General features: G+C 38.7%; 4 protein-coding genes, 1 long non-coding RNA gene, 1 other non-coding gene and 3 pseudogenes across 21 annotated transcripts; 2 read left to right on the top strand and 7 right to left on the bottom strand.

Annotated features, from left to right (window-relative positions):
* Nucleotides 1-245,385: 245,385 nt before the first annotated feature.
* On the bottom strand, nucleotides 245,386-293,698 carry KCNK1 (potassium two pore domain channel subfamily K member 1). Its single transcript, XM_037821163.1, has 3 exons — nucleotides 292,933-293,698; nucleotides 253,362-253,757; nucleotides 245,386-250,470 (listed from the first exon to the last, which is right to left on the bottom strand). Exons 1-3 carry the CDS (start codon nucleotides 293,285-293,287, stop codon nucleotides 250,211-250,213), a joined length of 1,011 nt encoding a protein of 336 aa, XP_037677091.1. The 5' UTR covers nucleotides 293,288-293,698; the 3' UTR covers nucleotides 245,386-250,210.
* On the bottom strand, nucleotides 276,500-277,150 carry LOC119526824 (annotated as a pseudogene).
* A 217,909-nt stretch (nucleotides 293,699-511,607) lies between the features above and the next one.
* LOC119515223 lies at nucleotides 511,608-511,941 on the bottom strand (annotated as a pseudogene).
* A 1,731-nt stretch (nucleotides 511,942-513,672) lies between these two features.
* On the bottom strand, nucleotides 513,673-569,040 carry MAP3K21 (mitogen-activated protein kinase kinase kinase 21). Of its 2 annotated transcripts, none has more exons than XM_037821080.1 (10): nucleotides 567,803-569,040; nucleotides 552,148-552,328; nucleotides 546,841-546,989; nucleotides 545,762-545,937; nucleotides 537,341-537,581; nucleotides 529,176-529,298; nucleotides 522,711-522,861; nucleotides 522,234-522,331; nucleotides 518,487-519,260; nucleotides 513,673-516,387 (listed from the first exon to the last, which is right to left on the bottom strand). In XM_037821080.1, the coding sequence occupies exons 1-10, from the start codon at nucleotides 568,698-568,700 to the stop codon at nucleotides 515,969-515,971; spliced, it is 3,210 nt and encodes a 1,069-aa protein (XP_037677008.1). In that variant the 5' UTR covers nucleotides 568,701-569,040; the 3' UTR covers nucleotides 513,673-515,968. The 2 variants fall into 2 exon arrangements, 1 of the variants encoding a protein (XP_037677008.1); XR_005214484.1 differs by lacking the exon at nucleotides 513,673-516,387 and adding an exon at nucleotides 519,401-519,515 and having other exon boundaries at nucleotides 519,122-519,260; nucleotides 567,803-569,039.
* PCNX2 (pecanex 2) lies at nucleotides 567,718-948,513 on the top strand. 7 transcript variants are annotated; one of them, XM_037821056.1, is made up of 34 exons: nucleotides 567,718-567,857; nucleotides 645,605-645,810; nucleotides 646,408-646,528; nucleotides 647,296-647,332; nucleotides 661,112-662,410; nucleotides 673,678-673,825; nucleotides 676,884-677,029; nucleotides 678,636-678,729; nucleotides 691,725-691,860; nucleotides 702,333-702,478; nucleotides 709,255-709,408; nucleotides 709,508-709,540; nucleotides 717,234-717,405; nucleotides 725,667-725,777; nucleotides 726,870-726,961; nucleotides 764,792-764,901; nucleotides 766,374-766,470; nucleotides 781,531-781,623; nucleotides 782,458-782,608; nucleotides 799,713-799,854; nucleotides 805,485-805,662; nucleotides 838,598-838,706; nucleotides 843,811-843,940; nucleotides 884,078-884,136; nucleotides 888,027-888,242; nucleotides 912,409-912,662; nucleotides 919,978-920,211; nucleotides 922,322-922,434; nucleotides 935,936-936,080; nucleotides 936,557-936,787; nucleotides 937,389-937,663; nucleotides 938,334-938,503; nucleotides 945,382-945,836; nucleotides 947,476-948,513. In XM_037821056.1, the coding sequence occupies exons 2-34, from the start codon at nucleotides 645,701-645,703 to the stop codon at nucleotides 947,650-947,652; spliced, it is 6,138 nt and encodes a 2,045-aa protein (XP_037676984.1). In that variant the 5' UTR covers nucleotides 567,718-567,857; nucleotides 645,605-645,700; the 3' UTR covers nucleotides 947,653-948,513. The 7 variants fall into 7 exon arrangements, with proteins under 7 accessions (XP_037676984.1, XP_037676974.1, XP_037676947.1 ...); XM_037821046.1 differs by having other exon boundaries at nucleotides 567,803-568,766; nucleotides 661,112-662,095; XM_037821019.1 differs by having other exon boundaries at nucleotides 567,803-568,766.
* Nucleotides 719,652-719,758, bottom strand: LOC119528418. Its single transcript, XR_005215716.1, has one exon. It is a non-coding gene; the product is annotated as a U6 spliceosomal RNA (small nuclear RNA).
* On the top strand, nucleotides 786,370-799,389 carry LOC119526811 (annotated as a pseudogene).
* NTPCR (nucleoside-triphosphatase, cancer-related) lies at nucleotides 939,632-1,003,807 on the bottom strand. 9 transcript variants are annotated; one of them, XR_005214488.1, is made up of 8 exons: nucleotides 1,003,686-1,003,807; nucleotides 999,054-999,216; nucleotides 998,367-998,463; nucleotides 977,429-977,638; nucleotides 953,800-953,897; nucleotides 943,387-943,792; nucleotides 943,189-943,276; nucleotides 939,632-942,394 (listed from the first exon to the last, which is right to left on the bottom strand). XR_005214488.1 is itself a non-coding variant. In XM_037821120.1 (6 exons), exons 1-5 carry the CDS (start codon nucleotides 1,003,735-1,003,737, stop codon nucleotides 953,829-953,831), a joined length of 591 nt encoding a protein of 196 aa, XP_037677048.1. In that variant the 5' UTR covers nucleotides 1,003,738-1,003,807; the 3' UTR covers nucleotides 947,959-952,901; nucleotides 953,800-953,828. The 9 variants fall into 9 exon arrangements, 6 of the variants coding, with proteins under 6 accessions (XP_037677048.1, XP_037677064.1, XP_037677072.1 ...); XR_005214487.1 differs by lacking the exon at nucleotides 943,387-943,792 and having other exon boundaries at nucleotides 953,763-953,897; XR_005214489.1 differs by lacking the exon at nucleotides 943,387-943,792.
* A 47,384-nt stretch (nucleotides 1,003,808-1,051,191) lies between these two features.
* LOC119522586 lies at nucleotides 1,051,192-1,057,108 on the bottom strand. Its single transcript, XR_005214478.1, has 3 exons — nucleotides 1,057,079-1,057,108; nucleotides 1,052,465-1,052,647; nucleotides 1,051,192-1,051,212 (listed from the first exon to the last, which is right to left on the bottom strand). It is a non-coding gene; the product is annotated as an uncharacterized LOC119522586 (long non-coding RNA).
* Between the last annotated feature and the right edge of the window lie 51,877 nt (nucleotides 1,057,109-1,108,985).

Raw genomic sequence — 1,108,985 nt, 5'->3', positions numbered from 1 at the left:
AAGAGGACACCCATTATCCAGTTAAAAAACCACTTTGAATTTTACCTGTGTTCCCTTTCAGTCTTTTCAATGCAAAATGTATTTTTCACAAAATTGGGATTAAATTGTAAATACTACTTCAAGTATTGCTATCTTTGTTTCCAAGCCGCTAAATCAAATAACCATACAATGAGTTGGCCTAACAACAGGAATTTATTGGCAGGTTTCAGGAACTAGAAGGCTTGCTTCCCTCCTGGTGGGTAAGGGTCTGTTTAGCACACAACACTTGGGTTCTTTGGTTTTCTGACACTTGGCAATGTTCTCTCCTTTACCTTCCAGGTTCCAGAGGCTTCCACTTCTGATTTCTGACTCCTTCCCCAGGGCTCTCTCTTTAAAAGGCCTCGGGTTGTAATAGGATTAAGATCTATCCTGATTCAATTGGCTACACCTTAACTAAATGGTGCTATTACAATGAGTTCAGGCAACAGGAATGGGATTAAGATTAGAACATGTTTTTTCTGAGGTACAGCTCTCAACCTACCATAACTCCTTTTTTATATTAAAATTACATCGTGCAACTTTTCCATGCTACTGTATTCTTCTAAAATATTTTTTACTGGATAAATGTTTAACCCTATTGTTTAAGATCATAAAACTAACAAAACCATTGTAAAAAAATATCTAAGTGTAAAAATAAAAAATTAACATGCTCTATAACTACATAATTTTACACCTTTTTTTCTGAGAGCCTTAGGAATGTCATTGTTTTTCGGTTACTCACTTTTGTTACCCCCACCCTCACCTGTGTGTTTGTGTGTCTGCGTGAAAGTTTTCTCTTAATCCTTTCTTTTGAGAGAGACTTCAGGACAAGACTTCTCTTTCCTTGCACCTCATGTTTCTCATCTTCTAACTACCATGAAGAGCATTTCAACTGGTGTTTCTCAAAGCATCCTCAAACATCCACCTGATGGCACAATCAGTCAGGATGTTCCAGGTGTTTAAAATGCTGATTCTGAATCTTCATCTCTGAGTGTAGATATGGAAGCGCAAGCCACTGAATTCCCCAGGTGAGTTGTATTCACACTAATGTTTGGGAACCATTGATTTAGGTAAATAATGACTGAAGTTGGGAAGCCAGAATATTTCTCTTGCTTTTACAAACAGGTATGTTTCCTAACCCAAGGGAAGCCCTGGGCTTAGCTAGAAAAGGAGCAAAGTCCCCTCCTCATTCAACCACCAAATTCCATCTCCCAGACTTCTGTTACCCTGGGCAAGTTCTTCAACCTTTCTGAGTCTCAGCTCCCTTATCTGCATAAAGGAGATAACTTTGTACCTATTATTGTGAAGATGAAATGAATTAATATGTGTAAAGCACCTAATATTGGACCTAGCACATGGGCAGTACTCAAGAGATGTTAGCTATTATTATTAGCAATGCAGCTGAAGATTGAATTCATGTTTTTGACAGCTACAATAAATTGTCAAATCATACCCTGCTCAGCATTGAATAAAATCCCTACACATTTTTTCCATGTGCATTGCTAAGTCAAGACATTCTCTCCTTCTTCCCCCATTCTCCTCCTCCTCTTCTTCTTCTCCTTTTTCTCTTCTTTTTCTTCTTCTTCTCCTCACCCCCCCCCCAATTCCCCACCCAATGAATAACATGGTTTGGTTTCTCCACTCACCATGATAACCTTGAGAAAGTTATTTAACTCCTCCAAGCCTCATTTTACTTAATAAGTATCTCAAATGCTTACTATAAAGATTAAATGAGTTCAAGTACATTAGGATAGTCAGGACATGGTTTTCATGTTTAATAAAAATTACCAATGATAATTATTGTCATTTTTAGATGTTATTTAAAATGTGTCCACTTGTCATATGTAGCCATTGCCATAACATTGCAGGATGTTTTTGGATCATGACTTTCTTGGCCATTACAATCACTGCCCCCACCCCCACCAAGTGCTATGGGGGCACCTCTTTGACCTCCTTACCCCTCAGTACTGTCACCTCTATAGCCAGTCCTTTTTAAGTCTTATGAAGATGTCTGTCACTCACTTTAAACACTGTAGGTTGGGCACGTGAGTTTGTTAATGGATATTAGGGCCAGTGCACCATGCATCCCATCAGGAATCTATCCTCCACAGCTGCAAAGGTAGCTGTAAAGAGCTGAACTGAGCTGCGCTTAGGCGAAAGAGAGCCAAACTGAGCTGCCAGGTGTCGAAGGTAGCTGATTAAGACAACAATTAAAGCCAAAATGGCAGCAACAGTGAAGCCTTTAATCACTTACTGCAATGGTAGTAGAGGAAAGCAACTACTCCACCCTCTTCTGTTGCCCCACGGAATAGCACCACCAGGCGAGGGTCAGATGGATTAGCACAGACCTGGGGCTGTATCACTGCCGAGGGAGCCCCAACAAAAGACTCCTGCTGTTCCATGTACCTGAGGGCTCAGGGGGTGAGGAGGTGGCGGAGGAGCTAGGAGTGGAAAAGTACTGAATCAGAGTAGAGAGTGTCTTCAAGGGCTCCCCCTCCTCCTGATAAAGAGGTCTCAGCAGAGGCACCTGGGGAAGTCCTCAGCCTAGGAATACAGATACGGGCATGTATGAGCATGACTAGCCAGGGAGGCTTGAGTCCTTTATTGCAACTCCCTTCAGAGGCTGTAATATGCAATATGCTGGCTGTGCACCAAGTCTGGTGCCAGGAGGACAGCTTACCCCCATGAGGCCTGCCAGGCAAAGCCTTTGTAATTGCCTGGTGAAGCCTGAAAAATCCCAGGTAGGATTCTGGCCTGGAGACAGACTCCTCAGCAGCTTCTACAAGGTCATCTGTGACCCATATGTCAATCAATACCTGACACTGTGCTTTTTGACACAATGAATATCAGAAATGGGTTATTTTTGGTACAAATATTTGTTTGTTTAATGGCAGGATAAATGTTAGGAATGGGCTCTTATTGGGGAGTTACAGGTATTCAAGATATGCAGGTTGGATACACTATTTCAGAGACCTTCTCCACTTTTGCATTAACACTTTACAGGGTTTGTAACCTTTATCCATAGTATCCAAGGTTGGCCATCCTGTTTCCAGCCAGTGGGTATAAGGGTGATTGCCTGATGCTGACTGTAAGAAATCCTGCTCTGTTGTTGCTTCTGCCTGGGGTGAGACTTTGTTAGATGTGGTCATAGCACTTAAAAGAAAGAATGCTGAAAGTTCATTTAACATATAGAACAGGCCATATAAATATTTTTTTCTGCATGAGTGCTAATAAATGTTTTGTTTAGTAAATGTGTAGATATACAGCACAATCTGGTATAACTTGCTATTATTATAACATGGTAGCAAGGTTATGGGTTACTGCTATCCCATCTTAAGTAAAAATTTTCATTAGCTACTACTGTCCACCAAAAGAACCTAAGTGCTGTGTGTGAACAAATTGACTTAGGTCAGTTTGTAATACTTTGACTACCTCAAGCATGTCAGTGAGATCCTGGGTCAAGCTCTGACTAGGACATTTCAGAACACCCAGAGTCACAAAAATCAATAATAGAGATATTCCTAAAAGAACTTCCTCTGTGCTGGTAATTAAACTTCATAGTTCTTCTGAAATAACTCATATGCTAATTTAAAATGCAGTCTCTTATGCCCTATTCTGAGTGAGGGTCCCCACCACCATCACCATTAGGCCTGGAATCTGTATTTTAGCGAAAATCCTTGATGAAGTTGATGCAGATAATCAGTGAACTACACTCCTTAAAGACAAGAGTGCCTCAAAACCATCAGTAAGAAACGTTTGTGTTTGGACTGCATATAAACATTCTGAAGATGGTCCCCTGGTGGTTCTTTAACATATTGATCATAGTTATTTTTAAATCCTTGTCTGGTAGCTCCAATATTTAGACCATCTGTTGATATACTTCTATTGTTTGTTGTTTCTCTTGATTATCAGTCTCATTTTCTTGCTTATTTGCATGTCTAGTAATTTTTATTTTACGCCAAGTTGTGTGGTTTGGAACACGATTGAGTCTCCAGATGATGGTATCCCTCAGAGAAAGTTTTTCCTTTCTTCTGTTGGGACAGATAGAATGAGAAATTGATCATCACAATCTTGGATTAATACCTATATTAATTAGTTCAGTAACTGGCTTGGGACGAGTTTGCAGTTTTAGTAAGATTCTAATAAGATTCCACTTCTGTTCTGCCCTTTTCCCGTGGGCATAGTCCTCCTGGGCTTTTGATTAAGAGCTTGGCAGACATTCATCTCCTCAGTTCTAAAAGACTGCAGGAAATCCACCTCTGCCATTCAGTTTCCCGGGCAAGGTCTCCATCCTTTCACCCCACAGAGCTACAAATACTGCTGATTACCTTAAGAGAGAGACTGTTGCTGTTCTTGAGGCAGGCTTTCACTCCTGGAGTGTCTTTTTTGCTTAATCACCAAGAGACTGTGGGAGAGCTCCTCTGCCTTCTAGAAGCTGTTAACTGGATCCCTCCCCCACAACCCAAGAACTCAGCAGATGTTCCATGGGGAAAACTTAGGGTCCCTCAGGTTTGCAATTTGTCCTCTAGCTGTGCTCAATCACTAAAAGCTTTGCTGATTTCACTGTCTTTTCACAGAAGCCCTCTACCAGGACAATTTTTCAGTCTTCAGTCTGTACCTAGAATCAGCAAATGCCCTCAGGAGAAGAAAGAAAAAAAAAAAAAACCTGGCCATCATCAACTCATCTTAGAAAAGTTCTGCTTCTCTAGAATATAAATTCACCTAATCTTTGTTCCTTCCACAACTTTCTAATACCCTTAAAAGTATTATTTATCTGGATTTTCTAGTTATTTCAGGGAAAGTGTTGATCTGCCAAGATCTGCTGCATCCTATCTAGATGTAGATGTCTTCCTGACATATGTTTTTTATAGTTGTTTACTTATTTTTCTTTTTTAAAGCAGCTATGTGTCTATATCAAAGCTAACACATTTATCCAGGTAGCCTCAGAAATTTATTGTATCAAGATAGATTTTCAGCTGACTTCCTTTTGGTTCCTTGATTAATTTGAAGGAAAGGAGTTCAAGGATGGGAATGATTGTGGGCAGGCTTCATTTTGTTTAGTTGACATTTTATGATCTTTGAAAGATTTTAGTTCTGGAACTAGGATACCAAGAGCAGCCAGTGAGTATATCTGGATGCTGTATCAGAAGCAATTCTACTGCCTTAGTGAAGTTGTCTTCTTCATTTTTTACCCATAATAAAGCCTCAATGAGTGAATTCATCAAAAGGACCTCAACAACTGCTCTGTTTGTAATAAGGAATATATTCTGCATATATGTTTCTATAGCTTATTTTTAAAATCAGTAAATGAAAGTTTAACTCATTAACTTTTTTTTTTTTTTTTTTTTTGGATTTTATAAAGGGGGTTCATTCAGTTACAAAGTTACAGACTTAATGTCATAAAGTGTCCAAGGTAAGGCATCAACAGAGGGTACCTTCACTGGAGAAAGGCCATTGGCATCCGGAAAACCTCTGTTAGCTGGGAAGGCACGTGGCTGGCGTCCGCTCGCTCCTGGGTTGTGTTTCAAAATGGCATTCTCCAAAATGTCAGAGTCAGCTTTCAATGGCCATCTTCAAAATGTCTCTCTAAGCTGCAGCTCCAAGCATGTCTAATCATCAGTGTCAGCCAGCAAAACACCTGAGCCTGTATGGCTCTTTTTTTTTTTTTTTAATCATTTTTTTTAACTGTGATTGTTCACATACCATACAATTATCCAAAGATCCAAACTGTACAATCATTTGCCCCCAGTACCATAACACAGCTGCATATCCATCACCACAATTAATTTTTTTTTTTAGTTTCTAGAACATTTTCATTACTCCAGAAAAGAAATAAAAACAAAAAAAAGGAAACTCAAATCCTCCCATATACCTAACCACCTCCCCTCCATTGTTGACTCATAGTATTGGTATAGTACATTTGTTACTGTTGATGAAAGAATGTTAAAATACTACTAACTATACTATATGGTTTGCAATAGGTATATATATTTTTTCCTATATACCCCTCTATTATTAACTTCTAGTTGTAGTGTCATACATTTGTTCTGGTTCATGAAAGAGATTTCTAATACTTGTACAGTTAATCATGGACATTGTCCACCACAAGATTCACTGTTTTATACATTCCCAGCTTTTAACCTCCAGCTTTCCTTCTGGTGACATATGTGACTCTGAGCTTACCCTTTCCACCACATTTATGCACCATTCAGCACTGTTAGTTATTCTCACAACATGCTACCATCACCTCTGTTCATTTCCAAACATTTAAGTTCAACCTAATTGAACATTTTGCGCATAATAAGCAACCGCTCCCCATTCTTCAGCCTCGTTCTATATCCTAGTAACTTATATTTTATGTCTTTCATGTATATTATAATTAGTTCCTATCAGTGAGACCCTGCAATATTTGTCCTTATGTGTCTGACATTTCATTCAGTATATTGCCCTCAAATTTTCTTCATCAACCCATTTCTTTTAAGATGGTTTTGTTTACACACCATACATTCCATTCTAAGTAAACAGTCATTGGTTCCCTGTATAGTCATGTATTTATGTGTTCACCACCCTCACCACTATCTATATAAGGACATCTCCATTTCCTCCACAAAGAAGGAGGAAGAGTCTAAGAAGGTAGAGAGACAAAAGAAAAAGAAAAAAGAAAGAGAAAAAAAGCAAAACATGACAGTTAGGAAGCAGCAAAAGGAAAGACAACATTAAACTCAAGTAGAATAAAAAGTCAAACAATATCACCAATGCCAACAGTCCCATACCTCTCCCTTATGCACCCCCCTTATATGCATTTAGCTTTGGTATATTGCCTTTGTTACATTAAAGGAAGCATAATACAATGTTTCTGTTAATTATACTCTCGTTTACATTGATTGTATTTTTCCCTAATACCTCCCTATTTTTAACACCTTGCAAGTTTGACATTCATTTCTCCCTCATGAAAAAGCATATTTGTGCATTTTGTCACAATTGTTGAACACTCTAGGTTTCACTAAGTTATACAGTCCCAGTCTTTATCTTTCCTCTTTCCATCTGGTGTCCCACATGCTCCTAACCTTCCTCTCTCAACCATATTCATAGTTATCTTTGTTCAGTGTACTTACATTGCTGTGCTACCATCACCCAAAATTGTGTTCCAAACCTCTCACTCCAGTCTTTTCCTATCATCTGTAGTGCTCCCTTTAGTATTTCCTGTAGAGCAGGTATCTTGTTCACAAACTCTCTCATTGTCTGTTTGTCAGAGAATATTTTGAACTTTCCCTCGTATTTGAAGGACAGTTTTGCCAGATATGGGATTCTTGGTTGGCAGTTTTTCTCTTTCAGTATCTTAAATATACCACCCCACTTCCTTTTGCCTCCATGGTTTCCGCTGAGAAATCCCCACATAGTCTTATTAAGCTTCCTTTGTATGTGATGGATCGCTTTTCTCTTGCTGCTTTCAGGATTCTCTCTTTGTCTTTGACATTTGATAATCTGATTATTAAGTGTCTTGGAGTAGCCTATTCAGATCTATTCTGTTTGGGGTACGCTGTGCTTCTTGGATCTGAAATTTTATATCTTTCATAAGAGATGGGAAATTTTCATTGATTATTTCCTCTATTATTGCTTCTTCCCCTTTCCCTTCTTTTTTCCTTCTAGGATACTCATGACGCATACACTCCTGCATTTCATTTTGTCATTCAATTCCCAGAGACATTGCTAGTATTTTTCCATTCTTTTCTCTATCTGTTGTTTTGTTTGTAGGCTTTCAGGTACCTTTGTTCTCCAGTTCTTGAGTGTTTACTTTTGCCTCTTGAGATCTGCTGTTGTATGTTTCCATTGTATCTTTCTTCTCTTGTGTTGTGCCTTTTATTTCCATAGATTCTGCCAGTTGTTTTTCGAACTTTGGATTTCTGCCTTATGTACACCCAGTGTTTTCTTTATAGCCTTTATCTCTTTTGCCATATCTTCCCTAAACTTTTTGAATTGATTTAGCATTAGTTGTTTCAATTCCCTTATCTCAGTTAAAGTGTTAGTTTGTTCCTTTGACTGGGCCATAACTTCATTTTTCTTAGTGTAGGTTATAGTTTTCTGTTGTCTAGGCATCTGGTTTCCTTGGTTACCTCAATCAGGTTTTCCCAGACCAGAACAGGCTCAGGTCCCAGAAGGTAGAAATATTCAGTATCCGGTTTCCCTGATGGTGTGTCTTAGAGAATTGACACACCCTGTGCTTTTATGCCCAGCAGGTGGCACCTGTCAGCCTGTCACTCCTGACTGGTATAAGGAGGTGTGGCCCTTGGCTGTTTTCCCCCAGGCTCTGGGGTGTGGTTCTGAATGGAAGGTGGGTAGTACAGCTTGGCACCACCTTCTTCCTCTTAGGGAAGAAATGCCCCCTAGGGAGTTTTATTTGCATATAAATAGATTCTTTGTTTCTCTGACTCTGCTATCTCCACCATTGTCTGGGTCAGAGTGCTGCGAGTTTCAAATGGCTGAGGCTTTCTCTGCCGCAGAGCACTGGGAGCTGAGAATGGCTGAGGCTTTCTCCACTGAGCCGCCCAGGTTGAGGGAGAGAGAAAATGGGACAGAAAGCCCCCTTCCAGTGTCAGTCTACAGCCCCCAGATTCACCCATTGGCCAAGACAGCACCCAGTCCTCTGGGCTCCCCATCCCGAGACAGAGAACTCCCCTGGCTCTCCAAAGTCAGTCGTCACTAAAAGCCTCTGTCGGCTTATTGGGGATTTGTAGCTTGCATTGATCAGTCTACGTTTGCCAATTAAAACCCCAGTTGGAGCTGGGCTGAGGTATATTCGCTTGTTCAGAGAGTGCTGCTCTCTATCACAGCAAGGCTTTGCAGTTCAGGTTGCCATGAGGGAGGGGCTCTCGGCTCAGGTCCACAGTTTTTACTTAGAGATTCTATGCCATGATCTCAGGCATTTCTCCCAATCCAGATTGTTGCATGATGTGTGGACAGTCACGGTTGTCCCCCAGCAGTTATTCCAGATCTTTTACTAGTCATTCCTGGTTGTTTATTAGTTTCTCTGTGGGGACTAACTAACTTCCAATCCTCTCTATGCCACCATCTTCTCACCTCCCTCATTAACTTTTAAATATTACTTTACCTAAATCATATATTTGACATGAGAAGGATTTATTCTTCACAAAAGGTCCAAGTGCACCAAAATATTTAGGATATTTGGACATATATATCTATTTTTAAATTAATTAAATATTTATTGAGTGCATACCATGTGCTAGGTTCTGTTATGGAAGCTGGTAACATAAATAAGACAGTTAGGTATTTTCTGCCCTTAATGAACCCAGAATAGAAGAAAACAGTTGCAATATGGTATGATATGGAACATGATTGATGCATGCAAATAATTCTGTGGATGTATACAGAAGGGATTTCCAAGACACTACCAAGGGAAGAGTGGAAAAGGATAAAGAGCATCAGAAAGATACCAGATAAGACTTCTTCCATCAGGTGACACACAAACCAGTTCTGAAAAAATGAATGGAAATTAGCAGAAAACGAAGATGTTACTGGAGGAATAAGCAGTAGGAGGCCTTGAGTTGCGAGATGGGAATCTGTTTGGAGTGCACAATATAAATGGGAAGGGAGTAACAAGTGAGCGTAGGATAATAGGCTGGATCCGGTCACCAAGGGCTTTGTAATAAAGCCAGCACCATCACTTCCCTGAAATACTGAGGAAATATCCTAACTTGTCCCCCACATCCACTCTCTTCTCCCTCTTTGGGCAGAGTAACCCTTTCAAAGGCAGAATTGATTATGTCACTCTCCTACGTAAAGACTTTCAGTGGTATCCCATTTCCCTTAAGTTAGAGATCCAAATGCTTAACATTGCCCCTACTTCATACCTTGCTCTCTGTAGCTGTTTTCCATCCACACCAGCCTCTTGGAGCCCATGGAATGTGCTTTTCTCCTCCGTGTCCCCTCTCTCCATGGAAAGCCCTGTTCACCTCCATTACCTGGTCAGCTCCTCCAGTCACCTCTCACCTTCTGCTCAGTGTTTGCTTCCTCCAAGAAGCCTTTACTGACCCTCCCCAGACTTGATTAGGTGCCTTCCTATACAATCCCATAATTCTCAATAATTTGCCCCATAACCCTTGTCAGAACTTGTATATCTATTTATAAGGTTATTTGATTAATGCCTCTCTCCTTCACTATGCTCAAAGTTCTTTGAGGCAGATATTGCTTTGTTTTTATCGTGACCCTCATACCTAACATAATGCTTTGATAGGATCTGCTCAAAAACTTTTGGTAAATACATGAGCAAATGAAAAAAAGTGATTAAATGAGACTACAATCAGACCATAAGACATGTGAGGAATGTATGGCACACAATTTTGCAAAACGTATTTTGACTTCCTGTTCCTGTTAGTTATCATTCCTAGGTTAACATGAGATTCTCCATAAAAGGTTGGCAGAGGACTAATTTACAGGTCTAATTCCTTCCCAGTCTCTCTCTTCTGAGCCCAAACTTTCATCCTTTCTACTATTCTAATTTTTCAACCTAGACAGTATCAATAGCAATCAAACATTCTGGATTATCTGAGTCACTGCTGATTTCAAATAACCTGTTGCATGTTCTCAAAAAGTATGCTCTCTCAAACTGAATTTAAAGAAATAAAGTATGTTGTCATTATCAGACAATATGTCCCAATGTTTGGTTCAGAAAATATATTTACTGTAATATGTGTTTCTGATACGCTTATTGAAGATATGGGTCACTTTAGATGGATGGATAGATGACAGATAGATGATAGATAAATGATAAATAGATGGATAGATAGATAGACATAGAGTATAGAGGTATACATGCATACACATGGTATTTTGTTTATCTTATACCAATAAATGGTAGCTCCCTTTAATTTAAGAGACCATGTTTTCTATTTTATGTTGTAATTCCTTGATGCTCAGTGACTAAATGGATTATATCAGGAAGAGAAAGAATTGATTTCTAATGTTATGCAATACACAATAGGGAAGAAGGTCTTTCCCTTTACCAGCAAACATTTTACCACAATTCTGACACCATGACTATAGCAAACAAAATGCTATGTGTTTCAAAGTATTCCACTGGGTTGGCTATTATTGTCTGTGTTTGTCAAGGTATTACAAAAATGAGATGAGCTCAAGAGAAAACTGGCTAATTTTGTCAGAGGAAAAGAAAAGAAACAAAAAATCTAGAAATCCTTGAAGGATTGGAAAAGCCAATTGCTTCTAGAGACCAAAGAGTAAGAGACTGGATTGTAAAGGCTCTGAAAAATGAAGATCAGGTGAGTTTTCTAAGATTAGCGTGTATGGTCTTCCTAATCCTAACGCCTCAAGGTAGTTATAAAGTGAGAGAGAAGAATGCAGGTGAAGAAGCAAAGCAGTAAGTCAGATGTGAGACTATGTCTGGGAAAGAATTTTGGGTCTGAGCAGATAGGAACTGGAAATCCTCCAAACAGAAGCTTCAACATCACTGAAGAGAGTGAAATGGTTCAGAAGTGATCATGATGCAGTGGGCATAACTTTCCAGGACCTAGTGAATAACAAAATATACATAAATCACTAATGAGGCCAAGAGCAGGTTGTACCAGGGTGTGGCGCCTCCATCCTTGAGCTGAAGGGCCATGCACAAATTCTTGTTCCTTTTTTCCATATAGGAATTTGTTGTTTCTCCCCACTTCACATAACAACCCTTCCTCAATGAATCAGTGAATAATTGTTAGAAAAAAATAAATAAAAGAAGAATTGAATGGAGTTCAAAATGAAAATTACTTATCTGCTTAAATCGTTAAAAATGGATTTAAGATTTTGAATTATCTACCAACACAAAAGTCTTCCTTAGACAGCATGAGCTCTAACACACTGGGTTGTTTAAGCAGAGACTATTTCTCAAGGGGATTTCTCACTGAAAGGGCAGCAGGATTAGCTGACTACTTAAGTCTTTCTGGAACACTTAAATTTATTTGTCAGGAACCTTACATTGATTACCTGGACTCCTAGAGGGCAAAGTTACAAAATTGTCCACAAAACATATAATATTTAAAGAACTTACATTTGTTTGGAGACACTTTTTTTTTTTGGTGATAACATATATAATAATATACAACTTTCCATTTTAACCATTTTTAAGTGTACCATTCAGTGGCATTAATTACATTTACAGTGTTATGCTACCATTACCCCCAACCATTGCTAAAACCTTTTCACCTTGCCAAACAGAAACTCTGTCCCCATTAAGCGGTAACTCCCCATTCTCCTTCTCTCCAGCCCTCTGTAATGTCTGATCTACTTTCTGTTTCTGATTCAGAATCATACAATATTTGCCTTTATGTGGATGACTTATTTCACTCCACATAATGTTTTCAAGGTTCACCCATGTGATAGCATGTACAAGAACTCTTTGAGGAACTGTCACCCTGTTTTCCTCAGCCCTTGTACCATTTTACCTTCCCACCAACAGTGCATGAGGGTTCCAATTTCTCCACATTCTAACCTGTTATTTTCTGTTTTATTTTTTAAAATAATAACCCTCCTAGTGGATGTGATGTGGTATCTCATGGTTTTGATTTGTATTTCTCTAATGGCTAATGATGTTGGGCATCCTTTTCTGTTCTTATTGGCCATTTGTATATTTCTTTGGAGAAACACCTATTCAAGTCCTTTGGCTACTTTTTTAAAAATTGGGTTGTGTGTCTTTTGTTGCTGAGTTTATGAGTTCTTTAAATCTTCTGGATATTAAACTTTTCTCAGATATATGCTTTTCAAATATTTTCTCCCATTTTATAGGTTGTCTTCTCACTTTTTTGATAATGTCTTTTGGATGCACAAAAATCTATACATAGAACCAACTGGAAGCCAACAAATCCATTTATAAGAGAAATGTATAGCCAAAGAAACCCCAAGTGCTAACTAAAAATCCCTTTGACTATTAGACTTCATACAACCTTCGGGCAACAACTTGAGAACAGCAAGCTAGAAAAGCTTTCTACACCATACTCCTCAACACTGATTTCTTTTGTAGTCAGAGAGGATAATGGAAAAGGATGAATCTCCCAAGGGCCCCAGCCAGGTCCATGGAGAACAATGGACAAGGGATTCCCTCTTGAAGAACAGAATCAGGATGTAATCAAAGAGTTTCCCCTAACCCATCGCAACATGTTCTACAGGATTTCATCATTGCTTTGGACCAGTGACTTGGTGTGGTGTTCATCCTTTTCTCAAAGAAGCATTGATTTCTATCATCCTGTCACTATTCCACTCTAATATCTTGAGTGTGTGTAGGTCCATATAACTTGTCTTTTTAGTTAAAGATTGCTGGAGCACAAGAAGCCACATTTGAATGTGAAGAAGAGGAATATACATCATTGGAAGATCCTAGACTTTGAGTTGGATGCACTGACTCCATGGGATTTTGAGTTATTTACTTAAGGGAAGGGATGAGCATTCTATATGCTCTTATAGTGATGAAATGGATATTTGGTCACTGTGGCAGAGTCAATGCTTTGTGTCTGCCCTGCTCTGGTCATGTAGAATGACTACTTTGTCAGTCTTCCCTAAAAGTGAGGCCATATGATGCATTCTTGCCTATGGAATTTAGGTAAAAGTTATGTGTACTACTTCCATGCCTGACTTCTAAAACTTATTCAAAAACACTTTATGTGCTCTATCTTTGTTTGATGCTAGAGAATGACACAGCCACCAGGAAGAAGGAAATTGAATCACCAAGTCACCACTTGGAGGAGAGATGACTTGAAGAGCTACCCAACCTGGAATATCCCAAACTTCATGTTAAAAATTAAAAACAAAACAAACAAACAAAAAAAAAACATTAAGTGTATTAAGCAACTGAGATTTCAGAGTTTCTTTGTTACTGCAGCATATACAAGCATAATCTAGCTTATCTTGTCTAATACAATACGCAAACACAAATTTTTTTTTTTAGTTCTCCTCTCATCTTTTGCTTAACTCTTTATTTTCTCTTAGTTATATAGTTCTTGATTCTGGCATCCTTATTTAATCACAGAGAATTAAAAAGAAAAAAAGTTAGTTTGAGGAAAACCTTTTCAAGATTCTTCTCAAAATTATCAGGCAATCTGGATGAAATAAAGAAGAACTTTATCCCCTCAAGGGATTACAAAACAGTAGGAGATGAGACACAGATATAAATTACTAAAGTAAAAAATTAAAAATACAGGGTGAATAAGTTAGATACAAATAAAGTTCTGTAAAAACTCAGAGAAGGAAGTGACTACTCTCTAAATTGTAAAATAAATGCATGTACCTAATTTTAATTCCTGATTATACCCCTCCCTCCATTTCTAATAGACCATTTATCATCTAGATATGTACATTATCTGATTTGCAAAATATCCACCTCAGATTTTAAATTCCAAGCAGCTTCCTATCTGCCACCCAACATTTTTAAGTATTGTCAGCTCTTGTCAGTGTATGTGGGCTCTGAAAATTAAATCCATTACAGTTTTAACCCAAACAGATGTTAGTAGGTGCATAAAACTGATCTTAAAAACAAAGCCCTAAAGGCATCCAAACTGAAAAGGAGGAAGTAAAACTATCTCTATTCACAGATGACATGATACTATATAGAGAAAACCCCCAAAGAAGCCACAAGAAAGCTACTAGAGCCAATAAATGAATTCAGCAAAGTGGTGGGGTTCAAGATCAACACCAGAAATCATTTGCATTTCTGCACATCAGCAATAAGCAATTTAAAAAGGAAATAAAGAAAACAGCTCCATTTTCAATAGCATCTAAAAGAATAGAACATTTAGGAATACATTTAGCCAAGGATGTGAAAGACTTGTACACTGAAAACTATGAAACATTGCTGAAAGAAATTAAAGACCTAAATAAAAGGAAGACACCCCAAGTTCATGGATAGGAAGACTTAATATTGTTAAGTGTCAATACTACCCCAAACAATCTACAGATTCAATGTAATCCCAGTCAAAATTCCAGCAGCTTTTTCTGCAGAATTGGAAAAGCCAATCCTTGAACTCAAATGGAATTACAAGGGGACCCCAAATAGCCAAAACTATCTTGAAATAAGGAACAAAGTCAAGAGGACACACACTTCTCAATTGTTAACTTACTACAAAGCTACAGTAATCAAAACAATGTGGTACCTTCATGTAAAGATCAATGGGAAAGAATTGAGAGTCCAGAAATACACCCATTCATCCATGGACAATTGATTTGCAACAAGGGTGCCAAATGCACTTAATGGTGAAACAAATGGTGCTGAAAAAATGGATATCCACATACAAAAGAATGAAAGTGGACCCCTACCTCACACTGTGTACAAAAATTGACTCAAAAATATATTGGTGACCTAAATATAAGAACTAAAGCTGTAAAACTTTTTGAAGAAAACATAGGGGAAATCTTCAGGGCCTTGGATTTGGCAATGGTTTCATAAGTATGACACCAAAAGAAAAACAGAAACATTGGACTTCATCTAAATTAAAATTTTTTGTGCATGCAAAGGACATTATCAAAAAAGTGAGAAGACAACCTATAAAATGGGAGAAAATATTTGAAAAGCATATCTAATAAGAGTTTAATATCCAGAAGATTTGAAGAACTCATACAACTCAACAACAAAAAGACAAGCAATCCATTTTTTTTAAAAGTGGCCAAAGGTCTTGAATAGATATTTCTACTAATGGCCAATAAGCATATAAAGAGATGCTCCACATTTTTAGCCATTAGAGAAATGCAAATCAAAACCATGAGATACCACATCACATCCACTAGGAGGGTTATTATTTTAAAAAATAAAACAGAAAATAACAGGTTAGAATGTGGAGAAATTGGAACCCTCATGCACTGTTGGTGGGAAGGTAAAATGGTACAAGGGCTGAGGAAAACAGGGTGACAGTTCCTCAAAGAGTTCTTGTACATGCTATCACATGGGTGAACCTTGAAAACATTATGTGGAGTGAAATAAGTCATCCACATAAAGGCAAATATTGTATGATTCTGAATCAGAAACAGAAAGTAGATCAGACATTACAGAGGGCTGGAGAGAAGGAGAATGGGGAGTTACCGCTTAATGGGGACAGAGTTTCTGTTTGGCAAGGTGAAAAGGTTTTAGCAATGGTTGGGGGTAATGGTAGCATAACACTGTAAATGTAATTAATGCCACTGAATGGTACACCTAAAAATGGTTGAAATGGAAAGTTGTATATTATTATATATGTTATCACCAAAAAAAAAAGTGTCTCCAAACAAATGTAAGTTCTTTAAATATTATATGTTTTGTGGACAATTTTGTAACTTTGCCCTCTAGGAGTCCGGGTAATCAATGTAAGGTTCCTGACAAATAAATTTAAGTGTTCCAGAAAGACTTAAGTAGTCAGCTAATCCTGCTGCCCTTTCAGTGAGAAATCCCCTTGAGAAATAGTCTCTGCTTAAACAACCCAGTGTGTTAGAGCTCATGCTGTCTAAGGAAGACTTTTGTGTTGGTAGATAATTCAAAATCTTAAATCCATTTTTAACGATTTAAGCAGATAAGTAATTTTCATTTTGAACTTCCTTCAATTCTTCTTTTATTTATTTTTTTTCTAACAATTATTCACTGATTCATTGAGGAAGGGTTGTTATGTGAAGTGGGGAGAAACAACAAATTCCTATATGGAAAAAAGGAACAAGAATTTGTGCATGGCCCTTCAGCTCAAGGATGGAGGCGCCACACCCTGGTACAAACTGCTCTTGGCCTCGTTAGTGATTTATGTGTATTTTGTTATTCGCTAGGTCCTGGAAAGTTATGCCCACCGCATCATGATCACTTCTGAACCATTTCACTCTCTTCAGTGATGTTGAAGCTTCTGTTTGGAGGATTTCCAGTTCCTATCTGCTCAGCCCATGTGTCCCTCAGGACATGCAGGCAACAGTGGTTAGAAAAAGCCAGGGAAATTGTCATAAATTGCATCTACACTTCACAGCCATTTCTCCACTACATTGGTCCTTTAAGCCTTTTGAGAATCTGCTGCCAAAAACTTTGAAATCTCTCCCCAGAGGGGAAATATATGGGTGCACAAACCCCCATGCATACATTTTTTAGTATCATTGCAGGAAATTCAGTGAACTTCTGAAGGTCACTATCAACTTCAGGTTAAGAATCCATGCCTTATAGCAAAATTGAGAAACTGGCTCCTTTTGTTCAATGAAAGTCACCAAGCATTTATTGAGCTCTGACTCTGGTGAAATACAGTATTAATCGTTATTCAAACATGAATTGAAGTACAGCCTTCACCCCGAGGGACACACCATCTAGAGGGAAAGCAGACATACACTCATTTCTAATAGTGCAGTCTGTTACATATAATCAGAGGCAAAAAGTACTACTAGTGAGAAGAAATTGATTGCAGTTTAGAGGTTCCAGTTGTCACCATTGTGGCATATGTGATAACGTCTTGGAAAAGCAAGTCTAGTCTATTAAATCTTTCACTGTCACATCCTTGTCTCCTTCCATACGATGAAGATAATGAGATTTACATGTGGGAGACTTGGAAATGTTACTGAGAAATAGCTACATAATCTTGGGTGGTAATTCCATTAACTTTCAAGGACTTCAGTGTCCTCTTCATGAAATATTGCATTGTACTAGATGATGTCTAAGATCTATTCCAATTCTTTTTTTGATTCTATGCAAAATTGTTTGAATTTTACGTTTGTTTTCTACTTGCCTATTCCAAGTCTTTTGACAAGTAGAAGTCGTGCAAGAATTTTTGAAATTTTTTTTCATGGGAGACATTTGTCCCTGCAGAGGTTGATAGGCACTTAACTCTACACTTCTCCCCATTTTGTCAGTTGCAGGAAGACAAGGCAGGCTGGTCCAGCTGGAATAGATTTTGCAGGGATGGAGAAGAGACACTTACTGTTACACACAGATTTAGGTGAGTGAAGGCAAAGTCATGCCCAGAGACATACCTTCTGAAAATTCTGAAGGTAAGAGAGAAGAGGGTCAAAGTTGGGCTTCAGGTGAAGAGAATTGAAGGAGGTTTTAGAAGTCATAGTCCAGAAGCACAAGAACAGAGATTCAAGTGTCGGTGGGTTCCAACAGAAAAGCACAAGGGTGCATGAGCTCCCAGCACCATGTTTCCCCTTCATACCAAGCCCATTTAAAGGTCTGGGATTCGATCAGCATAAGCATATTTTGTGCTTGCTACAATTACTGATGAGTCATCTCCCATGTACCAGGCTCCCGATGATCTATTTTAATAATGATGTGTTAAAAATAGCAATAATCGGCAGGAGCTAAGATGGCAGCATAGAGAGGAGTGGAAGACTGTTAGTCTCCCCCTGGAACAATTCATAAATGACCAAAAAACTACAATAACTGCAGGGAAACAAATGTGACTGTCCACTCATCATCCACCAACCTGAATTGGGAGGAATGCCCGAGATCACAGCATAAAATCTGTAAGTAAAACTGCAGACCCGCGCTGAGAGCTGAGAGCCCCTCCCTTACGGAAGCCTCGTGGTGTTAGAAAGCAGCACCCTCTCAGCCCAGCTCCAACTGGGGTTTTAATGTTAACTGCTCAGTACAGACAGCGAATCCTCAACAAGCAGACAGAGGCTTTTGGTGACAACTGACCCTGGGAGAGTCGGGGGACATATCTGTCTCAGGACGGGGAGCCCAGAGGATTGGGTGCTATCTCTGGCTGACGGGTGAACTTGGGAGTTTTTCTGTCCCTTTCTCTCTCTGTGGAGAAAACCTCAGCCATTTTCAGCCCGCAGCACTTTGCAGTAAAGACACCCTCAGCCATTTTAAAATGAAAACACTTTGATCAGCAGAGTCAGGGAAACAAAGAACTTATTGATACGAAGTTGAACTCTCTGGAGGGGGCATAGCTTCCCAAGAGGAAAGGGAGGGGCCCAGCTCTACTGCCTGCCTTTCCAGAACCAGACCCCAAAGCCTGGGGGAGGAGAACCACAGGCCACACCCTCTTACACAGGCAGTGACAGGCTGACATGTGCACCTACCAGGCAGACAAGCACAGGGGTATCAATCCTCTAAGAAAAACCATCAGGGAAACCAGATACTGAATATTTCCTCCTTCTGTGACCTGAGCCTGTTCTCATCCGGGAAAACCTGAGTGGGTTGGCCTAGGAGGTCAGATGCCTAGACAACAGAAAACTACAACCTGCACTAAGAAAAACGAACCTATGGCCCAGTCAAAGGAACAAATGTACACTTCAACTGAGATACAGGAATTTAAACAACTAATGCTAAATCAATTCAAAAAGTTTAGAGATAGAGGCTGTAAAGAAAACACTGGGCATACATAAGGCAGAAGTTGAAAGTTCAAAAAAAGAACTAGTAGAATCTATGGAAATGAAAGGCACAACACAAGAGACAAAAGACACAATGGAAACATACAATAGCAGATCTCAAGAGGCAGAAGAAAACACTCAAGAACTGGAGAACAAAACACCTGAAAGCCTACACGCAAAGGAGCAGATGGAGAAAAGAATGAAAAAATATGAGCAAAGTCTCCGGGAACTTAAAGATGAAACAAAGTACAAGAATGTACATATCATTGGTGTCCCAGAAGGAGAAGAGAAGGGAAAGGGGGCAGAGGCAATAATAGAGGAAATAATCAATGAAAATTTCCCATCTCTTATGAAAGATATAACATTACAGATCCAAGAAGTGCAGCATACTCCAAACAGAATAGATCTTGCCTACGCCAAGACACTTAATAATCAGATTATCAAATGTCAAAGACAGAGAGAATCCTGAAAGCAGCAAGAGAAAAGCAATCCAACACATACAAAGGAAGCTTAATAAGATTATGTGCAGATCTCTCAGCAGAAACCATGGAGGCAAGAAGGAAGTGATGTGATGTATTTAAGACACTGAAAGTGAAAAACCACCAACTAAGAATCCCATATTCAGTAAAGCTGTCCTTCAAATATGAGGGAGAGCTCAAAATATTTTCTGACAAACAGACAATGAGAGATTTTGTGAACAAGACACCCGCCCTACAAGAAATACTAAAGGGAGCACTACAGAGTGATAGGAGAAGACAGGAGTGCATGGTTTGGAACACAATTTTGGGAGATGGTAGCACAGCAATGTAAGTACACTGAACAAAGATCACTATGAATATGGTTGAGAGAGGAAGGTGGGGAGCATGTGAGACACCAGAAGAAAGGAGGAAAGATAAAGACTAGGACTGTGTAACTTGGTGAAATCTGGAGTATTCAACAATTGTGATAAAATGTACAAATATGTTCTTTTACAAGGGAGAACAAGCAAATGTCAACCTTGTAAGGTGTTAAAAATGGGAGGCATTGGGGGAGGGATGCAATCAATGTAAACTAGAGACTGTAACTAACAGAATCATTGTATTATGCTTCCTTTAATGTAACAAAGGTGATATACCAAGGTAAATGCAGATAAGAGGGGGGGATAGGGGAGGTGTGTGAGACAATTGACATTGGTGGTGTTGTCTGACTCTTTACTGTGCTTTGATTTAAGATTATTTTTCCTTTTGCTGCTTCCTAGCTGTCATTTTTCTTCCTCTTTCTTTTGCCTCTCTACCTTCTTTGACTCTCCCTCCTGCCTTGTGGAAGAAATGTAGATGTAGAAATGTGAAGGTGTGAACACATAAATATGTGACCATACAGAGAACCATCGATTGTTTACTTAGGATGGAATGTATGGTGTGTGAAAAAAAAATCTTAAAAAAAAAAATGGGTTGATGACAAAACCTCAAGGTCAATATACTGAGTGAAATAAGCCAGACACATAAGGACAAATATTGCAGGGTCTCACTGATAAGAACTAATTATAATATGTAAACTCATAGACATGAAATATAAGGTATCAAGATATAGGACAAGGCTTAAGAATTGGGAGTGGTTGCTTAGTATGAGGAGAAGGTTCAACTAGGATGAACTTAAATGTTTGGAAATGAACAGAGGTGTTGGTAGCAAGATGTGAGAACAACTAACAGTGCCAAATGGCATGTGAATGAGGTGGAAAGGGGAAGCTCAGAGTCATATATGTCACCAGAAGGAAAGTTGGAGGTCAAAAGATGGGAATGTATAAAACTGAATCCTATGGTGGTCAATGTCCATGATTAACTGTACAAATATTAGAAAACTGTTCCATGAATCCAAACAAATGTATGACACTACAACTAGCAGTTAATAACAGAGGGGCATACAGGGAAGAAATATATACCTTTTGCAAACTATATACTACAGTTAGTAGTATTTCACCATTCTTTCATAAGCAGTAACAAATGTACTATACCAACACTACAAGTCAACAATTGAGGGGGGTTGGTTAGGGATATGGGAGGATTCGAGTTTCCTTTTCTTTCTTTCTTTTTCTTTTTCTTTTTACATCTTTCACTTTATTTCTTGTCTGAAGTAATGAAAAGTTTCTAAAAATTGAACAAAAATTAAGTGCGGTGATGGATGCACAGCTGTACAAGGGTACCAGGGGCAAGTGATTGCACACTTTGGATCTTTGGATAATTGTATGGTATCTGAACAATCCCAATAAAAATTTAAAAAAAAATAGCAGTAATCCTCAGTAATCCAGAGAATTAGGAAAGAGACTATGTATACATAATGGAATTCTCACACTATTTAAAACTTCAATTTAAATCAACAGTTTTAATTAATATCCCAACAAATTGTTCAACAGAACCATCAGTCAGTAACCAAATTCAACGGTGGATCTTATCTCTTGTCCTCTTCCCTTGTCCGTCTGATGGAAATTTGAGGTAGTAAGAATTATGCTTTTATAATTTTAAAACAATGTTTTTCTTTCCTCTATTCTGTATATTATGTTCTCTGGTTGTTGTTTTCCTGGAGCTTCAGGGAAGGGGTGGGAGCTGCCAGTGAAGTCCCATCCAAACAGAAGGAAGAAAGGAGAACCTTCCTTCTGTCACCTGGTGGATTCTGGGAGACAGGAGAGAGACAAAAGTAGAGCCAAGAAGTCAACGGTTTCCATTTCTCCCCCAGACCTGAAGATATACCTCCAGGAGTGGGTCAAGGTGGTATGGGGGACACCAAGAGCATCAGGGCTAGAGGTGTGCTTCCCTGGACATAACAGAAGTTTGTGGATTTCAAATACAGAAGACAGCCTGCCTGTGGCAACTTCTGGCAGCCAATGCTAAGGCCAGATAAATGAGCCTGAGAGAGAGAGAGCATAAGCCCCTTCCAGCCCAGCACTGGTTACACACCCCAGTGTTGAGAAGACCATAAGATGGGCAGAATCCTGCGGACCAGAAGAGAGGCCACTAAAGGTAGGACCCTTAGTGGTTAAAGCAATATCAAGGTCAATGGTCCGTGGCAATGGATACCCTCACACTCCAAGAGGCTAGATGAGGCCAGTTGCACCTCAGAGGATGATGGTCCCAAGATCAGCTCAACCCAGCCACTCTGCAACAGGGACTGGAAGGGACTAGAGGACCCCATATTGATCAGAGGATGCTGTCAACTCCCTCATATGCCCAGGTACTTCCACAGAGGAGAAGGGGAAGGTGCAGAACTCTGACAGCAATTGTTTGAACATGAAAGGGCAGTGTTTAAACTGGGAAAGGCATACATTACTAATGGGCAGGTTTAAGTTTCCCCAGTACACAGTGATTTGGAAAGAAGTGGAAATAACTACAAAAGCCATTTTCTTTGCATAGCTAGGGGCAGAGTGGAAAATTTGTGACCTACTCTAGTAATCGTCAGGGGAAGGGATCCACAGATAAGGAGCTAAGAGGAAGAATAACCAAGATAATGCAGAGGCAAAATAATTAACTTCTGAATACTGAAGATTTTTTAATAAAGAGAACAACCTACTAATCTTCCATCAACAGAAAGAAAGAACTCATTTCTTTAGGGTGACAAACTTGGCTGAGGTCACATCATATCTTAGAAGAAACAGAGATGGGATTTATAGACATTGAGTCTAATCTTTAAGCTCATTAAATATTTTCATAAACAGTTAATTTATATTATGTATTGTATTTATTTTCTACATATATATTATGTGTTATATAAATTGTATGTATTTATATATGCATTGTGTCATTATATCCATGGTATGGGTAGAAAGACTGAGGATCAAAAATCAATTGATAAGGCATGATGCAAATTGACACCAAGTGACGGTATAAGGGAGTTCAATGCTGGGTTTTTGTTTTACTCTGGATCACACAGCACCTTAGAGCTGCACTGCAGAACCAGTGCTAGTCTGTCTTTTTAAAAGTAGCTTTCCTCTAACAATGACATGGTGTTTGGGTGACTCCTTGGCCATAGAGCTAACAATGCAAGCAAATCATATTTTTAAAATTAATAAAAGGTCAGAGAACTTCTGTTACATTGCTTGGAGTTGCACAGAATTGGAAATGATAACTGCCAAGGGGCAGATACAGAGCAAGCTCCACTCTTAGAATGCAAGCAGAGAGAGGTGGAGGGAAGGATCAGGTTCTGGAAAGAAAGATAACCTTGAGAAGGATTTACAATTAGAACTGTCCCAAAGAATTTTCGTAAAGTTGCTTCGCAAGCAGAGATCCCATAATTCTTGCACTGACTTCTGAGAGTGCAACTTAAGTCTCATGTCTGGCTCTCTCAGGCTCTAGCAGCTTTATCACAAGTCATGAGGCCCAGCTGGGGTGAAACATGAGCCCTTACCAAAAGATCCTCTTTGGCACAAGAGGGCTGCTCATCGGCCAATTCCATCATCCCTGCCATTGCTAGTTGGACCCACCTGGGTCTGGAACATCTAATGATAGCAAGCCCTTTGTATTTTAGACTTTATGAAGGCAAAGAAAAGAGGATAACTTGAGAATGAACAATGTAAGAGTTAATTTAAGGATGTAAATACATAAGTATACACAATTATTACATATATTATATATGTACACCCCTATGCCATGTGTTCTCAGCAATCCCTCCACATTTAGTAACTGGTGAAACATCAGCCAAGTGGTCCGGGAGATGATTCTACCCAAGGCTTCCTACTCTTGTATTACCTGTTTCAAGAATCTTTTCCTGAACTCCACTCCAGTCCACATTTCCTACTAATCCCCACCAGTTCACCCTCATATATCACTGTCAATATACAAATTAATCTCAGAGATTCTGGAGGGGAAGTATGGGGTGGGGGGCAGGGAGCAGGGAGGTTGTTGCAATTTTTGGAAGTTTAGATTTTCAGGGAATGAGCCCATAACAGTTAATTGCATTTCTAGAGCCTCATCTATTTCTGTTCTTATGTCTGAGGTAGTCCTCTGCAAAAAAAACTTTCTTCCTCTCTCCATAGGAAACAGTATAGAAGCCCCATGCTGCTAGTGGAAAGAGTATACAACCTGGGTGGCACCTGAAATTTTTCTCCATTACTTAGAAGTCATTTATATTCTCATTGCATGATTAAATGTCTCAACCTGGGGGACTGGGATTGAGTTTCACATGCTGCCTCCCTGGGGTTTTACTGTTCTATGCCCACTAGTCTGAATGTTGTACAAAAATTCTACCTGCATTCTTTCTATCTGTTGCTCTATAGCCTCAGGTCTGATTTCACTATAAATGAGCTATGAAAATAAAAGCATGCATCAAATGGATGGATGGATGGATGGGTAGATGGATGGATAGATAGATAAAGTAGGTAGGTAGAAAGATAGATGTTAGATAGATGGATGATAGATAGATAGATAAAGTAGGTAGGTAGAAAGATAGATGTTAGATAGATAGATAGATAGATAGATAGACAGATGTTAGATAGATAGATAAATTCACATACATAATGGTTAGCAAGAAATGAAGAATTTTTCTTTTTAATAAACCTCCAGAATATACATATCCAAGTAAATGCTGTTGTTTCCTTAATTTAATCATATTGCTGTTGCCCAAAAGATTTTCAGAACTCTGCTTTTAAAATGGCTTTTGAATCACTTCTTGGCCTTTTGGCTAAGATCAAGTGTAAAATGGCTTTGAGTCTAGAGCACAACCTTTTTAATATCTTCTGTGGTGACAATCTTTATTCTTGGAGGGTGGCTCTGGGCTTGGAAAATAGCCAAAGGTCATTTGTAGCAAAATATGGCTAAAATGTAATTGATTGAGCGGAAGTAAAATTAATTTAGGGTGTGTGTGTGTGTGTGCGCGCGCGCGCACACACCAAATGTCCACTCTGAGCTGGAGCACTGTCAGGAGACAGAAGCAAATAAGTGGCCATCACACAGTCTTTGCACAGAATCTCTCAGACACTTCAACTTTTACATAATTGTGGTGGTGGAGGGTGAAATCTCCATGACCAATACCATTACGTCAAAGAAACAAATTAACATTTAATCATTTAACTAATGATTTTGCCATATACGCTTTCTGGGATCTCAAAGACATTGTCATTTCTCTATCATTAATTTAGTGTCCACTTTAAAGTCATTTTCAAAATAATGATAACCCAAAATCCTCATTTTCATCTCAGGGTATTTTCTAGAGTGTCTGTGAAACACACTGTATCTTCACATTTTCCCACCATCAACCAAAACAAGGGTGCAGTCTTGACAGATGTTATCTCTTGAGCATCATAGACTGTTCAAGACTTAAATTCTCACCTAATGCAACTCTTTATTTTACAGATTTTACAGGGACGATCAAGGCATTCAGCTGTTTGGGAAGAGAACCTAGTTTTAGAACCAAGTTTTTGGGCTCCTATGGCAGTATTCTTTTCACAACCCCATCCTGGTATAATTTCCACGCCATTTAAGTTTTCCTATTTATTGGGGTCCTCGCCTTTAATTGCTCTTATTGCCTCGGGCTTCCCTATTAAGGTTGTAGGGTATTTGAACCAATGTTTTGACATTTGTGACAGCTTTACAGTGATGACACATGGTCACTTCATGCACATCATGTCATCATGGCAATCTTTCAACGCCTTCAAACCTTTTTGTGCCAGTCAAAGATATTCATTTGACATTTTTACTCATAAACTTCTTTTAACATGCCAGCTGTCTACTTGGCAAATTGACTTTATTCAAAATTTGATGTGAAGTCCTCACTCTGACTAATAGTTAATCATTTGTACCCTGACTTGCAGCAACATATACATGTGTTTGCCTTAACTAAAAATACAAATACCTGGTGCACATGCTGAATGTCTCCATTTGAAGTAAAGAAGGAGCAGCCCACAAAGTCAGGAGCTGTCGTCTCTGTAATTTTACTGCACCAAGCTTTGAGACCTTGATCAAGTCATTTTGTTTCTTAGAATATGTGAAAGGAGTTGAATTTTAAAATCTCTCTTATCCTTCACATTTGCGCAATAGTTCATGTACACTGTCTCGCTCAACTCTCATAATTTCACCGTGAAGTGGATATTACTTCCTAAGCTCTAAAGTCAACATGTCCATCAGCAAAAGTGTACAATTAAATGTCGCCATATGTCTCTGCTATTATTCTTCCTTTTCTGCTTCTCAAATCCACAAATGAAAAATTGCCTGCTTTTATATTTACTGCTGATACAATAAAATTAGTTTCCCTGCTTTAACCCTGCCCCCTACCTCTTAGAGTCTATTCTCAACTCAGCATTCTGAGTAATCCAATTAAAATAAAAGTCCGTATATGTTACCTTCCTGTTCACAATTCTCCAATGGTTTCCCATCTCATTCAGAGTGAAAACCAAAGATCTTCCAGCAGCTAAAAAGCTTTCTGCTCTCCCTGACCTTTTTGCTTACTTTTCTTGCACTCAGTGCACTGATCAGCAGCCACACTGGCCTCCATGCTGCCCCTTGAAAACTCTAATATGTTCCCAACACAAAGCCTAAATATTTGTTCTTCCTCAAGTATCTAAATGGTATGCTCCTCCGCCTCCTCTAGGTCTTTGCTCAAATGCCCTCTTCTCAATGATGCCTTCTTTGCCCACCATATTTAAAATTGACCACTTGGTACTCCTTACCCCCTTCCCTGATTTTTTTTTTTCAAAGCACTTATCTCCATTTAATATACTGTGTATATTTTTCTTACTTATTTTGTTTAGTCACTGGAATGTATGCTCCATGAAGCAGGGATTTTGTTTGTTGTGTTCACTGATATATTCCAAATGTTTTACATCATGTCTAGTATACTTAATCAATATTTGCTGCATTAAATTTAATGGACAATCCAATTCTAGACCATACCTTATCTCTAGTAGGGACAAGAGCCCTCAATCCTTACATGAAAGATACATCACTGAATAGAATATTCCCAGTTCCCAAAGTTCTACACCCAGATATATGGCATGTTGTCTGCTTTAGCGTTAAGTCAAGTCTCAGCCTTGAATAAATGCTGCTTAGCATCCTATGCATTTAAATTAAAAAGCTATTTGACTAAAAATAACTTGACCTGGGCTTCAAGCTATCACAAAAATGTTTCCCTGCTATTTTCTATGGTTCCTCTTGTATCTGGCCCTTCCTGGCACAACTTTAAATAAACCAGTACCTCTTTTCCAAGACTGCATTCCAATGACAAGGGCACGTTATCTTTTCAACCCACTCCCCAACTCACCACCCTAGACAAATCTGTGATATTATGGAAGATCCCAAATCAAAAATTGCCAATATGCCTTGTCTACATTGACCAAATCTGGCCAGACAATCTATGGAGGAAAAAGGCATCATTGAATTGGTCTAGTACTTGCAATAAAAGCAGTTTACACAGGAAAACAAAAACATTGTTCACTTGAAGACCTCACTTAAATTTGGTGCATGGATTTGGACTTGGGTTTCTACAATTTTAGTAGATGCTGAAAAAGTATTTGAGGAAAACTCCTGCTGTGACCACAGGCACAGGATGAGCTGTGGGGGGCATTCTGGAGTCGGCAGCTCACACAGGTGCAGGAGTGCGGTGTCCTGGATACAGGGGCACAGGAGAGCACATCAAATACTGCAGCCCGGTCCTGCTTCACCAAGCCTTTCAGGTGTTACTTGAATGGTAAAATGAAGGCAGTGTCCTATTCAGCCAGCATTACCACAGGCATATGCAGCATCATACTCCCCACCATGTCTAAGTGCAGTCGTTTGACAAATTTATTGTTCCAATGATGTATCTGATGTAGTGCTAATGCTCATAATGTTAACTTAAAGGTGGCAATTAACCAACCATTCTTCTGCTGACTGCCTAAGGGAAGAAGATAATGAAATATTCCACCTTGACCCCCTTTCCTGGGTGAGGTTTAGGCTTCCTTCTTCTCTTTCTTACTGTTCCAGTTTACTAATGCTGCCTTTGCACAAAACACCAGAAATGGATTGGCTTTTATAAAGGGGGTTTATTTGGTTCTAAAGTTACAGTCTAAAGGCCATAAAGTGTCCAAGATAAGGTGTCAACAGTCAGGTACCTTCACTGGAGAATGGCCAATGGCATCTGGAAAACTCTGTTAGCCGGGAAGGCGCGTGGCTGGTGTCTGTTCCAGAGTTCTGGTTTCAAAATGGCTTTCTCCCAGAACGTTCCTCTCTAGGCTGCAGCTCCTCAAAAATGTCACTCTTAGTTGCTCTTGGGGCATTACTATTCTCTTAGCTTCTCAGGAGCAAAAGTCTGCTTTCAAAGGTTGTCTCCAAAATGTTGCTCTGTAAGCTGCAGCTTCTCTCTCAGCTCCTGTGTGTTCTTCAAAGTGTCCCTCTTGGCTGTAGCAAGCTTGCTCCTTCTATCTGAGCTTATGTAGTGCTCCAGTAAACTAATCAAGGCCCATACTGAATGGGTGAGGCCACAGCTCCATGGAAATTATCTAATCAGAGTTATCACCTACAGTTGGGTGGGGCGCATCTCCATGGAAACACTCAAAGAATTACAATCTAATCAACACTAATATGTCTGCCCACACAAGATTGCATCAAAGATAATGGTGTTTTGGGGGACATAATACATTCAAACTGGCACACTTCCCATGGAGATCTCCTCCATGAGTGGGAGCAGCTACACAGCTTAATACTCCTTGGTCTCCTCTGTTAGGAAAATGCTTCCATCACACTCTGCAGAATCCAAACTCTTGTACTGTCAAATGAAGGACACTTTTTGAAAGTCAGTTTCCAATAACCAACCAACATGTGTGGTATGTGTGTGTATTTTTTACTTCGTAAATCAGGGGTTGAGACACAACAGAGTTGAAAATGGTTCATGAAAATGAGGAAATTGAAGAAATTCAAAGACAATCAAATTGGAATGCAGAAAATGAACTTTTATTACAGAAGATTGATTTAACTTCCAATTAATATATATGTGGTATGAAATAGTTGATATTTTAATAACTTATGTTCTATATGCTCTGTTTGGGTAAAAGGTAAGTTTTTTAGAAAATAGATCCTAAAATTGGGTAAAAATGGCAGACAGACATGCATGTATCACCCCCACCATCTGAAATTCTGTAAAATGACAGAAGATATATATATATATATTTAAAACCCAAATACCATAACAGGAGCAGCAAAAAATAGAGTTTACCATTAGTAAATCAGAAATGCTGAGTAATGTTTTAAAAGATAGAAAGCAGATGGGATAAGATGGATGGAAAACTATATAAAGGAACTATGGCCAAAACATGCCCAAGAGAGAACTTCTACACAAGTATAAGTGGTTCCGGAAGTCCTCCCAAGTTCAGTGGTGATGGACTCAAGGAAAAGGAGGCCAATCACTGAGAGCACCATGACTGTCAGAGAAGTGCCTCTTCCTGAACAATGGCCTCAGCAGCATTTGCCTCAGACAAAACTATGAATGAGGGCCCTGGAGCTGGAGAGGCCAGGCTGCCTCGGGTGGTGATTCTGGAGAGGACTGAAGAACCACCATATAGTGAAGAGAAGCCATTGGCACACCCTGCTGACTGGCGGCTCCAGGCCCCAACACTCAGCTTGGCAATCATTGAATAGAGCAGGTACTCAAGAATCACCAAATATATGAGGAAAACAAAGCAAGAAAGAGAAGCACAAATAATCAAATGGAAAAAGAGCACCCCAAGAAACTGAGTTATTAAGACAAATTGAAAAAAATTTAACAGATATATTTAATACAAGAGAGACTCAAGAGGGTATTGCATCAGTAAACAGGAATAGACTGTTATTAAAAGGGACATCTTAGAAAGAAAAAATTGCAAGCATTGAATTTTTAAAAAAGAACCACAATAAATGGTGCAAAGTGTAAAAGGGACACCAATAAAGAGCAAATTAATGAAACGGAAAGTGGAGCTAAAAGCTACTCTTTGTATGTTGGGCAAAAATACAAAAAATATGGAAATTGCAATAGAAAAGTTTGGAGACCTCGTGGGTGGGTGTGGAATGTACGTCATGCATTCAGTAAGAGTTGAGAAAACAGAATTGTGGATAGAATATAATTTTATAAAAAAGGAAATTTCCCCTAAAAGACCTAAATCAGCAATCTATATTATCCTTCATTAAAAAAATTTGCCTTGAGCCTATATCTACCCCATTTCTCTGCTCCCTTTTATAGAAAGTTCCTTGAATGACTTGCCTGTGTTTACTGGCCCAGGATCAAGGCCTTCATTTAATACACTCCAATCTGTCTTTCATCCCAATGTCCATGGAAACTCACCTTCAACACCCCTCTTACCAAACCCAATGGTCAGTATTCCATCCTCACCTTACCAGAACCCCAGGAGCACCAGCAGAGTCGGCCACTCCCTCCTTCTGGAAGCCCCACACTCTCTTGGTTTCCCCCATCTCCCTTCTGCTGTCTCCTGTGTGTTTTGCTTGCTCCTTTTTGTGAGCTCTGGATGCAGAAATGCTCGAGGTCTTAGTCCTATGACTTCTCTTTCATATTCATCTAAATTATTAGTCAAGTATGAGGCTGATACAAAGATACTATCGTACATGGAAAGAATAAAGTTCACTAACCACAAATTCTGAAAAGTTACCAGAGAACATACTCCAACCAAATGAATGTTTTCAAGAAAGAGCAAGTTGTGGGATACAAGAAACAGTAATGAAGAGCCAAAGTTAAGTTATAATAAGTATTGATCACTAGGAAAAAAAATAATCACAACCTGATCTTATAATGCTAGATGAACTCATTGAAGCAATGCAGAAGAGAGGAAGAGGCAAATTAAGGCATGCTACAGTTCTTGTCTTATTAAAGAACAAGATACCAATAATGATTTATTCTAACTATTGGAAGAAAAATTATAGCTAAATATGTGTGATTGAAAGTTAAAATTAGAAATAGAAAGAATAACTTCTAAACCATTCGAGAGAAGAAATGGAACAATGAAGACTTGATTTAAAAGTTTTAAAAGGTAGGAAAGGAACAAAAGGAGAAGATAGCATGTTAAGTAGGATAAAAATGAGAGGAAAAAGTTAAACAATATTGGTAATGACAAAGAATATGAAGCAGCTATATTTGCAAATTAAAATTTTTGGTTAAAGAATCAAACAAAATCCAGCCATACCTTGTTTATAAGTGCTAATTCAAAACAAACATCAAAAAAACAAAAAAGACAGAATTGATGAAAACAGAGATGAGAAAAAACTATACCAGGTAAGTTGCAACCAAAAAAAGAAATATGTCTATAATAATAAACAGAAAAAATACAATTAAAAGAGAAATAATTTTATGTGAGAGAAATTTCAAACAAGAGGTTCATGATCCTTGATGAATTAATGCAGCTTAGAAATATATACAGCAAACTGGATAGTAATGCAAAGATATATTGACTAATCCATGATCATAAAGGTCTTTTAAAAAAATGCCTCTTTGAGGGGTAGGGCAAGATGGTGAGGTGTGGAGTTTAGTTACTCTTCTAGGGCAGTTGGAAAATAGCCAGGAACTGCCTGGAACAATGGTCTGGGGGTTCTGTGACCAGACAACATTGTACACCAGACTGGAATGGGTGGAACAGCTGTGATAGCAGTGAACAACTGTAAGTTTCCCCAGCCAGGGGGCTGGCACCCCTCTCACACAGGCATGGCAGACTGTCTAGGAGTTGGTTACGTGAGGGAAAAAGAAACAGTCCCTGCTGGGAGAAAGGAGGGGGGGCTCAACAAGGCTCCATTGCAAAATTAATTAACAAATTCAGACTGCTAAATAAAAGCTGTGAGCACAGATAATTCCAAAGCAAACACAAAAGGAACCAGGGGGTTCCAGCCTGGCAGAGAGGAGGCAGGGCTAACAACAACAAAACAGAGACTTTTGTAGTTGGAGGAGTTCAGAATACTGGAAAAAGTGGGCACACAGGAATGGGTACAAATGCCAACTCTTAATTGGAGAACCCAGGGAGCTGGGAGCTGGCTCTGAAAATGGCTTTCTTTCTTTCTTTCTTTCTTTTTTTCCTTCTGATTATTTACTTATTTAACTTTTCAATAGTCCATTAGAGCTGCTGGAACTCTCAGATTTCAGCATTGCCCATGGAAGGGCAGAATTAAAGTTGTCTGAGAGTAACTAATCAGGTGTAGATAATTCCCTATAGGGGCATATCATTAAATAGCCTGTACAGAAAGCAAGGAAAAGTAGCTAGGCGAAGCTAAAACTGTGGCTTTAATCTGGGCAGAGAGGAGGTGGGGCTGATGGAAAAAATAAAATGAAATAAAATAGAAAAGAAATAAAGACAGAGGCTTTTGGAGTCAGCCGAGCTCAGAGTGCTGGAAAGGGTCTGTGCCCCAAGAAGAGGGGTGCAAAGAGCCAGGTACCAGCTCCGGCTCTAGACAGGCAAAACTTGGGGGCTGGTGAAAGTCTCTGAAAAGGGATTTCTTTTTTCTTTTTCTTTTTTTTTTTTTTTTTTAACTATTCTAAGTAGCTCAGTAGAGAAAGCCTCAGATATTTTCAATTGGCAGCTGTGCCCAGGCAAGCATGGAGCTAAGATAGATCTGAGAGACAAAGCAATGAGTCTAGAGGGGAAGATAATCCCTAAAGGGCATAACTTCTCCAAGAAAAGGGTAGGCAGGGCCCAGCTCAATTGGTGGCCCTTCTTCAGAGAACTCAGACCCCAGAGACTGGAAAACAGAAACAGATTTAGTCAGCCACAGCCCTAGCAGGGACAGGGGCTGCTGAGAATTAGAGGTAGCATGCCTCTTTACACCAGTGGGGAGCTGCGGACTGAGAAGCACCACCTGCTGAGCAGGACAGAAAAGCACAGCATTTAAAGGGCTCATAGGGCAGTCTGACAGCCTATGGGGTCTCATTGTCAGGGAAACTTGATACTAATTATACCCTCTGCCTGAGATCTGGGCCTGTCTGGTCTGAGAAAATATGATTGGGGTCCATAATATCTGGGGAGACCCCCTCACAAAAAGTTTACCTAGAGGCAGGGCAAGAGCTAGGAAAAAAAGAGCTGAAAAATTCTCATCAACTAAACAGAAGCTATGTTAGAGGTCTAAAATAAGTTGAACTGAACACCAAAGAACAGATAGAGCACAAAGCCAGCCAACAAGAAAAACCCTAGGTAAAAGAGTGAAAATGAGCTCAAGAAGGAACTAATCAAGAAAATCAGATTCCCAGACAGATAAAAGTAACAAGCCATACAAGGAAACATGAAAATATAAACCAGCCAAAGGAATAAACTAACATTTCAACTGAGATAAAGGAATTGAAACAATTAATTAAAGGTATTCAAACAAATCTTCTAAATCAAATCAATGAGCTGAAGGAAAATGTGGCAAAAGAGATGAAGGATATAAAAAAGACATTGGGTGACCATAAAGAAGAATTCGTAAGCTTGAAAAAAACAAATGGCAGAAGTTACAGGAATGAAAGGCACAAAGGAGAAGATAAAACACAATGGAGACATACAACAGTAGATTTGAAGAGGCAGAAGAAAGGATCAGTGAACTGGAAGACAGGACATCTGAAATCATACATACAAAGAACAGATAGGGAAGAGAATGGAAAAATAACAGGAGGGTCTTAGGGAACTGAATGACAACATGAAGTGCTTGAATATATGTTTTATGGGGGTCCCAGAAGGAGAAGAGAAGGGAAAGGGGGCAGAAAGAATAATAGAAGAAATAATCACTGAAAATTTCACAACTCTAATGAAAGACAAAAAAATTAAAGATTCAAGAAGTGTAATATACTGCAAACAGAATAGATCCAAATACACATACTCCAAGACACTTACTGGATCACATTGTCTAGTATCAAAGACAGAGAGAATTCTGAAAGCAGCAAGAGAACAGCAATCTATCACATACAAAGGAAGCTTGATAAGACTACATACGTATTTCTCTACAGAAACCATGGAGGTGAGAATGCAGTGGTATGACATATTTAACATACTGAAAGAGAAAAACTGCCAAGAAAGAATTCTATATCCGGCAAAACTGTCCTTCAAAAATGAGGGAGAGATTAAAATATTTTCAGACAAACAGACACTGAAAGAGTTTGTGAATAAGAGACCTGCTCTACAGAAATGCTAAAGGGAGAGCTATAGGCTAATAGGAAAAAGATAGGAGAGAGAGGTTTGGAGAAAAGTGTAGAAATGAAAACTATCAGGAAGGGTAAAAAGAGAGAGAGAAAAAAGTAAAATATGACAAAATCCAAAAGACAAAATGGTAGAAGAAAGTAATGACCTTACAGTAATAACACTAAATGTTAATGGATTAAACTCCCCAATAAAAAGACATAGACTGGCAGAATGGATTAAAAAACAGGACCCATCTATATGCTGTCTACAAGAGACTCACTTTAGACACAAGGACAAAAATAGGTTGAAGGTGAAAGGTTGGAAAAAGATATTTCATGCAAACAACAACCAGAAAAAAGCAGGAGTAGCTATATTAATATCAGACAAATTAGACTTCAAATGTAAAACAATTAAAAGGAGACAAAAAGGACACTATATATTAATAAAAGAGACAATTCATCAAGAAGACATAACCAACATAAATATTTATGCACTGAGCAAGAGTGCCCCAAAATATATGAGTCAAACACTGACAATACTGAAGGGAGAAGTAGATAACGCTATAATAATAGTTGGAGACTTTAATACACTGCTCTCATCAATGGAGAGAACATCTAGACAGAGAATCAATAAGGAAACAGATGTTGAACTGTACGATAAATGAACTAGATTTGACAGATATTTATAGAACACTACACCCCATAACAGCAGGATACACATTTTTCTCAAGTGGGACACAAAACAATTCTCAACAAATTTAAAAATACTGGTATTATACAAACCATTTTATTGGATCATAATGGAATGATGTTGGAAATCAATAACAGGCAGAAGGTTGGAAAATTCACAAATATATGGAGGCTAAATAACACACTCTTAAACAACCAGTGGGTAGAGGAAGAAATTACAAGAGAAATAAGCAAATATCTTGAGGCAAATGAAAATAAAAACATAACATATCAACACTTATGGGATGCAGCAAAAGCTGAGAGGGGAATTTATTACCCTAAACACCTATATTAAAAGAAAAGAAAGAGCAAAAATCCAGGAATTAACTTCATACCTGGAGGAACTAGAAAAAGAACAGCAAACTAACAAAAAGCAAACAGAAGGAAAGAAATAACAAAGATTAGATCAGAAATAAATGAAATTGAGAACATGAAAACAATAAAGAGAATCCACAAAACTAGAAGTTGGTTCTTTGAGAAAATTAATAAAATCAATGGACCTTTAGCTAGGTAACAAGGGACAGAGACAGAGACATAGAGAGAGACAGGTGGGGGGAGAGCGAGAGCAAATAAATGAAATCAAAAATGGGAAAGGGAACATAACTACTGACCCTGCAGAAATAAAGGAGAAAATGAGAGAATACAAACAACTATATGCTAATAAACCAGACAACTTAGATGAAATAGACAACTTCCTAAGAAAGCGTAAACAACCCACATTGACTCGAGAAGAAATAGATGACCTCAACAAACCAATCACAAGTAAAGAGATTGAGTCAGTCATCAAAAAGCTCCCCAAAAAAGAAAAGCCCAGGACCAGATGGCTTCACGTGTGAATTCTACCAACGATTCAAGAAAGAATTAATACCAATACTGTTCAAACGCTTCAAAAAAATTGAAGAGGCAGAAAACTACCTAACTCAATCTATGAAGCCAACATCACCCTAATACCAAAGTAAGACAAAGACACTTTAAAAAAAAGAAAATTATAGACAAATTTCTTTAATGAACATAGATGCAAAAATCCTCAACAAAATAGTCACAAATTGAATCCAGCAGCATATTAAAAGAATTATACACCATAACCAAGTGGGATTTATTCCAGGTATGCAAGGCTGGTTCAACACAAGAAAATCAAGTAATGTAATACACCACAGCAATAAATCAAAATGGAAAAGTCATATGATCATCTCAATCAATGCAGAAAAGGCATTTGACAAAATTCAACCTTGTTTTTTGATGAAAACACTCAAAAGGATAGGAAAAGAAGGGACATTTCTCAATATGATAAAGACAATATATGAAAAACCCACAGCTAACATCATACTCAATGGGGAAAGACTGAAGGCTTTTCCTCTAAGATCAGGAACAAGACAAGGATGCCCACTGTCACCACTTGTTCCAGTCTGCTAATGCTTCCAGAATGCAAAACACCAGAAATAGATTGGCTGTTATAAAAGTGGGTTTATTTGGTTACACAGTTACAGTCTTAAGGCCATGAAGTGTCCAAGATAATGCATCAACAATCGGGTACCTTCACTGGAGGATGGCCAATGGTGTCCGGAAAACCTCTGTTAGCTGGGAAGGCACATGGCTGGCGTCTGCTCCAAAGTTCTGGTTTCAAAATGGCTTTCTACCAGGATGTTCCTCTCTAGGCTTCAACTCCTCAAAAATATCACTCTTAGTTGCTCTTAGGGTGTTTGTCCTCTCTTAGCTTCTCTGGAGCAAAAGTCTGCTTTCAAAGGCCATCTTCAAAATGTCTCTGCAAGCTGAAGCTCCTCTCTCAGTTCCAGTGCATTCTTCAAAGTGTCGCTCTTGGCTGTAGCTCCTCTTCAAAATGTCACTTGCAGCTGCACTGAGTTCCTTCTGTTTGTCAGCTCATTTATATGGCTCCAGTGATTTAATTTAGACCTACCCTGAATGGGTGGGGTAACACCTCCATGGAAATTATCCAGTCGAAGTCATCACCCCCAGTTGGGTGGGGCACATCTCCATGGAAACACTCAAAGAATTACAACCTAATCAACACTGATACATCTGCCCACACAAGATTACATAAAAGAAAATGGCATTTTGGGGGACATAATACATTCAGACCAGCATACCACTGTTATTCAACATTGTGCTGCAAGTTGTAGCTAGAGCATTTAGGCAAGAAAAAGAAATAAAAGCATCCATGTTGAAGAGGAAGAAGTAAAACTTTCACTGTTTGCAGACGACATGATCCTATACATAGAAAATCCAGAAAAATCTACAGCAAAGTTACTAGAGCTAATAAACGAATACAGCAAAGTGGCAGAGTACAAGATCAACATGCAAAAATCAGTATTGTTTATACACCAGTAATGAGCAAAATGAGGAGGAAATCAAGAAAAAAATTCCATTTACAATAGCCACCAATAGAATCAAGTATTTAGGAATAAATTTAACTAAGGCCACAAAAAAATTATACACAGAAAACTACAAAAATTTGCTAAAAGAAATAAAAAAGACCTAAATAAATGGAAGGACATACTGTGTTCTTGGATTGGAAGACTAAATATAGTTAAGTTGTCAATTCTATCCAAATTGATTTATAGATTCAATGCAATACCAATTAAAATCCCAAAAACTTACTTTGGAGAAATAGAAAAACCAATAACCAAATTTATTTTGAAGGGCAGTGTGCCCCAAATAGCCAAAAATATCTTGAGAAAAAGGAATGAAGTGGGAGGTCTCACACTACCTGACTTTAAAGCATATGAAAATGTTATAGTGGTCAAAACAGCACGGTACTAGAATAAGAGTAGATATACCAACCAATGGAATCAAATTGAGTGTTCAGAAATAGACCCTATCATCTATGGTCAATTATCTTTGATAAGGCAGTCAAGCCAACAGAGCAGCCTCTTCAATGATGTTTGGAGAACTGGATATCCATATCCAAAAGAATAAAAGAGGATTCCTATCTCACACCTTCAGTAAAAATTAACTTGGAATGGATCAAAGACCTAAACATTAATATTGAGACCATAAAACTTTTAGAAGAAAATGTAGGGCAATATTTTAAAGATCTTGTGATAGGAGGCAGTTTCTTAGACCTCACACCCAAGGCAGAGGAACCAAAGAACAAATAGACAAATGGGATCTCCTCAAAATTGAACACTTTTGAATATCAAAGGACTTTGTCAGAAAAGTGAAAAGGCAGACTATGCAATGGGAGACAATATTTGGAAACCACAAAACAGATAAGGGTTTAATATTCAGAATATATAAACAGACCCTACAACAAAAAGACAAACAACCCAATTTAAAAATGGGCAAAAGACATGGACAGACACTTTTCTGAAGAGGAAATACAAATGGCTCAAAAACATATGAAAAGATGCTCAACTTCACTCGCTATTAGGGAAATGCAAATCAAAACCACAATGAGATATCATCTCATACCTACTAGAATGACCATTATCTAAAAACAGAAAATTACAAGTGCTGGAGAGGATGTGGAGAAAGAGGCACACTTATTCACTGTTGGTGGGATTGTGGAATGGTGTAGCCACTCTGGAAGACAGTGTGGCAGTTCCTCAGGAAGCTAAGTATAGAACTGCCATATGATCTAGCAATTTCATTACCAGGTGTATACTCAGAAGAACAGAAAACTAAGACATGAACAGAATTTATAAACAATATTTAAAGGCATTATTCATGACTGCCAAGAGATGAAAACAACTTAAATGTCCATCACTGAATGAGTGGATAAACAAACTCTGGTATATACATATGATGGAATATTGAACAACTGTAAGACACAATAAGGTCATGGAGCATATAATAACATGGATGATTCTTGAGGACATTATGTTGAATGAAGTTAGCCAGAGATAAAAGGAAAAATACTGTATGGTTCACTAATATGAACTAACATTGATGAGCAAACTTTGAGAGTTAAAGTGGGAACACAGGTTAACAGGAGATAGAAATAAGGTAGAGATCAGGCATTTGATGTTGGAGGAGTGTAGAATGTTCAGCAGGATTGACTGTATAGATCCAGACATGGATAGCACAATACTGTGTGATGGAAGCACAATATTGTAAGTACACTGAACAGAGATGTCTGTGAGTAAAGTTGAAAGAGGAAGGCTGGGGACATGGATGACAGAAGGAAAGATGGAAAATGGAGACTGCAACTGCATAACTTAGTGAAACCTAGAGTAGTCAATGATGGTAATTTGTTGTACAAATATAAAAATGTTTGTACACATGGGAAAACAAATGAATATCAACTTTGCAAGGTGTTGAAAATGGGATAGTATTGGGGAAAAATATAATCAATGAAAACTAGAGTCTGTAGTTAATAGTAACATTGTAATATGCTTCCATTAAATGTAACAAAGGCAATATACCAAAGCTAAATGTCTATAAGAGGGGGATATAAGGGAGGGGTATGGGATTCTTGGTGGTGGTGGTGTTTTCTGACCTTTTTGTTGTATTTTATTTTACTTTATTTTTTATTTTATCCTTTTAAACATTCTTAATTCAATTTTTTGGAGTAATGAATGTGTTCAAGGGCTGATTGTAGTAGTGAATGCACAACTATGTGATGATACTATGAACAATTGATTGTATACTGTGGATGACTGTATGGTATGTGAATATATTTCTATAAAATTTCAGGGGAGAAAATAAACAGAGGGATACAAGTGCTGGAAAAAATGTGGAGAGAGGGATGTACCTATTCACTGTTGGTGGGGAAGTAGAATGGCAGAGGGCTGTGTGATGCTTCCACAAGAAGCTAAGTATGGGTTCATCATAAGATCCTGCAACCTCATTATTTGGTATATACTTGGAAGAACTGAGAGCAGGATATGAATGGACGTTTGCACACTGTTTATGGTGGCAGTATTCATAATTTGCAATGGATGGAGGTGGTCTAAGGGTATATTGACTGATAAACAGAATGGTGAACAGTGGTGTATGTATGCAATGGAATACCGAGTGGTTACAAGAAGGAATGAAGCTGTGAGACACGCAACTAGGTGCACGGATCTCGAGGACAGCATTTTGAGTGAAACAAACCAGAAACAAAAAGACAAACATTATAAAGCCTCACTAATATGGGCTAAATATAATATGCAAACTCTGAGAACTGGATCTTAGAGCACAGATTATCAGGGGAAGGCTTATTGTAAAGGTCCCTAGATTGTAAACTCTTACAGCAGTCACATCTATTCCTGGGTTGTTATGCTCATCTCTAAATTCTGAGATGCTGAGCTGTTTGTGTATAACTGGTCAGTTCCTGGAACTCTGAGATTCTGTGTGACACCTGAGACTCAGAGCTAGAGTTTGGCAGCTATGAATGTCAGTATTACCCCATACTGCAACTGGTAAAAAAGCTGAAAAGGAGTTCAGACTTCAATTAGAGATATGAATGAAGGGGATCTCGTTAGGACTAAGACAAATCAGACTAAAGGGTAAAGGATGAGATTTACTGTGTCTTAAAACTTCAACTTCTGTGTGAGACCAAAGGAAGAGATGTTTATTTGGTGCAAAATCTATATTTTCTGTAGCACACTAAATAATTTAACTTGTTATGGTCAGTTTATTCAAACACCAAAATTACATGGAACTTTGAATAGGGAGTGAGATCTTGTTGGTTTGTACAGGTTAGTGTGAAACCCCAACACATCCCAGAGTAATTTGGGCAGAGAATAAAAATGTATTTGGAAAGCCCCTCTGAGGAATTGGGGAAAAATGTGAAATATTAAACTTCCCCACCTGGGGAATTACTGATATTCTCACAAGCATTGGGAATTACCAATTTAGAAGACCGAGCCCTCGATCTTTGGGCTTGCCCTTATGAAGCTTGTTACTGCAAAGGAGAGGCTAAGCCTTCTTGTAATTGTGCCCAAGAGTCTCCCCCAGAGAACCTCTTTGTTGCTCAGATGTGGCCCTCTCTTTCTGTAAGCCCACTCCGCGGTAAACTCACTGCCCTCCCCACTACGTGGGTCATGACTCCCAGGGGTATAAATCTCCCTGGCAATGTGGGTCATGACTCCCAGGGATGAGCCTGAACCTGGCATCATGGGATTGAGAATATCTTGACCAAAAAGGGGATGCAAAATGAAATTAAATAAAGTTTCAATAGCTGAGAGATTCCAAATGGAGCTGAGAGGTCATTCTGATGGACATGCTTATGCACTATATAGACAACCCTTTTTAGGTTTTAATGCATTGGAATAGCTAGAAGTATACTTGAAACTATCAAACTCCAACCCAGTAGCCTTGACTCTTGAAGATGATTGCATAGCAATGTAGCTTACAAGGGATGACAATGTGATTGTGAAAACCCTGTGGCTCACATTCCCTTTATTCAGCATATGGACAGATGAGTAGAAAATGGGAACAAAAATTAAATGAATAATAGGGGATGAAGGGGGTAGGATGTTTTGGGTTTTTCTCTTTACTGGTATTTTCATTTTTTATTTTTTTGGAGCAATGAAAATGTCAAAAAATTGTTGTGATAAATGCACAACTATATGATGGTCTGGGAACAACTGAATGTACACTGTGGATGATTGTAGGGTATGTGAATATATCTCAATAAAACTGATTGAAAAAAAATGCCTTTTCTAGAACTAGATTAAAGGGTCTAAAAATAAGTAAGAGTATAATTCAAGTAACAAGTTTAATACATACCCACAACCATCAGCTGGCTGACCTTCACACAGACATATACCTGCTTATCCCCAAAATAAAAATCACACAATTTTCTAAATATTCATGGATCAATTACAAAAATCACCCATATATTAAGCCATAAAAATTATATATTTCAAAACTAAGAAATAATATAAGCCACATTCTCTGATCATAATATAATACAAATTTACAACAAAAGAATAACCAAAAATTCTCTCTTCCATGGAGAACTTTTTAATGTTCTTTCTAAATAGCTCTTGCTTTAAGATAAAAATCAAAATTGAAATTACAAACAAAAAATGAATAATAATAAGAGCAATATATGACAAAACTTGCATATATTCTGTGATGAATTCCCCCTTTCTATGATGAATTTCTTTATGTTCCTTGAAATAAAATTCCTAATTAGTAGAATGAGTACATGAATCTTGTCTCCCCAATGCTATTATAAGGCCTTGACAGCAGAAAACATGTAATTTTCATTCATTCATTCAAACAATTTTTACTAAGCACCTACTATATACTAAATCCTGTTCTGGGATTCCAGAATGCAACAGCTAACAAGATACTGAAAATGCTTATATTAGAGTATGCTACTTTAGATAGAGTGGTCAGGGAAAATCTCTCTGGGAAAGAGATATTTAAGCAGAAATATGAAGGACATGAACAAACCAACATTTATGTTCTAGGCAGAAGCAATAACAAATGCAAAGGCTCTGAGTTGGGAGTGTGTTTGGTGTTTGAGGATAGAAGCTGCAGTGGCTGGGGTGGAGTGAGCAAGGAAAAAGAAGTCAGAAGCGGGGTTGGAAAGGGAGATGGTTGGGTTGCAGGGTCCTGAATCTGGACTTAATCCATGTGACAGGAAGCCTCTGCAGGGCTTGGAGAAGGATAGGGCTGTGGTCTGATTGTTTTTAAAAATCTCCGGCTGGGAAGTAGAGAATTAACTGGATTGGGGGTGGGGAGGAGCAGAGGAAAGCAGGATGGAAGATTGGAGACCTGGTTGGTTGCTTTTGCAGGATCCAGGAAGTACATAGCGATGACTCTGGTTAAGATGATAGTGCTGAGAAAAGTGAGAAGTGGGAGAATTCAGGAAGAGTTTCAAACATAGAGCTCATAGGATTTGCCACGGGTTGGATGTGATATTTGAGAAAAAGAAGATTTGAGAATGACTCCAAGAATTTTGGCCCGTGTAACTGGCAGAATGCAATTGCTGTTTACTGAGATGGGAAAGACTTGTAGAGAAGCAGTTTGATAAGGAAAACTAGCAATTATATTTTTCATGTTCTCAATTTGATAGTTAATATTGACTATCCAAGTGGAGATGTCAAGGAGCCAACTGTTGCATCTGTTCTTTTATAAGTAAAAAATATATCATAATAGATATGAAAAAAGAGACTAGGAGTTAGAGAGGTGTAAACCTCAAGTGCAGAAAACTCTTGAAGAACTTTGCTTTAAGAGAGAGCAGAGAGATTAGGCAGCAGTTGAAGGTGGGTGTGGGATTGAGTGAGATTATTCTAAAGACAGGGGTTTTTAATCACCATGTTTGCATGTAGAAGGGAATGGGCTAGAGGGAAAATATGATATCAAAGGGAGTGTGGGAATAAGTTGGTATCAGCTTAGGGGAGGGAATGGAATCACTGTGCAATTGGCCAGTGAAATTGCAATTCCAATTGGCCTTAGAACCCAGCAGAGGAAATTTACCCGTGCCTTAGGAGGTAAGGGTGAATCTACTGTGCAGAGCAGGTTGATAGTTTCCCCACAGCAACGAGAATAGATCTGGACACATTCTAAGTCAGTGGTTCTCAGCTGTGGCTGCACACTTTTAGAATAAAATGGAAGCTTTGAAAAAATACCTACTGCCTGGGCCCTACCTCAGACCAATCAAACCATAATCACTCTGAATGAGGCTTTGGCCCTAATATTATTTAAAAGCCTCCCAGGAAATTGTAATGTGTATCAGGGGTTGAGAAGAGTTCTAGCTCCTTAAAATGAATGGAAGGAATAAAACAAGAAATAAAATTTAGATAGTGAATGACACTTTCATATTTTGGTGTAGCAAAGCATTCAGTAACCTGGCCACAGAAAATGCTCTTTAGAAAAACATCATCTCTAGTTAAGCTCCACCGTGGGATGCTTGTAAATTCTCTTCTCTCTGTACAACTTCTACTCTCAAATCTGCTAGCTATAAAACTTCATTAGCATTCCCAGAGCACTTTCTTTTGGCAGAATATTTCACTGTGAGGAAGGGAAACACATACTATTATGCCCACAAGAGGAATATAAAACCCATGGAAGAGAGAAGCAAATAGGGCTTCACTGCAGATTTGACTTGCAAAGTCAACAAGTGCTTATTTTTTGAGTTTCTCTCAGACTAGTCTCTCTCCTCTTTTTGCTCTGCAGTGTCCCTTAATGACCACTACAAAATTTAGAACACAGAGATCCTTGGAAACATCTACACTAATGGTTTGCTTTTTAACTTAAGCCCACATACACTGTATTCAAGCAATTTCTAATGCTGACACAGCACTCAATGTGTAGCTTCTCTGGCTGAAGAAGAGTAGGGGAGCCCAGAGCTGCCCCCCACCCACCCACCATGCACATCTTCCTCTCTCCAAGGATTCTAGAGATCATGGTATAAAATCATAGGGTACTAGAAAGCAGCTCCTGTATTGTAGATAAAGGAATTGGGGCTGAGAGAACTTAAATGTCTTGCCCAAGGACAAACACCCAGAAATGACCCAGTCAGCAGGGGCTCTCAGGCCACCAGCCCATGTACCTCACCAAACTGCATCTGTTCTTCATGGAAACACTCATATCCCACTGGATAGAAAAAAAAAAGATTTAAAATTATGGCGAAGATACGAATTTAGCTTACTATATATGGACTCGGAGCTATAGTTACCAGATATAGCAAGTAAAAATCCAGGACACCTAGTTAAAATTGAATTTTAAATAAACAACCACCTTAGTGTCCCTGAGCTCCTAAGACAAACACCACACAATGGGTTGGCTTAAACAACAGGAATTGATTGGCTCATGGTTTAGAGGCTGGAAGCTAGCTGGCAGTCCTGGGGTTCCTTGCTTTTCTGTCCCATGCCAATGTCCTCTCCTTTCTCCTTTGGGTTCCCTCTGACTTCTGGATTCTGGCTCCTCCCTGTAGCTGTCTATCACTCTACTTTCTGGTTTCTTTCACTTTGTAAGGGCTTCACTAATCCAGATTAAGACTGAACCTCATTCACTTGGGCCACACCTTAAGGTAAAATAACATCTTCAAGAGATCTTCTTCACAATGGGTTCACACCCCTAGGAATGTGAATTAAGATAAAGAACATCTCCAAATTGGGGTACACAATCCAATCTACTACAACAGCTAACAATTTTTTTTTTAACATATGTATGTCCTATATTATATTTGGGACATACTTATAGTAAAAAAAAAAATAAATCATTGTTTATCTGAAATTCAAAACGCTGTTAATTCTACTATATTCTGATTAACTGAGTGATGGTAAAAATAGCCTCAACATTCCTTTTGTTTTCTTAAGTGAAACAATTAATAAGAAAAGAATTAAATAAGCACTAGTAAAGAGAAACATACACTACCTACCAAACAATGGTCTTTGTACTTTCTCAAGGAAAACAAATAGATGAAACAAATTATAAAACTATCAATTTTTCCAAGAAATGATTTATTCTACTGTTCTTACCCCCAAACTAAATCTCAATTATGTCCTTATTGTTGATCTCAGATTAATTTACTGGCCATTGAAAAAAAATATTTTATCCTGCTAATACATCATCCTATGGCAATGACCAGACAAAGAAGGCAAAGAGGAATTTTAGGCCATAGTTGTTTTTTTTTTTTTTTTAAAAAAAAAAAAAGGTGAATCCCCTTTGTTTGGCATTTCTATAAATTCAAAAAGTCTTTAGAATCTTGATATTATTGCCAAGAATCAGATCCAGTTTGGCTTTGCCAAGTGCTTAAAAAAGAAAAAAAAAGGAAAATAAAAGGAAAGAAAGAAAAGAAAAAGAAAAGAAATCTGGCCCTGGCCAGATTTAGCCACCTGCATCATAACTTTCCCACCCACATGCATGCATCACTCTCAGCATCAGCTCCAGCGCTGAATCCCTGGGACAGTCTCTTAAAAAGCACCTAACAAGACATGTCTTTAAGAAGAAAAGAGAGGGTAAGAAATTAACCATTTTAAGTATAGGATAATGGGGGCCATGTGCATTTATAATCCATGGATAATCCTCAAACTTTGTTAGTAGCTTTTACTTCCTCTTTCCCCCATTTTTTAAAAACCAAAGACACAAAGAGGTAATGAATGAACCCATCTTTACTTTTTCCCTCTTTTGTTTGTCCTATAGTATTTATACTGAACAGGACACAGCCAACATTGGATGGGGTAGCCAGACAGAGGAAAGGGAGGAGTTGTACGATGCATGGATAATTAACATCCTTCATATTCATTTCTTTCAAACCTCTAGAATTGACTATATGCCTTTGGGGACAGAGAAGGAGAAGGAAGGTAGAAGACAGTGTAACAAAGTAGGTATAGAGAAGGAAGAGAGAATCTCTTTGAGTTGCTACTTTAATTTAAAATATTTAACAAAGTGATATGAAGATATGGGAATATTTAACAAAATGTATTTTACAAAGTATAATAAAGTGCAAAAAGGAATTAGCAAAATGTTATAGTACAAGCTACCAAGAATTTGCTCTAGTCCTTCATTCCAGCCCAGGTGCTCTAAATACACGCCAGGATGGATTGAGACAAGATACGCTTAGATCAAGGCTAAGGAAGAAACAATTGACATTCTTTGGCACCTGGATTCCCGCTGGGAGGATTCTGGAGATCAATCAGTAAACTCAGCTCACTTTATAGGGAATCACACTAGCTTCCATAAGAACTGCAAAGAACAAGCCAGAGCCACAGCAGACTGGTTTCCAGAAAAAGATGCCTCTTGTAAGATGATGGGCCTGAGTGTACAAGATATGGCCCTTGCCTGGAAGGTGATTTTTACCCTTCCATATGAAGACTTTGTAAGACCCGGCTCAATACAACACAACACCCAAGCTTCATTCTAGAGCAAAATTACATTGTACCCATTTAATCCCCACCACTGTAACAGCAGGCATTTATTAGAGAGATGGTATTGGGAAATTATGTGTTTGTTTCCAAGACCTACTGCGCCCATCACAGAGGAAAGTGTTTCATATAACCTATTACTTTGCACTGGTTATTTTTCTATATGTTTCATTGTCTGAAGAGTCTTTCTTCTTCTTTTTTTTTCTTTCATCTCTCCAGTTAGACTATCAGCGGATCTAAAGCAAGTACCTCAATGTCTAGTATATAATGAATGCTCATAAAAGGATATTCTCTGGATCTCATTTTTAAGGTGCCAACTTCTCTAGAGTGGTGGAGGTTTCAGATATCAATGTAGACCCTGAAACTGGACATATTTTTGCAAATCAGGACATAAAGTTTATCCTGCTTTGTAGAAATACTGAGACAGCAATATTAATAGATGAGAAAAGAATATTTCAGTCTCTAAAACCTTATAAGGGAGTCACATCTGGCACATTTAAGAAAATCAAGAAGATATATAGGAAAACCAGGAAATGCTATAGAAAATTGGCAAAGGATATGAATAAGCAATTCATAGAACTGAAAATAGCTACCAAGTATTTAAAGACATGTTCATATCACTAGAAATTAGAGATGCAAAAATTAAAATTAAAACAACAATGCAGTGCCATTCTCCTTAATATTTTAAGAGGTAGATAATATCAAGTTTTGGAAATGATATGAGGATACAGGAATACTCATGCACTGCTAGAGGGAGTAGAAACAGATGGAGCCTTTATAGAGAACAACTCATTTTGACATAATAAACTTAGACATGTATACTGTGATGGTTAAGTTTATGTGTCAAATTGACAAGGTTATAGTGTCCAGTTGTTTGGTCGAGCAAGTACTGGCCTGATTGTTACTGTGAGAGTATTTAATGGATTTAAATCATTACTGTGAGAGTATTTAATGGATTTAAATCATTAGTCAGCTGATTGCATCTATGGCTGATAATATCTACAATCAACAAAAGAGGTTTCCTTCAGCAGTGAGAGAAGTCTCATCCAGTTAGTTGAAGGCTTTAAAGGAAGAGCGGATGATTTCAGCAGTCAGTAAGAAAAAATTCGATTTCTACTTCAGCCAGCCAGCTTCTCCTGGGGAATTCACCAAAACCTAAATGGAGTTCTCAACTTTGTGCCCTGCTGCACAAAATTTGGACTTGCCAATCCCTACCATCTCATGAGTCAATTCCTATAATAAGTCTGTTAATATTTACATATATACACAATAGGATATGTTTGTATATATCTGTTCTGTTTCTCTGGAGAATCCTGACTAATACATATTTATTACTAATACATATTATTCTGTCTAGCAATTCCATCTGGGATATATACCTAAGAAAAATTATCTCACGGCTCCCTAAAGAAAGATATATTAGGATATTCCTAACTACGTTGGTATTATTGATGGCAGCAAAGAGCAGGTGTCTGTCACTGGAGGAATGGATAAGTAAAATGTTATGTGCATACAGTGGAACATTTTATAGCAGTCAGAAGAAATTAAGGACATTTATACATGGCAACGTGGATGGGTTGCAAAAACAAAGTAGAATGAAGAAAAATGAGAAACAAAGATACAAGCTATCCAATATTATTCATAGCAATTATAAACATGTAAAGGAGCATTATATATTTTTCAGAGCTCTATATAGGGATAATATTAAGAACAGGTGTGGCAAGCCCATCAGAATAGGCTCCACTTGGGATGCTGTGCTCCTGAATGCCCATCCAGAAACACAGACAAATAAACATCTAGAAAGTGTATGTCAGGACGTGCATGAATGGGATGATTCTATGCTACAGAGGGAGTGAAAGTGGTGCAGGTAATAAAGAAGGAAGTTAAAAAGAAATGAGGGTCTTTGCATGGACTAAGGGGTATGAGCAACCCAACTCTGTAATTTAAGGTTATGAAAAGGAGGCAGAAGAGGAGGAGGGACTTTAAGGAGGAGCCACAATGTAACATTGTTACAGAAAATGTGCACACACTATGTATCTTTACAACCCAATCAGCAAACCTGGAGGAGAGGTGCCACCAAAAGAAATTTTGCTGCTCTTCTGGTGTAGAAACTGTCTCTGTAGCTTCCCCTCTTTAATCTTCATTTGTTCCTCAACTCTGAAATCCATTCATTCATTCAACAAATATTTGTTGGGCAGCTTCCGTGTGTCAGGAACTGTTCTAGACACTAAAGATACAACAGTGCAAAAAAGACAAAGCTACTTGCATTGTCATGGAACCAGTGTTCTAATTGAATGTTTGGTAACAGGTTCAGAGTAAACACCAGTGGTGTCACCTGGTGCAGGCTTAGTAAGGGCATTTCATCTTGCAGTAGGATCTTGGGGAAGTCTTCCTTTCGCATGTATGGTGAGCTCTAATTCCCCAGCATCCAATTCAAGAATAGACTAAGTACATCTGCCCCTCCTAAAGGGTCAATCTTTTCATCATTACAGGTTTCCTCTCCCTGGAGAATCTGCTGCTCTGAGATTTCCAAGTGACACAACGTCTTTTGGGTCTTAATGGCCCATAAACCCTGTTGCCACTTCCTCTACTCTGTGGTTTTAGCGGCTCTTGACATAGGGACCTCTTCACTTTATGAGCAGCCCCTCTAAGACCAGGAGCCATAGGCTTCTGGTCATCAAGTGAGCTCTTCATTTGCAGACTCTAATGGCCTGTGGACACCATGTCACCCTGTTGAGTCAGGAGTGCCTGTGGACATGGGTAACGAGACCCCTGGTGACTGGCCCACCCAGTGGCATGCCCTTGATGCTAATGTGAGTCTTCCGTCTCCGAGGTGGTCCAAAGTTTTCTGCCAGGCGCTGGGTTAGCTGCCTCTGTCCTACTTGGGCAGCTACTCTCTCATAGAGTGACTTGGGCCACACCTGGTGCCCTCTGAGCTCATAGGCAGAAGCATCATAGGCACTCATCACTCACATATCCCTTATTCTTACAGCAACCCACAGAAAGGTACATTTGGGCCAGGTTGCAGCTGGATGTACAATGGGGCTGGGTTCCAAAAGAGACAACTGGGCCCTGTTGCTCTCCTTTTTATTAGGCAGAAATCAGGACAATCTTGCATGGGAGAATAAGCATTTGCAATTCAGCCACCAAGCAGTCTGAGCTTAATGCCAGCTATATATGCAAGGGCTACCAAACTCCAGCTGTTCTGCACCTCAGACCTTGGATCCCCTTGTTCCCTGGAAAGTTGAGCTCAGGTATAGGCCCTCTCACTGTAGGAAAAGTTCCCGGTTCCAGCTGGCTTGCTGCCTGGCAATGTAGATAGCTCACACTGCCATTCACTGGACAATTCTGCTTGTCTCCCTAAGGAGACATGCAATAAACAAAATAAATGGCATATTATATTGCGGTCGGGGTTACTGCTTCTGGGGGGAGGGGCGGCCGGTAGCTGAGCCCTCAGCTCTCGGGGCTGCTTAAAGGGTACCGGCGGCAGGGGCTCTTTCCCGGAGGCGAGGGGGAGGCGGAGGACTTGGCCGGGTCCTCGGCGGGAGGCGTGCAAGGTGTGGAGGGCGGCGATAAGGACAAGACACTCTTCATCCAGTAGGAGTATGCGCCAAAGAGGCTTTATTCAGGGGTGATCACAGGTTATATAGGCTGGTAAGAAGGGTAGGGCTGGAAAAGAGGTGAAGTAGCCTTAAATGGCAATACTGAAGGGAGAGGGGCTAGGATTGGTTCTGAGAGGACGCAGGAGCCGTTGCAGCGGGCGGGGGTTGTTCTGGCCACGGTGCATGCGCGCTGGCGGTGGCAGGAGTGGCCTTGGCACAAGCGAGTGTGTGGGCAAGATAAGGAAGTGAGGAAAGGGCGGTTGGGAGAAAGGCGGTTTCCTCCGGCAAGCCTCCCCTGCCCGTGACATTTTGGGTGAGGAAAAGGGAGCTGCCCTGACCTCGCTCCTCAGGCTCGGGGGGGCTGCAGAGGGCACTAACGCCCGTACCTACTACCCTCCCCAGGGGGTGATATCAGGTCCCCTGGCCCAGGCCTGGCAAGCCGAGGTACAAGCTCAGCTACCCGCATTATATAGTATATCAGAGATAATGAATGCAATGGAGAGAAGTAAAGTTTCGCAGGGGGTGCAGTGCTGAAATTGCTCTGGCCATGGAATCACCAATCTTCTAAACATCAACTATGACCTTGATTTTTCAGCCCTTTTGTATTTGTTCTCTCTGTAGCATGCCACACTAGGAGCACTCCTCTCCTTCTTTCAATTCTCCTCCCTTGACTTGCTCAGTATCACTTGCTTTTTGCTCCCCTTTACTTGTCTTATGATTCTTTATCCTTCACAGGGTGCTCTTCCTCTGTTGCCACCATCCCTCCCTAAATATTTACATTCTCCAAGGCTCTAGCTGTGTCTCTGTCTTTTCTCCTTCTTTTCCTGGGGGAGCTCATTCTCTCTCATGTCTTCATCTCCAACCTGAACCACTCACTGGAGCTCAAGTAATTCAACTTTCAGTCACATCCTGAACATCTACACCTGGGTGTCTCATTGTACCTCAAATCATTATCTTTCTTCTCACTCTTGCTGTTCCCACTCTACACTTTCTATTAGTTAATGTCATCACCATCCAATTAGGCTCCTGCACCAGAAACCTGACAGTCAGGCTGGTCTCTCGCCTTTTCATTTTCTACAAACATTTGCTGAGTGTCCACCATATACCAGACACAGGGTTAGACTCTTGGTGCTTATCAATAAAAGTTACCTGGTTCCTTGCATCATAGAGTTCACAAAGTGTTGAGTGCAGTGATGGAGACATCCATAGTGCGTTATGGGAATTCCTGGTAGGAGAACCTATAAAAAATGATTATTTTCATGAACATTGACATTATTTTCTGTTACTACATTATTATTCTGCAAGTTGGTTAATTATCATTTATTGAAGGACTTCAGGGCACATTCACTGATACTTAGTATTCAAGATATCTTCTCAGGATACAAATTTGAATTTTTCTTCTTTGGTTGTTGACGAAGAAGCTTGAGAATCAGAATTACAAGGGGAGCTTTTTCCAATACTACATACTTACACATGCATGTACACAGATACACATGTACAGACATACACATATATGTCCAAGCCATGTGGAGAACTAAAAATCTGGAAAGTGTTCTGAAGTATCCTAGAAGCCAATCACACACTTTGTTTCATTATTTACAATTGGTCACATTTCTGAACAAAAAGAAGTTTATGATCCAAAGCCTTATTAATCAGTCATGAAATGAAAAGCATTCTAACAGTAATGATGAAGGAAAGGATCTAGGGCTTCTCTCTGTATTTAATTTTCATTAAGTTAATGATATATTTGAATACATTCTCAATATGCCTTTTCTGTGTTGAGTTTCAGGCAGATTTTAGCCATCTATGAAAAGCTCATGACCCTAGGGGACAAACAGTCTTTTCTGCCAGTTATATGACTTATCAGTATTTCAATGTGTGTGTGTGTGTGTGTGTGTGTGTGTGTTTTAGTAACTGTCTGCAAAGTCACAAAGAAACATGAACCAGAAGTAATTCCTTCTTGAGTTTCACTAACATACCCAGATGCAATGGCATTTTTAATGAATACAAATGGGGCAGTAAAATAATGACATAGATTGCAGAAAACTGCCATTGTATTGAAGATTTGGGAGAACTGGGAAGGGCAATCTTTATTGGTCTGCAAGATCACATTTACCCAGATTTTGAATCTGAGATATTATTTCTCTGCCATTATGGGCCTATTTGGTATGAAAAATTTTAACAGGGCTTTGAACTAGAAGGAAAAGAAATGCACTAAATCATTTAATTTGAGTCAGTACAGGGTCAAGTATATGTATTAAAATGTTCAGTGAGCAAGATAAATAAGACCGTTGCCTTTGAAGGTCTTTATAAATGACTACAATATGATAGAAGGGTGAAAAATGAGAATTTAAATGCATATCCCAAAGAATTATTTAATAAAAAAGCTGGGCTTATTTTCATTTCCAGGGGACTAAAATCCAAAGAAGAAAAATATGTAGCATATTTAAATCTATTTATGTAAAATGCATAAATACTTTACACATCATTACAATTGCCAGATGACTTAAAACATGGGATGCAAGAAGTTGCTTAGGATATAAAGACAAGATTTCAAGGACATTTGCTAACATGGAATAGGGGGTGTCTGAATTCATACAGAACTTTTGATTTAAAAATCATTACTAAAAACTCTCTTTATCTCTCTCCTCCCACTATCATGCCTGTATTTCAGGTGCCTTTTCCCAGGGCCTGTAAATTTGAGGGTGGATCTTGCTGGACCAGATCATAAATTTTTAAGAAATAATGCAGACCCATGCACCACTTACCAAGATTTCCCCAATAGTAATGTCTTTCAGAACCATAATACACCATCACAACCAGAATATTAACATTGATACGGTCATGATACAGAGCACTTCCATCACCATAAGGATCCCTCAGGTTGCCCTTTTATAGCCACACCCTCTTCCTCCTGCCTCTATACCACTAATCTGTTCTCCATTTCAATAATTTTGTCATTTCCTAAGTGTTACATGAACAGAATTATACAGTACATGACCATTTGGGATCGGCTTTTATCACCCAGCATGATGCTCTGGAGATTAACCTAGGTTGTAGAGTATATCAATAACTCATTCTTTTTCATGCTGAGTAGTATTCCATGGAATGGATGTACCTTGACTTGTTTAACCATTCATCTACCTGTCAAAGGATATCTGTATTGTTTCCAGTTTGGGGCTATTACGAATAAAGCTGCTATAAACATTTGCATACATGTTTTTATGTGAACAAAAGTCTTCATTTCTCTGGGAAAGCAATTTCTGAGTTGTAAGTAATTGCATGCTTAGTTTTTTTTTTTTTTTTTTAAGAAATTGCCATATTGTTGCCCAGAATGGCTGTTCTATTGTAGATTCCCATCACCAATATACAAGTGATCTGGTTTCTTACATTCTTGCCAGCATTTAGTGCTACTACTTTTTTTTTTTATCTTTGCCATTCTGATAATCTGTAGTGACATTTCATTATGGCTTTAATTTGCATTTAATTTGCATTTTAATTTGCACCATTAATGGATAATAATGTTGAATATCTTTTCATATGCTTATTTACCATCTGTATATCCTCCTCAGAGAAAGGTCTCTGCATGATTTTTGCCCATTTTCAAATTGGATTGTTTGGCTTTTTACTGTTGATTTTTGAGAGTGCTACATAGATACTAGTCTGTTATCGGATATATGGTTTGCAAGTATTTTCTCTCAGTTGGTAGCCTGTCTTTTCATTCTCTTAATGGAGCCTTTTGCTGAGTAAAAATTTTTTATTTTGATGAAGTTAAATATATCAATTTTGCCTTTTATGGATTATGCTTTTGGTATCAGGTCTAAAAAAACCTCAGTTCTAAAGATTTTCTATGTTTATTTCTTTAAAGTTTAATAGTTTGATGTTTTGTACTTAAGTGTGTGACATTTTGAATTAATTTTTTAATATGTGTGACTTAGGTCAAGGTTTTTTTTGTTTTGTTTTGTTTTTGCTTATGCATGTCTAATGGCTCCAATGCCATCTCTTGAAAAGGATGTCCCTCCTCCATTGAATTGCTTTTGTACTTTTGTCAAAAATCAGTTGGGTGTGTTTATGTGGGCCTATTTTTGGATTCTCCTTTCTGTTCCATTGATTCATGGGTCTATCCCTCTGCCAATAAGACACTTTCTTGATTATCATAGCTATGTAACAAGTCTTGGATTCAGGTAGACTGATTCCTCTCACTTCATTCTTCTTTTCAAAGTTGCCTTTCCATACAGATTTTAGAATAGTTTTATCCATTGTGTTAGATATGAATATAAATTCAGGAAAAGTTGATATGTTTACTGTGTTAAGTCTCCCAATCCATGAACATGCATGTCTCTCCATTTATTTAGATTTTTTATTTCTTTCATCAGCATATTCTAGTTTTCAGCATATTAGTCCTGCATATGTTTTATTAGATTTATACCCAAGTATTTCATTTTATGAGCAATTGTAAATATAATGTATTTTACTTTTGTTGCCCATTTGTTCATTATTAGTATCTAGAAGTATAATTGATATTTGTGTGTTTATTTTGCATCCTGCAATCTTGCTGAATTCACTTATTAGTTCTAGGAGTACTTGTGTAGATGTTCTATATACACAGTCATGTCATCTGCCAATAAAGACAGTTTTATTTCTTCCTTTCCAATTTGTAAGCCTTTTATTTCTTTTTCTTATCTTATTGCAATGGCTGGAACTTCCATCACTATGTAGAAAAAGAGGGGTGAGACTGGACATCCTTGCCTTGTTCCCAAACCTGGGGGAAAGCATTCAATCTTTCACTATTAAGTATAATGTTAGCTGTAGATTTTTTTGTATATGCTCTTCATCAAGTTAAGGAAGTTCCTCTCTAGTCCTATTTTTCTGAAAGTTTTTATTGTGACTGACACTGAATTTTGTCAAATGCCTTTTCTGCATTGATTGATGTAATTAATCATGTGATTTTTCTTCTTTAGCCTGTTAATATGGTGGATTACCGTTTTTGAATATTGAACCAGACTTGCATCCCTGGAATAAACCCCAATTCTTTTTATAAATTGCTGAATTCTATTTGTTAATATTTTGTTAAAGATTTTTGTGTCTATATTCATGAGAGATATCGGTGTGTAGTTTCCTTTTTTTAGTACTGTCTTTTTCTGGGTTTGGTATCAGGGTAATTACTAGCTTCTTAAATGAATTGGGGAGAGGCCTCTCCTTGTGGTGGATTGAATTGTGTACCCCGGTTTTGACATGTCCCTGGTCCTGGTCCACATTCTGGTGAGTGTGGACCCATTGTAAATAAGATCTCTTCAAGCTGTTACTTCATTTAAAGTGTGGCCCAACTGAATCAGGTTGGGTTTTAATCAGGATTACTGGAGTCCTTTATGAGCAAAGTGGAAGTCAGATGGAGAGAGAAGCCATGGGGAACAGCAAGAAGTCAGAAGTCAATGGAATCTAGAGGAGAAAGGTGAGGACGTCATCATATGCATTGCCATGTGACAGAAAAGCCAAGAACCCCAAAGACTGTCTGCCAGCCAGAAGATGCCAACCCCAGGAGGAAGCAAGCCTTCTAGCATCTGAAACCATGAGCCAATAAACTTCTGTTGTTAAGCCAACCCATTGTATAGTATTTGTTTTAGCACTTAGGAAACTAAAACATTCTTCTGTTTTCTAGAAGAGATTGTGTAGAATTGGTGCGAATTCTTTTTTAAATGTTTGGTAGAATTACCTAGTAAACCCATCTGGGCTTGGAGATTTTATTTTTGGGAGTTTTTAAATTACAAATTCAGTTTTCTTTATGTTTATAAGGTTAGTCAAATGATATATTTCATTTCAGTGCATTTGGGTAGTTTTTCAAGGCATTGATCCATTCCATCTAAGTTGTCAAATCTGTATGTACAGAATTGTTTGTAGTATTCCCTTCTGAATTGTTTGTATGGAGAGACTTGCTTATAGTATTCCCTTGCTGTAGATTTGTTGATTCTATTAATTTTTTTCAAAGAACCAGCTTTTGTAGTATTGATTTTCTCTGTTTGTTTAATTTTCAATTTCACTGATTCATTGCTATTTTATTTTATTTCCTTCTTTCTGTTGCTGTGAGTTTAATTTTCTCCTTTTCTAAGTTCTTGAGATGGGAGCTTAGATTTTTGATTTGAATATCATTTCTAATTTATGAATTTTAATGCTATAAATTTCCTCACAGCTTTAGCTATGTCCCACAAATTTTGGTGCTACATTTCCATTCAGTTTAATGTATGTTTTTATTTCCCTGAAACTTCCTCCTTTTTTTTAATCTTAGTCAAGATTTATTTTAATGCCTGGAAACATTCAGACTAATCGAAATGGTACTACTGTAATTTCTTAAAATACGTAAATACTTCATATAAAACTTTTGACAATGTTGAAACTGTTAGCTTTGCAAAAGCAATGGGTATTTAAAAACACAAGGCAACAATAAAATATCAAATAATTTTCATATACTTACGAGGACATGATTAGCAGCAAACTAGTCAAAGAAAATAAATCTGTTTTTACACTTTGCATGTTTACTCTGCTTCCTAAAAGCACAGATAATTGAAGCACCTTTTGCTCAAGTATTTTATTTCTAACGTTAAATTACATTTTCTAAATATTTTTATAAAGAAATGAAAAATGCCACAAACTACTGTTTGCCACAAAGTTATACACCATAAGTAAAATACAACCAACTGAATTTATCCATGTATCCCCCTAATCAAATGTGACTTTTAGGTTTTTTTCTACATACTTTATTCTAACTCATTTATACAATACAGATTAGGGAAAACTGATTTATAATGAGTTTTCATCTTTAAAATTATGTCCTATATACTGCCCCTCCTTTCCAGCAAATCCAGTGCTAAAGTGAACAGCGATGCAATGTACTCTTTCAGGGGACCAAAGCAATATGTAACCTTAATTTCCAAAATTTCAATTTCAAATTTCTGCCTACATAAACAAGACTCAAATAGCCAAAAATCACATAGTTAGCAAGAAGGAAAATGCATGAGATAAAGGTTATTTAACTAGAACTTTATTTATCATTTTCCCCCAAGCTACAGGCACTCTTCAGACTGGCACTGAACATACACAACTACTAGATTTTTTTTCAGGCACATAACTACATGAAAAATAAATAACTTTCAAGCTCTTTCTTAGTTGAATTGGCTCTTAAATATTTTCAGGGAGGGAGAATCCCAAGGATTTCGTGTTCTTTGAAAATGGCATATGTAAATGAACTGCCTCATAACACCACCCACTTGCGGTGCAGGGTACAGCCCAGTGTGCACGTCCAGCCGGGTCGCCAGTTAGGGGGACGCCAGAGGGAGCTCAGCCGGTCTCCCAGGCGCACAACTGGCCACGTGGCTCTGACAATGTGCATGGGTGGGTCCCTCACACTGCTGACCTGGTAGATGCTACTGGGCGCCCTCCTGAGACTTCCTCTTAATTCACAAATTATTTAGAAGTTTGTTTTTTTTTTTGTTTTCAAGTGTTTGGAAATTTTGCTGTTTTCTTTCTATTATTGATTGCTAGTTTGTTTAATTATGATCAGAGAACACACTTTGTATGATTCTAACCCTTCCAATCTGTTGAAGTGTGCTTTATAGCCCAGTGTTTTAGTTTGCTAAAGATGACAAAATGCAATATACCAGAAATGAGTTGACTTTTACAATGGGGACTTAAGAACTTACAATTTACAGGACTTAGGCAATTGAAAATATGCAAATCAAGTCATCAACAGGACGATACCTGGACTCTGAAGACAGGCTGCCAGCATCTGGGGCTCCTCTGTCACATGGGAAGGCACATGGCAATGTCTGCTGGTCCTTCTCTCCCCGGTTTTGTTGCATTCAGCTTCTGGCTTCAGTTGCTCCCTCTCTCAGCTTCTCTGGGGCTCTCTGAATTTCATCTCTTTTAGCTTCTGTATGTGTTTTATCCTCTTAAAAGGACTCCAGGAACAGGATTAAGACCAACCTTGAATGGGCTGAGTCACATCTCAATTGAAATAACCTAATCAAAAGGTCCCACCTACAACAGGTTTGCACCCACAGGAATGGATTAAAAGAACACGATCTTTTCTGGGAACATAACAGCTTCAAACTACCACACACAGGCTATGATCTATTTTGGTATGTTTTGTGAGCACTTGAAAAGAATGTGTATTCTGCTGTTGTTGGCTGGATTTTCTATAAATGTCAATCAGATACTGTGTACTGAGAGTGGTGCTGTATTCTTATAACCTTGCTGATTTTCAGTCTAGTTTTTCCATCAACTGTTGAAAGAGGCATGTTGAAGTCTCCAACTATAATCATGGAGTTGTCTAGTTCTCCTTACAGTTCTATCAATTTTTGCTTCACATATTTTATAGCTCTACTTTGGTGCATGCACATTTAGGATAGCATTATGTCTTCTTGGTGGGTTGACCTTTTATCATTACATAATGTCTATCTCTGTCTCTAGTAATTTTCTCTGCTCTGAAATCTACTTTATATGGTAGTCATATAGCTCCTCCTTTCCTTTGATTAAGGTTTTCAAAATATATCTTTTTCCATTCTTTACTTTCAACCTGCCTGTATTTTTATATTTGAAGTGAGTTTCTTGTAGGCAGCATATAGTTGGGTCATGTTTTTCCGTCTACTTTGTTTATTCCTGTCTTTTAATTGGGGTATATGGACCATTTCCATTTAATACAATTATTGATATGTTAGGGCTTAAGGATGGAGTCTGATATACTATTTTTTGTTTCCTCTTAAAATTTCATTCCTTTGTTTTTTTCATGGCTTTCTTGTGGGTTACCTGAACATGTTTTAGATTCCCTTTTGATGTATTTATAGTAATTTTGGGTGTATCTCTTTTTACACCTTTTTTAGTGGTTTCTCTAGCTCTTATATTATATATAACGTATCACAGTCTATTTGTATCTCCATTTTACCAGTTCAAGAGAAGTATAGAAAACTTAACCTCCCTTTACACCCCTTTATCTTATTTATTAATATATTGTCTTAAGTATTTTTCACTGACATGAATTTGGAACCATATCAGACACTGTTAGAATTTTTTCAAATGCAATTTGTAAAAAGCAAGAATAGGAGGAAAGCCTATTGTACATACCCATATATTTTCTTACAATGTTCTTTCTTCTTTCCCGATATTCCAAGATTCCTTCTTTTATTGCTTCCTTTCTGTTTGGCATACATCATTTAGCCATTCTTTTATGGTAGTTCTGTTAGTGACAAATTCTTTTTACATTCTTTCATCTGAAAAAAATGTCTTGATTTCCCCTTCAATCTGGAAGGACATTTTTACTGGGTGTTAGTAGTTCTTTCCTTTCAGTACTTGAAAAAGATTGTGCCACTGCTTTCCGACATCCAGTATTTCAGACGAGAAATCTATTGTCATTTTAATTTTTTCCCTGTAACTAAGGTGTCATTTCTCTCTTGTTAATTCCAAGGTTTTTCTTTGTCTTTAGTTTTCATAAATTTAATTACAATATGTCTTGGCATGGATTTCTTTGAGTTTATCCCCTTTGGGGTCTGTTGTTCTTCTTGAATGTGTAGTTTTAAGTCTCCTAACTAATTTGGGAAATTTTCATCCATTATTTCTTTGAGTACTTTCATAGTCCCACAACTCTAATGACAAGAATATTAGGTCTTTTGTTATAATTCCACAGTTTCCTGAGGGTCTCATTTTTTTCTGTTTTCTCCCTGTTGTTCAGAATGTATAATTTCTAATGTTCTGCCTTGTGGTTCACTGATTCTTTCTTCTGTCCCTTTCATTCTGCTCCTGAGTCCATCCACCAAGCTCTTAATTTTGGTTATTATATTTTCCATTTCTAAAATTTCCATTTGATTCTTCATTATGTCTTCAGTGTCTTTGGTGAGGCTTTCTATTTTTTATTTGTTTCAAGCATGTTTGGAAGGAACTCATTTTGGAGCAGTGGGATGAACGTCCTCTCTCCCTACTTGGTCTTCTCTGATGCCACCCTGGCAGGGGTGTTGGGACAACTTGTTAAAGCCTTGTGAGACTAAAAGTCTATTCTGCTTACTGGGTCTTTGTTGGCATGGGTGGATGCGAGCCATAGATTTTTCTGTGGTGTTTGGTTGGAGAATTGCTGTTAAAGAAATATGCAGGTCATTCAAAAGGAATATTTATCAATGAAGATACATAAAACATATCTTAATTAACAGTTGTTTAGCTTTATTTGTGGAATTCTAAATACTTAAGAGGGGCCATATCTTGGGATGGCCTTATCTTTGAGTGGTGTATGAGCTCTCATTGTGGTTTAGTCCCAGCTTAAACATTTTAGAGGTAAGCTTCACCATTATCAGTCCTTGGCAAATCTAGTTCAAAAATGAAATGTAAAATAGAGGATTTGAAAAAAAAATGGTTAAATAGTTAATATTGCATACTTTCAAACCTTCAGGAATACAAACTTCTTTAAATAAATCTTTATCAAAATGTCTACTACATCCTCTCTTTTTAAAATAGACATTGGTTGACTTTCAATGTCTTAAAAATGAAGGCAATGGGAAGTTAGCTTGCAGCTTCTTTATAACATGAAAACACTCTCAAGCCTTCACCTTTCCAATTTCTCTTCCATCAGAGAGAGACTGGCTGCATTTCCTGTCCCATGGACACAAACCTTATCAAATAACACTGCGACGTGTGGGACAGGAGAAGTCTAAAATCAGCACTTGGGAAGGAAAGGTCAAACGCCAGTAAATCTGAGAAGCACGTTCAGAGACAGTATCCATCAAAGGCTTCATCAGGAGTTTGATGGCAAGGCCAGGCCTAGGATGATCAAGGAGGATATAGGAAAATTTCAGCAGACACAGAGCAGGGCTGTGAGAATGACTTTATGTAAGACATGAGAGGCTGTGGCCAAGGCTGGGATTTTGGGTCTTCTCCAAGATACGCTGTGTGCCTGATCTGCATCATTTTAAAGGGTCCAGGAAGGAGTGGGCAATATGTAGAATCTCATTTCTACAGTTTTGTGTCAATGCTGTGAAGTTAGTACAGTGTCTAATTCATCTTTTCTTCTCAATTCTGGAATATTTACAGTGATTTAGACACTGAATTAAAAAGCTAACATTTGTTGAGTTTTTACATGTGCCAGACATAGTTCTAAGCACTTAAAGGTTGCTCTAAAAAAAGGTATATACACTCTCTTTAAGCACTCATTCAATCTTCACAGCAGTTTGAGGCAGAAAGAAATTAAGTAACTTGTCCAAGGCCAACAATTATTAAATGGTGGATCTGAGATGCAAACCCAGGTAGGCTGACTCCAAAAACCTGATCCTCTTTATCACTACAGTGCATCTGTGTCACTACAGTGTCTCCTTAGTAGGTGCTTTATCTTATACACATGCCTGTATACTTAGCTACAGGTGAATAGACAGGTACGATAGGGCCTTGGGTCTGGGCTCATACCCCTCAAGGTGCTCCGAATCTTCTCTGGGAAAAGCTCTTCCCATGCTTTCGTAGCCCTTTATTCCATGGTTCCTCCTCCATCACCTCTGGCCGTGTTGCTGGGTAATGTGGGGACATGACAGTCACCATGTGAAACGATCACGTAGGTTGGAAGGGTCTGAGTCCTGGGCAGTGCAGGTCTTTGAATTTCAGTGTAGTCTTCAGGCTGTACGGCTCCCTTAATCACCCTCTCCTCACACCTATTTTCTCCCCAGCAGTCCAGGACACTAAGGCATGTTTACCCCCTTCTCTGGGCGTGTGAGGCTTCATGAGGAAGTGGTCCCAAACAGCGTTGCGGCTGCTAAGTGCCAGGCACCACCATGGTTTTCAACCATGGGTTCCCTGTTTATCTGTTGTACAAAACTGGGCCTTGCCAGTGAGATGTTGGTGCTTCCCACCCTCTCAAATAAATATGACAAATGCTCACTGCTGATTGCATTCAGTCTGTTGAATTGTGGCTCCATTACTGTCACTGGTTTGATGCCCTAATTAAGCTTTAATGCTCTTTAGGTGGTTTCAGGCATCAGTTAAGATTTACTTTGTAAGAGGTTTGGTCTGTATGAGAGAGTCTCCCCAATAAAATGATGCTGTGCCCTCCCCCATCAGAGACCTACACAGTCTTGGAGGGGCAGAATATGGCCAGGATTTTCTGGGCATGGCAGTTCCTCACCTCCCATGAGTTGGTTTCCCCTCACCTGTAACAGAGAGTGGCAAGACAACCAGCGTCTGTCCTTTGGGGAACAGGGAAGAGGAAGGAGAAGGAGAGGATGGAGCAGAGAAAGGAGCAGCCTCCCGGAGCACTAGACCATCTCCACCCCCTCCTGATGCACCTCTTTACCTCTGTTTGCTCTGAACCCCTGTGGCGATGGCTGGGGCAGCGTCAAGGGTCATAGATAACCTTTGCTCATCTTTCTGAAGTTTCATGAAATATCATAGGACAATGGAAGGAAACAGAAGTAATGTTGGGTTTCTAAAATTCACTTTGGGGAGGTCTTGATCTCATCACAAAAGAGTGCTTTTGTCAGCCGCACCCTGCTGACTATTTCTGACACCAAGGCTGTCACCGGCTCAGTTAGCCTTAGTAATAGTAATAAAATCCCAGGGTTATTCTAGACTCTCTCAACTTCCCTGTTTTTCCCCATCATCCATTACACCAACAATGTATACATGCACTTACCCACTGAACCTTGTTCTCTCTGCTATGCCTCTGGTCCATTTCCTTTCCCTGGGCCCAGCTCTACTCCAGCTCCTGGTATCAGGTGCTCAGACGGCAGCAATGGCCACCTGTCAGGTCTCCCTGCCTTCCACCTCTCCTCTCTGCAGTTCAATCCTACCCGTGCAGCTGAATTAATCTTCCCTGAATATAGTTTACACAATGCCATGTGTTTTTTTTCTTAATTTTTTTAAATTACAGATGCTGTAGGCTTACTCACTTTTAGGCAATATATTGAGATTATGGTGCGATTTTTTTGTTGGATCTAAGTGATGACTTAATAGATTTCTTAATATTACACTGTTCTTGAATTTCTAAAGTACCATTCAATTTACTTTTTAGCATTTTATTTGTGATCTTCCTATCTATATTTATAGTGAGATTTAGCTGTGGCAATAATTGCCAAAATGTTTCATGAACAAACTTTCACAGTGGGTTCCCAAAGTTAAATGAACTTGTGAATTCAGTATACTATATCATCATTCTGGAGATTCAAAAGTACATATAAGAGATTAACAGTATACTATATCATCATTCTGGAGATTCAAAAGTACATATAAGAGATTAAATATGGTAAAGTCCAATCGCAAAAAGACCAGCAAAGAAAAAATTTGCTGAGTTTTCCATAGATATTTCTTTGCTTAGATGTTCAACTTGTAGTCAAATTTATTAATTCTTATATCCAAGAATATACTAATTTCATTGAGTTTTTCACTTAAATAATATATTCATAAATGTTTTCAATGATCATACTCACATTTCTCAGTCTTAGTTCTGTTATCTTGGTATTTAAATAAAACTAAATTTTCCATTATTTTTCTGAAATATTGATTATCCCCCAAAGTATCAGCTCTTGAATTTAGTTTTCAACTATGCTGCTTTTTAACTTGAAAATTAATTGATTTCTTGTCTTATTTTTATTGATACATTTTTTCCCCTGACATCCTTTTATTTATTATCCTTTTCTAATGGTTTTGAGTAGAATGGGTAGCTCACTCATTCTTTCATTATCACTCTTCCTTTCTCTTTTATTTTTAATAATGAAAATATTTGAAGCTCTGAATTTGTCTTTGCATACAGGCTTTGGCCACATCAAATCCAATGGCAATAGCTTGATTATAAGTATTATATTTCAGGATTGATGAAAATGCTATCTCTTCATTTTTTTCAAGCATTTTAGAGTGTCTGTGAGAGAGACTGTAAGCTGAGCTAGGTGCCATTTTAAAGTAGAATTTCTTTGCATTCACAATTGATATTGTCTGTCTTTTAGCTGATTTTCAAAATAGTAAGGACAACGTTGTTATCGCCATTCAGCATTTTGTGTTCTTTTGTGTTCTATATGGTGGAAGAACTCAGTGAGAAAGGAACATATGGTCTTATTCCACCATGAAATTTAGTATCATTAAGGGTACTCACAGCCATATATTTCACTGATCTACAATATGAAATAGACATGAACAGTATGCTACCAAATCTCAAAATATATTTGTTTTCTTTTTTACATAAAGTGAAATCCATATGGTATTGTCATTCCTTGCACTTAGGTTGTGAACATGCCATTTCTTAGAGTTACAGAATTTCAGAGCTGGAAGGAATCTTACAGATCATCTAATTCCAAAAGTAATCATCAAAGAATACTAATAAAGCACACATCGGTGCTTGACAGTGTTGTATAAATCAAGTCACATTATCCAGCCCTTGCTGCTGAGTAATTTAAAATGAAATGGAGGCAACACTCAAGGACTTAAACACCAGCATAAGAAAATATAAAAGAACCACAACAATATTATCACAAGTGTAATTTTATCAATTCCTGCTTTAAAAAATTTGAACGGTACTCCTTTAATTCTCTGACATGAAATCCAAGGCCTAAAACATTTAGCCTCATGTATCTTTCCTGACTCAACCCCTCTGCCTTCACTCTCATTCACTGCTCTGTGCCCACTGCCCCGTGCCCTGCTTGTTTATGCCTCTGTGCCCTGAGAGTCCATGCTCTTCCCCTCTGTCCCAAACTCCTCTTAATTCTTCACGGTCAACCTCATCACCCCCACTCCACATTGAAATGCCATCCCCATCTCTTTGAAGCAAAAGGTAACTGTGCTACTGTGGCCTCACCAAATGGTGCAGACAGTGTCAAAATCGCATCTCCCCCTTTGCCTTGGGAGCAACTTGAGAGCCCAGACCACACCTCGTTCATCTTCCTACTCTTGCGACACAATGCCAAAGCAGAGCCCATATGTGTTTATTTAATGAATGAACAGAGGCCACACACGTAAACATATAAGCATATTATTCTTGGCGGCTGCTGGTTTTGAAGCGGTTGCTGTTGTTTCCTGTGTGCCCAATTTGTACAACATGCCTCAATCTCTCACTGGGGGAGGAGAAGCCCTCAATGAAGGGGGCATCCCTGGAAATCAACGGAGGCTGGAATAGACTGCTTCATGTAAGAATGCCCCTCTTTTTTCAAGCAGACCCAAAATGAAAACAGGGAGGCAAAATCTATAGGAAGTCAACATTTTCTGGTCAGTTTCTGGATAGGAAGAGTAGTATTGAAGAGAGCTGTGTTCTATCTCCAGGTACTAAGGTGACTTTCTCTGCTTTGGGTATAGTGGGTTTTAGTTAACAAGGTGAAAAAAAGGTAATGATTATTGATGTTCATCCAAGCAATAATACATGGGAAGTGAGCTCTACAGAGAGTCCTTACAATGAAAGGAGAAGTATAGCCTTGTGGACAAGACCTGATGTACTTGACTGATTCCTGGATCCCAATGGTTCAGGGAATGACAGATTAACTATATAATCCCAAACTGAAGCCAGCAAATCAGCCCATGAGGCCAAAAGATATTGGGCACTTCTGAGAATGGAACCAAGATGAAACAGTAGGGATTTGGGGGTAGCAAATGAGAGCTAAGAATGCAACTCCCCTGATAGGTTAACAGCTCATTTGGGGTACCATACTCAAGAAGAGGAACAGACCACATTCTACAGGGGAGGGAAATCATGACCATGGCAAGATTTTTAGCTCAGTGATAGCCCTCCAAAATGGAAAAGGTGTTTGGTATATCATTTGTGGGTTACAGGTTGTACACACATTCATTAGCATGCTGAGCTCTAGGGGTGCTTGCAAGGGGAGGGGCGCCAGGCTGTGCAGCAGGATGAATTGCCTACATTTTTGAGAAGGTGCTCAAAGCAAGAGAAGTATAAAAGACCCATGGAAAGAAAGTCGCAGGTCTTGGCTGAAGGGTTATTCTTAAATAAATCAAAACATATTTGAATATTGTTTGCAAGTAAGGGAGGTTAAATTCATACTTTTTGGAGGCAGATGGAAGGAATTAAAATAGCTGTGTTTAGAAAAGGAAATTCCAAGGCCAGTGTCACTCCAAATTAACTACCTGGAGTCAATTTTCACTTGAATTCTCCACCAAAGAGGGAGGACACAATTCAAAATTTTGCATTCTCTTTATACATTCATTTATCCCCACTCCTCATATGCTTACTCTCAGAAAATGACCTTATCTATTACTTCAGAGAAAATAGCAGCCATCAGAAAAGAAGTCCCTGAACTTCTTATTACCAAACTGAAAATCTTACTTGTACTTTCCTCCATTCTTTCCTTCTTGCCTCCTGCCACAGTAGAAGACTTGGTGCCTTCCCCAGCATTGTACACTACCAACTATCTCCTATCTCTCTGTGCTGGTTTTATTATGTCCCCCACAAGAACCATGTTCTTCAGTGCAGTCTTGTGGGGGCAGACTTAGTCTTTTGATTAGGGTAGAACATTTTGATTAGGTTGTTTCCATGGAGATGTGACCCACCCACCTGTGGGTGAGATCTTTTGATTAGATCATTTCCATGGAGGTGTGGACCCACCCATTCAGGGTGGGTCTTGATTAAATCACTGGTGTCCTTTAAGAGAGCTCATGGAGATGAGGAGCTCAGAGAAGCTGAGAGAGACAGTTTGGAGAGAAGCTAGGAGCTGACACAGGCCTAGACACTTGGAGACACTTGGAGATGCAGACAGAAGGAGGTTTGGAGATACTAAGCTAAGAGATGAAGCCCAGAGTCTGCCCTGGAGAAGCTAAGAGATGCCCCCAGATGCTTAGAGAGAAACACTCTGGGAGAACAAGCAAGGATGCACAGAGGCTGAGAAAGAGAAGCTAAGAGAGACAGAAGCCGAGAGACATTTTGGAGAAAGCCATTTTAAAACCAGAACTCAGGAACAAAGGACCAGCAGATGCCAGCCACATGCCTTCCCAGCTGACAGAGGTGTTTGGTATCCTCTTGTTGATGCCTTAGTTTGGACACTTTTATGGCCTTAGAACTGTAAATCTGTAACCTAATAAATCCCCTTTATAAAAGCCAATCCATTTCTGGTATTTTGCATAATGACAGCTTTAGCAAACCAAACACTCTCCATCTTGTCACAGGACTGGAAATATCCAAGCCATGGGTTTTTTGGGCTACAGTACTCTAGGAGAAAGCTTTTTTCCATGCAAATATGGCTCAGTTTCTGAACTGAAGAAACACATTTTTCTATAGGCATTGTGAGTTTCATTATGAACAACTGGCATCTTACAAAATGTCTGGACTGATCACATGTTTTATAGAATGATACAAGTTATTTTATAATATTGTTTCTGGCTTCCACAGAAATATAATCTTATCTCACTGACAGATTCTCTTGGAATAGTCTGTGGTTACTATGATATGATGATGATGAGGAGGAGGATAATGATGATGATACAAAAGAGAACTTGTATATACATATCTGTGTTTTTAAAACTATCTTCTATATTGTTTAGTCAGCTGGGTTTTTGGAACTGTCTTCTGGGTTAAAAATGAAGACATTAATTTCTCCCTCTTTCCTGCAGAATATAACTATCTATAATTGAGTCTTTTCATAAAAGTCAGGATTGATCTCCAACCTTTTTGACTGGGGACAATAGCAATTCTAGGTCTTTCTCTTCACAATCTCTAAACATTCTTTTTCTTGGTTTCGTACTTCTGGTTTCCTCCTATTTTTCTATATACTTCTTGGTCTCCTAGGCAGTTTCCTCTTCTTGTCTTTTGCATGTATTTTTTTTTCAGGCCACAGTCCTAGGTTTTCTGCTATTCTTTCTCTACTGCCATTCATTGCACCTGGACAAAAACATTCACTCCCAAAGTTTCAATGACCATTTCTGTACTACTTACTCCCAAATCTACAATTCCAGCCCAAATCTTCCTTTTGAGCCTACTTTGATGTCTCATAGGTACTTCAAATTCACCTTGTCCACAGTTGACCTTATCGCCAACACCCCCATCCCGTTTGCTCACTATTCCTTAAGAGGGCCCTGTGATTGTCCGGCTAGAAACCTTCCCTCTCATCGGCCCCAACCAAACACCTCACTACTTGACAACCACTTCTTCATGTGGGAACTTCATTTTACACTAATTCTGTTTTCCCAAATGTATCATCACAGCCTTTCTCCTCTGCTCAGATCCAATTACCTCACAGGGATGAGATAATATTGCATCATTTGATAACCTTTCATGAATGATTCATGCACTGTGGATAAAAACTTAGAAAGACACATCTGGCTAATCCTTAAAGAAAAAGGAGAAAAGAGTGATGAGAATAGAAAATCGTCTTCAACATTCCCAAATCGCCAGCCCTTTTTCTTGAAGCATATTCATATTCACTAATGTATTTCTTCAACAAATATTAAATCAATCCCTGCTGTCTGCAGGTTCCGTGATAAGAGCTGGGCACGCAAAGTAAATGAGGAGGGTGATGGGCACATGACAGCCATGAAGAGACAAGTCCTTTAACGGGGGATACAGGAGCTGGGGGTGGGGGTGGGGACCAAAAAGCACCACTCAGACCAGGGTGGTTTGGCACATTTCCTGGAGTCAGTGAAATCTAAGATGGGGTTTTAATTTGATCATTTATTCATTTCATTTTTGCATTTAGTCATTTATGAAATGAATCTTTAAATCAATCGCTTCACAATTGCTCTTTAATTAGCCATCTGATCAGATAGCAAATCTCCAAAAGAAGATTTGCTTTTATTATTCAAAAACTTGGTTTCCCAGAGTTTCATATGGAAGGAAGAAGATGCAGGCTAGATCAAATTAAGAAATTAAGAAGAAAAACACCTTCCCCAGCTTGCCATCTTCTTTCCAGGGAGTTGACTGTCAAGCCAACCTCATTCAAATGGACGAGAGATTGCGACTGGCATTCAACATGCTCGCAGTCTGCAGATACTTTTCAGAAGACGCTTCCTGCTAGTGTGAGTACACAGTGTCCTCTTTCTGAATAAATTACAGAGCAATTACAACCCAAGGGAGGGGAGTTTTCCCTCTCCCTTGCTGAGCACCACAATGGCTCAGAAGCTTTCCGTGGCCAGGGGTGAGAGCTGGGTCTCAGAGAGAACAGCAGCCCAGCCCATCACCACCAATTGCCTGGGGTGGGGGATCAGTGGAAGAGTTTGGCTCAATACTCAGGTCTTCAGAGCTGCTTTTGTTGCTGACACAAGAGGTGATGTAAAATGACGAATAAACCAGAGTCTGAACTTTAGTACCTTTATAAGTTTCAGTTCTCACTGCTGCTAGCTTTAGAACCCATCTCTACCTGCAGCTTTCTGCAACTCTGCCCTTCAAATCCTTCTGTCTTAACTGTTAACCACAGCCTTAAGCTTTAACCTACAGCCTCAAGCTCTTGCTCTAGATTTTGCCTCCTTATTTCTTTTTTGAGCCTGCTCTTGAGAATAAGCAGTAAATATCTAAATTTGTTTGGAAAGAATATGGTAAGAGAAGGTTATTGTTTGTGGATCATTTTCTAGAAATGTCTGACAGCAAAAGTAGCATTCACATCTTTGGAGGAAAAAAAGTTTTTCTTGTGAGGCATAGTAGCTAGGATAGTTACAGAACTATAGACAGAGCTATAGATTTAGATGATGATACAGATATAGAGATATAGATGATGACGGAGATAGAGGTAGAGATAGAGGTAGAGTTAGTGATAGGGAAATAAAGATATAGATATAGAAATGGATATCGATATAGGTATCAATATAGAAAATAGATATATATGGATAATACAGATATATTATTTTCCTCCACTTAGAAGGAAGGATGAAATGAGGGAGGGAAATATCATATTGAGGGGAAAGGGTTTTATCCCATTAGACAATAAGTGATTAAGAAAGTAAAAAGAAAAGGAAAATCAGTAACTTACAACTCTAACTAGAGCAACAAAATTTCTCCTTGAAAATTAGCCACACATTGGTTGACTTCTGTAAACATTTATGAACTACACCCACACACATACATACACAGAGATTCTCCTTTAACATCTAGCAATATGTCCTTTCCTTTTCTTTTTCATTCTCCATGGGCAATGCCATGATCATTTGTTACTGCATCTAAAATTATTAAATGCAATGAAATGTGAACATTATTGAACACATTGTTAACACTTAAAATATTCTAGACATAAGAATACAGTGGAAGAAGCAAAGACTGACAAAAATAACCTAAATCAAACCTCTATTCTTATTTTCTTTATGAAGGAATAGTTGTATTCAGACGGTACTAACAGTGAAGTCTAGAGGGATCCCAGAAACTTGTCACAGCTTGTTGTAGTATGGAATTTCTACGTGGGCTGTATAGTCTTCTCACTTAACTCCTACATGCTCTACTCTCCACCCTACCCACCCCACTACCCTCAGCAACCTTTCACTCACTCCCATCTCTGTTATTTACATCTTAAGCATAACTCATTTTAAAATTCTTATCTTGAAATTCAGAATATTAAGAATTCAGTTTTCATACAAGGGCAAGGAAGTGTCTGTATCCCTCTGGGGTTTAATTTAGAAGCTCCCTGGACAGTGGAGTGTTATCAAAAGTCCTTCCACAAATGTGTTTTGATTTGTCCCTTTATCTGGTTATTCTCCTTTCTCTTGCATGACTGTCTCAGCTCCAGGGGCAGGTCTGAACCCTCAGCAGGTGAGGCGGAATCTCAGCGACTGATGGCTGCACTTAAGGATCACGCCCCATGTACCTGCCATAAGTCAGTCATTCTGTGAGGTGTGGGGAGTTTACATAAAGTATTCCTTTGGGGCTGGGGGGTGGGGGAGCGTCTATCTCTGAGACCTGCTTTCTAACTTTCTTTAAAGATATAACCTTGCTTTCTCTGAAAAACTAATCAAAGTCACCTCCGTGAAGATCTCCCAAATGACACCCAATGGACCCTTATTAAGTGAGGGGGGGGTAGGGGGGTCCCTCTAGCATCCCAGCTGCACTCAAACTGGCTTATGGAACTTTCCACATTCTCACAACAGTGTTTTCAACTCCCTGTGACATTAGCAATTCCACTTCTCAAACAACACTGCTCCTGATGCCCCCAATCTGTTTACAGCCCTATGACAAGGAGAAAGGAAGGTGTTTGAGTGTCCTTCTCTCAACCAAAACACTTAGTTACAGGCTTCATCTGCAGGGAATGTGTGAGCGAGGAAGCAAGCTGAGAGGCGCTAAGTGTATCAGGGCCTTGGGCAGGTTTCTTTTGTCAGTGGGGAACAAAAAATAGTTGTTTCTCATCAGTTAAGTGGAGCAAGACAGATTGAGCAGGGTCTGGGAAAGAAAAGTTTGAGAGCATTTTTATAAACCTTCAACTGGGCCTTCGAAGTGCTGTTTAATTCCAGCATGACAGGAAGAGAAATATTCATGTATGATTATTTGCAGCCTTGTTTCCCCCTCTCCTACCCCCTTATACACCTTCCAGCCAGTCTTTAAAGGAAAACCCATTGTTTCAATGCTCAGCCACTAGGTCCTGTTTCCCTGAATAGGGTTGAAGGTGGTGATTCAGGCTTTGAGAAAATGAGAAAAGCTAAACTGATCTGCATAGGAAAGGTCATGGAGACAGATACCAGGACAAAAAAAAAAATTAATGATCCTGAAGGGAGTAGAAGGGTGTAGAGGAGCCTGGCTAAAATGAAGGGGTAATGAGAAAACAAAGTAACTAGAAATTCCAGTGGTTTCAAGTACGTCCCCAATACACACATGTTCTTAATCGTAATCTGTGTTCCTGTGGGTGTAGATCATTGTAAATAGAACCTCTTGAAGATGTTATTTCTGGTTAAGGTGTGGCCCAACTGAATGAGGGTGAGTTTTAAGATTACTGGAGGCCTCTTATAAAGAGGACCCGGAAGTCACAGAAATGAGAAAGGAGAAGACATCACCATGTGATGGGTGGCAGAAATGCAAGTCAAGGAACCCCCAGGGGCTGGCAGCCAGCACCAGAAGGCTACAGTCTTTGGAGAGAAAGAAAGCCCTGCCGATATCTTGATTTGGGACTTCTTCTGGCCTCAAAACCATGACCCAATAAGTGCTTGTGTTTTTAAGTCACCCCATTAGGTGGTATCTGTGACAGCAGCTCGGCAAAACTAAGACAGGAGTGTTTAGGGGGAAGGGGAGGGGTAGGAGTTGGGCACAGCCATTATGATAAGTGACACACAGGAGAAAGAGGTCTTCCCGGAAGTTTCTCCATGTGTGGTGCGTGATGTAAACTCCCACCTCACCCTCAAGCCCTCTACATTTCCCAAGAAAGTTTCAGAAAAGATCTACATTGTTTTTCAATGTCCTTGCTGGTGCTGGATATTTTGTGTCTTTGGGATGTTGTGCTATGCTGAGGCTACCTTCAAGGCAGAAGTAAAAAGGCCCAATATTGGTTTTTGTTTATTTGTTTGTTTTTAATTTTTCTTTTCTTTTTTTTTTTAGTGACATGCCCAGATAAAGGAATTAGGGGATAAGTATCCTACCCTATCTCAGTATAAATAATCAACCTAAAATGAGTCAAGAGAACCATTTTACAAAACTGCCAAGTTATTGAACTGTGGTGAGAGGACTCAAGGTCTAACAAATACAATCTATGATGGCCCTTGGGGCCCTCCTCAAGTAGAAGAGAAATAGAGGACAACTCTGAGTTTAGATTACAGCTTTTGGGAGAACGCACTGTTGGTGGTTGTACATATCATATGGGGAACCAATGACACGGATGTGTCACTCCCAGATTGAGAAAACTCTAAGAAAATTCCTCCCAAGTTTGCAGGTTGGAAATTAGTATTAGGCCCAAATTCTGGGGGGATATGGAAGGCACAATTTCTGTAGAAGCTGGATATTTCTTAGGAAGGGTGGAGGTGTTGGATGACCTTCAGGACCATTACCCAGTTTCCTGGCTGAGCCCACCCTGACCTGCTTTGGTGGGCCTGTGATCACATAAGCTTTAGAACCACTGTCCTGGAACACAGTTTGGAAGATTAGACAGAGCTGCATCAGGTTGGCGCAGGAACAATTTTAGCCGAGAGTTACTTGAAAAACTTATTCTTCTCCAAAAGCCGTATGAATTCTCGACACTGGCAAAGCTAATATGGATGGAGATGACAATGCCTGGGTTTAGAAAACAAGATCAAATAACAGCACTCAGACAAAAACTGGCAGTGTAGACCTCAGGGAAAATTGTCACATGTGTGACTCTGCCTGCTGAGGGCAAAATTCTGACAAATGAGGACCTAGTGGATGGTAATAAGCACCCCCCTGCCCCCAACCATCTGGTCTGGATTGAACACTGTGCCTCTGATTCACTTCCAGGTGATTCAGTTGATACTGAACATCTGGGTACAAAGCCTCCTGAACTTGGGAACGTATTCTGTAACAAACCCAGCACCGCCCAGGACCTGGGACAATAGATCCATCCTTGCATCAGGTATGATTGTGGTGACAAGAAATCTAGTGGCAGATTGTCCCCATGAGGGAGAGACTCTGCGAGGACCCCATCTTCCTCCTCTGGCAGACGTAGATGCTGGGGACCAGGGGAAGACACAGCAACCACACATGCCCTTTCCTCGGGACAGCTGTTGAGTGTTGGTATATAAACGTATATTCCATTGATGTTTTGTTTTTTGTATGTGAAAATTGCTTGGTTATCTTGGATTGGGATGGAACATTTAATATGTTCAGTGATTAAAAGTAAGGGAAAACAATATGAATGTTAGGGTGCTCATTGCCTAGACACCCCTGAAGATGGAGAAAGGGATTAAGTGAGAGGAAGGGGTAGCAACAGACAAGACAAGATTTAACAAAGGTCTATGAATAATGAAACCATAGCTAGACAGATAGATAGATAGATGGATGGATGCTGGGGTGTTGGAATAGCTGGAAGGAGGTAAATGACATGGTGGAATGTACCTACAACATCCTTTGAAATTTGCTCTATAGCTACTCATTGAATTGTCCTTTGAAAGTCTTCATCTTTCTGCATACACCCTATATTTCATGATAAGGAAAGAACTGAAACTGTGGAACTGTAACCATAACAATTTTTGAAATTAACTTCATAACTGCTTGTTGAGCTGTACATCGAAAGTTAACACCTTTCTGTATGTATGTTGTATTTTACAATACTGGAAATAGCTGAAGTTGTAGAACTGTGACCCATGACATTCTTTGAAATTTGTCTCTAACTACCTGTTAAATTGTAATTTGAAAGTTATCGCTGTTATGTATATGTGTTAAAAGTTCACAATAGGTAGAGCACTAACTTCCATCTTTCTCAGCCCACCACTGCCACGGAACAAATCATCTCTTAATCTTCAGATGCCAAGTGAGAATTAACATCTCAAGATGCTGCATATTCTTTAGAAGGTATTTTTAGTATGCCCCTGATGAACATTGGGAAATTGTCAGGTATGTTTTCAGACTCAGCGTTACTCACTAACGGCTCTCAGGATACTATGATATGAACCACTGTGATGATCAAAGCACCAGGGTTCTTGGACTTGACTGGGATCAGCTGGTAAATTTTCACTTGAGATAGACAGATGGCAGCTATGCCTGGAGTCATCTGAATGCTTCTTCACGCCTACATCTGACAACCAATCTGGGAAGGCTGGACTAACAGGGAGTTTTTCAGGCATCTTTGTCTATATAAGTCATCTCCTCATGGCTACTAGCTTAGCCTTCCTTACAACATGGTGGTCTCAGCATAGACGAACTTCTTACATGGAAGCTGAATTCTCCCAGAGTGCGTGCAATAGCCTTGAAGTAGAGGCTGCTTTTAAGCCCAGGGTCTGAACTCTGGCACAGAATCACTTCTTCCACATTCTATTGGCTAAAGCAGATACTAAAAATGTCCAGGAGTGAAAGGAGGGGACATCGACCCCAACTCTTAATGGGAAGCATGTCAAAGAATTTTTGTCACGTTTATTTCACCACATCCATTATTGGTACTAAGTTATTTGTTGGAAATTGACTGAAAAGGAGCAATAGGAGACTTGGGCCATTGTCAAGTTTCTGGTTATTGAAACTTTGCAGGTGAAAATGGTTTGGAAAAGAAACTGAATTCCATTTGGATAACGGTCAAACAATCAAGTAGAGATACACAATAGACAGATTTGTATCGAGAACCCAGAAATTGAGATCTGGTTTAGAGTTAAGATTCAGAGATATTTATCCACACATTATACAGATGGCAATAGAGGCTCTGGCAGTGAAGTTGAACATTCAGGGAAATTAGAGAGAGCAGATTAGGGGGTCCAGGAAGAAACTGAGGAGGAAATGTCAACTATCATATGGGCAAAGCAGAAGAGATAAACACTGAAAAAGGGTAGTCAGGTACATAGGGAGAAGCAGAAGCAAGCCTGTTATCATAAATTCAAAGAAGAAAGAGCATTTTGTTTAAGGAAGATAATGAACCAAAGCTGAGAGAGCAACTGAACAGTCCACATGTGCAGTTTCCATTTTATGTTGCTAATGCAAAATTATTAGTGAACTTAGCAAAAATATCACTAATAGTTTCCTACGGAGAGAAAATCAGATGATAATGGTTTTATCCAAAAATAAAAAGTGAGAGACATGTGGAGTTAGGAAAAATTCTCAAGAATGTCTGAGTACTGCTGTCAAAAATATAAAAGAATATATATATATATATGTATATAATTATCCATTTGTCACATACAAAGAGGACACAATTCAATATATTTTCACAAAGTGAACACCCATGCACTCATGTAACTTATACCCATATAAGAAACAAGTACCAGCAGAAGCTCAAAGCCCGTCACCTACTCTTGCCATACTCATTCATACCTTTTTGCCAAAGGTAAGCACAATCATGGCTTCTAATACCATGTATTCATTTGCCTATTATTGAATTTTATTTCAATGGACTCTTACAACATATATACTTTTCTGTATCTGGCTTATCTTACACAATATTTGTTGTAAAATTCATCCATTTTGTTGGATGTAGCTAATTGCACTTATTCTCATTGCTGTTTAGTATAACCGGGAGTATTTTGAGGAAAAAAAAATTAGAAGTTCCCTCATGCAGTGATATCACAATAAATAAATCAGTGCAACATTATGTAAGGAAAAATACATATCTGTGACAGAGAATAAAATGTCTAGAAATAGTTCCACTTGTGGATAAAGAGTTGATATGTTATAGAGGTGGCATTATAAACCAGTGGATAGAGGATGAAATGCTCAATAAACCATGTTGAGGCAATTGATATTCTATATGGAAACAAAATAAAACTAACTTTACACACATACACAAATGTACAGGTAAATAAAAAATCTATTATGAAGATATTTTAAAATTTTAGAAAAATACATGTGATAATATTTTATGGTAAGCAATGGTTTCTTGAAAAAGATAAGGTGACATAGACAATAATGGAAAATAATAAATCAAACTACAATAAAGAAGCAGACACCATAATCAAACTTAAACAGAAAAACACAGATTCAAATAATAAATTTGCAATGCATTTAACCAATAAAGGTTAGTGTAGTGGTTTGAAGCTGTATATACCCTAGGAAAACATGTTGTTAAATTTAATCCATTTCTGTGGATGTAAACCTATTGTAAACAGGACATTTCATAGGACATTTTGACCTTCAATTAAGATGTAACCCAACTCACTCAGGGTGGGTTTTAATCCTATTACTGGATCCTTTTAAATGGAATGACTACAGAGACAGTGAGAAAGCCATGCATACAAGAAGCTGAAATCAACAAAACACGGAAGAAAAGGAAGAGATCAGTAGACACCACCATGTGCCTTACCATATGGCAGAGGAGCCAAGGATCACTAGCAGCTGGTCTTCAGGAAGAAAGCATCACACTGATGATAACTTGATTTGGACATTTTTGCAGTCTCAAAACTGTAAACGAATTCTCATTGTTTAAGCCAACCCATTTCATCATATTTGCTTGGAGAAGCCTAGGAAACTGAATAATCAGTATCCAAAAATTACATATAATTCCTTAAAAGAAATAAAATGAGGGAATACAGCTCACAAGAAAAGTAAATAACATGCAAATAATGATTCACAAGATGTTAGTTGAGTGGCCAAGGAACATTTGAAAAGGCATCCGCCCTCCACCATCAATCTGAGAAATACAAATTGAAACACAATTGAGGCCTGTTTCATAAGCTTCAAAATGGGCAAATTAAAAAAAAAAAATGTCAATTCCAAGTTTTTTAAAGAGGTGGAGAAATGGGAACTATCATCTACTTCTGTGGGAGGGCAATTTTCACAGTTCTTTGGAAGCAATTTACCATTATTTAGAAAATTTGTCAGCCAGTAATTCCTCTCATTCTATTCCTAGCAGTACTCCCTTGAGAAACTCTGGAATGGCCATACAGACACATGTTTATGAATGTTTGTTACAGCATTTTTGAAAAAGCAAATAAAATAAAATAAACAAAACAAAATAGAATGAAATGTCTAATGAGAAGAGATTAGGTATATATATATATATATATATATATATATCTCATGATAAATGAAATGCTAAAATGTGGTTAAAATGAATGAACTAGAGATACTTATATCAAAATTGATAATTTAAAAAAATGATGTTGAGCATGAAGCTGCAGTATGCTACCAATTTAATATGAAGTTTGACAGCATGAAAAACAATGTTAAATACATGTTATAGAAACATAGGAAGTGTGTGACTGCTAAAACACTGAATTCTGATAGAGATTACCTCTAGTGGGGAAAGAATAGGAAAAGTATCAGGAAGCTTTACATGCTAGTGTTGAAAAAAAATAAACTATTTATTTAACTGTATCTATTGTGAGTATGGAAAATATTAACATTTGATCGAGCAGGATAGTGGGTACACTGTAGCATTTTTTCATTATGTGATTTTCTGTATATTTCTATGTAATTTAAAATTTTAAGAAATACAATTTACTTTAAAATTTAAAAAAAGTTCACAATAAAAAATGCATTAAAAAATAAGGGAAAAACTTTTAATGGGTTTCCACTTAGTGGCAGAGTTTCTTAGAGAGAATTAATGATTTTAAGAGAGAGAGTTTTAGTAAGTTTTTTTTTTTAAAACAGGAGTTTGACACCCCTGATCTGCTGATGCCCTCACTCATGCTTATTCAGCCCATTGAGAGATCCAACTCTTTGGTGGGTAGCACTCCATGGCAGCCCTAAGCCACAGGACTGATTAGAAACACTGGGGAAAGACAACTGCTTCTATAAGGTATAGCTCTTGGGGACAGAGAGAAGAATCCAGCCTTGTTGGGTGTTGTGTAACATAAACACTCTTCACTCCTCCCAATGGAATCTTAAGCACAGATTAGTTCTCAATTGAAGTCCGTTTTGTGTTCAATCTGGATGATATACCCTGGGGAGACCAGCCTCAGAGCTGGAGCAAGAAGGCCCAGTTTTATGCTGCTTACATGCAAGTTATGGTACCTTAGAATATCAAATTTACACATTCAAAAACAAAGTAAGATTTCCATTTGTCACAGATGTCTTCATGGAGACTACACTGGGATTCAGACATGACAATGTTCCAAAAATGTCTGATGTTTTCTGCTGTAGAAGTCTTGTCCAGATGAGACTGTGTGTGAGTTTCTGTTGGCAGAGGTGAGACAAGGAGGAGACTGTGAGGTCCCTCCCATGCTTTGCCTTTCCCCTTCCCATGGTCTACTTCATGAGCTCTGTGCAAAGATGGCAACAAGTAGACATCAAGTAGTCATTTCAAGGGGTGCTCAGTGGAACCAAGACAAAGCAGGGTGATTCATGGAGGGCTGGGGAAGATTCTCTCCACTTTGCTTCAGTTCCCTAAAAGGGGCAGTGAGCATGGCATTGCTTTGACACTGCAAGAGTTTGCTCTTGGGAACCTTAGAAGACCAACCCTTGTCTAGTGTGCAGCAGGAGAGATACCTTTAGAGATTCCAAGAAATGCCTGGTGGGATTTTGAGAAGAGATTGGATGTCTATGGTATGAGGGCAGGGGTAGGACTTAGGAACATTTTTTTTTTTAAGGGGTTTATTTGGTTACAAATTCACAGTCTGAAGATCATGAAAGCATCCAGATTAGGGCATCAGTACAAGTATACCTTCAGTGAAGGAAGGCCAATGGTGTCCAGAAAACCTCTGTTAGCTGGGAAGGTATGTGGCTGGCATCTGCTGGTCACGGGTTGTGTTCTAGCTCCTCTCTCAGCTCCTGTGTGTTCTTCAAAATGTTGCTCTTGGGGCGTTTTGTCCTCTCTTAGCTTCTCTGGAGCAAAGTGTCAGCAAAAGTCTGCTTTTCAATGGCTGTCTCCAAAATGTCTCTCTTGGCTACAGCTGAGGTTCTTATGTTTGTGAGCTCTTTTATAGGACTCTAGTGATTAAATCAAGACCCACCCTGAATGGGTGGGGTCCACATCTCCATGGAAAAAATAAAACGTTTCACCCACAGTTGATTGAGTCACGTCTCCAGGGAAACATTCAATCAAAGGATTCCAACCTAATCAACACTAATGCATCGGCCCCCACAAGATTGCATCAAAGAACATGGCATTTTGGGGGACATAATACATCCAAATCAGCACATTCCACCCCAACCCCTAAAGAACATGATCTTTCCATATACAAAATACATGCATCCCATCACAATATCACAAAAACTTAAATCATTTCAGTAACAATAGGTAAGTACAAGATCCTATAGAAATCAATTACAGGCATGGTCTGTCCTAAGGCAAAATTCCCCTCTAGCTGTGGACCTGTGAAACTTAGAACAAGTTATCTGCTGCCAATATACAAAGAAGGGACAGTCATAGGATTAACATTCCCCACTGCCATAAGGAGAAATTGAAAGGAAAACAGGGTTCACAGGACCAAAACAATTCCTAAAATCTGTAGGGCAAACTTTATTAGATTTCAAAGTCTGAGTGTCATTTATAGAATGACATTGTATACTTGGGGCTTGAGAGAACAGAAGTCCAACCCTTTCCAAAGGCTTTTGCCACAGCCCTTTTCTCTCCAAAGACTAGGGTGAGTGCTCCAACATATCCACACATTGGGGAGACCACCTTCTTCTTGACCCCACCCTCTCCAACATCAGGGTGCCACCTGGACTCTGCCTCTCCAGGGCAAATGTTCTCCCTCTCAGAACAGTGGGGTGGTGGCCAGGCTCTCCCCAATCCCTGGGGAATGTGCTCCACCCTCTCTGACACCTGGGATGGCAGCACTCTTCCTGAGCATCGAGGCGGAAGGCTGGCGCTCTGCCTCTGGGGCAAACTCACCCTTTCCATGTGCTTGGGCCATTACACTCTCCCTGCCAGAAACCTCTTGAGTTCAGACCTCAACCTCCATGGTTCTGTCTTTGAAGAAATTTTTCCTTCTCCATCCCCTCCAGTCCAGACCAGTAGTGGTTCGATTTATACAGATCTCACAAAAATTCTGTAGGCTTGGCATGCAGTTTACAGGGGTCAAAACCATCAGACAATAAGCCTTTCCACAAATCTGTTCTGGATAACCCCATCTCCAATGCTGGCTTGTACTGAAATGGCGGTCAGGTTTCATGTTTGGTTAAATCCTCACATGGGACTATGGCCTCTGGGGTCTCACTTTCTGGAAGCCCGGAAATTTCCAAACTATCAGTTTCTGGTTTCTTTGTACCCAAGAGTTCAATTCTCAGTTTATCTCTGTCCTCTTGCATTTTACTATAAGCTGCAAGGAGAAGCCAGGCTACATCCTTCATATGTAGTCTGGAGATCCCTTGAGCTAAGTATTCCAGGTTGTTGCTTTCAAATTCTGCCTCCCATCCAACACCAGGACTCAATTTTGCCAAATTCTCTGCCACTTTAAAACAAGGATCGCCTTTCTTCCAGTTTGCAACGACACATTTAACATTTGACATGTGATTGAGTCACATCTCTATGGAAGCAGTCAATCAGAGATACTCATCAGAAGTATCTTTAGCAACAATCTCTTCAAAGCAATCTAGGCCTCTTCTATCGAGCCACTCACAATTCTTCCAGAATCTTCCCATTACCCATTTAAAAATCCGTTCCAATGTGTCTGGTATTTGCAAACTCAGCAGCACCCCACTTCTCTGGTACCAAAATCTGTTCCGGTTTGCTAATGCTGCTGTTATGCAAAATACCAGAAATGGATTGGCTCTTATAGAGGGGTTTATTTGGTTACAAATTCACAGTCTGAAGGCCATAAAAATGTCCAAATTAAGGCATCAACATGAGTATACCTTCACTGAAGGAAGGCTAATGGTGTTCAGAAAACCTATGTTAGCTGGGAAGGCATGTGGCTGGTGTCTGCTGGTCCTGGGTTATGTTCCAGCTCCTCAGCTCTGGTTCATTCTTCAAAATGTTGCTCTTGGGGCGTTTTGTCCTCTCTTAGCTTCTCCAGAGCAAAGTGTCAGAAAAAGTCTGCTTTCAATGGCCGTCTCCAAAACATCTCTTTTGGCTGGAGCTGAGGTCCTTCTGTCTGTGAGCTCTTTTATAGGGCTCCAGTGATTAAATCAAGACCCACCCTGAATGAGCAGGGTCCATATCTCCATGGAAATAATAAAACATTTCACCAACAGTTGATTGAGTCACATCTCTATGGAAGCAGTCAATCAAAGGATTCCAACCCAATCAACACTAATGCGTCTGTCCCCACAGGATTACATTAAAGAAAGTGGCATTTTGGAGGACATAATACATCCAAACCAGCACACCATTTCACATCAACTAGATGTGAAAACTGTTCACAAAGTTTTTGCAACTATTCAAAAAAACAGAAAATTACAAGTGTTGGAGAAGATGTGGAGAAATAGGAACACTCATTCCTTGCTGGTGGGAATGTAAAATAGTACAGCTATTGTGGAAGACAGTTTGGTAGTTCCTCAGGAAGCTAAATATAGAATTACCATGTGACCCAGCAATCCTACTACTAGGTATATACCCCAAAGAATTGAAAGCAGGGACTCAAACAAATACTTGTACATACATTGTGATGGTTAGGTTCATGTGTCAACTTGACCAGGTGATAGTACCCAGCTGTCTGGTCAAGCAAGCACTGGCCTAACAGTTGCTGCCAGGATGTTTGAGGCTGGTTAATAAACCAACAGGCTGGTTTATTAAATCATCAGTCAATTGACTGCAGCTGTGACTGATGACTCACCAAAAGGCGTGTCTTCCACAATGAGAGAATGCAATTGGCTGGATTTAATCCAGTTAATCAGTTGAAGACTTATAAGTGAGACAGATAGAGGACCTTCACTTCTTTGACTGCCCAGCGAAGCATTTCCTGAGGAGTTCATCGAAGTTGCCAGTTCATTTCCTGAAGAGTTCATCGGACATCTTCCTTGGAGTTGACAGTTTGCTGACTGCCCTACAGAATTTGGACTCATGCATACCCACAGTTGTGTGAGTCACTTTTATAAATTTTATAGTCATAGATACTTCTCATTGATTCTGTTTCCCTAGAGAACCCTAACTAATACATACATGTTCACACCAGCATTATTCACAATTGCCAATAGATGGAAGTAACCCAAGTGTCCATCAACCGATGAATAAACAAAATATCATATATACATATAATGGAGTATTACTCAGCATTAAGAAGGAATGAAGTTCCTAAATCATGTGACAACATAGATGAACCTTGAAGACATCATATTGAGTGAAATAAGCCAGATACAAAAGGACAAATACTGTATGATCTCACTGATATGAATTAATTAGAATAAGCAAACTCATCGAGTCAGAATCTAGAATACATGGGCTACCAGGTCTGGGCTGGGTATAAGGGATGGGGAGTTAATGCTTAAATTGAAAAGAATTTCTATTTGAGTGGACTATACACCTTTGGAAATGGATGGTCATGACGGCAGTACAAAAGTGTGAATGTAATTAATAGCACTGAACTATATGGTGGTACCTTGGTAATCAACTGCTTTGAAATGCATTGAATTTGGTACTCGATGCATTTTGATTTAAAAAATTTTGTCCCGGTACTCATTGTCTGTTTGGTACTCGAGTGCAAATGTCGGTTGCCTCATGACTGTCAGGCCCCAGAAAAAGAGTCTAACATATAGAAGGAATGTCTGATCCACAGGCCCTGCTGCTTATCTAATAAATACCAGGTATGCCATAAACTAAGGGTTGAAGGCTGTTTTAGGAATCCCAGTCACAGTGGCACCTAGACTCCAGGGGGCAGACAAGGCAAGATCAGATATGCCCATAAAGATGAATGACCACAAACAAGCCAAAAGGCCTGCTTCCTCCACATAGATAATACAATGCACATCAAAGAAGAGTAGTGTGTTAAAACCCTAGTAACCAGTCAGCAGAAACGGATACGCACTCACCCAATCGAGGCCCAGAACACACTCAGCAGGACCTTCCCCCCCAACACCCAACGTGGGTTTCTCCTTTAAAAAATGCTGCTCTCAGAAAGAGGGCTGGAGCCATTTCTCCTTTCTTTCTTTTCTGATGGCTCCCACCTGCTTTCTTCTGCTTTCTTCCTCTAATAAACCTTAAACTCTCTACTTAAACCATGACTCGCTGCATTTGTGTGGATTCTTGAATGGCTCTGAACCTAACAATGATTTGCTACCCTTTCCAGCCGAAAGAAAGGGTCAAGTGTTAGTCACGCACTAGCGCTTACCCTTTGCACATTCCCTTGCGGTCTTATCTTAGCTTCTGTGGTCATTTTGAGCTTTTTTTTCCCTCACCATGGGTCCTACCAAGATGAAGCTCCCTACACAAGAGATGAAGCCCGAGAGGAAAGAGTTGAAGGGGAAGGTCCCCACAAGGAGACAATCACCGAACTGCAGCGCCCTGGTCAGCAGAATATATGGGAGGTACGCATCTAGCAACTTCAGACACTGTGGAGTGGAGCTCAAATACTCCTCTAGGAACCGCAAGATCACAGACACTCAGGAACATTTTAATCAATAATTTATACTCAGACTGGGGAGTCCTGAGGAGAAGACAATTAATTCAGATTTAAAGGATATTTTGTGCCTGATTAAATAAATAATAAAACGTGCTATTCTGCTTACATAAAGATGGCACTATTGATCTGTCATTAGGAGGGTATTCGCTTTGTGTTTTTGTTGTTGCTATTGTGTTGTTGTATCTGTTGGTTGTTGCTGTTTTTAGCCATGATGACAAATTTTCACGGAATTGCCCACCATCTCTTATGAATGCAGACTTGCATGGTACTTAACTAAGGTTAGAAATGTGACTAGGGTTAGAGGCAGAGTGTGTAACTGAAGATAGAGATAAGTGAATTCATTAGTATGAGGATATGATCTATTACCTCAGCCCTAATAATATGGATATTATTTTATTCATTAATTTAACCCACTTTTAGTGAGATTCTCCTTTGTGCCAAGTTGGTAGGGCTGTGAAAATGAACAATGCACAATCTGCCTTTGAAGGGGAGTGACATGAACACAATTTCAATACAATGCTCAAAGTGCTAGAGCAGAGTTGCATCTGAGAACAGAGGTGTGGAAACAATTCTTTGCCTGGGGATCTGGGAAGGTTTTACAGAGGTGGTGACATTTGAACTGTATTTTGAAGGATCAATAGGAGAATTCGTTAAGGAGATGACAATGGAAGAATGCATTGTATTATCTACCAACTGCTGTTAATGCTCCATCTTCATGATTGCACCCTACATTTTAAAGCAAATAATCAAGCCTAGGCTTTAAAACTGAATAAATAGTTGTAATCAATCAACGATTAGTTTACCCATCTTTTAAGTACTTCAGGGAATACAACAGAAGCATAGACAAGTTTCTCATTCAATAACTATACTGAAAAATCCTTTAGGATATAAACAGTTAAAGAATAAAACAGCATAAAGCCCCAAAATCGGATGGAAAAGAAATCAGTGCAGTAGAACTTTAGGGACAGATAGAGTAGAATGTGTCGCACTCTACAAGGAACACATTTTTATTTGTTCCTTTGTAAACATCTGCATCTTCCTCCCGTGTTCTCTCTCTGGTCTACCAGGATACTGTGGCAGAACATGAACTCCCATGGGATATGTGTGATCAAGGAAACAAGAACTCTGCTGGAAATAATTTAACAAAGTGCCAGCAGTTCCTGTGCCCTCAATAAATATTTGATGATGGTGATGCTGACTGGAGAAGTAAGTGCTACTCTATACGAACCATGAGATATTATGGAAAGAGTTGGCCCCTTCCTCGTTTTTTTTGGCAATGTCAGTGGATGTGAAACCAGGAAGACTGTGTGGGAAATCCATTCATTATGCAAACTGCAAGGTCAGGGTGGATCCAGGCACCAGTAATGGGGCATGAGAGGAACCCTGAAGACAGGCCAGCTATCAGGCCTGTCGGACTGTGATCCCTTTCATCTTTAATACTGAAAGGCCATTTTTCAAACCACTGCTTTGATTCCAAACTCGGGGGAAAGAAAATTACCATGGGATTCTTCAGTAAATAAATGTCCAACCCATCTGCCAGCAAACCCCTCCAGTGAAGATTCTGGTACTTTTAAGGCAGCAGAGCCTCAGTGCACAAAATAATAGTTACTATCCTAACTCATTTCAGTGGAAGATTCCCCAAAGACAGGAGCCATTTCAATTCATCTTAATTTTTTTTCCCCTTCAAAGAAAGAAAGTTCATGAATAAGGATTAAAATTCTCTTTTCTGTCAATTCTCTTAGGAGCTCACAAGAGCTCAAACCCCAGTCAGGTACATGATTGTTTATCATGAGATACCTTCTGGAATTCCTCTCGGGAGAGAGGGGCTTGTTTTCCCAACCATTATCTATAATTAATTAGTACTTTCATAGATTAAAATACTTTTCTGATATCAGAAATGTTGTATATAAGCTTTGAAATTTAAAATTGTTTTCTGCATGATGATAAATTATTTTTTCCTATTTTACATATGAAGAATTAAAGATACTTGGGAGAAAAGAAGGATCTCAGATCAAAGACTGAGAACAGGTTTAAAACGTGTTCATAATCAAAATAGGTAAAGCATTCAAATAAATATCCTTTGCTTGTGAGCTCTTGGTGGTGGGGGCCTTGTTTTATAATTTTTTTTCCTTTTGTGTCTATCTAATTATTAAATTGAATTGAATTGAATCTGAATAAGTTAGGAAAAGCCAGTTAGAAGTTGTTATAATTTGAACTGCAGACCGTTTTCAATTGAAGTTTTATTTCTTCCATATATCAATAAAATGAGGAGCTTTTGACTAATTTAGGCTGCTGGGCTTGTTTTAATGAATGTGTAGTTGGCATATTCGTGTTTTTTGGCAATGTGAATCACTGATATTCTTGAAAATATGTTCCTAAGTTCAACTTTCCCATGACAATCTCACTTCAGTAAAGTCACACAGTTCTTGCCGAATATCATACAATTCCAAATTAGTGGGTTCGGATTGATGAAGTTTTAGTATGATTTTCGAAAATCAATGGACTAAAATTTTGGACTGAGTGCTAGTCACAGGTAATCATTATATCATCACTTCCCCAACTCTTTCAAGCTGCTTCTGACACCACATCATAGCTCCAGAGAGAACACAAGATCTGCTTCCAGCAAATACATTTAGAGTCCTTTTCTGAGCATAAAAGGTAAAAGGAGACCAAAGGGAGACCTGAGCTCTTAAGCTTGTGTGGGCACCCTGCCTGATTTCCCAGAGGCTATGAATCCATGTATATTTCCATGATTTCCACTACGCATTTGAAATGAAGAGCCCAAGGGTGCCAACCTAACCTTCTGTTCCCCAGCACTTTATAAGCAAGGATTAACATTTCTCTTTTAGAGTTTTCAGGCCAGCATACTTCCAGGTAAATCATTTCCCAGTTCATTGGTTCACACCTTCAGACTTCTTGCGTTCTTGTTGCTTGTCATCAGCTCTGTAAAATTGATTTCCATTCAGCACTCAAACTCTAGATTTTTCTTTACAAAGCTAACTTGTAAATAGTCTCTGTATTCTTTCCTCATCTTTTTTCCTTTCCCCATTCTTTGGTTATTTCTATGGTAAAATGCAGAAAATGATATTTGCTCTGAACGTCAAAGTTGTTGCAAGGATTAAATGAGACAATGAAAGTATGAAGTGGGGCACATGTGTGAGGGATTCTCCTTTTTCATCATATATTTATCTCACTGTGATGCCTGTGAAGTCCCATTTCTGTCAACTATACTGGCCTTATAGATAGTAGTATACCGGGAAAAACTGTCTCCAGAAAAGAAAAAAGGTCTTGATTTGCAGCTTTGGCCAATTTCCTGGTATAAGTAAGTACTCCCAACACAGGAGATTTCAAGCTACCAACTGAAGTCCACACCTGGAAGATTCCTGAAATTTTTAACAATCAGCACGTAAGAGCCCGAATGAGTCAACTGCAGCACATCACAGACATAGGCCAGATTGCAGTGTCGTGAGCACCCCACAGCTTTATGCTAAAACCCTGAATTGCTCCAGCCTCCTCATTCTAGAGCTGCACGGCCACCTCCTCTGTCCACGACCTCATGAGGAGATCCTTCTCTGGACAAACACGTACTTACACCCCTGCCATCTCCACCTGGCCTGCATGGAGCAGTCGGGAGGAGGTGACCCTGCTCAGCTTGCACTGTCTCACAAGGACCCACTGTTCAGTAATCAAGAATCTTGAAGCCAGTTGATAAACCATTAGGAGCTTGAAACAGCCATGGTGGTGTATTTACACCACTGAAATTGGTAAATTCTACTAAGTGGGTCTTTTTTATTTTCTATTTTCAAGAGAGTCATTTTACCAGCTGTTCCGGTTTGCTAATGCTACCAGAATGCAAAACACTAGAAATGGATTGGCTTTTATAAAGGGGATTTATTTGGTTACACAGTTACAGTCTTAAGATCATAAAATGTCCAAGGTAAGGCATCAACAATCAGGTACCTTCACTGGAGGGTGGCCAATGGCATCCTGAAAACCTCTGTTAGCTGGGAAGGCTTGTGGCTGGTGTCTGCTCGAAGTACTGGTTTCAAAATGGCATTCTCCCAGGACCTTCCTCTCTAGGCCTCATCTCCTCTTTAAAATGTCACTCTCAGTAGCTCTTGGGGTATCTGTCCTCTCTTAGCTTCTCTGGAGCAAGACTCTGCTTTCAACAGCCGTCTTCAAAATGTGTCTCATCTGCAGCTCCTCTCTCAGCTTCTGTGTGTTCTTCAAAGTGCCCTTCTTGGCTGTAGCAAGCTAGCTCCTTCTGTCTGAGCTTTTCGTGGGCTCCAGTGAACTAAAAAAGGCCCAGGCTGAATGGGCGGGGCCACACCTCCATGGAAATTATCTAATCAGAGTTATCACCTACAGTTGGGTGGGTCACATCTCCATGGAAACACTCAATCAAAGAACTACAATCTAATCAACACTAACACGTCTGCCCACACAAGATTGCATCAAAAATAATGGCGTTTTGGGGAACACAATACATTCAAACTGGCACACCAGCATACCCCAAGACAAATGTCTTCTCACTCATTCACTGCTGCCCTCAGAGACTAAGTTTCAATCTTTACCAAGTATTGACTGTTGGGCAGCACAATTCAAAGATATGTCTACAATTACTGGAAAGGGCCAAATCTCAGGGTTCTTCCTGGACTAACTCTTTGTGGTATATTGACTCATGCCCCCCACAAAGGCCTGTTCTAGTCCTAACCCAGGGTCCCTGGGGTATGAACTCATTTGTAAACAGGATCTGTGAAGATGTTAAGGCCAAACTGAATGAGGGTGGACCTCAATTCAATATGATGGAAGTCCTATAAGCAGAGGAAATTTGGATGCAGTCAGTGAGTAATCTGTCCATGATTAACTGTACAAACACAAAAAAAGTTCCTTCATGAACTAGAACAAATGTATGACACTACTACAAGAAGCTAATTATAGAGGGGCATATGAGGGAAAATGTACCTATTGCAAACTATGGACTATAGTTAACAGTAATGTTTTAATATTCTTTCATCAACAGTAACAAATATACTGCACCAATACTATGGGTCAATAATAGGGGGGTATAAGAGGTACGGGAGGATTTGGGTTTTCTTTTTTCTTTTTCTCTCTTTTCTGGAGTAATGAAAAATGTTCTAAAATTGATCATGGGGTTGTATGCACAACTATGTGATGATGCTGTGAGCCAGTGATTGTATCCTTTGCATGGTTTATATGGTGTGTGAATATATCTCAATAAAACTGCATTTTAAAAATAAAACCACAATGAGATACTGCTTTACATCCACAAGAATGGCTATTACCATTAAAATGGAAAACAACAAGTGTTGGGTGAGATGGAGAAACTGGAACCCTTGTCCACTGCTGATGAGAAAATAAAATGTTGCAGCCAAACTTAGGAACACTTTGGTGGTTCCTCAAAATGTCAAACATAGAATTATGTGTGACCCAGCAATTCCACTCCTAAGTGTATACCTCAAAGAATTGAAGACACCAATGTTCACAGCAGTTTTATTCACAGTAGCCAAAAGGTCAAAACAACCTTTTGGATTCATCAACAAATGAATGGCTAAACAAAATGTGATATATACTTACAAAGGAATATTATTCAGTTGTAAAAAGAGATGAGGTTCTGATTCATGTGATAACATAGATGAACCCTGGAAACATTATGCTAAGTAAAATAAGCCAGACATAAAAGGACAGATATTGTATGATTCCACTTATATGAGCTATTTAGAGTAGGTAAATTCATGGAGACAGAAAGAATTCATAGAGACAGGTAGAAGAGAGTTACCAGGGGCAGGTGGTGGGAGAATGTGGGGGGGTTATTGCTTAATGAGTATGGAGTTTCTGTTTGGAATGAAACAAAACAAAACAAAACAAAAAAAACCAGCATGGAAAAGTTGTGGAAACAGTGGTGATGGTTACACACACTCTGAATGTATCTAATGCCACTGAATTGTAAACTTAAAAATAGTTAAAATCTAAATTTTATGTTACGTATATTTTATTACAGTAAAAAAAGGGGGGGAGGGAGTCTCAGTTTTATCTAGTGTCACCTGATTACATAGGACTATTCAATGATTTTTTTTGGCTCACTGCTGTTATGGTTTTATGTTATAGTCACAGCAGATAACAAGAAATATTATAAACCAGAAGCCTGGGGCTTGGTGTCAAACATTGCAAGATTCTGAGGAGTCCATCCACCACGGGGAAACAGGTGGCAAGAACCAATCTGGAGCTCTGAATCAGCTTTCACTATTTGTGGAGAGCAACCCAGCCTTAGCAGACACAGGAATTGCCCCTCTGATGGGCTTCTGCACAATCCCCCAAACCTTCTCCAAACAAATATAAAAAAAAGTTGTAGAAATATAAAAAAAGAAAAAAATAGTTCTTTTATGAGCTAGAACAAATGTATGACACTATTACATGAAGCACCAACCCCCACCAGACTTTTGATTTTTTTACCCTTCAACTAAATACTCATACTCTGGCAGAGCTATAACCTCTACACATCACCAGGCTTACCCTTTGGGGTGATTCAAGAACCTGAGAAAGAGGAAACGTGAAAAAGAGAATATATTAGGGAGAGAAACTGAGAAGGTGAGGGTAACTTTTCTTTAATGCTAGTTATGAAAAGAAGGCTTTAAAAGACTCCCTTGAAAGGAGAAAAGAAAAGGTCATGAACAGCTCAGGACTGTGTTGGAGTCAGGTGCAGGTGGTCTAAGATGCTGTGGCAGCCAGGAGCTCACCTCTGGGAGCAACAGCCACAAATCCCAAGGCATCTACTACCCTAAGCAGAGATATGTAGAAGAGATCCATGGCAGGAAGGGTCAATAGGACTCTAACCAGACCCAGTTAAGTGTTTTATTTTGGATTCTTATACTTATTATGATTTTTTTCTGAGCCTTCTAAAACTTCTTAGTGGCCCTCAGACTGCAGGTCAGTTTAAATTTTCCTGGCTAAAATAAATTTTCCAAAAACCTAAATGCTTTTGTTGAAAATGCCTCAGGGCACATTTCTCTAAAGTCACTCTAAGTACTTTGCAAGTGGTATCTCTCCAACATTCCTGAGCAAGAAGCAAAGAATGCTTAGAGAAGCAAGCAAGGCCAACTATTACGATGTTCCTTTTTTCACTGTGTGAGCTGTGCCTGGTGAGTGTGAAGTATTGGGGGAAGGAGTGGAGTTAAGAATCCTGATTTACAGATTATTCATTCTTCAACTCCCTCTGTAGCAACCATGCCTCACCATTCCATAGCCTCGCCATGCTCTATCTTGTTGCAATGAAGAGTCATCTTGGGAAGGAAGATAGAATGGACTCACACGTTTCAAAAGTCAACAGCAGCCCTTGAAGCCAGCTCATCAGAGCAGGCAGCAGTGGTGCCTTAACATGTTCATTCCTGGTGACAAAAGCTAGTGATGCCAGTGATAATGCTGTGCACAAAAGCTGCACGGCAGAGATCCCCACCCCACCCCTTTGCTGAGTAGAGTGCAAGCATAGGATCCTGAGCCATTTCCATTGCAGATAGAAAAAACAAACCTCTCAGTGTCCTAAGAGTTGGGAAAACTGCCTATCAGGGACTCAAGAAAAGTTTCCATCTCCTTGTCAACCAATCCTTGCCCAACCCAGGAGTCTCTGCAGCACAAAGAAACACACAAACTGGAGAATCTGCATTTGACCTTTCTATAAGTATTGTGGTTGCTCAGCTAGGAAAGTGAGCTCCTTTTGCATAGCAATGCACCAAGCTTCCAGCTGACCAAGATGGCAGCATAAGATGCCCCAGAGTGATGTTCCCCCCATGGACTCTGAACAGTTACAAAATCTGGTAGAGCCATCTTCCTCAAAACTCTGGAAAACTGTTAAATGGTTGCAGTAACTGGGAAAGGGTCAAATTTAAAAAAACTACACACTTTTAAAAACAACTGGAGAAGCTCATGGCACCCTGCTGGCCCCTCCCTAAAACTCTCCACTGTGCTGTGTGGAGCTGGCCTTCACTCCCACTATGTGTCCCTGACTCTGTTCCAGAGGGAGCAGAGTAGCCCTATGCACATAAGGTGGTGCCTGTAAATCAGCAGCAATCTAAATGGGTGGCAGACTGAAAGACTGAGACAGGAAACTTGCCTCTGGCTTGCTCTCCCAGAACTTTTCCCCTTCCCTTCAGGTAGAAGCAGCTTGGGGATAGCAAAAGCAGTCTAAGCAGCAATTAAGTCAAAGCAGGCTGGGACAGAGGATTACCTACTTTAAGATACACAAAAGAGCATCCTGGAGGGAGACAAAGTCTATGTCATAGGGAATAGCAGGGAGGGACATTCAAATTCCTGTAAACAGGGAATTCCTTAAGCCAGGAGCAAGCACAGCTCAGGATGAGGTGCAGGCCCAGAAAAGAGGGAGAGGACCCTACACTTTGCATTTGTGTTGGGCTGAGCTTGATAAGAGGGCAAACTCTGAAGGTGAGTATCAGCCAATGCAGAGCCAATTTGCAAAGACTGTGAAAGGTGCCTTTTGTGTTTGTTTGTTTGTTTGTTGTTAGCTCCTGACACTCAAGGAAATTTCCATCATATCATTAGTTGGTTACAAACTTAAGGAACAAACATCTCAGGGACTAACTCCCAGAGTTAGCACCTTAAAATATGAAAATAGTACAGAATGCAGCAAAAGATTACAAGATAAACAAAGAAATAGGAAATGATGGCCCATCCAAAGGAGCAAGATAAAAATTATGAAACCATTAAAAAAAAAAAAAGAGACCAGACTTTGGACATATCAGACAAAGATTTTAAGAAAAATGATCTTCAGTATGCTCAAGGATATAAAGGAAAACACAGAGAAAGAACTAAAAGATATCAAGAAAACAATGAATGAGTATGAGAATCTTAATAGAGAAATAGAAATTTTAAAAAGGACTCAAACAGAACTACCGGAGTTGAAGGCCACAGTAACTGAAGAGAAAAATTCCCTAGAGGGTTTCAACAGCAAATCGGAGATGACAGAAGAAAGAATCAGTGAACTTGAAGACAAGACAATTAAAATGGTTTGGGCTGAGGAACAAAGAGAAAAAAGAACTTTAAAAAAAGCAAATGGAAGTTTTAGATACCATCAAGCTTTCCAACATATGCATTACAGAAGTCCCAGAAGGAGAAGAAAGAGAGAAAGGGGGAAGGAACATTCAAAGAAATAATGCCAAAAACTTCCCATATTTAACAAAATGCATGAATATGCACATTCAAGAAGCCCAATGAACCCAAAACAGGATAAATTCAAAGAGAAACATATCTAAACACATAGTAACCAAACTATTGAACACTAAGGACAAGGAGAGACTTCTGAAAGTCGCAAAAGAAAAGCAACGTGTTATGTACAAGGGAGTCCCACTATGATTAAGTGCCAATTTCTCACCAGAAACTATGGGGCAAGAAGGCAGTGGGATGACATATTTAAAGTGCTGAAAGAAAACAATTGCTCACCACGAATTTTATATCTGGCATGACCATCTTTCAAAAATGAGGGAGAGACGAAGACATCCCCAGATAAACAAAAGCTGAAGGAGTTCATTATGCTAGACATGCCCTTCAAACAAGGCTAAAAGAGAGTTTTCAGCCTGAAAATTCTGAGTCATGGGACAACATGGATGACTTGAAGATAGCATGTTTAGTGGAAATAAGCCAGACACAAAAGGACAAATATTGTATGATTTCACTGACATGAAATAAGTAGAATAAGCAAATTCATAGAGTCAGAAACTACAATACAGTTTATCAGGGGCTAGGATGAGGCATTAAAGTTTAATTGGTACAGAATTTCTGTTGGGGCTGATGGAAAGATTTGGTAATGGATAGTGGTGATGGTAGCACAACATTGCAAATGTAATTAATACTGCTGAATTATATATTTGAATGTGATTAAAAGGGGAAATTTTACGATGTCTATATGTTAATAGAATAAAAATTTTAACCATAGGATTGTACAATGCAAACAATGAACCCTAATATAAACTGTGGACTATAGCTGTAGTACAATTATAATGATATTATTTCATCAGTTGTAAAAAAGACACCACACTAACACGAAGTGTTAACAGGGAAAACCGTGTGTGAGGGGAGTATATAGGAAGTCTGTATTTTCTGCATGGTTTTTGTGTAAAACTACAACTTCTGTAATATAAAAGATTATTTTTTTTTAAAATGTCACACCAGCAACACCATTCTTTCACAAAAGATTTAGCAAAATAACTAAAGTCATTGATTCTTTGTAAAGAAAAATATTTATCAAACTTTATAATATGATCATACCATAATACAGTCAACCCATATACTTAGGACCATAGACCATGATGGTCTCTGTCAGTCCCTAAAGTCCCCCTTATGGGTCCCACTAGGTCCACAGAAAATACAACCACCACTTTGCAGGTGAGTGTTGGAGGAGAAGAGAAGCTGGCTGAGAAACAGACGGCAATGATTACGGTAATTAATAATTAGCATAAACAACTCAATGACTACTGTTCCTACCTTGTTCCAGTTCCTGCTTCAGAGAGGGGCTGAGAGTCTGGGAGCAACTGGGTGAAGAAGGGGGCATGCGCTAAGCATTTCAGAACTTCTTGGGCCAGGGCCTCCTCCCCATGGCCAAGCCCTTTTAGCTGTTCTGAGCCATCCCTCTGTGACACCACTGATTTAGGTCCAATTATTCAAAACTCCTGCTTGTTGTTGTCCTTGGGTTTTGTTTTTGCTTGATTTTAATGGATGCTTTTAGGTAAATTAGGCCCATAGCCCAATGCCATGATTCAGTTTTTTTGGGAAGTACCCTAAGACATTTAAGGGTGGGCTAACGTAGGATATAAGGAAAATATGGTCATTGAGGGGGTAGTGAGCCCCACTCAAAGTCTACCACAGAACATCCTACTCTGTCAGGCATCTGTGAATGGCAAATGGTTTGGGGAAGAGTTTATTTATATACAAACCTCTGCTAAGTAATAAAAGGAGCAAGCCATGCACATTATATCGAATTGAAATAAATAACACTTCAGCAAACAAGGAAGAGCCATAAAGTGTGTCACCTTATGGTACAGGAGCCATTGCTGGCCTTGCTGCCTTATTACTGTCTGTGCAATCAGGCATCAAGGATGCATGGCCAGGCTGCTTTGGGGCAATTCAGTTTCCACAGCATGTGACATATGGAGAAACACAAAACACACTAATAACCAGATGCAAAGCTTTATCACCAGCTCTGACATAGCACAGATTTCAACTTCTCCATTCAGGCATGAGGTGCATTCATTCAGCTTGCAATGTTGAAAATCACAGCACAAAACAAGGTGCAAAATTACAGCTTCCTCCCACCTTGTTGCACTATATAAGCATGGCATATTCTACTGTATTCTGGATCAACTTAGCATGGAGAGAAAAGGATACACATTAGTATTATGTATCCCATTTTATTAAGTTTCAAAATATGACTTTTTTAAAAATGAATTTTTAAGAATATACAAGAAGGCTAAATTCCAAATTTGACTACTTCTAATGTTAAATTGCAGGCTGTCACTTTCCTACTTTTGTCCCTAAAATTTGAAAGAATTGACAATTTAAAACATGTTCACCCCTAATTCTTAAGGAAAACAAGACACAAAATAGTAACTCTTGTCATCTGTAGCTCTCTTATCTGAACATCTGTGTTGTGCTTTTGCAAAGCCACTAGAGGGAGCCCAAGTTAACTAACATGTCCCGTCCCCGGAGCCCTGGCACCTTTGAGGACGCTCATAATTAAATTTGGGAACACATAACATTCAACCGTCTTACCATCTGTTCTGCAAAAATACTGAGAGAACCAAAAAAGAACTAGGTCAAAAAGATTTAGAGAGCAGTGTTTCACTGTCAGAGTGTCCTTTGTGGAAACTCAAGACACACTGACCGCGTACAGCAAGATACAACACTTGACCCTATAAGGAGCTTTAGGGCAAGAACATCCAGAAATGCACAGGCCTCAAAAAGGGCAACCTGTTTCCCACTCTCCTTCCCTGGGGTGGGAGTGGATTCTCTGATGTGGAATCCAGGTAGGCATCATTGGAGAGAGGAGTAGTATAGAAAGGTAAGTTAGTGTGTATGTGTGTGTGTGTCTGTGTGTGTGTCCGTGTGTCAAAGGCAGGAGACAGACCGGACAAATTATTTCCCATGTCTCTTGCTGAATCAAAAGATGAGAAATTTCTCTTGAATCCTGATAACCAGAAAGGATTTTTCTAATGAGAAGAGCCTTTTTTTTTAAAAAAAGCCAGTTCCATAGCAAATACTGTCCCTATTCATTTGATGAATTTGGTAAGTAATTTATGTATCCCAGGAAGAAAGTAGAGTGTCCAAGTTACATTATCACCTTCTCATTTATTTCCTAGTAAGGAGGATCTTTCCTTCTTTATGCTCAAATTAGACTGCAGAGTACTCTGGAATTCCCCCAAAAGATTTTGCTGGTTTAAGAGCCACTAGTTAAGTTTTGTTAAGTGAATGAATGCATGCATGCATGAATGAAGAGACACAGCCTGCTGAGGAATCATAAAGTAGGGACACATAATCTGGACTAGGGGTGGACCTGGGGGTATTTGGGCAAAGTTTCTCAGAGTAGCTAAGTCCTGAAGGTTGACTGGAAGGCAGGGGAATCAGGCAGGATGATGGTGGCCTTGGGTGTGGGATAGGGGACTCTAGACAAAGGGAGGAGTGTATTCAAAAGTGCTGAGATGTGAGAGTATAATTATGTTTGAGAAACTGCAGATATCTTAGTATGATGGGAGGATAGAGTTGAGCAAGAGGTTGCAAACTTCCTAAGTATAAAAAATTAATTTACAGGTAATTTTGAAATTTGATAAGCACCAATAATAATAACCGCTAACAACCAGGCCCAGTACTAAATGCTTTAGGCAGATTAGCACATTTAATCCTCACAACGGCCATATAAGGTAGGTGTTCTTATAATCCCCCTTTTACAGGTGAAGAAACTAATCTCCAGAGAGTTTAAGAAACATGCATAAAGACAGATGGTTCTAATGTGTTATTAGCAGGTATTTGCAGATAGTTCAAGAAATTCAACAAGTTGGCAGGACTATACAGTAAAGAGAACCTCCCACAGTCTTTCATATGGTATCCCTTGGAGCTACTTTCAAAGACGGGAAGAATGGATCACTGGTTTGACCAAGTCTGGCATTATTGGTCTTTAGTTGGAGAAAATTTATATAGATCACTCCAAAGAAGACCTCATCTTATGTTTAACCTTTTTTTTTTTAGAACTTGAATCTTAAACAGGAGACTTAAACATATGAGTGTAATTGAGTATCAAGAACCAACTTAAAAATAATATAACTGAAATTCTTCAAAGTTTAAAGAGCACAGTTATTTGTAAAGAAAGAAAGGGGGTTAAATCTAATGAGATCTTAGAAGTGGTGAGGTACAGGTTGCCAATTCAGAATTATTTTTAAATTGTTTCCAAATAATTTCCTTTTTTTTCACAAACTCTTAGAGGCCATGTGCTCTTTTTATAATTTTCAAAGAAAACTGAAGATTAATTATAAAAAAAGAGAAGGAAAATAAATGAAGCCAAGTTCCTTGAGTCTTCAAAGAAGAAAAACTCCCTTAACCAAGAGTTTTCAATTGAAAGTCACCAAATTCTGGGCCCAGAAACCTCGAAACTAATATGTGTCTACATTTATTTTTGTATTTTGGAGTTAAGCAATTCTAACTCATATTTCATCCATTACAAGTGCCTTGGAATTTCTCATTAATAAATTATTTCTCAACTTATTCTTGTCTTTGGCTTTACCAAATCCCAGACCAATATCTTGAATCAGCAGCTCAGACTGCTATATCACTTATACCCGTCATACCGGGCTGCCATGTAAGATACCTTGGCATTTTAAAATTTTATTTTTGTGTTATACTCTTTGGAAAGTCCCAGTACATTTTGTATGATAGCAATTAAAAAATAAAGGCCCACACTCCACCTTGGATAATAAATCTTTCACAGACTAATCATTCCCTATTGTAAACGAACCTATTGGCTAAGATAAAATTCAGCCTCTGATTTACAGAAAGCTCACTCTGTCTATATCACAGATGGAGCTAATAACTTATACTTGTTATTTCTAGAAAGAAACAATTTAGGATGGCTTACAATAAAAATATATGTGTGTATTTATTTATACCCATATACACATGTATCCAACTGAACATACATTTGTACTGGGGGTGATATTTTCCTCAAGGGGATGAAAACTGGTTCTTTATGGGGGTAAAAATAATTTAGATATTATACTAGTTTATTGCTTTCCAAAGTGCAACCCTACCCAACAAGACCTTATTTCTTAGAATTTAATTTCTCAAACCAGAGGGAAATTAAATTTAAATTTAAATTATTGTAATTAATAAAATATTGATTTAAATTAAAGTTTAATTTGATTTTTCTCATCAGAGGGGTGATAATGAAAAAATTGCTGAGAAACACTGCAGTAGAACATTGAAATGAGAATAGAGAAATGGCTAGTTGACACAGGTAGCTATCAGGTGGTACGGTCATAACTTGCAGGCTAGGGAACATTAAACCAAGAGTAAAGAAATGAGGGTAGGTGGTGCAGGTGGGGTAGAGTACAGTTACAACTGCAGTTTTGCTTTGTTATTGGTCTACTAGTGAACATGGTCCTCCACAATTACCTGTCCGTGACATCGAAATACTGTTCTGCCTCTATGGTGTTTTACCCTCTGATTATATAGAAGGGTTCTGTTCACAGGTTAGTAATAGCCCTCACTCCTGTCCCTTCATAAGTCCATGCAAATGTTCTCACAACATTGCTCCTTATCAAAATTCCTTTCAGAACTTTTCTTTGGACCTGCTGGTTTATGATGTATGGATGTGCACGTATTTCAGTGACAGCCAGTGTCTGTCTAATCATGTTACTTCCATGTTTGCAAAACAGCCAAAGAACTGCCATGCTTTTCTGTCTCTAGGTGATCGTCTCTGAAATTTACCAGCCTTGTCTCTTACCAAACTCCATTCAACTTCTTTTCTGACCATAAGACAACATAGCATTCCCTAAACCAGCCTATACATAATTGCATGCACAGCTTTGCTCAGTCTTTTCCTTTTTTTTCTATCATATCCTCTCCCCTATCACTCCCTAATGAAATTCTACCCAATCTTTAAGAACCAACTCAAATGTAGAAATCCTTACTCAATTCCCCCTATCCTTCTCCAATTTGTAATTAATATCTCCACTTTCTGTGCCCTTTGTATATCTACTATAGTCCCTATCACATTCTGCTGATCTTAGGCTAACATCAGTGCACCTCTCTCCCATGTATTCACAGCTCCTGGGCAGTGAGAACTGGGCCCTGTTGGTGTTTCTGCTCTCCTGGGCTTCTAATACAGAGTCAAGGTCAGAATAAGCATGTATTAATTGATCAGCACCTTCTTTTCTTTAAAAGAATGCATAATGCTTTTAACATTTTAAAAGTACTTAAAGTTTGAAAGTATTTCAAAATAAAAAGTTAAAAAATAAAAACAAAATAAAAGGATGGTAGGTTTTATATTAAGATAGAAAAGCCCTAGTCAGCACCAGGATTAACATAGGATTCATCTCCAGGATCAACCTTGGCTGACTGATAGTGTCTTTCTGGTGTGAGGCTCTGAGAAGGATTGTAGAGGAGATGGATAATTATTTTTTTCTTTCAAACAACATGGCCATATTAGCATCTGTAGGTTTGCAAATACAGACTAAATGATGTCCCTTAAAATGCATGATTTGACAAAAACAAAAATAACCTTTTTAGGTAAGTACAATGTATTTATTTGTTTAGGATGTCATGAAGGTTGGTATTCAGATGGAGTATGAATTCTTGAAAAAACTTCCATCTACATGTTGGAAATCATTGAGAAATTTAGGACAAGATGTGTGTGTTTCTTGCAAATGGCACGCCCCTCTGAGAATGCTTGGGTAAGGAAAGCAAACAAACAAGGATGGACGCTCTTATGCTCTACTTTTTTTGTAGCATAAAACATCACAGTGAATCCACTATGGAGAGCCCTGGGCTGAGTCAGGAAAATTGAACACCAATTTCTCATTTTAACATGAATTTTGCTTTCTTGTTTGCCCAAACATCAATCCACCTACTATTTTTTGAAGTATTCTTTAAATACCAATGTGCTAAGCATTGTTGAGGCAAGAAAAGATGTATGAGACCTAAAGATTAATTTGAGAGGTAAGATAAACACTTGGAGCATTTAAATATTGCTATTGTAAAGCATGATTTTAAGAACCAAAAAGATACTTGGAGATGATAAAATGCCCTAAGAATTCAGAGGAAGAAGCAATGTGTTATCTTAGTTTATCTGGGTGATTTTCTGGAGGAAGTGCATCTGTAGGAGGGGGAGCATAAATTCTAGTGGAAGGAGAAAGTCTTACAAATAAGCGAATCGATTTCAGTTAGTGACGGTTCCCCTGAGGAAAATAAAACAGGGAGGGAAGATGGACAGACAAGGGTTGGGAAGAATGTGCGTGCGTGTGTGTGTGTGTGTGTGTGTGTGGTGGGGGTGGGGGTAGCTTCTTCAGCTGGAGGGGTTAGGGAAGACATCAATGATGAAAGGTAAAGTGTGCAAAGACCAGGGATCACAGATCCTGCTGCGGGAGGAGCTGTTAAGGGTATAGAGGTGATCAGGTGCTTAGTGGATCAGGATGGTGCTGGGAGTCTGAGGAGAAGAGAGGTCTCCATTTGATTGAAATCCTCGCTGCTCTACTAACTGGTTGGATGTCCTAGAGTAAGTTACTTCTCCTCTCCAAGCCTCTTTAGGAATTTATAAATGGAGAGGAGAGTGAGAGTGTCTGTGCTTTATAATTGTCATTAGTCCCAAATGAAACCACAGCTGTAAAGTAAATAAGCCCTGTGCAGGACACACTGTCAGCTCTTAATAAAAAAATGATAATAATAATTACTGGTATTTTAAATGAGCTTTGATTGCCAAGAATTGTTTTTCTCAGATGGAAAACATCTTTTGATGAGGCTTGATTTCTTGGAAAAGTAAGCACAGTGGCAAAACCTAGTACACCTGTTTGGGAGGCCAGGAAAGTCCACCGAGACCCTCAGATGACAAGCACTGGTGTTGACAACTGCTGTTCACTGGAGGATTCTGCATGGAAAAAAATATTGCCTGGCTTTGGAGCCATGAGCTTGAGTTCCAGCTGTGTGACTTAGGCAAGTCTCTCCACCTTTCTGGGCACGTGGTTTATCATCTTTAGAACAGAAGGATAAATTGGATCAGGGATTTTAGTAGCATAAGATTCAAAGGAGCTTGTTAAAAGTCAGATTCTGGGTCCCTGCCACTCAGGGATGCTCATTCAGTCGGTCTGAGGAGGAGACAAGGAAACTGCATTTTTACTAAGGCTCTCAGGTAATTCTAACACAGGAGGCCCTCTAACCCCACTTTGAGAGACACTGTGCTAGATGATGGTCTGTGTCTTGGGTAACACTTTTAAGGCAAATCTAACTGTTCTAGTTTGCTAATGCTGCCGGAATGCAAAACGCCAGAGATGGATTGGCTTTTATAAAAGGGGGTTTATTTAATTACACAGTTACAGTCTTAAAGCCATAAAGTGTCCAAGACAACAATCGGGTACCTTCACTGGAGGATGGCCAATGGTGTCCGGAAAACCTCTGTTAGCTGGAAAGGCACGTGGCTGGCATCTGCTCCAAAGTTCTGGTTTCAGAATGGCTTTCTCACCAGGATGTTCCTCTCTAGGCCACAGCATCTCTTCAAAATATCACTCTCAGTTGCTCTTGGGGCATCTTCTCTTAGCTTCTCCGGAGCAAGAGTCTGCTTTCAATAGCTGTCTTCAAACTGTCTCTCATCTGCAGCTCCTCTCAGCTTCCTGCGTTCTTCAAAGTGTCCCTCTTGGCTGTGGCTCTGTCTTTGAAGAAATTTTTCCTTCAATTTATTCCTTGTCTGTCTCCTCCAGTCCCGACTGGCAGCAGCTCTGTCTGTAAAGAGCTTGCAACAATTCTGTTGGCTTCACATGAAGCACACAGGGGTCAAAGCTGTCAGACAATAGAACTTGCCACAAATCCTTTCTGCTTAACCCCTTCTCCAATCTTGGTTTGTACTGAAATGGTGGCTGGGTTCCTTGTTTGGTTACATCCTCACGTTGGACTATAGCTTCTGGGGTTTCACCCACCGGAAGCCCAGAGTTTTTCAGGCCATCAATTTCTGATTTCTTCAAAACCAAGAGTTCATTTCTCAGCTTATCTCTGTCCTCTCACATTTTACTATAAGCTGAAAGTAAAAGCCAGGCTAGTTCTTGTATATTTTGCTTGGAGATCTCATCAGCTAAATATTCCAGGTCGTCGCTTTCCAATTCTGCCTTCCATCCAGCAACAGGACTTAATTTTGCCAAATTCTCTGCCACTTTAAAACAAGGATCACCTTCCTTCCAGTTTGCAACAACACATTCATCATTTCTGCTCAAGGCCTCATCAGAAGTATCTTTAGAGTCCATATTTCCACAAACAGTCTCTTCAAAGCAATTTAGGCCTTTTCTACCAAGCTCCTCACAATTCTTCCTGAGCCTTCCCCTTATTCATTTCAAAAGCTGTTTCAACATGTTTGGTATTTGCAAACTCAGCAGCACCAGCACCCCACTTCCAGTACCAAAATCTGTTCTAGTTTGCTAATGTTGCTGGAATGCAAAATACCAGAAACAGATTGGCTTTTATAAAGGGGGTTTATTTGGTTACAAAGTTACATTCTTAAGGCCATAAAGTGTCCAAGGTAATGCATCAACAATCGGGTACCTTCACTGGAGGATGGCCAATGGTGTCCCTCAAACCTCTGTTAGCTGGGAAGGCACATGGCTGGCATCTGCTCCAAAGTTCTGGTTTCAAAATGGCTTTCTCCCAGGACATTCCTTTTCTAGGCTGCAGTTCCTCAAAAATGTCACTTTCAGTTGCTCTTGGGGTATTTGTCCTCTCTTAGCTTCTCCGGAGCAAGAGTCTGCTTTCAACGGCTGTCTTCAAACTGTCTCTCATCTGCAGCTCCTCTCTCAGCTTCTGTGCATTCTTCAGAGTGTCCCTCTTGGCTGTAGCAAGCTTGCTCCTCTGTCTGAGCTTATATAGTGCTCCAGTAATCAAGGCCCACACTGAATGGGCAGGGCCATATCTCCATGGAAATTATCTCATCAGAGTTATCACCTACAACTGGGTGGGTCACGTCTCCATGGAAACACCCAAAGGATTCCAAAATCTAATCAACACTAATATGTCTGCCCGCACAAGATTACATCAAAGACAATGGCATTTTGGGGGACATAATACATTGAAACCAGCACACTAACCCACATTTGACTCAAGGGTTTTCTTATATTAAAGGATCAGATGACTCCTAAAATTGATCCTAAAATTGGGAATCCACTTTTCATTCAATTCTAACTCTAACTCCCACAAATATTATAATGATTTACAGGTGGGATTAATAAATGCAAACTGCTTTGGATGCCTCAAAAGAGGGGCATTGTCTCAACATGGAAACAGATAGCTGGATGTTTGTTTTAAGCTCTGAGGTCCCTAGAGGAGAAGAGAGCTGCGTAAATGCAAAATAGAGCTGTGCTGTGTATTAGAATTTTCAGCAGCTCTGTGGAAAACACACCTTAATGCTTCAGTCAAACTCCTGGGAATCTGATCTTCCCAGTCAGTGTAGGAACATACAATTTCTACCAAGTTCACTCTCTCACTCTCTCTGGTTCTGGGAACTGCAATTTTAGAGAACATTATGCTCTATCTGTAATTAAAATGGTTCATTTTTTTTTGTAAAAAATAAAGTATAAAATGAAACAAACAGCAGCAATAAACAGCAACAACAAGCAGCCATGATACCTGATTTTACTAGGTTCTGCTCTGCTGCTAAATGGTTATGAGACTTTGGGCAAGTTAGTTTCTTTGTTACACTAATCAGCCCTTTCCACTAATCTGCAGATCAAATGAGATGATGGCTAGGGAACCACTCTGGAAAAGGTAAAGCATTTTGCTTCCTTTTGATAAAAGAAAAACTTTCCATGCAATTTAGGCTCTCACAGCTTCATTAAGCAATTCAGGAATTGGGCAGCACTCCATTCAAAGGGCAGAAGGGAGCTGCATGTCCAGGTGGGAAGGGGAAGCTCATATCGCGCAAATTTGGAAGCAAGTGAGGAAATGTTCTGATTGGCTGTCACTGGGTTTCCATTTTACATAGGGGACTCTTGCAAAGTGGGGAGTAGATATACATTGATTAGTATGCTATGCTTGTCCATTCTGATACACTCTCTCTACTGGACTGAAACTAGTTTTATCATCAGGTGTATTCTATCAGCAATCCTGCAGGGTATTCCATTTTCTGGGAGAAATCCCTGCAGGTCAATTATTTTTGTCCCCTGCAAAAGCCTGAGAAAGGATGTCATCTCCCAGCAATATCCAATGCAGGCAGCCATTCTATTTTACTTAACATTTATGTTATCCTAAACAACAGCGTTTCTCACAATGGTGTCTGTGAAGTTTCTCCAGAATCTGTCAAGCCTAAATGTTAAAGGATGCTAGGAGAGTTTAGGGTGGCTGAAAGTGAGGGGTTGGGGGACAGTTATCAGGGAAGAAAGTGTGGCCAGAGGCAATTGTTTGAAGGAAGGAGAGCAGAGCTTGTGATTATTTTGCCTGCATTCAAGATATCGTCAAACCAGGGTTTCTGTATTCACTCAAACCCTGTGGCACAAAGGAGAAAGGAAACACTGGTGTAAAGCCGAACGTGAGATGTCCCCTGGGCAGGGGAAGGGAAAGAATAAACATGCCCAAATGGTGGAAGAAGGGTGGCAACTGCTACTGATGCTCAGGAAGCCATTTTCTCAGTCCAACTTAATTTCACTCCTCATTCTGTTTATCATTTTGCCTCTCATCCCCTTTGGTTTTCTCTTGGATTTATTTCTTGTTTACATTGCAGTAACTACAGTGGTTGTCCCAATGAGCCCCTTCAAGGTCCAGTATCCACCTCACCTCTGAGCTGATGATTTCTGCTTACAATATTAACTGGATAAGGTCACCTGGTGAGGGTTCCTTCTTTGTCTCCTTTCCACCAGCATCGCTCTGTGTAATAAACTCTCTGGCCTCTGTCGGAAGCTAGTCTTCTCATCTGTCCTCTCTATCTCATCCTCCTTTGCCTTTTCTCTCCATTATTGTGCTGTAAGTTATCCTTTCTTCCACTCCTGTCTTCATCCTCTTTTTTTTTTAAATTAAATTCAGTTTTACTGAAAAATATTCGCATACCATACAATCATCCATGGTGTACAATCAACTGTTCACAGTACCATCATATAGTTGTGCATTCATCACCCCAATCTATTTTTGAACATTTTCCTTACCTTAGAAAGAATCAGAATAAGAAATAAAAGTAAAAAGAACACCCAAATCATCTCCCCCATCCCACCCTATTTTTCATTCAGTTTTTGTCCCCATTTTTCTACTCATCCATCCATACACTAGATAAAGGGGGTGTGATCCACAAGGTTTTCACAATCACACTGTCATCCCTTGTGAGCTACATTGTTATACAGTTGTCTTCAGGAGTCCAGACTACTGGGTTGGAGTTTGATAGTTTCAGGTATTTACTTCTAGCTATTCCAATACATTAAAACCTAAGAGGTATTATCTATATAGTGCATAAGAATGTCCACCGAGTGACCTCTCAACTCCATTTGAAATCTCTCAGCCACTGAAACTTTGTTTTGTTTCATTTCACATCCCCCTTTTGGTCAAGAAAATGTTCTCAATCCCACGATGCCGGGTCCAGATTCATCCCTGGGAGTCATATCCTGCGTTGCCAGGGAGATTTACACCCCTGGGAGTCGGGTCCCATGTAGGGGGGAGGGCAGTGAGTTCACCTGTCGAGGTGGCTTAGTTAGAGAGAGAGAGGGCCACATCTGAGCAACAAAGAGGTACTCAGGGGGAGACTCTTAGGCACCATTATATGCAAGTTTAGCCTCTCCTTTGCAGTAACGAGCTTCGTAAGGGCAAGTCCCATGATAGAGGGCTTGGCACATCAAACCACCAGTCCTCAATGTCTGGGACAACATCAGCATCAATCCAGGTGAGGAAGTCCAATTCTTCTGCATTTTCATCCAGTTCCTCAGGGTGGGCCCTACAAATACATTTTTATTCTCTGCCCAAATTACTTTGGGATGTGTCACTGTTTCACTCTAACCTATATAAATCTACTGTATCTCACTTCCTATTCAAAGTCCTCATTCTCTTTTGCTCTGTAAAATGCTTGGCACTTTCTCCTCTGAGTTCCAAAATTGCATTGCCACCTGGAGATGACACATGATGGTACAACACTGCCTCAAACTTTATACCAGTTTATACGTTAACCACCACCCCATCACCACCCAAAAAAGACGTTGTCTTCTGGATGTCTTCATTTCTTTTATTATACCCCTATTCAGACTTCAGAGTCATCTTTTACAACTCTCTATCATCCCTCACATCTGAAAGACCAACTATTGGGATTTCTGTTTTAAGATCATGTCCAACCATGACTTTGGGAAGTAACTCCTCAGATAACAGACATACTCAAAAAAATGGAAATGTGGGTCTTACTATATGATTCACCTTCTCCCATGCTGGGCTGACTAGTCTACCTACACATTTTCTTTTCTGCCTGCCACAGAAAAATGCAGAGGCTGCTCCTGTGTTCCCTCACTGCCCAGCTGTTAGGCTGATGTGGCCACCTCACTTCAATAGCAACAAGGGAGGCAGTGCAGTTTCAGAGAGAAAAGGGTTTGTCTACAAAGCTCTCCCCAACCACCTTCTGTGCCCAGGTTTCTCCGTTTCTCAGGTTTGCATTAACCTCTCTGTTATTTTTGTGTCACCTTCAGGATTGAGAGGCAGGGAGAAAACAACAGTAGCTAGTTTCCCATTATGTCCAGAACAATAAAAAGACTTAGAAAATAGAATAATAAATAAAAGTTTTTCCACAAAAATAAAATAAACTTTAAAGTTGTTAAAATGAATAAAATTTAAAATAAATATATTTTAAATAAAGAAAGTTTTTAAATAAAGGAGAAAAAAGATATAACCACCTAAGCATAATAGAAAAAATGATTTAATGAAATAAAATATTAAAAAGAAAAACTTTTAAAATTTACAAATAACTAAAAATATGTAAAAGGACAAAAATAGAGAACGATAACAACAAAGGCAAAAATTAATTAAAATAACAGGAATCCTTAATTAGTGAAATAGATGGGTAAGAGAGGATGCAATAATTAAAATCAGAAATGAAGAGGGGAAGATACTACTGATCACACAGAAATAAAAAGTATTATAGGAGTTCACTATGAACAATTGTATGCCAACAAATCAGACAACCTAGAAACAAACAACCTATACTGACTCTAGAAGAAATAGAACATCCCCAACAGACCAATAACAAGTGAAGAGTTTCACTCAGTCATCATAAACCTCCCAACAAGAAAAGCCCAGGCCCAGATGGCTTCATAGGTGAATTCTACCAAACATTCCAAGAAGATTTAACACCAATCCTGCTCAAACTTGTCCAAAGAATTGAGAGGAGAGGACACTACCTAACTCATTCTATGAGGCCAATATCACTCTAATACCAAAGCCAGATAAAAATACCATGAGAAAAGAAAATTGAAAACCAATATTCCTTGTGAATATATATGCAAAAGTCCTCAAAAAAAAAAAATTCTAGCAAATGAGTCCAACATCACATTAAAAGAATTATACACCATGATCAAGTGGGATTTATCCCAGGAATGCAAAGTGATTCAACATAAGAAAATCAATTAATATAATACACCACGTTAACACCATGAAGGAAATAAAAACCTCATAACCATCTCAATTGTTGCCAAAAAGACATTTGACAAAATCCAGCATCCCTTCTTGATAAAAACACTTCAAAAGACAGGAATCTAAGGAAACTTCCTCAGCGTGATAAAGGGCATATTATGAAAAACCCGCCACTATCATTGTTCTCAATGGTGAAAGACTAAAAGCTTTCATTATAAAATCTGGAACAAGACAAGGATGCCCACTGTCACCACTTTTATTCAACTATATTCTGGAAGTTCTAACCAGAACAATTAGACAAGAAAAAGAAATAAAAGGCATCCAAATTGGAAAGGAAGAAACAAAACATTCAACTATTTACAGATAATATGATCCTCTAATATAGAAAGTCCAGAAAAAGCCACCACAAAGCTACTAGAGCTAATAAACAAATTCAGCAAAATGGCAGGGTACAAGATCTAGATGGAAAAATCAGTAGTGTTTCTATATGCTAGTAATTAACAATCTGAAGAGGAAATTTAGGGAAAAAATTTCATCTACAATAGCAACTAAAGAATCAAGTTTCTAGGAATAAATTTAACCAAGATTGTAAAGGACATATAAACAGAAAACTATAAAACATTGCTAAAAGAAATAAAAGAAGACCTAAATAAATGGAAGCACATTCTACCCTCATGGATGGGAAGACTAAATATTGTCAACATGTCAATTCTACCAAAAATGATCTACAGATTTAACACAATCCCAATCAAAATTCCAACAGCCTACTTCACAGAAATGGAAAAGCCAATTACCAAGTTTATATGGGAATGGGTAAGGGGCCCTGAATAGCCAAAACAATCTTAACAAAGAAAAATAAAGTCAGAAGACTTACATATCCTGATTTTAAAACTTATTACAAAGCTTCAGTGGTCAAAAGCACATGGCACTGGCACAAGGATAAATATATAGACCAATGGAATAAAATTGAGAGCTCAGAAATAGATCCCCTATATCTATGACCAATTGATTTTTGACAAGGGTGCCAAGTCCACTCAATTGGAAAAGAATAGTGTGCTGGTTTGAATCTGTTATGTACCCCATAAAATCCATGTTCTTTAATCCAAACTTGTGGAGGCAAACCTATTGTGGGTAGGACCTTCTGATTAGGTTGTTTCCATGGAGATGTGACCCACCCAATTGTGGGTGGGACATCTTGATTAGATTATTTCCATGAAGATGTGACACCATCCATTCAAGGTGGGTCTTAATTAGTTACTGGAGTCTTTAAGAGGCTCAGGGAAAGAGAGAGCAAGCTCAGAGCCAACACAGACACAGCAGCTTGGAAATGCAGACAGGGAGACATTTTGGAGACAGCAATTGAAACCAGAACCAGAAGAGAAGCTAAGAGATGAAATCCAGAGTTTGCCCTTGAGAAGCTAAGAGAGGACCCCCAGACACTTAGAGAGAAACACTCTGAGAGAAACAAGCAAGGATGCACAGGAGGTGAGAGAGAGAAGCTAAGACAGAAGCCCAGAGATATTTTGGAGAAAGCAGTGGAAACCAGAAGCTACCCCCAGGAGAGGCCCAGCAGACTCTGGCCATGTGCCTTCCCATGTGACAGAGGAACCCCAGATGCCATCGGCCTTTCTTCAGAGAAGGTATCGCCCTATTGATGCCTTAATTGGGACATTTTCATGGCCTTAGAACTGTAAATTTGTGAACTAATAAACCCTTATTTTAAAAGCCAGTCCATATCTGGTATATTGCATTTCCAGGAGCTTTAGCAAACTGAAACAAATGGTCTCTTCAGCAAATGGTACAGAGAAAACTGGAGATCCAGATCCATATGGAAAAAAAAAAAAAAAAAGAAGGGGAACCATATTTCACATCATATACCAAAATTAACTTAAAAATGGATCAAGACCTAAATATAAGAACCACAACTATAGAACTCTCAGTAGAAAACTTAGAGAAGCATCTTCAGGAAGTTTTATTAGACAATGGTTTCCTAGGCCTTATATCAAAAGCATGGGCAACAAATGAAAAACATAGATAAATTGAACCTCCTCAAAATAAAAACTTTTGTGCATAAAAGGACTTCATCATTAAAGTAAAAAGACAACCTAGAGAATGGGAGAAAATATTTGGAAACTAAGATATTCACCAAGAGTAAATATCCATAGTTTATAAAGAAAGCCTACAACTCAAGGACAAAAAGATATCCCAATTAAAAATGGGCAAAAGACTTCAATAGACATTTCTTCAAGAAGATATACAAATGGCCAATAAGCATATTAAAAGATGTTCAACATCAGTAGCCTGTAGGGAAATGCAAATCAAAACCACAATGAGATACCCACTAGAATGGGTACTATTAAAAATAAACAAAAAAATAAGTCTTGGAGAGGACGTGGAGAAAGAGGAACACTCATTCGTTGTTGGTGATGGTGTAAAATGGTGCAGCCACCATGCAAAACAGTTTGGCAGTTCCTCAGAGAGTTAACTATATAATTACCATATGACACAGCAATCCCACTTGTAGGTATATACCTAAAATAATTGAAGGCAGGACTGAACTGATTTTGCACACAGATGTTCACAGCAGCCTTATTCACAACTGCCAAAAGATAGAAGCAACCTATCAACAGATGAATGGATAAGCAAAATGTGGATATATAACATGGATGAACCTTGAAGACATCATGTTGAGTGAAATAGGCCAGACAAAAAAGGAGAAATATTATATGATCTCACTGATATGAAATAATTAGAATAAGCAAATTCATAGAGTCAGAAACTAGAGTACAGGTTGCCAGGGGCTGGGGAGGGAGTAGGAAATGGAGAGTTAAAGCTTAATTGGTACATAATTTCTGTTGGAGGTGTTGGAAAAGTTTTGGTAATGGATGATGGTGACAGTACTACAACATTGTGAATGTAATTAATACTGCTGAATTATGTTTAAATGTGGTTAAATGGAGAAATTTTAGGTTGCATTATGTTACTAAAATAAAAATTTAAAAACAAAACCATAAGATTGTACGACACAAACAGTGAACTCAAATGTAAACCATGGACTATAGCTAATAATTACGAAAAAATTCTTTCAATTGTAATAAAAGTACCATACTAATGCAAGGTGTTAATGAGGGGTAGTGTAGAAGTGAACTCTATTTTCTGATGATTTTTTCTCTAATGAAAAGAAGGAACTATTAATAAAAAATAAAAATAAAAACCTTAGTAAAATAAATAAGAAAAAAACCATAAAATACAAAACCCTTGGCAGTGAGCCATTCTAAATATTTTCTTAAACTGGAATTAGCTTACCAAATGAAGGATTCTAGAAGTGGAATAGCTCCAGAGTAGATGCATTTGGGGCTGGATTTGTATAGTACAACACCGACATCTTGGCCTTCTGCTTCTGTGTCATGGGACTGGGCCTTACAAGAGTCATGTTTCTTTACCAAGTGGCACCCTAGTGTAGTGGTTAAAGCACACAGACTCTGGAGCTAAGAGAATCCCTCCTCTTCCACTTAATAACTATGCTATCTGGGGCAAAATTTTTAACTTTCCTTGCCTCAGTTTCCCCAAATATAAAAGGGAATCATTAATAGTGTTTATCTCAGTGAGGCTCCTGGAAGAATTAAATGGGTTAATGTAGGTAAAGGGTTTAGGCTAATGCAAGACAGTCCATGAATGCTTTTTAAGTTGGTTGTTGGTTACGGGTCTCAAGGTAAATAGTTGCTCGGTATCAGGATGCTCAGTGCTTGCACCAAGTGCTTGTACAAAGACCAAGTCTTACTCTATTATTGCCCTTAAACCCCAACACAGAAAGCACATACTGAACAGTAGTCACTGAACTGAAACTATTTCAATTTTTTTATTCTTCTTGTCTAACAATTTTTTTGAGACTCATATTATGCAAGGAGAGGTAGTTCTGTTCCTTTGACAGAGAAAAAGAAGTGAAACATTTGTAAATGCATAATACATTCTGAGAGGTGTTCTTTAAGAGACCACTAACAACAATTATACTTCTCTTGATTCACTCTGGTCTAAGAATATTTCACTGATATCCCAATTGGATTTTTTTTTCAAATGAAAGATAAATTTCAGTTCTAGAAATGTTAACATTATCCATTCCACGTTGTTGAAAGCACGTTGTTACTATGACTCTTGATATTCTTATATTACCAAAGGGAAGGATGAATGGAAAATGGTGACATTTATATAGCATCGATCATGGTATTGCCTGCAAAATCTGGCCTTCTAAAAGACTTCAGTGGTATTTGGCCAAAATAGCTGATTGCAAATGATGGACATCTTATTACACACAACCAGTGGTCTTGTTGGACTAAAATGAAATGATTTGCGGTTCAACTCTATTGACATCTTACCTAGTAAGCACAGACACAAATGTGCCTCCACAGGCACCAATAGTTTATAAACCATTCCAACTTGAATTGCTGCAAACAGATAGCAATATATTCAAGCCCTTGAGTTTCTTTCTATGGCATAGTTACTCTATTTTGATCTCTTCTACAGCAGACCGCTGCTCCTGAGTTAAGGCTATTTAACCCCTCAATTCACAACAGAGATGAAGTGGAAGGGAGATGAGTGACCAGAGCAACAGGAAAAAGGAAGAGCAGAGTTTTACTTTGAGTGCTTAGAGAAGGATGCTTTGATAACTTGCTATTTAAAAACAAACAAACAAACAAACAAAAACCTCAGAGTAGTATTGGACAAAACATGCTTTTATGACTAATTAAACAATGAAGGTAGTTAAAACACAGGAACTAAAATTTTCTTTTGTAGGGAATGTATTATAATTGGGTGAACTTTTAGGACAGTTTTCAAAGGGAGAAATTTTATGTCATAAAATACTATTAAGACCAAATAATAACTGAACTTGGCCTCTTATTTTCCATCAACTTCCTTCTTTTTGATTCTTTACTTTCTTGGGTCAAAGATGTAAAAGATAGTAGCCCTCAGCCAGTTACAGCATAATTTGGAGAATTAATGCCTATAAAACTTTTTCTGTCTCAAATGACATGATGAGCAAAATAATCTTAGGCTTTTTTCCCCCTTTTCTTTTGATTATAAATTCACTTAACAGAAAACACACTGCAGCAAATTCAGAGAAATAAATGCAAAAATCATAAATAAAAACAGATTTTTCAGAATGTTCTCACTTCGATGCATACTAGACAATAAATCAGATTCTTGGTAGGCTTGTACAATTACAGATATAATGAGAACTGATATTGGTTTTGGTTTGGTTAGTAAAGAAATTAAACAGTCTGAGTTTTAGGAAAGTTCTTTAAGAGCACTTATGTATATATATATATTTTTAATCTTCATTTTATTGATATATTCACATACCACGCAGTCATACAAAACAAATCGTACTTTCGATTGTTTAGAGTACCATTACATAGTTGTACATTCATCACCTAAATCAATCCCTGACACCTTCATTAGCACACACACAAAAATAACAAGAATAATAATTAGAGTGAAAAAGAGCAATTGAAGTAAAAGAGAACACTGGGTACCTTTGTCTGTTTGTTTCCTTCCCCTATTTTTCTACTCATCCATCCATAAACTAGACAAAGTGGAGTGTGGTCCTTATGGCTTTCCCAATCCCATTGTCACCCCTCATAAGCTACATTTTTATACAATTGTCTTCGAGATTCATGGGTTACTTATGTATATTTGGAAAATTTATTTCCATCATTTATATCATGCAATGCTTTTGTCTTTCACTTTACAAACATCATAATCACCTTTTCATAGGCAACAGAATTCAATTGTATTTTAAAATTCTAAAAGATAAATTAGTTTTCAAGAAAGAGAAGTAAAGTTGAGCAAGACTAATAAATCACTGATGTAGAACTGATTAAAATTGTTAGAGCTTTGTAATATAGTCTTTTAAAAGCAATTGTTTTGTTTTTTTGTCTCACACAAAATAGTATATTGTGATGAAAATGTAGAATAATCAGAAAAACATAAAGCAAAAATAAATAAATAAATAAATGAAATGATCTATAATCCAACCATTCAGAAAAAAAGTAATATTAATATGTTGGTGCATTTCCTTGAAAAATAGAGATATATGTATAATAAAGCAAAATTGAGCTCACACTGTATTGTTGGTTTTGTATCTTATTTTTTTGCATTTAGAATTATATTATGAGCATTTTCTCATCACCTGATACATTATTTAGCAGCTTCATTTTTAATTGTTACACAACATACCACATAGAGATGTACTATAATTTATGTAAAACATCCCCTATTTTTTGAAAATTTAGGTTATTTCCATTTTTTTGCTTTTATAATTGTTGACAAAATTAATATCTGTACATTAATCAGACACCAAATCTTGTCAGTTATAGCTACTAATTACCTCTCAAATTCATCCATTTTTCTCCATTCCCATTGCTACTTCCATATTTCCCTCATTTATAGCAAAAGCTCCTTAAATATTTTCTTTGCCCTGAGACATTCTCCCCTTGAGTTCATTTCCTACAATTCAGCCAAAGTAATCTTTTACTTTAATTTTTCTTTTAATTTTAAAGTTTGATAAAACACTATGTTAGCAAGTTCATGGGGAAACTGACTCACTTATTGCTAATGACATTCTTAATTGGTACATTTTCTATGGAGGATAATTGGCATATTATAGGAATTATAAATTACAAATTATGCAGTCAAAATGAACATATTTCTTAAGTGGGGGAAATTTCACTGTTAGAAATGTATCCTACAAATATACTCACACACACATACACATGAGAAATTAATTTGTCTGAAGCTTTTCATTGTAGTATTTTTTTTATGATAGCAAAAGATTGGAATCAACCTAAATGTTCATTTATAGGTTAAACAAATCATTATGCACCCATTCAGTTGAATACTATGCAATCAATAAAAAAGGGAGAGGAAGTTCCTTATATACAAATACAGAATAATCTCCAAGACATATTTTTAAATGGAAAAAAAAGTAAGGTGCAAACTAGCTTGTATAATATATGTGGCTGTTTGGAGCTATGTACCCCAGAAAAACATGTTCTTAAACTTAATCCATTATCCATTCCTGTGGGTGTGAACCAGTTGTAAGTAGGACCTTTTGATGAGGTTACTTCAGTTAGCATGCTGTCCAATTCAATCAGGATGTGTCTTAATCCAATTAATAGAGTCCTTTATAAACTGAATGAAATTCATATAGAGCGAAAGCCACAGAAAGCAAGAAGCTAAAGGTCCATGGAATGCAGAAGAGAAGGGAGAGGGCAGGAGAGGCCGTCATGTGCATTGCCATGTGACAGAAGAGCTCAAGACCAAGGATCACCAGCAGCCAGGACCAGAACACCATTCTTTGGGAAGAAAGCATTGCCTTCTTGATACCTTCATTTGGATATTTCCTAGCCTCAAATTGTGAGCTAATAAATCCCCATTATTTAAGTTAACTCATTGCATGCTATTGCTTGAGCAGCCAAGTAAACTAAAATAATATACTACAAAATGTGTAAATAACACAATAAAAAAGAATACAGAACTTTCTTGAATATGCATAGAATAACTCTGGAATGATACATAAGAAATTGGTCAGATTTGTTGCCTTCAGTGAAGGAAATGGGTTGCCATGGGACAGAGGTGGAAGATAGAATTTTCATTGTATAACATTATGTCTTTTGAAATTTGATCCATGTGAATATAGAGTCAATTCTCATTATTCGTGGTAGTTATGTTCTATATGGTTTGCCCCAAACACTGAAATGGCTAATACTGAACCACTGACCATAGGGGAAATATAAGGTTAGTTTCCTGTACAACATTTCATCATTTCATCACTGATCGATAAATAACTTTGTTTTATGTGTTTTTTTTCCATCTTTAGATACTTGTAACTTTTCTTCCTCCTTAAATTTTCATACAATGATGCCCCATTGTTTTTTTTTTTTTTTTTATCTGTTTTTTCTTTCGTTGCTTGTGCTTGGGTGTAAGGTCTAAGAAGCAACCTCCTAATACTAGGTCTTGAAGATGTTTCCCTACATTATCTTCTTTATTTACTTATTTATTTATTTATTTTCAATTTATTTAAAAATTTTATATACAAGCTAGGATGATCTTGTTGTAATCAATGATTCGGCTATTTTTTTTTTTTTTACAAACAAATCGTACATTCGATTGTTCACAGTACCATTACATAGTTGTACATTCATCACCTAATCAATCCCTGACACCTTCATTAGCACACACACAAAAATAACAAGAATAATAATTAAAGTGAAAAAGAGCAATTGAAGCAAAAAAGAACACTGGGTACCTTTGTCTGTTTGTTTCCTTCTCCTATTTTTCTACTCATCCATCCATAAACTAGACACAGTGGAGTGTGGTCCTTATGGCTTTCCAATCCCATTGTCACCCCTCATAAGCTACATTTTTATACAATTGTCTTCGAGATTCATGGGTTCTGGGTTGTAGTTTGATAGTTTCAGGTATCCACCACCAGCTACCCCAATTCTTTAGTACCTTAAAAGGGTTGTCTAAAGTGTGCGTAAGAGTGCCCACCAGAGTGACCTCTCGGCTCCTTTTGGAATCTCTCTGCCACTGAAGCTTATTTCATTTCCTTTCACATCCCCCTTTTGGTCAAGAAGATGTTCTCCGTCCCACGATGCCACGTCTACATTCCTCTCCGGGAATCATATTCCACATTGCCAGGGAGATTCCCTCCCCTGTGTGTCTGATCCCAAGTAGGGGGGAGGGCAGTGATTTCACCTGCCAAGTTGGCTTAGCTAGAGAGAGAGGGCCACATCTGAGCAACAAAGAGACACTTGGGAGGAGGCTCTTAGGCACAATTATAGGGAGGCCAAGCCTCTCCTTTGCAGCAACTGTCTTCCCAAGGGTAAAACCTATGGTAGAGGGCTCAACCCATCAAACCACCAGTCCCCTATGTCTGTGGTCATGTTAGCAACCATCGAGGTAGGGTAGGCCAATACCCCTGTGTTCTCCACAGGCTCCTCAAGGGGGCACTACATATTTTTTTCCTTGTTTTTTTTTTTTTTTTTTAACTTTCCTTTCTTTTTTAAATCAACTGTATGAAAAAAAAAAATTAAAAAAAAAAAAACATACAATAAAAGAACATTTCAAAGAGACCATAACAAAGGAGTAAGAAAAAGACAACTAACCGAAGATAACTGCATAACTTTCAACCTCTTCCTACTTTACCCCAAGAAAGTTACCTAATATAGCAACATTTCTGTGAACTTCTTCCTACTATATCCATCAGAAATTAACAGACCATAGTCATTCCTGGGCATCCCCAGAATGTTAAATAGCTTATCTGTTCGTCTTGGATTATTGCTCCCCCTTCCTTAATTGCTCTCTATTGCTAGTTCCCCTATATTCTACATTATAAACCATTTGTTTTACATTTTTCAAAGTTCACATTAGTGGTAGCATATAATATTTCTCTTTTTGTGCCTGGCTTATTTCGCTCAGCATTATGTCTTCAAGGTTCATCCATGTTGTCATATGTTTCACGAGATCGTTCCTTCTTACTGCCGTGTAGTATTCCATGGTGTGTATATACCACATTTTATTTATCCACTCATCTGTTGAAGGACATTTGGGTTGTTTCCATCTCTTGGCAATTGTGAATAATGCTGCTGTGAACATTGGTGTGCAGATATCTGTTGGTGTCACTGCTTTCCGATCTTCCGGGTATATACCGAGAAGTGCAATCGCTGGATCGAATGGTAACTCTATATCTAGTTTTCTAAGGAACTGCCAGACTGACTTCCAGAGTGGCTGAACCATTATACAGTCCCACCAACAATGAATGAGAGTTCCAATTTCTCCACATCCCCTCCAGCATTTGTAGTTTCCTGTTTGTTTAATGGCAGCCATTCTAACCGGTGTTAGATGGTATCTCATTGTGGTTTTAATTTGCATCTCTCTAATAGCTAGTGAAGCTGAACATTTTTCATGTGTTTCTTGCCATTTGTATTTCCTCTTCAGAGAACTGTCTTTTCATATCTTTCGCCCATTTTATAATTGGGCTTGTCTGTACTATTGTCATTGAGTTGTAGGATTTCTTTATATATGCAAGATATCAGTCTTCTGTCAGATACATGGTTTCCAAAAAATTTTTTCCCATTGAGTTGGCTGCCTCTTTACCTTTTTGAGAATTCCTTTGAGGTGCAGAAACTTCTAAGCTTGAGGAGTTCCCATTTATCTGTTTTTTCTTTGTTGCTTGTGCTTTTGGTGTAAAGTCTAGGAAGTGGCCGCCTAATACAAGGTCTTGAAGATGTTTTCCTACATTATCTTCTAGGAGTTTTATGGTACTTTCTTTCATATTGAGATCTTTGGTCCATTTTGAGTTAATTTTGTGTAGGGGGTGAGGTAGGGGTCCTCTTTCATTCATTTTGGATATGGATATCCAACTCTCCCAGCCCCATTTGTTGAAAAGACCATTATGACTCAGTTCAGTGACTTTGGGGGCCTTATCAAAGATCAGTCGGCCATAGATCTGAGGGTCTATCTCCGAATTCTCAATTCGATTCCATTGATCTATATGTCTATCTTTGTGCCAGTAACCATGCTGTTTTGACAACTGTGGCTTTATAATAAGCTTCAAAAGTCAGGGAGTGTAAGTCCTCCCACTTCGTTTTTCTTTTTTAGAGTGTCTTTAGCATTCGAGGCATCTTCCCTTTCCAAAATAAATTTGGATAACTAGCTTTCCAAGTCTGCAAAGTAGGTTGTTGGAATTTGATTGGGATTGCATTGAATCTGTAGATGAGTTTGGGGATAGAATTGACATCTTAATGACATTTAGCCTTCCTATCCATGAACATGGAATATTTTTCCATCTTTTAAGGTCCCCTTCTATTTCTTTCAGTAGAGTTATGTAGTTTTCTTTGTATAGGTCTTTTACATCTTTGGTTAAGTTTATTCCTAGGTACTTGATTTTTTTAGTTGCTATTGAAAATGGTATCTTTTTCTTGAGTGTCTCTTCAGTTTGTTCATTTCTAGCATATAGAAACATTACTGACTTCTGTGCATTAATCTTGTATCCCGCTACTTTGCTAAATTTGTTTATTAGCTCTAGTAGCTGTATCGTCGATTTCTCAGGGTTTTCTAGATATAAGATCATATCCTCTGCAAACAATGACAGTTTTACTTCTTCTTTTCCAATTTGGATGCCTTTTATTTCTTTGTCTTGCTGGATTGCCCTGGCTAGCACTTCCAGCACAATGTTGAATAAGGTGACAGCGGGCATCCTTGTCTTGTTCCTGATCTTAGAGGGAAGGCTTTCAGTCTCTCACCATTGAGTACTATGGTGGCTGTGGGTTTTTCATATATGCTCTTTATCATATTGAGGAAGTTTCCTTCAATTCCTACCTTTTGAAGTGTTTTTATCAAAAACGGATGTTGGATTTTGTTGAATGCTTTTTCAGCATCTATTGAGATGATCATTTGATTTTTCCCTTTCAAATTGTTAATGTGTTGTAATACATTGATTGATTTTCTTATGTTGAACTATCCTTGCATGCCTGGAATGAACCCCACTTGGTCATGTTGTATGATTTTTTTAATGTGTCTTTGGATTCGATTTGCAAGTATTTTGTTGAGGATTTTTGCATCTATATTCATTAGGGAGATTGGCCGGTAGTTTTCCTTTTTTGTAGCATCTTTGCCTGGTGTTGGAATTAGATTGATGTTAGCTTCATAAAATGAGTTAGGTAGTGTTCCCTTTTCTTCAATGTTTTGAAAGAGTTTGAGTAAGATTGGTGTCAGTTCTTTCTGGAAAGTTTGGTAGAATTCCCGCGTGAAGCCATCTGGCCCTGGGCATTTATTTGTGGGAAGATTTTTGATGACTGATTGGATCTCTTTGCTTGTTATGGGTTTATTGAGGTCTTCTATTTCTTCTCTGGTCAGTCTAGGTTGTTCATATGTTTCCAGGAAATTGTGCATTTCCTCTACATTATCCAGTTTGTTGCCATACAGTTGTTCATAATATCCTCTTATAATTCTTTTAATTTCTTCAGGATCTGCAGTATGTCACCTTGTTCATTCATTATTTTGTTTATATGGGTCTTTCTCTCTTTTTGATTTTGTCAGTCTAGCTAGAGTCTTCTCAATCTTGTTGATCTTCTCAAGAACCAACTTTTGGTGATATTTATCCTCTCTATTGTTTTTTTGTTCTCTATGTCATTTATTTCTGCTTTAATCCTTGTTATTTCTTTTCTTGTACTTGGTTTAGGATTGGTTTGCTGTTCATTTTCTAGCTTTCTTCAATTGATCCATTAGTTCTTTGATTTTGGCTCTTTCTTTCCTTTTTAATATATGCATTTAGTGCTATAAATTTCCCCCTTAGCACTGCTTTTGCTGCATCCCATAGGTTTTTGGTATGTTGTGTTCTCATTTTCATTCGTCTCTATATATTTAGCAATTTCTCTTGCTATTTCTTCTTTAACCCACTGATTGTTTAGGAGTGTGTTGTTTAACCTCCAGGTATTTGTGAATTTTCTAAGTCTCTGATGGTTATTGACTTCTAATTGTATTCCATTGTGGTCAGAGAATGTGCTTTGAATAATTTCAATCTTTTTAAATTTATTGAGGCTTGTTTTATGTCCCAGCATATGATCTATTCTGGAGAAAGTTCCATGAGCACTAGAAAAGTATGTGTATCCTGGTGATTTGGGATGTAATGTCCTGTACATGTCTGTTAAATCTAATTCATTTATCACATTGTTTAGGTTTTCAATTTCCTTGTTGGTCTTCTGTCTGGTTGATCTACCTATAGGAGAGAGTGATGTGTTGAAGTCTCCCACAATTATTGTGGAAACATCAATTGCTTCCTTTAGTTTTGCCAGTGTTTCTCTCATGTATTTTGTGGCACCTTGATTGGGTGCATAGACATTTACGATTGTTATTTCTTCTTGTTGAATTGCCCCTTTTATTAGTATGTAGTGGCCTTCTTTGTCTCTCAAAACATACCTGCATTTAAAGTCTATTTTATCTGAGGTTAATATTGCTACACTTCCTTTCTTTTGGCTGTAGCTTGCATGAAATATTTTTTTCCATCCTTTCACTTTCAATTTCTTTGTGTCCCTGTGTCTAAGATGAGTCTCTTGTATGCAACATATTGATGGTTCATTTTTTTTGATCCATTCTGCGAATCTATATCTTTTAATTGGGGAGTTTAATCCATTTACATTCAACGTTATAACCATGAAGGCATTTCTTGAATCGGCCATCTTATCCTTTGGTTTATGTTTGTCATATTTTTCTCCTCTATTAATATCCTTTATTGTACCCATACCGAATCTCTTTAGTACTGAACCTTTCTCCAAGTCTCTCTGTCCTGTCTTTGTTTCTCTGTCTGTAGGGCTCCCTTTAGTATCTCCAGTAGGGCAGGTCTCTTGTTAGCAAATTCTCTGAGCATTTGTGTGTCTGTGAAAAATTTAAGCTCTCCCTCAATTTTGAAGGAGAGCTTTGCTGGATAAAGTATTCTTGGTTGGAAATTTTTCTCACTCAGAATTTTAAATATATCATGCCAGTGCCTTCTCGCCTCCATGGTGGCTGCTGAGTAGTCACTACTTAGTCTTATGCTGTTTCCTTTGTATGTGGTGAATTGCTTTTCTCCTGCTGCTTTCAGAACTTCCTCCATCTCTTCCGTGTTTGACAGTGTGATCAGAATATGTCTCGGAGTGGGTTTATTTGGATTTATTCTATTTGGAGTTCGCTGAGCATTTATGATTTGTGTATGTATGGTGTTTAGAAGATTTGGGAAGTTTTCCCCAACAATTTCTTTGAATACTCTTCCTAGACCTTTACCCTTTTCTTCCCCTTCTGGGACACCAATGAGTCTTATATTCGGACGTTTCATATAATCTATCATATCCCTGAGGTCCGTTTCGATTTTTTTCAATTTTTTTCCCCATTCTTTCTTTTATGCTTTCATTTTCCATTCTGTCGTCTTCCAGGTCACTGGTTCGTTGTTCAACTTCCTCTAGTCATGTACTATGAGTGTCCAGAATCTTTTTAATTTGGTCAACAGTTTCTTTAATTTCCATAAGATCATCTATTTTTTTATTTAGTCTTGCAATGTCTTCTTTATACTCTTCTAGGGTCTTCTTGATATCTTTTGTATCCCGTACTATGGTCTCATTGTTCATCTTTAGTTCTTTGAGTAGATGCTCTAGGTGCTGTGTCTCTTCTGATCTTTTGATTTGGGTGCTTGGGCTTGGGTTATCCATATCGTCTGGTTTTTTCATATGCTTTATAATTTTCTGTTGTTTTTGGCCTCTTGGCATTTGCTGAACTTGATAGGGTTCTTTTAGGATTTGTAGACCAATTGAAGTCCTTATCTGTAATTTATCAGATCTACAGCTTCGTGGCGTACACTTTCTCTAACTAACCAGCAGGTGGCGTCCACGAGCCACCTATTCTCCACAAGCCAGTTGTCCCCTGCTTAGCCTTTGTGGTGAGTGGGGGAGTGAGCCTTGTGGGGTCCAACTGGTGTACCAAGCTTGCGTGTGTAGTTGGTGTTGCCCGCCCTGTATTTGGGGCGTGTTTCTGGGCAGTCAGGGGGCGGGGTGGCTCTAAGAATCAAATCTCCCTGGTGATCCTAGAGTTTTAAAGCTGCTGCAATAGTCTAATCTTTCAGTTCAGTCCTGCCACAGTTTGTCTCTGCCACTGACCCACAAGTCCTTGGTATTGGCGTATGGCTCCTGAGACTTGCAAGTGGACCCCTCTTCCAGGCTGTGCACCCCCTGGTCCTCTGTTGAGGGATGACTGTGCTATGTCACAGGTGAGTGCTGTCCCCTCAGGGCGGTTCTGGGCTGCTGGGCTGTGTAGGGAGGCTCCCAGTCGGCTGAAATGATGGCTGAATGGGGCTTTGTTAATTCACACTGCTCCATCTTCTCAACTCTGGGACAATCAGCTGAGGTTGCAGGGAAGGCTAATGTCCACGCCCAGTTTAGTGGTGTGTGCCTGTTATTTGAAGCACTTCCGTCACACTGGGTTGTCTGGGGCAGCTCTGGGCTATGGGGCTGGCGATGGGCAGCAGTGTTTCCTGTCCACCAGGATGATGGCTGTGAGCGGACACCCCCCTTTTCTTGGGAAGTTGTGGTGTTTAGTGAATTTTCTCAGCCACTGGATTATTGCCTTTTGTCTCAGAGCTCTGTTAGTTCTGCTCTTGTCTTGACCTGCCCAAATTGCAAGTCTTTGAAGCTTTCTGTATTGGGCTTCTTAGAGTAATTATTTTAGAAAAAGAAAAAAGGATTAAAAAAAAAAAAAAGGGCCCTCCTCAGAGATCTAATGGGTTATTGAAATGCTAAGAGACAAAGCAATTAGGACCATTAAGGAAAGGTCCACAGGGCAGAGAGATCAGCTTTTCTTCGGGATTTGCATATGAGCCTCGGGGCCTGAGCTCTGCCCTTCCCCTTTCTATGTTCACCAGAAGTCCAAAAATCCTCTGCTTTTATTTTGGAGTTTTTCGTGTTGTTTTTTTCTATGCCTGTCTCCTCTCTGCTGGGCTGGCTGCTCTCAGCTTCTCTGGTGTCTGGTCTCAGTCTATCTATGGTTGGAGTTTGGATCAGTAGAATGAGTTTCCGATAAGGGCTGCCACTGCAGTTCTCCCTTCTCCTTCCCGGAGCTGACAGCCCCTCCTCCCACGGGACTGAGCCTGGCAGGGAGGGGCGTGGGTCCCCTGGCCACAAAAACTTACAGATTTCGCTGATCTCAGCAGTTCCACGTTTTCATGAGTGTTGTATGAAGTATGCCCAAAGTCAGATTGCTGTGTGGTGTCCAGTCCACGCAGTTCCTGGCTTTCTACCTACTTTCCTGGAGGAGTAACTAAAACATACAGCTCACCAGCCTGCCATCTTGTCCCCTGGGTTTTGTTTCATTAACCTTTTAGATACTGCCCCCATTTAACCCCATATAGAAACAGTATAATTTCCTCTAGAACATTTCAGAGCAACATTTAAACAAAACCTCTGAATTTGAATTTAAGCAAGTTTAATCACAAATCACAGTGAAGGGCTGTAAGTCACATCAAAGCCTTCTTGTGCTTAGGTGAACACTAGACAGCTCTTCAGCACTACACTAGGGACATTTTAAACAGTGAAATCACCAACAAAAAGCACACAAATGGGAAAACTGTGGCAGTAAGTGTATTGGGAAAAGGACACTTGTTTACAGTATGAGAGCTGAAACAAGAAGGCATAGCATCACCTTGTTTGACCTCAGCTGGGAACATGCACATTGGGGCAACTCAAATTTTTCACTTCTCTGTGCATGTCAATCAATTACCATGAAAGAGCAGTAACATTGATTTTGGGGTTACAGATAAATTTTAGCAATTAGGTGAATTTGGAAATATGGAATCCATGAATAATAAGGATTGACTGTATTATTAATCAATAAAATTTTTTAAATGTTGAAATCAAGAATATTTTAAACATGATGAAAGAGAATATTACAGTCAAACTCATGTTTTCAACAACTGTCTTTGTCAAACTGAACATTTGGCTTTGGAAACAGGTGAATTCCCTGTTTATACTTATTGATCTCACTCCCTCCCTAATTTGTCAGAGATAATTGTAGTCTTTAATTTGATACTTATCTTTTCTTGGGCATATTTTTATTTTATATATACCCATTTATAAATCATACATATACTAGTACTTTAAAATCTATACAGATGTTAATTTACTCTGCAACTTGTTTTCTCCCTAAATTTTAAATTTTTAAAATTTATTCTTGCTGAAACAACATAGCTCTAGTTTACTCATTTTAGTTGCTAAATATTATTCCATTGTATTATCAAACTACAACTTATATATTCATTCTTTTGTTACTTCCAAGGTTCTGTTATCAAGTAAAGGTGCAATGAGCATTCATTTACTCATTCATTCCATTCCATTATTGAGTGACTTTTACATACAGGGCACTCAGCAGGTGGGGATATGACCATGAAGGAAACAGATAAAGATCTCCGTCCAAGTGCAGCTTATGCTTGTGGAGAGACAATAAAATTAATAAAAGAATATATTATAGAGTATGTTAAAAGTTGTTAAAATTGTAGAAAAATAGAGTAAAGAAGGTTGCACTATTTTTGCAGAAATAGGAGAGCAGTTTTCAACAGACGGTCAGGAAGGGTCTAATAGTTATTTTTGTGATAACAATGGATAGAAAGACAAATATTAATTGTTTACAACAATAATCTAAGTCTATGGGGGCAACTAGGATGGCTCTGTTTCAGCATGTGGTCTGCTGGCCTTTGCCTAGGTTGTGGGTTCAGGTTTGCCTCATGTATCCTCTCATTCCTTTTGGATAAGGATGTGCTTTTCTCATGGTGAATGTCAGAAATGCAGGAGGCCAAGCCAAATCACAGAGCACATTCAAGTCCTCTGCTTGTGTCTTTTCTGCTAACATTCTAATCAAGCAGGTCACCTACTCTATTAGAAGATACTGAAAAATTTCAAGGCAATGATGTCAATGTCCAATATAGCAGAGAGGTAGTGAAAAACTGGAAACCATAATCCAATCTACCTCAAAGAGCCTCACTGTGAAGATGACAGTTAAGCGAGCACTTGCATAAGGTTATGAAGTCATCCACTGAGATGTCTGGGAGATGAAGATTTCAGACAGAATGAACAGTCAGTACAAAGTCCTCGAACCTGGAACACTGCTGCAATATTCAAGGAAAAATAAAAAGGCCCATGTGGATGAAGTGAAATGAATAAAGGAGAGAGTCATGAGAGAGAAAGACAGAGGGGTAATAAGGAAGCAGACCTTTTCCTTACGGACCCTGTAGGATGTAGAATTCTAGTTTTTACTCCAAGGGAAATGGGAAGCTTTACAGGATTTTAAACAGAGGAGTGACTTAATCTGGCTTGTGTTTCAAAAAGACTGAGGGGAATGGACTGTAGGGATAAGGGAAAGTGGAAGAAAATCCTATTCAGAGGCTGTCACAATATTGCAGAGGAGAAGTGGTGATTTGGTCCAGGGTGATAGCAGCAGAGGAGATGGGAAGTAGTTGAATTCTAGAGATATTTCGTGGAAATTTTAAATATATACAAAAGTGCATATAATAGTATAATGAGCATGTCATGTACCTTTCATCCATCTTCAACAATTCACCTGGTCACTCACTTTCCAAACTTGACCATATTTATAATTGCTATGTTAAAGTCCTGACTATAGAACCAACAAATGTGTTATCTCTGTCTGTTTCTGTTGTTTTCTTCTGGTTGTCACATCTTCTTGCTTTATTGCTAGTAATTTTTAATTGTATGCTAGACAATGTGATTGCTACATTGATGAGTGCCTGGATTTTGTTGTCTTCCTATAAAAAGTGTTGCATTTCTCTGACAGGCGGTTAATTTGGAGACCAGCTTGATCCTGTAGAAGCTTGTTTGTGAACTCTATTAGAATAGATCTTACTCTAGGGCTAGGCATAGCCTTTATTGGGTCTCAACTGAATATCCTGGGTAGGGTATTCAGTAAGTTCTCTCCAGTTTGGCTCTTTAGAACTCCAGTATCTCACAGAATTGTAGAACCTTAAGAATTTCTATTCAGCTCACAGCCCTACAGCTGTTCTCTCCCAAGTCTTGCCCTGTGCTTTTATGGCATAGTTTTTGGCCAAAAATTCAAAGGGAATTTTACAAGGATTTCTGATTTCTAGAGCTCATTCAGTATGTATCTCTTCTCTCTGGAACCCTGATGTACAAATTCCAGCTGCCTGAGCAGCACTGAATTTTGGTGTCTGTTTTCTCTACTAAACGAAACACTTGCTTTCTGTTTGGACTCTATTTCCCGGGGCCATCATCCAAACTCCAAGTGGGAAAGCAGGGCAGATGTGGAATTCACCTGTTTTCCTTGTCTCAAGGTTCATAGCCTTGTATTTATCTTGTTCAATGCCTAAGAACCTTGGCTTCCTTTGGTCCAGTTTTAAGTTGCTTAGTGGGAGTATAAGTTTAATACCCATTATTTTGTCATTAGCAGCATTAATGTCATAATTAGGATTGTTATAATTGCTAGTAAATTTGGACTCAATTTCCAAATGTTGATTAGCCATTCAGATATTCTCTTGTGAATTGCTTGATCTTAACCTTTTCCCCATAACTTCATTGAACTGTTTGCCCTTTTCTTATTGACTTATAAGAAGTCTTTATATATTTCAGAAAATAAGTTTTTGAATGAAGAAAAAATTTCTTATATTGAAACCATAACATATTCTTCTTTGATATTTTTTCTAAAATTTTAATATCATGCTGCTGATATTTAGAGCTTTATTCTTCATAGGATGGATTTTTTTGCATGATGTAAAGTCAAGAAAACTTCATTTTAAACATAAGAATAACGACTTTCATACGCTTGACACTGTTGTTTTCCTACTTTGTCCCATTATTTAATTTTTATCCTTATGCCACTGATGGATTGTCTTAATTAAATTAGCTTTAAATATATTGTGATATCTGATAGGGCAAGTCTTATAACCAGGTTACTTCTTCAAACTTGTCTTGAATACTCTTGGTCATTTGCTATTCCACATACGCTTTCAAATCACTTGCCACATTCAACACAAACACAGGGATACTCAACACACACACAACCTATTGGGAAATAGGGTTAGAATTGTATGGAATTTATAAATTAGTTTGGGAATAATTAACCTTTTTGATTTTGCTTCTCATTCTCAAACATAACATTTATTTATTTAGGTCTTCTTCATTAAATTTTAATAAAGTTTTATCATTTTCTCAATAATTTCTTGTACATTTTCTGTTAGATTTATTGCTCAATGCCATATAATATTTGTTTCTATTGTAGATTATAACTTCTGAAAAACTACTTTTTCTAATTGAGTGTCACTGATCAATATAAAGCAATTACTTTGTGTATTGATTTAGCATTAAACAATGTTGCTTACCTTTTATTTATTCTAATAATTTTTCTGTAGCTTCTTTGAGACTTTTATATGTAAAAATCATTTTATCTGTGAATGATAATGGGAATGGCCTCCTATTCCAATTATTTTACCGTTATAACTTTTTACTGTTTAACTGCACTGCCTAGCATCTCTAATTTAATATTGGATAAAAGTAGTGATAATTGACATTTTTCTCTCATTCATAATTTTAAAAGGGAATGCTTTCACAGTTATGCTTGGAGATGTCAACACTTCTCTTACAGTAACTTTTGAAAAAGTGGACAGAAAAATGGCAAGGATATAGAAGGCCTTGTACAACACTATTGTCCTTGATCTAACTCACATTTATATAACACTCAAACCAAGAACAGTAGAACACACATTCTTTTCAAATGTGCATAGAATTTCACAAAAATAGACCACATTCTGGGCCATAAAACAATTCTTAACAAATATTAAAAGATTTAAATAATACAAAGTATGTTTCCTGACCATGTGAAATTAGACTAGAAATTAGTAACAGAAAGTTTTCTGGAATATCTCAAAATATTTGAAAACTAAACAACAATCCCCTAAGTAACCCATGGGTCAATGAGGAATTGTCAAAGGAAATTAGAAAACATTTTGTTATGAATGAAAACAAAAAAGCATTACAGAAAATCAACAAACCCCAAAAGCTGGTTGTGTCGGTTTGAATGTGTTATGTCCCCCAAGACTCCATTATCTTTGATGTAATCTTGTGTGGGCAGACGTTGTCAGTGTTGATTAGATTGTAATTCTTTGAGTGTTTCCATGGAGATGCAACCCACCCAACTATGGGTGATGACTCTGGTTGTATAATTTCCATGGAGGTGTGGCCCTACCCATTCAGCACAGGCCTTGATTGGTTTACTAGAGCACTACATAAGCTCAGACAGAAGGAGTGAGCTTGCTACAGCCAAGAGGGACACCTTGAAGATGCACAGAAGTTGAGAAAGGAACTTCAGCTTTAGAGACATTTTGGACACAGACTTTGAAAGCAGACTCTTGCTCTGGAAAAGCTAAGACAGGACAAATGCTCCAAGAACAACTAAGAGTGACATTTTGAAGAGAAGCTGACGCCTAGAGAGGAACGTCCTGGGAAAAAGCTATTTTGAAACCAGAACTTGGAGCAGATGCCAGCCACATACCTTCCCAGCTAATACAGGTTTTCTGGACACCATTGGCTGTCGTCCAGCGAAGGTACCCAATTGTTGATGTGTTACCTTGGATACTTTATGGCCTTAAGACTGTAACTGTGTAACCAAATAAACCCCCTTTTATAAAAGCAATCCATCTCTGGTATTTTGCATTCTGGCAGCATTAGCAAACTAGAACACTGGTTCTTTGAAAAGATCAATAAAATTGATAAACCTCCAGCCAGACTGACTTACACAAACTAAGGAAGAAGACACAAATTAACGACTATGACAAAAGGGATATCAATAAAAACCCTATAGACATCAGAAGGCTAACAGGACAATGCAATGGGCAACCATGTGCTCATAAATTCATCAATTCAGATGAAATGGAAGTCAGTCAACTGCACTTGGTAAATTATGCTAATTATGTCAATAATCATGCATTAATTGTCAGAAGATGTAAATTCCATTCTATTTTATTATATCATTATATAAAGAAGTGGAAATGTAGGTCCTTCTATATAGTACTAGAAAAAGATACGGAGTTAAAACGAATATGAGTTATAGGAAAATCTCAGGATTTTGTATTATAAAAATAAGTATTCCAATAAGATGGATGCTTAGCGATTGGTTATATTTTCCCTGACCTCGCAGTCCTGGGGCGTGGGTGAGGGTGGGTGGATGAAGAGGGTAAATGTCTGACATAGGGTGATAGCAGCCAAGCCTTTACACCTGCCCACATCCCTCCCCAGGTTCATACCATCACCTCAGAAGGCTGGCCTAGTAGTGAAGTGGTTGTTCACCTTGTATTCCTAAAGCAGATTCAATGTTTAAATCTGAACAGCTTTGCCTCTCTCTTGCCTTACCTTTTTTCAGACAGAATTCATTTATGTCTGCCTTCTCTGCAATTCCCAATGTGCTCTATAGTGAAACAATCAAGAGGAAAGTTTTAGAGGTCTGTAATATGGAAAATGATTAAAGGTTTGATTATATAATAATTAGTTCTTTCCTCTAATAAGGCTTTCTTTGTTTTGACCACAAAGTGTATTTTGGAAATTAAACAGTGAGTTAATCATTTCTCCTGAGAATTAAGTCAGCTTTATTTTTCTTGAGTGACAAATGGAAAATTGAGGTACAGCCTGCATGCTAGGGGCATTCTGGCAAACTAGTAATTATTTATGCACTGAAACACTACTGTATTAATATACCCTTCCATTCTTAGGGGAGCATCATTTCATGTGACCTGGTTAATAACAGTGACACAAACATGAAGGAGAAACCCAATTCAATACAAAGACCACAAAATTAGAGCATAGATGTTTTAAAAACAGGTTGGTCCAAATGCACATTATAAAAATTTATAACAAGAGAACGCTAATTAAGTTCAGAGTCTTTGATTGCTGGGACTAAATGATTACCTCGCAATTCAATCCATCAGTCTTCCTAAGGACAAGATAACTCAGGATGGCTTGACAACTGGGATCAGGAAGGGGTTCATCTGGCCACTAGAGCAGCAGGCAGCCCTGCTGAAACAGAGGGTGGGTCTAGATCTGAGCTCTAACAGACTTCCCAGGGGTCCTCGGATGATCTTCCAGCAATTGTATTAAAATGTTGTATCTATGTGAGCGAGTTTAACTTTCTTCAAACTCTCAAATTCTCATTGCTGTTCTTGTCAGTTCAACAACAGTAGTGGTAGGAAGAGTCAAGTCTGGGGTGGAGGTGAGGGCCTGGGAGACTCTGGAACCGGGAATCCACTCAAGCCCTGGTCCAGAGAGAAGTGAGCACAGTGAAATGACGTTTCCTGCAACGACTGTCACTCATGGTGGCTCTGCCTAAGAAGACAGCCACCCAAGCAGACCTACACGTGCCCTGCCCTTTTTCCTCGGACTTAAGCCATTCCATGCAGTCCAGTCAGTGTACAACTGCCAGGATTTGCATTGCTTGGACTTTCACTCTGTCCTCCCTATATGGCAGGCCCAAAGTACTAGAGAATTAACCACCTCCCTCCTCCACACCACCCCTCACTCCCTGGGAGCGGCCCTTAACCAGTGACTCTCGGGACTGGTATATATAAATATCCACCTTCCTCACCCTTCAGGTGGGATAATTCTGAGATACACTTTTATATCACTTTCCAGGGCTCCCCCCACAGATTAAGCTCCAGAAGCCCACCGTGGTAACTGACAGTGTATTCTTTTGTCCGTTTTCCTGAACCTCTATCACTTCCCCACTCCCCAACCCGTATCACTTCCCCACTCCCCAACCAGTATTCCCTGCTCTTCCCAAGCAATCTACTTGCACTTGAACTTTTGTCTCAAGGGATCTGCTTGTGCGGGAAATGGAACCCAAACCAGCCAATCCCTGACCTCAGCCCCTTAGAACTAGTAATTCTTCAACAGCGATCATATTTTCTGACCCGTCATCTTGAGGGGTGAATTTACTACAGGAGTTTGGCACTAAAGCTATTAGAGGGAGCTACAGAGGCAGCTTGCTTTTCCTGAGAGCTCCCTCAATTATGACCTTCACTAGAGGGCAGCCCTCTCCCACACCCTAATGTCTGGGAAGTGCACAGCTCCTGTCAGTCTCCTTGGCCCCTCAGAGGTGGTCTTCTCTGGAAAAGCCCTGGTTCCCTAGGAAGCAGTCCTTGCTCTCCGGGTTCTGCCAGCTTTGCTTTCTGACTCATGTAAAATGAGTGCCATATCTAAATCCACCCGGGGCTATAAGGCGCAGAGATATGGTAGCTCCAGCTCTCAGAAGACAGTTTCCAGCAACTAATTTCTCTTTTTGTAGCCTTATCCTTCCACCTAGGCTCCTGGGCTTCTCTGCCAACAAGAATAAAAATTTCCTGCTCCCTCACTCATACCTACTTTCACCCATTGTAGGCAACTATATGGAATCCTGTGGGAAGAGAGTTAAGTTTGGGGGCAGAAAACCTGGATTTGTTTTCTATTCCTTAGCCACAAATCTCCTAACTTCTCTAACCTAGGTATTCTCACCAGTAAAATGGGCAAAATTAAACCTATCTAACAAAGAGACTTGAAATGTGGAAAAAGAGAGATGGACAGATACAAAAGTATTTTGAAAACGGAAACGAAATCTATAGGGATGGCATTTTCCCCCATCAGTTGGCAAAGATAAAAACATTTGATAATATACTCTGCTGGTAGGATGGTGCAGAACAGGAACTCTCCCACATTGCCAATGGGAATATAAATTGTTAAAATTTCCCCAGAAGAATATTTGTCAAAAACTGTTGAAATTACATCACATGCCCTTTAACCTAGCAATTTACTCAGCAGAATGTGTTTTTCAGAGATACACTACTGCAAAATTACTATTCACACATATATACACACATGCATACATATACACACATATATAGATGTGGATGTTAATTGCAGCATTGCTAATGATAGAAAAATACTCAAAACAACCTAAACAGCCATCAAAAGAGGACTGGTTAAATAAGTGTCAGTTCAGACAGAATGGAATTTCATGCAACTGTTAAAAAGAATACATACCATGATACAGAATCATCTTTGAAATATATTAAGTGGAAAAAGCAAGGTGACAGACAGTGTATATAGTTTGCTATAATCTGTGTAAAAACAATTACTCATATGTGCAAAGAACACTTCTGGAAGGATATACAAAACTCTGGAAACATGGTGGCCTCCAGGTAGAAGAATCAAATAGCTGGAGGACAAGAGTATGAGGGAGACTTATTTTTTTTCTATGTACCTTTTGTATCTTTCTAATCTCATACCATGTACAAGTATTACCTATCCAAAAATTAATAAAAAGCAAGAAAACACCATCTGTGTGAAATGCCATATCAGATCTAATAATTTACGTGAGTAAAAATTGATAATAGCATTTGAGAAACCAAACCCTACAGCACAACATCCTGGACAACTTGTGCAACTTGTCCCCTGGCACCGGGGACCCCTTGTCCTCCACTCCTGGGGTGGAGACTGGCACCCTTGGGCTCGTGAGCTTCTGCAATTAGCTTTAGCCCCATCCCACTGGATCACAGCTGTGGGGTAGGAATGACCTGGTTTCCATTTATAATGTGAAAGTTTGTAGATGGCCATCTGGTTGGCATAATACAATCAACCATTTTTGCTTCCCCTCAGCTCGTGCTCCCTCTCCTTGATCAGACAATGGCCTCCTGCTTGCGTGTATTTGCAGTGATGTGGTCACGTGTCCCATAACCACATGTTTATTTATATACTCCTGGTTTGCATTTGAATATGCTTGTTTTCTTCACAGTTGGTTTCATTAGACTGTATGGGAATCATGCACATGGGCAGCTGGGCATTCTTTTTGCCTTACTTTATGATGTATTGCCATCAATGGGCCATAGCTCGCTAACGGATACATAAAGGTGCTAAAATGCAATGGATTTGGCTTCTCTTTAGATGAACAGCACCTGCAGTGTCTGCCACAAAAAAAAACCCTGGATTTAAGTGCATCTACCAGTCCAGTAGTGGGCCAAAAGAATCCCCAGAGACAAGTTGGGGGGATGCAGGCATCACTTTGGGTGTGCAAGTGTATGAAGCAATGGACTTGGGGGTCAACAAGTAGCGTGCTGAGGAATTCCAAGGGCAACATGGGCCAGAGTTTCTCAGTCCTGTCAGACCAATGCCCTCTTCTTATAAGAAATAAATTGTAACAATCTCATTATTTTTCTGAAATTAAATTTATAAATAATGCTACTACCTACACATAGAATTTTAAGAAAATCAATACTAATATTCTAAGTGCAATATAAATTAAACTAAAAGGAAAGTAATTTGCAATAAAATAATACGTATTCCCATATGTACATGCTCTGGTCTGATGACACTGGAGGACATAAAGAAGTGGTTGTATGTTTTTTTCCTGTAGGTTGAGTCACAGAAAATGCAACAGCTACGAGCATAGATTGATGAGGATGCATATATTAATGACTCACATGCCAAGAGGGCAGTGACACAGGCAATGGAATTTTCTGAATAGATAAATTACTTCCAATAATGTTCAAAATAAAATGAGGTATAATCTTTGAAAATTGTAGCATTCTTTGAAAATTTAAACCATGCAAAAAATATTTTGGATTTCTATGCAAACAGGGTTTTACACACAAAATTGACTTAGATAAATGTAAATATTTTCACTGACATACAGGTGCAGTAGGATATTTGGAAATCATGGAGGATGTGTTGGACAATTCTTTATTGTGCATGATTGCCCCATGGTTTGAAGGACGTTTAGCATTCCTTGTCCATATTTAAATGCCAATATCCACTTCTACCCCCCAATAATTGTGACAACCAAGATATGCTCACAGAAATTTTAACAAGTAGAGGAAGTACCGTTTTATACTCCCCACAACAACGTTTGAGAGTTCTGTGTGATATTGTTAGGTGGTGGTTGTTTCGTCTTGATCATATTGGTGAGTACAATGGTATCTATCTTGTTGTTTTATTTTGCATTTCTCTGGTGACTAATAATGCTGGGCACACTCTGAATTACTGGAACTTTATAGTAAGACTTGAAATCGGGTAACAGAAGTCCTCCAACTTTGTTCTTTCTCAAATTCGTTTTGCTATTTTAGATCCTTTGCATTCCTATGTACATTTCAGAATTTAGCTTGTTGATTTTTATACAGAAAGTCTGCTGGACTTCTGATTGGGATTGCATTGAATCTACAGATAAATTGGGAAGAATCAACAATCATTTTGATATACCAATATTAAGTCTTCCAATTCATAAATGGGTATACTTCTCTATTAGCTTAGTTCTTTTATCATTTCTCTCAACATTGTTTTATAGTCATAGATGCAGGGGTTTTGCACATATTTATTAAGTTTTTTTCCTAAGTCATTTAATTTTAATGCTTGTTAAAATGGATTTTTAAAGTCAATTTTAGTTTCCAATTGTTTGCTCTCAGCATAGAAAAATACAAGTAGCCTTGCGTTCTGCAAACTTGTTAAGCCCATTTATTGGTTTTAGTAGTTGTTTTATAGATCCCTTAGTTTTTTTATGTAAACAATGATGCCATTTGCAAAGAGAGACAGTTTTACTTCTTTCTGACCTTCCTGCCATTTGTTTCTCTTACATTATTGCACTGGCTAGGACCTCCAATACAATGTTTAGCAGAACTGGTAAGAGTGGGCTTCCTTGCCCTAGCTCTTAGGGGAAAAGAATTCAATATTTCACTATTAAGTATGATATTAGCTATAGAATTTTCATAATTGACCTTTAATAAATTAAGGAGGTCCCCTTGCATTCCTGTTTGCTGATTAGGTGTTGAATTTTACATTGTTTTATTGTATGTATCGAAATGATTATATGCTTTTCTCTCCTTTATTCTGTAATAATGTGAATTATTATAGCTTTATAGAAAAATCATACAGAAAATACAGAGTTCTCCTATATCCCCTAATTTTTAATGTTAAACCAACCTTCTGCTCCTGAGATAAATCTTACATGGTCATGATGTATGATCCTTTTTTACATACTACTAGATTTGATTTGCTAATTTATTTCCTTGGAGAATTTTGCATCTCTGTTCAAAAGCCATATGGATCTGTAATTTTCTTTTTCATTTCTACTTTTTTTCTCTGTCAAGTTTTGGTGTGTGGGTTGGTTATGCTAGTCTCATAAAATGAGTTGGAAAATGATCCTTCCTCTACTTGTTAAAACTTTTTATAAGATTGATGGTTTTTCCTTCTTGAGCATTTGATAGAATTCACTAGTAAAAGCATCTTGGCCTGAAGTTTTCTTTGTAGGAAGTTTTGATAACAAATTCAATTTCTCTAGTAGAGATAGTGCTAGTCAGATTTTCTCTTTCATCTTGGTAAATTTTAGTTTCATGGAATTTGTTCATTTCATCTAATTTGTCAAATTGTTGACTTAAAATTGCTTATAATTTTCCTTTAACATCCTTTTTATGTTTATACAATTTGTATTGATAACTCCTCTTTCATTCCTGATATTGGTAATATTTGTTATCTCTTTTCTTTTTTTAAATCAGTGTTGCTTGGGGGTTTATCAATTTTACTGATCTTTGCTCAGAATCAACTTTGGCTTTGTTAATTTTTTATTGTTTATTTTCTATTATGTTATTTTCTGCTCTTTAGTATTGCCTTCTTAGCACATACTTTGGATTTACTTTGCTCTTCTTTTTTCTAGTTTCTTAAGGTGGAACTTTAGGTCATTGATTTGATGCCCACGTGCCTGACATAAAAAAAAATAATCCTTATATCTTGAGAACTCTTTGACATATAGAGTGCTTCCTTCTGTATTACCATCAATCAAAAGTTCTGTTTTTTTTTTTCCCCCAGCTGGAAGGTAGTCCCTCTTTAACAAATATTAGAACATGAAAGGGAGTTGGTTAATGAAACTATTCAATCTACACTATTCAATCTACACTAAAATGAGTGGACAGACTGGAATTTCTTTTCCTTTAATTAAAAAAATATATATATACACAAATACATATATAAGAAAAATAAAATGACAATGAGTGGGGAGATAAAAATATCTCTGCCATTTACTCATTTATTCTTTTACTTAACAGATACTCATTACACATACATTATGTGCCAGTTTGAATGTATTATGTCCCCCAAAATGCCATTATCTTTGATGTAATCTTGTGTGGGCAGACATATTAGTGTTGATTACATTGTAATTCTTTGATTGAGTATTTCCACGGAGATGCGACCCACCCAACTGGGGGTGAAGACTGATTGGATAATTTCCATGGAGGTGTGGCTCCGCCCATTCAGCATGGGCCTTGATTAGTTTACTGGGGCACTATATAAGCTCAGACAGAAGGAGTGAGCTTGCTACAGCCAAGAGGGACACTTTGAAGATGCAGAGAAGTTGAGAGAGGAGCTTCAGCCTTAGAGACATTTTGGACACGGACTTTGAAAGCAGACTTTCACTCCGGAGAAGCTAAGAGAGGACAAACGCTGCAAGAACAACTAAGAGTGACATTTTGAAGAGAAGCTGAAGCCTAGAGAGGAACATCCTGGGAAAAAGCTATTTTGAAACCAGAACTTGGAGCAGATGCCAGCCACGTGCCTTCCCAGCTAACAGAGGTTTTCCGGATGCCATGGGCCATCCTCCAGTGAAGGTACCCAATTGTTGATGTGTTACCTTGGACACTCTATGGCCTTAAGACTGTAACTGTGTAGCCAAATAAGCCCCCTTTTATAAAAGTCAATCCATTTCTGGTGTTTTGCATCCTGGCAGCATTAGCAAACTAGAACACATTATGTATGTATTCTGTTAGGTATTTCAGGATAGGGGCTATCTATTTCAGGTTCTTAATGTATGGTAGGAGAGATAGGCATGAATTTGGATAGTGAGGTTACTGCACCATGGTAGGGCTTTGGGGAAATGAGTAGAGAATCTCAGTTGGCTGGAGTATAGGAACATGAATGGATGGAATGGCAATTAAAGATTTATGAGGCACATCATAAAGGGGCTTAAAGGCTGGACTGAGGGAAAGGTTGGGCAAATTATGATTTGACAAACAAACAAAACAAAATTTACAGTAATCACAAATCACTACTATTTTCTTCTATCCCATTATAAAAATGCAAAATGCACAAAAATTATAAGTTGCCCTATAGATCACCATCAATTTTCTCAAGTGTCTTCTAGAGAGTTCACTTTTATGCTAAGAAAGGGTGACATTCAATCTGCCAGTTTTGGTACCTGAAATTAGGATACTTTTATAATTTAGTGGGTAAACTTTGCAACATGCTAGCTAAAATTAGTTTTGAACTATCTATAGATAATACTATACATTCTCTGTGGAGCTTATTAGCTCAGACAATTAAGCATTGACTAATTTTAAACAATAATATGCTCAAATTCCAGAAGCAGAGCCCATGTCTCCACTTAATCTTCCAGGCAATTGAGAACTTCTTCACTTTGAGCATCTTATTCTAATTTTAGGCATGGTGAATAAAATATCATAATTAGAGTCACCATTTAATGAGTGCCGTTATATGGATCATTACCAAACCTCGCAACAGGCTAATGAAGTAGGTGTTATTGTCCCTAATTTAAAACAAGGAAACTGAAGTCCAGAGAGAATGACTTTTGTGAGGCTCAAGAGCTGTGTCAGTACGAATGTGATTGGTTAAAAGTGACCCTACAGAGGGCTTAAGAAGATTTAAGTTTATTTTCTCTTATCACAGCAAGCTCAGAGACGGGCCATCCAAGGCTAGTGCACCATGCAAGATTCAGGCTCCATCTGTTTTAAGTGATAATTTTAAATTAGCATTTCACCTTTATGATTGTAGCTAAAATATAGCTGCTGCACCTACAGGCCTTGAATCTGAGTCACAGACAAAAAAAAAAAAAGAAAAGAAAAAAGAAAGGGAGAAGGGCAAAGAGTAAGGACATTTCTTCATGAATCTTTGCCTTTTTATTTGGGAACAGGTGCCATAACCCAGAGATTTACCTGCTTGGCCTGCCAGGATTTCAGAATCTAGTAATGAATTTCAAGCACTTACTACATTGCATTAAAATGATTTGTTAATGTAGCTGTCCTCTCTGTCTTTGGAGTGTGGGGCTAATACTTTAGGCATTTTGGCATCCAAGGGCCCAACATATTGCCTGTTATACGGTGATAATTCATAAATGTGTGTTGTTGCATTAAATCTGTTGTGAAGAAATGATATTATATTCCCATGAATTATTCTGGGAATCCCAAGAAGGAATGGCTCTGAAGAAAATGAAAGCTGCTTCTATTTATTGGTTCTGTAGCAATGAAAGGATTGTAAATCCTATAAATTGATGTGCTTTTCATACCTAAATTATAGAATGTTCCTAGCTCTACTCCAAGGCAGAGAGAGAAATGCATTTGTACTCTTGTTTGTGTACATCAAATGGCAATCCAGAGGTAAGGAAAAATATTTTATATATGTTACTTGGCTGTAGTTAAAATTAACATAGCCAAGAGAGAAATAGACAATTTAGCAATAAGAGTAAGAGACTTCAATAGCCCACTTTCAAAATTGGCCTCAACAACTAGGAATAAGATCAACAAGAATATAAAAGCTTTGACCAACACTATAATCAACAAGTCCTAACAGAAATCTATAGAATATGCTATGCCCAAACAGCAGAATATACATTCTTCTCAAGCGCACATGGAATATTCTCCAGGATAGAACATAGGCAAGGCCATAAAACAGCCCTCAATATATTTAAAAGGTTTTATATCATACATTCTCTGACCACAAAGGAATTAAATTAGAAATCAATAACAAAGGGAAGTTTTGGAATTTCACAAACTTGCGGAAATTAAACAACGAACTCCTAACTAACCGATAGGTCAAAAAATAAATTATGAGTGTCAGTTGAGAAATAACAAACTTCCCTGCAAGGCAACAAAGGTGTTTATTTTGGGTCTTAGAATTGCAGTTTGGGGAGCACAAATTCAGGTAGCAACCCAAATCGTGTCTTGTCTTGGCACTTCCAGGCAAGGGTTTCTAAAGAAAAAGAAGATTAGATAAGTTGGTTGTGGTTGGTGGGTACTTGGGGTATTCCAGATATCCTTCAAGTTAGATAGTTTACTGATTTCCTTATCTTGTGGTTTGTTCTGGTGTCCAGATATCCTTAGGATTTTGAGAAACATTGTTGCTTGAGGGTTTGCAGACTTTGGCAGTTTGTGGTATCTGGCAGAATTAAAACCTCCTGACTCCATTTAAAATCTCTTAGGCATAGTAACTCTATTTTTATTTATTTATTTACATTTCCTCCTTTCAATGAGAATCTTTCTCCAAAAACATCACTCATAAACATTTGGTATTAATTCCAAATGGGAGGTTCATGTCCCACATATGGGGAAGGTAGTGAGTTTATTTGCAGAGTTTGGCTTAGAGAGTGGCCACATTTCAGCAACAAGGAGGTTCTCAGGAGTTGACTCTTAGGCACTAATTATAATTAGGCTCAGTTTCATCATTACAGAAATAAGTTTCATAAGTGCAATCTTCAATATCAAGGGCTTGGCACATTAGCATGACTCAGGAGGTAGTTGTGGCTATTAATCTGGAGATGAAACAACGAATAAGATTATTGTAGTGACTATAATAAGAAAAAGGATGAGCAAGTTTTGAAATATGCTACAAATCCAGTCTCCCCAGAATCCAAGATTTAGCCAACTAAATAAATCCCAAGCTTCAGTGTACCTGAGTTCAAGTAATATTTGAATTTTCTCTTTCATGTCTTTAATGTTTTGCTGAACTTTACTAGACTGATTTACATAGAAGCAACATCATTCTTCTAAGACAGCACATGTCCTACCTTGTTGAGCTATGAGGATATTGAGTGCTCTGAAATTTTGTAGGACAAACTACGCCAGGCTACCTACCTTGGGCTGTAAGTTCTCTGTTGCCTTGATGGTAGCATTAAAAGTGCCCTGAAGAGTTTTAGATGTGTTTCAAATAGGTTTTTCTAGTTGGGGAATTCCATTAAACCAAAAAATCTTCTTTAAAAATTCCAGCCTGTTTCGGGTCTTTTGATACAAGGGTTGGATTCTGTGCTGCCACTTTTAGGTCTGAAGTGATTTATGAGCTGTTAAGCAAAAGATCCTAGGTTAGTTATACCCTTGGTTTCTAACTGGTCCCTATTCTCTAGATCAGGGAGTAAGGCTATTACTGTGCAGGGCTCACTCTGGGCTGGTGGTAAGGCTATATAGTCATTCTTTCCATGTAGGAAGTAATTGCCTGTGCCAACTGGAATGAAAGTTAAAGTATTACCGTTATTCCAGCACTTTGGTTCAGTCTTACTCGACCTCCAGATATGAAGGCATCTGCATTGTAACAGGTAAAGTCTAAAAATTTATGGGACCAAGTGGAGTTTGAACAATGGACATTTTGTTGAAGTTGATATAATAGGTTCTGGAAATGACTATAAATCGAGTGAGGGGCAGTTAGGAACTTGCCTAAGAATTGATCTAGATAGTATGATTTTCAGTGTTATAGAAAAGGATGATACTGGCATCACAAATGGCCTGAAAAACTCCAATTGTAGAAGAGGCTGTTTAACTTAAGTTGAAGTAATAAGTGTCAAATTCATCTTTATCAGACTTATCTTTGATTATTATGTCATTGTAGAAAGGGTACCATTTGCCTTCCTCCTAATCATATCAAAGGGTCTGATTGCAGAGGTTGGCTGGCATAGTGTCTAGTAAGTCCTGTGCCATTATCATAATTTACACACAGAGAGAAATTCATTGCAGTCTGAGTAATGTTATGGGGGTCCCTTTCTCTTCAAGAGTAAGATATGTACAATGGGGTGGCCATTTCTGATATTTATCTATTGAGTGTCCATCCGTTTTGTCCCATACATGGTCTATAACAAATATGCCTTCTATTTTATCCAGGTTTGACTGTCTATGGGTGTGGCCAATAACTGAGACCCTTCCATGGAGTCTAAATTAGCACAGAGCCAGCAATTTGATAGATTGCAAAGGTCAGCAGTCCTTTGTATCGCTGGGGAAAAAAGGATGGTGAATGATAAGGAACAAGTAAGAGAAGGTAAGGGTGAGAACAAGGAGCTTAAAAGGGATAGGATTCATTACTGGAGGGACAGAGATGGACTGGGGTACAAAGAAGGGGTGAGGGAGGAATAAAAATAAGAGGGATAATAGAATAATAATGAAGATTATAGCAGGTGTTATTGGGTTCATTTAATATGATGAAATTCATGTCCTGGTTCTTGGGTTAGCAAGGTGTCTATTTCTAGGTGACTTAAGCCTAAAATCATTGGTAAATGTTCTAGTTTGCTAATGCTACCAGGATGCAAAACACCAGAGATGGATTGGCCTTTATAAAAGGGGGTTTATTTGGTTACATGGTTACAGTCTTAAGGCCATAAAGTGTCCAAGGTAACACATCAGCAATCGGGTACCTTCACTGGAGAATGGCCAATGGTGTCTGGAAAACCTCTGTTAGCTGGGAAGGCACATGGCTGGCATCTGCTCCAAAGTTCCGGTTTCAAAATGGCTTTCTCCCAGGACGTTCCTCTCTAGGCTGCAGTTCCTCAAAAATGTCACCCTTAGTTGCACTTGGGATATTTGTCTTCTCTCAGCTTCTCCAGAGCAAGAGTGCTTTCAACGGCCATCTTCAAACTGTCTCTCATCTGCAGCTCCTGTGCTTTCTTCAAAGCGTCCCTCTTGGCTGTAGCTCCTCTTCAAAACATCACTCACAGCTGCACTGAGTTCCCTCTGCCTGTCAGCTCATTTATATGGCTCCACTGATCATGGTCCACCCTGAATGGGTGGGGCCATGCCTCCATGGAAATATCTCATCAGAGTTATCACCCATAGCTGGGTGGGACGCATTCCAAAGAAACACTCAAAGAAATCTAATCAAAACTGATAGCATCTGCCCACACAAGATTACATCAAAGATAATGGTGTTTGGGGGCCACAATATATATTCAAACTGGCACAGTAAGTATTAATTTATAGGCCTATTCCCAGGTCTTGGCTACATCGGATGCCACTACTTCTGGTCCTTACTAATTTTGAACTTACGGTGCCCAGTAGGAATGGGCTTCCAGGCAGGGCTGGGGGCTTTCTCTAAAGGAGAAACATGAATCCAAGAATTGATACCTTCTAATTTAGCTGCACATGGGATAGTTAAAAGTACCTGATAGGGGAGGCGGGGCAAGATGGCAGACTGGTGAGCTGTATGTTTTAGTTACTCCTCCAGGAAACTAGGTAGAAAGCCAGGAACTGCGTGGACTGGACACCACAGAGTGATCTGTCATTGGGCATACTTCATACAACACTCATGAAAATGTCAAACTGCTGAGATCAGCGAAATCTGTAAGTTTTTGCGGCCAGGGGACCCGCGCCCCTCCCTGCCAGGCTCAGTCCCGTGGGAGCAGGGGCTGTCAGCTCCGGGAAGGAGAAGGGAGAACTGCAGTGGCAGCCCGTATTGGAAACTCATTCTACTGATCCAAATTCCAACCATAGATAGACTGAGACCAGACACCAGAGAATCTGAGAGCAGCCAGCCCAGCAGAGAGGAGACAGGCATAGAAAAAAAAAAAACAACACGAAAAACTCCAAAATAAAAGCAGAGGATTATTGCAGTTCTGGTGAACACAGAAAGGGGAAGGGCGGAGCTCAGGCCTTCAGGCGCATATGCAAATCCCGAAGAAAAGCTGATCTCTCTGCCCTGTGGACCTTTCCTTAATGGCCCTGGTTGCTTTGTCTATTAGCATTTCAATAACCCATTAGATCTCTGAGGAGGGCCCTTTTTTTTTTTTTTTTTAATCCTTTTTTCTTTTTCTAAAACAATTACTCTAAGAAGCCCAATACAGAAAGCTTCAAAGACTTTCAATTTGGGCACGTCAAGTCAAGAGCAGAACTAAGAGAGCTCTGAGACAAAAGGCAATAATCCAGTGGCTGAGAAAATTCACTAAACACCACAACTTCCCAAGAAAAGGGGGGTGTCCGCTCACAGCCACCATCCTGGTGGACAGGAAACACTCCTGCCCATCACCAGCCCCATAGCCCAGAGCTGCCCCAGACAACCCAGTGTGACGGAAGTGCTTCAAATAACAGGCACACACCACAAAACTGGGCGTGGACATTAGCCTTCCCTGCAACCTCAGCTGATTGTCCCAGAGTTGGGAAGGTGGAGCAGTGTGAATTACCAAAGCCCCACTCAACCATCATTTGAGCAGACTGGGAGCCTCCCTACACAGCCCAGCAGCCCAGAACTGCCCTGGGGGGACGGCACTCACCTGTGACATAGCACAGTCATCCCTCAACAGAGGACCCGGGCTGCACAGCCTGGAAGAGGGGCCCACTTGCAAGTCTCAGGAGCCATACGCCAATACCAAGGACTTGTGGGTCAGTGGCAGAGACAAACTGTGGCAGGACTGAACTGAAGGATTAGACTATTGCAGCAGCTTTAAAACTCTAGGATCACCAGGGAGATTTGATTGTTAGGGCCACCCCCCCTCCCCGACTGCCCAGAAACACGCCCCAGATACAGGGCAGGCAACACCAACTACACACGCAAGCTTGGTACACCAATTGGGCCCCACAAGACAAACTCCCCCACTCACCAAAAAGGCTAAGCAGGGGAGAACTGGCTTGTGGAGAACAGGTGGCTCGTGGATGCCACCTGCTGGTTAGTTAGAGAAAGTGTACTCCACGAAGCTGTAGATCTGATAAATTAGAGATAAGGACTTCAATAGGTCTACAAACCCTAAAAGAACACTATCAAGTTCAGCAAATGCCACGAGGCCAAAAACAACAGAAAATTATAAAGCATATGAGAAAACCAGACGATATGGATAACCCAAGCCCAAGCACCCAAATCAAAAGAACAGAAGAGACACAGCACCTAGAGCAGCTACTCAAAGAACTAAAGATGAACAATGAGACCATAGTACGGGATACAAAAGATATCAAGAAGACTCTAGAAGAGCATAAAGAAGACATTGCAAGACTAAATAAAAAAATGGATGATCTTATGGAAATTAAAGAAACTGTTGACCAAATTAAAAAGACTCTGGACACTCATAGTACAAGACTAGAGGAAGTTGAACAACGAATCAGTGACCTGGAAGATGACAGAATGGAAAATGAAAGCATAAAAGAAAGAATGGGGAAAAAAATTGAAAAAATCAAAATGGACCTCAGGGATATGATAGATAATATGAAACGTCCAAATATAAGACTCATTGGTGTCCCAGAAGGGGAAGAAAAGGGTAAAGGTCTAGGAAGAGTATTCAAAGAAATTGTTGGGGAAAACTTCCCAAATCTTCTAAACAACATAAATACACAAATCATAAATGCTCAGCGAACTCCAAATAGAATAAATCCAAATAAACCCACTCCAAGACATATACTGATCACACTGTCAAACACAGAAGAGAAGGAGCAAGTTCTGAAAGCAGCAAGAGAAAAGCAATTCACCACATACAAAGGAAACAGCATAAGACTAAGTAGTGACTACTCAGCAGCCACCATGGAGGCGAGAAGGCAGTGGCACGATATATTTAAAATTCTGAGTGAGAAAAATTTCCAACCAAGAATACTTTATCCAGCAAAGCTCTCCTTCAAAATTGAGGGAGAGCTTAAATTTTTCACAGACACACAAATGCTGAGAGAATTTGCTAACAAGAGACCTGCCCTACTGGAGATACTAAAGGGAGCCCTACAGACAGAGAAACAAAGACAGGACAGAGAGACTTGGAGAAAGGTTCAGTACTAAAGAGATTCGGTATGGGTACAATAAAGGATATTAATAGAGAGAGGGAAAAACATGGCAAACATAAACCAAAGGATAAGATGGCCGATTCAAGAAATGCCTTCACGGTTATAACGTTGAATGTAAATGGATTAAACTCCCCAATTAAAAGATAAAGATTCACAGAATGGATCAAAAAAAATGAACCATCAATATGTTGCATACAAGAGACTCATCTTAGACACAGGGACATAAAGAAACTGAAAGTGAAAGGATGGAAAAAAATATTTCATGCAAGCTACAGCCAAAAGAAAGCAGGTGTAGCAATATTAATCTCAGATAAAATAGACTTCAAATGCAGGGATGTTTTGAGAGAGAAAGAAGGCCACTACATACTAATAAAAGGGGCAATTCAGCAAGAAGAAATAACAATCGTAAATGTCTATGCACCCAATCAAGGTGCCACAAAATACATGAGAGAAACACTGGCAAAACTAAAGGAAGCAATTGATGTTTCCACAATAATTGTGGGAGACTTCAACACATCACTCTCTCCTATAGATAGATCAACCAGACAGAAGACCAATAAGGAAATTGAAAACCTAAACAATCTGATAAATGAATTAGATTTAACAGACATATACAGGACATTACATCCCAAATCACCAGGATACACATACTTTTCTAGTCCTCATGGAACTTTCTCCAGAATAGATCATATGCTGGGACATAAAAAAAGCCTCAATAAATTTAAAAAGATTGAAATTATTCAAAGCACATTCTCTGACCACAATGGAATAAAATTAGAAGTCAATAACCATCAGAGACTTAGAAAATTCACAAATACCTGGAGGTTAAACAACACACTCCTAAACAATCAGTGGGTTAAAGAAGAAATAGCAAGAGAAATTGCTAAATATATAGAGACGAATGAAAATGAGAACACAACATACCAAAACCTATGGGATGCAGCAAAAGCAGTGCTAAGGGGGAAATTTATAGCACTAAACGCATATATTAAAAAGGAAGAAAGAGCCAAAATCAAAGAACTAATGGATCAACTGAAGAAGCTAGAAAATGAACAGCAAACCAATCCTAAACCAAGTAGAAGAAAAGAAATAACAAGGATTAAAGCAGAAATAAATGACATAGAGAACAAAAAAACAATAGAGAGGATAAATATCACCAAAAGTTGGTTCTTTGAGAAGATCAACAAGATTGACAAGCCCCTAGCTAGACTGACAAAATCAAAAAGAGAGAAGACCCATATAAACAAAATAATGAATGAAAAAGGTGACATAACTGCAGATCCTGAAGAAATTAAAAAAATTATAAGAGGATATTATGAACAACTGTATGGCAACAAACTGGACAATGTAGAAGAAATAGACAATTTCCTGGAAACATATGAACAACCTAGACTGACCAGAGAAGAAATAGAAGACCTCAACCAACCCATCACAAGCAAAGAGATCCAATCAGTCATCAAAAATCTTCCCACAAATAAATGCCCAGGGCCAGATGGCTTCACAGGGGAATTCTACCAAACTTTCCAGAAAGAACTGACACCAATCTTACTCAAACTCTTTCAAAACATTGAAGAAAAGGGAACACTACCTAACTCATTTTATGAAGCTAACATCAATCTAATACCAAAACCAGGCAAAGATGCTACAAAAAGGAAAACTACCGGCCAATCTCCCTAATGAATATAGATGCAAAAATCCTCAACAAAATACTTGCAAATCGAATCCAAAGACACATTAAAAAAATCATACACCATGACCAAGTGGGGTTCATTCCAGGCATGCAAGGATGGTTCAACATAAGAAAAACAATCAATGTATTACAACACATTAAAAATTCGAAAGGGAAAAATCAATTGATCATCTCAATAGATGCTGAAAAAGCATTTGACAAAATCCAACATCCCTTTTTGATAAAAACACTTCAAAAGGTAGGAATTGAAGGAAACTTCCTCAACATGATAAAGAGCATATATGAAAAACCCACAGCCACCATAGTACTCAATGGTGAGAGACTGAAAGCCTTCCCTCTAAGATCAGGAACAAGACAAGGATGCCTGCTGTCACCACTGTTATTCAACATTGTGCTGGAAGTGCTAGCCAGGGCAATCCGGCAAGACAAAGAAATAAAAGGCATCCAAATTGGAAAAGAAGAAGTAAAACTGTCATTGTTTGCAGATGATATGATCTTATATCTAGAAAACCCTGAGAAATCGACGATACAGCTACTAGAGCTAATAAACAAATTTAGCAAAGTAGCGGGATACAAGATTAATGCACATAAGTCAGTAATGTTTCTATATGCTAGAAATGAACAACCTGAAGAGACACTCAAGAAAAAGATACCATTTTCAATAGCAACTAAAAAAATCAAGTACCTAGGAATCAACTTAACCAAAGATGTAAAAGACCTATACAAAGAAAACTACATAACTCTACTAAAAGAAATAGAAGGGGACCTTAAAAGGTGGAAAAATATTCCATGTTCATGGATAGGAAGGCTAAATGTCATTAAGATGTCAATTCTACCCAAACTCATCTACAGATTCAATGCAATCCCAATCAAAATTCCAACAACCTACTTTGCAGACTTGGAAAAGCTAGTTATCAAATTTATTTGGAAAGGGAAGATGCCTCGAATTGCTAAAGACACTCTAAAAAAGAAAAACGAAGTGGGAGGACTTACACTCCCTGACTTTGAAGCTTATTATAAAGCCACAGTTGTCAAAACAGCATGGTACTGGCACAAAGATAGACATATAGATCAATGGAATCGAATTGAGAATTCAGAGATAGACCCTCAGATCTATGGCCGACTGATCTTTGATAAGGCCCCCAAAGTCACTGAACTGAGTCATAATGGTCTTTTCAACAAATGGGGCTGGCAGAGTTGGATATCCATATCCAAAAGAATGAAAGAGGACCCCTACCTCACCCCCTACACAAAAATTAACTCAAAATGGACCAAAGATCTCAATATAAAAGAAAGTACCATAAAACTCCTAGAAGATAATGTAGGAAAATATCTTCAAGACCTTGTATTAGGCGGCCACTTCCTAGACTTTACACCCAAAGCACAAGCAACAAAAGAGAAAATAGATAAATGGGAACTCCTCAAGCTTAGAAGTTTCTGCACCTCAAAGGAATTTCTCAAAAAGGTAAAGAGGCAGCCAACTCAATGGGAAAAAATTTTTGGAAACCATGTATCTGACAAAAGACTGATATCTTGCATATACAAAGAAATCCTACAACTCAATGACAATAGTACAGACAGCCCAATTATAAAATGGGCAAAAGATATGAAAAGACAGTTCTCTGAAGAGGAAATACAAATGGCCAAGAAACACATGAAAAAATATTCAGCTTCACTAGCTATTAGAGAGATGCAAATTAAAACCACAATGAGATACCATCTAACACCGGTTAGAATGGCTGCCATTAAACAAACAGGAAACTACAAATGCTGGAGGGGATGTGGAGAAATTGGAACTCTTATTCATTGTTGGTGGGACTGTATAATGGTTCAGCCACTCTGGAAGTCAGTCTGGCAGTTCCTTAGAAAACTAGATATAGAGCTACCATTAGATCCAGCGATTGCACTTCTCGGTATATACCCGGAAGGTCGGAAAGCAATGACACGAACAGATATCTGCACTCCAATGTTCATAGCAGCATTATTCACAATTGCCAAGAGATGGAAACAACCCAAATGTCCTTCAACAGATGAGTGGATAAATAAAATGTGGTATATACACACGATGGAATACTACGCGGCAGTAAGAAGGAACGATCTCGTGAAACATATGACAACATGGATGAACCTTGAAGACATAATGCTGAGCGAAATAAGCTAGGCACAAAAAGAGAAATATTATATGCTACCACTAATGTGAACTTTGAAAAATGTAAAACAAATGGTTTATAATGTAGAATGTAGGGGAACTAGCAGTAGAGAGCAATTAAGGAAGGGGGAACAATAATCCAAGAAGAACAGCTAAGCTATTTAACATTCTGGGGATGCCCAGAAATGACTATGGTCTGTTAAATTCTGATGGATATAGTAGGAACAAGTTCACAGATATGTTGCTATATTATGTAACTTTCTTGGGGTAAAGTAGGAACATGTTGGAAGTTAAGCAGTTATCTTAGGTTAGTTGTCTTTTTCTTACTCCCTTGTTATGGTCTCTTTGAAATGTTCTTTTATTGTATGTTTGTTTTGTCTTTAACTTTTTTTTTCATACAGTTGATTTAAAAAAGAAGGGAAAGTTAAAAAAAAAAAAAAGAAAGAAAGAAAAACAAGGAAAAAAAAAAAGATGTAGTGCCCCCTTGAGGAGCCTGTGGAGAGTGCAGGGGGTATTCGCCTAACCCACCTCCATGGTTGCTAACATGACCACAGACATAGGGGACTGGTGGTTTGATGGGTTGAGTCCTCTACCATAAGTTTTACCCTTGGGAAGATGGTTGCTGCAAAGGAGAGGCTAGGCCTCCCTATATTTGTGCCTAAGAGTCTCCTCCTGAATGCCTCTTTGTTGCTCAGATGTGGCCCTCTCTCTCTGGCTAAGCCAACTTGAAAGGTGAAATCACTGCCCTCCCCCCTACGTGGGATCAGACACCCAGGGGAGTGAATCTCCCTGGCAACGTAGAATATGACTCCCGGGGAGGAATGTAGACCCGGCATCGTGGGACGGAGAACATCTTCTTTACCAAAAGGGGGATGTGAAAGGAAATGAAATAAGCTTCAGTGGCAGAGAGATTCCAAAACGAGCCGAGAGGTCATTCTGGAGGGCACTCTTACGTACACTTTAGACAACCCTTTTTAGGTTCTAAAGAATTGGGGTAGCTGGTGGTGGATACCTGAAACTATCAAACTACAACCCAGAACCCATGAATCTCGAAGACAGTTGTATAAAAATGTAGCTTATGAGGGGTGACAATGGGATTGGGAAAGCCATAAGGACCACACTCCACTGTGTCTAGTTTATGGATGGATGAGTAGAAAAATAGGGGAAGGAAACAGACAGACAAAGGTGCCCAGTGTTCTTTTTTGATTCAATTGCTCTTTTTCACTCTAATTATTGTTCTTGTTATTTTTGTGTGTGTGCTAATGAAGGTGTCAGGGATTGATTTAGGTGATGAATGTACAACTATGTAATGGTACTGTAAACAATCGAAAGTACGATTTGTTTTGTATGACTGCGTGGTATGTGAATATATCTCAATAAAATGATGATTAAATGATTCTGCACACTAAAAAAAAAAAAAAAAAGTACCTGATAGGGTCCTTTCCAGCGAGGTTGGAGTGTATCTTTATAGAGGTATCTTTTCTAATATACAAATTTGCCAGGCCAAAGACTGTGGTTTTGAATATCTTTGTCTCCCAGGAGCACACTGTAAAAGGATTGTTCTACTGAATTTTTTTTTTAAGGTTTTGATTATTTCCTAACCATAAGTTAGCCTATTTCCTTTTACGAGGCCGGTCTTCTATATTCCAGAGTTTCCTTAGGTCTCCCTGTTATAATTTCAAATGGGTATAGCATGTTTTTCCAAAAAGGAGTGGATCTTAGATTTCAAAAGACTATAGGTAAGGCTTTTGGCCATGGTAGATCGAGGGATTCCATGAATTTAGCTAATTGAGTTTTAATTACACCATTTGTTATTTCTATTAAGCCTGAGGATTGGGGTGGTAGGCACAATGAAAATGTTGCAAAATAGGCCATATTTTGCATATTTTTTTAAAATTTGTCCTGGAAAGGGGGTTCCTTGGTCACTCTAAAGAACTGAGGGAACTCCCCAATTTGGAATTATTTTTTCTAATAATACGTTTGTGACAGTAGCAGCAGTAGTTTGTCTATAAGGAAAGAGAATTCAGCCAAATGGGAGCACCTACAAATCATTACTAAACGATATTTATAGCTTTGGGATTAGGATAATTGAATAAAATCCAATTGCCAAATTTCAAAAGGTCTGGTTGGTAAGGGACAATGTCCTTGAGAGCTATGGAAAGGTTTTCCTGGATTATGCTTGGGACAAATTAAAAAATTGTATTTTGGAGCTATTTTAGGGGATGGTTTCCAGAATTATTGCTTTCTTCAACTTACCATTTTATCAGTATTTCAATGAAAAATTTCCAAAACTGTTCCCTGGAGGCAAACAGGGAGGACTGATTTACTATTAAGGCTAAACCATGATTTAATTGCAGGCTTATAAAAACAGCTGGCATTCTTCCTTTTTTTTTTTTTGAGGCGCATTTTGCTGAACCTCAAGGATTAATATTTTTGTTTTTTAATAGAGTCGTTTGGTTCAAAAGTCATTATAGAAACAGGAATAGGATTAGAAATTGTCACTGCACATTTTGCAGCTGTATCTGCCATGTGGTTGCCACTGCTTTCCTCCATATTTGCCCAAAAATCACCAGGAATTTTAATTATAACCTAAGCCTTTGGTAAATGGTATAGCAGCTAGCAATCCATAACATAAGAGCTGGGTTTTTTCCCCCATTAGAGTTTACAAAACAAAACCTCTTTGCTTCCATAACATCCTCAAATCATGAACAACCACAGAGGCATACCAACTATGACTATATATTTGCTATTTTTCCATCTGAAAGTATACAGCTTCTTGTGAAGGCAAAAAGTACAGCTTGCTGGGATGACATGGCATTAGGTGAGGAATTCGTTACTATTATTTCATGGATAGAGGTATTAGCATTTCCAAAACGATAGATTCCTGAGTTATCCTTGAGGTAGAAACCATCTGTATACCAGATAACATCTGCATTATCAATTGTGATTTCTTGGAAATCTATTCAAGGTGTTAACAAATGATTAATTAAAGATATCATCATAAGTAAAGTAGAAGGAAGTGAAGTAGAAGGATTAAGGCGTGACAAGGAACAAAGGAGCCCTTGGGAAGAGAAATAAGAGAATTTCCCAAGAAGTTAATCTGTTGGCAGAAAGGACTTCAATAGAATGAAGGACATAATTAGTTAAGGGAGATCCCATAATTAATTCTTCAATAAATTCTACAAGTTTTGCCTTACAGCAATGGACCTCATGCAAGGGAGAAGTCCCTTGGCTATGGTAGCCAATTGCCGGGTATAATATCCTAGAGGTCTATACTGGTCTCCATGCTTTTGTATAAGGAATCCTAAGGCATTCCTTTGTCCATCATAACAAGGAGAAAAAAGGGTAATTTGTAATTAGTGTGTTCCAGAGTGCGAGTGCTGAGAACACGATGCTTTATTTCCTTAAAGGAATTTTGTCTAGTTTCATACAAAAGAAGGGGTTCAATTTGTTTAGCTTTAAACAAGGCATGCAAAGGTAGCCCATCAAAAAAATTAGGGATCCAATTTCTACAGTATCCTGCAAGGCCTAAAAATCCTCTTAATTGACATCTGGTCTTGGGAGGAGGAAAAGTTAGAATGCTTTGGATTCAGTCAAGGTCTAAGAAGAGGCCCTGGGGGTAGGGATAGTGGGACAGAAGGAATGTGGCTCATATCAGTATACCCTGTGGACCATAAAGGGGTTGGAACAGTATCTAAAAGAAGATGGTATTTTCATTTTATTTCTTTGATTGAAAGGTTGGGAATATGGATGGGGCTTAATTCCTTATCCTGGTTTACTGAATCTGGTTCTACGAGTTCCAAATTAATTTCCCTTTTTGGGAGAAAGATATGTATGCTTGGAATAATCCATGGGAATCTCTTTTGAGGAGGTAAATTGAGGCAAAGGGGACTAATTAACATGATGAGTGCCTTGCAAAGGTCCTTAACTGAAAGGGAATTGGGAGGGTAGACAGTTATATGTTTGTTGGAGACTCCCACTATTTGAATTGTTTCTGTACTCCAGGAAGGAGGGTAATGAAGGCATTGGGATTTAAGACAGAGAAGGTGGCCCTAGTATCTTTTAGAGCCCATATAACCTTGTTTCCAATTATCAGATCTATTTCACCTAAAGATGTAATGTGGACAATTGGAAAACACCTCTGCATATCCCAGGAGCAACCCTAGCATTTGCATTGAAAGTTATCTTGCTTTTTTTTAAAGAGTAAAGAAAGCATTGAGGGGTTGCTGCTGTTTTCAGGTTTTTTTAATTTTGATTTTTGAGTTTTGGACAGTCTCCTTCCCAATGTCCAGGTTGTTTACAATAATTACAAGTACCAGTGTCCTGAACACTCGTGCTAAAAGGGTTCATTAGGGGCTCAGTTGGCTGCTGTAATTGAAAACACTTGGTTTGAACTAATCGTATTTGTGCTGTATTTGCTTAGAAGGATGTCTCTCTTTTATTTATTTATTTATTTATTTTTATTTTTTTTTAGCTCTTTTAAAGGTTTAATCTAATTGAGCTGTAACATTTACTAAATCATTAGGTTCCATTGTGGCCCATTTTAGTTGTTTATGTTTTAGAGTGGTGCTTAGTTGTTCTGAAAGGCTGTTAACAAAAATAGAATTAAATAGGGTAGAGATTTCATAGTTAATGTGGTCAAGACTGGAGAACTGTTTAAAGGTTTTTTCAAGCCTGTTATAATATTCATATATGGGCTCATCAAGTTTCTGTGTACATTGTTGGATTTTTCTCCAATCAATAATTTGGGGGAAATCTTCAGGTATGATCTTAAGAATTTCCTTAGCTAGTTTAAAAGCTTCAGTTTTGTCAGTAGCTCTTTTAAAAGTCATTTAAAAGATCTTGCCAACTAGCTTTACCCATCCAGATTTTGGCATGACCTTTACAAGCAGTCATTTGAATTCATAAAGATCTGAGTATCCAGGATCATAAGACATGATAAGATCGAATTCTTTAGCAAAATCCAATAGCTCTTCAGTAGGATTTGGGAAATCTTATCACTATAGAAGGGGAGTTTGGCTAAGCTAGGATATTGAGGAGGAGGGCAAGAGGGTTTTGAAGGAGGGTTAGAACAGTCCAAGTCAGAAGTTCTGGATAATCTTTCAAGCTTGATAATGTGCTTAGATAAGTCTTTGTTAATTTAATAATTGTTTCTTGAGGGGAGGTAATTTTAGAATTAGATTATACATTTGGAAACTTCTAAGTACCAATTAAAATAAATATCCCATTTGGGTTGCTTAGTTTTAGAGTCCTATTTTCTAGTTAAGCACACAAATATACCAATTCAGGCATAGCAAAAGGTCCTCATTGTGACCATTATAATTCACGATTTTCTTTAGTTGCCAGGTCCAGTGGGATAAGATTCTTACATGAGGTAGGACCGTAATTTTTTTTTTAAATCAGTTGGTGTGCTACTTGGCAGTACACCATTAGAGTTCTTAGATGGATTGAAACTCATTCTTTTAGTTAGTTCTGATTGTGAGCAGTCCTACAGCCTAGGCCTGAGAGGAATTGTCTGGGTTTGGGGGAAGTGTGATGTTTTACAGTGTGCTTTTCATGGGATGCTAGTTTTACCTGGTGGACAGCCTGTGCTCTAGTTGTCTGAGCCATGACCAGGTGTTCCTTGCTGCATGGAAATTGTCGAGGGTGGTAGGCAACCTTGTGTCAATCTTGTCCCTCCCTGACCACCTTATCCGTTCACTGGAGTCTTGCTCTTCAGAAACTGCAGCTTCTCATCAAAAGGTGGCAAGTGCTTTAATAGCATTTAAGTGCCTGTCCTGGGCCCACCAAAATAATTACTTGACTGCTTACTGTCAGAACAGAAATTAAATGGATTGTTAGGAAGCGTCCCTCCACTGAAAAGAGCTCAATACCAAAGTGGGATTTTTTTTTTTTTAATTTAAAGGAATTTATTGGCTCATGGTTTTGAGGCTAGGAGAGGTCCAAAAGTGATGTGTTAGCAAGGCAGTGCTTTCTCCCCAAGACTGTGGCATTCTGGGGCTGGCTGATTCTTGGTCCTTCGTTTTTTTTTTTTTTTTTTAGTTCAGTTTTATTGAGATATGCTCACATACCATACAATCATCCACGGTATACAATGAATTGTTCACAGTACCATCATATAGTTGTGCATTCATCACCCCAATCTATTTTTGAACATCTTCCCTACACCAGAAAGAATCAGAATAAGAATAAAAAATAAAAATAAAAAAGAACATCCAAATCATCACCCGCATCCCACCCTATTTTTCATTTAGTTTTTGTCCCCATTTCTCTACTCATCCATCCATACACTGGATAAATGGAGTGCAATACACAAGGTTTTCACAATCACAGTGTCACCCCTTGTAAGCTACATTGTTATACAGCCGTCTTCAAGAGTCAAGTTCACTGGGTTGGAGTTTAGTAGTTTCAGGTATTTACTTCTCACTATTCCAATACATTAAAACCTAAAAAGTATTATCTATATAGTGTGTAAGAATGTCCACCAGAGTGACCTCTTGACTCCATTTGAAATCTCTCAGCCACTGAAGCTTTATTGCATTTCATTTTGCATCCCCCTGTTGGTCAAGAAGATGTTCTCAATCCCACGATGCTAGGTCCAGATTTCATCCCTGGAAGTTATCCTGTGTTGCCAGGGAGATAAAACCCCTGGGAGTCAGGTACTACGTGGTACCCTCCCCAGTGAGATCACCTGCCAAGGTGGCTTAGAGAGAGAGGGCCACATCTGAGCAATAAAGAGGTACTCAGGGGGAGACTCTTAGGCACAATTATAAGCGGGTTTAGCCTCTCCTTTGCAGCAGCAAGCTTCATAGGGGCAAGCCTCAAGACAGAGGGCTCAGCATGCCAAGCCATCAGTCATAAAGTGGGAATTTTTAAAGTCTCATTTGAGAACTCACCAGACAAGGAAAATTTTCCTTGTATACCAAAAAGGACAAACACAAAAGGGCTGCTGCCACCAGCCCAAACCAGAAGAACCAGAGTTTAAATCACCCTTTATCAGAAAACACCCAAAGGCCAGAACCTCAGTGAAAAAAAGGGAGGCTCAGAGCAGACAGCACTCACCAACAGGAACCCAGGGCCATTGGGGACATGACAGAGCACAAGGAATTCTAGCTGGTGCTATGCCCAATCCAACAACGGCTCTGGAGTCCAGTCGGTGGTCACTTCGGATCCCATTTCTGACACCAGGTAATGTCAACTGAGAAATAACATCTAAGCTGCAAGGCAACAAAGGTGTTTATTTGGGGTCTTAGAATTCCAATTTGGGGAGCACAGATTCAGGTAGCAACCCAAATTGTCTCATCTTGGCACTTCCAAGGAAGAGTTTTTAAAGAAAAAGAAGATTAGATATCCTTCAGGCTAGATAGTTTACTGAGTTTTTTATCTTGTGGTTTGTTTAAGGTGTCCAGATATCCTTAGGGTTTTGAGGAACATTGTTGCTTGAGGCTTTGCAGACTTTGGCGTTTTGTGATATCTGGCTGGGATTCGCCTAAGAGTAACCTCCAGAATTAAATCTCCTGACTCCATTTTAAGTCTCTTAGGCATAGTAACTCTACTTTTTTTTTTTAATGGGAAAAAAAAAAACTTTTTAAAAAGTATTTCCTTGTATTTCTTGGATTTACACAGTAACATTCCCTGAAAGATTTTCCCCTGAGGTAGGTAACTGTTGGTGTTTTGGATCTGGTCCCAGCAATTTTGTTATAGGAAAGACTTTTTTACAATGCCTTTTTTTTTTTTTTTCTTTAACATTCATGACATTAGTGACTGGACCAAAATCATACAATATTTCCACAATATTAGATGATTATATGTACCAGCTTTGACACAGCATGTCAGAAGAGACAGAGGCCAGAAATAAGTGTTAGGAACCTGGGATTTCATTCCTGAATCATCATTTCTGCATTTATACAACCAGGTACAGCCAGGATTTGAACCCAGTTTACATACTGGATAAATCCAAAGTTCAGGAATGAAAGTCTTCCCTCCAACATTTGCTCCCATGTGACCTTGGGCAAACCATTTAACCTCAAAAGACTCATCTGTTGAAGGGCAAAATAGTACTTAGCTCTAAGACTTGTGAGGATTAAGAAAGATAATTCTGGTAAGGGATTTGGATCAGTACTTACTTGCTGTAAATGCTCAATAAATCTCAGCTACTGCTGCTGTTTTTGTAATTTGCATCAACTATCTTCTACCTCTGCCCAGGAGGTGTGCCTCAGGGAATAGTGCTCTCTAGAATTGTGCAATGAGCCAGCTCTCTTTTTACTCTGTCCCTATAAAGTCAGGGGTGACCTCTCCATCCTATCATGGACATTATTGCTGAGCAGTCATAAAAAAAATGTTCCTGTTTGTGCCAGTTTGAATGTATTATGTCCCCCCAAACGCCATTATCTTTGATGTAATCTTGTGTGGGCAGACTATCAGTGTTGATTAGATTGTAATTCTTTGAGTGTTTCCATGGAGATGTGCCCCACCCAGCTGTGCGTGATGACTCTGACTGGATGATTTCCATGGAGGTGTTGGCCCGCCCATTCAGGGTGGGTCTGAATTAAATTACCGGAGCACTATATAAGATCAGACAGAAGGAGCGAGCTTGCTACAGCCAAGAGGGACACTTTGAAGAAAGCACAGGAGCTGCAGATGAGAGACAGTTTGAATACGGCCATTGAAAGCAGACTCTTGCTCCAGAGAAGCTAAGAGAGGACAAATACCCCAAGAGCAACTAAGAGTGACATTTTTGGGGAACTGCAGCCTAGAGAGGAACGCCCTGGGAGAAAGCCATTTCAAAACCAGAACTTTGGAGCAGACGCCAGCCACATGCCTTCCCAGCTAACAGAGGTTTCCTGGACACCACTGGCCATCCTCCAGTGAAGGTACCCGACTGCTGATGTGTTACCTTGGACACTTTATGGCCTTAAGACTGTAACTGTGTAATGAAATAAACCCCCTTTTATAAAAGCCAATCCATCTCTGGTGCTTTGCATTCCGGCAGCATTAGCAAACTAGAACACTGCTGATCAGCCCAAGGACTATGAAACTCGTCCTGCCAAGCATCAGCCCACAGTTAATTGCAGGCTTTACATTCCATAGCACCTTACACAAGCAGGGGCCAGAAATAAAACAGTTCTGAATCCAGAAAGTCTACTTGGTCTACAATTCACTCATCATGAACCTAGAGTTTAATTTTAGGACTCTCTGGATGGGCTTCTTGTTCTTGTTCACAGAATCAGAAGACTGGAACATGCCAAGGCTGGGTTTCAAAAGCTCTTGTCAGCTTAGCTCCTTGTTTTTCAGCTGAGGAGATTGAGCCATGAGAGTAAGTGACTTGCTCAAGCTCCCTTAAGTAAGACTGGGTCCGGGGGACCTGTGAATGAAAACTGAACCACTCAATGAAGACAGTCGCCTGCTTGCTCCTCTGGTCTTTCTGGCCCTTCAGTCCATCAGTTAGGGCTGGGGAGGGTCTTCCTGCCACATTGTTCCTATTTGTACTCAAAGCTGATGTGTTCTTGTGGGTTAAGCATCAACAATCTTTGCAATCCTCCTTTAAAATGCAAATATGCCTCTGAGGAGTAAGGCCTTCTCAGACATACCCTCCCATGTTAGCTAATCCAACTGATTCTTTCCCCAGCAAGAAGAATGCAAAGCAGCAGGTATCCTACTTCCTCAACACTGTGCCTCAATAATACTTGTTGAGTGCTAATTGAGGGCAACTGAATTTCAGAGTAAGAAGGCAACTGAATGGTACCAAAAAAAAAAAAAAAAAAAAAAAAAACACACACAAAAGTATAAAACAGAAAAAAAAAAAAAAAAGGAAAGTGAGGGTGTATTGAAGACAAACAAACTTCCATGGCTGAGCATGCGTTCCCAGCTCAGCCTCCCAAAATGCAAACTGGTGGAGGAATGATGACTAGAAAAGGGGGTAGAAACCCTTTTTGTGGGCCAGCATCTCTTAAACTTAATCTCCTCTTCCTTCTGTCACTGTCAGTACAACTCAATGAGCTGTTTCCTCATGCTTCAGTGACGTTTCTACAAACCCCCTTTTCTGATAAAAGTTTGAGATAATTAAATGTGGGAAGTTTGTTTTGTGTTACTGGGCATTCCATGATATAAAGTGTCTAAGATAAAGAAACCTTTGAAATCGTTAATCTGGAAAGTTTTTGTCCAGTCTGATTTTCCTGGGGTCGTTCTTACTTGAAAATCTTCTCAGAATTTCATTGTATTTGTAATTACTCCTTACACTTTACATAAACATCTTCATGTCAAATTGCACAGCCCTCCCAGTTTCTTTTTCCTGGTTTGACAGCCAAGTCTACAGAATGTTAATTTACTGATGTTTTCTAATTTTTAATCATTTTGAGGCATAATCAGAGACTCAAAAACATTTGTCAGTATGTTACCAATACCTTGCACTCCACTATTGAAATTGCCATCTCCAAGGTCATGTTTAACGACCTACTCTCCAAACCCAATGGTATCTCTTCAGTCCCTGTTAGTTGACTATTGAAAGTGACAGAAGATCCAAAGTAAACCAGAATAAGCAAAAAGTGAAAGGCATGGCTGGGTTCAGGAGCTCAGATAATGTTGTGAGAACCCAGTCTCTCTCATCTTTCCTTCCTGGTCTCCTCTGTGTTGGCTCTGCTCACAAAAAGGCTATTTCCTTGTGTTGTCTAGATGCTCCCACTACCCCTTGTTTCCCTCCCCTAGATTCAATTTTAGCAGGAAAGAACAAGCTTCTTGGCTTGTGAGCCTAACAAAAGCCTTGAGATCTGCTCTCACTGGACATGGGCACGTGCCCATCACTGAGCCTGCTGTGATTGGCAGGGTCTTGGTGAAAAGCTCTGTCCAGGAGCGACAGGTAGCATCAGTTTCACCAAGGCACGTGCACTGAGAAGGTGGGTAGGGAATTGTCCTCTAAAGAAATCCCAATTACTTACCAGAAGAAGGAATTGAATATATACTGGAACAACAAATACACTATACTTGCCAATTCTCCTGCTTGCCTTGCCTTCCTTGGAATTTGCATCCCTGTTGTTAGCATCATTCAGTGCTCTTGGATCTCCCTTTTCTCTGACTGCTCCTTCTGTGTTTCTTCTTCCTACCAAAGGCATCATCAAGGCGATGCTTTCTTCCCAAAGACAGGCTGCTAGCAGTCCTTGGCTCCTCTGTCACATGGCAAGGCACATAGTGGCATCTCCTGATCTCTCCCTTCTGTTCCAGGTTTCCTTGATTTTAGCTTCTGCCTTCCTATTTTATTTCTTTTTACAAGAAAATTAGAAAATAGTTTGAGATGAATGCAAATGAAGACAGCATGCCAAAATTGGGGAACGCAGCTAAAGCTGTGCTTACAGGGAAATTTATAGTTGTAAATGCCTATATTAAAAAAGAATGATCTCAAATCAATACTTAACATTCTAACTCAAGAAGTTGAAAAATAAGAGCAAACTAAATCCAAATTAAGCAGAAGGAAGGAAATAGTAAAGATTAGAGTGGAAATAAATGAAATAGGGAATAGAAAACAATAGAGAAAATCAACAAAACCAGAAGTTGCTTCTTTGAAAAGATTAACAAAATTGACAAACCTTCAAGTAGTCTGAACAACAAAAAAAAACAAAACCGAAAAACACCAAAACTGTTAAATCAGGAATGAAAGAGGAAACATCACTACCAACTTTACAGAAATAAATAAGATTATAAAGGAATGCTATGAACAACTATATGCCAATAAAATAGATAACTTGGATGAAATGGACAAATTCTTATAAAGACACAAACTACTGAAACTGATTCAAAGGGAAATAAAAAATCTAAATAAATCTATAACAAACAGATTAACTTAGTAATTCAATTTTAAAATGCCCACAAAGGAAAGCCCATGCTGGTAAATTATACCAAAAGTTTCAAGAAAAATTTATACCAATTCATTACAAACTTTTCCAAAACCTAGAAGAGAACACTTCTCAACTCATTCTATGCAATCAGTATTTACATTGATACTAAACACAAAGATATCACAAGAAAAGAAAATTATAGACCAATATGTCTTAAAATATAGATGCAAAAATCCTCAATAAAATACTAGCAAACTGAATCTAGCAATATACAAAAGATTATATACCACATATTGTATGATTCCATTTATAAGCAAATCTATAGAACTGTTGGGGAAATATAATGAAAAGCACAATTTTCTCCCAACCCAGGAAACCTCTCCATAAAGGTAGGAGTAAGAAAAATAATTGTATTATTGAATAAGCATTAAACCAGAATGTGATGCATCATAGGCAACCTGCAAAGACACTGCAAAGACAGAAAGACAGCACACCCTTTTTATGTGGTTGAGATTACAACCCATTACAGACATTCTCAAACTATTTCAGGGGTAGACTTATAGCTTGGTGCTAGGGGAGCCCTGGAAGTTATGCTACTCACTTCCTAGGAAACTGGAAGTTAGGGGCAACATCTTCCTGGTTACAAAGAAATGGAGACCTTACTGTGCAGTGAAATTTGCAAGAGGCTCATTCAAATGTTCACATACATTTTAAATGACAAAGAAAAAGAAAACTAACAATTATAGGTTTTTTTTTTTTAAGTAAAAACAAAGAGAGATGGGAGGGGGAGGAAATCTCTTCCCTTATGTTCTATTGGGAGAATTAAGCCCTGTATTGTTATTTTTAATTTGTATTTGCCCTCACAAAACAAAACAATTATTGCCTAGGGCTGTGGGTAGGAAGTTGGGGAGGGCTTGACTGCTAATGGGAATGACTGCTAATGGGTATGGGTTTCTTTTGGGGGTGACAAAAATGTTCTGAAGTTAGATTGTAGTAATGGTTGCACAACTCAGTGAATATATTAAAAATCATTGACTTGTACACATTGAAGGAGTAAATTGTACTGTATGTGAATTGTATTACAATAAAGTTGTTAAAAATTATGATCGTATTATCTGAGAACATGAACACAATCAATTTAACTTGTATTTCTCTCAAAAGGAGCAAATTATGAGGAGTAAATCTGTGTCTAACATTCCATGTGCAAAAACCTCAGAACACAGACACCTTTAGGATGAGAGAAGATGTGCAAACACAAAACTATTGTATAAATTTGGACTTTGGTTCATGGATTTGGCTGTGATGTATATAGGCTGTATTTTTAAAATAACACTGTGGTAAAAATTTTTCACATTGCTTTTTATGATTTTAAATCTGTTTAATGCTTTTACTTGACACATTCATCCTCTAGAAAGTACAAGCAGAGTTGAGCGTCTCTTGAGTTTTCCTCATGGCTGTTATCATTTATCATTTTACAGAGCCTAAGACACCACAATTGCATTGCTTCATGGAGGGTGCCCTTCCAACAAACCCGGAGCTATAATCAGATGCCTCCTGCTATTTCTTCTAATTCCTAAAACTATTATAGTGTGATTTACATTTTATTTTCATCTCCTCTCCACTTGGACTAGAGGCAAAATGGAAGCAATTTAAAATACAGTCAATGAAAAACAGACCAGTGGGATACCTGCTTTCTGCTGAGCATTGTCTGGGATGCAGATGAAGGTTCATTCTTAAAGCACTTTGTCCAGCTCGGGCCTAACTTCTCTTAGAACTAGCCAATTTCATTCAAGTAAGTAAATGATGAAGTAACGCCAGAATGAAGAGACTGCTGCAAAACGGTACCAGGAGGCCCAGAAAAACAAAGCATCTGAATAAAATTAGACTTTTTCCCTCCCTTAGCTGATACTGCTTTAGTGAAAGATTCTAATTCTTTTCTTACCAAAAAGAGCTTTGGTACACAGGGGTGTAATTACCAGCCATTCAGGACTCTCCTTTTATGACAGATTCCAGATATGTACAATCTGGGTCACGTTTTACGGAATTGTTGAGTCATATTTTTTCCTAGATTCCAAAGAGATGAGTCTCAAATTTTCTATGAAAACATCAGGAAAGAATCAATAAGTAGCTTAGAAAGTGATTCCCAGAATGCCATCTATAGAAGAGCTAGGCAATCCTTGCTATCAGAGAAGATGCACTTCTGGTGACCTTGTCTTAAAGTAAACCCCTATAAGCACAGGTTTTGCCCACCTAACGAGGTGCAGAGCAGCACAGAATTCCTCTGCATACAGGCTTGGATTGTCTCCCAGTCTTGCTTCTGGTTAAATAACACCACAAAGCCAGCTCATTTGTGGTGTTATTTAGCCAGTCCATTACTCCCCATATGTACACTTCACCATGCCAGACACAGTAAGCTAGGATAGGATGGAAAAGGAATCTGAACAATATCTGAACATGTGCCTTGTCCCTACTGGGATGTGAGCGTGTGCATGAATGTGTATACATGCACACATGCGCTCCATTTTGGATTTCCTCATTTCCTAGAGTCCTTAATATTCTCCTCCTTACGTCAAAGACAATACAGTACTATTGCCGTCTAACTGTTCAATCAATCCCCACCAGCTTTCACTCTAGCATTCTATCCAGGTTTGACAGCCACAGTGCATGCTTTAGGAAAACAATCTGATCAAACCACATTATTACCATATACTGAAAATGTACTTGTTTTTAACTTTGTAACACTAGAAGGTCTTTCTTTTCATACTCATCCTCTCACCTGCTAATTACTTTGTACTATGGGTCATCTGTCTATGCCAGATAAACTTGACTATGATTTCACTGTATTTAAACATTAAACCCTGTTCATGTATGCCAGTCTTGATAAATTTTTACTATCATAGCTCCATTGTCCTTTCCTAACTTGATAAACTGGAGTTAAATTCAGGCTGCCCATGTTCTGCATCCTGACTGTTCATGCCCTTTTACCTTCATCTGTTTAGGAACAGCAAAGCTTCTAAACTAGGATTGTCAGGTTTAGAAAATAAAAATACAAAACCAGAGTGTGTTGAGGAGAACCTAAGATGGTGGCTAGGTGAGACAGGGCAAAATAACACCTCCGTGAAAAATACTAGATGAAAACCAGAAGGTGACCCAGAATACCAGTTACAGTGATGTGACAGCTGGACGAGGTCTGCTAGAACCACAGGGGCCATAAACTTGGTGAAACCGGGAGTCCGCATTCTGAGACAAGTGAGCAAGCTGGCTGAAAGACCCATGGCTGTGCTGCGGTGTGGGGAAGCCGGGGGTTGGCATTTGGAGACGGACTGGTTCTTTTGAAAAAAAAAAAAAAAAGGGAAAAACCCAGGAGCAGCTGCATTTGCAATGGTGGGAACCATGCAGTGAAGCATGGCAGGAGCAGGCTGAGCCAGCCTCTCGGTGTCTGGCCTGGAGGATAGACCGCTGCTGATTCCCTCAGGGCTAGGGGAGCAGAGGAGAGAGCCAGAAGGAGAAAGAAACCCCGCTGCTTGCAGCTGGCTACCCAGCGGGCTGGAGACACTCCTGCCCGGGGCCGTGCCCACAGCCCAGAGCCGTGCCAGTTGTCCCGGAGCTGGGAAGGAGGAACTGTGCGAGGAGAGGGGAGGGTTGAGACGCCCTGTTCAGCTGTCTTTGCATCAGGCTGACAGCACCCCTGCACGGTCCAGCGGCCCGGGGCTTCCCTTGAGGGACGGTGCGCACTGGTGACGTAGCACGGCATTCCCTCGGCAGAGGTCCTGGAAGATCACAGCTGAGAAGGGGGGCCCACTCAGAAAACCCAGGGATGCTATGTTAATGCCAGTGGTTTGTGGGTTGGCAACAGAGAGGGTCTGGGGCAGAACTGAAATGAAGGCTTAGACTCTTGCGGTGGCCTTGAATCTCCAGGAGCACCTGGGGGGTTTGAATATTAAACCTGCTCTGCCTCCCTAGCCACCCGGAAACACGCCCCACATTCAGGGCAGACAGCTCCAACAACACACCCAAACTGAGTTCACCAATTGAACCCCACAAGAATCATTTCCCCACACACCACAAGGACAAAGTTGAGGAGAACTGACTTGAGGGGTATAGGTGACTCACAGGTGCCATCTGCTGGTTAGTTAGAGAAAGTGTACACCACCAACTTGTATTTCTGAAAAATTAGATTGGTATTTTTTTTTATAACTTGAAAGAACCCTATCAAGCAAAGCAAATGCCAAGAGGCCAAAAACAACAGAAAATCATAATGCATATGATAAAACCAGATGATATGGAGAACCCAATCCCAAACATCCAAATCAAAATATCAGAAGAGACACAGTACTTGGCACAATTAATCAAAGAACTACAATCGAGGAATGAAAACATGGCAAAGGATATAAAGGACATGAAGAAGACCATGGCACAGGATATAAGGGACATAAAGAAGACCCTAGAAGAGCATAAAGAAGACATTGCAAGAGTAAATAAAAAAATAGAAGATCTTGTGGAAATAAAAGAAATTGTTGGCCAAATTAAAAAGACTCTGGATACTCATAATACAAGATTAGAGGAAGTCGAACAACGACTAAGTGTCCTAGAAGTCCACAGAACAGAAAATGAAAGAACAAAAGAAAGAACGGAGAAAAAACTCGAAAAACTCGAAATGGATCTCAGGGATATGATAGATAAAATAAAACGTCCAAACTTAAGACTCATTGGTGTTCCAGAAGGGGAAGAGAAGGGTAAAGGTCTAGAAAGAGTATTCAAAGAAATTGTTGGGGAAAACTTCCCAAACCTTCTACACAATATAAATACACAAAGCATAAATGCCCAGCGAACTCCAAATAGAATAAATCCAAATAAACCCACTCCAAGACATATTCTGATCAGACTGTCAAATACTGAAGAGAAGGAGCAAGTTCTGAAAGCAGCAAGAGAAAAGCAATTCACCACATACAAAGGAAACAACATAAGACTAAGTAGTGACTACTCAGCGGCCACCATGGAGGTGAGAAGGCAGTGGCATGGCATATTTAAAATTCTGAGAGAGAAAATTTTCCAACCAAGAATACTTTATCCAGCAAAACTCTCCTTCAAATTTGAGGGAGAGCTTAAATTCTTCACAGACAAACAAATGCTGAGAGACTCTGCCAATAAAAGACCTGCCCTGCTTCAGATACTAAAGGGAGCCCTACCAACAGAGAAACAAAGAAGGGAGAAAGAGATATAGAGAATTTTAACAGACATATATAGAACCTTACATCCCAAATCAACAGGACACTCATTTTTCTCTAGTGATCATGGATCTTTCTCCAGAATGGACCATATGCTGAAACATAAAACAAGCCTCAATAAATTAAAAAAAAAAATTGAATATATTCAAAGCACATTCTCTGACCACAATGGTATACAAATAGAAGCCAATAATTTTTGAATTGTAACTCTACTATTTACTTCCTACAGGATATAAAATACACAAACTCCAATGACAAATCAGTGGTTTTGAACTCAATGTAAAATATGTAATTTTTGACAAGAACTATATAAAGGTGGGGGAATGGAGGAGTATAGGAACATAGTTTATGTGTCCTATTGAAGTTAAGTTGGTATCAAAGAAAAACAAGACTGTTATGGATTTAAGAGGTTAATTTTAAGCCCTGCAGTAAATACAAAGAAATTATCAGAGAATATGACCATAGGGATGAAAAGTAGAGTATGGGTTAAGAGAAATGGGGGAAGGGGCAATGGGGAATTAAGAAATGAGTGTAGGGTTGCTGTTTGAGGTGAAGCGAAATTTCTAGTAATGGATGGTGGGAAAGAGATAGCACCACAACTTTCTAAATGTGATTAATCCCACTAATGGAATGCTAGGGAATGGGAAGATTTAGGCTGTATATATGTTTCCACAATAAAGGGGGAAAAAAAAAAAGACAGTCTAAATAGATGACAATTGAATGCCAAGGATGAACCTGGATGGGATCTGAGGATAGAGGACAGGAGACTCAAAGGCACACAGTTGAGACATAAAGAAAAAAAAAAAAAAAAGGAAATATAGAATGTAAACTTTGTATCAATGTTGAATCTCTTGTACTTCTTAGCTACATTTAATGGGATTGCATAAAAGAATGTTCTTGTTCATGGGAATTGTATATGTGAATTACAGTGTTTGTTCAAGGATGTGTGCAGCTAGCTCTCATATGTTCAGAAGACAGAGCAATAGATGATGGATGATAGGGAGGGATGGAGGGAGGGAGGGAAAGAAATAGCGGTGTGACAGCATGTTAAAGTTGGTGGATTGGGGTATCAGGGGAGGGGGGTCAGGGTATGCTGGAGTTCTGTGTATGGGGTTTGTATTGTTTTTGCAACTGTTCTTATAACTTTGAATTTATTTCAAAATGAAATTTAAAAAATACAGAACCAAATATTGATGGGACATACTTATACTAAAAAATTGTTGTTTATCTAAAATTCAAATGTAATTGGATATCCTGTATTTTATCTAGCAACTCTATTCTAAATGAGTGGGGAAAGCCAGAGAGAAGTGAAGTACAGGCATTTGGAAAGTAGCATATAATGAAGACAGTGACAAAATTCAAAGTAGCAATAAGAGGGGACTTACCCGAATTTGTATTATAATAGCATAGAATATTTTGAATCAAAGTATTCAGTTTCATGGATTTATGCATTGACAAAGAGATCTGGGTGGTAGATTTGATTCTTTTATTACTTTTTTCATATGATTCAGGAAATTAACATTTTTCTGGAAATTAGGACATTGGTATACACCAGTTTACAATGGAAGACAGTGGCAAAATGTGAAAAGAGGCTGAATGCCTAAACTGAAAACTACTTTTTATACACACGAGTAACTACATTGTCTTATGTTTGCAGAAGTTATTTTGCATCCATTAATTTCTATTATCAGCACACCATTTATTTCTATTATCAACCCTGAAGTCAATATAGATCAGTTTGAATGTCCTAATTATAATATTGAAGGAGCTCCCTCCTAATGTCTAGTCTGGGGCTGTCTCAACTGACCATCCTGACACCTAGAGAGGTGAATTCCCAGTTTTGCAGGCAAAAACTAGTCAGAAACTAGAATATCGTTTACCAGGGACCGGAGTGGGGAAAGAGAAAGGGGAGTGTGCCAGTTTAAATGTATTATGTCCCCCAAAACAACATTATCTTTGATGCAATCTTATGTGGGCAGACATATTAGTGTTGATTAGATTGTAATTCTTTGTGTGGTTCCATGGAGATGTGACCCACCCAACTGTGGGTGATGACTCTGATTGGATAATTTCCATGGAGGTGTGGCCCCACCCATTCAGCATGGGCCTTGATTACTTTACTGGAGCACTATATAACCTCAGACAGAAGGAGCCAGCTTGCTACAGCCAAGAGGGACACTTTGAAGAACACACAGGAGCTGAGAGAAGAGCTGCAGCTTACAGAGACATTTTGGAGGTGGCCTTTGAAAGCAGACTTTTGCTCCGGAGAAGGTAAGAGAGGATAAATGCCCCCAAGATCAACTAAGAGTGATATTTTTGAGGAGCCGCAGCCTAGAGAGGAATGTCCTGGGAGAAAGCCATTTTGAAACCAGAACTCAGGAGCAGACACCAGCCATGTGCCTTCCCAGCTAGCCAAGGTTTTCCGGACGCCATTGGCCATCCTCCAGTGAAGGTATCCAGTTGTTGATGCCTTAGCTTGGACACTTTATGGCCTTAAGACTGTAAGTTTGTAACCAAATAAACCCCTTTATAAAAGCCAATCCATTTCTGGTGTTTTGCTTAATGGCAGCATTAGCAAACTAGAACAGGGAGTTAACGCTTAACCTTTACAGAGTTTCTATGTGGGGTGATGGAATAGTTTTGGTAATGGATGGTGGTGATGGTAGCACATTGTGAATGTAAACTAATAGCACTGAATTGTATATTTGAGTGTGATTAAAAATTTTAGGTTGTATATATATATTACCAGAATAAAAATTTTTTAAAAAACAAAATCATAGGTCTGTATAACACAAACAGTGAACCATAATGTAAACCATGGACTATAATAATAGTACAATAAAAACTATTCATTCACCAATTGTAACAAATGTACCACACTAATGCAATAGCTAATAATAGGGGAACATATGGGAATCTGTATTTCATGTATGATTTTTATGTAAACTTACAACCTGTTTTTAAAAATGTAATGGAGGCAGGAGATATATGATTCCTTTAACTCTGGTGTGGTCATTAGTAACTATTAGCTTTGAAGAATGTTTAATACACATTTTTGAAGAGAGAGGCACATTAAATATATCTTCAATTGAAAAGTAAATTTTAAGTTTTCAGTGGTGGGGGGTTGGTATCTAAACAGGGTCTACCTTCCTCATTAATAAGAGCCCCTTTGGCATGACAAGTATATGTACATTCTCATTTTTCTCAAGCACACTATTATGTAATAGGAACTACCAAAAGCTATATAATTCAATATGCCCCTAAATAATTGAAATCATGTTCTGGAACTCAGTTAAAGAGAAGAAGCTATAGACATAATGTTTTCTGTTTACTCTTTAAAAAAGAGGGGGCCTCCAAATAGATATTGGTTAATATTTATTAAACACCAGAGCCAAGTACTGTTCTGAAGAATTAACCTATTTTATCCTCACAGCCATCTTGTGACTTAGGAACTATCACTGCCTCCACTTTGAAAAAACTAGAGCAAGATTCCTTAACTAAATGTGACAGGGACAGGATACAAACACGGATGGTCTGGGACAAGATCCAAAATGTGTAACCTACACTCGATGAGCCTTTTAAATTAAATAACAGGTTCCAGCTTCCCATCATAGTAGTATAACTTGTATTTGATAAACAACAATTATAAACAGTGGAAAAATCTTGAAAACTGCTCAAAGAGGCAAAGAAAATCAAGGTGACAATGGAGGGGATGCAACTGAAGAAGAGAACCCATATGTGAGATGAACATTTATATAACTTCCCCCTGAGGCCACTCCCAGTTCTGCTACCTCCTACAGCAGGCAGTGCACAAGTAAAAAAATGCAGTCTAACTGACCTAAGGAGTCAGAAGTCAGAGTGCAGAGTGGACAGAAATTAAGGAGGAAAATCCTGGAATAGAAAAAAAACATAAAAAGGGGAGCCTCAAAATCTGTGGCTGGCACCTGAACTACTACACACCTGAACTACTTTTCTAAAAAGCCCGTAAGTCAAAGAAGAAATTGCAAGGAAAATTTAAAAATAAACCATACAAACACTATGTATGAGAAAGCTGTTGTAGCTATGTTACTATCAAACATTGTAGACTTCAATACAATGAAAGGTATTTAATAATGAAAGCCTGAATCCATGTAGAAGATGTAAAAATCCTAAATGAATATGAACCTAATAAGAAAGCTACAAAGTAGAAATTTGCAGAATTAAAGAAAGAAAGAGACAATTCCACAATCATGATTGATTATTTAAAAATCCCTCTCTAACTCAGTAATTGATAGAACACTTAGAAAAATCAGTAAGGATATAAAAGAGTTTAATAGCACTAAAAACCAACCTGATCTAATTGATATTTATAGAACCTTACACCCAATAACGGGTGAATACACATACTTTTCAAGTGTACTTGAAATATTTACCAAGATAGGCTGCATGATAGACAATAAAATAAGGGTCTATAAATTTCAAAGGATCAAAATAATACAGAGTGTGCTCTCCCACCACAGAAGTATGAATTAGAAACCAATAAGGTATCTAGAAAATCTCAGAATATTTAGAAAGTAAGCAACACATTTCTAAATAATCCACATGGATCAAAGAATAAATCACAGAGAAGTTAGAAAATGGTTTTAATGGAATGAAAGTGCAAGATTTCAAAGTTTTGTGGAATATAGCTAAAACAGTGCTTTAATTGAAAAATAATGCTTTAACTACCCGTAATAGAGAAAAGATGAAAAATTAATGATCTGAACTTCTACTTAAGAAGGTAGAAAAAGAAAAGAAGGTTAGGATCAACTTTAGTAAAAGAAAGTAAACAGGAGGGAATTTGGGATTTGGTGGGATTGTGGCAGTACACACTCCTCCTCCACAGAAGCTCGTGGTGTGCACAGCCTAGAGGCAGGGGTGCTGTATGGAAGTGCCAGGAGCTGCGCCCCCCATCCCAGGGACTCGTGGTCCCATGGCAGAGAGGGACTGTGGGGAACCTGAGCAGGAGGGTGAGATGCACGGGTCTGCAACCCCAGGGTACTCCACCCGCAGCCCCGAAATGGCCTCCTGGGAGCAGACTCCCTGCCAAACTGCACAGGGCACCCCCCCACACACACACACACAGGGCTGACAGTCCCCACAGCACACAGAAAATTGGTGTAATGATTGGACCTCCATATGGTTTGGGCCCCCACTCAGTCATAGACAAAGTTGGGGAGAACTGGCTTGAGGGTAAGAGGTGGCCCAGGAGCACCATCTGCTGGCAGGTCAGGGAAAGTGCACTCCACCAAGCTGTAGCTCTGCTAAATTATAGATAAATGTTCCAATAATCCTGCCTATCCTAAAAGAACTCTATCAAGATAAGCAAATGCCAAGAGGCCAAAAACTACAGAAAATTATACCGCATATGAAGAAACCAGAAGATATGGATAACCCAAATGCCCAAATTAAAAAACTAGAGGAGACACAGAACTTGCAGCAATTAATCAAAGAAGTAATCACAAACATCAATATCATCGCTCAGGATATAAAGGGTATGAAGAAGACTTTAGAAGAGCATAAAGAAGAATTTGCAAGAGTAAATTAAAAAAAAATAGTGGATCTTATGGAAATAAAAGATACTGTTGATTAAATTAAAAAGATTCTTGAGACACAAAACACCAGATTTGAAGAAGTAGAGGAACAAATTAGTGAACTCGAAGATAGTGTGATGGAAAGTGAAAGCACAAAAGAATGAATGGTGAAAAAAATTGAAAAATTTGAAACGGAGCTCAGGGAAATGATGGACAACATGAAGTGCACAAATATAAGAGTCACTGGTGCTCTGGAAGGGGAAGAGAAGGGTAAAGGTCTAGGAAGAGTATTCAAAGAAATTGTTGGGGAAAGCTTCCCAACCCTCCTAAATGATACAGATATGCAAATCAAAGATGCTTAATGAACTCCAAATAGAATAAATCCAAATAAATCCACTCTGAGACATATTCTGATCAGACTGTCAAATGCTGAAGAGGAGAAAGTTCTGAAAGCAGCAAGAGAAAAGCAATTCACCACATACAAGTGAAACAACATAAGACTAAGTAGTGACTACTCAGCGGCCACCTCAGTAAGACATCCCTTGACAGTGTGATGAATGCACAACTCTATGGTGATACTGTGAACAATTGATTGTACACTGTGGATGACTGTATGGTATGTGAATGTATCTCAATAAAACTGAATTGAAATAGAAAAAAAGATTTACTATCCAGAATAAATAAATAATTTATAACACAACAATAAAAAAAGCCAATTAAAAAATGGGCAAAAGTCTTGGATAGACATTTCTCCAAAGAGAACAGGCAAATGTCTCAAAATCACATGAAAAGATGCTCAGCATCACTAGCTATCAGGGAAATACAAATCAAAACCACAATGAGATACCATTTCACACCCATAGAATGGTTACTATTAAAAATACAGAAAATTACAAGTGTTGAAGAGGATGTAGAGAAATAGGAACATTCATTCATTTCTAGTGGAAATGTAAAATGGTGCAGCCAGTGTGGAATGCACTTTGACAGTTCCTTAGAAAGTTAAGTAGAGAATTACCATATGACCCTTCAATCCCTCTACTAGGTAGATACCCAAAAGTATTGAAAGCAGGGACTCAAACAGATATTTGCACACCAATCTTCACAGAAGCATTATTCACAATTGCCAAAAGATGGAAGCAACCCAAGTGTCCATCAACAGATGAATGGATAAATACAATGTGGCATATACATTCATTGGAATATTATGTAGCATTAAAAATGAATGAAGTTCTGGTTCATGCAAAAACATGCATGAATCTTGAAGACATTATGTTGAGTGACATAAGCCAGACACAAAAGGACTAATATTGTGTGATCTCACTGATATGAAATAATTAGAATGAACAAACTCATGGAATTAGAATCTAGAACATGGGTTACCAGAGGCTGGGTTGGGTGTAGGGATTGGGGATTTAATGCTTAATTTGTACAGAATTTCAGTTTGGGTTGTTTGTAATGTTTTGGAAATGGATGATGGTAATGGTAGCACAACATTGTGAGTGTAATTACGAGCAATGAATTATATCTGTGATTGTGGTTAAAAGGAGGAAATATTTTCCTCCTTTGTTGTACATATGTTTCTAGAATAAAAATTAAAAGATAAAATATAGGACTGTACAACCCAGAGAACCCTATTGTAAATGACGGACTATAATTTATAGTATAATTTTAAAAATCTTCTTTCATGAATTATAACAAATGTACCACACTAAAGCAAGGTGTTAAAAATATGGTGGTATTTTGGGGAAAAAAATACACCCTTACGTAAATGATATGACCATATGACCCCTCAATCCCTCTACTAGGTAGGATTATAGTTAATAGTACAATTATAATAGTCTTTCATAAACTGTAACAAAAGTACCACATGAACACATGTTAATAATGGGATGGGTGGTGGCATATGGGAATGCTTTATTTTTTTATTTGATTTTTCTGTAAACCCACAACTCTTCTAATTAAATTTTTTAAAAAAAACAATATATTTTATAAAAGACTGAAGAAAACAAATAAATTCAAGGATACATAAAAATAAGAGCAGAAATCAATGAAATAGAAAATGGATAACAAAAGGGAAAATCAGTTAAACTAAAATCTGGTCTTTGAAAAGCCCAATAAAATTGAAAATCTCTAGCTACACTGATCAAGAAAAGCAGAGCATAGACACAATTTACAGTATCAGGAATGAACGAAGGGTCATCACAGGTTCAACATCATCTCAAACTTATGCCCAGCAACTGTTTTGTAGATATTGACAGCTTATTATAAAATTTATAAAACATAAGAAGGATAAAAAGGGGTATAATAAAAGAGGTTTATGCCAATAAATTTGACAATTTAGATAAAATAGACGAATTCCTTGAAAAACACATCTTATGGAGACTGACTCAAAAAGAAGTAGAAAATGTGAATAGCCCAAAGAAATAGAATGTGTAATTAAAATCAAACAAACTAAAATTTTGATAATAAAAACTCCATTCCCATATGGCTTCATTGGTGAATCAATATCAATTTTATGCAAGGTCTTTCAGAAAATTAAAGAGGAAGGAACTGTTCCCAACTTGTTTTCTGAAGTCAACATAACACTGATTTAAAAAAAGAAAGAAAGAAAGAAACACCCAACAAAGAACACTACAAGAAAAGATGCAAGTCTCAAGAAAATATTAGCAAACTGAATCCAGAAATATATTAAAAAGATTATACCTCCCCACCATGTTAGATTTATCCCAGGAAGGCAAGATTTGTTCAACATTCAAAATTCAATTGATGTACTTTGGCATACTAATATTAATATACCAGATATGAGAATAAAGGAGAACAATAATATGATCTCAAGGGATACAGAAAAAGCATTTGAAACAATACTTTCTCATGGAGGATAATGAGCTCTCTCAGCAAATAAGAATAAATACGAACTTCCCCAGTCTTACAAAGAATGCCTATGAAAAATCTACAACATCATCCAGAATGATGAACTATTGAATGTTCTCCTCCAAAAGTCAGGAACAAGGCAAGTATATCCAATCCCACCAAATCTATCCAAGACTGTACTGGAGATCCTAGTCAGTGCAATAAGGCAAGGAAAATAAATGTAAGGCATTATGATTTACAAGTAGGAGTACAACTGTGATTATTTGCAGATTACATTGTTATGTTCACAGATAATCCTAAGGACTCTACAAAGCAACATCTAGAATTAATAAGTAAATTTAGCAAGGGTTGCGTTTTACAAGGTCAATGTATAGAAATTTATTGTGCTTCTACATAATAGCCAAGAAAAATTAGAAAACAAAATTTAAAAACAATGCCTTTCATAAGAATATAAAAAACAATAAATTTAACAAAAAATGTCTGAGACCATTGTGTTAAAAACCACAATAAATTTCAGAGACAACTTTTTAAATCCCTAAATATTCCTAAACCACATGTTCATGGACTGGAAGACAATATTTTTAAGATGTCAATTCTCCCCCAAAACACAGGTTCAACACCATCCCAAACTTATTTGCAGCTGCTGAATAAGCTTTTAACAGCTTATTATAAAATTTATATGGAATTTCGAAGGCCCTAGATTAGCCAAAAAAAATCTTGAAAAAGAACTAAGTAGGAGGAGTCATTGTAACTAATTTTTAAGACTCATTATAAATCCTGCCCACAGACACCACCCTGCTGGAGTGGGGAGGGAAGGAAGAAAGAGCAGAACTTAGAAAAAGTTTGAACTTATTTGATTGCATTTAAAATCCTGAATTGACTGCATAATTACCCAAATGAGGATGAACTTCTAAACCCAAAGAATCCAAATTTACTTGAACAGGAAAGATTAAGTGGGGACTTCAGAGGTAAGCAGAGTTCACTTTCAGAAAGGCAAGTTACATCTCTGCGTGTCTAATAATTTACATGGTAATTCACAGTAGAATCATATGATATTGGAGACCTCCATCCCTGTCATTCCTGCCAACATCACAGCTCATCTATGACGTGCACAGATACCCTATAACATCTTTAGATTTTCAAGGCAGCTTTTAACCCAGGGTGAACTCTCTTATTTAAAAGACTCCCTTTGGATAAACAAAGCCTATTTAGTACCAGACATCTCTACTCACCATTAAGCAGCTTATGTTTGATTCATGACTCCGAGGCACGCCATGCAGTCCCAGAGCCCTCGTTCCTTGGAAATGCAGATAATTAAAGTTTTAAAACGTTTGCCTGGTATAATAAAGCATGACTATTTTGCTTCTGTGGTTTTTTGAGTTCTAGACTTTCTCTTAATTTCTAAGAATTAAGTGCGTTCCTATAACCACAGGCCAGACAGAAGAGTGAAAGGGGAGTAACAAGAAAAGCAGGCACAGTAACTGAGTCAGGAGCTGGGTATAGGGCTCAGTGGGAGGAAGTGTCACTGACATAGCTCTCTTACTTACCATGCAAGCTAAAAAGAGGAGAAATAAGGGAAATGCTCTCCACTGCACCTGCAATTTAGACTGGGACAGTTTTATCTGGTGAGGGGTGGGGGTAAGGCAAGAATAGTAACTCACTGGGAGGCTTTCCCTGGTTCCTCTGGGGCCAGTTCAGTGCCTTCCTTCCTCCGTGTCATCCTATTTATGAAATAGGAACACCTGTTTGTTTGTTTCGCACTTTAAAAGAGGTACTCTCATCCTAAGGCTTTATTGCAGCCTGACACCTACTTGAAATTCTCTTCACAGGGTAGTCAGGACCTTCCGCACTAACCTTGCTCAAATTCCTTCCTGCTTCCACGCGTTGCCCAAGATGAGTTGAATAGCACACCATTCTTTTCATTTCTTCCCTTTTCTGCCGTTTTTCAGTAGTGAAGTTATTCTAGGTTCCACAGGCAGCAGAAATCAGTGCCTGCTCTATCTAGACGACCTTGCCTGTGAAGGTGAGCATTTGAAGGTGATGCAAACACAAAGGGGGCGTGAAACCATAGGCAATTTGGGCTGCTAAACATAGAGTGACACTTTGAAAAATGCAATCTTGACTGTCCTGGATGTTTGAAAAGACCCGTTGGTCACTGGCAAGGGCAAAAGATCAGCTTTTTTCTAAACTGTATGAGGATTCAATGATTTATATAAGATTAAAACATATCATTTATAACATATCCATACAAAATTACCAGTTAATTAGGTGCACGTTGTCTCCCTGCATGATTTCCCTGCAACAGCCATATAACCATTTCATCGCAGCCCTAAGAGCAGGCTGGAATGACTAACCTTATTATATAAACAAGGAAAGTAAAGACAGTGAACTAGTATCACTGACTTAGGCCTAACAGCATCTCAAGGAAGAGAGTGTCACTGTGAAAAGGGGTAACATGTAATAGGGACGCCATGGTAAAACGATAGGTTATAGCAAAGAAAGGGGTTTTAATGGCGGTAAATTACCTGGAAGCTGGTAAAGTGAATCCTCATGTGCTAAAGCTGCTCAAGACCATGAAATACTACTCAGCACAGCCCCTATAGGTAATAGCAGAAAACAGAAGTGGACAATGAGTTATTTCTCTACAATCTTCAGTTTTTGCCTCCTGGCCTCAAGTGTGTTTCTTAACCCCAAAGCCAAAGAAAACTGGTTTTGAGTCAAAAATCAAGGAGGTAAGATTCTTCAGGGGGTTCAACAAGCCAGTGAGACACATTTAGTAGTAAGACACCAATCTGCATTGGTGTGAGACAGTATTCAAGCTCTTTACCAAGATAAACAAAGCTTGTTTATCATAAAAGTACAGAGGTATTTGCCCTATACCTCTGTGCTTCTGGCACTGTATTCATTTATAGGCAAATAAATTTGCACAGACATATTCTTGCTTGCTAAGCTAATTGAGTCAGATAAGAACATGATTCAGAGAGGCAAGATTCTATCACGGTCTGCGGATGTGTGTCTGAATGCCTGGGTTCAAATCCCACCTCCACCACTCTTTATCTGGGTGACACTGGGCAAGTTACTTAACTTCTATGTCTCATCTGAGAAGGGAGGCAGTAATAACATCCATTCATAGGGTTGTTCTGAGAATTAAGGGAGGTAAGACCATGTAAAGGGCTTAGCAAGGGACTTCGCACGTAGTAAGCGGTCATTAAGCAGCTGTTGTTATGAATGCAGAGGGCATAGGGCAATTTAAAGATCATGCACAGTGTATGTTATACAGAGAGAGAGAGAGAGAGAGAGAGAGAGGGAGAGAAATAGTATTTCTTGCCATTCACCGACAACCAGAGGCCATGGCCAGCTGTCCAGGAGAGCCCTGGACTCCCTCAGGCAAGCACGATCAGATTCCAAGGAAGACAGCTGTACTAGTGTCCATGGCAAAATGTCCCTCTTCTTTGAATGAACAGAACCAGCCGCCTTGTGTACTGAACCCTAACCTGCTATCCTCCAGGTTCCTTTCTCCTACAGAACTACAAGGAGCTTGCTGTAGACAAGCTGGGTAGATGCCAAAGCTCAGGTGTTCAGGGGCCTAATGATTGCCCAGCAGGGACATGGGCAGGTGCCTGCCAAGTTTCTGACTATGTGTCAAAATTATTTAATGGTCACTGTAGACATTGCCAGGCAGATAGTGTTAAAGGGATCTGTTCCGCAGGCAAGAGGGAGCTGTGTGTCTCCAGTTGGGTTAAAGGGTTGGATATTTGTTTTTAGCTCTGTGCCTCCCAGAAAGAAGAGCAAATCAAATAAGGTGATTAATGATGCCTCTAGCAGGGAGGGTTTCTTCCTCGTTGAAACAGTGCCCGGAAAAGTAGGCTAAGGAGCCTAGCTACAGAATCCTGAATAGAATTACAAATTCATGAACCCAAAGAGCATCCATTCATTCACTCAACAAACATTTATTCAGTGCTGACTATTCAAAAAACTCTGGGATAGGACTCTGGTGGTTCAAAGTTTCTTTGGCAAGATATTGCACATCTAAAAACAGTCACCAATAAAGGTTCAGCCAGCAGCCAAGATGTCCCTGAAGCAACTCCTCTTCACTAGTGACAAAGTCCTGCCAAATTCTAGGGCTTCTGTAGAAAAAGGCTTCTTGGTAGTGGTTCTTTGGGCCACAGAATTTGCTTTTTATGGTCCTCTTTGCTTAGGTATAAATGTATATACTGAAGCGTAGCAGACATCCCAGCCAGTATCGAGTGACCCACAAATAGATCTCAAATTCTCAGCTAGTAATACTGTTGACAAGGCAATTCCTCCTGCTACACTGACATCTCTGAAGTTTGCAGAGATCCCCCGTAGAGAGTATCATAGAAAAGAGGGGCTGGGTGGTTGGCATCATTTAAGAACTATATTATCACCAACTTCCCTACTATGACACGGGAACTTGGGTCTCCAGAGAGCTCAAGGATTAATGGAAATTAAGACACTTTCTTCCATATCCCACTATGAGGTTGGAGGCTCTTCTTTTAACTGTTTTAACTTGTAAAAAAGTTTTATTTTCCTGTAACCCCTGAAAAGCTAGAACCACTACCTTAAAAACCCACCATTAAGAGGTGGCATGGTTTCAGTGAAGGGAACTAAAAACTATCTTCTACCTAAGAGTTATAAAGGACTTTTCTCAAATTCTCATGGATGTAAAGCCTTGAGTATTCCATAACTTATATAAAAAATACAGAGTTAGAAGTTTGTAAATTTGGTTCCTTGGAATTTGGAGTTTTCTCTGATACCAATAATCAAGTTCTTAGGCCTCAAAAGTCCAGTCAAACAAAAATAGAGATAAAGAATCATTCTGTATAAGCTTCAGCGGCAGAGAGATTCTAATAGGAGCCGAGAGGTCGCTGTGGTGGGCACTCTTATGCACAATATAGACAACCCTTTTTTAGGTTCTAATGAATTGGAATAGCTAGCAGTAAATACCTGAAACTATCAAAATACAACCCAGAACCCTTGAATCTTGAAAACGATTGTATAAAAATGTAGCTTATGAGGGGTGACAGTGTGATTGGGAAAGCCATATGGACCACACTCCCCTTTGTCCACTGTATGGATAGATGAGTAGAAAAATGGGGGCAAAAAAAGAAAAAAAAAAAGGCACCCAGTGTTCTTTTTTATTTTAATTCTTCCTTTTCACTTTAATTTTTATTCTTATTATTTTTGTATGTGTGGTAAAGAAAATGTTCAAAAATTAATTTTGGTTGCTCTTTTTCACTTTAATTATTATTCTTGTTATTTTTGTGTGTGTGGTAATGAAGGTGTCAGGGATTGATTTTGGTGATGAATGTACAACTATGTAACGGTACTGTGAACAATAGAATGTACAATTTGTTTTGTATGACTGTGTGGTATGTGACTATATCTCAATAAAATGAATAAAATAAAAAAAATTAATTTTGGTGATGAACGCACAACTATATAACAGTACCATGAACAACTGAATGTACACTTTGTATGACTGCATGGTATGTGAATATATCTCAATAAAATTGACTTTAAAAAAGAATCATTCTGTAGCATTGGATCTCTATTTACAAAACAATGGTAGGGGAAGCAGTCAACTACTACCTTGGTAAACAGCCTCTCAAATGGCCCCAATGATCCTGTGATCCCATCCCCTGCCATTTGCACCCTTGAGCAATCCTCTTTCCTTGAGTGTGGGTGGGGGCCTAGTGGCTTGCTGCTAATGCATAGAACAAAGCAAAAGTGATGATATCACTTCTCTTCCAAGATTAAGTGACAAAAAGACCAGGACTTCCATCTTGCTGCCCTCTCTCTCTCAGATTCTCACTGCCATGTTGTAAGTAGCCCTATTAGACCCACAGAGCAAGGAACTGGTATCTCCAGCTTTGCTGGTTTGAATGTATTATGTCCCCCAAACGCCATTATCTTTGATGTAATCTTGTGTGGGCAGACGTTATCAGTATTGATTAGATTGTAATTCTTTGAGTGTTTCTTTGGAATGCGCCTCACCCAGCTGTGGGTGATGAGTCTGATTGGATAATTTCCATGGAGGTGTTGCTCCGCCCATTCAGGGTGGGTCCAAGTTGATCAGTGGAGCCATATAAATGAGCTGACATAACAGAAGGAACTCAGTGCAGCTGGGAGTGACATTTTGAAGAGGAGCTACAGCCCAGAGGGACACTGTGAAGAATGCACAGAAGCTGAGAGAGTAGTTGCAGATGAGAGACAGTTTGAAGATGGCTGTTGAAAGCAGACTCTTGCTCCAGGGAAGCTAAGAGAGGACAAACACCCCAAGAGCAACTAAGAGTGACATTTTTGAGGAACTGCAGCCTAGAGAGGAATGTCCTGGGAGAAAGCCATTTTGAAACCAGAACTTTGGAGCAGACGCCAGCCACGTGCCTCCCCAGCTAACAGAGATTTTGTGGATACTATTGGCCATCCTCCAGTGAAGGTACCCTTTGTTGATGTACACTTTATAGCCTTAAGACTGTAACTTTGTAACCAAATAAACCCCCTAATCCATTTCTTGTGTTTGGCATTCTGGCAGCATTAGCAAACTAGAACACCAGCCAAGGGTCAGTAAGGAGCTGAGGCCCAACATCAGCCACGGGCGTGAGCTGGGACATAGACCCTTCCCCAGCTGAGCCTTCAGATGATACTGCAGCTCTAGCTGACCCCTGGATGGCAGCCTTGCAAGAGACCCTGAAGTGAAAAACCCAGATTTCTGACCCAGAGAAAATGTGAGATAATGTTTGACATTTTAAGCCATTACATTTTGGCATAATTTGTTACATATCAATAGATAACTAATACAATTACTGAGCACCTAAAAATGTGATGGGCACCACACTTGTGCTTTCTCAATATAGTATTTTGGTCAAGGTTGTAGCTACTGGAGCCAGTTAGCCTGTGCTTAAATTCCAGCTCTGGAACCTTTTGATTTTGTGACCCTTGCCAAGTTATTTAACCTCTCATTGCTACAACTGTCTTTTCTGTAAAGTGGCAATAATAATAATTCATAGGGTTGTTGGAAGAATTAAATAAGTCATTACATGTAAAACATATTGGCATACTGCAAGAACTCAATGACTTTATGCCCTTTCTCTAATATCTATTACTATTTAATCGTCACAATAATTCTGTAAGAATCATTGTCCTTCACTGTCAAGAAAATTGAGGCTTAATTGAACATCTGTCTGTAAAGAAAGGAACTTCATCATACACAGAAATCAATTTGAAATTATTTTTCAAATCAGTTGGATGATAGACTTAAATGTAAGCACTAAAATTATAAACCTTCTAGAAAAACATATGAGAAGAATCTTTGTGACTCTAGGCTGGGCAAAGATTTCTTAGAGAAGACACCAAACACACAATCCATAAAAGAAAAAAATTGATAAAATGGACTTATCAAAATTTAAGAACTTATGCTTCTGAAAAGAAACTGTTAAGGAAATGAAAAGACAAGCCACATAATAGAGGAAAATATTTATAAAATACATATTTGAAAAAGGACAGGTATCTGGAATATATGAAAAACTCTTTCAAGTCAATAAGAATTTAAAAATGGGGAAAAAAATTGGACGTCTTTACCAAAGAAGAGAAACAGATGGCAAATAAGTATATACTACCACATGATGAATTGCAAAAGGAGTACCCTAAGTGAAAAATGCCAGACAGACTTCATCCATATGACATTCTGGAAAAGACAAAAGTATAGGTGCAGGAAAACAGATCAGTCAGGGAACTGACTGGAAGGTATGAGGAATATACTCTGTATTTTAATTGAGGCAGTAGATACATGACGATACATATTTGTCAAAACACATCAAACTACATATATGGTGAATTTTATTGAGGTATTTTTACCTCAATACACTGATAAAAAATTTTTTTAAAAATAAAGAAAAATTCAAAGAAAAGCTCAAAGAGGTTAAATCAAATGAGCAAGATCATATCTGTTTGGCTCTGAAGCCCATGTTCTCATAACTGTGTCATTCTGCCTTTACCAGACATACATTCTTCTGTGACCATAGCTTCTCATGGGCAGCCCAGAGACCTAACTGGGTCTAGGATGGTGGGTATGATGATAGAAACTATTTAAACACATAACTCACCTGTAAGGTGCTTGCTATGAGTAACTACCTGTTTAAAGTTTACCTCCTTATTAAAGAGGTTGAATTTCAGTGTGTGTCAACCCTTAGTTTGGAAGGTGACATTGTAAAGCACCTACAGCGATAAATGGCAAAAGAAAAGTTTGGAATTTTTCTGTCTTGAGTCTTATATTTTCCTTAAGATCAACTCACTAAAAATCTTAGTTTATAAATGCAAGTATTTCTAACGATTTATTTATTTATTATTTTTTTTCTAACAATTTATTTTTGTCCTTTGGTTGGCTCAGGAACAATTGCCATAGGTTTTTCTCTGTCGGCCTTAGCTGTGGATGGTTTGCTTGCCCTATCTAGATGATTCTATTTATGCACAGAAAAAGTCTCACTTTATTGTTTCAACTTACCTTTACTTGGATCTCCAGTTTAGTGCAGGTTAAAAAGAAGTACAGTTTTTATCATATTATGAAAGATTATTAGAAACAATAAGACAATGCTGGTGCGGTATTAGGAGATGAGCACTCTCATTCTTGGTGAGGGTGTACAATTCTGCATTTTGGCTAGCAATTTAGAAATTCTATAAATAACCTTAAAATTCTTCATACCATCTGATTGAGTAGTTCTACTTCGTGGGTAATCAAGCATTAAAAATAATAAGTGATACAGAAAAAATTAACACAAAGCTATTCATCGGAACATAATATAAGCAACCAGGGTAGTCATAAAGGATGAATCAAAAAACATCACCATTCCCCACCCACTCCCCACTCTCATAGCTTTCCAGTGATTTCTCAACTCGATTCGACTAAAATCCAAACTCCTTACCACATTCAATGTTCCAGTCCTTGCTTTGTAACAAATTACCCCCAAACTTAGTGGCATAAAGCAACTATATTATTATGTTCGTGGATTTTTGGGTCAAGAACTCCAACAGGACACAATGGGGATGGCTTGTCCCTGCTCCAGATTGTCTGAAGCCTCAGCTTGGAAAGACTAAATGGACGGGAGCTACAATCATCTTGAGGCATCTTCTCCCTCATGTCTCTCTGTTGATTGGAGCCTAAGCTGGGCTGTCAGCCAAAACACATATATGTAGCCTACCCATGTGTCCTGGGCTTCCCAACAGTATAAGTCTCAGGATAGCTGGACGTTCCTCATGGAGGCTCAGGGTTCCAAACTTGAGCATCCCAACAGAACCAGGTGGAAGGTGCATGGCCTTTCCTGACCTAGCCTTAGGAGTCAGGCAGCATCTCTTCCATTGCATTCTACTGGTTTTAAGTGAGTTGCTGAGGTCATCCCAGATTCAAGAGGTGGGGGAAAGACCCCATGTCTCGATGGCAAGGGTGTCAAAGAATTTGCAGATATGTTTAATATCATCACAGCTGATAAAACTCAGTGATCTGGCCTCTCTAGCTCTCCAAACCCATGCCTTACTTCACCTCCACTATACATTGGCCGTACTGGCCTTGGTTCTGGCACTTCAATACACGAAGCGTGTCCCTGTTCCAGGCCCTTTGCACTTGCTTTTCCCTCTGCCTGGAATTGTAAATACTTGGGTATTTATTCATCTATTTCCCCCCACTAGAATGTAAATTCCATGAGGACAGGGTCTTGGTCTGTTGTGTTCACTGCTGTTCATTATGTACTGAAAAAGGTATCCAGTACATTATAAGGGTTCAGTAGATATTTGTTGAATAATTGATGAAAAATGGAAACCACCTAAGTGTGCAACAATAAAAGAATGGTTAAGGAATGTCTTAGGTTTCCCAGGAGAGAGACTCTCAGATGGAGATTTGCATGCAGGAAGTTTTGGGAGAGTGCTCTTAGGAATAAAATCTGTAAGAAAATCAGGATTGGGAAAAGTGAGAAGTTGAGCTGTGATACAGTTGCAACAGAGTTCTCAGCTAATCGGATAGGGAGCTCTGGAGCTGATATGATCCTTCAGTGTGGTTCCTTCTTGAGGCAATGGGGCCCAGCCTTTGCACCTCCCATTGACAAGTCATTGTGTACCAGCTGATCTAAAGGAGGGGGTGTAAATTTGGTTGAAGAGCTCGCTTCAGCTAAGAAACATTAGCAAAGTGGGACTTACCTGGGAACTGAAAGAAGCCAACATCACTAGCAGTGTCTCAGTCCACTTCAGTCAGCTAACATGAAACAGTCTCCACTACACTCCACATCCTTAGACTACTGGCTTTGCATAGTAAGTTTACCCCATCTCTTCCTAGATAGCTCTCCTCCACAACTTTAGTTGTATTTTTATTAGGGAGACATTATTCTCTCTCTGCTGAAGTTGGTGTCATGGCTATAACTGATACTCATCATCCTCTGTTCTGCTACCCATTCTAGATTCTCCGAATCCCCAGCTGTTGGTTTAGCTAGTTTATGGGGTGGGGTGACACAAACCCTCATTCATGAGGTTTCTGAGCACTGGGTCACCACCTCTTCTCAGGTCCTAGCTGCCGCACTTGTCCATTTATCATTAAAGCTTGGCAGGGGAATGCCAAGAGAAGCCCTGGTGGAGCAGCTGGGTTCTAAATGTATGTTCCCTGCTCCCATTGAGGAATAGTGGCCCTACTTCCTCCTGATGACCAGGGTCAATTACTCCTGCCAGAATAGTGCCTTTTTCCTTACCTGCTGATGTCTTGGCTTAAGAATGTAGAAGTGTCCAGACAGTAACTATAGCACAGTGAAGAGATCCCCCTCTGGACACACTGAGCCTAAAATTATGGAAATGGGAAGCACAAATTCCCCAAAAGGATTATTGGGAGTAACGGTGAGTTGTGTCACTTCAACTTCTACCCCTTGGTTCCTGGACTCATCTATTCTACCTATTGGAGACACTGTACAACATGATGGTTTTATTGGTTTAAGTTGTGTACTATGTCATAGAGGATGGTTCCCCATCCTTGAGGGTATCATCTCCAAGTTGATGCTTCAGTGTACCTTCAAAAGCCATTCCATCACTCTATCAAGTCATCGGCTTCTTGGTATGTGACATCACCAGTTGGTCCCATGGTCATATATCTCTATCATCCCCTGGGATGAGCAAACCTTCTGTAAGTGAGTAAGGGACACAGGTGTGAGCAGAGAGAATTTCAGCTGTGATATGGTTTCAACAGAGGCCTCAGCTCTGGAGTTTTTTGGCCCTTCAGAGTTGTCACCTTTGAGGAAAAGGGATCAGACCTTTGTATTCACACAATGACAAGTCATTGGATACAGGCTTCCTCTAGAGAGGAGGGTAATCTGAGGTGAGGCTGTCCCCTTTTGGCCAAGGGCAATTCCTGGAGTGGAACACAGCTTTGATCCATCAACAGCCAATACTCCTAGCAGCTCACAACATCCACTACAAGGGAATTACGTGCAAAAGCATATAATTTTAAGTAACATTTGCAAAGAGCTTTTTAGCCACAAAAGATGCACTGTTGGTATTGGTGCCCACTGAACTCACTGTGGCAAGATATCTTATTTTAAAAATTGCTTTGTGTTTGTCTTCCCTTAGCTGGCCTCTTCCTCCCCTTAGCAAATTAAGAAGCCAGGCTTTGTCATTTCTTACCTCAAGAGATTTGGGCATATTGCAAAGCAAGAGCAGCATGAAGTCCATGGCTCTTCCAGTTTTGCTGGGTTTCTCTGCAGGAGAGGAGAGAAAAAGAAGTCTTTGAGACTCAAAACAAGAAGAAATAGAAGGGGGCAAGAACTGAAGTTCCCTTGATCAGTGAGGACCTTTGCCGTGCTCCCTGGTGTGGCCTCCAGGGAGGACTGAATGGTGCCTGAAGGGAAATCTGATCCACAGCTCAGGGTCTCCACTTTTGCCAAAGACTTCTGCTTCCTTAAGTGTGACCCGGAAGCAGCAGAGCCTCTGGACAAGAAGGGAGCAAGTGGAGCAGGTCAAGGGTGGAGCAGGCCCTGCGTCTGCTTGGTGCAGCTCTACAAACGACCAGAGGCCCTCCTGAGGCTGAGCCAGACTCGAACAGGGATGGGGATGGGCACAGCACCAATAATTACTGAGATTGAATTTCCTTCCTTGGAGTGGGCTTGGGACAGCGATGTGGAAACTAGGGGGCCTGGAAGTCAAAATGTACTTGATTTTAAGAAAATAAAGAATTTCTTGCACACTTGATGTGTGTGCACAATTGCCACACCATCCAGGGCTCCGTTGGTGCCTTGCTGGTGTCTATTCCCCAGGTGGTGCATCCCACCACTGCAGTTGCCTCCGGCACTCCTGCTGTCACCATGGGTGTGCCGGTTTGGATGTATTATGGCCCCCAAAATGCCATTACCTTTTTATTTGTTTAACTCTTTAATTTGAAACATGTTCAAGTTTACAGGAAAGTTACAAAAATAATACAACCCCATGCAGAGAACTCCAACATAACCCTATGACCCCGGATACTCAGATTCGTCAGTATTGACATTTTGCCACATTGCTGTATCTTTCTATCTACCTATTTGTCTGACTGTCAATCTGTCTATATATCTACTAATTTTCTGAACACTTGAATATAAGTTGTATATATTGTGTTCCTTGAATGCTTAATATTGCCGTGTACATTTGCTAAGAACAAGGACATTCACTTATGTAACCACCTTACATGCAGTTATCAAGTTCATGAAATTTAACATTTATATAAAGCTTATAGTCCATATTCCAATGTTTTCATATATCTCAATAATATCCAGTAACTGGGCTTTATTTACCTGCGATTCAGAATGCCTGGTTCAGAGTAGAACCATAGATGCTTGTAGTGGGTTGAATGGTTGCCCCCAAAAGATATGTCTATGTCCTTAGACCCAGGCCCTGTGACTGTTGCCTTATTTAGAAAACGGGTCTTTGCAGATGCACTGATTAAAGATCTTGAGATGATGAGATCATCGTGAACTACCCAGGTAGACCCTTAAAAGGAGACAGAAGAGGAGAAAGCAATGTGCAGATGGAGACCAAGATTTCAGCTTTGCAGCCACAAGCCAAGAAATACCTGGAACCACCAGAAGCTGGAACAGATGAGGAAGTATTCCCCTTAGAGCCTTCGGAGGAAGCCCAGCATTGATTTTGGCCTTCTAACCTGCAGAACTGGAGGGAATGAGTCTGTTGTTTTAAGTCATCAAATTCATGGCAATTTATTATGCAGCCCTAGAATACTGTTTTGGTACTCCAAATTATTTGTCCTATACATGAATTCATGAAAGCAGCACTCACCTATTAGTATCCGTTATTATGTCAGCACATATTCAACACATTTACTAATAAGGAAGCTTCTGGTGAAAGAAGGGAGTATCTGGGGTTTGGGAGGTTGCCTATATGTCAGATCAGGATGTCCAGGGACTCACTGACACAGAGTCTAGTATTTGGTGCCACGTCCTTGCTCCAAGGAATGGTCCTTTGACTTGTAGTGGATGCAGTTATCACCTTGGGGGGCCTTCTCCCTGGCAATGCATTGGTGAAGCTGGTGTTCATTTTCAGTGTGGCCTTGTTGCTGCCCACGTCTGTTACAATGTATTAAAATAAATGGCTCTGGAACAAGTGGGGTAGTGGGATCAGGTTTCAGCTGTAAGCAGAGGCATGAAGCATGAGGAGAATCATTCCCTCTGACAGATACCCAAAATAATTACCAGTAGCAGTAGGTGGAAACATGTCAAGCAATCAAATGCCTGTGACAAGCATTGCTTTTTTTTAGGTGATTCAGATGAGTTTCTGCCCAAGTACAGGATATGAGGAATAAAGTGCATTTGTATTAAAAATAGATGTGGGACAGAGAGAAAGAAGATGGCAGCATAGAGAGGAATGGAAGGTAGTTATTCCCCCTGGAACACCTAATAAACAGCCAAGAACAAGTAGAAAATAATCTGGAATAACTGCAGGGAGATAAAAGTGATTGTCCACTCATCATACACCAACCTGAATGGGAAGGAATGCCCAAGATCACAGCATAAAATCTGTAAGTAAAAACTGTGGACCTGAGCCAGGAGCTCCCTCCCCCATGGCCCGAACTGCAAAGCCTCATGGTACTAGAGAGCAGCACTCTCAGAGCAAGCAAATAGAGCTCAGCTGAGCACCAACTGCAGTTTTAATTTGCACACTCTCAATACAAGCTACGAATCCCCAACAAGCAGACAGAGGCTTTTGACGACTGACCTTGGAGAGCTGGAGGATCTCTCTAAGAGGGAGGGGGAGCCAGAGGACCAGGTGCTGTCTCTGGCCAAAGGGTGGAACTGAGGGGGGCCGCAGACTGACCCTGAAGAGGGTCTTTCTGTCCCTTTTTCGGCTCAGTGGAGAAAGCCTCAGCCATTTTCAATTTCCAGTGCTCTGAGCCAAACAAGGGTGGGGATAGCAGGGTCACAGTCTATTCAAACTCTAATGACCTCTCCCCAGGGGGTATATCTTCCCTAAGAGGAAAGAAGCGGTGCCAAGTTCTACTACCTGCCTTCCATTCAGAACCAGACCCTAGAGCCTGGGGGAAAACAGACATGGGCCACACCTCCTTACACCAGTCTGGAGTTACAGGCTGACAGGTGCCACCTGCTGGGCAGAAAAGCACAGGCCTCACAGAGTGTACCAATTTTCTAAGACAGACCCTCAGAGAAACCAGATACTGAATAGTTCTTCCTTCTGGGACCGGAGCCTGTTTTGGTCTGGGAAAACCTGAGTGGGGTAACCAAGGAAACCAGGCCTAGACAACAGAAAACTACAATCCATACTAAGAAAAACGAAATTATGGCCCAGTCAAAGGAAAAAACTTACACTTCAACTGAGATACAGGAATTGAAACAACTAGTAATGGATCAATTCAGAAAGTTTAGGGAAGATATAGCAAAAGAGATGAAAAATATAATGAAAACACTGGGCATATATAAGGTAGAAATCAAAAGTTTGAAAAAACAGCTGACAGAATCTATGGAAATGACAGGCACAACACATGAGATGAAGGACACAATGGAGACATACAACCAGAGATGTCAAGAGGCAGAGGAAAACACTCAGGAACCAGAGAACAAGGCACCTGAAAGTCTACACACAAAAGAATAGATAGAGAAAAGAATGGAAAAATATGAGCAACGTCTCCAGGAACTTAAGGACAAAATGAAAATCAGGACTGTATGTGTCATTGGTGTCCCAGAAGGAGAAGAGAAAGGAAAAGGGGCAGAAATAATAATAGAGGAAATAATCAATGAAAATTTCCCATCTCTTATGAAAGACATAAAATTACAGATCCAAGAAGCACAGCATATTCCAAACAGAATAGATCCAAATAGGCCTATGCCAAGACACTTAATAATCAGATTATCAAATGTCAAAGATAAAAAGAGAATCCTGAAAGCAGCAAGAGCAAAGCGATCCATCACAAACAAAGGAAGCTTGACAAGACTATGTGCGGATTTCTCAGTAGAAACCATGGAGGCAAGAAGGAAGTGGGGTGATATATTTAAGATACTTAAAAAGTACAACCACCAACCAATCCTATATCCAGCAAAACTATCCTTCAAATATGAAGGAGAGCTTAAAATGTTTTTGACAAACAGACAATGACAGAGTTCGTGAACAAGTTACCTGCTCTACAGAAAACACTAAAGGAAGCATTACAGGCAGAAAGGAAAAGACAGGAGAAAGAGGTTTGGAACACAATTTTAGGAGATAGTAGCACAGCAATTTAAGTACACTGAACAAAGGTGACTGTGAGTATGGTTGAAAGAGGAAGGTTAGGAGCATGTGGGACACCAGAACGAAAGGTGAAAGATAAAGACTGGGACTGTATAACTCAGTGAAACCTAGGGTGCTCAACGATTGTGATAAAACATACAAATATGTTTTTACATGAGGTAGAACAAATGAATGTCAACACTGCAAGGTGTTAAAAATGGGGTGGGATTGGGGGAAAAATACAATCAATGCAAACTAGAGACTACAGTTAACAGAAACATTGTATTATGTTTCCTTTAATATAACATAGGTAATATACCAAAGCTAAATGCATATGGGGGGGGCACAGGGGAAGGGTATGAGACTCCTGGCATTGGTGATGATGTCTGACTCTTTATTCTACTTAATTCAATGCTATCTTTCCTTTTGTTGCTTCCTGTCATGTTTTTTTTTATTCTTTCCTCTCTTCTTCTTTTCTTTTTCTCCTGTCTCTCTACCTTCTTTGACTCTTCCTCCTCCTTTGTGGAAGAAATGGAGATGTCCTTATACAGATAGTGATGATGGTGGTGAATATATAAATACATGACTATACATGGAACCATCGATTGTTTACTTGGGATGGAATGTATGGTGTGTGAACAAAACCATCTTAAAAAAATGGGTTGGTGAAGAAAACTTAAGGGCACCATATTGAGCAAAATAAGACAGATACCTAAGGACAAATATTACACAGTCTCATTATAATATGTAAACTCATAGACATGAAATGTAAGTTATCAGAATATAGAATGAGGCTAAAGAATGGGGAGCAGTTGCTTATAATGAGCAGAATGTTCAACTAGGGTGAACTTAAATGTTTGGAAATGGACAGAGGTGATGGTAGCACATTGTGAGAATAATTAACAGTGCTGAATGGTGAGTGAATGGGGAGGAAAGGGGAAGCTCAGAGTCATGTATGTCACCAGAAGGAAAGTTGGAGGTTAAAAGATGGGAATGTGTAAAACAGTGAATCTTGTGGTGGACAATGTCTATGATTAACTGTACAAATATTAGAAATCTCTCATGAACTAGAACAAATGTATGACACTATAACTTGAAGTTAATAATAGAGGGGCATATAGGAAAAAAACATATACCTATTGCAAGCTATATACTACAGTTAGTAGTATGTTAATATTCTTTCATCAACAGTAACAAATGTACTATACCAATACCATGAAGCAGTAATGGAGGGGAGGTGGTTAGGGGTATGGGAGGATTTGAGTTTCCTTTTTTTGTGTGTGTCCTTATTTCTTTTCTGGACTAATGCAAATGTTCTAAATATGGAAAAAACTAACTGTGGTGATGGATGCTGTTCTAGTTTGCTAATGCTGCCGGAATGCAAAACACCAGAAATGGATTGGCTTTTATAAAGGGGGGGTTATTTGGCCACACAATCACAGTCCCAAGGCCATAAAGTGTCCAAGGTAATGCATCAACAATCGGGTACCTTCACCAGAGGATGGCCAATGGCATCTGGAAAAACTGTTAGCTGGGAAGGCACGTGGCCGGTGACTGCTCCAGAGTTCTGCTTTCAAAATGGCTTTCCCACAGAATATTCCTCTCTAGGCTTCAGCTTCTCAAAAATGTCACTCTTAGTTGCTCTTGGGGCTCTTGTCCTCTCTTAGCTTCTCCAGAGTCTGCTTTCAAAGGCTGTCTCCAAAATGTCTCTGTAAGCTGAAGTTCCTCTCTCTGCTCCTGTGCGTTCTTCAAAGTGTCCCTCTTGGCTGTAGCAAGCTCGCTCCTTCTGTCTGATCTTATATGGTGCGCCAGTGAATTAATTCAGGACCCATGCTGAATTGGCGTGGCTACACCTCCATGGAAATTATCTCATCAGAGTTATCACCTACAGTTGGGTGGGGCACATCTTCATGGAAACACTCAAAGGATTCCAAAATCTAATCAACACTAATATATCTGCCCACACAAAATTGCATCAAAGATAATGGCGTTTTGGAGGACATAATACATCAAACTAGCACAGATGCACAGCTGTATGTTGGTACCACAGGCAAGTGATTGTACGCTTTGGATCTTTAGATAATTGTATGGTATGTGAACAATCTCAATAAAAAATGGGAGGAAAAAAATAGATGTGGAATCAAACATTGAGCAATGACAATGGTAAAAGTAATAGTTATTAACCTTCTGCTGTATGCGACCACATGTTGATATGATGAGCTTAAATCTCAATCAGGGGATGGGAATTTGGGGGTAGAGGGCTCCATTCTCAGAGTTCCTGAAGGTTACCTGTACAGAATGTGTACTGTTATTCAATACAGTATTATAAAATAGTCTCTATATCTGAGTTGGTGAATGATACCAGATATCAAGTACATAAATAAAAATTTGAATACCTGTGCAAATTCAGGGAGTTTTTTCTCCTGCCTCCACTATCATTTCCCTAAGGTTAATCCCCAACATAATTATAAAGAAGGTAAATTTGGTCTTAATTGTCACTGACTCTAATTACATTACTCAGCCACCCCCATTCTGTTAACCCACCAAAGCCAAACAATGCTTCTATTATATTGTCAGTGTAGTTACTTACTTTAAAAATTCTTTAGAACAAACATGTGATGTGATGTGTGTGCAAATTAGCTTTAATCTAGATCTGAAGGGTGCTTGGTTAGCATACAAAGTGTCCGAATCATGAGCTGACATTCACTCATTCATTTATTCATTCAAACATCAAATATATACTATATGCATAAAATACTTTTGGTACTATTATAGAGCAGTGAATAAAACATAAAAATATTTGCCTTGCTAAAGCTCACATCTAATCACAACTGGTAATGACTCCAGGTGCATTAAATAAGTACCAATATTGCTATAGAAATCTTATTCAGGAGATTTGATAATTGTACGAAGGTATTTTGGAAATAACTTTTCTATGGGGAAATAGGTGGTATTGAAAATATTTGGTAGAATAAAAAGACTCCCCACCCCCACCCATCTATGGCCATTTGATTTTTGACATGGGTGGTAAGTCTGTTCAATGGGGAAAGAATATCCTCTTGAACAAATGGTGCTGGAAAAATGTTCAACAAATGGCACAAGAATAACTGGATATTTACATGCAAAAGAATGAAGTTGGACCCTTACATTATACCACATACAAAAATTAATTCAAAAATGGACCAATGACCTAAATATAAGGGCTAAAATCATAAACTCTTAGAAAAAAAGGGAAAATCTTTAGAAACTTAAATTTGGCAATGGTTTATCAGATATGACAGCAAAAGCAAGAGCAACAAAGAAAAGAAATAGATAAACTGGACTTCATAAAATTAAAAATGTATGTACATCAAAGGACAGTATTGAAAGTGAAATGATAACCTATAGAATAAGAGAAAATATTTGGAAATCATTTATCTTTAAGTGTTTAATATCCAGAATTATAAAGGACTGTGACAACTTATCAACAAAAAGCAAACAACCTAATTAAAAAATAGGCAAAGGGCTTGAATAGCCCTTTCTCCAAAGATGATTTATGAATGGTCAATAAGGACATACAAAGATGCTCAACATCATTAACCTTTAGGGAAATGCAAATCAAACCCACGAGATACAGTTTCACATCCCCTAGGATGACAATTATTAAAAAAAGAAAAATGAAAATAACAAGTATTGGTGAGGATGTGAAGAAACTAAAACCCTCATGCATTGCTGGTGGGAATGTAAGCTGGTTGCCACCACCATAGAAACTGTTTGGCAGTTCCTTGAAAAATTAAACAGAATTACCATTTGACCCAGCAGTTCTACCCCCAAGTATACACTGAAAAGAACTGAAACCATGGACTCAAATAGATACTTGTACACCAAAGTTCATAGCAGCATTATTCACAGCAGCCAAAATGTCAAAACAACCTATGTGTGCTGGTTTGGATGTATGATGTCCCCCAAAACACCATGCTCTTTGATGCAATCTTGTGTGGGCAGATGTATTAGTGTTGATTAGGTTGGAATCTTTGGATTCCAAATATTCCACGTGGAGATATGACCCACCTACTGTGGGTAATTCTTTTGTTTAGATATTTCCATGGAGGTACGGCCCCACCCATTCAGTGTGGGTCTTGATTTAATCACTGGAGTCATATAAAAGAGCTCAGTCAGAAGGAGCTCACTGCTGCAGCCAAGAGAGACATTTTGAAGATGGCCACTGAAAGCAGACTTTTGCTGACACTTTGGAAATGCTAGCCCAGAGTTTGCTTCGGAGAAACTAGGAGAATACCCCCAAATGCTTAGAGAGAAACATCCTGGGAGAAAACCATTTCGAAACACAACCTGGGAGTAAAGAAAGGAAGAAGATGCCAGCCACATGCCTTCCAAGACAACAGAGTTGTTCCAGACACTATTGGCCATTCTTCTGTGAAGGTACCCTGAGGTTGATGCCTTAGCTTGGACACTTTTATGGCCTTAAGACTGTAAATTTGTAATCAAATAAACCGCCTTTACAAAAGCCAATCTATTTCCTGTATTTTGCATAATGGCAGCATTAGCAAACCAGAATACTGTGATCCATTAACAAATGAATGAATAAACAAACAGTGGCATATGCATTTGATGGAATATTATTCAGTTGTAAAAAGGAATGAAGTTTTGATGCATGCTACAACTTGAAGACATTATGCTAAGCGGAATAAGCCTAACAAAAGGACAAATATTGTATAACTTCACTTATATGAAATAGCTAGAATGGACAGATTCTTAGGGACAGAAGGTGGATTAGAGATTACCAGGAGCTGGGGGCAGGGGATAGAATGGGGAGTTTATTGCTTAATAGGTAAAAAGTTTCTGCTTGGTAATGGGAAGGATTGGGCAATGGATAATGATGGTGGTAGCACAACATTGTAAAAGTATTTAATGTCACTGAATTGTACATAAAAATGATTAAAATGGTAAATTTTATGTTATGTATATGTTACTACAATAAAATTAAAAAAAAAAAAAAAAAAAAAAAGATTCTCTAGCCCCTGCCCATACATGAGAAACAGATCTGAGAGTCAGGCTAAGCAGAGGTTTAGGGTTCAGAGTAGTCACCTTGGTTGTCAGGTGTCCCCACTTACGGGAGGACTCTGTCACCTGACCTGAGAATATGGTTGGTTGCTCACATCCTCAGAATATTGTTGCCTTTGCCTGAGAGTGAATTATTTGTGCAAGATGCCTATTAGAGTAGCTGAAAACAGAGTGAGGCTTTGTGGACCTTAGGTTGGCTAATGTTTCTGTGAATGCCTGCTAAACAAATGTTTGCACAACTGGCAAAACTTGGCTATATATCTGCTTTCAGCATAACCTACTGCCTGAAAATTAGGTTATCAGGAAAGGGATGCTTAAACACCACCTTCCTCTAATCACCGGAGGATAGCCATCATCAGCAGCAAGGAACTGCCAACTCTTGATTGGCCAAAGTAACTGTATCAGTTCCTGACTGGGCCACATTTTTTTTTTTTTTCCTCTCCAGGCCTTTGGTCTTCGAAATGGCTCTCCTGTGACCTCACGCCCTTCAGTCACCTGGACAGCAAGGGGTTAATTAGATCAATGGATCCATTATGCAGTATGCATAACACTCACACTTGAACAGTTTGTCAGTTGGGGCTGAGCTCAGTGGAGTGGATTTCCAGATGCTTGATCAGAGCTTGAACTCATTGGGCAGCTGGGTCTTTTGATTTCTCTCAAAATACACAAATCTAGAAAGGTGTCCACTCTCCTGGGGACATCTAAAAAATTCGTCCAAACCCATGTACTTACTTCATGGAAAATGACTCTCTTCACCTAACTGTTTTCCTCAAAACTGCTTAATCTCCCAATAGTGGCATTTATAGAGTATTTTTTTGTATAGATTATAACTGTTGCAATAAATCTTCAGCAATGATGACAACTAATAATTATTGAATGTCACCTGTAGTCACTTGGGAGTGGGGGTAGGCAACAATGAGGTACCTAAAGCACTTAGAAATAAATCTACTGTTCCCAGCAGGGACACGCAAGTTTATGTTAGAAAGACATAGAGCTCCTAGATCTAAGGCTGATGGAATCTAATTGCAAGTACATGCACATTTTGGCAAAATCATTTAGTAGGGGGGATGTGGTCCTAGAAATGGGAAATTTAATGACCCAGTGCTAAGCAGGCTCATGATAGAATACAGGTTTATAGCATTTCATAACATGGTGTATATGATGTACATGCCATTATAGGTTCATTGGCTGATGTCTATATCTTCTCTGCATTCTCTAGAATTGTTTTAATGATGAATGTAGTTAGGTATAGAGCATGACTGATATTCATCTAGGCACTCAAAGTGAGCAGTGTGGTGGGGAGTCCTAATTAATGAGAAGGGGTTATCAGTGGAACTAGTACTTGTTCTACCATGATGCTGACGAACTCGATCCCAAATCATTGCTACATGTGGCCTACTAAACATGCAATGCTTATGTTAACAAGAAAGAATGGGTGAGTCAGAAGGAGTTGGTCAGCAATGGAAGCTCAGAGAAAAAGGAATCTCAGACTTGACAGGGTTTATCAAGCTACTGTCTATAAGGATAGTCATCTTAACTGCATATATCCCTACCATGGAGATGGACATACCAGGCTATCAGGACCTAATGCCATTGAATAGTTGTATCAAAAATAACACCCCTTGCTTTAATTCTCTCCTCTTCAGGCAAACTGCTGTTTATAATGTAGCTTCTATTGACATTGAAACAAAATTTAATATTCTTTAAAATACCATTGCATAAACAATGTAATATCATGTATGTGCTGTTTGAGTCGAGCTTTAACACTAGTGGCAATCAAGTGATTATCTTAATCAAGAATCTGCACTATAGAGATAGTCAGCTAACTTTATATCATAAAGGTCCATATCCCAGACACTTCTGTATCCATATGACTAATCAGCATGTGGATAATTGGCATGCTTTTTACTGGTGAAAAAGTGGCCTGTTACTTAGCACGATTAATGTTAGAAATAAGCTCTCATTGATTTAATTGCAGATATTCAAGTTATTTAGATTACCTCAAAGTAGTTTATACACACTCTCTACCTCACCTCAAACTTCATCAGTAACTACCCCCCCCAAAAAACCTGAGATGATTTGTGCCTGTCTTAATTGGTACAGGTCAGTTTGCAATCTCTTCCCATATAGATGACCTCTGGCAAGAGAGGGTATTGGTTAGGCCAATGAAAACATCTATCCACTTTCCCATTAACAAACTGGCATCCTGGTTTTATGCATCCGTCTTAAAAGCTTTCTTAATTTTTAATATCCTTATGCTTTTTCATACCAATCAAGATGACTCCTTGTGCCAGAAAGGTTGGATACCAAGTCCTTAATTAAGGTAAAGCCACAAGTAAGAGAAGTCATGGAAGATAGATTACTGGCCTTTTCCTGGCTCCATTCATCTTCACTGCTGCTAAATACTTATGAGTCAAGCAGTGTGTTAGAGACTGGGGATCCTAAATGAATGCAACCAAGTCACTTCCCTTAAGGAGCTAGCAGTCTAGTTGGGTTGATATGTCAAGATTACATGATTACATGATAACTAAACATAGGAAGTATTAAGTAGACTGGAAGAAGCAAACAAAAGTTAAAGAAGAAATTATTCTCAATCCAAGCAGAAAGGGGAAGCCTTTGGGAAGTAGGTCACATCTGAATTTAATCCCAGAAATTTGAAGACATGGATACAATATTCCACACTTGAACTTTAGAAGGAAGGAGAATGGGTGGGCAGATCTATGACAGTTTTAGTGAAGAAAAGGAACTGAGCCATGGTGGCTCATGCCCCATTTTCCTGAAATGTTTAGTTATATCACTGCCTCTGGAGATGTAGCATTCCTTCCTCTCCACTTTCATCTCCCTATATTCCCCTAGGGCCTCTTCCATTCCTGTCAGGTACAGGAGCAGAGACCACTGTGTTCAACAAAACTCATTCACTCAATTCCCTTTGTCCCACCTACCCTGCAGTGAAATGTGATCCTGTGACTGAGTTCTGGCCAGCAGAATGTGAGTATAAATGGTGTGCACCGCTTTCTGGCCTGGCCCATAAAACTCTCCCATAACCCCACACTCTCTGTCTCTGTTTACTGATTGAATGCTAATACCCAGAGAGACCTTGGAAGCTAGGTGTTGATGCCAGCGCCTTCATCAGCATGGGTCTCTCATGACTCCATGAGGCAGAACTCTCTCCTCTGCACTGTCCCACCCTCCAACTGAACTTTATATGAATGAGAAGTCAACTTCTATTGTGTTAAGCAACTGAAGTTTTAAGGTTCATCTCTTATAGATGCTAGAAAAGGCCTTAACTATATAGACGCTGGTACCAGAAGTGAGGTAATAGCAGAGCTCCCAGTGAGCAGAGTCAGGATTTAATCAAGGACCTGCCTCACTCCTACTGTCTTCTCAGCAGAATTTCATCATTGATCAGAACCAATGACTGCGACTGTTGCATGCCTTTCATTCTGCCCTTTTTTTTTTTGAATGAGAATGGTGATTTCATCTGACCTGTCCCTGCTCTGCCATTGGATATTGAATGTGGAGGGAAGTGGAATAGGTAACTTTGCTTTACAGTTCATGTATTTCAGGATCAAAAAAAGCCAAATTCAGGCTCTATGGAGAGAGCTGTGTATCAGTTAGAGATTCCTGGATTTAGGGCTGTGTGCAGTCCATGGATGGTTATCTCTCTTGGGGATGGAAGGAAGGAGAGAAGGAGGGAGGTCTAATTGTAGCAGATATGGACAGCTGTCCACCAAAGATCTGTACTGCCCTTCTATTGATATATATTTTTGTTGATATAACTGGCCAGCCAGAACTACATTTTACAGACCTCAACTTTTATTTAGCTGGAGTGGCCAGGTGACTAGTTCTCATCATGGGAATAGAAGAAGTGGTATGTATTGCTTCTCACTGAAGTAGTTATGGAACACGTATGCCTTTTCTACTCTCTTCTTGGCTGTCTAACAAAGGAGTTCTAAGCCCTAGAAGACTGTTGTGCCACAAAACAGAATGAGACTGGATTTTAAATCACTGTATGGAAAGTCACCCTCTCAATACACACTGGACTGTTACATCAGTAAAAATTAAACTTCGATTGTGTGAAGCCTCTGACATTTGGGGTTTAGGTGTTTGCTATAGCAATTTGTATTACAACTAATATAGAAACCTAGCAAACCCCTCATGTTCTTAAACTTAATGTCTTTTCACTCTTCTTTCTCATTTGTGATAATTGGGATGGGGAGGTTGGTGGGTAAGGAGAGAAGGATTGTATTATTTCAAATGAGAGTGCTCCAAAATAACTCAAACATCCTGTATATGGAGCCACCAAATATGCTACAGCATCTCTTCTCAGCATACTGTATGCTCAGCCAGCATAGAGAAGATATAATGCTCTCTCAAAATTGGTCTATTACATTTGAAAGCTTATTGGCACACAAGCCCCAAAAATATTTATGCCAAACAATTTCAGCCTATGTTATATCCTTCACAAATCAAGGGTAATTTCCAAGATAAAGTTATGGGAGTTACAGATTCTATTTTGCCAGTAACACATGAATTACTAACTAAGAAGATGATAGGATTTCCATTCAATACTGCCCATTGCATGAAAATTACAGAGAGTAACCTCTGCAAAGGAATTCAGAAATAGTGGGAGATAATTAAGTATGACAAATACACTAGGGGCATATGACAACAGATTTGAATAGGCAGAAGAAAGAATCAGTGAACTAGAAGACAAAACAATTGAAATCTTAGACAGAAGCACAGATAAAGAAAAGAATGGAAAAACTGAGCAGTGTTTCAGGGAGCTGAATGACAGCACAAAGCAAACAGACATATCCATCATGGGTGTCCCAGAAGGAGAAGAGAAGGGAAAAGAAGCAGAAAGAATATATCAGGAAATAGTGGCTGAAAACTTCCCAACTTTTATGAAAAACATAGAAATGTATACAAGAAACACAGCATACTCCACAAAGAATAAATCAGAACAGACCTACTCTGATACATACTAATCAGAATGTCAAATGCCAGAAATAAAGAGAGAATACTGAAAGCAGCAAGAGAAAAGCAATTTTTCACATACAAGGTAACTGCAATAAGACTAAGTGTTAAGTTCTCATCAGAAACCATGGAAGCAAGAAGGCAGTGATATGATATATTTAGGGTACTGAAAGAGAGTAAATGCCAATCAAAAATTCTTTATTCAACAAAACAGCCCTTCAAAAATGAGGGAGCATTTAAAAATTTCACAGACAAACAAAAACTGAGAGAGCTCATTAACAAGAAAACTTGCCCTACAAGAAATACTAAAGGGAATCCTGTAGGCTGAAAGGAAAAGATAGGAGAGAGTGGCTTGGAGTAGTATGAAGAAATGACTATTATCAATAAGGGTAACTAAAAGGGTAAAAAGAAAGACAGAAAAAAACTATGACATATAAAAACCAAAGGATAAAATGGCTGAAGTAGGTATTGCCTTTACAGAAATAACATTGAATGTTAATAGAATAAACTCCCCAATCAAAAGACACAGATTGGCAGAATGGATAACTAAGCATCATCCAACTATATGCTGTTTACAAGAGACTCACCTTAGACTCAAAGACACACATAGGTTGAAAACGATGGGTTGACAAAAGATAATCCATGCAAATAGTAACCAAAAAAGATCTAGGATAGCTATAGGAATATCAGACAACATAGATTTTAAATGCAAAACTATTATAAGAGACAAAGAATGACACTACATATTTATAAAAGGATCAACCCACCAAAAAGAAATGACAATCATAAATATTTATGCATCTAATCATGTTGCCCCAAAATACATGAGGCAAATACTGGCAAAACTGAAGGGAGAAACAGACATCTCTACAATAATAGTTGGAGACTTCAATATACCTCTCTCATTAATAGACAGAACATCTAGACAGAGGATCAATAAGGAAACAGAGAACTTGAATAATATCATAGATAGACTAGTCCAACAGACATATACAGAACATTGCACCCCAAACAGCAGGATATACACTCTTCTCAAGTGCACATGGATTGTTCTCCAGGATAGACTGCATGTTAGGTCACAAAACAAATCTCAGGAAATTTTAAAAGATTGGAATCACTCAAAGCACTTTCTCTAACCATAATGGAATGAAGCTAGAAATCAACAACAGGCATAGAACTGGAAAATTCACAAACATATGGAAGTTAAACAATACACTCTTAAACAATTGGTGGGTCAAAGAAGAAATTGCAAGGGAGATCAGTAAATATCTTGAGATAAATGAAAACAATAACACAACATATCAAAACTTAAGGATGCAGCAAAGGCAGTGCTGAGAGGGAAATTTATAGCCTTAAATGCTTACATTATAAAAGAAGAAAAAGCTAAAATCAAAGACTTAACTGCATACCTAGCAGAACTAGAAAAAGAATAGCAAACTAATCCCAAAGCAGCAGGCAGAAGGAAATCTATAACAAAGATTAGAGCAGAAATAAATGAAATTGAGAATCAAAAACATAATAGAGAGAATCAATAAAACTAAAAGTTGATTCTTTGAGGCAATCAGTAAAATTCACAAACCCTTTACTAGACTGAGAAAGAAAAAAAGAGAAAAGATGCAAATCACTAAAATCAGAATTGAGAGAGGAAACACTAATACTGACCCCACAGAAATAAAAGAGATCATAAGAGGACACTGTGAATAACTGCCTGCCAACAAATAAGACAACCTAGATTAAATGCACAAATGCCTAGAAACATGTGAACAACCTACATTAAATGAAGAAGAAATAGAAGGCCTTGATAGAATGATAACAAATAAAGAGATTGAATCTGTCATCAAAAACTTCCAACAAAGAAAAGCCCAGGACCATATGGCTTCACAGGTGAATTCTACAAATCATTCCAAGAAGAATAAATAACAATCCACCTCAATCTCTTGCAAAAAATTACAGAGGAAGAAACACTACCTAACTCACTCTATGAGGTAAACATCACCCTAATACCAAAACCAGACAAATACTCTACAAGGAAAGAAAAATACAGACCAATTTCTCTTATAAATATAGAAGCAAAATTCCTCAAAACTCCAACAGCCTACTTTGCAGAAATGGAAAAGCCAATTGTCAAATTTATTTGGAAGAGAGAGGGGCCCCAAATACCAAAAAACATCTTGAAAAAGAAGAATGAAGATGGAGGACTCACACTTCCCAACTTTAAAGCATATTACAAAGCTACAGTTGTCAAAACAGCATGGTACTGGCATAAGGATAGATATATTGGCCAATGGAATTGAATGGAGAGTTCAGAAATAGGCCTTTACAGCTATGGCTAATTTATATTTGACAAGGCTGCCAAGTCCACTCAACTGAGACAGAATAGTCTCTTCAACAAATGGTACTGGGAAAACTGGATATCCATATGCAAAAGAATGAAAGAGGACTCCTGTCTCACATCTTATACAAAAATTGACTCAAAGTTGATCAACAATATAAATATGAGAGAGTTAGGACCTTAACTGCAGAAGAAAATGTAGAGAAGTCTTCAAGATCTGGTGGTAAGAGGTGGTTTCTCAGACTTTACATCCATAGCACAAGCAATGAAAGAAGAAATAGACAAATAGGACCTCCTCAAAATTGAGTACTTTTATGCTTCAAAGGACTTTGTAAGAAAGTGAAAAGGCAGCCTACAATGGTAGAAAATATTTGGAAACCACATATCTGATAAGGGTTTAATATCCAGAATATACAAAGAAATCCTACAACTCACAATAAAAAGACAATCAATGCAATTTAAAAAATGAGCAAAAGTCTTGAATCGACATTTCTCCAAAGAGGAAATAGAAGTGGCTAAAAAGCACATGAAAAGATCTCAACATCACTAGCTATTAGGGAAATGCAAATCAAAACCACAGTGAGATATCATTTCACACCCACTAGAATGGCTACTATTAAAAACCAGAAAACTACAAGTGTTGTAGAGAATATGGAGAAATATGACCACTCATTCATTTTTGGTGGGTATGTAAAATGGTGCAGCGGCTGTGGAAAACAGTTTGTTGGTTCTTCAGAAAGTAAGTATAAAATTACCGTATGATCAGGCAATCCCACTATTAAGTATACACCCAGGAGAACTGAAAGCAGGGACTTGAACAGATCTTTGCACACCAATCTACATAGTGGTATTATTCATTGCCAAAAGATGGAAGCAACCCAAGTGTCCATCCACTGATGAATGGATAAACAAAATGTGGTATATACATACAATGAAATACTATTCAGCTGTAAAAAGGAATGACATCCTGATACATGCAACAACATGGATGAACCTTGAGGACATTATGTTCAGTAAAATAAGACAGACGGAAAAGGACAAATATTGTATGATCTCACTGTTATGAACTAATTGTAATACACAAACTCAAAGAGTTAGAATCTAGAATAGAGGTTACCAGGAGGTAGATTGGGGTTAGAGAATGGAGAGTTGATGCTTAACGTGTGCAGAAATTTCTATGTAGGTTGATGGTAAAGGTGTAGAAATGGATGGTGGTGATGGTAGCACATTATTGTGAGTGTAATCAACAGCACTGAACTATAGAGGTGAATGTGGTTGAAAGAGGAAACTTTAGGATGTATATATATTACTAGAATAAAAATTGAAAGATAAAACATAGGATTCCATAACATAGTGAACTCTGTTGTAGACAATGGACTATAGTTAACAGTACGAGTATAAGAATGTTCTTCAGTGAATTTTAACAAACGTATGATACCGATGCAAGGTGATAATAGCATGGTGTATGGAGAACACTACACCTAGTGTAAATTATGGATGGTAGATAATAGTACAGTTTTAATAATCTTTCATCAATTGTAACAAAGATAACTGCTGTTAAAAAATAGTAGTTGTTTTTTTTTTTTAATGCTATCATCAATTGTAAGAAATGATTCATGCCAATGCAAGGTTTTGGGGTGGCTGCTGTATGGGAATCCTGTATTTTACAAATGATTGTTCTGTGAACCCACAGCTTCTCTAAGAAAAAAAAATGGTGGGGGTGGGGTAGACAAAAAAAAAAAGAAAAACTTAATTTTGTAAGTAGAAATTCTAGGGCATTTTCCTGTATATATCAAAATGTGTCTTTTATTCATCTTATATGCCATCTTCCTTTTATCCAAATATAAGAATTTAAAAACCAAGAAATTTGAACATGTAGTTACAACCACAAGTGAGCTAAGAAGTCAGAAGAGGCTTCTTCATAAATATGCTATGACTTTTCCTTTGATAAGCAGTTAAAGATGGCTTATACATTTTTCAACTAGATTGAGATGTTAAAAATCTTATTAAATGTAACTAACCAAATGTAATAATATTCAGGCACTAGAATCTTTCTCTCTCCATATTTTACCAAATGATTGAGTTCATCCTCAAGGATGATTCATAGTATTGCCATTATATTCTTTTTGGTTGAGCTGTGACAAACCAAGCATGATAATCATCCATTTTGCATGAAAAAAGAATCCCAAGGGAAAAAAAGTTAATGTAATCAAGCATAATTTTGTTACTTTGAGGAAGAAGGTAAAATGGTTATTAATGATCTTAAAGCACCACCCAAGTGCTTGAATAAAAGATAACAACAATGTTGTTAAAAATAATATTATCTGGGCTTCAGTGGCAGAGAGATTCCAAAAGGAGCCGAGAGGTCACTCTGGTGGGCACTCTTACGCACACTTTAGACAACCCTTTTTAGGTTCTAAAGAATTGGGGTAGCTGGTGGTGGATACCTGAAACTATCAAACTACAACCCAGAACCCATGAATCTCGAAGACAGTTGTATAAAAATGTAGCTTATGAGGGGTGACAAGGGGATTGGGAAAGCCATAAGGACCACACTCCACTTCGTCTAGTTTATGGATGGATGAGTAGAAAAATAGGGGAAGGAAACAAACAGACAAAGGTACCCAGTGTTCTTTTTTACTTCAATTGCTCTTTTTCACTCTAATTATTATTCTTGTTATTCTTGTGTGTGTGCTAATGAAGGTGTCAGGGATTGATTTGGGTGATGAATGTACAACTATGTAATGGTACTGTGAACAATCGAAAGTACGATTTGTTTTGTATGACTGCGTGGTATACGAATATATCTCAATAAAATGAAGATTAAAAAAAAAAAAAAAAAGACATAATGCTGAGCAAAATAAGCCAGGCACAAAAAGAGAGATATTGTATGTTACCACTAATGTGAATTCTGTGAAAAATGTACAATGTTTTATACTGTAGAATGTAGGGGACCTAGAGATACCAATTAGTGGAGGGGGAATGATAATCTAATAAGAACAGATAAACTATGGAGGGTAATCTCAATGTTATGGGAATGCTCAGGAATGATTATGGTTTGTAAACTTTCTTGGATATAGTAAGATCATGTTGGAAGCAATAGAGTTATTTTAGGTTTTTTTTTTCTCTTATTCCTTTGTTTTCTTAGGGGTTGTTAATTTTCTTGGGATATGGTAGGAACATGTTGGAAGCAATGTAGTTATTTTAGATTATTTGTTTTTCTTACTCCTCTGTTTGGACATGGTTTATTAATTTTCTTGGGGTATGGTAGGAACATATTGGAAGCAAAGTAGTTATTTTAGGTTATTTGTTTTCCTTAATCCATTGCTTTGTTTGAAATGTTGTGGGGTTTTTTTGGTTGTTGTTTGCCTGTTTGTTTTTAATTTTTTGATAAACAAAGTTAAAAAATTGAAAAAAAATCAGTAGAAAAATGGGAGTAAAAACTAAATGACAAATAGGGTGGGATGGGGGGATGGTTTGGGTATTCCCTTTTCACTTTTATTTTTTATTCTTATTCTGATTCTTTCTGATGTAAGGAAAATGTTCAGAAATAGATTGTGGTGATGAACGCATAACTATATGATCATACTGTGAACAGTTGATTGTATACCATGGATGACTGTATGGTTTGTGAATATATTTCAATAAAACTGAATTAAAAAAAAATAATATTATTTGGGACAAATGGAAAATGAAGAACATCATAATAGGATGACTGACAACCAGCCTCTTTCCCATTGTTCTCATTAAGCATGACCAGGGTTCTAGTGTGTTAGAGAATCAGTTCAGAGGTAAGGACAATTGTGGTGGAGAACAAGAGTTTTGGAGGCAAACAATCTTGGTTTCCATTACTTACTATTTAGATATCTGTTTTGGTTTGCTAATGCTGCCATTATGCAAAATACCAGAAATGGATTGGCTTTTTTTTTTCTTTTTTTTACTTTTTATTTTGAAATAAATTCAAACTTACAGGATAGTTGCAAAAATAATACAAACCCTATACACAGAACTCCAGCCTACCCCAACCACCCTCCACTGATACCCTGATTTGCCAACTTTAATATTTTGTCACTTTACCATTTCTTTCTTTCCCTCCCTCCCTCCCTATCATCCATCATCTATTGCTCTGTCTTCTGAAAGTACGAGAGCAAGTTGCACACATCCTTGAACAAATAATATAATTCATATATACATTTCTGATGAACAAGAATATTCATTTATGTAATCACATTAAGTGCAGTTAAGAGATTCAAGAAATTTAACATTGATATAAAGCTTACATTCTATATTTCATTTTTTTCTTATGTCCCAATTGTGTCCTTTTGAGCCTTTTCTCCTCTATTCTTACATCTCATCCAGGATCATCTATGGCATTTAATTGTCATTATCTATTTAGACTATTTATTTCCAAGTGTGGAAACATATACACAGCATAAATCTTCCATTCCAACCCCTCCCAAGCATTCCATTTAGTGGGATTAATCACATTTACAATGTTGCAATGCCATCACCTTCCCACCATCTATTACTAGAAATTTCCCTTCACCCCAAACAGAAACCCTACGCTCATTTCTTATTAACTCCCCATTGCCCCTCCCCCCACTTCTTGTAACCCATACTCTGCTTTTCATCTCGATGATCATATTCTCTGATACTTTCTTTGCGTTTACCATGAGGCTTAAATTTAACATCCTAAATTTCTAACAATCTTGTTTTCTTTGATACCAACTTAACTTCAATAGGACACATAAAGTATGTTCCTATACTCCTCCATTCCCCCACCTTTATGTAGTTCTTGTGAAAACTTACATATTTTACATTGAGTCCAAAACCACTGATTTATCATTACACTTCATGTATTTTAGATCCAATAGGAAGTAAATAGTGGAGTTACAAATCAAAAATACAGTAGTATTGGTATTTATATCTACCAGGTGATCTTTACTGGAAATCTTTATTTCTTCATGTGGTTTCAGTCGATTGTTTAGTGTCCCTTCCTTTCAGCCTGCACAATTCCCTTTAGCATTTCTTATAGGACTGATGTACTGGTGATGAATTCCCTCAGCTTTGATTATCTGGGAATGTTTTCATCTCCCCTCATTTTTCCCTCCAGGTGTTTATGAATTTTCTAAGTCTCTGATGGTTATTGACTTCTAATTGTATTCCATTGTGGTCAGAGAATGTGCTTTGAATAATTTCAATCTTTTAAAATTTATTGAGCCTTGTTTTATGTCCCAGCATATGATCTATTCTGGAGAAAGTTCTGTGAGCACTAGAGAAGAATGTGTATCCTGGTGATTTGGATGTAATGTTCTATATATGTCTGTTAAATCTAATTCATTTTTCAGATTGTTTAAGTTTTCAATTTCCTTATTGATTTTCTGTCTGGTTGATCTATCTATAAGAGAGAGTGATGTGTTCAAGTCTCCCACAATTATTGTGGAACCATCCATTGCTTTCTTTAGTTTTGCCAGTGTTTCTCTCATGTATTTTGTGGCACCATGATTGGGTGCATAAACATTTATGATTGTTATTTCTTCTTGTTGAATTGCCCCTTTTATTAGTATGTAGTGGCCTTCTTTGTTTCTCATAGCAGCCTTGCATTTAAAGTCTATTTTATCTGAGATTAATATTGCTACTCCTGCTTTCTTTTGGCTGTAGCTTGCATGAAATATTTTTTCCATCCTTTCACTTTCAATTTCTTTGTGTCCCTGTGTCTACGATGAGTCTCTTGCATGCAACACATTGATGGTTCATATTTTTTGATCCATTCTGCCAATCTATATCTTTTAATTGGGGAGTTTAATCCATTTACATTCAATGTTATTACTGTGAAGGCATTTCTTGAATCAGCCATCCTAGACTTTGGTTTATGTTTGTCAGATATATTTTTTCCCTCTCTCTCTTATTGTCCTTTAATAAACCAATATTGAATCTCTTTAGTACTGAACCTTTCTCTGTATCTCTCTCTCCTTTTTTGTTTCTCTGTTGGTAGGGCTCCCTTTAGTATCTCCAGTAGGGCAGGTCTTTTATTAGCAACATCTCTCAGCATTTGTTTGTCTGTGAAAAATTTAATCTCTCCCTCAAATTTGAAGGAGAGCTTTGCTGGATAAAGTATTCTTGGTTGGAAATTTTTCTCTCTCAGAGTTTTAAATATGTCATGCCATGGCCTTCTCATCTCCATGGTGGCCACTGAGTAGTCACTACTTAGTCTTATGTTGTTTCGTTTGTATGTGGTGTGTTGCTTTTCTCTTGCTGCTTTCAGAACTTCCTCTTTCTCTTCAGTATTTGACAGTCTGATCAGAATTTGTCTTGGAGTGGGTTTATTTGGATTTATTCTATTTGGAGTTCACTGGGCATTTATGCTTTGTGTATTTATATTGTGTAGAAGGTTTAGGAAGTTTTCCCCAACAATTTCTTTGACTACTCTTTCCAGACCTTTACCCTTCTCTTCCCCTTCTGGGACACCAATGAGTCTGATATTTGGACGTTTTATCTATTATATCCCTGAGATCCATTTCAATTTTTTCGATTTTTTTCTCCATTCTTTCTTTAGTTCTTTCATTTTCCATTTTGTCATACTCCAGGTCACTGATTCATTGTTCAGCTTCCTCTAGTCTTGTACTATGAGTATCCAGAATCTTTTTAATTTGGTCAACAGTTTCTTTAATTTCCATAAGATCATCTATTTTTTTATTTAGTCTTGCAATGTCTTCTTTACACTCTTCTAGGGTCTTCTTTATGTCCTTTATATCCTGTGCCATGCTCTTCTTCATGTCCTTTATATCTTGTGTCATCCTCTCATTGTTTATCTTTAGTTCTTTGATTAATTGCTCCAAGTACTGTGTCTCCTCTGATCTTTTGATTTGGGGGTTTGGGTTATCCATACAATCTGTTTTTTTCATATGCTTTAAAATTTTCTGTTGTTTTTGGCCTCTTGGCATTTGCTTTACTTGATAGAGTTCTTTTAGGATATGTAGAATTATTCAAAGGCTAATCTCTAATTTGTCAGATCTACAGCTTAGTGGCATACACTTTCTCTAACTAACCAGCAGATGGCATCCATGAGTCACCTATTCCCCTCACGTCAGTTCTCCCCAATTTGTCTTTGTGGTGTGCGGGGATCTGATTCTTGTAGGGTTCAATCAGTGCACCAAGTTTGGGTGTGTTGTTGGTGCTGTCCACCCTGAATGTCGGGCGTGTGTCTGAGCAGTTAGGGAGGGAGGGCAGCTTTAATAATCAAACCTCCCAGGTGTTCCTGGAGATTTAAGGCTGTTGCAAGAGTCTAAACCTTCAGTTCAGTCTCACCACAGATTGTCTCTGCCGCTGACCCACAAGGCCTTGGTATTGGCATATGGAACCTGGGATTTCTGAGTGGGTCCCTCTTCCAAGCCATGCCCTTCTAGGGTCTCTGCTGAGGGAAGGTTGTGCTATGTCACAAGTGTGTGCCATCCCTCAAGGGAAGTTCTGGGCAGCTGGGCCGTATAGGGGCGTTTCCAGCCTGCTGTAAGGATGGCTATATGGGGCATGTTAATTTCCCCCTTTACGCACAGCTCCTCATTCCCAGCTCCGGGACAATTAGCTGCGGGTGTGTGAAAGGCTATTGGCTGTGCCCGATATTGTGGTGTGTGCGCGTGTTGCTGGAAACACTTCCCGTCGCACTGGGTTTTTTGGCACAGCTCTGGGCTGTGGCGCCTGCGCCAGGCAGGAGCATTCCCAGCCTGCTGGGAAGATGACTGCAAGGGGCAGGGTTTTTTCCCCTTTTGGCTAACCTCTGCTTTCCTCACTCTGAGACAATTAGCAGCGGGTGTGCAAAGGGCTATCTTCCATACCAGATACTGAGGCATTCACACAGCCCATTCCTGCTGCGCTTCACTGTGTGGTTCTCGCTCCCATTATCTGCAACCGCTTTTGTTTTTTTTTTTTTTAAAAAGAACTAGTCCACCTCCAAACGCCAACCCACATTTTCCCCACACCGCAGTGTGGCTGCCGGACATTCAGCAGGCTCGCTCACTCGTTTCAGAACGCAGACTCTGGTTTCACCAAGTGCACAGTCCCTGTGGATTTAGCAGACCTTGTCCAGCTGGTGCATCACTGGAACTGGGGTTCTCAGTCACTTGGCTTTTATCTAGTATTTTTCATGGAGGTGCTTTTTTGCCCTGTCTCTCCTAGCCGCTATCTTAGGTTCTCCTGGATTGGCGTTTATAAAGGGGGGTTATTTGGCTACAAAGTTATACTCTTAAGGTCATCAAAGTGTCCAAGCTAAGGCATCAACAATAGGGCACCTTCACAGAAGAATGACCAACAGCGTCTGGAACACCTCTGTTGTCTGGGAAGGCACGTGGCTGGCATCTTCTTCCTTTGCTCCCAGGTTGTGTTTCAAAATGGCTTTCTCCCAGCACATTTCCCTCTAGGCATCTGGGGGTATTCTCTTAGTTTCTCCAAAGCATCATCTTTCAATAGCCATCTTCAAACTGTGTCTCTCAGCTGCAGCTCTAAGCTCCTTCTGTTTGTCAGTTCTTTTATATGGCTCCAGTGATTCAATTAAGACCAAACCTGAACGGGCTAGGGCAACACCTCCATGGAAATTATCCAATCAAAGGTCTTGTCCACAGTTTATTGAGTCACGTCTCCATGGAAATACTCAATCAAAAGATTCCAATCCAATCAACACTGGTATGTCTGCCTCCACAAGGTTGCATCAAAGAACATGGCATTCTGGGGCACATAATACATCCAAACTGGCAAAATATCCTTGAGCAGTTTACTCCTCCTTGCTAAACTTCATTCTCTTCATCTATAAAATGAGAACAATAAGCGTATCTCTGTTGTGAAGACAAAGATACAATTATGAAAGTAATTCCACAGCAAATTACATAGCACAGAGTAAGCACTCACTAACTTTTTTATATGTGAAGTCACAAGGAGGCTAACACAAATAAAAATAATAGAGAGCTATAATGTCTTAGGACATTATAAAATAATAGAGAGCTATAATGTTCTGGGAACAAAAACAATGAGTCAACACAGATTAATCCGAATACTGAAGAAGGTTGTAGTGAGGAGGGCTTTTTAACATTTCTCATGTTGCTCTGCCCATTCAGGGTGGGTCTAAGTTAATCAGTGGAGCCACATAAATGAGCTGACATAACAGAAGGAACTCAGTGCAGTGCAGCTGTGAGTGATGTTTTGAAGAGGAGCTAAAGCCAAGAAGGACACTTTGAAGAAAGCACAGGAGCTGCAGATGAGAGACAGTTTGAAGACAGCTGTTGAAAGCAGATTCTTGCTCCGGAGAAGCTAAGAGAGGACAAATACCCCAAGTGCAACTAAGAGTGACATTTTTGAGGAACTGCAGCCTAGAGAGGAATGTCCTGGGAGAAAGCCATTTTGAAACCAAAACTTTGGAGCAGACACCAGCCACGTGCCTTCCCAGCTAACAGAGGTTTTCCAGACACCATTGGCCATCCTCCAGTGAAGGTACCTGATTGCTGATGTGTTACCTTGGACACTTATGGCCTTAAGACTGTAACTGTGTAACCAAATAAACCCCCTTTTGTAAAGCCAATCCATTGCTAGTGTTTTGCATTCCAGAAGCATTAGCAAACTAGAACATGAGCCCTAAGAGGAAACCTGGTCTTGCCAACTCCTTGATTTCAAACTTCTTCCCTCCAGAACTATGAGAGAATATCGTTCTGCAGTTTTAAACTCCCTAGATCATGGCAATTTGTTACAGCAGTCCTAGGAAATCAATATACAACCTCTTTATCAGGAATGAGGAAACTAAGACACAGGAAAGTTAAGTAACTTATACATGACCACAGGCTTGTTAATAACAGAGGACTAGAATCCAGGTCTGTGGATTCCCATCAGACGTATTAACACTAACAGGAAGTGTTATTTAGTGTAGTCACACAGAGCTTGTGTCATTGCAGAAATTTAATGTAACACCCATGTAAAACACCCCGGAAAAGGCAAAGCTTATGCAGACATCATTGTGGGGTCTGCGCTGTGGAGAGGAAGTGGGCACGGCTCTGCCTGACTTCAAAGGGGCTGCCTCGGGGTCCCCTTTCACTGAAAGACAGTGCAAGGGGCTGAGCACCCAAACACAATTCTTTATCTTCTTTCAAAACCAACCAGACAAAAGTACATCACAGGATAGGAAGCCATCAATAATTTTTTAGCAGAAGGGGGAAATGGTGACAGGATGAAGGTGGTATTTTAGAATCTTTACCGATGGCAATTGATCTGAATGCATTGGAAGAGAGTAAATGCTGATAGAAAGAGTGCTTGGGGTTGGGTGGGAGCCAAAACACTCCTTATTTCTGTGGCCTCTTCCTTCACTCCCTCCCTAGCCTCATGGTTCCAAACCTCTGGCTCTACAAACATCCAAACTGGATTTACTTCTCCTACTTGAGTTATAGGAATCAGATTTCTGGGGCTAAAATGGTGAAGAGATAGAAAAATGTAGAAGTGAAGATAAAAGATGTGTCTAAGTTGCTAGCCTGGGCTCTCAGAAGTCAAAGCTAAGCCACTGAAGAGTATTAACAGGATGTCTTTGAACATCAGGTAATTGCTACTCCAAATACTTCCCACTCCAAAAACTACAGCCCAAGTACTCTGGAGGGAACTCATGACTGAGTAAACCCAAGGAATAATCAATCCTCGGATGAACCTTTTAAAAACATTGTTTGGTGCTTGTCATGCATATAGTCTATACTAATTTAAGAGGAAAAGTATCATTTCAAAGGTCCATCTGAGCCCTTAAGAAGGAATCTCAGTAAGAATTCTCTCTCATAACTCTGCTGATAAGTCAGGGCTGGATAGTCGGTCTCCCTGGAGACAGCTTTCCACTGGGCAACCATATCAGGGTAATCTAAAAATATAGATAGATCATCATATATGAATTTAATTTTCCTCAACATTCTTGTCTGTATTTTCCAAACTTTCAACAATGAACATATACTGCTTTTGTAAACAGAAAAAAAAACCTATTAAATAAAAGAGCAGCAGCTCATATTATGGCATATCCATACAATGATACAATATAGAAATTATGAAGAATGGAAAGATGTCCAAAATATAATTTTAGATGAAAACAGCAAGGATACCTAATAATTGTTAATAATAACTACTGTTAACTTTAAAATAAATATTTATCCTTAAACACACATATATAAACTTATCTATCCATAGATATATATACATACATATAAATAAACTCTGTCCTCACATATACACACACATACATGTATATCTATCCTTACATATATACATATAAATACACATATATATTATATGTAAGGTTAGAAATATATTTTAATTGTGGTGGCTTGGAATTATGTATTCCAAAAAAACACATTCTTCATCTTAGCCCATTCCTGTGGATGTGAACTCACTGTAAACAGGACTTTTTGATGACGTCTTTAGTTATGATATGGCCCAACTGAATCAGGATGGATCTTAATCCTATCACTAGAGGCCTTATAGAGAAGGACAGAGAGAGAAAAGCTGCAGGGAGCAGTCAAAAGCTGGAAGTTAACAGAACCCAGAAGAAAAAGGAGAAGATGCCACCATGTGCATTGCCATGTGGTGGAAAAGCCAAAGATTGCCGGCCAACCAGAAGATACTGACCCTGGGAGGAAGCAACACATTGTATAGTATTTGGTTTAGCATCTGGGAAATTAAAACAGTTAATAATGGCTATTTCTGGTAAGTAATATCGGGAAAGTCAGGGGCCAGGGGAAAAGAATTGTTTTTTTTCCACTGTATAACATTCATAGACTTAAATATTTTTTTATTATTCATTTTATTTACACATACTACATATCCACCAAACATACACTCTTCCTTCCCCAATTCCTCTCATTCTCTGATAGCTTCTAATCTACTTTCTTTCTCTGTGGATTTGCTATTTCTAGACATCTCTTATAAATGACATCATACAATACTTGTCCTATGTACCATCTTATTTCACTGAGCATAATTTTTCAAGGTTCTTCCATGTTGCAGCATGTCTCAGAATTTCATTCTTTCTTATGCCCCAAATAATATTCCATTGTGCGTATGTACCACATTTTGCTTATCCATACATTTGTTGATAGACCATTGGGTTATTTCCACCTTCTGGCTACTTTGAATAATGTTGTTATTAACATTGTGTACAAGTATCTGTTTGAGATGCTGTTTTCACTTTCTTTGGGTATATACCTAGGAGTGGAATTGCTGGGTCACGTGGTGTTTCGGTTTGCTAATGCTGCCGGAATGCAATATACCAGAAATGGTTTGGCTTTTAAAAGGGGGGGGGGGTTATTAGCTTACAATTTTACAATTCTAAGGTCATGAAAATGTCCAAATTAAGGCATCAACAAGAGGATACCTTCTCTGAGGAAAGGCTGCTGGCATCTGGGACACCACTGTCACATGCAAAGGCACATGGCCGGTGTCTGCTGGTTCTTTTCTCCCAGGTTTCACTGCTTTCAGGTTCTGGCTTCAGTAGCTCTTTCAGCTTCTGTAGGTGTTTCTCACTCTGCACTCTCTGGCTTTTTTTCTGTCCATTATCCTCTGTGCTGGTTTGGAGGTATTATGTCCCCCCAAATGCCATTATCTTTGATGTAGTCTTGTGTGGGCAGGAAACATATTGGTGTTGATGGGGTTGGAGACTTTTGATTGGATGTTTCCATGGAGATGTGATCACTTAATTGAGGGCAACATCTTTCATTGGATAATTTCCACGGAGGTGTGGCCCTGCCCATTCAGCATGGGCTTGATTAGTTTACTAGAGCACTATATAAGCACAAACAGAGGAGCGAGCTTGCTACAGCCAAGAGGGACACTTTGAAGAATGCACAGAAACTGAGAGAGTAGCTGCAGATGAGAGACAGTTTGAAGACGGCCGTGGAAAGCAGACTCTTGCTCCAGAGAAGCTAAGAGAGGACAAACACCCCAAGAGCAACTGAGAGTGATATTTTGATGAAGAGTTGTGTCCTAGGCAGGAATGTCCTGGGAGAAAGCCATCTTGAAACCAGAACTTGGAGTAGACACCAGCCACATGCTTTCCCAGCTAACAGAGGTTTTCCAGGTGCCATTGGCCATACTCCAGTGAACGTACCCAATTGTTGATGTGTTACTTTGGACACTTTGTGGCCTTAAGACTGTAACTGTGTAGCCAAATAAACCCCCTTTATAAAAGCCCATCCATTTCTGGTGTTTTGCATTCCAGCAGCATTAGCAAACTGGAACATCCTCTCATAAAGGACTCCAGTAAAGGATTAAGAGCCATATTGAATTGGGTGGGTCACATTTCAATTGAAACAACCTAATCAAAAGGTCCCACCCACAATAGATCTGTACCCACAAGAAGGGATTAAAAGAACATGGCTTTTTCTGGGGTACATAACAACTTCAAACCAGCACACATGGTAATTCTCTATTTTACTTTTTGAGAAATTGTCATATTGCTTTCCATGGTGGCTACACCTTTTTATTTCCCACCAACAGTGCACTAGAGTTTCAATTTCTCTGCATCCTCTCCAACAGTTGTTATTTTCTGTGTTTGTTTTTAAAATAATAGCCATCTTTGTGGGTGTGAAGAGGTATCTTATTCTGGTTTTGATTTGCATATCTCTAAAGTCTAATGATATTGAACATCTTTTCATTGGCCATTTGCATATCTATTCAAATATTTTGCCCATTTTTTAATTGGGTTGTTTGTCTTTTTGTTGTTGGGTTGTAAAAGTTCTTTATGTAATCTGGATATTAAACACTTATGTGATATGTGTTTTTGCAACAATTTTCTCCTATTCTGTAAGTTGTCTTTTCATTTCTTGATAATGTCCTTTGATGTACAAAATCTTTACATTTGATGAATTTGTAGATTTTTAATATTCATGCCAATGTGATCTTTCATCAAGTTGTCTATTGATCAGTGGCAAGATTAGGCAAAATTACGAATTGAACAAAATTTACCTTGCTTAGTTTGGAAAAAAATTAACTTGCTTGGTTTGAGGACCTTAATGGTGCTTAATAAAATCATATTTTATAATAGAAATAACTAAAAGTAAGAGAAAGAGAAAAGAAGCAAGAAAGAGAGGCAGAGTAGAGGAGAGGAACTGAAGGAAGAAAGGAAGGGAAGAGGTAGTGGACATTCCATGGCTGAGTGTGTAAAGTGTGATGTATATACCTTTACACTTTTTGCTATAATTAGCTCTTCTCTAGAAACATAACAAAATCAGTTATCTTCCCTTAACATTATTCAGGTGTTAAATAAAACATTTTCTGCCACAACTATTCTTGAAGTCAAGAGATCAGCACCATGAATTATGTAGTCAGGGAGACCAAAAAGCTATTAATACTTTTATAATACTTTTTGCTTTCTTTCCTTCCCTCTTTTAAGCTCTGTAAATCCATTAGCATGGCAACATAGATTTAATCAAACACAATGCAAAAATCTGGGATTGCAGAATGAATGGTGATTTACTATCACCTTCTGGACAGAGAATTTTGTTGTCTTGATTAAAAGAAGTGATTTGGGGTTATAAGTTATAAGATTATTTTTATAGACCTTTATAACAAATTTCATCTTCTTCAAGATGAATTGTTTTAAACATTATTCTAAGCCATCATTTAGAAAATTGACCACCTTGTACTGAACACCAACAAAGAGAATCTTTAGAGGTTCAAATGCAGCTCTCTCCCTCCAAGAAAACTTTAGAATAATTTCATTTGATAGTAATAGCAATTCAGAAAAGGTATTGGGCTGTTTCTGTGGTGCCCAAATTGGAATTATATACCAAAATAATACACTGCATAGAGCCTTTGTATTGCCAAATGAAATCACATTTTTGTCACGATAAAAGTGAAATCATAAGGTGGACAAAAAAGTTTTCTGGATTGACTAATACAGAACGACAGAAGTGAAACAGAGGGGAGGAAATAGAAAAACTCTTCATTTCCAACCAGTTCTAAAAATCTACATTATATGAAATTCCTTAACATATTTGTTAATCCAAGTTCAAGGCATTTTTCAGGAAATAGATTAAATATATAACTGTAATTAAATCATGTATTTTAAAAAGTTGAACAAACCCACAAAAGACACTTGAAAGAAGATAAATAGTTCCATGTAAAGAAATATATCTATTTTCAAGCACCGTAAATTCATAAATCTAAGGAAATATGATAAGCAAATTATATTTCAAGTGAGAAACACAGTTTGTTCATTTGGTTTTTTTAATCACAAGATTATGACCTGAATAAAAACAGAGAATGATAAAGTGCTGAAGCAAAATTATGAATTGGGGGTCAAAATGATCCTAGTAGCCCTGGAATAAAGAATGAAAAAATATGCTTAAACTCTGAGAGTAGTGTGCCAGTTGGCTTTGCTTCACATCCCCATGGTATCTTGCCTATAAGGGCTTTCTTGTTCCTACTCTGTACCTGGCAAAGCGCTGATTGCTTGGGCTACAAAAATGAAAGCACCGTCCTTGTTTTGATAGAGGGAAGAGAAACAAATAAGCAATTTCAATACAGCAGTGCACTGGTCAGTGTTCAGCAGCAGATAACAGAATCCACTACAGCCACCTTAAGCAGAAAGAGATTTATGTCAGGGCATTATATGGTTTACAAAAGCACTGACTGAAGAATAGATCTAGCTAAGCTTCTCTGAAGAACTTCCCCTGACACAATAGGAAGCTGTAGAACCAGGAAGCTGTCTGAAGGATTGGGAAGCTACCACTTCAGTTGCCAATTCAAAAACACACTTCTTCTGCCCTGATCTGCACCCAGCAAAATGCTGCTTCCCTACCCACGTGTATTCTGAAGTCAGGTCTTGCTGTGCCCCATGAATGCTTAGTGGTACATTTGAAGTCTGAAAAAGGAGGCTATAACATAAGAGAATGCTTGCCCCTTCTGAAACCTTGGGGAGATGGTGGGGAGAAGGATGCAGAAGAGAAGGAAGGGCAGGCATTCAGACACATGTGCCCCGATTTTCTCTTCTCTGGGCTCTGATTAGCTGTGTGTGTGCACGTGTGTGTGTGTTTAAGGTGGGGGAGTCAGATAAGTGAGGCTTTATGCTAAGGGCAGGGGAGGGGGTAGGGTATGTGCTCCTGCCCCCCATTCAAATTCTGCCAAGTTATCAGTGCTCACGTTGCTTCCTCATCCACCGGGCATGGCCATATTCCCCTGTGAACATTAACTGGCCCAGCCATCCTTAGTCCCCACGCAGTGTGGACATTGAGATTAGATCCAGTTGTCCTACCGTGACACCAGCTGTGACAGCGCAGGTGACCCCATGGCACATGCTGGCAATGGACTCCAGGATAAGGGGCTGGATGGAGGATATGATAGAGACTTGGGGATCTGCTCCAGCAGGAGCCAAGGTGAGGACAAATCAGCCTCTACTAGCCCTATTAGATTCCAAACATGCAAAGAGAGACTAGACAGCGAGTCACTAAGTATCTTGGGGACTCTCTTCTTTGCAGTTTGCCTTACCACATCTCTTCCTTAGGCTGTGCCACTATTTCAAAAACAGAGGCAGGGAATGGAAGAAGCTAACAGAGAAACTACCTTTCTAACTCATGGGAAACCAGGCATGAATGGGACTATATGAATTATGAGATCAGGCTGTTTTAAAACATGACTAAAATTTATTTCTGCTTGGTGGGTAGGGTTCAATAGGAATACCAAATTTTTATAGACAAAATAAAGGGGCTATAGTGACTCTGCTTAGCTGCATTTAGGGGAATTATGACCTCACTACAAATGCAAAATTTTCTTATGCCAGTGTGTAGTGGGTCAATTAGTGTCCCCCAAAATTCATGTCCACCTGGAACTTCAGAATGTGACCTTATTTAGAAATAGGCTCTTTGAAGATGCAGTTAAGCTAAGATGAAATCAGACTGGATTAGAATAGGCTCTAAATACAATGATCAGTGTCCTTATAAGAGGAGAGGTCACAGAGACACACAGAGAAGAATTTCATATGAAGATGGAGGCAGAGATTAGAGTGATGCAGCTACAAGCCAAAGAACATCGAGAATTGCTGGCAAACACAATGTGATGGCTAATTTCATGTCTCACCTTGGCTAGATTATGGTGCCCAGTTTGGTCAAGCACTGGCCTGCTTGTTACTGTGAGGATATTTCAGACGGGATTCTCATCCATAATTCTTTTGTTGCATCTACAATCAGTTCATTGCATCTATAATCAACAAAGGAGATTGCCCTCAGCAATGTGGGGAGTCTCCTCATCCAATTGGTTGGAGGTCGTAAAAGACAGAACTGAAGATTTCAGAGGTCAGAAGAATTTCTGCCTCAACTTCAGCATTGGTTCTTGCCAGAATTTCCAGCCAGCCAGCTACCCACGAGGAATGTGAACTGACTTTAGCATCATCTTTATTGGAGTTTCCAGCTTGTGGTCTGCCCTGTGGAGTTTGAATTTGCCTGCTCCCATGGTCATGTGAGCCAATTCCTTATAATAAATCTCTTTAAAACAGATCCTTTTGGTGCTGTTTCTCTGGAGAACCCTAATGAACACCAGAATTTGGATGAGACAAGGAAGGATTCTTGCCTAGAACCTTCAGAGGGAGCATGGCCCTCTGATTCCAGACTTCCAGTCTCCAGAACTGGAAGAGAATACATTTCTGTTGTTCTAGGCCAGCTAGTTTGTGATTGTTACAGCAGCCCTAGGAAACTTACACGTGGTGGCTGGTAAATGGCTCAGGAAGGCCTTTTAAAGTGATTTCCACAGTATGAATGAAGCATCAAATACATTTCCTGGATGCAATTTCAGAGAACGAGATTGCATTCTTTTTATATTTAGTGTAAGTGTTAGTCCAGGGCCTCTAAGAAGCAGATGCCAAGATAGAATTAAGCATGCAAGCATTTAATTAGAGGAAACACCTGTGAGAGGAAATGGCGCGGGATTGGGTAAGTCACAGGAGCTGTCAGACCACAGTGCAAATCTGACATAGAGTGAAGGAAAGAGGAAGGGAAGGTTGGATGAAAGCCTGCTGGTCTGCAGTGCAGTCTAAAGAAGAGTCAGCAAGGCTGTCAGGGAGACCTCAAGCCAAAGATGGACCTCAGAGCTCTCCCTGCAGCACTTAAGTCACTGCCTGGCAGACACGGCCTTGGTGCAAATAGAGCAATGGATTTCAGATACAGCAGCTGGGCCTGTGATCAGTTAAGCTCCCCGTTATTGGAGATCTGTGAGACACATTCTCACAGCCACCACAGTGTACAAAACTCCCTCTTTCTGTTTCAATTTATAATACCAACAATTCTTGTATCTTACAAATATATATATATCTTCAGGTTAATAAAAGAGAAATGTTTCTTAAGAACACTGATGCTATTTAAACACACACTCAAACCCTGCTGTTTTAACTACTGTATCTTAGAGTGTCTCTAATTTACCTTCTTTGGAGTAGCTTATATGTTCTGATGTTAATCTTTTAAGTCTGAGGCTGTCTTCTTCAGTACTTTAAGTACTTTACATCCTTCTCACAGCTCTGTTATAATTTATCATATAACCATAAATATTTTTTTCCATGAACAAAGGAGCCAGGAGAAGCAAGAATTTCACTTTAAAATGAATGAGAATATCTCAAATTCCTCATTCATAAAATGGGGAAAATAAATACCTGCCTTGTAATGTTATGAGAAGGATTAGCAATGGTATTAGTCAGAATACAGATACCAGAAACCCCTCCAGGTATTTTAAACAGAAGGGGTTTCATACAGGGAATGAGGTGCTTCCACAATTGCTGGAAGGACTGGAAGGGCTTCAGGAGCAATTCAGAACAACACTGCAGTGTCATTGCTAACTCTGCCAAAATAGGAAGCTGGAGAATCAGGAAGCCATAGTTCTAAATGATAGCTTCAAGAATGCACCACTTTAGCTGCTTGTAATCCTGGGATAAGGAAGCCAAAGCCAAGGCTGTTGGTTCAAAAGTTACCCAGGGCCAGCCAGCTGTGCAGCAGCAAAATGAATGCCTCGTCCATGGCCACTCTCTCCCCACTGAACTTGACTCCAAATTCAAGTCTCGTAAAGAAATTATTAATGCTTATAAGTAAACGAGAATTTCTGTGAGATCTTATCAACTGATTGTATTTCTTCAAATTATATATTCTAGGAACTAGATACCTAATCAGCTTTGAGAGTCCAACATCATAATATCGATCATAATATCCATTTTGAGGCTTATAATTGTAGCAAGCTAGTTTTTAATTTCTGATTTTGAAGCATTATAAAAATATGAAGCACAGAACCAGTCAAAAAAGAGTTTTTAAAAATTTAATATTATTAAAATTTAGCATTTTGCAGAGTATGACTCCCGGGGATGAATGTGGACCCGACATCGTGGGACTAAGAGTATCTTCTTGACCAAAAGGGGGATGCAAAATGAGATGAAATAGTTTCAGTGGCTGAGAGATTCCAAATGGAGGTCACTCTGGTGGACATTCTTATGCACTATATAGATGACACCTCTTAGGCTTGAATGTATTGGAATAGCTAGAAGTAAATACCTGAAACTACCAAACTCCAACCCAGCAGTCTGGACGCCTGAAGACAATTATATAATAATGTAGATTACAAGGGGTGACAGTGTGATTGTGAAGACCTTGTGGATCACACCCCCTTTATCTAGTGTATGGATGAGTGGAGGAATGGGGATAAAAACTAAAGGACAAATGAGGTGGGATGGGGGGATGATTTGGGTGTTCTTTTTTCACTTTTATTTTTTATTCTTGTTCTGGTTCTTTCTGATGTAAGGAAAATGTTCAGAGATAGATTGTGGTGATGAACACATAACTATGTTATCGTACTGTGGACAGTGGATTGTATATCACGGATGATTGTATGGTGGGTGAATGTATTTCAATAAAACTGAATTTAATAAAAAAAATTTAGCGTTTTGAAAAATTTAAAGAGGGTGCTAGAATAAGGAAACTATATTAGAAAAATTTCCTTATTTAGCAGCTTGGTTAAACCATTTTTATGTATTTTATTTAGACTCATATTTTTCCTTTTGAGATTCTTTTTCAGTAGATTTCTAGATGTATAATCAGCTTCAAGGAAGAGTTACTTTTACATCTGAACCAAGAGCAACAGTGCTATTGTTTAAGCATGCTGCTATTTCCAAAACTAGTATTGATACATCATTATTGGAGACATCGATAATTTGCTTACAAGCAGTGGAGCATATTTCTTTAGGATTGAGAGAACAAGTCTTCACAAGTGCTTCAATGTGGAAATCCCTGAAAGGACTCCCCATCTTAACCTACAAAATACCCGACCCCACTCTTCCACTCCACCCCACCCACCCCCCATGACCAGTGAAAAAAAGATACAGGAACTGAAGACTCAGAAAGGTAACAGTTCATTATGCAAACGGACCCCTTCTACAATCACAGCGTTAAAAAGTTGTCTGTGTGTCAGGAAAAGATGAAGGCTGTTGGCTGTTGGGGGTCTTCCTGGCCCCCAGTCTACGTGAGCACCAACCACAGCTCCAGCCCACCCGCAGCTTCCTCTGCCTCCCAGGAAGGGGGGCAGCATGGGAGACACCCAGGGGGCGTGGATGGGCATGTCTTCTGATGTGACTAGACACGGGATACATGTGGTCATGGGGGAGGGAGGACAGCAGAATTTGGGGAGGGGTCCAAATAGAAACCAGGTGAAGATGAGACTAGGAAAACTCAGCTCTCAAAAAGCTTCAGATGCCAGGGCAAGTGGTTTAGAGTTTCTTAAGCAGGCCATGCTGGGCCACAGAGGTTTTCTAAACTGAAAAGTGCCATCATAAAATGTGCATTTTAGAAATGTCACAGTGAACAGGTTGGAGAGAAAGGAGTGAGGAGAAAGCAGAAAGATCTGTCTGTTTTAGGGTACAACTGGCATAGTAATTTGGGGGTAGGAGGCAGGGGGGGAGCATAATTCAACCCCTAGAATTAAGGTTTCCAGGACAAACTCCATAATCCAGACCCTGTAAAGGTGCAGCTGACCCAAGATGGGCAAGGTGTTCCTGGGTTCAATGGAACTTCCAGGTGGGGACACTCCTGAGGATGTTGGGTATGTGATGTGGAGGTCAGCTCTGCTAGCATTTTCTTGGGTCTGGGAGGCAGAAGTCCTCCTCCAAGAGTCACCAGGCCCACCATTCCCCAGCAGGGATGGCTGAGTGCCCCTTGCTACTTGTCTCTCTGTCTGGCCCTGACTGCCTGTCTGGCCCTGTAAATATTTCTATAGCTCCTTCTGGTGCAAGACCCTCCCTTAATGTACCTCTGCTTTCTTTATTTTCCTGTCCTTAAAGCCAATCTGAAAACAAAACAAAAAAAGAAACAAGAAGGTGAATTGAGCTGATTGATTTGTGACAAGTTTTCTACCTCCTTTTTGCAATTATACAGAAGACACCAAATATTGGTGCAGGATGACCCTGGCCCATGGAGAGGCTCATCAAGCTGCTGGGCACATCTGCAGACATCTGGATTGGTCATGGGGGTGGGGAAGGACACTGGGGCTTGCACACAGCCAAGGCCAGAGACAGTCCCAGGAAGACAAACTATTGTGTGCCTGATTAATATAGTCCTCCTCAGTCATTAAATTAAAAACAGAGAAATTTGTCCTGTATGATCAGGTAGAATAATGTGCTGCATTTGGCCTTATCCTAGCCAGCTGCCTTTCTGAAACAGGGGTGTGGTGAAATTTGTGTATTGAAATGACTCATTCAGATATGACTTCATCTAATAAGTATATGTCTTATGAAGGGTGAGGTGCATCCGGCCTTACACCAGTGAGAACCTGTTCCAGTGAGCCTGCCTTCGTGGGCCCACTTCCCCTGAGAGCAGTGTCACAGACTGGACTTTACCATGGTCTGCCCAGGGGCAGCTACAATTCTGGAAGCAATGGAACCGGGACACAAGGTTTGCAGTTCATCCCACTTGCTTATATTGCATGTAATTGAAAGATCTTGCTAGGGGCTGGAGTAGTTCTGGTTCCTTCCATACAATATTAGTTGGAGATACACTGTGTACTGCACGGAAGATGGAGGTAATGGTAAAAGGAAAGATTGCACAGGAAACTGTGCCTCCTCCTAGCACAAAGGAATTCAGAGCTGCTTTAATCAGTACATTGTGATTAAGCTACAAGGAATTGATTCTCCATTTGATTTTATTAAAAAGCATAGCCTAGGTAACCAGAGCCAAGAACAGCTGTCTCATCCTTGCCAACCCTGTATTGAAAATTTTTGCTCAAGGTGAGTATTTCAGTTTTCCATTCAGGACCTTAGTTTGGCTTGACAGTTGGCTTAAAAGAGTTTTTTTAAAACGTGGAAGACTAAATCAGTACAGCTCATAAAATGAGAAAAAATTTCATCACCTAAAAGGCTAAATAATCAGACATCTGCATTACATTCCTCTATCTCGATAGAGCAATGCTGATGTGGTTTTATTGGGAAAACATCCAAGAGCTGGAAGCCCTAAAGCAGGGGGAGCAAGTGAGTGAGAATCTGGACCTCACTGAGTTGGGGTATGAATGGACGGTTTGTAGACTCTTGGGTATAACATACCAAATGCTCGTCTTTCCCAGCATTGCTCACAGGGTGGGTGCCATTTGCTTGCCTTTACATGTTGCAAGACTCCCAGGGCATTTTCACTTCAAATGTGGGATATGTTCACATTTCACAGAATTCAAGAGTGACTCTTTAGAGAAAAATAGGTCAGCCAGGGAAGGAAAGAAACAAGTACATACAACAGCTTTTGAGGCTTGTGGCTCTGTTCCTGCAGCAGCTCGTTGGAGCCTGAGAGTCCTGGGATGCTCCAAGCTCTCCATGTTGATCATTGGTAAGAGATAGCCCACTGAATGGAGAAGCCTAAAGACTCTATACTAACCTTTAAAAGTGTCAAGGAATGATAGGAATGTAATCTTGTCTCCAAATGGAATGCCATCTTGTTTCCAAATGGAGCACCAACTCTAAGAGACTTGGAAACTGAGTTTTCTTCTGACAAAGACTTTTTAATATGCCCTTGTAGTGAGGACACTTGTACTGTCTCATCTCCACAATTTTTGGCCTACAGAGAAGCGTAAGAACAGTGACAGCTTGGCTGGTTTATAAAGGAGGACTAATTTCCACCTACATAGAGAGAGCTTGAAATACTTTACCCTCCCTCCTGGCTCTCTTGGCTGCACCCTAGTTCAGCCATTTACTTAAAAGCTGGTCTACACAAGAGCTGGTCCCACTTTTTGGTTTCCTGACACAATTACATCTTGTAGTTGGGTTCTTGCAATCTCTCAGGAATTCTGGACGTATCTGGCTGGGGCTGAGGCTGAGTGGGAGGGTAATTAGCAGCAATTGAATCCCAATCCTTGGGTGCCCACTTGTTCCTACACTGGTCAGCATCTGAGAAACAAAACTTTCTTAGAGTATCTTATATAATTTGGACACCTTTCCTTCATCAGATTTATAAAACCAACAACCTCAAGATACACCACCAAATTGAAGGAGGATATTTATTCTCACCAATCACTACCTTAATCTCAAATTGGGAATTCTTTTTCTTTTCTTCCAACAATGGATTCAGGGTAAAGACATATCAAATATTAAGTTTTTTTGCTGAATGCCTTTCCCTCTAGGAATTGTATATGTTACGCTCATCATATTGCCTTCTGGTGGAGATTTAAACAGCTATTGCTTGAGATGAAGGGATGGGGGCCACTGAAGGTAGGGGCAGAGGTGCCCATCTCAGACACTGAGGTAGTGGGAATGGACCATACAATCGCATATAAAAGAGATGTCCTTCAGAGGTGACAGTAGCATGTTGTGAGAATAACTAACAGTGCTGAATGGTGTGTGAAGGTGGTGGAAAGGGTAAGCTCAGAGTCACGTATGTCACCAGAAGGAAAGCTGGAGGTTAAAAGATGGGAATGTATAAAACAGTGAATCTTGTGGTGGACAATGTCCGTGATTAACTGTACAAATATTAGAAATCTCTTTCAAGAACTAGAACAAATGTATGGAAAAAAAAAAAAAAAAGATGTCCTTGTCAAATACTTATTGATCACTTACTAGACCTAGGAATATAGCTGAGAATAAGACAAAATCCCTATTTTGGGAGCTTACTTTCCAATAGGTGAGACAGATAATGAAAAAGTAAATTACATTTTTTTAAATGATGAAAAGTACAATAAAGGAAATAAGCAGTGTGAGCTGATGGGGAGGAGGGGAATGTCGGGTAGGGAAGTTCCAGAGCATCTGCCTTTGTGGATGTAGGTGAGCTGGAGCTGGGACAAGGTTAGAAATGAGCCAGCCACCCAAAGATGTGGGGGAAGGGAAGAGGGAAATACCACTTTTTTTATTGGCTTTAAGACATAATTATATTGTACCTCTTGAGAAAGGAAAAAACTACTGTAATTATAATTGTAACTTGCCATTGATTTTAAGACACGTTTTGATTCCAGAGATATTAAAATGTGCTAAAAATATATGTCCAATCATCAATGAAATAAATTAGTTCAAAACGCTAAAAGTGAGAAAAAGACTTTGGTTTTTTGAGCAACTGAAAAGAATCCAATGTTTCTAGATAGAGAATGAGGGAGAAAATAGCATGAGGTTTTAGAAAGTAAGAGGATAAATCTTGGATTTGGGGCTTAAGCAAAAAGGGATGATGATGACACTTAAGGACATAGGAGCAACTTGAGATTTGTTGTGATGTCATTTTTGGACATATTTTATGTATTGTAAGTGGCAATTGAAAGAGGGAGGTTTAAGACTCATTTAAAACTCAAGGCTTATAAAAAGGCTTTTGTTCCATATTCATCAGGAAGCCAGGGATCCCTGAAATTTGATAGCTAAAGAAATTGAATCAGGCAGGTTAACATGGCTGTTTTATCCATATTTTTATGTAATATGCATTCCATATCACCAGAATGAGCATACTGTTAAAGTACCAGAAAATGCTTCTACATTATTTTCAGTTCAATAGGAAGCTGATAGGATTGACATGTCATCTAGTAAAGCCAATTTCTTTCCAGATTTATAGCCCAATTTCACAGATGACTATTTAGAGTGATAAATTTTTCGTCAAGGCCATTGGCCAACACAATAATTGTGTCTATATGGCATCTTTATACCAAATGCCACTGCATCTATTATGTCATTTTAATGCTATGACCTTCCCAAAACGTGGTTAGGGACTACAACTATTACCCACAATTGTATAGATCAGAAAACTGATGTCTGGCTCCTAATGACAAGTGCAAGTAATGGCAGAACTGGAAATTGAACCACATCTCTACAATCGCAGCTTTGGTTCTTTGCCCCAGATGCTAAAGTCCTTGGTTCTTTGATTTCCCTAATATCTTTATCCTACTGTCAGGCTCTATTTGTGTTTCTAAAGTTAAATTAAGGATAAGCCCACACCTGTGCTGTCTTTTCTTAAATAGATTTTTCTAATATCCTGTTCTCCCACAACCGCAAATGACAAAACACAAGCATGTTCAAGGTCATTGGTGCCCAAAAGTAATGAAGGCTCTTGCTATGTTTGAAAATAGATCACTCTTGGAAAGTTGTTTGAACAGAGGTTAACTGATTCTGCTCTCCTCCCCCAAGTACTCAGACCCAGAATATATTGTTTCTACCCCTCAGCAAGGATTTCAGTGTGTTTCATTTTCTGGGAAAAACTAAGAGAAAGTACTTTTATAGGAGCTAATGAATATTAAGTCAATAATTTCAAAACTAGGTTAATTATGAAGTTTCCTTGGAGGGCTTTTAAATCATCCAGGTTACTGCATGATTTTTAAGTTAAAATATCCATGTCTGTTTAAATTAGAATATCCAGGGGTGCAGGAAAAGCGGGAAATCTGATTTTCATTCTAAGCTCCATAGTAACTCTAATGATTACTCATTTGGGGAACTACAGCTTTGAGAAGCTTCCTAAAATGATTAAGCTCTTCTCTGGATTAAGGCCCCCACCTGCCATCTCCTCTTATCCCCACGGACAGTTCTAGTGATCATATTATCCCATTTTCTCATACATTATAATTTCTTACCCTGAACTGGTTCTTCTCAAGCATTTAACTTATTCAAGTAGCTGCCATCTTTGAAAACAAACAATCACAAAGTCTACCCTCAATTCCATGTCTCCCTTATTTTAATCATAGGAGGCATGCTGCTCTACCCACTCTCTTCAGTTCTCTAACTCCTGCTGTATACTACTCACCTCTGCTCTGAATAGTCACTTGCTACTCCTTTGCTGGTAAATGAATGGACACTTTTCAGTCCGTACCTTCCCTAACTTCTTGGTAGCATTCACAACGGTTAACCTCTCCTTCCTTTTTGGCATACCCTACGTGCTCACCTTTCGTGACCCACAGCCTTCTAGTTCCACGCCGCTTCCTTTTCTGGACATTGCTTCTCAGAGAATTAAACATTCTTCTTTGTCCAATGGACCCTTAGAAGTGTGTTTCTAAAGGAAGATCTGCCTACCTGCATCAGGATCACTGCAGGTGCTTGTTAAAAATCCAGATTCCTGGACCTCCTAAACCAGAATCACTGGGCAGATGGCCTGAGAATCTGAATCTTAAACATACGTTTTAGGTAAGAACTTCCTAACAAGTGTGCCAAGGAGTTCAACAAGGTATCAGAGCACTCAGCTTTCTGGTAGCTGGTGGGCCCAGGTAGTCAGTGGCCTTGTGCTGCTGTCCTCCTGCATGAGTGACCCCATTTATTTATCCCAGTGGCCTTACCAAGATGATCTTTCCTGTGGATGCCACGAGGTGAGAAAGATAGGGAAGCACTGCCCTAGGTGATTTGTAGGCACACTCAACTTTGAGATCTGCTGCCTCAATCTTGGTGTCCTTTAGCTTCTCTTGTCTGGGCTGGCTTCTCTCACTACACTACATGCTAGCCCAGGACAACTCCACTCACTCCATGGCTCCACCTCCCAGATCTCTAGATTTGCCCAGATCCCTGAGATCTATAATCATACACCAAATCACCTTTTGGCTGTCAACAATTAAATGTCCCAAAGGCTCCTCAAAAAATCAATATGCACCAGGCCCAGGATAGAAGACAAACTCCATGTATTCTAAATTAACCCATCTGAGCTGCAGTCTCCTTTTCTGTATTTCAACAAATGGCTTTAATTGTAAACATTTCAGTGAAACTTATCTATCCCACTAGATTATTTATGGCAGGAACTTTACTTATATATTTTTTATTCTTTCCCAGTACTGTCATATTACATTTGACATGAAAGATACCCAATAAACAATAACTTCCATGGAAATCCGTTTCTGAGCTAGTATATAGAATCAGACTGGAATGGATTTCAATTCCTCACTGCCACTTATTGGCTCCGTGATTTAGACAAGTTATCCTACCTTTCTGATAATTAAGTTTTTCACCTGAGAACTGAGACAGGATGATCCATTTCAGATGGTTGGTGAGGAAAAGCTTATAAAGAACCTAGCACAAATTCCAGAAACAGAGTAGGTGCTCAACAGTTATCAGTGGCTTCCTCCTTCCTCCAACCCTGACCTTATGAGAAAGGAATTAGCCACATACCACAGATGAGAGAGCAAAGGCTAGGACAGACAAAGGAACATTCCCAAGGCCGTCTGAGGATGGTACCTACCCCAGAGGGGTTGGTGTGAGGATTAAATGAGATAACTGGTGTCAATTATCTAAATGGGGCCTGGCACACACATAGTAAGTGCCCCCTTACATGTATGTTCCATGAGGGCAAGAATTTGTTTCTGATGTGTCCCAAACACCTACAATAGTGCTTACTGATTGTGCCGGTTTGAATGTATTGTGTCCCCCAAATGCCATTATCTTTGTGGTCTTGTGGGACAGACGTTTTGGTGCTGGTTAGATTTGCTTGGAATGTGCCCCACCCAGCTGTGGGTGGTGACTTCGGTGGGATACTCCTATGGAGGTGTGACCCCACCCATTCAGGGTGGGCCTTGATCAGTGGAGCCATATAAAACATGCTGACTCAAAGAGACTAGAGGGAGTGCAGCTGTGAGTGACGTTTTGAAGAGGAGCAAGCTTGCTAGAGAAGAATGTCCTGGGAGAAAGCCATTTTGAAACCAGAACTTTGGAGCAGACGCCAGCCACGTGCCTTCCCAGCTAACAGAGGTTTTCCGGACGCCATTTGCCATCCTCCAGTGAAGGTACTTGATTACTGATGTGTTACCTTGGACACTTTATGGCCTTAAGACTGTAACTGTATAACCAAATAAACCCCCTTTTTATAAAAGCCAGTCCATCTCTGGTGTTTTGCATTCTGCAGCATTAGCAAACTAAAACACTGATTGTAAGGACTCCATAAATATTTATTGATAAATATTAGTTCTCTAACCCCATTTCTACCGTTTAATTCATTACAAGTCTAGCCTTAAGCAGTCCCTGCTCCCCACACATCTTACCTGTCTTTGACAAATATTCAGCTCAGTTTTGCCAGACACAAAAAATAAGACAGTATTAGAGAGGTTTCCTGTTCAATGGCCTAACAAAATCATTTAATAGCAAAATATAAAAACCCATCTGGGTGCAAAAAGAAAGACATAGCGTGAGATGTAACCAAACTCTGTAGGGAAAGGAGATGGGAGAAAATACTGGGATTGAACAGCATTACTCAAGGGAGCAGCTTTGAAATGACAGCAGAAGCATCTAGACATGAATGTCATGTTGGTACATAGCAGGTGGTAGAATAGAAAGGAGGAGGGAGGAAGAGAAAATTAGAAACAGCAGGGACAGAGCTGTAACTGGCACCAGCACAGACACTGAGATGAAAGCTGGCACTGGGTGAGGATTAGGCTATTAGAAAACCCACTGATTGCAGTCAGGACAAATGGACACCGAGCTGGTGCCAACAGCGGAAGCAAAACAAAAGAGGAAGCAAGCGGAAACTGAAGTGGCAATAAAGTTAAAGTTAGATAGATGAACATGTAGTCTAAGATCTATCCATTCATTCATTCATGTATTCACTCATTCAATAGCAATAGATAATGAGTCCTTACTATGTAGTTGGTGTATACTATGCTAGTCAGGGGACCTGAGACTTTGTTGATAAGACATAAATATAGTTGAAAGGTTTACAGTGTGGTAGTTTGGAGCTATGTGCCCCAGAAAAGGCCATATTCTTTTAATCCATTTTTGTGGATGCAGACCTGTTGTGGGTGGGACCTTCTGATTAGGTTGTTGAAACTGAGATGTGATCCAGTTCATTTGAGGCTGAGTCTTAATCCTTTACTGGAGTCCTTTATGAAAGGATAAAACGCAGAGACATTTGGAGAGAGCAGAGAGAGAAACACCACGAGAAACAAGAAGAAGTCACAGAAGCTGAGAGAGCGAGCCACTGAAACCAGAACCCAGGAGAGAAGGACAAGCAGATTTCACCATGTGCCTTCCCATCTAACAGAGGAACCCCGGATGCCAGCAGCCTTTCTTCAGAGAAGGTATTCTTTTGTTGATGCCTTAATTTGGGCATTTTCACAACCTTAGAATTGTAACTTGTAACTTAACAAATCTCCATTGTTAAAAGCCAATCCATTTTCTGGTATATTGCATTTCAGCAGCTTTAGCAAACCAAAACACGTGGCATAGGAAGAAACTCAGCAGCCAGCTTGTATTTTCCCTAAATACTTTGAAGGAACAAACTAAAGAAGAAATTATAGATTATGGTTCTTTTGGAAGGCAAAATTCTAAGAAGCACCTACGGGAACCGCAGGACCCTCTGATAGGAATGTTCTGTATTGATAGGACTGTCTATTAGGTGGAATGAGTCAGAGATAAGTAAGTCAGCACCCCAAAGAAAGAAGAAGAAAGCAGGAGAAGGTCTGCAGGAAGTGGTTTGCTTTCATTCCAGGCATGATCAGTGAGAACATGAAACCTGGTAGAGAATGTCATTACTCACCTTCAAAGTGAATTAAAGAATATAAAAGAACAGCACTGCTGTTAGAAAGTAAGGATTGTTTCACAAGAGAACCTGCCTGTCAAGCTTTTACATCTCTATTTATTTATTTATCTGTTTATTCTACCAGGAAGCACAAGGTCTGTGGATCAGGGAACAGACTGCTTACAGAGCACTTTAGCAGCTCCGGGGAGGAGGGGGCGAGTGAGAGAGAGAGCTTTTGCTCTGGAATGTAGATAAATCTTTTCTGGCAAGAGGCATTCCCTAGATTATTATTACTCTTTTGAATGTAATCAAATGGCTTCAGAATAAAACTTTAAATCCCTCTAGAGCAATGGACAATCTCTAACTTCTAAGGCATGTTTGCCATTCAATCACCCTCTAACCCAGGTTCCCAGTCATTTTTGCTCAGAAAGTCCTGATGAAGCAGGAATGTGGGAAATATTTATGGAGATTTGTTTCCCAACATGGTCTTCCCTTAAGGACTACTCTGTTTTAAGAGTTGACTTCACTGTATTGATTTCCTGTTGTCACACCTATATTCCAGATATCTTCATTTCTCATGTGTTTGTACAATTGTATCTTTTCACACCCTTTATTTCCTTTGATCTTTCCCCACACCATATTTTCTGCCTGTCCTTCCCAGGGCTCTGGTGTTTCTGCAAAGGTCCCTCAGTAACTCCTAGGGAAGTTGGGATATGTAGCAAATAAAGAGCTCCTCTCTTTGCATCCAAATCCCGTTCTCTATATTCAAACAGCAGCTCTAGATTTATGTGTTCTATTTATATATTGTGCTCCCACTTTTCCTCATGAGGCTTTATATAAAGAAAGGGTCCTACACATTTTAAAAAGTTTGAAATCCATTGTTCACGGAAGTCAAGTCAATGTCTACTTACTGGAAATCCAGTTTTGGAAAGGTTTTAAGGGAAGGGTTACCAAGCAGAAAATTTGATCTCAACTAGCTCCCAAGAAACTCAAGCCCCTCCCCCCCCCAAAAGAGGCTGACCAACCAATATATCTATAAAATGGCAAGAGAAGAAGCAAATATAATCTTGAGTTAACTGCAGGGCTCCTTGTCCCTTAGATTTATGCAAGTTGTCTCCATCTGGTGACCCCATTCCTGTCTCCTGCCTGGTAAAGCAGAACACGGACCACTTCCTTGTTATTGGTTTCCACCAGAAATCTAATCTCATTCAGCATTTCACAATTTTAAAAGTCATTTCTCAAAGGTGGGCGGGTGTGTGTGTGTGTGTGTGTGTGTGTGTGTGTGTGTCACATCATATAATGCATACAGCATCCCAGACAATCATTCTGATCCTCCTTCTCTGACTCATTCCCTGTTCTTCACCCCTTTCCTCCCAGAGTTCCTTTGACCCCCAAGTGCTACCAATTTTCTCCTTGAGACACAATAATGCCCACAGTAGGGTGCCACTGTGATCCTTTCCTTAGTGATCCCTTCCTCTGAGCTTCCACCAGCTGACAGGCAGACCTGGATGCTTGGCTTCCACCTCACCCCAAGCAGGCTTACCTAACGGTCTTCCCAACACTTTGTCCCTTTTTGGAAGGACCACTCAAATAAGCTGCTAGGGGAAAAGCATCTTCTTCAAAACTCTTTACACAAACTTAAAACTGACAATAGTTATGCAACAAGAGACAAATATTTTCTGTAATAGGAAAGTTAGAAAGACAGATTTAAGCTGAAAAGCTGTTTTTGTAAGAGGTAACCATTGAACTAATAACAAAAAAAAAAAAAAAAAAGGAAAGGAGACTGATTAGTGGTAGGATTGGCGATATTTGCACACTGCAGCATATGCCGGGCGGAAGTGGCTTGGAAAGAGTTGTAAATCTTGGAAAAAAACCACATGGTCATTTCAATCAACACAGAAAAAGCATTTGACAAAATTCAACACTTATTCATGATAAAAACTCTCAGAAAACCCTACAGCTAACAGTATACTTAACAGTGAATGACTGAATGCTTTCCCCCTAAGATTCTACTTTACCTGCTATTAAAACAGCCACTTCTGTTTTCCTTTGGTTAATTCTTACGTGACATATCTTTTTCCATTCTTTTACTTTCAACCTGTCAATATTGCTATTTTTGAAGTGACTTTTCTCACACTACCCTGGAAGGGGTGTCGAGGCACCCCACTGGGCCTTAGCAGGCATTGGTGGGGTGTGGCCATGGACTTCCCTGTGGCATTAGCTAGCGTACAGCTGCTACTGTCAAAAAATTTTCTATCTTGCTAAACCATTCCTTTCGTCATCCTTTGGCTAGAGAGAGGCAGCTTTGTGAGGTCTTTTTTTTTTTTTTTTTGTCTATGCCCATTGGCATTTCTGGGTTGCCAGCCTCTTCATCTCCATGTGTGTGATATACAAAGTGAAAAGAAAACCCAGGGAACTCACCACTGTGTAATTTCTTGGGTCCCAAGGTGCCCACTTGGTCTGGCTTCTCCTCTTTACCTTTCAGTCTTATTTTTGTCTAATACATAGTGTTCAAGTTTTTTTGTTGTTGTTGTTGCAATTAGTGGTAGGAATAGGGAAAGGTATACCTATTCCACTTCCCAGAAGTGGAATTATAAGTTTACTTTTAAAGTCCACAAGACAAGAGTGGGCAAGGTAAATTGTTGAATGAAGTAAATAAAAGTTAAATAATGAGACTGATGGCCCAAGACCAACCTGGAGGCTGAGACAAAGCCTGCATAAAACTCAAATTCTTTTAGGACTCCATCTCATTCTAAATTAAGGCCCCCTGTCATTATGAAAGTATCAGACCTTCTCAGTAGGTGGTAAGACAGCCTAAATTTGAGAAAAGAAAGTCACATCAAAGGTTTTGAAGAAAAAAAGCTAGTGAAAGGATTTCATCTCTGTTTAAGAAATTGAAATTGCAGTTAATAATCTATTTAATCAGAATCCTACAAAGGGGGAATAGACAGAGGTAGCAGGGGGTAGCCATCACATCAGCATTTCACAGGACTTTGTCCTTTTAGTATCTACTCTGCATTTAACCCTTATGTCCGTAGCACACGCACAACCTCAACCAAGCACTGTCTGCACATTGTTCCTAAAAAGCCTTTCTGGATCTTGATAATTTTGATAAAAACCTGTGGATCTTTCCACATTTCAGGCCTCCTTTGCCCTGAGCAAGGAGCAGAGTAAGGCTGGAGTGGGACAGGACCCTCTCTGGGCTGCAGAAATAGCTGAGGTGACCAGGTGGGTTTGGAGGACCCGCCAGGGGATTAGCAGGGCCCCCAGGCTGTCCAGGAAAATGAGGAGCTGAGGCTAGAGGCTCATCCTATCAAACATCTCTTGGCAGGTGCCACAGCCATACCAAGTGCTGCCTTAGAATGGAAACAGTGTGGTCTCAGCAACTGGCAGATGGAAACTTAAGCCTTCCTTCCTGACACCCCTGCAGCCCTTCTGTGAAACAGGAAACAGTGACAATAAATGCTCTTTCAATGCCCTGCAAAGAGCAGAGTGTCGCTGAGCTTTCACCAAGGTGGGGGGAGAGGCAGAGGATGGTGGAGGTGGTGAGGGGAAAATAGGACATCAGAATCTCATTGAGGCTTCTGTGGCTTGGAAGCAAGAATGCACTACTGTTCCATTGCTCTTATTTATCCTGAGACCTGATATATATTTTGAATTGAAAATTACTCTAAAAAGGGGGGATTACATTTAAATAGAATTAGAAACCTACTCTAGGGGCATTCAAATGGTATGTTTATTGTCTTCTGGAAAGGATCTTATTGTAAAGAAAAGTATGAAAAGCCAAGAGGTCAGAATGCTGCTCAGAGAAAGTGAAAACTGCCTCATCTGAAGAGAAAACAGGTCACAGCAGTTTCATTCATTTTGTTGGAAGTAGTTGAACCCACAGACCTCAAAAGTCAAATTCCATTTTTGAAGCCCTGAGCTTCACCAATGATACTAAAGGAGAGCAGCTGTCAGGCAAAATGTCACTACTTTAATCCAGCCTGAGCCAACATTATATCAGTATCCAATCTAGGTTTAGTTTAGTTTAGCCAGATATCTCCCATAAAATTAAATATATTTTGTGTATTTGGAGCATCTTTATCTATACCCGGAGGTAGTGATCCTGACTCATCTCATGAAAATAATGCGGGCCTTAATTACAGCCCGTCAGGAGAGCTGAAGTTATTTTTCATGTTCTCATAGAATGAATATTGCATTCTATGACATAATATATGATGTCACTCTACTTGCAGCTATGAATTGAGCAACAAACAAACAATTATTTGCCACCACATGCTTTTTATCAACCAGGAGGGGAGTCAAGTTCTATGTAAAGGAAGACCCCTGATGTCAATCAGAAAGTTTGGCTTTGCTCACTGATGTCATCAATTGTACTTAACACATTTCCTTGAGTTTTTTTTTCCCCCGTTTTTTTTTTTGTTTGTTTCTAAATTATGATGGCTTTATACCTAGAAAGCTAATACTTGTGAATAATTTGAAATCTGGTGAGGGCAGGAAAGTCATAGAGAATCATAGAGAAACTTGCAGTATCAGAACAAGCACAAACACTTATTGAAGAATTTGGAAAAAAAAAAATGCCCCCACCCTTTTTTTTCAACCCCAACCTCCTTGCTCCTACATCTCTTCCTATAGCCATGTCTCCTTAACACGTACGTACCCCAGACATACTTCCTTTCCCGACAGAACGGAGAGCTTTCCAGAGCAATAGAAGAGTTCCTAGTTCTTTCCCTTCAAAAGTAGAAAGTCAAATCCACCATTTTCTGTGGAAAATTGCTCCTGCAAGAATGTTCAGTTATAGAAATAACTTGCCTTTCTTTCTACTTAATAGCTATGTCCTTCCAGCGAATCTTTTTGCTTTCCCGTTCAAGAGGTCTTCATCCAGCTTTTAGAAATCGAGTTTGGGACACGTCCCAAACAACTCGATTTGCCAGCAAAGTGGTTGGCTTTAGAGGACAACGTCTTCAGGGTTCAACTATTAGTTTTGGAAGTGATTTAAGAGGCCTCGGTACACCCAGCTCCCAGTTAACTCCCTTTATCATTCAATAGTTACCTGAAGCCAGTGGTGATGTACACTCAGGCTGGACTTGTCCCGGAGAGGAAGATGATTTGTGAACCTCCAAGCAACAAGGCTCCAGGGAAATCACAGAAGGCCTGTCTGCTACCCCTCCACCGCCACCCCCACATGGGGCCAGGTCAATGAGCAGGTGGGGGAGCTGCAGGTGCCTAGTAGTTATTGACATGTACTGTTCACAAAATGAAGATGAGTTGAATAAATGAAAGGGTGAGGAGAAATAGCAAAACAAGGGAGAGAGGAGACAAGAGAAGGTAAAGAAAGGCTATTGGAGATTTAAATTTACGTCAAGAAAGAGCAGAGTATATCTCTAACCAAAGCCCTTCTTTGTAAAACCTTTTTACACTCTTCTGCCTTCCTGTAATTGTCTTGCTGACCCTTTGCCCCCAAGCACTAATTGGTTCAGCTGAAGGTCTTTGTCTCCCTGCTTGTAGTTTCAAACTAGTTTCAAGCTACTCCCCAAACCAGCCCTAGGCAGTGGGGAAAAAATAAAACCCAGGCCAGTGTCCCTCTTTGAGTCTTGCTTGCTTGCTTCTGGCTCTAACATAACTGTTGCCTCCTGCAAATGTGAAATGTGATCTCCTAAACTTGGACAGGATCATTCTACTCCCCTTCCTAAAACCCTTCAATGACCTCTCATTGCTATTAGGGTATAGACAATCCTCCGCAGCTTCACCTCAACCCTCTTACTCACTCAGTCTTGGTCACACTCAGTCCCTCATTATCATCGTTTTGGTCCCTCCCACTACTGGGCCATTGTCCATGCTGTTCCCTGTGGCTGCAAAATCCTTCCCTTTCTTGGTTACCTGGCTGACTCCTGTTCATTTTTGACCTCCCTGATCAGCAAATTTCTCTTAGGCTGCAGTACACTGTGCACCTTTCTTTCACAGTTGCAACGTTAGATGATGGTCTTAGGTTGGCTTTCCTGGGAGACAAACTCTGAAATCTGTATGAAAGGGGTGTGTCTGTGAATGCTCCTGGGAGCAACACTGTGAGGGAGAGTAGCAGAGGGAGGGGTTGAATCATGATCCAGTTACAGCAGACAATCCTATGGGGGCTAGGACGCCCCTTCTGAGTGACCCTGAATGGGACAAAGCAACCCAGCCTCTGTAACTTGCATCGGCCATCCCTGGAAAGAGACCATTTCCAGGAGGAGGTGTAACCTTGGGTAGAGTGGTTGCCTTCAGCAGAGGGCAATTAACCGTGAAGGACTCAGCTGTGAGCTATTGGCAGGAGGCCCTCCAGGCAGCCGGAGGGAGAGCCTCAGTCCTGAAGAGGGGCTGGGGTGGTGTACTAGTGCCAACATGTTTGTTTGTGTTAGTCAATGTCTCCCTCAACCACATTATCATAAGCTTCTTGAGGACAGTCCATATTACTGCTTTGCAAGAGCTTAGGGTTTGACACATAGTAGGATCTCAGTAAATGTTTGTTGAACGAGTGAATGAATCCAGTATTTCTGTGACTCCAATTTAATTAGGATATTCAGACATCCAGATTTGTCCAAAGCTATTCTGGTTTTAGTACTGAGAGCCCCACATCTTAGGAAGCCCTTGGTCCCGGGCAAACTGGGCAGTTGGTTACCCTGCCCCTAATATTCCTGACCCTGAACTGGGTTCACCAAAACTGCTGGCTCACCCTGCCAGCAATGTGCTGGCCAGGGACCAGCTGGAATTATGCTTACCCTTAAATGAGGTGAGAGCCCAATCTTGACTTTGGTTTAGGTTTTCTGCTCATATACTTAAATCCCATCGCCCCTCGCTTTCCACATCAAGTCTCAGGTTTCAGACCTACATTTGTGCAGCAATGGCATTTCCCCTAACCCAGAATGTCTATCCATATTCCTGATCTCAGGATTCTCTAGTGAGGCTCATCCTGTTACCATCTGAACACCTTGTAATCTCTTTCCACCCTTTTTCCCATTCACTTGAAAACATGGAGACTAGCGTGATGTGTTGTCTTATTTTAGGTGCTGATTCACAAAGGAACATCTGTGTGTCCTCTTCAAACTATAGATTTACTATGAATCACGTGTTGCCTTGGTCAAAGCCAAGGCCAACACCATAGAGACGGTAGTGGAGCCCTGTGTTATACACTGCTGAGTCTATTCTATTTGAAGTGAAGGCTCGAAGAAAAGCTCAGGAATTGTAATCCTGATGGCAAATCAGTCATCCCCAAATTGCTTTCAGCAAGATCCTAGGAGATCACTTATTCACTCAACAAATGTTTATTGTGTTTCCCTGTTATATACAAGGAATTATATTAGACTGCAGTTCAAGTCATATTTAGACCATATAATCTCTATAATCATTCCCCATGTAAGATTCTAGGACAGAAACTAGGAAATGCAAATGTTAGTTTTCTGGGAACTGTTATTTTTGGCTCCATTGACACATTTCATTTTCATACTGAAGATCAAAACAATGAAACAAAGAACCCTCACTTCTTTCCCTCCCACATAGCCCACTCCATGCTGTAGCTCTGTCCTAAATTCTATAGCCCTTCGGTAATTTCCGTTATCCTTGCACTTCTCCAATAAAATCATTTTATTTCTCTATCTTGTTCCAAACCTCACAAATGTGACTTACAGGCACTCAATTAATTTTGATTGATGATGTGCCTGGTGAATGCAAAAATGATTGGTATCTGTTCCACTCTAAAGGGGAATAGATTAAAATACCGAAAAAGTAAGTCGGCAGTCTGGCATCACACAGTAAACAGCCTAGAATTGTTTGAGGGAACAGACTGAAATCTCCCACCTTCTTGGCATATCCACAGATGAAGAAAACACATTATCTTTTTTTTAGGAATGTTCTCCCACAGATATCCAGTAAAAGAAAGAAAATCAGAGATATCATGGTTCAAAGCACTATTAAGCAACTTCAGGGAATGTTCACCATAATACAAATTCACACTGTTATTTTTTTTTTTTTCACACTGTTATTTTATGTAAAGTTGGAGAATAGTGTGCTCTGTAAATTTAATGGATTAACTAAGACTATTCATTAGCAGAGTCAGTCAATGAAGTACATGTAAAACTACAACTCTGCTGGCTACAGTTGCATCTTTCTTTGATGATTCAGAAGGTTCTGAAATCTTCTGCATGGTTCCAGGGTAATTGTTGTGAGCATTAATTGTCAATGTGCAGGAGGTCTGTTTAAAATAAATTCTTAAGTTGATAGATTGTTTATTATCTGGACCCATGAAGTTATAAATTATAGCATTTAAACAGGGATGGGGCACAAAAATGTTGCTTTAGAATTATGTAGGCTAATATCTCCCTTGTGGTAACTGATTTTAAAAATATCTTCATTCCCATCAGAACTCATGGTAGATGATGTTGGCTCCCGCCGCAGGCCTTGGGGGTTGTCCTCTTGAGTATGGGTTTAACCCAGGCCATCACAAAGTGTAATGCTCAGCATGCAGGATCTCTTGGATAAATGAATGATTCTGGATATAGATATTTGGAAACGGATACTGTTACTATGGATTGAATTGTGTCCTCCAAAAAGATACGTTCAAGTCCTAACTCCTGGTCCCATGAATATGATCCTATTTGGAAACTGGATCTTTGGAGATGTTATTATTTAAGATGAGGCCAAACTGGATGAGGGCAGGCCCTAATTCAGTATGACAGCTGCTCTTATATGGAGAGAATTGGACACAGAGTGAGAGAGAAAAGATGGCCACGGGCCGGACGCAGAGATTGAGTTATGCCTCAGACTATGGGCTAGCCACCACCAGAACCCTATAGACTTCAGAGGAAGCACAGCCCTGCTGACATCTTGAATTTGAACTTCCAGCCTCCCCAAACTATGGGACAATAAGTATCTGTTGTTTAATCCACCCAGCCTGTGCACTTTATTATAGCAGCCCTAGAAAACTAAGACATTTGATACATTTGATAAATAACCTTCACCAGTTAAATGGGGTGGAATAAAAATAAGATAGTACTAAGTATTATTATAAAATACTAGGAGATGCGATTGGTTCTGTAATTAGCCAACATTTTACCAAATTAGCCTTCTGAAATCAAGACCCTAATCACCTAAGAACAAAATAGAATAAGACATTAGTGTCGTATTTTCTTTGTGTGTGTATGTTGTGTGTGACAGGAACACTGGAATTTTATGCAGGATACAAACATAGTATTTAGATCATGGCTAAATATTTTGAAGGTGGAGTTTTTTTTTTTTTACCCAGTTATTAAATTATGCTATTTAAGATGTTTGTCAGAACCGTCATCTTGTAGGGAGTCGCCAAGATGGTTATCTACACTGAGAGCCTCTCCTCCCCCTCTTCGCCTCTCCACTCAAGTTCTGCCTTGGCAAAGGCCACCAAATCCATCTTATAGCTAAATCCAATGTCCTTTCTTCATCCCTTTGGAACAATTTGCAGACGTTGTCACTTTGACCATTTTCTGTGTCTTGATATCTTCCTTCCAAATGTCAGGCATTGTACCAGGTGTTTACACTCGCAAGTTCATTTAATCTGTGTGAGGGTCTCCATTATATCAAACCCAGCATTATCACAAACCAAACTTGTTTTTCCTTCTCAGCTTTATTTTTAAGCATCACTATTTTAGTTTTAGGTTGGAAACTTTTGTCTATTTCTTCATAATTTGTATGAGTTAGGAAGACATGTTAATTACTCCTTAAAACGGTTCTAGGCATTATTTGCTCCTTCTTTTCCCTCCCGTGTCATCATTCTAATTCATTTAATCAGCACATGCCTTTGTAACTGTCACAGGTCCCAGCCTTTTCCCAGCTCCAGTGCGTCTTCCCTGTGGCCTAGCCTGGGCATCACTAAGTGGGCCAACCTTTCAAGCACCGTGCTCTCTTTATTAGTTCCCCAAGTGCCAGGCCACAATCACACTTGACAACTCCCTCTATAGTCAGATCAAACACTGCTGCCAAGTTTTCAAAGCCCTGTCTAACTTGATCTCCCTAATATTATTTCTCACTACTCCCCATTATTCTTTAGTTGCCAATATTATTATTATATTATGGCAGATTATGTGCCAGGCACTGTGCTAAATGCTTTTCAAAAAATTTACTGTAATCCATCCCCAAAGAGGGTACTAATGGCCCCAGCTAACAGATGAGGAAACTGAGGATGACTAGCTGGCCCAAAGTCCCTCAATCTGAGATGGCACAGGACTGCTGTGTGGCAGGATCTCTGCCTGAACCACTGTCCCATGGGTGCCCAGTGGGTATTACCAGTTCCCTATTCTCCCATGCCATTCTGCTGCTGCCTTGCTTTGGTCTTCACCTGGGCTTACACTGGTCTCCTTAAAATACCCCTACCTCATTGACAATGTCCAGCTGCCCCACAAATACCTCTGCACCCCAAACCTCAGGGAGTTCATTCTTGTTTCACTATCTGCAGGACACTACCTAGCATTTGAATTTCATGACCCCATGTTGCTAAATAGTATGTTTTTTCTATGGATAAAAAAATGAGTTTCCTTGAGGGTCTGCCCCATATTTCACTTCCACAGCACCGGGTTTCATTTTGTCTTTTGGGAAAATGGCTGAAATAGTAGCAGCTAACAACCACGTTAAGTGTGTGCAAGGGGCCAGGCATTGTGCTGACTGCTTTGCAAACATCTTCTCATTTGGCCTCATAAAGGAGGCTCTTCTTGAGCTCTAATACCTGCTGACTTGGGTCTACCTTCTCCCACACCAACTAAGCTTCTTTTAGAAACCACTTGGCTGAATCTATGTGGAACAAACAACAAAGAAAAGAAAGCTCCTGAACACGACCCCTTCAAAGACTGTCTTACAATTGGGAATTCTGTGAATAATTTGGAAGGTTTGGGGATATGGGTGACACAATCAAAAGAACCAGTAGGGCAAGTCCAAAACAAGTGTTTAGAGGATGTAAAATTATTTTGACTTTTTTACATACCCAGGGATTCTATTTACTTATAAAGTAATGGTTTCACTGTTTTGTTTATTTACAATTGTACCAGAATACTTGTATTTAGTCAATGCTTATTGTAAATTAAAAAAAAAAAAAAGTAAACCATTCAGGCTTTTGGATGAAGCTGGTAGCTTAAATTGCTTTTTTTTCCCCTCTTCTGTAATAATAGTATGTCTAATAAAGCAAACTTTTCATTCTTTCTCATAGGTGTAACTGTCAGGAAAGCAATATTGACAGCCAAGCAAGTTTGGTACTGAATGGATTTAGAGACTGTGACCTCTAAAACGTTATACACTAAGGGAAATAAATACACATTATTTTACCATTTTACAAATTGGGTAAAAAGCTACTTTACAATCCTTTGGCCAGATGTTCTTCTGCATAACACCTTTACTTATTTTATAAAATACCTTTCTGTTCTTTCTGCCTTAGGTATAGGTCTTGAGAACTGGAGATTCACAGACTTAAGTAACTCAGAGCATCAACTGGGAAATAAAACTTGAAAAGTCCAGGTTATCTAGCTCTTTTCTTTAAATCCCTCCACAATGATCTAAAACATGTTCTTGGTGGTATGGGAGTCAGGTTTCCATAGACTGGTTTACTGGGCTTGTTGTCCTTTTCAGACCAGTGCTTCTTCCCCTGAGTGATTTTGGTGCCTGACATTGCCTGAGGGTTCTGTTCACCCTGCCTAAGACGGGGCAGCCTGGGGCAGCTTGGTCTCTTTCCCAGCTTCACAAAATTCAAAGGGAAAAGCATGGGGGGAAATGATACGGAGACTATTACAAAAACGTAGCCTACTATTTTCTTTGTAATAGAGTTCTGCTAGCCATAGCACGTGTCACAAAATACAGTGACCTTAAAATCTAGCTTGGTCACTGCTGCATGTGGGGGAATAGGCTTTGTTCTAGTTTCTAAGGTCACACTGTTCTAAATTGTGATGCACATTGTGTACCAAGTTGGAAACAATCGCCTACAGACAAGCTTTCACTATGCAAGGGAGCACATAAAAAGGGTGCTTCTCTCAAATTCATATATCAATTTAAACCAATGTTTACATAAAGCAAGCAAGCAAGAGAAATGCAGGAGTTTCAGGTAAAATGAGCTGATGTCTTTGAGCACTCACAGACTTATCCTACGTATCTGGTGGCTAATGGACTCTGGGTTTCTAGCCAGTGCTTAGAAATGGAAACTAAATGCTGAACTATAATCATGAAAATTCTGTGATCTATAAACCATGAAAGCAGGAGGAGGAATGAAACCTCAAAACTTGGTTAATTTCTTCACCTATAAATAAATGATAGAGATATTTTATTTACTTACAGCAGTATTGCCATCTTCATGTGTAAATGACATCAAGGTTATATATACCTCATGGTGCTACCTCCTGTTACAAAATAAGATGCCTAACCCTCGTGAATTTTCTTGATAATGATTACATTTAACAAGCAAGGCTTTTAAAAAGAATTTTAATCATTTTGTATGGAAATACATCATAGTTTACACTATATCCTTAAACAGAGCATATCAAACATAGTTTAAAGTTGTCATAAAGATTCAGTGTTATAGAAATAACATCAAAAGAAATGCTGCGTTGGCCTCAGTGGCTATCAGCCCCAGCCTTTGATGGCTCTAGAACACAATTCTTTTCTTAGTCTGTGTTTGCCTTCCAGTGTTTCTGTTTCTCTTTCACTGTCAGGCTGTGGGCAACACTTCCTGCTCTTCTTTCCTGCTCTTCTCGTGCACATAATAGCACTGAGTGCAGTGGTTCTCAATGGGATGCACGAGAGAACTCAGCACCACAAACCACTCCCAGGGAGCCGACGAATTCTGACTAGTGTGGAAATTTTATTTTTTGCCACAAATAACTATTCATACTTTTACAATCATATTGATCTGAATATGTTCTGCTGTTTGGCTTAGAATGGATAAAACTTGCTATGAGTAAAGGGTAAGTTGTCATGTACTGGATGTGACAATTTGTCCTTGAATGTATAAAAAAGCCATGGTGAGGCAGTCAACTGTTCCACTCAAACTGTGAGTGCCCCAGGGTGACCGAGACCAAGTGGATGGTGAAATTACTGTGGATGCTTTCACAGGGACCTAGAAAAGGTCAATTTAAAGCTGGGTAAGGGATTGCACTGTAATTATTGCCAGCTTGCATCTTTAGACAGTTCTTTTGAGAACTGCAGAATATGATCTCTCTCCTTTATTTCCTGTGGGTTGGAAAACTAGAGCAGTAATTTTATTAGAACTGTGAGCAAAGTATGAATAAGCTCTGAGTGAAGCAAAGAGAGGGCTTACTTCTTACTTAAGTGTCATACACTTGAGTGCTATACAGTGAAAAATACTTAGAAGTGTTTTTATTTGCTTCTGAGTCTTTTACTATGTTCCAGAAAGCCGTATTGCCTGTAAGCACATATTAGATGAGTGAGATGTTAGGAAAATTGTCTTCAACAAACAATTTCATGTTTTGCCTCATACAAAAGGCTCCTATGTACCAAATTTTAATAAAGGAGAAGCTCTCAGAAAATAATGAATCACTGTGGGAAAAACTTTAAATGTTACTAAAGCGGCAATTTATTATTTTACTTGGCATTGTCAAATAAGGTAAGTGACAAATGCTTTACCATTTCAGTTTCAGTTATAAATTTCTAAGAAACTTTTGTTACTAAATTTGCCAAGGAATGATCTGTTTGGCCACATACACATTTTTGAAAATGTCCCAGAGGGACTGCCTTCTTGAATCGAAGATACCAGTATTTATCACATCTCTTCTCAGCATGGAAGTTTTGACAACAAATCACAAAATGAATGTAACATGCCACACAATCAGGAGGCTCTGTACTGAGTTCTCAGTATGAGGCAGATAACCCTCTATTATTACCTTTCAATGCAGGCATTTGCCCATTTAAAATTATCCTTTACTTGAAACAAATATTAGCTGTTTTTAGCAAGAGGTGAGTGTACTATTAACAACGTTAAAAGGTTAAAAAGGTTCTGCCTTGACCATTTCAGTTATTGCAGGGTCTCCAGATTTGTAAATGCTGTTATCTCCTCATTCATTTTCCAAAAGGCACATGGAAAACATGAATGGCTGTGACTGTTTTTCAGGCATGAATAAATGATCCTATGTTTTAGTAATGATTCCAAATGTATTCAGAATATATCCCCCTTTTCCTGCCCATGCTTCTTCCTCTTCAATGTCTGAACAAAACCTTTTTTAAATATCTTGTGGACCTGATCAATATAAAGAGAACCAGAGTCTCTGAAATGGAGTCATCTAAACCAAACTTTATCTGTTCCATGAATCTCCTCTGTAAGATTGTTCTGGAGGACTTCCCCCTCCCTTGGGGGAGATACCGTGTTCTCTCCGAACACTGACTGTATCTGCTGCCGTATCTGCTGCTTGGAAATCAACATTGCTACTGGCTATATGCCACTTTTTACTTCACACACAGTCATACTCTCCTTGAAAGACGATTTCTGCTGCTTTTCTCTCCTGAAGGTAGAACACTCTGTCGGCCCATTGGACCCTTCAGCCTATATAGTCATTCATTACCTCCTAGTATTCACTTACACCTCCAACTTCACACTCTTAACCTTCAATTAAAAGGGCTCCAAACGTCAGTTCAGTGCCATTCAGTACCATGCCACCCTGACCTCCCACCTCCTCGCCATGTTCCCAGACAGATCTTGTTTCTGCTCTGTGAGGGGCAGACACAGGATGCCCTGTGGGTCTCCCTCATGATCCCAGGGTAGCAGCCTCTGCATCAGCCGAAGCCAAAAAGAATCTCTAGGCAAATTACTCTCCCTTACAGTTCCTATCTTATGTGGTTGGGGGAGGCAAAACGTGCTCCAATTTTGTACCTCATCCTTGAAATCAGAAACTGGTTTGGTGGTGCATAGAAATCCTGTATTTTATGCATGATTATTCTGTAAACCTGCAAGTTCTCTAATAAAAAAGCTTTTTTTTTATTAGAATTGTCAGAAACAACTGACACACATTAAGGTTTCGGGTATTCTCTACAGATTCATAAAAGGTTTAAAATTAAATAACATACTCTATTACTTATTAATTACATCCTATTCAAATTTTTCCTTTATGTTCTTCCTCATTTTTTTTAATTTGAACTCCCCTCTCATATTAGAGCCAAACAGCTGTCGTAAGCTAGTTATTTCCTGCAATGAATAAAATATTTTCTCCCAAATACGATATACTGTTTTCTCCGATTTATAGTATCTGCCATTTCTGGTCTCTGGGCCACACCAAAAAGCGTGATCACTGTGAACTTTCCAGACTCAATTCTGGCCATAAAGCAGGCCACTATTCTGTGAATCCATCCCTTAACACAATGCTCTACCCTCTCTGAGACCCGTCCTTCTCCCATGGAGACACGGGGAAGCATGGAATGAGGAATCAGGAAAAGAAATGTGCTTATGGTACAATTATAAAAATGCTTTTTCATCAATCGTAACAAATGCACCACACTAATGAAGGTGTTAATAATGGGGGAGGAGTCGGGATATGGGAACTCTGTATTTGGTGTACTTTTCTGTAAACCTACAACTTCTCTAATTTAAAAAAAAACAAAAGAAAAAGAAAAAAGATAAAAAAGAAAGAAAAGTGCTTATGGGGCAGCATAACCTGAGTCAGAAAGAAAAGACCCACATGTTTAGGTTTAGACATAGGAAAGGATCTGCTGAGGACAAAGAATTCGCCAACACAGGAGCCACGTACAGCCACAGGGGGCTACGGTAATGTAACTCCTTGTTCTACCATCCCAAAAATATGGTTCTGTTGCTATGAGACATGATGCCATTTTATACAACAAAGAAGGGTCCTTGCTATAGTCAGGAGATACAATCTTCAAATACAGCAGTGAGAGCGACTGGGCTGTAATGGTTCACTAATTGTGGTGCACAATGGAAAAGGTCCTTTGATTCAAAAGGAGACCAAATGATAGAAAGGTTACCAAGAAAGCTGCTTACCGTGAGTAGCATCCTTCCCAGTGAACAGAGTCCTGGCCCCGCTCGTTAGCAAGACGTTGACCTTGAGGAATACCTCAAGCACCACCTCCAAGGCAGCTACCCAAGGGAGGTGAGCCTTGGTTAGTGTGTCCCCGAGCATCAGTTATCATTCAGGATCTTCTCAATTTTCCCTTCCAAGATTCTTATTCGTTCCTTGGGTACAACATTTGAATGTTGCCTTATGGTTTCTAAAGGAGTGCATTCATATCACCTACATGGAGGAAAATTTTTCTTGATATGTTAAAGCACAGGGTGGCAATCAGCTATGATTTTTAACTGATTTCAACTTAAAAATTAACAATTCTCAAATTAATTCAACACAATCTGCTCAGTTGGGGGTTTTATATTCCAGTTCTGTGCTTTAGGACTAGGCGGCCACAAATCACCAAATCCTTTAAAAACAAAATATCTTAACCTTTATGCAAATCATACTCTTCATTACTTGTTTACCTCCAAAGAAACACATATGTTTTTAAACTTATACTTGGCTATACTATTCCAAGAGGGTAGGAACATTTACTGCAGCAGGAAACTATAGGTATTCACTCTTATGTATATTATTCCCCTTATTTTATTGCAGTAACTCTGGATTTCCTTAGTATAAAGAGAAATCAAAAGGAAAGATATCTACAATCTTGGGATAAGAAGTACCCTGGGATCTGGTGACCTAAAACACATCTGTACAGGATATGAACATATTTATACTTTTTTGTACACATTTAACGGTTACCTATTCATCATAAATAGTAAGTTTTAACTTAGATTCTACAAAAATAATCACTTTAGTAGGGTACATGCAAACAAGTATACATAAACATATTTATAAAACACATCTTTATGCTTCTTTTTTGCTTTTAAATATAAATTTGCTATTTAGCCATCAACTAAATTATTTAAATGCAAACTCCAAAGCCTCCAATTCAAAGTATAAAATCTTCTTCTATCCAAAGCAGCACTGCTTCATGTATTCTTCTCCTATAAGTAAAGTCTAGATAATTTCGTCAGATATCAATAATAGGTACACATTCTGTTTCCTCAGATATTAGATACCCATCCCTCCAGAGGAAAAGCCTCCTTTGTTCTGTTTTATTTTTTGTTTTTAAAATATTGCAAATAGTACACACTGGTTAAAGTAACATCGTCTTGGCATTTACATTCTTGTAAAAGTGACCAAATGACCAAAATCAAGCCTAATACTTAATTGCCCTCACACTGGTGCTCTACGACAACATAGCAATGCCCTCTGTTTAATTGTTTGCAGAGCCATCGAGGCAGGCAGATGACTGAGCCTCCACAAAAGGCTCGTTTTGTTTCTGATCCTCCTTCACGCCAGCTGCCTGGTCTGTGATGGAGGAGAAGGAGAGCTGGTCATGTTCAAGAATGTGCACTTGATCCTCGTCCTTGTCCTTCTTCACGTAGAACATTTTCCTGAATTTTTTCAGCTCATGGAGTTCACAGAAGGTTTCCAGAACTACCAACATGGCAATAAGGCCGAGGAGCAGGTAACCTGTGTGAGAAGTTCAACAGTCTCTCAGTTTGACTTAGTCATGGATAAATCAAGTAATAAGTGACTTACCCCTACCATGCAAAAAAATCTGTCGATGAATAAATTCAATGCCAGTTTTCTAAGGTTGGTGAATGTTTCGAAATGCCTGGCTCAAGGTGGAACTACCCAGGGTAAAAGAAAACACAAAACTTAGAATGGTATAACCTTCTAAGAACTTGGACTATTTAGAATTACAGGTTGTAATTTCGAGGAAAATTATAATCGCTGGGGCTGAGGCGGCCCTGCTAACTACACTCAGCCAAGTGTGACCATAGGCTGGTGACACTTTAGAAATGCTTTCAGTTTATCATGTAGTACTCAGAATAAAGCTTGATGCCCTTTTAATGCTTTTATCATTATTCCCACTGCAAATAAGTAGGTTAGCAGTAGAAACTACAATTTAGATGAAATGAAAATTTCCTTAAGAATTGAGGTAGAAATTAAATAGATCTTTGAGTAGCCATTTACATTTCCACCTAAATCTGGAAGCAAACCTAAGCTCTACATCATGCAACAGCTGTTTTTTCGGCACACGGACCATTCCCATTGGCAATAACCCTACCAGTTTCCTCCTCTTAAGATAAAGGATAACTTGAACCAGCGACAGTGCTATTCCTTGGAATCTGTGGTAGGAAAATGGTGATTTTAAGTTAGTTCTGACATTTTTTTAAAAAGCAGTTTTCAGTGGAAAAAATTACTCATCATGGAAAGGAACAGGAAAAAAAAATGAAAATGAAAACTCTGAGAACAACACAAAAATACCAATTTCATGCCCCAGTAGTAAAATATTTGAGGAAAGTTTTCAGAAAACCCTAGAACTAGGAAAAACTAGAACTGGCAGCATAATGGAAATAATGAAGGTGACTGTCTCACTCATGCAAAGTGACACTGTTTTAGTATCTTTGGGGATTGGCTATGAGGTTTTGATAATAATATAGTGCATGCAATGTGCTCTCTCTTATTTTAGAAAATAACAATGATATTGTTGGACAAATAGATCAAGTCCAAGGAATTTCTGGCAAAAACTGTGGACATTTTTTTCTACCCCTAAACTCGTATCTTTGGAACACTTGAGTTCTTAATGCACAAAACACAAACTAACTTTATGTAGACACCCAAAAAATGTGCTCCACATTGTTTGTAACAAGTGATAAAGTGTTATTCACAAGGATTTATTAAAGAAGTTAAACTGCTAGGCAGAAATTTATAACACAATTTACACAGCAGAAAAGTATAACTAGCAAACACATTTACAGAAACATGGTCAATTTCCTGAAGTCAACAAAGAAAAATCCAAATAAGGTGATAGCATTTTAACTATTATGTAAAAAGAAAATTAAGAGAATGTATAATATTTCAAATGCTATTGGCCAACACCACCAGAGGAGTGCTGAAATAGGGTATATAATTAATGCTGGCAGCAGTGTAAGCCAGTAATGCCATTTGGAAAGCATAGCGTGAATATGTCCTGTTAGTCACAAAAAGGCATATTCACTTTGGGCCAACAATTCCACTTATTAGAAGAATATCAAAGTAGAAAAAAAAGTAAACATACAAAGATATTCACTACTGTATTATTTATGATACCCAAAATTGGAAGCAATCTAAATATTCAATAGAGATACAGTTAGATTATGACAACTAAAGGAAATAGGAGATTACCCTTGTAACCATTTGGCAAATATTTTTTGAGTTTGTTTTATAGCCATTGGCACTTTATGAGTGAAGTCTTTGTTCCAGGTGAGCCCAGTTTAATGGAAATGTTGGCATACATACACTAAAAGGAAGCATCTTATGGGATTAAGGCTATATTGCAGGGCCAAGACAGAGCATCTTGTGTGCCCTGGGGTGTCTACCGTGGCTTCCTAAGAAAAAAGGACATAAGCTGAATTTTGGAACCTTTCTGAGAAGGGAGAAATGAAAACTGTTTATACCTTATGACTGCAATTCTATGCACCTTCCTATTTTATAGAAAAGGGACACACAAAAATGAATAGTTTCTTAAAAACGGATTACTGTTCTAAATTTTCATGATAGTAGATTGAATTTATATCAGAATTCAAGTAGATCAAATTTAGATTGAATTTAAAACAAAACAAGTATAAAAACTATGTAACACTGGCCGTCTGAAATTTAATGGCTATAGCCCATATATAAAATTCAGATATTAGTTAATTTCTTCAAAAAAGAACTACATGAGGATTTCATAATGGATACAAAGTTTCTGTTTGGAATCATGAGAAATTTTGGAAATAGTGGTGATGGATATATAACATTGTGAATTTAATTATTGCCACTGAATCGCATACTAAATGGCAATTTTTATGTTAGATATATTTTACCGTAATTTTTAAAAACAAACAAAATTTAAAAAGAAGAACCACCACCAGCAGGGAAACAAATGGGACAAGCAACTGCTTTAAGATTTTCCTAGTAAATTAAAGAACATGATTGGTAGTGACAGGTTACCCCCCAGCTCTAGTTTTCTTGTACTTAAAATATTTAATAAAGTAGTGTAACTTCTTTTCATTCAATGTTTGTAATCTAAGACATTCTATATGGCATTTCTTACACTATAATTTACAAAGCTTTTTACATTATTAGTAAGAAGTTGATCAGTAATTTTAAGGTGCATAATAAAAAATAACTTTCAGTGACACTAAGATTTTTGCTTAAAGAATTTTGAGAGGAATCATAATGAAAGGAAACAGTCATGGGAAGGTGATAAAACTAAAAACTTATCAATGAGAAGGCTTTTGACTATTCCTTAGTAAGTGAGAGAAGTGAGAGAGAGCTTGGAGGGGCAAGCCAGAGATGACAAAGGAGCAGAGCCTGTGCACCTTGATACTCACATGTGATGCCAATCTTATAGAGTTCTCGGAATTTTTGATTGTAGCCTTCTCCTGGAACATAATCTCCTAGGCCAATGGTGCTCAGGGAAATAAAACAAAAATAAAAGGATTCGAGGAAGTTCCAGTCATCCTCCAGGACAGAGAAGACGGCTGCCGGGATTAAAAAGAAGCAGGACACGGTGACACACCCCAGGAGAACTGCGTGAACAATGGCCACCACCTGCTTGGAGAAGCCCCAGCGGATGTGGAAGTAGAGGACAGGCCTGCGGGTGACGTGGACGGTGATGCGCTGGACCACTGCCGTCAGGAAGAGGAGCGTGAAAGGGATGCCGATGACGGAGTAGATGATGCAGAAGGCCTTACCCCCGTCTGACAAGGGCACGGTGTGGCCATAACCTGCAAGGAGCAAAGGGAACTGAGGTGAGAAGGAACAGGAGTAGGAAGCAAATCTGAAAATTTCCCCATTTCCCCTAAACCGAGGAGAAGAGTGAGACTTCACATCTGCTCCGTTAAAGACTAGCAGTAAAATTCAATAGTAGATGCCATAAATTTGGGAAATCCACCTTTCTTAATGAAAACTTACCAGCTCTTTCCAACACGTCAGAGTCTCTGGTTTTGAATTCACTGGCATACTGAAATAGAAACTGGATGCGCTATAGAGCTGAACGTCCACACCATCTTAGACCACCACAGTGCCTGGCAAGGTGGGTAACCCTTACCTAGGACTCCTACATCACCAGGGCTGATCTGTTCTTTCCCCCACCCTCCAAAGATCCTCATTAATATGCAAATGCCAGGCTACAGTTCACCCCCCAAACAGATGACTCACAGTGAGTCAGGAATAACTGACAAATAAAGGTGTGTGAGTAGAACCAGGCTGATGAGGGTACAGTGGAGGCTGGGTAGAGTTAATTAAGATATAGATAAAATAAAAAAGGAAATAAATAAAGATTAAAGCACACCAAGTCACAGGATTGAGAATATCTTTTCAAATATTTTGCCCAGTTACCTGGTTAAATGAAATATTCAGAAACCTTAACATATTTCTTTCCCCTTGTCATTTCCATATGTTTGAAGATGCCCTAAATCCCAGAAAGCCAACATTAAAATAAACAAACAAACACACAAAAAGAAAAACACAAAAAAATACAAACATTAAGACCAGAGGTCAAAAGGTATGTTTGTTTTACTTTCCACTACATCCAACAGATGCCAGTAAGGGAGGACCAACCGAGCCTGAGGCTGGGTGGACTAGTTTTAAAACCTCATAAGTACTTCATCCTGAAAGGACTGACATGTCTGAACAAGTCAGGCCAGGAAAAAACCAACTAAATGCATTTTTTATGAAATCGGATTCTAAAAACAAAAACCAAAACCAAAAAACCTCATATATGTGGATTATAATTGAAAGGTGGTTTCAAAATTAGACCTCTAAAATATATCCTGCTTAAAAACAAACAACTCAAAAACTCATAAAATTCTCTGCTTTATAACATTTCAGAGGTAGGGCCCAGGTAAAAGTAGTTACTAATAAGATTCCCTGGTTATTCTAGTGCACAGCCTCAACACAACAGAGCTTCTCCATCTGCTGTCCCAGATCGTACAGAATTTACGGACAAGCTACAGGGAGTCCCAGGAATCTTCTGAAATTATGCATCCACATATATATGCAATTTTCTATGAAGAGATTCCAGAGCTTAGATCCCCAAATGGGGTACATACCCTCAAATGTTTGAGAACTACTGTTCTGAGCAAAAGTTCCTGAATCCATCTGGTCTCCAACTCATCCAACTGTTCTTGGAAAACAATGGCCAATTTGGGGCATGGTACTTAAAGCAGAACGTGGGCACATTGGAGAATAACAAGGATGGTGAAAGTGTGCCAAACAATGTTCATAAAATATGAGAAAGCAGGAAAAAGTTGAATGTTTCATTTTGAGAAAAAAATGCCAGAGTACTGAGACTTCTTCTGAGTAAAGTTGTCTATATATCAAAGAGAAACTGAGGCCAATGGGAGTTAGATTTTAGCTCAATATTAAGGAAGATCAGAGATACAAAGAATTCGAATGTTACTTAACTGTAACAAAACCATTGGAAAACAATTAACAAATTTAGTTGAGTCTATGACAAAAACTCCTAGGGGATAAGAAGAAGGTCAAACAGTGCATTGAATGGAACTATCCTTCCACAGAGCTTTTGTAGAGGAAATATCCTAGTAGCTGAGTCAATTGTTCTAGGTAAGAGCCTTTAAGTTCATGATTTTATTAAGTTTGTTGAGTGTTTTTATGGATCAGCTTTACAAAAAGCGTAAAACACCTGTTTCACATAGCCTAGCTCTTCTATACCATCTGTTCCCAATTAATTACATGATTTGGGTTCTAGTAAGAAAGAAAGTACACAAATTTTTCATTTTCAAATATTTTAGGGTAAAATTTTTACTATCAAATTATAATGGCCCTTTTTATTAGAATGTTAACTAGATAAATCTTCAGTGACTAGTAAGCAACGGAGATAAGTCATTAGAAGGCTTCAGGATTTCTGTCTGCAGTAATGCAATTTGATGCCAGTAATATGTTCCCTCTAAGAGAGTAAAATAAACATCACCAACACTACACAGACCCTTACCGGAAGCCATTTTCTTCTCCTGATGCTTACATAAATAATTTTTGTTAATGGAAAATAAAATGTAAAATTTACATTTCATTTGTATTCCCTATACTTGTAGTGCAGGCCCTATTGGGAAAACGATTCTCTACCCTGGCTACACAGCAATTCCTTTTGGAATAGACAGCTTAATGCATCAAATGGAAACTTTTAATCCTATTGAATTTTAATGAGGTATTGAATAATTTACTCAATTTTAGTCAATTGAGTCCCTAGATAAATCATGCAGCAAAGCTCATATTTTCGAATTTTATAATCATGTTAAAATCCGTCACAAACCATAAAGAACTAACAAAATATTAATAAAACTTACATATTTGGTATGGTTTTAATTTTTCTATTCATAACATTTAAAAAAATCTTTTTCTTTATTAGAGAAGTTGTCAGTCTAGCTAACGGTGTGTTGATATTATTGATCTTTTCAAGGAACCAACTTTTGGTTTTGTTGATTTTCTCTCTATATTTTGTTTGTTTCCTATTTCATTTTCTCTACTCTGATCTTTGTTATTTCCATCCTTCTACTTGCTCTTCTTTTTCTAGTTCTTCCAGTTGTGAGGTTAGGTCTCTGATTTGGATTTTCTTCTTTTTTAATGTACGCACTTAAGAGCTATAAATTTCACTCTTAGCATTGCCTTCACTGCATCCCATAAGCTTTGGTATGTTGTATTTTCATTTTCATTTGCCTCAAGATATTTCCTAATTTCACTTCTGATTTCCTCTTTAACCCACTGGTTAAGAATATGATGTTACTTTCTCTTTATCCCTGTTATTGACTTCAAGCTTCATTCCATTGTGGTTAGAGAATATACATCACATGATTTCAGTATTTTTTAATTTATTGAGACTTGTTTTGTGACTCAATATATGGTTTATCCTGGAGAATGACCCATGTGCACTCAAGAAGAATGTGTATTGTTTTTGTTGGGTGCACTGTTCTATACATGTCTTGTTAGGTCTAGTTGGTTTAATGTATCATTCAAGTCCTGTACTTCCTTGTTGATCTTCTGACTAGATGTTTTATGATTTATTGAGTGATGTTTTAAAGTTGCCTACTATTAATACAGAACTGTCAATTTCTCCCTTTAAATCTGCCAGTGTTTGTTTCATATATTTGAGGACTCTGCTATTAGGTGCATATATTTATAATTATTACATCTTCCGGAAGAATTGTTCCCTTTAGCAGTATGTAATGACCATCTTTGTCCCTCATAACTGTTCTTGACTTAAAAGTCTATTTTATCAGATATTAGTATAGCCTCCCCAGCTCTCTTTTGGTTACTACTTGCATGTTATACATTTTTTCCATCCTTTCACCATCAACCTACTCGTATATTTGACTTTAAGGTGAGTCTCTTGTAGACAGCATATAGTGGGTCATGCTTTTTTATCCATTCTGCCAATCTCTTCCTTTGGACTAGAGTTTAATCCATTTACATTTAAAGTTATTTTAATACAGGTCTTTCTTCTGCCACTTTGCTATTTAGCCTCTGTAAGTCTTATACCTTTTTGTCCCTTACTTCCATTAAAGCCTACTTTTATGTTTATTTGCTTTCTTGTGTTATACCATATTGAGAACCTTCTCATTTCTATCTGGATATATTTTTTAATCTATTTTCCTTATGGTTACCACAGGGTAAATTTAACATCCTAAATATATAACAATTGTATTTGGTTTAATACCAACTTAACTTCAATAGCATGTACATATACTTTTCCTATACCCATCTGTCCTCAAACCATTTTTTTGTACTTGTTACCACTAATATCTTTGTATATTGTATGTCCAAAAACCTAGATTTATCATTACCTTTTAGGCATTTGCATTTTAGCACCTGTAGGAAGTAAGAAGTGGAGTTACATACCAGATAATACAATGGCTTTTCCTTGTTAGTTGTTTTGGAGTTCCCATTTATAAGAGTTTGGTTGTTGCCTCTGTTTCCCAGGGGGCAAACCTCCCTTTCCTGGGTATCTGAAGCTGGCAAGGCTTTTGTCCCAGACTGTCTGCTTCTATAGTTTTTTTATACTCCTTTCGTTGTCTCATCTTTGCTGCATGCCATGAGTTTGGTACGTTGTGTTTTCATTTTCATTTGCCTCAAGGTATTTCCTAATTTCACTTCTGATTTCTTCTTTAACCCAGTGGTTAGTTAAGAGTATGCTGTTTAATTTCCACATATTAGTGAATTTTTCATTTCTCCATCTCTTGTTATTTCTAGCTTCATTATGTTGTGGATGGAGAATAAACATTGTATGATTTCAATATTTTTGAATTTTTTGAGCCTTGTTTTATGCCCAAATATATGATCTATCCTGGAGAATGATCCATGTGCAGTCAAGGAGAGCCCATGTCCTCTACTTTGTATCTCTTCAGGCTCCCCAATCACAGTTCTACCCACAGAGATCAGTAAACACTGATGCTTTAAATTATTTCAAATTCTGGAGTAGGAGAAACTCTCTGTAGGGTGATGATTAGACTTTGAGCCAGGTTGACTCCCTCTCCCTGCCCCTTTAATCTTGACCTTTCTTTGAAATAAGTTCCTGCTCCACAGTTCTAATAAGTGGTTAATTTTTCAGTATCTTGTCTTACTCATTTTCATAAATCCTTTCTGACAGCAATAGTTTTTAGAGACCTGAACATGGATAAACTCAATTCATCCTTCCAAACCACTTCATCTACACTACAGGGAAAAGTATAGCTTCTGTTACTTTGCATATAAAAGGAAATTTGTGTACTAGTGAGAGATGGATCAAGGGAGGTCTAAACTACACTGAGCGGAGATACTGATAAGGATGAAAGCAGGTTTGTGATGGTTAAGTTCATGTGCCAACTTGGCTAGGTTATGTTGTCCAGTTTCTTGATCAAGCGAGCACTGGCCTGACTGTTACTGTGAGGATATTTCGTATTTCAATCACGTCAACGGACTGCATCTATGGCTGATCACATCTACAATCAACAAGGAGTTTGCCTTCAATGATGAGAGAAGTTTCATCCTTCAGTTGAAGGCCTTAAAGGAAGAACTGATGATTTTGGCAGTCAGAAAAAATTTCCATCACTACCTCAAGCAGCCAGTTTCTCCTAGGGAATTCACTGAATCGGAGTTCCCAACTTCATCGGAGTTCCCAACTTCATCGGAGTTCCCAACTTCACCGGAGTTCCCAACTTGAGGCCTGCCCTATGGACTGCCAATTCCCACAGTCACATCAACCAATTCCTATAATAAATCTAATTATATTTACATTTGTACATATCCTCTCTGTTCTGTTTCCTTGGAGAGCCCTGACCAATACAGGCCTTCATTCAGTGCATGTGACCAAGGACACACAGGTGGTCAGAGATAATAAGTCACGTGAGAGGCAAGTGGTGTGTATTTTTTTGGATGTCACTTTTTGCTGCCCCATTCATTTAATACTTTTCTAAACCCTTCTTGTTCCTTCTACTCAATTACTGATGGTTTCTTATTAACAGCCAAAGAGACAGAGGCAATAGAATTAATGGTTAGGCCATTGCACCTGTATGCTCAGAGTGGTTGAGAGATGGAACACAATCACACCGAATTTAAAAGCAAGAGGATTCTAGCAAGTGGCTTTGAATGCCACAGATGGGAATCTTGTACCTTTTGCAATTAGAAATGATTGCATGATGGACGAACAATTAGGAATAACTTTGGCAAAGGGTGCCAAACATCAGTCTGAGGAAACTGAACTTCTGGGAAGGAGGAAGATGAGCTTAATATACACAATGAAAACAGCCGCCACTTGTTGATTGCTTTGTGTATGTATGTTTGAGTGAATCTATGCATAATTTTGAATCTTCATAACAAGATTTGTAATCCTAGACATATTATTTCCACTTTACAAATGAGAAGACTTTTAGACAACTTGCTCAAGACCATGCAAATATAAATAGAGCTCATAATCTTTCCATTATCCTACCCCAGATGTTATATGATGCAAAGGTCAATGACAAATTAAAAGTGAACTCAAGTCCTAACATTGTCTTTTAGGAGATAATGGTGACATGGTGATAAACTGGTCACCACTGAAAGAACAATCATGTCTTTCCTGTGGCTCCAAGGAACAGAATATGAGATATTGAATCTCTGAAGTGAGAGAAAGGGAGAGAGGGAAAACAGTGTTCAGGGATGAACAAAGGGCTCTGTACCCGTCATACAGAGATGGCAGGTGAACACAGAGCCTGGGCTGACTCCACAGGTCCAGGAGATAAGTAGGCACAAAATCCACCAAGTATGCTAGAAGGGCCAGAGAACTTGGTCATAAACCACATGAGCTCCATATTCTTGGAATCCAGGTTGGAAGCTACATGGATGAACCACCATGCTAAGTGGTAGGGCCATCAAGGAGGAAGAAGATAAAGAAACATCCTTAAATTGTGACAGAAAACCATGCATGAATCACGATGAGTTAGCGGTGCTCTCGGAAAAAGGAGTACTTATAACAATAACTGAAAAGTGATAAACATAGAATAAAGTCCAATAAAATCTTGATCTTCCTGTTTAGTTGTTTAACTTAAGTGTTGACAACTCCATATGGAATCGGTGTCTGTCAATAAATATACAATTGCAGAGGCACTAGCCAAATAAGACAGGATGACAATGGCCCAGAGAACATAGTTCAGTGAGGCTAATATAAGTATCAGACAAAAGTTCAAATTGTACATCATAAAATTATCAATTACTTGACACATAAGTACCTTTTCACTGTAAAAATCTCAAACAATACTGATGGAGCAAAAGTCTCTTTGATCACCCACCTCTTCTTCAACTCCATTTCTCTCTAGAAGTTACTGGTATGAGTTTGTATCCAATAGGTCCTTTTTTTCTAAACATTTATACATAGCTACATATATTTCCAGAAAAATTTAGTTTTATTGTTTTTATCATAAATAGTATCCTCCAGGTATTGTTGCTCTCCAACTGTTAAGTTTTCATTTAACATTACACTCTGGAGACTGTTTTCCATGTTGCATCATGAAGCTCTATCTACCTTGTTCTGTAAATGTAGTATTCCTTAGTATATAAGCACTAAATTTTATTTAACCACCTTGTATTTCCATTTCTTCAGTATTACAAACAAGGGGTCAAAATAGCCTCTTCAGGTCCTCAACTCACCGGTAAGCAGAATACAACAGAATGGGTCACATGATAGCTGACATTTCCTTCTAGCCCTATGTACTATACACATTTCCAGCTCAAAAGAAAGCATATTCACAGAAACATAAGAATAACTCCTGTAACGCTCTACTGATCCACCAGCTCACTAGCAGAACCCATTCCTAGGGGTTCACATGCACTTCCTGGGTAGTGGATGTCCATGTCCAAACTGCACTCAAGTGGCATAAAGTGTGCTGTACTGCGATTTCCAGGTAACAGCCGGTCCCTGGCCCTGACTAAGCTCCCTTTTTCCAAGAAGCTTTTCATATCTTCCTCAGGTTCCTTCCCCCCAGTCTCCTTGCAGGTGTGCAGGTACATTGTTTATGTTTATGTAAATAAGGGATTGCTGGCAAACCTACCATTTTCTCTGTTGGCTTCCTGGAAATAGTATAAAATCTAACTCCTTTTGTTCTGATGATTCTGTTTCAATATGCAGTTTTTTCTTCCTGTTTAATGATCTTTTGTCCCAGCTTCTGACCTGTCATGGGTTTATCAATGTGTTAAAAGGGCCATTTACATTTTTCAGTTATAGTCTAGTAAATTTTGCAGGAAGGTATTATATCCTTTAGTAGTACAGCATAAGAAACAGTCCTTCCAGGGTACTTTTTGCTAATCCATCACGATCACACCTGTTCCCTAGGAGGAAAGTCAGGTAACAATCTCTTTACCTTCCCAGACTATTGTAGACAATAAAGAGCTGTTCAAATGTATCATCTATTAAGCCTGTCGATTCATGACCTTGCCACATTATTGGAGGTAGAAAAAAGGTAGCCCAAGAACATCACACTAGCCAATATGAAGTATTAAACAAATTACTTCACATTAATAAATCTTTCCCAGAACTCCATGAAGTCATATGGAAAAAACATAGAAATCCTACCTAAAGCGTTTTCTTTCCATAACTCCCTGATACTGACTTTGTGTGTGGGTGGGGTGGGAACAAAAAGTCTGACAAGGAAACAGCTTATAAGAACCCAGAATTAAAAACAGGAACTTGAACAGATAACTTGTACACCAATGTCCACTTCAGCATTATTCACAATAGCCAAAAAGGTGAAAATAACCTAAGTGGCCATCAATAGATGAATGGATAAACAAAATAGGATATATCCATACGATGGAACATTAGCCATAAACAAGAATGAAATTCTGATACATGTGACAACATGGAGGCCCCCTGAAAACATGCTAAGTAAAAGCAGACAGAAAAGGACAAACACATGATTCCACTTATAAAATATTAGGAATAAGCAAATTCATAGACAGAAAGTAGATCAGAAATTACTAGAGGTACAGGAGAGGAGGAATATTAAGAGTAATTGCTTAATGGGTACAGAGCTTCAGTTTGGGATGATGAAAAAGTTTTGGTGTGGATGGTGGTGACAGTAGAGCAAGGTAAATGTAATTAATACCACTTCTTTGTACACTTAAAATTTGCAATTTTTTATGTTATGTTATATATGTCACAATAAAAAAGTTAAAAAAATCATTCACAAGAAAAAGTTGATTTATTCCCCTTTAACCAAAACTAAAGTAAACTCACCCTCAGCATAAACCGCTTCTCAACTTCACCAACACATAAGATGGGCTTCCCTCTTAGTGCTAAGGACATCTCCAGCAAGATTCCCCTTTAACATCCTAAAATTTTCTCTCCTAAATTACATGACAGATTATTTAGAAAAAGGGCCTTTAAAATGTAGCATGCTATATACAACATTTTTTTAAGTACATATAATTTTAAGACTAGGATTAAATAAATTAAATAAAGGGGACTTAAAATGATACTTTCCCACCATTACTTGTTTAATCCTGAAGTCCATTTGAGAGCAGATTGCAATTGCTGATCATCTCACAAACTCTGTTTTCTTTTTTTAAATATCCTTTCCTAAGGACTTCAAACCCACAAGAGCATAATGTTTTATGATAAACTAAAAATTATAAGACACCTATTTACCAAGCCATAAATTAAAGAGCTTGGTCTAGCATGGCCCAGGTGTTCTCATGAACACCTCATTTACTCCGCCTCAGCTGGGGGAGGAGGGTGTAACAGGAGCCAGGCTAAGGCAAGCACATCAGATTGGCCTAGAAACAGCAGCAACCCCGAGGAGCTTGTGCTAGTAACCAAACCAGACAGACTCGAGTGTACTAGATAGGAATGGAGATGTCCTTGAGAGCATTTAAGAAAAAGGCAGGAAATATGGCCCATGGATAATTATCCTGAGGATACCAGGAGCTCCTGGAACCTGTAAATTATCTCTGTGTTTGTCACTTGTTAACCCTTGTTCCTCCCTAACACTTGGGAAGAGCTGCAGTTGCTTAAATGAGAAAACAAATGTGAGACACGTGCTCTGTGTAACACATCCAGGCACAGCGATAACTTAAAAGGCACCGTCTCCTTTAATCGCACTTGAGCTCTGGGAGATAGGTAGGCATGCGGAGATAAAGACGAGGAGATTAAGGAGCTTACGGAAAATCTAACAGCAAATACAAGGGAGGCAGGATATGAACCAATGTTTCCAAAGCCCATGCATTTACCAACCTTTTATCTGGTCTTAGGGGTAGTGGTGAGGGAAGAACAGGGGAAAAAAAGGAAGAGACAAGATGGATGATGACCAAAAAAAAAAAAAAAAGGAAAGGTGGAGAAATTCCTGGGTATTTCCAGATTTCCAGATTGAAGGACCCCGTTGCAGAGGTGATCTAAGACAATGACCACCAGGCTTGGCTGACCCAATCTGGGAGCTCACAGAAACTTGCCCTGACCCTCGTGATCCTAAGGACCTAGGCTCATCTTAGGTTACTGTAACGGTAAATATAAATCAAAAAAGAAAAGAACAAATTAAATTTAAAATTAAATTCCACCCCCCTCCCTTTAGAAAACTTGGAATTGTAAATCCCTTCTCTGCCCCTTTGAGAGGTATCTTTTTTAAAGCTAAATAAGACTTTACAATCCAGGAATGTCTTCCTCAAGCACCCGGGAGCTATTACTCTGAAGTGTAAACTTCAGGAAGTTAGCACCCTTATCTCACCATTTTCATGGGAGTTTAACTTAGGCCTCAGGCTCCAAATTATAACTACCTATTTGTCAGAATATGAGAGGTTTCACTATTTCTCTGGATAGAGGCAATTAACAAACACAAAGACCACCCCAATTCCAGGTGAATTTATCTTTTACCTTGAGAATATGTACCTAATGGGTTGTATCTACCTAGTTTTGCAGAAAAGGGTGAGCTTTCTGTATTTTTCATCTGTTCAGCAGATGGCCTTTGATGCTTCACATCCAGACGTAATGCTTATTCAATAATAAAATGGTTTTCTTACTCTTCTATCTTTATGGAGAGGTTTCCTGGGTTGGGAGGCGATTTCGTTTTTCATTATATTTCCCCGGTACTACCTGCTTGGAATTCTGACTTGCTCCAACCCTTCACTGGAGTCTGGAGACCTGACTTCTGCTTGGCCTAGCTTGTTTTTGCCTCACTGCTGCCTTTGTCTGGGGGGTACTCCCAGGACTGCTTACCACTTTTGTTCACCTTTGGTCTAACCTAGACAAAATATCCAGGACATCTCTGGTGCCAATTCCTCGACCTTTAACTTCAGACACAGAGCCCTGGAACATTTATTTGAAGACAGAGTTAGAACCCTGACCTGTGGGCAAATCATTGCAGAAAACAGCTTAGCTGCGGAGGAATCACACATTATATTCTAGTATGTCCACTCCTTTATTTTTCTTTTCCCTTCTCGTGCTGGACCATGTCTTGTAAATTTTAATGAAAAGACAACAGAGTGAAGAAAACTTGAAACAGTCAGCAGAGACAACTGTTCTGTTTTTTCCCAAAGCCCCAATATTTCAAACTAGGCTTCTGAATATATTAATCAAAGCAATATTTCCTCCATCTGCAACTTCCCCCGGGACATCTTCCGGTTTTACATAATTATCCTGCAGCAATCACTACTCAGAGGTTTAAAAGTTATTATACCCTAAAGGTTTCCCAGGGATGTGCTTTGAAAACAGGATTTTAAAATTCATGCCACAGGCCTTTCCCCACAGGCATGGATGCTGTGCAGACAACTCATGATTTAAGTTTCTTTTCCCCTGGGAAAGGTCTGGCACCTTCCCTGTAGGAGACAAGCTAAAAAGGTAATAGAACTCGCTGATGACAAGGGGAGGATATAGCTATTTATTTGATGCTGCACTTCACTCCCCATCCCTGAAGATACCCATTCAGGTCTTGCTTAGCCCCAAAGCTTAACTCCAGACTTGAAGAAAAAGCAGTCCTAAACGCTCATATTGTGTGAAGGGAGCCCCAGAGGTCCTGCAGAACCAAACCACATCTCCACTTCTCTTTTCACAGCAACTCAACAGTGACTTCCCTAAGTGACCCCAAGAGAAAAACATCGGTATTCATTTTGCCTTGGTGGGAATTTCTACACCTTTAGGAGGCAGAGGCTTCTGGGGCAAAGTAAACTTTTTTTTTTTTCCCCATTAGACTTAAAATAGTTTGAGGGCCTCAAGCCTTGAGAACACAGGGAGGAAGGTGCAAACAAAAGTTCTTTTGCAATATCTGTACTTGTAAACCAAAGGTGGTGGTTAGGTGAACAGGCTGAGGAATCACATTTCCTAAATTTGAATCCTGGCTCTGCCTCTTTCTAACTGTGTAGCCCTGAGAAACTTTAAATAAAACCCTGCCTTAGTCAGAATTGACGGTCAAATCTAAATATGATTTCCTGCCTCATGCAGGTATCCTGAGGATGAAATGAAATAACCCATGCCAAGCAATTAGCACAGGTGCTGGCACATAAAAGGTGCTCGGGAAGGTAAACTATTATGTTGATGTGAAAAAAGTAACTGAGTTATCTCAGCAATATGGAAGCTGATTTGAACTGGCCATGTGGACCCAGGCATCCTAGTTAGAATTTATCTGTATGCCCCTCTCAGTTCTCTGCACACATTTTAATTTTTCCTGTGCCTATTAAGACATCTTCTTTCATGTTGATGATTAGATGTTATTAAAGCAGTTCCTGGAAACAATTCAAGACCTTAAAAACAGCTCTTACGGAACAATCTCACATATAGGAACTTAGCTCTATAGTTTGAGAGGACACTAACGATCCTCCAACAGACAAATCCAAAGGCTTCTTCTCAAGTCCTTACTCCTCTCATTGCGAAATGACCCAATTCAGTTTATTATAGATAGATACCAGAGAATTCCAATGATTAAAGGTAGGTGTGCCAGTTTGGATGTATTATGTCCCCCAAAACACCATTATCTTTGATGCAGTCTTGTGTGGGCAGGAAATGTATAGGTGTTGATTGGGTTGGAGACTTCTGATTGGCTGTTTCCGTGGAGATGTGGTCACTCAACTGTGGCGAGATATTTCATCGGATAATTTCCATGGAGGTGTGGCTCTGCCCATTCACCATGGGCCTTGATTAGTTCACTGGAGCCCTATAAAAGCTCAGACAGAAGGAGTGAGCTTGCTACAGTCAAGAGGGACACTTTGAAGAATGCACAGGACCTGAGAGAGGAGCTGCAGGTGAGAGACAGTTTGAAGATGGCTACTGAAAGCAAACTTTTGCTCCGGAGAAGCTAAGAGAGGAAAAATGCTCCAAGAGCAATTAAGAGTGACATTTTTGAGGAACTGTAGCCTAGAGAGGAACATCTTGAGAGAAAACCAGAACTCTGGAGCAGACACCAGCCACGTGCCTTCCCAGCTAACAGAGGTTTTCCAGACGCCATTGGCCATCCTCCAGTGAAGGTACCTGATTGTTGATGCCTTACCTTGGACACTTTATGGCCTTAAGACTGTAACTGCATAACCAAATAAACCCCCTTTATAAAAGCCAGTCCATTTCTGGTATTTTGCAAATGGCAGCATCAGCAAACTACAACAGTAGGTAAGAACTGTAGGTCCCCTCCCCTAAAATTTCACTACTAGGAGGTATATTACAATGGAAACAGGCATAGAACAGCCACATAACCTGTTCCTGTGAGCTCAGGAAGTCCAAACTCTCTCTCCTCGAACAAGTAGTTACATGAAGCATTCATCGGAGGCAGATGCAACAAAATTCTGGCAGCCACATTCTACCACCTTCTGCTCAGAACAGGTGGCAGAATCCTCAGGATCCGGCATTAAGTGGCAGAACACAGGACAAGATGGAGTTTCCTGGTTCACAAAGATCTGATTCCCCTTCATGCAAGGGCAAGTGAACAGTATCTCTAGTCAATCAAATGGCCAATGAAAAATTACATATAGCACTCCTTATGCTGATTAATGGATTCTCTGGTCCAGATATTTAAGCACTTGCTGAAACATCCTCTGGAGAGGAGGTTCCTAGTTAGGGTCTTTCAAATGCTAACTTCCCCTGAAGCATCCTTTCCTTATTAAGGATCTTCAGATGTTAACTTACTGCCCCTAGGGTACGGATGAGTTTATACCAGAGCTGTCACACACAAAGTCTCTGCTGGGAAACACAGCACCTTTTCACTTCTTAAGTATCTGACAATTGGGACAGACTTCTCCTTCCAGGAAATCGTCCCTCTCTTGGCTCTGGGTTAGAGCCTGCTGAGTTTAGGGGCCTTTCAGAAACAGCCTGTGGTGGGGTCCTCTACAAGCAGGGGCTCATCTCTCAGCCTTGGTCCCAAACTGAAGAAGCTCAGCAGAACCACATGGACCCAAAGCACAGGTAACCTGAGCAAGAAGTAAACCTTCCTTATTGTATGTAAGCCACTGAGATTTGGGGACCAGGAAAAAAAATAATAAAGGGAAGGCGGGGGAGGTGTGTGGGACAAAGCGAACAGGACTGGCAGGAGTCAGAATGCTGATGGTTGGTTTGTGAGGACATGGAGTATTCATTGTTCAATTCTCTGTACTTTTGTATGTGTTTGAATATATCTATTAAAAAAAGTAAACCAGTTGAGGCTTTAAAATGTGGATGTAGGAACAGAAGCAGATTTTCACCTAGACACCCCTAGTAAGAAGTTGTATACTTCGTAAAGTAAAATCTCACCCTGTACAGACAGTACTAAAAGTAAACCATATCATGTAAACAGAAGATATAATATAGAGGTGTGGTACTTACAAACATTAAAGTACAGCAAATTTGATCTCAACAACTTAAAATCCCCCAAATCTGTGCCAATCCTGTAATATCCTCAGGTGAAAAAGTGAAAGACCTCATAATTGTTCTTTGGGGATACAAATTCCCAGGCTGTAGGTAACCCAAAGTATAGGGGCCAAACGAATAAGAGGGAAGACATTCTGTAGTCCCCTCAATTGTTTCAAGGATTTAAAGAAATCAGTTGTCCACTGCTGTGCAATTATGGAACTCTAGGAGGATCCCAGATCCAACTGCCAGGCTGCAGGGGTGCAGCCCAGGGAACCTGTCACTGCTGTGCAGTGTTCTGGAAAATGTTATTTCACTAAGGTTATAGGAGCTGCAGTTGGCTATAACACGGCTCTCCACACATGATGAACCCAACTTCCATCATCCTACGGAACTACCAAACCATAAGCACACAAGGATTCCTTGAGAGCAGACTGCCAGAGTGGAATGGAAATTTGTAGCCAAAATCAAAAGGCAAAGCAGCTCTGTTCAGCATCAAACCTGTTATCTTTTTCAGGCCCTGAGGCCACCCCCCACCACCCCCAATGGCTAGACAGAGGAGGAGCAGGGTGGCACAGGTAAATGGCCATAAAAGGACAGAAACTCCTGTCCAAGATGGTGGGTCGGGTCCGTCCCTCCCAGGGGGTCTTGCAACAATCACCACATCTCCCCACAGCAGTTACAGTGTCTGCAATAGGGTTAAGTTTCAGCTAATGTTTACCGAGAACCTACCACATAACACACAATGAGGTCTGACACCACTATGTTCATATGTGTGAAGTAGCTGGGAATCATTAAGCTAGAACGACCTCTCTGGAGACAAAGAACTGGCAAAAATTAAACAACTGCACATACTCAGGGAAACGGTGAGGATTTCATCTGTAGCAAAGTCATTAAAAAGAGAGATTTAAGTGAAAGGAACAGATGACATACCACATATGAAACTGACATAAGAGGATTCATGTACCACATTCCAAAATATTAAATATTTGATTCAACAAAGTCATCATGAGTAAAATGTTCTAACTCACGGAAATGCTAGATTTTAAGAGAGGAAACAGAAGCAACGTGCCAACGAGAGGCTTCACTTTACAGCTACCAGGTTTGGTGGGAACAGCTACAGGCTCCATATGCTCTTCCCTTTAGCTGGTCCAGTAGGTGCTTCCATTCAAAGGACTCTGTGGAAACAGCTCTGATCACTCAAAGTCACCAATGGCTTTTATCTTGCCAAATCCCCAAGCCAATTCTATTTTCACCTTCCTCCACATCTAAGCACCATTTGACCAAACTGACAACCCCTCCTTCTTGAAACACTCCCCTAGGATTTGGATGCACCTCCCTCTCACAGCTGCCTTCCATCTCATCGATCCTTCCCAGTTGCTTTGGTCCTTCTTCCTTTGTAAGTCCACCACACTAGATAGAACCCTTCAAGGTTTGGTCCTCAGTCTTCTACCCTATCTGCACTCCCTCCCTGGGCCGGGCTTTCCTATCTTGCTCTCTCCATGGGCCAAGAGCTCTGGTCACCAAGGAACTGAGCAACACCAGCGCCTAACCTGATGTAACCTACTGGCGACATCGTTTTATTCCAGGCAGCTGTGCCCTGGCTGATCTCATCCAGACCCGGGGCTTTAAATGCCATCTTTATACCTGTGGTCCGTCAACCCTGGCTGAACATTAGACTCACCTGGGGAGCTCTTAAATCTACTGGAGATTCATTGCAATTGGTCTGAGATGGAGCACAGGCATGGGTATCTTTCTTTAAAAGCTCCCCATGTGATTCTAACATGCAGCTAAAGTTGAGAGCTACTGATCTACATACTAACAACTCCCAAATTTACTAGTCCTCACCTCTTTTCTGAGCTCCAAATCCATGTCTCGCCAACTGAAAACTATTCAAAAATTTGTTTATTCCTAAGTGCCAAGAGGAGCTGCTACAAAGAAAAAGTACGTAATAAATATTTGTTGAATAAATGAATTTGCAGGGTTTCTGTTCAAGGAGCACCATAAAATCCCCTGAGATGGGTGGCAGTTTAATTGTAAAGAAATGTGCACTGCAACAGCTCTTTTGGGTTTGTGGCTCCACAGATGATTCTGTTTCGTTATGCTTTTTCTCCCCAGTCTACATATTCTACATGCTCAGTGTAGAATATGTAGAATGGGGAGAAAACACATAAAAAACCAAAATCTTATTCGAGACACTGCTAATTATGGTACATGTTAGTTGATACTGTATCTCACCCCTGTATTGGCAAGGATGGGGTAAAACCATTTTGGCTACTCTGGCCAATCTGAACAAAAGCCCAGTGTGCACCCCATGTACATTTATGAGGTTCAGCCTGGGTCTCCAACCCTCCTCTTCTGACTTTTGTCAACAGGTAACAACAGGTATCACAGCCTGAGGCTAACACAGCTGTCTTAGAGCAATCCCTGACACAAGCCTTGCCACTATCATTCACATGAACACTAAGAACCACCAAGAAGAAATTTCCCCAATTCCAATCCTTTTTTGCCTATCACCACTGCCCGGTCATAGTTGAGGTTTTGATTGCCCTGCCCCTGTATGCAAGAGCCCCTACTGGTTTTTCTCCTACCAGTCTCTCTGCACTCTGTCCCATCCTCCACACCACTATTTCCTGCTGTAGCAAATTAAAATTCAGACTCCTCAGGTGCTCACAAGCAGGCGTCACCCATGTTCAGCCTCATTGCTTGCCTACATCTGAATCAAAGAGAACCAGAGGACATTCTCAGAACACTCCCTGCCCTGTCACACTTCCATGGGTTCTCACCTGCTGCTCCCTTTCTTCTCTCGCACCTGTCCTCTAACCCCTCCGGCAGCACTCTCCGCTCCCACAGCACTGGATACACCTTGCTAGTAAGGCACTCACTCCCAGCACATGGTACGCCCTCTTCCTGGCCTGCCTGTAACACTGAGGCTGGGAAAGCTACACAATTCCTTTTCCTGTCTCCCTTGAAGCTTGGAGTGACCATAGTGCATGTTCTAGTTTGCTAATGCTGCTGGAATGCAAAACATCAGAAATGTACTGGCTTTTATAAAAGGGGATTTATCTGGTTACACAGTTACAGTCTTTAAGGCCATAAAGTGTCCAAGGTAATGCATCCACAATCGGGTACCTTCACTGGAGGATGGCCAATGGTGTCTGGAAAACCTCTGTTAGCTGGAAAGGCGCGTGGCTGGCATCTGCTTGCTCCCAGGTTGTCTAAAAATGGCGTTCTCCAAAATGTCAGAGTCAGCTTTCAACGATCGTCTTCAAAATGTCTCTCTCAGCTGCAGCTAGCTGTGAGCTCCTTCTGTCTGAGCTTTTATAGGGCTCCAGTGAACTAATCAAGGCCCACCCTGAATGGGCAGGGCCACACCTCCATGGAAATTATCTAATCAGAGTTATCACCTACAGTTGGGTGGGTCACAACTTCATGGACACAACCTAATCCAAAGGTTCCAACTTAATCAACACTAATATGTCTGTCCCTACAAAAATGCATTAAAGAATATGGCTTTTTTTGGGGGGACATAATGTATTCAAACCGGCATAGCACATAACACTGGCTAATGAGATAGAAGTGGAAATCTGCTGGAGGGAAACTGGTTTCTTGCAAACCTTTCGTTTCTTCCTGCCTTCGGCATCCAACAAAAACACCTGGAGCTGAGCAGCCATCTTGGGACACTGAGGGACTAAGGAGGACAGAAGCCAAAACAGGACATGGAGCAAGGAAGACAGAAGATCCATCCGGGGCCCTGCCGTGTTGAGCAGCTACACCAACACCATTGACTATGATTGCCAGGCTTTTTACAATGGGGGGAAAATTATGTCCCCTATTAATTTAAGACACTACAAATTAGAACTTTCATTTACTGCAGCTAAAAGCCATCTTAACTGGTACAATCATTCCTATTACAACTATCAGTTTACATGTTTCCCTAAGGTGTGAGCTGCTTGATTATTAGGACTGTAACTTGTCTCTAAACCCCGTAGCACAGTGTCTTGCAGGCTGCAAGCTAATAAAGGCCTAGGAAACTTAAGAAGGACTCAACATATCAGAAGGCAACACTTTTTGTCTGCTGTGTTGTGTTCTGCTGTATACTCCCATGGTTACCCCACCTTCCCACAGCTGGAAAACAGGAAGGAGCAGCCTCAGATCCACCTACAGTGCCTTACACAAGACTTCTGAACATTCTATGCCTCAGATTACTCGTCTCTAAAATTGATCCTTCTAGGATAAAATCATAGGATTCTAAGAGAGGTGTCAGTTTAGACAAGGCTGGTTTTGGGCTTATCAGCTACCCCCCCAAGCTGAGCACCCTTGTGCATTGCCTATGAAAAGCAGAGTAATAAGAGGTTTTTACATAGATCTAAGACAGACAAACCATCTTTTCTGGAGCAACTGATGGGGTGCCTACTTAAGAGATTAAAAATATATGTGTAAAGTGTTACCCAATTTCCATCATGAGGAAATTAGTTCACATAAGAAAATAACTTTTGAAGTCAATTCATTTTGCTATTAACATCTAACCTAATTAACTACTTCCAAACCTGTTGTATCTTTCAATGGAGATGAAATTTAAAATATAATGAGTCTGCTGAATTCAAGCTAATCACTAGGTCAAAAGCAATGTTAGGCTTCCTGACAGACCCTGAGAATTTAGCAATAAGAATTCCAACTACACCTTTTTTACTTTACCTGCCCACCTGGCAATAAATCATTCTCAGAAGCCCATCCTGACACCAATATTGCACAACTGCTACTTCTGCTTCCACACCTCTTAGAAACTATCCATGGTGCAAAATAATTAATTTTTATCAGAGGAGTATATTTCCAATTTATTCACATGCTACCAAAAATGTTTAATGTTTCAAACCAGGATCATATGGTTTTCTCTCACTATTTTCCACAAATTTGGGGGATTCCACTCACTGGTTTGGAGAAGAGAATTCTCATCTTGGATCTCTTTTTGATGAGAAAGCTTACTATCCCTTTTGCAAATCCTCATTTAAAAAATGAGAATAATGGAGAAACAGCAGTTACCTCCTAGTGCTCAATTTTTAATCAGTCTGTTTTCCATTCATTCCAAGTCCCCTGGAAAGCAATTGCATAAAGCAAAAACAAGGCAGCATAAAGCAAAAACAAGGCAGCGGGAAGAACCCCACAGAGCCTTACCTGAAACTCAGGTAAGTTCCGACCTGGTGTATGTGTAAGAAGGAGCCTGCATTAAGTATTGCTTTTCAGGAAGGGGTTTTCAGGGCAGCAGTCAAGAGAACAAAAGCCAAACCAACCAATCAAACATGCAAACAACCACAACACCAAGTTCATAAAACTGATTGCTTTGAGGTTGTTTTTTTGAAAACTGGACAGCTACTTGCTGTCAACTGGATATGATATACAGCATTAAAAAGCATCTCCTTCCCTCGGAAGTTAATAGGAAAGAGGATCACTTATTAGATAAAAATACACAAAGAATGTTGAACGTTTTGTCAGACATTAAGGTTTTTGTATTTTAAATATCCTTGGCAGATACTTGAAAATGAAATTTCACGGTGAAAGAGAAGACATATCTCATGGGAGAGATGGATTCAACAAAGCAACATAAAAATTGAAAATCTCCCCTTCACATTTAGCTTTCTTCAAAGCAAGAAGGAATATATTTTGGTTCAGATGCTCAGGTCTCTATGACATTTCTACTATGTATGAAACCCTTTCAGATGCTCCATAGGACAAGATCTGTGCTCCTGTCTTATGAAAAATACAATTATGGAAAGAAAAAGCAGAGAACAACAACAAAAAAAAGCAAAACAGCATATCATTAGGGGCCAAATTGTTTTTAAAATGTGCTAAAGAAGGAAAGAAGGGGGAGGTAAACCTGTGTGAAATCAATCCTCGCCTCTTCTTTGGACTTGGTCCTGATGTAAGGTCATATGGCTTAAAAACTCAAGTCCCGTATATACTCACTCCTTCATTAGGTCAGTGAGGACCTAATGAAGTGCACCAATATACAGTGCACATACATACAAAGAAGCCTTCCGAAGATTTGGGTTAGAATAGTCAACACTAGGCTTAGTTTTTATTTTCCCAAACCCTGACGTTGCAGGCAAAGTTTGCAGCATTTATGTGAACACACATACGTATCCCATAGAGCCAAATGAAGGCAGAACAAGCTTAGCGAGTTCCTCATGTGAATTCCTGCCTTTCTAAATATATTACTTTCTGGCACGAACTCTTTCCTGAGCATGGCTCCAGTTAGTCATCAACCCCACGGATGCAGAGCTGGTACGTTCACTACGTCCCGCTGGGCACCATCTGGTTCCCCGCAGCCCTGCACCTGTGCAATAGGCGACTAGGGCAGTAAAGGACAGGCAGGGGCTCCGCCTCTTGCGCCTGCCGCAGGACAGTTTGTTCTGCAGTCCCTCAATCCAATAACGGTTTGGGAAAGGGAAACATTCTCACTTCTGCTAAACCCTGATTTCTTGAGCTGACTATATATATTTTTTTCTTTTTTGGGAATTGATTATTAAAAATTAACCAAAATGAGTCAAGTTTTCTTCTTTTCCTATCAAACAGCTCCGGGCATGACACCAGCAAGGAGCATCAGGGAAGTTCACTGGCTTAGGGCAAGCATGCCACAGTCAAGGTGATTGGAGAAGCCTTTTAAGCCTCTCAAGCTTCTCAAATCAGACACTTATCTGGCTTTGTTTCACCATTTAAGACCATGTAAACTAACAGAGGCGAATATCCAAAGCCGAATGTTACTGTTTAAACCAATGGCCCCTTCGCATAAATAACAGGAGAGGGGGTATCCCTGTCTCTTTTTCAATTTTCTACAATCCAGAATATTCAGCCAATCATCAATTTCTGTAATTTGCACTATCAATTATAAATATAAAATATAATATTTAGTATTCAGACTACATAGCCCTCACCTCACCCACACCCATTGAGAACTGCTGGTCTTAAAGGCTTTAAATGTTGAGTCTAATCTCTGACTACAGTCCAATAAATAGAACCATTTAAAGTGTGAAATGAGTTTCTTGATCCTAAAATGATTGAACTAGATTTACTTTTAATCCAGAGGTTCCCAATGCTATATTACCTATCTAACTATTCCATTGTACCAAAAAGCAGAATTCCTGCTTTGCAGGTTTTATACAGACAAAAATCCTATCACTGGTCATATCCTGGAAAAACATCAAAGTTAGGAAAGGTACCCATCAAAAGCTTGGTAATTCTGCTTTTTAAAAAAGATAAACATCCATTGCCAAGTGGGAATTTTAATTTGAAGGAACTAAGAGGCTAGCTTGAAAGAAATGATGATGAAAACAGAGATGGGAGAAAAAAATTGGGTCAAGTATTTGGTTAAGAACATTTTAAAATGTTCTTTTGTTTAAAATTTTCCTTACATTTGCATTTCACTGAGAAAACTGAAGCCTACAGACAAGAACATCCACAAGGACCCACCAACACATCTCCCCACCTACCTGCATCTGTGAAAACAATCTGGGCCTTTTCCCCCGAGTTTAAGGCTAGCTCTCCAGTCATGCCTGAGATCTCATCCCCCTCACCCACGGGAGGACACAGCCCAAGTGAACTGTCTTCTGTCCATAATTATCACTGTCATTCTTGCATCTTAAAAAAACAAAAAGCCCCCAAAACAAAACAAAAACCCCAAACCTCTCTCAATCTTCCATTTCCCTATTCCCCCTTGCTGCAAAACCCTTAGAAACCAATATCTGCCCCCATCCTTCAATTCCTCTCTTCTCATTTTCTTTTTTTTTTTTTTAACTTTAAGACTTTGCATACATTACAACAGTGCATTAGTGATACAAGTTGTAAAATACTTTTCCATTCCTTTGGATTTTGCATATGATGGTTTTGCATCAGTCACTGCAGGTAGACTGAGCAAGCTTTGTTTTTGTATTTTTTTTTAAAACATGCATTGAACTAGATATGACTCAGAATAGATTAATATTCCCTTTTTATCATTACATTTAGCTAAAAAGTTGCAGGCAAAAATCCACACAAAACAGGCTTTGCTGTAAGACCAACCCAGAGAGTTAGCTGAAGAGTACCAGTGCTGGGCCTGCTGGGCCTGCTGGGCCAGAAAGTCATGGTGTTTAGCTAAGTGTAGAGAGCATTGAGAAGAGTCCTGGTTGGAGGCGCAAGGCCTGCAGCACGAGCTGTGAAACCTCTGTGATGTTACTGCACAGCTCCATCCTCAGACCTTTGCCGAGTGATCGCCACTGGGGGGCTGGAGGGGTGGGGCACGTAGCTGTAGGTGGGTGTTCCTGGGGCTCGGTATGTGGCATGGTTACCAGGTGGGGGGCGACAGGAGTTGGGGACTGAGCAGTCAGCAGAGTGCCTGCTGATATGGCCATGGTGGTCCCGGCCACCACGCCCACGGTGACCCCGTTGCCCCTGGGCGGGGAAATGGGCACAGGGTACACCATAGCCGGCATGCCGTTGGGCTGCACCACCGTGCTGTGGTGGATGACATGCCGGGGCGCTGCACACAGGCGCTGTGTATAGTACGTGCCTTGCTGAGTATACGGGCTCTGCTGAGGGTAGGCACTTCGCACAGGGTACACGGCAGTCTGGTAGGGGTTTGGGGAGGAGTAGTACAGTGGCATCGCCCCACTGGTGGCGGAGCAGGACACTTAGTAAGGTGTACCAGGAGTGTAACCTGTCTGGGAGGTAGGGTTTGCTCCCGGGTACATGTTAGGAGAATAGGCAGGAGCTGCTGCTGCGTAGCCCATGGGGAAACCAGCTGGATAACCAATTCCTTTGGCATTTGCACAGGGAACCCCAGAAGATCCAGGGCTATAAACAGGATTCATGATTTCAAGAACGGCCCGCCGCGGCAGCCTGGGCCTTGGAGAGCAGCGCGTACGGGCCGGAGACTCGGCGAGGGCGAGCAATGCGGAAGCCGGCTCCATGCGGAGCTGCGTCGCGAGGCCGCCCGCGTCCACCGCCGCCTTCCCGCCGCCGCGCTCCGCTGGCCCAGCCCGGCCCGCCCGCCCGCCTCTCCGCAGCCCGCGCTCCCGCCACGCTGCCCAGCCACCGAGCCCGCGACCTCACTCTCATTTTCTTTTGAATCGAGCTCAGATTGGGCTTTTGCCCCCCACTAATTCACTGACCTTGGCGCTGCTAATTCTGAGGGTCAATTCTCTGTCTCCACCTTACTCATCAGTGGTATCTGACACCCCCCCCCCCCAAGAAACAATTTTGCTTGAGTTTCCTTAGTTGCTCAAGCAAATAGCATGCAGTGGGCTAGCTTAAATAATGGGAATTTATTAGCTCACGGTTCTGAGGCTGGGAAACAGTCCAAATCAAAGTGTCATCAAGGCAATGCTTTCTTCCTAAACACTGGCATTCTGTGACTGGCTGCTGGTGCTCCTTGGTCCTGGGCTCCACTGTCACATGGCAGTGCACATGGTGGCCTCTCCTAGCCTCTCCTTTCCCTTCCAAGTTTAACTGACCTTCAGCTTCTTGCTTCCTTTGGCTTTCTCTTTCTCCGTCTGAATTTCATTCTGCTTATAAAGGACTCCTGCAATAGGATTAAGATCCATCCTGAATTGAATCAGGCCACACCTTCAATGAAGTAACCTCATCAAAAGGTCCACAGGAATGGATTAAGTTTAAGAACATGTTTTTCTGGGGTACATACCTCCAAAGCACCACAATGTCTATCACCTGATCTCTTGACCACCAGGCCCCAGTAATCATCTGGTTTTTCTACTACATTACCAATCACTCCTCGGTCTTCTCATCTGATTCCTGCTCTTTCTAACCTCCAAATGTTGGAGAACCTCTGACTCCCTACGCGGTGTCTCCACTTAGCCTTCACAGAGGTATCTCAAACTTAAAAGTCATCTACACGAGAGCTCTTTGATATGCTTCTACTGGAGTTGGGACCTCCATCTTTTTGTTGCTCCAGCCCAGAACTCTACTGTCATTCTTGTCTCTTCTTGTTCTCTCACTGTCACCCACACCCACTCCATCAGCATATCCTGCTGGCTCTACCATTAAACTATATCCAGAATCCAACAATTCTCCCTATGCCCGACTTCTACCACTGTGATCCAAGCCACTAGCTTCTCAACTGGTCTCATGGTTCTGCTCCAGCCCTCCTATAATCTATTCCCCGAATAGCAGCTACAGTGACTGCTCAAACAACTCAGATCATGTTACTCCTCTGCTTTGCCTAATGTCCTTATTATGGCCCATCTGATCTATAAGATCTGACTCCTCATCTCTCTGACCCTATCTGCTACAACTCCCCACTGCTTATTCAGCTCTGGCCACAAGGGCCTCCTACTGTGGCTGGAACACACCAGGCATCTTCCCGACAGAGGGCCTTTGCACTTGCTATCTCCTCTGCCAGGAATGTTCTTTCCTTGATTAATTATATGGCTGGTTTACTTACCTCCAGTTCTTTATTCAAAAGTCAGCTACTCACAGATGCCTACCCAACCCACCTTGTTTAAAATAGCAACATTCCCTCAAAACAAACCTTATATTGCCCTTCCCTTCTTTGTTTTTCCTTAGCACTTATTTTATGCAAAATATCTTTATTTATCTATATTGATTATTGTCATTCTCCCCTTCTAGAATGCATACTCCAAGGCAAGAATTTTGATCTATGTCGTTCCCTGATGTTCCTCAGCACCTAAAAAAGTGCCTGGCACATGGCAGGCGCCCAAAAGATATTTTATGCATGCATGAATAAATGAGTGAGTGAGTCAATGAATGAACTGCACTTGGCAGAAGAAAATCCATAGTTTAATCTTTGACAAAAACCCAAGTTACTGATTTTGGTGGTTTATTAATATGTTACTAACCAGATCATACATGAAGAAGTGTTGCAATTTCAAATAAAAACCATGCAGCTGTGATGTCCTACTGCCTTAAACCTTCCATTTTTATTCAACCATTCAAAATCATGAAATGCAACAAACATGTGATGATCTTGGAGATTAGGACTCCCAAGTTCTCTTTGGGCAACTTGTTTGGGTATCTGTTCTATTTATTTCCATATTTCAAGCCTAACAGAGACCTTTGTGGGCTGAGTGAACACCAAATTTGGCTTATAATTTACAATTAAGTGTCCTTATTTCTTGAGCTATGCTGGGGTGAATATACCCTCAGGGATACTCCCATCCAAGCAGGTATGAACACGAAACATTTATATGGAAAAGATTATTATTTTTTCATTCACAAATTGACAACTGCTATTAATAAAATATTAAAGTGGTCCCTGAAAAGGGAAGAAATATATGGGTATTTGCCTACTATGACAACTGTAAGAATTACATTTTAAAGAATTGGCCCAAACAAGGAATAGGTGAACCAGAGAACTCCGTATATTTAAACATTCATCCTTCTTTTGGGTGTGTTGGACCAAGGGTAGAGGCCTTTAGTATGGACGAGGGTTATATCAATTTAGCTTTGGAAAAAAAAAACAGTTTTTCCTTTGATAAAGTGTTCTTTCTGTTCAAAATGACCACTTTATACTCACACCTCAGCAGGACAGCCCAGACACTTGAACATACTGGCAAACTAAAAAACTTAATCAGGCATCTGTCTATCCCCAAGAGAGGATCTGGATCTTCTCTCAGCTGTGCATGAAGTGATTTTAGGGAAGCTTAAGTACATGATCATTAGCAACAGTAGAGGTTTCCTAGTGAACCCTGCTATCGAAGAAAAACCTAAGGCACTTAATAGAAGTTAAAGTCACTAAATGTACGGCATCTAGTGGATGCTTAAATATTTTCAGGAACACTTAAGTATTTCTTGAAAAACAAACATTAAGTTTATTGGACTATCAACAATTTCTCATATATATTATGTCAATCTAGCTTATTTCCATGTGCTGACCTAGATCAAAATAACCTGGGAAGAACCCAATAATGCACACTGTACTGGAGCTTTCTTCTTAAAAAGCTAATTTTTTTAAAAAATATACTTTTACTATTTCATATTTGTCAGAAGGAAGCAAATGGTTAAGTCCTTTTTCACCTTCCATCTAAAATGAAATAGATTTCTAAGTGCCATGAAATGAACCAGTATTGCTTTTATCCTCTTGTCCACTCCATGTTTCTCCAGGATTTCACTGTCATTTTCATATGATTCACTCATTAACAATTAATTATAGTTTTCATTGAAATGACATACAGTTAATGGTAACCAACCTAGCTTTTCTAAGAGCCAAGGGAAAAGCTCTGGCACAGAGCTACAGGCAGACATTAGGCACTAGGAAGACAGATTTCAGAAGATGTCTGCAAATAGATATGCTTGATCTCCTGGCTAACATCTTTAGACGGAAAGAATGCTTAAGAGAGATTGGAAGCTCCCAAAAACTGAGTTCTGAGTGCTGAACTGCAAATGAACCTGATAAGGAAGAAAACTAGAGGACAAAGAAAGCAAAGTTGAGGTCAGGAAATTCTGCACTGGGCTCCTTCTGAAAGGAGGCACAAATTCTAAGATAAATCAGCAAGAGAGTAGCAACATCTCCAAAACCAGCATATGGACAGCAGAAGCCCCCAATTAGGTGAGGGACAGAGAATCCAGATACAGTATGTGTGGATCACAGTGTGTGGTCAGCAGCAAGCAGTAGTAATTTTTGGTATTATTGAATCAGATCCCTTTATGAAGTCCAAGGGGGCAACTAGGGCACAAACTGTTGACCAGATAGCCAGGGGCAGTACCTACATTTAGATGCTATAGATGATCGCTACACTGGATATGAATAGGGAGTGCTGGCAGCATTTAAAGAACGAGCTAAAATCCAGTATTGGTAGGGTTATGAAAAACATGGACCCTGAGTCCATTAAGTGACCATCCTCCTGGATCAAACTTACTAACACAGTCTCCTTGATATAATTACACAATTTGGTTGTTTGTGTATCAAAACTTCAAATTAGAGCTGATAGTATTAGGATAAAAATAAGTAGAAAACAGGCAACCATGTCGATGTAAAAATGAATTCATGCAGATACATAGATAATAAACATTAACGGTGAGCTCCCTACATAGTCTCTCTTAAAAGTATTACAGCACATAGTATCAGAAAAAATCATTAATTTAGGCAGCAAACCTCAGGGGAATAAAGTGAGAGAATTCCCTGGGCCGAGGAGGCAGAGCATACAATTAACCCAAGTTAAGAGGCAATTTAGCCAAATGTCACATTCCCATTTGGCAAAAAGGCAAGGCAATGTTTTCCTTTTCCAACAAACATGGCAGCATGCATGTGGAGGCAAAGCATGAGAGGGTACAAGGTGCCATGGCTTCTTGGGCAGACGCTGTCTGGTTTGTGCTGCTGGATGTTCCAGGTGGCTTCCACGTCTATGACCAGGCTGAGCTGCGATATCTCTGCAGGGACTAGCACAGTGGTATCTCTGCCAAAGGGGCCCAAGCTCAGAAAACAGTCTCCGTTGCTGAAGTTTCTGGATACAACTCCCTCTTACCTCTGCATTTAATGGGAAATAGAGAATTACTTGCTTGGGAAAAAGCAGAACCTATCAGCATTTAATGGGAACACAGAAATGAGCTTAATGTGTTAGAACAGTAAAGATGTTTCTTTAGGAACACATAGCTATATTCTCATCCAGCCTCATTTCACAGATGAGGAAATGAGTGGAGGCAGGAAAAACTGGAAAACAAATAATTGTCTCACTGTGTACCTCAACACATGCCACCTCTTCAGACATGAAAAACAGAAGAGATCAGTGTGAGTGACTTCACTGCACTTGTAGATAAAAGGGAAAGTAGCTTTTAAAACCATCGTATATATAAGCAAGGAGAAACTCAATCAAATTAATGGTAAGCTCACCTACAGTTTACTCTCTCTTCAAGGTATCAGAGCACAAGCTCTACTTTTGAGCTGATAATATTTGCACTTAAAATTTGATCATTAAACAGAAACATAAAGAGTTAGGCCTAACTAAACTCTGCTTCAAGGCATCATCAAGGCAATGCTTTCTACCAGGAGCCTGTGGCATTCAGGGGCTGGCTGCCAGTGATCCTTTGTCCTTGGCTTTTCTGTCAAATGGCAATACAAAGGCAGCCTCTCCTGGCCTTTCCCTTCTCTTCTATGCTGCTACTCTTGGCTTTCTCCCTCTGTGACCCTCCCTATAAGGCCTCCAGTAATAGGATTAAGACCCATCCTGATTCAGTTGGCCACACTCAACTGAAGTAACCTCATCAAAAGGTCTTATTTATAAGGGTTCATACCCACAAGAATGGATTAAGTTTAAAACCAGGTTTTTCTGGGGCCCATAGCCCCAAACCAACATAGCTGTACTTTTTAACTTAATATAATATTAATTCAGTCTGAGATCACTGATGACAGTCTCACTGATATCAACTCCTTCCGTTGAGTTTGCGATGGAAAAAGGCATCCTTGCCGATGATTATGAGGGAACACTGCTCTGAGATGCTACTGTCCCTTGTGTGCAAGAGATTGGACTAGTGACCAGGACAGACCAGGATGGCAGAAGTAAGTCCGTGGAGAACACCACACCTCAATCAGCAGGACACAGTCTCATCACATCAGGAGAGGACTAACAAAAATTAGTGCACAAAACATAAAGTCTTGAGTGAAGGGAAAGAGTAAATCTCAATGGGCTAGTTTCAGTGCCAAATATGTCTTTTTAGCCTCACTGCGTTTACCTTTAAAATAATAAGTGTTTGGGGAGATCAAGTTCTGGCATGTCAGTGTTGTGTTCTGCTAACCTGTCACACAGTAGTAAAACATTAAAAACAACCATTTAAAGCCTCTAGAAATGGTCCTGAAGGCAAAGCGCAAATGAAGAAACATCTAGTTAAGAAAATCTACAAAAATTCAGGAAGAAAGGCAAGAGTCTGTGGTATGTGAACCAAGACCCATTCCCACCCTCCCCTCTCCCAGCTCAGCAAGGCAGAGGTGAAGATTCCACCCCAGACTGCTGCAGCCAACAACACAGGGCTCCCTACCCCCCAGCTCTGAGTCAAAAGGGCTTTCATCTGGGACATCAGGGTTTCTCATCCAGCCCCCAGCTTCCTGTTACTGAGTCTAAGTCCTGGGAAAGCCGCTGAGAAGTAGGGGCTTCTTTCTGCCATGTGGTTCCGGATTTGTGGAATTGAGGCTCTGCCTAGGGAGGGACTGAGGATACTGGGCCCCAAAAAGCCCTTCCCCCAGCTCCCGAGGCAGTGGTTCCATGCCAGGAGAGGCAAGGCAAGATGAAGTCAGGCCATTCTCCCTACCCCACCAAGTGCTCAGCAACTAGAGCGGGGGTGTCAGTCAGACAGAAGCTTGCCATTTTCCTCACCCCCAACTCGAGAGCCCTGGCTCAGAGATTTTTGCCTAGGAGAAGAAATGGGCCATAAGCAGACAGTTCCTGGTCTTTTCCCAACCAATTTCATTTGTAACAGAGCATGGAGAAGTTTAAACCTAAGAGCTCTCTCAAAACCATTAGAGGATGGGGCAAAGGAAATTAGGAGGATATTCACAGTTTTAATGAAGATACAGCCTAGAGCCGGCTAACTAGATTGCAAGAGAAAACCAGAAACAAGATGGCTAGGAGGAGCCTAGGATAAGAACAAATATCAAATCTGACTTGGGAAATGATTCCCTCCAAAGAGACACAATTTGATTGATTGGTCTTTCGAGGAATTTATGCCCCAGGGCATTGTTGTAAACAATTGCAACTAGCCATGGAAAGGGTGGAATGAGCCCACCAGTACCTCTGTAGGCATCCCCCAAACTGCCTTCCTGAGCAGCCACTTCAGAGACTTAACACTGTGTAGGGGAAATGGAGTTCACTAAATTAATCCTATCACTGTACAACAAGCAAGTGACAAAAACAAACCTTGGGGAGGCAGGGGAACTAATATCCAGAGTTCTGCTAATATATTACCTAAAATGTCCAATTTCCAATAAAAAATTATGAGGCATGCAAAGAAACAGGAAAGAATGATCCATAAGCTGGAAAAAACAAAAAACCAAAAAACCAGGCAACAGTTATGCCTGTAAAGGTGACTAGAAGTGAGATTTAATAGGAAAAGATTTCAAAGTAGCCATGATGAACATGTTCACGGAACTAAAGGAAAGCTTGATTAAAAGAAGCAAAGGAAGGTATGATAATATAGCATCAAATAGAGAATATCAATAGAGATAGAAATTTTTAAAATGAACCAAATGGAAATTCTGGAGTTAAAAAGTATAATAACTGAAATAAAAAAACCACTAAAGTGACTCAACAACAGATCTGAAATGGCGGAGGAAAGAATTAGTGAACAAATAATAGATGTTCAACTGGAGTTAATGAAATCAAATCTAAGTTTATGTCACAAACCATAAACTACTAGCAGAAGTTTGCTTTCTGTTCCTTTTTAAAATTTTTAAATTTTTTAGTTTTCTTTCCATCTTGGTTTGATTCTTAAACATGCAATGTTTTGCAGTAGTGGGAGAGAGTAAGATGGTGTCAGATTGCTTATCTGGAATGTACTTCTTCCCTGCTGCTTGCGGGTGTATAACTGTACCATACATCAGCAACTTCCCTCTGCAAGGTACATCTGTTTGGCTGACCTGTGGGCGATATGCTATTTTTTGGGGGATGGCTGTGTCAGAACATTGGGTGGTGGGTAGGCAGTGATGTGGGGGCTTTTCTCTCTTGCCTAGAAATTTGTGAGTCTTCAAATAAGTGAGTCAGTCTGGCATGTAGGCAGCTGTGAAACAGCCCCTCCAGCTTCTTTAACTTAATCCACCTAAACACAGTCTTTAAATAATTGAGTGCCTTGGTAACGGATGTTCAAACATTTGAAGAATTTTAGTTACATGAATGTTTTAACCTTCTAATTCTAGTTTAAAACATTTCACTTCCCCACTTGCTATTCAGAATTTGAAGATACAACAAAAATGCAGTATTTGAGAAAAAGAACAGGATATTTAGATCATTAATGATTAGCAGGGTGCAATATTTATACTGATGGGTTTATTTCAAAAAGTAAATTAGCAAATTTAAAAACATACAGCAAAAATGAAAACTACTCAGGTGTTTCTCTGAGAATCGCAATGATAGTTTTCCCATCTATTACATTATTACAAAGTTTAAATGTGTTTATTTGAAACTGACATAACTCGTAAAATGTTTAGATACCTTGTGCAAAAAAACAAAAAAGAATCTATGTCTATCTTATTTGCTTCCTAAAAACAGAAATTGCCTATATTCATTTCCTGGTAACTTTTCTTAATGTTAGCTATCTGCTAAAAAATGTATTGAAGATATTTATTTATTGTTTTTCTTTAGACTACATATATAATATGAATATTATGTTGAATTATTATATCAAACATTAAATATCCTGTTATTAAATTTAACATAAAGCAAATCCTGTCATTTGTAGTTGTTTTTTTTTTTTGTTTTCTACACAGTCTTACATACTGTTACGTTTGAAAACAATATCATAGTTCATATACTCTTTCTTAGTCTGTAAGCAAACTATTATAAAATATATTCATCAAACAGCAACTCAGCCCAGAGAATTCATACTTCTTGGTCTTTGCTTGCTTTTCCGTCAGTCTGGAGTATCTTTTTCTTCTCTACTTATTGACATTCTATTTCTCCTTCAAGGCCAAATTCAGAATATCACCTCCCACAAGTCTTCTTCAACCTTTGCAGTCAGAATTAATCTTTATCGATGTATATGGTGTAACTTCAAATCATGACATACTGTACGAATGGAAGGCATTATTATTTATGCTGTAAGTAGGGCCGTAGACGCCGCCCAGTTCAACCTTGAGTTCGACAAGCCCCCAGATGAGCTCAAGATCCTCCACCCAAACCCGGCTCCTTCCATTGCCTTCCCTCCATTCTGCCAGTGCTCATGCCAAAAACCACAGGGTCATTCTTGGCTACTCTTTTTCTCATACCTCACATTCAATCCATCAGCAAATCCTGTTGGTTCTACTATCAAAACATATCCACTTCTACCACCCTGGACTAAGGCACCGACATACCTCACCTGGGTTCCTGCAGTAACCTCCTAGTTAGCCTCTGGGTCCACCCTTGCCCTCCTTCACCAGCCAGAGCGAACTTAAGACAACCAGTCAGATCACACATCATTCCTTTGCTCAAAATCCTGCAGCACTTTCCACCTCATTCAGAGAAAAGCCAAACTTGTTACAATGGCCCACAACTCACCCTACGCAATCTGCCCCCACTCTTCTTTTCTGACCTCATCACTCCCCCTTTATACACAGCTTCAGCCACCATGGCTTCCCAGCTGTGCCTCCAATATGGGGCCTTTGTTCTGAAACACAGATAGTCGTATAATTCACTCCCCATCTCCTTCAAACACCATCTTTGCAGTAAGGCCTTCTTTGACTACCTTATCTAACATGGAAACCACCCCTCCCCACCCTCATCGTCTGCCAAGTACACAGTAACATATACTCCCTATTTCCTTTTGTTACTTTATTTTTCTCTCCAGTACTTATCATCCTCCAACATACTATGCATTTTACACAGTTATCTTGTTGACTGCATTTCTCCCCTCTCCCCACTAGACAACACATCCAGAAAGGCAAGAATTTTTCTTTTTCCACTACTATATCTGGAAGTGTCTAGAACAGTACCTGGTGAATATAAGTGCTCGGTATCTACTTGTTAGAAATGAAGGCCTGTCTCCTCTCTTTAGATTCTGGCTACTTGAGAGCAAGGGCCACGTCTCATTCACCTGGGGCCTTACCTGGTGCACTGAGTATATACGAGGTACTCATATATAATTGCTTTTATATGAATAACCTTAAAAGTCATTTGACAATTTATCAAGACCGTACAATTGCATCTTAAGTCTCTTGAAAAAAATAACACCTTTGGAACCTTCTTCATTTTACAGAAAAGGTCACACTCCAAGATGTTAAGAAATGTGCCTTAAATTGCACTTATTGAGGACTTATGGAGTGCTAGGGTTGCAAAGGTGCTATGGGAACCAGCAGGTAGAAAGCTAACTCTGCTGGGACAAAGATCCATAAGAGATGGGGGGAGGCGCATGGGAACTGTGTGTAAAACCTGCTTCTAAGTGGCCCCCATTGCTAGGCTGGCCAGGCTCAGCATGGCCCTGGGTGGCACTTTTTCCTGGGGTCCTGGCAGCTTTCCCTTCCTAGTGGTGCTTCCTACCCTCCTCAGTGTTTATCTGGACTAGAAATCGCCTTCAGCCTTCAGACTGTGTTGCCGACCAAACAAGGAAACCAGGGTTAGAATAAAGCTTAAGAGGCTCCAATAAAACAGAGTGGAAGGGGGAGTGAGGCATCAAGGCATCAAGTACCCTCACTCGGGGTCACAGAGCAGCCTATGCATTAAGGAAGGAGCAATAGAATTAGAGCCTCTCAACTCTTATTTCTAACATGTAATCTGTTGACCACACAAAAATAGCATTTTTTTTTTGCTGTTGTTGTTTTGACCCATAAAAAGGGCAATTTCATATGGTTCAACACACTTCAAGGTTGGTATAAATGGGGTCAAAACAAATTTGAGTGTTGGCAATTTCACATGCTTCCCCCTCATGGGCTTCAACTGTCTACTCTGTGAACAACAGAAACTCTCCCACACATCACAGTCCAATGAGCAGGGCCATAAAACAACCTAACCTAAAAAGGAACCAGATTTCCCCATTAGATTGGTGGAACAATTGAATAGTTGATTCCTGACAAAAATTTATAGCTATGCCATAAAAGCAAAGACACCATTTCTTTCATTTATAACAGTAACAGAATGTTCCAGGTGCTATAAAATAGGCATAGATAACAGCAAATTTATAGTTTTGGAAAACAAACTTCAAATACTAAAGGCCTGACATGTTTTATACATTACACATTTAAACACTAAATATCTGCTCTCTCTGACCATTATGGGTAGAAATAATTTTAGAATTTATTATACATTTCCCTGCATTCTTAAACTGAAGCAGGCAGAACTATTTTTCTTAATGATTCAAAGGTATCAATTACTATATGGTGTTCTAAAACAATGGTGTCCTATTCAGGTATATGAAATTGTTTGTTGCAAAGTTAATGACTTAAAAGTTTGTTTCTTTGAAAGTCATCAGAACTGTATAGGGACAGGTTCTTTCCAAGGTGATGTAATGAAAATAAAGTATACAGAGAGCTAAAAAAAAAAGTTTGTTTCTTGAGCCCCTATATTTGTTTTTTCGTTCTGTTTTCCAATTAAAAAAAAAATTACCCAGACACCATGCAAAGCTCAGGCTCTTAATTCAGACATATCCAGGGGGATCAAATCAAGAACTTGTCATTTCTAGCTTTGTGACCTAGGGAGAGAAATCATTCAACCTAAACTTCAGTTTCACCTTCAGTAAGATAAGGATAACAATACCTATATCTCATTTGTTTCTTGTGATACGAGGAAGATAATACATGTAAATACTGTCTGGCACATGCAAAGTGTTCCAAAAATGTGAGTTTGTTTTTTTTAATAACATTATTTTCTGTCTTAAAATTATTTGTCTTTTCATGACCTGTTGCTTATGTTTGCCTGTAGCTGTGCTTTTCCCTCTTTAATCTGCCATGGGCTCAAAAACCACATCACTAAATTTGTTAGAACTCAATATAAAGGCCCAAAATAGAGACTGTGGGCCCTCATATGAATAAAGCATAAACTTTAGTGTATGGAATTTCCTGGCTGCTTAGAGTTTATTTGTTCTTGGTAGAAATTTCTCTCTTGTTCTCATTTCTGTCATAGACATAATATAGTATTTACCACAGTGTGCTGTGTTGTAGCTTTCTCATTGTTTTTTTTTTTTTTTAAAGCATCATAAATTGGACCCCAAACTAGCGACAGCCTATAAAAATAATCCTTTATTGGGGGGGGGGGGCATAATTTAAATGTTAGAGCATTCATTTAAGACAGCAGCACAAAATAGTCTGAGAAGATAAATTTTACTTTTTCAAAGTAAAGGAAAGCATTCAGAATTATTCTGACTTAGAGCTTCCTCCAAGTATTAATCTAAAGCACAGGTCAGCAAACTTTTCCTAGGTTTTGTGGGCCATACAGTCTCTGGGGCAACTTCTCAACTTGGGCCTTCCAACATGAAAGCAGCCAGAGATGACTAATGAATGAATGGGTGTGGCCATGTGCCAATACAACTTTATTTACAGACCCTGACATGAATTTCATAAAACTTTAATGCATTGGGAAATATTATTTTCCTTTAGATTTTTTTTTTTTTTAAACCTTTGAAAAGGTAAAAACCATTCTTTTAGCCCAGGATCATACAGATATAGGTGGTGAGTGGGATTTGCCCCAGGAGTCTGAGTTTGCCCACTTCTGTTCTAAAGGTTCAATAAATATTTGTTGATGATGAATAAGATATTTCTCCTCCTAAAAACAATCTGAAACTAAGGGTCAATTGAGCATCCCCCCATTACTTTTTCCCTCCTTCTCTTATTCAAAGCTCCCAATGCTGTAATAATTCCCCACCTGACTAAATCAAAGGCTACCGTAAAACAAACACAATTAAGTTCCTTTACTTGACATTTTAAATAAGAGTTTTAAAACATCTCTTCATAAACAGGGACAAAGCAGCATACTAAGTAGGCACCATGGCTACAAACGAAAAAAAGAGACAAAGCTGTCATGTGGATCCCAGGTTAACAGATAGCACAGGACATTTATAAAGTAGCAAAGGTTAGTGACAGTTTATATATTTATATGAATACAGAAACTGTATTTTTACCAAACATTCAACCTCATAATGTGCCCTTGCTTAGGAAGATTAAAGAAGCAAACTTAACAGCAAATTGATATCACAATCTGTCTCTCAACAAAGAACAAGACTACTCAAAGCTTTAGATGGCTACTAAAGATAACTTTAATGAAAATTCTTATCCCCCAAGACATCATTTCCTCAATGCTTTAAACAAAAAAGTCACAGTACAAAAGTATGTGGGAAATACTGTGTTCTATAATAGCTGCTTTTATTTACATAGCCCTTCCCTCTGTAAAGCTCCAAAGTGTTTTGCACTCATTCATTCTTATATGATTCCTATACAGATGTTGCTGTATCTGTTTTAATCAAGGGGCGGTACAGAGATGTTAAACTGCTTAGTGGAAATTACTAATGGAGTCCTTGGCAAAGCAGAGAATGGAAAGAACATTGCTGAAATACCAGCCTAAGACCTCACCCAGAAAGACCATGAAGACTTCACCCAGTTCCTTCCACAAATGGAAGTTTGTACTTTCTGGGGTGAGAATACTTTGATACAAAGACTTTCATGTTTCTGTCTTACAAGGGATGACTATACCCATGGGTCCCATTCTGAACAAGCCAGGACTGACCGTACTGACTGGGTGACAATTATCTCAGTGATACGCCATCAACAGTGCTGGAAGAGTGGGGGAGAAAAAGGTATAACATGTCTAATATCCACCTGAAGGAGAAGCCTAAACCACAATTCCAATTCATCTGAGTTGTCTGATACTTCTCCAGAAAATATTTTTCTAGTAATGAGGATACAGGCTTTACTTTAAAAATTATCTAGTCCTCTGCCATAAAACCAGTGTTTTGATACCATAAGGAAACTCAAATGGGTCAGATAATGGGTCAGTACAAAATCAGTAGGAGAGTATCCTTGGTTTAGAATAGGTTTATTCATATAACAAGAGTTCATTGATTTGCTAATTTGCCACCTTTTCCATTTAATTTGTCCTTAAGTGCCTCTTGCACTGGTTTCCTAAATGAACTCTTGTTTGCAGAAATACAGACTTTCTTAGAAACCACAATACAATCTGAATACCAATAAAAAGACATCTATCCCTACTCCTTTTATAAAAGAACTTCATTTTTTCCTAATTAAAAAAAAAAGGGAGGGGAAGGAATCTGGGAAATACTGGTCTATTCAAGGTTTGGAGAATTTAATTAGGTACATAAGATGTTGAGATTATAAATGAGCTTCAATGATGTGAAATCCCACCCAGGGGAAACAAACTGATTTCGCAAAAACAGAAACTGTTTCCCAGTTCTTTTCTCACAACACTGTTCTCATTCTTGTTCTATCTTCAAAATGTCCTTATAAGGAAAGTACTAAAAGATATCATACTATCTTCAAAATGTTTACCCAACCCTGTGACCCAGTTGTAGACATTCTGTAGCACAGTGGAAATACTTCTGCAGAGAAAGGATGATTCTCAATTTAGCATAAACAGACCCAAAAGGAAAGGCACGGTGACTTCCAAGTGATCTGAGGAACAGCATTAGGTAAACAAGATGGAAGCAGTAAGCAAAATAAAAATACAAATAGTGGTGTTGGCAAAGGAGCTTAGGAAAGTGAGATAACACGTCTGTCTTGTTTAGGACTACATTTAACATAGTTTTAAGATATCACAATACAAGCTGGAATTCTACTTGTATTTCAGGGTAAACTTATATTCATTTAGCAATTCACTTCAGACTTCTGAACAGATTGTTTTACATGTTCTACGAGGATAGTGGAGGATATTACTTATTACCAAGTAATTACTAAAACAATCAACTGGGTTTAACCCAAAGGGGATTATAAACAAATAAACCCTGGGAAGTGAAGCGGATTGGGGATGAAGGAAGTGTCACGCAAAGGGGATGGTGATTCACCTGTACCCACCCGGGATGGGGAAGGTGAGGGGGGCAAAACAAGAGGTTCCTCGCAGGTAAATCACAAGGCCCAGATTCAGGCACTACACGGATAACTGCGAAGTATGTGACCTTCTACCACGCCACGACAGATTATTTGTGCAAGGATTCGACCTCATGGATGAATGGAAGGGACTACAATGGACAATCTTTAGGATTCCTTCCAGAGTCTGAATACCGATTTACACTCTCTTCACTGATCTAATCTAGCACTGTGACAGTGCTCCGGGGCATATCCCAGACCTCAAGCTTCACCTGGAGCGCTCCTTCACGGGTGAGCGTCGGGCCGGTTGTGCAGTGCGGGGAAGTGGCGCTTCAAAGTTTAAGGGCAACCTCGCACACCCAAAGTTGAGAGAACTGCTGAATCAGAGGTGCCCCCATTTTGCCAGATCATAGGCAACTGGATGCTCCCTTCCTTCTCCCACATCCCTCCTCCAACTCCTGTCCGTTCAGAGGTCACCTGCGAAGAGTACAGAGTGATGTCACTCGGCTATCCCCTAAACCATCTCCAAGGTCCCAAAGAGCCGAAATATCTATGAATCATCAAAAGAGAGGGCACCCTCGGGAAGGTGACTTGTTAACGTATTATTAGTAGATGCTGCAGCCTCAGCCCTCCAGGATGGGCAGGAAAAAGGCGACGATAGTTTCTATCTTCCCACTGCCCTGTTGGTCGGTGACTAGGATGCTACAGATTCAACCCGGATGGTTTGGCGTTAAAAAAAACAAAAAAGAATACGCCGGGATGAAGTCCCTGCAGCCATCCAGAACGATAAATTTGGGGACCACTTCCCAAGAGTTGCGGACGGCAACACCCAAGTCACCTTAACAAGCCACCTCAACAAGCTACCTCGTCCGTTTCCGGCTGCGCGGGCGCTTCCCCTCCCCCCAAGTCACCGCAGCGCAGAGGCCCTGGGAGGGCCCGGGGTTATGGGGGGACTGGGGGATCGGCGAGGCGCCGGGCCTCCTACCTGTGGTGGAGAGCACCGTGCTGGCGAAGAAGAGCGCGGAGGTGAAGTCCCAGTTCCAGTTGCCAGAGGCGTTGCTGAGCACCGACACGCCGTAGTTGCTGGCCTCTAGCACCCGCACCAAGAACTGCTCCAGTTGCTGCTCCGAGAGGCACTCGTGCTCCTCCAGGAAGCGCCGCTTCAGCTTGCGAAGCTCCTGGCGCAGTAGGTCCTCGTAGGGCAGCTCCACCGAAGAGAAGACCACGGCGCCGAACACCAAGTACAGCAGATAGCCCAGCACCAAGAAGCCGAAGCACCAGGCCGAGCGGTGCCGCTCCACCAGGCGCACGCACGAGCTGCCGGCCAGGGACTGCAGCATCTTCCTCCCCCGCGCGCCGCCGCTGCCGCCGCCGCAGCAGACCCGGCCGAGAGCGCCAGCCGCGCGCCGGCCCAGCGCCTGTACCCTCCTCGGCGCCGCCCTGGCCAGCCCTCGGCCGGCTCCGGTTACCCGCTCGGGGTGTTTCGGGAGGTCGCTGCCGGATCCCGCCTGGCGGCCCGCGGGGTCCCCTCCCCCGCCGCGCCCACGATAAGGGCGGGACCAGAAGTTTGAGCGGTCGGGATCGGGTGCCACCGCCCCCTGCCCTTCGGCGCACCTCCTTTGGCGCTCGCTCCGCGCGGGCTCCGGCTCCCTTTGTGCAGTTACCGTCTCCGTGATTGGCGCTCTCCGGCGATTTTTTTTTTCCCTCCCTTCTTTTCCTCTTCCCTTGCAATATAAAAAAGCCAGGATGATGTGGCGCTGACGTAGTTCGCCGGCTCAGGTAACTCTAGAGTAGACGGAAACCTTGGGGCAAACTTGGCCCTAGCGTTGGAAACGCGAGGAGACGACGCCCGCCTTTCACGCGGCCCGGCCCCGGCCCGCCCCAGGAGTGACTCAGTGGAGCCCAGACCCCCGCATTCCTCCCCCGGGATGAGTAACCACAGTGAAGGAGTAAAGGAGGGAGTGGTGGAGGTTGGGGGGCGACTTCTAGTAAATAGGCTGGCTTGACAGAAGCCCCCTTTCCGAGCCTACGCCTTGTTTCCTACGTACTTCATTCTAATCAAAGCCACTATTATGAAACAGCGAGCACTGAGATGCTGCCCTCCTTCTGCCTTTCTGGGGGGAGGATTGAGCAATCTGGTGCCTTTATAATGGTGAGAAGATCAGAACCTCAGAGCCGGGAGGCACCTTGGATCATCCAGTTCTCCACCATCCCATCCACCCACCCCCTTACAAAGAGGAAACAGAGGGAAAAGAAGTTTTAGAAAGGTCCCATTTCTGAACTCTAATTCTTTAAAACATGACTAGGTTTAAAGATTGCAGTATGTCAAACCCAGAAGAAACTGAGCTTTCCCACGTGTGTGTGTGTGTGTGTGTGTGTGTGTTTTAAGTTGTGTAAATGTTGACAAGGGTCAGTGAGAGCCTTATGTAGGTGGGAATTAAAGAATTTATGTGCTTTGAATTAGTGATGCGTCCTAAGGAAAAAAAAATAATTAGAGGGGCAAAGATTTATACAAAGGCTGTTGATAAATGTTGATACATGTATATATAAATTTAAAACAGTGAAGGATCAGGAACAATCTAAGTGTTCACAAATAGGGTAATGGTTAAATAAGTTACAGTATATCTACAGACTGTGGATACCGTATTGCCATTTAAAATGTGTCTGAACACTATTGGAGCATAAGCAAAACTGTAGAATCTCAAATACGTAAAATATAGAGCTGTATCTGCATAGTTTTCTTCTCTATCTTATCCCCTTATCATATGACATAAGCTGTATTGTACATTTTGTAGTATTTAAGTTAAAGGAAATCAAGGCAGATTGGGCACTCAGTAGTGAGCCTATGCATAATCTCCATCCTTACCACCATGACCACTTTGATCATGAACCCATTGGGCAATGAAAGGAGTGGCTGGGGAAAGAGGCTGACTGGTATCCACTGAACGGATCATCTTATCCACTTGATTATTAAAATCTTCCTCTGGTGAAGTCACTCTCTGGTGAACATTCACATGGGGCATAAATATCTTCATGTTTTCTGCCCACTTAGAAAGGTCTATCCGCATAACTCTTCCTCAGACTTCCTTGTCATAAATTTTCCATTCATGTTCCTTCCAAGTCCCTGACCATCCAGCCAAACCATTAGCAACAGCCCATGAATCAGTATACAGATGCATCTCTGGCCAGTTCTCCTTCCAAACAAAATGAACAACCAGGTGCACTGCTCAAAGTTCTGCCCACTGGGAGGATTTCCCCTCACCACTGTCCTTCAGGGACATCCCAGAAAGGGACTGCAGTGATGCAGCTGCCCACTTTTGGTTGGTGCCTGCATCTCGTGCAGAACCATCTGTAAACCAGGCCCGAATTTTCTCTTCCTCAGCCAACTGATTGTAATGAACTTCCCAAGACACCATAGCGATGGGCTGGGAAAGAGAAGGTAAGGTGGAAGGAGCGGGGGCCATGGGCATTTGGGCCACTTCCTCATATAATTTACTTGTGCAATTCAGGACACACTTGAGCCCTATCTTATGTATACCATTTCCATTTTACAATGGAGTGCTGCTGTGCACGCCCAACTTTATGGCTTGGTGGCTCAAACAACAACCAGCTCATGATAGGTAACTCAGGTCTCATGGTAACTTGGTGGTCCATGGTTAAACATTCTCTCTACTAGGGCCCAATAGCAGGCAAAAAGCTGTTTTTCAAATGGAAAGTAGTTATCTGCAGAGGATGGTAAGGCTTTACTCCAAAATCCTAAGGGGCTGCATTATGACTCTCCTATAGGAGCCTGTCAAAGGCTCCAAACAGCATCTCTATTTGCCACTGACACTACTAGCACCATTGGATCAGCTGGATCATATGGTCCAAGTGGCAGAGCAGCTTGCACAGCAGCCTGGACCTGTAGCAGAGCCTCATCTTGTTCTGGTCCCCACTCAAAACTAGAAGCTTTTCTGGCCACTCAGTAAATGGTCCAGAGTAGCATGCCCAAATGAGGAATATGTCATCTCTAAAATCCAAAGAGGCCAACAAGGCATTGTGCCTCTTTTTTGGTTGTAGGAGGGGCCTGATGCAACAGGTTCTCCTTCACCTTAGAGGGGATATCTTGACATGTCCCATACCACTGGACACCTAGAAATTTTTCTGAGGTGGAAGGCCCCTGTATTTTTGTTGGATTTATCTCCCCTCCTCTGCCATGCAAATACCTTACCAACAAACCTAGAGTGGTTGCTACTTCTTGCTCACTAGGTCCAACCAACATGATATCATCAATATAATGGACCAGTGTTATGTCCTGTGGTAGGGAGAAATGATCAAGGTCCCTGTGGACAATATTATGACATAGGGCTAGAGAGTTGAAATATCTACAAGGTGATACATCCACAATGAATGTATACTGCTGGCCTTGCCAGCTAAATGGAAACTGTTTCTGCTGGTCCTTACTAATAGGTATTGAGAAAAAAGCATTTGCCAGATCAATAGCTGTACACCAGATATCAGGGAATGTGTTGATTTGCTCAAGCAATGATAGCACATCTGGAACAGCAGCTACAATTGGAGTTACCACCTGGTTAAGCTTATGATAATCCACTGTCATCCTCCAAGACCCATCTGTTTTCTGCACAGGGCAAATATGAGAGCTGAATGGGGATGTGGTGGGAATCACCATCCCTGCATCCTTCAAGTTCTTAAGAGTGGCATTAATCTCTGCAATCCCTCTAAGAATCCAGTATTGCTTCTGGTTTACTATTTTACTAGGCAGGGGCACTTGTAGCAGCTTCCACTTGGCCTTTCCTACCATATAACACTCACTTGATGAGTCAGGGAACCAATGTGAGGATTCTCCCAGTTGCTGAGTATGTCTATTCCAATTATGCATTCTGGAACTGGGGAAAATACCACATAATGGGTCCGGGGACACACTGTACCCACTGTGAGATGGACCTGAGCTGCAACTCTATCAATCACCTGACCTCCATAAGCCCCAACTCTGACTGGTGGACCAGAGTGACGTTATGCATCTCCTGGAATTAATGTCACTTCTGAACCAGTGTCTAATAATCTCCCAAATATCTGATCATTTCCTTTTCCCCAGTGCACAGTTACCCTGGTAAAAGGCCGTATGTCTCTCTGGGGAAGGCTGGAAAGAGGATTAACAGTATAAATTTTTGGAAGTGAAACAGTGTCTTTCACCAATGGTACCTGGCCTTCTCCTCATTCAAGGAGCTCTGGGTCTGTAAACTGTCTCAAGTCTGGGAATTATTAAGGGGCCATGACTCTCTGTTTTTATAATTCAAGGTAACTTTTTTTTTCAAAGTAGACTTTTTTTCACTTGACCTAGAATTCTGCTTATACAGATCAAACAAGAATTTAGTAGACTGCCCATCTATCTTTCTTCTAGGTACTCCATGATCTACTAGCCAATGCCATAAGTCTCTGTGAGTCAGGTTATTTTGACTGCTGTGTTGAGCCTGTTTTCCATTATGGTAGCCAGGCCCACCTTGTCTTTGGTGATTAACTGCTGCCATGTGGCTTCTGCCGACTCAGGATCCGATCATCCCCATGTGTTTAAGGATTCCAGCTCAATGACAGCAGTTCTCACAATAATATTTAACCTACAGAGATGGACAACTACAGAGCTCTTCAGGGATGATGGCGCTAGTCTCACAAATTTATTCCTCACAGTTCTGGTAAAAGGTGTGTCCTTTGGACATTCCAGGGGTTTGTGAGCAGGTCTTCCATGATAAATCCACTCTAACATTCCAATCTCTCTAAGCCTTTGAATCCCCTCCTCTACATTATACCAGGGCAGTTCTGGCATTTCAACCTTAAGTAATGCCGGCCACCTTTTGATCCATGTTTCAGCCAACCACCCAAACAAACTGTTAATGCCCTTTGTAGCCCCTCGAGCTACACCACTGAGTGCAAAATCTCTGCTTAGTGAGCCCATATCAGTAAATTCAGCCTGATCCAACTTTATATTCCTTCCACCATTATCCCACACCTTTAATATCCATTCCCACACATATTCCCCTAATTTCTGTCTATATAAGTTGGAAAATTCATAAAGTTCTTTTGGAGTATAGCATACTTCCTCATGGGTCACACTTTGTACCTCACCCTTTGGGACCTGTTGTGACTTTAGTCTAGTTACAGGTCTTGAAGCAAAGACTGGTGGTGGAGGTGGGTCATGAAAAAGAATTAGAAGTATCCCTCAAGCCATTTACTTCAAGACATTCCATTGCAGTTTCTTCTCAAGCAACAGGATTAATCCCTCCAGACAGAGGAGTGAGGGCTGCTTCCTCAGGAGAGGTGATTACAGGATTAGCAGGCACTGAAGGGTTAATCTCTTTAGGTGGAGGTTGGATGGTAGGCTCCTCAAGGCAGACTGGAGGTGGGGGGGCTGTTTCCTCAGGGCAGACCATTACAGGTATATCTAGCAAAGACTCAGCAGAATCCAGGGTTACAGTACGCTCACTGCCATTATTATCAATCCATATGTCCCTATCCCAAGTTTCAGGATCCCATTCTTTTCCAATCAATGCCTTTATTTTGAAACAGACACCCTGCAAGATTGAGATTTTAGTTTGTGTTGTAAATCTGCTACTCACACAATGAGACTCTGGGTCTGGTTTTCAGAAATCTCAAGTCTGCAGCCACAGGAAATAATATTTTCTTTCAGGGCACATTAAGAAACTTTTACAGAGGACCTGGGCAAGATGGCAGCATAGAGAGGAGTGGAAGCTAAGTACTCCCCCTGGAACAACTACAAAAAACCAGAAACAACTAGTAAATAATCCAGAATAACTGCGGGGGGACAAACGAGACCATCCATTCATCATACACCAACGTGAATTGGGAGGAATGCCCGAGAACACAGCATAAAATCTGTAAGTAAAACCTGCGGAACCAGGTCGGGAGACCCCCTCCCCCATAGCCCAAGCTGCGGAGCCTCGTGGTGCCACAGAAAAGCTCTCTCCCAGCAAGCGAATACAGCTCAGCTGAGCTCCAACTGGGGTTTTAAGTAGTGAGTGTGAACTGCTCACTACAGGTACGCAGCCCCAAAAACCAGACAGAGGCTTTGGGTGATGACTGACCTGGGAGAGCCGGAGGGTTGCCTTGGACTGAGTCTCAAGGGGACTATCTGTTTCTTTTTTGGCTCAGTGGAGAAAGCCCCAGTCATTTTCAGTTTCCAGGGCTGTGACTCTGGGAAGGGTGGAGACACCACAAGCAGAGAGCGAGACTATTGAAATGCTAATGACCTCCACCTGAGGGGTCTCTCTTCTCTAGGAGGAAAGGGGTGGGGCCCTTTCCATTCAGAACCAGACCCCAGAGCCTGGGGGAACACGGCCATACCTCCTCACACCAGTCAAGAATTATAGGCTAACAAGCGTCACCTGCTGGGCAGAAAAGCACAGTGACCTGAGGCATCAAAGGGTGGAGCAATTTTCTAAGACACACCCGCAGGGAAACCACATACTGAATATTTCTTCCCTCTGGGACCTGAGCCTGTTCTGGTCTGGGAAAACCTGATTTGGATAACCAAGGAAACCATGCCTAGACAACATAAAATTACAACCTACACTAAGAAAAACAAAGTTATGGCCCAGTCAAAGGAACAAATGCACACTTCAACTGAGATACAGGAATTTAAACAACTAATGCTAAATCAATTCAAAAAGTTTAGAGAAGATATTGCAAAAGAGATAGAGGCTGTAAAGGAAGCACTGGACATGTATACGGCAGAAATCAAAAGTTCAAAAAACCTATTAGTAGAATCTATGGAAATGAAAGGCACAACAGAAGAGACGAAAGACACAACGGAAACACACAACAGCAGATCTCAAGAGGCAGAAGAAAACACCCAGGAACTGGAGAACAAAACACCTGAAAGCCTACATGCAAAGGAGCAGATGGAGAAAAGAATGAAAAAATATGAGCAACGTCTCCGGGAACTCAAGGATGAAACAAAGTACAATAATGTACGTATCATTGGTGTCCCAGAAGGAGAAGAGAAGGGAAAGGGGGCAGAAGCAATAATAGAGGAAATAATCAATGAAAATTTCCCATCTCTTATGAAAGACATAAAATTACAGATCCAAGAAGCACAGCGTACTCCAAACAGAAGAGATATGAATAGGCCTACGCCAAGACACTTAATAATCAGATTATCAAATGTCAAAGACAAAGAGAGAATCCTGAAAGCAGCAAGAGAAAAGCAATCCATTACATACAAAGGAAGCTTCATAAGACTACGTGCGGATCTCTCAGCAGAAACCATGGAGGCAAGAAGGAAGTGGTGTGATATATTTAAGATACTGAAAGAGAAAAACCACCAACCAAGAATCCTGTATCCAGCAAAGCTGTCCTTCAAATATGAGGGAGAGCTCAAAATACTTTCTGACAAACAGACAATGAGAGACTTTGTGAACAAGACACCTGCCCTACAGGAAATACTAAAGGGAGCACTACAGGGTGATAGAAGACAGGAGTGTGTGGTTTGGAACACAATTTTGGGAGATGGTAGCACAACAATGTAAGTACACTGAACAAAGGTAACTATGAATATGGTTGAGAGAGAAAGATGGGGAGCATGTGAGACACCACAAGAAAGGAGGAAAGATAAAGACTGGGACTGTGTAACTTGGTGAAATCTAGAGTATTCAACAATTGTGATAAAATGTACAAGTATGTTGTTTTACGAGGGAGAACAAGCAAATGTCAACCTTGCAAGGTATTAAAAATGGGGAGGCATTGGGGGAGGGATGCAATCAGCATAAACTAGAGACTGTAACTAATAGAATCATTGTATTAGGCTTCCTTTAATGTAACAAAGGTGATATACCAAGGTGAATGCAGATAAGAGGAGAGGGGATAGGGGAGGCATGTTAGACACTTGACATTGGTGGTATTGTCTGATTCTTTATTCTACTTTGATTTAAGGTTATTTTTCCTTTTGCTGCTTCCTAGCTGTCATTTTTTTTTTTTTTTGTTTCCTCTTTCTTTTGCCTCTCTACCTTCTTTTTTTTTTTTTTTTTAATCTTCATTTTATTGAGATATATTCATATACCACGCAGTCATACAAAACAAATCGTACTTTCGATTGTTCACAGTACCATTACATAGTTGTACATTCATCACCCAAATCAATCCCTGACACCTTCATTAGCACACACACAAGAATAACAAGAATAATAATTAGAGTGAAAAAGAGCAATTGAAGTAAAAAAGAACACTGGGTACCTTTGTCTGTTTGTTTCCTTCCCCTATTTTTCTACTCATCCATCCATAAACTAGACAAAGTGGAGTGTGGTCCTTATGGCTTTCCCAATCCCCTTGTCACCCCTCATAAGCTACATTTTTATACAACTGTCTTCGAGATGCATAGGTTCTGGGTTGTAGTTTGATAGTTTCAGGTATCCACCACCAGCTACCCCAATTCTTTAGAACCTAAAAAGGGTTGTCTAAAGTGTGCGTAAGAGTGCCCACCAGAGTGACCTCTCGGCACCTTTTGGAATCTCTCTGCCACTGAAGCTTATTTCATTTCCTTTCACATCCCCCTTTTGGTCACGAAGATGTTCTCCGTCCCACGATGCCAGGTCTACATTCCTCCCCGGGAGTCGTATTCCACGTTGCCAGGGAGATTCACTCCCCTGGGTGTCTGATCCCACGTAGGGGGGAGGGCAGTGATTTCACCTTTCAAGTTGGCTTAGCTAGAGAGACAGGGCCACATCTGAGCAACAAAGAGGCATTCGGGAGGAGGCTCTTAGGCACAACCGTAGGGAGGCCTAGCCTCTCCTTTGCAGCAACCGTCTTCCCAATGGTAAAACCTGTGGTAGAGGGCTGAACCCATCAAACCACCAGTCCCCTATGTCTGTGGTCATGTTAGCAACCATGGAGGTGGGGTAGGCGAATACCCCTGCATTCTCCACAGGCTCCTCAAGGGGGCACTACATCTTTTTTTTTTTTTTAACTTTCCCTTCTTTTTTAAATCAACTGTATGAAAAAAAAGTTAAAAAGAAAACAAACATACAATAAAAGAACATTTCAAAGAGACCATAACAAGGGAGTAAGAAAAAGACAACTAACCTAAGATAACTGCTTAACTTCCAACATGTTCCTACTTTACCCCAAGAAAGTTACCTAATATAGCAACATTTCTGTGAACTTGCTCCTACTATATCCATCAGAAATTCAAAGACCATAGTCATTCCTGGGCATCCCCAGAACGTTAAATAGCTTATCTGTTCTTCTTGGATTATTGTTCCCCCTTCCTTAATTGCTCTCTATTGCTAGTTCCCCTACATTCTACATTATAAGCCATTTGTTTTACATTTTTCAAAGTTCACATTAGTGTCTCTACCTTCTTTGACTCTCCCTCCTGCCTTGTGGAAGAAATGTAGATGCTCTTGCTTAGTATGAGCAGAATGTTCAATTAGGATGAACTTAAATGTTTGGAAATGAACAAGGGTGTTGGTAGCAAGATGTGAGAATAACTAACAGCGCCGAATGGTGTGTGAATGAGGTGGAAAGGGGAAGCTCAGAGTCCTATATGTCACCAGAAGGAAAGTTGGAGGTCAAAAGATGGAAATGTATAAAACTGAATCCTGTGGTGGGCAATGTCCATGATCAACTGTACAAATACTAGAAATCACTTCATGAACCAGAACAAATGTATGACAATACAATTAGAAGTTAATAATAGAGGGGCATATAGGGAAGAACTATATACCTATTACAAACTATATACTACAGTTAATAGTATTTCAACATTTTTTCATAAACAGTAACAAACGTACTATATCAATACTAGGAGTCAACAATTGAGGGGGGTTGGTTAGGGATAGGGGAGGTTTAGAGTTTCCTTTTCTTTTTTTCTTTTTTCATCTTTCACTTTATTTCTTGTCTGGAGTAATGAAAAGTTTCTAAAAATTGAACAAAAATTAAGTGTGGTGATGGATGCACAGCTGTATGAGGGTACCCAGGGGCAAGTGATTGTACACTTTGGATCTTTGGATAATTGTATGGTATATGAACAATCTCAATAAAAATGAAAAAAAAACATTTAGGAAAAATAAGCATGTACAATTTACAAAGAAAATCTTAATACAAATTTCAAAAAAAAAAAGAGACTTTTACATCTGTCATAGAGCACTTAAGTTTTAAATTTGAAGCCTTTAGCTCGTCCCTTTCTCTTATAACTTTATCCAGCATATCTAACAGCAACTAGCCAACATCATTATACCTCTTAACTCTGCAAAACTCTGTTAAGGTGTCAAAAACGCTGTCACCCAGAGCCTTGCTTTGTACAAGAGTATGATTGGGTAATCAAATGGTGATATTTTGTGTCTCTCCATTGCCAACTCATGCCATGGACTGTCGGTGTCATCTTGATTATTGGAAATGGAGTCACTAGTGCCTCTGAATCTATTCAGAGTAGAAAACCAATTTTAAATGCCCATTTTAAGATTCTGTTTCTCAAGAACCACACCTGGTACCAAGCTGTATTGGTTAGGGTTCTCTAGGGAAACAGAATCAACAAGAGATATCTATAAATATAAGATTTTATAAAAGTGTCTCAGGCAACTGTGGGATGCACAAATCCAAATTCCATAGGGCAGGCAGTGAACTGGCAACTCCAATGAAGGTGTTTGATGAACTCCTCAGGAAACACTTTGCTGGCTAGCTAAAGAAGTGAAAGTCCTCTCTCCCTCTTCCTTAAAAGTCTTCAACTGACTGGAATAAATCCAGCTGATTTTATTCTCTCAATGCGGAAGACACGCTGTTCGTTGATGTTATCAGTCACAGGTGCAGTCAATTCACTGATGATTTAATAAACCAGCCACAAATGTCCTTGCAGTAATGGTTAGGCCAGTGCTTACTTGACCAGACTCCTGAACTTTATCACCTGGCCAAGTTGACACATGAACCTAACCATCACAAATGGGAATTTATTAACTTACAGTTTTGAGGCTAAAAGAAAGTCCAAATCTAGGCATCATCATGGCTGTGTTTTCTCCCTGAAGACTGGTGTTCTGGGGATGTCAGCTCGTGACCCTTGGTTCCTCTGTCACATGGCAAGGCACACGGCAGTATCTTCTGGTCTCTGTCTTCTCTTCCAGGTTCTGTTTCAGCTTCTTGCTTCCTGTGGCTTTCTCCTTCTCTGTCAGAATTTAATTCTCTTATAAAGGACTCTAGTAATAGGATTAAGGCCCATCCTGATTGAGGGGGCCTTAACTGAAGTAATCTCATCAAACGGTCCTACTTACAATGGGTTCACAATCACAGGAATGGATTAAATTTGAGAACATGTTTTTTCTGGGGTATGTACAGCTTCAAACCACCACAGATGCTAAGACTTCTGTGGTCCTACCCCAGAGTTGACATGAATCAAGATAGAAGTTGGCTGTCTCCCTTCCTTTTCATGGCCTCCCTGCTCTAGACAGGTCCACCTGTCTTCAAGGATGTTAACCATCTCAGCAAAATTAGAATTTTTTTCTTCTGCTGAAGTTTTTACCCCCCATGATCTGTATTGTTCTTTGCTGCCAACTAGGTACTTCCCTCCTGGCTTCTTCTCAACACAGATTCAAGGGACAATAGGGGCTGGAGCTGACATCCATGCTGGTCACCCCCACTGGAGCATGTCAGGGACCATCCCTAAGCATTTTGCAGAATGGAAGGAAGCTCAAAGAAGACTTCAGGGATTCACAAGAGGGAAGCAAGGGGTGGAATGGGAGGTAGGGGGAAAAGGGAGGGAGAGCAGTATGCTACCAGGCCCAGATTGCTTTCTGCATCCGTATTCTTTCTAATTGACATGACTTGTGAATAGGTGACCATGCTATGTGAGAAACCAACCTTGCACTTGGCCCAGAGCCTTGCAAGCTAATTTGACATAGAGCTAATGATGCAAATGATCACTACTGTGCTGTATGATAATTAGGCATAAGTGGCAAGCAGCTCATGTAAATGGTTTTAACTATCACAACAGATTGGGATGATGAGAATATTTGCAAAGATGGTAGTGCTATAGGAAAGTGAAATTCAGAAATATAGGGTTGGGGAAACCCAGGTAATCACCAGCGAGTACAAAACATTAACAATCAGGTTGACAGTGGGAACATGTGTATTAAGAGTGGGCTGAAGCTGTTCCAATAGCCAGTAGGGTCTCAGACTGTATCCTTCTGGAGCACTTGAAGGGATAGACATCCTTCGCTTCCAGAGACTGCTGGATGATTCAGATGGGGCACACCTCAAGGAACATCAGCAACCTGGCACACACCCAGATGAGAAGCACAGGGATAGTGATGGGTCTGGAAATTTGGCTTAGAGAAATGGCTGGAGTATTGCAGGTGTTTGTCCTGAGGAAAGAAAATTTAGGAGGATCTGATTGTTGCACATGTTATAAAGATTGCATTTGTTTTATGTCTCCTCAAAGGACAGAACTAGGACTCAGGTGGAAGATATTGGAAGTGTGATTTAAAAGTCACTGTCAGAACATCCCAAAGTAATTTGGGCAGAGAATAAAAAATCTATTTACAGCCTCCCTTCCACCCCCCCACCCCGAGGAGCTGAGGGAAGGTGCAAAAGTGTTGGACTTCCTCACCTGGACTGGTGTTGGTGTTGTCACAAACATTCGGACTGGCGGTTTGATGTGCTGAGCCCTCGATCGTGGGACTTGCCCATACGAAGCTCGTTACTGCAAAGGAGAGGCAAAACTTGCATATAATTGTGCCTAAGAGTCTCCCCCGAGTACCTCTTTGTTGCTCAGATGTGGCCCTCTCTCTCTAACTGAGCCATCTCGACAGGTGAACTCACTGCCCTCCCCCCCTATGTGGGACCCGACTCCCAGGGGTGTAAATCTCCCTGGCAACACAGGATATGACTCCTGGGGATGAATCTGGACCCAGCATCGTGGGATTGAGAATATCTTCTTGACCAAAAGGGGGATGCAAAATGAGATGAAATAGTTTCAGTGGCTGAGAGATTTCAAATGGAGTCGAGAGGTCACTCTGGTGGACATTCTTATGCACTATATAGATAACACCTCTTAGGTTTTAATGTATTGGAATAGCTAGAAGTAAATACCTGAAACTACCAAACTCCAACCCAGTAGTCTGGACTTCTGAAGATGATTATATAATAATGTAGATTACAAGGGGTGACAGTGTGATTGTGAAAACCTTGTAGATCACACCCCCTTTATCTAGTGTATGGATGGATGAGTAGAAAAATGGGGATAAAAACTAAATGACAAATAGGGTGGGATGGGGGGATGGTTTGGGTGTTCGTTTTTTACTTTTTTTTTTTTTTTACTCTTATTCTGATTCTTTCTGATGTAAGGAAAATGTTCAAAAATAGATTGTGGTGATGAATGCATAGCTATATGATCGTACTGTGAACAGTTGATTGTATATCATGGACGATTGTATGGTATGTGAATATATTTCAATAAAACTGAATTTAAAAAAAAAGTCACTGTCAGAGAACATTCTTGTTATTTGCATTGACTACAAAATGATATGAACTGCCACTGATCTATATGTCTATCTCTAACAATACTACACTGTCTTAGTTAACCTACCTCTATTGTAAATCTTAAAATTGGGTAGAGTGCAATACCAGTGATTAATAAGGGGGGGAGTAAGGGGTATGGGATATTTGGGGTCTTCATTTTTCTTTTTATTTCTTTTTCTGGAGTAATGCAAATGTTCTAAAAATGATCATGGTGATGAATACACAAATATGTGATGATACTGTGAACCACTGATTGTATACTTTGGATGGATTGTATGGTGTGTGAATATACCTCAATAAAATTATATTAAAAAATGAAATGAACTGCTTCTTGAAGCAATGTGATCTTGGCCATGAGAGTGTTCAAACAGAAGGTAAACAATAATGGATTAGAAAGATTTGATGGAGAGCATTAAGCCTTATATCATTTAAGGTTCTTTCCTAGTCTGAGATTTTATGGTTTCAGAATACACAAGGTCAAGGCTGTGGGGAGGAAAGGAGTGAAGCAAGCAAAGCACAAATTTGCCCCAAGGTCTCTCTGAAGGTTGCTGGATTTGTAATAGGGTTGTCCAGGTGCTCCAGCCCTTGAGCCCCTCACTCCCAGGTCATACCATGCCCAGGTGCCAGGGAACCCCGACAGAACAGAACCTCAGCTTCTCCATCACACACGGCTAAGGATGTGGCCATCCTCCCTATGTTGTGGTGGGCTGCAGCCCTCCTCTAAGCTGTACAGAGCAGGGGTCAGGCTCTACACGGGGTCTGGTTGAAGAGGAGCAAGCCAAAAGCGACCCTTGCTCTCAGGTCCTCCTGCCCATGCAGACCTGGGGCACCTGTCTGCACCTGTGCTGAGGGCTGCTCATAATTTCCCTGTCCTCCCCTCCATCTCTGAAGCACGCCTCCCAATTAGTGCTACCTATGAGTGTTAAAATACGGTCACACCCTGCTCATCTCTCATTCAACGCACCCTCCATGGGTACAAGAAATAAGCAGGGTGACACATAGTGAGTGCTCAATAAATGTTTACTGAACAAATTAATAGATGAAGAAATAAACAGTCAGAATTACACGTGGACTAAAGAATTACAAAGAAAATTAGGGAGAATCACTTACTTTACAAAATGATTATTCACTTTCAAATGAATACACCATTCCTTTATAGTTGTCCAATTCATGGAATATTATGCAGTAGTGAAAATGAATGAGTAAATCTCATTCTATCATGGACAGATCTCCAACTCATATGGTTGACTGAGAAACAGCAAGTTGCAGAATGATACATTTACGTACACTCTTTCTTCCAAATGCCCACAAAACAATGTTATATGTTCTAAGAGAACATTTGTAGCTTTATACATGCTTAGCAAATGATCCGGAAGCAAATTAAAAATAATTCCGTAGAGGTGGAGAGAAGACCCAGGTAGGGTCAAAATGTTTTCATTTCAACAAGTGGAATGTGCATTATTTGTGTAATTAAAATTAATTTTATAAAGAAAAAAAAGAAATAAGCAGGGGAAAAGAAAGAAAAAAGGATTTCTAGAAACAAGTGAGGACTGGTGAGAGATCAAATGGAAAGAGAAGATAAAGTTTTAAAAAAAAAAATAGAAGGGTGGAAAGTATTTTAATGAGGCCTGCTTCTCTGCTCTGCCATACACTTTTAGAAGGTGTTCCCTACCCTGGCCATGCTCTACTCCACCCTCTCCTGCCTCAGAGCGCTCCAGCACTGAGGTGAGGTGGGAATGGAGCGGCCTGAGTGGCCACCGCTGCCCCCTCCACCACCCCGTCTGTCTCCCATACCAGGTCACACCCGCAGCACCTTGGCATGGGCTTACCCAGGCCAGATTATTCCCATGAGTTCATACCATTGTCCCTAACTTATGAAAAAGACAGAGAAAAAAAGTTCAGACAGATGTCTTTGGGCCATCTAGGATAGTCCATCCTTGGCTACTCATTATCTGTGCTTTCCTGTCCTGCACCCACCTGGACACCAGCACCTGAGCTGCAAGCTCTGACAACAAAGGGCAATGTGTTATATAAGCGATTGTGTTTACATGAGACACACATCGGCAGAACTGACAGCAGGGCACAATGCATCCTTCTGCAGGAAGCTTTCTAGCAGAAGGTGGCTTTATGCAGGAGGCCAATGTTATACCTTTCCAAGAGTTCTACCTATTCAGAGAGAAAATTTTCAGATCTGGATATTTTCAGATTTTCAGATCTGAGATTTCCCACCTAATGCAGTTGAATGTCAGGGGAGAGCTCCAAATAAAGTCTGTAAATGTTCTTCACTCAATGCATGTCTGAGTTTGCTGTATTAGTCTGGCCACCTAGAACTGAGAATAGTTCCCTCCCCTATCACATATTCCTTCCACTTAAACATTTTCTGTACTTCAAGACCCCATTCAAATTTGCCCATCAGGTAGCCTTCTTTAACTATCTAAATACACAAAACGTATTTAGACATTAGAAATGATGGCTGCTTAGACATATAGCAGTGGCAATGAAAGGTAAACTCCGTAAGGGCAGGGATTGCTATCTGTTCTGTTCTTAGCTATACCCTCAGCACCTAAAACAGGGCATGGTACATAGTTGGGGCTTAATAAATGCTTGTGGGAATGGAAATGAATCCATGAATGTAGGCAGAAGGTGACAGATTTGGCAGGTATTCAGGATTTGGTGCTGGATTGAGTCGGTGGCTGAGTGGAAGAAGAAGGTAAGAAAAGCGTCAGATCTCTGGCTCGTGCATTAGTTTCAATGGCGGTGGTGTCATTAATAGAAGTCAAGAGCACTGGTGGAGGATAACATTTGCAAGGGCAATCATGAGTTCAGTTTGGGACAAGCTGAGTTTGAGTTTCCTTTCAGAAATCGACTGTCCTGATAGATTCAGGCATGGAGCTCAAAGAATTCTTGGTGGAGATATAAATCAAAATGGTAGGATGTCTGTCTTAATTTCCTAGGGCTGCCATAGCAAAGTACCACAAATTTAATGGCTTAAAACAACAGAAATCTATTCTTCCACAGTTCTGGAGGCCAGAAGTTCAAAATCAAGTTTTTCAGCAGGGCCATGCTTTCTCTGAAGTTTCTGGGGGAGGAATCCTTCCTTGCCTTTTCCTAGCTTCTGGGGTGGTGACAATCCTTGGCATTCAGTTGCTTGCAGATGTCTAACTCCTGTCTCTGCCTCCATCTTCACATGGCCATCTACTCTGTGTGTCCCTGCCTGTGTCTCATCTCTTCTTTTGATAAGGACACCAGACATATTAGAGTAGGCCCCACCAAACTCCCTAACTATCTGCAATGATCCTATTTCCAAATAAGGTCACATTCTGAGCTATTGGGGGTTAGGACTTCAGTGTATCTTTTTGAGGGACTCAATTCAACCTATAACAATGTTTAATATTCTTATGCAGAACATTTCTAGTTAATGATCCAGTTTTGGATGTAGTCATGGAAATGGGTGATTGAAGTTTAGTAATGGTATAAAACTACTGAACTAAAGAAGGCCAAGAACATACAGTTGCTGGTTGCTGGATGGGACACCCACTGGATATTAAAAATCTTCTAGAGGATGACAGGAGTTGAGGTATAGAGAGACAGCATAAGCCAGGTGCCCAAGTCCTCAGAGGCCTGGTGGGTGACAGATGCATCAAAGGAAACAGATTAAGGAATAAGTAGTGACCTAAATGTTGTATACATGCATAGGAAAAGAGGAGGACTAGATTTCAGAAAACTCAGGTTCTACTTTTTACTACCTATGTTCCTTGAACAAGTCATATAACTTCCTTAAGCCTCTTTTTTTTCATGCATGCAACAAAAAAGGAAGGAGTGATGACCACCTATTGCCTGCCTATGTCTTTATTGAGAATCAAGGGAGATGATTTTTGTATGCATATATAATTGAGCACTATCTAAAAGTAAGGTATGGCTGCAATTGGTTTACATATGGGCTTTCATAAAAGCCCCTAGTATTCAGAAGATAAAAGCACATTGTGAACTGGGTTGTATTATTCAAAATGTCTTCCTGAGGGAAGTCACTTTGGAGCTGGGGTTTGGAATAGCTGGTGATGGACATGGACTAGTGTTTTAAAATTTAAGAAAAGATTTTAGATAAGAATTAAAAGTCATAGATAATAAATAAAGTAAAAATAAAAACTTTATTTTAAGTAATATAAAATAAAATACTTTGAATAAAGTAAAAATAAAAGCTACACATCTGCTACTGCTTCTCTGTGATCAAGCATGTGGTTACATTTCCCAAAGTACAGAAAATGGTGGGTATTTTGTTCAGTATAAAGCAGATGTTAAATACTTTTATTCAGGAAAGAAAGATGTAAGGGTAATTATCAATGCATCAAAGTAATAGGAAGAGAGTATGTAGCACCTATATGTGCACAACAGATTTAACTCAGCTGAAGAAATAAATAAATAGAAGGGGAAGGGCAAGGAGAGAAATCAGGAAGGAAGTAAAATGAGGGAAATGCTGGATTCGATGATAAGCTGCTGAAAATGCTGAGCTCATAAAAGAGGAAACTGTCAGAGCTCCCAACCCAAGGAAGATCAACTTCAGGACCAAGTCCTCTGGCTCCCTTAAGTCCAGGAACCAGTGGTCCTTCATGCTCATGACAGTAGAACCACCCAGGAGTGCGTCAGTGGACAAACCTGCTCACTAGCAGATAGCTCACATGAAGAGCTAAAGCTTTGTTCAGTAACCCTGCCCAGACCCTTTCCCAGAACTCAAGCCCCGGATAGACTCTTCACATTTTCTTGAAACTATATCCCAACTGGACCTATCCACTAAGTTACCTCAAATCAAAAAGACTGTGTTCCTTCCCTGTGGTGCCTGAGCTTTTCCTGCAAAATGCAAAATTAGGAGTATAACTGTGGTACATTTTAATCTATGCAAGAATTCAGTTTTGCTCCAGTATCTTCTGTGGTTGTCCTGTATTTGGTTTTGTAAAACTTTCATTTTACATTTTTCACAGAGTTCACATTAGTGGTAACATACAATCTCTCTCCTGTGTCTGGCTTATTTCACTCAGCATTATGTCTTCAAGGTTCATCCATGTTGTCATGTTTCACGACCTCGTTTCTTCTTACTGCCGCATAATATTCCATTGTGTGTATATACCACATTTTGTTTATCCACTCATCTGTTGAAGGACATTTGGATTGTTTCCAAATCTTGGCAATAGTGAATAATGCCCCTGGATTTGCTTTTTCTTTTTTTTTAAATTCATTTTATTGAGATATATTCACATGTCATGCAGTCATACCAAACAAAGCATACATTCAATCGTTTACAGTACCATTATATAGTTGTGCATTCATCACTAAAATTAATTTTTGACATTTTCATTACCACACACACAAAAATAATAAGAATAAAAATTAAAGTAAAAAAGAGCAATGAAAGTAAAAAAGAACCCTGGGTGCCTTTTTGTTTGTTTGTTTTTGTTTTTCTTTTTTTGTTTTTTTCCTTCCCCCATTTTTCTGCCCATCTATCCATAAACAAGAGAAAGCGGAGTGTGGACCATATGGCCTTCCAAATCACATCATCACCCCTCATAAGCTACATTTTTATACAATCATCTTCAAGATTTACGGGTTCTGGGTTGTAGTTTGATAGTTTCAGGTATTTACTGCTAGCTATTCCAATTAATTAGAACCTAAAAGGGGTTGTCTATATTGTGCGTAAGAGTGCCCACCAGAGTGACCTCTCAGCTCCTTTTGGAATCTCTCTGCCACTGAAGCTTATTTCATTTCCTTTCACGTCCCCCTTTTGGTCAAGAAGATGTTTTCCATCCCACGATGCTGGGTCTGGATTCCTCCTCAGGAGTCATATTCCACGTTCCCAGGGAGATTCACTCCCCTGGGTGTCAGATCCCATGTAGGGGGGGAAGGGCAGTGATTTCACCTGCCAAGTTGGCTTAGCTAGAGAGAGAGGACCACAAATGAGCAACAAAGAGGCATTCGGGAGGAGGCTCTTAGGCACAATTATAGGGAGGCCTAGCCTCTCCTTTGCAGCAACAGTCTTCCCAAGGCAAGTCCTGTGGTAGAGGGCTCAGCCCATCAAACCACTAGTCCCCTATGCCTGTGAGCACATCAGCAACCATTGCAGTGGGGAAGCCCAACACCCCTGCATTCTCCACCAGCTCCTCAAGGGGGCTCTGCATGCTTATTTCATTGTCTTTTTTTTTTTTTTTAACTTGTTTTTTAAATCAACTACATCAAAAAAAATTTAAAAAAACATACAATAATAAAAAAACATTTCAAACAAACCATAACAAGGATGTAAGAAAAAGACAACTAACCTAAGATAACTACTTTACTTCCAATGTGTTCCTACTCTACCCCAAGAAAATAACCTAATATAGCAACATTTCTGTGAACTTGTTCCTACCATACCCATCAGAAATTAACAGATCATAGTCATTCCTTGGCATTCCCAGAACGTTAAATTTACCCATGATAGCTTATCTGTTCTTATTGGATTATCATTTTCCCTTCCTTAATTGCTCTCTGTCACTAGTTCCGCTATGTTCTACATTATAAACCATTTGTTTTACATTTTTCAATGTTCACATTAGTGGTAGCATATAATATTTCTCTTTTTGTGCCTGGCTTATTTCACTCAGCATTATGTCTTCAGGGTTCATCCATGTTGTCATATGCTTCATGACATCATTCCTTCTTACTGCTGTGTAGTATTCCATCGTGTGTATATACCACATTTTATTTATCCACTCATCTGTTGAAGGACATTTGGGTTGTTTCCATCTCTTGGCAATTGTGAATAATGCTGCTATGAACATTGGTGTGCAGATATCTGTTCATGTCACTGCCTTCAGATCTTCTGGGTATATACCAAGAAGTGCAATCGCTGGATTGAAGGGTAACTCTATATCTTGTTTTCTAAGGAAGTGCCAGACTGACTTCCAGAGTAGCTGAACCATTATATAGTTCCACTAACAATGAATAAGAGTTCCAATTTATCCACATCCTCTCCAGCATTTGTAGTTTCCTGTTTGTTTAATGGCAGCCATTCTAATTGGTGTGAGATGGTATCTCATTGTGGTTTTAATTTGCATCTCTCTAACAGCTAGTGATGCTGAACATTTTTTCATGTGTTTCTTGGCCATTTGTATTTCCTCCTCAGAGAACTGTCTTTTCATATCTTCTGCCCATTTTATAATTGGGCTGTCTGTACTACGATCATTGAGTTGTAGGATTTCTTTATATATGCAAGATATCAGTCTTCCATCAGATACATTGTTTCCAAAAATTCTTTCCCATTGAGTTGGCTGCCTCTTCACCTTTTTGACTAATTCCTTTGAGGTCTAAGCTTGAGGAGTTCCCATTTATCTATTTTTTCTTTTGTTGCTTGTGCTTTGGGTGTAAAGTCTAGGAAGTAGCCACCTAATACAAGGTCTTGAAGATGTTTCCCTACATTATCTTCTAGGAGTTTTATGGTACTGCCTTTTATTTTGAGATCTTTGATCCACTTTGAGTTAATTTTTGCGTAGGGGGTGAGGTAGGGGTCCTCTTTCATTCTATTGGATATGGATATCCTACTCTCCCAGACCCATTTGTTGAAAAGACCATTATGACCCAGTTCAGTGACTTTGGGGGCCTTATCAAAGATTAGTTGGCCATAGATCTGAGGGTCTATCTCTGAATTCTCAATTCAATTCCATTGATCAATATGTCTATCCTTGTGTCAGTACCATGCTGTTTTGCCAACTGTGGCTTTATAATAAGCTTCAAAGTCAGGGAGTGTAAGTCCTCCCACTTCATTTTTCTTTTTTAGAGTGTCTTTAGCAATTCGAGGCATCTTCCCTTTCCAAATAAATTTGATAACTAGCTTTTCCAAGTCTGCAAAGTAGGTTGTTGGAATTTTGATTGGAATTGCATCAAATCTGTAGATGAGTTTGGATAGAATTGACATCTTAATGACATTTAGCCTTCCTATCCATGAACATGGAATATTTTTCCATCTTTTAAGGTCCCTTCTATTTCTTTTACCAGAGTTATGTAGTTTTCTTTGTATAGGTCTTTTACATCTTTGGTTAAGTTTATTCCTAGGTACTTGATTTTTTTAGTTGCTATTGAAAATGGTATCTTTTTCTTGAGTGTCTCTTCAGTTTGTTCATTTCTAGCATATAGAAACATTACTGACTTATGTGTATTAATATTGTACCCACTACTTTGCTAAATTTATTAGCTCTAGTAGCTGTATTGTCGATTTCTCAGGGTTTTCCAGATATAAGATCATATCATCTGCAAACAATGACAGTTTTACTTCTTCCTTTCCAATTTGGATGCCTTTTATTTCTTTGTCTTACTGGATTGCCCTGGCTAGCACTTCCAGCAGAATGTTGAATAACAGTGGTGACAGAGGGCATCCTTGTCTTGTTCCTGATCTTAGAGGGAAGGAAGGCTTTCACTCTCTCACCATTGAGTACTATGCTGGCTGTGGGTTTTTCATATACGCTCTTTATCATATTGAGGAAGTTTCCTTCAATTCCTACCTTTTGAAGTGTTTTTATCAAAAAGGGATGTTGGATTTTGTTGGATGCTTTTTCAGCCTCTATTCAGATGATCATTTGATTTTTCTCTTTTGATTTGTTAATGTGTTGTAATACATTGATTGATTTTCTTATGTTGAACCATCCTTGCATGCCTGGAATGAACCCCACTTGGTCATGGTGTATGATTTTTTTAATGTGTCTTTGGATTCGATTTGCAAGTATTTTGTTGAGGATTTTTGCATCTATATTCATTAGGGAGATTGGCCGGTAGTTTTCCCTTTTTGTAGCATCTTTGCCTGGTTTTGGTATTAGATTGATGCTAGCTTCACAAAATGAGTTAGGTAGTATTCCATTTTCTTCTATGTTTTGAGAGAGTTTAAGTAAGAATGGTGTCAGTTCTTTTTGTAAAGTTTGGTAGAATTCCCCTGTGAAGCCGTCTGGCCCTGGGCATTTATTTGTGGGAAGATTTTTGATGACTGATTGGATCTCTTTGCTTGTGATGGGTTGGTTGATTTCTTCTATTTCTTCTCTGGTCAGTCTAGGTTGTTCATATGTTTCCAGAAAATTGTCCATTTCCTCTACATTATCCAGTTTGTTGGCATACAATTGTTCATAGTATCCTCTCATAATTTTTTTTAATTTCTTCAGGATCTGCAGTAATGTCACCTTTCTCATTCATTATTTTGTTTATATGGGTCTTCTCTTGTTTTGATTTTGTCAGTCTAGCTAGGGGCTTCTCAATCTTGTTGATCTTCTCAAAGAACCAACTTTTGTTGTTATTTATCCTCTCTGTTGTTTTTTTGTTCTCTATGTCATTTATTTCTGCTTTAATCCTTGTTATTTCTTTTCTTCTACTTGGTTTAGGATTGGTTTGCTGTTCATTTTCTAGCTTCTTCAGTTGATCCATTAGTTCTTTGATTTCAGCCCTTTCTTCCTTTTTAATGTATGCATTTAGTGCTATAAATTTCCCCCTCAGTACTGCTTTTGCTGCATCCCATACATTTTGGTGTGTTGTGTTCTCATTTTCATTCGTCTCTATATATGTAGCAATTTCTCTTGCTAATTTTTCTTTAACCAACTGATTTTTCAGGAGTGTGTTGTTTAACCTCCAGGTATTTGTGGATTTTCTAAGTCTTTATTTACTTCTAATTGTATTCCATTGTGGTCAGAGAATGTGCTTTGAATAATTTCAATTTCTTTAAATTTATTGAGGCCTTTTTTATGTCCCAGCATATCATCTATTCTGGAGAAAGTTCCATGAGCACTAGAGAAGAATGTGTATCCTGGTGATTTGGGATGTAATGTTCTATATATGTCTGTTAAATCCAATTCATTTATCAGATTGTTTAGGTTTTCAATTTCCTTATTGGTCTTATGTCTGGTTGATGTGTCTATAGGAGAGAGTGATGTGTTGAAGTCTCCCACAATTATTGTGGAAACATCCATTGCTTCCTTTATTTTGCCAGTGTTTGTCTCATGTATTTTGTGGCATCTTGATTGGGTGCATAAACATTTATGATGTTTGCCCTTTTATTAGTATGTAGTGCCCTTCTTTGTCTCTCATAACATCGTTGCATTTAAAGTCTATTTTATCTGAGATTAATATTGCTACTCCTGCTTTCTTTTGGCTGTAGCTTGCATGAAATATTTTTTCCATCCTTTCACTTTCAATTTCTTTGTGTCCCTGTGTCTAAGATGAGTCTCTTGAATGTAACATATTGATGGCTCAATTTTTTTGATGCATTCTGCCAATCTATATCTTTTGATTGAGGCGTTTAGTCCATTTACATTCAAGGTTATTACTGTGAAGGCACTTCCTGAATCAGCTATCTTATCCTTTGGTTTAACGTTTGTCAGATATATTTTTCCCTCTCTCTCTTAATGTCCTTTAATGTACCCATACTGAATCTCTTTAATACTGAACGTTTCTCCATATCTCTCTCTCCTTTCTTTGCTTTTCTGTTGGTAGGGCTTCCTTTAGTATCTCAAGTAGCGCAGGTCTCTTGTTAGGAAATTCTCTCAGCATTTGTTTGTCTGTGAAAAATTTAAGCTCTCCCTCAAATCTGAAGGAGAGCTTTGCTGGATAAAGAATTATTTGTTGGCAATTTTTCTCTCAGAATTTTAGATATGTCATGCCACTGCCTTCTCACCTCCATGGTGGCTGCTGAGTAGTCACTACTTAGTCTTATGCTGTTTCCTTTGTATGTGGTGAATTGCTTTTCTCTTGCTGCTTTCAGAACTTGCTCCTTCTCTTCAGTATTTGACAGTGTTATCATAATATGTCTCGGAGTGCGTTTATTTGGATTTATTCTATTTGGAGTTCACTGGGCATTTATGATTTGTGTGTTTCTGGTGTTTAGAAGACTTGGGAAGTTTTCCCCAACAATTTCTTTGAATACTCTTTCTAGACCTTTACCCTTCTCTTCCCCTTCTGGAACACCAATGAGTCTTATCTTTGGAAATTTTATATTATCTGTCATATCCCTGAGGTCCATTACAGTTTTTTCAATTTTTTTCCCCATTCTCTCTTTTGTTCTTTCATTTTTCCATTCTGTCATCCTCCAGGTCACTGATTCGCTGTTCAGCTTCCTCGAGTCTTGTACTATGAATATCGAGAATCTTTTTAATTTGGTCAACAGTTTCTTTATTTCCGTAAGATCATCTATTTTTTAATTTACTCTTGCAATTTCTTCTTCATGTTTTCTAGTGTCTTCTTCATGTCCTTTATATTTTGTGGCATGCTCTTCTTCATGTCCTTTATATCCTGTGCCATGTTCTCGTTGTTCATCTTTATTCCTTCGATTAATTGCTCCAAGTACTGTGTCTCCTCTGATCTTTTAATTTGGGTAGTTGGGCTTGGGTTATCCATATCGTCTGGTTTTTTCATATGTTTTAAAATTTTCTGTTTTTTGGCCTCCTGGCATTTGCTTAACTTGAAAGGGTTCTTTTAGGATATGCAGACTGATTCAAACCCTTATCTCTAATTCATCAGATTTACAGCTTTGTGGAGTACACTTTCTCTAACCAGCAGGTGGTGTCTGAGAGCCACCTAGTTCTCCCAAGCCAGTTCTCCCCCACTTTGTCTTTGTGGTGAGTGGGGGTGTGGGTCTTGTGGGGTCCAATTGGTGCACCAAGCTTGCGTGTGTAGTTGGTGTTGCCCACCCTGTATATAGGGCGTGTGTCTGAGCGGTTAGGGAGGGGGAGCAGCTTTAATAATCAAATCTCCCAGGTGCACCAAAGATCTGCAGGCTTGTTTTGCTCAGGCCACGGGTTTCCACAGGCCGGGCAGCAGCATTCCCTGCCCACTGGGGAGATGGCTGTAAGGGGATACCCCCCTTTTCTTGGGAAGTTGTGGTGTATAGCGAATTTTCTCAGCCACTGGACTTACTGCCTTGTGTCTCAGAGCTCTCTTAGCTCTGCTCTTGTCTGGGCCCAAATTGCAAGTCTTTGAGGCTTTCTGTAATGGGCTTCTTAGAGTAATTGTTTTAGAAAAAGAGAAAAAGATTTAAGAAAAAGAGAGAGAGAAGGGCCCTCCTTGCAGATCTAATGGGTTATTGAAATGCTAAGAGACAAGGAGATTAGGGCCATTAAGGAACAATCAGGAGAGCAGAGAAACCGGTTTTTCAGACAAGAAAACTCGCCTTCTGGATTTGCATATGAGCCTGAGTCTGCCTGAGCCCTGCTCTTCCCCGGTCTATGTTCACCAGAACTCCAAAAAATCTCTGCTTTTATTTTTGGGTTTTCCTTGCTTTTTTTCCTAGCCCTATCTCCTCTCTGCCGGGCTGATTGCTCCCAGATTCTCTGGTGTCTGGTCTCTGTCTATCTATGTTTGGAGTTTGGGTCAGTAGCCTGAGGTTTCAATAAGAGCGACAACTGCAGTTCTCCCTCCTGGTTCCCAGCACCAATGGCCCCTCCTCCCATGGGACTGAGCCTGGCAAGGAGGGGCGCGGGTTTCCTGGCTGCAAGAACTTACAGATTTCGCTGATCTCAGCTATTTCATGCATTCATGAGTGTTGTATAGAGTATGCCCAAAGTCCAATTGCTCTCCGGTATCCATCCACGCAGTTCCTGGCTTTCTACCTGCTGCCCTGGAGGAGTAACTAAAATCTACACCTCACCACTCTGCCATCTTGCCCCACCTCTGCCTCTGTTTGCTTTTAAAGAAAAACTACTGTTGAAGTGGTCACTTCCTACTGACCTGTGGCCACCCGACTGCTGTATCAGCACACTAGAGTAGTGTGGTGGGCAGAATTCTGAAGATGTCCCCCTAAGCTTCCCATCCCTGTGGTTATTCAATCAAACACTAATCTAGGGACTACTGTGAAGGGACTTTGTGGTGGAATTAAGGTGACTAATCCACTAATTTTAAAATAGGGAGATTATCTTGGATTATCCGTGTGGGCCCAATGTAATCATGGGTGCTTAAAAGCAGAAGAGGAAGGCTGAAGAGTCAGGCAGAGAGATATGCCAGAGTTGTGTGGGAAAGATGAGGCAGAGGGGAAGTCAGGGAGATTTGAAGCATGAGAGGCAGCTGACTTGCCAGGAGCCAGGGAAATGCAGGTGCTTCCAGAAGCAGAGAACGCCCCCAGCCAACAGCCAGAAAGGAAATGGGGACATGGAACTGAACCCTGCCAACAACCTGAATGAGCCTAGAAGTGGATTCATCCCCAGAGCCTCTAGGAGGGAGCATAGCCTTGGTGACACCTTGATTTTGGCTTTGTGGGACTCTAAGAAGGAGAATCAGCTGAGCCACACTGTGCCCAGACTTCTGACCCCCAGAAGATCATAAATCGGTGTGGTTTTAAACCACTAAGTTTGTGGTCATTCATTACAGCACAATAAAAAGTGAATGTGAGTAGGCGATGGATTGGACTTAGGGAGTAATGCCCTAAATTCAAATCCTAGGCCCTGCCACAAAGCTGCTGTGTGATGTTTAATAAGTTACCTCTCAGAGTCTGTTTCCTCAGAAGAAAATCATGATAATGTTAATGCGGACTCACAGGATTTGGGAGTTGTGCGTTTGGGAGGTGGTATCTTTCTGTAAGGCTTAAATAAGGTAATGTGAAAATCACTTTGTAACCTAAGAAGAACTGTGGAGATGCTGGTTATTGCTAAGGAAAAAGCTGTTATTCTTACCCCTCTATAACTATTTAAAAGTGACTGAGAAGGGAGACGTCCCCTCATTTCTTCTCTTTCCTGCCTCTGCAAATCTCTTGTATGCAGGGAGCTACTCGGGTAGTGTATATCTGAACTGTAACCAGATGTACTCAGTTCACCTATGTACATAAATGCCCATTTTAAAAAGGTAAAATTTCTTTTAGACATGCCAAGAACTTATAAGCTTTAAGTACAAGATATATTCTGTAAAGTCAGGAGGGGATCTAGGCCTATTGGCTGAAATCTAATCCTTAATTTAATCAGATCAGCAAGACAAAGAGCAAAGTTTGAAATAAACTAATAGTAATATTACTTATTTAGAACTAATCACTGAGATAAGTGATTTACATTTTAACTTATTCAAAGCTTAAACAATTCTATAAAGTAGGAACAATTATCCCAATCATAAGGTTGAGGAAACTGAGGCAGAGGTCAAACAGCTGCTAAGTGACAGAACTGAGATTAATACAAATTGGTTAAACCTCAAAGCCTTCTATTTTTCTGTAATTTCACCCCTGTTTCGGTTTGCTAAAGCTGCTGGAATGCAATAAACCAGAAAATTTACAATGGGGATTTATTAACTTAAAATTTACAGTTCTAAGGCCATAAAAATGTCTCAATTAAGGCATCAACAGAAAGATTGCTTCTCTGGAAAAAGGCCGCCTCTGGGACACCTCTGTGACATGGCAAGGCTCATGATTGGTGTCTGTGGGTCCTTCTCTCCTGGGTTTTGTTGCTTTCAGCTTCTGGCTTCAGTGTCTTCCTCTCAGCTCTGCCAGGACCTTTTTTCTCTATGAGCTTCTCTTAATTCCATCTCTTGCTTCTCTGGGCTTTTTCTGTCTTTTATCGTCTCAAATAGAAGACTGATAAAAGGATTAAGACCCACCTTGAATGGGCTGGGTCACATCTCAATTGAAATAACTTAATCAAAAGGTCCCATCCACAATAAGTCTGCACCCACAGGAATGGATTAAACAAACACGGGCTTTTCTGGGTACATAACACCTCCGAATTACCACACACCCCATCCTTTATAGCTATGATTGTAAAAATCTGCAAATATGCCTTTAATTGCAAAATGTAACAGATTCATGTCTTTAGCAGAAACTTTATAAACTATAAAATTTTAATGTTTCTCTATGAACCAGTGAATTTATGAAAGTTCTATTTCCCACTATTTCTAGTTCTCTTGTATAATTTACATGCATATATAAATACATATATATTATATATATATATACCTCTCTTTTTAAAACTGTGTATATAGCCACACACATACACACACAAATAACTGTCTGTGATTTTGCATCTGACTGTGAGTAATCTTTAGATATTTTTTCCTGTAGTGTCTTTTTCACTTATATTGTCTATTTAATTCTTTTCTAGTATAGTTTTTCTTTCCTTCTTCTTACTTATGTGATTTTATTCTTATTTATTGGATAGATCTAAAAGTTTTTACTTTCTGCCCTTGGTTTTTAAATCACTTTAAAATGACACTAACTTATTTTTACATTTTGTGGTGTAGCAGGCCTCAGCCTATTTTTATGGTATGTTAGTTGTGTCTATATCTGCCTCCTTTTTGATTGTAAAGTCTCTGGTAGGTGAGGAAAATGCACTTCTTGGCTTTAAAAGTTCAACAAGGGCCCAAGACAGAGCTTCTAATAAAAGTGTATAAACAAAATAAAACAATTAGGAAAACTCTTCAACTTCTCAGAATAAATTACTGTTCTCTGTATTATGCTCTTATTTGGAAAAGCTTTAAATTGAATCAGGTAAGAACTGGGTATCTCGGTTTGGCTGACACAACTGCGCAGGAAGGAGAGGTGGCTCAGGAAATGTTCTGAATGACTCATGACACACAGCCATCAGTGATACTCAGGCCACCGAGAGCTGTAAAATGTATTTCGTTACATTGCGACTGGTGATGTTTTAAAATTTCAAATCAATGGATTAAGAATGAAAGAAAAGTAACTCCCAGTGTCCCAGAAGTGCCCACCTACTGAGGGAATCATTCACAGGTGAGCCCAGTGAAGTATGGAAGGAGACCCAGACGGAGACTTCCTCATTCTGGGTGTTGGCTGTCATTCTGCTACTAACAGGTCACTGAGAACCTGAAAAAGTCACGTAACTTCTGGGTCTTGATTTTCTCACACAGGAAATGGAGAAATATAAAGTTCCTTTTTGTCCTGTTAGTCATAGCTATACAACCCTCAGTATATCCACAATAACCGTCCCAACTCTTTAAACTCCATCTTCATTGTGATGCTATATGGAAATCAGTGAAAGGAAAGGAAAAGACACTTCAGATTTTTCTCTTACCCATCCCTTTTACTTAGTTTTTAATTTATTCACCAAAGATGTAGGAGGTCACTTCTACTTCCAGCCCTGATGGGGTCATTGGTATCAGGCTATCCTTCCTGACATAAACAACTATAAAACTGGACAAAAAAAGAAAAAAAAAAGGCAACTCTTCTCAGGCAGTGGGCACAGGAAACACAAGACTGATTCCTGAGAGAAGGGAAATTCTGTAAAATGACTGTAGTCTCACCAAGCTCAGGAGGCAAAGATTAAGGATCAAGGCAGTTGAAGTGGTTGGAATTTATAGAAGAAGAGAGAATTCTCTTTTGTGATCCTGTTGCTGAGGGGTGGTCCATACTAAAGCACAAGGTGTGACCACCCAAGTCTTCTTTACCACACAGCAGCTGGCACAGGGTTGAGAGTGGAACAGAGATACCTCAGGTTGAGGAATGTTGGAGGAAGAACAATGCTGGGGGGTGCTGAGAGGCCAGCTTAGCCAGAGTAACACTTCATTAGCAACCCTAGTACCTGGATGGCACCCCAGAAAGACCCAGCCTTGGGAGTAAGGACCATGCTCTAGAGTAAGACTTACTTTAGGCCAGTCCCCAAAAGCCTAAACTAACCTTGAAAAGATCCACAGGGCAGACAGAGTTTGGATTCTGAATCCTATTAAATAAAGAGGGTCTTGGGGATGCCTTAGGCTTTTCACAGACGTGGACTAGCAAAACATACAACTCAACCTATTCAAGTTCAAGGTGATTGGCCAGTAACTGGAATACCTGCTAAAATAAGACTCAACACGCTTAAGGGAAAGAGAACAGAGTCTCTATAACATATTATCCAAAATATCCATTATTCAATAAAAAATAATTATCAGATGCACAAAGATGTAGGTCAGTACGAATCATAGTCATGAAAAAAGTAGTTAATAGAAAATGAAATGAATCTAAGATGGTTAAGATATTGGACTTGGACAAGAAAGCAGCTACTATAATAAACATGCTTAAAGAATTCAAGGGAAATAAAGTTTTAATTAGGGAACAGAGAATCTTAACAGACAAATGGAAAGGATAAAAGGGGCGAAATATAAACTCTATTTCTGTAAGTCTCAAATTATTATAAAATGAAAAATTAAAAGAAAAATACTGGCAATACCTTGTGTTATCAAGGCTGTGGAGCAAATGGAACTCATATATTTTTGGTGGTAGTCTAACATGTTACAACCACTTTGAAATGCAAAATCCCAGAGCATATTTATAGGGTTGCATGAAGTAGGTCTATCAAATGATTATGATAGATGATATATGATTGTGATATATTTAAAAATGACACCTAAGGGGTTGGTAATAATAGCTTCCTAACACAATTACTGTCATCTTTCAAGGACTTTAAAATCACGGAGAAATTTTTTTTTTTTTTTTTTTTTTTTTTGCTGACAACTACTTGAATACAATGAGAAGTAACAGATAAATCAATAATGAGAATGATTACTTGTGACTGCTGCTTTTGAAACAATGAGCATGCTTGATATCTGTTTAAGACAGCAGTAGAGAAGTCACTGAAAAATAGGAATTGATGGACCTCAGTCAGTGATTCTAAGATTTTCATCATCCTAAGAGCTTAACGGCCTCTTTGGCCCAAATTTTAAAATGGCAGAAACCTCTCTGAGAAAATCCTAGAACAGATTTGGCACCAAGGTGTTTGAAGATCAAGGAAGGGAACAGGCTTTTAAAGTTGTTTTAAATCTTATCAAAACATACTTAGCCAGAATTATAAAAAGTAGAAGTGCCCAATATTTCAATGCCTTTAAACTAATGATAAAGATTAGGGATTTGGATATACATAGTTCTAAACTTGTAGTGACCCCAAATCTTTACTTGAGCTTTATAGCAAGTATTTAAAAAATATTCAGTTGAATCATACGCAATTGCTGTTTGGGAGGTGAAACGAATACCAGAGATTTCCTATGGCTCAAATTAATATGTATCTAAAATATAAAATGGTTGGCGTTATCACTGACTTGTTTCAACTGTGCCCACTGAGTGATACACACTTCTCTTTGGGAACCTTAAATAAAGCTTTCAGTTTTCCTTCTGATTCTTTTCTGCTTTCTCCAATACAGGTAACCCTAAGGCCTAACTATTCTTCAAGAATACGAAATTCAAATCTTTGGGGCTGTTTTGACACTCCTATTCCCAGGAAAATCATGCACTGCAGGTCATTTCCAAAAAGAAAGAGAATGGAAACTGCTTCCTGGAGAGAACCAAAAATACAACAAAAAGGGCCTGAAAACCCCAAAGTCCCTGCCCAAAAAATGCTTAATACAGCTATAATCGATTATTATATTATTGTCCTATATTTATTAGTCACCCATAGGAATTTAAAGGGTAAATAAAAATTCTGTCCTCCTATATTAGTTAGGATTTTCTAGGGAAACAGGATCAATAAGAGATATCTATATACATAAGATTTTATAAAAGTGTCTCATGCAACTGTGGGGATGCACGAGTCCAAATTCCATAGGGCAGGCAGCAGACTGGCAACTCCAATGAAGATGTTTGATGAACTCCTCAGGCAGCGAACTGGCAACTACGATGAAGGTGTTCGATGAACTCCTCAGGAAACGCTTTGCTGGCTAGCTGAAGGAGAAGTGAAGTTCCTCTCTCTCTCTTTTTTAAAAGTCTTCAACTGATTGGATTAAAGCAGCTGTTTGAATTCTCTCATTGCGGAAGACATGCCCTTCGTTGATGTAATCCGTCACAGCTGCAGCCAGTTGACTGATGACTTAATAAACTGGCCTTCTAGTTTATTAACCAGCCACAAATGTTCTTGCAGTAATAGTTAGGCCAGTACTTCCTTTACCAGACACCTGGATACCATCACCTGGCCAAGTTGACACATGAACCTAACCATCACACCTCCCCTTTCATTGCTTTTTCTAGAGTTAGAGGTAAACAAGAATAAAGCACAATTTTTTTCCCAGCATTTCAAAGGATACAGTTTAATGTGCCAGTTTAAGGAATTTGTTTTACAAAATTTGATGAATACTATGAAAATATATCCTGTGGTTAGCTGGTCTATGTAACAAAAAATGATTATACATGTGTTATGCACCAGGAGACTAAGGAAATACTGCCTTGAAAATTTTGATGCTGAATTTATAAGTGTCAAATTTTCATTTGTGAAATTACAGGTGCAAAACATCTTTGTACAAAAAGCCTGACCCCCTCATCAGTAGCAAGAAATTATCTTCTTATTTTACGAATTAACTATGTTCAACATTAGTGTAAACTGTCTGCATGACTCCATTTTTTCATACTAGCTCACCGAAACTAGGGATTTTTCCAATAAGGACATCACTGAAAATAGTAAAAACTCATGTTGTAATCTGTATTTGCTTCACTTACAAGAGATTTTCCAGGAGAATAAGTTGAAAGTAGTGGAACCCGGACAAAATTTTAATTTCAGTGTAATAAATTAAAGATGGTAGACTGTTTTTAATACTAAATAAGGAAACAAGAGAAATCATCCTAACATTTGTATTTCTCTACAAAGCTAATAGATATAATTCATATAAAAACATGAATATTTAGACTATCAACAAAGCCTCAATGTATTTTTTAAAATAGAACATAGCCTAACGTGGACATAATAACTGTAATAGTCCCTAGATTGTAAACTCTTACAGCAGTTAACTCTATCCCTGAATTGTAATGCCTGTCTCTAAACTTTAAGATGCTGATCCCCTAGCGTATAACCTGATTGGTCTCTGGAACAATGCATATCTCTGAGACACCTGAAACTCAGAGCTAGAGCTCGGCAGATATGAATATCAGTATTAGTGCATACAGCCACTGTCAAAAAAAAAAAAAAAGCCGAAAAAGAGCCCAGACTTCAATTAGTGATATGAATGAAGCAGGTCTGGTTAAGACCAGGGCAAGCCAGGCCAAAGGGTAAAGGTTGAAACTGATTGTGTTTTAAAACTTCAACTTCCATATGAGACCAAGTGAATAGATATCTATTTGGTACAGGATCCAAATTTTCTAAATGGTACAACTCTACAGTCGATTTGTTCAAACACCACAATTGCATGGAACTTTGAATAGGAAGTGAGATATGGTAGGTTAGTATAGGCTGGAGTGAAATAGTGACACATCCCAGAGTAATTTGGGCAGATAATAAAAAATATATTTACAGCCTCCATCTCCCCAGCCCCGAGGATCCAGGGGAAGGTGCAGATGTATTGGACATCCTCACCTGGACTGGTGTTGATGTTGTCACAAACACTGGGGCTGGCGGTTTGATGTGCTGAGCCCTCGAGCATGGGACTTGCCCTTATGAAGCTCATTACCACAAAGGAGAGTCTAAACTTGTATGTAATGGTGCCTAAGAGTCTCCCTCCGAGTACCTCTTTGTTGCTCAGATGTGGCCCTCTCTCTCTCTAACTGAGCCACCTCGACAGGTGAACTCGCTGCCCTCCCCACTACGTGGGACCCGACTCCCAGGGGTGTAAATCTCCCTGGCAATGCAGAATATGACTCCTGGGGATGAATGTGGACCCGGCATCGTGGGACTGAGAGTATCTTCTTGACCAAAAGGGGGATGCAAAATGAGACGAAATAGTTTCAGAGGCTGAGAGATTTCAAATGGAGTCGAGAGGTCACTCTGGTGGACATTCTTATGCACTATATAGATAACACCTCTTAGGTTTTAATGTATTGGAATAGCTAGAAGTAAATACCTGAAACTACCAAACTCCAACCCAGCAGTCTGGACTCCTGAATACAATTATATAACAATGTAGATTACAAGGGGTGACAGTGTGATTGTGAAGACCTTGTGGATCACACCCCCTTTATCTAGTGTATGGATGAATAGAAAAATGGGGATAAAAACTTAAAGGACAAATGGGGTGGGATGGGGGGATGATTAGGGTGTTCTTTTTCACTTTTATTTTTTATTCTTGTTCTGGTTCTTTCTGATGCAAGGAAAATGTTCAGAGATAGATTGTGGTGATGAATGCATAACTATGTTATCATACTGTGGACAGTGGATTGTATACCATGGATGATTGTATGGTGTGTGAATGTATTTCAATAAAACTGAATTTAATAAAAAGAAATTCAGTTTTATTGAGATGTATTCATACACCATACAGTCATCCACAGTGTACAATCAATTGTTCACAGTACCACTGTATAGTTGTGCTTCCTCATCACAATCAATTTTTGAACATTTTCATTACTCCATATAAATAAATAAATAAATAAGTAAGTAAAAATAAAAGTGAAAAAGAACACCTAAGACATCTCATCCTCCTATCCCACCCTATTTTCCAATTAATTTTTGTCCCCAATTTTCTACTCATCTGTCCATACACTGGATAAAGGGAGTGTGAGCCACAAGGTTTTCACAATCACACGGTTACACCATGTAAGATACATAGTTACATTATCATCTTCAAGAATCAAGTCTGCTGGGTTGAAGTCAACAGTTTCAGATATATCCTTCTAGCTATTCCAATACACTAAAACCTAAAAAGGGATATCTATATAATACATAAGAATAACTTCCAGAATGACCTCTCAACTCCATTTGACATCTATCAGCCACTGAAACTTTATTTTGTTTCATTTAGTTTTCCCCTTTTGGTTAAGAAGACTTTCTCAAACCCATGATGCCAGGTCCAGGCTCATCCCCAGAAGTCATGCCCAACATTGCCAGGGAGATTTATACCCCTGGGAGTCGTGTCCCACATAGGGGAGAAGGCAGTGAGTTTACCTGCCTAGTAAGCTTAGGGAGAGAAAGGCCACATCTGAGCAAGAAAAGAGGTTTTCTGGGGGAGACCCTTAGGCACAATTATAAGTAGGTTTTAGCCTCTTCTTTTCAATAACAAGCTTCATAAGGGCAAGCCCCAAGATCAAAGGCTCGACCTACTAAATTGGTAGTCCTTAATGACAGCAAGTATATCAATAATTCCCAGGTGGGGAAGTTTAATATTTCTGCAATTTTCCCCAGTTTCTCAGGGGGCCCTGGCAAATACTTTTTTATTCCCTGCACAAATTACCTTGGAATGTGTCTGGGTTTCACACCAACCTGTTCAAACCTACCAGATCTTACTTCCTATTCTAGGATCCATGTAATTATAGTGTTTGAATAAACTGACCATACAAGCTAAATTATTGAGCGTGCTACAGAAAATATAGATCCTGCTCCAAATAAACATCTCTTCCCTTGATCTCACACAGAAGTTGAGGTTTTAAAACACAGTCAAAAAACAAAACAAAACAAAGCAAAACAAAAAAAAAAAACCACAGTCAATATCATCCTTTACCCTTTGACTTGATTTGCCTTAGTCCTGACAGATCTGCTTCATTCATATCTGTAACTGAAGTCTGAACTATTTTTCAGCTTTTTTAACAGTTGCTGTATGAGTAATACTGACATTCACAGCTGCCAAACTCAAGCTCTGAGTCTCATGTGTCACACAGATACCCAAAGTTCCAGAGACTGATCAGGTTATACACAAAGAGCTCAGCATCTTAGAATTTAGAGATAACCATTACAACTCAGGAATAGATGTGACGGCTGTAAGAGCTTACAATCTAGGGACAACAAGCATTCCACTGATAAGCTGTGATCTAAGATTCAACTCTCAGAGTTTACACATTGTATTTAGCCCATATTAGTGAGGCATTATAACGTTTGTCTTTTCGTTTCTGGCACATTTCACTAAAAAATGCTGTCCTTAAGATTCATTCACCTAGTTGCATGTTTCACAACTTCATTTCTTCTTGTAGTTACTCAATATTCCATTGTACGCATATACCACAGTTCACCATTGTATTCATGTCGATGCACCCTTAGGCCATCTCCATCCATTGCTAATCGCGAATACCACCATAAAACCAGAGTGCAAACATCCATTTGTGTCCCTGCACTCAGTTCTTCCAAGTTGTGATGGTTAAGTTCATGTGTCAACTTGGCCAGGTGATGGTGTCCAGGTGTCTGGTCAAGCAAGCTCTGGCCTAACCATTACTGCAAGTACATTTGTGGCTGGTTAATAAACCAGAAGGCTGATTTATTAAATCATCAGTCAATTGGCTGCAGCTGTGACTGATTACATCAATGAAGGGCATGGTCTTCTGCAATGAGAGAATTCAAACAGCTGGATTTAATCCAATCAGTTGAAGACTTTTAAGGAACAGAGGGAGAGGACCTTCACTTCTTCTTCAGCTAGCCAGCGAAGAGTTTCCTGAGGAGTTCATCAAACACCTTCATTGAGTTGCCAGTTCACTGCCTGCCCTACAGAATCTGGACTCATGCATACCCACCACTGCGTGAGACACGTTTATAAAATCTTATATTTATAGAGATCTTTTGTTGATTCTGTTTCCGTATAGAACCCTAAATAATACGAATGGGTACCAGGAGTGGTTCTTGAGAGACAGAATCTTAAAATAGGTTTTTACAAATGGTTTTCTACTCTGGTTAGATTCAAAGGAACTAATGATTCCATTTCCAATAATGAAGATGGCACTGACAGTCCATGGCATGAATTCGCAACAGAGATAGGCAAAATATCACCATTTGATTCTCCTAATCATGCTCGTGTATGAAGCAAGGCTCTGGGTAAGTGTTTTTGACACCTTAACAGAGTTTTGTAGAGTTAAGAGGTACAATGATGTTGGCTGGTTGCTCTTAAATATGCTGGATAATGTTGTAAGAGAAAGGGATGAGCTAAAGGCTTCAAATTTGAAACTTAAGTGTCGTATGACAGATATAAAGGTCTCTATGTGTGCCCCAAAAGAAAATATTATTTCCTGTGGTCGCAGACTTGAGATTTCTGAAAACCAGACCCAGAGTTTCATTATGTGAGTAGCAGATTTACAATGTAAACTAAAATCTCAACATCGCAGGGTGTCTGTGTCAAAGTAAAGGTATTCATTGGAAAAGAATGGAATCCTGAAACATGGGATGGGGACATATGGATTGATAATAATGGCAGTGAGGACATTGGAACCCTGGATTCTGCTGAGTCCTTGTTAGATATACCTGTAGTCATCTGTCCTGAGGAAATAGCACCCCCCCCCCCACCTCCATTCTGCCCTGAGGAGACAGCTATCCAACCTCCAGACTGCTTTGAGGAAACAGCTTCCCAACCTCCAGTCTGCCTTGAGGAGCCTGCCATCTAAGTTCCACCTAAAGAGATTAACTCTTCAGTGCCTGCTAAACCTGTAATCACCTCCCCTGAGGAAGAAGCTCTCACTCCTCTGTCTGAACGGATGAATCCTGTTTCACAAGATGAAACTGCAGTGGAATGTCCTGAGGTAAATGGCTTGAGGGATATACTTCTAATTCTTTTCATGACCCCCCCACTCCCAACCACCAGTCTTTGCTTCAAGACCTATAACGAGGCTGAAGTCCTAACAGGCCCCAAAGGATGAGTACAAAGTGTGACCCATGAGGAAGTATGCTATACTCCAAAAGAAATGTATGAGTTTTCCAATATATGCAGACAGAAATCAAGGGAATATGTATGGGAATGGATATTGAGGGTGTGGGATAATGGAGGAAGGAATATAAGGTTGGATCAGGCTGAATTTATGGACTTGGGCCCACTAAACAGAGATTCTGCATTCAATGTTGTAGCTCAAGGGGTTAGAAAAGGCATTAACAGTTTGTTTGGGTGGTTGGCTGAAACATGGATCAAAAGGTGGCTGACATTACCTGAGGTTGAAATGCCAGAACTGCCCTGGTATAATGTAAAGGAGGGGATTCAAAGGCTTAGAGAGATTGGAATGTTAGAGTGGATTTGTCATGGAAGACCTGCTCACACACCCCTGGAATGTCCAGAGGACACATCTTTTACCAGGACTGTGAGGAACAAATTTGTGAGACTAGCTCCATCAACCCTGAAGAGTTCTATAGTTGCCCTTCTCTGCAGGTCAGATATTACTGCGGGAACTGCTGTCACTGAGCTGGAATCCTTAAACACAATGGGGATAATAGGATCCCGAGTTGGCAGAAGCCACGTGGCAGCAGTTAATGGCCAAAGATAAGGTGGGCATGGTTACCATAATGGAAAACAGGCTCAAAGCAGCAGTCAAAATGATCTGACTCAAAAGGACTTATGGCTTTGGCTAGTGGATCATGAGAAAAAAATGCTTTTTTCTCAATAGCTGTCAGTAAGGCCAGCAGTATACATTCACTGTGCTACCTCTGGGGTATATCAACTCTCCAGCCCTATGTCATAATTTTGTCTGCAGGGAACTTGATCATTTCTCCCTCCCACAGGGCATAACACTAGTTCATTATATTGAAGATATCATGTTGACTGGACCTAGTGAGCAAGAAGTAGCAACCACTCTAGATTTGTTGGTAGGGTATTTGTGTGTCAGAGGATGGGAGATAAATCCAACAAAAATACAGGGGCCTTCCACCTCAGAAAAATTTCTAGGTGTCCAGTGGTATGGGGCATGTCAAGATAGCCCCTCTAAGGGGAAGGATAAGCTGTTGCATCTGGCCCCTCCCATGACCAAAAAAGAGGCACAATGCTTAGTTGGCCTCCATGGATTTTGGAGATAACATAATCCTCATTTGGGTGTGCTACTCCAGCCCATTTACTGAGTGACAGAAAACCTTCTAGTTTTGAGTAGGGACCGGAACAAGATGAGGCTCTGCGACAGGTCCAGGCTTCTGTGCAAGCTGCTCTGCTACTTGGACCATATGATCCACCTGATACAATGGTGCTGGAAGTGTCAGTAGCAAATAGAGATGCTGTTTGTAGCCTCTGGCAGATTCCTATAGGAGAATGACAATGCAGGCCCTTAGGATTTTGGAGTAAAGCCTTACCATCCTCTGCAGATAACTACTTTCCATTTGAGGAATAGCTTTTGGCCTGGTCTTGGGCCTTAGTAGAGACAGAATGCTTAACCATGGGCCACCAAGTTACCATGAGACCCGAGTTACCTATCATGAGCTGGGTGTTGTCTTACCCACTAAGCCATAAAGTTGAGCATGCACAGCAGCACTCCATCATAAAATGGAAATGGCATATACAAGATAGAGCTCGAGCAGGTCCTGAAGGCACAAGTAAGTTACATGAGGAAGTGGCCCAAATGCCTAAGGCTGCCACTTCTGCCACATTACTTTCTCTTTTCCCATCTAACAGCTATGCCATCTCGGGAAGTTCCTTACAGTCAGTTGATGGAGGAAGAGAAAACTCGGGCCTGGTTTACAGATGGTTCTGTGATTGTTCTGCACGATATGCAGGCACCACCCAAAAGTGGACAGCTGCATCACTGCAGTCCCTTTCTGGGATGTCCCTGAAGGACAGTGGTGAGGGTAAGTCCTCCCAGTGGGCAGAAGTTCGAGCAAGGTACCTGGTTTATTTTGTTTGGAAGGAGAACTGGCCAGAGGTGCACTTGTATGTTGATTCATGGGCTGCTAATGGTTTGGCTGGATGGTCAGGGACTTGGAATGAACATGACTGGAAAATTTGTGACAAGGAAGTCTTATATTTATATCTTATATATAAATATATTACATTTACAGATATTTCTTGCTGATTCTGTTTCCCTAGAAAACCCTAACTAATACACAAGTATATACCCAATAATGCAGTTGTAGGACCTTATTGCACCCACATACTTAGCTTTTTGTGGACCCATTACACCGTCCTCCAGATAGGCTACAGCATTCTACTTCCCCACCAAGAATGAATAGGTACATCTCTCTCTCCATATTTTCTCTAGCCCTTGTATACCTCCATTCATTTTTTTTCCCCTGCAATCTTATAGAAATATATTCACATACCATACAATCATCCATGGAGTACATTCAATTGTTGACAGTATCATCATATAATTGTGCATTTATCACCACAATCAGCAATTGAACATATTCATTACTCCAGAAAAAATTAAAAGAAGAATAAAAAAATATAAAAGAAAACAACAATACAATACAATAAGAAGGTCAGACAACACCACCACCAAGACTCCCATACCCCTCCCTTATATCCCCTTCTTATAGACATTTAGCTTTGATATATTGCCTTTGTTACATTTAATGGAAGCATATTGCAATGTTAACTATAGACTCTAGTTTACATTGATTATATATTGCAATGCTACTGTTAACTATAGACTCTAGTTTGCATTGATTATATTTTTTCCCCAATAGCATCCCTTTTTCAACATCTTGCAAGGTTGACATTCATTTCTTCTCCCACATGTAAAAAATATTTTTATATTTGTACTTTTAGTCACCATCATTGACAACTCTAGGTTTCACAAAGTTATACAGCCTCAGCCTATATCATCTATTTTTCCCTCTGGTGTCATACAGACCCCTAGCCTTCGTCTTTCAACTTTACTCACAGACATCTTTGTTCAGTGTACTTATAATATCGTGCTACCATCACACAGTATTGTGCTATCCATTTCTGGATCTGTACAATCAATCATCTTGAACATTCTATACTCCTTCAGCATCAAATGCCCAATCTCTACCCTCTTTCTATTTCCTGATGTACTGTGTTCTCAGTTTTAACTCTCAATGTTTGCTCATTAATGTTAGTTCATATTAGTGAGACCGTACAGTATTTGTCCTTTTGTTTCTGGCTACCTTCACTCAAGATAATGTCCTCAAGGTTCATCCACATTGTTGTATGTTCTGTGACTTTGTTCTGTCTTACAGCTGCGTAATATTCCATTGTACATATACCACAATTTGTTTATCCACTCGTCCACTGATGGACATTTGGGCTGTTTCAATCTCTTGGCAATCATGAATAATGCTGCTATAAACATCAGTTTACAAATGTCTGTGTCTTAGCTTTCAGTTCCTCTGAGTACATATAGTGTTCTGGTTTGCCAATGCTGCCATTATGCAAAATACCAGAAATAGATTGGCTTTTTTTAAGATTAAATTCAGTTTTATTGAAATATATTCACATACCATACAATCATCCATGGTGTACAATCATCTCTTCACAGTACCATCATATAGTTATGCATTCATCACCCCATTAGATTGGCTTTTATCAAGGGGGTTTATTTGGCTACAAATTTACAGTTCTATGGCCATAAAAGTGTCCAGACTCAGGCATCAACAAGAAGATACCTTCACTGAAGAATGGCCAATGGCATCCAGAAAATGTCTGTTAGCTGGGAAGGCATGTTGCTGGCATCTGCTCTGGGATTCTGGTTTCAAAATGGCTTTCTCCAAAATGTCTCTCTTAGCTTCTTTTGAGCAAACTCTGGGCTATCATTTCCAAAGTGTCAGCATCTCCAAACATCCTTCTATCTGCATCTCCAAGCATCTCTAAGCATCAGCAAACATCTGGGTCTCCTGGCTTAGTATGTCCTGGGGCATTTCCATTTCTCTGCTCTCTGTGTGAACTCCCTTTAAAGGACTCCAGTAAACTAATCAAGACCTAAACTGAATGGGTGGGGTCAAATCTCCATGGAAACATTTAATCAAGAGGTCACACCCTAATCAAAAAGATTAATATCACTGCCCCCACAAGACTGCATTAAAGAACATGGCTTTTTCAGGGCGACATAATATATCCAAACCAGCACACTTAGTAATGGAATTGCTGGATCATATAGTAATTCTATACTTAGCTTCTGGAGGAACTGCCACACTGCCTTCCAGAATGGCTGCAACAGTCTACATTCCCACCAACATCCTCTCCAGCACTTGTAACTTTCTGTTTTTTTGATAATGGCCATCCTAGTAGGTGTGAGATGATATCTCGTGATACTGATTTGCATTTCCCTAATAGCCAGTGAAGTTGAGCATGTTTTCATGTGTTTTGGGGCCATTTGTAAATCCTCTTCAGAAAAGTATCTGTACATGTCTTTTGCCCATTTTTCAATTGGGATGTTTGTGTTTCTGTTGCTGAGTTGTAGGATCTTTTATATATCCTGGAAATTTAACCCTTATCTAATATGTGGTTTCCAGATATCATCTCCCATTGCGTAGGCTGCCTTTTTACTTTTCTGACAAGTCCTTTCATGTACAGAAGTGAGATTCCATTTATCTATTTCTTCTTTCATTTCTTGTGCTTTGGGTGTAAGGTCTAGGAAACCACCTCCTATCACAATACCTTTAAGATATTTCCCTACATTTTCTTCTAAAAGTCTTATGGTCTTAGCACTAATATTTAAGTCTTTGATCCATTTTGAGTTAATTTTTGTTTAAGGTATGATATAGAAGTCCTCTTTACTCTTTTGGATATGGAAAATCAGTTCTTCAAACACCATTTATTGAAGAGGCTGCTCTGTCCCAGTTGTGTTGGCTTGACTATCTTATCAAAGATCAATTGTCCATAGATGAGAGGGGCTATTTCTGAACACTCAGCTTCATTCCATTGGTCGGTATATCTATCTTTATATCAGTACCATGCTGTTTTGACCACTGTAGCTTTGCAGCATGCATTAAAGTCAAGTAGTGTGAGACCTCCCACTTCATTCCTTTTTATCAAGATATTTTTGGCTATTCAGGGCAAGGGGCCCCTCCAAATAAATTTGGTTATTGGTTTTTCTATTTCTGCAAAGTAAGCTGTTGGGATTTTAGTTGGCATTGTATTGAATCTACAAATCAGTTTAGGTAGAATTGACATCTTAACTATATTTAGTCTTCCAATCCATGAACGCAGTATGTTCTTCCACTTTTTTAGGTCCTGTTTGATTTCTTTTAGCAGTTCCTTGTAGTTTTCTGTGTATAGGTCTTTGTGGCCTTGGTTAAGTTTATTCCTAAATACTTGATTCTTTTGGTTGCTATTGTAAATGGAATTTCCTTCTTGATTTCCTCCTCCTGTTGTTCATTAATTGTGTACAGAAACACTAGTGTTTTGCATGTTCCTCTTGTACCCTGCCACTTTGCTGAATTCATTTATTAGCTCTAGTAGCTTTGCTGTAGTTTTTTCTGGATTGTCTACATATAGGGTCATGTCATCTTTAAACACTGAAAGTTTTACTTCTTCCTCTCCAATCTGGATGCCTTTTCTTTCTTTTTCTTGCCTAATTGCTCTAGTTATAATTACCAGCACAATGCTGCACAACAATGGTGACAGTGGGAATCCTTGTCTTGTTCTCGATCTTAGAGGAAAAGCTTTCAGTCTTTCCCGATTGAGTATGATGTTAGCTGTGCGTTTTTCATATGTTGCCTTTATCATATTGAGAAAGTTCCTTTCTATTCTTATGCTTTTGAATGTTTTCATTAAGAAAGAATGTTGAATTTTGTCAAATGCCTTTTCTGCATTGATTGTGATGATCCTGTGGTTCTTCCACTTTGATTTATTGATGTGGTGTATTACATTAATTGATTTTCTTGTGTTGAACCAGCCTTGTATACCTGGAATATATCCCACCTAGTTGTGGTATATAATTCTTTTAATGTGCTGGTCGATTTGACTTGCGAGTATTTTGTTGAGGATTTTGCATCTATATTCATTAGAGATTAGTCTATAATTTTCTTTTTTTTGTAGTATCTTTGACTTTGGTATTAGGGTGATGTTAGCTTCATAGAATGAGTAAGGTAGCTGTCCCTCCTCTTCAATTTTTTTGATGAATTTGAGCAGGATTGGTACTAATTCTTTCTTGAATACATGGTGGAATTCACACATGAAGCCATGTGGTCCTGGACTTTTCTTTTTTGGAGATTTTTGTTGACTGACTCAATCTCTTTATTTGCAATTGGTTTGTTGAAGTTGTCTATTTCTTTTCCAGTCAACATTGATTGCTCATGATTTTCCAGGAAGTTGTCCATTTCGTCTAAGTTGTCTAGCTTATTAGCATATAATTGCTCATAGTATCTTCTCATTATCTCCTTTATTTCTGTGGGGTCAGTAGTTATGTCCCTTTACCATTTCTTAATTTATTTATTTGTATCTCCTGTCTCTCCGTCTGTCTGTCTCTCTCTCTCATTAGCCTAGTTAAGGGTCCATTGATTTTACTGATTTTCTCAAAGAACAAACTTCTGGTTTTTGTTGACTATTTAAAAATACATGCTTTAGGGAAGTATCTCTCACCTGACTTGTTAATCTTAGACAACTTTAATTCCACCCTTGCTCGGGGCAGTGCTGAAGCCTGAGATTTCTGGCAGATCTGATGGGCTATTGAAAAATAAAAAAATAAAGAGTCAGAGAGTTAGAAAAGAAAGGAAACAAAAAATCCTTTTCAGAGCTGGACCCCAGCTCCCCAGTTTGTAAACGAGAGCCAGAGTTGGTACCTGTTTCTATGTGCCCCTTTCTTCTTGGAGCCCAGCCCTTTCCCAGTGTTCTGAACACCTGGAACCCCAAAAGTCTCTGTTTCTTTTGTTGTTGTTAGCCCTGCCTCCTCTGTGCTGAGCTGAATCCTTCTGGTTCCTTTCATGCCTGCTCTTGGTTTACCTGTGCTCAGAGCTTTTATTCAGCAGTCTGAATTTATTAATTCTGCAACTGGTGCCAGGTTGAGCCCCCTCCTTGCTCCCAGTACAGATTGTTTGTTTTTCTTTCAGGGAACCAGTTCAAGACAGTCTGCCATGACTGTGGGGGAATGTGCCAGCCTCCTTGCCAGGGAAACTTACAGTTCTTTACTGTGATCTCAGCCATTCCACCTGTTCCAGACTGTTATACAATATGTGCCCGGTCACAGAAGTACCTGAAACAGTTGTTCCATACAATTTCTGGCTACTTACCAGCTGCCCTAGAGGAGTAACTAAATTCCACACCTCACTACTCTGCCATCTTGCCTTGCCCTACCTCAACGTGTTTTAATAGTTTTCCTAGTAGTTTTTATATTAATCCATCTCTTTCACCAATAATGTACATTCAGGATTTTGAGCAGGTTTTGGCACTCACTTTTTAGCAAAATAGAATCCATTAAACAAATGGGATTATTTTTCCCAGATACTTTAGAATTATTAATAATAAATAGAATATTAATAGGTTTATAGTCCCTTTATATAACATAAATAAATATATATATACACATATATATTCCTTAAAGGATAATATGGGATAAGTCTCTTTATATAACTTATATAAGTTTTTTATATATATATTTTATTAGTACTTTAGTACACTTACATTAAGCAGATTACGTTTTTGAAATATTTTTTTCTAACCAATCACACCTATTGCATTAAATGCATCTGGCCCAATTGTGATTTTAATTCATTCTGCAATAATATCTGTGTCACTGTTATCTATAAAGTCCTGTCTGAGTTTGTCAAAGGACAATAATCTAAAAATCACTGTTATTTAGGAACTGTGATTAGACAATCCATGAGTATTATTATATTTATAAATTCTGCTATGGAAGTGCTATAGAAATATAACCAATAAAAAGCATGAAATGACAGGTCACTGTTAACTGAGTTGGATTTCAACTGGAATTTTATTGAACTCCTATCAACTTTTCTTACCGTCTCTTGCTGTCAATTTCAACTAGATTAAACATTTCTTTGAATCCTATATGAATTACATTAAAGGTATAGTTGTAGCTAAGAAGCATGTTAATATCCATCCAATTTCCACTTTTTAGCTTATATTCTATTTTCCCTCTCTTAAATAGTTCCCTTATAGCAAGAATCTACAACATGAACAGATAACATCACATGAACAGATAACAGATTAAGCAATATAAAAACTATAACTCAACTAGATCGAGAACAGAATACAGAACCCAGTAAGAGAATGTCATTTATATGGTCACCAGATTTTTGACAAAGAGGCCAAAGCAATCTAGTGGGGAAAGGAAAGTCTTTTTAACAAATGGTACTGGACTACCTGGATATCCATATAAAAAATGAAAACATCTTGACATCTATCTATCATCATACACAAAACTGATCTGATAGAGCATATGCCTAAATGTAAAAGTTAAAATCATAGAGCTTTTAAAGGAAGCATAGAAGCTCTTCATTACTTGGGAAAAGGCAAAAGTTTCTTAGGTCAAAGAAAACAATAACTACAAAGTAAAATAAAAACCATAAAATTTTAAAAATTGATAAATGATGGTTCATAGAAATTTAAAACTTCTGCCTATTAAAAGCCACTGTCAAGAAAATGATAAGGCAAGCAACAGATAAGGGTAAAATATTGCAAACTGCGTATTTGACAAACGAGTGGTATCTAAATAATAAAGAAATCCTACAAATAAAGAAAAAGACAAATAGCCCAATAAAAAATGGTCATATGTTTTTAGCAGACATTTCATAAAAGAAGATGTATAAGTGACCAGTAAGTATCGGGAAAAAATGCCCAATATCTTCAGTAATCAGGGAAATGCAAATTAAGACCACAATGAGCTATCACTACACACCCATCAGAATAGCTAAAATTAAAAAGACTGACAACACCAACTGCTGGCAAGAATGTGGAACATACATTGTTGGCGGGAGTTGTAAAATGGTACAAGCACTTTAGAGAAAAGGCCTGGCAGTTTCTTATCAAAATAAACTTATACCTAACCCACAATCCAGCAATTCCCTTCTTAAGTGAATAAGGCAAATGAAAATAAATGTCCCCCAAAAGACTTTGACAAGAGTGTTTGTAGCAGCATTAACTAAGCAATAGGGAGGAAAAGACTGCTAAATCGACATGGGAGGGGAAAGTTGGGATTGACTGACAGGAGGAATGAGGGAATTTTCTAGGGATGATGATATTCTAAATCTTGATATTATGCAGTTGTCAAAATTTAGCAAATCTTAAGATTTGGGCATTTCATTGTATGAAAATTTTATATACAAGAAAAAAACTATAAACAAATATTAAACTCTGGTTATCGATAGATAGGCAGAAGTATTTAGGCATAAGTGTACTGACGTCTCCAATTTTCTTTGCAAAGCATAAAACATAAAATGGATAGAAAATGGACAGATGGATGGATATATGATGAAATAAGGAAAGTAAAATGTTTTCAGTAGAATCTAGGTGTAAGTATAGAGTGGCTACTGTAAAATTCTATCAACTTAGCTGTGTATTTTTAACATTTTTAAATAAAATGTTAGGTAAGGACCACACTCCACTTTGTCTAGTTTATGGATGGATGAGTAGAAAAATAGGGGAAGGAAACAAACAGACAAAGGTACCCAGTGTTCTTTTTTACTTCAACTGCTCTTTTTCACTCTAATTATTATTCTTGTTATTTTTGTGTGTGTGCTGATGAAGGTGTCAGGGATTGATTTAGGTGATGAATGTACAACTATGTAATGGTACTGTAAACAATCGAAAGTACGATTTGTTTTGTATAACTGCATGGTATGTGAATATATCTCAATAAAATGAAGATAAAAAAATGTTAGGAAAAGAATAAACAACCTCTTCCACCACAGCTTATGGAAAACTATTGTCTATTTTTCCTAATCCTCTGTTTTAATCCTTACTAGCCCATTTATTACATGGTGTTTTTAGTTTTCAAAAGTAAATTTTGAAAATGCTGAATTTTGCTTTAGAACAAGTTGATATACTATTTCTGTTTTCTGCTGTGTCCCACCATGGCACAGAGAGGGACATCAGAAGTCATGATATGAACTTGTTGAATTCTATGTATGAACAAATGAATAAATGTTGAAGAAATAGTTGGATTTATTTATTAAGGGTTTTAAATGACAGTTTCTTTGTCGTTATGGAATTTAAAGAAGGTGGTGCAAATCCAAAAAGGTATAGCTATTAACTAAATGAAAACAAGAAAATATGTCTTCAAATTGTTAAATGAATTACTTACTTTGTTTCTTCCCACTCCTTACAGAAAGGTTGGTAGCATTTCCAACATTTAACATAATGTACAACCTTGAAACTGAGAAAATAGTTTTTTTTTAAATGGAGTTACTATGACTAAGAGATTTAAAATGGAGTTGGGTCCATTCAGTATATTACTTTTATACACATCTTAGTCTGATCCCACAAACTGCCAAGGTATGCAAAACCCAAAACAACAATGTTTCTAAGGACATCTTGACCCCATGAACCAACTACAAGATAAAGAAATCAGTAAACTGTCTGACATGAAAGACATTATGAAAAGCCCCAAATATCCACCAATCATAATTCTTTATGCACAACTTATGTAATCTTCTCCCTTTTCTTTAAAAGCCCTTGCTTGAGAGCCCCAAGAACGAATGCAATTTGTGTTCCTACCTGAATCTGTGCTCCTTGAATTGCAATTTTAAGACCCCAAACGCTTTTCTTGTCTGGCCGCTCAGTCTGTGATTTCTTGATCAACACTGGAGTGAGGCTAGAAGTTGCTTCTGCCCAGAGGGCCAAAATCAAGGCCAGCATCAGTTTTGGTCCCTCAGGGATTTGCAGGTCCAAGAAACACTGACACACAGAAGAAAAAGCAAAACAACAACAAAGAAGGTGCTTTGGCTTTTTTACGTCCCTGTAGATGCTGGAGGAAGACCCGAAAACGGGGACCAGCATCTGTGCTGGTCCTTTACGGATCCCCCAGACTGACCTCGACCTTCAACCCCCAATTTTTGGAGGACGAGGTTTCCTCTTGCCTGCCCTGGCCGCAGCCGGCCACTCCGGAACCCCGGCGGCGTCTCCACAGCCGCTGCCGCCACTGGCCAAAGGACAAGGACTAGTGGCCGGTTTGCGCTTTCACGTACAAAAGCTGAACTCTCGGCAGCCTCCCCCTTTCTCCAGTACTCCCAGATTTGTTGTAAATGTCCAATCTGGTTCCAGGGTTGCCACCTGGTCAATTCCAGCCCCTTTTCCAGCTCATTTCTTTTCCTGGTGGAGGAAGTGATGGGTAAATCTTCCTACTCCGCCATTTTGTGTCTGCGCTCTGGTTCTGGAGTGCATGTATTTGGCTTGTGGAACAGATGTTAATCTCTGGGAGCAAGAGAGTTAACTGTGGGAAGCTTGTGTGGTGAGGAACTGAAGCCTCTGTCCAACAACCTGCAAGGAATTGAGGCCTTTCGCTTATCACGTGAGTGGGCTTGGACGCCGATAGTGGTGAATTCTTCAGGCGACTCTAGCTCCACCCGGGAACTTGACTGAATCCTGGTGAGAACCCTGACCCAGAACCGTCCAGCTAAGCTGCTCCCGGATTTCTGGCGCCCAGAAACTGTGTAAGATAATTCATATTTGTTTTTTTAAGATTTTTAGTTTGGGGATAATTTGTTAAGCAGAAACAGATTACATACAACCGTTTAATAATTTCATTTTACAAGTGATAGAAGAAGCAACCCAAATGTCCATAAATTGACAAATGAATAAACAAAATATGGTGTCTTCATACAATGGAAATTATTCTGTCATAAAAAGGAAGGAAGTTCTGATACATGCTACAATATGGATGAACCTTTAAAATGTTATGCTAAGTGAAAGAAGTCAGACACAAGCAATCACGTATTGTATGATTCCTTTTATATGAAATGTGCAGAATAGGCAAATACATGGAAATAAAAAGTAGGTTAGTGGTTGCCAGGGACTGTGGGTTGATGAAAGTGTTCTAGAATTAGGTCGTGGTGATAGTCACACGACTTCATGAGTATTCTAAAAACCACTCAACTGTATGCTTTTTAAAAAGGAACTTTTGGCATGTGAATTATATCTCTATTAAAAAAATAAGGAAAGTGGTAAAAAGGAAGACAAAGGGTCTTGTGATCAGTGCAAGAGTTAGAATTGTTTTCTGAGGGCTTTTTGTTTGTTTTTTATTTAAGAAGTACAGCAGCAGCAGTAGAATGAGATGCCATTGGATGGGAGAGGAAAAAGGGAATGTTAAGAAAAATTGCTAAAGATTGTATATTGTATTCATGACACTTAATCAACAGAGGTAAAAGACTCAAGTTATTTGAAAATACTTTTTGTTGCATGGCTTTATACTAACACCCTCTGAGACTGAAACCCAGGGAGTATAGTTTAATAAATATTGTAGAAGTATAAGACATGGTCCCTGGAATCAGGGGTTTTAATCATTATTTGGAGGGGAAAAGATTAACAAATAGATAATGGAGTATTCTTAATAACTGAGTGCTAAATTGCAGGTTACAAATTCTGTAGAACCTTAGAAAGATCAAAGATGGCAGTTTGAAGCAGTTTGCCTCCATTCTTTGTTATTACAATGAGTTTTGTTTTTTAAAGGAATCCAAGAGACAAGCAGAGAACTTGTGGCTTAAATAAATATATACTGGTCCCCAGTTGTACATAATGGGTGTTCAGTCACTCCCCAATAAATTCTTATTAAGTTGCCAAATATTAAACTAAAATCAAAGTCCAGGTTTAATTTTTTTTTAAATACAAGTTATAGACAATTCTAGAATATATATTATTCTTTCCACGTATTTGGATATGAGCTCCTTGAAGCCACTCATTGATTTTTGATTTCTGGCTATGTCATACATGTGTTAAGTAGTCCATGTATCAGTTACTGACTGATCAATGTCAGTCAATATATCAGTTATTGACTCAAGTCTGTCTGGGCTTTAGCCACTGTCCACCGCCCCTAAGTGTTTAGCATTTCAATTAGTTCTTTCACTAAAATCCTTACAAACTGACTTGAATGCTGTTATGCTCTATGAATTCCACAGGTTTTTTTAGTTGCATTTTTTTATTTACTTAGAATATTTAAAATATAAGGATTCTGGAGAGCCTAAAGCAACAGGCTTCTTTCAGAGAACATGCTTCTGATTACCCTCTCTGTGTGCTCCACAGCCTTCCTCCTAAATATTTGTGTTCTGGTCGCAGCTCCACACTTCTTGGTGGACAAGGAGACCCATTATCAGAGCATAGTACAGCACAAAGCCAAATAATTGTGGAAACTTTTACATGATTGTAAACAAATTTTCCCCTTCCCTATTATCAATTTTTAAACCTTTAAAATTTCTATTATGTTTCTTTATTATACTTATATTCCGGAATCCAATACTAAATATTTTAGCCAGAGCCTGAGGATGCACCTTAGGATGTGCCTTCTTGAGAGGCAGTGTAGCTGCTGTTCAGCGTGTTGATATTGGAGCAAGATCCCAACTCTACTATTCACTAATGTCTTGACCTTAAGTTCTCTGTGCCTTGTTTTTTATCTACAAAAAATGGGGATGAAAATGGTGCATCTATCTCTTAAGGCTGTTTTGAGGATTAACTGACCCAATACATGCATAGCAGTTAGCTAGGGAAGAACTTGCCCACAGTAAGAGTTGTGTAAAATATTAACTATCATTTTTATAACTTGTGGAATCTCCAGGAGCTAATGAAACAATCTGAAAATCTCTGCTTCAAGTAATTGAAATATTTATTAGGTTCCTAGGCTGGGTAAGTGGGGCTGGAGGAATCTTCGGTGGAATATTTACATCATTTAACTTACACTTGATTCCCGGTTGTGCCAAAACAACACAGCAACAAATGTTCGTCAAGGTCCACTAATGGAAGGCATTGTGCTGCGTGATGTGACCAATAAATTCCCTCATCCCTCGTTCCTGCATCCTCTTTCTTCTGAATCCCTTGCCCCATTTCACCTCTGCTCCTTACTAAGTTTCATTCTTCCTCTTGCATTTCTTTGATTATGATCTTTTAAATCTGCATTATATTGTTTTATATGCTGAAGCTGGGAAATCAGGAATCTCTAAAAAGGCAATATTGAAAGCACATTTAGTTAGTCTGATGATATAACCAGGAAATTAAATTTTGCAGTTGTTCTGCCTTGAAATTATTTTCCTTATGCTTAACTGTAGAAGAATGAGTGGTCTGTTTTAAACACGACCAGATTTGACTGCAGAGGAAATTGCCTTGCTTTCTGAGGTTTGCAAATCTGGATGCATTTATCTTAGTTTACTTATATGTTTTTATATTTGTTAGTTAACTTAGTCATCCCATCATAGTTTCCTATAGGCTGCAATCCAAGGAGAACATGTACTTTATTTGTTCTCTTTTATGGAAAATCCCCATCCCCACATACTACCATCACAATTTGCTCTTATTTGGGAATTTTAAAAGAACCTAATTACTGGAGGTATGATAGAAGAATTTTTCTTCTTGTGTAAGTTGTGATATTCATATTATTTTCTGTATTTTAGTATATTTCTGTGTACTTGAAATTATAGATGGAAACTAGCTTTGGAGAAGAAAAGAATTTTACAAGATTCCATTATAAGAACATGATGTCACCATTTAAAATGTTATTTATTGGTTTTTAAATAGCACTGGAATTTGACTGGTGGCCTCTTATTTGTTGTATTCTCAGCTCTTTTTCCTCGTCTGGAACATAGAAATAATTATATTGCGACTGCATAGAAAAATAACCAGAAGGCAGCAACAAGTTATAATCACCATAGTAACCCAGTAGAGTGCATATGGAAGAAATCTGTGTGTAGTGTCATCACAGATCCCTTATGCATAAAGATAGGCTTTAAAGATCTAGCTCTAGGAAAAATGGCAAAAATTCAGGTTCATTCACCTAGTGTTTTTTTGAGAGCACTCTGAAGTCAGGGCAAGCTTTAGATGAGGTGGCAAGTTAGAAAAAATATGAAAAGAATAGCTTTATGCCCTAAGGGCCTTACCCTGTGGCTCACTTAATAATGAATTTATTGATTTCTTTGCAGCTTTCCATTTCAATTAATTAACCTGCCTGTGTACTGTAAGCTCAGAACTGTATTAGGAACTAAGACAAAAGAAGCAAGATGCAGACTCTGCCTTCTAATGGAAAACTATAGTACAAGACACTCTATCAAGTCTTAAAGGTTTTATTTTTGTTGTTGTTGCTCTTTCTATTCTTATCTTCAGTGTTCTTAAATCCATCCCACCTAAAGGGGAGAAACAATGTCTCGTTTTTCTTTATATTTCCAATGCCTGATGCTTTGTCTAGCACATAATAAAGATTCAGTAAATGTATGTTGAATTAATTAACATATTTCTCCAAAAAGCTAAGTAAACAAATCATTTCCCAAGAACCATGCCGGGACTATACAGAAATGGAATTTCCCTCTGGCATCTTAAGTAGCTATTCTTAATACATTAGAACAACTGTTACCAAATATTAGCATATCTTTGTGATTAGCATTATTTATTATCTGAAATATCTCATTTTCTTAGGAACAATTATTATTAAAATTTGAAAATTATTGAAACCAGAAGAAATATGATTACTATACTAATTTAGTCTCATTGCTGTCCTTCTGTGATAGCTTATCACAATAAGCTGATAACCAATAATACAGTAATTGGTTTTGCTTTGGTCACATATTACCAGGTTCAAGAAAATATGCACCAAGCTTCTAATCACGGTAAATCTGTATAAAAGATTTTCTGCTTCTGGAGCCTGTAAAAGAAATGATACTGATCTTTTAAAAGTATAAATGTTGCCTTTAATAATCATGTTATTTCCTTGAGTTTAGTGGAACACTGTTAATGAAGCTTGTATGATCTAAATTAAGTCCCTAGTAAAGTGAATATGTAGAAAGATTTTTTTTTTCGCTTTCTTCTTTGGAAGTATGGGGCAGGTCCCAGAAAAACAAGCAAAGCTTTGTATGAGCTGCAAACACACATCTGTCTGCTTATGCCTGAGCGTATCTGTCCAGATGCCAGGGAAAGAAAGGAGCTTGGAGACTTGGCAATGGCTGAGTGAATGAGTTGGGGCTGATACCTGGTACCCGGGGACTAAGACATGCTGGATTTCAGGAAACAGGATTCACCCCTCAACATATTTTCCATTGTTCTGGTTGGCAAACAAACTCCCTCGGAAGGTAGAAGGACAGAGGTTCAGCCAGGGAGATGATGAAATCAGATCACATAGTCAAGGGTGGATGTGGATCTTCCTGGCCAAATTTCTTATTTTATATTCCCACTGTGTGACTTCCCTTCAAGCTGCTCCCTTTAAAAAAGTTTATAGTTATCTCAAGCACAAATGTGAAACTGGGGACTTGTGTGGTATTAATTATTGAGAAATGAAACAGTTACACAATTCCTTAATTCCCCTAAGGCTAAAATTCAGCTTTTTTTTTTTTTTAATTTTATGTTATACAATACCCTGGTAGGGCCTAAGGCAGCACTCTGAAATCAAACAAATTAATATTTCTTCAGTGAAATGCATGAAAATTCACACTAAATGGGACTTAACTTAGTAGACTCACATTACTTCAGGTCAGATTTTACTGCCAATTGAGTTCAGGCCAGGAGAGATTTTGCCACCAAATGAGTTATTAAAAACTTTGAGTTTTCAGATCTTTTTGGATTTTGCAGTTGTAAGTAAGGGATTTTAAAGCACTCAGCCATTCCCTTATCCTCCCTGTTAGCCAGCTCTCCACCCTACCCCACCTCACAACTCTGAAGTATAGGATTCATAATATGCTATGGCACAATCTTTGGTCTTAAGCCTGCTTTGCCTGGGGAATTTACCAGAATGATCAAGGGGTCACATTGCCCTTTAATGGCATCTGTATTCAGGAAGTCCTTGCTTGGGATTCATATATTCAGGTTCAGCCATTTGGGAGAAAAGGTACCATTTCTTCCCCTTACAAATAAGTGGTGGCTTTTCTTCAGCGCTCACGTGTATTCTACAACTGAAGGTCTGTGATGAGGTGGTGGTTACATGGCCAAGGGATGGGAAGGGGCTTCAGGCAGCATAAGCCAAGGCTGAGAGGTCCAAACACATGGTGATTTGAAGGTACTGCAAGTAGTTTGATGGGTGTAGATGGATGTAGGGTCAAAGCTAGGCATAAGGCAGGCAATGTAGAAAAGTGGGCCTTGAGTGTCATACAGAAATGAAGGGTGATGGGGAACCACTGATGAGGTTTAAGTAAGAGAGGGGCATGATGAGAGTTGTTTTATTTTGAAAATTCTCTGGTGTGTCATTGAGGATGTGTCACGTGATGCATCATGAGAAGGGACTCTATTACTATTTATTTTAATTTTAGTAAGGGATAGGCCATTTAGGGGGTATAACAGAGACATTGGTGGTCTTTCCCTCATATTTATATATAGATATCCAATAGAGTTCTTGAATCAATAGTATAATCAGTTGAATGCTATATTAACATGTCAGTTGATTTTGATCAAAAGATCTTTGAGAGCAGGAACCATATTTCATAGTTCTATCACCCTGGTAAAAAGTGTCAGCACAGAGTTCAGGACACTGTCGTGTGACCATACTGGTGTTTCCATGTTAACTATTATTTACCAATAGCAAGACTGTCTCAAGTGTTTTGGTTTAGTGATAAACTAAATCTTGTAAGAGGGTATTTGCTTGGCTTTGTAGCGTGGTAAATGGGATCTGAGGATTGTTCCTTACGAAGACAGTGGTCAGGCTTCCAGATTTTCACACCCACCACTTACCTGTGCCTTCAACATTGCTTGGTGTTTCTCTTCTTGGCTTTCCAGGGTTCTGTGTCTTCAAGCAGCTTGCTTCTTTTTGGCTTCCACATGCTGATTCTTCATAGGCTCAAGTTTCATCTTTGATTGGCTGCTGACCCAACTAGCACTTGTCCATCACCTTTCCATCTTCCAAAAGTGGGTAAGTGTATTGACCTCTGTTTCCTTGTACCTATTCATGCTTTTGCTTTGCTTATTTATTCATTCATTCATTTTTTTTTCCTCCTTTGCTGTCATTTTAATAGGACTTGGGGGGAGATAAGAGTCAAATGCATGTTATCAGTCCATCAAGTTTAACTGACCACTTCACTCTGCCTTTATTATCAAAGCAAAATTTAGCCCTGAGAATGAGTACTTGGGCTTGGCTGTAGAGTTTGGGAGTGAGGAATGGCAGGGGGTGAGATTTTAAAGGGACTCCTTTGCCCTGATAAGTGTTTCGTACTAAATTCAGAAAGCAATGGAGAAATTTAAACAGGGATGCTTATGCTTTGGATATTTTTACCATTATTTGATTTCTTTATTCTTTAAACTCATAGATTGTTGTTTTTTTTTTTTTTTTTTTTTTCAGTCTCTAGCCCAACACTCTCTAATAGAACTCTCCATGGTGATGAAAATGTTCTGTTTCAGTGCTGTCCAATATGGTAGCTACTAGTCACAGGCAGCTAGTGAGAACTTGAAATATGGTGAGTGAGACTGAGGAACTAAATTTTAAATTTTATGCAACATTAACAATGTACATTTAAATAGCCAGACATGATTAGTGGCTCCAAATTGGAAGGTTTAGCTTTCCCTTTTAGAATTTTAGAATTTGATTTTATTATTATCTAATTATTTCATTTGTGTCTGTCTTGGCACTCTAAACAGATTCTAATACTTGGTCTAATGATAATCTTGGCTAAAAGTTCAACTGCATGTAGCACAGAGCTAGGGTAAAAAATGAATTGCTAATCCATTGTGATACACAGGAAAGATCTCTAACTGAAAGTTCGGAGACCTGGCTCTGGTTTTGTTTCTAAGAAGCTGGGTAATTTTGGGATAATTATTCATTCATTGATTTGCAATCATGGAGTCAAACATTGATTATTATCAACTGAGTCCCAAATAATTGGTTACCAATAATAGTTGAAGTGTCAAGATTTGCAAGTACATTGCTTTTTTCAGTAACTTAGAGAGGCTTTACATCTGTCTCAGAGTTGTACTCCGTTTGTAGTGAATGGGAGAGATAGCTTGCTTAGGATAATCTTGGGTGTGTAGGAAGAAAGGTTGGATCAACTTTTGGAAAGGTCAAACAAGGAATCTGCAGGTTGTACTGTCTCCTTTTGGGGATCCTTAGTTCCTGTGTGCCTCAGCCCCTTTCTGAGGAATTTCTTATGTATTGGCCAACATTCTCCATACAGAATAGTTCTACTACCCCAGAAAAGGGATTTGCTAGGGCTGGTATCTTTTGATAGGCACAGAGGGAGTGTCTGTAATAGTGTGTTAAATTCCTGAACCAGTCAGATCTTAGAATGGTGGAAGAGGAGTTTGAATTTGATTTGTAGAAAAAGTATAACCATTAATAGTATGGACAGATGCTGAAAGTTACCGATAAAGACAGTGGAACTCAGAAACCAGTAGAAAATAAGAATAAGTAGAAATTGAAAAGGAAAGTGAAGGACAGTAGAGGCAAATGATTACAAACAGTAGAGTGGTTGATCACTGTAATAATAAAAATCTAGGGTTGTGAGCAGAGACTGTATGTGATTAAAGAAACAGCAAGAAAACCTCGTTTTCATCTCAAGTTGACTTTTAAGTGACCTAACTATTTCTGGTTTCCTCTGAAGCCTGATTAAGCCACTGTTTTTCTTACTTTCCATGTATCCTAAGATTGAGGTGACCCATGGACTCCTACATTGAGGTAGCAACCTAAGCACCTCATTGGTTCATCTTTTATCTTACATCCTAAAGGAGGCTGATTCAAAAATAAATACTGTTTAATCAGTTTCTCTGGGCTCACTTAACTCAGCTTCAGCATTTTGGGGTTGGGCCTGATCAGTTGTCAGAAAAGGCTTTGTGGAGGGGTCACTGTCAAAAGAATGCTGCCGAGACCTCTACCTTATCCGAAATTTGATAGCTCATTTGGAGTGGACTGAGGACCTCAGCTAGTTCAGTTCTTTTATGTTACTGTCCCTGGGTGAGTAAATAACCCTTTCTAAAAATGTGTTTTGTTTTGTTTTTCGAATTACAAATGCATACATATTGTGGAGAAAAATAAGATGAAGAAAGTGAAATCATAGTCACTCTCACTACCTAGGGATAAGCATTATCACTAAATTCAAGTGCTTCTCTGCTCTTCACACTCTTTTTATACAACATTGAATCAAATACTGGCACTTGCTTCTGGCTCCATTTCATACCTGCAACTTAGGCCCTTATGGGGCTGGCTTCCAAGGCATCTTGCTAACCTACAAAGGCAATATAAAGGTGACTATTCTACTTGGTATGACATTATATCCTTTAGTAAATTGAGGTTATCCAACCAGTGAGAACTGATTAAATTGTTCTCCCTCAGCCCCAGGAAGCAATTAAACACTAACTAAACATTAGCTTAGAGGTTTGGAAAGAGTTATAACAGACTGGGCTTGAATTCAGTTTACCAACATCAGGGCAAGGATGAATGGGAAAACAATGCTATTGATGTAGGTTTGCGCTTCTGAAGGCAGCTGTAAATTTGCATACAGTTCTTCATATTAATTATAGCTTGCAGTAATCTAACTCAACAAAAATCCCATCAATTCTACTGCACTTTGGTGTCTGCCCAGTGGCTCAACACGTGAATCATCAGGGAGCTTTTGTGGAGGATTAGTCATGAACATAGAAAAAGAAAAGCTGTAGGAAGTAAGCAGCAATCTGTGGGACATTTTGATACTGATTGAACACGGGGTTTACTGCCTGATGTGTATAACAACAAATGTATGACACCTGGGTTTCGGTGGGAGAAAGAGTTTATTGCAGTGGTGTTCTGGTTTGCTAATGCTGCTCTTTTGCAGATTACCAGAAATGGGTTGGCTTTTATAAAGGGGGTTTATTTGGTTATAAAGTTATAGTCTGAAGGCCATGAAGTGTCCAAAGAAAGGCAACAGCAGCAGGTACCTTCACTGAAGGATGGCCATTGGCATCCGGAAAACCTCTGTTAGCTTGGAAGGCACGTGGCTGGCATCCACTTGCTCCCAGTTGCATTTCAAAATGGTGTTCTCCAAAATGTTGCTCTTGGGGCATTTTGTCCTCTCTTAGCTGTAGCTTTTCTTCAAAATATCACTTTCAGTTGCTCTCCAAAATGTCACTCTTAGCTGCTCTGTGTCTGGGCCTGTGAAACTCTTTTTAAAGTACTCCAGTGATTCAATAAAGATCCACCCAGGATAGGTGAGACAACACCTCCATAAGAATAATCCAATGGAAAGTCTGGCCCACAGTTGATTGAGTCACTTCTCCATGGAAACACTAAACCAATAGGTTCCAGCCTAATCAACACAAATATGTCTGCCCCCACAAGACTGCATCAAAGAACATGGCTTTTTCTGGGGGACATAATATGTACAGATTGGTACAAACAGGAAGCAAGGAGATCAGATATGCCCTATGCACTTAAAATCTGCCATTGGCCTTTCCTCAGTGAAGGTATCCTCTTGTTGATTCCTTAGTCTGGACACTTTTATGGCCTTAGAGCTGTAACTTTGTAACCTAATAAATCCCCTTTATAAAAGCCAATCCATTTCTGGTATTGCATGAGGGCAGCTTTAGCAAACTGGAACAGATACCTTCACTGAAAAATGGCCAATGGCGTCTGGAACACCTCTGTCATCTGGGAAGGCATGTAGCTGCTGTCAGCTGGTCCTTTGCTCCTAGGTTGTGTTTCAAAATGGCTTTCTCCAAAATGTCTCTGGGCTTGTCTCTTGTAGCTTCTTTCTGCTCTTTGCTTGGTTCTCCTGGGGCATTTCTGTCTAAACATCTGGGAGTTCTCTCTTAGCTTCTCTGGGCTTCATCTCTTAGCTTACCATCTCCAAACATCTGGGTCTGTGTAGGCTCTTAGCTTCTCCCCCGGCATACTCTGGATTATATAGTTTAGCTTCTTTCCAAAATGTTTCCCTCAGCTTCTCTAAGCTCCTTCTGTCCCTGAGCTCTTTTAAAGGACTCCAGTGATCTAATTAAGACCCACCCAGAATGGGTGGGGTCACACCTCCATGGAAATGATCTAATCTAAAGGTCTCACCTGCAGTTGGGTGAGTCACATTTCCATGGAAAAATTGATTAAAAGGCTCTATCCAAAAAGATTGGATTAAAAGACCATGGCTCTTCTAGGATCCATAACAGTTTCAAACTGGCACAGCATCTATATAAGGATTCAGTCATCACAGTTACTTGTTAAATCTTAATTTCTCGATTATAACTCCTCCCTCTTATTTTTGTTCATTCTTTAATCTTGGGGAATATCTGGGCAACTACCTCTTTAACTTCTTCATGCTGAAAAGGGTCATCGACTTTTTAGGGTAGAGGAATGAAAATGGTTGTTCCTAGAGAGACTGGGACCTCTGGATTCCAGGGCTTAACTTGCCTAGGAACAATCCAGGGCTTTATGTTTCTGAAAAATAAATATTATAAGTAAATTGAAAATTATAGTTTTAATAAAAGGAATAGAAGGATTATGATAGGTAATGTACTATAGATTTTTAGATAGAGCCCACAGCATTCCTTAGTGCTTTCAGAAGCAGTGTTGGCAACACCTGGCTGAGGCCTGCATAAGAATAACCTCTGGAGTGACTTCCCGACTCTATTTGAACTCTGTTAGCCATTAAAACTTTATTTTCTCTTCCCCCTTTTCCTCTCAAAAGCATTGCCCTTTCCGTGGTGCCAGGGGGTTAGCCCTGGAAGTCATGTCCCACATAGAGAGGATGACAGTGATTTTGTTTGCAGAGTTTGGCTTAGAGAGAGAGGCCACATTTGAGCAAGAAGATTTTCAGGGGAGACTCTTAGGCATTATGTCATTATTGAAATAAGTTTTATAAGTGCAAGCCTCAAGATCAAGGACTTGGTTTATTAGCTTATTTCTCTGTATTAGGCAGGGCTCATATATTTTAGAGTTTCTTTTTATTGGTCTCCCTGTTACAAATTTAAAGGGGTAATTTATGTTTTGTTTTTTTTTTTTAAAGAGTAGATCTTAGATTTAGACTTTGCCAAGTTTCTTAATTACAGTTTTACTAAGTTGAGATACCCTTATTTTTTGAGAGAATAGTATAAATTCCCCAGGTGGGGAGGTTTAGTAGTTTTATGTTTTCTTTTTCTAGTCCCTCAAGGGGCTTTGTAAATATTTTTAATTTTATGTCTAAAACACCCTGAAATGTATCAGGGTATTACATTAACCTGTACAGAATACTAAGATCTTACATTCTTTATCTTAGGTTCTATGTTAAATAAAGGTGAGTAAGATTGTTTAAATGAAACAACTAGACATGTTAAATTAGGTAGTGTGTTATAGAAAATTAAAAAAAATTTTTTTGATAAAATAAATTTCTCTTTTTTGGTCCTTCATAGAAATACAGATAATATTACTTTTACCTTGTATTTTGATCCACTTTAATCTTTAGATTAGCCCCATTCACCTCTTCAATTGAAGTTTAATTCTTTTTTCTTTTTTTAAGCTTTTTTAACAGTTGTTGTATGGAGTCATTGTTTTAGAATTATTGCTGCTTCTTTAGCACTTTTATAGTTGGAGAACCTTAACTTTGAGTTTCAGGGGTCATACAGACACCCAAAATTCCAGGGACCTACTACGTTACACACACAGGACAAAGCATCTCAGAATTTAGAAATAATAATTAAAGCTGAGAAACAAATGTGACTGCTACAAGAGCTTACAATCTAGGTCCTGGTTCCCTTACGAGTATTTTTTTAATGAAATTATTTCTAGAAATTAAAAAAAAAAAAAATTTGACAATTAACTTACTTTGAGGTTATTATTTTACTTTTATTAGGATTATATTCACAGGCAGAACATAATTTATAGATTTGCCTTGCTTGTCTTTTAAAGTTTTTTTTGTTGTTGAAGAGGAAGTTCTGACTTGTAGGTGACTACATGCATTTTTAGAGAAGTATCAGAGTAAAACATTGTAACTGATAAAGAAATTTGTTTTTTCTGTGACATGTAACATTTTAAAAAATAACTAAAACTAGGATCAATATTACTATACTGTTGTCTAATATTATGCAGCTCACTATCAGGGCATAGCATAGACATTGAGAACATTGTTAAGACTTTAAGGATCTTATACAATTTCTAAATATGTGAATAACATTTCACCTGGACAAATTTAACCAACAGAAGGTTAGAAAATCCCTTTTAATTTCATAACACTTCCCATGAAACTCACAACATATCAAATAACCCTAACTATTTCTAACACCTCTCTTTTTACAAGGTAAAAAAGCAAATCCTTCCCAACAGTTTGTAAAAAAAGATATCCATTAGGGTTTGATTTTGGAAAGGCAAAATGTCAAAAGTTGTCAGGTTTGAATGTTATGTTAAACAGAAAAATGGGTCACTGTGAAACAGTATTTTGTTCCCTATTTTGATAAAATAAAAAGATTAAGGTAAGAGTTAATATGTTGTAAGTAAAAGACCCAGTTCCTTTAAAAGTGAGAAGATTTATCTTCTAAAATAAAGGATGATAAAGTCAGCATGAACATTAAGCAGGATATTATTCTGATATGACAAAGAATCTTTGTCTTCTAGCCAAAATATTCAGATGGTTAAGAAAAACTTTTTGTAACCCTTCATTAAGAGCAGACTAACACTCGACATTATTTTAACAGAGAGAAAACCAGTCTCCAGTTTTGTATGAATACAGTTTGTTACAAAGGCTTATAAACTATTATCAACAAGTTTATCAAGTTTTAGTCAGTATTGTCTATGACAAACAAAATTCACTTCCACAAACCTTCCACAACTTTCCATATTCACCCTGGCTTTGCCCTACACATTCTTGAGGACAAAACTACACTCCTTTATTTAATAAAACACATCCTGTATACTGTACATACCTACATACCTTAAGTCTCCAAAAAGATCTTTGATACTGTCTTCAAACTCCTACAAAATGTAATTATTCTTAAAATAAAGTTTGTCAAAATAACTTAATTTCATTATACGTTAAACACAAACTTCTTACATTTTTCACCATCTTAAAAATCTAATAGATATAATGCCAGTTTATTTTATCAGTAAACTTGTACAAATTTAGGGAGAACCAAATTTACCCAAGAAGAATAAAATTGTATTTTTTTTTTGTTCCAAAGTCATCATAAAAACAGGAATAGGGCTAGATTTTGTCACTGCTTTTTTTTACCACTGTATTTGGTTTTTTTTCCTTTTTCCCATTGGAAGTTAAAAAAATCTTTTTTTCATAATATTCTAAAATTATGAACAGCCTCAAAAGCATACTGACTATCAAGCTCTGGAAAATATACAATTGTTTAATTTGTCCCAAGCATAAATCCAGGAAAACTTTTTTATAACTCTCAAGAGCATTTTACTTACTGAAATTTGACAATTACATGTTATTCAATTATGCTTATTTTAAGGCTACAAATATGTCTTAATAATGATTTATTTATGGTGGTACTATTGCATAGGTATTATTGGAAAAAAATTAATTTTAAATTGGGTCTTTCAGAACAAACATGGCCTATTCCATAACATGTCCCCGTGCCTACCAGTCCTGATTTCCAGGACCAATAGATAGAAATCTAAATCAAACCCACACCTCCGCATCTTTCTACACCCAGCCCTTTCCCTGTAGCTGCCCCGACTGCTTTAAGAGGCCCCTGGAGACAGGGATAGGTGAGACGGGAAGATTGAGGCCTGGTCTGTTGTTGAATTTGGTCTTAAAGGTTTCAAATGAGGGCCCTGGGATTTAAGACAGATAAGGAGGCCCTAGTATGGATGAGAGTGCTTAGGCCCTCCTTATGATTGTTTCCAGTTATCTGATCTATTTTGCCTAAAGTTGTGACCCTGACAAGTGGAAACGTCTTTCCCTTTTCCCAAGGCAGCTCTAGCAGTTTGAATTTCAGAGCCCAGGCTCTTAAAAACTTCTATACAGTACTGACTCCCGAATCTTCCTGGCTTAAAGCAAAAAGGTCTAGGTTAAGCCAGGACACAGATGGTGAAAGCAGTTTAAAGAGCGTTAGAAGCTCAGATTTTTTGTTTGTTTTCTGTTTGTTTTAATTTCTGGGACTCTAGAAGAACTAATTTATATGTTTGTAAGTGCTTATTTATCTTCAAGCAATTCAAATAGAGCTCTTTTAAGAATTTTGTTTGTTAATTTGGTGTTACCATCTGGAAGTAGGAAAATATACACTGAACAGACAGACAGACACAAATGGAAAGTTAGATACAAAAAATAGAAATATGAAACTCTCTAATTTGAACCATAGTTTTTCATTCTTTTCTGGTATGACTTACAATTAAGATATCAATCATATACTGTGTTAATGGAGCAATTCTTTCTCTGAATTTTAGTTCACGTGAATATGGTTTAACACACCGTACAGTACCTGGCTTTTGGAGTTTCACTTGTACTGGTCATACTGTTTTTCCAAGTCTGGGTTTTTCATCAGCCCACACTTCTGGTTTTACAGCTGTCTTTTGGGATAGGGGTGATTTGCATTCATTTTTAGGGAACATCTGTGCCCCTTGCAATGCACAAGTTTGTCCTGGAGGCACTCCTATTGCTAAACAATCTGGAGAAAAAGTTATTTGGAATTTAATTTGGTGAACAGTTTTTTTCCCTAGCAAAGGAACTGGACATTTTAGATACATACAGGAAGCTATGCTTTAAATATTTGGTTTTAATTAGGTAGTCTAGCAGCTGTAGATATGGTTTCTTTGCATTTTTACTGGATATTCCTGTTACAGTAACTGATTGGTTGGAAATCACATTAGATTTTTATTTAATGTCCTGTATTAATAAGAAAATCAATTAGTTATTTTCCCAGCTGTATTGTTACCAGAAGCTCCTGGTGGGAGATTGAGAGAAGTTGTATTTATAATAGAGTACCCGGGCCCCTTAATTCTAGGTTGTTGTCAATTGCATTGTCTTGTTGGGGCATTTGAAATTTGGGTTGCCTGTGGCTTCCCTCGGGGTATTTTTTTTCCCTGGGAGTGCGTAGGGAAATCCCTTTTCCAGTGTCCTTCCTTGCAGCATGCAGATTGGTTGGTTCCTAATTTCTTAATTTCTCCCAACCCTCGTGGGGGACACAGGGGTCTTAACTTCTTGCTATAGTTTTGTACTCGTTCTCCTTGGTTCATTAGAGTTTAGAGAAGTGTTGTTTGCCTTTTTTTTTAATGCAATTTTGTTGAGATATAGTCATATACCATGAAATCATCCAAAGTGTATAATCAGTTGTTCACAGTAAAATCATATAGTTGTACATTCATCACCACAATAAATTTATTGAACACTTTCATTGCTCCAAGAAATAAAAATAAAAATAAGAATGAAAATAAAAGTTAAAAAAACACCCAAAACATCTCATACTCCTTTCCTCCCTATTATTTATTTATTTTTTGTCCCCCTTTTTTCTACTCATCTGTTCATATACCAGATAAAGGGAGTGTGACCCACAGTGTTTTCATAATCACACAATCATACCACGTAAGCAATATAGTTAATACAGTCATCTTCAAGAATCAAGGATACTGGATTGCAGTTCAACAGTTTCAGGTATTTCCTTCTAGCTATTCCAATACACTACAAACTAAAAAAGGATATCCATATAATGCATAAGAATAACCCAAAATGACCTCTCAACTCCATTTGAAATCTTTCAGCCACTGAAACTTTATTTTGTTTCATTTCTCTTACCCCTTTTGGTCAAGAAGCCTGTCATGGCCCAAGTGGGCCTTTGCTGCTGAGAAGCCAAAGAAGACGCCGGGCATGTTCACAGGCATAAACTTTTATTTGGGGCTTACTTACAAGGAAATGGAAGTCGGTCAGGTTGCCTGGATTCAGGAGCTGCTCTGAATGGCAGCAGATTCAGAGCTCAACGTGAAGATACTCCGCAATAGGAAGGGGTGTCAGGGAGTGGTTTATAAGGGCTCAACATTCCAATGCATAAGGTGGGAGTGGGGGTCTTGTGACATAGGGAGGGATCGATTGTAGTCAACGGGAAGAGGGGAGGATTGTAGATTATCATGTAGCTAATAGTGCCTCAGGGAATTTCAGGGAGAAGGTAAGTTATAGATTACATTTAGTACTGGAGGCCTGATCCTACGAGGGGAGTAGGTTAAACCTTAACTGACCTAGGTCACGCAAGCTGCTGTGTGTACAGTCTTCAAGGCCCTTGGGATAGGCCCAGGGCATGGGGTTCCCACAAAGCCTTTCTCAATCCCATGATGCCAGATCCAGGCTCATCCCTGGGAGTCATGTCCACATTGCCAAGGAGAGATTTACATCCCTAGGAGTAATGTCCCACACAGCGGGGAGGGCAGTGAGTTTACCTGCAGAGTTGGCTTAGAGAGAGGTTACATCTGAGCAACAAAAGAGGTTCTCTGGGGGTGACTCTTAGGCATAATTATAAGTAAGCTTAGCCTCTCCTTTGCAGTAACAAGCTTCATAAGAGCAAGCCCCAGGATTAAGGGATTGACCTACTACAGTGGTAATCCCCAATGTTTGCAAGAATATCAGGAATTCCCCAGGTGGGGAAGTTTAATATTTCTACATTTTCCCCCAGTCCTTCAAGGCAGCTTTGCAAATACTTTTTCATTTTTTGCCCAAATTACACTGGGATGTATCAAGGTTTCATGTTAACCTGTACAAAGCAACTAGAGCTCACCCTCTATTCGAGGTTCCCTGTAATTATGGTGTTTGAGTAAACTGGCCCTGCAAGTTACATTATATAGCATGCTCCAGAAAATACAGATTTTGCACCAAATAAATATCTGTTCCTTTGGTCTCACACAGAAGTTGAAATTTTAAAACACAGTCAATATCATCCTTTTCCCTTTAGTCTGGTTCACTTTAGTCCTAACCAAGTCCATTTTGTTCATTTCTCTAATTAAATTCTGATCTCTTTTTCAGCTTCTTTAACATTTGCTGTATGGGGTAATGCTGACACTCATAGCTACCGAACTCTGGCTCTGAGTCTCAAGAATCACACAGATACCCGAAGTTCCAGGGACCAACCAGGTTATACGCAAACAACTCATCATGTCAGGATTTAGAAACGACCACTACAAGTCATGAATATATGTGACTGCTGTAAGAGCTTACAATCTAGGAATGTTTACCATAAGCCTTCCCCCTGATAAACTATGCTCTCAGATTCAATTCTCAGAGTTTGCACATTATAGTTAGTCCATATTAGTGAGGCATTTTAATGTTTGTCTTTTCAATTCTGGCTTATTGCACTCAACATACTGTCCTCAAGGTCCAGTCACCTAGTTGCATACCTCACAACTTCATTTCTTCTTGCTGCTGCTCAATATTCCATGATTAACTGTACACCACAGTTCACCATTCCGTTTATTGGTCAATATACCCTTAGGTCATCTCCATCCATGGTGAATCATGAATACTGCTGCCATAAACAACAGTGTACAATGTCTATTCATGTTCCTTCTCTCAGTTCTTTCAAGTATATACCCAATAATGGGGTTGCAGGACAACATGGCAACCCCATGGTTAGCTTCCTCTGGAACCACCACACTGCCCTCCAGATGGGCTGTGCCATTTTACTTCCCTACCAACAGGGAATAGGTACATCCCTCTCTCCACATTTTTTCTAGCACTTGTATCCCTCTGTTTATTTTCTAAACAGTTTTATTCACATACCATACAATCCCTTCTAAGTAAACAATCAATGATTCCTAGTTTAGTCACATAATTGTGCATTCACCACCACAATCTATATGAGGACATTTCCATTTCTACTGCAAAGAAAGGGGAAAAGGAGAAAAAAAAAATGAAGAATAAAAATATAAAAGATAGGAGAAAACTAAAGATAAAATATAATGAAAAGATCAGACAACAACAACACCGCCAAGAATACCATATCACTTCCTTATATTCCCTTCTTACAGACATTTAGCTTTGGTATATTGCCTTTGTTACAATTAATGGAAGCATCTTACAATGTTACTGTTAATGATTGTCTCTAGTTTGCTTTGATTGTATTTTTCCCCTCTACCATCTATTCTAGTTTGCTAATGCTGCTGGGATGTAGAACACCAGAAACGGATTGGCTTTTATAAAAGGGGTTTATTTGGTTACACAGTTACAGTCTTAAGACCATAAATTGTGCAAGGTAACACATCAACAATCAGGTACCTTCACTGGAGGATGGCCAATGGTGTCTGGAAAACCTCTGTTAGCTGGGAAGGCATGTGGCTGGCATCTGCTCCACAGCTCTGTTTTCAAAATGGCTTTCTCCCAGGATGTTCCTCTCCAAGTTGCAGTTCCTCAAAAATATCACTGTTAGTTGCTCTTGGGGCATTTGTCCTCTCTTAGCTTCTCCAGAGCAAGAGTCTGCTTTCAGTGGCTGTCTTCAAACGATCTGTCATCTGCAGCTACTCTCTCAGCTTCTGTACATTCTTCAAAGTGTCCCTCTTGGTTGTAGCAAGGTTGCTTCTTCTGTCTGAGCTTATGTAGTGCTCCAGCAGACTAATCAAGGCCCACGTTGAATGGGTGGGGCCATACCTCCATGGAAATTATCCAATGAAAGATCTCGCCCACAGTTGAGTGATCACATCTCCATGGAAACATCCAATAAAAAGTCCCCAACCCAATCAACACCAATACATTTCCTGCCCACACAAGACTGTATCGAAGATAATGGCATTTTGGGGGACATAATACATCCAAACCAACACACCATCCAATTTTCAGCACCTTGCAATGTTAACATTTATTTGTTCTCCCTCTTTTAAAAACATTCTTATATTTGTACATTTAATCACCATCATTGACCACTCTAGGTTTCACAAGTTATACATTCCCAGTCTTTATCTTCTGTCTTTCCTTCTGGTGTCATACATGCTCTTAGCCTTCCACTTTCAACCATACTCACACTCATCTTTGTTCAGAGTACTTACAATATTGTGTTATCATCACACAGTATTATGCTATCGATTTCTGGATCTATACAATCAATCCCATTGAACCTTATGTACTGTTTCAGCGTCAAATGCCTGTTTTCTCATTTCTTTCTATCTCCTGACAACCTGTATTCTTGAATTTAACTCTCAAATTTTTCTCATTAATGTTAGTTCATATTAGTGAGTCCATAGAATATTGGTCCTTTTGTTTCTGACTCATTTCTCTCAATGTAATGTCTGCTGTCTACCATTTTGTCTTTTGGGTTTTTTACGTCAGATTTTTTTTCTCTCTCTCTCTTTTTACTCTTACTGATAGTCTTCATTTCTATTCTTTTCTTCAGACCTCTCTTTCCTGTCTTTTCCTGTCTCCTGTAGTGCTCCCTTTAGTATTTCTTGTAGAGCAGGTCCCTTGTTCACAAATTCTGTTTGTCTGACAAAAAATATCTGTTTGTCTGAAAATATTTTAAGCTCTCCCTCATTTTTAAAGGACAGTTTTTCTGGATATAGAATTCTTGGTTGGCAGTTTTTCTCTTTCAGTATCTTAAATATATCATGCCACTGCCTTCTTGCCTCCATGGTTTCTACTGAGAAATTAGCATATCGTCTTATTGATCTTCCATTGTATGTGATGGGTCACTTTTCTGTTGCTGCTTTCAAAATTCTCTCTTTGTCTTGACATTTGATAATCTGATTATTAAGTGTCTTGGTGTAGGTCTATTTTGATCTCTTTTGTTTGGGTATGCTGTGCTTCTTGGATCTGCAATTTTATGTCTTTCATAAGACGTGGGAAATTTTCAGTGATTATTTCCTCATTATTCTTTCTGCCCCTTTTCCTTCTCTTCTCAGACACCCATGACACGTATATTCATGTGCTTCATGGTGTCATTCAGTTCCCTGAGACTCTGCTCATATTTTTCCATTCTTTTCCCTGTCTGTTCCTTTTTGGGTAGGATTTCAGATGTTCTGTCCTCTAGTTCCTGAATCCTTTCTTCTGCCTCTGCAAATCTGCTGTTGTATGTCTCCATTGTGTTTTGCATATCTTCTATTGTGCCGTTCACTCCCATAAGTTCTACCAATTGTTTTTCCAAACTTTCAAGTTCTTCCTTATGTTCGCCCAATGTCTTCTTTATATCCTTCATCTCTTTTGCCATATCTTCCCTCAACTCATTGATTTGATTTTTGAATTGATTTAGCATATTTGTTTAAAGATCTTTAATTAGTTATTTCAATTACTGTATCTCAGTTGAAGTATAAGTTTGTTCCTTTGACTGGGCCATATCTTTGTTTTTCCTAAGGTGACTTGAAATTTTTTGTTGCTTAGGCATTTGTTTTCCTTGATAACCCCAATAAGGTTTTCCTAGACCAGACGGGCCCAGGTCTCAGGAAGCGGGTGAAATCAATATCATGTTTTCCTGAGGATGAGGCCTAGCAAGTCAGACTTTTCTGTGCAGCTCTAGATGCTGGGCTTTTCCCATCCTGCCCAGCAGGTGGCACTTGTCAGCATGCAATGCCCCACCAGTGTAAAGAGGTGGGTTGCCTTTAATTCTCAGTAGACCCTGTCCCTGCCAGGGGAGTTCTTATGCTGCCATCTCAGAAATTCCACCCATTCCAGACTGGTGTACGATGTTTGTCTGGTCACAGATGTCCCCCAAAAGATGTTCCAGACTATTTACCAGTTGTTCCTGGCTATATGCTAGTTGTTCCAGATGATTAACTAAAGTCCATACCTCCCTATGCTGCCATCTTTCCCAGCCTCCTTCTCTGATTTTTGACAGACAAATGAACAATTGAATATATATAATCTCTACTTTCTTCTGAAGAACAATCTAATTATAATACAATGTTCTTTTCCATAGAACCATTCTCAGGCCATTTTTCTCCTGATTCTAAATCATATTGAGGCCATACTTTGTTACAGCAATAAAACATTTTCTATTTTTTTTCCATAGGCTCATAACTGAAATCTTTCCAGTTTTTCAAAACACAGGCCAAAGGGCTACATTCAGGAATTCTATTAGAATTAGAATTTCCCATTTTAAAGAGTTTCAGTAATCAGTAACCAGTTAGGAACACTTGAACAATACAAATTCAATAACACACCAACTAACAATTTAAACAGATACTTAATACTTACTATATCTAACATATCAATTAATAATTAAAGAAACATTAAACACTAATGTTCACTAAAGAACATTTAATTGTTGAATTTCTTATTTTTCAGTAGTATACTAAACAAACTCAGGTTTGAACCCTGTACAGAATGGTAAATCAGAAAAGTATAGCATTCAGAGTAAGGGAGGGTGTTCTGGAAGCAGGACCCATGGCCTCAAATCCAGCTCCAGGGGACTCAAACTCCCATGTGAACTTTCCGATCCACTTTTACCTTATTGACCTGCTCACCCAATCTGATGTCCAGACTTGGAACTCAGGAACTCTTCCTCTCTTTGAAGCTTTAAAGCACTGAGGAGCCTGGGGAACTGGCAGGGCAGAAGAAAACCTGGGTGCTGAGCCTCTAGATTAAAAGGGTCTAGCAGCCACAAAAAACTTGATTACTGTGTTTACCTGTCCTGCCATGCCTCCAGAAACTTTGGGCAGTCGGACTCCTTATTGGACATCTGTGTCTCACCAGAGTCATCAAGTTGATACCAGTCAAAGGCAGATTTCTCTGCCCAATGCGCATAGGAACCAATGTGACACCAGGGTTTCAAAGGGAGAAAGAGTTTATTGCACAGTGAAGCAAAGAGATCAGATATAACCTTGACTCCCTGAGTCAAGGGAGTTTAGGGTTTTTATAGATTCAAACAAAGGGAGATGGAGTTGTTGCTATTACAATAAAAAGTATAAGCAATTGTAGTTTACAAATGTAAAGGAGTAGAGCTAGGCTAGAAATAACCATTATAATAACAAGTTACTTCACTGTAGTCAGCGGTTAGTTCTGGACTGACTCAGGTTCCTTCATTAACATTAGAGGGTTAATTCTAAAGTTGTAAAACAGGATAAGAGGGTACAACTGAGGCTAGTCAGGAGGGTTTTATAATCTGCAATTCAGTGGATTTCAGTAATTTCAGGTATTTCCTTTGGGCTACTCTACAAGATACTAGAAAGTTAAGAAAAAAGGCATCTACATAAGGATTAAGTCATCATAGTTATTTGTTAAATCTTAATTTCTTAGTTATGGTTTTGTCTATTTGTGAGAGGGAGGAGATTGGTGGAAGCACTCACAATCCTGTTTTTATCCTCACTCCTCTCTTCCACTTGTCCATCTGCCCAGGGTTAATTTGGGACATCTCACAGTATGAGAAGAGAAAGCAAATGGGAAGTTAACAGGATCAGGGAAGAAAGGGAAAAATAGCTAAGGGACACAATGGGATGCAATCTGAGGTCTGAGTGACAGAGGTGACTGTGGGCTTATCTTTCTCCACTGTAAATACCAGCATTCAAGATAATTCAGGTATTTCATTTGAAGTCATACAGACCAAGACTGGAGTCCTACCCTTTCCATATATAGGCTTTGAATAGTGGATTTCCATGACCCCAGGGGTGAATAATGCCCATCCTGCAGAATTATGTGGTAAAAGAAATGTTCCAATGTATGTATGTGGGAGCAATCAACAGTACATCTGAACTCATGATTCATTTTCAAGCAAGGAAGGGATGTGGACATCAAAGGCAAAATAATGGCAATAATGAAAGTCCCAACAACTCCAAAAAGGAGTGGGCTCAATTTTATGACACATTTGCAATTAAGTCTCAGCCAGCCCCATGCAAGACTATTGCTACCTTGGAGACATCCACCTCCATCCTGCCTCCTCAAGGATTCTTGGTAGCAAACAAGTTGATTAGCCAGTCTTATTCTGGTCTCTAAGCTATGGCAAGAGAATTGTAGTGTGCTTCTTTTGGTTGGGTAGAAAAAGAGTTTTGTTCCTTTCAGAGATGATGGAAGGGGAGTGAATGACCTGAACCAGAAAATGAACAGAGTTAGAAAGTGATTCTACCCACAGATGCTTGGATCCAGGGTCTTGTAACTGTATTTGCAAAGACATTTCCCTAAATTATAGTTGTCAAGAAGTGAATTATTAGGAAAATTCCAAAGTAACAGATTGGCAGTTAATTAGGTATTTGAATGTTGTTGACAGAGGAAAAATGCTATAATATAATTTTAATCACCAACCACACTGTGTTTTGTATAAAAAAGGATCTTGTTTTGCTGGTTCCACAGTTGCCTAGAAAAGAGAATTGTGAGTGTAGGAGTTGACTTTTCTACCCTGTATATGCCTCTGTGTGGATGCAGAAAGTCGGTAGGCTGGAAATTAAAATTCTGCCATTGTCTTCTCCTTACAAGAGCCAGGTGACATGGAGGAGGTGGGAGCCATTTGGATGGTTGCTGCTATAGAAAATGCAACCTCTAAAATAATCTGACATTAAACACTTTAAATGGAAAAGAATGTACTTTCTCCAACACATTGTCTTTCATCTTTGATTGTTTGCATTCAAGTTTATTCTGATAACCTTTATTTCCCACTTTTTCCTTTTTGGCAATTTATAGTTGACTTTGCTGATCACTGCATTGTAGGAGTGCTTCATCCTGGCAGCTGACACCCTGGAGGGGCTCTTAATCTCTCTGTTTTAAATATATTCAGTTCAAAGGCATGTTTTGAGCTTGTACCATGTGCTGTACACTCTGCTGTAAGGGTGGTTGTGAGGATGACTGAGACACAGTTCATGTCCTCTAGGACATCAAATGTCTTTCCATGAGGAAGATGGAATTAATTACAATCTGGGGTGGAGGTCTGGAAAGGTTCTTAAAAACAGTGGCATTTGCACTAAAATTTGAAGGGTGGATAAATAAGACAGGGAAGTCATTCTAGACAGAGGAACCAGATTGAGCAAAATCCAGGGAATAAAAAGTATTCATGGATAAAACAATTTAAATCATGATGTTAATGCGTGATCTCTTTATATGCTACTTTTCCATTCTAGCCAGTGGGCCTGTAGAGTAGCAAGGCTGAAAGGAGAGATATTTGGGGATAGGGGCCTTTCACCATCTTCTCATATCATACTGTGCAGCACACCAAACTGTGCACAGAGAAGGAGAGAGGGCATAGTTGTTGGGGAAGGTGAAAAAGACAGATCTTTACATTGGCTCTCTGCTCTCCTGTTGTATTTGACTTAAAAAAACAAAAAACAAAAAACACTGTAATTGTACTCAATATTGTTTTTTTAATAAAAGCTTAAAGTCAAATAACCACAAAAAAAATGCCAAAAACTTCAACTTGTGTGAATGACTGTCCATACCAATCAAACAACATCATATAGCAAACATTATACGTATGATTGTAAGGTAGTGTGCAAATGTAAAATAGTTTAATTATCATTGCTGTGTTTGCAAGTATGACTAGTTCTGAAGTCTTTTATAGTGAAGCTTTCTGTGTTGGACTTGCCCTGAAACAAACTATATACAGACAACGTCCACTGTGCTTACTCCAGATTCTGTCTCTGGGATTATTCTTCTTGTTCCTGAATAAGAATAGGAAGATGTTAATGAGATGTTCTCAATTTAAGCCCTGAAGGTAAAGGCTCTTCCATACCAGGACAGAAGAGAGAGGATAGGAAGGAGCACAAACTGGTAACCTGTCTAGAAGACAGAGCTAGTTGAGTCAGTAGAATGAGATGGGGAGGAAGAGGAAATAAATGCTATTAGGCTGTACTTCTTGTAAAACAAAAGTCTTCACTCTTCTATAGCCCATAGGAAATATATATTTTTCTAATCTGCAATCCTAAGACCCAAATGTGAAGTGTTATTAAGAAGCAGGGGTATTTCCTGTGATTCATTGTCAGCAATATTTATATACAAATGAGCTGGATTAGAAAAATATGGAATCATTTTAAACTCAAGTGAGAATAATCATCTTCCTCTCAACGTTTGTTCTACAGGACAATACATTCTATTTTTGTTTTCTTTTTATTGCCTCAAATTCAGATAGAACAAGTCAATAGATCAATAAATGTCATTTTCTCATTTGACTAAAATCATTCAGTGAGTACAAATTGTAGCCTTTCAGGCACAAGAATGCATTGAGTTTTATAGCATCCAATAATACTGCAGCCAGATATGATAACATTAAGATTATGTTCCATTATGAGAAATGACTAGTGCCCCATTTTATTCTTTTTCTTTTTAACAGTTTTATTTAGAATTATTATTCATTTAACAATTTTAATCTAAGTGGACATTGCTATGAATGAAGTAACAGGAGACCAACAATAACAACAAAAGCTTACTCTGGACTCATCAGAGGCAACTAGGGCTGAAAAGGGCCTTCAAATTTTGTTAGTTCAACCCCCATATTTCATAAAAGTATATGATGTCCAGAGACAAGTGTCTTGCCCAGGGTCACACAATATTGTTTTAGCAGAACCAGAGCTAGTACTTGGCTCTCTTGGTATCCATCCAGCACTCTTCTCATGGAAGTATGCTCCTGGCAGAGCTGGGTAAGGGTAAATTGTCAAGCAGGTAATATATTTCCTCTCCAAAGGAATTTTCATTCAGAAAGGTGGTGCAGTGAGAAAATAGTGCTAAATACAAAGGAAACATTTTCTAATGGCAGATGTGAAGCATTCAGTCATTCATTACATATACTTATTAAGTATTTATCATGTGCAAGATGACATGCCAGGCACCGATAAAGCTGACTTCTTCAATAGTTCCTGCCTCTGCAAAAGCTGGCAATCCAGACCAGCCCTATCCAATAGAAGGTTCTGCAGTGATGGAATATTCTCTTATCTGCGTTGTCAAATACGGTAGCCACTTTGCCACATATGACTTCTGAGCACTTGAAATGTGGGGAGTGTCATTGAGGAACAGAATTCATAAAGCTATTTAATTTTCATTAATTTAAATTTAAATAGACATGTGGCTGGAAGCTTTTATAATGGATAGTGCAGATCTACATGTTCATAGAGTTATAGTATCTTTTAACTTGAAATAGAGATAAAATAACCCAACCTTCTACCTAATGCAACTTCCCTAGCAAATAATAATAATTACCAACTTCCCTAGCAAATAATAATAATTACCAACTTCCCTTGAAAATAATAACAATTACCTCTGATTTTCACAGCTTTACCCAAAATATCATCTTTGCACCAATCTTGGGAAGTAAGCAGAATGACTAGGATGATCCTAGTAGTCATTTGTTGTTGCTAAAAGTCATGCCACTTGTGGTAGGTTGATTTATACACCCCAGAAAAAGATATGTTCTTAATCTTAATCCACTTCTGTGGGTGTGAACCCATTGCACACAGGACCGCTTAAAGATGTTAATTTTATTTAACTGAGTGAGGTTGGGCCTTAATCCTATTGTTGAATGCTTTATGATAACAAGGCCATATGGAGGAGCAGAAGCTGGCAGTCAAAGGAACCCAGAAGGGAAAAGAGGAGATGCCTCCTTATGCATTGCCATATGATGGAAAGGTCAAGGAACTCAAAGATCACCGTCAGCCAGCCCCAGAATGTCACGATATTCCCATTGTTTAAGCCAACCCATTGCATGGTATTTGTGATTGCAGCCGGGAAACTAAAACATCACTTGTATTTTGATAACAAATGAACTGGTGAAAATGGAGAGAGGAAGCAAGATGATTAAAAGTGGAGATGTTGGTGGCACTGGGAAAATAAAAGATGGAATCATGAATGAAAGGAACCATGGAATGGGTCCTTTCCTCCAACTACTAAGACAAAAGAACAGCAATATGTTAGGGTCTTATTAGGTTCTCATATAAACAGATAACCCAAGGGCAATTGTGCTAAAGCAAAGACTGTGATGCTGGGAAGAACAGACATGATTATTCACAGGGAACCTCTTTAGGAAATGATGACAAGAGGCCTCTTTGTTGCATTAGGAGGGGTGGTGCTGTGATTCCCAGAATAGGTGAACTTCTGCCCAGTCCCTCCTTTTCTCTTCTCCTGACAATGACCTTCACTAAGGTATGCATACATCTTATGAGAATGGAGATTTAAGAGGTTTGTGTTTCTTTTTTTTAATATATGTAGATTTAATATTGATGCTATATTTTCCATTCATTAAATATTTACCATGTGCCAAAGCACTGTCTAAGCATTTTACATTAACTCATGTAATTCTCATACCAACCCCTTGAGTTAGATTTTATGATTATCATACTCATTTGATGCATAAGAAAATTGGTGCAAAGAGAGATTAAATAACTTACTAACTAAACAACATCAGCATGTGAAAGAGCTAAGGTGCAGATGGAGATATTCTAGCTCCAGAATCTCTTATTTACTAGGTTAAAATGATTTTCTGTAAAGCTTGTTTTATAATCTTATGCTGGGAGGACATGTATCAGGTAGCAAATGAAAAGGAAAGGTTACAAGAAGGTATTGGTCAGCAGTATCAAATGCTGTAATTAGAGGTCACTGGTTTTGTGAGAGTAATTATATTTGAGAGGTGAGGCAGAAAGCCATGCTGAAGTGAGGTGAGAGTGAGAGGAAATGGAGGCAATGCAGAAATACTTGGATGAATATTTTAAGTACATTCCCAACGAAGGGATGAGAAATAGAGTGGTAAGGGGGGGAGGAGAATGTGTTATTTTTAATGTGTGGGAGACCTTGGCCTACTTAAAGATTGAGGAAAGAAGATGATAGAGAGGAAAGAATTGAAGATCAAGGAGCAGTAGTACAGAGAAAAGGAAGTGGCCCTGGAGAATACTGGAGCACATGGGGTAAGAAGAAGAGGGGTAGGCATTTTCATTGAAGGTCAGATCCCAGAACCTTTTATTTAGAGATAAAGAGACAAAGAACTTTCTGAGCAAACGAGAACAGAAATAAAACCTGAGGGCATGCAAGGTCTGTACTGAAAATAAATAATCAGCAGCAGGTCCAAGTCTGTGGTCCAAAAGTCAGAGACAAAGGGTATTAGGAGGACACATCAGGAGCTGTTAGGTGATGCCAAGAGCTGAAGGGTAAGATGCTCAAAGCTAGGGTCTATAGAAGGGCATAAATATTGGGAAGTTAAAACTATCAACAAGTGAGGGACCTGAAAGAGAAACAGGAATATGGAAACAACTGCAAGAGGGGTCCAACCAATTCTGCCAAGTAGTGTTTTCCTTATATAGGACTAGACTTTGTTTCAGTAGGACTGCATTTATTGAGCACCTATATATGCCAGAAATAAGTACCATAATTAACCCATTTTTACAAAGAGGGAACTCTGGCACAGAGAGGTTAAGTTACTTGCTCAGCACAGGTTGATAGGTAGTGCTGGACCCTGATCTGATTCCAGACCCTCCATACTCAAACCCCATGATACTGCGTCACTGGTTCTAACATTATCTACCTATGGGGGCAGAGGACACCACCTGACACAGAAGAAAAAAGTCTCTGTGGTATCCAGGTATAGTGCCCGGTAGATAGGTGATCAAACTGGGTTAATTGTCCAGAATTTGCAACAGGAAGACAGGAACAGGGATGACTAAAATAACATATATAATCCTTGCTTCCAGAGGCTAAACAAGCCTGAAGTCGAGGGCCATGGATAATGTTACTGTGAGGGATGCTTCTTCCCTGCTTCCAGGCAGAAGGAGTGCCATTAGCATGACACTCTCAGCCTCACTCCAGGGGCAATGAGTGACTTGTCTGATTGGGAGTTTGGAAGAAAAACCGGACATTATTTCCATCCTCTTCCTTCCTTCTTAGAAGTGAAGGACCGCAGAGCGTGTGTATTCTTGATTATGTCAGTCCTGAGTGAAGCTTAGCTCAGAAGGCCTGGCCCAGTGGTGGAGGTCTGTAGTGGCCCAGCCCTGCCTCTAACTGGATGGGGAAGTCTGTCTAATTCTGCAGCTGAGCACGAGGAAGTCCACTTGCTTTAGATATAAGCTGGATTCACCATAAATATCCCAACTTGGTTGGTAAAAATCCAGTTATCTTTTTGTCATATTTCTCTATTGGTCCAGAGCTTGCCCTCTTCAAGAACTTATAAAGGAGACATCAGCAAAAATAAAGAAATAGTTTTTGACTCTGAATACCATCTGGTAAAATGGCTGGGTCCCCAAGTACCCTTTTTACCAGGCAAAGAAAACTGAGTGGCTCCGAGAATTTTAGGTGTCATTTAACTTTTTCTGCTGAGGTTTTGTTGATGCACCCTTTCTTATTGAACATCTTAAATGTTTCTCTGCAGATGCCCAGTGTAATTTTACAGCATCGCATTCCAAAGGACCCCTTGTGTCAGTTAATCTTGACAGAATTTAACTCTCTCGTATGTCTGGGTGAGCATACGTTAGGGTGAGTTTCTAACTCACTCAAAATAATCCAGGAGAGATTAATAGTTATTGGATCCTTCCTCTTCATTCAAGAATCTTAATCCACTGACAAACTAAATTCTGAAGCCTTCTTCATTATTTCTCCCATATGGCCTATAGCATTCTCTGAAGTTGAATTCAAGTTGACATTTCCTGACATGCCAAAGACATGCCACAAGACAGCAGATCCTCAACACAGATAAAAAAAATTAGAAGGAAAGACTGGGGTGAGCCAGTTAGGTCACTACATTTTGTTTGTCATGAAGCAATAAATTAACCCAGCTTTGGTGATATTATTTACATATAATAAAATACCTGTATTTTAAGTATACAGTTGAGTTTTGACAAATGTATACACCTATGTAGCTGCAATGAAAAAGAGGATGTAGAGTATTTCCATCACCCCAATAAGTTTTCATGAGTCCTGTGCAGTCAACTTCTACTCTACCACAGAGGTAATGACTATTCTGATTTCTGTCACCATAGTTTAGGTTTGCTTGTTCTAGCACTTCATATAATTAAAAGCATACAGTATGTACTTCTTTATGTAAGACTTCCCTCACTCAATATTGTGCTTTTTAGATTGTTTATGTTGCATATATCAGTACTTTATTCCTTTGCATTGCTGAGTGGCATTCTGTTGTATGGATCTACCATAATGTTTATCCATTCTTCAGTTGATGGTCATATGAGTTATTTCCTCTTTTTGGCTTATTATGAATAAAGATGCTATGTACATTCATGTTCAAGTCCTTTTGTGGACATACATATTTATTTCTGTCCGACAAATACCTAGGAGTTGATTGATGTGTCATAGATTAGAGTATGTTAATTTTGTAAGAAACTGCCAAAAAATTTTTCTTTCTTGGTTATTGTATTTCATCTCCTATCAGCAAACTATGAGCATTTTGGTTGCTCCACATTTTTGTCAACACTGGGTCTTGTCAGTTTTAAAACTTTAGTCATTCTGGTAGTATTAATTTGCATTTTTCTGAGAACTGTTGACATTGAACATATTTTCATGTGCATATTTGACATTTTTATGTCTTCTTTTTCTTTTAAAGTGCCTGCTCATCTTTTTTTGCTCATTTTTAAAAACTGGATTGTTTCTTTTTGTTATTGAGCTGTATAAGTTCTTTATGTATTATGGATGCAAATCTTTTGTCAGTTATATGTGTTGAGAATATTTTCTCTTAGTCTCTGGTTTGTTCATTCTCTAAACAGCTTCATTTGAAGAAGAGAAGTTTTTTTTTCATTAAGTGTAATTTATAAATATTTTATTTTGTGATTGGTGATTTTTGTTTCCTGTTTAACAAATCTTTGCCTACTTTAAGGTCACAAAGATATTCTCTTATGTTTCCTTCTAGAAGCTTATGATTCTAGCTTTCATATTTAGGGCTGTGGTCCATCTTGAATAGTTTTTCTTGTGTTTGAATTAGATAGGAATCGAGGTTAACTTTTTTTGCCATTCAGATATCCATTTTATACAGCCCATTAAATTGACTTGGCATCTGGGTCAAAACAATTATTCAGTACATGTATGGTTCAATTTCTGGTTTCTCTATACTGTCCCAATGATCTCTTTATCTATCTTTACCAATATTGTACTGTCTTGATATCTATAGCTCTATAGTAATCAAATAATCTAAGTCCTCCATTGTTATTCTTTGTTTTGAAGATTGTTTTGCCTAGTCTAGAGTCTCTGTATTTCCAGGAAAATTTTAGAATCAGTTTGTGAATTTGTACGAAAAAGGTTGCTGGGAGTTTGATTGGGATAATCTTAAATCTATAAATCAATTAATGAATACTGTATATCTCAACAATATTGAGTCTTCCAATTCATATTTTCTTCTACGTTTGTTATAACTCCACAGTATAATTTTATCATTTTTGTTTTAAATAGTTAACTTAAAAGAATTTAAGAAAAAAATATAGTCTTTTCTATTTACCCACGTAATGCTGTTTCCTGGTGCCTTCACATTTCCATCTGGCATCATTTCCCTTAAGCTTTAATAACTTTTTTTTTTTTTAGCATTTTTTTGTAGTGTCTGCTTGTGAAAAATTCTTTTAGCTCTTGTTTAATATGAAATACCTTATTTTGCCTTATTTTTAGAAGAATAGTTTTTGCTGGATATGTAGAATTCTTGGTTGAAGATGTTTTTCAGCACTTCAGCATTCCATTAATTTCTATTCTTTATTATCCCTGATGAGAAGTCAGATGCTTTCTTATTGCTGTTCTTCTTTATGTAATCTTTTTTTCTCTATTGCTTTCGAGATTTATTGCTTTATCTTTGGTTCCCAGCACTTTGACTGTGATGAACCTAGCTGTGATGTTCTTTGTATTTATTTTGCTTTGGGTTCACTAGGATTCCTGAATCTGTGGTAGCTATTTTGATCAAATTTGAAAAAAAATCAGCCAATAGCTCTTGAAATTTTTTTCTATTCCAATTATCTCCTGTATCCTTTAGAGACTGCAAATACTCATAAATTAAATTTCTTTATATTATTCTAATGGACATTAAGGCTCTGTACATTTTTCCCCCAAGTCTTTCTCTCTGTGCTCAGTTTGATCACTTTATTTTTGGATCATTTTATTGACCTGTCTTCAAGTTCACTAATCCTTTCCTCTACTGTTAATCCCATTCAATGAAATAGTGATTTCATAAGTTGTCTTTTTCAATTATAGCATTTCCATTATTTTTTTCATGAGTTTCAAATATTTTCTGAAATTTCTGATCTTCACTCATATCAATATTTTCCTATAGACTTTTAAATATATATGGCATAATTATATTATAAGCCTTTGTCTGTGAATTCTAAAATCTAAGTCGTATGTGAGTTCGTTTCTATTGACTAATTTTTTTTTCTTGCCTATTGATCACTGTTTTGGTTTGCTAAAGCTGCCAAAATGCGATATACCAGAAATGGGTTGGGTTTTACAAAGAGGGTTTATTGGCTTACAATTTTACAGTTCTAAGGCCATGAAAATGTCCCAGTTAAAGCAACAAGAGGAAGATAACTTCTTTAAAGAAAGGCTGCCGGCATCTGGGACACCTCTGTCACATGGGAAGGCACATGGCCAGCATCTGCTTGTCTTTTTTCCAGGTTCTGTTGCTTTCAGTTTCTGGCTTCATTGGCTCTCTCAGCTCCTCTGGGGCTTTCTCTCTCTGAGCTCTCTTAGCGTCTCTGGGGGTTTCTCTCTTTCATCATCATAAAGGACTCCAGGAAAGGATTAAGACCTACCTTGAATGGGGTGGGTCACATCTCAATTGGAAAAACCTAACCAAAAGGTCCTACCCACACTAGGTCTACACCCCACAGGGATGGATTAGAACATGGCTTTTTCTGGGCTACATACAGCTTCATATCAGCCTAGTCATATTTTCTTGTTTCTTTACATATCTAGTGATTTTCTTATTCTATAATAAAATTTGTTCATCTTATGTTGTGGAGATTCTGATTTTGTTATTTTTTTAATGAAGAGCATTGAGTTTTGTTTTAGCAGGTAGTTAAATCACGGGCATCTCCTCAAACTTGCAGAGGCTTTTAAGGCTTTGTTGGTACACATCTATTTCAGTTTTGTCCCTAGTCAAAGGAAAAATTTGGTAATCTATGGGTATAATTTTCATTTCCAATTCATGATAATTTCAGGTTCAATAAAAAGCTTAAAATGATACCAAACCCCTCTAACTTGGCACTTCAAACTATCTGTCCCCTATGATAAGCATCAGTTGAAATCTCTGCTAAGCTTTTTCAGACCTCTAGCTCTTATCTTTCCCTTTGTCTCCCTGAAAGATTGTACTTAGACTTAGACAAGCAGAGCCCCCATTCTGGGCCCAATGCTTCATGGAACCACTTACTTTAGAGTACTTCCCTTAAAAATTTCTAAGTTACCCCTCTAGTGTCTGTCATTGACCAGGGCTGGCAGTGCTGTAAGGAAGAGTGACTGAAGCCTTAACTAAGACTTGCATGGGCCAAGGTCTCATGTTTATGGCTCTCTCTGACTCCCTACCCTGTAGCGTGATCAGCCAGATGCCTCAGGAAATTCTGAGGCTTGTACCTATGGGGTTACCCTGGTGCCCTAGTTCCAGGAGAGCAGCTTGGTCAATGGATCATGTCCAGTGACTGGCAGAGTATTTCTTTCATGGAATTGTATGAGACTGAGCTTCCAGACTAGTGCTGCAGACTTATTTGCCTGGTGCACCACACACCTTAGGGGAGGCCCTTGGATTCTTGCCTGTATGATTTAATTGTACATCCTTGAGAGACTTGCTCTCCATCATTGTCATCAGCATCATCAATTAAGACAATGTTACTTCTGCTCCCTCCATCTTTTGGGGGCATATGTAAGCACCTATATTTCTACCTTTCTCCACAGCCTTTCTTGGTGGCTGCTGCCCCTTATCTCCACCCCACCTCCACCACATTCATAGAAGTAGAAATTTCTACAGTGATTATCAAGGTCTACAGAATTTTTCTGTGTTTGGAGTTACTTGACTTTATGTAAAGACTAAGAGAGACAAATCCCCTTTTATGCTTCTAAAATAGACAGAATGACCCTCAGCAGTCCTGGCTAGACTTCTTCCTCCTTGCTGCCCTAATTCTGATGCAACTCCTCTAAATCTGTGACTGGAAGGGTAAGTCAAGTTTGTAATGTGGAATACCAGAAACTGTCTTCTATTGTAAAGTGGCACTTCATTTCTCTTTTGGAAATTATTTCCTATTTACATGTTCTCTCAGTCAAAGAAGTTTAGAGGAAAAAGGGATGAATATATATAGTTTATCATTCAATATCCAATAATATCTATTCATTTTTTTTATTTGAAAAGTTAAGTCAGTGGTTGTCAATGTGGGGTGATTTTGTCCCCCAGGGCAAAATGTCTGGAGACATTTTCAGTTGTTCCTACTGGAAATTGCTATTGACATTTAATGGGAAGGGGCCACAGGTGCTGCTTAATATCCTACAGTTTGTAGGACAGCCCCACAACAAAAAATAATTTGACACAACATGTTGTTGTGTTATTAAGAAACTCAAAGCTAAAAGGGTCAAAACTAGATTATCATTTTGAGTTTTTTTAATAGGAGAAATACTTAAATTATTCTCTGACCCAAAAAGAATACAGAGAGGATTTAAAAAATACATAGAATTGAATAATGTATATTTTTTATGTCAGTGAAATAAGACAAAGGGAAAATAAGAGTAAAAAAAATAAGATAAAGTCTGGGGTGCATGTGGTACATAACATATATGCTGGCCCATTTGGTATGCCTTCTGTAATTAGACTACAGATTTGTCTCTTATTTTTGTAGCAGAGTTGACTGTAGCAGTGCCCTTCTCACAACTCAATCTCTAATCAGGTAAATAGATAATGATTATTATGACATCATATAAACAGCATTGAGCTCTGCTTTTGGTTTGTCATATGTAAAACAGATTCACTTAGAGATAATTGAAAGAACAACTATCAAAATTGTTGCAATTGCACATAAACAGGTTGTTTATTTGCCAAAAAAAGGCATTTATTCTATTTGAAGTTTTAAACTATCAAGTGGTAGTAAGTATTTAAAAAGTGAAGTTTCTTTTATTATTGTTATCGTTCCCATTATATCAAATAGTGAATTTGATATTTGGATGTTTGACTACTAATCTAAAGTATTGTACTTTGTATGTACAATTTGGTTAAATTTTCTTCACCCTAAGAGATCTCCTTTACTATTCTTCATCTCCAGTGAGCTTAAATTTGCAACCCACATAACATTCAATCGATTTTTAAAACTTGTGTTTCTTGGGTGTTGGAAAAGATGTGTAGGAGGCAATCAATAGAAACTGCATCTAAAATACCAATAACTCCACAACAAATCTCAAATTGCAGCCTAGTATTTATAGGGTCAGAACCAAAACAATCTGAAAATATTCTAGAAGTCCAAGACACTATTACTTTCCATTGTACCCTATGTATTGCTTTTGCCTATAAAGCTTCTGCATGGATTATTGTATATGATGCCATGAATTACTCCCTGAGGACCAAGTCATGCTGTATGGATGGGCTGAGAAAACTTTAGTGGCAGGCTGTCTGTCTTGGAGCCCCCATCTTCTGTGGCTGCTTTCTCAGAGCACGTAGTCCACAGCTCCACAAGGATACCATCTTCATTTTCATGACTGAATTCTGAAAATTAATTTCCATACTCCAGTAGGAAAGGCAGAAACACAGTAAAAATAATGCTTCTCCCCTCTTCCTGTGCTATGTACCCCAACCCTAGGGGACCTGTGTACCCCACAATACTCAGAATACTTGCCTCACTTCCTAGACATTTCTCTTTACTTTTCCTTCCTTCTATCTAAGGACAGTGTTTGTGAGGGGCACATTCTTTGTGTTGCATGTAAAATAATCTGTTAACCAATTTTAGAGGATTGAATTTTAACAGGTTACCTCTGGAGTGATAGAAATTTAACCCAGGGAAATGACTTTGGTAGCAATGCCTAGGTTAGGAGCAAGTATTTGGAAAGAGAAGTTACCTTCAAATGGCCTTCCAGAGACTAATGTCATGTACTCAACCACAGGGAAGAAGAGTCCTTCCTGGGAATGAATAAAACAGGCAGCATATTCTGTGGGTTTCACATCCTCACATTACTTTTAGATAACTCTATACTAAGTTCTAAAACAGAATTATATGTGTTGTCCCAAATGCTATAAAATGGTAAAATGTCTTATCCAACAGATAGCTTCACTAATTCACTCATAATCAGTGACCTCAGATATAGGGCCCAAAGATGTAGGAAGCAAGTGCTGAGGTAGTGTGGTAGGCAGAAGAATGGCCTCCCAAAGTTGTCACATCCTACTACCTAGAATCTATGATTACGTTTGCTTCATGGTAAGAGGAATTAAGGTTGCAGATGCAATTAAAGGTTGCTAATCAGCTGACCTTAAAATATGGAGACTATCCTAGATTATCCAGGTGGGCCCAGTGTAATAAAAAGTTCCTTAAAAGTAGAAGGAGGAGGCAGAAGAGGAAGTCAGAGTGATAAGATGTGAAGACTCCGCTCACATTGCTGACTTTGATGATGAGGGAGGGGAACTTGGGCCACAGATTGTGGGCAGCCTCTAGAAGCGAGAAAAGGGAAGGAAATAGATTCTTCCATAGAGATTCCAGAAGGGATGCAACTCTGCCAACACCTTGATTTTAGCCTAATGAGACCCTTGTCAGAATTCAGACCCCCAGAACTATAAGATAATACATTTGTGTTGTTTTAAGTCACGAAGTCTGTGGTTATTTGTTACAGCAGCAAAGGGAAACTAATACTGGTGGGATGTCAGACCAAATGGTTTTGCATAGGAACCGTTGTTTCTGAAGCTCAGGTTCTGTGAAGGACATGGCTCAGCTCCCTTTGACTGATGCCTGCAAGCACAACCCTGCCTGATGCTGGCCCTGATAGGTGCCTACTTATGGGATAAAGGAAGCTCCTTCTCTACCACTGATAAACAGCCTTGCTGAGTTTTACCTCTCAGATATTTCTCTACTGTGTTTCCTCCACTCCATTCCTGCTGTCACTAATTGTTCCAGTTTGTTAAAGCTGACAGAATGCAAAATACCAGAAAGATTAGCTTTTACAATTGGAGTTTATAAGTTCACAAATTTACAGTTCTAAGGCCATGAAAATGTCCCAATTAAGGCATCAATAGGACAATACCTTCTCTGAAGAAAGGCTGATGTCATCTGGAGTTCCTCTCTCACACGTGGCCAGAGTCTGCTGGGCCTCTCCCAGGGTTAGCTTCTGGTTTCCATTGCTTTCACCAAAATGTCTCGGGGCATTTTCTGTCTAAGTGTCTTTGAGCTCTCACTTAGCTTCTTTGAGGCAAACTGTGGGCTTCATCTCTTTTTTAGCTTAGCATCTCCAAACGTCTTTCTGACTGCATCTCCAAGTATCTGGGTCTGTGTTGGCTATCTTAAGGACTTTAGTAAACTAATCAAAACCCACCCTGAATGGGCAGGGTAACATCTCCATAGAAATAATCTAATCTAAAGGTCCCATCCACAATTGGGTGGGTCACATCTCCATGTAAACAACCTTATCAAAAGGTTCCACCCACAATAAGTCTGCTCACACAAGATTGGATTAAAGAACATAGTCTTTCCTGGGGTACAAAATAGATTCAAACCAGCACACCATCTTAGTTTAAGCCTTTATCATCTTTTGCTTAAGCTATTTCAACAGTTCCCTAACTAACTTCCCTACTTCTTTCTAGCTTTGAGTGCTCACCACCTTGCACACTTTAAAAGGGGATCTTCCTATACCTAACCACTGCCCTAGATAAATTCCTTCACAGGCATCTGTTGCCCACAGGGATGATCTGTGCTCCATACAGGGCTGTCCTTTGAAGGCTCACCTCTCACAATATCAGAGTCAAGAATGAAAATTAAGGCTCACATGGAATATGTGTAAGAGTTGTAAATCAAGTTAACAAACTGGTAAAAAAAATATATATATCTATGTGACATAAAGGAATAGATTGCTTACCTCCTTAAAATATATTTTATATTTTCTTGTGTCCCTAAACTTTTGGGCACAACAAGCTGTCAATTAATTCCTAGCAATTGATTAACTGACCTAATTTTGTTACATGAAAATGGGTTGTATTAATTAAAGAATTGAGAGGAATCATGTTTATTCATTAACAACCAGTAGGAATTATCAGGCAGTCAGACAGAATATGATCCACTCAAGTGTCAGGTGCTTTCCTGTCAGATAAGTAAGCACTAGAAGTGATGATAATAAAGACGTGGTTCTAGAACAAGAATAGATATTCAGATCAATGGATGGAATTGTACAGGAACAAAAGGTCCCTCTTATCATCAGAGTCTCAGCAGTACTGTCATTCTCTGCCTTCTTGGTCACAATCACCCCAAGACTGAATATGGGAAGACAGTTGGAGTCCAGCTGCTCCTTCCCATCAGACAATCCTTTTTAAGGTGCCCCTCCCAGAGGTCCTGGGTTTACTTCTTTTAGGAAGGCAGCATTTCCTTACTTTTAAGAAGCTTAACATCTAACCTGACCTCTACTCCAAGGTCAATGCACAAAACAAAGAGCGCACAATAAAACAGTAGCCACCCTACCAGTTTTTAAGGGATGTGGTAGAACCTGCTCTTGCACAAAAGCCCAGACTGTGGGATGATGCCACTAACCTGGCTTGAGAGCTGAACTTGTGTGAGAACTGACCATTAAGTTGAGAAGGGAGTAAGAACTTACAAGTGCGTAGTGTGTTCTGTAAGTCTCACAGAAGACTGAGGTGATGAAAGCTATGAAAAATGTTTGTAGAGTAGAAATAATTTCAGCTGGGTGAAGTTGTAATAATAAATATGGGAAATGACTAGAGGGGTCATCATGAAATGGAAAATAAAGAGCTACTATGTTTTAATAGTGGATTCAAATATTAGCCTTGCCACTGATCATTTGTATTACCTTAGGTGAGGTTGAGAACCTTTTTGAGTGTTAGGATTCCTATCTTTAAAAATGTAGATATTACTTGGTATTAGTGTTACAGTGATACAAAATGTAAATAGAATAATTAACAATTGTAAACAACTTCAGAACAATTTAAAGGAATGTGCATACATCTTATCTTAAGTGGGATGCTATGGAAATATGTTCATTTTGTTTCTGGTAGATTAATCATTTCAAAGCATAAGATGAGCTGGATGGAAAGTGGGCAGTATTGGCTTAATTATAAATACTGACTAGCTTGCAAAAGTCGATCTTGAAGGAAGGAGACTGTTCCAGTTTATTAATGCTGCTATTTTGCAAAATACCAGAAATGGATTGGCTTTTATAAAGGGGGTTTATTTGGTTTCAAAGTTACCATCTTGAGGCCATTAAGTTTCCAAGGTAAGGCATCAACAATAGGGTGCTTTCACTGGAGAAGGGCCATTGGCATCCGGAAGACCTCTGTTAGCTGGGAAGGCACATGGCTGGTGTCTGCTTGCTCCCAGGCTGCTTTTCAAAATGGCGTTCTCCAAAATGTCAGTGTCAGCTCTCAATGGCCGTCTTCAAAATGTGTCTGCAAGCTGCAGCTTCTCTGAAGTCCTTCTGTTTCTGAGCTTTTATAGGGCTCCAGTAGTTAAATCAAGACCCAAGGTGAATGGTGGGGCAACACCTCCATGGAAACAATCCCATCAACAGGTCACACCCTAATCAAAGGTGTTACTTGTCACATCTCCATGGAAACATCCCAATCCAAAGGTTCCAATCTAATCAACACTAAGATTGCTTTAAAGAACATGGCTTTTGCTGGAGGACATAATATATCCAAACTGGCACAGAGATCTTATCCATTTGTGTGTATTATGATTAGTTTCCACTTATCTGGCATCTTTATTAACCCCAACATCTATGGAGTAAGACAGGTTCACAGATATAGAACCAAAGACTCACAAAGGTGAAAGAGAAGCTTTTTTGGGACAGAATTGGTTCATTGTTTCATTTTTACTTTCAAAAGTCTTGCCTCTCCCTGCTTTGCATGTTGCTGCCTTGGCATAGGATATGATTTCTAAAAATGTAAGTAATTGCTCTTTATATGGTGGAAGCATAAATTAAAAAGCATGATACAACTATATACTGCTTATAAGAGAATTACATTCAATTCAAAGTCACGGGTAGGGTGAAAGTGAAAGGATAGAAAAATAATAACCAAATAGTAAACAAAAGAGAGCTAGGGTAGCTATACTAATATAGATAAAATAGACTTCAAGTAAAAAACTGCTATGAGGGTCAAAGAGCTTCACTATATCCTGCTAAAGGGGTCAATTAAAAAAGAAGACATAACAATTATAAATGTATATGCAATTAATGGCAAAGCTCCAAAATATAGGAAGCAAATATTGACATATTTGAAGGGAGAAATAGATGGTTCTAAATAGTAGGAGACTTCATTACACCACTTTCATAAAGGATAGAGCATCTAGACATAATATCAGTAGGGAAATAGAAGACTTGAATGATACTATAAACCAACTAGACCTAACAAACATATATAGCACACTTCACCCAACAGCATCTCTAGTGCACATGGAGAGACTATATGTTAGGTCACAAAACAAGTCTCACATTCATACATAGTGAAATTGTACAAGGTATCTTCTCTGAACACAATGAAGTGAAGCTAGAAATCAGTAATAGAGAGAGAACTGAAAAATTTACAAATATGTAGAAATTAAACAATGCACTCTTAAACAACCAATGGGTCAGAGAAGAAATTACAATGGAAATTAGGAAATATCTTGAGGCAAATTAAAATAAAAACACTAGTTAAAATGTATGGGATGCAGCAAAGGCAGTGATGGGAGAGAAATTTATAGCTCTAAATGCTATAAAGGAAGATCTCGAATCAGAGATCTAACCTCACAACTGGAGGACCTAGAAAAAGAAGAGCAAACTAAACCCAAAGCAAGCACAAGGAAGAAAATAGCTAAGGTTAGTGTGGAGATAAATGAAATAGAAATAAAAAAATAGAATCAACAAAATTAAAAGTTGGTTCTTTGAAAAAATCAAAGAAATCAATAGAACCTCAAAGAAAAAAGAGGACACAATAACTAAAATCAGAAATGAAAGGGGGGATGTTACTACTACTCTGCCAAAATAAAAAGGACTATAAGAGGAGATTATGAATAACTGTATGGCAATAAATTAGATAACCTAGATGAAATGGACAATTACTTAGAAACACACAAACTGCCTTCACAGACTCAAGTAGAAACAGAAGATCTCAACAGACCAGTAAAGAAGATCTAAATAAATGGAAGGTTATTCCATGTTCATGGATTGGAAGACTACATATTGACTTAATATTGTCAAGATGTCAATTCTCTATCCAAAGCAATGTAGAGATTCAACGTAATCCCAATGAAAATTCCAACAGCCTACTTTGCAGAAATGGAAAAGCCAATCATCAAATTTATATAGAAGAGTAAGGGGCCCCCAACAGCCACAACCATCTTAAAAAGAACAAAGTTAGTGGACTTATACTTCTTAGTTTTAAAACTTATTACACAGTTACAGAGGTCAAAGTAGTATGATACAGGCACAAGGACAGGGCCAGTGGAATCTATTTGAGAGTTCAGAAATAGACCCTCACATCAATGACCAATTGAATTTTTACAAGCTTTCTAAGTCCACTAAATTGGGAAAGAATAGTCTCTTTAACAAATAGTACTGGGAAAAGTGGCTATCCAGATGCAAAAGAATGTGGTGCATCCCTTTCTTGCACCATGTATAAAAATTAACTCAAGATATATCAAAGACCTAAATATAAGAAACAAAACTATAAAAATATAAAACTCAAAAAGAAAACATAGTGAAGCATCTTCAGGGCTGAGACTTTACACCAAAAGCATGAGGAGCAAAAGAAAAAATAGAATAATGGGATTTCATAAAAATTAAGAACTTCTTTTTAAAAACATCAAAATACTTCATCATGAAAGTAAAAAGACAATCTACAGAATGGGAGAAAATATTTAGAAACCACATATCTGATAAGGGTTTAATATCCAGAATTTATAAAGCATTCATTCAACTCAACAACAAAAAGACAAACAATTCTGTTCAAAAAATGGGCAAAATACTTACATAGACATCTCTCCAAAGAAGATATACAAGTAGCCAAAAGAACATGAAAAGATGCTCAATATCCTTAGCCATTAGGGAAATGCAAATTAAAACCACAAGATTCCATTTCATACCCAGTAGAATGGCTAATATTAAAAAAACCAGAAACTACAAGGTGTTGTGTGGAGAAATAGGAACCTTTGTACATTGTTGGTGGATATGAAAAATGGTCAGCTGCTGTGGAAAACAGTTTGGTGGTTCTTTGGAAAGTTAAGTATAGTATTACAGTATCACCTGGCAATCCCAATTCCAGGTATATACCCAAAAGAATTAAAAGCAAGGACTTGAACAGATGTTTGCACATCAGTGTTCATAGCAACATTATTTGCAATTGCCAAAAGATGGAAGCAACCCAAATGTCCATCAACCAAGGAATAGATAAACAAAATGTGGTATATACATACAATGGAACGTTATTCACCTATGAAAAGGAATGATGTTCTGATACATATGACGACATGGATGAACCTTGAAGATATCATGTTTAGTGAAATAAGCCAGACACAAAAGGACAAGTATTGTATGATCTCACTGATAAGCAAATTCATAGAGTGAGAAACTAGAACACAGGTTACCATGGTCCAGGGAGAGGGTAGAGAATGTGTAACTTATTGTTAACTGGTGCAGAGTATTTGTTTGGAATGATATAAAAGTTCTGGTACTTTATAATGATGATGGTAACACAACATTGTGAATGTGATTAACATGACTGAATTATGTATCTGAATGTGGTTAAAAGGGAAAATTTTAGGTAGCATATATGTTACTAGAACAAAACTTAAAAAAAACAACCACAGGACTGTACAACACAATTAATGAATCCTAATGTAAACCATGGACTATATGTTAATAGTACCATTATAATAATATTCTTTCATCAGTTATAGCAAAATTACCATATTAATGTAAAATATTAAAAATGTGGGTGCGTATATGTGAACACCATATTTTCTGCATGATCTTTCTGTAAACATAGAACTTCTCTAATAAAAAAAGGGCATAGATAAGAAGGGCTTCTAAGTCCTTTATAAAAGCAAAAGTCAGCGTCATGCCCTCATCTTCTTTGATGGGTCATGGTTATATATAGCTCAATAACTATCATATCTTTTCAATTCTAGTGACTTCTTACCCCCAAATTCCATTTTACAGATACTTCTTGTTTATGCTGAACCAGGAGTTTGCAGTTAAATACATTCAGCAAACCTTCACCTAACCTTTTGGATAAAGCTCTGTTTCAGGTGCTCTTTTGACTGAGATCAATAAGCCATGGATGCTGATGTCAAAGAGTCCTATTACCTGGCTCGAGTGGGAAACCCTATTGTTTCTGCTTAGCCTCAAATCAAAGAGGTGTGTCAGGTTAATTTTGTTTTTAAAGAACTGTGAGAAATAATTGTGGACTTACATGTACTTGTAAGTAATAATATAGCGAGATCCCATGTACCCTTTACCCAATTCTCCCTAAAGGAGACATCTTGCATAACTATAGAACAGTATCACAATAGGATACTGACATTCATACAGTCAAGATAGAGAACATTTCTATCACCACAAGAATCCTTCACATGACATCTAATAGCCACAGTCATTCTTCCTATCCCCCACCTCCTTCTTAGCCCTCTGCAACCACTAATCTGTTCTCCATTTCTATAATTTTATCATTTCGAGAATTTAATATAAATGGAATCATGTGGTATATAACCTTTTGAAGTTGGCTTTTTTTTTTCATTCAGCATAATTCTGGAGATTCACCTAGGTGTTGCATGTATAAATAGTTCCTTTTATTGCTACCTAGTATTCCATGGTATAAATATACCACAGTTTGTTTAATTGTTCATTGATGGGAGGAATCTGTTTTTTTTTCCCTTCCAGTTTTTGGCTATTGAAAATCTACTATATACAATTTTTTAACAGGTTTTTTTTTTTTTTAGGTGAACAAAAATCTTCTCTAAGAAAATGTCTTGGATTTAACTTTGGGACATATGGTAGTTGCATGTTTAGTTTTTAAAAGAACTGCCAAACTTTTCCAGAGAGACTGTATGATTTTACATTTCTACCTGAAATGTATGATTAATCCAGTTTCTCTCCATTCTCAACTAGCATTGTATGCTGTCATTACTTTTCTTTCAGCTGTTTTCATAGGTTTGTAGTGATATCTCACTGTAGTTTTAATTTGCATTTCCCAGTAACTAATGATGTTGAACATCTTTTCATGTGTTTGTTTGCCACATATATCCCTCTCTTCATGTCTTTTGCCTATTTCTTAATTGGATTTTTTTGTTGTTGAATTGAGTTTTGAGGTTTCATTATATATTCCAGTTACTAGACTTGTGTTTGGAAATATGTTCTCCCTTCTGCTAGCATGTCTTCTCATCCTGTTATAAGGGTCTTTTTCAAAGCAAAAGTTTAGAATTTTGATGCAATTCGACATTATCAGTGTTTATCTTTCATGAATTGTATTTTTGGTATCAAGTCTCAACTCTTTGCCTAGCCCTAAATCCTGAAGATTTTCTCCTTTTTCTCTTCTGAAAGTTTTATAGTTTTATGTTTTACATTTAACTCCATGATTTATTTTGTGTAAGTGATGAGACTCTGGTCAAGTTTTTTTTTTTTTTTTTGCCTTTGGATGTCCAATTGCTTTACCACCATTTGTTGAAAAGGTGATCTTTCCTCCATTGAATTGCTTTTGCACCTTTGTAAAAAGTCTGTTGTGCCTATTTGCATAGATCTATTTCTGGGGTCTCTATTCCATTGATGTATGTGTCTCTCTCTCGACTAATTCCACAGTCTTGATTACTATAGTTATATGATTCTTGAAATCACAGGTAGACTGATTACTCTTTAGCAAAATTATTTTAGCTACTCTAGTTTCTTTGCTTTTCCATAATAATTTTAGAGTAATCTTATCTCTATATAAAAATTCTTGTTGGGATTTTGATAGGAATTGCATTAAAATTGTGTATCAGTTTGGAGAGAATTGACATCTTTTACTGTGTTGAGTCCTCCAATTCATGAACATAATATGTTTCTCCGTTTATTTAGATCTTTAGTTTCTTTCATCAACATTTTGTAGTTTCAGTGTACAAGTTCTAAACATGTTTTATTAGGTATTTCATCTTGTGGGCATGATTGTAAAAGGTATTATTTTAGTATTGGGTGTCCACATCTTCATTGCTAGTATACAGAAGTACTATTGATTTTTTATGTTTATCTTGTACCCTGAAACTTTGCTGAACTCACTTATTAGTTCTAGGAGATTTTGTAGATTTCTTGAAATTTTCTATTGAGTCAATCATATTGTATGTAAAAAGGGAAAATTATACTTCTTCCTTTCTGATCCATATGCTTATTATTTCCTTTTGTCATTTCATTGCACTGCTAGAACTTCCAGCAATGTGCTGAATAAGACTGGTTAGAGTGGAAATATTTACCATGTTTCTAATGTTAGGGGAAAGCATTTAGTCTTTTACCATGAAGTATAATGTTAGCTGTAGGTTTTTGTAGATGCTGTTTATCAAGTTGAGGAATTTCCCCACGCTGCCTTTTTTTTAAGAGTTTTTATCATGAATGGATGTTAAATTTTGTCAAATGCTGTTTCTTCATTGTTGATGTAATCATGTAATTCTTTATTCTGTTAATATGGTGGATTTCAGTGACTGATTTTCAAATATTGAGCTAGCCTTGTATCACTGGAATAAACTCAACATGGTCATGAGGTATAATTCTTTTATTATAGTGCTGAATTCTATTTTGCTACTAGTTTGTTCAAGATTTTTGCATCTATATCTATGAAGGATATTTCTCCGTTGTTTTTTGCACAGGGCTGTTTTTTTCTGATCTTGAGATTCATAAAGCAAATAATAGCTTCATAAAATGACTTGGAAAGTGTTCCCTCCTTTTTCTTGAAGAGGATGTGTATAATAGGTGCTAAATCTTATTTAATAGTTTGGTAGAATTTTCCAGCAAAACTACCTGTATGTGGAGATTTATTTTGGGGGATTTTTAAAATTATGTGTTACATTTACTTAATCAAGGATTATTCAAATGATCTGTTTCATATTGGGTGAGTTGTGGTAGTTTGTGTTTATTTGAGTAATTATTCTATTTCATCTAAGTTGTCAGATTCATGTGTGTAGAGTAGTTATTAGTATTCTGTTATTATCCTTTTGATACCTGTAGGCTGTTTAGTAATATCGTCTGTTTCATTCTTGATATTGGTAATTTGGTTCTTCTCTCTCTTTTTTTATTTCTACTTTGCTAGAGGGTTGTCAGTTTTATTGGTCTTTTGAAAGAACCAGCTGTTTGTTTCAATGATTTTCTCTATTGTTTTTCCATTTAAAATTTCATTGATTTCTGCTCTTATCTGCATTAATTCCTTCCTTCTGCTTCTTTGGGCTTATTTTGCTGTTCCTTTTCTAGATCATAACTTAATGATTAATTTGAGACCTCCTTTTTTCATCTGTATGCATTTAGTGGAAATTTTACCTCTCAACACTCTGTTAGCTGTGTCTCATAAATTTTGATATGTTATATTTTTATTTTCATTCAGTTTGATGTATGTATGTGTGTGTGTGTGTGTGTATATATATATATATATGTATTTCATTACACTTGAGATGTCCTCTTTGATCCAGTGTATTATTCAGAAGTGTGTTGTTTAGTTTCTAAATGTTTGGAGATTTTATCATTATCTTTCTGTTACAGATTTTTAGTTTGATTCCATTTTGGTCAGAGAACACATTTTGTATTATTTCAGTTCTTTTCAATTTATTGAGATTTGTTTTATGGCCCAGGTTGTGATATATCGTAGAATATGTCCTGTGGGCAATTGAAATGAATGTGTATTTTGTTGCTTTGAGTTGAAGTGTTATATAAATGTCAACTATATCATGTTGGTTGATGAAATTGTTGAGTTTTATATCTTTTCTGTCAGCACTTGAAAAATGTTTTGCCTCTTCTTTATGGCCTCTATCATTTCTGATGAGAAATCTGTCATTTAAAGTTTTTCCTATATAGGTAAGGTATTGTTTCACTCTTGGTGCTTTCAAGATTTTTTCATTGTCTTTAGTTTTCAGAAGTTTGACTATGATGTGCATTGGTGTGTGTTTTTTTGGGTTTATCCTGTTTGGGGTTAGCTTGATGTGGTGTTTTTTTGGGTTTATCCTGTTTGGGGTTAGCTTGATGTGGTAGATTGAATTATGTACCCCAATTTAGACATATTATTAATCTTAATCTCCATCCTGTAGCTGTGAACCCATTATAAATAGGGTCTCTTGAAGATATTTTTAGGTAGCATGTGGCCGAACGGAATGCAGGTGTTTGTTTGTTTGTTTGTTTTTTTAACAGTTTTATTCACACACCATATACTCCATCCAATCAGTGGCTCTCAGTATAATCACAGAATTGTGCATTCATCACCACAATCAATTTTTAGAACATTTTCATTGCTCAAAAAATCAAAATCAAAACCTCATCAAGGGTAGGTTTTAATCTGGATTACTGGGAGCCTTATTATAAGGAGAAGGCCACAGGAAGAAGTAGGAAGACAGTAGGAACCTCAAAGAAAAAGGAGATAAGATTACCATGTGATGGGAAAGTCAAGGAACCCCAAAGATTGCTAGCAGCCAGCACTGGAATGCTGCAGTCTTTGGGGAGAAAGCAAGCCTGCCAATGTCTACATTTTAGACTTCTCCTAGCCACAAAACCCATGAGCCAATAAATTCTCCTTGTTTAACCCGATTCATTGTGTGTTATTTGTGATAGATGCTCAGGCAAATTGAGACATTAAATGGGGATAATAATAATAGTCACCATAAAGGTCATTGTAAGGATTAATTGAATTCATATAGTTCCTGGCCACCAGCCAAAGCCACAAAGAACACTCATGTGGTCAGAGTCTACTACTTACAGCAGAAATGGAGATGCACCATGGGAGCCATGGGACACCAGGGGCATTCAGAAGAGGGCATCAGGATGACCTTGTTAAAGGATTTGGGTTCATGTTATGAGTTTCTGGGGAGGGTTTTAAGAAGGAGATAATTGCTCTGAGTTGGATGCTGTCAGGTATGGAAAATCCTATGATTGGGTACCTTGAAGTTTTTATCTAGAAGGTGACAGGAACAGGGCTAAAGCCAAAATTGGTAAAGAAGCAGCAGTCATTCCTATTAGCTGGCAGAAAGGAATATTTGGTCATTTTTATAGTTTGCATTGTGTCCTTATTTTTGTCTCTCCTCAGACTGATTATGGGGAAGTCTGGCTTTGTCTCATTCCATCATGGTCAGAGTGACCTTGTTTGATGTTAGTGCTCTATGAAATTGTTTATGGTCAGCAGGAGAACACCATGGTCTAGCTGTGAGAACCATGCCAGCTACCAGCTACCAGCTATCAGAGCTGCTTTATTTTTCTTTCTGAAAATGTAAGTTCTTAGTACAGAACTTAGCACTTACGAACTATAAAAGCATTAGCTCCATCTTCCCATATAGCTTGAGATGTATATGTTTTGTCTCTCCATTCCGGTAGAAGTAGACACATCTCACACACTCTATATACACCACCAGTGCAGCTCATTGCAGAAGCTGTCATCCTTCCCATAAGATGCAGCATGGTTATTCTCTGCTATGGTCCAGGCTGTATATTTTCCATTATCATTTCTGAGAACTATCTTTACTGCATGTCTAATCACACAGGGTATTAAGGTAGGCACTGTCTAAAAATAATTAGACACGACTCATCTTTGCACACATCATGACAGAAAATGAATAAGATGTTGTCTACTGTGATAGAATTTTATCCATCTGTGTATTTCCTACACTATTTAAACAGTATCTAGTGCATAATCAGTTACAGGGTAGAATAAAACATGTAAACAAAGATTATGACCTGCCTAAACCTGTAGAAGTATGGGAATTTAAAAACAATTTGGGAGGAATGAAGTGGAGGCGGGGCAAGATGGCAGACTGGTGAGCTGTATGTTTTAGTTACTCCTCCAGGAAAGTAGGTAGAAAGCCAGGAACTGCATGGACTGGACACCACAGAGCAATCTGACTTTGGGCATACTTCATACAACACTCATGAAAACGTGGAACTGCTGAGATCAGCGAAATCTGTAAGTTTTTGCGGCTAGGGGACCCGCGCCCCTCCCTGCCAGGCTCAGTCCCGTGGGAGGAGGGGCTGTCAGCTCCGGGAAGGAGAAGGGAGAACTGTAGTGGCAGCCCTTATCGGAAACTCATTCTGCTGATCCAAACTCCAACCATAGATAGACTGAGACCAGACACCAGAGAATCTGAGAGCAGCCAGCCCAGCAGAGAGGAGACAGGCATAGAAAAAAAACAACACGAAAAACTCCAAAATAAAAGCGGAGGATTTTTGGAGTTCTGGTGAACATAGAAGGGGGAAGGGCAGAGCTCAGGCCGGAGCCCAGGCCCTGAGGCGCATATGCAAATCCCGAAGAAAAGCTGATCTCTCTGCCCTGTGGACCTTTCCTTAATGGCCCTGGTTGCTTTGTCTCTTAGCATTTCAATAACCCTTTAGATCTCTGAGGAGGGCCCTTTTTTTTTTTTTTTTTTTAAATCCTTTTTTCTTTTTCTAAAACAATTACTCTAAGAAGCCCAATACAGAAAGCTTCAAAGACCTGCAATTTCGGCAGGTCAAGTCAAGAGCAGAACTAGGAGAGCTCTGAGACAAAACGCAATAATCCAGTGGCTGAGAAAATTCACTAAACACCACAACTTCCCAAGAAAAGGGGGGTGTCCACTCACAGCCATCATCCTGGTGGACAGGAAACACTCCTGCCCATCGCCAGCCCCATAGCCCAGAGCTGCCCCAGACAACCCAGTGTGACGGAAGTGCTTCAAATAACAGGCACACACCACAAAACTGGGCGTGGACATTAACCTTCCCTGCAACCTCAGCTGATTGTCCCAGAGTTGGGAAGGTAGAGCAGTGTGAATTAACAAAGCCCCAATCAGCCATCATTTCAGCAGACTGGGAGCCTCCCTACACAGCCCAGCAGCCCAGAACTGCTCTGGGGGGACGGCACTCACCTGTGACATAGCACAGTCATCCCTCAACAGAGGACCAGGGGATGCACGGCCTGGAAGAGGGGCTCACTTGCAAGTCTCAGGAGCCATACGCCAATACCAAGGACTTGTGGGTCAGTGACAGAGACAAACTGTGGCAGGACTGAACTGAAGGATTAGGCTATTGCAGCAGCCTTAAAACTCTAGGATCACCAGGGAGATTTGATTGTTAGAGCCACCCCCATCCCTGACTGCCCAGAAACACGCCCCATATACAGGGCAGGCAACACCAACTACACACGCAAGCTTGGTACACCAATTGGACCCCACAAGACTCACTCCCCCACTCACCAAAAAGGCTAAGCAGGGGAGAACTGGCTTGTGGAGAACAGGTGGCTCGTGGATGCCACCTGCTGGTTAGTTAGAGAAAGTGTACTCCAGGAAGCTGCAGATCTGATAAATTAGAGATAAGGACTTCAATTGGTCTACAAATCCTAAAAGAACCCTATCAAGTTCAGCAAATGCCACGAGGCCAAAAACAACAGAAAATTATAAAGCATATGAAAAAACCAGACGATATGGATAACCCAAGCCCAAGCACCCAAATCAAAAGACCAGAAGAGACACAGCACCTAGAGCTACTCAAAGAACTAAAGATGAACAATGAGACCATAGTACGGGAGATAAAGGAGATCAAGAAGACCCTAGAAGAGCATAAAGAAGACATTGCAAGACTAAATAAAAAAATGGATGATCTTATGGAAATTAAAGAAACTGTTGACCAAATTAAAAAGATTCTGGACACTCATAGTACAAGACTAGAGGAAGTTGAACAATGAATCAGTGACCTGGAAGATGACAGAATGGAAAATGAAAGCATAAAAGAAAGAATGGGAAAAAAAATTGAAAAAATCGAAATGGACCTCAGGGATATGATAGATAATATAAAACGTCCAAATATAAGACTCATTGGTGTCCCAGAAGGGGAAGAAAAGGGTAAAGGTCTAGGAAGAGTATTCAAAGAAATTGTTGGGGAAAACTTCCCAAATCTTCTAAACAATATAAATACACAAATCATAAATGCTCAGCAAACCCCAAATAGAATAAATCCAAATAAACCCACTCCGAGACATATACTGATCACACTGTCAAACACAGAAGAGAAGGAGCAAGTTCTGAAAGCAGCAAGAGAAAAGCAATTCACCACATACAAAGGAAACAGCATAAGACTAAGTAGTGACTACTCAGCAGCCACCATGGAGGCGAGAAGGCAGTGGCACGATATATTTAAAATTCTGAGTGAGAAAAATTTCCAGCCAAGAATACTTTATCCAGCAAAGCTCTCCTTCAAATTTGAGGGAGAGCTTAAATTTTTCACAGACAAACAAATGCTGAGAGAATTTGCTAACAAGAGACCTGCCCTACTGGAGATACTAAAGGGAGCCCTACAGACAGAGAAACAAAGAAAGGACAGAGAGACTTGGAGAAAGGTTCAGTACTAAAGAGATTCGGTATGGGTACAATAAAGGATATTAATAGAGAGAGGGGAAAAATATGACAAACATAAACCAAAGGATAAGATGGCCGATTCAAGAAATGCCTTCACGGTTATAACGTTGAATGTAAATGGATTAAACTCCCCAATTAAAAGATATAGATTCGCAGAATGGATCAAAAAAAATGAACCATCAATATGTTGCATACAAGAGACTCATCTTAGACACAGGGACACAAAGAAACTGAAAGTGAAAGGATGGAAAAAAATATTTCATGCAAGCTACAGCCAAAAGAAAGCAGGTGTAGCAATATTAATCTCAGATAAAATAGACTTCAAATGCAGGGATGTTTTGAGAGACAAAGAAGGCCACTACATACTAATAAAAGGGGCAATTCAGCAAGAAGAAATAACAATCGTAAATGTCTATGCACCCAATCAAGGTGCCACAAAATACATGAGAGAAACACTGGCAAAACTAAAGGAAGCAATTGATGTTTCCACAATAATTGTGGGAGACTTCAACACATCACTCTCTCCTATAGATAGATCAACCAGACAGAAGACCAATAAGGAAATTGAAAACCTAAACAATCTGATAAATGAATTAGATTTAACAGACATATACAGGACATTACATCCCAAATCACCAGGATACACATATTTTTCTAGTGCTCATGGAACTTTCTCCAGAATAGATCATATGCTGGGACATAAAACAAGCCTCAATAAATTTAAAAAGATCGAAATTATTCAAAGCACATTCTCTGACCACAATGGAATACAATTAGAAGTCAATAACCATCAGAGACTTAGAAAATTCACAAATACCTGGAGGTTAAACAACACACTCCTAAACAATCAGTGGGTTAAAGAAGAAATAGCAAGAGAAATTGCTAAATATATAGAGACGAATGAAAATGAGAACACACATACCAAAACCTATGGGATGCAGCAAAAGCAGTGCTAAGGGGGAAATTTATAGCACTAAACGCATATATTAAAAAGGAAGAAATAGCCAAAATCAAAGAACTAATGGATCAACTGAAGAAGCTAGAAAATGAACAGCAAACCAATCCTAAACCAAGTAGAAGAAAAGAAATAACAAGGATTAAAGCAGAAATAAATGACATAGAGAACAAAAAAACAATAGAGAGGATAAATATCACCAAAAGTTGGTTCTTTGAGAAGATCAACAAGATTGACAAGCCCCTAGCTGGACTGACAAAATCAAAAAGAGAGAAGACCCATATAAACAAAATAATGAATGAAAAAGGTGACATAACTGCAGATCCTGAAGAAATTAAAAAAATTATAAGAGGATACTATGAACAACTGTATGGCAACAAACTGGATAATGTAGAGGAAATGGACAATTTCCTGGAAACATATGAACAACCTAGACTGACCAGAGAAGAAACAGAAGACCTCAACCAACCCATCACAAGCAAAGAGATCCAATCAGTCATCAAAAATCTTCCCACAAATAAATGCCCAGGGCCAGATGGCTTCACAGGGGAATTCTACCAAACTTTCCAGAAAGAACTGACACCAATCTTACTCAAACTCTTTCAAAACATCGAAGAAAATGGGACACTACCTAACTCATTTTATGAAGCTAACATCAATCTAATACCAAAACCAGGCAAAGATGCTACAAAAAAGGAAAACTACCGGCCAATCTCCCTAATGAATATAGATGCAAAAATCCTCAACAAAATACTTGCAAATCGAATCCAAAGACACATTAAAAAAATCATACACCATGACCAAGTGGGGTTCATTCCAGGCATGCAAGGATGGTTCAACATAAGAAAAACAATCAATGTATTACAACACATTAAAAACTCGAAAGGGAAAAATCAATTGATCATCTCAATAGATGCTGAAAAAGCATTTGACAAAATCCAACATCCCTTTTTGATAAAAACACTTCAAAAGGTAGGAATTGAAGGAAGCTTCCTCAACATGATAAAGAGCATATATGAAAAACCCACAGCCAGCATAGTACTCAATGGTGAGAGACTGAAAGCCTTCCCTCTAAGATCAGGAACAAGACAAGGATGCCCGCTGTCACCACTGTTATTCAACATTGTGCTGGAAGTGCTAGCCAGGGCAATCCGGCAAGACAAAGAAATAAAAGGCATCCAAATTGGAAAAGAAGAAGTAAAACTGTCATTGTTTGCAGAGGATATGATCTTATATCTAGAAAACCCTGAGAAATCGACGATACAGCTACTAGAGCTAATAAACAAATTTAGCAAAGTAGCCGGATACAAGGTTAATGCACATAAGTCAGTAATGTTTCTATATGCTAGAAATGAACAAACTGAAGAGACACTCAAGAAAAAGATACCATTTTCAATAGCAACTAAAAAAATCAAGTACCTAGGAATCAACTTAACCAAAGATGTAAAAGACCTATACAAAGAAAACTACATAACTCTACTAAAAGAAATAGAAGGGGACCTTAAAAGATGGAAAAATATTCCATGTTCATGGATAGGAAGACTAAATGTCATTAAGATGTCAATTCTACCCAAACTCATCTACAGATTCAATGCAATTCCAATCAAAATTCCAACAACCTACTTTGCAGACTTGGAAAAGCTAGTTATCAAATTTATTTGGAAAGGGAAGATGCCTCGAATTGCTAAAGACACTCTAAAAAAGAAAAACGAAGTGGGAGGACTTACACTCCCTGACTTTGAAGCTTATTAGAAAGCCACAGTTGCCAAAACAGCATGGTACTGGCACAAAGATAGACATATAGATCAATGGAATCGAATTGAGAATTCAGAGATAGACCCTCAGATCTATGGCCGACTGATCTTTGATAAGGCCCCCAAAGTCACTGAACTGGGTCATAATGGTCTTTTCAACAAATGGGGCTGGGACAGTTGGATATCCATATCCAGAAGAATGAAAGAGGACCCCTACCTCACCCCCTACACAAAAATTAACTCAAAATGGACCAAAGATCTCAATATAAAAGAAAGTACCATAAAACTCCTAGAAGATAATGTAGGAAAACATCTTCAAGACCTTGTATTAGGCGGCCACTTCCTAGACTTTACACCCAAAGCACAAGCAACAAAAGAGAAAATAGATAAATGGGAACTCCTCAAGCTTAGAAGTTTCTGCACCTCAAAGGAATTTCTCAAAAAGGTAAAGAGGCAGCCAACTCAATGGGAAAAAATTTTTGGAAACCATGTATCTGACAAAAGACTGATATCTTGCATATATAAAGAAATCCTACAACTCAATGACAATAGTACAGACAGCCCAATTATAAAATGGGCAAAAGATATGAAAAGACAGTTCTCTGAAGAGGAAATACAAATGGCCAAGAAACACATGAAAAAATGCTCAGCTTCACTAGCTATTAGAGAGATGCAAATTAAGACCACAATGAGATACCATCTAACACCGATTAGAATGGCTGCCATTAACCAAACAGGAAACTACAAATGCTGGAGGGGATGTGGAGAAATTGGAACTCTTATTCATTGTTGGTGGGACTGTATAATGGTTCAGCCACTCTGGAAGTCAGTCTGGCAGTTCCTTAGAAAACTCGATATAGAGCTACCATTCGATCCAGCGATTGCACTTCTCGGTATATACCCGGAAGATCGGAAAGCAGTGACACGAACAGATATCTGCACGCCAATGTTCATAGCAGCATTATTCACAATTGCCAAGAGATGGAAACAACCCAAATGTCCTTCAACAGATGAGTGGATAAATAAAATGTGGTATATACACACGATGGAATACTACGCAGCAGTAAGAAGGAATGATCTGGTGAAACATATGACAACATGGATGAACCTTGAAGACATAATGCTGAGCGAAATAAGCCAGGCACAAAAAGAGAAATATTATATGCTACCACTAATGTGAACTTTGAAAAATGTAAAACAAATGGCTTATAATGTAGAATGTAGGGGAACTAGCAATAGAGAGCAATTAAGGAAGGGGGAACAATAATCCAAGAAGTACAGATAAGCTATTTAACGTTCTGGGGATGCCCAGGAATGACTATGGTCTGTTAATTTCTGATGGATATAGTAGGAGCAAGTTCACAGAAATGTTGCTATATTAGGTAACTTTCTTGGGGTAAAGTAGGAACATGTTGGAAGTTAAGCGGTTATCTTAGGTTAGTTGTCTTTTTCTTACTCCCTTGTTATGGTCTCTTTGAAATGTTCTTTTATTGTATGTCTGTTTTCTTTTTAACTTTTTTTTTCATACAGTTGATTTAAAAAAGAAGGGAAAGTTAAAAAAAAAAAAAAGAAGAAGAAGAAAAACAAGGGAAAAAAAAAAAAAGTTGTAGTGCCCCCTTGAGGAGCCTGTGGAGAATGCAGGGGTATTCGCCTACCCCACCTCCATGGTTGCTAACATGACCACAGACATAGGGGACTGGTGGTTTGATGGGTTGAGCCCTCTACCACAGGTTTTACCCTTGGGAAGACGGTTGCTGCAAAGGAGAGGCTAGGCCTCCCTACGGTTGTGCCTAAGAGCCTCCTCCCGAATGCCTCTTTGTTGCTCAGATGTGGCCCTGTCTCTCTAGCTAAGCCAACTTGAAAGGTGAAATCACTGCCCTCCCCCCTATGTGGGATCAGACACCCAGGGGAGTGAATCTCCCTGGCAACGTGGAATACGACTCCCGGGGAGGAATGTAGACCTGGCATCGTGGTACGGAGAACATCTTCTTGACCAAAAGGGGGATGTGAAAGGAAATGAAATAAGCTTCAGTGGCAGAGAGATTCCAAAAGGAGCCGAGAGGTCACTCTGGTGGGCACTCTTATGCACACTTTAGACCACCCTTTTTAGGTTCTAAAGAATTGGGGTAGCTGGTGGTGGATACCTGAAACTATCAAACTACAACCCAGAACCCATGAATCTCGAAGACAGTTGTATAAAAATGTAGCTTATGAGGGGTGACAATGGGATTGGGAAAGCCACACTCCACTTTGTCTAGTTTATGGATGGATGAGTAGAAAAATAGGGGAAGGAGACAAACAGACAAAGGTACCCAGTATTCTTTTTTACTCCAATTGCTCTTTTTCACTCTAATTATTATTCTTGTTATTTTTGTGTGTGTGCTAATGAAGGTGCCAGGGATTGATTTGGGTGATGAATGTACCACTATGTAATGGTACTGTAAACAATCGAATGTACGATTTGTTTTGTATGACTGCGTGGTATGTGAATATATCTCAATAAAATGAAGATTAAGAAAAAAAAAAAAAAAAAAAAAGGAATGAAGTACTGATACATGCTACAAAAGATGAACCTTGAAAACCTGCTAAGTTAAAGTAGCCAGACACAAAAGGCCACATAGTATATGATTCCATTTATATGAAATGTCTAAAAGAGGGTGTGTCAGTTTGAATGTATTATGTTCCCCAGAAAAAGCCATATCCTTTGATGCAATCTTGTGGGGCAGACATATTAGTGGGGATTAAGTTGGAACGTTTGGATTAGGTTGTTTGCATGGAGATGCACCCCACCCAACTGTAGATGATAACTGATGGGATATTCCCATGGAGGCGTGGCCCCACCCATTCAGGGTGGGCCTTGATCAGTGGAGCCATATAAATGAGCTCACTCAAAGAGAAGGAACTCAGTGCAGCTGTGAGTGATGTTTTGAAGAGGAGCAAGCTTGCTAGAGAGGAACGTCCTGGGAGAAAACCATTTTGAAACCAGAACTTTGGAGCAGATGCCAGCCACATGCCTTCCCAGCTAACAGAGGTTTTTCTGGACACCATTGGCCATCCTCCAGTGAAGGTACCCGATTACTGCTGTGTTACCTTGGACACTTTATGGCCTTAAGACAGTAACTGTGTAGCCAAATAAACCCCCCATTGTATAAAAGCCAATCCATCTCTGGTGTTTTGCATTCCGCAGCATTAGCAAACTAGAACAGAGGGAAATCATAAAGACATAAAATAGATTAGTGGTTGCCTAGGGCTAGAGGGAAGTTGTGGGGGACAGTTAAAGAGTATGGGTTTCTTTGTGGGATGATGAAAATGTTCTAAAATTGATTGTGGTGATGGTTGTACAACTCTGAATATATTAAAATCATTGAATTGTACAGTTTAAAAAACAAACAAACAAACAAACAAAAAACAATTTGGGAATCTCTAATAGAAGCTGCCCATTCTCCCACATTTCATCTTTATAAAGGGATCAGGAGGTGGTGCTAGCATTATCTGTGAAGCCAGATTTCTTTGAAGGCCATTACTCTTCTACCTTTGGAAGAGATTTTTCCTCAGAGGCTCATATCGTGCACCGAACTCTGTCTAAGATTCAGGTTGAATTCTAAAGGAATATTTCAATCACAGCTATGCATCAGATTCTGGTTGGCATAAATTGTTACTAGGAACAAACCTACGAAGTTAGACTTTAGGCTTAGGTTACCGTAAATGCTTCTTCCATAGTACTTACAATGTCTACTAGTAAAAACATTTATGATAATGCTCAGGGGGGAAAAGAATGTAACATTTTATTTATCTGTTATTATAGCATGTGAAAATTATATAGCACAGATAGGTCGATTAAAGGACATGGGGAAATGGCATGTGTTTACTACCCTACAAATTTAGCTATCTATATCTCTATATCTCTATCTTTATTTATTTATATCCATATCTATCTTTCTATCTATCTGTACATAAAATAAGGGAAAATCTACATGTCTAACTGTGAACTCTTTGAGGGCAAGCACCATCTTTTATATTAAGGGGTTTAAGATCATTTGTTATTTAATGATCCATCTGGTGGCAGTAGCCTTAAATATCAGGAGCTTTTTATAAAAGTTCCACAACTTAATTTATGAGAGACATTTGAAAACCTAGTCATGAAATAACAGCACTGTGACAATAGATCAGAGAAGGAAAATGACGTAGTTGACAGTTGTAGTTATCCTTACTTTATCTTTAAACATTTTTGCCCACATGCCTCCTAAAAAGAATTTTGGAGAACAATATATTTTAAGTTGACATCTAAAATTTTTCATTTTAATTTTAAATAGTTGCAAAGTATGTTAATTTGGCTATTTAAAATAAAGATTAAAAAGCTAACTCTTGAATCATTTTAATTATATTCAATGAAATATAAATGCCTTATATACAATAGAATTCTAAATAGCAGAGCAATTTGATATCCAACAACATACATAAATATGTAAATGTGTATTTAAAAAATATTGGTGACTATAGGCTCTAATAAGTAAAAATAATTGTTAAAAATAATCTCTTCCAGATTGTTATTACTATAAATACTAATAGTACAACACTAATCAATTTACATAATTATAGTATACATTTTGATAATTATTAAATGGAAAATATAAATGTTTATTGAAAATGTCTTTTCTAATGTGATGGAGAAGACTTTCAAAAAGTTAGTTCATGTTTCCATGGATGAATGTTATATATTGCTGCTATGAGATAGTGTTCACCACCAATTTTATTCCTATTTTTTCATGTTTATATATTCCTATTTTTCATATATAAGTATAAGTATATAGGAATGGAAGGAGTTTTGTTATAACAGTATCACTCATTTAAAAAAAAAGTCCTCCTGACACAGATACCAAGAGTCACAGTGATTGATATTTTCATTTTTCATGATTAGCTGACTGGTTTGATTAGTTCCTTCTTTAATTTTGTTGAAAACAAAGTGTTGCCAATTACCTGGCTTGTAAATCATTTGTTATAACTGATCTGTAGAGTCATTCATTTTCTTAGTTTCTAGGACTGTGCCGAAAAGGATTTACCTTGACTTATCAAATGACTATTAATTAGACCTGTTATTTTTCACTTGGAGTCACTTACTTAAGCCACTATATATAGAAAATGTTGGGAAAATTGGGATATTGCTCAATTCAAACATCACTGTGAATTTTTTTGATAACATACGCTTAATGTGAATTATAAAAGTATTTTCTTCAAAACACTGAAGCTTCAGATTTACCAAATTAATGGAAAATGTTTACTACATAACCTAATCACCAAATACCATCTTCATTATTAAACTAATCAGCAAAACCAGAATATTATTCTTAGAAAAATATTACTTCATTATTTCAATTCAAATAAACATTATTTATATGTATCCCTATAAATAAAGTCAACCACTTTTCTCCTGAATTCCAATTCTGTGAGAGAGAGAGAGAGAGAGAGAGAGAGAGGAAGGGAGGCTGTTTTTCTGTATTTTGACCCAGCTGCCAACTTTATTCTTCGTGCGCCTTATGGGCCTCTCCACCCCCATCCTGAATACCTTGAAACTTGCAGCTGTGGGACTGCAGAGACAAACAACTGGGACTACAGGGAAAAAGTAAAAAGCAAGGGAAAAAGACAACTTGAAACCCTAACTATTCTAAATATTGATCTCGCCCTGACCTCCCCCTCCCGACTCCCTCTTACCCAGGCTACCCAGGCACCTGCGCGGCTCCTCCCAAGGCTGTTCTTTATCTCCTCCTCACTCCCAGCGCCTATAAACTCCAGGTGGCCTAATTACCACAAAAGAAAACAATCCCAACCCAGTCGGCCTAATCACAACCTCAGTAAATCCCTCCCCACCCTAGAGATCAATCCCCTTTACTATCTTCCAGTGCTTTTCCTCCATCCCACTCATAGTCCTTAAAAAGCTGCTGTCCTTTGTTTCAATGGAGTTGACTTCTACTCTGTCTCCTGCAATAGCAGCCCCGTGAAAAAAAGTCTTCCTTGCCTGTTTAACATTGTCCAGTGCACTTTTTTTCTTTTATAATAGATAGACAGATCTGTACAGAGATAAAGATACAATTTTATTTCCATGAAAGAGTAAAACATCTTTGCTGTCAATATTCCACAATAGCAATCAATTCTTTGACGATGAACAGGGGATGAAAGAGGTAAGGACGTGCAAACAAAAATAGTCAAAACTCTGCTGCTCCACTGTACAATATGGCTGAATCCAAAACACTGACAACGTGGGCCCAAATCCCTAATTTCTGATACCATTCTTTGCCCTTGACAGAAATATGCAAAATATAGGAAAAGACTGGAAGCTCCACCAGAATGATTTCTGTAAAGAGGGTAGGAGGCTTTGTGATACCATTATTTTTCCTTTGTGCCCTGGAGGTTTCTATATCCTCTGGACAATTCACCATAGTAAAATTCAGGGTTAGTTATAGAAATGCAGTTCTTTTGCAAAGTGGGAGTAAGGCAGTTTTAAAAGTGGAGGAGGTAAAATAAAACTGTTATCATGTCTTGAACGCAGATGGAACTTGAAAAACTGAAAAATGATTTTCATGTCCTCCATGGAAAATCTTCATGTGTCCCCACAATTACTCCTGCCCATGTTTGAAAACCTTCAGCCCTTTCAATATCCATTCTTCTCTTTATTGTTACTAACAGAAGCCCAATTTTGCTTGGAGTGACATTGTGCACAGCCAAAATATTCACTGTGCCAGACTGCCTTGCCCCATGGCCTAATTATTGCCAATGAAATCTAAGCTAAGTTTCTGGATAGCAAGGGGTGGAGGCTCTTGAAACAGTTGTTTTGCTGATAAAATGGAGCCAATTTAGTTGGCACACCCCCTAGTTTTTCTCCTTTCTCTTCTTTACCGTCTTGGAACGCAAATACAACCTCAGGAGGTGTAGCAGCTATCTTATAGCCAGGAGAACAAAAACCTCATGTTCAGGTTAATCAGAAATCCTTAGAGCTTGTTGACCATCTTGGAAAGCTGTACCAGTCCTAGTCTGCTTACATCTGGATTTTCATTGCATGAAGAAATAAGCCCTACTTTTTATGCTCTTCTTGTCAGGTTTTCTGTTTCTTGACTCCGAATTCTAGTTGAAACAAAGGATTCTTTTCTTATCCATGCCTGTGGGAATACATGATTTATTTTTCTGGCCTCAAAGATTTGCTAAATGCTGTAAGGAATGCTAATGAACTGTGATACAACCATCTATACAAATTATCATAGGTATTAGTTTTTCTGATCTAAATAAAGGTAAATTTATAAAATAAATGTTTTGAACATTGCAAAGCATTTGGCCAAACTACAAAATCAGAGAGAACAGTCCCCACAAAACTGCCCTTACTTCAGACACCAGTCACAAGTTTGGCAGTTCCCAGGGCCACCCTCACTTCAGACCACCTGGCTACAAATTCCACCCTGAGGTTCACTCATTTGCTAGAATGACTAACAGAACTCAGGATATTGCTCTCCTTGTGATTACAGTTTTATTATAGTAAAAGGATACAAATTAAATCAGCAAAGGGAAGAGATGACTAGGGCAGAGTCTGGAAGGGGTCCAAAAGCTTCTGGTTGTTATCTCCCCATGGAGTTGTGGATGGTGTTACCGCCTCTCAGACATGATATGTTACAGTACACACAGTATCACCAACCAGAGCAGCTCACGCAAGCCTTTTGTGTCAAGTTTTTATTGAACCCAATCACATACTGTCCCTGTGGGTGATCTTTAGTCTCCAGCCCCTCCCAGAAGTCAGCCTAATAACTTTACTCATTAGTTTCTCTGGAGGTCAGAAGTGATATGATGTGCCCCCAAACCCACATCATAAATCTCATTGTTAGACTGTCCAGTGGCCAAAGCCCCTGGGCAAACAACGACAATCCTATCTGTCAGGACATTCCAGAGGCCTAGAGAGCATCTCCTGGTAGCTTAGGGCAAAAGCCTGATCTCTTTTTGAGTAAGATTAATTTTTCACTGCACAAACACCACCAAAATAACACAAGGTATTTTGTAGGCAACACATCTTTGTAATTTTTGTACTTGGAAATAGTTGGCAGTCAGTTTGTTTCTAAACAGCTTACTGTAAAAGTAAAAAGGCCAAATCTAACTTTTTTAACTTGAAAGTAGAGAATTGTAAAAAACATTTAAGACTGACTGGTGAAAACCATAAATTTACTTCTAACTGTTGATAAAGTAGTTATAAATCATAATTTCTGGATGCATTGGAAATAAGATACAATGTAGCATAATATTTGAGAGACTTGGGAAATATCACCTGAAATGAGAATGATGATTTGTGACTTGGAGACTTCTTTACATTTATGAAACTTTATCAGTGAATTACATCTACTGCTATCCAAGATGATAAATTGCCTGATTATTTGAAACGAATCACAATAATTATTCATTGAGGAAATGGCTAAATGTATTGAGAGAGATCTCAAAAAAGGCACAAAATAGCACTCACAGATATGGAATGATAATTTGCCTAAGCACTTTAAATGTATTATATCACATATTCCTTTCAACAACCCTGAATATGGATAATATTATTATTCTTATCTTATAGATAAGGAAACTTAGACACCGGTTCACACAGGTAATAAGAGATGAAGTGGGATTCAAACCAAAACAGTCTGTTTGCTGATAGCATGGCCGAGTGACCTCCTACTCCAAGAGATGATGACTATCAACTCTGGATACAATATAAAAGCTCTACCTCACCACTCTGGAGAGTAAACAAAAGCAGGCAGATGCTGGAGGGACGTCAACACTGGAAAGAAGGAAATGGCATGGGTTTGTTTCCCAATTTTTTATAGCTTTTAGCCTGATGGCAGGCTATAGTTGGCATTCCACAGCACCTAAAATGCAGATAACAAACCTGCAGTCTCTCTGGTCTAAAAACCAGAGGACGGAATTCAAGGACAATCATGGAAAACGAGGAGAAAATATTGTAGAGCAAAGGGTGGAGAGGAAGAGCATCAACTATATAAATATTTTCCCACTTTATGGCTGACCATAAGGGGAAGGCTTCAAGTCCTTCAACTAGGGACAAAAGAACTGAACTGTAACTTGAGCTGCCACCTAAGAGACAGAATTTCCATTTGAGTCCAACCAAATTAGTTTCATATTAAGGCAACAAGAACAACAACAGAAACATTCTTGGAAGAATGTAACAGAGTACAGGGCATCCACAATATAGCACTCATTCAATTTTCAGTTCAAAATTATTCTACAAATGAAGAGCCAGGAAAATGTGATCCATATTCAAGAGAAAAGGCAACCAATGGAGAACATTCCTGAGATGATCCAGATGTTGGGATTATCAGAGAACATTATAACTGCTCAATGACATAAAAGGAAAATATACTCACAGTAAATAAAAGATAGGAAATATCAGCATGAAAATAGAAACTATGAACAAGAACAAAGTAGAAATTATAGAACTGAAAAATATAATAACCGAAAAAATTCACTGGAAAGGGTTAGCAAGAAAATGGAAATGACAGCAGAGTCAGTAACTTGAAATAGAGCAAAACAAATTATCTAATTTGAAGAATATAAAGAAAAAAGATTGAAAAGAAAAATGAATGGGAACCTTTGGAACAATACCAAAAGGTCTGATAAACATGTTTTTGGAGACCCAGATGGAGAGGAGATGGACAATGGAGAAGAAAAAAAAAGAAGAAATAATGGCCTAGAAGTTCCTACATTTAGTGAAAGATTCAAGAAGTTCAGTGAACCCCAAGCAGGATAAAGAAATAAAGAAAACCTCACTTAAGTGCTGTAAAAAGTTAAGGGTGCATGTTCTAATTACTAGAGCAGAAGTTCACAAAGTACAATATCCAGGTCAAATCTGTTCCATGGCCTGTTTTTGCATGGCTCCCAAACTAAGAATGGCTTTTTCACATTAAAATAGTTATTAAAAATATATATGTGCAACAAAGGTTGTATAAGGCCCACAAAACCTAAAGAATGTACTATCTGTTCTTCACAGAAATAGTTTGCCAACCCATGTCTTAGAGCAACAAATAAAATATTAATGCAAAGAGGTACAGCTAAAAATTCAATAGATAAATTAATATGGAATTAAAATAAATATTCAGATATAGCCTCAAGAGTCCAGGAAGGGAAAATAAAGAATCAAAACTTAGAGGGGATAAACGGGGGGATAAACAGAAAGTAAGTTATAAAATGGTAGCTCTGAGTCCAACTGTAGTGGTTTGAAGCAGTATGTATTCCAGAAAAACATGTTCTTAAATCTAATCTGTTCCTTTGGGTGTAAATTTGGAAGTAGGACCTTCTGATGGAGTTACTTCAGTTAAGATGTGACCCACCTCAACAGGATGGGTCTTAATCCTATTACTGGAGTGCTTTAGATGAGAATGAAAGTCAGAGAGAAAAAAAGCCATGGACACAAGAAGCTGAAATCAACGAAACCCAGAAGAGAAGGGAGAGACCAGCAGACAATTGCCATGTGCCTTGCCATGTGGCAGAAGAGCCAAGGATCACAGGCATTGTGAGTGGGAAGAAGGCATTGCCTTGATGATGCCTCGATTTGGACGTTTTCACGTCCTCAAAACTGTAAGCTAATAAATTACCATTGTTGAAGCCAAACCATTTCATGTTATTTGCTTGGAGCAGCCTAGGAAACTAGAACAACCATATCAATAATTACATTATATAATAATGAGCTTAACACTGCAGTTAAAAGGCAGAGATTGTCACAATAGATAAAAACGTAAGCTCCAACCATATTCTGTCTGTATCATATGTGTTTTAAATGTAAAGACCCAATGCAGTAAATGAATGGAGAAATATATCCCATGCAGACAGTAAGCATAAGAAGGCTGGAAAGACTCTATTAACATCAGAAGAAACAGACTTCAAGACAAAGAGTTTTAGATAAAGAAGGATGTTGCATAATGATAAAAGAGTCAATTCATCAGAAGTACATAGAAATCATAAATGTGTATTTACCTAAACCTCAAGTAAATTGCCTGCAGCGTCCTTGTTCATATAGGGTCCAAGATTCTACATAGCAGTAAGCACCCATGTGCTTACTTAGAAACATTTTCTAAGACTACTTCAACTCTGGTTTGAATTGTTATTAAGTCTCTCAGCTAATTACTCTCACTCTGATTCCTATGATTTATCTTTCTTGCACTAGTCTCTTAAACTCTGTTTTTATCTTGTGCTGCACTGGCTTCCAATTCCTTGTGATTCTCTATTTCTTACTGTAAATCTAAATACCTCTGTCTGATTTTTCAAAGCTTTTCCAGAATCTGAATTTCCTGTTTGTCTGACCTTCCGCAGGAGTCTCCATCTCACCTGATTGCTCTTTGCCTTGTCCTGTCAGCAGTCACAACTCATTGCCTTCGATCAGGCAGTTTCTTTTCCCTCAGTTTATTTCAACCCTATCCATACTTTACTGATGAACCCCATTTAAATATCTTCTTAACCCTAAATTTCATATTTTAGTTGTTATTGATGATTCTTGTTTCGTTTTTCCTTTCACGATTATTTGTTTAGGAAGATCTTTGTAGAAAATTGCTTCTGGGGTATGTTAAAATGTTTTTATTTTTCCAGGATCATATATAGGTTTTTGTTTTTTTTTTTTAAGACGTCTGCCAAGGAGATCACTACTGCAAATTTCATTTCATAGCTGAAAAGATTAGGAAATTAAATGTTAAGGAGTTGGTGAAAATTTGGAATAAATAGTCTGCTTGGGTACAAAATCTATAAGGTTGCCTGGAGAGATTATGGAAAGTTACGGGGCAGTTCTAAGATGATAACTTTTTCCTAGTAAAGCAGAAAGTTTCAGGAAATAACAAAAAGGTCACAGAGCATATTAAAAGAGCTATTTTTTCAACACAGACAGGCTAGCCAGGAAATAGTTCTGCCATCTAGCAGTGGAGGTGCTAGGAGTAGAAATAAAATGATACTGAGGAAGGGAAACTGAGGATGAATAAATAGCTTAAAGGTATTTGATTGGCAAATGCCCAGAAAATTTCTGGATACCTCCTGAAATACCTGAGATACAAATGACCATCTTAAGTAAGGTCTGGACATAATTACCTGTGGTTGGTAAAAACTGAGAGCAGGAATAAGTTTATGAGGTAATAGAGGATGCTAAGAACACCAGCTCTGAAGCCAGACAGCCTAACTCAAATTTGGGCATACCCCTGCCTAAATATATGACATTGCCAAATAGCCTATGGCTCTTTACCTCATTTATACCATCAATAAAATGGGGAAAAAATGTAATGACTTTAAATTTAATGGCTCAAACAGGGTTGTTGAGAGTTTTAAAAGAGTTCATGCATGTACTGTTCTTAGAACAGTGATCAGAATATACTAAGTATTCAATCAGTGCTAACTATTGTCGTTATTAATATTATTATGATATTTAACAAACTTTAATTATGTGCCAGCTAGGTGCCATATTGGATGCTAAGACTGGGGATATGAAGATGTGGTCCCTATCCTCCTTGAGCTCATAGTCCAAGATGAAGACATGGAACAATTAATTAGTACACAGTATGAAAAGTTTCTCTCAGTGGCTGGTGGTATTACAGTTTTCCTTTCTTATTTTGCCTATTTAAGCACTAGATTGGTATCTAGGTCAATTGCTTAATGGAGAATGCTGGCTCTGCTCCTGTATAACAAGCTTATAATATGATCTACTTTCAAGGTTATCTCAAAGACTTTACCTGATCAATAAAATCTTCTCATTATTTCAATGTTCACCTATTTGCATCCCATTTAAATTTTCAGCAGAGGGGCTTGATTGAAGCAACTGCTATTGATAACATACGTAACAGAGTGACCCATTCTATGGCTGTCAGTGTCACTTCTCCCTCAGCCAGCCCAGGGCTTGTGTAATGGTCTCGTGGAGAAAGTGGCTATGGTAAGGGAATTGAAACTTGCCTGGCTTCCCAAGTATGGATCTACACTTACCAGCGGTCAAAACCTGCTGTTGTTCCTGAGTGCGCAGTTTGTTAACAATAACCTACTCTGGGTTCCTGAAATGGCTCCAGGGACAGCCAGTTTTCCGGTGGCAGGATAATTATTGGACCACTTCCATCACTGGGGGTCAAGAATTTATTCCTGCCCTTTAATGTTTCAACCATCATCACCAAACACACACACTTACTTAAGGTCATGAACATCACTATGGTAGCCCCACACAACATTGCCTCGAGCCAAGGATTACATCTCTGAAGTAAGGTGATGTGACATTAGTTTTATCATGATCCCTATCTTCTTGGAGCAGTTGGCCTTACCTCATGATGAGAAAACCTACTAAAGCAGTAGCTATAATGCAAGTTGAGAAACCATGCAGAGTATGTTTGGGTGCTTTTTGTAAGATGTGCGCTATGCTCTGGATCGGAAATGCATGGTGCTATCTCACCAACTTCCAGAAAATACAGATCCCAGAACAAAAAGTTAGAAACAGAACTGGAGCCTATCACCATTTTACTTGATGGTGACACTTGCTCAAAATTTTGTTTCCTATTCCCATGTCACTGGACTCTTCTGATATGGAGATTTTAGTACTAAAGAAGGAATAATTCTATTATGGGGCATTGAACTGTTCACTGAACTGGAAGCTGAAACTGCTTTCTTATCAGTTCTTAATATAACTAAGAAAATTGGAAAAGAAAATGGTGCTGGTTGTGTGGGATGATCACCTGTGACTATTAGTCCTTATAGTCAGCATTAGAGATGCTGTCACATAAGAACATGTTAGAATTTTAAGAAAACCTTGAATTTCTGTGACAGGCAGTCAAAACCACTCCACCATTACAGGCAGAACCACCAAGGGCTAAGGTCTCTCAGGAAGGAAGATTTGGGTCATTCCAGTGAGCAAAGAAAGTTGACTGGTAAAGTGTAGGCTAAAGTTTGAGGTAGACTAAAGCTAGAACTGCCCATGGAAAGCCCTTCTGTAGACATAAATGGAAAACCCTCAGGTCTGCTGCTCATGAGAATATAAGGGGAGACTGTCCTAGTGTTGACTAACCTTTATAATAACGATACATAATCTAGCTCTGCAACAGCACCTTGGGTCTGTGGTTTCCTGTCTCCCTGGTCCAAAGGGGACAGGCAGGCCAGGTTAGAAGCCTTTGCTAGGAAGAGAGAAAGGATGATCTACTGATTGGTTTTGGCAAAACAATTTCTGAAAATGTGTGTGGGAAATAGGTATAAATTTCATTTTATGGTGTATTTTATATCTTAGTTGTGTTTGAAAAAAGAGCCTCTAATTCCAACCTGATTGCTTATCTCGTACTTACCCTTGCTTTGCATTAAAGAAGTTGTTTTTGTCAATCCTTGTTTCTGGGTCAGAAGGTAATGGAAACATGGATTAGGTAGTATAGGAGGGAAATTATAATACCTGTTATGACCTCATGGTCAGTTGAAGAAATGAGTGCCTACAGCATCCACCAGTAATCCTTTGCTTGCTAATGAAGTTTCTGATGAATGAATAATTACCATTTCCATTTTATTATCATGATTTTTTTTTTCCATTTTCATTTCTCTTCCTCTTCTTCACTCTTATGTAGTAGTGGTTAATGTATCCTTTATTTCAGGGGTTATACTGATCTGAGACAGGATCATGAGGGAACTAACAGAGGAGTTAATATCAAACTGAGATCCTGGCCCGGGAGCATAGGAGCCCGATGACATTACTGTCTGGAGCCAATAGCTGGATGTGACGTTGAGTTGTCTCAGGTTGCGAAGGTGTTGGGCAAACTTGTAGTTTTATGTACAGTAATTAGATAATGTTAGGCAGCAATGTCTTTGGACATACTGGAAGAAAGGTGTTTGTGGGGTGGGCAGCCAACAGGTGTAATTTAAGAGAAATATCATGGGGAGACTCCCCGGCTTGCAACAGTTCTCCATTCTTGGAAACTGCCCTTAACACCCAAGAGTGAACCTTCAACAGAACTTTAGATTTCTGGCCCTGGCTGAATAGAGTCGATCAGATTCTCAGTCCTAGAAATTTGGAAATTTATGCAGAGGCCTGCAATGGTCAGGAGTCTCTGGAGCTAAGTTACTCTAACAGCAATGCTACAGAGATGAACTCCACAACTGAGTTCCTGGAACATCTCATTTTTGTCCTCCTAACAAGGCTTAGTTGTTCACTTCTTCCCTGGATTCTTTGAGATATGCCATTATTCTTCATATGTATATATATATATATATATATATATATATATATATATATACACACACATATCCCCTTGAACCACTTAGAGTCAGGTTCTCAGATATTTGTAACCAAGTGACCCATACCATGCTTATTTAGAACACAGAACTAATGAGGGATGGCCCTAAATGGGGTGATTTCAAGAATGGCCTGAAGTTCATGACCATTGACCTTCACCACTGTTGTATTATTGTCTACCCTTAATTTCTATTTTCATCATAACTTCTTGGATTAAAAGCATTGTTTCCAAAATGTCTTTGTTAAAGAATTTATGTAACAATTAATGCAGAAAGTAGAACTCACTGATATATAGGTAATTCAACTCAGATTCATTTATCAGGGAAAGTATTCTAAGACAGGGAAGTTCTGCTCCTGAGAAGTAGGAAAAATGTGGCATGGGTTGCAAGAGGGCCAGCAAAGAAAGGGTGATATTTGGGAGGGGGCTGTGGGAGTCCTTCTCTGCTTTGCTTGGGGGAAGCATAACTTAGTGGTAGTCCTGACTCTGCTATAAAGTCACTGTGTGATGTTTGCTAGATATTTAGACACTCTGGGTTCCATTTCTTCACCTATAATCAAGGGAATTAGACCAGGTTATTCCTCTAATCCTGTCCTGTTATGATCAGTTTTTCAATTGATCAGAAAGTTATATTCAATTTTTTTCTAAGCCCTCTTAAATTTGCAGAGACAGTGTCTGGTTGCATGTTGCAATCGGTAGCCCAAAGCACACCCATTGCAGGTGACTCATGGGAAAAAAAATATCCCAAGTGCCTTTTTGTCAAGAGGTGGGGGGGTGGATGATGCCATATTTATATTTGAAAATATCTGCCCATTTTGAGATGGTATACTCACTCAATGAGCAAACATGTCAAATGTCCTGAGTGTGCTCAAGGAGAACATCAAACTTGAGGATCCAGAAAAGCTGACAGACTAGGATGAACCACTCAGCTCAGCTACTGACCTAAACCACTTCAACTCTCAGAGTTGCAATTTCCCATCAATAAAAGCAGGCTAATAATAGCCACCCTCTGACCTTGTCATCAGGATGCTGTGAGAAATATGGTACAAAAGTTGTATGAATTAGAAGAGTACCAGCTGGTGATTTATAAATGCTTGGATGGATTTTTTTCCAGAAATTTTACTGATAGGTCCACCAGGATGTTTAAACTTCAAAAACAATTATAAAGCCTAAGATGATAGTATTTTATAAAGGATTTTGAAGTTTTAAAATAAATGATCTTGAAGAATCTTTCTGCCTTATCAAGCTTTGTGCTGGCATTTTTACCTGCAGTAACTCATTTGTCCTCACAATAATCCTCTGAATTGGGTATGACTGTCATCTCTGTTTTACAGATAAGGCAACTGTGGCTCCAAGAAGTTAACTAATTTGCCTAAAATCACACGTTTAGGAAAGCAGTAGAAATGGGATTAAAGCACAGGAACTCACTTAAATTTATACAGTTAGTAAGTGGGGGTGGGGGGGAGCAAGCTCCAATCCAGGACTCTCTAGCTCTAAAATTCAAATGTTTAGCCATTAGTTTATTCATTCAACAAATCTATTGATTTCGTATAACTCATGCTTCTCAGATCTTTTCAGTTGAGGATAAAAACAGGATAATGTTTATAGTCATAAGCACTGGAAATCTCATTTGTGTAGGAAGAATCAAAACTTCTGTTTGATGGGTCTATTTAGATGACAAATAGAGATGTTGAGGAGACAGCTGGCTACACCTTCTGTAGGTCAAGAATCAGTTGAAACTCTAGACAGAAATTTTGGAGTTAACAGCTACTATACTTAATTTGTCTCCATAAAGAAAGGAAAGCAAAATAAATAGTTGAAACCTAGATCCTTAACATCTAATACTTTCTCTCCTGAGCTATACAGCATGCTAGATTGTATTTTCCATAGGTCATGTAAAGAGAATTTTTCTCTTTGCTTTAAAAATTTAATAGTGTGGAGTTCAGAAAAAAATGGAAAAATCCCGATAAAATTTTTCAAGTTGGCAAGATAAGCTTAGGACTTGGGATAATAGTGGAGAGAAGTTCTAATGCCCTTCTTTAGTTAAGTGCTGAATGTAAATAACCTAAAATTATAGTTCTCTACTCCATTTTTCTTGATTTAGAGAGAAAGTTTATTTCAATGGCATTTTAGTAAAATATGGCACTGCACAAAAATTGAGACATTCATAAATTTTTTACAGAGCAAATATGATATGTGATGTTAATTAGATGTTTCCTTCTTATATCATCATCATTTTGGAAAGGACCTTAATACACTTTACAAAAGCTCCAAGTAATCAATCATTACAGGAAACATAGACATTGATAGAAGCAGATATTACAATTCTCCTTCATAATTATGGGAAAAGCAAGACATTACACATCTTCCACACTCCCAAGAAGTGCTCATTTTAGGATTTAGACCCACTGACAATTTTGTAAGTCTGGTGGGATGGCCTACTGTGAGTTTATGGCATGGAAAATTAAAGAGCTTCCTGAGAAAGAACTCATCCAAAAAAAGGGAGTTGGCACGTAAGCTATGGCCAGTGTTAGAGCCTTGGTCACAGAGGGGCTGGAAGGGTCTGAGTTCCGTCTGCCACTAAGCCATTCCTTTGACACCTTGATGGATTCTTCTCTGAGTTCTAGAGAGATAGATGTGTGGCAAGTAAAAACTTAAGGTTTTCTCATCAAGAATTCTCAAGATATTTGTTTTCCAACTGGGTGTTTATTGCTTTTATATCTGCCCAGGATTCCTTACCCCTTTCTTTGTGGAATTGCACCTACCCTATCTTTTGAGAGGATTTAATTGTCCTCTCAGTCCCATTTTATCCCCAATGATCACAACAGTTGGCCTGAGGAAGAGCACCTGACCCAAACCAGGTCAAATTGTGCCTTTGGTGAGATTTTACCTAAGACTGTATCTCTCTTCTGAGGTTTTGAAGCTAGGGTGGTATAACCCTAGGTTGGTTGGTGACTATTTGTCATCAAATCCCCCAGCCTCATCCATGATGGAAGTCTCTTCATAGCGAGAAGGAAGGAAGCTAACACAGAGGGAAATGCAGGGCTTTGGAATGGGCAGAGATAAATAGTGACAAGGAAAGAGAGAGAGGGGGACCAATTTGTTGAACCTCTGAAGGCTAAAATCAATTCCTAGATTTTCTGGTTGTATAGGATCCAATACATCCCCATTTCTAAAGTCAGGAGAGTTGTTTAACAGATGGCACAGTGGAGGAAAGGGATTTTCCCTACTACATCAGAAAGCATTTGACCCTTTGGGGCCTCTTTAGAATATGGTAGCTCTCTAATGCCTCAAAAGGATACATCTAGAAGCACTGTAGTTACAGAGCCCAGTGTCTGATGAATTTGGAGGAAGTAGGGGTACGGTACCTTTGGCAAGTGTGGCAGCGCCCTTGACATTGATCATCGACGCAAAGTTTATAATCATTGATGTACTGAGCTGTGGATCTATTTCTAAAAGGTGGTAAGTGGGGTGGGCAGGGTTCAGAAAAGAAGAGAACACTAACAGACACCATGTGGTAGCATAAGGGAGAAACCTTCTGGGGCCTCATAAAAATAGATGGGAATAGGAACAGGTCTTTGAAGAGCAAGTGTGATTTCTTGTGTTTATGAGTGTAAACATTATCCTGTTTTTACCCTCAAATGAAAAGATCTGAGAAGCATGAGTTATATGAAACTTCACTACTTTCCTGAGGGGAAAAAAAAAATGCACACACCAACACAACAAAAGTGGGAACAATGTGCTAATCTTGAGTCATGTAGAGAGCCCAGACTCAGTGAGCAACTGGAATCAATTGACAGGCATAATAAAACTAGAAAGAGATGCTGACTAAGATTGCATCCTTGGAAGGATTGACAAAAGTTGAGATGGGGCCAAGGCCAGGACCAGAGCCAACATCTACAGAGAGAAGGACAGTCAGACTGTGAGGGATGATCCAAGGACAGAGCTTGCAAGGGCTGGCAGAAGCAGCAAAGTGGAGAAAGGTACAGACAAATTTATTGTGGCAGGATGTCTTTAGATTCTCTGTCTGGGAGGCTGAATTCACATGGTATAAGGCGAAAGAGTCTGAACCCAGAATCAGAGAAACACATTGACCTCTAAGCTGCTTATAGAGGAAGAAGGCATCAGACTCAAAAGTTAGAAGACAAATTTCTGATCTGGTTTTTCTCATTCTCTCTTTAAGCCATAAAATATTGGCTATACTTAACTCTGAGGATAAAATGAGATAGGGTGGAAGAATTTTGAAAAGCTGAAAGCATTACAGTTATGTATGTCACTGTAGTTTCGGTAGTGAGATACCCTGTATGCAGCCTGTGCAGTTCTAAAGCTTGGGTGAACACTATCTTCTCTGCCTTTTGACATCTCTTTCCTTTATCCCCCTGTTCTTGACCTATACATTTTATGTTTCTCTTCCTCACATTACACAAGCAATACACGTATATGTTGGAACATATACACACACCCCACACAAAGTGCTGACATTCATCCAGTCTGCACTAATCTAGGCTGGGAGTGGTTTCTTGTTTGTGGACAATGTCTCTTCAATTGGCAGTGCCCTCACAGTACCAATGGTTAAAAATTTTTAGTTATCACCCAATTTGAATGCATTGCAATTTCTTTTCTCACTAGTATACATATATTTGCATATTTGTTTATTTGGAAAAGAGATGGACTATTATTGAATTCACTGCTACTCCCAAAATGTCTCCTGCCCTCACCCTGAAGCTTTTTTGTTTGGGGTTGAGGAGTATTTGACTGCTTGATTTGTACTGGAACACTCTAAAGACAACAGGCATCTAAATAAATAGTGGGGCTGCAAATGGAAATGGTATAATTGGTACCATCTTATACTCTACTAATTGTGGACTGGTGTTTAGGCAGCTGGAAGGAGAACATTAAGAGAATCTAGTTATTGGTGGCAGTATCACCTCCTGTGCTACCCTTATCTCTCTTTTTTTTTTTAATTTTGAAATAAATTCAAAGTTACATGAATAGTTGCAAAAACAATACTAGCCCCATACACAGAATTTCATCATACCCTGACCCCCCTCCCCCGATAGCTCAATCCACCAACTTTAACATGCTGTCACATCGCTATTTCTTTCCCTCCCTATCTATCATACATCCTATATTTCTCTGTCTTCTGAACATATGAGAGTTAGCTGCACACACCTTGAACATACACTATAATTCACGTATGTACTTCCCATGAACAAGAACATTGTTTTATGTAATTCCATTAAGCACAGCTAAGAAGTATAAGAGATTCAACAATGATACAATGCTTACATTCTATATTTCCTTTTCCTTATGTCTCAACTGTGTCCCTTCGAGCCACCTGTCCTCCACCCTCCAATCCCATCCAAGTTCATCCTTAGCATTCAATTGTCATCTAGTTAGACTGTCTTTTTTTTTTTTTTTTCCTTTTTTCAATTGTGGAAACATATATACAGCCTAAATCTTCCCATTCCACCCCCTCCCTAGCCTTCCATTAGTGGGATTAATCACCTTTAGAATGTTGTAATGCTCTTTCCCACCATCCATTACTAGCAATTTCCCTTCACCTCAAACAGCAACCCTACACTCCTTTCTTAACTTCCCATTGCCCCTTCCCCCATTTCTCTTAACCCAAACTCTAATTTCATCTCTATGGTTATATTCTCTGATAATTTCTTTGTGTTTACTGTGGGGCTTAAAATTAACCTCTTAAATCCCTATCAATCTTGTTTTTCTTTGATATCTCCTTCACTTCAATAGGGCACATAAACTATGTTCCTATACTCCTTCATTCCCCCACCTTTATATAGTTGTCTAAAATTACATATTTTACATTGAGTTCAAAACCACTGATTTGTCCTTAGAGTTTGTGTATTTTTTTATCATGTAGGAAGTAAATAGTGGAGTTATAGTTCAAAAATTATTGACTTCTATTTGTATTCCATTGTGTTTGGAGAATGTTCTTTGAGTATATTCAATTTTTTTTTTTTTTTTTAATTTCTTGAGGCTTGTTTTATGTCCCAGCTTATGGTCCTTTCTGGAGAAAGATCTGTAATCACTAGAGAAAAATGAGTGTCCTGGTGATTTGGGATGTACGGTACTATATATGTCTGTTAAAATTCTCTATATCTCTTTCTCCTTTCTTTGTCTCTCTGTTGGTAGGGCTTCCATTAGAATCTGAAGTAGGGCAGGTCTTTTATTGGCAAAGTCTCTCAGCATTTGTTTGTCTGTGAAAAATTTAAGCTCTCCCTCAAATTTGAAGGAGAGTTTTGCTGGATAAAGTATTCTTGGCTGGAAATTTTTCTCTCTCGGAATTTTAAATATGTCATGCCACTGCCTCCTCGCCTCCATAGTGGCCACTGAGTAGTCACTACTTAGTCTTATGTTGTTTCCTTTGTATGTGGTGAATTGCTTTTCTCTTGCTGCTTTCAGAACTTGCTTCTTCTCTTCAGTATTTGAGAGTCTGATCAGAATATGTCTTGGGGTGGGTTTATTTGGATTTATTCTATTTGGAGTTTGCTGGGCATTTATGCTTTGTGTGTTTATATTGTGTAGAAGGTTGGGGAAGTTTTCCCCCAAAATTTCTTTGAATACTCTTTCTAGACCTTTACCCTTCTCTTCCCCTTCTGGGACACCAATGAGTCTTAAGTTTGGACGTTTTATTTTATCTATCGTATCCCTGAGATCCATTGCGTTTTTTTTCCATTTTTTTCTCCATTCTTTCTTTTGTTCTTTCATTTTCTGTTCTGTGGATTTCTAGGACACTGAGATGTTGTTCAGCTTCCTCTAGTCTTGTATTGTGAATATCCAGAGTCTTTTTAATTTGGCCAACAGTTTCTTTTATTTCCATAAGATCTTCTATTTTTTTATTTACTCTTGCAATGTCTTCTTTATGCTCTTCTAGTGTCTTTTTTATGGCGCTTATATCCTGGGTCATGGTCCTCTTGATGTCCTTTAAATCCTTTGCCATGTTTTTGTTCTTTGATTGTAGTTCTTTAATTAAATTTGCGAGGAATAACGTTTCTTCCGAAATCTTGATTTGTGTGTTTGGAGCTGGATTCTCCATATCATCTGTTTTTATCATATGCATTAAGATTTTCTGTTGTTTTTGGCCTCTTGGCATTTGTTTTGCTTGATAGGGTTCTTTCAAGTTGTATCAAAAAAAAAGGGATATCGATCTAATTTTTCAGAGATACAGTTTGGTGATACACGCTTTCTCTAAGTAACCAGCAGATGGCGTCTGTGAGCCACCTATATCCCTCCAGTCAGTTCTCGCCTAGTGAGGGGAAATGATTCTTGTGTGTTCGGTTGGAGAGCTCAGCCTGGCGCGCGCACGGGTGGCCAGGGAGGAAGGGCAGCTCTCTCTCCGTGTCCCCTAAACCACCGGACTTGGCGTAGCGCCCCTGGGTTCTCCGAGCAGATCCCCCCTCCCAGCCGCGATCCTCCCTCAGCCGAGGGGGATGCCGTGCTACGTCATCAGTGTACGCCGTCTCCCTAGGGAAGCCCTGGGCCGCTTGGCTGTGCCGCGGGGCTCTCAGCTCGTTTCAGAATACAGAACGTGTGAGGCTGTCTTTACTGCAACGCCTTGTGGGCTGAGAGCAGCTGAGGTTTTCTCCACAGAGAGAGAGTGAGAGACAGAATATTTCCCCCCAATTCTCCCAAGGTCAGTAGTCACCAAAAGCCTCTGTCTGCTTGTTGAGGATTCGCTGTCTGTATTGAGCAGTTATTAAAACCTCTCTTGGAGCTGGGCTGAGAAAGTGCACGGCACGGCTTCCGTGAGGGAGGGGCTCCCGGCTCTAGGTTCTCGGCTCTCAGCGCCGGTCCGCAATTGTACTTACAGATTTTATGCTGTGATCTCGGACATTCCTCCCAATTCATGTTGGTGGAAGTTGAGTGTACTGTCACGTTTGTCTCCCCACTACCATTCCAGGTTATTTACTGGTTTTTTGTTCATTTATGAATTGTTCTGGGGGAGACTAAGTCTTCCACTTCTTTCTATGCCGCCATCTTCCCAGAATCCCGCTACCCTTATCTCTTAACTGGAAGTTGAAGTTTCCTTAGAAATTTATTATTTAATGTTTCCGGAAAATTGCTCCCCTGGTGTTAACTATATGAAATTTTGTGGGTGGTAAGGATGGGAATTTTATATCTTTGGCAACGTATAATGCTGGTAATGGATTTAATTTAAGGAGTTGGGCTAATTAAATCATTAACTGGTGTGAGAAAATTCTTAATGAGCCAAATATTTTTGAGCAGGAAATTCAATGGCATTTTATGATGCTTTTAATTAGAGCAGATACTGTGAACCATATTTCAGTTTAAAACTAACTACCACATTCAGTTTGATAAAATACATCCTAATAATAAGAGCAAGTGTCCCCATGTTGTCAGAAAAAAAGATAATGGCCAGAAAGCCAATTAGTTGTGCATTTATTCTTTAAATAACTGCCAGTTGTTAGTTTCCTTTAGGAAGCCTCATTATCCTGACATGTAAATAATCAATGAGCCAGTAAAGGAGAGAGATCTCTGTCATTACAGAAATCCAGGTGTAAATGAATTGGGCTTCAGATAGTAAAACTACTCACAGGGAAAGCATATACATTTAACACAAATGTAGGTAACCTGATTCTTCAAAAAATTGTTAGAGAAATTGTGGGGTGTTTTTTTTTTTTAATTTTTGATAACCTGATTTTAATTTGAAGAAAAACTGAGTCAATTCTGAACACATTCTAAGGAAACTTCAACTTCCAGTTAAGAGATAAGGGTAGCACAGGAGGTGATACTGCCGCCAATCACTAGATTCTCTTAACATTCTCCTTCCAACTGCCTAAATGCCAGTCCACAATTAGTAAAGTATAAGATGGTACCAATTATACTGTTTCCATTTTTTAAAAAAATGATAACAATAGGAGAAAAATAACACATTAATACAGTCTGTCTGTCTGTCTGCTTACCTGAAAGAAGGAAAAAAGACCTTTCCCTTTTTCCCAATATCTCCTCCAGGCCAGAAACAAATGATCTCTAATCACCAGAAAGGGAGCAGCCTTTTCTCTAGAATCAGTCAGGGTGTAAGGTTGAAATAGATAGCACATCCAAATGTGGCAATTGTCCAAATGGGGCAGTTACAATAAAAGGGCTGTTTCAAAGGCATGGCCAGGGTTAGGGGAGACTAAAAAGGGATCTATAGTACCTCAGGGCTGGAAACAGCAGGGAGCTACTGCCACTCCTAGGACTGAGGGAAAGGGGGAGGGAGCTGCTAGAGAAGCTCGGAGAGAACAGGTGAAATGTGAGAAAGGACCACTTGACAGGAGCTGTGCCTTTGGTGGAGGAGCACCCTCAACCAGGGCCTCCCAGCAGAAAGGGATCGGGAATGCCCACCCGACCTTGCTTTTCTCTCACTCTCTGCCTCCCTTTGGCTCAATTCAAAAAGAAATCAGAGGATTTACTGATGCAATGCAAATGTGTCCATCTCCCAGGAACAGAGCAAGTTAGAGAAAGGTAGCACCAGTCTCTTGGTGGTTGACACTGTCTGAAGTTATAGTGGTATACCCTACAGATACGTGCTCACTCTCTCTCTCTCTCTCTCTCTCTGTCTGTCTTTCTCTGTCTCTGTCTCTGTCTCTCTCTCTCACACACACACACACACACACACACACACACACACACACACGCAAAGCAACTCTCACCTTCCCCCCTGATTTTCTCCATTTGTGCTTCTATACATGCCAATACTAACAATCCCACAAAACAGCTGAGGAGGAAATAAGGCAGATAGACTGTCCATGCCACCTTGCAAAAAAAAAAAAATTTATATCCTAAAGCATATGCGCCTTGATCCCAATAGAATTAAATTAGAAATCATTAAAAAAAAAGATACCTTGAAAATCCTAAATATTTAGAAAGTAATCAACATACATATATTTGAACTGAATCAAAATATCAAAATTTGTGGGATGCTTGTACCTGGTTTCCTTCAGTCTTTATCCCATAAGCATTTTCCCTTTGCTGATTTTAATATGTATCCTTGGGCTGTAATAAACCATAACCATGAGTAGAACAACTCCTGAGTCCTGTGAGTACTTCTAGGGGATCACTGAGCCTGAGGGTCGTTTGGTGACCCCTGAAACAATCTATTAATTGACATTTTCATAGTTTCTAATTTTTGGCTAGACATCCCTGAAGTTCGGAAAATAAATAAAGGTGCTCTGCGCATGAATGTACAGCTCTTTTTTTTTTCATTTTTTTAATTGTAGAATATAACGTATATATACATAAAAGTGACAACTTTCCAAGTGCAATTTAACAAGTAGAGCAAATTTCAAAGAAGATTATAGGTTACAGTTCCACAGTTTCAGTTATTTCCTTATATATAACATATATATAAAAAGATAATATCTTTCAAAGTATGATTTAACAAGTAGATATATAGGAAATTTCCAAAGTTATTATGAGTTATAGTACCATAATTTCAGTTATTTCCTTCTTATGAAATACATATACAGAAAGGTATAGCTTTCAAATTACCGTTTAATAAGTAGCTATAGAACAAATTTCAAATGACGCTGTGTGTTACAGTTCCACCATTTCAATTCTTTCCTTCCAACTATTCTAATACCCTAGCCACTAAGAAAACAGATATATATAAATATTCAATATTCATAATCCTTTGTTAAATTTCATCTTGCCTGTTGCTACCCCTTCCTCTAGTTTATTCACTTTTCCGAACTTCAGGGATGTCTAGGCAGTGACCACCCTAACCTGTTCATATTGAAAAGGGGTATCAACTTGATGAACAAAGGGGGCACATCTAGTTGATGTTCTTGAAGAGGTTATTGCCTCTGGGTTTCGGGACTTAGCTGGCAAAGGAGCATTCTGAAGAATCTTAAGTTTCTGATGAATAAACTTAGTGAGTGGAATCTTCATAGAGTCTTAGATAGGGATTCGGGTACTCTTTAAGGTTTTCGGGACTACTATTGACTTGGGCCTATCATATTGTGGTCATTTTGCATATCTAGGTGAGGCTTGCATAGGAGTAACCTCCAGGACGCCCTCTTGACTCCATTTGAATTCTGTTAACCACTAAAACCTTATTTTGTTGCCTTTCTTTACCCCCTTTTGGTCAAAAAGCATTCTCAATCCCTCAGTGCCAGGATCAGGCTCATTCCTGGAATCCATGTCCCACATCGCCAGGATGGCTCATTCATCTTGGGGGTCCTGTCCCACAGGGGAGGGTGATTAATTTATTTGCAGAGTTAGGCTTAGAGAGAGAAAGTCCACATTTGAGCAACAAAAGAGGTTCTCTGGAGGTGACCCCTAGGCATAATTACAGGTGAGTTTAGCCTCCTCTCTACAACCATTAGTTTCACCCAAGCAAGCCTCAATATCAAAGGCTTGACTTATAAAGTAGGGGTTCTTAAGTTCACAAAGCATGTTATATCCACAATAATCCATCCATATATCACATTATTATCACACTTTCTAGTTTTTGGCTATCACAAATAAAGGTGCTCTGCACATGAATGTACAACTCTTAAAAGACACAAACAAACAGTAATATCCATGACAAAGTAGGGTTCATCTCAGAAATGTGAGATTTATTTTACATTTTAAAAATCGGTGAAAGTAATTCATCTTTGAGTAATGGAGAAAGACCATATCATCCTCTCAAGAAATGCATAAAAGACCTTTGACAAATGTTAACCCATTCTAGGAATGGAAGTGACCTTTCTTAACCTGTTGAACAGCAGTGACAAATAGATTCAATGATACTGAGATATCTCCAAATAGACCTATAGATTCAATACAATCCTAACAAAATCTTAGCATGGTTTTTAGAAAACAATTTACAAACTGATTCTAAAATTTGTCAGACAATGGTAAAAAGCTTAATGATTCTGGTCTTTTACCAGCTGGGAAAAATGAAAGGATGTCTGTTCTTATTACTTCTATTCAACACTGTACTGGAATTACTAACCGGTTCAATAAGACCAGGAAGTTAAATAAAAGATATAGTGATTGGAAAGGAGGGAGCAAAATTTTCTTTATTCACAGATGACATCTTTATGCATCTAAGGAATCTACAAAAAAGCTACTTGGATAAATCAGTGAGTTCAGCAAGTTTCAGTACACAAGGTCAATATACAAAAGTCAATTGTATTCAATATAGTAACAACGAATATTTCAAAATTGAAGGTTTAAAAAAATTAATACCATTTATAATCGTATAAAAAGGTATAAACTACTTAAGGATAAATTTGACAACATATAAGAAAGCCCTGTCTTTAAAACTATAAAATGTTCCTGGAAGATCTTAACAAAGACTTAAATAAATGTTCATGATCATTAATCAGAAGTCTCAGTGTTATTAAGATTTCCATTTTCTCCAAATAGACCTATAGATTCAATACAATCCTAACAAAATCTTAGCATGATTTTTAGAAAACAATTTACAAACTGATTCTAAAATTTGTATGTGAATGCAAAGAACAGCCATGGCTAAAACAATTTTGGCAAAGAACAAACCTGACAAACCTTATACCCCAAGCTACAGTAATCAAGACAGTGTAATCATTGGTGTCAAAACAGACGAATAGATCAAAGAGACAATAAAGAACAAGAAATAGGCTCATACAAATATGTTCAATTGATTTTCAACAAAGGTAACTCAATAGGGAAAGGAAAAGAAAATCTTTTCATCAAATGGAGCTGGAGTAACTGGATATCTATATAGAAAATAATGAAGATTGTTCCTTTCTTCGAGTCATATTCAAAAATAATTCAAAATAGATCAAAGACCTAAATGTAAAAACTAACACTCTAAAAATTCTAGAAGAGAGCATAGGAGAAAAATCTTCACACCGAAGATATCTTAGGCCACAAAAACACTCAAAATAAAAGAAAAAAGGCTAAGGTGGACATCATGAAGAATTTAAAACATCGTCTCTTCTAAAGATAGAAAAAAGCAAGTCACCAACTGGGAGAAAATATTCTTAATGCATGTGTGTGGTGAAAAAATTGGATCCAGAATACATAAAGAACTCATACAACTCAATTAACAAAAAGACAAACAACCCATTTAACAAAGGGCAAAATATTTAATGACACTTCCCAGAAAGGATATACAGATAGTCAACAGGTATGTGAAAAGAAGTTTGACATCATTAGTCATGAGGGAAATGCAAATAAAATCACAAGGAAGACTACTACAGAATTGTTAAAATGGTTAAAATTGAAAACTTGACAATGCCAATTGTTGGTAAGGATGTATAGCAACTGGACTTATACATTGCTGTTTGGCAATTTCTTTTAAAGTTAAATATGTATTTACCAGATGTTTCAGAAATTCTGCTCTTAGGAATTTACCTAAGAGAAATAAAATGTGTGTCCACATAACTATCTATATACAAATGTTTAGAGCAACTTTACTCATCATTGCCCCAAATTGCAAACAACCTAAATGTCCATCAATAGGTGAATGAACACACAAATTGTAGAAGTTGTGATGTATCTGTACAGTGAATTAATGCAAAGCAATGAAAGGAATGAATTACTGGTGCTCAAAAGAATAACATAACACACAGTGGGGGAAGGCCAGGCAGAGAAATGTACATACTGTGTTACTTGATTTATTGAATACTCTAGAAAAGACAGTGAGCAGATCAGTAACCACTGGGGCCAGAGATAGAGAGTTGACTGGGAGTGAACACAAGAGAACTTTTCAGGGTGACATAAATATTCTAAATTTTGACTCTTTTCATGGTTGAATGGATGCATATTTTTGTCAAAATTTGTAAAAATATACACTTAAATTGAATTGTTATACCTAAATTTTATCTCAATAAATGTGATAAAAATCAATGTCATAAAAAATAATAATAATAAAAAATCAAGGTCATGAAAATTAGAGGTGAATGCTCAGGAATATTCTAGATTAAAATAGACTAAAGAGACATAACCAAGTGCAGTGCTTGAACTTTATTTAGATTCTGGTTCCCAAAAAAAAACCATAGAAGATATTCTTGAGATAAGCAGAGACAAAAATATATTTTGACTATCTTTGAATTTGACTGAGGGTCTGTGACTATTCATTTTACACTTCTATAAACTTCTCCCTATAGTTAAAGATTTTCATAATAAAATATTACTCTCTACATAAAGAAAGACAATATTAAATAGGTAACTGGTAAGAAGGAGATCTGTTTGTTAAATCAAAAATTTTTTTCTCTTTTTGTTGACTTTCACAGAAACAGAACAGAACCTGTTTTACACATTAAAACATACAGGAGTTTTTCCTTCTTCACTGGACCACCCCACCCCCACCCCGTACCAATGGTCAGACTTTGTGAAGTTTCTTCCCTCCATGGCCTACAACCATTATTATGAAACTTCTTCCAAACCATGTGTCCTCAGCTTCTTAGAGAGAGGAATTAAATGAAATTGAATTGAATTCTATGTCATTTAAAAACAACTTAGTTACTTATCCGTTACGTTACTTGTAAGTATCAGAAAGTAGTTTATTTAATATTTAGTACTCCTTTAGGCCCTTTCGATTAGTAGCCCCTTTATTTTGACTACTTCTCTCATTGTGGAATTTAGGAAATATTTATTATGCACCTATTATGTTCCAGACACTGCTCTAGGCACAGAGAATTCAGTGATTAAAAACGATATGTGACGATTCTCACACTGTACACAAAAATGAACTCAGGATGTTCCAAAGGCCTAAATGTAAGAGCTAAAACCATAAAACTCTTAGAAGAAAATATAGGAGTAAATCTTTGTAACCTTGGGTGAGGCAAAAGAAAAAAAACATAAATTGTACTTCATCAAAATTAAAAACCCTTGTGCTTCAAATGACATCAAGAAAGTAACAGGACAATCCACAGAAGGGAGAAAATATTTGCAATTCATATATCTGATAAGAGGCTTGTATCTAGAATATATAAAGAACTCTTATAACTCAATAATAAAAAGACAAATAACCCAGTTTTTAAAATGTGCGAAGGCTCTGAAGAGACATTTCCCCAAGAAGGCATACAAATGACCAATAAGCACAAGCACATGAAAAGATGCTAAAAGTCATCAGTCATCTGGGAAATACAAATCAAAACCACAATGATATGCTACTTTACTAAGATGGCTAGAATAACAAAGTCAGATAATAACAAGTGTTGATGAGGATGTGGGAATTTAAAATGGTGTAGCCACTTTGGAAAACAGTCTGGCAGTTCATCAGAAAGTTAAATGTAGAATTACTATGTGACCCAGCAGTTTCACCCCTAGGTATGTCACAAGAGACATGAAAAAATATGTCTACACAAAAATTTGCACACAATGTTTATAAAAGCATTATTCATAATAGCAAAAAATGGAAACCACCCAAATGTCTATCCAGTGATGAATGGATAAATAAAATGTGGTATATTCATGCAATGAATATTATTCATCAGTAGAAAAGAATGCAGTATTGATACATGCTACAACATGGATGAAACTTGAAATCATCAGGCTAAGTGAAGGAAGCTATATTGTACGAGTCAATGTCGAGAATAGGTAAATCAATAGAAACAGAAAGGAGATGAGTTGTTGCCTAAGGCTGGAGATGTTAGGGGGAGAGGGGAATCACTGCTACTGGGTATGGATTTCTTTATGGGGTGAAGAAAATTATCTAGAATTGATTGTGGTGATGATTGCACTCTTTCTGAATATACTAAAACCCATTCACTTTAAATGAGTGAATTGTATGATAGGTTATAGTAAAAAAAAATGTAAGGTCTCTGTCTTCATGATAGGGACTTCATAAACTAGAATGTTTGAATTTTCAGAGCAGAGAAAATAAAAAGCAAACAAATAAATATACCACGTAATTTCTGATAGTGATATATAACAGGGAGATAATAGAATGGGATGATGTGATAGGAATGACTGAGGAAAGGGGTAGTTTAAAGTTGATGACCAGGAAAGCCCTCTTGAAGGAGATTAGAAGAGACAAGCCATATGAATGCTGAGAGAAGGCCTTTTAGTTTGAATTAAGTGCAGACTCTCCAAGCCCTTTTCATTACAACTCTTAAGGAAAAATACAATTTTCATATTGATTCAATTTACATAAATGAAAATAAGTCAAATATCTGAAATAATGATCTATGACTTTAATTACTAATCCACTGAGCTTTTAATTATTCAGTTAATGGGTGGGAGATGGTGTGACTAATTCAAAATAGATAATCTAACCAGCTTTTGAAAGCAGTCCAAATGTGCACATACTCTCACGCACAAAAACACATGCTGTTCTCATGCACAAGTCACTTTCCCTTTGGCTTAGTCTCTGTGGTAAGCTGCCAAAGACCCAGATGAACAATGATGGGGAAGGATGTTATGAATATTTCACAAAATAAAATTCATATAATGGCTGCCATAGTAGTATAAAATTTAAAGAGCCTGTGAGTCACAGTCGTAGGGTAGCTATGACAGTTTTAAGAATATGGTATTGACAGACATTAGTGATGTGGATGTCCAGATGATGAAATTCATTTAGACACACTTGTTCAAAATGTAAGTAGAGGGAATTGATCCATTTCAGCAAAGACTCATTCCAAACTGAGTACTTCCCCTCTTTGAATCTAGGCACCAAATGCTGCCGAAGCAGCCAACTGAACTGAAGTGGCACTGAGTACAGATTATTCCAGAATGAAGAAGCAGTGTAACTCAGAGAAGTAGCTCTGGAAAGCCCCAGCCTGCACCTGGAGAGCCAGGTTCCCACAGAGGTGTTTTGTCCTTAATTCATACTTTCTTTGCCTAATTTTGGCTCTGTGCCCAGGACCCCCAATGTTTTTGAGGACAAAGTAATGCTTTATGCTTTCTTTGGAACTCAATTACCTAAAAAATGGATAAAATGATTTATTCACTGACATTCTGTGGTGGTTTGAAACTATATGTACTCCAGAAAAGCATGTTCTTAAAATTAATCCATTCCTGTGGCTGTGGATCCATTCAAGAAAGATCTTTTGATGAGGTTACTTCAGTTGAAGTGTGGCCCAGGGTGGGTCTTGATCCTCTTATGGGAGTCCTTTACAAGAGAATGAAATTCAGACAAAGGGAGAGAAAACCACAGAAGCAAGAAGCTGAAATCAGCAAAACCCAGACAAGAAGGGAGAGAGTGGCAGACACCGCCATGTGCCTTGCCATGTGGCAGGGAAACCAAGGATTGCCAACAACCATTCTGCAGGAAGAAAGCATCATCTTGATGGTGCCTTGATATGGACATTTTCCCAGACTCTAACCATAAGTGAATAAATTCCATTGTTCAAGCTGAACCATTTCATGGTATATTGCTTTTAGCAGCCTAGGAAACTAAAACACATTCTTTCAAGAAATTTTTTTAAAAATTACAAACAGAATTTAAAAGACATGAAATTGTTTTAGAATAGAGAACCACAAGATTTTATACACAATCTTGGTAGGTTCCTTTGAAGAAGGGTGTTTAATTTGCTATCCTTCATCACCTTCTAATTATCCCCTTGTCATGGGCATGAAAAACAATTCACATGTGTACTCCTCTACTTACAAGAAGATAAAGAAGTTCTGTTCAAAGAAATGTTCAAAATAAAGATCTGTGCATGCTACTTTTATTGAACTGAATGCTGCTTTCAGAAAGATCTAATATAATAATCTAAATTTTCAAAATACATATATTGAGGGTGTTTATTATGCAGGCCAGGAGTGGTTCCCAGAGCAAGAGTAGAAATGGAGACCCACATACTATATGCCTAAACATTTGAAAGTTATAAATAAAACTATTAAACCATCAATAAAATAAGTGTGACCTTGACATAATTGCTAATGCTGCCAGAATGCAAAACGCCAGAAATGGATTGGCTTTTATAAAAGGGGGTTTAATTGGTTATATAGTTACAGTCTTAAGGCCATAAAGTGTCCATCAACAAAGGGTATCTTCACTGGAGAAAGGCCATTGGCATCTGGAAAACCTCTGTTAGCTGGGAAGGCATGTAACTAGTGTCTGCTGGGTTGCGTTTCAAAATGGCGTTCTCCAAAATGTCTGCATCAGCTTCCAATAGCCGTCTTCAAAATGTCTGTCTCACCTCCAGGTAGCTGTGAGCTCCTTCTGTCTGAGCTTATATAGTGCTCCAGCAAACTAAACAAGGGCCATGCTGAATGGGTGGGGCCACACCTCCATGGAAATTATCCAATCAGAGTTATCACCTACAGTTGGGTGGGTCACATCTCCATGGACACCGAACCAATAGGTTCCAACCAAATCCACACTAATACGTCTGACCCCACAAGAATGCATTAAAAAACATGGCTTTTTCTGGGGGACATAACATATACAAACCAGCACAACATATAAACCTTCATAATGAACTGGGAGGTCAGGTTCAAATTTAGAATTTTGGGGCTTGGAGTTTTGCTCCAGAATATGGCACAAGGAACTGGGTCCTGCCTCTCACCCACATGGCTTCTCTTCCCATCACTTACTCTGTCCAGAACTGCGAGGGGCCTTGCACCCATGTGTGGGGTTGTCCTGCTCATTTGTCCAAGCTTTGACTCCACAAAGAGATGCTTCTCAGCCTCAAGCCCTCTGATAGATGGACCTGAACCAAAGCCCTGTGTAGATGTGAGGAGTGGGCTTGGGATTGTTTGGGCAGGTGATCCCAGGGTTCTGAATAACTGGAATATGGTCTCAAGGGGGTAGAGCAGGCTTTGAGGCATGTCTTCTTGGGCCCGTGGTTTGGGGTGCCACTAGAGGACAGCCAGAATGGGACCCTCGTAAGTGTGGGGAGTGGGGTAGGAGCCTCTCTCACCCAGGTCGCTGGCAAAATGAGTAACTTTTTAAGGATGCTTAACATTTTCTTCAAATAGAAAGTTTTTCACTGAATTAAAAACAGTTCAATTAAAATAAAAAAAAAAAGACAGGTAAGATGTGTCGTTAATACCCTCATTGCATAAAATAATGTTGATATACTGTAGCTGTTCATATCTATAGGTTAAATCCTCGAAGACTATATTTGGCCAATTTAGTCTAAAACACTATTACTCTGCTCAGACAGAAATTGGGGTTGAGTCTGAGTTATAAAGATAAATGATCTTTTCCCCTTAGCTATGAAGACCTGACAAATTAATGTTGAGGTTAGAATTCTGGAGAATTCTGTCTGAAGGGCCAACTGTTAGGGTGCATGGTGCTTGCTAAACTTACACCCAGATATCTAAAAGAAAAATTGTTTCTAATTTCTATTGAGAAATATTCTTTGCCTATGAGCTGACTAAGTCTTTTAAGGAGGCATAGTATAGCATTCTATTTCCTAGGCTTGGGAAGATGACAGATGTGTTCCAGGAAAGAATTTTCCTTTCAAATTGTTCACAGATAACATTACAACTTCCTTTAGGCAATGAACTATAGTAAGATTCTGAAACATTATTCTTCATTAAGGTGGCTCACTAAAAATGGGCTGCCCTTGATTTCTAACGCTTTTCTTACTATTTAGCAAAAGTAATTGCTAAGTTTTCTCATCATTTGCTTGCTTTTAAGGATGCTGACTTGCTTGCATGTTTGTATCTCTTGCAATTCAGACAAATGATGTCACAGGAAAGGACAATCTATAAAGAAAAAGCTGTTTATAGTTGTCAAAAATGACTCAAACTTCAGCAATTTTATTTGGCTTGAAAATGTTATACTGCACTTCTCTTCACATTGTATCTTTCCTTCTAAGCCTTCACACCTCCAACTAAGACTCTCCCTGGATTAAGAGAAAATGATTCTCCTATGTGCCATATATTCTGGCTGGCTACCCAATTTCCACTCTTTCTTCCTTATTTTCTAAGAGAAAAGTGAACCCAATGTTGGGGGGGCATGTCAGTGGGCTGCAGTGGGTCATGTGGCACAGTTTGGGCCACTAAGAAATGGGTGGAGTTACCAGGGAGAAGCTTTCTTTCCTGAATAATGTCTGACTTAGAGAAGGCACATAGGCTTTTAACTTTCACCTTCCTTTCTGCCTGGAATTTGGATATGATGCTTAGAGGTAGGGCAGCGCTCTTGTGACCAGAAGGACAAATGCCACATTAAGAAGTGCAGAACAGAAGCTAGCAAGAAACTGGGTCCTTGATGAAAACATTGAGGAGCTGTAGGGTCCTGAACTTTCTATTTCCAGACTTCTCATTACATAGAAAAGCAAAGCCCTTATTTCCCTGCTAGATTTTATGTTAATCACAGCCAAATGCATTCCCAATTCATATATCCTGTTTGAATCAAATGCATTATTTGTTTCCACATAAATACACAGTCCTGCCAAAAAAAAAGTAAAACAGAAAACTCTCAGATCTAATGAATTATTCAAGAGTTGAAATCATGTACAGAGAGGTTTTCATGGTCAGTGTATTTTACTGTTTTCTTAGGCTTTGAAAATTGGTAATTCAAAAACAAAATGAATGGCAACTCTCAGTTAAGCAGAACGTAACCAGAATGCATCCCTCTTTCATGAGAAAACAGAATTTATGCTGAAGAGAAATATAACTTTGAAGTCATACATTTGGGGAAGTAGTTACATCTCCAGAGGAATCATAGAAAGTATGTGGACTTTTAGAAATGGATTGTTTTATAACTTACTATAGTTCAGGAATTTTAGCAAACTACTTTGTTTATCAGGTTGAATAGGCTTGTCAAAATACAAGTAATATGCAGGGTTTGGAGGGAATAGATAACTTTAATAAAGAAAATGAGTATATTTTTTGAATTACACCCAAATGTTAGTAGTAGAGAACGGGGGAAATGGTGGCCCAACTAGATGGATTAATTTTCTTTCTCATAAGAGAAGTGCAGAGATAGGTACAGGACCAATATGGGCACTCTGAAATCTGGGGACTCAAATACCTTCTATTTTCCTGCTCTATTCTCCTTAGCTCATTTTCCATGTGTATTATCATTCTTGAAACTCAGGAGGGGTCTAGAGTTACAGTTATGTTACAGAGGAGGTAAGGGGATGCGGGGGGCGGGGCACAAAATTGCTTTCTGCTCCTTTTATAGAAAGCTTTCATCTTCTAAAAGTTCCATCCAACAATTTCTATCTACATCTCATTGGCCAGGCTTGGGTCCCATGGCCACACTAGTTAGAACGGATAGTACTTTGACTAGATAACATTCTTGTCCTGAATAAATTAGGGTTCTCTGACTAAGGAAGAAGGGAAGAAGGTTTAGTGGGTAGGTAAATAGCCATCTCTCTCAGTCCACTCCTTGGTTTCCCAGGACCTTTGGACATTGTCCTCTGCAGCTTCTGTTTTCTCCTCACTCATAGTCCTCATCCACTTTCCTCCATGTCTTTATGCAAGGTGGGCATTGGAGAGTACTTCCTTGTTCAGTCTTCACAGCTTTGAAGAAGACCTGCTGCAGGTGCAGATTCAGTCCAGGAGTTCTTTGGTTTGAACATTAACAGGCTGTTGACAGACCAGCTTGGGTTTCTTTAGAAATACAGTTCCCCCAGTAACTTACTCTTTCTCCAATCATCTTGCTTCCAATCAAGTCTTTTGTATAAGTAATCACAAGTTTTGCTTAGATATATTTTTGATAATAAATTCAGATACTCTAATAGATATCAAACTGTTCATATTTTCCATTTCTTTTTCTTTCAACTTCATAAACCTTTCAAACATTGGTGCCATGTGGTGAAATATAACCATTTGCAGTTCAGGCTTCAAGCAGAATTTAAACTCTGCCTGCCAAAAAAGTTTAAGCAACCCTTCCCACAATAAGTAGGGAAGGCTGACAGAATGCATCCCTCTCTCATGATGCAGAGGAAAAAATAATTCAAATGGTCTCAGAAAAAAAAAACCAAGGGAGTGAAAGTATTAGAGACTACAGAAATTTAAGACAATTTTCTTCAAAGCATGTTGGAGGAATACAAAGCCTTCTGAAGAAATTGAGTGTTGTACACAGAATAATCCCTCCACCTACTCAACGGAAGATATCCATGTACTAACCTGTGAATATGTTACATTACATGGCAACAGGGAATTAATGTTGCAGATAGAATGAAGGTTACTAATTGACTGACCTTGCACTGGAGAGATTCTCCTGCATTGCTCTGTTGGGCCCAGTGTAATTACAGGGTCCTTAGATGGGGGAAAGGGAGGCACAAGAGTCAGAAACAGAGAGATGGAAGCATGACAAAAACTCAACTGGCCACTGATGGCTTCGAAGATGAAAGAGGTCATGAACCAAGAAATGTGGGCAGCTTCTAAAAGCAGGAAAAGGCAAGAGAACAGATTCTTCCCTAGAGGTTCCAAATTTTAGCCTTCTTGATCTTAGCCCAATGAGACCCATTTTGGACTTCTGACTTCCAGAATGATAAGATAATAAATTTGTATAGTTTTAAGCCCCTAAGTTTGTGGTGATTTGTTATAGCAGTGAATGGAAACTAATACATTAATCTATAAAGATTCAATACTTAGAACAATCTTTGAATATTTGCAGTTCAAGGCCAGAAGTAGACTCTCCAGCAGAGAGAAAGTGGAATAAGAGAAATGTAGGATGCTCAGAAGGGGATAAATAAGATCAGAGCAGAAGCTGATCTGCAAGCCTTGCTGGTGAGGGGTTGTTATCAACCTTGGCGAGGAGGGTTTGGTCACCTGTGTCCCTTAAGTTTTGTTGTATGCATATATGATGTTGATGGTTTTAAAATTTAAGTTCTACAATTAATAAACCAATATTGGTACCTTAGTAACTTAAGTCCATACTTTATCCAGATTTCTTTAGTTCACCTGATGTCCTTTATATGTTCCAGATCTCATCCAGGGCACCAGATTACATTTGGCTGTCATGTCTCCTTAGGCTCTTCTTGGCGGTGACAGTTTCTTAGACTTTAATTGTTTTTCATGACTTTGAGAGTTTTGCAGAGCACTGCTTTAGAAAGTTTTGTAGGATGCTTCTTTATTGGAATTTGGCTGATGTTTTTCTCATGGTTACAATGGGTTTATGGGTTTGGGAGGGAAGCTCACAGAAGTAAAGTGCCATTTTCACCACATCACATCGGGGTGCAGACTATCAAGATGACTTATCACTACTGATGTTGGCCTCGATCACCCAGAGGTTAAGGTATTTTTAAAATCCGATTTCTCAACTATAAGGTTGGCCCCTTCCTTTCAATGTTACTCTTTAGAAGAATGTCACTCTACAGCTTATGCTTAAGGAGTTGCAAATCATTTATGCTTGTTGCAAATCATTTATGCTCCATGTGCTGGTTTGGATCTGTTATACCCCTCAAAATGCCGTGTTCTTTGATGCCGTCTTGTGGGGGCAGACATACAAGTGTCCATTAGGTTGGATTCTTTTGGTTGAGTGTTTCCATGAAGATGTGACTCAATCAACGGTAAGTGAAACGTTTGATTGGATTGTTTCCATGGAGATATGAACTCCGCCCATTCAGGGTGGGTCTTCATTTAATTGCTGGAGTCCTATAAAAGAGCTCACAAACAGGACCTCAGAGCAGCTGAGAGTGACGTTTTGGAGAACAGCTGAGAGAGACATTTTGGAGACAGCCACTGAAAGCAGACTTTTGCTGACACTTTGGAGAGGCTAGCCCAGTGTTTGCTCCAGAGAAACTAAGAGAGGACAAACTGCCACAAGAGCAACATTTTGAAGAAGCACAGGAACTGAGAGAGGAGCTGGAACACAACCCAGGATCAGCAGATGCTAGCCACATGCCTTCCCAGCTAACAGAGGTTTTTCCGGACACTATTGGTCTTCCTTCGCTGAAGGTATACTGTGTTGATGCTTAATTTGGACATTTCGTGGCCTTCAAGACTATAAATTTGTAACCGAACAAACCCCCTTTATAAAAGCCAATCCATTTCTGGTATTTTGCATAATGGTAGCATTAGCAAACTGGAACACTCCACCTTTTTGAGGGGCAAAGTATCTATGTAAATTATTTGTAATTCTTTTGCATGTGAGATTTGTCTCTTCTTCCATATTTATGAATTTACTCAATCATTTATCTATATAGATATAAGCTCATTTATACTTTCAGTTATAATGTAATGCTATCTTATTTATTTTATTGTTCAAATTGTTCTGGCTTTGGCCGTGGGGAGCTCTTTCCATTGGCTCCTGGATCCCTTTGACATAATCACATCAGTCGATCAATGTATTGGGGTTTTTTGTTTTGTTTTGTTTTTGAGCATGATTTTGATAGATTTTATTACAGAGTATAGGTTCACCCCCAAACAAAAAATCCCAGGTACTAAACTCAGTGGGCCTTATCTCATTGTTATAGTCAATATTATATTGAGAACGGGTGAAATCAGGAACTAATGAATAGCTCACCTTTAAGATAACGAATGAACAAAGTTCATTTTCTTCCTAAGTTTGCTACATATTATCCTTGTATTCCACAAAGGTATAAAATAAAACAAGAAACAACAAGCCAGTGTAAGTATTTTTGTAGGAGGGATGATACGATAAAGATCACATTTAAGGAAATTAGGGAACAGGAAAAATATGGATGGGTGGTGTGAGTACAGAATTATCTGAGTACTCTCTTTGTAAAAGAGAAAAAATAAAATCAGATATGTTTCACTTTATGCAGGAAATAAGCTTTAATTAAAAAGAGATGGTGAAACAAGTCTCTTGGACTGAAAAGTACTGTTATTTATTTTTGGCCCCTTGTAGCAAATCACTTTCTCTTTGCCTAGAAGAGAAGCCAAGGGCGCCGAATATTTTATAAGCCAGGAAACTAAACAACCAACAATGCTGCTAAGTAATTGGTTTGAAACACATTTCCAATAATACTAAAATTTGACTCTGTTTGATTCTAAGTAGCAAATTTCCTGTGTTGTGTTTTCTTATCTTCAATGAAAAAGAGGGATCAGATCACTGTAACTGTCAAATTGTTTTATTACCCATCCAAAATGTGGAACACGCTTAGATCATTGTGAGAAGTAATAAATACGGCAGGGACAGAAGTTAATGATTGTTCCTGCTGTTAATTATTTCCAGTGCAGCTGAACTTTCAATAAACTCATTGGGATTTTAAAAAATATATTTTCCAATCCAGAAGTTTAGTTTATTTTCCACCAACACAATACAATTCACAGTATTATTTCCTGATATTTTTGTTTGTGTATATGTAGTACAGTCCTATGTTTTATCTTTTAATTTTTATTCTAATAACATATATATGACCTAAAACTCCCTGATACTTGATGCAGCAGCTTGGTCAGTTGTCTCCCAATAGCAAATATTAAAAAGCAAGTTTAAATAAAATATTTTTCTGGCATTTTCAGAACTGAAACATAACCCAGAAAATTGTTTATACAGACAAGGTTGCAACAAGTCTTGTATGAGGTAATGAATAACAAGACTAGAATGAAGACAGTGCAAATAAGGAGGAAAGATAATACAAGAGAAATTCAGAGAATCTGACAGAAAAGTGCAATTCTGACTTTCTAAATATAGAGAATGACCAGCTTTCAGACACTAGAGATTTCTTTTTAATTGAGGTGAAATTTACATGACAGGAGATTAAGTATTTTAAAGTGTAAATTCAATGGACATTTAGTACATTCACAATGTTGTGCAGCCACCCCTCTGTCTAGTTCCAAAATACTTCCATCATCCCCAAAGGAAAACCCCTTATCCATTAAAAAGTCACTTCCCATTCCCACCTCCTGCCAGCCCCTGGCAACTACTCATCTGCATTCCATCTCTTTGGACTTACCTAATCTGGATATTTCATATAAATAGAATTATACAATATGTGACCTTTTATATTTGGCTTCTTTCACTTAGTATAATGTTTTTGAGGTTCATCCACATCGTAACATGTATCCGTACTTCATTCTCTTTATGGCTGAATAATATTCCATTGTATCTATATATCACATTCTGCTCACCCATGGATATTTGGGTTGTTTCCACCCATTGACTATTGTGAATAGTACAGCTATGAACCTTCATGTATAAGTATTTTTTTGAGTATATGTTTTCAATTTTTTGGATATATACCTGTTTTAGTTTCCCAACTACTAAAACAAATACCATGCAATGGGTTAGCTTAAACAACAAGAATTTATTGGCCCATGATTTTGAGACTGGGAGAAGTCACAAAACCAAGGCATCAGCAAGGCAATGCTTTTTCTGTAAAGACTCCAGTGTTCTGGGGCTGGCTGCCAGTGATCTTTGGTCCGTGGCTTTTCTGTCTACAGGGCAATGCACATAACTTCACTTCTGCTTTATCTTCTGGGTCCCATTGACTTCCAGCTTCTTGTTCCTACTCATGGCTTCCTATTCTGTGTCCAATTTCCTTTGCTCATAAGGACTTCAGCCATATTGGATTAAGGCCCACCCTCATTCAAGTGTGGGCTCACCGTAACTAATAGCATCTTCAAAGATCCTGTTTGTAAATGGATTCATACCCACAGGACCAGGGGTTGGGACCTGAATGTGCCTTTTTTGGGGAGACATGATTCAGGCCCCCAAAATACCTAGGACTGGAATCACTGGGTCATATAGTAATTCTATGTTTAACTTTTTGAGGAACCACCAAACTGTTTTCTACAATGGCTGCACCATTTTACATTCCCGCAGCAACATACAAGGGTTCCAATTTCTTTACATCTTTACCAACACTTGTTATTTTCTTTTTTTTTTTTTTTTTTGATTATAGCCATGCTAGTGGTTGTGAAGTGGAATGCTAGAGACTTTTAAAAGAAAATTAACTGCTGGGGAAATTTTGGAATGAATTATTAAACAGGTTGTGATCCCTTGGTCGCTAGGCTCTAATATGGATTTACTAGGTACAAGATGATCTAAAACAATTGTGTTTCTTTGCTGATAGTGTTAGATAGATTAGAGGTATAGATAGCCATCATGTATCTTGATTTTAGTATTGAAATCAATATTTGGCAAAAGGTCCTACAATATCCCTATGGTTAAAAATTTTTTTTTATTTTTATTTTTGTAGGGGGTTCCTAAGTTCACATAGCATATGTTATACAATCCTCATCACTCTCCATTTTAAACAATTCTCATGACCCAAAACACCTCATAGTTCTTGTCAACCCTTAATTATGGTTAAGAACTTTCTTAACCACGGTTAAGAAATTGAAATGTAGGTAGAAGGATGGTGCTGTTACTTAGATAGACAACTAAAGAAGCCCAGCCGCAGAGACTTTGTTTAATGGCTCCTTTTCAGCAGGTAAGAAGTGTCTAGCAAAGCATCCTTAGACTCATTTTTGGTCCTATGCCCATCAACATTTTTATTTTTGATTTAAGACAAAGCAAAGTCAATAAATTTTCATGTACATCAATGTTTGGGTGAGTAACTCCTATGGTGAGTGGAAATTGAAAAGTAAAAATCATCTCAGCAGGGCAATAGAAAATAAAAAGACATTTGATAGTAATAAATATATAGTCTTTCATTTAACATAAAAAATTCAAGGGTGCAAATGCAAAATGAAGGAGAGCTGACTACAGCACATTTGAAAAGAAATCTGACACTTTTGTTGATCACAGGTTTCAAATGATTCAATAGTATGAAGCAGCTAATTGCATCCCCAACCAAAGGGGGAAAAAAAGAAGCCAATATGAAGCCATATCCTGGTCTATGTGTCTAAGGGACAGAAAGTAAAGATTATAGGTCAATATTCTGCAGTATTTCCTTCTCCAATTTGATCCCTACATTTTAAAAGAAACATTTTCTCCTTCTTGTATGTAAGGAGAGGGTGTATTTGGAGGTAAAAGAATTAGAGGTAAAGAACTGGAAACAAGATCACATGAAGAACAACCAAAGGAAGTATCGTGTTTAGCTCCAAGAAGAGAAAACTAAATTGCCCTCCAAAGCTTGAAGAGCTGTCATGTAGAAAAGGGAGGAGAAGTTTTCCACAAGGTTGCTTTAGAGAACTGAAGGAAGTGAGGTTTTGTTTCAACTTCTTGGAGGATCCCTAACAATTAGCCCTGTGTAGCAGTGGAATGATGGGTTATCATTGTGGCGGTAGGGGGTACTGGTGAGGTGATTGTTGTCCTGATTTGGAAATGGGACTGAATTCTCCTCTGACTCTGAGATTCCCCAATAAGGATATTCAGAAAGGTCAAATTAATCCAATGCTTTGCATGCCTGCCCCAACCCCATCCCACCAAAGTACTCTAAGGTTGAACAGATTCCAAGAGGAATAAAACTAGTAACTGACAGGTCAATATTCAACAAATAGTCCTGTGCTAGCTGCTGGCTCCCTTTATCCTAAATGTGACTTGTTTTCTTACCAGGTTTTTATCAAATTCAACTCACCCTGACCACATGGTTCTCTTAAGACCTTAGTCACAAGGCCTTTTTTAAATAGACTCCTCTTACTATAATGGACTTGGGTTCCTTTATTAGCAGTTGTTGATCAAAGCAGCTACCTAAATTTAGGAGTATGAAATTTTGTATCTGTGCCTCCTTTCTCATCTTTGATCATTTATTATTCTCTCTCCAAGGAGCATTTATCTTCATTGCTAATATCTTTATTTTTAATAACCCATCTTAATTATTGTATCTTGGGAATTATATTTTAAAATGCTGAAGAGGTGCTCCTTGAAATGTTTTATTGTTTTTGCTTTATACATAAAGAATAAGAAATGTATCTAGGAAATTAAACATCTCTCTTTTCTTACTGGCTTATTTCTGGGCCTTTCAGTATCTAAAAGTGCATAATGAGGGCCCGTTTTGACCTTCCTAGCATACTCATCATTGTCAGCTAATGTTTTCCTCTCTGTCTAGGAAGACAAGTTTCCTTGGTCATGGAGAGCTTAATCTCTTTGGTTTCATCCTTAAAATCTTCTTAGATTCAGATTCATTTTCGTAACTGCCTAGGAAAAGCTGCAGGCTCTGTCCTTGAGAAGCACAGGGCCATCTGCCTCTCCAGAGCAGATGAGTGGTGAGAGTGAGCTGCCCTCCCCGGGGGCTGGGATCCTGGCACCCTGCAGCAGCCAAGAGAAGGCCACCTGGTATGTGCAGGAAAAGCCCTGCTTTCGTGGGAGCAGAGCCAAGCACTCGCTATCCGGCCTCCCCCTGCTATAGCCACCTTTCCCATCACCCACTGAGGGCTGCATATGTGCACAGTAGCAGCCTGTGACTCAGAGGAGGAGGAGGGAGGGAGGACTCCTTCCCCTCCACTGCTGTTCTCACACTTATGATGGAGGAAGGGAGGGAGGGAGACAGTGAGGGAGAGAGAGCAAGCGAGCACACACTAATGCAGCTCCTCATTATTACTACAGGTGTGGCTAGAAGTCGAAGCCAAGTCCTCAGCCAGAACTACCAAACTCACTACTCGTTGTCAAATTATTCTTTTAAAATGATTCTTCCCCTAAACTTCCTGTATACTTGTTCTTATTTCTCCAGAATTTACAAGCTTTATGAAAACAGGCAAGCTCCATCAAGAGTTCACAGAAGGGATCCGGTAACTGCTTACTTGGGAGGTATTTAGAATGGAGGTCTTCTGACATTCTTTGAATCCATTCTCTTTGCAGTGTCCTCTCCCACTGTTAAATGAGGCCACAAGTTCATGCATGAGCCCAATTTCTGAAATAAATTTGCCACATTTCTGCATGGGATTCTTTTATAATTGCAAAAGAGGGAAAAGAGATATAGAAAGGATTGCTTATTCATTTCATATACTCTTCTAAATCCAAAAATTGAAATAATATTTATTGAATACCTATCATAGCACAAGTTTCCTGCTAAATAGTTATTTCCGAGAGCTGTTTATCCCCACACCAACACAATATATCATGAAAGGCCAATGAGAGATGGTTTGAGAAAATTTTCTCCATTATCTTCTCTGACTGGGGGAAGCAACAGAAAGAAGGTAAATAATATTGAGTACAATATGCTTCCCAGAGCTGTCATCGTTAAAATTTTTCCCCAATGAAGTCTATTTTGATTGCATGCAATGATATAATATGCCATTGTTGAAAAAAATCAGTGAAGTTTCCTTTTCTTTTGGGGGCCTAAAGAATATTGAGATTTTTGAAAAGTCAGAGAACACCTTAGGATCTTAAAAGTAAGGCATTAGATTTGCACTGCACTGGTTCATTTAATCAGACCTCCCACTTCTAAATTGTTGCCTTCAATTGAGTAGAAAATGAATTCGGCACATTTAACATAGAGGGCAGGATCAATATACTCATTTGTGAATTGGGCACTGAAATCAATATTTGCTTGGTATAGTCTTTCAATGCACTGAAAATTATACCTATTTACCCACACTATTTTCTTATTTTCCTTCAGTTTGATCTAAGCGTTAGGAAGAATTAGAATAGTTCTCTTGCAGTTCCTACCATGTCATCACTGAAGAGAAACTGGGCCATGTGTCAACACTGAACCATGGTATCTGTCTTCTTTTTGCCAGGCTACTATGACAAAAATCCATGCATAATGGGTTGGCTTAACCAACAAACATTTATTGTGTCATGGTTTTGGAAGCTAGAAGTCCAAAATCAAGGCTGTGCTTCCTGCCAGGAGTCTACAGTGTTCTGGTTCTGGCTTGTCCCAACCTTTGGGTTCCTTGGCTTGCGTCTTTCCCTCCCGTCACATGACTATGTCCTTGATCTTCTCCTGTCTGCTCTTATAGTTTCTGCTGACACCTGGCTGCCAGCTGTTTGGCCTTCTTTGACTACCTGTGTCTGAATTTCTTCTGCTTATAAAGTACTCCAATAATAAGGATTAAGACCTACCCTGATTCAGATAGGCCACACCTTAACTGAAAGTAACATCTTCAAAAGATCCTATTTATACATTAGTTCATACCCACAGGAACTCAGATTAAATTTAAGAACATGTCTTTTGAGAGAGTAGATAATTCAATCTACCACAGTATCATAGGTTGACCAAAACCACACCTCAGTTCTTCATCTCTAATAATGTAGTATGCACTTACTTTGGTTATGGTATCATCTTCCTTATTCTTTTAGGAAAATTTTAATTAGGCATATAGTACAATCAAAGGGTTACCTAGGAATTCTACCTTTCTGTCTAACAATTTTAACGGGGTTGCTAAAAAGTAAGAAAAGGAAGTCTTTATCTCTTTAATCTCCCAGTTCCAAGCATATAGCTACCTGGAAGGAAACATGTGTCTGACACACACACACACACACACACACACACATAGGTACGTGTGCTCACACATATACTTCAAGGCTTTATAGCTGGCTGGTCTGAGGCTCAGCTCTCCTACCATAAACAACCCATCTCTCTAAGCACTGGTCTCCATTATTTCCACTGATATGCAAGGGGGCTTGTTTGCAGCTAGAGAAGAGGGAAGAGTTTGGTAAACGGCAAGTCTGAGGGGGAGAATAGAAATGATGACAATGGAGGAGACAAGATACATGGCATCTGTTTTCCTCCTCTCCCTTTGGACTGAGTTCCAGTGACTATAATTAGAAAGGATGAACAACTGAAGCGAAGGAACTGTTTTCAGGGGAGATCTTTAGAAATTCTGGGCAAGCAGTGACGGAAACTGATGGAGCTGCCTTTGTATATAAGTTAAGACTCCAGAGATTATTTGGAGCCTCTATAACATGAAATATGGCACAGAGATGGGAAGAGGGCATTTCCCTTCATCCCTGCAGAGAACCTAGACATGGTCTGGCATCCCAAGGGGTAGTGCTGTGGCAAGCATCGTGGAATCATTTTTATGGTTTCACTTTATTGGAAGCATCCACAGGGGCTGTGATAAGACACCTTCCAGTGCATTCAAGGGCAGCAGGGGAGGTAGAAGAACACCTTGATGCCTTGTAGTTGCTGTAGGTGACAGTCTGGTTTCAAGATGCATATCAAACTTATCTTTGAAATCCTAGAAACAAATTAATTAGGGGTCACTTTGAAAATGGTCTTGAGTTAGCTGAGCAGATGGAAGTTTGTAGTCATTGTGATTTTGCCATAAATGTGTATTTTCTGAGAACCCACAGACTGGTGAGGCCAGGCAACACTTAGGAGATGCACTACACACGTGCTTGCATACACACAGTCACATAAGCACACATGTGCAAACACCCATATGAAAACAGTTATTTTTCCTGTCTTCATTAATTGACAAGTTTATTCTGAGAAGTTATTTTATGTGTATCAGTGTATTAGGAATTTTAGAGAATATATGGAAAATTGAAAATTGACTTCAGTATGGTAAATGGACCCCAGGTGTTTATCTCCTTTCCCTATGAAAATCCTGCTAAAATGAAGTGACCAACAATTTTCAAAGTTTGTCATCCCAAAGAGCAAAAGGAATAGGAAAGACAACAAAAGCAGATGAAAAATTTGAACTTACTTTTCTTCAGAGGGGAATTACAATGGAAGTGAAATGGTGGCCTTCCAGAATGCCTATGAGGCTCATCAATGGGAGGTTTTGTAGAAAGGAACAAGGGGCTGGAAACAAGGATGTTAAGCTGTCCACATAGTGGTTGGCTCTCCCCAGTCCTCACCATGAGTAGCCCCTTCCTCTTCTCCACAAGAGACAGGAGGTTTATTTTCTAGAAAAATTGAACTGGAGACATTTGGGACTCTATGACATTGGGCAGAAAGGAGCACAGAGTGAAGTGTCTGCCAAATAGGCAGATTCAGGGAACATCGACATACTGACTGTGAGAACTTTAACTTCTTTCCACCCACCCTGCTACCTGATGACTAGCAGGCAAAAATATACCTTCTTTGCCACTTTGGATATATTACGTCTCCCCAAAAGCCATATTCTTTAATGCAATCTTGTGGGAACAGTCTGATTAGTCTGTTGATTAGGGTGGAACCTCTGATTGAATTATTTCCATGGAGGCGTGGACCCTGCCCATTCAGGGTGCGTCTTAATTAGATCACTGGAGTCCTTTAAAGAGAGCTCACACAGAGAGCAAAGAGGACAGAATACCCCAAGAGATGCTTGCTAACACTTCAAGATGCTTGGAGATGCAGACAGAAGGACATTTGGAGATGCTAAGCTAAGAGAAACCCAGAGACATTTGGAGAACGCCATTTTGAACCGCAGCCCAGAAGCAAAGGAACAGCAGACGCCAGCCACATGCCTTCCCAGCTGACAAGAGATGTTCCAGATGCCGTCAGCTGTTCTTCAGTGAAGGTATCCTCTTGTTGATGCCTTCGTTCAGACACTTTTATGGCCTTAGGACTGTAAATTTGTAACTGAATAACCCCCCTTTTTAAAAGCCAATCCATTTCTGGTATTTTGCATAATGGCAGCATTAGCAAACCGGAACACCTTCCCAGGCAATATGCTGAGACATCTACTCTGGAGAAATTGAATGGTCTCCCATAGAGGAAAGCCCTCCATCTGCTGTCCTTTAACAGTCCTCCAATGAGAAGCTCAGTTCACTGCCCACCATCCTATAGAAAGCTCACCAGTTGAGAAGTCCCACTGTTACAGTTTGCTAAAACAGTGGAAGGCAATATACCAGAAATGGGTTGGCTTTTAACAATGGGGATTTATTAAGTTACGAGTTACAATTCTAAGGCCTTGAAAATGTCCCAATGAAGGCATCGGCAAGAGGATTCCCTCTCTGAGGAAAGGCTGCTGGCATCTGGGGCTCCTCTGTCACATGGGGAGCCACATGGTGACCTCTGCTGGTCCTTTCCTCCTGGTTCTGTTTTCAATGGCTGTCTCCAAATGTCTCTGGGTGTTTCTCTCTTAGCTTCTCTGAGCTTCATCTGATTTTTATGCTCATAGAGGACTCCAGCAAGGGGATTAAGACACACCTTGAATGGGCTAGGTCACATCTCCATGGAAACAATCTAATCAAAGGTCCCACCCAACAATAGCTCTACCCACACAGGGATGGATAAGAGAACACTGCCTTTTATGGGGTACCTAACAGCTTCAAACCAGCACACTCACCAAACACATAGGGCACCTAATCAGCTTTTTAATGTCTCACTCTTGAATAGGAATGGACTACCAACATTTGAAGAAAATCTCAAAAGTAAAGGCAAAAACCAAACCAGCAGACATAAGAAAAGTAGCTTGGAGAAAGCAGAGACAGCACAGGCAGAAGAAAAAACCTAAAACAGCAAAACAAATTACAGTGAATATCCAGAGATAAGAAAAGACATTGCATCCATAAAATAAAAAGAGGTATTAGGAAAAAAGGGATAATCCAAGTAAAAAAGAGGGGAAAATGCCCGTGGAAAAAAACTATGGTTATGGAAAGAGTCCTGCTAGTTTGACTATGATAGTGTTCCTCAGCCTGCCTGCAAAGGGATAGCCACCTCCAAAATCTGGTGGACACACAAGTTAGAGTATAAAGTGCGTAACACTTTTTGTTCTAAGTTAAGGTCTAGGTTACCAATTCTCCTCTCTGTAGCAGAAGCCATTTGTAGGCTTTTATGTGCAGGAGCACATAAAAGGGTCACCTTAGCCAGTCTGACATTGGGAGAACGTATTCTCATGGTTCTGATTTGAAACTGAAGTGATATGGCTACCTGTCTTTTGCCAATAATTTCAAAACATAGAAATTCCAAATGATTATATGAGCTTCTAGACCCAGTTTGAAAGTGTTATACCTCTATAATAAGGCTGTCCAAACTGAAATTAAATCCATTGGTCTAAAAAACAGCTTTGATATAGCACCCTGATGTTACTTATATTATTCAGCTATTGCCACAACAATGCTGTATAATAAACTCCCAAACCTCAGTGTCTGAAAGCAACCATCATTTACTCTCACACACATGGGTTAATAAGTTGGGCTAGGCTGGACTCCTAGCTCAGAATCCAGGCTTTGAGCTCCATCTGTGTCTCACACCTTTTAAGTCAGCAGATATCCAGGACATATGGTCTGTACCATGTGTTTCATTCTTGGGCCCAGGCTGAAGAAGCAGCTACAGAATATATTTTGAGAATGTTGTTCACTGGAGCACTAGAGTAAAAGTCTGACTATAGAAATACATGTCAAGTTTTTGCGCACATCTTTTCAGCTAACACCGTATTGACCAAAGCAAGTTACATGGCAAAGTTAAAGTCAAGGTACAGGGAAGTACATCCAACCTCCATAAGCCAGAGCAATGGCAAGTGTTTGGATATGTAAAACTAATGCTAGGGATTGATGAATTGGGACCAAAAATTTAATTTACCACACTCTTCCCATTGGTCCCAGTTTTTCACAAGGATGCCCCACATTCAAAATATGCACACCAGTATCATACGATGCACAAAAATCCCATATAGTCATGGCATCAGATACCAGGTCCGATCTTCATCAAATCCACAATCTTCATTAGCTTCATTAAGATAAAGCCACTCTTTATCCAGAACAATGAACTAATAAAAAATAAGGCATCTGTCCTTCATACACCTAATATTCCATGACAGAGCACAGAAGATAGCTGCAATAAACATTTTTATTTGAAAAAGGGAAGAATGAGAGAAAGAGAATAACCATCAGTTCAAAGCTGTTGTAATCTCTGACTACACTGATATTGCCAGGACACCCTGCGTAGGTTAGGCCAGGTTCCGTTCCATGGAAGTGGTTCTCCAGTCCCTCGCGCTCCATGACCCTCTGGGGAGTCATTCGTTTCTATTATCCACCTTCACTACTTCTGAAGAGGCATTAAATAATTTTCCCTTCTTGACAGTGAGCTGCTTTCTCAGTCTGTAGGTGTCGTGCCTATGGGAAGTTGAGGGCCAAGAGGGCTTTTTACATCTCTAACAGTCTTGGTTACTATTGTCCAGACTGGAAGGTTTTTTCAATACTGTTCTTTCAAAGAGTTTGTATGTTTTCCATGAAAGTGATTCCAGTCAGTTCCTTGTGGGACAAGGCATACCTACACTACTTTTCAAGATATGCTTCTCTCTAGACTTATGAATACTTTCGAGACATCAGCCATCTGTCTGACCAGGTCCACGATCTTTCTAAGACACCGTTTGTCCAAATGAAAGGATCGACTGCTGCTATCTTGACCCTTTCAGAGGTCTTAACAGAGGGAGGTATGGTTACACCCTTGATAATACTGTTTATCCCGAGGATGTGTCATATTAACAGCACCCTGGATTTGCTCTTTCATCTAGTCAATGTTATAATGACCACATCCTTGATTTTATGAGAAACATTTTCATTTTGTAACTCTATCCCACAGTTTCTGGACTCTCCAAAATTCTTCTCAATGCTTTTGCAAACTGACCAGTTCTTTTCCGAGCTTATCTGCTCTGCTCTTACCTGTAGGACCTTGCCAAATGCGTCTAGTAGCAACCAGTTCCTGTTTTTAACAGTCTTCCTCTAAAGTTCTCACATTCAATGGTTGCATTTTCTGTTTCCCAAGTTACCACAGACTACAGTTTTACCCAAATGTTTTCACAGTACTTAACATGGGTCACCATTTGTTCAGCCTCTCATAATTGTGTTCCTTGATTTCTGCCACTCATTATCAAAACTAATTCCACAAATTTTAGGTGTTTATTATGGCAGCACCTGCTTTTCAGTATTAGTTAACAAGCAGTTGCAACAATAATGATGCGTAAAAAATATCAGCACTGGCTGAAAAAACAACCACCTATTTTCATAGTCTCAGGTTTGCAAGACGGCTGCAATTTAGCTGAGCCTGGATGGGCTCCAGGCTTTACACTTTAGTCTCCAGCTGGATTCAGGACTGTCCAATGTCTCTCTCATCCTTCTTGGGCCAGCAGCCCCTGGGGAATGTGGTGTGTTTCATGTGTCTCATTCCTGGACCTAGGCTGAGGGCAGTTGGGTCCTTGGGGCATGCAACCAGAGTGTACGATACAAGTCCAAAGGCACAAGCATATTTTAAGTCTCTGTCTGCGTCATATTTATTAACATTTCTTTGGTCAAAGCAAGCTATATGTCAAAACTCCAAGTTTAGGAACAGGGAAGTACATGCTACCCACCAGGAAGCCAGGGTAAGGTGGCAAAGATATACTATTACTACAGATACCTGGAAACTTAGGGCTAATAATTCAATCTACCTCAGTGCTGAAGAGAATTTATTTCTCTCTCTTTTCTACTTTTTGGTAAAATTATGAACTTACATATCTTAGACCAGTGAATTTCAAACCCCTAGCTTCCTGAGACAACTTGTTGTTGGTTTTGTTTTGTTTAAAGTGTGATCATGGTGGGCTCTCTTAACTTGCATCAGCCTATCGCCTGTGGTTTCTCTCTGTCTCATACTAAAGTCCAGGGAGCCTAAGTCCATGATATTAGAAAACTACTTTTTTCTAATTGATGATATCCACCCGATTTGCACATCTTGTTCTTATTGAAGCCCAAAATTCTAAACAGCTAATTGCCAATGACATGTTTTAACCCTATGCTTTATTTGTATGTGGTTTCCATCACGTTCTACCCTCAGGTCTGTCCTCTGCAGGCTTTATCTAATGGATCCACAAGGTGCCACCTAGAGTTTTGGGCAATCCTGGCTCCTGAGTCATCTCCATGTTCATGCCCCTCTGTGCCCCAGCCCCTGGAGTTTGGAATCATGGGCACATTGTGGCTCCAGTCCACCTGCTGGATTCCTGAGTTACCCTTCATTCACCAGAATCAGAATCCTGCATCCCCAGGATTGATCCTGGGCAGCCACCTTCCCCTTAGTCAGAGCTCTACTTCCCTCTTCTCCTCCTCTCAACAGTGGCCCAACCTGGAGGATCACTTACCTGCTCACATTCTCCTCCACTCTGGGGGTTGCCCCTCTTGGTGGGCCAGTTCCTCCTCGGACCCCACCGTGGTACATGATACATGATTGGCTAAGCCCTGGTAGTTAAGCTTATCTCCCATCTCTGTCCCTCACCAGAGCCCAGATCCAGTCTTTGTTATCTCTAGCTAGCTGCCCGAAATTTTGGTTCAGGTAGACCAATCCAAAAGACTCAAAACTGATATCTACCTGCATCTGTAATATTTGACCCAATAGTAGATTTACCTGGTATTCTCTTCTAGTACTAATTTCACTGAACTTCATCACCCCCACACCATACCTTGGTCTCAGAGAGGACAGCCTTCACATCCCTGCCAATGTCTCCCTGTAGCTCCACCTAGATCTTGTTGTTTCAAGTCCAGCAGGTCCAAAGTTGTTGAATCATTATTTAGTGAAGATCATTGTTTACCTAAGTGCAGGTCATATTTCTGTTTTTGACACTTCATGTCAGTTTTCATAAATTTACTGAATTTTTTAGGCTGTTCTCGCTGAAGATCTTGGATTTTCTAAAGATAAGATGTTTGAAGTCCCTTCTCCCTGGAAAACAACTAATTGTGGCATTATAGATAGGGAATAATCTTATAAACATAGCATGTTATTGAGGTAAACAGTGATAATATTGTTATGGGAATGAAAACAGATTTCAGTGGCATATGTGAATCCCTGTGGTGGGAGCGGCATGGAGAAGAACAGGGTAGTCCTTGGAGGGGATTCAAATGTGGTTTTGTGTTCAGAGTGCAAATGTAGCAGGTGTAAAGATAATAAGACACAGAGGTCCTGTGGTTTGGGTTCTTTGATTAGGAAGATGATAACAAACATATTAGTCAATTAAATTCTTCTTGCTGAGTTTAGCACAGCAATGGATTTATTTATTGTAGGCCCTAAAGCTAATATAATTTTGGAGATATCTTTAAGAAAACAATTACAAAATTAGGTACAAAAGGATTTTTTTAAGAACGCATAAAGAAATCACAACAAATTACCGCAGCTTAGAAAATTCAGTTCTTTTCTGCGTCTCCTTAGGCAATTTATCAGAAACTCTTACAGAGAAATGCTTCCTCATTGCAACCTGGCTTTCCCTTCCACCCAGAACCCGCTATGGTTCCCATAAGTTCCCAAGTGTTGCCAGCCTGGGCAGGTGGGGGTCTCTGCAGCTTAAGGTTTATAAGCTTTGCAGTAAATCTTCTAGTCCAGAGCATAAACATGACAAAGATAGACCTGGCTAGCCTCCACCAGGGCTGGCTTCAGGGAGGGTGCAACCTGCACATTCGCACAGAGCCTGTTCAGAAGTTTAATGCTGTGGTGCCACCATCCAGAAACTCTTGATAATTTTGTCTATAAACTGGTGTTTTGTAAGGGAATTCAGTGGTGCATGCACCTGAGCAGAAGAGGTGCATGCAATATGCATGTCCACCTCCATGCCTCGTCATGCCATTCACATAAAAAGTTCATGATGTTCTGTGAACACAGGATTCCAGTGGACCCACATGCACAGAGTTCAGTGAGACTCAAGGCAAAAGTGTCATGTCTATACCTGAGTAAGCAAGAGCTCGGACAACCCTGAGAAGCCATGCTCTCATTCAAACTAGAACTTGCTTTGAATGCAGAAAGAAGGCAATGGTGTTCTAAGAAACATAAACAACCAAGGAACCCTATCATATCATTTCTTACTCATTGTTACTTCCCTGTAATAGCCAACCACTTATGCTGTAAGTGATATGGAAGGGAAGGGAAAAATTGGGCAGCGCCTTTTCCTTCCATGTTTCTCCACTCATCCATAGCCAAAAGTAGAGTGTTGGTAGAAGTATGCTTACCAAGAAGTGAAATAAAAATAGCCAAGTAAGTTTTGTGCCGCATTTCCACCATTCTGGTGACAATGAAATACATATTCCTGTGCTAGTTACGAAATATGAATTGTGTAGTTTTGTTGATTTCTTATATTTGCATTTAAAATTGGCATTGCCCAATATAAAGATGAATGATAAAATCCTTAATAGTCTAAAATATTAATTTTTATTTATTTAGAATGGCATTACTTAGTAAATGAAATCATCATAACAACTTGAGAGAGAGACTGTGAAAGAAAGGAAAAGGCTTTATATTCTAGTGCCTCTAATGGCATTTTTTCTCTTCTCTTTGAACCCGGGGTCCCACATTTTTATTTTGCACTGGGCTTTACAATTATATAGTCTAGTTTGATGAACATAGAGGGGTACTGTACATACATGGACTTGTGGGGACAGACACTTTGCATTTTTCCTTTTCAAAATGCTGTGCCTGCATCTGTCAATGAGACAACAGAAAGGTTATGATCAAGCAATGGATTGGAAGAAATTGTCTTTTACTTTCAACCAAAAATAGTAGAAAAAAAAATGAATGCACATTAACATATAGTGTAGGAGTAATATTTATTAGCTGACAAGGTGATTTTTTTCTACCTTAATTACCTAATCCCTAATCATAACAGATACTTGACACTTTGTTGAATTTAAGCAGTTATTATTTCTTTCATTAAAATCATGCTTACTAAATAAATTATGATACATCTGCATAATACACAATTATCTCAATATTAAAATGATGTTTCCAAAAATAGTTAATGACATGGAGGGGAAATTAGGACAGAAATTTCTATGTATGATATCATCTGCCTTAGTAGAAAAATGTGTGTATAAAAAAATACTGGAGGAAAAAAGTATCATCTTTTTTGAATGCTGAGATTTTGAGTGGTTTGTATTTCCCCTTCTGCAGCTTTCTATTTTTAAAATTCTCTACAATGATCATGTATTGATTCTATAACCAGAAAATATTTCAGCAACATGTTATACATCTTTTTATCATTCATGCTTGGCACAATGCTTAAAACACAGAGGGCATTCGATAATTAGTTGGTGAACTTGAATCACCTCTAACTCACAAGTGAGGAGGTCAACACTTAACAAAACCCTTGTATATATTCATAAAATAATAAGCCTTAATAGTGAATCTTTATATAAATACTCAAACACTATCTTTGCCATTGTGTAGTCTCTTAGTGAAAAACCTTGCCTGTGATTTTAAATTTTGATATGATTTCAAACTTATGGAATAACCGTAAGAGTATTACAAAAATTTCCTGAATATTCTTTATCCAGATTCTCCAACTGTTCACACTTGACACATGTGCTCTGTCATTTGCATTTCAGAATAAGTTGCAAACATCATGTCCCTTTACTCCTAAATGTTTCCATGTGAATTTCCTAAGAACAAGGACATTCTGGAAATTTAACAATGACATAATACCATTATCTCATCCACAACTCATATTCATACTTTGCCAATTATAATGTCCTTTGTACTATCCCAAGTTCAGGGTCCAATTCATGTTATATATTGCATTTAGTTGCCTTGTCAAAAGGTTTCCTCCCTCCCTCCCTTCCTTTCTTCCTTTCTTCCTTCCCACCTCCCCTCCCCCGCTCTCTCTCTTTCTTTTTTTGCCACATCTTAGTTGCTCTGACTTGATAATACGTTCATGCCTGGTAGGCTGTGTTTGTGTTCCCCACCCCATTCCCACACACCCCCTCATACATACACACTACTGATTTTATCAGAATTGTCTTGGCTACTGTTGCATAGTTTTGTTTCATTTGGATTTTAGAACTACTTTGACAGTTTCCATGAAAAATTGTTTTGGGATTTTTGTTGTTTGTATTGATTTCATAAACCTATTTTGGGAAAATTAACATCTTTTTAATATTAACCACCCAACTCATGAACATGGTAAATGTCTCCATTTGTTTAAAATTTTTATGTCTTACGGTAAATTTTATTTTATTTTTTAACGTGATTCTTTTCAGGTTTGTTACTAGATATTTAATAGTTCTACCCCTCTTTAAATGTTGATTTTCCTTCATATTCAGCTTTTGGAACTCCTTGCCCACATAGTCTTCCTGGGTGTGCTCATTGTTTTCATTATCATTTATGTGTTTTTACCTCATCATCATCTGTGTTTTGTCCTGGACCCATTTCTTAACCTCCACATGTAAACAACAAACTGCCTGCTGGAGTTTTCCACATGGATTTCCCACCTCAACCTCAACCGCAACCTGTTCCAACAGAACACGTCATTTCTTTCCCTTCTCCCAACTCCCAAACTACTCCTGCTCCTTGTCCTCTTTCTCCTGTTAACATATTCCCTTCCTGAGTAAATAATACCACGTTAGAGTCATCTAAGTCAAAACCTTAGACTCATCATCACCTTTTGCTTCTCCTTCACCACCACCCCTCCAGTTACTTGGTCAATCTTGTAGATTCTGCCATCTCACTCAAACTATTCCCACAACCCCAATCAGTCTCCTCTCTGGAAATTAATTTTCCTTACTCCCATTCCACCGCCATTACAGCTGCATCAGTAACTTCAAATAACTGAGTGTATTATGTAGGATAGGCCAGCCTACTATGTATAAAAAATGGACCACAAGACGTAGCACATCATTAGTGCAATAGAAGTTTATTTTTTGCTCATACAGCAGTTCAAGGCAAGTGTTCTGGTTCTCAGATAGCTTCTACTATCTCATGACTCCATGATCTTCTGGAACCTTAGCATTTTCTGCAGCCAGCTGGGGCAAAGAGAAAGAGTAATTGATGATGAGGCATACCCACTTCTTAAAAGCTTTGGCCCCAAAATGTCACATATGATTTATGCTCGCATCCTAATGGTGAACACCATTTACATGATGCACCTAATTGCAAAGGAGACTGGAAAATGCATTCTAGCAATTAACTGGGCTTCAATATTATTACTATTGAGAGGGGGAAGAATGAATTTTGGGGGACAAAATGTTATATTGTTATTACCCTGCTTTCCTCCAGGACTTTCTACAGGAAATATTTATATAAAGTGATGTTTTATACTAGCTCACTCTTTGTTCTTGTTCTTCAAGCAGCAGAAGAAATGGGGAAATGGAACCCCCAAATTAGTAAACCCAGTTTCTAATTCTCTCTTATACACTAAGACCCTATTTTCTGCTTAATTTTACAGTTCTGCTTCACTCATTCATTCACTCAAAACATTTACTAAGTACTCACTAGTATCTGCTATTGCTTTAGGTTTGGGGGATATAGGAATTCAAGATAAATTTTCTTCCCTTATGGAGCATGCAACCTGGTTGATAGAGGCAAGACAAAGAGGTAAAGCACAGGATAGTAAGTGACTCAATAAGCATAAGTACACAATATTAGAGGTCAGATAAATCATCATCTAAGAGATGACACCAACTTCACTCTTGAAAGATGAATGAGAGACAAAGGAAACTTGGTAGAGGCAGGATTTTCCAGGCAGACAAAATATGGAGCAAGAGAGAAAAGTGGCACTTTTGGTGACGATAGGACATATTTCAAAAGATGGGTGCAGCTGGCAGACAAATAAGGAAGGTAGGAGCCAGATCAAATACTTCATATGCTAGTGCCAGGAAGTTTGCTTTAATCCCAAAGAAAGCACTGAAGCATATTGAGTGGGGAAGTGATGTTGTCTGGAATTTTAAAGGGAAATAATAGAATGGAATTTGAGTGGCTGAGGTTTGGCCCTAGAGGTCTGGAGTCAAATCTCTATGGGCCAGGATGTCTCTACTCTTTGTTCTCCAAGTAAGTTACTGTTATAGTTAACTGCCATCCTGCAGTTCCTTATTTATGTGTAACTGATATGCTCACTTTACCAGTTTTGGGAAACAAATAAAGTGTGCTGGTTTGAATGTATTATGTCCCCCAGAACGCCATGTTCTTTGATGCAATCTTGTGTGGGCAGACATTAGTGTTGATTAGATTGTAATTCTATGAGTGTTTCCATGGAGATGTGACCCACCCAACTGTAGGTGATAATTCTGATTAGATAATTTCTATGAGATGTGGCCCTGCCCATTCAGCATGGGCCTTGTTTACTTTACTGGAGCACTATATAAGCTCAGACAGAGGGAGTGAGCTTGCTACACCCAAGAGAGACACTTTGAAGAACACACAGGAGCTGAGAGAGGAGCTGTAACTTACAGAGACATTTTGGAGATGGCCTTTGAAAGCAGACTTTTGCTCTGGAGAAGCTAAGAGAGGACAAATTCCCCAGGAGCAACTAAGAGTGACATTTTTGAGGAACTGCATCCTAGAGAGAACATCCTGGGAGAAAACCCTTTTGAAATCAGAACTCCGGAGGAGACGCCAGCCACTTGCCTTCCCAGCTAACAGAGGTTTTCCGGACACATTGGCCATCCTCCAGTAAAGGTACCCAAATGTTGATTGTGTTGCTTTGGACACTTTATGGCCTTAAGACTGTATTGTAACCAAATAAACCCCCTTTTATAAAAGCCAATCCATTTCTGGTATTTTACTTAATGGAAGCATTAGCAAACCAGAACATAAGGTAACATCCCTTTCATACTCATTCCTTGAGCCACCATGTGCTTAAATTAACTGGAACCCTAGGCTCTCCTTCTTGGGTCCCTCCCCCAATTGGGGAAGAATCTTGGTGTTTACTCAACTCAAAGGGATTAGTCTAAACAGCAGGCAGGAAAAAAATCTAAAGCATGTGCTCAGTCCACTACTGGGCTTTGTTTTGTATCTCCTTTTCTCTTAAAACTGCCAGAATGATCCTTGGCTTCTCACTGTAGGACCCTGGGGAAACATAGTTACAAAGGAAGGAGCTACAATGAAGTAGTAACAGTGATCCAATTTGGGGTTTCAAAAGATAGCTCTGATGCCAGAGTATCCGGGATTGGTTTGTAAGAGAGCATAACCAGATGCAGAGAGACCAATGGATTATCCACACCGTAAACTAGGTAGGAAATGCTGAAATCCTGAATTGAGGCAAGGGGAATAGAGAGGAAGAGGAGGAGACAAGAAAAATAGGTCAAGACCATAAAATTTACCATATCTGCTTACTGTTTGGATATGAGGAAAGAAAGAAAAATGAAATTGGTAATGTTTCTAGGGTTCTGGCTAGAGAATGGGGTAGATGGTTGTGCCATGTAGCAAAACTTAGGATACAGTAGTCATGAAGATTTGCAAAATGATAAGGGGAGTTGATGATTTCAGTCCTAGACATGTTAAGTTTGGGGTTCCTGGGGAAAAACTATTTGAATATGTCTAACAGCCAAAACTCATGAGAAATCTCTGTAAATATGGATTTTGGATTCATTAGTTAGTAATAGTTGAATTCATGTGGGCAAAATCTGCACGAAGAAGAGTTCAATGAGATAAGGGGAAATCTGGTGACAATACTGGGAACCCAGCATAAAAGGATTGGCAGAGAAATCTGAGAAGGGGCAACTAGACAGGTTGGAAGGGGAAAATTTCAAGAAGAACGCAGCCAGCATTCCCGTGCTGTAGAAAATCCACAAGGGCAACTGGCATGGAATGGAAGTATGTTCTTTGGTGACCTTGGTACGAGCAAGTGGTGGGACTAAAGCTTGGCTAAAACAGAAGAGCGTATGATGAGGCCAGGATTCTCATTCAGCAAACCTGGGTGGTGAAGGGAAGGAATAGAGTGAAGTGGTAGAGAGGTATATAGGATCATGTGTGTTTTATATATTTTATTTGTTTGTTTAGAGAAGAAGAGCTTTGAACATGCTGAGGGGAAAGAGCTGGGAGGAGAAGTTAAAAATATTGGGGAAAGAACAGATGATTGAGCAGAGCTGCTGATATAGAAGGAGGGGCTGGGATGCCAGGCACGGGTAATGGATGAGTCATAGGCAGGGGGAAGGTGTTTCTTCCCTAGGAATGAATAGCCAGAGTAATGATTACAAATACCATTAATCATTTCATGCCCTCCCTCCATTTGTTCTCAGTAAATGCTCTTGCACTTTTGTGGCCTTATAAGAGTAACTCATTAACAGCTGTCTTCATTTTCTAGAAACTTCCATTTTAGATTTCTCTGTTTTTTATTCTGCAGGGAGTCACCATGGTTTTGAACTTTAGAAGTCTTAGAAGATTTCTCAGTTGCCACTCGTTCTCTTACCTTAGTAACTGGCATTCACTCTCCTGCAGAATCCCTTTTGTCACATAGGGCTTCTGGAATGTCACATGGGATTCTAGGCCTTGGGAGGGTTTGACATGTGTAACAATCTGCTTATTCAGTCACTTTCTTTCATGTTAACTGAAGCTTCTGCCCATGTCTCTCTATAGTTACCAGTAACAACTCTTACCAGGCCAGCCCACCATGTAACAGCCCCATGCTAAGAGCTGCCCATGCTTAGGGTGGCTCATATAATTTATTATTTAACTGGGAAATGCTAAGAGCAAAAGGAGGCACTATCTGTTAATAACTACACACAGACCATAGGTGCAAACTGGGACTGCCTGGTCAAATTGGAGACATATGGCCATCCTACTCATAATACATATCTGTCTTCTCATAGCTTAAGATAGCTTAAAACACAGGAAGGTATTTTAAATATATCTGTGTTGTTTGAAGTTTTTTTGTTTGTTTGTTTGTTTGTTTTAAGGAGCACACTAATTTAAAAATAAAGAGAACTCTTCTTGCGGGATTCTAGGACTTTGAACTAAATAGCTTACCTGGTGCCAACACTGCATTGTGTAAGTGAAATTTTTGAGACCTGGCTCTCTGGAAGCTCTAGTGAGTTCTGAGTAACTGTTAGATTTGTGGACCCTTCCCTTTTCTCCCTTTGATCTGTTCTCCTGGGCTCTACCAATAGGGAGAGGATCTCAGAGGGGAGCACGTCCATGGATTTCCATTAGGATGAAGAGTTATGATAAAGCCTTCATGAATTTGTCCCTGAATGGCAACCAAAGCATGAAGCCCCTTACGTTTGGAGTGGGGGTCAGTGGTCCTGTGGGACTCATGTCTTAAAGATCCTTTGGAGTGTCAGAGAACACTAATTTCCTTCCTTTGGGTTCAGGGCTTCCCCTATCCCAGGCTGTACCTTCTCCCTGCAACCCCCTGCCCAAAGAAGCTTGCCTAGCATCACAGAGAGGAGCCCTCCACTGCAGCCAACAGGGTGGCCAATTGCAGGTCTGTATTTACACAGGTCTCTATGTAATCTGCATTATGAACAGCATTTTGGACCTACTCCAATCCCCCTCCCCTCCACCACCACTTTCAGTCCTGCCCAATTCTGGGAGAGAGAAAATTCCATGGCTTTTATTGACTCTCCTAGAGCCATTTACACAAATGAATCAATTAGGAAAACACAAAAATCAGGGAGCAACAAAGCATTTTTTTCATATGTTTTGTCCTTCTCAAAATCTAACTAATCACTGTCTCGATTACTAGAACAAGCCATAAGAGGTTTTGGCTTCTGGTACCTGCTCTATTTATACCACTTAATTTTTGGCAAATGACCTTACCTCTGTGTATGGAATCTAAATGCACCAATATAAATATGTAAAGGCTGTCATTTCCTTAGGTTCTGTAGTTTTCATAATCTCTCTGAATCCATTGTTTTTTAAAAAAACATTTTCCATTATCCATTCCCGGTAAATAGACAAATAAAATAATCAAAAAGAAATAGAGAACAGGTTTGTCTGATAATTGGAAGAGAACTGTGAGCAAGAAGAATGATCTATAGTGACCCACACTGCAAATTATAGCAGAAGACTGACAATTCTTTAGAGAAAGGAATGGCGTGTTTATAAAATTTGAATGGAAAGAAGCATCTCAGTGCCATTATCACTCAATATTCAGCACAGCAATATTTCCAGCACAGCAAGGATTCCCAGGCTGTCTAGAATTGTAGCACCTTATCCTACCTCTGGATTCTCCTGAGCATGACATGGTTAACCAGAGCTGGCTGGACAGTCTGGGAGGCCCAGGAGTCTGAACCAGAGGTACAGACCCAGCAAAACAGGAAGGTGAGTCTAAGGGCAGAACACTGTGCCTGGACATGCAGGGAAACAGCTTCTGCTCTTACACATTTTGCGATTTCAGCAGAGGTGAGGTACAGAAGGAGAAGCTCCAGGTAAGAGGTGTGATGGTACACATGGCCCCTGTAGACCGTCCTCCTCATCCCTGCTCCTTTCTCAGCTTTCCCTTAGGTTTCTCTCTCTCTCTTTAATGACTGCTACGGAAGTCACATTCGACTCCTACTGGTTGCTTAACCATAGCTTAATCTGTGGGCCCTGCCTTGTTATGGGTGCAATGCTTCCTGCTTGTTAGTTAATTGCTTAGGCACATATGCCTCTTGGGAAGGCAGGTTAATATCACTCCCTTGAGATTCCCTCCCCTCTTCCCCAAATTGCCCAAGCCCCTGGAGGTTTGATCCGGAGGGTTTGGACAATTTGGGGAAGTTAGTTCTCTGAAAATTCCAAGTGGAAGAAGTGGCGGCTGTGTGACCATCCATCACTGCTCGTTGCCTTTCACTGCTTTGCCTCTTATTCACACTTACATATGCAGTTGTGAAGCGGAACTGTGGAGCCCGAGGCGGGGTCTGCAGCTCTTCAAGGCCGCCCACTTGCTAGCCAGGTACAAAGTAAACCTTCAGATGGTAACTGAGGTCCTTGCTTTAAGCCCAGGCTACAAGCATTGACTCTCTCTTTCTTCAAAAGTGTTTATTTCAGGCCCTGTTTTACCTCCCTGTCACTGGACATGGTTCAGGACTTCTGTCCACAATCTCCGACTCTGAAACTCAGAACTCAGGGCTTGAGTCCATTTCCTCTCACCAAGGTCCTGGATTCCTTAATCTTTTAAAGGACCAGCTCTCATACCAAGGGGTGAACTTTTACTCATGCATTCAGAAAGTTAAGATTCTTGTTATCCCTTGACTGCAGTCCAAATCAAGAAAGGATAAAATACAGCTACCATTTTTTAAGCACCTACCAAGCGCTGCATCTTTAACATTGTTGATCTTAAAATATTGGGCTAGACCCTAACTTAAATTCTTTATTTTTTGTCCCTTTTGCACAGCTAAGCCAGACCAACATTTTAAAAATAAACTCTGCTAAATACTGAGGGAAAATATTTATGCAAAACTTAAGCTTACTTGCACGTATTGTCTGATTTTATATATCTTCAAAAAAATTCAGTAAAATAAGGAGTAATCTTCTCCAAACTTTACAGAAAAGGAAATCAATCTTAGAGAGGTAAAGTGACTTTCCAAAGGTCACAGTGGTAGCTAGTTGACAAACAGGGCACAAACCCAAGTTTTCATCCAATCCTGTCTTCTTTTCATTAACCCATTGCTCAGAAAACACAAAGACGGCAAAAGCAGTTGTTTCTAGAGAATAGAGTTCTGATTTCCTCTTAGTTCTCTCAAAGGACAGGATAGCATGGGAGTTGAGACAAGGATTTTGAAGCCAGAGAGACCTGAGTTCCTGTCCCAACTCTGCCACTTGGTAAATGTATGACTTTGAACAAGTTGCTTCCTCTTATCCTGTTTCCTCATCTATAAAATGGGGATGATAGTAATGGTGCCTTCTTCAAAGCATTGCTGTGAAGGTACTGCATTTAGAAAGTGGCTGGCACGAAACGAACATGGAATAAGGATGCCAATTAACATTATTATTATACACAGAGGATAGGTATAACTTCACAGATTCATTTCATTTGTTCCACAAACATTTATTGAACACCAACACTGCGTGTGGAACAAAGAAGAGTTTTCTAAATTAAAGGTATACACTTTAATAGATGGAAACTGTCATTAAAACAGTTAAAGGCAATAAAGTGCAATAAAATGCATGGGTGCCTGGGCTGGAGCAATGGCTGCAGGAGTCAGGGCTCCTGGGTCCCTGAGGGGTTCAGGAAAGATTCCATGTAAGCGTTATGGAGCTTCCAACAGAGAACAGGAGGGCATTGATTAGTTTGTTCATAAAGTGCTTTCCCTTAGTTTGCCACATCATTGCTTGAAACATAAAGCCAAGAGCAAAAACGAATTTTCAAATAGCAAAATTAGTTTGAAAGCAGATACATTCACTAGGAGTTGTCAAGAAATCACTTAGGATTCACTTAGGTCATCAGTGCTTAAATTAGTAGCAGTTGGAAATATTCATCTTCAATGTATTTGGGGCTGATTTAACTGGCTCTGAAATAAAATTAAAATTCATGAAAACACGGCCAAAACGTATACCCAGGAAACATCTGACATTAAGACAAGGCCAAAATGAAGAAAACCACTGCAAGGTGCATCACTGCGAAATTAGCAGTAGGTCCCTGGAAAATTCTGAAAATTGGACAAAAGTTATTAAAAGCATAAACTATTTGAGGAACTCACCCTCCACGATGCACCCAGGTTATCAAGAAATGAAAAATAAATGACTGGAAATATTTAAGTGTATAAATTAATTTTACCAATTAGTCATTTTGTCTAAGTTGAAGTTTTTGGTTGTTTTGTTTTGTGTTACTAAATTCTCTTCTCTGTCCTTTGCGTACTGAAGAGAAAGGGTAAAAGTTGTAGAAGTAAAGTCCAGGAGGAGAGAGATATGAGAATTGGTAGAGGTAGTGGGTGGAGGGGGTTGGAGAAGGAGGGAAAAAGAAGAGGAAGAGGAAAAAAGCAGAATGAAGTATACAATTCAGAAAGTAAAGCAAAACTTACAAGAAATTACACACACACTCACACACACATTTATTTTATAATGGAAACCAGCCTTTATTTTCTCCTTGGAGTCTTGTATGGTTTAGAGACCAATTTTTCCATTTCATTTTTTTACCTGGCATTTAAGGAGAAACAACCCTCTTGTCTCTGCTGGGAGTTGCCCTCCAGGTACTTCTCACTGGACGGGGCCTGTGCACTTATTGTTCTAATACAACCAAGGGCCCCAAGGCAGTCAGTGAGCAGAGGGCTTAATCACCAGAATGTCAGGCCACAAAACTGAACAACCAATAGCTAACTGCTGACTGAAGACCGCCGGCAGTATTTATTCCCGAAAATGTATTTTTGCTCCATTTTACACATGGCACCTCCCACTGGTAAACGTATGTGAACATTTGTGGCACAATCATGTGCGTGTCTTTGCATGTCACAGATAGACTGAAACCTGCAAACACGGACCTTAGGGAAAAATATGGGCATTGTTTTCCGGATCCCTCTCATTACAGCAGACCTTACAGTGAGGGCCAAACCTCAGCTCATTCATTTATCCAACAAGTGTGTCTTGAGCACCTACTATGTGTCAGGTGCTGGGGAAAGAGCTCAAGACTCCATCCCTTTTAACAAAAGAGATCAGTCTTTGGAGAAGTCATACTGATGCCACACAAGGTGGATTGTGATGATTTAAAATAAATTAAGGAGGGGATGTGGAGAAATTGGAACTCTTATTCATTGTTGGTGGGACTGTATAATGGTTCAGCCGCTCTGGAAGTCAGTCTGGCAGTTCCTTAGAAAACTAGATATAGAGTTACCATTCGATCCAGCGATTGCACTTCTTGGTATATACCCGGAAGGTCGGAAAGCAGTGACACGAACAGATATCTGCACGCCAATGTTCATAGCAGCATTATTCACAATTGCCAAGAGATGGAAACAACCCAAATGTCCTTCAACAGATGAGTGGATAAATAAAATGTGGTATATACACACGATGGAATAGTACGCGGCAGTAAGAAGGAACGATCTCGTGAAACATATGACAACATGGATGAACCTTGAAGACATAATGCTGAGCGAAATAAGCCAGGCACAAAAAGAGAAATATTATATGCTACCACTAATGTGAACTTTGAAAAATGTAAAACAAATGGTTTATAATGTAGAATGTAGGGGAACTAGCAATAGAGAGCAATTAAGGAAGGGGGAATAATAATCCAAGAAGAACAGATAAGCTATTTAACGTTCTGGGGATGCCCAGGAATGACTATGGTCTGTTAATTTCTGATGGATACAGTAGGAAAAAGTTCACAGAAATGTTGCTATATTATGTAACTTTCTGGGGGTAAAGTAGGAACATGTTGGAAGTTAAGCAGTTATCTTAGGTTAGTTGTCTTTTTCTTACTCCCTTGTTATGGTCTCTTTGAAATGTTCTTTTATTGTATGTTTGTTTTCTTTTTAACTTTTTTTTCATACAGTTGATTTAAAAAAGAAGGGAAAGTTAAAAAAAAAAAAAAAAAAGAAGAAAAACAAGGGAAAAAAAAAAAAAAGATGTAGTGCCCCCTTGAGGAGCCTGTGGAGAATGCAGGGGTATTCGCCTACCCCACCCCAATGGTTGCTAACATGACCACAGACATAGGGGCCTGGTGGTTTGATGGGTTGAGCCCTCTACCATAGGTTTTACCCTTGGGAAGACGGTTGCTGCAAAGGAGAGGCTAGGCCTCCCTGTGGTTGTGCCTAAGAGCCTCCTCCTGAATGCCTCTTTGTTGCTCAGATGTGGCCCTCTCTCTCTAGCTAAGCCAACTTGAAAGGTGAAATCACTGCCCTCCCCCCTACGTGGGATCAGACACCCAGGGGAGTGAATCTCCCTGGCATCGTGGAATATGACTCCCGGGGAGGAATGTAGACCTGGCATCGTGGGACGGAGAACATCTTCTTGACCAAAAGGGGGATGTGAAAGGAAATGAAATAAGCTTCAGTGGCAGAGAGATTCCAAAAGGAGCCGAGAGGTCACTCTGGTGGGCACTCTTACGCACACTTTAGACAACCCTTTTTAGGTTCCAAAGAATTGGGGTAGCTGGTGGTGGATACCTGAAACTATCAAACTACAACCCAGAACCCATGAATCTCGAAGACAGTTGTATAAAAATGTAGCTTATGAGGGGTGACAATGGGATTGGGAAAGCCATAAGGACCACACTCCACTTTGTCTAGTTTATGGATGGATGAGTAGAAACATAGGGGAAGGAAACAAACAGACAAAGGTACCCAGTGTTCTTTTTTACTTCAATTGCTCTTTTTCACTCTAATTATTATTCTTGTTATTTTTGTGTGTGTGCTGATGAAGGTGTCAGGGATTGATTTAGGTGATGAATGTACAACTATGTAATGGTACTGTAAACAATCGAAAGTACGATTTGTTTTGTATGACTGCGTGGTATGTGAATATATCTCAATAAAATGAAGATTAAAAAAAATAATAAATAAATAAATCAAGGAGAAAAAATCAGCAGAGTTTGTGGCACCATCCAAGCCACAAACCTGAAAGAATGCTCTGAATACTTGGTATCAGATATCCACTGCTGCATAACAAAACACCTTAGGGTTTAATGGCTTCAAACAATAATGATTTATTTGCTTATGATCTGAGCTGCGCTTGCACGTTTGGGGCTTCAGCTGAGCTGAGCTTTTCCCACACATGGTGTCTCACCAAGGAGGCCAGCCTGGTCTTGTTCATGTGGCAGCAGCTTCATGGGAGGGAAGAGGGGAAGAGCAAAGCCCCTGGAAGCCTGGGCTCAGAACTCACCCCTCAGGCAGCATTCCATGGGTCAGAGCAAGTCACAAGGCCTGCCCAGTGCAAGGGACAGGGAAGTAAGACTGGTGGGAAAATTGACTTGATTGGAGGAATTGCAAAGAATTTGTGACCATTTATAATCTCCCACAACTAGGAAGTCCACTTTTCCTCCACAGAACACCCTTCTTTCCTCAAGAAAGGAAAAGGAAAGTGACAAAAGCAGGTGTGATCAGGGTTGCTGACCAGCCAGAGAAGCTCAACTATTGACCCAGCTATGAGAGCACATCAAGAACAGAAGCTCTTAGGATGCGACTTCCTTGCTTGCCGACCTAGAGGTCCTAAGCCAACCCTCTGCATCTGTCTTTCCCTAATGATCTTTGAGGCCCCTTGGCCTTATCCCTCTACTCAGGTTTTCTATGCCTCTTAGTAGCCCAGTTTGCCTGAATTCCTCATTGCCCAAAACTCTTGGCCTCAAAATGCCAGGCTGGCCCCTGACTCGGGGCCCCTTCTTAGTCTAGCTGAACAGGAGAACAAAACCTTTGCCTACTGTCTGGCCACCAATCCAAGCTCTAACCATTAGCCTAACCTATTGCCCTGTGGCATTTGTTGATTCACTCCCTCCTCTAGTTCCAGCCAATCCCCCTTTACAACACTCCTCGTCCACCCAATTTGGTACCCATCTGCTGTGTTTACTAGGGCCCCCTGACTTCCACCCCCATTTGACACTCGACTCTTTTGCTTTGGATGCCTTTTACACCTTCCTCTTCTGCTTGGATTCTGCCTCTCAGTCACAGACTTGTCACAATTCTTCTTCTGTGAATACTTGTGATTCTTTTTAACATAACATTGAGAACAGCTTGAAGTTGAGGTACTTGTTGACAGCAGATGCTATAAAGAAAGCCCATTTTAAAACACCTCCAAAGTAAGAATGAGACATTTCCTAGATGTAGAGCCCTTATTATATCCTTCAATATTTTTTGTTATGGTGGTTGTAGAATTGTTTTTTAATTTATGCAACCTTTTTTTCCTCTGAGGATGAAGTTTAAAGGGACATAGATTCTGAAACTTTTATACACTTAAGAGAGGAGATACAAAACATCAAAGTATGATGAGCTTAAAGCAAAGGCATTTGAAATCAAAGAAAAAAGAGAATTTTTCCCTGTGTTTATTCAGCAATGTAGGAAATAAGCTCTCATTTAGGTAAATTTTGCAGTTAATGGACATATAACACCTTTAAAACATTTCTAAGCATCTCCGTAAAGAGATTCATAAAATTCAGTCTTTAAATGGTTATATGAGATATAGTAATCATAATTTAATTTAATTTTTATCCTTCCTGACTCAGGATCGTGAGTATGATCATCAGCTACCCCCTGGGGCTATGACATGGAGATGCCTCAGGGCCAAGGAAGAGTGTAAGCCTGGGCTGTGTAGGAAATGGCCCCAGGCTGCCATTTTTGGTTCATATACCTAAACATATAGTTTCCATTTGTCTTTACTCATACAATCTTTTACAAGCCACAATAGCAAAAACTGATTACTGTATTCTCATTTATTCAAGTATGATGATCTTCTCATATGCTATGTGTCAGCATAATAGATGTGATGGTTAGGTTCATGTGTCAGCTTGGGCAGGTGATGGTGCCCAAGTGTTTGGTCAAGCAAGCACTGGCCTTACCATTCCTGCATGGACATTTATGGCTGGATAACAAACCAGAAGGCTGCTTTATTAAATCATCAGTCAATTTATTGCATCTGTGGCTGATTACATCAACAAAGAGGGTGTCTTCTGCAATGAGAGAATTCAATCAGCTGTATTTAATCTAACCAGTTGAAGATTTTTAAGGGAGAAGAGAGAGAACTTTAACTTCTTCAGCCAGCCAGACGCTCCTGGGGAATTCATTGAAGACCCTTGTGCCAGTTTGAATGTATTATGTCCCCCAGAAAAAGCCATGTTCTTTCATGCAGTCTTGTGGGGAAGACATTTTAGTGCTGGTTAGATTGGAATTCTTTGAGTGTTTCCATGGAGATGTGCCCCACCCAACTGTGGGTGATGACTCTGATTGGATAATTTCCATGGAGGTGTAACCCCACCCATTCAGGGTGGGGCTAAATCACTGTAGCCATATAAATGAGCTGACAAACAGAAGGAACTCGTGCAGCTGAGAGTGACATTTTGAAGAGGAGCTACAGCCAAGAGGGACACTTTGAAGAAAGCACAGGACCTGCAGATGAGAGACAGTTTGAAGACAGCCATTGAAAGCAGACTCTTGCTCTGGAGAAGCTAAGAGAGGACAAATACCCCAAGTGCAATTAAGAGTGACATTTTTGAGGAATTGCAGCCTAGAGAGGAACATCCTGGGAGAAAGCCATTTTGAAACCAGAACTTTGGAGCAGACGCCAGCCACGAGCCTTCCCAGATAACAGAGGTTTTCTGGACACCATTGACCATCCTCCAGTGAAGGTACCCAATTGCTGATGTGTTACCTTGGACGCTTTATGGCCTTGAGACTGTAACTTTGTAACTAAATAAACCCCCTTTTATAAAAGCCAATCCATTCCTGGTGTTTTGCATTCTGGCAGCATTAGCAAACTGGAACAACCCTCACTGGAGTGCCAGCTTGCAGCCTACCCCACAGAGTTTCTCTTATTCAGCTAGCCAGCCTCTCCTGGGGAGTTCATTGAAGACCTTCGTTGGAGTTGCCAACTTGCTGCCTGCCTTGCAGAATTTGAACTCTTGCATCCTGCCCTATGGAATTTGGACTCATGCATCCCCACAGTTGCCTGAGACACTTTTATAAAATCTCATATTTACAGATATCTCCTGTTGGATCTGTTTCCCTAGAGAGCCCTGACTAATACACTAGACAATTAAATTTGTTTGTTAGGTAAATAGGCAAAAGAGGGACTCTTTTAAATGGGGGGTGGGGGTAGAGGTCTTTCCTACTGAGTAAAGTGTGGGGCTTTTTTGTTATTGATGGTGGTAATGGTTGTTTTATCACTGAGATTTCTCTCCTACCCCCACCCTTTATTTTTTATTTCATTTTTTTTTTCTTTGGGGCTGCAGAGAGAGTAGGTTGCCTGAAGGTAGGCATTGCTGTACTTGATACTCCTCTATTCGTTCTAGGAGATTAAGGCAAATTGCCAGTATGAGCAACTCCTCTTTCTGCACTATGTTTTTGAGCATGAAGAAGGGGCCATATAGCACACAGATCTCATTCACAGATGGAGAGAGCAAGGCATCAACACATTAGGTGAATTGCCATTGACTTGGAATTAGTTGGCAGGATCAGGAACAGAATTCAGTCAGCTGTTTGGAAGGACAATTGCAAACAAAGGTTATAAAATCAATTTCTCTGTTTCATCAATAGCCGTATCTCCTTGCAGTCAGAAACCTGGTGTTATATTCCTTTTGTACTCCATAATGTGCAGGACCATTCATGAGTATATAAGGAATTTAAAATACTTCAGCTCAGCTTAAGTCCTATCTCCTTTATGAAGTACTGCTGATACCAATCAAAATCAGTGGGTTCCCTGCCCGATGTGCTCAAATGACCAATTCCTAAGACTTGGGGGTTTCAGAGAGAGAAAGAGTTTATTACTAAGTGCAAAGCAGGAGATTAGATGGCCTGTTGACCTAAAAATCTGTCTCCCTGAACTGCAGTAACTCTAATAGTTTTATACTGTCAAGAGATGGGCAGGTTTTGGGATAATGAGCACAATGGTTTGAGATGACGAGGTTAGAGATGATCTAATTATGGAGCATGTGCAGATTGAATGCATGCCTAGTCACAGGCGTATGTAAGAAACTGGTGGCCTTAATATAATGATGGGTATGATTTTTAATTGAAGTTTAAGCTTTATGCATGTCAGGCAGGCCCATTTTGGTTAGTTCCAGTTCTGTCTAGCAAGATAGTCTTGGAATTAGGGTGGGTTAGTTCTGGGCTGACTCAAGGCCCTCCATTGATAAACCTTAGGGGCTGTCTTTAGTGATGATAAGACTCTAAAGAAGAAAAACAGGAGAAGTGGGTACAAGTGATGGTCAGTCATAAGGTTTTTACAAAAACAAGATAAAGGCTATATAGTTACACAGTCATTAATAGAGATCAAGGCAGCTGAATTACAATTCAGAAATTTCAGGTATTTTCCTCTGTCTATTCTAATATACTAGAAAGCAAAAAGAAATATCTATATAATGATTCAGTAATTATAATCATTTCTTAAATCCTAACTTCTTGGTTACACCTCTGAGTGGGCACTTTGGTCCCATTGGCAAGGCCTTGCCATTGCCAACAGAAGATGAGGCTCTGGCCAGCTCAGCTGGATGCCATTGAATCTTTGCTTTACCGGTGCCCATTGTTCAGATTTCAACTTCCTCATCAGCTTTCTCATCCTGAACAGGCTTCCCACTTAAGTCCCTTAACACTGATAAAATCCACTGGTCACTGAAATTTGAGTGTTCTGTTTCCTTAATAGTAATTTCTCAGATGAATTATCAGCTTTCGTGTATCAGTCTTTTACACTTAATTAATAAGAGTGAATTTTACATTTCTCTTCCTCTAAGAGACAAGTGGCAAAATTAAATTTCCAAGCCTTCAGGGCAGAAGGCCAGGCCTGATAAGTTGTCAAGATATGGAGTGCCACTATGTGGGGTCTCTGGGGAAACAGTCAGGCAGCCTTTCCCTTCTGGTGACAGCTCCTCACAAGGATAGATGCCTTAGGCCAGTTTAAATTTCTCTGCCTATTTATGCTTCTTATTTACACATGTTTTTCTTCCATCAACAGCACAAATTCCCAAAAGGAATATATCATCCTGGTAGATCTTGTAAACCTTGTGCAAGTCTGAGCACAAAATATAGGCTTACATTTTCTTTCACTAGAGACCAAATTTTGTCATTTAAGTTGTACCAACTATGGAAATAAATGAGAACACCCAAATGAGAATGAGCAAGCTTTATAGTGGAAAAAAAGAACACTTCACATGTGCCCTGCTTGGAGGCTATTGGCATGGAGAAGCTGGAGGCAGGCTAAGGAGAAGTGGAACAACCAATGTGATTGGTTAAGGGAGCATACTTGGCTTTCTCCAGTTGGTTTATGTTGGAAGTGGAGGCAAAAATTATGGCAATTGTCAGTTATTGATCAATACTGGCTATTTTGTGTTGCTCGCTACAGGAATTGTGGTTTGGCTTCCTGGACTGGTTGCTGTAGATATTGGGTCAGAGTTCCATTTTTATATATGGTCATTGTATAATCAATCTCTCGCAACTCAAGAAAATAAAATGTTCATATGGCCAAGCAAATACAGATAATAACAAATAGGAGCTCCACCAGCTTTTATGGGGCACTTCCTGCATGCACAGCTCAGAGTACGGCATTGTAAAGTGGCAGAAAATACAGAAGGTGAGGAGATGGGAGGAGATGGGATACTGATGAAAGGCTGTTTTGTGAGATTTGGGCTTATAAAGTGATTGCCACTGTCTAGATCTGCAGGGTTCAGACAGAAGAATCTCATCATCAAGATAACCTGTGGCTTTCTTTTTCCTCAGTTTCGGGGAACTCCACCCATGTGTGTATTTTTAGTTTTAAGAATTGAATAGTAAATGATTACTGTGAAAACACTAAATCATGGGAAATGTTGAAAACCTGGTTGGTACTCACAACAGATTCTCATGAACATTCTTCCCTATCACGACAGAGACCTCCTCCTTTTTCTTTTTAATAGCTCCATAGTATCCTATAGGGGGATACTTGGTTTCAATGCAAAGTGGAATCTCTGTCCAGAAGTGCTGATTCCCCCTTCCTTTAATATTTAACGTGCTCCCTCCATGTAGGAATGTGACGGAGTTAGAGACCTCTATGGGTTGATAGACCTCCGTGGCTTTGACTTGAGGTTATGAGTTCAATTGTGGCCTTGGTCAGTGGTGGCCCTGGCTGCTCAGGAGCCTGGGTGTGGAGTGTGATGGTCATCTGTCATCTCCTACAGTAGTGGCTACTTTATATGGCAAAATGATAAAAAGTGGGTAACTCTGACATGACTCATGAGCAGAGCAGGCCCTCCTTGGCCGGAGTGGAGTGGGCAACCTCACACCCCTCAGTGGCCTCTCAGGTCATGATTTTTGTCTCATTTTCCCCTATCCTCCCATTTTTCTGTCTTTCTATTTCTACCCAATCTTTCTGCTTCCCCTACCGGTGGCTCCAGACCTAGTGTGGCCCCTGCTGCCCACAGAACCTGTGAACTCTTTCTTGTATCCTTAGACCCAAAGGCCTATTGCTGACAGGGCGATGCAGGAATGAGACACGGACACAAAACTAAGAATTAAGGGAGCAGGGGGCCCACTTGCATCTCGTGCTAAGTGGACACCAATGCATCCTTGCTCCAGCTATTTATTTCAGAAGATCAGGTGTATATGCTAAAGGTGCTCAGGTGGGGGAGAGCCCACCAGATACTTATGTTTACATCAGGTGTATTTACATCAGGTGCATACAATCTAGGTTTAAGACAAGGGTAGTCACAAGACACACATCTTTACAGGGCAGGCCTGCATGGCATTCTATGCAGGCCTGCGGCTCAGCGTTCTAAGCCACCACCCCAGATATGCCTCAGGCAACATGGAAGACTCAGTTCCCCACAAAGGCTGATGAAGAAGAGTTTTGCTCTTGTCTCTATTGCACTTTTTTTGAGGGGAAGGGGAGGAGAGTGTGGTTTGACTAACTTCCCTCTTAAACTAATTTTGGAGTCTTCCTGGGGTTGAGGGCTGAGTATTTTAAATACAAAGGGAGACAAGGGGTTTTTAATCGTCATCTGTTTTCAGGACATGCATTATTAAATATTCAACTTTTGGACTTTCAGACACAAATCATCATAGCTTGGGTACTCACAATGATAAGCCATTTTCAGATGTTTGTTTATAATTATGCTTCCTTTTCACTGAAACCTTCACAAGCAAATTCTGTGAAATCAGATGAAATTTTCAGTAGACTTTTCTACCCATTTTTTTTTTCATGTTGAAAAATGTAATATTTTTCAGCATGAATTACAGCTCCAAAGTAATAATTGCCTCCAACTGACAAGGTTAATGGACATCTCAGAAACTGTTCATTTAATTCTAGAAGAATTCAGCTGCTAATACTGAACTCTGTAGGGAGTTATAACAAAGGGATATAGTTTATAAATGAAAGTGCATATTTATTTTCTAAGTGTGATTAAGTCTCTACTGACCTTACCCCCATCCCCAAATTATTAAACTCATCTTGTACCCTAGAGGCAATTGACTGTTGAAAGAAGCCCTTTGTCATTTCTCATTATCCTTGATGTTGGAGGAAAAGGAAGACTCTACAAACAGTGCTGCCGTGGACTTAACTGTAGGTAGTAAAGGTGCTCAGAATATACTCAGAAAGACCATGAGGTGCTGGGAAAAGTGGGCTTGCTGAAGGCCGCCAGGTGTTTGCAAGTGTAGTGTAATAAATCCTGCCTTTGCAGACTGGGGGAGCCAGTTTTTCTCAATCTCCCCTGGCTGACTGGGGTTGTGATCATCTGTCATGAATAGAGTATTTCCTTCTCCTCAGCTCACAGAAGCTTGCTGGAGGCTGCCTCTTGCCGACTAACACCAAGCAGAGGGCATGGGGGGAGGAAGCCAGACCTGGGGTCAGAAGGTGTGGCTTTGAGACCCGAATTGCCACTTATTTTCTGTAAGATTTGGGCAAAATACTTGAAAGCCCTAAGTCTCAAGTTCTTCATCTATGAAATGATTAAAGTATGTGTTGTTTGGAAGAATCAAATGAGATAAATGAAATGAAACAGTTTATAAATTTTAAAAACACTTTATAAATATCAGATTTGTATAATTGTTGTGAATAAAATCCTCTGCCAACAATTCAAAGTCTGCCAGCAACCAACTGGAAGGCTGATTCCCAAGGAAAGCTACTGTCTTCCCAGGAAAAAGAGGATAGAAAATTAAGTTGATTGAGTTATTCATGAAATGCGTATGTGGCAGGGTCAAATACCACCCAGATAGCACCTATCCCACTTAGGGTACAAATCTCAAGGTTTCTTCTGATTATTAGTCAGCGTTGGCTTAGGTATCTGTCAAGGTTAGGGATAGGGAGAGTTAACTTAAAAAAAACCTTCTTAGCACTGCACCTGGAATATTTACTTAAAACATTTACACACACACACCCTAAACATTGAGATGAATATATACATCATGGGGTAAGGAATGAACAAATAGATTTCTGTCAAGAAGCAGAGGCTCAGGGATTTGATTAACCAGCTCTCCTTTATATCAATTTTTTTCTCTTGGAGAGTTTTATATTCCTCTCCTTCATTTTATTTTTGATAGGGAAACAATGCTTTGTCTCAAGGATAGTGGCTATGTTACTATTCTAAAATTCGGGGCTCCAGGAGAGCTATTGTCCTACAGAAGGAAGGTATATTATGGAGAAGGTGAGCAAAGTATGCAGGGAAAACAAACACACTATTAAATGGCAGCTACTGGCAACTCATATCTGTGTCCTTGGGTCTGGAAGCTCTAAAATGCTCCAGATATTTGTTTAAGGAAGTCTAGGATTTTTAAGAAACAAGGAGTGTCCTGGAAAGATTAGGGGAGAATAAGGCTCTACTTCCTTAACTCCTCCAACAGCATTGAGTGAAGAATCACTGAGAGGGAAGAAGATATCATCAAGACTCCAAGAAGATATCAGAGTGGAGAGAGGCATTTGTTACGGACTCTGAGGCAGAGAGACGGGAGCCAAGAACTTGGATGTGAGATCTCAACTTCCTGACCACCACCCTCTGCCATATTTACAACTTAGGTGATGGTAATAAATAGCTATCTCATTTCTCATTTCCAAGAGGATATGATTTAACCTTCCAGTTTCTGTATGATATTCATGGAAGAGTAACTTAATTGAAGGCCTGATCTATTCTATCTCTGAACTCCTAGTTAAGACTTAAATTAGGAAGATAGACATGCAATTTCCAAAACTGCATAAAAATTTAGTTAAAAATTCTTACCCAAGTTGATAAGAATACAAAAGGAATGATCAGGATGGAAAACATGAAAATTCACTCACTGACCCATTCAACAGATATTTCTTGAACACCTGTTATGTATCAAACATTTGATATTTAAATGCTTATAAACTGCTTTATAGGAAGACAAACACAGTTTGGTAGGTGTTTTGACAAGGGTAGGAAACACTGACAGAGGTGGGGTAGGGAGAGCTGAGGTGGCATGGAGGAAATGTCTCAATCCTCTATTGAGGCAGAGCTACTCAAATGGCAGTCTGTGCAAGACAAGAAACTGGTGTCAGAATGCCAGTCAACACCCTGCTTTCTTCATCAAGAAAGTCTTCCTAAGAACACATGAACTGAACTAAGTCGTGTGCTTAGTGATTGATTTGATTTAAGTTCTGATGTAAATACCTTGTCTGGCCACAGACCAGTAACAAAAGACAGGTCCTGGAGCAGCAGCTGGTCTCTGCGTCATACTTTGAGCACCGCATGGAAGGGCAATGGAGAGTCATTAGGGGAAAAGGGAAGGAGTAGTGTCCCTCACAGAGAACAGCATAGGCAAAAGCCAAGAGACAGAAGATGGCCTTCCAAATTAGAGGCACCGTACTTTAGTTCACTGTGGCTGGGTCATAGAGGTTAAGAGCCAAAAAGTTCAGCAGGGACCAAGTTTATTTTAAATTAAAGAAAAGCATCAACAGAAAGAAATCTAATTCCTGCCTCCAACTCTGGCTCACACCAGCCTCCTGAGAAAGGTCTTCCAGAAGGAAACATTCTGCAGGACTCGGAGAAATGAAGGTTTCTTTCTTAGCCTCTGAGGTCAAAAGGTTCCATTCCTTTCAGGCATCTGTTTTAAAGAGCCACAGGAAAACTTAGATTGAAGAATGCGGAAAAGCTAAAATGAGCCCAACAGCGACATCTACAGGCCATTCCTAAGATTTCCGTCTTTGGACGGCTCAGTTCAGATCTGCGATGTCTGTTGAGTGGAGAGTAGAGAGAAAGGAGGTTTAGTTAGCTACTTTATGGAGAAATAGAGGGAGGGAGAAGGGAAAGTTTAGAGGGTTAGCATTGTCTTTGTTCTCAGCCCTTATCTGTGATACAGGACTTCAAGCAACCTGTGGTGTGTGGAAATGAAATGGGGCAGGGTGGTGGCTGGAGGGAGGGCTCCCTTTGGGGTCACCAGAAAGGACCCCACCCCCACCCCATCTCCCTCACTGTTGCCTTTGAATTAAGCACTGTTTCTCTAATAACTACCTTTTAAAATCCGAATGCCCCTGGAAACAGGTAAAGGTAGGCTTTGTTTAGCTTTAAATCACCAAACAACAACTTAGATCCATTTATTAGATGCTTTCTTTCAGTATCAAAGATGTTTGGGAAGTGTTAGTTCCCAGGCTCCCTGAGACAAAGATGGAAAGTCAGGGAGTAGAAACAGCCATAAAACAAATTTCACAGATTTCTACCTCTGTGCCCAGAGCCAATCCCAGGAATTTCCCCTATGGACACACCCGTGTGAAGACAGGCTTTTGTTTCCTTCTGCTCTCTGAAGAGCCTGCATATTCTTGGGATTCACTGAATAGTTCTCTTGATATAAAGATAACCTACTCATGCCTTTTCCCAGAATATTGAGCTGTAAGTTGGTTTCTCAGGAAACCTTTGCCTTGTTCAGAGTTCTAAGAAGTAAGACACCGACTTACTTTCCTTTCCACTTCCTTCTCTGGGAGCTGTGTGGCTTTCTGGGCTCAAAAGGTGAAGATGGGGCTTTGTAATGTTCGCAGGGCATGTGGGCTAGTAAATGGGCATCCATCTCCTTGTGAGGTGTGTGATTTCTGCTTATGTTTGTCATGTGTTTGGAATTGAATCATGTCCTCCACGAAAGACATGTTCAAGTCTTTATCTGCATTCCTGTGGGTGTGAAGCTCATTTCCAAACAGGACCTTTATGGATGCTGTTATTAGTTAAGGTGTAGCCATGCTGAATGACAGTGGGCCTTAATCCACGATGACGGAGGTCCTTATAAACCAAGGAAAGTGGATACAGGAGTAGAAGACAGAAGTCAGTGGAAATGAGAGGAGCAGACACAAGGAAAGGCAGATTGCCATGAGATTGAGGCAGAGATGCAAGCCAAGGAACCCCAAGGATTGCAGCAAGCCAGCATCAGAATCTTACAGACTCTGGGAGAAAGCATGGCTTGTTGAGACCTTGATTTTGGATTCCAGCCTCCCAAACCATAAGAAAATAAATTCCTATTGCTTAAGCCACCTAGTGTGTGGTATTTGCCATAGCAGCCCTGGAAAATTAAGACAGCATGTAATAGAGCAAACAGCTGATACTGGACAAAGGTACTGAATTCTCTGCCTGATGCGCTCAAATGACCAATTCCTGAGACACAGGGGTTTCAAAGAGAGAAAGAGTTTATTGCTGAGTGTGAAGCAGGAGATCAGATGGCCTGGTGGCCTAAAATTCTGTCTCCCCAAGTCTAGGAAGTTCAAGTTTTTATGAATTCTAACAAGGAGAGATGAAGTCATTACAATTTCAATAGCAAGTGTAAGCAGAAAGGGAGAGAGACAGAGTTATCATTTGTATAGGCAGAAACAATTTACAAATGCAAGGGAGTGAAACTACTGGATCCAGTTAATGCTCAGTTTTGAGCTGATTCAGTTTCCTCCATTAGCATTAGGGCTTTTGCCCTTACAAGTTTCCAAAGTAAAAAAAACAAACAAACAGATAAAGGAAGTAGTACCAGCTTTTACAATCAAAAAGGCACAAGATAAGGGCTTTTACAATCATTAATCAGAGATCAGGGCAGTGGATCACAGTTCAGAGACTTCCGGTATTTCCTGTCTACTCTAATACACCAGAAAGGAGAAAAGAATATTTATACAATGATTGAGTAGTCATTCCTTAAATCCTAACTCCTCAGTTACCCAGCCATTAAAAAAAAAAATGGGTTATAATAAAATGGGCTGATGTTAAAATACAGCACTACTTTTCACTAGTAGGGCACATGGGAAATATGCATATCCAGAGATGTTGGAATTCTATCAGAGAATGATACCTTATTATCCCTTGTTAGTAAAAAAGGACTCATGTAAAAACAACTGTTAACACATTAAACATTCCAAGGGTATTAAAGAAATACATAGGTTAAGTCTGGTAGACACTAGCCCAGATGGTCAAACTAAGGAGCTTGAATTTTGTCCTGGTGGTAGAAAATAATTATAGAGTTACGTGGAAGGAAAAGATAACAGTGTGGCATTAGCAATTGTTCTTGAATCAACAGTTTACAATTGTTCCTTAGCCCTGGGCTGAGGAATCTAAAAATGTCAAGTTTTCTAAGGCCCCTCTATTTCTGTGGTATATTGAATTATGTACCCCAATAAAAGACATGTTCTTAATCTTAATCCGTGTGTTCCTGGGGGTGTGAACCCACTTGTAAATCAGACCCTTTGAAGATGTACTGTCAGTTAAGGTGTGGACTCATTTGTGAATAGGACCTTCTGATCCTATTTAGGTGTGGCCAGACTGAGCGAGGGCGGGCCTGAAACTGTGTGACTGGAGGCCTTATTAAGGGAGGGAATTCAGATGCAGCCAGAGGAGTCAGAAGTCAGCCGAAGCTGGAGGAACAGACTCGAGGAGACTGAAGATGTTGTCATGTGACGGGAGTCAGCAGTCTTAGCCAGAGAACCCTGAGGGCTGTAGCAGGCAACACCAGGACACTGCAGACTTTGGGATAAGCATGGCCTTGCTGCTGCCTTGTTTTGGACTCCTGGTCACCATTGTGTGATAGTCGTCAAGGCAGCCCTGGCAGACTGAGGCACTTACTTTACGATGTATCAGGCACAATTCTGACTAATTAGTTCCTGCTGAAGGGATCTTGGCTTTTCTGAATAGGTCTTTCTCTAGAAATTTCTAAGCAAAGAGTATTTTGCAACTAAAATTCTCTGTTTTCAATGATTTATCCTTAGTAAGTGCCAGGAACTGTGATAAATACTTCATATACATTATTATTATCATACCCATTTTACAAATTAGGAAATTGAAGCTCAGGAAATTTAAAAGGCTGCTCAAGATAAAATATGAAGTGGTAGAATTGGAATTCAAACTCTAGTCTTTCCGACTCCAGAAACCACACTGTTAAATCTCTCGGCAATGCCTCCAACAGGTATTATAATTTCAGAAATGCATTCTCTGCCTTTGGGGTTAAAAAATAAATCTCTTATAGATGATAAGTGAGAGAGGCCTAATATTTTCCTTCTAATCAGTACAAATTATTATTAAAGCATCCTGGTGTTTGGTTTGCTAATGCTGCTGGAATGTAAAACACCAGAAATGGATTGGCTTTTATACAGGGGGTTTATTTGTTACAAAGTTACAGTCTTAAGGCCATAAAGTGTCCAAGGTAAGGCATCAACAATAGGGTACCTTCACTGGAGAAAGGCTATTGGCATCCAGACACCTTTGTTAGCTGGGAAGGCACGTGGCTGGTGTCTGCTTACTCCCAGGTTGTATTTCAAAATGGTGTTCTCTAAAATGTCTGTATCAGCTTCAGATGCTCATCTTCAAAATGTCTGTCTCAGTTGCAGCTCTCTGGTTCTTCTGTTTGTGAGCCCCTTTAAAAGACTCTAGTGAACTAATCAAGGCCCACCCTGAATGGGTGGGTCCACACCTCCATGGAAATATTCAATCAGAGGTCACACCCTAACCAAAGGTGTCACTCACAGTTGGGTTGGTCACATCTCCATGGAAACACTCAATCAGAAGGTTCCAACTTAATCAACACTAATACCTTTGCTGCTACAAGATTGCATTAAAGAATATGGCTTTTTCTGTGGACATAATATATGCACACTGTCCCACATGGTATGATGGAAATAGCTTCTGATTAGGGGACAAGAGAGCTGAATTTTTGTCCCCTGCTCATCCACCATCATATCATTGCACCCAGAGTCAGTTGTTCAATCCCCAAGAGCATCTGTTTTCTCATCTGTATAATTTTGAGAGTTGGATAAGGTGCTTTCTCTGGGTGTTTTCAGTTTTCATTCTATCATCATAAACCTCAAATATCAATAAGCACTTGACTGATAAGACATGTTTCTATTAGGTGATAAATGTCATATTTGCTTCATAACCATATTCCCTCTGAGAGTCTGTTATGTGTTAATGATGGATTTTCTTTTTTCCTACCTGCATACCTCATTTTGCTTTTCAAAGCTGATGAGAAGGAAAACTATACATCGTGAGTACCTAACACACAGCAGGTACCGTGTTGGGTACATATCACTCATTATATCCTCAATGCAATGATAAGATGGAGAGGACTATCTCCAATATATCTGTTCATCCATTTAACAAATATTTACCAAGAGCTTACAACATGCTGATGTTGTTTTAGTTGCTAAAGATATAACAATGAATGAGAGAGACAAAAATATGTCATTCTGTGTACCAACACATTCAACATTTATTGAATGTCTACCATTGGCCTAACATTGTGCTAGTTATTGGAGATATCAGAGTGAACACATCTCTGATCTCATCATGTTACAGTCTCACTGGCGAAGCAATAAATGGACAACACTTATAATATAAAAGTGTTCTGGATATATCAAAGGGATAAATAATAGAGGGAAAAGTAGCTTTACCCATATCTGGGCAAAATGTGAATTAATCAAGATGCTTGTGAGGACTACAAAGTTATCTTGATGTCTTGCTCATTTACTTGAACACCTGACTGCTGCCATTGACCTGGCTACTTTTAGAACATAAATTTAGGTAAGTAATAATATCTGTAGTCACCACCTGTATGTCTTCATTTTCTCCCTTTTCTGTTACTAGTGAAATATTTTTTTAATCAATACTATTCACCTCCTTTTGTGAGAGCACTGATACCTCACTGTTCAAGCCTCCTTCTGTTAGATATTGGATTCCGAATAGCCTTGGGTTGTCAGAAGCACATTATGTTATAAATTGCTCACAGGCAGTGAGGGCAAGATAGCATCATCTTTCTTGATTCAGCTCAATTTGAAATTGTTGGAAAGTGACCCCATTTTACATTCTCTTCGATCTTTACAAGATTCTGAAAGTGTACACAGCAAAGCCCAGATGGTTGATTTGAATAATTTATGATTGATTTAAACAATTAATGGTCAAAAAGAATGTCGTACACCCATTATCAATATGAACAAGTTAGGGTGGTCACTGCCTAGACACCCCTGAAGACTGAGAAAGTGATCAAATGAGAGGAAGGGATAGGAACAGACAAGATAGGATTTAACAAAGGATTTCAAATACTGAATCTTTACATAAATATATATATTTTTAGATGCTAGGGCTTTAGAATAGCTAGAAGGAAATAACTGAAATGGTGGAACTGTAACCCATAATATTATTTGAAACTTGCTCTATACCTATTCGTTAAATTGTACTTTGAAAGTTATCACCTTTTGGTATGTATTTCATATATACAGAAATAAGGAAATATTTCACAATAAGGAAATAACTGAAATGGTAGAACTGTAACCCATAACATTCTTTGAAATTACCTATTAACTACTTATTAAGTTGTACTTTGAAAGTTATCACTGTTCTATATATGTGTTAAATTTCACAATAAAAAATGTATTTAAAAATTTATTTTGAGCAGCAAAAAAAAAAAAAAAAAAAGAATGTCATAGTCAGTTTGGGGAAAGCCAGAGATTTGGAACATTTCAGCAGTAACTCACAGGAATCTTACACTTTACATTAGAATGCCTGGTTATGATAATTTTAAATTCAGAAGTATTAGAGATTATACAGTTATATCTGTCAGGGTTCTCCAGGGAAACAGCACCAACAGATAACGACAGTCATCAGATAATCAGATTATGCGCCATCTTGCATTCATTCAACAAACATTTATTGTCTATTAAGAGAGATTCTTGGGCCCTGGCTACAATAATGGCTCAGACTTGAAAGATGGGGAAGTTTTGCAGAAAAGGGAATCCTTGTGCTGGGTCTTGAGGAATGCATGGTTCACCAGGAGGACAAGATGGAAGGAGGGGACTGAGGCAGGGACTGGAGAAAGGTGGAAAAGTTTGGAAAGGCAGTCCAGGCAGAGGTGAAACCACGTGGCAGGTGCAGGGAGCCACAGGTTGGCTTGTGTGAAGAGGGAGAGAACAGTGAAAGATGTGGTGGGGGCCCAAGACATCAGCCAAGGCTGCAAGGAAGGGCACCCCTTGTGAGACTAAAGGACTTCTGCTGTTTCTGGACCTGAAGGGAGCTGCTGACATGTTCAAGACAAAGGGACACAGGATTAGATTATGGCGTAGGAAAGTTCCTTCACTGATTCTAACATTTCTGACCTGCTCTGTCTTCATTTAGATTTATTTTTTTCTGGCCACAGCTTCTCTGACACCCAGCACACTTGAATACCATAATGGCCTTGTGACTTCCTATCAAGTTAATCTTTAAGGTAATCCAGAACACAGAAGTGAATGTCACTATGTAAAATAACCACGAGGCTTAATGTTTTTGTAAAGCACAGAGTCACCACCACCTGATTTTTAACTATTTTATGAGCTTTGATTTTTGAATGTGGATTTTTTTAAAAAGTAAAGGCATGTTTTCTGGTTTCAAAAGGCAATTCTGCATGTAATAATGAGAGCCTGTATTATACTGTATTGTGTGTTTTCAGTGCATAGAATTGACCCTTTATTTTTAGTGGTAGAACCTGAAATTCAAGGATGTCCTTCAGACTAAGGCACTTCTCCAGCCTGACAAGTGAAATTGTTGAGTTCTGCCTCTTTCTGGTGATTTTTAGTTTCTAAGGTATTGAAACTTAGGCAGGTGTGCTGGTTTGAATGTATCATGTCCCGCAGAAAAAGCTATATTCTTTGATGCAATCTTGTGCGGCAGACGTATTAGTAGGGATTAAGTTGGTACGTTTGGATTAGGTTGTTTGCATGGAAATGCTCCCCACCCAACTGTAGGTGATAACACTGATGAGATAATTTCCATGAAGGCGTGGCCCCACCCATTCAGGGTGGGCCTTGATCAGTGGAGCCGTATAAATGAGCTGACAAACAGATGGAACTCAGTGTAGCTGTGAGTGATGTTTTGAAGAGGAGCTACAACCAAGAGGGACACTTTGAATAAAGCCAGGACCTGCAAATGAGAGACAGTTTGAAGACGGCCATTGGAAGCAGACTCTTGCTCTGGAGAAGCTAAGAGAGGACAAACAACCCAAGAGCAACTAAGAGTAACATTTTTGAGGAACTGCAGCCTAGAGAGGAATGTCCTGGGAGAAAGCCATTTTGAAACCAGAACTTTGGAGCAGACGCCAGCCACGTGCCTTCCCAGCTAACAGAGGTTTTCCGGACACCATTGGCCATCCTCCAGTGAAGGTACCTGATTGTTGATGCATTACCTTGGACACTTTATGGCCTTAAGACTGTAACTGTGTAACCAAATAACCCCCCTTTTATAAAAGTCAATCCATCTCTGGTATTTTGCATTCCGGCAGCATCAGCAAACTAAAACAGCAGGGTTGTGGCCACTTACAGTTGTTTTCTTTTTTCAAAAGTTCAGTGATTCTCAAATAAGTGGATCTTGGCAACTCATAAATGCCTCACCTATCTGAGGAAAGTGCTGATAGCAAAATTCAGGCAATTGTAAACTATCTGGAGAAAGGTTTTGCCGATGATTTTGAGGGAGCACACTCAACACTAGCACACAGGTGCTGACTTGCCCTGGCCTGGTCCAATGGGAGATGCTGACTGATGCTGCTGAGTGAAAGCAGATTGCTGAGAATCAGAAATGAACAGGATTTGGGCTCTGACCATCTTTTGCTACTGGTGAAAGAAGCATGTGATAATTAAGTAATTAAAGAAGGAAAAGCTGGGTATTGAGAAAGGAAATACCATACTATGGTACATGAACAAATGCCTGTTTAAAAATATTCTTAGCCAATGAAATTCTTTAGGTGGCCCTGACATCCACAGCACGTTTTCAATGTCTGCAGCGTTTGCCAGCAGGCGAGCAGCACCACTGCCTCTCCTTATGTCTTTCCTCCCCTCCACGCCCTTTTGTCAATACCATTCATTCTTCCTTCAGGTTCCTCCCCAGCATGTTCTTTGACAGGAATGTTCCTCATCTGGCTTTCTTCTGCTTCGTCTTTCTTTTCCTTCTTGCCTTAGAGTGGCTTTCTCTTATCACAGCAACATCGTAGGAGTTATGGAATTCTAAGTCTCTTGTTAAATAGTGCTTTTGGTATAAAATAATAAGTCAAAATTAAGACAAAGATAGGCTTTTCTGGTATTTTACTTTGATAAATATTCTCTATTAAAGAAGCAAGAATTTAAGGGCTAGCACCTGCCAACCCTGGTCCTCAATGCCTTTAATGTCATGGCAAAAAATTAACTAAACTAAAATTGTTAGCATAAAAGTGACTCCTTCAATCATTGCATTATTTCCTAAAAGAAGCGGGGTAAACTAAACTAAAATTATTAGCATAAAAGTGATTCCTCAATCATTGCACTATTATTCTAATTGAAAAGGGAGGTATGCCATCGTTTTTCAGTAATGATAATTTGAAGGATAAAAAGAGACATATCTGAGGAGAAGTAGGTGTATTCATTTCTTCAACTGGTGTAGTGACTCTTTAATTAGATATCAGGAGATGAAGGGATGAGGGATTGGTTTTCTGCTTCTGGCTTTGATGGGTTAGCCTGATTTACATAAATGCTCCTACCAAGAAAACCAAATGAGGACTTTAAAAATAAAATTACATGCCAATCACCTTATGAACATAGAAGCAAAAATCCTGAACAAATTATCGTCTAGTCAAATCCAGTGACATATAAAAAAGTAATACACCGTAAGCAAATTTGGTTTATTCCAGGATTGCAAATATGGTATAATATTTGGAAATCTATCAATGTAATTCTCATGTTAATAGCAAAAAGGAAGAAAGGTATACAACTATCTTAATAAATGAGGAAAACTCTTTCGATAAATTATAACCCCTGTTTGTGAATCAAACTCTTAGCAAATAAGGAAAAGAAGGGCAGTTTCTTAATCTGACAACAAATATCTACAAACACTTGCAGTGATCATTATTTGTAAAGATGAATTTTTTAAAGCTTTCTCCCTGAGGTCAGAAGTGAGGCAAGGTTGCCAGTTCTTTTCAACATTGTACTGGACTTCCTAACCAGTTTAATAAGGCAAGAAAAATACATGCCAAAAATAAGCTTTGGAAAGGAAAAAACCATCATGATAGTGCTAGTAGAATATTTAAAAAGATCTACAGATAAGAGATTATAGTTCATAAATTAATTTAGTAAATTATCATATAGAAGGTCAATATAGAAAAGCAATTCTATTTCTGTATACCAATAACAAATAGAAGAAAAATATTTTTTTACGTAACATTTAAAATAGCATCAAAACATTTCAAATACCTAAGGCTATATCCAGCGAAATGTGGACATGATCTCAACACTGAAAACTATCAAAAACTTTTTGATAGAGATTAAAGAAAACCTAAATAATTATAGGTATCTACCATGTTTTTAGATCAGAAGGTTCAATGTTGTAATGATGAGCATTGTCCCCAAATTGATATAGATTCAATGCAGTCCAAATCTAGAAAACAATGCCACCAGGTATGTGTATGTATGTGTGTGTAAATTAAAAAGCTGGTATAGAAGGTCAAGAATAAACAAAAATCTTAACAATAGCTTATAATACCAAACATTAAGTTTTATTGAAAACTACAGTAACAAACAATGGTATTACTGGAAGGGTAGACAAAGAAAAAAAGTAGAACAAAATGTAGAGTCCAGAGATATATCTACATTGATGTGAACTTTAACTTTTTATTTTGAAATAGTTTAAAATTACAGGAAAATTCCAGAAATACTGCAGAAATAATACTGACAACACCAACACACCCCATAGTGTATTAGTTGGAGTTCTCCAGGAAAACAGAACCTACATAAGCTTTTGCTCTATGTGAGACCCTGTTAAGGGGATGAAAAGACAAGGTACAGAGCAGGAAAAAATATTTTTCAACCACATATGAAACAAAAGACAAGTATCCAGAGTATATAAAGAGCTCTCAAAACTTAGTTTAAAAACAACAAACCATCCAACTAGAAAATAGACAAAAGACATGAACAAGCATTTCACCAAAGAGGATATACGGATGGCAAATAAACATATGTAAAGATGTTTGAAATCATTAGCCAGTAGGGAAACACAAATGAAAACCGCAATGAGATATCACTCCATTCCTATCAGAATGTTCAGAATAAAAAAACAGTAATAATGCCAAAAACTCTGGTGGTTGTGGGAGAAAGTGGATCGGTCATACTTTTCTGATGGGAATGTAAGATGGTACAGCCACTCTGGAAGTCAGTTTGGCAGTTTCTTAGAAAACTAAACATGCAACTAGTACACAACCCAGCAATTGTACTCCAGGACATTTATCTTAGAAAAATGAAAACTCGTGTTCACATAAAAACCTGTATACAGATGTTTATAGCAGCTTTATTTGCAGTAGACAAAAACTTGAAAAAAATTTTAAAAAACAGTTGTCCTCCAACAGGTGAATGGTGAAGCCAACTTTGGAACATCATACCATGGACTTCTACTCAGCAGTAAAAAGAACAAGCTATTGATGCACACGAGTGGGATGAATCTCCAGGGAATTATCATGAATGGAAAAAGTCATTTCCAAAAGGTAACATGCTGTTTGCTTCCATTCATATTACATTCTTGAAATGACAAAATGATAGGAATAGAGAACAGGTTAGTGGTTGCCAGGGGTTAAGAAGAGGGAAGGGGCCAAGGGAACTGAGTCTGACTGTAAAAGGGCTCCATGTGCCATCAGAGAGATACTTTCTGAATCTTGACTGTATCCATGACAATATCCTGCTTGTGGTATTGCAGTGTAGTTTGCATGATCTTACTATTAGGAGAAATTGGATAAAGGGTTCATAGGATCTCTCTGTGTTATTTCTTATAATTTCATATGAATCCACAGTTATCTCAAAATTGAAAGTTTAATTAAAAAAATAAACAAATCCTACACTCCAGGAAGACTGCCTATTATATCAAACTGAAACCTATTTTTTGTGAGATGGACAGGGATTTTAACTTAACCATTTCTCACCTCAGGGAGAATTCCCCTCGACATGGTAAATGGAACATTTCTAAGTGCCTAGAGGTACCTGGGAATACAGAAATTTGTTTTGGTGGGAAGCGATTTTGTTGACTATTGCTCTTACTTGCCACTGCCATCTTTTTTTTTCCATATATATATATAATTTTTTCAATGCAATTTTATTTTGATGTATTCACACACCATATAGTCTGTCCGAAGTATATAATCAGTAGCTCATAGTACCATCAAATAGTTGTGCATTCATCACAATCAATTTTAGAATATTTTCATTACTCCCCCCAAAAAGTAATAAAAATAAATAAAAATTAAAAATAACTCCCAAAACACCCAAAGCCCCTTTTCCCCACCCCCACCATTATTAATATATATGTTTGTCTTTATTTTATGACTCATCTGCCCACACACGGGATCCAGGGAGTGTCAGTCACAAGGTTTTTACATTCACATGGTCACAGAATAAAAGCTATATAGTTATACAGTCATCATCAAGAATCAAGACTACTGCAATGATACACTAGAAATTAAAAAGGAATATCAATATAATACATAAGAATAACCTCCAGAATGACCTCTTGACTCTATTTGAAATCTCTTAGCCACTGAAACTTTATTTTGTTTCATTTGCTTTTCCCCCTTTTGGTCAAGAAGGCATTCTCAGTCCCACGATGCCAGCACCAGACCCATCTCTGTGAGTCATGTCCCACATAGGGGGGAGGGTAATGAGTTAATTTGTAGAGTTGGTTAGAGATACAGCACTGCCATCTTTTTAATTTATGTCAGAGACTATTCACTATACAAACAGTAGTTACACTAATCAAGGACTCCTCAGGCTTCTGGAAGTTTTTACACCTTCTGTTTGAGGAGACAGCTCATTTTCATCTCAAAAAGATTATGTGGAATAATTCTGGTGTGTGTGTGTAAATTAGAGTAAATTGAACTGTCTTTGTTCTGAGAAAAACCCTGTGGTTGGAAAAACCCTGTGTAGGAAAAAAACATGCCTGTAAATGTCTTTCTTCTTGTGTATCTCACAGCTTTGCTAGTGGTTGCTTTCCCCAGTCCTCTTTATAATTTCCTCAAAGTCAGCAAAGACACAGCCAAATCCACTAGCAATTTGGATAGCATTCTGATAAAAGCCCAGAGTTTGTTCTTCCCTAAGTGACAGCAGCTTAATGAAGTTCTAGCAAGAGATATTTTTGGTGGTAGTGTTTTTAGGGAATGCAAGAAAAATGCCTCCTGCATTAACGTACTAGAATAAAGAAAATCAAAAGAAAGCTTTGATATGTCAGAAAAATGGTCATGGTAATTTTCAGATGATTAATTAGATTTTGAAATTTAAAGAAAAATAATCACTTTAATCCATGGCCTTCACCTATGTGCTGAAAAAAAAATTTCAAAAAGCCTTCAACTTGGAAAGAATCTAACTTGAGTTGTGCACAATTAATTATCAGTATAGAACTTTCCCATTTTTATTCTTTTATCTGGGTAATTGGTTTGAACTGCTTGAGTTCATAGGCTTGAAAAGTGTAGAGAATTGATAGAAACTTGGAAAAACTTTTGGTCTTGGAAGTGAGGGACAGCAAATCCCAGAAAAGATACCATTTGTCAAATTTGAGGAAATGAAATATTTGGGAAAGAAGGATGTTCAGCTGTTGTCTGTTGGCAGCCTGCACCCTTTGCACTCCCTTCTATGTTCTCCCCTGCCCCGCAGCATCTGGAAGCGTGGGAAATGCATTCCCCAGACTTCTTGACAGCAGAATTTTGAATATAGTTTTGCCAGTGAAATAGCCTTGCACGAGATGTAGAAATCAGGAAGCAGGTGGGATCCATTCCACTTCATCCATCAGAGGCTGCAGATATGTAAGTTTTGGCATGCATCAGTCTTTGTAACACCTGACCAGTTCTGCCTCCTTCTTGTCATCTACTAGGGGTATGTGGCAGATAGGACATTGGCAGTGGTTTTTCTGCAGGCTTCTGATGTATGAGTGGCTGAAGCAATGTCCTCATTGTAACCAAGACTGCAGTTGGTGGAGGTGCACAAAGATTGTGGTAGCCCGCATGAATTTTATGCCTCCAGTCCTTCCAACAGTTTTGTAAGCCCTTAATTACCTGCATTAAATCGTTTTCCATTTGAAACCTTAGAGTGGTTTCTATTTTCCTTTCTTAAGCCTGACTGGTATAGGAAGACTTTAAATTATTGTAAAAGGTCAAATGTTAGCATCTCTTTTTAAGATTATTTTACCACACACTGTTAAAAGGTAACCATTAATTGCCCGTAAGCTTGTTGGAATTAATCTCATTCTGTTTGCTCTTAGAAACCTAACAATTGTCTTACAAAGAAGATATGCCCTTTTCTATTATTTATTTTAACTTGGTGGTTCATTACAAAATTAAAGTCTCCAAGAATTCCTTCCTTACTGGTCTGAACTCTAGTTGCAAAGTAGATAGGTTGAAAGCAGTGGCTCTCAAATGGAGAAGGGTGAATGATTCTGCCCTCCAGGAGACATCTAGAGACATTTTTGATTGTCACAACTGGAAAGGGTGCTACTGGCATCTCGTGAATGAAGACCAAGGACACGGCTAAACATCCTACAATGCACAGGATGGCTCCCCATAGAACAAATTATCAGGCCCAAAATGTCAATAGTGGCAAGGTTAAAAAACAAAGAGTACTTTTCCACAATTATATGCTTATTGATTCTAAACTAGGACCCTTCCACTGATTTTCATGGCCTTTCCCCTCAAATTACTCACTTCTTCTCACTTTATACCTGATAAAGCTCACTGCTTAGGCCCCCTCTAATTACCGGAATAGCCTGCTGCTTCTCCACCTAGCCTTTCCTCTTGCAAAGACCCAGTTTCTGCCACGTATTTCATGGCCTATGACTGCATGTTTCTTTTGAGACATGGTAATTGCACATGGGCTGCTGTCAGATGACATAGAAGAAGAAATGATTTTTTCTCGGCGCACACAGTCACAGAATTGCAGGATTGGATGGGATCTAAGAGACTGGCTAATCTCACACTCTCACCTTAGGTATCAGAAAATTGAATCCCAGAGAAGCAATTTGACTCCCTCAGAGCTATCTTTTTCCAGATAGTATTCACAAGATATATGAAAACTCTTACTTGATTCCAAGACAGAATGTGCCTGTATAGACCTAACTGAAGATGGAAAAAAAAAATTCTTCCTAATGCCAAACCCACTCTTCCCAAGACTATTTAACCTCCCAACACATCTTAACTCTGGTTGAATCCAGCTTTGAGAAGCAGGCTTTCCATATTCTTTGGGCTAGATAGGTCTTTCACCTCAGGACAGAATGACAGAGAATGTGAGTTAGCCCAGAGGCTCAAGATGCCCAGTTCAGACCTTCTTGGCTCCTTGCCCAAGGGAATGCGAGGAACCTGTTAGTTGACCTTATCCTGGCTTGAGTTTCAGCCTTGTTGATATAGTTTTAGGACTGGAAACAGCCAAAATAGGTAACAAAGAGAAAGAGATCAAATAAGTGTCAATACATCAATATGATGTCATGAAAGAAGAATATTTACTGGCATAGAAAAATATCCATAATATATTGAATATAAAAACATATCAAAGAATATGTGGTGTGATCCTACTTTCAGTGTGAAACAATGTGTTTTAATATTTTAATATACGATTGGGAAAAAGATCAGAAGACTGTGAACCACAATATTTAGTAATTATCTTTTAGTATTGTGATTATAGGCAAGATTTTTCCTTCTCTGAGATTTTTTGTACTTTTCAACCTTCCTAAAATGAAACACTTGTCATTTTAAAGGAACATTTAATCAGCACTGTCAGAATAGAAAAGGTCAAAAGAATAAGGGCTGAGAAGGGGCGCAGACTTTTGCAATCAAGAAGTCATTGATTTCCTTCAGCGCTACAGTTTCAGTGGAGTGGGGAGAAGCCACATTTGTGAAGGATCCAAAAATGAGCAATAGAGAAGTGGGATAGTGGCCACAGACCACTGTTTCCTAAGACAGCATGAAATGGAGGAAATGATGATTGCCTGAGTTGCCCATGAGAAAAAAAAAAATTTGCTTCCGAGTTTTTGTTCTTGTTTTCTGCAAGGTAGAGAGCCCACCCAAATGGTTTTCTTTCCTGTCTTTTTAAAGACAGATGAGGACTCAATATATAGAAACCGAATATGTGAAAAAGGACCTGTAGGATTAGGACTGGAAAGAGGGTCATTCACAGAGATATTTGTAGTACAGAGGTAGCAAGCTATCATACCCAAAAGGAAAATATTTTCATGTTTCAAAATAAAAAAATGGTAATGTATTTTGGGGGGTAGAAAGTCACTAAACTCATTTAAGTGACAAAGAAATGGCTTTTTGCTATTCACTTGCAAGTTAGCTACTACAATCACAAAATATTGTTAGTTAGCTTAATTTTATCCGAAAACCCTAAAGAAGAATCCTTGAGGCTGGGTCTTATGCTGTCATTTTTATTTTAATTAAATTTATTTAATTAACTTGAATAGTTCAAATTATTTACTTAATTAAATGTCATGTAAAACAGAAGCCAGTGTTTCTATTGAAATTCATCCCTAAAGCAGACGCAGAACTCACAAATCAGGACTACAGCTCTCTGATAATTGCTATCACAGGAAAAGTTAATGCCTAGGATTGAAAAGTTCTGAAAATTTTATTTTAGGGAGGGGCTCAGAAGCATTCCTAAACAAAAGAGAGAAATTTCATGACTAAGATGATTTTATAGAATCCTATCAAACTATCTACCTGGAATATGGCAGTGTTTTACGTCAAATCTGTAAGCAATTAGTCTGATTAGCTTCTCTCCTTTAAATAACAGTCACTTCCAAACTTCTGTTGCAACTAATGGGATAGATATTCTGTGCATATTTTTTTCTAAAGAGAATAATTTTAAGTTTGTCACCTTTGAACTAAGTTAATTTTTGGTAACTGATTTGCTATGCAAATAACATAATTACATATTTACCTAGAACACATGGAGGAACTTCATTCCAAAGACAGGAGTCTATTCTTCTTAAGTAGCTTTCATGCTTTCTGGAACACAGCACAAAACATTAATGTACATGTGCATTGCCCATTTGCTCTGTCCAGTTTGTTCTCCAGAGATCCCATTTTATCTGATACAGTCCTGCAAATTCATTTGCAGGTGTCCGTATAAAATATACTCAGACTGGTTTAAGTAAAAAACGGAATTTATTGAATCACACAAACGGAAAAGCCTTGATGTAGGGTTAACTTTACATGTGGCTGGAGTCAGAGCTTGAATAGTAAAATCAGGACTCCGCTCTGTTCATTTTTGGGTTCTGGCTTCCATTTTTGGCTTCAGTTTCACTTCTCACATAGTTGTGCCATATGTCAGCAGTAGTTCTAACCCCTGCATCCACTTAAATTTGAAGTCCAACTGGAAAAAAGAGCGTCTTTCTCCCTGGAATCCCAGCAAAAGCCTTATAGCCATTGGCCTGAATTGGGTTACATGCCCATCCTAAAAACTATCATTGTGACAGAAAATTATGATGACTTCAGCCTGCAGCCAGTTTTACCAGAATCTTGTGGATGGAGGTACAGGGAAGTGTACAATTACAGAAGGATGGTAACTGGAAGATGGGAAATAAAAACTACAGACAACTCCTTTATCTGTGGAACACCTCCAGTTGAATCTGCGCCCGTTCACTATAGCTAACTCACCCTTTTATTTCCACATGGCCTTGTTTTTACAGTATAGTTGGCATTGGGGAATGCTTGTTAATATTAAAGTTTTATTTGTAGAGGGTGATAGGTTCTGGCCAACCCTCACCAAATCCTCAGTGGGAAATTTGGCGGAGCCTCTTCCCTTCTCCTTTCATAGCTTCCCTCCTGACTCAATGTCAGTATCACTAACTCTTTGCACCATTCATAAATAATCCTCATTCATGACCTTACTTCTTTTATTCTGACTTTCTATTGTGCTGATTTTTTTCTAAACTTGATACTGTATGTGATTGTACATACAACTTTGCACCTGCCCATTTTCAGTCTATATATCATCCCTCCCCAGTTCAACTGAAGCCTTCAAAAGGTCAGAACATACAGTGGAGAGAAAATAATTGTTAACCTGTCTTCAATCCTTCCATCTTCTTTGACCATGAACATATCCAGCCATGATGCAGTAACTGGGACCAAACTACCCTCCTGTCATAAACACTTGAAAACTGGATAAAATACATGAAACATGTTTCCAAAATTGAACAATAGGTGGCATAGGCCTATGATCCCTGAGAGAAAAGACACAAATGGGGTGAGTCTATTATCCCTTTGGAATTCTGCATGAATGCACATTCAGGATCATGGGACACAAAAGTAGATCCCAATTAGAGCATAGTGGTCTTGGTGAGTTTTAGGGAAGAAGAGAGGAGTTTATGGAGGAGGCTGAGGTCCCTGGAAGATAAGGGGCATAATTCTGGAGAGGAGGGAGCTATACAGAAAAAAAAGAGCTTCAGAAATTTCTTGTATCTTTGCTGAATGGAAAACAGTCATTCATGGTGTGAAATTCCACAAAGCTAGGCAAAGAGTGCCCAGGAAGCTGTGAACTAAACAGTCTGAGAAACCAGATGGGACTGGGAGGCATTTGGGTTCCAACCAGTCAGAGTGACGAGTCCTTGCTAATCAGTCAGGCATCCAGTACAAACCCCAGAAGGACCACACCTTAGTAGTGAGGCTAAATTATCTCTAGAGTAAAGACTTCTTTGGAACCACCTAATGAGGCTTAACAGCAAGCTTCAAAAGGACCCAAATGAACCAAAAGTAACTTAATTGCCTGCCAAAACAAAGTCCAAACTCTTTAAAAGAAGACAACAAAATCCAGACACTCGCAATGTAAAATTCCAATGTTGAGCACCCAATAAAAAATTACCAGATGGTCAAAGAAGCAGAAAACATGACCCACAACCAGGAAAATAATCAGTAATAAAAACAGACCAAAAGTGATAAAAAAAAAAAAATGATAGAATTAGCAGACAAAAACATTAGAAAGCTATTATAACCATGTTCAAGTTTTTAAAGGAAAATATGAACATAATGAAATGGAAGATATTAAAAACAACCAAATGGAATTTCTAGGGATGAAAAATACAGTATTTGAAATTTTAAAATTCACTGAAAGAATGGGATTAACAGGAGATTAGATTTAGCAGAAAAAAAGATCAGTGAACTTGAAGATAGCAAATAGAAGCACAGAAAGAAAAAAAACTTAAAGAAATGGGCAGAGCCTCAGTGACATTTGACAATATCAAGTGTCTAACATACATGTAATCGAAATCTTAAAAGGGAAGGGGAGAGCAGAAAAATATTTGAATAAATTAACAGCCAAGATGTTTCCAAATTTGGCAAAAGCTCACAGATCCAAGAGATCAATGAGCCACAAATAGGACAAGCACAAAGAATATCACACTAATGAACATCAATATCAAATTTCTGAAAACCAGTGATAAAGAGAAAGTCTAAAAAGCAGCCAGAGGAAGAACACAAATAACTTACAGAAGAACAAAAGTGAGAATCACCAAAGTCTTCTTGTCAGAAATTGCAAACAAGAAGACAATGGAATGTTTATCTTTAAAGTGCTGAAAAAAAAATCCTGTCGACCTAGAAAGTATCTTTCAAAAACGAAGGCAAAATTAAACTTGCTTTAGATAAACACAGTGTTGGAGAATGTATTGCCAGCAGACTTGCTCTACATGAAATATTAAAGTTAGTGGAGCAGAAGAAAAATTATACCAGATTGAAACTCGGGTCTACACAAAGGAATAACCACCACCAGAAATGGTAAATACCTGGGTAAATATAAAAGATTGTTTTTTCTCATCTTAAAAAAGTTTTTAAAAGATAATTGACTATTAAACCAAGAAATGATAGCAATGTATTGTGAGGTTTGTAGTGTATGGATAAGTAAAATGTATGCCAACAAAAGCACAAAGGTTGGGCAGTGGAAAATGGAAGTGTATTGTTGTAAGGTTATTGCAGTACATGTGAGGTGGTAAAATATTATTTGATGGTAGGTTGTGATACATTAAAAATGTATATTTTAAACTCCAGAGTAACAACAAAAAAAGGAATAAACAAAATACAGTTAATATGTGAATAATGGAGATAAAATAGAATCATAAAACAAACTGAATGCAAAAGAAGGCGGGGAAAGAGGGAAAGGAGAACAAAGAACAGATGGAACAAATAGAAAAGAAATAGTAAGATAGTAAGCGTAAACCTAATCGTATTGGTAACTGAAATTTTTCTAAACAGATGGAAGTGCTTAAAATGGAAAATTTTGTGTTGTATGTATGCTACCACAATAAAATTTTTTAAAAAAATTAAATTAAAAAAAAGAGCCATGGTCAGACTGGAAAAAAAAACAAAAACAAAAACAAAACACAAAAAAACACACCCAACTATATGCTAACTAAAGGAAACCCACTTTAACTATAAAGGCACAGCTAGGTCAAAAGAAAAGAATTGAAAAAACTTACCACATGTGTACTAATCAAAAGAAAGCTGAAGTGGCTATAGTAACACCTGACAAAGTGGACTTCATGAAAAGGAATATTGACAGGTATAAAAAAAGGATGTTTTATAGTGATAAAAGGATCAGTTCAACAAGATGACAAAACAATCCTGTATTTGTATATGACTAAAAACAGAGCTTCAAAGTACATGAAAAAAATTGACAAACTAAAAGGGGAAATAGACAAATCCAAAATTATCAGTGGAGACTTTGGCACTTGTCTCTCATTGTTTAGTATAATAATTAAAAGGAAAATCAGTAGGGATTTAGAAGATCTGAATAAAACTACCAACTAATCTGACAAAAAACACAGACTATATGGCTTCATTTACGTGAAAATCTAGAATAGATGTATCTAAGGTATAGTGATAGAAAAAAAGATAGTGGTTGTGTGTACTCTCCTTGCAACTTTCTTGTAACCCACCACCATATAACAAACATCTACTAAAAGGAGATCTTTGAAGGCTGCTTCCTACTTTGGGATTATCTATGGTCTATGAAGTCCCTCGTATAGACCTTCAGTAAAAGGAAGTTTTCAGATACTACATAAACTTTTGGGGAGAAATGAATCTCACTGCAATTTTAGAAGACAATCAAATTCCTAGTGCTTCCCCACATGGTCCACAAATCCCTCAGGCCTTTTTCCACATAGTCACACAGCATCACACTTTTTTTCCATTCAACTTTTTCAACTGTTTTAAAATGTTGTATCTTTTCCGATCTTGGGCCATTTACCTTTTATGAAGTTTTCTTTGCCCCCTGTGGGTGCTTTCATCAGTTTATATAAACTCCTAGACTTCAGATTTCCTTGGCTAACTCCTCTCTAACTCTGTTTAGAAAAGAAAATCTATTCAAGGACATTGGTGTCAGTGTTTTTATTCAGACTCCAACTGGGTGTTTGGGGGACTGAGATGTTTAGGATGTCAGCGAGTAATGAAATGATGATTAAAAACTGTGCGGCTTGAAGAGCAAAGCGTTTTTCCATCAAGATCTGTCATCAGCTTTGGTCACCGTCAGAGACCCTAAGTGAAATGAATTGCCCAAAGTCACACACAGGGTCACACCTAAAATGTGTGGGGCACTAGGGAATTTTTTCCTGTGGGGTCTCAGTTTATATAAACAATTAGCTTTTTAAAAATGTATTACAAAATCCAGTTTATATAAACAATTTGCTTTTTAAAAACGTATTACAAAACGTATCATGTGAGTTATATTGATTTCTTAATGAATATTTAGAATAATGAATGCAAAAGAGGGACACTTACATATTTGCTTATGGTCCAATTGATGCATATGAAAATTCTTCATAGTGTCCCACCACCGTTTCCTCTTTTTTGGGCTGGTAGCCATCTCTTCATGCTCTTAATTGTCAAATGTGCCATTCCTGGCTAATTATGTATCTCCAGTTACAGGAAAAAGAGTAGCAACTTTGTTATTCACAATGCCAAGGCTCTTTGGACCTGTTTGTGTTGAAACTACATAGATCTTCTTGCCTCTGCAGTTCTCTGTTACCATTTATTTAATGCTGGGCACATCGCTACTCCTGATGCTGCATCATCTGTTGCACTTCCCATCACTACTGGGTTCCAGAAACCCTCATAGAGCTTGTTATTGTGACCCATTGATGATGCCCACAAATGCAAGCCTTACCTAGGCAGGGAAATGTCAATGATAATTTAAGTTTGGTCATATAAAATTTACTGTTTGTAATTACATAGGGTAAACAAAGAACAGCACATTTTCCACCTTTGTCTTCTCTTGAAGGCTTTAGATCTTCCAGGCAGGGTGCATTCCTAGAGCGTGATGTCTTTCAATATTGACCAAATCATGTTTTCTGCACACTGCCATTAGCAGGGAGGACAAGCACGCAGCTGAGGTCAAAGCAAGAAGAGCAGTGCCATTTGCCCAAGGACCGTCTATCCCTTATCTGTCATGGCTTAAGGCTGAGCAGGGAGAGTATGATGTTACTACATCAGAGACAAGAGAGGACATCAGTTGGAAGGGCCCGTTGGCTTATGGAGCCATGGTGTTGAAAATCATCATCAGAGATAAGAACAGAAATCCCCAGAGGACTGTGATGCAGTGTGGAGCCTGCAGAGGGTGTGGGTGACTATCCTGAGTGCCAGTGGTGTGAAGTGTATAGGGTAAAAGATGTCTACTGCCACCCCTGCAGCCCTTGGTGCTACAGAATGGAAGATCCCTTAGGTTGGGGGACACGGACAGGCAAGAGCTGACAGATGGGCTCAAATATGCAGCTCAAAGGCCAAAGGTCAACAGTGGTCTGTTGGTAGTGCAAAGCCCTGAACTCTTTACATGTCCACCCCAGATCACACAATTCCACAAAATAAATACACATTGGCCAAAAGGAGTGCTGGCAAGACTGGTGTCTGTGGTGGCAGCCTGGTGCCAATTAAACAGCAATGATTGGACCCAGGGTTTCCAATCAGGTAGCAAGAGTGAGTTTAAGTTTCAGATGGAAAATGAAATTATTATGGTAGATTCTAAAACTAGAGCTCTGCCCTTAGAGATAAAGAGTCAACACAGGAAACCAGCAGTAAATTCAAAGCTGACAATGGGCAAATTGCTGAAAAACAAGGAGAAAGATGGAAAGATGCTAGCAGAGAACTGGCAAATATTTGCTTTTATTTTTTCCTTCTATGATCAACACAATTATATCTTTACCAGAGAGGGTGACAATACTGAAAAGAGGGACCGAGATACGGTTTTGAGGAGGTGGTGGTCAGAGAATGAACAAAAAAAAAAAAAAAAAAAAGGAGTTGGTGCTGGAAAAAAATTCTGCAACTACTCAACCCAATTGCTGAACAGTTCACAAGGATTGTTTTGAAATTTTCGGCTATGTATTCAAAAGCAAATTGACCCATGGAATTGGATTTATTCTTAGAAGAAAAATTTTAATGGATTAAAATAAGAGTAGTTTGCTACCTATTCTTATATTCTAAAAACATTTTTAAAAAATTAATATGTTGAGAGTAGGTGGCGACAAAAGAAGAGACAGAAAATATACAGGTATTTTTATTATCACCCTGTTCATATATGATTAAAATTAATACAATTAAAAGCAAAAATGGGAAACACATATGGAGTCGGATATTTCTCATGAAGGATCAACGATGAGCAAGAGACTGTGTATATCAGGGATCCTAAAAACAAGTATCAAATGTTGAAAGAAGAAAGACGGATTATACACACACACTAATAAAAAAAATAAAAAGGACCAGAGGCATTAGAGATAAAAAGGGGGGAGATGACAGAGGAAACAAACATCTTCAGAGTAAGGCCAAAGTTTAACTACTTTGGGGGTTTACCTTCTCAACAGTGCACACTAAGCAAAGAGGAAGTATATTTACAAAGAATGCCACCAAGGAATATAAAACGGTGAAAAATCTAGGGTTTTTACCCATAAGATATTTGCTGTACATAAAAAAAGATCTGGCTAAAAGAAGAAAAACAAATACATACAAAAGGAAAACCTGAAGACAGAACGCTACTTCTACGTCAATGTACTGGTTTCCTTGATTTCATGTTGTTACTTTTAGGATGTGTATACTATAAAATATTCCTGGGATGAGGCCCTGGATTAGAGGTTGCTCCCTGCTCTTGTAGTTGGGTTTATTCATATTCTCTCGCCATAATTCCTGAGGTATTTTAATTCAGACAGAAGGGGAAGGTTAAAAAAAAGAGAGAGATAAAATCTTAATTGCTTGACAAGTGAATTCAGGTTACTTATGTGGAATTGCAATGCAGTTTTTAATTCACTTTTAAAATTCAACTTTTAAGTATACAATCAGTTGTTTTTGTATATTCATTGAGTGCAGATATTACCGCTAACTAATTTTAGAACATTTTCATCTTTCCAGAAATAAACCCTGTACCATTCATTAGCTGATGAGCTCACTGCTCGTTTTTCACCCCCCTCCTATCGTCCCCCAGCTCCTGACGACCACTAGCCTACTTTCTGTCTATGTATTTTCTTATTCTGGACATTTCATATTAAAGGAATCATACAATATGTGGTCTTTTGTGACTGACTTCTTTTACTTAGCGTAATGCTTTCATCCATGTTATAGTATGTATCAATACTTCATTCCTTTTCATTGCCAAATAATATCCCATTGTGTTAACATACCACATTTTGTTTATCCATCCATCAATGGATGGACAATTGGGTGTTTCCACTTCATGGCTTTTATGACTAATGCTGTGGACATTTGTGTATAAGTATTTGGGTGGGCATATGCTTTCATTTCTCTTGGGTCTATACCCAGGAGGGAATTTCTGGGTTATATGGTAACTCTTATGTTTAACTTTTTGAGGAAGTATCAAACTGTTTTCCACAGCAGTTGCAGCATTCTACATTCCCACCAGCAATGTATAAGGGTTCCAGTTTCTCCAAATCCTCACCAATGCTTGTCATTTTCTGTTTTTATTATTATTATTATAGTCATCCTAGTGGGTGTGAAGTTTTGATTTGCATTTCACTGATGACTAATGATGTTGAGCATCTTTTCACGCACTTATTGGCCATTTATATAGCTGCTTTATAGAAATGTGTCTCTTCAGAGCCTTTGCCAACATTTTTAAAAAATTGGGCTATTTGTCTTTTTATTGTTAAGTTGTCAGATTACTGAATATATTTTGGATACAAGTCTCTTATTAAATCTCTAATTTACAAATATTTTCTCCCATTCTATTGGTTGTCTTATCACTTCATTGATGGTATTCTTTGAAGAAAGAAAAACTTTTTAATCTGATGAAGTGCAATTTATTTATTTTTCCTTTTGTTACTTGGGCTTTTGGTGCCATGTCTAATAAATCATTGCCTAACCCAAGGTCATCAAAGTCATATGTTTTCTTCTAAGAGTTTTATACTCTTAATTCTTACATTTAGATCTATGTTCCATTTTGAGTTAATTTTTATATATAATATAAAGTAGGGGTCCGAATTCTTTTTTTTAGTTCGCATGTGGGTAGCCAGTTGTCCCAACACCAATTCTTGAAAAGACTATTCTGTCTTTTTTGAATTGTCATGTTATCCCTGTCCTAACAAATTGACTAAAATGTAAGGTTTTATTTCTGGACTATAAATTATATTGCATTGATCTATATGTTTATCCTTTGGGTAGTACTACAATGTCTTGACTACTGTTTAGCTTTGTAGTAGGTCTTGAAATCAGGAAGTGTGAGTCTCCAATTTTGTTCTTTTTTTTGGGTCAAGATTAGCAATTCTGGGTCCTTTGCATTTCCATATAAATTTTAGGGTCAGCTTATCAACTTCTGCAAGAAAAAGTCTTGCACTTCTATTCCTATGCATTTTATTCTTTTAATGCTATTTTAAATTGGGCTGTTTTTTCAGATTGTTCATTTCTATACATAGAAATATAATTGATTCTTATATAGATCTTATATGCTGGAACCTTGATGAACTCATTTATTAGTTCTAAGAGTTGTGTGTGTGCGCACTTTGATTTTCTATATACAAAATGTCATCTGTGAGTAGAGATAGCTTTATTTCTCCCTTTTCAATCTGAGTGCCCTTTATTTCTTTTTCTTCCTCTCTGGCTATAATCTCCAGTACAATGTTGAATAGAATTGGTGAGAGTAGGCATCCTATGTTGTTCCTGATCTTTTGAAACAATTAATAATGCTCTTAGCTGTGGCTTTTCATAGATGTCCCTTGTCAGTTTGAGGTGGTTTGTTTATATTATGCTTTTTTGAGTGTTTTTCTCATGAATGGGTCTTAGCTTTGTCAAATGATATGTTGGTTTCCATTGAGATTGCCATGTGTTTTGTCCCCCTTTATTTTATTAATATGGTGTATTATATTGATTCCGATGTTAAATCAACCTTGCATTCCTGGAATAAATCCCACATGGTTATGGTGTGTAATCTTTTTAGATGTTTGGTGGATGAATTTCCTAGTATTTTATTGATGATCTTTGCATCTATATTCAGATATTTGTCTGTAGTTTTCCTGTGATGTGTTTATCTGGCTTTGTTATCAGGGTAATACTGGCCTCATAGAATGTGTTGAGAAATATTGCCTCTTCTAGTATTTCTTGGAAGAGTTTGTGAAGGATTGGCATTAATTATTCTTTAAGCATTTGGTACAATTCACCAGAGAAGCTATTTGGACCTGGGCTGTTTTTGTGGGGAATTTTTAAATTATTAATTCAACACCTTTACTTGTTATATATCTATTAAAAATTTTATATTTCTTTTGGAGTCAATTTTGATATTTTTTGTCTTTCTACAAATTGGTCTATTTTGTCTGTTATCTAATCATTTGGCATGCAGTTGTTCAGAATATTCCCTTATAATCCTTTTCATTTCTGTAAGGCTGGTAGTGATAGCCCCTGTTTTATTCCTGGTTTTAGTAATTTGAGTTTTCTCTCTTTTTTTCTTGACTAGTATAGCTAAAGTATACTCAATTTTATCTTTTCAAATAAACAAATACTGTTGTGTTTGCCCTCTATCCAGAGCCTAATTTCAACTGAATGTTCATTCAGTTGCCTCCAACAAATGTCCATTAGTATTTATCTTGAAATGAAATATGAATTTTTCCCACTGTCACTATTCCCAGTTAGAATGGAATTTTGAGATCACTGTGGCCAAAAGGTGATGTTTAAATATTTGCAATTCATTAGTGGTGGATGAGGTAATTTTCTGTTCAAATTGTTCCTTTAATGATTATTTAGTATTCAAAAGTTAATTAAAGAGTTACGCGTTTATGGAATGTTGGAGTAAGACCCTCCAAAAATCCGCTCCTCCATGAAAGCAATGACAACACCAGCAAAATTGGTCAAAATCAAATTTTTCTTAATTCTGGAAATGAACCAAATACCTCTAATAATAAAAGTAGTGTTCATTCAAGAAAAATGTCTAAATATTGGTAAGACGGGAAAACTTTGTGTTTGGTTTCAGGGAAGATTCTAGGCCTCCCTATTAAGGGAGAAGAACAAATAGAAATAAAATGTGCCAGATATCATTGTTTAATTAATTATAAATAATGTAATTTGATATTTTCTTTTCTTTTTTTTTTGGTCAACCAAAAGCTCATTTCAAATTAGGAAGGGAAAAAAACATTGACAGGACTGAGTAACCAAAAGATACTATGTTTAGAATATGTAAATGTCTTCAGACAATAAAGATAGATAAAATTCCATGTAATTATATTTTAAAATGGAAAAGATATATTGATTGCACATTAGAATCAGTGTCACTTAATCTAAGACCCAGGAAATGTTAAATGATCTGTAAATGGACTTCAGGGATTCCATAAATTGCCAAAATTGTGTTAAAATGTTGTGTGTGTGTGTGTGTGTGTGTGTGTGTGTGTGTGTATGTGTATATGTTTATTTTTTCTGGGGAGTAGATCCATGGATTCTATTAGATACTCAAAGAGGCCAGTGAACCTGGAATGTAGGTACCATTTATTTATTTATTTATTTATGGTCTTTATTTATTTAATTAAAAAAAATTTTATTAGCAAAGTTGTAAGTTTACAGGAAAACCCATGCAGAAAATTCAGAGTTCCATATACCCCCATTCATCTTTTAACATCAAAGAGGTAGATTTTAAATAGGTATCAAGAACTGTGCATGCCTTTGATCCAGTAAGTCCTATACATAGCAGTCTATCCAAAGGCAATATTTAGATATATTGTTATAAAACTGCTTAATAATAATGGTAATGGTAAACATTTATTGAGGGCTTACTATGAGTCAGGAACTGTGCTAGGCATTTTACATGCATTATCTCATTTAATCTTCACTTTAACTTTGTAAGATAGGTACTATTATGACATTTTACAGATTAGGGAAATGAAGCTTTTGGAGTTAATGAAACACAGAAGTTCACCCACTTTGTTACAATGTGGCTTGGTAAAGAGTTGAACCCAGGTAATTTGACTTTAGGTCTAGACTTCAAACATTTACAAGATGCTAAAAAAGGATGCTCATCAGACTATGTTACATAATTGAAATAAATGATAAATTATGATACAACCATAAGATAGATACTATACAGCCATTAAAACTCATGTTGTGGAAAATATTTATTGACCATAGAAATGGAAGGTTGAGTGAAAAAGCAAGCCATAATAAAGCATGTACACTATGTTGCCAATTTTGTTTTTAAATATCCACTCATATGGACCAAAATAGTTCTCACTGGGCTATCAATGGATAACAATGGTTATTTCTGGGTGAATTGATTTGTGTCATTATTTTCTTTGTGTTTTACTGTGATGTTCATGTTTTCGCAATTGAGCACTTTTTTTTTTGCAATTGTAAAGAAGTTATTAAGTGGTTAGCTTTCAGATTGTCAATACAGTCATATAGAACATATCAAGAGTGCTATTTCATGTAAATTCCTCCTCAGCAGATAGTGAAGAGATTTGTGGACAAAATGGCACATTTAAAATGTGGTGTATGCAACTCCACCCCCTCTCAATTTTTTTTGATTTTTATTTTGGGAAAGGGGTCTATGGTCATAGGTCTTTAATATGCAATGCCCATCACAGAAAAGTGAGTTATCTCAAAATGTGATTAACGTGGTAAGTTAAGACCTATGTTTACATGAAAAGAAATGTACTGCTTTATTTTTAATAGTTTCATAATTCTGACTGGCAACATAAGGGAATTAAAAGAGCTGATATACTGTCAGAGCCTGGATCAGTAAGATGTGGAGACTTAAGGAAAAAAAAGTGATGTCACCAATTAAACTTGGATACCAAGTTTAATAGTCCTTGTTTTAACATTGGACATGCTTCAGAAAGAAAGTTGCCCTCAAGAGGAAAGGAATTATACCCGGCTGAACATTACAGGATATTCTGTGAACTTTAAAGGCATCAAGGAGTATTGTCAACTCAGTGATGTGACAGAAAACAAATTGAGAGAGAGCTCTACCATCGTCTCCTAGATTTTTATGATGCACAAAAGAGATTGGAGTCTTTAAACTTATAAAGTGTTAATGCTTACTTTATTTTTGTACTGCTTCTGTTAATGAAGAAAATCTTAAAATTACGTTTTTTAAATTGCTATTTCTATATCCTACAAGTATGAGACCATGATCAGAGGCCAAGAAAAGTTTTTTTCCTAGCGAGACCCCTCGACCCTTTCTCTCCTTTGAAGATGAATCATTTTAGTAAGTTAAATATTCCTGGTGAAGGGGTGTGTGAATGTGCCTGTGTGTGTGTGTGTGTGTGTGTGTGTGTGTATGTATGTGCACACCTCACCATGTACAGGACACAGTATATAATCAGTTTATTTTTATTAAATGAATATTAGTGAACATTTCTTAAGCAGATATTTTTAAATGGATTGTTGAGAGAGGCAGGTTAATTCCATTTTCAGCAACCATCTAAGGATGTTAGGACATCTACTACTTGAGATAGTTTGGTTCTAGATATAGATATAGAAATTTTGTATTTGACCTAGCTTGCAGCTATAAAACTCCTTGCTTTCCTCTATATTTGGAATGAATGTATACAAAAGATAGGCTTATAAAGCTTTTCTTGTATTTCCTATGTAACCATCTTTGAAAATCATTTTCCTTTGCTCCCCCATCTTTCCAATACCTTCCCAAGTCACATCCATTATGTCTCCTTTTTATTCTAAGGATATAAACTGAACTGCAATTCCTCACAGAATCTAGATGTGGTAGCCTTTTCTGTGAAATATGCATATCCTGCCATCTAGTGTCCAGGAAGCAGAAAACACAATCCAAACAATTGAAAAAGGATTCTTCGATTCTTGAAACAGGTGTATTGAGTCTGGGCAATAAAGAGGTTGAAGGAACAATTATTACCCAACTTATTTATTTTGATGTTTATTATAAATAATAAATACCTGTTTCATAGAAACTGACTTGACTTATTGAAAAAGCCACTACTTATTAAGTCATAAGACATAGAGATTTTACTAGTTTTTAGCCAGTGCTTTCCATACAACCATGGGTCACTATAACTCACATGATCAAATCAGAATCAAGGAACTTTTTATTCTTATAACAATCTATTTTTCAACAACTAATATATTTTTCACTGACTTATATTATACAATTAGATACAGCTGAGCCTTACTATTCATGGATTCCCTGTTTGTGAATTCTCCTACACTAAAATGTATTTGTAACCCCAAAATGAATACTTTCAATCACTCATGGATATGCACAGAGTGGCAGAAGGTTTGAATCATCTGACCTGCATGTTCTCAGCTGAGGTCAAACAAGTAGCCTCTGCCGTCTTGTTTCATCTCTCGTACTGTAAACAAGTGTCCTTTTCACAGTGGATTTAGTGCCACCATTCACACTTTTTGTGATTTTATTTGGCTATTTCACTGTTTAAAATGTCTCCCACCCCAGCATACTGCTGAAGGGCTGTCTAGTGTCCCTAAGTACAAGAAGGCTGTGAGGTGACTTACCGAGTAAATACGTGAGTTAGAGAAGCTTCATTCAGGCATGAGTTACAGGGCTGTTGGCCATGAGTTCAATATTAATGAATCAACAATATATACAAAAATCAACTGTATTTCTATACGCTAGTAATGAACAGTCCAAAATTGAAATTAAGACAATGATTACATTTACAAGAGCATTAAAAAGGAATAAAACACTTAGGAAAAATTTTAACAAAGGAAGTGCAAAACTTATAAGCTGAAAACTACACAACATTGTTGAATAAAGACCTAAATAAATGGAAAGATATTTCATGTTCTTGTATCAGAAGACTTAATATTGTTAAAACGACAATGCAACCCAAATGATCTATAGATTCAATGCAATTACTACCAAAATTGTAACTGGCTTATTTGCTGGAATTGACAAGCTGATCCCTAAAATTCATATGGAAGTTTAAGGGACCCAGAATAGCCAAAATAACCTTGAAAAAGAACAAAAGTTGGAGGACTCACACTTCCTGCCTTCAAACTTACTAAAAAAACTATAGTAATCAGGATATTGTGGTACTGGCAAAGGGGAGACAATGAAATAGAATTGTGAGTCCAGAAATAAACCCATATACCCATGGTCAATTGATTTTCAACAAGGGTACCAAGGCAATCCAATGGGGAAAGAATAGTCTTTCAACAACTGGTTCTGGGATATCCATATGCAACAAAATAAAGTTGGGCCCCTATCTCATACCATATACAAAAAGTACCTCAAAATGAACCAAAAACCTACATGTAGGAGCTAAAATTATAAAACTCTAAAAAGAAAACAAAGGTATAAATTTTCATTACCTTGGATTACACAATGTTTTCTTAGTTATGGAAACCAAAAGCACAAGCAGCAAAAGAAATAGTAGATAAATTGGACATCGTCAAAATTTAAAGCATTTTGCTTCAAAGAACATGACCAAAAGGTAAAAAGACAACACGCAGAGTAGGAGAAAATATTTGCAAATCATATATGTGATAAGGGAATGCATCTAGAGTATATAAAGAACAATTATAATTCAATTATAAAAAGACAACCCAATTTAAAATAATGGGCAAAGGATCTGAAGAGACATTTCGTCAAAGAAGCTATAGAAGTGGCCAGCAAACTCATGAAGAAAGTCATCAGGGAAATGGAAATCAAAACCTCACTGAGATACCACTTTATGCCACTAAAATGGCTATAATTATGAAGACAGATAATAGCAAGTATCCATGAGGATGTGGAAAAATTGAAATGTTCATTCACTGCTGATGGTTATGTAAAATGGTGCAGTCACTTTGGGAAACAGTCTGGTTAAAAATGGTTAAAAATAAAGTTACCATATAACCCAGCAATTCAACTCCTAGGTATATACCCAAGAAAAATGAAAATATATGTCCACACAAAAACTTACGCATGAATGTTCATAGTAGCATTACTGTAATATTATAGCCCAAATATGGAAACAACCTGAATGCCCATCAACTGACGAAGGGATTAATGAATTGTGGTATGACCAAATAGTGGAATATTATCTGGCAGTAAAAAAATAATTACATTCTGATACATGCTACAACATGGATGAGCCTTGAAAACATTATGCTTAAGTGAAAGGAGACAGTCACAAAAGACCACATATCATATGATTCCATTTGTATGACATATCCAGTAAAGTCATAGAGACAGAAGGTAGAATTGTGGTTGCTTAGCGCTAGAGGGGAGAGGGTCGTGATGAAATGGGAGTGTGTGACAGCTAACGGGTGCAAGGATTCTTTTTGGAGGGATGAAAATGTTCTAAAATTGATTGTAATGATAGTTGTACAACTCTAGGAATACATTAAAAGCCATTGAATTGTACACTTTAAATGGGTGATTTGCATGGTATCTGAATTTGATCTCAATGTAGTTGTTATTTTAAAAATATCAAGGGCTTGGGAAGATAAAAACAGAGACAAGAGAGATGTGACCACTGAATTTGGGATTATGGAAGTCACTGGTGACCCTGACAGGTTCCATCTCGGTGGACTGATGAAGAGGGCGGCCCAACCAGATTGGGTTGAGGAGCTAACGTTAGGTGGGGAAATGATTACAGAAAACTCCATCTGGATTACTGGGAATGTGTAGTCAGGGAAGATAAAATTGGGATATCTCTGAGGGTTGCTGCAAGTTAAATGAGATACCCTGTAATATGCGTTATATGGCACCTAGCACATAGGAAGAGCTCAAAAGATATCAGTAGCTGTTACTGCTTTAAGCACCTACTGCATTGTGAGGCCACAGAGGGGATTTGGAGTGTATGGATACAGAGTGGAGGGAGGCATATTTCTTGGCTCCAAGAGTTTATGGTATATTGAAAGAGACAATTAAGGAGCCACTTCTAATGCAACGTGATAAGTGAACTGATGGGAGTATTCATTGTGTGTCCCAGGAGCACAGAGGGGTGGATGCAGCAGAGAAGGTATGCAGGGAAGGTGATCTGAGGATAAAAAGAGCTGTTCGGTCACTCAGCAGTGCCTCCTGTTAGCGCCTCCACGTTACGGGAATGAACAAGATGAAATCTCTGTGCTTGGGGACATCAGAATCTGGTAGAGGAAACAAACTGGCAAAAAATCATACGTAAAATAATGTGATAATGTAAAATGCTATGGGGAATGATTTAATTGTGGTTTAGTTTATGAAGGAGTACCGTGAAGCCATTCAAATAATGTTTTCAAAGAATATCCGATGGCTGTTGTACCGGTTTGGATATATTATGTCCCCCCAAAAGCCATGTTCTTTAAAGCAATCTTGTGGGAGCAGATTTATTAGTCTTTTGACTGGGGTGGAATCTTTCGATTGAGTGTTTCCCTGGAGATGTGACTCACCCAACTGTGGGTGATGCTTTGATTAGATTATTTCCATGGAGCTGTGGCCCCGCCCATTCAGGGTGGGTATTAATTAGTTCACTGGACTATTTAAGAGAGAAGCTATGAGCTGACATGAACCCAGATACTTGCTGATGCTTAGAGTTGCTTGGAGACACCAACAGAAGGCCATTTGGAGAAGCTAAGAGATGAAGTCCAGAGTTTGCCCTGGAGAAGCTAAGAGAGGACCCCAGACACTTAGAGAGAAACATCCTAGAAGAAAGAAGAAAGGATGCACAGGAGCTGAGAGAGAGAAGCTAAGAGACCCTATTGCCTCTTCTTTGTAGAAGCTTCCCTTGTGTTAGATATTGACTGAGTTCCAGCTAATAATGTTATTGGAAGGGCTGTGCACCTCTTCCAAACCTGTTCCATCGATATCCTAAATGCATGCTACTCCATGCTCTTTCCCTGCTATGGCTGGGTGTGGTTCAGGACCAAGTCCAATGAGATGGTGGAAGGAACTTTGGAATGACCTTGTGTAGGAGAGCTGACTGCATCCTGAATGTGCCCAACCACTCATCTAGGAATTAAGGAAGCAAGAAGTACATTTCTATTGTTTTGGAAAAAAAAGAAAGATATTTTTGCGAGAGACATTTTGGAGAAAGCCATTTTGAAACACAACCTTGGAAGCAAAGGACAAGCAGATGCCAGCCACGTGCCTTCCCACCTGACAGAGGTGTTCTGGACGCCATCGACTGTACTTCAGTGAAGGTATCCTCTTGCTGTTGCCTTAATTTGGACACTTTTATGGCCTTTGGACTGTAAATTTGTAACCACATAAACCTCCTCTATAAAAGCCAATCCATTTCTAATATTTTGCATAACAGCAGCATTAGCAAACCGGAACAACTATAATTTCCTTGGATTTTTAACATACAGCTTTGAAATTATAGTCATAACAGTTTTCATACTTGAAGGGACATCTTAAAACGGTGTAATTAGAGACAACATGAGAAAATTCCCTTCTCTCCTATAACACTTTAGGCTGGGAATTCTTTAAAAACAGCTATAAACTGAAATAAATTAGGATTAAGAGAGAGCTAGAGTCTATCTTCCCTTGGCCAGAGAAAGATAGAGTTGCCATACTTCCAGTGCCAAAGATGATTTCCACTGCTTTCTGCCGTAAGCTGCCTCTCCTGGGAAAATCAAGCCACAATCCCAACAGACCCGAAAAAAAGGAGTTAAGAACTGGTTCCAAAGGTTTCCCCTGCCTTCCCCTGCCATTCTTAGGCAATAATATAAAATCTAGAATTTGATATTCATCTACCTTAGCCCCTAGATTTATAGGACATAAGCGTAGAGTGGCAAATATGTTTCATTTTATATGCTAATAGGCTTATTGATGGCTGGAAGTGGCTGCCAGAATTCCTGGGATGAGAAAGATATTAAGGTCTATGCAGGCTCAGTAGAAATTGTATCATCTGCCATGGGCATGCGACTGGGGAGTGGTGGCCTAAACCATCATTAAAAGACTTTCACCGATATGTAAGAACCTTCTTGGTAACATTCTTGAGTTATAATATTTAATCACTTTTCACCCCTTTCCTAATACTAAACCAAAGCTTTATGACCACTTTCCCATTTTGTTTCACTCACAGATACACAACACAGCATTTGTTTGAGGTTTTCTATCATTAAGCATAACTGGATTCAAAGGCTTAATGAAATTCACAGGGTTTTCATTGCTTCTGTGATGCTTAGCTTTTATACTGCTTTGAGAAGCCACCAAGTTAGCTAGAGGGCTTAACTAAGCCTCACTGGTGAAGATGTTACTTTGCAAACATCTTTTTGACCATGCATCATTAATTCTTCGTACCAGCTGGTTTCACCAGCTACAACCTAATGGAATTCATATTGTTTGTTAAAATTTACCATTTGTCCTTTATAAGGAACCTAAACTGATAGAAATGGTTTATCTATATATTCTAAATAATTTTGTAAAGATAGTGGAATATCATCTGGGAGGAAAGGGAACTCTTCAAACAGATGCTGTGGCTACAGTGTCTGAAGACAGCTTTAATTCAGAAGCTAATTTGGTTTTCTTGACTCTGAAAAAGTGTCTACAAAGAAACATTTCTTCTTACAAGGAAACATGAAAAATTTTAACATTTGAAAAAAGAACAGTATGTTATATCTTAGTAATCATTATGTTGACTAGTTAGTAAGTTATAGAGTTGAAAGGGCAAATCTGGGGGGTGTGTGTGGCATATTTTAAATTATTTTTTGTTTTATCTTAACTTACCAGGAAAAGACTGGAGATTATTAGAATCATGTTGACAAATCCCCTATTGACATTACAACTTCATTTTTCCATGTCATATTAAACAACATAGCTCCTTACAAGTCAATTTGAGGTCACTACCTTAGCAAACTAAAAATTAAAGCAATTAAGAGTGTGTCAGACTACTCAGATATATAGTACTGTGAATGTGATGAGCTAATACTTTTAAGAATATGACATCACAAAATTCATTGTAAAATATTGTTTTCTGATATTTTCTTTTTTGTGTCTTTATATTTTTATTTATTTTTCTAATGTCTACTTTTTGTTTTCTAATATGCATGTTAACACAGGAGTACATACATATGATTTATACAACTTCATATTGGGGCTATGTACATGATTTATCTTTTGGTAGGATGCAAAATCAAATATTTGGAAGGCCTGTGGTTGAAGAGGGTTGAACTGGTGTTGGTTCCCAATCTTAGCAAACTGGGAAGTAAATCCTTTCTCTTTTCATTCTACTGATGACTCATGAAATAAGAAAGCCAGTCTGCTGGGCTGCTATATTTATTTCAGTTGAAATCAAGTACTGGCACTTGGTTCTGGCTCCATTTCATACCTGCAAGTTAGGCCCTTATGGAGCTGGCTTCCAAGGCATCTTGCTAACCTACAAAGGCAACATAAAGGTGACTATTCTACTTGGTATAACATTATATCCTTTAGTAAATTGAGGTTATCCAACCAGTGAGATCTGATTAAATTGTTCTCTCTCAGCCCCAAGAAGTAATTAAACACTAACTAAACGTTAGCTTAAGAGGTTTGGAAAATTATAACAGAAAAGTGAAATCAGTAATTAAGATTTTATAAAGTTTAAATTCAAAACTCCAACGATTACAATTGGTATTTGTTTAAAGTAATACATTTGTAGCCCAAATAGTTCTTAAATTGTACATTTTAGGTTTTACCAACTTCATAAAAATACTTTGGGGACAGCTGCACCCACATTTCAGTCACATGATTATTTCTTTGCCCATTCTTCTCTCTCTTTTCTTTCCTGAATAACGTCTTTCAAATATGGTTCAAGATAGACTTTATCCTCCTCATATTTTGTCCACTGCTCTTTAGGCAAGGTCTGCTGTCTCATGCTCAGGTCCAGTGCTCTCTTAATGCGAAACACGCTGTCATTATACAGGTTCTCAGGAAGCCTTCTTATATCCTCTTTTACATCTTCAGTCTGAGCTATTGTATCATCTCTCATTAACCCGTTTATTGAACCCTGCAGCATTGTAATACCATTTTCGAATACCATCTGGCCACTGGCCTGATGCTGCAAAGGCAGGGCAGCCCACCATTTTGACCCTGGTATTTTCTTTTTGTAATTTACTACATTCACTATATAGCAAAATATTTTATGCTGTTTTCTACAATGAAAAGATAGTTTATTACAATCTTTTGTAATTTTATTATTTCTTGCCTTTATGGGCTATAGCTCCTTTCTAGAATAAATTTAATTTTTAGTGAATACTTAAACCATTAGATTGCTCACTTTTGCCAAACATTAATTTTTAGACTAAAAATTACAATTCTAAGGAAGTGCACATCTATATTTTCCCTATGTTTCCAGAATTTTAATAAATTCTAGCAAGGGTTGCATTATTTCCAGTAACAGCAGTAAGAAACAGGAGAGGTAGGCATGAGTTTTCTTTTTGGGGTGATGAAAATGTTCTAAAATTGATTTTGATGATGGTTGTACAATTCTGTGCACATTAATATTCACAGCAGCATTATTAATGGCAGTTAGAATCCACAATATGTAGTTTCCAAAACAGCAGTGAATAACATGTGGGCATCATCATTACTTGATACCAGTAATTTAACTTACCTATTTTGTTTGGGTATAAGAAAAGGCTAAATTTTTGTTCCACTGGATGGTACCTCTTACACTGTTGCATTCAAAAGTGCTTCATCTTTCATTGTGTTTTAGTGTTCGTGTTTTCAGAAAGAAAGTATAGACAGCTTAAGCTCAATTAGATTACCTTATAATGCAGTTCTTAAATGATAATTTCATCATATTTATAAACCAATTGAACAGAGTACTCCCTTTTTCTGAGCTATTAGATATGTATTAGTACTTTCTATTTCATTTTATACTTATTTAGGTTGTACCCCACTGTATTAACCATTGTTGGCTAAAATAACACTTTTCTTCTAAGTAACTACTTGTACATTTCTAGACTTCTGAAATTTTTGATGAGTGAAAAACTTCCTGAGGTTTACACATCGTTACAATGCTCACACTCACGATGTGTTTTCTTCTTTTATACTATGCTTACAATTACACTAGGTATGGCCAGATAGTGGTGAGTTGATACAAACTGGTCTTTAGAAAAGTCACTGTACTTCTATGTGTCTGTTTCGTATCTAATGAAATAGGGATACTACCACTTATCTTAAAAATTTTATTAAAGGGAATTTCAGGAGATATCTAATACAGACACCTAGGAAGGTCCTTAACATCTGATATACAATGGATGTTGAATTTCCCTTCCAATTATATGGTAGAGTGATCCTATGGATCTGCACAAAATCCAATGATCTGCTTTTCTAATTCACCCAAGCTTTTATTGCTTAATAAGAACTACCAGATGTTAGGTGGTGTTTGAAATTCTTCTGCTTTAAAAATGTTAGTTAATAACATGTCTCATTAACCATATTCCTGTAGCTTTAGTTCATATATTAATTCCATTCTACAAAAGTATGCCTTCAGAAAAGTTGGAGTTCCAAAACTCACAATGAAATGTTAACTTTTCAGTGCATATGTAAACCAAATAATAATTTCATCATGTGTGTGTATACACACATACACACACACACACACACACATATATATAAAATTATTTAGTCCCATGACTCATCTAGTGATCTTCAAGTTTAAGGAATTTAGCAGGCTCATGTCTGGCTTATTAAGCAATAATAATCTTTATTTTATTAACATACTTTTCCTTATTGAATACAAAATAAACCATTACAAACTATAGTCACAATCATCAGGAGTAGATCAAAGCCACTGAACAAACAGAGACGAGCTATAAAAAAGTTTATTAAAAAAATAAACATATGTAAACATCTTTTTCATTCATACGGCTTTGTAATACAGCGTATCAGGTGCATGCCTTAAATCTCTGCACTGAGAGCACCGTAATTGTTAACTAACAATAATCAGCTTAATTTATCTTTCAGTGAGCTGTTAAATCTATCTGAAAATAAATAACCAGGTTCTGCTCAGTATACTAATACACATAGAAAATCACAAATGTACAATAGATCTCAGCAAAAAAAAAAAAAAAAAAAAAAAAGTAGTAACATGTAAAATTGAATCCATATATTCCAACTGTTTTTATAACATATTTTCATGTTTAAATTCATCACAATGTAGACTGGACTAAAGTGAAGCTAAAGGGGAGTAGGAACAGGGTAGGGAGGGATAAGATAAAGAACCACATCAACACCTACACACAGATTGTTTTGGCAGAAGCAAAACTGAGGACATAAGTTCTATATTTTTCTAACATCTATTTATTATTTTAGGCATGTCTTTCCTTTACTTTTAGCTGGGAGTTACATGCCCCAAAAGACTGAATACAAAGTAGGAAACCATAATTTCCAATGGGATAAAATTTTGAGGAAACCAAATCTCAATTACATAATTCAGTAACCACCTAAAAGTGAAGCCAAAGCACAGAATGGACAGTAATACAACAAGACTTAATAAATACCTGAGATTTTGCTGCAAGAACCTAAAACATGATTGTTTTCCTTAGGGCAAAATGTTTACTATTGATACAATCCTTCCATACTCTATCATCTGTTGGAACATACCTGTGGTGACTAAGGTTTTCCAGAATGGTCAAATAATATAATTTTCCTTTTTCATCTACTATAGGTGAAATATTTTATCACATCTGATTTAATTTATTTTAAATTCCTGAAATTTAGTTATTTAGTAAACTTTAACCAAAATATAATTTTAAATGAAATATAATGTTTCTAATTTAGTTGTTCACTGTATGGAAAAAGTTAAGTATTTATTGTTTGTCTAATGTATAACCATATTCTAGTGACAGAAGGAAACTACAATAGATTTCACAAAAGAAACTCTGGCAAATTTAAAAAAGTCCTGAATAGCAATTTCTGTAGCTTAATAACTCAGTAGTCTATTTGTACAATATATATGTGATTTATAAAAGTAATTCATAAATAATTTTAAGTCATTTAAAAATCTTGATCTTCTATGTCAAGGATCCATTTTATAAACCCATTTCTGAAAATATAATATACTTGTCATTTCTACCACATCAGCTTATCGCAACAGATGTCTAATGTTTATCCACAATTAAATGAAATGTGGAACAACTATAAAATACTTAAATTCTACCAGTACTATTAGGGTAATAATGCATTTAAATAGAAATAAAATTAAATGGCATGAATGTTTACTATACATGATATCTGTGAACAGAGCAAGACATGTATAACTTAATTTTTTAAAATTCTACTTAAAGATGAAAAAGCTTTATACTTCTGGAAAACAAATAAATGACTACCGAGGAAGTAAGAATTCTTTCTACAGGAAGAACCTATAGATTAACCTCTCTCAATTGTATACAATATGGCCTTAGCCAAATGTCAATGATCTTTTAAAAATCTATTTTTGGAATCCTAGTAACTTTAAAAGTTATATCCAGTAAAACTTTTATAGGTTACATTCAATAAAATGTCTTCAAAAAGAGAAAGGTCATTGCACAATTTAGGTGAAAATTGGAAATATGTATGCATCATAAACCTGTTACTGAGGTTAGGTAGTTTAAATAGGATGCTACATCTATTCCAGTCATCAGAAAATATTTTTCTTAATAGGCACCTTTACTTACTAATATCACATTATTTTTACCAAGAAACTAATAGGCCTTTCTTGGCTTTCTGTTGCACAAATTACAAAAACAAAAACAAAAACAAAAAAAAAAGAAAAAGAAAATGGTGCACCTCATTAAAAACCATTGAATTGACAGACAAGGATATAAATGAGAACAAACCATTAGAAATATGCTTAGCATAGTTTTACATTGCTGTACATACATTTCTTTTACACTTGTGTATTTCAAGTTACTAGGTATGAATCCAGTGGAAAAAAACCAATATAGACAGCTAACAGCAATCGTACATTTTTTGAGAAGTTAGACACCCATTACTATTTTGGTAACATGGCCACAGCTTTTGAAAACACAGCAGCATGAAATGACTCAAAGGTAGACACATCATTTAAATTTGTTCACCTTAAAAAAAAAAAAAGAAATGCTTTAGCAATATAAGGCACTTAATTTAAGACAGAAATTCTTTCTCCAGCTCATATATAGTCGGTCGGCTAATTTTGCTCTTCATTCTGCACAAAGGCACAGTGTAGTCCCTGTTCTGACCTTCCATGTCAGTGTCGAGTAACGAAGGCATCTGGAATTTAGTCCTCTCTGTGTCACCAAGGAACCAGCTAGGGGTCGGTCCTTGATGGCCCACTAACCTGTCTGTCTGCACAGGCTGAGACTCGGTCCTCTGTGGGAAAGCCTGCAGCAGACCTAGTCGGCTTCTAAGAGAGGAAGGGCGAGGCCGAGGCACAATATTGACAGCACTTGGTGAGACTTCACCTGGCAGGTTGTTGTGAGATGGGGATGGGGAGTGCAGCATCCCAGAAACCCGGTCAACTGGCAGTTCAGAGGCTCCAGTGGCTGAGATAATATTTGTGTCAGCTGGTTGAGGAGGCAAAGATAGGTGCAATTAGAAAGACAATGAATTCTAAAACAATAAAGAAAGAAAAATAATTATAATGACAATTCAACTTGGTAATCATTTTAAAGTGAGCTTCAGGGAAAACATGAACCCAACCTTCTAAAACTATCAGGATATAATGATTTTTTTAAGAAAAAATACTACAAGGTTGTCAAGAGTGCTTCAACCTATGGAAACTATATCTGTGAACAGAGCTTAATAAGCTTGATAGCGCTAAGGCCAATGATGGTTATAAATGTTTTATTAATAAGGTAAATTTCAAAAAGGATAAACAAATTTAAGACTTACACACGATGGTTAATATGATCAAAGATTTCATTTTTAGATTATTATTTGGAAAAAATTAATGTTCTGGGAACACAGTTAGCTTTTTGTTACCTCTTTTCTTTTTTGTTCTGAAGAATTGACTTATGACCATTTAGCAAATACTTACTTGGCTTAAAAACAAGAGGAAAAGAAAGGTTTCTTATGGGATTATTGTGCTAGATTTACCTTGTGTTAGATTTCTCCTAAATTCTTAAAAGTCTTGCATTATAAAAGAGTAATAAATCAATTTGTCAAAAGACAGTAATCTGAAAAAATCATTATGGAAAATGGGTGTAGTACTTGAAGAGAAGAGGTGGAAGAAAAGATAAAAGAAAGCAGTTTTAGTTTTATTATAACTTTTTATAACTGGCCCTACCATAGTATTTTACAATTTAAAAAGTATTTTTCATATGCACTACCTTAATTATATGAAGTTGATGTAATTACCTTCATTTAAAACAGAAATAATAATCAATCCCTACATAGCACTTTGTGTGCTACTTAATGTTTACCACAATCTTAAAACAGTGATAGAGATTAAATAGGTATATTATCATCTCCATTTTACAGGTGAAAAATCTGAGGCACAGATGGCTAAATGATTTGTCCAAGGTCACACAGAAAATAAGTGAGAACTCAGATTTTAACCCAGGTAGTTCCCATTTTATAAGCCACTACACTATGATGCCTCTCAAGGCATTAAAATGAGGAAACCAGTAAAATAATTTTCCCAAGATCATGAACTTACCAGATGGTTCAACCAGAACTTGTACCTTAATCCTATAACTCCAAATCACCTGTTCTACCCAGGTATCCCCACTGCTTCCTCAAGGGTCAATATTAAAGTGCTGTTTAACCACAGATCTTTTTAAGTGAGTATCACCCTGCACACAATGGTAAAATCCAATCATGTAAATAGTCATGAATTTTAGAGCTAGAAAGAACATAGATATGAGGAGGAGGAAGGCACCATAATACAGCAGAAAGACTCAGGTTCAAATCCTGATACCACTACTTACTAATTGTGTGTTCTTGCATAAGTCATTAATTTTCTATGAGTTCTAATTTCCTTACTTCTGAACTGGGGATAGGTGCATAATACAGTTGTTAAAAAGACTAAGAGTGATGAATTATATGAAAGTGTTTATTATCTATAAAGTGCTATAAAAATGCCTATAGTGCCCTTCTAGTCATTATCTAATGGATCAGAAACATCTATTGCACAATTTGATTTGTTTTCCTTTTTGAGCTTTCACATCTGGACATATACATCACTAAACTTTTTGGGTATTATACATGTCAATGGGGTAGTACCTGCTAAGCTCAATCCTCACATAAACTGAGCAATGAAGCAATATGATGTGGAAGATAAGTTATCACACTGAAGGTTAGAAGACCAGTTTTAGTATTAGTTCTCCCGCTACCTGTTGGTTCAGATTTGGGCAAATGACTTGATTTGTCTTCTCTGTAACATGAGGGACTTAGATCAGCTATTCTCCAAACTCTCTCTCTGTTTTAATATGCTATTACATATTTAAGTCACTGAAACTTAATTATGCTTTTCCCAGAATCCTAATTGTATTTGAATTACAATCAAATTGACAAGGAGAGAAGGGCAAAAGCAAAGATCTATGTGAACAATAAAACAAATTTTGAAATATAAGCACTTGGAAAAAAAAAGATAAAATCAGATATACATACTATTTGACATTCTAATCTCTACAATGGTGTTTTATACTTTTACCCAACCTACTTGGGATCTGACAAGCATTTCCATCAGACATGGTCCGCCTGTGATGTGATGCTCTTTCTTTTGAAGAAGCATAATAAGGCACATTCCCTTGTGTCTGCCTTATCAGGGAAGGAGACAGTTTTTTTGATATACGATGATCAGTCTCAAGTCTTGGCATGGAGGTTGGCTCATGACTACTCCCTGGAATGGCAGAACAAAAATCTGGATTGGGAATATCTGGGTCACAAGACACATGTATGCTACCCATAAATGCATCTTCATTGTCGGTCTGTAACAAACACTTTGTGGAACTAGAAGGCATGGACAGAAGGTTCACAGCATTTGCTGAGGGGAGTAAGGATGGGCTGTGTGCATCCTCTCTTTTAGACTGCAGCCTTGAAGGAGGACTGGCACTTCTGCGAGACCTGGAAGCACGCTGGAATAGCCCCTCACGCTTTTTCTTCTCTTCTTTGGGCAACAGTTCTTCAGGGGCCTGTGTTTTATTAAGTTCTCTGATATCTAGTCCCAAAGCCACAGATGCCAGCAGCATGGTGCAACCATACAGAGCCAATTCTGTTTTCTTTTTCTGGGGTGTTCTGCTCAGACTATTTGTCGGAGTTACTTGAGGAGTGCCAGTGGCAGAACTTGCAGAGGTCCCCTCCTCAAAGCTTTCAGGTTCCACCGTATTCTCTCTCTGATCATCTTTCCAAAGAGGTAGATCGACATATGTTTGATTAGGCAATTTTATTTGCTTTGGTTTTCCATCAGAGGAAAGTTTTGGCTCTTCGCAAGCACCTAAATAAAGATATAAACACACACACAATGGTGCCATTTTTCAGTAAAAAAATAATTTAAATTATATTGTAAAATAAAGCTAAAATCTAATAAATAAATACTCTGATGCAAAATATATAAAGTCCTTTTCAGTTTAGTACCTAATTCATCCAGAGGAATCTAAGGAACTGGAGTCCAGTGCTTTACTACTCAAATCATCTGCTGTTTTCTATCATTCAGAAAATTGTTCTTCATTGGCATGGATAATAGAAATTACTGTAAGAAACAGTCATCAGGATACAATAATGCACACACATACACATGGGCATTAGAATATATCATACAAAATATGCTCTAAAAATATGCCAGGCACCATCATCTACAGCTAGCCTGTGTGTAAAAGAACTGTTCTGCCAAGAGATCAGTGATCCTCAAATGGTGCTTCCTGAACCGCAGTATCTGCATCACGAACTTGTCGAAATGCAAAGTCTTGGCCCACCCCAGACTGCTGAATCTGAACTTCTGTGAGTGGAGCCCAACAATCTGTATTTTAACAAGCCTTTACTACAGTTTGAGAAAATTCTAATAGAAGAAGATTCTTCAAAGATGTGATGAAATTCCAAAGGGTTACAAATTATACTAGCTGAGGATGCTATAATTCTTATCATTTATTTGTTTAACAATGAATGATCAAACTACAAACTCCTTAATCTGGTTTCCAAAGCAGTACACAATAGAACCTCCAATTCTTTTACTAGCATTTTGTCTTATTATAAGTACAATTTGCTCTATCGTCTAGGCAAGCCCGAACACCAGTGTTCTCTGCAATCAAGTCTGTGTTCTTCCCACCTAGGCCTTTTGTTCAAGGTGCCCTCTTCCTTCCACTCTTCAACACTACTTACCAAAGTTCCATTTTTCCTCACAAAGCACTCTCACCACACACAAACACTGCCCATTGCCCCTCATGGAATCTCAGCTTCCTTTGAAGGCCACAGAGCATGTCTTAGGTTCTTCCTTTTACTTACTTTTAGATTACAGTCAACTGTGGGCAGGCCCACAGATGTATGCTTCTGGGGACATGTTTACTAATCTTTTAGTCCTCTGAGGACTAATCTTCCCTGGATAGGGTCTTCGCCAAAGTAGGCACTGAGTGCATTTTGGTGAATTGAATGCACAATAGATGCAATGAATAACAAAGTGAATTATCAATCCATACTTTTAAAAAAAACGCGGTGGGATGGGGTGGTATACACAACTGAAATCCAGACATTTCAGAGGATATTAAGCATTTCCTTATGCATATTTAGGTGCACCTTTGGTGATCAGTAAAACACTCATTTTCTCCCTGAAGTCATTATTTACAATGATCCATCCATAATCTTTCCCAGTCCTTCTTTGATGAATGACATGTATTTGTAGCCCCCCAAATCTATATAAGATTAAATAGTCCTTTTAGGGTTCATTTAGCCATTGAATAAATATTGAATGCATACTATGTTCTAGGCATTGGAAAAAGAGTGGTAAGCAAAATAGATAAAATCCTTTCCTTTATGCAGCTTACATTCTAGTTCTGGGTGACAGAGAATAAGACTTGTCAATATAAACAAATAAGATTTCAGATAAGATCTGTGAATAAATTTAAAAAGGTATTGATATAGAGAGATGGGGGTGGGAGTGAGATATTACTTTAGCCAAGGTGGTCAGAAAAGGCTTTCAGGTAACACTTGAGCTGGGATATAAATGATGAAAAGGAAACTGCCAGACAAAGATAGGGATAGTAGGAGGGAGATGTTTTGGCAAAGTAGAAAACAAGGATAAAACACTTTTTGGTCATTAAACCTTTAAGTGAGCTATAGAGTTAACTTAACGGTGACTAAGCTGAGTCAGCCAAATTTATTCTCTTATTTCCCCTATAAGAGTTAATAGGGGCAAAATATTCTAAGAAAGAAAGAATTAAGGGGGAAAAATGGTTTAAACCCTGTATCTGGACAAACCACCACAAATAATGAAAAATACACTGTAGGAATAACAGTTTTATTACTATTAATTGTTCTTCGTTAGCCCTCAAACTATCTTTGACAGTAAAATGCAGTATATAATAAGAGGACAATTTCTTTCAAGCCTTTGTAGGTAAGAATCAGTACACAATAATGAATCTGAACAATAGAAAGCATCTATTCAAGAATTACAGAGCACCTGTCTCATGTGTACCCGAATGCATTTATGGAGATATTTATACCGAACCCACATCCTTATGACAATGCAGGAGAAACTGAATGTGGGTAGTGAGTGATAAGGTGCCTGTAAAATTGAACTGAGCACCGATAATAAATTCAAGAAATTTATACCATGTTTTGTTAAAACATTTTTAATATGGCTACAGTTTAATATGGCCACAAAAGAACAAAGGTCTCTCTTAAATTGTCAACTATAAAAACCAAATTTCTTTTCTTTGGTAGTAACAATCCTTAAAGTTTTTCAATAATTTCCATATCTTTTCAACCTTTCAATATCAATATCATTATGATCCATTTAAATTAAATAGAAATTCCAATGTGATACTCTCAAAGCAGCAGTTGCCCATTGTTAGCCTGTTTCATGAGATTTCATCATGTCAAGAAGTAGCAACAGAATCAGAAGCTCTAACCCATTAGTTCTCAGAACTTCTAGAGGATCTATATTTTCATATTTACACTGTCTTCTGTATTAAACTAATCTGGTTCTACATAATTAATTATGATGCTAATTTTCCTGGCAAGGAATAGCAGTTAAGATTTCCCAAAAATCATACAGAATCCAATTATTTTCTGTCATAAAGACTTAATGGACCAGAAATAACTTCTGAGCTTGACTAAAACCTATAAGAAATGTTACTGCTTGCTAACCTTCCCCTTGATACTTTAATGGTGACACGAACACCATTAAGGCAAAGCTTCAGAACCCACAGATGCTAAATCCAACTCAAACAAATTCTACTTCCTGAAAAAGATTTACCTGTCTGGTCCACAAACAATGAAGCCAAGGGCATGGTTTTCTGATTTTTTATTAAGATGGTTGACCAAGGACTGTTGCCATCTGAGAGAGGTCTTATTCTACAAAAGAAAGATGTTTATTTTGTTACAATAGAATCACATGACACACAAATTAGGTTTTTGTGTATACATGCCAATTACAGTATTTTTAAGGTAGCAGAGAGCACACATTTGCATGCTAATTTGAAGAGTTAACAAAGTACAAATAAAATCTTAAAGTGAGACAGAAACTATATCATGGAGTTTTTTAACTGCCTAACTAATAATAATTAATTTAGTGTGTTTTATGCTCATCCTAGAAAATTAAATTTATATTTAGATATTTCTGTACTAACTTAATTGCTTTTCAAAAGATAAGTCTGGCCAATGCCGTATTTTCAAAAGGGGCTGCAATTTGTCACAGTATACAATGGAATACCACCAGATATCACACTTGTACCTTTCTTTGCAATCAGTTCTTTCTTTGATTTGAATTGAATTTGGTCCCCACGTACAACCTTTTTTCTTGAAGTTCCTTTTTACATCTTCAAATTCTTCTTGGCGACAAACTGTGTTCCTTCCCCAAGTTTTATTGCTTTCATCTGAAGTCACTAAACAGAGAGCATCATTCAGCAACCTAATCAGCTTTGTTCAAAGTTAAATAAATCAAATATGTTGTGAAACTTCCTTACACAAAACATGAAAAAAATTATTTCTCTCATCCAGCCTATGGCAAATTTCTTTAATCATAAAAATATCAAGGAAAGTGGAATAAGTGAACAGAAAAGATGCATACTTGAGGTAAATTAACAGCAAAGATCTCATTATTTATATATATATATATATATATTAACACTGTGTTAGTATTTTCACTATTTGAAAAAAAATCAACAGAACATTTAACTTAAAGTGAACTTAGTGCCCTAATTTTTAAATTAAATCAATGACAGTTTTGAATTTGAGGTACACAAGTATATTTTAAAATTGTAAAATTAAAGCTAATTTTGCATTAGTCATCACTACTTTGTTCAGTCCTCACAATAGTTTGGCTATGATTGCTTTTTAAAAATCACAAAATGTGAAAATATTTGATAGTCTGTATCTTGCGTTTTTTTCACAGTCTCACAAGGAAGTTTATATTCACATGTAATATCCACATCTTCCTGATACACGTATCTGCTATCCCTCCAGCTTTCAGGTGCACTTACAATCGACTTGGAAATCACTGGAGAAGAGTATTATTATTACTACACACTTAGGAAAAAAAAACCCATAACACACAAGATGTTCTAAACACGCACAAAAATTATGATACACACAGTTTAAAACATGATAGAGCCACAATCATTTTTTTTTGCCGTAAAAATTAGGTACAGATAAATACAATCTATAAGGTTTATATTTTATATATAGTCATGTATTACCCATTTTCATAAAAATTATGTATATACACACACCCACACATACACACTGAGAAGGGAAATCAATAAATACAGATATCAAACTTTTATTAAACTGTTTAACTTTGTGGGACAGGACTGCTGATGCAAAGGAACTTTAACTCTGTAATTTTTTTTTTTTAATTGGAGGCACAATGAATGATGGTTGCCTCTGTTTTGTTTCAGTATTTTCCACATTTTAAAATATACATATTTTTGTGTATATTAGTATGTATATGTATATGCATGTATATATATATGTGTGTATGTGTGTGAATAAAAAACGCTGACAATCTTGAATAATTTGTTCGTGCTTTCTATTAGAAGAGGTTATAGTAGAATTAGAGAGGAATGGACTAGGGACTTACTAGACCTGAGTTTATTTCAGCTACACAACTTACCTGCTGATGGTCCCATACCTAGCACCATGTTCTCACATTTAATTTCCTTATTTGTAAAAGTGCAATGATACCATGTGACTTGCTTAACTCAGAGGGTTGTGAGAAAATAAAGGTTTGTGTCTGTGTAAGTGCTTTGAATATTGCAGTGCTATGTAAAGCTATTATTTTTAAAGTACATGTTTAACACAAAATGATTTCAATATAGTTTAATAATGGAGTCAATAGCCTTTACACTTGAGAATCAGTGCATTTCAGTTACGTGGCTGTAAAGGGAATGCAAAGTCTTATACCACAAAAATTAATTTTGAATCAACAACTGTCCACTACTTTTTGATCATTCTTTTAAAAATACAGTAAAAGCTTTCAATGTAGCCCAACTAAATAAAACGTCCATTAGCTATTTTAATATCTTTGAATTTTTATTAAAAAAAGCAAATAGTAAAAAGAATCATAAAATAGTATTTTAGAGAAAGTCAACACTTCTACATCTAAGTTCTGTATAACCAAAGTTCATGAAGAAGCTGAAGTATTTTATATTTAAAAAAAATTAAGCAAGAACAGAACCCACATCTTCAAAAGCCTTGAGTGCATTTTATTCCATACCACCTAATTAAATTCTCTTATTCTAAGGTTAGGGGAAGACAAGTTGGAAAATATAAAGCATAAGAAAAGGAAAGCTTTATAGTCAGATATCAAAAATTACCTAGATAACTCTGGATCTTCAGTGTAAAATGGGGCTAATACTACTTCCCTTTTAGGTGTTGTGAAGATTAAATAAGCAAGTGAATGTTAGACAACAAAGGTTTAACACCAAATACAGTGACTAGCCCATGGTAAGATCTCAGTAGATGAGAGTTGTAATTATTAATTATATCATTAAATGCTTTTTTAAAAGCTGTATTGATTAAACAAATGTCTAAATGTTGTTTACCTAACACTAAGGGGAAGCATTTAATAATTTTATATGAATTATTTCTGAAATCTATCACTTTGTCCATTCATACAACTAAATATATATATACATGTATCCTTAATATCCCTAAGCACACTTTTATTTTTTTAAGAGCTTTATCTTCACTTCAGATAATAAATTTCTAGAACAAGATTTGAGGCTAAAGATAAAATACTTCCAGACACTAGGCTTGAATTTTGAGGTTTCTGTACTTGGTTTTGACAGCATTTTTAAGTTGTATTTAAGCATAAAATACACAATTGTAGCTGGGGACTCCAACACTCCTTCTCTCTCAAAAAACTGATATTAAAAGCATGCAGACAAAGAGCAAAGTAATACAAGTGTGGAGTTTCTGCCTCCACTCCAAAGAAACTACAGAGAGCTAGGGATAAAACAGAAAGTTTTATTTCTCTCTTTTAGTCCCAATCTTTAAATTTTTTGAAATAAAGAACTTCTGACTTACCTATTTCTTCCTACTTAACTCTTCACAAATAAGGAGTGTAAAAATTGTGTGTTTACAGCCTTTTTTGTAAGTTTCAAAGTCAATGGGAAAAAGGCTTTCAGATTTGCACATTCTCTATGATACTGAATATAGAAATATCTATTAAGTTTATTTTTTCAAGTAAATAAAATTTATTGCTCAAAACACCATTGAACTAACTAAACATAGTTGGGAGATGATTTACAATCATGGCTTGAATTCATGCTCCACGACAATTATCAGAAAGATGGTTGACAGTGGTAGCAAAGGTGTTTGGTGATAAGGTATGATTTCCCTTCCTGAGTTCATCTCAAAGGGCCTCTCTCTTGTGGTCTTCGTGTCTAGTTTCCTTGGTCTATCCCTACTCCTTCTCTCTGTCTTCTGTCTCTCCTTCAGTTAGACCCGAATGTTCCCAGTCTTTTTCTTTCCCTGTCACGCTCTCTCTCTCTCTTCCTTCCTCCTCTCTCCCTACTTTCCTCCCTCTCTTGATTTGCTATCATTTTTTTCCCCATCAACATTATTGAACATTTACTGTACTAAAAGGCTAGAAAAGGTATAGTGAAGACTCCATGCTCTTGAGATTCTAGCCTCACCACTTATAGTTACAGACTTAGATCAAGTTTATAACCTTTCTATGCCTCATTTGGGGATGATAATGGTATCTATCTGATGAGGTGGTTTTGAGACTTAATAGAAGTAATACATGGAAACAAATTAGAATAGTCCCTGGAACATAGTAAGTGGCTCAATGGATATTAACAATCACTATATTGCTATAAACTGCTGTATGGTAGGTATATGTTATGTTGAACAAATGAGACATGGCCTCTGCCTTTATGAAACTTACAATTTAATATTTTTACTTTTCTTAGCTGATCACAGACTTGTCACTATAGTCAGCCAAGTTTTCTTTTTTTTTTTTTTGTGAAGTAGGGCAGGGTGGAATGGGGGAGAGTAAGGTTACCAATATATTCAGATTGTATCACCTCTTTGGAAAACTAAGTGCTATAAGTTTACTATCCATTATGATACTCTGTTATTGGAAAAATATGCCAAGGATGGGTAATAGTGGCAGGTTCCTGAAATAAAAGAAGGTTGTGTGATTTACTTTTCCACTATTCAATTCTATTAAACAATAGGGAAAAAGGTGTGTTTTTTGCCATTGCTTTAAGACATCAACTGTTAGACTATACTCTGAAACTTAAAATTCTCAGAGGATTAGTGAATTCTATTTCTTAAAAAGAAGGGTGCCCTTAATATGCCATTGCATAATACTTAGAGTAAGCCAGAGGAAGTTATAAGAAAACAAATATTTTGTGCAAATGTTAGATGGATATGGTGCACTCTTTAGCAGACAATGATTCTTTGCATAATGGTGAAATACCCACGCTTTAGTCCAGTCATTCTTATATTGTAAGGCCCTTTTTGTGGTATTCTTTAACCAATCTTTGGGGTAATCTCTTTTTTGTTCCATTTTATTCAATTGATTCCCATCTCTCTTTCCTACAGTTTAAGTTTTTTTGCATTTTAGATGGTTTTAGAATCAACTTTTCTCGCTCAAGTTTACTAACATTTCCCCATCTTTTGTCCAGAGGAAATATGCCAGACAACTTCTTCAACTCACAGTGAAAGAAACCCATTTTCCTAAATCCTGTCTTTATAAATGTATCATTATCCATTTGAAAGAGGAAAAATCTTCACAACGAATATAAGCTGGTACTATAAAAGGCAGACAAGTGAGAGACCTTTAGTCCACAAAGAGCTTCAGAGAAATAATAATAATAAAAATAATGATAGTAATAATTGACACCATGTATGGAGCTTTTAACATGTGCCAGGCACTATTTAAGTGCTTTATATACATTAACCCCTTAAAACCTATTATTATTATTATTCCCAATTTACAGAAACAGAATCTGAGACATGACAAGGTTAAGTAAACTTGTCCAGAGTCACAGAGTAGCAAGGGTCAGAGGTGGGATTCAGTCTCGGATAGTTTGGTTCCAGAGCCTCTACTCTTAATTGCCATGCTATATTAAATTGTGGAGAAAAAATGGGACTTCTATGCAAGCTAGTAACAGAGAAGACACACAAGTGAAGACGAGTAAGCTGTTAGAGCAGCTGGAGTCAGAAAGATGATCAAGATTCCGGATAGAGTTCCTATTCTAAAGTTCTTGAACAGTTCCTATTCATAAAGCTGGTCCTGTTTAGAATATTTGGATTAGAATATTTTCATTGGGTAGGCAGCTGTTGTTCATAACTTTATTACTTCAGAGAACAAATGCTAAGGTGCTTGCTGTTTGGGGGAAGTGAGGATGCTCCCTAAACTGGTTTCATTTCAACCCTCCAGTGTTAGAATTTGTTTGAAATCCTAGAAGTATTCAGTTTAGTTAGTATAAATCTTGTGCCCAGTCAGGCCTGTTCAGGAGTAACTTCCATATTTCACTGAGGCTGATAATCACAATTGAAGAATATGAAGTCAACAAGGGAGGACAGAGAAACAGCTGAAAATAAAGGAGGCTCAAGACGTATCACTTGCCCCCTCACCACAGCTGTGAGATAAGACCTGATGTCATTTTTTGTTCTTTTAATTAAACCCTTACCCTGTCTAGCCAAAAGCAAGGTACAAAATATTGTTTTATGAAAAATACATTCCCAGAAAGATAAATTAGTTATAAGCAAATAATGGTACTTGAAGTTCTAAGATTTTGCTCTTATTTAGACTACATTTCTCTTTAAACGTGAAGAGACTGGGCCCTGGAGTTTAAAAAAAAAAAAAAAAAATGTCTGCTAGTGCCAAGATTTTCATTACCAAAAAGAGGGTAAAAAAATGAAATTGACTGCAGGCCAAATTAGAGGGAAAAAAAAAAGGATGTTATGGTAGTAGAGATTAAAGTTTTGGTGAGGAAAGGAGATCTAAATTAATGATTTAATATAATAATTTGGGATGATTACCAGGTACTTCTTTACATACATAAATATTAATCACATTCTTCTTGGGTGTGGGCTATTTTTTGGGTTTATATGAACCCATGTTTGAAAAAATCAATAATTTTATTTCACCCTACTGAAGTTTTATTCAGGGTCTAATTGAAACAATTACAGTTCCAAGGGGCAAGGCAAATTAGCTACATGTATTTTCTCCATAAAGTTGAACATTCTAAAACCAAAATACTATGTAGCATTTTCTGGCATTAAGTTGGTCAAACCTAAAGTCGATTAAAGTTAAATCCAAAATGTGAAATATTTCTTCCTCACAAAACAAAGAGAAAAAATGGAAGCAATCTTGAATTCCTGATTTCATCTTTCAAAATCTCCATAATGTGCTACTAACATAATTAGGCTATTCTAATTCTGCATGCAAGTGTTTAACAAAATGTCTTAAGAGAGCGTATTTCACCTTCTACTTTGTGGCCTGGTCATATTACCAAATGCATCTTATCTGAAATTCATTTATTGTGAGCATAAGAAAATTAGACTCTCTAAGGAAACCTAAGACCAATTTTGTTTTTCAAATAGTTGTGACATTTATTAAATTTCATGTACTTACAACCTATGAAAAAAATATGTATGCTTAATTTGCATCCAAGCCAGGCAAATGACATATATAAATTCCTAAGACTCTTGTGCCGGTTCAAAACAGAAGACTTACACTGTATAGCTCGGAGTCGGGGAATTATTGTAGGGCTACTTGGTGGACTAGAACTGTTACTGTTCAAACTTCTTCGTTTGTCCAAGTTGGGAGAAGCCTGCACAGTTATTTTGTGCTGGAAATCTGTTGGATAAGGGAAAAAGTTAAGAATTGAAATTTTACAGTTTTAAGTTATTTTCAAATCCACGTCTTTAGTACATAGAAATAAAAGCAAAAATTGCAAGACAGTACATATGAAGAATATTTCAGAGTCTGTTTCTTAATTTCACCTATCTTCAATTCAGGGTTCAAGTCAACAAATAATGATTCAAAGTTTATGATATGCTAGGTACAGTGAGATGTGCGCACGCGCGCACACACACACAGACAGAAAAGTAAAATATTACTTCAACCCTTGAAGAACATAGAATCTTCTGGAAAGAAGGAGTTACCTTCATTATGACATGGTTTTAAAAAATACTGGAACAAGAGGTGATGGATTTAAATGAGTACTGGTTCTGTCACTAATATACTGTGTACCTTGAACAAGTAAAGAACATCTCAGAGCCTGTCTCCTTAACCTTTTAGGTGGGAATAACAGTATCTCACACGGTTGCTGCTGTGATTAAAACAGGAAATGCACCCTTTGTTACCTAACTGTAAGATAGTATATTGTCATGGCAGAGATAATGCCATGCATTATGAGAATATATGGAAGAGTAGTATTACCAGAGGGAAGAGGAGAGTGTCTGGGAAAACTTTGTAAACTGTCAGGAAAATTATCTCCAACTTGGAAATAGGCAAAATAAATTACTGGATGTTCTTTCAGTGCAGTCTGAGCTTAACCTTTGATTTTCTATTGACTGGGCTATTTTTACATCTCTCTTAAGGGGCAGAGGTTAACTTGCAGATTTTGTCTGGTGAGCATGCAAATTATTTGGTGAAAAAGATAATCCCAAAGGTTACGGTTTATTACTTTAATGTGCATTAGGCAGGTTTGTATTTAACCCAGCAATCTAATCCTAAGAGTCCTTTAATAAATTGCTCATAAATACCTCCCTAGATTTTCATCTGAACCAGTTTTAACTGGTTCCCTTATTAATTAATGAGTCAAATAAAATCTTTGATATGTGCTCATTTTATACTTGCATGAGAGCTATAATTTACCTTTTTGAAAATTATACTCTTAAGAACTTTAAAGAACCACCTGGTATTTGAGATGAAGAGGAGTTGGAATTTGGTAGGTGAAGACAGCTATCCAATTGGTCATGCTAGAAATCTGAAAATTCTTGTTGTTATCACCTTCTCTTTGACGGTCCTTATCCAATCAAACCACAAAATATCTTGTAAATCCCATGTTATATATTCTTCTCAGAGTTACTGAACAGAAATTTATATTCCAGGCCCTGGAGTTAACAGTTCTATCACTTATTTAGCCATCTGAAATTTGGAAATGTGACTTAACCTTTCTAAATCTCCCATTCATAAAAATGGGAAAAATAATTATTCCTACTTAATAGGACTCCTATGAAAATTAAATATGAAGTACAGACAGTACTAAGCATGGGGTTCAGGACATAACGAATGCTCAATAAAAATTATTCTTTTTATTCTCTCCATCTCCACTTCCACTGTCATTTCATGCTTAGACTGCTACACTTCTTCATATCCCCTTTTGGCCCTACTGATTCACCTCACAATAGCCAGATGCATTTTTTAAAATGCAAGCCTGACCATGTCATTCCCCTGCTTAAAATCCTTCAAAGTCTTCTCCAACTATATAATAATGTAGATTACAAGAGGTGACAGTGTGATTGTGAAGACCTTGTGGATCACACCCCCTTTATCTAGTGTATGGATGAGTGGAGGAATGGGGATAAAAACTAAAGGACAAATGGGGTGGGACGGGGGGATGATTTGGGTGTTCTTTTTTCACTTTTATTTTTTATTCTTGTTCTGGTTCTTTCTGATGTAAGGAAAATGTTCAGAGATAGATTGTGGTGATGAACGCATAACTATGTTATCATACTGTGCACAGTGGATTGTATATCATGGATGATTGTATGGTGTGTGAATGTATTTCAGTAAAACTGAATTTAATAAAAAAAAAAAAATCCTTACAAGTCTTCTCATTATCCTTCAGTTATAGATCAAAATCTTAATAGAGCCCCTGCAAATCCGAGTCTGAGTTTGTCCCACTGCTCCAGCCTCATCTTACCCCATTCTCCCCTCACTCACCTTGGCTTAAACCAGTGATCAGCATATGTTTTCTGTAAAAATCCAGATAGTAACTATTTCACGGTTTGTGGGCTATGTGGTATCTGTCACAACTGCTCAACTCTGCCATTGTAGCGTAAAAGCATCCATAAGCAATACACAAAAGAATGTGATCCAATAAAACTTCATTTTTGTATTAGCAAATGGATTCTTAGATCTTACACCAAAAAGCATGAACCTGGGAGAAAATTTTTCGAAACCATATATCTGATAAGGTTTAGTATATAGAATATATAATGAACTCCTTCAACTCAACAACAAAAAGACAAACAACCCAATTTAAAAACAGAGGAGATGAACAGACATTTCTACAAAGAAGATATACAAATAGCCAATAAGCACATGAAAATATGCTCAACATCACTAGCCACTAGCAAAATGCAAATCAATAAATACTACAATGAGGTACCCTTCACACCCATTAACAGGGCAGTTATTTAAAAAACAGAAAATAACAAGCATGGTGAGAATGCAGAGAAATAGGAACCCTCATACATTGCTCATGGGAATGTATAATGGTGTTGATGCTGTGGAATATGGTTTGGCAGCTCCTCAGAAAATTAAACATAGAATTACCATATTATGAACCCGCAATCCCACTTCTAAGTATCTATCCAAAAGAACTGAAAATAGGGACTCAAACAGGTATTTTTACATCAATATCCATATCAGCATTATTCACAATATCCAAAAGGTGAAAGCAACTCAAGTCCCCTTCAACAGATGAATGGATAAATAAAATGTGGAATATCTATACAAAGGAATATTCTTCAACCATACGAAGGAATGAAGTGCTGATACAAGCAACAATATTGATGCACCTTGAAGACATCATGGTGTATGAAATATGCCAGACAGAGAAGGATAAATATTGTATGATTTCTCTTATAAGAAATACTTAGATAAGCAAATTCATAGAGAGGGAAAGCAGAATAGTGGTTACCAGGAGTGAGGGGTATGGGGGAACATGGGAACTATTGCTTAATAGGTATGAGTTTTGGATTGGGATGATGACAATATTCTGGAAATAGACAGTGGTGAAAGTTACACAATACTGTCAATGTACCTAATGTCACAGAATTGTTCATTTAAAATGGTTAAATGGTTTTTATGTTACGTAAATTTCACCACAATACAAAAAAAGTTAGTAAAGGCTGAAAATGTACAAGAAAAAAACTTTATTTATGGAAACTGAAATTTCATATAATGTTCATATGTCATGAAATAGTATTCTTCTTTTGAGTTTTCCCCAATTATTTACAAGTATAAAAACCATTCTTAGTTTCATGAGCTATACAAAACAAGTGGAAGGCCAGATTTAGCCTGTGGGGCCTAGTTTGCTTACCCTTGGTCTAAACCATTTGACTTTTTTTTAGTTCCTGCAAGAAACCAAGCTTTCTTTGCAGAGGCTCTCTGCACATTTTCTTCTCTTCCTCCTCTCTCTAGATTTTGTAAATTCCTACTTCAAGTCCCAACTCAAACATCATTTCTTTCAGAAGCCTTCTATGATCCCCTTAGACCAGGTTACAACTCTCTGCTAATCACTGTCATATGACTTTTCCCTCATAGCAGTTAATTATTACAGAAAGTTACTAATTAGTTTTTTAAACATTGACTTCAATTACATCACCACTCCCAATATAATAAGGGCAGGGACCATTACAGTCTCCATCACTGCTCTATTTCCCTCCAAACTAGCAGAGGACCTTGCACATCGAAGGTGTTTAGTAAATCTTTGTGGAATGAATATTTTCTCTAAGATTATAAGTAACATGAGGGCAAAGACTATATTTATTTTGTTTATTGTTTCCTTTAGTACTTGGTATACCTATGGATCGCCAACTGTTTGTTGAATGAGAACATTATGCAACGTTTTTCAACATTATCAAACGGATGCTTAAAGTTAATTGCTGAGAAAAGTATATCAGGGTGGAGGGTGGTTTGGAAGACAAAACAAATAGAAATGAAGTACCAAATAGGAGTCTTCACTAGACCAAAAAAGACATTACGAAAAATTTAAAAAGGGTACTTTAAGTATAAGAAGGATGTGAGAAAACTGTTCCACAGGACTTGATGACTGACTGAATGTGGTGGAAGGTTGGGGTGGTGGTAAAACAAAGTGTCTTATCCTAAGATATGAAACAGTTTATTTTAGACTGAAGTAATTTATAAAGGTTCAGTTAGCCTTGTGATTTGTTGTAACACTATAGAAGCAAATTCTCCATGAATTTTTACAGCAAGATAAGCCCTTTATTCTAAAGCAGAAGGTGGGCATGCTCTTCCATGCTTCAGAGCTAGAATATAAGAAGCTACAGTATTTGATTGACACATCATCTGTAATGAATGATACATCATCTGTAATAAATGATAGGAGAAGAGATGTGATACAGGTTGGGTAAACAGCATGGAACATTACTAAAGTTAAGGATGAGTATTCAAGGTTAAAACACTGGGTTTTAACAATACCTATGATTCAGAGTGCTTCTGAACTTCTGAAAAAGTCTAAGTACTTTAATTAAAAACAAAAATCCCAACTCATCATTATAAATATCTTTGTCTCTGTGAAGCAGGGAAAGGTTGATTCTGTCTCAATTTTATATTTAGGAAGATTAAAACTAAACTGTTAAGTAACTGTGGCTGACATTCGATTGTTTTTGTACATGTTAGGTTAATAGTTCTCAAACTATTTATTCATGGCAGATTGTTATGCGATCCACTGGCTTTTGAATAAAACCTGTATTTGTATTTTTATTGGTAATATTTACATTTTATTAAAGCTAATATAGCCTTAAAGAAATAATCATTTTTGCACTAAAAGTAGTAGTATTCCTTAGAGAATTCTTGTCAGGTATCTCTTAGTACTTCTTCTCCCCTACATACATGAACACACTCACTCTCACACTCATACATGTTAGACAGTCGACCTTTGCAGGCTGTTTAGACGTTTGAAGTAGTTGAAGTTATAATACCACTGTTTCAGAGACAAACAACTTTTGGAGGTTTTAAAACCTCCTTGCCCTATTTGTACATACACTGGAAGCACAAATTTGGCTTGAAATAAGCAGAATAAAGAATGAGTGATATAAAGCAGTAACAATATAAAAATATCCACCATGACCACACTTTTTCTTTACAAATTCCAAAAAAAAAAAAAAAAACCTATATTTTCCAAAGTGTAATTTAAAAACTATTGTCCTAGATTATGCTGTCTCGTTTTATAAGAATTAATCTCCCTTCTTTGGAGCCAGTCATGAAGGAATTCCAGCAGGAATAACTACATTTGAGTTTTATGCAGTAAGTCACTATAGCTATAAACAACCATAGGATTAAAAATTATCATCAATGATTCTCAAGGACAAAATTACAAATGAAATCAAATTAATCACATTTAATAAACCTTTGAAATTTTTGCAGATAAAAATATTAAGGGCCAGTTCTAAGTCTCAAATGTTTCTGAGAAATTCTTTTTAAGCTAGTTATACATAGGGAAAAATCCTGAAAAGGGGGTGATTTTGTAAGGCAATTCCCTGAAAGCAAAGCATCACTGTTCTATTACCTGTCAGATATTTATTCCTTAATAGTGTACTATTAAACATTATTTTAAACAAAATTTTATTCTTCAAAGAACTGTCTAGCAGGTGATAACATAGAATTGAACTAACTCCTTTGAAATTAAGTTACAAACAATTGCTTTTACTTCTCTACCAAGAAAAATACCAGATGGAAAAAAATAATTATTTTTACAGTTATCATTCTTCTTTTTGGATGTCTGCCCTAACTGGGATATTGTGCAAGAAAATATGTGCATGTGTATGGGGGGGGGGGCAGGAATGGGATAGCGTTGGGGTTTGTAATGAGACAATGTAAAACTTCAATATTGGTACCAATATGACGACAATGTAACACCATCTTGTGGGTAAAAGATATAACTGTAACGCTAAATTCCAGAAGCAGAATTTTATTTTTTCATGACGGATTAGTATTATAGCAGTAGATTTTTCGGGTGATATTTTAACTGGAATCTTTTTAATTGCCATAAGGCAAATTAATGTGTAACTAAAATATTCCCTCTGTTCTCTGAAAAATAAATCAAATAGAAAGAAAAAAATAAATCTGGCAAAAATAGTAAAAAAAAAAAAAAATATATATATATATATATATATATATATGTCTGTTTTGAACAAAGGTATTAGCTGAAGAACACTTGGGAAGAAAAGCAAGAGTGAAAGTTTGACATCAGAAATTCTGAGATATTTTATTTAATAACTCTACCATTGGACATTAAAGAATTACTGGACTGGTTTAATTTTTTTCTTTCAAGTTTACTTCCTTTTCCATCAATCTATCATTAACCACCTTCTGTTTCCCCAAGGGAAACAATAAATGTTAATTATGATAACATGGTCACAAAACAGACGAAAAAAGCTGATATAACTAAGAACTGGAAGAAAATTCAATTCTAGTGTCTCTGTGAATTTTCCTAACATCTGTACTTGAAAGTAGAAGCTTCATCATTGTAAAGTGGGGGCATTTGGTTTTGCCTTAAATCAAATATAACACACATAATATAAAAGAATTTAATTTATTGAGTTAATATATGCTTGCTATTTTTAATTTTGTTTAGTTTTCCTAACACATGTAGTCCATCATAAATAAAATATCATATTTTTAATGATGGCTGACTGATACACAAGTCAGTCTAATCAGTGGTCCTCCAAGTTACACTTCAGTTAAAGGCAAAAACCTGAAAAGATCGTGAAAACATATTTTTTTCCAGAGGCTGAAGGTAGAATTTATATAAACCACAGTCTACTCTCATCTCATTGATTCAAATAATCAACAATGTATACTACATAAGCATGACTACCACTTCCCAGCAATTTTCTGATTAACTGTGGACTTCTGCAGTAGCCTAAAAAGTCACAGTATGCTTCTAGGCTTCCAGTATTTTGTAATAAGCATTTTACAAGACAACCGATATACACTTCATATAAAACAGAAACTGTCAGGTACCATTAAATCAAGTTTCTATGCCATTAACAGATATCTTAGGAAAATACTAGAATACATTAAGTGCACGCTAATAAATACTATACACACACACACACACACACACACATATAGATGCCAAGATAGATGTAATATAGATGTTTAATACACTTTCTATAAAGCACAGCTTGCTCTTTTTCTGTCAGCATTGTTCCCTGGTATTAAAGAATCACAAAGTAAAGTGGGGGCATTTGGTTTTTCCTTAAATCAAATATAACACACATAATATAAAAGAATTTAATTTATTGAGTTAATATATGCAAGCTATTTTTAATTTTGTTTAGTTTTCCTAACACATGTAGTCCTTTTATGTTATTGTCATGTTTTACAAATGGTTTTAAAAGCTTCCATAGATTTACTGGTTCATTTTTATACCTCAAGGATTTTAACCCTCAGATGGAACCAGCAATAAAATGGAAGTACTTGATATATTTTGCTGAAGTTGCTAACAATATCAGCATCCCAAATGAGCTCAATTACCAGATGCCAAAACATATCAATAGTTTTGTTGTCCAGACTTTCACAGTGCTACATAATGTTAGTTCAGTGCAATTCAACTAAAAGAAAATCCCACTTCAATATCTGAAGGAGTAAATCAATTAATCCATTAATATGAAAGTATGCTGACAGTTATTTAGTAAAATGTACAATGTTGTTTCCTTTATGTTGTTTCATGCATGATAACTAATTAGGTCATTATATTATTAACATGAATTGAAGTAAACACTAAAGAGATATTTATTCATTAATGTCTTAAAAGTCTCCTTTGCTCATTTCTTTCCAGTTCTGATGAAACAAAGAAGCTAATTAAAAGGATGACATGCAAAAATCTTTACGAGACGTTAACAAGAAAATCATACCTGAAGGTAAACTGATTCGATGTCCATCTTTGAGTTTTAAACGACTTCTCTTAAACTTCCCCTTCCTCTTTTTCACATTAGGCTTCTCCTGATTTAACTGGAATATCAAAATGTTAAGCTCCCGTTCTAGTACATCAATCTCTCGTTCTGCAAGTTGCTGCTCACGACGTTTTAGCAATTCTTCCTGAGACTTCTGCTGCAGAGCTGCTCGAGTTAGCTCCTCTTCACGTGAGCGCAGCTCCTAAGACAAAGATTTACACCTAGATGAATTATTCACATTAGGAAGAATGACATTTGTTGGCTATTATTTATTTCAATATGACACTCACTCCCCCTAGCCACTTGAGTCTCTTGCACAACTGAGAAGTTGAAATTTCCCCTTCCTCTGTACATCCAGCTGGTCATTCAAGTCCTTATAGGACGAAGCCCTTTGCAGTTAAGGAAATCAGAGCTAAAACCTTTTCAGCATAGGATTAATTTAGACTAAAACCAAAGCCTTTCACAGGCTCCATCTTGCTCTTTTAGTTTTATGACCCTAAAAGAGGCCTAACAAAATTTTTAAAACTCACTATAACATTTCTCTCCTCTTCATCTGTAGCCTTTATAATCACCCAGCATGTAAACCGTATATTAATACATAGCAACAAAGTATGACTGTGAATGACCCATTTTAAAATGAAGCCAAAGTTAAAAATGACTTAACTAAAGAATAGTTATTCCATCTACAAAGGATTACAGTTCAGATTTCTTTATTTAGGGACTTCCTTAGGGTATTGCTTAGAGATTACAACATTTTGGTAGAGAGATTAATGTAAAAAACAAAACTAATTGTGAGGAATCAGCTGAAGCCCATCAGAAATGAAAATACGAACTTCTTAAATTATAAGCTAAATACAAAGAATTTTTCAGGATCACAGGGATGAATGGAAAGTATCACTTTACACACAGATCTTATGAATAAATTTACAAAAGCTCTTCTGTCATGATACTGGTGATTAAAGTTTAACTTTCTCTTGATTTTTGGTTTTAGAATTGAACTGCTGAGAAATATACAATCTATAAATGAAGGTTTCATTCCTATTAGGAACAAATTATGCAACAGTAAAATAGAGAACTCTACAAAGTTTTAAAATCATATTCCCATTCTTTTTTAATTTCTCCAAATTATGTTGCTCTTTAACAGAGACATGGATATTCCTTTTAGTGTTGAACTACTTTCTGTTCTAGATTATCCAGCTAATAAATCAAGCACTGGCATAGAAATCAATATATTTATAAGCTTTTATTTATACTGCTCCAGACTAATTTAGTTTTAGAATACTAGAATACCAAAATCTTTGTTAGACACTGTAGATACTTTCTCAGATGGAATGTTAATCATGAATTGAGCTATGAACTGAGCTTTGTCCAGACATTTCCTTGCTTTATATAAGTAGACCACACTTTAATAGGCCCAACTCAAGAATATTAATCCATGAAAAACTACCACATAAGATGGAAGTTTACAGAGGAAACTGGCACCAAAGGGTCTATAATGCCAATTCAAATCTACTAATCCCTTGGACTTTTTACTGATAGGCTCAAAGAGTAATTTAAATCTGTCAGCACAATTATCATAAAAGTAAATAAACACAGAAGACTGTCCTCTCACAAATAAATATGGCAACAGGAAAAAGAGACTGGGGAGCACTATCAACAAAGAAGTTTACTTATTGGATCAAACTAATTCTAAATTTATGATAAATCTACCAAAGAGGACTGAAATTTACCTTTAAAACCTTCTTTAAATTTATTTTTTCTAAACAAACTGCACAAAATTGCACAAGAAAGGTTTACTTAAGAACAATTGATATTCAAATAATTTCTGCTAATATGTATCAGCTGATTTTTAGCAGCTCAGTATTTCACTACACTTTGCCAGATATAAACTGTTATTACTTGAAAATAAAAGAAAAAATACTACGTGTTTAAAATAATTCTGTAAACCCTTTTTTAGCTGGTAGTCTTCCCTAATGAGTTTGTCCAAATAGGATATTTTATTTTCATGAATTTGGAGAGGATAATTCCCATCAACTTCCTACTCTTACTCATTATTGTCTAACCTTTTGTTAAGATACTACTTTTCAATGGTATTGATATTAATCCAATTAGCTATTGTTAAGTGATATGGCATGTGCAAGAGATATGGGCAACAAATTCAGTTAGGCTTTTTGTGTGCTACTACCACAGTAATTGAGTAAGAAAACATTTTTAATTCCAGGTCCCAAGCTAAAATGTAAATCCTCTTACAAGGACTTTATGAATAATAATAATAAAAATACTTGCTTGAGACTTTATAAGAGGAAAAAAAAAAAGATCAAAGAGAAAGTAGCACAAGTAATCTTCCTTCTGAATGCCTTGTAAACATTCAAAAGTAAAAGAAAAAAGTTCTGGGGTATTAGAAACCTTTTGAATCCTTGGAAATTATGAAACAGACAAAAATTCTTTTAGTTGATGAGATGACTAGCAGTAATATTTGTTTAATTGCTTGGCACAGGCCATTCTAGTAATGGAAAATCCAGATTCCTGGCAACAGATGTTAATCATTAACAGTAACATGCCTTCATAAGTGGTTCAAAGGCAGGTGCATGCACACAGGGGCAAAGTCAGACACACGGAGATAAGAAGCCAGGAATTTGGGGAGGAACCAGTATCTAAGGAGGCTACAGTTTACTGAATAACACAGAACATAGCCAAGTTACTGACCATTAATTCCAAGTCTGATGCCTCCTACCTTAAGTAATCAATGAACAAGAAAGGGAGATAGAGCATGTAGACTGCTTTTTTTACTCCATCAACAAAGAGGCAATTAGAAACCTTTAAGCAAAATAGCATTATGTATTCTTTAATTGTAAATCAAAAGGCTTGAAGATACAGAAATAATGTAGTTCATGGACCAGAACACAAAAATCAGATAAAAAGGAAAAGACACACACCACTATCAGCTCAAAAACCAATAGAAAGAATAACAAAGAAACTACTATAAACCTCAAAATGGACAGACAGTGGACTTCCACTCTTGAAGCATACTTTGATTTGAATACCACATACAGTAGGAATTTATTGGATATGCCTATATCCTGTAGTTTCATAAATAAGTATCAATAATTAGAAGTAAACTAAAATGAACTAAAAATAGTTAAAAATAACAGTAATTAATTACTAACATCACTACCAAATTTTAAATTCTGTGATTTTAAGTTCTATTTTTCCTCAGTCCTCTTCCATTCCACAAAGTCTTTTTTGTTTTTGCTAGTAAATATCTAGTTTTAGAATTCCTGAAAATTATTTAGGGAAGTGTTAAAAAAATTCAGAATCTTTTCCTTACCCTTCTAATTCGACAAAAATTATTAAAGTTTCCAAGAAACATAACACTAATATCAATATATCAATATTATTGATAGTAATCCTCCAAAGAACTGCAGTATTTTAAAACGTAATCCAGTGAGTGATCTTTAAGCATTATTCCTCAGTGCCTGTTTTCCCCTGAAGTGACTGGGCCGGGGAATGCAGGAAGTATGAGGTGATGGTAGCAGAACCTGCCCAAGCTTCCATCAAATCAACCATTTTTTAAAATTCAGACAAACATTTAGCACTTACTAAGTAACAGGCACTGTTCTATGCACTTTGCATATATTAACTGATGTGACTTTAACAAAAACCCTGAGGTAGAGTGTATTACTAATATCATTTTAGTAATGAGAAGACACCAGAGAGAGTAATGTAGAGTTGGAGGCCACACAGCTAGCAAGCGGTGAAGCAGGAATTCCAGTCAGGCTGTCTGACTCCAGAGGCCTTGATTTCAACCACTACACTAGACTGCTAGAGATGGTGGCACTTCACAAAAGATTTAATATAAAAAAAGGGAGGGGTGGATCTATTATATATTTTTAGAATCCCATATAAATATCCACTTCAGTCTCTGCTTCAGTTGCTTGAATGAAAAAAGCAGAAAACCTGATGAGTAGTCTTGCTTTACTGCTAAACAGCTCTAAGTGTTACTGATTTGGAGACCAAATGTGAATCCCTGGAGCATTTCACCCAAGAGTTTCTACGTCTGAGTTCTGGAATAACTTGAAACATTTTTTCTCCTTCATCTACTTGAAAGTTCTTCCAGTATCTGAGGACAGCCACTGCATTCCCCATCCCCTTCTGCTTCAAATTACTCAGCTGTTCTGTGCATTCAGATTTCCATTCTCCTCCTCTTTCGGGGCTCTTTATAACATGGTGCCCACAATCAAACACAATACTGTGGCTATGACCTGAGCAGAGTAAAATTTGATTATTTTTTATTACATGAACTCTATATATTTATTAAGGGAGTCAGGGCCTAAGACTGCATTTACCTGTTTTATGTTTTTAAAGGTAGAAAATACTGAAAAGTCTGAGGAAGAGAGTGAATTACTTGTAAGTCTATTACTTGAAATAATGACTTGCAGTTTCTATATTTCTCGCTAACCTTTAATCCTCTTAAATTATGAAATATATATATATTTAAAATATACTCTAATTAGAAAGAATAACATACATCTATGCATTCACAACCAACATTTAATAGCTTCAGGTTTTACCATATTTGTTTCAGGTCTGTTCCAGCCCCTTTTACACCATATTCTGATCCTATTTCTCTCCTTCCCTCTCTCCCTCTTCAGATCTAACTGATTTTCTTAAGTTGCTGTGTCTCTTTTCCCCATCTATACTTTCAGTCCTTTAGTTCATTTGACTAGTATTGTTTTATATGTTTTTTAAAATTCATATAAAAGGTATATACTGTAACTTTTTCTGCAACTTCCTTTTTTCTTCACCCAATATCGTGTTTGAGATTTTTCTATATTGAAACATGTAGCTAGTGTTCATTCATTTTAACTGCTGTACAGATTTTCATTTTATAACCATCTACTCTCCTATTAATGGATATTGGGGTTGTTTCCAGTTTTTCACTATTTCAAACAATGCTTAAGTGAACAATCTTTAGTACATTTCCTTGTATACACAAGTGACTTTCTCAAGAATATATAACCAGAAGTTAAACAGCCGAGTTGTATGCCTCTTTTGTATCATAAGATTCATAATAGGATTCATAACATTTATACATTTGTGAATTCCCTTTTCACTTCAAGTAATAACAATTGCTAATGTCTCTCAACTGTTAAAATACACATCAGGCCTAAGCCCACTCACCAGGTGAACTCACTACCCTCCCCCTACGTGGGACATGATTCCCAGGGTGTAAGTCTCCCTGACAATATGAGTCATGACTCCTGGGGATGAGCCTGGACCCAGCATCATGGGATTGAGAAAATCTTCTTGACCAAAAGGGAGAAGAGAAATGAAATAAAATTTCAGTGGCTGAGAGATTTCAAATGGAGTCGAGAGGTCATTTTGGAGGTTATTCTTATGCATTATATAGATATCCCCTTTTAGTTATTAGTGTATTGGAATAGTTAGAAGGAAATACCTGAAACTGTTGAACTGCAACCCAGTAGCCTTGATTCTTGAAGATGATTGTATAACTATGTAGCCTACATGGTGTGATTGTGTGATTGTGAAAACCTTGTGGCTCCTACTCCCTTTATCCAGTGTATGGACAGATAAGTAGAAAAATGGGAACAAGAATTAAATGAATAATAAGGTGGATGGGAAGATGGGATTTTTTGAGTATTCTTCTTCACTTGTATTTTTATTCTTATTTTTTATTTTTTGGGGTAATGAAAATGTTCAAAAATTGATTTTGGTGATGAATGCACAGCTATATGATGGCACTGTGAACAACTGATTGTACACTATGGATGACTGTATGGCATGTGAATATATCTCAATAAAACTGAACTGGAAAAAAAAAAGACACATCAGGAGCATATTACCAAACTGCACTTAGGTTTATTTAATGTATTTATTTCATGCCTACTATATGCCAAGTACTGTGTTCAGTACTGTGGATGCAAATGAAAAAAGAATGAAACAGTACAGCTTGTGAACTAACCACCTAGCAAAAAAGGTGGACAAAGAACAATTAAATGAGGAAGTGTAATAACAATGCATGATTTGGTGCCATGACAGGGGGATTACGGGGTGCTTTGATAGCACAACAGTTTATCTGATGCAGCAGAGTTAAGAGAAGTAAGAGAACAACTAAGGATAAAGGAGCCAGCAATCATGGGATGGGGATAAAGGCTAGGGAGATGATGGATTTCTCAACAGAGGAAAGAAATGTGCAAAGGCCAAAAGTCAAGAGCATGGCATCAGAGGAACTGAAAAAAATTCAGTATGGCTGAAGATAGTAGAAAAGTGAGTCAGGAAAAGGAGTTAGTCATTGAAGCAAGGATGATCAAATTTGCATTTCAGAAGGATCTCTGGCATTGGTAATGGGAACAGATTAGGGGGCAAGACTAGATGCAGAGCCTCTTCTGCTGTTGCAGGAGTCCAGGTGGGGGTGAGGACAGCATGGAGGAGGGCAGTGATCATTGATGGTCTTTGTCACTTACAAGACCACCACATCTTAAAAGACCCTTGAGATAGGGTATCTGAGAAAACAGTAATCCTATTATCACAAATAAGGAAGTAGAATGGGAAGCAGTTCTTTTAGTGGAAGGGGGAAGGGGAATAAAGCAGAGCTTCTGAATTCCATTTTTGTTCTGAGAATGTGGTCAAGATATCACATCCAACACCTTTTTTAAAACTTATCAACATGATCCAAATTCTCAGCCTGGCATTCAAAATAACATTCAGGGATAAAGATCGCCACATTCCTCTTTGTATCTTAGGGTTCTAGCATTATTCTCAGCACACAGTACATGTTTGCTGAAAAAAGTTTTAACAATGAAACTCAGAACAATTTCTCCACAGGTACATTTTAAAAATGAAGCTCTGGGAAACAAATAGTTTTCTGGGGAATGCCTATAACATACCTTGTATTAACATCCAGTTTAGCAGTGATAACAGAAGTAAGCCACTTAAGGAGAGAGGGTGAATAGATGAAGTCTATATTATATATAGTAGCTCAGGAAATGTTTGTGCATATGCATTCAAACTACAACTTGTTATCCTTTGGACTCAGGTTGGCTGTAGGTTTTCAGTGTTAGGGTTAAGGTGAAAGTTTAGAGATGTAGTGCAAAGTCAAAGTAACCTTAAAATGGAAGAATGACTCCCAGCTATACCACAGTTTGTGTTTCAGTGTCAGAAATTGGAATAAACAATGGACTATTTACTTAAGCAAATTAATATCCCTACCTAAAAAAGAATTCTGTTTTATTTCTCCCTAGAATATTATATGGCTTTATAAATGTTATCAATAACTTGCAATGGTGCACTTTACCCCAGACATTTATTGCACATACAACAGAAGAATTTAACTTACTGAACTATTATACACTTGAGACAAGAGAAAACCTTGCTTCACCAAAATGTTCAAGTACTATTAAAAAAAAAAAAAATCTTGAAAAATAAATACTACAATGGTAGCACAGAACCATGCCTTGAATTTGGGATTTCTCAATGTCCATTATAGTCATCTGTCACAATTCAAGAAGAGACTCATGCTAACTGAATTAACTTCCCAACAAGCTATCCTTCTCATAAGGTGTTCTATTCCTCAAATTTCATCTTGTATGTGGTGACATAACTACAGTCTAGCATATTTAACATATAGGTATATATTTTTTCCTTCTTAAGATCTATAAACCATCACAGTTTAACTCCTTATGTTAAAAAGTTCAAAATGTACCTGTTCCGAATTACTCCCACAAAACAGTGGCATTGGAGATAAAAGGGCATGTGTGGAGTGAACCAGCATAAAAGAGGCTTTTAAAGGCACAACCAAAAACAAGGTGTAGATCTTGTTTAAATCCTGATTTGAACAAATCAACTGTACAAAAACATCTTTGAAACAAATTGTGACATTTGAATATGGACCAAGTATCAAATGACATTAAAGAATTACTGTTAAATTTTTAGATAATACTGGCAGTAAGTTAATTTTTAAGATCCTTACTAACATACTGAAGTATTTATGGGTAAAGTGTCATGAAAACAGAATTTGATTTAAAATATTCCAGTTTAAAAAAAAAAAAAAAAGATGATGATGGGGAAGAGAGATTTAAAAAACTGGCAAAATACTGACAGTTAGTAAACTGGTTAATGCATACAAAGGGTTTATTGTGTGTTATCCTCTCCTATTTTTTCAACATTTGAAAATTACTTTCATAATTATACATTTTGAGTACAGGTCTGTTTCTTTGTTTTTAACCTGAAGGCAAACTATTGACTTGATAACTACTGATGCCTGAAATATTTTAGAATAATGCCATCAATGGTTGTTGGCTCATATTTTCTATAATCTCCATAAAAATTAGTATATTATGCAATTGAAAGTCTCTCTTTCACCTTTTCCTTTGTCCTCAACTCATCAAACATTTGTTGAATTTCTAGTTTCCAGTCATCTTGCATGGAATGAAAAGATTCTTGAGGCATTTCAGTCATAACTGCCCCTTCAATAGCTGTCAGTTGTTCAAGAATTAAGGCAAATGATGGACGAATATGAGGGTCTTGTTCCCAGCATTCTAAAATAAACAAGAATCACATTAATTTCTTATTTTAACATAAATCGTATTATCCCTAAGACATCTGAGTTTCTAAGAAATACTTTATACTGAAATGTATTTCAATTTAACATTATCATTCTAAGCCATAAGCCCATGTTGATAGTATGTGCTGGAGATTTTAAACATCTATTGATAATGATCTTGAATAATTTATTTTACACAGTGTCCATGTCAGAGAAATGCGTGATAATTACTACTGGATATGGATGTTGTTGTCTACATTGTATCACATTTAGTATATGGACATGTGATTTCTTTACATGAGCCTTACATGAGCTTTGTATTTGAGGGGTCTAAGCTGCCAGAACCAGATAATTTGCTGATATAGAGTTATATAACTCAACCCAAGAAAGCCAAAGTCTTGCAGATGTTATAATCACCAAAGAAGCTCCAAGAAACAGCCTAATAGCGAAGAAAGACAAACTGCTGCTTACAGAAAAGAGTTAGTTAACAATTTTAAAAAAGATAAGCATCAAATAGACAAGGTCTTGGCAAACAATGCCAGTTAAGACCGTAAAACATTTTGATCATTAGATTGAATTTAAAATAGCAGATTTGGAGCTAACTGAATATAGTGTTTGAACTGGTGAAAACTTTATTACCATTCAGCTGAGTTTTTTTTTTTTTTTTTTTTTTTTTGTACATAAATGAGTCACAACTGGGTTTTTAAAAAGTTACTTAGTTCATCAAAACTCCACATAGATCAAAGGCAAGGTTTCTAATTCTTAAGAGAGCATAATTACTTAAAAGTATTTGAAAATTAGAATCACAGAAATTACTTTTTTTGATTAAAAATAATATAGATGTATTAATGACCCTCCCACCCCTGTAAACACACAAACATAGAGGCTGGACCAATACCTTTCATAAGCTTAGCAAATGGCTCAGGACAAGTGGATGGAATGGGCAAAGTAAGTTTATTGACCGCCACTCCATATGCTACAGCGAGACCATCGATGCCACGATAAGGAACTTCTCCCGTGAGTAGTTCCCACAGAAGCACTCCATAACTATAAAGCAAATTTTTCAGAAAGTTAAATCAGGGAAATGGTGTTTTTTTTTCCCTTATGACGTTAACAGGTGGGATAAACGTTATCAGTATCTTCATGGAATTCCTAATGAATCTTCTCTTCCAACAAAACCTATAAATAGCTGTTACCCGAAGATGGAAGGTGTGCTCTTCCAATTCACACCAACACATGCAAATATACACCTTCCCAAAATTCACATACGCATTCATTATGAGAATTAAGACTATTTAAATGAGTAAGTAGAGCTATGGAGTAGCACATAATTATATTAAGTAGAGTCTGGAGCCAGTCCACAGTTTAAAAGTAAAGTGGCTGTTTTGATAACACTTATCCATAGAGAACATTAAGGTACCCTAAGTTCAAGTTAGTCCATAATAGCAAAGAAATAAATCTTTTACATGATATATATTTATTCTATTCTACTGTACAATTCAGCATATTAAGCTTTCCTTTATTTTCCTCAAACATAAAATACACTCAAATTATCTTTAATAAATAAAAAATAAGTCAATCCAGATGATTTACTTTAAACTGAAACACAAAGGCATATAAGGAACACAGTCATATTTAGTTTCTTCTCAAATTCTATTAACACAGTAAAGTCCTATTTACTACTCTATCTTTTTAAAATCTCAGTAGCTTTAAGTTAAAAAAAAGTTCTAAATTTAGAGAGGTAATTTAATTCTCATTTCTTATATTTGTTGTTTATACTTCAAGAATTTTTTTTTTTTTTCAAAACTGGTAATATGTTTATTTCAGATGAAAAAATAACATGCTCGTTAAAAAATAAAACAATGCAAGAATGAATAAAGTAGAACTGGAAATTTCCCTGCTGTCCTATCCCTAACTACTTCTCACTCTTAACTTTTCTTTTTTTTTTTTTTTTTCACATAGTAGCTCAGTTTAATCTTCACAATTTAATGAGCCAGGTATTGTCATTTTCACCACATTACAGTTGAAAGAACTAAAGAACAAAGAGAATTAAACAACTTGCTCAAGACCACACAGCTAGTAAGCAGCAGACTCAAGAGTCAAGCTAGTCTGGCTCCAGAGTCTGAACTTGTAAGCTCTTTACAGAGTTGCTTCTCCAAAGCATCACAAAATGCAATGAGTTTAGAGTCAGAAAACCCTGGTTCAAGATCATGGGAGAAATCAGCTTTGCTAAAGCCCAGTTTCCTCGCTGGGATTGTTTTGAGGATTAAAAGGGATGATATAATTTATGAAAATACAACTAACCTCTGGAGTACTCTACAAATGTAAAGGAGAATTGTTTTACACCCAAGAATTAGTTTTAAAGATATCAGACAAAGATAGTTACGTATGCTTAGAGGAAAGACAAAGGTCAGAATAAAATTAAAAAATTATTTGAAATTGGCTATGAAATCTATTTCTAATCTGTTTGATTATCTCATAATCTTAAGAGATGTGGGAACGCACATCATTACAAATGTAATAGTAAAAACCCTATGTGAAGACCTGATCTGCAAAGAGCTGGAATACTAGCTGGATTCTAGATTCATGTCATCCCTGGATATAACTTTTCATTTAAAGACCTCTTCATTAGGTGCCTACTGGACACTAAACTATATACTAAAAACTTTCAGGAAAAGAATGTAGAAAACAACAGAATTTGCCCAGTCTAATGGGCCCTAGGGATCCTCTAGCCCAGGTTCTATTTGAAAGAGACCTGCATTTGGAAGCAGAAGAGCTGGTGTTTGGTGGTATTACCACTTATCAACCATGCTTAGTAGTAATTAGCTATTACTTATTAGCTAAGCACAAGGTCCTTTAAGCTGATCTTCAAATTAAATCATCTGAAAATAGTATAATATTGATATCTGCTCTATCACCTCAAAACATTGTTTTATACAAAAAATAAGTAAATATATAACGTAGTACTTGCAAATTGTATAATGCTTCAACTGATGCAATTCTTCAAATATCATCTGCTTAGTATTTTAAAAATTACCTATAATCATGGTTCATTAGTAGAGATTCCTTCTTACTTTCAAGAATAGGTAAGCTTAATGCATATACCAATCAAGAAAATCACGTCAGAGCAGGGAACCAAAAAATTATTACACAAAGTAACTAGAAATTGTCTAAATTTAAAGACACTTCCTTGCTATCTTTATTAGCAAACAAAACAAAAACAAACACCATAAAAACTTTTTATTTGGAAATTTCAGATAATGAGTAATTCAGGAAAAAAATGGAACTATTTCTAAAGAATAATACCTATTTTTCTGTTCTCTTAAACCCTGTCTGATAACTCAAGAAGCATAATGGTTAAGGGCTTTAGTATCAGGAGTCATGGATCTGAGTCCTGGTAACTGAGTCTGGTACTTACTAGTTTTGCAACCCTGAGCATATCTCGTAACTTCTCAGGGCCTTAGTTTACTGATTTGTAAAACTTTAAGTGGTAAATTGAACTATGTACCTTCTCAAAAGACATATTCTTAATCCAAGTTCCTGTGGATGTGAACCCATTTGTAAATAGGATTCTTCGAAGATGTGTTATTGGTTAATGTATGGACTCGTGAATATGAACTTCTAAGATCCTATTTAGGTGTGGCCAAACTGAATCAGGGGTGGGCCTTGATCTGTATTATTGAGGACTTATAAAAAGCCAGATTTCAGAGAAAGCCACAGGAGATCAAGGACACTGCCAGGTGATAAAAGGCAGAGATGCAAACCAAGGAACCCCAAGGATTGCAGCAAGCCAGTACCAGATGCTACAGACTTTACACACTATCTTTCATATGAATATTACAAAAGGAGATTCTAAAGCAATGGTATTGTTCTTCAGAGAGATGACCATTCCTGCCCTTGCCCATCCTGACATGCTATGAGTCTATTATGCTTTAATATGTCAGTGCATTCTATTGTATGTAGGGATGTTTGGCTCCACACTAGGTGGCCCTGGAGGCCATAGTTTTTAGCCATTTTCATAGTATTTCCTGCTTTTTTTTTTTCCCATTGTCTCCTTTGCTTTCAGTTGCTGTTTTATTTATTTTTTTACTATTACCAGTTTAGCAGCCCTCTTTCTTCTAATTATCTGCTTTTAACAAATCAGATAATAAAGCTTTGTAAAACTGAGAAATTTGTAAATAGATCTTTGAGAGACGGCCTTTCCAATGAGTATATGAACATGAAGACTTTTAGTTGCCTTTTTTTGTTTTTTTGATTACTTCCTGGTTCTCCCCTGTGTTTACAACAGATGAAGTTGCTATAAAGCATTTATACAGATTGCTCAGAATCCATATCGCCTGTAATTGCATAGCTTGTAACAGAAGCACACAACTAAAATGGCTAGCCTTAATACATATTATTTTAAATGTAAAACTGATTCATGATGCATTTGAATAGTTCTTATAGTCTTGAAGTATAATTTCTAAAAATGAATTGCCTATTTCACTTAAGTATTTAAGTATCATCATAGGGTCAGAAAATTATTTTAATTAGATCAATGAGAACAAATTTAATGCTTGATAAACACACATTCCACCCCTAGAGACTGTAATTCATTAAATGAGGGATAAGGTTCAAGTATTTCTTTTTTAAAACACTTCTAAGAGATTACTGAACCCCTGACACAACTGATAAACTTCTTAAAAGTTAATATGTAGAATAACTAAATCAGACTTGAAGTGCAAAGGATAAGCTTGGAATTTAAAGAAATTTTATGGACCTTATACTAACAGGGGCTCTGCCATGACCTTGATGTGTGAACTTGATGAAGTAACTTCTGGTGTATCCTATGATTAGGAGGAAAATCGATTTTTGCTGATCCTGAATTTGGAAGTAGATCTGGATTCAAATGGCAGTACTGTCATTGATCAGATATGGACTCATAGCAAGTGAAATATCCTCCCTCAGCCCCCATTTCCTTTTGCATAAAAAATTGGAATTTTCACCACAGTGAAATCTACTTCATACTCACTAGGATAGCTATAATCAAAAAGACAGAGTAAAAAGTATTGATTTGTAAAAAAATATTCTAGCAGCATTATTCATAGTAGCTCCAGAGTAGAAACAACCCAAATGTTTATCAGCTGATGAATGGATAAATAAAATGTGATGTATCCATTAAATGGAACATTATTTGACAATAAGAAGAAATGAAATACATGCTACATCATGGATGAACCTTGAAACATTATGCTAAGTGAAAGAAGCAGGTCACAAAGGACCACATATTATATATTCCATTTATATGAAATGTCCAGAATAGACAAATCTACAGAGAGAGAAAATAGATTAGTGGTTGCCTGGAGCCTGGGGGGATGGGATGATTGGGGTAATGGTTAAAGGGTATGGAGTTTCTTTTGGGGTAATGAAAATGTTCTAAAAAAGACTGTGATGATGAATACACAACTCTATGAATATACTAAAAGCTACTGAACTGTATACTTTAAATGAGTAAATTGTATGGTATGTGAATTATATCTCAGTAAAGCTGTAAAGAAACAAAAGAACCCTATTATTTTAATACCTGCTACATAGGCTTTTATGGGTATTAAATAAAGGCAAGTTAGATTTCAGTGCATTTTAAGTATTAAATAGATAGTGATTTTCTTTGTTATTCTGTTATTAATATCATATACTTATCTTCATTTCTTGATTATATATATGAATTAAGAATAAAGATAACCTTGTATTCCATTTGAGTCTAGCTGTCCATCTTGAACTAGGAAGCATTAATCTTTAGAAGATGCAATATATAAAATGTGAAGGAGTTGGTCTAAGTTTTTTCCTCAAACTCCTCCCATGCTAATACTCTTGTTTGTGAATCCTAAGGAATAAAAATGTTGCTTAAAGTAAAAATTTACTTTTATATACTGGCAGGCCTTACAAAATCTTGTCTTTGCTGTTAATGCAAATTATAACTAGTTTCCATTAAACTTCAGATTTAACAAGAAAATTCCCCTATCAAATGAAAATCAAATGACATTAAAAACTTCAGGTTCCCTCTTCTGTTATTATGACTATCTTGATCAAAACCATAAAACCTTCCTCAGAAAGGTCTACACTACATTTTATACTTAGAATTATTGAATACCATGGGAATCCTTTAAACAAAGTAGAGCAACCAGTTTCTGCAGAAGTGTGCAAAAGCAAAAAAGCATGGTCTTACCTCCAAATATCACTTCCTTTAGAAAACAAGGAAGACTTTATAACTTCAGGTGCCATCCATGCATACGTGCCAGCTGCACTCATTTTGGTAGTTCTGTGCCATTCTCTTGCTAACCCAAAATCTGTAATCTTCAATGTTTTATTGCAGATGTCATCATGCTCTATCTTCTCAAGTAGCAAAACTAGGAAAAAAATCAAAGGTGGGATATTTTTAATCTCATATTTTTTTATACCTTTTGGCATTTAGAACACAATCTTCATTATACTTGGCAGAGTGAGACTGACCTTGTGTTTTATCATTTTATCTTATTTAAGTATATATCAGACCTTTTAATTTCCTCATGTGTAGTGGATCATTTGTGCTTGAAGTTACAGTTTTTAAAACAAACCATAGACACAGTACAGGTTAGCACAGGAGTATTTCTCTTTATGAGAAAGTAAATGATTTCTAGGGGCAAGAAATATTTACTGAGATATCATAGGTAGGATCAGAAGTCTGTGAACGTTTACGTGATATGAAAAAGCATATAGTGTTTTCTTCCAAAAATTAGTTCCTGACCTAAATGCACAGTCTTTCTACTGAAAATATTAGAGAAAATTGCAAATAGGTTACATATTATTACCATATTCTTTTTATTATCCAACATTATTTGATATTAAATTTGCAAATGCTCATGTTTTAAACTCATGAATATAATTTATAAAATCTAATTGTTTTACTGAAGTTTAAAATACAGCAAAAAATTAGAACTTTAGGGAAACATCATGCCCTTGCTAGTTTCTACAACCCCACCCTCCTGACAAAGTACAGAATGCACAATTATTTACCAATTACTTCATCTCAGGAGGTGTATTTCACAGCTTTCTATAGACCTCATATTATCTAACTTATACATCACATTGCTCAATGGAATATTTGTCAGGCTGTCCTTGAAGTCTCATGTAACTCTTTCACCAAAATAAATGTGCTTCTCAATTATCTCAATTATCTTGCAAACTAAGTCCCACATCCTATACCCCGATCCCCACTTTTCTCCAGCATTTTCAGTTCCTCTCTCTCTATTGGTTTATTTTTTGCTGCCTACAACAATACAGAAGTGTTCCCTAGGTTTTCCATGAGGCTGTAATGCAGCTACACCTACCCTTTCCATTTGCTACAAAAAGTTTTAATAGTTTAAACCTACTATTTTTTACTAACTTACCTCCCACTCATTCCTTAAAACCCTGCTATCCAACTTCTAGCTCCGTTGCTCCTTTTAAATTGAACACTGCACACACACACACACTTCATCCCTTTCCCTTGCTGCTGTATTAGTTCTGGTTCTCACTGCCTCACACCTGAATTAAAATTGTTCTAGCTGACCTTGATGGTGCCAATCTCAGCCCTCTCTAATCCATTTTATATACCACCACTGGCAGATTAATCTTCCTCAAGAATCATGTCATTCTTTTTTTTTAAAAACAAACTACCAATACATGCAACAACATGGATGAATCTCAAAAACACTATGTAAGTCAAAGAAGCCAGACATAAGGATCTAATTCCTTATGACCCTTTGGAAAAGGAACTATAGGAACAGGAATCAGGTCAGTGCTTGGTAGGAACAAGGGAGAGGGACAGTTGGACTGCAAAAGGCACAAAGGAACTTTTGGGATGATAGAAATTCTGTATTTTGTGATGGTGGTCACAGGACTACATACATTTGTCAAAACCCATCTAATTGTACACCTACAGAGGGAGATTTTACTATATGTAAATTTTATCTCAATAAACCTGCATTAAAAACAACAACAACAACAACAAAACATTTCATGGTTCCCCATAACTCAAGCATAATGTCCAAACTCCTAAACTTTTGGGCAATCATGAATCTCTATATCTGTCAAGCAACCTACATATCTCAACTGCACCTCACTCCTCAATAAGTGAGTTCCTTCTGCTTAAGCCAAGTGCTTTATCCTCCAGTTCAAATGTTATCTTCTTAGTGGAACCTTCCACATTTCCCTAAGCAACGGAAATTACTCCCTCCTCTGTACTCACATAAACTTTGTTTATGTTTCTACTACAGCATTTATGAAATACAATATACTGTAATTATTTGTTTATACCTCTGATTCCTCCACTAGACTGTTATCTCTGACAGACACTGTGTGCATGAGTGACTTGAGGAAAAGAGGAAGATGAGGAGAAACCTTTCATATTCATGCACCTAATTTTGTGTCAAGTCTCATCAGAGTAGGGGCTCAATGTTTCTAGAAGAAATTAACAAATCCTGAACAGACTGTATATTCTTATATTTGTACTTTCCTCATCCCATTCCCATCTAATGGAAATAATATTAATAACATTAATAATAGAGTCACTAATAAGTATTGAGTTTTCACTATATACCTTGCAGTCTACAGGCATTATTTCATTCAATCCTCACAAAAATCTCGAGAGATAGATCTTCATTCCAGAGAATATTTAGTATTGGAAAAAGAAAATAGCAAAGCATGTGTGTGTGTTTGTATGTGTGGAGGTGACTGCTATTTATTTCTGTTTTACCTTGAAAAAGAAAACTAAAAATCATAAACATAAGTATGTTTAAATTTTATTTAATGACATTTTTGTAATAAGTGCAACTATGTGCTAATTCTTAGAAGGAAAAACGTGAAATAAGTGTTGGAAGTTTTTCAGAATAAATTATCCAACAAAATTGGAGAATGGCATAAGACATGACATTTTTCATGTTTGATTTTTTGGAACATGACCATAATGAGGGCCATGTTTTAAAATGTCAGTTATAATAATAATTTACATTTCTTGAGTACATTCTATTTGTCAGTTACGTTATAGATATTTTAATCATATAGCCCACACCACAATGCTATAGGTAGATACTATCATCTCTACTTTATAGATAAGAAAAGTGAGGTACAGAGATGTTGCATAATCTGTCCAAGGTCACACAGCTAAGAAGCAGTGAAGTTCAGGCAGTCTGACCCAGAGCCCATGGTCATAACCATCATCTACACAGCTTAGCTGACAGCTTTTATCAATTTTTCACAAGAGCTTTCTCTATCTTTTGGAACTCTCTCTATAATGAGGTGCCCATTCTCCTCCTTTTTGATGTCCTATCATTGGTTAATTATCAACTGATATAATTACAGGCGCTATAGCACACTGATGAAGAGAATGTACTCTAGAGCCACACTCCTTGGTTTGAACTAACTTCTCTGTGCTTCTGTTTATTTGCCTGTCATGGGAATTTCAATAGTACCCAGTTAAAAGGTTGTTGTGAAGAGTAAATCAATATATGTAAAGTGCTGAGAACAAAGCCTGCGAAACAGTAGGCATTTTGTAAGGATTTTACACATATATACACACCTTTAGCAATGGGTTTAAAGGTGTTTTTAGCAAGTCTTCAAAATTACTTTCATGGACTTCAGGAAATCCTGCATCTTTTGCAAGTCTTGACATTTCATTCTGCAATGCATTCATACTTTATATGCATTATATTATCAAATGTTTACAATATTAGAGTTATAAAAGGCAAAGAGTCACTACAATTGGAGGGAAACAACCCTAGCTGCAAACACAGGGAGATATTTGAGTGGGATTTATTATGTAAGTAGTCAATACTGACTACTGTTGTGTTGTAATGGTTGTTTTCTCATGCAATCTTGTAACTGTAAGATTTAGAGAGCTAGGGCCCTTTCTACTATTCTTACATCCAATGCATAGATGAGGAATCAGGTTCAGGGTGTTATATACCCATAGTTATACAGTTAGTAAGTACACTACACAGGAAGATGGTGAGAGGGAGGAAGAGGGAGGACAGTGAGGTAGGTGGGGGAGAGGAATAACAAAATCACTTTCATTTAGAACAGCCTTCTTTATTCTTTTCTGTCCATCTAAATTGTACCTATTTTCAAGTCCCAGCCTCCTTAGCAAACCGTTCCTGAGTATCCCAGAAAACACTGACTATTTTATTTCCCATTCACTACCCATATATTACATTATTTGGGCAGCTGTCTTTTTACCGAAGATTTATATGCCAAAATTATGTACAAATTACTTCATCTCAGAAGGTGTATTTTACAGCTTTCTATAGACCTCATATTGCCTAACTTGTACATCACATTGCTCAATGGAATATTTTTATTAATGACAATTATCACCTGTTCTAATAAGAATATGGACTACCGTTTACTGAGCCTTTGCTATGTATAGTTGTTTTCACACATTTAATATCTCCTTTGAGTCTTACACTATTCTAAAAAATGGGACTTATAATCTTGATTTTACAACTTAGAAATGTTACCCAAGATCACCTAGCTACAGATACAAAGCCTGGCTTCTGTGCTACCAATAAATCTATTAGATGTGATAAGGAGACAAAACAGCTGGTATTTTCCTTATGTGTATTCTTTAAGAGATTAATTTTTGAATTGCCCTTTTTCCCATACCAGTTAAATGTGTATTTATTTCTCAGTCCTTATTCCTCATGAATACCAAGAAAAATAAATATCTTATTGAAAAAAAAATATCTATTTATGACTCTATATACTTAAGCCACAGAAACAAAAGCCAAAACAAAGGAATACAGGTTAAAGTAATTAGTTACTTTACTAGCTGTATTACTTTCTTTCCACTCATAATACCAATTTCACTCATAAACAATAATCAATAATTATTCTTACCACCAAAAAGACCTCTAAACTAATGATCAAAATGGCTTGCAGTTCTATAAAACTTTGTTTTCCAAAGCACTTTTATATACATTATCTCATCATTCTTACAAACATTCAAAAAGGATGGCAAGAGAAAGTACTTATTAAAATAGGCATTAGAACTATTCCATGTCCAGAGACCCACACCCCACATACCAAGTAAAGCCTGAGGTGCTTCAGAAGAGAAGGCCAAATAAAGCAAATCTAAAATAAACGAAAATAGAACTAAAAGTGAGAACTAAAACTTACATATTAAAAAATAAATTCCATTTCTAAATAAGAAGTTATGGCAGAATGTAATATTAGCAGATTTTGTATTATACACAGTTTTAGAACTCGTCTCCCCATTCCCCAGGTCCAAAGTTTCCATAGGAACTAAGAGCTTCAATGCTTTGAACTAAAGGAAAACAAGTTAAAATAACAATCTGAATGTCAAACATTTAAGGTTCCATGAAAGGCCCATTGTTTTTGATTCTATTTCACATGTGTTGAGGAGAATTCCTGAAATTCCTTATCTTTTGGGCATTGTAACCGAAACCAAAAATAGCCCATCTCACAACAGGTAAAATTGGGCATCTTGCCAGGTTTCAGCCTAAGGACATAAGGTTGGCAGCAAACTTCCGCTTCCTGTCATTCAAGCAGGAAGAACTGTAAGATATTAGCTACTGGTTATCCACCAGAAATTGTAGTGTAAAAACCAGGCAAATAAACTTTTTTGGCCACAGAAATGGTAAATTCTTGTTAGTAACCTAGCAACAAGTGTTTGAGCACCCTTTTGTGCAACCTCAGCAAAGATTTTTGACCCTTATTAGCCCCATTCTTTAACAATTGGCCTTTACAACCTTGTACTTAGCCTACTTATTCAACCATGAGGCACTTGGTTTCCTCAGCTCCTTTGAAGTTTCACATTGGTGTTTTCAGAATCATAGTATATAATGTATTTTTTAAAAGCAATTACAATGTATCTAGTCCATTTTCTCAACATTTATGGAATCCCTGTGTCCAAATTCCATTTAAAGAGTCAAACAAGTTAATTTCAGTTAATCTTAGCTATGAATATATTAAAACAAAAACAAAAAGAATTCTAAGAAAGAAAACAAGTTGAGAAAAGCAACGTTAAAGAATATATTAAGAAACACAATTTCTCTCGGTCTAAGATTTTAAGATTCCTTTATGAATTTAAACTTAGAAAATATTCAATGATTTATATGGGGTAAATTATAACTTTCTAAGATTACCAAGTAGCACAGAATGTTTCTCACATGTCTTTCCATCCATCACCCCACTGGCATCACCTGCCCCCCCCCCCCCCACACACACACACACCCACTTACCAGCCTATGGAACAAAGTCCAGAGTTTTATCCTGGACTTTAAGTCCCTTCTCAACCTCATTCTAAATTATCTTTTCAGCTCTTCTTGTACTCTCCAAAGTGAACCCTACATTTGAACTAATTCTGCTTATTAAAAGCCATTTCTAAAAAAATATAAAACATTGCATTTTTCTGTCTTTGTGGTTCCCTGTGCTACCTGTGGAATGTCTCCCCTTTCCACCCTCTATAAAAACTGTACTTCCCACTCAAGATCAGGGAATGAGCACTGGATGAGAATGTGGAAACCTGGATTCTTAAGTTTATGCCACTGTGATATTAATTGTGAGACCACTTACAAGCCACAGTCTTTGGAATATCAATTTCCTCTTCTATAACAAAAGAGCAACTTCATCAGTTTCTTCCTGGTCTAATACATGAGTCTCAAAATAACATCTCTTCTTTGAAGTCTTCCCTCATAACCTCAGCTAGAGGTTCTAAAACACTACTCTCAAGCCTTATCATACATATATCTGTCCCATCTCTCTAAGCAACTTGAGGACAGAATTTGCATCTAATTAATCTTTTTTTAAAACTGCAAAGCAACTAGTATTGTTATATGCTCAATAAATATTTGTTGAGTGAATGGATAAATGATTACTATAAGAAGAATGAATGTAAAGACGATGAATCATTAAAAGCTTTCTCATGTTAACTACTAAATATAGAAAACCAATTCACCTCTGCCCTCTTGAAATAGTATTAGGATATTGTATAATTAAGAAATGACTTTTTAAAATAATTGTAACATAGTTATTTGAAATATTGATCTATCAGCAGCATTTGATACAGCTAATCATTTTTCCTTGAAACACTTTGTTCACTGGCTTCATCAACTGGCTTGGTTTTCCTTAGCTTTCAAGCTGCTCCTTTTTCTGGTTCCTCTTTATTTTCCCGAGCTCTAATTACTGGAGAACTCCAGGACTCAGTCCTTGGATATCTTTCTTTTCTGTCAACACTTAACTCCCTAGATAATCTCAGCCAATGTTATGGCTCTAAATACCATCTATGTGCTGATGACTTCCAAATTTATATCTCCAGCCTGGATCACTGAATTCTGGACCATATACACAATTAATAGCTTCTAACCTGTTCCCTCTCAGTCTTTTCCCAAAACTGCAGCAGTGTAATCCTGCTAAAATGTAAGCCAGATCATATCTCTCCTCTGGCTCAAAATCCTCCAGTACCACAGCAAAAGCTAAAGACCTTACTTGTCCTACAAGACCCTGCATGATCTGCCCCTACCACCACCACCACCACTACCACCACCTTATTCCTTCATTTCCTACTATTCTCCCCTTCACTGGCTCCTCTCCTTCACTGGTCTCCTGCTTTGGGGATTTTGTACTTTCCATTACTTTTAACAAGATTGTTCCTCCCCAGATGATATGCTCCCTTCATTTCCTGCAGATTTTGCTGAAAAGCCACTTTTCAGTAGCAGTAGATATTTTCATCTTTTCCTTTAGTTTTTCTAAGCATTTACCACTACCCAATATACTACATATTTTACTTATTTAGCTTGCTTAATATTTGTCTCACCCACTATAATATAAGTTGCCTGAGGGCAGGAATTTTTGCCTGCTTTGTTAACTACTGAATACCAAGAGACTAGGAGAGCTTCTGGCACATAATATACAATCAATAAATTACTGTATGAATGAATGATTTAGCCTACTAAGTATAAGAAGAGGGACTTATGGAAAGAAAATATAGTAGTAGTCAGCTAAAATAGACATTCACATTGCTTATACACCAAAACAAAACCACTGGACAAAACTTTTCATGTTCACATATGATACTCATGATAAAATCTCCTGTATTTCATTGTAAAATGAGGTTCTGTATTTGTCACCTTAGTATTTAAACAGTAAAGTCATATAATAAATCAAACTGAGGCAGGAATCTTCACAATATTCTCCACTAGTAGTGTATTAATAAACAGAAAATAATTATCATATCTGATACTATTTGATCCAAAAAATGCAGAAAATTTGAAACAAAAACTACTTAAAATCACATTAAGCCAAATCTTCAGAAAAAATACAAACATCCTATATGCAATCAAAATACTTCCCCAAATGATATTTTATTTGCTCTTTCTCCAATAGTTTAAAACACCCACAAACCAAAAATGGTAGTGAAACAGTTACAATAGCAAGTTAGTACTTTGTACCTCCTCTTTGACCCTCAACTTATCAACCCAAGTCATAAGCAGGTCTGCCAAAGCACACAGATCTCAGCACTCTTACAGAGAACAAAGCTCAAGATTGTTTTCTAAAACTTCTGGCTGGCCTAAATCAACCAAGTTATGGCGCTCAATTAAAAAGACTCCCACCCCCAACCAAGATGAATGGATGCTTTTTGCCACACAGCAGAATTGAATAGTTTGAACAGAGACTATATGGCCTGTAAAGCCCTAACTATTTACTACCTGGCCCTTTACAGAAAACATTTGCCAACCCCAGACACACAATATTTCACCTGACCCTCACACCACCCTATTCAGAAAGTTAGGGCCCAAGATCACATAGTTGGTAAGTAGTAGAGTCAGAGCTCAAACCTTGAACACCACAACATTATCTGTCCCCCAGGGTCAGAAGGACAAATGCTTAGAGATGTTCCTTTTCCTACAGTCACAGCCCAGAATAAGTCATCTAAAATCTCACCTGGCATCTTCTATGACCAACTATACCTTGTTTTTAGACAATTAACTTGATTTGGGATATAGTCTGTGGCCATGGAAGAATTTTTATGTCAATCCTAACAACCCATAAGATGGAACCCACAAACCTGATCCTTTAAACAGTAACTTTCAAACTTGGCTCTGCATCCAAATCATCGGCATAAAAAACAGATTGCTGCATATTAAAAACAGCAACAACAACTAGATTGAATGATGATGGAAAAGGGTTAGGTTTCTGTTAAGCAAGTTAGTAGAATATTAATGGTAGAATCCAGGTGGTGGGTATATAAGTGTTTGCTTAAAATTCTTTCAACTCTCTGTACATTTGAAGAGTTTCAAAATAAAAGTTTAGGAAAAATTTGCTGCTCATTTCCAATTAAGGTCCACTGAACAAGAATATCCAAAAGTGAGATAGGGCATTTTATTTTTTAAAAGCTCACCAGGAGATTTTGATGCAACATAAGGTTTGAGAACAACTGCTCTAGAATGTCATTCTTCATTAATGGAACTAATCATCTAGGCTAGTGGTTCTCATGGTATGGTCCAGGGACCCCTAACATGACAGTGGATTGAATGCAGAAGCAGATATGAGCATTATTCTGTCTTCTATTAAGCCCAGCAATTATGTGGGCTGCAAAAGTGTAAAGCAATGCCACTGTCCTCACTGACTGTGTGTGTGTGTGTGTGTGTGTGTGTGTGTGTGTGTGTGTAAAATATGGTATTTCTTCCCATTAAAAATGCTATGTTAACATGTACTGGTTTCATTGTTATTTTTATATTATTAAATATTTTTAGAATTTATCATATCTAAATGTTAAATAATGAGAGATATAATTTACATAAACAAAAGTTCTTGGGGGTCCTAAAAACAATTTGAGAACTACTAATCTAGGCAATGTATGGAGAGGAAAAAAGCTCAGGTTCTGGTATTAGAGGCCTTAGATTCAATTCTTAGCACCAGCCTCTGACAAGCTTAGTGATCTTAGGCAAGTCAATTAATACATGGCTTCAGATTCTTCTTCTGTAAAATGAGAACCTCAAAAGGTTGCTGCAGGGATTAAATGAGGGTAAAGAATTTGAGCAATGTCCAGCACCTAATAAGCCCTACATAAGTAACTGTTAACTGTTGCACCTGTTACTACTATTATTTAATTAAAGGCACTTAAGATGAAGCAATATTTCAAGAAAAATAAAAAAAATAACCAAATTCACACTTATTTGGGTCAACTGTACAAATCTGAGTTCCAGGCTCCAAAATAAAAGCACCACAGTTCTCCAAGCCTCTCAGGGAGCCCTTATGCCCACTGAAATTCCTTCATTAGGGATGCTTTCACCTTTTGGGATTTCCTCAAGAACCTCAAAGGGTTTGGGGACAGTCACATTGATAGTGGGCATTAACTCATCAGAATGATAAAATAGATCTAGTTGGTATTTTCTACTCCAGGGTGAATCAGAGGGTGAAAGTAGTCTAAATTAACTCACTAAACAAATGATTATAGAAACTAGGCTTGGTTGTAAATGAGAATTTACATCAAAAAACCAATGCCCAATTATTTTATCTCTTATTATTGTTCTTCTGACAATCTGTGACAGTACAGTCATAAAGCAAATCATCTCTTGCTTATATATTTTTTCTTTCTAGTTGTTTTTTTAGCAACAGATCATACTACTTTCCTTCTCAAAAACCTTCAGTAGCTCCCCATCACCTTTAAATAGTCTTCATATCCTAGAGCTTGGCATTCAAGGTCCTCTATCTGGCCACATAATAAATTCCTGTTTCCTTTTCACAAAACCCCTTTCTCTACCTTTCCTTCTAGCCACACCTAATTACTCATTGTTTCCTGAAAAAAAGCCATATGCTTTCATGCCAATATTGACCCAAATACCCTTAAAAGGTTAGGAAAAGTTAAACAGATTTTCCCCACAGGATTTCTGTCAATTTGTGAAAGGAAATCAGTACACAGTATTATAAATCAAGAAATTCAGGTTCAACAAGGTTATGTAATTTGACCAAGGCCATACAGCTAGTAAATGATGACACCAACAATCAAACCCAAGTCTGACTCGAAAGCCAATGCTCTTTCTATTAACTGCACTCTTCTGGAAAATTTCAATGCTTAAATGCTAGTGTGAGAAAGCTGGGTATGTAAACTACCTTTTGAAATGGGTGAATTAGATTTCAACTCTCCTCTCTTTATCATGCTTTGATACACTTTATAATGACTACAAAAATGATCAAATGTGTATAATGAAAAATAAATTTGCCATAAGAACAATGAAAAATGTTTGCATAATACAGAACAAATAACGGCTCCCCCTCCAACTATAAAAAAAAATATGAGAAGTGTACTATTCTTTTTTTTTAATATGCATGCATGAAAATGGTAAGGATGAGGGAGATATGGGACTCTTTTGTTATTGTTATTATACTAAAAATATAAATTTTAGCTAACCTTTTTTTCCTACTGATTTAACTTTCAGTTACCATTGGGATATCTGGACTGATCTCTCTGTGGCCCTTTGAACAGAAAGTAGTCACAGTATGAAGCTACATGTCCTTTATAAAAGAACAGATCAGGGAAGGAAAAGGACATATATCTTTTAACCGATAATAGCATAATTAGTAACTCCCCCACATCATTCTTAGGAGTTAATTAAGCACCTTATTTGGAGATTACATTTGCTATAAATTTCTCAAATAGTTTCTTTCTTTATATTGTACTAGTGAGAAAAGCTACAGAACTTTAGATTCCTTTTGTAGTTTAAGTTTTCATATGAACTCTAAACTGCATTTCATAATAACTATATCTAGTTAGACTATAGGTGATGTTGTAGCTAGAATAATTATTACCAGAAGGCTAAAAAAAACATGGGGGGATAAAAAGATACTTAATCATTGAAATAAAAATACAAAAGTAAGCTTGTAGCTCAGTTTCTCATATGTTTATTTTCCTCTTAAAAAAACCAGAATATAGTAAGCAATATTTAAAAAAAAAAGAACCATAAATTATGCCACATAATCTTCTTTCAATCCTGAACTACTCCTAAATAAATAAAACACTTAGACTAAATTCTGATAATTCAAACCATCGTCAGCAGTTTATATATGATACTATTTTAACTTAACTCCTCCATTGTTACTTCTCTGAGACCAATTCCATTGTTACCGTCCTAAGCCAAGCCAACACCTTCTCTGGTCTGTACTACTGCGAGAACCTTCTGATCACACCAATTTATAGTACACTTTCCAGGGCATCGAGAGTTATCTTTTAAAAACAGAAATCAGATCACATCACACCTCTGCACAAAACATTCCAAAGCTTCAGACAGCACTCAGTGTGGAATCCTTGCACCCAGCGTGGCCCAGAAGGCTCTGCCTGGTCTGATGCTCACCTCCCTCTCCCTCCACTCTGGGCCTTATTCACCAGGCTCCAGCCTCACTGACCTTCCCCTGCTCCTCCAACAAGCGAGGCTTGTTTCTGCTTTATGTTCCCTTTGCCTGGATCTTTGCTTGACTCATTCCTCTGTCTCATCCAGGTCTCTGTTCATGTCACTTCCTCAGGGGGCTTTCCTTGGCCACCCTGACTGAAATAGCACTCCCATCCTCTACTCCCTCACTCTCAACTTTTTTCCATGCTTTCTTGAAAGAAGTTATTAATATCTGTGATTACATGATTACTGTCTGCCAGGGATATTGTCATCTGGTTTGCCATTGCATCCCTGGGGCCCAGGCGTGACTGGCACAGCAAAATGTGTTGAATAAATGAGTTCCAGCTCACGATGACTTTTTTCCTCTTCTCTGAATAAAACTGGCAGTTCTCACAGTAACCCAAGTTGCTTGTGTTGCTCTCTAGAAATAAAATATTTTCTGCTTGGTTTGCATCCTGGGAGTTACAGCCTAGCTTACTTTTTACAACATAAGCAATGCTTAAAACTTGCTAATTTGGTTCAGCTTTCAATCTGTTGCTATCTGTTACAAGAGGGACAAAGTTGTTTGAACCATCACAACATACCAGCTATCATTTCAACATATGCATTCTCTTAAAAATATGATAAAACAAAAAGACCTATTGGGAAAGATGAATGAAAATTTCAAAAATAATATGTTCTTTTAACAAATTTAAACATCTGTTTTAAACAATAATTTCCATTGACTTAGTTCTAAGTAGTCTTGTACTGGTTCTTTGTTACATGAGTAGACTACAAAATCAAAATTAAATTCAATATTGATTTTTAAACCCTTCTTTACATTATCAACTCACTTTCACCATTAGCAAATAACCAATAAATTCAAACAAAACAGACTGTAATGGAGTATCTGCTCTACTCTGAACAAGAAGTTATAGTTCATATAAAAGAATTCCATAGTATTTACATTCATTCATTCAATAAATAAAACCAGAGAGCCAAGATAAAGCAATGTGCAAAGTACTGTGATTTGTGCATCTTAGACTTTATTCAAAATTTTTATTTTATAATAATTAAATAGTATAATAATAGAAATAATGTAACACATATTTGGGTAGGCTAGTGCCTAGCCAACTAAGTCTTTTTAAAGGTGTAACAATTTAAAGCAAAGGAAACTTGCCTGATAATTACAGAGATTAAAATGCTCCAGGAAGTTTGGAGATTTATTCTGGGGGGAGGGGGGGAGTCTTTCAAAAACTAAATTGCAGCATACAATCACCTTCAAGTTACCTAATATCTACTATATACACAGTGGTCTATACTCCACTGTACAAGTTTTTCTGGTGGCAATAAAAAAATATTTAACCATAGGTTGAGAATACAGGGTCATATTATTTCCTCTTCCTATTTAATATTGTGGTTTTAGGAGTCCTTTAAAAGCTTTTATTTTAAATTTTAAAAATTCACAATTTACAACAAACGGGACACGGATTAACCTCCTTGTCTATGCTTTTACCACTAGCAAACATGTTCTACCTTACGAACTGGTCCTATGGACCTCAAACATTACCATTAAACAAAACTGACTAGGCATAATGCAAAAAAATAGTTTATAGGCCCTTTAAGTTTTTGGTCTAAGGACCAATCCAACCCAAATTGTTTGCCTGTGTTGGTGATTTGATGTCCTGAAACAAAATAAGTTTGCAGAATGCCAGGTTCCATGTTAATCACAGAACTGCTGCAATGCCAAAAGGGAGATGAGAGAATGATGCTATTGCCGTCCTAAAATATCTGGTTCTGCAGAAAACTCCCAGCAGGCACAGGCTTATAGGACCTGACTAGGGACAGGGCTGATAGGACATGCTACAGGGCACACAGGCTTACAGAACATCACTTGTTCTGTGGCAGCAAGCTAAACTTTTATTTCAGTAAAGCATATTTTAGGAAATCAGCCCAAATTGGTAGCAGACTGTGTAAGCTCTGAAGCACTTAATAAGAAAATTACATTGAAAATTGTTATATCTATGATTTTACTCTAACACAGTCCAAAAGCAAATAATTCTAGAGTCCATTAGGCCCCTATCAGGGGCTCTACAAATACAATACTGCCACTACCAATTTTCTATACCGTTATTTTGTTAGACCTTGCATCTGTTATTTAAGCAGTTATCTAAATTATGAGAATTGAGGGAGAGAGTTGTTATAAAATAAAACCTAAAAGAAAAGTACTCTGCTTAAATGTAGCTACCAACACTCAAATTATTTATAATTCCATGGTGAAAATACAAGAAAACATCAGTACTTAAGAGTTTTGAATAGGAAAAAAAGATCCACACAAACGTACAACAAATATATCATTTATTCTTGTCACTCTTCTTTCAGCAGACATAGAAAAGGACAATGTTTCAGTTTGAGTTAGCTCCTGTCCTAGCAGGTTTTACAAGGTTGGAAGACATGCAGCTGTGGTAGGTCAATGCCAGTTCCGGCTGCATCCTTTAATCTTTCACAAAATTTCATCTTATTCTAAGAATGTCATCCGAAGTAATCGTCAGTATTAAAGAACTAACTTCAAACAGCAATTATATTAGCTCTTTTATACAGTGAAATTTAATAGGATTTGTATTTAGGTCATTTGTCAGTTCTTTATTGACATCTGGAAAATCCACCCTGATTTATAAACAAACTAAATGATACAAGCCAGGTCTCCTTCGAGTACTTGTGCAAGGACAATACATTTGCTCTTAATAAATCCAAATGTGTATAATAGAGCAAACTGGTATTTCTCGTCTGGAGACTATTCACTAACACTCAAGCCACTGAACCAATAATAAAATAATATTTCATTTAGAGAAATGTCTGACTGAAAATTTGAAAAGCCAAAGACCATGAAGCTATATTTAAAGTGGGATAATATTTACTTCAATACAGCACTTGTAAAATTGAAGGAAAGGGGGAGTTCAATGAAAGCCATTAGGCATGAAGGGGGGTGGAGGTGGGGAGACATGGGCTACTCATAATCTAAGCAAGGCTTCAGATTGCAAAGTCCTCCCCAAATAAACAACCTACTGTACCTAAAGGCCAAATTACCACCTGAGATTTCCAAAAGATCCAGATATTTCTCAACTGTTCAGGATACAACAAATCTGATTCACATTTTCTTTAAACAGGCACCCAAAGGCACAAGTCCAAGTGTGTCATTTGCCCAAAGCAAGTAACCAAGGTCTAACTGGACCTTTGAGCTTCTGGAAGTCCTGGAGTCAGGCCGCCCCTGGCGCGGTGAGGGCTGATCTCCACCTCTTTCCACCTGGCACTATGCCCCATAGAAATCCACCCTGGGAGGATATGAGAGGTGGACCGCAGGGTGCACAGCTGCGTTCCCGGGGCTGTAAGGGCCTTGCAAAGCAGTACCCACCTAAAGTTTTTCGGCACATCACCCCTCTCCCACCTCCAGGCTCACATGGGAGCCTAGCCCCCACTTACTGTTGCTGGATTTGAGGTCCCGGTGCAAGATGGGCACGACGGCCTCTTCGTGCAGGTAGAACATCCCCCGGGCGATCTGCACAGCCCAGTTAACCAGGACGTGCGGGGGTATGCGGCGCGCGCGGCGCGGGCTGGGGACGCCGGGGTCCGAGGCGGCGGCGAGAGCTCGGTTGAGCGCCCCGCCGCGGGCGAACTCGAGCACCAGGCAGAGGTTGGGCTGCCGCAGGCAGACGCCGCGCAGCTGGATGATGTTGGGGTGCCGCAGCATGGAGAAGAGCTTCGCCTCCCGTCGCACACTCTCGGCCGCCGTCGCCGCGTCCTGCTCCGGGTCCCGCCGCGCCGCCTTTACCGCCACCTCCTGGCCCTGCCAGGTGGCCCGGTACACCTGCCCGAAGCCACCGGCGCCGATCAGCTCCTTCAGTTCCAGCCACTCGAACTCGATCCGCACTGGAGAGCCTGGCCGCGGTGGTGGTGGTGGTGGCGGCCGCGGCAGGGCTGGCGGCGGCGCGGTGCTCGGCCAGCCCGGGCTGTGGCCCCCGCGCGGGCCCGGCGGCGCCTGGCGGACGGCCGGGCCGTACGGGGCCACGTAGTTGGCGGGGAAGATACCAAGGCGCCTCTGCACCTGGCCGGCCCACCAGCCCTCGTCGCCCGACACGGCAGCGTCCTGGGACAGCACCTCCACCAGCTGGCCCCGCCGCAGGCTCAGCTCGTCCTCGCCGCTCGCCTCGTAGTCATACAGCGCGGCCCACAGCCGCCCGCCCCCGGGTCCCGCCGCAGCAGAGGACGAGGACGAGCAGGAGGAGGCGGAGGACGACGACGACGAGCCGGTGGCTGCGGGGACCCCTCGGGCAGGGGACACGGGCCTGTCGACCCCTCCCTCGGCGCCGGGGAAAGCCATGAGGGGGTGGCCGTGAGGAGAAGGGTCGAGGCGCGGGGCTGCAGGCTCAGCCTCCGGGACGGCCAGGTGGGCGCATCGTCCGGCGGGGTCGCCCGACCCCACGTACCAGTCGCAGTCTGCGAGAAGGGAAGGTTGGGGGAGGGAGGAATTGAGGAAAAGGGGAGAGCGGGTGGCGTGGAGAAGCGGGTGTTCACAGGGCTGCCGGGTCCACTACCCGGAGGCCCCGGGCTTCAGCCCCCAGCTCTTCCTCAGCCGCCTCTGCTGCTGCAGCTGTGGCCGCGGGCGCTGTGGCCACCATGCTGACTCCGTCGGCCTGCAGCCGGCCTGTAGCTCGCTCACCCCGCCTTCGCCCGCCGCCGGCGTCGCGGGGACCCGCCCCCGCTGCCGGGCGCTCGCGGCCATTCGCGCGCCGCACCCACGTGACCCGGAAGGCGGAGCTAGCCGAGAGGGGTGACACGTTTTCGGGAAAGTTTAAATTAAGTAAAGGGTAAATCTTTGGGAATCGCCTCCTCTGTAAAAAGCGAGTGAGAAGGGGATAGAGAGCTTTAGGGATACCAGATCTGGTGCTTTAGGGTATGAGAGGAGGGAGTGAATTGCAATTTTAGGAGCGCGAAAGCACATCCCAGAACGGTGCGCATTACAAGTCAAAGAGTGGTCTCAAACCTGCGCCAGCGTGCATTTGAATCCAAAGTGCGTTTCAGCAGTGAGTACGTTACAGGTCACAGAACAGACTGAACTACTGATCAGGAGAGTCCCGGAAGCTCTTTTCCTCGTGACAACTAATCCTTTGTTTTTACCGTCTGCTCAAATGGAAAAGAGCCGCCTGTCCCCCTGTGAACCCACAGGTCTGGGTTTATGAGGCTTTGGCCACAACTGGGTGCTACGCTTTCTGGCCTCTTGGGGCTTTGTTTTCCTCTGGTGGCGGTTGCCCATTGTCTGCCAGCCTTAGTTTCTCTCAGTCTCAGAAAATGCCCATAGAGCAGAAAAGTCGTACACAGAAACTTAGTCCTCCGTGGTACGCTGAGTATTCATTTACCTGGTGTTTACTTGGTGTTCCTCGAGGGAACGAATTGTGTACATAAACATTCTGGGAAGCAGAACCTCCGCTTGTCTTGATAGGTAGGTCTGGCCTTGCACCATTTACCCTGTAAAGCAAATAATAGCCTTCTAACATTTCGAAAGTAAAGTCTCTCTGTTTTGGGGCAAGAACTATTTCAGGTCTCACAATAAGGAAGAAATTTGGAATTTTCTGTATGAACATGATTTCTTTGTAATTTGTTCATTTATTTATTTAAGATAGTTTAGAGGGTTTACTGGTGAGGAAAGCTGTGGGAAGAAATAAAATTAGTTCTCATGAAATGGATTGCCCCTAATAGATGTAGCAAACCCTGTGTTCCTCTGCAACTGAAAGGACAGCAGTGCAGTACCCCACTATCTCTTTTGGGCTTTCTAGCTTTTCCCAGTCCCAGTCTCACAAGGGCTTTCTGTTCTCTACCCTGTTGTTTTCCCCATTCTACCCCCGTTTACAGTTTCTACCACAGCCATTACAGGCCTTTACAGACATATGGTTCTCCTCTCAATGCTGATAGAGAAATAAGTCTAATTTTACTGCTATATATTGAGCACATATTCTTTGTGAGACCTTATACTAAGGAATGAGAGATATAATACAAATAGGGAATTCCTCTGCTTGAGAGAACAACAAGGGAATCAAGTTCCACAACAGGAGGACAAACCAATTTTCCTGGCTCAAGGTGGAGGAGCAGTTAATTATGACTGAGGTGACTGGGGAATGCTTTGTGACATGTCATTTGTGCTGAGGATGACTAGGATTCATAGAAAAAAGGATGAAGGAAGTTCCAAGCAAATAGAACAAAGACGTGAAAGTACAAAGTCTGTATAACAGTGGACTCAATGAATGACAAGGGGTTGAAGTTACTTTGGCAGGAGAGGAGGCTAGAAAGATAGAAAAGAGTCAAGTTATATGAAAATTCTAAAAGAATCAGTGTCCTACAGTAGGCCAGAATTTCCTAAAATGTGGGTCCTCTATCACTAGTGACCAGAGAGACTATTTTAGGTGTTTTGAGGATAGTATATATAATAACATTGGAACATAATGACAAATTTATTGTCTTTTTAGTTTTCCTCAAGTCCTTCAGATTATACCATTTATTAACTTTGTGACCTTGTGCAAGTTACCTTCCCTCTCTGTGGCTCAGTTTCCTCCTCTCTAAAATGGGATAATAATAAACAGTACCTACCTCAGAGTGGTTGGGAAGACTAAATGGAAAGGTGATTAGCATATAGTATAAGTAAATGTTAGCTCTTATTATTAACATCCGTTTTTAATAAAGAGAGCAAGCAGATCTCTGACTTGGTTCCTTTGGCAGACCAGAGTTTATAATTATTTTGTTTTTCTGGTATTTATATTTATAGTTGCTTTCTGTTTATGACAAGTGATATGGATTTTCTATTTGCAGCCACGTAAATAAGTTTTTTACTCAAATTATTTAAATAAAAATGAGTCAACTTAAAAGAAAAAACAAATAAAGTCATACAGTTGGTACGTGGATTTGGCAAAAATGGTGAAGGTGGCACTCAAATGACCGAAATTTGGTAGACGCTGCTAGAGGTAGTGGGGAGCCTTTGATGTTTCTGGAACACAGCAGTGATATGATTGAATTTAAGTTGTATATTAGCAACAATGGAAATGGTAGTTTAAGTAGATCAAGGTAATGCATAGGAAAACTAGATGAGAGTCTACTGTAATAATAGAAGGGGAAATTAGGAGGGATTGAAACTACAGTATCAACTTTGGAAAGTAAAGAGACAGAAACAATATGCAGAGAAAGAATCATAAGGATTTAGTGACCTATGATAGTTTGAGTCATGTACCCCAGAAAAATCATATTCTTAATTTTATTCCCATTCCTGTGGGTGTGAACCCACTGTAAATAGGACCTTTTGAATATGCTATTTTTAGTTAAGTTATGGCCCAACTGAGTCAGGTAGGTCTTAATCCTATTATTGAAGTCCTTTATAAGCAAAAGAAATTAAACATCATCAAAGAAAGCCATTGGGAAGAGCTGGAAGCAAGAAATCAGCAGAACTGGAAGAGAAAGGGGAGGACCTGGCCATGTGCATCACCATGTGACAGAGAAGCCAAGGAATACGAGGATCCCCGGCAGCCAGCCTCAGAATTCTACATTCTTCAGGGAGAAAGCATCGCCTTACTTATACCCTGATTTTGGACTTCTAGCATCAAAACTGTGAGCCAATAACTTCCCATTCTTCAAGGCAATCCAATGTATGGTATTTGACATAGCAGCCTGGGAAACTAAGACAGGGCCCTTGTCCAAAACTCAGGGTCCTGATATGTTCCAGATTTTAAGTTTTGGAAATTTATATGAATATTGGCATCCTCAGTAGAGTGTTAGGTAGCACTCGATGATCAAACATATTATTTCTCCCTTAAAATGTAAGACTATTCTCACCAAGGAGGATAAATGAAGACACAAACTCCCTCTTATTTCAGATCAAGTTTTGTTGCCAAATGAATTTTGATGCCACCTTACAAAATAAATTTTGGTTTTCAAAACTTCTCAGATTTTACAATTATGGATAAGGTTTTGTGGGAAATGTTTGAGAAACTTCTTTGAGGTTTCTAGCTTAAGCAGGTAGATGGATAGTAATGATATTAAAGGCCTAGGAAATAGTTTTAGGGAAAAGATAATTCATTGACATGTTGAGTTCAGGATGCTTTGGGGACAACTAGTTGTATAGTATGAAATGTCAAAGAATCAGGAGCATAGAAAGTATGTAGTGATAGAAGGAATCGGTTTTGGAAATAATTCTGTAATCGGGATGTCAGAACTGTTCTCCTGGGCCACCACACAGTGCGTGGGGGCCAAGTGTGTCTCTGTGATTAAGAAGGCCCATCTAAAGCTGTGTGACCAGTTTTGTTCATCCTTGCAGACTCATCTGTTCTTTTCAGAGACCTGCCAAAATGCAACCTCCCACGTCCCAGAGGAATCAATCTGCAGAGCCTTCTAATTTAGGTTGAATTAAGGAGTACCAAGGTTCTCTAACTCTCCATTCCTTGATTTAGAATCATCCCATAGATGTTCCTTGAAGTTCGAACAGTGTGATTCTCTGAGACCTGTTTCCCATGTGGTACCTCTGAGCAGAAAACACTCCTGGCAGGAAGTCTGTCTGGGGCTGATTAGCCTAAAATTCACCATTTGTTGCTTTTTTGTCCTTTAAAAAAATCTCTTAAGTTTTACTGTGTAATGCACTAGTCAAATGTGTGCTATAACTGTGTCCACTGTGTCTAGACTAGCATATTCCACCAGAAAGTAAGACATGAAGAGAAGAGCTCAAAGACAGAAATTTGGTTACACATATGTATTAAAATAGAAGGCTAATAAAATAAGAACCAAGAAGAAAAATTAAAAGGAATCAAAGAGGTTAGTGTTAGGGAAACAGAAGGAACGGTTGTATGGGATTGTTCTCTTTTAAAAAAAATAATTAAAGTTGGATCCTTCATAAGAATCACTTTCTTAATTTCTTTTGGGAGTTTTTCTCTAATTAAATTAGCTCTGCCCCTATTATCTTAGCTCAGCAGTTCTCAAAGTGTGTTCTGTCGACTGCTGGAGATCCCTGAGACCCTTCAGGGTATCCATGAGGTCAAATTTATTTTCATAATAATTCTGAAATGTTTTTTTCTCTGTGTTGAGATTTGCACTGATGGTGCCAAAGCAGAGATGGGTAGCACAAATCTAGGCAGTGGCAACAAACTAAACAAGTAGTTGTTGTATTTTTTCAATGTTGCACGCTTGCAGTAAAAGATAAAATGCCAGTTTTACATAACAATGTCCTTGACAAAGTAAAAATTGTTAATTTTATTACATCTGTACATTTTTTTTCTTCTATGTGACAAAATGGGGTATACATACAGAGCAATTCTGCTGCATCTCTGAATATGGGGACTGTTTTAAGGAAAAGTAGTTGTGTGATTCTTAAGAGTTGCATGCTGACCTGGCCAGTTTTTTTGATGGAACACTATTTTTACTTGAAAGAATGACTGATAGACAAAATGTAGTTATTCAGACTTGAATACTTGACATTTTCTTAAAAATGAACAAAGTGAGTCTGTTACTTCAATTAAAACAGCTGACAGTACTGGTTGCCAATGATAAAATGTCGGCTTCCAAGCAAAAATTCAGAATTTTGGAAAGCTTATAGCTGCTAACATGAGCTCAATAACTTCCCAAGTACTTAAAGAATTTTCTGATACAATTGTTAGTTATTAATGAATGTGATTTTTTAATATTGTCTAGTGCAGTGTGTCAATATTGGGAAGATCTGTACAGCTCAGTGAACTAATATTTTCCAAAACACCAGTGTCTTTTTAAATGCATTTTTAAATTGTGAACTTTAACATAATACATATCAGTGATAACATTCAAAGTATGATTTAATGAGTGGTTCAGAGCAAATTTCAGAGAATGTCATGGGTCATAGTTCCACAACTTCAGCTATTTCTGTTATTGTAAAATATAACATACATACAGAAAGGTGTTAACTTTTAGTGTACAGCTCAACAAGCAGTTATATAGGTAATTTCAAAAATTGTTATGAGTTACAGTTCTACAGTCTCAGTTCTTTCCTTATGAAGACATATAGGGTATATACATAAAAGTGAAGATTTTCAAAGCACAATTCCATGCGTAACTGCAGAGCAAATTTCAAAGAATGTTATAGGTTAAAGTTCCACTATGTCATTTACCTCCTTCCAGCTATTCTAACACCCCAGCATCTAAATATATATATATATTTGTGTAAGGTTTCAGTATTCATAGACCTTTGTTAAATCTTATCTTGTTTGTTGCTATCCCTTCCTCTCATTTAATCTCTTTCTACATCTTCAGGGGTGTCTAGGCAGTGACCACCCTAACTTGTTCATATTGAAAGGGGTTGATGACAGTATGGGGAAGCGGGCTGCATCTGATTGTTGTTCTTAAAGAGGATGTTGCCTCTGGGTTTTAGGGTTTTAGGACTTGTTTGGCATAGGAACACTCTGGTGGATTTCAGTTTCTAAGAGATAAAACTTAGTGAGTGAATCTTTTATAGAGTCTCTGGTAGGGACCTAGGTATTTAGGGACTACTTTTGGTAAGAGCATAGCATACTGTGGCCATTTGGGATGTCTAGCTGGAGCTTGCATAAGAGAAACCTCCAGGAAAGCCTCTTGACTCTATTTGGGATTTTTCAGCTACTGTAACCTCAGCTTCTTACCTTTTTTTTTTCTCCTTTTGGTCAAGTAGGCACTTTCAATCCCTCAATGCCAGGGCCAGGCTCATTCCTGGAAGTTGTGTCCCTGGTGGCAATGGTGGTGTGGTAATAAATTTATTTGCCAAGTTGGGCTTAGAGAGAGAAAGGCTACATCTGAGCAACAAAAGAGGTTCCCTGGAGGTGCCTCATAGACATAATTATAGGAAAGTTCAGCCTCCCATTTCACAAGAGCAAGCCTCAAGTCAAGGGCCTGATTTATTAAGTAGGGGGTTCCTGATTTCACTTAATATATATTCTATCGCAAGATCAATGGTCAGCTTCTTACATTATCTTCACTTAGTTGTACAGTCATCATCACTCTCAATTTTAAACAATTATCATTAAAACATCCCAGAGCTTTTATCAGCTGCTAGTTATTCATCCCTAGTATTAGCATAGTGTTGGTAAGATATTCCTATTAAATATAGTCTATAATATGTAATGGGTAGTTTTTCCATATAATACTCATTATTAACTCTCTGTACCAGTGTCATACCTTATAAGTATATCATGCTGTCGTTTGTGGTGCTACCCTGTGGGTTACATGCCTTTAAACTACCATTGATGGACATGTTTGCCTTCAATGCGTCACTGATACTTACAATCCTATTAATGAACCATAGTCACACCTGACCATTCCCAAAACATTTATTTCACCCTTATTGTCATATCCGTACATATTAGATTATCATTCCCCTTCTCTAGCTTCTGTCTATCTCTAGGTCCCCTATATTCTACATTATAAGACACTTATTTTACATTTTTCACAGAGTTCATGTTACCGATAACATACAATATCTCTCCTTTTGTGTCTGGCTTATTTCACTCAGCATTGTCTTCAGCGTTCATCCATGTGTCATATGTTTCATGACCTTGTTCCTTCTTACTCCTGTGTAGTATTCCATCGTACGTATATACTACATTTTGTTTACCCACTTATCTGTTGAAGGACATTTGGATTGTTTCCATCTCTTGTCAATTGTGAACAATGCTGTTATGAACATTGGTGTGCAAATATCGCTGTATCACTGCTTTCAGATCTGGGTATATATTGAGAAATGAAATTGCTGGATTGTAGAGTAACTTGATATCTAGTTTTCTGAAGACCCATCAAACTGTCTTCAGATTGGCTATATCATACAGTCCCACCAGCAATGAATAAGAGTTCCAATTTCTCCACATCCTCTCAAGCATTTGTAGTTTCCTGTTTTGTTGAATGGCAGCCATTCTTATTGGAGTGAGATGATATCTCATTGTGGTCTTGACCTGCATCTCCCTAATAACTAGTGAAGATAAACACCTTTTCATGTGTTTTTTTAGCCATTTATATGTCCTGTTTGGAGAAATGCCTTTTCATATCCTTTGCCCATTTCATAATTGGGCTGTTTGTACTATTGTCTTTGAGTTGTAGGATTTCTTTGTATATGCAAGATATCAGTCTCTTAGCAGATACATGTTTTCCAAATATTTTCTCCCATTGCGTTCGCTGCCTCTTCAACTTTTTGACAAATTCCTTTGAGGTACAGAAGCTTTTAATTTTGAGGTGTTGCCATTTGTCTGTTTTTCCTTTCGGTATTTGTGCTTTGGATATAAGATCCAAGAAGCTACCTCCAAATACTAGGTCTTGAAGATGTTTCCCTACAGTATCTCCTAGGAGTTTTATGGTACTGTCTCTTATATTGAGGTCTTTGATCCAATTTCAGTTGATTTTTATGTAAGGTGTGAGACAGAGGTCCTCTTCCATTCTTTTGGATATGGATATCCAGTTCTCCCAGCCCCATTTGTTGAAAAGACTGTTCTGTCCCAATTCAGTGATTTGGTGGCCTTGTCAAAAATCAGTTGACCATAGATCTGGGTGTCTATCTCCAAATTCTCAATTCAATTCCATTATTCAATGTCTGTCTTTGTGCCAATATCATGCTGTTTTGACTACTGTGGCTTCATAGTAGGCTTCAGAGTCAAGAATTGTAAGTTCTCCCACTTTGTGTTTTTTTTTTTTTTTTGAGTGTTTTTAGCAATTCAAGGGCCCTTTTCCTTCCAAATAAATTTGATAACTAGCTTTTCCAAGTTTGAAAGGTAATTGTTGGAATTTTGATTGGAATTGCACTGAATCTATAGATCAATTTGGGTAGGATTGACATCTTAATGATGCTTAGCTTTCCTATTCATGAATATGAAATATCTTTTCATCTCTTTAGGTCCCTTTTAATTTCTTTTAGTAAAGTTATGTAATTTTCTGTGTAAATGTCTTTTACATCCTTGGTTAAGTTTGTTTCTAGGCACTTGGTTTTTTGGTGCTATTGTGAATTCAATCTTGAGTGTTCAGTTAGGTAATCTCCAGTGTATAGGAACATTACTGACTTATGTGTATTAATCTTGTATCCCGCCACTTTGCTGAATTTGTTTATTAGCTCAAGTATCTGTGTCATTGATTTCTCAGGATTTTCCAAATATAACATCATATCATCTGCAGATAATGACAGTTTTACATCTTCCTTTCCAATTTGGATGGCTTTTTTTTATTTGGGTTGCTGGATTACTCTGGCTAGAACTTCTGGCACAATGTTGAATAATAGTGGTGACAGCGAACATTCTTGTCTCATTCTTGATCTTAGAGGGAAGGCTTTCGGTCTCTTACCATTGTGTATTATGCTGACTGTGGGTTTTTCATATATGCCCTTTACCATATTGAGGACATTTCCTTCAATTCCTACGTTTTGAAGTGTTTTTATAAAAAAGGATGCTGAATTTTGTTGAAGGCTTTTTCAGCATCTATTGAGATGATCATTTGATTTTTCTCTTTTTATTTCTTAATGTTTTGTATTACAGTGCTTGATTTTCTTATGTTAAACTACCCTTGCACACCTGGGATGAACCCCACTTCGTCATGGTGTGTGGGTTTTTAATGTGTCTTTGGATTCGATTTGCAAGTAGTTCATTGAGAATTTTTGCATCTATAGTCATTAGGGAGACTGACCTGTAATTTTCCTTTCTTGTAGCATCTTTATCTGGTTTTGGTATTAGAGTGATGTTGACTTCATAAAGTGAGTTCGGTAGTGTTCCATTTTCTTCAATTTTTTGAAAGAGTTTGAGTAGGAATGGTGTCAGTTCTTTTTGAAAAGTTTGGTAAAACTCCCCTGTGAAGCCATCTGGCCCTGCGCTTTTATTTGTGGGAAGCTTTTTGATGACTCATTGGATCTCTTTACTTGGTTTATTGAGGTCTTCTGTTTCTTCTTGGGTCAGTCTAGGCTGTTCATGTGTTTCCAGGAAATTGTCCATTTCCTCTAAATTATCTAATTTGTTATCATACAGTTGTTCATAGTATCCTCTTATGACTTTTAAAATTTCTTTGGGATCTGCAGTAATGTCCCCCCTCTTATTTATTACTTTGTTTATTTGGGTCTTCTCTCTTTTCTACTTTGTCAGTCTAGCTAAGGGTTTGACAATCTTGTTGATTTTCTCAGAGACCCAACTTTTGGTTTTATTTATTCTCTCTATTGTTTTTTTTTGTTCTCCATATCACTTATTTCTGCTTTAATCCTTGTTAATTCTTTTCTTCTCCTTACTTAGGATTAGTTTCCTGATCATTCTCTAGCTTCTTCAGTTGTTCCATTTGTTCTTTGATTTTAGCTCTTTCTTCCTTTTTAATGGATGCATTTAGAGCTGTAAATTTCCCCCTCAACACTGTTTTTGCTGCAACTCGTAAGTTTTGATATGTTGTGTTCTTGTTTTCATTTGACTCTAGATATTTAGCAATTTCTCTTGCAATTTCTTCTTGGACCCACTGATTGTTGAGGAGCGTGTTGTTTAACCTCCAGATATCTGAATGTTAGATCTTCAGTGGTTATTGACTTCTGTTTGCATTCCATTGTGGTCAAAGAATGTGCTTTGAATACTTTTCAATCTTTTTAAATTTATTGAGGCTTGATTTATGCCCCAGCATATGATCTATCCTGGAGAAAATTCCATGAGCACTAGAGAATAATGTATATCCTGTTAATTTGGGATGTAATGCTCTATATAGATGTCTGTTAAGACTAATTCATTTATCAGATTGTTTAGGTTCTCAGTTTCCTTATTGGTCCTCTGTCTGGTTGTTCTATCTGTAGGAGAAAGTGGTGTATTGAAGTCTCCCAGGATTATTGTGGAAACATCTATTGGTTCCTTCAGTTTTGCCAATGTTTGTTTCATGTACTTTGGAGCACTTTGATTGGGTGCATAAACATTTATGATTGTTATTTCTTCTTGATAAATTGTCCCTTTTATTAGTGTATCGGGTCCTTCTTGTCTCTTATGGCATCCTTGCACTTAAAGTCTATTTTGTCTGAAATTAGTATGGCTACCCCTGCTTTCTTTTTGTTGTAGTTTGTGTGGAATATTTTCCCCCATCCTTTCACTTTCAATCTCTTTATGTTGCTGGGTCTAAGATGAGTCTCTTGTAAACAGCATATTGATGGTTCATATTTTTTAGTCCATTCTGCCAATCTATATCTTTTAATTGGGGAGTTTAATCCATTCACATTCAATGTTATTACTGTGATGACAGTTCTTGAATCAGCCATCTTATCCTTTGGTTTTTAGTTGTCAGATATTTTTTCCCCCTTTCTCTCTTTATTTCCTCTAAGTTACCCTTACTAATACTCTTCAGTTCTGTGCCCTTCTCCAGATCTCTCTCTCTCCTGTCTTTTTTTTTCTCAGCTGATAGAGCTCCCTTTAGTATTTCTTGTAGTGTAGGTCTTTTTGTTAACAAATTCTCTCAGCCTTTGTTTGTCTGTGAAAATTTTAAGCTCTCCCTCAATTTTGAAGGAGAGCTTTTCTGGATAAAGAATTCTTGGCTGGCAGTTTTTCTCTTTCAGAATTTTAAATATGTCATGCCACTGCTTTCTTGCCTCCATGGTGGCTTCTGAGTAGTCACTACTTAGTCTTAGGTTGTTTCCCCTCTATATGGTGAATTGCTTCTCTCTTGCTGCTTTCAGAACTTTCTCCTTCTCTTCAGAATTTTACAGCCTGATCAGAATATGTCTTGGAGTGAGTTTATTTGGATTTATTCTATTTGGAGTTTACTGAGCATCTTTGATTTGCATATTTTTGTCATTTAGAAGTGTTGGGAAGTTTTCCCCAACAATGTCTTTGAATACTCTTCCCAGCCCTTTTCTCTTCTGTTCACCTTCTGTAACACCAATGATACATATATTTGTGCACTTCATGTTGTCCATCATTTCCTTGAGCTCCGTTTGAAATTTTTCTGTTTTTTTCACCATTTGTTCTTTTGTGCTTTTGCATTCCATCATCTTAACCTTGAGTTCACTAATTCTTTCCTCTGTGTCTTCAAATCTGCTGTTGTGTGTGTCAAGAATATTTTTAACTTGATCAACAGTATTTTTTATTTCCATAAGATCTGCTATTTTTTACATACTCTTGCAAATTCTTCTTTATGCTCTTCGAGGGTCTTCTTGATGCCCTTTATATCCTTAGCCATGACATAGATGTTTCTGTATACTTCTTTGATTAATTGCTCCAAGTTCTGTGTCTCCTCTGGCTTTTTAATGTGGACATTCTGGTTTCTTCATATGCTTTATAATTTTCCATTGTTTTTGGCCTCTTGACATTTGCTTATCTTGATAGGGTTCTTTTAGGATATGCAGAATTATTGGAACATTTATCTGTAATTTAGCAGAGCTACAGCTTGGTGGAGTGCACTTTCCCTGTCCTACCAGCAAATGGTGCTCTTGAGTCACCTCTTCCCCTCAAGCCAGTTCTCCCCCAACTTTGTGCACTGAGTGGTGGTGCAAAGCATGTGGAGATCCTACCAGTGCACCATTTTTCCATGTGCACTGGGGACTGCTAGCCCTGTGGGTGGGGGGTATGCCCTGCACAGTCTGGGAGGACGTTTGCTCCAGGACACAGTGGTCCTGGCCATTCCTGGGGTTTCAGGTGGAATTTTGGGGGCTTCAGAACTGCGTTTCTCACCTTCCAGCTCAAATGCCCCACAGTCCCTGTCTGTCATGTGCCTGTGAGTACCTGTGATTGGAGGAGGGCTCCTGGCACTTCTGTGTGGTGCCCTTGCTTCTAGACTGTGCACACTGCAGGCTTCTGTGGAGGAAGAGTGAATGCTGTCACATGCCCGCCAAATCCTGCATTCCCGCGGGTCTGTGAAGGGTTATCTTCCCAGAGCCAGCTTCTAGGATGGCTGTATGGGGCATTGAAAGCTGTCCCCTTCTGTGCTCATCTGCCTGCTCGAGCTACCAGTCCCTGGTATGGGGACTTTTCGCTGGGGGTCTGCAAAGGGTTATCACCCCAGTCAGGTGCTGAAGAGGATACATGGAGCGTGGAAGGCTGCTGTCCTCTGTGCTCATCAGCCAGCTCCAACTGCCTGTTCCCTGGCAGTGTTCTGGGCCAGATACTCACTGGTCTTAAACAGTCTCTCAGTTTCTCCAACTATATGCTCACTATGTGGTGTAGAAGTCCCTGCCCAGCCAGTGGAATACTGGAACTGCTCCCAATGTCTTTTTGATGTCACAAAATCATGCATGGGTAAAAGATCTATTCAAAGTGGATTTTAATATAACAGATTATGAAAAGTTCATTGATAATGGTTTTCTATTCCACATTGCAACTAAACTTTAAGAAACACTCTTTGTGGACTTTGAGTATAGTTTCAAAGAATAGCAAAGTGATTACCTGCAAAACTATTAAAAATACTTCCACCTTATAAAAAATTAGTGGTTTCCAAGGGTTAGAGAGATGGGGAGAGAGGATGGTGGCTTGGCTGTGGTTGTAAAAGGGTAGCACGAGAGATCTGTGTGATGGAACTGTTCCATATCTTGATTGTGGTGGTCATCAGATCAGTCTGCAGATGTGCTAAAATTGCACAGAACGAAATGCACACATGCATACACACACACACACATGCAAAATTGGTGAAATCTGAATAAGGTCAGTGGAATTTATCAATGCCATTTTCCTAGTTGTGGTATTATTCTGTAGTTGTGGAAGATGTTACCATTGGTAACATAATAATCATAAAACTCTGTATTATTTCTTACAAATTGCATTTGAGTCTACAGTTATCTCCAAATGTAAAGTTAAAAAAAAAGTCTGCCCTTTTCAACTATATATCTGTGAGGCCAGAATTTCTGAATATACTTCAACCAACACAACATAGTGCAACAGGTTAAATGTAGAAGCAGTTAAGGAAATGTAGCTGTCTTCTATTAAGCTAGTCATAAAAGAAATTTTCAAAAATGTAAAACAATGCTAGTCAATTCCTCTATTTGTTTAAATGGGATTATAAGTATCTGCACCACATTGAAGGCAGACATGATCGAAAGTGGTTGTTTAAGGCATGTAGTCCACAGAGTAGCACTACAAATATAAATAAGTGTTTGCATGATATACTTCTAAGGTATGACATGGCTATAAAGAGTTAACAACAGAGTGGTATATGGAAAAACTATCCATTACAAATTATAGACTATATTTAATAGGAATACTTTACCAGCACTACACTAATACTAGGGATGAATAACTAGTGGCTGATAAGAGCTCTGGGATGTCTTGTGTTATGATAATTGTTTAAAATTGAGAGTGATGATGATTGTACAACTAAGTGAAGATAATATGAGAGTTTGATTGTCTGTCTTGGACAGAATATATGCTATGTGAAATTAGGAACCCTCTGCTTAATAAGTCAAGCTCTCTATCTTGAGGCTTGCTCTTGAGAAACTTAGGGCTGTAAATGGGGGGCTAAGCCTTCCTATAATTATGCCTAAGAGGCACCTCCATAGAACCTCTTTTGTTGTTCAGATGTAGTCTTTCTCTCTCTAAGCCCAACTTGGCAAATAAATTCATTAACTTTCCCCCTACATGGGACATGAATACCAGGGGAGTGAATCTCCCTGGCAACATGGGTCACGACTCCCAGGAATGAGCCTGGACCTGGCATAAGGGATTGAAAATAGCTTCTTGACCAAAAGAGGGAAAAGAAAGGTACCAAAATAAAGTTACAGTGGTTAAGATATTTCAGTTTGAGTCAAGAGGCTATCCTGGAGGTTACTCTTATGCAAACTCCAGCTAGATATCCCAAATGGCCACAGTATGCCATGCCCTAACCAATGGTAGCCCTGAAATACCAAGGTTCCTATCTGAGATTCTATGAACTTTTCACTCACTAAGTTTGTCTCTCAGAAACTTAAATCCACCAGAGTGCTCCTATGCCAGATAAGTCCTAAAATCCAGGGACAACAACAAATTCTTTAAGTAAAACAACCAGATGCAACCCCCTCTCCCATAATTTCAGCACCCCTTTTCAATATGAACAAGTTAGGTGGTCACTGCCTAGACACCCCTTAAAATCAAGAAAGTGGTTAAATGAGAGGAAGGGGTGGCAATGGACAAGATAGGATTTCACAAAAGATTATGAAACTGAATCTTTATATAAATATATATATTTTTAGATGCTATGGTATTAGAATAGCTAGATGAAAATAACTGAAATGGTGAAACTGTAACCCATAACATTCTTTGAAATTTCCTCTATAGCTACTTGTTAAATTGTACTTTGAAAATTATCACCTTTCTGTATTTATCTTATGTTTCACAATAAGGAAAAAACTGAAACTGTGGATCTGTAACCCATAAGATTCTTTGAAATTTGCTCTCTAACTACTTCTTAAATCATACTTTGAAATTTATCACTGTTAGGTATATATGTTAAATTTCACAATAAAAATGTATTAAAAAGGGGGGGGGACCTGAGATTAAAAAAATTGAGCTTATCCTAGGTTAAAGAGAGGATTAAAAGGAGAAGAAACAGCTCTGCTGATAATGCTGATAAATCAAATGGAAGTATAACATTCTCTATTCAAAACCCAGTAATAACTGTTGGCCAGTACAGACATGGCTGGAACATTTAATTTAAGCAAGATGTTACTTAAGGCAATCTACAAAATGTAATTAAACCCTCACATTGAATTAGAAAACCTGGCAGTTTCAACCTGTGGATGTTAAGCTTTTCTCTCCTCCTCTCCCACATGCTTTTGACATCCAGTGTCCTGTCTTAAGGAACCTCAGTAACTAATAACAGAAAAGGTCATCCTTTCATGGGAGGGCTGATCTACCCATAGGGGCAGCCAGGCCCCTAGAGAGGAAGAAGAGTAAACCTTGCCATTTGCAAAGAGAAAGCCTTGGACATTAAAATAAATAATAATAATTTAGGGGTGGTCCTTTCCTTCAAGAAGGTTACAGCCATGGAGTCAAGACTAACAGATATGAAGACATAACAATGTAAGAGAGGGAATTCATGGAGTTGTAGAGCAATTGAAAGAGAGTAGAAATTGGAATTGAATGTAGAGTGGGCAACTATCCCAGCTTCCCTGGGAACTTTTATCTTGTTGTCACCAGTATTCCTGTTAATTGTTCATTGTGAACAATGCTACAGTAACACCAAGAAATAAGTATATATAAGTATACCCACTTGGTTTGTGATAGAGATAGGACAGAATATACAGAAAAAATACATACATCATTCAACAAATATTTTTTGAGCGCCAGGCACGAGCCCAAGGTGCTTGGATGTAAAGTGAACAGAACAGACAAAGATCCCTGTCATCACAGAGCTCATATTTTAGCATGAGTAGATGAAAAATGGATAAAACAGGTAAATTTCATAGTTAATTAGAATTTTATAAATTCTATATAAAAATAAAAAGGAGAGCAAGAAAAGGTGGATGAGGACTGGGGGAATGGGTAAAAGGGGGCGTGTTGTGGTACTTAAAAGGGTGGTCAGTGTGATCTTGTCAAGAAGGTGAGATCTGAGCTAAGATTTGAAGGAGATGAAGGAATTGGAAAGCAATTATCTGGAAAAAGATTAAATGAACAAGTACCACAAGGCAGTTCATAATATACTTTAACATTCTGAGGAACGCCCAATTTACTACTTGCATATTATAGTTGGGTAACTATCAAAGAATGAGGTGTGAGTAAAAAGTTGCATGAAATTCTTTTTGAATGTCTTGTCAAGAAGGTGAGATCTGAGCTAAGATTTGAAGGAGATGAAGGAATTGGAAAGCAATTATCTGGAAAAAGATTAAATGAACAAGTACCACAAGGCAGTTCATAATATACTTTAACATTCTGAGGAACGCCCAATTTACTACTTGCATATTATAGTTGGGTAACTATCAAAGAATGAGGTGTGAGTAAAAAGTTGCATGAAATTCTTTTTGAATGTCTTATGAGATTGTAAATTCATCTTTTCTTCTTCCATCTGGGTCTCTGGCTTCCTTTTCATGAGTTTAAAGATACAGAGTTAAATTAATAATACTATAATAAGTTAACATTAATTGGCCACTATTGTAAGCATTTAAGCTTTGAATTCAATCTGTGTGTCATGTTACTATTTATTCTCAAAGTTTCAACCAGCTTTCAGTTTTAGATGGAGCAACAGTGATTTTTAAAATTTCTGTAACTTTAATCACTGAACACGTCTGGAGCCCTGCCTGCCCATGCTTAAAGTTACAGATTATAGCCAGGGCTGTTAAAATGGACAATGAACTACTTCACTGAATTTTACAACAATGTAAAAACTTGAGTGATTTCAGAAAGCCAAGGTCTTTTTTAAACCTTTAAAGATATCCCTTCTGAAGTAAAAATACAAAGCTGATGACCTTGGACCTGAGATAGGAAGGTTGCCATTCCATGATGCACTGCCACTTTTGTACAATTTGTCCTATCAGAATTAATTTGATTTTATTTAGAATTTACTGGACTCTTTTCAAACATAATGACTAATTCTTAACAACCTGCTAGAAATATTACACAGTTTATTTCTTTCACAGAGGACAAAGATGGTAAAAAAAAAAAAAAAAAAAAAAAAAAAAGAGTGAGTCATCCTCCCAAGGACATAGCGAGTAATCCATAGAGTGAAGTTGCTTTAATTGTTTTTATTAAGTGCCAGCAGCTTGCTAGTTGCATTACAAAACACACAGGAAGTTAATGTTCTCCACCAGAATTACTGACTATTGTACTCATGGGTCACATAACCCATTCCTGTGAGTTACTTTCTCTACTCTGAATAAATTTACTCTCTAGTGCCTTTTTATCTTATTCATTCTGTGGAAATGATGTTTTCCTGCATATAAGATCTATGTTTTGTGGTGGAAACTTCCTAAACTAGACCTAGGCACACAACAAAAGCCAAACTTACAACACTGACCTTTTCAGAGACTTTGTTGAGCTGTTGTTTCAACTCCCCGTTTAAAAAAATCTATATATAAAATTGAAAGAAAACTAACATAATACCTTAAGAATATGTCTATGATGAGAATTAATGAGATAACAAAATTAAGCAGCTTTTTTGAAATTCTTGGAAGAAAAACATTAATTAAATACAAGTATTTTCTTCTAATTGCAATAAGCATATGCTAATTCAGCACCCAGCTAATCAGTTCACATTTCTTTCATAAAGTAATCTCTTTTTCTGTCTTTTTAATATCAGTTGAAATTTCTTTAGAATTCTTAAATTAACCTAACTGAATTTTCTTTCCTTTACACACAGATGTAGAATATACCAGTTATAACTGCTCTGCTCTAATCCATGCCTCTTGCCTCCATTTCTCTTACTTAGTCAGTTTTGATCTCTGTAAGAATTTCCAGGGCCCAAAGCCATCAGATCTGTATCACCAGGTAGCTTTCCTGATTTTCTGGGTGTTTACTTTGCCATATTGTGTATTGTTATTACCTTAGAAGATTGCTATTGTTCCCCCGAAGGAGCTGATGAATATGAAGTGCTTTGAAAACTGTAATATACCGTGTAAGTGTAAAATATTGCTTTGTGGTTGTTATTTAATCACATGGTTACTTGGAATCTTTGTGATCTACATCACTTGATAAAGTTGAGGGTTTGATGAGTGAGAGGATTTCCTTCAGGGAAATTTTCTTTGATGATAATTCTCTTGGCAAATTCATCTTCTATAATAACAGTAAGAATATCCTTTTTAAAACCTCAGCCTAACTCTCAGTGATCTGAAATTAAACATCTTGAAAAAAATATTGAAATTATGGTATTATTCAACAAATAGATTCTGAGCCCCAGCTTTTATTTATATAGAACACTATAATATTAAGTTTGATACTAGAGACTTTATTTTTTTCTACTTAGATTGATTCTAAGCCTGTTTTAAAAGTGAGATTAATATTCTTTTAGTGGTTTATTATTCTCTTGCTTAGTCGCTTCCATCATTATTTTAAATTTTTCATGTTTAGAACCATTTGTAAGTAATTGCTTAGAAAATCTTCTGTTCTAATTATTTTTAAAATAAAGCAAATTATGCATACATGTTTTTATGATAACAATAAAACATGCATACATATTTTTTAAGGTTATGCATAAAGATGGTTTGAAAAGTAAAATTTCTTACCCTCATGCCTTCCTTCCTCCAGCTATCTAGTTCCTTGCTTAAGAGTTTAATTTTGTATCTTTCCAGAGATCAATTTATACAAATATATATGTATCAATGCGTCATATATAAATGTAAATGTATTTATGTGTATATATTACTGCCTCATTCTCTTTAGTTGTTTCGTAGTACTCATTGCATGCTGTAGCATAATCTCTTTAATGACTTATGTTGATGGGCATTTAGGTTGGTTCCAATTTTCTATTATCACGAACAATGCTGCAGTGAATATCTCATATATTTCCCATTTGTACAAGTGCCAGCATACAAATAGGATAAATTCATAAAGTGAGATTACTGGGTCAAAGGGTATGTGCATTTAGTAATTTTGTAATTTTGATAGCTATGGCTACATGGTCCTCCATAGTGGTTCTACTACTTTACACTCCCCCCAGCAATGTGTTTCCTCATATCCTCCACAAGAGTGTGTAATCAAACTTTTTTTTATGTTTTATTATTAGTTTTTAAATTCCACATTTTTCCCATTGTATTTGTCATATTACAGATTTAGTATTTTCCTCTCAGTAACATATATCAGGTAATCTGGCATTTTATCACTTATCTGCATAGTATATATCTAAACTTAAGTTTAGGTGAATAATATTTAAAATATTAATTTGTAATCTATGCAGAGCTTGCTCAAGCTTGTGGACCTTTCTCTATTCAGAACACTATCTCCTGCTAAGGTGCTCCCATTTGATGCCACTTAGGTACCATCCCTCCTAAGCCTTCTCCCCTAACCCCAAATTAACACGCTACCTTTCTTATAATTAGAAAAGTTGTGGTTTACCAGAAAAATCATGCAGAAAATACAGAGTTTCCATATCTACCCCCACACTCATGCACACAGTTTTGCCTATTATTAACACTTTGCACTTGTGGGGTAACTTTGTTACAATTGATGAAATGACATTATAATTATACTATTGACTATAGTCCATGGTTTACATTGTTTCACTGTTCATGTTGTACAGTCCTACAATTTTTTAAAAAAATTTATTCTACAACATATATGCTACCTAAAATTTCCCATTTTAACCACATTCAAATATGTAATTCAGTGGTGTTAATTACATTCACAATGTTGTGCTCCCATCACCACCATCCATAACCAAAATTTTTCAGTCAACCCAAAGAAAGACTCGGTACCAATTAGGCATTAACTCCCCATTCCCAACCCTTACCCAGACTCTGTTAACCTATATTTTAGTTTCTGACACTATGAATTTACTTATTCTAATTATTTTATATGAGTAAAATTATATAATATTTGTCCTCTTGTGTCTGATTTATTTCATTCAACAAGAGGTCTTCAAGGTTCATCAATGTTGTTACAAGCATCAGAACATCACTCCTTTTTATGACTGAATAATATGTCATTGTATGTGTATACCACATTTTGATTGACACTTGGGTTGCTTCCATTTTTTTTTTTGTAATTGTGAATAATGGCAAGATGAACATTGGTGTTCAAATATCTGTTTGCATCCCTGCTTTCAATTCCTTTGGGTACATACCTAGAAGTGGGATTGATGAGTCATATGGTAATTCTACTTAACTTTCTGAGGAATTGACAAACTATCTTCCATATTGGCTGCACCATTTTACATTTCCACCAAGAATGAACAAGTATTCCTAATTCTCCACGTCCTCTCCAATACCTATTTTGTTTTTTTTTTTTTTTGGTTGTTTTTTTTTTAATAATGGTCACTCTAGTTGTGAAATATCTATTGTGAATTTCATTGGCATTTTCTGAATAGTTAACGATGTTGAGCATCTTTTCATGTACTTTTTGGCCATTTGTGTATATTCTTTTTTTTTAACAGATGAATTTTATTGCATCTTTAAAATCACAAATAGATCTGACATCTTGTTATTTCCATTGCAGCACAACTCTTAGATCCTATTCATCAACCTGCTTAACTGTTCCTTTCTCAGAGACATAGAAACCATCCAAAATTTTTCTTATATCCTTGTTTTTAACTGTTGTGGTTTGCTGAATCAAAGCAGCTGAATTTGATACAAGTTCAAAGTCATTTCCTTCAAGAATTAACTCATCTTTCTGGGCTTCAGATATTGAACAGGCAACTCCTGGCTTCATCAGAACCCTGCGGATGTATTTTTCACCCAAGAAATTTTGAATTTCAACCAGAGACCCACTCCTCTGAATAACAATGTTGATCGGGAAGTGAGCATACACAGATCTAGTCTTGTGATGGAAGTCCAGTGTAATGCCCTTGATCACGTTGTACATCACTACAGGTAGTGCAAACTGTAGCCACCTCTTTTCTATTTCTCTAGTATTTGTCAACCCGAAGCCTCTTCTTTTTCTTCCCAAATAGACTGAGTTCTACATTGATATGATTGAAGTCCCTCCTCAGGGTTCCTTGGGGGCCCTTCAGTACAACTGGGTGTCCCTTCAGCGTGATGTCATGATGTCGACACTTACTGGAATGTTGAACCACAGTCTGGTTGCTGAGAATGGTCTTTATTCTCACAGTAGATGCGGCAAAGAGCCCATTTGTACGTATTCGTTGGAGAAAAATCTGTTCAAGCCTTTTGCCCAGTTTTGAATCGAGTTGTTTATCTTTTTGTTATGGAGTTGTAGGATTTCTTTATGTATTCTGGATTTTAAATCCTTTTCGGATATTTAGTTTCCAAATATTTTCTTTTTACTTTCATGATGAAGTTCTTTCATGCATGAAAGTTTTAAATTTTGTTGAAGTTCCACTTATCTGTTTTTTCTTTTGTTGCTTGTGCTTTGAGTGTAAAGTCTGAGAAACCGTTGCCTAACACAAGGCCCTGAAGATGCTTCACTATGTTTTCTTCTAGGAATTTTATAGTTCTGTTTCTTTTATTTAGGTATTTGATCCATTCTGCATTGGTTTTTTAAATATATGGTATGATGTTAGGGGTCCACCTTCATTCTTTTGCATATAGAGATCCAGTTTTCCCACCACCATTTGTTGAGGAGACTCTTCTTTCCCAATTGAGTGGTCTTTGCCCCCTTGTCAAAATCAGTTGGCTATAAAGTTGAGCATTGATTTCTAAGGTCTCAATTCAATTTCCCTGGTCTATATATCTGTCCTTGTGCCAGTGCCATGCTGTTTTGATTACTGTGGCTGTGTAATATGTTTTTTTTAAACATTTTTATTGTGAAATATAGCATATATGCAGAAAAGTGGTAACTTTCAAAATATGGTTTAACAAGTAGTTATAGAGCAAATTTCAAAGTATCAGATGGGTTACAGTTCCACAATTTCAGTTATATCCTTCTAGCTGTTCTAAAAAATAAACAACAAAAACAAAACAAAACAAAACAAAAAAACAGACTTAAACTAAAAAACAACCATATAATGTTTTAGTAGTCACAGTCATTTGCAGAATACTATTTTCTCTGTTACATCTCCTCTCATTAGATCATTTTCTCAATCTTCAGGGATATTTAGGCAGTGACCATTCTAACTTCTTCATGTTGAAACGGTGTGTTGACAGTATGGGGTAGGAGGATGCAACTGATTGATGATCTTGGAGAGACTGTTACCTCTGGGTTTAGAGGCCTATCTGGCATAGGAACAGTGTGAAAGTTTTAAGTTTCTAAAAAATAAACTTATTTTATAAGTTCACTCTTAGTGAGTGAAACTTTGATCAAGTCTCAGCTATAGCCCTGGGGATTCATTAGAGTTTCAGGAATACTGTTGGTTGGGGTGCGGCATACTGTGGCAACCTACAATGTCTAGCTGAAGTTTGCATAAGAGTAACCTCCAGAACAGCCTTTTGACTCTGTTTGATATCTATTAGCCACTGAAACCTTATTTTGTTACACTTCTTTTCCCCTTTTGGTCAGGAAGGCATTGTCGATCCCACGATACCAGTGCCAGGATCATCCCTGAGAGTCATGTCCCACGTTGACAGGGAGACTTACACCCCTGGAAGTCATGTCCCACATAGGGGAGGAGGGTAAGGAGTTTATTTGCAGAGTTGGGGGGGGAGAAAGAAAGAGAGAGAGAGAGAGGGAGAGATAGAAAGAGGGGCCACTTCTGAGCAACAAAAGAGGTCTGGAAGTGACTCTTAGGCATAATTTTTGGTAGGCTTAGGTTCCCTGATAGGGAAATAAGTTTCATAAGAGCAAGCCTCATGACCGAGGACTTGGCTTATTAAATTGGAAGTCCCTAATGCTTGAGAGAGTATCAGGAATTTCCCAGGTGGGGAATTTTAAAAGTTCCATATTTTTTTTCCAGTTCCTGAAGGCACTTTGCAAATACTTTTTATTATCTGTACCACATACTCTGGAATATATCAGGGTATTACATCAAAGTATACAGAATTACAAGATCCCATTCCATATTCTAGGCTCCATGTGTTTAGGTTGTTTAAATGAACTGGATATACAGGTTAAGTTAGCTCGTATGCTGCAGAAATTTTAGATTTCGGACAAAATAAACAACTCTTCCTTTGATCTCACACAGAAGGTGAGGTTTTAACATACAGACAATATCATTGTTTACCGTGTATTCTGGTTTACCTTAGTCCCAACCGGACCAGCTTGGTTCATTTCTTTAATTGAACTCTGATCTCTTTTTTGGTTTCTTTAATAGTTGCTGTATGGAGCAATGCCGACCCCCAGAGCTGCAGAACCCCAACTCTGAGCCCCAGGTGTCACACAGGCAACCAGAGTTCCAAGGAAACACCAAGCCATACACACAGAACACAGCATCCAGCCATTCTAAAACAACACCTAAAACTCAAGAACAAATGTGACCACTGCAAGAGCTTACAATCTCTGCCCTAATTTTCTTATAAGTATTTTCTAAATGAGGCCATACAGTATTTGTCTTTTGTTTCTTGCTTATTTTGTGCAACATTTTGTCCTCAAGGTTCATTCACCTTGTTGCATGCCTCACGACTTCATTCCATTCTATAGCTGCACAATATTCCATTATATGTATATACTATAGTTTGCCCTTCCGCTCCTCAGTTGGTGTACCCCTTAGCCACCTCCAATCAGTGGTTATCATGAATAATGCCACCATGAACATCAGAGTGTAAATGTCTATTTCAGTCCCTGCTTTCAGATCTTCTGAGTAATCCCTAGTAATGGGCTAGCCTATTCATATGGTGACCCCATATTTAGCCTCCTGTGGACCCACTACATTACCTCCAGAGGAGCTGTCCCTTTCTGCTACCCTACAAACATCGAATAGTTATACCACTCTCTCCACATTTTTTTTTAAATTTTATTTTGAAATAAATTCAAACTTACAGGAACAGTTGCAAAAATAATACAAACCCCATACCCAGAACTCCAGCATACCCCAACTGCCCTCCACCAATACCGTGATCTACCAACTTTAATATTTTCTCACTTTAGCATTTCTTTCTTTCCCTTCCTCCCTCCCTCCCTGTCTATCATCCATCATCTATTGCTCTGTCATCTGAACATATGAGAGCAAGTTGCACACATCCTTGAACAAATAATATAATTCACATATACATTTCCTATGAACAAGAATATTCATTTATATAATCACATTAAGTGTAGTTAAGAAGTTCAAGAAATTTAACATTGATATAAAGCTTACATTCTATATTTCATTTTTTACTTATGTCCCAATTGTGTCCTTTTGAGCCTTTTCTACTCTATTCTTAGATCTCATCCAGGATCATCTATGGCATTTAATTGTCATTATCTATTTAGACTGTCTTTTTTTTTCAATTGTGGAAACATATATACAGCATAAATCTTCCCATTCCAACCCCTCCCGAGCATTCCATTAGTGGGATTAATCACATTCACAATGTTGCAATGCCATCACCTTCCCACCGTCCATTACTAGAAATTTCCCTTCACCCCAAACAGAAACCCTACACTCATTTCTTACTAACTTCCCATTGCCCCTTCCCCCACTTCTCGTAACCCATACTCTACTTTTCATTTCTATGATCATATTCTCTGATACTTTCGTTGTGTTTACCGTGGGGCTTAAATTTAACATCTTAAGTCTATAACAATCTTGTTTTCTTTGATAACAACTTAACTTCAATAGGATACATAAACTATGTTCCTTATACTCCTCCATTCCCCCACCCTTATGTAGTTCTTGTCAAAAATTACATATTTTACACTGAGTCCAAAACCACTGATTTATCACTACACTTTATGTATTTTAGATCCTGTAGGAAGTAAATAGTGGAGTTACAAATAAAAAATACAGTAGTATTGGTATTTATATTTACCATGTGATCTTTACTGGAAATCTTTATATCTTCATGTGGTTTCAGTCAGTTGTTTAGTGTCCCTTCCTTTCAGCTTGCACAATTCCCTTTAGCATTTCTTATAGGACTGATCTACTGGTGATGAAGTCCCTCAGCTTTTGATTATCCTGGAATGTTTTCATCTCCCCCTCATTTTTAACCTCCAGGTGTTTGTGAATTTTCTGAGTCTCTGATGGTTATTGACTACTATTTGTATTCCATTGTGTTTAGAGAATGTGCTTTGAATAATTTCAATTTTTTTAAATTTATTGAGGCTTGTTTTATGTCCCAGCATATGGTGTATTCTAGAGAAAGTTCTGTGATCACTAGAGAAGAATGTGTATCCTTGTGATTTGGGATATAATGTTCTATATATGTCTGTTAAATTTCTCTGTATCTCTCCTTTTTTGTTTCTCTGTCAGTAGGGTTCCCTTTAGTATCTGAAGTAGGGCAGGTCTTTTGTTAGCAAAATGTCTCATCATTTGTTTGTCTGTGAAAAATTTAAGCTCTCCCTCAAATTTGAAGGAGAGTTTTGCTGGATAAAGTATTCTTGGTTGGAAATTTTTCTCTCTCAGAGTTTTATATATGTCATACCACTGCCTTCTCACCTCCGTGGTGGCCACTGAGTAGTCACTACTTAGTCTTATGTTGTTTCCTTTGTATGTGGTGAATTGCTTTTCTCTTGCTGCTTTCAGAACTTGCTCCTTCTCTTCAGTATTTGACAGTTTTATCAGAATATGTCCTGGAGTGGGTTTATTTGGATTTATTCTATTTGGAGTTGGCTGGGCATTTATGTTTTGTGTATTTATATTGTATAGAAGGTTTGGGAAGTTTTCCCCAACAATTTCTTTGAATACACTTTCTAGACCTTTACCCTTCTCTTCCCCTTCTGGGACACCAATGAGTCTTATATTTGGACATTTTATTTTATGTACCATGTCCCTGAGATCCATTTTGATTTTTTTTATTTTTTCCCCATTCTTTCTGTTGATCTTTCATTTTCTGTTCTGTGGTTCTTGAGGTCACTGAGTCATTGTTCAGCTTCCTCTAGTCTTGTACTATGAGTATCCAGAATCTTTTTAATTTGGTCAACAGTTTCTTTCATTTCCATAAGATCTTCTATTTTTTTATTTACTCTTGCAATTTCTTCTTTATGCTCTTCTAGGGTCTTTTTGATGTCCTTTATATCCTGTGCCATGCTCTTCTTCTCCTTTATATCCTGTGCCATGCTCTCATTGTTTATCTTTAGTTCTTTGATTAATTGCTCCAAGTACTTTGTCTCTTCTGATCTTCTGATTTGGGTGTTTGGGCTTGGGTTATCCATATCGTCTGGTTTTTTCATATGCTTTAAAATTTTCTGTTGTTTTTGGGCTCTTGGCATTTGCTTTACTTGATAGGGTTCTTTTAGGATATGGAGGATTATGCAGGCACCAACCTCTAATTTGTCAGATCTACAGCTTGGTGGCGTACACTTTCTCTGACTAACCAGCAGATGGTGTCCGCGAATCACCTATTCCCCTCAAGTCAGTTCTCCCCAACTTTGTCTTTGTAGTGTGTGGGGGTCTGATTCTTGTGGGGTTCAGTTGGTGCACCAAGTTTGGGTGTGTTGTTGGTGCTGTCCACCCTGAATGTGGGGCATATGTCTGAGCAGTTAGGGAGGCACGGCAGCTTTAATAATCAAATCTCCCAGGTGTTCCTGGAGATTTAAGGCTGTTGCAAGAGTCTAAACCTTTCATTTCTGTTTCACCACAGATTGTCTCTTCCGCTGACCCACAAGGCCTTGGTATTGGCATAGGGTCCCTGGGATTTCTGTATGGGTTACTATTCCCAGCTGTGCCCTTCTAGCACCTCTGCTGAGGGAAGGCTGTGCTACGTCACAAGTGCGCGCCATAACTCAAGGGAAGCCCTGGGCCGCCGGGCCGTGCAGGGGCGTTCCCAGCCTGCTGTAAAGATGGCTGAATGGGACATGTTAATTTCCCCCTTTTCGCCCAGCTCCACCTTCCCAGTTCCAAGACAATTAGCTGTGGGCGTGTGAAAGGCTATTGTCCATGCCCGATATTGTGGCGTGTGCATGGTGTTGCCGGAAACACTTCTGTCACACTGGGTCCCTTGGCGTGGCTCTGGGCTGTGGCTCTGGTGCCGGATGGGAGAGTGCCCAGCTGGCTGGGAAGATGGCTGCAAGGGGCGTGGGTTTTTTTCCCCTTTTGGCTCCCCTCCGCCCTCCTCGCTCCTAGACGACTAGCAGTGGGTGCACGAAGGCTATCTTCCATGCCAGATACTGAGGTGTTTGCACAGCCCTTTCCTGCCTCACTTCACTGTGTGTTTCTCACTGCCATATCTGCAGCCACTTTTTTTTTTTTTTTTAAAAAGAACTAGTCTGCCTCCAAATGCCAGCCCATGGTTTCCCCACACCACAGCGTGGCTGCCAGACATTCAGCAGTTTCACTCACTCATTTCAGAACGCAGACTCCCGGTTTCACCAAGCGCACGGTCCCTGTGGATTTAGCAGACCTTGTCCAGCTGGTGCATCGCTGTAACTGGTGTTCTGGGTTACTTTCTGGCGGCTTTCTAGTATTTTTCACGGAGATGTTTTTTTGCCCTGTCTCTCCTAGCCACCATCTTATGTTCTCCCTCTAGATTCTTTCTTTATATGTAAAGTTTGATAACTTTATTAGAATATGTCTTTTTAAAATCACTATGTCATTTTAAGATAAAGCACAGAGAAAAATGCTTAAAACATATCTCCATCTCCACAACTTAATGACTTACTGTAGAGCAAACACGCATGTAATCATTTTCACATCTGAGAAGCCGTATTCACAATCACAAAATGAAACAAAATAAAGTTTTGGTGGCTGAGAGATTTCAAGTGGAGTCAAGAGATCACTCTGGTGGACATTTTTATGCACTACATAGATAATACCTCTTAGGTTTTAATGTATTGGAATAGCTAGAAGTAAATACCTGAAACTACCAAACTCCAACCAGTAGTCTGGACTCCTGAAGATGACTGTATAATAATGTAGATTGCAAGGGGTGGCAGTGTGATTGTGAGGGCCTTGTGGGTCACACTCCCTTTGTCTAGTGTGTGGATGGATGGGTAGAAAAGTGGGGACAAAAACTAAATGACAAACAGGGTGGGATGGGGGGGATGGTTTGGGTGTTCTTTTTTTACTTTTATTTTTTGTTTTTATTCTGATTCCTTCTGATGTAAGGAAAATGTTCAAAAATAGACTGTGGTGATGAATGCATAACTATATGATCATACTGTGAACAGTTGATTGTATACCATGGATGATTATATGGTATGTGAATATATCTCAATAAAACTGAATTAAAAAAAAATCAATTGGCCATAGATGTGAGGGTCTATTTCTGAACTCTCACTTTGACTTCATTGGTTAATATGTCTATTTTTATGCCAGTACCATGCTATTTTCACCACTGTAGCTTTGTAATAAGCTTTAATGTCAGGAAGTGTGAGTCCTCCAACTTTGTTCTTTTTCGAGAAGATTTTGGCTATCCGGGGCCCCTTAACCTTCCAAATTAATTTGAGAATTGACTTTACCATTTCTGCAGTGTGGGCAGTGGGAATTTTTATTGGTAGTGCATTGAATATGTAAATTAATTTGGGTAGAATTGACGTCTTGATACTTAGTTTTCCAATCCATGAACACAGAAAGCCATTCCATTTATTTAGGTTTTCTTTCATTTCTTTTAGCAAAGTTTTGTAGTTTTCTGAGTACAGGTCCTTTACATCATTGGTTAAATTTATTCCTAAAGATTTGATTCTTTCAGTTGCTATTGTAAATGGAATTTTTTTCTTGATTTGCTCCTCAGATTGCTCATTACTAATGTATAGAAACACTACTGATTTTCGCATGTTCTTATACACTGCTACTTTGCTGAATTTGTTTACTAGCTTCAGTAGCTTTGTTGTAGATGTTTTGGGACTTTCTCCATATCGTATCATATCATCTACAAATAATGAAAGCCTTACTTCTTCCTTTCCGATTTGGATACCTTTTAGTTATTTCTTTTGCCCAGCTGATCTGGCTAGAAATTCCAGTACAATGTTCAATAACAGTAGTCACAGTGGGCATCCTTGTCTTCTTCCACATCTTAGAAGGAAAGCTTTCAGTCTTTCACCATTGAGTATTATGTTAGCTGTGTTTTTTTTCATATATGCTGTTTATCATGTTGAGGATGTTTCTTTCTATTTCTAGCTTTCTAAATGCTTTTATCAAGAAGTGGTGCTGGATTTTGTCAAATACATTTTCTGCATAAATTGAAATGTTCATGAGTTTTTTCCCCTTTTGTCTCTTAATATGGTATATTACATTAATTGATTTTGTTTTGTTGATCCACCCTTGCATATCTGGTATAAAACCCATTTGATCTTTGTGGATAATTCTTTTAATGTGCTGTTGGATTCAGTTTGCTAGTATTTTGTTGAGGATTTTTGTATCTATATTCATAAGAGATATTGGTCTCTAGTTTTCTTGAGTATCTTTATCTGGCTTTGGTATGAGTTTTATGTTGGCTTCATACAGTGAGTTAGATAGTGTTCCCTCTTCTCAACTCTTTGGAAGAGTTTAAGCAGGATTGGTGTTAATTTTTCTTGGAATGCTTGGTAGAATTCACCTGTAAAGCCGTCTGGTCCTGGACTTTTCTTTTTTGGATGGTTTTTGATGACTGATTCAGTCTCTTTACTTATAATTGGTCTGCTGAGGTCTTCTAATTTTTCTAGAGTCAGTGTAGATTGTTCATGTGTTTTTAGGAATTTGTCCATTTCATCTAGGTTGTCTAATTTGTTGGCATGCGGTTCTTCATAGTGTCTTCTTATGATCCTTTTTATTTCTGTGGGGTCAGTAGTAGTGTCCTCCCTCTCATTTCTGATTTTATTTGTGTCTTCTCTCTTGTTTTCTTTATCATTCTAGCTAAGGATTTGTCAATTTTAATGATCTTTTCAAAGAACCCACTTCTGATTTTGTTAATTCTCTTTGTTGTTTTTATTCTCAATTTCATTTATTTCTGCTTTAATCTTTGTTCCTTCTTTCCTTTGGCCTACTTTAGGATTAGTTTGCTGTTCTTTCTCTAGTTCCTCCAATTGTGCAATCAAGTCTTTGATTTTAGCTTTTTATTCTTTTTTAACATAAACATTGAAAACTGTAAAATTTCTCTCTCAGCACCACCTTTGCTGCATCCCATAAGTTTTAATATGTTGTATTCTTGTTTTCATTCATCTTTAGATATTTACTGATTTCCCTTGTAATTTCTTGTTTGACCCACTGGTTGTTTAAGAGTGTGTTATTTAACTTCCATGTCTGTTAGGTCTAGTTATTTTATATATTATTCACATATTATTCAAGTTCTGTTTCCTGTTTGATCTTCTGTGTAGATGTTCTATCTATTGATGTGGTTTATTGAAGTCTCCAAGTATCACTGTAAAGTGAAAGGATGGAAAGGGATATTCCATGCAAATAGTAAACAAAAAAGAGCTGGAGTAGCTTTTCCAATTCTCTGCCTGTTACTGATTTCCAGCTTCATTCTATTTTGTCAGAGAAGATACTTTCTATCATTTCAGTCTTTCTAAACTTATTGAGACTTGTTTTGTGACTGAACATGTGGTCTATCCTGGAGAATGATCCATGTGCACTTGACCTCTAGCATAGCTTCTGTTTAACTGACAATAATTTTTCAGCTCTTGTTTTTCTGGTTCTTGCCCTGCCTATATGGAATTTTTTTTGAAAAGGGTCTCCCCAGATAAGATTGACCCCAATCAGATTATCCCAGACAAGACAGGCGGAGGACTCAGGAAGAGGGTGTAATCAGTATCAGGGTTCCCTGGGGATGAGACCCAGTAGGGGACCAGTATGTCTTATGAAGTCTGTTGATTCTGTGCTTTTTTCTATCCTGCCCAGCAGGTGGTGCTTGTCAGCCTACAGCTGCCCACCAATGTAAAGTGGTACAGTGCCTTTAATTCTCAGCAGACTCTGTTTCTGCCAGGGGCGTGGTTGAAACCGATGCTGAGGCAGAAGGTGGGCTTAAACTGTTTCTGTTTTCCAGCCCCTGGGGTCTGAATTCTCTGACTGAGAGCCACTACTTGTGCTGGACCCTGCCCCTACCCCCTTCTTGGGGGAAGATATACCCTTCAGGTCGTTATCTCCTTCACCTGACTATTTCTTTGTCTCTCAGACATTCCTTAACTTTGCCTTTGCCTGGGGCCCTGCTGACAGCTGAAAAAGCCTGCTGTTTTCTTTATGAGTTCTGCGCTGTGATCTTGGCCCTTCCACCTATTTCACACTGATGTGTGTGTGGGGGGGGTGGGGGTGGGGGGGGTCATGGAAATCTCCCAAACAGTTGTTCCAGACAGTTTCTGGCTTTTAACTAACTTCCCTAGAAGATGAATGAAATTCCACACCTACTTACACTGCCATCTTGCCCTGCCTCCTAGCCATGTGCACTTGAGAAGAATGTATATCCTGCTGTTTTGGGGTGCAATGTTCTGTATATGTCTGTTAGGTCTAGTTATTTTGTATATTATTCACATATTATTCAAGTTCTGTTTCCTTTTTGTTCTGTGTAGATGTTCTATCTGTTGATGTGGTCTATGGAAGTCTCCAAGTATTACTGTAAAGGTGTCTATTTCTCCCTTCAATTTTGCCAGTGTTTGCCTCATGTAATTTGGGACACCTTTGTTAGGTGCACAAATATTTATGATTGTTATTTCCTCTTGGTGGAGGAAATATGTATATTTAATATATATTTAATTAATTTATAGTGTCCTTTGTGTTTTGTAATGGCTTTTGATTTAAAGTCTGTTTTTTTCCAGTGTTAGTATAGCTACTCCAGCTCTTTTTTGTTTACTGTTTGCATGGAATATCCTTTTCCATCCTTTCACTTTCAACTTATTTGTATTTTGAGGTCTAAAGTGAGCCACCTGTGAACAAAATATTGTACGATCATGCTTTTAAAATCTATTCTGTCAATCTGTGTCTCTTGATTTGGGAGTTTAATCTATTAACATTCAGTGTGATTACTGTAAATGCAGTACTTATGTCAGCCATTTTATCCTTTGGTTTTTTATATCTTTTTTGTCTGTCTTTCATTTATTGCATTCTCTTTTTCTGTATAGTTGATTTTTTGTGATGTATCTGACTGAACCCTTTCTGATTTCTATTTCTGCATATTTTTAAAATACTTTCTTTGTTGTTGCCCTTGGGTTCATATTACACAACCTACATCTATAACCTACCTATTTGAAAAGATACCAGCTTGGCCTCAATAGTTTACACATTCTCTGCTTCCATACCCTCTATTTCCCCTGTTTATGTTGTTTTTGTCCTATTTTACCACTTTCTATTTTGTATGTCTATTATCAGAAAGTATGCCCCTTTTTGATAGATTGTATTCTCTTATAGGAATTAAAGAGTTGAGTTGTATATTGAGGAAACAGTGCTATTGTGTTTTGCATTTACCCTTTTAGTTACCCTTAGTGATGATCTTCATTTGTTCATACTACTTTAAGTTACTGTCTCCCGTCCTTTCCTTTTAACCTGCAGGACTCCCTTTAGTAGTTCTTACATGTCTCTTGTTGATGAACTCTCTCAGTTGCCATTTATCTATGAATGTTTTAAACTCTCTCTCTTTTTTTTTAAATCAAATCTGCAGGTTTATTGAAATAGGAACTACTTGAGCAAAGAGGTTGCAAACTGGGAATTTGGGATGACAGTCTCAAGAGGACAAGTGGGATACAGTGGCTTATAAAGGCAGTAGTCTCCCTCATTTTTTTAAATACAATTTTATTGAGATACATTCATATAACATACAATCCTTCAAAGTTTACAATCAGTTGTTCATAGTTGTGCATTGATCACCACAATCTTTGAACATTTTCATTACTCCAAAAAATAAAATAAAAATTAGAGTAAAAAAGAACATCCAAAACATTCCATTCCCCTTCTCCCTGCATTGTTCATTTACTTTTTAAAATTCATTTTTATTGAGATATATTCACATACCATACAATCATCCAAAGTGTACAATTAATTGTTCACAATACCATCATATAGTTGTGCATTCATCATTCCAATCTATTTTTTGAACATTTTACTTGTATCAGAAAAAAGTGAAAAAAAAGAATATAAAATAAAAGTAAAAAAGAACACCCAAATCATCCCCCCCATCCCACCCTATTTTTCATTTAGTTTTTGTCCCCATTTTTCTACTCATCCATACATGCACTGGATAAAAGGACTGCGATCCACAAGGCTTTCACAATCACACTGTCACCCTTTGTGAGCTACATTGCTATACAATCATCTTCAAGAGTCAAGGCTACTGGGTTGTAGTTTGATAGTCTCAGGTATTTATTTATAGCTATTCCAATGCATTAATACCTAAAAAGTGTTATCTATACAGTGCATAAGAATGTCCACTAGAGTGACCTCTCGACTCTATTAGGAATCTCTCAGCCACTGAAATTTTGTTTCATTTCATTCTGTATCTCCATTTTGGTCAAGAAGATGTTCTCAATCCCATGGTGTCAGGTCCAGATTCATCTCTGGGAGTCATATCCTGTGTTGCCAGGGACATGTGCACCCCTGGGCATCAGATCCCATGTAGCGGGGAGGACAGTGAGTTCAGTCACTGAGTTGGCTTAGCTAGAGAGAGGGCCACATTTGAGCAACCAAGAGGTACCCAGGGATAGTCTCCCTCATTTTTGAAGGACAGTTTTTCTAGATAAAGAATTCTTGGTTGGCAGTTTTTCTCTTTCAGTACCTTAAATATATCATACCATTGCCCCCTTGCCTCCATGGTTTCTGATGAAAAGCCAGCAGTTAATCTTATTGCAGATCCCTTGTATGTGATGAATCACTTTTCTCTTTTGCTTTCAGAATTCTTTCTTTATCTTTGGCATTTGACATTCTGATTAGTATGTGTCTTGGAGTACGCCTATTAAAATTTATTCATTTTGGAGTACATTGCACTTCTTGGGCATGTTTATTTGCATCTTTCGTAAGAGTTGGGAAATTTTCAGCCATTATTTCCTCAACTATTCTTTCTGCACCTTTTCCCTTTTCTTCTTGAGGGACACTAATGACACATATGTTTGTGCACTTCATGCTGTCACTCAAATCTCCAAGACACTGTCATTTTTTTCTGTTCTTTTTTTATATGCTTTTCTGACTGTATGATTTTGTTTGTCCTATCTTCTAGTTCACTGATTCTTCTGCCATATGTTGAAATCTGCTGTTGTATTCCTCTAGTGTATGTTTAATCTCTACTATTGTGCCTTTCATCCCCATAATTTCTGGTGTGATTCTTTTTATACTTTCAAATTCTTCTTTATGCTTACACACTGTCTTCTTAATATCCTTTGGTACTTTATCCATATTTTCCTTCATCTTCTTGAATTGACTTAGGAAATTTGTTTGAATTTCATGGATGGTTGTTCCAAATTCTATGTCTTCTCTGAAGTTTTAGTTTTTCCCTTGACTGAGCCATGTCTTCCCGTTTCTTAATATGGCTTGTATTTTTTTGCTGATGTCTAGGCATCTGATTATCTTGATGAGTTAACTATGAAGGTCAGTTTCTCTTTCTTGTCTCGGATTTTCTCATTGATTAGCTTTTTGTTAAGTCTCTTCTTTGATTCTTGGTCCAACTTATTCTAGATCTTTAGAATAGCCTATGTTTAGCTATTCTAAATGAAAGCAGGAAAACAAAAAATTCACATTACTTGTTTTATTGTGATACTCACTGTATTGAGGTGGTCTGGAACTGAACCTGCGATGTCTCCGAGGTATGCTTATATGTTGCATCACCTCTGTTATCAGATTCCCACTTCTCCCCTCCAGGGTTTGCTATTGCTGTGTTTGTTATTTTGTTGTTGTTGTTGCTTCTGCTTGTTTTAGTAACATTCTTAGACTAATTCTGTAGATTCTGTGTTTCCTGCAGTGTGAGGCTTCAAAGTGCTCTGCTGAGTTTCTTTTTCTTTTTTTTTTTTTTAAGTTAGTATTTTTACTTTTAAGCCTGGCTCCCTAGAGCTCACCCCTAGTATAAGTTAAGATTTATTGATCAGCTAATGTGGACTGATCAGAAAATATCTTTAAATGCCTTGCCTCTGTGACTTCCAACCTTTGCCAAGGGGCTGTTTGTGAGAAGGCATACCTCCAAACTTCAGACAATTTAGAAGACAGCCTTAGATTTCACTTCCTGCTTGTGCAAGGCCTCAAGGTCAGCCAGAAGTGAATTATGGGGATATTCTCCTTTCATAGTTCTTTTATGAACATATGCACCATCTGTTAGATCTCCAGGAATATTTTGGAGCTTTTCAGTGTTCCCTGTCATCATTTGTCTTTAGGTTTTCCTTTCAATTTCTTGGCAGTTCCCCTCCCCCCGCCCTGGGTGAAACCACAAGCTTAGGCATTGAGGTGCTTCCAGCAGATTGCTGTTGTTTCCCATAATGCCCTGTGTGTAGAGCTTTTTATGACTGAGTTGAGTTCTGAGTCAAATCAAATGGCCAGTGCACCCTGGGAACAGAGATTTTCCAGGGAGCTGCAAATTTAGACAAATATCTGCTGTGCTCAGGGGATGGTGCTTTTAATGGAGCTCCAGAGGAAGTCAGTCCTTTTCATTGGCAGCAAGGTGGCCAGTGACTACACATCCCTGAGCTTCAGGTGAAGAAGTGATGGGAACAGCTCCTGTGAAAATGTCCCAGCCCTCACTGGCTTACCTAGGTTCAACAGTTTCTCTTGGATAGAGAATTTTCAGTTCATTCTCTGGCTTTGGTTAATTTCCAGAGTTCTGAAAGGGTTAATTTCAGTTGTTTTGCTTGTATTTTCATTGTGTTTGTGAGACAGTGTGTTTGCTCGGTCAGTCCAGAAGTCGATCCTCCTTGGAGCTATCTTCATGATAATTCTGATGTATCATTTTAATCTTTAGATAAAATCCTCTTCATTATATGGAAAGTTCTTTAATTTTAACTCAGAATATTTCTTGTGTTTCCTTTACTTTTATTCTCATCTTCAGGGATACTAATTTTTGTAGAATAAAAAAAAAAAACCTAAAAAATAGCCACCCACAAAACACACTCACAATATATACTGGCCTTCACAAAACATGGGCAAGCTAATCAGTCAAAAAGTAGAACTGTCATTTGGGGGCAAGCTTTTGAAGTATTGAACTCATTCTTTTTTTAAAAAGTCCTTCCTTGCTTTAGAGTAACAGCAGTAATGTACTGTATTTTGTTGTATTCTAAACTGTGTTCTGGTGCCACCTAGTGCCATGAATGAGTAAAGGCCACTCTGCTTTTTTTTTCTTTTTTCTTCCTTCTTTTACTTTTTTTTTTTTTAATAATTGATATTTTCTTCTTTAAGCTTGACCATTTGAATTACAATTTGGAATTAAAAGAATCAGAAAATATTATTTATATTATATGTTTACTCTTAGGCAGAGCTAAGCATATATGGAAAAATCAGAAATCATCTTGGAGTAAAGGTTTAGTAGTTTAAATATTAGTAGGTTCTCCTTAAAACAATCTTGTTGTCTTTATTTCCGTACTTTTTCTTTTTTTTGCCTAATGCCTGAGGATTAGCCTAAGTTTCTCTCCTCCCACCATATTCTTTCTGCTGTGCTTTGTGAAATTCCCACATCATTATGAATTACCTTTGCTTTACCTTCAACTCCTACACAGAATACCTCATGCCTGTTCTCCACTACCTCTCCATATGTGTCCTCCATGTGCTGACATTCTGCTGTGTACTGTGTACTTCTACCTCCATTAAAAGGACATCACTTTTTGTTTCTGACCCCTGTACAGAAGACTTTCCTCTGTAAGTACTGAGCCAATCCCTCAGGAAAAGGCATGTTGAATAGAAGATTTCAACACTATTACTTGTGTTGTGTCCATTGGGTAGTTGATGAGTCTGGATTTGTGTTTGCACAGAACAGAAATAACCTCAGACTAATGGAATTTGAAGAAAGATGTATTGGAAGACTATCAGATAGCTCATACATTTGTTGGGAATACTGGGGAACTAATTTTTCTTAATGGATAGGAATCGAGAGAAATTAGGCAGTCAGAACCATTGCCAAGATCATATTGCTACAGTGATCTAAGACTGTGCTGGCAACTTTTCTACTGCCGCTGGACACTGATGCCACCATCCCTGGATGGCACCATGAATTCTAAAGTGTCCCTTCATTTTTGTATCATTTGATTAAATTAACAGCACAGGATGCGAACACCTGAATGGCTTAGCCTAGGTGATAAGCCAACGCTCAATCTGGGTTGGAGGAGCAGAAGTTTGGCATTCTTTGGCTTTTCTATAGGGAGTAAGGACCTTCCTTAAATGAAGACTCATACAATAAGGAATTGACCTAATATGAAATGTATTTAGATGCTGGCAGCCAATAAAAATGTCGACAACAAATGGAGACAGTGAAAATAAATATAATTTTTATGTAAGTTACAAAATGAAAATTTATTTCAGTAAAATCCAAGTTTGGCTAAATTTTCTTTAAATGTGTATCATAGTATTGTGCTGAAATTCCATTGAAATAAAGGCGATATAATGCCACAAAAGTTTGTGTACATTGCTACTCTAATGGTATTTAGGTTAAGTCACACACAGTTGTACAAGACTTGATGTTTAATCATAAATTTATTAAACAATTGCATAGTAAAGACTGAAATAAGCATGATCATGTACATAATATTTCATTGGTAAAGGAGGACTAGATCATATGGACCAGTTCTCATGCTTAAGGCTACCGGAAGACTGGACAGAACAAACAAACAAAAATCTGCTTGAAGGATAATAAAACTAACAAGATAGTGAAGAATTATCAAGCTAATATGTTAATGAGGATGCATGCTCATAAATGTAAGTTTCATAATTGGGGCAGCGTTTTCCCTGTTGATATTTGTTGATTTTGGAGGTAGAAGCTAGGAGGCTAGCAGTGGTTTTGAATGCCTGTGGTACTAGAGGTACAGGCATTGGAGTCCAAAACTAGCTAAACAGTGTGTGTGTGTGTGTGTGTGTGTGTGTGTGTGTATGTGTGTGTTCCAGGTGACCCCCCTGACTTTTTTGATCCTGAATTGTTGCACAATATGTAGGAAGTCCTTTGCAAAGTCTATAGCTCAGCTTCAAAATATCTCCATCAGTGAAAATAGATTCAGGTGATTAGAGTTCATTAGTGTATACCAATCCTGATTAAAGCAAGTGATATCCAGTCTGAAGGACAATAACATCTTCCTAGGCTTCAAATTAATATTTAAAACACTCTTTTCAAATATGACACCCAGAAAACAATCACTAATTAGTTACCCTTTACAGAAAGGAACAGGACAACTTGAATGAAAATCGACAGCAATAACAGAATCATAAGAACTCTAGATATTGAACTTATTGAACATGGATTTAAAAAAATAATTATGGTTACTCTGTTCAAAGATAAACAGGAAAAGTTTGAAGATTTTGACAGAAGACTAAAAACTATGAAAACAGAGAGAGAAGGAAATGAATGAAAACAGAGATAAGAGGTTAAGTTACATGGAATACATCAGCAAGTGAACACACTGCCCTCCCCTGTAGGTGGGACCTGACTCCCAGGGGTATAAATCTCCCTGGAAACACAGGAGATGACCACCAGGGATGAATCTGGACCTGACATTGTGGGATTGAGAACAACTTGACCAAAAGGGGGATGCAAAATGAAATGAAATGGGGGAGGATCTAAGATGGCGGCCTAAAGAGGAGTGGAAGCTAAGTAGTCCCCCTGGAACAACTAAAAAAAACCAGAACCAACTATTAAATAATCTGGAATAACTGCAGGGGGACAAACGTGACCATCCACTCATCATACATGAACCTGAATTGGGAGAAATGCCTGAGATCACAGCATAAAATCTGTAAGTAAATACTGCAGATCCAAATCGGGAGACCCCTCCCCCACAGCCTGAGCTACAAAGCCTCATGGTGCCAGAGAGAAGCTTTCTCCAGCAAGGGAATATAGCTCAGCTGAGCGCCAACTGGCTTTTTAATTAGCGAGTGTGAACTGCTCACTACGAGGTACGAATCCCCAACAAATAGACAGAGGCTTTGGGTGATGACTGACTTTGGAGAGCCGGAGGGTCACCTCGGACTAGCTCTGTTCCTTTTCGACTCAGTGGAGAAAGCCTCAGCCATTTTCAGTTCCCAGTTCTGTGACCCAGACAAGAGTATAGCACAGGCAGAGATAGACCATTGGAATGCTAATGACCTCCCCCTAGGGCATCTGTCTTCTCTAAGAGGAAAGGGGTGGGGCCCAGCTCTACTACCTGCCTTTCATTCAGAACTTACACCAGTCAAGAATTATAGGCTAACAGGTGCTACCTGCTGGGCAGAAAAGCACAGTGACCAGAGGCATCAGAGGGTGTACCAGTTTTCTAAGACACACCCTCAGGGAAACCGGATACTGAATATTTCTTCCTTCTGGGACCTTAGCCCATTCTGGTCTGGGGAGGCCTGACTGGGGTAACCAAGGAAACTATGCGTAGACAACCGAAAACTACAACCTACACCAAGAAAAATGAGGTTATGGCCCGGCCAGGGGAACAAACTTGCACTTCAACTGTGATGCAGAAATTGAAACAACTAATAATAAGTGAATTCAAAAAGTTTAGGGAAGATACGGCAAAAGAGATGAACCGTATAATGAAAACACAGGACGTACATAAGGTAGAAATTCAAAGTTCAAAAAACCAACTGGCGGAATCTATGGAAATGAAAGGCACAACACAAGAGATGAAAGACACACTGGAAACATACAACAGCAGATCTCAAGAGGCAGAAGAAAACACTCAGGAACTGGGGAACAAGGCACCTGAAAGCCTACACACAAAAGAACAGATAGAGAAAAGAATGGAAAAATACAAGCATCGTCTCCGGGAACTCAAGGACAAAATGAAAAGCAAGAATTTACATGTCATTCATGTCCCAGAAGGAGAAGAGAAGGATAAAGGGACAGAAGCAATAATAGAGGAAATAATCAATGAAAATTTCCCATCTCTTACGAAAGACATAAAATTACGGATCCAAGAAGTGCAGCGTACCCCAAACAGAATAGATCTGAATAGGCCTATGCCAAGACACTTAATAGTCAGATTATCAAACATCAAAGATAAAGAGAGAATCCTGAAAGCAGCAAGAGAGAAACGATCTATCACATACAAAGGAAGCTTGATAAGACTATGTGTGGATTTCTCAATAGAAACCATGGAGGCAAGAAGGAAGTGGGGTGATATATTTAAAATACTGAAAGAGAAAAACCACCAACCAAGAATCCTATATCCAGCAAAACTACCATTCAGATATGAGGGAAAGCTTAAAATAGTCTCTGACAAACAGACAATGACCGAGTTTGTGAACAGGAAACACTAAAGGAAGCACTGCAGACAGAAAGGAAAAGACAGGAGTGAGAGGTTTGGAAAACAATTTTGGGAGATAGTAGCACAGCAATGTAAGTACACTGAACAAAGATGACTGTGAATATGGTTGAAAGAGGAAGGCTGGGATCATGTGGGACACCAGAACAAAAAATGAACAATAAAGACTGGGACTGTGTAACTCAGGGAAACCTAGGGTGCTCAACGATTGTAATAAAAGGTACAAATATGTTTTTACATGAGGTAGAACAAATGAATGTCAACATTGCAAGATGTTAAAAATAGGGTGGGATTGGGGTGAAAATACAATCAATGTAAACTAGAGTCTAGAATTAACAGAAACATTATATTATGCTTCCTTTAATGTAACAAAAACAATATACCAAAGCTAAATGCATATGGGGTGTGTGGAATAGGGGAAGGGTATGGGACTCCAGGCATTGGTGATGTTGTCTCTTTATTCTACTTTAGGTTAATGCTATCTTTCCTTTTGTCACCTTCTAGCTATCAAGTTTTTTTGTTTGTTTGTTTTTCTCTCTTTCTCTTGCCTTTTTCTTTTGCTTCTCTGCCTTCTTTGACTCTTCCTCCGTCTTTGTGGAAGAAATGTCCTTATATAGAGAGGCGATGGTGCTCAATACATAAATACCTGACTGTACGGGGAACCAACGATTGTTTACTTAGGATGGAATGTATAGTGTTTGAACAGAACCATCTTAAAAGAAATGGGTTGATGAAGAAACCTCGAGGGCACTACATTGAGTGAAATAAGACAGACACATTAAGGCAAATATTGCAGGATCTCACTGATATGAACTAATTATAATATGTAAACTCAAAGACATGAAATATAAGTTACCAGGGTATAGAATGAGGCTAAAGAATGGGGACCAGTTGCTCATTATGAGCAGAATGTTCAAATAGGGTGAACTTAAATATTTGGAAATGAACAGGGGTGATTGTAGCATGTAATGAGAATAACTAACAGTGCTCAAAGGTGTGTGAAGGTGGTAGAAATGGTAAGCTCAGAGTCACGCATGTCACCAGAAGGAAAGTTGGAGGTTAAAAGAGGGAATGTATAAAACAGTGAATCTTGTGGTGGACAATGTCCGTGATTAACTATAAAAATATTAGAAATCTCTCCCACGAACTAGAGCAAATGTATGTTACTATAACTAGAGGTTAATAATAGAGAGGCATATAAGGAAAAAATACATACCTGTTGCAAACTAAATACTACAGTTAGTAGTATTTTAACATTCTTTCATCAACAGTAACAAATGTACTATACCAAAACTATGAATCAATAATGGAAGGGGGGGGTGTGGTTAGGGGTATGGGAGGATGTGAGTTTCCTTTTTTTGTCTTTGTTTCTTTTCTGGAGTAGTGAAAATGTTCTAAAAATTGAAAAAAAAATAATTGTGTTGATGGATGCACAGCTGTATGGTTGTGCCGTGGGCAATTGATTGTACACTTTGGATCTTTGGATAGTTGTATGGTATCTGAACAATCTCAATAAAAAAAAATAAAAAAAAATGAAACAAAATAAAGTTTCAGTGGCTGAGAGATTCCTAATATTGTTGAGAGGTCACTCTGGTGGACATTCTTATGCACTATATAGATAGCCCTTTTTAGGTTTTAATGTGTTGGAATAGCTAGAAGTAAATACCTGAAACTATCAAACTACAACCCAGTAGCCTTGACTCTTGAAGACAATTGTATAACAATGTAGCTTACAAGGGGTGACAGTGTGATTGTGAAAGCCTTGTGGATCTCAGTCCTTTTATCCAGTGTATGGATGGATGAGTAGAAAAATGGGGACAAAACCTAAATGAAAAATAGTGTGGAATGAGGGGGATAATTTGGGTGTTCTTTTTTACTTTTGTTTTTTATTCTTATTTTTACTTTTATGGTATAAGGAAAATGTCAAACAATAGATTGGGATGATGAATGCACAGCTGTATGATGGTACTGTGAACAGCTGATTGTACACTTCGGATGATTGTATGGTATGTGACTATATCTCAATAAAACTGAATTTAAAAAAAGATACATGGAGTACATACTGGGATGTTCTAAAATACATGTTATGGGAGTCCCAGAAAGAGAGGAGCGGTACAATGGAATGGAAGAAGTCTTAAAATCAATGTTTGAGAATTTCCTAAAATTTTGAAACGTATGAAAACACAGATTCAAGAAGACCTATGAACTCCAACTTTATAGTTATAAAAATGAAAAGAAATCCACACTTAGGCTCATCATGATTACTTTTCTGAAAACCAAAAAAAATGAAGAAATTATAAAAATAGCCAAGAAAAAAGGCAAATTGCATTTAAATTAACAAAAATTATACTGACAGCAAACTTCCCAAAACATATAATGGAAGCCAGGAAAAATGGAATGGTGTAGTAAACAAACAAACAAACAAACAAACAAACAAAAACTTCCAGTCTAGAAATGCATGCCCAGCAAAACTATTCTTTAAGAATAAAGATGAAATGAGAAATTCTTCAAACATACAAGAATTAGGAAAGTTTGTCACCAGTAAATATGCATAGACTTGTGCCAAATAAAATATCAAAGTGTACTCTTCAGGCAGAAGGAAGATGATTCCAAATAGAGAGTTGAAAATGCAAGAAGGGATGAAGAGCTATGAAAATTATAAATATTTATTTCATAAATAATTGTATGAAATAATAATGTCTAATTTCCTTTCATATATAGAAAGAATTAAAATTGCAAAAGGAATTTGTCAGTCAGGAAAAGATAAATGGAAACAGTGTTCTAAGATGCTAAGGAATTGATAAATCAAGAATTAATGTCCATCACCAACAAGAGTTAAAGAGTTTAATACTTTCAAGCTAATATAAGGAAAATTTGAATAATAAAAAATAATCCATCCAAAAGAAACCAAGGTTTAGCATAAAAGAGCAGGACAAATGGAAAATCATTTTAAGATATAAGATTAACTCTAAATATATTCATAATTACATTAAATATAAGCAAACTAGATATTCCAATTGAAATACAAAGATTATCAGACTGAATAGAAATCAAAGCCTAACTATATGCTGCTTTCAAGAGACAAACCTAGACTATAAGGGTAAGAAAGGTTGGAAGTAAAATTATGGAAAAAGATATGCCATGCAAATACTAATCAAAACAAAGCTGGCTCACTCTATGACTATCAGACAAAATTGAATTTAAAGCAAAAATATATGTACTGCAGGAACTCTGCATAACTATTAAAGGTTCAGTTCTTTAGGAAGATGTAAAAATTTTTCATTTGGATGCACTTAGTAACTTGGTATTGATTTATGGTGAAGAGTATGGTCAGTTGTGCTACCGTTTTTGAGTGTGTGTGTGTGGATGTATTATTCTCTTTCCTGCTGCAAAACCATGATTAGAAAGCCGTGATTTCTAGATGCTGACACTGCTTTTGCTAATTTCTAGGTTGTTCATTAACACTTTTTTGCTTTCTCAGCTCTTCAATTTCCCATGTGAAATTATCTCTGTTGGAAAACTAAAAGGAACAACTCTAGTTGTTCCTTTATTCTTGTTGGACCCTAATTGATATTAAGCTGGAAGTACAAAAATCTACTTGGAAGCCATTGCCATAGTTCAAGTGAGAAATCCTGAGGATGTGACCAAAAACTGTGGTAGTAGTGATAGAACAAAGGAAATTTAATTGGTAATCATTTGGAGATAAAATTGGTAGGACTTGGTGATTGATTGGAAATGGTGGTGAGATAGAGGAGGATGAGAGAGAGGAGGAACCTAGGATAGCTTCAAGATTCTAAGTGACTGGGTGGATTGTAATTTTGTTAAGTGAGATCCAAAATACAGAAGGCCTAGTAGGAGGAATAGTAATAGGGGTGAATGAAGCCAGTGAGTACATGTGTGAACATGTTGAGGGCTTAGAGGACATCCAGGTGGATATGAATCTGAAGATCAGGGTTGGATATAAAGACATCAGAGTCATCAACATTTGCATAATTGTTAAAGCCAGGACAATGGGTTGAGATCATCCCTGTAAAGCAGAGCAGTGGAGAAGCATGCTTAATTTTTCTTCATGCTTTTAACGTTAATCATTCAAAACAAACGCTTCCTTGACCTTGCACCTGCATTTAGATCACACTTATCTTCATGGCCAGGCTCCTCTAAGGAGTAGTTAATGTTGGCTGATTCTTCTTCCTCATTATATTCCCATCTTTTTAAATACAATGCAGTTAGGTATCTGCCCACTTCCCACCCAATCCCTGTAGCTTCTGTGGCACAGGTCATTCCCAACAGCTGAATTCTAAGGACAATTTGGCCTCTTCTATGGCATTTGACATCATTAACCGCTTCCTTCTTGAATTGCACTTTACTGGTGTGGTTGATGATATTTGGCTCCCCTTGTTCGCCTATTTCCCTTCCTCCCCCACCCCCCCACCCCCCGCCACCTGTGCCTTTAATCCTTGTGATCTGTAGTCCTCTTGTGTCCTTATTTGACATTCTTTTCTAGGACATTGTCATTCCTTTACATGTGACTATGTGTTGATTTATCCCAAATCTGTATCTCTATTTCAAACATTTTTCTTAATCTCCAGAACCATATTCACCTTGTCACACACACACCCCCACCCTGTAGAAGTCCCCAGACAACTCAATTCAGTGTGATAATCTTTTTCAAAAGCCTCCTATATTCCATAACTTGATTTGTTTTATAGCAGTCACCCTAACAAAAACTGGAAGTCAATAAATAGCTTATTCTGTTACCATCACACATCAAATTGGTCTCTAAGTCTTAAGTCATATCCAATCCATCATCTTCATCTCCATTTCTGCTGGTTCAGGTGTTCAACATTTTACCCTGTACTATTGATCAAGTCACATCCATGCATCAAACCTTTCAATGCCTGTCCATTGCCTAAGATAAGTTCTGAAGAACTTTGAATACCCATAAAACAGACCTTTTCCCCCTCTCTCACTAAGTTTCCAACTGTTTCACTTTCCCCCTTATCAGTCCTCCCTTCTAGCCATATTAGACTATACTGACATTTTTACAAACATGCCATGTTTCTTTCCTCCTTTCTGCACATATATTGCCCATACTCTTTCTTTAGCCATTCACATTTGTCTGCCCTGAGAGCTAATACTTAGCTTAAGACCCGGCTCCTCAATCCCAATCCTTCTTTGGCAGCCGTAGTAACACCACCACTATTCCTGTCATAGACTTGAAAATGTCTCCTTTTCATTGCCTTAACTGTCACATATATATAATTTATAACACTAAGCACATTTTATTACAAGTCTTTGTTGATTTGCCTGTCTCTCCCAATTGTCTGTGAAAACCTTCATGACTTCCTGGTAGGGACAATATTTTATTTATATTTGATTCATCAGTCTTCAGCAAAATGCCTGGCACACAAAAGATGCTCAATAAATATTTGAAGAATCAGGCACAATGAATAAGGGCAATTCTCATGTGCAGGAAATGACCTGTTGTATGACCATTCCTCATGTATTCATGTACATAAAATTGATTATTTAGTGTGGGTCTGCGAATGCTATTGATTTGTTGGTTGGTTGATTGGTTGGTTGATTGATTCATTCCATAAATATTTATATAGTACCCTGGTAGGTTTCAAGCACTGAGGGAATATAAAATTTATCATCTCCTGTGTCTTTGAGAAAATTACTATTGCAATATGGAAGCAGCGATATGACATTTTGGCTAGTCATTCCTATAGCTGAATGTAGAATAGATTGACACATGGTTAAGGCTGAAAGCAGAAACAGCAGTGATGAGGCTTTTAATATAACCCAGTGGACATTCTTGTCCTGAGCCCTCTCATCAAATGGACCTCCCTACATCTCATTTCTGAAAGGGAAGGCTGGTATGCCTTTACTGTTTTTGACTAAGGCAGCCATGAACAAATGCTGCTGCAGACAGGGGGATGGCCAGGGCATATATGCAGGTGCACATATAAGAGAATAGATGTGACATTTTGGGGATAGACAAGGTGAAAATGATGCAAGAAAGGTGGGGTTGGGAATCATCAAGCCTTCTAATCTTTCTTCCCTCAAAACCCAAACTCACGGAGGGCTCCACATGCTTATTACTAAGGAAGATGAGTTCCCTTTTATCTCCTCCTTTCACAAAATCTGCTCTCAGAAGGTAATCTGATATACTTTATAAATTACTAATAATGAGGGCTGCCTTATCTCTCCCCTTTCCAAAATCTAATCTCAGTAAAGAATCTGATGCTTATCTACTGTAAATTATAAAATACTATAAATAATAGTTAGACCTATAGTCCAGTAATTCCTTGTAGTGGAATTCCTATCTAAACAGTAAGAAGAAAGACTTAGAATAACGTTTTAAACAGATTGATGCCTGGAATTATGTTCTAGGAAATATGTAAAAAGACAAAAAACCTAAGTGAGACTCCTGAAATTATTCCAGGAAGGCAGTTAGCATTTTTATCCCATCAATTTGGGCAACAGAGGGAGGGAAGCAGGAGAAAAGGCCACGGAGGATAAAAGGTTAGTGCCAAAGGTGCAGGTAAAGCTTAGAATAAGAGAACGTTTGGGGTCAGCTGTTAAGGAGAATAAAGCTGTGCAGGCAGGATTCAGAGTAAGAAATTAAAGGGTTCGGTAAATCTTTTGGTGCAGGTGTCAAAAAAAGAAAAGGGCGAGGGAATGTGTCCTCATCTGTCTTTTCTGCATGAGAATATCCTTGATTTTTTGAGCGCTTCACGCTCCTAATAGGAGGAAAACGGTGGGGGTGGGGGCTGGAGACGGAGGCAAAAGAAGAGAGGCAGGAAGAACTCATATAAATCCTTTTCGGCCCCCGGGGGAAAGGCCTGTGGAGGGGCTCTTGGGCGGGCGCTGGGAGGAGCCTCTGGAGCATCAGCAGCCGCCCCGGAGCACGATGGGAAAATCCTTCCTCTCTCGGACATGGCGCCCACCTGCCCGGCGGTGGTAGCCGGCTCCGGCGCCGCGGTTCGCGAGTCCGGGCAGAAAAGCAGCTGCAGCTTCAGTCGTGTGGGAGAAGGAGGTGGAGGGGTCGGCGGCGGCGGTGGCGGCACCGCCCGAGGAACTCGCTGTTAAAACCGAGGGAGTCCGGTGACTCGGGCAGGGACAGGCCGGGTGCAGCTGGGGTCGCAACCAGCATGGGGTCCCAGGTGCTTCCCCTGCTCCGGCAGGGCGTGTGGGCCGCGCTCACCGGGGGCTGGTACCACGACCCCGAGGAGAGCAAGTTCACCAATAGCTGCCACCTCTACCTGTGGCTGTTTCTGCTGCTGCTGCCCCTGACCCTGCATCTGGTGAGTAGGGAGGTCAGAGCCCTGGGGAGACGTGGGGATGGAGGGAACGAGGAAAAAGGAACTAGAAACCTGTGGGTCGGCCTTGAGATGGAAGTGATGGGTAGTGATTCTTAAGAGGCAGGAGCGGGAAGATCTTCAGGAATTTGGAATAGAGAAAGTGCAAGGAAAGGGTGCATAGGGAATTCACTGGAAGGGAAAGAAATAGAAAGGACTTTGGGGACTCTGAGACACATTAAGAATTGATGCAGGATGCCAGGATGAGTCAGAGCCTTTAACTCTGCTTGTGGCTGGGGACTGTTGAACCTATTTTGTAGATGGACAGCCCTAGGTCCCTTGAGTGGTTACTTTGGGTTAATGTTTGGTGTAAGATATTGTACATGACAGACAAAAGCCAAAATGAAATGTAAAAGCAAACCTATTTCATTTGTTTATCTTTTTTGCCTCTCCCCACTTTGTCTTTGAGACAGCAGGTTCAATTATCTATTACTCACCTTGTAATTTCTACACCACTGTTAAGAAAGCTGTAGAAAGGTATAATAATGGATAAATATAATTTACTTCATGCCAAACAAATATTCCAGCACCTAGTTGGGACTTCACACCTAGTAGGTTAATGTTAAGGGAATGCTAGCCAAGTAACTACATAGAAGATCCTCTTAAGCAAATTAAATATACCTAATATAAATACTTATTAATCTTATTTGAAAAGCTTTACTGGTACCAGTAAGGTATTCCATGTCTTATAAAAATTTATATAGGGGAAGGAAACAAACAAACAAACAGACAAAGGTACCCAGTGTTCTTTTTTACTTTAATTGCTCTTTTTCACTTTAATTATTATTCTTGTTATTTTTGTGTGTGTGCTAATGAAGGTGTCAGGGATTGATTTAGGTAATGAATGTACAACTATGTAATGGTACTGTGAACAATCGAATGTACGATTTGTTTTGTATGACTGCATGGTATGTGAATATATCTCAATAAAATGAAGATTTAAAAAAAAAATAATAAGAGAATGTAACCTCTGGAGTATCCAGCCGCTGGAGAAACAGGGGACAGACTTGCAAATTAGGTATAGGGAATAAATACTTCTGGGTCTATTGTTCTGGGCGCCAACCCCCCACATTTTGGTTGTGCACCAGTTCTTGCAAGATCGTGAAAAAATTCTTTTCTTCTCCATAAAAAAAAAATTATATGCCCGGAATCCTATTTTGATAAATCTCTTAATGGACTTTATTCTTAGAACATAATTGGATCATGTTCTCTACAGAAAAAAATCTTCAATGAGTTTGCATGTCTGACAGATTCTTGCATTTCATATTTGAGGTTGTCCATGATTTCGTTCCAGTTTACTCTCTTTCTGGCAGTTTATCCAGAGGGCAAGAACTCTAGCTCTGAAGTCTGTCTGGGTTAAATTTGGGGACCACGTCTTAACTGTTCTGTGTTGTTAGGGAAGTTACTTACTTTATCTGATTTTTAAGTTTCTTATGTGTAAAATGAAAAGAAAAATAGTATCAGATTTACATGGTTGTTTTGGGAATTAAAGGAGATAATACATGTAAAGCCATATGGCTGGCTTTTTCTAACATTGGAATCAGACATGAGTTTGAATTTCTGTTCTGCCATTTATTAGCTGTTTGACCTGATTTTTTTTAACCTATCTAAGCCTTGGTTTTGTCGTCCTTAAAATGGATGTGATAATGACTAATTCATAGGAAAATTAAATGAAATGGTTTGTCAAAGGCACTTACAGAAACTGATCCATGGAGGCCCTTCAATGAATATGTTTCCTTTTTCTATGGCTTTTTTCATTGTTTTTCCTCAGCCTGTAAGTCCCAGTATTTTTCTTTTGTTTAGGAGGGCAGTAGAAGGGTGATAGGAACCCAAGCCCTGGTTCCTGGTTTTGCTGCTTATTAGATATGTGAGCTTGAGCAGGCTTCAGCAAGTTTCAGCTTCCTGGTTTATAAAGCAGGTATAATAATAACATCTTCCTTATAGGATGGATATGAGAATTAAATGAATTAATATATGAAAAGACTGTGTCAGTACCTGGCACAATAAAATGAGTGCTTAATGCAGGCTAGTTTTTTGTTTTGTTTGTTTGTTTGGTTGGTTTTGGTCTTGTATAAGTTCTGACTGAACTAGGCTGGTAGTCAAAGATGTTGTTCTGTTCTGCCACTTATCAATTGTGTGGACTTGTGGAGGTCATCTCACTTCTCTAGGCCTCAGTTTAATCTGTAAAATGGGGACAGTGGGTTTCATTTTATATGTTTAGCAACTGAGGTCCAGAGAGATTAGTTCCTTGCCCAAGTGCATTTAGGTAGGAAGGTGCTGGAATCCGGGGTTCTAACTGAGCTTTTGTCCTTTCCACAGCACTATGCTGTGTAACATGGTCTTCGTGAAAGCACTTTGAAATCTATGAAACATCAGACCCACATAAAGTGGAGTTATGATTATCCAAGTGGTGGTATGGTCAACCCTAGTAGAGGAAGAGCTGAGTAGTGGGAAGAATGGGATGGAACCTTCGTATCCTTCAAGACACCAGGCAATGCAACATTATATGTGATTTTTCAGCTCTGACAAATACTGTTAGGACAGGCAGCCCTTTCCTCAACTGTCCTCAGAAAGCCTGTCTTTTGTTTTATGGCTGTAGCTTTATGTTTCCTTTTATTTTCTTTTAGCCAGACTTGTTCTCTTTCCAGTTCCACTTTTTAATTTAGTCTTGGAGTCTTTCTTTGATAAGAACCACTTCATTTGTAATTGCTATACTTAAAATTAAATAAGATTACCTTTCAATTGCTAGCATAGCACTAGGCATATAGTAAGTACTCAAAACATATTAGCTATTATTATTACACTGAGTTGGTGGTTTTAAATTATAGTCTATAGCTACTCCCCCTTCTGGCACATCCTTATCTTTTCTTTGGTCTTGTGCTTCTTTGCCCATCCTTCATCCTGCTTTATGTGAATTATAGAAAAGTGACTTGCCCACAAAGGCACCTTCTCCTGGTTCAGAACTTGGGGACTTTACTTCAGCTACTATTTGACTCCCGTGAGCTAGAGACCTTTGTGCAGGATGCAGTTAGCATAGCCTTATGTAACAGGCTTGGTCCATACCACTTGATTTTTGTTATTCAATTGAACTGTTTGGCATATTGCTATTCCCAAAAGTTTACCTCCTCATCCTGGCCAGTCTAAGCATTTATGTTCAAATTTATTCTTAAGAAGGCTTTTCTCTGCCACTGAATCATATAGTTCATGCTTTCCTTCTCTCCTTTGACTCTGGAACCTTATTAACTGATCTTTCCACCTGTGGAGGCCTTATTTGTTGTCAGCTTGAGATGCTTGATCCTTTTCTGTTTCCCCACAATTCACTTGAACTTCTGAACTTCCTGCCTTTGACCCCCTTGAAGCAGAGGGGGTTAAGACTGAAGGGCCTGCAGCATAGGTATGCTTAAAAGATATTCTTCCCAAGCCCCTGTGCTTCTAACAGAAGTGCAGACCTACCCCTTCTAGATTTGAGCCGCGTGCCACCGCGTGAAGTTGTCTGTAAAAGTTTGCTGCTCCAGACGGCTGTTTGGATTGTGTGTGCAAATGGCTTGGCTCTGTGGATGCTTTGCTTTCCTGGTGTAAGCACTTTACTAGGGATGCTCCTCCAGTGTTTCTAGGTCAGTCATCTTCAATCTTTTCAAGTTTTCTTGAGTGATGATTGCCACTCTTCTGCAAAAATCTTCCCATTTTTCTGCCGTTGAGACACATTTGTGACTGGACGCAGGATCTATATTTTCAGGTTGTGTTTTGGTGACTGTGGCAAAAGAACTAACACCTGCCTGTCCTGTGATGTTTGGCCTCTGCAGTGCCATACAGAAATAGCTCTGAGGGTTTTTCCTTTTCCTTTTCTAGTATTGAAAGTTCATGACCAATTCTTTAGTGGTTCCATTTACATCTTCCACCCACCCTCACTTTTTTTCAGGGATTTTTCAGATTTCTCCCGATTAGTGACTGACTGTATTTTAGATGGTGCTTTCCTCAGATATAATTTTTTTTCAAGGGTAATGTCTACTGCGTTATTACTGTGGTGGTTTGGAAATGTATGTACCCCAGAAAATCATGTTCTTAAAGCTAATCCATTTCTGTGCATGTAAATCCATTTTAAGTAGGATATTTTGATGGTGTGATCCACCCATTCAGGATGGGACTTAATCTTATTACTGGAGTCCCTTATAAATGGAATGACTACAAAGATAGAGATAGAGATAGAGATAGAGGGAGGAAGGGAAGGAGGGAGAGAGAGAGACAGCAAGAAAGAGAGAGAGAGCAAGAGAGAGAGAGCGCCACAGGAGCAAGAAGCTGAAATCAACGGAACCTGGAAGGGAAGGGAGAGATCAGCAGAGGCTGCTGTGTGTTTACCGTGTGACAGAGGAGCCAAGGATTGCTAGCAGCTGGTCTTTGGGAAGAAAGCATTGCCTTGATGATGCCTTGATTTGGACATTTTCTCAGTCTCAACCATGAGCGAATAAATTCCCTTTTTTTCTTAACCTGACCCATTTCCTGGTACTTGCTTTAAGCAGCCTAGGAAATGAAAACAATTACCTTATTATTTTTATGTGAATTGAAGAATCCAGTTCACTTGGTGCTATTTCTTTTGTATGGAAGGTAATACTTATCAAGAGATTATTGCTTTCTGATTTTAATGATTGTGTCTTTCAGATGATTAACTTTAAATATTACCCAACTTTATCCCCGTTTTATCCCTCTAAATCTCTTTCCTGCATCCTATGGAAGAAAAAAACTGACTAGCTCTTAATGGTCTTCAGACTTTTCCTTTTTTTCAGATGGATTTTTTACCTTTAGCATTTATAATTACATTATTATTATTGGAATAGGTAATAATAATAGCCAACCTTTTTTGATGACTTATGAGTCAGGCACTATTGTATATGCTTTGTATGAACTAAATCATTTTGTCCTCAAAACAACCCAGTAAGCTAGGTATTGTAATTATTTCCATTTTACAGTAGATGAAACTGGCACAAAGAAATTAGTTAACATGCTTAAGGATACATGGTGAGTACTGACCTAACCAGAAGTAGAACCCAAGCAGGTTGTCTCTAGAGCTGGAGTTCTTAACTACTAGACCATAGCACCTCTAACACAGGGAATTTCACAACATGTGCATGTATTTTCTGCACATTGGCATGAAGAGATAAAAAATATGAAAATTTACAAAAAAGCACATAGTGATAAGTTAATTTCCCTCCCATGCTTCCCTCTAATACCTACTTGAGAGGTAACTGCTATAAACAAAATCTTGTGTGTTCTTTCAGTGATAGTTTATATACAGGTAAGAGGAATTTTGAATGTAAGGAGTCATAGGTTTAATCGTAAAGCAACCTTCTTCGTCTTCCACTGTCCCTTCCAATTTGCTCTGTGGAGGAGTCTTTTCCATATCCCTGGATGAAAACCTGGGTAAGCCCCATGACTTCTGGTAATTCATATCCTATGATTGTTTTAAGTAATAAAACACAGGCATGAATCAAATTTTAGAATGTCTAGTTCCATATAATTGTCAAAGCATCAATCATTCAGTTACTTTTACAGGCAGGAAGGAATATGAGGCAGGCCTGATCTGCCTCTTTTCTTTTTCACTCTCCTTTTCTCTCACACACTGGCTGCTGTTTGTGACCCCTTTGGAAGGTCAGATGATGACCCCTTTGGAAGGAGAGATGGTGAGGAGGTGGTGGAAGGAGCAGGACAATTCTTCATTGACTGGCATGATTGTGAGCTGGCTTTGCGCTCTCTGAGTATGGCAAACGTTTATAGCTCACTTCTCTGGTGAGGTGCTATCACAGGTCCTTAAAAAACACTAGTCCCCTCGACTGCTCTCTTGCCTGCAGTTTCCTTGGGTAAAACTGCTGCATCTCTATTCTGCTTGGTGTGTACTCCTTCCACAATTCCTGGGAATTTGGTTATCCACCTGCATCTTCCTTTTGGTGCAGTCCTCTCTGCTCTTCACACCCTAGTTAAAGCAAACTCATGGAGACTCTTTTACGTGTAGTCCATGTGAACACTCATATATCCTTCTGGGAAGACAGGCTAAGCTCAATATGGCAACTTCTCCATGCCTCCCTCAGAACAGCTAGCCAGGCCGTCTCTCATCTTTTATTTCTTTTAGGAAAGAGTCAGACACCAGTCTACACCAGTTCACTGTGCTTTCCACCCCTACCCAGATTGAAGGGGACTTCGGGTCTCTGAATGATCTCACTGAAGCTCTTCTCTCTTGAATGGGGCATCCCTCCTTGTGGGGGCAACAGCTTGGGACTTGCTGCATACCAACAGTCTTCTCCAAAAATCTTCACAAATCCTCTCATTCTGGACTCTATTATATCCTCATTTTAAGAAAGGGATTTAGAGTCATCTAACTTGTTCTCATAACCTATTTAGTAATTTCTGAGTATGCATTGGCGTTTTATATAAATCCTTCCTTGTCTCCTTGGTCAACACTTAGAATTTAACATTTTGTTATATGCATACACAAGAGTTTATGTGTCTACATCCTTGTTTTTTGACTTTACAAAATATCTTATAGATTATATCATGAAGAGTTACCTCATTTCTTTCAAGGTCCACATAGTATTCCTTTCTGTGAGTAAAGGATAATTTATTTGATGAGTTCCCCTGTTAAAGGATATTTAGGTTATCAGATGATTCTTACCTAATGCTAAAATTTAGCTAGTTGAATTGATTTTCATTCAGTGTTTGAACACAGTTTGTCAGTCAGGATGTGCTAGTTTGTGCTGAAATAACAAACAACCTCAAAATCTCTTTGGCTTTACCAATTTTAATTTTGGTAAATTTTATTCATATTACACATCCAATGTGGTCAGTGGGAAGTGGGGGCTATGGTTAACAGGGGTTCCTGATCATCATAGTCATTCAGGGCTCCCCAGTTGATAGACATCCATTTTGGGGTTGGGAAACCCTGCTCCCCATCATCCTCATTCCATGACCCGGGCTAACAGGTAGTCATTCCCTGGGTCATTGTCAGTCACCGTGGTGGAAAGGGGATCAGATCATACACTGGATATTAAAGCTTCTACTCGGAAATGACAGATACCTCTTTCACTCAGGTATCTTTGGCCAAAGCAAATTGCATAGTCACACCTAACTCCAAAGGGGAAGGAAAGTACATTCCTATCATATGCCAGGGGAAGAACTGGTAAGATTTGTTTGGAATCACCTGTGTTTATTATAACAGACTAAGGGCCATGTATTCTGCTGTATGTTGAAGGAAACAACAGGGAACAAGATAGGTTGGTATCACCCCTTATGAAATTAGGGGATAAAGATAAACAGATATTAATAACACAATATTAATTAATATTAATATTGTTATAATGAGGGAAGTACAAGGTGCTACATAGTAAATTCTGCCTTTGCTATTTAGGGAAGGCTTCCCAAAGGAGGTAACTTCTAATCTGAGACCTAGAGAATGAGTAGGAGATAGCTGAGCAAAGATAGATAGAGAAGGTATCTACCCAGGGAAGGTATCTGAAGCAAGGGAACAACATATAAGAGAGACTCTGACTAGTTTGAGTAATTAAAATTTCAGTGTGGTTGGAGCATACAAAGGGAGGTGTTAGCGAGAACGAAAATAAAAAAAAAGTCACAAAGGGAATTTCAGCCTAATTATGTTTGCTTATCGTGGGGACAGCGGAGAGGTATTGAAGAGTTTTAAGCAATGGCATGTTATGAGTAAATTTATGATTTGGAAAATTTCTGACTCCAATCTGGAGAATAGGTTAGAGAAGTAGTGCAATAAAGATGATGCTTGTCTGTACTCCAGTCTTACCTTGCATTAAAAAAATATCTTTTACAGTATTTCAGATTTACAAAATTGGTTGACGTCACGTTGTCAGGTTTGCCTGAGTTTAATGTGCTCTCAAGGTCTACGGTTTATTGTTTATTACCCCTCATGTTATTAGGTTGTTTCTCTGGTCCCCAGCTGACTTCTTTTCCAGACCATCTATGGCTGAGGTGGAGCTAGAGGGTAAATGACCATGGTTGGGAAATGGGAGCTACAGGTGAAGAGTGAATGGAGAAAGGAATGGGCTGAACTAAGTCAGACAAATAATGTCAGTCACTGGATTACAAAATGTACCCCTGGTCTTCTCTTGTAAAAGGTTTGATTACATCTGCACTTATCAGCACTTGTTTTCATTGAGCGTATGGCATTTTACTGCTACCTCCATTAAAGAAGCTGTCTCATTTTGTGATTGTTATGGTTTGTTGTGTATCTATCCTTTCATTCATTCATCTTAGTGCGTCCCACTGTGTGCCAGGCAGAGTTCATCACAGTGACAGATCAGCCAAAGCCCTGCCCTCAGGAAGCTCACAGCCTAGTGGAGAATCAGGAAATTAGGAGGAAAATAAAGGAAAAATTTTACAAATTGTGATATGTGTTCTAGTAGAAATAAAGGAGGAATTCCTTTTGATAGGGTGGTCAGGAAAGGTGATTGGCCGTTTAGCTGAAATTTCAAGGATGAGAATGGGTCAGTCAGGCAGAGACTTTTGAACGTGGACTCTAGGCCAAGGAGGGTGCAAGGGCAAAGGCTTCCTGGTGAGAAGGCCTGGCTTGTTCTAGGAAACATCAGAAGGCCAGTTTGGCGAGAGTGTGTGGACAACTGACCAGGAGGACAGTTGGGTAAGTTTGGGGATGTTGACAGGGCTGGATCACTTGGACCTTGTAGACCACTAGAAGGAGCTTGAATTTTATTTTTAGTGCAGTGAGACACTGCTGAAGGGTTTTTAGCAAGATATACTTTTATCTCCCAGTTTTTATTTGGAAAAGTTTTCCACCAGGGAAACGTTGCAAGAATAGTACAATGAATGCTAGATACCCTTTCTTAGATTCACCAGTTCTTAACATTTTGCCACATTTGCTCTATTGTTCTCTTTATATATTTATTCACTATTTTGCTGTCCCATTTGAGAATAAGTTGCAGCTCTCAAGACACCTCCTTCCCTAAAATCTTCAGTGGGTATCTCTTAAAAAAACGGACATTCTCCGACATAATTATCACACCCAAAAAAGTTATCATTGATATATCACTGTTGCCAAATATATACTCCCCATCCAAATTTCCCCAGTTATCCTAGTAATGCTCTCTATAGCTGAGTTTTGTTTTGTTTTGTTTTTCTGGATCCAGGAATCAATCAAGGGCCATGCATTGCCTTCTTTGCCATATCGCTTAATTGTCCTTTATTCTAAAACAAGTTTTCCAAGCCTTTTGTTTTTCTTTTATGGCACTGAAAGTTTTTGCAGAATGTTCCTTCATTTGGATGTGTATGGTTGCTTCCTTGAGATTAGATGCATGACTGTGCAGTTTTTTGGCATGAATACTGCATAAGTAATGTTTTGTCCTCTGTGTGTCTTATGTCAGGATGCACTTAATGTCATTTCTTCCCTCTTACAGGTAATAATGTTTGATCATTGGTTAAGATGGTATCTGCCAGATTTCTCTATTATAAAAGTATACCTATTTTTCCCTTTTTATTTAATAAGTTATCTGTGCCTTTAAATTTTAAGACTGTGAATATTGTATTCCCCCCCAAAACTTTCACCCAATGGTTATAGCATAAATTGATGATTCTTACCCAAAATGATGATTAAAATGGTGATTTTCTATTTGTAGTTTTCTTCCTGCCTTTATTAATTGGGATTTTTCTGAAAGAAGAGCTTTCCTGTTTTTTCCTGCCTATATTTTTTGTTCTTGTTAATGTGGGCTCATGGATTTATTTTTGAATACAAAGGGTTAAGATCCATTCATTTTTCATTTTAATTTTTTAATTTTTAATGTTTTATTAAGGAAGGTGTAGGTTTACAGAAAAATCATGCAGAAAGTACAGATCTCCCATATACCCCCCTCCTCAAACACAGTTTCCCTATTATTATTAAACTATAGTTCATAGTTTACAATAGGGTTCACTGTTGTGTGGTACAATTCTATGTTTTTAAAAATTTTTATTCTAGGAACATATAGACAACCTAAAGTTTCCCCTTTTAACTAAATATATAATTTAGTGCTGTTAATTAAGTTTGCAATGTTGTGTTTCCATCACCACCATCCATTACCAAAACTTTTTCATAACTTTTCCAAACAGACTGTATGAATTAAGCATTAATTCCCCATTCCTTATCCTTACCCCAGTCCCTGGTAACCTATATTCTAGTTTCTGACTCTATGAATTTGCTTATTCAAATTATATCATATGTGAGGTTGTACAATATTTATCCTTTTGTGTCTGTCTTATTTCACTCAACATGTTGTCTTCAAGGTTCATCCATGTTTTCACATGTATCAGAACTTCATTCATTTAATTGGCTGAATAATATTCCATTGTGTACACACACACACACACACACACACACATTTTGTTTATCCATTCATCTTGGATAGGCACTTGGGTTGCTTCTATCTTTTGGCAATTGTGAATAATGCTGCAGTGAATATCAGTGTGCACATATCTGTTCAAGTCCCTGCTTTAATTCTTTTGGGTATATACCTGGAAGTGGGATTGTTAGGTCATATAGTAATTGTATACTTAACTTTCTGAGGAACCACCAAACTGTTTACCACAGTGACTGTACCATTTTACATTCCCACTAACAGTGAACAAGTATTCCTATTTCTCCACATCCTTTCCAACATTTGTTATTTTCTGCTTTTTTTTGAATAGTAGCCATTCTAGTGAGTGTGAAATGGTATCTCATTGTGATTTTGATTTGTATTTCCCTAATGGCTAATGATATTGAGCATCTATTCATGTGCTTTTTGGCCCTTTATATAACTTCTTTGGAGAAACATCTATTCAACTCTTTTGCCCATTTTTGAATTTTTTTTTTTGTCTTTATGTTGTTGAGCTATAGGAGTTCTTTATATATTCTGGATTTTAAATCCTTAAAGGTTATATGGTTTCCAAGTACTTTCTCCAATTTTTTAGGTTTTTTTTTTTTTTTTTTTTTTTACTTTAATGATGTAGTATTTTGGTGCACAAATTTTTTTATTTTGATGAAGTCCCATTTATCTATTTCTTCTTTTTTTTTGCTTGTGCTTTTGATATAAAGAAATCCATTCATTTTTGATGTTCAAATTATCCCAGAATTTGCCAGTGGGAGCCCCTTCAAGCTGCTTCCTGGGTACTTTTGATATACCTCCACTAATTTTTTAGCACTTTCTTTGTTTCTGGCCCAACAAGGTATTCCAAGCATACCTTGTACTTTCCATGCCTCACTCATGGAAGAATCAGCCATTGCTCCAAGGAGCCCTGAAATTTTTAGTGGAGAGTGACATCAGGAAATCAGAATCTAGGTCAGTACTAGTTGTGTTCTTTGTTACTGGGTTGTCATTGCCTCTAGGCCCTTTCAGTAAACAAAGATGTGAGCTTGTGTGTGTGTGTGTGTGCGCATGCACGTGCATGTGTATACACATACACTCACAGAGAAAGAAAGAGAGAGATTATTCTGATACCTCCAATTCCAATCCAATACCAAAGGATTTTTCCTCTCTTTCACCCACTCTAACATTTGTATCTCTTTTCTCCCACAGTGAGAACTCTGGTTCCCTATCGTTAATGAATTTTCTCTTGATTAATTCTTTTGTTGTTGTTGGTTCTCCTTTGTGGTTATGTTATCAATTTGGATATAGTTAGATTCATCTGTGGGTATAAAATTTTAGTTTTTCTCCATCCTTGTTGATTTAATTTTTTTAGGTGTAAAATATAAACAGCATTCAAAAAACTATGTAAAATAGATGGTGAGATTACTTTATCAAAAAGTTCCCCTTGCTTCTGGGTGAAAAGTAGATTAGAGAAAGGACAAAAATAGAAGTGGGAAGTTTAGAGGCTATTTTATGTATCTATATTAGTGTTATAGTTTTGTAGAATTTAGTGTTAAGTTCTCTTTAAGGGTGTGAAAGAGTGAGGATGATGAATCAATCAAGATGGTGCTCGATTTTCTGGTTTAAGCATTGACTGAGATGGGGAAGAATAATATACAGAGGACAGTTGGTGGGAAGCAATTAGAAACCAAGCATCTAATTTCAGATAAGCTAATTTGGAGCTGTATTTTAGATATAAAAATGGAGATGTTGAGCAGAAAATTAGATATAGCTGTGGGAACTTAAAGGAATGATCTAAGCTAGATGTGTGAATCTGAAAATCATCAGTATAGAGATTGTATTTACAGCCAATAGACTGAATGAGATCTTCTAGGTAGAATGAGTAGAAAGAAAAGTGAGGCAGGCTAAGCAGTGGGGTCTGAGGAGCATTAATATTCAGAGGCAGGGCAAAGAGGAGGTGTCAGTGAGGCAGGGTAAAAACCAGGAGAGCATGGCGTCTTAGAAGCAGAGAGGAGAGCATTTCAGGAAGTGAGCAACTGTATTCAATGTTGCTGAGAAAAGAGAAAAATTGTGTTAAATTTTTGTCTTTAGATACATTGACAAGAGCAATTTCAGTGGAGTTTTGGGGAGTAGAAGCCAAATTCCTGTGAGTTTAAGAAGTATTGGAAGATGAAGGAGTGGAGACAGCTAGTAAAGACAGGGAGCAGAGAAATGGCGCAACATCTGGAGAGATATTTTGAATCAAGGGAGGCTTATCCCTAACCCAACTTTAGTAGATCTTTGAGGGCCAGAGTTGCTTCCTGTTTGTCTTTGGAGTCCCCCTTGAATCCTGATGTGGTGCTTTTACATAGTGGATAAACACTTACTTCTTTCCAATAACAGAATATATCCCAGTAAAGGAAGACGTAGTTTTGGTAGTGCCTATTGTTATAGGCCTATGGTTAGGCCGTTTTCAGTATACTAACCACAATATTGTGGCCAGGATCCAGACAATTAGAATTGGAACTGATAACCCAGATATTACTCCTTGTATTGGCTTGCCTCAAAGTTCAAATTGCCATTGTTTCCAAGATACCCTTTGTTTTATTATTTTATTTACCGATTATTTACTTCTTTGTGATATATAATTTTTGTAAACTTTTCCATATCATGGGAAGCTTAGACTTTAAAAAAATTATAGACCATAGGGTCAAATTAAAATGATTTTTACTTCATTTATCGATATTGACTAATCTTAAACTGAGAAATATAGAAGTTTTGGACTGTGAGGGACCTTAAGAATTTTCTTATTTCTTACTCTCTGATGTAAATATTTATATTGGGTTATGTGTGTGCTTCAGTTGCTTCCCCCAAATGTTTATGATCTCAAGCAGAATCTAGAGAACTCATACTTATTTCCCTTTTTTTAAAAATAATTTATTCTTCTTTTCAAGACTGCAACTATATAATTAATAATCAAATAAGTATCCTTGAAAATAAGAAATATCCTTGAGAAAATCTTGAAACAAATCCTTCATTCAGAAAGCAGCTGTCTGACTAGTTTCATAATTTTTTTTCCTCCTTATGTGTCTAAACCTCCAACTATCTATGCAGGCAATAAAGACATTTGCTCTATGGCTCTTTGCTCCATTTCAAAACACTATGTCTGAATTTATTATTTCCTGCTGCTGATGGATGATGGGTAGATGATGATGATGATAATGAATGATACTAACATTATTGTTATTTTTTTGTGCTTATTATGAATCAGGCTAAATTAATCATTTTACATTTATTATCTTTTTAATCCTTATAATAATCCTGTTAGCAACTATTATTCTCATTTAACAGAAGAAATGGCAGTTTAGAAAGGTTAACAAAGAATAAATTGAGAAAAGTTTACCACATGTTTGACATGTATTACTATCATAAATTTTCATTTATTCACCAAAATTTTCAAGCAATATATGCTGGATATCATGCTAGGTGTTGAGAGTACAATGGAGAATATGGCGGATCTGGCTCCTTTCCCCATGAAACTTTTATTTACATGGCTTTTATGAATAAAGAAGAATCAATAAGAAAAACAAAAATAACTTATAAGGTGGCACAGACAATTAAAAAAGAAATGTCTATATATATCCAATAAACATGCTAAAATTATTTTACAAATAACCAATGAACTGCATATTAAAATAATGTGATTTGGCGTATCTAGGTAGCAAAGATTTTAAAGATAATATCTAATATTATTTAAATAAATAGCCATTCTCAAAAATTTAGAGGGATGTATGTATGAGGTGAGTGATGGAAGCACTACCTGTAGTAACGAAAGACTAGAAACAGATGTTCAACGATAGAGAACTTGTTCAATGAACTATGGCACGTCCATAAAGCATAGTACTGTGTAATTGTAAAAGGAAGGAAAAAATGGTCTCCAGAATCTATTAAGTGAAAAAAAGTTTTAAGATATGTATAGTCTAAAAATAGGAAAGAGAAATATGAAACATACATGCAATTGTTTATATTTTCAAAAATGTGTATGAAAGAATGAGTCAAAATCTGACTAAAAAAATAGTTATCTATAGAGGGAAGGAAATAATAGGGGGACGGTGATGGATAGAAACAAGAAAACCCCAGTTTTGCAGTTTGACTTTGGAACCATTTCATTTTTTTCATAGTTTAAAAACAAAGTTAAATAAAAAGAACACATCCCTAAAATTCAAAACACAAGTAAGCAAACAAACTTTGGTATATGTCAGGTTGATGGCATACCAATGCAAAAACTATTTCAAATGACTTTCAATGCTGAATTTCTAGTGTTACTCAGTTATATCCTAAAGACAAAAGGACCACAAATATATCTTATTGTTATTGCATTTAGTAATCTTATTGTTAGCAATATGTTGTATTCTCATTTTGGAATAATTAGATATTTTTTGAAATGTAAAGGAAATAATCATGTTAATATCTTTATAATCAATGACAAAGCATTAAGAGAAAACATACAAATGCAAAATCAAATGTTACATAAAACTTGTAATTTTTTACTTGAATTGAAAATATCAGTCTCAACTCATGTTTTTTTTCTAAAAATACTTAATTTTTAGTTCTTCTATTGAAAAACCTGGAAGCAATGACGTCGCAATAGGAATGGACAAATCTAACACTCAGGTTATGGTGTCTGAAGGCCGTTTCCTTCTAAAAGGAACTAGGGCTCTTTGGAAGAATGGCTACTTCCAGGACTGGGGCAGAAAATGTGCAAGAGTTAGAGCCTAAAGCAAACTTTTGAAAACTATTGGGGTCACGTTAAAAGGATATGGGACATGAATGTTCATAGCAGCATTGTTCAAAATAGGCAAGAAGTGGAAATAACCCAAATGTCCATCAACTGATGAATGGATAAACAAAATGTGGCATATCCATTCAGTGGAATACTGTTTGGCAATTAAAAGGAATGAAGTACTGATATATTTACAACATGGATGAATCTTGAAAACATGATGCTGAGTGAAAAAAGCCAGTCACAAAAGGCCACATATTATATGATTTCATTTATATTATATGTCCAGAATAGGCAAATCTATAGAGACAGAAAGTAGAAAGAATATAGATTAGAGAGTATTGCTGGGGAGAATGGAAATACTGATGTGTAATAGCTAAAGGATATGGATTTTTATGGGGGGGAGTGATAAAATGTTCTAAAATTTTATGATTGTGGTAATGGTTGCACAACTCTGTGAATATACAAAAAACCGTTTAATTCTACACTTTAAATGGGTGAATTGGATGGTATGTGAATTATATCTCAATGACTGTTACCAAAAAAATGGGTTAATTTAAGCCCCAATGAAATCAGAATGTAAGTATGCATTTGGGCGTTGGTGCATCCTGTAGGAGGGGGAGAAATAAATGCTGTAATATGGAAGCTGTACTGGTTGTCTAAAAGGGCTCATCTGTATCACCTGGAGTAGCCAATATATTAGCAGCAAGACTTACTTCGACACCTACAACTTGGTTGTGGTTGGTTCCACAACAGGATGGAGTGGAGGATGTCAGCTGTGAAGGACTGAAGAAGCAGGGGAGTTTCTGCTTCCCCTGCCTATTCCTGCCACCAGGCATAATTGTTCAAGGGCAGATCTTTCCTCATGCTGACCCTTGAGATTGGGATCTGTGATCTTCCCTTTCCATCAGGGTGGTAAACTGCCTCTCAGGGTGCTGGCCTCATGGACATGATGTTTCTGTGGCAGGGTTCTCTCTCCCCTCCATATACCCGACGTTTGTCAATTCCAAGAAGACCTGAACAGTCCCTGCAGGCAGTCAGTCTGGGAGCCCTGACACTTTGCTATGAGTCAGCTGCTGCTTGTCAGGCTTTTCCCTCCTCTTAGCTTTGTCAGCTCCTGAGGAAGGCACAATTTGTCCTTGCCACTGTTTGTGGAGTCTTAAAAATGGAGGGAAGGGAGGTCAGAGTCCAACATTCTTGCTGAAACCAAGAAAGGCCAAAATGTTCACTGTGTGCTAGGCACTGTGGTATTCACAAAGTGTAGATTCAGCCCTTGTATTCAGAGTTTATAATTTCTTGAAAGGAGAGTTTATAAAAGTGTGATAACCTCAGTGGCATACATAATAGCTGATTTGAAAATGAGTGCTTGGCACTAGTTTCCACTCAATCATTTGCTAAGTAACTGATCAAAAAAGAATGATAAACATAGCCTGTGATGTGGAGAAGAAAGGTGTATCCTGGATTTTTGCATCCTTCACTTATTGTTTCTTGGTGTTCTTTTCTTGGCTGCATTTACCCTGTTCCTTAAATGTACTACTCTTCAAATTTATCTCTGCGTTTCATTATCTTCTCTCTTCTTTGGAGAGTCAAATTACTCTGATGACCTCACCTATTATATCTGTGCTAATGATTTGTGCCCCTGGCAGCTGCTCTCACCTAGACCCCTGTCCCTTCTTTTGTAGTACCCAATTCCTGCATCCATGCTTAAGCTCAGTTTCTCCATGAAATCCTCAACTGCCCCAGTTCACTGGGATCTTCTCCACCTTCTCTCACTGGACTGCCATGATGCTCAGGTAGGAGAGTTTACCTGAGTGAGCCCTTCAGGTGTGTGTCAGTCTGTACTGTTTGAACATTGCCTTTTGCACATTACTCTTATCTCCCCATCCAGGTAGTTTTTTCCTTAAGGTCATGTTGGTTTGAAGTTCTGCCCTTGGCAGAGGACAGCAGAGTACACCACTGTCATGCATTGGTCAAGAACGTTGGAGGCCCAAGGGGCCTTAATGGTTAAAAGGTTTAGAATTAATATAAAGATTGTTGAAGAGAATTAAATGTAGGTATTTGCATGGGAGTGTGATGTGATTAAAATGATGTTTGAGAGGAACTTTCTTGAAAACTCTATTGGATGGAGGTGGGGAGATTAGCAAGGCCACCACGGGCATCCCAGCTAGGATTGAGGAGGGACTGAAAGGGCCTGCTGGAGGCTGCCTTCCCCCTCCCACCTTTCCAGACACATTTCACTTTTTTCTCCTCCTCCCTCTTCCCAGGGCTGCCAGCTGCACAGACCTTGGTATCTTTAAGCCACTCTATATCTTTTGCCCACTCTGTTTCCATTGCTGAAATTTCCCTGCTTGCTTTTCCGAATTAACTTCGGTTCATCCTTCAGTATTCAAGTTAAGTATCAGTTTCTTAGAAGATCATTCCTTGACACTCCAAAACAAGGTTGGGTCTCCTCATTGGACAAAAAATAAATTAATTTGGTAGTTAATTATAGTTACTCTGTCCTATTATGGAAGCATCTTGCAGATAGTATGTTTGTCTTGTTCACAGCTGTGTCCTTAGGCCAACGATAATGCCTGGCACAGAGTGATGTTCAATAATTACTTGTTGAATATGTGAAAGGCTAAATGAAGCCTTTGTGACTCCAGCTAATGATGAAGGACTTTCCCTTGTAGCTTACTATGGGCCCATGGACTTGTCTGAGTGGATGAAATTTGAACTTGAGAATTTTATTAATTTTATTAATTAGTTATTAATTTTATGAATTTTATTAATTCAGCTCATTATCGACTCACTGTTTCCTTTTACAAGGATTATTATTGACCAATTTAGATCTTTTAATATAATTGAATTTGGAGTGTGTGGCTTAAAAAAATTAAGAAACCTAACATTCTAATTCATGAAATTTAAATATTAATTGAATCAGAGGTTTGAAATTTCATGACAAATGTTTTATATATGTGGGATTTCTGATGGGCTGCTCTTGCTTATTCCTTAACCTCCCATCAAGGGATATGATGTAGTGAATTGGTTGATCATATTTCTCATTGTAAAATGCCATACGTAGTCCTAAAGTGTTATAAATTAGTAAGTTTTTAAAATAAAGATATAACAACTTACAAGTAGTTACCTTGCAAGGTTCTTCATTTGTTCCAGCAATCCTGCGATTGCTCCTCCTGATCTTGGACCTTTCTTTTAGAATCATCTTGGGAGTCCCTAACATTGGCATAAAAGAGCAGAGGTGGTAGTGTTTACTCTGCCTTTTTACCACACTTTACATTTTCAAACTGCTTTTACAGGAAATAAGTTTATGCTGTAAAATGTGCATTGCCATACATGATTTCATTTAATTTCCTCAACAGACTCTATAAAGTAGGTCACCTGCTTCGTGAAGTCTCCTCATCTCCAGTCTTATGCCTCTCTCCATTCATTCACCCACTTTGATGATCTTTTAAAATGTAGATACAAACTTTTTGCTTTCATGCTTAAACAGCATTCTGTGTACTTTTTGATGAATATCAGATTCCTAATATACTGTACAAGACACTTCATGTCTCAGGCTATCCTCCCCCTTCACATGCTCCATGCCCATTGTAATGAAATGTCTGTTCTTTCTGGAAGGCCCTCTGCCTTTTCCCATGTTGTTCCTTCTGCCTAGCTTTTCTCAACATCCTTAATAATTTTCAGATGTCTGCCTTCTCTAGAATAGTTTTCTCAGGGTGCTATGCCCATCCCTCATTTGGAGTTAGGTGCACCTTATTTTACCTCAATTACAGCACTTGCCACTCTACTTTTATAGATGTTACTGATCTGTCTCTCTTGTTTCTATGTTTGGTATAAAATAGTCATTTTACATTTATGGCCTAAGCAGTGATTTTCAGTAGGGGGTGGCATATTGATTCTGCACCCCCTTCCAGGAACATTTGGCAATGTCTGGAGACATTTTTGGTTGTCACACTGAGGGGAGGCAGGGGTGGGGGATTTGCTGCTGATGCCTAGGATGTTGAGGTCAGGGATGCTGCTAAGCATCCTACAATGCTCAGGAAGCCCCCCTCAGCAAAGAATTATCTGGCCCAAGATGTCAATAATGCCAAGGCTGAGAAACCCTGAGCTTGAAGGATGTGTGACCATTGTATAATGTTAGGGTGATCTCCATGACTCTAGTGTCCTCTGCTGCAGTGTGATAATACCTGCTTTTGTATATTATATTTAAGTAGGTGCATAGTTCTAAAATGGTAGCAGTAATGGTAGGGGCATTGGGAATTTTGGGGAGGAGCATTTTTTAATTTGTCTCAATGATTTTGTCACAATGACATTTAAATTAAATGTCACAACAGCATATAAAGAATGAGGGGCCAGAGACACTAAACATCTTGCAATAATGAATGGGACATTGTGAACAATGAAAAATGGTTAGGTTGAAAATGCCAGTAGAGCCTCTGTTGAGAAACACTGAATGGGGAAGAACAGAAATCATTGAATAATTCTTGATATGTATGGCTTATGGAAGAATCAAACTGGAGCCTTTGTAGTTGAGTAGAAGGATTCTGAGACATCCCAATCTCCAGTTTCTTACCAGCATGTTAAAAAGCAGAGTGGGCAAGGGGAGTATACTAAATCTACAGGTGGCTATGGAGATTTCACTGAGTTCCCTTCTGGCTCACCCTCCCAAGCATTCTCTCACTTTGAACCATGAGAATCACTCTTTCATGTCTCAGACAGTATTGCTGCTTCTGTTTGCCTATTAATCATAAAGTATAAGAAAAATTTTATTAATTCAACTCATTATTGAGTCACTGTTTCCTTTTACAAGGATTATTATTGACCAATTTAAATCTTTTAAAAATTGAATTTGGAGTTTGTGGCTTAAAAAAATTAAGAAACCTAACATTCTAATTCATGATATTTAAATATTAATTGAATCAGAGGTTTGAAATTTCATGACAAACATTTTATATACCATTTGCGTTTTGAGGGCACTTGAAAACACATAAAGTGTCAAGGAACTTGGTGGTAATGAATTAAGACCTTCCATTAGTAAGTTAACTGCTTTGTTGAGTCAGAAGTACTTCTAAAATTCTTTAAGATAAATGAATATAAACTTTTATATTTATATTACATATCAAATATATTACTGATTAGATATAGTTTATGTTTTATAGAGGTTCTCATTATTGAGTTCTATTTTTAATTCTAACTAATATATTTCTTTCTATTAGGAAACACGTGACATGGATTTCTAATCTCAACATTAGTACAAATTTATGGTTGGGCATGTCATTGCATGAAGGTTAGCATCGCTTTGCCTTTATGAGCTTATTGATTGATTCATTCTGTTTGTCCCTGAATACAAAAAAATTTTGAATAAAATATTAACTCTTATTAGCATGACCATTTGAAATCTAAAAGACAACATGAGTCCAGATTTCCTGACTACACTTCACATTCACTGACTAAGCTATCCACTCAATATTCTTTATGAGAAGAGGGGAGAGAGTGAGTATTGGATAATTGCAGGTACCAGCTTTAAAAATAGTTTTGAAAGCAATTAGACCTGTAAAGATTCTCATTTTAGTGACCCTGCTGATACAATCAAATCTACCTCTCCAACTTTTGGCTACTGTTCTACTTATCATTCCCCATAGTACTGTCTTGACAGTTTTAACATTTACCTGCCACTTATGGAGTATTTCCCTCCTGAAAGATCCACAGAAACAAAGAGGCTTAGGAGCTCATGGAAATCATAGCAGATCTAATAAGAAACAGACAGTAGACCCAAAGGAAGTCAAGTGGCAGGCCTAAGAGAGAGCCTTATATCCTACTTTTTTAGTTCATCTTATTTCCAAAATATAAGAGCAAGTGAGGCTATAGTTTGAGAACCAGTCAAATTTCTTGGTTCTGCCAACCTCACTTTTAAACAAGTATTTTCAAGTCTAACCTTCTTCTAAGGGGTGCTGCAATGAGACCCCCGATCCATCTCTTGGGCAGTTTGGTGTATGTCAGGATGCATTCTGCACACACTGCCTCCAGAGGGTTCTTGGCTTGTATTTCTGGGCTCTAAACTTCTGCTGGGCTCTTCCAACTCTCAGCATATAAACCATAAGTCCCAGATTTTCTGAGAAATACTAAATCAGTTTAATTTTATTATTTTTTCTATGAAGAAAATTCAAGAAATATTTAATAAATTACTGTTTAAGATCTAAACATCTGCAAATTCCTTCACATACATAAATGCAAAGACATGATAGCACTTCTCTATCACATGGCCTGATTTTTGGACACAGGCCTGTCCCCAATCCCCCCAAGGAATTATAATTTACATAAGTAGGACCCAGTAGTCCTACTTGAATGGAGTCGTTGGGACCAATGCCTTTGACCCTGAGAAGATACTCAACATGTAACTGTTGAATGAGTGAATGAATGGATGGATGAGGTATTGATGAGTGGATAGAGAAAGCTGATCTCTCTTATTTGACAAAAATGGGTGAATAAAACAGGATCTGTCGTATTGGTTTTCTCTGAAGCAGATAAGATAACTTAAATTGCTAATACAAACCCTGTCTTTTTAGAATAACCCATAATCTTTTAACAGTCATAGAACTGCTAGGCTTCCAGAAACATAAGCTAGGAGGTTTCATGCCCAGGTGGCATGAAAACACAGTCTAGGTAGGTTCTTACAGCCAGATAGAATACTCTGGCACACAGAGAGTAATCTCAGCCTTCTTAAATGGGTATATAAATGTAAAAAATGAGTGTTAGGTTTGGCAGATTAATGTCTTATTTATTAGGCCATCTATTCTGAGTAAAAACATTTTCTAAATTACCTCTAAGAAAGACAGCTCAATTTATTTTAACCACTTGGATAGCGTAGTTTTAAATCCCCCTGCCTTCTCTAGCAGTATATTAAGTGTTATTGATCATTTTCTTTACAATTCTGGGTATTTTACTATGTTTTTGTACTGATATCCTCAGGGATGATTGAGATGTGTTTGTCTCTCAGAAAATGTTGCCTTTGCTTTTTTATAGTTTTTTTTTTTGTACTTTCATTTTTCCCACTATCTAAGCTGCCACTTGTTTTTTATTAAATTATCATGCTTCTTTCCATTCCTCATTTTCCTTGTAATTTGCTTCTATTTCTGCTGTGGGCTGGGAAACCAAATTTATTAGGCTTATCATGGTGCCACATAAGTGAATTATGCCTAGATTAAAAGTAAATAGCTTCCAAATAGCTGTTTGAGTCACTGTCCTTTGAGTCAAGTGCATGAACTTCATATGTAGACTTAGTGACTCTTGGGTTATGAACAGTCCTGATAAACAGACCCTCCCTTTTCTGAGCCACTAGTGGGAGACAGAGTCAGCAGTTGGAGTCCAGAATTAGCATCTTTATTGCTAATGAAGCTGCTATTAGGGAATGTAATTTATATCTGCAAGCAAGTTAGCTTCCTAATTCTGAACCCCAGAGCTACCCACTTGGTCAGAGGCATTGGGGAAAGCCTGGAGACCCCTGACATAGGGTCTGGCTCTGGTAATCTTACATCATGGTGAAGCTGCCTGAACACACTCTTCCTTGATCCAGCCTGGGAAAGAGAAAAAGGGGAAGGCATAAGGAAGGCATGCCCAGTTCATGCTCCCTAAAACACCAATTAGATCTTACTAAGGAAGGAGTGTGTCAGGGGGCACAGAAAAGCCAACTGTGTAGAGGAAATAATCACCTCTCATGGAAACCAGAGGAGTGGGAAAGACTTATTTCCCTCTAGCAGTAATGTCTTTTGGCTGTCCTGAGACTTTTTTGTTTTTTTTTAAATTTCTTCTGAATCCGTCGATGTCTGTCAGGTAATTGAAGTTGCTAGGTAAATACCTGCCAGATAAGAGGAGTTCTGTGTATTTAACAACTTTGTAGTATGATCAACTTTATGCTCCATCTTGTTCATTTTTGAAATGAAAATAATCACTTTCAGAAATCTGTCAAAATTAGTTTGTGAAGGTAGATTGATGCAGTAACTTTTTGAAGTACCTAGAGATAAAGGTTGAAACCATTAATAGTGTCTTTCTTTATGTCTGGAAATGGAATCCTTCAGAAATCATTTATTTTCATAGAACACAGACATCTTTTATAGCTAATCCTCACTCATGCAGATTATTGATATCTTCAGACTACTCAGGAGATGGGAGGCAGATGGGAGCGAGATAATGCCTGAAGTTAAAAAACCAGAGCTGGGAGCTTAAAGAAACAGACAGAATTGTATGATATGTGAATATATCTCAATAAAACTGAATAAAACAAACAAACAAACAGAAGTGGATGTGATGACTGAGGGCTGTGGGATAGACTGTGAATGATCTGGGTCTTTACATGGAGAGACATTTATAGATTATGCAGAGTCCTGAGAGCTGCAGTTTTGTGAGGTCTGACTGTGTTCGTAATTTCTTGCTTGGTGTATTAGTTTCCCAGGACTGCCATCACAAATTACCACAGACTGGGTGACTTGAAACAACAGAAATTCATTCTTTCCCGGTTCTAGAGGCTGAACGTCTGAAATCAAGGTGTCAGCAGGGCCATGCTCTGTCCAAAGGCTCTGGGGGAGACTCTGTCCCGTGCCTCCCTCTTAGTTTCTGGTGATGGCTGGCAACCTGTGATGTTCTTTGGCTTGCAGCTTCATCACTCCAATTTCTGTCTCTGTCTTCACATGGCTGTCTTCCCTCCCTGTTCATGTCTCTTGTCTTCTTGTAAAGACACTAATCATATTGGATTCATTACCCACCCTAAACCAGTATTACCTCATCTTAACTAATTATGTCTACAAAGGCTCTGTTTCCAAATGAGGTCACATTCTGAGGTTCTGGGTGGGCATGAATGTTGGAGGGACACTTTTCAACCCAGTACGCTTGGAAACAGCATATTATTTTGCAGGAAATGTTGTCAGGGAAAGCTTAGTCAATGAGCTATTAGACTGCTAGTTATATTAATAATGGCTCAGAGAATAGCATACAGCTTTTGTTTGGTTAAGGATACAGTTTTGAAAATGTTCCCTCCTACTGTTAATCAGTATGTGTTAAGATGAAAGTTCATAAAGACAGAAAATAAATTACAATTTACCTCAAAATCTCAATCTTAACTGAGGGAGCAAAAAGCTGTGATATAAATTTAAAAACAAATTTGTAACTGCTCATCCATGGCCCATTCCTTCCTAAACCCTCCTCCCCACAAGACATAATTGTAAGGAGAACAAATCCTAGAGATTGGAAGATCTTTTGTTGACTGAGCACAATGATGTCTATGGTAAAATGGCCTTGAAAACAATTTTAAATTGTCTTTGGGGATATGGAATGGAGAAACCTGGGCAGATATTAATCGGGTGGCATAGAAAAAGGGATACTTAGGAACAGGGTAAATTCTGTTTAGATGATTTACTGAAAGAGGGCAGGTTAAAAGGAATCGTGAGCAGGGAATTGGGGGATGAATAACCTGCTGAGAACAGCATGTTGTAAAACTTTTCCTCTCTCCCCAGAAATTTCAGTTAAATCTCTGCCTCTCACTGGGGCCTGATGAGGTCTCTTGGCTTTCTGGGATATGACAAAGTGCCAAATGGTCCTTCATGGACAATGAGACAAGGGCCTGGTCTTTAGGTTTGAAAACCAGATACTAATGCTCATGTTAACTTCAGATTCTAACTTCTTGTCTTCCCTTGACTTCAGCATTAACAAGCTTATGCTATAGCCTGGATTTATGAGGATAAATTAAAAAGTATTCTCTTCTTATTGTGGCAAGTCAGTTTTCCTTAAATGAATTTTCCCAAGAGTCACATATAATCTTTTCTCCCTTATCCTTCTTTCCAGTACATTAGGGCTTTCTCAACTTACCTCTAATTTAATTTAAATGGATTATTCCCCATGAAAATGGAACCCCCATGTTAACTAGATTAAGCAATGCTAGCTGCCACAGCAGACAAAACCCCAAATCTCAATGATTTAATGAACACAAGGTTTATTTTTCATTCATGTTATATGTCCATCTTAGGTCTTTAGGGACCTTGTTCCACAGAGTCACTCAGGCATCCAGGCTGAAGGATGCTCCTTCATCTTTTAGATATACACCTGAAAAACATGGCTTCTGAGATCATTAAGTAAAAAGGAAAAGAGGGAGATGAAGGAGGCACCCAGGCTCATAACTGTCTAGACTTAAAAGTAACATCAGGCACTTCTTCTCATAGTTCATTGGCCAAAAGTAGTCACACAGTCACAGTCTAACTGCATGGGATGCTAGGAAATGTATGGGAACACATGGAATATTTATTGAGCACTCTCTCTAGTATCCTTGCCGACTGGAGTACTATGAAGCCCAAGTTACATTAAAATTAAAATGATTTGAATATAATTTGTATATGATAGTACACTGTAATCTATTCTTATAGACATCTTCAAGTTAAAATTTAACTAATACTACCATGTATATTTTTTTCTTTTTCTATCAGTTTATTCAAACTCTCTAACTTAAAAATTTTAAACCTGAAATATACAGACATGTTAAGAAAGAGAGATGGAGGCTTTCAGTGGTCCTGCATACTCGCTTTCTCTTTTTCACCTTGTCTATATATGGCTTGAAGTGCTTTACAGCTTCATATCAGGAGGTGCATGTATAATGTGAAACTTTGCTTCCAGGAAGATGGCCTGACTTTATTATCCATCTATCTAATATTATCTTATTTAATCATGTTTTCATTCACCTATTTATTAATTTATATTTATTTGAGAACTTTTTTCACTCTGAAATAAATCAAGTAAGCAAGTGAAAATTCCTCACTTCATTTTTGACTTATTGGTGATAGTTGTCCTCTTTCTCAGTAGTTCTTTTTGTTTAGCTTTTCTGTTTTATGGGCTGTATTACCTAGATGATAGACTGACTAATGGGACCATGGCTGTTTGTTCAGGAGCTGCTTTAGGAACAAATGCAGGCTGGGCCATGCTGTGTGTACACTTAGCTGTGTTCCAGGCTGCATTGCAGACGATGACTGATAACCTGTATTTCAGAGATCTTTCTCAGAGGTCTAGTGATAAAAGATTGTCACTATTCATTGAGCTGTCCTTGATCCTCTTAGGACACGCTAGGATCCCTTTCCATGCCTACAAATAAGAATGTAGTTTTAGGAAGTGTCAGAGAACCTGTAATGGTTGTTGGTCCTGAGAGGGTATGAGGAAGGTGTTTTAGTATCGTGGCTGCTGAAGCAAATACCATGCAATGGGTTGGCTTTAACAATGGGAATTTATTGTATCACAGTTGGAGGTTAGGAGAAGTCCAAAATCAAGGTGTCATCAAGCCAATGCTTTCTTCCAGAAGACCGTGGCATTCGAGGGCTGGCTGCTGGCGATCCTTGGTCCTTGACTTTTGTCACATGGCAATACACACGGCGGCCTCTCCTGGCTCTTCCTTTTTCTTCTGGTTCTGTAGACTTTTAGCTTCTGTGGCTTTCTGTCTATGGGTCTGAATTTCATTCTGCTTAGAAAGGGCTCCAGTAATAGAATTAAGACCCATCCCGATTCATTTGGGCCACACCTTAACTAAAGTAACCTCATCAAAATATCCTCTTTACAATGGGTTCACACCCACAGGAATGGATTAAATTCATTCCTAGATATTTGATTTTTTTAGTTGTTATTGTAAATGGAATTTTTTTTCCTGATTTTCTCCTTGGATTGCTCATTATTAGCTCATTTTTGCGTGTTAATCTTATATCCTGCCACTTCACTGAACTTGTTTATTAGCTCTAGTAGCTTTGTTGTAGATTTGTCAGAACTTTCTAAATATAAGATCATGTCCTCTGCAAACAGTGAAAGTTTTACTTCCTCCTTTGCAATTTGAATGCCTTTGATTTCTTTTTCTTGCCTAGTTGCTCTAGCTAGAACTTCTAGCACAGTGTTGAATAACAATGGTGACAGTGGGCAACCTTGTCTTGTTCCAGATCTTAGAGGGAAAGCTTAGTCTCTAACCAATGAATACAGTGTTAGCTGTAGAGTTTTCGTATATGCCCTTTACCATGTAGAGGAAATTTCCTTTCATTCCTATCTTTCAAAGTGTTTTTATCAAGAAAGGATGCTGGATTTTGTCAAATGTCTTTTCTGTGTTAATCAAGATGATCATGTGGTTTTTCCGCTTTGATTTGTTAATGGGGTATATTACATTAATTGATCTGTTGGCCTACAGTTGTTCATAGTATCCTGTTATGATCCCTTTTTATCTCTGTGGGGTCAGTAGTAATGCTCCCTTCTCATTTCTAATTTTTTTTATTTGCATCTTCTCTTTTTTTTGTGAGTCTAGCTAAGTGTTTTTCAATTTTATTGATCTTCTCAAAGAACCAACTTTCACTTTTGATAATTCTCTCTTTTATTCTCAATTTCATTTATTTTTGCTTTAATCTTTATTTCCTTCCTTCACCTTGCTGTGGGATTAGTTTGCTGTTCTTTTTCTAGTTCCTCCAGGTGTTCAGTTGGATCTTTGCTTTTAGCTCTTTCTTCTTTAGTAATGTAAGCATTTAGGACTATAAATTTCCCTCTAAGCATTGACTTCTCTGTACCTCATTAGTTTTGATATGTTGTGTTCTTGTTTTCATTCTTGAGATATTTACTGATTTCTCTTGAAATTTTTTCTTTGACCCACTGATTGTTAAAGAGTGTTTTGTTTAATAACTTCCATATATTTATGAATTTTCCAGTTCTCTGTCTGTTACTGATTTCCAGCTTCATTCCACTATGATCAAATAAAGTGCTTTGCATAATTTTAGTCTTTTTAAACATATTGAGACTTGTTTTTGACCCAACATGTGGTCTATCCCGGAGAATGATACATGAGCGCTGAGAAGAATGTATATTATTCTGTTGTCTAGGGGTGCAAATTTCTGTGTATGTCTGTTAGGTCTGGTTCCTTTATCATATTATTCAAGTTCTCTGTTTTCTTATTTGTCCTCTGTCCAAATGGTCTATTGATGAGAATGGTGTAATGAAGTCTCCGAGTATTATTGTAAAGATTTATTTCTCCCTTTAGTTTTGCCAATGTTTTCCTCATGTATTTGGTAGCACCATGGTTAGGTGCATAAATATATGTTTTTTTTCTGTTGCAAGATTTTATTTTTATTTTTTTTAATATTCATTTTATTGAGATATATTCACATACCACACAGTCATACAAAACAGATCATACAAGGACTGGATTAAGAACGTGCTTTTCTGCAGTATATAGCTCCAACTCACCGCAGAAAGGTATGAGGGGCATCCTAAGTAGTAGGATAAATTCATGGGCCCCAAATGATTCTTTTTGTTTCTTGAAGAGATTGAACACAATTGAACTGAATTTTACCGTGATCTCCATGCTAAGATCCTTTGTCACTGCTGGGAAAAGATCCTTTGTCACTTGCTTTTGGAGGTAGTATACCTTTTTGTGTCCCCTGTCTACGTCATAACCTATGGCCTTACTGGCATTAACCTAAAAAGAGATTGGGGGTGGGGAAGTATATCCTTCTAATCCTTTTTTCCCTGTTCTCCACAAGGAATTTTGTGTTTCATTGAAGGAAACAGCATCTTAAAGGCCTTTCTCTGGTGATGCACGGGGAGATTAGGTGATGGAAAAGAACTAATAGAAAATGGAAAGGTTCACTATATCTGTTTTGTTCTGTGGGGTTCCTCCCTGTCTGTTGGGTATCAATCCAGTGTATCAGAAACAGAAGCAAGAAAGACAAAGAAAAAAAATTAAAAATTAAAAAAGATAGCAATTCTCTCATTAGGTTTTACAATCAAGAAAAGTTATAAAGCTAATAAAATTTGAAATCTTGCCCAATTTAAGCTCAATAAATAGACCAAAAAATGCTTTCAGATTTAAAACAAAAAGAATATCCTATAAGAAAATGAACATTAGTGTTTACTAAATTTATGGCTTTTTTTTTTTTTATTCTTTCTATTTTCTGCTTTAGGCTTTCCCTCCAAATGCGATCACTGTATTTCTTTACTGCAGTTCAGTGACTATATTCTTTACAGTAATCAAATTGGTCAGTTTTCGCCTACACCTCATGTTTGATGAAGGAGAAGTAATTCAGCAAAGGACCTCCAGAAAGAATGAAAAGCCAAATGAAGATAAAGAGGCCAGCAATGAGCATATAATTCATCACAAAACTCCAAGGTAACTTCTCCAATTAATGTATCAGTTCATAATGAAATGTTCTGATTTTGATTTAAATGACTTTTCCTCTCATTTATAAATTGTTTGTGAAAGTATGCCTGTACAGGAAAACACACACACACATACACACACACTTTTCTTATATATTTTTCAGTTTAATCATAAAAGTGATATTCATATCAAGACAGCCATCAATGTGATTTTGTACTGTGATCTGAAATTTGTTGGCATTAGGCTTAGCACTGTGGGAATTTTACTTCAGTAGTTTTGTCATTTAAATGCTTAGAATTTGCTGAGTATTTTCAAAAGTAACATTCATATTTGTTAATATAAAAGTAATATATTGCATAGAACCAAAATATTAAGATTAATTCTTGAGTAAGCATCACTACCATTCTTGTCCTTATTTCTCATTGTTCCTTCAACTATCATGTCCTTTGATTTTACGATGCTTATTGCTCTCTCTTAAAAATAAGATCTGTATAAATGAATATGAGAAAATTGACTCTAGGAGAAAAATTGTTTTTGGACTAATGCCAAAAGAGTCCTAGTTCTGTTTTATAAATCACTGCTCTTATGTTCCTCATATTGGGTTAGCAATAACAGTCGGATTAGCAATGGCAAAAAGGAAGAGGACAATCCAAACCTCTCTACACCTCCCCTGCACTGTAGCTCCAGAGGACAGAGCATAACCTCTCATCACTCTTCTGGGCTTTTGGTTAGTAGTCTGTTTTCTATTTTTAACTTTCATTTTGTTTTAGTATTTGAATCCATTCCTGAATGGGAGTATGCAACAATGATAGCATTTGCAGTTTACATTCAGAGTAGTTGTATACTCAGAAATACTGGCCCTTGTGCTTATGAAATAGCACATCCTCAAGCTAGAAGTGGCCTGAGGGGAGTGCATGGGTCCACAAGATAAAATGCCCATAAATGCCCACTCACACGCTCCATGTATACCCGCTGGCTTCCTCTGCTGGCTTCCATGATGGCCAGGAAAACCAATTTGCAGACCTTCATTTTCCTTTCCCTTCTCCTGTCTAAATTATCATATTGCTATGTCTTCCACGTGGAATCAATGCCATCTCTCCATTGCTTTCTACAATAAGACCACATGAAAATAACACTTCTCCCTTTCTCCCAAATTCAGTAATTTGCCTTTTTTTTTCCTAGAATAATTTGAGCAAGTTCTGTTTACTCTAGTGTAAGTAATACTAGTTTCAAGTAATACCTTCTTCTTTTTGCATTTTCTTTCCCTAATTACCCAACCCCCTTCTGTGATGCCTTGGTTGGATGCTACACTTACATATATTCTTTGTGTTCATTTTTGCTACCCAATTTACTAGTATCTTGAGAGTGGACACTCTGTTGTCTCTTCCCTACATGTGTTTTAGAAAAAACAGTGGGTGCTGATCAATATCTGCTGACTACAGAAATGTGCAATGAGCTGAATCATATATTGATTTTTGTTGTTTTGTTTTTTAGGAGTTGCCAGCACAGGAGACAGTGGAAGATCTCAAAGGTAAAGTATTTGTTATCATCATTTAATATTTTATAACTGTGTTATCCTCAGAAAAGTGAAAAATGTTTTTATAAAACAGGCCAGTGAATTAATTGAAAATAGAACTATAAGTCTGCATGTTTATCTTTTAAATTCATGTGTTAAATTAAAATTCTTAATTTTTACTATTCCTTATCAGAATCTGTATATCATGCCTAAATTCAAATTGTGATATTTTATTGTCCTTTCTCCAATTTCATGTTGCTTAATGGCATATATAAAATGGGATAAATTAATAGTCAACACACAAGCTTTTTACTACAGTTTTTGCATTGAAAAAATGAGCAAAAAAAATTATATAGCACTCTATATTGACCATTTCCTTCAAGTTACAGATTTTGTTTCTGGGAAGTTTCTCTCAACTTAAAAAACATTTGTTTTAGTTTTTTTTTTTTTTTTTTTTTAACTAAGATTTCATTTTATTATCTTTTGATTACCTTCAGAAGGCTTAGAAAATACTCTTTGGAGGCTTGAATTATTCCTTCAAGATAATTGAAAATGGCAATTTTAAATTAAAAAATGGCAATTCCATTTTTTCCAGTACTATTACAAAGAGAAATTTTATGTGCTATTTAAATTTCAAAAAGAGTATACAATTTTATTTTCTGGAAAAGGGTTGAAATTAGAACCATGGCCATGGGAAAAATCTAAAATAAAGTTTCAGTTTTCAAAATTCAGCTAAAATCCGTTATAATAATTTGTTAAAGATTATCCAGATTCTTTATCCTGTATAACTACCATTTGAAATCAAACGTGCATTAGTTAGATTTCAAATATTTTAGTTACACACGAAGTTTCAGTACAATGCTACTGCATGTCCATTTTCATGACAGGCACACACCCTTTTTGTCATGTTAAATTACATTTTCTTTCCGGTCAAGTGTACAGTTGCTATTAACCTTATGACAATGCTGAATTTTACTTGAACCCTGTGATCCTGGAAAACAGTGTAGGTTAAGAAACTCCCACCTACCCATTCATTGTGTTACTGACCAAGACGTCCTTAACTTTCTGGCTTGACTTTAGACAGGCTTCTCCTTGTCTCCAGGATCCTGACCTCCCTCACCCTGGCCTTACAAAATCCAGACAGAAGGCGCTCCACCTGGCTTGGACTGTAAACTCAGGAGATAACATCATGTAATGGACACACCCATTGCTTGACCTCCCCCAACTGTATGCTTCTGTTAGTTCATTCCAGTACTTAAAAACTCTCCTGCCTTTGCTTCAGAGGAGTTGAGTCCTCTCTCTCTCTGCTATGATGATAGCCTTCTGGTTTCTCTCTATCACAATAACCTTTGGTTCTCTCTGTCTTCCCTATTGCACATAACTGAGTAAAGTCATCCTTGCCTGTTTCACATTGTCCAGTACAGTTTTTTCTTTGACATTTACATCCTTCAAATGTGTGTTCTGGCCTTTCAAGTTCATCATTTCTATCCAAACAATTACTTACTTGCTTAATTTACTAGGAATTGCAGCAGGGGTTTTGCAAAAAATCACTTCATTCCGAGTCATATACAAGTTTTCTCGGTAAGTAAAAGGTGGGATTTAAGCCCATGTTTGAATACTGAATTAAAACTTTTTTTAAGCAGCACTGTATCAACACTTTCTTTTCTCTAAAGTCCAATTACAAATGACACCATCTGTTTTAGTTTCCCAGCTGCCAAAACAAATACCATACAATGACTTGGCTTAACAATAGGCATTTATTGGTTCATGGTTTCAGAGGCTGGAAGCTTTGCTTCCTCTCTGGAGTCGGTATCTTCTGACTGGCTGGCAAGCTTTGGGGTTCCTTGGCTTTTCTGTAACATGGCAATGCACATAGCAGTATCTTCTTCGTCTTCTGGGTTCCGATGATTTCTGGCTTCTGGCTGCTCCTGTGGCTTCTCTGTGTCCAATTTCCTTTGCTCATAAGGACTTCAGCCTTATTGGATGAAGACCCACCCTCTTTCAGTTTGGTTACACTAACATCTTCAAAGGTCCTATTTATAAATGGTTTCATACCCACAGGGCCAGGGGTTGGGATCTGAACAAGCCTTTTGTGGAGAACACGATTCTAGTCAACATCATCCTAGTATCCTGTTCTTTCTGTTAACTTAAGAAGCAAAGTGACTTCTTTTTTAAAAAGCTTTATTGAGATATAAGTCACATACCATAAAATTCAGTCTTTTCAACTGCAAAATTCATAGGTTTTGAGTATATTCACAGAGTTTGCAGCCATCTCCACTATCAATTCCAGAACATTTCCATCACCCCCGAAAGAAACCCCATACACATTAGCAGGCAGTGTCTATTTTCCCCTTCCTCTGGCCCCTGGCAACCACTAATCTACGTTCTGTCTCTACAGATTTGCCTATTCTGGATATTTCATATGAACGGATTGATACAAGATTGATCTTTTGTGACTGGCTTCTTTCACTTGCCATAATATTTTCTAGGTCCATTCATGTTGTGGTGTGTATCAGTACTTCATTTCTTTTTTTGTCTGAATAATATTCCACTGTATGGATATAATACCACATTTTGTTTATCCATTCATCAGATGATGGACAATTGGTTGTTTCCACTTTTTGGCTATTATGAACAATGTGGCTACACATTCGTATGTAATTTTTTGCATGAACAATGCTTTCAATTCTCTTGGGTATATATAGAGAAGTGAAATTGCCAGGCCATATGGTAATTCCATGTAGAACTTTTTGAGGAACTGCACAACTGTTTTTCAAGGTGGCTGTATCATTTTATATTCCCATATAGCAATGTTGAGGGTTCCAATTTCTCCACATCCTCACCAATACTTGTCATTGTCTGTCTATTTTATTGTAACCACCCCAAAGAGTATAAAGTGGTATCTCATTGTGGTTTTGATTCACATTTCTCTAATGACTAATGTTGTTGAGCAGCTTTACATGTGTTTATAGGTAATTTATTTATCTTCTTTGGAGATATGACTATTCAGATCCTTTGTTCATTTTTAAATTGGGTTATTTATCTTTTCAGTATTGAGTTATGAGTGTTCTTAATATATTTGGGATACAGGTCCATTATGAAATATATGATCTGCAACTAATTTTCTCCTTTTTGTGAGTTGTCACTTTCATGGTGGTGTCTGTTTTTAATTTTGATGAAGTACAATTTATTTTTATTTCTTTTGTTGCTTGGGTTTTTAATGTCATATCTAAGAAACCATTGCCTAATCCAAGGTAATGAAGATTTATGCCTTTGTTTTCTTCTAAGAGAGTTTTATAGTTTTAACTCTTACATTTAGGTCTGGTATACATTTTGCATAAATTTTTGTGTATGGTGTGAGGGAGTGGTCCAACTTCACTCTTTTGCTTGTAGATATACAGTTTTCCCAACACCATTTGTTGAAAGCCTCTTCTTTTGTTTTAAATTGTCTTGTCCCTGGATCATTGCCTGGCTCTTATTTTGGCCACCATGATGATTGTATCACCAAGTAGCCCCTTATCATCCCTGACTTTCAATGCCATTAACTGTTATACCAACACCTCAAAAACTGTCAGCTTTGAAGCCTTGTCAATCATGAGATATGAACCTAGCTTCTACTGCAGTTTCAACAACATTGGTGGGGAACAGGAGTACTTATACACTGATGTGAGTGAGGTCAATGATTCTGATTCTGAGACCTACTAAGAGGTTGAGCTGGGGGTCCAAAGAGGGAGTTCTAACACGATAGCTTCAAACTATCTGTGCTTTTTCAGGAAAAAAGGCATATTCTTATTCACATGTAAATTTGACCTAAAAGGAAAGATCATAATGTGACTGAATATAAGAAATGTGATGACAGTTGGAAGAAGAATTTTAAAGGCAAAATTTGTAAAAGGAACTTCTAGAATCTTGAAATAGATGAGCAAAGCAAAAATGCTTTAATATAAAATTGATTTTGGAATTAATTTGGTTTTGCAGTACCAGAAATAATTTGGGACACTGTGTACCTTAATCTGCTTACACAGGCAACGCTTATAAAAGGAGAGATAAGGACACTAGATTTAAATTTTATCTAATTAAACTACAACTAAATTTAAAGACAATAAATGGTGCAGTAGGCATTCTATGCACAGCAAATTGCCAAAGGACCAAATAACTTAAAGGTTTTTTTTTTAAAATAAAATGCCATTTTGTGGAAACTAGAGAAGGTGAAATGAGACATTATGTAAACCAAACTTTAATACTGAAATTTAACTGAAAATCAGCTGACTGGGTGCAGTCAGGGTGAAAATACTTGTCACAAACCTGTGATGGATTGGGGTGGGGCTATTGTTGCCCAGTTTTGAATGGTTTGGGTATAAAATTGCGCTATTCTTTTTTAAAAAAGTAAAGAATTTCCAAGAAGAACAAAACTTCATGCAAATCAAAAAGATTGTTTTCATCCTATTGTAACAGAAGTGGTCCTGGGAGTGGAGTTTTCAAAATCACTCTGCTATATGGTACACCTTTGTCACTTATGTAATTTTTGTGCCTTCACAATGGGTAAGAGGATTTTTCATTGTTTTTGATGTTGGTCTTTTAGTTATGATTAAGTGAAGAATAAAAAGGAAAAAAAATCTTTATTATTCATAAGTCTTAGAAGGAATTTCTATGTTTGGTAACATTTAGATCCTGTTCATGTTTAAATTTTGTTTGTAACATGCTACTATTTAGAAAAAAAAGAACAGTTGCCTGCAGAATTGGAAGACTGCTCTTCAAATAAAATAGAAACCAATAAAGGCTGAAATTTTGGCTTTTAAATAACAATTTATATGATACTGCTTTTACTTTAATTGTCATTTTTCCAATGAAAATGATATCATATGCATAAGGGGTCTTACAGTTCTGGGTAAACTTCCACAAATTGCAACAAAATGATATCCAATTTCAACTTATCATTTTTCCATTGTGAAATTGGAAACTTTTTGACACTGTAAATTAATAGCGGGTTTTTCTGAATAAAAGTGTGAAAACACACACACACACACACACACAAATTGTCTTGTCCCCCGTCAAAAATTAATTGATCATAAATGCAAACGTTTATTTCTGGACTCTAAATTCTATTCTATTGGTCTGTATCTCTATCCTATGCCACTACCACACTGTCTTGATTACTGTAGCTTTGTAGTCAGTTTTGACAACAGGAAATGTGAGACCTCTAACTTTGTTAATCTTTTTCAATATTGTTTTGGTTATTCTTTGTACTTTGCAATTCCTCATGATGGTAAATTTCTGCCAAAAAAAAAAAAAAAAGCAGCTGGGATTTTGATAAGGATTATGTTGAATCCATTAATCAATTTGGGGAATATTGTCATTTTAATAATATTATCTTCCAATTCTGTACATAGACTTTCTGTTTATTTCAGTCTTTAATTTCTTTCAATGATATTTTGTCATTTTCAGTGTACAAATCTTGCACTTCTTTGGTTAATTTTTCTCCTAAATATTCTGTGGTTTTTGATGCTGTTGTAAATGGAATTGTTTTTTAAATTTCATTTCAGATTGTTCATTGTGAATGTATAGAAATACAATTTATTTTTTGTTGATCTTGTATCCTTCAACTTTGCCGAATTCATTTATTAGTTCTAATAGTTTTTTTAGAGGATTCCTTAGGATTTTATATGTGCAAGATCATGTCATTTGTAAATCAAAATAGTTTTACTGCTTCCTTTCCATTCTAGATGCCTTTTATTTATTTTTCCTGCCTGGGTAGATCCTGTTCTGAGTAGATCCTCCAATACGATGTTAGATAGAAGTGGCAAAAGCAGACATCCCTGTCTTGTTCCCTATCTGAGGGTCAGAGTATCTAGTGTTTCACCATTAAGTGTGTTGTTAGCTGTGGGGTTTTCATAGATGCCTTTTATCAAGTTGAGGACATTCCCTTCTACTTCTAGTTTGTTGAGTGTTAAGGAAGCCTAATTTTGTCAAATGCTTTTTCTGTATCTGTTGAAATGGTCATGTGGTTTTTGTCACAGTGGCCACCTTAATGTAATATTTTTCTTAGTGATATAGTATGTTTTTACAGTTAAAATTCCAAGGCGAGAAGCCAATTGACTGTATTAGTTTAGATTTCATTGTTAGGCAATATCTTGGCAGAGTCACTTTACTGAACTATTTTTCTTAGTTTTCCAAGTAGGGAAATTTATTATCGTTTTTACTTCAGGTTGAACAGTCACTGAGAACTAACAGTCTATGGGCCACAGTATGACTTTATTCATTTATCTGCAATAAATTGTAGTTGACCCCTTCCTTTTCTTGGCTTTCATAACAGCACATTTTCCTGATTTTTTTCCCTAAGTCGTTGGTCACTCTTTCTGCATCTTTCATTGGATCCTCCTCTGTGATTTAACATCTAACATGCCCCGTTTGGTCTTGGGCTCCCTTCCTTCCTTTAGATGCCAGCTCTCCCTTGGTGATCTCATACATAGCTTTAAAAGCCACCTGTGTGATGATACTGAGTCAATATATTTCTCCAGTTTGACCTCTCTCTGGACTCCAGGTTCATGCATCCAGCTCTTTATGCCTAGCTCCTCCAAGAGGAGAGACGGGTTTAAGGGAGTAATTGCGGCATCACCACTGTATTATCACTGACAGAGGTCTCCCAGTGACTCCCCAAACTCATTCCAACCCTGGTCTTCTTATCGGTAAATAGTCCTAGCATCCATCCAGTTGCCAAAGCTGGAAAATCATGACATTTTCCTTGATTGCTCTTTTGGTCACTGTCTCTACTTTCAATCCATCAGCAAGTCCTGCCAGTTCTACTAAAAAACATGTGTTGAATTCATCTTTTTCTTTCCATGTCTACTACTACCCTAGTTGAAGACACTGTTATTTCTCTACTGGACTATTGCAATAACCTCCTAACTGGTCTCCCTTCTTCCATTCTTGCCATACTCCACTGTAACTTATTCTTTATATAGTAGGTAGAGTGATTTTTTAAAAACCTGATTCAGATCATGTGGCCCCCATTCAGAAACTTCTGCTGACTTTCTGTTATTCACAGCATAAAATCCAAACTCCTTACTTTGGCTTGCAAAACCTTATTTATTTTGGACTGTGCCCACCTGGCTGATCTCCCTTTCTCTCACCCTCCCTTTGCTCTTCTGTTCCAGCCTCATGAACTTCCTTTCTGTTTTTCAAACCTGCCAAGTAAGCTTCCTCCATAAGATCTTTGTATTAAATGCCTTCTTTGCCTGGAGTTTTTCATCTTGTATGGCTGACTCTATTTTTTTTTTTTTTTTCCGTCATTCAGATCTCAGCTTAAATGCTATCTTGTCAGAGAGGCTTTCCATTACACCCAATATAAAGTACACTTGTAGGAAAATGAATAAAAATATTGCAGAAGAAATAAAAATCACCAGGTAGATCCTGAGAGTCTTTGAGTAGAATCCACAAAACACATTTATAATACATTTTTATGGTTTCATTACCTCACACATTGTACAGATTAGTAGAAACAAGGGTTGTTTTCTGACTTAGAAGCTGATTTCCATAAACAAGGGAAGAAGGTCTTTTCTCCACTGCATGGAACAATTATAATTGCCTTTTTTCAGTTATAGAAGGTCCTTTTACAAAATGAGGAAGGCATTGAGTTTCCAGAAAGTTGTAGTATGTTCCTTTCTCTCTCTCATCTTCCCTTACAACTTCCTTTCCTGTCTCCTTCATTTCTTTGTTCCCTCTCTCTATCCCTTATTTTCTTCCTCCTCTTCTTTTACTGTCTAAAAGCACTTTAAATTGTTTAACATTACTTTATAGTTTTCAGCCATATTGAATTAATTTTTTTATAGCACCCCCAGTCACTATCTATCCTATTATCTTATATTTCTTCTTTGAAAAACATTCTTTGCTATCTCATATTGTTTTTTAAAAATTCATTTATCTAATTGTTCTCCTCACCAGAGCATAAATTCTCAGCCAACAGTAACTTTCCTTGTGTGTCTTATTCACTACAGGCTCTTAAGTACCCAGAATGCTGTGTTGGCACATAGTAGGCACTTAATAAATATCTGTTGGATGATGCTAAAATAAATGAATGAATGGATGTCTAAAGGAATGGACAAATAAAAGAATGTACTTGGCTCAAGAGCCAAGCTTTGTCATATGTACAGGTACTCCTTTTGGAGGGAAAGTCCACTCAGGAAAGTAAATTATAGCTAAGATGTTTATGATTTGCGAGTATAGGATTAGAGTTGGGATTTTAGAATCAGAGCATATTTTCTGTCTACCCAAGCCCTCTTTTCTCCCTAGATGCTATGCCTCAGTTATCAGACTACTATATAATTGAATAGGTGAAAAAAGACATCATGGCACTGTTACATTTACTTGAAACATGTATTTTGCAGAACCCAAACACTCCTGCCCTACATTCATTCTTTATTACTGAGTACCCCAGTAGGGGAGACAAAGTAGATTGATAGTCTTTATGCCAGAGGAGCTTACAATTTAACTCAGAAATCAGTTAAACCTACTTATGAAACATCGAAACCATAAACAAATTCATACTTTGGAAAAATTTGTGATTAAATTTCAAGCCAGTTTTTTATTGTTTTGTTTTTGGCATCTGATTTGTGCAAAGCATTGTGGTGGAAACGGACAACACAAATAAGCTTCAAGAACTCTTATTCTCAAGGTGCTTGCAGCTAGAGGGAAAATAGGAAACTATGTAAAAGCAAATTGACAGTAAATGAAGTTCAGAGGGAACCTTTGGCTTTAGTGATCCTCCTCCTAGTTGACCACAGTAATGCCTGACACACTTGCCATTCCCTCCTTTAAAACTGATCTTCTTTTGGCTCCTTTGCTACCAGTCCCTCCTCATCTCCTTTCCATGCCACCAGCCACTCATCTTCCTGACCTCTAACTCCCAGGCTCCTCTATCTACACTCTGCCCAGGGTGTTCTCGTCTAGAATATATTGCTAACAACTCGCAAATTTCCGTCTTTAGCTCAGAGCTTCAGAACTCTATCAAACTACTTACTTGACGTTTCCACTTCGATGTTTAGGTCACTCCAAATGTCACATGTTCAAAACCAAACTATTAATTTCTTCCTCCAAATCTTTGCCTGCCTAATTAAATGGCACCACCATCCATCCATCCAGGTGCACATGTGCACATTTAAATCATCTACACATTCTTTTAGTTATACCTCCAGTATATTCATATTCTCCATATCCACTGGCATCATCCCAGGCCATGCTGCCATCATTTTTTGCTGGGCTATACATATACCTCATAACTGCTTCCATGCTTAGCTTTTTCTCTTGACTCCATGCAGCCTATTTTATATAGAATAGGCAGAGTGATTTTATTTTATTTTATTTTATTTTATTTTGAAATAAATTCAATCTTACAGGAAGAGTTGCAAAAACAGTACAAACCCCATACATAGAACTCCATCATATCCCAACCCCTCTCCCCCGATACCCCGATCTACCACCTTTAACATCCTGTCACACCACCATTTCTTTCTTTCCCTCCCTCTCTACCTCTCTCCCTATCTATCATCCATCATCTATTGCTCTGTCCTCTGAGCATATGTGAGCAAGCTGCACACATCCTTGAACAAACAATATAATTCACATATACCTTTCCCATGGACAAGAACATTCTTTTATGCAATCTTATGTAGCACAGCTAAGAAGTTCAAGAAATTCAACATTGATACAAAGCTTACATTCTATATTTCCTTTTTTTTATGTGTGTGTGACCCATCTGTGTCCCTTTGAGCCTCCTCTCCTCCATCCTCAGATCCCATCCAGGATCATCCTTGGCATTTAATTGTCATCTATTTAGACTTTTTTTTTTTAATTGTGGAAACATATATGTAGCCTAAATCTTTCCATTCCACCCCCTCCCTAGCATTCCATTAGTGGGATTAATCACATTTAGAATGTTGCAATGCTATCACCTTCCTACCATCCATTACTAGAAGTTTCCCTTCACCCCAAACAGAAACCCTACTCTCATTTCTTAACTCCCCATTGCCCCTTCCCCCACTTCTTGGAACCGCTACTCTACTTTTCATCTCTATGGTCATGTTCTCTGATACTTTCTTTGTGTTTACCGTGGGGCTGAAATTTAACATCTTAAATCTGTAACAATCTGGTTTTTCTTTGATACCAACTTAACTTCAATAGGACACATAAACTATGTTCCTGTACTCCATTATTCCCCCACCTTTATGTAGTTCTTGTCAACAATTACATATTTTATATTGAGTCCAAAACCACTGATTTATCATTACAGTTTATGTATTTTAGATGCTGTAGGAAGTAAATAGTGGAGTTATAAATGAAAAATGCAGTAGTATTGATATTTATATTTACCATGTGATCTTTACTGGAAATCTTTATTTTTTCATGTAGTTTCAGTCAGTTGTTTAGTGTCCCTTCCTTTCAGCCTGCTCAACTCCCTTTAGCATTTCTTATAGGACTGATTACTGGTGATGAAGTCCCCCAGCTTTTGATTATCCGTGAATGTTTTTGTCTCCCCCTCATTTTTATCCTCCAGGTGTTTGTGAATTCTCCAAGTCTCTGATGGTTATTGGCTTCTATTTGTATTCCATTGTGGTCAGAGAATGTGCTTTGACCAAATTCATTTTTTTTTTTTTAATTTATTGAGGCTTGTTTTTATGCCCCAGCATATGGTCCATTCTGGACAAAGATCCGTGATCACTAGAGAAGATTGTGTGTCCCGGTGACTTGGGATGTAATAGTCCATAGATGTCTGTTAAAATTTTCTGCATCTCTCTCTCCTTTCTTTGTTTCTCTGTCAGTAGGGGTCTCTTTAGTATCTGAAGTAGGGCAGGTCTTTTATTAGCAAAGGCAGAGTGCTTTTTAAAAAATGTAAATCAAATTACGTTACTGTCCTTTTTAATGCCTTCTGGTTGCACTGAATATAAAACTCTTTAATGTGGTCTATAAATAAGGTGACAATTCATCCCCTTTAACCTTGGACAGTCCTGTCTGGTTTATCATGTCTCCACGTGAAAGGTTACTGGTTTGGATGAAAATTATATGGCCATTCTATCTATAAGGCTCTTCTTGCCTTTGTAGACTCATCTTGTACCACTTCTCACACCTTCACAATACTGCATCATACTATCTACTTTCCAGTTTCTGGACCTTTCCAAGGTCTTTTCCACTCAAGCCCTGTATCCTGCCATTTGCTTTGTCTAGATTGATCTTCCTCCAGCCTTTTAAGGGGCTGCCTCCTCCTTCAGCTTATATGTTACTTCCTCAGAAAGGCTTTCCGCAACCACCACTCTACCCCTAGTTTCAAACACATCAGCAGATTTTTCTTTCATTCTATGAACTTTTATTGATTTATTTATTTGCTTATCTTTTTATGGACTCTCCACTGGCATATGAGTTCAGTGAGGGCAGGGACTTTGTTTGGCTTGTTCACTGCTGTGTTCCTGGCAGTGCCCTGTGTATATGTATGTGTACAGTGAATGGATAGTGTACAAAGACCCACAGCAGAGGTACGATAGGTAAGAGTGTGATTTAAAGAGGAGAAGAGACATCTAGGTAGGAAAATTGACATAAGCGAAGCTGAAATGCTCTTTGGGGGGCAGTAAACAAACCAATTTCACCAAAGTAAGGATTTCTTGTAGGGGCAGCAAACAATATGGCTCAAACCTATGTAATGAGTGACAGAATCAGTTGAGATCATCAGCGAATGAAAACTCTTAAGATTGGAAAGTCCTCTATTACTGTTGTAATTTGCTCTATGCCTGTGTGGATATATACCAACACATTTGCGCACACACAGATACACTCATACACACTTATGTAGAAAGATTATAGAGTAGAAGGAGGATCATTCTAAGATTCAGAAGATCTGGGCTCTAGTCTCAGCTTCTGCAGTAGCTTGGTCATCTTGGACAAGTTTTCTGAACCTTCTAATCTATTTCTGCATCTGTTTAATGGAGTCAAGGATATCTATCTAGGAGGGAAACCTGCAGAGAGTTGTTTCAGAGTTAAAATAATTTTCACTGTCAGTATCAACCAACATTCTCAAGCATGGATAAGACAATACACTGGTTTCTTTGGAGGATTCAAGAAGTATAAAATATAGTTTGTATTCTAAAACTGTACAGGCTAGCTGAGGAAGATAAGTTATATGTACATAAATTAAATAAAATAAATAAAAGTTTAAGAAGTATATAGTAAGTGCAGTTTACTTTAGCTGAGGAAGATACGTTATATGTACATAAATAAAATAAAATAAGTAAAAGTTTAAGAAGCTTATGGTAAATGCAGTTTACTTTTGCAGACATTAAATGCTTATGGAAGTCAAAAGAAGAAAGTTTATTTCTGATTTAGTGATTATGGGAAATTAATGTAGAAGGAGGGCTCTGTATGAGACCTTGAATAAGGTTTCAGTGGGTGAGTAGAGAGAACATTCCATGTGGGAGAGTTTGCTCAGAGTTTGCACAAGAGTCGGAAAGGATCCTTTGGTTAGGGCAGTGCAGGCAGGGCCTCTGGAATCTTTCCACCAAAGTGCCCCTAAAGGCAGAGGCACTTCTGCTCCTGCTCCCAGCATCTGCCCCCTAAGACCTGGGTGTCAGAGGCTGAAGCAGCCTATGGTGGGGGCTAATTTTTTAAAAATAATGTTGCATCTTAAATTTTTTATTATTTTCTTTCATAATATATCCATTTGTTTTGATATTAAAGTAATATTTTATATTACCCCAAGAGTTGCATTTATTTTATTTCCTCCAATATTTGAAAAAATGATAAGTTGCTTATCCTGTTTACCTGTGGCTTTGTAGACCCTCTGATATCTGTGCCCCTTGTGCCCCTAGAGGATGCTTATCAAGATAGAAGGGAAGGAAAAACTGAAGGCATTTATTGATTGAATGACCGTAAGGTTAAGGGAGAAAGAAAAATCAAAGATAACCCCAAGATTTCAAGCTTAAGAGGCTTAGAGAATGGTAGGACCATTAACAGATACAGGAAAGCTGGGAAAAGGACAGAGCTCACTTTTGGCCACCATCATAAATAAATATTGTTTGCGGATGCAATTTTAAATGTTTTAAAACAATATAAATCTTATCAGAGGCATGTGGCCATTATTGTCAGAGGATGGAAGGCACTGACATGCCCACTGTCAGTCCTTGTGCTAGTGCTTTGCATATACATTCTTACAAGATCCTCAGGGCAACCTTCAAAGGTTAGTACAATTATCCCCAAATTAAGATAGGGAGGTTTAGGTTTAGAGCAGTGGTTCTCACCTGGGGTTTTTTTGTCCTCCAGGGGATATTTTGCAATGTCTAGAGACAATTTTGATTGTCATGAATTGTTGATAGAGGCCAGGGGTGCTGCTAAGCATCCTACGATGGACAGGACAGTTTGTCTCCCTCCCCTAGCAAAGATCCGTTCCACAACGTCAATACTGCTATAGGTGAGAAATCTTGGTTTAGAGGGATTAAGTAACTTGCCCAAGGTAACATTGCTAGTAAATAGCAGTCAGGACCTTTCTAACTACAAAGCCCAAATATGTTACTTCAGCCATTCCACTCTGCCTCTTAAGGCCGTAGAACAGTAAAAGCAAAAGGTCTGAGAGTAATGAAACTTTAAATATTGACATTTCAAGAACAATTTCACATTGGAGATGATATTTAAAAAATAAACATCCAATCGCAATTGTTCCCAGTACTATTTTTAGTTTTGTTTTTATTAGGCCTTGCTTTGGAATATTATTAATTCATTTCTAATGTTAACAAAGTTGTCATTTGTTGTTTATTCCAGGTGTCGTTCTGTCAGAAGACCAACCTTTAGCACTATTGTCATCTACCTCACCCTGTATCAAAACAGAAAACTTACCAGTTTCTAAAATGAGCATGCCAGAAACCGTGACCAATTCAGCAATACTCATGAAGCCAGTTACCATGGAAACTCTCATCAATAATAAAGTAAAGGAAAGAGAAGGCAAGATGCAGCCCCCTTTCCGCCACAGATCAGAGGGCGGATTAGTGGATAAGGAAAACTTGAAGAAGCTGTCCCACCTGTCTTTGTCTCAGTATGACTTACTAGAAACAGATGTTTCTTTCCAGCCCTGGGGGAGTGAGAATACAGTCCTGATTCCAGACCCTGTAAATTATCCCAAGGGCTCCATACGGGAACAGTTGCAAAGCAAGTCACCTCAGGACAGCCTGAGCAGCAGCTGCGCTCAGTGTAACACCATCATCGTGAGACAGGCAGAGGCGCCGATGGACACTTCCTGTCAGCTAGATCCTCCCTTCAATGAGGAAGTTGACTACTCAGACAGTGAGGTAGCCGTGACTCTTATTGATACTTCTCAACCTGGAGACCCTCTGAGTCTGCATGAACCCATTAAGATTGTCATCACAATGAGCAGCACCCCCAACTCCATGTCAGACTTAGAAAGCTCCCTCCACCTAAAGGTGGTTGGCACAGAGAGAACAAGTTCAAAATCAGAGGCTGAGCCAGCTACCCCAGAGGTAACCAGTCCTCCAAACATTGAGCAGATGAGAATTCCTGTCATCACCCTCGAGCTGTCCGAAGATGGGGGAGGAGGCATTATCTGCCCTGAAGGCAATGGAAGTGAAAGGACTCCAGAGAGATTGATGGTGGAGGCATCCTCCAGTCAGTGCTCTGCCTATGAATCTGGGGAGGGAGGAAATGCCACAAAGGACTGCAATCCTTCCCCAAGGAACCACTGTGAAACAGCAACCCTGCTCACAACTCATCTGGCCTCCGAGTCTGAGTGGGGTAAGGAAGGCCATGCTAAGCTTGATCCATCCTCTTGTAAAATCAGCCATGAAAAGAAGCATGCCCGGGTCCTCAGCATGGATAGTGGGACAGATGTCTTCCTGGGAAAAAGTTCCACAGAAATTATTAATGATAAAGAGAAAACGATACCAACTTCCAAATCTGACCTAGAGGCTAAGGAAGGACAAATGCCAAATGAATCCAATTTCCTAGAATTTGTGTCCATGTTAGAATCAATTAATACTTCAAAGGTGGTGGCATCCAATCAGTCAAATGGCTCAGCAGAACCAAAAAATGAAAGCGGGCTGCTTGGAGGTATGATTCTGCATCAGTTCTGTTCTGATTAGACAAAGAAGGCAATCAATCTCATTGTTATTTACCTTCTGTGATTTGATTTTGCAAATAGTGGGATGACTATTGTGCAATCATTTACTGCTTGGCTTTGTCATTAATTGTGGAAAGATATTAAAATTGAGTTACTTGCCCAGAAAACATAAAACATTGCAATGAGTTTTTAGTTTCCTAAAAAGCAAAAATATTTATTACTAGGGAAGTAAGCCATTGTATTTTACCACAGCAAAAAAGAACTTAACTATTGATGTCTCTTCCTTTAGAGAACAGATGCATTCTAGGAAAGCTGATCATAAAGCAAATTTCTGTTAAGTGAATCTGCATTTCCTGTTGAATTCCATTATAAAATCCTTTATACAGAATGCCCTAATTATCCAAAGTTGTAAACATAATAAAAAACACATAGCTCTTAATTTATGCCAGGTGCTGTACTAAGCACTTTCCATATTTTAACTAGGGTGACAGAGATTTTCAGTAACTTCCCCAAGTTCACACTGCTAGTAAATGGCAGAACTGAGATTTGATCCCAGGCAATCTGGCTTTAGAGTTCATGCTCATAATAATTAAACTATCTCGCCTATAGGAATATTAAGATTCATTTATTGTTGGGCTATTTAATATCTCTGTGCCTCAGTTTCCTCATCAGCAAAATTGTGGGACTTGGACTAGTATCTTTATAAATTCTTTTAACTTTAAATTTCCATGTTTCTGTGATTTTTTTGAGCACATAATTTCTCCATATATTTGTTTTGAGATAGTGTCTATGTGGTTGTATTGCCTGCTAGAAGTTGTGGTTGCACATGGCAGCTCCTTTTCTTTGCTGTAGGTCAAAGAATTTCTTAGTGCCAATATTGTCCCTTTGCTGCTGGCCACTCTCCACTCCCTGCGACAGCCAGAGACTCTTGCAGTTCCAAGAAATCACCTCTTTGTTTCTTTGCGGTGCTCTGCCAAAAGCATTGCCATGCTTGCTGATTGGTCCTACTATTTTAAAGAGAACACTCTTGCTTAAATTGAAATAAGTTTGAATACTTAAATTATGTAAGTGAATTTGTTGTCTAGTTTACCATTTCTCTACGTCTAAGATTGTGCATGCAGAATTAATAAGAACGGGACAGGTGCAGTCAAACGTTTTTAACAAACATGAGCAGTGCTTAAAACAGGGATTAGTTTCAGGTAAAAATCTGCCTGATCTAAGATTTAAGTGATACGCATCTATTCAGTATAAAGGTTCGTACGTCTTGTCTGGCCCTATCCAATAGACAGATCCAATATTCTGTATCAGCTGTCCAGTATGGTAGCTGCAAGCCACATGTAGCTATTAAGCACCTGAAATTGGATAATGCAACTGATAAACTGAATTTTTAATGTTTTTGAATTTTGATTAATGTAATAGCCACATGTGGTCACTGGCTTTTGTGCTGATCTAGACAGCATGTGTGTCTTCCTGGAAAGCAGTATGCATAGTGGACAGAGCACCAGGTTTGGAACCTGATAGCAAATTCTTCTGATTTACAGTTTCTTCAATAAAGCAGGAATAACAATACGTTACAGATTTATTGTGAGGATTAAATTAGGAAAACATATGAGAAGTTCTGACACTTAATAAATTTCAGCCTTTTATTCTCATTTTCCCCTTAGGCCATATATAAGGTTTATTTGCTTTGTCTACTTAAGTTTCTGTTGTTAATTTTTTCAGCCAGCCACATTAAATCAGAACAGTATTAAACTGGAAATCTGGGGGACATGCAAGGAGATGTGGGTTCTGTGAGGTATTCTAAGTAATGGAATAGGCTTGGTTGGTGGGAACTTGGAGGTTCCAGCAGGGAAAGGGGAGTTGGAGTGGGTTAAATATCTCTTTTAGGAAAGTACAGAGGTTTATAATTGAAGGAAGAAAGAAAAGGACTATGATACATATTTTAGGTTTTGGAAGGCAGTCAACACCAAAGATGGCAAATTAGTTATTTTTTCAATGGTACTGTATATCTTTGAGATTAGTAGTATCTTCTTGTTCCTCTACCACTAAATATGTTGTTATTTATTATAACCTAAAAACCCAGCTTTGGAGAGTATTCACAAAACAGTATGACTGTTTAATGATGCTAGCAGCACGGGGAGTGTTCCCTCATCTTTCTCTTCCTTGATTGGTAGAACAAGCTTGAGCTTGAACCTGATTGAAAAAGGATATATATGAATGAGACTCCCCAATTCTCTCTGAAATACTGTTATTTCCAGCCCTGTTCATTTCCACAAAGGACTTCAGGATTATACTCAGGCCTTGGGAATAAAGTCCAAGGCTATGGCAAACCACAGGAAAATACTTGTCAAAAAGCCTTTAAAACCTTTTTTTTTCTTTTTTTATGCAGCTGTTTTACTTCTAGAAATTTTTAAGAAAATATAATTATGAATGTTGCAAAGTTGTCTATAATATATAAAAATTCAGACAAACAAAATTTACAATAGGAGTCTAGTTAAATAAATTGTGCTGTGTCAACAAGATAATGTATAACCATCAAGAAGATATAGAAGAATACCTAATGCCAACAAATATTTGTGATACTTTAAGATAAATATAACCATTTGTTCTGGTTCGCTAATGCTGCCATTATGCAAAATACCAGAAATGGATTGGCTTTTATAAAGGGGGTTTATTTGGTTACAGATTTACAGTCCTAAGGCCATAAAAGTGTCCAAACTAAGGTATCAACAAGATGATACCTTCATTGAAGAACGGCCGATGGCGTCTGGAACACCTCTGTCAGCTGGGAAGGCATGTGGCTGGCATCTACTGTTCCTTTGCTCCTGGGTTGTGTTTCAAAATGGCTTTCTCCAAAATGTGTCTGGGTTTCTCTTAGCTCCCCTCTCTCAGCTCCTGTGCATCCTTACTTCTTTCTCCTAGGACGTTTTTCTCTAAGCATATGGGGGTCCTTTCTTAGGTTCTCCAAGGCAAACCCTGGGCTTCATCTCTTAGCTTAGCATCTCCAGCATCTTTCTGCATCTCCAAGTGTCTCCAAGCATCAGCTAGCATCTAAGTCTGTATTGGCTCTTAGCTTCTATCTTAAATACTCCAGTGAACTAATCAAGACCCATCCTTGGGGCCACACCTCCATGGAAATAATCTAATCAAAAGTATCACCCACAGTTGGGTGAGTCACATCTCCATGGAAACACTTAACAAACGTTAGATAAATCTGCCCCACAAAATTGCATTAAAGAACATGGCTTTTTGGGGGACATAATATATCCAAACTGGCACACTATTATAAAATAGCATCTGTATTATGGTTTCTTTTTTTTTTTTAAAGGGGTGGGGGTGAAAAATGGTGCAAAATGGCAGAGTAGGAAGTTTTACAAATTGCTTTCTCCACTAAAAATATGACAGAGCTGGAAAAGAGACTGGAATTAACTAGGTGGTAATCCTGGAACCAAAAAGGACATTTAGGACAACTATAGGTGAGAGGCTGCTGAGAGTTCAGCTTTTGTAAATGAAAGCATGAACCAGTGACCAGCCCCTATTGCTCAGCCCCATGACTGTGTCCGTGGAAATGGCTGCAGCTCTGGCGACAGAGCTAGATTCTGTGAGGGGCTGGCCGTGGCCAGAGCTGACAGAGTAAAGCTCCTTCTCTAAAAGTTGGGGTTGAGTATTGAAGTTGGTCTGGGGGATCCATGGAGGGAATAACACAGAAGGTAGCCTCAGTTTCTGTCTTCTGGTCAGCAGCACTTCCAGCCTCCAGCCAGCATCTGCCTGGAAGTAAAGAGCTAGTGTTTTTTTGTTTGTTTTTTGTTCTTCTGTGAATGGGTGTTTCTTGCTCTGGCAGACCCCCAAAGGCACAGCATAGACTCTGGCCTTTGTTTAGGTCCTTTCTACAGCAGTGGCTTCTGGCTTCACACCAGCATCTAACAGGACTTAAAGACCTAGTGAGCTTTTTATTGGTTTAGTTTCTTCTTTGTCTTTTTTTGTCTGGTGGTTCCCTGAGGGTTCAGAGCTGATGGTAGCCTCAGTTTCTCTCGGAAGCCACGTCTTCTGGCCTTACACCAGCATTTATAGGGACAGAAAGAGCTAGTGCACCTCTTTCTCTTTTCCTTCTTTTTTTTCCTGATTGGTTTTTCTGTCTCTGTTTTGTATATTATATTCCTATATCTCTGAGGAGCAAGCAGGGACACAGGTATAGGTTTTGACTTTGAAAACAGCTGCTTCTGGCTTCCCGTCAGCACATAACAAATGATTTAGAGAGGCAGTTCACGTCATTATTTTTTTCCTTTCCTTTTTCTTGTTTGTTTGTTTTTTTTGCATGGGTGTTTCTTTCTTTTCGTTAGGATTTTTTCCTTCTCCTTTTCCCCCTCTTTCTTCTGTTCCTTTTTTCCTCTTGTGCTTAGTCTAGTGGACTGAAGAGTAGGAGAACTAGATTTCCAGAATGACTACAAAATAATACTCAGAATGTTCAGTTCTCAACAACAACAACAAAAATACAGGGAGACAGGAAAGTATGGTCCAGTCACAGGAAAAAAAGAATTCAGCAGAAAATATTCCAGAGGAAGTACAGTCTCTGAAATTAATATTCAAAGATCTTAGAAAACTATCATAAATAGGATCAATGAATTAAAGGAAAACATGGACAAAGAACTAAAAGTAACACGGAAAACAATATATAAGCAAAATGAGAATTTTAATAATGAGAATAGTAATCATAAAAAAGAACCAAATCAAAATTCTGGAATTCAGAAGTACAATAACTGAAGTGAAAAATTCAGTAGAAGGATTCAAGAGCAGATTGAAGGAGGCAGAAGAAATGATCAGTGAGCTGAAGGCAAATTAATTGAAGTTGTCAAGGTTAAGGAGGAGGAAAAAAAAGTTAAAATAAGTGAGCAGTTCCTGTAGAGCCTGTGGGATAGCATCACACATACCAATATATGCATCATAGGGGTTCCAGAAAGAGGAGAGGTAAAAGGCCAGAAAAATATTTGAAGAAATAAAGGCAGAAAATGTCCCAAATCTGGTGAAGATATGAATATACAAATCCAAGATGCTCAACAAATGCCAAGTAGGATGAACCCAAACTGATCTGTTGCAAGACACATTATTTTCAAACTGTCCAATGGCAAGCATGAAAACAGAAACTTAAAAACAGCAAGAGAAGAGCGATGTGTCACTTATAAGGGATTCTTAATAAGACTAACATCCAATTTATCAACAGAAACTATGGAGGCCAGAAGTTAGTGAGAGGACATATTTAAAGTGCTGAAAAGAAAATAAAAAACCATTCCTTGAGAATAACATAACTGGCAAAGTTGTCCTTCAAAAAAGAGGGAAAAATTAAGATGTTTCTGGACAAACAAAAACTGAGGGAGTTCATTACAACTAGATCTGCCTAACATGAAATGCTAAAAAGGTGTCCTCCATATTGAAAGGAAAGGACACTAGACAGTATTTTGATGCTGGATGAAGAAATAAAGATCTCCAGTATAAGTAAAAAGGTGGATAAATATATATGCCAGTATTATTTCATTTTTCAATTGTAATGCTGTCTTTTTCTCCTTATAAGGCTGGAAATTCAATTGCATAAAAGCAAGCATAAATTTTTGTTTCCGGGCACACAATACATAAAGGTTTAATTTGTGACATGAACAATATAAAAGGGAAGGATGGAGGGATATAGACACCATGTATGCATAGGCTATTGAAATCAATTTGGAATCAATGGAAATCAAAGTGTAAAAGATTTAGTATGCTAAATTTAATCCCATAATAATCATAAAGAAAATGTCTAGTGAATTTACACAAAAGGAAAGGATACGTGATTCAAAACAGTTCATTTTAAAAGATCATCTAAATAAAAAGGAAGGCAGTAATGGAGGAGGGGTAACAAAAAAGATGTAAGACTTACAAAAATCAATTTGCAAAATGGCAGAAGTAAGCCTTGCCTTATCAGTAATTTCCTTAAATGTAATCTTCAATCAAAAGGCAGAGAATGGCAGAATAGATAAAGAAACATGACCCAACCATATGCTATTTACAAGAGACCCATCTTAGATCCATAGATAAAATTAGACAAAGTGAAAGGATGGATAAAATTTTTCATGCAAATAGTAATCAAATATAGGCAGGGGTGCCTATATTATTAATATCAGAGAAAACAGAGTTTAAGTCAAAAACTATTACAAAAGATGAAGAAGGACATTATAGCTCAATGTAAAAGTCAGTTCAGCAAGAATATTTAACAGTTATAAACACCTATGCACCTAACAGCAGAGCACTAAAATATATTAATCAAACATTGACAGAGTTGAAGGGAGGAATAGAGAAATGTACAATAATAGAGATTTCAATTTATCACTTTCAGCATTGGATAGCACACTAAACAGATGCTCAATAAGGAAATACAGGATCTGAACAACACTATAAACCAACTAGATCTAACCAACATATAAACAGCAGTGGAATACACAGTCTTTTCAAGTGCAATGGATCATTCTCTAGGATAGACCATATGTTTGGGCACAAGAGAAGGGTAAATAAATTTTAAAATATTGAAATCATAAAATGTTACCTGGCTGACCACAATAGAATGAAGGTAGAAATCTGTAACAGAAGGAAAATATTTACAAATATGTGGTAATTAAAAAGCAACTCTTAAACAACTAATGGATTGAAAAAATTAAAAGGGGAGTTAGAAAATACTTAGAGACAAAGGAAAACGAAGACATAATATATGAAAACTTATGGGATGCAGTAAAGGCAGTCTCAGAGGGATATTTATAGCAATGAATGCCTATATTAAAGCAGAAAGATCTCAAATTAATAGCCTAACTTTACATCTTGATAAACTAGAAAAACAAGAGCAAAGTAAACCCAAAGTTGGCAGAAGAAAGGAAATATTTAAGATTAAAACAGAGATAAATGAAATAGAGAATAGAAAACCAATTGAGAGAATAAACAAAATGAAAAGATGGTTCTTTGAAAAAAATCAATGAAATTGACAAACCTTCAGCTAGACTGACAAAGAGAAAAGAGAAAAGATGCAAATAACTAAAATCAGAAATGAAAATGGTGATATCACTCCTGACCTTACAGAAATAAAAAGAATTATAAGATAATATTAGGAACAATTGTATGCCAGCAAACCTAGAAGAAATGGAAACATTCCTAGGAATAAATCAATTCCCAAATTGACTCAAGAAGAAATAGAAACCACCCACAAACCCCTAGTAAGTACAGAGATTGAATCAAAACCTTCTGCCAAACAGAAGTCCAGGACTAGATGACTTTACTGGTGAATTCTATAAAACATTTAAAGAATTAGTACCTATCCTTTTCAAACTCCTCCAGAGAATTCAAGAGGAGAGAATGCTTTCTAATTCATTATATGAGGCCAGTATTACTCTGATGCTAAAGCCTGGTAAAGACATCACAAGAAAAGAAAATTATAGACCAGTTTCCTTTATGAATATAGATGCAAAAATCCTTAACAAAATACCATCAAACTAAATCAATGGCATATTAAAAAAATTCTATACCATAACCAAGTGGGATTCATTCCAGGAACACAAGGGTGATTCAACATATGAAAATCAATGTAATGCACTACATAAATAGAAGGGAAAAAAACATGATATTTCAATAGATGTAGAAAAGGCATTTGACAAAAATTGATTAAAAAAATTCATAAAAGTATGAATAGAAAGGAACTTTTTCAAGATAAGGACCATTTATGAAAAACCCACAGCTAACATCATACTCAATAGTGAAAGACTTAAAACTTTCTTCCTAAGATGAGGAACGAGAAAAGGATGCCTATTTTCACCACTTCTATTCAATATTGTACTAGAAGTTCTTGCTAGAGCAAGTAAGCAAGGAAAAAAATAAAAGGCATTCAAATTAGAAAGGAAGAAGTAAAGCTATCTCTGTTTGCAGACAACATGATCTTATATATAGAAAACCCAAAGGAATCCACAAGAAAACTATTAAAGCTAATAAATGAATTCAGCAAAGTATAATATCAACATACAAAAACAATTGTGTTCCTATGCATTAGCAATGAACAGTACAAAGAGAAAATTAAGAAAATAATTCCATTTATAATAGCATAAAAGTATAAAATAACTAGGAATAAATTTAACTTAGAATACAAAAGACTTGTTTCCTGAAAACTGAAACGAAAACAAACAAAAAAAAACCACTGCTGAAAGAAATTACAGAAGATCTAAATAAATGGCAACACATCTCTTGCTTATGGATTGTAAGATTTAACGTTGTTAATATGTCAATATTACCTAAAGCAATAAACAAATTCAATGTAATCGCTATTAAAATTCCAGCAGCTCTGTTTGCAAAAATGGAAAACCAGTCATAAAATATATATGGAACTGCAAGGGGCCCTGAATAGCCAAAACAATCTTGAAAAAGAAAGGGTTGGAGAACTCACACTTCCCAATTTCAAATTGTATTACAAAGTGACAGTCATCAAAAACAGTGTGGTATTGGCACAAAGATAGACAAATGGATCAGTGAAACAGAACTAAAAGTCCAGAAATAGATCCACACATCTATGGGGAAAGAATAGACTCCACAAATGATGCTGGGAAAACTGGTTATCCACATGCAGAAGAATGAAGTTAGACCCCCTACCTGACATCAACTTAAAAATCAACTTAAAAATTGATCAAGGACCTAAATGTAAGAGCTAAAACCATAAAACTTGGAAAATAACATAGGGGCAAATCTTCATGACCTGGGATTTGGCAATGGATTCTTAGATATGACACCAAAATACAAGCAAGAAGAGAAATGGTAGATAAGTTTGATTTCATCAAAGTTAAAAACTAAGTTTAGAAGAATTGAAGAATTGAAAAAAATCATCAAGAAAGTGAAAGACAGCCTTCAGAATGGGAGAAAATAGTTTCAAACTGTATATTGGATAAGGGTGTAATATCCAGAATATATAACGAAATCCTACAACTCAATAACAAAAAGACAAAACATCCCAACTTTAAAAATGGACAAAAGACTTGAACAGACATTTCTCCAAAGAAGGTATGCAAATGACCAATAAACATATGAAAAGATGCTCAACATTGTTGGCCACTAGGGAAATGCAAATTAAAACCACAATAAGATACCACTTCATACCTACCTGGATGGCTATTATTAAAAAAACAGAGAGAAAATAAGTGTTGGAGAGAATGTGGAGAAATTGGAACCCTAGTGCATTGTTGATGAGGATGTAAAATGCGTGCACTGTAGAAAGCAATATAGCAGTTCCTCAATAAAATAAATATAGAATTACCATTTCACCTAACAATCCCACTTCAAAGTATATACCCAAAGGCAGTGAGAACAGGATCTCAATCAGATATTTGTACACTAATGTTTATAGCAACCTTAGCCACAATATCCAAAAATCTGGAAACAACACAAATGTCCCTCAACAAATGAATGAATGAACAAAATATAGTACATACACACAATGGAATATTATTCATCCATAAGATAAAATGAAGTTATGAGACATGCTGCAACATGGAAGAACCTTGAAAACGTTATGCTCAGTGAAACAAGGAAGACATATAAGAACAAAAATTGTATGATATCACTTTTAAGAGCTGACTAGAATTAGCAACTCACAGAGGTAGAGAGAGATTAGAGGTCATGGGGGAGGGAGCTGGGAAATAGAGAGAGTATTTTACTATAAAAAAGAATTTTACAAAAACAAACAAAAAACCATGAGCATTAACAAAAGGAGGGTGTGTGCATAAAAAATTAAAAGACTGCCATGATAATATATCAAATTGCTTAGAGCAGTTATATCAAAATGGTGGGGTTAAGGGTGATTTAATTTTTTTCTTTTTCTCTAGTTTTAAAATATATACAATTAATAGATATTATTTATATAAACAGAAAATTTTCCTTAAATGTTGTGTTATTTAAGAGCAGAAGGAAAAAAAATAGCCCTCATTTAAAAGAAGGGTTAGACTAAGGTATGAGAAAGAGATATGGACAGGATTATCCAAATACACATAGTATGAAGGTATAGAGCTGTCAAAATGACTATTTTTTATCTCATTTTTTATTTATAAACATGTGCCTTTCTGTGATATTTACATGACAGGATCACTGGCTAATGCTATTTGTTATGATAGTGCTTTCTCAAAAATGTGTTTTTTGGAAACAGTGAAAACTTATCTCTTGACAAGCTGTCAAATGAAATGCAAATGTTTTTGTACCCAACAAATTCTAATGGTAGTTTCACAGATGTGCTGGGAATGTTTGTCTTCAGGACTCACATAGAAGCCAGCAATGTTTCTCTAATTGCTTGAAGTCTAGGAATGAAAAACTTTGTTATACACGTAACAATTTGATTTATACCTCATGGGAAGTTGATGTAATTTTATGGAAGATAGCTATGTAGTATCTTTGTCATGGAAATCCATGGCCATTTTTACTTGAAATGGTTGTTTGGGTTTGTCCACAGGCAAAGGATGGGCTGACCCTTAGGAGCACATTTCATTTTGCATAGTGGTGTAAGCTAAAACTTTTATTTCGGTCCATTGTTTAAGAGGACTCTTAAAAACTCAGAAAAACCAATCTGTATCAATTGATCTTGGAATTCTCATTCACTTAAAATATTCTCAGGGCAAAGACTCATGTCATATCTCACTCTTCTTTCCACAGTGCTAAGAGTATAGTTCAAAATAAGCTATACTTAATACATATCTACTTATGAAGGGACAAATTATACATTTAGGTTGAAAATACAGGTTTGGAGAATGAGGGAGAAGGAAAGACTGATAAGATTTTAAACTGATAAATGGAACCTTGCTCTGAAAGCTGTAAGTTTCAAAATAGCTGTGTTTATTTAGATAACTTTTTTTCCACCTGATTCTGTCCATTTAAGAGTTGTGAACCTTTCAGACTTAAGTAATCTAAATGAGTATTTTCCAATCTGGGAAAGCCAGTGGTCACTGGAGTTAATTCAAGGGATCCCAAAATCTGTGCATAAACTAGATGGTGTTTGTAGATGTCTAAATAACATATCTCAAACTTATGGGCCCTTCTGTTTTTCAGATATGTTTAGGTACTCTCATAATTAATAAAAGCAAAGTAATTTAAACCATTCTGAATTCATAGGTGTTATTTAGATTTTCTATCTATTCTGGTTTTGGTTACTTATTTCCAAGCACTTTCTTATTTACTCTCTTATTTAATATCTTACTGCACATAAAGCAATGTTTTTCAGATAACTGTACCCAGGAGAAAAAGGAGGAAATCATGGAAAGTGAGAAACGCAATGGATGCAATTCCAAGCAAGGAAAACCAGACATCCAAAGTCAAGACCATACTAGCAACAGTCCTGCATTCACTGAACCGGCTAAAATTACAACCCTGTAAGGATAATTTACTTATTTGCCTTTCCATTGGTGCCAAGTGTGAGACAACCTCATTTCTGAGCTTCTTTAAAAAAAAAAACAAAACATTTTATCTTGAAATACTTTCAAAGTTACTGGACAGTTATAAAAATAATACAAATCCCATACAGAGAACTCCAACATACCCTTACCTCCAGATACCCAGATCCACCAGTTTCAATGTTTTACAACATTTTCCATGTCATTCTATCTATCCATGTATCTATCTATCTGTCTTTTTATCTATCAATCCATTTTCAAAACATCCAAATTCTAGGCTGTATATATCACACTCCTTGAATACTTAATACGTCCATGTATGTTTCCTAAAAGCAAGGATATTCACTTATGTAACCACTTTAGGTACAGTTATCAAATTTAAGAAATTTAATACTGATATAAAACTTACAGTCTATATTCTAATTTTTCATATGTTCCAATAATATCTCTTTTTGCCTTTTCTCCTCCCTTGTTAGATCCCATACAGAATGATGCATTGCATTTAATTGTTATTGTCTTTTTAGTTGCTTTCTTTTTTTAGCTGTGGGAACATATATACCACATGAACTTTCCCATCTCAGCCACTCCCAAGCATACCATTCATTGAGATTATTCTCATTCAAAATATTACTGTACCCTCACCATGTTCTATTATTAAAACTTCCCCATCTGTTGCTAAAATATCCCATAAAGGGAAATTCTATACCTTTTATGCATTAACTCCCTATTCTCTATGCTCTCCACCCCTGGCAACCTGTATTCTAATTTCTATCTCTATGAGTTTGCATATTCTCCAGTATTTTCTTTGTGGTTATCACTGGCCTTTACTTTAACATTATAAATCTGTAACAATTTTATTGGCTTTGATACCAACTTAACTTCAATTGTATACACAAACTGTTCCTATACCTGTCTGTTCCCTCACCTTTATGTAGTTCTTATCACATATTACAGGTTTATACATTAGGAGATCAAAAGCACTGATTTGTCATTACATTTTATGCATTTGACTTTTAGAGCTTGTAGGAAGTAAAGTGGAATTACAAAACAAAAATGCAATATTATTGGCATTTATATTTACTCATGTCATTACCCTCACCAGAGATCTTTATTTCTTCATGTGGCCTTGATCTATTGTCTGTTGTCCTTTCCTTTCAATCTGAAGAACTCTAGCATTTCTTGTAGGGCTGGTCTAGTGGTAACAGACGCTCTCAGCTTTTTATTTATCAGGGAATATCTTAATCTCTCCCTCCTTTTTGAAGGACAGTTTTGCTAGATATAGAATTCTTTGTTGGCAGTTCTTGCTTTTAGTACTTTAAATATGTCATCTCACTGCCTTCTTGCCTCCATTGTTTCCTAAGAGAAATTGACATTTAATCTTACTGAGGCTCCCTTGTATGTGACATGTTGGTTCTCTCTGTGGCTTTCAGAATTCTGTCTTTATTTTTGGCATTTAACAGTTTGGTCATACTATGCTATGGCTTGGGTCTATTTTGGTTTATCCTATTTGGAGTTTGTTGAGCATCGTGGATGCATATATTTGTGTCTTTTGTTAAATTTGGGAAGTTTTTAGCTATTAGTTCTTGGGATATTCTCTCTACCCCTTTATTTCTTCTCCTTCTGGAACTCCCACAATGTATACATTTGTATGCTTGATGGTGTTCCACAGGTTCCTCAGGCTCTGATCACTTATTCATTCTTTCTTCTTTCTGCTCCTCATTCTGAATGATTTCAATAGTCTTATTTTTCAAGTTCTCTGAGTCTTTCTTCTGCCAGCCCCATTCTGCTGTTGAATCTCTCTAGGAAATTTTATTTCTCTTACTGTGGTCTTTAGCTATGTTTGGTTCCTGTTCATAATTTCCATCTCTCTATTGATATTTGTTTTGTGTTCAACTGTCATTTTCCTTATTTCCTTTAGGTTTTCTCTGTTTAGCTCTTCGAGCTTATTTAGGGCCATTTTTTAAAAGTCTTTGGTATATCCCTCCATGGGACTCATCCTCCTTGTTGGTGGTTTCTAATGCTTTAATATTATCCTTTGCCCGGGCCATCACTTCCTGTTTCTTTGTATTTTTTCTAACTTTTTGTTGAAACCTGGACATTTTGATATTTTAATGTGTTATATCTGGAATTTAGATCCTGAAGTGTCTGTTCCTTAAGCTTGTATCTAAGTAGTTTTATGACAGAGCTTTCCTCAAATGCCAGGGGCTAACAAAAAAAAAAAAAAAAAAAGAAAAGAAAAAGGCAAAAAAGAAAACATCTTTTCCAGTCTTTGCAGATTGACTTGTGTAAGTACTCTCCTTTAGAGCTTATCCATACCATGAGAGTTTGGAGACTAGCTTGAGGTCAAAGCATAGTGGCCTCCCTGATCCTTCTGTGCACATGTATTGTCTTGGGCATGCACATGTGGCCCTAGGAATTCCCCTGTTTACATGGTTCCAAATGTTCCCTTTTCCCCAGGAAACAGTTTCCTCATGGTCCCAGGTGCTGTACTGTATGTCCTACAGCCAGCAATCCCCTGCCTTAGGCAGTATGACTTGACTTCTTTCCCACAGTGTTCTGTAGGAGAGCTTGGTGAGTTGCCTTCTACATGCAAGGCACTATCTGGGTCAGGGAGGCCCTCAGTCCCCCACAGACAGATTGGGCCTGGCATACATGCTCCCAGTACGTACATGAGGGTTACTCTGCTCTCTCCAGAGCCATGGCCAGGGATCCACACTGAGAGTGTGGGGACTCTGTGTCAAGCTTATGAGGAGTGAGGGAGGGGCCAGCCAGGGCATCACAAGATCCTACTGCTTTTAAGTAGCCAATTTTTAATTTGGCACATGTCCTATTACTGCCTTTCTTTGTTTTCCAGAGCTTTGAGAAACTTCTTTCTGCCAGTTCTTGAGGGTTATTCAAAGCTTCTGTAAGGGTCAGAGCCCTGAAGTGTCTCACTCTACCATCTTGATTGGGGCATGACTCTGGCTTCTTCTTTTAGTGCTTTATAAAGGACATGGAGGGATTCCTAATAATTTTTTAATTTTTTACATGTGTTAAGTTTCCAGGGCAATAGACAAAGGCAAATAATCTACAGGGTGACTTCTCAACAAGATAGTTCTGTCTTGCAAGTCATCAGTGGGCCTGAAACATCTGTGCAAGATGAGATATCTGTGGACGCTATGCATGTCTTCATTGATGAACTTGGTAAGTCTTTAGAGCTCTTCACTAATGGGCAGTGGGGAAAGATGGCCATTTCCTTAGGACTCCATATGGTCTCTTAGCCTGAGCACTGGACTTATAAACAAGAAGACTTAGTCCTGTGATTGCTCACATAATGTTCTTAGAACAAGGTGTGCTCCCGCCTGCCACAGACCTTTGCATATGACATGTCCTTATGACTGTGATGTGCTATTCAACACATATTTATCTTTCAGATCTCAGTTTTAAGGGAACTTCTCCAAGAAAACCTTTTCTGAATTTCCAAGACTTAATCAAGCTCTTCTGCTTGTTGCTCTCTTAACACCATGTTGTTTTTATTTTTAAATTTTATTATAGCTTGTAATTATTTATTTACTTGTGATAATTAGATTACTGACATTTTCTTCCTTGAAGTTGTAAACTTCGTGAGGGCAATGCTCAGCACCCATTAAATATTTGTTGGATATATGTTTAAAATTTGACTTTATTATGTTTTCCAGTGCCTTGTTATAAAACAGGATTTAAAATGGTGTAAATTGAGAATCATTAAGTGGCAAGCTCAAAGTTCTATAGATAAGGGATATGCATCCTACTTTTTCTGGGATAGGCCTTGGTTTAAGCCCACTGTAGGTCGGTTAATGCTTCTTATTTTTCTTTCAGGAGGGTCCTCTTTGGATAATAAAATATATTTGGATAATATATTTATAGATATTGTTTTAAGTGCCTTTCCATCTGCAGAAATACAAAGTTAATGATTAACTATTATGAAAGTGACTTCTGTGTTATAAAGAACAACATTAGCACTTATGTCGAAGCCTCTGGAGGGGTGATGATTTCACTTTTTAATGTTTCTCTGTGGACGGAATTAGCCTTTGAGTTCAGATCTGACATGTCAGTCCACATTCTAGTTGCTCACTCCATCCATGGGTAATTATGCCCTTTATGTCATCTGAAGAAGGTAATCCTAAGAACTGTTAAAGGGGGGAGAGTTTACATGTAGAAAGTGAACTGATTTTGACACCTCCATGCCGTGAACCTTCTTTAGAAGAGCTAATTTAGCTGTGTAAATTAATTCCATTCCTTGATTTTCCTTATTAACAGGCTGCCACACCCATCAGTGTTCTGTGACACTGAATATTCAGTGGGTGGTATGGTCTCACATGGTCTGTCAATCAAAACCACATATTTATTAAGGATACCATGTTTATGCACAAAAAAGACCACTCAGTTACAGCATAGTACAGATCACACAGACACCTGAGAATACACAAAAGAAGAATTGAGGAGAATATGTAAAAGCTGAATTAAGAAAAGGAACAAATAAGTTAATCAAAAGTAATTAAGTAATAAGTAACTGAACCGAAACTTATTTAAGTATATTATTGTTGAGGTATGTTGAGAAAATTTTCTTAGTGAAGTTTCTTTTAGATATCCTTCATCTTCTGATTATAAATATTCTGTGAAGAAATGTAAGGAATGGACATAGATTGTTAACTATTATTATTTAAAAAGTCTGAAATTGGTTCCCTTTAACTTGAAAATACTGTGTGCTGAAATGATAATATACAAATACTTGTGTAATATTTCTCATTGAAATTTCATGATTTTACAGGGGAAATTAGATCATGTTATTTAAAATCTGGAAATCAGAAAGAAGGACCTTTACAGCATCAGCCATCCAATTATGACTGTTTTCCTAATGCTCGGTAAGTGGAGTTTTATTTTTAGGTTTGGGAACTGTCACATTGCTAGAGGGTATGCAATTTATTCTTACTGAACATGAAGTCAGGAAACCTGGTGTAGAATGAATGTGTTAATCAGTTTGTGGGTGTCAAGGCATGTGGTTTTTGTAAAAAAGAAAAAGAAAATCTGACATTGTAGAATAATGAAAAATAAACAGAACCATTTTCATAGTAGCCACTTCCAAAAATGCATGTTATGTGTAGGTACAAATAGAAAAGAGTCCTCTGTAAACATAATAATACTTCCTTCAGGAAAGATGGTGATGCAGCTCAAGAACACACTATTAAATTTGTCCAAATGAGTGGACCAAAAATGTAGTTAATTCTTATTCAAACTAATGAAGGTAAGCTGTTTTGTAGATAGATACTCTAAACATCTTTCAAATTTCTGAATACATTGAATAAATTTCTTAATATTTTAATTAAGTTTATATAAATTAACTTGCATATCCTGATTGTGCACCAATTAATGGAGGCATTAGGCAAGCTGTAAATTTTCTTAGAGGCAACTGAACTCATACTGGGCTTAAGGAGTCTTTATGGATAATCCATATGAACCCCTATCAGTTGCTTGGTCTGAGTGTGGAAGTAAATTTTGCATCTATATTTCTTTAGAATTCTATTTATATTTGAGGATTTATGGGAGGGTTTCATGGTATAACTGGAATGTCTTATATTTCACCAGAGAGTGTAAAAGGAGTTGTAGAAATATTGATTTCAAATCTTGTGGTTCTGTGTTCTTTCCCAAGTTTAAAGTTAGTTTCCTTCCCAAGTATTTCTGGGAAATTCTGGGGGGTGCATCATATATGCCTAGAATAAAGTATGTCCTTGTCCTTTCAGTCTGGGATCCGTGTGGAATTCTGTTGTGTGCCAGCCTTTTAGGGTGCTCTCTCATTGCTGCCACTTCTGCTTTTTTCCTGTTTAAGAACGCTGGTTTTCAGCCATTCTGGTAGATCTAATGGGTTCTGTTGGTGCTGTGTCTCCTCTGCCACATAATCCTACTGGCTCCGGGCCCAAAGCAGCCCTCCCTGTGCTCCAAGTAACACGGGGACTTTGAGAAGTACCGCTCCAAGTTCTCCATCCCCTACAGTGTCTTCCACTCTTCCTTTGTCTCTCTCCCACACACCAATAAAAAACAGACAGACCCAAAATATCTCCCTTTCCAGCCAGGAAACAGAAGTCCCCACACAAACGAATACTTGAAAGGAGAGGGAGGTTTGTCATTCCCATTATAAACACATGGGGAGATCTCAACTCCAGTATCTCCAGGGCTTTCCATTACAATGGTTTGATGAGCTTACTCTCAATATGGTAGCTTTCTCAGATGAAATATTTAATTACGTGAGAGAACAGCTTTGAAAAGCTGTCAATCTTCATTGAAAGTTGTAGTGTTTTTTAAAACTAAATTATATCAAATATGAGCATCTTGTTTTATTTCAAAGTTATGTTAGGAAACTTTTTATTGTGATTTTCCTGGGTAAATATATTTCCCTTTTCCCATGGTTAATTCCCTTAACTGTATTTGCCAGTGATGTTGGTTAAGTCCACATATCCACAGGTTTAAAAACCTAAAAAATACAATGTGCAAATTAGAGTTAGAGTGCCTGTAGGGTTTTCTATAAGCACCACTCTCTTAGCCCATTCTGCATTAATAGCCACTGATTCATTTGCTTCCTACCCTAAATTTCTCTCTTTTAAAAATTTCCTACAGTTCTCCCTTTCTTACATTTCCTCTACATTTGCTTTCCATATTAGAGCACTTTTTTGTTTAACCTGCTTTCCATTTCCACAGCTGTCTGGATTCAGGTTCGCAAAAATGCATTCATTCAGCGAATAGCTGTTGGCGAGAAGGTGTTGGGGGAGGGCACTGAAGGTGTTTATGCTGAGCTTTCCTGTGTGGTCACGTGGCTTTGTGGAGAATCTCAAAATGTTGTGTCCCTTCCGAGCTCTGCCTTTTCATAGACGCAGATCAACTAGGCCTCTTTCTATTTCAAACGAGAGAACCCAGATCAAGATAGTTTAATCAAAACTGGAAATTTGGGGGTCATGTAACTGAGAAGACTCGAGTAGATCTGCCTTCAGGAGTGTCGGGATTTAGAGGTTCAGATGAAGTCATTAGGGTCTGGTTTCTCTTTCCCATCACTCTCATGTTCCTCTGTTTTGACTCCACTTTCAGACAGGTTCATCCTTGCAGTTGAAAGATGGCTGTAGTAGTCCTGGACCTTGTATCTTCTCTGATTCAAGTCCAGCAGGGAAAACATTTTTTTTCCCATGAACCTCAATAAAAGTCTCATTGTGTCTCATTGTTTCTGATTAAGTCAGGTGCCTTAAACCAAATCACTAAGGCCAGATAAATACTTGGCTTGAGCCTAGGTACATATGTCGAGCTGGAATTGTAGGTTCTCTCCAAGAGTATGTAGGGGGTGGGGTGGGGTGGGGAGGAGGTGGCTCTCCAAGTGAAATTTAGAGTACAGTGGGTAGATGCTGGGCAGCAAAAACCTACAGATAACCCCTGCAGACTCCTTATTTATGATAAAATGGCAACTGAATTAATTACCAAGCTTCTTTAAAGAGAAAAAATGATCAAGTTTTGTAAAAGTTCTGTTTTCTTTAAAAGAAAGCTTCATGTAACATCCCTTTTAATCTATAACACTTTCTGAGCACACCCTTGTACATGAACATTCCAATAGATAAAGGTCTTAGTTCACCAGCCTCCCTATTTTTCACATGCCAAGTTCTAGGTGTTGCTGGAAACACTTCCCATCACACTGGGTTGTTTGGGGCAGCTTGGGCTGTGGCACTGGCACTGGGCAGAAGCATTCCAGCCTGCCAGGAAGATGGCTATAAGGGGACGCCCCCCTTTTCTTGGGAAGTTATGGTGTTCAGCGAATTTTCTCAGCCACTAGACTTATTGCTTTGTCCCTCAGAGATATCTTAGCTCTGCTCTTGCCTTGGCCCAAATTGCAAGTCTTTGAGGCTTTCTGTAATGGGCTTCGTAGAGTAATTGTTTTAGAAAAAGAGAAAAAGAGAAGAAAAAAAAAAAAAAAAGAAAAGAAAAAGAAGGGCCCTCCTTGCAGATCTTATGGGCTATTGAAATGCTAAGAGACAAGGAGTTTAAGGCCATTAAGGAACAATCAAGAAAGCAGAGACACCAGCTCTTCAGACAAGAGGCCTTGCCCTCTGGATTTGCATATGCACCTGATTCTCTTTGAGCCCTGCCCTTCTGTGTATTATGTTCACTGAAACTTCAAAAAGTCTGTTTTTATTTTTGGGTTTTTTTTTGCTCTTTTTGCTAGCCCTATCTCCTCTCTGCCGGGCTGACTGCTCCCGGATTCTCCGGTGTCTGGTCTCAGTCTATGTATGTTTGGAGTTTTTGATCAGCAGTCTGAGTTTTCTGTCAGAGCCGCAACTGCCATTCTCCCTCCTTGTTCCCAGCACTGATGGCCCCTCCTCCCATGGGACTGAGCCTGGCAGGAAAGGGCGCGGGTCCCCTGGCCGCGAGAACTTACAGATTTCGCTGATCTCAGCTGTTCCATGCGTTTGTGAGTGTTGCATGAAGTATGCCCAAAGTCAAATTGCTCTGCGATGTCTGGTCCACGTAGTTCCTGGCTTTGTACCTACTGCCCTGGAGGAGTAACTAAAACCCACACCTCACCACTCCGCCATCTTGCCCTGCCTCCAGTTCTAGTGGTTTAACCACCTGCTCTTTCCTCCAAATTGTTTCAAAGGGTGTTGGCCATAAGAGTTCTAGGAAAGAATGTCACATTATCAAGCATATCTTCTTTTCCTTGTGCTTCAGAGATAAAATAATAGTGTGTTTGCTGTTATATGCATGGAGTATTCTTTAGGAATGTCTGTGTTCTCTACACTGTCTTCTCTTTGAAACGATATTAAGACTGATAGTCGAGGGGACTTTGTTATGGAGTATTTTGGCAATTCAGTGGTCCATTTGGGCACAGGAGATTGTACCATGCTTTCTGTCTGCTACATGAGCACGCAACTCTAGTCACCTCAGCTAGCAAAATTATAGCATTGAAGCTGTTCCCCTGGCAGTTCTGGGGAAGCAATTAAGGCTCAGCCATCTGTTCAATTCATGCTTGGGAAAAATGGCTTGGTCCTGTGTAAAGTCAAACGATCTGGATTTAAACTGCTGTCTGACAGGCTTATGCGGATATTCCAGAAGTCTCAACCATTAGTCTCAAACTCCTCCCCAGGCTCCTGTGCCTGCCTGAAACCTGTGCCAGCCATTCACAGGAGGCTGATTCCTTTGGATTTGTAGTAAGCCTTGGCTTTTGTGGAAGCCCATGATATAATGATAATTTGGGTATCCTTGAATTGGTTGAATGAAATAAATATCATTGTAAAATAGGATAAAGACAAGCAAGCTGGTTCAATTAAAATATTTTAATCCCTCCATTAACATACCGTCCCCTGTATGCGCATGTGCATGCATGTGGGGCAGGACTGGGGGAGGGATGGGGGTGCCATTCTTGTCTCTAACTCTAGAGATAAAGGATGATGTCTGAGCAGAACGCAGCTGAGCAAGTTGGGCTTTTGTTACATGTGAGGGCCAAGTAGCTCAGTCCTTCCCCTGTGATCCAGGGTGCCCTCTGACTTCTTCAGTGGTAGGCAATATCATAGCAGTTCCTGATTCTGAAAGGGTGCTTTCCTGTAATAGTTCTGGTACCAGTAGCCACTGTTTATGAAACACTTCTTGCATGCTAAGCACTGTGCTAATTGTTAAGTCATTTAATTTCATTGGCACAAGAAGACTGAGGTGATATTAATTCCATTTAATAGAAAAGGAAACTAAGACTGGTTAAGTAACAGCTTAGCCTCACATACTTAGCAAGTAGACAGTGGGCATTTAAATCTCCTGTCCTGCTCCCCTCCACCACTATAGGTCTGCCTGACTCTAAAGCAGGGGTCACAAACTTAGATTTCTTTGGAGTCCAGGCAGGTAACATAAATAGGTGAAATAAATAACATAAATAGGTGAAGCAGGCCAAGTGTCAGGCAATAAAAGTGGTGGTGACTATGGTAAACCAGAGGACATTTGTCTTGTCTACAGAGGGCTGCAGCTACTTAGCTTCAGTCTAGCTAGGCCAGCTTTCTAAGCCTGGAGTGAACAGATATTCCCTTTTTTTTCCTACCAGTAGTTAAAAATCCTCTTTTCTATGTAAAAATCTATTTATTTAATGTTGTTGATTAATTTCAATTATTTGAAACACCATAGGGCAAAGATAACATGCGTGTGGCTGGCTCTGGCCTGTGGACTATTGGTTTGCAATCCCTGCTCCAATTCTTGGGCTCTCACCTCTGTGCTCTGCTGCCTCCTGTGGGGAAGCTCTTGTTTTTGGCCCTTCTTGCAAACATATGCCATATGCCTTATGTGACTCCCCACTGCCTGAGCAGGGGTTCAAGTATTCATGGCCCCTGGCCCCAACCCTTGTCTGCAGCCTCATCTCTTGCCTCTCCATGAGCCCCACAGTAGCAGGCCTTCTGCCTGTCTTCTTCCAAGCATTTGCTCTTCTTTGCCTAAAATGCCCTTTTCTACTCCTTTCCACCATTCAAAATTCTTACCTTTCATTCAAAGCCCATATTAAAATCTGCCTCTTTTATAATTCTTTCCCTTATTGAACGTTATGGTAAAAATAAATTACTCTCTCTGTGTTACCTCTGGATGAGTATTTTCGCTTTCTCCCTTGTACTACATTCATTTCTATAGGGCTCCCATCTCTTCTTCTAGATTGTATGTTTCTAAAGAAAAGTGTTCATGGCCAGTGTTGCGTTACAGCCCCTGCCTTGCCCTGTGTAGAGAGGTGTTCAATAAATATTGAATTGAATCAAATTGAATAAATGGATGGCAGGGGTAGCCTGGTTGGAGCTCGGGGCAGTGTGGAGACTCGCTGAGCACTTAGGAATAGTGAGGGGAGATGCTGACCCAGCAGAGTACAGCCAGGTGACCGGGGCTGTGAAGGTTGGGCTTTGTTCTATTGGCAGCAGGAGTGATTGGACCTCTTTGCAGAGAGAAACAACCTGGTGAATGTGGAATTATGAAAACAATATTAACAAATAACTCACCTTGTGAAGGCTGGTGGGGCTGGGGGGAGGTGGGAGAAGCTGGAGGGTGGGGGTGGGGAAAGAGCCACAAGCACCAGCAGTTTGCCTTATCAACACAGTTGAACACAAAATGTTATCTTCCCCTTTTATAAATGGGAATGCTGAGGGATAAACCCTGCAAAATGACTCTTTTTTAAACCACTCCAGTTAGAAACTAGGGTTACAGACCTAAGTTAGATTTCCCAATCCTGTGTTCTATTTGTTAATAAAGAAACAATTCTCTATGTCTATATGAAAGATGGCTGTGATGGAATAGCTGACATAGGGAATCACTGCAATCAGAGGTTTAATATCTCACAGCATGAACATGGGTTTTAGACTCAGACTGATGTGGGTTTGAATTCCAGCACTAATATTTACTTTTTTTTTTTTTAACCTCGAGCAACTTGCTTAACCATTTTGAGCATCTGTTTTCTAATCCGTAAATGGGGATGATACTAGTAGTTCATTCACAGGTTGCTTTAAAAATTAAATGTGATATATCATGCTTATAACAGTACCTGCCATAGAAAGCACTCAATAAATATTAGCTGTTGTTATTATCTCTGGACTGAAACCATAGGACAGTGGCTTAAAGTTCACTGTGACTATATAGCAAAAGATCCCAGTGTTCAGCCAGGTGGAAGGCTTTCCTCCAACTCCTTTATGAGTCACTTTGTGTGATTTTAATATGGTTAAGTACTTTGTATTCTTCTTATCAACCTGTTGTGTTCCAGCAGCTTGGCATCTATGCCAATTTTAGAGTAAATACTTTGATATTAGGTCCCTGGCTTTTAGTGCTGTTAAGTTATTAGTTCTCCTACCCAGTAAACATAAGCTTTGATTTTGTGATACTGAACTTGGAAGGAATCCTGGTCAGGGCTGTTTCTGAGCCATTCAACCATGGAAGATATTGGAAAAGCAGCTTTTTCCCTGTAAGGTGATTTCAGTGACTGGGATTGACTCCAACTAGGCCATTAAACTACTGACTCTTACTATTGGCAAGAATTGGCCATTGTTAAGCCTTGTTGCCACGTGATGGTTTTATATTCCTGACTCTCAAGTATGAATAGAGAATTCTTTGCAATGTAACTTCCATGTCTCTGAGGATTTCTGGATGAAACCAGGAGAGGGAACAAATTTCCCTGATTGGTTCCACTGTCATTGTGGGAACCAATATACTTGTTGACTGCCAAAGAAATATAAGCAGCACTTTCCGATTGCACAATAGCTGTCCATAGAGCAGTTACCTGTAGTAACATTATCTAACATAGGTCTGCTTCCCTCAGAAACTAGATTGAGAAAACTGGTTTGAATTGCAACATTTAGAATTGTAATTTGGAAAAACTTTCAGAGGATACATTCACTTCAGTGTTTCATTACCCAGAACACAGAATCAATTGACTAGCTTAGATCCTAAAATGAGGTAATTTGCCTAGAAAGTTGAAGTTGCTATTCATTTGTGTTTTGTGTCCAAAAGATTCATTGCAGGATATATTCTTGTTATTCCTCTGTAGTCTTGCAATTAAAGCTTGATAGTTGCTTTCTTTGCTCAGCAAAAATTTACATTTCTTTTATCCATAAATTCTTTCAAGCAGTATAGCAGAATGTTCTTCTATAAAAGATGTATAACAACTAGGTTTCAGTAATAACCCAGTTTTTCCGGTGTCATAAGGAATCTAATGGAAATGCTTAAAAAATGCATGCAGTCTGCCCTCCAGTGAAAGCCAATAGAAAGATGTAGATATTTACATTCACAAAGTAGGCATAGTATTCTACTTGAATGGAAGACTCATTCTGGAGTAAATTAGTTCATAGGATTATATTGGTGATTTTTTTACCAAAGATGGCATCTCAACTTTAAAATTTTTTTTAAAAAAATAGAGTAGGTTGGGTAATGATTTATTTATTTTTCCAGATTCACTTATTTTTGGCTTTTATTTGATTTTGAATCATTGTAGCACATATCAGAGCATATATTGTTCTGGCTATTATTTCGCCTCATTTTTGAAAGCTGCCCTAAATCTAGGGACCCATTGTGTACAACATCGCAAAGGTAGATTGAACCATTGTGCTGAATTTTTATTGTCTCCTCAGAATCCTTATTCTTTTGTCAACATTATCAGTATCTCTGACCCTTATCTCAATGCAGACTCCGTTATTATTGGGTTCAACTCACAGGAACGCTCTCTAAAGCCATAGATAATTATGTACCCTGGCTCCCAGAGAAGTTAAGCAGACAGTAAATTGAGAAATAATACTTCTGTTTAGACTCTTTTTTTTTTACAATAATCAGAAGAAATGGTGACCTCTAGTTTGGAATAGCTGAACAGGAAAGTGGGACAGTGAAGTTAGATGATTCATCTTCAAGCTGTAGAATAAAATGTTGTGAATTCTCCCAATATTAGACATGCCCAGTTCTGTCACATTCAAAGATAGGTTGAAAATTTGAATTTTAATTATAAATTTCTGAAGGTATGTATATAACTGCATTACTCTCTTAACTTGGGTAATAAAGTTATGCATCTGTGACTTCAAATTTAAAAACTTTTGGAGGGCTCTTGATGCTTTGTATCTCATAAAGGTGGAAATAAAATACAAGAAGCAGATGATCATCAGAGGGTCTGCCTTTGAAGAGTTTCAGGCTGTCCCAAATGCTATGCCCACCCTCCTCCCCTTTTTGTTTTCAATCTTTACTATCTGTTCCTTCCACTGTAGTCCTTATTTTACTTTTTCCAGACACATCAGAAAGAAAAAATAAATTGTCATCCAGGCACAGAGTCATAGGATGGAACATGCACTAGGTTGATTCTAAAACTTCTTTCTTGGAGTCATCTTCTCTGGATTCCTCAGCAGAGGCTTGCTATGCGTGGGGGTTTCCTTTCTGCCATCACAACGCCATCTGCCACACGATGGCAGTCCAACCCCATGCTGGATGCCTCGTCTGGCTCCCACGTGGGCGCTGCCTTTTTCTTCGATACAGACAGATTTTTCTATCATATGAAAGAAGAGTTGTTTTCAGACTTTAAAACAAGAATCCCTCTTAAAATTCGAAATAGCAGGGTGTAGTTTTCAAAACAGCGCTACCTTTATTTAAATAGCCAACACATTAAGCTCGTTGCTATGATTTTCATTTCTAGGCTGCCCCTCTGTGTGGCACGGCTTGTTCCCATGTCCCCTCATTAAACCTAAAGTCAAGGAAAGAGAGGCAGAGAAAGGCCCTTTCTGTGAGGCTTGCTTAACTTCTCTGGGAACCAGAGAACTCTTCAAAATATTTTGAGATCTGGGGAAGATTAAGAATTTCAGGAAATTTTTTCCACATCAGTGGGAAAATGTAGTAGGAACACATGTATTTAGATTCTTTATTACTTGTAGAAGATAATCAGGTGAAAACTTAGGGGAATATTAATCTGTATCCAACTCTCTGCTTATAGAAGCGTACCATTCTGGCCCAGCCTAGATTCTAGCCCCAGTTCCATCTTTATTACCTTCTAGTGGCAGCTCTTTTTGTAGTTTCTGTCATGAACCACTATTTCTGCTATTACTGTGAGTTCAATCTAGTTTAAATAAATGTGTCTGTGCTATAGCTCAGAACCAAACTAGTTTGATTAAGCAGAGAGCAGGCTAATCAAGACCAGATGTGCTAAGTTTAGCTATGCTACAGTTCAGAGCACAGTTATTGGAATATTTCCATTTCCATTGCTAATTTACAGGAGGTAAATGTCTCTTGAAACTTAGCACTTTCATATTAAATTTGTTGGTCTGAGGGAAAATTTCTCTGGCTTTCAGTTAGTAAAATATAGTCTTTTGGGGTGATTATGCAGCTCATGGTCTGTAGCTAAAAAGGGAGAACTAGCAGCAGGTAATCTGAGAAGAGGTATAAGTAAAAGAATATAACTTTATTCAAAGATTGGTAGGAAGCCTCTTGTCCATGTCAGTGATTTCGTGAACATATCGTAATCTCTTTAGTAACTTGAGTGGGCAAGCTGGTGCCCGTAGAGTTTAAGTACAATGTCAGGACCTCAGAGAAGCATATCTAAGTAAGGTGATCAATCTCTCCCAACTGAACAGTGCTCGCTATAAACGTGTTCTAATTATACAGGTTTCTGATACAGCATTCAAAGATATACCAGTCATAAGCTTAGAAGAGAATCTTTCTTAACGTCATCATGCCTTGTCTAGACTACTCAACTCTTATAAAACAGGTTGATTAAGAGGGAACTTAATATGCTATTTGATTCTGTGTTTACAAACTAAAGAGGATTAGGTATGAGTTGAGGGCAAGATACTCTCCTCCCATTCTTGCTAATAGAGACAACCAGAATTTATATATTAATTTGTGTGAAAAACAGAGGAGTCATGTTGCTGTTTAATGTGAGAATAAGCAAAGTTAACTCCTGTATCAATAGAAAGAAGTAAACAGGGCAGGGACTTTTAATAAGTGCCTAACATATGGTTCACACCATTAGGTGCTTTGCACACATGTCTCATTTAACCCTCACAACAGGGAGATATCCTTATTTATGGATGAAGATTTAAGATAGGAAAACAATGTGCTCAAAGTCACAGCTAGTTAAGTAACAGAGCAATAATTCAAACCTAATTTTGTTTAATTCTAACTCATCCAAGAAATTTTGGAAAAAATAAAAAAAAAGCTAGACTTAAAAATAAGATTTTTAAATGGCTTACATAAGAAAATAGTACTAGTTATTTTAATTATTCTTTTTGCAATCAGAAACATACCAAGTAATATTCAAAAATTAAGCTGAGGTGTTTTGACTCTTCCTTTTGTATCATGTTTCCTGGTAGGAAGCATTAACAGGAGATTTATTATAAAATAGCAGTTTGCTACACCTTGCACAATAGTCAATTCTTAGTTTATTTCAGTTGTCAATAGAGGGTGCTATATACCTTCTAGATTTTTGCACATACACACACATTTCTTATATAACTCCTCCTTTTTATCACTACCTACAGTGTAGCCAGATTAATCTTTTGGTTTTAGTGGCATGTGCTGAGTTTTAGATTTCTCTGAATTTGTATTAACAAGGCTCTTTCAGTTCTATTGTATTTAACTATAAAAATAACAGAACTATGGTACTCAGTGGTTCCTATACAAGGCAGAAAAGTTTGAATGAACATTGTCTTAATAAATCTAATTGACATTTTTTTCTATTAGAAACAGTCATTGCGCAGTAAGTAATATAGACCACAAGGAAAAGCACTGTTAAAGCAACAATTATCCAAGTAATGGAAGGAGGGGATTTGTAAAATTTCAGACTTTGTCTATGTGCTTACCCTAGCTGATTCATTTCATAAGCCCTGCCTTTATCATATCATGCTTCCTAAACGGTTCTTAAAAGGAAGCCTTTATTGAATGCTATAATCAAAATAGTCATAAATCATAAGCTGTTTTTAAAAATGTAGAGAATTTGTATGCATGTCTGTGAGCGAATAGTGGAAGTATTGTTTAGCATTGTTCATACAGAGTATTTGTATGTTTATAAATACAGTAGTAGGGAGTTAGAAAAAAGAAAGATCCAAAAACTTGTCAGAAACTTTATAATGAAATATGTACACTAGAAATTAGGTGATTACATTTTTGTAGCGTTTGCATTCTCGAGGATTCTGTATTAGTCAGGGTGGCTTGGACTGCATAATATAAGACCCAGTTCAAAACAGGCGAAACTCTACGGAGATGTACTTTCTCAGAATGCAGGAAACCCAAAGGTATGATCAATTTAGAGTTGGTTAATTCAGAAACTCAATGACATCATGGAGAAACTAGTTTCTTTCCATCTCTCAGCTCTGCTACCCCTAGGGCATTGGCGTTTGTCCTCAGGCTTGTCCCCTCATGATTGCAGTGTAGTTGCTGCAGCTCCAAGTATCTCTTATTCAGATAGCATCTAAATGCTAAGAGAAAGAAGTTCTCTTATTTTTATCTTTTAGGGACTATAAAACTTTCCCGTGAGCTCCCCTTACCCCCTAGTTGACTTCCCTTTGCTCCACAGTGTCTTCTTAGAATAGCATTACATTCCCATTTGAAAGCCCAGCATTGAAAGTTAGCATGACTGAGAATGACAGGATTTATCCCTGGGGCTAGGGAGGGTCCTAGTCACTCTTCTGAAGCACAGAGTCCTGAATGATTGAATAAAATTGGAGTTGTGTTAGCAATGACTGTTGGATAGGAAGACAGTACTGTCTCTTAAAAAGTATCAGCACCTTGCTAAAATGTCAGATGGGAATGTATATCTTGATTCTTGATTTCCGAGTCAAAGGAAAAATTCTAAGTCTGAGATTTTTTAAAGAGTTCTATAAATTTAAGACCTGTCAATCTACATGTGATTATAGATAAATAAAACTATTTAGATATAGTTTACACTTAATTTAGTAATGTTTTCTTTTTCAATTGCTGGATGCATTTCTTGTTTTCTAATATGTACTTTCCTTGCTTTGGGGTGGTTGGGGGTGGGTGGTTGGGGTAGAGACGGGGAGAGTGTTGGTGGTCGGGTGTTATGCAATCACTGTTTCTTCCTGATGGATATCTTGGGAATTATAACCCACTAGTTATTGTTTTCACCCATGAAATATATGCAAAATGAAGATTGTCACTTCTAGAATGCCATGGCACATTGCAGCCCTGAAAAGCGTGAATAATTTGAGTATATTTCAAGATGATTGCCTTTGTGTCTGTGGGCAGTCTTGTATATATCATTTTGAACTCTTAATTGCTTATGTAAAATTGTAAAGGCTCATCCACTACCTGTCTTGGAGGTCTCTAGTTTCCTATGTTTGTGTATAATAGATGGCTTCCAGAATTTCCAGGTAACCAAAGCTTTTGTTTTGCCCATCCTCAGAGAGGTGCAAATCAGCCCCTCCAACACCACAACTTCTGAGAGTCAAGATCAATCTTCCGGGGACCTGACCGTTAGTGCCCTTCAACAGCAGCTGCTACTAATGTTGACTCGGAGGACCCAATCAGAAACTCCACGGGTATGTTCCAGCATTGCCGTCTGTGAATGTTCTAAAAGCAAGGCATCTTAAAACCTGTTTCAGGTTCGATTACCTGCCGGGTTAGCTAGGTTTCACCCTGAATCACTGCATCACTGAGTTGTGGATGTATCACTGTACAATAGTCTACTGATTGAATGTGAAAAAACACGCACACACTTAGGTAACAGCTACCTACCTGTTGGTTGATATTATCAGGATTGTCACTCTCTTAATTGCTCTTTCAAGCACATTGGAAATTCATTCACATTGATCTTTGGTCTCCCTGATGCATAAATTTCACAACAGCTCACATAATTAGACTGTGTTTTCTTCCCAAGGTTTGGGAAAATACCTTGATTTTTATTAATTTATTATGGTCTGGTATATTAAGCATGCAAAGATTCTTAAAGATAAATGTTTGACTTGAAGAAATACTGTATTTTATTCTTGGAGCAAGTGACATTATCATCAAAGGGCCTAAAATATGAAGCCTTCCATTATTCTGACTGAGACATGGTTTTTTAATGTTCATCACATATTCCTAGACCTTTAATGAGAGCTACCTCTGAGGGAGGCATAGCAAATGATTCAACACAAGAGATATGTGGGAGGTAAGACATATACCCAGGCCAGGAAGTCAGAGCTACAGATTCAGTCCCGGGCATTTTTGAGAAGGGGCGGTGGGAAGGATCCTTAGAAGAAGGAGCACTTGGGTGAGGCCTTGCAGAAAGGTGGATTCAATTGGTGGAGGTTGAAGGAAGACAATTAGAGACGGGATAATGCCAAGTTAGTTTGAAGTTTCTTATTGATGTGTTATTTTACCCCTGGCAATGTTTTGATTCTGTTTAAAGATCCTCACCTTTGCAAAAATAATATTGTTATAGGTTTGTTCTTAAGATCGCTTAACCAAAATTATTCCAGAGAATCTTTGATTGTATAATGGGCCAAAATACATACACTACTACTCAAATATGCTAAAAATATGAAATTATCTTCTAACTGATCACTTACTACTCTGGAGCCCCTCTTCCTGCTGATGTGGTGGGGTCAGGAGGGATTTAAAAGAGTCAGTTAAAGGTAACTCAGCCCTTTCAGGCTTCAAAGAGTTTGGAACAGATATTTGCTTAATTAAAAAAAATTAGTCCTGTTAGGACTATTTCTTCATTTTTATGTATTTGGTCTCACTTCCCTCTTCTCCTTCCCAAGGTCCCTAGGTGCAGGGGAAGCTTTCCTAAACTGTGGACCGAGGTGGAGGTGGCGAGGGGCACTTCTGGTTGCTGGGTCTCTGCTCAGATGTCCCTCACCGCCCTGTCACGGGTGTGTTGTGTGATGTCTGCTGAGGTGTGGCGGGTTCTGAGGATGGTTCGATGTGGTGCTGAAGTCTCTGTGACCAGAGACCATGCCATTTGTCCCCAGCTCTTAGGGCCCTGCATTCTGTAGCCTCCTCACGTCCACCCGTATCTTTGGGTTCATTGATCTTTGCTGTACCTCTGTGTCCTCCCAAGGGCCCCAGACCCTGCTGCATCCTCCACACTACAGGGCCCTGGACTGGTTCTGTGAGCTGTGCCAGCCCTGCCCTCAGATGCAGAGACCTTCCCTCTCCTGGGCCAGAGCACATGTGGGGCCCTACTGAAAACTGCTCTCAGAAACCTGCCTATTCCTTGACTCAGGCCTGGGAAAGCTCTGGCTCCCTAACACCCTACTTGTCTCCAGCACATCAGTATTGAACCTCCAAGGAGGGGAAGTTTATAAAAATATTGAGATGATTTGATAAGTGTGCATGTTATTGATCCTGTGAGTGGAGTAGCTGCAGGGCAAACAGGAACTTCAGATTATCAGAGATGCAAATATATTGATTTAATATATCAAAAATATCCCAGTTAGAAAATCAGTAAATATTGCAAGGATAAATCAGAAATAGTCATGCTAGTGCTTATTCTATGTTTAAAATTCTTTAAGTGACATTTTTATATAAATGACATTCTTATATAAATGATGTATAAAAACTAAATTCACATGTAGTTGTTCATTAATCACTTAAATTCACCAAATTCATTAACTAGCTTCAATACTTTTAACTTTCTTTAAGTAAAATTAAAAAAATTTTAATTCTTACTAAAGTAGGTATAAAGGTAGAGAAAACCAGCCTTGTGTTTACAACCTGAGAAATGTTTACAAAGTCTCATATCTGAAAAAAATTCTTGAGTTCTACTATTTAGCCTTCCAAATTTAGTTGGTATCATCAAGGAATTAAATTAGGTTTGGGGCCACAAAGTAAAAATTAAGTTGTTTGCCTGCTCATTATCCAACACCCGTTTACTGAAGGCTTACTGTGCCTTCAGCCCTATGCTAGCAGCTGGTATAAGGGGTGACAAGACTCAGGTCAACAAATGCTTCTCTTCCCCATCCTCCTTCCATCTCTCCTTCCTAGCTGGCCAAGTGCAGCATGGGTGTCCCGGGAGCCCTCCCTCCATGAGAATACTTCCCACTCCAGTAAGGGACCATGTTCCACAGGGTCTCATGGGTGGGTGGCCAGGAAATGGGCCAAGGCCAGAGAAGAGACTTTTCACAATTTCTTCCCTAGCACAAGTGAAATGTGCGTGCATGCAAGAAAGGAACCCTGGAAGGGGTGCTCCCATCAGGGTCTCACTAACTTCTTTTTACATTAGGCAAAGGAGTGAAGAATATTATTTTTTCATCATCACAGCTATAAAGCCCAGCTCCTGAGCACAAAGGGAAGGGCAAAGCTGGGGGCAGACAGGGAATTGGTGAGATCTGTCCCCTGAACTCCTAAATGGCATTCAGGAGCTTTGAATATCAGTCACAGTGTTGTGTGAATTCATATTATAAGCTAGCACTTCTCTGAACTTCAGTTATTCCATCGTGTACTTCTAACCTCTCTGGGTATGCTCTGTAGACTCATTACCATGACCTATTAAACCTTATAAAAGAGTGTCTTTATTTTATATGAGCAAGTACTTGAGTAAGCATCTTGAAACTTCTTATTTATTACACTGCTAGTTGAGAGGCAGATTCAGTCTATTCAAAGACAGCCTTAGATCTGTGGAAATACAGCATTTTCTGCTTCCATTTACCCTCACTTGGATCTGTTTTCAAACTCATTCAGTTTGTCCCACATTTAAAAAATGAGATGGTATTGTATATGACAACACTTTGTAAAGACTAAAAGCTCTATGGAAGTGTATGATAGAGGCATCATCATTGTCACCATCATCATCATCGACAACAACACCACCAGGGACAGCATGACAGCAAAACCGTTTGTTGGTTCTAAACTGATCTGAGTTGGTGAAGACTGCAAAGATCAGCACAGCACTGGGCCTGGCACACTGCCATTCTAGGTTAATGTAGAGGTAACATTTACTTCACAATTTACTATCATTAAGGAATTAATGAGAGGGGAGATTTCACTTTATATCCCATAAATGTCTGTATCATTTGTGTTTTTTTTTTTGCCACATGATGTGTTCACAAATTGCTTTTTTTTTTTTTTAACTTAAAGAATTTTTAAAAGAAAAAACATCTCCTGGACCTCTAATTTGCGTAATGTGCTATATATGTATTTTATTAAATAGTCCCTCTCCACAAGAACATTGACACTTTCTAACAGGTGAAACTGATGAAATATCAATCATATAGATGAAAGATGAAACATCAATTTAATACATTAGCCCATTTTTATCAAACATATATATATTAATTTATTTGAAAGTATATCTAGGCTTAAAAAAGAAAAAACATATTTGCATATTTTCTAATTATGTTCAGAAGTTCATTTTTAAAAAAGCATATTTATAATCTACATGATTGTATGATTTCTGGCTGCTAACAAGAGCCACTGTTATAATAATATCATCCATTCACTTTTTACTTTTTATCCTTCAATGTGTTGTTCACATCTGGATTTTAACTAGCGTTCCACTAGCATGTTTTTAATACTAGTTATGTGCACGGTACTGCACTAGGCACTTTCATGTTTGGTTTCACATTATCTTTACAGCACGTCTTGGGGATTAGGTATTATTTCACCTTGGATTTGACATCTAAGGAACCTGCAGCACAGAGTCCTGGTTCTCGGGGCATTGGTTGGACCCTGCCTCAGTGTTCCTCTCACTTTGTCCTTGAATCACGCTCCTGGAATCTGCAGTCCTGCTTGCCTCCTCCTCAGCAGCCTCTCCTGTGATTTCTCCTGAGCCCACCCCGACATCCATCAGAGTCTGGCCAGCTTCTCCCTTTTCACCACTGGGTTTGATAGCTTTTAGGAAAAGCACATGGTACCTCAGAGAACCACTTTTTATACTGTATCCACTTCACTCTTCTACTTTTTTCCCTTTTCCCCCTGTCCTTTCAGAAAAAAACCACACAGATCATTCTGAGAAACTTCAAGGAGCCCAAGGACCCCGTATACCCCACCACCACCCCAAAAGGAGGCCTACAATTTAAATCCCCCTGTTCCTGTTCTGACTCTGGGGAGATTCTGTAGAGCTGATCACTTACTTTCTTCCACGTAACAGGCCCATATATATGTTTTAGCTTTTATTGGGTATGGTTAATCCGACTTAAAATTGTTTTAAGTAACATATTGTTTGTAATCTGTCGTTCCCTATTCTAATTATTTTTGCCAAGCCCACTATCTGATATTTTCCTTTACAAATTTGTGGTTTTAATTCTTTCATAATTGGACTCCTATGTATTGTCTCTCTTGAGTGCTTATTGTTTTGCTATGAAGGCTGCTTTCTCTTAAACAGTGTGAGCACTGCCCTATGTGTGGATTCCCGTGGGTTACCTTAAGCGAGCTGCAGAGCTACAAAGACAGTCATAGAAATGAAACGCCTTCTCATTCTCCATTGTGGGTCCTCAACTCCATCTGCCCCTTAATTGCTGATGCTCTCCGAGGTTCCGCCCTAGGCCCCTTCACTTGATGTGGATATCAATCCCACCTGCTCCCGTGACTCAGTTCTCCCTCCCTGCCCCCTCTAGATATGGCTATAGAAAAGGATATGGTTATCCTGGTTATAAATATGGTTATAGATATTTTAATATTTATATGCATGTGCATCACTCTATTGTCATTGCCATTTTGCTCATCTATTCTCAAGAAATTTCTAAACCCCTTTAAGTTAGGAATTCTGTCTTGCTATCCTTTGAATTCTCAGTATATATTACATCTAGTACCTGGCTTAAATAATCTGTACAGTAAAATTTGTTAGATGAGTGAATAAATGAATGGCATTAAAATGACAAGAAAAATTTTAATTTTGTGCCAGAAAACAGGTTAGAAAAACTGCTGTAATTCACCAAAAATTACAGCTTCCTTGGTACTGAAAGCAAAAATTCTGTAGATCTTATTTTCCCATAAGGAAATTAAAGCCTTCTTCCTTTGCATTAAATTCTGAGAAGATTTTTTAAATCAAGAATTTTCGCTTAAGCAGAAATAAACTACACAGTATACCAGAATCTTTAAAAAGTTTTACCAAAGATGTAGACATAGACTTCATGTGATTTTTTTAGTAATGACCTTCCCTAACAGCTAAGGGTATAATATTAAACCTTAATTTAAGGATGGTACCATCTCCTAAGTGTAGTTTTCTTACTATTCAGAAGAATTTCATCCTCACTGTTGCTTACCCTTGACCTACATATGCATCATATATGAATTCCCACATCACAAATACAGTGGGCAATGGTCACCTTGCCACATATTTCTTATGAGCACTCTTTGTCCATAGGACATAAACAAAATGGATCCCTTTTGGGGAAAAGATTCATTATAAACCACAAATTCATCATCACGAAAAGAAGGTGATGTTTCTGCTGACAGAACACCACACCATAAGCTCTCTTTTATGTTTGAATAAAATTCCAGACACAAGCAGCACTTACTTTCTCAACTTTCTTTTAATAACCCAGTCATAAGTCCTGTGTATTGCCTCATGGTGGATCAACTTTCCCTTGAAATGCCTTTTGCATTAATATTTTATATTCTGAATGGCTCCATCTTCTGTAAGCTGAATCAGTGAATTAACATATGGGAACAGGGAGATGGTAACATCTGCTTTTTCAGAGAGTTCTGCAGTGGTGTTCCAATAAAGCTAGTTTGCTGCTCTCATGCATGCCAGACATTTTGACATCAGTGACTTTCATTGAATTAGGAAAAAAAAAAAATTTAGTCTATTCCTGTATACTTTGCAGTATCAGCCGAAGAGAAACCTTTAAAGCACACCTCCACTGCTGCTCTGCTATACCATTCTCATCCCTTTTATTTTCTTTGCCATTTCTCATTTTGATCTCCTCTGTCTTGTTTTTATCAGACTACAGCAAATTAGAGCCTACCTTACATCGTTTTGGAAAAAATACAAGGCAAAAACAAACAGATCAAAATAAAGATTAGAAGTAGAAAATCTTTGTGGGGGACTGGGGCATTTCGAGAAGGCTTACTGATAGGCAGTGGCCAACTGGTGAAAGAGGAGACAAAGATGAGTTTTAGTTTTAACAGCCTCCATGCAGAGAGAATGGGAGACAAAGTAAAAAGTGGAAAGTCTAATAGGAGCCTTTCTGCTTAATCTGGGATCCCCAGAAGTCATATCCCACTGTCAGGATTAACTAACACACTCTATAATCACTACACCCATAAGGGGACTGTGTGGAAAACCGCCTGTCTCAAATCTTGGTGTTGGATGAAGAGAGGGGAAATCTGTCCTAAGACTTTGTGACATAATCTACATATAAGTTTGTAGTCCTTATTCATACTACATAGGTGGTCCAAAAACCTCAAACAAAGACTTTATCTTAAAGCAGTACCCATGTTTCTAGAACCTCCAAGTGCCTAGCAGAAACAAAAGCACATATTAATCTGGCGAACAGAGCTTTAATATAGCTCTCAAAAATTCATACAAGTAAAATTCCAAGAAAAATATGATTAAGTGAAAAGTTATATAACTCTCAAGAAAACATGCTATCATGAATAAGAGCCAGCTAAAACAACATAAAAGAGAAACAGCCTCTCATTAAATTTAGAAACTGGAATTATCAGATACAGAATGTGGATTAAGTATTTTTAATATGAATAAAGAAGGGATTGAAAATATAAGAAGCAAAGACCCTTTAATACAAGCATATGTGAAAAAGCACTGAATGGAACGTCTAGAAATTAAAAATATACTAATGAAAATAAAACCTTGATGGATTTAACAGGAAATTTGGCAGTTAAGAATAGAGAATTGGTGAGCTAGAAGTTAGATCTAAAGAACTTATTTAGGTGTAGCACAGAGGGACAGAGATGGAACATTTGAAAAGGAGGTTAAGTGACATAGAGGACAGAGTGAGAAGGGGTAATGTACTCCTCATTAGAGTTCCAGAGGGAGATGAAAGAAAGAATGGGGTAGCAAAAATAATAATTAAAAAACCTAAAGGCTAAGATATAGCAATGGTGGTGGTGGTGGTGGTGGTGGTGGGGTGCTGGAAAACCGGCTTTTAAGAAAAGTCCTTGATTTATAATGTTTGTCAATTTCCAAGATAAAAAATGCTACCCAACCCGTTTGATTTCAAACTACCACTAATTTAGTAACTGGTTGGCAAAATTCCTGAATATTCAGCAGTCAGTTCTCAAGAGATAGTAGCAGGAGAAATAAAAAGAAATCCTCATCTAGATGTAGAAAGTGCAGGACACCAAAGACAAGGAGAAGATAGTAAAAGCAGAGAAAAGGAAATTCATTTTAAAGGAGCAGAACTTAATCTGAGAACTGACTTCTAAACAGCTAAACTAGAAACTAAAAGACAGCTAGAAAACATTTTCCAAGTGCTGAAAGACGCTGTACACATTGTACAGCTGTAGACATCTTTCAACAAGGCCAAAATAAAAGTATTTTCAAACAAAAATTGAATGAGAGTTTGCTACCAACAAACCTTCACTAAAGAGAAATACTTCAGGGAGACAGAAATGATCTCATATGGAAAGTCTGAAAAACAAAAGGAATATAAAGCAAAAAAAAAACAAGGGAAGGAAAAAGAAAAATAGATGTCATTTAAGGATTAGAAAGGAATAAACAAAACTGTTATTGTTCACAGATGGTATGATTGTGAGAAAACCAAAAGAATCTACAGATAAATTACTAGAATTAATAAAAAAGTTTAGCTCAGTTGCTAGATACAAAATTATATAAAATTGATCGCATTGCTATATAGTAGCAATAAAGTTATAAAATGATTTTTAAAAAAATTAATTATAATAACATCAAAAATATAAAGTATCTAGAAACACATGTAACAACAAAATGAGACCTTTATGGAGAAAATTGTAACATTTTATTGAAAGACATTAAAGGAAATGTACATAAATGGAGGGAAATACCATGTTCATATATTTAAAGATGATATTAGGAAGATCATTTCTCTCCAAGTTTATCAACTGATTCAATATAATTCCAAACACATTCCATTTTGGAGGTTTGTGTGAGATTTTCAAACTGATTCTAAAATTTATATGAAAGTCCAAAGGCAAAGAATAACCGTGACACTTCTGAAGACAATAAAGTGGAAGAGTGTCTTTCAAGATATCAAGACTTACAAGAGAGCTACAGTAATTAATACACTATGGAATTGGTGTAGGGACAAAAAGTAGGCAAATAGACCAGAATAGAATTCCCAGACCCATCATCTATGTAAACCTGATTTGTGACAAATCTGATACTGTAGGTCAGTGAGGAAAGCATGAAAAAATTTAATAATTGGAACAGGGACAGTAGGTTTTTTTATGGGAAATAAAATGGACCTGTATCTCACATTGTATACAAAAGTAAATTCCTGGTAGATTAACAATTTACATTTAAAAGACAAAACTATACAACTTTAAGAAAGATGATATAATCAAATATGCTTACAACCTTGCAGTATAAAGGAATTTCCTAAATAAGGTGCAAATGTACATACATACTGTCTTAGTTTCCTAACTGCTCAAAGCAAATACCAAAATTGGGTATGGTTAAACAATGGGAATTTGTCTGAGCATGGTATTCATTGAATTATTTTTCTGTATAATTTACACATTTGAAAAAATATGTGTATTTATATCCATTCAATGTTTAATAAAACTATTTTTTAAAACATGGTTCCTGGTATGATTCAATGTAAGAAAAAAATCCTAAGGCCCCTCAGAGTCCTTGAGGCTTTCATTGATTTGTAGCACTGTATGAACATGGACGTGCACGTGAAGCTGACACAGCAAGAAAATGGTTAGGTATGCTCCAGAGATCGTATTTAAGAGCCCAAGAAAGTAAAACAGTACCTTTTTGAAAGATGGCCAAAACAGGTTAATAATAAATAAATTATATTTAAAAAGAGTAATCTTTAGATTTGAGGAAATTTAGTATTGTGGAACATTTTATTCCCCATGAATAGTAAATAAATGAAGTAAATATTAATTGATAATTCATTGCAAGCAAAATTTCTAGGAATGTCACTAACAGGTAGCAGATTGTTTTAACTACTTGCATTTTAAATATGGGTATCAGTTGTCAGAAGAGGTAAGTTTAGGTTTTTCCCTTTAAGTCTTTCTTTCCTCCTTTCTGCCTGCCATGTTCCTCCTCTTGCTGATCTCTTTAGCTTTACTTCCTCAAGGTCTCTGCCCTTCTGCTTTTAGGACAAAGAGTTCAGCTTTATGTACTATGCACAGTGTTTGGCTCAAACATAAATTCAGTGTCTCGTTTTGAGTCAGTGTGAACCTTCTGATGTCTGGGGGATGTTTTTTAACTGACTTTTTGATGCTGGGATTGTCTGCCATATTCATTCTTGTATTCCTATTACCAGCTTTGCAATAGGCTCATAAGTATATATTAAATGAATAATAAAAACCTTTTTTTATTTTTCAAAATTGAATTCTTCTCTGCTGGATTAGAGCCAATCAGAATTGGGGATAAATTTTTTTATCTGGGATTAAAACTCCCCAGATTAAATTTTACTGGTTTAGAATTTTTTCTAATTTAGAATTTTTTTCTATAAATATGTCAATTTTTCTCATAGTAGGTCTCACCAATGACTTAGATATTGTCAATGAAAATCTTTTAGTTTTAATGAACTTTAAATATTTATGTTTTGAACTTTAAATATTTATGTTTCGAAAACTGAAGTCCTAAAAGATCTTTTGTTGAGTTCTTATCTTTCTTAAAAATTACTTTTCATGACAGTTTCTTGGTCTTAGCTAATAATAGTATTTTGATATGATGAGTGACATAATTTTAATGGTACATTATAATGGAATTGAAATGTTTTGATAAGAAAGACCCTTTTGTTGATCCTTATCCTTTTCTTAAACTACTTATGTTATTGAAATATGTTGGATTACATTATTTAATTTGAATATTAAATTTTTGTATTTTTACATGGTGATATATATTTATGACAATAGCATGTCAATATGAAACCTTTCTTCTGTTGTTTCTTTTGGTATCTAAAAGCATCTGAGTCAAGACCTGGAAAACTCATCATCTTCTTCAACACAAGGAAAATTTAACCGAGAGCAGTTTTACAAATTCATCATTTTCCCTGGCAAGTGGATTAAAGTGTGGTATGATCGACTTACCTTGTTGGCATTACTAGATCGGTAAGCAGCTGAGCATGCAAATGTACAATTTAAAGACACAATGGGGGCTTAACAGTATGCACCTGCCAAGGTTCCATGGCATGTTTTCAAAGCGTATACCTCTCGTGCTGCAGACCCTCTTCTAAGCAGTAAGATACTGAAAACTTTAAATTAACAAAGAAACAAAACTGTCTTTAGAAATGAAAATGAGCAACATGGTTTTGATTTAAGGTTAGCTTTGGGGGCAATATTAAGCTTTCATGTATATGTGGCTTACCACATGGGTAAGACATTTTTGTAGCAAAGCCTGAGGCTCTCATTAGGTAGCTTAAGGCTGCCATGCTGGGCCTGGGGAGAGGAGGAAAGATGAAGTGGGGTGATTTCTAGTTCTTCCCTGGACAACTTTAATTCTAATTTCTCACTTTGGTTATGCTGTGTACTGATTTTGAATGTTAAATTTTCCTTTACCCTTTACTCTTTCTCACTTCCTTTTCACATGGTTCCTCAAGATAATACATTGTGGGTTTGGAAATGTGCTTACTAGGTGGGGAGGGAGGTGAGGGGAGGTTATGGTTGGTTAAAGTGTGATGGAAATGGGACTCTCTTGTTTCTAGCCTCCCCTCCCTCAGGAATAGCAAAGGGCAATATTATGATCTTCAAGAGCCGTGTAATTCTGAGCAGAATGTTGGTTTGAAAATTCAAGATGTTGTTACTAATGCTGTCACAAGCAAATGTTGAGTTTTCACAGTTAAATGCCAGCCAGTGGGGCAATGTAAAGGCTGGTTGCCTGCCTTGCTGTAGTTGGTCCCCTAGCGACTACTTGTTATAGTAATGTCTTCAATGGTGTGATCACATACTCGGAAACTATAGTCATGCAAAATCACAACAGTAAATTTCAGGACCTACCAGTCAGGAAATGGGGTTATAATGGGACTTCTAACAACACTATGTTACCCAAGGGCACACACTTAAAATGAACATTCCATGTTTAGCTTAGCTAACAATTCAAGATAATGTATTCTGTTTAGATGAGGTAGTTTTTGGAAATCACAATTTTTTCTATTAAAAAAGAATTCTGTTTAAAAAGAATAGCTCAGGTTATTCTTTCATATTAAAAGCAAATGTTGCTGTAGTTATCTGTTTTGTTATTTTAAAATCCATTTGGTGACAAAAAACTTAACTGAAAATCCAATTAAGGACTAAAACAGGATGATGAAGAAGATTATTGCAGTTTGTAAAATGTTTATAGCTTTGCTGTTTTAATCGCTTCCTTACAAGTCTCAGTAGGTTTTAGAATTTTGTATTCAGAGGTGACCTAGAGGCAACCCCACTCTCTTATTTATTGATCCCTTAGCTGGCACTGGCAAGTCCAGGGCTTTGAGTCTGGCCTTTGGGATTCAAAGCCAGCCCCCTCTGTTTACTTATGCCATGATCTTAAGATGGCTATGAAACCTCTCTGTGCCTCAGTTTCCTATCTGTTAAGAGGAGACAATCTCGTAGGTTGGTTGTGCAGATTAAATCAATTCAACACATAGAAATAATTCTTTATATATTGTTTGCTGTTATTATTATTACCTGGACTGTGGCTCAGAACTCAGAAAGAAGGGAAAAATAAATAAAAAATAAAATAAGATCAGGGTAGTCGAAGATCTTGTCAAATGCAATTTGACACTAACTTGCATTTAGTGTCACTAAATGCAGGCCCTAAAATTTGGACCCTTAATTCATAAGAGACAATGTCCTTCATTCAGAGCCCATATAAGCCTACTTTTTGTAAACTACTTCCTGGCTTGGAGATCTAGTTTTCCAATACACGGTCAATTAAAAGAGGGAAAAGGGGCTGCATGAACCCATAGCTGACTGCAGAGGAGGAGGAAGAAAACACTAAGCTGGAAAAACCTAGCTGTTTGGGACCATTGCAAGGAGAATGTAATCACCAAATGGGGATGTTCTTCAGAATCATTGGAGAACTTCATAAAAATACAGATTCCCAGACTTAAGAAGCCACCATTCTAGTGTAGCCTTTGAATACAATATATAGTAACTCATCTTCTTAATTATGACATTTATGTTCTGAAAGGCCTATTTAAGAAAACGACTTTCTGCAATAAATTCTAAAATTTTTATTATGATACCTAAATTTTTATTTCAAAAGGCATACATAAATTACCTTTGATGCGCAGTGGGTCACATTATATCTAATGTCACCCAAGTGTTATAGAACTCAAACTGCCAAAGTTTAACATTTAGAAAGAAAAAATACGCGTAACGGAAAACAAATTGTAAGGATTGGTTAGGAAGTAGAAGAAATTTGGGGATAACAAGCACTGAAATTGAACTAATTATCACTATAAACTCCCAAAGGTTAATGCCTTCTGCCTAACATTTTTCAACTTTTCTCTTATATTCAAGCTGATCTTCCCTGAAAAGTTCTTTATTCTCTCAGTAGTGCCTATATGGTTCCTATAATTGTAGCCTCTTCTGTTTGCCTTTAGTTCTCCATCCATTCTCCTTATGTATTTTTGGATCGCCCTGTCCTCCTTGCTTATTTTCTCTTTTTATTCTGTTTGACTGTTACCCCTTCCTGCAAAACACTTAGGTTTTATTTTCATTTATCTAATTCTATCATTTTGACATCTTAAATAAGAAGCTGCCATTGGTACATCATTTCATCATTTCATCCATCCATCCATCAGATATTTACTCAGGCACCTACTCCATGCTCAGTTCTAGTGGACACTGGGTATAGAGTGATGGACAAATGAGCATGGCCCTTGCCCTCATGGAGCTTGCATTCTACTGGGGGAGATGGGCTAAAATAGCAAACTGTATCATGAAAGAAACACATAAAGATCAGTGGTAAAGGAAACTGGGGGAGGAGGAACACTGGCATTGAATGAGTTGTTGGGAAAGGCTTTTCTGAGGAGGTAACACGTAAACTGAGATACAAACTATGAGAAAGAACTAGCCACATACATCATCATCATCAGAACATGCTCTTATTTCTCCCATCTTTAAAAATCCTCTCTTGATCCCACTTTTCTATCAGCTAATGTCCCATTTCTGTGCTCCCCTTTGCAGCAAAACTCCTTGATGAATTGCTTTTCAAGTTTCTCTCCTCCCATTCTCTAATCAGGCTCCTCTGTCCCAATACACCATTGAAATTGCCCTTGTCAAGGTCAACAGTGACCCTCACATTGCTAAATACAATAAACACTTTTCAGTTCTTATCTTACTAGGCCCATCTGCAGCATTTGGCAGAATTGATTTCCCCCACCTTTTTGGTATCTTTCTTTTTTTGGCTTCCAGGACACAGGACTCTCTTGGTTTTCCTTCTACCTTGCTGGTCACTTTCACAGTCACTTTTTGTGGGTTCTTCTTCCTTTCTAAGCTCTAATGCTGGAGTCCCCTGGTGCTGTATAGCTCTCAGTCTTTTTTCTTTATCTATCTGCGCTCTCTTCTCTGGTGATTTCATTCAGTTTAATGGCTTTAAATACCATCAATATGCCGATGGCTCTCAGGTTTGTATCTCCAAACTTGATCCCTTTCTTGAATTCTAGACTTGTATATCTAATTACCAAATTGGCATCTCATGATCCTAGTCCAAGACTGAGCTCTTTATCTTTACCTGCTCCCAAACCTGCTTCATCCGCAGTCTTCCCCATCTCCACTAATGACAGCCCCATCCTTTCAGTTCCTCAGGCTAAAACTCTTGAAGTCATCTTGAGTCTTCTTCCTTTCACACCCCACAATCAGTCTGTCATAGGAAATCGTGTTCAATGTTCCTTCCAAATGTATCCACTGTATCGTTCTACCTTTAATGTTACCACCCTGGTCTGAGCGACTGTCAACTCTCATCCACGTTACTGCGATAGCATCTTCACTACTCTCCCTGCTTCTACCATTCTCCCTACAGATTGTTCTTAACACAACAAAGTGAAGCTCTTAAAATGTCACTGCTCTACTTTCAACCCTACAGTGGCTCCCCATTTCACTCAGAATGAAAGCCAAAGCCCTCACAATGCCTACAGGTACTCCATGATCCAGCCACTCATTACCTCTCTGATCTTGCCTCCTACTACTATCACTGACTCTTCTCCACCCTCACTGGCCTTTCTGTTCTCCAACCATGACAGGAACTCTTTGCATCGGCCATTCTATCTGTCTGGAATGCTCTTCCTCAGGTATCTACATGCCCAACCTCTCACTTTTTAAACCTCTGCTCCATGTTACTTCTAAATAAGGCCAATCCTGGCCTTCATGTTTGAAATTGCAACAGCTTCTGGGGCATACTTTCCTCTTACCTTGCTTTTCCATTTTTTCTATTGTACTTTTTTCTTCAAATACTATATGCTTATTTTTTATGCTTATTACTTATTTTATGTCACTTCTCTGTACAAAGGCAGGGTTAAGTTTTGTTCATTGATCTATCTAGAGCAGTGCTGATCACTTGTGTTGAATGATTGAATGAATCAATTTACTCCTCTTTGCAAATCAAATCTCCTTCCTGGTTTTTGCCACGGATTCCGCCATTATTCTTTTATCCCCAGATTGAAATCAAGGAATCATCTTTATTCTTTCAATCAAGTCTTCACTATACAAAATCATGAATTATGTGTCCTTTCTGCCTCTCCTTGTATTGTGTCTTAAAGTCAGTGTGTCATGTCACTTTCACAGACTATTACCTCTCCTTTAGATTGTTTTTTATCTGTGCATCATTCTCTGTCCCTTATAGTGCATTCTGTAAACCTCTGTCAAATAAGTTTTTCTAAAATAAAGCCTTAGTCATGATATTCCTTGTCCAATGAGTAAACTTCTTAACCTAATATTTAAATGTAGAAACATGATGAACCAGAATTGGGGGTGATGGTGAGCTGGAGGTAGAGATAGAGCCCTGGTGGAGGAATACCTGGGGGAAATACTTTTTAGGGACTTTATTATTTTCTCTAGATAGGAAAAGTTTTGTGAGTATTTTTTTCCATTGAAATTTTTTGTCTTATTTCCAAGGCCTTTAAATATTTTTAAGTATATATCAAAATGTTATGAAAAACTGAGGAATACATAATGAATTATATGGACCCGAACTAACAAAACATATTTAATTCTATAAAGAATGCATAGTATAAAATAAAAGCACAAATTTCCTCTTTCATCAAATGTGTTTTGGTTTCTCCAAAAGTTTTTTTTCAATGTGAGCATCATAATATCTGAATACTTCATATCTGTATACAGCTCTGTTATTTTTCCACCTTGTATTCTGTTATTCCTTAGTATGTTAGCTGTAATCCAATCCAACCAAACAGCTCCTTCTTTTCTATTTCCTTGCTGTTAGTCCAGAGATTCCTGTTCTCCTCTTTCTGGTAAGCTCAATGATATATTCTTTGCAGGCCCAGCTCAAAACATTGTTTATTTACTGTTGTCATCTGTTTTTCTGAATCTCTGAAACAGTTTTTGTGTGTGTATGTATATGTGTGTATGTGTGTGTATACATCTCTCTCTATATATATCTATAATCATATATAAAGCCTCCTTCCAAATGATTCATGCAATTAATTGTGTTACCTCAAAACTTTTTTCATTAGTTGTAGCTCTCTCATCCTCTTTAGCTATTAAAAGTCATCAAACATCAGTATTAGACTTAGGTTCTAGCTTCAGAGCATTTATTCACTCATTTATTCATTCATTTAAAAAATGTTTAGGAATGCCTAAGTGCCAGGCATGAAGGAGCCAATTGTCCTTGTCAAAAGAAGATAATTTAATGATGGAGACAAATATGTACATAAGCAAAAATTGGTGAGGAAAAACATATACTCAGAATTGTTGTGAATGACCTATTGGAACCCTGGGTTCTTAGTTCCATGGCCTCGTCTTCCATGCCATCCATTTCATTCTTCCATTTCAGACACTCTTTCCCTTAGGGTCACCTGCTTCTTGCCATCCCATAGCCTCTGAAGTCCTAATCTGCTCAAACTTCCATATCCTCCCTTCTTACTCCCTCAGATGTTCCCCAAACAGGTCTAGTCCTTTGACCCATCTCTACTTTCTCCCATCCACAGCCCTTTCTGTCTTCAGTTCTCTCCCATCCTGCTTAGGTTCCACGATCCAGACCTTCAGCCCTTTCTTCTCAACATCCTAAAACTCCCTACCTTATGCCTTCACACATGCATCTGGTAAAGCTCTACCCCTGGATGAGCTTGCCTCTATCCTATGCCTCTTCTGCTGAGTCCCACAAGAGAAAATCACCCATTGAGACTGTTTGGTTACTGTTTAGGGTCATGACTCAACCTCAGTCAGCCCTCAGCACTATCTGGACTCTGATTCCTCAGTTCTCTGGCAGGAGCTCGCTGGCTTCTGAAGCTAGGCAGCAAAATCTGGCTACAGAGCTTGTATCTGGAAATGAGTTCCTACTTTAGCCAGGTGTTTGTTAATTCACCCTCCCTCCCTTTACATTTAAAGGAGCCGGCAAAGTTCTTTATTTGAAACATAGTCCATTGTTTTGGATGGAATGGCTAACTGTCTTTTCCCAGTAAAACCAGTTCAGTGGCCAAGGAAATCCAATGAGGTTATATTTAATTTGTTTAGAAAACAGAAATCTGGGATTAAATTATGGATTTTGTTTACGCAGTACAGCAGTAAGGAAAGAAAGGAAGAAACCTTAAAATCATGTTACCAAATCTAAAGGCGTGCTTCAGATGATTGCTTTGCCATCACTGTAACCCTTTTCAGACTCTGTTTAAAATAGAGAAACATACCTTTTATTTACTTTTTGTTTTGTTGTGTTTATTTATTTTACACAGAACTGAAGACGTCAAGGAAAATGTGCTGTCTATTTTACTCATTGTCCTGGTTTCTCTACTCGGATTTCTAACATTGAACCAAGGCTTTTGCAAAGATATGTGGGTTCTCCTCTTCTGCCTTGTCATGTCCAGCTGCCAGTATTCCCTGTTAAAGGCAAGATCACACCTAATTCTTACCAGTAACATGTGCTCTCACTAATGTATCCTTGAAATCATAAGACGATGACACAGACACTTCTGATTTGTGTTTTAGAGTGTTCAGCCTGACCCTGCCTCACCAATACATGTAAGTTGCAAAATACAGGCAAGTAGCTTATCTTGTATATTCATATTGAAGACAGGGAAAAGTCCAAAAGCTATTCAAAAGGTAAAATATAGTGAGAATGTCAAATAGATGTATAATACATGGTGGCCAAATTGAGGTTGGAACTGAGAAATGTGGCATGGATGGCAGTCAAGGGATGGAGAGAGAGTGTATGTGTGTGTAGGGACTTTTCTGGATTCATGCAAGGAAAGCCTAGTGTGTAAGACTGCAGACTCTGGAATGAGGTCGTAGGGTTTGTTTCCTGGTTCCTTTTATGTCTTGAATGTTTGACCCTGAGCTTGATACTTTGTCCTCTCTATGCCTCAGTTTTCCTAAATTTACAAAAGGGTAATAATAATGCCTATCTCATACAGTGGTATGAAGATTAAATGAAATAATCCATGTAATGTGTTTAAAATAGAACTTAGAACATAGAAATTGATCAATAAATGTTAGCTGTTATTATTAGTAATATTAGTTATATAAGCACGAATTATTAGTTCCTTTTTACGTGAAGCTGATCTTTTGTTATTCCACAATTTTGAGTATATTGTTACCTTTCATCCCCGTAATTCTGGACTAATTTGTGACTGGGATTGTGGGCTCACTGATGTTGACCTGTGACATGGCATTCTTCAGTGAGCTCTGCAGCACATGCAGTTTCCTGGATCCTCTGCCCTCCACCTCATCTGCAGTGGAGTGCTGGGGCAGGGCCTGATACTACCCCCGCAGTGCCCCAGCCAAATGCCTTTGTACTGATCCACTGGAAGGTGGATGCCTCAGCTCTTTGAGCAACCTGCTTTCCTTTGTTATGGTAAGCTCCGGTGGGCCCCTGCCAAACCCTTCCAATGAAGGAAAGTTTGCTCATCCCTAATGTTGTGCTTTTAAAAAATTCATATCCAGGATTTAGGACTGATTTTTAAATCTCTGATAGCTCATATTTAACTCTGTAATTAGGAAAAGCTTATAATTGGACTATCACATGGCATAAGTTGCTATCTTATTAAATTCCTCTGTTCCCCATAATTGGTTTACATATAATACATCTTCTTTTATCCCAGAGTCTGAATGTCAAGATAAGTAGCAGCAGCATAATTAGAGTATTAAGATGTATTGTTGTGATTACCATCAGAAATCTGGGTTAGGTGGCATGAGTGGTGATGTGCAGTTCTGAAATTTTTTATTCAAGGCCACCCTAGATGCCACATCAACCATTATTCTGCTTCTGTGTACCCTCCTTTCTAGCAGTTGCACCTCAGGGATAGTATTTTTCTGGGTGACTTGGGGGAGGGGTGTTATATGCTGTTAAACATTCATTTCCTACGTGTACTTTCAGAAATAATGCAGAATGTGCTAGTAAAAGCAGATGGTGACTATAGCTGCCGTAATCCTTGAGGATTTGTAATGTCCGTTTCTATGACCTCTGTGTCTCTGCTCTAAACTGGAGTTATTTTTTCTAGTTTCTAGATGAATAGATCAAACTACTATTACTTTTTTATGAGCTAGCATGTTAACAGTGAGATGGTAGGAAATGACTTTTCTTGCTGTCGTAGTAAGACATAGTTAGACAGCTAACTAGTTTATTGCAGTAATTAATTTGCTTTACACAGATTTCTAAGTAGATTAGTCTCTGTTTGGGGTTGGCATTTCTCTAACAGATCTAATGAAGAAAGAAAATATGAGAGATATAAATATTTTCTCTTACTGAACCATGTGGGTATTTAGAAGGCAGATTTATTTTCTCCATTTGTAGATGAGAAAACTTCAAAAAAGAGATGGTGAAGAGAGTGAAACAAGGTTTGGGGCACAGAGATGGTTCTTAAGCCTGCATCTGTCTCTTGTCCTGGCTAAATTTTCATTCATGCAGGCCTGTCAAAGCTGCCAAACTGCTTTTCAAACTCCATTACTTTGTGCATTTGGGGGGGGGAGGGGGCTTTTAATAAATTCAGTCAATTCTTGCTGAATTGGTGATTGACTGACTTTTCTTCTTTGCTTCCTACAAGGAATACAGATAGAAAATTATAAACCAGTTGTTAAAATCAGAAGATAGCCAAATAAAAATAAAATTTTTGCATGATATAGCACTCTGTGTATTTGGTGTTGAATGCAGAATTAATAATGCCATGCTAATAGATGTGTTACAATAGACCCTGGGCCAGAAAGCAATCAGTTTGATCCTAAACAAACAAACAAACAAAAAACCAGGCTTTGGAGAACTTCAAAAAAATGGGGGTGAGGTGGGTGGGAAGATACTGGAAGAAATCTGAGGGTCAAAGACTGACTATATAGTAAATGAGCATAATTTAAAGCCATATATTCTGCCCCTACATTGTTTATGATCAATAGTTATCTATTCAAAGCCAGTCTAACCAACAATAACTGCTAATAATAATCGAGAAAGCAAAATTCAGTAGCCTGTCTGAGGGACAACAAAAAACTGGAGTATTGTGTTTGGCCTCCCCTGCGTGCCTGGGCATCCCCTATACCTGTGTGCACGGGAATCATCTGTGTGCACAGGCCTCTCCTGTGTGCTAGGAATCGCCTGTGTGCATGGGAATTACCTGTACTGAGGCCTGAGTCAGAGGCTGATTCATCAGCCAGCTACAGAGATTGTGAGTCAGCTTATCAGGAACAGCATCCAGGAATCTGCATTTTAATACCCCTCCCCCCTCCCATATCCACCCCCACTCCCCCACCTCCACTTCCTTACTGCCTGCCAAGTGATTATGGTGCAGGTGATCTTAGATCATACATTGAGAAATGCTGGGATAATTGAGAAGTATAGGCTTTGGTATTTGAATCCAACCCTACCATGGATCAGCTATGGGGTCTTAGGAAAGTTACCTCTCTGAATCTCAGGCTTATCACCAGTAAAAGAGGAAATAATAGAACAGAATTGTAAGGAGAATTAAATGAGATAATGCATGTCAGGTGCTTAGCACAGTATTTGGCTCTTGAGGAAGCACCTAACAAATTTTGACGTTTTTTTGGGGGGTCGGGGGGTGGGAGGTGGGTAAAAATATGGATAATAATAACCTCAGTTGGATTTGGTAGAGAGTTAATTGGGCAAAATATACAATGTGCCCAGCGCAGTGCCTAGAATATGATAAAACCTCTGTAAATGTTTGCTTCTCTTTCCCCCGCTCTGTGTATTTGTCTTGTTGCCTTGCTTGTAGTACAAACCCCAAAGAGCTAGGGCTGTAATTTGTTATGTGTTCTATTCAATTAGCTGTCACTAATATACAATGAAGACATTTGGTATCCACTATAGGTTATATAAAAATCATTGAGAATGATTCTTTAAACAAACTTTTAATTTTAGAACAGTTTTAGATTTAAAGAAAAATTGGGAAGACAATCCAGAAAGTTCCCACATACCCCACAGCCAGTTTCCCAATTATTAAAGTATTGCATTAGTATGGTATGTTTCTCACAATTAATGAACTGAAGTTCATACTTTTTTACATTTCTCAAGTTTTTACCCAGTCACCTTTTCCTGTTTCAGGATTCCGTCCAGGGCACCACATTGCATTTAGCTGCCCTGTCTTCTTAGCTTCCTCTTGACTGTGACAGTTTCTCTGAATTTCCTGGCTTTTGATGACCTTGACAGTTTGGAAGAGTATCACTTGAGGTTTTATACACTGCCCCTCAAACGAGTTTTGCCTGATGTTTTTCTCATGATTAGACTGGTGGTGTGGGGTTTTGAAGGCAGATGGCAGAGGTGAAGCGCCATTCTTGTCCTGTCATATCGAGGGAACATGCTATCAACATGCCTTATCACTGTTCATGTTAACCTTGGTCCTCTAGCTAAGGTAGTGTCTGTCATAGGAATGATTTTGGATGACACAAAATAATTTCTCAATCCTAGAAATCAGAAGGGCAGCTTAGTTTTATTGGCTCATGATTAAAAGTTAAGTAATATTCATCTATTTAGTTGCATATTTGCTCTGCTCAAAAGAGTACTATTTAAGGTATGAGCCGTTCCAAATTGCCTTCTTTTGATTCTCATATACTAAACCTCTGCCAGTCTATAGGGGCAGGATTTAGGTGACCCCTCTTTCCCCAGTCTTTCTCTGCCATTGGAGAAAATGCTGAGAGAAGTGGGAAAAATATGTGAAATTGGTGATAGCAGAGTGGACAGCGCCCTGTACATCACTCTGATGAGAATTTTAATGTCCATTTCAGTGTCTCCTTGGTTAGAAACTGCATCTGCCCATTTGCAAGGTTCACCGACCTGAGAGTTAGGAAGTTGGGCATGAAAAAAATTGTTCCCTGAAATTAAATTATGAACTAAGTTTAAAGAAACATATTTGCCTATCTCTTTAATTTTAAAGTATTCATCAAATATCCATCATATTTAATCTGAAGTAGCATCTTGGTAGTCAACTCTTGAGAATTATTTGCTTCTTTGGTTACTGCTTTTCTTCTATTCTGTCTCTTCTAAAATATTTTGGATTCCTTTATATAACAAAAAGTGTGAGTATTTGAGTCATAGAATACTTGCTGTCTAGGGTTTTGCTCGGGTTCAGCTTTTTGTAGGACAGAGGGTATGCATCCTCCACCTTTCTGCTTTGGGGTCCACATGCCAGGGAAAATGAAGTGCATGTTTCAGAATGCCAGGATGATGCTAAATAGACAGGGGATCGATAAAAGTAAAGCAAAAATGAAATGATTAACAACTGCCAGGAGATGATGTTTAAGTAAATTAACCTACATTGTTAAGAAACTATAAAACAACAAGCCCTTACCCTAGTGATTGCAATTCAGTGTAGGTAAGTATAATGGCACAGACCAACAACAGAGGGGTGGAACAGAGCAGGCTGTTGTTTCTGTGCACTCTCTAGGTATGGAGGGCCTTTCATGGTCCAGAGTCCTTTTAGGAAAAGTTAACCCCAAAGTTTTCATCACTGCTTTCCCCATACTCTGTATTTGCTTTTGTCATGGGTAACAGCCACATTATGTGTTTAAGGAATGATGATTAAGAATGAAACCTAGTGAAGACAGGTTGAGCTCTTGAGGCTGACAGTCCAGTGCCAAACGTACACATCGCCCCCAGTTGTGGCCCATAAAGGAAGAAAAATGCTGGGGCCAGGCCAGGCTGCCAGGGGCCACGTCCTTACTCAGCCACGTTTTCTGTCTGTGAGGCCTTGGGAAAATTTCTCCACCTTTATGCCTCAGTTTACTCTTGTCAAATTGAAAATAATATCATGTACTTTTTAGAGCATTGGGAGGATTAGCCATGAGAAGGCGTTTCAAGTAGTAGAACAGTGTCTGGCTCATGGTGAGTGCTCAGTAAGCAGTGGCTGCTATTGTTTTACAGCAGTCTTGAAAATTGAGCTGAGCCTCTTAATGTGGCTGGGACTGGAAGATGCATAAACTCGGTAGGTGTGAGTGTGCTCCTTCCTGCCCTGTGGATGAGGGAAGCAGAGACAGGCAGTCTGCAGAAAGGATGCAGCATGGAGTGGGCAGGCGCTGTAGAGCTGAGCCGAGAGATTGAGGGAGGGTGGCCGTGCCTGATTGTTTATGGTCCACTGTTCAGTCCCCTCCAAGGCCCAGCTGCACTCTTGCCCCTGGGTCCTCTAACACCCTGTCAGGCACCCCATTTGCCTTTTGTTTTTTCTTAAACAACAACAAAACAGTTCAAAGCATTTGACCATCCCACTTGTTCATAAGCAGATAACTAGAATGGCCTTGTCACTTAGATACAGGTATTCTGCTCCCTACAGGGGGCAGTTCCCAGGGTTTTTGTGAGATTCTCTCATCTTACTTTTTGGCTGCACTGTGACCAGAATGTGGCTCATGAAATTGTATATGTAGGTGCATGTGATGGAAAACCCAAATGCACCCGTAAATCAGCTTTGTGAAATAGCCTTGCAAGATGCTCCACAGCTGAAATCTCTGGTGCTCACCCATGGTATGTTTTAAGGTTAAAAAACAGATGGGGAATAGGCCAATGAGTTTTTAAAAGATCATAATCAGACTTTGCCTGGAGGACTGAGTGGAATTTTCCTATTGAAAAATTTAAAAAAAAATCAATCCTTAGGGATTTTGATGATTGACTTGTATATGGAAGAAGGGACTGCAGAGTAAGGAAATTTTATTAATATGTATTCTTAGGAATCAAGGCAAATAAAAGTGACTTAGGTGTTATGTATTAGCAATAAGCTTAAAATGGTCTGGAGATGCAAAATATAGTGTGGGAAAATGAGGTGAAATGTAAATGTGATGAGGGCAGGCTCTTTGTAAGTGCACTTTAATTTCTGTTTCTAAATTAAAAATACAAAGAAATCATTCTATGTCCAATAAATTAACCTTGACTTAGAAGCTACAAAATAATATCTCAAACTCATTCAAGGCCAAGGACTTTCAATTCCTAGAGAGTATATTTTTAACCTTTTATTAAAAGGAAAAATCAGGACAAGAAGGAGATAGCTATTTAATTATATTTCCTAAAAGGTATCATTTTGAAGAAATGTCTCAAGTGCATGTGTATTTGTATACTGGATAGCTATTTATACCAACAAATTTATTTTTATTTTTACCTGATAAGAATTACATTTGGTTTTAACTTAGGCTTTAGTTTCAATACTTTTTAAAATGCTGAGAAAATATTCCCATATCCATTAATCTATGACCTAGTTGGATTCAAAAGGAAATTTCATAAGACTGCACATATTCCTTCAAGACTGAGCATGGACTCGGGGCCAAACCTAGCCAGCCCCCACGGACAGTCTGTTTTCTTTTCTATTAAAAGATGGTCTCAGACTAGAAGCATTTCTATTATAGAAGCAGTGGCAATTTAAATTGCATTTCTAAATATAACCTGTTCAAGGCAGTGACTTTAAAAAAATTCACATCTGAAACCATATCACTTTAATCTTTACATTTTCTACTCATGGTAGTTCATGAATAGCAAGGAATTCTCTCCCCTAATTCATTTCTGTTGGTTGTTTTGAATGTTATGAATTGATTTGTGAGACATAAATTCTTTGTTGGCTTTTGCCCTGGAAAATTGATGTTATATCTGTTCTTTAATTTTTCCTTCCTTTAAAGGGGAAGAATTAAGAGTGTTTCTACTTTTCCTCATAACAATTGTGGTTGCTAAGATGATGTCTGTTAAGTACTTGGTCTCCTCAGAGGAAATTACTATAAGCATAGCTGTTGTTATTTAAATTAGATTACTGTGTTCTCTGAGATATTTTCTGTAATCTCTGCAGGTATCACTTTTATAACTTTGTACCTGTATTGTCTTGCTTTCTAAGACACTAGGAAATTGAAACCCACGACTTCATAATTCTATTTCTTATTAATAGTGTAGCCCAAGTTAGACCATATAGAACAAATAATGGCTTAAATTAGTTTTTCACTTGAAATGAGCAATAGAAATGGAAGTTTCAGTGTTCGGGAAGCCCTGAATTGGATCTAGATTTTCTCTAAGGTAAATCTTGTTGAATCTGAGAGGCATAATGTTCCTTTTGATATTCTCATTCTGATTTGACAGAATAAGCAGCAGCCTTTCCCCCTCATGTTTCATGTGTATAAATTTTGGTAGGGGAGAGGGAGAATATATTATATGATATGAGTTGTATGATATGGTATAAGATATTGACTATGAGGCTTTTTGCCATTTAATCAAAATAAAAGGTACCATTTGGAAATTGTGTTTATTTCCTAGGGGCACAACCAAATCATAACTTATAGCAGACCAATCTATTTTTGTGTGCTGTGTGGCCTTATTTTGCTTCTTGATGCAGGGGCCAAAGCCAGGCGCCCTCCCACTTATGTTGTCTATGGCCTGAAGCTCTTCTCTCCAGGGTGCCTGCAATCAGCTAGGGACCATTTAATAGGTGAGTTAACTTTGGGGTTGTGGGGAAGGATATGGGATGAGGGAGGATATGTCTCCTCTTTATCTTCTGAATCCCTAATGGAGAAACCTCCTTACCTTATACTGGATGAAGAAATGTGCATTTCCCTCCTGGCTTGCACACTTTCAGAAGGCTACCTGGGAGCCTGAGCCCAAAAAAACCAGCAATGGAATTTTTCTAAAGGATTTTGATATCCATTACCAAAATGTTGCAGGACTGAAATATCTGAACAGGGATTACTAAGGTGCCTAAGGGGTGGTGTCATTCGGGGACCCCAGGCCAGGACTGGATCAGCCCAATTCATTCAGCACACATGCTCTAGAAACACGTGAGTTGTCATGATTCTCAGTTTAGGTTGAGTCCTGGATATTCTGGTCACCCAGTCTTCTGATGGTACACTTCACTTGCCTTTAGGTCTCCCACCATTTATATGCATTCCTTGATATAAAATGCCTAAAAGTGACCTGTATGCTGCCATGGTTTAGAGCATGGACTCTGGAGCCAGACACCCTGCATTTGAATCCTAGCTCTGCCACTTGCTAGATATGTGACCTTGAACAAAATTCTTTAACTGTAATATGGAGACAATAATAGTACCCACTTCATAGGTTGTTACAAATTTTAAATGAATGAGTATATTTAAACATGTAGTAGAACAGTGCCTGGCACATAGTATTAGCTACTCTTATTGTTATTATGCAAAAAGGCTACCCAGCATTGACCCGCAATTCTGAAGACTTGTCTCCAGATGCTTTGAGGATTCTTGGTGATGGCAAGCCAGGTGTGACTGGCTGTAATCACACTGACTCAAGGAGTTAATAAAGGATGGTTGCTAAGGCCAGCATCCCTGGATCTGTGCCTTGTCAGCTAGAAATCTTAGTCGAGAAGAGACTGTCAAAGAATTAGGTCCCACATCATCCTTTCCCCAATCCCCATGACAGCTCCCTCAATCTCTCTAGTGGAATTGGGGAGGGCTCCCAGTTATGGCCTCAGCTCTCTTTGTGCTCATTATAGGTTAAAACTCTGGTGGGTATTCTACCTTATAACTCCCCTTCCTGACTACCATCTCCCCATTCCTCTTCCTGCTGTTTTGGTAGCAGACTGGTCACTCTCCTACACCCACCCCAAGGTCACTTTTGCATGCATCCTCAACACCTCTCTTCCTGATAAAGCATGTAAAGAGCTGAGGCTCTTCTTAATTCCAAAGTGTTGGCACCATGTTTCGGAGAATGTCTGGATTCAAATATAAAACAAAGAAAAATGTTGAAAATAAGTAGGAACATATCCCATGATCAGGCTCTCAGTCAGTGTCCTCCTGCCCAAGAATATTTTCTTATACACTTTGTGATATTTTTCCACTTTACTTTTTTTTTTTTTTTAATTCAGTTTTATTGAAATATATTCACAAACCATACAGTCATCCATGGTATACAATCAACTGTTCACAGTATGATCATATAGTTACGCGTTCATCACCACAATCTATTTCTGAACATTTTCCTTACATCAGAAAGAATCAGAATAAGAATAAAAAATAAAAGTGAAAAGAGAATACCCAAACCATCCCCCCATCCCACCCTATTTGTCATTTAGTTTTTACTCCCATTTTTCTACTGATTTTTTTTCAATTTTTTAACTTTGTTTATCAAAAAATTAAAAACAAACAGGAAAACAACAACCAAAAAAACCCCACAACATTTCAAACAAAGCAATGGATTAAGGAAAACCAATAACCTAAAATAATTACTTTGCTTCCAATATGTTCCTACCATACCCCAAGAAAATTAATAAACCATGTCCAAACAGAGGAGTAAGAAAAACAAATAATCTAAAATAACTACATTGCTTCCAACATGTTCCTACCATACCCCAAGAAAATTAACAACCCCTAAGAAAACAAAGGAATAAGAGAAAAAAAAACCTAAAATAACTCTATTGCTTCCAACATGATCTTACTATATCCAAGAAAGTTTACAAACCATAATCATTCCTGAGCATTCCCATAACATTGAGATTACCCTCCATAGTTTATCTGTTCTTATTAGATTATCATTCCCCCTCCACTAATTGGTATCTCTAGGTCCCCTACATTCTACAGTATAAAACATTGTACATTTTTCACAGAATCCACATTAGTGGTAACATACAATATGTCTCTTTTTGTGCCTGGCTTATTTTGCTCAGCATTATGTCTTTTTTTTTTTTTTTTTTTTTTTTTTTTTAATCTTAAAAATATGGAACGCTTCACGAATTTGCGTGTCATCCTTGTGCAGGGGCCATGCTAATCTTCTCCGTATCGTTCCAATTTTAGTATATGTGCTGCTGAAGCGAACACTCCACTTTACTTTTTTAAAAAATAGTACTTAAAGTTCTATCAATTGGAACAAACACACATGCATTTAAAGGAGGAAAGGCTTTCCTTCATTTTTGCCTTCTCATAAATTCATTCACCCAACTTCCTTTTGAGATCAACTACAATGAAGAATTCAAAGTTTGAGTAGCAGAGATGCCAGGTCATGATTTGGTGCACGTGGGGGTGCCAGCCTTTCCTGTCTTCTTTTTGCAAACTGCAGTGCTACAGTTGGGAACTAAAGGGCACACAAGGACCTGGGGATTCGAGGTGGAGAGGGCATAAAAAGATTTTGGAAGATGTCCAAGAAGTATTTGTCAATGCCAAAATGTTGCCTATCCCTCTCCTCACCCCACACTCAATCTTCTGTACCTCTTGGTCATCTTTTTACAGGAACTAGTACATGAGTTAGTGTTAGAGTTCCACCTTTCAGGTCCCAAGAATTCGTAATCTAACCTGGAGTCCTACTCACCATTGCTCTTTCACATCCTCTCTGTGCACATTTTGTTCCTTCTGCTGGGAAGCTGTCCTGCTGCCTCCTCTCCACCCTTAACCACATCCAGTTAAATAACTGCTCGTTTCTCCTAAGTTTGGTCTTCCTCACTACCTTGTAAACTCAGTAAAGGCAAAACAGAGGCCTGTCTGCTTTCCCACCATCGAATCCTGAGCACCCTGCATAGTGTCTGGTATATAGTAGACACTAAATAAATGTTTGCTGAATGGATGAACTAATGAACATAAAATATGCTTTAAGTACTAAAGAAATTAATGTGCAAATGAACTTTTGGAACACTTCTCATTCGTAAGTCAGGGGAAGTTTGGAGTCATTCTTGGACTGATCACCTCATCCTTTTTGAGTAAGTAGGGCCTTAATAAGCACCTTTTGCAGATGATCTGTATAAAGAGATTCAGGAGAGTGGGGGCAGAAGCATGACATATTCCATTTACAAATTGTTTTCTGTACATGGCTTCCTCTCTCATTCCTGGTTTTCTTTAATTTGCTACTACAAAAAAACAAACAAAAACAAAAACAAAAAACAAATCTGAAAACACTGTGGAATAAACATAAGTTGTCTTGGCATGCCAAACTTACAATGGCATAAGAATTTGAAATGTTATTAAGCTCAAAAAGTAAGAGCTTAATGTACTTGGTAAAATCCTAAGATTTTACTTTTAGGAGTAATCCTTATTTGAGAATAAGCTATTTTTTTTTTTTTTTTTTTTTTGTCAAATCAATTCCATTAGGAGTGGAGAGGGGGCAGGGGATATCTTTTTCATTAGAATTCCTTTTCCCTTATTAAAGCTTCTCCTTGTATTTTTTTTTCTGCTTGTCAATGGTGACAAGTAAAAATGATGATAAAAAATACAGCAAGTCAACTAAATGACTTTTGTGGTAAAGATAAATGGAAAGATGGAACAATAGCAATCTCTATGGAATGAATGTGTTAAACATACTAATTTGCACTGAGTAGGATAAGATTGTGGAACTAATTTAAAACAAATGGGGAAGTGAGGAAGGAGATAGAGGTTTACATTATTTTTCTGACTTTATGAGGGTAAAAAAGGGTAATTCAGAATCATTTCTTCTACTTTATGGACCCTCGTCACCCTCCATTAGTGAAATATCAAAGAATCTAAGTAATTTCTAGCTGCTGTTCTTGTTAGGTCCAGACAATAGCAAGGAGAAAAAGAAAACAAACAAACAAACAGGAGGAAACAAAAAGTTAATATGAGAAAAAAAGGAGCATTTAAGAAAAAGGACAAAATAGAAATAAGAAATAAGTACATTTGACATTGCCTATCATAGTGTGGCCAAAAAAAATGCTATTATGTCTCTCATGTTATGTCGGGTAGAAGTGGTTTGCTTCTGGCTATGCCAGGGAATGTGAGGTATTGCTAGAGGGTACCTTCTTGGGGATATTTCTGTTACCCACTGCCATTCCTGATTCTTCTCAGCACAGAGGAAAACACTAGGATAGGAGTGATGAAGACCCAGTGTCTCCTGATGTCAGGCAAAGTTGGGCCTGTCCAACTCTGCCTACCAGAGCAAAAGGTATGGAATGCTGCTGCAGTGACGGGGATTGAGTCAGGTGGAAATTGAGCAGGCGGAAAAGACGGGAGAAGCATCTTGTCGTGTATAACATAAGTAGTACCTGAGAAACCTCTCGAGAAGCATCTCAGAGGCAAGAAGAAAATATCCAATAATAGAATAATAAAACATGGAAGAATGTACAGTGGCAGGATTTAAGGAATGTGGAGATTGAAATTAACAAAAGAGGAAAGTAAAAGTCATTAGTAGGAACTAGTTGCTTTTATAGGCTTGGAGCAAATTGAGGAGATAGAAACGTTGAGAACAATATTATATGGTATTTCCCTTTTTTGATCCCTCATATACATTAAGAACATTACTCTATGAATTTCTGTCTCATTATAAGGAAAAATTCTTTTCCAGGAATAAGGTGAAAAGTCTTTTTAGTGCTCGTTTTCTATATGCAGAGACTGGTGATCTCTGATCTCTGGGCTAGAACTTTTTATGATGTTCGTTTGGGTAACTTCAACAAAAAAAAGCCTATGAGTAAAACTCGTTTTGTAATTATCCTATGGAAGAGAAAGCCAAGAAGTCTTTAATTCTTAGTACCATATTTCAAAAAGTACAATAACAAAATCTGAGAGGTGTATCTACATGGTCCAGGATCTGGAAATTGGCTGAAGAAACTGAGTTGTCTAACCTAGAGAAGAAACTCTTGGTGCTAGGAGGTGCGCATGATAGATTCATATTGTTGAAAGACTGCCATGTCCAAGGAGGAGGAATTTTGTTCTCTAATCCCAGTAGATGGGTAGGTGAATTACAATTCAATACAAAAAGTTGCTTGGGTTAGAGCTGCCCAATAGTAGAATGGGTTGCTTAGTGAAGCAAGGAACTCTTGACATGGAAAGAGTCCGGGCAAGACCAGATGGTTGATGTTGTAGGAGGGTTCTGTGCACTAGATGGATTTTTTTTTTTTTTTAAATCAAACGTATTCTAAAGTTCTTTTCACCTGAGAGTTTTATGTTTTGTTTAATCCTTAGGAATATAAACCCTTAACTACAATAATGCATCATCAACAATGCTACCCTTGCAGAAAATTGGAGGTTTTGTAGCCAATTCCTAAATTGTTCCTACCCTTCTCTGATCACTCGGATCTTACATTTCTATGTCTCATGTAAAGACTTGTGTCCTGCTCTTAGTAGTCCCTGATTAAAACAGTTAGCTAACGTACAGATAATGGCACGTTGGAACCACACGGAATGTATATAGTCACATCAACTTCATAGGTGCTGGTATTATTTACAGGACATTTTAATTCTGCATCCTTTCACTCCAAGCCTGCAAATATGGTAATAAATATCATTCACATTTACAAAAGAAATAAGCAAGTTATCAGTATTTTTATTTATAAATTTTGCTTGAAAAGAATTTGAACAACGCCAGAAGTTTCTCCCTTTACAGTAATTATTAGAGAAAATGAGGAGTAGCGAGGAAGTGAGAGAAAATTAGATCTGCTCAGTGGTAGGCTAACAAAAAAATGTTTGTTTACAGGGAAAACTGCCAACAACCACAGAGACCTTTTTATTTTTTACTTTTGGAAACAGGACAAAATAATTTCAGCCGTTTCGAGTGTAATTTTCCAATAGCCCTACTAATGTAACACGCATTTCCTCTTTCATTCACGTTGTCTGCAACCTGAGAATCATGAGACATGGACACTCTCTTTTCCTTCACTCCACCTCCACAGCTCGTATTTTATTAAAGACTAGAGATTTCAACTGCTCATACACTCTGAGAAGATCTAGTACATAGTCCTCCTGTTGACCGCTGTTCTTCCCGTAGTGTTTCATTAAGTACTAATTCTGTACACACAGCCAGAACATCTTCAACTATGACTTTCTGGTGTCTCTGGCCATTTAATTTTCCTCATGCCATTATTCTTTGTGTTCAAGTCCTTTTCACTTCATTAATTTTGGTATCATTGGCTAATGTATTTCTAGAGACAATACTTCTTTACCTATTTTTGTTGAAAAGCACCCAATTTTGGTTGACTTTAATATTATTTCAGACACATGCTTTCCGTTATAGTTCTTCATTCTCAGTGTAGATTTGCTCACACACACAACACTTGGAAGGTGAACTGATGAAATCTCATTGCGCTTTCCTTCTTCCCCTATCCTGGCCTTGGAGTATATAGTGTAGCATACAATCTTCATTGCTGTGTTACAGGTCCCAAAATTAAGAGAAGAGAGGCTAGTCAGTTTGCTTGAAATTAAGTGGATTAAAATTTTGATGCTCATGATTACATGTTCTAAAATTAAATTTGTATTTATTTATTTGTATCTTTCTTTTCATGTCTCTGAGTTCCTTTCACAAAAAATAACTAAAAAAAAAAAAGGAATTGCGTCATATGGTTATGTCTAGCACAACAGTACTTGCATCTTATTGCCTAATTTGATTGAAAAATAAACTGCTTACAGCTGCTGCAGGTTTCTACAATATAGATACATAGTCTTGCCACAAAGAAAGATTATAATGAAATCACCATGTGTATCAGAACGTGGGTCTAACCTGAAGTAAATGTCCATATATCACAGCCACATTCATAACATAAAATTTTACTTTCACAAAGAGTTTTAACAGTTTCTCAGTATACTTATTGTAGAGAGGTTTGTGCCATAATTACTTTTAACCAACTATTACAAAGAGGATGGCACATACAAATGCTATCATTCCTACAATTCCATTATGGAAAGTTTGCACTTCCTGTTTTTCAGAAATAGCTGAAACACCCTCCTCTAGCATCCCTACTCCTGTTGTTCGCTGTGGTTTAAATATAGTTTTAGGCCATAGTTCCAATGTATAGGCATATTAGATTTCAAATCAAATTTCCTTAGTTTTATTAAGGTTTACCAGTATCAAACTTCACTGACATTCCTTTAGCCAAAGTAGATCCTATCCAATAAACCGTGACAGAAAGGAAGACAGATGTATTATAGTACTGCTAATGGGGGTTTCTGTGTTTCCATGAAACCCAACTTAAACAGGATTGAGAAAGAGAATGATGGGAAAGTTGCTGTAAAATGCAGCTCTTTTTCTTTTTCCTCTAACAAATCATCTCTGTGAAACATTGAATTATAATTTACAAATGCTTTAGCCAGTTGCACGATGTCATACTTACGATCATGGAGTTGGCCTCATTTTTCTCTCTTGGCCAGGGCCTCCTTCATCTATCAGATTAGCCAGTCTACCTTAGAATCTGACCCTTCAGTGTTACACCTTCAAAGTATGTTGGTGTAACTGGTTTACTTACCACTCTCTTTACTCCTCTGTGTCTTGAGGTCTAATTCAACTCTGAATCTCCAATCAGCACTTAGATTATAGTAGACTCTTAGTCCCTCAAGTGCATGAGTTACAGAAGTACAAAGCAAGCCCCCTTGGTTCCTGGCTTTGCTCACCTCCCCATGCAGGAAGACAGCCCCATAACTGTTGTACTTGGGTTCTGCATATTCATACAGTTTGTCCAGTCCTCTTCCCCTGTCTATTTCCATCTCACCCCCAAATCGGCATCTACGGTTTCAGACTCAAGACCAGTACCTTCCTTTGCTCACAGTACTTGGGGTCTTTGCTGCATGTGGGCATGTCTGTGTGTTCCTTTTCTCAGGATCAGCTCCTTGTGTACTTCCTTCCACAGGCACGTTTTCTTCTCAGTCTCCAGAGTATCCTCCCCAGAAAGGGAATTTCATATTGCTTCTAGTATTCCTGGGTGGGGTGGTTTGGAAGGGGAGGGAGGCGGGTTTGCAGTAGGAGCCTTGGCTACAGTTACCCACACATTTATCGTAGATTTTGTTTCTTCACTTTCAGTATTTTTATACTGCTTCCCTGCAATTACCCTCCTTGGGCTTTTCCCTCAGATCAACACTTTCTGCGTTTATCTTTTGGAACAAATTGACATGCTGCTTTTTGGAGGTTCTGGTAAGTTGTTTACATTCTTTCCTTCCTGTAAAGAAGCCTAAAGTTCAGATAAGGGCTAAACAGCCTCAGACATGGAATAAGCATTTGAGCTTCTTGAGTTGGGGTCAGTCAGTTTGATCCTGGGTCCATCCAGATACATTTAGCCAAAGTTAGCTGTGTTGAGTAAAGACACAACCAAAGAAACAGAGAAGCATAGAATTCTCTAAGCTTTGGAAGAAGTTGTCAGCCCTCCTAACTATTCTTTAGAAAAATACTGTGCATGTGTGTGAATGTATGAGAGTGTATGGATGTTGTGTGTGAGTGTGCATTTCAGATGCATATGTCAGTCTGGGAGTGTGTTTGTGAATGTGACTATGTGAATGTGAACATGTGTGAATGTGACAGTGTGAATATGTGTGCGTGTACAGACAGGCAACCTATATCCTAAAGCCATCACCGTGACTCTCATTTGGGTATAGTAGACTGAACTTTAGGGTCCCAATGAGCCGGGTTAAAATCTCACCTAATATTTGGAGACTTAAATTTTCAGTTTACTATTCTCTCAAATGGAAACAAAAATGCTGACTTCATAGGGCTGCTGAAAGGAGTAAATGAAATAATGTGCAAAAAGTACTAAGAGCATAGCAGGTGTTCTTCATTTACTGTTACCATCCCCTATAGACATTTATACTTACTTGGGAGTGCTTGCTTTGCATTAGTGCTCTCTCCTTCCCCTCTTCCACCCCTCTCCTTCCCCCCAACCCCCTCTTCCTCTCCTTCTCTCTCTTTCTCAGTTTTCCTTTTCTTTATTGAAATTGCTATCCATGATCTTTTCCTTGGTCAGCAACTTTCAACTGTCTTTCAACTTTCAACAGTCTTTTAAGGTGGTGTTAAGAGGTTCATTCTAAATGCTTTCCTCATGAATTTTTAGTTAAATAATCAGTGTCTTTCTTGTACTAGATTTAGTCAGTGCTTTTTTGACTGAACCCACTGATTTATTCTTTGCCTCGTTTGGCAGGCATTTGAAAGCTGCAACCTTCTCTTCCCTTTCCTACATTTATTGGTTTTGAGAGGTGGCAATCTAGAAATGAGCTGTTGATGTTTGCATTTCAGCCGTTTCTGGGATCATATCGGCCATTTACAGTGTTGCCCGGAGCTTCACTGCCGCTGCTGTGCTCCACTTGTTCTGCTTCAGTGCGGTGAAGGTGAGTGTGGAAATCATAGGCCTTCAGCATTCTTGCATTCATTAAATCAGCTTATTTTTAAGTAAACAATTATTTTCTCCAACTACAAAAGAAATGGGATCTGAGCAGATCAGGGGGTAATAGGGCCTGTTGGGTGAGGCCTCAGTGGTTCTAGAAGACACTTGGAGATAATCTTTGTCCTGGTGCAGAAGTCCCCAGGTGGCCGGCAGGCTGGCTTGGCCTTTCCGACACGTCTCTCTGCATGTTATTTGGAAATAAACAAGTGAAGAAGAAAGCTGAAAATCACTGCCTGTAGGAGGCAGGGCTGGGATGTGGGGAAGTGTAGGCAGAAGTCCACAGCTGTTCATTTTCAATGTTTAGGACTGCTGGGTGTCCGTAAAGTTTGAAAACAATAACAGGTACACACAAAGTTGTCAGGGGCATTTCTATCTGTAAAAACATAAATAAACATTGCATGTGTTTTTGGACTTTATGGACACCCTGCATTTAACATTTTAAATCACACATACCCATTTGATAAAATAAGAATTACACATAAAAGAATAAATAGAAGTAACATATGTTCCAAAGTGTTTTTAATATATATTATATGACCATTTCTTAGCTAACATTTGTTTTACAAATAAAATTATAATCTTATTAAACTTATCAGTGACAGTGGCAGAAACATTGTTTATTCTCTCTCCTTTGTGGAAAAGAAGGATTTCAACATTTTAATCTCCCAGTGCATCATAGTTTATCTGTGGTAATCATTGGCATAATTCCCTTCTCCCTCCTTCTTCCCCTTCCATATAGATCTTTCTCTCAGAAAATAAAAAAAAAGAAAGTTTCTTTCCATAATACACACAAAGGTAATTCATGTGCTAGTATGGCCCTGTTTGTTACCACATTTATACTGTCACACAGGCTTATGTAGATTTATTAGTTATATAACTAGTTTTTCTGGAGTTCTTTCTTTTGATGTACCTTCCTTTATTCTGTCACAGGATTCCAGCTATTTCATTCAGGAAAGGTATTTGGATAGGTATTTTCTGAACCCTTACATTTCTGACAATATCTTTGTATTGCCTTTTGGTAAAATGGCTGCCTATAAAATTTCTGGGTCTCCTTGCTTTCAGGACTCTTTATATATTGCTCCATTATGTTCTAGCATGTATCTATTTATCTGTCTGTCTATCAGCTATCTATATCTATCATTCATTCATTCATCCATTTCATATCAGGTTTACTGAGATATAATTTATATACATAAAATTGACCTTTTTAAAGCATATGGTTTGGTAAGTTTTGATAAATTCATGTAAACAACACTATAGTCAAGTAATAGAATATTTCCACCAACTCCAGAAGTCCCCTTCCATCTCTTTGTGGTCAGTCTTCCCCCCCAACCCCAATCTCTGACCACCACTAACCTGATTTCTATTCTTATAACTTTTGAAAGTCAACATTATCAAGGCATAATTCACATCAATACAATTCACTCATTTTAAGTGTTCAATTAAATGAGTTTTGACAAATGTATATAGTCAAGTACTCAGCATCACAATTGTGTTATAGAATATTTCACCACCCCAAAAGTTTCTTCACGTCCCACTCAACTTCCTGTAACCACTGATTTGCTTCCTATCATTACAGTTTTGCCTTTTCTAGAATTTCATAAAAATGGAGTTATGCAATATGTAGCTTTTTGTGTCTGACTTCTTTCACTTAGCATAATGCTTTTGAGATCCAACCATGTTGTTGCATGTATCAGTAGTTCCTTTATTATTGCTGAGTAGTGTTCAAGTGTGTGGGTGTGTGTGTGTTTCTTACAGTCTTTGACAGGTCTTTCCATTTCATTAACAGTGCTTTTGGAAGAGCAGACATTTTTATTATAACAAAGTCCAATATAGCAATTATTTCTATAAAATAAAAAATTGTCTAACTCAGGTCACAAATAATTTTCTCCTGGAAGTGTTATAGTGGTAGATCTTTCATTTAGTCCTGTGTTCATTTTGAGTGTGTTTATGTTAGGGTTGTTTCCAGAGTTACTGCTATAAATATTTGGGTACAGTTCTTTGTGTGAACATATGTTTTTATTTATCTTGAGTAAACATGTAAGAGTAGGATTGCTAATAAATGGTAAGTTGATATTTAACTTTTTATAAAGAACTGCCAATCTGTTGTCCAAAGTGTACCATTTTTGCAGTACTTCCTTAAAAATCTTTGAGATTTCCAGATGTTCTAAATTCTTGTTAACCCTATGTATTGACAGTTTTTTTTTAATATTCGCCATTCTAATGTGTGCTAGTATCTCATTGTGGTTTTAATTTACATGTATCTGAAAACTAATGTGGCTGAGCATTTATTCATGTGCTTGTTTGCCATTCATATATCTTCATTGGTGAAACATCTGCTCAAATCTTTTGCCCATTTTTAAATTGATTGTATGACTTCTTAATAATGATGCATAATGGTTCTTTATATTTTGTGGATACAAATACTTTATCAGGTAAGTTGCACACATTTTCTTCCAGCCTGTGGTTAACTTTCCATTTCATTATGCTTTTCAAAAAGCAGAAGTTTTTATTACAATAAAGTCCAATTTAGCAATTATTTCCTTTATGATTTATACTTTCTGTGTTCTATCTTAAAAATTTGACTAACTCAGGATCACAAATAATTTTCTCCCAGAAGTTCTATAGTGGTAACTCTTTCATTTGGGTCTGTGATCCATTTTGAGTTAATTTTTGTGTATGATATGAGATAAAGGTTAAGATTCATCAGCATCATTTGTTGAAAAGACTAACCTTTCCTCATTGAATTACCTTGGAATTTTGTCAAAAATCAATTGCCCATGTATGTGTGGGTCTATTTCTGGACCCTATTTTGTTCATTTGTTCTCTGTGATTATTTTTATATTGAAACCACATTATTTTGATTACTGTAGCCTTATAGTAAGTCTTGAAATCATATAATGTGAATCTTCAACTTTATTCCCTTTCAAAACATTTTTTTAAGCTATTTTAGACCCTATTTCTTTGAATATAAATTTTAGAATTTGCCAATTTCTACCCACAAAAATTCTGCAGAAATTTTCACTGGGATTATGTCAAATCTACAGATCAATTTGGAGAGAACTGACGTCTTAACAATATTGGATCTTCTGATCCATGAAAATGGTATGTTGCTCTATTTATTTGGGTCTTTGTTAATTTCTCTCAGAAATATTTTATACTTTTAGCCTACAATTACTGCACATATTTATCACTAGTTATTTCATGTTTTCTATGCTATTATGAATGGGATTGTGCTTTATAATTTAAATTTCCAATTATTCGTTGATAGTATATGCAATTGATTTTTCCTTATTGGGCTTATATCTTGTAACCTTGTGAATTAATTAGTTTTAGTTGCTTATTGTAGATTTTTTGGGGTTTTCTACATAGACGGTCACGTTGCCTGCAAATAAAGACGGGTTTATTTCTTCCTCTTCAATCTGTGTGCCTTTGATTTTTTTTTGTTGCCTAAGTGCACTAACTAGGACTTCCAGAGCAATGTTGAATAAAAGTGCTGACATCAGACATCTTGCCTTGTTCCTAAACTTGGAGGGAAAGCATTCAGTTTTTCGCCATTAAGTATAACACTAGCTATGGGATTTTTGTAAGTGCCTTTTATCAGACTGAGTAATTTCCCTTAGATTCCTAGTTTCTGAGAGTTTTTAATCATTAATAGATGTTAAATTTTGCCAAATGTCTTCTACATCTTCTGAGAAGATCATATTGAGTTCTGTTTATTTGTTAGTAAGATGAATTACATTGATTGACTGTTGAGTATTGAATCAAACTTGCAATTGAATGATGAACCCCATTTGGTTTTGACATGATATCCTTTTTAACTATTGATCAATTTTATTTACTCAAATTTTTGTGAACTTTTGTGTCTATAACTATGAGGTTCCCCATTTGGTTATGACGTAATATCCTTTTTGTCTATCGATCAATTTTTTTACTAGTATTTGTTGTGAACTTTCATGTCTATGACTATGAGGTTTATAGGTCTGTGAGTTTTTTCTGGTAATGATTTTTCTTGTTTTAGTGTCAGAGTAATGACTTCATAAAATGATTGGTTAAGTTTTTCTTTCTCTTATGTATTCTAAAAGACATTGTATAGAATTGGTAGAACTGGCTTTATTTATTGCATAAATGTTTGGTAGAATTCATAAGTAAAGCCATCTGGGCCTGGAGTTTTCATTGCGGTAAGATTTTAAACTATAAATTCAATAAATATAGAGCTATTCAGGTTATCTATCTGTTATTGAAATACTTTGTGTCCTTTAAGAAACTTATCCGTTTCATCTAAGTTTTCACATTTATTGGCATAACTGTTCATAATATTCTTCATTATGAACACAAATCACTTGTATGATTTGTAAGGGATATATTTTATTCCTGGTAATTGTAATTTGTCTTCTCTCTTTTTTTCTCATCTTTTAATATAAAGGTATTTAATTTCATTGATTTTCTTTATTTTTCTGTTTTCAATTTTATTGATTTCTACTCTTATCTTTATTATTTCCTTATTTGTCTTGCTTTGGGTATAACTTGCTCTTTGTTTCTGGTTTCCTAAGATGAATAATATATTGTTGCATAACTCAGCCAATTATCTTTTAAAGAGATTAAATTTAAATTTGATTTAATATACCCTTATTTTTACAATTTCTGGCAATATACATTCTTTTCCATCCTTCCATTTGGTGTCACACTCCTGTCTGAAAAAGTCCTTTAACAAATATCATGGAATAGATATTTGGGCAGTGAATTCTTTCAACTTTTTTCAGAAATGTTCTTTATTTTGTTTTAGTTTTTGAAATATATCTTCATTGGTATAGACTTCTGGGCTGACAGTTCTTTTTTCCATGCTCTAAACATGTTGGCTTGTATAATTTCTTATCAGAAATATGCTGTAATTCTTATTTTTCCCTTTGTCGATAGTATTTCTGTTTTTCTAGGGCTACCTTCAAGATTTTCTCTTTGTCTTTGTATTTCAGAAATTTGACAATGATGTTGTAAATTGGGTGGCTGTTCCCTACCCCCACCCCCTTTAGAATTATCTGAGCTGCTTTGATTTGTGGTTTAGTTGTCTTTTATCAGATTTTATAAAATCTTTGGCCATTATCTCTTCAAATATTTCTTCTACCTTGTTGTGCTTATCTTTTCTTTTGGGGCCTTTGTTTATTAGTTGATTATTAATAGATGAGAATTAGATTATTTAATGTTTCACTGGGTGCTATTTTCTTTTTTAAAAAAAATAGACCTCATTTTTAGATCAGCTTTAAATTTACATAAAAATTGTGCATGAAGTATAAAGTTCCCATAAACCTCCTCCCCTAATCCTCTAGTTTCTCTATTATTAACATCTTGCATCAGTGTGGTACATTTGTTACAATTGATGAACTGATATTGATGTATTATTATTAATTTAAGTCCATTGTTTTCATAAGGGTTCATTCTTTGTGTTGTACTGTTCTATAGGTTTTGACAAATGCATAACATCATGCATCCACCTTTACAGTATCATACAGAATAGTTTCACTGCCCTGAAAATGCTATTCAGCCCACCGTGTGCCCCTGACAATCACTGATCTTTCTGCTATCACTATATGTGCAGATTTGAATGTATTATGTCTCCCTTTTAAAAAGGCCATGTTCTTTAATGCAATCTTGGGGGGGGAGACGTATTAGTGTTGATTAGGTTGGAACCTTTTGATTGAGTGTTTCCAAGGAGATGTGACTCACCCAACTGTAGGTGATAACTCTGATTGATTTCCATGGAGGTGTAGCTCCACCCATTCAGCATGGGTCTTCATTAGTTTACTGGAGTCCTTTAAAAGGAGCCACACAGGCCCAAATGCTTGCTGACACTGACACTTGGAAATGGAGATGCAGGCAGGATGTTAGCTAAGAGACAAAGCCCAGAGTTTGCCCCGGAATATGCTAAGACAGAATCCCCAGGCACTTAAAGAGAAATGTCCTGGGAGAAAGAAGCAAAAACGCACTGGAGTTGAGATCGGAGCTGGAACACAACAAGGGATCAACAGACGCCAGCCATGTGCCTTCCCAGCTCACAGAGGTTTTCTGGATGCCACTGGCATTTCTCCAGTGAAGGTAGCCTCTTGTTGGTGCCTTAGTTTGGACACTTTTATGGCCTTAGAACTGTAAATTTCTAACTTAATAAATCCCGTTTTTAAAAGCCAGTCCATTTCTGGTGTTTTGCAAAACAGAAGCATTAGCAAACCAGAACACGATAGTGTTGCTTTTTCCAGAATGTCATGTGGTTGTAATCATGCAATATGTGGCTTTTTCAAACTGCCTTCATTCACTTAGCAGTAGGCATCTGAGGTTCCTCCATGTCTTTTCATAACTTTGTATTTCATTTCTTTTTTTATCTTTTAATTTTTATTCTAGTAATGTATACAACCTAAAGTTTCCCTTTTTTACTGTACTCATATGATTTGATGCTATTAATATACTCACAATAATTTGCTACTCACACCACCATCCATTTCCAAACTTTACAATCAACTGAATAGAAATGCTGTAGAAATTAAGCGTCATTCCCCATTCCCTAACTCTAATCTATCCCCTGGTCACCTGTATTCTAGATTCTAATTCTATATTTTGCTTATTATAATTAGTTCATATCAGTAAGATCATACAATCTTTGTCCTTTTGTGCTTGGTTTATTTCACTCAGCTTAATGTCCTCAAGGTTCATCCATGTTGTTGCATGCATCAGGACTTCATTCCTTTTTGTGGCTCAATAATATTTCATTGTATGAATGAATATCTGTTTGTTTGTTTATCCCTTCATCATTTGCTGGACACTTGGGTTGCTTCCATCTTTTGGCAATTGTGAATAGTGCTGCTATGAATATTGGTGTGCAAATATCTGTTTAAGTCTCTGCTTTCAATTCTTGGTGTATACCTAGTAGCAGATTGCCAGGTCACATGGTAATTCTGTACTTAACTTCCTGAGGAACAGCTAAACTGTCTTCCACAGTGGCTGCACCATTTTATATTCCCACCAGCAATGAATGAGTGTTCCTATTTCTCCACCTCCTCTCCAACACTTGTAGTTTTCTGTTTTTTAATAGTAGTCATTCTGTTAGACGTGAAATGATACATCTCATTGTGATTTTGATTTGCATTTCCCTAATCACTAGTGATGTTGAGCATCTTTTCATGTGCTTTTTTGCCATTTGTATATCCTCTTTGGAGAAATGTCTATTCATGTTTTTTGCCTATATTTTGATTGGATTGTTTGTCTTTTTATTGTTGAGTTGTACGATTCCTTTCTTGCCAATAACATGCTGTCTCACTGTGCTTTCTAGTAAGTCTTGAAGTCGAAATGTGTCACTCCTCTGAGTTTGTTTTTCTTCAGCATTGGGCTGGCTGTTCTGGTTCTTTTTGCCTTTCCATATAAACTTTAGAATTAGTTTGCCAATATCCATGAAATAGCTTGCTGGGATTTTGATTGGCTTTGCAGTGAATCTGTAGATCAAGTTGTTAAGAATTATCTTAACAATGTTGAGTCTTCCTATCCATTAAAACAGAATCTCTCTTCATTTACTTAGGTCTTTGATGTCTTCAGAGTTTTGTAGTTTTCCTTGTATAGATCTTGTACAAGATCTTGTTAAGTTTTATATGTAAGTATTTCTCTTTTTGTGCTGATGTAAATGCTGTTGTGTTTTTTAATTTAAAATTCCAATTGTTAGTTGCTGGCATATAGGAAAGCATTCGGCTTTTGTATATTGACTTTGTACTCTCCTTGTATCCCTCCTTCTTAGTTCCAGGAGATTTTTGTTGATTATTTGGGATTTTCTACATCTTCAAGCAAAGACAGTTTTATTACTTCCTTTCCTATCTGTATACCTTTTATTTCCTTTTCTTCTTTTATTTTATTAGCTAGACTTTTCAGTACAATGTTGAATAAGAGTTTTGAAAGGAGACATCCTTGTCTTGTTCCTGAGCTTAGGAGGAAAGGTCTACTTTCTCAGCATTAAATATCATGTTGGCTGTAGGTTTTCTGTATAAGTTCTTTATCAAGTTGAGGTGGTTCCCCTCTATTCCTAGTTTTCTGAGTGTTCTTACCATAAATGGGTGTTGGATTTTGTCAAATGCTTTTTCTCCTTCTATTGATATGATCATATGATTTTCCTTCATTAGCTTCATTAGTACAGAATTACATTAATTGATTTTCAAATGTTGAACCAGCCTTAAACACCTGGAATACATTCTACTTGTTCTTGGTATATAATTATTTTTATTCATGCTGGCTTTGATTTGCTGAAATTTTGTTGAGGATTTTTATATCCATGTTCATGAGAGATATTAATCTTTAATTTTCTTTTCTTGTAATGTCTTTACCTGGTTTTGGAATTACAGTAATTTGGCCTTAGAGAATGAGTTAGGAAGTGTTCCCTAGGATTTTTTTTTTCTGGAGGAGATTATAGGGAATTGGTATAATTTCTTCTTTAAATGTGTGGTCAAATTTACCAGTGAAACCGTCTGGCCTTGTGCTTTCTGTTTTAGGTTATTAATTATTGACTCAATTACTTTCATAAGGATATTTAGATTATATCTTCTTGTGAGTTTTGGTGGATTGTGCCTTTCAAGGTTTGGTCCATTTAATCTCAGTTATCAAATTTGTGGGCATCAAATTGTTCATAATATTCCCTTACTATATTTTTAATATCCATGGGGATCAGTTGGGATGGGCTCTGTTTTTTTCTGATACTAATACTTTGTTTCTTCTCTCTTTTTCTCTTGGTTAGTGTAAATAGAGGTTTGTTAATTATATTGCTCATTTTAAAAAAACAGGTTTTGTTTTCTTGTTTTCTCTGTTAATTTCCTTTTTTTCAATTTTGTCAAGTTCTGCTCTAATTTTTGTAATTTCTTTTCTACAGCTTACTTTGGATTTAATTTCCTCTTCTTTTCCATGTTTCATAAGGTAGAAACTTAGATATTGATTTTAGATCTTTCATCTTTTTTAATATATGCATTTAATTCTATAAATTTCCCTCTAATCCTGCTTTTGCTGCATCCCATGAATTTTGATAGGTTGTATTTTCATTTTCACTTAGTTAAAAATATTTTTAAATTTCTCTTGAAATTTCTTCTTTGACCCATGTATCATTTAGAAGTGTATAGTTTAATCTCCAAATATTAGGCGATTTTCTAGCTATTTTCCTATTATTGATTTCTCATTTAATTCCACTGTGGTCTGAGAGCATACTTTTTAAGATTTCTATTCTTTTAAATTTGTTAAGGTGATTTTTACATTCCAGGACATGGTTTATCTTGGTGAATATTCTATGCAAATATGAGAAGAACCCTTATTCTGCTGTTGTTGTCTGAAGTATTCTGTATATGTCAGTTAAAGCCAGTTGATTGATGGTATTGTTTAGTTCAGCTATATTCTTACTGCTTTTCTGCCTGGTGGATCTGCCATTTACTGATAGAGGGGTATTGAAGTCTCACACAATAAGTGGATTTGTCTTTCTTCTTGCAGGTCTATCAGTTTTTACCTCACATATTTTGAAGCTCTGTTGTTAGCTACATGCACATTCTGGATTATTATATCTTAGAGAATTCACCTCTTTATCATTGTGTAATGCTCCTCTTTATCTCTACTAATTTTCCTTGTTCTGAAATCTGCTTTGTCAGAAGTTGATATCATTATTCCAGCTTTCTTTTCAGTAGTGTTATCATTGTATGTCTTACTACATCCCTTTACTTTCAATCTACCCATATCTTTATATTTAAAGTAGGTTTCTTGTAGAAAACATATAGTTGGGCCTTGTCTTGATCCACTCTGATAGTCTCTGTCTTTTAATTGGTATATTTAGATGATTCAGCTTTAAAGTGATCATTGTTATAGTTGGGTTAATAGTTACCATATTTGTAACTGTTTTCTATTCTTTGCCCTTGTTCCTTATGTATTCTTTTTTATCTTCCACTCTTTTTTTTCCCTTCTCTAGTTTTAACTGAGCATTTTATATGAGTCCATTATCTCTCTTCTCTTAATGTATCATTATACTTTAAATGATACACTTTTGTTGGTTACCCTAGAATTTGAAATATACATTTATAATAAATCTAAGTCTGCTTTCTGTTAACACTGTACTGCTTTGTGTGTAGTGCAGATAACTTATAGCCGAGTATTCCAAATTCCTCCCTCCTATCCCTTATAACATTATTGTCATACATTTCACTTATTCATTAGTGATAATCGTCCAATATGTTGTTGCTATTATTATTTTGAACGAACTGTGTTCTATCAGCTAAAAATAAGGACAATATGTATTTAATTTATTCCTTCACAAATCTCTTCCTTTTTTACGTTACTTTATTCCTTCTCAGATCTCTTCATTTCTTTATTTATGTCCAGGTTTCTGACCTATATGATTTTCCTTATCTCTGAAGAAGTTCTTTTAACATTTCTTGCAAAGCCTGTCTATTTGTGACAAATGCCCTCAAGTTTTGTTTGTCTGGAAAAGCCTTAATTTCTCCTTTAATTTTGAAACATAATTTTTACTGGATACAGAATTCTGGGTTGGTATTCTTTTCCTTTCAACACTTAAATATTTCACTCCATTCTCTTCTTCATTGCATGGTTTCTGAAAAGAGGTTTGATGTAATTTATATCATTGTTCTTCTATAGATAAGGTGTTTTTGCTCTCTGCTTCTTTCAAGTTTTCTCTTTGTCTTTGATTTTTCTGCCCTTTGAATATGATATGCCTACATGTAAATTTTTTAAGGGGGTATTTATCTGCTTGGTGCTATCTGATCTTCTTAGATCTGTGGTTTAGTGTCCGTTAATAACTTGGGAAAATTCTCAGCCATTACTACTTCAAATATTTCTTCTATTCCTTTCTCTCTTTCTTCTCCTTCTGGTATTTCCATTACTCGTATGTTGCACCTATTTGAATTGTCCCATGGTTCTTGGATATTCTTTTTTTTTTTTTTAAATGCAATTTTATTGAGACATATTCACATACAACACAGTCATCCAAAGTGTACAATCAGTGGTTCACAGTATCATCATATAGTTGGGCATTCATCAACCACTATCAATTTTTGAACATTTTCATTACTCTAAAAAAATTAAAAATAAGAATAAAAATAAAAATAAAAAAGAACACCCAGAACATCCCATACCCCTTATCCCTCCCTATTATTTATTTATTTTTTTCTTTGTTTTCTTACTCATCTGTCCATGCACTGGATAAATGTGTGTCAGTGGCAAGGTTTTCACAATTCTACAGGCACACCTTGAGAGCTGTATAGCTATACAGTCTTCTCCAAGAATCAAAGCTACTGGATTACGGTTCAACAATTTCAGGTATTTCCTTCTAGCTATTCCAATACACTAAAAACTACAAAGGAATATCTATATAATGCGTAAGAAAAATGTTAAGAATGACCTTTTGACTCTATTTGATATCTCTTAGCCACTGAAACTCTATTTTGTTTCATTTCTCCTCTCCCTTTTGGTCCAAGAAGGCTTTTTAAATCCCACGTTGCCATTGTATGCATACACCACAGTCCACCCTTTCATTCATCAGTTGATATACCCTTAGGCCACCTCCATCCATTGCAAACCATGAATACTGCTGCCATAAATACCAGTGTGCAAATGTCCGCTGTTGCCAGGGAGATTTATACCCCTGGGAGTCATATCCCACATAGGGGAGAGGGCAGTGAATTTACCTGCCGAGGGGGCTGAGAGAGAGATGCCACATCTGCACAACAAAAGAGGTGACTCTTAGGCATAATTATAAGTAAGCTTAGCTTCTCCTTTACAGGAGTATGTTTCATCAGGGCAAGCCCCAAGATTGAGGATTTGGCCTACCAAATTGGTAGTCCCCAGTACTTGTGAGAATATGAGGCCTTCCCCAGATGGGGAAGTTTAATATTTCCACATTTTTCCCCAGTCTCTCAAGGGTCTTTGCAAATACTTTTTTATTCTCTGCCCAAATTACTCTGGGATGAATGGGGGCATCCAGTAACCTGTACAAACAAGCAAGATCTTACTCCCTATTCAAGGTTCCATGTAATTATGGTGTTTGAATAAACTGACTATACAAGTTAAATTAGATAGTGTGCTACAGAAGATATAAATTTTGCACCAAATAAACATCTCATCCTTTGGTCTTACACAGAAGTTGAAGTTTTAAAACTCCATCAATATTGTCCTTGACCCTTTAGTCTGATTTGCCATAGTGCTAACAAGATCAGCTTCATTCATATCTTTACTTGAAGTCTGATCTCTTTTTCAGCTTTTTTAGCATTTGCTGTATGGGGTGGTAATGACTTTCATAGGTGCAGAACTCTAGCTCTGAGTCTCAGGTGTCATACAGATACCTGAAGTTCCAGAGAAAGACCATGTTGTATGCAAAAGGCCCAGTATCTCAGAATTTAGAAATAACAGTAACAACTCAGGAATAAATGTGACTGCTGTAAGAGCTTATAATCTAGAAACCTTTACAATAAGCCTTCCCCTTATAACTATGCTCTCCAATTCAATTCTCAGAGTTTGCACATTATATTTAGTCCATGTTAGTGAGGCAATATAATATTAGTCTTTTCATTTCTGGCTTATTTCACAGAACATACTGTCCTCAAGGTTCATTCACCTAGTTGCATGCCTCATAACTTCATTCCTTCTTGCGGCCACTCAATATTCCATTGTATGCATACACCACAGTTCACCCTTCCATTCATCAGTCGATGTACCCTTAGGCTGCCTCCATCCATTGCAAACCAAGAATACTACTGCCATAAATACTAGTGTGCAAATGTCCATTTGTGTCCCTGTTTTCTGTTCTTCCAATATATACCTAATAACGGGGTGCAGGATCATATGGCAACCCTATACTTGGCCTCCTGTGGCAACACCACAGTGCTCTTCAGATGGGCAGTACCATTCTACTTCCCTGCCAACAGTGAATAGGTACATCCCTCTCTCCACATTTTCTCCAGCACTTGTATCTTTCCATTTATTTTTAAAACAGTTTTATTCACACACCATACAATCCATCTTAAGTAAACAGTCAGTGGTTCCTGGTATAATCATATAGTTACACATTTACCACCACAATCTATATGAGGACATTTCCATTTCTTTCTCTCTCTCTTTTTACCCTTACTAATAACCTTCATTTCTAGACTCTTCTCTAAACCTCTTTCTCCTGTCTTTTCCTATCTGCCTGTAGCGTTCCCTTTAGTATTTCTTGTAGGCAGGTCTCTTGTTCACAAACTCTCTCAGTGTCTGTTTGTCTGAAAATGTTTTCAACTCTCCCTCATTTTTGAAAGACAGTTTTGCCAGATATAGAATTCTTGCTTGGCAGTTTTTCTCTTTCAGTATCTTAAGTACATCATACTGCTGCCTTCTCACCTCCATGGTTTCTACTGAGAAATCCATACATACTCTTATTGAGCTTGCCTTGTTCTTGTTGCTTTCAGAATTCTCTGTCTTTGACATTTGAAAATTTGATTAGTAAGTGTCTTGGAGTAAGTCTATTTGGGTCTATTCTGTTTTGGGTATGCTGTGCTTCTTGGATCTTTAATTTTATGTCTTTCATAAGAGAAGGGAAATTTTCAGTGATTATATCCTCCATTATTTTTTCTGCCCCTTTTCCCTTCTTTTTCCCTTTTAGGACACCTGTGACATGTATATTTGTGTGCTTCATTTTGTCATTCAATTCCTTGAGACCCTGCTCATATTTTTCCATTCTTTTCCTCTCTGTTCTTTAGTGTGTATGATTTTAGATGTCTTGTCCTCTAGATCACTAATACTTTCTTCTGCCTCTTCAAATCTGCTGTTGTAAGTCTCTATTGTATTTTTCATCTCTCTTCTATTGTGCCTTTCATTACCATAAGTTCTGTAAATTGTTTTTCAAACTTTTGATTTCTTCCTTATGTTCACCCAATGTCATCTTTATATCCTTTATCATTTTTGCCATATCTTCCCTCAACTAATTGATATGATTTTTGAATTGATTTGGCATGTTTGCTTGAACGTCTTTAATTAGTTGTTTCAACTCCTGTATCTCATTTGAAGTGTTGGTTTTTCCCTTTGACTGGGCCATATCTTTGTTTTTCCTTGTGTGACATATAGTTTTTTTGTTGTTGCTTTTCTTGATTGGTTTATTCTAGAGGTCATTTTCACTCTTTTATCTAGGGTTTTCTTGTTGGTTGACTTTGTTCTCTGTTCTTTGGCATTCTGTTCAACTTTTTCTAGACCTCTAGCACAGTTTCTGTTTAACTGATCAGAATTTTGGAATTTTTCAGCTCTTGTTACTCTGGTTTTTCCCTGCCTATGTGGAACATTTTTTTCTTTTTCTTTTCTTTCTTTCTTTCTTTTTTTTTTTTTTTTTGAGGAAGGCCTACCTGAGGTATGATTGACCCTAAACATATTTTCCCAGACCAGACAGGCCCAAGTCTTAGGAGGAATGTGTAATTAGTACAAGTTTCCCTGAAGATGAGACCAATAGGTTGTCAGACTTTCCTGTGAGGCTTCAAGACTCTGTGCTTTTCCTATCCTGCCCAGCATGTGATGCTTGTCAGCCCACAGTTTCCCACCAGCATAAAGAGGTGCAGTGCCTTTAATTTCCAGCAGACCTTGTCCTTGCGAGGGGCATGGTTAAGGAAAGCTTAAGCTGTTTCTGTTTTTTTGTTTGTTTGTTTGTTTTTTCCTAGCCCCTGGGATCTGAATTCTCTGAAGGAGGGCAACCACTTGAGCTGGGGGCCACTCCCCTTTTCTTGGGGAAGATAAGTCCTTTTAAGGAATTATCTCCTTCACTTGATTCCTTAGTCTCTCTATCTTAACTCCACCCTTTGCCTGGGTCAGACCTTACAACTGAAAATGCCTGAGGCTTTCTCTAATGAGCTACTTAGAATGGTTTTAAAAGAGAGAAGAAAAAAGTAATCCCCCTTTCAGAGCTGCTCACCAGCCCTGGTTAAGAACTGGTGTTGGTACTTGGGTCTATGTGTACATTTTCTTGGGGCACAGCCCTTTTCCAGTATTCTGAGCTCAGCCGATTCCAAAAGTCTCTGTTTTTATTTATTTATTTATTTGTTTTTCTGTCAACTCTACCTCCTCTCTGCCAAGAGAGACCTCTCCACCTGCTCAGGGTTTATCTGGGCTTGTAGCTTGTATTCAGTAGTCCAAATTTGTTAATTAAAACTGCAGTTGGAGCCTGGTTGAGTTACCTTCCATTGCTCCCAGCAGAGACCACTTCTTTTTCCCACAGGGAAGTGTTCAAACTGAGACTGCCATGCCAGTGGGGGAGGGGCACCAGCTCCTCAGTTTGGGGGCTTTACTTACAATTCTTGGCCCTTTCACCCATTCTAGACTGGTGTATGATGTGTATTCAGTCATGGATGTCTCCCAAACGGTTGTTCCAGACTATTTACTAGTTGTTCTTGGCTGTTTACTAGTCGCTGTGGAGGACTAACTAAATTCCACACATCCCTACACCTCCATCTAGTTCTTGGATATTCTGGTCCATTTTCCTTTCAGTCTTTTTTCTCTTTGCTTTTCAGTTTGGGAAGCTTCTAATGATGTATCTTCAAGCACACTGATTCTTTCATCAGCTCTGTCCAGTCTGTTGATGAGCCCATCAATGGTATACTTCATTTCTGGTAGTTTCTTTTAAATTTCTAGGATTTCCTTTGGATTCTTTTTTAGAGTTTCCATCTATCTACTTACATTACCCATCTGTTCTTGCATTCTTTTTCCATTAGAACTTTCAGCTTATTACACGTATTTTAACTTGTTCATTCTTTAGCAAAAGAACGAATTTTTTCAATCATTGTCCTATGTTTTCAGAAAACATACTAAACCTAGTTTTAACTTGTTCATTCTTTAACAAAACAATGAGTTTTTCTCAAACATTACAGTTATTTTTAATTCCCAGTCTGATAATTCCAAAATCTCTGCCATATCTGAGTCTGATTCTGGTGCTTGCCCTGTCTCTGAAGACTGTTTTTTGCCTTTTAGCATGTCTTATAATTTTTTGTTGAAAACTGAACATGGTGCATTGGGTAAAAGGAACTGAATAATAGGACTTTAGTGTGAAGTTTTATGTTCATCTGAGTAGGATTAGGGTGTGATTACTGTCTTCTGAAGCTCTAGGTCCCAATTCTTCTAGCATTTCTTTTTTTTTTTTTTTTTTTTTTTGTCCCCCATGTTGTCTTTGGGTTTCGTTAAAGGCTCTTTCTTAAATACATTTCTTTTCAGCTGTAATCCCCTGTTACTAAACAGGAGCCCTATTGTGGTGGTAAGGTGTGGGGCGAGGGGAAGAATGCGATGATCATATGATTAGGTCTCATCTAATGGTGAGCCTGTGCCCCTGGGCTCCGATCTTCACCCTTTGGTGAGACATGAAGTTCTAGAGGAGTTAGATTTGCATATTTCATTTCTCCTACATCAAATGCTCGAGGAGGATGGACTTGAGAATTTCCCCTCTCTCATATCAGTTATGCTGTAGTAAAACCCATGTTGGTTACAATCTGGTAAAATAGTTTCCTTTGAGGGCAGGCTCTTGTTAAGGAGAACAGAATACTCTGATCATATTTCAAAATGGTTACTTTTCCCCTCCCTCTGCCAGGAATACAAGGTGATTTCCTCCCGTCTTCACAGTGGGAACCTGGTGGTGCTCCTAAGGTAAACTCATTGAAGTGTGGGTTTCTCTGTAGGGCTGGGCCTCCAGGAGTTTTTCTCTCTCAAGCAACAAAGGTGCAGTCTCCAGCAACTAGTCAGTTACCCTTTAAGTGTTCCTGCTGGGGTCCTGTGTTAGAACTCAAACTCTTCTTTCAGTCTAGTCCCATTTATAATAGAAGGTCTGGTATAAGTTCCTCAGAGTTCATGGTTTAAGGATCCTTTCCTAGTTCCCACTGTGGATTCAATCATTATTTAGCATTCACTGGACTTTGGGGAGGAGGGGAGCTAGATGCCTCTGCTCGTAATGCCATATTTTTTTTTTTTAATCTTCATTTTATTGAGATATATTCATATACCACGCAGTCATACAAAACAAATCGTACTTTCGATTGTTCACAGTACCATTACATAGTTGTACATTCATCACCCAAATCAATCCCTGACACCTTCATTAGCACACACACAAGAATAACAAGAATAATAATTAGAATGAAAAAGAGCAATTGAAGTAAAAAAGAACACTGGGTACCTTTGTCTGTTTGTTTCCTTCCCCTATTTTTCTACTCATCCATCCATAAACTAGACGAAGTGGAGTGTGGTCCTTATGGCTTTCCCAATCCCCTTGTCACCCCTCATAAGCTGCATTTTTATACAACTGTCTTCGAGATTCATGGGTTCTGGGTTGTAGTTTGATAGTTTCAGGTATCCACCACCAGCTACCCCAATTCTTTTTTTTTTTTTTTTAATCATCATTTTATTGAGATATATTCACATACCACGCAGTCATACAAAACCAATTGTACTTTCGATTGTTTACAGTACCATTACATAGTTGTACATTCATCACCTAAATCAATCCCTGACACCTTCATTAGCACACACACAAAAATAACAAGAATAATAATTAGAGTGAAAAAGAGCAATTGAAGTAAAAAAGAACACTGGGTACCTTTGTCTGTTTGTTTCCTTCCCCTACTTTTCTACACATCCATCCATAAACTAGACAAAGTGGAGTGTGGTCCTTATGGCATTCCCAATCCCATTGTCCTACCCCTCATAAGCTACATTTTTATACAACTGTCTTCGAGATTCATGGGTTCTGGGTTGTAGTTTGATAGTTTCAGGTATCCACCACCAGCTACCCCAATTCTTTAGAACCTAAAAAAGGGTTGTCTAAAGTGTGCATAAGAGTGGCCACCAGAGTGACCTCTCGGCTCCTTTTGGATTCTCTCTGCCACTGAAGCTTATTTCATTTCCTTTCACATCCCCCTTTTGGTCAAGAAGATGTTCTCCGTCCCACGATGCCAGGTCTACATTCCTCCCCGGGAGACATATTCCACGTTGCCAGGGAGATTCACTCCCCTGGGTGTCTGATCCCACGTAGGGGGGAGGGCAGTGATTTCACCTTTCAAGTTGGCTTAGCTAGAGAGACAGGGCCACATCTGAGCAACAAAGAGGCATTCGGGAGGAGGCTCTTAGGCACAACCATAAGGAGGCCTAGCCTCTCCTTTGCAGCAACCGTCTTCCCAAGGGTAAAACCTGTGCTAGAGGGCCCAACCCATCAAACCACCAGTCCCCTATGTCTGTGGTCATGTTAGCAACCATCGAGGTGGGGTAGGCGAATACCCCTGCATTCTCCACAGGCTCCTCAAGGGGGCACTACATCTTTTTTTTTTTTCTTTGTTTTTTTTTTTTTTTTTTAACTTTCCCTTCTTTTTTAAATCAACTGTATGAAAAAAAAGTTAAAAAGAAAACAAACATACAATAAAAGAACATTTCAAAGAGACCATAACAAGGGAGTAAGAAAAAGACAACTAACCTAAGATAACTGCTTAACTTCCAACATGTTCCTACTTTACCCCAAGAAAGTTACCTAATATAGCAACATTTCTGTGAACTTGCTCCTACTATATCCATCAGAAATTAACAGACCATAGTCATTCCTGGGCATCCCCAGAACATTAAATAGCTTATCTGTTCTTCTTGGGTTATTGTTCCCCCTTCCTTAATTGCTCTCTACTGCTAGTTCCCCTACATTCTACATTATAAGCCATTTGTTTTACATTTTTCAAAGTTCACATTAGTGGTAGCATATAATATTTCTCTTTTTGTGCCTGGCTTATTTCGCTTAGCATTATGTCCTCAAGGTTCATCCATGTTGTCATATGTTTCACGAGATCATTCCTTCTTACTGCTGCGTAGTATTCCATCGTGTGTATATACCACATTTTATTTATCCACTCATCTGTTGAAGGACATTTGGGTTGTTTCCATCTTTTGGCAATTGTGAATAATGCTGCTATGAACATTGGCATGCAGATATCTGTTCGTGTCACTGCTTTCCGATCTTCCGGGTATATACCGAGAAGTGCAATCGCTGGATCGAATGGTAACTCTATATCTAGTTTTCTAAGGAACTGCCAGACTGACTTCCAGAGTGGCTGAACCATTATACAGTCCCACCAACAATGAATAAGAGTTCCAATTTCTCCACATCCCCTCCAGCATTTGTAGTTTCCTGTTTGTTTAATGGCAGCCATTCTAACCGGTGTTAGATGGTATCTCATTGTGGTCTTAATTTGCATCTCTCTAATAGCTAGTGAAGCTGAACATTTTTTCATGTGTTTCTTGGTCATTTGTATTTCCTCTTCAGAGAACTGTCTTTTCATATCTTTTGCCCATTTTATAATTGGGCTGTCTGTACTATTGTCATTGAGTTGTAGGATTTCTTTGTATATGCAAGATATCAGTCTTTTGTCAGATACATGGTTTCCAAAAATTTTTTCCCATTGAGTTGGCTGCCTCTTTACCTTTTTGAGAAATTCCTTTGAGGTGCAGAAACTTCTAAGCTTGAGGAGTTCCCATTTATCTATTTTCTCTTTTGTTGCTTGTGCTTTGGGTGTAAAGTCTAGGAAGTGGCCGCCTAATACAAGGTCTTGAAGATGTTTTCCTACATTATCTTCTAGGAGTTTTATGGTACTTTCTTTTATATTGAGATCTTTGGTCCATTTTGAGTTAATTTTTGTGTAGGGGGTGAGGTAGGGGTCCTCTTTCATTCTTTTGGATATGGATATCCAACTCTCCCAGCCCCATTTGTTGAAAAGACCATTTATGGCTCAGTTCAGTGACTTTGGGGGCCTTATCAAAGATCAGTCGGCCATAGATCTGAGGGTCTATCTCTGAATTCTCAATTCGATTCCATTGATCTATATGTCTATCTTTGTGCCAGTACCATGCTGTTTTGGCAACTGTGGCTTTATAATAAGCTTCAAAGTCAGGGAGTGTAAGTCCTCCCACTTCGTTTTTCTTTTTTAGAGTGTCTTTAGCAATTCGAGGCATCTTCCCTTTCCAAATAAATTTGATAACTAGCTTTTCCAAGTCTGCAAAGTAGGTTGTTGGAATTTTGATTGGGATTGCATTGAATCTGTAGATGAGTTTGGGTAGAATTGACATCTTAATGACATTTAGTCTTCCTATCCATGAACATGGAATATTTTTCCATCTTTTAAGGTCCCCTTCTATTTCTTTTAGTAGAGTTATGTAGTTTTCTTTGTATAGGTCTTTTACATCTTTGGTTAAGTTGATTCCTAGGTACTTGATTTTTTTAGTTGCTATTGAAAATGGTATCTTTTTCTTGAGTGTCTCTTCAGTTTGTTCATTTCTAGCATATAGAAACATTACTGACTTATGTGCATTAACCTTGTATCCCGCTACTTTGCTAAATTTGTTTATTAGCTCTAGTAGCTGTATCATCGATTTCTCAGGGTTTTCTAGATATAAGATCATATCATCTGCAAACAATGACAGTTTTACTTCTTCTTTTCCAATTTGGATGCCTTTTATTTCTTTCTCTTGCCGGATTGCCCTGGCTAGCACTTCCAGCACAATGTTGAATAACAGTGATGATAGCGGGCATCCTTGTCTTGTTCCTGATCTTAGAGGGAAGGCTTTCAGTCTCTCACCATTGAGTACTATGCTGGCTGTGGGTTTTTCATATATGCTCTTTATCATGTTGAGGAAGTTTCCTTCAATTCCTACCTTTTGAAGTGTTTGTATCAAAAAGGGATGTTGGATTTTGTCAAATGTTTTTCAGCATCTATTGAGATGATCAATTGATTTTTCCCTTTTGACTTGTTAATGTGTTGTAATACATTGATTGATTTTCTTATGTTGAACCATCCTTGCATGCCTGAAATAAACCCCACTTGGTCATGGTGTATGATTTTTTTAATGTGTCTTTGGATTCGGTTTGCAAGTATTTTGTTGAGGATTTTTGCATCTATATTCATTAGGGAGATTGGCCGGTAGTTTTCCTTTTTTGTAACGTCTTTGCCTTGTTTTGGTATTAGATTGATGTTAGCTTCATAAAATGAGTTAGGTAGTGTTCCATTTTCTTCAATATTTTGAAAGAGTTTGAGTAAGATTGGTGTCAGTTCTTTCTGGAAAGTTTGGTAGAATTCCCCTGTGAAGCCATCTGGCCCTGGGCATTTATTTGTGGGAAGATTTTTGATGACTGATTGGATCTCTTTGCTTGTGATGGGTTGGTTGAGGTCTTCTATTTCTTCTCTGGTCAGTCTAGGTTGTTCATATGTTTCCAGGAAATTGTCCATTTCTTCTACATTATCCAGTTTGTTGCCATACAGTTGTTCATAGTATCCTCTTATGATTTTTTTAATTTCTTCAGGATCTGCAGTTATGTCACCTTTTTCATTCATTATTTTGTTTATATGGGTCTTCTCTCTTTTTGATTTTGTCAGTCTAGCTAGGGGCTTGTCAATCTTGTTGATCTTCTCAAAGAACCAACTTTTGGTGATATTTATCCTCTCTATTGTTTTTTTGTTCTCTATGTCATTTATTTCTGCTTTAATCCTTGTTATTTCTTTTCTTCTACTTGGTTTAGGATTGGTTTGCTGTTCATTTTCTAGCCTCTTCAGTTGATCCATTAGTTCTTTGATTTTGGCTCTTTCTTCCTTTTTAATATATGCGTTTAGTGCTATAAATTTCCCCCTTAGCACTGCTTTTGCTGCATCCCATAGGTTTTGGTATGTTGTGTTCTCATTTTCATTCGTCTCTATATATTTAGCAATTTCTCTTGCTATTTCTTCTTTAACCCACTGATTGTTTAGGAGTGTGTTGTTTAACCTCCAGGTATTTGTGAATTTTCTAAGTCTCTGATGGTTATTGACTTCTAATTGTATTCCATTGTGGTCAGAGAATGTGCTTTGAATAATTTCAATCTTTTTAAATTTATTGAGGCTTGTTTTATGTCCCAGCATATGATCTATTCTGGAGAAAGTTCCATGAGCACTAGAAAAGTATGTGTATCCTGGTGATTTGGGATGTAATGTCCTGTATATGTCTGTTAAGTCTAATTCATTTATCAGATTGTTTAGGTTTTCAATTTCCTTATTGGTCTTCTGTCTGGTTGATCTATCTATAGGAGAGAGTGATGTGTTGAAGTCTCCCACAATTATTGTGGAAACATCAATTGCTTCCTTTAGTTTTGCCAGTGTTTCTCTCATGTATTTTGTGTCACCTTGATTGGGTGCATAGACATTTATGATTGTTATTTCTTCTTGCTGAATTGCCCCTTTTATTAGTACGTAGTGGCCTTCTTTGTCTCTCAAAACATCCCTGCATTTGAAGTCTATTTTATCTGAGATTAATATTGCTACACCTGCTTTCTTTTGGCTGTAGCTTGCATGAAATATTTTTTTCCATCGTTTCACTTTCAGTTTCTTTGTGTCCCTGTGTCTAAGATGAGTCTCTTGTATGCAACATATTGATGGTTCATTTTTTTTGATCCATTCTGCGAATCTATATCTTTTAATTGGGGAGTTTAATCCATTTACATTCAACGTTATAACCGTGAAGGCATTTCTTGAATCAGCCATCTTATCCTTTGGTTTATGTTTGTCATATTTTTCCCCTCTGTCTATTAATATCCTTTATTGTACCCATACCGAATCTCTTTAGTACTGAACCTTTCTCCAAGTCTCTCTGTCCTGTCTTTGTTTCTCTGTCTGTAGGGCTCCCTTGAGTATCTCCAGTAGGGCAGGTCTCTTGTTAGCAAATTCTCTCAGCATTTGTTTGTCTGTGAAAAATTTAAGCTCTCCCTCAAATTTGAAGGAGAGCTTTGCTGGATAAAGTATTCTTGGCTGGAAATTTTTCTCACTCAGAATTTTAAATATATCGTGCCACTGCCTTCTCGCCTCCATGGTGGCTGCTGAGTAGTCACTACTTAGTCTTATGCTGTTTCCTTTGTATGTGGTGAATTGCTTTTCTCTTGCTGCTTTCAGAACTTGTTCCTTCTCTTCTGTGTTTGATAGTGTGATCAGTATATGTCTCGGAGTGGGTTTATTTGGATTTATTCTATTTGGAGTTCGCTGAGCATTTATGATTTGTGTATTTATGTTGTTTAGAAGATTTGGGAAGTTTTCCCCAACAATTTCTTTGAATACTCTTCCTATACCTTTACCCTTTTCTTCCCCTTCTGGGACACCAATGAGTCTTATATTTGGATGTTTCATATTATCTATCATATCCCTGAGGTCCATTTCGATTTTTTCAATTTTTTTCCCCATTCTTTCTTTTATGCTTTCATTTTCCATTCTGTCATCTTCCAGGTCACTGATTCGTTGTTCAACTTCCTCTAGTCTTGTACTATGAGTGTCCAGAATCTTTTTAATTTGGTCAACGGTTTCTTTAATTTCCATAAGATCATCCATTTTTTTATTTAGTCTTGCAATGTCTTCTTTATGCTCTTCTAGGGTCTTCTTGATTTCCTTTATCTCCCGTACTATGGTCTCATTGTTCATCTTTAGTTCTTTGAGTAACTCTAGGTGCTGTGTCTCTTCTGGTCTTTTGATTTGGGTGCTTGGGCTTGGGTTATCCATATCGTCTGGTTTTTTCATATGCTTTATAATTTTCTGTTGTTTTTGGCCTCGTGGCATTTACTGAACTTGATAGGGTTCTTTTAGGATTTGTAGACCAATTGAAGTCCTTATCTCTAATTTATCAGATCTACAGCTTCGTGGAGTGCACTTTCTCTAACTAACCAGCAGGTGGCGTCCACGAGCCACCTGTTCTCCAGAAGCCAGTTCTCCCCTGCTTAGCCTTTTTGGTGAGTGGGGGAGTGAGTCTTGTGGGGTCCAATTGGTGTACCAAGCTTGCGTGTGTAGTTGGTGTTGCCTGCCCTGTATATGGGGCGTGTTTCTGGGCAGTCAGGGAGGGGGGGGTGGCTCTAACAATCAAATCTACCTGGTGATCCTAGAATTTTAAAGCTGCTGCAATAGTCTAATCCTTCAGTTCAGTCCCGCCACAGTTTGTCTCTGCCACTGACCCACAAGTCCTTGGTATTGGCGTATGGCTCCTGAGACTTGCAAGTGGGCCCCTCTTCCAGGCCGTGCACCCCGGGTCCTCTGTTGAGGGATGACTGTGCTATGTCACAGGTGAGTGCCGTCCCCCCAGGGCAGTTCTGGGCTGCTGGGCTGTGTAGGGAGGCTCCCAGTCTGCTGAAATGATGGCTGAATGGGGCTTTGTTAATTCACACTGCTCTACCTTCCCAACTCTGGGACAATCAGCTGAGGTTGCAGGGAAGGCTAATGTCCACGCCCAGTTTTGTGGTGTGTGCCTGTTATTTGAAGCACTTCCGTCACACTGGGTTGTCTGGGGCAGTTCTGGGCTATGGGGCTGGCGATGGGCAGGAGTGTTTCCTGTCCACCAGGATGATGGCTGTGAGCGGACACCCCCCTTTTCTTGGGAAGTTGTGGTGTTTGGTGAATTTTCTCAGCCACTGGATTATTGCGTTTTGTCTCAGAGCTCTCCTAGTTCTGCTCTTGACTTGAACTGCCCAAATAGCAAGTCTTTGAAGCTTTCTGTATTGGGCTTCTTAGAGTAATTGTTTTAGAAAAAGAAAAAAGGATTAAAAAAAAAAAACAAAAAACAAAAAAAAAAAAACAAAAAACAAAAAAAAAAACGGGCCCTCCTCAGAGATCTAATGGGTTATTGAAATGCTAAGAGACAAAGCAACCAGGGCCATTAAGGAAAGGTCCACAGGGCAGAGAGATCAGCTTTTCTTCAGGATTTGCATATGCGCCTCAGGGCCCTTCCCCTTCCTATGTTCACCAGAACTCCAAAAATCCTCCACTTTTATTTTGGAGTTTTTCGTGTTGTTTTTTTTCTATGCCTGTCTCCTCTCTGCTGGGCTGGCTGCTCTCAGATTCTCTGGTGTCTGGTCTCAGTCTATCTATGGTTGGAGTTTGAATCAGTAGAATGAGTTTCCGATAAGGGCTGCCACTACAGTTCTCCCTTCTCCTTCCCGGAGCTGACAGCCCCTCCTCCCCCGGGACTGAGCCTGGCAGGGAGGGGCGCGGGTCCCCTGGCCGCAAAAACTTACAGATTTCGCTGATCTCAGCAGTTCCACGTTTTCATGAGTGTTGTATGAAGTATGCCCAAAGTCAGATTGCTCTGTGGTGTCCAGTCCACGCAGTTCTTGGCTTTCTACCTACTTTCCTGGAGGAGTAACTAAAACATACAGCTCACCAGTCTGCCATCTTGCTCCGCCTCCCGTAATGCCATTTTGACTAGGAGCCCACACTTCTTCACCCTGAATAGGATTGTGACATTACTTTATCTGACACAATTCTTAGAGGGCTTTTTAAATTATTGAAAAATCTGGCATACAAAAAGACAGTTGTTGTTGTTGTTTTTACCTGATTGTGGGACAGGTGCTATCATTCGCTTCACCCCCACAAGTCCGGCTCCATCCTCACATTGGACGTTGCTAATTGGTCAAAGTGTTTTTTTCTCACTGAAGTCTATGGTTCCTCAGGGTCCTCAGCTAGTGCTCTGAGCAGCCACTGCCAACTGATTAGAGTTGGCCCCAGAGATAAAGTGTTTGCTTTCCTGGGTCAAGGCTTTCTGTTTGTTCATTTCCATTTTCCTTTCTGTTTGTGGTGTGCTATAGGCATAAGCGATTGTTGGATGAGAGTAAATTGATTCCGTTTTGAATGCACATTCTAATAGGAACGAACACTTCAAAGGCTCTGGGGTTCACTTAGGTGTTGAAACAGCCTTTTTACCAGGTGGAGCTGTGGTACTTTGGAAATGTTTATTTCATCTCAGAGAGGTATTAGACTTCCCTTGCTCACCACAGAGCAAGGCTTGCGGTTCTTGTGTAGCCCACTTGTTATAAATAGTATAGTCTGTTATTACAGAATCTTAATGTTCTAGCTGTATTTTGAAACACCTTTTGGTAAAAACAGAGCAATTTGCATTTCTCCCTTCTCATTTGTAAGGCCTAAGTATTTTAATGGTCTCAGATGACTCTTCACTTTAAGATGCAGCACCTATTAAATGCTGTGAATTGAATGATTGGGGTTAGCAAATTGACAAGTGGGCCCTTGGGTTAAAAAGAAATCTTCACCCTTCTTTAGCCTAACTCATATTTACCCAGAGCTGTGATTCTACTTCTTGTTTTATGATGCTTTTGTCTATGCCTTTAAGGCTTACTCTTTACATTGCTTGAATTGGTTTTATTTTTTTATATTTCTGCTGCATCATGAAGGATTGATGGGTCCTTGTGAACAATTTCAGTGTGTCAGCTGCCTTACCAGAGATATATTTGTCTCTATTGGTCTTGATGTGTGTTTATTTCCTTAATTTTTATTTTTATCACTTACTAGAAGCAGACTGAGGGACTGTGAGTTTATTTTGCTCTCTGGAATATTAATTAGGGAAAGAAAATTTGATTCCTCTGTTAATTTTGTATTCTTTTTGACTCGTCCAAGACGGTAGCAAGTAAATATATAAATGGACTCCCTCATTGACTTAAATATTTGACAGTGATATACAGAAACATCAGGAATATTTACTCCCTGGAGAGATGGCTCAGTAGTTAATTAGCTGGGCCTTCTGTGTGTCTGAATAATCCATGATTTCTATTTTTTATTATCCCTTACAAAGAGCTTCTATTTTATTGATGGCAAGGGGATCCAGAAGTTGAAGTATATTGTTATAATTTAATGTTTCCCAAGTATCATTGACAACCTCTTTTGGCAGTTTTTGATACTACAGCATTGCAGCCTAAAAAAAAAAAAAATTTTCATGCATTCAGGATTTAAAATCTAAATGTGAATATAAACAAACTCATAGCTTTAGAATTTTTTAACACTGGAATGGACCTTACATAGCCTCTGGTCTAATGCCTTCATTTTATTATAAAAGAGGAAATGGAGGCCCAGAGAGAGATTAAGTAACCTCTCAACATCACCCAGTCCAGATCCCAGATCTTGTCTTTTTGATCTTCTTTCTCTGTGCCATCCTTCCTAGCACAATTTGATATTTATATACACTTGTCTAGTCAAACAAACAATTCACAGGCATGTAAGCTACCTTGAAGATATCCCAATTGTTTTCTCATTTGCTCTTTGTTACATCTCCACATAATAGATAAGGAAGCTATTAGCATTTCTGTATTTCACTGGGGAATTTGAAGCACAGAATGCCCAACTACTTAAGAAAAGGCACATGGCTAATCCACGTTGGCTTTTCAATTTTAAAATGGACTAGGAATACCTACCTAATATGGATATTGTGAGAAGTTAAAGCAATTATGTATATACTCAAATTAAATCTATTAGGTATATACTCAAGTTAAATATATTATGTATATACTCAAGGATTCTCAAGAAATGGGGTGGTAGGCAGAATTCTTAGATGGCCTCCAAGATTCCTACCACCTGATATATACACCCTGTATAATTTTTCCCTGGAGTATAAGCAAAATGTGAACATGATAGGATGTGATTCTTCTGGTTAAATTAGGTTATTTGGCAAAGGTGAAGGGATTTTGCAGATGTAATTAATGTCCCTAATCAGATGACTTCAAATTATTCCAAAGGGAGATTGTTCTGTGTGGGCCTGACTTAATCAAGTGAGCCTTTTAAGTGTCTAGGGGTCAGAGACAGAAGAAGCAGAGGTGATCTCCTGTTGACTTTTAAGAAGTCAACAGCCATGTCGGGAACTGCCTTAGAGGGGGGTCACATGGCAAGGACCTGAGATGACTTCTAGGAGCTAGAATGGACTCCAATGTATAGCCGGCAAGAAAATGGGGACTTCAGTCCTACAACTACAAGGAGCTGAATTCTTCCAACCACCAGTGAGCTTGGAAGAGGACCCCAAGTCTCAGATGAGACTGCAGCCCTGGTCAACTCTGTGATTCAGCACTGTGAGATTCTGAGCAGGGGACCCAGCTAACCCATGCCCAGACTCCTGACCCGTGGGAACTGTGATATAATACATGTGTAATTGTTTTACGTCTCTAATTGTGTGGTAATTTGTTCTACTGTAATAGAAAACTAATACAAATGGTATCTATTATCAGCAACAATATTTGATAGTTATGATGATGTTGAACAAGATGGCAATAATGTTAGTAGCGATAAATTTGTAATTAAAACCAAGGTTTTAACTCTTATTTATACTAGCTTCCAGTTATATTTTATGGCTAGATTCATGTCATTCTTAACTGCCAGGGAGTGGAAATTTCCAGTGTTTTAGCTGGGACACATGGCTGTCTAGACAACTAGTCAGGAAGTTACTGCTAGTGAGGAAGATGGGGAGAATAGATGTTAGGCAGGCACCTAGTACATTCTGTCACACCCTTCATGGAAAATTAAAGAGTATAATAGACCCCAAAGCCCAGTTAACTCTGGATCACTATGATCTTAGATCTGGCCTAAGATTTTGATGGTAAGCACAGAGAGCATGCAAAGGGTCAAATCCAGGAAATGTAGTGACATCGCATTGGTAGGATTCAGTGACTGACTGATTTAGAGTGATAGGGAGAGAGAGAGGGGAGGGTGAGTGGAAAAGAGAATTTTGGATCTGGAGAATGAGCAGGGTGGTGGTGATTCTAGTAGAGATGGAAGAGGATACTTGTCTTAGTGATACCAGCAGGATTTTATCTTTCTGTCTTTCTCTCTTCTAAAATCCTATGACAATATTCTTCTTTTGGTGTTCACCCAATACTTATTTGTTGTTCTATGTGAAGGATGTAGATACTATGATAACTAGTAAAGTAAAAGTCTCTGTGTTCTTGTGTTTAAACTGAGCAACACTAATCTTTAAGGGTGTTCTAAGAACTAAAGATGATAGTGTGTGTAAAGTGGCTAGTCAAATTATTGCTCATACATGGAACTATTATTATTGTTCTTGTTGTTTGTGCATACTTTTCATTGCTCCCAGTTTGACCTTGAGCTTCTAGGAGTCAGACTATGATTTATATATACTTCTTTTAATGCCCTATTTGCTTAATCCAGTGCCTGTCACATAAAAGGTGTTCTATAATCTTTCAGATTGAATAAACACGGGTAAACAGGAAGAAAGCTGTGAAAAGGAAAGTAAATTGCAGTGTTTTCCAACAAGTGTATATATTTGTGTGTGTACATCTCTGTCTCTATGCATGGTACCTGTCATTCTGTCTTGCCAGCTAACAATATCATTTTCCCCCAGTACCTATTCCTAAAAGTAGAACATTATCTTGACTCATAAACATATGGCATTTTTCAGCAAAATGAAAAACAGTATGAAATAAGAAAATATCTACTCTTGGCAAAGTGTGAAGTCTGACTTATCAACTTTGTTAATGTGACCATTCATTTATTCACCCATCACGTTTTGACTGCCTGCTATGAGTTAGGCATGGTGCTCAGACTGGGGGTGAGCTCTCAGGATGTTCAAGGTCTGTGAGGGATATGGGGTAAGCCCTGAGTGCTGTGGAGCCCAGGGCCCAGAGCAGGTCCTATGCACGCTCACATGTGCCCAGTCACCTAGGATGCCCCTGGGCCGTGTGTGAAGTAGGAAGGTGACACAGTGCAAGGTCTGAGCAGCACGGCTGACCTCACTGAATTTCCAGAACTTTATGGGCACAGAACTCCTTTTTGCTTAAAGAGAAGATTCATGTCAGAAATAGACCTAGAAATAAGACTTTCCTCAAGGTCAGAGTGGTATGATCTAGTTCCTATATTAGGATTTATGAAAACCTGGATCTCAGAAATGCCCCTGTGTTTAATGAGTAAGAAAATTCTATTTCTTTTTCTTCAAAAACAGAGAATTTGAACCTGATAGAAGAGCACAGCAAAGTGAGAATAAGGCCTTACTGCGTTCACCTTAATAACCAAACTTTCAATTGGTCTGCCCAGTATATTTCATCATGGAGATGTCTGAAATTTCTAAGAAAAAATACTGAAACTCAGATTCTCTTCAGAAAGTACTTTTATATAAAGCTGAACTGCCCTATGCATTCTCATTCTCATCAAAATTATTCCCTAATGCATGAGAAATCTACCACAGAACTGTAGGACTATTAGACAGTTTTATTTCTACCTCATAAAAATATTTCAAAACCTGTGGGAGTTTTATGAAGCTGGCACTCATCAATCCATATCATCCTCAATTCAGGGGCCCATGAGACACATCCCAAAGCAATTAGGGATGTTAATTTTGAAGCAAACTGTCACATGGTATACGCTTCACTATCAGTGGGTGACAGAATGTTTAAAACCTCTCCCTGCAAAAATCTTTACATATATGTATATGTTTGTGGCCACATGTTTGTGTTTATATATGCCTACCTTCTAAAATATCATTTCTAATTTAGAGAATTTGAAATGTATGTATGTATATATATGTGCATATGTGTGTAATTTGCTGGCATATATAACAAACTCTAGAGTAGATAAAATTCAAGGCTAATACTTATAGGTTCCAAACATAAAAATTAATTTTTAAAGTATACTAGAAATGTCAGCTAGTACCTCTTTTCTTCCTTTATGCTTCTCTTTGTAGAAAAATATAACCTAGCACTGAACGAAATCTTTTAGATAATAAACACGGTGCATTTGATCACTTTCTTTCAAAGTCACTCTTCAGTTGTTCTCTTCTTTCTCAAGTATAGATATTTTCTTCTGTCTCCAAATAAAAATTAAAATAAACGCATCCTTAAATACATTGCCTTTTCCCCTTTTTCTTCTTACCATATCTCTGACTTGATGGGTTTAGCTCATTCTAGACATTTGGCTCCCAATGCTGTAGAAAGCCTCACTAGCAGTTTTACTGCCACCCTTTCACACATTTGCCATGTGTGCAGAGCAACTTGCAAGAGGAGACAGGGCAGGAGAAATAAGCCTACGTTCTGGAGGTAGATGCAAGTTGGGTTTTTAATGACTGAACAGCGTGGAGAGTAAATAAGGAAACAAAGAAGAAAGGAACTGAAAAAACAAAAAATGGATAGGCAAATTATCTTGTTGGTCCCCCTCCCCAACAGCTGACTTATGTGAAATAATTATGAGTAGTTCCTTCTTGTGCTCAAGAAGTTGGGGATGGGTGGTTAATTGTGGAGCTCTTAAAATAATAATATGTTTCTATGCCATGAAAACATAAGAAGAGTCTTTAGCGGGCTTCTCTTCCTTCTCTTTCAGGCAAACTTGTATCTCAACTTTCCAAAGTTAAAACAAATTAAAAATATATTAATTTTTAAATAATTTGGCCAAAGGAACTGCTATTGTTCCACTGCTTGTAACTTCAGTATTTAATCATCAATATCAGAAAATTCTTTCTCAAATTTCATTCAAATTCCATATGCTGATGCCAAAGCATCTTTTCTTTTGTTTAGTCTTCAGAATCAATGGCAATGAGCTACCTCTGTTCTCAGTGTAGATTATTGGATAATTAAAAAAAAGGGCATTTCCCTTAAATTTATTTTTTTCAAATTTAGCTATTTTTTGCTCTACCTCACTCTGTGGCATAACCGTGTCTAATCCTGGAAAGCAAGTTCATGCCAGCCTTGGAAGCTTTGTACCCTTCCATGACTTGGAATATGTTCTCTCCCCAGGTCCATTCCTAGTCACTCTTTAAGACCCAGCTTGATTACTTGACTCTTCATCAGCTAGCTCTGAGCCCTTCCAGATATATTCAACCACTTCCTCCTCTTGGCTTTCCATGTATCATATTTTACAACAATAACTGAAACAGGCAGTTACCTGAATAGATGCTCAACCACTGTTGAATGGATGGATGAATAAATCTGGGGAATTCTAATTTATCATGAAAGCTCTTATTTTTATAGAAATGGTGAAATGTCCACATATTTTGCCCCATTAGTTATACAAGTATTTAGGGTGGTGTGGTCTGCAGAGCACTGAACTGGGAGCTATGACGTCTGTTGCTAACTTTGCCACCTTGGACAAGTCTCTTCCATTCTTCCTGTCTTCTTAGTTGATCAGTAATTTCAGGGAGTAAGGCTAGTCAACTATGAGATCTTTAGATTCCAGCTCTAAAATAATCTTTCTTGAAGATAGCACTGCTGTGACACTTTTGACACCTTGTGCATGAAGGAATAACTCATGTTGATATCCAAATAGTCTTTCCTTGCTTCCTTGCACACATATGTATCTGTTAAACAAACAAAGTTAATAATTTGGAGCTTTAAGTTATTTCGAATAGAGATTCTTAGAGGATCTATGTGGTCTGCCTTTTCCCAATCTCTGGGAAATCTCAGGGAAGCCCAGGTTCTTTCTCAGAAACAGTTGTGTGGATATCTGAGGCTGGGATAGAAAACATGCAAAGCAGCACCTTTAATACAGATTTTTTGCCATCTGTCATCCTCCCCTTTTTCTCAGAAGAATAGATATGACATTCTGGCATCACTTTGCTTTTACATTATTAAAGGAAATATTCGTCTCTTCTGTTTTGCCCCTGTGGACACACTCTATTCGTTTGTGTCTGAACATGTATCCTTAAGCTATTGGTTATGCTTAAAAGAAATCACATGTAAGAAAGAATAAATATAGACATTTACTTCAGTTAATATAGTACACACACCAGAAAGAATGGAACAGCTTAAAATAATAAATGAGAATTCTCTCTGATAAAATCTGTCTATTCAGATTGTGCAGACTGGGGTAATAATAATAGCTCCTAGCAAAGTCAAATTCAAAATTCTCTACATTCTAAAGCTATATACTTTCTATCTATGCTGTAGAATTGGAGGGATGAAAGAGAATCTGCAAAAATCTGTATTCTTCCCTTTGTCTCCCAGAGAACAGCACCTAACCCCAATTCTAATTTTTCCAGGAAATGTGATTATACTGCAGCCCTTAGTCTCCTTGTATAGATTAGAAAAGCATATGGTAATAGAAACACTTAATGAGCATTTCCTACCAAATACGGTACTGTTTTACAAGCATTATTTAATTTAATATTCTGAACAACCTTATGAGGTAGGCATTATTAAAATTTTTGAGATGAGACTGAGGCTTAAATAACTTGTCCAATGTTTTGGTACAAGAAATGAGCAGATCTGGGACTGGGAGCCAGGCTTTAACTACTGTTCTGCACCATGGAAGACCACCTTCTCTGTATGTTGTGGATACTTAAATAAAACAGTCTCTGACCTTTCGCTTCTTAAGTCTGCATCATGTAGTAAGGACATGACAGTCCTCAAGTCCAGTGCTGTAATTACATACATATTTATCAAATACCTTTCATGGCTCAGGCCCTGTGTGAGGTGTCAAGGATACACTGGTGGGTCAAACAGACAGTATCTGCTGTCATTACACTTAGGCCTGGTGCAGGAATCAGATATCAATCAAATAGTCACACATATAGATAAATGTTGGGAAGTAGAAGGAAGGCAGACAATTGCTTACCTCTAAATTCATTTTTCCTGATTTGATATTTTTACCTCCCACTCTCTTTTCCTCCAGTTGCTATTTTAGCAGATAAAACAGGAGGGAACCCCAGTAGCAGTAATGTGTGTATATCCTTCAGTGTTTGTGTTGAGGAGGTTTAGTTAAATAGAGAATTAAAGAGTAAATGAGATAAGAGTTAGGTAAGGGGTCTCAGGAGAATAAAAAGTAGGTAAACTTAATTATCTAAAACATAGAGAGTCTGGATTTAATTTGCTGTCTATGAAACCCATCCATCATGGGTACCCTTTCTTTTCCAATTAATAAAATCTAACATTGACATACTACTTTGCAGTGTGCAAGATTGCTTCAAATCTCATTATGTCACTGCAGCAATATTTTCAGAAAGGTGTTATTGCCCCTTTTTCAAAGAGGAAGGTGCTGAACCATTGAGAAATTAAATGCCTTCCCCATGATCATTCATTCCAAAAAGTGATGACCTGAAATCAACTTTTGCCAATACTTGTTCTCTTGGCCATTTCTCAGTTCCATGCAATGAGAATTATTTTCATGTTCATGGTTACTAAATCCTTGGCACAGTGATTTCTTCCAGTGTTTTCATTTTTATGGGCTGCTTGTGAAAGAGATTTTGAAGTAAATATACAACATAGGCAAGTATAGAGGAATCAATAGAAGAAAATAGAAGTGAGCAGGTTTTTCTCTTTTGGAAAGATTTTTGTATTCATCTTCATAACAGCCGAAGAAGAGAAGCCCTAGGTGATGGACTGAGCAGGGAGCTGGAAGAGCACATGTGAGGATGGAAGAGGGTACCCACAGAGCAGTCCCTCCCCTTCCCTCAAGTCCCTGGAGGGGAGGGACCATGTTTTACTATATTTCTTCTGCGTAGGGATTCCCTTGACTCACCTGAGCCTCTGGTTCCTGCTGTGTGACAGCCTAGCACCATGCACCTCACTGCCATATCATTTTCCACATTTAATTGTTTTTCTTCTCACTTGACTGGAAGCTCCATGGGGTCAAGACACTGCATCTGTCCTGCTCACAGTGATGCTCATTGGTGTCTGGCACATAGTAGGCAGTCAATAACTTGATGAATGGACTCCATCTTAGTTCCTAGGGCTGCTGTCAAGAAGTACCACAAACCGGATGGCTTAAAGCAACTGAAATTTATTGTCTCAAAGCTCTGGAGGTCAGAAGTCCAAAATCAAGGTGTTGGCAGGGCCACACTTCCTTTGAAACCTGTAGGGAAGGATCCTTCCATGCCTCCTCCAGCTTCTGGTGGTTTACTGGCAATCCTTGGCATTGCTTCTCTTGCAGCTGCAGCACTTCAGTCTCTGCCTCCATCATCAATGGCTATCTTCTCTGTTTTTTTCTGTCTCTTCTCTTCTTCTTACAAGGATACCAGTCATATTGCATTAGGGGCCCACCATACTCTTGATTTAGCTAATTACAGCTACAATGACTGTACAATTACAGCTACAAATAAGGGCACATTTTAAGGTACTGGGGGTTAGGACTTCAAAATATCTTTTTTGAGGATGCAATTCAACCCAAAATAGAAAGAATAAAAAGTATCGCGTTTCAGAATAACTCTTCTCTTATTGAGTGTGCTGTTGGAAGGAGAAACGAGAGTCCTGAGGTCAAGTGACTGCCTTTTTTCTTATAGTCTGTTTGGCATTTCAGTGCCTGGCCCACATCCTATGTAGGCTGCTTGATTTCTTTTTTTCCTCTTCACTGAAAATTCTCCTCCACATGGCTTATAGAAGAGTGCCCAAATTCATCGTGAATACCAGAATCTTTGCAGTCATTCTCTCAAGGGTCCATTGTGCCAGGTACAGGGGAAAGAGAGACGTGAGGCTCCTCTTCCTCAGGGAGATCCCTGTGTAATGGGGGAGGAGGTAAGGAAACGCTTCATGTTCAATGAGAGGTGCTCAAGGTACTGTGGGAACCCAGAGGGGAAGGACCTGACTCAGCCTGGTGTCATCTTGAAAGTCTTCACAGAAACGGTGATGCAATTTAGTCTTGAAGGGGACTGTGTTGGCAAGTTGTGCCAGAATATCTTTTCCAGTGGGGATAATGTAGTTAGTGATCCTAGAATTAGAGCTAGCAAGTCACATCACAAGTTGTTTTCACCCTGAACATAATGAATAACTGTGTTAGCCCCATTGATTCAATGAAAATACCTTGAAGACCTACTTTGTCCCTGTGACTTACCCAGATGTGTAAGCAAAACTCCTGTGGTCAGGGACTCTCTGATAAGAGGGCAAGTAATACCTGTATCCACAAATATTGAAAGTGAGACAACTTAAATGCCACAGTAGAGGTGTTTCGAGGTGATTTGCATGCACAGAGGAGGAGAGCTTCATTCTGCCTAGATCAGGGGAGACACCACTGAGCACCACAGAATGGATAGGACTTCAGCAGGTAGAGAGAGAGTGGAATAGGGCCAGAGAGAAAGAGCCCTTTGTGCATCTAGAACCAGATGTTCAAGGCAGGAAACAACTTGCCTTTATGGTTTTGCTGATGTGCACACCGTAAATGTGAGAAATGAGGCTGAAAAACTGGGCTAGGATCAGATCCTAATTGTCTTACATACCTTCCTAGAGTAGATTTTATTCAGTAGGCAACAACAAATCATTGAAAGGTATTAAGTGAATGGCAATGATATGATCAAGTCTGCATTTTAGGAGAGACAGACCACTCTGTTGCTATGTGGAGTCCAGTTCCTAAGCTATTAACAGTAGTGCTGGCAAGAAACAGTGGAGGGAGACCTTACCCAGGAAGAATGCAGTGGAAAGAAGGGCCAAATTGAAGAGGTATTAAAGGGTGTGTCAATAACGTGGGGATCACCTGACTATGGGGATGATGGAGAGGAAACATCTCTCACGACAACCATATTTCTGGCTCAGAGCACTGGGTGCTGGTCACCAAGTAGGGATTGCGTTGAATCCTCCAGCCACATCAAAAACTTTAGAAACCACCCAGGTGTAGAAAAGTACACTTGCAGCAACCCTTGGGTACATATTATTTTCCCTTTTTAAAGAAAAAGAAACTAACTCAACACTCAGAAATGTTAAGGAACTTAGTCAAGGTCACACCTCATCCACGGCAAGACTGGAATTCAAATCCACGTCTGCCCATCTCTGAAGTCTTTGCTATGAAAAAGTGTTCCACCTACAGGGAGGTGCCCCAAGTGACAGAGGCTGATGATTCACTGGCTGATGAAGGAGTGAATGTTGTAGTCATTAGAGTCTGAGCTGGCACTGAAGTAAAGAGAGAGTTAGTTCAGTAGCTGTTGGCCTTAGGAAGGAGGCTGGGTTGCCTGAATGGTGTATATACCAATCAGTCTTTTTTCATGACTGTCTAGCTGCATAGGTTCAGCAGCCTTGGTGAATGTTGACACCTTTCAATTCACCTTCCAGATTCTGTGCTCTCAGGCTACTAGACATTTAGGGTGGGGGAAATAAAAAATAAATTTTAATTTCTAGAAAACTGAAGTGTGCAAAAATGAATCTACCCAGTGTAACATTTGCTTTTCCAGCATTTGTTACCAGATATGAATACAATATTAGCACACTTGACCCATTTATTTGCCTATTTGGTTTTAAACACAACCACCCATCCTTCTCAGATAAACCACTTTGTGAGTTGAGATCAAAATTTGAGAGAACAATATTTAAACCCTTGATGAAATTAAGTTTGAGAAGGCATAAGCAGTTCTGTTCATGGTAACTGAAAAGGCTAAATATATAAACGTTTTATTCTTTGTATATGAAAGCCATATTTGTGCTGGTGGGACTGTCAGGTATGGGTGGTATGAAAGCTTGTCCAAGGTCACCTTACTTTCATGATGGTAATGCCTATTTTCTGTGTTCTGCTTTTCTATGCTGAGTTTTGGTTGCTGATTATTAGCATCTGTGCTTCTATCAGATTAACCCTAAGGTATTTTGCCCATCTCATTTCAGATCACTCCTTCAGGGAGACTCTTTTATCTTTATTGACAGATAAATAGATCTATTTGATCTAAGCCATTTTTTCACTTCTCATACCTTTGAAGCTATTATGTAAACAATAAAAATATAATTCCTATAATAATTATGAAGTATTATATTAAATTCAAAAGAGGTGACACATGTCTATACCTTATAAAAATTGTAAGCTTAATTTCAGAAAAGATTAAGTGTAAATATATTCTTATAAACATATGAGATTATTTTGAAATATCCCCCCACCCCTGTCCCTTGTCAAAATCAACATGTATACATGAACAGTTAAGGCTTTTGTATGACCATTGGATGCAGGAGTGATCACAGGAAAACCACGTCCAGATGGACCTCGAGGTTTTAGAAGGGGATTCTGCTATTCTGCAGACAGATGTGGAATTATGTTGTTATTTGATGTCTTTTCCTCAGGAACCGTGGAGCACACAACACATCCCAGCGCTGTTTTCAGCCTTCTGTGGCCTCTTGGTTGCCCTTTCCTACCACCTGAGCAGACAAAGCAGTGATCCATCTGTGCTAATGTAAGCGACACCACGTGCTCCTGAAAGACACATCCTGTTAGCTTGGTTTCTGCTGGGTTACTCTCTCACTGAGGTGGGGGGGACAGGATTCAGTGTTCATTGTGGTCTGATTCTTTGCTGTTAAATTAGCTAGTCACTGGGGAAGGGTAGGAGAAAGGCAAGATGAGAAACTAATTAAAATCAACGGTCAACTTCTAGTGAACATTTAACCTTTGCTCTTGTGTTTTGGGAGTAAAATACTGAATGGTAGGAACAGATGGCTGATGGCACCCAAGTGCAGTATTTGGCTTCCCCTTGGGTGAGTTTTATGAGAAGCTACAACCTGAGAAAGTTTCCTCTCCAGATCCATTAAGCAGAATTGTTGCCTTTATTCTAGGCAATTACCCAAGGAGACCTAGACTTGCACCTCTGAAAGGAAAGGGTTTTATTTTGTTTTTGTTGCTCTTTGCTTCCAATATGGCTGGTGCCCCGAAGTTTGAGCCAAAGTTTTAAAATGTTTTTAATAATAATTCTTAGTCACTTTAAAGTATACTTTCCAAGCTTCCCTTTAATCATGCCTTTTAAATCTTTGAAAAGTCTGTAGTTTGGGACGAAAAACCCTTCATATGATGCCAAAGTGAGTTTCAGAGATCATCTCATATAATTTGTCCAAACCTATAAAAGATTTTGACTTAAGATAAACATAACTATTTGGGGACCAGTGAAACCATAATTTTAGGCTGTCAGGTGCAGCCAGATGAAAGGCATGGAAAAATGGGGAAAAGAAAAGTTAAACATGGTTTGAACAATTTTTACTGTCAAAAGTTTTACACTTTTGGAAGTTGTTTTGCTACCGTTCTTTTTGTAGAGATGAAGCCTTGGTGGGTTGGGGGTGGGGAGAAGCAGAAATAGAGAATCCCCCTGAGCTTAGGTAGCTGCTAATAGTTATGGATAAAAGTACCTTCTCAGGTACTTCATTGCTTTCATTACTATGAAATTTGAAAGACTTGAATGTATCACTTGATACATTCATTATGAATTGTTTATGAATTCCTTATGAATTGTTTAATGAAGAGTGCACTTGCTTTTGTTATTTGTGGGTGTAAGGTTCAGGGTCAAAGTTTTCACCGGCCTTTTTGTTAGAAGTCTCACCTTCTGCGTGGCTGTTTATGTGGATAACAGGAGATTATTTGTGGTTATGCACTCTGAAGCTCTGAGGGATGGGGGTCCTTTGGAATAGAGTGCTCTGTGCTATTCTCTAAGGACCCAGAGCCCACTCGCATTCTAATCACTGGGTTCAGGAGCAGCAAGCAAGCTGCTTGTCACTGGCTGCTTCCATTTTCCTATAGCCCTGAGAATAGCAGGGATGTACAAATCCAGACCTCAGAGAACTCAACTCTGCTCTTTTTATGAATATATAGAAGTTGTTTACTTCAACCATTGCAATAGGCACATATTTTAAAAAGTAATATTGTGTGTTTTTCCACTTTCAGGTCCTATTTTCAGTGCAGATTGTTTCCTAAATTTTTACATCAAAATTTGGAAGACTGGACTGCAGACCCTCTGCCCAAGAAGATGAAAGATTCAGTGGTAAGGCGTTTGTGTTTTGTAACCTAGCATGCGACGGTCACAGCCTGACATAACTTGGAACTTGTCAGCAGAGCTCAAGTTCTCAATCAGATTCTAGTTAGACTCACGTGGAAACAGTTAGTGCAGAAAGAGGTGCCTTTGTCCTGGCATCTACCTCGGGCGTTGGACTATTGAGCTGCTGGGTGCGAACCTTTCAGAGCATCTTGAAGGTGGATGCTGTTCATAGGCCACAGGCACTCAGTTGATTCTCATTTCACAGCAGTTTGCATGGAAATTTGCATGAACCATGTTCAGTCAATTTCTCCCATTGTTGGCACCAACCAGCACGCAGGTTATGCAGGAAAAAAAGCTTGTCAAGTAAACATTCCACCAAACCGCATTCCTGATGTGCTCCACACACTTTCTCTTCACATCGCCTTTCCTCAGCCGGAGGCTGAGCTCAGAGCATTCTTACTAGGGTCTTTTGATTCAAGGATGACATCCACACAACCTTGATAGGAGCCCTTCGACTTAGCTGGTGTATCAGAGAAAGGAGAAACCATATTGGTTGGAACAAAGGGGAAAAGGAAGGAGGAGAAGAAGAAAGGAAGAACAGAAGCCTGAGGCTGTAAAAGAATGATGCTGCTTTTCTTGTTTACCAGGAAAGTGGCTCAGAGAAGTTCCTAATATCCTTTGAGCAGTGTAGTCTTATTGGTACCAACTTCTAAACATTAATACCTTGAAAATCAGGGCTCGTTGATTATATGAGCTCCCACGCATTTGAGTATTGTGGAGCTTGGAGCAGTCTGATTTCAAGTCATGTTTTTTTCAGTGATTTTTGCGAATGGCAGTGCTATGGATTGAATCATATCCCCCCGAAAGACAGGTCCATGCCCTAACCAGTCCAAGCACTAATCAGTAAATAGAATCTTTAAAGATGTTTTTAGTTAAGGTGAGGCCAAACTGAATCAGGATGGGCCTTAATCCAATATGACCAGAATCCACATAAGCAGAGGAAATTTGGACATGGAGATGGGACATTGGACATTGGACATGGGACATGGACATTGGAGATGGGAAAGAGAGATAACCATGTGATAGAGGCAGAGATTAACTTATGGATTGCCAGCAAGTCACCACCAGGATGCCACAGAGTTTAGAGAAAGCATGGTCCTGGAGACACTTTGATTTTGGACTTCTAGCCTACCAAACTGTGAGACAATAAATTCTAGTCATTTTAGCCAAGTCTTCCCAGCCTGTGGTACTTTGTTACAACAGCTCTGGCAACTAAGGCAGCTAATGGTTGGCTGACTTGCCTGCTCCTCTAGTCATTCACCTTGGTATCTGCAGGGCCCAACCCACATGCAGCGCCATGCCTGAGCTGTAGTGTATGTGCAGTGCATTTATCTGAGTTTAGGCAAGTGAAAGTGCAATGTGCCATTTTAAGACAGCTTAACATTTTTTAAAATTCACAGCCCTGTTTGCCTCTGAGTGTGGTCGCAATTCAAACTATAGTGTTGAGGTTTTTTTGTTACCATGAAATAGTCATGTGATAGGGAATTGAAGGACCAATCATTTAGTAAGAGGAAGGGCTTGGTTCATGAATTTTGAAAGCCGAGATACATTTAAAAGCAGGATAGAAGGTGAAGCTGACAGAACTGATGAGATGGCAGCTAGGCAAGAAGAAAGACATTTGACATTCAACATCCTGATCTCTAACATTTATATGGGGACACTTACGGGGAAAAGATCAAACTGACTTTCCTAGATCAATTTCTGTAAAAGCCCTAGCATGGCCCAAAGTCTACCCCAAACCTTCCTTGGTCTCAAGACTGATGAAGCTATTTCATTATTTTCTGATATATTGCAGTAAAAATAATATATGAATTACTAAGAAATAAGATAAGAAATTTGCATGGTAGACTGATAGCATTTAATTAAGCTAATTAGACTCGATGGGTTATGTGTTACCTTACTTGAAATTCATACACTCTGAAATGGTTTGTACAATGTAAAGCACATAACCTGTGAGTGACTTAATGTGTTGTTTGTGTTCATTTCTCTGAAGAGTCTTCTGATCTAATCATAATATTTTAATGGGAATATCACATTCAGCTTTTATCAGTTTGATTTGTAACACTTTTTTGTGCCATAAGTGCAGGTATAACATTTCCCTTCTCATTGTCTGTGATTTTGTTTTTCTGGGTTTCTCTCTGTATTTCTTATTTCATCTGTCTGTCTCTCTTTTCTTAAATTTTAGTTTGTATGAGAAGCCCCTAGAAAGCCTCTTTAGACTGCAGGTTTCCTAGTTACTCCCACTCAATTCTGATTTATTTGGCCTGTGATAGGACCTTGGGATCTACATATTAACAAGAGTGTTCACCCAGGTGATCCACAGATTATACTCTAATTGGTCTAGAAACATAGATATACCTAAAGTTCAATCACTGGGTTTATGTAATTCCATATGAGGCAGATAAATTATGCATATAAAGTTTATTACCAAATTTAATATTTACTAAAGATAAAAACTTTTCACGAGTGGTTAGTCCTTTCTCTTGTGCCTTATTAACATGGCCTTCCAGTTTTTACCGTCACTCATCTTCATCATTTTTGACATTCTTTTCATCATGTGCAGTTTTGTAACTTTCATTATATCCATTACTCTCCATTTCTAGAGATTAAAAAAAAAAAGTCCCTACTAAGTGTATATCGACAAAATTCAAATAGTTTCTTGTAAAACGTTGGTTGTAACATCCAGATTTTTCTGGTCCCTTGCTGTCTAAGTCTGCTGAGTGTGTAGTGTTGGTCTAGGGCTTCTTAAGCTTCAGTTTGGGGTTGGAGCATGAAGTCCCACATAAAATGCCACAGTGAATTTAAAACCTTCAATATACTAAGAGTTCATATATTTATGGATTGAACACGTGTGGCCTCACTATTAAAACAGGAATTGGCAACACAGCATTAACACTGAATATTGTTTTAGAAGTACTGGCCAATGGAAGGACCGATTTTTAGATTATGTTATATAAATGTTAGAATGCACAGAAGAATAGATTAAAATTGACCATAATTAATGAGAGGATTCACAAATATCACCAAAGATGAGAAAATTTAGAAAAGCAAGAGCATTCTAACATACCAAAATAACCTTAGAAAATGAAAAAATGATTCAACAAAATGTATGGAATGATAATGGAAATGATTTTACCAAATAATGTCACAAATAAAGAAAACTACAACAGTCTATTAAAATGTCAATGAAGTTCCGAATAAGTAGTGATAAATAGAGAACTATAACCTGATTCTGGGTAGGAATGCTGAGATTTGTAAAATGCCAATTCTTTCTAATAAATTCGTAGGTTTAATATATCTCAAAATAGTTTCAAAGGAATTATACCTGCAACTTGGGGAAATGATTCTAAGATTCATTTAGAAGACTTGTAGCTAATAATAGCTTTAAAAATCTGGATAAAATGAAGAATAAGGAAAAGAAACATAGCACTTTGAGATTTCAGAGCATACTACAAAATTTAGTAATCAGAAAAAAAATATGACACCAATCCAAGAATAGAGAATGAGATTAGTGAATTAGAAACACCAAGAAAGGAGACAAACTCTTTATATGAATGCCTTATGTGAAAATGAGACATCACAATCAAGAATTGATTATTCAGTGTACGTTGTTGGGATAATTGCTTAGCAGTGGGATGGAAAAACAAATGAATTGTATGTCTAATCCCTCGCCAGACACCAGTATAAGTCAGAGAGGAATTAAAGAGTTACAGAGAGAGGGAAGGAGGGAGAAAGAGAGGGGGAGGTGAGTGAGAGAGAGAAGAGAGAGAGAGAGAGACTTCTCTGGTATGTACTCCATTTCTGGTATTATGCCCTGCTAGATTATTTAAACTAATTCTCCTGTTCATTAAAACTGAAAATTATGACTAAAATACAAAATTTAAAAACCTTCTTAAATATAACAAAATCTGGCAAAATAATAAGAAATTATGGGATCAAAGTTTGAGTGTAAAGGGGGACCTGGAGGCGTGAGCAGAGCAGGAAACTCCTTTTGTCCCACAGGCTTCTTCTCAACCAGGGGACCTTGAGCATCTTTCAGCCCAAAAGCTGTGGGCTGCCCATAGGTGAGCCCAAGTTGGGGGTCCAGCGGCAGACCACCCACTCATCAAGCTGCAACACGAAAGGGCTGCACTCTCAGGGTGAGGTTGAACTCTAAGTAAATCAGCTCCATTCTCCTCAATGCCAGGGAAATGCAAGTAAACTTGCCTTGGTATTGAACATAACAACAACAGAAGAATGCTTGAGATGTGGTCACTTTCCATGGATTTGCAGCACAAGTTCAAACATCTGGATGGCACAAAACCCTTCAATCTATGAATAGTTTTAAGTGGTCCTGGACTGGAAATGCCTTATGGCAGAAGCAAATACATATCCTCTCTGGAGAAACAAAACTTCATCACAGGCCTCTAAATGTTAGCAAAGCAACTTTTCTAAGGAAAATGAGCAGCTTACAATAAATTTTTTTAAAAATATGCAAGGAAACAAGGGAAAGCTCTGTGAATACTTCAGATGTTGGAACCGTCAAGTACAGGTTTCAAAACAACTAAACATGTTTAAAGATGCAAAAAGACAAGTGGAAAAGTTTACAGGAAATAGAAAATATTTAAAATTACTTAGCATGTTTGAAAGAGAACCAAATATAACTTCCTAAAATTAACAAAGAAAGAAAATGAAGCAAAGTAAAACACACACACACACACACACACACACACACACACAGAAAGTTAGACACCCCTGAAGAGAAAATCAGTGGAACTGAAAGATAAGACAGAAGACAACATCCTGAATGCAACACCGATAGAAAAAAAATTAGATAATATGAAAGAGGTGAAGAGACTTGAAGGATAGAGTGTGAAGACTTAGAATCTATCTAATCAGAATTCCAGAAAAAAGGGAGCAAGAGACTGGAGCATAGTAGTATTTGATGAGGTAACACCTGGAACTTTACCAGAATTAATGAAAGATGTTCAAGAATCCCAGTGAATCACAGGGAGAGTAATTTTTTTCAAAAAAAAGAAACCACACCAGACACACCTAGTGAAACTTCAGTGTGCCAAACACACAGACAATCTTAGAGCAGTTAAACAAAATGGAAAGATCACATTCCAGTGAATGACAGACTTAAAGCTCACTTACCAAAAGCAGGAATGGAAGCCAGAAGAGAGTCTGATTTCACAGAAGTCAGAATAGTGGATAGAAACTCCCAAGGGGGAAAGAAGAGTTTTATGATCAGGGAGCCACATACAAGGGCTTCTAGGGTGCTGGAAAAGTTTGATTTCTTGAACTAGTTTGTGGTTACAGACATGTTCACTTTATAATGACCCTTGAAATTGTACATACTTGCCTTACGCACTTTTCTGTATGTTTCACATTTTTTTTTAATATAAAAGAAAAATCCAAAAAGGATTTGAAATAAAATCAGACATTTATATAAATTCTAAAGGGGAAATTATTTTCATACCTGGAGAGCATAAAATAAATAACATACACATACACCCCTCACACACACACACCCCCCACAATTCGATTTGGTGTATAAATGTTTTAAACTTCTGTATGTAAAAAAAAAAAAAAAAAAAAACTCAACAAAATTCAAATAATTTAGGAAAATTCTGCAAATTTAACAAAAGTTAACTATCTTCCTCCAATAGCCCTTAAAATTTGATTTTTAAGACTTTATAATCAAATGATGTTCATATATATTTCATTTGGGAATAAAATATCTAGTAAATAAATGTATGAAAAAATCATCCTACTTGTAATTAGAGGAATGCAAATTAAAACTAATTTGTCCACCATTTAATTAGCAGAGGAAAAATTAATGATATTGCTAGTTGTGTGGAATGGGATCCCTTAGACACTGTTTATATTTTTGTGAATTATTACAGTTACCTTTTTGAAAAAGCATTATTTATCAAGGATTGTAAAATAGTCATAATGTTTGAGAGAGTAAATCCGTAAGAGATTTTTTTTGAGAGAATTAATTCAAAATATGGAAAAAGATTTAGGTGAATAAAGATAATGATTGCAGCATAATTAATCACGGTTAAAAATGGAAGACAACTTGTTGTCTATTAGCTGGGGAATGGTTGCACAAACTATGACTCACTCACTTTCATTCAGTAAACTAATGCTTTGAATGTCTACTATGGCATTGTGGAATAATCACAAGATGGGAAATTATTTAGCCATTAACTGACTATTAGTAAGTCTATACAATAATAGATATAATGCTTAGAAAAGAAAGTACTGTTGAAAAAGACACAATATTGTATGTTCACTAAGATTATACCTTTATAAAAAATGCCTGGGAAAATCCTTATACATCATACGTACAGCTGTAGGCATGGTTCAGCATTCACAGGCACAAATACTGGCCTGGAAATGAAAAGCTACTAATATTATTTGTATCAGGCTGTAATGAGTATTAATGATTTTCCCCTTTCCTCTCTATGTTCTAAGGTGTTGGAATGTGATTATGTTATTATTATAAAGGAAAAATTAATTAATACAAAATTGCAGACGGACCTTCTAAATTTGCATTTTTCTCAGATCTTTCAGCACATTCCCTTTTGTACTCTCATTTTCATAAGATCCACCATTTTACAATTCACATTTAAGACTTAGGGTATTTATTAAAATGAAACAGAGGTTCTAAAACTCTTGTCTCAATAGGTAATTCAACAGAGTCATAGATTTTAACCTCAAGCATGTGAACGAAGAGGCAGTACCACTAAGTCTCCTTTTGCATAACAAAACAAAACAAAAGCAAAACACAAACTTCTTTTCTTTTATACTTCAAGCTTTCTGTGTCCTTTTTGAGAAATCTTTGCCAAATCCAAGGTCACTAATATTTCCTTTTATATTTTCTTTGCAAATTTTATAGTTTAATTTCCCACTTTTGGGTCTATGATACTCATTGAGTTAATGTTTGTATGTGATGTGAGGTGAGGGTCAAGGTGTTGATGGTTGTTTTGTTTTTATTTTATTTTGTAGTTGGCTATACAGTTTTTCCAGCACTGTTTGTAGAAAAGATTATTGTTTCCCTCATTTAGGTCCCCTTTGTTGAAAATTAATTAACCATATAAATGTCGTTCCATTTCTGCACATGGAGTCCTCGATTTTGATGTCTGTTTGTGCATATACAATAAATACCATGATTACTATAGCTTTGTAATAAACTTTAAAATCAGGTGGTGTAAGTCCTCCAAATTTGTTCTTTTTAAAGTTGTTTTGGCTATTTTAGGTCCATTACATTTCCATATTAATCTTTTAATCAGTTTTCAATTTCTCCAAAAAAAAAAAAAAAATCCTGCTCAGATTTTGACTAGGATCATGTTGAACTATAACTTCTTGACAATATTGAGTCTTTCAATTTAAGAACGCAGTATATTTCTTCATTTGTTTCTTTAATTTCTCTCAGCAGTATTTTATAGTTTTCAATATACTGTCCTTGCACATTTTTGTCAAATGTATCCCTAAGTATTTCATATTTTGATGATCCTGTAAATGGTATTTTAAAATTAAATACACAAAGAGATGTACAACATCATTAGCTTTTGGAAAATGCTAATTAAAGCCACAATTAGATACCGCAACACCAATGTTTCTCAACCTTAGCATTAGTGACAGTTTGGGCCTGCTGATTCTTTGTTGAGGGGGATTATTCTGTGCATTACAGGATGTTTAGCTAAACAAACTCCTGGCCTCTACCCACTAGATTCCAGTATCACCCCCCTTTCCCCATCCCCGATTTGTGGCAACAAAAAATTTCCTCAGACATTTCCACATATCTACTGAGAGCTAAAATTACCCCGGTTTGAGAACCACTGCATTTACACAACCAATAGGAGTGACTAAAATTAAAAAAAAAAACACATTAACTATACCAAGTGTTGGCAAGGATGTGGAACAACTGGAATTCTTGCACACTACTGGTTGGACTGGAAAATGGTTACAACCATTTAGGAAAACAGTTTGGTAGTTTCTTTAAAAATTAAGCTTAAAGGGCTTGGGGAAGATAGCAGAGTAGGGCGCTCCAGGACCCAGTCGTTCCACCAACACAACTACTAAATGGGCAGGAACTGTCTGAAACAACTATTTTGAAGCTCTGGAGGCCAGAAGAACACTGTACAGTATTCAGGGAAGAGCTGGAGGAAGAGGCTGCTGAATTACAGTAAAGGACAGTAAATTACTCTCTCCACGCAGGCAGCTACAGGCTCCCATCCCCCCACTCTTGCAGCAGGCTGCCAAGGAGTCCAGACCCTGACTGGCTGCCAATGAGAGAAAGGGACATAAAAATCCTCTTCCCTAAGAACAGGGGTGGGCATGGTTGATCACTGACCATGGCTTTCCATTAGTGAATTCAGATTGCTGGAGGCCCAGCTCTGAGGACAGCTATTGTTTCAACCAGTCCTGGAACAAAGGTGCCAGCAACCATTGTCTCCACCTCCTCAGGGCTGTGGAGATTGGTTAGCTGAAGGGCTAGGTTTGCTGGGCAGACCAGGAAAACTCAGCGCTGAGGAGCCATTGGAGAAGCCCTTGGCACATTTCCTAATCCTCAACTTAGGGAACTTTGAAGCTGGTCTGCACCCACTACATTATTCCCTGGCCCTGTTTTGACTGGGAAGGACTGACTTGGGAAAGTCCCCTCTGGGGTGATTCTTCTCCCAGAATTTGCCCCCTCGGGAAATGCAGCTTGAGACAATGAAAGGAGTGTAAAAAATTATATAGACAGACAGTCTGGGACAAAGGCCTGCGAGCTTCAAACACCTGGGAAAGGGAGTTCTGTCTCCTGGGAAACAGTGGGGGCAACCAAACTTCTATAAACAGGGAAACTCCAAAACAACTAACAGGTAAAACCCTGGGCAAGACAGAAGCCTTGAAAAACAGGGAAAATGCTGCATGCTGCATTCATCTTGGACAGACTTTCTTGATAAAAGGGCAGAAGCTCAAGAAACTCTGTCATATCACAAGCTGGCTACTAAACCAAAAAACAGACATCACAGGGAATAAATTCCAGAGCTAGTACTTTATTAAAATATACAGTGTGTAACAAAAGAGCACAAGACAAACAAAGAAACTGGAAATGATGGTTGATCCAGTGGAGGAGGATACAAATGTAGAAAACATGAATGAAGAAAAGCATATGGGTATACCAAACAAAGCTTTTTAAAAATGGTCTTCAAAATGCTCAAGATGATGAAGGAAAGTACAAAGAAAAGCTAAAGGATATCAGGGAAAAAATGAACAAGCAATATGGGAGTCTTACTAAAGAGATAGAAATTTTACAAAGGAAGTAAACAGAACTATGGAGTTGAAGACCACAATAACTGAAATGAAAAATGCCCAAGAGGGTTTCAAGAGTAGATTGGAGCTGGCAGAAGAAAGAATCAGTGACCTTGAAGACAAGACACTTGAAATGAGTCAGGCTGAGGAGGAGAAAGAAAAAAGAAATATTAATAGAGAAAATAAGATGTCTCTGGGACACTATCAACCATACCAATATATATGTATTATGTGAGTCCCAGAGGGAGAAGAAAGAGAGAAAGGGCCAGAATGAATAGTCAAAGAAATAATGACAGAAAATTTCCCCAAATTAACAAAATACATGGATACGCACATCCAAGAAGCCCAGAGAAGACACAACAGGATAAACATGAAGAAAAATAAAGCCTGTCATATACTGATCACACTATCAAATGCAAAGGACAAGGAGAGAGTTCTGAGAGCTGCAAGAGAAAAGCCACATGTTACAAATAAGGGAGTCCCAATTAGATTGAGTTCCAATTTCTTATCAGAAACCATGGAGACAAGAAGGCAGTGAGTTGAATACTTGAAAGTGCTGGGAAAAAAAAAAAAAACAAACAACTTCCAGCCAAGAATTTTATATCCAGAGAGACTGTCTTTCAAAGATGAGGGGGAGATTAAGACATTCCCAGATAAACAAAAGCTGAAAGAACTCATCATTAGACCTGCCCTAAAAGGAATACTAAAGAGTTCTTCAGACCAAAAGGAAAGGATACTCGACAGTGGTTCTAAGCAGCATAAAGAAATAAAGACTTGTGGTACCATTTGTATAATTATAAATGCCACTATTAGTGTAGTGTGTTATTTGGTAGGTAACTCCACTTCTTACTTCCTACAGGTGCAAAAGCAATTGCATGAAAAGTAATGATAAATCTGTTTTTGAACCTACAGTGAACAAAGATTTAAGTGGTAACAAGGACAAAAAAATGGTGGAAGGACAGATGGATATAGGAAAAGTATATGTGCCTGCTATTAAAGTTAAGTTGGTATCACACCAAATATAATTGTTTCCTATTTAGGATGTTAATTTTTCACCCCATTTTTCACTACAAAGAAAACAGATGGAAAATATATCCAGATAGAAATGAGAAAGCACTTAATATGGTATGACACAAAAAATCAAATATGTATAAAAGTAGACTTTAATGGAAGTGAGGGACAAAAAAGCTGTAATTCATACAAAGTCTAATTAGCAAAATGACAGAAGAAAGTCCTGTATTATCCTATTTTGTTGATTCTCTTGTATTGAACCAGCCTTGCATACCAGTGAAAAATCCCATTTGATCATGATGTACAACTGTTTTAATATGCCATTGGATTCGGCTTGCTAGTATTTTGTTGAAGATTTTTGCATGTATATTCATAAAAGATACTGAATTACCTCCTGGAGCTAATAAAATTTAGCAGAGTGGCAGGGTACAAGATCAACACCCTAAAGTAAGTAGTGTTTCTATATGTAAGCAATCCACAATTGCAAGAAGAAATCAAGAAAAGAAGTCCATTCACAATAGCAACTAAAAGAATTAAATATCTGGGAATAAATCTAAGCAAGGATGTAAAGGACTTCCACACAGAGAATTACAAAAACCTGCTAAAAGAAATCAAAGAAAACCTAAATAAATCAAAAGACATTCTTTGTTCACAGATCGGAAGACTAAATATCATTGAGATGTCAATACTACCCAAAGTAGTTTATGGATGCAATGCAATCCCAATCAAAATTCCAACAACCTCCTTTGCGTAAATGTAAAAGCCAATCATCAGATTAATATGGAAGGGCAAGAAGCCCCGAATAGCTAAAACCATCTTCAAAAAGGCAAATGAAGTTGGAGGACTCACATTTCCTGATCATAAAACTTATTACAAAGCCATAGTGTGATGGTTTGGAGGTTTTATGGACCCCAGAAAAGATCATGTTCTTAAAGCTAATCCATTCCTGTGGGTGTAGACCTGTTGTGGGTGGGACCTTTTGATTAGGTTATTTCAGTTGAGGCATGTACCAGGTGGGTCTTAATCCTTTTACTGGAGTCCTTTATAAGAGGATGATAAACAGAAATACAGAGAAGCTGAGAGAGAAAAAGACACAGAAGGCAGAGAAAAGGACACAGAAACTCAGAAAGAAAGCCACAGACAGAGCAGAAGCTGAAAGCAATGAAACCTAGGAGAAAAGGACCAGCAGCTTGCTGCCAAGGGCCTTGCCATGAGACAGAGGAGTACAGGATTGCAGATTGCCTGCTGATTTGGACATTTTCGTGGCCTCATAACTGTAAGCTTGTAAACTAATAAATCCCCATTGTTAAAAGCCAACCCATTTCTGGTATATGCATTTTGGCAGCTTTAGTGAACTAAACACACAGTAATCAAAACAGCATGGTGGCACAAGAACAGGCATATAGACCAATGGAATCCAACTGTGACTCTATCAACTGTGAGTGAAACATTTGATTGGATAATTTTCATGGAGGTGTTACCCCACCCATTCAGGGTGGGTGTTAATTTAATCACTGGAGTGTTATAAAGGAATTCACAGACAGAAAGACCTCAGAGCAACTGAGAGTGACATTTTGAAGAGGAGCTGCAGCTAACAGAGGACAAAATGCCCCAAGGGCAACATTTTGGAGAACACCATTTTGAAATGCAACCTGGGAGCAAGCGGACGCCAGCCACATGTTTTCTGAGCTAACAGAGGTTTTCTGGACGCCAATGGCCATCCTTCATTGAAGGTACCCTATTGTTGATGCCTTACCTTGAACACATTATGGCCTTAAGACTGTAACTTTGTAACCAAATAAACCCCCTTTATAAAAGCCAATCCATTTCTAGTGTTTTGCAAAATGGCAGCATTAGCAAACCGAAACACATACGATAATATGGATGGCTTTTGAAGACATCATGTTGAGTGAAATAAGCCACCCACAAAAGGAAAAGTATTGTGTGATCTCACTATTAGAAACAATCAGAATAAGCAAACTCATAGAGACAGAATCTGGAAAATAGGTTACCAGGGAACAGGGTAACAGTGGAATGGGAAGCTAAGGCTTAAAATGTACAGGGTTCCTATTTGGATTGATGGAAATGTTTAGGTAATGGATGGTGGTGATGGTAGCTAAACATTCTGAATGCAATTAATACCACTTAAATATATATCTGAATGTGATTAGAAAGGTTAAGTGTTAAATTGTATATAGGGTAACAGAATAAAGATTTTTTTAAAAATCCCTGGAACTACACTATACAAACAGTGAACTCTAATTAAGCCATGAACTTTAATTAATAGTGGAAGTATAAAAAATGTGCTACCATCAATTTTAGCAAATGTTCCACACCAGCATAAGTTGTTGTTGGTAGAATGGTATAGGGGAATCCTGTATTTTATGTGTTGTTCTTCTGTAAACCTACAACTTCTCAAATAAAGGGGAAAAAAGCCTAAACCTATCATATTCCCAGCCATTCTACTCCTAGGTATTTACATAGGAGAAATAAAACATTTATATAAGGGTGTGCACATGAGTATTCATAACAGCTTTATTTGTAATATCAAAAAACAGCCCAAATGTTTATCAACAAGTAAATAGATAAACAAAGTGTGGTATATTCGTACAAAGGAATAATACTCAGCAATAAAAATGAATGGAGTTTTGATGTAGGCAACAACATGGGTGAATTTCAGAATAAGAATAATTGTACTACGTGAAGAAGCCAGACCCAAAGGAGTAAATAGTCCATGATTCCATTTATATAACATTCTAGAAAATTAAAACAAATCTATAGTGCTGGAGCAGATCAGTGGTTGTCTGGGGGCAGGGTGAGGAGGGGGAGGGATGGATTAGTAAGCGGTAGGAGAGGGAACTTTTAGGGGTGATGGATGCTCATTACCTTAATTGTGGTGATGGTCATGGGATACACGTCAGAACTGATAAAATTGTACAGTGAAAATATATGCATTTTTTATTATGCCAATTTTAGCTTTATAAAGCTGTTTAAAAATGACAATGTAGAAAAGAATGGGCAGAAGAACATTGCACAAATTGAGAAAGGCCGTGTAATGGTCTATTCATAAGAGGTACTCGTGAAACTGACAAAAATCACAGTGGAATTTCACATTAACTTGTGAAAAAATTGATAATAACTTGAGCTCATTCTCCCTCATGCTTTAAGGAAGAAGGAATATACTCTTTCTTCTTTCGTAAAAGTTTATTTTCCCAAAGGGAGACTCTGACCTTTTGTAAGTGTTTGGAACGAAGGGAGATACTTGGACTTTGACCATTACTAATAGTATATTTTTGATGAAAAACCATGTTCTTGACATTTTTATAGATTCAGAATTAAAAATCGGTGATATTCCCTGCTACAGAATCAGATTCCCATTCCTAAGAATGAATATAGAGTCCCTGTTTTATCACTATATAATTTCTTCCATAGTCAATACTGTATGTAAATTGTAAATTCTTGAGATAGGAAATTCAAAACGTTAGTAGATAATTGATAAACTGATTCTGAGAATGTATTTTTCTTAATGGTATGATTAATCACTCTACCCAAGCTACAGCTAATTATTTCCTCAGTGGTTCAGGCCATCATTACTCCATTTTAAGCTCTTACTGATTTCTTCCTTTCACTTTGATGTTAATACAGTCACCAAGCCAGCAGAGTGCCTTGCAGGAAACTACACATTTTACTGTAAAAGACATGGAAAGAAAGAAGTGTGAGGGAGGAGGGAAACAGAAGCATATTTTTCTATACAATTTTCTGGCAGATAACATCCAAACAGTTATTTAAAAGGCCTACTTCCTTTTCAATATGAGAAGGGTGGGATAAATGGTTTCAGAATTTTCCAGTAACTGTGTGATGCCTTAAAATTTTCAATAATTGTGTACTGCAGCTAATCCTCTACTGTAGAAAGAAAAGAATTGGCTGAATAGTCCCTAGTGTCCCTCTGAGATCTATCTAAACAATCATATCTTATATCTTATACTGTGCCCTATTTGCGCAAACATGCCATTGTCCATGTGTTTGCAGTATGATAGATTCTTAAGTCTAACTTTGCCTTGTTTTCATTAGCCCCTGCTCAAATCATAACTTTGCATATGGAAAATTAGCAAGTTATTCAAAATTACATTGTCTCCATATAATATGTATTCATAATACATATATATTTAAATAATTTGGAGATGGCCTTTACCCGATCTGACAGGTGAATTAAAATGTAAAATGTATTTTGATCCAAAGCAAAATGTAAATATGTAAGAGGTTTGTTTGGCATACTCAGGCCATTTGCATGTTAAAATCTAAGCTACTCTAAGTCAAGCAGAATTTATTGACACTTTGGTTGCACTCCAGCAAACTTTACTAAGTTAAGATCCCTTTTGGGAGCTCTCTTGTATCCGATCTGTTTTTGTGGAGAAGAACCTTATGCCCCTTACACATTTAGAGAAACTTCCATCTTTCTACTTTGTGCTAACCTTGTAGAGTGCCTTTCCTTTTCCCCACCCCTTGCCTTAGTCTCTCTGGATATTCCTAAAACAGGAGGTAGTGAGTGGTCCATCCAGTGTGACTACTGGAAATATATCAGGTGAGCAAAGGGCTGAAAGTGCAGTTTATCCAGATCAAAATCCTATCATCTGATTTATTGGATTAAACAGACTTTCTGAGAGAAAAAAAGAACACTGAACTTTACTTTTGATTTTCTCTTTGCAGAAGGATAGCTTAAAATCAGATCTCATTTTCTGCACGGTAGCTGCTGTTCTATCATTTGCAGTCAGTGCCAGCACCGTATTCCTGTCCTTACGAGTAAGTAGCTATTCAACTTTACATTCTTCCCACCTCCTTATTCTCATTAATAATAAAGCTGATTATGGAGCTATACGGTATTGGCAAGGATAGCCGAGACAGAGGAAAAAAACAAATGCCAGTTCAAAGATTCAAGGAATGTATCCATTTGTTGGTAAGAATTATGTCCAAGATGCAGTTTGGTCCAAAACACAGATATGGTTAAGTTGTTTTACCCTTCTTCTTTTCCCCATATGGGGAGTTGTTTTGTTTTTAGGATCAATCACATATCTTTGCAGAATCCATTGTGGTAGTAGTTAGTAGTAATAAGATGGGCTAAAGGCAAGTACATTGAATGAAGAAGACAGGAGTTACCTCCCAGGGAGTTACTGTATCAGGGAAAAATTGAAAACAATTTTCAGTTAGAAAAACAAAAGTGGAGGTCTCCAGATGGAATTTCTGGCTTAAAGTTTTAATGGATCATTGCTGTCCTTATACAAAAATGTCATACATTTATGACCTTCCCTTTCAAAGAGGAAAAGCCTTTTAGATAAATTTCTAATTCTCCACCTCCCCTTATTAGAAAAAAAATGACTTATGCAGATGGGAAGTGTTCCCTGCAGCCTCTGTACTTCCACCGGCCAACTCTCCACCCCGTCTCAGTGGTTCTCAACATGCAGATCAGTTTCGTGCTATTCAGGGGAAATTTAAGAGGCCTAAAAATAAGAACTGAATTTGGCTCTCTGTTCTTTAAGAGGAAAAGGGGAAAGGACGGTAGTGTTATGTATTATTCATGGGCATCCTTTCCCTTATCCTTCTAAATGAGATAATGAGATCTTGCCCTCTTTATCACAGCCATTTCTCAGCATCGTGCTGTTTGCCCTGGCAGGCGCCGTGGGATTTGTAACACATTACATGCTTCCTCAGCTCCGCAAGCATCATCCCTGGATGTGGATTTCACACCCAATCCTTAAAAACAAAGAGTATCAGCAACGGGAAGTGACAGGTTAGTAATATGCCCTTCATAAGTTTAAAAAAAAATGTAGTTGTTGGCATACTTTACTGGAGAGTGAGTACCTTCTAGTATTTGATGTTTCCAGCTATTCTAGCCAACCAGAACAAACATGTTGAAGTGAATTAGAAGTATGTGCTATAGAAATATTGATTGATAATAAGCATAATTTGTATCATTCAAACCTGAAGATTACGCTGTTCTACCTTACGTTAACTGGCCACCCTGACCTCCTCCACAAAACAGTGGAGGTGCAGCAGAGGAGTTCAAGACCCTTGGACCCTGGCGTGTTCTTTAACTTGCTTTGTTCACTTGAGGAACAGGTGAGATTCACATAGTAGTTCCATCACTGGCCATCATCATGTTATTAGTCTGATGATAATGATAATTTCAAGGTTCTACATAAGAGATCCCTCTGGAATTTCACTGCTCAGTCTCTCCTTGCTGCTTTGATTCAACAGATAGAAGTATTTATTTTATTCCCATTTGGAGACACAGCAAAGTAATCCATCACAGTTTGTAGCTAAGCTGGCTGTGCTGCTAATTCTGCACGGACTTGCTTAGCCCATTGTAACATATCTTCTGTTCAAATGAGTTCTCTGGTTGTCACCATGTCCAGGCACAAGGGTAAGTGACAGGAATCAAGGTAGGCTGATTCGCAGCAAAGTACTGGGCTCAGTCAGATTTGTCATCAGGAAGTTTGGTAGATTAGTGTGACAAAAAGAAAAGGGAAGAAAATTTTAAAAAGAATCAGAAGAGTCCATAAAAATTTTGTCAGGAATAAAGAGTGTTTCCTCAAGAAACATCTCCAGGTAGGTAAAAGGAGCTGCCTTAATTAGAATCAACCAAAGTAAGGTATGCCTAAAGGAGGAAAACTGTGAATTATTGGAGAGAAATGTGATATAATGGGCCTGATGCCAGGGTTCAGATGGCATAGTAAGAGTGTGGTAAGTCAGACTGCTCTTCCCTTGGAGACTTATTTTTCTTATCTATAAAATGAGGGGCTAGATTAAGGATCAAGCTGTATTTTCAAATCTTCTGTACAACTGACTGTGCAACTTAAATGCAAATTATTATCAGTACTATAAGAACTGAAAGAAGATAAATAGACTCAGAGTGGGTTCAATTTATAATGGTTAGTATATGTTGCAGTCCACTTATAGAGAAATGGCCATATCCAAACAGGGGCCTGCTTGTGAGCAGGTAGAGAAACTTGATAAAACAGACTAGTTTCTACAGAATTTCTGCAGTGTTAAAGTCCCATTTCTCATTAATTTGCTAAACCTTTTGAAAGATTGTCTAAGTCTTGGTCAAACTAGGGGAGTATTTTGGGATTTATTATCTTGACAACATTGATAAGTAGTTGGTGGAAATTTGAGATAAGATGCTTTGACTCAGGGGCTATGTATATGTAAGGGTACATGTATAGGTGTAGGTCTATACTATTTAAAGATGTAGGTATGCGTATATCAATACCGATAACCGTACTCATACCTTTACCAATATGTTTGAATGCCTTGGGCTGAGGAAAGGAACTTGTGATAGTGAGGGAAAGGAAAATGAGACAGTTAGACTTGGGCTCCCATTAGTGTGGCATCCAGAGTGTGGAATTCAACACTTAAAGATCAAAGTGGGCAGTTTAAAACTTGGGATGGTTTTTTTAGTATGGTTGTTTTCTCCCGTGAATCTAATAGAGCTTAGATTAAATTAGAACCAGTTAGATATTTTAACCCTACATGGCCTTTGCAGTACAAGATTAGAGAAAAAATAAAGTGAGTGTGTTTGCAACTTTGACTTTCCTCTTTGAGAGCAGAGCAGGAGGCACTGGGCTTCTGTGTCCCACAGAGCAGGTTGGGAGAAGTTCATGCTTGTTAACGTGGCTCAAGTAGAAGCTGTGTGGATGTTTCTCACTTGCCTACATTAACTGTTTATAAGCAACCTGAAATCCAGCCAAGAGTAACAAGTTTGATAAATTAGACCCCGAATGAAAAGCAGATGGCATTTCAAAATTATATATGTTGGAAGGAGAAACTAACTACACAACATTTGAAATGTGGTTGTTTGAAGTTCTTTAAGATCCAGTTACCCATTTTGGTATCATCCATGTCTTGAGTTTCTTTGCCTCCTCTCCTGGCATTCTGCCTATTAATTATTTCATTCCTCATTTCTTCCATTAGCAACAAAATATGTACAGGAAACTCAAGCCAGACACATAACTTTGTGAAAACTATGCTAAAATCTTTCTCATAGGATCGCAGAGTATTATAACTGGAAAAGGACTTAGAGCAGAGAAGAGATGGCAAATCGGTGGCAAACCACTAGAATCCCCTGATCCTACACATTGCTGACTAATAAAAGAACCCTAAAATTGGGCCAGTGGCAGACAATGGTAATCAAATTGAAATTGGCAGGCAAGATGAGACACACTTTATTTGTTGTCCCTGGCTTAGAGTTTATATAATTCTATCCCATCATTTTACATAGGAGGAAAGGGAAGCCTAGAGAAGTTAAGGGACTTGGGCCACACTGAGTTTGTGGCTGCTGAGTGACTAGAATCCATGTCATCTCACCCGTGTCCAGTCTGGTCCTCTTTCTCTTACCCAGCTGGGCTCAACCCAGGTGGGAAGATGGTGTGTAATTTGAAAGTGTCTCTCAGACTGTTTTTGCAGTTATCACCACCCAGAAGAGCTACAGTTCATCCAGGAAAGTTTAATATGCCATCTTCTAATATTAACTCTACAAGGGTTTAATTCCTGATTTGAAAGGAACTCATCTTAATAAGTTCTAGGCATTCTTGTGGTTTCTCAAACACATCACACTCTCTCCCTTCCCCCTCCTTGCTGTTCCTTTTGCCTGGAATGCTTTTCCTCAAGCTTTACCACACTAACACCTGCTCATTCTTCAGGTCTCAGTTTAAAAACCAGTCCCTCCATGTTGTCACAAACATTGGGACTGGCGGTTTGATGTGCTGAGCCCTTGATCATGGGACTTGCCCTTATGAAGCTCCTTACTGCAAAGGAGAGGCTAAACTTGCATGTAAATGTGCCTAAGAGTCTCCCCCTGAGTACCTCTTTGTTGCTCAGATGTGGCCCTCTCTCTCTCTCTCTCTCTCTAACTGAGCCATCTCGACAGGTGAACTCACTGCCCGCCCCCCTATGTGGGACCCGACTCCCAGGGGTGTAAATCTCCCTGGCAATGCAGGATATGACTCCCGGGGATGAATCTGCACCTGGCTTCATGGGATTGAGAATATCTTCTAGACCAAAAGGGGGATGCAAAATGAAACGAAATAGTTTCAGTGGCTGAGAGATCTCAAATGGAGTCAAGAGGTCACTCTGGTGGACGTTCTTATGCATTATATAGATAACACCTCTTAGGTTTTAATGTATTGAAATAACTAGAAGTAAATACCTGAAACTAACAAACTCCAACCCAGTAGTCTGGACTCCTGAAGACAATTATATAATAATGTATATTACAAGGGGTGACAGTGTGATTGTGAAAACCTTGTGGATCACACTCCCTTTATCTAGTGTATGGATGGATGAGTAGAAAAATGGGGATAAAAACTAAATGACTAATAGGGTGGGATGGGGGGATGGTTTGGGTGTTCTTTTTTCACTTTTATTTTTATTCTTATTCTGATTCTTTCTGATGTAAGGAAAATGTTCAGAAATAGATTGTGGTGATGAATGCATAACTATTTGATCGTTACTGTGAACAGGTGATTGTATACCATGGATGATTGTATGGTATGTGAATATATTTCAATAAAACTGAATTTAAAAAATAAATAAATAAATAACAATCCCTCCAGCCACTTGAGGCCAGGCCGCCTTCTGCAACCCGCGTGGGTCACGCATCTTTCTGCCACCATCTTGGTTCTGTGTTCACTACATAAAATGCCTGGTGAAGCCGCAGAAACTATCTCTGCTACAGAGCAGGAGTTGCCACAGCCCCAGGCTGAGACAGGATCTGGAACAGAATCTGACAGTGATGAATCAGTACCAGAGCTGGAGGAACAGAATCCCATACAAGCAATGGCACAACAGGCCCAGTAGCAGCTGAAATTGATGAAGAACCAGTTATTAAGGCAAAACAGAGTCAGAGTGAAAAGAAGGCACAGAAGACTATATCCAACCTGGGTCTTCAGCAGGTTACAGGGGTTACTAGAGCCCTTATCCAGAAATCTAACAATATCTTCTTTGTTATCTCAAAGTCAGTTGTCTAAAAGAGCCCAGCTTCAGATACCAACATAGTTTTGGGGGGAGCCAAGATCGAGGATTTACCTCAACAAACACAGCAAGAAGCTGCTGAGAAATTCAAAGTTCGAGGTGAAGCTGTCTCACACATTCAAGGAAACACACACAGACTCCAACTGTACAAGAGGAGAGTAAAGAGGAAGAGGTTGATGAAACAGGTGTGGAAGTTAAGGACGTAGAATTGGTCATGTCACAAGCAAATGGTGTCAAGGGCAAAGGCAGTCTGAGCCCTGAAGTCTAATAGGAATGATATTGCAAATGCTATTATGGAATTAACAATGTACCCATCTGAAAATGAGGACCCTTTTTGGTGTTTCAAAAGCGTAACTGGAGCTTGGTTTGAAATTTTTACTGTTTCCATCATTAATAAAGCTATGGCTTCTTGTTGGTTGGAAAAATAACAACAACAGTCCCTCCAGAAGTCCTTTCCTGATCATCCAGAGCAAACTAGCTTCCCACCTCCTCCCTGAGCTTCCCCTTCCATAGCATTCACCACACTTGTAATTACTGGTCTCTCAGGTAGACTGTGAGCTATGTCTGCTTGTGCATGGCTGGTTCTCCAGTGCTTACTATGGTGTCTGGTACAGAGGGAGACTCACAAGATATGTTTGCTAAACTGAATTTAATTGCAATAATTATCAGCCCTGTATGCCTTGGAACAAATTTTAAATTGTTGCCTATACTTTGTTGCTGTTTACTTTGACATAAATTTCAGAATATGATAAAATACACTATGATAAAAAACAACTGATATTGAATACTGTAAATTGAAGCATATTTTTTAACCAGTTCAGTTCTTGACTTTAGAGATTAATTTAAGTCAGCTCATCCCATCCTAACCCCACTCAACAAACAGTTCCAACTATATTTGAGCTAAGAGACTAAAACTCTATTATTTATGGTACAATTTAGCAGTCATGGTGCTATTAATGGGTATGAATGAAGTTGCTCTTTTTTTTTTTTTTTTTTGCTGTATTTTTCACCAATCTAAGTGAATCATGCTGAAAATGATGGATTAGACAATGTTATAGACAGCACCTTATTAGCCAAGTATGGAACTTTTGAGACTGAAGGTTCAAGGAGCACTATATTTTTATTTTTTTAATTTTTTATATTTCCAGTTTTTATAGAGATATTTTCATTTATCTCCAAAAGTGCTGATAATCTTAAACTATGTCAAAATAAAATGAATGGTCAGTAATTGGAGGAGTATAAAAATACATAACACAAAAAATCAGGAAGTCTGAATTTGCAGCACGATTTGTATGCAGGATGCAGCAGCTTTGGGCTATGTTAGCACAATATGCATATGGAAGGCTAGGAGGCCATTTTATGGAATAATGTCAGGTATTAGCTACAGTAGGAGAAGCTCCTGTGGGGAGTCTTGTCAGTCTCCTAACATGGGGTCTTACCTGAAGCAGTTTAACCTTCATAGCACTTTATGATAGGATAACATATGGAGATGCCCATAGCAAAATAAAAATGATATTTTAAAGTGACCCTGTAATTTAAATGACATACAAATCACAGTCAACTTGGGGGAGGAATTGTGATTTTCTAATTCAGACATTTATTGAGCAACTGCTATGTACTAGACTCTGGGCTGGATGTTGAGAATACAAAAATGAGTAATAGCACCACCTCTACCCTTGGCTGGATGATTGTTCTGAGAAGTTGTATCTTTCGTCCTATGGCCAGAGTGAGAACATTTGAGAGGGTAAATGTTGACCTAACCCTCTTCAGGTGAAAATTTTATCAATGAATTCATGAGTTATTTTCACTTTCAAATACTGCATCTTGTTAATAATGGAGTACTTTCATGTCAAGAAGACAAAGCGCTTATTGCCGAGTCTCCCAAGGGTGTCTCCATCCCTTTGAAGAGATGAAAAAGACTCATTTTTATTCCCACTGAACTAATGAAAAAAAATCAGCAGGATGGTTTTGGGAAAATAGGCTAAACATTTTTAAAAAATTGAGTTATACTTTTTAGCAAATGAAATTCCAGCTGAATTAAAGAGTTAAATGTTTAAAAACAAAAACAAAAACAAGGAAAGGTGAGGAAGAAAGAAGAGAAGAAAGAAATCCAGATAGTGCTGCAAGAAAATACAAATCAAAATGTGATCTTGGTTAGGGAAGAGGAAAAGAATTTTCTAACTGTGGCTTCAAAGTCAAAAACCACAAAGAAAATGATTGAAAAAAATTTTTCTCAAAAAATGAAAACCTGAGATATTCTGACTCCCTGATGTTGTTCTTTACCACCTTGTTTTCTGTGAGAAGTTTATCATGAGTTGAACCTGATAATGCTTTTTAATCCATTCAAAAACATTTGAAGAACATCCATCAGGTGCGGGGTGCTGGGAGGTGTTGAGAGGACAGTTGTGGACTTGTCCCGTGGGAGATACCTCATGAGAAAACAAGGAAGTGCTTTGGCCGGGAGTAAACCCGGTAACCCCTGCGAGGCAGGCCACGTCCTACCTTGGAAGTACCAGCACCAGTGTTCTATTCTGTTGGGCTTCTCCTCAGACTTGGCTTTACTAGGTCTAGTTAATTAAATCTTATTAATCAATCAATTAAGTTGCCTGAATTTACTAAGTAGCAACCATGGACAAGGCACAGTACTAAATGCTGAATATGACAGAGAAACCATGGCCTTGCTGGCTGTAGTTACCACCCACCTGGAGAAAAGACATTCATCGCACAGATTAACATATATGTTCAATGAAGTACAATGAAGGAAGAGTTTGAGGGGGTATAAAGGAGTCCTAATTTAGATTCGAGGGTAAATAAAGGCTTCTTTGAGGAAGTGACACTTACAATGAGACCAGAAGGGTAAGTAGGGGTTAGCTTTCAGTGTGGAGGGAAGTAGATTTCTGACCTGCGAAGATAGGGGCAGGCCCTGAGTTGGCTTGTTGTGGAACAAAGTCTGGTGTTCTTGGCGTGCAGGGAGCAAGAGGGGAGGCTGGAGAGACTGGCAGGAGGCAGAGCCTGCAGAGCCTAGTAGAGCCTCATAAGGACTTTGGATTTACTGTAAGCAGAGTTCAAAGGCTTTGAGCGGCAGGGCGAAGTGATTTTCCTTATGTTTAGGAAGGGTTACCCTTGATTTGTGTGACTGACTTTGAAAATGAAGTCTATTTCCAGAGAAGAAACCATGGCGTGTACATATTAGTGCCAAGGATTTGACAATCTGAGCTTTGGCCCAGCAAGAAAGATAAGAGTAAGAAACACCCATAGGAAAAAGGAATTGCCTATAACCAGGGGATGCTAACAGCCTGGATATGATAATAACATTTGCAGGGTCTCTGCTTTAGATGCCTCAGGGGTAAACCAGGGTCAGTCGCTCTATGCTGCATCCCTAATGAAATGCTTATAAATATGTCTGACCTCTATAAAGCAGGAAGCCCTGTATCATCGCAGCTTAAAACGTAATTCGAGATTTGAATTGGAGAAAATTGTCTTCCTAAAGATAAAACACTCTGAGGATTTTTGATTAACTTTTAATTATTGAACAGGACTTATTTTAGTAGCTAAGCAACTAAATAAAACACAACCTAAAAACTCTTTAAGAAAATTTAAAGCCTTCAGGAGAAATAAGTTGTATATAAACTTGTAAGTGGCATAGTTAGCCTACATTCCTTTTCTCAAGGGTCTAATATTCCAGGAAAAAGAGAAATAATAATGCTAAAGTAATGTCTTTTCATGGTCTCTTTGCATATTCAAGACATTACAGAAAGGAGGCAATAAAACAGAATAGCAAGGTTTTCTTTTTAACTTTATCAATACTGAGACAATTTGGGGACTGAAGAAACATATTTATCATGTTATTGCATTGGTAAGCTTTCCATTTTATCAGTTTGTTCAGTTTGTTATGGTTGCTCCATATGAAAGGATTAAGTTTAATCTTTTGGAATTCATAAATCTGCACTTACACTTTTATCTTCCTCCTACATTGTTATTCATTTTTTCTATTTGGTCCCCTGCCTCTTCTAAATATAAAAACTCACTATGGATTCCATTCATCTGTAAAATGTTTTCTTTTTCTAGAGATTTTAGCATTTCATTGGGATAAATTACTGAAGTTGGTAGTATACAGGGTTAGCAGAATCTGAAATCACTACTCTGTCCTTCCTGGGTACTTATTTTAACTCCTTTTCCTCCAGTCCTCTCCCCCCTACTTTGGCTAGATGTTAGACGGAACATCGACCAGGGAAACCAGGCCTCGGGATGAATCTTCACCTAACATGTTTTCCCCCTTATTATACCATGGGTATATCTGTGCTTGCTGGTGTGCACAGACAGTGTAAAGTGTATTTGCTGTTCTCTCATCTAGGCTTCTCATCTAGAGATTCAGAATTAATCAGTGGAAGGCATGTGGTAGGATTTATATTACATTTAGATGTCAGCAGTTGTCACTCGTTTCCCTTGCAGCACGTCAGATAGTAAACTGGAGCGAAATTATGCAGCACAAGCCTGGTTTCCAGCTCAGTCTTTTTGGTGATCCCAAGTAGAGGTGTATTACGAAACAAACTTTTTTTTGTTACTTATGAGCAAACTGGTTTCTATTTCTCTAGAAGTTCTTTTTTATTTTTTTTACTTTCAAAAGGGCAAAATTTTGTCATAAACCTCCTTTGTATCTATCATCTTGCTTTGCTTTTAACTAGAAACCCGGTTATCATCTCTTAAAGATCTAGAGCCTCAAGCATTCTCTATATATGTTATTGGCAGTATTAAATGCCGCTCCTAAGAAACACTGTTCTAAAGTCAGACAGTAAATTAGTGCCTAAGAAACAAGGCTTATCCCTGGTTCTTGAAGATGATTGTATAACTACATAGCTTATATGGTGTGACTGTGTGAGTGTGAAAACATTGTGGCTTTATCCAGTGTATGAACAGATGAGTAGAAAAATGGGGGACAAAAAGTAAATGAACAATAGGGGGCAGGGTGAAGGAGTGTGTGATATTTTGGGTGTTTTTTCATACTTTCATTTTTATTTTTATAATTATTTTCATTTTTATTTCTTGGAGTAATGAAAATGGTAAAAAAATTGATTGTGGTGATGAATGCACAAATATATGATGATACTATAGACAACTGATTGTACACTTTGGATGGTTGTATGCGATGTGAATATATCTCAATAAAATTGTGTTAAAAAAAAAAACAACACACAAGGCTTCCTAAAGCCTGGACATCTTAAGCACCTGCTTTAAAATCATGTCTGTGATACAGTTTTTACACACACATACAAACCGGGTACCACAGAGGAGCTAGAGTCTCAGTGAATAAGTACTTTCCACTCTAAAATATTGGGAAAGGCATGAATGCTGAATTTGGTGCTCACTAGTGGTTTCTATTTTGTTTTGAAATCCATTGCTTTATGTATTTCTGAGATGGATAAACTGAAATTCTTATGGAAAACTCGTTTTTGTTGTCACTATCCTGGTAAATCCTCGTTGACAGCAGTGGGATGGTGCCCTCCACTCAACCAGTCTTATCTCCACTCTCTGGAAAGTATGATTTTCTAAAAGCAAATGTGATAGGCTTTTGAAAATCTGGATCACACTCCCCATACAAGTAGTACCCAGGTCATTCTGCAGTGATGAAACACTCAAACATTTATTTTAAATCAGATGTTTTTCTAGCAGCACTGCACATGAGGTTGGCTTATATTTCCCTTCATTTACATTTTTTTTTTGCAGGAATTTGTCATGTTGCTCTGAATTGCTGACAAATGTTGATAGAACTCTAGAAATGTGTTTTTATAAGTAGGCGGAATTGTGTTTTATATGATGGCCTCAGTCTGACATTGTCGCTCTCTTATAAATTGAGAACTCAGGAAAAAATAGTTTTGTATAGAAGGAAACCTAACTATAACTGATTGTACTTTATGAGATTAAAATAGGATTAAAATAGGTTCAATTTAATTATCACGAATTCCCCAAACTAGTAAAATTGGTAAAATAATAACTGAACATTTACTAAACCTCCAACTGTAAGCTAGGCATTCCTCTAGGTACTGGAAACACAAAACTTAGTAAGACATAGTGCCTACCCTCTACCAATTCCCAATCTAGTGGGGAAGAGGACTGCTTAAATGAATAATTACTCACAGTGGGGCAGGTACTCCAGTTTTAGAGGTCATAGCATAAAGTGAGGGCACAAAGGAAGAGCATACTTTTTCTTCAAACTAGAAATAATATATACAGAATGCCTGGTTCGATGTCTGGCAGACACCTAATGGGTACCCGATAAAAGGTAGTGAGGTGAAGTACCAAAGCTGGGGAAGTACAGGAGCCCACTTAGAAGGAGCTAAAAAGCAGGTGCATTGTTTATAAACAATTTTAAAACAATAACAAAACCAGTTAACAGATGGACTCCTTTTTACTGTCACCATGTACTGGTAATTCTAAACAGTGTCAGTAATAAATAGTCCTCCCACTAGGGTGGATGCTTGAACTGCCTGCCCTGGCACATCACTGCTAGTGATTATAATGTGAGGGTGTCAAGGGCAGCTGCAGAAGACAAGATGCCAGGACCTGTAAAAAGATTAGGAATTTATGAAGCAGGAAAGGCTGAAGAGCATTCCAGAAGGCAACCAGCACATGCGAAGGCACATAAAACAGTGTGGTTAGCTGCAGTTCAGGGGAAAACTGAATGGTTTTTCAATAAATGGTGACGGTCAATTAAATAGCCACATGGAAAAGAAGTATCTCTATCCCTTTCTTACACTATAGACAATAATCAGTTCTAGATAGTTTGTGGATCTAAATGTGAAAGATGAAACAATAAGGGTCTTAGAAGAAAACATAGGAGAACATAGTCATAACCCTTATGTCTTAAACAGGACACAAAAAGACCCTAAAAGAAAAAAAAAGCGAAAGAGAATTCAGAGTATATGAGAAGTAAATATTTCTTTTCTGCAAAAGATACTATTAAGAGAGTGAAAAGCAAACCAAAAAATAGGAGATTTTCTCAATACATATAGCTGACTAAAGACTCATACCTGTGATCGATGAGAAAAAGACGTAATTCAATAGGGAGAAAAATACAGGCAATAGACATGAGGAACCATGTCACAAAAGTATAAATTCAAATAGTCAATAAACATTTGAAAAGATAAAGATGTTGTATTAGTCATCAAACAAAATGCAAAATAAAACCATAATATGATATCACAACACACCCACCAGTGTGGTTCAAATGAATAAGGGAGAAAATGTTTTGGCAAGGATGTGGAACAAACAGAAAGAACTCTCTTACACTGTTCATGGGAGTGTAAATTAGTATTACCACATTTGAAAACTGTTTGGCTGTATCAACGGGCACTGAATATATAGATATGCATACCTAACAACCTAGCAATTCCACACCTAGATATATACCCCCTGAATGTATACGTTTTTCTTTAAACAAACACTCCCTCTTTCCCTCTCTCCTATGTCCCCCATAACCTCTAATCTGCTTTCTATCTCTGCAAATTTGCTCTTTCTAGTCATCTCTTTAGTGATTTATTATAATTTTTGTCCTTATTTACCTTACTAATGTCACTGAGCATCATGTTTTCAAGGTTCTTCCATGTGGCAGCATATCTCATAACTTCATTCTTTCTTATGGCCAAATAATATTCCATTGTGAGTAGATACCATACTTTATTTATCCACTCATTTGTTGATGGACACTCAGCTTGTTTCCAGTTTTTGGCTATTGTGGATAATATTGCTATGAATATTGGTGTACACGCATTTACCAAAAGACACATACACGAATGTTCACAGCATCACTCTTCATAACAGCCACAAAATGGAAACTATCCAAATGCCCATCACCAGTAAGCTGGAAAAATAAACAGTGGTAGATTCACATAGGAGATTACTATACAGCAATGAGAATGAATGAACTACAACCGCATGCAAAAATGTGGATGACTGTCACAAACATAATGTTGGACAAAAGACACTCGAGAATAATAGGAAAACCTAAGCAGTGGTGTCCAGGGCCTTGGCAGTGGCTACCTTTTGGCTCCCTCCAGGGCCTCGGCCGAGGCAGGACTGAAAGCAGGCATGGGGCCCTGAGGCTGCTGGTCGTGTTCTGTCTCTTCGTCTAGGCGCTGTTGACACATCTGCATGTGTATGATTTGTACGTTTCTGTTATAAAAAATTCAACAAAAAGTTTTTAAAATCCAACATGGTTAATTAAGGTAATGATAAAAAATTCAGTATAGAATAAGTGGAAAACTGATGGAAGATGACTCTGGAGGGTTACTAAGCAGCAGATTATGGAAACTTTATATGCCATGTTAAGGTGCTTAGAATGCACAGACAGTGGAGAGCTATTAATGGGCCGAAAGCAGAAATACCACAGTTAAGATTTGCATTTTAAACTGATATTTGGAGGCAACGTAGCAGAAAAACAGGTAGAATGTAATGAAGCTGGAGCTAAGGAGCCCATTGTTACTCAACAGAAATTTAGCTCTCGCTCTCATGGAGCTTGGGAGCAGGGAAAATAGACAATCAATAAACACAAATAAATAAACAAGAAGATGTCAAATAGAGATATGTTTTATAAATTTTAAAAAGCAGGGTAAAGAGAGAGTGAGGGGAGAAGGCTGTTTTAGTATGGGTGGTCAGGAGAGGATCCACTGAGGATGTAACCACTTGAGCAGAGATCTGAAAAAAGTGAGGGAGTGAGCCATGAAAATATCTGGAGAGGAGAGTTTGAATGGAAGGAACAGCAGAGCAAAGCTCCTGGGAGAGAACAAACTTGGCATTTATAATATTCAAGAGCATCATCAAGGCCAGTGTGGAGGAGAATGAGTAATGCAGAATCTGGCTGGAAATGAGATTGGAAAGGTAACCAGGTGCTGAATCATTTAGGGTTTTCTAAAACATGGTAAGTATTTTGGATTCTCTGTTAGTCAGGGTACAGTAATGCCATAGCAAATACCCCCCAAATCTCAGTGGCTTAGGACAATGAAAGTTTATTTCTTGTTCATGCAAAGTCCCATGGGGATTTGGTCAAAAGCCTTTTTAGTAGCTCTTTCTTGCATATAAGAAGGCAAAGGTGACTTGGAGACCAGGCTTCTTTCATCTTGTGGACCCATCATACTCTGTTCTCAAGTTATCATTGAACCAGCAGATAGAAGAAGCATAGACAACCATGTACCCAGTACATACCCACATCAACCTGAAATGACACGCATAACTTCCAATCACTTTTGGTGGCAAGAACTAGTTACATGGCCTTCCTATATTCAAGGGATAGCCAGGAAATGTAATCCTCAGCTGGGCAGCTACTTCACAATATTAGCTTTATACTAATGGGAGCATGAATTTTGAGATCTGCTAAATAAAATTTGTTCACCACAGGTTTTATTATAGTTTGAATGGAAAACCATTGGGTGTCCTTTAATAAGATAGTGACAAAGTCTTAAAGATTCCTCTGGCTGCCAGCTGGATTATTCTCTGGGGATATGGGGACATTAAAGAAAACAAGGAGACCAGTTTGAAGGATGTTTCAGTGGTTGAGGTAAGAAATTATGGTAACTTTGGACTAGGGTGATGGCAGAGAGATGTGGTTGAATTTAGGATAGATTTTGAAGGTAGAATCAGTAGATTTTCTTATAGATTAGAGATGTAAGCTGTGAAAGAAAGTAGGGAAAGGATTTTCACCTGAGAAACTAGGTGATTGGGTGGTGCCATTTAATATGATGGTGTTCAAATGACATCTTGCTTCTCAAATATCACCTCCTCAATTCTGCCTCCCAAGATATCCTATTTTACATTGCAACCCACTTGAACCACCCCAGTACTCTTTATCTTCTTCATCCATCACCTTCTAACATACTGCATGATTTAAGTATGTAATTTACTTATTTATTGTTTTCATTACATATTGTCCATATTTGAATGAAAGCTCCATGAGGGCAAGAATTTTGTAATGCTTTGTACACTAATTATCCCTTGCATCTAGAAAAATGCCTGGCACATAGTTGGTGCTCAGTAAAAATTTGTGGAATGACTGAATGGTGAACAAAGGGGAAGGAGTAAATTTAAGTGAAAAGCATGGAATTTAAGAGCCTTGTTTGGGGCATGTTAAGTTCAAGACACTTATTAGATATTCAAGAGATGTTGAACAAATTGTTGAAATATACTTGTTTGGAATCCAGAAAAATGATTGTGGTGGAGATATATTTTAGTAGTTATCAGCATATTGACAATATTTAAAACCATGGGACTGGTTAAGTTCACCCAGGGAGTTTCAGGAAGGATGATCAATCAGCTGGGTCAAATACTGCTGGGAGGTTGAATAAAATGAGGACTGAACTTGACCACTGGATATAGCAATGTGGAAGTCATGGTGAGCTTAACAAGACATTTTCATGGAATTAATTTGGCTGAGACTCTGATTGGAGTGGTCTCAGAAGGGAAAGGAAGGAAATGTTGTAGAGAAAGTGAGTATAGACAAAACATTTTTAGAGAAAATGCTACAAAGAGGAGCAAAGAAATGAGATGAAATCTGGAAAATATCCTACATCTGGAAAGAGATGTAGGGTCAAGGAATGGTGGAACTATCATCGTTGTTGTTGTTGTTTTAGGACAGAAGATATTACAGCTGTTCATATGCTGATGAGAATGATCTAGTAAAGAAAGAAAAATTGGTGAAGCAGGAGAATGAGGAATGGTTGCAAAAGAAAAGTCCTTAAGTAGTTAAGAGGGAATGGGATTCAGTGTACACACATGAGAGAGTTTATCTAGATAAAAGACAAGTATAATTTTTTTAGGCAAACAATATTGAGGGACTAAGAAGTAAGGATAGAAAGGAAGGAACAGATATGTAAGTATCTGATATGTACACATGGAATCAGCACAATTTAGTCACATAGACGTAAAGGAAGATCATCCAGAACAGTGTAGTTTATGCATGATGGTTCTGTAAACCCACAACTTCTCTAATGAAAAAAAAAAAAAGAACATCCAAAGTTGAATTCCTACCAACATCCTGATTCTCCTCCAACTCATCCTCCCTGATTCATTTATGACTAAAATTTCCTTTCATTTTTATCTTGATAGTTTCTTGTATCTCACTGCATCTCTCTTCTATCAGGTTAATTGTTGGGGTGTTGTTCTCAATACTTTGCTTCCAATGTCATATAATATTTTCACTCTATCCGTTCCTACCATTTCTGTCTTATTCAAGTTAATTCTTTTCAGGTAAAATTTCTGAATGCCAAACCTGCCCTCATAATTATAACAAAAATAAATGCAGCTTTTGTGTTTTTAAGTTATAAAGTGTATGCATTCTTACATAGAAGCATAAGCCATATAAAGCAGAAAATAAAATGTTTGTTCTTAATGTTTGGTTTGTGTGCTGTTTCCTGAGATCTTTTACATGAATTCCCGGTGAAGTAGGTTGGAAATAGGTAAAACTTGTCCTCAAATCCTGGATGAGAAACCTGGAGGAGATAGCCCATTTTATGTCATTTCTGCGTTACTCTGCTACTGTGCATGTACATCGTATCTCTTTCATAGTTGGTTGGTGTTGGTTTGTATACAACCCAAACAAAGTACAAATTACATGACTCTCTCAGATTTTCACTATAGATTATTAGAATATGTTTTTACTATAATTTTTGAAGTATGGGATTCCAGAAATCTGCTGGCATCACCTTCCACCTTTGCAAATTTAGACTTTGAGACTTGCCTGTGGAGAGAATCGGGTTCACAGGCAGAGCTGGTTTATTTACCCAGCTATCTGGTGACAGATTTCCAGCCTACCTCAGTCACACTATTAGTAGCAGAACACAAGGCACCAGGAGGGAATGAGATGGACCTATCTGAGCATCCTGGGTCTGAATCTGGTGCACTCACCTCAACGGAGAGGGAAGCAAAGGAGAGCCCTGGCTCTTGCCACCGACCCCTGAGTCAGGAATGAAGTATTTGCACACACCCCCCCCCCCACCGGATAATATGGCCTCAAGAAGTTTCTGCTCTGACCAATCATATCAGCCGTAACTCACCCACACTCCACCAAAGGAAGAATTGTAAGAGGTGGGTGAGAGACTCTGCAAGTATGCATTGCAGTGTTACCCCATCTCAGGGAGGAAAGCAGATTTCCTCTCTGCCATGAGGAGTCAGAGAGAGAGCTGTTCCCTTCCCTAATATTAGACTCAGGAGACAGGCGGGGACAGAGAACTAAGGCATAGAGAGATGAAATGAATTGTTCAAGGTCACATGACTAGTGGTCAGTGGAGCTGGATGCAAATTCTGGTTGGTCAGATTTTAAATCTTAGATCTTATGGGAATAGACCTAACTCTCTATGGTATTTCCTTTGTCATGTATTCTTAAAAGAACATAATACATTCATTGTGTTAGGGCTTTAGGTCAGTTTCTCTTATTTGTGTATGTTGCACAGGGATTTCATTATTGATGTGAAGTTTAAAAAGAGGAAGCGGAAAGCCCAGAAAGCACCCCCAGCTGCAGACGTGACCCCACGCTTCAAAGATGGGCCCATGTGATTGTTTCCAACTCTCCATCCTTTACTTTCCACCTTAATGTTGTCTGAGAGCTCATTTTATTGGTCCTAGTAATAATCATATGTAAAGAGATCAGTTTTCTTGAAAAATTGGGATGCTGGTCTATATTATTACATATTATTATTAACTATGTAGAAGCAAAGCTAAGAGTTGCTGCTTGAAAGGGAAATTGGTGTTTCATGTTCAGTATATAGAGTTTTTAATCATCAGCTTTTGAATTAAAGGGGGGATATTACTATAAAATGTACTTGAAGAAACATAATTTGATCAGTGGCTCTTCTAAGTGGTTTTTGTATTTCTTTCAGATATCGCCCATTTAATGTGGTTTGAAAGACTCTATGTTTGGCTTCAGTGTTTTGAAAAATATATCTTGTACCCAGCAATAATTTTGAATGCCCTCACTATTGATGCATTTTCAATAAGCAATTACCGGAGACTTGGTACCCAGTAAGTGGATAATGGTTTATTCTCATAATGATATGGATCACAATATTTTCAAAATCTATTTTGAATAGATTTCTCTAAACAGGGTGCAGCAGAAGCCAACTTATACCTACTAATTATTGGCCATATAAAAGTAAGCCATGTTGGTCTTTTACTCAAACTCACTAGAGCTAGATGGTTATTGTAGTGTGCCTGGGGTGCAAATGAAGCTGGATCTGCTCCTAGTGATATTGTGAATAAATGTCAGTAAATTTGAAAATCATCTTGCAAAAGCTTAGTCAGTGAGCCTTAATAAGATGACGGAAGCACAGTGTGAGTCCGGGGTTCCTGGAGTTCTTAGCATCATGCTTAAAGCTTTATGAACTGCCTCATGTCATTTCATTTAGCAGATGTTCTATCATTTAGTCCTTGGGGGAGGGGGAAAATAATCACTGTCACTGTTGTATCTCCGCAGTTATCAGATGAAGCCTCATAATTAAAAAACTGGAGCAAAGAGACTCCATACAGTCGAGATGCCTGTGTTTTTTATAAGCATTAAAATGTACAGTTAATTTATTGGTTTCATATGTTAAAATTAATTCTGAATTTATAAGTGAAAACCTACTTTACAATTTGTGGATTTGTCATACTGGCAGAAGGTGAAAGTTTCTGGTCAAATCAGTTGTCAGTGTAGGAAAATAAGAGACTCTCTTTCCTGGATTTGCCTATTAGTCGTGTTGCTATGTGTCCAAATAAACCTTGTTGCACAATCCCAAGCATACTAATTTAAACTGGCTATTCATTGCTTGGGATGATGAGGAAAAATTAACGAGTATTTGCCAAAGATTGAGCAAGTTAAGTTAAAAGGCATTTTAAGACTTGGTTGGACATTGGATAGTTTCACAGTCATTAAAAGAAGACACTAATTGAAATGATCCCATAACCTTCCCATCTTTATTGGGTACTGTCTTCCATCCCTTTCAGACTGTTTTTTTTTAAAGCCCATAACCATTGGTATTTAAAATCCTAGACTTCAGATCCAGAAATGAGAACTGGTCCCAATGGATAAAGAAAGCAGACAATGGGTCTACAGACTCATTATGTAGTTTGGGTGGAACCCAATCTAGGAGATGACACTCGACATCTGGGGCATGCAAGTGCTTCTGCTAGTGGCAGGGATTTCCAGTATGGTAGAATCCCAGCTGGGTCCATGACTACTTCCCAGAATAAGGCAGATCCTTTCTGGGGAAGGACAACCAGTCAGAGCAGAACAGCAATGAAGGTCCGAGTGCTGACCTGCAGCATCAGGCTAAAGCATTTAAAGATCTTTCTATCCAAAATCAGGTCTAGGACCTAGTGCTTAAGCATGCAGGTTGAGGCCAATTGGTCTGTCTGTTAGCAGAGGATGGCTGCAAGAGTTGGAATCCAAGAAGAGTCAAATAAACAGTTCAGAGAGAATCCTATCTGAAGTAATGTTGCTCTATACCCCTTATAAGGGGTAATTTTCCAGACATTAAAAGCAGGAAGACACATCTTAACTATATACTTGTAAATATTTTCAACTCCTTAATGATACCATCTGAATTATTTATCTCAAAACCCAAAGCTGAAAATTCTTTTGTATTCTTGAGGCATCCATCTGAAGACTTAACAAAAAAAGAAAAAAAAACTTCTCAAGATTTCAGACAACCCCCCACCCACCCATACCAGCTCTTCTCAAGCAGATGAGCAAGAAGTAGTATTTGAGTGTCACCTAGTGAGATGGTTTGAAGCTGTATGTACTACAAAAAGCATGTTCTTTAATCTATTACTGTGGATGTAAACCCATTGAAAGCAGGACTTTTTGATGAGGCTACTTCAGTTAAGGTGTGTCCCACCTCATTCTGGGCAGGTCTTAATCCTATTACGAGAGTCCTTTATAAACTGAATGAATGAAGAGAAAGAGAGAAAGCCACAGAAGCAAGAAGCTGAGAGCAACAAAACCCAGAAAAGAAGAGAGACCAACAGATGCCGCCAAGTGCCTTGCCATGTGGCAGAGGAACCAAGGACTGCCGGCAGCCAGTCTTCAGGGAGAAAACATCGCCTTGATGATGCCTTGATTTGGACATTTTGTTGGCCTCAAAACTATAAGCTAATAAAGTTCCATTATTTAAGCCAAACCATTTCATGGGATTGCTTTGAGCAGCTTGGGAAGCTAACATAGATTTTGGTACCAGGATAGTGGGATGTTGCTATTGCAAATACCAAAAATGTGAAAATGGCTTTAGAATTGGATAATGGGTAGAGGCTGGAAGAATTGTGAGGTGTTTGATTGAAAAGGCTTAGATTGCTTTGAAGAGACTGTTGGTAGAAATATGGATGCTAACAGTTTTTCTGGTGAGGCCTTAGAAGAAAATGATGAATGTGTTATTAGAAACTGGAGGAAAGGCGATCCTTGTTTTAAAGTATCAGAAAGTTTGGCAAAATTGAGTTCTGATATCAGAAGGAAGGCAGAATTTGAGAGTGATGAGCTTAGATATTTAGCTGCAGAGACTTCCAAGCTAAGTGTGGAGAGTGCAGCTTACAGTAAAATATGAAAGGAAAGGGATAAGCTGAGAACTGAACTCCTGGACACAAAGAAACCAGAATCTGTTGGTTTGGAAAATGTTAAGTTCTGGAAAGCGAGTTCTCCTAGAATAATTCTCCATGTGAAGGTTTAACTAAACATGGATCCAGTCAGCCATTTCAGTGCAAGTCAGGATTGGACATGCATTATCCAGGCAGGATTTGTGAAAAGTCCTGTTGTCTGACAGTTGGGACCCCTGTGCACCATATGCAAAACCGACAAGTTTTTTGAGAGATCTTTATGAACAGAAACACTGCCAGCCTGGACTAAGAAGGGAAGAAAACCAACAGACTGAGGGAAAACTTATTTCAAGGGCAGAAACAAGGAAACTGATGTCTGGACCAAAGACATCTTTTCAGGCCAAGAGAGTGGACCCAACCATGTGTATGGGAAGGGTGAGTCTTCCTTGGCATTTGGAGAAGGCGGGCCTGCCACCACATTGTTCAGGAAGAGTGCTGCCACCCCAATGTTCTCCGAGGGTGGAGCCTATTTCCTGGGGATTATGGAGAGTCTGGCTGCCACCCCAATACTTGCCAAGGGTGGAACCTATGTCCTGGTGTTCCAGGAGAGCCTGGTCACCATACCAATGCTTGAAGAGTGCAGAGCCTCCACCCCAGTGTTTGGGGAGAGCATGGCCACTGCACAAGCACTTTGAAGGATTGGGGCTACTACTCCATCAGGCCTGGAGGACACAACATTGTTCCACAGATGAGTCTCAGACCTTGAAATCTAATGGAATGTGCCCTGCAGCGTTTTGGAATTGTTTGGGACCCATGACCCCTGTTTTCCTTACAATTTCTCCTTATGGGGATGGGAATGAGACTATTTATCCTGTGCCTGTCCTTCCTTTGTATATTGGAAGCAGATAACTTGTTCTCTAGGTTCACAGGTCCACAGCCAGAGAGGAATTGTGCCCCAGAACAGACCACATCCATAACCGATTATGATGAGACTTTGTACTAGGCATTATTCCTGAAATGACTTAAGGCTTTTGGGATATTGTAATGGAATGAAAGTATTTTGTCTGTGGAGAGAACATGTCTTCTGGGGGTTCAGAGGGTGGAGTGTGATGGTTTGAAGCTGTATGTACCACAAAAAAACATGTTCTTAAATCTAATCTATTCCTGTGGGTATAAACCCATTATAAGTAGGACCTTTTGATGAAGCTTCTTCAGTTGAGGTGTGACCCACCTCATTCAGGACTGGTCATCCTATTACAAGAGTCCTTTATAAATGGAATGAATGAAGAGAGAGAGAGAAATCCATGGAAACAAGAATCTTCAAAACCCAGAAGGAAAGAGAGACCAGCAGATGCTGCCAAGTGCCTTGCCTGTGGGCAGAGTCGTCAAGGATCTCGGACAGCCAATCTTCAGGAAGAAAGCATTGCCTTGGTGATGCCTTGATTTGGACATTTTCTTGACCTCAAAACTATAAGCTAACAAATTCCCCTTGTTTAAGCCTATGCTTTACATGGTATTGTTTTGAGCAGTCTAGGAAACTGAAACACCTAGATACATTTTTCAGACTATATGAGACTACTCCCCTCCCTGCCTTCTTTGAGGACCACTGTACCAGATAGTGAACTTTTCAATACAGAAACTATTTCTTAATCAAATTTCTATGGCAAACCCCTAGTGAATGTTGGAAGGATGGATGGATGGATGGATGATCAAATTGCAGGCTGGATAAATGGATGAGTGGATGAATTGTGATACCTTGTTAGGAATATATATTTGCAGGCCTGATCTGTTACCTAAGCCGTTATCTAACTATACAACATTATATAAGCTAATGACTATAATAATTAACTATTATAATGTAATAAATGCTATAAAAATAGTCCCCAAGCTCTCCAGTAGCTTTAGTCAGTCAACAGTAGAAAACAAAATGAATGTAATCTATTTTAACCATGGTCACAGAAAACAAAAAGTTAGAGTTCACCTTCATCTGGATTTTGTTCAGAATAACCCAGAAAATCCCCAATCTCCTCTGAATATCAAAATATCCTTTCTTGAGACACCTCATCATTGGGGTCAGTTAAAGAAGCTTTGGCTATCCTGTGAGAATTTTTGTACCCCAGGCTGTCTAACATGTTTTCATTTTGTGTTATCATACATGGACATTAGTTGTTTACTGAAAAGGAAAACAAGTTATAGAATAATGTTCAACGATGCTACAAGAACAGTGAGGGCTCTATATTGAGGTTACTAAAAAATATTCCCATTCTCTCCAAATTTGCATGCAAGGAAGGGCTAGTTTTTCCTGAAGCCAAATCCAGGCATTTTTTGGAGGGTCTTAGGTAGATCTTACCTCATGCATCCTGAGGCTGAGTGGAAACAACCCATAGCCTTAGGTTTGAAGGCTTACAAAATATCAAATTGAGGTATATGGAATTGGAAATATTACATTTGTTTTTAATACAAAATGAAAAATTTTGCACCTAATAGGTGCAATGACTCTGGAAGCAATTTTTAAATGCCTTCATCTTCACTAGGGTGACAAATATACTGAAAAACATTGGAAGTTAATATGTAAAAATAAAAATGGTTGCATTAAGATACTGGGTTTATTTCTCTTTTCAGAATTTAATATTAGCTATGGTTACATCACTGTTTCAGTAAGATTCTTTTTTTGATTAAAAGGCATACACTGAACATACTCTAACACAGACAGCATTTTATCTGTTAGCTCACATGGACTCAAGCTTTCTGTGGAACTTCATCACTGAAGAAGTACTTCAAATAAGCTCAGAAGGAAACCCATGTCCTTGCTTAACAACACAAGACAAAATGAAAAACACAAAGTGGAAAGGAAAATTTCTGTAGTGGCAAAGATCACATGCTCTAGAGACACTCAGAATTCAGTTTTGATCCTAGCTCCGCTCCGCTGTAAGATGCAGACAATAATAGGATCCACCATGATGGCTTTTTTTTTTTTTGCCTGTAAAGTGGATAATACACAGTAAATACTCAAGAAACATTAGATGCTGTAACTCACCTTGTATTTTGCACACAGTCACTTATTGCTTCTTTTCTTTCCTTTTCAACAGTTGGGACATTTTTCTGATGGTCATTGCTGGCATGAAGCTGTTGCGGACCTCTTTCTGTAATCCAGTTCATCAGTTTATTACCTTGAGCTTCACTGTAATCTTTTTCCACTTTGATTACAAAGATATTTCAGAGAGTTTCTTACTGGATTTCTTCGTGGTGTCAATTTTATTTAGCAAGGCAAGTTAATTAGCTATGTTCTTCATTGTAAAATTCAACAAGTGCATTTCTCATCAAATAATATTTTAATTTAAACTGTTTTCTTCTTTTTAAATTAGAAATTAAATTGAATTATATATGCATGTTACACTCTTCCTGCCATTTAGGAAAATCCCCCATGAAGTATAAATATGCCATTTTATTGCTAAAACCACTAATTAAAGTTAATTAGCCATTACTGTATAAAATTTTATGATCTTTGTCTCTCTTAAGATTCTCATTACAGAACTTCCCAAATCTTAAAATTATCTGAATTAAGGATTAGGGACTGGACTTTATACATACATTCATACACACACACACACACACACACACACACACACACACACACATATATATATATATATATATATATATATATATAATTTTTTTTTTTTTTCCCCACTTTGCTAGCATTTTATCTCTTGAAGTAAAGTTTGAGACCTGGTACCTGTTAGCAGAGCCTCTTGGAATATTTTCATTTCCTTAATTTATCTTAAAAGAAGATGTCATCAGTTGTAAATTTATATGTGGGCAATAAGAAATCCTAATTGCAATTCAGGCAAACATACAGGGTTGATGTCAAATGTTTAACATGACAGAGATAACATCATCTGGATGTTTGTCTGAATCTCTCCATGACTATATGTGTTCTGACTACTGTATCAAAGCCTAGGTCTGTAATCAGATATGAAAAGGAACTTGTTTTACTCCCCATAAATAAACTCAGTGACATCACAGCTTCTTTCAGATCGTGTTTGCTCGTGTACTCAGATTAATACAGCAGCCCTGGGTTTTTTGTCCCGAGATTAATTTAGGCAACACCTTCCCCCTTTTGATTAATTATTTTTTAATTTTAAGGTTTTCCCCCCAGAACTACAGTGGTCTTTTTTTTTTTTTCACTCTTTTGTGAATCAATTCTGTTATCCTTTCCTTCTACTGACTTTCTCTTTGCTTCAGTTAGGTAACAAAATTTCAAAACTTTCATATTTTAGTCAAGAAGCCCTATAAATAATTGTCATCGCCCTATCATTGCATGCAAGTTTCCTCTTATAACTTCAGTTAAGCACCAATTTTTCAGTGCCTGATTCCCTTATCGTGGTCATCTGCCATTTGCTCCTCACTTTTATTTTTGCAGCCTACTCCAATTTCCCTATCTTATTTGAGAACCTTGGCCTTGGTCCTTTACCCACAAACATTGAGTATTTCCTGCTTTTCAGAGTTCCATTTGGTCCTGATTAATTTATCCCATTTTCTGATTTTTCAAATCATAGGCTTCCACATTCTATTTCCCTTCATTATGTGTAAATTCCTGTTTTCTTAACAATTTTACCTTATAGCCTATGATCTCTAATTCCTTTATGAAAGTCTTACATTTAAAATTATTGCTGCTTGCTAGGAGTAAGAGCACATTATCAGATGTAAAATATGCTAGGATGTAAGAACACTGAACCTGAAATGAATTGAATTCCTGATTGTGGCATTTATATTTCTACATGGTGATATTTATATTCCTTTCTGAACTTCAGTTTCCTGTAAAATGGGAATAATGATGCCAATCTCACATGGGAGTTGAGAGAATGAATTAATATAACTATAAAAGATGTTTTTAAGTGGAAAGTGCTATCCAAATACAGTGTAGTATTTTTAAAGCCATGTGCAAGTAGAAAAAGAGAAATTGCACACTTTGTTTGGCATAAGAAGGAATGTGGCTGGTTTATTGCAATGAACTGTCAATTTAAGCATCATCCTGTGTAGTGGGTGGCCCCGGATAAATGAATAGCATGCAGAGAATAAGTAAAGTGTCTTGCTGTAAAAGACTTAAGAGCAAGGCTTCTAAGTGATTCTGCATCTGCAGTAGGAAAAGTTATTTTCATTTGCTAGTGCACAGGCAGCTTTCCCCATTGAAATCCCTGCTGGTCAACTGAGGCAGGCCACTATTGAAAAGATCTGGCTAGATGCAAGTGTCTGGATAAAGGGATTTGCCAAGAGGTAAAGGAAAGAAATTCAGAATAGCTGTTGTTCCCGTTCTTGTCCATGAGTACGCTTAGCTCCATCCTGCATGTAATGAGTGTAATCTTCTGACATAACATAGTGTAACGACTAAATCCATAAAAGCTTATTGCTGCAAGCATTTGACATTCTCTTTGCCATAATCTTTCTGAAGCATCAATTAAAATACTAATAATTTCAGATGGAATAGAAGCAGCTTTCTTGTTTTCCCTAATTGAGTGAACATTAGAATATATAATTTGAATAATCTGCTTTTAGGCTGGGGTAATGGCTGAGTCTAAAAGCCACCCCCCATCCCCCACAAAAAAAAAAGAAGGAAAAAAAAGCAAGTGAGACAAAAAACTAGACACATAGGCATATGATGAGTCAAAAAGTGGGGATTGTGTTCTGACGTCTTCCTGACCCCTCAGATGTGTGTGTGTGTATATATATATATATATATATATATATATATATATATATATGTATATATATATCTTTTTTTTTTTTTTTTTAAAGAAAGAGAAGGTGTTTGAGCTTTTTCTTCCTAGAAAAAAGCTGGTAGAAACTAGTGACAATTAAAATGCAAAGGTAGCACTGAGGAAGCCGCAGTTAATGTTTCCTGTAAAGATTCTGCCTGTAGATGCCAAATGGTGTTCCTATGAATTCTTCCCAGTATTAATATATCTTTAAAAGCATTGTCTCTTTTTCTGTATTTCCTAGAGGCTCCCTAGAAGTTTCTAATACTGTGCAGAAACACACTACACTCTCTAGGCTATTTGTTACACAATGTGAGATTGTTCAGTTGACTCCTCAGAGTCCCTGCTATGAGACATTTCCTCTCATCTCACCACTGCAAATATCTTTAAGCCCTTTCCCAAGCCCTCCACCTCTGCTGCTAAACAGAGAGAGCTACTGTTAGCCTGGCAGCCCACCTCAAGAAGGGTTGCAAGATTAATGAAGAGACATGGGGATGGGCATCCAGTTTCCTTGGAAGAAAGCAGCTGCATGAACACAGGATATGTTATTATGTCAGTCATCCCTAATCCTTCAGTCTTTAGTAGTGGAGAGAAGGGAGAGATGCAATTAGAGAGATGATCTTCAGGGTAAGATCAGAGAGCCACAAGGCCAGGGAATGAAATAGATGGCTTCCAGGGGCCCTGCCTGTACCTCCTCATCTACCCAGAGCTCTCCCAGGGGTCTGGAAGAAGAATGTTGGCTGTTCTCAATCTGCCATACCTGGTGAAACATGGGAAATAATGGTTCCAGGACCAGAGCGCATCAGGGAAGATTTAGTGCAGCCCATGAATTGGCATGATGGATGGGATGCTTCATAACGGATGACGTCCTTGGCTTGTTGGGGAGGTGGGGGACAGAGGGAAAGAAGGGCTGAGACCTGTGACACTCCACCCATGCATCACATGGGGCACATCATCTTGCCTTTGAGAAGTCAGGCCCATCCTTCTTCTTCACTGCTCACCCCTCAATCCCTTTCCTCTCCCTCTTTTCTGCCCCATTAGTCATTCTTCTCTTTTAAGAACCCAGGTAATTAATCTGTACCATTTCTAGTATGTCTAGGTCTTGGGGGACAGCAAGATATATACCAGGTGAGGGTATGTTGTTGCAAGAACATTTTGACAGGAACAAACATGGCAAAAGGCTCTTTTATGCTGCCCAACTGGTCCTGAAAATGTTTTCGGAAAACCGACCATTTTGATGTTTTTAGTAATTTTTAGTTATAAGAGGAGAATGTAAAAGCAGGACTTGTGGGAATCCTGTCACAGGATAGTTCTAACAGCAGTTCCAGAGTGTATTATCATATAACAGACCATTAGTACAGCATGGAGGCTAGCATTTTCACCATTTTGGGAATTAAAGTTAATGGATGAGCTTGTTTTTCTGATAATGCTGTATGAATGATCACACCAGAGCCATGATGAGCTGCTATATTAGGGATGACTACAGTTAGTGCTCAAGCTATTTGAAGTCAGAGTTTCTAATGGCATTTTCTGAACACAAGTGGAAAATCTTGGGTTTAAATGTAAACATCTTTTTTTTAGAATGCATGCTTTTACAGAAAAATTTGTTCAATAAAAATTTATCAAAATCTATTAAATGCCAGTTAGAAAGATATTGTATGCAAATATCAATATTGTATGATGGCAAATCCTTATTTCGTGTTTTCTCTGGACCAGGAACTATTCTGAGCGTCTTCCACATTTTAACTTGTCTAATCCCCACAACAGCTTTATGACATGGGTACTCCTTATTTTACAGATGAGAAAACTGAGGCATTGAAGTTGAGTAAGTGACCAAAAGTCTCACAGCTATAAAATGGGATAGCAGGATTCAAAGCCAGATACTCTGGCTTTGAGTCTGTATTTTGTGATGCTGTCACAGTCTCGGAAAGAAGGCAGAAAAGTAGAGAAATAATAACAATAAAGTATGGCAAGTGAGGGGATTGTGGCAGAGAGTTTCAAAAGAGGACATAAAAATGATACCTAAATCCTACCCGGTTGAGTCAGAAACGACAGTGCTTATCTTGAGCTTTCAAGAATGAAGGAGTGGCTCAGGCAAAGAAGGCAGGCAAAAGTGAGGTACACAGAGGAAACTGTGGTGTAAAAGCACAGAAGTAAGGGAAAATTTGGCATATTCTGGGAATGCTAGATATTTGAAAAATGTGAAAATATGGGGAAGGGAGTGGGAAGTCAGGTGTGGAGGGAGATAAAACTGAAGGTGTTGTCATGAGTTAGCTCACGAAGGGCTAAGCATGCCATGTACAGAGCTTGGACTTTCTTCCAAATCAGCTGAAAGTTGTTAGCAGAGATAATATCAGAATTGCATTTCAGAAATATCTCTTTGAGAAAAGATGAGAAAGCATGGAATCCTGGAAACTGGTGGTAGATTATTGTAATAAAACAGGCAAGTGATTATGAAACATTGAACAGGGGTGGGAGAAGTGAGGAAAAAGAGAAGGGGATAAATTCAGGAGACATTCAGAAAGTAGAATTGATAACATTAAGTGACCATTTAGTGACCATTGGGAAAATGGAGCTTGGGACAAAGAGCAACAGGTGAAGAGCTTCCACATAGTTTACGTAAGTGATTAGGTAGATGGTAGTTCCACGAACTATTTTAGTAAATTTAAAAGATAAAGACATTTTGGGAGAAGTGAATGTTGATTTTAGGTGTGTTGAATTGTGGAATGAAAAACCATGGGAATCAAGAGTGAAAACCCGGGGACCGGGAAACTTTTTCCCATTTTATTTTTAAAAGTTATCTAATACATAAATGTATGTTCATTGTAATAAAATTAGAAAAGCAATGGAATAATACAGAGACTTTTATATATTGACTTACATATTGACCTAGTATCCTGTGACCTTGCTATATTGGCTTATCAGTTCCAGGAGTTATCTTGTAGATTCTCTGAGGTTTTCTACACAGATAATGATATTGTCTGCGAATAAAGACAAGTTTTTTTTTTTTTTTTTCCTTTCTTTCCATTCTATACGCAGATCTTTCATTTCTTTTTATTGTCTTACTATACTAGCTAGGATTTCCAGTTCAATGTGGAATAGGAGTAGCAAGAGGATGGCCTTGCCATGTTCCCCATCTTAAGGCAAAATATCTGTGATACAGGGTTTTTGTATATGTTCTTTATCATATTGAGGACTTTTCCTCTATTCCTAGTTTAAAGAGTTTTATTATGAATTGGTGTTAAATTTTGTCAAACTCTTTTTTACCATCAAATGATACGATCTTTTTTGTTGTTGTTTTATTTTGTTGATCTGGTGGATTGCATTGATTGATATTTGAATGTTGAATCAGCCTAGCACACCTGGAATCAATCTTACTAGGTCATAGTATATGATTCTTTCTAAACGTTTAGGATTTGATTTGCTAATATATTGCCGAGGATATTCTTTCTACATTCATTCGAGATATTTGTCTGTTGGGTTCTTTTTTTGTATTATTTTTATCAGGTTTTGGAATTATGGCAATACTGGTATCTTGGAATGAGTTAAAAGTGTTCCTTCTAATTCTATTTGCTGGATGCAGTTGTTTAGAATTTATATTATATATTCCATAAATGTTGGATAAAATTTACCAGTGAAACCATCTGCACTTGGTGCTTTCTTTTGGGGAAGGTTATTAATTATTGATTTATTTCTTTAATAGTAGGGCTGTTCACATGATCTATTTCTGCTTATGTGAGTTTCAATAGCTGTGTTTCAAAAATGTATTCACATCATCGAAGTTATCAAATGTGTGGGCATAGAGTAGTTTTAGTATTCCTTTATTAACCTTTTAACATCCACAGGATCAGTGGTGATTGACACATTTTCATTTCTGATACTGTAAATTTGCATCTTCTTGCTTTTTCATTTGGTTAGTCTGGCTGGCAGTTTATCAGTTTTACTGATTTTTTTTTGAAAATGAGCTTTTGGTTTCACTGCTTTTTCTCTATTAATTTCCTATTTTTGGTTTCATTGATTTCTGCTCTAATTTTTATTATTCACTTTCTTTTGCTTGCTTTACCTAGATTCCTAATGTGAATGCTTTGTGTATTGATTTCAGATCTTTTTTCTTTTCTATATTTTATGCTATAAATTTCCCTCTGAGCACTGTTTTTGCTGCATCCCACAAATTTTGATAAGTTGTATTTTCATTTTCATTTAATTAAAAATATTTTAAAATTTCCTCTTGAGAATTCTTCTCTGACCCATGCATTATTAAAGTGTATTAATTTCCAAATATTTGGGGATTTTTCAGCTGTCTATTTCTATTATTGATTCCTAGTTTAATTCCATGTCCGAGAAATTATTGTATGATTTCTATCTTTTAAATTTGTTGAGATGTGTCTTTGTGACCCAGAATGTGGTGTATCTTGGTGAATGTTCTTTGTAAGCTTGAGAAGAATATGTATTCTGCTGTTGTTGGATGGAGTAGTCTATAAATGTCAATTTGAGCAAATTGATTGATAGTGTTGTTCAGGTCATCCATATCCTTACTGATTTTCTGCCTCCTTGATAGATGGGTGTTGAAGTCTCCAGCTATGGTAGTAGATTTGTCTATTTATCATATCAGTTCTACCAGTTTTTCTCATGTATTTTGACACTGTTATTAAGTGTATACTCATTTAGAATTGTTATATATTCTTGGAGGATTGACCATTTATCATTACAGAATATCTTTTTTTATTCCTAATAATCTTCCTTGTTCTGAAGTCTGCTTTTCTGAAATTAATATAGCTACTCTAGCTTTCTTTTGATTAATGTAAGGTTGGTATAACTTTCCTATCCCTTTACTTTTAACCCACCTGAGTCTTAAAATAATTTTTTTTTATTTCTTTCTTAGAGAAGTTGTGGGTTTAAAGAACAAGCATGCATGAAATACAGGATTCCCATATATCACCCCAACACCAACACCTTGCATTGGTGTGCAACATTTGTTACAACTGATGATAGCACATATTTATATTTGTACTACTAATTAAAAATCCATGTTTTAATTTAAGGTTCACTGTGTAGTGTATTTCCAGGGATTTTTAAAAAATTTTTTCTTCTGTTACCATAGATATAATCTAACATTTCCCCTTTTAATCATGTACATATTTATATTTCAGTGCTGTTAATCACATTCACAATGTTGTGGTGCCATCACCACCATCCATTGCCAAAACACTTCTATCATTGCAAATAGGAACCCTGTACATTTTGAGCCTTAACTTTCCATTATCTTTCCCCTCCCTATCCCCTGGTAACCTATATTCTAGATTCTGACTCTATAAGTTGGCTTATTCTAATTGTTTCAAATACAATATTTGTCCTTTTGTGTCTGGCTCAACATGATGTCTTCAGGGTTCATCCATGTTGTCCCATGTATAAAGACTTCATTCCTTTTTACAGCTAAATAATATTCCACTTTATGTATATACTACATTTTATTCACCCGTTTATCAGTTGATGGACATTTGGGTTGCTTCCATCGTTTGGCAATTATGGATAATGCCACTATGAATATCAATGTGAAAAAATTTTTTCAAGTCCTTGCTTTCAATTATTTTGGGTATATTCCTAGAAGTGGAATTTCTGGATCATATAGTAGTTCTATACTTAGCTTTCTGAGAAACTGCTAAACTATTTTCCGTAGCAGCTGTACCATTTCACATTGCCACCAGCAATGAATGAGTGTTCCTGTTTCTCCACATCCTCTCTAACACTTGTTATTTTCCATTTTTTTTTTAATAGCAGCCATTCTAATGGGTGTGAAACAGTATCTCATAGTGGTATTGAATTGCATTTCTCTGATGGCTAATGATGTTTAGCATCTTTTCATGTGCTTTCTAGCCATTTGTATATCTTCATTGGAGAGATGTCTATTCAAGTCTTTTGCCCATTTTTTTACTGGGTTTGTTTGTGTTTTGTTGTTTAGTTGAAGGATTTCATTATATATACTGGATATTAATCCTTTATTGGATATGTAGTTTCCAAACATTGTCTCCCATTGTGTAGGTTGTCTTTTTACTTTCATGAAAAAAATCCTTTTTATTTAGATGAAGCCCCATTTGTCTATTTTTAATTTTGCTGCTTGTGCTTTCCGTATAAATAATGTAACACTTACAGTAAAAAAGAAGGAAGGTTTCAAATCAGAGACTTAACCTCAAAACTAGAATGAGTTAGGCACTGTTCTCTCCTCTTCAATTTTTTGAAAGAGTTTGTGCAGAATTGGTGTTAATTCTTCTTAGAAACATTGGTAGAATTCACCTGTGAAGCCATCTGGTCCTGGGCTTTTCTTTGTGGGGAGATTTTTGATTACTGATTCAAGTCTTTACTGGTAATTGGTTTGTTGAGATCTTCTGTTTCTTCTTGAGTCAAGATAGATGTTTGTATATTTCTAAGAATTTGTCCATTTCATCTAGGTTATCTAATTTATTAGTGTACAGTTGTTCATAATTTCCTTTTATAGTCCATTGTATTTTAGCAGGGTTGGTAGTAAGGTTCACCTTTTCATTTCTGAATTTTTATTTGCATCCTCTCTCTCTTTTTTCTTTGTCAGTCTAGCTGAAGGTTTGTTAGTGTTACTGATCTTTTCACCAAAACAACTTTTGGTTTTGTTGATTCTCCCTATTGTTTTTTTGTTTTCTATTTCATTTACCTCCTCTCTAATTTTTGTTATTTCTCTCCTTCTGCTCACTCTGGGTTCAGTTTGCTCTTCTTTTTCTGGTTCTTCCTGTTTTGAGGCTAAGTCTCTGATTTGAGGTCTTTCTTCTTTTTTAATGTCAGTATTTAGAGCAATAAATTTCCCTCTCAGCACTGCCTTCGCTGCATCCCTTAAGTTTTGGTATTTTGTATTTTCATTTTCATTTTCATTTGCCTCAAGGTATTTCCTAATTTTGCTTCTGATTTCCTCTTTAATGCACTGGTTGTTTAAGAGTATGTAGTTTAATTTCCACATATTTGTGAATTTTCCATTTCTCCCTCTTTTATTGATTTCTAGCTTTATTCCATTTTGGTCAAAGAATATACATTGTATGATTTCAATATTTTTTAATTTATTGAGACTTTTTTTTTTGTGACCCAACATATGGTCTATCCTGGAGAATGATCCATGTGCACTCAAGAAGATTGTTCTATATATGTCTGTTCTATATATATATCTGTTAGGTCTAGTTGGTTTGGTGTATCATTCAATTCCTGTACTTCTTTGTTGATCTTCTGAATAATGTTCTATCCATTATTGAGAGTGGTGTGTTAAACTCTTCTACTGTTCATGTGGAACCATCAATTTCTTCCTTCAAATCTGTCAGCATTTGCTCCATATATTTTGGGGCTCTGCTTTTAGGTGCATATATGTTTGTAATTGTTACATCTTCCTGTTTAGTTGATCCCCTAAAGCATATTTTTGCTGGACATTTTTGGTTGACAGTTCTTTTTTTTCAACACTTGAAATCTATTTTGCCATTTTCTTCTGGCTTCCATGATGTCTTATGAGACATCTTTTGTCATTTGAACTGTTTTTTCCCCATCAGTAAATTTTCTCTGACTGTTTTCAGGATTTTTTTCATTGTCTCCAAGTTTCAGAAGCTTAATTATGAAGGTTTTGGTAGCAATTTCTTTGGGCTTATCCTGTCTGGTTTATTCAGCTTCTTGAATCTGTAGGTTTCAGGTACCTTTTCAGCCCTGCTCTTTTTGTCCTCTCATTCTGAGACTTCAATGACATCAATGTTGCATCTTTAGTTGTAGTACCACAGGTTCTTGAGTCTCTTCATTTTTTCTTTCCATTCTATTTCATCTCTGTTTTTCAGATTAGATCATTTCTATCATTCTATATTTATATTCACTGATTCTTTCTTCTCTCATTTCCGTTCTTCTGGTGAGCCCATCCAGTGATATTTATTGCAATTATTATCTTTTTTGGTATGAAAATCTCTTCTTTGTTTCTTCTATTTCTTTACTAAGTTTTTTTGCTTTTTTATATGCTCATTGAATTATTTTTATGATGGCTTTATCAGATATTTCTAACATTCCCCTCATCTTTCTATTAACATGTTTTATTTTTTCATTCAGTTTGAAATACTCCTGGTTCTAGGCATGAAGAGTGATTTTTGATTGAAACATGTACGTTTTCTTATTATGTTCTGAAACTCTAGGTCAATTTAAACTTTCTCTTTCAACTGGCTTTATCTGACATTGTTCTGGTAAGGGAAGTGGGGTGCGGCCTCGTTACTGACAGGTGAGGCAGAAGGCTAGGTTCTACTCAGCCTCCACTGACGCCCAAGCAGGGGTGCTCCTCATAACTGGTTGTTGGTGGTGCGAGTTCTGGCTCCTCACATGGTCTCCTCTGGTACTGCAGTTGTGGGGGGAGTGACCTCAAAACTGCTGGGTGGTGCTCAAAGTCCTGGCCCTCCACTAGTCCTCCCCTGGCAATGCTTGTTGAGTGGAGAGAAGAAGGGCCACCTTGTTACAATGGGGTAGAGGTGGAATGCCATGTGCTCCATGTGGTTTCTACTGAGACTGTTGGGTGGGTGCCTTGTTACCAGCTGGCAGGGATGAAAGCCCTGGCTGTCTGCTTGGCCTTCGTGACCACCCTAATGGGGGTCTTGGGGCACTTCCTTAAAGTCTCGTAAAGATGGATATCTGGGATTCCTAGTCAGCTTTCGTGGAAGTGAGTGGGGGTAGGATCACTGTTCTTTTTGGTAGTGTTTGGCTGGAGTAGAAAAGTTGTTATGTAAAATTTTTCTGCCTTCCTAATCTGCCCTTTTCCTAGTCCTTTGACTAAAGAAAGCAGACTTTTCTTGGGCCTTTGTTTTTTTCTATGCCTGTTGGCATTTGGGTTACTAGCTTCTTTAGCTCCAAGTTTGGAGTTTATATAACCAAAAGATAACCCAGAGAACTCATTATTATTCTTTTCCTTGGTTCACATGGTCCCATACCCACCTCCTTTCTCTCCAATTTCCAAAATCTGAGGTTTGTTTTATAAATCATGTCCAGGATTCTTTGTTGCACCTAGTAGAAGGGAAAGGGAAAGATATGTTTACTTCATCTTCCCAGAAGCAGAAGCTGAAAATATACATGTTAGACTGATCTCAGTCCACCTTCAAATAGCACCATATTTCTTCACTTACAATGAAGTTACCTTGTAACAGAATATTCCCAAAATTTCTCTCCTGTCCTTTGTGACTTGGTTGTCATTCATGTCACTTAACCATATGCTCTAATAACCTAATATTTTTTCTATTATTGCTGTAAACTAAAAGTTATCTTTTATATCAGTTAAAAATAAGAATCATAAGATATTTTTATTTTGCTTTTTCCCTCTCTGATGCTCTTCCTTTCTTCAAGTTTCTGATCTATATCATTTTCTTTCTTCCTGAAGAACTTCTTTTAACATTTCTTGCAGGGTAGGTCTACTAATGATGAATTTCCTCAGTTTTTGTTTGTCTGAGAAAGTCTTTATTTCACCTTCATTTTTGGAGGATAATTTAGCTGAATGTAGAAGTCTAGGTTGGTGTTTTTTACTGTCAGCACTTTAAATATTTCCATCCATGCTCTTTTGGTTTGCATGGTTTCTGATGAGAAGTCTGCTGCAATTATTATTTTGTTCCTCTATAAGTAAGGTGTTTCTTGTTCTTTTTTTTTTTTTCTTTGTTTTCTGGCTTCTTTTTCTCTTTTTTTGTTTTTTGAAGTTTGCATATGATGTGCTTTGATGTGGGTTTTTGTTGTTGCTGCTGTTGTTATTTATCCTGCTTCATGTTCTTTGAACTTCCTAGATTTGTGGTATCTCATTGATTTTGGAATGTTTTCACCATTATTACTTCAAATATTTCTTCTCCTCCTCTCTCTTTCTGCTTTATCTAATATACCAATTACACCTTACATCTTTTGATTGTTCCACAGCTCTTGGATTTTTTTTCTTTTTTCTTGTTTTCTTTCCACTTCAGCTTGGGAAGTTTCTGTTGTCATACCTTCAAGCTCACTGATCCTTTCTTGGACCATGTCCATACTACTGATGAACCCATTGAAGGCATTCTCCCTTTCTGTTACAGTGGTTTTTTTTTTTTATCTCTAACATTACCTTTTGATACATCTATCTGCCTACATTACCCATCTGTTCTTGCATGCTGTCTTTTTCCATTACAGCCTGCAACATATTAATCATAGTTATTTTAAATTCCCTGTCTTGGAATTCCAACATCTGGGTAATTCTGATGATTCCCTTGTCTCTTCAGACTATATTTTATCTTTGCCTTTTAGCATGCCCTTAATTTTTTGTTGAAAGCTGGACATGTATCTGGGAATAGGATCTGAGGTAAATAATCCTTTAGTGTAAGATTTACATTTACCTGGCTAAGAACTGGGCTTTGTTTAATGTTTGCTCAAGCTGTTGGTTTCAGAGTCTTCAAATTCCTCCAGTGTCCTTTTTTATATCTCCTCTAGTCTTTGGACTTCCTTAAATATTCCTCCTCAGAGAGAGTTCACGTCTTGCTGCTCTTTTAGCTGTTATCTAGTATTATTATACTGTATTCCATGTTGGTGTACTGGCAAGTATAGGGGATGGTGAACATTCTATAATCTCAGTCTTTTATTGGGCCTATGTCCCAAGGCTGTGACATTCTCAAAGGTTTCCAGAGTGATATAGCTTTTATTTCCTCCTGCCCTCTACTCCCATCCCTGCCTGTAGCAATCCCAACCTATTTTCTTGAAGCTCTCGCCCATGTTTACTATGTTTTTTCCTCCTTTGGGTGAGACAAGAAGGCTGGAGTGGGATGGAGTGAGAGGGATTCCTTTGCCCTACCTGGGATAAGGCTCTGAGAAGAGCTCTTTCCCCTAAAGGGTAGTCCTTTGTGTTTCACAGTGGTTATTCTTCCCTTCCCACTGCCAGACCCATGAGGAGATCTTTCTCAGATATTCACCATGAGAATCTAGTGGGGTTTCTGGAGGTAAAACCTATGAAAGTGTAGAGGCCTCCTAAGAATGTGGTGCCTATGTATTTCTCACTTTTCATGCTGTCCACATTCAGTTTCCAGCAATTTGTCACAATTGCCATTTAAGTATTCCTACCAGTTTCTGACCTCAGTAGCTTTTACTCTAGATAAACAGATTTCAGCTGTGACTTCCTGGTTGTGCCTGTCCCTCCAGATTTATGTAGCGGTTTCCCTTGTGACCTCAGTTGCCTGATGGTTAAGAACAATTGTTGATTTGTAATTTTTCCAGCTTTTTCTTGTTGTAAAAATGGAAGGGACAGCTTCCAGACTGTTTACATGTCAGAGCCAACAAACTAGCTGGTTTCCCATTACTTCTCTGATCTCCTCTCCTACGACCACCCCCCTTGCTTGCTTCAATCCAGCTGCCCTTGCAATTTCTCCACTATGTCTGGCATGCTCTTACTTTAGCGCCATTGCTTTAGCTGTTTTGCTTGTCTAAAAATGCTCCTCCCCCAGATATCCACTGGGCTTACTCCTCAAATCTCACCTTCTCAGACCTACCCTGAAACTACCCAGCTTCCTATTATAACCTGTCCCTACCCCCACCCTCCACCCATGGCTTCCAATTCTTTTACAACAGCTTGGCTTTTCAACTTTTTGCCGTAGTACTCATCAACTTCTAACACACATTATAATTGACTTAGTTATTATATTTATTTTATGTCTCTCCCACGAGAATGTAAGTTCCATGAGAGCAAAGATCTTTGTCTGTTTTGTTCACTGATATATCTTATTTTCCAGAACAGGATCGGAGACACAATAGGTATACAATAAATCTCTGTGGATTGTTGAATGTTGTTTCCTTACACCGAATACTAAGGAACTTACCCAAAGACTTTCACTCAGAGACTTGAATGCAGTCCTATTCCCATTCTGGACAAGCAGAGGAGTAAAGAACAATTTGTAGAAGACTCACAAAGCCACTGCATGAACACAGCACACCTTCTAGGGACTTAGAAATACATGTTCACTCTCAGTTGCCATACAAGAAGCTTCAGGAGAAGAGTTTCACAAGTTCTGCACCACATCAAAGAAACAAAAGGACACAACCCAGTACATTTGTTTTCCCAAAAAGTCTGTAAACTTCAAATGGTGGGATCATCAGCGTATTTATTTCCTATCTCCTGCAACATCTAACATAATGCAGGGTTCCTTGTAATTACTCAGTACATATTAGTTGAATTCAGTTGAATACTTCAGAGATGGAAAAACTGGTTTTTGAGAAATGAAGTCTTAGCTTGGATGTGGTGATTGGATGACATTTTATTCTATGGAGATGATGATTCACTGTGGAGTGTGAGGGGAGTAAGTAGGAGGAAAAGGTTTAGATTGAGCACATGAGTCACTTAGGGTTCCCTCCTATGGCTTTTTATGGTGTGTGTTTTGATTTTCTTGGCTTCCTATAACTCTTGCTTAGCTGGCTCCCTGATGTACTGCTGTCCTATTCACAGTGGGGGAATTAGCACATGGCCAACATTGCTGGCTGCTCTGCTGTGAGTGCATTGCTCTGTGCTCTGTACTGAGTTGAGACCTCTTACAAAACTGAGAGGGGTAAACCACAATCTGCTTTTAGCTGTATATTTACTCCAGTGGTGACAAGCTGATGTCACCCAACTGGCCAGCTCACAGCATCTTGGCCACAACTGTGACTCCATTCTTAAATGCTTTGTGTAATTGATGATAAGTGCTTACACAACTGCCAGACATCCTTTAGTCATGATTTAAAGCTTAACATATCAACTTTCTCTTGTCTTCCACCCCCTATACAGCATGCACCCACAAGGGGGTTGAATTTCCCTTAATTCAAACCATTCTTACCTCTAGTGGGAAGGGATGTAGGGCTGAAATGAATGCTAGCAACTCCTCTGCACCTCAACCTTTATGGGTCAATTTTTACTCCCCATTTGGGACATGAAGCCTGGTATGCAAGAGGTATATCTTTTTTCCATCACTTTTCCTTTATCCCCATGCCAACATGTACTATAATAAACACATGGATTTAGCCAAGATGTTCAGAGATCTACATAGTCAAATTTGTCCCTGCTAATATGTAGAAGTATTTACAGTCTCGCTTTAAAAAAAAAAAAAAGTCTGCAGCTTTCTCTACTGAGGAGGCTGCTCATTGGTTAAGCATGTCAGTCCCTCCCATCAGTTTGACATCAAAGTGTTTTGATTAACACAGAGAATTAAAGTGCCATCACTGATAAATCTTCACAGCCTGTTTCAGGAACAGGTAAGAGATGTGTATTTTAGGCACATAAAAACTACTTGAGTGGCTTCAGTGAAACCAGGAGTAGTGACGTCTTTAGACCTCTGACTTTTTACTGAAAGAATTTTAAGAACCTTCCTTACTCAGCAATTAGTAGTTGCCATCCTTAAAGTCCTACCTTGAAATGATTCCTGAAAAGAGAGAGCTTAATACAGTCATGAACCAGGGCAGCATTTTCCTTACAAGGATGACCATGCCATTTGCTGTCCTTTTCTGGCTGGAGGCTTTCTGGTTGTATAGAAACCAGGTGCTTATATTTAGGACAAGAGCTTTGGGATCACAGACTTTCCTTTTCTTTCTCTCCTTGAGCTACCAATTTTGAAAATGATTTGAGTGGTCCAAACCATGGTGCTTCCGCCTTGGTTGAAGAATGGCTATGAATGAGACTGATACTGTTACTATATATGTGTGAAACATCCAGGAAGGAAAAGAGGCAAAATACTTCTTTTATCAGGAAAATAAGTGGCAATTGCAAAGATCCAGAGTATAAATGAAAATCAGGAGGGAAAAAGAAAAATTCCACTGAACTCATGACCACTATAATAACCTCTACACTTGATGAATTGGGAAGGCACCCAAGGCCTTCATTCAGACTTGGTTTCACTTTTTGACAAACACTGCACACCTACTGTGTGCGTACTATTTTCTGTCTGCTACAAGATAAGTGTACAACTATAAATAATGCCAATGAGCAGACATACAATGTAATGGGGGATGGGAGAGAGTCGTTTCAAAAAGTTACTTTGAAACAGTGCTATAAGGGCAATAAATAACCTTTATTTATTGAGCACTTGTTTTATATGCCAGGTCTTGAGCTGAAAGCTTGCATCAACTATCTCATTCAGTCTTTACAATAAATGTCTGAGTTAGGTACATTACCATCTGTGTTTTGCAGATGAAGAAACTAAGGCCCAGTGATGCATTAAGAAACTTGTCCAAGGTCACACAACTAGTGAGCGCAGAGCTGGGATAAGAACCCAGGTCTGTCTGAGTCCAAAGCCCATGCTTGTCACAGGAAGCTGTACTCCCTTCCATGTGATATCAGGCTGTATCCCAAATACTGTGGGAGGCTCCAGAAGGGGGCAACTAATCAGGGCGATGGGGGGAAAGGGTAGTAGGAAAAGCTTCAGAGTTCACTTTGAACTACTTTTTAATTCCATTTTATTTCCTCTATTGACTTTTATTTATACCTCTTTTGCTTAGTTGTTCCTCTATCATTAAAAATATAAAACTTTAATTCAAAATGTACCTTCAAATAATATTATACCACTTCACATGTGGTATAAGGACCTTCACTGGTATATTCCTAATTTGTCCCTCCCATCTTTTGTGCCATTGTTGTCATACATTTTCTTTTTACATATGCTATAAACACACAATATATTATGATCATTTTTGCTTCAGACAGTCATCTTCTAGAGCAACTAAAAAAGGAGAAAAGATTATTATTTTATGGTTATTTATACCATTTCTGACACTAATTTTTGCATGTAGATCCACATTTCTGACCCATATTATATTGCTTCTTCCTGAAGCACTTCCTTGAAGATTTCTTGTAGTGTAGATATGCAGGAAATGAATTCTGTCAATTTTGTTTCCCTGTGAAAGTCTATTTCTCCATTTTTTTTCTTCTTCATTTTTGACATATGTTTTCACTCTGTTTACTTTTTTTTTTTTTCTTTCTAACACCATGAAGATGTCACTCCATTGCCTTCTGGTTTGCATGGTTTCTGAGGAAATGTCTTCTATAACCCTTGTCTTTGTTCCTCTCTATTTAATGTGTCCTTTTCTTGCTTTCTTGCTCTCTGGTTGCCTTCAGGATTTTCTTTGTCTTTTGTTTTCAGTAGATTGAATGTGATATGCTTGGTGTTGTATTTTCCATTTCATTGTTTGTTTGTACATTTGTGTGCTTGTATAGGTATTTATACTCCTCTGTGTCATTTAAGCTTTATGAATCTGTAGTTTGACATTGTAGTTCTGTCATTATTTTGGAAATACTTCTTTTCTCCTGTTCTCTTTCTGAGCTTCAAAATATGCATATGATATTGTTCTGCAGCTCTTGTATTCTGTAATGGGCTGTTTGTTTTTATCTTAATTCACTCTTTTTTATCTTTGTTTTTCAGTTTAGGTCATTTCTATTGACCTATCTTCAAATTCACTGATTCTTTTCTTGATTGTACAGAGGACAACAAGCCCTTGAAAGCATTTTTACTCTCTGTTACTGTGTTTTTATTCTTATCATTTTCATTTGAGTCTTTCTTTTATATTTTATACCTCTCTGATGAAATTACCCATCTGATCTTGCATATTGTGCACCTTTTCCATTAGAGACCTTAGCATATTAATCAGTCCTTTTAAATTCTCTGTCATATTTTTCCAACATCTGTGTCATATCTGACTCTGGTTTTGATAATTGCTTTGTTTCTTGGAAGTATATATTTTCTTGCCTTTTTATATTCTTCATAATCTTTTGTTGAAAGCTGGACATCTTGTGCAGGACCGTCATGACTTGGGTAAGTAGTTTTTATGCCTGGGCAGAGGATGCCTTTCCTTCTGTGAGGCTTTTAATGCAGGAGTTTGAGTTCATTTAGTCTGGAGTTGGAGTGGGTTTGAGGTTTGCCCATGTGTGGATCCTTAGACATAGCCATAATCAGGACAAACAATTTTAGCAGAGATGCCTTTTTATGCTTTCTCTCCCCCACTTATCTTTGCTTGGTTCTGCTTGGCTTCATTGTTCTTGCAGCTTTTTCCCATATAAGGTATAAGACAGTGATCAGAAGCCCCAACTTCACATAGCAACCGTGGTGGAAATAGTTCCTTTAACTATTGTCTGTATCTTGATCCTGTAGAAGGTCTCTGGTCCTGTTTTGGCCAAATGTCTACCTCTGCATCAGTCATAGTGTATGGAGAAAGATGTCAAACTTAGGCCGTGTGCCCATCCCAGTGGTCAAGACTCAGGTGGGGAGTGCATTGTATTGACAACTACTGCACTGGCTTTGTCAGATTTCTTAGATAAGTGTGTGGGATTTTCTATGAAATTTACTTTAACTGGTTTTGCAATCTAAATGTCTTCCTGTTTCTTTGATGTTTTGTAATCTTCTGTTGAAACCTGGACATTCTGATATTTTAATGTGTTATTGCTGATGATATTTTAATGTGTTATCGCTGAAATCTAGACTTTTTTCAGTGTCTGTTCTTTAAGCTTATATCCAGCTAGTGTTATGACAGTACTTCACTTGAATGCCAGGAGCTAAAATAAAAAAAAAAAAAAGGGAAAAAGAAAACATCTTTCCAAGTCTTTGTAGATTGACCTGTATGAGTGCTTTCCTTCACAGCTTATCCATACAATGAGTTTAGAGAATGGCTTGAGTCCAAAGCAAAGGGCCTCTCTGGTGCTTTCTGCACATGTGTCTTGTCTTGGGCATGTGTCTTATATTACATACATGTATCTGCCTAGGAATTTCCCCTGTTTATATATGTATGAATGTCCTTTCTTCCCTAGGAAACAGTTTCTTCAAGGTCTTAGGCATTGTACTCTGTGTCCTACAGCCAGCAATCCCTTGACCCAGGCAACCATGACTTGACTGCTGTCCCACAGCTTTCTGTAGGAGAGCTCTGTGCACTGCCATCTACACACAGGGCAAGTTCCAGGATGGCAAGTCTGCAACAAGTGTCCTGGTTCAGTCCCTAAGACTGCTCCCAGACAGATTGGGCCAGACATACATGCTCCCAGTATGTGCAGTGGGGTTACTATGCTCCTTCTGGAACCAGGGACAGGAACCCACACTGGCAGCATGGGCTGGCTCCTTGCCAAATTGATGCGGGAATGGTGGAGGGACCAGCAGTGGTGCCAGGAGATCCTACTGCTTTCAGATTGCCTTTTTCTTGTTTCAACACTCGCCCTGTTACTACAGTCCTTTAACTTTCCTAAAGCTTTGAGAAAGATGTTTTTGCCAGTTCTTGCTGGTTGTTCAGAGCTTCTGTTGGAGGACAGAATCTTGAAGCATCTCACTCTGCCATCATGATGAGGGTGGATCCCTGCATTACTTTTTAATTAAAAACACATGTTTCAAAACTTTAGGTACTTAGGACACTTATACAGAAAAATCACAATATGAATCACTTTATTCCTATGTGTACTAGATTGATAAAATTTTATTTTATACATAAAAATCTCAGGAGAGTAGATAAGTTAGTTATCCAAGAAGTATGCAGGGGAGTGGGATGGGAGGGCATTAAAACAAAATGGTGGAGGAAAAGCTGCCTCATAGCTGCATATATTATCACTATTTGTTTTTCTTGCTACAAAATTATCAGCATCTGTGGTTCATAAGAGTCTTATTCACCCCTTCCCAAGGACAGCATTTGCTACCTCAGGATTATAAAGGACTTTGAGAAGGAGGAAGCCCCCCAAAACAGAATCCAGAAAGCTGCCTTTTCTCCACAAGGAAGAGAGGGCTAAATAAAATCCAAAGATGGAGAAATGGCACCATACATAGAATCATTGGATGAAGACTAATATATGGAATTTAAAGGGTTAAGAAAATGAAAAGAAGGCAGATTGTGTACATAAACTACAGGAGCTCTACCACTTCCCTCCAGGATACTATTGGTCAGGATGCTTGAATAGCAAAGGTAACTCTTCACCAGTTACTTTCATTATCTCCTATTTATTCCTTGTTAAAGTCCACCCTTGCCTCTTTCCTCCATGACTGCCCCCCTCCCTTAACCTACTTTTACTACCCACCACAAATAGAAACACACACAGATGCAGGATTATGTTGAATTCCTAATTCTCAGGAAGCTAGAGGTAGAGTCTTTTAGCTTTGTGCTTTGCTACCCCCTGATAAATTATAAAATTTCATTGTGCTATGGTGACTTCATTTGCATTTATGGATACACTAATTAGCAGTTATGAAATATGAACCTAACTAATATTTTCTGTCTATTGTGTTCTCCTAGGGCTCTGAACTTGTCTGACTGCATAAGGTCGGCTAATCAAAGAATCAGGGCTTGTAGAATTTTCCTTCATCAGCACCACATTCATTTCCCTAAGTAGTGTACCCCTGCTGGGTGCTCTCATCCCTGCATTATCTGAATTTCTTCTCTTAGATATAATTTTCCCAAACTGCACTTCACAAACGATAAACTATTTCCCTGGGTTCCTTTCTCTTTCCGTAGATGTTAACCTCCCTCAATGGGTTATTTTCACTTTCCTATTTTAAGTATTCAGATTTCTCTTGCTTGGTACCTCTTCTTAAATCGTCCTGATATTTTATGATTAAATGTGGTGTTTACTGCAATTTAGTTTATCAGGTCAAAGAACAACTCTTTTATTACTAGGTTTTTACTACTGGATTGCTAGGGATTTTTTTATGAACAGATGTTGAATTTATTTTTCAACATCTTTTCCTGTGTCAATTAAACTGGCCATGTTTTTTTTTAAATTTTCTCAATTTTGAAAACTACATTGACATTTTCCCTAATATCAACCATTATTAGATAAACCAAGTTTGATTGTGAAGTATTTTAATACATTTTTAGATTTATTTTGCTAAAATTTCATTGAGGATTTTTGTATTTATATTCATAGATTGGAATGTCTATACTTTCTCATAATATTCTTGTCCAATCTTTTAACTGAAAATATAGCTTCACAAAATAAACTGTGAAGTTTTTCTAAGATGCACATATCTTTTCCTCTACAACCTAGTTTAGATGCTTTTTCTTGTCATTCATTTCTAAATATTTTCATTATTATTTATTCTTTACTCATTAATTAGAGTAAATTATTAATTTTTGTTATTATTTCCAAATGCAAGGGATTGTAGTTGTTGCTGTTATTATAATATTATTTTGTTACTTTTTTTTTTTTTAAACTGACTTCTAATTATTGCAGTGCAGTTTGCATGACAATTTTTAGCATTGGTTAAGATTTTCTTTGTAGTTTAGTAATTTATCAATTCTTATAAATGTACATATGCTTGAAAATTATATTATTTCTCTTTTGGTGTGATGCAAGGTTAGATCAAGCTGTTAATTCTGCTGGTCAAGTATTACATGTGCTTATTTGTTTATTGTCTAATTGGTCTATCATTTTCTGAAATAAGTGTCTTAATCTCCCTTGATGACCATAGATTTGTTGATCTTATCTTGTAATTCTGCCAATTTTTACTTCCAGTATTTTAAAACTATGTGGTTAGGTGTGCATAGTTCAATTATTTTATCTTCCTAGTGACTCCCTCCTTTTATCATTATGTACTGGTACTCATCTGTTTTTTGAGTTAAAGTCATTTTTTTTTCTGATATGAATATAGATAAACCTGCTTCCTTTTGGTTAGAATTTACCTGGTATTTTTTAATCCATTTATCTAGAACTCTCTAGGTCATCTTAATGTTTTTTATAAAACCATCTAGCAACATCAAGATTTTTCTTTTTAATACAGACTGGGAATCTCCATGTTTTTATAGGCAAATTTTACCCACTTACATTACCCTGGTTGCTAATATGTTTGGACTTTTTTCCAACATGCTATTTTTTGTTTGATATTTACAATACTTTTTGCTTTTCTCCCATAGGTAAGATTTTTCTCTTTGACTATGACATTGTACATTTTCATACCCATATACAGCAAGGTGTGAATTTTTTTATTTATTTATCCTATACAGGACTTGATGTGCTTCTTTAACCCAAGATATCATGCTTTCCTTAATTCTAGGAAATTCTCAGTCACTCATTCTTTAAATACTTCCTCTTCCCATTCTCTCTATACTTTCCTTCTGGAACTCCAATTTTATGTGTGTTGCATCTTTTTATTCTGTTCCTCATAGCCTCTCATACCCTTTTAAATTTGTTATCTCTCTGTGCTGTGTTCTAGTTAATTTATTCAAAAACAACTTCCATTTCTCTACTTTTCTGTTTTTCTCTAATAATCTGCTTTTAAACTATCTTCTGAGGTTTTTATTTTAATGACTTTTATTTTCCATTTCTAAAATTGGTATTGGTTTATTTTTTCAATTCCATGTGTGCATTTGTCATATTAGGCTAATCTTTCATTATTGTTTCTATTTTTCTCTGTCGGGTCTTTAATAATTTATTTCGACTCTTTATATTTTTGTATTACATCACATTCATGAGATGCTAATTATCTTGTATACTACATCTATTGACTTTTTCTCACTCATGTCCCATTGTGATTTGTAATTTTTCTCCTCAGTGGGAGGTTGTTTTCTCTGTGGGAGGCCCATATATTCTGGTTGTGAAATTGTCCCTGAAAAGTGTTTTTGTCTTTTCTTTTGTAAGGAAGTTTTATTGTGTTTCACTACTTTTTTTATGTTAAGTTCTTTGGTTTCCCATTCCTGCTGTACTGAAATAGTTTAACTTTAGAAGCCACTCCCCTGTATTATGTTGGCTTGAGATTTTGGTGTATTGGAGGTGACAAATTTTTATCTGTCCCACAGCAGACAAAAGGCAAACTTTCTTGCTTTTACCCGGTACTGGGAGGTAGAGTTTTTCTAATTTACTTTTCACAGACATGGCAGCACTTCAGGACTATTAAAACATAATTCCCATCTCCCAAGATAAATCTGTATCTGCATCCCCTTGGGTGGTCAAGATGCTAGTTCACACTTGCCATTCTCATTTTAAAATTTCCTCTTTAGTTCTGGCTCTTGGGGATTTTCCCTTTTTCTTTTGAGTTATAACTATTAATTAAATTTTCTTCTTTTTAGAGTACATATTTGATTTTTATATTGGGAGGGTAGCCCTTCTGCACTACTATGTTCCCTGAAGCCCATCAGTATTTTTCTGAGCATAATGTGTGCTATTTGAAGGACTCCTCAATAAACATGCATTGTTTGTTGAAGTAGAATGTGTTTCTAACTTTCTGAAATTCATTCTGTAACCATTTATACCTACTGCCTGAATATGTTTATTTAACTTATAAAATCCTACTCATGTTGTCAGCCTCTATTTGAGAATGTTTTCCCTTTAAATATAATATCCCCAAATTTAATTATCACATTTGCTCTTATCAATCTGTCATTCCATAAAAGTGGTGCTCTATGTTGAGACACCTCACTAGCTTCACTTTTTCCATTCCTTTCTGAGCAATTTTTTACTCTTCATGTCACCACTTGAGCCTCAAAAATTCTGATGGTTTTCCCCACACCCTTTGTTTCTTGCTTTTAATCCCTCATCTGGGCTCTGGCCTGAATTCATTAACTTGTTCCCCCTTGAAGCTCCAAATTGCTTTCCATCTTGTCTACCTCATTTCCACGTACTCAAGAGCCTGAGGTCCCTTGGTGTGCTCTCATTTTGAATGCAATTCACCTTCAATTCATCAGCCAGTTTCTGTGACGCTTTCATCCTGGCATCCTCTTCAGATTCGAGCATAGATAATCACAAGTTTGGTGAGAGGTTAATAGAAGCCCATTTCTTCCAGCAGAGGAAACTAGCTGAATCTGGCAACAAAAGGCAAAAAATGGCAAGTAATTGGAACTAATCTGGGAGGGTAGTAAGGCTTGAGCAGTAGGAGAAAAGATCATGATTAGGATTTGGAGAGGAAATTGCACTTGAATCAAATAGACTAGCAAATATGCACCTTCTTAAGACAATGCCCAAATACATGAGCATTCAATATGTGGTCACTGTTTCATTGCAGAGGGAAGAAATTCCCCAGAGTCAAGGTGGCATATGTCTTATTTCAGAATGCATTTACAAGGAAGAGTTTTGGGATTATCTTCATGTGGTGATATTTCTCATAATATGGTTTGTGATATATGCAGATTGGGTTTCTTTTCTAGAGCAGAGCTTTAATAGCAGGTATACCTAATTGAAAAGATATTTTCAAAATAAGTCATTCAAAATGAGAGTATTTATGCTGTCTTTCCTTGGGAAATAGCCAGAATGACTCCATTGTGGCTTTCTTTACTTTTTTCCTAGTGTTTTCGGTGGAAAAGACCCAAATGATTTTGTTTTCTCTCGTAATTATATTCAGTTAATGTGTGAAGTTTATTATGCTTTAATAGAGCTGAGATTTAAGATCTTGGAAGTAGAACATTAGGAGTGAGATGAGCTTCGTAAAAACAGAGGCCTCAGACTGTCTAAGGAGATACAAATAAAAGCTGTATGAAATCTGTTCATAGCTAATCTAAATGGGATTTCTATTTAAAGTACTTCATTGTAGTGTTATATTGGCATGTGGCTCGCGTTTAGTATAAAGGTGTTTGGTGTTGGTGTTTCCATTAAGTCTTATCTTAACTGGGTCATTATTTTATATACAATGGCCTAAGATAGGGCATAAAGTGCCTCCTCATATACTTCTCTCATTGATAATCAATATTTAGGTTCCCTTCTGTGCTTAGAAATCATCTTTTCATACCCAAAAAGTTTTATTCTTTCACCCAATTTCACCTTTCGAAGAGAACTACAAAGGGTAAAGGAAAATATGAAATTTAGTATCTTTGACCTGCATAATGCCTCCCTACACTTTTTTTTTTTTAAGCAATTTAAATATATATTTAACAGTTCTTTCTATAGTGGGGGTGAAGTGGTAGAGAGGGCAAGTTTAATTTTTCTTGATTTAAAATAGAACAATTGATATATTAATATAATGTAAGAAAAATGCTTAGTGTTAAGAGTTACTCCCTTAGAAAAGAAACTCTTAATTCCCAAACTAAATATTGCTTAATGTAAATTTTTTTTCATTTTTTTTCATTATTTTATTACTCATTTGTGCATACACTGGGTAAAGGGAGTGTCAGTCATAAGGTTTTCACAATCTCATGGTCATATGATTAAAGCTATATAGTTATACAGTTATCATGAAGAATCAAGTTACTGGATTATTGTTCAACAGATTCAGGTATTTCCTTTTAGCTGTTCTAATACATTAGAAACTGAAAAGGAATGTCTATATAATGTGTAAGAATGACCTTCAGAATGATCTCTTCACTCTGTTTGAAATCTCTCAGCCACTGATGTTTGGTTCCTTTTTAAAATTTCTATTTCTTTACTTAGACTCTCATATTGTACATTCATTATTTTCCTGGTATCCTTTAGTTCTTTCTCTGTACATCATCTCTTTGAGCATTTTTTTTTTTTGAAATAAATTCAAAGTTATGGGCACAGTTGCAAAAACAATACTAACCCCATACACAGAACTCCATCATACCCTGACCCCCCTCCCCCGATAGCCCAATCCACCAACTTTAACATGCTGTCCCATCGCTATTTCTTTCCCTCCCTCCCTATCATCCATCATCTATTGCTCTGTCTTCTGAACATATGAGAGCTAGCTGCACACACCCTTGAACAAACATCATAATTCACATATACACTTCCCATGAATAAGAACATTCTTTTATGCAATCCCATTAAGCGCAGCTAAGAAGTACAAGAGATTCAACAGTGCTACAGAGCTTACATTCTATATTTCCTTTTCCTTATGTCTCAATTGTGTCCCTTTGAGCCTTCTGTCCTCCATCCTCCAATCCCATCCAGATTCATTCTTGGCATTCAATTGTCATCTATTTAGACTTTTTTTCTTCAATTGTGGAAACATATATACAGCCTAAATCTTCCCATTCCACCCCCTCCCTAGCCTTCCATTAGTAGGATTAATCACATTTAGAATGTTGTAATGCTCTTTCCCACCATCAATTACTAGAAATTTCCATTCACCTCAAACAGCAACCCTACACTCCTTTCTTAACTCCCCATTGCCCCTTCCCCCATTTCTCTTAACCCATGCTCTACTTTTCATCTCTATGGTTATATTCTCTGAAAATTTCTTTGTGTTTACTGTGGGGCTTAAAATTAACCTCTTAAATCCATAACAATCTTGTTTTTCTTTGATACCACCTTCATTTCAAAAGGACACATAAACTATGTTCCTATACGCCTCCATTCCCCTACCTTTATATAGTTGTCTAAAATTACATATTTTACATTGAGTTCAAAACCACTGATTTGTCATTAGAGTTTGTGTAATTTATATCATGTAGGAAGTAAATAGTGGAGTTAAAGTTCAAAAATCATTGACTTCTATTTGTATTCCATTGTGGTTGGAGAATGTGCTTTGAGTATATTCAATTTTTTTTTTTTTTTTTTAATTTCTTGAGGCTTGTTTTATGTCCCAGCTTATGGTCCCTTCTGGAGAAAGATCCGTGATCACTAGAGAAAAATGAGTGTCCTGGTGATTTGGGATGTAAGGTACTATATATGTCTGTTATAATTCTCTGTATCTCTTTCTCCTTTCTTTGTTTCTCTGTTGGTAGGGTTCCCTTTAGAATCTGAAGTAGGGCAGGTCTTTTACTGGCAAAGTCTCTCAGCATTTGTTTGTCTGTGAAAAATTTAAGCTCTCCCTCAAATTTGAAGGAGAGTCTTGCTGGATAAAGTATTCTTGGTTGGAAATTTTTCTCTCTCAGAATTTTAAATATGTCATGCCACTGCCTTCTTGCCTCCATTGTGGCCGCTGAGCAGTCACTACTTAGTCTTATGTTGTTTCCTTTGTATGTGGTGAATTGCTTTTCTCTTGCTGCTTTCAAAACTTGCTCCTTCTCTTCAGTATTTGAGAGTCTGATCAGAATATGTCTTGGAGTGGGTTTACTTGGATTTATTCTGTTTGGAGTTCACTAGGCATTTATTCTTTGTGTATTTATATTGTGTAGAAGGTTGGGGAAGTTTTCCCCAACAATTTCTTTGAATACTCTTTCTAGATTTTTACCCTTCTCTTCCCCTTCTGGGACACCAACAAGTCTTAAATTTGGACATTTTATTTTATCTATCATATACCTGAGATCCGTTTCAATTTTTTCGATTTTTTTCTCCATTCTTTCTTTTGTTCTTTCATCTTCTGTTCTGTGGCCTTCTAGGACACTGAGACGTTGTTCAGCTTCCTCTAATCTTGTATTGTGAATATCCAGAGTCTTTTTAATTTGGCCAACAGTTTCTTTTATTTCTATAAGATCTTCTATTTTTTTTATTTACTCTTGCAATGTCTTCTTTATGCTCTTCTAGGGTCTTCTTTATGTCACTTATATCCTGGGCCATGGTCTTCTTGATGTCCTTTAAATCCTTTGCCATGTTTTCATTTCTCGATCATAGTTCTTTGATTAATTCTGCCAAGTACTTAGTCTCTTCTGATATCTTGATTTTGTGATTGGAGTTGGATTCTCCATATCCTCTGGTTTTATCATATGCATTAAGATTTTCTGCTGTTTTTGGCCTCTTGGCATTTGTTTTGCTTGATAGGACTCTTTCAAGTTGCAAAAAAAAGATACCAATCTAATTTTTCAGAAACGCAGTTTGGTGACATACACTTTCTGTAACTAACCAGCAGATGGCGTCTGTGAGTCACCTATATCCCTCAAGTGAGTTCTCAGCCTTGTTCCTGTGGTGTATGGGGAAATGATTCTTGTGGGGTTCAGTTGGAGAACTCAGTTTGGGTGTGTTGCTGGAGCCGTCAGCCCTGAATGTGGGGCGTGTGTACGGGTGGCCAGGGAGGAAGAGCAGCTTTAATATTCAAATCCCCCAGGTTCCCGGAGATTCAAGGCCACCGCAAGAGTCTAAGCCTTCGTTTCATTTCAGCCCCAGACCCTCTCTCTAGCTGTCCCACAAACCACCGGACTTGGTGTAGTGTCCCTGGGTTCTCCGAGCAGGTCCTCCCTCCCAGCCACGATCTTCCAGAAGCTCTGCCGAGGGAATGCCATGCTACATCACAAGTGCGCGCTGTCCCTCAAGGGAAGCCCTGGGCCACCGGGCCGTGCAGCGGCGCTCTCAGCCTGATGCAAAGATGGCCAAACGGGGCGTCTCAACCCCCCCCCTCCTCACACAGTTCCTCCTTCCCAGCTCCAGGATAACTGACAGGGTTCTGGGCTGTGGGCACGGCCCTGGATAGGAGTTTATCCAGCCCTCCAGGGAGCCAGCTGTGAGCCGCGGGGTTTCTTTCAGCTTCCGGCTCTCCCCTCTGTTCCCCCGGCCCCGAGGGTATCTGCAGCGGGCTGTCCTCCAGGCCAGACACCGAGAGGCCAGCCCATCCCCCTCTTGCTGTGTTTTACTGCGTGGTTCCCACTCCCGCAACTGGAGCCGCTCCTGGGTTTTTCCCTTTTTTTTTTTTTAAAAGAGCCCTTCGGTCTCCAAACGCCAAACCCTGGCTTCCCCACAGTGCCACGTGGCTGCAGGTCTTCCAGCCAGCTTACTCACTCGTTTCAGAATGCAGACTCCCGGTTTCACCAAGTATACAGCCCCTGTGATACTAGCAGACCTCATCCAGCTGGTGCATTGCTGTAACCGGTATTCTGGGTCACTTTCTGGTTTTTAGCTAGTGTTTTTCACGGAGGTGTTTTTTTGCCCTGTCTCACCTAGTCACCATCTTAGTTTCCCTCCCTACACTTATAAGAATAAAATATGGAAGTTATGTCAACCCTCTCATACCTGTGCATTCATGAGGTAACCCAGCAGCCTAACTTTTGGAGATCCATTTCAGTGTCATCCAACTTGTTGGGTGGTATCATATTTTACTGATTGGGTGCTTATGCTGAAAAGGACGTTTGAGGACAGATGATGGCCCTTTATCACTGTGCACTTGGGAGAACAAGTCCCTGCTAGTGGCTGCAGCCACGATTTGTTTGTCATGGCCACAGTTGTGATCCTGCCTCATGCTGTCAGCAGGAAGTCTTAGATAAAAGAGACCTTTCCTCAGCTCCTGTTCAGCAGGCAGGTTTTCCCTGTTGCTGTAGTTTCACAGCAGGCCCATGGCCTCAAGGAGACATTATAAAGTTTTGTAGGAGAAATATCAGTGGACTGAGAGTCAGGGACTCAACCTCTGGTTTCAAATGGGCCAGTGACTTGCTTTGTGACCTAAGCAATCTCCATAACCTCTCTGAGTCAGGTTTCCTCCTCTGAAAAATAAGAGGGGCTGGACTTGGCGAGTTTCAGTTTGGGGGAATGCTAAATTTACCCAACTCTGAGCTAAGTATATTCTCAAAATAAGATATCCACTCATCCTCCTCACATTTATTTATCAAACTCTCATATAGCACCAACTATTGCTAGGCACTATTTTAAGTCCTTAACAAATACGAAATCATTTAATCCTCATAACAACACAGTGAGGAGGTGCTATTATCATCCCCATTTTATGGTTGCAGAGATTTATGAAGAGAGTTCAAGCTGGGATTCAAATCAGGCAGTGTGGTCTCAAATCCAGGATCTTAAACATTACGTTATATTGGCATCTGACTTGTCTACTGCCCATCTTCTTTTGGTGGGCTCCATAGAGGAGGATTTAATTACTACGTTGTGGAGTAATTATCAACTATGTGAAGAATCAGCATTCAGGAGATCTGACTTTTTCAATGCTTAAAAACAGCAGAGTCTATTTTGTAAGATTCTTTTAAAAATATTTTCCAAAGTACATATTTTATACTTCACATTTTTAGTGGAAAAAAATCAAGGCAAAGAGAGGCATTCAGCAAGAACGAAGGAACCTGGGGCCTTGGCTTCAATTAGAGCCCGAGATTGCTTGTGTTTGGGCTCCTTAGATGTCTGATTACTGGTTTTGCTTATGTGTAAATACACGCTGCTGTGCTAAGCAAAAAATAATTGTAATAGATTCATATAATCATAATGCAGCCAAGTTTAACTTGTTAGAGCTTTAAACTTGCAGATGAGGCTTTCGCTGGGGCTGCCCAGCTGATTGTCATTGCTATGCCTGACCTACTTATCGGCTTTTTCAGACCCTAGCTTAAAAGGCTCCCAGGATACGGTCATACACTGAAAATCTAACTGGAGTAACTTTCCATAACCCATGACTCATTTTCAGGACATTTGGGGACCATACATCGCATAAGGTCATCCTGTTCATTCTTGTGACTTTCACCTAGGCATGAGTCACAGGGTTAATTTGTAATGCCTAGACTGAAGATTCTCAACAGTGGGTGGACCAGAGGATTTCAAATTCAGAGTATTTTGTCTGATAGAGTTTGAGTAGGCATAAATGAGTCAGTTAATAGAAGAGAGCCCCACCACCACTTCTTAGAACTTTTGCTTCTGAAGTAATCTAAAGATCATGTGCTTGAATATCTTCTCTTGTGGAATTTGTACATTCTTCTTCTGATTGTGTTAATGGTGGAGATGGAAGAAAATGATACTGGCCTTTAAAGGAAAACATATCTTTTAACAGAATTCAATCAAGAGTTGAAGTCTGGGTTAGAACTGTCAGTTTCTCAGTCTATACAAGTCACCCATTGACAGGTAAAAGTAGGGGGTGGGGTGGGGAGAGATGATTATTTATTATGTGCACGTAAGAAATGGGACATCATGCTGCCATAACACAGTAAAACACTGTTCTCTCCATGGTCAGACTCTCAAAGGCACTGCAGGCCTGGAGTCCCATCCAGAATCAATTCAGGAGGCTTAAACCAACCCCAAGATTAAAACCAAAGTAGCCTTTCTGAAAGAACTTGGAAGCTGGTTGAGAGCAACCTTCACTGGTTGATACCAGTGAGTGAGAATAAAGAGAGTGAAAAGTTATTAGCAAAATAACCCACCTGTTTTCCTTTCCCAGTATTTATAGTCCCTTACAGTTCCCCAGGCCCAATCGCATCTTTCTCTTCCATTTCCCTTCCTTTTTTTTTTAACCCTCTCTTTGTCCTCCCTACTTTCTGTATTTCTTTCATATGCCCCCTCTCTCTTTCTCATCTTCTCTTTCTCTTGTGCTTGCTCTCCTCTTCCTCTGCCACCCTCCCGTTCTCTTCACTCCATCTCTAATTCTTTAGCCCTCAACTACAATTCACTGTTACCTCTGTGACTGGGGTTCCTTGTGGACACATTTAGACCCAAGCAATTCTATACATAACCAGATGCCTGTCACTTAAGAATTTTGTATTTTGCTGTGCCTCTGTGTGATCTTTTTTCCTTGGTTCATCTTCTCTGCCATATCTACAAACATTTAATTCTACCCTGAGATATTGGTGAGAATCTGGTGAGACAAGAAAAATGGGGGAAAGATTTGGAGTGGATTCTAATTAAGCACACTTTGTCTCATTACACTTTCATTGAAAAATTCAGAGTTACCTCATCTGTTGGTTCCAAAATCACAAGGTTGGCCTTTCACTAAAGGGCTAAATTACCTTATTTCTTAAACTATTCCTTAATGGCCCTGTTTTCCAACTCTTGCCCTCTTTCGTTGCGGTCTTTTGATTTTCTGTATGATACCTACCAGAGCCTAATTATGAATTCTATTTTTCTTCTCTTTTAACATCAGTGACTTTGGCAAATGTATTTTGTCTCATGTACTATCCAGTCTAGGAACAAACACACTCTGCTATTTAAAGTTTCCTTTGTTGATGAAGAGTATATGGGGATTTTTTTTTCTTTTCTTTGAACATTGTGTTAGGATACTTACGGACTACATCTAGAAGTGACAACAACATAATTTTGTACCTGGGATTGATAAGTCAGTTCTTACTGCAAAGCAGATGTCTATGGCAGGGTGGTCCATCCTTCTTCATTCTTCTTGGAAAATTCATAGTCTGCATTGCCATCTCAAACCACTGATATTCCTTATATATCTTCATCCTTGTGCACATAAGGTCTCTCCTCCCCATCCCACCCTCCATCTCTCCTCAGACCTCAATTTTTTTTTTCTGTGCTGGCTTGTCTAGCAAATATGACAGCTTCCATATCCTATCCTGACTTTCTAAAGTACTTTTTGACTTGTAATTCTAATATGGCCATTATGGACCTAGTTTATCCAGCAAAAGTGGCTGAAGATGTAAGATGCCATTAATACAGAAAACTCTTATATTGATGATGATAGGTTTTTATGTATGACTTTCACTATAAGATCCAATATGAAGAAGGGAAGACCAAGCTGTGACTTTTCCTCTCAGAAAGGTCAAGAGTTATGCCATATCTAAGGTTGAAATAATAAAACTAACACTTAACCACACAGGGTTTCTTCTGAACAGACTGTTGCTGTCTTAAAATGTCATTATTATGGCTGCATTGCATGTAGGACAAAGGAAGGTAAGAGTAAAGGGACAAACAGTAGTTTCACTGCACTGACCTAACTGAAACACATGTGCTTTAAATGACCTTGTGCAGCTACTGCTGTTGTCATCTCTGATGAGTCTTTTTTTTTTCCTTTTGCTTTCAGCTCGGAGACCTGCTTCACAAGTTACAGTTCGTCATGACATATGTGGCCCCATGGCAGATGGCTTGGGGTTCTTCATTTCATGTGTTTGCTCAGCTCTTTGCAATCCCTCATATCCTTTCTGCTTCTGTTTTCACCTGCAAGCTGAGATTCACATTTTATGGGTACAAGCTTTGCACTGAACCCTGGCAATAAAAAGATTTTTAGTCTTTAAGATTACATTTTAATGGGGACATGGTGAGGCACTTTGGATTCCCTTTAGGCCACTTAGCCTTAAAAGATGTTTCTTAATTTTGAATTCTTCTTGCTTCTTAATGCATATTCAGGAGTTACTTTTATATTTTCTGGTTTTCTCATTTCCCATGCCCAGATCTGCATTAAGATATCCTATCTTTTAAATGGAAAGTTACTACCTAAATGATTTAGTTGACTTGTGCAAAATAGTGCAAGTCAATTTATTAGTAAACATTGTGGATAGGGTTGACACATTCAATATATAATTATGGGTTATATAATATGTTTTGATATAATATGGTTAACATATCCTTGAGCATTATTCAAACCTAAAATTAGATACAGGATTATTTTCAAAGACTAAAAAAGATAAATTATGGTTTTGTTTTGTAGTTGTTATTAGCTAAGAAATCCAGTTTTGTTATTTGTGGTTTCATTTGGTTTCCTTGTATGTTTTTAAGTGTCTCCATAATGATCATTAGTTTTAACTGGCTTCAAAACAAATTTGAGATGCTCCTTATAAAGATCATTTTGAGATAAATAGCTAAGTTTTACATAAGTTTACATATATATATATATATATATATATATATATATATATATATCAACTTTATATATATATGCTTATAAAAATGTAAGCTTATCTATATTATATGTTTATTTCTACCTATCTACTGAAAGATATTAATAAAAAGTATTCTTGACTCAGGCCCCAAATTTACCCTCATAAGGTTTCCTTAGTGTTCAAGTTCAGGGAACACTTGGCATCAGAATCCCTGGACGATCTTGTTAAGTAAGTAGATTCCTGGCCCAGCACATACTCTCTAAGCCAAAATTTTAGGAGGTGGTGTCTAGGAATCTATATCTTCACAAGCTTCCTGGTGAATGTTATGCCCACCAGTTTGTGATAGCCACGGTTCTAGACTCTAGTATCCCATTGTGTGGGCTATTAGCTAGTTTTAATGCCTCCTCAAAGCTTCCTTTCATACAAAATTTACATAAAGCTCATTAAGATAATTCATCAGGAACCTCTGGGATCTGAACTTCATGCATAGGGATGGTAACATACTTGGGATAATCACTGAGTGATAATATATTCTAGATTTCTAAAAAAATGCTCTCCTCCAGGCTCATTTGTTTAAAAAAAAGAAGTTATTTTAAACCACACCAAAAGCTGGCCTCACAATGTACATTGTTCCATGTTCCTATTCTTAGACCGGCATAAATATTTTAAAAGTGTTTCAAGGTTATTTGGCAGAACAAGCTAAGGAAAAAAAAAACCATTTTTGCAAAAGCTTGAGGTTGTGCAACACCCTTTTCCTTTAACCACAGTCATTTCATATAATGCCAATAATTTAGTTTTCCCAAACAGATTCCTTTAAAACCATAACAGTGAAGAGAAAGACTGAGATAATTTTAATTTAATTCTGACATGTGTCTAAGGTTTCCTGTCTAGAATTTAATGCATGTTTATTAAATTAAAGTTATTTCATTAATGCAAATTTGTGGTCAAGGAGGTGCAGTGAGAATTTAAAACTTAAAGTTATGAGTCCCAATTTTATCTTAATTTTGGTCTCGTGTATATCTGAAGCATTTCCTGTTGATGTTTAAGCCTTGTTAGGCGAGTTCAGTAATACTAATTACTCCTTGTAGTTCCACTGCTGAATTAAGACCATTCTGGGAACCATAACTTTCAATTACCTGGCCTTCTATGCATGTTGAGGGTCCACACACAAACACATAATATTTGGCACTTAATATCTCCTGTAAGAATAAAAGCAGCATTAGCATTTTTCTCAGATTGCACAGTGTGCATTAAATCTAAGTACTTTCATGATTAGGTAGACTCATTTCTCTTAAGAAACTGAACATATTTGAGATATAGATTTCATTGGGCATTTGGTAGTTCTATTTTAAAACCCTTCATCAATCTCCATGATTTGTCCCTAAAAATGTCCCTGTTGGCAAATTCCCTTCCTCCCTTCTGCTGAAATGCGGAGCCTTAAAATTTATGTCAGGGGAGCCTGAGGACTGCAGTTGTGCTACAACTTAAAGAGGCTTTCCCTTCCACCCCCCACCCCCCATTATCCATAAATACTTCCTCATCCTTGATCAGTTGTAAAGGTAGATATTTGCTACTTGGAGTCCAACATTTTACTATTCAGAATATAATAGAATAAATAGTTGAGAAAACTGAATTTATATGTCATCAAGACAAAACTATCAGGTTCCTAAATGTCGGCCCTGGGTCTTGTCTAATTTTGAAATGTTAATTATTTTATCACTCTATTAAGAAACTGTGGGCTCCATCCTGGCATTGAGAAAGGACTAATTTGCTCCGTTTTGGAATTGAATTAGCTTTCCGGCCAAAAGGGCACTGTTTAGTAAATTGCTTTTCCAGTACTAGCATGTTTTCTCCCTCGGTAGCCTCTGTAGTTTCTGAGCTTGTAACCTCCAGGGAAAGATGAGAATGCTCACCCTTTAATATGTGTAGAGACCATGGAAGATCATTGTCTTCTAATAATTATATGGATGTAGCCAGATTCTCTCTGTTAAATGTGTATATTGAGAAGGCTATCTTCTATTTGTATACTCTTTTGCATTTCTAATCTCTTTTTTTTTTACTTTATTGACATTATTGATATTTTCATTTTACACATACTTAAATAAACCCAGTATTTTTAAAGATGTCACCATCTACCTCTTAGGCTTACTAAGAGATATAAAAAGGTCTCACTGTGCCTACTTCTTTTAGCTGTCCATAGTTTCTTAGCATTAATAGTCATAGTCTTTGATACTTGCCCAGACACTGCTATTTCTTTATTGATCTTCCCTAATAAAATAACCTCTGAGGCCATCTATTTATTTCTGTTCTACTTCTGACCTATTAAATTTCATTTCCTTTCCTACCACACTGAACTTTATTTATAGGCTAATACTATTTTTCTCATTTACTTCTTAGTCTTGATTTATGGATAATTGTTTCTGGCACTTAAAAAATACACAATATACTTTTTAGGGAAAAGTTTAGGGTTGAAGAGGAAAGCCATGCCAGCCCCTCTAACCTTCCAGCTGGCCCCTACTCCAGTTTGCTTTGCCCTAGAGCTCTTTGGCAAGCCCCACAGCACACACTCTGTCACCTTGTGCTTGAACTTCCCCCTCCTGCCATCTCCTCTCAACACTTCCCCTCAGTGAACTCCACCTCTGACCCTGCTCCACTTTCCAGAGTTTCTTAAAATACCTTTTCTCAATGGCATCTCCCATGCGGTTCCCTTTTCTTCCAGTCACAGGGGCCAAGGTTAATTTGGTGTGTTTGGGGGCAGAGATATTTAGGTATTTTCAGCTTCAGATGAAGAAGGAACAGATGGGTGATGATAGATATCACAGTGGTATATTATTCTGTAGTTCTCCATTTGAACCTAGGTCAAAATAAAAGGAATCGGATTTAAATTGTAGCACAATAGAGCTCTCTTTGATATCCAAACAATTCGACACTGGAATGGATTATTAATGACAATTTGTCATTTCACTGCTGTAGATGTTTGGAAGTAAATTATAAGTTAAAAAAAAGCAATGGCACAGTTACTCCTGAAGCAAAAATCTGAGCTTAAATCTATGAAAATGCATAGGAAAATCTTTCTGGACAACACAAGGTTCACTCGATTTTCTATTTTTGACGTGTAACTGAGGCTTTTAAGGAAACGTGACCACCACTCCTACCTTATCACATAACTTCAGGCCATGCCAGTGATCACATGTTAAAACACATTGAAACCTGAGTAATTTCATCTGTGTTCTGATTGAGAATGAGATATATAGTCTCCCTTTCTGTTCCAGGCTTTTTTTTTTTTTTTTTCACTTTCTGCAAGAACTTTTTGAACAGGATCTAAAAAAATACCCCCCCCCTCCATTTGTCCAGTACTGAGAATGATACACCTGTCACCTTCCAGTTGCAAAGATCAGTCAGCCTTGTAGTAGATCAGATCAGAATTGTAATAGAATAATCTAAGACCACCCCCTCCCCACTGTGGGACAAGGAATGATGTGCAGATGTAAGAACTGGGCAGCCTGAATCATTGACTTCTGCCATCCCCAAGGACCCTTGCCCCCAGTTCCTCAACACAAGCCCCACTATAACTCCAGCAGCACAGTGAAGCAAGCATGATTGGCAGCTGGCAGAAGTTCTCCAGTGATGCAGTGAAGACTGAGGAGAGACAAGGCCTATTCAGAGAGCTGCTGATTCTGGCACCTCCCCCAGATTCCCAGAGATCAATTGGGCTTAAGCCAAAAGTTACAACCATACTTTTAAAAATACTGAGCAATCACATTTCTGATCAAGGAGTGTGTGAAACTGGACATGCTAGTAAGTGAGAAACCCATACAGAGTGCTAAAGTGGCCGCTTGGCCAACAAAATGCTGTGATTTCGTGTGCATATTCAAGTTTTCATGTGTGATTTCAAGTTCTCAGTTTATAAAGCAGACATGACTTGAATTGAGCATTGGTACTCAATGTATGATAAATAATATATATTTTTGAGTAGTTGAGAAATATTTAAGAAACAGAGATGCTACCTTTCAAAACAATATTGTTTATCTGTTTCAAGGAGTGTAATTTAATTTTAATTGTTTATAAATCTACTTTGTACTTTGGTAAGTGTACCACAGTGCATTTTCTTCAGTTAATGATATCTTAGTAAAAGGAAACTGTTCTTTTCAGTTCTTAGATATTAAATCTATGCAATGAATCATACTGAAACTGCTGGGATTTTTATGAGATTCACTTGGTTACATGGTGGTGAAATGAGACTTAGCAGGATACTACTGAAAGTTTCATATTTCTAAATATGCACATAGAGAGATTTAGTTTATATCCTTCTTTCCTTGGAGAGAAAATGGCTTAAATGAAAACTAGTCAAAATCAGAAGTAATATTTAAAAATATAATAATGAAAAATATTTTTTGCCTTAACTTAGACTTCTCAGATTCTGCAATGCTTTTCTTTCAAACAATTGCCACTGCAGTCTTTTCTACTCCATTGAGTCCATTTCTGGGGAGTGTCATTTTCATCACCTCATATGTCAGGCCAGTCAAATTCTGGGAGAAAAACTACAAGTAAGTAAGATCCAAAAATTGAATCTAACTTCCTTCCTAAGATGTGTGCTTCAGATGCTCCTTTTCCTTTCTTCATTAAAAGGTTCCTGGATTCCTGTGGGGTGTGGCAAAACTAGTCTCCTTGATGACTTTCTCAGTTCACTGACTCAGCACAGGGGTTTGAGGGATCTAGACAAAACATGCCTGGCTGCAAATTAACAATCTGATACTGGTTTCACCATTTGTGAAGTAAAAATGAGTTACTGCTGCCAGATTTTAACAGTTGACCTAGGAAAGATTGTTTAACAAACCCTTGTTCATGTCATTTGATAGTCTGAGATTGCCCCTGGATGGCACATTTATTTCCCTCTCTGTGGTGTCCGCTGTGTGATGATTCTAAATTTGCTGTTGATACACAAATGCACATGCATCACAACTCAACACAAAATAGAACAGCATGATCTCTGAATACAGTTAGGCTTGGAGAAGATAATGTATTAATATTTTCTTGACTATTTGGAGCTATCATAAATTTCTTCAAGCACTCAGTAATGGAGTGAAGGGAGTTATTTTTAAGGAAAGGTGAGAGGAGAGGAGTAATGGTTCACTAAGTAATTTTAAAGAACTCTTAATGATTTGTGGGGAGGAAGGACTTCAGAACAGCCACACAGCCTGCTGGAAATAGGAGGAAGGAAAGCATGGTGAGCCAGACTGTCTTCAGCTCCAGGCAGAGTCGGTTGAATCACCCATGCGTTCAAGGGCAGGACTTCATTTGAGATCTCCTTTGCCTTAATTTATCAGCCATACTTGTGCTATTACATTTGAACCCTAATTCATTTTCTGTAATGTGGCTACACTTTGCAGAACTCTGACAGTTTACATTGTAACTTGTATCTCTCACAGAGACCCACTTTGGGGATTGGTGGTTTATGTTTCCCCTGTGAGAAGGTTTATGTTAACATAAAACATGCTTCCTTTGGGTCCAGGCAGTTGGTGAAGTGATTCAAACACACAGCCCTGGGAGTCAGCCGGCCTGAGTTCACACCTCATCTCTATCACTTAACGCTGGTGACCTCAGGCCTCTCTCTCCTCATTTGTAAAATGGGGATAAAATAATAGGACCTATGTCATATAGACTTGTGAGGAGAAAATAAGGTAAGCTGCATAAAGGGTCTAGAACAAGGCTTGGCACAAAGTATGCACCGTGTGAGCCTCAGCTAATATTGTTATTCTCTGAATGCTCTGTGTGTGGGTCCCAGTCCTTACTGCCATTGATGCTATCAGGTGTTTACTATGATTAAGTCCGTGGTGTCCCAGCAGGCTCACATTCCAGAGTGCCCTGGGTAAAACCAATCACTCCAGGCTATCCCCGAGGGCCCCACTGCCAGCACACGCGGGGAGACCATGAAGAGGTGGAGGCACCTCATGTTCCCTGCAGTTTCCCCATATTCTAAGAAAGATGGATTTTTTGCAATAAAAGTGAAGCCATCTTGAAATTTACACAGAAGCAGGAGTTCCCTATTGCGTTTGTCAAAAGAGATATCATGCATGTTTACAAAGCCAGAGAGTAAAAGGAAATTGCCATCTTTGATTTGTTTTCAAGATTTTTTATGATAAAACAGTTTGGAGGACTTTTTTGGAACTCTGAAAGTCACACTTCTAGAAAGTAAAAAAGCTTGTAAATCAGAGGTGCAACATCCTCTCATGCTTTTAACTATACAGGAAAGGAACATGCAAAATATTTTAAAGTGGATCCTCAGAACAAAAGATTTCTTTTGTCTCCTGTCAGGTAAGTTAGAATCAGACTTTCTAGCATGCAAGGATTTTATATAAACAGAACACATTTTGGTTGAGTTGGAAAGGGTTTTAAGTTTCACCAGTAGAAAGGGGAACAGAGAAATCCCATTGGAGAGGTTTTATTGGGTGAATGATTCCTAATACCGCCAGAGTGAGTTACACGTTTTGTTATTTAGCTTCCTCACTTCCAGGAGTCAGCCACCCTAAAAGGGTTATAGATTTGGTCCTTAATTATCGATTTATGTGGGTTACTTAAAAGTATGAGCTTCTAGATCCAGATTTATGTTTCTTTATTCAGTCTTGCAAGGGATTGATTATATCATAATCCATTTTTCCACAAATAAATAACACTATTTAGCACTACGCTAAGTGTGTGAGGGGATATAGCTGTGGTCAGTCTTTACCTGGGATGGAAAGTACATCAGGGTCTGTGTTCAAGTATAAGGATGTTCCTTTCTTTACTAGTTCTCTCTGAAGGAGCCAAGTTGGAGAAAATTTCCAGTTCCTCTGGGGTAAAAAATGTTGATGCAAAACCCGATATGCTAAAGGTCTATTGTTGCCTTCTGTTAAAGCACCAGAATACAGGATCCTATTGTTCATCTGTTTAAAAGATCAGTGGACGGAAATTAAGGACAGGGAAGTAGTGGTAGGTATCAGGAAAGGAAAGGACAGGAAATCTCATGGGATCCCTGCAAATGCTCTGGAAAGGTTATTCTATCTATTTTAAACTGTTTTTTTTGTTATCGTTTTTTTTTTAAATTTCAAATACTAATGATTTCTAGTGTTTTTAACTGAAAGCTCTTATTACCTTGTTTTCAATCTGTTACAAAGGAGTTATCGAGTTAGTGCAATTGATTTTCTTTCACGTTTTACTAGTTGTTGCATCGGTTTTAAAAGACCTGCTAAAAAGATCCTCTCATCTGGAGCTTGAGTGAGCACATTTTGCCACAGAAAATGGCCACTACCAACCCAGGGTACATGCAGGGAAGGGAGTCATTTACAGTCCCTTCTCCTGGGCTCCTTTTCCTTTCCCACCCGTTTGGTCACTTTTCAGTCACTCATTTTTATTTCATGACTTTTAAAGCTGGCTTTGGTTTTTGCATGTCTCTGGTGAGCCTTGCATTGGAACGAAATCATTTTCATTCCCTAAGGGACTGATAAGTAAATCACCAGTTACCTTGTAACTGTGGCTGGTCCATTTTTCCCAGACTGGTCTGTCTTGAAATCTGCAGACTTCCTGCTCCCCAACTCTGTGCCTCACCATGGGCAGATGATAAACATGTCCTCTTTGTCTGCCCTGTTACTATAGCCTCTTAGCTAAGCTCCAGGGTAGCTTTCCTAAAACGCAGCTCCCATCATGTCACTCTTGTCCTCCAAAGCTGTGGTGGCTCACTGCTGCCTGGGGAACAGTACAAAAGATCACAGACCAGCACTTTGCAATCAAAAGTCCTGTGATGATGGGAATGTCCTGTATCTGTGTCATCCCATATAGTTCCTACCAGCCACATGTAGCAACTGAGAACTTGAAACGTGGCTAGTGTGACTGAGGAACTGAACTGTTATTTCTATTTAATAAATTTAAATTTAAATGGCCATGTGTGGCTACAGCTACCATATTGAGCAGTACATATATATATACCCTCCTCATTCTTCATCTCACGTTCTAGCCTATCTGCAACAATGGTTTATTTTTTTTTTATTAGAGCCGTTGTAAGTTGACAGAAAAATTGCACAGCAGGTACAGAGTTCCCTTATACCTTCCCCTCATGCACACAGTTTTCCCTATTATTAACATTTTGCATTAGCGTGGTACTGTGTTTCAAATGATGAAACCAAATTATTATAGTTATATTAACTATATTCCATTAGGGTTCACTCTTTGTATAGTTCAGTTCTATGGTTTTGTTTATTTTTATTCTGGATATAAGCTAAAATTTTCCATTTTATCCACTTTCAGTTTTACAACTCGGTGGTGTTAATTACATTCACAATGTTTTTCCAACAATACTTTTTTACACTTCTCATACTATGGATTTTTACTGTGGAGGCTTTTCTTAGACTGTGCCCTTCGTTAGAATGCCCTTCCCTCCTTCCACCTCTCCAGTTCCAATCCTCTCTAAAGCTCAATTTAAATGGCCATGAAGCCATCCCCAATCACCCCAATTAGAAATTCTCTCTTTTTTTCCCTAAGTCCCTATAACAGTTTGTCCTTCTATTCTGGTTATCTATTGCTACGTAACAAATCACTTCAAATGTAGTGGCTTAAAACAGCAACAAGATTTTTATTATATCTTAAGGTTTCCATGGATCAGGAATCCAGGAAGAGCTCTGCTGAGTAGTTATGATTTGGGTTCTCTCATGCAGTTGTAGTCATGTGGTGGCTGGGGCTGAAATAGCAGGGACTGGAAAAGATGGGGGCTAGCTGAACGTCTCCCACTTTTTTCATGTGTCCTCCAAGCCTTCCCATGTGGTCTCTTGGCCTTCCTCACAGCAGAGCAGCCCCAGGGCTCCAGCGCAAGAGTTCCAGTGAGGTGGAAGTTATACTTCTTTTTCTGATCTAGCCTCGGAAGTCATGCAGCATCGATTCTGTCTCATTCCGGTGGTTACAAGCAGGTCACAAACCTGCCCAGATTCAAAGGGAAGGAAATTAGGCTCCAACCTGGATGAGAGAGGAAAGAGTTAACGTTTAAGAAGGGCCTATACAATGGGAGATGCTACAGCAGCCATCTTTGGAATGCATAGATTGAAAGCACCTTAAATTCTGAGAGCTCTCATTCTTCATCCTTGCATCCCTTTATTACCCTGCACATAGTAGGTGTTCTATAAATATTTCTTAAATGAAAGAAGTGCAACAATATTACATCAGATGGAAAGGAAATGTCAATGTGGGGTTGCATTTGCCAGTGTTAGAAAGTTTACTGTTGAACTGATGTGCCCTTGACTAATAAGGTCTTTCACATTTGTTTTGACAAGCTCTGCCTGGTAAGTGCCTCCATTTAAATTACAGGCAACGACAGCAAATGCAACGTATAATGCTTTGTGTTTATAGATCCCCTTATGTTGGACGGTTTTAGAAAACTTTAGAAATGCATTTTGATATTATGATTTATCACTCTTCTCTTCATATATAAACAATCACTAAATAACCAAATTTTGTCATTAACATGAAACAGATGTTTAGGCTGAAAGTATTTGGCTCATATCCCATGGCTATCTCAGCAAATGTCTTGGTCCTAAAGGGTTTGATGATCTTCAGCTACCTAAAAGAATGAAAACTCCCATTAAAAATGCTTTTGTTTTGATAGGTCAAAAATCTCCTATAAATTGTAAAATATTATAGCTCTGAGGAGACACATAAAACAGCTGTAAGAAAAATATGGCTTTCATGGTTGTAACATTTCTAGATTATTTTCCAGATTGGTTTTAACATGTTAAATCATTCTGGATGTTATCCTTGTCCACAAATGTATGTTAAGCATCTATGTGAGGACACTGTGCTGGGCTTTCAGCAGTAGGAGTCACTGTATGTGACTGGGATGCAAAGCATCAACCCTACATGTCATTTCCTCAGTTTTTCCATGGTCAGTGAGAAGAGTATTGACTCTTTACTTAGTCCTTACTTCTTGCGGGCGTTGTGATGGTACCTCAGAAAGCATGGATTTGGGTCAGTTGTACCTCAGTTAAAATCCCAGCCCATGTGCTTGGTTAGGTGTTTGACTTTGGGAGATTATCCAACCTATTGTCCTCAGTTAACTCATACGTAAAATAGAATAACTATTTCTTGGTGCCTCCCAGAAATCCTAAAAACGAAATAAGACATGGTTCACTGTGGTAAACATGTAGGTTATTTATATGTACAGCCTTTCTATTCTTATTCCTGCCCCCATTTTATTCCCCTTCCCTATTTTTCTATCTTCTCTCATTCTGCTTTTAATTTAATTGTATCTTGACATAGTTTATGTATCCTTGCAACCTACTTGAAATCCTTTCTAAAATGGCAGAACACAATCATATCCATCAGTGAAGGACGTGTGTATGGACCATGTAGTACCCTCAGCCAGCATGTGGTGAGATGCCCAATAAATTTTGGTTTTCCCTTCAAGTGCCCTGTTTATTTGATTCCTCAGCTAGTCACAGAGCCCCAGTTCTCATCTTTGAGCATCATGGCCACCTTAGTGGAATAACAGGATATCTAAGTGCCACTCTTTTGTGGTTTATCCAACATCAAAAGATATGATCAAAATCTAGATCCGTGAGTCACAGTGGGGTCTTGTGAATCTTACTATGTTGTTTTCCCAACACATTCTTTCATTTATAATAAAGAAGTTAAGGTAGCATGGACCCTTAGTAATTACAAAGTTTTCTCTACACTCTCCATGTCAGGGAGTCATCCAGCTCTCCCTACACAGAGCTCTGTGTCTCACTAGGCAGCCCTCATGACCTCTGTCACAGCTGTGGGCTCTTTACTGAGCTGAGTCTGCTCCTTATAGTATCACCCACTGTTCCTGGAGCAACCGGACACAGGCTGCCTCCTCCACATGCCACCAACTTGAAGGCAGCTGTTCCTCCCTTTGTCATTCTTTCTTAGGCTAAATAACTCTCTTTTTTACACAACTGTTCCTTGGGTAAAATGGTCTAGACTTTGGGTATCCTAGTAACCCACATCCAGATGTTTACTGGATTGTCCCCAACCCTCCCCTCCTTAGTCCAACTTCATTCCTTGCTCCAGATGTCATCTAATCAGCTTGTCGTAGTTGGACCTGATACTTCCTGTGGGCTGGATGTTCTGCTCTCATTTATGCCCCTTAAAATATAAAACATCTCAATTATTACAGTTAACTGTGGCCAAGCCAGGTTTTCACCATTGCAATCATCTTTTTAAGTTTTTTTTAAAAATTGAAAATCAGAAACTTCCATTTTCTTTAATGACTCATCTTATTGGCTTTAGCTCAATGTTCCAGTCCACAGGGATGAATCTCAGTCATGTCATTCATCATCTCCCCAGGTCATTCTTCAGCCTCTCTCAACTTTGTGTTATTTGCAGATGCGATTACCTGTTATCATCTGTGTCTTCAGTCATGATTAGTTAGTTAATGATGACAAAGAGGTCAGAGACAGGGATGTCCAACTTGGTTAAGGCAGGCAAGGAAAGAAGTTCTCAACTTTACACTTTATTTCTTACTCTTTTCAAATTGGAAAGGATTTTTCTGGTTGTTCTCTACTAATAGAGCTGCTTTAAGTATGTTTGAGCAAAACATTGAGTTTCTCAAAAGGCAATTTCTTTTCCTAAGTGCAAAGCAGAAAGGCTTATGGGTTAATATAAAATGCAGCACTACAATTAAAATTTGCCCTCCCATTAATATTATGCAGGGGAGGGGTTTACATATTTTAGCTTGCGGTTGTACCCCTGATTCATTTGGGTATGTTTACAAGGTGCCTGGATACCCCATTCTGAAGCAGCCAATGCATTCTTATTTGTTAGTTACTGCTGAGATGCAAATCATGAGGCTCCTTCACAGGTACCTTCAGGCTATTAGAGCTCTCAGATCCATATCAAGGAATGTGCATTATTATTATAACGCTACTAATAAAGGTAGTAGGAGCAAAGCAGTGGACACAAGAGTAGCAGTAATAGGCATGATAATCATCTTTTTCATATTTCTTGAATACCTGCTCATCTTCTCCAATATATTCATTCTAGTCCTTGCAACCACTCTGGAAGTAGAATCATTTTTTTCTCATTTACAGATCATATCAGTGAAACTCAGGAAAGTAACTTGCCCAAGTTAACAGCTAAGCTGAAATATTAACTCGTGTCTGGTCTTATTCCAAACCCTGAACACTTTCCTTTATGCCCTGAAGCCTCTCAAATGCCTCCTGCACATGCACACACTTACACACACACAACTGTGTTAGTGAATGCCAATTAAAACATTTGCCCATAAGAGCCTGGAAAGGGAGGTGCCTTCCCCAAGGACCCTCTGCAGCTGGAGGAGGCTATATATGGAGGGGAAGGCAGGGATGACGGGTCTTTAAAGGCAGCTTCTGTAGTCTCTTCACAGCATCAGGAGAGCCCCAGGTTTAAAGTGAACCTGATGAGCTCGCTGCCCTCCCCACTACGTGGGAGCTGACTCCCAGGGGTGTAAATCTCCCTGGCAATGCAGAATATGACTCCCGGGGATGAATGTGGACCTGGCATCATGGGACTGAGAGTATCTTCTTGACCAAAAGGGGGATGCAAAATGAGACGAAATAGTTTCAGTGGCTGAGAGATTTCAAATGGAGTCGACAGGTCACTCTGGTGGACATTCTTACGCACTATATAGATAACACCTCTTAGGTTTTAATGTATTGGAATAGCTAGAAGTAAATACCTGAAACTACCAAACTCCAACCCAGCAGTCTGGACTCCTGAAGACAATTATTTAATAAGGTAGATTACAAGGGGTGACAGTGTGATTGTGAAAACCTTGTGGATCACACCCCCTTTATCTAGTGTATGGATGAGTAGAAAAAAGGGGATAAAAACTAAAGGACAAATGGGGTGGGATGAGGGGATGATTTAGGTGTTCTTTTTTCACTTTTATTTTTTATTCTTGTTCTGGTTCTTTCTGATGTAAGGAAAATGTTCAGAGATAGATTGTGGTGATGAACGCATAACTATGTTATCATACTGTAGACAGTGGATTGTATACCATGGATGATTGTATGGTGTGTGAATGTATTTCAATAAAACTGAATTTAATAAAAAAATAAATAAATAAAGTGAACCTGAAAAATAGACATCGATTCCAAACTACACCTCTGACCTCAGGACTGGTCCGAACCAATGCACGTCAGAACCACCATGACTCACCCAAACAGTTTTTAAAACCATTTGGCTGAGTTTTCATCCTGTGATAACTGGACCACAAAGGACATTTTAGGAAGGGCTCTAAGCTCAAATGTATGGAGTCTCCCTTCTTAGGATATATGAGAGCCTGGTGAGCAGCCACCTTGTAAGGTCTAGATAAGTCCTCATCTGGCAAGTTTGTCTTTCACTGTTCCGGAAGGTGGGGCTTCCTGAGGCCACAGCACAGGCAGCTCACAGCAGGCATGGCCTCCTCCGCAAGGCCCTGGCACATGTCCCCACCAGGCCTGAATCATAGCAACTCCACCCAGAGCAGGGAGGGTGGGCTATCCGTTCACATTGTCCCACTGCACCCAGCACTGCCAGAGTCACTACTGTGGGGCCTCTTGCACCGGAAAATCCAGGGCTACCAATAATGTGAGGCCGGGGCTCATTTGTTGCAGACTGCTCCATGTGTATGACCGTAAGATTAGAGTAGGAAAGATGCCCTGGTGACTCTCATGAGCAACGAGTGAATAAAGTCTCAGGCCCAGAAAAAGGGTCAAGCTAGTTCATTTTAGATGCCCTTTTTTTTAAATTGGTGATTCAAGAAATCTCTGTTTGGGGCCACCACTTGCCCTGATTTTCCAGGGCATTAAAGAACTTCACACATCTGTGAATGGGATCGTAAAAAAACTGTCACTTCCCTTAGGAGCTAAGGGTAGGTCTTTAGGAATTCCCTCTCCAGAACAGACTCAGCATTTCCTGTGTTCATATATAAATGTGAGAGTTTTGAGCAATTTAAGAATGTTTGGGAGTTGCTTCAAGGATGCATATGTGTGTGTCTATTGATATGAAACATGTTTCGAGATTAACATGGCTAGCTTCCACAGGCCAGGTTTGGGGGAGGCAGTGGGTCCTGGGACTTACAGGTACAGCCAGAGTAGGAATATGGAGCAAGTCTTCAAAATTTCTGAAAGTAATAAAAGCAAGGAGATACCAAGAAAAAAATTCCTGTATCTATAAAATGAAATGAAGGTGTCAAGACAGACCCAGGAGCCAAGACCAAGCCCCATGCCAAAAAGGAACTCAAGAGAGTTTAGCGTAAGTAAACCTCAGCCAAGTGGCTGGGAAAGTATGTGAGCTGAGTATTTGGACTTAAAGCAGTGCAGTATATGTCCTCATATTTCATTTCACTCCAGTAAAATTAAGCTCTTTGTCAAATGTTTTCCTATACTTCAGGCCACAGCTGAGTAAGGAATAGACAAGGAAGACTACAGCCAAAAAGACAAGGTCTGAAACCCAGCGTATCTATTACCTCTGCCTGCCCAGAGTGAATTCTGGGGCTCTGAGGTATGGGAGACCTGTGGCGAAGGAGAATTCCCTCTTTCCACTGGACTCGGCAGTGTGGGCTGCAAGCCTGATGTAGCTGGCCACCATCTTGTCACCACCAGCAAAGAACTGGCCTGAGGATGCAGCAAACACAGGGAAGGCAGAGCCAGGGGATTCGAAAGACTGATTCCTGGTGACCCCACACAAGCCCCTGAATTCAGCTGACCCCATGTGCTAACGCAGTCCGTATTTTTCTTAAGCCATTCTGAATCGGGTTTTCTGTCACTTTAAATTAAAAGAACCATAGTAACAGCAAGAGACGGCTTTTAGTGAAGGGATCCTTCTCCTACAGCACAAAGGTAGACCTTTATCTCCATAATTCTGTTGGTCCAAAATAATCTAAAATGCCAGAGAAAGTTCTGGCACCCACTATTGTGCCTCCAGGGTTGAGTAGCTGAGCAGGCGTTTCAGCCTCTTCCAGTTCTATCTCTGACTTGCCGTGTGACTTAGGCCAAGTCCTTTCACCTCCCTGCACTGCCTCCGATTTCCTCAACTGGAGTTCTAGGTCTCTGTCTGGATACTGTTAAGCCTGAGGAGCTATCTGATGAGCTTGGTCCATCCTGCTGTTTTGCTGATGGATGAGAAAACTCACACACACATACCCAGGGGTAAGGTTTGACACTTTGGGGTGGTGATGAGCTATTATGCAAATATATTCCAGAAGGATGACGCTTTTGAGGAACTCCAGTGCGTTAAATTTCTCAAATAGCACTGGCTTGAGCTTATTATGCATTATGCTGTGGTGAATAATTTTTTTCCAGGTTCTGTTACATTTTGCTGAACAGTTGAAGTATTTGAAAAGTGCAGAGTAGTGAAGCAGACCCTTTGCCTGCAGGAGGGAGTCAAATGTGCCCACCCGCACACCTGCTGCCCAGCTGTCTGGGGCTGCTGACACAACACGTCAAGGTCAATGAGGAGCAAGCTTTTCTGACTGATTCAGGTTGATGGTTGGTTGCAGGGCATGTAAGTCTAGTACAGCATGAGGGCAGAATCCTTTTCTGAATCATGGCAGAAAGTGAGAGGAGGAGGGCCCTCTCCACTTTTCCAGCTTTTAAGGAAGTGTTGAAGATGGGGCTGAGTTATTCTAAACAAAGGAAGGCAGGAAGCATTCAGCTTTTATAGTGACACTGTCTAAAGCCCTTTTACTATATAACTCAAGTATACATAATATAAGACATTGCCTTAGGAGGTTTATTGGGCAGATCTCAGGCATCTGGGCAGTGAATTTTCACTCCCGCACGCCTAGCAACCTGAACATTTTCATTACAGAGCCTTCCCTGTGATTAGCCAATACTCTAAGTGCACTGATAGAAGCCACTACTTGGCATGTTCTCATCTTTCCATTACTTACAGAATGCTATGAAGACCAGGTTGGGTACTGGGTGACTTTTACACTTGAGGGTATATGTTAAAACTTATTCTGTAGGAGTCTAATAATCATGTGGAGTTTGTTGAATCTTGTTACTCTGAGCATATTTTCATGTTCAACTTTAATCCTAATTTGTTGAAAGCAAAGACCTTGTGCAGGCTTTGCATGTAGTTGCCACTTCTTGGTACTAGCAGTCTTGAGTGATTAATGAAATTAGTATATAATGTGAAAATAGGAAGCCATACTCTTTTTCTCTTGTCACTTTGGAAATTCTGTCCTCATAAGAATATTATACCTCCATAAGGTATATGATGCCCTTTCACGGGTGGATTTCTATGTTTGTCTCTCTGTAAACTCAGTTAAGTAAAATAAGATTTCCCATCATGATTTTTTGTAAGAAAAATGGGCAATAATTTATAACTAATCATAGTGAATTAGAATATATATATATATATATATATATATATATATATATATATATATATACCACTGGATAAAAATAAAGGCAGTTTAATAGATTATATTCCCCTTATATTTTGTGATGTCTTAGTATGTTAATTTTATTATTTGTTTCAGAGTCTACATAGCTGGAACTTATTTCCCTATTGTCCAGGAAGACTTTGCAAACAAGGTATATTTTGAGGTTTGGGGGAAATGAAGGAGTGAAGGTTCTTACAAGATTTTAAAGAAAATTGGGTAGAAAATGAAGTTCTGAAAAGCCTGATTTTAAGAGTAGACCTGAATGACAGAAAATTAGATTTCTAGTTTAAGTTATCATTGATAAATGAAAGCCATTTGGGAAACCTTCCTAGGATGTTTTTTCACCATTGTCAAATAACTTGTTTTTGAGAAAAGCTAGTGAAGGTAGAGAACAACTGGTCAAAATGAAGAACAAATTTTTAATTATTGTCTTTATGCTCTCAGATCCAAGATTCTACATGATCTAGTTCGGTATTTGAAAAGACAAGTTTGAAAAGAAATGTAAGATATTGTCAGAATAAAAAAGGCTATTACTTTTCCCCATTAAAAAAAAAATCTATACCCAGATATACCAATGTAGTGAAATCAAAACTATTTTCTGTTCCTCCATTGAAAAATCACCCTTCCCTTGGGTAACTGGCCTTTTATGAGGCTAAAGTGATTATTTTATTTACTTTTGCAGCAGGCAATTCCAGCTCTAGCTTTGTGTTTTAATTTCCTACCAAAAAGCCTGAGCTGTTTAGTTGCCACTTTATACACAATACAAAATTGCAGCTCAGAAGTAGGTGATTCTCTCCTCTATACCCCTCAAATAACTTAATAAATTATAAGCCAAGCTACAATCAGAGTTCAGGTATGTTGATTTCAAGTGACAACATTCTCTGGGTCCACCCTGCCTGATCATTAGAGTATTATTTCCAGGCTAAATTCTTTTGCATATGGTATAATCACAAAAAATGCAAACATGAGATGTCAAACTTACATACAAGAAATTTCTTCATTTATCATTTTAATCAAGGTGTGATTAATATGACAAGGTTCTTCAAAATGATTATACAACTGAAGATCATCATTTTAGTTGGACTGGATTTTGTAACAGATTTTAATATTTAATGTGAGCAAAGTACAGTGTTATGGCTTTGGGAATGAATGAAAAAGAAAGGAAATGGGAAGTGTGTCTCAGTGAGAAATGTTGCTAGTCTGATTTTATTATGTACCGTATACCTTGAATGACAAAACTGCACCCTGTATTAATGACCACCATGTTTGCAGAATGTGCCTTCTCAAGTTGTTGCCTCTCCTGAGTCAAATGTTCATGAAAATGAAGGACTTGAATTAACTCATCAGGGTTGTGTGTGTCACTGCACAAATTGCTGCAGTTCTGTTGCCAAGGATTAGAGTTTCTTTTTGCTACATGGAGAATTACATGTCAAAAGCCTGGTCATCCTCATCCAAATTCTGTACATATCACAGGTAAATAATGAAAGAAATAAATGTATCTTAATGCCCGGGAGAATTTTCACCCACAGCTCCAAATAAAACCCTGTGAAATAAATGACATTGGGCCTCTTTTTTACCAGAAAGATTTAACAACAGAAGTCAAAACTTTAAATCAAGCAAATTAAACTTGGAGATAAAAAACTGCAGCACACTGCTAATTTAATCACCATGAATCCCTTATAATCCCCCCAAACCTGCATTTATTCAATTTCCCATTTGGCTGACTCTTTTCCAAATTGCATGAAACTTACATATTGGTATTACTGTTTTTATTTGTTGCATTTGTAGAAAGAGACAAAGCACTTCTCACTTCTTAAATATTTATGGCTTTCAGTGAATGAATAGCTGACTTTATATCTACTATTTAAAAGGTTTAATCGTCCTGGATATTTCTGGGTGAAACTGGAGGAAGCAATCCTTAAATGAGAAGAAAGCAAGTTAAGATCAGAGATGAGAATCCCACATGAATGCATAGTAGTCATTAAATTCAGGCCAGCTCTTGGCTATGGAGAATATTTAAATTAAACTGTTTATTTTGAGATAATTGTAGATTCACCTGTAATTATAAGAAGTATTACACAGTTATACATGTACCCTTTACCTAGGTTCCCCAAATGATAAGATCTTTTTTTTTTTATTAGAGAAGTTGTGGGTTTACAGAATAATAATGCATAAAATACAGGATTCCCATATACCACCCCACCACCAATACCATGCATTGGTTTGGAACATTCGTTACAACTGACAATAGCAAATTTTATAATTATGCTGTTAATTAAAGTCCATGGTTTAACTATTGTTTGCACAGTGCAGTTCCATGGATTTTTAAAATTTTTTTATTCTGTTACCATATATACAATCTAACATTTCCCCTTTTAGGCATATTCAGATATGTAATTCAGTGCTGTTAATTGCTATGGAAGACCAGGCTGGGTACTGGGTGACTTTTACACTTGAGGGTATATGTTAAAACTTATTCTGTAGGATTCTAATAATCATGTGGATTATTAGAATTCATGATGTTATGCTAACATCACCACTGTCCATTACCAAATCATTTCCATCATTCCAAATAGGAACCCTGTACATTTTAAGCTTAATTTCCCATTCCCTATCCCCACCCTGTCCTGTAATAACCAATATTATAGATTCTGACTCTATGAGTTTGCTTATTCTAATTGTTTCAAATCAGTGAGATCAGACAATATTTGTTGTTTTGTGTCTGGCTTATTTCACTCAACATGATGTCCTCCAGGTCCATCTGTGTTGTCACATGTATCAGGACTTCATTCATTTTAACAACTGAATAATATTCCATTGTATGTATATATCACATTTTATTTATTCATTCATCGGTTGATGGATTCTTGGGTTGCTTCCATCATTTGTCAATTGTGCGTGATGCCGTTATGAACATTGATGTGCAAATATCTGTTCAAGTCCCTGCTTTCAATATTTTGGGTATATACCTAGCAGTGAGATTGCTGGGTCATGTGGTAGTTCTCTACTTAGCTTTCTGAGGAATTGCCAAGCTGTCTTCCACAGCAGCTGCATCATTTTACATTTCTACCATCAGTGAATGAGTATTCTTGTTTCTCTACATGCTCCCCCAAACCATGTTATTTTCCTTTAAAAAAAAAAAAAAAAAAAGCAGTCATACTAATGGGTGTGAAATGGTATTTCATTGTGGATTTGATTTGCATTTTCCAGATGACTAGTGATGTTAAGCATCTTTTCATGTGCTTTCTGGCCATTTATATATCTTCTTTGGAAAGATGTCTATTCACATCTTCTGTCCATCTTTAAATTAGGTTGTTTGTCTTTTTGCTTCTAAGTTAAGGATTTCTTTATATAATCTGGATATTAAACCCTTTATCAGATGTCGTTTCTAAATATCTTCTCCCGTTGTGTAGGTTTATTTTCATGATAAAGTCCTTTGAGGCACAAAAGTTTTTAATTTAGATGAGGTCTCATTTATCAATTTTTTCTTTCATTGTAAAGTCTAAGAAACCATTGCCTAACACAAGGTCCTGAAGATGCTTCCCTACATTTTCATCTGGGATTTTGATATTTCTGGTTATTATATTTAAATCTTTTATTCATGTTGAGTTGACTTTTGTATATGGTGTAAGGTAAGGGTCCTCCTCTTTTTGTTTTTTTTTGTTTTGTTTTGTTTTGTTTTGTTTTTTACAAATGGGATCCACTGTTCCTAACACCATTTGTTGAAGAGACTGTTCTTTCCCAATTGAGTGGCCTTTGCCACCTTGTTGAGAATCAGTTGGCCATAAATGTGAAGGTTGATTTCTGAGATTTGAATTCAATTCCATTGGTCTATATGCCTATACTTGTGTCAGTACCATCCTATTTTGTTTACTATGGCTTTGTAATAAGTTTTAAGATCATGAAGTGCTTATCCTCCAACTCCATTCTTCTTTTTTAAGAAGCTTGCACAGTAGCACAGTGTAAGCTACATGGTTATACAAACATCTTCAATACTACTACATCTTCAAAAGTTTCAGGTATTTCCCTCCAGCTATTCCAATATGATAAAAACCAAAAAGGTTATCTATATAATGCATAAGAATCACATCTGGAATGAACTCTCAACTCTATGAAATCTCTCAGCCACTGAAACTTAATTTTGTTTCATTTCTCTTCCCCCTTTTAGTTCATGAAGTCTTTTTCAATCCCATGATGCCAGAGACAAACTCATTCCTGTGAGTCATATCCCACATTGCCAGGGAGACCTACACCCCTGGGAATCAAGTCCCATGTAGGGGGGAGGGCAGTGAGTTTACCCCAAGTTGGTTTAGAGAGAGAGGCCACATTGGAGCAACAAAAGAGGTTCTCTGGGGGTGACTCTTTGGCAGAATTATAAGTAGGCTTAGCCTCTCCTTTGCAGTAACAAGCTTTATAAGGGCAAGCCCCAAGATCGAAGGCTTGGCTTTCTAAATTGGTAGTCTCCAATGTTTGTGAGAATATCAGTAATTCCCCAAGTGCAGAAGTTTAGTATTTCCACATTTTTCCCCAGTCTCTCAAAGGGGCTTTGCAAAACATTTTTATTCTCTGCCCACATTATTCAGGAATGTATCAGGGCTTCAGATTAGCTTGTACAAACCAACCAGATTTCACTCTCTATTCAAAGTTCCATATAATTATGGTGTTTGAATAAACTGATCGTACAAGTTAAATTATATAGTGTACTACAAAAAATATAGATTTTGCACCTAATAAACATCTCTTCCTTTGGTCTCACACAGAAGTTGAGGTTTTAAAACACCATTAATATCACCCTTTACACTTTAGTCTGATTTACCTTAGTCCTAACCAAGTCCATTTTGTTTATATCTCTAATTGAAGTCTGATCTCTTTTTCAGACTCTTTAACATTTGCTGTATGGGGTAATGCTGACATTCATAGCTGCCAGACTCTGGCTCTGAATCTCAGGTATTACACAGATACCCAAAGTTTCAGGGACCAACCCAGTTATACATAAAGAGCTCAGCATCTCAGAATTTAGAAGTAGCCATTACAACTCAGGAATAGATGTAACTGCTGTAAGAGCTTACAATCTAGGAACCTTCTCCTGACAACACTCACTCTCAGATTCAATTCTCAGAGTTTGCACATTACAGTTAGTCCATATTAATGAGGCATAATGTTTGTCTTTTCATTTCTGGTTTATTTCATTCAACATACTGTCCTCAATGTCCTTTCATCTAGTTGCATACCTCACAACTTCATTCCTTCTTGTAGCAGCTCAATGTTCCATTGTATGTGTACACCACTGTTTGCCATTCCGTTCATCAGTCGACATACCCTTAGGCCACCTCCATCCACTGCGAATTGTGAATAATGCCACCATAAACCCCACTGTGCAGATGTCCAATAGTGTCCCTCTTTTCAGTTATTCCAAGTGTATACCCAATAACAGGATTGCAGGACCGTATGGCATTCCCATGCTTAGCTTCCTGTGGAACCACCATACTGCTCTTCAGATGGGCTGCACCATTCTACTTCCCCACAAACAGTGATTAGGTACATCCCTCTCTCCACCTTTTCTCCAGCACTTATATCCCTCTGGTTAATTTTTAGACAGTTTTATTCACATACAATGGTTCCCTGTATAATCACGTAGTTAGGCATTTACCGCCACTATCTATTTGAGAACATTTTCATTTCTTCCACAAAGAAAGAGGAAGAGGTGGAAAAACAGAAAAGAAAAAGAGAAAAAAAAAAGATGACTAGAATAAACAAAATAAAAATTAAATTAAAATAAAACATGATAAAAAGGTCAGACAACACCACCAATGCCAAGAATTCCATACACCTCCCTCATATCCCCCCCTTATAGACATTTAGCTTTGCTATATTGCCTTTGCTACAATTAATGGAAACATTACGTGTTACTGTTAACTATAGACTATAGTTTGCATTGATTGTATTTTTCTCCAATACCATCCCATTTTCAACACCTTGCAGAGTTGACATTCATTTGTTGTCCCTCATGTAAAAACATTCTTATATTTGTACATTTAATCAGAATCACTGACCACTCTAGCTTTCATTAAGTTGTACCATCCCAGTCTTTATCTTCTGTCTTTCCTTCTGGTGTGCTACATGCCCCTAATCTTCCTCTTTCAAACATAGTCACAGTCATCTTTGTTCAGTGTACTTACAATATTGTGCTACCATTACCCAATATTGCGCTATCCATTTCTGGATCCATACACTCAATCCTGTTGAACATTCTGTACTCGTTCAGCATCAAATGCCTGATCTTTACCCTCTTTCTATCTCCTGGTATCTATCTTCATTTCTACACTCCTTTCCAAACCTCTCTCTTCCGTCTTTTCCTATCTATCTGTACACTCCCTTTAGTATTTCTCATAGAGGAGGTCCCCTGTTAACGAACTCTCTCAGTGTCTGTTTATCTGTAAATATTTGAAACACCCCCTCATTTTTGAAGGACAGTTTTCTGAATATAGGATTCTTGGTTGGCAGGTTTTCTCTTTCAGTATCTTGAATATATCATACCACTGCCTTCTTGCCTCCATGGTTTCTACTGAGAAATCCACACTTAATCTTCTTGAGCTTCCTTTGTATGTGATGGATTGCTTTTCTCTTGCTGCTTTCAGAATTCTCTCTTTGTCTTTGACATTTTACAATCTGATTAATTAGTGTCTTGGAGTAGGTCTATTTGGATCAATTCTGTTTGGGATATGCTGCAATGCTTGGACCTGTAATTTAATGTCTTTCATAAGATATGGGAAATTTTCATTGATTATTTCCTCTATTATTCTTTCTGCCCCTTTTCCCTTCTCTTTTCCTTCTGGGACACCTGTAACACATATATCCATGCACTTCATATTGTCATTCATAAATGAGCCCCTGCTCATATTTTTCCATTCTTTTCCCTCCCTGTTCTTTTGTGTGTAGGATTTCAGGTATCCTGTCTTCTAGTTCAGTGATCCTTTCTTCTGTATCTCCAAGTCTGCTGCTGTATGTCTCCATTGTGTTTTTCATCTCTTCTACCATGCCTTTCATTCCCATAAGTTTGCCATTTGCTTTTCAAGCTTTTGAATTCTTCCTTATGGTTATGAAGTGTCTTCTTTATATCCTTCATCTCTTTTGTCACATTTTCCTTCAACTTGTTGATTCATTTAGAGAATTTGTTTGAACATCTTTAATTAATTGTTTCAACTCTTGAATCTCAGTTGAGGTGTTAGTTTGTTCCTTTGACTGGGCCATCTCTTTGTGTTTCCTGGTGTAACTGATAATTTTTTGCTGTCTAGGCATCTGATTTTCTTGATTAATTTATTCTGGAGGCTGTTTTCTCTCTTTTGCCTTGGGTTTTCTTGTTGGTTTTCTTTGATCTGGCCAGTTGTAGGATTGGCTCTACCCCACAGTCTTCCCCTCAAATCAGGCACCCACCATGGCTTGCCACAGGGATGGGAGATAGGCACTGGGCAGCCCAGCGGTCTCACTGTGTGTGGTAATATAGATCTGCTGGGTTCCAGTGGTGCTCTGCTTTCTGCTGGCCAGCAAGACCTGGGTTTGTTTTAGAGCCCTACTTTAACAGTTGGGTTGTCCATATTTCTCAACCAAAACAGGGCCGGGTTTCTGTGTAGGGTGTGTAGACTAGCTCCTGTGGTCCAAATAAAGGGTCTAGAGTACCTTTTTGAAAGTGTTTCTAGTCCCTTGCACTTTATGGACTGTCCAGCAGATGGCACTGTTTGGTAACGTAATAGTCTTCAGAGGCTGCTTTGCCTCTGAGCACCAGCTTCATCTACACAAGTGAGCTGAAACTGCAGGATTCCTATGCCCTCACTTTACTGGCCAAAATCTGGCTCAGTGTGGGGCTACAATTGTGGCAGAGTATTCCCTCAGATGACCCAGTACTGGCCACTGGCTGCTGCTTCCCTTAAGGGTGGGGGAGGGTTTTCAGACCCAGGACTGGAAACACAGTCTCTTTGCACACTTTCTCAGTCTTTTTGCCCCTTATGAACCTGGGTCTTGAAATGCCCTCCCCTGTCCCCCTGGGTCTTCAAATAGTGGAGGTATGTCTCACTGCTGTGAGAGGTTTTAAAATCTGTCCCTGGTGGGAGGGTTCCCATCTGCTGATTCTGTGCCTTTCCCACATGGATACCGAGTGAGGGGGAGGGGAGAGGACTGGCTGATCTGGGACAGAAGATTCCTACCTGATATTTCTTCTCTTTCTTCAGTTTGGCATCTGCAGGGTCCTTCTCCAGTCTATATCCTCCCCCAGAGTTTCAAACAATTCATAATTGTCCTTTTTTGTTGTTGTTGAATCTCTGGAGAGGAGGTTTCAGTAGCTATTTATGTCACCATGTTGATGATGTCACCCCTCTAATGTTGATATCTTAATTATATTTAGTTTTCCAATTCATGAACACAGAATGTCCTTCCATTTATTTAGGTTTTCTTTGATTGCTTTTAGCAAAATTTTGTAGTTTTCTGTGTACAAGTCCTTTACATCCTTGGTTAGATTTATTCCTTGATATTTTCTTCTTCTAGTTGCTATTGTGAATGGACTTCTTTTCTTGATTTCTTCTTGCAGTTGTTCATTGCTTGTGTATAGAAACACTATTGATTTCGGGGTGTTGACCTTGTACCCTGCCACTACACTGTATTTATTTATTAGCTCTAGTGGCTTTGTTGTGGATATTTCAGGATTTTCTGTATACAGGATCATATCAACTGCAAATAGAATTTTACTTCTTCCTTTCCAACTTGGATGCCTTTTATTTCTTTTTTCTTGCCTAGTTATTCTGGCAAAAACTTCCAGTGCAATAACAGTAATGACAGTGGGAATCCTCATCTTTTTCCTGATCTTAGAGGGAAAGCTTTCAGTCTTTCACCATTAAGTAAGATGTTAGCTGTGGGCTTTTCATATATGCCCTTTATCATGTTGAGGAATTTTATTTCTATTCCAGTTTTCTAAGTGTTTTTATGATGAAGAAGTGCTGAAATTTGTCAGATGCCTTTTCTGCATCAATTGAGATGGTCATGTGGGCTTTTTCCCTTCATTCTACTAATGTGGTATATTGAACTAACCACTAGCATACCAGGGATGAATCCCACTTGCTCATGGTGTATAATTATTTTAGTATGCTGTTGGATTCAGTTTGTTAGTATTTTGTTAAGGATTTTCCCAACAATATTTATAAAAGTTATTGGCCTGTAGTTTCTTTTCTTATGGTATCTTTATTTGCCTCTGGTATGATGATGATGATGTTGGCCTCATAGAATAAGTTGGTAAGTATTGCCTCCTTTTCAATTTTTTGGAAAATTCTGAGAAAAATTTTTATTAAGCCCTCTTGGAATGATTAGTGGAATCCTCCAGTAAAGCCATCTCATCCTGGGCTTTTCTTTCTCATGATTGTTGTAGATTACTGATTCAATCTCTTTACTAGTAATGATTTGTTAAGATCTTGTATTCTTCTTGAGTCAATATATTTAGTTTGTGTATTTCTAAAAATTTGTCCATTTCATCTAGGTTATCTAATTTATTGGCATAACAGATGTTCATAGTATACTCTTATAGTCCTTTTTATTTCAGTTCAGTCAGTAGTAATGTCCCCTTTTCATGTCTGGTTGTCCTTATTTGTATACTCTCTTTTTTTTTTTTTCCTTTGTCATTTTAGCTAAGGGTTTGTCAGTTATTGATCTTTTCAAAGAACCAACTTTTGGTTTTGTTGATCCTCTCTGTTGTTTTTTTCTGTTCTATTTCATTTATCTCTGCTCTTATCTTTATTTCCTTCCTTCTGCTCACTTTAGATTTAGTTGGCTCTTCTTTTTCTAGTTCTTCCAGTTTTGAAGTTCAGTCTCTGATTTGAATCTTCCATCTTTTTTAATGTAATCTGTAAATTTCCCATTCAGTACTGCTTTTACTGCATCCCATAAGTTTTGGTATGCTGTATTATCTTTTTCATTTGCCTTGAGATATTTCCTAATCTTGCTTCTGATTTACTCTTTAACCCATTGGTTATTTAAAAGCATGATGTTTAATTTCCATGTATTTATGATTTTTTCATTTCTCCCTTTGTTATTGATTTCTAGTTTCATTTTGTTGTGATCAGAGAATATGCATTGTATGATTTCAGTATTTTTTAGCTTATTGAGACTTGTTTTGTGATCCAACATATTATCTATCCTGGAGAATGATCCATGTGCACTTGTGAAGAAGCTGTGTTCTTTTTTGGGGGAGGGGGTACACAGTGTATTATATGTGTTAGGTCTAGTTAGTTTAGAGTATCATTCAAGTCTTGTACTTCCTTATTGATATTCTGTCTAAATGTTCTATCCATTATTGAGACTGATGTGTTAAAGTCTCTTACCATTAATATAGAACAGTAAACTTCTCTCTTCAAATCTGTCAATACTTGCTTCAGATTATTTTGTGGCTCTGCTGTTAGGTGCATATAAATTTATAAATGTTATATCTTCCTATTGAATTGCCCCCTTTATCAGTATATTATGACCATCTTTGCCCTCATAACCATTTTTCACTTAAAGTCTATTTTATCTTATATTATTATAGGCATCCAAGCTCTCTTTTGGTTCCTACTTACATGGTATATTTATTTCCATTGTATTTTGAATTTAAGGTGAGTCTCTTGCAGGCAGCGTATAGTTGGATCATGCTTTTTATCCATTCTACCAATCTCTGCCTTTTGAATGGAGAGTTTAATGCATTTACAATTTAATCCATTTACAAATGTAAATCCATTTACATTTAAAGTCACTACGGATAATACAGGACTTTCTTCTGCCATTTTGCTATTTTGCCTTTGTAAGCCTTACACATTTTTGTCCCTCACCTCCACTAATGCCTTCTTTTATATTTATTTGGTTTTTGTGTTGTACCATGTTGTGTGCCTTCTCATTTCTAACTGGATATATTTTCCATCTATTTTCATTGTGGTTACCATGGGGTTAAAATTTAACATTCTAAATATATAACAATCATATTTGGTTTGATACCAACTTTATGTCAATAGCAGGCAAATATATTTTTCCTGTACTCCTTTGTCCCCGCACCATTTTTTGTACTCGTTACCACTTATATCCTTGCACATTATATGTCAAAAAGATAGATTTATCATTAATTTTCATGCTTTTGCATTTCAGCACCTGTCGGAAGTGAGAAGTGGATTTACATACTAAACAACACACTGCAACAATACTGGCATTTATAATTACCCAAATGGTTACCTTTCTGCAGGTCTTCATTTCTTTTTGCTGCTTTGAACCACTGACTAGTGTCCTTTCCTTTCAGTCTGAAGAACTCCTTTAGCATCACTTGTAGGACAGATCTAGTGGTGATGAGCTCCCTCAGCTTTTGTTTATCTCAAAATGTCTTAATCTCTCCTCATTTTTGAAAACGTCTTGCTGGATATAAAATTAGTGGCTAGCAATTGTTTCCTTCAGCACTTTAGGCATTTTAGCCCATTGCCTTCTTGCCTCCATGGTTTCTGATGAGAAATTGTACTTAATCTAATTGGGATTTCCTTTTATATGACATGTTGCTCTACTCTTGCAGCTTTCAGAACTCTCTCCTAGTCCTTTGTGTTCAATGGTGTGATCAATATATGACAGGGTGTGTTTTTCTTCTTGTTTCTCCTGTTTGGTGTTCTTTATACTTCTTGGATATGCATACTCATTTCTTTTGCTAAGTTTGGGAAGTTCTCTATCATTATTTCTTTCAATATTCCTTCTGCCCCTTTCTTCTCCTTCTGGGACTCCCATAATCCATATATTGGTGCACTTGATGGTGTGCCACAGGTGTCTTGGGCTATTTTCACTTTTAATATTTCTTTTTTCCTTCTACTCCTCAGACTGACTCATTTCAAGTGCCCTGTCTTCAAGTTCACTGATTTTTTCTCCTGCCAACTCCAATCAGCTCTTGAAACCCTCCTGGGCATTTTTCAGTTATTATTGCCTTTAACTCCAGTAATTCTGTTTGATTCCCTTTAAAAATTTCTGTCTCTTTACTAAGCCTCTCATATTGCTCATTCATTGTTTTCCTGATATCCTTTAGTTCTTTCTCTGTATTTTCCTTGATCTCCTTGAGCATTTTTAAGATCATTTTTTTAAAGACTTTGTTTGATATGCCCACATTCTCATCTTCTTCATTAGTATTTCCTGGATTTTTATCCTCTTCCTTTGGATGGACCATCATTTTCTGTTTGTTTGTTTGTCTTGTACTCTCCTGTTGCACACTGTACATTTTAAGATGTTAAAATGTTAACTCTCAGATTTATTACCTGAGATGTCTGTTTCTTCATTTTGTAGCCAGCCAGTGATTAGACAGAGATTTTCTTGAGCCCTCCTATCAGGAAGGTCTGCCCAAGGCAAATGCAGTATGCAAGATTTTTCCTGTCTTTCTGGGTCTCTGTCATGTCCTGAGCTTTTGCTTGTTAGTTGTTTGGAGTTCCCCTGTTTACAGGAGTTTGGTTGTCCCCTCTGTTTCCCAGGAGACAGACTTCCTTCTCCTGGATGTTTGTAGATGCCATGCCTGAATTCCAGATTGTGTGCCTCTATATATTTTTTACACTCCTTTTGTTGTGTCAAGCTGCTTTTGCTCAGAAGGCAAATTCTGGAAGGGGGTCCCTCTGCAGAAGACTTTCCTAAGTCAGTCTTTCCTACCCAAAACATGGCCAAGGCCCACAAAGAGGACTCTGATTGGCTTCAAAGTGCCCTGGGGGGGGGGGCATCAGGAAGGGCACCAGGAGCTTCTGTTATATCTCCCCAAAGCTGAGCTTTCCTGGCCTGCCCGTCAAATTCAGCCCTTCAGCTAGCTGTTACCTGCAGCCCTGAGGAAGGGCAGCATCTTTAAGTCTCCACCATCACCAGCCCTTTTGGGGCAGGTTTAAACAGTGACTGTTGCTGCCTTCATCCAAGCTTGTTGAAACCATACCTGCCCTCAAAGCTGAGACCCAGCAATCCAAATTTGGTAATCAAAGGTCATGATCAGTATTAGCCATGCCCAACCCTGTTATTGGGGAAGAGGATTTTAGAACCACATTGACAGTTTTGTAATTTTTGCTTCAACCATCAAACATAATCCGGAAGACTCAAGAGGAGAAGGGAAGTCTATTGTATTTACCCATATTTTTGCCTACTTTGTTTTTCTTCCTTTCTGATGTTCCAAGTTTCTTCAAGTACTTTTTCAGCCCTGCTCTCTTTCTCCTATCCTTCTGGTCCTTCTGGAACTTCAATAACATAAATGTTAGAACTTTAGTTAGAGGACCTCAGGTCTCTGAGTCTCTGTACTTTTCTTTTCAGTTTGTTTCCTCTGTTTTTCAGATGGGAAAATTTCTATTATTCTATCTTGTAATTCACTGATACTGTTCCCTCCAATCTGCTTTGAGCCCATCCACTGATCCTTTTCATTTCAAATATGGAATTTTTCATTTTTAGAATTTCCATATGGTTCTTCTTCATGCCTTCTGTTTTTTTGCTGAGAATTTCTATTTCTTTGATGAATATTTCTACTTTTTTTTATTTGTTTTAAGCATCATTGTTTTAAGCATCATTGCTTGATGAACTATTTTTATGATGAAATTGTCAGATAATTATAATGTCATTATCATCTTGGTGTTGACAGCTATTTATTGTCTTTTTTCATTCAGATTGAGATATTCCTGGTTCTTGGTATGATGAGTAATTTTTGATTGAAACATGGATATTTTCTTATTATGTTCTGGCTGGATCTAATTTAAGCCTTCCATTATAGCTGGCTTTCTCTGAAACCACTCTGGCAGGAGAAGAGGGGCTGCTACACTGCTACTCCTATATGGAGATAGAACTCGAGGTTCTGACTCAGACTCTGTTGAAGCCTGTGGTGAGGGGAGGGGTTTTCTTGGTACTTCTTGGGAGTGCGAGTTCTGACTTCCAACTAGCCTTTCACTGATACATCCTTGACTAGAGGGGTAGGAGGGCCTGGTGTTACTGCTCCCCATGTGGCCTCTACTGATATCAGGGAATGGGGAGTGGCCTCCTTAACCCCAGACAATTATGCAGATCTTAAGTCTCCACTGGGCCTCTTCTGACACACCCCAGTAGTGTCACCCCTGTCATCACTGCACAGGTCCATGTGTAGGCGCCCCACTTGGCCTTGGCTGGTGTGAGTGGAACTGGGGCCTCAGGTTTTTCTGTGGTGCTTGGCTGGTACAGAGTATTTATTGTCTAAAAGTTTTTTGTCTTTCTAGGCTGCCTCTTTCAGGCCCTTGGGCGTAAGAGAGCAGGGTTTTGTTGGATCTTTTTTGTCTGTTCCCATTGGCATCCTCGACACCAGTTTCTGGGATCTATGAAGAAAAAGAAAATGCAGGACACTTCCACAGTGACTCTCAAGGTCTCTAGACAGTTTGTCTTCTCTCCCTTTGTTTTTTTTAATATAATATCCAATGTTTTAGTTGCATTTAGTGGGAAGGATAGGGAAAAGTATATCTAACCCATCATCACAGAAGTGGAAGTCCCAATGCAAAGTTTTAAAGAATCCAACAGGCCTGCATTTATTCATTTATTCATTCATGCTTAGCTCTCACTATTGCATATTCATAGAGGGAGTAATTATGACAACATAATATGGTGGATACCAGTATAATCAGGTATTCTATCACTGCAGGCTTCAAATAGACTTTCAACGAATAGACTTTCAGGATAACTTCAGGTGTTAAGAGAATTCCTCATTATTCCTATATGGCTACATGTTACATGCATGTAGACTTACATAGTGTCCTAGAAATTTTACTTTTAGATAGGCTGTACACAGTACAATCACAGAACATATTTTACAATTTCTCTATAGGATAATAAAGCAGATCAGAATAGAGGAGAGGGAAGGCAAACAGAGAGAAAAAAGGCTGATTCAGAATCAAAATGAAGGTTCCTCATGCAGAGTCCAGTATAATGCTTAGCATGGTATATAAGCATAAGATAAAGGAAATATCACTGAATTTAGTTTTTAATTCAAAACTTCAATACTTTGAAACATTAAAACTGAAGTATCTTTTTTTCTTCTATGAAAATCTGGTTTAGAAATTTTCAGTTCCAGAAATATGCCTTTTTATTACATTCTACATAAGGAACCTATCCTTACTGATTAAAGAACCTCAAAAGTTATATTTCTGCTACAAGTACCAAGAGATGGTAGATAATAAAATTCGTTTTAAATACATGGTTGACCACTGCAAGAAATTTAGAAAATCCCCAAGGGCCAGAAACAAAGAGGGAGCAGAAAACAGCAAAAACTACTATTGTTGCCTGGAAAACTTGGGGGTGGATCAACACAATAGGTCTCAGTAATTTAAGGGTTGAGATTTAAAACCTGGGCAGGTCTAAGGGATGAAGCTTCAGTCCTATAGAGGCAGAAAGTTTGAACTGAGACTTCCACATAAAGCTAAAATGTTTGAATAGCTTCCCCCTCATGAATGAGCTTCCCCACAGGAAATGACAAGGAGGCTCAACTCTGTCAGCTAAAGAATGGGAAAAAGTTTCCCCTGTAGACTCAAAGCCTGTACCACATGGGGATTTGGAGTTCAAAATTACACTACCCATAATCTGGGAACTCTCAAGTTGAGAAATTAACATGAATATGGTTCTGGTGTATAATACTCTTAGAATAGCTGGCAGAAAGAAAATATAAAACTATTCTCAAGGGATATATCCTCAACTAATCCCACAGTTAAACACCCACTGGAAATGAGCTCTCAATCCAATATTATAAAATGCAGGGGAAAAAAATGATCATAAACAAGAGTCAGCAAACTAACTAAGCAGCAGATTTACACACCTCTATTGCAGATAATTAAACACATAAATTTAGAATGATAAATTTATATATATTTAGAATGATAAAGCCATATTAGAAGGAATAAACATGAGACCAAGTTACTATGAAAAAATGACAGCTTGGAACAAATAGAGATAATAGAAATAAATGTATATAATCATTAAAATGTATAGTATAACAGACAACTTAAATAGCAAATCAAATACAGCTAAATAAATAAATAATCTGAGAAAATTAGAAATAAACATGAGACCAAGTTACTATGAAAAAATGATGGAGGAACAAATAGAGATAATAGAAATAAATGAATATAGTCATTAAAATGCATCTACAACAGACAAGTTAAATAGAAAAATCAAATACAGCTAAATTAATAAACAATCTGAGAAAATTGCCCAGAATGCAGCACAGAAATATAAAGCGATGGAAGATATAAAAGAGAGAGGTTAGGAGACATTGCATGAAAGAAGCCAACTAGACATCCAGAAGGAGTTCCTGGAAAAACGCATAGCGATAGTACAAAGAAGCATAACTTGAAGAGACAATAATGAAAATTTTTAGAACCCTGCCTCATGAATAGAGCTACAGTCAACTTGTAACTCCGTATTTGGCTTACCATATGAACAAACACCCATCAAACTTCTCACTCCAGCCAGTCACACTTTCTACATCAAGTAAATGGGAATACTTACACAAATAATGTATTTGCTGACACATAATAATTTGAAGAATTTAAATTATTTAAGCTTCTTGGATGAAACTAAGTAAGTGAGAAGGTGTTTGACCTATAGGAAGGCAGATCAGGAGGTGGGAAGGCAAAGTTTGAAGAGAGGAAACCAGCGTCTCTACCTGCATGTCATATTAACATAAGTGCTGATGCTTTGTAGTCATCACAGATGGAAAGATCTATTTCTAGGTTGTGGGTCTGTGGCCATCAGGACAGAGCTGCCCAGTAGTGCACAATAGCTTTGTCAGGCAGGTGCTAAAGAAGAGCATACCCACAAACACACACCTAAAACATACCAGCATGTTGTACTCCACTGTGATTAGGTAGTAAAATCTATGCCCCTGTTCTCTCTTTGAGCAGCCCAATTGATGTTCATGCAATAGGACAGTTAAGACAGAAATCCAATTACTGAGCTAATTAGCACCTTTGAGTGGTAAGCACCAAATTTACAGGAGGAAAGCACTGGAGAAAAGCTCAAAGTCACCAGTATGTCTGATAATTCACCTTCTCAGAGAATCTGATTGAGAGCCAAAGGCCCTGGGGTACATAGGCAACTTAGTTATTGTTGATTAGGATTTAGCACTCTGCATTCTAAAGCCTTATGAAAAGATAGCTTTCCAGTAAAAATATTTTTAGAAGGTGTTTTCATTCCCTAAGGAATTTGGTAAATGACTTTCTTTTGGCTCGATGCCACTTTAAAAACTGTTTATTCTGCTACTGAAAATTCCATTTGTCCTAGGTCTTAAGGTGAAATTAAAATTCTTTTTAGGGAATAAATATGCAGAGATGGGATTTCAGCCTTCATTAGAATGAATTTTTTTATTTGCTTTATTTTCTGCTATCCTTGACTTTGATGAGGGTATTTCGAAGGAAAACTGGAGCAGTTATAGAACAGCATGCTGGGGTTAACAGCCTCTTTCAGATGTGACAGTTTATTCCTTCTCTCCAACCCTTCTATAGTGTCTATTCCAGGAAGCTTAAACAGAATTGTGGATAAATGGTTCTCAAATGGCTGAGACTATGAAGAAAAAAAGAATACTTCCATCTTTCTGAAGAAATATCTTTTCATTTATTCAAGTTATCAAATTACAGTTCCATCCAAGTATCTTTTTATCTGTTTTAATTCTCAAGAGACAAATTCACAAAGGAAGTCTCTATTCTGAGGTTTCTTCTTAAGTATCACTACCAACAAGTGCATTCGTTAAATCATACTGAGTATGCTGACGATCATATTTAAATGTTAGGCAGTTATGCAGCATCAAATGGCAGTTGGTCTTCTTTCTTCTTAGTGGGTATTATGAGAAAAAACTTCCAATAGCAGCATTATCCTTGACCCTTCATTCAGCAAATATTTGTTGAGTGCCTATTATGTGCCAGTTGTGAGCAAACAGTATGGCTTCATAGTACTTAGGTTCTGGTGTAAGAGGCAGATACAATCAATAATCACACACAAAAAATGTATGGCTGGTGTGGGGTAATGACTCTAGAGTTAGCCTACCTGGATTCACCTGGCTCCAACACCTATTAGCTCCATGACTTGGGCAATTTACTTCATCTCTTTGTGGCCCACCATCTTCCTCTGTGAAAATGGGCATATTACTAGCACGTACCTCACAGGATAGTTGTAAAGATATAATGAGCTAATACATATAAAGTACTTAGAACAGGGCATAACACAAGTAAATGATGCATAAATATTAGCTACTATCATAATTACTATTATTATTAACCATGACAGGTGTCCAAAGGAGAGGTATGATGCCTGAAAGATTATATGACAAAAGAATCTCACCTGGATCCTGGAAAGGATCCCTGAGAAAGTGGTACTGGGGCTGAGCATTTGAAAGATGGAAAGAGTGAAAGAGGAGAAATGGGTGGGAATGGAAAAGAGAAACAACACTTGCAAGGCATGGGGTGGGCGGTGAGAGTAGGAGCTTGGGGCAGGCTAAAAATATGGAAAAAGGTCAGTGTAGTTGGTGCATAGAAATCAAAAAGCAGAGTGATGAGGGAAGGACTTCTTCAAAGGCAGGACTCAGGCCATATTAAAGATCAGCCCTTTAACACGTGTTTCACTATGTTCAAACCTTTGTATAAATTCTATATCTGATGCTGATAGATTTCTAGTGAAAGCCCTTCCTTAATGGCTAATATATTAGATTTAGCCATATGAAATTGCCATTATGGTAAGTCATAAACAGTTGAATATCATCAATTTTATGTAGTTGTCAAAGGATTATGAGACCTCCATCCAGTATCTGAAATTAAAAAAAAAAAAAGCTGGTCAGCGCAGTCCCTCTGAACAGAGCAGGCTGTTGCACTTGTTTGGGGGAAGTGGGGACTGGTGAACTTTTTTTTTTTGTTTTTTGCTTGTGTCAACATGTGTTTTTTTTTTTTTTTTTACATTTTATTTTGAAATAAATTCAAAGTTATAGGAACAGTTGCAAAAACAATACAAACCCCATACACAGTACTCCAGCATACCCTGACCCCCCCCGATACCCCGATCCACTAACTTTAACTTGTTGTCACACCGCTATTTCTTTCTCTCTCTCCCTCCCCCCCATCTATCATCCATCATCTGTTGCTCTGTCTTCTGAACATATGAGAGCTGGCTGCACACATCCTTGAACAAACACTATGATTCACATATGCACTTCCCATGAACAAGAACATTCTTTTATGCAATCCCATTAAGTGCAGCTAAGGAGTTCAAGAGATTCAACAGTGATACAAAGCTTACATTCTATATTTCCTTTTCCTTATGTCTCAACTGTGTCCCTTTGAGCCTCCTGTCCTCCATCCTCTGGTGAACTTTTTTTTTTTTTTTTTTTTTTTTTAATCATCATTTTATTGAGATATATTCACATACCACGCAGTCATACAAAACAAATTGTACTTTCGATTGTTTACAGTACCATTACATAGTTGTACATTCATCACCTAAATCAATCCCTGACACCTTCATTAGCACACACACAAAAATAACAAGAATAATAATTAGAGTGAAAAAGAGCAATTGAAGTAAAAAAGAACACTGGGTACCTTTGTCTGTTTGTTTCCTTCCCCTACTTTTCTACACATCCATCCATAAACTAGACAAAGTGGTGTTTGGTCCTTATGGCTTTCCCAATCCCATTGTCACCCCTCATAAGCTACATTTTTTTTTTTTTTAATCATCATTTTATTGAGATATATTCACATACCACGCAGTCATACAAAACAAATTGTACTTTCGATTGTTTACAGTACCATTACATAGTTGTACATTCATCACCTAAATCAATCCCTGACACCTTCATTAGCACACACACAAAAATAACAAGAATAATAATTAGAGTGAAAAAGAGCAATTGGAGTAAAAAAGAACACTAGGTACCTTTGTCTGTTTGTTTGCTTCCCCTACTTTTCTACACATCCATCCATAAACTAGACAAAGTGGAGTTTGGTCCTTATGGCATTCCCAATCCCACTGTCACCCCTCATAAGCTACATTTTTATACAACTGTCTTCGAGATTCATGGGTTCTGGGTTGTAGTTTGATAGTTTCAGGTATCCACCACCAGCTACCCCAATTCTTTAGAACCTAAAAAGGGTTGTCTAAAGTGTGCATAAGAGTGCCCACCAGAGTGACCTCTCAGCTCCTTTTGGAATCTCTCTGCCACTGAAGCTTATTTCATTTCCTTTCACATCCCCCTTTTGGTCAAGAAGATGTTCTCCGTCCCACGGTGCCAGGTCTACATTCCTCCCTGGGAGTCATATTCCACGTTGCCAGGGAGATTCACTTCCCTGGGTGTCTGATCCCATGTAGGGGGGAGGGCAGTGATTTCACCTTTCAAGTTGGCTTAGCCAGAGAGAGAGGGCCACATCTGAGCAACAAAGAGGCATTCAGGAGGAGACTCTTAGGCACAAATACAGGGAGGCCTAGCCTCTCCTTTGCAGCAACCGTCTTCCCAAGGGTAAAACTTATGGTAGAGGGCTCAACCCATCAAACCACCAGTCCCCTATGTCTGTGGTCATGTTAGCAACCATGGAGGTGGGGTAGGCGAATACCCCTGCATTCTCCACAGGCTCCTCAAGGGGGCACTACATCTTTTTTTTCCCTTGTTTGTCTTTTTTCTTTCTTTTTTTTTTTTTTTTTTAACTTTCCCTTCTTTTTTCAAATCACCTGTATGAAAAAAAAAGTTAAAAAGAAAACAAACATACAATAAAAGAGCATTTCAAAGAGACCATAGCAAGGGAGTAAGAAAAAGACAACTAACCTAAGATAACTGCTTAACTTCCAACATGTTCCTACTTTACCCCAAGAAAGTTACATAATATAGCAACATTTCAGTGAACTTGTTCCTACTACAACCATCAGAAATTAACAGACCATAGTCATTTCTGGGCATCCCCAGAACGTTAAATAGCTTATCTGTTCTTCTTGGATTATTGTTCCCCCTTCCTTAATTGCTCTCTACTGCTAGTTCCCCTACATTCTACATTATAAACCATTTGTTTTACATTTTTCAAAGTTCACATTAGTGGTAGCATATAATATTTCTCTTTTTGTGCCTGGCTTATTTGGCTCAGCATTATGTCTTCAAGGTTCATCCATGTTGTCATATGTTTCACCAGATCGTTCCTTCTTACTGCCGCGTAGTATTCCATCGTGTGTATATACCACATTTTATTTATCCACTCATCTGTTGAAGGACATTTGGGTTGTTTCCATCTCTTGGCAATTGTGAATAATGCTGCTATGAACATTGGCGTGCAGATATCTGTTCGTGTCACTGCTTTCCGATCTTCCGGGTATATACCGAGGAGTGCAATCGCTGGATCGAATGGTAGCTCTATATCTAGTTTTCTAAGGAACTGCCAGACTGACTTCCAGAGTGGCTGAACCATTATACAGTCCCACCAACAATGAATAAGAGTTCCAATTTCTCCACATCCCCTCCAGCATTTGTAGTTTCCTGTTTGTTTAATGGCAGCCATTCTAACCGGTGTTAGATGGTATCTCATTGTGGTCTTAATTTGCATCTCTCTAATAGCTAGTGAAGCTGAACATTTTTTCATGTGTTTCTTGGCCATTTGTATTTCCTCTTCAGAGAACTGTCTTTTCATATCTTTTGCCCATTTTATAATTGGGCTGTCTGTACTATTGTCATTGAGTTGTAGGATTTCTTTGTATATGCAAGATATCAGTCTTTTGTCAGATACATGGTTTCCAAAATTTTTTTCCCATTGAGTTGGCTGCCTCTTTACCTTTTTGAGAAATTCCTTTGAGGTGCAGAAACTTCTAAGCTTGAGGAGTTCCCATTTATCTATTTTCTCTTTTGTTGCTTGTGCTTTGGGTGTAAAGTCTAGGAAGTGGCCTCCTAATACAAGGTCTTGAAGATGTTTTCCTACATTATCTTCTAGGAGTTTTATGGTACTTTCTTTTATATTGAGATCTTTGGTCCATTTTGAGTTAATTTTTGTGTAGGGGGTGAGGTAGGGGTCCTCTTTCATTCTTTTGGATATGGATATCCAACTCTCCCAGCCCCATTTGTTGAAAAGACCATTATGGCTCAGTTCGGTGACTTTGGGGGCCTTATCAAAGATCAGTCGGCCATAGATCTGAGGGTCTATCTCTGAATTCTCAATTCGATTCCATTGATCTATATGTCTATCTTTGTGCCAGTACCATGCTGTTTTGGCAACTGTGGCTTTATAATAAGCTTCAAAGTCAGGGAGTGTAAGTCCTCCCACTTCGTTTTTCTTTTTTAGAGTGTCTTTAGCAATTCGAGGCATCTTCCCTTTCCAAATAAATTTGATAACTAGCTTTTCCAAGTCTGCAAAGTAGGTTGTTGGAATTTTGATTGGGATTGCATTGAATCTGTAGATGAGTTTGGGTAGAATTGACATCTTAATGACATTTAGCCTTCCTATCCATGAACATGGAATATTTTTCCATCTTTTAAGGTTCCCTTCTATTTCTTTTAGTAGAGTTATGTAGTTTTCTTTGTATAGGTCTTTTACATCTTTGGTTAAGTTGATTCCTAGGTACTTGATTTTTTTAGTTGCTATTGAAAATGGTATCTTTTTCTTGAGTGTCTCTTCAGTTTGTTCATTTCTAGCATATAGAAACATTACTGACTTATGTGCATTAATCTTGTATCCCGCTACTTTGCTAAATTTGTTTATTAGCTCTAGTAGGTGTATCGTTGATTTCTCAGGGTTTTCTAGATATAAGATCATATCATCTGCAAACAATGACAGTTTTACTTCTTCTTTTCCAATTTGGATGCCTTTTATTTCTTTGTCTTGCCGGATTGCCCTGGCTAGCACTTCCAGCACAATGTTGAATAACAGTGGTGACAGCGGGCATCCTTGTCTTGTTCCTGATCTTAGAGGGAAGGCTTTCAGTCTCTCACCATTGAGTACTATGCTGGCTGTGGGTTTTTCATATATGCTCTTTATCATGTTGAGGAAGTTTCCTTCAATTCCTACCTTTTGAAGTGTTTTTATCAAAAAGGGATGTTGGATTTTGTCAAATGCTTTTTCAGCATCTATTGAGATGATCAATTGATTTTTCCCTTTCGAGTTTTTAATGTGTTGTAATACATTGATTGTTTTTCTGATGTTGAACCATCCTTGCATGCCTGGAATGAACCCCACTTGGTCATGGTGTATGATTTTTTTAATGTGTCTTTGGATTCGATTTGCAAGTATTTTGTTGAGGATTTTTGCATCTATATTCATTAGGGAGATTGGCCGGTAGTTTTCCTTTTTTGTAGCATCTTTGCCTGGTTTTGGTATTAGATTGATGTTAGCTTCATAAAATGAGTTAGGTAGTGTTCCATTTTTTTCAATGTTTTGAAAGAGTTTGAGTAAGATTGGTGTCAGTTCTTTCTGGAAAGTTTGGTAGAATTCCCCTGTGAAGCCATCTGGCCCTGGGCATTTATTTGTGGGAAGATTTTTGATGACTGATTGGATCTCTTTGCTTGTGATGGGTTGGTTGAGGTCTTCTATTTCTTCTCTGGTCCATCTAGGTTGTTCATATGTTTCCAGGAAATTGTCCATTTCTTCTACATTATCCAGTTTGTTGCCATACAGTTGTTCATAATATCCTCTTATAATTTTTTAATTTCTTCAGGATCTGCAGTTATGTCACCTTTTTCATTCATTATTTTGTTTATATGGGTCTTCTCTCTTTTTGATTTTGTCACTCTAGCTAGGGGCTTGTCAATCTTGTTGATCTTCTCAAAGAACCAACTTTTGGTGATATTTATCCTTTCTATTGTTTTTTTGTTCTCTATGTCATTTATTTCTGCTTTAATCCTTGTTATTTCTTTTCTTCTACTTGGTTTAGGATTGGTTTGCTGTTCATTTTCTAGCTTCTTCAGTTGATCCATTAGTTCTTTGATTTTGGCTCTTTCTTCCTTTTTAATATATGCGTTTAGTGCTATAAATTTCCCCCTTAGCACTGCTTTTGCTGCATCCCATAGGTTTTGGTATGTTGTGTTCTCATTTTCATTCGTCTCTATATATTTAGCAATTTCTCTTGCTATTTCTTCTTTAACCCACTGATTGTTTAGGAGTGTGTTGTTTAACCTCCAGGTATTTGTGAATTTTCTAAGTCTCTGATGGTTATTGACTTCTAATTGTATTCCATTGTGGTCAGAGAATGTGCTTTGAATAATTTCAATCTTTTTAAATTTATTGAGGCTTGTTTTATGTCCCAGCATATGATCTATTCTGGAGAAAGTTCCGTGAGCACTAGAAAAGTATGTGTATCCTGGTGATTTGGGATGTAATGTCCTGTAGATGTCTGTTAAATCTAATTCATTTATCAGATTGTTTAGGTTTTCAATTTCCTTATTGGTCTTCTGTCTGGTTGATCTATCTATAGGAGAGAGTGATGTGTTGAAGTCTCCCACAATTATTGTGGAAACATCAATTGCTTCCTTTAGTTTTGCCAATGTTTCTCTCATGTATTTTGTGGCACCTTGATTGGGTGCATAGACATTTACGATTGTTATTTCTTCTTGCTGAATTGCCCCTTTTATTAGTATGTAGTGGCCTTCTTTGTCTCTCAAAACATCCCTGCATTTGAAGTCTATTTTATCTGAGATTAATATTGCTACACCTGCTTTCTTTTGGCTGTAGCTTGCATGAAATATTTTTTTCCATCCTTTCACTTTCAATTTCTTTGTGTCCCTGTGTCTAAGATGAGTCTCTTGTATGCAACATATTGATGGTTCATTTTTTTTGATCCATTCTGTGAATCTATATCTTTTAATTGGGGAGTTTAATCCATTTACATTCAACGTTAAAACCGTGAAGGCATTTCTTGAATCGGCCATCTTATCCTTTGGATTATGTTTGCCAGATTTTTCCCTCTCTCTATTAATATCCTTTATTGTACCCATACTGAATCTCTTTAGTACTGAACCTTTCTCCAAGTCTCTCTGTCCTGTCTTTGTTTCTCTGTCTGTAGGGCTCCCTTTAGTATCTCCAGTAGGGCAGGTCTCTTGTTAGCAAATTCTCTCAGCATTTCTTTGTCTGTGAAAAATTTAAGCTCTCCCTCAAATTTGAAGGAGAGCTTTGCTGGATAAAGTATTCTTGGCTGGAAATTCCTCTCTCTCAGAATTTTAAATATATCGTGCCACTGCCTTCTTGCCTCCATGGTGGCTGCTGAGTAGTCACTACTTAGTCTTATGCTGTTTCCTTTGTATGTGGTGAATTGCTTTTCTCTTGCTGCTTTCAGAACTTGCTCCTTCTCTTCTATGTTTGACAGTGTGATCAGTATATGTCTCGGAGTGGGTTTTTTTGGATTTATTCTATTTGGAGTTCGCTGAGCATTTATGATTTGTGTATTTATGTTGTTTAGAAGATTTGGGAAGTTTTCCCCAACAATTTCTTTGAATACTCTTCCTAGACCTTTACCCTTTTCTTCCCCTTCTGGGACACCAATGAGTCTTATATTCGGACGTTTCATATTATCTATCATATCCCTGAGGTCCATTTCGAGTTTTTCAATTTTTTTTCCCCATTCTTTCTTTTATGCTTTCATTTTCCATTCTGTCATCTTCCAGGTCACTGATTCGTTGTTCAACTTCCTCTAGTCTTGTACTATGAGTGTCCAGAATCTTTTTAATTTGGTCAACAGTTTCTTTAATTTCCATAAGATCATCCATTTTTTTATTTAGTCTTGCAATGTCTTCTTTATGCTCTTCTAGGGTCTTCTTGATTTCCTTCATATCCCGTACTAGGGTCTCATTGTTCATCTTTAGTTCTTTGAGTAGCTGCTCTAGGTGTGTCTCTTCTGGTCTTTTGATTTGGGTGCTTGGGCTTGGGTTATCCATATCGTCTGGTTTTTTCATATGCTTTATAATTTTCTGTTGTTTTTGGCCTCGTGGCATTTGCTGACCTTGATAGGGTTCTTTTAGGGTTTGTAGACCAGTTGAAGTCCTTATCTCTAATTTATCAGATCTACAGCTTCGTGGAGTACACTTTCTCTAACTAACCAGCAGGTGGCGTCCACGAGCCACCTGTTCTCCACAAGCCAGATCTCCCCTGCTTAGCCTTTTTGGTGAGTGGGGGAGTGAGTCTTGTGGGGCCCAATATGTTGTCCCAAGCTTGCGTGTGTAGTTGGTGTTGCCTGCCCTGTATGTGGGGCGTGTTTCTGGGCAGTCGGGGAGGGGGGGTGGCCCTAACAATCAAATCTCCCTGATGATCCTAGAGTTTTAAAGCTACTGCAATAGTCTAATCCTTCAGTTCAGTCCTGCCACAGTTTGTCTCTGCCACTGACCCACAAGTCTTTGGTATTGGCGTATGGCTCCTGAGACTTGCAAGTGGGCCCCTCTTCCAGGCTGTGCACCCCGGGTCCTCTGTTGAGGGATGACTGTGCTATGTTGCAGGTGAGTGCCGTCCCCCCAGGGCAGTTCTGGGCTGCTGGGCTGTGTTGGGAGGCTCCCAGTCTGCTCAAATGATGGCTGAATGGGGCTCTGTTAATTCACACTGCTCCCCCTTCCCAGCTCTGGGACATTCAGCTGAGGTTGCAGGGAAGGCTAATGTCCACGCCCAGTTTTGTGGTGTGTGCCTGTTATTTGAAGCACTTCCGTCACACTGGGTTGTCTGGGGCAGCTCTGGGCTATGGGGCTGGCGATGGGCAGGAGTGTTTCCTGTCCACCAGGATGGTGGCTGTGAGCGGACACCCCCCTTTTCTTGGGAAGTTGTGTTGTTTAGTGAATTTTCTCAGCCACTGGATTATTGCCTTTTGTCTCAGAGCTCTCTTAGTTCTGCTCTTGACTTGACGTGCCCAAATTTCAATTCTTTGAAGCTTTCTGTATTGAGCTTCTTAGAGTAATTGTTTTAGAAAAAGCAAAAAGGATTTAAAAAAAAAAAAAAAAAAAAAAAAAAAAAAAAAAAAAAAACGGCCCTCCTCAGAGATCTAATGGGTTATTGAAATGCTAATAGACAAAGCAACCAGGGCCATTAAGGAAAGGTGCCCAGGGCAGAGAGATCAGCCTTGCTTCGGGATTTGCATATGCGCCTCAAGGCCTGATCTCCGCCCTTCCCCTTTCTGTGTTCACCAGAACTCCAAAAATCCTCTGCTTTTATTTTGGAGCTTCTCGTGTTGTTTTCCTTCTATGCCCGTCTCCTCTCTGCTGGGCTGGCTGCTCTCAGAGTCTCTGGTGTCTGGCCTCAGTCTATCTATGGTTGGAGTTTGAATCAGTAGAATGAGTTTCCGATAAGAGCAGCCACTGCAATTCTCCCTTCTCCTTCCTGGAGCTGACAGCCCCTCCTCCCCCGGGACTGAGCCTGGCAGGGAGGGGCGCGGGTCCCCTGGCCGCAAAAACTTACAGATTTCGCTGATCTCAGCAGTTCCACGTTTTCATGAGTGTTGTATGAAGTATGCCCAAAGACAGATTGCTCTGTGGTGTCCAGTCCACGCAGTTCCTGGCTTTTTACCTACTTTCCTGGAGGAGTAACTAAAACATACAGCTCACCAGTCTGCCATCTTGCCCCGCCTCTCGCATTAGGTTTTTACAAGCTGACCTCTGGTGAACTTTTAAAAGCATAAGTGGTTGACTTGGGTGAGACTGTTGTTGATTGGTTGTCACTCAGAAGTCTGTTCCAGATTGGCTGACTTTCAGAAGTAAATGGTTGTCTTGGATAAGTTGGGCTTACAAAAGCTGTTACCTAAGGTAAGTTGTCATGATTGAATAGGTTTAAAACTGGTTCTGGTGGCCACTTATACCCAATTAGTCTTTTCCCAAGCTTGCAAGAGCTATTTTTATTATTCTAATGGTTCAACCTAAGGAAAGTTCTATAAGAATGTACCTACTCTTGAAAGCAAGTTGTGGAGACATTGCTTACTCACCAGAATTTTCTGGAATCAATTTGAAAAGAAAGATAACTATGTGTACACTACTCTCAAGTTCTGCAAGTGAGTCACAGGCCATAGGAAGTTCAAGTGCTTGCTTTTATTTTGTGGAGCTGGTGCTCAAAATTGGTAAGACACAGGGCCATTCTCCCAAATTCAAATAACTATTCATCTCTTCCCTCTGTGGTTTTCTGGTACTTTCTCCTCTCTTTCTTCTCATTAGATTCCCCTCTCTTCTTGCAGCTTTATCAAACTGGAGTTATCATCTTATTCATGTGATCTCCATCTTCTCTGCATTTCCTACTTACACAGCTGATTCTTTAAACCAGCTCTTTCATTTAGAGGGATCTAATTTTGACCTTTTACACTTTTTGGTCTCTCCTAGTACAAGACGAGTGGATAATTCCAACACAAGACTGGCGGTCCAAATTGAAAAGGATCCAGGTAAAATGATACTGTTCTTCTTTTAAAGTTATCTATGTATGTTGTTATATAGATGGATTCTGTCAATCCAAAAAGAGAAATTAGCTACTCACTGTTTTTAATGATTGTGCAGACAATGTGTATCTTGGTAAATATGTCCATTGTAAAATAAAGCTGTGCAAGCAGACTGATCAAGCATCCTGATTTGGTTTGGAAATGCATTCCTCCATTGTTTAGAATTGATTAGGTACTTGTTCAGTACTGAATAATTCTTTTAATCAAGACATTTTAGTTTGTGTATGATAAATAACAGAAACAGACTATAAACCTTGGAATCAGACTTTTAACAGATAAAACTTTAGAAAATATTAGCACTATGATTTCCTTAAAGGCAAAACATTCCAGGATCCAGGATTCAGAAGCCTTCAGAAACTTTGGTCAGCATCAAGCTATGGAAGGATTTATCTGCAAGGAAATTACTTTACCTTTTTTCTTTCCATAAGCTATCTCATTTCAAGCCATTTTACCTCTTCTTTCTTCATATCAGAATGCGAAATTTTGACTTTTCTCTGTTTTTATCCTCCTAATCCTCTCCCGTGTCAAAAACTTTGCCTAGAAAGAATTTCGTCATGCTTGCTGTCTATATTTGAATTGCATATACATGATTAATTTGAAATTTGAAAATATCTGCTGAGACAGGTATATATTTTTGAGCTTTATGCCTGTACAACTCAGAGGTGGGAGGTGATGTAAATATCTCTACTATGCAGCTGTGGGATTGTACGACATTGCAGGGCCGTTGACATTTGGAACAGTTTCGTAAGTACATCTTGCCTTTAGTTAGTCATAATCATTGTCTAATTTTAACCTAATTATGCAGATGTGTGGTCAATGTGATCTAAGAAGATGCCCTGAGTCAAACCTCTACTTTCAGTGGTTTTAATTGTTCTTTGGTTGCTGTTTTTTTTTTTTTAACATCCAGTAGTTTGTCAATTAAGCAAAAGCTAATTTCCTCATTCAGGTCCTTCCTTTAAAAGAGCCAGGGACTCAAAGTAATCTCTAATTTAGTGACTTGGGATGCTTGCTGATTCATCATAGAAAATGAACATAATGGTCAAGTCAAGCAGCTTTAATATGCATAGAATATTAAGCATCCTGATACTTTATTACTATATGACATGACTCAGCCTATAGAGCAGTTTATTTCTTTCCACTAATCATAATTAGGTTATAAATGCACTAATTTCAATTCAGATTTTAGCCATCATGAATCTCCAGCAAAGATATTCATATCTGATGGTGTTATTTTATAGATTTCTTAGAGATGGATTGGTGCTCTTCCTTGGGACCAGTCTTCACCTTTCTGTACCCATCCATCATGCTCAGGTTCCCAAGGGTATAGCACAGGGGAGCTGCCATCAAATGTTCAGTCTTCATCTCTCAACTCCCCAAATCTCTGTCTCTGCTGCAGTAGACGACCTAGAAGGGACTTTCTTTCACGTCCCCCCAACACTTCCACCATTCCAGACCATAAGGACTTTCCGGTTTATTTAGTCTTCTCTTGGTAAAGCCTGTATCCCTAATCTTGAGATATCTGATAGAAAGAATGGACGGGAGTCTAAAGGAAATGCAACATCCCATCCCCAATTCCATTTTGAAGCAGAATATTCCGTCTCCTTTACCTTATCCTTCCTTAACTTTTTCTTGATATCATCTCCTGCTCTGTAAGAATGTCTAAAATTAAATAAGCAAACAATCAACAATAACAATACCAAGTCCTGGCAAGGTTGTGGAACAACTGGAACTCTCAGTAATTGCTGGGGGAATGCAAAAATGGTGAAGCCACTTTGTAAAATAGCAGTCCCACTCCTAGGTGTTTACTGAGAAAAATGAAAACCTATATTCACCCAAATACCTATTCATGAATATCTTTAGTAATTTTACTCATAATCACTGAAACAATACAAAGGTTCTTCAGCTGGTGAATGGATGAACAAATTGTGGTACATCCATATAATGAAATACTACTCAGCAATGAAAAGGAACAAGCTACTGATCTATACAGCAACATGAGTAAAACTCAAACACATTAATTCTAAGTGAAAGAAGTCAGACTCAAAAGACTGCGTATTGTATGGTTCCATTTATATGATTTCTTGAAAAGGCAAAACTATAGGGACAGAATACAGTTAGTGATTACCAAGGACTGGGGGTGGGTGAAGGAGCATGAGGGAAATTTGGGGGAGGCATGTTCTATAGCTTGACATGATGGCGGTTATGCAACTATTTGTATTTTTCAAAACTCATAGAATTATACACTAAAAAGGGTGAATTTTACTCTGTAGAAATGATTCCTCCATAAACCTGAATTATATATACATACATATAATTTTTCCACAATAAATGGCATACATTTATATATGTATATTGTATAATTTGTGTGTATATAATATTCATTATAGTAATATATGAGTATATATAATGTCCTATAATAATTTTATATGAATATAATGTATAATTCATGTTATTCTATATGTAGATAACTAATTGCCATTTGTCATATGTAAATTATACTTCAATGACTTTGATTTTAAAAAAAATCTTGGAGTTACTTAAGGGGTATATTCCTTTAAAAAATTTTTTTCTTAAAGGAACTGTAAAATCTGAGGCGTTATCTATTTGAATATTTGAAACCGTATATGTGTTAGGAATTCTGCCAGTATTGGGGTACAAAAATAAGCAAATTCAGACATAGACTTATCTTCATGGAATTTATGGGGTGTGTGGGAAATCAGATGTTAATCAAATAACCATGTATACATATACACACCAAAAACAAAAGTAAAATTCCAACTGTGACAGGGGCTTCAAAACAAAGGATTGCAGGGCTATGAGGTCCTATAATATGGAGTTTGGTCTGGTGAAGGTATCAGTGAAGGCTTCTCTTAAGTGGCAGTTGAGCTGAGATCTGAAGAATAGGTGGAGTTCGTAAGCAAGAGGGGAACTGGAAGAAAAGAGCAATCCAGGCAGAGGGAGCAATCCAGAATGGGAGGGGCCCACTGAGTCACTCAACTGAAAAAAGTTCTGAGTTACTGAGCATAAAAGGTGAGGAGGGAGCACAGGGTGAGAAGCACTTCTTGTGTGACCCCCAGTCCTGGTTTGCTCAGGATAGTCTCAGATTATAACTGTGAATGATAACTTTTTATAGTTATGCTAGTGTAGGCCATGTTAAGAAGTTTTTGTCCCTATCTTAAGAGTGTTAAGAAATCACTGAAGGATTTAAGTTGGGAGTTCTTGGGTAAGTGTTCAACTTTTCAATTTGAAAAGCTCATTCTGACTGCCTTGTGATGGACAGATTGGATAGTAGGTTCCAGCGAATATGCATAAATCAGTCACATGGCTATTGTAGTTGTCCATGTAAGAGGTAACAGTGGCTTGGAATAGAGTAGGGGTAATGGAGATGGATAAAAGTAGAAAGATTCAAAAGATATTTGAAGGAGGTAAACTGTGGTGCCATTCTCTGTGGTGGGGAACACTAGGAGGGGACCTGATTTGGTCCTGTTGAGGTTGAGGTTCATCTGAGACAATACAAGAGAAGATGTAAGTAGGTAAGTAGACATACAAATCTGGAGCTTAGACAAGAGATCTTAGGTGGAGATATAAAATTGTAAGTCATCAACATTTAGATAGTAATTAAATCCATCTGTGTAAATGAGATTACCTAAGACTATACAGGGAAAAATAAGCGGGTTTCATATAACCAACTAAAATGGGGGAATAACGGGTCTTACTCTTTTTGTGGAAATGGAAAGTCTGATTTTACCCTTAATCACATGGCAACTCACTGGTTCCTAGGTCCGAGTACCTAGAGAATAAGCATTCACTGATCATTTTTCTTTTTCTGCCTTTAGGAAATGATGACAACAATCTCAATTCCATCTTTTATGAGCACTTAACAAGGGCCCTCCAGGAATCCCTTTGTGGAGACTTAGTTCTTGGTCGTTGGGGTAACTACAGCTCTGGAGATTGCTTTATCTTGGCTTCAGATTACCTCAATGCCTTTGTTCACCTGATTGAAATTGGGAATGGTCTTGTCACCTTTCAACTTAGAGGACTGGAATTCCGAGGTAAGACTCTCTTAGTTGTGGGAATTGTTAGAAGTCTCTTGAGTTATCTTGCATGCAAGGCTTTAATAAGAAGTCTCTGTTAAAGAGGGAGAATTGAATGTCTGTCCTACTGAGTGAGATTTAGGGCACTTGCTACTACCTTTAACCACGTATTCTGATATAAATAAACCCCGGTCATCTGAGGAAACAATGAAGTGAAACAGTATAATTTGATGTAAACCTGTTTTTAGCAAATCGGGAAGTTGGTTTCAATCCTTCTCGGAACAACCTACCCAATAGGAGGTCATGTAGCACACATGGGCTTTGTCTGAAGTTGCTGACACCTACAACAAAATCTGGTTTTCTGTCCATCACAGGTGGTGATATCTTTTGTAAGCAAGTCAGTTAATGTCTCTGAGCTTTTATTTTTCCTCTGTAAAGTGGTAATAATAATAATGATGGCTGCTCATAAAGTTACTGTGTGACTTAAGTGAGATCATGCATATGAAGACGCTGCATGAATGCTCATTGCTCATTGTGATTATTGAGTCTACCAGTGTCTTGAAAGCATGACCCCAGATTTTCCATTGATCGGAAGCTGGAGTTATATGGTGGAGCCAAGTCTTTGTAACTGGAAGCATACAGTGATTAGCATAATTGATGCAATTTTGCTTCATTCTCCTATGTTCTTTGTTTAATTCCTTCATTCCATAAATGTTTTTTGAACACCTACTCTGTATCAGGCAGTGTTCTAATGCTGGAGATACAAAGGGAACATGACAAGAAAAATTCTTTTCTGACAAAGTTTACTTCTAGAGAGAAATTAGAAAATAAATAAGTCAAGAAATGAGCAAACTAATTGCTGTCTATGAAGAAAGTAAATAGGGCTCTGTGATAGAAAATAATTCCAGAGTGTGAGGGTGAAGAGGAGCCACACTTAGATGGAATGGTCAAGGAGGGCCTCTTTGGGGTAGTCATGCTTAAGCCTAAAGGAGGAAGGTGGCTGCTGTGCAAAGAACAGGAAGAAGACTATTCCAGGCATGGAAACTGAGTAGTGCTAAATGTGAGTCAGGAAGCAACATGGAGCATTCCAGAATCTCTAAGAAGACTAAGGTGGCTAGAGCTTAGCCAGTGTGCACACAGCAAGGTAGCACAAGATAAGGCTGGGAAGTTAGGTCGTGTGGAGCCTCAGCCAGTATAAAGAGTGTGGATTTTATTCTGTTTATAATAGGGAACGATTTAGAGATTCTGGGAAGAATGACTGACCTGATTTAATTTACGCTTTAAAAGATCTTCCTGGTAGCTGTGTGGAGAATGTACTGGAAGGGAGCCAATGTGGAAGCAGGGAAACCATTTAAGAATGTGTTATAGTAACCCAAGCAAGAGATAATGGTGGAGACAGAGAACTGTTGAGAGATTTGGAGGTGGAAACAACAGGACTGGATGTGGGGAGTGAGAAAGGGGAGATTTAAGCATGCTTCCAAGTTTCTAGATTGAGTGATTGGTGAACAATGGTGCCATTTTCAGAACCAGGGAGATCTGGAGGAGGAACAGGACTTTTGGGGGTGGGGATAGGGTTGTAATCAAGAGCTCCATTTTGGATATTTTGATTTTAAATTACCTATGATTTATCCAAATGAATATATAAAGTTGCTGATTGACATGTGAATTTTATATCATTCAGGAAATATTTATTTAGCATTTATTATATGTCAGGCTTTGGACTAGGTGCTATGAATTCAGAAGCAAAGGCCTCCCACCTTAAGGAGCTTGGATCCCCACTGAGAAGGCAAACAAGTGGTGAAGAACTGCTGTGGAGTGAGCTGAGCCCCATGGTAGCACCATGCATGGCGCCATGGGAACTCAGCGGAGGGCGCTGAAATCAGATTGGGGTTTGAGTTGGCCTGACAGAGGAGAAGCCATGGATGGAAGGGAGAGGAGGTGAGGGAATTTCCCTACAGAGAGAATAGCAGGTGTGAAGACAAAGAGACTTGAAGTAGCCGGATGTCATTTCCAACCAAGTAGTTTGGGAGGAAGTGATCAGAAACAATGCTAGAAAGTTAAGTGGAAACCAGACCATAGCTGTCCAAAAGCTTACCACGACACAGGATGCCTTATAGACAAGAACAGTTTGCCGTTATTTCAGATCTTTTCACCCCTTTAAGAGGCCAAGGTCTTTTAATTCTTTGCATAAGAATTTCTAATCACTAGTTTTGTGGATTTTTCCTTTTAATAACATTCCTAAATGAATTGTCTCAAAATGCTGGTTGTTTTTTTTTCTAGAGCAATAGGTTCTTTGTTTTAGGTGTGTATCCTGTATATCCTTATGAGTTCTGGGAATCCTATATAGGGAGTTTTTTGGACAGGGTTATTGGGTGGGGGAGTAATGATTAGATTTTACAGAACAATCAGAGAATACGTTTCCCCTAAATTTTGCAAAATACCACAGAGGTATTATGTGTCTTCAGTGCAATCATTCTATGAAATTGGCCTCTCAATTTCTGAATCTCAACTATTTTGAGAACTTTTCTGTTTTCCCTATAATTCAAGAGAAGGAATTTTAAAGCTAGCCTCATTGAATATAAGTTATAGTTTATATCACAAGTTCTATGAGGCTTACAGTTTCTTTAGCAAACTTAGCTAATCTTTCACTCTAAAGGAGTCCAGAGTTCATCAGCTTCTAGAAGTTTGCTGTTCTTCTGTCTGCCAACTCCTCGGCAAGAGTGGATATTTTTCCTAATCCACAAACACTAAGTATTTTTTTCTTACCTTGTAATGATTATCTATTGTGGTCTAATGAACCACTGTGAAACTTAATGGTTTTATATAACAATGATTTATTATTTAGAGATTAGAACTATTGTGTGGGTTGGCTGGTAGTTCTTCTGCCGTCTCACCAGCTACATTCAACTGGTAGACGAGCTAGGCTGGAAGGTCCAAGATGCCATGTCTGGGGATCCGGCTGCCAAACCTGGCACCTTGGTTTTCCTCATGTAGACTCTCATGCTCTTGTAGGCTGGAATAGGCTTCTTTAAAGCCAAGTGGTTTCAGGGTTCCAGCAGGGTGAATGCAGACCCTGCAAGGCCTCTTACAGCCCAGCCTCTGGAGCATGCATCATGCCAGTTCTGCCATTCACACTGATAACTGGATTCAAGTGGGTAGAGAAGTAGACTCCATCGCTTGTTGGGAAAGGTGACAATGTGACATCGCACAGTAGTATGGTTACAAGAAGGCATGATTTGTTGGATGCCTATTTTCTAATAATGCACCAAACACCTGAAATTTCATCTGATGAAATATGGAAGGAAGCTCATAACTGACAGAGGTATGGTCATGCACAAGATAGAGGCAGATAAGACTGCCCAGGAGGGTCTTTCTGTTATTGCCAATTGATTTTCCATATTTCTGCAAATCACAGTAGAAATGTAACCTGGTTGTAAGGGTTACTTTGGCACAATAATGATGTCTTGAGAAAAAATGCCAATCCCACTCTCTCATACAGTACATTTCTGTGACCTAGTTCAATTGCAGTTTGGAAAACAAGAATATTAAGAGAGCATATAGCTTGACAAAATCTAAATCCTGCTTTTGTTGCAAGAAGAATCCAGTTGACATAAAGTGACTGTTCTGTTTTGTATCTCTTTGTAACATATAATACAGTATTCCCAGGGAAGGTCTGGTTTTCTTTTACCTCCTTGGGTATTTTTCTAAGATTTCTCTTCAGCATTTCATTTTTCTTTTCAATTCCCTATTTTCCCAAACAACATGGTTTGTTTTGGTCAAATTAAATATATTTCAGCACAATCTGGGGCAGTCAAAATATAGATACATTTGCTCTCCCTCCTGGATTTTTCCTTATGTCTACAAAAGCTATCAGTGGAAACGAGCTGTTCAACTGGAGAGTTGGTGGGAAAAGAGAGTGGGTTAGCAAAGGCTCTGGCTCTTTCTCAGGAAATGAAAAATACTCCACAGAAGAAGGCAACCTCCCAGTGGCCACAGGGCAAGAAGACCCGCTTGTCTTTCTTTCACTGAAAGTGATACATCTGTTAGTATCAATAGAAGTTCTTTGACGCAAGCTACAGAAATCAACTCTAGCTAATTGAAGCTGAAAAGGGATTTAGTGGAAGATACTACATAGGGTACAGACTTACTGAGAAGGCTGGAGAAGCAGGCTATCAGACCAGAGCCATGCTTAAAATCACATTGTGGCACTGAACCCAGGAAGGGGTCCGTGTCATGGCTGGTGGACCCAGGCACTGCTCTTACACAGTCAACACTGAGACCCTGGACACCAGGCACTGCTGCTGCTACCACTGATGCCTTTGGAAACCCTTCCAGAATGGGTTCCACATGATCCAGCTTCTTTGTGTTACCAGCTCCTTAATCAGAGTCTGGAGTAGGTGCATCTGATTGACAAAACCAAAATCACATGTTTCCACTCTAGATGAAAGGGATGCTGGTAGAGAGAATGTCTGACTTTTCAGTTTCTGTAGTGGGAGGTGCTTACTGCCTCCCACTGAAACTCATACTATGGGTATATTGGTTGAAGTAATACTAGCTGCTATTAACAGTTCATTCCCAAATCTCCATGTCTGACCTGATAGACACTATTCTGCACTCACACAGATCCATCCTGCAGGACTGGTAAGGATGAGGGATGGTACAGCTCTACACTGTCAGGTACCTGGGCAAGCAGAGGCTCTGCTTTCTTTAGCACCTTGCTTCCAAGGTCACCCAGCTTCTTCAATATCAGGCTGGCAAGGAATGGAGGGTTGCATGGGAGACTGTTACGGGCTAAGCCTAAACCTGGTACATCATTTCCTTCTGCATTCTATTGGCCAGAATTTACAGATACACAAGAGCATTTAGGAAATGTTGTCAAGCCAGGTATCCAGGAGGAAAAGTAAAAAGATTTGGTGAATAGTTGGTGGTCTCTGGCATAGGGGTTAATTTCCAACATATATAATAGGGGTTTAGTTCCTGGGTAGCCCAAAAGAATGATAAAAGTTGCTGGCACTTCCTATTTATATTGACTGGTAGCGTAGTGAATGCTTAATATAAATTCTGCATCAGGATTACAAATAAGGAGGCCACATTTTTCTATTCTATTCCTTTTGACTCTCACATCCTGGAATCGAAAAAGGTTCTTTTCTTGTTAACATAGGGAAACAGGATTGTGGTGCCTCTTCTGCTGTTGGGTCTTTTCTTGTTAACATAAGGAAACAGGATTGTGGTACCCTTTCTGCTCTTGGGTTTTATGAAGATTACTTGTATCTCCCTAACCAGATAGACCTTAGGGAAACCATCCTAGAGTTGACAGATTAATCAGCAGCTGTGAATCTAAGTCAAGGGAGCAGATAATACACTTTAGAAGGGCAACAATGTGAGAGACTCCAAGTTCAAGGTTTCTCAAAAGAAATGGAATCTATTAGATTATAAGTCCAATTTATCATTCAAGCAGGTGGACACAGAAGAATGGAAAAAGGAGAGCTGATTATCTGTTCAGTCCATTTCTGTTCTCCTTTAGTCAGCTGGGTTACCTAGGTTGATGGGGTAGCCTATTTGTATTAGAGGAGAATAGTGTACGAAGAGTTGCAGTGCTGTCAACAAGGGGAGACAGGGAACTTGAAATTACTGCCTGAACAGCTGAAGTGCCAAGGACAGAAGCAAAAATAAAAAGACATTGGAGAGATTCCTTTAGGAAAAGAATGTGAACTCCGAGCTATGGAGAGAGCGCCCTCGTGTGAAGATGACAGCTACTCTCACAACAGCCAGACCACAATCCCATCCCCTCCTACCATTTAACTGATGAGAAAAGCAAAGTCAAAGAGAACATTAGGGTTTCCTGAATCACACAGCTAATTAGTGGTAGAGCCAAGGGAAACCCACAGGACCATCTATCTCTTTACCAGAAGGACTTTCCTTTCTACCTGATCATTTTGCCATTTTTAACTTTCTGTTTTGAAGAAACTTCTCTTTCATTCCTCCTTTCTTATATTTGTTTGAAATTTGTACCATAGTGTTTATTTGGTTTATTAAACACTACATATCTGTGCTATAGTGCTTTCTTTGACTTGCACAGGCTTTTTTAAAAATGATTTTACACTTACTAATTTTGAAATACCTTCAAACTTACAGGACAGTTACAAAAATAATACAAATCCCATATGGAGAATTCCAACATATGCCTCTCCCCCAGATGCCCAGATCCACCAATTTTAACATTTTGCCACATTTGCTCTAGCATTCTAGCTCCTGTTCATCATTCTATCAATCCATCTATCTATCTTTTATCTATCAATTCATTTTCTGAACACTTGAGTGTAGTAGATTGTATCCATCATGCTTCTTGAACACTTAATACTTCCATGTATACTTCCTAAGGACAAAGATATTCATTTATGCAAACACCCTAAGTTCAGCTATCAAGTTCAAGAAACTTAACAATGATATAAATCTTATAGTCTATATTCCAATTTTTTCATATGTCCTAATAATGTCCTTTTGAGCCTTTTCTCCTCCCTTGATAGACCCCATCCAGGATCACATATTGCATTTAATTGTCATTGTCTCTTTAATTGCTCACTCTTTTTTTTTTTTAATTGTGGGAACATATATGCAACATAAACTTTCCCATCTCAACCACTCCCAAGCATGCCATTCAGTGGGATTACTTATATTTACAATATGGCAGTAGCCTCACCATCTTCCATTACTAAAACTTTCCCATCTTCACAAACAGAAACCCTACACTCGTTATGCATTCTCTTCTGGTTTCCCTTCTCCCCTGCCCCTGGTATACTGTATACTGTGTACTATCTCTATCAGCATGCATATTCTCCATTATTTTCTTTGTGGTTATCTTGAGGCTTAAATTTAACATCCTAAATCTGTACATTTTCATTTGCTTAGATTCCAACTTAACTTCAATTTTATATACAAATAATATTCCTATACTCCTCTGTCCCCCTACCTTTATGTAGTTCTTGTCACAAATTGCATGTTTGTATATTATGAGTCCAGAACCACTGACTTATCATTTCATTTTATGCATTTGCATTTTTAGATCCTGTAGGAAATAAAAAGTGGAGTTGCACACCAAAAATACAACAGAGCTGGCATTTATACGTACTGCTGTCAACACCCTTACCAGAGACCTTTATTTTTTCATGCAGCATCCTTCTATTGTTTAGTGTTCTTTCCTTCCACTCTGCAGAACATTCTTGTAGACCCAATCCAGTGGTGATGAACTCCCTTGGATTTTATTTATCTGGGAATGTCTTAGCCTCTTCCCCATTTTTGAAAGACAGTTTTACTGGATATAGAATTCTTGGTTGAATTTTTTGCTTTCAGTACTTACCCCAGGGTTTCTGATGACAAGTCAATAATCTTACTGAGGTACCCTTGAATGTGACATGTTGCTTCTCTCTTGCAACTTTCAGAATTCTGTCTTTGTCTTTGGTATTTGACAATTTATCATATGTTGCAGTGTGGATCTATTTGGGTTTATCCCGTTTGGAGTTCACTGAACATCTTGGATGTGTACATCCATTTCTTTCATTAAATTTGGGAGGTTTTCAGACATTATTTGTTTGAATATTCTCTCTTCCCCTTTCTTTTTTCTCCTTCTGGGACTCTCACAGTGTATACTGATGCACTTGATGGTGTCCCACGGGTTCCTCAGGCTCTTTTCACTTCTCTTCATTCTCTCTTCTTTCTGTCCCTCAGACTAAATGATTTCAATTTTCTTGTCTTTGAGTTCACTGATTCTTTCTTCTTCCAGCTCCAATTTGCTGTTGAATTCATCTAGAGAATTTTTTATTTCTGTTAGTGTGGTCTTCAGCTCTGTTTGGTTCTTGTCATAATTTCCACCTTTCTGTTGATTTCTCTTTGTGTTCATCTATCATTTTCCTGATCTTCTTTAATTCTTTGTACATGTTTTCTTTTAACTCTCTGGGCATATTCAGGATCATTTTTTAAAGTCTTTATCTGGTATGTCCCAGATCTGGTGCTCACCAATGGTTTCTATTGCTTTAATTTTCTCCTTTGCCAAGACCATCACTTCCTGTGTCTTTGTATAGTTTGTAATCTTTTTCTGAAACCAGGACATTTTGATGTTTTAATATGTTATCACTGGTATTTAAACTCTTTAAGCATCTGTTCCTTAAGTTTGTATTCAGCTAGTGTTATGACAGTGCTTTCCTTGAATGCGAGGAACTAACCAAGAGAAAAAAAGAAGGAAAAAAGAAAACACTTTTCCTGGTCTTTGCATAAAGACCTGTGCAGGTGCTCAACTTCAGCGCTTATCCATGCATTGAGTTTAGAGAATAGCTAAAGGTCAAAGTATAGGAGCTGCCTTGATCGTTTCTGTGCATGCATTCTTTCTTGGATGTACACATGTGCCCCTAGGAATTCCCCATTCACACAGATACAAATGCCCCTCCTCCCTACGAAACAGCTTTCTCATAGTCCTGGACACTGCCCTATATTCCTGTCGCCATTAATACCATGCCTGAGACAGTCACAACTGAGCTGCTCTCCCACAGGTTTCTGTAGGAGAGCTCTGTGAGCTGCCATCTACACACTGAACAAGTTTTGGGATGGCAACCCTCCAGTAAGTGTCTTGGTTCAGTCCTTTGCCTACTACCAGACAGATTGGGCCAGGCATATGTGCTCATAGTATGTGAACGATGGCTACTCTGCTTCCTCCGGAACTGAGGCCAGGGACCTGCACTGGAAGTGTGGACTGAGTCCACACCAAGCTGGTGAGGAAATGGGGTAGTTTCCAGCCAAGGAGACAAGAAATCCTACCACTTTTAAGTAGCTTTTTTTTAAATCTTTAAACTGCAATCTTTTAACTGTTTTCTGGACCTTTGGGAAAGATGTTTCTGCCAGTTTTTGCTGGTTGTGCAAAGCTTCTGTAGGGGGATAGAGCTCTGAAGTATCTCACTCTGCCATCTTGTTTGGGACAGGGCCTTGCACAGCCTTTTAAAAGCTCTATATTCTTTTTCCCAGTTTGAAAAAACTTCCACTTTACAGCATATATTTAATAGAGCATCACAAGTGACTTAAACTATCGGAGCCTCAGTTTCTTCATCAGAGCCTCTATGTGATTTCTAAGTTCCTTTCCATTTCTGACAGCACATCAGTTCAAAAGATAGAAAATGCTTCCACCATATGATGTTCTTGGGGGAAAGATGAAATTCTTCCTGGTGGATTCCTTCCCGCCATTGGTGGATAGCCCAGTGCCTGGGACCATGGCTGATGTCAAAGAAGAGGTTGAGCAGCTGCTGAATTCATGCTGATACAGTGCCAGTACAGGGAAGTCCAACACACCCAAGCATTAATCCAACAGCAGATAATAGGATTGAGATTCAGAAGGACAACCATAGTGAAGAAATAGAGTGGAAGAATTTCAGGCAAAGGGATGAGGAGGGCTTGCTGTAAAGGTAAGTGAAAGAATTGGAAGGCCTGGGATGAAGCTGAGAGGATAGAGTCCATGGTGGTTCATCCACGGTAGCAGGAAAGAAGGTAGAGCATATGGCACAGATGTAGGTTGGGAGTGGGTGTTGGAGAGAAAGTGTGAGAATGGGAAAACAAATGGAGTGAGTAAATATAGTATGAATGTTGGACAGTATGAAGAGCTCACTTGAAGTTAGTGATCATGATTTTAAAGTGAGATCGGTTAAGGTTACTGCATGTTTTTTTTCTAAGCCATCTTCCACTTCATGGGTGCAGTCTTGGAATGGGCAGAGTTGGAGTTAACTGGGATTGTAGTTTTGCCAAGTGAGTATCCTGAAGTAAGATAAGAACAGGGAACTGAGAATATATGCATTGACGATGGAATTTAAGCTGAGTAAGGAGAGAAGTGAGGGTATGAAAGAGGTGAGAAACAGTACCTGTCAGTAAGACAGTGAAGTGTGGATCTGGATGAATACAAGGATTTTTGAAGCTGAAATATTGGAGAAAATGAGCTGGAAGGATAAGAGGTGGTTGCTTAGAGTAGAATGTTTGAGATGGATATTTATCGAGGGGATGTGGATTTTGGTAATCAAGGTCTAGGGTTATGACCAGGAGAATGAGTGGCTGAGGTTGAGCAGAAGTTGATCTCATCAGAGGGGAGGAGCTCGGGGTCCAGGGTATTGGAAGGAACATCTATAGAGATACTGAAGTTCCCAATCCTGTCATCATGAGGAATTTGGAGAGAGCAAGAGTGAGCCAGAGTCCAAACCTTCATGCAATGAGTGTGAGTGACTAGAGGGGCAGTAGAAGATTGCAACAAGATGGGATGGTAGGAGAATAGTGAGAGGATGGCCCTGAAAGCATCAATGAGAAGCAAGAAAGGCATCTTCCCCATTTCCAGAAGCAGTGAGGGAGTACGTGAAAATAATCAGCCCCTGGAGAGGGCTGCCGGGAGCAGTGTCCTTGGGGAGAGCCAGGTTGTCACTGAGTACCAAGGAGAAGAGGAGAACATTTGGAGAAGAAGCTGGGGAATAGATCATGAGTTCCAAAGGACACAGTGAAAGGATTTCAAGAGTGATGTGGGGAGGGAGGGAGGCAAAGTAGGGGGGCGGAAGTAAAGGTAGGTTCAGAAAATATAAAGCAGTGTGGAAATTAGATTACAAAAAGATCTTGGCTTCCTGCTGCAAATGACTTGAACTGCAGTAGAGTTACATTCTCTCCTGTGATGATGTTGGTGCAGATCCTATAATGTAAGGCTGAGTCACATGCATGGAATTTTTGAGTCTGTCAAAAAGAAGTTTAGCTATGCGTGTAAGTATGCATGCAGATTTCATTCTCCCCTGCTGCATTTTTATCACAGCATGATCTGCTGTTTTCCAGAAATTTTCTTAGGAGAAGTCTTAGGAAATATTAAAGAGTCATCTAATAAAGTGGGTACTTGGAAACCTCAAGGAAAAAGGATATCAGAAGTGTATGGTATTATGTCATTTGCCTTTTTAATGATATATGTAACTACATTTTTCTCTGTTAATTTATTAATTTCTCAATATTTCCTTGAGATGAGTGATATTGCATTTACACATGTTTTCTACAATCACATATGGCCAAATATTTCCAGTTTTTGCTCATATAATCATTCAAACAAGAAACCATCATCTACATAGATTATTTTGTTCTTCTATTTAAAACACAATTGTGATGAAAATTATGTTTGTTTTTAGGTGTTTGTGTGTATAGGTCTTGAATCCCTGAGGTCAGGAACTTTTCCATAGTTTCGTATGTGGCCACATGGCAAACATTCAGCAGAAGTTTCCAGATAAAATAATAAATAATAAATGATAACTTGAAAACCAAAGCCGGTTTGTTTTCCATTTCCTTGCAAAGCTTGTATTCAGTTCTTTATTCCTGCAGGATATGAAAGATCAATTAAACTAGGCTAGATCATAAAAGGCTGGGACTCATTACCTTATTCATGTGTTTATCCCCAGTGCATTGACTGGCTCATGGTGTGGAAGACCAATAAATAATTGTTGGATGAGAATGTAGAGGACATTCTAAAGTTTCCTAAGTACCAATTACATGCTATGTACCATACTAAGCACTTTACATTTAATACCAAAATATTCCTTATAACAACTCTCTTAAGTAAGTAGCTGTTATTATTGCACTTTTAGATGTGAAAAAACTGAATGCGTTTAAGTAACTTGCGCGGGGCGTCACAATCACTAGTGGTGGAGGAGGGTGAACACCCAGAAGTGGCTGACTGCAGAGTCCATGCCCTTTCCAATAGACCCACGGCCTCAGAAGGGAGAGAGGGGAGGAAGGAAGGGAGCATGAAGGGCAGATGGAGGGATGGACGGTCAGAGGCGCATCTGGGGGAAGGAAGGAAGGAAGGAGAGAATATTAAAGAAAAGAATGAGTAACCTTCTAAAACATCTATTTGGTTGTTGAAATTCAAAAATAAAGGCTAGTTTTACCAGGATTTGCTCCAAAGGTTTACATAACATCACCTTTGTAGAACACTTTTAGCAGCTGAACTTCTTGAATTACTAACTGCTTTAACAACCATGAAACATGGATGGCTCTTGCAGAATAAATATGGAAAGCCAAGGCACAATTATTGGAATATAGCAACACATTACCACAGGGTCTGGCAAATATCAAAAAATAGGATTTATGTTTCTGCCTGTGTGAAATGTTATCAGCCATCTCATAGTTTGGCTAACACACCATAATCACTGGCCTATGGGGACATTTAAAAAATATCTGGGTAACCTAATCTTATCTGAAGCTAATCCAAACCAAACCTTTATCCTAACTGTCTAATCCATGTAGGGCCATAGATCTCCTACTAATCTTGGATCCAGCTAAATCTCTCCTCTATAGCAACATTTGGATCATTAGAGAGTCCCTAGTTTTTATGTCTATGTAGTTTGAGTAATCTGTTAAATCCCTTGGCTCCAAACTTTACCCATAAAATAATAGGTCTCCATTCAGCATTCCTAAACACATATTTTTCTTCATTTCCAATTAGGTGACATGTTAGTGGGAGACACAAAACTATGCTTATCTAGATAGCAAGTCTGGGAAGGGAGAGGGCTTTCCTGTTGAACCATGACAGATTCTGCACATTTTCACATTCAACACTCAAAAAGAAGTTAGTGGGGAAAGAGGAAGATAATACAACTTTGAGTTTTGTATTGAATTAGAAAGTACCCAACTCTTGTGAGTAAAGTTGAGGGCATTGGTTTTCTCATCTGTTAAATGGGTAGGGGTGGGGAGAAATCATAAGATTCACAGGGATAATTATTATATATTAAACATTATTTGTACGTACACTTCAAGCCTGTTCAATGTGTAATAAATAATTTGGTTCATTTCATTTTCTCCTAGGGGCTAGTTGAAAAAAGTAAATTCAGGAAACATTGCTTGTAATTTATCAAGTCTCATTAGGTAATGTGTGGTAAAGTAAAACAAACTGATTTTGAATTCAAAAGACCCCACCCTTCACTGGACAAGTCACTTTTAAGCTCAGCATCCTTATTTATAAAAGGGGAAATTATAGCTGCACAGCAAGATTGGTTGTGAGTTAAATGAGATACTATCTCAGAAATCACTTTTTATGTTGACAAGTATCACACAATGTGATGCCTTTTTTTTCCAAATAAAAATTGAGAAAAACAATGCTGTTTAATTTAAAGATAGTATACCACATTTAAAATCTAGCTTGCCAAACAAGGCATAAAAAAATTTTATTCCTATTGGACTGATCTTAATGCATATTGAGGCTCCTTGGAATACAAAATTGTTATAATAAAAAATCTCAGCTACACTCATAAAATCAAACACACCATAAATTATTCTGTTACCTCTTCTTTCTCTACCACATTCTAAGCCAGTGCACTTCTCCTAAACTCTCAGTATGATGATCTAAAAGACACACAAACCCAATGCTGCAGAAAGACTGAAAATTGGAACCAGGAAAGAAATCACCCATTAAAATATTTAAAAATTAAATTCATTTGTGGCTAAACAGGCCAATCTTATTCCTTATTTGAGTTCTGAGACCTTAGTCATGTCACTATACTCTTGGCACTCTATTTTCCCATCTTTAAATTTGGGTTAATGTAAAGGGTGATTATCGAAGGATGTTTCTCAATTAGGAAATAAAAAATGTAATGGGACAGTCTGGTGGTGATAATGATAACAGTAGTTGCTCTTCCTACAGTGGGAAAGCTGTAATGGCAGACAGGTTCCAAGTGGAGAGCCATGGCCCTTCTCTGTCTGCCCCTAATGGTTTCAGAGAAGTCAGAGTCTATGGCAGGGAAAGCTCAGTTCTACAGAATCAGTATTAACCTACAAGCCTATGGGAGGATTGTTGTTTGATTTACTTTGGTGAGTAAATAAAATCCTTTTCACCATCCTTTAAAGGCTCATTCATTACGAATTCTAGTTTTTAAAAATAGAATAATTTTTTTAAAATAAGCTATCTTAGAATTAAATGGGTAGAAAAATTAATTCTTTATTACATTGAAATTTCTACATCAATTTCACATTATATTTCTGCCCAGAAATTAAATCTGGTGAGGTCTAATGATTGTAAGGGTCTCCTCTCAGGCTAGATAGCTGGAGGTATATGACCTCAATGTTCTTTTAAACTCGTGTTCTAGGATTCTGTCTCAGAGAACTAGTACAGGTTGTAGAAGGGACTGAGAAAGTCATGTCCATGACACAGAAGCTGCAGAAGTTTGGGTAAAACAGTCCCTCCTGTGTCCTTCTTGAAAATGGCAATCATTCAAAAACTTTTAAAAAGTCTTCTCTGATTTACTCGGTCACAAAGTAGCCCTTAATGTAAGTACCTGGCAAGAGGCAATATTAGTTTAAATTTCTAGTCCTAAGAAAAATTTTGTGTCTGCCCCTCTCCTGTTTGCATTTCCATCATTACATCTCCAACAGGAACTCACAGGACTGAGCCCGCATCTCCTCTCTGATGTTCCCTGCATGTAATGTGGGCTCTGGGCTACCTGAGGTTCAAACATTGAAGATCTGAACTGGTCTGAACTCAGCAGTGACCACGCCTTACGAATTCTCCTTTTGTGGGCCCCTGTGCAAATCAGGAGTTGTCTGAGCCAGTGTTTCTCAAAGCATCTTTTTATTTAATTATTTTTATTATGGTAATGTGTTTATAAACATTAAATTTGCCATTTTAAACATTTTAGGTGCACCATTCAATGACACAAATTACATTCACAATGCAGTGCTGCCACACCACCATCCATTATCAAAACCTTTACATCACTCCATACAGAAACTCTGATCTCATTAAATAATAATGCCCCATTCCTCTTCCCACCACCTCCCACCCCTAGCCCCTGGTAACCTCTGATCTACTTCTTATCTCTAAGAATTTTCTTATTCTTGATATTTCAGGCAGGTGGAATCATACAATAGTTGTTCTTTTGTATCTGGCTTTCAATTCTTTGGCACATATACCTAGAAGTAGAATTGCTGGGTTATGTGGTAATTCTGTTTAACTTTTTGAGGAAGCACTAAAATTGTTTCACAGCAGCTGCACTAGTTTATATCCACACCAACATTGTATGAGGATTCCAATTTCTCCATATTCTCACCAACACTTGTTATTTTCCATTTTTTAAATAATAGCCTTCTTAGTGGGTGTGAAGTAGTATCTCACTGTAATTTTGATTTGCATCTCAAAGTATCCTGACTGTGACCTCAGAAGAACATATGTTTTATATAATAATCTAAGATATACATACCAAAGTAGTTTAAAAATACTGGCAAAGCTGTATCTCTGCCTAAACAGCCAACTCCATCAGTCAGGGCTGATTATATTTTAAAGGTAATTCAACCTTCCTCTCTTCTGTGATTTTATTGCTCTGTCTTATGTCTGTGAAAGTTATTTTAAAGCAATAATGATAGATAACACTAAGGATAATAATGTTGGTGATATTTTGGATTTTCTGTGGAATCCAGGTAGTCAGATTCTCTGGGATAACTGAGAGTTGTTTCTCAAAGTACCCACATCAGATAAGGAGGAAAATTGCAGGGTCAAAAGATTTGATCTTTAAAATGTTGTGCCTTTAGGCTTAATGTGCACGTTCTTGCTGGAAGGTTGTGAAGTAAGCTGGTGTTTTCCTTTAATGCAGCCTTTCTACTGCAGGAGACCACTTTTAAAGTATTCCTTTGAAGTCCCTGTCTTATAAAGGCCCCAGCATCCCCATCATTTCCTCTTACCTTGTGGTAAACCATCTACACCTTTGTTCCAGTCCCCGTTACTTTTTATCTGAAGTGGGACTGTGGGTGGCCAAATTCCCCATCACTGGTCTCTTTCTACTCAGTCCTCTGTGCTGGAGATGGACTCTTTCCTAAATGCAGCTTTCCTCATATCTCCTTGGGACTTAAAGATCCCTGTTGCCTGCCTGTTACCTGCAGAATTAAGTTCAAATGCCTCTTTAGGGAATCACTTTCTCACATGATACGACTAAACAGCTGTCCTGCCTCGAGTCTTACTACTCCCCTCAGAGATCCTGTCTTTTGGCCCAGACTTCCGAGCCAAGAAGCTGCCTTCCCCAATTGGAAGGGATGGGAGGAGAGACTTTTGGTTGATTTGGGGTTGTCACAATGACTGGTTGGTTCTAGTGGCATTAATGACCTTCTGTTCAGGCAACTGTTCTCCTTTGACTTCCCAGCTTTCCCAAGAGAACGTCAGTACTACCTCCAGCTTGGCTGCCCATTAAAGCAGATGTGTCTACACTCCCATGCCTGACAGGGAGAATAAATTAAAATTCATTACCACTCAATACACAATAATCATCAAAACTAGATGGAGGAAAAGTATATATATCAAGGATTTCCTGGAAGGTATAAAGATCTTCCATTCCTCAAAAGTCTCTAAACTCTATCCGTGGATTATACCAGACCTCTGGAGAACCACGCGACTAAGTGTCCTGGCCACCTAGGGCTGCTGTAACAAAGTACCACAGACTGAGGGACTTAAAACAACAGAAACATACTGCCTCACAGTTATGGAGCCCAGAAGTCTGAAATCAAGGTGATGGCAGGGCCAGGCTCCCTCTGAATTCTGTGTTGTTCTAGCGGCGACTTGCTGGCAATCCATGGCATTCTTTGGGCTGTGTCATAACTCAGTTTCTGCTTCCTTCACTTGGCCATCTTATTCCTCTCTGTCTCTCCATGTCTGCATTTCCTCTTCTTACAAGGGACACCAATCATATTGGGTTAAGGACCCACCCAACTCCTGTATGACCCATTTTAACTTGCCTAATTCTATCTGTAATAAGCCTATTTCCAAATAAGTTCACATTCTTAGGTACTAGGGATTAGAACTTCAACACAGCTTTCTGAGGATGCAAATCAACCCATAACACCAAGGCTGACTTGTGTTGGCCACCTATAGAAATACTTTTACTTTATTGCTCTTTGGCCGTGTTTTGTCATCCTACATTGTGAAATATTAAGACAGCTTGGGGAAGCTTGTAGTGCTTACTGTGCAGTATATTAAGGATGTTGTTCACTATATTGCACAACGTTCTTCTGAGGACACTGAGGATATCATCTGTCTGGCATCTTTGCCAGAAATAACTGTGATCCTTCCAAGTAATTATTTTGTTTTTGCACAAAACTATTTGACTTTTCTTTCTGCACTGGCTGCTCTAAAGCCCAGAGCTAAATCTGTGGTTCACCTTTAGTAAATGTACAGGATATCAGAGAATGCAGGTAGGAACCTTGACTTGACTTCTGGCTCTATCATGTATTTCTTACCCCCATTTTCACTTAAATTTCTTGTTTCATTTCTCATTTGATCTTATTTGATTAAATTTTCTCATTTGATCAATCTCATTTGATCGTATTACATGGACTTCACTCTTTTTTGGAATTAGGTGGGAATAAATAACTTACCTGGTTCTGGTAGGTATGGCAAGCAGTGCTTATAGGAGAACACTGCTTGCTCCTTTAGAAACAAAAGAAAAGGGAAGAGAAAAGGGTCAGGTGGTCAGCAGAGGACTGTAGTGGCTGCTCCACATTTCGATCACACACAGGAAGTCTGTAGATATACGAAATATGACAAGGCACCTGGGATCTACTAGACACACATTCGGTTCAAATGCTAGACTCTCATAGCTTTAGTAGGCATCCTCATCTATCAGAACTAAAGGGCTCAAAGATTCTCTCAATAATTAATTAAAAAATAAAAAAACATTTATCGACTATCTTCTATGTCCCACTGACTTCAGTCACAAGAACACAACCACCTAAAAGGTGCCAAGAGTTGTTTCAATGGAAATGCCAGTCAGCCTTTCCAGCTGAGCATTCCTCTCTGAGAGTGGCACGAATGGTCACTGTGCACAGCTGACTGACCCCCAGTGTTCCCTTTCAATATGCCCTAAACCGTATGAGTCCCACTGAGAAGAATTCGGACCTAGATTTGCATTTGAACAGAAAAATTATGCATTTTCAGAAGATGATTGGGTTCCATTTTTTTCATATTCTTTTACAATGTGATCCTGAAGTCTGACTCTTTTGTTCCTAATTGATGGTCACCTGAGACCCACACAAGCTGTGTGTTCAAACCATTGGCAGTTAGGATGTCTCTGTCAAGCCTAAGCATCCTTTGGGGCAAACCATTTCCTCAATTGTCCTTTCATTAATGCACAAATCTACTCATTCTCCTCCCAGTCTTTGCATTAGCTACTCATTTCACATGAGTGTTAGAAATCCATACTCTCCATCCTCACACATAGCCACACACCTGCAAGCATGAATATACACACACATGCCTTCCAGTGAGGTTGATGTGAGAAAAAAACCAAAAAGTCTTAACTTTCAGTCCACCATGATAAATGTTGTAGCTGGAAGGAAGAATGAAAGAGGGAAAAATTGGAAAGAAACTCAAGATCTTTGAAACATGCCATTTAACCCATTAATCTCTTTGAGGTGAAAATCCTTTATGCTTCTCCCGCAGGTAGCATATTTCTGACAATCCTCTCACTTCTTCCATTGTAAGAGAGTTTCTTCCTAAAATATATTATGAAGTTACAGCAAACCAGAACTGTTAGTGAGCTGTTCCCGTGGGGTGAGATGGTCCCCCACCACTGGAGCCTAGCACCTGTAGTCCTAGAGTACAGCAGGCAGATCAGTATTCACTGTGGCTGTCCCAGAACATGAGGTTTACAGGTCAGCTATGTATTTCTATACATCTCACCAGAGGGAAGAAAAGTTTTGTAATTATAGAATGAAGTGAGAGACCCTCGAGATGTTTAAAAAGTTTGCTTTCAGCTAAGACCCAAAGTAGTGAGGTCTTAGAGAAAGTTAAATGGAATCATAATCTGTGAGATGAGCCCTTTGTTGTATCACTTTATGTTACACAACCTGCTCACTTTCCTCCTTCATGATCTTGACTCCTATTCTGTAGACTGTTATCCTTTTGGCTCTATATGTTCATTATTATTTGAAGACTGTATTTTTCCCTCTCTGGTCTATCATGACCATCTCCCTTATGGATCTATAGAGAGGCTCAATCTAAACATTGCCTTTGTTTTTCCTCCTCCATATATCGTGCAATAGAGTGCATTGCATCTGGTATGGGTTTTCTCAGTAGGGTATCTGCTGCCAGTGCAGTGAGCTGATTAAGAATTCTTTAATTTGTTAATTCAGTCATTCATTCAGTCACTCCACCAACCACTTATTTAATGCCTACTAAATACCAGACACCACAAATAATGATATGGGATCCCAGAAAATGCGACCAGGAATGGAAGGGGGTGTAGTGAAAGATTTCATTTTGAATTAAGTCTCAAAAGACATGTAGAAGAATTCAGAGACATATTCTTTTGGCAATAACTGAGTAATCCGTCCTGTAATATCCTTCTGTTTCAGTTTGCTAATGCTGCCATTATGCAAAACACCAGAAATGGATTGACTTTTATAAAGGGGGTTTATTTGGTTACAAAGTTATAGTCTTAAGGCCATAAAGTGTCCAAGGTAAGGCATCAACAATAGGGTACCTTCACTGAAGGATGGCCATTGGCGTCTGGAAAACCTCTGTTAGCTGGGAAGGCACATGGCTGGCATCCGCTTACTCCCAGGTTGCGTTTCAAAATAGCAATCTCCAAAATGTTGCTCTTGGGGTGTTTTGTCCTCTGTTTGCTGTAGCTCCTCTTCAAAATGTCACTCTTAGTTACTCTGAGGTCCCTCTGTTTGTGAGCTCTTTTTATAGGACTCCAGTGAACTAATGAAGACCCACCCTGAATGGGTGGGTCACATCTCCATGGAAACAATCAGAAGGTTCCAACCTAATCAACAGTAATACATCTGCCCCCACAAGATTGCATTAAAGAATATGGCTTTTTCTGGGGGACATAATATATACAAACCAGCATACCTTCCTTCCATAAACAATAAAACAAAACTGAAAACAATATATGGAACAACTGTTTTCAGATATTGGACAAGGCAGTGCAAGGTTCTGATCATTGAAAGAAAAGAATCATTCAAGAGGGGATCCATGACTGCTCCACTTTCTGCCTAGAAGCATTTTTCTTGTCTGCAGTACAGGGAGGTGGATCCCAAATAGAACAGTTGTCTTGCTGAGCTAAGGAGGCAGAATCAGAATTCTGAGCTGCTAACATAGCTGATTTTGTGGGTCAAGGTACCAGAGAGGAGTGAGTTGCACAGAGAAGAACTGCAGAAAGCTGTATGTGTATTCTAGTGACTGAATGACTATTAACCTGCTCTTGTGTAGGCAAGGCCTGACAGAGGACCATAACTGGAGAGATGTGAATTAAATAGAGATTCTGGATGCTGCACAGATGTTGAGGGATTTGGAAGTTCCATCAGCCACTGGAGAGACCTCACTGATAGCCCAGGAATCTAGTCAAGACCCCAGAGAGACAAAGCTTTAGAGGAAGGGATATTATCATCCTAGAGTAAGGGTTATTCTAGAGTTTCCCTGTCAAAGATTAAAGACAAGCTTTGATAAGATCAAGCTGACAAGCTGGTATGCAAATAAATAAACTGCCTGAGAGAGCATAAGTCTACTTAAAGGAAGCCAAAAAATCCGATTGTCAATACTATAGCATCAGTAAGATCCAGCATATAATAAAAGTTTTTAGATATTCAAAGACCCACCAAAGAAAAAGCCAAAAAACAGAAGTAGACTCAAAGATGTAGCAATTAGCTGAAAAGAACTTTCAGAGAGTAACATGTTTAGGAATGTAAAGGGAAAATAATCAGAATGAATGAACTGATGGAGAATCTCAGTGGAGAAAGGAAAATTATACCAAAAAGTTGAAATTCTAGAACTGAAAAAAAAAATTATGTCCAAAATGAAAAATTCATTGAGTGTGCTTAACAGAAGAAAAGATCAGTGAACTTGAAGCCAAGGCAGTAGAAATGATCCAAACTGAAGCAAAGAATAAAAAGGCTAAAGAAAATAGATTCAGTGACCTCTGGGAAAATATCAGGCAATCTAGCATATGCATAACTGGAGTCCCAAATGGAGAAATGAGAAGTTGGGCCAGAAAAAATTGAAGAAATATTAGCCAAAAATAATTTTAAATTTAATGAAAAATACCAATTCATAGATCTCAGGAGCTCAACATATCCCAAGTAGGATAAACACAGATAAAACCAAACCTATGACTGATGCTTGGAGACACTTGGAGATGCAGGCAAAAAGATGTTTGGAGATGCTAAGCTAAGAGATGAAGCCCAGGGTTTGTCCCTGAGAAGCCAAGAGAGAACCCCCAGATGCTTAGATGCACAGGAGCTGAGAGACAGAAGTTGAGAGAGACAAGAAGCCAAGAGACATTCTGGAGAAAGCCATTTTGAAACCAGAACTTGGGTTTGGTCACTTTTATGGCCTTCGAACTGTAAATTTGTAACCTAATAAATCCCCTTTATAAAAGCCAAGACAAAAAACAATCAAAGAAAAAAAACCCAAAAAACCAAACCCAAGCATAATATAATTTGATATGTTAATCAGATTGCTGAAAATTAAAGATAAAGACAAATCTTAAAGCATCCAGAGAGTAAAAAACAAACAAACAAAATGCATATTATGTAGAGGGAAACGTGAATTATCTCTGACTTCTTATAAGAAATGATGTAACTCAGAAGAGAATGGAATGATATTTAAAGTACCAAAGGAAAAAAAAAAGACCTGTCAACCTAGAATTCTACACTGAGGGTACATGTCCTTCAAAATTTAAGGCAAATAAAATTAGTTTGTAGGGAAAAAATGGTGTAAAATTTTAAAAAATTAAATGAAGGCAAAATTAAGATGTTTTCAGATAAACAAAATTTTAGATGATTTATCACTAGCTGACATGCATGATGAGAAATATTAAAAGAAGTTCTTCAGGCTGAAGGAAAATGATACCAGTTGAAAACCTGATTCTGCACAGAAGAATGAAGATTGTGAGAAATGGTAAATCTATGCACAAAGAGACATTTTTGTTTTAAAATTTTCTTTAAAGGAAATCGGCTTTAAAGCAAAAATTCTAACAGTGTTTTGTGGGGTTTAAAATATATGTTTAAGCAAAATATGTGACAACAATAACTCAAATAACATGAGGGAGTAAATGTAAATATACCATTTTAAAGGTCTTTCATTATAGGGGAAGTGATATGAAATTAATCCTTGGTAGATTATATTAAGGTAAGAATGTACAGTGTAATCCCTAGAAAAATTGCAAATCAAAAACATTTAGCTAAAAAAAACTGATAGAGGATATAAAATAAAATGCTAAAAGTTACTAAATCCATAAGAAGACTGGAAAGAATGAAAAAAAGGGAACAAAAACATGAGCAACTAGAGAACAAATAGCAAGATGGTAGATTTATACCCAATCATATAAATAATCACATTAAATGTAAATGGACAAATCACTGGAGTTAGCAGGTGAAGATTATCAGAATGGATAAAAAAGCAAGTCTTCATTATCTGCTATACACAAAACACGTATATTAAGCAAGTCTTCATTATTTGCTATACACAAAACACGTATATTAAATATAAAGTTGTAGATAGGTTAAAAGTAAAATAAGTAAAAGTAAAGGGTAGAAAATTATACTCCTTACAACCACCGGTTATAAGAAAGCTGGATTCAATGTATTACTATCAGACTTCAATATAAAGAGTATTACTGATATAAAGGATATTTCATAATTATTGAAGTCAATTCATCAAGAAGACATAACAGTCCTAAATGTGCATGCACATAACAAAGCTACAAGAAGCAAACCTAACAGAATTAAAAGAAAAACAGACAAATTTACAATTATATTTGTAGACGCCAACACTGCAGTCACAGTAACTGATAGAAAAAGTACACAAAAATACCACTAAGTATATAGAATATTTGAAAAACACCATCAACCATTTTAAATTAACTGGCATTTATAAAATACTTTACCTAGCAAAAGCAGGAAAAAATTCTTTTCAAGAGCACAAGGAACATTCACCAAAATAGACCATATGCTAACTCATAAAAAGTCTTAATAATTCAACAGACTGAAATAATGCAGTGTTTGTTCTCAGACAACACTGGAATTAAATCTGAAACCAACCAAAATTGATATTAGGAAGATTCTAAAATAGTTGGAAAATAAGAAACACACTTGCAAATAACATGACTCAAAGAAGAATTAACTAGATGAATTACAAAATAATTGACCTGAATGGAAATAAAAGCACAACATATAAAAAATTGTGGGCTGCAACTGAAGCAATGCTTACAGAAAAATTTACAGCTCTAAATGTTTATATTAGCAAAGAAGAAAGGTCTAAAATCAACGGTCTAATCCAGGAGTTGGCAAACTATGGCCTATGAGCTAAGAATGGCTTTTACATTGTTAAAGGGTTGTAAGAGAGAGAAAAAAAGAGAGAAGAAAAAGGAGGAAGAAAAAGATAAATAAGGAGGAAGAGAAGAAGAATATTCTATGAGAACATATATGGCCCATTTATTCCTATTAATGTTCATTTATATTAGATTCAGTCCATTATCCCAGCCTTCTAAGATTATGTCATATCACAACTCTTGCATTCAAGGTGGTATTAACTAGTACCAGTGCCTCATGTAATTAGCATAGTATATATATAATATATATATATAATCAAATCATTGAGAAAAATGTTGAAGTGTACCCTGTTTTCAAAGGTTGCTGACAGCCAGCATCTTATCATCTTTCTGGAATTAACTCCTTTGGAGGTATTTTCAGTTCACCCAATGCCCTGGTCTCAGTGGTGTGAAGTTAGGTGGTGTTCCCTTGCACTGTATTAAAGGAGCCTCCCCCAGGGCACCCCTCCTGGTATTGCTTCAACACACACCTGCTGGCTCTCAGATACCACCCACATGCCATCTTTCTTTATTTCTCCCATTTGCTTAGCCATGATCTGCAAGTTTCATCCTGCATGTCAACCTTGCCTTTCCCTGACCTCCATGACAGTATTTCTCCTCCAGTGCAAAAAAAAAATGGGGGAACAGATGAGAATCAGAGAGAATGTGGATGAATGAAAGAGTTAAGATCAAATAATCTGTGGGTCACTTTTGGAACTATGCATTAAATAAATCTCCTATTCCCAGACTCCCTTCTCTTAAGTGTCTTCCCCTCTCTCATGAAGGCAAGGGAAAATCCATTCTAATCAAAAGTTATAATAAGACTTCCTTTTGTGCGCTGGCAGGAACATACTGCCAGCAGCGAGAGGTGGAAGCCATCATGGAAGGCGACGAGGACGACAGAGGCTGCTGCTGCTGCCAGCTGGGCCACTTGCCCCACCTGCTGTCCTGCAATGCCGCCTTCAACCTGCGCTGGCTCACCTGGGAGATCACACGCACGCAGTACATCCTGGAGGGCTACAGCATCCTAGACAACAACGCCGCCACCATGCTGCAGGTCTTTGACCTCCGAAGGATCCTCATCCGATACTACATCAAGGTATTGCTCTGGTTCCCAAGCGCTCGTCTGAATAGTAATGCTGGGCTGGTCTAAAAAGTTTCCCGAAAAGCTTTGTAAAAATAGAGATTTGGAAGCATCTCGGCTTATGAATTAGATGCACAGCTAGGTTTGGGAACCACTGTTTTTTTTCAAAATCCTGGAGGGCTTTGGTTTCGCCTGTGGCTTATGTCCTGGAGTCAAATTCTAAGCCTAAGCATGAATACACAATCCATTTTCTTATTTAGGTCTGTTGGTTTGCTTCGAACATAGCATGAGTTACTTGTCATAATGGTGATGATAAATGTTGACATCCTAGATCTATTACCAAGCCGCGGTGTTTATGAGTGTCAATTTAGATAATTTGCAATTATTAACTTTAGAACCAGAGTTATTTTTAAGCTAAGGGTAAAAACTCAAAAATATAACAAAATACATTATAATCAGGATTGGAAATCACCATTTCCAAGTGTAGCAGACATTTTTACAATCTTTTCCTCTCACTCATGGGGGAACAGTGATCACATTCTTTTCCCATTGCTCAGTTCCCATGCATTCCCCACACTGTGCATTCAACATCAGAAAAAGGAGCCAGGTTGGAGCAAGAATCTTGAAGTACCAATGTGAGGTTTGACCAAGGATGCAGCGTGATGACCTTCAGGTGTTTTCTGAAGGGAAAGGAACAATAGAGGGCGTCTGTGGCCAAGGCTGTCTTTGTGGGTGGATTTTGCACTGGTAGAAGCCCTGGATGGTCCACAGAAGGGTCTACATTGTAATGCAGTTCAAAAAGAGGAAACTCATCCGTATGAGATCCAAACCTCATTGCCACCTGAGACAGGTGATCCAGGAAGAAATGAGAAACTATAGAAATAAAGAGATAACATGGGTACCTGAAGTCTCAATAGTTTCAACCAGATAAAAAATCAGGACATTTAGAAGTTTGGAGAAGCTACCATGAGGCTCCCAAAAGTCTACAACAATAGCTGCTAAAGTTTACGTGAAATAGAGAGTACACTGTGAAAGTCAGAGAGTTAAATAACTATTAATTATCTTAAGTCTATGTGATTGCTACATTAAATGTTTCAGAAACTCTTCTCTGAGGTAGAATATTTAAAACAGAGTTAGCTGTTCATGCTTACCACCTCCTTGTGTGCCAGAAGGATTCAAAACTTTACATCTGAACATCACACAAAAGTATAAGTGATTTGCCCCCAAACTGACATAAATTGGGGAAGATTTGGGAAGCAAATCAGAGAATGGTGACCTCTGGACTCTCAACTCACTGTTTGATCCCTAGGCCATTGTAAATGAGATTCAAGAAGTTTTTCATACACAGAGTCAACTCTAGGAAAACTTGGTATAGCAATTAGCGTTAGATTTGGCAGCGAGTCACAAAGTAACAGAAGCACACAGTTTGAAGTTTATTTCTCTGTCACGTAAACGAAGGCTGGGATGGCAGTTCTGCTCCATGAGGCCCTCAGGACCCAGGTTCCTTCCAGCTCCCAGCTCCACCATTTTAAGTGTATCCCCTATCAACATGTTCCAAGAGCTAAGTTCCGGACAACAGGATGGAGGAAAGACAAAGAAAATGAAGACCAAGGGCATACACCAACTTTCTCTTAAAATGCTTCCTGGAAGCTGCCAAGGGACGCTTCCACTTCATCCTATTGGCCAGAACTTAGTCCTAATACTAGCAGCAAGGGGGTCTGGAAAGTGCATTCTGGGCAGCCATGAACCCAGAGAGAATTTGTTTTTCACAGAAGGAGAAAACAGATGTTAAATGGCAGCTAGCCTTCTCTGCCTCCCTCATCAAGGAGAGCAAGTGTCCCTTGAGTATCTCCTTTAGTTCTTAGGTGGCAGCAGGACAGAGTAGTCACAGAAAGGGCTGAATCCCGGGACTGACTGGTCAGGAAGCAAGTGACCCAGAGAGGGCAGCCGGGGCAAACCACATGTGTCTAAACAGGCCAGATTTACATTCCCAGGAGTTGGACATCTCCTGTTACCTCAAGAATAATGCTAGACCCGTTGGTCTGTCATCCAAAGCCCTCCTTCGTTGATTGCAACTTCGTTTTCCGTTATCTATTACCTCATTTCTCATCCACTTCCTGTACACATGGTGCTTTCCCACTTCCCTGCCTTCGCATGCTCACACTCAAGTCTTTTCTTTAATCCAAGCTCCAGTGTCAGTGCTTCCTCTTGTACTGCCTTGGGGTCTGTGGCTGGTATTCATTTCCCCTTCCTCTGAGAACATTTTTACTTCACATTACGTTCCGGTTTGCTAATGCTGCCATTATGCAAAATACTAGTAATGGATTGGCTTTTATAAAGGGGGTTTATTTGGTTACAAATTTACAGTCGGAAGGCCACGAAAATGTCCAAATTAAGGCATCAACATGAGTATGCCTTCAACAAAGGAAGGCCAATGGCAGCTGGAACACCTCTGTCAGCTGGGAAGACACATGGCTGCCATCTGCTCATCCCAGGTTGTGTTCCAGCTCCTCTCTCAGCTCCTGTGCATCCTTCAAAATGTTGCTCTTGGGGCATCTTGTCCTGTCTTAGCTTCTCTGGAGCAAACTCTGGGCTAGCATCTCAGAAGTGTTAGCAAAAGTTGCTTTCAACAGCTGTCTCCAAAATGTCTCTCTCAGCTGCAGCGCTGAGCTTCTTCCATTTGAGCTCTTATAGGGCTCAGGTAAACTAATCAAGACCCATGCTGAATGGTCAGGGCCACACCTCCATGGAAATAATCTAATCAAGCATTACCCACAGTTGGGTGGGTCACATCTCCATGGAAACAGCCTAATCCAAAGATTCCAACCTAATCAACACTAATACATTGCCCCCCACAAGATTGCATGAAAGAACATGGCATTTTAGAGGACATAATACATCCAAACTGCACATGTTAAGACAGCACCTTGAGCGCTGGAGCCACACCTGATGCCTCTTTGTGTCCTCAGAGCTCTGAGTGATGACTTGTATCTTGAGATGCTTGCTACCTTTTTTTGGACTGAATGAACAAAGGTTCCAGGTAACATGGGATTAGGAATCCAGGCCATAAAGTCTGGATAGAAAAGATGCAGATCTAGGCAAGGGTCAGAGCCATCTGCTCCAGGCATTAGTGGCAAGAAGGGGATTCAATACCAAACCAAGTCTCTGAATCAGGGTCTCCCATAAACTTTCTATGGGACAGATGTGTGGACAAACCTGGCCCACATGATGAGGCAAGCAGATCACCACAAAGGGGAGAGAAGGGAGAGGGGAGGGATACAGTGCCCTCTCCATGTTTACCCTTCCTCCAGTTCTCCAGAGGCCTTGGGGACTCCATGCCTGGACTTGCTTTCTGATGCCCAAATAAACTGTTCTGCTTTCCTCCTCTGGACTTGCAGCTGGTATGCACCTTCCTCTTCTCCTAAATCCTGGAAACATATCTCTCAGTCCCCTATTTGTTTTCTAAATTAACAACTGAGAATCTGATCAACAAATCTAGGATAAAGTGCAAGTAGAAAAGGGCTGAGGGGTTGGGGTGGGAGGGGTGGTAGAACTCTGCCAGGTGATAGTTGTCTTGTAGGAAAACAATGCCCTTAACTCTGTTTTCTAAGAAAGAGAAGTGCTCCCAAAATGAGAGCTGTAGGCGAGGCCCGAGAGGAATATGGTGCAGTGACTGTCACCCAGCCTAGTGCTTCTCTGGAGCCAGGCTGCAGACCTGTACATCAGACCCACCCAGGAAGACAGATGAACACACATCTCCATGTTCTTCCCAGAAACTCTGATTCTGAAGGCCTGTATTTAAGAAGGTTTTATATTTTCTAATAAGTTCTTTAAGTGATTTGATACACAGCAGGTATGGGAACCACTAACACATGTTTGTGTTCAATAGAAGCAGAATTGTCTTAACTCCAGATGAGAGCTCAGATGGGACTGAGGTTTGTAGACAGACGGGACCTCATGCGAGGCCATTCACGCAAGGTTTTCTCTAAATACAGCGCTCAGGGCTACTCAGTACTACCCTTCAGTGAGGGGTGGCTCAGAATGGCCACTCAGTCCCATGAGACAGTAAGTTAAATGAAATTCCAGGAGTTCTGTGTGGCTATTACAGTTGAAGAACAGCATTTTGGAGTGAAAGCAATTATTTTCTTCTTTAGCCTGGGTTGCCTGATGAACAAAATTGCCTGTGTAGCTCTGAATTGCTTCAAGTTTCAAGGGTTCAGTTTCATTCTTTTTATTATTAAAAAAAAATTATTGGACAGGCAAATTAAAAATGAAGAAAAACTTGGAATAATTCCTTTATGCAGAAGGAATTTTTTTTTAACTTCTAATAAACTGGGTCAGTTTCCCCACCCTCTATGAATATATTTGAAATCATTTCCTTCCTGACGACTGGAGATTTTCCCTGGTGCATCCTCCATCTCTCCTCAATTTATTAGTGTTTAAAAACCTCTTAGCATTCAAGAAATCAGCTTTCTGTGAGTGCCTGGCTCTCCTGCTGCCATTGTTTCTGCCTAGCTCTTTCTGAAAGCTGTGCTTATCGCTTGCCTTGCAGAATAAGAAGTGAAAAAATCCAGAATGCTTGGTCTGTCTGCCAGGGTCCTCTTCCTAGAATTGGTTGTCAGATAGAATATGCTGATCTACAATTAAAATGAGAAACTAGGAGAATCCCTGCTGGAGGAGCCAGATACTGTGAATTAATGCAGAAGGGGTCCTGCTTTCAACCTGGTTCAGGTTATACACAGTCAATTCGTTTTCAGTGTATTCACTGGGCAGTTTCATTTAGGATAATATCCATTTCATTTCATTCTGACAGATTAGGGAGGATTTCACCGTGTTCACCGACTATGTCTCTGTGACAGAATTTTTATGTAAATCAAGCAGAAATGGGATATGGTTTACCCATTAGTTGGGGTGGTTGTGTTTTCTCCCAGGGAGGGGTGGTAGCACTGCAATTCCCCCACACATAGGAAAGCCGAGGGTTGAGCAGAGGGGACACCATGGATCTGAAAGTCAACACTGCAAGGTCTCGCCAGACTTAGAGGAGGAAGTTTTAACCTCTGGGATTTGAAGTCTTTGTTAACTATTCTGACTTCATCAGTTGTAGGGTTATTTTAATTCCTCCCTAGAAATAAATTCAAAGGTTTACTTTTGCCTTTTGATTTTTGTTTGTTGTTCCTGTCTAGTCCATGTGATTAAGACACATTGGGAGAAAACTAGACCAGATGTTTGCTAGATCCGTCTGTTGCCGGAGAGCACATTTCTTTTCTCCCTTGTTAATTCGCAGCTGAGCAGCGGGCCTGTGATCACAGGTCCTGAGCATCAGCACACTCCTGCTGGTAACTTTGGGCTATTTAAATTGTCAACCTCATAGAAGCTTTCAACCATTAACCCGGAAAGTAGACAGCAGAAAACGCTCCAGATTCAGGATTTGTACTTGTGAATATTAGACGCACGCTGTGGTGGCCACCACAGACTCCACTGTCTCCTCTCCTGCTGCCTTCCCGTCCCCACACCCCTGTGCTCCAGACCCCTCTGGGCTGCTGCTGCTGCTGAATCTGCTTGTCTCCCCTGAGCCTCCCGAGCCTCGGCTCATCCTGCTGGTAGGGGAGAGAGCTGATAGCCGATCGAGATGTGACTGTTACTGTTTCTTGACTAAGTGCCATGTGCCAGACCCTGGGCTAAACCCGTCATTTTAAATCTCAAAACCGTGATGAGAAGTGGGCTCTTTAGTGCTTCTGTCTTTTCCACTTCCCACTTTTGGTTTCTTTCTATCCCTCTCTCCCTCCCTCCCTATTTACACTGAAGGGATTTCTCAAGGCCAGCCATTGTCCTGAGGTGCAGTGCTACAGAGGGTGGGAGAACGCAGGAACTACTGAATTATAGTTGTTACCTGGGGACTTCATTTTTCCTGCTCTCCTATTTTGGGGTCAACTATACTGCAGAGCCTTATAGAGAAGGTTTCCCAAAGGGCGGAAGGCCACAAGCCATTAGCCACAGGTTAGCCCTCCCGGAGGCCGGGCCACCCTCAGCCTGACCAGCAGAGAAGGCTAAGTTCAGCATTGGTGATTGATTAGCCCGAGTGCAGAGAGCATGGGTGTCTGTCCTTCACCTGCCCCAGACTTCTGAAGAAAAAAAACAGAAACCAGACACCTCAGTAACCTCAGACCTTGGAGCTTTGGATTTCCTTTCCCATCCAAAGAGAGGGAACAGCACAAGGTTATGGGTGGGAGCCTCCCTGAGAGTGTTTCTCTCCCCCACTTCCTTTCAGAAGGAAAGGCCAAGTTCAAGTCCATATCAACATACATTACTTTCTGTCTTGTCATTTGGAAAGAATGTTTTCATCAGCAGAGGAGCCCTTCAATTAAGTGTTTGATTCTAACCAGAGCACACACTGTCACCTCCTTGCATCAAACACCTTGCCCTCCTTTGTCACTCTTGATTCTTCCGTGAGATGTGCAGCCATGCTCCCGGGCTCCACAGCAGCCTTCCATAGCGCTGAGCACTGCTTCCAGCTTCCTGTTATAATGACCTGTAGTGAATATTGGAAGTAACTCCTCAACGGCGTACCTTGATCTGTTGACTGATGGGCCTCTGGCAGGCTTGGAGTTTCATTTTCCCTGTGGTATCTTTACTTTTTGAGGCCAGGCGCTTAGCCTTTTTGTAGGAGGACTACATTTGAACACTACAAGTGGTTCTTGATAAAGTGATTCAGAATAATGAAGCCCGAGGTTGGCATTTTCCCCAACTGGTACTCATGATTGTCTGATGAAGGAGAAAACATGGATTATTTTTGAACCCATCAGAAATGTCAAATGTCACGGGTTCCCAAGACTACATATGTATGCATGTTAAAACAATTTTATATCATGAGTACTTTCCATAAGATACTGTGTCATTTTGATTCCTTAAATAGCCTTTGGTTGGGGCTCTGATGAAGAGGCTGCCCCCAATCTATTTCAGCTGGACTCAGAAATCTGCAGTAATTCTAGAGGTGCTTTTTTGTGCTACAGGCCCTCTGTGCTTCTCTCAGAAAGAATAGAACAGCTGTCATTCTTTATCATCACAAACATTCTGTTCTGTTACACTCTGTTAGCATTATATTCTTCTCACTTCCCTCTTCCTTACAACAGACCTTAAGAGAGAACATTTTAGAATGTCTCAAGTGGGCTTTATAAATTAAATCTAGCAGGAAATACAAATGATACCACATGTAAAGATTTCATGTCTCATACTTGCCTGCGATTGATTTACTTTCTGAAACACAATAAATAAAAATCTTTCTGGCTTGAGAATGGCTTTAAAGCCTCAAAATCTTGCTTTCTCTCTGCAGAGTATAATATACTACATGGTAACTTCTCCCAAACTCCTCTCCTGGATCAAAAATGAATCACTTCTGAAGTCTCTGCAGCCTTTTGCCAAGTGGCATTATATTGAGCGTGACCTTGCAATGTTCACCATTAACACTGATGATGACTATGTTCCGTGTCTTCAGGGGATAACCAGAGCTAGCTACTGTAATGTTTATCTAGAATGGATTCAATATTGTGCACAGAAAAGACAAGAGGTAGGTAAGGGAGGTGGAGGTGGGGGCATTGAATGTAAATTTAAAAAAACAGAAAGAAACGTTGCAAAGTTCACTTCTTTCTTATACCCCATGGTAGATTATAATAAAATAGAGAAAAAAACATTAGTATTTGGATAAATGTTTATTTAGCCATTAAGCAAAATTAATGGAAGGATTCATATACCATGTCTTCAATGAAGTTGCCCTGAAGGTAAATTTCTCTCTATTCTGTGCTGTAGGTCACTGCAGTTTTAAGCCTCTAGGCTAGTTTTAAATCATTGAAAACATCTTCATTTAAAATTACATTTTGAGATTGCTGTACAGTAGTATATAGGTGCTGAATGTATTCAGGAGGATTTAATGAACCTATTGAATTGTGGATATGTAAATTCTGTTTAGCAATAAGATGGTCCAAGGTACTTCTGTAGTTGTTTTCTCTGGTGCCATATTGAACCTGTGCTGAGGACAATTCTGGAAGTGAATCCTGCCTCTTAGAACTGAAATCAAGAGCAATGACAGCATGCAAAAAGAAGAGGAGGGAGAGGAGAAAGGGGAGAAAAGCAAATGGAGGGAGTCAGTTTACTTTGCTTCTCATTATTTGATGGCCGAATCAATGTGTGGTTGATGAAAAAGTGGATCCGAGTTGAAAACAACTCCCTCAGCAGCTGATGAAGTATTTGCTCTGTCCTGAAGGGTGTAAACCAAACCCTGACGTGAGCCAAGATCCTTGACCCTCTTATGAGTGATTAAAAACAGGTGCCAGATTGTTGCTGATGTTCTCACAAACATTGAGGACTGGTAGTTTGGTGTGCCGAGCCCTCTGTCTTGGGGCTTGCCCTTATGAAGCTTGTTACTGCAAAACCTGCTTACAATTTTGCCTGAAGTCTCCCGGAGTACCTCTTTGGTGGACATTCTTATGTACTATATAGATAACCCTTTTTAGGTTTTAATGTATTGGAATAGCTAGAAGTTAATACCTGAAACTATCAAAGTCCAACCCAGTAGCCTTGACTCTTGGAGGTGATCATATAAAAATGTAGCTTAAAAGGGGTCATAGTGTGATTATGAAAACCTTATGGATCTCACTCCCTTTATCCAGTGTATGGATGGATGAGTAGAAAAATGGGGATTAAAACTAAATAAAAAATAGGGTGGGATGGAGGGGAGATGATTTGGGTGTTCTTTTTTACTTTCATTCTTTATTCTTATTCTTACTCTTTCTGGTGTAAGGAAAATGTTCAAAAATAGATTGGGGTGATGAATGCACAACTATATGATGGTACTGTGAACAGTTGATTGTACACCATGGATGATTGTATGGTATGTGAATATATCTCAATAAAACTGAATTTAACTATAAAAAATAAATAAAAAACAGGTGCCAGAAAAGGCAGGTAGCAGAACCCGCTTTCTCCAGATAAACCAAGGAAAGCGTGAGCTGATCATCTTTACCATGCTTGGACTCTGCAGATTGTTGAGATATTTGAATAATCTATTGATATTCTTAGCTATCACCATGATGGCTCCTCTCTTTCCTCACCTGGTTGTTGATGTTATTTCTTTTCTTTTTTGCAAAAGATATTTTGACTTTACTTTCCTCAGATACAACACTCTCCCTTTTAAAAATAAGCTGACTTTTGACAACCCTTTTCATTTAATTGTTGATTGTGGACATACGGTCAGGTCAGAGGGCCCTGAATTATGGAGAGAATACAAGACCCTCATTTTAACTTGATTTGTGCATTTCTTCTCTCTCGACCAAACCACATCTCTCCTCCATCGAGTAGTATTAAAGGGGACATTCATTTGCCTGCAAGTTCTGCTCATCTTTATGAACTGAAATGCCATATTAAAAATCCTAAGGAATTAAGTCATCTGAGCCCCTTTTTTACTCTAAAGTAGTGTCCCCATTTTTATTTATTTTTCCCGTGTCCAACCATAAGAAGCTGGTACAGAAAAGAGAAAGTTCCCCCTCCCCAGGATTATTTTAAAGGAGACTGGATGATCATGATGGCTGGCATAAAAAGCCTCCCCTAACTGTGCATTTACGATGCTGTGTTGGTACATATTGGAAACTGGGAAAGTTGAACCGTTGGCCTCGCTCTTTCAGCCTTCAACAACCCTGGACAGCGATGAGGACTCCCCTTTGGTGACGCTGTCCTTTGCCCTGTGCATCCTGGCGAGGAGGGCGCTGGGAACTGCTGCTCACAATATGGCTATCAGGTAAGGGGGACTGGCGGGTGCACTCTCAGGCTGGTACAGGCACCAACGTTTTATTTTTTTTTTGACAGGTTTTATCAACGTTTTACTTTAAAATGTTGGACTCTTTATACTTCTCTCAGATAGTTCTTTCCATATAAATCATGTTGGGGAGGCTACAAGACTCTTGATTACTGTGATCTTTTGGAGTATCAGCTTTGGAAATGTTAAGACCCAGAAGTTCTACAGTGGTTCTTGCAGATTTGCTGGGAAGAGTAAATGAAATCTCGCAAACAAAGTGCTTAGCCTGGTACCCAGCAGAGCTGATGCTCAGTAAATGTTAATTCCCTCTCCCTATTTTTCCTCCCAAAGAAAATCCTCATCTCTGTGCTCTAGTCTCCAGCCTACTCTGTCCTGTCTCTGCGAAACTTCAGTTAACTGGATAATCGCTTCTTTGGTTTTTTTCAAATTCTTTTTCTGCTGAGTCATCTCCTCAGTATGTAAACAGGCCAAGTCTCTCTTATAAACGAACAATGACAAATGACTTGTCTCCTGGCCCTTTGGCACCCTCTGTCACTCACGTGGTCTCTTCCATTCGCAAATGAACTTCTTGCTCCTGCGCGCCAGTGCCTCGGGACCTGTTTGCCTTCTGCTCCCCGCCCTCCAGTGAAACTGCTCTTGTTCACTAGGCACTTTCTAATCGCCCACATCAGTGGTCACATCACAGGTTTCTCCTTTTCCTTTGGCATTGGCGGTTAATGGACCAGTGGTTCTGAAGGCTGCCTGCCCATTCAGTCGCTTGGGGTAGTGTTTTTCAGCCCCAGCTGCACATTAACATCTCCAGAGAGGCTTTTAAATACCCTGAGGCCCAAGCCATACTCTGCTTACTCCAGACCAATTACATGGGGATCTCTGTGGGTGGGACCAGGCACCAGTACATTTTTAAAGCTCCCCAGGTGATTTCACTATGCAGCCAAGGTTACGAATCACACAGAACTAGGGAGCTTAAAAAATAATAATAAAGTGAATGGCTAAAGCCCCAATGCACAATCAAAATTGGAATCTCTGGGAATCCTATTTAACCTCCTCTCACTGGTTTCTCCTCCACTTGAATTGAACTGGTTTCAGTATTTCTGATTGTATTTTTAATATGGTGCTGTGAGAAAAGGAGTCTTTTGATACTTGGTTTGAGTGAGTTTTGTGTTAAGTTAGATTACAAGCTTCTTAAGGGCAAAAACCATGCTACTATTTAACAGTCCTCACCACCCCAGGCCATTAGGTAAACCGACTCAGACAAGTCCAGAGAGACTTGCTGTTAACTGTGTTTCCAAATGCCCTTCCTGAAGGGGATGGCTGTGAGTCATTAGTGGTGACAGGTTGTTGAAAGGTATCATAAATTATATGTTGTGAATTGAGGAAGGGTGAAGTGTTGCGGTTGTCAATTTGTTTCATTTCTCTCTGGAGGCAGTAGCCTTGAGTCACTAAGAGGAAAGGTACAAACTGAGGATAATTAGAATTTGTGACATCAGCTACTCTTTCAACTCCCACACCTCAGAATTTTATGATTCTCTTCATAGGTGAGAAACACAAATAATGAAAATGCTCTAGAGAAATGCTGACTGTCTCCCAGGCCTCTCTCTGCATCTGTCTGACCCAGCCTCATCCTAGAGCCTGACAGTTCCCTCTGTGGTATCTGGGAATGAGGATAATCATTTGAAAGTCTAGCAGAAGAATCATTTGTGGATTTTGTAAAATAGTATGATGTGTTCTCCTATTTAAACTGTAGGTAGAGGGTGGCGTTTAAGAAGAGAATTGTACTTGAAATACCAAAGTTAGTCTTTTGGTATTCACAGAATTTAGGCAGATGGTTATAACAATGTAACAAGTCTTTTGTTTGATCGATTTCAAGTTACTATTAAATTCCAGATTTTCTTTAAAAATCTCAAATGATCCCATACTCAGGTATTTACTCTTTCATATCTAAGATACTTTCAAAGACTTCTTCAGTCTTGTTCTTTGTGTAACTTGTTTGAATATTCCTGGTCCAAGCATTTCTTTCTTGGTCTACTTTTTTTTTCCTCCTAGATTAAGCTGCTTTATCGAAAACCTTGTTTTGATGGGATTGTCTTTGTTTTCAATAGTTTCTCATACTAAAAATTGTCAGCTCTTTTTGTTCCAAACCTAGTGATGAGATAAATATGGGAACAATCCTTTTGGCATTCTATGGAAACTTTTGATTATCTAGGACTGGTTCAGTTTACTGAGAGGTCCCACACCATAGGAAATCCTACAACAGTGTTTTCATTTCAGTCCTTGACTTACAAAAGGTAGCTTATTTCACATGCTGTCCTAGGCCAGTGGTTCAGGATTTGCAGTCCATGAAGCTCTGACTTAGTTGGATATGCTGTGGGGAGCAGGAGCGGCACAGTGCAGGGAAGACAGTAGAGCCTGACAGGGCCCCCACCTCTGCTTCAACCAAAGCAGCTGTGCTTTTTGTTTTATATGTTAGGGACCCAAAAATGATTTGCTTAAACAAAATAATGGTTCCAGAACTCAAGAAAATATAAAACATAATTTTTGTAGGTATAATCAAATTGTACTCCAAAAAAGGCTGCACGATTTTATCCTCTGTTCTGGTTTGCTAACGCTGCCATTATGCAAAATATCAGAAATGGATTGGCTTTTATAAAGGGGATTTATTCAGGTACAAATTTATAGTCCAAAGGCCATAAAGTGTCCAAACTAAGGCATCAACTAGAGGATACCTTCACTGAAGAACAGCCTGTGGCATCCAGAACACCTCTGTCAGCTGGGAAGGCATTTGCTTTTGGGTTGCATTTCAAAGTGGCTTTCTCCAAAATGTCTCTGGGCTTTTTAGTTCCTCTCTCTCAATCCCTGTGCGTTCTTGCTTCTTTCTCCCAGGGCATTTTCTCTCTAAGCATCTGGGAGTCCTCTCTTAGCTTCTCCGGGGCAAACTCTGGGCTTCATCTCTTAGCTTGGCATCTCCAAACGTCCTTCTGTCCACAGCTCCAAGCATCTCTCCAAGCATCAGCAAGCATCTGGGTCTGTGTCGGCTTTTAGCTTCTCTTTTAAATACTCCAGTGAACTAATCAAGCCCCACCCTGAATGGGCAGGGTCCACACCTCCATGGAAATAATTCAATCAGAGGTTCCACCTGAATCAGCAGATAATCAGTCTTCCCCCACAAGATTGCATTAAAGAACATGGCTTTTTGGGGGGACATAATGTATCCAAACTGCACATTCTCTTTACCAAGAATGTTTTGCCATCTCTTCACTAATGCTAGACATTCTATCTTTTTTTAAATTTTTTCTAGTTTTTTGGGTAAAAACTTGGACCTCATTCTTATATTAATCTTTATTTCTGTTATTAGTAGTAAGGATGAAGATCTTTTTATGTTTGTTGGTGATTTATATATTTTTTGTGAATTGCCCATTTATATGCTTTACCTATTTTTGTTGGATCTTACCAATTTTTTAGGGGATAATTACCTATTAAGATAGTAACACCTTGTTATATGTGTTACAGATATTTCCCATCATGCTTCACTTTTTATATATATGACATCTTTTTAAAATTTCATTTCTTGATTTATGGATTTTGTGTCTTTCATAAAAATGTTTTTACAGCTCCAGGATATAAAAATAATAGCTTCGGTTTTCCTCTGGTTAGACTATAGTTTTAGTTTTTGCATTTAGTTTTTGAATCCCACCAGGTCTGGGATTTTATTTTACCCTTCTTATTAGCTAATGAGTTAGTGTGTTGCTGTTTCATAGAGAACATGAGTCTCCTAGATCAGAGACAAAGAACTTTATTACTCACAGCACAGCAAGCAGGATGAGCATCAGCATATTTGTATTGGTTCCCCTTGCCCCCCAGGTTCAGTCGGGGTGGCACCTGAATGTGCAATGGGTTGCATTATAGGAGAAGAACACTGAGCTTGGGGAATCTGCTGTTTTATAGCAGAGGGAGACTTTATTTCATCCCTGAAGGTTGGTCACTACAAAAACAGTCCAGATAAATAGCCTGAGCCTTGCATCCTTGGCATACTCAGCAGGATATATAAGAAAGTAAGAGACCCGGGGACTACTGTCTCCCAACAAATTCATCTAGAACATTGTTTTGTATTTGTGAGATAGGAATCCATTTTGTTCCCCCAAGCAGATGGTCCTAATACCATTTGCTTAGTAGTTCATCATTAGTTACTTAGTTAAAATCACCACTAACTTGAAAAACAGTTTCACCATATAATAAATTCCCATATATAGTGGATGTGCCTCTGGATTTACATTTCTATTAAAGTGATCAATTTGTCTATTCCTACAATAATATCATTCTGTTTGGTTTTCCAGGATGATACATTGCTTTGATATTTCATAAGCCAAGTCACCCTGTGTTTTCATTTTTCTTTTTTTTTTTTTATTGTTTGGTGACAGGGGGCTGCTCTTCATTTTCTTATCATGTGCAATTTGGCATCAAATTCCCAAAAACACTGTTGGGATTTTGAGTGAGATTGTATAAAATTTACAGATTAATTTGAGAAAAACTGAGCTCCATTCAATAACATGGTGTATCTTCCTAATAATATAGGGTATTTTTTATGTCCTTCAGTAAAGTTTACCATTTACTGCATTGGAGGGTTGCAGTGTCTTACTGGATTTATTTCTAAATATATTTATTGTGTTATTGTGAATGTGAATAGAATCTCTTTGTCCTGTCACATTTTCTAATTGGTTACTCATGGTGTATGGGAAAGTCATTCATTTTTTTTCCATATTAATCTTGTTTTGGGCACCCCTAATGAACTCTGTTATTAAAATAATATTTCAATTTATTCTCTTTGATTTTCTAGGTAGAAAGACTTATTTACAGATAATGACAATTTTTATTTTTTCTTTCCAATATTTTCCACTCTTTGCTTTTTCTTATTACCCTGGCTATTGCATCCAGTGCAATGTTAAACAGTAGCAGGTAGGTGTATCTGTATTAGTTGGGCATCTGTATTACTTTCCTATTGCTGCTGTACAAATTGCCATAAACTTAGTGGGACTTAAAACAACATGAATTTATTATCTTTCAGTTTTGGAGGTCAGAAGCCCAAAATGGATTTCACTAGGCTAAAACTTAGGTCTCGGCAGGGCTGCATCCCTTCTGGAGGCTTTGGAGGATCCGTTCCCTTGCCTTTTCCAGCATCTGGAGGCTGTCCACATCCCTGGTGTCATGGTCCCCTCCTCTGTCTTCAAAGTCAGCGGGGCAGCACCTCCGAATCTCTCCCTGACCCTGACACTACCTCATGCCTTCCTCTTTCATTCTTAAGAACATTTGTGATTACATTGGGCCCACCCAGATAATCTAGGATATTCTCCCCATCCAGATCCTTGATTTAATCAAATCTGCAAAGTCTTTTGCTATGCGAGGTAATGTATTCACTGGTTCCCAGGATTTAGACATGGATGTCTTTGGGGGATCCTTATTGTGCCAACCACAGCATCCTTGCCTTACTCCAGACATTACAGGGAGTGAGTCTAGTATTTTAGCATTAAGGACGTAGTTTGGTTTAGGTTTCATACCTTTTTTTTTTTTTATCAAGTCAGGAAGATTCCTTCTCTTTCTAGCTTGCTAAAGCTTTTATCAGAAAAGGACGTTGAATTTTTTTCAAATTCTTTTTTTCACACATGCAAATTATATTATTCTCCTTTTAATTACTAGTGTAAATGGATTACATTAATAGATTTCCTCATGTTGAAATGTCCTTGTAATTGTGAGATAAGCTCTATTTGGTCATGATACATTATTCTTTTATACAATGTTGATTCAATTTGCTAGTATTTAGTATAATTTAGCATAATTATATCTATGTTCAAAGTTAAGAGTGACTCATAATGAATGTGTGTGTGTGCACATGCTCTATCCTTATATAATTTTAAAAACAGGATTAGGCCCTTAGGTGTGCTTTATGAGACCCAAAAATTCATCTTCACATACTTAATTTTAAAGAGTAACAGGCAATTTTTGAAGACTGCCTCCCTAGTTAAGTCTCATGCAGCTATCTGGCATAAACCTCAAGCTCTGCATCATTTTTTTGATTTGCTGTGAGAATGCTTTGACTTTGCATCAATTACATAACTTTGATGGATCATCTTCAAGAAAGCAAAAAAAAAATACACACACACATACACACACACACACAAAATTAGGGAGGATGAGTAAATTGAGAACCATCTTAAATGATAAGTAAGCAAAAGAGGTCAATTATATAAAATGTTTTCAAATTAAATAGAATGTTGATATGTTATGGAGGTGGAATGGGCTAATATGGTTATGACAAATAAATGTTCATAATTTTTTTTAAGTTGGTGTTTTTGGAGACATGGGTCTCCAAGATATCTGTTTAGAGACATGGGTCTTCCAGTGAAGAAAGCCATGCAAATGTAAAAGGATGTTTTAGGAGAAAGTCAGAATAGTTTCACTGACCCTATAGGCTAAAAGATTGCTCAATTACTGTCTTCAAGTACATGAGAGGTCATAAGGAGCTGGATACTGGTCAATGCTCCATTTATGGAGGTAAAAAATCAGCAAAGATAGCTGTATTTTACAGCAGCAAAACCTTGAAGAAGATGATTTATTGACTCTTGTAGGTGAATAGGCTTCCAAAAGTTTGAAAAATCTCAAGAGAAATTTGATCTTGAAAGATTATAGAAAAGCCAGCCATGTCTGGATGTGTGAGGCCAAGCCCTCGTGCTGGTGGCCGGAGGTCACGCTGTGGGCACATCTACCATCTACCGGCTCCTCTGACTCCTCTCGGAGGACTAAAGAAAACACTGCTTTTCTGAAACCCATGATGACATCTGGGCTTCTCCTCCCAAGCTTTTAATGGGGGTGAGGCCCAACATTGGGAGCAGACGTAATACTAGATCATCTTGCACATGAAATTAAGTTCCATTTGCCACAGTGGGGTTAGAAACCCAAAAATCATACTCTAGAGGAGAAATAAACAAAGTAAACAGGATGAAAGCTTCTGACCTGAGAGAATAAAACCAAGTCATCGGGCTAAAGTCATAAACTTGGAGCATGAGAAAAATATCTCAGTTTAAAGCACAGAATGAAATTCCTAGCCTAGATAGGAGAGCAAGTGTTTCTGGGGCCTTAAATTACCTCTATATGGGAAATTCTCCTTCTACCCTGGCCTGGCTTACCGGGTGACCTTCCATGTTCCTAGCTCCTTGACTTCTCTGAAACGTCTTGACGTCTTTAAGAGACAACCAGGTGCTCTGGTCCAGTGAGTCCTGAATCTCATTGCACCTCAAAATCATCTGAGGAGCTTGACCAGAATATAGACCTCCAGGACTCATCACAAACTGCCAACTTAGAATCTCTGGGCCTTAGGTCTGGAAATCTGTTTTTATTTTGAACAAGCTGTCCAGGTGATTGATTCTTTCTTCTGTAGCCAGCCAGACACTGGTCCTCAGGCTGGCCTTAGGAAGCAGTCTGCACTAGACAATAAGAGTTTAATCCCACTGCTGCAGAAGCTCAGAGCATAGAACTCTTGGGCGTTAAAACACCATGAGGTTAAATGCCTTTGAGAAAAAGTCTTCATCTAATCTTGCCTTTTACTTATTCCGAGTTTGGGGGCTATTTCACACTTAATTTATTTGGGACCACTGAAATTCTTTAGCCAATATGATTTCTTTCCAGTGATTATATGAGGTTCGATATAAACGTCCTTACCCTATATTCGAAGTCTGTGTTGCCTGGAGTATGCTAGTCCAGGAGCGAATATAAGAATTATAATAACAGTTAACATTTAGGGGATCACTATGGGCCAGTACAGTGCCAAGTGCTTTACTTAAATCAAGGCATTTTATCATGTAAACAGCCTGATGAAGTAGGTATTATTATTGGCCCTGTTTTATAGCTGGAAAACCTGAAGCATAGAGTAGTTATTTGTGCAGTGTTTTACAGTGGCAGAGATGAGATTCACACCCAGACTCCTGGCTCTTAACCCCCACGCTGTGCTGCTTAATACTTTCCAGAAGTTAATCTCCATGTGCCCTGTAGGAATTTTTTCAGTTGCTCCCAGATCATTGTCTGGGGCCTCTTGGCTACTCCAGGGCACCCACCATGTCCTCCTCACCTACTTAAGCTTCCTTCCTCGAAGCATCCTGTGCTGGAACTGTGTTGAAGAAAGTGCTGCTGGTACTGCTGCCATCTGCATGGTGGTCACTGATGCTAAGTGTGGCCCGGGCTCAGGGGCATGTCAGGCTCCAGCACTATCGTGGACCGTGGGTGGCTTCTCATCCTCTCCTGCTGGCCTAGCCCCCTTTCGTGTAGAAGTTGCCATCACCTGGCACTCTCCATGCCCTACCTCTCTTGCATTGTACTTATTCTGATCACCAGCTCTGTCTTTCAGGACTCAGGCATTGGCCCCAGAGGCTTGGGCCAGAGGACAAAATGAATGCTGGACCCTGGGGTGTTTCAGACTGGGCCCTTCCCTTGACACTTGCCCATTGTCCTCAAACCAAACTTGCACACTCCATCCCCATGTAGAGAGAGTCTCAGGAAGCCCCTCACCAAGCTTCCAGATATCGCAGGACATACTTGATCCTAAGGATGAACCAAGTTTGGGCTCAAACTGGGCCTCTGCTATACACAAAAAGAAATAAATGTTAATGAGGATAAGAGACTTGCCCAAATACCCACAAGTATCAGAGCCAAGATCAAGCTTAGATCAGAAGCATCATTGTCTCATTTGAGAGACATCATCTTTTCCCTCCACGTGATCTTGACCAGGTAGGAGGAAGCTGAAATCCAAACTAGGGGTTGGCTTGATTTTAGAGCCAATCGGGTAACTTTCTAGATCAAGGTTGCATGAAAGAAATATTAATTCACTCTTGATTCAGGATGTATGCATAGTATGTACACCAATTTAAGTTGTAAAATTGCTGAAGAACCAACCTGAGGAAAGTGACATACATATGAGTTCAAAAACTACACTCTGGTAGTGTTTTAACTCCTGTGGTTCAAGCCTAGGCCTTTGAAGTGATTGGGTCATTCTAACAAAACCTCAGAGCTGGCTTTTAAGATGACGACTCCAGTCACCTTTTTAGAGCAACTCTGTGTTTCCTAGAGAGGGAGGCAGCCAGGAGGGAGCCATGGATTTGCTCCTATGGCTTCTTCAGTGTGGCATGAAATACTAAATACTTGTTCTCACCCATCTCATCCGCTTTCTCAACTTTTTCTGGCCTGTTTCCTCTTATATGAAGTGGTTATAATCATATACCTTGTACAGACATCTCTGAGAATTAGATAAGATTATGGGATGGTAATCACTTTGCAATCCACAAATCGCCAGAAAAATGTAAGGTGCCATCTTCTTCCTGCCTTCCTTTTAGTTGCTCAGAGATGGTGCTAAATGCTGAGGCCATTGTTTTTGTTTGGGAAACTATAGCAGGAGAGAGTGTGGTTGGCAGTCACGGGATTAACCAGGAAACCAGTGCATCGTTGCTGAGTTCTGCAGAGGGGAACGAAGCATGTGAAGAGAGCCATGCTGTGGTCCCCGAGGTGAAGATGCTGTCTGAACCCGGGACGGAGATTTAGGTGGATGTGCACATACGCTCTCGGCATCTCCCTTACTCATCAGTGTGTGTGGTGCAACCAGGTCTGCAAATCACTTTAATTGTTTGTGTATGTTCTAAAAGCTCTCCATTTATAGTAATGCACTACAGCAGAAGGCTGTTCACCATGCCAGTCTGCAAACACATAGTAAATGGGCCTGTTTGGAAATTAAAAGGAACAAAGCAATCATTGTTTTAGGGGTCCCACTGCCAGTCCTGCAGAAACTGTCCTAGCATTCAAGTTGTTGCCCTCTGAATCCCAAGAGTCAGTAAGATAAGGATCCAAGATAATGACCCCATTGTCCAAAACTTGAAATCTTCGTCCTTCAGTGGGACTCCTTTTTCCTTCAAGAACAGGGTTTCTGCAGCGGCACTGCTGATATTTTAAGCTGTCCTGTGCACTGTAGCAGCATCCTTCCCTAGCCTCTATCCACTAGATGCCAGTAGCAACCCCTCTTCCTCAGTTTTGACATCCAAAAATGTCTCCAGACATTGCCAAATGTCCCAAGGGAAGCAAAATCACCACCGGGTGAGACCCACTGTATTAGAGGGTGGCAGGTGATAACTGGGCTGAGTTGGCTAATGATTTTCAACAAAAGTGGCCCTAGAGGGCTTTTAACAACCTCTGGCTAGAATCAAGCAGTGGGAAGTCCTCTGTGTATAAAGAAAGCTGAGCTAGAAGGAAGTGAAAACAACCTTTCTTTCAACAATCTCTCCCCAAGTTGCCATTGCCAAGAAAGGTGAGGATACAGAAATGGGCTAGATCCACTAAAGCCTAAGCCTTGAGCCAATGTCGAGCTAGATATTGGCAATGAGTAGCTCTGCAAGCAACAGCACAGCCTCAGGCCAGGAAGGATGCAAATAATTGTGCTTAAATACTGACCACCCCTCTCATCAGTACTCGTCACCATTGATTATGCCATCTTTAATAGGAAGCTGGGTTGGGAACCAGAAGACAAAAATAGGAGTCAGTATAATCAGAGGGTCACAGAGATCAGGCAGTGTAAAGGTTTGTCTCTGCTGGTGGCACAGGGTCGTTTCGAGCCTCCTTTCTAACACACACGCACGCATGAATACACACACACAGAGTCTTACAAGAGCCTTGCCCCGATGTGGCAAGGCCATTATGCAAGCAAGTCCTTACTCTCCAAAATGAGGACTGACCCTTGCAAAAGCAGGGCAAAGTGATAACAGGAAGGGGTGCAAATGTGGTCCCTTTTAATAGACTCATGGGAAGGAACAGTCTGATAAATTTATTCTCGGGTTGAATAGTGGAGTAGTGAAGTCTGAACAATGAATACCAGCTTTTTCCAATTAAAAAGAAAATGCACTCAAGTATCAGCCACTCATCATCATATTAGGGAATAATATTTTTTTCTCATTCTGTTTTTATTTATTAAAATTCTGGGCACTTACACGGTGCCATCTAAGCACATTTTGATCACTGTGCCTCAGCCTTTGGTTCTCTGCTTGTCCACATGCTTCACTGACACGTTTCCTCATGGTTCAGGTTTGTTCTGGTGCCTGTTGCCCTGTGCTTCCCCCTATGTAATTCCACACAACTGGACTGGGGTGTTCCTGCACTGCTGACTGCCTCGCTGACAAACTCCAGGATGCCCTGGCCCACCAATACACTACAGGGTGGGAAAGGGGAAGGGATGGGGGGTGAGGTTAGTCCACATGGAGAGGCCAACTTTGACTCAGATGTAACACTATTTCCCAGCAATAAAACTCCAGCCCCAGCTGTTGGCCTGGGGGTAGGGACTTGTCATTTCTCAGTAGAGTCTTAAAGTGACAGATCGCTCTGAAGTTCCCAATCAGAAATGTGCTGCAGATGGCCAGAGACCCTGCTCCCCTGGCTGCCCCCAGCATGTCCCTCCCACCTCCCCGCTTTCCTCCAGAGACAATTTAACCAGCTCAGTTTATTCTCCTGAAGCAAGAAGGCAGGTAATGAAACACCTTTCTTCTAGGATGCCTTTATTTGAAAGGTGCTAGGGATAATACCCCCAAGTCTAGTGAGGTTCTCATTCAGTCTTTGTTTTCTACATTGAGAATCATTTTGATGGAACAGCATTAGGCACCACAACATGTTATTTTCTGTGAAAATGGGAATTCCAAGTATAACATCTATTGTTGGGGGTGTGGGAACGCAAGAATTTTAGAGACGTTCCTGTGGAAGTTTGGTTTTCTGTACTAATAAATAAGCAGTCTGTGGTTACCCTGAAAATGCAGCTGCACAAACAATAGACCGATTACCTGGAATTCCTCCCTGAGGACGCTGCTGGGGGCTCATGGATGGGTCCCTTAATCTTCCTTGCCACCATCCCCATCCCTGCAGCGGGAGGAGTCTTCTCTCCCACGTGTGTGCGCAGGGCCATTCCAAGCATCCATTCGGGAATCTCTCCCACCCCTTCTTTAGGGTTTAGCTCTCCCATTTCAGTACTCAGCCTCTCTCTGATAACAAGCAGCATGGTTAAATGCTTTCAGTTGAGAGCAGAGGACTCATTTTCCTGTTTTAAAACTTCCACTCTCAGCATCAGCTCAACTCCAGTCTGGCTCTGCTATCCTTTGACTCTTCTCTTGGTGCCCAGTAGGCAGTCGCTGGCGCTCACAGCCCCAGGAAGCTTTTGTTCTGGGAGGGAGAGCCACTTCAGGAAAGCTGCCTCCAGGATATTTCTGTGAGGTTCAGAGCTCTGCCAGCTTGCAGCACCCCGAGCCCGTCTCGGCCTGGGCCTGGCTGGTTTCTGGCTTCAATTTCCCACAGTCTGCTCTGACGCAAAGCCGCTACAGCTCTCTCAAGGGAGTTCTAGAAGGAAATTAATGATAGTGGTACATTTTACAACTAAATGCTAAAATAGCAATCAGTGGAACCATTTCCCTCTGTGCAGGTCTGTTGCACTGTGTTGAATCAAAAGTCTTGCTCAGTGAGCCAAGTCATTAAATCCTTATGAGCCAGCCATCCTCAGAGATGCTCCTTCACACACATTTTTTCCTCCCACATTCTGTCCTGGTTCAATCTATCAGGGGTGCCGTTTCTTGCAGTTTCCACAAGATGTTAGAGGCCAGGTTGTTGAAGACAGGTGCAATTTAATAATAGGAATAAAAGAAAGAAGAAAGGAGGAACAGTTCTTCCTCTCCTCAGAACATGGGATAAATAGCCTTCCCGAACCTACTCCCCATGGTCATCAAAAAACTTAAAGGACCCAGGCCCTGAGCGATTTCTCTAACCAGGCAAGGGAGGGAAAATCTGGAAACATAAAAAGCCAGATATTCCTGAAAGAATCTTTAGTCATTCATTTTAACCTTCACTATTTTACCTCTTCCTCCAATTATTAAAAATGGGTGGAGTTGGAAATGGATGTTCTCTGAGAATCTAAAATTTTGAGGTTTCATTGGGTTTTACTTTTTCTCTCCATATTGTTGTAGAATCCAATTTTTATTATGAGTAACATAGCTCAAAAATGAGAGCCAGAAATACAAAGAAGAGAAACAAAAGCTCCTGGATTATTCCACAGGTGGCATCAGCAGTCCTGACAAATGGAGAGTTGGTAGTAGTATTGGAATAAGTCAGCCTGTTTCCTTCACAGTTTAAAATTGAGTGTGCACATGTTATGCTAGTTCTGACCAGGATCTCTAAAATCACATATTCAAAGATCAAGTACTTCTGTGGCTCCTAAAATTATTGAAAAGGACTTCCACACCCTGATACCAGGACCTGTTAGAAGGGCAGGAGTGAGGCTGTAGGGCCGTGGCCGTCTTCCTCCTGGATTAGCCTAAAGGTAAGATAATTTTTGAAGTGGACAAATGGAATACTCAAACCTTGCTCAAAATGACAGGCTTCCGAACATTTTTCACTGTGAACTGATGGCAATTACGAATTTGTTTGACAGCCTGGATTCCTTCCTGTATGGTCTTCATGCCCTCTTCAAAGGTGACTTTAGAATAACAGCCCAAGATGAGTGGGTATTTGCTGACATGGATCTACTGCATAAAGTTGTTGCTCCCGCTATCAGGATGTCACTGAAGCTTCACCAGGTAAAAAAAAAAAAAAAAGACCTTTGAAAAACTATGGTCCCTTGTCTCTGAATGTGATTTGTGTGTGGGTTTATTACTTAGGTAAGTGAGCATTGAGGTCATCTGGAGATCCTTGACATTGTCCACTGGTGATTTGTCCTCCGGAGCTACTAGGAGGTGGTAATAATTCAGGGAGGAGTGAAGGAAGAGGATGTTAGCCAGAGAAAATGGCATATCAGAAGTGCTCAGAATTTATCTAAAACTAGGGAAACCTTAGCCATGAAGCTCTTTCCCCAGGCACATCCTATCGATTAGGCAAGTGCAATGAGGAGTTGCCCCTGTGTCCAGTGCAGGACTAAGACGAACAGGGGAGAGAGTAAAGGTGTGGACGTGAACTTAGCTTTGGAGGCCACTGTCCAAGTCACGTTCTGTGCACTCCCCTGAGGATCAGCTCTTCTGCTCTTCACCGAGCCCACAAAGGGACGTCCTTTCCCCAGGACCAGTTCACTTGCCCCGATGAGTATGAAGACCCAGAGGTCCTCTATGAAGCCATCCAGTCCTTCGAGAAGAAAGTGGTGATCTGCCACGAGGGCGACCCCACCTGGAGGACCGCGGTGCTGTCCAACAAGGAGGAGCTGCTGACCCTGAGACACGTGGTGGACGAGGGTGCTGACGAGTACAAGGTCATCAGGCTCCACAGAAGCTTCCTGAGCTTCAGGGTGATCAAGGTAGGGAGCAGCCACACCTCCCGGGTGTCCGTTTGGCACGAGTCCCGTTGGGTATATTTGAGAAGACATAGAACGGTGGCTGGCACCAACACTTGAGTCCCTGTGCCATCATCCTCCGTTCAGTAAACAGCTTCCCAGGGAGCGGTGGCCGGCAAGCAGAGGCAGGGTGAGGGGCCGGGACCACCACCCCTGGGAGAGGCAGCGCCTAGGCAAGGACTGTGGCCAGTCCCAGTGGAAACACACTTAGCCGAGAATCAGGACTTCGCCTATTTTTAAAGACTCTCAGAGAAATTCCAGACCTTCCCCTAACTACACATTCCTGGACCCAAGAGCCTCATTCCCAATGATTCCTTATTCCATATTGCTTCAAACCACTGGGCTAAAACAAAACCTTTCTTTTGATTTCCTCTCAGTGTCCCCATTTGAAAACGGCATCACACCCACCTTCAGGACCGCCATTCTGACTATGCAAAGAGCTTCAGGTCACAGCGTTATGGTCACAGATATCCAGTCCCGGGCCTGATCACTCCCTGTAGGTTAAAACCAGCACACTGGAAAACACGGACCGTCCATTCTTCCCTGTTTCTTCCCTGACCCGTAGGTTAACAAAGAATGCGTCCGAGGCCTCTGGGCTGGGCAGCAGCAGGAGCTCATATTCCTTCGCAACCGCAACCCAGAGCGTGGCAGCATCCAGAACAACAAGCAGGTCCTACGCAACTTGATTAATTCCTCCTGCGACCAGCCCCTGGGGTATCCCATGTATGTTTCCCCCCTAACCACATCCTACCTAGGGACTCACAGGCAGCTGAAGACCATCTGGGGGGGAACTGCCAGTTTGGACAGCATTAGGACGTGGTTCCGAACCAAGTGGCTGAGGTAGGTTTTTACGTTAAAGGCCTTTATCTGGATGGTGGGGTGGGGGGTAGGGATCATGCAGGATGCTTGTATGTCTGATTAGAATTCCACTGTTGATCATTATTTTCTCGTATGATTACAATTGTTATGCCCAGGTGGGATCTCACAGATCTTTTGTTTAAACAAGTAGTCTCGGATTGTGGATTGATGGGAAATCTCATACAGATGACAATCTATTTCCCTCAAATGTACCCAGCTTCTCCAACCTGCAGAGGCTATGGGTCTTTAGGAGTAAATGTCCAGATCTGTGACGGCTAACCGTGCCTGACCCCCACAGCATGCACCTCGCACTCCGAGAGTCTTCTTACCTGGGTTCAGTAATGAGTCTCTGGTTAGTTGGAATGAAGTCTAAGAAGTGTGGCCTGAAGGTGCTGGAGCTCTTTTCCAGGCCTCAGAATTAAGGGCTGTTGTGGAAGGTGGGGACGAAAGCTTTTCCATCCTGGTGCAGTGGAGTCATTCATTAGACACTAAGGTTTGGAGAACTAGAGCCCCTCCCTGCCCACATCTGGGAGTGCAATTCACCGGCAAAGCATGGTCCTGGGTACCAATTTGGACACAGCTGTGGTGGGGACATTTAGGGGTCTCCAGAATGTTCTGGTGGGAATTCTTGAAGTGTTTCTCCCACTCGCAGAATGCGGAAGGACTGCCATGCTGGACAGCCCAGCGGCAGCAACATTGAAGATGTGGATGGAGGAGGGGCCCTGTCTGCAGGCAGGGGCAATGCCCCAAGTGGGGAGAGCCAGGAAAGCAGCATGGAGCAGCCCAGGAAGGACGGGAACCGGGATGGACCCCAGAGGACAGGTGGGTGCAGGAGAGGCCTTGGGGTCACTGGTCATGGCTCATTCTCTCCCAGAGATCAACACCAGGGATCACATTGTGAGTCTAACCTCTGAGAGCTCATTCCTGTGATAAAAATCCGTATCAGGGCCTTTATCATGTATCTTTCTATCTTGGCCAGCCCAGCCATCTGTCTGTCTGTTCATCTGTCAGTGATCACCATGCTCAATTCCATCTCTCACTCATTCAATAACTATTTGATTCTGTGCCTTCTATGGCCAGGCTATGTAAGAGCAATTGATCCATGACAGGGTGTTGATCTGAGTTGCTCATCCCCTACCCCCATCTCCAAGAGTGTAATTTGCACAAACATTCCTCCTCTCTGACTTTTCTCTAGTTCTCACCTTCCTTCTGTTACGTTTGACATTTCAGAGGATAAGAAAAGAGGGTAAGAAGGGTGTCAGCTGGTGAGAACATAGGAGGTGGCTGGGACCAAGGCTGGGCTGAATTCAAGTCTAAAAACACGCTTGAACTGATGCCCAAATGCCTCAGCAGATGGATAAGTTCTGAAAGTACGTTGGTGGTGCTGTGCTTGGAGGCAGGGGGCTGGGTTGGAAACAGAGATGTTGAGGATTTGTGGGGGCCCAGCCTCTTCAGAACACAGGAGAGTCAGATGCTGTTCCAGTTTGCTAATGCTGCTGGAATGCAAAACACCAGAGATGGATTGGCTTTTATAAAAGGGGGTTTATTTGGTTACAAAGTTACAGTCTTAAGGCCATGAAGTGTCCAAGGTAAGGCATCAACTATAGGGTACCTTCACTGGAGGATGGCCAATGGCATCCGGAAAACCTCTGTTAGCTGGAAAGGCATGTGGCTGGTGTCTGCTCCAAGTTCTGGTTTAAAAATGGCTTTCTCCTAGGACGTTCCTCTCTAGGCTTCAGCTTCTCTCCAAAATGTCACTCTTGGTTGCTCTCAGCTCTCTGTGTGTTCTTCCAAGTGTCCCTCTTGGCTGTAGCAAGCTCGTGCCTTTTGTCTGAGCTTATATAGTGCTCCAGTAAACTAATCAAGGCCCATGCTGAATGGGCGGGGCCACACCTCCATGGAAAGAATCTAATCAGAGTTATCACCTACAGTTGGGTGGGTCATATCTCCATGGAAACACTCATCAAAGAATTACAATCTAATCAACACTAATACATCTGCCCACACAAGACTGCATCAAAGATAATGGCGTTTTGGGGGACATAATACATTCAAACTGGCACAGATGCTCTACCCTGGTTCCTGCTGGCTGATAGGTCTGTGGTTTTGCCCTTTTAAGTCAGTTAGTAGTATCACCTTTTGGCCTGACTTCTCCCTCAGTATCCAGGAGCATATATTAAGCGCCTCTGAGTGCATGCTCCCCCACCACCTTTGCCCAAATGAGTCAGCAAACAGTCCCTGCCTCCTGGTGGTGCACGGAGCAAGGCAGAGGATTTAAATGAAACAGTAAGGATTTATAGAAACATGGACAATACACAGATTTGGGCAAAGAAGTTGAATTAGTTGCTCAGAAGAGGAAAAAGGACTTGGTCTCCCCCACCCACAGCCCAATAACCTCTTCCCAGAGTCTCCAGCAGAGTCCCTGTCTGGACACCTCCAGAGCTGTGCTGGCTCTCAGGCAGGGGAGTTTCCCACAATTCAGTTAACATTTGTTACTGCATGAAAAGGGTAAGTTTCAAAATCACTGAAGTGATTTTCCAGATGGGAAAATGCAAGGTGGGCTCCACATGGTGAAATACCTAGACATTTGGCGTCTGCTTGCACTGTCCCAGTGACCTGTCTGTCTGGTGTGGACCATGGGCAAGATCAACCAGGAGGCTGAAAAGAGACGCACTGGCTGGAGTGGGTGACGGGCCCTCAAAGAATTAGAGACAGGATGCGCTGGACGAGCCTCTGACTTAGTGAAATGCCTTCGTCCCCTTTCTTATGAGTAAAACAGGACCAGCAACTGGTCTAGAGTAAAGCTGATGTTCCTTCTTCTTCACAGAATCCAGAAGCTGGAGGGAGTGAATGTCCCTCCCAATTAGAGCTGGAGACACAGGGCTGGGAGCAGTCCCAGACTTTTGTGGCAGATGCTGGAGTAGGATCTTCTAGAGCCCAAAGCAGCTGTTCACGTTCCCTTATTGCTTCTTAAAACTGCTCACACCAAGGCCACTCTTGGCTTTCTACTTTTTACAAGTTCCCAGGCCTGACTGGTGAAAGCCCCACCTGGCCCTGTGCTCACAGCCCCCAAGAACCTCCCGGCCCCACCTGCTCAGGGGGCCTCTACGACGCCCTTGGCCACAGCATCGGCAGCTGTGAGGCAAACCAGCCTTGTTGCTGTGCCTGCCCTTTCTGGGCTCCCAAATTTCACTGACTGCATCCTTGCTGAAATAATATTTAATACTATATAACATTATGTGTCAAACACTGTCCTGAGGACTTTGCATGTATAAATTCTTTTCAGTTCACTGTAACTGTACAAGATAGGCACGTTCCTTGGCCTCATTTTGCAGATGAAGAAATTGAGGCATAACTTGCCTGAAGTCACCCACCTAGTAAGTGACTGATCTGGGATCTGAACACAGTCTAGATGGCCCCAGATCCTGCAATCCTAACTGTCATACCCCCTCCATTTCCTGGCCCCGGGACCCTGCCTCACTTCATCAGTCCTTCTGCAACTGGAACGATGTCCTTGTCCCCGAGCCCTGGGGCTGAGCTGATGGAAGCCACTATTGACTGAATAGCTACCAGGTCACACTACCTCCCAGCACTCCATCTGTGGCTGCTGGCAGTGTCCCCTGCTAGTCATGACTTTGCCTTGTCCCCTGGCAAAGGGTTCCACTTACAACTGAGTTTCCTTCTGGCCCCACGAGCAGGCAAAACTGGAGACCCAGGTCTTCCTACAGCCAGGGCTTCCTTCTGGTCCTCACTGGGCAGGGAGGGTGTGGCAGGGACACTGTTCTCCTGCAGCCCACGGGGCAGAGGGCGGCAGCCCCAGGGCCCTCCCGACACTCAGTTGGCTGACAGTGGGGAGTTATCCGGGGACTTGGGCGCCCCCCAGCAAGGGTCAGACAGTAGGAAGGAGAGAGGGGAAATGGAAACCGGGCATGCCCCTCCCCTCCCCATGTTTACAAAGGAAAAAAACTCTATCTTGCTTTCTTTCTGCTCTGGCCTTTTGACAGCCTGGACAATTGCACAAAATCATAAATCTCTTCTCTATATAGAGCAACCAGAGGGATTTTATTTTAACTCGAGTCAGTTCATGTCATTCTTCTGTTGAATAATGGTTCTCATTTTCCTCAGAATGAGCCAAAGCCTTGGCTACGTGCCCCTCACCCCCTGCCTCCCTCAGCTGTCTGCCCTGCCTGGTCTCCTCCAGCCTTACGGGCTGCCATGCTCCCTGAGAGCAGGACACAGCCACTGCCCTCTGCAAGTTACTTGCCTGCCCCTAGAAAAGTCAGGTTATCTCTAGATCCAACCAAGATCCTCAAATGGTCTACTGAAGGGCACAAGTGCTGCAGAGCAAGCAGCCACCTCTCCAGACGCTTGGATGAGAGTCCCTGTGGGTGCCTGGTGAGCTGAGGGCAGGTGGTGGGGCATTAGTCCCAGAAACCGTGTTCCTGTCCTCCCCACCTGCTGCCAGAGCAGCTGCTCCAGGCTCTGCTTTGGGTGCGAGCTCCTGGGGCGACTCTTCTCCAAAGCTCGCTTTCGAGGCTTCCAAGCCAGCCAGCAGAAGCACACCTCCTGCTCTGCAGAGGCCATTGGGGCAGGCTGGGACCCCGACTCGGTGTGACCGTTTGCTTGAAACTGGTAGCCAGGGCCCACGAGAAAGCTTGAGATGGCAGAGAAATCTCGAGACATCCCAGCCATAGCAGGTCCCCTAAAAGAAATCTAGAAAGGCCCAAATATTAAGTACAAGAAAGGAGCAACTTGCCTCCCCCATACCCAGGACACAGATACCTCTTTCTCTTGTCCCTGCCCTCCCTCTCTCATCCCTCAGAAGAATTAAATGGCACCTTTTTACTACCATGGTAATTAAAGCCATAATAGGGCATTTACCACCTTCTGCTGGGGTGAATTGCTCTTTCCCCGTGGAGCATATGAAGACAGGATTTGTGTCCCATCTCCATATCCGTGTGCAATTAGAACATTCCCCCCTTCCATCCTCCCACCCCCACCCCGGCCACTTCCCACCCCCTACAAACCCTTATAAGGAAGCAGCAAGCCGGAGCCTTCAAGACTTAGAACCAAAGCCTTTGACGGACTCTGGGGAAGGGCGTGGCAAAGAAAGCTTGAGCCAAGTAGCAATGTTGGAGCAGTTCTGAAGGATGAATTTGAACCAAATTCAAGTAACAGGGATCTTGTTTGACTCAGTGACCAAGGCTCAATTTTGATAGCTGGGGACCCAACTGTTCTGTCTCTCCCTTGGCCCCACCTCAGTTCCCAGCCACGTATCCCAATCCTGAACCATCGCCAGGCTCCCAGAGGACTGGGTCCTGTCCCCAGGCTGACCCTGCTGAGCTTCTGCTGCAGCCAGTGCTGCCTGCTCCAGGCCTGGCAGCCCCCCATGCCCAGCTGCCGGGAGCTCACTCTGCCAGGACCTGCCATCTCCTCGGGGGGGTAAAATGTCCACCTCACAGCCAGAGGGGACTTTGCCCAACCGCAGAGGCTGGTGACCTACTTACTGATGAGCTGGTAGGCACTCATGACTAACGTCAATTCCGACTCGGAGAGGCAGGCCAGGTTCCTCTCTTGAGGAAAAGCCCCACAGCCCTGCAGATAACAGAGGCAAAAGGATGGTGCCATGACAAGGAGCCATGGAAAGATCATTTCTGTCATATTTCAACTCAGGTTCTGGGGAGGTTTTCCCTAGGAACACTCACAATTTGATAATGAAGTATTGGCAAAGTAAGCTACATTGTAAAATAATGATCCTTAGTAGAAATGCATTTAGCATGGAGGATTTTAAAAAAAGCAGAAGCAACAAGGAAATCCAAAACGGTGAAATTGAGGGGTGTCCTCGTCGTATGCAGGCCTGTCCCCTGACACACAGCAGGCAGGTCTTGGTCCCTTTGTTCCTGGTACCAGCTGCGAAGTCCCGCACCAGGTCCGGGTGCTCCAACCGGCATCAAAGTCACTGACTTAGGGATGACTGTGGGGTCTTTCTAGACAGCAGTCAGCTTTATAGTATAAAGCACAAACAGATGCTTGGCCTTGCCAACTTTGAGCAAACTAACAAATCACCGTCTCTGTTCTTCATTCTGATTCATCAGGGAGCCTTTTCGCCCTCTGCAAGAGTAACATGTTAAACTAATCAGCAGGCACCATTCAGGCAGGTGTGATCTACCCACTCTCAGAGCAGAGGTGGGGGCCCCACCCCAGGTGAAAGCCCCAGGCGAGGGGGGGCCCCACTCACCTCCCGGATGCTCCTGCAAGCCGGGGGTCTGCACAGCCCTGCAGAGAGGGCACCCACCTTCCCAGCGTGCAGGTGGGAGGAGAACGCGAGGGTGGGGAGGGGATGCCAACGCCCCCTAGACACTGCATCCGAACGGGCACTAAGCTCAACGTGAGTGAGGCGGAAGGGCCGTTTCTGCCAACAAGCCATGGGGAAGAGAGGAGCGGGGTGGGGGGAGGGGAGGGACCCCTAGAATCTCTATATTGTTTGTTCCCTAAGGAGTTACTTCTCAAAAGATATCTCACCTCTCAGGTTCTCCTACAGACATAGTAAGTGTTTCAGAATCACCACAAGGCACGACTGACCATTTGAGCGTTTGGAACACGAGACAATGTATTACAGTCCTTTTCTAACACCATCCCATTTTTACTTATTCAATGTCTAATGGATGCAGCTTCACGGGATGTGCCAATCAGGCAACTGGTAGACCTGTGACTGCACTAGCTGCTACCATCAAAACAACATTTTAAAATTAGATCCTAGTGATCATCGATGCCTAAGATAATCATCCAAACGTGGTAGCAAGCCCAAGTTTTCCTTCCGACTGCTTAGTTTATAAAGTGAAACAGCAGATGCTGCATAGGTAGATCGTGCATAAGAAGACCAACTTTAAGTTTTCCTTCTTCCAGAGAAGTGAACAGAACCAAATTTTGAGGGCAGTTCTATCTCTTTAGTAAAAAATAGCCTTGTTTAGACAAGTATCAGACAGCAGCTGGGGCCAGGAGGAGTGTCTGAGGGGAGGATGGCTGGCGAGAGGGGTGGGCGCCCCCGGGTGCTGAGGCCACGGCACAGAGGCCCCGGCCTGGCCAGCGACGGCTGCACACTCACGGGTCGGAGCGTGAGGGCCTGGCCTGAAAAACCCTCATCTGAAGGGAGAACCTTCCGTTCCAGGAAACAAAGGCCACAGCATCGTTTTTCTTTCCAAAACAACCACAAATGAGAAAAATTGGCAGTTTTCTTATTATCACTGCTGATAAATCAGATGAGCACAGGAATCAAGGTCCTAAACTAGGAACAAACTCAGATTTGCTTAATGAAGTCAAGTTATGTGGCTGGTATGAGCCAGGTTTGTCCTGAACTGAGGGGGTTTCCAGAGACGCGGGACTTTCAGTGCTAAATTGGTCCAGGTGCCTCATTCTCGGTAGCTGCTACTCCCCACACCAACACCTTAGGCTGCAGGGGGATTTAACCAGGTGGCTGAAGACTTGCCTGGTTCTTGTGTTCTTGCCTGGCCTTGGCCCCATCCAGCCAAGTAACACTGGGTAAGTGCCCTCGATTCTGCATGAGGAATGTGACTGAGGCCTGCAGTTGGCCTTCCAGGTCATGCACAGCAGGCTGCCTGGAATCCCTGCGGACACCCTGGGGTGTCAGGACAACTTTGGCAATGACCTGCTACTAATACGTGTTCTGCTTTCTCTCAAAGGCAGGAGAAAGGGCCGGGGCCGGAGTCAGTCTGTTCAAGCACATGCGGCCTTAAGCCAAAGACCACCCGTCTCGAGCTTGTCTGGCCCAGTCCTAGAAAGCCACCAGGCCTTCTTACAGACGTCCACGTCGGTCCATGAACTGTCCCAGCGGCTGTCCAGCAGCCAGCTGTCCTTGCACAACTCGGTCACCTCCCTGCACTCTCAGCCGCCACCTGTCATCACGACCGGCCACCTGAGCGTGCGCGAGCGGGCGGAGGCGCTCATCAGATCCAGCCTGGGCTCCTCCACCAGCTCCACCCTGAGCTTCCTCTTCGGCAAGAGGAGCTTCTCCAGTGCTCTGGTGATTTCTGGACTTTCTGCCGCAGAGGGGGGCAACACCAGTGACACCCAGTCATCCAGCAGCGTCAACATTGTGATGGGCCCCTCGGCCAGAGCAGCCAGCCAGGCCACACGGGTAAGGAGGCTCGGCACCAGTGAGCCAGGGCATCGCCAGCTGGTGGCGTGGGTTCCTGGCCCCACACTCCTTAAACACGATACCTGATGATTCCTATCAATTTTCCCTTGGAATCCCATCACCCACACAATAGGGCTCCCGGGGTGACAAACGCCCAGGTAATTAGACATGGAATGATTTAGCTGCTCTCTGAAGCAGACAAGACAGACAGTACACATCCTGCAAGTAATAATGCCCAGGCACTACTAGAGGCTGCCAGATGCGGGAGTTAAGCAGAATTGTTATCATCAGCATTAAACCGGAGGGTGTGAGGGAAAAGGCTCTCCACTCATCCGTACAGGGGAAGCAAGTTTTATTTCATTGTCTTTTCATATTATTCTGACCTCAGGGAAAGGCTGCACATCAACATCGGAGAGGCTATCATCAGTACATAGCCACTAGATTTAATTTTGAAGCTGGTGAGATGGCCTACTACTTTAAGGCATTTTAAACATTAGAAAAATTGAGTTCTAGCAACTTCACCAAATTAGTTACTTATCCAGAATTCCAGGCTAGCTGACATGACATAAATACTTGAGCTTCAAAAGTACAAACATACATACATTTCCAGCACTGTTTTCTTATGTAATGTGGTGGTTTGGGTAGAAGGCGGGGGAGCAGGTAGCGTTAGGGCAAAAATTAGCTGTTGGAGTTGGATTTCCCGTATTCCTTCAGAATGTTCACACATTTTCCTGCCCAAGGTTTATGCTCTTTATCAAGCCCGAGAAAGTAACACCCGGGTGCTTGGCTTCTATTTCCAGGTGTAGTTATTTGGAGCTAGAAGCTGGTAGCTACACCGGAGCATTCTGATTCTGCCACTTTCCCCTCCTCCCATTGGGAGAGGCTCTGCAGGAAGAACTGCTGTCCAGTCCCCGGGTAAACAACACAGCAAACTGCACTCACAGCTGCCCCGAGACCCATTCAGGGACAAACTGGCCTAAAAAGAGCCGTGGGGTTGCACAATGGTGCGTCATCTTTTACAGGGTCTTTATGGGCTTCCTGGAGCTCCCAGGCCACACCTGCCAAGAGGAAGGAAGCTGATTTCTTCAGATTTAAAAATTAAATTTATAAAAAAACTTCCTTTTGCTTCACTTCCTCAATAAAAAATGTACAAAATACTACACCTTTCCCTCACCCCATTCTGAATTTAAGATACAATTTGTGTGGAGCTCTGGATTCATCTCCTTGCCTGTCTCCAATAGGGATGATGATTCCTTGGCTCTGCACACAGAATAAAAAGGCCTCTGTTTTAGACCAAATCTCCAGGAACTCAGTGTGCATGACATGAGTGTATATGACATGATGTAGACCAAAACACAGAAAATCCAGGCTCACAAATGACCTTTTATCAAAGGTCATCTCATTCTAGCACATCCAGATTATCTGAGAAGAGGTGGCCACATTCAGAGCCCCTTGTCAGATTTATGACTTCTGTTGCACTTCCTTTCCTCAAAGGCTAAACCCACTGCTCCCCTGTAATCTGATCTTTCAGCGTCTGAGCTAAAGGATGCCTGGTGTATACAGGTGGCATTTAGTGCCACTATTTAGAAGAAATAAATATTTTCTAAACTACTTGTTGCTTCTCTTTTCCCTCTGGAAGCACTTCTCTGAGCCATGTGAGCCCACTGATGCCACAGAGCAGAGCCAGCTTCACGATCGATGTCTAGCAGAGGCCATGGCAGCAGGGAGTCTTGGGGTGACCTGCAGAAGAGCAAGCCAAGAGGACATGGGGCTGGATGACACGGCTTCCCAGCAAAGTGCTTCAGATGAGCAGTAGCCAAGCCTTTTGTCTGGGGATGAACTCAGACTTCAGAGGAGAAACTGCGACGATGCCACACTCTCACCTTTATTTTTCTCCCTTGTGCCCCCAAACCAAAAAGAACAAAAGTTGTGATCTAAGGGAGGCCCTTCCTGTGGAAATATGAGAGCTGTTCTAGAAAACTTTATCTCAGGTTCTTGAAAACTTCTCACATTAAAGGAAAAAATCGATGACCCATGCCTCCTTTCCCCAAGCACCTGCTCAGGCACTCCGCGGCCACCAGATGTGCAGAACTCAGGATGGACAAGAACACTTTCCAGAATGTGAAATTTCAAGCAAAAGCCGTTTAATGTCATAAAACAAGTAGAGCACATGATTGTTTCCTGCCCTGATGAAAATAAGACAACTGCATGCTAAATAATTGGCATTTTACACATTACTGTTACCATGAAACAGAAATGAACAGCACTTATTACACCATCAGCTGATAAAATGCATTAAGGTTACATCTAGGTATATTTTAAGAAAAGCTTATTTCTTTATAATCTTTATGCAGGTGTTAACCAAGTATACAGTAGTGACATCTTTACTACAAGAAATGTAGTAGTGCATGCAGCCATGGCTAAAGTATTCTGCCAAAGAATCAGGATACATAATGACATGAGCTTAGATATCTAATTAAGTCAGTGCATGGAAGTCACGTGCTGCTCCTCCACTGCAGCCAAAGCGATTTCCTACAAAAAGCCAAGCCTCCGCTTCACCCAGCACTCCTGAGTGCTTTGCAGGGATGCATGCTTGTTTCCCAAACCAAGAAGCCCTTAGTATACCACAGAACAACTGCACACACCTTTGTTTTTGAAATTAAAATGTTTATAGTTACTGATGTTTCTGGTTGTTTGGGTTTACTGAAACTGTTGTCATTTCTAGTTTGTCCTTTACTGCACGAATGAAATTTGAACACATACTGATACATGTACATTCCCTATTGGGTAGAGCAGAAACCTGGATTTGTGCTGCCATGAGGAAGGGGGTGGGGATCTTAAAGCATAGCATGAAGAATATAACCACTGATCTGCTGAACTGTCTGCTTTGGAAAGATAATAGTTAGAAATACTCAGTTTGGAAAACAATTACAAATTTCTTCAAAGTATCTAGGATCTAGAAGTTTGGAGAGAGGAGTGGAGGGAGGGTATTGCAGAGAATATCTTACCTGTTGGAAGCAGATGATTTTAAAAATAAGAATTAGCAATTAATAATGATAAGTGGATTCTATGATCAGAGACAGAGTGCTATTATTATTTATTTATATGTAGTACCTGTCTAATGAAAAGCTGATACAACCTTGTTGCAATTCTCTAAGTTGGCCAAACAAAATTGAGATCCTCTTGGGCAAGTTAATGCCAAAACTGTAAGAACTAAACAGCAGTCCCTGCTCTGTGAGTGTGGCCTCCTCATATAGGGCATTTCCTTACACTCAGTAAGAAAACGAAAGACAAGGGCCTAGCAGCAATAAGTTGCCAAGTATAGCTAATCACTCCTTTGAGCATTCAGAAGAAACGAAGAATAGCACTATGTTTCACAAAAAGTGAAACTCTTCCCAAAAGGCTGGAAAACCAATCTATAGAGAATTTGTAATGACAAATCAGAAGCTGAAAGTACCTTGGGGGGTCCTATATCTAGTTCCAATAGAGAGAGATACGTACGTTTCCTCAACCGTTGAATCTGTTTATTACTTATCCTCATCCTTGGTGGAGCCTTTTGGGGCGATGGAGGATGGAGGGAAATTCACAGTCTATCAACAGTGAGACTGAATTCCTTAGATATAAATGCAACTCTCTGTTTTGCATTATCTATGGAAGAGTAAAATCACCTTGAGTCTGCTTATTAAAAATATGTATATGTACACACATTTCTATCTATAGGTAACATACCCACAAAAGGAAAAACAGTTTTGGAGTTACTCAAGGATTCTTTGTGGCTGTCTGGCCAGCATCAACAAGGCAACCATTTTAAAATTCATGATCTTGCTAATCTGGTCCTCAGCCAGTCAGCTTTTTATTGAAGAGTATTCTTTGCAAAATGTTGTATTTTTGCCATTTAAAGGAGATATTCCTGAATTGACACTTCTTGCGAGAGTAATTCAACTGTTCTGCCAGCATATATGGTTAATTTCTCAATTTGGACACTAAACAAGATTGTTTCTCCTTTAAAGATATTAACACTCTAGCACTTGGTTTTATATAAACCGTGTAGTTAATTTGGCATTACTGATTCTAAATATGTGTTTTCACTACATGTTGAAACCATCTGTGTCTGGCAAGTAGTTTTCTAAAATCGTTAGAGGCTCAAACTTCCCTTTGTCCAAAAAATGTAGATTAATAATGCCTGTTTGTTTATCCTTCTCTTCTTGAGCCACCTCCATTTTTTACTAGTGTTTCTGCCCCAAATCACTTTGCTCAAGTGACACTGACACGAGCATCTGCATAAACACACACAAACACTCCATTCTCCCAGTCCCAAACCCCTGTGAGCACTGAAAGAGAAAGGAAAAGAAAGTGGCAAAGCCTATTCCATTTTTTCTGGGCTACTGTCACCCCCTGCCCTTTTAGGGCTGGGAATCAGTGAGTGAATGAAATTGCAACTTTACTGGGAACCTCTTCCTGTCATCCACACCAAACAGGAAGAGCACAGTCGATCAATTTAAAAGACTTGTCTAGCTCCCTACCTGGGTTTACTCTTATTTAAGGCAAACCAAAAGGAAGAAACAATTGTTAAAATATTCTGTAAGCGTCAATTGGCTGCTGGTGGTATGATCTGCTAAGGAAGGGAAATGGGGAAGAGGAAAGAACATTTCAGTAAAATCATTCTCCAAGTTACTCTGTTCTGTCCTACTCTATTATTATTCTACCTTGAATTCAACATACAAGCAACCCACATTTCAATTTTGTGCTTTTTAAAGTAAATTATTCCTTGAATTCTGGATTTGTTAGATATCTTCATTTGTTTTGAACAGTAGGCATTTCAAACTTTGGTATGAAAAGAGAACTCGTGACCTCGATTGGCCCCTGGCACCCCACACCCTCCTCTCCAAGAGCTCCACGTCTCAGAAAGCAGCACCAACACGGGGGCAGGTGTTCAGTCTCCCCCTGCACTGGTCATGGTCTATGCTCGGTGAGTGAGTGAACCCTACATGGGTTCTGCCACAGCATCTTTTCCGGGTCCCCCAGTGTCACCTCTTCTTCCTTTACATCTCAACAGAACATTGTTTCTAAAAGCTGTGAATATTTGGCCCTGAATTGCAGTTCTCCATGACTTCATCTCAGCCTTCATTACATTTCATTTCTTGAGATAACGGGATTGTGTCTAACATTTTCAAACACAGTCCCTGGTCGTTCTATTCAACAAAAGTAACTCAGTAATCATTGAAGGGCCTTGCATACAGGAGACACTAAATGTTTTCTGGATTCATAGCAGCTACAGTTTATTACAGCTAAACATCAACTCTGAGATCCAGGAGCATATGATACACTGAACAGGATAAGCAAATGACAGGAATCCCAAACAAGGATGCAGCAGGCGGTAGTGGACTTTGGAGCCACATAGACTTGGGTTCAAACTCCATATCTGCCACTACCAGTGCTATGAGCCTGAAGCAACCACTTAAACTCTCTAAGGCTGTTTATCAGGAAAGAAACTCTTTATATATCAGTATAAGAAGCTCACCATACCACACACATGTTCAGCGGTCACTCCTGAATCTGTTTTACACTGTGGACACTTTCTAGGAGGCAGCTGCATCTCACCCTTTCATAAGCACATTTGGCTTCAGTATAAACCCCTTCAAACAAGCTATTTTACCTTCTTTGAAATAAATCTCATCTTTCCTTCTAACTTAATAAAAAAAATCAAAGACTATATAAATAGTCCTGACTGAAAACATTGAGCTCAAAAGGACAAAAAACAGAAGGAATATGTATGTCCCTTTATGTTTCTGACATTTGAAAGACCCTTGTGAACACAGAACATCTTCCTGGAGGTGCCCAAAGGCTCCAACCTCTGACAGAGGCCCCATTTCAGCTGGGGCAGACCAGCTCCACCAGGCCCAGATGCCAGGCCTGTCCTCAGGGTGCATGGAGACAACACTTCCCCAGGCTGCCTCCCTCCGTTTCTAGGTTCTCCCAGGGCTGAGCATGCTCACCAAGAAGGCTTTCACCAGAGTTAGATGAAAGTAGGTCCTTGGTACAGTGAGGCTCCCGGGATCACCAACCTGCCATGGACTTCCATTTTGTGAGAGCCTGGAACAGCCTTCGAGGCAACGGCCCATCCTGACATGCTGAGGCACATGGAACACACCTGTGCTCAGTCCTCCTCCTGCCCCGTGACCCTGGGATGGATGTCATGCTTGGCACGGTGAAACATTAGTAAGCTCTGCATTAGGCCTCCCTGAACACACCCAATCAGAGCAGGCACAGTACAAAGGAAACCCTTTTCCTCCTGTTGGACACATAACCTGTGTGTAATAATCTATTAAACTCTGTTGTGGTCCCTCAAAGAGTTGGCAAATCCAGGTCAAACTTCAGGAAGTTATCATGGAAGAAAACACTGAGGAAAGGGATTCTGAATTAAATTTAAGAGGCTGTCACAAGCTGCAATCATATTCTTAGCAAAGCGAGCACTTTCTCCCACTCTGTCCACCGCAACCCCAGAGCCTCGCTCACAGCCAACCCTCAATCTGTACCTGCCAACCAGCTGAATGCTTCAATATTTTTCCACAAATACAAAATGGGAAACACACCCTGGCATTAGCACCAGTCAAATTTGTGCCTAACCCTAGTTGCCAAAAAAATCTTGGCCATTCATCATGACAAAAAAGACCTAAAACCACTGAACTGTTTATCACTCCAGCACCATCAGTCCCTTGGAGGGCAGTTTTTATACTTTATGAGTTCATCCCAGAAATCAATGCAAGCAAAATTTCCATCGGAATTTCTACTTTTACTATAGTATTAAATGTATAGGCTGAATTTTAAATTTTTGTAACATTATTCTTAATAAACCCAGTCTATTGCACAGTTCCAGTTGCAATTTTACTGGAATTATGTAGAGTGGTTGAAGATTGTTTTTTTTTCATGATGTGACAATGCCATCCTTTGAGGACAGCCACTTTCCCCCTTTTTTCTGGATGGGAAACTAGACACAGTAAAGTTCCAAGAGGACACAGCAGGGCTCTGTCTGAACCTGTAAGGCCCAAGATCTCGTCATTCAGCCTGTTGAGCATCAAAAGATAATAACATTAAAAGAAACTTCTAAAAACTTTATTATAGTTACATGTATATAACACGAAACTCACCATTTTAATCATTTTTAAGTGTACAATGCAGTGGCATTTCTTACATTCACAATGCTGTGCAACCATCACCACTATCTATTTCTAGAACTTTTTCATCTCTCTAAGCAGAAACTGTACCCATGAAGCAAAAACTCCCTATTCTCTCCCCTCTCCCCAATCCCGGTAACCTCTAATACTTTCTGTCTCTAAGAATTTGCCTGTTCAGGTTATTATCATTTTTAAAGACTATTTCTCTCCCACACAAGAACTCATATATCTGTAACTATCAGATTTATTTTTATATTTATTAAGCAATAAGCAAACAAACAATAAGAGATGGAGGGAGGGCCTTAAATGGTTTTCTTTAGGAATAATACTTTTAAAAATCAAATAACTGTTACCACTTTAAATTGCCTGAGACTGAAGCTGCACCTGGAGAGGAATATAATTTTCATGACATGCAAAATTAAGCAGTGAGCTCTTTTTCCCCCCTTCCCCTGAACACACTTATAAACTTCAATGGGGGCAAATTCCATGTAATACTCTCAAAACCATTTCTCATTTCATAATTAACCAAAATCATGCACACAACTGCAAGAGGAAATAAACAGAAATCTTTAAGCATAAATAAACCATAATGGATTGTTAATCTTGTATAGTCAATCCAGCATTACGGCTAATTTGAGCTTTTAAACATTTTATGGAAAACAGCTGTCAAGCTTTCTTTGGAAAAGCCCATGAGGCTTAAGAACTTGGTGATCATAAACCTGAAAGCATAAAACCTTGACAAGCAGAGTACCTATCAGGCTCCACTTGAACTCTGCACATTTCTTCACCTGGAGAAAAGCAGTAACACAAATTATCTTCACTTCCTGCCACTCTGCACACACGTCACAATATCCTGCAGAAGGTTGTTTCTGTTTTCCTTGGTAACCTGTAGGAAGAAACAAGAGAGCGGGCTTCAGACTTCCTTTCCTTTTCTATAATCCTCTGGGGTAATATTTGAGAAGAAAAGCCCTGACAATTGGGAAAGGGTGAGGTATGTTTTGGGACCCGGGGAGAAAGCAAATCCCTTCAAAAGCTCTCTGAAACTGAGACAGGTATTCTCAAATCCTACTATCAGCTCCAGCAAAGTGAGCTGAAGAAGTGAAAGTTAATCTGTTCGCTGATGGAGTTCAGCAATGGAAAGTTATGAATTGGGATGGGGGATGGATATGCAAGATAAGACATGGCCCTGACCACCACCCGATGTGAACAGAAGGAAGGAGAAGTGTGACCCACTAAGAACAACCAGCACCACCCAGGGAATTACCCAGGCTTCTGGAATACCTCCAAAAGGTCATTAATCAACTCATCTGTCTAAAACTAAGAGAATCTGAGTGTGAGAAGGGACATCTGAGATTAGTCAGCACCTCACTTTAAAGATAGAGAAACTGAGGCCCAGAAAGGTGATGGGATTTTCCTGGAATCTGTTAATTGGTGACTGAGAACAGACTGGAATTCAGGTCTCTATAATTAATGCCATTACAAAAGCAAAACTAACAATAGGGTTTATTCAAGCTCTGGTTGTTATTTTTCTTTCTTTTAAACAATAGCTGCTACCACACACTCCCAGGGAGTAACACAAAAGAATTCAGATAACACCGGGAACAGGATGAGAGGTTCCCTAGAGCAAGGGCAGAGCCATCTCCTCACCCATCACCAGTGCTTTCTCTTGGCCCCACTCACTGTCATCCATCCAACATACATTTATTGGATGTCGGCCAGAAATGGGCAACATGCTGGGGATAGAGAAATGACTCAGATAACTACCTGGACTTCAGGGAGCCTGCAGACAAGAACAGAGGAATAGATGTGGACATAACGTTCAAGGGTTCATGACAGAAAGTTAGAGGCACGTTAAGAGGTGGGGATGATTAAGAAAGGCTTTCCACAGGCATTATGCTTGGACTTAATTTTTACAGATGAGGGGAGCAAAGACCAACCAAGAAGAAGGGCACCCAGGCAGAGAGATGGACCCAAGCAAAGAAAAATGGTAAGAGGGAGTGAGGGCATCTGGAAAACGTCGAGTCCCGTGTGGCTGGACTCGAGATGCGAGGTCAGATTACACTGCAGGACTTTATACTCCACATGTCTTACAGAGTGTCTGGCCCAGACGAGGTGTGAAATAAATGTGTAATGAGGAAATGCATGGTGGACCTTGTTATTTTGGGTTTCTCTTCTCATAAGAGCACTTTGATTTTCTTTGGAAAGCTACGCCGACTAGGAAACTATCTCCTGGGCGAGGACTAGGCAAGCTAAGCCCTGGAGATTCACCTGAGAATGTGAATCCTGAACAGCGACAAAAAACAGCAAATGGCCAAACTGCTACTCCCATGGTGGTATCCCGAGGGACACTGTCCACAGGCCCTTCCTGCCTCGACCCCCAGCGTAGGCTGGCTTCTACTGCAATGAGGATCAACTTTTCTTTTACTTTGATTAGAAATCTCCACAGTCATTTGCTGTTTTGCTTAAATGAGCTAGCATCAGTTTCTGTTGCTTGCCATGAAGGAAATCCACCTCTGTGGACTGTAGGCAAGAGGCAGGTAAGTTCAAGCAGTTTGAACTTAGTAGAAATCATTGGGCAGCCTCATGACAGCTTTCGCAGCAGCGTGCAGAAAGGATTAGTGGCAAACTCAAAGCTTTTAGGTCCACATTTCTATCACCCTGATTTCACTAGGAATTAAAATAAGTTCTGCATTCAGACTCTGAGAATGTGCAGTGGGGCTCAAAAGAAGTCAGAGACTGGGGGGCATTTGGAGCCACTTCCTCTTCTCTGAATATTTCCTCATCTCCTTTTTGAGAGAAAAGGGAGGAGATGAAGAACTGGGAAAGGAAGGATGTAAAGGAAAGAGAGAGGAAAAGTAAAAGAAAGAGGCAAATAAAATAAAAGGAAGCCCAGATGGAAAGTATTAACTCCTAACTTTGCAAGGGTGAATAATGAGGAGGAGCAAGTGCAGCACTGTTCCATCAAATACCACTGCCTTGAAAATCCCCAAAGAGACACTTATTTTTCCATTCAGCTATTAGAAGAAGCTGACATAGACGTATCTGAAGCTTCTTGGACACTTGACATTACCAGTTTTGCACTCTCAGTTCTGATGTTGCTTAACTGCAAATGCAAGTTGATGTAATGAGAAACACATGCAATAACAGAATCAGCAGCTTACAGTGGGGATGGGGAAAGGAAGGGAGACTATCTTCTTATGGGTTATTACTAGTGTGATTTCTATTCTTTAAATTCCTAAAACCTTTAATACAATGGTGTTTCAGTTTCCTGGCTACAATGGCAAATATCCGTTCATGCAGTGGGTTGGCTTAAACAATGGTTATTTAGTGGCTCATGGTTTTGAGGCTAGGAGAAGCCCCAAATCAAAGCATCATCAAGGCAATGCTTTCTCCCAGAAGCCTGTGGTGTTCTGGGGCTGGCTGCTGGTGATCCTTGGTCCTGACCTTTCTGTCACATGGCAATACACATGGCACCTTTCCTGGCTTCTTGCTTCTCTTCCAAGTTCTGCTTTCAACTTCTGGGTGCTCCCTGCAGCTTTGTCTCTCTGTGTGGCCTTCCCTATAAAGCCTTCTTTAGTCATGGGGATCAAGACCCATGATTCAGTCGGGCCACCCCTTAGCTGCAGTAACCTCATCAAAAGGTCCTATTTATAACAGGTTCACACCCACAGGAATGTTCTTAAAGTTTAAGAACATGTTTTTCTGGGTACATAGCTCCAAGCCACCACAGTATGCTCTCTGGACACCCAAAAGGCATGTTCTTCACACATGCAAAATACATTCATCCCATCACAACATCCCTAAGGCCTTAAGTCATTTCAGTAACAATGCTAAGTACAAAATCTCATTAAAATCGGCTATGGATGTGGTCTGTCCTGGGGCACAATTCCCCTCCATCTGCAGATCTGTGAAACCTAGAAAACGAGTTATCTGCTTCCAATATACAATGGTGGGACAGGCACAGGACAGACATTCCCATTCCAGAAGGGAGAAACTGGAAAAAAGAAGGGCTCATGGGTCCCAAATAATTCCAAAACCTAGCATGGCAAACTCCATCAAATTTCAAGGTCTGAGAGTCATCTATGGATCAATGTTTTGTCCTTGAGGCCTGAAGGAGCAGAAGTCCCACTCCTTTCAAGTGCCTACACAGTGGCCATGCGCTCCCCAACCATGGGGTGAAGGCTCCACCCTCTCCAAGCACTGGGATGGCGGCCAGTCTCTCATGAATGCCAGGCACAGGCTGCACCATCTCCGAGCTTTTGGGTGGCAGCACTCTCCCTGAACAATGGGCACAAGGCCTGTCCCCTCCAAATGCAGGGGTGAACCAGCCCTTTCCTCACACAAGGGTGGGCCTGTTCTCTTGGGCCAAGGTGATCTCTTCAGTCCAAGTCTTAGCTTCCACGGTTCTGTCCTTGAAGTCATTCTTCCTTCAATTCAACCCTTCTCTGTCCCTTCCAGTCCAGTCTGGCAGTGGTTCTGTTCAAACGAATTTCACAAAAACCTTCTCAACTTTGCGTGCTGTTCACAGGGTCCAAACCTTCAGACAATAAAGCTTTCCACAGATCCATCCTGCATAACTGCACCTCCAGTCCTGCCTGACTTCCACTGATATGTCTGACTGGATCCATGTTCAGTTAAACCCTCACATGGAGCCCTGTCCTCTGGGGACCCTCTTTCCAGAAGCTCAGGAAGGTCCCTGATAGAGCCCCTTCTGGTGCTGGTCTCAGAGCTCACTATCTGGGTAGGCTTAGAATTTTCCAAACGATCAATTTCTGGTTTCTTTGTGCTTAAGAGTTCAGTTCTCAGCTTATCCCTTTCCTCTCACACTTTACTATAAGTGTAAGGAGAAACCAGGCTGCACTTTCCATACTTGGAAATCTACTCAGCTAAATATCCAGGTTCATTGCTTTCAAGTTCTGCCTTCCATCTGACATCAGAACTCCATTTTACCAAGTTCTCGGCCAAGTATCATCTTCCCTCCAGTTTCTAATAACACAAGCATCATTTCCTTCTAAGCCCGCATCAGAAGTACCTTCAGCATCCATAATATTTCTACCAACAGTGTCTTCAAAGCAATTTAGGCTTGTTCTATCAAGCACCTCACAATTCTTCCACCCTCTACCCATTACCCAATTCCAAAGCCATTTCCACATTTTGGTATTTGCAAGAATAGCACCCTGCTCTCCTGGTACCAAAAACTGTGTCAGTCTCCTGGCTGCTAAAGCAAACACCACACAATAGATTGGCTTAAACAATGAGAATTTATTGGCTTATGGTTTTGAGGCTAGGCACAGTCCAGAATCAGGGCATCATCAAGGCAATGCTTTCTCCTGGAAGACAATGGCATTCTAGTGCCGGCTGCTGGTGATCCTTGGTCCGTGGCTTTCTGTCACATGGAGAGACACACAGCAAACCCTCTTGGCTTCTCCTTTCTTTTCCAGGTTCCCTTGACTTTCACCCTCTGTCTGCTCCCTCTGGCTTTTTTTTTTCCCCCTGACTTGCACTCTGCTTATAAAGGACTCCAGTAATCTGGATTAAAGCCCAACCTGATTCATTTGGGCCACACCTTGACTGAAGTAAGATCTTGAAGAAATCTTACTTACAATGGGTCCACACCCAGAGGAATTGATTAAGTTTAAGAACATGTTTTTCTGAGGTGCATAGCTCCAAGCCACCACAAATGGTTAGGGGGCATATGAAGAAAAGTGAAGAGTGATAAGGTACAAAACCCATTACCCAAGACAGTTTCTGAGCGTAGCTGTTTAAGTGGCACAATGCCAAAGTTTTCAAAGAAGTCAAATTTAATAGCAGTGAGGCTTCAGAGATAATAAAAAAGAACCCCAGAGAGCACTCACATGCCACAAAGCTATATTTCTGTATTTCAGTGAAATGCCTCATCATCTTCATCATCACAATCATGATGACAACCCTGGACTCACCAAATAGAGCTTTCAAGGACCTATCACATCTCATTTCAACTTCATACCAGCCCTGTAGGATAAATAAGGCATCTGTGATTGGCCCCATTTTATGTGAGAAAATTAAGGTGCCGGAGACAAGTAATATTTTTGAAACCATGGGCATAACCTCCTATCTGTTACCCAGGTGTCCTATGTGAGTCCCTGCACTGTCCTCTGCTTGAGATCTCCTCCCTCCTTTAGTAGCTCCTGTGGGCTAAAGGATGACACATGAGGGACTATGCCTGGCGAGTCCCAATACACAGAACATTGTTTGTTCCTTGGTCCAGCAATTTCATTGCCCTGAGGGATATCACTGTCATCATAGTCAACCTATAATGACTTTGTCAGTTAAAATGATATACATGTAACTGTGAATGTGCACCGCAATTACCCCTTTTACATGGTGTTGGACTTGGGAGAGATTAACCACATATGTGGCAGATACTTTGTTACAGATCTGAAAACAAGTTTATTAGCAAAGGAAGAAGACTTCCCTGACCTCTCCATTCCTAAATGTGCTGAAACACAAGGGGGCACACCCAAGTGACACTAACTGTGAACATTCATCTCATATTGCATGAAAGCAGGTCAGTGTAATCTCACCCTGATCTGACCCTGTGCCTTCATTTTAAAAAATTAAAAAGTGGAAAAGAAACATTGGAAGAATATTTGCTTACTAGAAATTGATTGACAGAATTTAGAAAATATATTATTAATATTTTGCTACCACCCCCTTGATTTCCCTAAGAGTGTTTTTGAAAAATATGCAGTAAGATGTTTATGTGGAACTGTCGAGAGGGTTCAGTATAATATGTTCCTCGTACACCAAAGACAATCTCTCAAATGCAAGAACAAGCATTACATCATCACCAACAGTCTCTTCCAATTATGCAAAATTTTAGTCTTTTTTAATTCAAACACAAGGATTTTGATACAGCAAGTCTTTCCTGGTGAGGCGAATTAGAAGAGGGAGCTGGAGGTGAGGAACACTGCAGAGCAGGATCAAGGTTGTTTTGCCCCCTCCTTTCTTTCTGCATTAAAGCCTCACAAGGTATAAAGGAAGTTGAGTGAAGCACAAATCCCCCAACCCCGCCCAGTGGCCATAAGAGGGGTGGACCTTGCCATGTGTCCCACTAGTCTGTGAGCTCCACGAGGACAGGGGAACAGGGAGGCTCCTATATATCTTATCTTCAGAACCTAACACAGTGTATTGGCACATGGTAAGTGCTCAATAAATACTTAGAAAATTCTCTGAGCTGAGAAAGGTCTTTGGTTAAAAAAGTGGTTAAATGAAGATTACCAAGGCTGTGACTAATTTAGGCATTCAAGTCTTCTGTGCCTTTTGGGGCTGCACAAGGGTCTAGAGGCAATGGTCAACAACTTGGGAGTCAAAGCATCAGGAAAGCTGTGAACATCTGGATAGAAGAATAGACAGGGCAGGTGGAAGGACAGGAAGGGATATCTCTTAGTATATGTACTATGTTCAAGAAAGCAAAACAAAATCACATACATTTCCTTTAAACTGTGTGGGAAGGGCCCTAAAAATTTCTAGTAAGAGATTACAAAAGGGAATTAATTTAAGAGTGCTCATTATTTTAAGTTAATACATATCAAAAGTTATTGCTAGGGTTGAGCCCTCTACCATAAGTTTTACCCTTGGGAAGATGGTTGCTGCAAAGGAGAGGCTAGGCCTCCCTGTATTTGTGCCTAAGAGTCTCCTCCTGAATGCCTCTTTGTTGCTCAGATGTGGCCCTCTCTCTCTGGCTAAGCCAACTTGAAAGGTGAAATCACTGCCCTCCCCCCTACGTGGGATCAGACACCCAGGGAAGTGAATCTCCCTGGCAACGTGGAATATGACTCCCGGGGAGGAATGTAGACCCGGCATCGTGGGAGGGAGAACATCTTCTTGACCAAAAGGGGGATGTGAAAGGAAATGAAATAAGCTTCAGTGGCAGAGAGATTCCAAAACGAGCCGAGAGATCACTCTGGTGGGCACTCTTACGCACACTTTAGACAACCTTTTTTAGGTTCTAAAGAATTGGGGTAGCTGGTGGTGGATACCTGAAACTATTAAACTACAACCCAGAACCCATGAATCTCGAAGACAGTTGTATAAAAATGTAGCTTATGAGGGGTGACAGTGGGATTGGGAATGCCATAAGGACCAAACTCCACTTTGTCTAGTTTATGGATGGATGTGTAGAAAAGTAGGGGAAGGAAACAAACAGACAAAGGTACCCAGTGTTCTTTTTTACTTCAATTGCTCTTTTTCACTCTAATTATTATTCTTGTTATTTTTGTGTGTGTGCTAATGAAGGTGTCAGGGATTGATTTAGGTGATGAATGTACAACTATGTAATGGTACTGTAAACAATCGAAAGTACAATTTGTTTTGTATGACTGCGTGGTATGTGAATATATCTCAATAAAATGATGATTAAAAAAAAAAAAGTTATTGCTAGTTTTTATTGTTCCATGTTTTGTCTTTATTTAATTTTAATACACCTAAAAATAGGATCATTGATGAATTCAAATCCTCGAACTTTACTTTTTCTTGAAGGTTAAAGTTTCTAAACCAAGAAGAACTCTGTCGATGGGGTTTCCATGAACCCTGTGTCCATGGCAAGGACTATGTCAATATCCAGGTGGTAGTACCATGTTTCCCTTGAGGACGAAGAAAGGTGTGACGGCTTTTTTGCATGGGTTTCCTGCCTACTAACCTCTTTTTTTTATATAGATAAATAACAGATTTATTGAGATATAATTCACATACCATAAAACTCACCCACTTAAAAGGTATAATTCAGTAGTTTTTAATTTACTCACAGAGCTGTACAACCATCAACAGTATCTAATTTTAGAACATTTTCATCACCCTAAAATGCAACCCCATTCACAATCACTTCCCTTACTCTCTCACCCCACCCCCTGGCAACCACTTATCTCCTGACTCTATAAATCTAACTATTTTTGGCATTTCATAGAAATTTAATCATACAATATTTGTCTTTTTGTGTTTGGCTTCTTTCAGTTAAGTGCAATATTTTCAAGGTTCATCCATGTTGCAGCATGTATCACTACTTCATTTATTTTTATTGTCAGATAATATTCCACTGAATGAATATATTGTTTATCTAATCATCAGTTGATGGACATTTGGGTTGTTCCCACTTTTTGGTTGTTATAAATAATGCCGCTGTAAACATTTATGTGCAATTTTTGTGCAGACATATGTTTGTACTTCTCTTGGGTATATACTTAGGATGGGAATTCCTGGGTGATACAGTAATTCTATGCTTAACCATCTGAGGAATGACCAAATTGTTTTCCTAGGTGGCAGCACCACTTTAACATCCCACCAGTGAAGTATGAGGGCTCCAATTTCTCCATATTCAGTAAGGTTATGCTAACTCACAGACTTCAGGGTGAGACCAAAGTTTGAATCCCAGCTCTACCAACTACTAACTGAATGACCTTGGAATGAATTACATAAAACCTTCTTAGCCTCAATGTTCTCATCGATAACGTGGAGATCATATTACATATGTCATGGAGTTATTGTGAAGTCTATATGCTCTAATGTACACACAATACCAAGCCCAGCACCCAGTACAGGTGTCCAACAAATGGTGGCCACTTCAGTATTCTATACAAACCCTCCATGGACTAAAAATAACATTTTCCAGCATTTCCATCCAGGAAGTAATCTGAAAAAAATCCAATGACATATACTTTCTAAATGTCATTAAAATGACCAAACATATTTTTTTATAAGAAGTGACTAGCAGGGATAAAAATATTTTTCATGTTGTTAATTAGAAAAATATGAAAATGTTACATAGCTCTTTCCAGAGTTCTTGATTCACAATGGCCTTCACTCTTGCCTCTACAGCAATGACGTCGTCATTAATGTTTTGACTACCGGCCTCAAGTAACCTAAGTATTGAAATGAATTAAAAACAAAAACAATTTTGATTTTTTGGTTTTGTTTTTTTAAGTGGTTATACTTATACAGCAGTAAACTGTAGAAGACAAGAGAAAAAAAAAATTTGACCAAACTTCTGAAAGAGCAACATCACCTTCAGAAAGGCCACCACCAATGCTCAAACCTGCACCATGGCAGACGTTTCTAAATTACTAAAATGAACCCTCTGTTGGTCCAGAAGATACTCCTTAAAGTCACAATATAAACAGGAACTGGTGAGGAAAGCAGAGCAGTGAAGTATCCTATCTCACAGTACTCAGACCAAGATGAAACACAAACCGGTAATAGCACCAACAGAGATTTTTGTTAGAAAATTCTTAAGAAACAAGGAAGAACAGAGGAGCAGAGCATACACTCATTGACCCTATTAAACAAGTTAGGAAGCAGTGAGCAAACATGCAAAAAGCCTCAGACATCACATGGATAATAGCCACACTGTGCTGCCAACAACATGTGCATCCCATGGTCTAAATGCTAGCTTCAGTCATACAAAGAGCCTGGATGATTCAAAACAATTTAAAGTTGCTCATCAGCTTGTCAATTAACCTGAAGATGGCAAAATAAATCAGCGATAGACTCTCATAAAACTCAATGGGGGAGGGCGGGGCAAGATGGCAGACTGGTGAGCTGTATGTTTTAGTTACTCCTCCAGGAAAGTAGGTAAAAAGCCAGGAACTGCGTGGACTGGACACCACAGAGCAATCTGTCTTTGGGCATACTTCATACAACACTCATGAAAACGTGGAACTGCTGAGATCAGCGAAATCTGTAAGTTTTTGCGGCCAGGGGACCCGCGCCCCTCCCTGCCAGGCTCAGTCCCGGGGGAGGAGGGGCTGTCAGCTCCAGGAAGGAGAAGGGAGAATTGCAGTGGCTGCTCTTATCGGAAACTCATTCTACTGATTCAAACTCCAACCATAGATAGACTGAGACCAGACACCAGAGACTCTGAGAGCAGCCAGCCCAGCAGAGAGGAGACAGGCATAGAAAAAAAACAACACGAAAAACTCCAAAATAAAAGCAGAGGATTTTTGGAGTTCTGGTGAACACAGAAAGGGGAAGGGCGGAGATCAGGCCTTGAGGCGCATATGCAAATCCCAAAGCAAGGCTGATCTCTCTGCCCTGTGCACCTTTCCTTAATGGCCCTGGTAGCTTTGTCTATTAGCATTTCAATAACCCATTAGATCTCTGAGGAGGGCCGTGTTTTTTTTTTGTTGTTTTTTTTTTTAAATCCTTTTTGCTTTTTCTAAAACAATTACTCTAAGAAGCTCAATACAGAAAGCTTCAAAGAATTGAAATTTGGGCACGTCAAGTCAAGAGCAGAACTAAGAGAGCTCTGAGACAAAAGGCAATAATCCAGTGGCTGAGAAAATTCACTAAACAACACAACTTCCCAAGAAAAGGGGGGTGTCCGCTCACAGCCACCATCCTGGTGGACAGGAAACACTCCTGCCCATCGCCAGCCCCATAGCCCAGAGCTGCCCCAGACAACCCAGTGTGACGGAAGTGCTTCAAATAACAGGCACACACCACAAAACTGGGCGTGGACATTAGCCTTCCCTGCAACCTCAGCTGAATGTCCCAGAGCTGGGAAGGGGGAGCAGTGTGAATTAACAGAGCCCCATTCAGCCATCATTTGAGCAGACTGGGAGCCTCCCAACACAGCCCAGCAGCCCAGAACTGCCCTGGGGGGACGGCACTCACCTGTGACATAGCACAGTCATCCCTCAACAGAGGACCCGGGGTGCACAGCCTGGAAGAGGGGCCCACTTGCAAGTCTCAGGAGCCATACGCCAATACCAAAGACTTGTGGGTCAGTGGCAGAGACAAACTGTGGCAGGACTGAACTGAAGGATTAGACTATTGCAGTAGCTTTAAAACTCTAGGATCATCAGGGAGATTTGATTGTTAGGGCCACCCCCCCTCCCCGACTGCCCAGAAACACGCCCCACATACAGGGCAGGCAACACCAACTACACACGCAAGCTTGGTACACCAATTGGGCCCCACAAGACTCACTCCCCCACTCACCAAAAAGGCTAAGCAGGGGAGATCTGGCTTGTGGAGAACAGGTGGCTCGTGGACGCCACCTGCTGGTTAGTTAGAGAAAGTGTACTCCACGAAGCTGTAGATCTGATAAATTAGAGATAAGGACTTCAACTGGTCTACAAACCCTAAAAGAACCCTATCAAGTTCAGCAAATGCCACGAGGCCAAAAACAACAAAAAATTATAAAGCATATGAAAAAACCAGACGATATGGATAACCCAAGCCCAAGCACCCAAATCAAAAGACCAGAAGAGACACACCTAGAGCAGCTACTCAAAGAACTAAAGATGAACAATGAGACCATAGTACGGGATATGAAGGAAATCAAGAAGACCCTAGAAGAGCATAAAGAAGACATTGCAAGACTAAATAAAAAAATGGATGATCTTATGGAAATTAAAGAAACTGTTGACCAAATTAAAAAGATTCTGGACACTCATAGTACAAGACTAGAGGAAGTTGAACAACGAATCAGTGACCTGGAAGATGACAGAATGGAAAATAAAAGCATAAAAGAAAGAATGGGGAAAAAAATTGAAAAACTCGAAATGGACCTCAGGGATATGATAGATAATATGAAGCGTCCGAATATAAGACTCATTGGTGTCCCAGAAGGGGAAGAAAAGGGTAAAGGTCTAGGAAGAGTATTCAAAGAAATTGTTGGGGAAAACTTCCCAAATCTTCTAAACAACATAAATACACAAATCATAAATGCTCAGCGAACTCCAAATAGAATAAATCCAAAAAAACCCACTCCGAGACATATACTGATCACACTGTCAAACACAGAAGAGAAGGAGCAAGTTCTGAAAGCAGCAAGAGAAAAGCAATTCACCACATACAAAGGAAACAGCATAAGACTAAGTAGTGACTACTCAGCAGCCACCATGGAGGCGAGAAGGCAGTGGCACGATATATTTAAAATTCTGAGTGAGAGGAATTTCCAGCCAAGAATACTTTATCCAGCAAAGCTCTCCTTCAAATTTGAGGGAGAGCTTAAATTTTTCACAGACAAAGAAATGCTGAGAGAATTTGCTAACAAGAGACCTGCCCTACTGGAGATACTAAAGGGAGCCCTACAGACAGAGAAACAAAGACAGGACAGAGAGACTTGGAGAAAGGTTCAGTACTAAAGAGATTCGGTATGGGTACAATAAAGGATATTAATAGAGAGAGGGAAAAATATGGCAAACATAATCCAAAGGATAAGATGGCCGATTCAAGAAACGCCTTCACGGTTTTAACGTTGAATGTAAATGGATTAAACTCCCCAATTAAAAGATATAGATTCGCAGAATGGATCAAAAAAAATGAACCATCAATATGTTGCATACAAGAGACTCATCTTAGACACAGGGACACAAAGAAACTGAAAGTGAAAGGATGGAAAAAAATATTTCATGCAAGCTACAGCCAAAAGAAAGCAGGTGTAGCAATATTAATCTCAGATAAAATAGACTTCAAATGCAGGGATGTTTTGAGAGACAAAGAAGGCCACTACATACTAATAAAAGGGGCAATTCAGCAAGAAGAAATAACAATCATAAATGTCTATGCACCCAATCAAGGTGCCACAAAATACATGAGAGAAACATTGGCAAAACTAAAGGAAGCAATTGATGTTTCCACAATAATTGTGGGAGACTTCAACACATCACTCTCTCCTATAGATAGATCAACCAGACAGAAGACCAATAAGGAAATTGAAAACCTAAACAATCTGATAAATGAATTAGATTTAACAGACATCTACAGGACATTACATCCCAAATCACCAGGATACACATACTTTTCTAGTGCTCACGGAACTTTCTCCAGAATAGATCATATGCTGGGACATAAAACAAGCCTCAATAAATTTAAAAAGATTGAAATTATTCAAAGCACATTCTCTGACCACAATGGAATACAATTAGAAGTCAATAACCATCAGAGACTTAGAAAATTCATAAATACCTGGAGGTTAAACAACACACTCCTAAACAATCAGTGGGTTAAAGAAGAAATAGCAAGAGAAATTGCTAAATATATAGAGACGAATGAAAATGAGAACACAACATACCAAAACCTATGGGATGCAGCAAAAGCAGTGCTAAGGGGGAAATTTATAGCACTAAACGCATATATTAAAAAGGAAGAAAGAGCCAAAATCAAAGAACTAATGGATCAACTGAAGAAGCTAGAAAATGAACAGCAAACCAATCCTAAACCAAGTACAAGAAAAGAAATAACAAGGATTAAAGCAGAAATAAATGACATAGAGAACAAAAAAACAATAGAAAGGATAAATATCACCAAAAGTTGGTTCTTTGAGAAGATCAACAAGATTGACAAGCCCCTAGCTAGACTGACAAAATCAAAAAGAGAGAAGACCCATATAAACAAAATAATGAATGAAAAAGGTGACATAACTGCAGATCCTGAAGAAATTAAAAAAATTATAAGAGGATACTATGAACAACTGTATGGCAACAAACTGGATAACGTAGAAGAAATGGACAATTTCCTGGAAACATATGAACAACCTAGACTGACCAGAGAAGAAATAGAAGACCTCAACCAACCCATCACAAGCAAAGAGATCCAATCAGTCATCAAAAATCTTCCCACAAATAAATGCCCAGGGCCAGATGGCTTCACAGGGGAATTCTACCAAACTTTCCAGAAAGAACTGACACCAATCTTACTCAAACTCTTTCAAAACATTGAAGAAAATGGAACACTACCTAACTCATTTTATGAAGCTAACATCAATCTAATACCAAAACCAGGCAAAGATGCCACAAAAAAGGAAAACTACCGGCCAATCTCCCTAATGAATATAGATGCAAAAATCCTCAACAAAATACTTGCAAATCGAATCCAAAGACACATTAAAAAAATCATACACCATGACCAAGTGGGGTTCATTCCAGGCATGCAAGGATGGTTCAACATAAGAAAAACAATCAATGTATTACAACATATTAAAAACTCGAAAGGGAAAAATCAATTGATCATCTCAATAGATGCTGAAAAAGCATTTGACAAAATCCAACATCCCTTTTTGATAAAAACACTTCAAAAGGTAGGAATTGAAGGAAACTTCCTCAACATGATAAAGAGCATATATGAAAAACCCACAGCCAGCATAGTACTCAATGGTGAGAGACTGAAAGCCTTCCCTCTAAGATCAGGAACAAGACAAGGATGCCCGCTGTCACCACTGTTATTCAACATTGTGCTGGAAGTGCTAGCCAGGGCAATCCGGCAAGACAAAGGAATAAAAGGCATCCAAATTGGAAAAGAAGAAGTAAAACTGTCATTGTTTGCAGATGATATGATCTTATATCTAGAAAACCCTGAGAAATCAACGATACACCTACTAGAGCTAATAAACAAATTTAGCAAAGTAGCGGGATACAAGATTAATGCACATAAGTCAGTAATGTTTCTATATGCTAGAAATGAACAAACTGAAGAGACACTCAAGAAAAAGATACCATTTTCAATAGCAACTAAAAAAATCAAGTACTTGGGAATAAACTTAACCAAAGATGTAAAAGACCTATACAAAGAAAACTACATAACTCTACTAAAAGAAATAGAAGGGGACCTTAAAAGATGGAAAAATATTCCATGTTCATGGATAGGAAGGCTAAATATCATTAAGATGTCAATTCTACCCAAACTCATCTACAGATTCAATGCAATCCCAATCAAAATTCCAACAACCTACTTTGCAGACTTGGAAAAGCTAGTTATCAAATTTATTTGGAAAGGGAAGATGCCTCGAATTGCTAAAGACACTCTAAAAAAGAAAAACCAAGTGGGAGGACTTACACTCCCTGACTTTGAAGCTTATTATAAAGCCACAGTTGCCAAAACAGCATGGTACTGGCACAAAGATAGACATATAGATCAATGGAATCGAATTGAGAATTCAGAGATAGACCCTCAGATCTATGGCCGACTGATCTTTGATAAGGCCCCCAAAGTCACCGAACTGAGCCATAATGGTCTTTTCAACAAATGGGGCTGGGAGAGTTGGATATCCATATCCAAAAGAATGAAAGAGGACCCCTACCTCACCCCCTACACAAAAATTAACTCAAAATGGACCAAAGATCTCAATATAAAAGAAAGTACCATAAAACTCCTAGAAGATAATGTAGGAAAACATCTTCAAGACCTTGTATTAGGAGGCCACTTCCTAGACTTTACACCCAAAGCACAAGCAACAAAAGAGAAAATAGATAAATGGGAACTCCTCAAGCTTAGAAGTTTCTGCACCTCAAAGGAATTTCTCAAAAAGGTAAAGAGGCAGCCAACTCAATGGGAAAAAATTTTTGGAAACCATGTATCTGACAAAAGACTGATATCTTGCATATACAAAGAAATCCTACAACTCAATGACAATAGTACAGACAGCCCAATTATAAAATGGGCAAAAGATATGAAAAGACAGTTCTCTGAAGAGGAAATACAAATGGCCAAGAAACACATGAAAAAATGTTCAGCTTCACTAGCTATTAGAGAGATGCAAATTAAGACCACAATGAGATACCATCTAACACCGGTTAGAATGGCTGCCATTAAACAAACAGGAAACTACAAATGCTGGAGGGGATGTGGAGAAATTGGAACTCTTATTCATTGTTGGTGGGACTGTATAATGGTTCAGCCACTCTGGAAGTCAGTCTGGCAGTTCCTTAGAAAACTAGATATAGAGCTACCATTCGATCCAGCGATTGCACTTCTCGGTATATACCCGGAAGGTCGGAAAGCAGTGACACGAACAGATATCTGCACGCCAATGTTCATAGCAGCATTATTCACAATTGCCAAGAGATGGAAACAACCCAAATGTCCTTCAACAGATGAGTGGATAAATAAAATGTGGTATATACACACGATGGAATACTACGCGGCAGTAAGAAGGAACGATCTGGTGAAACATATGACAACATGGATGAACCTTGAAGACATAATGCTGAGCGAAATAAGCCAGGCACAAAAAGAGAAATATTATATGCTACCACTAATGTGAACTTTGAAAAATGTAAAACAAATGGTTTATAATGTAGAATGTAGGGGAACTAGCAGTAGAGAGCAATTAAGGAAGGGGGAACAATAATCCAAGAAGAACAGATAAGCTATTTAACGTTCTGGGGATGCCCAGAAATGACTATGGTCTGTTAATTTCTGATGGATGTAGTAGGAACAAGTTCACTGAAATGTTGCTATATTATGTAACTTTCTTGGGGTAAAGTAGGAACATGTTGGAAGTTAAGCAGTTATCTTAGGTTAGTTGTCTTTTTCGTACTCCCTTGCTATGGTCTCTTTGAAATGTTCTTTTATTGTATGTTTGTTTTCTTTTTAACTTTTTTTTTCATACAGTTGATTTGAAAAAAGAAGGGAAAGTTAAAAAAAAAAAAAAAAGAAAAAAAGAAAAAAGACAAACAAGGAAAAAAAAAAAAAAAAAGATGTAGTGCCCCCTTGAGGAGCCTGTGGAGAATGCAGGGGTATTCGCCTACCCCACCTCCATGGTTGCTAACATGACCACAGACATAGGGGACTGGTGGTTTGATGGGTTGAGCCCTCTACCATAAGTTTTACCCTTGGGAAGACGGTTGCTGCAAAGGAGAGGCTAGGCCTCCCTGTATTTGTGCCTAAGAGTCTCCTCCTGAATGCCTCTTTGTTGCTCAGATGTGGCCCTCTCTCTCTGGCTAAGCCAACTTGAAAGGTGAAATCACTGCCCTCCCACCTACGTGGGATCAGACACCCAGGGAAGTGAATCTCCCTGGCAACGTGGAATATGACTCCCGGGGAGGAATGTAGACCCGGCATCGTGGGATGGAGAACATCTTCTTGACCAAAAGGGGGATGTGAAAGGAAATGAAATAAGCTTCAGTGGCAGAGAGATTCCAAAACGAGCCAAGAGATCACTCTGGTGGGCACTCTTACGCACACTTTAGACAACCGTTTTTAGGTTCTAAAGAATTGGGGTAGCTGGTGGTGGATACCTGAAACTATTAAACTACAACCCAGAACCCATGAATCTCGAAGACAGTTGTATAAAAATGTAGCTTATGTGGGGTGACAGTGGGATTGGGAATGCCATAAGGACCAAACTCCACTTTGTCTAGTTTATGGATGGATGTGTAGAAAAGTAGGGGAAGCAAACAAACAGACAAAGGTACCTAGTGTTCTTTTTTACTTCAATTGCTCTTTTTCACTCTAATTATTATTCTTGTTATTTTTGTGTGTGTGCTAATGAAGGTGTCAGGGATTGATTTAGGTGATGAATGTACAACTATGTAATGGTACTGTAAACAATCGAAAGTACAATTTGCTTTGTATGACTGCGTGGTATGTGAATATATCTCAATAAAATGATGATAAAAAAAAAAAAAAAAAAAAAAAAAGCTGATGAAACCCAAGTCAGTTTTCCACGAGTGAGCTCTTGCAAGCCCTACCAGGTGCTTACTGGACAGCAACTCCAGAGGTGGCTACAAGCATCCAAAACACAGCAGATCCACAACTGAGTTCACTCTCACACCCCGCACCCAACCTTCTCCTCCTCTCCCATGCCCTGGTGAGTAGCTCTGAGCAATCAGTCACCTGATCCAGGAACCTGGGGGTCAGCCTCACCTCCTTCCTCTTCCTCACCCACCATGTTTCATGCTGCTACCCACCAAGTCTCTTCAGATCTGATCCTCTCCCTCTTCCCCATTGCCCCACCTTTATTGACCTCTCATCTTCTTATCCTGAACTAAGGCAATAACCTCTCAACAGGTCTCCAAACTGCCTACAAGCCGAAGCCCCAGCTCCTCTAGCTGGATCCCCAGGCCCCCTGTCATCTAGTCCCCACACTCACCTTCAGCCTCATCTCCTGCCACACGCACACACTACAGCAGCACCAACTTCTCCAGGCTTTGCACGTGTTTTCTCTCTGCTCAATGTGCCCTTCATCAGCAAATTCTCTCCCCCTCCTCCCCACCAGGGAATCTCACTGGTTTCCCTTGAAGACTCAGCTCAAACATCCCCTTCTCTGTGGATCCCTGCCCACCATGCCCCTCACCTCCCCAGGCAGGGCCAGGCCCTCTTCTGGATGCTGCCATGAAAGCCAGCACAGGCTTTTTATCACAGCACTCACCACCCTGAATCAAAAGGCCTGTTTCAAGTCTCTCACCCCTCTAAACTCAGGGACCCTCAAGGGCCACATTCTGCCCCTTTATCTCCATATGTCCAGCCCCTGGGGAGGTTATGCCCATCGTGGCCTCAATGAATGGATAATACATAGGTGGACTTGGTGGAATAAAAAGTCATTTGCCAGGGACTGAACATGACAGTACCAACAAATCAAGAGGAAGAGAAACAACAACAATCCATCTGCCAGCCCACAAGGAAGGTGCAGCCCAGCTAGAGAGAAAAAAAAAAAAAAAAAACTCAATGGGATACAATGGGAATGTCCTGTTAAGAGCTCTAAAAAGCAAACACCCCACCCCCACCCCGCCGCCACCATAATGTGAATGTTGGTACGCTTGATGGTATCCCACAGGTCTCTTCAGCTCTGTTCATTCTTCTTCATTTTTTGTTCTTTCTGCTCCTCATCCTAGTTCATTTCAGTTGTCTTTCATTTGAGATCACTGACTCTTTTTCTGCCAGCTCCAACTGTTCATTTCAGTTATTGTGGTCTTCAAGGCCAATATTTCTGTTTGGTTCCTTTTGAGAATATCATGGAGGTGCCCATATTGTTCATTCATTGTTTTCCTCATATGCTTTAGTTCTTTCTCTATGTTTTCCTTTATTTCCTCGAGCATAGTGAGGATCTTTTTTTAAGTCTTTGGTATTTCTCAAGTCTGGTCTTTGTTGATGGTTTCTGGATCTGGATTGTTAACATGTTCCTTCGGCTAGGCCATCATTTCCTGTTTGTCTTTTAATCTTTCATTGCACACTGTTCATTTTAATATTTTAAAGTGCTAACTCTGGGGTTTAGTACCTGAATTCTCTGTTCCTTATGATTTTATCCAGCTAGTGATACGACAGAGATTTCCTTGAGTGCCAGGAGCTAACCAAAAAAAAAAAAAAAAAAAGCAAACAAACTCTTGAAGAAACAGTAAGCCACTCTTCTCCCAAATACCCACTGGCCTCATATGCCCATTTCCTTCAGGCCTCTGTTCAGATGCCACTTTATCACAGAGGCCTTCCCTGACCACCCTATGTGATACAGCCACTCCCCCAGCCCAACTACCAGCCTTCCCTTCTTTACCTCCACCACGGCACCTTATAACCATTTAACACATTGCACATGTACTTAGCAGGCCTCCTCCACTCCATGAGAGCAGGTCCTGTTTTGCACACTGCTGAACTGAATAGAACAGTGCCTGGTCCATAGCAGGTGCTCAATATTTACTGAAGAATGAATGAAAATTTTCTATTGCCACTTTCTTCTCGTGATGCTTTACTAGAGAATAGGAGAGATCAAAGGTTGTTATCAGCTAGACTTTTATTTTCTTCTCAGGGGCATTGTTTTTTCTTTTCCTTTCTTTCCTTTTTGCTTTCTTTTGTTTTCTTGTTTTTGAGAATACATCTGGCAATGTTACAATTTTTTACTTCAATCATTGCCTAGAAACCATAATTTTAAAAACTCAAGAGGAGAGCCTATTGTATTTACCCATATTTTTTACTCTTCCAATGTTCTTTCTTCCTGATGTTCCAGAACTCCTTCTTTTATCATTTTCTTTCTGTTTAGAGAACTTCCTTTAACTGTTCTTTTACAGCAGGTTTGCTGGCAACAAATTCTCTTAGTTTTCTTTCATCTGTAAATGTATTAATTTCACCTTCATTCCTAAAGTACATTTTTATTGGACACAGAAATATGGGTTGGCAGTTCTTCTCTTTCAACCTTGAAAAATGTTGTGCCACTTCCTCCTGGACTCCATACTTCTGATGAGAAATCTGTGGTCATTCTAATGTTTTTTTCCTCTATAAGCAAGGTATCATTTCTCTCTCACTGCTTTCAAGATTTTTTGTCTAATTTAGTTCTCAGAAGTTTTACTATGTACATCTTGCCATGGATTTCTATGGGTCTGTCCTGTTTGGGGCTCACTCAGCTTCTTGACTCTGCAGGTTTATGGCTTTTGCCAAATATGGGATATTTTCAGCCACTATTTTTTTGAATACATTTCAGCCTCATGCTCTTTCTCCTTTTCTGGGACTTCAATGACAAAAATGTTAGATCTTTTGCTATAGGCCTACAGGTCCCTGAGGCTCTGTTCACTTTCCTTTTTTTTCCCAGTCTGCTCTTTGTTGTTCAGATTGAGTAACAGCTCTATCTTCAAGTTCACTGATTCTTTCGTCCGTCATCTCCATTCTTCTGGTGAGCCCATCCAGTACCTGGATAACTTTCAGATATTATATTTCCCAATTCTTTGCTGAGATTTTCTATTTTTCATTTGTTTCAAGTGTGTTTATAATTGATTGGTAAAGCATTTTTATGACTGCTTTAAAATCCTTGCCAGATAGTTCCAACATCTGTACCATCTTGGTATTGGCATCTGTTGATTGTCTTTTCTTATTCAAATTGATTTTCCTGGTTCTTAGTATGACAAGGGATTTCTGATTGTGTTCACTATGCCATTCCTTGGGTCCTGAGGCCCCTAGTCTGTCTGCTTTCTTCTCTCTACCTTTTAGAGTCTTCTTATGTTTGTTTTATGTATAATGTCCAAGGATTTTAGCTGTACTTAGGGGAAGGAATAGAGAGAAGTACATCTACTCTACCTTGTCTGCAACAGAAAGTCTTCTTAGATGCTTTTCTGCAAAGCAATGTTCTGTTTACCTGACACTATTAAAAACAGTAAGTCCAGATAATAATACTACATTTAGGGGGTACTCTTTCCCCCATAGGATGAGCTTCGTCCCATCTGTACATCATGCATACTCACCTGGTGGCAAAGGGAGGCTGCACACCCTTACGTAGCTTATTTCCTTACCTGGAATCTTGTCTCTTCTTTCCTCCGTTTCCTCCTTCGAGAACCCAATCACCTCCTTTGGAACATTTCTCCCCACTCTTTCTGCTCATACAAATCTCTCCCTTCTCTCTCCCTAGACTTTGACTATCCCATGGTCTGTTTTTCTAGAAGGAAGACAATAAGCCTCACATGTTCCTGTACCATAGACTTAGTTGAGGTTGCAACAGAGGCTCTCAAAAATGGATTCAGATACTTCACTGAATATTAGAAATGGAAAAGACCCAAGACACTATCTAATTCAACCCCTATATTTGCAGATAAGGAAAATGAGTTTCCTCATTTATAAAGCAGGAACTCAAACTCACAAACCCCAAAGGAGCACAAGAAAGAATAGAATAACAGAGTAGGTCAACCCCTATCTCCTATATAATTAACACAAAGTAATCACTTTGTTTACAGATCACTGGAAGCAATGATTATCCTGCCTTGGGAATAATGTCCAGGCTAGAGGAAAAAAAATATGGTATTATCTTAAACTACAAGGTTTATTTCTGGACATAGTAGTCAACTCCCCTCAATCCCTCCTTAAGACTTTTAGATTAGATTAGTTTGCAGAGATAGCCAATCCTTATAGGTTCAACACCAGCAATTTTTCATCCTTTCAGCTTGGAAGCTATATGACCTGAAAACTAATTTTCTTTCATGATCTTTCACCATTCATTGTCTCCACTGGAACTCTAAAATCACAACCAAAACCTCTAATGTAAGAGACAGAGAAGGCAACATAAAAGATAAGGCCCCAGAGACACTGAAAGAAGTCACTGAGGATGAGACCCTTGCATGGCTCTTAGGGCTCAGCTCAAATGTCACCTCCTTAGTGAGACTCTCTCTGACCACCCTAACTTATACTGTCCCCTCCCCTCACTCCTGCCCCAAATCTACCACAATGCCCTGGTTCATTTTCTTCTTTGCAATTAGGAGTATTTGAAATTTCCCATTTCTCTGTTTACATTTTTGTTATCCAGCTCCCAGACTGGACTGTAAACTCCATAAGGGCAAGGAATTGGTCAGTCTTGTTCCCCAACAGTATTACCAAGCCTTAGAATAACATCTAGCACATAACAGATGCTCAATCAATATTTACCAAACGGATGAATGAATAAATGAAGGAAGGAATGCACAAACAAATGTTTCCAAATATGGCTGGTTTAACCCTAAAAGTTGTTTACCATGATTCTGCAGGAAACACTGGTGATAACATATGGATACTCCATTAGGGCCACCTGGCCATGTTGCCATTTTAGCCAGTGATGTAAGGTACTCCTTTGTACTTTGCAGCTGGAGTTCACTCTCCCTAGTAGGAGTGGTCCTGTCTGCCTGACACTTACACAGCCAGCAAGCATTTAAAAGGGTGAGGGGTATGCACAGAGCTCAGCCATGAACATGGTTCTCACTGACATAAGTAGGGCAAGATGATATCCAGCTGAGAAAGCACAGAGAAACAATAGGGGAAAGAAAGGCAAGTATTTAGGTATCATGCCAACAACATGCTATATGAATCCCTTGCAACTGGCTCAGTCACTGCCTATGGTTATATGCCTGAACTACTGATCTCTCCCAAGTGGTCTACAACAGCACTTCTAAAACTGCAGGGTGCATAAGAACCACCTAACAGCTTGTTGAAACACAGGTTACTGAGCCAACCCCCAGAGAGTCTGATTCATTAGGCCAGGGCAGGGCCCACAAACTTGCACTTCTCACAAGCTCCCAGATGATGTTCATTTTGCTGTCTGCAGCCCTCATCCCAAACAACAAGACTCCATAACTGCACTGTCCAATATAAGCCACTGGTCACATGTGGCTACTGAGCACTTGAAATGTGATTAGTGTGACCAAGGAGCTGGATTTTTAATTTTATTTAATGTTAATTAATTTAAACTTAAATAGCCACCTGTGGCTGGTGACTACTGGAGAGTGCAGAGAGCTCATTTCCATCATTGCAGAGAGTTCGACTGTGCTACTCTATGGCAACTGGAAATTGTCTTTCAAACCATAGCCACAGCTGCTTCTCCCCACAAGAAGTTGGTCAGTTTAGAAGGAAATCTTTGAAACAAAACAAAACATATTTGCCTCTGTATCCCAACCTGACCTATTATCCTGGAATGGAGCATTGTCTGCTCAGGAGATTCTGATTGCCTGGGAGGTAATGGTGTCTCGTGGGGGAGGCAGAGGAAGGCGGCAGCCAGCGCCGCTGAGAAAGTCGGGCAGCTCCTCCAGAGGCGAGTCTATTTCTTCTTTAAATAATACCTCTACTTGCTATAAATTCCTAGAAAATCAGACTCACCTATACTCCACAATGAGGAGGGAAAAAAAAAATGGTAATTCAAGGCCAAAGATGTATTTTAGAGCCATCTGCCATTTTTGATTATCTGCTCCATTTTTGCACACATGGAGGACCAGCTCTACTCACATTAAATACTTTCACGTCATTTCTGTTTCTTATTTCTTCCACTAGTGCCAGTGGTTTTCCTTTAGGGATTGGTATTGTGCCAAGGATTACAATTCCAGGGGTGGACAGTGTCTGACGGACAGCTTGGATGAAAGTCTGGCTGAAGAGCTCCATTTTCCCAATCTCATCGATGACACACACCCTCTGCCCTCGGCCACTGCTGGAATCTGCCTGGGGATGGAAAAAACATTCATCTGGACGGCAAAGTCACATTAAGCATAGGAGTCCCTGGGTCTCCCCGCAAATCACTCACAACCAACTAACAGTCTACCAAGGTGAGTCAACTACTCTTTGGAAGATAGATCATTCATACAGTCCACATGGAATTTATTAGTGAACTAATTAATCAATTAGTGAACTATTCTAGAAGGGCTTCCTTGGAGACTGTAGCACCTAGAAAATTCAATTCCCTGAGCCACCAAGTTTTCCCAGCAATTTTTACTCCTCTAGAACAATTCCACTAATAACCAGGCTCTATATTTTTATACATCAATAAGCAGGAACCTAATGCCTCAAATTTAAAAGAAAAGGAGATGGCAAGTCTGGGAGCCCTTATTAATAATACTGGCTTCTTTTTTTTTTTTTTTTTTTTTTTTTTTTTGAGTCAGATGAAATCCCCTGCATGTTTGGGAGGCAATAACTGCTGCAAGCAGATACCTGTGCATTTCATAATCCGGGCAGTGAGTGTTTGTGGAGAGAAGTGAAAAGTGGAAGGAAAGTTTTGGTTAAGAAAGTGATCAGGATTGTGCCTTTTAGATCTCAGATTCCCTTTCAAATAACATTATATCAAACCATGTTCATTACTTCCCTCAAAAATCCCCACTTAGAGCAGGTGTGACAGCCAGTCTCCAAGAGCCCTTGAGACCCACCCGCTGGTGTGGTCCCCTCCCATATTGTGCCAGGGATGGTCTGTGGGGGCAACAGAATGCAGCAGAAGCAAAGGTATGTCCCTTCTGAGATTAGGTTAGAAAAGCCTGCTGTTTCCACCAGACACGCTTTCTGTCTTGGATCACTCATTCTGGGGGAAGACAGCTGCCATTTTGTGAGGACTTCTGGGCAGTCTACAGAGAGGCCCATGTGGCGAGGACCTGTGGCCTCCTGCCAACAGCTGGAGAGGAACAGAGGGCTGCCAGCAACAACATGAGTGAGCTAGGAAGAGGATCCTTCCCAGGCAAGCCTTCAGAAAGCCAGTGGCCCCACCCTGTGCCAGAACCACCCCACTAAGCCACATCTGGATCCTTCAGAAAGTGTGTGAAATAATAAATTTGTTGTTTTAAGCTACTAAATTTGGGGGCAATTTGTTACACAGCAATAGATAAAACTAATACACATGTCTTCTCTTGAAAGTCTTCCCAGAGAAAGCTGACAGAACTTAGATTAAACTTTCCACAGAAAGGATAAAATAGAACACATGATAATGAATGCTGAATGACAACTTTTATATATCTTAGTATATAATTATTCTGAAAACTTTATGTAAAGCTGATTTATGGAGTACTTTTCTCTATAGTTCTCAGGTTCCTTAAATAATGACATCAGTGTATGCCCAGAATGTGTGTCTGAGTTAAGCTATATTTTGCTCAAATTCCAAATGCTAAAACTAAGGTATAGTATAGCGAGTGGTGGGGTGCATGTGGTGGCCAAAGACAGATGAGGCTGAGGGGGCAGGTAGACAGAGTCCAGATCCCAAAAGGCCCTATATGGTTCCCAGAAGGATGGAGATTTTGTCCAACAGCTCAGAATTTAAGCAAGGTAGGGGGACAGGTTTTGCTAGAAAGTGCTAGGTACGTGGAGTTGAGAAGACAAATCAGAATCTTCTAGAATACACAGTATGAGTTTGTGGAGTCTACACCAGGGCAGTGATTGAAGGGATGCATTAGAGCAGTGTTTTTCAGACTTTTAAGTAAATGGTACTTTTTATTTTCCTACTTAGTATCTTACACATATAAAATATTTCCCCCTCTTTTATTAACAAAAATACCAGGAAGTTGTCTATTGTAATCCTCCAATAGAAGTCTGAACAATCTCCCAAACTTCCATGTTTCTAATGCACTTTAATTTTCATCTTTAAATTTAGTTTATTTGTATACATACCTTGTCTCTACTTGTCTTTTCCTCTTAGGAGTCTGGAACAAGGTATTATTCATCTTATTTTCCAAGGACTTGAGTAACATTGCAACTTGAGAAATGGAAAGCTGAAGCAGCAATGTCACCCTCCATGAGTGGGGAGGGGAAGGGGAGCAAGTTTATGGAGTAAGTCATTATTTATTCTGAGGTTTTTTCCTTCAAAAACAAATGCCAAACTTGGGAGAAATAAAACCTCTATTGGCCACCTATTCATAAGCATAAAAACAGTCCCACAAGTGTAGGTTTCTGTCTTTCTGGGAGTAGGCCTCTCCCATTGGCGTGCTTCTTATCAAGGGGCATTTTGCTGCCTCAAGACAATAGATAACTGTAGATGTCATCATTCAAGGCTACCATCTAGAAGCCCAATGGAAGTCTATGCAGGCCCATCAGACAGTTTTGAAAGCAGCCAATTCAGACAATGAGAAACAACATGAAAGAATGTATGTGAAACATACATGTATTTATATGTGTGTATATGTGTGGGCTGTCATGTGTATGCGGGCATGTACATACACAAACGTAGGAATAAAGCACATGGCTCTCCGACAACCACCCCGCCTGCAACCACCTGCAATTCTCTAGAATGTTCACAAGGAGAGCTCACCTACATTATTTATGCTCTGGCACAAGATATTTGGACACATGCATACATCATTTTCCACCAAATGAAAGGTTTGTTTTAAAACCTTAGCTTATAAAAAATCCTAACGCTGTCCAGAATTAGGGACTCTCGTTATCCAGGAACTGGAGGAGTCTCAAAATAAGTCTGGGATTTTTATGAAAATAGAAGTTATTCACACTCAATTGAGACAGATGTCAGATGCCAAGTCACTCAAAGCCCTGTAAACACCCAGCTTGTTTTTCTAAATAACACACGAACACAACTTTAAGAGCTTAAAAAAAGAACCACTATTAAGTTCAAACTTGTTTCTTTTCTATATCGATTCAAACAACTTGAGAGGGAAATTAAAAATAAGTCCATGAACAAACATTTACTCTATTTACACAGTTCCAAATTTTCTTCTGAGTTGATAAAGACAGGTTTTAAAGCAGTAGAGACTCCAATTTGAAAGCCACCTAGGTTCTTGCCCCAGTTCTCCCCTTTCCTGCTTGTGGGGATGGTAATGAGCTCCCAGAGTACTTCTCCCAGGCTGTTATAATCACTCCATACACACTGTTGGGAGTGGCTGTCCTCCGTGTTCCTTCATGTCTGCTCCCCATGTAACAGGACAGGCACCGCTGATTTCTGATGGCTGCGCTACAATCCTTCATAATTACTCCTGCAGCCTTCTTGGCCACTCCCCCATTTTTGGCTTATATTTCAGTTGATTATAAATTTTCACTGTTACAAATGTGACAAAACTTCTTTGTGGAAAGTGTATCTTTAATTTCTCTTTTTGTTCTGAGGAAGAAGTTACTTCCTTGGGATAGAGTCCTGAAATTGACCGGCCAGAGCTAAGAGAAGTTACGAAGAATTTTATAGCTTTGGGTGCACTGGGTCAGTTTGCTTCCCAGAAAGATTAAATCAGTTTAGAGCAACAACAAAATCTTTGTGCCAGTTATACCAGAGACCTGAAAAATAATGACTTTCGGGGGATCCTTTCGTTAATCTTTATTTGTACTTCCAAGAATACAACAAAAATGGAGACATAAAATAAGCAATTTCATTTAACTAAAATATTGAACCAAGAGAGCTGATTTAGTGGTTTTTGCCTTACTCTGAATTATTTATGTAATAAATGTTTCTGGTGATATAATGGTTTAATTTTTTTTTTTTTTTTTTTTTTTTAATATTGGACATACCAACTGGCTTCTAAGCTCACCTGTCTGGAAAAGGAAGTATCACAGTCATGGGAGGGAACCAGGGGATGTCTAGCTGAGAAGTGAGGCAGCAGAACTGTAGTCCTTCCTTACAAAGAGCCATATGTTCTGGGGAAGCCAGACAGACTCTACCTGTCTGGACAAATGGTGGTAACAGCAGGCACCAGAGAGCAACCAACAGTCCCTCACTCCACATAGGTTATTAGCTAATGCAGGGTGACGATTAGACTTTTAAGTGAGCTTATTCCATGCCTTCAAGTTTGAGAATCCTTTGGCAGTCTGGTGGCAAAAGTCCATCATATGTCCTCAGGGAATAACATCATAAGCTGGTAAGCCAGGATAAGATGTGTAGACTGTGTGACACGCCCCTGAAGCCCAAACTTTCCCCACATACGCACTCCAAGTGGAAACTGCTCCCACCAACCTGCCAGGGATCCCAGGGACCCCCACGGCTCTGCACCCAACCCCACCCCCAACACCAGGCTCAGGGAGACTAGCTTTGAGATGCCTCCTGAATGTCCTAAATGGCCTCTCTGAGGCTCACAGGGGATCACCCAACATGATCAGATGACCAAAGACCACCAAAACTGCATCCTTGACATTGTCTAAACTACAAAAATGATCCCAGGACTGAAAGAGCTGGCAGTCAGTCCAACAGGGTCCAGAATCCAGTACTCCACCTCCATGTGGGCCACAGCCTTGGGACGAGCCTGGACATTTGGGCTAATGGGACTTCATGACATTATAGCCCCACTCTAGGCCCCAGTTCCCTGACAAACACAAATCAGATGTTCATGTGAAGCTCCTCCCAAGCTACTGCCTGGCCATCACCTTGCTCAACTTATCTAGAATAACAATAATAACTGTCCCTATAGTTAGCACCCTATGAGCCAGGTACTAAAGCATTTTATAAGCACTATCACATCTAGCCCTCCTAATAACCTCACGAAGTTGATTATGTGTCAGCACCTCTGTTCTACAGATGAGGAAACTGAAGTTTGGGGGTTAAGTGACTTACCCAAAGTCCTACAGCTCACGTGACAGGGCAGAGTCAAATACAAGATCATCTGACTCCAAAGTTCTCTTTCAGACCCCATGTGCTATATCACCTGCACACTTTGATTATGAAACAAGGAAAGACCATATCTAAGAAATTCATCTAACCATGAAGAAACTGCTTTTCTCTCTAATGATAAAGAAAAGAGCTCTAGTTTCTAGGGGCTTACAGAGACATAGCCTCAAAAATGCCAATTTTTTTTTTTGAGCGATCCTATTTTATATTCAATTACTCAAAAAAACTACATATTTTGGGTCTCAGAACAATTAATATCACCAACATCATTTTATCAAGCATGTATCAATAATGGCCCAGTTCAGTAGGCAGAGGGGAACCAAAGGTGAAGGGCCTCTACCCTCTGCTGGGGGTGCACCTCTTTGCACACAGCAGAGAGGTGACCATGTATCCCAACATGTGCTAACTCCTGCCACCGCCTTATCATCTGACAGTGTTTACAATAACTAATTTTTTGTTTTTAATTTTACTTGCTTAGTAAAAGTGTTCATCAGTGTTTAAACTTTTGATAAAAGTTGGTTATCTTTTGCCCAGTGTCCCTTTCTTTATTAGGAAGTACCAAAAAAGGAGAGAAAGTTCACTGATTTAACTACAGTAAACATTTTTTTTTTTAACTTATAGCAGTAACTGGAGATAAATAAAGACAAATACAGCCTAGATTAGGAAACATCAACCATTATGGTATTTTCACTTCTGCTTTGGAATGTACAATTATTTTCATATTTATTAATTACTGCTCACCTTGCTATAGAAAGTATTTCAAAAGACAGATAAGTGCCTGCCAGTTAAAACCTCAAGAGAAAATTATATTTGTCTTAAGATGATCTAATAAGGTTTAGATAAAATTAGAAATGTCTAGGGGGAAATTATGATGAGGAGGATGTGTGCATGGTCTTAAATCTCCCCTTCATTGTTCATTAGTTTCAAAAGAAAAAAATAATTATGCAGTGGGTGAAATCAGACAACTCCTTGATCAGGTCATCAAAATTAATATCACCAATGAAGGGTAGATGGGCATCACGTGCTCACAGATGAGATACCTGAGAAGGACACATCATCACTTATGGAGTATTCTGGCCAAGATATATAACCTGAATCTAATCATAAGGGAACATCAGAAAAACTGCAAAAGACAGGGAAGGGGAACTGCGGTCTTCAAAAATGTCAATGTGATAAAAGATAAAGACCATGGAAATGTTCCAGATTAAAGGGGGCTATGGAGATATGACAACTAAATGCAATACTTGACCCCCTAGACTGGATCCTGAACTGGAGGAAAAAGAAATGTTACAAAGAACATTAAGTCAATCAACAAAACTGGACTATAAATGGTAGATTAAAGTATTTTATCAGTTAAATTTACTGATGTTGGGATTCTGGGAAGATGGCGGCATAGAAAGAAGTGGAAGACTTAGTCTCCCCCAGAACAATTCATAAATGAACAAAAAACCAGTACATAACCTGGAATGGTAGCAGGGAGACAAACGTGACAGTACACTCAACTTCCACCGACATGAATTGGGAGGAATGTCCGAGATCACGGCATAAAATCTGTAAGTAAAATTGCGGACCCGCGCTGAGAGCTGAGAACCTAGAGCTGGGAGCCCCTCCCTCACGGAAGCCGTGCCGTGCGCTTTCTCAGCCCAGCTTCAAGTGAGGTTTTAATAATAACTGCTCAATACAGACAGCGAATCCTCAACAAGCAGACAGAGGCTTTTGGTGACAAATGACCTTGGGAGAATTGGGGGAAATATTCTGTCTCTTGCTCTCTCTCTGTGAAGAAAACCTCAGCTGCTCTCAGCCCACAAGGCATTGCAGTAAAGACAGCCTCACACATTCTGCTTTCTGAAACGAGCTGAGAGCCCCGCAGCACAGCCAAGCGGCCCAGGGCTTCCCTAGAGGGACAGCGCACACTGATGACGTAGCACGGCATCCCCCTCGGCTGAGGGAGGATCGCGGCTGGGAGTGGGGACCTGCTCAGAGAACCCAGGGGCGCTACGCCAAGTCTGGTGGTTTATGAGACACCGAGAGAGAGCTGCCCTTCCTCCCTGGCCACCCGTGCGCACGCCCCACATTCAGGGCGGGCGACTCCAGCGGCGCACCCAGGCTGAGCTCTCCAATCGAACACACAAGAATCATTTCCCCTCACTAGGCGAGAACTGACTGGAGGGATATAGGTGGCTCACAGACGCCATCTGCTGGTTACTTAGAGAAAGTGTACGTCACCAAACTGTATCTCTGAAAAATTAGATCGATATCCCTTTTTTTTTGATACAACCTGAAAGAAGCCTATCAAGCAAAACAAATGCCAAGAGGCCAAAAACAACAGAAAATCTTAATGCATATGATAAAAACAGATGATATGGAGAATCCAGCTCCAAACACACAAATCAAGATTTCAGAAGAAACGTTATACCTCACAAATTTAATTAAAGAACTACAATCAAAGAACAAAAACATGGCAAAGGATTTAAAGGACATCAAGAGGACCATGGCCCAGGATATAAGCACCATAAAAAAGACCCTTGAAGAGCATAAAGAAGACATTTCAAGAGTAAATAAAAAAATAGAAGATCTTATGGAAATAAAAGAAACTGTTGGCCAAATTAAAAAGACTCTGAATATTCACAATACAAGACTAGAGGAAGCTGAACAACATCTCAGTGTCCTAGAAAACCACAGAACAGAAAATGAAAGACCAAAAAAAGAATGGAGAAAAAAATTGAAAAAATCACAATGGATCTCAGGGATACGATAGATAAAATAAAACGTCCAAACTTAAGACTCATTGGTGTCCCAGAAGGGGAAGAGAAGGGTAAAGGTCTAGAAAGAGTATTCAAAGAAATTGTTGGGGAAAACTTCCCCAACCTTCTACACAATATAAACACACAAAGCATAAATGCCCAGCGAACTCCAAATAGAATAAATCCAAATAAACCCACCCCAAGACATATTCTGATCAGACTCTCAAATACTGAAGAGAAGAAGCAAGTTCTGAAAGCAGCAAGAGAAAAGCAATTCACCACATATAAAGGAAACAATATAAGACTAAGTAGTGACTACTCAGTGGCCACTATGGAGGCAAGAAGGCAGTGGCATGACATATTTAAAATTCTGAGAGAGAAAAATTTCCAGCCAAGAATACTTTATCCAGCAAAACTCTCCTTCAAATTTGAGGGAGAGCTTAAATTTTTCACAGACAAACAAACGCTGAGAGACTTTGCCAAAAAAAGACCTGCCCTACTTCAGATTCTAAAGGAAGCCCTACCAACAGAGAGACAAAGAAAGGAGAAAGAGATATAGAGAATTTTAACAGACATATATAGTACCTTATGTCCCAAATCACCAGGACACTCATTTTTCTCTAGTGATCACAGATCTTTCTCCAGAAGGGACCATAAGCTGGGACATAAAACAAGCCTCAAGAAATTAAAAAAAAAAAAAATTGAATATACTCAACGAACATTCTCCAAACACAATGGAATACAAATAGAAGTCAATAATTTTTGAACTATAACTCCACTATTTACTTCCTACATGATAAAAAATATATAAACTCTAAGGACAAATCAGTGGTTTTGAACTCAATGTAAAATATGTAATTTTAGACAACTATATAAAGGTGGGGGAATGAAGGAGTATAGGAACATAGTTTATGTGCCCTATTGAAGTGAAGGTGGTATCAAAGAAAAACAAGATTGATAGGGATTTAAGACATTAATTTTAAGTCCCACAGTAAACACAAAGAAATTATCAGAGAATATAACCATAGAGATGAAATTAGAGTTTGGGTTAAGAGAAATGGGGGAAGGGGCAATGGGAAGTTAAGAAAGGAGTGTAGGGTTGCTGTTTGAGGTGAAGGGAAATTTCTAGCAATGGATGGTGGGAAAGAGCATAACATCATTCTAAATGTGATTAATCCCACTAATGGAAGGCTAGGGAGGGGGTGGAATGGGAAGATTTAGGCTGTATATATGTTTCCACAATTGAAAAAAGGAAAAAAAAAAAAAAAGAGAGAGACAGTCTAACTAGACGACAACTGAATGCTAAGGATGAACTTGGATGGGATTGGAGGGTGGAGGACAGGTGGCTCGAAGGGACACAGTTGAGACATAAGGAAAAGGAAATATAGAATGTAAGCACTGTATCATTGTTGAATCTTTTATACTTCTTAGCTGTGCTTAATGGAATTACATAAAAGAATGTTCTTGTTCATGGGAAGTACATACGTGAATTACAGTGTATGTTCAAGGATGTGTGCAGCTAACTCTCATATGTTCAGAAGACAGAGAAATATATGATGGATGATAGATAGGGAAGGAGGGAGGGAGGGAAAGAAATAGTGATGTGACAGCACGTTAAAGTTGGTGGATTGAGCTATCGGGGGAGGGGGGTCAGGGTATGATGGGATTCTGTGTATGGGGCTAGTATTGTTTTTGCAACTATTCATGTAACTTTGAATTTATTTCAAAATAAAAAAAAATTTACTGATCATGTAAGAAAAGCTCCTTATTCTTAGGAAAAACATACTAAAACATTTTAGAACAAAGTACCCTCATGATTGTAACGTACTCTCAAGTGGCTCCTCAAGATTATATATTTATTTATACAAACACACACACACACACATACGCACACACACACACGGCATGTGGGGGTGGGAAGTGAGCAAACAATAAGGCAAAAGAATTAAAATGTTAAAAATAGGTGACTAGATAAAAGGGTATATACATGTTGTTGCACTATTCTATTCTTGAAAGGCTCTCTAAATTTAAAATTACATCCAAATAAAGTTAAGAAAAAAAATGGAATCAACACAACAGTAGAAAAAACACAACATATATATTTTCTTAGTATCAGATTCAAGGAAACAACCAACTCATCAAGTGTGAACTTCCTTCTTAAGGAGTATATGGGAGGTGAGAGAGGAGATCTTGGAAACACAACAAAGTGGATAAATAAAAGGGAAAAGACAACAGTTTATACAAACTCTACCCCAGCTCCACATAAGGAGCATGTACCTTTTTGATGTTTCTTGGGAGTGGGCTGTGAGAGGAATCATGTGAAGGTACCACAACCCAGCCAGCTCAGCATCTTGATCAACAGAACTTCACCATGGCCAGCAATTCACAATAATCACAAGCCAGACCCCGCCCAGTGGAAATTATGGAGATTACCAGTAATGGCCGTTCACTGAGTTGGCCAAACCGCAAAATCAGTGAGCACAGCCCCACAGGAACACCGTCACTTCAGATACCAGGTGCAGTTTCTGGATCCCCACGACCACCCTCACGTTTAATAATTTACTAGAATGACACAGAACTCAGGAAAGAACTATACTTACAAAGACAGTTTTCTCAGAGCAAAAGGATACAAATTAAATTGGGCCAAGAGAAAAGACATATAGGGCAGAGTCCAGGAAGAGTACAGTCACGTTGGTCATCCTCTTCCCACAGAGTCAAGGATAAAATTACCTCCTGCCAGCCCTCATGTGTGACAATACACACAAAGTACTGCCGACCAGGGACATGAACAGAGTTGTTACTGGGCCCGATCACACACTGCCTGCAGGGGGAGCTTTAGTCTCCAGCTCCTCACGGAAGTTCAGCTAATCATCAGTTCCTCTAGAGGTCAGGACTGATCCGGTATGGCCCCAAGTACCCATCATAAATCACACTGTTAGTCTGTCCAGGGGCCAGACCCCCCAGGCAAATAAAAACACCCCAATCAGGCAGGACATTCCAGAGGCCTAGAGATCACCTCCCAGTAGCTGAGAGCAAAGGGCAGACCTCTCTAAGATTAATTCTTCATCATACAGGTTGCCATGACAAATCCAGTAAAACTGGCTGCAAAGTCAACCAGATACTGAATTTTCAGTTCCTTTCCCCATTTCACTTCATTGCAGAAATATTTTTACTGACAATTTTTAAATTAATTTTTATGGTTGCACAAGACAGTTTTTCATTTCCCTGGTTGATATGACACTATATATTTGTGATCAGGAGGTATGAGATAGAAAGTGAGGAAGAACAAAGAAACAAATGCCACTTTTGCTGACAACAATGAAGGAAATTCTGAAAGAATGCTTATTTGTTGACATTTCAAGAATATATCCTACTAGAACCTGATTTGTCTAAATTCTAAAGCCCAGTGGTCTGAAATGCTAAAAGGCACTGCCAGGTCAAATGTTAAGAAAATAACCTTTCCCTAGACAGGAGTCCTCTCACCTTCAAATAAAGTTTCTAAGATTTGCAGCCATCTATATCAGAATCAAAGCAGATCCTGCGCTCAAACACAAATATACTTTGAAAGCCTTATTATGATCAAAACAAGGAAATACAAGTTTCAAACTATGTTGGTTTTCATTAGGTCTCCTGATTCTAGCTTACTATTCCTTCCACGGATCTTCGTCACATGGATCAGTCTGGAAAACAGGGCTTTGAGTAAATGTCCTTTCCTTTAAAGCATCATAATCTATTGTTAGCTTCTTCTATGTGTAACAGATACTTTGAAAACCAGTAAAATGTTAAATCCTACATTGAGCCAAATTCTAATAAAGCATTCAGTTTGGCTGTCAAAAAGAGCACTGTGAAACAGACCAGTCTTATCCTGTCAGCCTTGATTTTTAGAAAATTGAAAAAACAATCTGAATTACAATAGGATCAGAAAATAGAAGATAACTAGCAATAGCCTTACCAAGAAAAAGTTAAAGAAAGAAAAGGAGAGAGAGATACTATGTTTTTGGTTGTGGAGAATGAAGACGGTCTGAAAAATTAACACAGCCTTTATAGTTTTAATCACTCCATCTAGGATTATTTTTTAATGGGTGACAGTCCTGATTCTATCAACTCATACCAGCTCTACCACTTATAAGCTGTGTATCCCTGGGCAAGTTACTTTCTACTCCATAACTCAGTTTCCTCCTCTGTAAAACAGGGATATAGTGCACAGAGTTGCTCGGAGGATTAAATGAGTTGGCATTCAATAATTGTTTACTACCACTGCTGCTGCTGCTGCTACTGCTGCCACCTCCCCCCAACTACTACTACTATTTGGAAGCATGAACAAGGAAGAATGGTTAAGACGCTTTTTTGAAGAATAATAACAAATAATTACAATGGTAATTAAAATAGTATGGTACTGCTTCAAGAATCAAACTGATCAATGGAACAGAACACATAACTCTGAAACATTATATACATGCATACACATGCACATATAAATTTTTAATGCAATTAATGAAGTACAATAAACTAATAAGGAATGGGTTATTTAACAAGTAGTTTTAGTAAACTGGCAAAGCAGTTAGAAGAAAATCAATTGAGAGTCTCATTTTATATTAAAAATAAATCCAGATGTATTATAAAAACATAAATTTTTTAAAAGTATACAAAGAAGAAATACATAGGTAAAAATTTATATTAATTTGGAATAGGAACAGATTTTGTCTACATTTAAAATAAAAGTCACCAAAAGTAAAGTAATAAACTGAGAAAAAATAGATTCAATAAATGTAAAAAAGGGTTATTTGTTTTAACAGGTTTTTTTTAAGCTAAAGAGGGGGGAATATGGGGAAAGGAATGAAGAAATCATTTAGATTAATAAAATAGTCACTAGACAAATGAAAAATATTTATCTTCATTAGTAACTTAAAAATGCAAATTAAAGCAGAGAGGTGTTGTTTTAGTATCGAAATCAGAACAATGTTCAGTGCTGGCAAGAAGTACAGCAAAACAAATGCCCTTCTGCACTGGCAGTGGGAATGCAGTAACATACTGTCAAGGGGGGCACGTTAACAGAATACAGCAAGACCCTGGGAGCTTACCCTTTCACCTGGCACTTCTACTTCAAGACCCATCCCAAAGACATAAAGATTCATGTACAAAGGGTATTTTGTTGCAAGGTCACTTTAAATAGTGATGACTAACTTAAATGTCCAATAGTCAAGGAATAATAGTTCAATCAGAATTGGAAATCCATACCATGAAATAGTTTCTGATCATTAAGATATCACATTCTTGAAGATTATCATTTTGTGAGAGCAATCTTATGTCACTCAATCATGTTAAGGGGGAAAAAAACAAGATTATAAAACTATACAAAGCATTTTTCCAAATTTTGAATGACAGAATAAACTACGTATAGAAAAAAGGCTGAAACAAAATATGCTAACAGTGATTAGCTAAGTAATAAGGTTATGAAAGTTATTCATATTTTCTTCCTCACATTTTATATTTTTACAAATTTTCTACCAAGAGTATGTAGAACTTTAATACTCAGGAAACCAATACACGCTGTCAAATAAGGAAAGATGTCACCTGTGGAATGACAAGCATCAACAGTTAACCCTACAGAGGGCTTTCTAAAACCTTATTGAGTCTTGAGTGTTTATCAGTTTTCACCAATAACCTCAATCAGTCTCCATTCCTGCCTGAGGAAATTCCCACGAGCACAGGGCAGGGTGGGGGAGAGCATCCCGCCTCAACCTCCTCCTCCCAGGCCTTTCCCAAGCCTCCAACTGCTCTCCAGGACCCAGCCACATTCCTACTTCCACCCATGTCAAGAGGCAAAGCCCTGTTAACCCAAGCAAACAGTTATTTTTCTCATGTTTATCATAGCATTTAAAAAAACAACTCAAAATCTTTGTGTCCATTCTCTCTTACACAAAGTAGGCACATAATAAATATTTCTTAACATATTGTCAGGGTTTGTGTTTTTCATACGACTCTGGCATTAGAGACTAAGGTACTATATTCCAATATAAAGGGGTTCACCCTTCCTAAATGTGGTTTCTAAAGCTTTTAGTTTACTTTACTTGATAAGTGAATTGCCAGTACTAAAAATTGTCTCTTTATGTTCCCCTATTTTTATTTCCCAGTTACTTTGACTTTTTTTTTTTTTTAATTAAGGCAAAGCACTAATTTCTTCTCATTTCTTCATCCCAATAAAGTATATCCTCTGTTACTTGAAATGGAAGAAAAATTTCTGCCAAACAAGAAAACAAATTTATGGTCAAGGTAGACCCCCAAGCCCAGGAATTTTTCCCACCTAGAATGTAAATATCCGAGTTTGGCAATCAACATATTAAAAAAAAAAAAAAAAAAAATAGGAGGAATCTTCTTTTCTTTACTTTTAATTAAAAAAAAAAAAGATTCAATATCTTGGTTACAGTCATCATATTTCTTATATAACCTTGCAGATAAACATTAAACACATATGCGCACACTGTTCTCCTGGGATTAGTCTGCTCCAAGCAAGAGAAGTAAAAATCAATTCTTTGTACTGATCCAGTGCCCAAAGCCAGAGTTTTTGCTTGAAATTTCATTTGAAGTATCACAGTTGCCTTTTGAACACTGAAGTGCAGAGACATGTATTTGACGGGAAAGTAACTAGGGAGAAAAATACCATGTTCTCTAACTGGTCCCATGTGATACTGCAGCCACAGCAGTTCCCCAAATACAGGGAATGAGGGAGAGTTCCAAGAGGAAGGAGTTAAATAAGAGGAAGGTGAGAGGAGCAGGCAGGGGGAGGAAGCAAAAAGAAGGTGGGCTCTGAGGAAAAGCATCCCCCTACAGCAAGAGACTGCAAGACACAGCCAGCCCCCGGAAATCAGACACTGGACTCAGCAGGCTACAGCTAACACCTCTCAGCAGCCCACCTACCAAAGCACATTTGAGCTAAGACCCAAGCAAGTACCAAGAAGGAGCAGAGAGGCAAAGGTCTAGAAGGAGAGAATGCCAACCAAAGAAAATGGCAAGTGCTTAGGACCAAAGGCTGGCCTGACCCTGGCATGTTTGGGGACCGTGTTGGAACCAGTGTGGCTGGAATATGGTGAGATGAGTTCAATGGTTAGTAAAAGACAGATAACAGAGGGCCCTCTAGGCAACAGGAAGGGCCTTGGATGATTTTACTCCTGGTACGATGGAAACCTCCAGAGGGGTTTTAACTGGTTCTTGAGATGGGATCCTACTATTCTGTTTCCACAAAAGTAAGTGAAAAGTAGTAAGTCTGTGATAGAGTAAATGAAACCCAGGGTTGTTAACATGTTCCACACGACCCTGTGCGATGTGGCCCCACCCACCTCACCAACTGTACCTTCCTCACCTGCTCCTGCCCTAGAACCAGGGCCTCTGTGAATCTGTCCTTGCCATCTCTGAAGTGATGGTGCCATCTCATCTTTCATTTCCATTTACATGTCACCTCCTCTGACCTCTCTCCTGCTCACTTGGCCTAAAGTCGATTCCTCTTACCATTCCTCTTACCCTGCTCTTTTCCTTCTCGGTATTTATCACAATAGTACATTTATTTGCTTATTGTCTATGTATCACTAGACTGAGAGCACTTGAGAAACTGGAAACCATATCTGTTTTATACATGACTATAAAATTCATGATTGAATATTTCATAAATTACTGCAAAAAAACAAGTAACAGAATATAACTGTACAGTGAACTAATTCTTAGAAGCAGTAAAGAATAAATCATGCCAAAAAAAAGCATATATTTTTTCTGAAAAAACTTAGTAGTTCAAAATGATAATCTTTACGTTTGATACTGCATAATCATAAAAGTTAACTTTAACCAACATTTACCAAATGCTTAAGGGCTTCATAAATTTAAGGGCTGCTCTTAATCTTTTGATATTTTGGCTCATTCTCTTTTGAATTAACATGTGGTCATCCTTGCCAATTTTTATTCTTTGATTGTCACTGCCAAAGATTCACTTGTCACTGGTTTTGAAAGTGATTTAAACTGTTTTCCAACATCACTTCCATTGACTTGTCAAAATCCTGAATATTTTACAAGAACTGAAATTTTATTTAGTCATCAATTTATAACGTATCTGCATTTTATTGTTGGAAGAATTAGAGAGAACTTGTCAGACAGAAGTGAACTTGATATACACTAGTATTAATTGGGAGGTGGGTTTGAATGAGGATCAATATCATACATAGTCTCTCATCAATATAAAGTTCTGGTATCACAACTTTGCTTTCCTGGGCATCTTTGAATCTTCAGGGGCTCAGATATTGACCACTCAGGTAATGACGCTTGTCTTATAATAACAGATACTGGAATTGGCTAGGTGAAAGATTAAAGACAGGGAGTCAGGGATTGCTCTTTTTATGGAAAATTATCTTTTCAGGCAAGTGTCCTCTCTTTCTGCAGGGAAGGCTGGTTATTCTCAAGGGTTCCGGGAGGAAGCGGCGAGTCACAGTGTCCAGGCCAGTAGAGCAGGACTCTGTTGACTTCCAGGCATTGTAACGATTCTGGCTCCTTGTCTCAGAGTCTTGCAGAAAGAGATTTCTCAGGCTTGTCCATTCCTCCAGGGATGTGAGAGTATTTTAAATTGAAGAGTTGTAAAGTGAGCACAAAGCCATTCTGGATTGAGCCCATTTCAGTTTAGATGAAGAGCATCCACATTTAGTAAAGTTTTGTTTTTTATTGCTTCCCTTAAAAAAAGCTATGTAAGCATTGTTCCATTATTGGAAATAGAAAATATCACCTGTAAGCCTACTAGCCAACACAACAGTTTGTTCATCCTGTTTCAAACTTCATGTTGTCATATTCCTAATTATGTCATTTAATCTTCGTAAGAACCCATGATATAGGTCACTATTATCTCCATTTTACACATGAGAACAGTGAGGTATAGAGTGGTTTCCAAGTTCAAACTACTAGTAAGTAGTAAGTCTTGAACCTGTCAATCTGACTCTAGAAACTCATTCTGGCCCACTACACTATTGTTTTATATTCTACATACAGCCTAGTCAATACATTAGAATTTAAATGTTTCCAATTACAACAGACTATTAGTATTAAATCTGGAATTCAGATGTTAGTTTTAAGAGCACTAACAGAAAACCTAAAAAATGGAGACTTCTAACATTCAAGTGAATAAACGATATTCAAACTAGCATCTTCACTTTGTCCTTACTCTACTTGTACTGAATAAAATAGGGTTGTACATATACTGTATAATCATATACTATATATACACACATACAGTTACACTATAGAAACACATTGAAAGCATCATGGTAGGGACTGTGTCTTTCTTGTTTGTGGCTAGAACAGTGGCAGGCATGTCATTTGTTTATTCATTCATTTGTTCAGTAAATAAAGTATATCAGTTCCTCTATTTTGCCTTTTTCCCCCTGATATACTCAGGAGCTCTTTTCTCAAAATTCCTAGTTCAACCTAGGAATTAAAAAAAAAATGTTTTAGTCTTCAGTGGTTTGAGCAACACTGGTTAAAAATGATGAAATACTTTGCTGCAGAATCTCTCAGAGCCTAATGTGCATTGTGTAATTATAATATGCATTCTTTCAAAAATGTACTTTTGACTATATAACTCTTTTTCTTTTTCTTTTACTGGACCATCTGGGAGACTAGAATTCTACCAGGGATACTTTGGGAAATGCTGTTCTAGAAGTTATGTCTTCAAAAACAGAAATGTCCGTTTTTCTGCTTCTCTTTTTGAACTCTCCTTGAACTAAGTTTAGTCAAACTGAGGATCTCCAAAATAATCAGATGTTGTATGATTATTCATCAGTATTGACCTATTCCAAATTGAGTAGTACAGCACATAAAAAGGAATGAACACTTGAAAAGCTACTACAAAGACAATTTCTAAGCCTGATTTAAGATGAAAACAAACAATGTTCTAAGAACTGGTTTAGAAATACAAATTATAGGTTACACACTGCCAAATTACAGGGTTTTTTTCTGGGACACTTTTGTGTTTTTAACCATAATCAACTGTATCAATAAATTATTTTGATTATGAGGACTACTTTAAAAAAAAAAGTAACATATAATCTAAATAAGATCAAAAGTTGATTTTTTGAAAAGGTCAACTAAATTGACAAACCTTTACTTATAGTGACAAAGGAAAAAGGAGAGAGGGTTTAAGTAACTAGAATTACAAATGAAAGAAGAAACATCACTATTGACCTCACAAAATAGAAAGGGTTATCAGGGAATACTATGAACAACTGTATGCCAACAACTTGGATATCTTAGACGAAGTGAACAAATTACTAAAAGGCACAAAATATCAAAAATGACTCAGGAAGAAATAAAAAATCAACAGACCTATGACAAGTAGAGATTGCATTAGTAATTAAAAAGCTTCCCCTGAAGAAAAACAGGGGCCCAGATGGCTTCCTTGCTGGATTGTACTAAACATCTGTGAAGATTCTATGAGATCGGTACCATCCTGAAAGCAAAACTATATAAATGTTATCACAAGGAAAGAAAGCTATGGACTATATCCTGCATGAAATTAGATGCAAAAATCCTCAACAAAACACTAGCTAACCAAATCCAGCAACATATAAAAAGAATTATACACGATGACCAAGTAATATTTATCCTAGGAATGCAACACTGGTTTAACGTACAAAAATCAATCAATGTAATACACCACATCAATAGAATAAATAGATTAAAAAAATCACAATCATCTCAACAGATGAAGAAAAAGGATTTGACAAAACCCAACACTCCTTCATTATAAAACACTCAACAAAATAGGAATCAAAGGAAATTTCCTTAACCTAATAAAGGCCATCCATAAAAAAAAAAAACCACAGCCAACGTAACACTTAAGGGTGAAAAACTGAATGGTTTCCCCAGAAAACCAGGAGCAAGCAAAGATGTCCATTCTCGCCACTTCTTATTCAACATTGTATTGAAGGTTCTGGCCAGGGCAATTAGGCAAGAAGATAAAATAAAATAAATACAGGTTGGAAAGGAAGAAACAAAATTACTCTATTTGCAGATGACATGATCTTGTATGTAAAAAATTCTAAGGAATCAAACAAAAAACTATTCAAATAAACAAGTTCAGCAAGGTTGTAGGAGACAAGATCAACATACAAAAAAGCAATTGTATTTCTATACATTAAAATTGGAAGTGCAAAAATTGAGATTAAGAAAACAATTCCAGTTACAAGAGTATCAAAAGGAAGAAAATACACATAAATTTCAAAAAGAAGTATAATACTTGTATGCTGGAAACTACAAAACACTGTTGAAAGTAATTAAAGACCTAAAGAATTGGAAAGGCATTCCAGTTGTTCATGGATCAAAAGACTTAATATCATTAAGATCATAATATTCCCAAACTGATCTACAGATTCAATGCAATCCTTAACAAAATCCCAGTTGCTGTAGTCAAGACAGTGTGGTACTGGCATAGGGATAGATGTGACAGAATTGAGGGACCAGGAAAAAATCCTCGTATTTATCATCATTTGATTTTTGACAAGGGTGCCAAAACAATTCAATGGTTAAAGAATAGTCTTTCCAACAAAAGTCTGGGGCAACTGGATACCTATATGCAAAAGAATAAAGTTGGAGCCATACCTCATACCAAATTAACTTGAAATGGACAACACACCTGAATGTAATAGTAAAACTGTAAACTCTTAGATGAAAACATAAAAGTAAAATTTTCTGAACTTGGGTTAGGTAAAGCTTTCTTTGATACAACACCCAAAACACAAGCAATAAATGAACAATAAAGTGGACTTCTCAAAATTAAAAACATTTGTGCTTCAAAGAATACTCTCAAGGAAATCAAAAGACAACCCACAGAATGGAAGAAAATACTTGCAAATCATACATCTGATAACAGGCTTGTATCCAAAACTTGTAAAGAATTCTTTCAACTCAATAACAAAAAGACAAGTTAATTAGAAAACAGGCAAAGGATTTGAATAGACATTGCTCCAAAGATATACAAATGGCAACCAAACATGAAATGATGCTCAACATTATCAGTCATTAAGGAATGACTTATACATTGCTAATGTAGTTGCTCTGGAAAACAGCATGGCAATTTCTCAAAATTTTAAATACAGAATTAGCATATGACTCAGCAATTTCACTCAAAGGTATATATCTAAGAAAACTGAAAACAGCTTCACGTAAAAACCTGTAAATGAATGTTCATAGCAGCATTATTCATAATAGCAAAAATCTGAAAGCAACACAAATGTCCATTAATTGAAGAATGTATAAATAAAATGTGGTATATTCATAAAATGGAATATTATTCAGTCATAAAAGAAGTATTGATCCATGCTACAACATGGATGAACTTTGAAAACATTGTGCTAAGTGAAATAAGCCAGACACAAAACACCACCTATTGTATGATTCCATTTTTATGAAATATCCAGAATAGACAAATCTATAAAGACAAAAAATAGATTATTGGTTGTCATAAGGCAGGGGAAAGGGAGGAAGAAGAGTGACTGCTAATAGGTACAGGAATTCTTTTCGGGGTGAAGAAAATCTCCTAAAAGCAGACTGTAGTGATGGTTACACAATCTTGTGGACATACTAAAAAAAATGGATTGTTTACATTAAAATGGGTGAATTGCATAGCATGTGAATCTCAATAAAGCTGTTAAGAAAAACAGGTAACATGATGATATAATGTGCAAAGTGTCTAAAGCAGCATAGGGTAGGCATTCAGTAAGCACTGACCATTATTTTCATTGAGTGATGCTCTCCCTTCCAAAATGTTCATTTGTTGTGTTGTAAAAACAGGTTTAAGATATAAAGATGGGGAAGACAGAAAAGACCTAGCTTTGAGGACCTTATTAACTGAGCATCAGAGCCTTCCCAATATAAAATATATGCTGAATTTATGTGTCAAGGACTTGACTTGTACTTCAAAGTGACAGTAAATTATGCTGCATATTCTTATTAAGGCTCAATCACTTGAAAGCTTTTAAACCGAAAAGGCAAAACTGGCTTCCCCTTAAGAGCAAAAGCCACTATGGGCCACAGCTAGCAATTTCCACAATGCACTCACAGCAGATGGGCACAATAAGCAGAAAATAAGCAGAAACCACATACTTACATTCCTCAAGACAGGAAGTGCCAACTGCTCAAAGGAAGTCAGATCAACCACATACTGCCCAACTCGGTATTCACGTTTTCCAGGAGGCGGCACTGGCCTGAATGAAAAGACCATGTTCTTTGTTGAGAGTCTCCTGCATTGATTCCTGATTTCAAGCTACGCCACTGAGGCTCTAGCTTCTGTGTGTGTAAACCATCCTTAAAAATCACCTACACAAGAAGCGGTGGAAGGCCAAGTCGATCTGATCCAGTTTTCTCCCCCAAGACCAGACTACCACTAAGCGTGTGCACCACCAATGACGAATCTTAACAGTTATCACGGCAGGCACCAACTATCTTTGAAAAGTGGCACTAGAAACAGGGCTAAGAATCACAAAGTGAGAACAGTCTATGATTCAGTAGAATACCTTTTAAGTGAAATATGATATTTTTATACTTTATTTTTTCATATGATGGTCTTGATCTCTTTTTACTCTGAGAAATTCTTAAAGGCCAAAGATTTATAAAGTTAAAAGAGATCACTCTGCCCAGGGAGAAACTAAATCTGGAGGGAAAACAAAGTAGAAACAATCCAACCAGGGGCTTAATAAACCATTTAGCTTTTGTTGAATCAGAATAGAAAAGCTCCTGGAACATGGACAGAAGGACATCTTAGAGAATAAAACACCATGGAAATTAAACTCAGTACCCAACTCTAGATAAAGGACCCCGAGTGCCAGACAAAGTGACAACATCAAATCCTATTCTTCTCCCTCCTTGTCGGACTTCTTCTGTATAAAATCCATCAACAGGCATGCCAGAGGACTTTAAAACCTCACTGACTTTCTGGATCAATGTTGTTTTTCCAACGCCTAAAAAAAAAAAAAAAAAAAAAAAAAAAAAAATGCCCATTAGGAAACACTCTTGCTAGAGCATGCACCACTTGCTGACTCTGAGAAAGTAATCACGATAAAGAAATGGGTTGCAAATGGATTTTATGAATATTAATTTCAATTTAATTTTGATTGCTCCAGGTGTTAAAACTTTTTAATTTCAAGTAGAAACAAGTATAATCAAAATATGAGTATCTTGGAGTTTATTTTTAAACTCTGAAACATTATTAGTTTTGTCACATATACAATCCTAGAATCAACTGAGTCAATTTGTGGTTTTCTGATGACATTCTAAACCACAACTTCTATCCTATGAAACAAGCTTCTGTTTTCTCCTAGGTTTACTCTCCTTTTTGAGCTGCCATACTTTTCCACCTAGGAAATAGAACTGGTCATGCTTGGGTCAAAGACTGGGCACTTTAAACTAGGATTTCAACCTTCAAGACTCTACAGATCTATGTTTAACAATGGAAAAATCACTTCTTTTCTCCATGGACTTATATTGCTGAGTCTCCTGTCTCCTACATATCATTAATACCACAAGAAATGGTAATTTTTTAACTTTTTTCACAAGAGCAATCCTGTCAGGTTAAACTCATCAAACATCTCTTCTCTAGTGCCCTTACATTCCTTCAGCTTGCCCCAACTCCCTACCCAAATTGCAACCACTGCCCCCACAACCTCCCCACCTTTGACCCCTTCCATACCTCCCAGTCTGTCCTGTTGACCAATCTGTTTAAATCTTATGGGTTTATAAGAACTCACAGATGCTTCCAAATACAATACTAATCACTGACATTCATGGATCCAGGCACTGTTCTAGCATATTTTACAAGCATTTTCTTGGTTAACTCCTCACAACAACCTTGTAAGGCACTTACTATTTATCTGTTTCACACATGAGGACACTGAAGCACAGAGAGGTTAGGTAACTCACCCAAGTTTCACACCAAATAAGGATGTTATTTGTTAACAGGGGCCTCTATGTGTCACCATGACTTGTTCCCATAAAGAGTAAAGTCAGTGGCATCACGTTTACCCAAAAATGGAAAGAGGAAGAATTTCTAGGAGGTCTGCATGGAAGAGACTTGGAGACATTACAGTATTGCAAAGCATATTATTTACATGGCTGCCTACAAAGTTGGCCATAGTTCCTCAAGAAATCTTTTTAGCTTTCTTGAAATAAAATATAATCTGTTTTTCTTATTTAATGTATCTTTCCTCCAAACTTCACACTAACACACAACGGCATCTGGCTTTTTAGAACATGAAAAGCAACCTAAAAGGATTCCAGACACATGGCCATGGTGGTTGGTTAGAAACTGTGTCGACTATAAGATGACAAAGTTCTAATCCCAGCTCAGTCCCTAAGTAACTGTCACTTGAGGAAAGCCCCTGAAGAATTGGGTTAATACAATCAAGGGACATTGGTGAGTATGTAAATTGACACTACTTTTCTGATGGGCAATTTAATTGTACTTGTCAATATGCATACCACAGGATCCAGCAATTCTACGGGCAGGAATTTATCTTCAGTAAATAATCTGACAACGGTACAAAGAACTATGAAATAGGATATTCATTGCAGCCTTCTTCATAACAGCAAAACAATGAAAGCAACCTCAATGTTCATCCATAAAGGAATGGTTAAATTATGGTACCATGTAGATAATAAGCATTCAGGTATCCCATGCAGCCATGAAAATGAGTAATGTTTCCCTATATTTATTAATATGGAAAAATATCCACAACATATGGAAATAATATGTGAAAAAAAGCAGGATAAGACTTACAGGGTATTATTCCATTATAGTTTTTAAAAAAAGATGAAGTATGTATGTGTCTACATAGGAAAACATCAAGAATACAGAACAAAAAGGTTTATACCGCTTATTTCTATATGTTGGAATTCCATGTGATTTCCACTTTCTTCTTTAAAACTCTTGTGCTTTTTTTTAATAATGTGTATTACTCTTATTGTAAGAAAAACAATGCTATTTATGTTTTGAAAAAGATAAAATGGAGCAACTTTAATCATTCCTGTTCATAAAGGAGATCCTGTAGGGACCTGTAGTTTAGGTAGAACACAATAAGGCTAGAGGAAGCAGTTGGGTCAAGTTCCTTTTTTCTTCTCCAAGTCTGGAAATACTTCAGTTATCTTCTCATCTTTATTTACTTGCTATCCTACTGCTGTCTACATCGGCTGAGAAGTGACCTGGGCTAAAGGAGATCCCCAGAGGATGGCCACACACCAAGCACAGAGGACAAGAGCAGGTCACAGGCTCCAGAATTATTGCAATTCTGGCTCTCCATAAGCAGACTCTGAGACAGAGTCAAGTACAAGTGGTTTATCATTTGGGAAGTGACCCCAAGAAACACTGGTAGGGAAGAAATCAGGAAAGAAAGAAAGCCAACACAAAGCGCATTATCAGGCATTTCCAGTGTGGGTGGTTGGAGTTGACTCTTATTGGAGAACCCTAAGAGACAGCTTAAGACACATGCCTCAAAGTTATCCTGTCAGAGGGGTGAGGAAGTAGAGTACTTGAACACTAACTTCCATCAGTCATCCATGAATTCTCTGGCCCTTTCAACCTGCCCTGAGTGCAGGCAAGTAGGGCTCTGGTGACCTGAAAAAGCTGTCTGAGATGGAACACAGGTGCTAACAGTTGGAATCTTGGGAAATGCTCAATGTCAAGAGGAAATGGCGGGGGCACTGATGGCAGGTACAATCAGTGACTTCGTTGAGAAAGCATGTTACTTTAAGGTCTGAACATGTTAAGAAGTATTAGACACGTGCAAAGTTTGGGACGGAACTGAAAGAATACTAAACCAATGAAAAAAACAGACAAAAACCATGGGGGGGGTAGTTGTGCATAAAATAAAAATAAATTATGCTTCTGCATGGCTCTGCTGTGATTAGCTTTTACATAATCATATGACTATTGAGCTAATAAAAATTATACTATAGTTCCATTAGGAAGATGGGCAGAAGGAAAAGGTTGGTGGGTGTGAAGACAGCTTCAAGAGAGCTATACTGTAGAATTATTTGAGTCTTTCAGCTCTGAGTACATAAAACTTTTATAAAGAAACTGAAGGAAGAACCAGCACTGGTCCAGCCAGACTGTCTCCCACCCCACTTCCAGGCCCCAGAGTACAATCACCATTAACGGAAACACACAGATGTCCTGGGGCCAGCCTGTCCAGAAAACTACAATCTAACCTTCAAGTAATGGATTTACAAATTAACTTTCAGAAGACAATTCTTTGCAATATTAGGAAATTTTGAATATTAGACATTTCTCAAACCAAGCCCCTCTCCCCCCATTGCCTAGTAAAAATAAAATTCCAAAGACTGCACTATTAAGTGTAACCATTGCTATTTAAGGCTAAACAGAATCATTAAAATGAAGCTAGAGAATTCTAGGCTCAGGATTAGAATCTTTTATATCTGAACCCATAACTAACTTCCAAAATTAGACCTGCCTTGCAAAAGAGCTGAAGAAATCACTTTCCCTACTCTAAGCCCATCTTCCTTGGGCTATCTGCTGCTGCCACCATCATTTTGCCTCTATTGCTAATACACTTGATACATGTATATAGCACCTTGGTTTATAAATGGTTTCCTTCTACAGTCTCTCATTTGACCTTACACTATTCCATTTCACAAATGGGAACTCCACAGCCCACAAAAGTTGAGGGATTTGTCCAGTGATCCAGGCTTAGGAGGAGACAGGCACAGGCATCTGAGAGGGGTTCCTGTAAGTGCCAACGCTTCTTAACCTGGCCACCACGTCCATGGAGGGAATTCAGAGGGTCAGTGAACGGTGGATGGGGAAAAAAGGTTACAGCTTTAGTGTCACTATCTTCTATCCGAAATTTAACCTTTCCTTTCACCATGAACTTAGGCCACAAGCCGCGTATTAGGAGTGCCTGCGATGCGGCACTTTCACATCGCATTAGTTGTTGCAGGTATTCTTAAATAATCTTTGGCCCACATCACAACTTCAAAACCACAGTATTACTCCTGCTGCTAGTTCTTGTTATTTATTACCTTAATAAAGAAACACATATATTACTACATCGCGAGTTTGTTTTCTTCGCATTTTACTAAACTTGGCTTCATTTCTCATCGCATGTATTTTTAAGTATTTTAAAACTATTTTTTTTTAACCCCTGAGAAGAGGTAAGTAGGCTTCAGACTACCAAATTTGTAATTCTTAATCCGGAACCTTAAAAGCCAGGCCGCTAAAGCCCTGAATAGACCGGCTCCCTCCCCGGGGTCAGCCGAATCCCGCCCCAGAGACTCCCCGGCCCGTTCTCGGAGGACTAGGGGTCGCTCCCACCCCGCGAGGTGCCCACCACTTTCGCCTCCCGGGGACGAAGATCCTGGCGGAAGAACCATGCCCACGGTGCCAACTCGGTCCCCGCACGCGGCTGGGGAGGGTTACCTGGCGGCCCCGTTAGGAACACATGTCGGGCCATGCCAGTCCGGGTCGCCATCCGGTCGCCCGGCTCGCTGCAGGTCCCGCCTCCGCCCGCCGGAAGCCCCGCGTCTCCCGGCCGCGCATGCGCTTTTAGCCGCAGGCGTCTGTCCGCCAGACACCTGGGACCGCAGCCACCACTACAAAAAAGGAAGCGTGGTGGTCCGAGACCTTCAGGATCCCTGTGCTTCTTCACCCTCGGCGCTCGGGCTTAGACGGGTGTTTGCAAGGAAACATGTGCGTTGGAACGTCTCCACTTGAGCATCGTCGCGCGAGTTCTGCAGCTGGTTCCCACCGATGGGCTAAAATCTCCTAGGCTTCAGGACAGTGGGGACAGCCCTCTTGAAGGACGTTTGGGTCCCAGAGGACTTTCTTATAGAACTAGTCTCACAAATAGTTTGAGTGTTCTCAACCATCCATGCAGAGTAGACTCACCTGGGGAGTTTTAAACATATTCCACCTCTAGAGATTCTGATTCATTGCTTTTGGGTGAGTCGAGAGCATCTGTCTCTGGGTTTTCTGTTTGTGTTTTAAGCTTCCCAGCAGTTTATAAAGTCTATCAGAGTTGAGAACCACTGGTTTAGGCGGACTTCCCGTCTTTGCCACGTATAGGAAGCCCAGTTTCCCCCATTTAACTCCATACTGTAAATTTGAACCACCAACCCAAGAGCCAGCCGGAGGATCTCTTCGTGCAGAGAATTAAGTGGCTTTAGTCTAAGAAACTCTTCCCCCTTCCTCCTCAGTTAAACAGCTTGAAGTGTTTCAGACAGCGAAATGAAGTGGCAATGGCCTTAGGTCAGATTTACCTGCAATCTCTTTCACTCTGACATGTGGACATTTGACTTGTGATCAATCATTCTCCATCCTAGCTGAGAAAGCAATTTCAGTGAGTGCTTAACTGAATTGGTTTGTGCCCACACACGGACTTTCTGGATTCCCTTTAGCCTGAGATATACAGCAGTCGGAAGGCCTCATAATTTCTTGCTGTTTTAAAAGGAATCATCTAAAAAAAGGCAGGTTTGTACAATGTAGCTGTAACCATGATTTCTGCAACATTTTTAAGTCACCCGGTTCATTGATTATCACAGGAAATTGCATCATCTGTAATGTAGGGCCTTCCATCTAGCTTTACCTTCCACCTTCATGAAAATTGGAATCAATGAACAGCTGATGTAGCAAAATCAAGCCACAGAAGTAGCTTCCAAAATAAGGAAAGGAGAAACATATACAATCTTATGCATACCCTTTTGTTTAATCAAAAAGAATATATTTTAAATATTTATTATGTAACATTTTCCATCACTGAAAAGCAGTTTGAAATAACTTCATTCTTTCCAACTTATTCCTACATACCAAAAGAAAATTAAAGAACCATAGTCATACCTGAGCATTCCCATGTCATTAAGATCATGAAGTTATTATCATGAAGTTGTTTCAGGATATTTGTTTTTCCCATTGCTTTGCTTTGTTTTGCTTGGAAAATTTTTTTTTAATTTGATAAATAAAATAATTTTAAAATAAAATAAAATAAAAAAAGAAAAGCAGTTTGGATTTGCAAGGCTTACCATAAATTGGATTAGTCTCTTGATGCTATACCTGGAACTAGCAGTCATCAGTTTCAGTATCTCAAAGCATATATAAGAATCCAGATATAGAGAATTAATGTCTCAGAAAAAAGAAAGAAAACTTTTCCATTATAAACTATTCCTTTGGTTGATGGTCACATGGGTGTATTCACTTTATGATAATTCATTATCTGGACACTTTAGATTTGGACAGTTTCCTCTATGGGTTATACATAAATAACAATGGAGATTAAATATCTATGGCTATTAAGATTAATTTAAAAAGAGGGTGACATAGGAAGAAGTTTTAAAATAAACAGGATATTAAAGTACTTTGCTGAATCCAATTTTTGCTTATTATCCAATGAAGATATAATTACCTGAAGAATGGGTGATTTCTATTCTTTCCTCCTGCAGCACCTGGGTGCAGCCTCCCTTTTGATAAGAGGCAGTACAGTTTTTTATTTAAGCACTTTGCAAATACAACCCTACAGTGTCTTATGTATAATCTCAGAATCCCAAAAGCCCTAAAAACAAACTGAGTTTTTTGCTTGTTTCTGTTGTTGTTCTTATAACTTCCCTTTTCCCCGGACTGTCTGAGTATTAAAACTCAAAGTCTCATGCCCCAGGAACTCCCTCAATCCTGGGCAAACCAGAATGCTTGATTGTCCTACAGTTAGTTAAAGGGCACAGAAGCATTTGAGAAACAAAACAAATAGTTTTACCAGGGTAAACAACATTTGCCATTTTCCCAACAGGTTAAGCGCTGATAATTCATTATAAGCTCATTGTTCTGGATATGGAATCTTTTTCCTGAAGAAATAATCTTGTCAGCAGTGGTGACTAAGAAAGCCTATTTAATACATTCTGTACCTGCAGTAGGGGGGGGAAGTGGGTTGGGGGGAGGGGATGCTGTTATTACTCCAGATCCTAAACTCTGTGCAGAATAGTATTCTATCCTGGATGCCAGGAACACAGAGTAGGGATGATTCCCCTTCCCTTCTTCCTGCACACAATGGCTGGATACCGATTCCCCCCCACCCCTTTCCTAGCATCCAGCAGTATCTCCCCAGCCTGGCTGAGACAAGGGTTCTGACATGTAGTTTGGGGTAGGTCCTGCGTACAGGAAAACAGAACAGTACAAAGAATAAGGCTGCTAGGGATGTGCACATAAAAAAGTGGGAAGAAAAACAAATGTGGTGAACATATGTTGTTTTGGCAGCCCAGGATGCATTTCTCTTTCTGGAAATAGCTCCTAAATGTTCCTTTTAGGAGCACCCCTGCCCCATGCTCAGTCCCTGTGATTGGGAGGAGTTTATTCCTTTTCTCCCCTTCCCTTTCTCTAGTGGGAGCACATGACCCAGGCCTGGCCATTGAGAGCACCCCGTCTTCCTCGCCTCAGTGATTGGTTCTGAGAAAGCACATGACCTGAGCTGGGTCAGCCACACATAATCCCAGGACTTTTATACCACCTGTTCCTCTTCTTACCAACTGTTTCCTCTCCCTCTGCTCAGTATGACTGGAGCAGTGTGACTGGAGCAGGAGACAGGGAGAGGTGAGGGGGGAACGTGAGAGGCTTGCACTCCCACCCTTACCAGTCAACCCATCATCCAAGATGGGCTTGATTGTCACTCCTCTGAAAAGGCTTTTCCCATCCTCCAGGCCCCTGAGGAATGCTCCCTCAGCCTCACATTACAGCACCTGCCACAGTTGTGATGACATGGAAATCTGTTTACATCTGCCTTTCCCAACTGTGAATTCCTCAAAAGGCAAGGGCTTAAAGAATCTTGTCCTATTCATCTCTGTACACAGCAGGTAGCACAGTGTTCTAGGCTCTAGAGATTCAGCAGTAAACGAAACAAAGCATGTGGCCTACAATAGCTTATATTCTAGTGAGGGAGACAAACAAATAGACAAGTCAAGGCATAGAGTGCCACATGCTGATAAGTCCTTGGGAGAACGCCAAAAGGATGGGGATTGAAAAGGGAGGATAATGTGCTATTTTGTAGGGGGTGATCAGAGAAATATCATTGAGAAGACATTATCTGAGCAGAGATCTGAAAGAAACAGCCTTCTAGTTGTCTGGGGGAAAGCACTCTAGAGGGAGCAGCAGATGCAAAAAGTCCTGAGGCAGGACTACGTGGCCTATGAGAGGGGCAGTAGCAACCCAGAGTGGCTGGAGCAGAGCAGGAGAGAAAGACAGATGGGAGATGAGATCAGATTTTTTAGGCCTTATGGGCCAAGGTGAAGATTCTGGCTTTTACTGTAACTGAGCTGGAAAGCCATTGGAAAGTTTTGAACAGGGTGTGGCAGCTGTGAATACAATGGATCTTCTGTGATTAGGTTATTGCATATGACCTTAAATTGACCTTGGACGGGTTGTTCATTCAGAGGGTTCTGACCTAATCATGCAAACCCTGCAGCTGGCTGGTCAAAAAGAGGACGTCAGCGGTTTAAAGCCTAAGAAGGATTCAACACATTATTGCTAGCTTATGGATGGAGAGGGGCACATGGCAATGTGGGTGAACTCTAGAAGGTGAGAGCCAACTGATAGACAGCAAGGAAACAGGGGCCTCAGTCTTACCACCACAGGGAACTGAATTCTACCAATGATAAGAATGAGCTTGAAAGGGGATTTTTCCCCAGATTCCCCATACAAGAACTCAGCCCAGCTGACATACCTTGATGTCAGCCAGTGACAACCAGAGCAGAGAACCCAGAATAGTGCCTGGACTTCCAACATACAGACTGTGGGCTAAAAAAATGGCTATTGTTTTAAGCTGTTAAGTTTGTGGTAATTTTTGATGCATCAGTAGAAAATGAATACTCTACCTATACATTGGCACATGCACATTCACCTGTACCCCCTCCCTAGAACTTTCTAGGCCAACCCCAGTCCCAGACCCTGGCACTTGGCTCATTTTGTTGGACATGATCTTGGGGATATAGACCCCATCTCTCAATTGCATGAGTGTCAAAGAATTTGTGAACATGTTTTAAAACCACATCTTAAAATAGACCTCCCATGAATGAAATGCTTTACATATATTATCCCACTGAATTCTCATAAACCCTGCATAGTAGAGTTCCCCCTGAGTGACCTGCCCAACCAAGGTCATAAAATTATGAGGTGCTAGGGGTGGGATTTGAACCCAGATTTTGTGCCTTCAAAACCCAAGCTATAGTATTCATTAAATGTAATGATCCACTTTGTTGATAGTTGTTAGGCAAATAAAATAGCACTGGTTTTAATTTAAAATCAATCTTTCATTGAATTTCTATAGTTAGTTTCTTTTTTAATTACACGTTTGAATTATTATAAAAATATATTTAATGGAGTATTAATTGTGTGTGTGTGTATGTGTGTGTGTTTATGTGGAGATTTATGGATTTGGGGAATATTTTTATACATCCTATTTCACTTGACCAGTTGAACCACATTTCTGAGCACCATGTCCTGGTACAGGAATGGGGAAAATAGAGTTTTGCCCTAACTCTGCTTTCCATTCAGGGTTAGTGAGAGAACTGGAAATAGAAGCCAGCCATTTGACTGCTCAGTGTCCTTGGCCCTGGGACACATCCTAGGGCCCACTCCTTTGGATGTATTGTGTGTACTTTAAAAGCGTGGCCATTATCACAGCAGGGCAGAAAGCTGACACAGATGAGAGTCAATCAGATCACTGCAGGTTTCTGTGAAGGATGGGGAACTAGCAAAAATGAAGGGGATTCTCTCTTACCTGAGCTTGTCAAGTGCTTATCAAATGATGTGAGTAAACAAAGAAAGTTATAAGAGTGAACTGCCAAGGACAAGCTAAGAGGTATGGAAAAAAAGGATGCCTATCAATAGAGCTTCTGTTTGCCTTTAAAGTCATTTCATCAGGAATGCTAACATTGTGCAACTGTGTTTTATTCAGGTTCATATTCGTTTGTTCCACGCGGATCCCATCAGTGGAGAATCTATTGTTTGCAGAATAATATGGCACTTGTTCTAGTTTGAATCTGCCTCTGATGAATAGGAACCAAACCTCACTGCATCTTAATGAATATTCAACAGCTGATATAAACAGAGCTGCTTATGTAATATATCCTTCTTTCCTTCTGTCCTTTCCTTCCTTCTTTCCTTCCTTCCTGCCTGCCTGCCTGCTTGCTTGCCTGCCTTCAATCATTCTTTCCCCTATTTTGTTCCACACACTGTGGTAAATGCTAGGGATCAAAGATTAATTTGAAATAGCATCTGTCCTGAGAAGACTAAGACGGTCAAAAACACTGGTGAGCAGCCTTTTATAACTAAGGTTCAAATAAAAAAGTTAAAATGTCCAGGGACTACAGCTATGTTCCATTCAAAATGAAAATACCTTTAGTAGCTCCCTGGGGAACAATTACTCCCCTATTGAATAAAAATTGCTAATGAGAGAATTGGCATTGCATTTTAACAAATGATAATAGCTAACATTTCTGTAGTGCATACTCTGTGCCAGCCTCTGTTCTAAGAGCTTTATAAATTACTTTAACTTCTTTAATCCTCACAAAAAAACTTCATTCATAGATGGAGAAACCAAGAAACAGAGAGGTTAAGAGATTTTCCCAAGGCCATACATATATATATGTGTGTGTGTGTATACATAAACATATAAACATTGTATATATATTTTATATTATAAATATATATATATTATTTTATTTATTTCAAACCCAGGCATTTGGGCACCAGAATCTGTTCTCTTAAACTCTACACTGTACTTCTGCTCACTAATGCAGCTCTCTAACTTTCGTCCTGAAAACAGATCATGGGCCCAGATCACAAAGCAAGAAGGTCACATGAGAACTGCAGATGGTCCATTCATGACTCTTCCCTCTGCCAGAGAAACAAAAATCTTATTACAGTGTAAGAGCTCTGAACTAGCTTTTACAATAGCTAGGAGAACAGAGATAATGGAGTGACATTCTCTCCCTTATTTTAATCTCCTTCTTCATCTCCCGGGGGTCTCCAGAATAATAATTACTATCACACACATCCTATGGAGGACCTAACTTGGAGATTCCTGAGCAAATCAGCAATCAAGTAAACCAAGCAAGCCCTCCGTCTTACCCCCAGCAGCTCTGGGTGTGCAGTCGGATGGACACTGCCACTGCCCACGTGTGAAGCCGAATCAGAACACGTTCCCTGCCCTTGCAGCCTGCCCCCTTCCTTTCCTGCCTTCTGATTGGGTGTAAACTCGACAGTGTTTATTCAAGGTTCATTGTCTTTCCCTATAAATCATCCATAGAGGAAGCTAATTGCTTTTAAATTCGGTCGGAATACATCACCAGAATTGTTTGCATGATGTAGTGCAGGCAAAGTCGGCTGTTGGCTTTAATTAGCCTTATTCATCCCCATGGGACTATTGGCTCTCCCCGCTGCCTCACTTGTCCTTACTTATAGTCCTAATTAAGGGGATGGGTTTCAGCTCTACCAGCCTGACAAGTTTATAAAGGTTCTGCTGACTGAAAATTATGGGGAAACCATAAGAATAATTCACTTTTCATTTTATTGTACATCATTAGTCTTCCCAGATGGGCAATATATATTGATTCCTTTCCTGGGTCAACCTTCATAATCCCCTTCTTGCACTGTGTGTGGTCGGAAACCTCGTGGGGTAAATATGTGAAGCACTGATCCATGGTAGACTCACAAATAATTTGGGACATTTTAAGGCATATTCTGTTTTTCTCTCCCATGAACAACCTGATATTGGCTAGTGAAACAGATTCTGAATAGTTGATTTTGCCCCTCCAATGTGAGATAGAGCAGATTGACATATAATAAATGTAGACAGACAATAGCAGTCCCAACTTGATTCCTACTTCCAGCCCTCTGACCTTATTGCATAACAAGGCTCCAAGTTGGGGCAAGATCAGGATAAAGAGTTGTTGGGAAAAAGAGAGACTTGGTGCTCTTCCTAGTTCATTACACCCCACCCCCAAAGGGGGAAAAAAAAAGCACCTTAAATTTGAAGGTCTCAGTATAGTTGGATCCTAGGCTTTCCTGCATAGGATGTAGCCAAGCAAGATAATGAAAATGCCCCTACACCATCATGGTGCAGCACAGTTGAAATGATGGCATTGTCATACAGGCCAACTTTTGAGCTTCCTAGGGGTTCTGTTAGGTACAGAAGAGATGCAAAATGTTCTTACATGAGCAGGGGAAATCATACACCTCTCTGTCACAGGGCCTTTGCACATGCTGTTTCTTCTGCCTTGAAGGCTCTCTCCCTCTCATCTTCCCTTAGTTAGCATTTATTCATCATTTCTAACCCCCCATAATATATCCAATGTCCCTGATATAGACTCCACTAGCTTCCTGAACTTGTAGTTCATTTCACTTATAATCATAATGAATGATTAATTAGTTAAATTCATTTTTAATGACTTTCTCTTTTGCTAGAATGAAAACTTCATGAGAGAGGGAACTGGATCTGGTGTATTCACCAATATATCCCCAGCATCTAAGTATTCAACTGATACTTGCTAAATAAATGGATTCCTAAACTCGGTAGCTTATTTTTTCAGTGGACTGTTTTTAAAAGTGGAAAGAACAGAACTAATCGGTGTGACAATGCCCTGAGCTCACTGGCAGGAGAAAAATTGTGCTATGCAAATGCCAGATTGGTTTCATGTAATTACACCCTGTGCACAGGCACATATAGCCCACCACCCCAGACAAGCAGATCCTCTGCCCTTCTGTGGAATCTGGGGTTTGGTAGTGTAAAGACATTTTGGAAAGAAATACAAATGAATAGCAGCAGCCACCACACATATATCATCAGCATTCTAAAGAAACATAACTTCAGAGTCATCAACATATTTCTACTACATAGAGTACTTAATAGGCAACTGGGGGTAGCAAAAGACATTTACAACAAAGCCCTTGCCCGAAAAATACTTATAATCTAGTTTAGAAGCCACATCAACACACACAATGCAATTAATAATGATACAAATAAAATCTGTATAAAATCAATACTAGAGCAAGGTAGGCAGAAGAAAAGAGATCAGTAAAGGCCTGAGAGGTCAGAGAAGGGGTTTTGGAGAAGGCAAGGTTTGAGCTGAGCCTTGGAGAAGGTATCATTTGGATGGGTGAGGACGGGCAAGGAAGGCAAACCAGGAGAGAGCCCTCAGCTCTTGTGGAATGACACATATGTCAAAGGATGGCTCGTCTATCTAGCAAGTGCTTGTGTTGGACTTCTTGTCCTGGTAAACTGGCTACTACAATTAAGGATGGGGGAAAAGTCTTGAGAGGGATGACTCAGAGGGCTCCTGATATGAGGCCCCACAGACCTGGTTAGAATAAAGTGATGCATGTTCTCATTTTGTCTTTAGGAAACACCACCAACTAGAGAATTCCAACACAGACATCTGGAAGACCCAGAATTTCCTTAGCTCTCTTCTGTTCCTTTCTTGCAGTTGCCTCAACTCAAGTGACCACCTCTTTCAAATATGCATACTGGATTGGCAAGGGAGCAAGGACAGAAGGGGAAGTGGAAAGAAAAGAACTAATGAGTATGACAGTGCCCTGAGCTCACTGGCAGGAGAAAAATTGTGCTATGCAAATGCCAGACTGGTTGCATGTAATTACACGCCATGCACACGCACACATAGCCCACCACCCCAGACAAGCAGATCCTCTGCCCTTCTGTGGAATCTGGGGTTTGGTAGTGTAGGACACAGCCCATCCTTACAAAACAGAGCAAGTCATTCCAAACCTGGGTAAGCAAAATCAAGGCCTTTCAACCCAGCTTCCCACCCTGCCACAGGGATATGAGAGGCTACTGAGCTCAGGCCATTTTTTCTGTTGGAATAAGCCTTTGGGAACATGGAAGAGCACTGAACTAGGAGTTCAGTTTGCTGGACTACAATCAGATTGTCATTTTGCCTTAGGCAAGTTGTTCAACTTTATCTTCTTTGGGCCTCAGTGTCCTTAACTGAAAAATAAAAATAATGATTCTTCCCCTACATTCCACTCAGGTGTGGTATAGGAATGAAGTGAGATGTTTTATGGAGAGGCTCTTAAAAAGTATACAGAGCTACACTATCAGCTAGCATTACCGTGTCCTAGAGTTTCTAGGCACTTGGAATGTGGAACAAATGCATAATTACATCTTTCCCTTAAGTCTGATATTCCTCTTAAAAACACTTCTTATACTTGTTTTTTCAACTCCAGGTACTTTTTTCTTTTTTCTTCTTTTTTTCTAAATTTGTTACTACAGAACATTTAAAGCATATTCACACGTACAGAAGACAGAACCATAAACCTCATGGAGCCAAACCCAACTTCAACAATCACCAACTTATGTTCAATCTTGTTTCAATCTCTACCCTCTCCCCAAACCCTCACTGGATTTTTTGAAGCAAAATATCAGATATCATATCATTCTATTGATAAATATTTCAATACTCATTTCTAAAATATTAGGATATTTTTAAGAACACAACCACAATACCATTGCCACACCTAAAATATTAATAATTTCTTATTACCATAAATATCCAGTTTTGCCATTTCTCCAATTGTCTCATTGGTTTTTTTTTTTTTTTTCTTTTTAAAGTTTTTTTCTGTTTAAGTAGGCTCCATCTGTGCTGGTTTGTATATATTATGTCCCCCAGAAAAAGCCATATTCTTTAATCCAGTCTTGTGGGATGTTGGGATTAGGTTGTTTCCTTGAAATGTGACCCACCCAACTGTGAGTGACACCTTTGGTTAGGGTGTGACCTCTGATTGAATGTTTCCATGGAGGTGTGGCCCTGCCCACTCAGCATGGGCCTTGATTAGTTCACTGGAGCCCTATAAAAGCTCAGACAGAAGGATCTCATAGTTTGCTGCGGCTGAGAGACATTTTGAAGACAGCTGTAGGAAACTGACACTGACATTTTGGAGAAAGCCATTTTGAAATGCAACCTGGGAGCAAGCAGATGCCAGCCATGTGCCTTCCCAGCTAACAGGTTTTCTGGAGGCCAATGGCCTTTCTCTAATGAGGGTACCCTTTGTTGATGCCTTACCTTTGACACTTTATGGCCTTAAAACTATAACTTTGTAACCAAATAAACCCCCTTTATAAAAGCCAATTCATTTCTGGTATTTTGCATTCTGGTAGTATCAGCAAACTGGAACACCATCCGTCTCGTATTTGTCATCTGCAGTTTCTTTGTTAAAGAAATCAGTGGTTTGTCATGGACAGTTTTTCACAGGCTGGGTTTTGCTAATTGAATCCCCATGGTACCGTTTAACCTCTTCCTCTGTTCCCTGTGTTTCTTCCAAATTGGCATTCCCTCAGGTGACCTGATCAGATAGCATGCACCTGGGTGGCTGACGGTGCTCACTGCCCCACCCTGGGACACCTCTGCCGCTCCTTGCTGTGTGGAGATGTAAGTTGGGTTTGTAGGGTTTACAATTCCTCCTCTTTCTGCTCCTCCTCCTCCTCTCATTACAGTAATACTGAACGCTTATCAAGCTCACTTCCTTTGTGCCAGGCACCATGTAAGCTCTTACAAACATTATCGCATTCAGTTTTTCACAATAGCATTACGAAATAGAGCCAAAAATCGATATTCATTTTAGCTGCTCAGCATTTAACCCTTTTATATGTTTGGGGGATTTCTCATTTTGTTAAGTCTTTGTAGGGGGCAGATTTCAGCTCTTTCCAATGAAGCTGAAAATGCTAGATACTTACTTTCTCAGCCTCCTTTGCAGCTCAGAAAAAGGCAAGTAACTTAGGCTGCATCAGTCAAATACATTTGTCCTTGGCCTGAGTTAGGTGCTACTGATACCAAGCCATAGGGATACAGCCGTCATTAGTTTGGTGGTCATAGTAGAAGAAGCCATAGGGTCTTAGCAGAACCTTCTGTGTGCAGAACTGTGTCTAGTGCTTTGCAGCAGCAGCCTCAGTGACCGGATCAGGCTAGCTCAACTGCATGATTCTTGCCTGCATAGTCTCAGTCTGGTTATCCCACCTTCCCTAGTCCTCTATAAACCATATGGAGTTCAAGAAGAAGGTGGCAATGCAGAAGCTGGAGCAGAGGCAAAAAAGGAACCAGTTCCTTGTTGTCATTCTTGCAGCCACTGAATCACACCCATCCAAAGCCAGCCCTGCTTCTGATGTAAAAGATCATAAAATCTCCATGTTGCTTAAGTCCTTTGCAATCACAAAAAATGTAACAGATAAAATAGAAAAAATAATTATGAAATATTGTTAAGTGAAAGGAATAGCATAGTATATTACATGTGCAATGTGATTACCATATAAATTAAATTAAAAATAGATGCATAAAAAATGATCAGATAGAAATAATCCAAAAACGTTGACAGTGAGGTGGATGAGTGGTGGGAAAATGAGTTAATTTGAACCATTATATTTTTCTATATTTAGTGTTTTCCAAATTACAAATCAGAATTTTGAAAATGTACACATATATAATCCCCTCCATTGTCCCAAAACACACATACAGTCTTGTGGGATTTAGGCACAGCCAGCAATAAAGCTCTAATTCCCCACAAATACACAGCATCAGGGGAAGTAAGGACATCATATGGGCTGCTCTAATGCAGAACTTGAAGATTTGATTTTATGTCACTATTTGACTACCGGGTGCTTTGCAGAAATCCAAATGCATTGTGGTGTCTTTAGATCCATTAGCCCCTGTAGCTCTGTAATTGTGCTGAAAACGGCTGTTATAGAATTGTTAGCAATAACTATAACCCTCTAAAAATGAGCTCTGTGCACTGAATAGGGAAAGTGATAAGTGCTGTTAGTTTACACATGGCACAGAAGATACACAATGAGATGGGGTGCACTCTTGCTTACATTCTCCTTCTCAGTCTCGAGCATATGGGCGTGTGTGCACATATTTCACCTCATTTAAAACTCTGCTGCTGCAGCTGCTGCTCTCCCTGGCTTAGACCCTGGTGGTTGCTCCAGGGTAGGGAAGTCACCTGCCCTTCAGTGCCTTCTGCTGCCTCCACCCTGAACAGTGCTGCCTCTGCCTGGCCATGGGCTCCTTGAAGGAAGGACTCGGCAATTGACTCTTTGTAAGTATTAAGGAGTAAAGAAAGCCACTGTTATCTCTTCCATATTAGCTCTGGAGAAACACAGAAATGAGGTGACTAGCTCCCACCAACACTTGAAGGGAACCAAAATTTTCAGGTTATAAAATCGTATTTTCTACAGCCCCTATGAGAATTTCAGTAACAGCAATCCAGATTTGGGGGAGAGGGCCTGACAGTCTCTGGGAGCAGTTTGGGCTGATAAAGAGTGCACTGCCCAGAACAGGAGCAGGCCTGGGTTTGCAGTATGCGTAACAGTGCTAGGAAAATACAGATAAATGATGAATATTTTTTTAGTTTAAGTTTATCCCATGTACTATTTGGGACATGTTTATACTAAAAAAAATTATTCAAATTTAACTGGGTGTTCTGTATTTTTATTTGCTAAGTGTGGCAACCCTAAGTGTGTCCTGCTACTAATTGTGCACCTGGCACCCTGTACCCCCTGCACCAGGACTTGGGTCCTCATTGGCAACATGAGGAAATTAAACTGAAAAGTTTCTATGGGCTTCTTCTCAAATTCTGTTTTTAAGATGTACTTACGAAAAGAAAAAGCAAAACTTAAAGCTTAAAATATCTATGAGTGTCTAAAAATAGAAAAAGAAAAAAGAACCAAAAAAAAAAAAATGGTTATAAATGAAAGGAAATTTTGCCAATATCTCTTACAGCACAAACTGATCAGGAAGTTGACTGAATTTTTCTCTTTTCAGCAATTTGAGTGTTTCTAGACCTAGCCTGAAGTTGAAAGGCAAGGTCAGAATTAAAATATAAAGGAGAATCATGTCAAATATTTATGAAAAAATATTTTCATTTTCTTATTAATTATGATGAAAAATGGAAATAATTTAAACATCTCAAAACAAGGATACAGTTAGATAAATTATGACCAAGCCATACTATAGAATATTATGTTCTTCCATAGCCAATAAAATTTCTGCTTATGGAGAATTTTAAAGAGCATGGGAAAATATGTTAAAGTAAGAAAAAAAAAGGAATCAAAACAATATAAACTTTATTTTAAAATACAGACATATATATTATGTATGCACAGAAAGAAGCCTAAAAGCTGAATCATTAAAATCTTAGTATTTGCTATCTCTGGATAGTTGGATTATAGGTGATTTTCATCTGTATCTTGGGTGTTTTTCTGTACCTTTATGCTTTCTACAACAAATATGTATCACTTTTATAATCGGAGAAGATTAACATTATATTAATGGAGAACTCTTTGGCAAGAAATAAAAAGTGGCATTGCCTGTGTATCATAAATCATATCATTTATTAAATGGGCTTTTAGAATGTTTCAAATTTGAAAATAATAATTATGAACAAGTTGGGAACTGGAAGTGCAATTACGGAAACATAAATCTACATTTTCTGGCCAGTTCCTCCCCTTTGGGTTGGTGGTCATTCACTCTTCCTGTGACCTCCCCCCTCCAGGGAGGAAGCCCATGGCAGGCATTAGCCTGCAGCTCTGCTAGGTCTCAGTCTACCCCGGGGAGCCAGGGTCTGCTGGTCAGATGGAGAGTGTTTGTCTGGGATCCCAAGGGCTAATGAGTAGCTTCTCAAGAGACTCCCTCATGCAATAAAGTAATGCAATTAAGCGTCATGTGCACCGACCAAGGAGCAAGGAGCCCTTTGCTCATTGGCAGTCCTCCTTCAAGTTCAAGGCAGGCATCAGACTGAATTCAGGTTTATCTCCCAACCTTAAGGCACTGGTGGCAGGTGACAGCTTTGTCTTCACTTGCTGCTTGTACTCAAAGCAGACACATACAACTTACTGTCCCAAGAACTTTGGCGTAAGTTTGAATTCTGTCAGAAAACATTCCCTCTTCTAGAACAGTCTTTGTCAGAACTAATTTTACCATTCACTTTAGATCCCCACCATCTGTCACACACATACTCATTTACACACACGTGTTTAGACACACAGAGACCCTCAAAGCTCTGGAGTGAATGAGGCATCTTTAGGTTTCAGGTATACTACTTAATGAAGAACTGCCAAAACGTGGTTTCATTCATTCATTCATTCATGCAACAAATAGTAGTTGAGACTCTAGACCCAACTACCAATTTGAAAGAAATACAAAAAAAAAGGAGGACAAAACAAAAAACATGTTAAACTATACCACACAGCCATGCAATTAGCAAAACCCAAATTGTGGAAAACTCTACAAGACAGATAACCTTGTTTTTCTATGAAAAGAAATTGCAAGGAAAGGAAAGACAACTGGAAATTAAAAGAGACTTAAAATACACGCCAATCAGACTCAGTGCATGGACTTTATATGAGTTCTTATTTAAATGAACAACCAAGTCCTATATAGAAACTATTTAAAAAATTATGACATAATTGGAAATTGTAACACTTATTAGATATTTAATGATATTGAGAAGTATGGTTAATTTTTAAAGTGATAATGACATAGTTGTTACGTAGAGGTACATAATTAAATACTTACGGATGAAATGATATGATACATAGGATTTGCTCTGAACTAATTTGAAGGGGGTTGGAATAGGGGTATGGTGAAACAGGATTTTCAGTGTGTACTTATCTCATAAATGGTATAATTAAATAGGACTGAATTTTTGTGTTTAAATTTTTATTTATTAAATGTAAACATTTTTTAAAATACTGCATTATTTTAGAACCATCACCTACTACAACCTCCTACCACAGTATAACTGTAAAAGCCAAGCAATGCATTCCTAGGGGCTTATTATACTATTATGTCTGTTTCCATATATGTTTTAAACTCATCATAATAAAATTTTTTTAAAAAATGTGTATTTATTGAGCACATTCTATTCCATATGCTAGAGACAGAGCAGTAATTAACACAGACAAAATTCTCCACATTCATAAAGCTCACATTCTAATGGGGGCTTCAGACAATAAATCAGCAAATAAAATTAAATATGTTGATAGTGATAAGTAATAAAATGAAGAATAAAACAGGGGAGGGGAGAGGAAGTTTGGAGGAAGGGGCTGTAATTTTAGATGGGTGGAGGAAAACCTCACTAAAAATACATCGAGTAAAGATCTGACGAAAGCCAGGCAGCAGGTCATGCAGGCATCCAAGGGAAAAGCATTTCCAGCAGAAGGAATAGCAAATGCAAATGTTTGCAGGAATGGGAATGAGGCCAGAATGGCTGGAGCAGAATGAGTTAGAGGGAGAGTAGTGAAGACAATTATAAAATATTGTGAAATTTGTAAAAATGTTTACGTTTTGGCAGTTAACATTTTGAACAGAAATGCAATGCAATACAATTCATGCTATTCACAAGATAATTATAAGAACTATGCAAAAATTAATTCATAATTCACTGTGGGTTTTGTGTTCTGGTAATGTGATTCTAATATTAAGTTGTATGACAACTGTCTTCAAGTCCTCTCAGTGCATCACGTGAGAGTGCTTTAGGAGATCACACAAAGCCCTGGGTGAATGATAAGCCAGAGCTTTTGTAAAGGGCCCGTCACTCGCTCACATTCACAGGGGAACTTACATCACTCACTCATACGGAGGGCCCCAGCCGTGGCAGGAGAGTTCAGCTAATGCTTTGCCTTATGCCTCTCACTGCCACACATCTTACTTCTCTGGTTCCCTTACATAGATTTTCTCTCTTGGGAAATCATGTCCTCTATATTTAAAGACAACTCCATTAATAATGTTGCCCTCTGTATCTGATGGAGTTTGATCACGGGAGCCAGACCTCTCTGAGTGATGAAGAAGGAGTTTATTCTCTGCTTAGATCTTTCACCATTGTGGGAGTGGGTGGAACCGTCTGTGCAGAGTTTTGCTTCTATATCTAGCATTGAGCCTGACATCACTAAAAGTCAGTCAGACTGCAGTTGGGAAGGGAAGCTGGACATGGATGAGAGCAAGGACCAATTGGAACCTGTCTTCTACCAACTCCATCCTCGATGACATGGGTGAACCACAGGAGAAGGTGGCCTCTTTTGCCTCAGAGCTGTATACATAGGCCCAAGACCTAAAGAAGCTGAAGGAGATGTGGCAAAAGCTAGAGAAGCTTGGGGTCCAGGTGTGTCCCCCAGCAACAAGGGACACTGGTAGATCAGTGACAATGAACAAACAGTTGCCCCATGGCCTTGGTGCTATGAATTGACTTTCAGAGGGTAAAATATGCAGTTCTGCTTTGCTCCTGTCTTTCAATTTGTGCACAAAATGTTTCCTGTGGCCAAAGCTAACCCAGAAGTATAGAGGCAAAGGGACTCTGGAAAATGTAATTCCAGCTTAGTTAAGCCAACACAATACAAAACCATCAGAGTCTACCCCATGTCCATTTGGCATCCATGTACACTGCTCTTAACCAAACTTCACTTCCAAATAAAGATAAAAGCAAGATGATGCTTCTGCCTAGCACAGTGCAACAATTCCTTGAGCATTTGAAACAAAGGAAAACATGATACCCTTCGTCCTTAAAGTAAAAATTACCTTCATCCCCTTCTAGCTGAGTCACATTAGCCCTTTGGTATTCCATAACTTAAGAGTTAAGTGTTAACTACTATTAACACATACTACTTGTTAATACATGTTAATAGTAGTATGGAAGACAGGAAGAAAAAAATGGTGGAAGTATATACATATTAAAACAGGGAAAAAGTACTCAAACGATTACAGTCCTTATTTCTACAATTGTTCTCATGATCATAGCTGATACATCTAACTGCCTTCTTCTACTGCCCATTCCAATTTCCTTCTGACCTCAGCAAGCATCTTTGCTGGTTGAGATTCCTTGCTTGATGGAGTGACCCAAACCTCCATTTGCAAAGGTTCAGGTCATTAGCAGTCCTGCGTCTAATGGGTTCCTGTAGTTTTCCATGGACTATACAGAGGACACAGAAGGACAGAGAGAAGCCCCCCCCCCACCCTCCACCCCCACTCCCCTACCCCGGAAAATCACCTGCATTCCAGACACACTTCTCCTCACCCCCCATTGTTCCAGAGTGTAGTAGCAGTCCAATTTTCCTTTGATGATCAGGATCAGTCACCCCAGCCAATCCAGTAACCCTCTTCTTTGCCTAGCATGAGGTGCCCAAAGTGGCTACGCTGTCTTACCTTCCCATTATTAATGGAACCATTGATGTGTTTCCTAGTGGAAGCATTATTTTCTAAGGAATTAAGACCTCCTGGGCAGCAGAACCCAAAGCCATGGGGATGGAAGCAAAAATATTTCACTAGTGGTAACAGTGAGAAGAACTACTCCCATTTCCACCCTTTGATTTTACAGTCCTGTGGATTTCTGACTATGGGAAACAGCACCAGATATTGGTAGCTGATTTAGGGCATATATTGTTGGAAAATTACACCCCAAATGCAGGCTTTCACAAACAGCACATTAGACAAGCCTTTTGTGCAAAACTTCCTGGTGGCCAGAATAATACGGTGAGGCCACTGCATCCTGCCCAAAACCCCCCTTCTCCAGCTATATCCAGTCCCCTCCTTAAAAGGGCAAAAAAAAAAAAACCCAAAAAAAACAAAAAAACCCCGCTACTCACTTACCCATTGGCTCCATGCCATTCCTTCTCAATTCCCACCCTGGCAGACCCCTCAGCCCAATCACCACTTGGCCCACCAGCTGCATCTCCGTCCATCTTTATCAACTGACCACTCCCAAAGGGAAAGCATAAATACAGCTCTCCCTTTGTCTTGGGTGGGCTCAAGCTTTACTTCAGACCCCCACCAAGCTGATGGAGACTTTCTTTCCAACCCCAACCCTGCTGCTGCTCAAATAAAACTTTCCTGCCTGAAAGTCAGTCTCCGTGCCCTCTATGACTGCGCCCCGAATTTTCTAACATATATTACATGCTGGATGCCGCCTAGCTGACAGTGTAGCTGAGTCTTCAAAAGGGTTTCGTTGCTTTATATAACCAAATATTTACGAGTTATGGGGAATATGGTAAGAGCAGTGAGTTCCATGAGTCTGGGCCTATTGCTACATCTCATTTGCTGGAAAGGGAGTTTCTTGGTCAGAAGCAATGCTGGGTGGAATAACATGATGGAGAATAAGCCTTTTTGTAATGGCCTGGGTGGTGTTTTGGGCTCCATTCAAAACTGGCAGCTTTTCAGAGATCCCAGTACATGAATTAGAGAAGTAAGGCTAAATGAGATATATGCTGCCTCCACATGCAGCAACTTGTTCTCCTCCTGCTGGACATATTCCAGACCACTGGTCCCTTGGAAATTTAACCTAGGTGGTGTCTTCTGGATTTTGTGGGATTTATTTCATACCTTCTGGAGTACATGTTTCTTAATAAGGTGTCAAGAGTAGTTGCTGTCAAGAACGGTGAAATCTCTGAGATTTTACCCTACTTGCAGGCTAACATGGTACCTGCCTCAGTTTCATGGACTCTGGGTCAGAGATAAAGGGCTTTATTACTCGTAGCTATAGCAGGAGCCAAAGCAACAGCATTTTATTGCGCCAGTTCCCTAGGCCCCAGTTCACTCAGGGCAACACAAAGAGGGCCAGGTGACACCTATACACACAGTGGGCCCCATTACAGGAGAAGAACCCTGAGACTGGGGACCTGAATCTTCTATGATGGGCACTAAGCATGCCTACTCTTTGCTCCAGGAGATGTTATCTTTACTATATTACTCCGTAAGCATGCTGGAACTTTGCTCTAGATGGAAACACTAGACAAACTTCCTTGAAAACATAATTCAGAACAAAGGTAGTCAGTGCCTCTACTTGCAAAACATGCTGAAAGATGAAAAACCCACAGAGAATTACCTCCCAACAATCATTCCCTTCTATTTGCCAAGGAAAATCAGCATGATTTCACCAATCTAATGGACCAGCATGATGTACTGTGGAATGGAGAGATGACTAAGTTCCCTGAGGACAAGGGTGTGACATAAGACTGGAGAGTGGATATAGCTCTGAGATAGGACAGTGAAGACATGCTTCTGACCCCGACAGTTAAAAGCAAATGGGTTCCTCTGGTCTTTGCTAGCAGGTATAGAGAAACCATTCACCAGATAAACAGCTACACACCATTTTTTAGAGGATGTATTGATTTGGCCCAGCAATGAAACTACTTCTGGAATAGTAGCTGTGATTGTAGTTACAACATGATTAAGTTTGTAATAATCCCCAGGCATTCTTCCAGATTCATCTTTCTTACTACAGGCCAAATAAGTGAGTTGAATGGGGATATGGTAGGAATCACTACTCTTGCATCTTTCAAGTGCTTGATGGTGGCACTAATCTCTGAAATCCCTCCATGAATGTAGTTTTGCTTTTAGTTTACTGTATGGAGAGGCAGAGGCAGTTCTGGTGGCTTCCATTTTGCCTTCCCTACCATAGTATCCTTAATCTACAGGTCAGGGAACCAATGTGGAGATTTTGCCAATTACCGAATATGTCTATTCCAATTATGCATTCCAAACTGGGGAAAAAACCAAAGGTGGGTTTGGGATCCACTAGGTCCGCTATGAAATAGACTTATGCCAAAACTTAACTGATCACCTGATCTTCATATACCATTTTTCTGAATGGTGGGGCACAGTGGTATTTTGTTCTTTAGAAATAAGTTTCCATTTAGAGCCAGTGTCGAGTATTCTCTGAAAAGTCTGATTATCTCCCCTTTTCCAACACACAATTACTCTGGTAAATAGTCATAGATCCTTCTGGAGAAAGCTAGGAGGAAGATGTACAGTCTAAATTTTTGCTGTATAACAGTCTTTCCTCTAGAGTGCCTGGCCTTCCTTTTTCATAAGGCTATGTTAGGGCTGGAAGAAGGTAAGGCAAGAGGAGTGACTCAGACACAAAACTGAAGGAGACAATCTCCCAGTTGCGCAACTGACAACCCTAGGTGCCCTCCTACATCTCACCCTAGCCCAGATCCTGTGCACTACCGAGGTCAGTCTGTGAACTGACTCAGGTCTGAGAATGGGCTGAGAGGCTGTAATAGTCTATAGTGGTGACTCAGTTCAGACTTCTGTTCACTAGACATAGAGCTATTCTGCTTATGCAAATTAACACTTTAGTAAGTTGCATAGCTGCTTCCATTCTGGGTACACCACGATCAAATGGCTAACATCGAAGACACTGCAAGTCAGACTACTCTGATTACAGCTTTGTCTTCCTGTCTCTTACCACTTCTCCCTGTCTGATGATAAAGCACTTCTCGGGCCCTAACATCTCCCAGGATCCCATCATCTGAATGACAACAGTTCCCACTGTCACTCCTGGCCTAAAGATCTACTCCATATTCTCTGTGTCTAACAATCAAGCATCAACAAATAATCACTTACTAAGCCTACTACAGGGAAAGTCCAAAGAGGTACAAAAACACAGTTTAGAAGTAACCATTGTATTTCGTGTATGTGAAAAGACTATTCTTTGCTTTGTCACACAGTCCCCACTTGTAAAACATGTTAAGTTTGCAGCTTACCTGATACCAGGGCACATGTGGAGCCATCTCCTCTGGGGTGACAGGTCTGCCTGCTGCCTGCTATGGCTGCTCTGCATCGCAGACGTCCAACCTTCCAGAGCCGGCCGGGACTGGCTGCTTAGGGGATTCTAACCCAGAGGCACCCATGGCACCCTTTGTTCCAGGTATAGTTGGCAAGAAAACAACTTAATACCAAGCCATGCTTGGTTCAGAGCCTGGGCTGGTCTTGGGGACACCCTGAGGGGGACTAGGTGTATACACTCAGCTACAAAGAGAAAACAAGAGGAAAAACGGACACAGGCTGACATTGCATGAGGTTTATAAATAACTAGTTCTATGAATTTATTTGAGGTTCTTTTTCAGAACCTCTTTTAGACCAAGGAATATGGCAGAAAACTACACTTGTGCTCTAAATTTGAGTTGCTTTTAAACAAGATAACCATTGTCAAATTCTCCTTCCCACATTGTAAAGACTAACTTAGTTCTCCTCTGTGCCAGAAGGTTTTAACTGTTCCAGTGGTCTCCAGACTTCAGAGTAACTCAGTTTGTAGGGATATAAATTACTTTTAAGCTACTCGTGAACTTTATGCCTGGAGTCTTTTTTAGAAAACTGAAGCACTTAACTAAACTGCCACATGGTCTCCTACTGTAATTTTCCAAAAAAACAGAAATCAAATGTATAATTAATGCTTTTCTTGCTTTATTGAAAACATGTTTTGTTAAATTTTGAATGTGCACATTTTGCCTATCTGTCTACTAGGTCTTGCAAACAGACGGTAGTTTAATTATACAAACAAAGACACTATCTTAAGTTGGAGAGAAAATTAATCTTCCCTTTCTTCTTATCTCTTTAAGAGAAGCTATTTTCCTTCTTCCTCTACCCCTTAATTCATTTTTTCTTGAAGCACTTAGAGTTGTTTTCATAATAACCCCAAGTCTCTGGGTTGGGGAGAACTTTTAAACTGAGAGGTAACTTTAAACAGATATTTTTCTCTCTAGCTCATTATGGTTTCCTTTTTGGAACCAGAAACTTCTAACACTACTTGGGAAAATGAACCTATTATGTGTTGGGCTCTATGCTTAATATTTCACAGGCATTATCTCAAGTGATCCACATAACAGCACCAGTGAGATAGGGAATTTTTTTTTTTAATAAATGCCACTCACTACTCAATCAGTTTTGACAAATGCAAATCAAGACAGACAACATTTTCATCACTTCAGGAAGTTCCTGCATGCCCTTTCCTAGACAACACTCTCCCACACCAAACAACCCCTAATATGATTTCTATCAAAATAAGTTAGTTTTGTCTATTCTAGAAATTCATGTAATATATATATATTTTATGTGTGTTTGACTTTAATCACTTGAAGTATTTTTGAAATTCATCCATGTTGTTGGTCGCATGTGTTACACCCTGGGGAGGTGGGTGGGGAGCATCTGTATAAATTCAGCTAGAAAAGCTAGAGAGAACAAAAGGATGAAAAAGAGATACAACACAGGCTGACACTGCAGCTCTATTTATTTCAAGGAGCTCCTCACAGATTCCTTGTCTTTCCTTCTTATTGCTGACCTACATTCTATTGTGTGGCTATGCCAGAGTTTGTTGATTTATTCACCAGTTGATGGACATTTGAGTTATTTCCATTTGGGACCTATTACCCAAAAAAAGCTGCTATAAATATTGTTTATACCCATCTTTGTGTGGATAAACATTTTCATCCCTCTTGGGTAAATACCTAGGAGTGAAATGGCTGGGTCTTATATAGGTGCATGTTAACTTAATAAGAAACTGCTCAACAACCAATGTAGTTGGAAAATTTTGCCTTCCTACTGGCAACATCCTCACCAATATCCTCACCAACACTTGGTATTGCCAGTTGGTGTGTAATAGTATCTTCTTGTGTTTTTAATTTGCATTTCCTAATGACTAGCAATGTTGAACATCTTTCATATGCTAATAGTCCATTTGCATATCATTTGCACATTTTATTTTGAAAAGTGTTTTCAATTTTTTCCCCATTTTCTTATTAGCTTGTTTGTCTTCTTGTTAAGGAGTTGCAATATACTTTATACATTCTAGATACAAATCCTTTGTCAGATCTAGAGTGAAACTTTGCACCGACACTTTTCAGCTGTGCTAGAATTTAAACATAAAGCGTAAGTAGACATATTTAGAAACTTGTTAAAATCTTTATCAATCGAACATTTATAGACCTAAGATTGCACATTGTGGGCAGGAGGGTGTAAGACAGGAGTCAGACTCGCCAGTTCAGAACTGCTTATGTTAATTCCAACGGACAAGAGGTCACACACACAGCCCCTTGCTGCTAAATTGAAATGTACTGACTCCTGCCATTCCACATAAAATTTAGGTTATCAAGGTTATTATGCTATGGTTCATTAATTTTCTTGTGGTATGGTAGAAGCATATTGGAAGCAATGAATTTACTTCAGGATATTTGTTTTTCTTGTTCCTATGCTATGTTTTATTTGGAAATTTTTTTTTTGACAAATAAAGTTAATAAAAACAAAAAGTTATTATGCAAATACTTCCAGTAAAACCTGGTAAGGGGGAAAAGCTGACTCCAAGAAGTCAAAGCAGTTAGTTGTGTAGGAAAATGTTGCTTCAATGTATATCCTATAGAGACTAAGCAAAGAAAAATCATCCAGCGAGACAAAGGTGCAGTAGAATTACTCTGTGAGTGGTGCACTTACTAACGGGAAACCAGCTAGGGGCTCATTCAGTGAAAAATCATAAAATACTATTAAAGGTTGTGGAGAAATAATTTTTAAGGTGCAAGCACCATCCTTTCTTCTTCTCTAGTTGACGATGATTTTCAAAGCAAAGAACTTGTCTTCAAAATGTTGCTGATCCTAGACAGCTCCTGGCCACTTGTAGTTCTTGTTTGCATGAAAGACTAAAGAGGTTTTCAAAGATGATTCTGTTTATGCAGATTTGTCTCCTCATTCAATGACTTTAAAGGTCACTTTACAAAATGCGTAGTCTCCTGTTTCTTTACTTCTCAGTGAATCTGTGGTCCAGAGATGGATAAAGTGTCAGTCAAAAAATGGAGGACAGAGAGAACAGAAAAATTAAACTGATAAACATCATTGAAAAGGATATCCTTTGAGATAGAAAATAGTATATTTACCCTCCTTTTTATGTATTATTCAGATATCTGGCTTCCCGGGCAGTTTTACTGAACATTAATATTTAGCTAGAATAATTTTCAGATACCACACTCTTAGCTAAATCTACTCTTCACTTGGGATGCATTCTTTCCATTTACATTTGATCATCTATTATCAATGACCCGGACCAGAAGCCAATGCTCTGAAATTTTACATTAACATCAGGGAATGTTTAACAGGAATTATATAATCTCCTCTGCTGTATGGTACACATTGCTTGAACAATGATGTGCTGTGCTTATATATGCTTGGAACAGTGTGTCCCAAGTCTAGCTTGATTCCATTTGCCTAAAGGTACAATCAGAGACCTGCCAGATCCCAAGAAGCCTTATGCTTTTAGAACACTTACCTACCACCATGTTTCTCAAAGTGGGTACTCATATTTTTAAGGGATCACCAGAGAGATGACAGCAAACAAACTGAGCACTTACTACATGCCAGGCACTGCTCTGAGCACTCTGACATGTATTAATTCCTGCTGCCCTCACACCACAGTCCTGTGAATTAGGTGCCACGTTTACCTCCTTTTACAATTGAAGAATCCAGCCACCGTTTATCTACCTGTAGTTTTGAATGATTGAACTGGGCTCTTTCTTTTGCATTTCTATATATCAAATTTTACTAACTTTCTTTTTCCCTAGACCTACAGCCACTTGCCTATTGTTAATGGAAAGTTAACAGAGCACATTTCTTTTTCAAGATAGGTTCTCGTCTTTTCTGCAGACGGCCTGGTGACGTGATTCTTAGTCTGGGTATATTTTAGGAGGTAGGATAAGAGATATTTGGAGTGGCATTCCAAAGCCTTGACCTTCAATGTCTCAACTTGCACAATAAATTCCTGATTAAGTTTCAAGCAGTGCGTTGGTTTTTTTAAAAGCCATTTAAAGAATTTATGCTGTACATTATCTCCATTCTATTTGGACAGTATATCCATGGGCTGCCTTATCACATTTCCCTCTCTTGTCACTGACTTAGCTGATTGTTCACCTTCTAATTTTGGTTCCTGTATGACCTTGGCCAACCTGCCACCTCCATGTATCTTGAATTTTCTCACCTATAAAATGAGATAACCCTTTGCTCCTTTGCACATTGTGCAACGGCTTCACTGGGGCGCAGAAATTCCTTTAAAATGCCGAGACAGACAAAAGTGCCCAATGTCTGTTAAATGGCAAGTTACTCTGAAGAGCTTAAAACTCTTCAGTAGCGCCCCACTGCCATCATGAGAGACTCAACCCCCCTGTCATTCTTATAAGGCCTTTAGGAACTGACGCCTCCTCATCTCTCTGGCCCCATCTTTTGTTCAGCCCTCTTGAAACAGTATGTGAGTTGCTGCGATATGCTGTCCTCCCTGTGTCTCCAGCCCCTGGCCTGACCACCTTTTACTCACTTGGGGTTCAGCTTTGATGTCTCTTCTCTGGGATACCTTCCTTTACTCACCAAGTCTGGGCCAGGAGCTTCTCTCATGTGCTCCCTTTATTACATACATAACCTGTGGTATTTTCATGGCCTCTTTATCTATATCCTTCCACCTAACTATAAATTCCAACGTTTCTTATTGAATCCCCTGTGCCTAACACCGTGCTTGACCCATAGCTGGTACTCCATAAATATTATTGAATGAAAGAATGAATAAATGAATGAATGTAAGCTTGGGAAGGGGTGGGTTACTGCTGGTTCTCTAAAGGAAGAAAAATGCAAAAGCTCCATAAACATCTATTAATTCAAGAGATAGACAAGAGCTGCCTAAATGTCCATTTTTGTGAACCTGGAAAAGTATCTGGAAGGCAGGGAAGAGGGCCAGGATGGGGGTTAGGTGAACCTGAATCATGTCATCCATGGAATTAAAACCTAGGAACCACATGGACTTTTTTTCTGAGTGACAGGGAAGAGTGAGCTAAGATCCTTTATCTAGGCTTTGCTGTGTGGTGAGAGATGGTTAGTTGGGAAAGTCCTTGCAATCACATGCATGCAAATGAAAATAAGCTGGCTCTGCTGTCACCTAAGAACCAGACCATTCCATGCATTAATCATGTTTTCTCCTTTGTTTGTACTGGATCTTCCAGAAAGGAATTACTGTCTGCCAAGTGGCTAGTAACTCCTTTACAAGGACTAATGAAGTTGTACTTGATCCCAAGAGAGGATGCTAAGCAAAAACTAGTAAAGTACATCTCTAGTAATGTCCAAGCCAAATTCCTCCACCCAGGAAAGCCCTCGACAGTAAAGCTTTATCCAGCCCGACCAGTCCCTCCCTCCCTGGAGCCTTGGTGAATACTGCTTGACTATTCAACTAGTGAATAACTGTACTCAGATATCTCTTCTTTTCTCTCCTTGAAATTTTACTTTACCTTTCATTCTTTAATTACTAATCTGTTTATGTTTCAGCTAGTCACCTGGATGATACGGGAGTGAGTTTAAATTTACAGTAACATCTTGAGAGCAGAAACTGCCCAGCTTTTTGCTTCTTGCCCAAGGGAGGTACTCAGTAAATATTTGTTGATCTGATTCAATTGATTCCTCTCCCAGTCTCAGCACACACGGGTCACAATGGGAAGTCATTTTTCATCTCACTATTTGGCTTCTTAACAGCCCTTTCAAAAATGAGTTGGTGCTTGTGTGAAGTGTGTGTGTTGGGGGGAGACACCTAGAACCTGGACAGGCACGAAAAATTCAGCTTTTCCTTCCCCCTTTCCAGGATTTGTGTATGGGCTCTGCCCTAGTGCCCCTCTGGCACTGTGTGTTGCCAGCTCACTTCAAAGCAAAGTCTGGCCTTTTGAACAAAACTCATTTTAGGCCCAACAGGACAATCCTGCAACATTGCTGAACTTCAATGCCTATGAGAACAAGATGCAGATTCTCCCCACTTCCCATGGCCTTGTGCTTCAAGAGCCTTTGGAGAGCCCTAAGAAACCCTAAGTCCCATTCTTGGAGCTTTGATGTGCCACTATAACTAATGCACAGAGGAGCATTGCATCCTGGTTCGAATTTAAGCCATCCTGTTCAATTTGAGCAAACCTCTCTTTACAGGAGAACTAAACAATAGCCACATCACAGGGAAGTCTTCAAGTAGCAGCAAACATCTGTTATAAGCGTACTGACAAGCACATGGCCCTAACGGCCCACAGCACCCATGAAGAGTTGCAGATGTCTATTTAAAGGAAGAATTTTGTTTGGGAGATGCTTTTGGTCTGGACTCATTCTTTGGCTCTTGTTAAATGGAGAACTTAGCAACCTGTTGAAAAGAGATATTTCATCTCAACTCCATAGGGCCAAATTGCTTCCTTACTCCTTCTGGCTTCCTGATGGATGCGATGAGCCTCGTTCTACCTCAGTCAGTTTGTAGAACATCAGTATGGCCAGCAGTGCATACACTAGACCTATCATTCCTAGCAGGGCAGCATGGTCTCTAAGGAAGTCATGGAACCGGGTGTTCAGAGAACTGGGCTGTGCTCTCTGCATTGCCTGGGTTAGCCGTCTCGTTCTGGGTAAGTCATTACCCTATTGCATGTAATCTTGCATCTATAAAAAGCAAGGGTTAGGCCCAGAGGTCCTGTAGGTCCCTTCCAGCCCTAGCATTAGGTATTTCTCTCTTATGCATGTCCTTGGACTAAAGAATTATTAGCAAATTTCAACCTAAGGACACCACCCTGAAATGATGTTTATTCATCGAGAGGTAATGGAAGGCTCTAACAAGTATCTCAGAAATTTAGTCAATTCACTATAGATCATCAATGAGGGTTAATTAGGCTCCAAGGTGTTTAGCTCTGAACAGTCCATTTTTATTGTCTGTTTTAGAGACATTCATTAGATATTTTCTAAATATCCATTTCCCTCATGCTGTGTGGATTCTGAGAGTGTTCAGGTGCAGCAAAATCAGATGCCACAGAAATGTGAGATCATTCCAATTCACTGCAGTTCACCTCTGCAATCATTTAAGAAGCATGACCCAGATGTGCAGAAATGAATGAAGCAGAAGACTGAGATTTCCAGCCCTATCCGCTCCATCCTTGCTCATGTGATTGTGGCCAGATGGATGGCTGTGTGCTCTCCTGCCCTCAGGTCACGGGGGTAAACTCATCTCCGAATTCTCTTGCCCCAAATCAAGGGTGACAAATTTTCAAATTGCAATCCACTTGTGATTCCACAGAGGTCCTTTAATGGCCCAAGCAATGCCATTTAGCAAATAGTTCCCATTAAAACACAGCATGGTTATTTGCGGTTGTTTTTCCCTCTGTTATAACAAATTCCAAGGCACAGGCAAATCTTTTTGTTTTAGGAGACCTTAATTACATTGACTGCATTCATTGACAGCCATTAATAGTCTGCAGTGCCTAGACATATAACAGAGATAAAGTTCTTCTTTGCTCTAGAGAAGTAGGAGGTGCTCTGAGCCCAGCCAGGAGGGAAGGTGTAGCTACCCACATAGCACCTGGACTCTTTTCTTCTTTCTGAACAGCCTTTTGCTTTGGTGGATGCTTCAGGAACTCCAGCTTTTTTTTTTTCCTTCAGTAACTAGAATGTTTTAAGTTTGGAGGAGGAGGGTAAATAAAAGGTAATTTCTGGTTGATGATAGTACATAAGTGTTTTGGCCTTATGTGTGCCTTGGCTTGGGTATCCTGTCTCATCTGGAATGCTGGCAGCTCACAGTTTCTTTCACCACACACCATGTCTTTTGTAAGTTTAAGTCCTGGGAAAGCACTGTTATTCAGCATTGCTCCTTGTAAGAGCTTTGTCCCTGCAGTGAATCATCTACAAATACAAATCTGATTGTGCCCTGCCTTAAACCCTCAATGGCTCCCCATTGTTTATTCATTCAACAAACATTTGCTGTTGAACACTTATTAACTTCCAGACACTGTCCCAGGCATTGGAACAGTAGTGAATGGCATAAAATACAAATCCCTCATCTTGGTGTCTGAGACACAAAGTTGCAAGCAGCCCATTACCCAGCTCTCCAGCCTAGGTACTTGTCCCTACTTTCACTAAAACTCTCCTCTCCAGCTCTGCTGACACATCATAGCTCCTTCACATTTCTTGCCTTCATATATTCTGCCTTTATCTGGAACAGATGCACTATCCAGCTGTCTCCTTGCCCATACACAACATAATTCTCTTCTTCATATGGTAAACCCCTACCTGTATGATCAACCAGCTCAGCTAATAATTTCAATTTCACTAAGTTATTTAATGGAAATAATTTTCACTGAAAATTACCTTTCAAAATGGCTCATCTCGGGTGTGTCCTCCTCTGGGAACCCTTCGATGGCTTCCCCACATTGGGCAGATGCTCCTTGTCTGTGCTCCCACACACTGCTCTGCATCCCAACAGGCATCACACTTCATTTCAAGGGCTACTTCTTGACTCCTTCCCCTGTTACATGCTCCTTTAGGGCAAGTTTTACAATATTTGTCTTTACCGCCTCCACAGGATGCATGGAACACATCAGGCACTCAATGATAGTGAAACCAATGTATAAATCATTATGGGTCAACAAGTGGTTTTGAAAGGTTTTGTTGAACAGAACTCTTCTTTGCGATGGCATTTATCCAACAGCCCAGTGGCCAGGGTGAGATGGCTGGTATTTTCTCCAGGACTGGATGCAATCATGTAGCAGAAGCATTTAGGAGACCATCATAAGGCTTAGAATAAAGAATAGGGCTCAGGGAGTGTTAGGTTGCCTAGTCTCATTTGTAGGCAGTTGCCTATGAATGGGAGTTTCAAGATGAGTGCTTGGTTATAATATTTCGTCTTTAAGGTGCTCTTTTGAAAAGTAGTCAATATAATATACTGATTAGAAAAAGAATTTTGGAGCCAGATATATCGAGATTCAAATCCTACCAGCTATCTGACCTTGGAAAACTGATTTAATATCTCAGAAGCTTGAAGTCATCATCTGTCAAATGGGAATAACAAAGTCTGCCTCATAGGGTTTTTGCAGGGTTTCCTTGGCATCATTATTGTTTTGGACCAGATAATTCTTTGTTGTGGGGGCTGTGCATTGTAGGATGCTTAGCAGCATCCCTGGCCTCTACCTTCCGGATGCCGGTATCAGCTCACACTCAGTTGTAACAACCAAAGATGTCTTCAGACATTGCCAAATGTCTTCTGGGAGTGAAATTCACTGCTGGTTTAAAACCACTGGGTTATTGGGACAGTTGAAGGACATAATGTATGTAAAGAACTTAGCACAGTGCCTGGCACACACTAGATAGGGCTCAATGAAAGGTGATGACACTAAGGATGATGATGATGCTAACTGAAATTCTGGAGAGGCTAACATATTAGGCTTTTTCTAACATGAATTAATGTAGTAAATCACTTTCCTCTTTAATAACTAGGAGAGATTGAGGCACTGAGAAAACTGGTATTTTAGCACAGAGGAGAAATAATTTTAAAACATAGGTCATAGTCAGGGTTGGCAGACCCAAGTCAGGGCATAGAAGGCAGCCCAGAGAAGGGAGGTAAGAATAACGAGGCTGCCAATGTGATGCTTTTGTCTAAGGCCAGGCCTGTGGGTACAGGCAACTGTGTCAAGAGCAGTGGTCCACTAGGACCACAGGAAAATCGGAGGAAAGGCCATGGAAGTGAGAATTCCAAGCCTGGTTTGGGTATTTTCTTAGCTGCCCCTTTCCCTCTCAGCAGCTCCCCTCTCCTCTTCCTGATGGCAATCTCTGGCCAGAGGACAAGTGTTTAGGCTGGAGTGAGAAAATCTTCCCCATTCTGAGGTTCTCAAGAGGTGTGTCACCCAGAGATCCCAAAGAGCAAAAGTAGTCTGTCTAACAGGAGGCAAGGACTCCTCTCTCTCTCTCACTGTATGCAGGAAGTTGTCTCCAACTTCTGATTTTTTTAAAATAAAGAAGTTGAATGTTTTATTATTATTAAATCATTTCTTGTTTTGCTGCAAAGCTGTTGTTTCATTGTCTAAGAATAGCACCAGCAGAAACAGTACATTATAAAATTAAGCTAGTATTGTTCCTTGTCTGATACTGCACAATTAACAAAACCTTATCTCTCCTCCCAGTTATTTCCAATGAAAATATCATTAGGTATTTTGACCCCAATCCTGGGATGGATGTAAGCAATAGTTACAGCATTATATAAGGCTTAAGATAACAATGTTACTCTTGAAATACATAATTTTTTGTGAGTACTTTTTAATACAGGAAATTTCATGAATTCTAATTATCATAACTAGACACTAGTCTAAAAAGCACGAGATGCAGTGAAAAAGATGCATATCATTTATCTGCAAGCATAAGAAAGTTAAGGGGTATTTCTTTGCAATAGCATAGCTACAATGAGGATTTTCTGTGTTTCCTTTGGTATTGCTGGCAGTTGCTATTTTAAATTTCAATCCACTACTAATTTAAAACAACTATGCTGAAATAGTTTCATACTAGTTTATCAAGGGGTTCCATTTTCATCCCTCAGATATACATATTTCTCACATGCTTCTTCACTCATTAGCTCATCAAGTTCTGAAGGATTTACTCAGTGTCCTCTTGAACAGCCAACCATCTTCATAACAAGTTTTGTTGACAAGTCCTGGATTTTCTGCAATCACTCCATTAATTTCTGTTGCTGCTCCTGATAGATGAGAATAGAGTTGGCTAGCAGCTTTCACACTTTTCAAAGCACCAAACTCATCCTGTTTAGTCAATTTTGTCCCAACTTTAGGAAGACTACAGTAAACAACGTCTGCCAAAGCTTCCTGAGCAAAACTGCTGATTCCCACTGCTCCAGCACCATTTTCTGTTGTGATCCATTCACATTTGCCTGTGAATTTATGTAGTGTCCAGATGATGCGCTCACAGCACCATATTCACAGGGGCGTGGAGGGTCACCCACTGCACGGCCACTTGGCCACCTGGCTGGCAGGCTCAGCTCCTGATTTTTACCCCTTGCTGGACTAAGATGCTAGCCAGCCAGGACCAGGGTCAGTAACATCAGAGGTCTTTAGAATTGAGCAACAACAGGAGGTAAGTGCACTGTTCAGATACAAGTGCACTGAGAGCTATTAGACGGTGTTATGGCCAGGCTGGGCCAGCTTCATGGGTGTAGGACCTGTGCAGTCACCCAGAGCCCCATGCACAAAAGGGCCTCATGTTTGCACATGCTTTGCTGTCACCTTCTTGAATTTCTTAATAATTATTTGTAACTGAGACCCAAAAGTTATATAGTCAGTCCTGTGACCAAGAGACCAAGGAATGCTGGATTGCAGCACCAAACTATTGTTTCCTTGGAAATAAGTGCAAACAAGGTTTAATGGCAGGTGGGAGCAAGGTACTACTTTACTGTTAACCGCATTTTCCCCTTAACTCTCCCTGCAAAGCACACATGTAATCTGGCCTAAAGGCATCTGGGGACCCCTATTTTTCTAAAATCCAATCCTTACCACCACCAGTTTCCAGAGACTGAAATGGTAGATGTATCCCAGCCCACAAGAGAGAAGAGAAGAGAGTAAACCATTTCTGGGCATGATTTAAAAAGGTGACACCCATTAGTGTATACAATCTGATCCAGGCACTCAAAGCTGCCCCTCTTTTGGGGAACATCCCTCCACCTTTACCCCAACCTCACAACAAATGCCACCTTTCCTCCCTGTACAGCCACAGGGCTGTGAAATGAGGTACTAATTCAGCAGGGCGGAATAGCCTCTGAGTGGAGGAAGAGGGCTGGAAAACTCCTTCTGCTACAAAAGTGGTGCTATGACCTTACTTTCCTTTGCTCCAGGCCTGCTGTCCACCCTCAGAGGAAGAATAAAACTGAGCAAGTCAGTTCTTCCCTGAACCCAAGGGCCACAGTAGCAGTTAACTAAACGTGACTGGAAAATCTGGCTGGAGGAGTTAGAGCATCCGACATTGCTTGGCTCTACTTTCTGATTCAGCTTTACACATGGGGAGAGTCTGACTCAAGATTTGTCAAGTACTTTTAACAGTTTTTTGAACACAGCATTATTTGAAATGAAAATACCACCAGCATCAACTTATTACCAAGGAAGACACCAATTTCAAGAAAAGAAAGCAAAGAGTCTTGGAGAGCTATAGCTACCTGGCTTAAAATGGAATGCATGATCTGTCATGGGACTGGCAGAATCTGTCATCATCATGCCAAAATAATGAATTCTCTTGGTCAGTTATGTCTATAATCAAGCAAGTCAGTAAGTAAAAAAATCAGTTAAACTTTTTAGTTGACTAAGTCATTGGGCAATTTTATTCAAACCCATCAAATTACTGAGTCTGAGTAGACACATACAAGATTCCTTCAAGAATTAGATACTTCATACCTCAAATATCTCAGTGAGATTCTAAATTCTTGAAGTCAAGATCCATATATTTTATTTAGTTTTTAACCTACACAGCTTCTAGCACAGTATGAGGTATTCAGTAAACTGTGTTAAAATGTTTTTTTTTTTTTTCCCTTCCTGAAAATTTAAATGGTTGATCCTAAGATTTTATCACAATATTCCACACCCAGGAAAGGACTCTAAATCTGTGTTTAGATTTTATTGCAAGAAAAGTGGCATTTATAAGCAAGTTAACTAAGTGGCAAATAACTTCAGAATATGACCACTCTGATCCTACAACTTCATGAATACCTACTAATTGGTCTCTTTTGCTAGTTTCTTATGTCTTTAATAAGTAGCAGTATTTCATGGTCAAACTGGCACCTTCATTGGCAATATAAATCTTCTCTTCTCTCTTTTAATTGATAGCTTTAGTAATGGAACACAAGCATTGTGACATGGAACACGCCCCTCTCCCTTTTCTGGGCAGCCCTTAGGATACCTGAACACGAGTCATCACAATTGGCTTCATAATGGGCATTTTCTCCTTCTCTTTCTCCTCCAACAGAGCAGTAAAATGTAAGTAGGCCAAGCCCCAACTTAAATTATAGGAACAACTCCAGTAAACATCCAATCCTTGTATTAGATTTATGCTAACATAATGTAGGAACAATAAAAATAGTCATGATCAGTTACTGAGGATATTATTTATAGGAGGTTACGCTTGTAACCCCGAGCACTAATGCAGCCAAGGCACCAGCTTTCAAAATCAAGCTCACCGAGTTCTTCTGAAGATGACAAACAGAATTCTGGGAAAGGCAAAAATGGGCACGTGTTGCCAGGTCCCCCATCATGCTCAAAATAGACACACACCAACCTCTTTCCCTCTGAACCCAACTGAATCTCAGAATCCTTCCCACACAGGAGTGTTTCAGGCAGTCACAATCATTTTATCCGAGTTGGCTTATTAGCAGAAATCTCTTTGTCATCTCTTCCTTATATGTGTATATACAATTTTTTTTTCAGTAAAGGAAATGAATATATTTTATAGCTCATCTTTGTAAATAATCATTAAACCCCTGTGAAATAAGGTGTTATTTTCACTAACAGATAGAATGGGCAGCTGCTTTTGTTTGCATAAAAGTCTTGCAACATCTAGCAGATTGGCCAGCACACAGTTAGGTGCTGAAAATTTTTATGGAATGAATGAAATCAGAATTAGTATTACCATCTAGAGCTAATGATGACAATCGCTGATGACAGGCCGAGTCTTATTCGTGGATAGCATAGACAGCCACAAACATGACGTGATTTGAGTTGTACAGGGTGGAATACCCATAAGAAAAATATCTTCCCGTCAGTGTCTAAAAGTCTACATTTAGAGCAGTAGTTCCCAGACTTTAATGATCATCAGTAGGACCAGAGGAGAGAGATAAAAATGCAGATTTCTGGACCCCACTCCAGGAGAATCTCAGGCAATAGCTCACAGGTAAGGCCCAGGCATACAAGCAAACCAGGTGACTCTGATGCAGACAATTTGCTTAGGTACCCTTTGTGTAAAACACATAACGTAGCCATTCTTTTTTATCCTAATGACTAGTTAAATTATGATCAGGAAGCAAACGATGTAACAAATCTTTGTCATTGGTAATAAAAGAAAAGCAAATTAAAACTTGTGCTGTGCCATTTTCCCTAAGTTACATTCAATAAATATTTGGAGACTGCATGAAGACCCCATTTGTAGGAGATGGTATAAAGAAAAAAGTTAAAGGGGTTGGGGCTCTCTGTTGTCTCTTTAGATTCTTGTTGGAATTTAATTCCTCGGGATCTTGATGTTTGCACAAACTATCCCTTAAAGCTCTCTAGAGATATTCACCAAGAAAGGCCAGCATTATGTAGATCAGGCCAACTCTGCTCTAAATCTTAGAGAGTAACATTTTTCTCTCCGTTTCCTAGGAATGACCTTCAGAAGGTTTCCTTGGGTTCATCAACAAAGCTACAAATGGGGATGGAGAAAGATGCAACATGGTACTGGAAAACTCTTGGCCAGTGCAGAGGTAAGAATAAAATAAAAAATGATTAGGGTTTGGAAAGAAACAAACGAATGTGCCATTATTTGCAGGGGGACAATATCGTGTATGTGGAAAATCCAAAGACACCTACAGCTAAAATACTAGAATTGAAAGAGAATTCAGCAAGGCCACCTGACTATAAGATCAATTGTATTTCTACATAACAGCCACAAACAATTAGAAAATAGAACTTTTAAAATGATAACAGTAACAACAGCATCAAAGTATGGTATATCTAGGAATGAATCTAACAAAAGATATGTAAGACTGCTGTCACCCATAAAAAAAGCGTAACACATAACTAAGAGAAATTAATGAAGGCCTAAATAAATGCAGAAATAAACCAAGTTCAAGAAGTGGAAGACCCAAGATTGTAAATACGTGAACATTTTCCAATTTATTGGTAGAGTCAACTGATCTTGATCCATAGCCCAGCAGGATTTTGTGAAATTTTGCAAGCTTAGTCTAAAATTTGTATGAGAATGCAAAGGGCCAAACAAAACAAAACAAAACAAAAACAAAAAAACAAACTTCATGAAGAACCACATGGAAGGATTTTCACTATTGGATATCAAAAGTCATTATGAACTGCAGTAAATTAAGAGTATGGTATTTGGGCAAGGGGAGACAAATGCCCCAATGGAACAGAAAAGAAAATCCAGAAACAGACCTGCTCATATGTGGACACACGATTTATGACAAAGGTGGCATTGCAGAGCAGCGGGCAAAGTGCACTTTTGCTTCAATAAACAGTGAGGACCAAGCAAATTATCTATAAGGGAAAAGATGAAATATGATTCTTACCTTACACTATACCCAAAAATCAATTCCAGGTGGATTTTAGAACTAAATGTGAAAGTTAGAACAATAAAACTTCTAGAAGTTAACCTTGGAGAATATCTCCATGACTTTGGAGTAGGAAAAGCTTCGTTAAACAGGATACAAGAATCTAACAAATAAAACAAAACAAAACAAAAACCTAATAGAAAGACTGATAAATCATAATGATTACATTTAAATTAAGAACGGTTTACCAAAAGACAAAATGAAGAAAGTGAAAAAGCTAGCTACAGAGTGAAAGAATATAACCACAACCCATATAACAGAGGGCTCATCTCCAGAACATATTAAATCATTAAGGAAAAAGTCAACATAGTAAAAACATAATCAAGGATTTGAACATGTGTTTCATAAAAGAGGCTCTCTAAACGGCCGGTAAGTATACAAAAAAGATGTTCAACCTCATTCGTGAGAGCAAGAACACGCAAATTAAAACCATATGAAGATACCCATACACACTGCCAGTTAGACATTCTAAAATGAAAAAGACAGACAATACCAAGTAGTAGCAAAGATATGGACATATGGAGCAGTGAAACTGTTCTTATACTGTCAGTGAACAGGTAAAGTCACACTCTTCCCTTGAAAAACAGCTTAGCATTAGCTACAAAAGTTTGATATAATCATGAGCCATGATAGCAATTTTATATGTATACATATGCATATCTGTCTGTATGTACATATGTGTATTTACAAAAATATTTGCACAAGAATCATCAAAGAATCACCATAGTAATACCATTAGTATTGAATAAAAGCTAGAAAAAACTTAAGTGTCTGTCAACAGAATAGATAAATAAATTGTAGTATATTTATACAATGAAATACTATAAACAAACATTTGCTACATGAAACAAAATGGAAGAATTTCACAATCTTAATGTTGCATGAAAGAAGCCAGAAGCAAAAGTCTTCACACAGTTATCAGTTCATTTACCTAAAGTTCAAAAGGAGGCCAAAGTAAACTCTGGTGTCAGAAGTTAGAATTATCATTATCTTCGGAGAGGAGAGAGAGGGCAAAAATTGAGGTGAGTCCCAAGGCGGGGTGTATCTTAGGTGCAGAGGTGAGAGGTGGTTCTATTTCTTGCTGTGGGTTGTGGAGACGAAATATATTTACTTGGAGGTAATTCACCAAGACATATACTTAGGATTGTATGTTATTCTTCAAAAAAAAAAAAAAAAAAAAAAAAAAAAGAAAGAAAAGAGAAAAAAATGGTTTTACAATTCTTTAGATGATAGAGCAGATAAAGTTAAAGAAATCTGAAAGACACTAAAATTGCAAAGAATTCTTTTTAAAAGGAGGGAAAACTAAGAAAATTAAAGGATTAATCTTGTAATCCACATCCAAGTATTAGGATTTCCAGATAAAGATTACAGAGGAAAAGTAGAGGAATAAATTTTCCAACAATTACTCAATTATTCTCAGAACTGAAATTCAAAGTAGACATACAATGCCCAGTAAAATGGGTGAAAAAAATATCTACACCAAGGCATATCATGGGCAAATTCCAGAGTATGGAGACAAAGATCCTGAAAGCTTCCAAAAAGTAATAATAGCCAACTTCTCCTCTTCCACATCAGAAGCTAGACAATGATAGGGCAGCGCTTTCAAAATATGGAGGGAAATTTATTTTCAACATACAATTCTATACCCAGTCAATCCATCAAATAATTATAGGGAATAAAAACATTCTAAGATGTGTACTTCCTCAAAAACAACAACAAACCTTTCAAGTACACCAAAGGAATAAATCTAGAAAGAGAAAGACTTTGGCTCCCTAAGCCAGGGGATCCAATAAGAGAGAAGTCAAGCGATCCCCAAGATGATGGTAAAGAGAAATCCCAAGCCCATCTTGGTAAACCCAGACCCAAGGGCAACCTCTCCATGTCGAGCAGGATGGTGGAAGGGTCCAGGAGGAAGAGCTCAGATAGATTACCTCTTTCAAAGCATTAAACAGATTTATACCTCCAACAGAGGCATTTATTAACTTCAGGGAAAACATAATTTGTTCAAGAAAGGAAATGTAATAAGAGTTCAATAAATAGCTCAGCTGCAAATAATATTTACAGGGTCATAGCATAAACACTAAATCTTAAAAATTATGATATAACTAAATTGGGTAGAAGGGAATATGAATGCGAAAGGGGAAAGATTTGAGTGATGTGGGACATACGAGAGTGAAGCCCTTGTTTTTTCATAGTAAAATGGCAATGATTTCTAAGCTATTAAAAAATCAGGAAAGGCCAATATAAGAAACAGCTGAAGAGTTACAAATGGTTGCCTCTGGGAAGTGAAAACTGGGAGACGGGGTGAAATGTAGCAGGAAAGTACTATTTTTCTTTTGTAAAAAAATTGTATCAAATAATTTTGATAAAATATAAAAGCTGGGTACAAGCAGCTGTGAGCATAATGATTACAATTATGTAAGGTATTTGCCTATGCAAAAGAACACACAAAAGTGATAATGGTTGTGCTGGAATGGAGAGATTACTGGGAAATATTGCTTTGTTTTAGTTTTACAGAACAGTAGCTGTAGCAAGAAATAGTAGAGGTAGGCAGAGATTCAGCCAAATTGGAGAAAGCCTGGGCACTGTCTCACTGGCTGGTGAAGCTTGAACCAATGTAAAGAATGGAAGGGTCTTTTTTTTTTTTTTTTTATCAGAAGGACTCATTAAAAAAGAAAGTGAACTTACAAGTATGAGGTAATCTAAGATATAGGTAGGAGTCTATAAAAGAGAGTTGGAGTTGGGGTCTTCTCTTTAAGGATATCCTTTATCCTATCTGGCAATATGCCTCACAGCAGTAGGGATTGGAGGACCTGGACTACAGAATTCCTCCTGGGAAGGTGATTGACTTAGTGACCTTGAACAAAGTAGCAGAAGGTCCTCAGGTCCAACCACCCAGGCAGCCATCTAGCCATGCAACATTGCTGAGCACCAGCTATCGGGCTTCCTTTTGCTAAATGCTATACCCTTCATTATCCCTGGTGGAGGGAGATAACAATAAATGAAACTGAGGAACAGCCTTAAAACCTAGTTCTAAACTGGGCATTTGAATCTCCTTCCCACCCTGCCATGTCTCACTTTCTTATGTAAGGATATGAAATAGGCTATATGCTATATGATAGTGAGAATTCTTCTTTCCCTCTGCATCCACCTTCCCAAATATGTGCTCCTCCTTTACCCACTTGTGCTATACACACAACACTGACACCTTTTAAACAAGTTCTTTACTAAATAGATGTGCATTTATCACAAGAAACCTCCCTTGGGTATTCTTTATTCATCTCTTGAGGGATTTTATTTATTGAGCAATTCCCAAGCCGTTTGGTATAACAAGGTTAATTAATAAGGCAGCTGTTCTTTCTGTCAACTAATAGTATTGATAACAAGAGAGGGGACTCAATTTTGGTGAAAAGAGTCTGAAAGTGAGACTCAAACCACCTGGGTTCTGGTCCTGTCCTGATGAATGCTCTCTGACTCAGTTTACCATTCCTATTCCCAATAATACACATATTTTTACTTTATTTTGTTTCTTTGATGCCTATCTAATTGCCCACAACATAATAATTACTAAAAAAAACATTTCTTTTTAATTAACAAATTGAGTAAACTTAGCCCCTTTGGTAAGAACATGAATATAAAAATCCCCCTCCTCCAAGTTCTGAGCAGGAAAATTGCGGGGTGGGGCGAAGTTTCAGTTGTCTGTTCCATCCTTCGTTCTCTGGTGATTCCTCCCATTCCTAACTCTACGTCATGTTTGTTCCCTGTTGATTTATCTTTTCCCTTCCTGGCTCTGTGTCCCAGTACAACCACATTCATCCCTTTGAATAGCGCTTTAAAGCTGTGCTTCTCAGCACTTCATAATAGCTCCCATTATGCAAACAGATAGTGTACAAGTTGCTAAAATTTTTCAAAACAATAACGATTTAAATTCCCATCCACTAATGAATAAACTAGATTTAATTTGGGTGGAGGGAATTGGAGAGGAAGTTAGGAAATCAAATAAACAACAGGACATTGCAACTTCCAAGAAGTTGGGAAATGCCTGCCCTAGTTGACCGGAAACAAAAACATGTACTTTTCCGTGTACTTTTATTAGTTTTGGGTTCACTATCATGCAATTGGTAGAAGACCCTGATAGAAGCGAATCTTTTAAAGAAGATTTTGCAAGGGAAGCCACTTACCTGACTTTGTCCATGTAGGGTGTGGGATGATGAGAGCAATCAATGGTCATGAAGTGGTGTCCCAGGTCAGGAGTCCATTCTAACAATACCCGGAAGGGATCTAAATTCAGTAATTCCAAAGTCAACAAAAGGTTCCTGGAAAATGAGCTTTCATATCCAGAAATTTAGAAACTATTCAGCCTATTTTTATGCTATGAGTGGTGACGTTCAAATTAAGCATATTAGAAACGACTGTTTCCCTGTTAAAGTGTCTTCCTTTCGCCAACTCCTTTTCTCTGGGAACTGCCAATGACTCACCCCCAACCACAGGAATGGGACCACTGCAGCCATTTAGAACATGATCCTGCTCTCTGGGCAGAGCTAACTGGACACAGACAGTCCTTTTATAGCCTAGCCACACTTCCTGCCATTGCGTTTCATTCTGTTTCTTCAGGATGTAATCTGAGGAATATAATACAATCAATTTAACAATCAAAATTGTTTAAAAATTTTAGGTTACTTTTGCAACATCTCTTTAATAATTATGCTGCACCTGTATCATATTATAACACAATTAGAAGAATTAGTTGATCTTAATGAACATGTTTCACTAGTATTGTGCTTAACACACTTCTCTTTTTTTTGGAGCTCATTTTAATTCATTGATCAATTGGCTGGTATGTAGAAAGAGATGATTGTTACAGGGAGAGTACAAGGGCAATGAACTGTCTTTGCATAGTTTGAGGTCTTTCTGTTAACTTCACACATAAATGACAATTTGACTGGATATAGCATTCCATTGCAGCCCCATTGTTCTGGAAGAGAATGTTTGTAGTCCAAGGTTAATGTGACTTGTATATTCTCTACAATTCTTCAAGTATTCCTGCCAGAATATCCAACATTTTGTTTTGCTTTATGCTTGAAATTAGAACTCTTTCCTCAGTTAAGTCCGTTTCTCTGGTTTTTCTCTGGTGCTCAGTAAGACTTTGATCCTACAGTCTAGGCCTTTCCTTTATTCTGAAAGCTTTCTTCCAACTATTAATTATTGTTTTTCTTCCATCTGCTCTCTTCTTCTGGGATTCCTCCGTATTGCTTACCTTTTACCCTTCAGTTTTATCTTCTTTTTCTTTTTTCATGTTTATTCTAGCAATGCTTCTAATTCTTCTTTTATTCTATTTCTCTGGTTTGATTTTCCACAGCATCATACATGTTTTTCTTTGATTCCACTGGTATTTTAAATTTAGTGATCATTTTTGTCATCTCCATACAATGTTTTATGATTTCAGAAGATTGCCTTCTTTAAGTTTATAGATGTAAAGTTCTCTTAAATCTTGTGGCGAACCTGAATTTGAAAATTTCCCAATTTTCCTTTTTTTTCTTATAATAAGCACTACTCCTTTAGGAGACCTTTGTTCTAACTCCTGGGAATATACCTATGAGTTGTAACTGCATTATCTTTTAGTGTGCCTGGTGATTCTTCCATTTGATCTCCCTGACAGAGGGTGGTCCGTGCTTACATAAGCACCTGTGTATGCTTGTACAGCTCCCTGTTCAAAACTTGAGGCCCAGATAATGGAAGGAAGGAAAGGATAAACCTATAATTTTCCCTTCCCAGGTCAAAGACTCAAAAACGGGAGGGTAAAAGGAAGAAACAAGAATTTGAGCCAGTTGTAGCAGGGAACTTTGCCATTGGCATGTCTTTTTTTTTGGCATGGCAGTGCTCTTTCTATTTCCCTGTGATGTCAACTTCATTAAATCCAGAGAGGTATATCAGCTCTCTGGTCAGCATTGGCTGAGAGCAAGTGTCACTCTGAGGGCTGGTTTGGGGTGGGAGCAAACGAGATAGAATCAAAGGGACCAATTAGAAGGCTACAGCAATGGTCTCAGGCAGAGATAGTGGGAAACGATGTGGGAAGCGATCAGATTCTGGATATATTTTGAAGCAGAGTGGACAGGGTTTGTTGATGGTTTGGATGTGGAGCATGGGAGAAGGAGAAGATGACTCCAGAAGGTTTTATCCAAGCAACTAGAAGCATGAAGTTGCCATTAACTGAGAACATGTTTATGGGTAAAATTCAAGAGTTTGGCTTTGAACATATTAAATTTGAGAGGTCTGTATGGGAAGATGTTAAGTTTAAGGGTGTGGAATTCAAGAGACAGGTCCAAGATGGAAATAAACATATGGAAGTCTTCCTCCTATAGATGTCTTGAAAGTCATGCGTCTGGATGAGGTCACCCAGGGATGTGCGGTAGGTTGAATTACGTATCCCAGTTTAGACATGTTCTTAATCATATTCCACTTCCCAGTGGGTGTGAACCCATTGTAAGTGGGATCTCTTGAAGACGTTACTTTCAGTTAAGGTGTGGTCCAATTGAATGAGGATGAGGACAGATCACTGGAGTCCTTTATAAGCAGAAGAAACACAGACATAGCTAGAGAAAACCACAGAGAGGAGCAGGAAACCAGAAGCAGTGGGAACCCAGAAGAGAAAGGAGAGAACATCACCATGTGCCACAAGGCAGGGAGGCAGAGAAAGCATCGCCTTTGGATTTCTAGATTTTGGACTTCTACTAGCCTCAAAACTGTGAACTAATAAATTCCCATTGTTGAAGCCAACCCATTGCATGGTGTTTGTTTTAGCAGCTGGGAAAATGATACAAAGTGAGTATGGAAAGAACAAAGAAAGAGGGCTGATTTCTGGGGAAGCCCAGTGTTCAGACATTCAGAAGAGAAAGAGAAACCATCACATGAGACTGAGTCTGAGAAGGAGTTAGCCCACCAAGAAGGGGCCCGAAAGGAAGGGTACTCTAGAGGCCAAGTGAAGAAGGTCTTTCAAGAAGGCAGTTGTCACCAGTGACTGAGGCTATGACCCCTGGATTTACCAACACACAGCCCACTGATTATCTTGACAAGAGCAATGTGAAAGGAATGGAAGGGACAAAAAACTAGTCAGGGTGGGTTTATGAGACCACGGGAGGAGAGGAAATGGAGTGAGTGGTGTTGATAACTCTCCATGAACATAGCTGGAAAGGGAAGCAAAGAAAAAATGCAGTAGTGGGAAGAGGGTGTGGGATTAAGCAACTTTTGTTGTGTTCACCATTACTGTTGTTGTTGTTGAGATGAGAGCTATTGCTGCATATTTATATCCTGAGAGTACTGACTAGAGAGGGGAATTAACAAGGCAAGAGAGTAGGGGATGAGTGAAGGAGCTCTGTCGTTGAGTAAATGAGCAAAGGGAGGGGCATAAAGCACTCAAGATATTGCACCCAGGATATACAGAATGGAGGCAGAGGCATGCAGAGCAGGAGATTTCATGGTGAGAATGTGTGAGGTTCTCTTCCAATGTCTCCATTTTCTCTAGGAAATAAGAAGCAAGAACAAGAGCTGCTTTTTTTTTTTTTTTTTTTGCCAGGTAGGCCTGAGCGATCCTTACTCTGCAGAGGGACAGTGACCACAGATCCATACACTATGCCAAGGGTGAGAGAGTCCTTCAGGGATGGGCAGATCCAGGCAGGGGAGGGCACCGTGGGCAGGAGAGGGGCAGGTGGGCAGACAGTCAGGGGACCTAAAAAAAAAAAAAACCCAAACAACAACAACAACAAAAAACCAAACCACACAGCGGGGCATTCCTAGAGTATCTGCCTTGGGAGACCTAATTGCTGCTTCAGCACCTTCTTTAATAGGATCTTTTCTTTGTTTGAGTCTTTACCAGTCAGTGATTTCTAGAAAGCTCTCTTCTCTCCAAACAGTGTGATGTGGCAGATCTCTATTACTTTCTGTCCTGTGCTTCATGATTGGTGTAGTATTTTAAGCCATATTTAGAGGAAGAATCAATTCACTTCAATAATTCAATTTAAGAAGTATTTACTGAGTGCCATGTGCCAGACACTTCCTGCCCAGTTCCCCACACACAGAGCTATCATTTTTTAAAAAATGTAACACATCTAAATGCTCCTGATAGCAGTAGTTCAACATTTTACTGTTCAACCAATATCTGCCCATGGTCACCTGGGCTACAGGTTAGTCACAATAACTCCCCATAGTGCTTGGAGGGCCATTTGCCTTTGAAAAGCAAGAGGGAAAAAGGAGAGAAAGAAAGAAAAATATGCTTTAATCTCTTCTCCATATTTTGCTCCCGGTTGGTTATTGTGGAGGGTAGGAGGCTTCACTTTATATCTTAAAGAGAAATAGAGCTTCTACTGTTCCCTGTATTAAAACATCAATGACAAATTTAGTAAGAGACTTAAAAAGCACCGTTTTAAAAAACAGACTATCGAGATGTGATTCTTATCACTTTGTACCAATTTACCACTGCTGGCTGCAATCCAGAAAAAAGGAAAGCATTTCAAAATTGCAGTTTTAGAAAAGGCTATCTTTGATAATATATCCTTTTATTCATTACCTAGACCTCAAGTTTAAGGTATTTGAGAATGTTTCTTTTGAATACTGGCGATAAAAATAGAGATCGTGGTGGGTGGGGAGGGGAAGAGGGAGGAAAATATAAGTTAATCTGTTTGATTAGGAGCAAAAACTTTTTAGAAGAGCTACAAGGAAAAAATATGGAGATAATAAAGTAGCTGTTGGAAAATGGACTCATCTTGAATTATTAGAAATCATTTAATTTACTAATGAAATAGCTACACTGCAGCCGCCATCATGATTGATACTATTAAGGGGAAAGAAAATATTTAATTTGCAGGCACTACTCTCACCATTTAAAGTTGCTTTTTAAGTCAAATAACAAAAGCATGGAAGGAGTAAATTAAAGCACCAGAGAAAGAAAATCCAATTTGTGACTAAATTTTCCACAGAATGATTCTTCTTCCCCTTTCACCCCCACCTTTTCTTTTTTAAACAGTGTGTCGCTTCTACCAGGTTTATTCCAAATTAAGTTGTGGTTTTCACGAATTTAAATGCAGATTCCTAAAATGCAAATAACGCAACATTAACAAAGAATGAGAAATCCTGGCCCCCAAATTATCTAGGTGAGATGTCTTCCCCAAAGAGTACAGCGCATTTTTGGTGTAATAACATTAAATAGAGCAACTCTATCTTACTCTCCAAAACCATCTAGTAAGAGTTAGTTGGACACTAACTTGGCAATTCACCACGGTGAAAGAGAACCCTGTTCCATTCCTCTCCACATGCCATGCCACCGGAAGCTGGGTTTCCATCAATCCTACAAGCATCTCCTGATGGGCAACCACGCACCAGGCCTGGGTTACTTCTACTTGGAAGGAGATACAAAGGGATTGGCATGCTCCCTGTTTTCAGGAAGTCCACAGTCCAGAAGGGGCGTTTGACAGTGTGCATGTGTTCATACACACACAATGACATAGGCTTCCATGGGAAGAAGAGTGCAACAGGAGAGAGATCGATTGTGACAGGTGTTTTCCAAAAGGCCCGGCGGAGGACACATGATGTGACTAGGGCTTTGAAACGTGCGTGGGTCTTTGACAAGCAAAATGCTGAAGAAGGACATTTCGCTCTTCCTGAGAATGAACACGATGGCAGGGATAAATACAAGGGGCAGATGAACCCTCCCCTCGTCACCGCAGCTTCTATGATGCTGGCTCTGAGCAGTGTCTGTCAGAAGCTCCCAGAACCATCCCCTGACCCTCCGCCCTGCTCTAGAGCTGCTGTAGCTTCTCTCGCTAGCCATTGTGTGTCTGTTACCATCTGTACTGCAGTGGCTTTGTTAAATCATCAAAGAAAGGGGGAGATAAAGTTAAAGAGAAAAAAATTTCACTTCGTCAGGTAGACAAAGAAATGTGATAATCGTTAGGCTATTCTGACAGAAACCCTAACTTGAACCTACTTAACCTCTAAGGACATTTATTTTCTCATGTCCACTAGACTCCAGAGAGAGCTGCTGGAAGATCACCCCAGGCCTGAGTGAGTAATCGTGGTCAGCACTTCATCGCTTCAGGGGTTGAATTCTAGGTGGCTCCTCCGTGTGCAAGCCTTGGGTCTTATACTCAATCTCCTTGGGCAGAGGAGGGGCTTTCAGGGGCCAGAGCTCTGAATCCTACCTCTGGTAAATTAGTATTAAGTTCCTTAAGGAAATCATTCTTTTCGTCTCTATAACTTTCACTGGATGAAGAAAAAACACCCTGGTCTTTCCAAAACACCAAGGAGATCCCCATGAGATTTAGATTCTCTGTTTATTCAGAGCACAGTTGATTATGTTGTTGCATTGCTATATAGAAATACCTCATGGATCTATTTCTTCCATTTCCCAGTCTTATATGTTAATTCCCTGAAAACTATCTCCATTAAATTTTACTTCAACCCCTGTCACCAGAACTACTTCTCAGTATGGTGACAATCTTTTCTGAACCAAAAGTCAGAATCTGTTATCTCATACATAAACAATGAATGGTTTAAATTATGGTGACCTGGAAAATCTGAAATATTTGATTGTCAAATTCCTAAGGTCCAGACAGCCAAGACCATGTTTTTGGGGGGATCTGCCCTGTGGCATGAATAAATCTAACTTTTACTGTGTATCTTATATGTTTCAGGTGCTGGGCTAAGTGCTTTAAATGCCTTTAATCCTCTCAAAAACTCTTTGACAGAAAAGCTGTTATTGACTTGGGACAGATAATATGAAATGCCTACCCAAATGTCACATATAACCCCCTTTCACTTGCCTTTATTATGAAGGTAAGGAACAAAAATTGCAATCTTCCCATACTTTCTTGCTGCCAAGGATGCCTATGTGATGTACTTCTGACTAACGAGATACAGGCTGAAGTTTCTTTTCCTTTCTGGAGAAAACATCAAAGCCTCACAAGCAGAAGTCTTTTGTTCTCTCTGCCTTCTTCCCACCTGGAAAGTGTGAATGGGCAGCAGTAGGCTTGCAACCCTAAGGATGAGAGTTATAAATTCAAAGATGGGAGAAAGGAACTAAGTAAAAGCCTGGGTCCTTGATGATGATGCTGAGCCATCCTACCTGCCCAAGCTGTGGACTCCTGGACTTCTAGTTGTGAGAGATGAAAAAACCCTTTCTGTTTAAACCCAGGTTAGATAAATTTTCTGTCAGTTGCAGCCAGATACTAGCAAATACACCATTTGTTTTCTCAGGGAGTCCAGGGTTAGAAAGGTGAAGTAACTTGCTTGGTGTCACACCACTAGGTCCACTGAACCAGTGGGAGTGCTGGAGACCTGGCGTTTCTGACACCATTGCCAAGTATTGATCAACATGCCCTTTCCTTCCTCAAGAACTAGGAGTCTGGAGTTACCCAGGGGCTCAGGAATAGCCTCACCCAAACCCCTCCCTGCTCCCCACATAGTCCTGCGTGTTCACCTTCCACTAAGAAAATAAGTTCCAGAACTTTGTCAGGGTTGGGCAGGCACATCTCTCCTTATCAGTGTGCCCCAGAGAAGGCAAATGTCCCAGTCCCAGGTAGGCTTAGATTGGGCTGTGTCCCTCACCCCTCTACAATTCGTTTGGCATATGTGTGTGTGCCCCTCAGGTAGATGCTCCTTTCGTAAGCAGAGAAAAGCACTTTATGGTTCCCCTGGAAGACCCCTTGGTACCTCCCCCAACCCTCAGGGACCCAGAGACAAGCCCCCTGGTGAAGATCTTTCCATGCCTCCCCCAACTTCCCTTTCCCAAAATAAGCTGGCATATTCAAACCCACTGGGCCTTTGTCTGTCTACTTTAGGCCTATCAGGTAACTGGGCCAAGGAGGCCCAGCTTCATCACGCTGACTCTCAGGGTTCCAGATTTCCTGGCCCCATGAAGCTGTCATATTTACATCAGGAGGCTCTTGAGGAGGCTCTCCACAACACTACAGAGTATCATCTCTGTAAGGACCTGCAGGAGATATATGTTTCAAGGATTTAGAGTAGGAATAAATGTACTTTTCCCTAGGAATTGGCTAAATTCAATCTCATGAACATTGAGACTCATGTATTAGGTTATATTTTCCTGATTTGACTTGGCTGAAAGGAAACTGCATCCACATAGTGTCCACTAATTTTTTTCTCCCCGTATTTTCCACTTACTCTAATTTCTTTTTAAATTTTTGTCATACATATAATTTTGGGAACCACCTGAAATCTCCTTTCTATGGGAAACAAGGTGGTATATGAATAAATAAAAATTCACTCACTCAAGAACCTCACTTTACTCCTTATTCAGATGTTCCTTCTTCCATTGCCAGCTTTCCTCAAACCTAGGACAGTCCCCAGGCACCATCCAAAATCTAATGAGGAGTGACAGCTTCTCCATCGCTCACACAGCCTGAACCCAGCCCCAGCTGAGAATCCTGGATCTAGGAAAAATCTGAGGACACCTGTCAAAAAGAAAGATGGACAAAAGGTTTCTCAAATGCAATTAAATGTCTTGACAGGCAATTACTTTTCTCATTCGATCTGACCTAAACATTCAGTGCTTGGCAGTCAGGGTTTCTGGGTAAAGACTCTTTCTCTTATCAGTGGAGTGCCTGCCTCTCTGACATTTGGCAACTCCAGCCACTGGGGCTAGGAGATTAGAAATGCGGTTGGCAAGTCTTGTCAGGGAGGTTTGCTGCAGCCTGAGCCAGGGAGAGGCTGGCATCATCACTGCCTTTGCCAAGTAGCCCTGCCACTAAAGTGGGTTTTCCAAATGTATGGTCATGACCCTGGGATTTCAAAGTGGATACAAGTGTTAAAGGATCTAGAATGGAGATCTTGATTTCATTCAGCATTCCCATTATCCATTGTGTAGAGAGCTGGCTGGGATCTGAGGGTCTGGCTGTGCAATACGAATTTTTCCTGGTCTTGGCTGCAATTTTGCATCCTTTGATGCCATCTGATAAGTCTCCAGCTTAAACATTAATGAGGACAATTTGAGGTCCTGTGGATAGCGACATTTTCCAGGATAGTGGCAGCGAGCCTATGAATCTCCCAGTTATTTGCTTCCCGTTCCATGGGCCTGATTCATAGAGATTTGGCAGGGATGATTCTAAGAATGCCGGGAACTGACCTCTAATTCCCTGCTTCCAGAGATGGAGCTGCCTGCTGTTTTCCTGCTTGACTTCTCCCTCCCTTTCATGCCCTCATAAGGACAACGCCCTCATTAGAATCCAGACTTAGAACTGTGAGTCATCTTCACCCTTGATGAAGAGAGCAATTCCCTAGAGCAATAGCAGAACAACAAGATAGGAGGAGCCTGGGTCTCGTAAGGGTCTCATAGAGCAAAGTGGCACTACCTCCAGGACCACCTATTAGTTTGGACTTTCATATGAGAGAAATAAAGGTCTATCTCATTGAAGACACTATCATTTTTATCTCTTGTCAAACCAATATCCTACAAACATAGCACTGTTTTCATAATTAATGCCAGTTTTATGAGTAGGTAGGGAGATTGGATGTACCAAGTTTTTACGACTGCAGTAACAAATTACTACAACTTTATTGGCTTAACATAACAAAATGTATTATTTTACAGTTCTAGAAGTCAGCAATTCTAATATCAAGGTGTTGATAGGGCTACATTTCTTCTGAAGGCCCTAGGGGAAAATCTGTTTCCTTGCCTTTTCTAGCTTCTCCAGGCTGCTCACATTTCTGGCTTGGAGTCCCTTCCTCCATCTTCAAAGCCAGTAATCGTGGCTTGAGTCCTCACAACATACCGCTCCAACCTTGCATTCATCATCACATCTCCTTCTCTGACTCTCTCTCTTCTACCTCCCTCTTCCATTTATATGGACTCTTGTTTCTACATTGGGCCCATCCAGATAATCCATAATAATCTCCCCATCTCAGGGTCATTTGATTAGCAACCCTAACTCCTTCTGCAAACTTAATTCCCTTTTGCCATGTAACCTGACAGATTTACAGGTTCCAGGGATTAGTACGTGGACACCTTGGGGAGGAAACATTAGTCTGCCTACCACACCGGACCCTTGCACTATTATGAGAGAATTCCATAATTCTGCAATTCAAAATTCTGCCAATTCTGGTTTCCATATTCTACTGATAGAGAATTACAACCCACAAAAACCAGTATAGATGAAATGATATCTTCCTCCAAGACTCATAATCCTTCAGCTCTCAGGACTTGTAAAAATTATTTTTTGATTTGTTGATACAGTTTGGTGAAAGCTATTTACAAGCTGTGAGTCTTTAATACTCTCAAGCTGGTATTAGAGCACATATCTTATAATCATCAGCAGAGAGACACAAATTAAAACAGGTTGCTTCTATTGAAACTCTAAGAATTTTAATTGCAGCTTTAAAACCGATAGTGCCTGCAAGTCAGAATGATATTATAAAAGAAGCATGTACTTTTGAGGCTGAAAGAACTGAGTAGAAATTCCATCTATGTGATTTATTACTTGTGTGGCCTTTGATCAGTTACTTAAGTTTTCTCAATCTCAGTTTCTTCATCTGTAAAATGTGTTTGTTTCATACATTGTAGAATTGTTGTGAGGATTATGGTTGTAAAAACACTCCTCATAGGCAATGTTCAACAAATAGCTGCGCTTATTATTATTTAACCTCCAAGTATTTATATGCCCCAATACACATATTACCATCTTCTATGCTGACTTCTGTGGGGGGGACCAAAAGTATAAAACACAATAAGGCAGATGGGGCCTAATGATAAAAACTCTTGATTAAAACAAAAAAGGAAGGTTATGACTTGGACCTGTTTATTTTTTCTGGGCTTTAGTTTCCTAATCTAAAAAATAAGCAATTAGATTAGGTGATCCTTAAAGTTTCTACCAGTGCCGACATTCTATGGTTCTAAGAATCAGGCTGCCTATTTGGTAAACATGGCTAACTCATGAAATAAGCAGGAGTTTCATCAGTTGAAAGGACTGGCTATGTATGAATCCCCAAATGCCCGTGCAGAGAATTAAAAGTTCTTGTGTCTATCACTAAACACATAACTGGAGCCGAGGACCTTACAAATCACCTGTCATTCAACCACGTTCACTTTCAATGTCTCCCTTTGGTCTCAAAATGTATCTCTGGGTCACAAGCCATTACAAATTGGAATAAAACGGCAGGTGGATGATTTGAAGAAAAACTGAACACAATACATATAAGGGTGCAGTCACCCTGGCCAGGAAAGTGGTCCAAAAGGGAAGAATTTAATACCATTGGCTGAGCCTGGAGCTAAAGCATAGCCATTGTAATTCCAACAGTGCTGAGTCGGCCATCCAACACTAATGAAAATCTTCCATTTGTTCCCAATATTTTCCGATACCTTTCGCTTTTTGTCCTTCTCTTTGGGAAATAGCAGGAGCATTTCAGCTTGGGTGCTGTGCATTCCGGAGCTTTCTTTTAATGTACAATTGTCAACCAGATCACAGCAAGAGAAAATCATATGTCAACCAATGATTTCACAACAGAACTAATTTCCATTTGAAGAAAGGGACAAAAGGTGGCAACCTTCTCTTTCTCAGGAACGTGCTCTCATGCAGAGTGCTGGGCTCAAGCACAAAGCTTAGGCGGATCAAGCCCAGAAACAGTGGAGAGACAGGCTGTGAATTAGAGGCTGCCTACCGTGACAGCTCCCTGACAGAATGAGAAGGGCTGGAAACATGAGCCTGGGGAGGACGACTGGCATTTGTTTGGATAAGCACTAAAGGGAGAGCCAGCAAATGCAAACTGCGTGGGAAATAAGAGAGTGAGTGCCCAATACACAGAAATACCGAGGGTGTCACCAGTGTGTGACTCAAAACAGTTCGTGAATTCAGAGATTTTAGTGGATGCAGATGCATGGTAAATGTTAGTCAAATAAATATTTATGGACCATTTATTGAATCAACCCAATTGGGTTGTCTCTCAGTGTCCCATGGGGAAGTCCTGGAACCAGAAATTATCTAAGTCTCAACCAGGATTTTGAAAAACAGGGAAATAGAAGGATAGTTTATGATTTTCCTTCAATCATTTTATTTGTTTTATAGTTAGCAACCATAGGGAGTGGATTAGAAACCATTTCTAAAGGTAATATTGACATAAGGGTTAATATAGAAACAACATGCATCACTGTCTTTTAGGTCCTGTCTTATATATGATCCAAAGTTGTTTTTGGTCTTTGTTGAGGTGTTTTTTCAAAGGAAGGTTTAGACCCAGATAGATTGTTTTAAATTTTTTTACTTTTAAAGCAATTGCATCTTCTCTTTCCTGGTCAGCAATGCCATTAGATTTGCTGCAGAAACAGAAAGCTTTCAGCTTGCTCAAGGCTGTTATGTCAATAAATTGGCCCATTTAATTCCAACCCCTTCTTCCCCAGGTCCCATGGAGTGCTGTTCATGATGAGAGTAATCATCTTTTCTGAGATTATAAGTTTCTATTGAAATTTTAGATGTTTATTTATAAGTATAAACATGTATCAATGACTCAAAGAAAGATGCAATTAGAGTAAGAATGAAAACACAAAGAATTTGAAATTTTGCTTTGTGAAGAGTTGATCACCAATAAATATTTATTCAATAAAGGAAACAGAAAGAGAGTTGGGGGGGGGGAGAGGGAGAGAGAAAGAAAACAAAAAGGTCAGAAGGAAGAGGGAGGGAGAAAAGAAGGAATTAAGGAAACAAGGGAACTTCCACCATAAATGTAACTGTTTCTAATCACCATTTAATGTAATTCTGATATTATTTTAAGAAAATGGCTTTAAATTTAATTTGAACCATGTTTCATGCTGAAAAGTCCACTGCATTCAGGCTTGACTCAGTTCTGAGTCTTTTTTTTTTTTAAGTAACTTTAGCACCAACACCTTTTTAACTCCTTACCCTCAGGTCCAAAAGAAGGCATCCATTTTCCATGTATAACATCCTTATTCACCTCTCTTCTTATCCTGCATGTCTTGATTATCATAGGCTGAGAAACAAGGAAAAACAAAAATGACCTTCCAAGTAGGGTTTCCAAATAAAATAACAGGATGCCCAGGTAAATTTGAATTTCATATAAGCAATTTTTTTTAAGTATAAGATATTTCAAAACATTTTATAGGGCATACTTCCACTAAAAAATTATTCGTTGTTTATCTGAAATCTAAGTGTAACTGGGTATTTTTATTTGCTAAACCTGGCGACCCTGTTCTCAAAGCTTTCCAGGGCTCAGTACAGTCTGCCCTGGTTCTCCTAACCTGGAATCAGGGACTCGGAGGGGCTCCTCCACATCTCAGAGGCTCTGCCAACCCAGAAAAACTCCTTCCAACCTGGGAAATGAACATTTCCTTCTCCACCATCCTACATTTCCTTTCTAATTTCCTGTCCTTTAAAATGGGCATTTGTACAAAAGTTGCATTTCATTAAATTATTGAAAGTCACACATAAATCATCTCAACTAGAATTTTTTTTAAAGCTATGCTTTTTGTTTCTTTTTTTCATTTTTTGAATTTGGAAGCACATGTAAATAGAGATGTCTGAGCTTTTAAGGAAATACAGAGAGTTTCCTTCCCAGAATCTTTTCAACTTGGTGAGCACAGGTAGAGCCTCTGCTCTACCCTGAGAGGGAGCCACAGAAGGTGGTAGTCACCCAGCCCAGGAGACCTGAAACTGCACATCCTCGAGATGAGAAGAAAGTCTTTTACTTGGAGCCTCACTGTGTTCTTACTTTCAGTGTGGAGGGCTGGGCAAGAAGAGGGACAGACAATTAGACTCAGTGCTTGGATTTCTTAATGGGAAGAAATTATTGAGACATTTCATTATTTTACCAATGCAGTGTCTACATAACGTATTCATTAAAAGTGGCATGAGCCTGTGAGTTATTGCTTGATTATTGTGGACAGAACATATGCTATGTGAAATTAGGAACCCCTACTTTATAATTCAAGCCCTCAATCTTGAAGCTTACTTTTGTGAAACTTAAGGCTGTAAAGTAGAAGCTAAGCCCACCTATAATTATGCCTACGAGTCACTTCCAGGGAACCTCTTTGGTTGCTCAACTGTGGACTTTCTCTAAGCCCAATTCTGCAAACAAATTCATCACCCTCCCTGCAACACGGGACAGGACCCCCCAAGTGAGTGAGTCTCCCTGGCGATGTGGGACACAGATTCTGGGAATGAGCCTGACCCTGGCATTGAGGGGTTGAGAAAGCTTTTTTGACCACAAAAGGGAAAAGAAAGGCAACAAAACAAGGTTTCAGGGGTTAAGAGATTTCAAATAGAGTTGAGAGGCTGTCCTGGAGGTTACTCTTATGCAAGCTTCAGCTAGATATGCCAAATGGCCACAGTATGATGAGCCCAAGTCAGCAGTAGTCCCCTAAACCCTAAAGAATCCCTGGATCCCTAGCTGAGACTATATAAAAGTTTCACTCACTAAGTTTATTCTTCAGAAACTTAAATCCTCCAGAGAACTCCTATTCCAGCTAAGTCCCAAAACCCAGAGGCAATAGCCTCTTCAAGAAAACCAATCAGTTGTTTCCCGTTTTTCCATAATGTCAACACAACTTTTCAACATGAACATGTTAGGGTGATCACTGCCTAGACATCCCTGAAGATCGGGAAAGTGATTAAACTAGAGGAAGGGGTAGCAACAGACAAGATGGAATTTAACATAGGATTATGTATACTGAATCTCTATATAATTTTCCTTTTCTTGGTTGCTAGGGTATTAGGATAGCTAGAAGGAAAGAACTGAAATGGTGGAACAGTAACCCCTAACATTCTTTGCAATTTGCTATATAGCTACTTGTTAAATTGTAATTTGAAAGTTATCACCTTTTTGTGTATGTGTTATATTTCACAATAAGAAAACAACTGAATGAAATTGTGGAACTGTAACCCATAACATTCTTTGAAATTTGCTCTCTACTTGTTAAATTGCACTTGGAAAGTTATCACCTCTATGTTGTATTCCACAATAATAAAATTAACAAGTGGCATGAGCTGATACTGTCAATAATTTGGTAAAACTTATGAATAAAAAACTGCACACAATATATAAACAGACATATATTATATGTATGGCCTACTTCTGAGGTGGTTTACTCAGTAGAAAAAGTAATGACTGGGACTCGAAGAAGCCATACATGGCTCCCCACAGAGGGGAATTCAGGCATGCGGGATAGTAGATTCTTGAGAGGGAAAATTAGAGGCCAGGAAATAAAATGGTTTAGTGACTACTTCCTTATTGATAGCAATACAGCAGCAGCAATTGTACTTAGGATCTGTCACAGCAAGTTCCAAGTCAGGCTGGAGAGAAAATCAGAAACGTAGATAGAACTTAGCCATCTGAGATATCAATGGGAGTCAAGATGCCACACAGCTAACAAGGGGATTCTTACAGGAGGAAGTTCAAGAGAAAAATCAGCTGCAGTAGTACAGGAAGCAGGAGACCAGGCTCGATCGTTGCATGAGGGCAAGCACAAGGGGTCGGTCCTCTCTGCTCTGCCTCAGTCGGGCCACACCAGATGAACGGTGTTTGTCACGGTCACCAGCGTCGGGCGGGGGCACAGAGAACAGAGGTGGGCCGAGGGGAGACAGCAGTGGCCATGATGGACTGTGGGAAGAGCCCAGGCTTTGAAGGCAGCCCTGGGTTTAACTTCTGGACCTATCACTTCTTAGAAGTTAGCCCTGACTTAAATCTGCAGGCAGTTTGAAGAGAACTAGAAAAATGAAATAAAAATAAAAGTTGCAGAAAGTAAGAAAACAAAACTCCTTGGCATCAATTTGGTTGAACGAGCCAGCTTTCCAAAGGTAAGACCAGAGCTTTCGAAGTGGAAGAGTGCCTGTGGAGAGAGTAGCTCACAAAGAGGGATCCCACTGGTTACTAGCTATTTGTCCAAACCTCAGAATCCTCAATTGCAAAGGAGCAACTGATAATAAAAAACTGCTTGTTGGGAGGATAAAAAGAGATGATGAGAGGCGGGGCAAGATGGCAGACTGGTGAGCTGTAAGTTTTAGCTACTCCTCCAGGAAAGTAGGTAAAAAGCCAGGAACTGCGTGGACTGGACACCACAGAGCAATCTGTCTTTGGGCATACTTCATACAACACTCATGAAAATGTGGAACTGCTGAGATCAGCGAAATCTGTAAGTTTTTGCGGCCAGGAGACCCGCGCCCCTCCCTGCCAGGCTCAGTCCCGGGGGAGGAGGGGCTGTCAGCTCCGGGAAGGAGAAGGGAGAACTGCAGTGGCTGCTCTTATCGGAAACTCATTCTACTGATTCAAACTCCAACCATAGATAGACTGAGACCAGACACCAGAGACTCTGAGAGCAGCCACCTCAGCAGAGAGGAGACAGGCATAGAAAAAAAACAACACGAAAAACTCCAAAATAAAAGCAGAGGATTTTTGGAGTTCTGGTGAACACAGAAAGGGGAAGGGCGGAGCTCAGGCCTTGAGGCGCATATGCAAATCCCGAAGCAAAGCTGATCTCTCTGCCCTGTGGACCTTTCCTTAATGGCCCTGGTTGCTTTGTCTATTAGCATTTCAATAACCCATTAGATCTCTGAGGAGGGCCATTGTTTGTTTGTTTGTTTTTTTTTTTAAATCCTTTTTTCTTTTTCTAAAACAATTACTCTAAGAAGCCCAATACAGAAAGCTTCAAAGAATTGCAATTTGGGCACATCAAGTCAAGAGCAGAACTAAGAGAGCTCTGAGACAAAAGGCAATAATCCAGTGGCTGAGAAAATTCACTAAACAACACAACTTCCCAAGAAAAGGGGGGTGTCCGCTCACAGCCACCATCCTGGTGGACAGGAAACACTCCTGCCCATCGCCAGCCCCATAGCCCAGAGCTGCCCCAGACAACCCAGTGTGACGGAAGTGCTTCAAATAACAGGCACACACCACAAAACTGGGCGTGGACATTAGCCTTCCCTGCAACCTCAGCTGAATGTCCCAGAGCTGGGAAGGTGGAGCAGTGTGAATAAACAAAGCCCCATTCAGCCATCATTTGAGCAGACTGGGAGCCTCCCTACACAGCCCAGCAGCCCAGAACTGCCCTGGGGGGACGGCACTCACCTGTGACATAGCACAGTCATCCCTCAACAGAGGACCCGGGGTGCACAGCCTGGAAGAGGGGCCCACTTGCAAGTCTCAGGAGCCATACGCCACTACCAAAGACTTGTGGGTCAGAGGCAGAGACAAACTGTGGCAGGACTGAACTGAAGGATTAGACTATTGCAGCAGTTTAAAACTCTAGGATCATCAGGGAGATTTGATTGTTAGGGCCACCCCCCCTCCCCGACTGCCCAGAAACACGCCCCACATACAGGGCAGGCAACACCAACTACACACGCAAGCTTGGTACACCAGTTGGGCCCCACAAGACTCACTCCCCCACTCACCACAAAGGCTAAGCAGGGGAGAACTGGCTTGTGGAGAACAGGTGGCTCGTGGACGCCACCTGCTGGTTAGTTAGAGAAAGTGTACTCCACGAAGCTGTAGATCTGATAAATTAGAGATAAGAACTTCAATAGGTCTACAAACCCTAAAAGAACCCTATCAAGTTCAGCAAATGCCACGAGGCCAAAAACAACAGAAAATTATAAAGCATATGAAAAAACCAGACGATATGGATAACCCAAGCCCAAGCACCCAAATCAAAAGACCAGAAGAGACACAGCACCTAGAGCAGCTACTCAAAGAACTAAAGATGAACAATGAGACCATAGTACGGGATATGAAGGAAATCAAGAAGACCCTAGAAGAGCATAAAGAAGACATTGCAAGACTAAATAAAAAAATGGATGATCTTATGGAAATTAAAGAAACTGTTGACCAAATTAAAAAGATTCTGGACACTCATAGTACAAGACTAGAGGAAGTTGAACAACGAATCAGTGACCTGGAAGATGACAGAATGGAAAATGAAAGCATAAAAGAAAGAATGGGGAAAAAAATTGAAAAACTCGAAATGGACCTCAGGGATATGATAGATAATATGAAACGTCCGAATATAAGACTCATTGGTGTCCCAGAAGGGGAAGAAAAGGGTAAAGGTCTAGGAAGAGTATTCAAAGAAATTGTTGGGGAAAACTTCCCAAATCTTCTAAACAACATAAATACACAAATCATAAATGCTCAGCGAACTCCAAATAGAATAAATCCAAAAAAACCCACTCCGAGACATATACTGATCACACTGTCAAACATAGAAGAGAAGGAGCAAGTTCTGAAAGCAGCAAGAGAAAAGCAATTCACCACATACAAAGGAAACAGCATAAGACTAAGTAGTGATTACTCAGCAGCCACCATGGAGGCAAGAAGGCAGTGGCACGATATATTTAAAATTCTGAGTGAGAGGAATTTCCAGCCAAGAATACTTTATCCAGCAAAGCTCTCCTTCAAATTTGAGGGAGAACTTAAATTTTTCACAGACAAACAAATGCTGAGAGAATTTGCTAACAAGAGACCTGCCCTACTGGAGATACTAAAGGGAGCCCTACAGACAGAGAAACAAAGACAGGACAGAGAGACTTGGAGAAAGGTTCAGTACTAAAGAGATTCGGTATGGGTACAATAAAGGATATTAATAGAGAGAGGGAAAAATATGGCAAACATAAACCAAAGGATAAGATGGCCGATTCAAGAAATGCCTTCACGGTTTTAACGTTGAATGTAAATGGATTAAACTCCCCAATTAAAAGTTATAGATTCGCAGAATGGATCAAAAAAAATGAACCATCAATATGTTGCATACAAGAGACTCATCTTAGACACAGGGACACAAAGAAACTGAAAGTGAAAGGATGGAAAAAAATATTTCATGCAAGCTACAGCCAAAAGAAAGCAGGTGTAGCAATATTAATCTCAGATAAAATAGACTTCAAATGCAGGGATGTTTTGAGAGACAAAGAAGGCCACTACATACTAATAAAAGGGGCAATTCAGCAAGAAGAAATAACAATCGTAAATGTCTATGCACCCAATCAAGGTGCCACAAAATACATGAGAGAAACACTGGCAAAACTAAAGGAAGCAATTGATGTTTCCACAATAATTGTGGGAGACTTCAACACATCACTCTCTCCTATAGATAGATCAACCAGACAGAAGACCAATAAGGAAATTGAAAACCTAAACAATCTGATAAATGAATTAGATTTAACAGACATCTACAGGACATTACATCCCAAATCACCAGGATACACATACTTTTCTAGTGCTCACGGAACTTTCTCCAGAATAGATCATATGCTGGGACATAAAACAAGCCTCAATACATTTAAAAAGATTGAAATTATTCAAAGCACATTCTCTGACCACAATGGAATACAATTAGAAGTCAATAACCATCAGAGACTTAGAAAATTCACAAATACCTGGAGGTTAAACAACACACTCCTAAACAATCAGTGGGTTAAAGAAGAAATAGAAAGAGAAATTGCTAAATATATAGAGACGAATGAAAATGAGAACACAACATACCAAAACCTATGGGATGCAGCAAAAGCAGTGCTAAGGGGGAAATTTATAGCACTAAACGCATATATTAAAAAGGAAGAAAGAGCCAAAATCAAAGAACTAATGGATCAACTGAAGAAGCTAGAAAATGAACAGCAAACCAATCCTAAACCAAGTTGAAGAAAAGAAATAACAAGGATTAAAGCAGAAATAAATGACATAGAGAACAAAAAAACAATAGAGAGGATAAATATCACCAAAAGTTGGTTCTTTGAGAAGATCAACAAGATTGACAAGCCCCTAGCTAGACTGACAAAATCAAAAAGAGAGAAGACCCATATAAACAAAATAATGAATGAAAAAGTTGACATAACTGCAGATCCTGAAGAAATTAAAAAAATTATAAGAGGATATTATGAACAACTGTATGGCAACAAACTGGATAATGTAGAAGAAATGGACAATTTCCTGGAAACATATGAACAACCTAGACTGACCAGAGAAGAAATAGAAGACCTCAACCAACCCATCACAAGCAAAGAGATCCAATCAGTCATCAAAAATCTTCCCACAAATAAATGCCAAGGGCCAGATGGCTTCACAGGGGAATTCTACCAAACTTTCCAGAAATAACTGACACCAATCTTACTCAAACTCTTTCAAAACATTGAAAAAAATGGAACACTACCTAACTCTATTTATGAAGCTAACATCAATCTAATACCAAAACCAGGCAAAGATGCTACAAAAAAGGAAAACTACCAGCCAATCTCCCTAATGAATATAGATGCAAAAATCCTCAACAAAATACTTGCAAATCGAATCCAAAGACACATTAAAAAAATCATACACCATGACCAAGTGGGGTTCATTCCAGGCATGCAAGGATGGTTCAACATAAGAAAAACAATCAATGTATTACAACACATTAAAAACTCGAAAGGGAAAAATCAATTGATCATCTCAATAGATGCTGAAAAAGCATTTGACAAAATCCAACATCCCTTTTTGATAAAAACACTTCAAAAGGTAGGAATTGAAGGAAACTTCCTCAACATGATAAAGAGCATATATGAAAAACCCACAGCCAGCATAGTACTCAATGGTGAGAGACTGAAAGCCTTCCCTCTAAGATCAGGAACAAGACAAGAATGCCCGCTGTCACCACTGTTATTCAACATTGTGCTGGAAGTGCTAGCCAGGGCAATCCGGCAAGACAAAGAAATAAAAGGCACCCAAATTGGAAAAGAAGAAGTAAAACTGTCATTGTTTGCAGATGATATGATCTTATATCTAGAAAACCCTGAGAAATCAACGATACACCTACTAGAGCTAATAAACAAATTTAGCAAAGTAGCGGGATAGAAGATTAATGCACATAAGTCAGTAATGTTTCTATATGCTAGAAATGAACAAACTGAAGAGACACTCAAGAAAAAGATACCATTTTCAATAGCAACTAAAAAAATCAAGTACCTAGGAATCAACTTAACCAAAGATGTAAAAGACCTATACAAAGAAAACTACATAACTCTACTAAAAGAAATAGAAGGGGACCTTAAAAGATGGAAAAATATTCCATGTTCATGGATAGGAAGGCTAAATGTCATTAAGATGTCAATTCTACCCAAACTCATCTACAGATTCAATGCAATCCCAATCAAAATTCCAACAACCTACTTTGCAGACTTGGAAAAGCTAGTTATCAAATTTATTTGGAAAGGGAAGATGCCTCGAATTGCTAAAGACACTCTAAAAAAGAAAAACGAAGTGGGAGGACTTACACTCCCTGACTTTGAAGCTTATTATAAAGCCACAGTTGCCAAAACAGCATGGTACTGGCACAAAGATAGACATATAGATCAATGGAATCGAATTGAGAATTCAGAGATAGACCCTCAGATCTATGGCCGACTGATCTTTGATAAGGCCCCCAAAGTCACCGAACTGAGCCATAATGGTCTTTTCAACAAATGGGGCTGGGAGAGTTGGATATCCATATCCAAAAGAATGAAAGAGGACCCCTACCTCACCCCCTACACAAAAATTAACTCAAAATGGACCAAAGATCTCAATATAAAAGAAACTACCATAAAACTCCTAGAAGATAATGTAGGAAAACATCTTCAAGACCTTGTATTAGGAGGCCACTTCCTAGACTTTACACCCAAAGCACAAGCAACAAAAGAGAAAATAGATAAATGGGAACTCCTCAAGCTTAGAAGTTTCTGCACCTCAAAGGAATTTCTCAAAAAGGTAAAGAGGCAGCCAACTCAATGGGAAAAAATTTTTGGAAACCACGTATCTGACAAAAGACTGATATCTTGCATATACAAAGAAATCCTACAACTCAATGACAATAGTACAGACAGCCCAATTATAAAATGGGCAAAAGATATGAAAAGACAGTTCTCTGAAGAGGAAATACAAATGACCAAGAAACACATGAAAAAATGTTCAGCTTCACTAGCTATTAGAGAGATGCAAATTAAGACCACAATGAGATACCATCTAACACCGGTTAGAATGGCTGCCATTAAACAAACAGGAAACTACAAATGCTGGAGGGGATGTGGAGAAATTGGAACTCTTATTCATTGTTGGTGGGACTGTATAATGGTTCAGCCACTCTGGAAGTCAGTCTGGCGGTTCCTTAGAAAAGTAGATATAGAGCTACCATTCGATCCAGCGATTGCACTTCTCGGTATATACCCGGAAGATCGGAAAGCAGTGACACGAACAGATATCTGCACGCCAATGTTCATAGCAGCATTATTCACAATTGCCAAGAGATGGAAACAACCCAAATGTCCTTCAACAGATGAGTGGATAAATAAAATGTGGTATATACACACGATGGAATACTACGCGGCAGTAAGAAGGAACGATCTGGTGAAACATATGACAACATGGATGAACCTTGAAGACATAATGCTGAGCGAAATAAGCCAGGCACAAAAAGAGAAATATTATATGCTACCACTAATGTGAACTTTGAAAAATGTAAAACAAATGGTTTATAATGTAGAATGTAGGGGAACTAGCAGTAGAGAGCAATTAAGGAAGGGGGAACAATAATCCAAGAAGAACAGATAAGCTATTTAACGTTCTGGGGATGCCCAGAAATGACTATGGTCTGTTAATTTCTGATGGATGTAGTAGGAACAAGTTCACTGAAATGTTGCTATATTATGTAACTTTCTTGGGGTAAAGTAGGAACATGTTGGAAGTTAAGCAGTTATCTTAGGTTAGTTGTCTTTTTCTTACTCCCTTGTTATGGTCTCTTTGAAATGTTCTTTTATTGTATGTTTGTTTTCTTTTTAACTTTTTTTTTCATACAGTTGATTTAAAAAAGAAGGGAAAGTTAAAAAGAAAAAAAGAAAGAAAAAAGACAAACAAGGAAAAAAAAAAAAAGATGTAGTGCCCCCTTGAGGAGCCTGTGGAGAATGCAGGGGTATTCGCCTACCCCACCTCCATGGTTGCTAACATGACCACAGACATAGGGTACTGGTGGTTTGATGGGTTGAGCCCTCTACCATAAGTTTTACCCTTGGGAAGACGGTTGCTGCAAAGGAGAGGCTAGGCCTCCCTGTATTTGTGCCTAAGAGTCTCCTCCTGAATGCCTCTTTGTTGCTCAGATGTGGCCCTCTCGCTCTGGCTAAGCCAACTTGAAAGGTGAAATCACTGCCCTCCCCCCTACGTGGGATGAGACACCCAGGGAAGTGAATCTCCCTGGCAACGTGGAATATGACTCCCGGGGAGGAATGTAGACCCGGCATCGTGGGATGGAGAACATCTTCTTGACCAAAAGGGGGATGTGAAAGGAAATGAAATAAGCTTCAGTGGCAGAGAGATTCCAAAACAAGCCGAGAGATCACTCTGGTGGGCACTCTTACGCACACTTTAGACAACCTTTTTTAGGTTCTAAAGAATTGGGGTAGCTGGTGGTGGATACCTGAAACTATTAAACTACAACCCAGAACCCATGAATCTCGAAGACAGTTGTATAAAAATGTAGCTTATGAGGGGTGACAATGGGATTGGGAATGCCATAAGGACCAAACTCCACTTTGTCTAGTTTATGGATGGATGTGTAGAAAAGTAGGGGAAGGAAACAAACAGACAAAGGTACCCAGTGTTCTTTTTTACTTCAATTGCTCTTTTTCACTCTAATTATTATTCTTGTTATTTTTGTGTGTGTGCTAATGAAGGTGTCAGGGATTGATTTAGGTGATGAATGTACAACTATGTAATGGTACTGTAAACAATCGAAAGTACAATTTGTTTTGTATGACTGCGTGGTATGTGAATATATCTCAATAAAATGATGATAAAAAAAAAAAAAAAAAAAAAAGAGATGATGAATATAAAGCACTGCTCCCTCCTAGAGCTTCAGATTTGATGCACTGTTTCTCTCCTCTTTTCAGATTTTCTGCAAAGGGAAGTGGAGAAGGGAAAGAAGGAGTTGGAGAAGAGTTAGAGCTAGCAATCCAACATCTACATCTACAATTCTACCTCTGCCTCCTGACTGGCAAGACTGGAGGCGATTTCTCAGTAGTCTGTCTAAGAAGTAAGCACATGCAGCCAAGGCAAGCATTAATTCTTTCTGCGAGATAGCACAATCTAATTTCACAATGAGGAAAGAGTCTTTTTTTCATTACTGTGGATGTGACCTTGCCCCTTGTGAAACAAAACCTCCAGCATTATTGGGCTAAGAGGCACTTGACTCTTTTCTGGACCTGGCTTCAACTCTAAGAGAGAACCCATTAGCCGAAATGGCTCTCCATCTACTTGCCATCCTGGCTGGGTGACTCCAGCTCATATTAGATTATATGTTTTTAATTCTAAAATGTTCTTCCTACTTGATCGGTTTTCATTGTTTTCCCTCCAAGTTAACTCTACCACTATTATGAACAACAATCTGTCACTAACTTACAGTCTGTATACTGAGATCGTCTAGAAAAGATTAAAACACTTCTTTGCCCAACAGTATTCTATAGATCACCCAAAGTAGAAGCATAATCCTCCATCTGTAAAATAGCAGAGTAACTGCCCTCCTACCTGTCTTTCATGGGCATAAAAATGAGTAAGGGTAAGTATGTGGAGATTTTTGTGCTCTTTAGATGACAAGCACCATGTGAATATATATGATCATTAGCTTAAAACAGGCCTGAAGACTGTGTACTCCACCCACATGATGCTATTAATAACACATCATGAGGGCAGTGGCTGGGGCCAAGGTATGTGCTGACATGTAAACCATGTCTGCTAACTTTATAACCACTTTGTAGAGTGACCTGGAATGTGGTACTTATTAGATAAGGAAGGAAACCCCCCTTGGGGATTAGAAGCATGCCATTTTTGGTAGACTGCTACTTTGGGGCCCCAGTGAACCATGCTTCCCAGTAATTCTGCCTCTCTGTAATCCCCTCCCACACAGATTCTGGGCTTGGCTATCTGACTAGTTTTGGCCATGGGACATCCCAGGAATCACGAGGCAAGCGAAGGCTTCTAACTTGGCTATTTTGCTGTGAGGAGGCCCAAGTAGTCAGGTGGGGAGGCCCACGTGGACGAGAACCAAAGCCCCTCTGGCTAAAGCTTGAGTTGAGCTCTCAGATAGAGGCCAACATCAACTGCCAGCCATGGAGTGAGGCTACTTGGACCTTCAAATTGTCCCAGTACCCCAGCAGGGATCACATGCAGCAAAACTGGTCAATCTACAGAATCATGAGCAAAAATACAATGTTCTTTGAAGGTGTTTTTTCTTTTTTCCTGTAGCCATAGATAAATAATACACCTTCTAGTTAATTCAATTCAACTAATGTTCATTGAGTGTTTACTATGTACAAGGTATGGTTCTAAGAACTGCATGGCAACTCCCCACAGAGGTGCTAAGCCAAAGAAAGGGAATGTATGTAACTGACAGGTACAGGGAGAGATGAAAGCTCAGATGGAGTATCACACAGCCCCTGGTCAAGCTGGAGGAGAAGATACAATTACCTGACAAAGCCTCAAAGTGAAAATCTAGAGCTAGGAATGGGCCATTTCCTGTGCATCAAAATAGATAAAGAAGCAGATTTTTAAAGTGAGACCAAAATCCACACAAGGTCTTGGCACGCAAATGAATAGCTTTGTAGACAGTTTTCAGGAAACTTAATGAGGCAGACCAGAGGAGGGTAGAGATACACACTCCTAGTGAGCCAGTAGAAGCTCAGCATTGACTGGGACATCTGAGCCCATCTAGAACTACTCTGACCTCAAATTTTAGCCTCCTTTTGACCATTTTTTATGCTGGTGAGGCTCCCATTGGGCAAAGTTCCAGGTACTAATGGGTACAGCTAAGGGAGAAACAGTAAGAAACAGAATGAATCTTCAATATAGATGGAGCTGAAGGCAGAAAGACAAGAGTTGCCCATCTTGGAAAAGATAATAGCCCAGGCATTGGTACAATGCTTCTGGAGGTAGTAGGGAAATCTAGTATACTAAGAGGGTTGAATGTGCTTGCCCTTTCACTCATTTCAAGCATGTATTATTGAAAACCTACTATGCGCCAGGGCATGTTCCCAGATCTGGGGACACAGTGCTAAAAAGCAGACAAATTCCATGGCCTCGAGGAGCTTACATTCTATGTGGAAGGCCGACAAGAAGCATCCAATCAAATATCTAATATAATGTCAGGTAGTGACATGTGCTACAGAGACGAGCAAAGGAGACTAAGTTGGTAGAAGGTGACAAGGAACCATTTTTGATTGAGTGGCCAGAAGGCTTTTCTAAAGAGCTGATATTTGAGCAGAGATAACAGAGAAAGCCACACAAATATGAAGGGTAGTGGGGACATTCCAGGCAGAGGATTTCCTTTTGCAAGTGCAAAGCCCTGAAGAAGTAGCATCTTTGGGTGTCTTTAAAGAGTAACAAAGAGGCTAGTGTGGCTGGTATGGAGTGAGCAAGGAAGCGAGGTGTAGGAAATGAGGTGGGAAAGATATTCAAGGTTCAGATCATATAGTCATTTAGGTCATGTAAGGATTTGGGGGGGAAATCAGTGTGATTGGAAGCCATTGCAAAATATCAAATAAAGGAGAGATTTAACCTGTCATACTTTTTTAAAGAAATGCTTTGGCTGCTATGAAATAACAAATTGTAATAGGGTATGGAGAGCCAAGAATAAAATCAGGAAGACTAGTTAGGTAGCTGTTTTACCTTATTGGCAGCTTGGACTAGGTGGTAGATGCTGATGGTAGAGGCGACAGTGTTTGCTGATGGGTTGGCCTTTGAGAATGGAGAAGTTGGGCACGACAGAAAAGTAGAATCAAGACTGATGCCAAGGATTTAGATCTGAGTACCTAAGTGAGTGAGGGTGCCACTGACTGAAATGAGAACATGGGGTGGGAGAGAGAGTTGGGAGATCCATAATTCAGTTTTAGGCACATTAAGTTTGAGATGCCTATTCAACATTCATGCAAAAGTTTGAATAAGTACCTAGATTTAAGATTCTGGAGTTCTGGAGAGTTCTTTACTGGAGAAATAGATTATGGAATTATAAGTGAATAGATGGTGTTTACCTTGATGGGGATGGAAGAGATTACCTAGAGAGTGAGAACAGAAATAAAAGAGAGGAGGCCTTCAGGCCCTCCAGTATTTCTAGGTGAGGAAGATGAGAAGGAACCTGAAAAGGTTTCTGAGAAGGAGCAGCCAGTGAAGTAGAAGGGGAACCAAGAGTAAGTGGTCTCCCCAAAGTTAAAGGCTTTCAGCAGAAATGGTCACTGTGTTAAATGATTAAATGATGCTGAGAGGTTAAGGAAGACAGGATGGGGCAATGTAGGGGTCATTGGTAGCTTTGATGAGTCCTTCATCCAAGTCATGGGTATGACAGTCTGATTGGAGTGGATTCAAGAGAGAAGTAGACTTCTCTTCAAGGACTTTAGCTATAAAAGGGAGCAGAGAAATTGATTAATAGCTGGACAGGGATGAGAGATCAAGGGCATATTTTTGATTACGATGAAAGATACATCAGCAAGTTTGTATGCTAATGGAAGAAATCTAGCAGAGAAGAAAAAAAAATGATGCTGAAATGAAAAGGGAAAATTGCAGAGCATAGTCCTTGGGAAGGTGTGAGTTCATAGATTTATGGAACAAATAGAGAGGAGGACTCTTAGATGAAAGCACACACAGTTCATCCAAGTAGCGTAACCTTCCCATGCCTCAGTTTCCCCCTCTGTGAAACAGAAATAACTGCACTTGTTGCTCAGGGTTGTTATGAGGATTATGTAAGTTAATGAATGAGAAGCCCTTAGAAGTATGCTTGGGATAGTGTTTCCATTTGCTAAAGCTGCCAGATTGCAATATACCAGAAATGGGTTGGCTTTTACAATGGGGATTTACTAGTTTATAATTTTACAGTTCTAAGGCCATGAAAATGTCCCAATTAAGGTATCAACAGGATGATACCTGGACTCTGAAGACAGGCTGTCTGGCATCCTGGGTTCCTCTGTCAGATAGCAAGGCACGTGGCCAGTGTCTACGGCTCCTTCACTCCCAGGTCTCTTTGCTTTCAATTTCTGGTTCCAGTGGCCTCCTCTCTAAGCTTCTGTGGGTCCTCTCTTAGCATCTCTGGGAGTTTCTCTCCAAGCTTTCTGGGGTGTCTCTTTGCTCTCTGGATGTTTCACTCTTGGCTTTCTTGGCCTTTTTTGCCTTTTATCCTCTCTTCAAGGACTCTAATAAAGGGTTAAGACCCACCTTGAATTGGGTGGATCATATCTCAATTGAAACAACCTAATCAAAAAGTCCCACCTACAATAGGTCTACACCACAAGAATGGATTAAAAGAACATGGGCTTTTCTGGGGTACATAACATCTTCAAACCAGCACACATAGCAAGCACTCAACATATGTTCATTATTTTCTTCTCATTATTATCCATTGTAACAGGAAGGAATACAAACTATATGTGAACACACGATGCAAGTGGATTTGGTGATGCGCAGATGAAGAGATGAAGAAATTTTCTTTTGTGAACTTCTAACTTTCCTAATGAGATAAGAAGCAAGATCAGCAAGGAGGGGTGGCGTGGCCAGGAAAGTATAATAGGATCACGAGGCATGTGGAGGGTCCACTTGAAATTGTGGTAATAACATTAAAGTAAGACCCCTCAGCATGGTCTTGTGGTTTTCTCCAGCTACATTCAGCTGCTTAGACACAGGTGTGGAGTAGGTGGGGGGTTGGATTTAACTAAAAGTGAGGTTTTACCTGGTGAGTGTGATAGGGGATGAGACTGTCCAAAGGGTAAGGATCTATGAAAGGGAGTAGTAATAATGGGCTATGGAACCTAAGCTAGATAGGAGGGAATGGTAGGATATTAGAGAAGATTGGTCAGACAATGAAAAGTTGGTGGGCAGTTGATTAGAGGTCCCAGAAGAGCAAAGAAGTGCTGCAGTGAGGACTGCGGGACAGGTGAGCCAAAAAGATAAGAGGCCAAGGTCAGCAAATGGGATTTTGGAAATCAATATTTTAGAGCTGATGAAGTTTTGGTTTTGAAAAGAAGTATATGATGATGAGGTGGGACGCTAGGGTGGGGAGGCGAAAGGAGCTCAAGGATCTGAGAGGCTAGTGTGGATTGTCTATGTGAAAGTCAGGGTCTCCAAAAGCAGACTATGGAGGACAGAAGGACTGTGAGTCAGGTGTAAGATTGTTAATGAATAAGCATAAATGGTCAGAAGTGGGTGAAAGACTGCAAAAAAGAGGAATGGCAGCAGATGGCATAATCCTTTGAAGGAGCTGGGTTGTTTTAGTCTTTTGGAATTTTTTGGTTTTGTTTTTGAGGGCAGAGAAACAATGGTTGCAAGGGACAATGAGAAACCAGGAGGGTTCTTGCATTACTCCAGGTCCAGTAATATGTGGGGTATTAAAAAAACTAAGCAGACACCACTTAAAGAGCTGCAGGAGAAGCAGTGTCCTCTGGGAGCAGCCATGTTTCAACTGGAACACGAAAGTAAGGAGAGCTTTCATCGAAGCAGTTGTGAATATAGGGGATTTAACTGATGACAAACCAGGAGTTCCATAAAGGCTCAGTGCAGCAGTTTAGGGGATTGAGTAGGGTTGGGAATTTAAGTCAGAATTAAGGGAAATACAGAGCCAGAAGGGGGAAAAAGTCCAAGTGTTGGTGGATGACCTAGATGGCTTGGACTTTGGGTAGGAACTGAGATTAACAGAGATTTAGGCATTAGGGGAAGAGTCTGAATGGTTTCTTAGGGAGAGATTAGGAAAGTTCTCTGGAGCTTGCCATTCACCAACCCAAAGCACCTAGCAAAGATGTCCTGCAAATCTATCTTAAGCAGCCTGGAGAACAAGCATGCAGGTATTAGCTGCAATTGCCAGGATGGTGACATGGCCAGGGGAATTACTGACAGAGAGAGAAAAAATTGCTGTGGAGGTAAAGATTTAACACTTATTTACTCCATTGTCTAGTTAGTCTATTCATTTTGGGCCATCACACTATATGCACAAAAGTACTGGCTGGAGCCAATTGGAAGGCCAGGAGCCAGAAGAACCCCCTGTGAAAAGGGTTGTCATTTTGACTGTGATTGAGGTCGTTCATTCATTCATTCATTCTACAAACATTGACAAAATGAGCTGTCTTAATTAAGGCATTCTTTAGAATTAAGATGACACAATGGCCTTGAGATGGGCAGGTTTTTAATGAAAGTTAATGGTGGATATTCCCCAGGACCAATAAGGTGGGGTCGTTGAGCAATAGTTTGTTGTCGTTGTTGTTAAAATTAGAGTATAAAGGAATATTACTAGCAGGAACTAAGTGTCAAGGGTAAACCTTACACTTCCACCAAAGGGATATGGGAACCCAAGGGGCTATAGCCTTCTCTGAAGCATATGAGACTCCAGGCAGAGGAGAAGACGACTATTTCCAGGTGCCCAACACTGCTGGTTGGGAGGGGCTCCTAATGAACCACCAAGTTCAGCTCTCATTGCCTTGGCACCTGGGTGGAGCTGAGCTTCCAGGTGGCAAATATCATTTCAGGCCACTGGTCCAGGCTGGGGCAGGTGGATGCTGAGATAAAACCTTTCCAGGTGGAGAAAACATGATTATCCAATGAACAAAAGTGGGAAAGCTCAGAGATTATTTTAAAAATATGAGAAAAACAGCAAGGAGTCTAATTACATAGCCTACAAAGTCTATGGCAGAAGTCCTAAGCCTGGATATCATTCAGAGAGCTTGGAATGCGGGGAGTGGAATTTCTACACACAGTTCTTACAATCTCTGGTTTTCTTCCTGGAATGAAAGGAGTCCAGGTAAGAATCAGGAGAGATAGTATTGAATACATTCAATTTCAGAATGTGAAGTAAATTTTCAAGTACGTTGAACAGATCTCATAATTAACAGTTCCATTCATTTAGCAGTGTGGAGTGTTTGGAGCTGACCTAAATCATTTCTAGCATCTTGTGAATATCCACCCATTCTGAGGCAGGAGAGAGTAGGATCATTCTTTATCTTTGGGGAGATCTGAAAGGGAGTAGATTCTTGGCCTCTTCTCTAAGAGCCAGGGTGAGGTTGGAAACCTTGACATATATTCAGGAAAGATCATTAGATTGGGGAGAGACAAAAATATATACAGAAATATGGGGGAATGGAAAAGTATACAAAGGAAGGTTACTCTAGGGTTTTCAAGCTATTTTTAGCAGCTTCCCACATCCCCTTGGTGGAAGAGTAGGGTTTATCCTTAACACTTAGTTCCTGCTGGTAATATTCCTTTTTAGCAACTGGCCTACTGCAATCAGTTGGGGATCCTTGACTTGCATCGCTACCTCGCGATGATGTTCTCAGTCACTTCCGTGGCTTTCTCTGAAGTCTGCACCTGAATTTCTTCTGCTCATAAAGGATTCCAATAAAACAGAATAACACCCACCCTAATTCAATTGGGCCACACTGAAATAGGATCTTAGAAGATCCTATGCACAAATTAGTCCAACACCTTACCTGATAATATAACTTCAAAGGGTCATGTTTTCAAGTCAATGCACACCTGCAGGAACATGGATTAAGATCATCAAACATACCCATTTGTTTCTCTTGCTTTTTATGTTTCTTTTCTCAAATTCAGTGTTCCATGTGCAGAAAGTATCCTGGGATTCAATCAAAAAATGTGTGTAGCTGTCATTCAACTTTTAAGCCACGTGGCTCTCAGAAGTTGAGTTTGAGGTCTGTGTGCAGAGTCCTGGCTATCTCCTCCTGTCGCTGTTACCACAGCTGTTGCCCTAATTCTTGGATCCTTAAATAACAGGGCCAGACACATAACCATTTTTAAATCTCCGTATGAAGAGTTAGTGACACTCCACAAGCACAACAAATAGAGCATGAGACACCAAGCTTTGGAGGAGTTATGGGAGGTGGGAGGGTGGGGCAGGGAACAGGACAGGTCCTTAATTTCTAACTTACTCACTAAAGGAAAAAAATCTTTCTAAAACATATAACTGGGGTGGGGACATGGACATATACATAAAAATCATTATTTTACAATGTTATTGAGTAAACATAAAATCTTTTTAATTGGCATTATTCACAATTGCTAAAAGATGTAAGCAACCCAAGTGTCCATCAACCAATGAATGGGTAAATAAAAAGTGGTATATACAGTTAATGGAATATTATGCAACTATGAAGAGTAACAAGGTTTGGATACATGTGACCATATGGATGAAGCTTGAAGATACTATATGGAGAGAAATACATCAGAAACAAAAGGAAAAATATTGTATTATCTCACTTATAGGAAATCATTATAACAATAAGATTAAATGAGAGAAACCAAGATGGCGGCTAGGTGAGACAGGGCTAAGGAACACCTCTATGGAAACCACTAGATAAGGACCAGAGAGTGACCCAGAATATCGGTTACAGCGATGTGCCAGCTGGATGAGATCTGCTAGTTCCCAGGGTCTGTATACTTGGTGAAACTGGGAGTCTGCATTCTGAAACAAGTGAGTAAGCTGGCTGGAAGTCCCACAGCTGCGCGGCGATCTGGGGAAGCCAGGGTTTGGCATCTGGAGACCAATGGGCTCTTTTAATTGAAAAAAAAAGGGGAAAACCCAGGAGCGGCTGCAGGTGCGATTGTGGGAAACACGCAGTAAAATACAGCAAGAGGGGGCTGGGCCGGCCTCTCGGTGTCTGGCCTGGAAGATAGCCCGCTGCAGATATCCCTGGGGCTGGGGGAACGGAGCGGAGAGCCAGAAGCCAAAAGAATCCCCGTGGCTAGCAGCTCGCTCCTGGGAGGGGTGGATAAACTCCTGCCTGGGGCCGTGCCCACAGCCCAGAGCCCTGCCAGTTGTCCCAGAGCTGGGAAGGAGGAACAGTGCGAGGAGGGGGGTGTGGAGATGCCCCATTCGGCCATTTTTGCATCAGGCTGAAAGTGAGCCGGCTCGGCCCGGCAGCCTAGGGCTTCCCTTGAGGGACAGCATGCACTGATGACGTAGCATTCCCTCAGCAGAGGTCCTGGAGGATCGCAGCTGGGCGGGGTACCCGCTCGGAGATCCCAGGGATGCTATACCAAGTCCGGTGGTTTGTGGGACAGCGAGAGAGAGGGGCTGGGGCTGAAATGAAATGAAGGCTTGGACTCTTGCGGCAGCCTTGAATCTCTGGGAACCGGGGGGATTTGAATATTGAGGCTGTCCTTCCTCCCTGGCCACCCGTACACATGCCCCACATTCAGGGTGGACAGCTCCAGCAACACACCCAGGCTGAGTTCTCCGGCTGGACCCCACAAGAATCATTTCCCCACACACTGCGGGGACAAGGTGGAGAACTGACTTGAGAGGTATAGGTGATTCACAGACGCCATCTGCTGGTTAGTTAGAGAAAGTGTATGTCACCAAACTGTGTTTCTGAAAAATTGGATAGGTTTTTTTTTTACAAATTAAAAGTACCCTGTCAAGCAGAGCAAATGCCAAGAGGCCAAAAACAACAGAAAATCTCAAAGCATATGATAAAACCAGATGATATGGAGAATCCAACTCCAAACACACAAATCAAGTTATCAGAAGAAACTAAGTTCCTCGCAGAATTAATCAAAGAAATACAATTGAGGAATGAAAACATGGCAAAGGATTTAAAGGACATCAAGAAGACCATGGCCCAGGATATAAGTGACATAAAGAACACCCTTGAAGAGCATAAAGAAGACATTGCAAGAGTAAATAAAAAAACAGAAGATCTTATGGAAATAAAAGAACCTGTTGGCCAAATTAAAAAGGCTCTGGATATTCACAATATAAGACTAGAGAAAGCTGAACAACATCTCAGTGTCCTAGAAGTCCACAGAACAGAAAATGAAAGAACAAAAGAAAGAATGGAGAAAAAAATTGAAAAAATTGAAATGGATCTCAGGGATATGATAGATAAAATAAAACGTCCAAACTTAAGACTCATTGGTGTCCCAGAAGGTGAAGAGAAGGGTAAAGGTCTAGAAAGAGTATTCAAAGAAATTGTTGGGGAGAACTTCCCCAACCTTCTACACAATATAAACACACAAAGCATAAATGCCCAGCGAACTCCAAATAGAATAAATCCAAATAAACCCACTCCGAGACATATTCTGATCAGACTCTCAAACACTGAAGAGAAGGAGCAAGTTCTGAAAGCAGCAAGAGAAAAGCAATTCACCACATACAAAGGAAACAACATAATACTAAGTTGTGACTACTCAGCGGCCACCATGGATGTGAGAAGGCAGTGGCATGACATATTTAAAATTCTGAGAGAGAAAAATTTCCAACCAAGAATACTTTATCCAGCAAAACTCTCCTTCAAATTCAAGGGAGAGCTTAGATTTTTCACAGACAAACAAATGCTGAGAGACTTTGCCAATAAAAGACCTGCCTACTTCAGATTCTAAAGGGAACCCTACCGAAGAAATATTTCTGCTCACCGAGAGCCTTGTGTTGGAAACATGAGGAAGTCCCATACCGGGCACTATACTCCCAGTACTTCTAAGAAAAGGGAAGCTCTCCACAAAGCAGCAATAGCTGATTACAATTTTGAGAAGCACAGCTTGATGCCTAAAAAGGAAAAGACCTGGAAGAAGGGAGAATTTGACCACAAGAGAGCAAAGCATCCTAGGAGGGTGAGGCAACATCGAGTCAGCAAGCCCCTCCTGGAGACACTGTGGATCCATTTCAGACACACCAGAAATGTTGATGCCCGGCAGGTACAAATGCTAGCACAATGCCTGGACCTGTCACCCAATCAGGTCAAAAACTGGTTCCAAAGAAAGAGTTTCCTGTATAAAAAATGTTTCCACAGACAGCAGAGATCAGCCGGATATGTACTGGACCTACAACCACAGCAGCAGCAATACCAGCTAAAGTTCCTGCCTGGAACAAAAGCCCCGAGTTTCACATTCCATGAGACAGATCAGAAACAGAGTCTGTGGAAGGCTGTTACTAAGATCCTTCTCTGCATAAAAGACTTGCTAATTGACGTCTCCAGGTGCAAGTCATTAGAATTTGCTCCGGTGTCTTCAGTCATCAACTCTATTTTTTCTTACGTCAATTCTGATTATATGTATTTATCAGCTCACCTAAAAACAAAAACAAACAAAAATTTCCCGCTTTGAATTCCCATCTCCCAATTGTTTTCCATCCTTTTCAAAGTCAAATTTCTTGAAAAAGTAATCTTCTTTCCCTACTACTACTTTTTCTTTTCTAAAAAAATTATTTTATTTTACTTTTTTACATTTTCCACTGTGAAATGTAACATATATACAGAACAGTGACAACTTTCAAAGTACAATTTAACAAGTAGCTAGAGAGCAAATTTCAAAGAATGTTATGGGTTACAGTTCCACAATTTTAGTTTATTTCCTTATTTTGAAATATATCATATATACAGAAAGGTGATAACTTTCAAAGTACAATTTAACTAGTTATATAGGTAACTTCAAGGGATGTTATGGGTTACAGTTCCATATTTTTAGTTATTTCCTTATTGTAAAATACACAGAATAGTGATAACTTTCAAAGTACCATTTAACTATAGAGCAGATTTTAAAGAATGTTATGGGTTACAGTTCCACCTTTTCAGTTATTTTCTTCTAGCTATTCCAATACCCTAGCATCTAAAAAAAGTGTTAATATAAAGATTCCGTATTCATAATCCTTTGTTAAATCCTATCTTGTCCGTTGCTACCCCTTCCTCTCTTTTAATCACTTCCTCAACCTTCGGGGATATCCAGGCAGTGCCCACACTAATGTTCATATTGAAACGGGATGTCAACATTATGGGGCAGGGGGCTGCATCTAGTTGATGTTCTTGAAGAGGCTGTTGCCTCTGGGTTTTGAGACATCTCTGGTATAGGAACACTCTGGAGGATTAATGTTTCTGAAAAACTTAGTGAAACTTTTATAGAGTTTCGTATAGGGACCTGGGTATTTTGTTGGTTAGGGCTTGGCATAGTGTGGCCTTTTGGGATATCTAGCTGGAGCTACTGCTACTTTCATATTTCTAATTCACACTACTCAAAAAACTGTCAGTCACCAGTGAAAAGACTTTACTATGAGATGTTACTTTTTGTGGAAAAATGTCTTTTTGTAAACTAGGACTGGGAATAGTCCAAGGTTGACTTTGTTTTAATATCATAACTTGGCAAAATCAGAAGTTTTCCATTTTTTGGTATCTGCCCTTCCTGCATATCTGATCTTGACTCTAGGTTTGCAGTGTTTTGAGAACTTATTAATCTGTTAAATAATTTTTAAAACAGTCATCTATTCATTAATCACAGGTTATGTATTCTTCCTTACAATTTCAACATATTAATACTTTTATAATAAAATCACTGACATACTGCTAAATCCAATGGATTCTTGCCAGTCCTTATTTTAAAAAACCTTTCTGCTTTGTTGTATACTGGAATCCATTCCCTTCCTCTTGAAATCCTCCATTGCTTTGGATACTATAATGTGATACTCTCTTGACCAATTTTGTTTTAGTCTCCTTTTTTGGACACTTCTTTCTATCCTGCCCCAGAGATCACACTTGCCTAAAAACCTACAAATATTCTCCCCTAACTCTCCCATTCTAAGACTATTTAATGAATAACTTTACTAAATTCAGTTTGGCTTGATCCAAAAGATTTCTGATGGTTTTGGGGAAGTCATTAGTCAAAGTGACTATTTTTCCCAGATACCTTTTTATAACTACTAACTAAAAACTTTTGAAGTTTTTTAGCCAGAATACATAAAGAACATTTACAGCCCAATGATAAGACACATGCAAAAACAATTAATAATAGGCAAAATTTTTAAAAAATACTTTACAAATAAGATATATAAATGGTCAATAATCACATGAAATGATGCTCAACATCATTATTCATCAGGGAAATGCAAATAAAAATCACAGTATGGTAATATATATATATTCTTCAGAATGGCAAAATTAAAAAAATTAAAAAATATTGGCAAGTCTCATATATTGCTGATAGTTAAACATACCTTTATCATCTGCTCCAGTAATTCCATTCATAAGTATCTACTCAAGAAAAATTAAAACATATGTTCACACAAAGATCTGCGCAGAGATGTTCATAACAGCTTTATTCAGCCAAAACCTGAAGACAACCCCAAGAATTATCAAAAGGTGAATGGATAAACAGATTGTATTATTGTCAAAAGTCATCAAAATATATACTTAAAATGGGAGCATTTTATTGTATGTAAACTATTCCTCGATAAAGTAAATTTAAAAAATCATGTTGGTGATTTGATTGGTATTGTGTTAAAGATAGACTCACTTAGGGAAATAAACATCACTACAGTGTGGAATTTTTTTCAACATTAGAAATTATCTTTCTATTTATCTAAATCATAGTTGCCTAAAATATGGTTTAGAATTGTATAGTTATCAGTAATAATTGTAGAAATATTTCCATAAAGCCCTGTATATTTCCTGTTTAGTTTCACAATTTTATATTATTACTATTAAAGGAACATTTACTTCTCTTAAAAAAAAAAAAAAAAAAAAAAAAATAAAGGGAACCCTACCAACAGAGAAACAACAGAAAGAAGAAAGAGACATACAGAATTTCAACAGACATATATAGTACCTTACATCCCAAAGCACCAGGACACTCATTTTTCTCTATTGATCACGGATCTTTCTCCAGAAGGGACCATAAGCTGGGACATAAAACAAGCCCCAAGAAATTAAAAAAAAAAAAAATTGAATATACTCAAAGCACATTCCCCAACCACAATGGAATACAAATAGAAGTCAATAATTTTTGAACTGTAACTCCACTATTTACTTCCTACATGATATAATTACACAAACCCTAATGACAAATCAGTGGTTTTGAACTCTATGCAAAATATGTAATTTTAGGCAACTATATAAAGGTGGGGGAATGAAGGAGTATAGGAACATAGTTTATGTGTCCTATTGAAGTGGAGGTGGTATCAAAGAAAAACAAGATTGATATGGATTTAAGAGGTTAATTTTAACCCCCACAGCAAACACAAAGAAACTATCAGAGAATATAACCGTAGAGATGAAATGTAGAGTTTGGGTGAAGAGAAATGGGGGAAGGGGCAATGGGGAGTTAAGAAATGGGGTGGAGTTGCTGTTTGAGGTGAAGGGAAATTTCTAGTAATGGATGGTGGGAAAGAGCATTACAACATTTTAAAGGCGATTAATCCCACTAATGGAAGGCTAGGGAGGGGGTGGAATGGGAAGATTTAGGCTGTATATATGTTCCCACATCTAAAAAAAAAAACAGTCTAAATAGAGGATGATTGAATGCCAAGGATGAACTTGGATGGGATTGGAGGATAGAGGACAGGTGGCTCAAAGGGACACAGTTGAGACATAAGGTAAAGGAAATATAGAATGTAAGCTTTGTATCATTGTTGAACCTGTTGTACTTCTTAGCTGCACTTAACGGGATTGAATAAAAGAATGTTCTTGTTCATGGGAAGTGTATACGTGAATTATAGTGTATGTTCAAGGATGTGTGCAGCTAACTCTCATATGTTCAGAAGACAGAGCAATAGATGATGGATGATAGATAGGGAGGGAAGAAGGGAGGGAGGGAAAGAAATAGCGATGGGACAGCATGTTAAAGTTGGTGGATTGAGCTATCAGGGGAGGGGGGTCAGGGTATGATGGAATTCTGTGTATGGGGTTAGTATTGTTTTTGCAACTGTTCCTATAACTTTGAATTTATTTCAAAATAAAATTAAAAAAATAAAAAAAGATTAAATCAGAATGAGAAAATTCACAGTGTTAGGTTACCATGGGCTGGTGTGGGGATAGGGGATGGTGAGTTAATGTTTAAATTAGACAGAGTTTTTATTTGGGTTGATGGAAATGTTTTGGTGACAGATGCTGGTGATGGTAGCACAACATTGGGAATGTAATTAACAGCACTGAAATATATATATTTGATTAAAGGGGAAAATTTTAGGTTGTATATATGTTACTAGAATACAAATTTTTAGAAAATAAGCAAAATACCATAGGACTATAAACACAAACCAGTGAACCCTAACATAAACCATGGACTATAGTTAATAGTATAATTATTAAAATGTTCTTTCATCAATTGTAGCAAATGTACCACACTATTGCAAGGTGTTAATATAATAGGGCAGTATATGGGAATTCTGTATTTTATGCATGATTTTTCTGTAAACCTACAGCTTCTCTAATAAAAAAATTAACAATCTGTTTTAGATTAAAAGGGGTATAGCCTATTGGAATAATCAGAATTAGAAAATATTTTAAAAGAAGCATTTTATTACTTTTAAATTTACCAGCTAGTAGCAAAATGTCACCACAGAATCTGGGCAACAGTTAGCATTCTTTCAGTTACAAGGGCTAGAAAACCTGACCCCTCTTGACTTAAGGAAAATCAAAGATCATGTATTTAAAGATCATGTATTTAAAATCAAAGATCATGCTTTAAGTAACTGGAAAGCCTAAGGATAAGGCTTGCTGGAGTTGCAGACGCTCAACTGATGTTCCCAAGATCCTATACTGCATAGTCTTTAAGCTCTTAAGCTTTGATAAAAAAAAGAAAAGGATATGAACAATGCATTATATATTGGGAAATAAAATTTATTTACTCAGCAACAATGAAAAAGTGAACATTTCACATCAAGAAAGAAAATTAAAACAAAGAAAATTATAAGCACCATCTTGTAGAGACCCACAGTTCAGTCCATGCACTCCATGCTGCACTTCTGATTCTTCCTCCTGAACCAAGATCATTTCCATTGTGGTTTGGCTCCAAGACACTCTAAGGTAGAATAGGTAGTGACAGATGGGTGTCTTAGCCTGGGCTCCCAGAAAACACTCCCTGAGGTCAAAGTTAATATGGATCTATTTTATTAGGCATTTTAATGCCAGGGAAGCAGGAGAGAGAGCAAAGAGGTGAGGCAGGGAAGGGTGGAGGATCAAGGCAAGGATGCTTTACCGACAAACTCTACCTATTGCTTGGTCTCCTGCGGCCATCTTCCCAGAAGCTGTAAATGCATGCGAGTGCAGTCTGTCCAGGGCAGGGGATGGAATTTATCCACTGACTCATTTCCTATTTTCTCCTCGTGGTTGGCCCAAAGGGTGTTGACTCACCCGCACTTTAGGTTGAGCGTGCGTGGATACCTCATGGGAAATACAGCGCCCTATGACTCAGCATCAATTGTGAAGAAGACAAAGGTCATGCAGGGCCAGCTTCAAGAGTGTGTGACCTGTGCAGTCCGATGGGCCGCATACTAAGAGGGGGGCCCCCAGCACTTAAAGGGGCCCCCTCAATTAGCTAATGCTGTGATGTTGCAGTCTTGAAATTCTTGGCTTCTGGATGGCATGGGCTGTGGCACCACTGGGTTGTACTGCTTGGAGTTGGTCAGAGCCTTTGCAGAGCTGCTCACCACAATGGTGACTGGTCCAGAACAATGGCCAAAGATCCCAGAGGAAGGTACCTTAGGTTCCTACAGCTGCTGTATCAAAGTACCACAAAGTGGGGGGCTTTAAACAACAGAAATTATTGTCTCACCATTCTGGAGGCTAGAAGTCCAAAATCAGGGTGTCAACAGGGTCGTGCTTCTTTTGAAGGCTGTAGGGAAGAATCTGTTCCATGCCTCTCTCCTGGCCTTTAACGGTGGCCAGAAATCCATGGCATTGTCTGCCTCTGTCATCCCATGGCGTTCTCCCCTCTTCTGGCTGTGTCTTCTCCCTTCTTCTTATAAGTACACTAGTCATATTGGATTAGGGGCCTATCCTACTCCGGTATGACTGCATGTTAACTTAATTAATTACATCTGAAGTATGCCTATTTCCACATAAAGTCATATTCTGAAGAACTGGAGGTTAAGACTTCAACATATCTTTTGGGGGGACACAGTTCAACCCAACCCATAACAGTAGATGAGACCAAGACCATCTGAAGTGGAATGTAAGAGATGTCTGATAAACATAGGTAGAAAAAATTAACGACAGAAGCAGCAAAGATAGGTTAAACACGTTGCATGCACAGTAACTGCTATGAGGCTCAGAGGAAGGAGGGGTGACCAGGGAAGGTTTCAGGAGGGGAAAAGAGAAGAGGCCCAGCATGTGTAGTGTGCCAGACAAATTTGCGTGTATCAAGGGATATGAACAAGGCCCCAAAGTAAAGATAGAATTCTGGCAGATTGTCTTCTTTATTAAACTCAACAGTTTTGTTGTCAGTATTCATTTGTTCTGTGAAAACTTTAGTTCATAAAATATAAGCTACAATAAACTCAGCTCAGCCCAGATTGAATGATCAGGAATTCCAAACTGGTAAACATGTGCACATGGCGCTAGGTCATCAGGATGTAAGAAAATCCCAGGGGACCAGGGACTCATGGTGGCAATTGGAGTCAGGTGCAGGTGGGCCAGAAAAGAACCACAAGGGAGGTAAACGCTGTGCTAAATTGAAATAGGGAAGGACATGCGTTGGCCAAAGGAAGCTTGGGGGATATCCATTCTATGAAGAGAACAAATTCTCTTCTGGCAAGGGTAACAAAATTTTCCCTTATAAGATGACTTCAGGGAACAGGTTCTTAACTTTGTATGAAGAAAACATTTCTTCAGGGATTGATTTTACACTCATGTAAAGTGATTAGTAAACTGGAAACCAGATGAATAGCATTTCAGGCCAAGCAACTTTATTTCAGTGTCATAGCTATCCTCTGCAGAACCCAGCCATCAGCCAAATGGTTTCCAGCATTGCTTTCTCCACTCCAGTGAAAGACAAGAACAATTTGAGGGTTTCTCAAAGGTACCCCAAACTTGCCCCCGTGGCATAGTTTGTTTCGTGGAACACTATGGGAAGAAGGCACCTCTGCATCATTTGTGCTCAGTCTTCAGCGACGAGTGAGGTGTCCTGGGCACAGTGAACCAGGTGGTCCCAGGTCCGGACAGTGAAAGGGGCAGCTACTGGGGGTTGACTGGGTAAAGTTGTGAAGAATGTGAGGCTTGTTTGTGGTGATCCTTTACCACCTTTGCTGAGCTGCCTCCTAGGATGACCAACCATTCTGGTTTATCCAGTACTTTCCTGGTTTTAGCACTGAAAGTCCCACATCCCAGGAAACTCCTCAGATCCAGGCAACAGTTAGTCACCCTCCCTCCTCCTCAGTTCTAGAGACCCTCTTTCAGAAACCGGTCCACCCAACCCCACCCAACAGATGGCTGGGGGCCCTTCCCAGGTAGTGCTTCTGCTCTGGACGTTTCCAGAATCGCCTCCTCCACCAAAACTTGTCTATCTTCTCTGACATTCTTTCAAGATGTCCTCAAAACTAATTAAAAGTATGGTTCACCCACTCAAATACCAACAAGGCCAGGGAGGTAATATAAGTGGGTACAGAAGTTGGATTTGTTTCATCAAAGCTCCTTAAGTTGTATTCTTTCAACATCCCTGTTTGCATATCATCATTTTCCACAAGGTGACTTTCCTCTTATTTTCACTGTGAGGCAAATAACAGGGCATGTGCAGTGACAAATAATACTGGCCTTGTTGTTGTGGGATGATAGGGAGCAGTGGAATTTGTGCCCACTGGAGAACTCCAGTTCCACTGAAAGGGGGCAGCTGCAGCTCAGCTCCTGTGGTTGTTGCATGTGGTAAAGTGGGCCCAGGGTGACCACATCTTTTGATTCTTCAAGATAAGCTGGAAATTGGAAATTCTATGTGAAAACTGCTTTTAAATGGTTATTTCAGGATATTTGTTTTTCCCGTTGCTTTGCTTTTTTTGTTTGGAAATTTTTTTTTTTAATTTGATAAATAAGGTAATTCGTGTGTGTGTGTGTGTGTGTGTGTGTGTGTGTGTGTGTGTGTGTGTGTGTGTCTATGGCCACATTTAGTCCACAGCCTGCCAATTTGCAACCTGTGGATAAAACTCCACTAGCAGTTACTGTAATTTTCCTCTCTCTCCAATTCCTAAATTGTGATGTTTTGGCATTTTGACATTTTAAGTCATGTCTGCAGATACCTGCTGATCTTTAGGAAGAGGCACCGCAGCAACTGTGAGGAGGCAAAGTCACAGCCTTCAATCTCCCCCTCAGGTGCTCCCGCAGTGTTGTCTTCCCCCAGGGACTACGGTCACACTGCTACAGCCCCAGAACACACCTGCTTTTCTGTTCCTCCATTCCTTCAATTACCATCAAGGGAACAAAATGATCAATGAACAAATGAATTAGCAGTCCCTTCAGGCTGGGGATTCCATCACCAACCATCTATCCCTCCACTAATTACCCTTAGGATGCAATGCCAGAGGAGTCCATCCTACCTGGGGTCAGAACCACCACCCCACCACCCCCACCTAAGCAAGCAGCATTGTACCTCTAGAGTAATGACCCAGAGAGGTGACTCAACAGCCAAGAACCAACTCCTTCCAGTTTGGACAGAAGTGATTTGAAAATGCATCTCTTAATGTAGAGTGGAAGAGACAGGCTTATTTGGATTTTTAATGATTTTAGCTTAAAGTAGGAAAGAAGGAAGGGAGCCAGAAAAACCTTTGCAGTCGAACGTAATCAAAAGAATTGCTTGTCAAACTGACCTACAGTTGGAGGAAAATACATTATATCCTCTAGCAAAATAATAATTATTATCATTATTATTCTTATAAAATAACACAAAATAAACATTCCAGATTGGGAATGCTTAGCTAATGAGTCAATTTGATAGGCTGAATATCTGCAGATGCTTTGTAACAATAATAATTAAAAATTCATTTCAAAGATCCTATCATAATAAAAAGAATTAGCTCATGGTGCTGTGCTAACTGGGATCTGTCTTTCCACTGACAACCAGCAGTTACCTCATGTATTTAATGAATTAGTCAAGTCAGATCTAAAAGCAGGGATCCCTCCCTATTAAGCGTTAGTCTATGCCTATATTTATACATCATCTTTGCAACTAGGAGGCCAAAATCTTCTGCCAACATTTTTTATTGGTCTAGAAAAAATGTCCTTGTTGCATGGGCAGCTGTCATGGAAGCGAGTCTTTTCTTTATATATCTAGGCCAAGAGACATGGAGACTTTCCCTCCAGTGGCAAGCTCCAGCAAGCCCAGAACCACCCGAGTATTTTCTTAGAGGTTCATAAGCCACTCAACTCTGCAGAATACCACTCTAGGAACAGTGGCTCACGTACTCCCTAAATTAGATTGGATGACTTCCTGGCCATTTTATCAGCCTGCTCCTTAAATTTAGGCTTCCTTCTTCAATCTCCATTGAACACATCAGCTTCCTTTCATAGTAGTCATTACTCAAAATTCGTTTCTGACAGACAAATGCCTCCTTTGGTATGTTTAACAAGTGATATAATTCCTTCACTTGCTGATAATCTAATGTATTTGTTGTACCAGTGATAGGTGATGATCTGGATCAAATATTCCACAATCTGTTGAACTCAATGAATGTTTCTGCATGGATAGTTTTGTATTTATACCACAATGATTAGAAAATTGAGGGACTGGTAAACTGAACTACAGATGAATAACATGTCAGGTAAAAGAAGTTTAATTCTACATTACTGTTGCCTCCACTAAAACCCAGTTTGGGAGTGAAACAGGAAGGTTCAGGGATCTGATTTAATCTGGAATCAGTCCCCAAACTGAATCCAGTGTTGTATCTTGTCTAGCAAACATGCACATACACATTCTAAACTATTTCCTTTGACTGATGTCCAATGAATTCAGATAAACTGAAACAATCTTAGAGTGAACAAATAGATACTATCTGATGAATAAATCACACAAGTACATACACTTTATTTAAAAATTCTAATCAAATCTTTAAAGTGCCATGTATTTACAGAGCACTGTGCTATGCGCTATGATGGATTAAAAGAAGAAAGACAGTTCTTGCCCTTGAGAAGTTGAGAGTTCAACCAGAGAAACAGAACCAGTTGATAGATATAGTCAGTGATGTGGATTGAATTGTGTACCCTGGTTTGGACGTGTTCTTGGTTTTAGTCTGCATTCTGTTGGATATGGACCCATTTTAAATAGGATCACTTCAAGATGTTACTTTAGTTAAGGTGTGGCCTGAGTAAATCAGGTTGGGCTTTAATCCACATCACTGGAGCTCTTTATAAGCATTGTAAAAGTCACAAGGAGAGAAGCCACAGGGAGCAGCCAGAAGCTAGGAAGTCAACAGAACCTGGAAGAGAAAGGAGAAAGCCCTGCCATATGCATTGCCAGGTGACAGAAAAGCCAAGGGCCAAGGATCACCAGCAGCCAACACTAGAATGCCACAGTCTTCAGGGGTAAAGCATTGCTTTCCTGACGCCTCAGTTTTGGACTTCTCCTAGTCTCAATCATGAGCCAATAAATTGCCATTGTTTAAACCACCTCATTGTATGGTATTTGTTTTTAGCAACTGGGAGATTAAAACAGGTAGATTAGCTATATATATAGGTAAATAGAGATAGATGACAGATTAGATTAGATTAGATGGATTTATTATAATGAATTGTCTTATGCAACTGTGCAGGTTAGTTACAGGGCAGGCAGTCAGGAAGAGAAGATCACAAGCAGGCTGGAACCCCACAGGCATGGGTGAAAGCTGTTGTTCACAAACAAGAATCTCTCTCCCTTTCTCCCCCCCACTCCCCCCTTAGTCTCTCTCCTCCCTGTATCCCTCTTTCTCTCTCTCTAGGGAAGGCCTAAGTCCTCTTTTTTCTCTCCAGGCAAGATCTAAATCCTCTTTTAAGCTCTTCTAATCATGCCCACCTAAAATAATCTCCCTTTTAACTGATTAAGTAAGGCCCACCCAGGATAATTTTCCTCATTTAAAGTCAACTGATTAGAGATTTTAATTACATCATAGCAGCCCCTAGATTACTGTTTTCTGACTAACTGGGAGAAGGTGTGTATATGCTACAAAATGGCTGCTCCTTCCCTTCTTCATCTCTGTGAGAGGAACTCTTGCAGTCCACCCTTCACAGACACTAGAAAGGGAATTCTGGGGAATGTAGTTTAGCCTAGTCAAGTTGATATACCACAAAGGTAACATAACAGCATAGTTAAAAATAATAATAATATGAATACCCAGCACAGGAAATAACCCAAGGCAATGGGACTACCAAAAGGAATGGAATCTAAAAAAATGGATGAGTGTGTGTGAACACATATGCATTGCAATCCAATTTCCTCTAATCCTTAATGGAAAAGGGATCCCCTCAATTTGTAACTGAAGTAAAAGGATGGAAGTCATGCTGTTTTGGCTACTCTAAGAGGGCAAAAAGAAGCTTGCTAAACTCCAGCTCAACTATTTGGGAACTTTGTCTATAACATGGTTGTCACTTTGTACAACAACCCATAAAACATACGGTCAAATACACTGAAAATGCTCACAATAGCCCCACTGAGCATGACCTGACCTACCAAGAAGAGTTTCTCTCTGAAAACTGCATCTCTTTCTGCAGTTGGAGTCTGTTGGTCTTGATTTTTCTGCCAGGCCAGGGATGGACCATTTTCCTTCTACTAATAGGTCCCTGTGGGTAGCAAAGGATGTTGAAAATGTGGCTTGTGCTGAAACTCGCATCAAAAGACCAACACTGAATTCCAGGTGTTTAATGGCACAACTGCTCACTTCTGGCTCAAATATGAGACAAGTGTTGACCTATTGCATAGTGAAGGGAAATGGCACCACAGCTTTCCTTAGTTGCTTGAATAATCCATCCAGTCATAGAACTCAAACAAAATAATCCAAAAGAGAGGAACGGGAGGTAAAGAAACCACACCTACTCCAAGGGATAAGTATGCCTTAGCACACATTGAGTATTCTCAGTGAGAAAGCATCATGGGCATCATTGCTGTGTCAGCTGGCAAATTCTGGGGCTCACCCTAACCTAATTAAGTCTCCGTTTATCCTTAGGCCAGGCTCTTTCACTAGATGAGGCAACAGCTGCATCACTGCAAGAAGCCACATGAAGGGCAAACTATTTGTTGGTTGTGCTATTTTCAGCTTTGCCTGAATAAACAATGAAGAGCTTAGGCATATCGGCTTATTTAAAAAACATATCCTAAAAGGTGCTGGTGTGTTCTTTGTGAGATGCACATGTCATGGCCCTAAATAAATGGCATAGGCTTATGAGAGAGCACAGTTGGAAGAAGGCTTTGGAGCTTGATTTATTCCACCTGAGTTACACAACGGTGGGAGCAGGCCAAGTGCCTGTTTGGTCCTTTTCAGGTCAAGTTTAAAGCAGTGTCCTCAGTCTTATGGTATATTACAGGATTCTGATGCACCCCCAGACATTCTGATTCCAAATGTTGGGGGGTCCTGAAATATGTATTTTTACAAACACTTTACCATGTGATTCTAACGTAGTTTGCTTGAGAAACAATAGTCTAAAGTATAGAGTCTAGAGGCGGGGCAAGATGGCAGACTGGTGAGCTGTATGTTTTAGTTACTCCTCCAGGAAAGTAGGTAAAAAGCCAGGAACTGCGTGGACTGGACACCACAGAGCAATCTGTCTTTGGGCATACTTCATACAACACTCATGAAAACGTGGAACTGCTGAGATCAGCGAGATCTGTAAGTTTTTGCGGCCAGGGGACCCGTGCCCCTCCCTGCCAGGCTCAGTCCCAGGGGAGGAGGGGCTGTCAGCTCCAGGAAGGAGAAGGGAGAATTGCAGTGGCTGCTCTTATCGGAAACTCATTCTACTGATTCAAACTCCAACCATAGATAGACTGAGACCAGACACCAGAGACTCTGAGAGCAGCCAGCCCAGCAGAGAGGAGACAGGCATAGAAAAAAAACAACACGAAAAACTCCAAAATAAAAGCAGAGGATTTTTGGAGTTCTGGTGAACACAGAAAGGGGAAGGGCGGAGATCAGGCCTTGAGGCGCATATGCAAATCCTGAAGCAAGGCTGATCTCTCTGCCCTGTGGACCTTTCCTTAATGGCCCTGGTTGCTTTGTCTATTAGCATTTCAATAACCCATTAGATCTCTGAGGAGGGCCGTTTTTTTTTTTTTTTTTTTTTTTTTTTTTTAAAACCTTTTTGCTTTTTCTAAAACAATTACTCTAAGAAGCTCAATACAGAAAGCTTCAAAGAATTGAAATTTGGGCACGTCAAGTCAAGAGCAGAACTAAGAGAGCTCTGAGACAAAAGGCAATAATCCAGTGGCTGAGAAAATTCACTAAACAACACAACTTCCCAAGAAAAGGGGGGTGTCCGCTCACAGCCACCATCCTGGTGGACAGGAAACACTCCTGCCCATCGCCAGCCCCATAGCCCAGAGCTGCCCCAGACAACCCAGTGTGACGGAAGTGCTTCAAATAACAGGCACACACCACAAAACTGGGCGTGGACATTAGCCTTCCCTGCAACCTCAGCTGAATGTCCCAGAGCTGGGAAGGGGGAGCAGTGTGAATTAACAGAGCCCCATTCAGCCATCATTTGAGCAGACTGGGAGCCTCCCAACACAGCCCAGCAGCCCAGAACTGCCCTGGGGGGACGGCACTCACCTGTGACATAGCACAGTCATCCCTCAACAGAGGACCCGGGGTGCACAGCCTGGAAGAGGGGCCCACTTGCAAGTCTCAGGAGCCATACGCCAATACCAAAGACTTGTGGGTCAGTGGCAGAGACAAACTGTGGCAGGACTGAACTGAAGGATTAGACTATTGCAGTAGCTTTAAAACTCTAGGATCATCAGGGAGATTTGATTGTTAGGGCCACCCCCCCTCCCCGACTGCCCAGAAACACGCCCCACACACAGGGCAGGCAACACCAACTACACACGCAAGCTTGGTACACCAATTGGGCCCCACAAGACTCACTCCCCCACTCACCAAAAAGGCTAAGCAGGGGAGAGCTGTTTTGTGGAGAACAGGTGGCTCGTGGACGCCACCTGCTGGTTAGTTAGAGAAAGTGTACTCCACGAAGCTGTAGATCTGATAAATTAGAGATAAGGACTTCAACTGGTCTACAAACCCTAAAAGAACCCTATCAAGTTCAGCAAATGCCACGAGGCCAAAAACAACAGAAAATTATAAAGCATATGAAAAAACCAGACGATATGGATAACCCAAGCCCAAGCACCCAAATCAAAAGACCAGAAGAGACACACCTAGAGCAGCTACTCAAAGAACTAAAGATGAACAATGAGACCATAGTACGGGATATGAAGGAAATCAAGAAGACCCTAGAAGAGCATAAAGAAGACATTGCAAGACTAAATAAAATAATGGATGATCTTATGGAAATTAAAGAAACTGTTGACCAAATTAAAAAGATTCTGGACACTCATAGTACAAGACTAGAGGAAGTTGAACAACGAATCAGTGACCTGGAAGATGACAGAATGGAAAATGAAAGCATAAAAGAAAGAATGGGGAAAAAAATTGAAAAACTCGAAATGGACCTCAGGGATATGATAGATAATATGAAACGTCCGAATATAAGACTCATTGGTGTCCCAGAAGGGGAAGAAAAGGGTAAAGGTCTAGGAAGAGTATTCAAAGAAATTGTTGGGGAAAACTTCCCAAATCTTCTAAACAACATAAATACACAAATCATAAATGCTCAGCGAACTCCAAATAGAATAAATCCAAAAAAACCCACTCCGAGACATATACTGATCACACTGTCAAACATAGAAGAGAAGGAGCAAGTTCTGAAAGCAGCAAGAGAAAAGCAATTCACCACATACAAAGGAAACAGCATAAGACTAAGTAGTGACTACTCAGCAGCCACCATGGAGGCGAGAAGGCAGTGGCACGATATATTTAAAATTCTGAGTGAGAGGAATTTCCAGCCAAGAATACTTTATCCAGCAAAGCTCTCCTTCAAATTTGAGGGAGAGCTTAAATTTTTCACAGACAAAGAAATGCTGAGAGAATTTGCTAACAAGAGACCTGCCCTACTGGAGATACTAAAGGGAGCCCTACAGACAGAGAAACAAAGACAGGACAGAGAGACTTGGAGAAAGGTTCAGTACTAAAGAGATTCAGTATGGGTACAATAAAGGATATTAATAGAGAGAGGGAAAAATATGGCAAACATAATCCAAAGGATAAGATGGCCGATTCAAGAAATGCCTTCACGGTTTTAACGTTGAATGTAAATGGATTAAACTCCCCAATTAAAAGATATAGATTCGCTGAATGGATCAAAAAAAATGAACCATCAATATGTTGCATACAAGAGACTCATCTTAGACACAGGGACACAAAGAAACTGAAAGTGAAAGGATGGAAAAAAATATTTCATGCAAGCTACAGCCAAAAGAAAGCAGGTGTAGCAATATTAATCTCAGATAAAATAGACTTCAAATGCAGGGATGTTTTGAGAGACAAAGAAGGCCACTACATACTAATAAAAGGGGCAATTCAGCAAGAAGAAATAACAATCGTAAATGTCTATGCACCCAATCAAGGTGCCACAAAATACATGAGAGAAACATTGGCAAAACTAAAGGAAGCAATTGATGTTTCCACAATAATTGTGGGAGACTTCAACACATCACTCTCTCCTATAGATAGATCAACCAGACAGAAGACCAATAAGGAAATTGAAAACCTAAACAATCTGATAAATGAATTAGATTTAACAGACATCTACAGGACATTACATCCCAAATCACCAGGATACACATACTTTTCTAGTGCTCACGGAACTTTCTCCAGAATAGATCATATGCTGGGACATAAAACAAGCCTCAATAAATTTAAAAAGATTGAAATTATTCAAAGCACATTCTCTGACCACAATGGAATACAATTAGAAGTCAATAACCATCAGAGACTTAGAAAATTCACAAATACCTGGAGGTTAAACAACACACTCCTAAACAATCAGTGGGTTAAAGAAGAAATAGCAAGAGAAATTGCTAAATATATAGAGACGAATGAAAATGAGAACACAACATACCAAAACCTATGGGATGCAGCAAAAGCAGTGCTAAGGGGGAAATTTATAGCACTAAACGCATATATTAAAAACGAAGAAAGAGCCAAAATCAAAGAACTAATGGATCAACTGAAGAAGCTAGAAAATGAACAGCAAACCAATCCTAAACCAAGTACAAGAAAAGAAATAACAAGGATTAAAGCAGAAATAAATGACATAGAGAACAAAAAAAACAATAGAGAGGATAAATATCACCAAAAGTTGGTTCTTTGAGAAGATCAACAAGATTGACAAGCCCCTAGCTAAACTGACAAAATCAAAAAGAGAGAAGACCCATATAAACAAAATAATGAATGAAAAAGGTGACATAACTGCAGATCCTGAAGAAATTAAAAAAATTATAAGAGGATATTATGAACAACTGTATGGCAACAAACTGGATAATGTAGAAGAAATGGACAATTTCCTGGAAACATATGAACAACCTAGACTGACCAGAGAAGAAATAGAAGACCTCAACCAACCCATCACAAGCAAAGAGATCCAATCAGTCATCAAAAATCTTCCCACAAATAAATGCCCAGGGCCAGATGGCTTCACAGGGGAATTCTACCAAACTTTCCAGAAAGAACTGACACCAATCTTACTCAAACTCTTTCAAAACATTGAAAAAAATGGAACACTACCTAACTCATTTTATGAAGCTAACATCAATCTAATACCAAAACCAGGCAAAGATGCTACAAAAAAGGAAAACTACCGGCCAATCTCCCTAATGAATATAGACGCAAAAATCCTCAACAAAATACTTGCAAATCGAATCCAAAGACACATTAAAAAAATCATACACCATGACCAAGTGGGGTTCATTCCAGGCATGCAAGGATGGTTCAACATAAGAAAAACAATCAATGTATTACAACACATTAAAAACTCGAAAGGGAAAAATCAATTGATCATCTCAATAGATGCTGAAAAAGCATTTGACAAAATCCAACATCCCTTTTTGATAAAAACACTTCAAAAGGTAGGAATTGAAGGAAACTTCCTCAACATGATAAAGAGCATATATGAAAAACCCACAGCCAGCATAGTACTCAATGGTGAGAGACTGAAAGCCTTCCCTCTAAGATCAGGAACAAGACAAGGATGCCCGCTGTCACCACTGTTATTCAACATTGTGCTGGAAGTGCTAGCCAGGGCAATCCGGCAAGACAAAGAAATAAAAGGCATCCAAATTGGAAAAGAAGAAGTAAAACTGTCATTGTTTGCAGATGATATGATCTTATATCTAGAAAACCCTGAGAAATCAACGATACACCTACTAGAGCTAATAAACAAATTTAGCAAAGTAGCGGGATAGAAGATTAATGCACATAAGTCAGTCATGTTTCTATATGCTAGAAATGAACAAACTGAAGAGACACTCAAGAAAAAGATACCATTTTCAATAGCAACTAAAAAAATCAAGTACCTAGGAATCAACTTAACCAAAGATGTAAAAGACCTATACAAAGAAAACTACATAACTCTACTAAAAGAAATAGAAGGGGACCTTAAAAGATGGAAAAATATTCCATGTTCATGGATAGGAAGGCTAAATGTCATTAAGATGTCAATTCTACCCAAACTCATCTACAGATTCAATGCAATCCCAATCAAAATTCCAACAACCTACTTTGCAGACTTGGAAAAGCTAGTTCTCAAATTTATTTGGAAAGGGAAGATGCCTCGAATTGCTAAAGACACTCTAAAAAAGAAAAACGAAGTGCGAGGACTTACACTCCCTGACTTTGAAGCTTATTATAAAGCCACAGTTGCCAAAACAGCATGGTACTGGCACAAAGATAGACATATAGATCAATGGAATCGAATTGAGAATTCAGAGATAGACCCTCAGATCTATGGCCGACTGATCTTTGATAAGGCCCCCAAAGTCACCGAACTGAGCCATAATGGTCTTTTCAACAAATGGGGCTGGGAGAGTTGGATATCCATATCCAAAAGAATGAAAGAGGACCCCTACCTCACCCCCTACACAAAAATTAACTCAAAATGGACCAAAGATCTCAATATAAAAGAAAGTACCATAAAACTCCTAGAAGATAATGTAGGAAAACATCTTCAAGACCTTGTATTAGGAGGCCACTTCCTAGACTTTACACCCAAAGCACAAGCAACAAAAGAGAAAATAGATAAATGGGAACTCCTCAAGCTTAGAAGTTTCTGCACCTCAAAGGAATTTCTCAAAAAGGTAAAGAGGCAGCCAACTCAATGGGAAAAAATTTTTGGAAACCATGTATCTGACAAAAGACTGATATCTTGCATATACAAAGAAATCCTACAACTCAATGACAATAGTACAGACAGCCCAATTATAAAATGGGCAAAAGATATGAAAAGACAGTTCTCTGAAGAGGAAATACAAATGGCCAAGAAACACATGAAAAAATGTTCAGCTTCACTAGCTATTAGAGAGATGCAAATTAAGACCACAATGAGATACCATCTAACACCGGTTAGAATGGCTGCCATTAAACAAACAGGAAACTACAAATGCTGGAGGGGATGTGGAGAAATTGGAACTCTTATTCATTGTTGGTGGGACTGTATAATGGTTCAGCCACTCTGGAAGTCAGTCTGGCGGTTCCTTAGAAAAGTAGATATAGAGCTACCATTCGATCCAGCGATTGCACTTCTCGGTATATACCCGGAAGATCGGAAAGCAGTGACACGAACAGATATCTGCACGCCAATGTTCATAGCAGCATTATTCACAATTGCCAAGAGATGGAAACAACCCAAATGTCCTTCAACAGATGAGTGGATAAATAAAATGTGGTATATACACACGATGGAATACTACGCGTCAGTAAGAAGGAACGATCTGGTGAAACATATGACAACATGGATGAACCTTGAAGACATAATGCTGAGCGAAATAAGCCAGGCACAAAAAGAGAAATATTATATGCTACCACTAATGTGAACTTTGAAAAATGTAAAACAAATGGTTTATAATGTAGAATGTAGGGGAACTAGCAGTAGAGAGCAATTAAGGAAGGGGGAACAATAATCCAAGAAGAACAGATAAGCTATTTAACGTTCTGGGGATGCCCAGAAATGACTATGGTCTGTTAATTTCTGATGGATGTAGTAGGAACAAGTTCACTGAAATGTTGCTATATTATGTAACTTTCTTGGGGTAAAGTAGGAACATGTTGGAAGTTAAGCAGTTATCTTAGGTTAGTTGTCTTTTTCTTACTCCCTTGCTATGGTCTCTTTGAAATGTTCTTTTATTGTATGTTTGTTTTCTTTTTAACTTTTTTTTTCATACAGTTGATTTGAAAAAAGAAGGGAAAGTTAAAAAAAAAAAAAAAAAAAAAAAAGAAAAAAGACAAACAAGGAAAAAAAAAAAAAAAGATGTAGTGCCCCCTTGAGGAGCCTGTGGAGAATGCAGGGGTATTCGCCTACCCCACCTCCATGGTTGCTAACATGACCACAGACATAGGGGACTGGTGGTTTGATGGGTTGAGCCCTCTACCATAAGTTTTACCCTTGGGAAGACGGTTGCTGCAAAGGAGAGGCTAGGCCTCCCTGTATTTGTGCCTAAGAGTCTCCTCCTGAATGCCTCTTTGTTGCTCAGATGTGGCCCTCTCTCTCTGGCTAAGCCAACTTGAAAGGTGAAATCACTGCCCTCCCCCCTACGTGGGATCAGACACCCAGGGAAGTGAATCTCCCTGGCAACGTGGAATATGACTCCCGGGGAGGAATGTAGACCCGGCATCGTGGGATGGAGAACATCTTCTTGACCAAAAGGGGGATGTGAAAGGAAATGAAATAAGCTTCAGTGGCAGAGAGATTCCAAAACGAGCCGAGAGATCACTCTGGTGGGCACTCTTACGCACACTTTAGACAACCTTTTTTAGGTTCTAAAGAATTGGGGTAGCTGGTGGTGGATACCTGAAACTATTAAACTACAACCCAGAACCCATGCATCTCGAAGACAGTTGTATAAAAATGTAGCTTATGAGGGGTGACAAGGGGATTGGGAAAGCCATAAGGACCAGACTCCACTTTGTCTAGTTTATGGATGGATGTGTAGAAAAGTAGGGGAAGGAAACAAACAGACAAAGGTACCCAGTGTTCTTTTTTACTTCAATTGCTCTTTTTCACTCTAATTATTATTCTTGTTATTTTTGTGTGTGTGCTAATGAAGGTGTCAGGGATTGATTTAGGTGATGAATGTACAACTATGTAATGGTACTGTAAACAATCGAAAGTACAATTTGTTTTGTATGACTGCGTGGTATGTGAATATATCTCAATAAAATGATGATTAAAAAAAAATAAAGTATAGAGTCTAGAGTATTAGAATTGAACAGATTCTTGGCAGACTATTTTTAATTGTAAATATTATATTAAAATTTACCAAAAAAGAGATAGGACTTATGGAAGCAAGTTATAATATCATACTGAAAGACATAAAACAAGAGCCAAAATGAACTGGGAGATTTACAAAGTGTACAATAGGAGAACTTATCATTAAAAAGAGAAACTCTTCTAATTAATATGTACATTCAAGGCAATCTTAGTCAGTATTCCAATGCATTTGTTGTTTTCTGAAACTAGTTGAGGGGATACATACCATACCAGATAATAAAAATTAAAACAAAACTAATCAAAACAGTAAGGTATTGGCCATGGAATGGACAAATAGATCAATGGACCAGTATCGAGAGATAAGAAAGAACACCAAGAATATATGATAAAGGTGACATTTGTTGTCAGTGGGAACATGAATAATTGGTTACCTATCAGGAATAAAACAAAACCGACTTCTATTTCACATACCATGAAAAACTAAACTTCAGAATAATTAAAGATCTAAATGTAAAAATCAGAACAATAAAAATATCAGAAAATGTTGGCAAACATTTGAATACATTTGGGGTGAGGGAACATTCTTAAGAAAGATAGGAAAACCAAGGTTCATAAAGGAAAAAATAGACATGTATGACTATATAAAATTAAAATATTTTGTATATTTTGATCTCACGAATAAAGACAACCCTATGGCAACTGAGGTAGATTGAATTATATACCCCAAGAAGGGACATGTTCTTAATCCTAATCCATGTTCCTGCAGGTGGGTGTGAAGCCATTTGTAACTAGTATCTATGAATATGTTAAAGTGAGTAAGGATGTGGACTCATTTGCGAATAGGGTATTCTAAGTCAGGGTGGGTGTGCTGGTTTGGATGTATTATGCCCCTCAAAATGCCATGTTCTTTAATGCAATCTTGTGTGGGCAGATGTATTAGTGTTGATTAGGTCGGAACCTATTGATTGAGTTTTTCCATGGAGACGTGACTCAATCAACTGTGGGCAAGACCTTTGAATCGATAATTTCCATGGAGGTGTTGCCCCACCCATTCAGGGTGGGTCTTAAGTAAATCACTGGAGCCATATAAAAGAGCCTCCAAACAGAAAGAACTGAGAGCAACTGAGAGAGACATTTTGGAGACAGCCATTGAAAGCAGACTTATGCTTGCTCTGACTTTGCTCTGGAGAAGCTAAGAGAGGACAAAACACCCCAAGGGCAACATTTTGAAGAATGCACAGGAGCTGAGAGAGGAGCTGGAACACAATCCAGGATCAGCAGACACCAGCCATGTGCCTTCCCAGCTAACAGAGGTTTTCCGGGCATCATTGGCCTTCCTTCGGTGAAGGTATACTTGTGTTGATGCCTTAATTTGGACATTTTTATGGCCTTCAGACTGTAGTTTTGTAACCAAATAAACCCCCTTTATAAAAGCCAATCCATTTCTGTTATTTGGCATAATAGCAGCATTAGCAAACCAGAACAGTGGGCTTTAATCAGTATTAGTCATGGCCTTATAGAGAGAAAGCCACAGGGAAGAGCCAGAAGCTGGTAGAAATAGGAAGAGCACATGCATGGAGAGACATTGCCTTGTGACGGGGACAGAGATGCAAGCCAAGAAACTCCAAGGATTACAGCAAGTTGGTGCCAGATGCTACAGACTTTGGGGAGAAAGCATGGTCTTGGTGGTGCCTGAATTTTGGACTTCTAGCCTTCCAAAAGGTGAGCCAATAAATTCCTGTTGTTAAGCCAATCCATTGTGTGGTATTTGTCATAAAAGCCTGGCAAATCAAGATAGGAACCAAAGAGTTAATATTCCTAATAGCCTCCTAAATTTTGATAAGAAAAAGACAAAAATCCAATAGAAAAATGGGCACACTTTATAAACAAAGTTGGATGATTAGAAATTGGATTAAATATTTATCCCATACTTATCCATTCAACTTACAGTGAATTGGTGTCAAGAAAGGAGAACTAGAGGATACATCTGTGGTTTCATTTCAAGATTTCATGACTTGCCTTGAATACCTATTTTTACTCTGATAGTAAGCTAGTTACCAAATACCATACCATGGTATACTTTGAAATTTCAATAATATTATATGCAAGGGTTTTGTTATTAAAGGTCCAAAAGGATTATATTAATTGGGCTGTTTTACAACCAAAAGGGTTATGAAGGGTAGCTTTGGATGCCTTTATTTCCTAATTTTGAGAAAAAAAATCATGATAGGGAAGCAATACAGAAGCATTGCAATTGTACGTGACTGACATGCTGTCTGTGTTACATTGATCTGCTAAATTTTCTCTAGAAACTGGAAAACAAAAAAGCAGCAGGATACAGTAGAAAGGGTCTCAAATTTTAGAATCAGTTCAAAGCCTAGTTCTGCCATTGATTAGTAAGTCACCATAAGTAAGCTGCCTTAACTCCCAAGGCTGGGTTTCCTTATCTCACAATAGAGATGATACAAGATTAAGAAGAAATAATGAGATAACAAACACATCAAAGTCCTACACCATAAATAGGCACTTACTAAACATTAGTTTCTTTCCACTTTCTTTTCATGCTACAGGCCTGTTCACCACTATTTTCTCAGGAAATCCAAGGGGAAGATCGCTATTGCTCCACCTGACCCCAGCACCACTCCTTCCTTATTTCAGCAGGGCTCTTCAGGGAAGCATTAGTGCAAAATGAACACCTTCTTGCATTATTGCTGTACATATCTTCAGGAGAGACAGACAGGAGGCTATCTTTGGATCCCATGGCTTTTATAATTAGGGCAGGTATCCATAATTTATGCTCACATATAGACCCTGCTTTTGGTTTAGGAGGGTTGTTTTAATATTTATTTAGTATTATTTCACAAGTAAAGAATGCTCCTCATTGAAAAATTCTTAACTACAAAAAAGCAATTAGGAGAAAATAAAAACCACCTATAACTACACCAAGTAGGGAGAACTACTTTAATATTTATGTATAGATAGAAAAAAACCACCTATAACTACACCAAGTAGGGAGAACTACTTTAATATTTATGTATAGATAGAAATATAAATAGATATATATTAAAATAGATATATAATAAGGCCATCTTTAGTAAAAATATGCAGGTACTCTTTAATATGTATATTGACTTAAAAATACTGCAAACACTCTGTCTCTAGGAAAATGTAATCTTTATGATATATTCACCTATTCAATCTCCATTAAGTGCCAAATCTGGGTGATAACTTTCAATAGGGAAACATGAGAAAAAAATGACTGCATAAACTTTCGGTAGCCTCAGGATTCTTTTTTCCCCATATAGAATACAGTTTCCTATCATTGGCCAACCTGCAGCAAGGTTAGAGCTTTTGACTCTAGAAATAATGAAAAGTAGAATTCTAACAATTTTATTTTTCAGATTTTTAAGCAACAACTTCCTTCTGGCTTTCTATGAAGAAGGAACAGAATTTCAATGTTAGGTACAAATGTCTACAAAATATGATTACACTGTATATATACACCACAGTTCACCATTCTGTTCATCAGCCTAAAAGGAGATTGGTAAGGGTATTACTGAACATGCTAGGGGGCCCTCTGCCTCCAAATAATCTCAAGATGGTTGACGACAAGGAATAGCCATTTACAAGATGGATAGGCAAATAAAATTTCATAACAACACAAAGAAAGTCCTGTGCAATAGTTAAAATGCTGTCATTGATGAATAAGATAGCCTGATTCATGAAGTCCCTCATATTCTAGCCATGAGGATGGACCTCAGAGATCAGAATAATTAAATGTCCATTTTTGTGACTAATGATATGATGGCTTATGGACAGATATCCTGTGGGATGAATATTTATAGACTTAACCTTATTAAAGCAGCTTGGGTAAGTAGATTCCTTCAGGCAGTTTTAAAGCATAATTCTACATCCAGGAAAGCAAAAGTTTCTGGCTACTGTGTGAGCAGATGGGAAATACTGAGCAAATCTGGAGACTGGACAATTTGGCGACTATAGTACCCTATTGACTTGGCTTATACAATGATGGATACCCATAAAAACTAAGATGGTGGTTTCTAATGTTGCCAGAATCTGCCTTTTTTGATGCTTCAATTAGACAAGAAGTAGAACAAATAACCTATATGTTTGTCTTTGGGTAGATACTATAAAGGTGCCAGAAAGGATAAGGGAAGTCAATGGTTGAGGGCTCTCTTAATTCTAAAGCCATCTCTGCCCTGATTTCAAGTAAGCCTCTAATCAGACTTATGCTGCCCATCCCTTCTGCTAGTTCATGCTAAAGTAAGTTGGAATTAAACATAGTGTATGATATACCCACAAGTCATTCATTTGATTTCTTATTCATTCAAAGAAAAACAGAACTGTGCCATTCTGCACCATCTTAAAAATAAGAGCTTCTTTGGAATCAGTTTATCTACTTCTAGAGCATACCAGAAGAGGATCTCAACTGTTTAACTACCTAATTGGAGGTCAAGGGTATGAAAAGTGGCTCATGACATCTAACATGAGCAGTATCATTCTATGATATTAAAAAGCTAGACCTATATGGAAGCCAAATACCATCTTTGAGACATTTCATTAGGTAGAAAAATTCAATCAGTACATTAATCATTCTATCCTTTTATTAAGCCATTAACTTGGCCCACCCTTCAAAGTGATTTATATTGAAATGACCTGGATTGGGAGGATGATGGAGACACAACTTAAAAGCCATAAGCATCATAGATATCAGACATTTTGGAGACCCAAGGATTGCTGCCTAAATTATCTTGACCCTGATCTGTTTTACATAGAACTTAGCAAATCATGGACCCTCAGTTCTAGCCTAGCTTCACTGAAAGCTAGGGAAAAAATTGTTGCTTAAACATCTGCAATTGGAAGTATAGAGAGACCATAGACTGTTATTGTAATCTACTTTCCACTATTCCTAATAGTTTAACCTTAACGCTTCTAAAGGTTTGCCAATGACAAGAATCTGCATTCAATGTGGGAAAAACAGAATTCTCAGGCTGCTAGGAATCTCTAACTATTAAACATTATAAATTCAATGAAGATTAGGCCTTTTGGAAGAATACCATTCCTTCATAGATAATTTATTGATTGGACATTTCAGTAAATTCACCTTGCTTACTTAGGCTAAATCAACTTTGTGCCATTCTGCACAGGCACAAACATTGCCTAGTGGTTCACCAGTTACCATTAGAACAAGGCTTAGTATGCAGTGATTCACACATTTTTACATTGTCCTTTAGTGTCACTGGGCATTTTTGCACTTTCAGGGTAGCAGAACAAAATCTTAATTTGTCCCTGAATAAATTGCCAACGAAGAATCCTGAAATTTTTATCCAACCTGTTTTGTGAAGATGCCCACAAACCCTACAGAGATATGGCCAACTTAGGCTACAGGTCTCCATCTCAAGTCTGTGCAATTTTTCCCTTACCCATGGCTGGAGCCATAATCCTCAACAGCAGGCTCAGCAATGTGCTTTGCTCCCAGAATCAATTTTAGTCTAAAGAAAAGGGATTAGGCCAGTATATATGCACACATGCACACACATACACAAACATACATATATATATAGTTACCCTGCTGCTGGTTCGACCTGATAGTGTCCCTACATATATATATATCTATATATATATATATGTATGTATTTTTTTGGCTTTACCTCTAGGTTCTAGTTTGATCCCCGTTCATTACTAGTTCTGCATCTCTACTTGTATGTTGTCAGGCCCTACCCCTGGGACCATAGCCCTACCGCCTGTGACATGTCCTCTGTGTGCACTGACAACCAAGCAGGAAGACTTCTATGTACGTGCCATCCTTTCCAGGGCACCCATCCTTTTGTGATGTCCTCTTAGGAGACCTTATCATCTCTTTTGGATACCGTTTTGAACTTTACCTTTACAATAAAAATGATAGTTGCACCTAGTGGACACTTTGCCTTTCCCATCAGACCACCATTTTGCAGCACCTGTAGCTGGGTCAGTTCCTCTGGGCACCCAGGGGAGTGCGCACATGTCCCAGGACTTGGCCATTTCACATTTTTCAGACTAACATTTTAGAAAGTATTGCTAGAAAGGGTTGCCATATAAAACAAAGGACACCCAGTTAAATTTAAATTTCAGATAAACAATGAATAAAATTTTAAAGTAAGTCCCATGCAATAGTAAAAAGTTATCCATTGTTTATCTAAAATTCAAATTTAACCGGGTGTTGTACTTTTATATGCAACCCTACTTGGGAGGGCATGTCGAATTCACAAAATGCCTTTTGAAGATTGTAGCCACTGAACTCTGTTCTATTATTAAACGTTTTTCTTGCTGAAGTTGGCTCTACAGCCCTCCTCATTGCCTCCTACAGGAAGAACATTGTCTCCTGTGCCCTGCGGCCATGCTACCCCATGGAGAACTCCTGTTTCTTCAAAGCTTATTCTGCCTTTGGATTTGAGTTCTGTGGTAGTTATAAGATTCTCAAGAATTATGTGCCCTGTGGTTTGATGTTGCTTAGGGATCTTCTCTACTCAAGAAATTCCAACAGTATTTCAGCTCTTTTGCTCTCTCTTTGGGCTTCACAGTATTGGAAAAAGTGATTCTCTAACTCTCTTTTCCACTGTGGACAAAATGTGAGCAGTCCTGGGCCACCCAGCCTTAAGCCCACTCTGTAAGTGCTCCTCTCTTGTATTTATTTTTTTCTGCCACTCCCACCCCCCTGCCCACCACCACCACCACCCGTTCTCATGGTCTCATCTCTGTTCTTTTGTCAAGTCAGTTCCAAAAGCAATCTCATTTGCTGTTCTGCTTCTCCCAAGGGCAATAGATCTCAACTTTTTCTGCAAATTGCAATTACCATAGAGATTTGAGAAAATAGCTATGCCTGGCCCCCATCCCCAAAGATAACTATTTAATTGGTGTCGAGTGGGCCTTAGGCACTGATAGCTTTAAAAGCTCCCCAGGTGATTCTTATGCGCAGTGGGGTTTGGAAACTCTGCCTTAAGGCATTGCTTCCAGAATGAGGGTTCACAGGTGCAGCTGCAGTCCAGGTGCTGGGGCAACCTGCTGACCCAGCACATTATAGTCGTCACATTCACTTTAAAACTTAATTTCCAACAATATTGGCAAAAATCTTCAAATCCTTCCCAGTAAAATGAAAGTAGAAAATTGAAGAATTACAATCCTTTCGGGTTTTTTTCATAAATTCCATCGCAATTTGGATGCAATTGTTCAAATTTTTATATAAATTAAATGATTCTTGTCTGCATGCCCAATTAAGAGGTGGCTTCCATATTCAATACAGCACATGAAATAAAATACCTAATTCTATAGTAATCACTGCATTCTAACATGTATCCAATTATATATCAATTAAAATAAAATTTTTCATAGTCCAATTCACAGTCATCTACTGGACTACATTATTCTTGATTGCACTCTCTTACTCTTATTCTTTCTTTTTGCCATTTTTAAACATTTCCCTTCAAAATGGTTTGCCAAAATTAATTTGCAGTTTCCCATGCTGACCGCTGCTTTTATTTAATCCATGGATTATTTGTCCTCACACAGGGTTCTCCTCTAGCATCAGGGGCCGCCAAAAGCTTAACCACTTATGGAAAGAAAGATTCGTGTGCCTGGCTATAAAGAGAAGCAAAGGAAGTTCCTGGAGATAAAATACTCTCAACCCAGCTGTTCTCTCCAGAGTATTCTAGTTCACCAGGATTTGGGGGTAATTCTGTTTTTTAATATCTGCTGTTTTTCAGTCAATAAGTTCCCACCCCCATTCACTGTACGCACCATGACCTCTTTCTGTTTCTGAAGCTGAAGGATGTCTGGGCAGCTGACTGCTCCATAAGCCTGTCTTTCTTTACCAAATATTGGGTAAATGTCTGCTCAAAAAATGGGAAAGTTCACATAGCAAAATGTGAAAATTAACAATATGCCATAACATCCAGTTTTTATTAATTTCTTATGTTCCACTGGTCCTAAAATACTGATGTTCTCCAGAAATGTGTTCACTCTTAGATAGAAAGAACTTTCAGTGTACCATGACTGAAATATTAAAAAAAAAAACCTTCATCAATTTAATTAAGGAAAGTAACAGGTCTTCAGACAAATTTGTCAAAACTAAAATTATAACGTATCACATGTCTTTACTACACAAGTGTGAATTCATACCAGCAATGACTACCATTATATACAGATACAGGTGAATGACTGACACATAATAGATAGTGTTACTGAATAAAATAAGAAAAAATGATATCTTCCCATTGCCATTTCAATTTAGCCTCTCCTGATGCTCTAAGATGTCCCTTCAAAGTGGAATCATGCTTGTCTCTTTCTTACCACTGTCATTTCAAGCTAGATGCTTAGAGTATTTGCTAGACTTTCCCATCCACTGTCCCTTTCCTTTCTGATTTTTCTTTGGAGAACAGCTTCTGCACCATTGCATGTGGTCTTTGAGGGACAGAAAGATTCTGCTCTGTTAGCTAAAGGGCAGGATGTGACCTAAGACAGAACAGGTAGATTCTGGTTCCTGGGAATTTAGAATTTGAGAGAAGTGGAATCACTGTTGCTCTGACTCATCCAAACCATCTCAAGAACTTGAAGTGAAATTTATTTCACGATAAGAAATCTTTTTGTTAAACAGCATTGAGCTATAATTCACATACCATACAATTTACCAAATGTTTACCAAGTGTGCAAGTCAATGGCCTTTAGTATATTCAGAGAGTCATGCATCCCTCATCACAATAATTTTATAACATTTTTATTACCCTCAAAAGAAATCCTGTACCATTAGCAGTCACTTCTCAATCTTCCCATCCTCCCTCACCCTCACACCCCTACTTTTTGTCATTATAGATTTTCCTATTTGGGACATTTCATATGAATGGAACCAAAATATGTAGTTCTTTGTGACTGGCTTCTTCACTTAGCATAATGCTTTCAAGTTTCACATGTGTTGTAGCATGTTTCAGTACTTTATTTATGACTAATACATGATTGTATATATGTACCACATTTTATTTATCCATCCCTCACTTGATGGACATTTGAGCTGTTTCCACCTTTTGACTATTATGAATAATGCTGCTTTGAATATCAATGTAAGTTTTTGTGTGGATATATGTTTTCAATTCTCTTAGGTATATACCTAGCCGTGGGATTGCGGGGTCATATGCTAACTCTACGTTTAATATTTTGAGGAACTGCCAAACTGTTTTCCACAGGGGCTGCACCATATTTACATTCTCACCAGCAATCTATGAGGGTTCCAATGTTTTGTTTTTTAATTATAATAATCCTAGTGGTGTGAAATGGTGTATCATTATTATTTTGATTTGCATTTTCCTAATGATTGATGATGTTGAGAAACTTTTTATGTGTTTATTGCTCATTTGTATAATGTCTTTGGAGAAAGGTCTGTTCAAATCCTTTGCCTATTTTTTATTCTAATTTTAATTTGTCCTTTTATTATTGGTTGTAAGCATTCTTTGCATATTCTGGATAATAGACCCTTATCAAGTATATGAATTGCAAGTATTCTCTCCAGTTCTGCTTGATATTGTCCTTTTGTGCCCTAAAA

This window comes from Choloepus didactylus, chromosome 2 (genome assembly GCF_015220235.1).
Source record: "Choloepus didactylus isolate mChoDid1 chromosome 2, mChoDid1.pri, whole genome shotgun sequence".
Lineage (NCBI taxonomy): Eukaryota > Metazoa > Chordata > Mammalia > Pilosa > Megalonychidae > Choloepus > Choloepus didactylus.
This window is presented reverse-complemented; position numbering and strand designations above follow the sequence as displayed.

Bases quoted from the DNA above. Each gene is read 5' to 3' on its own strand.
- KCNK1 (XM_037821163.1), bottom strand. From the start codon at position 293,287: ATGCTGCAGTCCCTGGCCGGCAGCTCGTGCGTGCGCCTGGTGGAGCGG. The intron at 253,758-292,932 runs GTAGGAGGCCCG...TGCTCCTTGCAG, and splicing joins CACGGTGCTCTCCACCACAG to GTTATGGCCACACCGTGCCC. The intron at 250,471-253,361 runs GTGAGTATCAAG...CTTCTCACACAG, and splicing joins CTATAAGATTGGCATCACAT to GTTACCTGCTCCTCGGCCTT.
- MAP3K21 (XM_037821080.1), bottom strand. From the start codon at position 568,700: ATGGCTTTCCCCGGCGCCGAGGGAGGGGTCGACAGGCCCGTGTCCCCT. The intron at 546,990-552,147 runs GTAAGACCATGC...TTTGCTTTATAG, and splicing joins AAAGGAAGTGATATTTGGAG to TTATGGAGTGCTTCTGTGGG. The intron at 537,582-545,761 runs GTGAAAGAGAGA...TCTTTGTCTTAG, and splicing joins AGTTGAGGACAAAGGAAAAG to GAGCTGCGCTCACGTGAAGA.
- PCNX2 (XM_037821035.1), top strand. From the start codon at position 616,335: ATGGGGTCCCAGGTGCTTCCCCTGCTCCGGCAGGGCGTGTGGGCCGCG. The intron at 616,488-645,604 runs GTGAGTAGGGAG...TTTCTGCTTTAG, and splicing joins TGCCCCTGACCCTGCATCTG to GCTTTCCCTCCAAATGCGAT. The intron at 702,479-709,254 runs GTAAGCAGCTGA...TATTTTACACAG, and splicing joins TTGTTGGCATTACTAGATCG to AACTGAAGACGTCAAGGAAA.
- NTPCR (XM_037821120.1), bottom strand. From the start codon at position 1,003,737: ATGGCGACCCGGACTGGCATGGCCCGACATGTGTTCCTAACGGGGCCG. The intron at 999,217-1,003,685 runs GTAACCCTCCCC...TTTTTTTTTTAG, and splicing joins GTTCCTAACGGGGCCGCCAG to GCGTTGGAAAAACAACATTG. The intron at 977,639-998,366 runs GTAAGTATGTGG...TTCCATCCCCAG, and splicing joins CACTTCCTGTCTTGAGGAAT to GCAGATTCCAGCAGTGGCCG.